Source organism: Sus scrofa, chromosome 9 (assembly GCF_054392235.1).
Source record: "Sus scrofa isolate SSC_HxYL_T2T_F1_AM1 chromosome 9, Sscrofa_HxYL_maternal_Yorkshire_Landrace_v2.0, whole genome shotgun sequence".
Lineage (NCBI taxonomy): Eukaryota > Metazoa > Chordata > Mammalia > Artiodactyla > Suidae > Sus > Sus scrofa.
Window position 1 is genome coordinate 83,318,470 of NC_139391.1, and position 994,744 is coordinate 84,313,213.

The 994,744-nt window shown below is 35.3% G+C and overlaps 1 protein-coding gene and 2 long non-coding RNA genes across 9 annotated transcripts; 2 read left to right on the top strand and 1 right to left on the bottom strand.

Annotated features, from left to right (window-relative positions):
* Window positions 1-2,452: 2,452 nt before the first annotated feature.
* On the top strand, window positions 2,453-313,085 carry NXPH1 (neurexophilin 1). Its single transcript, XM_084977103.1, has 3 exons — window positions 2,453-2,714; window positions 3,561-3,724; window positions 308,950-313,085. The coding sequence occupies exons 2-3, from the start codon at window positions 3,671-3,673 to the stop codon at window positions 309,709-309,711; spliced, it is 816 nt and encodes a 271-aa protein (XP_084833229.1). The 5' UTR covers window positions 2,453-2,714; window positions 3,561-3,670; the 3' UTR covers window positions 309,712-313,085.
* Window positions 313,086-316,801: 3,716 nt separating this feature from the next.
* LOC146400013 (uncharacterized) lies at window positions 316,802-698,944 on the top strand. Of its 7 annotated transcripts, XR_014815870.1 has the most exons (4): window positions 316,802-317,089; window positions 322,851-322,965; window positions 536,599-536,702; window positions 545,110-547,674. It is a non-coding gene; the product is annotated as an uncharacterized LOC146400013 (long non-coding RNA). The 7 variants fall into 7 exon arrangements; XR_014815868.1 differs by lacking the exons at window positions 536,599-536,702; window positions 545,110-547,674 and adding an exon at window positions 696,540-698,944; XR_014815874.1 differs by lacking the exons at window positions 536,599-536,702; window positions 545,110-547,674 and adding an exon at window positions 621,642-622,632.
* On the bottom strand, window positions 613,366-634,594 carry LOC146400014 (uncharacterized). Its single transcript, XR_014815875.1, has 3 exons — window positions 634,491-634,594; window positions 616,514-616,568; window positions 613,366-615,025 (listed from the first exon to the last, which is right to left on the bottom strand). It is a non-coding gene; the product is annotated as an uncharacterized LOC146400014 (long non-coding RNA).
* Window positions 698,945-994,744: the final 295,800 nt, after the last annotated feature.

Here is a 994,744-nt window from a genome sequence, read left to right on the forward strand (position 1 = left end):
AAGGCTAAATGGCACTAGAGGCAGAATATTTTTGAAGTAAGGTTTAGAAAAAGAACTTGTTATATCCCAAAGCTGGCCTGATTCTTTCTTATTTTCCCCAAAGGTCAGATGCAAGTTCAGCTTTGACAGCACTGACCTTGGGCATGTGGGCAGAGGCAGGCGGCATTCACTATAGCTCCACACTGTAGCAGGGAAGGCTCTGAGAGCTAATGTACAAGCAGGAATCAATTTTAGGATGGCCTCATGAATCCCAGAGGGTGGAAGCAGACAAAGCTTCCTTTGGCCTACTTTAACCCTTCAGCTTCAGGTATGGATGCTTATTTTTCTTCTTTAAACTTTTTAAGAGCATGAAAAAACCTGGTAAGTGAAAATAGCCAAGATAACATTGCAACTATGCTATCTATAAATGTGTATTTTTTTCTAATGTGCATTTTTAGAGTCCCTATTAGAAAATGTGCTTCACTGCCTTACTCTGAATATGCCCCAGTGAATTCCAAGAGGACACAAAGGCAGTGTACAACTCTTGAGATTAGAAGAGCTTGCTCTTTAAAGAGCTATTTTTAGCTTGGAAGGGGGAGCCTAGGCCTGGAAGTGCCTGGGAGGTACATGCTATGGTGTGGATGTAAACTGGAGGTCTGATTCCGGGCCGAGGTCCCAGCGAGACTCTTCTTTCCTTTGCTCTAGGAAAGGGTGGTTCTGCTGCTTATCACTGCTCTTTTGGGGAATGGGGGGTTACCAGTAGTCCCCAGAGTAACTCAATCTGTGGTCATCCATGACCTCTTGTGTAGGGCATACATCGTGTCTGGGCCCCAAGTGACCTGAGTGGAAACAACAGATCTTGAGGTGTCCGATAGCCACACTTGAGGAAAGGACTTCCCGAGATTCTTGATGGCCACTAACTCAGACTCCTGAGATAAATTTCAACCCAGCACTTGTATCAAGTTGTCCTCTTGCAGAGTGCATCATTTCAGGCCAGAGTCTAGCAGAAGGGCAGGCTTGGAGAGGTGACTGGCAGCGTAGGAGGAAGAAAAATGTCCCCAGCCACACTCGGACTTTTGGACTAAATCTGGACACCTAAGGAGGTGCTGATGGTCCCTATGGCGAGAGGGGCCTGATCCCCTTATCTCACTGGATGTAGGTGAAGCTGGCCTGAGGGCTGTGTCCTGGACGAGGTGAAGGGGATAAGAAAAGGACAAGGTTTGAGAAGGAATAGAGAGATGAAGTAGAGATATATAGATATACAGAGACGGAGGGAGTCAAGAATCCTGAGAGAAACACAGAAAGAGGTAGAAAGATGCCGAGGGACAGGCATGGAGTATGAGAAAGAGAAAGGCTATAGAAGAGAAAGATACTGAGCGTTAGAGCCAGCAAGGGAGAATTGAAAATAAGAGACAGTGAGAGAGCAGAGGCAGAGACTGGGTTATGCTAGTTGAGTAGGAGGTGTTAGGAGCTGGGGGTGGTGGTGGCAAAGACTGGAAGCATCCCTCATCACCCCACTTCCACTCCCAGACTGTCCCCCTCCGTCCTTTCGCTTGGCCCACCCCGCGGCGAGGAATCGAGTGCGCAAGGTCGCCCAGTCCTCTCGGCTGGGCTCCCGCGCGCTGAATGGCTGGCGGTCTGCAGCGCCAGGGTCTCCGACCTCCAAGCTACAGGTCCGTGGCGCTCCACGTAGGCGCCCAAGGCGGGCCGGGGAGGTTGCCCCTCCAGCACCCGTCTCCGCCCTGCACATCCACCCCACCACGCTTCCCTCCACTCCTGTGGCGGTCGCAGTCCTCTCTCACGCCTCCCAGGAAGGGGACACTGCGGCCAAGAGAGACATTGCAGAACCTACTTCTCCCTATGGGCCCAGCCCGCCGAGAGCCTGAGAGCGGGACCATTTACATGGGGTATTAATTGGTCTCTGAGGAATCGTTCACCCACGTGCCGATGTAATTGCCCGAGTCCAGGCGCTAGGCAAGCGGAGCCGCGGACCTAAAGAGAAAGCACTAAGGCACCAGCGTCTAGAAGCTCGGCGCACTCCAGAGCGTCCCCCAGTGGCCGGGCAGCACCACGGACAGAGTCTGCGACTCGGCTCCGGAGTGGCTCTCAGGCTTCTCGGTGCCACGGGTAGAGAGGTGCGGCAGCAGGGTGCGCCAGGATTCTCTGGGCTCTGGCCACCCCACCCCTCTCTTAGCAACTCGGACTGCTTGCGCCTGCTGTGTGGCTTTATTCCGAAAGCCAGTGTCTTATCTCTCAAGTTCAAGTCCCAAGGAGAGAACTTGCCCAGTTTCCTCTCCATAAGTCGTTTCTACCATCCTCTGGCAGCCTCGGGAAGCAGGGAGCCTTGGATTGCTCATCCCAGAGCCAGCGCGGGCAGTCCCCCTCCGTCCGGCCCAGTATCCCGGCGCATTCGCTTCTCTCTAGCCCTCCCTTTCTCTCTTCCTTTTTCCTCCTCTACTTCCCCCTCCCTCTTGCCTCTTAAGTTTCCTGCACCGTGAATCCAACTGTGCCAAGCCTAGGCTCTCGCGAAACCAACCCCGAGCGCGACCGGGGCACTGGGACGCCGACTCTGCCGAGCCTGTACAAGGCAGCAGGACCGGTTCCCGCCCGAGCATGGAGATGAAGCGCCAGGGAGGGTACGTCCGGGGCGCCGGAGACGCCAGGCCCGAGTAGCTCCTCCATGGAGCCTTCCCAGAGCGGTCCCTGCTCGCCGGATTCTCCCCAAGTCCTGTGCGGTACGTATCCTTCGCCTCCACAGTCCAAGGTGGGGAATACCTTGGGGTGGAGTGGTGGGGCATTAGGAAGAGGTGGCGAGGAGGGCCACTGGTTGGGAGACAGAGTTCTTCTGGCAGGTGACCCTCAGAGACCAGGGTAGGCTTCCACTCTAGAAGTTAGAGCGACTGGCTGTGCCCCTTGGCTCGAAAAAAAGTAGTATGTGTGTATGCGCGTGTATCTCTGTGTGTGCAGGGGGCTTGACTGGGTAAACTGAGCCTGGCTTTCCTGTATGCAAATCGCATTCACTTTCCCCACCCCCACCCCACCAAATGTGGAGATATCCAGCACCTAATCCTGGTCAGCTTTACCTACCCCTTCCTCTTCCCGCGCCCCCCTCGCCCAATCTCGCCCGCTCTCTCTCTCTCCATCTCTCTCTGCTGATGTGTACGTTTGTGAGCACTGCCAGAGCTGGCGAAGAACCAGCCACCGCCTCTAGTCCGAGCTGCCCGGCCATCAAACACTAGGGCAGGTCTTGCTGCCAGAGACGCTTGGGCTCGGAACCAGCCTGCACGCGGCTCTGTGTGCCCCGCCACCTCCTGGCTCCACCGCCCCGGAACTGGCACCCAAGGAGCGCAGGGAGCAAGAAGCCCCTCATCCTCCCTCCCTCCTGTCCGCCTGCCTGCCGACCGCGCGCTTGAGGGTTTCAGGCGCTGGATTTCCTCGCTTTTCAATTTTTCCTGCTCCCCCCACCCCCACCTCCGGCTTTTTTGGTCCACTCCTCCCGTCACGACCCCTTTTCCCCGCTTGGTCACCAAGCCTAACCTTGCCCGCATGGTCATGGGATGTCTAATTTCATTTGTATCTAGGCTGCTGAGAGCGCTCCTTGCTCTATAAAGTGGATGTCAGGTGGATCTATGTTTTTGAAGGAACAAAGACTCAGCGAAGGCACCGCGGAGTAAGTTTGAGACGCGGGAGGATGCAGGCTGCGTGCTGGTACGTGCTTCTCCTCCTGCAGCCCACCGTCTACTTGGTAAGTCGCTGCCAATTCCGCTCCCCAGCAATCCCACCCTGGTCTCAAGGCCAGGCAACTGGGGCGCGCGGGAGAAGGGTGAGAGCCAGTTCAGCGGGAGCAACGTTCCTAGCGACAGTGTTGAAACAACTTTGGCAAGCTGGTCTCCTGATCCCTGTGGCTTTTCCGGGGTTTCCACCCCGGTTTCCTGCTCCGGTTGCCCCTCTCCTGCTCCTGATTCTACACAGCATCTAGGGCGCCCTAGACACCCATAAACTGAGGAGATTGCGAGATGGGATGCTTTATGGGGAGAGATGGCAGAGAAGGGGTGGAAGACAGGGAACTCTCATTAGTTTATCTAGAGTTTAAATGAATGGAAATGGAAGTGATGAGTGGCAAGCAATGAATCTGCCCAGGTCTGTGACTTTGAAAGTCAATCTACCCACCCAGCCCCCAGTTTGGGGAGGTGGCACAAAAAGAAGTGTAGGTAACTTTGTTCGACTTATAGGGTTCATACAGGACAAGTTTAGCTGTCAGACAGGAGCACCACAGGCGTTCAGATAGTTAGGTCAGAGATGCTCCAGTAAACCTATAGCAGCTCACCCTCCTCCTCCCAATCTCTCTTTTCCTCTAAACAACTGAACCCCAGTTCCAGTGCTTAACCCCTTATTAGGAAGTGACAGACTTATCTCCAGGGAGAGAATACTAAGCAAAGCCACCATCCCAGTCCTCCCAGAGCTGAGTTTTCTGGGGTCTAGACTTTGCACACTGTTGGAACTAGGGGTGTGTGTGTGTGTGGGGGGGGCAGATGGAAGTTGAGGGAAACACTTTATTGTGATGGCCATGAATTGGTAACTGTGGGCACAGTGCAGAGCCAAGACCGAGAGTGCAATTTCTCTGATCTGGCTTCAGGGAGGGCCAGGGACATTCTCATCCTGCTGGTGAAGTTGTGCTCAGTGTGCAGAACCACACAGCCAACCTTTGGGCAGCAGGAGCATACCGAGGGCTCTCTGTGATCTGACTAGGGGAGAGAAGCGCTGGGACAGCCTGGTGTAGTTGAATAAGTGGGAAGGGGTAAATGGTGCCACCCATTAACCCCAAGGGTTTTCCACCATCCTGGGAACAAGAGCATTTCCTAGCTGATACCTTAGTGCCTCTGACTATAGGGCTGCTAGTTGTATGATCTCTGTATATGTTAATGAATGTGTATGAATGTGTGTGTGTGAGTGTGTATGTAAGATTGTGTATATACGGGGTTTTCAGCTTGAATCCAAGAACCCTTAATCTTTGCACCTTTATTCCTTGACCGTGGCAGCCGCGGACGCCAGAGGGCGCTGCGCGTCAGTGTCCTCGTCTACAAGACAACGTAGGGGTAAACAGGTGAAAGCCGGGCAGCCAATCCAAAAGAACAGCCTTTCTGACTGTCACCGAAGTCTGCGCCTTCTCCGGGTGAAACGCAGACGGAATGTAAAAAATGTCCTTCTCATTTCCTATCTTCAATCATTTTTTGCCCCCTCCTGTATCCAGTGAACCCACTGACATTGAGAACTTAGAGACGCAGGGCAGAAAGTTTGGCCAGAGGAAGTAAGGAAATTGTTTATTGAAAAAAAGAGGAGGGACCGCAAAGTGAAAACTACAGAGGGGGAATATTAACGATTCCCTTGACCACGGAAACCCCCCTGCCCCTGCTCCCTGCATTACCTTTACGTAGGACCTGAATCTCGGGACAGTTCTTAATGTCCTTGAACTGTGCTCACATACGCGGCAAAAGCTCGTGGCTGTGGTGCAGTTTATTGCTTGGAGCAAGTATTTCGATAGTCTGGAAAATAATCTATCAAAAGCAGAAGTGAAATCAATACGTTGTGTTAAATTTTAAATGTGTTTGTTGGCAGTTAAACCGTTTTCCACTCATTACAACAACAGTGCTGGATTTATTCTAATGCGCTGCGTTCTCAACAACAAGCGCATTAATTCTCCTTTAATTGTAAACTGGGAGCATTTTAAAATCATTCAGTGTGCAAATTATGCTGATTCAATTACCGTTTAGTTACAGACTTCATTACCTGAATGCCTTTTGGCGATACAGAGAAAGGAGACAATTTTTGCAATTTCACTCAAAACAATACAAAATGTGAACAATAAAATAGAGAAGGCGATTTAGAAGTCCATTCTTTTCTCCCCCATCTAAAGTTGTTTTGTGTGTCGGGGATTAGAATCCACACGCACCACAAAAACAAAAGGCTGGTGGCTGTGACCCAAGACAGTATTTCCAGGGATTTTGTCCTATGGTTATTTGTCGGTAAAATTCTGAGCTGTTTTCCTGGAGAGGCAAGAAGCTGACTTTTACCATGGAAATGAATTTGGAAGGGTGAATTGGGCAGTCCAGTCAGGTTGGTTTTAGGCAAGTTAATAAGTGAAAACCCTTCATTAAATCTCTAGGGCAATGACACAGACCAAGAAGTGGTCAAAGCCTCTTTCTCCATCTGTTTTATTAAATGCCAGATACAGTAACTGAATTTAATGTTTGTAGCTGCACCCCAAAACACTCCAGACCTTTGTAAGAAACTGTAATAGATAGATGCCTGTAGGTTGTCAGGAGCTTCTTCAAGTTGTACTCCAAAAAGGCAGGGGTGGCAGAACCTTTATTTTATTTTATTTTTTCCCCTTGAATTGACACAAGCCAGGGAGTTTAATGAATAATTTTTTTTGTCTTTATGGACTCACACCACAAGTAAAGTGACAGATACACTCTATCTATCTATCTATCTATCTATCTATCTATCTATCTATCTACCTATCTATCTATCTAATCAGCCTCCTAGCTGATACCACAGTGCACCTTTTTCTTTAAGCCCCTCAAATCCCAATTATATTTCCCAAGGAGTAATTACACATTATGTTCAAGGAGCAAGGTTTGTTTAGGTATCTCCAATACAAAAATATTTAGGCTTCCGCTTATAGAAATATACCTTAAATACTCCCAAATTTGGGAAGATTTTTTTTTAAAGGGAAAACAACTCTCTATCCAGTAGATCACTGTATATTTAAACCACAGCTCCCTGCCTGTATTTAGGTGAATGTTTTCAAAGTATGTTTCCTGGCCCAGGGTCCTTTGAATGCCTGTTCTGGGTTGAATATTTTGAGCCTTTTTGTGTTTATTGAGAGATGGGTCTGTCCTATTTCAAACCAGACGCTCATTTTCATACTGCAATGGAAGTTAATTAGAAATCTGTCTTCAAAGTTACCTTCTAAAGCATATTAGCTAGGATATTCAAAAATCACCACAGTGCTAACTCCAGCCATAAATGCAGGGAAGCAGGAAATCTTTTTTTTTTTTTTTTTAAATAAAGGCGAGGAAGTCTTCTGTTTACTGAATGTTACTGAATTACTGACTTAAAAGCCTGAATTCAGCAGGAGAGGAACCTATGGTGTAACAATACTTGTTAAAAATAAAAAAGTCCTGTACTCTTTATTCTCCTGTCAGTTCTGGACTGATTCCAGGATATTTTCAGTATGATATAATGGAGTAACAGACAATAGTGTTTTATCAGAATTGAAGCATACACTGGATAATCTAGGGAAACATGGTTTCTGGCTTTGAAGAATGGGGGTCCTCAGTTGAGTTATTCTCAGTGGAGCAAGCTGAAGGACAGGCATGGGCACACAGGAAGGACCCCTCCTTGCAGAAGGTAGAGGTACCCTGCTTGGGGGCTCACCTGTGGCAATTTCCAGAGTCAAGAATTACATCTAATGAGCACTCTCAGGGCATGTTAACCAAAAAGTTACTCAGAAATTGAGTCCAGAGATTCTGACAAGGGGTTGGAAGATGTTATTGTGGTCAAGTCACAGATCCACAGTCTATTCTAATAAGAGGCCTTTTACCCTCCAATTTAGTTCCCAGCATTTCTGCTAGGAAACAAATTTGCTAATGATCTGGTTGCTTTTTTAACCAATCTGGGCAAAAATTGAACGTTCTTTCTAAAATTTGTGTTTAAAAACATTTTGAGTCATCTGTTCCCTCGAATTTAGGGTATTCTTAAAACATAAATTCCATACCAATCGTTTAATAGAGATTAAAATGTGATTAATATATTTCATGGACTACTACCTCTACACTGTTAGAAGCTACACTGGGGGAATTCTACTTATTACAAAGGTGGATGTTAAGAGATGTGGAAACTGAGGGAAAAATAGCAGGAAAGAGACCACCAGTATCTATCCTCTGAACTAGGTATGTATATGTACTATCCTTTGAAAATTAAGCCAGATGCCCACTGAACATTTTGATCAATTTCAGCTATTCCTGAAAAGAAAAAGCATACCAGTCAGTGTTCTCTATTAAGGCCAGTTCTTTGAGGCAGTACTATAAGGTACCTAATCCCACTGAATTTCCTGACTCTTCTGCTCTAGATCAGCTTTCCTGATATAGAATTAAGCCAAGATTTTTGAAGGAGCCTATGCCCCAGCAGCCCAAAAAGAGAATTAATCAGTCTTAAGACCTATTGCAGGACTTTGTGAGAAGTTGCTACTATTCCAGGCATTTCCCTGAAACAGTCAACTCTCCACTGACCAGGAAAACAGTGCCCTGGGTATGTGGAAGCACTTGGGTGGGTCGCATTTCTGCTCACTTCTGTGATTATGGTGGTCTGGGGCCTTCTAGTTATAGCTTTGGGGAAACTGCTTTTTGTATAAGAAGGAGAGAACCAGAATTGCACCAACTTCCTCAGCAATATTTTCTCAGAAAGCCATTAAGTTCGTGGCTTCTTTTTGTGTGAAGTTGATTTCCATTTGGCTTTGAATTGTTGATGGCTATTTCCTCCTTAATGAAAGTGTTGTCTAGGTGAAAAATGTATCAGGTGGCAGGGAAATTGGTTGATTTTTTCGAGATAGGTGCCCAATGTCCTACTTTTCTATCTGAGGGAAGATTTTCTGCAGACTACAGAAATCGACAGTATTGTCTGGGTAATAACCAGCGACAATATTTTCAAAAGGGCATTTGAGTGATGAAAGCATTTGGATATTGCTTTTTCAAATAAGCAATTTTCTGTCTTGGGCTTCTTTGATTTTTATAGGGGGTAGAGGAGAAGAGGCCACACATTGGTAAAGGGATGTTTCCTGGCTTCACCTAGTTCTGAAACACCGAGGTACTAGCCAGCGTTGGTTGGAATTCCAGGGTGTGAAGAGCTCTTAGTGAGTTTGTCACTTCGGTGATATTAAGAGTCAAAAGGGAATCCTGGGAATGAAGAATAACCCTTTTCTTGCACACTTCCGCCCATAAAGAAAGCTGAGGGAAGCTGTGAAAGTTTGCTAGCTCTCAAGTGGCCAGTTAGGAAGTGTACATTCTTTCTGATTTTTTTTTTTTTTAAGAAAATGCCTAGCTTTGATTCGATTCAAGAAAGTTCCCTTAAAGCAACCACGTCCTTTAGGAGCTTCGGATCTCATTCTAAGATCTTAATAGTCCTCGCCATTTTAATTAATAGAGGGAGGTAGGCGAGTAAGCCCGCCCGGCGCCGTCGGGTCAGCAGCTTCCAGGAGCAGCTGGGTGGAAAGGCAGGTCTGTTCCCTCGCCTCCCTCTATATTTTCTTAGCTCGTCCTGCGAATGCTTGTTGGAAGTTGCGATCTTGATTTATCTGCTTCTCAAGCTCCCGACCAGCTCTTTTTCTCTAAGTCAGCACTAACCCCTCCCGGAGCTTGGTAAACACCGCGCGCGCGCATTTTTCTGCTGCAGATTGGCATGTTGACGACTCCGCTTGAAGGAATGTGACAATAAAGTGGGAACCAAAGCTTGGCAAGCACTTAATCAAGGATAAAAAGGTTTCGCTGTAAGGATGTCACTCAATTTATTGTGAAAGTCGAATGAATTACGTTTAATGAAAGTGCTCCCCAGATGAATATTACGAGCAATTTCCTGAGTTGGCTCTGTCAGCTCGAGATGAGGAAATGCCAACCCAGATCAGGAAAGAGCGCCCCTCTCAATTACTATGCAAGCTTTCCAAGAGCGACTTTTTATTGAGATGATATATATTGGCGGCTTCTTCAAGCCCCTCCGCGCGCCCAGGAGCGCTTTTGCGCATTTTCCAAGTTTGCCGTCTGCCCTCACGGGTTGCTGGCTGTTGTTTAAACTTCTAATGAGCTTGCAGTGTTTCTGCTGCGGGCTGAAAACCTAATTACCTCCTCTGTAAACAGTTTTCCCTAGTATATTTTGTTTGCTACGGAGGTGGGGGCTGGCGGGCGGTGGGTGAGGGTGGCCGGTAGAGACTTTCCTTTCTTTATTGCAAAGGGTTCCCTTCGTTATAAAAAATTCCTCGGCGTCTGGTCAGGGGCTCCGGGTGTAGGAAGGCGAGGCGGCGCCGGGAGCTGGGGCATTGGGAGAGTGCGTGCGGTGGGGTCCCATGAGCAGCACGTGCCTCTCCGGCTGCAGCTATAGAACAGCTCTCTCCAGCTCCTACTTCCTTTAAATTAATGAGGGTATTTTACTTTTTCAAGCGGGAAATACGATGGGGAGGGGGATACACCGGCGGCATCCAGAGCGCACAGCTTCATCTGCATGAGAATGGAAAACCGTGAGGCTTCTCTTGTACTGTTTCTTTCTCTCACAATAAGACAAATTGCTGCTTATAAAAACCGAGTGTTTCCTTAGAAACTAGCTCTTGGGGGCTCTGCTCGTCCCTGCTGAATCTGACTCTGGTTGGGCCTCGCCCGTCATCCCCATCACCCTAAAGGATTCTGACGAGAAAAATCTGAGGCTGCCGCTCAAGAGGCGCAAAGAGAGGCTGGGCGCCCTCGCCCCACCGGAAAGAGCGGTGTCCTCCTGACACATTCCGCCTCACGTCACAGACCTTGCTCCCACCCATTGATTGTCAAGGCCATTTCAAGTCGTCTTCTACTGTGAGAAGCGATAAACTTCCTTCGACGCAGGCTTCACACTTTTGTCTCGAAAACTCAGTCCTGTGACTGAAGCCGCGGAGTGTTCGGGTCCAGGGGAAGTTTCCCAGGCGGAGTCACCGCCGTCACAGCTGCGCGCTCTATTGTCTGCTTTTAGCCTCAGATGACCTTCAGCAGTCCCAAGTGGTTTATGAAAACACAGGTGCAACCCTCTCGCATCTGGACCTCAAGCACTCACACCAGAGCGTGGCTCCTGGGGAACTTTTTGTCGACGCCGCCCAGCTTTGATGCTCCTGGGGCAGCAGGAAGGACTGCAACGGTTCTCCGGAGGGAGGCCACGGCACCGAGAGTGAATGGGGCGGTGGCAGGCGGCGGGTGACTGGAAACCCGGCCCTGAGAGCGATTCTTCAGCACCACGGACAGCGCCAAAGGCTCCGCCCCGCCTGGTCCCGGCAGCCTGGACTCTCTTCCGAGCTGCTATGCAAGCTTACGCCTCTGGAAGTAGAGTGGGGCTCTTTCCGCAGACACTTAGCTACTGCCCAGCCGCGACAGTAAAGACACGCCTCCCCCTCCCAGTTGTTTGAGAGCACTAAGCTCGATCTCTAGGTTCCTAAGGCTTCCTGTGGTCAGAGCCTCTTGTTAGCACCCTTTCCCCCGGCCCCTCCCTGCTTGCGGCATCACGTGATTGCCACCCAGTTTGTCCTGAGCCGGGGTGAATCCTTCTTTTCCCCCTACTTCCTCCTCCTCCGCCCCAGTTCCCTCACACAGTTCGTTTATCCCTGCTCCCAAACATAAACGTGAATCCTGTGATGTAGAGTTGTAAGTGTCTTTAATAATGTAAAAGCCTTGCTTGACAGACAAGGAAACAAGTAGGAGGAGGGGAATCAACTGTTTTGAAAGAGTAAAAGCCAAGTGGGGAAAAGTGACTCCTGCCCTGTCTCCCACCTGCGGGGAACACGCAGGTTGTCCTCCAAGATATGCGCCTTTAAAAAGCAACGCGAGTGGGGATGGAGTAGGGATTCCTAATTATTATGAATTTCTAAAGGAGCAGTAATTATTCACGAGGAACAGGACAAACCGCGACCTGGGCAAGGGAATCGATATATTTGGTATCGAAAGTGCCTGGCTCGCCTTTAATGCAGACGAATGGGCATGCAGTCTCATTATTTTTCGTGGCTAGGCTCCCCGGCGTGGGGCCTGATGCAGCGTGGAATCTATCATCATTAGACCCGGGATGGAGTGTGTGTGTGTAGGGGGGGGGAGTTTCTCCTTATTTACTTAGCAAAACAAACAAACCCACCAATCCTCTCCTTTCAAACACAAATATACAACGGTCGCCCCTCCCCCTGTTCCCCTCCCCTTGCCCCCTTGCTCTGGTTACTGTTGCACACTCCCCTGGGCCTTCCCTGAGCACTTTAGAGCAGACACTGCTGTCACTTAAAGTGGACGCAGTCCCTCCTTGGCTGCGGTCACACGGTTAATTTGGTCCAGAAATAAGCCAGAGAATACCGAGCATTGGCGCTAGGGGTTCTCTGTGTCAAAGGCGAAGGTTGGCTGGAAAGTTCTGTTCTTTTCTCTTGCCTAGCGTCAGAGTCAATCCTTTCTGGACACCCAGTTCTGAAAATCCCCCAGTATTAAAGGAGCAGAGGTCTGGCAGGTAGTGTTCCATCAAACAACCTGGGAAGCCAGCTTGGAGAAATGCAGGCCAGTGAGATGAGAACCATTCTGGAGGTGAAGAGAGGTTGGAAATTGAATATCAAGGGAAGGGAAGATTTAGGCTTAACACCTCAGGGTATTCTCGAAGGCCTCGGTGAAAGACCTTTTTGCTCCAGGTGAGGTGCTGGCTTTTTGGCTGCACAACAACCCACTGCAGTTTTCCAGGACTGGGAATGGGCCCTTACTACATGCACTGGGGCCGCTAAAGGGTTGAGGATCCTGCCTACTGGATTGCACAGCATTTCACCATTTCTGTTCCTTTCTGCAGCCCACAATCCCTGGCACAGTCGTTCTCACTCTTAGAAGTTGCCTGACACCCCTGGTGGGCAGCTGCTGGAATGAAACGTGTATTCCTGCACTGGTGTCTTCACTGTTCCCTGAAATGCCGTAGTTCTAATAGTCAGCTGAGGGTGTGTGTGTGTATGTTGAGTGCTTAGTCTTCATCTGGCAGTCCCTCCCTTATTATAGCATATTAATGCTAGAGAAGACAGGGCATAGCCCTTAAAAAAACAGCCTAACTCCTCCTCCTTAATTGCAGTAACATTATCTTAATTATAATAACATTTATAATAACACTGATAAAAACAAAATTAAAAATTGTGGACTTTCAGGCACAAAAGTAATATCAATACCCTTCTCCCCTGGGATTTCCTTTTCTTTAGAGCCCAGCCTTTCATGGTATGTTGTGAATACCTGAGTGTCTTTGTTTACTTACGGGCAGAGACAGCCAGCCAACACAATACCAGGACTGTGTGATCTACTGGTATCATTTCCTCCCACCATCTTCATTTTTTAGAGGATTTATAATTAAACTGTGTGAGGTATACGTAATATAAATCCAGTGGAGGACCTTTTTATTTATATTTGTGTAGCATGCAGAAAAAAGAAAATTAAGTGCTTATGTTGAAGTAAAAAACCTGCTTTGCTATTAACAGAAATGTCCCTTTAATTTACTTTTCTCAAGCCTAAAACACAGTCTCTGTGATACCAGAACCCGCCTTCATGCATTTTTCAAGAGAGATTCCAATAACCTGAAAAAAGACTTTTATTAGCTTGTACTTAGTGGGGAAAAAAAAAAGGCCAGGCTAGCCTCTTATTTGAAATATATGCTAAGTTAAACATGGCACAGTTGCAGTACAAGCAAGAAGCTGAGTAGCTTTCTGGACACAGCTGCAAGGCCCTACATTTTCCTTCCTCTCTCTGCCCCAACCCATCACAATGCATAATTACACATAATGTAACAGGGCCTTCCCAAGGACCTCATGCTGCAAATCAACAGGCATTTTAATAAAACTGAAAGTCATAGATTGAAAGGAAAGAGGCACAAATTTCCTTCCCCAAGATGGGTTATTGTCAGAAAAATTATGATGGAAAGACTTGGGGAAAATTTCTTGGCTTAGAAGAGCCTTTTTCATTTACAGGTTAAACACACACACACACACACACACACACACACACACACACACAGAGAGAGTAAGACTGGATATTCATCTGTACATCTGCTCTTTGAGGGATTCCATGGAAATTAGAATGAGGAATTATTTTATTTTTATAAGTTTTTATAAGTTGAAATTCCAACGTGGGTTTGACAGTACCATTTCTTGATAGGAATCTTGTACTTGACACTGCATTGTTGGCCTGTTTATGTCAGTATTTTCAGCTATAGAATGAAAGCACTTTTGGTAAAGAAGAACTGTTGCCATGATAGCTGGAATTTTAGTGATGTATGTATATGCTAGCCTCTCCAGCTGAACTTTAGAAAATTATTTTTCTCCTTGTAACCTTGTAGCTGAATGTTATTAGAGGCCCACAGGTATATAAAACAGCTTATATAAAATTAATGGACTGCTTTACATTCACAATCTCTTACTTGTGAAGCCCTTGTAAAATATCACATCTATTTAAAATAGGGAGAATATAAAGTCAGATTTGGTGTGCAATCAATAGTTGTAAAATATTCGGTGAAATATTTGATTATTTTGAGTGAGTTTGACAATGCCATGGAAATTTACTGTTCGTTTTTGTGCACCGATGTGGTAATCATACGGCTGCCTCTTCTTTTATGTACTCGACTAGTTTTGAAACTGATTGTAAGATTCCAAGGAAACATCTAAGTATATAATCTGAATTTTAGAAAAGATGTATTTATTGACTTACTAGATTACAAAGAGATCCATGGCTCACTATGAAGTCACAAATAAGAAAGAAAAAGAAACCTCTCCAACATTACTTTATTATTTTGTTTAAAATGATCAACAATATATTTACTGGAGTTGTGTACTTTGGATATTTAATATGTATTTTTTGAGTAAGAAAATGGAGAGATGTTTTAATTTAGCCTCAAAATTAATAAAAATGAGACTTTCTAAATATAGTGAAATTATTAAAATAAATCTCTTATTTTTCATTAATGTGGATAACATTCGGAAAAATGAGAGATCTTCACCCTTTTTTTTTTTTACTTCAAAAACATTTTTTTTTTTTTTCTTTTTAGGGCAGCAGCTGTCTGTAGCATATAGAAGTTCCCAGGCTAGGGGTCTAATTGGAGCTGCAGCTGCAGGCCTATGCCACAGTAATGCCAGATCCATGACCTATACCACAGCTCATGGTAATGCCAGATCCTTAACCCACTGAACAAGGCCAGGGATTGAATCTTCATATTCATGGATACTAGTCAGGTTCATAACCTGCTGAGCCACAGGGGGAACTCTTTTTTTTCTAAACATGTATTAAAGATTGCATTTCTTTTTATGGTGCTACATGGTTTATGATGTCAAAGACAAGCCATAAGCTCCACTATGGAGTTTTTTCCTTGCTGTGCATTTCATTTGGGGCATGAAGCTTTTTTTTTCCTCCTGCCTTATTGGACTAAGAATTATACATAGCCTGAAACCATAATCACTTTTTAAGAAACTTCTTCCCCTTTACCCCCACTTTACTGGAAGTTTCCAAGGTAAACTTCTAGAAGAGTCATACTTTTTTTTCTTCTTGTAAAAATGACCATTAGACTATTGTGTTAAAATCTCCTCTAAATAAGAAACTATGCCCTAATTTATCAACCATCTACATACATTGCTGATGTTTCTCACTGCTCATGGAAAACTCTTAAAAACATGGATTGGATGATATGAGATCCACTATACTATTTTGTCTGAGAAGTTTTCAATGAAAATGCTATAAGTAATCTCAGGTTAGATTCTAAAACTGAATCGTAGAAAGATGAATTGTGATTTGTTTTTAGAGCAGCTATATTATTGGTAATAGGACTGATTACATGGCCTCTGAAATTGAAAATATAAAATACCTTTACTCACATAATTTTTTCCAGTTATTTGTAAGTAGTTGCTAGTACCAGGGCACCATCATTTATTGTTTAACAGAATTAAATGCAGGGAAAGATGCAAACCACTGCATATGAAAAGAAGTTATTCATGCATAGTCAGTGTAGTTTTTCTCTGGTCTTGATGTGAAACTTAATTGCTATTGATGCTGAGATTTTGCAGAACATGGCAGAGTTTTTGCCTCTTTCACAATAAATATGTAATTGAATGATGAGTGCCTCATGTTAGATTTTCAACCTTATTTCTTTTGGTTTAATAAGGCAGAGTTATGAACAGCTGCACCAGAGGCAGCCACATTCTCTAGCCATTTAATGCAGATCTGGCATTAGCACATGAGCTGAGCTACCACTTTTGGATCTGCAGCTCTGCTCTCAGGCTGAAATGTTCTGGAGTGAGGAAGCATGAAGTGAATGATTTGGCTGGAGATGTTTAATCCTGCCTTGCATTCTTGACTGAAATCCTTCACAATTAGAACATCTCTAATTAATGTGTGGCCAGATGAATTTGCACAGCTCGGATTGATGGATGCTAATGTTCCTTGAACAAAGGCTGGAAAAAAATGAGAGGTTTTAAGGGCAAATTAAATGCTGAAAGATGGCTAGTATCCTCCCAAAGACCACTACTTGTATCTAGGTGGATAATATGGCACCAATGCAATAGGAATAAAAGAGTTATGATGAGAAAGTGGGTGACTTGGTCCAGTGAAGACCTGCCATGGGAGAGAGACCATAGGTCCTTTTTAGCTATCCTGGACATCTCTCTCTTTCTTTCTTAGATCTCTCACTTCAATTCTTCAGGGAAATGGTGTTGATATGACTTATTATGAGAAAATAAAAGAGAAGGGCAAAGTATTAATTCTGTAACCTTAGGCAAACTTTTTAATCTCTCAGATCTTAGTTGCCTAATCTGTAAAAGGGAGCTGACAATACCTCCAACCCCAGAGTTGTTACTGAGGATTAACTGACTTAATGTGTTACAAAGAGCTGAGAAATGTGCCTGGCACTTAGCAGAGGTGATCAGCAGTAAAGGGGAAAAAGTCCAGGCAAAGATTTCTGGATCAGGTTCCCATGCTCCCATCACAGCTGTTACAGGGATGAAATGAAGCTCTACCCTAAGACAAATCCTCTCTTTTGTTTCCCTCTTGCATCTGGTTGATTGCTATACACTTTGCTCAGTGCTGCTCAGAAATCTATACCTATTTAATGGGAGTAGTAACCATTGTGATTAAAACAAAAGAAATGGCCATTTCTAGGAATTCCCTTCGTGGTGCATCGGAAACGAATCCGACTAGGAACCACGAGGTTGCAGGTTTGATCCCTGACCTAGCTCAGTGGTTTAAGGATGTGGCGTTGCCGTGAGCTGTGGTGTAGGTCACAGACATGGCCTGGATCTGACGTTGCTGTGGCTGTGGAGTAGGCTGGCAGCTACAGCTTTGATTAGACCCCTAGCCTGGGAACCTCCATATGCCAAGGGTGCAGCTCTAAAAAAAAAAAAAAAGAAAGACAAAAAGACAAAAAAAAAAAAAATGCCCATTTCTATAGCAGCTATCCAAGTGTTTATAGAAATGAAGAGACAAGTCATCTGCAGGCCCAATGAACAGATTGCCAAATTGAAATGGGCATTCTTACGATGTTTTAATTTTAGGTGTCAAACACTATGGACATTTATTAAGATCTGATTTTAAGTATTGACTCATTTGTGAACAGTATTTCCTTTTAATTACTTTCTTTTAACACTTGAAATTCTCTTAAAATTGGCACACAAGCTAATCAAATTATATAGCCCACTGGATTTTAAAGTCTAAGAACCTTTGGACAGGGGATACAGGCTGTTTTTCTCCACTGAAGTTCATTCTGGCTGCATTCTTGGATGTAGCAGCACATTAACTCCCTAGAAGTACTAGATGAAATAGTTTGGTGGGATGAGAGCACAGCAAGGGTGCTGCTCAAAATATCTCCTGCAGGCCACCATATTGCCTTCTTCCAAGGTGTGGTCCTGGGCATCCAAGGGGGTTCCTACACAGAGACAGAATTTTGTGTCTTGATTTGACTTGAGAGTGGGGACAGTATGGAGATAACTGCAAATGATAAAAGTGTACCTTTGGAGTTCCCGTCGTGGCTCAGCAGTTAATGAACCTGACAAGGATCCATGAAGATGTGGATTTGATCCCTGGCCTCGCTTAGTTGGTTACGGATCCGGCATTGCTGTGAGCTGTGGTGTAGGTCATAGATGTGGCTTGGATCTCGTGTTACTATGGCTGTGGTGTAGGCCGGTGGCTGTAGGTCTGATTGGACCCCTATCCTGGGAACCTTCACATGCAGTGGGTATGGCCCTTAAAAGAAAAAAAAAAAATCTTCTACCTTCTTATTTTCTTATTTACACCCTGAGCCAAGCATTAAGCCAGAACTTTAGCATAGACTTTTTTTTTTCATTTAGTTCTCTCAACCCTAAAGTGATAGGTACTATTAATAGCATAACATAGTGTTAATATCATTAATATTACTATGTTAATGTGCCCATCCTAGTCATATCATTAATAACACCCCATTTTATAGATGGAATTATTGAGGCTTCCAGTGCAAGGTGGCAAGATTCTATCTCAGACAGTAATTCTCGAGTCGCTGCTTTTAATTACAACACCATTGCTTATGTGTGTGTGTGTGTGTGTGTGTATGCACATAATGGAGGGGGTGAAGAATAAATTTCACTTAAAATTTTTTGAGAGAAGGAACTGTTTGCTTTTCACTTTAGCGAATGGTTCTATTTCCCCCTTCCTCTGGATAGGCCTTAATTGAATAACTGGAATGTGCATGAAATTGCTGTTGGTGCTACTGAAATTTAGTAGTTTTATCAGATATGGTTCTTATTCTTGAGGGGGTTCCCATCACATGAGGGATACAAAGATAACAAATGTAGGTTCGATACGGATGGTCGTGACTCTAGCTTCTGCTGACGGCATGTGGGACACAGTCTCTTTAGGAAGTCTGGATCTACTGACTTGACCAACATGAAGAATGATCTCTGGGCCTCAGGGTTAGGTAATAAGTGAGACCCAGGCATAAAGCACAGCCCTACAGTCATCTGTGATGGAGTTTAAAATGATCCATAACACCTGTATCTCTTCTAGCAAATCACACATCTGTTTTCCGAATTATTTGCCATATCAGGGAAGGAGGAGATAGAGAGAGGGAGTGGAGTTTATTTGTGAGGGAATAACCACATGCAAGAGGCACAAACTCTCGTTTTTTTCGTGGCATTTATTCTCATGAGTCTAGTGTTTCTGACAGCTGACCAAATATAAAAGAGACGCAAATTGATATTATTTTGTAAGTAAAATATTTACACGTTGATATAAACTAAGAAACTTAAAAAATCTGTTTAGCTTAATACCTTATAGTCAAAATAACACCAAATATTTAACTAGCTTAGCATAGGCATTTTCACTGTGGTCTGGATATGTGATTTAACAGTAAAATAGAAAAATGCTCATAAAATATTTTACAGGATTACTTGGTCTATGTTGGTTTTAGGAGTCTTTCTATGTCTGAAGAATAAAAGTAGATCCAAGATACTCCTGCCCAAAGTAGAAGCCCTCTGGCATGAGATGAGGGTGGAGAGTCTGGCTTCATTTCAGTTTTGTACTACATTTGACCTTGGGAGAGCTTAGTTATGCCTTGGGGCAAAAAATTAAATGTTCCATTCTGCAGCAGTATCATCCTTCACCTTTATGTGGATTTAAAAATGTAAATAAAATTGCTTTCTGTAAATGGTATACATGAAGGTCATATTCATATTCTCTGCAAGGATTCAAAATGCCATTTGACCCATCATTGGCTCAATAGATAATAATGTGTTCTATTAGTTTCTAGTAATCTACTTTTTAAGCATTTTATGACTCAATATTTTTATGCCTAGTTCTGAGGTTATGAAATAAGAAATCAGAAATAAACCTTTTAGTGCTCCATTGTAGATTTATTTATAGAATGTGGGCTTTCAACTTTGAACTTTTAAAAATGCCAGATCTTCCCAGAACACATAGTCTGGCTGAAAATCTGCAATGAGGGAAGACTGTGTTTTTGGGAAATCTTGAGGGCTCAAGCTTATTCTAATTATTATCCTTGTTCCTTTCCTTGTAGGAAATGGGGTTTGGAAGCCCTCATAGTTGAGTGCAGCCAATGAACTTAGAAAGTAAAGTAACGGCTCTTCTCTTTGAGAGAGAGAGAGTATTTTAATTCTTTTCATTGAAATTTGGATAATAAGACTCTGATAGATCCTTGTATTTAATTGTCATGATTTTGATAGTTAATGATTTTGATTGCTTCTTCTGGAAGCACCTGTCAGCCGTTTCCGAAGCACAGATGGCTTTATCAGGAGCAGTAGGAATTCCTTTTTCCTACTAACCTTGAGCTGAACAAATTATTTTGGGAAGTTGATCAGACCAATGTCATCACAAGTTTTTCTGTCTTTGGGAGATTATTTTGTTTATTGAATAAAGAATTGAGGTCACTCTGTTTAAAAAGCTTCTAGTTTTTTTTTTTTTTTTTAATTGTAAAGAGTACTAGCACTCTCTCTGAGTGTATATATCATTAACATTCAATGACCAAGGTCGTTAGACAAAGATGATAATACACTCCTATTTGCTTGGGACAGTCCTGTTTTATGCCTTTTGTCTATATCAAAAAATACATTCTCTTATTTTCAAAAGTGTTTTGGTGTGGATGATAAATTATATGGTCATCCTACATAAAACTCAATCTTCAAATGGCTGAGAAAGCTTGATTACAAGCCTTTATGAAATGCTTATGTTTAAAAGATTGTTGAATAGGCAAGAAAATCATCCCCATCTTTTATGCTTTCTTTCTCATGAGGCCTTTGGAGTCCTTGTGAACTTGAGTAACCAGGTTTCATGACCATAATATGCTCCATGGAATGATCCCATACTCTTTATTTTAAAATTTGGTAACATTTTAAATTAAATATTGTGCACTAAATTGTCATGGGAAAAGCTGATAAGTAAAGACCAGCTGATTAGCCATGCAGAGCTCCAGCAGGTAGCATCAGCATGGAGAAATTGCTTTGGTTCAGGGCCCAGAAACTGAATGTTATCAGTGCTTCTAGAGTTAGCACTCAAAAACGAACTCACTCTAACCAGCAAATCATTTTGATAATGTCCTTTTCCTGTGAGAAGAATATCAGGAACACTCTTCAGAGAGCACCCCTTTCAATATGGTAACTATGGAGAATCCAGTTATTAGTCAAAACTTTACATATAAACTATGAGGTTGTTTCATAAGAGAGAGCAGACCCAAAAGGATAGTCAAAGGTTCCCTTTTTTCTGTCTTGTGTCTTCTTATCCTTAAGAGTGCTGAGCACACACACATTACCTTGCTTATTTCCCTGAATCCTTGTTTTTTATGTTAACAAACCCATTCAATCTTTTTGATATATTCTTTCTGTAGATGTGTTACTATTATTAATGAAAGTTCAAACAGCTGCTCCTGTGCTTCCTAGTTCCTTTTTTTTTTTTTTGCTGTTGTTGATTTTATGAGATCTCCTGAGGACATTGTTTTCTTCCACAGTGTCTTGTGTATCGATGAGCTACATCCTCATTGACATCCTTGATCCTCCATCATGTTTTACATCTTTTTTTAGGGTTCTGCAAGGCTTTGAGACTAGGAATGTGAATAGATGATATTGACTTAATAGGTTTTCTCTTTCACAGCTCTATTCAGGGGTTATTCATGATGGATAATTCAAGCAAGTAGACAAAGCCATTTAGTGTGTGATGGGAAGAGGGGGAAAGAAAGCATTTTCCATGCCTCTGCTCAGATGCTCAACTTGTTTTACCATAGGTATCCTGTAGACCTGTCTTGGTTTTTCTAAATTGCATGGTATTATAGAAGTTGGTGCCTGGTAAAGCATTAAAAAGAGCGAGTGATAGGGTGAGGCATTATACTAGAGACACTTTACAAATTGTCCTTTGTTTCGCAAATGCACTGGCAAAAATTGATGCTATTCCCTTGGTAGCATGAATGCAGATTGCTCCTTCTGATAGCTCAGGAGATGAATGTGCTTCCTACTTTGCTTTTCTGGGACAATCTCATAAGGAATTGTTTTCTAGGAATCTAATTTGTGCTAGTCTCTCCAAGGATAGTTAACATTTTTTAAAAACTTATTTTTATTTTTAATTGTGATAAAATATATATAACATAAAACTTACCATCTTCACCATTTTTTCCCTTTTTTGGCCACACCCACAGCATGTGGAAGTTCCCTGACCAGGGATTGAACCTGCACCATAGCAGTGCTTCTGGCTGCTAGCTACAGTGATACCACCAGATCATTAATCTACTGAGCACAAGATAACTCCAATCTTAATGGTTTTTAGGTGTACCATTTGGTAGTGTCAGGTACATTTGCACTGTTGTATAACCAATTTCCAGAACTTTTTTTTTTTTTTTTTTGTCTTTTTGCCATTTCTAGGGCCACTCCTGTGGCATGTGGAGGTTCCCAGGCTAGGGGTCTAATCGGAGCTGTAGCTGCCGGCCTATGCCAGAGCCACAGCAACGGGGGATCCGAGCCGCGTCTGCGACGCACACCACAGCTCACGGCAACGCCAGATCCTTAACCCACTGAGCAAGGCCAGGGATCGAACCCTCCACCTCATGGTTCCTAGTTGGATTTGTTAACCACTGAGTCACAATGGGAACTCCTCCAGAACTCTTTTCATCTTGCAAAAGTGAAACTCTGTACCTATTAAACAGCAGCTCCCCATCTCCCCCACCTTCCAGGCCCTGGAAACCATCATTATACTTTAGGTGTCTTTGAATTTGACTACTCTTAAGTCCCTCATGTAAGTGGAGTCATACAATATTGTCCTTTGGTGACAGGGCTTGTCTCTCTTAGCATAATCCTCAGGGTTCCTCCATGTTCTAGCTTCTGTGAGAATTTCCTTCTTTTATAGTTAAAAGTGTTTAAATGTGGTCATATTTATCAACTTTTTCAATTGTTGATTTGGAATCATTATTAGAAAACTCTAGCCAACACCCAGGTAATATCAGCATTCATCCATATTTTCTTCTTGCACACATGTGGTTTTATTTTTTTACATTTAGAACCCTGATCCATGTTGACTTTACATTTTATGTATGGTGTAATATTAGCCTAATTTTATTTTTTTCAAATGGCTAACCAGGCATCCTGGCATCATTTGTATAAAATCCCATATTTGCTTCAGTAGATTTGAGATGACTCTTTTATCATCAATGAAATATTCTTACATCTGTTTCTATTTCATTGGTCTGCTTGCCTCTGTGTGCACCAGTACCACACCATGTTAATTAGAAAGGCTATCTAGATTTATTTAATGTCTGTTGGGAGCTGGTTCTCTCTCATAGATTTTTTCTCCATCTTTATTGATATATAATTGACATATAACATTGTATACATTTAGAAGTGTAAATATCATTTGATACATGTATATATTGGGAAATATTTACCATAACGAGGGTAGTTAACCTCATGCAATTTCCATTTCATTGTTGTCATGGTGAGAATATTAAAGCTCTACTCTTACAGCAACTTTCCAGTATGATACAATATGGTATTGTTAATTATAGTCCCCATCGTGTACATTAGATCCCCAGAAATTACTCATCTTATAACTGAAAGTTTTTTCCCTTTGACTGACCTCTCCCCATTTCCTTACCTCTCAGCCCCTGGCATCCACCATTCTTCTCTCCATTTCTATGAATTTGATGTTTTTAGATTCCAAATATGTGAGATCATAAAGTATTTGTCTTTTTCTATCTGAATTATTTCACTTGCTTAATGCCCTCAAAGTCTATGTTGTCACATTTCGCAGAATTTTCTTCTTTTCTCATTGCTGAACATACTCCCAATTTGTGTGTGTATAAATATATCTATATCTCACATTTTCATTATCTATTCATCTGTCAATGGGCACTTAGGTTGTTTTCATGTCTTGGCTATTATAATGCTTCAGTGGCTTGTTTTTTGGCTATGCTCATGGCATCTGGAAGTTCCTGGGCCAAGAATCCAACCCACGCCACAGCAGCAACCCCAGCTTAACCTGCTGTGCCACAAGAGAACTCTTTATAACTCTTCAGTGAATGTGGGAATGCAGATATCTCATTGAGATAATGGTTTCATCTTTTTTGGATATATACCCAGAAGTAGGATTGCAGGATCATGTTTTAATTCTATTTTTAATTTTTTGAAAAACTTCGTACTATTTCCTATAGCAGTTGTACTAATTTTCATTCCCACCAATAGTGTGCTGCAGTTCCCTTTTTTTGACATCCTCACCAGCATTTAGTCTCTACTTTTTTTTTTCGTCTTATGTATTTTATGGCCACACCCATGGCATGTGGAGGTTCCTAAGCTAGGGGTTGAATTGGAATTGTAGCTGCCAGCCTATGCCATAGCAACAGCAACACCAGATCTGAGCTATGTCTCTGACCTACACCACAGCTCACGGAAATTCCAGATCCTTAACCCACTGAGCAAGGCCAGGGATTGAACCCATGTCCTCGTGGATACTAGTTGGGTTTGTTAACCACTGAAGCCACGATGGGAACTCCTCTTTACTTTTTTATAATAGCCGTTCTAATAGGTGCTAGGTGATACCTCTCTGTGATTTTGATTTGCATTTCCCTGATGATTAGTGATGTTGAACACCTTTCATGTACTCGTTGGCCATTTGTATGTCTTCGGGAAAATGTCTATTTGAATCCTCTGCCCATTTAAAAATCGGGTTATTTGTCTTTGCTATTCCTTGAGTTGTATGTGTTCCTTGTATATTTTGAGTATTAGCCCCTTATCATATATATGGTTTGCAAATTAGGTTGCCTTCTCATTTTATTCATTGTTATTTTTGCTGTGCGGAACCATTTTTTAAAATTTAAGTATAGTTGATTTACAATGTTTCTTCAAGTTCTGTTGTATAGCAAACTGACCCAATCACACACATTTCCCTGTACTATACAGTAGGGCCCCATTGCCCATCCATTCCAAATATAACAGTTTGCATCCAAAAATACTCCAAAATACCCATCCATTCCACTCCTTCCCCCTTATCCCCTGGGAACCCCAAGTCTGCTCTCCTTGGCCATGATCTGTTCTGTTTTTTTAAGATAGGATTATCTGTTACATATTTTAGATTCTACAAATAAGTGATAACATATGGTATTTGTCTTTTCCTTTATGCTTCACTTAGTATGAGAATCTCCACTTGCATCCATGTTGCTGCAAATGGCGTTAGTTTGTCTTTTTTATGGCTGAGTAATATTCCATTGTATATATATACCACATATTAATATATTCACCTATTAGTGGACATTTAGGTTGTTTCCATGTCTTGGCTGTTGTAAATAGCACTACCATGAACATAGGGGTGCATGCATCTTTTTCAGTGAAAGTTTTGTCTGGATATATGCCCAGGAGTGGGATTGCTGGATTGTATGGTACTTCTATATTTAGTTTTCCGAGGTATAGCTCTAGTAGTTGTACCAATTTATGTTCCCACCAACAGTGAAGGAGGCTATGCTTTTCTCCATACCCTCTCCAGGATTGGTTATTTGTTGACTTGTTAATGATGGCCATTTTGACTGGTGTGTGGTGGTACCTCATTGTAGTTTTGATTTGCATTTCTCTAATTATTGATGTTGAGCATTTTTTCATATGCCTGTTGGCCATCTGTATGTCTTCTTTGGAAAAAATGTCTATTTAGGTGTTCTGCCCATTTTTCAGGTGGGTTATTTATTTTTTGTTGCTGAGTTGCATGAGTTGTTTGTATATACATATTATTTTTTTTGTCTTTTTTTTTACCTTTTCTAGGGCCTCTCCCATGGCATATGGAGGTTCCCAGGCTAGGGGTCTAATCGAAGCTGTAGCCATTGGCCTATGCCAGAGCCACAGCAACATGGGATCCGAACCATGTCTGCAACCTACACCACAGTTCACGGCAATGCCAGATCCTTAACCCACTGAGCAAGGCCAGGGATCGAACTGCAACCTCATGGTTCCTAGTCGGATTTGTTAACCACTGAGCCATGATGGGAACTCCTCCTGTTTGTATATTTTGGAGATTAGGCCCTTGACCTTTCAAATTCAATGTAGTCCCATTTGTGCATTTTTGCTTTTGTTTCTTGTGCTTTTGGCATCACATCCGCTGTCATCCTTTGCCAATGCAAAACCCATTGCAAGACCAATGTCAAGGAGCAAAGAAAGAAATTACAAAGTGCCATGAATTTTATCAAGTCTGGAAACTAAAATGGACTGATAGAAATCATCAGGTTTCTTTTCAAGGATACTTTTTTCTTTCCATTGAATGAGGAGGAGAGCGAGAGGGGGAGGGAAATGAAGAAGAGGAAGAGAAAAGTATTCAGTATTTTCATCTATTCTATATTCAGGAAATATCATCATAAAAGATATTACCCTCTTCAGTGAGCTGGACTGTTGATAAGAGCTCCTGCTTTCTTAGTTACTCAACATGTAAAAATGATTCTAAATATTTTAATCAGTTGAAAAGAGACCAAAGGGGAAAGAAAACCCAACCAAACAAATAAACAAACAAGAGTCATACACAGTAAACAAAAAACTTTATGAAAATGTCTCAGTTTCCAAGACAGCTGTATATCCTAAACAGATATTTTGTGATGGGTTATTCTTTCTAAATGTTGTAAATGGACAAATACGGTCTTAATCCAGTATCATTTGCTTTAGGAAAATTTAGGGTTTTATTTATTAAACTTCCTTAGCTGAGGAATTACTGAGTTTTGTATGTTGTATTGCTTTGAAGATTATCATGATACTGGTACTGTTGAATTCCAAAAGCGAATGATTTTTTTAAACACGTGCCTTCTACATAATTTTGAAAGAAAAATTAGAAGACTGCCTTTGCAACCTGGCACCTTGCCAAGGTGCATGAGATATGGCTGACATAACAGATGATTTTCTATATCTTAGGTGTTTAGAGTTTAAAGGGGAAGATCAGTTTAGCCACCACAAGTTCTGGGACAGAACATTTCTCCTCTGCACTGTGCACCCTGCTTCCTTTGCTACCCGATTCTTCATCTTTCCTGAGCTCTTACTTCTTTTCCACACTTGGCCTCTAATGGCTGGGGAAGTGATAGAATTAGGATCATTCATGGAGAGGATGTAGAATGTCCTCTGATGATATGCGTTAGCCACAAGTTCCTCTTTTTGATTCCTACTGTGTCTCTCTTCCTTACATCTATAATATACTAAAATTAAGAATGAGTAAAGAGGGCCCTTTTAAAAGGGACACATGGTTCTAGAGAAATATTGCTGGTTCATGGTAAATGTGGAAAGGATGAGGCCACCACTTTTATAGCAGTCAATATTTTTTTTAAACTTTTTTTCCTGCTGTACAGCATGGGGACCAAGTTACACTTACATGCATACTTTTTTTTCCCACCCTTTGTTCTGTTGTGACATAAGTATCTGGACATAGTTTCTCAATGCCACTCAGCAGGATCTCATTGTAAATCCATTCCAAGTTGCATCCGATAACCCCAAGTTCCCGATCCCTCCCACTCCCTCCCTCTCCCCCCTGGGCAGCCACAAGTCGATTCTCCAAGTCTATGATCATTTGTGCTGTATATTAGATTCCAGTTATAAGTGATGTCATATAGTATTTGTCTTTGTCTTTCTGACACTCTCTGACATCAACCTCATGAATATTTTCTCAGGTCAGTCTCCCAAGGCGACAGAAATAAGAGCAAAAATAAACTAATGGGACCTAATCAAACTGAAAAGCTTTTGCACAGTGAAGGAAACCAAAAAGAAAAAAAAAAAAAAAGACAACTATAGCAGTCAGTATTCATTGGAGTCTCAATATTGAAAGCAGAGTTGACCTCTCCATTAGGCAATATAACACTTTTCTGGTAAATCATGAACTTCTCTCTTCTGGGGGTTACCCTAGCTAAACAGTCATCTTTCTTAGGAGCCACTGCCTTGTATTTAAGTGATCATGGTATATTGTGTTTCAGAGACAGGGAACAGAGATATGAAGCGATTATGTAAAAATCCTTTTTTCTTTGGTAAATGCAAAAGACAAGGACGGTTTTTTTAATAATGGGGTTTAGAAGCCTAACTTATACAATTCACTGTGGAGTAAATTGTGGGCCAGATGGGCTGAATATTTGTGTCTCAAATTATCAGAGGTGACCCTGTAATGGTATGCCATGCCATTACTTTCTGTATGACCCCAAATGAACCACTGAATTAGTCTATGAATTATGTTATTAGCTCTCCTATATGTAAATTTAACAAAAGGGGACTAAAACTGTGTTTGCAGAGCTGTAATGTAGTGCTGAAAAGAAAATGAATTGGCTTAAACTAAAGATCAACTTGTGGCCACTTTAAAAGACTAATCCCAAGATTTTAATCAGTTGGCATAATATTCCATGCATGGAGAAAATTGTACTGAATATTGTGTCTTGATGAGTAACCCTTGGTCCTATTTTCCATTGTGGTGCCATTGAAAAAGGATAGATTTTTAATGGAAATCAGAGCTATTACAGCTTTAGTGGAAGGGTGAAAGGTAGTGCTTTATTTCCAAGCCAGGGCATTTCAGCTCACAATGAGAACAGACTCTTCTCTTTCTGTACACCATCTGCACAGCCTTGTGGCCTGAGTTGCCATTTACTGTCCAGAGAGAATGGCACTTCCCAGAAAGGATCAGAATTTGAGCAATGTTCCAGCCTGGAATTTTAACATTCACAAGCCATTTGTGAGCACAAGTTGGGAGGAAATTGCCTGATGCTTATCAGCATCCACTTTCTGTCACTTCTTCTAAGAGTGTTTGGGCCAATATTAAATATCAGATGCTGCTTGAAGCCACTAATCTATAAAATAAAAAGTGGCTTGTTACAATACACAATCGGTGTGCTTTTCATTCATTCAAACCAAATATGAGATGCAGGGTTTTCTTTCCATGTGTCCTAAGGGCTGTTTCTTTATCAATCATTTATTTGCTGACTCTTACAGAAAATAACAATTCTTTGGAATGGTACACACCATTCTTGTAAAGTCATCAGGCACTTTTTAAGATATAACAAAACTCTGCTCTGAAATAGGAAGGAAAAAAAGCTAGATGTTGGTAATTTAGTTTATAAATAGTGAGGCTGAGGCATAGGATAGTTAAATGTCTCACAGGTCACACATGTTGGAGTTAGAACTCAGTCTGCCAACTTCTATCTGACCAGCAAGAGAAATTAAGAACCACAAGATTTCATAGTCTTTTGCCCCTTCTTGTCTACATAAGGGGGAAAGCCTAATCTATTGACTTAGGGGGAAATCTTACCTAAAAGTATAATGTAAGGGAGATAAAGAATTCTGGTTCATCCTGGTGATAGCTGATTAACTCATTGATCCCTGGCTTGGAAATAATAAATAATTAACAATTATTATACTGTTCACCATTATTTCTTGATTCCAAGGCTGCTGTAGTTTGAGCAATGCTATACAATAATCTGCCCATCTCTTTAGAATTCACAGAGGCTGTGGGACCTTGAGTCTGGTCCAAGTGGCTGTGTGTGCTCAGCATGTGACAAAAATGATGAATGAAGATGCAGGTTCAAGGAAACAGAGGTCTTATTGGAATGACATCTGCTTCTCTTCCAGGCCAGACATGACATACCAGGGCTCAGTGAATCATGGTGGAAAAGGAATTTGATGGGCCTGAAAACATAACTTTTTTCTGGCCTGTTTGATTTTGAGCAGAAAAATGAAAACAAAAACGGTAGTTTAATTTTCTCTTTCCCATACTTTGTACATCCAAATGCATAAAGCTATATTAAATTAACTACAAAAGGAAACAACTTTTCAGCTTTATGAGACATAATTTAAGCCAAGATTGCCCTTTTACATCTATTCGCTTATTAAGGTCTAGCTTGCTGAAAACAACATTTTGCTTTTGATTTATATTTTCAATTTATTTTCTTGCCAGTTATTTCTAACTCTTCATTTGCACCACTTTCCCCACCAGTGTCTAAGTAAACTCATCAACTCACAAACTTTATTCAAATGCCAAAATGGTGGCATGTTATGCTGGGTATACTTTCAAATACTGTACCTCACTTGCAGAACAGAGACTCTCTTATTTCTGCAGAGGTCAAGCTGAACAGTTATCCTTAGCAGAAGGATTTCTAAAAACTGCTGTGGGAGCTATGGGTTCTTTACACATAAAAATGGTTTTTAAGAGGTATTGTCAAACTCTTTTCTTATGGAGAGTCATTACTTTTTGGCTTTTCCACTTAGTTTCTGGTGACTTAAAGAAATGCCCTTTGGTGTACAGCCATTTTGCAACAATTGGCAACTGATACAAATGAAACAAATCTCTACTTTTCTGTTCTAAGTAGTTTAATTTTCTCAGGCAATTTCAGAGGTTCTTCCTAAATGGAGAAAATAAATAACCCACAGATACTGTCACTGGTATATAATGGATCAGAATTGGTATACCCATGGAGAAAATGTTTGTCAAACTATGTATTTAAGAATCACGGTGCCTTTGACAGCTTGGCCTGGAGGCCCACATCCTTGACATAGCTGAGAAACTGAGGGTCTAGTCACACACCATATTTTTCATTGGTGGGATGCTTTTCATTGCCCTAATTCTTGCCTTTTTTTTTTTTTTCAAAAACAGTTGAAAGGAGCTCAGAAGGCAGGCAAGCCTATTTCATTGGCCCATTAGGTCTCATAGCTACTGGCACTCTCCCCCATTGTTCATGCTTAGATTTCCTCAGCATTATATTTGTATTGAGCACTCAGTGAGGATCCACATAAAGTACTCACTTATCTACTGTTGCTTCTCAGCCTTCTGGCAAAGATTAGGTGCAGGCTGTTTTTGCTCTGTGTGTGTGTGTGTGTGTGTGTGTGTGTGTGTGTGTGTGTGTGTGTGTGTTTCTTTGAAGACTAAGGTAGAAATTTCTATAATCTTTGCTGCTGTTGATTAAAATAAATGTTCAGAGCAATAAAAAGTTTGGAGTTTTCCAAAGCAATTCCAGTTCACTTACTTGCTTAGGGTCAGACAACTTAGTTGGACGTTTGGGCCAGGTACCTGGAACAGTTCTTAGTATGTTTTTATTTAATTCTTTGAGATTTGTTTTAATTGAATTGATATATTTAAAAAATTTTGAAAATAATTGCTGGCTCACAAAAATAATATAGCTGTCTAAATGAATTGATGTCTAATGAAATGCACATATTCTGCTGTTTTTGCTTCATAATCTATTGGATTATGTTGATGTGAAATGATAAACAAAGATGTTCTGAAGAGGCAAGGAAGATCTTTTGCTTTCAGGTCTATTGACATAAGCAGTGGAGAGAGGACCAGATGAGTAACTAAAGACTTATATTCTAGTTCTGATTCTCTTTGTTGGACAAGGCTTAGAATTTAGAGCTGAAATGCACCTTAGAGTTAATTTATAATGTCTCATCTTATTGCTAAGGAAAACGAGCCAAAGAAGGATGAAGTGACTAATCCAGGAACACATAGCTCGTTATAGGAAGGATAAGAAATAGAATCTTAGACTTCTGGTTTCAAATTCTTCAGTAACTCTCCTATACTAAAGTGCTCTCAAAGTCACTCAGCATTCCAAGTCTCAGTTTTCTCATCCATTAAATGATGATTGTGTTATTTACTTAATTATTTAATGGGAGTGTTGAAAAGAGTAACCTGCAATAAGACAGAGAGAGAAGGAGAGGGAAGGAGCAAAGTGGATGGAGAGGTGGGAAGAGAGGGAGGGAGGGAAGGAGGGAAAGTTATGTTACAGCAATTTAGTGTGGAGTAGGAATTTTGGGTAAAATGTAGCACATTTAGCAGGTTGAAATTATCTGGATGGGAAGGTCCACTTTACACAACTGTTTGAAAAGATGCTCTCTGGTATGGAAATGGAATTTGAGGGTAAGGTTAAGAAGGAGCACATGACTCCCTCCTTTTCCTAAACTGAATTTATAAATTGATTATTGTCCTGTGGGCTCTCTTAGCCCTAAACCTACCATTACATAGAACAGCCACTTTACCATATAGAAGCTTTCTGATCTGATCTACTAATGATTTTTTTTCATGCAGAAGGAGTCAACCTAATGAACTTGAATTATCTGTGGTCTAATAATTTAATGCTTACTTCAGAATTTTTGCATTTTGCAGGCAAAGTGGTTAATGAGAACATAAAATTATTCATTTTTTACCTGAATTCTAGATAAAATGATATGAGAGGAAGATGATTAATTTTATCATGTAGAGACTCTACTGAATTTTACAAATTAAAGCCAAATACCCTTCATGAAAATTCTTGGTTATGTGACAAACCGATTTACATTCCATTAATGTAACTCCATTTAGGCAGAACCATGGACTTTTGTAATAAAACACAAAATTAATTAAATTGCCCAATACTATAATTACAGTTTCATCAACAGTGAAAACAACTTTGAGTGGCAGAGTTTTGAAATGTTCAACTGCGTTTTCAGTTTAATTTGGGAAAATGCGTAATTGTGCACTACCCTGCCCTCTTCTTCCTGCTAGAAATATTAATGCAAAAGCACGTACTACTTTCTCCTACTAATGACTTCAGCTTTGATTCTAGACTATTATACTTGTCCACTGTGGGTCCTCAAGGCTGGAAGGAACTATAAAGCTGGAGAGACAAATACAGCAAACTGAAGAGAAAAGGAAATTTAAGGGGGAAAGAGTAAGGTTGGGTAGTAAGTATAAATCTCGTTATGAAGTCTGTGTGTCTGTGCAGAGAATGACAGAAAGCAATAAAGAGCTTGAAATGCAATAAGTATTTGTTGCATGAATTAATTCATGAATGAATGATATAGGGTTGAAGATCCCTTAAAAATGAAAGCAGCCATGAGGTATAATTTTGTTGTTTTCTGGGGTTTTGTTTTTCACCTTTTTTTTTTCTTTTTTTTAAATGGAGTGTGCTAGTTGTCTCTATAATTTTGTTCAGATGACTGCAGAACCTGGGAGAGCTGTTGCTGCTATTGATGCATAGCATACTGCTATTGGTCTTTTTATATAAATAAATAAATCTCTCTATATACATATATATAAATATATATATATAATTTGAATTTTTGGAAACTTTAGCTGTGCTGTCAGCTTTGGAAAAGTATCTCAGTTGTACCGTGTTGGGTTGGCATTGTACAGAAATTAATAGCCATATTGGTCTAGAAATGTTAAACATAATTTTTTCCATTTGTATAGGGGTAACACACTGTATTAAATATGTAAGGTCTTATCTACATGGGTTTGATTACAGAAACTAATAAAGTATTCTCTAAATAATGAAAAAAAATAAAATATGAATGCTTAGGCAAACTGAGCTATGTTATGATGACCCACAAATTTTAATAAAAGAAGTAGCTTTCTTTAGGATTAAGGTTCAGTGTGTGTGACATTTCTTATTTTCCTATTAGGTCCTTTCTTAGTTTTGTTCAGATAAGTAAAATCTTCTCTGCATATAAGAGGAATTTAATAAATGTTTTATTTATAAATATAGCACAGGAAACTATATTCAATACCTTATAATAACCTATTGTAGAAAAGGAGCCAAAAAAGGAGACATATGTAAGTGTATGTATACATGCATATACATATGTATCTCTCATATCACTTTGCTATACACCAGAAACTAACACATTGTTAATCAACTATATGTCAATAAAAATAATGATGTAATTTATCATTTAATTTATCATTTTAAACCCAAGCTAAACATTTGAAGCTAAACTATAATATGTTTTATATATTTTGTCGTATACCAATTTTGCAGTTGTTCTTTTTCATTCTTTCTCCTGATGGCCCCAGTCTTCTCATTCCAAAGGAAGGTGAAGGTAAAGAAGGGCTCTTTTTATATCTTTTCTTGTCCCTCTGGTTGTTTTGGACTAGGTTCCATTAAGAATCAATTTTTAAAAAATGAAGCAACAGTGTACAAATGTGGGTGTATGAGCCTTAACAGCAAAATGATTCTTCTTTGCATAATATTTTGCTTAGGAGTTTCCTGAAGCAGGAAGCAGGAGTTTCTTGAAGTAGAGATTCTAACAAAACTCTCTTTTGTTAGAAATAGAATGGGATCAGCAGGAAGGTTTTCAGTGGGAGGGCTGACTTTCAAACCTTGCATTGACCATGCTTAGCTCTGATCTTTGCAGAGGAGTAGTAGGTTAAGTGAAATAAGTCCTCAAGGTTTTGAGGGGTTTTCACTTCTGGAACTCAAGGTTTTTTGTCTCCTGGCATAAGACAAAAACATGAGCCTTGGACCAGACATACTTGAGTATGAATCTCAGCACTTCAAATTATGGCTATCTTTGGCAAAATTTCTTAACGACTGCTGAGGCTCTGTTGCTACATCTGTAAATAGGGAGATTAATAGTAACTATTTCCTTAGACTTTGTGAGAAATAAATGAAATGGAAGTTCCCATTGTGGCTCAGTGGAAATGAGTTTGACTCGTATCCATGAGGATTCAGGTTTGATCCCTGGCCTTGCTCAGTAGGTTAAGGATCCAACATTGTGGTGAGCTGTGGTATAGATCTCAGACATGGTTCAGATCTGCCATTGCTGTGGCTGCGGCGTAGGCCATAGGCTACAGCTCTGATTTGACCCCTAGCCTAGGAAGCTCTATATGCCACAGGTGTGGCCCTAAAAAAAAAACAAACAAACAAATAAAAAAAATAAAAAAAATGAAAGAGTGGAAGTAGCTGGCACACAGTAGGGCCTCATTACATTTCCTTGTCTTCTCTCTCCTTTCCTTTTGGCTTTTTGTGTCTGGAACTTTTTGATACTAAATATTAAAAATGACTAGCTTGATTTTGTTTTCTGTGGAAAGGTTAATTTGTGCCATATATCAGATTGCAGATATAAGTGATATCATAAGGTATTTGTCGTTGTCTTTCTGACTTACTTCACTTAGTATGAGTGTCTCTAGTTCCATCCATGTTGCTGCAAAGGGCATTATTTTGTTCTTTTTTATGGCTTTTTATTCCATTGTACGTTGTGCAGAAGTAGTATTCCACATCTTAATCCATTCATCTGTCGATGGACATTGATGTTGTTCCCATGTCTTGGCTATTGCAAATAGTGCTGCAATGAACATACAGGTACATGTGTCTTTTTCGAGGCAAGTTTTATCCAGATATATGCCCAAGAATGGGATTGCTGGGTCATATGGTAGTTCTATATATAGTTTTCTAAGGTACCTCCATACTGATTTCCATTGTGGTTATACCAATTTACATTCCAACCAACAGTGCAGGATGCTGAGACCAGCTCAGCAGGATGGGGCTGAAGAACGGGTGTTGTGAAACTTAAGGGAAAAAGTTAACATAAAACAAGACACAGAGACGTTTATCTTAAGTAAAGGTGGGAACCGGGGGACTCAAGGTCTCTGGGACCAAGAGCACTGCCTCAAGAAACCACACTGCTTTTATTGTGTTCTTTAGGATTACGTCAAGTGAGAAGGAGGTTGTAGGTGCAGGATATAGGGGTTTTTTTAAGTTATTTTAAAAGTCACATAGCCGGTTGCTGATTAAGCTTTTATTCTGACCTTTAGGTAGTTAACAATCATTAGCATTTGAGGAAGCTTGTCATCAGCTATCTATGCATAGCATCTAGAGAATCACTATTGTGCTTCTGCAGATGGCAAGCCTATGTGAAGCAACCCTGCATGCCTAGGTTTGCACCTTGGTTCTCCTTGCTAATGCATATCCTGCTAACGACCCCTCATAAACCCCTTGGGGCCATGAGGCTCCTCTTTCTTTTATTCTTAAGAGGACATATTATGCTGTGAAAACAGCATGCCAATCTGCACAGGTCCAGGCATGCCTAGACCAACGCATTAAGTTCTCATTCAGCTGACCCTATGAATAACTTATGCCTTTAGGTCTTTTTTTTAAGCTTAAGTCATTTACCAGCACTGCGACTGTTTTCCAAGCAGGGAGATGGGGTAAAGTAAAGCAGGACATGATGGAGTTTTCAGCAAAGAGGCTAAGAAAATATCGTAGAAACATGTCTTGTGACAGCAGGAGGGTTCCCTTTTCTCCACACCTTCCCCAGCATTTGTTATTTGTGGACTTATTAATGATGGCCATTCTGACTAGTGTGAGGTGGTACCTCATAGTAGTTTTGATTTGCATTTCTCTAATAATCAGTGATGTTGAGCATTTTTTCATGTGCTTGTTGGCCATCTGTATATCTTCTTTGGAGAAATATCTGTTCAGGTCTTTGGCCCATTTTTTAATTGGATTGTTGGCTTTTTTGCTGTCGAGTTATCTAAGTTGTTTGTATATTTTGGAGATTAAGCCCTTGTCATTTCCATTGTTTGAGACTATTTTCTCCCATTCTGTAAGTTGCTTTTTCTTTTTTTTTTTTTATAGTTTCCTTTGCTGTGCAAAAGCTTGTCAGTTTGATTAGTTTCCACTGGTTTATTTTTGCTTTGATTTCTGTTGCCTTGGGAGACTGACCTGAGAAAACACTTGTAAGGTTGATATCAGAGAATGTTTTGCCTGTGTTCTCTTCTAAGAGTTTGATGGTGTCTTGTCTTATATTTAAGTCTTTAAGCTATTTAGAGTTTATTTTTGTGCATAGTATGAGAGTGTGTACCAGTTTCATTGATTTACATGCACCTGTCCAGTTTTCCCAGCACCACTTACTGAAAAGACTGTCTTTTTCCCATTTTATATTCTTGCCTCCTTTGTTGAAGATTAATTGACTTTGGGTATCTGGGTTTATTTCTGGATTCTCTATTCTGTTCCATTGGTCTGTATGTCTGTTTTGGTACCGGTACCACACTGTCTTGGTGACTGTGGTTCTGTAATATTGCCTGAAGTCTGGGAGAGTTATACCTCCTACTTGATTTTTGTTCCTTGGATTGCTTTGGCAATTCTGGGTCTTTTGTGGTTCCATATAAATCTTTGGATTGTTTGTTCTAGTTCTTTGAAAAATGTCATGGGGTAATTTGATAGGGATTGCACTGAATCTGCAGATTGCTTTGGGTGGTATGGCCATTTTTACAATATTAATTTTTCCAACCCAGGAGCATGGAATATCTTTCCATTTCTTTGAAATCCTCTTTAATTTCCATGATTAATGTTTTATATTTCTTATAAGTCACCTCCTTGGTCAGGTTTATTCCCAAGTATTTAATTTTTGAGGTGCAATTTTAAAGGGTATTATATTTTCGTATTCCTTTTCTGATAGTTCATTGTTAGGACTTGGAGAACAGACTTGTGGTTGCCAAGGGGGAGGGGGAAGGAGTGGGATGGACTGGGAATTTAGGGTTAATAGATGCAAACTATTGCCTTTGGAATGGATAAAGCAATGAGATCCTGCTCTATAACAGTGGGATCTATATCTAGTCACTTATGATGGAGCATGATAATGTGAGAAAAAGAATCACCTTGCTATAAAGTAGAAAATTGACAGAACACTGTAAATGAGCTATGATGGAAAAAATAAAAATAATTAAAAAAATAAATGACTAGCTTGGAGCTCCTCCTGCTGTGGCTCAATGGGATTGGTGGCATCTTGGAGTGCTGGGAAATGGGTTTGATCCCTGGCCCAGCACAGTGGATTAAGGATTTGGTGTTACCACAGCTGTGGCTTGGATCTGATCCCTGGCCCAGGAGCTCCATATGCCTCAGGGCAGCCAAAACAAACAAACAAACAAACAAACAAAAAAAGCAAAAAAAAACTAACTTATACTACTGACAGAATATTGGATTTACTAAAAATGTGGTAGCTCTTGTCTCTTTAGTTTCCCCCAAGGATCTGAGGGTCTCTTTGTAGGTGATCTCAGCATTGGGTTGCAGAGGAGGAGAACATTCAGAGAGTGGACCCTGTCCCTCAGCACTTGCTATCTGAATGTTCAGTTTTCAATTCCTCATCCTCCCTCTCTGACATCACATGATCAGGAGAAGATGCTAATTGGCACAAATCCACTTCTCACCCTCCAGTTCTCTCTCTCTCTCTCTTTTCGTTTAAAACTTAAGTTGAACAAAGATTAACTTCATCTACTACCTGGTCCTAAGAGAGCAGAAATGAAAAAGAGAAAAACTAAAAGGAAAGTAGAAGACAAAGGAAGGCCTTGTAGAGAGATAGATAATATTATCTAGGCCACTGAATTGCTCCCAATCCAAATAGCTTGATTGTTTGCTGTCTTTAGGATTAACAGAAATGTGTGCACACACTTTCATGTGCAAATACACCAATACCAAAAACTCTTATATGGGGGAAAAAATGTAATTGTAATGTATACATGTAAGGATAACCTGACCCCCTTGCTGTACAGTGGGAAAATAAAAACAAAACAAAACAAAAAAAAACCCAAAAAACTCTTATAAACAGAATTATGGGGCCAAAAAGCATATAAATTTAAAATTATGATAGACATTTCCAAATTACCCTTCAAAAGTTTTGGCCCAAATTATATCCTCAGGAGTGTATGAGAGAACTATTTCTTACATCCTAACCAAGATTTTGATCATTATTTTTATTATTATTATTATTTTCTTTTCATGGCTGCACCTGCGGCATGTGGAGGTTCCCAGACTAGAGGTCGAATTGGAGCTGTAGCTGCCAGCCTACATCACAGCCACAGCAACTAGTGATCTGAGCAGTGTCTGCAACCTACACTACAGCTCACGGCAACACTGGATCCTTAACCCACTGAGCAAGGCCAGGGATCGAACCTGCATTCTCATGGATACTAGTCAGATTTGTTTCCCCTGAGCCATGATGGGAACTCCTGATCATCAGTATTTTTACAGGTGAAAAATAGGAACTTATTTTTATTATTTGCATTTACTCAATTTTAAGAGTTTAGGTACCTTTTATGTGCTTAAAGTCATTTGTATTTTTCTATGGAATACTCAGGTTATTTTCTGTGCTAGTCACTTAAGCATTCTAAAGTTCAGTTTTCTCATCTGTGAACTGAGGATTTTGGGGACTAAATGAAAATGTAAGGGTTTTATCACAGGACCTGGAAGAAAATAGACCACTAATACATATTGACTGTTATTGTTGTTTTCCATACCAGCTCATTCTCTCTCTGTCATTTGGACCTTTCTTTGGGCTTCCAGATTCATATTTATTTCCCTCTTTTTTGCTTAAAACCCTATTATCCCAGAAATGTATCTTCTTTTCCTCCTTTTCCTCCTCTTTGTTATCTGCCTGTGAAGTGGCTTCTTCAAGCTCTGACTAATCAGGTTTGACAGTTCTCAGTACTCTTCACCCCTCCCTCTTCTTTGTCCCCCATATCTAACCAGCTGCCACATCTTATCAATTTCACTTTAGTAATCAATCCCTTTAATCTTCTTCCTTCCTAGCCTTCCCTAGACATCTTCTTTATATGCCTTGGTAGAGCCTTTACTACTTTCTTTAACTGTGAAATCTTGCCTCCTCAATCCATCCTTTTCTTTCTTAAAAAAACAAACAAGTTATTATACATCTCTTAAAAATAATTTGATAGGTGCCTATTCTTCACAGGCTGAAGTTCAAACTCCTTAGCCAGGCCCTCAAAGCACTTTGCAATTTCAGTTTTCCCTTAGCCCAGCATCCTAGTCCTCTCTGTGACCCCAAAGCATTTTCCAGTTATTTAGCTATTCTAATTGTCCTATTCTCTACTCCCTAAACATGCTCAAGCAGTTGCCTCTCCACCTATCATTTGCCGGTTGAAGCCTTACCCATCCCTTATGGACACTTCAGATGCCAGTTCTTGAAATAATGTCCTTACATGTTTGTGACCAGAACGAATCCTCTTTAGGTGAAGATAGCACTTAACACCTATGAGGCCTTTTGAAATAATGTGACTTGTTTTAAAGGAGGAGTTAAGCAGATCTAGATTTAAATCCTAATTCTGTTAAGGTAACTCTGGAAAGTTATTGAGACTCAATTTCTTCATTTATTAAAATCTAGGATAACAAAAGTGAAAAGATTGCCAAAGAGTTTGGTGGCATGAGAGGCACATAGTAGATATGGATTGCATGCCATTTTCTTTTCTTCTCCTTGAAGATTGTCCTTGATAGCTCATCTGGAAGTCTGAGAATTCATATGGGAGTGTACCACTCATTGAGCTGGCTTCATTTGTTGCCAAGCATTCATATGTAAGCACTCTTAAGGGTCTTAAAGTTTGCCTAAGTAGTTTAGACTTTGGACTTTTAATGTTTTTGAGTAGGGGAGGGTTAGAATCAAAGCGTACTTTGGGAAATTAATCTGACAGTGACATAGGCTAGATGGGAGAGAAGGAGAGACAGAGACCAATTGGGAGATGGATGTAGATACTAGAACTGGGCTATGGGGACAGGGGAAAGAATCTTTATCTAGGAATGGTTAGTAGCACTTATAGTGGAAAGGACAGGAGCAAAAGAGATAGCATAGGAGGTCTTCCCCAAATCTAAAAAAGCTTTCAATTGCGCAAGGAGTTCTTGGTTTGATGGAAGAGTAAGAGTGCAATCCATTTAAAACATCATAGAAGATTATCATAGTATTCTTATAGAAACACTGCATTTTTTTTTAGAATTTCTGCTATAGCTCCTTTTCAGTGTGATCTCTATAAAAAATTTAGAGTAGTGGAATTTTCTGCTTGTTCCCCTTAGCTCAGGTGACATTGGGGATTGTGCCTCCTGGAGGATTAATTACCATAAAAGGCCTCTCACCTCTGAAAGGCTTCCTTTTAGGTCATGGTGTAGCTCAGCCCAGGTCGAGCTGGGAAGGCTTGTACGTGGAATGCCTGCAGTGCCCCTGACAAGTAGATAGATGAGCTCTCATTTCCCATATTGTGCTATTAGGCTCCAGAGCCAGTGTAGTGCAGGATACCAGGAAAGTATCACCAAGCAGGGGGCATTGTCACACTCTCTTTCCAGCTGTTGGCTGTTAGCAACAACATCCATTCTACTGCTGACACCCTGCTCTCCCCAGCGGCACTTCTGCTTAGAAATTATTTAAACCACTTAAAGACAGTAGAATATTTAAAAGTCAAAATGCCTGCTTTCTAATTATTCCCTAGACCTCACTTAACGATAGCTGGCTTCATGTCACACAATGTGACTCTCATGGGGATTTCAGCAGCCCCCTGAGCAGAAGCGACAGCCTTGGCATGCTATTAACAAAACTGGAGTCTGCTGTGCCTGCAGCCTTGAAGAGGGAGGCGAGAAGTCCCTCCCCCTCTCTCATCCACTCCAAAGCCTCTAATCCAGTGGACAGGGCAATTTCACTGGGTTGTTCTTAGGTTTTTATGGGGAGGGGGAATCTTGAGGCTATTCTTTGAGTTGTGTCAATTCATTCATGTTATTCAAAATGAAACTGATCTGTGAAAAATGGGAAACAGTGAAAAGGGGATGTGATACTGGGGGCCTTTCTTGACCCTCCCTGATTTTCGTGAGCATCTTGAAAAGTGATGACAAAATATAAAAGAACCAAGGAGTTAAAGGAAATCAAGACCAGGACCATCATATTGTCAGGAAGTTTGAATAGGCTTTTGAACCTGCTTTGTTAAATCTCGAAAACGGCATTAAGCAGCTAATGGGGTTGGTATATTAAATACCACTGTAGTCTGTACACAGAATGGACGCTAGCTAATCAGTGATTTGGTACATCATTTGATATGGGAAAGATGAGCTCTTTTTATTAGGTCAGCGGAACCAGTGATGTATGGAGGCACTAAAATGAGATTAGGCTTCTCTTTGCAATTTTAATTATGAATTTTTATGAACACAAAAAAATAAAATGTAGACATCTTTGACTGGGGGAATAAAGGTGTCTGCAACATTTGTTGAAGTTCTGAGCTATTAATGTTCCATTTCTCTTTAGCCTCACGTCTAGATAAAGATTTGAAGGGACATTATGAATTCCCATATTCTTGGTTTTTAATATATTAGTAAGGAAGGTGAGTTGTGAAAAATCCTTTTATCTGATTTCCTGTGATACTACTTATATTACCCCTTAAAAATATAAAATAGACCCAGAAAACTTAGGAGATGCTGAGTTTTAGTCCTTTGTACTTTAATCCTGAAAATTCACTTTCTTTCTATTTGTTTCCCCCAGTTGTGTGTGGGGGAAGTGATGTGGAGTAGTGAGTGGTATTGAGCCCAGAATTTGGAGTCATTAGGGCTGATGCAAATATGGGCTTTACCACCTACTGACTATATGACTTGGGCCCCTTTCCTTAGCCTTTCTTATAGTAGTTTTTACATCTGAAAATGGAGATAGTAATTCCCCTAGAGCTATTTTGAAGTGATTGATACAAATAAGAGAAATATAAAACACCTGGCACCCTGCCTGACACTTAGAGTTGAGTGAATATTTATTATTATTTGAGTGTGAGTCCTGCAAATTCCTCCTGTTGTAGAGTACATTTTTCTACATGGAAGTTTGTGACTTCTTTGGGCCTCTTCTAACATGGCCAAGTTTAACTCAAGCCTGGTTTAAAAGTTCAATGTCTTTTATAGGTCTATGAAAGGGTATTAATAGCTAAATACTGCTAAATGAGAAATCATAGAAGCATCAGGTGATAAGGTCACTTCTAGAATATTCCTCAGGCCATTGCCTATACATTTGCATGAAGTTTGTATATGATTTATAGACACTTCCTAGCTTCCTATGTGTTTCGAGATATTTTCAACTTAGGCTTTTATTATGACTTCCCTTAAGACACTAATTTCCTGAGTTTCCCTAATATTCTTGCAGACTTTCTTATATCTTATAGTCTTTATTGTTAATTTTCTAAGAGCATGAGTCTGAGAGAGCAGGTCTATAAGCAAGTGAGGGGTAGGGTAGGGGGCTGCCATAAACCTTTGCTAGGGCATTTTAGCCTATGTATAAAAATGTTGAATTTTCAGTCTGGCACCTTTAAGAGCTTGTTAGAACATCTCGGTAGTTCACAGGTATCAGGTTGTAATTAGGACCAGCTGGTTAATATGGTAATCAGTAACAAGATAGCACCCATTTTCAATTTAGAACTTTTTGATTTAAAGTGAACAATCATGAATAGACATTTTCTTGGAAGAAAGGAGTTACTGGGTATATTGCCTTTTTTCTGCTACAAATTTATTATCAAGCACTGCTATTTATTTTGAGGCCAATTCCAAGTTTTTTGGGCATCTTGTGCTATCAGTGTTATTAATTGCACTCTGTAGGGATTCTGTAATTTGTATACAGTTAATTAATAAAGTTTATTGAGCATTTAGTGATGAAATAAATTGCCCCAAAGTAAAAAAGAGAAAAGAAATTGTGATCCATCCATACTCCATTTCAATGAAGCAGAAGAAAATAAGTGAGGAAAGCATTTTGTACAAAATTTTCTCACCAAATTTTCTAAAACAAATATATCAAGTTATAGAATAAATGATAAACATAAATCCCTCTAAAATACAACATAGGATGCTGTAAAAAAGCAAATCTACTTCACTTAGTATGAGAGTCTCTAGTTCTATCAATATAAATGAAAAAAAAAAGACATCTACACCAAAAAATGACAAAACAGTGCCATGAAATATTAAAGACCATGTTTACAGATTAAGAGACTTGATATTATTAAAATGTACAATCTCTCAAAAAAAAAAAAAGAAATCAAATCTAGAAGTTGGTTAGAGCATTCATTAAAAGCAAAGTCAGACAAATGTCTTAGCAAATGGCCAGGTAAGAGTGCTCTGAACTTAGGATTTCTTCTAAAATTGGTAGGCAGATGAGTTTACAGAAATTGAAGATTTAAAATCCAGTTCAAAAATTTAAAGCCTATTTGCATTTTATCTTTCAAAGCTTTTTCTCTGAAATTGCTGACCATTAAATAAAAGCCATGCTTGCCACAATCTACACTTATTTTCATGTATCTCATTCTACCAATGAGATTTAGTCCATGAAGAGAAAATCCTGTGCTTGGTTATGGTTTTTGAACTTGTGTTGTGTAACGTATATATGTCCCATGTCCTGCCCCTCTATTTTTCACCATTACTTATCCCTCATCAGGGAACTATGGCCTGCAGTGCTTCTCCATACCTAAGATTATATGCTTTACCTGAAACTCTCTAAGATAATACTATCCTTAGGTAGAAGGTTCAAAGCTTTGAGTTAAGCTTCTATTTTGCTTGCAGTTAATCTGTTGAGTATACTTTTTCTTACTTTATTTGCAAGTTTTTCTCTAGTAGTTAATCTCTCATGGTAATTTCATTTCTTAGAGTTGAGCTATAATTCTGATTGTGTTAGTGTCAAAAATTACCTGAGAAAAAATCCTGGAAAGATGATTTAATCTGGAAGAATTTATCTCATTTCCTTCTATTTCTGGAAAAACACATAAGGCAATTAATCCATGTTTTAAAGATTATTACATTTTACCTGTAGTTTTAAGACTATTCTTCTTTCATGATATTAATATAATCTTATTTTTCGTTAAATGCTTATGTTGAAATACTTATTTTTTAATACGTAACATAAAAGTACACCTAAAAATAAATATTTAAGTCACAAGTATCTTCAAGATATAGAAAAAATAAACAGTGACAGAAAAAATCATGTAGGTTTCTTTAGAGTTTCATATTATACAAAGAGAAAGGTGAAAACATTAAAAATTTTTTAAAAAAGCACTAGTATAAATTTTTGAGATGCTGCAGTCTCTGGAATTTTAAGACTTGAACTTTGCTAGACTTGCATAGCAAATTTATCTAGTCTTTGAAAATGACTTTTTTCTATTGGGCTGTGTCTGTGGCATGCAGAATTTCCCAGGTCAGGGATTGAACTCCTGCTACAGCAGCAACCTTAGCCACAGCAGTGACAACAACAGGTCCTTAACCCACTGAGCCACAAGGGAACTCCAAAAATGACTTTTATTAAAGTGACCCATGGACTCTCTGTGATAATGGTCACAGGGACATAAATATAATCTTTGTCAATACATTTTTATTGAGTATTTATCAGGTACCGGACACTGTGCTGGGTGATTGAGTTCTAGTTCAGGAGTTCTTGGTTTTGTGAGAACAGCCATGTAGGACATAATGGTGCATAGGGACAAATGTGTCTTTTGTGTTCCCAGCTGTTTCTTTTGAGTCTTGTTTCTCTAGTAATGGTTCCTTCTCCCCTTACCCCTTACTTTAAGGAAACTATTGGTCTTATTCAAAGTGTTGTCTTAGAAAACAATCAGAGTGAGATAATCAGATACCTTACATTTTATCTTGAGCAACTTAACAATGAATCAGTAGCATAAGTTCATTATGAAGGCTCCCAGATCAGGCTTCCAATTGCGGATTAAAATGCACACAATGCTGAGGGTAAAATTCATACCATTACTCCTGTTGCTAGCTATAGAAGTCTACTAATTGTATAGCATCTACCATAGGTTAGATATTATGGTGAGCATTTTATATACATTATCTCTAGTTCATACAACAATCTTTGTAAAATGTCATTATCATTACTCTAATTTTACATGAGGAAGCTGAATGTCAGTCATGTTGGGCTTGCTGAAGTCCGTGTAGCCTATGTTTGGAAGAGCTGAGATTCTATCTGCATTCTGATTACTGTCAAAACCCATTCCCTTTTCACTCTACTCATTGGCTTCTGAATATATCTTAATGTTGAAAATATTACTCAATGCGGATTTATTCCTTGTCTAAAAAAAAGGTAAAAGTTACATGTGCTGTAGAAATTCACCTCAGGCAAAGTTAAATTGATTGAAAGTACTTTTGGAATAAGTTGACCATGGCTCAACCTGCCAGTCTTGCAGAAAAGACTCTAGTATTTGCCATTTATGCTGTACTTGCTTTGCCAGATGGATCATGCAGAGACCTATACTAACCACTGAATTGGTTAAAATATGATTCTAGTCATTTGATGCATATATAAGTGGTGTTAGTATACACCATGTAAGAATGAGAGGTATTTAAGGAATTAAACTTCTTGACATATGGTCAAGCGTAACAGACTAACATTTATAGTAAATCTTGAACCTGAAAATAATTTTTCTGCAAAGGGAAATATTTCATTTTATTCATGTTGTACCTTTTCCCATATTCTCAGAAAATTTGTACTTTGTTTAAAGCTTAACCACTTTTGATTTTTTGACCACTCAAGGCCAACTTGAGCTTTGTAGTGCAAACTTCAAAGTAGGAATAAAGATAGATGCCAGGAAGAAAGACCTGGTGCTTGGCTGGTCCAGAGGGGAAGGGACAGACCTGTCCTAAAGCTTGATGAGAGGGTGAATATAAAATAAACACCCACATTTAGGATTCTTGATTATGCATTTTACAGTCTAATTTTCATGAGGATTTTTTTTAGTAATGGCCCTTTATCAAGTTGTTTCAAATATCCTATAATTGTCATAAAAACCTTGTTGCAAAGATTTTTTTATATATAGTATATTTTTAGGGCTGATGATTGTGAACTCTATTCCTCACTACCAGTTGTGCCTCTGGGATGATGAAAAATGACCTTTTTAGTAAGAAAGAAGGAAATTGCTGGATGGCATGGAAATGGGGATGAGGTCTTCTACAATTCTGTGTTTTAGAGAGATAACTGGAGTTTAGGGAAAGAGTTGGAAAAGGAATAACAACTTGGAACTTCTTGGGTTTCCTTTTTGGGCAATTGGGTAGTAGGCAGAGGTAAAATGATGGCATTTGCATTTCCAGTGGTTTTGTATCTGAAAAGCAAGGCTGCTTTAGAAGGTCTGGATTTATCCAAGTTGGATCTGATTGGTTTATATGGAATTGCCAAGTTTAGAATCTCTGAATTAAAGAGAACAAACCATAGGACCTGTTATCTTTGAATTTCACTCTTTAAGGTGGGGATTAGCCAATGATGTAGCACTCTACAATAAAGGTTGCATTTAAGGGAATTTATAAGTAGAATGAACCCTCACTCTGAGAGGAAGGATTTGGAAGGAGTAAAAACTCTGGGTCACATACATATCATTAACATAAAAGATAAATTCTCATAAAACTGACCTTTTGTTCAGAAGATGGATGAAAGGATGAATATTAAAAGTCACACTATCTCAGTTTTGGTACTCAGGGTAGGAGTTGCTGAGTCAGCAATTGCTTTGGAAATTGTAAATAAAATGGAAGTAATTTCTCTCAGGATCTCATTTTATTGCTTTTACCACAGAACATATGTTGACTTAGCATCCAGCATTGGGATGACTGATTTGTCTCTGGCCTCAACTAACTGGAGAAACCTCTTCTTGACTTTTTTTATTCTTAAGCTATCTGTATCTATACTTTTGTTCTCTGGGGAATATATCAAGACCTTCATGGAGGTGTCCTTTACTCGTGAAACCAATGAGTGTTTTATATCTTTAATTATTAACTTATTTCACCCATGTTACTTTGCTGAAAGATTTGGATAGCATTTTTAATTCTCATTCAAAACGCAGATTATAGACCAGTATGCAAAGTATAATCTCATGTAAATAGTTTGTACTATAATATTAAACTTGTATTTTTCCTGAGAGAGCAATTATAGGTAATTTTATTCATTTATTTATTTTTGCTGTCCTAGAGTTTGGTCATAGGAACCTAAAATGTAAATAATATTATTTCATCATGTTTACAATGTTAGAACAATAAGCTGTTTATTACCTATTCCAAACTTGGTGGCCTCCTTGATTATCTTCTTTTATTTCTATAGGCAATGTGTCTTTTTTTGTGTGCTAAGAAGACAGATAAATATTAATGTGCTTGCAGTCACATTGGAATTGTACTGATTTGTAATAATTGTGCTTTGACTTATATAGAAGCTATGCTTCTGTCTGACTTTGTTCAAGTCATGTGAGTGTTTGGGAACTGTTTCCCCATCTGTGTAATCAGGGGGCAGCACTAAATTATATAATCTCTAAGGTCCTTCTAAAATCTTATAATTTTATGAGTGAGCATTTTTCAAAGTACTTTTATATTCATGATTTTATTTGATTTCCCAACTGCCCAGTGAGGGAGATAAGATCATTGCTATTTTACAAATGAGGGACTGGGCCACAGAGAGGTTGGGCAGTTTTGTCCAAAGTCACCCTGAATCTGAATCAGAGCCTGTGTGAGGTGCTGGCTATCCTCTGGGCCTGTGTTTCTGTCACCAGGCTGCCTACTTCAATGCTGCCAGTACCCTCAGAGGCCCTGGTGTCTGGAAATGCTGTGGATGTCATCCTCCTAGGTGGGCCCTGCCACCTGGTAGGAAAGAGTCTCTGGCTGGGGCATCACACTCCAGGTGTGGCCCCATGGCATGAGAAGAGATAGAAGAACTCACCAGGCCAAGGCAGAGTTGCTGTTGATTGCCAACCATCCCTCTCAGCCTAATAAAGACTAGAATGAGGCTGTGGAGGGAGCCAGGCCATTAGCCACAATAGATTCCCATTTGCCTAATGGAGACAGAAGGCTTCAATACAAGGATCTGAATTCAAAGAAGGAAACTCACTTAGTTTTAGCACCTAGTTCTGGCCTCCCCATAAGCTTCTAAAAACCATTACTGCTCTGATGTTCTAGTTTTCCCATAGTTCAACAACAGAGCTAACAATGTTCTCAGTGAAACATAACCTTGTGGATCTTACACAAAAGGGGTAGAGTACTATTAGTGTTATGTGCTGCTTTCCAATCCTAGAAGCAGAGAATGGTCTGTGGCCAAGAGCTCCTTTATGCTGTTCAGATATGTCATAACTGATGGTCCTTTCCACTCTTACCTTTACCATACCTGGAGTTTTCAGGGAGCACCTTTGGATTAATTCTCTGATGTAGGGGAATAGCTGCTGTCAAGGCTCTAGAACAATAAATGCTTTGGCAGTGCAGCTGTTCCCAACCAAGGCTTGAAAATCATTGACCAAAGCAGTCTATATCATCTAAGTTAGTTGTTTCAATGCATTACACCCAGGCTATGTTATCCATCATAAATGTACAAGAAAGCCTTTTTCCCTCTGCTATTGATTTTTTGCATGGTTACTATTTGTCTGCACTCTTGACAGGATGACAGTTGGCTGACACTGCTAGGCTTGAGTGCCCTTTTATACTTCCTATGGTCTAAAACTGGCATGTGGGTGGGAAGATTCAGATTAAAACCCACTTAAATAATTGCTCTCTTATCGGATTTTTTTCCAGTATCATTTCTTGCTATACTGTATTGTCAGTTCCAACATCTTGTCTCCCTCCAACTAATTTTACTACTATTTTTTCAGTATTCCTTTTCCCTATTCTTCAGTATTCCCTAGTCCCTATTCCTTATACTCTTATTTATTCGATTCTAAAGTCATTGTGAGGCAGTGACTTGAGGTAGATATTAACATGCCATGTTTTCTAGGAGAGGAGGCAGGTTGCCAAACCTCAGCAATGATAGACCTACCATCTAGTTAACTTTTCAGTCCAACTTGACTAGTCTGTATAAATCTACCCCAGAAGAACAGAGGTTTTCAGCCTAGGTAAGATTTCATTTCCCCTTTATAGGCTACTCAGATTTCATTTTCCACTTGAACTGCTGCAGGTATCTTGAGCTTCCTTCAAATTACCCAGGGGCTTGATGAATAGCTAGACTCACCAGTGAGTGGACAGCTCATTAGCCAATCTGCAAGGGCCTGCTGTGACTATTCTTAATCAAAAAGCCAGGTTTTTAATGGTGGATAGCCAATTAACAGCAAAATGTACCCTCATGAATTTTAACTGTTGCCTTGTCAGAAGTCTGAGTTTGATGTTTTCTTTCATGATGTTTATTTTCCTTATTGTAATTGGGACCGTGGGAGGACTTGGTTGGAATTAAGCGTCAGGTATGTAAACACAATTTAGGATCATGGTGATTTTTATGCATCCTTTGTGTTATTTTTTTCTTTCTCTTCAATGAATACCAACAATTCTGATCATTAGTTTCCATCAGATAGGTACTGGGAAAAAAGAGGCAGAAAAAATAGTAGCAAAGTTTTTTTGTTTTTATAAATTTTTATTTTTATATATTTCACAAAACTAGAAAATATAAAAAGTATATATGGAAAATATGGAAGCGTAAAAAGGAAAAAAAACCCACCCATAATCCAGCTGTACAAAATAAACTATGTTAGCACATTTTTTTCTTTTTGGGATATTTTCCTGTCTGTGTAGCTTTCGTCTCTACTCCCATCTCTCACACACATCTAATATAACATGTATACAAGTACACTAACCTCTCTTTGTTTAGACGTATTTACAAAAATGAGTCTATTCTACAAACTATTTTGTAACCTGCCCTTATGGTTGATTGTTATATTGTGAACATCTCCTTCCTATCATGCTGTATATTAGAAAACACGATTTAAGCAGTTGCATAATAGCTCATGGGTTTTACTCAACCCAGCCCTAATCATTCACCTTTTCTTCTAGTTTCCTCCAGCCAAACCCACACTTCTTTTTTTTTTTTCCAACCTCACTGTCATTGGACCTTTCTCTCTCTTGAGGACATTGTCCTCCTTCCACTGGCTTTCCTTTTCCTCTCAGATGGGGTTCAAGATGAATACATAATGAAACTGGCCACATGGTTTTTTCATGAAACTTCTCCCAAGGTGAGCAGCATAAATACAACTGAAGCCTGAGCATAAGGATGGGAGCAGGTGTGGGAGCAGGGGTGGCCGTGGCAAAGTCTTGGCTCCAGGCATTGCCTCTGCTTGTGGGAGGCCATCCTTGGCCATGCAGAGGCACTCTGACTTGGAGAGTGATGAGGCGTGCCTTTCCCATACTGTGCTTTTCTCTTTGCTTTTGTTTCCACCTTCCCAGACTCCTTTTTCAGAAATCCCTAAACTTCAGCTATTGTGGAGAAAGCTCTAGGAGGTGAAGCCAGATTCCAGATTCCTCTTCTCACTTTCTTCTATAGGCTTCCTTTTTTTTTTTTTTTCAGTACTCAATGAATTTATTACATTTGTAATTGTACAGTGATCATCACAATCCAATTTTATTCCTATGGGCTTCCTTTAAGCTCTTCTACTTGGTCTCCTCGGAAGGAATCTCAGGGACTTGAGGCTTTCTTTGATGTTTCCCTTTAACATGAGCTTTCCTGTTCGATAACCAAACTAAAAGTTGTACCATTTAGTTCTGGTCTAAAAGTAATGGATCAGTTGAGGAGATTTAGGATAGGTATATGAAGGTGTATGTGATTTATATCCTAAAGAAATCCATGGAATGGAAAGCCTTTATAAGAAATAGTAATAGCCATACTGAAAAATCAACTAGACAACAACGCAAACCAAAACAAAACCTCTATGAATTACATGAAGCTGGCTGCCTTCAAATGCCCTCCCATTTCTGCTGCCCAGAGCATGATAATCATTACAGAATTAAAGGAGAAATTTAGTGTTTCTTCTTGGATGGGAATAGCCTTTAACTTCTTCCCCCTACTTTCTTTTCCTCTTTTCCCCTATTAAAATAAGGAGGATCTGATTATCACGTATCTAATTGTCGATTAGGAACTGCTGAACAATTTGATGTGAAACTTAGTCATAGTAAAATGCTATCTCAAACAGGCATTTGGATTCTGTGACCTGTATCATTAATTGTTTTTATTCCAGCTAATAGACCTCCACCCCTGCCCAACCTCTTCAATTTCTGGTCACCTGGCCAACAGTGAATATTTTAGGTTATTTTTAGAAAAATTGGAGTGGGACTGAGTCTGAAACAATACTAACATTATTCTGTTGATCATGAAAGCAATTTAAATTCTTCTATGGTAGGTTTCTTAACATTTTTTTGAGGGGAAGGTCATAGTCCCTTTTGTGACTATGAAAACATTTACAGATTCTCTATTGTAAAGATTTTGTATTCTCTTTTCCCGTTATGTGTGTTTTTAAAGGAAGTCCATGAATCCCTGATGATGGTACCTGTTCTTAGCCACACTTTAAGTGGTGTCAGTAAGTGTGAGAAAGCCCTTGTTCTTTCTCAGCTGATCACTTTCTTCTCTGAAGTACTTGACCAACTTTTCCTCATATTTTTCTATTCTTTTAGGCCGGAATTTGTGTCTTCATGTCCCCACCTCAGATAGGCCCTTTGGCTTTCTCCTTACAGAACTCTCTTACCCTAAATCATTTCTTATCTGAGATAGGACTGAATTCCTTTCTTCCCTTTCTAACATTATTCAAATCCTAGGTTGCTTTCACTTGAGTTAGACTAAAGATTTTCTTTTAGTTTAAGGTATACAACATGATAGTTTGATTTACATATATTAAGAAATGGGAGTTCCCATCATGGCACATCAGAAATGAATCCGACTAGGAACCATCACGTTGTGGGTTTGATTCCTGGCCTCGCTCAGTGGGTAAAGGATCTGGCATTGCCCTGAGCTGTGGTGTAGGTCACAGACATAGCTTGGATCTGGTGTTGCTATGGCTCTGGCATAGGCTGGCAGCTGTAGCTCCGATTCAACCCCTAGACTGGAACCCTCCATATTCCGTGGGTGTGGCCTTGAAAAGACCAAAAAAAAAAAAAAAGAGAAATGATTACTACAATAGGCTATTTGACATCCATTATCTCATATGGATACAATAAAAAGTTTTGATGAAAAGTTAATTAATCTAAGAAGAAATGGAAAATTTTATTTGAGCCAAATTTGAGGATTACAATCTTGGTAGAGCATCTCAGAAAGCTTGAGAAATCTTCTACCTGTTAGAAGTCAAGACACAGTTTTTATAAGTTTTTTGAAAGGGAAACATTTACATCAAATAACATATTATTGACAGTTTACATAGTCCAGATCTAAGCTCCCATTGTGGTGGGTTATGTGACCTATTACAAGATCAAGAAGAAATGTTATCTTTTAAAGAGTTGTCTTGTTGATGTTAGGAAGATGTTTTTTTGTGGTTGAGCAGCTATTCCTGCTGATGCGCAAGGTCTGGTCGATGCATAATGCAGGTTCACAAGGCATAGTGCAAGGAGAGAGGAGGCCAAAGGGCAGAGAAAAAAGCTTTATGCTTAAATTTTTCTTGTCTTACCATAAAAATAGGATTTTTATTTCACAAAAGAAAAAAAATTCTCCTTGTGATGAGAACTGTTGGGATCTACTGTCTTCACAACTCTGTCATATGTCACAAAGCAGTGTTAACTATAGCCATCTTGTACATTACATCCCTAGAACTTACCTGCCTTGTAACTTAATGTTTGTACCTTTTGACCAACCTTTCAGTTCCACCTCCTCCTGCCCCCTGTCTCTGGTAACCACAAATCTGATCTCTTTTTCTAGGAGTTTGGTGTTTTTTTGGGGGGTTTAAAAATTAGATTCCACATGTAAGTGAAATTATACAGTATTTGTTCTTCTCTATCTGACTTAGTTCACTTAGCATGCATAATTCTTTCAAGGTCCATCTATATGGTTGCAAATGGTAGGATTTCCTCATTTTTATGGCTGAATAATATTTAATTTTATACAGTATTTCATTTTATTTCATTTTGTAAACATTTACACATGCCACAACGTTTTCATCTGTTGAATGAACATTTAGGTTGTTTTCATGTCTTGGCTACTGTTGATTGTGCTGCTATGAACATGAGGATGCAGACATATTTTTGAGTTAGTGTTTTTGTTTCCTTTGGATAGATTCCCATAAATGAAATTGCTGAATCATGTGGTAGTTCTGCTTGTTAGTTTTGAGGAATCTGCATACTGTTTCCCATAGTGGCTGCAGTCCCACCAACAGGGAACAGGTGTTACCTTTTCTCTATATCCATGTTAGCACTTGCTATCTTTTATCTTTTCGATGATAGCCATTTTAACAAGCATAGGGTGATATCTCATGTGGTTTTAATTTTCATTTCCCTAATGACTGGTTATGTTGAGCATCTTTTCATGTACCTGTTGGCCGTTTGTACATCTTCCCTGGAGAAATGTCTCTTCAGATTCTTTGCTTATTTTTTAATTGGATTATTTGTTTTTGTTTTTGCCATGGACTTGTATGAGTTCTTTGTATATTTTGGACATTCACTCCTTATCAGATAAATAGACCAGTGAGTCTTAAAAGAACCCCCTCTGGCTGCAGGATTGGTGGTGGGGAGGATGGCTGTGTCAGAATCATGTGGAGAACTGTTTGGTGTGCTGCCTTATGGAAACCTGTTTTCTGAGCTGAAAAATCATTGCTGGGTTGGCCTAATGCCTCCCCCTCCCCCTCATGTGTGTTATGATAGAAGAAGATTGAGGACTGGACCACAAAGGTGGATTGTCTTCATGGACTTCATTATAATTACCTGCTTGATTTTTCAACTCTTCTATTAGGTTGTAAATCTATGATAGCTTAGACCATGTCTGTCTCATTAATCATTCATCATATTAATCATTAACTATTTTATTAATAATTTGATCCCTCTTACATATACATAGTAGGTGCTCAGTAGACATTTGTTGAAATAATAAAAGAATCAATGCATGATGACTGGGGAGACATTGCAGGTGGAAATTTCCCTGGGATTTAAGTTGAATTGTTTAGTTAGGCATTAGCTTGTGTGGGCACTTGTGAAATATTTACCTCTTCACACACTCCCTCCAAAATGCCACCAGAAAAACATAGTTAAAAAAAACCCTGTAATATATTACTTAAAAATAAGCTGAAACATTAAAAATGTTTCAGTAAATGGATCAATCAAAGCAACATATAAATACTTAGAAATGAGGGACTGTAACTTAGGAAAGAATCAGAAATAAAAGAAAAATCAGTTCAAAAATAAAGACTAAGCTAGAATAAACAAAAATAAGCCCACATAACAAATATAGCACTAAAAGAAATATAAGGTGAAAAGGAGGAAAAATTTTTTTTTCTTTTTTTTTCAGGGCCACACCCGTGGCATATGGAGGTTCCCAGCTAGGAGTCTATGCAACAGCCACAGCAATGCCAGATCCAAGCTGCATCTTTGACATACACCACAGTTCATGGCAATGCCAGAAAAAGGAGGAAAATTTTAATGGTCTAAAAGAAATAAAGAAGTAAAAATTTTTTGAAAGAAAGATAGAGCATGCATATAATAGGAATCCCTGAAGAAGTAAACAAAAGGTGTAGAATAGAACAAATTAAAAAAACATTATTCAAGAAAATTTTCCAAAATTATAAAAGATTTGAAACTGCATATTCAAGAATATAGCTGAGAATATTAATCCTGAACAAATAATACCAAGATACATCCCAATAAAATTATTTGTTGAATAAAATCATTTGGGCATCTTGAGGAAACAGAAATAACTTATAAGGGAAAGAAAATTAGATTATTATCATACTTTTTTCTTCTATAGCAATACTTTATGCTAGAAGAAAATGGAGTAACATATTTGCAGAAATTCGAAGAAATAAAATGTTAGCCAAAGATTTTTATAGCTAGAAAACTGACTTTGAAGTATAAAGAGCACACTGTTATTAACATACAGTGATCCAAAGAATATGGTTCCTATCAGATGTTTCTAAGGAATATGCTAGAGAATGAACTTCAGGCAATGAAAATAATTAGAGACGTTGTCATAAGGACAAGCAATGAGCATTGAACATGTAGTTACTAAACAGAGCTAAGACTAAATGAAGACTAAAATGAAGCAAGTATTCATAAAATAGCTGTATGCTATAAAAAGTAGGTAAAGAATAACTATAAAAATGGGGATACAAATAGGGAAATGATACAATTAAATGTTTAAAAACTCTTCTTATTAATTTTATTATTGGTTATATTTTATTATTGGTTATTATTATTGGTTATATTATTATTATCCTGAGATTGTATATTGTTACATATACATGTAGTAAGGGGAAAAGTAAATGAGTAATTATGTGACTTTCTGATTCTACCATTTTATGTTCTTTGAGAATTATAATTTTTGGTGTGGAAGAAAGGACATACAGCTAAAATATTGAAGAGATTGAGTAAAAAACCCCATGTTTTTGAACTGGAAATATCAAGTATGAATTTAGGAGGTATTGCATATGTATGTTTATCTGTTTCCTTTCTCTGTCTACTTGGAGAGGCCTAAAAACAATAAGCAACCCACTGGCAAAGGATGCACCTAATATTCCGATTGTGGTGGCTTTGAAATAATATTTTCCATCAAAGGAAACTAATTAGAACTTGGAGAATTGATTGATTCTAAGTCTGGGGAAGGAAATACACAAGATTAATCTGGAACATCTTCTGGTGAAGCTTCTTCTAGCCATGAAGCTAGGAAGCTCTCAGAAACTACTGAGGTTGGTCAAAAGTACCCTGGAACCAGGTTCCCACTGGGACAATTTAAGCTTCGAAAGAGAAAATAATTGCAATTGAATGAAGCCTGTAAATTATGCTTATGTTTATTGATATATGATTGTATTTAAAAAACCCAACCACCTTCAGAAGATTCTAAAGAAACAATTCATTTTCTTGAAAATGGGTAAGTAGAGGGAAAAAAATTTAAACATTTATCCTGCTTTTCCAATATGAACCATGGGGAAACCAAATAGTAGATGAGTGGAAGCATTTCTTTAAAAAGACTTTTTAATTAATAAATGAAAGTGAATGCATAAAATTTTACATCAGCATTTTACAAACCCCAAATAAATGACTAGATTTAGGCGTTAAGCCTCAACAGTGCTATTCTAAGAAGAGAGATAACTAGACATTAAGTACTTTTTAATGAAAGGCCACACTAATTAGAGTCTTTGCAAAGGGATGGAACCCAAACCTGGTGAAGGTTCTGAATCCAGCTGCCAATGTCCAGGAAATACACTGGGCAGAAGAACGTGCTGAGCTGTACCATGTTCATCAGTAATGTCTGGACTGTGAGAAATGCTGCAAGTCAACTGTTGCAGATCCTAGAACAACAACAACAACAACAACAACAAAATAGTAAGGCAAAGAAAGGCATCAGTGAGAAACCTGTGGATTAAAAAAGACTTAAAATATGTATCAGATTTAATATAATAGACCAAAATATGTCTAGGAATGTGTGTACTCATGAGATAGAACTTCTGTGTTAAAAAAAAGTGATTAAGTGATTATTATAAAAATTAAGATAGTGCTCACTTCTGGAAGGAGGATGGTGTTTGAGATATGGATGGTACTCATGGATGGGGTATCTTAGGTGGCTGGCAAAGGTCTATATCCTGACTTAGGTGGTGGTTGCCAGATATCTGCCTTGTAAATAGCTCATTAGGAGTTCCCATTGTGGCTCAGTGGTTAACAAACCTGACTGGCAGCCATGAGATCACAGGTTCGATCCCTGGCCTCACTCAGCAGATTAAGGAACTGGAGTTGCCATGAGCTGTGGTGTAGGCAGCAGACGCAGCTCAGATCCTGCATTGCTGCGGCTGTGGCGTAGGTCGGCGGCTACAGCTTGGATTAGACCCATAGCCTGAGAACCTCCACATGCCCTGGGTGTGGCCCTAAAAATAGAGAAAGACAAATGTATATATAGCTCATTAACCTGTGCATAGGTTTTGTGTGGTTTTCTTTCACAATTAAAGGTTAAAAACAAAAACAAAAAAAACAAGCAAAAAAGGAAAATAAGATTGGAATGTATGTTTATTTCCCCTCCTCTCCCAAAGAAGTTCTGTGGTTCTTTCTCTGCCCATATGTGTGATCTGAGATTTATTAATGCCTGAAGTCCAAAGACTCTTAAAATAGGGATCAAATTCATCTTTACATGACAGTATACCTAATGCTCTAGAGACTTGACATGGTTCAAAATAGACATAATTTTCTTTTGGAATCTAACATTTTTCTGCATTTTATTTGCCTCCAGGGAAAGTAATGTAACTTTATACGTTTGTTGTCATCAGTGAGAATTTCTAACACTGGGGTGTTGGGGAGCTGGACAATAAATCTCAGTGGACTAAACCACTGCCCTAAGTGGCTTACTCATGCCTTAGCACTCCCTGAAAAGCTGCTAACAATGGCTGCGAGCTGTACTTTCCAGAAGCTAGAGTTGATCTTTATTTAATCTATTCATCCATTGTGTGAACTTGGCCACCTGGGAACTGTAAGAAGAAAAATGAATCACCAAGACTTGTACACTGTGGAAGGCAAACTCTCCCACCCCCATGGCTATCCCCTCAGCAGTCTTAGAAATTAAATCTTTTTTTTTTCCTTAGTGATTCACTAAGTGTTTGCAATCATGGCCCACACATTTAGTTGACAAGATGGATGTTTCTAAAGGAATTATTTTTTCATTTCATGGTGAGATTCTTTTTATCTTCCAGACACTTCAATTACTGACAGAAACTGGACATGAGAGGCTGGAGTAGTGAGGTTGCATTTGTACATCAGTGCTCAGGGATGAGGGTCCCATGTGTACTGCATTGTGTTCATGTCTGATGAGCCACAACAGCCTTTTTTGTGGATAATGATGGAGATTTCTGAACTTCCTTTCAGGGTCTACCTTTTCAGTCAATATCTAAAAAAATAAAATAAAATAAAAAATAACTGGTGATGACTACCACAGACAACTTTTTTCTTCTTTGTGGAATTCATGTAGAATAAACTGCTATATAAATAATGCCGGAGTGACTGTAGACGGCTGAAGGCAAAGTCTTTGCATTAGCCATGGGGCGTATGTTAGAGAGACATTTGGGAAGGTGCAGTTTATCCAGTTGCAATGGTGATCAGATGTGTATAGAAACATCTTGGGGTAGAAAAAAAAAAACTTCCATAAAAACATTTGTTGTCTGGTTGGGAAAGATTTTTTAATGTGAGGGTTTGGGAGTATTGGGAAATGAAATAAATACTGTGAAATGAAACCCAGAGGACAGAGGTGAACAAGGGAGCTCGTTTGCATTGCTTTTGGATTTGTTTACAACTTAGAGTCATTTTACTGTGAGGAAGTTAGCATTCAGAGGAAGGAATGTAATTTATGAAGTTGAAAAAAATAAAACCCTCCATCATGTAAAAATGCTTCATCTTGCTCTACGAACTAGTTTAAAAATGAATCCTGATGACTTCAGTTCCTCTGGAGTTTTTGCATAGACCAGATTCAGTGCTGCAGACTGCTCATCAGGACCCGATGCCTTCTTTAGATCACTTCATTTTCCCTGTACCTAAGGCACATGGAGTTCCATGGACTTTTTTCGGAGCTCCCTGTAAGACTGGCTCAGGAGGCCCTGAGCATCTGGCCAATGTAGCAGAATCCATGGTCTGGGACTATGCAGAAGCTTTGGCCCAACAGAGTGAAACTGCTGAACTTCAGCTTTTTCACTAGTTTGCTTCACTTTAAAGAGCAGCCTCAGCTTGAACAGCTGGGGCTAAATTGCAGGGGCGAGTGTTTCCATGAGCTTCGCTGGCTTTCCCAAATGAGCTGGTGAAATCTGGCCACTGTCAGCAGTGCCCAAACACACCATCTGATTGTGCCTCAGTGAAATGAGGGTGGTTTCATTTCCCTTTTTAAAGTCCATTTCCCACACAATCAAACCTCCTCTAGTCAGGCCCACTTTCTTCTGTTTATAGCAGGGAGCTATTTAGGCAAGGGAAATATTTGGAGGCACTTATTGTTTATATGACTTTGGGGGCCTTTAGATCCCCTTTTGGGTTTCCCAAGCCTAAGCTGGCATAAAATGTGACTTACAGTAAAAGCTAGCAGCCCTCGCTCAGGATTTAAGTCTTGGTATTTCTGACTTTTTTTCTTTTCTGAATTTTTGTCATTTTAAATCAAGAATGGTGATGACACACCTACCTCCATTTTTTCCTTCCTGTGCCAAAGGCTGACGTCATTTATGGTTATTGATGCCTTTCTACTAAATCTGCACTCAACCTCAGAATAATTATTAATGTGGCCTATCCATCAGTTAGCCTTTGTGTTGAATTCTATTTCCTGTCCTTGGTAAGAGGTGCTTCAGTGGCGGTGGAGTGGAGTAGCCTGAGACTGGTCAGCAGGCCTTGCCCCGTGTTGTAATAAATGGAGCCTTGGATTAGAATGGTTAGAACCGTCTTGTCTCAGCTCCGCCACTCACCAGTTTAACAACAACCACATTTGATTTCTTTGAAACAGCTTTACTCATCAGAATAAAGGACATACCCACTCTGAATACCTTGCAGTTTGTTGTGAATACGCAGAAATAAACAAATGGATGTTGGATGCCTTTGCAAACTGCCTGGCATGACACAAATCAAAGCTGTTAGCAACATAATGTAATGCAGATTTCTGTTTCCCCATTTCCTAGACTTAGAGGAACTATTAGGTGATAGGCACTTTAAGTACCAAAAAAAGATTAATAGTACTTATTTGACTCGCACTAGAAAAAGCACTAGATTGGAATTCAGCATATCTAGGTTGTTGTTTATATCCTGCAATGAATTGCTAATAACAATTTGGGTGTTTGGATTCTACATCCGTATTTGTAAAATTGGAAGGTTGAATTAGATGAGTGGGTGTTAAGGATTGTTTTTAGCACTTGCAACCACGTTGCTAATAAAATCTTATGCAACCCTGATATATAAATGAGATATATAAAAGGAGCTGTGTATATTGTATGGGGATGGGTTATCTAGAGATTTGCCTGATTGACCTATTTTGCAAGTGTACCAGAGGCACCCTTGCAGCACATTAGGGTTCCCTGGAACACAATTTGAAAACCACTAGACCAGATAAAATTCTCCAGGATCCATTCAAACTTTAGCATCCTGTGATTCTAACACAGGAAATAAGACTAATCTCCCAATGCCTTGATCAATTTTTTTCTAATAGAAACAACTGGAAATTTATAATCATGCCTGTGCAAGCATGGGCAGCAGCTAGACTAAATGACAGACTCAGTCCTTTGTTTTCTTTTAAGAAGTGGGCTGTTGAAGACATCAGAAATGTCCGTTACACTCTATAGAGTGGTCTTGTCTATGAAGATACCTTTTACACTAAGCCTTGAATCCTCCATACGGTCTCCCTGTGACAAATTCAGGCCCGCAGAAATTTGTTCAGTGTTGTCCACGTGCTGGGCATCCATAGTCACTAATGCACAGCTCTACCTCAGCGATCTTACACAGTCACGATAGTTTCCAACTGCACTCAGCAAATTACAGCTTGATGTCTGGGGCCTTACATATCATGATTGTATTGGTTTTTTCAGGGTTTGCACAACACAATTGTTGATTTTTGTGCCTGAAATTTAGTCTGCTTTATTTTGCTGAAGTTTGTCGAGGTCTACACCATCAAACTGGATGATGGCAAGGCTTGCGACTCAGGGCTCAGTGATCACAGCTTCCAAGGAATAGGTTCTAGCCTTATTTGTGAGTTCTACAAAGCATTTGGACTTTCATTTTAAAAATAAGTTAGCGATATAAAGATACATTTTTTAAAATTTTAGAAATTAAAGCAATAGTGAAATGAAATTATCTGTCCCCTTTTTAGAATAACCTCTTCTTAAGTTGCTTTTGGGTATTTATTCTGAACTTAATATCATAGAACTGAACTTATCAAAATGGTGAGAAAGAATTTTTAATACAATCATTTTGGGGACTAGTAATAGGAAAATGGGCATATATAGGTGTGTTTAATATATTTCTTTTCAGTAAAAATAGTTACCTTTTCTCATCTGGGAAATGTATTTGATCACCCAGAAATGGGCTTTTTTGCCTTTCAGATTACATTGCAAATGTAGTTAAATTCCAACAATGACCTTTAATCTCTGTCATTCCATATTGTACTTATAGAGATCGTCACCTAAGCAACTTGCAAAATATGTAAGCTTCTGACTAAAGAAAAAAGATAGGTGAGGTAATTGTGAGCATGAAGTACATTTATTAAGATACCAAACTCAAAGCTGAAGTCAAACTAAATGACAATCTGTCAACTCATCCTCTAGAGTGCCCTGTTCATGGAGCTCTCAGAAGTTCCTGTGAGAGGAAGTTTGATTTCTTATCACTTCCCCTCTCTCTACAGAAGGGTGACACCAAAAATCACCTTTTTCTCCAGTGAGGAGACTCCATTCTGTTTCAGGACATAGTGGGATGGAGGTGGGCTAGGATAGAGGTATGGTATTTTGGATAAGATGGGGAGGGGGCTCAAAAGATTTAGGGCTTCCCATTTGGCAAATTTTTTTGTGTGTGAGTGGCTTAAATATAGAATTAAAAAAGAGGATACTTGTTTTCTCCAACTTCAGGGTAATACACTTTAAGGGCTACATTAGAGGCAATAACTATAAATTGTTTTCCTGAAGGGAACATTTTGGATTCAGATATTGATTAGGATCCTCTGTGAAAATGAGAGAAACAAAGTTTAATAAACTCAAATTAAGGTCATAAAAACAAGAATAGTAGATGTCAAGCCCATTTATGGATTAAATATCATTGGTGCTTATTTGGCATTGATGCTATTTATAAAGATCAGTTTCAGTGTTTTTGCCTGGTTTTCCCTTTCTAACCTGACTAGCTAGGATGAAATGCTTAGAAAAAGAGTTACTCCTTGGATTTTAAAACTACATGTATGTTATGGGTCTAAGGTACCTCTATAAGCATCTTTTCCCCAACTGAGTTTGAACCATTTGAGAGGTGTCAGGAAGATGAGTTTAAAATATCATCCTTGGAGTTCCTGTCATGGCTCAATGGTTAAGGAACCCGACTAGTATCCATGAAGATGCGGGTTTGATCCCTAACCTTGCTCGGTGGGTTAAGGATCTGGTGTTGCTATGAGCTGTGATGTAGTTCTCAGACATGACTCAGATCCTGTGTTGCTGTGGCCGTAGTGTAGGCAGGCAGCTGTAACTCCCAATTGACTCTTAGCCTGGCAACCTCCATATGTCTCGGGTGCAGCCCCCCCACCCCACCAAAAAAAAAAAAAATCATCTTTAAGGAGTTTCTGCTGTGGCACAGTGGGTTAATGATCTAGCTTGTCTCTGTGGGGGTGCCAGTTTGAAGTGCCAGTTCAAGATGCCGGTTCAGTTCCCAACTTTGTGCAGTAGGTTAAGGATCCAGTATTGAGCAACTATGACATAAGTCACAGCTATAGCTTGAATTCCATCCTTGACTTGGGAACTTTGACATGCTGTGTGCACAGCCAAAAAAGAAAAAAAAAATTCTATAAAGTATCATCTTTATTTCTGATAAAACTGATGTTGGAGAGTATGTTTTTTATCTGCTTGTTAGTGAATTCCCTTTCTGAAGGCAGAACTTGGCAGAACTCATATCAGCCACAGATAGCAAAATGGCATGTGTGACTCCTAATATAAGACATGGCTAACGGGGACCTGCTGTATAGCACAGAGCACTCTACCCAATATTCTGTGATAATCTATGTGGGAAAAGAATCTGAAAGAGAATAGATGTGTGTGTACATGTATAACTGGATCACTTTGTTGCAGAGCAGAAATGATCACAACACTGTAAATTAACTCCACTTCAATAAAACTTGAAGTTATCCACTGTGGCGTGGTGGAAATGAATCTGACTTGTATCCATGAAGATGCCGGTTCCATCCCTGGCCTTGCTCAGTGGGTTGAGGATCTGGCGTTGCCACGAGCTGTGGGATAGGTCACAGATGTGGCTTGGATCCCGCGTTGTTGTGGCTGTGGTGTAGGCCAGCAGCTGTAGCTCTGATTCAGCCCCTAGCCTGGGAATTTCCATATGCTGGCAGGTGCGCCCCTAAAAAAAGGAAAAAAACTCAAAAAACAAAAAACCCCAAATGAACAAACAAACAAAAAAACTATACTTCAGTAAAACTTTAAAAAAAGACATGGAGGAGCAGAATTTGTGCTTCTTTACGGAAGAGAAAGAGAGGAAACAGCCTCAGCTTTAAGTGCCCCCATTCACCTTCCGGACTACTTAACTTGCTCCTTTTGCAAGAGTAGAAAAGGCTGTCCTGTCCTACTGGAGGAGTCCCTCGCTGGGAGGGAATTGTCTGGGGGGGAGGGTAAAGGGGCATCCCCTGAAAGGATACGTCCTCATAATAAGACTATACTCTCTCACAGACTTGCTGTGTGAGCACAGAGCATTCATTTATTTCTCTGAATCTTTGTTTCCTCATATGTAAGATGGACATAATAAAGACCTACTTCTATCACTTAACCAATTGAGATAATACATGCATGATCAGCTGGATCTAGCCCCTGCCTACCTCTCTCAGCTCATCCTGCGTGATTCTACCTTTATTCTCAGTTTCCTAGCTTCACAATCTCTCAGTTCCTGCATCCATCATGCTCTTGTTGTCTTGAGGTTTTTGGTATGCATTTGAGTCTACCTGGACATGCCTGGATCTGATTAATTCCTACATATCCTTCAATTCTTCACTTAAATGTAATTTCCTCAGTTCAGCTTTTTTCCTGACTCTCCCTCATTATCGAAATTACCTTTATTGTTTCTCACTCATAGCTTTATGATTCAGAATTTATATTTACTTAAATGATTATTTGTTTAATGTCTATTTTCCCTGGCTGGAAATTATGTATATGAGAATAGGCACCGTGTTTATTTTGTTTACCTTTGTGTACAGAGAGCCTTGCAGAATACCCGACCGATATTAGTTGCTCAATAAATATTTGTTGAATGAATAGTTAAATGCCTAGCATGGAGTGTGTGTCTCATTGATATTATTTTCCTTCTCAGAACCCATCACTTCCCTGGTTTATATGATGGTAGACCACCACTGGATATGTCTTTTTTGTCCTTCCATTTTGTAACTCTACCTCTGTAAGTTAAGCATTACTTGCAAATTAATACTATATCTCTTCAATCAATGTAGAAGATTTTTAAGTTTCTTGAAATAAAAATTTTTTTTTATTTAACTTTACTCAGCAGAAGTAAGTAACATTAGCCTAAAATGGGAAATCTTAGAGAGTATAGCTAGTCTTCTCATAGAAACCAAAATGACTGAAACCCAGCCTTATATCTCTTGGTTTTGTGTTCTTTCTTCTAACTGTGTCCACTTAATAGTGCTTTCAGGAGCTACAAGAATGAGAACTGTGTTTTGTGTTTTTTTGTTCTAATTTAGATTATTTTGTTTTTCTAGAAGTTAATGAGGATGTACCCCTTACATCAGCATCTCTGAGCAGTTCTGCCACCTAAGCTGTGGGACCTGGAATAAATTACTTAACCTCTTCTAGACTGTTTCCTCATTTGTAAAATGGGTGTGATGGTAGGACTTTAGATAAAGGTTATAAAGGTTAAATGAGATAATTTATGCATTGCACAGTATGTCATTTCTGGCAGATAGTAGGAACTCAGCAAATAATAGTTAATGCTCTTGGTTCTGTTAGGCAACTGTCCATCAACCCTATCTTTTAGCAGCCTACTGAACATCAATAACTTCTGAATTCTGTGGCAAGTCTTTCTCAACTCTCAGTATTGATTCTGATGGAGGGTCTTTGGACTCAAGCCTTTCAGAGGCATTTTACTGAGTTCTTTGAATTTACAAATTATAACATGGAGCTCTGAGAGATGGAATATGAATATAGAATTCCTCCTTAAGGGGACTGTGATTGTCAGCCTCATTATTCAGAACTGATATGTGAGGATAAAATCACAGTGACTTCTACCTCTCCGTGTTTTAGAGTGGATTTGTCTTGCCTGTTTGTGGGATGTTTCTTTCTCCCTTCATTGCTCCATATGGGACCTTCTGCAAGGTAGGTGGCCTTTTCAGGTGGAAGAAACTTTTTTGTCATTCAGGAGAATCTGAGTTTTCATGATGTCAGGAGTCATCTGTTCCTGCTCCAGAAAATTCTGGTGCCACAGTAGAGGGCACTAGACCACTAACCAAAGTGATGAAGGAGAAGAAAAGAACTACAATTTATAGATTATGTATGATGTGCCAGGTACTGCACTTGGGCACTTTAAGAACCATTTTTTACAGTTAGCACCTACAACACCCCTGTATGTCTTAGGTGGAGCTAATGGTTGAGTGGGTGGTGCTGTTACTATATTTGAATGGTCCCTGGGCCGTGTGGAGGGAACCTTCTCTTAGCTAATAGTGGCTCTTCCAAAACTAGTTGTCTATAAAATGTCAGGTGCTCCCTATTTAGGTAGGAAAGCTCACCATTTCTGCCTTGGCATTCTGGTCTATAAAACCATTTAGACTTAGTTATGAGTTGTTGAAAGGACCTGCCACAGCATATCCCCAGCTCCTAGGCTGGATGCTCAATCTCAAATTTGCTCTAGGTTCAGGGACTTGTTTAATAGTTGGATCAGGAAAATTTCTCTGCATCTCAATAACTTTGCTGGATCCTATTTTCACTTGACTTCTGGTTTAAGGTGATTGGATTCTTGATTTAATTTAGCCACATTCTACTTTATTCTCTGAGCCTGTGCCTTGGTTCCTCTAGCTCTCAAATCTGTTTGTATCCTCATAGATAAAAGCCGGAAAGTCACAACCCTGAATCCCAGCATTGAGGGGTTCCCATTCTATTATCTACTGACTTAATCTTGCTCTTTGGAACATCTCCCTCAAGATTTGGGCATTCAAATTCCATAATTCTGGAAACGATATACTTAGCCACTTTTCTATTAGTAAAAGGGACTTCATGAATGCTGCTTAGAGAGAAATTAACCAAGTTATTCTGGCAGTGCTTCAGATTGAGACTAAATGAAAAATAAATCAAGAGACACTAAAGGAATCCATGAATGGTATTCTAATTATCCCAGAAATTGCTGGACTAACTATTCAATTCACTTATTCCAATATTTTAGCAGGAGATTGGGGGAGGGGAAGTAACTGTGTCCTATAGGCACAGGCTCTTTTTCCAACACATTTAACTCACCAAATGCAATTTTGTAACCAAACTTGCTATGGGTACTTCACAGAAAGGGCCCTATTTTTCTTTTTCATTCAACCTTGTGTGAGTGAAGCAATGTGGAAGTGATGATTCATTTTGTGTGCCACCACACTTATGACTGGGAGATCTTGGCTTTCGGTGAAGTAGATCAGTTCCAACATTTGTGGGAACATGTTGACTATTACTGTTTACTGGTATAAAAATGTGTGTTAAAAATCTGAGAATCACTGCTTTCTATGTAAGATGTCAATAGTTTGATAATGGCAATAAATATTTAAGGGAGGAAGGAGGCACAGTGTTTAACTTATTCTAAAGCTTCACATCCTAAGCGATATAATTTAATCACAACAGCCCCACCCTCTAGTTCTTTAATATTTTACCAAATACATTTCATGAATAAATATTAGTCAAGTACTTCTGGAGTTTGTGATTAAATATTAACAGGGTTATTTTTACAAAATGCACAGGAACATTTCACAGGATTGTGTCTATGAATGTAAATTGATCTATAGACATTTTGACAGAAACTCGTGGTTCCTTTCAGTGACACCTGCGTTAAGTATTATTTATTATTAGAAAAACTTTTTCGCTTCTTTTTCATCAGTGTAACTTACAGTTTATCATCATCTGAAAGTATGATTTTTTTTTTTTACCAGGGCAATGAAGAATAAAAATTTTGTAATTTATCCTAATAAGCTTGAATGGGAATCCACTTGCTTTGGACATTTCCAGCCAGGCATAATTTATCCCCATCCTTGGCTGTGAAACAGTGTGGATCTTTTTAACTGAGTCCCTGACAGATGGTTTCAGTGTTTTCAGGACTCCATTTCCAATCATTTTGCCCATATTGCAAAATTGGCCTTGAAAAAGGGTAAAGAGTTGTTATGCTGCATTAACATCCCTTCAGAATTGCTTGCTGTGAAGGGCATGAAGAAATGAAGGAAATCAAGAGAGAAACGTTCAAAAAATATGCTTCTGGAAATTAGAAATGTTAGCAACGTACTGATGGTCACAGATTACATTATAATCTCCATTTAATTTTGATTGTAAATCCCAAAGACATGTTAAATGCAATAATAAAAACACAAATATCCAGTTAATGTGGCTCATAAGCCATTCTGATGGCAACCATAATGTGGAAAGTTAGAAAGGGCTCTAGTTTAGGCTGGCTTCCTGTCATCTTAAATCCTGCTGCTAGGTACCACCACTGACTAGTAGACAGACAGAGATTCTCATAGTACCATTCAAGTCTTGCTACCAGCTCATAATGAAAGCACTCAAATATCTACATTCATTTTCCAAGAAACATGAATTGATCACATTCAGCATGCCAAATTTCCATTTTCTCTTGCAGCTTCAGCTGACTGACTTCTTCATCTAAGTGCTGTTCTTTTCTTTTTGTCGCCTTTTAGTTTATGATCAAAATCAATGAGGACTGAAGCTTTCCACAGCCATCTATAAAATGCAATTACTGTATACAACACACAGTAAAACTCCTGTGGTGTATATGTTGAGACATAATTTATGCCACTTACCTCCAGAGAGGTATCGATCTTTTTCTGTGAATGTTTTACAAAAGGGTCTCTTGAGTGCAAGTGCAAGAAAATATGTGGCTATTGGCGCTGATCTATAATTTGATTAATAATGACCAGTCTCTTGAACTTGACTCCTCACTGCACTTTCATTGTGATCTGACCTTAGAATTTTAGCTTTTTTTTTCTTTTGCCGTTCTTTTCAGAGGCATAGTTACTGCTACGTTTTGACATGCTAATCTTGGTACTTGCCTTATCCATAATGTAGCTCTCATCAAGTTGGGAAGCTTTATAGGGGATGCAGGCTAAATTTGGAATCCGAATATCTTAGTGTGTCTTCTGACTCAGGCCCTTAATGGTGTGAGCATACTCCTTATCTCCCTCTCAGTTAGTCTCTGTGAAATGGAACCAGTAATCCACTTCCAGTGACATTTTATGAGGATTAAATGAGATAGTTAGTTTATTATTCAAGAAACATTTGTCTCGAGTTCTCCTCGTGGCTCAGTGGAAACGAATCCTCGACTAGGAACTTTGAGGTTGTAGGTTCGAACCTTGGCCTCACTCAGTGGGTTAAGGGTCTGGCATTGCCGTGAGCTGTGGTGTAGGTTGCAGATGTGGCTCAGATCTGGCGTTGCTGTGGCTCTGGTGTAGGCAGGCGGCTACAGCTCTCATTCGACCCCTGGCCTGGGAACCTCCATATGCCATGGGTGCGGGCCTAAAAAGCAAAGCAAAGAAACATTTGTCCATCAGGCATTTTGACAGGCATTGTAGGACACGTTGCTAAATAAGACGGATGTGATTCCTGCCTTCATGGAGCTTACATGAGCCTCTGGTATGTAATTAAACTCCATACACATATGGAAGGTTGACACCATCATCATGACTATCATATTGTTGTGTTGTCGTGCCTGAGAATGGAGAGCAAAATCATGCTGATGCTGTTCCTGACGGTCTGTCCCATTGGTGGAGGTTGTAGTTAGAGCTAATGGCGTGGAAATTGTTCTGACACTGCACAATGAGTCTTCTTAATGCTCCAAAGCTTAGCATTTACTAGTTTATCCCCTTAAGTTTGGCTGGAAGCCCTATTTATTGACTATTTCTCTTGTAGCCAGAGTGTTCTAAGTGAAAGAGACAGAAAGAAAAAGAAGGAAAGGCCTTTTCTTTGTACTCCTCTATCGTGTAATCTATCAGAGTCAATGAGCATAGGAAGTTCATTTTCAAAGAATAAACCTATGTTTCATCCATGATCACTCAGGATCTTATCTTGGGATACTATGTAATAGATAATATGCCATCTCAACTGTCTCTTTGAGGCAGGACAAATCCGTTATTAAGAGGTTGTGCCCTTTGTACTAGAAGATTCTAGTCCTTACCAAGGTTACGTTATGGGATTTTATGTCTCCTAGCTAATGTGGGGATGATGGTTAGCTCTTAGGAATAATGTCTCCTTCTGGGACTTCTGTAACAGCCATGGAAGGAAGTGTGCTTTAAATTACTTGCAATTTTAGTCCTGTAGCTGTGGCTGTTTCAACACTGTTGAATGAAGTTAGAGTTCACACCTGGCACTTTGCTGATATAAAAGGTGGTGGGGGTAAGTAAATGATAAGTGATCACACTACCTTGTGCTTTGACTTTGCTTACTGCCTTTTTCAGAACTTCATATTCTCCTGGAATATTTGTGCTACGTGAAAAAAGAACATTTTGTTTTAATAGAATGAAGGATCAGCTCAGGCTAATTTACCTGGAATCTGGAGAGTAGTATAAACTTCAGTGTTATATGAATACAATATATTTTTCTACCTTGACCTGGAGTTAGTGTCCACTTTTGGGATTAGAGGAAAATTAATTGCCTATTTTCAGCTCACTGAGTTCAGCAACATAATAAAATGCTCATATATATGCAATCAGAAAGATTATATGGGCAAGGAAACTTCCCAATGAAGTCAAGGTCTACTTCTTGACTTAGGAACAAGAGTCTGGGAGAAGCCACTTCTAGTCAGATCTTCATGTGTGCGTGAAAGCAAATTCTTTCTTTTAAATTGAGAGAATTTTCTGCATGTTTGAAGTAACAAGGATGACATGGGGGGTGGGTATTGCTGAGTAATATCAATAGGCATTTAATGCTAATTTTGTTGGCTTAAATAAGAGCGAGAATCCAAAAGCAAAATGAAAGATATCATAAGGAGTAACTAGTGAATTTTAAATTCTTTTTTTCTATGAGGAAGAGGTATACCTACATAGCCTAGATTTTTTACTGTCTCTGATATTGGAGGCCCTTACTGAGAATCAGGTGGTCAGTAAGCTCATAGGAGGTATGTATTGGCACACTTTGTTTTCTAATTACTTTTTTTTTTTTTTATGGCTGCATGCACTTCTGGCATATGGGAAGTTCCGGGGCTAGGGGTCGAATTGGAGATGTAGCTGGCTTCAGGCTTATGCCACAGCAACAAAAATCCAAGCTGCATTTTGGGACTTCCCATTGTGGCGCAGCCAAAACGAATCCGACTAGGAACCATGAGGTTGCATGTTCAATCCCTGGCCTTGCTCAGTAGGTTAAGTATCCGGCATTGCTGTGAGCTGTGGTGTAGGTCACAGATGCGGCTTGGATCCTGTGTTGCTGTGGCTGTGGTGTAAGCCAGTAGCTGTAGCTCTGATTCAACCCCTGGCCTGGGAACCCCCATATGCTGCAGGTGCAGCCCTCAAAAGACAAAAAAAAAAAAAAAAAAAACCAACAAAAAACTACAAGCTGCATGTGCAAGCCAGAACTTTAACCCACTAAAAGAGGCCAGGGATCGAACCTGCATCCTCACAGAGACAATATTGTGTCCTTAGCCCTCTGAGCCACAAGGGGAACTCCTCTAATTCCTTCTTGAATTTTCATAGCCAGCTAAAGCTTTTAGGCAGATAAGTATAAGTTCCTTAGGCAGATATTTATTTCTGCAAAGAGGAGAAGAAATTGCTATTTCTTGAATACATAGACTGTGTTAAACTTTGCAGTAGACACTTTTACATGCATTTATCCAGTATTCCTCTCTTTGTATCAAATTGTGAGCTGGGTATTACTTTCTTATTTTACTACTGAGGGAGCTTGGATTTAAAGTTATTTGTTGTGCAACCTTGTTTTTGATGTCTGTGAATCTCAGTTTCTTATTTGTTAAATGAATTTAATGATACCTTTTTCAAAGATGTTTAACAATACAATGTGTATAGAATGAAGATCACACAGAGTAAAGATTTCAGAAAATGGTGGCCTGAAAATTATTTTTTAATATCATTACAAGTGTATTTCCTCCCTAAATACCTTGACAAGGCAAACAGAATGCAGTTAGTCATCTGAATGGTTGGTCTTTGTGAAGTGCCAGCCAATTGGTTGAGTCAAGTTGACAGAATTATTTTGAGCTTAAATCACTGAATTAACTGATCTTATTCTATGCACACATAATTTCATGGGTGAATCCACATATGAGATGCAACTGATTTAGTGGTTCAGCTTTTATGGGCATGTGGGAATAGTTAGTGGTGGTGAGAATATGGTCCTTAGAGTCAGAGAGACGTGTTTAAATCCCAGGACTACAACCTGACCAAACCTTCATTGAAAACTGTCTCCTTGGTTAAGTTTGCACTTTTATTTCCTCAGACGTAAAATGGGAATAATACAGATTTTTGTGAGGTTTAAAAAGGAATGTTAAAGTAGAGATCTCAACAAGACATCATGCACTTTTCAGGGTTCTTCATAGAAACAGAACCGATAGGATATCTATCTATCTAAAAATTTATTTACAGGTATTTTTATTTTAAGGAATTGGCTTATGTGATTGGGGGGTTGGCACGTCTAAAGTTTGCAAGATAGGCCATGAAGTTGGAAATTCATGCAAGGGTTGATGGTGCAGTCTTGAGTCTAGAGGCAGTATGGAGGCAGAATTCCTTTTTTCTCTGAAAACCTTAGTCTTTCCCTTAAGACTTTCAACTCATTAGATGAGGCCTACCCTGCATTGTGAGGGTGGTCCTCTTTACTCAAAGTCTACTGGTATAAGTACTAGTCATATCCAAAAAAGTACCTCCACAGAAACATTGAGATTGATATTTGACCAAACAATTGGACACCATAGCCTAGACAAGTTAACACATAGCATTAACCATTGCACACTATAATAGATGAAAAATTCCAAAGTTGGTTTTACCTAGGTTTAATTCATAGAGGCAATAATCATGAGCCAATTATACACTTTCCTAGCTTTTTCACACTCTGAAAATATGAAAGTGTCCAGGGAGAAAGAAGAGGAATCAAGATTTTTGAAGAGATGTAATTGAGAAGTATATAATGTGTTGTGAGTCTATTATCTTCCCTTACCCCAAGGAGAGGTGGGTGAGTGGGTGGGTATTATCTCTTTGCCTCAAGTTTTGTGGAAGAGATTTCCATAGGTTTACTTGGAGAAACTGAAGTGTGTTCCTTATAGCTGGGAGAAGATGTAGTGGCCCAGAGCTTATACAGGTATGAGGATGGTAGAGTGGCCTGTGGCCACCATGGGATTGGTGTGTATTCCTGGAATTTGTTGGGCAAGGTATGTGGTAGTGTTTCTGGTGAACCACACAGGAGAAAGAGCTAATGTGGGTGACCATGGGTTTCTTCAATAAGGTCTTCTGAAGGGACCAGAGAATCTAGAGGGCTAACACTAGATTTCTAGAGGCTGAGGAAGGAGTAGGTGATATTTGGTTGGAATAAAGATATATCAGATAACTCGCGGCAATAGGATTCTCCAAATAACCCACTAGAGTACCCACTATAGAGTTGCCTTCAAACGCTGCCTGACCAAGAGCATGTGAAGACTGCTACAACAGCACCAGTTCATCTAAGGTCTTTCTTCACCCTTTATCTCTCTTCTCTCCACCTCCACGGGATGCCCTGCACCAACCACAGAGGAACTGGGGTGTGTGTATGTGTATGTGTGTGTGTGTGTGTGTGAGCACAGGGCAGAGAGATCTCCAAACCAGCCATGCCCTTCATTTTCATTCTTCTGTTTTCCAGACTGAGAGGGCCTGAAGAGGAAGGGGAGAGATTTTGTAACATTAAACTAAGTTTGTTGCTTTGATTAATGTCATAAATTGGACAGTTCTGCTTTCTGAATTGTAATTGTTTATAATTTAAAACAATTGTATTTGAAATTTAAAAGATTCCAATAGAGAGCAAAAAAGCCTTTTGACCTGCTCAAGTTCTCATTTGGAGTCAGTGGGAGACAAAAGTGAATTATGACTTTTTTTTTTTAAAAGCCTTGTAATCATTTTAAAAATTGGAGTATAGTTAATTTACAATGTTGTGTTAGTTTCAGGTATACAGCAAAGTGGTTCATTTGTATGTATATATGATATGCAGATTCTTTTTCAGATTCTTTTCCATTATAGGTTATTACAAGATATTGAATATCATTCCCTGTGCTATATAGTAGATCCTAGCTATTCGTTTTAATATAGTAGTGTGTTTACATGTAAACCTCAGACTCCTAATTTATCGATCTTAAGTGCCTGACAAGTTTCTCTCAAAATGTGATTCACAGAGTTCCTGTTGTGGCGCAGTGGAAACGAATCTGACTAGCATCCATGAGGATGCAGGTTCAATCCCTGGCCTCTCTCAGTGGGTCAGAATTCTTCATTGCTGTGGCTGTGATGTAGGCCAGGAGCTGTAGCTCCAGCTCCTAGCCTGGGAACATCCATATGCAGCAGGTGCATCCCTAAAAAGAAAAAAAAAAAAAAAAAAAAAAAAAAAAGGGATTCCACAGACTCTCCACAGTGTTGCTTGAGATATGTTAGAAATGCAACCTTCCCCTGAAGCTACTGACTCAGAATCTCTGAGCAACGAATGGAGTTCAACAATCCCCAAGCCCTTTGGGTGACTATGATGCAGACTAAGCCTCGAGGACACTTGTCCTAGAACAATGTCTGATGGCAGCACAAGAAAAAGTTGTGCCCCTCCCACCATGCTCAAATAAATCTGTTTAATGACCAGTGCCTCTCTCAATACATGGAAAGATTTAACTTGTTCCCTTACTTTGGTAATATTACAACTGACGTTTCCCCTTCTCTATGAGATAATCAACCCTGCTCTTTTTATTTTGTGAAAATATTGTACCAAATGAGCTAATATACTTGAAAAATTCTTTTTAAACCATGAAGCACTGAACATATGCAAGTTATCCTTATGAGTACCTTATTTACATGGACATCAATTCCATTTTAAAAGTGATGTCCTTGGGGTTTACTGATCATTTAGCTTTCATTATCACAGCTGTCAGCCAGTTCCTACTACTAACCAATAAGATATCAAGCAGAAGATCCAAATCAGGGGGGGAAACTGGTCAAATTATGGCTAAATGCTTTAATTTTAGTGAGAAAAAATGGAGTTGATGGATTTTGTCAAGGCTGAGATTGAATATTTAGAGTACCTTAATGACCACTGGTTTATCAACATCCCTGCTTTTCCGACCCCTCACTTTTAAAAATGTTTCTGCCCATGATATAGATGTAGCCTTGGGTGAGGTTAATAACATTTGTAAACCAAAACCAATTTAAGGATAATATTGACTGTTTTTGAAATTTCCATTTGTGGAAAGATCTTTTCATTTTGGAAATACCCTTCACTTTGCTTTTTCTTATTGGAACATCTCCTTTTCAGTTTTTTAGGGATTAGAGTACAAGGGGATTTTTGCCTTTTTAGATGCTGATAATTTTGTATGGTGAACTTTAGTATTGCTAGGAGTCAATGATCATTCTATTTTGAGGAGCTATTTTGTGCAAAGTCCTAGGGGAAGATACTAAATGTGATACCTGTTTCAGGTCATTCTCAGAGCTTAGTTACATAGAGCCATGGGATTTAGGCCCAGTGAAGAGAAACAGGTGATGTCAGTCAAAAGAGTGGTATGAACATATAGCATCTGTGTTAGGGTGGGGGAGATAATGCACATGTGTGGATGGATTCATTGAGAATTTGGGATTTTATCTCTGATAAGATGATATATATACAGATACACACACACACACACACACACACACACACACACATATAAACATGAGAGAATAATGTTTGGCAGTTGGCACTCTAGCAGTTTGGACCTGATAATATCTACTATGACTTAAACAGATTCTCCATAGTGTAAACCTCATATCACGCAAAATGAGATGAGGCAGTAATGCCAGTGGGAACCCCCATGCCAGGTGCCTGGGTGATGATTAATGGTGTCAGACAGGAAGTATCTTTGAGCTGGGCCAGTGAAGGATTCTTTTCCAGTTCCCACATCAAGCAGGAAGAGATCATTTGTAAGAAAGGGGCGTAAAAACCCTTTTATCACTGCTACAAAAAAGAACAAGTTGTTTGAACGTAAGAATCTTCCTTCCAACTGAGACCTCTCAGACAGAAAACGCAGGAGATTCCCAGCCAGGACAGTCTTCTGCACCCACTGCCTGGTTCACAGCAAACAGCAGGTACTCCAAAACTGTACCTTCAACAAGTATAGACTGTACTTTGCTCAAGCAAAGACCAAGACTTGGTAATAAGGGGACCTGATGTAGATAGTATAGATTTTAGCTGAGCTTCGCCAGACCTCAAAGGCCATTCTGGGTTTGAAGAAAAGCGAGAAATGGTTGAATTTGGCTTAAGTTGCTTAAAGTTTGGTTAGCTGCTGAGCTAATAAAAGGAGCAGTATAAAAATAAGGGTGCAAATGGGTGAGTGGGTACAGTCCCTTCCCAGGGCCTCTCAGGTCTGCACAGACAGAGATGCTTCAAGTTCTGTAATTGATACAAATGCCGAGTGAGAAATGAGGTCAGACCAGTAAAAGGCCCCATCAGCCCTCAAAGGTGTGCCCTCATACCGTGTTGCTTATTTGTGAGTGTGGGCTTGTGTGGCTGGCCTAGACCTGGCTTCCCACACCACCCTGGACTTCTCAGGAGTGGAAAGGACTGGATCAGCGAGACTCCTCTGCAGCCTTATTAGTCACAAGTGATCCCCACTTCCCTCAGGAGGTGGAGCCCTAGACAGACAGAAACTCTCTTCTGTCCTTCACAGTTTGCCTTATATGAAGTGAGTGAACCGTAAAATAAAATGAATAATGTTTTTTATAAAAGAGTGTGGGTTCCAACATTCTGAACAACTCTTTTTGTCATTTTTATATATTTACGAGTTAAAATACTGTATCCAGTTATCAGTATGTGTAGACTTGCATTGGCAGAAATTTCCTGCCCATTGGGGTCAAGATTCTGCAACCAAAACAGGGCAAAACAAAGCAAAGCTTTTTTTGGTGTCTGGGTATGCCTGGACTTAAAAATATGGCAGAAACCTCAGATGATAGAAAGCTCAGCGTTCTGGAAGTGTAGCCTTAAGTTGTGGTCATTTTTGCACTTTATAACTGTTTCCCTTAAATAGCATCGTTTCCCATCTGTTAAATAGCTCCTGATGGTAGAAGCATTGACTCAGGCATCTGAATTTCTTTATTTTTGGTTTCTCTGGAAAACTGATGACTCATTGATTGTAGAAACAATTCCCGAGTAGGAAGTTTAAAGATTTTTGAGCTGGGAAGCAGCAGGATATCATGCATAGACCTTTAGGATCTGACTACTCAAATTTGAATCCCAGCCTGGCATTTCCTATCAGTGTGACCTTGGGCAGGGTGCTAATCTCTCTGTGGTCCAGTCATGGTACCTGCCTTATTTGACTATTGTGAGGATTTAAATGAATTGCTGGGTTTTGAAGTTTATAACAGTGCCTGACAAGTGTTTGCTATTACTGTTTCCAAACACAAGCCTCCTTTTCTGTGAAGAGCATACTGTTGCCTCGACTGCTCAGTTTTGCCTGTTGCTGTAATGTGGAATTTTCTAAAGGAATTTGTTTCTCGGCTAGAATGATGATAGCACTGTCTGTAACCCTGGACCCAGCTTATGCATTATCTGTAATCTTGTTAGCAAAATACAAACATATTTTACTTCGTTAACCTCAGCTTTCACAGAATCAGACTTTCTTCATTTGGACCTCTTCATTTTTCAGGCACATGACTAAAGGTTAAGTAAGTGGATGGCAGTCCCCTAGCTTATAGTTACGGAGTCTGAATTTGACTAGTAGTCCTTATTCTCTTAGCTCTAAGAAGTCTCCAATAAACCATAATATCCAGAGGTAAGTGCTATAGATGTAACTCTAATCTTGAAAGATCTGGTTTGTGATCATGGAGATTGTCTTATCAAATACTTTAATGACACTTTATTTTGAGTTGGGATCTTCAGCCTGTTTTTGGTTTTTGCTTTTAGAACTTTGAGAAATCTGTCAGCTGTCACAAATATGATTTCTGTCATCTGGCTCTTTCAAGCACTAAGGATCTGTCATTTCCAAATTTCATAATATAATGTGGCTATCAGTTCTTACCACTGAACTGAAGTTGGGCTTTTCATGTGCACAATGCAAAAATGAGAAACTGTAATTTGTTATTGAGTAATGAAAAGGCAAATAATAAGTTCCCGGAAGCTTTTAGAACTTATGCTATATAATATCTGACTGTAAAACAATGAGCCTGAGTGCCTGGAGGCAGTGATGCTCACACCCAGCCATGCAAACCCAGGGCCTTCTAAAACCTAGATTTCTCGGCCTGTTTAAACTCTTGGAATTAGGATATCTAGCAGATGGAATTATTCTGAAAAATTATACAGTGTTTCTGATGAACCAGTTTCCTAAACTACACATTAAAATTGTTTTGAAACTCTGGAGTCACATCTCAAGTATTAGAATCAAAGCATTTGGGCCCTGGTAGGAATTGAACATCCTGTTCAATTGTACATTTTATGGATGAAGAAAGTAAGATTGTGAGTGGTATAGCAGTTTTAGGATCATAGAGGTTCAGAGGAGGAAGTGAGCTCATAGATGGTCTGACATGCCATTAACATTTTAGTGATGAAGAAGCTGAGAAGCAGAAGGGCAGTGTTGCTGGCCCAAGGTCACAGTCAGAGCAGCAAGCTGAGATCTCTTATAGCTCCCATCCCAGAAATGAGGGAGCTCTAAGGGGAGCTGTGCAATGTCCTTCTGGGGTTGTGGACACCTAAGGTGGAAAGAGGAATCAGAGGGTAAGGACCAAGGCCAATACACCCATCAGGTTGTCCTGTAAGCATCTTTTGAACTTGTCTTACAATATTTCGCATTTAGAGAAAAAAATAATTCAAGATGTCATTTGAAGTTGGATCAATCTTTTTTTTTTTTTCTTTTTTTTGTCTTTTTGCCATTTCTAGGGCTGCACTAGCAGCATATGGAGGTTCCCAGGCTAGGAGCCTAATCAGAGCTGTAGCTGCCGGCCAATACCAGAGCTATAGCAAAGCCAGATCCAAGCCGCATCTGCCACCTACACCACAGCTCACGGCAACGCCGGATCCTTAACCCACTGAGCAAGGCCAGGGATCTAACACGTAACCTCATGGTTCCTAGTCGGATCCGTTAACCACTGAGCCACGACGGGGACTCCAGGATCAATCTTAATCGTTGTCGAGGACTTAATATACTGGAGGAATAAAAAAGTTTGGCTGCGAACAGGAAGATCTGTAATCTGTTTCCACATTTGTTACTAGTACTGTGGGATCATAGGTAAGTCATTTGACATTTTCCAGCTTCAGTACCCTATCTCAGAAATTATAGGATAATATCTTCCCTAAATACTTCATAGGATCATGGTTTAGAGACAAGACGGCAGAGTAGAAGGACTTGAGCTTAACTCCCCTCATGAAAATACCCAAATTACAACTAACTGCTGAACAACCAAATAGACTGGAAGTTACCGAAAAAGATATCCAACACCCAGAGACAAAGGATCACTATGAATGTAAAAATTTTAAGAATATACAGGAAAGTACATTAAAAAGTATAACATATTTTAATCTTGTTACACGAGAAGCCATTTAAATAGAAGTGACTTTTTATGAAATAGAGGGATGTTAGTAAACTTAAGTTTATCACCCAGCTAGTGCCAACATTCCCCACCAATTAAAACACTAAAGTATATATGCTTTCACTATGTATTTGTTTTTAATATCACTTATTTAATGTAAATGCCTGGTCTTTACCTAGTATGACAGGCAATAGGTTTTATTGTACCAAACTATTCAGTGGCAAAAGCTGTACATAAAATAGAAGGAAAATAAATAGTTTTTCTTTTCCCAAGGATACCAGGTCATAGAGGACATTTATATGCTGCTAGATCTAAAACTATACTTATTCCTCTATTTTCTGGCCCTCATATTAAAAGATTAATGTAACAAACACTTTAAAAGTGCTTATTATGTACAAGGCACTGTTTTACACTTAACAAATGAGATTTTATTAATCCTCCTACATCAGTCAGGATTCAACCAGGAGATAGAAACCACACAGTAATTTGAATAGTGAAAGTAAAATATACAGCGTAAATAAGTCTGACAAGGTGTTGGAGTAATAAGGGATTGGCCAATAGTTAGTAAAGAGAACTCTAAAAACTATAGGATTAGCAAATACAGGAGCTGACACTACCCCCAGGCTAAGACAGAGCTCCCAAGGTAGAAATGAACCTGAAAATGTGTTCCTCCCCAACCCAGGATTAAGATCCACTGGAGGGGGTCTGGCCATAGCACACTGGATGGCAGAGGAGATGCCAGGGTGCTTCACTGGTAAAATCTGCTGGAAATCCATCCTCTGGGGTGCTGGGGAAGGTGATCAATATTGCTCAGGTGAGTACTGGGGATTTGGGGAGGCTGCTGGTGCTGCTAGCTGCTGCACACTGCAGAAGCTGGGTGCTGGAAAACTCACAAGAGCCAGATGGTACTGCAAAGACTGTAGGCTCCAAGAACCTGCTGAACTAGGTGGAACTGGGAGGGAAAACTCTTCTTTCTCCTTTCTCCAGTGCTCTCCAATGACGGTATACATGCAACTGGCAGAGGAGAAGTGTTTAAAGGGCCCATCTCCATTTGTGCAGAACAAGCAAGAAAAGTTGAATTGGAGTTTTGAGGGAATAAATTGATAACTGGGACACCTTTCAATAGTTCTGTGAAATAGGTACTGATATTAACACCATTTTATAGATGAGGAAACTAAGACACAGAAAGGTAAAACAACTTGCCCAAGGAGGATCACGTGGGCAAGCCAAGATTTGAACCCCTGTATTTTGGCTCTGACACCTCCTCTAAATTACTACTCTATGAAGCCTCTGTTTTATTTTCTCACCTGTGATGCATATTCAGCATTATCTTGTGGCTTCATGGGCTAGCCTCACTATAGTCCCATTCATCATTGTATAAAATCTTTGAACTTTAGTCCCATTCGTCATTGTATAAAATCTTTAAACTTTAGCACAAAGTTTAAACTGCTTCCCACGTTTCTTCAGTTTTTTCTAAACTCATATATCCAAACCAAACCTCGAATATACTCCTTTACTCTCTTTTAACATTTCCTGTTGTGCGTAGGAGAGAAAATGTGAAGGAGCAGTCAGTGGATTCTCTCCGGAACGTTTCTATACATGTATACATTTATATATCTGTTTTCTGTTTTCCATCTCACTACGCTAGTGAAGAGCCACACTACCTCTTACTTGACTATGAACATGGCCTGCTACCAGTATGGCAGTCACCAATCCAAGGTCTGGTTCATCTTGAGCACCATCGCCAAATTACCCTCATGAAGTGCAACCCTGATGATGCCATCCTCCTCCTCCCAGTGGTCCCTCAGACACTACCCTATTAAAGCACATTCCCTGAGTTCAGCCTGCAAAGTCTTCTCTGCTGTAATCCTGACTAAACAGCTTTCTGGCCTTAACTCTCTTCTCTTCTACTATAACCGATTCTCATAGCTAAAGTGAGTATTCAGCATTCCTCCAATGTTGTTTCCTGCCACCATTCTTGTTTCAGGTATGCATTTTACTGGAAACTTTTCTGCCCAGCTGCATGTGTTCAGTCCTATCTCATCTCAGAATCATCTCAGAAGCCATTTCTTCCACAAAGCCTTTCCTATTTTTAAATAATCTCTTACTCTTTTAAGCTCCAGAGTGCTGTGTTTTTCATATCATAGCTTTTTGGAATAGCTATTGTTCTTGACTTCTACCCTATTATTAAATCACAAGTTCCTTGAAGTTAGGGGCAATATTTTACTAACTTTTCTTTCTTTTATATATCATCTATCTATCTATCTATCTATCTATCTATCTACCTACCTACCTACCTACCTACCTACCTATCTTTCATTCATCCAGCTAGGTATCTCTATATGTATCTACCTAACTGATTGTATTTCTTGAAATCCAAGAAACCATCAATACAGATTTCAAGGTCTGGTTCATCAGTCAAGCTCACAAAGCTCAATCAGACTTACTTGGCATCACATTTGCTTTGAGAGGATGTTTAGCAGTAACAGCGGCATCACAGAGGCTGCAGCCATCCAGATTCAGTTTCTGTCTCCTGGTCATTGCTGGGAGATGTTCCTGTCTCAGGTTTAATAGTAAATAAGTGGAGAGCAAGGTGTATCAGAGAAATCACTGGTTCTGAGGTTCATCACGCAAATGTCCTGCTAGCTACACAGCCCTGAACGGGTCAAGGAAGTTCTGTAGCATAGTATGCTGAACATAAAGAGATTAAAAACTTTTTAAACATTTAATTTTATGTCATTTTGGATTCGATTTTTGTTTTTTTCCCTCACTCACTAAACTGTTTTCGTGCTTATCAACAGAATGCTGGGCCTCTGAGTCTGCTGGCTCTGCTTCTGTCTGTATATGCCCTTACCTACCTGTTTCTAATTCCTAAGCTCATTTACATCTCCAACTTGATCTTTAAAACTTTCCTAATGACCGGGGCTCATTTTCAATGCTGACAACCTGCTTGATATTTGAAAGCTTGCTTTAGCACCCTCTCTAGTTATCAGTTCTTATTGTTGGTTTGTAATTAGCCCCAGAGTAATCTGAGTGGCTAAAATAGTTACCTATGAATAATACCCCACTAGAAGCAATACACCTGTATCTAGGAAGAAATCCCGGATCTCAATATATTGCAGACTGAATTCCTGAGCCACTCAGCAGAGGTGGCCTGTTGGAAATCATGTACGAAAAAATAGTTTTAAAATCACATTTTATCTTTTTTCTTTTATTTTTATTAGAGTATAGTTGATTTACAGTGTTGAGTCAGTCCCTGCTGTACAGCACAGCAACCCAGTGATACATATATATATATATATATATACATATCTATATACATTCTTTTTCCTCATACTATCTTCCATCATGATCTATCCCAAGACACTGGATACAGTTCCCTGTGCTATACAGTAGGACTTCATTGCTTATCCATTTTATATGTAGTAGTTTATATCTACCAACCTCAAACTCCCTGTCCATCCCACTTCCTGTGCCCTCCCTCTTGGCAACCACAAGTCTGTTTTCTGACATACTCTATGTCCGTGAGTCTGTTTCTGTTTTGTAGATAGGTTCATTTGTGCCATATTTCAGATTTCACATATAAGTAATATCATATGGTATTTGTCTTTTTCTGACTTACTTCACTTAGTATGAGAATCTCTAGTTGCATTCATGTTGCTGTAAATGGTATTATTTTGCTCTTTTATATGGCTGAGTAATATTCCATTGTATATATGTACCACATCTTCTTAATCCATTCATCTGTTGATATAAACAAACTCTAGAGATATATTGCTGTATATATCATTAGATAATTTCCATAAAACATTGTACAACTTACACCTTTTTATGTCCATTGGTTTTCCTATGTGGCTTGTTGAAGATTTCCGAGTTTACACTAAAGTTTTGCATACGCTAAACATTCAGTAGCTATTAGTTGAATAACTGTGCAAGACACAGAGGGTTTTTGTTGTCAATTATTAGAAATCTCATTGTTTGCTAGAAAATTAACTGTAGAGCAGGGAGGTGTCTCTGAACAAGGTATTAACCAGGTGATTAGCCTTCTCCTTGAGGACACTTGCCTTTTCAAGCAGTCCTGCTTCACACTGATTACTGTTTCTCAACTGTCATGTGAATACGAAACACTTTCCATGCAAATTAAAAATGTAGGTTTCTGGAGTTCCCATTGTGGAGCAGTGGTTGACGGATCCGACTAGGAACCATGAGGTTGCGGGTTTGATCCCGGCCCTTGCTCAGTGGGTTAAGGATCCGGTGTTGCCGTGAGCTGTGGTGTAGGTCGCAGATGCGGCTTGGATCCCGTGTTGCAGTGGCTCTGGCTTAGGCTGGCAGCTACAGCTCCGATTAGACCCCTAGCCTGGGAATCTCCATATGCCGTGGAAGTGGCCCAAGAAATGGCAAAAAGACAAAAAAAAAAAAAAAAAAAGTAGGTTTCTGGGAATCTCATCCCCAACTGTTTTGATTCAGTAGTTCTGGAAATGGGCCCAGGCATCTACACTTTTGAACCACACAGTGTGGCTCTATGCATATTGTTTGAGGACATCTCTTTAAGAAATACTAAATTCATCTCTAGAGAAGGAATGTAAGTATTTAGCATTTTTTTGAGGTGCTGTCTGGTTGAACTCCAAAATATCATGTAGGAGTGTGGTGATTTTCAAAAACAATTTTTTCAAGTATAATTTTCATGCCATAAACTCACCTAGCATAGTGGACAAGCTTGTGGTTTTAGCACATTTGCTGAGTTGTGCAACCATTTCTGTGATGATTGTTACCTCTTTCCCTTTGCCTGTGTTGATCTACCACCCAGTCTATTATGCCAATTGGTGACAATGTACAATGCAGTTTCTTCTTTGGAAGGCAGCAAAGTGTTTTGGGAGGACTAGAGAGTCAAAAGACTTAACTTTGAACTTTGACTCCATCACCCAGTGGCCTGTGCTCTAGGACAAGAGACATGACTTTTCTAAGTCTCAATTACTTCATTTATAAAAATGTGAATAGTATTATTTAATTTCTCTTCTATAGGTCTCGTGAGGATTAAATAGGAAAAGATATTTGGGGTATAATTCATAAGTATATTAAATTATTTAATTAATGAGTACTTATCTTTGATTCCTTAATTACTGATTTAGGAAGTGCAGGGATATTAATGAGTAAGACAGACACTATCCCTGCTTTCCCTGGTCATATGAAGGCACATGATTAAAGATATCTGACTTGAGTGGGGAGTGAGGAGTCTGTGCAGGAAGGTCTGGAGAGTTTTACTCAAGGAGATAATGCTTGAGATGAGAGCCGACAGGTGAATTCAAATTAACTAAACAGGATGATGGTGGTGGTAGTATTTCAGGTGTGAGAAGTGAGAGACAACATGGCAGAAGGTACGTGGTGCATTTGAACAATGTGAACCAATGCTGGGTAGCTGGAAGGTAAAGCTAAATGGAGAAGGTGGTATCAGGGAGCAGGCTCCAGACCCCACAGATCTCCACAGCCCATGTTTAGGGTCTAATCCTTGAAGGTGGTTAAGCACATGGGCAAGTCTATATGATGTGACCAGACTTGCATTTCCAGTGCCTTCTCTGGCAAGGTTAATGGAGAGTGGAGGAAGGGCAGAGGATGCTTGAAGGCAATTTGGACGCTGATGCCACAGTTTAGATGAGAGACCTGGGTTAAGGTGGCAGTGGTAGACCTACAGCGATGCTGGTGTATTAGAAGTAGATTTAGGGTACGAGATTTATCAGATTGGCCATGGGTTATATTTGGAAGGTGTGGAGAGGGTGGTGTCTGGATGACTCTTAGATTTATAACTTGCATAATCGAATAATGGTGGTTCATTCACTAGGGTATAAACTATTACAAGGACAGAGTTTGGAGGCAGAGGGGGTGATCTTGAGCATATGTAAAGCACTTAGAACTGTGTCTGATGGTCAATGAATAGTAGCCGCGATGATGATAGTGACGATTTTAAGATGCCTTCAGCATCTTAGTGGATATCTTGAGCTGTAATGAGCTGTACAAATTCTGGTTGTTACTATTATTTTGGTTAAAAGGTGGAAAGCACCATATTAATTCATGTTTTAATTTCTTTAACTTATATTTCAAAGTCACTTATAGCAGTAATCCTTACTCCAACGGTATAAAGTTAGGATTTTACTGTATTAAATAGGAGCCCATGTTTCATAATCTTCCAGATTTATTGATTGAAGCTGAAAGCTTCAACTAGATCATTCCACAGAGCTCCTCTAGGGAGTATTACATTAGAAAGATAACAGCAGGCTTGTAAATTAGTACAGTTTACCAACCCACAAGCATTTGTCACATTCTCCCCTCCTCATGAGAGAGAAGAAGGAAAATAAGCAGTCTTTCCTCAGTGCCTCCTGCCTCATGATTTGCTTGGCAGAAATTGCTACTTGCCCTATGGCTGGGCAGTTAGCTAATTTAAAGGCTGAATGAGAAAACAGCCAGAGTGTTCTATTGAAGTAGATGGTCAGTCAATAGGGAAAAAGGGGAGTAAGCTGATTGATGAAGAAATCAGGAACACCCTTTGAAAAGAGTCTTTATGCTTTGCCAAGCTCTGATTTAAGTGGCTCTCATATTACTCATCACCTGGTGCCCATCCAGTGTTTGTGATTACAACCTTGACAGTTCCCAGTATACCATTATTAAATCATGGCTGACATTTTTTTCCCAGTGGAACAATACTCAGATAATGTGACTTAGCTGTTTTTTTTTTCTGTTATAAACTTAGTTTTTTTCTCTACCTGTGAAGCAAAATTATAATCAGATGAATACTTACCTATTTGCAGGTACACTTCATCCCAACAGAAAATCTAGATGTTTTCAGCCAACAAACTTACATTGCTAAGGGCACATAGAGCTAGTGGTTCTTTGGTGTCTGATTTAGGTTAGCATTTTGATTGCTTCATTGATTGTGTGGCATTGCCATGTTGAGTTACATAAACTTTGCTATTCTCATCTATAAAATAGAAATGATAATAATATTACCTCCCTCATAGGATAATTGCCAGAATCAAATGAAGCAAATGTCTGTTGTAAATAATTGCACAATGCTTTGGACAGTTCCTGCCACATGGTAAGCATCTTAGTCTGTTTGGACTGTTAGAACACTAAAGACTAGGTGGCATATAAATGAGAGGAATTTGCTTTTAACATTTCTGGAGGCTGAGAAGTCCGAGATCAAGGCACTGGCACATTTGATGTTTGATTAGGACCTACTTCCTAGTTTACGGCCATTTTCTTGCTGTGTCTTCACAAGGTGGAAGAGGGGGAAGGAGCTCTCTGGGGTTTGTTTTAAAGGGGTGCTAATCCTTTTCATAAGTGCTCCACCTTTATGACCTAAAGGCCTCACCTCCAAATACTATCCCATTGTGGACTGGGTTTCAACATATGAATTTTGAAGGAACAAAGACATTCAGTCTGTTTCAATAAGCATTCATTCACTGAGGGCTATACTTATTGTTAAAGAGTCCCTACCAAGCTCAACATGGCAAGCGAGAACACAAATATTTCTCCATCACTGGTGAGCACAGTGGATGGAGTATGAGCCACACTAAAAGAAGTTTTTCCTCACTTATGAGATCTTGTACTTGCTCACCATCTTTCTTTGAAATGTCTAATGCCTAGAATATGATTCTTAGAGGGCAGAGACTCCACCTCTTTCTCTTTAAAATCCCAGCTTCTGGCCCCATGCACTGTATAGGTTTAATCAGTGCACTCTGTGTAAATAAATATATAGTACAGCGATTTGTAGGCTTTTCGTTGGTTCTCAAATCTCTGTGGAAGAGAGAAGGCAGGGTCTTCTAAAAGGAGGGAAATTGGGAGTTCCCCTTGTGGCTCGTTGGTAATGAACCTGATTAGTTTCCATGAGGATGCAGATTCGATCCCTGGTCTTGCTCAGTGGGTTAAGGATCCAGGGTTGCTGTGAGCTGTGGTATAGGTTTACAGACCTGGCTCAGATCTGGCATTGCCGTTGCTGTGGCGTAGGTCAGCAGCTGTAGCTCCAATTTGATGCCTAGCCTGGGAACTTCCATATGCTGCAGGTGCGGCCCTAAAAAGCAAAATTAAAAAAATAAAATAAAAGGAGAGGCATCAATCAATCTGAGACTGTTAATAATGTTCCCATTGTCATTTGAGGATGTGGGGGATATTTAGAAAACATGGGACTGGATCCATGGCAAGAGAAAGCTGATTCTTATAAAAGTGTCTTGTAATACAATGCTGACAAGTGATATCTGTAAAATACAACACCAGTTTTGTAGGTATTTCCTTGTTTGACAATCAGATTTGCCCGAAATAGGTGTGAAGTACCATGAAACAACAATTCCAACACTTTGCATAATTTTGAGATCTTTTTAAAATGATACTGTTCATTAGTGCATGACTACCGAGTTCACTGTTTACCAGCCTGAAATGAACTACAAAACTTACTCACATATATTATTTAAAAATTAAAACGTTGATTCCACAGTGTTATTGAAAAATCCAAGTCATGCTGATTTAATACTGCAAGATGGAATTAATTTTGGAAGGCATTTTTTCTAATTTGTGTAGCTTAATTCCACCGTAATAAATATGTTGTGGTGTCTAGGATAAAGACTTTGCTTTGGAGGAGTATGTTCATTTTCCAAAGTCGGTGTCATCTTGTGCTCTGTCATGGACTGTGTATCCCATGTAGAGTGTCTTTTTCTCTTCTTTTACTTTTTTTTTTCTCTTTTCTGTCTGAGGACAAATATCTTCCTTTACCTGCAGTCTACAGTAATTAGAGCCACCCTTAGGAAACTGGTGGTGGATCTGTTCTCCCTAATATATTCTCCTTCCATTTCCTGCTTATGGGATTTGTAACCAGGCTCCTAAGGGTCTGCCATGGGCAGAAGCTTGTGTTTTATTTGAGGGAGAAGAGAGTTAGTAAAAAGGGACCAGAAGCTCTGGGCATGATATGTGACCATGATTTCTTTCATTGTTTGTACCCACGAGCTTCACTAATACCAGTGAAATAGTTAACACATGTTCCAACAAAAGCGAAACCAACTTGAGGACGTCTCATCAATGCCTTTGTGTGGTGAGGGACGGGAAGTATGGGGGAATAACATTTTTATCATGTAGCTGAGAATTAGCCATGATTATTTCTTCTGAAAGCAGCTGCTTAATGACAACTCTTTTAAACTCCATCAGAAAAGAATTAGTGAAAAATCTGTAGTTACAAATCTTGTATTGAAGGGTTCCGTTTAGATGTTGACTGTTTCAGAATCACCAGCTCCGAGCTGATTTCAGACATGAGAATGCTTACTACAGACCATGACAGTCTGACTTAGGCACTACTCTAAGGCTCCTGCACGTGGCTGGGAAAGGCGTTTATAAGCAAGGGAGCCCTGCAGAGGGCCAAGTAGGGCTGAAATCCAGGTGTGACCTAAGGGTAGTCATGGGAGGCAAGGAACATAAACTTGTCATTTTGCCTATGACTACCCCTAGAATGACTGTTTATGTCAATGGTGAATATAATCATAGTCTTATTAGTAATTCCTAATGTTTGTCATTGTACTCGAATATTTAGTGAGATACTTTTCATAAACGTTGCTTCATATAGTTATCACAATTACCCTCTTGCTGTAATTATCATTCTCGTTTTACAAACTTGAGGCTCAAAGAGTTTGAGACATTTATCTATAGTAGAATTGGACCTTAAATCTAGGAATTATTTTTTTCCTACATACTCTGCACATACAATTCCAGCGTTAGCCCCATTAAAATATAGGGTCAGAGGGAAACACATAGTACTTTGAAAGTCTTTGAAGTTTGATGATTGAAGAAATATTAAATTTTAGTTGTGGGTAGGATGAGAAATATTGGAACAAAATCATGGAAACCTTGTTTCTTTTGGGGTAATTACATAAACATATACTCATAAAAGGGATATGTGATTTTAAAAGATATTTATATGAGCATATGTTCATATGTGCATGTATTTATATATACACACCATTTATATTTATTTAAAATATTCTGTCATATGGTCAAAGTGAGGGACTAGTGTAAATTTAAGGTACTTCTAGCTGGAGCTGGAGTCTCTCTCAATAAACACTTGCCTTCTGGCTCCAATTCATTTAAGTTTGAACTTCTGAACCCTTTCACTGGAAGCTTCCATTTATTTTGTCATGGGATCTTGGGAAATAAATACCTGTAGTCTGCTGGTACTGGTCTGATCTTTGCTTCCTTGACCTTGGATCAATAAAGGAGAGGCTGCAATGGATGTTCTCGACTGTGCAAACAAACCTTAAGTGGAACAATGGAGTTTGGTTTTAACTGGACTCCAAAAAATAAATCGGACTTGATTTACAATTACAGACAAGTCTGCTGAAGAAATAACACATTGTGTACAGCATTAAACCATCCTTCTATCCCTTAAAGATAACAGGTGAAAGGGAGCATTGTGAATTCCTCATTTATGAGTCTTCGCTACATTTCCAGGCATTGTGTTGGTGACTTTCTCAGTTAATTCCTGCAGAGTTTATCTCCTTTTCTGTAGAGCCCATTACTTTTATGTCTGAGTCTGCCAATCACAATTTTGCATTTCCTCTCTAAGTGTGGAAACGCTCCTGCCTATGAATATTGTCCTGGCATTTGATTTCAGATTTCTGCTTCAAGTGGTATTGGGTCTAATGGCCTCTGGCACCCTGCCCCTTCTCTCAGATGTGAGGCCATTGTGTACAGTGTAGACCAATCACTCATTCGCCAGGGACCTTGAAAAGTCTCCTTCACTTTATAAAGATTGGAGAGGAGAAGAATAATAGTAAGAAAAAAAAAAAGCTACATACTATATATAAAGGGTCTGAGGAAGACTTTTCCATCTTTACCTGACTCTCTTGGCCCCAGAGAACTGGCAGCAACATAATGCAACTAATAACAGTTATTTCTGTTCTGGTGCTGAATTAGATTCTTAGCTTCAAATCCTCACACAGCAGGTTTGTAGACCCTGCTGGAAGATTCTGGCACAATTTCAGTCTAGTGCAGGCAGCTTCAATAAGACATGGGCCAGGGGACTGAATGGAAGGCATATTTCCTTTTATCAAGGTTGACTGAAAAAAAGTAGCCACCAGGAGGTTCTGACAGCCCAGGAATGGGTGACCCTGCCCCAGCAGCTCTGGCCTTTGGAGCTCAGCCAGGGCAGGCGCTCGAGATGAGTCTCACCACAGCTGCAGATGCCAGAGCTCAAGATGCATAATCCAGAGCTTGACAGCTGCCAAACTAGCCCCCTGAGAGCCCAAATGAGTTGGCTCTTCTGAAGGAGATGACAGGAAGGAAGCAGAGGGATTGCCGTGGCTCCTCTCCAAATACAGCATTAAAGGGAAGCTAAGAGAACATTACAGTTTCCTCTGTATTTTAAGAAACATAGGAATCATACAATTATCTTAACCCCATCTATCATTGCCATACATGGAGGAGGTTGTCAGCTAAATCCTGGATGTTTTTGGTTTTTAAAGTGTTCATTTATTCAGCCAGTGGACAAACTTTTGCTCAATGCCCACTCTGTGGCAAGCAATGAGAATACAGAGGTTAAATAAAAGTGTTGTCACTTTAAGGCAGTGGTTTCAAACTTTTGAACACAGCCTGCTTGGGAGGGGCTGAAGATTTTGTGGCTTACCAACCCCACCCTCTTCTTCCTTCCAGTGGTGGAAAATTTCAGATGGTGATTATGATGAATTTACTTTGGGATTAGTGAAATATATATGGTTAATATTTGAATCATAATACTTAGTCTAGTACTGTAAAAACTGTAGGCTTGTAGTTCACATTGTGGCTCAGTGGGTTAAGAACCAGACATAGTATCCATGAAGATGCTAGATCCATGATTCCTGGCCTCCATCAGTGGGTTAAGGATCCGACAATGCTGCAAGCTGTGGTGTAGGTCACAACATGGATCTGGTGTTGCAGCTGCAGCTCCAGTTTGAACCCCTAGCTCAGGACCTTCCACATGCTGCAGGTATGGCCCTAAGAAGAAACAAAACAAAACAAAAACTGTAGGCTGTAATAATTTTGTTGTAAATATACATTTCTTCACACTAAAGGATTAACCAGGTAAATTCATGATGAAGTTAAATTAATAGTCATTTCTTACTAAGTGTAACAAATATAAGCGATCTCCAATTTATAGTATTGATAATGTGCCCATAATAAAGTGTTCTTCAAAAGCAAAATTCCATCTATCTGCTTGTGTGAATGTAGAGGAGGCACTTTGCAATGTTGAGCAGCTTTGCAGGGCAGTCAGACTTCTTAGTAGAGAATCGAACCAGAATAAGTATCCTCTCAGACACACTAACTTTCATTTATAAATGCTAAATGTTAGAAACTTCTGGCACACTTAGTACTTTACTAGCAAGTAGCCCTTTGTGTATGTTAAGATGCAGATACATAGCATTGACCTTCATTATCTTTCAGGACCTGGAGAAAGGTGTTCTTTTTGCATGTGTACACAGTCATTGTGAGAATTGCTAACTTAGAGATATGTATGGAGAAGATATCATGGAAGGAGGTGGGGAAAACTACCCAGCTACCTAAGTAATGTGAGGAGGTTTCTTGGATTGGTGCTCTTTGAACTGGGTTATAAACATGCGCAGGAATTTAGTAGGGCTGAGGATAGCAGTAGGGCACTTCAAGTGAAGGAAACAGAATACACGGAGGGATAGAATGGTCTATAGGTTCTCAGTCCTTAACTAGCCATTCTGAAATCCCAAAACCTTTAAAAAGGAAAGGTTTTTCTTTTTTTTTTTTTTTCTTTTTGTTTTATTTCTATTTTGTTTTCTAGGGCCACAGCTTGGGCATATGGAAGTTCCCAGGCTAATGGTTGAATAGGACCTGTAGCCATCAGCCTGTGCCACAGCCACAGCAATGCTGGGATCCAAGCCTCGTCTGCAACCTACACCACAACGCCAGATTCTTAACCCAATGAGTGAGGCCAGGGATCAAACCCACATCCTCATGGACACTTGTCAGTTTCGTCACTGCTGAGCCACAATGGGAACTCCTAAAAACTGAAGGTTTTTAATTCATTTGACAACAAAATTGACCTGAAGTGATGTGAGGCTATGTGTGGTTTCTCTTTATCGCCATTAGTATTAATATTCACATATTTAGTTGTAGAAATATTAATGTTTTTATGTTTTGTGTTTAATGTTTTTATAGGGTGTATCACCATACTACATTGAAAGTTTTATATAATAGATGCTATATGCACTTATAATACTTTTATAAAATCTGAAAATTTCTGAATTCCAAACATTTGGCCCTGAGAATTTCAGGTAAGGGATTGCATAACTTTGGGCAGCTAGAGAATTTCATTATGGTTTGGGGAAAAAGTGACATTTGGGGGTGTGGTGGGTGATTAATAATGAGAGTGAGAATTAGAAAATTAAGGAAGAATCATTTGAATGCCTTGAATTCTCTAAGGATTTCACAGAGAATTATATATGTCATATGTCAGACTTACCTGTACATTGCTCTGTGTATTAGTTTCATAGGGTTGCCATCACAAAGTACCACATACTGAGTGGCTGTTTATAAATAGAAGCTTATTGTCTCCTAGTTCTAGAGGCCAGAAGTCTGAAATCAAGATGTTAGTAGGATTAGTCCCTTCTGAGAGCTGTGAGAGAGGAGCTATTCCAAAACCTGGAAGTTAATTATTATTGTTCTCATTTCTATGGATGACTCAGAGAGGGCCAGTTAACATCTCTAAGGTTACACAGTAAATAGTAGCGGACTTAGAATTCAGTCTTTGGCTCTTCTACCTCTATAGACAAAGCTTTGGGTTTTTGCCTTGTATTGGAAAATGGTTAAACCCAAAAGAGGAATCCATCCCTTGGAACTACCTCAGGATGGTACATAAAACCTCGCTTCCCCCTTTTGCTGCTCACATGACTGTGGATTTTTGAAAGTTGTAGGGTGTATGTGTCAGATGGGTAGGATCTGCCATCTCTGGTGTTATACACTGTCAGCTCTGATTCAAAAAGGCACTCTACAAAGCAGTGTATCAAGATTTGCAATTCCAAGAGTTCCGTTATGGCCTAGTAGGTTAAGGATCTGGCATTGTCACTGCAGTGGTTCAGGTTGATGCTGTGTCATGGGTTTGGCACAGCCAAAAAAAAAAAAAAAAAAAAAAAAAGAAAAGAAAGAAAGAAAGAAAAGAAAAGATTTTCACTTCAGGTGAAAGTCTACCTCAGTCCAAGTCCTCCACTCCTTTCCCCTGGCTTCCAAGTCAGTGGTTCAAATGAGACGATTTCATACAGATTACACACCCTGAAGGAAATTTACTTTACTGTCTTATTTTTCAACTGTTTTACAGTCAGTTTAATTTGTATGGTCCATATGTCCTCCATCCTACACAGAAGCAGCTGCATACTTAGTGCCGCTTTTCTCTTTCCAAGAGCATCAGAATAAACAGAGCATTGCAGAAAATGATGGGTGTGTGTGCATGCCATACATATACACAGACAGTGAGAGCAAGAGTGAGAGAGAGAGACAAAATGCTTTGAGTTTATAAAATACTCGCCAAATAAAATGACCCTTTCACTAGTTTCTAGTCTAGCTGGGCTACAAATGTTTCTCATGGGAACTGATTATGAGCAAGGCAAAAAATCTGCATTTCTAGGCAGATGTGTGTCTAGGTGGGAGGTGGGATAAATAAGAGAACAGTTCTGCAGAGCTCCCACTAGTCTGTGTGATTCTGCTTCATCATCATCAATTAATATTTATTGAGTGATAGATCATGGGGCTCATGGCACTGTATGCTGTTCCAAAGGATAATATTTTATTTCCTGCCACGGGATCCTGGAGAGTTGCTACATTTCACAGCTAAATGGTAGATATTTGAACAGTTGGTTAAAGGGACTCATTCATTTATTGTTTATAAAATTACATCATAGTCTTAGGAATCAAGAGAAAACTTTTATGAGTGTGTATCATTTTTAGTGGATTATCACAGAAAGGAGTATTATGTGTATATTATAGTAAAGACTAGCTTTTTTTCCTGGTATGAGTATAGACAAAAACACAACTCATGAACTCCCTATTATTTTTTACCAAGGCATTCTAAAGTACTTTAGGTAAGACCTGGTGCATATTTGGAATCATTGCTGGAAAGTATGTTTATTGCAGGAATTAGCATCTTTCCCTTTCAACAGTTGGGAGAACTAAGACGTTGAGCATTTTAATGATGTCCATAAACTCATATATGGAACATGGATCTAATCATGGAAGCCCTCCAAGTCAGAGCAAATTGCATAAAACATAAATTTTCCTTCACTGTGGCCCATGGGTTGCTTGTTACTGTATATGCTTATCTCTTTCTAAATCATCCCCTCTTCCCTTTTAACACCTGCCTTCCTACCCACCCCTCAGCCATTCACACACTCATGCACACACACTTGGTACTCTTGCCAAGCTAGACTATTCACTACCTTCTGTCTCCGTCATATATTTTCCTGCCATCAAACCTTTGCTTTTATTGTTTTCTCATCTGTAACCCCATATACTGTTATCCAAGTTCTGCTTCATTAAATCTTGGGCATCTTTAGGGAACTGCTCACATCTCACCAGTACTCAAGGCTCTTTAAGATACCCTTCCTTCCATCACTAGTAAGCTCTCCTCCCCCCACCCCCTTCTTCCTCTATTACAGATCGTTTAAATCATCAGTTATAACTCATGCCCTGTCTTCTTGGGATTTTCTTATGAGTTGCTGAGTATCTCATGCCATTAGTTGAGTGATCTCTTAGGCCTTAAGGTACTGGGATGATCAATCAATAAGCCAATTAATCAATCAATCAAGACAATTTGCTCACTTGTCCATTCTGAAGTAATAAAACAACACAGATCAAAGGGCATTAGAGTGAGCCTCATAGGACTATGCAATACTGTTTTTGCTGATCGGGAATTCAATTGCTTTATATGAAGTATTGTTGGAAACTCTTCAGATAATATCTGATGCTTAGGAATATCTTGATCCTACTGAGATTTTCATTATATTGATCAATAAAAGTCATTTTTTCTTTTAAGGATTATTTTAACACCCAAATGGGAGGAATAGCTTTATCCAATTATTCTTGCCCTTATGTCCAGTTACCAGGAGGAGGTAGAACTCTAGAATCTTTTGAGTTTAGAACTTTCGTAAAGAAGCAAGAAAGAGAGAAAGAGATTGAGTCCTGTCCTCTGTTCCCAATCAAGCTCTTTATCAAACAAAACTATAAATAACTCCAATACCCAGGGCATAGAAGGGTAAATGGAAAAGAAAGAAGGCAGATATTTTCCCATGATGATCCTGTGTTTGGCCACCTTGGAGGTTTTGTTCATTTCATTTTATCCTTTAGGGTTAAACCTGATAGAATTTATCATTTAATATCTAATAAATCATACTTAAATTAATAAATTATAAATTGATATTAGTTGATTGATGGATTAATTCAATCCGCAATATTTACTGACCACCCACGTTGTGCAGGCGTAATATGAGGTACCATGAATACACTAGTGAAGGAGGTAGAGGCAGCCTGGGCCCTTACTGAGCTTGTAGACTAGTATGACAGCATTTCAGCAGGGAGCAGCTGTGGCGTCCACACCACTACTGGGGGAAGGACAGGTTGCTGTAGCGTCATGGAGAGCTACCTCACCCAGATGTGGGGGCTCAGAGGAAGGGTCACCTCATCTATGCATTGGGAATTGAAGGCAATGTACGAATTCATCGGTCGGAATGAGGAGAAGACGTGCAAGCAGAGGGAAGGGAATGAGTGAAGGCCTGGGTTGAAAGAGAACACCAGGAGTGAGAAAGTCCACGTGGCTATAGAATGGAGGCCAGGATGCACAATTCAGTGCTACCCAGATGTGAGGATTGTTTCTGTGGGATCCCATCTCCTGACCATGGAAAAGAGAAGTGGTCCTTACAGGGTTCTTTTCACATGGGCTGTTTTTGACCTGACTCTGAATGTGAAGCAGACATATCCACGCAGACTAAAGAGGTGCTCTGATTGTTTCTCTTTAAAAAGCAACATATGCCACTGGATACAGTGCCCTCCCAGAAGAGATTTTTTTCCCTGTGTTTGTGTCTGAGCTTCTGTTTATAGGAAGAGTAAAGCAGGGCTCAGGGAGTGGGGAGAAGAATAACATTTATTTTCTTATATTCTACCAGGGATGTTTACTTAGAGGCAGTTCCTGACAATTTTTTGAGATAATGTAAAACATGCACTGGGGAGAGGGCTACAGAGATGATCCTTGACATCGCTGAAAAACTGTTAGATGTGAACAGAGCTGCCTGGGACTGTGCTTTGGAAATAAAATTGTATTAGAAATGGAAAGTTTCACATACTTTTGATGCCCCAAAGCAGCTTCTTGCCATCATTGCAATATTTGTCAAATAAAAGGTACACAGAAATGGCAATGCTTAGGTGCTAAATTTTCGTAGTTGTATTTGTGGTACTTTGTTAGCCTGAGGAATGCCCTCATCTAGATTATGACACAATACTTTGTGTGTAGTGGGTGTGCCAAAATATTTTTGGATTGAAGGTGAATTTTGAATGTATCACTAAAGACTATAGATCAAAATGGAATTCAAGGAAAAACGCCAATTTATTTTATTTCCCATGAAGAACAATTGTTTACGTCATTCCAAATTATCCCTAGTACTGAGCAGGGTGCTGGATATGTCCTATTTGTTGACATGTTGAAGGAGTGTCATCCTAATTAAGAGTTGCATAAGAAATGTCTTCATTGTCAACAACACAATTATGGTGATGTCTTACTTTTTTTCCCCAGGTGTTTCTTTTCTTTTCTTTTTTTCCCCAGAAATATTTTATTTTATTTTTTATTTCCCCAATACATTATTATTTTTTTTCTACTGTACAGCATGGTGACCCAGTTACACATACATATATACATTCTTTTTCTCACATTATCATGCTCCATCATAAGTGACTAGACATAGTTCCCAGTGCTACACAACAGGATCTCATTGCTAATCCATTCCTAAGGCAATAGTCAGCATGTCAGGATGGCCAAGTGGTCTAAGGCACCAGACTCAAGCTTCTGCTTCCCAGATATTTTCATATGTACCTTCCTAACTCGTAATTTTTAAAAAAGAGGAAAGAATATTGATAGTAAGAACAGAGAAGAATTTGTAGAATACACATTTATTTTCTAGCTCCAAGTAACTCTTTCTAATCCATGGATTGTGGAGCCATACCAGTTGGTGTTTAAACAGCATTTTACCATTAAACACTCTTAGGGGTTTAAATCCTAAGCATTGGGCTATAGAGAAAGTTCTTAAATTCTTTGAGTTTCTTACCCCAAGTTCTCTCACCGTAAGACTGTTTTCCTTCGAAATGGAGATCATATAAATTTTATAGGATTTTTGTGATAACAGAACAAGATATGTATTTTTACTGAAAACATATACCAGGGGGTCTGCTTAGAGGACATGTTTAATTGACATCCATGTCCTCTTCTCATCATCCTTTCCTTTGCTCTGAAGAGCCAAGCTTCAGAGCAGTATACCTCAGCCTCATTAGTTTTATCTACTTATTCTGAATTATTTATTATTTTGCTAGGGATAGATAGAACTTTGCTGTTGTAGGCTCAAGTATTTTTTTAAAAATATGTTGCGTCAAGAAAATTATAAGAAATGTGCTAAATACACCCAGAAAGCATACTTTTTTCAATGGTAAAGCAAATGACACCGACATTAATTAAAGCTGCCCTGTTGTACAGAGAGAGTTCCAAAGTGAGTTAAGTATTACGTATTTTATAATTTGCTGTTCAAATTCATAATGGCTTTGCCAGGTTGTTTGCTTTAGTGGTCCCCTTTCCCAACATTACATATGCTATTTTGTTTCTAGCAGTGAGCATGTTTAGACTGAAAACACATTTAAATGAGGGGATTCCACGGAAAGAAAAGGAACAGTCAACACAAAGGAAGAGTTATAATATGGACTAAGCACATTCACTGCTTTTTTTTTTTTTTTTTGCTGTGAAATTAAACCTTCAATACTTCTATCTTGATAAATTGCAGAACAGCATTCCTTTGCCTCTGCTTTCTTCTCTTTTTTTTTTCTCCCTTCTTTTTATCTTTTCATGTTTGTGTGCATTATTTGAAAGCCAGGTATGGATGTTACAGTAAAAGGCAAACAAAAGCTTATTGATTTTCACCATTTGTTAACATGAACGAGTATATAGTGGTGGGCATGTACGTGCATGTGAATTATTATGTAAGTTGAAATGGGAAAGTTTATGAGAAACTATCACCTAAAAGTCTCTGCCAAATTATCAAGTAGCTTTTGATAAATGTGCTAGTGTTATTCCCCAACTATCTTTATGATAATGCACATTAATAATTATTTATAAATGTATGCATGATTATATAAAAAGAATGGATGTATAGACCCCAAATTTAAAATTAAGAAGTCTAGCCTGAAAAGCTGCTTGACCATGGTATCATGAGACTCTGGAATAATCTTGCAAGCTCTCATGCTGACCTGGATGAGATGCTCAGCAAATCCATTGCCGTGATCCATCCTCTCCTGCCAGTAGGTAGACAACCTAAAAGAAAGGTTTTTTTGCAAGTCACTGTCTGACTTTTCCAGACAATTCAACAATTTCTTTTTAGGGGAAAAAAAAAGCAGCATTTGTTTTCCTTCAAAGCATTTTTGTTCTATGATTGAGATGACATGGTTTTTGGACTGCTCCCTGCAGGAGGAGAAGCCAGACAGAAGGCAGCTTTCTCTCGGCTCTGGCAATTATAACAAAGTCATAAAACCCCAGGTAAATGGGAACTCTTTAAACATTTGCAGATATAAATCCGACACAGTAGGAAAGTGACCCAAAGGGAAGTGCTTATTGATCCATTTTCCCCCAAAGCTGTCAGTGACGAATGAACATCATCTAATTTAATAGGAACGGCTCCAAGCCTGCAACCTTGTAGGTACTCTCCCTGGCTTTTCTTGGATGGTTATTTGACTGTGACCAAGAAGCTTAACCTTTTCAGGTATCACTTTCCCCATCTGTTGATGGGGATAACAGTGTCCCAGCTCTGACTCTTTCCATGGAAGGCAGCTCAGGGAAAATATGTTGTTGAGTGGTATTGGATCATAAACATATTTCTTGCCAGGTTTTGTCAGTTCATTTTCTCCTCAGTAGGGCCTTGTCCATCACTGCTGATTTCCTTCTGTCCTAGAGTACAAAGCAGCAAAGGGGAAGTTTCAAAGTTGTGGCATTCACATGTAGTCGACTGAGACAGCCACAAGAAATTCTGCCACATTGATTTATCTTGTAAGCTGCACTTTTTCTGCAGCAAGAAACTGGGGCAAAGAGCTGTGGAAGAGACATAGCTTGATCAGATCTGATGTCTTCCCTGTCAGTCTTCAGATTAAATCCATCAATAAATACTTTCTAAGGCAATTCTATTGTATATGAAGCTCACTTCTAAGAACTTTGGCAGGATTCCAACGATGTGTATAATGAGTGCCTGGAGAGCTCAGACAAGCCAGCTTACTACCAAGCAACCACGGCATGATTTAACTCCAGTTAGCATTACTGACATTCCAGTCTGTTTAGGAGACATGATGTAGACTCGCTGTGCTGGAGAATACTAAGGCTCACCCACGTCCAGTTCTTCTATTCTAGGGAAATACTGTGCTTCTCAGCCTCCTTGTTTGTAGGTGGGCTGTGTGGTAGCCAGTTACATGGTAGAGGGTCTGATGTGTGTCACTTTGGGGCTGGGCATTGAAGCACTGAGAAAGCTACCTCCATGCTTTCTCTGCCTGCCATGGTATCTTTGAGGGGCAACACGTTGCAACAGCAGTACCACAAGGTGGAGAGAGCATGGATCTCTGAGTCCTTGAAGAGTAGAGATACTCCAATAATCTTCATTAGACTTTATGTGAGTGAAAAATAAACTTCTGAAAGGTTATACAGTTAAGATAATAGGGCTTCTTTTTTATATACCACAGCATAGTCCAACCTATTCTGTCTAATGGAATGTTAAACTAATAAAAATTAAATGACAAAAGAAGACAATGACAAAGTGACTGCCACCAGAATGTAAAAGAATGTTCACCAAATGAGAAGTAAGTTCACCGAGTTTCTTTAGCAGAAGGAGGCATGAGATCAGTAGGCATGGCACGGAAGATTTCAACAGGAGGAGCAAGGGGACAGGAGGAGAGATGTTCCAAGAAAGCAGTAGTGCAGTGTTGTGAGCCAACACTTCTGTGGCTGCATGAGAGAGCCTCAGTGTAGGACACTGGCCCTGCTGCCTTGGAGAGGGGAAGTGAAAGGAAGCAAAAGTTCTGATCATTAAATATTATTTATAGGTAATTAGTGTTCTTAACTGAGAGGTGATGTTTCAAAATTTTGGATTGTAGCATATTACCAACATTCAGGGGAGAGAATATCAGAGGACAAGTTATAACTGAACAAAGGCATAGGCATTCTTGTGAAATCAATGTCAGCTTGAGTCTAACTCTGACCCTTGGTCCCACCCTTTGCTGGGCACCAGTGTACTTTCATTGCCCCATGTTTGGACCTGTAAATCAGTTAGTTCATACAATTGACTGACTAATTATGCTACAACATTGCTAAAGTCCCATAGAAAACAGATCTAATTTGTTTCATGCAGTTAATATTATTTTATTGAGTATGCATTATTGATTTTATGGAGTAGACAATTCTTTGGGAGATATGTTCATGAATTTGTATCAACTCCAGCACATTCTTTTAAAGCACAGAAGATCCTGGTGAGGGACTTAAAATTCAAGTCTGCATTTTGTGATTGTTAATTTTATTCCGTTGTCATTTAGATTAATTTCCTCCTAGGTTTTAGAAAACTAGTTTTATTATTTAAAGGCTGAATTGCCAGCTCCACCTTGGTTTCCTCAGCCTGGATCTTCCATAAATGGCCAGCCCTGGATCCACTGCTGCTTTCCATCTGCAGATGTAGGCCCTGTGTGCACCCCATCTTTCTGATGGTGAGGGTGATTATACCAGGCTGTGTGCTCAAAGCCTGGGGCTCTGCAGAGTTTTCTGGGCCCCTGTGGGACCTCCCTTGGAGAGTGTTACAATGTGACACAGGGTATTGGCTTTGGAGGCAGATGAGTCTGGGTTTCAATCTCAGCTCTGTCAGATATTTGCTGTGTGACTTTAGGCAGATCAGGTTACCTCTACTTGCTTGCATTCCCTCATCTGTAAAATGGGAATAATACAGGGACGGTAGGTGTGAGAATAATAAGAGATGATGGGTTTGATGTTTGAAGATTGCAGGCACTCAATAGGTCACTGCATGAATGAACCTAACCAGCAGTGCTGGCAAAGTGCCATGCCAGGATTTCCTGTGGCTACTTGGCTAGAATCAGTGTCGGTCTTGAGCCTATATCTTCTAGAGTTAAGGCAGGGCACCTGTAGTGGCCTCTCACATATGGGCACCTTATAGCAGGCACATTCAGAATTCCCTAATATTGGGAAATGTTGCTTGTTTGACCTCTGTAGTATCTGCATCTTGAAGCTAGGGTCCTCCCAAATCCTGAGTATGAAAATTCTTAGAGTACTTTAAAAAAGAATCTCAGGGTTGTATGAAAATGACTGAAGGATTTGATATAAATTTGGCTATAAATTTGCTCTTTGAGAATTAAGTACAATTTGCTCTATTGTAGTATTCCCAAAACTTTATCCCAGGGAATATTCATTCTCTGAGATGGTCTAAATGTTCTTAGGAGGAAAAAAAATAGGATTCTAAGAATTAAAAGCATTTGGAGAACCTTGAATTAAATAATATTTCTTCCTAGTTCAGTATTTCTCAGAGCTTTTGTATGCTAATTTGCACTACGGTGTAAGCATGCAACAAATATTTGTTTCATGAATGAGTAAATAAAGGAATGGCTGAGTTAGACCTAGATTGCTCTTTCTGGATCCAGTTCTGGAGCCTCATCAGCTCCCCTTTGCCTCTCACCTCTCACTCCTTCCTTACATGGGCCTGGACAATTTGTTCTCCTTTTCCACTAGTCATATATTTTTGTGGACCTGCACATCCCTGTCAAAATTTTAAAATGTGCCATGAGGATTCACAAGCATGGAAGTAGCTTTCCTGAATCCTTAGCATACCAAGACCATTAATGTGGCCTCATGGCATGGATAGAGTGATCCAGATAGTTCTCAGTTGGTTTCCTCTTGAGGCCTGGCTTTCCGCCAGACTTTTAAAGCTCTTAAAAAGAGCCTGATCCTAGGTAGCAGTTGCCTGTAGTGGGTTAGTCTGCAAGCCCTGCTTCAGAAGCTCACCTGCCCGACCTTATTCTCCTTATATATGCAGACCTGGCAACTGTCCTTTGGAAATCTCAGGGTGGCTTGCTGGCTTATTCCCCTTTTGCACAATTAAGAGGCCGTCTGAGAAACAGGCCACTGCCTCTTCTGTAGAGAGACAATGCAGAGGTTTCTCAGCAAAAGTTAAGGTATCATTCTGCTTGAATGATAGGCGCTATTAAAGCTTTTAATTCCTGTTCTTCTCATACCAGCCTGAACCACACTAATGATAATATCTCATCAGGAATTCCCCTACAGTCATTTCTCAATAGAATTTCAAAAAGAAAGTGCATAGAATTTTTTTGCTACCTGAAATTCAGCCAGACCAGACCTCTCCTCTCCCATGAATAGTTGGAGATATAATGACCATTGGGTAGTAGACCATGAGGCCATTTTGAGTGGCAGCTCCTTATTATGCGGAGATTTTGGTTGGAGTCATTGTTGCCAGGTATGTGGACCTGTCACCTCATCTCTTGTGCAGAGCACATCCGTGCATGTTGAATGAGCAATAGACAGAGGAGCCACATCACTGAAACTCAGAAGGTCCCTAAGTTGCCTTCAGGAACTTATCTTCAGAGCAAGCAACTGCTTTAATCATGTCCTTTATGATAAAGTAACAAGTCTCATTAGAAAATGACAGCAAGTATGGCTTTGACAAGCTAGTAGAGAAGATAAGCTAGACCCACAAATTCAGAAGTGGAGGGCCCGTGTCATTAGTTGAGGCAAGGGCTTAATTATTTCTAAGTCTGGCATGAATCAGTACAGGTAGGTAGTCCACACATTTGAAGGAGGCTTCTTTACGAGCCCCCAAATGGACATATTTTCACGGATCCAAACTGACGAGGAGAGAAATGGGCTTTTGGATGAGTTGAATCTTTGATGTGTCCTCCAAATAGCTTCCTCACCCAAGATCCAATCTGATATTAACTGTTAGACACCGATTTGTCCCTCCTTGAGAGGCCCCACACATAACTCAGTAACATGGTAAGGAGAAATAACTCAATGTATTTTTTAGTGGGAGGGTTAGGGAGAAGAAGGAACATGGTATATGGAAATCGCATGGATTTTGATCCACTATTAATGGGTCATGAAATACTAGCTATCTATTTCTAACTGATAATTTGGTGAAAAGATTCCTGAGGAAAAAGCATCCCTTCTTAGACTGATATATTTTTTGTTTTAGTCTTTGCTTTGTAGCTGACAGAACTCACAAGGGTGGTTCTTTGACCCAGCTCCAAAAGCACAGTAACTGATGCTTTGAGTGAGAGAGGAGTGATGGTTTGAAGTGGCAGTTTCATTTACAGAAAACAGAGGCTAGAAGAGGGACAGAAACAAAAGCTTTTCTTACAAGGGGCCTTTCCTCCCCTGAAGGGTGAGCTTAGAAGCCTGCAGTGGTACCCACCTCCAGCTGCACAGATTGTGCCTTTCTCCACAGTGCCTGGGCTGCCTGCTGTGGGCACAGCTCCGTGGGGAGCCAGAGTGGGCGGGAACATCCACGCAGCTTGGGGCTACAGGCTGGACGTATTTCAGGAGGATGTGGTGGGATTTAGGCATGACTTTGGATTGCAGAAAAGCTTTTGTTTTTTCAACAGATTGCATCCCACGAGTAAACAACATGCACAGACACATTTTAACACAAAATCTGCATAGATAAAGTTCAAGGCATGGACCATATTGAATTGTCTTTGTTTTAAGTCTCTTTGTCTGGATTGATGCCTCATTTGCATATGAAAAATATGTTCTTTTTTTGCAGTGGTCACTTCCTCCTCATTTTTCTTTCAAGGGACAGCTCCAGTTTACCAGTGAGAAGCATTTGTTGAAGAGTAGAAAGAGTTGAAGAGTAGAGGGCTTAGTGGCTGAAAGGAGAGATGTCAGGGAAATTGCACGTTCTTGTTTAATATTTGAGGTTTTGGGAGTCCCCGTCATGGCACAGCGGAAACGAATCTGACTAGGAACCATGAGGTTGTGGGTTCGATCCCTGGCCCTTTTCAGTGGGTTAAGAATCTGGCGTTGCAGTGATCTGTGCAGTAGGTTGCAGACGTGGCTCAGGATCCCGCGTTGCTGTGGCTCTGGCGTAGGCTGGAAGCTACAGCTCCGATTAGACCCCTAGCCTGGGAACTTCCATATGCCATGGGTAGGGCCCTAAAAAGACAAAATACAAAAAAAAAAAAAAAAAAAAAAAGAAAAATTTGAAGTTTTATTTTTAAGTTGAAGTATCTCTTTTCCTACCCCTGGTGGACCTTGAAAAAGGAGTAGAAGCTTTTAAGACAGAAGGTACTGTATTAGTTCCCAATTGTTGTGGTAACAAATTATCACATATTTAGCAGTTTAAAGAACACCCATTTATTATCTCATAGTTTGTGTAACTCAGAAGTTCAGCAGGGCATGGCTGGATTGTTTGGTTAGGGTCTCACCACGCTTAAAATCAAGGTATCAGCTGGGGCTGCAGTTCTTATCTGAAATTCAGGGTTCTCTTCCAAGCTCACTGTTGTTTGCAGAACTTAGCCCCTTGCAGTGGGAGGACTGGTCCCTATTTCCTTGACCTTCCTTCATCATCAATCCAACAATGGTGTGTGGAAATTTCTCATGCTTTAAATCTAATTGTCTCTTCTGCCCTTGGCCAAGGGGGAAGTTCTACTCTTAAGAGCTTGTGTAATCACACTGGACTCACTCAAATAATTTATATCTCACTATTTTAATGTCACTAACATTAATTACATGTTCAGTGTCCCTTTGGCCACATAAGGAAACATACGTGGCACTGGGTGGACCAAAATTCTGCCTGCTACAGGGAGGGAGAAAGAGTTTCAAGGCAGAAGGGGCAGCACAAGAAAGGTGTGGGCATGTTATATATGATTGGTATTTTTAGTATTGCTACAATCATTAGTATGATTGTTTTTTAGAAAGAATACTGGAGATAAGGAGGCTAGTTAGAAGTAACCATATGGGTCTACACTTGCCCTGACCCATCTTTCATGCTGACAAGAATGGGCTTTACTACTAGCACTAACTAGTTAAGTGGGGACTGAAGGATCAGACAGCTTGTGTTGTTCAGGTCTTGGCTTTGCAGTTTATTAAATTTGCTACCTTGGTTAAATTATTTAATTCTACTAAGCCTGAATTTTCTTAGGTGTATAATTAAGATGGTAATAATGCCTACTTTATAAGGTAATAATAATCCCTACTTTTATACCTAACACCTACCTCGTAAGTATAAATGAGCTATGGAATATTCTATCATGAGTGGTCAACAAATGTTTTCAATTTTTATTATTACTTCCTCCTTTTTCTATATAAGAAAAACGGTTCAAAGTAATTTACATCAAGCTAAGAATGATTTGAATTTAGTTTCTGATCGCTCTCTTATACTGCCTAGCTATTTGATCATCCCTTCTTTGTGTCACAGTTTTGTCACTTTTAAAATGAAGATGATATTAATCACGCTGACATGTCAAAAGTAAGTTGGTGATATTAGAGCACTTTGAAATAATCACTGGTTATTTATGAAAAGGATATGATTATGTAGAAGAAGACAATCTTGGTTTCTATGAGCTCATTTTTTTTTTCATCAGTCACCCTACAAAAAATGGAAGAAGTCCAGGAAATTTCCTGTGGGCTCATTATTCAATAAGATGTAGAGAAAACCAATCATCATGAAGAGTGTGTTGGAAATTAACTCACTCCATAGAGTAATTGGCTTGCTAAAGGATGTGAGTTAAGAAGTGTCAAACAGTTAAACTCCCCTCCAAATCCCTTCTATCAATCTGTAGCACAAACCCCAAATACTAATATTAGAGATTTTTTCTTTTACCATATTAAGACCTAATAAGCAATGTGGTAGAGTACAAAGAACATTTAATTCAAAGTGAAAATCTGCGTTCTAGTTGGTTCTAGAACTAACTATCTCTAAGTCCCGCATCCTTTGTAGATCCCATTGGTGAATGATGTGGGTTGGTCTAGGATGATCTCTATGGTTCTTTCCTTCTTTAAGATTCTATGAACTAGATGCTGAGACAGAGTGGACTCCTAAAATCTTTTCTCTTAGTGTGTAGCAGTTGGACAACCATTTTGGTGAGAACCATATGCTCCAGGAGGATTACCCTGAGGAGGTGGGCAGGAAAGCAGGCTGATAAAGGGATTCTGCAAACAACAGTGGAGACTGGCCTGGCTGGGGCCAGAGTCGGCATGAGGGGTGAAGTGAATCAACAAGGAAGATGGTCTCATGGGTAAGGTGAGAGGAAAGGCTGCCATTTAGACTCACCCACTTTCCAAGTCCTGCTGACAAGCTCTGATTAGAGATATTTATTTAGACATTTGATTTGTACTATAAAGTCACTAACCTGTTTCTTGGGCTGATTGAATTCTTTTGTGAAAATCTTCCTCTATAAATGAGGTTAATGCTAATTTATTTGTCTGAAAGCAAGGGATGAAAATTATATAGCTTTTTGAGGTTCATTTAGCAATGAGATACATTTATTCTGGGATTATATCAACTCATCTACCTTAAAAGCAGACAAAAAAATTAATCTAATGGTGTTTATGTTGTAGTTTGAGGAAAACTGGACTGGGGATCAGAAACCTAGATTTTAGCCTGAGCTCTGGCACTAAACAGATGTATGAACCTGGGCATTCAGAACCCTTCAGGGTCTTACCCCTTATTGGTGATGGGTAGGTAATAATATCTGCCTTGCCAGTCAGTAAAGCTATGTGAAGTGCTTTGAACAGTGCTTTGCATTTAGTAAATATTCCATAACTATGACCTGTTGTTTTTTCGGTCCTGATAGAGTACCTGGAAATTTGAAATAGTAAAAAAAAAAAAAAAAGGTATTAACTGAACGAACGAATGTCAACAAACAAAGGGTGTTGTGAAGTTCAAAATAAGTCAGTGTGTGAAGTGCCCTATGGGAGTAAGTATACTCTATTTGTTGAGTGAAGGGGCAGTTTCACACATGTAGCAGTAATGCAGAAAAATTCTCAAATCTTAAACATCTCTTTCTACCTAAGGAAGGTAGAGAGTGTAATTGCTGGTGAGTTACCTAGTATCAGAACTACCTTCCCTCACGGTCCTGTCTAAAACAGAACTCCCTGTAATTACTCTCTACCCTTTATCTGGGCTTACCTTCCATCTCAGCAAGTACTGTCACCTGACAAGTCTATTTGTATTTATTATCTCGTTCTCCCCTCCTCCCTTTAGGAATGTGAGATCCATGTAAGTAGGTCCTTTTGCTTGTTTTTGACTTTTCTCACCATAATGAGTGGCATTTATAGGACAATATATGACACATAGTAGGCACACGAGAAAGATGCTGAATTATCTTTTGGGGACGCTTCAGGTGTGATAACAACTTTTTTTAAATGATCAAGCCCTTTTTACCCTATTTGCTATTAAAGCCTAGTAATACATCATGTCTAGTTTTGAAGCAATAGCATTAACTTTTCTCGGTGACTCATAGTAGGTGTCATTGCATATAGATGGATCTTATGACCAGGACCTGGAAGCTGTCTGAGATTGTTTGTCCACTTGGGGGTGGTGAGAAGAACTGCTTCCCAAATGGACGCGCCCTCAATCCCAGTATCTACAGAGGTGTCTAAGTCAGGAGCAACACCGATAATTCTGCTCTGTGCTCCATAAAAAATTAATAACCATAAAAGCCAAATTGACTTCCTCACTAGCAAATGAACTTTACTATCTGCTTTAGCTTACAGACTCTTAGTAACCAGTATGTAAAAAATACCAACCAGGGAAAGATATTTTCCCACTTTATAGGCTTTAAAAAAAACATTTAATTCAATCTGGCACTCAGGCTGAATGTAAAACAGCTGCAAAGCAGTATTGATGGGACAACACATGATATAATTAAATATATGTATCAATCCATCAAGTGTAAGATAAAAATCAATTACATGCAAACAGATACCTTTAGGTGGGGGTGGGGGGGGGAGAAAGGCAGATGTTTGCAACCCTGCTCCTACATTGTACCCAATTGGTCTCTTTTTGGAGCAATATTTCACCTGCTGCAAGATTATTCTTGATATTTTCTGAGGGCCTGCTTTGTGTAGGGCTCTGAATAAAATTTAAGAATTTTTGAGCCATGATCTGGGGCCTAAAATTCACCTGGGAGACTTGGTTAAACCTGTAGATCCTTGGGCTCCTTTCTAGAGATTCTGATTATACTGATGGTGGTCCCAGTGCCATACTTAGAAAAATAGAGTCATTTGCAACCACAAGCCCTGGGTGAAAATCAAGGCCCCATCACTTCAAAATTCTATGCCTTGGGCAAGATAATGGATCTTTTTCTAAACCTCAATTTTCTCATTTGTAATTCAAGCTTCTGGAATGATAAAGTGTTCTGATACATTATCATTTAATCCTACTTTATAGGATAGAGTAGGAGTAAATGAGGCAATGTATGTGACACATTTAGCTCAGAGTCTGATAAATATTGTAGTATTGCTACTGCCAGCAGCTAAGATAGACTGAGTTCTTGCTCTCTGAGGGAGACTGTTCTAAGTGCTTTGCATGTATTCACTCTTTTAAATCTTAGGTAGGTATTGCTTTCATGCCTATTTTATACAGGTGAGAAAACGGAGGCACAGAGAAATTAAGTAACTGAAGTCACACAGCAGTGAGGTGATAGAGCAAAGACAAGAATCCAGAGAAATAGATGTTAAAAATGAAAAAAAAAAAAAAAAGAATCCAGGTTTGTATGATATCAAAGCCTACATATATTATCTGCTATTATTACTTATTTTTCTCCAGAGTCCACCTATCTTTCCTTTTCTAGCTTTGCATTTGGTCCTTTTCTACTCTACACTGAAGTCATTTCGCTGGTTAATCTGTTGTTCTCCTATGTGTTCTGGCACCAGCACAGGCATTGGTGAAGGGGAACCCTTAACATAAACATTCTAAATGAGAACCTACCTCATAGCATTTAAAAAGTGCAAATAATCTGCTATTCTCTACTGCCAAAATACATGTATAAAATCAACATTAGTTGACAGATGAGAAGTATCAGCATAGGCTTTTTTTTTTTTTTTTTTTTGCTCAGACAGTATGTATTTCAAAAGGAATCAGTAAGGAAATATTTAAAAACTAAACTGAAAATTTAACATTGTTTATGGCCAGCCGGAGCTAGTGGAATTGTAGGTAATTTCTTTAATTTTGCCTTTTCTGAATTTTGTACCACAATGAACTTACATTACTTTGCAATCAGAAATAAAATTTCTTTCTTCAAAAGTAAGGAAATTAATTGAAAATGGATCCTCGCAGCATTAGTCTTGTATTTCTTCAGGCTGCTGCTCACTCCTAGGCATGCATCCTGGTCACCTCCATAGGACACTGAGAGAAAAGCTGATCAATATTTTGGTGCCAAAGGGAAGAAGGAGGGGCTGGTTTGAGAGGGAATATTTTAAAACTCTATGAGCTCTGTTAGAAGTATGCCTCAGTTCACTGACCTTGAAAATTAACCTCGGGTAACCAGAGGACTAAGCCCCAGAATAAACAAATAAGCAAGAAAATTCATTTCCAATTTGAGCAAATGTTAACAACATGTTGTGTTTCCATGATGCCAAAACTTATTAATTTAATGAAAAACAACATCAGTCAAGCCATTGGAAACACACAAAAATCAATATAGGCGTTACTTTATAGATCAAGCTATGACTTTATAGATGGAATTTCTTTACTGTTCATGTGTTTACTTAGTTACCACTTGAAATAGTTAGAGGTCATTCTGGATTCTGAACAGTCACTGGTGCCTCAGAGGGAAAAATTATGAAAATGCCACACTGCAAAAGGGAATATGATGAAAAAACCTCTAGTATCTTTCGGGGCCATAAAGGAACTATTGGAAACATTCCATTTTCTAATAAAGTGATTGCTATTTTTTTTTTCTTTTTGATAGTGCAGTGCAATCTATTTACTACTAGGTTGGAAGCCTTTTGGTATAAAGAAATTGTAGACTATATGGGACAATTCTCCACACCAATGATAATTCTCCCAGCTACACTGATGCGTTAAGCTGCTTATAATAAGAGTTGCTTGGTAGCTAATGGGAAGAAAGGCTCTGGAACTAAGGTATTTCATAATCTTTTATATAAAAGCAGAGTTTCTAAAATGAGGAAAGATGTTATTGTAAGTTCTTGAGAATGTGGAGAGAAAAATCCTATTGTATGTGTCAGTCAAAGAAGCGATACCATACAATAATGGTATCTTCCATTTATAAATTATAATACCCTCAAATATTTGATGTGTTTTCTGATCTATTTTATCACTCTCTTCCTGTTGCAGCTCTAAATCAGGTAGGCATTTTCACCCCAGTTTGGTGAAGAAGCTAAGGCATAGTTAAGTCATTTTCTCAAAGTTACTGGTAGACTAAAAATTACAACACAGGCCATTATTCTCACTAAGTTGGGACTTGCACTCTACTTTTTGTTTGTCTTGAAAATTTGTCCTCCTGGCACAAAAATATCTGTGTGAAAATAAAATCAAACAAATACTGAGAAAGAAAAAAAACAAAACAAAACAATATGGAACCCAGTTTGCTTTGTCGACATCACCTTTAATACTTAGAAATGGTCAAATCAATGAATGTGAAGTGCAGTGTTCCAAAAAATTTGGATTATTGACTACTATTTTTCTTTCTTTTTTTTTTCCTTTTTTTTTTTTTTTTTTTTTTTTTGTCTTTTTGCCTTTTCCAGGGCCGTTTCCTGCGGCATATGGAGGTTCCCAGGCTAGGGGTCTAATCTGAGCTGTAGCCGCTGGCCTACAGCAACGCAGGATCCGAGCCTCGTCTGCGACCCACACCACCGCTCACAGCAACGCCGGATCCTTAACCCACTGAGCAAGGCCAGGGATCGAACCTGAAACCTCATGGTTCCTAGTCGGATTCATTAACCACTGAGCCACGATGGGAACTCCCAATTTTTCTTTTTATCCAGGTGCTTTGACGTCATTATGTCTGGCTGAAGTTAAGATGTAGACGGACATAGAGATGCACAGTGAAGAGTATCTGGATCAAATTATGCATTTCTAGTAGTTGCGATTTAGGTTTGAGTATAGCTTAGATGTTTGTCACCTGTAGTTTTGTACCAAAAAAGCAACCTGTGGAAATAGTATGAACACATTTAGAAACACATAGTAGAATCTCATGCTTCATTTGGGACTTTTGGAAATAGTTATTAAAAGGATTTTCCAATTTAAGTCCTTGATGATATATTTCTGAGTACCATTACCTGTTAACAGAAAAAGAGATTGAAATGAGATAAGTGGGATTCCTAACAGGCCTGATGAGGATAGGTGCTGACACTGTCTCAATGACTGGACTGACTGGGATGCAGCGCAGAAAAACAAAAATAAAAGCAAACCAAGACCCTGCTCCCATGGTCTTAGAGTCCAGTGGGTGAAGAAAGAAAAAAGAAACCCCAAAGAAATATTTGCCCCTTCCGGTGGTAGTCAGTATTGGGATGGAAAATAAACAAAGGTAAGAAGAGATCGATAGTGACTGGAGGGCTCTTTCAGATGGGGGGAGGAGCAGAGGGTGGTCAGGCAAAGCCTTTTTTTATAAGGTAAAATTTTAATAATACGTTTCAACCAATTAGGCTAAAAGGCTGAGTTTTTCAGAGGTGGTGAGTCTGAACAGGCTAAGTGATACATGATGGCAGAATCATGTCCTATTCATCTTTTGTCTGCCATGCTACTTACTCTGCTGAAAGCTTCTCCTTTCCTCTCATATCTCACCCTGCTCCCCACTTTACCCAAGTGGTTCTGGTAATTTCTATTTATTCCTTAGGTCTTAACTCAAATGATCCCTTTCTCAGACAAGCATTGTCTTTTCAATTTTCCCCAAATACTCCATCATTCCACTTAGGTAATCACACTTGTAATTGCGTGTTTAATATCAGCCTATCCCACTTGCTTGAATTACCAGAGTGCTAAGATCATGCATCTCTGTTCCACCTTTTCATTTTCTTCTTTCTATTCCTATAAATGTGGAGATTTAAGATGGGAAAATGAGAGTTTATCTTCTGTTTGGGGGGTTGAACTCCTGTAAACACATATAATAATACAAGGTTTTTGAAGTTCAATTCTAATTACATACTGAGAGTATCAAAGATCGGTGACAATAAGTGGATTCTAGGGTGGTAAGAAAATGGTTTTAAAATATTTTCTGTTTTTGCACTGTGAAGATCTAATCAGCAATGCACTTTTTTTTGCTGCTGTTGTCTGCTCTTGTCAAGAACCATTTCATATAAACATATTCTGTTCCTGAAGTAACAAATGGCTCTTCTTTTGCTAGTAAGTTGCAGTTTATTGAGTCTGCTAGTTACACCTTCTTGGGCTTACCTAGAAGAGCATTTAACAAGCTCAGTTATAAGCTACAAAGAGGAGGCTATGATGGCTTTTGGTAGACTTAAGAAAGGGAGTGAATAAAATCATCTGGTTCACCTGTTTCTGTAGGCATTCTACTTACTAGGCAAAAAATGTATTGCATGGGGCTGGAGTAGAAAAAAAGAGACTGTTTAGGAACCTATATTAATAACCCATACAAGAGAATAGAGTGGCTTAGGCTATAGTTGTGGAGATGGATAAGGAGAGAGGTGGGAATGTTTGGGATGTATCTTAGAAATAGGATCAAGAGGATTTATTTTATGGATTGGGTACACGTATGTGCCTGCTGATTTTCACCATGAGTAACTGACTGAATACTAGTGCCAGTTACTGAAATGGTGACACTTAGATGGTGGGTGAATGAAATTGAGAGTTCCATTGTGGATTCTTTAAATTCTAGATGCCAAATAATACATCGAACTCTTTTTTGGACTACATTTGTAAATTATTGCATTTATTATTGCATTTAAAAATAATGCCTTGACCTCTTGGCTTTTTGTTGTTTTTGATGGTGAACTTCTAAGAAGAGAATGCTTTTGTACTTAACCTTTGTACTCTTTGTACTTCTGGGCCCTCTCAGTTACTTTGATGAATAAATATATAGTGGTTGGGACTTACATATTGCTTACTCTTCATTGTCTGTCTGCCTGCCTGCCTGCCTGCCTGCCTGCCTGCCTTCCTTCCTTCCTTCCTTCCTTCCTTCCTTCCTTCGTTCTTTCTTTCCTTCTCTCTGCGCCACCTCCTTGCCTTCTTTGGTGTAAGCAAAGGTGCTAAACTGGGAATCATCATATTTGGGTATTAGTCTCTAGTAGCTTTGTCACTCTGAAAGTGCCAATGCATATTTTCTGAGTCTCCATTTCTTCATTTGAAAAATGAGGCAAGTAGAGATGACCCCTAAAATTTCTTCCAGTTTGAAAATTGTATAATTTTTTCTGAGATGTGCAAATGCAGTTATACTTGTGGGTTTTACTTTGTAACTCTTTCAAGGGAAATGTATTTTTAGAAAGAGACAATTTACAAGTAATCAATTCAACTCACCCATATGAAAGGGGAGGGCAGTGGAACCCTGAGGTATGCTTCCTCAGTTATAAAACGAGACTCAAAATGGTAATAATAGCAAAAATAATAACAATACCAGTAAGAAGTCCCTAAATGTTTTAGTCCCAAAAGACTCTTATGGGACTAAAATGAAGTAAAACACGTGAAAGTGCCTAGCGAGGCATAAATCTTCAATAAATGTGTGCTCTCATAATGATTATTGTTCTTAATTTCATGTGACTTGCCGAAGGATGTCTAATATGCTAGTAGCAGACCCAGGATTCAGTTGTTTCTTTAAGAGGCACAAGCCTTCATTTTCTGCTCTAGGCCCTTCCTGCCTTCTCCTCCAGCAATCAGAGCTGAATATGTTTCATACTCTGTGAAGATAGTACACTAAAATAATTATGAGTATATCTTAAGGGTGAGATAAAACCTGGGTTTGAAACTAGTTTATGGTACTTTTTATTGTATGACATTGGATAAGTATTAAATGTTCCTGAATTTCAGTCTCCTCATCTGTAAAACAGGGATAATAGTAATGGGTGTACCCTCGAAGATATATAGTGAGGATAAATGATGTAAGGCATGCCAGGTACTTGGCAATGTTCATGGAATGATTAAGGCCAATAAATAGTACCTGACTAATTATTTCTGTGCCATCACTTGCTAAGGGATGGAAGTTCTCTGTATTACTTACCTACCTAGAAGTTACTGCATGTACTTTTGAAGGAAGGTCTGGCACTGCCAGTCTGGCAGACAAAGATAACAATTCAAACATTGCCCTGGTAAATATTGTCAGAACCATTCAGTTTGCATATTAGAAGATGACAACAGTTCTTGTGGCCTGGACAGCAACTGGTATGGCTTAAGTAGCGGCGGTGGAGGGCCCTTGGAGGGAGCTCTCTAAGAGAGAAATATAATTGTTAGATTATCCAATGTGTTTGAAAATAAAAAAAATATTACTGTTATTTGAAAGATCTATGAAAACATTTAGAAAATATTAGTGATAGTTCATGTAAATCTAAGTAAATTAGACAAATATTTTCAAGAAAATATGAATAGTAAGGGAAATGTCATAATTGTATATCATTTGGCTTGATGAAAAATATTACATAGTCAAAATTGTTTGAACACTGATAACCTGTGTACCTCCAATAGTAGCTTCATTCTACTGAAAAGATGAGTGGAAGGAAAGAAGTTGAGGGTGGTTGTGAAGAAGAGTGAAATTCTCATTTAAAATGACAAAAAGTCAAAAAATAGTATCTATGCTTAATAAATAAGAAACAATATTTATAGTTAGAAACATTAAGGCATTACAAGAAAAACCAGCAACAGATGTTGAAAGATGTTATTCTTGGAGAATAGGACTGGGAGTGGGAGTGGTGGAAGGAGGCTGCTAGCTTTTCTTGTGTGCACTTCTATACTGTTTGACTTAAGATGATGATTTCTTAAAAAACTAGAAAAAAAGAGATTATCTACACCTATCTTTATTTTTTGTGTCTTTCCTGAATGAGGTAAATATGAGTTTTCTGTAAGATATGTATAAAACTTTTTTTTAAAAAAAAGCTCATCTGGAGTTCCCATCATGGCTCAGTGGTTAACGAATCTGACTAGGAACTATGGGGTTGTGGGTTCAATCCCTGGCCTCGCTCAGTGGGTTAAGAATCTGGTGTGGCCCTGAGCTGTGGTGTAGATTGCAGACGTGGCTCAGATCTGGTGTTGTTGTGACTCTGGTGTAGGCCGGTGGCTACAGCTCCGATTAGACCCCTGATTAGACCCCTGGCCTTGGAATCTCCACATGCTGCTGGGGCGGCCCTAAAAAGGACAAAAAGACCAAAGAAAAAAGCTCATCTGATCTCTCACAGTGGTTTCAGAATCTACAAGTCCCCAACATGATGTCTAAAGATGCGTATAAAATGAACTATTGAACAATAGAATTTTTCTCACATTTAGATATAAACTTAAGGTATTATTAATATTGGAAGTGAAGTTTGTATTGATTATATCATCAATAAACTTGTATCATTGGTATTACCAAATACATCTTTGAACATAAATGCAGATTTTAAGATTTTTAAAATATGTAAATGTCATGATAACACATGATAAACTTCTTATTCTTTTACTATACTTTTAGTTCATGAAGAGCAGGATTTGAGTCACTCTTACTTTTGATAACTCTTAGAGCCCAACATCGATTATAGGAATTACAAATATTTCCATTATTTACTTTAATTACATGGCATTTCTTATGAATTTAGGCAGAAAAGTAAACCTTTACATTTTATTTTAGATAATGATCTACTTAGCCAAAAGGATAATTTGATAGACTTGTTTTGTGGTTTTGTTTTATATTGTTCAGGAAAATATAATATTCTATAACACATTAATTTTATATTTATTACTAGATGCTATAATCTTAAAAACAAATTACTAGCAATTCTTATTTGTGGAAGAAAGTGAATGATATCACAGAATCATAGAATCACATGATAGGATGGTCAAAATATGTCCCCAATACTAGGAGGGACTTAGATGGTAGTTCTTATCAGAATCTGAGAAAAATTGTATTTTAAAATATTTCTTAGGTTGATTCCATTAAAACTTTAGTGAGAACTGCGTTATAAACTCAACCTATTATTTCCATGATTATAGTAAGAGCTGATGGTCCCAAATAAGGCTTAAAAGTAATATTAATGGGATTTAGTCAAGTAATTTTTAGGTATGGTAATATATTTAAAGTAATCTACTTGAACTGGGATTTCTGCTTCCATTAAAAATGAAGTAAGTGATGTGGGTTGATTTTACACTTCTACCCCAAACAACAAAAGTTGGACAAAATGTGTGAAACAACACATTTGAAGATGTTGGAGATCAGATTCTAAGTGGTGTCAATAAATTTAAAAGGATTCAAAAAATTCTCTAGCTCTAATGGAAATAAATAAATAAAATCAATAAGTAGAACATTTAACAAATTAACAAATGAAATTATTTATATTATACAACCATTTAAATGAAATATCCTTGGATTTTAAGGGGAAACAAACTTCTCAGTTCCCACCTCTCAAGCAGAAATATCATGTTAAGTGAATAAAAATGGCCTGTATAGGAATGTGGGCAAATTAATGTGGGTACTAGAGGGATATAAAACTTATTCAGGAAATAAACACATGCTTTTGAGAAATAAAATGAATTAGAAGATGTTGAGATCTAGAAGGTTTAATGCATGGGGTAATTTTATTTTCTTCTTGAATTGCATTTATGGCCTAAAAAAAATCAGTGAAATGCATTTCAGTCAGATACTACTTAAATAGGATTTAAACATCTTTTTTTTTTTTTTCACTTTTTGCTATTTCTTGGGCCGCTCCCGTGGCATATGGAGGTTCCCAGGCTAGGGGTCGAATCGGAGCTGTAGCCACTGGCCTCCGCCAGAGCCACAGCAACGCAGGATCCGAGCCGCGTCTGCGACCTACACCACAGCTCACGGCAACGCCGGATCGTTAACCCACTGAGCAAGGGCAGGGACCGAACCCGCAACCTCATGGTTCCTAGTCGGATTCGTTAACCACTGCGCCACGACGGGAACTCCAAATTTAAACATCTTTAAACTAAATTTTTTTCCCATGATGGTTGTGCTTTGGAGATAGGGGGGAGAAACATTTTCAAGTTGATTCTCCCATACATGTCCAGCTCACTATTATTTCTGTTCAACACGACGATGGCTGCCATGAAACTCTTTGCTCATCCCATCCCACATCTGGGCCCCTGCTTATGTTGAAACTCCATCTGAATACCTTTCCTAACTCTTTCCAAACTCCATCTATTTATACTTCCATCTTAGCTGCTGGGGACTTTCCTTCAATTTTTCTGACCTGCCAGTAATATTCCTTTCCCTGAACTCCTATAGAAGTTCATATAACAGTCAAGACTAAGGGGGTACAACACGGCTTCTCTTATTCATTAATTTTAATTTAGTGGGTTTTAAATCATAGTATACATAATAATTCCTTGGAAGTGATTGTAATAATACAGGTTTGGGGCCAAATCCCTAGAAGTCCCAACCCACTAAGACTAAAGGATCAGGAATTTGCATTTAACCAAAGACCCCAGGACTGATGTGAGGATTTGCATAGTCACTTTGGGCACAAACCCTGTCTCTCTAATAGACTTCAGTAATTCAGTCTAGTTTACTCACAGAGATATACCATAACCAATCCTTCTTTTATATCTTTATATCAATAACTAGAGTGCTAAGCCTATGATGAATTCTCAATAAACACTCACCAGTTTATTAGAGCAGTGCCATTACAGATACATTTAATGTATGTTCTCTTCAGGTATTTTTGTTTTTTAATGATTGCATAGCCAAGTATCATAATTTAAATTTTTTTTCAGAACTTGAGATTTGTCGTCTGATTTGAATAATAGAATTTTAGAAGTGGAAGGGATTTCTAGAATTAACTTAGCTTGATTATCTCATTTTTTGAGGAAGCAGTTGAGGGCATGAGAGGTTAAGCGACTTACCCAAGTTCATGCAGTTAATTAGTAAAAGTGCTGCATCTACAGAAACCAAGTCTCTGATCTCACAAACCTCATACTTTTGCTGCAGCACATGTTGTCTCTTACTAAGAAATCTGCCCAGTGTGTATATGTTATTCCCACCCTCCAAATTCCTCTCTTCCCTCAACGGTTTCACCTTTGGTAACCATAAGATTGTTTTTGAAGTCTGTGAATTTGTTTCTGTTTTATAAATATGTTCTTTTGTATCATTTTTATTAGATTCTACATATAAATGATATCATATGATTTTTTGTCTTTCATCATCTGACTTTACTCAGTGTGATCATCTCTTATTGAGAACCTACTGTGTAGCATAGGAAAATCTATTCACTAGTTCGTAATAACCTATATGGGAAAAAAAGAATGGATATATTTTTTTACAGATGACTGATTTACTTTGCTGAACACCTGAAACTAATACAACTGTATGTCAGCTAAGACTCTAATTAAATTTTTTTTTAAAAAGAAATCTTCCTAATCCAGTCATCTGTTGATGGACATTTGGGTTGTTTCCATGTCTTGGCTATTGTGAATCATGCTGCAATGAGCATGAGGGTGCATGTGTTTTTTTTAAGGAAAATTTTGTTTGGATATATGCCCAAGAGTGGGATTGCTGGGTCATATAGAGGGAGGGAGTGGGATGGATTGGGAGCTTGGGGTTAATAGATAAAGACTATTGCCTTTGGAATGGATTAGCAATGAGATCCTGGTGTATAGCACTGGGAACTATGTATAGTCGCTTATGATGGAGCATGATAATATGAGAAAAAATAATGTATACACGTATGTGTAACTGGGTCACCATGCTATACAGTAGGAAAAAAAATAATGTACTGGGGAAATAAAAAAAATAAAATAAAAAGAAGAAAATTTCCCAGTAACACTAGGTAGTGATGCAAGCAATAACATTTAAACACACATTTCTCCAGAAGTTAGGTGACTAAAATTTCATGTCATTCTAAAGAACTCAGTTTCTTTTGTTTATTTGGTCTGGATAATTTTGGATCAGATAATTCCTTGTTGTAGGCCTGTCGCACATGGTATAAATTTTAGCAGGATCCGTAGTCATTAATCATCGGTTGCCAATAACACCCTTTACCCTAGTGCTAATAAAAAATATCTCTAGACATTGCTGAATGTCCTCTGGGAAACAAAATCTCTCCCAGTTGAAAATCTTTGTTTATATAGACCAGGACATAAATGCTTGGGTCTTTGGATTCTTAAATTCTTGGAAAGACTAATTAAAGAGTCTTTCAAGACAGAGATTTTCATGGGAGGATGCTTTGCATTTGAAGCCATCACTAAAGATACTATACACATACACTGTAAACAAAAGACTAGGGAAGTTAAGAGTGCAGAGCAAAGTTATAAAGCAGAATTCGTACGGCATATGATGGTATGATTTAGATGGATTTCTATGGCTTTTTTATTTACATGAATTTTTATTATGCTCATTTTTATTTTATTCCACAGTGCTACAGTGCCTTATTTCTTTAAGTGGAACATTATATTATGGCATAAAGAGTGGTTTTCATCATCTGTACTCCAATGTATATATATTCTAGACTTGAAACATTTATCTTGGGGATTTTTCAAAAGTCGAGAAAAGCTGTGTAGATAAACCCTTTGGAAAATGTAAATATATATAACGCTTTGTCATATGCAATGTGTTTTATCCCCCTCCCCTAGCCTCCACGCCTTTCCTTGAATATAGAAGCTTAGGTAAGCCTGTTTGATCACTTTGGTCAAGTTTGACATTAATGGAATAATTTCTTAATGGATATCAGCTCATCTTTGCTGCTGTGCTGAAGAAAATAGCATCTTTCTGCTCTTACAGGATAGGAACTTTGAATTGAAGTTTAACGGATGAACAACACATTATCAAACAGATGCCAGAGAAACATCTCCTTAGTGTAAGTTTGAAACAAAGGATGAAAAATATTACTTAAGGAAAAATTTATCCCAGAGAGTATCTTGTGAAATAGAAGCATTCTGAGGGGAGTGGAGGGTTGAGTTCTAGTCCATCCTCTATCTTAGGGACACTCTGTGATAATAATGGTGTTAGACTTGATGATTTTGAAAATGCATATACTGTATATTTATAGTACAAATTCCAACTATTTATATTACTCAGAGTAAAATATTTTTCAGCAGAAAAAAGAATAGTAGCACTAGAGAAATCCTAAGTAATAATGTAAACTTCATCAGGAAAATCTGTCTTCTGCTAGAGTTGAACATAGGATCTTACTTAGAGGACATACAAACATAGAAACCTCATACACGATGGTTCTAATTAAATTAAAACAAAATACTAACCTCCGATGCTTTTCTTCTTCTCTAACAAACAAAACACTGTATTTGCTCTTAGCGATATTCTGTTCAATTAGTGGTTTAACATTCAAAGGAAATAATACATGGCTGTGATAATATTGATGATTAACTTATAATTTGTAAAGAAATTATTGATATCAACAGTTTAGCCTCCAAGTAGCTTGTTAACATGCAGCAGAGAATACACACCTACACTCCTGATAGCATTTTTCTTATTTAGTTCATGGCAACTAAGCACTGTCAGCCCTTAATAGGATTTACGTCAGGTTCTCATACAAGTTAGCTCCTGGCCAAAGTCTGACATAGACAGTCAATATCTGGGTTTAATTATGCTGATGAACCAAAAAAGTCACCTTTTTGTGTGTGGGCTAAATGCTCACTGTGTGTAGGGAGACCAGCTGTTGCTCTCTTGTTATAGCCTAAAGATTGGAACAAAATGTCAGGGATCTTTTGATGCAAGCTAATTAAAGTATCAATGATTATGCACACCTTGCAAGCTTATTCTTGGATCATTGTATAACATAGAAATTTCTTTCTCATATATATTTTGACTGTGCACTTGGAGTAATGATTTAGATGTAAAAGTGCCAAGAAGATCTACATATAAACCTTTGAAAGAATATTCAAACATACCGGGAGTTGTTTTTTCTTCCTTTACAAATCGAGTATGTTAATGTATGTTTCTCCTACTCACGCCAGAGGGCAACTGAGTTTGGGAAAGAAAATTGCTAACATGGATAAAACTAGGTCCTGTCAGATCATTAATAAAACCAGATGGGGATATTCTTCACTGGTGGTTTTTAGGCCTATGGTCATGAATCTGTGGATATTCCAGCTCAACTAATTGGATTAGCTTTCTTAGAAATTTGTCTCTTTAGATCAAAGTGTGATGTGTGGGCTGCTTCCTTTAGAATCTCCTGAATTTCTTAAAATGCCTATTTCTTGATCTCACATCTAGATATTCTTCTTCTATAGATCTGGAGTAGAGCTTAGGAATATACATTCCGATCAAACATCTCAGGTGATGCTGATATTCCTTAAGAGCTGTCAAACCACTAACTCAGGTAGCAACAGCCAGAATTCAGTCAGGACAAATATTTTGTCTTTGCCTACTTTTCTCAGTGACCCCTCTTCTCTCTTTCATCCCCCACCATCAACTTCTCTAGGGTTCAGTCAACTGATCCCTGCTAATGAGAGCTTAAAGCATCAGATCCTCTACTGGCATTTCTGTTTTATTAATGATAATTAATAATAATCATAATATAATAGTAGTAGTAGTATGGTAGTAATATCTGGCTCTATACATTTCCAACCTTGTGTTTCTTTATACCCACATATTTCTGCTGTCAAATGTGGCAAGACCTATTCATATTGTGAAATAACCTTGGCCCTAGACTTCTGTGTGATCACTGTAGATGAGTGGGCACATGGGGAAGCAGGAGAGCTCCTAAACTGAGATGGTTATCAAGAACTTAGGTCTACCTGGAGATGACTGTAAACCACATGACTATATGTCATTAAAACCCAACTAAATATAAATATTCACAATTCAGTTTTCCCTTAGGTGGATGCCAAAAATCCATGCGGTCACACCAAAGCCACAGTACCCAAAGGGAGGAGGGAAGGGAGAGGGGAAATCCAGGGGAAAGAGACAGTGGCTTTAACTGATTGTAGTTAAGTATCTTCTTTTGTAAATTTTGGAAAAATATGATGATGAGAACACATTTTAGTCTCCTGCTGTCAGCTGTTGTTCCCTTGAAGAGGCCTAGGCAGGTGAGAGGTCCTGAAACTCAAGCTTCATTAGCTTCTCAATAAACTCACATCTGCCCCATACCTAGCTCAGCGACAGAGACCTGGCTTCTTTGCAAAATAGATATATAATAAATGGATGAATGAATAGCAGAGGTATGAACTCATTCTCACGGCATTTCAGCAACATTTTGTTTATTTTTAATTTAATTTAATTTTTAAAATTATTTCCCCAATACAATTTTTTTTTTTACTCTACAACATGGCGACCCAGTTACACATACATGTACACATTCTATTTTCTCACATTATTATGCTCCATCATAAGTGACTAGACATAGTTCCCAGTGCCACACAGCAGGATCTCATTGCTAATCCATTCCAAAGGCAATAGTTTGCATCCATTAACCCCTAGCTCCCAATCTACCCCACTCCACTGCCCCCCTTGGCAACCACAAGTCTATTCTGAAAGTCCATGATTTTCTTTTCTGTGGAAATGTTCATTTGTGCCCTATGTTAGATTCCAGATATAAGTGATATCATATGGTATTTGTCTTTCTCTTTCATTTCAGCAACATTTTAAAGTCACATAACAATAAAATGACATTCATATTAAAAAGCAAGTTTCCTATTCATAGACTTTGCTATAAGCCTCAAAGATCAGTACTTCTAGTATAGTGCATTGTTGCTGGGGTACCTTGTTTAGCATTGCCCTAGGTTTGGAGCAAGCTGTGTAGTGATAGTTTCTCTCCGAGAACATTTCCATCTGCATAACTTCCATTCTCTGTTAAAAGGAATCCAAAAGAATGTAATGGCTATCAGGTTATTTTTTTTTTTCTCCCAGATATCAAAACCCTCTGACTTAGTTAAGTTTTGTGCTCATAAGAAGAGTACTGGGTGATTATAGAAATGCTGGGATTAGAGAGAGAGGGTCACAGTTGGCTCTCTGTATCTGCACATTCTGAATCCCTGGATTCAACCAACCATGCATCGAACATGGAAGGCTCACTCTACCACACCATTTATGAGGGACTTGAGTATCCATATTTGTTATCTGTGAGGGTCCTAGAACCAATACCCTGCAGACGATACTGAGGGATGACTATATTCATCTTTTCTGACAGTTTTCCAGTTAGATTGAGTGACATGCATCTGATGCCAGCTTTGACATGAGGACTTCCATGTCAGTTCACTAGTCAGTATCATGTAAGGGTTGAGAATGTGGTTTCTGGAATTGAAGTTCCTGGGTTCTTAATACAGTCTGATGCTTATTTTGTGACCTTTGGCCAGTCATTTACTCCTATTGTCCCATCATATTTCATTACCTGTCAAATGGGAATGTTTTGAGGGTTAAATAAGTTAACATTGTGATTTGTTAGGAGCTCAGTAAGTACTAGCAATTACTGTCATACCTGGTCTTGTTTTTTGACACTAACTAGCTCTTGACCCTGGCAAGTGTGTTAGATTTATATGGACCTCAGTTCCTCATCAGTAAATCGAGTCGTTAAATGGTAGTTAAGATTCATAAAATTTTATGATGGGAGTAGTCCTGGGTAACCATATATCATACTCAGAAAAAATTAAGTCAGTTTTTTTTTTTTTAGAATTACTTTGTTTATTAATTGAAAGATGAAAACCCACTCATTCTCTAGCATCTTAAAAAATAAATGAAAAAAATCCAACAAGTTTGCCTCTTTTTTATTTTTATTTTTCTCTTTGGAGACATGTAAATTGAAGAGCCAGTCTTGTTGCCTAATGAACCAAGAATCCAAACCTTGGATTTCATTACTATTATGATTCCAGATCCCACCAGAGTCTCTTATCAGATGTGGCCTCATTAAGTGCAAAGGCAATATACTTCTCCATTAAATTGTGCTGAGCTAACTTGTGGTTGATGTGAGCCAAAATGAAATGTAATTATTTTAAGCCTGTTCCTATTGGACTGTAGTTGCACATCACAGACAGATATAAACATACAAAACTAGTTGGGAATCCTCATTTATATAGTCTCTATTCTGAGTAAGCATACTGAATATCAAGCCTAGTTAATAATGAGGCTCTGTCACTATGAAAACTAAATATAAAATGACTACAGTGTGTTATTCTCTTTTGAATAAGTTACCTCTAACACTAACCAGATAGATTGGATTTTTTCCTTCATGGAAGATGAAACTCTTTATAAACAGACCTGCCAATGTGTGATCTGTACTTTTTGATAGTCTCGGATTTTGTAAACATATGTATAACCTTGAAAGAGAGAAGACACATCATTTTTACTTTGTGCTAGTCTCAGTCCATTGATAACCAATATTGACTCTGAACTGGCCCTTGTGTTTCATTCTTGCTATGATTACAAGTCACTTTCAGCAATTTACTATCTAGGAAATCTAAAAAGTTGATTATTTACAAGTTGTGGAAATTACATGGCATACCTTGGGCTGCACTCTGAGGGCAAAGAGAGGTGGGGAGGCATGGGCTCAGGGTTCTGCTTTTATTGGGAATCGAAGGGTGGGGGCCTAGAGATTCAAGGACTTAGTCTTTATTGGTGAATTTGAAACATAAGAGCAGGAATTTAAACTGTAGAAAAGGAAAAAGCAAGCAGCCCAATGGTTAGTTATTGGAAATCAACCAAAATCTCTAAAACAATGGAGCCTAAAGGGGAGGAGAAGGCAAAGGTTGTCTTGGCTCTTTATCTAGTCCTGTGGCTGGAAAGGGGTTTATTTGATAATGGCCATTTTGGAGTGGATGCCCCTTTGGAGTGGATGCTGCAGCAATCAAAAGTTAAATCAAGCACCTACATTAGAAAAAGAAAAGCCAACTGTCAGGATTTGCACTACAACTTTCCAATAATAATTGCTAACATTTTCTCTATACCCGAAATAGTCTTAAGTGCTCTATATGTGTTAACTAACTCATTTAATCTGTTTTTATAGAGGAGGAAATAGAAGCACAGAGAGTCTATGCAATTTACTAAGATCATATAGCTAGTGAATGACAGCTGGATTCACATCCAGGAAGTCTAGTTTGAGTTTTTGGTTGTAACCATTAAACTACTACTATCTCTGGGATTCCTCCTACATCATGTTGGTTTCCTTGAGGCAGAGAGACACACTAAACACTGTACAGTGAGAACTGAACCCACAGAATGCATGTTTGTATCTGGTGAGATTTATGTCTTATTTTGTTTCTCACTAAGGAAGAATGTATCGAATGCAACCCAATTTTGAAATAGGAAAACCAGCTAATAGGTGGTTATGAAACTTGCCTGAGGTGACCTGGAGATGTTAGTGAAAGTAGAAATAGGTACAAACTTCTGACTGACTCTGTTTCTTGGCTAAAGCCACTAGAGATTGTCTTTCCAGTGACAGCCGTCAGTAGCTGTAGGGGACAGAAATGACTAGGAGACAATTAGTGATTCCACAGAGGAGTGACAGGACATGAAATGCTTGAGGGTAAAATGAAGGTTCAGGGATCTGGCTTATGGTAATAACTGTACTAACAACTTCCAACTGAAAACAAAATAAATTATATATACATATATGTTTGTCGTTTTACAGCTACACCCATGGAGGTTCCCAGGCTAGGGATCAAATCGGAGCTGCAGCTGCCGGCCTACGGCACAGCAATGCCAGATCTGAGCTACATCTGCAACCTATACCACAGCTCACAGCAACGCCAGATCCTTAACCCACTGAACGAGGCCAGGGATCGAACCTGTGTCCTCATGAATTCTAGACAGATTAGTTTTCCTCTGAGCCATGACGGGAACTCCAAAATTAATGATATATTTTAAAATAGCATTCAAAAAGACCTTACTCTTTGAAACTTGAGTTCTAAGCATCTATGTTACAGAGCTAGCTCCCATTTTTTATTCCTAATATCTTTATTTCAGAGGCAAAGACACATGGGCAATCTTCTAAACTCTTCCCTAGACTTATGGGGAAGTATCATGCTTCTATATTTTGTAAATTTTGAAAGTACAGTAATAACATATCAGAAACAATGCTTATTTAATAGACATTACATGCAAAACAAGCTGAAATACCAATGCAGATTAGAAAATAAAAATCGTTTATAATACCATTATTCAGAAACTATCAGTATTTTTCCTATCCATATTTCTACAAAGACTTTGGAATCACATGTATCTACAATTTAAAATTTTACATTTCACTTTATATGAATATTTTTCCAGATCATTTCCTATTTTTAAATTTTTTAAAATTATAGTTGATTTACAATGTTTTATGGATTTCTGCTGTACAGCAAAGTGACCCAGTCATACACATATATACATTCTTTTACTCATATTATCTTCCATCATATTCTATCACAAGATATTTTTAAATTTTAGATCTGAAAATGCTATTGAATGAGTGGATAATAACTCTCTGTACATTGTACCATAGCTTACTTGATATGATCCTGTTATTGAGCACTTAGATTGCTTAAGGATATTTGTTACGTTGAATAAATATTTTTATATGCAATTATTTCTTTAAATTTTTATTATTTTTATGGTAGTAATTTGTAAGATAGGCATTCATTTTCAAAGCATGTACAGTCTAAGATAAAACCTTCACTATGTATTATAAAATTATTTACAGAAACATCTTGCTGATTTTTGTTCTATCAGCTGTATAAAAGGATGTCTGTTTCACCAAATCCTCATAGACATCAAGGATTATTATGAAAAAATGTCTTAGTTTCTTTAAAAGGAAAACTGTCATGTTCTATTCCATTCCCACTTCTTAAATGTTTATCATCTGTGTTGCTTCTTTTGCAAATGAATTTTCTGCTTACACCCTTTGTGTAAGATTTAAAATATTAAAGAAGTGTTTGCTACTACTGTATGTTATAGTTGAAATGTTGGAAAATCTGAACAAACTTGCTAAAAGCGAATGTACTAAATGCCAATCAAATAACTTCACAGGAATTTTAAAATTTTATTTTACCAATGTTCATCAAGACTATTTTTATGAGAAATGTGGAAATGTTTAGTCAAAACAAATAATGTGTTTGTAATATCTTATAAGAAGGTGGTAAATTATAAATAGGGCAGATCTATGGTTAACAGTTTTGGAAGGAGGAAAGTGCATTCTGTATGTATTCCTGAGCCTCATTTACTACTCTAAGTATATAATTCATTGCTTCTGCACTCCTAGAATGCATTATAACAACTTGGAAGAGAAAACAAAGGAGCAAGAAAACAGAGCTGTACAAATACTGTCAAATCTATTTTTCCATGTCCAACCCCTTTGGGTTACACTGTTTAATGGCTTCTTTGACCCCGTTCACCAAATTAGCTTTCAGTTTGTTCAAATAGACCCACAGCTTTGAAGATGTGCATTTTGTTCCCCCCTTAACGGAGTCTCTTTTTCTTAAACAAAGGATGCTAGTATGCTTAGCTGCAAAATTTGTCTTTACTTTTCATAAATTAAAGTGAATCTTCCCAGTCTGAGTACAATAATTCCATTTGCCTTAACTCCAGTGATCTTTGGAAAAAAACAACAACAACACAGACTGTAAGGACAGTAATGATTTGTAGAAATCTGCAGGAGGCCTTGGTCCTTGGTCCAGGAGTATTACTGCTGACAATTACACAAATAGTGTTCCTATGCAATTATCCCAGCAATAACTGATAGCAAGCAAAAATTATAGAGGCCTGATGTGATTTATGCTCAGAGGTTTCTGTGTAGCACTTTGAATCAAAATGGCTATCTTTATTTTTTTTTTTTTCTTTTCTTTAAAGAAAAGAATCGGTCAACTCCTTAGGAGAATATAATTTTCTTCCATCTAGTTGTAAATGGCATTAGCACAGCAATCAGATGTCAAGATAAAAGATAAACATGTCTGTTCTTGGGTGAATAAATTATGAAAATACCAGGTAATGTGGTACCATCTCCCTGGATTTTGCATTTTAAAAAGCATTAACCTTGTGCAGTGTAGAGTTATGATTTCTTACACTGTTTTCTCTCTGCAATGGTCAATCAGCTGCATGATGTAAAAACATACTGTGTGTTGTCAAGTTTTTCTTTTGAAGGTAAATACATAGAACAAAATTCAATTAGGTTTTTTTTTTTTCATTTTTTTCATGATTAGTGCTTTGTATTATTTCCACAGTTCCTTCAATGTCACCATTCAACTGCCCTTAATTGAATACTGCTTGTGTTTACCTTTTGCCCAGAAGATTATATTTAAGGACATATGAGATACATTTTAAGCAAATCAAATTGGAAGAAAATTTTTTTTTTTCCTTTTTAAAGATGCAGGTATCAATCATTTAAGAACTCTGGCAGCCATTTAGCAAACATTACATGCAACTGCAAAATGGAAGAGAGAGAAAAACTCTTGGGCACAAGATTCCCCTCAAATGACCCCTTCTATCAAAAAGGAGTAGAGACTGAAAGATGCAGCCTTTGGAGATTGCACAGACTCTCTTTGGCTAAAAGGGAAAAAGGCAGAACTGGACAAATAAGTCTATTTCTCTACTCCTAATGCACTAAATGGAAAATAGATTCCATTGGTTAGCTCCTCATTGGATCTTAAAGAGATAATATCACAAAAGATTGGGAATTTGGTAGCTTTTTATACAGTGTTTCAAATTTTTTTCTGAGGGAGATGGTGCACATTTTTTGTTTATATCTATTAGAAAGACAGACAATTTAATATTTTTCTGTGCTTAAATGCTGGAGCATAAATTGCCTGGTGTATTTTTCTTGTTAAGTTAATGCTTCTTAGATTAAATGTTACTTGGCATAGTCTTGAAACCTGGGCCAGTTTTATAATTAGGTGGCTTGTTGGTACTACACCCAGGTTTGAGTCTAAATCCAGGATTGGTTTTATAGGGAGGGGTGGGCTACTTATCAAACTTTCCCAGGCTGCTAATTCAGCATATATGTAGCAATCTAGCTCCTGGTTGGTCTAGCCAAAATCTTTGTCCTTCAGTCTTCCAACCAGCTTATCTCCATGTCTTTAATGAATTACCAAGAACCATCAGGCTAACACATCCAAAGAAGAGAATCAATCATCTTGCATCATGGCCATCTGAATTATTTGTTCTGTTTGATGAAGACTCCAAAGTCTATAGGTCCCCCCCTAGTTGAGACATATTACTAATTCCATATCATCACATAGTTCTCTGATTCATGTTATGATTTCTTGTGGCAGTGGGAAAAACTTTCAACTATATTTCCAAGCATATTTCTTAGAGGAAATTATTTGATATAACTATGAAATTTTGTATAGAATCCGTAGAGAGCTGAAAATGTCATATTAATAGCCAGGGCATGATTTTTATGTACAAAGTCTTAAGAGATACACAAAGTGTTTAGGGTGGGGGCTAAGCAAAATCTTATTCCTAACAGGATGTGGGACCTAAGGAGTTCATAAAATCAGGAAGGAAACAAAAAACGAAAAAAAGTAAATATTTATATGCTGTTATTTTTTTATGTCTTAGCCTGTTGGCATTTAGGATGATGTTGAAGTTGTCTAAAAATACATTAATAGCCAGCGGCAGTCTTTCAGTCTAATGAGACAGATGTGACCCAAACGTGGAGAAGGGGCACTCATCAGTGGAGGAGAGAGATGGACCATATGGTGTGAGATCAGCTCACATCCATCAGGATGAGCCCCTTGGTGTTCTCTGGGTTTGACACTGAGGGTATTGTGCTTTTGGGGATGTGCACATGTTCGGGTGTGGGTGTGTAGGTAGGTGCCCTGAATTGATACCTAAATACACTTAAAATAGAAGAGTTCTTATGCTCTTAGCATATGCTATTTATATTTTCCTCATACTGCTACTACTTCCTTTCTCATTTTCAAAAATCAGAAAATGCAAAATATTTGTGAAGAAAAGAGGTATTTGCTTTGATTTTTTTTTTTTTTCTTTTTTAGGGCCTCACTCACGGCATATGGAAGATCCCTGACTAGGGGATTGAATTGGAGCTGTAGCCACTGGCCCATGCCACAGCCACTGCAAGGCAGGATTTGAGCCATGTCTGTGACCTATACCACAGCTCACGGCAACACCAGATCTTTTAATCTGCTGAGCGAGGCCAGGGATCAAACCCACATCCTCAGATACTAGTTGGGTTCCTTACTGCTGAGCCACAATGGGAACTCCTGCTTTGACATTTATGAATAAATAGAATGTGATTGGTCTATTTTCTGGATTCTTTAGCTTTTTCCATTTTAAGTGCTTCTGTTCCCTAGGAAGCCTCTTTGCTTGAAATGTTTGCTTTGAAATATAGTCTGGTCACCAGAACAATAGGGTTTGAAACAGTATGTACAGGAAGATTTTAAGGATTATAAAAGAGTGAGAAACAGTAAGGTTTCAGTTCTAACTGTAGTTTAAAATTTTATTTGATTCTGTTTGAATTCCTGAGGGGGATCTCATAATGGTGGGAAACTGCCATGGTTTGCTGATTCACATGGGCTTTAAGTCCCTTGTAGATTGGAACGTATCTCGATGTTGTTTTCCACCAAAACTTGACAGTGGGAAAGATAGCCCTTGGATAGCAGTGTGGTAGGGCCCTGCAGTTTGGCTTCCTTTCTGATAAAGGATAAGTCCTTGGTAGAAGGCACTGAATAAAGAGATAACATGCAACCCAGGTATGCTGGTGTCAAGAACCTGTGGTTTGAACGGTCAGGCGTGAACACAGTCCACTGTTTGGGGAGAACTAACACACAACTGATAGACTGAAGTCCAGTGGGAGTTATTCTCTGCTCAGCACTCCACTGGTAGCTGCATTTTTGAATCAACTAAGAGTAGTTTTTATTGATATGGTCACTTTGCTTTTAGTTCCCATTTTGAAGTGTGTTTCTTTGATGGATGTATAAGGAATCCGCTCAGACATCTCTGACAGAAGACACCAGGCAGAAGATATGGCTAGATTTTGAGCAATCTTATTCCACAAAAGAGATGACACAGACGGCTGAGTAAAACACAGCAAGCTGGTTTGTAAAGAGACCAAGCATTACGTGACAGAAGCCCCTAAGTCATTGTTCAGGCTGCGTGTCTTTGAGGGTTAGAGAGGAGGCTTCTGTCTGAAAGGAGTAAAGAAAAACTCTCCCAAGGCTAAAGCACACCAGGTTGTAAAAGCTTCAAGGAGAGATTAGTTGACCCTTTGTCCTGATCTCCCCAACCTCATTTCTTTGTTCTCTTGGCAAGGACCCTCTGCTGGAATTTAAGCAGTCTCCTTCACAGGTCTTGTCTATGACTTGTGCATTATTAGTTTTGAACCTTCACATACACCATTTCTAACTTACAGTATATTCTATGCCTGCCATTGGTATACCTACTCTATATTTTTCGCACTCCTTCAAAAATCTGGCTTAAACCTAATTCTTGGGAAGCATTTCTTAAGGAAGCCAGTCCTGGCTGTGTACTCCATGCTTAGCCTTTCATTGTCATATAAGATAAATGGACCTGGGTTAAGCTTCTATAATTTGTAACCCTTGTGCTGGGGTTAAATGTTTGGTAACTCTGTATTTTGGTTACTTCTGCAACCAGTAATTGGTCTCCCCAGCCATACTGTGTTGCCTGAGGAAAGGAATGAATTTATTTATGCAATGTATTCTTCCCTCCTCCCTCCATCCAGAACAGTCCAGTGGTTGGCAAATAGCAGGCCCTAAGCACATGTTATAGATTCTAAAATAAGAAGTATCTTTATGATGGACCTGCTTAGAGAAGGTGAGCACCAGGAAAGTGGGACAAAAGAGCGACTATTTAGGTTCTGTGTTCTGAGGATCTTTAGCTGTATAACAAACTATCCCAAGATGTAGGGACCTGGCACAACAATAATTTAGGGAGACTTTCAAAGGAATTGCTTAACGGCTCCATGTAGAATTTGCTCCATGTCCCACATGCTCCATGTGGAGCTGCCATTTAGGTAGAATTTCAAAGGAACTGTTTAACTCTGCTCCATGTGGAGTTAGATGGCCTTTGGAATCCAAATTACCTCCTTCCTAGATTGCTCCCTCATCTGATCAACAAGTTGGCTCTGGTTGTTTGCTGGAAGTTCAGCTGCAAGTGTTGGTTGGGGTCTTTGGTTTCCCTCCATGTGGGTACCTCCATGGAGTTATTCATGCTTCCTCACAGCCTGGTGGGTGAGTTCCAAGAGAGTGCTCCCAAAGGCAGGAGGTAAAAGCTAACTGGCCACATAAAGGCTAGATTTAGATGTGGTACAGTCTGACTTCATCAAGCACACATTCTACCTCTTTATGAGGGAGTGGCACTGTCACATTGTAGATGACCACATGGAATGGTATTTTGGCCATATTTGGAAAATACAGTCTGTAACAGCTGCTTTACTGATGAAATTACACAAATTCACGTTAAATAAAGGGAAGAAAAGTCTTGATAGTGAACTCTTCTCGAAGCTAATGATGATAGTTAACATTTATTTTTTTCATTACTATGTGTCATGCATTGGGCTAAAAGATCTATACATGATCATTCATTTGATTCTCACAACTTATGAGTTGGACACTTATTATTGTCCCCATTTTATAGACAAAGAAACTGGAGATGTAAAAAGGTAATGTAGTTTGTTCAGAGTCACAATTATTACAAGAGAAAGGCAGGATTTTAAACAAAATGGTCTAACCTCAGAATTTACACCCCTCTGTCTCTTGTTCAGTGACTGCATAGAGTGGGGCATTATGATGTAGCCCAAAGACACAAGAAATAGTAGCACCCTTAATCCAGAACCTAGGCTTGAGTTCATGTGCTCGTGGGGTACTTGAAGCCTCTGTGATTTTTACATAGCATTGGTCATATGTGTTATGTCCTTTGTTTTAATCAGTCTTAAAAGAGTATGTTTCATAAATTTCTAAATCTTAAAAAAAGTAATGTGAGTCATCTCCTTTTTCCAAAGACAAGCTTACTCTCAAATATCTTACAACAAAACCAGTTAAATTCTTCCTTTAAAACCTGGAAGAGGCATGCATTGTACACTGGGGACACACCTGCTTTGGCATATGTGATGGACTTGGTCACAATTCCAGTGACTCTTGCAATCCTTATGATCTTGGGTGAATTACTGACCCCCTCCCTTCAGAGCCCATTTTCCTGGTTTGTAGAATAGGACTGATGCCTTTAAGTTTGGGAGGACAAAATAATATTCTATGTTTAATGTGTCTGGCAGTAATAGGTTTTCATCTGGTGTGATTTTCTTTAAAGGTATTTTGGGTGTTGCACAGAACTTGTGCAGTAAAACATTTCCTCCTCAAGTAGCTGCTACTTTCTAAAGGTAGGACAAGTCCCCAAAGAAATCCATATGCCAAATAGCTTACATGTAGCTACATAAATGGCCCAGCTCACATCTCAATATTCAGTGACGTGCTAGGAGCCATATTTTTCTCCTTGTGTGAAAGTGTCCTGCAGATTTAGTACCCAGTAAAGAGATACAGAAAATCAGTCCAGGCAATTGCTTCTTCACTTTCTGAAGAGTTCTTCCTCATCTATCCCCAGTTTTGAATACACTTAATCTTTTATGTAGACTTATATCTACTCCTCCCTACCCCCAAATCCTGCCATAAAAAGAGAGACTCAAAAGGCTTCACACAAAGACTGGTTATTAAAGTTTTTCTTCTGCCTTCTCTAATTTGCTGTTTTCTTAATTAAATCTGGGAGAGATTTTTATTTGACATTTACATCTGAGAAGCACTTTTGATTTTAAATTCTTTTAATTAGGTTTTGGATGGGTTCCTTTATTATTAGCTTTCATGAGGCAGAATGTTAGTTGTGTTTTTTCGTTTTGTTTTGTTTTGTTTTGTCTATTTGCCATTTCTTGGGCCCCTCCTGCGGTATATGGAGGTTCTCAAGCTAGGGGTCTAATCTGAGCTGTAGCCACCGGCCCATGCCAGAGCCACAGCAACGCGGGATCCCGAGCCACGTCTGCAGCCTACACCACAGCTCACGGCAATGCTGGATCCTTAACCCACTGAGCAAGGCCAGGGATCAAACCTGCAACCTCATGGTTCCTAGTTGTATTCGTTAACCACTGAGCCACGACGGGAACTCCTATCTGTGTTTTTTTAAGAATGAACAAGAACACTTCTTCGTGGGAGGCAGGAGACCCCTGTGTGTAATGGAGGTGGAACTGGTAATTCTTCCAGAATTTCTTTTCTCAAGTGACTCTATCTGGACATCCTTCTATCCTTGAAGACTTAGGGCAGCTGAGATTTGAGGAAGAAGGTTAATAAAGGGTTAGGGTGAAATAAGCTTCTGATTTTATCTTTTCATCATTTTTAATGCTGAGAGACAGGGGAGCCAATAAAACTTGCTTATCATTCAGGATATTTATTAATAGTTCTTCTGGTTTTCTCTCTTTGTTCTTGGGACCTTTTATTAGAAGTAGTTTCAATTTCTCAAAATTTTAAACAAAACTCCAAATTGAGCTATACTTACTTTTCCTAGGCCCAAGTCATCTATAAACTCACCCTTTTCTTTTATGTGAGTGTTACTGACATTTAATAACTTTTTTCTTTTTGTTGTTTTAAAAATTACATTTCATCAGCTTACAAACAGAATTCAAGTTATTTTATAGTTTGAATTGACTGTATGAACTGCCTTGCTTTCTTGCTTGCTTTCCCTTTTAATTGTTTTGGGAATGACTGCCATCCTTTTTTGTTGATTCTCTATTTTTTACTATAGTTTCTTTGTCATTTTTTTTTTTTTTTTTTTTTTTTTGTGGAGGTATGGAGCCTCACAGGAAAAAGAAACAAAATTGGAATATTGATCATATCCTAGTAGTTTTAGCACATCAAGATAAACACTTAACTACCTTCATTTGATTTTACAAAATGTGTCTTTTCTTTCTTCTGTCACCTCCTTTATGGTTTAAGAGATTTGCATTTACAGTTTCCCTTAGATTAGCAAGTCATACTTTTGTCTTAAGTGTGTTCATTAAAATCACAACCAAACTCATTGTTTGGATACCAACATTTAATAAAAATATAAGTGCTTTGGTTCCATTTTCTTCCTAATTTCTTGACATAATGATTGACTTATACCGAAAATACTAATTTTTGTCTCTTAGCCAAGTACTCCCAAATTTCCAGAAGTTAAGTCCATAGATGCTTGAGTTTTTTTCCTCATTTAGATGCAGTTAATCTCTTCAGTGTTAATAGTTTAGGTTGGATCTGGTACCTAAGCGAGCCAAATGTAACCCCTATCAATTTAGGTCTGTATATTTTATCTCATATTCTTCATTCAAGATAACTCTAAGGAGACATAGATTTTAGTTGTAGATACTCAAATACTTCAATGACTACAGAATGCATGATGTCACCAATTTAAAGTGGGCGTGACATACTGGACTAATTCTCAACTTGCTGGCCAACTCTGATCCGTTTGTAGTGCTTGCTGGAGGCAGTGGTTTCTGAAATTACAAACAGGCTGGCATGAAAGACTGATAGGATGTCTTTCATGGAAGGAAAAATGGTAATGGTAGAGCCATATATTTGTTATCTTAATTCTAAGTACTCACTATTTATTAAGAAAACAAAAATGGGCTCCTTTTCATTTCATTTAGATGCCTCAGCTACAAAACAAGATTCTATGTGAAAGGTTAACGTTAATCATTTCTGAACCTCTTAACACTTAATTTCTATATATATGGTTATAGTTAGGTCATGTAAAAAAAAAACAACAGCATATGTAGAAGCTTATCATTATCAATGGATCACGGGCTGCAAAGTTTAATTTCTCAGACCCAACCTCATTTTATGAAACGGAAGAGTCACAGACTTGCCTTACTCCTTGGCAAGAGGTACCTCAAAGAATGCTGACATTTAAAAACCAGAGAAGCTGAACACTGACTCTAAAGAACACACTTGAATTCTAGAAAAAACATAGTCTGAGCTGTATGACTGTGTTTGATGGGATCCTCTGCAAGGGAGTATACTTTGTGGTCACAGAGATGCTCTCATTTTGGAAGCAGCTGTTGATTTGAACCCACATTATTTCTGTTGCGCCCTCCAATGGTAGGCTGTTGGCAAGTATTTATTACCCTTTTTTCGATGTGTTAGTTGAATTCCTTTTCTGAGGCATAGAGCCCTGAGGGAATGTCAAGGAAAGGGGGAGAGGGAGAGGAGTCTGGGATGAGCTGTCTGGTTCTATAGCTTCCTTCTGGGCCATTAGTTGATCTATTAGATCAGCTTTTCTCAACCTTTTGTGTGTAACTTTCCTGGCAGAGTAGTTGAATTATGTGCAGCCACTTTCAGCAAGCTGCTTAGGTCAGGGGGCTTTTCTTTGGCATTTAACTCCCACGTATTTAAACAAAACCTCAATTTGCTATGGTTTTTAACACTAGAAGCTTGTTCTCCTTATCCATTTTTATTCTTTCTTCCACTCATTGTTATTCATAACACATCTGGCTGCAGGTTATGGCATTTTTGGCTGCATTTCGCCATGCTAACCTCTGTTACCTCTCCTAGGGTTTAGGAAACAATTCCCTCTGGATTGAAATATTAATGATCATAAGTACAACAGCAACCCCTCCACTTTTCAAGTAATGCAATTCTAAGCCGAAGGGCAGCAGCACCAATTATAACTACAGGAATCTTATATACTCTCCCAGTGGGGTACACAGATGCACACACAGGCACTCAGCTGGGCTCTGATACTTGTAACTTGATGCTTCCTTGTGCTTTGGTGTTTTGAAGCTCTAAAAGAGAAAAATGATTCTAGCAAGGAGATTTGGTTGGTGAGGGAGAATTCACTCACAACTGCTGAGCTGGCTGTATAGGAAATTGCCATGAGGTGCATGGTGGGATCTCCTCACCTCTTCTTATGACACTCAGGTGTGGACATGAGGGAAGCCTCTTCGACACTCTCTCAGTTTCTCCTCACTCCTTTGGGCTGTTTCCAGTAATTAGAATAGTGTACCAGGGAATGTAGTAGGAAGTTTTATTTTCAACTCAACTGCCACCTGAGAGATGGCCTTCTGCGCCCAAGGGTGAAAACAAATGAGCAAAGATTATAAAATGGGTCAAGTCACGTGGTGTAGGAAGCCTTCTGGCAGAAACAGATCCACAGACTGAATCTTTTGAGGTTGACTTATCTGCTGGACTACTCCCTAACTCCAGGCTGACAGTCAAAAGCTTTAGAGGTTTTAGAGGGTATAATCACGTTTTTGTAAAGGTCCACGAGTTCTCAACAAGAAGAAAGGAAACAGAAAATGTAGAGCAGAGCCCCGGGGAAGGAAAAATTGACGTATTTACATAAAAAGTGAAACTTAGTGCCCAGTCAAACTACAGAAAATGGGGAAAAAAAAGATAATTGCCAAGAAACAAAAAACCCAAACCAATTTGTGATTAAGTGACCAAGTGAGAGTTACAGATAACAACACCAAGCATTTATTGATTACCCGTGGTGTTCCATGGGCCGTTCTAAATGCCTGATGTATTCTGACTTAGGATCCTTGTAACAAATTTATTAAAAAGAGAATATTTTAATCCCCATTTTATAGTAAGGAACTGGAAACACAAAATTTTAAATAAACTTGCTCATGATCAACCTTCTATTCTTTTTTTTTTGTTAATGAATTTTACCTTTATTTAAAAAACTTAAATATCTTTAATTTCTGATTATCTAAGAGATATGTTTAAAGATTCTACAGTGTCTAGGGTTATTATTATAATATCGTTTAAGTGCCTACAATGTTATGGCTATGAAGCCACAAAGATTAGCCTGAATTTTTAGTAACTGTAAGATATTTTTTTAAAATTTGTATTAGAATAGAGTTGATTACAATGTTGTGCCAATTTCTGCTGTACAGCACAGGGACTCAGTCTATTCTTAACCATTATATTTAAGCTTTCTCCCAAGATATGAGAGTCTTTTTCAGAAAAGTTTGACACAGTTAGCCAGATGGAGAAGACTTGTTTTCAGAAATCAAGCTAGGCATATAAGTAGTATCAATAAAAGCACTCTAGCAAAAGTTTACTCCACAAAAAGAGGCCTCCTATATATTCTGGTTTAAAGATTGATTATTTCCTTAATGTAACTGATAAAATTACTTTCCTTTGCCTCCCTCACTTTGGATTTAGCTCTGGGAACAGTAAAATAATGAATTTTTAAAATATATATAATGATTTTAATTTTTTTCCATTATAGCTGGTTTACATTGTTCCGTATGCTGGAGGGGGTGTGGAGAAAAGGGAACCCTCCCGCACTGTTGGTGGGAATGTGAGCTGGTACAACTACTCTGGAGAACAGTATGGAGGTACCTTAGAAAACTCTATATAGAACTACCATATGACCCAGCAATCCCACTCTTGGGCATATATCCGGACAAAACTTTCCTTGAAAAAGACACATGCACCTGCATGTTCATTGCAGCACTATTCACAATAGCCAAGACATGGAAACAACCCAAATGTCCATTGACAGATAATTGGATTAGGAAGCAGTGGTATATATACACAATGGAATACTACTTAACCATAAAAAAGAACAAAATAATGCCGTTTGTAGCAACATGGATGGAAGTAGAGACTCTCATACTGAATAAAGTAAGTCAGAAAGAAATAATGAATTTTTATTTTCTTTTCCTTAAACCATCAGTTTCTTGAATGGGGTTTTACAAATATTCTTTAATGATTAACCTTTTGGGCTTTTGAAGAACGTTAGCTGACAACTTAAAGAACCAATTTAAAAATAAATACAATTGATGGAATAGTATTAGGATAATATTTAACATATTTGGGAATGCTCATAATCTATAAATAGTACGTCTAGTATGGATCCAATTTTGTTAAAAAATGCATGTATGTATGTGCACATATTCTAAAATACAGGAAAGATATATCTCCACTTACCTCTGAGAATATCAAGGATTTGTATGTTTCTTTTTTACTCTTTTGAATTTTCCAGCTTTTAATAATGACATGTATTACCTGAATAAGCAGAAAAGATGCTATTAAAAGTGAACTAAATGCAGTTAAAGCATTATGTTTTAGAAATGTTTCCAACAGATACTTAAATTATGAATTCTAATCAACCAGCATACACCTATCTCTGCTTTTCTTTTTCAATTAAATCTTCTCACTTTATAAGCAAGATAGAATATTGACTTCCTAATCTAAAATAGGATTAGTCAAGCTTCAGAAGGTCAAAATGGAACTGATTCTTTATCACACATTGCAAAGGAAACTGTTTAGCTCCCATTATAAACTTTGGATCCTTGGGGTCTCTAGCTGCCTTCTTAGTGTATATCACTATTTAGTTAGGGGAAAAAAACAACAGCATTGTTCATTAACAAGAGAAAAAACTATATCTCAAGGCAGTCAGACTTATTTCATGTGCATTATATTCAGCTCTTGGATTTGAATTATTAGAGCTCATTGAGAATGCCTACCTAATTAGAAATTTGAATATATATTCTTCTACTTTGCTCCTAGAATGGACAATGGAATATAGAGTAGTAAAGAACAGTATCTGAAGACCAGAAAGCTAAACTTAATGACAGTACTGTGTATTGATGTTACCATTTTCATTGATGGCATAAGAAGGGAGAATGCAAAAGGGATTGAGAAGACTTTAGAAAGCACATTCTGACCATCACCAAAAAGACATGAAAAACGTTGAGATGTAATATGAGAGCTGGTAAAGGGAAAGGACTTCAGGAGAAGTAAAGCTACCTTGGGGTGATTCTCCTGTTGGGGGGAAGGGGTTACATCTTGGAAATTCCTCCCTCTCATAGGTTGAGACAAATTTCACCAGCAAAGGCTTTATCTCTTTACTTTGAGTCCAGAGCCACTGTGCTCTCCTAGTAATGCACACAGAAATTCCTTAAGAAATGCTGCTTATACTAGTTAACTGGTCTTTCCAAACTATAAACCCTGGAGACGGCTTAGTTAAAAATTGATGGGCCATTCAAATTAAAAGAGGAAAACAAACAGCCAAAACAAATGAATAACTGATGCTTCTTCATGCTCACTGCTGGTCAGAACTTGTGCAAAGGACAGGGAAATTGTCCATCTCAATTCTACTGCATGGAACTAAGACCCCCTCATCCTACCTCCTCCCATTCTTCCTATTGCATCCAAAGCAAAAAATATATATATATACATGTAGATTTTAGCCCATGATCTATGTATAACTGCTGGCTTCTGGGGGAAGAATACCAGTAACCTTGCCAAACACTTGTTCTTAGGGGGCTGTGTGTTTTTTCCTTGTTCATTGTTCCTCATCCTAATCTCTTCTAGAAAAACAAATTCATGCCTACTGCAAAAATAATAAAAACATAAATATTTTAAACCAGTGTAGCAATAAATTAATTTCATGCCTATTCTAAATGGTCCTATTTATAAAAATAGAACTCCTCTAGTGCTTGGGAATAACTGTACAGATGATGTGATTTTGCTGGCTTTCTCTACGAGTTATGACATTGCTCACAGCTCTTTCCAATTGCTGCCAAAAGCTGTGTCGGTCGTTGGTTGTGGGTGTTTAACAGCCATCTGGAAGGAAAGTTGGCATCACCTAGTGAAGGCACATCTCAAATCGAGGGATTGTAGCTGCCATCTCAGTTAGTAAACACTGTAGCTTCCCCGCTGGACTGAACCTCTAATCCAGACTCCTGACGTGAAGAGAAAATCATGAAGGAGGGATGAGGATAAGTACCATCTGAATGCTTTGCTGACTGGCAATTCGTTAAGGCGGGATGTTTTTCTTTTATTCCAGAACCCAATACAGGTGAAGTACAGCCCACTTTTGTTCTTAACCTCCTTAGATAGAGCTAGTTAATTGCCGCTCATGCTTAGAAAGTGTATGTGTAGGTCTGTGATCTTTGGAAACTAGAGTTTGAAACAGTCTTTTGCAGAAATAAATGAAGGAGTAGGAGGCATAGGATTGTTTTGCTCCTTGTTTACTTTACACTTCAGTTGCCCGTTTCAGAAGCCATGGACAGTCTTCTACTGTATCTTCTATTATTTTCTGGACTCTGTTCTCTCAAAAAATGAATGTCAGGGGTCCTCTTAAACTTTGGATCTGAGGTAGCAAATGGTGGAGATAAAACAGGACACTCTTTCCAGCCTGATCACGTCCGGCTTATACAGTGATACCTCAAAGCATATGTGACCTGGTGTAATTTTTCTTATGATTATTCTCACAGATTGTTATGGTCATTCTCAGAAACCTGGAGAGTGATGATGAATAAATTCTAGCCCACTGTCACTGTAGATGGTTCCTTTCAGGACAAGTAAAATGTGCTTTTGCTGTCAATAGAGTGTTCATTTCTTCTCTCTCAAGAATATTTCCTAGGAAAATGGCTGGAAAGAATTTGTCTTATACCCATCTTTTAAACATGTATGTAATATAGGATGTTGGCATTTTGAAAGTCAAAAACTCTGAGGAGAGCATGAGCCAACATAAAAATTGAAATTTAGAATCCACATTTGCTGCTTGAACCTGATTAGAGAGCTCTGGGTTTCAATGGTGGTCTTACATGCTCCCATCGCATATTTTGTGAAATAAGCTGACGTTATCTCTTGGCCACTGTTACATTTTACCAGAATTCTGAGAAAAACAACTTTACAATGGGTTTGCATGTTTACGGCCATATCCTGCTGAATTGTAGGTTCATAAAATAAATAACACAAGAGTTCTTTCGATTCAGTCTTTTCCCACAAATCTCTTTGTAGCATGGCACCCTCATTTATTTAGAAATGGAGGATTTCCCATGTGCCTTAATACACTAACATTTCTCTTGCAATTTCCGTGGGCCTCAACCAATTCTAACAAGGTGAGATGATAACAGATAAGGAGCTTCCATTGTCAAGAGAATCCTGTTCTTCCTGCTTCTTCTTTACCTGCTTTAGTTTCCAAGAAAGCACAGCATCATGGTCTCTGAGTCTCCCATAGAGACCAGCAAGGGAGCTTAATTTTCTCTAGTTCTTTGGCATCATCTCTTCTCCTGACACTCGAACATATGGAATCGCTGGAAGGATCTCTGTGTGACTCTTTTGGATGACCATGAACTTGTTTCCCAACTAAACCTGAAGCTTATCTTCAGTTGAGTGGATAGAGAGCCATCATTTACTCAGATTATTTCAAGGAAAAGAGTATTTAGAGTAAGGATTCAGGCAGTGCAGAATTTCAGGGAGGACACTGTGAGAGATCTGGGCCTCTCTGGTGACTAGTTGGCTGCTTTTTCTCTCCCAGGTAGACATCTCTGACAGAAGTCCTGCTTTTCTCTTACTTCCATTATACCTTTTTTACTAACTAGTTTTCTTTACTGATTCTCTCTGGTCCCTTATACTTTCAGCTTCCTCCAAGTCTTATGGTTCCAACTCTATGATTTTAGATCTCCCAAGTAACTATTCATAGTCCTTGGGTTTTCCAAAAAGTATTTCCTGAGAAGCCCTGTTCCATTTTTATTTTAAATAACAGGTCCTTGTATAGGTCAGTTGCTGAGTTTGAATTATTTGTGATTGGTTCATGTTTCCACCTCTGGGTCAAATCATCTCTGGCAAGGGTCTTAGTAAATAATATACCTTGGAATTTTGAGCAGAACATCCCCTCATGGAAGAGACCATTGAGCAGGGCCTGCAATGACTGACACCTGTGTACAAGATTCTTAAAATGGATCTGTTTCTGTAAGATTACTATATTTAAAGATGAGAAAATTTTGTTTTATGTTAAACTTGGACATTTTCATAAGTGTTATATTTTGAATGACCCTTTAAGAAGAACTGTGAAATTAGAAACAAAATATTGAAATATTGTGATTTGCTCCAAATCTTTTCAAGTTCTATTATTCCCTTCATCTTGGGTATTCAGTTATCACTAGATTGATGCCTGTGTGTTTCACTCTGCTGGACTGTATTTGTTGCTCTCTGAGGCTAGTTTTCTGCTAGTGAAGCTATGTTGAATGTGATGTGCATATTTAGTTCAGGGAAAACACATGGCCTTCTGGTGTTGCTCAGAGTAATAATGATATCATTGCACTAATTCAATTGTGTACATTTTTCTGGGTAGACAGTTTGAACTAGGAGTGGCTTTATAACACTTAGTCCAGGCTCTTTACATTTATAGGAAAGGATTTGTCCAAAGCAGATAATTAGTGTGGGTGTGGAAATTAGGAGCTAAGTCTGCTTAATTGCAGGGCAAGAATTTTTCCAATGTCCCATGCTGTTTCCAATGATGGGTAGACATATGGCTTTAAAGTTTATACTCATTATAAGCCCTTTAAATACAGGTAAATAGTATATAGAATGTTATGTAGATATTAACTGAAAATGTCCCAGAGATAGTAGAGATCTTTGTCACCTACGACTAGTCCTAAATCAAGATGCTGGGCTTTAATTTCCTCAAATGCTTTCAATTTAAAATTTCCCTTGTATGTTTCTCTTTGGACCCAAATTCCTTTATCAGTGACTAGGTAAAAAAAGAGATAGTAATGTACTTTCCTTAGCTATGTTCTCCTCCCTGATGCTATGAATTTCTTTATCTGATCCTTAGTCCAAATATTTTAAATGATATTTTTTATACAATGCCCAGCATAGTGGCTTATTATGTAGATTCATAAAGAAAAGGCCATATTTTGTAGAGTAGGCTGTTTTATTTTGATGAGGACAATATTTTTCATTTACATTTCTTTTCATAGTACTATGATCTCTTAACTACTTTTACATTTTTTGTGTGTGTGTGTAGATCTCCAAATTTGATGTTTTGGTCAAACAACAGGTCATTAAATATCTCTTCCATAACATATAAGTGGAAGTCCACTTCCTTAGCAAAATCTTACTTTTGACAGGATAAATGTTTATTGTTTAGTGCCAATACGTTCTTCGAACCAAGGACCCTGCTGATACTTGAAGTCTATGTGTCAACTATGGACGTTTTCATTTGCCCTGATATGAATAGTAATTTCTAAGACTAGAGACCCTTTTTCTGTCTCCAAGCCAATACTGAATGCAATGTTTGATAACTTTGCATTTGTACCCTGACCCATTTACTGAGTAACATAACACTGGTTTATAATCAATAAGAATTCCATCTTACAAATGCAGAAGGAATTATAGAGTCAAAAATTATCATTTTAAAAACATGTTCATAGCTCCACCTACCAGTGGGCAGGCATCAGCCCCTCCCACCAGGAGGCCTACAGCAAGCCCCCATACTCACTTCAGTCACAAAGGGGGCAGACACCAGAAGTAAGAGAGGCTACAACTCTATTATCTGTAAAAAGGTCACCACACCGAAAACCTATAACAATGAAAAGACAGAGAACTATAACTCAGATGAGGGAGAAAGGAAAAACCCCAGAAAATCACCTAAGTGATGAGGAGATTCTCAGCCTCCAGGAAAAAGACTTTAGATTGTTGATGCTAAAGATGATGCAAGACATTGGAAATAAACTGGAGGCAAAGATGGATAACTTATAGGAAATACTGAGCAAAGAGATACAAGATATAAAACTTAAACAATAGCATTGAGAACTATGTCTAGATACTCATGTTGCAACAGAAGAAAGGGTGGGGGAAAAACTGTAATTGTAATGTATACATGTAAGGATAACCTGACCCCCTTGCTGTACAGTGGGAAAAAAAAAAAAACTTAAACAAGAAGAGATGCAAAACACAATAACTGAAATAAAAAATTCTCTAGAAGCAGCTAACAGGAGAATACAGGAGGCAGAAGAACAAATAAGCAAGGTGGAGGACAGATTAGTGGAAATTATGGATGCAGAACAGAAAATAGAAAAAAGATTGAAAACAAATGAAGAGAGTCTCAGAGAACTCTGGGACAATGTTAAACACACCAACATCTGTATTATAGGGGTGCCAGAAGGAGAAGAGAGAGAGAAGGTTTCAGAAAAAATATTCCCAGAGATAATAGCCAAAAACTTCCCTAACATAGGAAAGGAACCACCAGCTCAAATCCAGGAAGCAGAACAAGGACCATATAAAATAAACCCAAGGAGGAATACACTGAGACACATATTAATCAAACTGACCAAAATTAAAGACAAAGAAAATCTTGAAAGCACTAGGGAAGAGAAACAAGTAACACACAAGGGAACACTGATACGATTATCAGCAGATTTTTCAGCAGAAACTCTGCAGGCCAGAAGGGAGTGGCACCATATACTTAACATGATGAAAGGAAAAAACCTCCAACCAAGATTACTCTACCCAGAAAGGCTCTCATTCAGATTTGAAGGAGAAATCAAAAGCTTCACAGATAAGCAAAAGCTGAGAGAATTCAGCAACACTAAACCAGCCTTACAACAAGTACTAAAGGAACTTCCCTAGGCAGAAAAGAAAACATAGCAACAGGAAACAAAAATTCCACAAATGACAAGGTTCACCCCTAAAGGTATACATGCAGTAAAGATACGAAATCATCCATGCACATTTATACCACCAAAATCAGAAATCATGAGAAGAGGTGAGTACAAATGCAGGACACTGGAGATGAACTTTCAATTAAGAGAATAACAACTTAAAACAATCTCATATACATATAGACTCTTATACCAAAACTTCAGAATAACTGCAAACCAAAAATCCACAATTGATACACAAACAAGGAGTCTCTGGAGAAGAAATATATCACATAGTAAATAAGTGCATAATCCACCATGAAGGGGGTCATTTGACATCATTCTTGGAATGCTGAAGTCTTCTTAGATCTGATTCTGATTTGCTCTCCATCAAAGAATTTATGATAATTGTAATTAAATAATGCAACTGTACAATTAAAACTATTTAAAACTATTTTGATAAAAATTGTTAGAACACAGAGTAATTAGTGGATTAGGCTGATAATTCTTAAACAATTATCAGCAATTAAAACTATTTAAATAATGTACAACTATTTAAATAATGTACAATTAAAACTATTTAAATAATGCAACTGTACAATTAAAACTATTTAAAACTATTTTGATAAAAATTGTTGGAACACAGAGTAATTAGTGGATTAGGCTGATAATTCTTAAACCTGCTGATCAATGTTAATCTCACTAAATTTAGGACCGCCAGACATTATGTGCATCCTGATTGGTGTCATAGGACATATATTGCACTACCTATGAAGGTTTTTGTCAAAAATAATTGAACTTGAATTTAATTAATCCCCTAGACTTAGCTACCAGTTCTTCAACAAATAAATAGCTAATGAAAAGAAAAGAGAAAGGGAGCTAATATAGATTAAAAGAAACCTAACATACATAAAAATCAAGTGTAATGGGTAGACAATTCTAGGGTCCTAATTCAAACACATTCACTGTAAAAAGACAGTTTATTGACATCAAGAAAAACTGAGCATACTGGCTATTAGATTATATTTAGGAATATTTGTTAATTTTGTTAAGTGTGATAACTTCTTGTGGTTATTTGAAGATATCTGTTAGAGATATATACTGACTAATCTATATGTGAAATGATATGATACTTGAGACTTTCTTTAAAATAGTTCAGTGATAGCCAAACACACAAAGTGTGGGAGGTAGGTGAAATCAAGAATAGTGTACTCTTGATAATTTTTGAAGGTGGGCGATAGGTCCATTGCAGATTATCATGCTCTTGTATTTATTTTTGTGCATGTTTCAAATTTTAAAAAATAAAAATTAAGCTGACAAAGCAAGCTTTGTTTCCTTCCTAGACTATTCAAGATTTTTAAAGCCAGAACTCATGTTTGACTTGGTGAGCAAAATAGATATTCTTCAAAATCTGACACTACTTGACACTGAAGGCTGACAACTTGTCTCTTTGGACAGGCCTGCTTTGGATAGGACTTTGTGCTGTTACTAGCTGTGTGTTTATGGGCATTAACCCCTATGAACCATAGAGTTAGCATCTGCATTATGAAAATAATAGTATATACACTAAATGTTGTAATGAGGTTTAAATATAACAATGTGTATGAAACACCTGGAACAATGCCTGGCGTGTGTTCACACCTTAGTAAATGGAGATGTTACTATCTTTGCTTCATTTAACAAAGGCCGGTTAAATGTTAGGTATGTTCCAGACCTGTGCTTAATTCAGGGGACTTTTATGGAGAAAAAGATGTGGCATCTGTCCATGAATCATTCTTAATTATTGAAAAAGTTGAATTATAGGGGATTGCTTTTTTGTAGATGTAAAAGGGTAAAATATTAGCAATTTTGTATGGTTCATCCTGATAACTGAAGTGAGATGTAATCATAGAGGTAGTGTGTTGCAATGGGTTAAGATGATAGACTCTGGTATCAGACTCTCTGTGTTTGAAATTTGGCTCTGGCATGAAAAACTGTGTGATATGAGCAAAATCACCATTAGTGCCTTGTTCATGGTCTGTAAGATGAGGACGGAACAGTAGTTACCTTATAGGGTTTTTATGAATATTATATATAAAATATATACGACAGTACTTAGTACATAGTAAGCCCTATGTATTATTGCCATCAATGCATGTAGGAAGTAGTATGTGAAGACACCCTATTGTGGGAGGTGCAGGTTATCATATTAGGTGATAGGAGCTGGTGCTGAATGGTGATAGAAAGTTTCACAGACTAAGTGTGACATTTGAAATTGAGCAGGAAGAAGGAGCCCCTCAGGCAAAGATTACTCTAAGGACATTTTAGGCAGGGGCCTGGAAATGGAAAAGGTGAGTCTCAGGGGCAGGAGGAAGTGGAGTGGGCTTAGATCTTAGAACGTGGATCTAAGGCAGGGAGAGGAACTGGACCTGAAACTGTCATGGTAGCCTGGGTGGTTTATGTCTTGGTAATTCAGTAGGCAAAAGGAATCACATGAAAATTTTACCTGGAGTAGTGATACCCATGCAGCAATTAGTTGGAATGGAAGGGAAGACTTGTAGGGAGTCTATAAAAAGAAACTAGAGCCTTGCTATTCAAAGTGTGGTTTCTGGACCAGCAGCATCAGTATCATCAAGGTCTGTAGGAAATAAAAACTCCTGGGCTCCACTTCATCTATGTCATCTGTGCCATCAGAACTTGCATATTAACAAGATCTGCAGTGATTCATGAGCACACTGAAATTTGAGAAACACTTGTCTGGAGACAGCCTAGGAGAGCCTAAGCTAAGACAGGGACAGTGGGGATAGAAAGAAGGAATAAGGGCCACTAACAGATATATTTAAGAGGTAAAACTGAAAAGATTTGACTGATAAGGTATGGAGATTGAGCAGGGGGTAATTGAAAAGGATGAATTGAGAACAAATATTTGATTCCTTATTAAGTTTTCTGGATAGATCATTAGGAATTCAGGGAAAAGGGAAGTTTAGGGGGAGAAAGGTAAGAAAAAATTCATTTTATGTTATGTTGATTTTAAACAGTCTCTGGGACATAGAAGAAGATCTGTAAAAAAAGAACTCAGGAAAATGAAGTAGCATTAATAAGAAAATCTGAAGAAAACAATTAATTTAATGTATATTCTATACATGTCTTCTGTACTGTTTTTTTTTTGTTTGTTTGTTTTTTGTTTTTTGTCTTTTTGCTATTTCTTGGGCTGCTCCCGCGGCATATGGAGGTTCCCAGGCTAAGGGTCCAATCAGAGCTGTAGCTGCCGGCCCATGCCAGAGCCACAGAGCCACAGCAACGCGGGATCCGAGCCGCGTCTGCGACCTACACCACAGCTCACGGCAACGCCGGCAACGCCGGATTGTTAACCCACTGAGCAAGGGCAGGGATCGAACCCGCAACCTCATGGTTCCTAGTCGGATTCGTTAACCACTGCGCCACCACGGGAACTCCTCTCTACTGTTTTATAAAAGAACAAGGGCACATTAGAATTGGTTCTCTGGTGTGCACTAAATACTCTAAAATTTTTTTTGAACTTGTGAAGTAAAACATTTCCAGTCCCTCTGTTAAATATAAATGCATCAAAAAAGAAATATAAGGCAAAACAGAGCTTGGTAATTTGTATGCAATTCTCCTGTATAGGCCTGGCAAGAATTCAGGCTCTGGAATTTGGAGAGGTTAGAGAGTCCTGGTGATTCCTTGGCATCAATATCAGTGACGAGTTTAAAAAAAATTTCTTTTTTAAACTTTGTTTGGAAGGATGCAAAGGATTCAGATATCTGAGTTTACTATCTGCTGAGTTTAAATGAAATGCTACCCAGAGGTAGGTTTAAGAGGTTATTTAGCCAGATTGTGGACTCTCTAAATATGCAATCACACTCTCCCACCCAGAGTGGCCAGATTTAGTAAATAAAAATACAGGACCCCAGTTAAATTTGAATCTCAGATAAACATGGCTAGTATTTTAGTATAAAAAGTTATACCAAACATTGAATAGGACATACTATACTAAAGAAAAAAATCACTGTTTATTTGACATTCAAATTTAACTATGTGTCATGTATTTTATCTGGCAACTCCCTCCAATGCCCTAATTATAACAAAGAATTTTATTTTTGTATATATATAAAATATAGCAAACTTAGAAAAATATATATAGCAAACAGAAAATTATGAGCAAATATTAATATTAAAAACAATAAGCTGAGAATTTTGCAAAATATTATATAGAAATTTATAATGTTAATTCATACACATATCTGTATAACCAATTGGAAGGAAAAAAAACCAGAATAGTCTTGCTGGGAGAATTATGCCTTGATTTTTCTTCCTGCTCTTATGATAAAATTACTAGTTTATTTTTTTAACCCCTACAAACACTTTAGCACCTCATTTCATAATGTCAATACAGCGCTTAGTGTGAAGAAGGTCTATCATTAAGGCATAAGTTTTCAAACTAACTGCAAATGTAGAGCTGTGAGGGTAGGCTTGATGCTTCATTTGTAGAGGAGACTGATGTTAGATGGGTTTCTACTGAAGGCAATGTGAAAATAAAACTATCTTACAGGTACCATCTAGTATTTATAGAAAACTCCTCTTCAATTGGGCCTGTTTATAGAAACTCTAAGACACGGATCAGGTTTTTCCCCAAATTCAATGAATATATCAGGCAGAAAATATGATTAAAAAATATTTGAAAGTACAAAGTATTGTGGGATCACAGAGAAATAAGGAATTATATCTGTCAAGGGTCATTTGAGAAGATTTCACAGAGGGTGGCAGGTAAGCATCATCTTAAAATACAGATTTCTAAAAAGTCTTTCAGTGTGTTATTTTTTTTCTTCTGATTTTTAAGGTAATAAATGCAGAGATTTTGTAAAGCAGAAGAGAGGTTATAAAGCAGTGGAAAAAAAATGATCCTAAATCTCAAGATTTAAAATTATCTTGATATTATTATTTTGATATGTTCTCTTTCAGTCTTTTTCTGATTTTTTACATAATATCATATTATGCAATTTCTATCCTGCTATTTCACCTAACATATGTCGTAAACATTTCTTTCTGTCATTAAAAACTTTCTGTTAACATCATTTAACAGCTAACTAAATAATCCATTATATGGATGAATAATGATTTCTAATATAGTCCTCTAACTTTGGTGTTTTAGTACCTTGCAGGAGGTTTTTTTTTTTTTTTTTCTTTTATAAAATACATTGTACATTTAAAAAAAATCTATAGCTCTGATCATTTCTAAGATTTAGAAGTAGAATTATTAGCTTAAGTATATAAAATAACATTAGTGATCTTGACACACATACTACCAAACTGCCTTATGAATAGATTGTCCCAGTTTAGATTTCAGGAGTCAAGAGAAGGAATGAAGGTGAGTTCTGGGGGACAGAGGTGGGACAGTGTGGTATGTGGTCAACAACAGGAATAGTTAGATTTGTTTGGAGCGCAGGGCATGTGTGATAGAGGGGGTGAAATCAGGCTAAAAGGATAGTGTAGAACCAGATAATGCAAATTCTTAAATGCCACATTATTGCAGTGAACCTTCCTTCTACAGGAAGTTGTGAGCCACAGAAGGCTTCTGACCAGGAGAAGGCCATGACCGTAGAGCTTTTTTCCAGTCAATTATAGCTTATTAAATGTCTCTGAACTTTTGGATCATGCCTGAATAATACTTAAGATCATCAGCTATCAAAATTTGAATGTCTGGCAATAAACTATGCCATTGGCTTGTCATGTTTAATGATATCATTGACATTTACCTTATTGAACATAAATTGATTTTTACACACTTCTGTCAGTGACTGTATAAAGCACCTGGAAGGTAGAAAGTGCTAGGTCAACTCTATGTCATGGAAACCTTTTAATGTGTACTCTGGTGGTATATAGAACTGTGAATGTTATAAAGATTTATTGAAGATTTAAGATGTTTCTAGGGCCTCCTTGTTTAATGATGTGCCCTGTAACCATTACTGGCTCAGAGCAGGACTGGAAGAACAAAATGCTATTAAAAAAAAAGTCGATTTGAGTATGTATTTTCTATTTACCTAAAATCAGAATACAATATACTCTTTTCCCCCAGGTTCTTTGTTTCTCTGTGACACTAAATATTTGTATGAAAAGTTAAGGAAACACATTACTCAAATATTTAGATTTATTTTTCACCTTTAGGCAAAACTGGGTGATTTTTTTCTCCCATCACACAGATGCTCTCATGGAGCAAGTATATATTCAGATTAATATTGCTCAATCTGGAGATTGTCTTTTTTTGAAGAAGAGAGATGGAATCTGTTAACTACCTTTAGTGAGGCAAGCCCACAGAAGGGAAGATGAGACAGTATGACAATCACATGATTTTTACCATGGGTTGTTTCCCTGGTGTCCTTGTTTCATACATACTGGGGCTAGGAGAATGCAAACACGTCCACATTTGGAATCTCTTTAAACATTGCAGGTTCTGAGTTTAAAATGCAACTTGATCTTTTTTAGTTTTTGGATTCTGTCTCCTTCTGTCATAACATCACTTCTCGATTCAAAGGAGAAGAAAGAGATTCATAGTACCTCAAATAGAGCTTCTCTGGCATGGGCATGCATCAAGGGTAAATGAATCACAAAACTGAGCATTAACTTTTACTTGAAATAGATAAGACTTTAAAAAGTAGGGATAAAATTGCATTGCTGGTTTGAGATAGCTATTCAAGTATTTTATGGCACCTACCACCAGACATGCCTGGTTAAGAGCTGAGGTCCTCCTTCCAAGTTACCACACTCATTGGAGACATTTTTGTTAAATCTAAAATGTAAATAGATTCTCCCTTTTATACTATGCTTGACCCTGATATTAAAGCTCTATCATTTAAGTGACTAAAGGTGTATTTCTGACCAGGCTTTCTAATTTTGTCATAAAACTTTGCCCAGAATGAATTTTTGCTTAAAAGGCCAACCAGTATGGCTTTCTTTTTTGGCCAATTTTAAGCAAATAAATCAGGTCAGTTCTTTTTATGACACAAAAAGGAAAAATGATAAGTTTTCTTACTTCAAACTCTTTTATTTTTAAATTTCTACAACTGAAATGTCTCTTTTCTCCTTTAAGTACAAGTTGACAGGTCATTAATCCTTAATGTAGATTTGCACCTCTGGGTATTTTGGGGAGAAAACTCATTAAAATTCTTTTGTTTTATATGTGACTGTCCTAATAGAAATTTGGAATTCATGTTTAGAATTTGTTAAAGTGAATAGAAAGCATATAAATCCTTCTTGAAAGAGATGAAGTACACGGAATTACTTCTAACTATAGTCAGTGCTGTCACTCTCTTCTTGAATGTCTGCTGCTAACTTTTCTACAGAAAGAACTTAAGTTCTGTAAGCTCTATATTTTCAATATGAATGCATTTATTTCATTTGCATTCTCTAGGTGGGTTTTGTGCCCTATGTAATTTGCTCTAATGCTTTCCTGTATTTCTGAGAAGTATTGGCTATTTTTTAATTCCACCCAGAAGTGAGGCATTGAACAATCATCCTGTTTTTCTTTTTAAATAAATAGTCTCTTATTTAGTGAATGTTAGCTAGCAATGGTTTATATGTAGGTAGTGGAGAATGTTTTGTAAGTCTTGGTGAATCTATTGTGCATTGTTTTACCACGTTGTATTTTCCACTTACTTCCTCTTTTCCCAGTTCCTTCTTCTACTGAATGTTTGAAAGCCTCCTAGATGCAAAAGACCTGCTATGAACAAACTTACATTTCAAGCCTGTCTGGAAAGATTTTATATCTGTAAAAACCTCCCAGCTAAATTGGGGTTTGGAATTTTCTCTTCACTGATGGTCCAAAATATCTTCTACCTCTTTTTATTCCATCCATTGATAATAATACAAGAATCCATCAAGAGACATACTATGTTTTTGCTTTTAGCTTTATTTCTCTTACATAAGTGCATCAAATTCTCCCACAGTCTAAGCTACATCCTCAGCATGCATTTGAAATCTTCATTTCTTCAGTCCATCTACACACAGTGAACATGTATGTGCTCTGTGTTGAGCCTGGTGCAAGGCCATGGAAGCACAGCAATGAGCACGGTACTCACTGTCTGTCGTCTTAGGGTGGGAAAAACAGGATGTCAACACTGCTCAATTTGTCCCACGAGGAGTAAACATTACAGCTATGAGAGGAGCACCAAGGCAATACACAGTGATATAAAGTGTAGAATAGGAACACATAATTTCCACTGAGGCCTTCCCACTGAGAGGAGTCTTCCTTAAAGAAGTGATTTTTAAGAAAGAATGTAACAAGAATAAAGAAGGTGTATTTCAGGACTGAAAGGAGCCTGGGGCATAGCAAATGAGGAGGGTGAAATGGAAGAGTTATATCTGGACCAGATCATGCACGACTCTGTAGATCATGTTAACAAGTTTTGTCTTTAGTCCATAGTGAAGATGTAAAAAGCCATTGAGGACGTTGAGGGGGAGAGTTATAATAGATCTCTGTTTTTTAAAAGGCCAGTGTGGATGCTGAGGGGAGAATAGAAGAGAGTCCTTAGGGTATGCATGTTGAAACCTGTGTGAGGCTATTTTGATGGTCCAGGGTGGTGGGAGCAGAGAGGAGGGGTTTGATCTAGGAGGTATTAATGATTTGATAAGGGAGGTGAAGGAGAGCGAGACATCCAAGATGACTGTCAGGTTTCTGACTTGCTCCCTGTGTGGATGGTGGCTGTTTTTCATTGAAATATTGCCCTGGTCTTGGGTTCATTACATCACAAACCCCTATAGGGTCAGAGCTATGTTTCTGGAGTGAACTAATAAGCTTGAATATTAAAGTAATCAATTCTGGTTGGCAATGTTCCCTCCTAACTCTGAATGGCCTTTACTGTTTCATGGTCATAATTTACAAATATTTACTCAAGTATTCAGAAATTCTTTCCAAAAACAGTGTCAAAGAAAATGCAAATAATGTTATTATTAGAACTTTGAAATGATAATTACAGCAATGTGTGTATTAGTCAAGAATTCTAAAGGCTCAAATCCCCCCTGTATTGTTTAACGTATTTGCATAACATTCATGAGGGTAGCTAAATTATAAATTTCCATAACAATAATAATGTGGGAAAGCAAAAAGAATTTGGCAGTTTCTAAGACACTCACCAAAATTTTTTTGTGAGAGAGAAGTCTATTTATCTTTGCACTTTGTTCTCAACCAGATGGTTAAGCAGAAGTGAGACTGGGTTCAGAAATGAGAATTACTCCAGGGCACATGTCCTCTCCACTGTCGCTAAACCCTGTTTTTCATCTCTTCCCCAAATCCATCTTTACAGTCTTGGCTGTGGTGATTAAGGGGTGTGTGTGTGTGCGCCCGCGCGCGCAGTCTTCTTACCTGCTTTAGCATTCCTTCTGATTTTTCCTTTGCCAGCCTGTGAAAGTAGTAACCATCCACTCCTTGGCCCATCTTTTCATCTATTTATCCATGATTCCAGCCATAGATCCCCTCCAACATTTATTTTAGAGTACATACCGCACATAAAACACTGTGCTTGTGACTTTGTGGAAGCTATATGTAATGGCTCCCCCAATTCCTTGCCTCCTGTTGTTCATGCTCTTGTGTTGTCTCCTCCCTTAGTGAATCTGGGCTTGTCTATTTGACCAACTGAGTTTGACAGAAGTGACCACGTGCGATTTTGAAGTCTTGGTTTTAAAGGGTATTGTGTCTTCCATCTTGTTTCCTTGGATCTCTTACTCTGGGGGAGTCAGTCACCATGCTGTGAGGACCTTTGAGCTGTTTCGTGGAGGGGGCCATGTGATGAGGGACTGAGGCATCTGCTCATTCTCAAATTGTCAGCCCGGTAGGTGAGCCACCCTGGAAGTGGGTCTCCAGCCCTGCTCAAGTCTTCAGATCATTGCAGTCCCTGCTGACATCTTACTGCAACCTCATGAGCTACCCAGAGCCACAAACACCCACCCAAATCACTCCCAAATTCTTTGCCCACAAACACTGGGAAAGATAATGAATGTTTCTTGTTGTTTTAAGACACTAAGTTTTGGGATAATTCGTTATCCTGTGCAAAGATTCTTAATACTGATCGCTGTGGTTGTATTGTACTTCCTTCTATAGCAAGGAAGAGTAGTATTCACATCTCAGCCACCTTCCAGTCTATAATAAAGAAAACTTAACCAAAACTTCAGGACATAGAAATTTAGTTACAATTTGAGATTTTTGGAATTGAAAACACACAAAGATAATAAGTAGTGACAGATTTTTATAGCAATTTGCTATTTACTTATTGCACTTTACAAAGTGTTTGCATATAGTTTAACTATAGCCCTCTGTAAATAGAGAGGATTTCAGAGGAGGAGCTAATTACTAAACTTGTACTGAGTACCCACCATATGCTAGTCAGTGAACTATGTACTGGGGTTGAAGCATAGATCAAGACTGGTCAAATTTCTCTCCTTTCACTGAAGAGGTCAGAGACCTTAAATGATTACAAGAGTCATGCTTGCTGCTAAGGTTCAAGTACTAGTTGCTATGAAAGCATAAAATAGAGGGAAGCCAAAGTAACATGAGGATAAAGAAAGGCTTCTCTGAAAATGCTATAGTTCAGTTGAGATTTATAAGATTGAAGGAATTATCTCAAAAACCGTGGTAGGTGATGGAGAGGCTGGATATTAGTACATAAAGCCCTGAGTCAAGGTAAAGCTGTCTCTGAAAAACTGTAAGAAGTCAGAGATGGATGGAATAGGACAAGGAAAGGGACAAATGGTGCTCAATGATGCTGAGAAGTAGGCAGAAGCCAGCTCTTCATCACCTTAGACCACGTAGTACCACTTGCTTGTAAGAGTTAAGGGGAAAGCTTAAAATATAAGGCTATGTGTGGCTGAAGTAAAACTTTAAAAAATTTTTTTGAAGTATAGCTGATTTACAATGTCGTGCCAATTGGACTAAAACTTGAACAAATATTTTCTTTCTACCCCTTTCATTTTATAGCATTTACTATTTCTTTATTACAGTATCCTGGACAGTTGGAAAGCAAGCAACCAAATACTTTCTTTAAAAGGGGGGAAGAAAACTAAGATTCAGTGAAAGCAAGAAAGATTTACTTTGAGTTATAACATCACAGTAGAGCCAAAAACTTGGATGTTGGTCTACAGCTCATGGAATTCAGGTTTTATGACTCAAGATTCAGAATGTAATTCATTTTATGCACTTGATTTCATTTGATCCACATGGTTGTTCCACCTGATCACTGGAAGCATCTTTAATGTATGTTGCAGAAGATATATCACAGGTTGCTGTTAGAAAACCTGAAGGCTTGTCCAGCTACAGTCAGCCTTGTCAAATCCCTTAGGGGTCACTAGAAGGGAATCAGGCATTTGTCAGCCTTGCATTCTCATGGCTTCAGTACCTACAGAGTGTGGAAGTAATGTCTTTATATTAAAAAAAAAATGACTTAGGTATTTGTCATCAGGAGCAGTTAAGTAGAGACAGCTAGGAAGAATCTATACTATTCTACAGCTACTTTGGGAAAGAACTAAAAAATGTAAAACTAGTTGGCTTCTAGTTAAGGAGTATAAATTAGGCTTAATCCCTGTAGCCTGTTTCACTGGGGGAGGGGGACTTAAGGATATGGACTGGACTTAGGACCTTTCACATAACAGAAAGAAGGTGCATAAGAGTTCCCAAGCACTCTAGAGAATGAATATTGGTGAAAAATAGTGCTGATTAAATATGGGGTCTAGGAATTCTCTTGTGGCACAGTAAGATAAGGATCCAGCGTTATCCCTACAACAGCTCTGGTTGCTGCTGTGGCGGGAGTTCAATCTCTGGTCTGGGAACTTCCACGTGCTGCGGGTACAGCCAAAAATTTTTTAAAAATATGGGGTTTAGAGGACACAGTTACAGGCTGCTATTATTAAAAGTTTATCCTCTCACCATTTATGACACCTTGAAAGATTGAAGGGACAAAGAAGGAGAGAAAGAGAGCTTTACATGGGATCTTGCATTTTAACTAACATCCACTGATTTATTTCTGGCAGGACAAGATTAGGAAGCCAAGGATTCTTGAAATGCTAACCAGAAACTGCTTCCCTTGGCAAAGAGAAACTATTACTTTCTTTGGAGATTAGGGGACTGAGAATAGGAGAGGGACTGATCCTTGAAAAATTGCAAAGCTGCTGAAGAGGCAGCAGCTGAACATATTTTCCTTTTATTTTTGAATGTTGCGATGTCTGAAGAAAAAGATATCAGTCATAGTACCTCCTGGCAGTGATCCAGCCAAACCTCTGGATAGCTTAGAATTCTGATGATTGGCATTTGAGTGAAGTTCCCTGACATCCAAGCTGAATCTGCTCTATTCACGCAGGCTGACTTGTGTTGGTCATTTTTTTTTCCTTCATGTGGGGAGGGAGAGAGGTATCTATATGTGATACTGGGCCCTATTAGGCTTTTCAACAAGTTCTATTCCTTCTGGACCATTTAGGGAAACTCTTTCAAGCTTCAGTCCTAATAGCAGTGAAATAGTTTATGTTCTAGCATTTGGCAGATGGAGTTATTCTTATATTCTTAACATGTTTCTTTACATTTGGAGGTGTTCGTTTGTTTAACCTAGCCATCAGTCCACCCAGTCCTCTAGGGTTTCTGATCATATCTTCACCTCTGAGAAGTGCCAAACCCTTGAGCAGGAAAAGGAGTTGTGCTCAAGGACCAAATGGAATTCACCTTCTACCTCTGCAATCAATTTTTGGTCTAACATCATAGAATGCTCCAAGCTTATTGAGATTTTTCTCTACAGAGGAGTTAGGATGGAAGAGGAGAAAGCAAATATTTTGTAATTTTTCTTTTCTCATTTCCTTTTTTTCCTTCCTTCTCTTTAATAAATATTTATTAAAGACATGTATGCATCAAGCATTGGGCAAAACAGTGATAAACATAACCTACTAGAGCCCTCACAGAGCTTAGAGTATAAAAGGAAACACAAATGTGAAATACATCATTACCATCTAGTGTATTAAGAGCCATAATAGGAAATTGCAGGAACTTGGAGGACAAAGCTGTGACACCCAACTTATTTGGGAGGAAGGTCAGGAAGGGGTCAAGAAAGTTTCCATAGAGAAATGCTGTTTAAACTAAGTAATAGTGAGTTGGGTGAAATGAAGAGCTAGGCAGAATGTTTTAAGCAAGCAGAGCAGTTAAGTTGAAAAGACCCAAAATAGAGAGATAATTGGATCATGATACATTTTAAATGGATTCAAGAGATTCAAGGAGGATTTAAGAGAAGTTCATGCCAGGTGGGTGGCATTTGGTGGTCATGATGTTGTGAGAGAGGGTGTTACTAAGAGTGGGATGGGGATATTGAGAAATGGCAGTGGAAAGAGAAGCAGGGCCAATCCATGAAGAGCACAAAAGTCATGTTTCGGAAGCTCTTCAAGTAGGGGCTAGAGGCTGTACTTATTCATAAGGGTATAAGGAGGACTCTTGCACTGACTTTGACATTGTCTCCTAATACCCAGGTTCACCCTGACTTCGCAGAGTGGGTACAGAGACCTGGCATTCACAGACTACTTACTATATTGCCAGACATTGTGCAGTGGATTATAGGCTCTGGCATCAGAGTATCTGAGTTTGAATCCAGGTGCTGCCATTTATCAGTCATGTGGCCTTGGACAAGTTACATGACCTCTCCATGCCATGGAACTTCCTTATCTTTATGTAAAGCTTGGATACTAACAGCTATACCATATGCTGTTGTGAATTTTAGGATCAGTGTCCAATAGATTCTAAACATTCAGTGCATGTTCGAAATAGTTACTGTTGTTACTATCCCCATTTTAAAGATGGAGAGATGGGGCTGCAAAGGGTTTCAGTTGTGTGTTATACAACACTTAGTAAAAAGAATTGAGGTTTGCATTATTCTGGTGAAGGATGCTGATCTTCCTTTTTCTGAGTAGGCATTGGACCAGGGAACAGAAGAGCAAGTCTGGGAGTGGCCAGAGCAGCAAGTGAAGTGACAGTGGTTCCACTGTCATTTGCCAGATGGCTGGGTCTTGAGACTGACAAAGTATGAGGAGGCAAGTAGCCCCATCCCATTCTTTCTTCCTCTCCTGTAGGGACTCCTCTAAGAGGTGGCAGAGATGAAGTTATTTCATGCTACATAGCCTGAACACAGAGCTCTCGTGCAGAGCTGAGGTGTTCAAAGTTAATAGAGTATTAAGAACCAGGAGATCATGCTCCAGTCCTGCCTCTCTTCCATCTGATCTAAGTGTCTCATATCTAAGAAGCTTTAAGTCCCAAATCAGTTCTGTGAATCTATTTTCATTCTTATCCGTAATCTGGCAGTGTAATATGCTTTGGCTGGACTGATTTATTTCAAGAAGCAGCTTTTGTGTTTTAAAAATAAAAGGATGAGTATGCACTGCATATGTTGGAGCATTTGCAATTAGTTGGTGTTACTCTCTTAAGAGATTGGGAAGGGAAGGCAGACTGCCAACCTTGGCAATCTTTTCACATTCTTTTTCATGCCAATTTACAATTTGTGACAGTGCCATGATTTTATCAGGAGGGTTTTATTGAGCTTCGGAAATTACTACTTCTTGACTTGACCAGGTAGATGCTTGCCTGGAGTCATAATACTCTTTCTTCTTCAAAAATCTTCCCATGGGGACATTTGGGATAATAATTCAGGAAGCTCTGTGTGGAATAGACATTATCACATTACCAGTTAGTGTACAAGAATTTGGCATAGAGTTTGCTATGGTGATAGAGAAATACAGTGACAGAGAAAGTCTGAATGGATACACCCTATCTTAGTTGATTAGATAAGAATGGAACTAGTTGACTAAAATAAAATTTCAATACCCAACAATGAGGAACCTGATACATTGAAAATTCTGATCCCCAAACACTCTGTTGAGAAACTGTACTACAACTCCAGAAGATGAGAATGGAAGGGGAGAAAATCGTAGAGGGAGACCGTCGTACAAGTGGCTTTAAGAATTAAATTCTTATTTAAAAGAGTAGATGGTTTAGTTTGGATTTCAGGCTTGATTTATAGAAACATAATTAATGGAATCCAATGTCATATGCCAGAGTCCAATTGTTAGAGTGCAATTAAGGCTATAGTGTCTGAGAGTAAATGAAGTCCTTGAATTCTGAGATGGTCAGAGAAGATTCCAAAGATGATATAAATTTTGTTTACACTTGTAAAGTGAATCAAGAAAGAAAGACTATGACCAAAAATTCCAGGAGTAGGAATGGCATGTTAAGAGAATGATAAATAGATACATATTGAGCAAAAGCCTTATATTCTATAAAGTAAGTTGGAAATTTGTCTTAGAATAAAGTAGTGATTTTTAAATCTTTTTTTTAACCTTTTGCATTCCTCTTGGAATAGTCCCAGGGTCTTTCCTTGGGTTGGATTTTCTCCCTTGTTTTTATGCATTCACACAGAAGCCATGTTTGACGTGTCTGGGATAAAATATGTCAGCTGATTTGAGATGAGAATTTTATTCAAGACTTTGAAGGAGAAAAAAAAATACCATATAACAATGTATCTCTTAGAAAAAAGATATTGTTAACATTACATAAATATTTGGGTAATTTTCTATCAATATATAAATAGATAGGTATTTAGATAATTGATCAATAATCAGAAATAATTTATAAAAATGGGATCATACTGTACATGGTTTAAAAATTCTGTTCCTTGGAGTTCCTGTCATGGTGCAGCAGAAATGAATCTGACTAGGAACCATGAGGTTGCAGGTTCGATCCCTGGCCTCGCTCAGTGGGTTAAGGATCCAGTGTTGCCATGAGCTGTGGTGTAGGTTGCAGATGCAGCTTGGATCTGGCATTGCTGTGGCTCTGGCGTAGGCTGGCAGCTACAGCTCCAATTAGACCCCTAGCCTGGGAACCTCCATATGCCACAGGTGTGTCCCTAAAAAAAAGACAAAAGACAAAAAAAAATTCTACTCATTATTTTTAGTGATATATAGTTTTTTTTTTTTTCTGTCTTTTTGCCATTTCTTGGGCTGCTCCTGCAGCATATGGGAGGTTCCCAGGCTAGGGGTCTAATCGGAGCTGTAGCTGCCAGCCTACGCCAGAGCCATAGCAAAGCTGGATTCATTGGCTAGTCATATCTCAAGTGCCATATTTCTTATAAACTTTAATATATATATATATTTGTGGGATTTATTTCTATAATTGCTGGGAGATCCTTCATTTTTTTTTTTTTTCTTCTTAGGGCCATACCAGAGGCCTGTGGAAGTTCCAGGGCTTGGGATTGAATTGTACCAGCCTATGCCACAGCCACAGGAATGCCAGATCTCAGCCATATCTGTGACCTATATGGCAGTTCGTGGCAATGCCGGATACTTAACCTACTGAGTAAGGCCAGGGATTGAATCTGCATCCTCATCGATAGTAGTCCTGTTCTTAACTTGCTGACCCACAATGGGGACTTTATGGAATCCTTCATTTTTAATTTTCTGGGTTTGCATATGAAATTCCAGTTCTTATCCTGGAATTAAATTCTGTGTTTATTCAGAGTTAATTCTTAAAATTTTGTTTAAAATATTGTATCAATTGACACTCTTGGATTCAAATAGTAGAACATAACTTGAACTAACTCAGAAAAGATGGAATTTACTGGAACTATACTGGGAAATCTAATGTAAAACAGGACAGGGGAACCTGGGTTTTGGGACAGGAGGAAATAAGGAATTGAATATCTGCTTCTCTCTGCATGTTAGCCTTCTCTCACACAGTAGACAGTACATCTACATGGAGGAGAATAAGACTGCTCAAGGCCTCATATCTTATAACCTTCCAGAGAATGACTGACTCTCTTCCCTTAGTTCTAGATTGAAACCATGTCTGATTGGTTTGTCTTGGTTTAGAAACCCAATCAATTTTGAATGGAGTCCCCTGGCACATGCATGACAATTGGGAGTCTGTGCCGGTGTATCTGGTGTGTTCCAAGTTGAGCAAGCTGGGCAGCCACTCTCCTCTAATTGGCATCAAATATATTTATAGAACTAAACTTGGTTTAAAGTATTGAGGAAAGGGGAGGAGCAGTTAAGATGCTATTTGAGATCATAAAAGTTCAGAGCATTCCAGCACGTCATTGTTTATAATTATAGAAACAATGATTGATAAATGTACAATTTATTTGCATTCATACTATCATCTTGCTTTTAAAAATCCCTTTCATATTAGCATTATGCAGAAATTCATGGGAAAAATACCTAGACTATTCATATTAGTAATTTAGAACAAAGCGTTCAGTTTTTATCAGTGCAGCAAAAAAGATTCTAAACAAGTCTCTGATAGAATAAAGTTTGCCTGCTTTCACACATGGATAACTGACCTTTAGAAAAAGAAATTTAACTTCTAAAATATTTTTCCTCTGCTCTGGGCTGTGGAAAGTAGACTATAGATGAATAGTCAAAAAGGGAGACTAATCTTAAAGTATAAGATGAGAACAGATGCCTAAAATAGAATCTGGGAATCAGAGAATTAGAGGTGGAGCTGAACTATCTTTGTTTGGCAGGCCTGGCCACATCTATTATATTAAACTGTAGGGTGTAAGGTTTAAGAGCAGAACTTCAGGAAAATATAATTTTTTATGGATGCACTGTTGGTTCCTAAAGTGTAACTATTCACAGGGAGAAAGTAGCTGTGCTCACCAGTAGCCAGAAGAAGACAGCTGAGGATTGTGCAGGTGAAATTTTGCTAAAGACAGGAGATCATGGAAGAGTGGTTTCTGGGGGAGGAGGCACCAAACAGAGGACCAGGATCAGCTCCTACTCAGAAGGTGAGGGTGAAGAGATCAGCTTGGGACATGATCAGCTTCAGAGACAGGAGATGACATCATGGGTCACATAAACAGGACATGTCAATGAGTCAGAAAAAGAAAAAAAAATGAAGTTGGTGCAAAAGTATTAAATCTTAAACCAAATGTGAAACTGAAGCTGGCTGGTAACTGTTAAAGAATCTGTTACATGGAAAGGACAAATATATTGGACGGCAGGGCTGGCATTCCAGCCATACCGGACTAGCCACATATGTCTATTGAGCTTTATTAAAATTGAGTAAAATAAAAATTGCGGTTCCTGTTGCACTAGTCACATTTTAAGTTCCCGGTAGCCAAAGCTAGAGGCTATCGTTTTGGATAACACAGGTATAGAACATTTCCATCATAGCAGAAAGTTCTGTTGGACAGAACAAAGAGGCTCTGACAATGCCAGTAAACATGAAGGCTTGACTCAGCATTTACAGCATTGTTTTTCTTTTCGTAATTGGAGATTGGCCATGTTGGAAAACAGCTTGGATCATAACACTAAAATGTCATTTTAGGGCAACTGAGACTTGACATGTAGCATCACTAGAGAGACAAATACAAGGAGAGGTTTAGATATGTAACTCTGCATCCAGGGTCCTCCACTTCTTACTTCTGATAAAGTCCAGGCCCCTGTCGGCCACCTGGCAAGGATTTGTATTAGTTATGGTTAGCCAAACCCTGGAGTGAGTCCCTTTGCTTTCAGTCAAGGCTGCACTTAAGGCTTTAGAAAACAGCTGATTAGCCAAACTATTTTTAGATGTTGCCACCCTTCCCAATGGAAATTCTTCCTGTGCCTGGGATTTAGTAGTAAAATCAGATTCTTCACCAAAGTCAGATAGACATCTCTTTCCATATACAGGCAACTTCTGTCCTATTCCAAGAATGCAGGTGTTTAAGATCATGAGGCTAAAGCCATATATTTTCTTGTAAAAACTTAATGTGTTCATGACAGGGATGAGGTGGGAAAGATGTTTAAAAAAATGGATTCTGTGTTTTACATTTTGGAAACATCAGTGCTTTGACTTGGTATATTATTTTAGCTCTGATCTGATCTTCCTTGCCCTCATCAATGACTTTCCTAGGGATAGACACCATTTTTTTTTTTTTTTTTTTTTTACAGTAATTGACTCCAATTTTGTTGAATTGGTGAGTAATTTGGATATGTATATTTATTTTATTTTTGCTAGATTTTGCTCTTTTTTTAAAGGGTCTTGAGGAAGAATGTCAAGACAGCTCATGGAAGCTGATTCTCTCACTGCCTGCATTGTTTCTATTTTTAACTCAACTTTTTTCTTAAATTGCATCAGCTTTCTGAGGCTATTAGGCTACTATTCAATTAGGTATTGCTTCTGTACACAATGGCACCCCAAGAGCTTTCAAGTACTCATGCAGTTTCAGAAATGTTTAATTTGCTGCCAGGGAATAGCTTAGTTCAGAGAATCATGGGGAAAGCAAAAAAAAAAAAAAAAAAAAAAAAGAGAGAGAAAACAGGATAGTATTTCTCACATGTAAGGATACTAAGGAAATTTAATAAGAACAATAAAAGATAACATTTGTTGTGCTCTCACCATGAGATGAGATTTGTGCGTTTTATCTTAATTGACCTCAGGAAAGACTTGGGGAGGGTAATACTGTTATTCCAATTTTGCTTTTGAGGAAACTGAGGCTTGAAGAGGTAAAGTAATTTACTTACCCAATAACTCAGAGCTAGTAAGTAATTTAGGATTTGTACCCAAACTGATTCTAGAAACCACATTCTTAACCATCATTTTTTCTTAGTTGAATGAAATGACTAAGATGGTACTGAACACATCCTGTACTTTCTCAAATATGTTTTTTCTCTAATTGGACTGAAAACACACTACTTCTCCTGATTGCCTTTTGAAGTTCTAATAATGCTTTAAGATCTAGATTAATTCTCATTTCCTCAAGAACACTTTTTACATTGCTCCAGCCTAAATTCACATTTTCCTCCTCTCTTAAACCTATAACATTTTATGCTTCAATTGTTATGATTTTCAAAGTCAGCCTTGTGTTAGAATTTTGTGCCTATCCTGTGATCTGCTGAAGAGTTAATACTTTAGCTTGTAAAAGTTGTATCTCCCTGGTGTCTAGAATTTTGTCTTGAATATAGTTGGTACTCAAAATACTTTTGTTGATGATTTTAAAAGTTTGCTAACAACTGTTGAACATTATATTTTTCTGATTCTGAGTTGAAAGAAAAAATAAAAGGGCTTTTTTTCATAGTAACTTCAGTTTCACTTCTTTTTTTAAAATTATTAATTAATTAATTTTTCCGCTGTACAGTATGGGGGCCAAGATACACTTACATGTGTACATTTTTTTCCCACCCTTTGTTCTGTTGCTATATAAGTATCTAGACATAGTTCTCAATGCTACTCAGCAGGATCTCATTGTAAATCCATTCCAATTTGTATCTGATAACCCTAAGCTCCCGATCCCTCTCACTCCCTCCCTCTCCCCCCAGGTGGCCACAAGTCTATTCTCCAAGTCCATGATTTTCTTTTCTGTGGAAATGTTCATTAGTGCTGTATATTAGATTCCAGTTATAAGTGATATCATATGGCATTTGTCTTTGTCTTTCTGACTTATTTTACTCAGTATGAGTGTCTCTAGTTCCATCCATGTTGCTATAAATGGTATTATGTTGTTCTTTTTTTATGGCTGAGAGTTTTGCTTCCTTATCTTTGAGGACAAGTTGTACTTGAAAGGTAACTTTCAGGGTTATAAGCATTTATTCACCAGATTCTAATTGTCACCTTTCAGTCTTCTAGGAGCTGAGTTTATATGATGACAGAGACAGATCGTGTCACCTTTCTCTTGGAGTTTAGAATCTAATGAAGGGGGTAGATAATCATCAGCAAGTTACTCTCTAAATATATAATTATAAATGTGCTGTGAAGGAAGCAAAGGAGATGCTAAGATGGAGTGATTGAGGAAGTGATACTTAAGGGAAGACCTGATGGGTAGGAAGGAGAGAGACTGGGATGAGCTGAGGGAAGGATGTCATCAGCAGATGGAACATCATGTGTGAGGGTCCTGAGGTAGAAAAGAACTTGAAGATTGAGTCTCTATCCACTCAAATGTTAGAGAATTGATTACACAGCAGTGGTTCCTCTGGTGCTCAGTTCTCCATCACACGTACATGGCAGACTGTATATTTATTTGTGTGGTTATAGGTTAGACCATGCCAATATTTCCATTTAAAAAATAAGCTTTAATGGCCAATTAATTAATGGGTAACTTGTCTATCTTTGCTTTATCAACTAATGACTTACCGATCAAACTATGCAGTACTCTGTGCATTCTGGATTTTAAAAGCATTTTTTTTTATTATGCGTTATATCACATCTACCACTGTATGAGTGGGCGTTACAACTTTATATAGTGATCTTTCCTCACATAAATCTCTCCAGTAATAAAAAAGTTGTTTTTTGAAGTTGTACATTAGGTTCAAATTATAGCTTCTTATAAAACAATCATAACATTTACTATTTATTGAGTGCTTATATGCTAGGTTCTGTATTAACAATTTCATGCTTAGTATTTCTTTTGAGTCTCTATAACAAAGGTATTGGCACATTTTTCTGTAAAGGGCCAGATAGAAAATATTTTAGGGGAGCTCCTGTTGTGGCACAGCAGAAACGAATCCACCTGGGAACCACAAGGTCACGGGTTCAATCCCTGGCCTTGCTCAGTGGGTTAAGGATTTGGTGTTACTGTGAGCTGTGGTGTAGGTTGCAGATGTGGCTCAGAACTGATGTTGCTTTGGCTGTGGCATAGGCTGGCAGCTGTAGCTCCAATTTGACCCCTAGCCTGGGAACCTCCATATGCCACAAATGCGGACTTTAAAAGAAAAATGCAAAAGAAAAAAAAAGAAAGAAAATATTTTAGGCTCTAGAGGACACATTGCCTCTTTTGCAACCATTCAACTTTGCTGTTTTAGCAGAAAAGAAGCTATACACAATTTGTGAATAAATGGCTGTGGCTGTGTTATAATAAAACTTTATTTCTGGTTCCTGAAATTTGAATTTTATATACTTAAAAATATTATAAAATATTCTTTAAAAAACTGATTTAACCACTAAAAATGTGAAAATAATTCTTAGCTTACAGCTCACAGGAAAACAGGCTGGGGCAGAATTAGAGTTAGGTTGTAACTTGCCTAACCCACCCCCGATTGAGCCCCATTTACCTGACAAGGAAGCTGAGATCAGTGAGAAGTAATTTATAGCCAGAATTGGATCCCAAGTCTGGCAGAGTCCAAGTTTTTAACCCAAATGTCTCATAGCATTAACAATTCTGTTGGGTTCATGGAATGATTTCCTAATCATTTCTGGTGTATAAATCCCGTTCCCCAACCAGATTGCCTATTTCTCATTGAAAGGAACCCTTTCTTCTATTTGTCTTATTTCTCTCTAACAGCAATGATGGGCTTGCAGCAGACATTCAAAAGTGGCTTAACTGTCCTTCAAATAGTTTATCTGAAAGTGACTCAGAACTGTAAGATTCTAGGGAATACATACAATCGTATTTCTATGGCCAGTATGATATAGTCCCCTAAAATGCTGCCCTGAAGACTGAATAGAAATATAATTAGGGAGTTCCCATCGTGGCTCAGCAGAAATGAATCCGACTAGTATCCATGAGAATGAAGGTTCGATCCCTGGCCTCGCTCAGTGGGTTAAGGATCCGGTGTTGCCATGAGCTGTGGTGTAGGTCACAGACTCTGTTTAGATCTGGTGTTGCTGTGGCATAGGCTGGCAGCTGTAGCTCCGATTCAACCCCTAGCCTGGGAAATTTCATATGCCATGGGTGCAGCCCTAAAAAGCAAAATAAATAAATAAATAAATATGATTAAATTCTAGGTGCAACTCTCAGGTCACATTAGTAGACTTAGTGTCATTTTATTAGTTTTTACAGGCAAATCTTGTAAAACACAAAAAAGTTGATTTCTCTTCCTTTGTGGAGTAAATTGCCCTTTAGTCTTCTAAACTTTGGGGGATTTCTTTAATTTCTTGTTTTGAAATTGTGCCTGTGGAGTCAATTAAAGGCGAATGTAAGAGCTTTTAAATCCTAAAAAATAAAAAAGAGTAATTAAATGGAAAATGCTTGAAAGGGCTTGTAATCATTAAATAATAGGTAGACAGTCTATCTTGCTGTCTTGCTGTCTCTCTGTCTCTCTTTTTTTCATCTCTCTCCCTAGTTTCCTAAATATAAAATTGAAATGTGACAAAGTTTTCATAGGGATGTATTAACATCTAGAATATAGCTGATTTTTTTTTACCAATGGGAACTGGCTTTTTTTATGTGTAACTTTATATTGAATTACAAGTTGATATGTTGTAAGTTAAGGCACTGGTTAGGAGGCATTTGTTATAAATTGAGAGATGTAAAATATATTTAACTGAATTATTGGTAAAAGGTATATTTAAAGCAGATATACAGTCTATCACATGTCGGAATACATATCTTTTACAAACATTTCAGTTTATGATAAACTTTTAAGATGTCAGCTTAAAAGTGTGGGGGTGGATACAGTGTTTCAAAATTCTTTTGGAGATAAGATAGCAACAATTTTTAAAGTACACTGGTTTAGAAAATTTCTTTTAAAGGGTTCCTCTGAGCTTCTTCAAGATCACTACTGATTCTCTGCCTTTAGAGATACATGTTTTACTGGACTACCCTCTCCACCTCCACATTTGCTTGAATGGTAAATGGAAGCATGAGAGGGAAAAAATAAAATGATGTGGGCGCAAGTTATGGTAGTTTTGAAATAAGTCTCTTTCACTTTCTAGTATTCTTAGGAAGAGGAATTGTTTTTTGATGTTTGCTTGGATAGGGACATGAAAGGGCTGTTTGAAGTTTCACATATTTCAGACAGGCAGAAGTATGTCATTGTCGACAATGGTAAACAGCTGGAGAAGATAAATGCCTTGAACAACTGGAGAAGGGAGTTAACATCACTCAGCTTAGAAATCTGGAAATGAGAAAGCATATTTTCTTAAGTACAGTGTACCTCAGCAGTATAGCTGCATAGTCTATGGGCCTATAAAGAAGACAGTCAAGTTTAAAAGTACTGTCTCTTTGCTTGTTTGTAGGGTAAGGCTGTGAGAAAAATAAGTAGAGTAGGTTCTGACCTCTGCACCTGATTTCCACAAAGGATAGCGAGGATTAAAGGGAAAAGAAATGAAGTTTGACCTTAGTGGAGTCTTCTCAGGGAGAGTCGGTGGCAATAGATCCCTGGTGTTCCCCCAAAATCAATGCAGTTTCCAATTCGCACTTTCAAACTTAAACCAATTATTATTATTGTGGAGGTACAGCCTTTTCATTAGGTTTTTATGGGGAATAAAATTCCTGAATTTGGTGCAGGCTGAGTATATATTTCCATTAATTAGAAAGGCAAGAAGCAAAGAAGCCAAAACATCAGCTAGCCTAGCCAAGATTAAAGTGTTCAAGAACTGGACTAAAATCTACCTAGGTTAACACAATCCAACTTTTAACTTATACACCATCAAGTAGAATTTTAAGATCTCTCTGGTGGATTATTTGGCCTCAATTTTTAAATTGCAACATTATTACCATCTTCTTGGAAACATGCTATCTGTAGTGATAGTATTTTGTGCTCTAAAAATGCAGTGTAATCAAATAATAAATAATTAAACATTTGATTTTAAGAATTTAGGTTTATCTCATTTTCAGAAACCCCAGTACAAGAAAATATAAAATAAGACAACAAATGCAGATTTAAAGACTGCATTAATTGAAATTGGGAACATTTAAAATGTGATTAGATTTACAAATAATTTATTTCTGACTTAAGGGAAAAAAAGAATGTTAAGGTCCTATTACCATGAGTTGAAAAGCTGAAAAAAGACAACCATTTGGAAATAATTTTGTGAAATTGTCTAAAATTTTAATTGATTATTATTATTATTATTTGCTTTTTAGGGCCACGCTTGCAGCATATGGAAGTTCCCAAGCTAGGGATCTAATCGGAGCTGCAGCTGCAGGCCTGCACCACAGCCACAGCAATGCAGGATCCAAGCCATGTCTGTGACCTACACCACAGCTCATGGCAATGCCAGATACCTAACCCACTGAGTGAGGCCAGGGATTGAACCCGCAACCTCATAGATACTAGTTGGATTCGTTTCCACTGTGCCACAATGCAAACGCCCTAAAAATTTTTTTTTTAATGTTTCTTTGTCTATATATATATACAAAATGATTTTTTATTTTTTCCATTTAACTGGTTTACACTGTTCTGTCAATTTTCTACTGTACAGCAAGGTGACCGAGTTACACATACATGTATGCATTCTTTTTTCAAATTATCATTGGATTAGTATAGTCTGAAGTCAGGGAGCCTGATTCCTCTAGCTTCATTTTTCTTTTTCAGGATATCTTTGGCTATTCTGGGTCTTTTGTGCTTCCCAACAAACTTTGAAATATTTTGTTAGAGTTCTGTGAAAAATGTCCTTAGTAATTTGATAGGGATTGCATTGAATCTGTAGATTGCCTTCGGTAATATTGTCATTTTGATAATATTGACTCTTCCAATCCAAGAGCATGGTATGTCTTTCCATGCTATTTGTGTCGTCTTTGATTTCTTTCATCAGTGTCTTATAGTTTTCAGAGTACAGGTCTTTTGTCTCTTTAGGTAGGTTTACTCCTAGGTATTTTATTCTTTTGGATGCGATGGTAAACAGGATTGCTTCCCTAATTTCTCTTTCTGAACTTTCATTGTTAGTGTATAGAAATGCCATCGATTTCTGTGAATTAATTTTGTATCCTGTCCTGTGACTTTGCCAAATTCATGGATGAGCTTTAACAGTTTTATGGTAGAGTCTTTAGGGTTCTCTAGGTATAGTATCATGTCATTGCAAATAGTGATAGTTTTACTGCTTCCTTTCCAATCTGGATTCTGTTTATTTCTTTTACTTCTCTGATTGCCGTGGCTAGGACTTCCAAAACTATGTTGAGTAGTAGTGGTGAGAGTGGACATCCTTAGGAAGATGCAGTGTATATATATTTATATATATATATGGAATACATGCACAATGGAATACTACTCAACCATAAAAAAGAACAAAATAATGCCATTTGAAGCAACGTGGATGGAACTAAAAATTTTAAAAATATACGTATCTGGGGAGTTCTTAATTTAGTCTGTATTGAAGTATTTTAAGTATTGTATTTATAAATTGATAATTGGATAAATGATATTGACTTAATTTGCTAAGTATTTGTTTGGAGGGTGTTTAATAAAATTCAATTTCTAATGCTGAAACTTCCCACAATTTATGAAGGTATAACTCACTTCTACAGATTATAAAGCTGTATTTGAGCTTAGGATTTTTTTGTTGTTTGCATTTTTTGAATGGGATGTTTTTCTTTTGGATTTTAAAGTTCATGTCCTAAGGAAAGAGCGTTAAACAAAGACTACCCTTACCACCACTTCTAATGTCGTGTATCCTTTTGTGCCTCAACTTTACAATATGTTGTCTATTCCTAAAAGGTTATTGTGAGGACAGATAAGTAATAGATTCAATGATTTTAAGTTACTCAGAATAATTAGTTTATAAATTAATATTGTATTGGCTTTCAAAAATTAAAAATCTTTGTGTATAAGTTTGACACGTCTGTGTTGTGCATATCACAGGAAAGACAAATGGTCTTTATATGTACTCACTTAAACATTACATATGTATTTTTTCTGGGGATCTTGTGCTGTTCTTTTGATACAATGATATAAAATTAGGTAAGGTTAAGGACTAGTGAAATTGTGTATTTTTTCCAAGGTGACCAGTGAAGCTGAGATTGGTAAGTAAGCTTATTAGCTCTTTCTAACGTACCTGGGGAAGTTCTGTTCAGAAGAGGAAAGATAGCATTGGATGAAAATAAGACCCTGGAAAAGATGAATGTGCTCTAGAATCAAAGTTTGAAAAGACATAGAATAGCAGTACCCAAAGCAATTGATGAAGATATGTAGGTATTAGGGCTCTTGAAAGAATGTTTTCTTGCTTAAACAGCTCATAGAATCTAGCGTCTACCACTACCAAGAATATTTCTATTGGAATGAACTTGACTATTACTTCCTTCCTTAAGTCAGTCTACACCGTCCAGTTCAACTCTCATGTCTAGATCTTTACCATGTGTCCACTGGAATTGAAATATGAGTGTCAATGACTTTTTTCTATTACTCAATGAATTTATTACATTTGTAGTTGTATGATGATAATCACAATCCAATTTTATAGGATTTCCTTCCCACAACCCCAGCGCATTCCCCCACCTCTCCAAACTGTCTCCTTTGGAGACCATAAGTTTTTCAAAGTCTGTGAGTCAGTATCTGTTCTACAAAGAAGTTAATTGTGTCCTTTTCTCAGATTCCACATGTCAGTGAAAGCATTTGATGTTGGTGTCTCATTGTATGGCTGACTTCACTTAGCATGATAATTTCTAGATCCATCTATGTTGCTAAGAATGCCAGTATTTCTTTCCTTTTAATGGCTGAGTAATATTCCATTGTGTTTATGTATCACATCTTCTTGTCCTGTCGATGGACATTTAGGTTGTTTCCATGTCTTGGCTATTGAAAATAGTGCTGCAATGAATATCAAAGTACATGTGTCTTTGCGAGTCATGGTTTTTTCCCTGGATAGATGCCCAGGAGTGGGATTGCTGGATTGCCAATAACTTTTCAATCTGACAAATAACATTCATTAAACATTGGTTATGTTTTATGGAAATCTGATTTTCTAATCCTTAAACCAACTCTCTAAGGAATATATTGTCCTGATCTTCATTTTACAATTGAAAGCACTGAGAGGTTATGTAAAGAGTGGCGCCAGGATTGAAATCAGGAAGCTCCAGAGGCCATGTTTCTCATCACTGCTTTTGCTTCAGGAGAAGCACCTGCTCACTGCTTTGTAGAGGAGAACAGGAAACACATGATCATAATATGATGGTAGGATAAATGCAATCCAAGAACTGTATACAAGATGCAGGAATACTACAAAAAAGGAACTGCTAATATTGCTAATGGGGTAGTTTTATACAAGGAATTTACAAAACCAGTCACATCTAGAAAAGGTATTGAGGATAAAGAGAAGCTTTGCAAGTGGGCCAAGTTGGGGTGCCATTCATAACTGAGGGAGAAGTATATGCCAATACAGGAGGCCTGACATAACGAGGTGAGTTTGTGTAACTACAGGTAGTTCAGTAATGGTAAATGTTAAATGGGGCTAGAGGGGGTGGAGAGACCAGGAGGAAAGAATAAAGAGATTGGCAACAAACAGAAGAGGTGTGTCTTTTCAGCCAGAGTGAGGGGCATTAGCCATCAAAGGGTCAGATTTGTTAATTTGCTGATTGCTTAGGTGGACACATTTGTGGTGGACGGATAGGGTGGGTGAGTTAGGAGACCAATTAGGGGACAATTGTAAGAATATAGCCAAAGAAATAACAATTCTGAGGCAGGTAAACAGGTGGGTGGTGGAGCTTTTATATTAGAGAATACAAGAGCAAGAGCCTCCTTTCCCACTTTCCCTCACTTTCTCACTGGGGAGGATAATGAGTTTGGTTGTATAGTTACTAGTTGAGTCACTTTGGTAATATTTTGTATTTCCTTTTTTGTCTAGAATTTCCTTAATACACATTTTAATATGCAAGTGTTATAAATACAGTAGCCCCCCCGCCCCCATCCTTGGTTTTGTTTTCCTTGGTTTCAGTTACCCATCATCACCTGCAGTTTGAAAATATTAAATGGAAAATTCCAGAAATAAACAATCATAAATTTTAAATTGTGCACCATTCTGAGTAGTGTGAAATCTTGGGCCTTCCTGCTCCATCCTACCTGGGACATGAATCATCACTTTACCCACAGTATCCTACCTGTGGGTCACTTATTAGCCCTCTATGTTCTCAGCTGGACCATCTCAGTAGGGCAGTGCTTGTGTTCAAGTAAACCTTGTTTCACTTAATAGTGGCCCCAAAGCACAAAAGTAGTGATACTGACAATTCTGATATGCCAAAGAGAAGATATAAAGTGCTTTCTTTAAGTGAAAAGGTGAAAGTTCTTGACTTAATAAGGAAAGAAAAAAATTGTATGCTGAGGTTGCTAAAATCTGTGGTAAGGAAGAATCTTTTATTCTGAAATTGTGAAGAAGGAAAAAGAACTTCATGCTAGTTTTGCTCTCACACCTCCAACAGCAAATGTTATGGCCATGGTGCATGGTTTGTGCTTAGTTAAGATAGAAACCTTAATATTCATTGCATATCTTATTGCAGAATTTGTGTATTAAGATGTTTTGAGAGATAAAGAAACCACACTTACATAACTTTCTTTATAGTATACTGTTATAATTGTTTCATGTTATTATTAGTTACTGTTTTTAATCTTTTACTGTGTCAAATTTTTAACTGAACTCTATCATAGGCATGCATGTACAGGAAAAAATAGTACATGTGGCATTCAGCACTATCTGTGGTTTCAGCCATCCACTGGGATAAGGGGGGCTACTGAATTGACTCTGAAAGATCTATTTTGTGGGGACAGATACTCAGGGGAACCAGTGTTGCAAATCAAACAGCCTCTCTCTATTTGTACATCCAGACTTCAGAGCTGTCTTTAAAAGAATCAGAACAGTCTGAGTAAATGCCTCCAGCTCTGGTACTACATTCAGATCCAAGATATAAAAGGAGGGGACAGGGAGGAGTGAGTAGCAGCTATAACCTTTATATTTGGCATCATGCCTTCTGAGTTGAAGACCCCACCTTCTTTAGCTGCTATTAATGCTGATTATACAGAAAATTGCACAACACTTCACTTTGGACTGGCCAATTGAGACGCCCTTTTAGGATACAAGTGGCATTACCAAATTGGTCAATTCTCAGATCAATGCAAATCCGAGAGTTCTCTTGCTGCAGACAGTGGTCCTATCATTTCAGTGCAGTCAATTAGCAGAGGTGATATTAAAATGTCCAGCTCTGTGATAGAAAGCAAATAGGCTTTGGATGATTATTAAGCAGTTTTCTCATGTGTTCCTTCTTTGCTGGAGTGAAAGGCATTAGGATTTGAATCCTGCCCACGCTCACTGTATAGAGCATATGTCATTCTCTCCATCTTTATTGCTATTCATATTGAGGTCAATTATGAGCTGCTGTTTAATGTCACCATGAAATTGTTCAATTATTTTCTCTCAGCATCTAAGCAGCTATCCTCAAAGGGATTTAGGAGGAGAGATATTAAAACCGAGGAATTCTTAGGGAGCCAGTAGCCCTAGATGGCTCTCCTTTTGTGATTCATCCCTTCTCAATTATGAGATCCAAAATGCCTGATAAGTTGTTAATAAATAACTTAGTATTCAATCTCTTCTTTGGTTAATACAGGGGAAAACAGATATAGTTCCTTTCCTTGGTGGTGGTCATAATTAAAACAGAGAAGCTGTTATCTTTTTCTGGAGCCCCAAACTCATTTTTATTCCTAAATAGGGAATTTTCTTTTTTTCATTTTAATGCTGAAATGTATGGGAGAGATAAAAACATTTTTTCCCACAGTGAATCACAAGTATCTTTGCACAATGCCAGCTTGGATTTGTTGTTTTTTCAGTTTACAAATAAAACACCCTTGGATCTCTGTTACTATTGTCATGATTTACAGGGAGATGCACAGAAAAGTGTTTTGATAAAGAAACCAATGTCAATGCTTATCAAGAAATATCTCATGTTTCAGTTACTCCTTTTTTCTCTGTAGCCTAGTTTGGGTCTTCTGAATTTAGCCCAATTGCTCCTTATCATGTTATGCCTACTCTTGGCTCTGGAATTTGGTTATCGCTATAGCAATGCAAAACCAGCAAAGTGTGTTTTTGAGGCATTTCAGTTAGTTTCTTTGTTAACCCAAAGTATTATGTGCAAGGTATTTTGGGGTGAGAGGGAATAACTGAATTAATCAGCCAAGGACCCTCTTTCAAGGAGTCTATGGTGTTACCTGGGCAGTACACATGTAAAGGGCTAACTCTAATACAGGGCAGAATGAACTAAATGCTACAAGAGGAGCAACAAAAGGCTGTGGGAGAACAAAGGAATGGTTCTCAAAGAGTTGACTTCCTGGAAGAAAAAATCTTTGAGTTGAAACTTGAGAGTGAGAAGACATGGTACAGGCAGCATGGGGTTGAGCTTTCAGGCCAAGGGACTGCCCTAGCAGTCAGAAATGTCATATTCTATGATTTCATCTTCTTAACCTTTCCCTGCCACTGCTTTTACTCGGGCCTTCTGGGTTCTTCTCTTTCCTATTTTTGTACCCCTATTCCAGTCTCATCCATTTTTATGTCATTCTCTGTATTGCTACACAAGAAGCTTTATAACTCACTAGTTTCATCCTGTCTCCCCTTCTTGAGAAGTACCACAGAATTTCATTGCCCCCAAAATAAAGCTCAAGATTCCTGTCCCATGATCTATGTCCTATGTCTGCCATTTCATGTCTTTCTGCACGCTATGTCAGGATCACCTATTTGGCAAGCATATATTTGCACCTATTTGTCTTTCTTTAATGCCTTCCTCTCTCATCTGCCTGTCAGATACTAAGTTCAGTTACACCCATTTCCGTTATAGTTAGAGCTCAACATCTGGTTTATTCAGTTAGTGAAGTGGAAGAGGTAGCAATTTAAAATGGTGATTAACCACCATTTTTCATATCTAGTTGTGCCCATCATGTGGTAGGGATTTTTTTTAGGGGCCGTGAGAGATTATTGGTATTAATTGGTAAATAGAATTTTCCATCTTTAATGGTTATTTATGTATTTTTTGTCATTTTATAATAATGAAGCAGATACCAGAATAGGTTAATTTTGAAAAAATAGCTTAAGAAATGAAAGAACAAAAAAATGAAGAAGCAAGAAATATCTGAGGGGAATATTAGTTGTAAGAGAGAAAGTGGCATGGTGGAGGGTGTTTTCTAACATCCCCACGTCCTTTACTAAGAAAATATGTATTTATGTGATCTTGGTCTTCATAGGAGAAGTTGAATTCATTCATTCAGTAATTATTGAAAAAAGACCAATTGTAATACACTGGCACATGCTTGCTCTGGGGCATTTGCCTATCTTTTTTTTTTTTTTTTTTTTCCCCTGTGTTGATGCTTTTAATGGATCCTGGTAAACCTATGCCACTGATGGATAGGAACCATATGAAATGCTAATTTGGAAGCCAGCTCGGAGGATTTTGCAAACCTCAGTTTATTTCCTCTCTGTGCTTCAGCTTACCCAGTGCTTGATCCAGTTGGCTTCTTTTAGTTTTGACTCTCCTTTCTAATGTATTAAGGCCTGGTTAGAAGGTGTCAGACTGCATTCCTGTACCAGGTGGGACGTCCATTGTTGTGACCCGAACCAGCTCACCGATCATGCTGTCTGGACCTGCAGCACCTTCTAAGCTCTGTCTGCCTAGGGTGGGGTGGGTTGATCAGACAGATGTTCAGAGCAGCTTTGTGGATTATGTGGATTGACCAACCAGACTTAAGTCAACTTTAAGCCATTTGCCTTTATTGTATCTTCTCTCCACTCTGCTTAGGATTTATGTTTGACCTTTGGTTAGAGAAGATGCTTATGTGATGTTACCATCATCCCTCCTCTTTGGATCTTTCTTTCTTTTTTAAAAATCACACTTTAAAAATAATCAAACTTTTTTAAGATATAAATTTTAATCTACTATGGTGTTCAGTCATAGGGGAACCATACTAAGAAGATGTAAAAAGAATTTTTTTCAAAATGACTTCCTAAAACATTAAGGTGTTATGAGAAAAAGAATGTGTGTATATATATATGTATACACACACACACGTATATATATATGTATGACTGGATCACTATGCTGTACAGCAGAAATTAACACAACACTATAAATCAACTACACTCTAATTAAAAAAAAATTAAAGAAAAAAAACTAAAATAATGACCATTAAAGTGACCTGAAGTCACATCCATTGACCTGAAGTCACCAAGGTTCTCACTGTGTGATACCCATTCTTAAGGATGATGTCTTTTCTCTTTACTGTTTTCCTTTTTCCCTCCAAGTGGACAGAGAGTAATATTTTACCAGGAGAGGTAAGTGATGCTGGTCCTTGTCTTCACCAATGTTGTATCTAGATTGGCTTTTATTAAAAATGGAGACTGAACCCTTTAAAGGGACATCTAGTCAACCTGGAATAGATCATGTCAGGACTTGATCCCTGAAACCCAGGAAGTCACTATGCCCTTGTGTTTATCTGATGATTTCCTGCTTTGTGAAGAGAAACTCTTTCATTTCCCAGATTTGTGATCCAACTGGTTCTTTATCCTGTAACTCAAGGAGTCACAGTGCTATTCTAGGACTGGACTGCAGGATATTCTGGAAAGTGCCATCATTTGCTGGCTGCTAGAAATATTTGGCTCTAAATCAATTTCAGTAAAAGTCCTGACCAAAGACCAATGGCTGCATTTTGGCTTAATCAATACTGAAAGTTAAATACTTTTATGGTTTTAGAAATTTTTTTGCCTTCAACCTCTTATATTTATATAAAAGTAATAAATATTATGTTTATATTGATGAATATAGTATATCAGAAAAGTATACAACTTGCTTTAAGAAATACAGCCAGTATTCATGTTCATTGTAGAACATTTAGAAAGTAGCAATAAGAGGTAATCACTTGTTATCATTCAAAAGTACCTCTTTTGTGAATATTTTAGTATATGTTCTTTTAGTCATTTCTCTTCATATTTAAAATAGTCCAAAAATGTTTTCCAAAATTTTATTTCTGAGCCAGAGACCTGATCAAATTATTGTTTATCTCAAGAATCTTTACTTGCCTTCCTTTGTTTGTGGAATAGACTGAGCTTCCTTGTCCCACCTTTTAAGACCCCTCATGGCTTTCTGACTGTCTCCCTTAAACCTTCAGCCCCATCCTCTGGTCTCTGTCATTTGAATAGGTGCTGCTGTGGGTATGTAGTCCCTTTGTCTCAAATACCCTTCCCCGTCATTACTCATCTTGCTAAGCTTGTTTAAATCCACCTTCCCTTAGAATGTCCTCAGTAAGAATCAATGCTTTTCTTCACTCTGTTTCACAACTCATTTCTTTCTATTAAGCATCTCTCTCAGTCAGCCTTACTTTAGGTCTGTGTTTGCAGGCCTGCTTCTCCACTAAATTTTAAGTCTAGATTTTATCATTCTCATAATTTGTTGTCATGACTTGTTTGTCAGTTCTTTCCACTATCCCATAATCCAAATAAAGACAAGGGCCACCTTCATAGCTTGAACATCATGTTGTCTGTGGGGGATATAAAGCGTACAGACTCAGCAATATTTGAGTCTTGTTTACCCTTGTGTCATTTGTAGCTCCTAGCATGATGCTTAGAACATGATAATGCCTAAGAGATATTGGTTAAATTAAATTATTTGCTATTGACCACAAATAAGGAGCATGCATTGTTCAAACACCAAAGGGCTGAGACTTGTCCAAATTCCTTGGAACATTTTCAAAGGAAATAAGTTCATTACTTAGAAACTTATTCCGGAGTATAAAGCATTTTGAATAGAAATACATTAAGTAAATATTATTCCAGGCAGCAGTGGGTATTACAGGGTGTTCTTAGTGACCTCATAGCCACTATAACTTTTGAGATATTATTGCTCTTGCTATTTTTGTTTCCTGTTTAGCTGGCCACATCATCAAGACTAGATCAATAATTGTGTCATCAGGTACATTTTAGGCAAAGTACCACCTATTTACTTAAGAAGACCACTCAAATCTGCCTTCATTATTTTCAGTTTTATTGGTCATTTTTGTCACTTGCTTAGTTTTTCCACAATCCATGATACTTTTTTCAGATTTTACCTATTATCGTTAGAATTATCTTTCCGAGTCTACTTTTGGATAGAAAATGATTTCACTTTTTTAGTTGCCCTCTAACTGACATTGGAAGGTACATATTTTTCTCACCCTTTCTAGGATCCTAACAGGAAACAGTACTTTTTATTTTCTATCACTATGTTCAGTCTCCTAAGTCCTCCTTCCTTTAATTGTTGGGTTTTTTTTTTAAATAAAAAATCATGACTGATTATATTTTTTTCTTATTCATCATTCTTTTTTCATTTACTTTCTGGAAAAACTAATTGAGAAAAGTTAATCTTCAGATCTGTCTTTTAAAAATTCTTATTGAAGTCTCTTCTTTTGCATCCTTTAAAATGAATTTCCTAAATTATTGTTCTGTCATGGGACACATACAATGATGATTCAGTATTAGTATTAGCAAAAGTGTGTATTATTCACAAAAAAATGAATATAGTGTGAGGGTTCTGTTCCTTCTTCTAAAGACTGAACTGGCATCTACCTTCAATGTTAGTGGAATTTTCTGGGCCTGGATCATATGCTATTTGATAAATTCTTGAATTTTGTGTAATAAGGAATGATTTGTATTCAGTTGTTATAAAACACCATGTATTTTTTAAAAAATGTCTGTTGATTCTACATCCTCTACAGCCATTTCTGATGTAGCCTGGTCCTTTAATGTCCAGTTGTCTTCTAAAGTATTGCTTGATTACTTACAATATACTCAAACTGAAGTGGACTCTCAGAGGGGTACAAATGGACTATAAGAAGTTACAATTAGAGAACTTTTCATCTGCAGTTTTTTCTTTAGTTGCACTATTCTTGCTTTCTTACTACATACACTTGCCTTTTCCTTTTCATAGCAGTCTGCTTTTTTCTCACATTTGTCTGGTTAAAATTGTCTTATGCAAAAGGAGCTTTGAAACCTTCATAATTAAAAAATGTAACTTTCAATCAAGGTTCAAGCTTCATGTTTATAACTTTTCCTTTGCATTTTGGCATCTCTAATATTTTGTATATACATCACATTTATGTCTATATATATTTATATACATGGTGATAAAACACACATTTTTGGGGTGTGTGTGTGTGTATCCTATTTGTGATTGGAATTTATTTTTATTTATTTATTTATTTACTTTGTCTTTTGTCTTTTTAGGGCCACACCCACAGCACATGAAGGTTCCCAGGCTAAGGGTCTAATGGAGCTGCAGCTGTCAGCCTATGCCACAGCCATAGCAAAGCCAGATCGGAGCCACGTCTGTGACCTACACCACAGCTCATGGCAGTGCCAGATCCTTAACCCACTGAGTGAGGCCAGGGATCAAACCTGCCACCTCTTGGTTCCCAGTCAGATTTGTTTCCGCTGAGCCATGACAGGAACTCTGTGATTGGAATTTAGATTGAATACCTTTTTTATAATGATTTTTATTTTTTCCATTATAATTGGTTTACAGTGTTCTGTCAATATTCTGCTGTATAGCAAGGTGACCCAGTCACACATACATGTATACACTCTTTAGATGTGGTATATATTGAATACTTCTAAAAAGCTATTGTACTCAGGTTCTAATATGGTAATGGACTACTGTTGACAATAGCATAATCAAATATCAGTCTTTGGATTTGTGAATACAAATTTCTAACGAATGCGTGTGTGTGTGGCTGGTCAAAATGCTTACATTAGAAGTCTGTAGTTTAAAATAAGCCTAACCCTACTTACTCATTACATAAAAGAGATATATAGGTTTCTTCTAAATAATTTAAATTACATGAAAATAATAACATACTTTTCATTTTTTACCATTTTATATTGATACTTAAATGTCACAACATTGTAGATCACTGCTAAATCTTGGAACTGCTTGGCATATGCTGTATTTATTTCTAGGACTTTACACTTGTACTCTATGGTTTGAAATCATATAAAGTGAGTTTATTCAATTCCTTCTTAATTACTAGATTCTAATAGAACTGTTTAAGGAATTCCTTACCTTTGGTGCATGGGAGATGAAAGGTGATATAAAAATGCAGTATTGTGGGATAGCTTCTATGTAATTTTGGCTCAGTGGAATGCCAGTTGGGGAATGGCAAAGGCTAATACTCAACAGATGGCAAAGTCCTAAAACCTATAATAATGGTTGCAGTTATTTTCATTACTGTCATTTGATGACACATACAATAGTGTGAAAAGGCTTGAACTGGGTAATCACAGTAAATATACTCAAAGGGACCAGATGCATTTCAAACAATCAAAATGGTGATGGATATTCAGGCCGAGTGCCACTTCTGCATATATTCTAGGTGCAATTTATTGCTAGGAATTAGAAGCAGCATTCCTTGTCACCGAGAGGAGCTCCATTTCCTCTTTTAGTAATAACAAGTAACAAAAATTGACATCTGTTGTAACACAGACAGATTATTTCACATCCTTTATGATTGTGTGTCATTACCATGCATATAAATTTAGTTTGCAGATGTTCAACGTCAGAGATCAAAATGCCAATTTTTTCCACAAAGGAGTTGCAATGGATACCGAAAACCTAAGCACTTTTGGAAATAGAGAAGTTAAATCTTTTAGAGAGAGGACAATGACAATAAAATGAGATTAGGAAGGAAGAGCATCAAAGGCATCAGAAAGGGATGTGCAGAAGTTTCAGAAGATCTTAATATTTTTATCATCAGCTCTGTAAAATACTTAGTTTTGATTTTAATCTCCAGGGACTGTAGTTTGGGATACCTTTCTTATTTTCTTCAGTACAATGCATAAAATGAGGCTGTATTTTTTTTTCTTTGAAAGACAGAATCTTCCATTTTAAGACATTAATTAGATCATCATTGAATATTTATAATTCTTCCTGTGTCTACTATGTAAAAATAGTTCTTGGTGATTGCCTGTGAGAGCAGGCTAGCAATGACCGACAACAATGCTATTAAACGCAGTACAACCAACAACCTTACCTTTAGAGGTGCACTTTTCAGTACTCTACTTAACGTCACCATTTGTTCTGTGTATATCTTACTGTAATAATTTTAGGAAATCTACATAAAACGAGAAAGAAGGTTCTTATATTTTGAGGTACAATATAAAATAAGAATGCAAAAATAATTACTTTTTATGGAAAACACTTTTCCTTTTCCCTACCCCCAAGCAACCTCAAACCACAAACAGCTTCAACCAAAGGAGAGAAACCCAAGTCACTTATTTTAACAATATTGTCCCTGCTTCAAAGGCACTTTTAAAAATGTGGATATATTTTGCATTTGCCTCTGGGGATTTACCACTCAATATTAAAACACTTCCCACTGTGACATTTTTTAAACTGTCTCTTTCCTCTGCTGAGCTAACAACATAATGGGGATCAAGAAAACAGTCTGGAGCAAGCACAACATAAAATCTCTGCAAGGCATCAGAAGCTAAGGCATGGTTTTTGACCCTCTTTTCCTAATAGGCAAAGGTATAAGAGTGCTGCCCTCTCACATTCTATCTTTTCAAAGCTTGTTAAATGAATTGGCTCTGTTATATTGTAAATTGGAATTATTTACACAGGGTCCTTAATTCAAGTCTAAGTGTATATCCAATTTGATCATTGAATATATTTAGAATAGTATGTGTACATCAAGAAGTAATACTGATGACAATATTTGAAGAACCTATGAGGTCATAGTCTTGTTAGGAAGCTGATTACATGAAGAGAACATGTAGGTTTTTGGAATATTGAAGATCTGCTTTCTTTTTCTTAGGTATTTTTCTTTCTTTTTTTTTTTTCATAGTTTGCATCTGTTAACCCAAGTTCCCAATCCACCCCACTCCCTCTGCCTCCCCCCATGCAACCACAAATCTATTCTTCAAGTCCATGATTTTCTATCTTGAGAAGTAGAATGCTACTTTCAATGATTATTTTCTTGCATTTGTTTTTCGGATATAATCTACTTTAAGTAAATTTGATAATCTAAAGACATATTTTATTGAACAATTTTACTTAGAGCTTTGATTCTGGTTTTTTTAGGGACCAAGAAGCTTAAAGATATAGTAAATATTAACAAAATTAATTCAAAGAAATGAGAACCTGAGCAATGTGAAATCACACTGAGTCCCTTTAAATTTAGTAAAAATGATTGGCCTGTCCATAATTAATACAGTACATGTATGTATTATTGCTTAAATAGGTATTTAAATTTTACATGCTGTGGATAATTTTAGCTTAAATGAATTAAAATCACAATTTAATTAGGACCAATGAGTTGCTGAAAGAATGCATTTTGCTTCATACTTTGCCTGATGGTGTCTTTCTTTACAGTAGTCATTTACCAGTGACAAATAAAAAACATCAATAAAGTCCTGTTTCCATCAACTAGACTAATGAAATTCATCAGTTGATCATGTGAGCAGTATCATTACTATGTACTACATTTTGCCCTTGGATATTAATGCAATAGACTTCTGCAACTTATTCTTAGGAGAACTGCCTAGGAAGACAAGAACTCAGTTTAATTCTGGAGATAACCCTGGCTCTTTTCTTTAAAAACAGGGAAATATATCCAGTCTTTTGGGGTAGAACATGATGGAAGATAGTATGAGAAAAAGAATGTATATATATGTATGACTTAGTCTCTATGCTGTTCACAACACCATAAATTATACTTTAAACAAAACAAAACCTTACCATTAAATCCTCCAGGAAATAATTAAAATATACCCTTGCTGTTCAGTGGGAAAATAAAAAAAATTATTAAAAAAAATATACCATATATCCTAGTTGCAATGGTTTTGACACTATACTTTGGAAATATTTTGCTAGACAGTTTTGTTTTGTTATAGTTGATTATGACTTCATGAGATACTGATGTGGGTTGAATTGTGTTCCCCAAAAGATATGTTGAAGTCCTAACTTCTGGTACTTGTGATGTGACTGTATTTAGAACTGGGGGTCTTTGCAGATGTAAGTTAAGATGGAGCCATGATACAGTAGGGTGGACCCTTAATCCAATATGACTAATGTACTTATGAGAGGAGAAAAGACATAGGGAGAATGCCATGTGGTGACAGAAGCAGAGACTGGAGTGACAAGAATTTCAAGTTCTAGTGCCAAAGATTGGCAGTGACTACCAGAAGCTAGGAAGAAGGTAAAGATTCTATCCAGAGTCTCAGAGGAAGTATGGCCCTGTCAACACACTGATTTAGGATTTCTACCTTCCATAACTAAGAGTAAATTCCTTTTGTTTTAAGCTTGCAGTTTGTGGCATTTTTGTTATAACAGCCTAAAGAAACAAGTACAGATTTCTTACTTGAATTGTTAACCATGATAGGCTAACTGATTAGCTAGCGAGGATATGACCAGCTATTCTCAGGGATAAATGGGAGGCTCAGAAGTCAACATGTTCATCAGGACAAACTCTCAAAAATGTAGTCAGATTTATATTACACGAATAGAAAGGAGAGTAGTGTTAAGGAAGGGGCAAAAGATGGAGAGAGGTAGAATTAAAATACAGAAATTGGCATCAGCTATCCATGTGAAAAAGCCTTTTCTGGCACCTTTAAAATGTATGGGGGTAGTTCTATGTATAGTTTTCTAAGGTACCTCCATACTGTTCTTCATAGTGGTTGTACCAGCTTACATTCCCACCAACAGTGAAGGAGGGTTCCCTTTTTTCCATACCCCCTCCAGCATTTGTTATTTGTGGACCATGCTGTACAGTAGAAAAAAAAATAATAATAATGAAAGGTTAAAAAAATAAAAAATAGGAGTTCCCGTCGTGGCGCAGTGGTTAACGAATCCGACTAGGAACCATGAGGTTGCGGGTTCGGTCCCTGCCCTTGCTCAGTGGGTTAACGATCCAGCGTTGCCGTGAGCTGTGGTGTAGGTTGCAGACGCGGCTCGGATCCCGCGTTGCTGTGGCTCTGGCGTAGGCCGGTGGCTACAGCTCCGATTCGACCCCTAGCCTGGGAACTTCCATATGCCGCGGGAGCGGCCCAAGAAATAGCAACAACAACAAAAGACAAAAAGACAAAAAAAAAAAAATAAAAAAATAAAACCAAACAATCAAACATTAAATAACCTGCCCCCCCCCAAAAATAATAAAATGTAAGGGGGAAGTTCCCATTGTGGGTCAGCGGTAAAAAACCCGAACCCAGTATCCATGAGGATGCAGTTTTGATCCTTGGCCTTGCTCAGTGAGTTAAGGATCTGGCGTTGCTGTGAACTGTGGTGTAGGTTGCAGATGTGGCTCTAATCCGACATTGCTGTTGCTGTGGCTGTGGTGCAGGAGGGCTCTGATTCGACATTTAGCCTGGGAACTTCCATATGCTGCAGGTTTGGCTATAAAAGCAAAAAAAAAAAAAAGAAGTGCGAGGGTTTGGTCTTTTTTGATATGCCACTTTGAAAACTTGGAATTGTTTTCAGGTATTACACATTACTACTGACAAAACTACCGCAAACTTCAGATAAAATGAATTGTTAAAAAAGTTTGTGATGTCATATGAATGACAAATGATTACCAATAATTTTAATAATTTACATATAATCCAATGATATTTTCATATTTTTCAATTGATAGTTACACTAGGGGAGTTTTGGATTACCTTTAAAAATCACTTTAAGTGGGTGCAGCCTTAAAATGAGAGCCAGAGAAACAGGTATATGTAATTTTATTAATTTTTGTATTATTTATATTTATTTATGTATAATCGTATAGGCAGAATTTAACCATACATCAGCCCAAAGATATGTCTCAGGCTTTCTAACCTTTCTGGGAACAGCTGATGTCCACACTAGCTAATCCAGGAAAAGCTTGGAAACAATACATCTAAACAACTAAAAAAACCAAAAACATCATTTTTGATGATTCTTCAACCTTTTACTCTAAAACTGGGGCAGGCATCATAAATAAGAGCTTAAAAGTTCCTCTCTTTTCTGTGGATGGAGAATTTAATAATTAGGAAACAGTCTAAAAATTGTCAACAGGAGGAAGAAGGAAGAGAGACACAAGTCTTAGCTAATTCACAGAAATAACAGAGGCTGATGGCATGCAAACAGATCTTGTGGGTGGGGAGGAGAGATTGTGACTGCAGTACTCTAAGATACTCTAAGCAGAGCTTAAGAGCGAAAATATTTCATGGCCCAAAGTACATTATTATTGATGACTATTTTTGGGCATTTATCTTTGAACCAGTATTCCAAAGGAAAATCCTTATCATGTGTGTAATCCTTCATTGTGTACCTGGATTTTAGTAGTGTCATGATTTTATGTGAGCAAAGAATGAGCTCATTATGATACAATTTCTGCCAAGCACTCACAGCTGTTTTTTCTACTAGTTCATCATAACAAGGCTGTAGTTTTCCGATTTTGCAGTTCTAAGGGAGAACTCTCTTTGTCTTTTTACTTTATGCAAAGGAAAAACATTTTTGCAGTTAAAATAAATGAGGATATTTACCATTAAGACTTTCAAATTCCTTGGTGAAAAAGGCGCTGCATTATTAAAATTTACTTGTTTGATTTAGAAGTACTGCTGTTGGGCATGGTAAGAGTTTTGAAGCTTAATATTGATTTATTTGCTTGCTAGAGTGATAGCTTTGAAGAAATCATAACATGTTATTTTAATATTGTGAGGAGAGGAGATAGAGTAAGGGCTTACAGGATCAGTAGAGAAACTTTCCTTAACTTGTAATTTCATAAGCATTCCAATGCCATGTATAAAAGTATTGACTGGGACAATTTTACCAAGTAAATTAATAGACATTTATATCTTTTAGGTTATAAAGCAACTTAATCGGTTCTGCAGGCTGATAATAACTCTTGCTTTCACTCTTGCTTTCACTTCTGTTACAGTTCAAAGGAAATATTTAAAATAGCCTATGTTTATGTCTTGATTTTTTAAATTTTAGATTACTACTTATATTGTTAGTATTCTGTTTTCACAATGTTTCATTCATTCATCAAATCCTTTTTCTTGTCTTGAATCATTAACCTTGCTTTGTAGATAAAGAGACACAGAGGTCAGCAGTCTTGGCAAGTGTTTTGTCTTTACTCACTGCTATTGCTGATGGTAGATAAAATTGGGAAAAAAATGCAGCCTTAATTCTTTGTTTACCTTTCCCAAAGTTAGGTCTCAATTATGCATCAGGGGACTATATGCTGCAATGAAACTGCATAAACTGAATAAACCAAAATAAAGATGAACAGTGTGTTGCCAAATTACTGTTATATTTGCATGTTTTTACCTGTAGTTATATAGATATGTGTCTACATTTATGTAATCATATGTTTGAGTTTTCATATCACTACTACCTTTTATTTGTTTGGGTGGTTAAGATCCTGGGTTTTCCTTAGTGTATAGATTTCAGAGGTTTTATTTCATCATCTGTTTATTAGTTTTACATCCCAACGTTAATAATTATAGTTGTGTTTTGAAGTATGTGTGTGCACGTTTGTTTTTTAGCCATATAAGCTCCATTGTCAATACTCTTGAAAAACTCATTGGCAAACTCAGTATAATCAAAAGCTTTCAAGCCTAATCTGTTGTCCAGGGCTTTCATGGTGCCTGTCAACAAAGAGAATCTCTGTGCTCACTCAATTTGCAAACATCTGGAGAAAAATAATGTGATAATTAGGAGGCAACATGGGTTCATCAAAAACAAATCATGCCAAACTAACTTAATTTCTTTCTTTGATTTCTTAACAAGCTGAGTGGGAACACAGTGGTATTTTTATTATAGAAAGGCATTTGATGTAGCCTCTAAACATTCCTAAAAGACCTAGAGAAAATGCAGATGAGGTAAAATGACTGGCTAATATAGGATACCTTTGAAAAAAGAAATGACCATTATTTATGTATGGTTTAATATATAATTAGGAGAGACTTTTGGGTAGACTTAATTTTATTAAATGTACCTTTATTAAGTATCTTTAGCTATTGACTTTGGTGTATATATTTTATTTCCCATCTTTTTTTATTTTTAAAAAATCACCTTTATTGAGGTACGATTTATATAAAATAAAATGCAAACACTTTAATTGTATGTACAATTTTGTGAGCTTTGACAAATGCAAGCACTTGTGTAACCACTGACATAATCAAGAAGTAGAAAAGTTTCATTATCCCCTAAATTTCCCTCAATCTCTTTTTTTTTTAATTTTTTTTTTATTTTTTATTTTTTTGTCTTTTTGCCTTTTCTAGGGCTGCTCCCACGGCATATGGAGGTTCCCAGGCTAGGGGTCGAATCAGAGCTGCACGCCAGAGCCACAGCAACGCGGGATCTGAGCTGCGTCTGCAACCTATACCACAGCTCACGGCAATGCCGGATCCTTAACCCACTGAGCAAGGCCAGGGATTGAACCTGCAACCTCATGGTTCCTAGACGGATTTGTTAACCACTGAGCCACCACGGAAACCTCAATCTCTTTTATGGTCAATCCATTCATCCCAGGGCACCATTTGCCCTGTTACTACAAATTAGCATTTCCTTTTCCAGAATAATATATACATGGAATCATATAGTATGTTTTCTTTTTTAAGAAACTTATTAAAGTTGATTTAATTGTGTTAATTTCTGCTGTACAGAAAAATGTCTCAGATATATATATGTATATATCTCTACACATATATATTATTTTTCATATTTTTCCATTAAGATTTATTATGGAATATAATACAGCTCCCTGTGCTATTCAGTAGGACCTTGATGTTTATCTCTCCAATATATACTAGTTTGCCTCTGCTAATCCCAAACTCCCAATCCTTCCTTCCCCTTCCACCTCTCTACCTTGACAAACACAAGTCTGTTCTCTATGTCTGTGGGTCTGTTTCTGTTTTGCAGATATGTTCATTTGTATTTTACTTTATATTCCACTTGTAGTATCATATATTATTTGTCTTTCTCTTTCCGACTGACTTTGCTTATATGATAATTACTAGGTCCATCCATGTGGCTGCAATTTTATCCTTTTCATGGATAAGTAATATTCCATACTTTTAAACTGGCTTTAAGAATTTAATTTTTTAAAATTAATATTGGTAGTTTTATTTCTAGAAAGAAACTCGGCTAATATTTTTTCACTGGAAAATTATGAAAATCACATATATACTATTACACATATACATATATATCTGTATCTATATGCACACAGACCTATATCACATTATAAACACACATACATAAATGTAAAATAATCCATAATTTCAGTTTCCATATACAGTTGATATTATTCTGATAATTGCTCTTTTGGACTTATTTCTGTGTATAATAAGTATGTTTTTACAAAAGCAGAAACATATTATGCTTACTATTTTTAAACTAATTTGTTTTCACTTAATAACGTATTATTAAACATAGTCCCAAGTCAGCAAATGTGCTTCTATAGCATCTTTTCTAATGACTGCATAGCATTCCAGTGTCTGGATGTGCCGTATTTATTGATTGTCCTTAGTTAGATAGGTTATATCTTTGTTGTTGTTGTTTTTGTTACTATAAACCATATTGAGATAATTATACTTACAGTTAAATCTTGCTGTATAGTCATATAATAAATGAGTAGACATTGCACTATTATTACTATTTTTTGAAATATGGTCACTGTACAATATTATATGTTACAGGAATACAGTATAGTGATTCAAAACTTTATTGTATTTTATTTATTTTATTTTATTTTTTTTGTCTTTTTAGGGCCACACCTGCGGCATATGGAGGTTATGGGGTCCAATCGGAGCTATAGCTGCTGGCCTACACCACAGCCACAGCAAGGTGGGGTCCGAGCTGCATCTGTGACTAAACCACACCTCATGGCAACACCATGTCCTTAACCCACTGAGTGAGACCAGGGATTGAACCCACATGTTCATGGATACTAGTCAGGGTCCTTAACCACTGAGCCACGATGGGAACTCTGATTCACAGTTTTAAAGGTTATACTCTATTTATAGTTATTATAAAATATTGGTTATATTCCCTGTTTTGTAGAATATATTCTTGCAGTTTATTTTATACCTAATAGTTTGTACCCAAATTGCCCCTCCCCCTTCCCTCTTCCCACTAGTTTACTCTATCTATGATTCTGCTTTTTTTTTGTTATATTCACTAGTTTTCTATAATTTTTATATTCCACATATAAGTGATGTCATATAGTATTTGTCTTTCTCTGTCTGACTTATTTCACTTAGCATAATGTCCTCCAAGTCCATCCATGTGGGTTCCCTTTTCTCCACAACCTTGCTAACATCCGTTATTTTTGTTTGTTTGATAATAGCCATTCTGACAGGTAGGAGGTGATATCTCATTGTGGTTTTAATTTGAATTTTGCTGATGATTAGTGATATTGAACATCTTTTCATGTGCCTTTTGGATATCTGCTATTTCCTATTTTGGAAGATGTTTTGATATTGAGTTGCAAAAGATGTTTGTGTACGTTTGATATTAATCCCTAAACTGTCATATCATTTGCAAGTATTTTCTCCTATTATGTAAGTTGTCTTTTCATTTTGTGGATGGTTCCCTTTTCTGTGAAAAAGCTTTTAAATTTAGTTAGGTTCTATTTATTTATTTTATTTCCTTTATTTTAGGAGATGACACAAAAAAAATGGTTCTATTTTTGTCAAGTAGTGTTCTGCCTGTTTTTCTGTAGGAGTTTAATAGCATCCAGTCTTACTGGATATAGTCCATCTTGAATTTATTTTGGTTCTAATTTCATTCTTTCACATGTGGCTGTCCAATTTTTCCAGCACCATTTATTGAGGAGACTGTCTTTTATCCATTGTATATTATTGCCTCCTTTATTGTGAATTGATTGACTGTAAGTGCATGGGTTTATTTCTGGACAATCTGTTCCTTTGATCTGTTTGTCTGTTTTTGTGCCAGTATCATACTGTTTTGATTATTGTAGCTTTGTAATATAGTCTATGGTTGGGGCGCATAATTCCTCCAGTTCTGTTCTTTCTCAAGATTAATTTCATTATTTTTAGTCTTTTGTGTTTCCATACAATTTTAAAATTATTTGTGAAAAATGTCATTGGTATTTTGATAGGGATTTCTGTGAGTCTATAGATCATCTTGGGTAGTATAGTCATTTTAACACTATTGATTCTTCCAATCCAATAGCATGGTATATCTTTCCATCTGTTTGTGTCATCTTCAATTTCTATCATCAGTGTCCTATAGTTTTCTGTGTACAGGTCTTTTTCCTTTTTAGGTAGGTTTATTCCTAGGTATTTCCTTCTTTTTGATGTAATGGTAAATAGGATTGTTTCCTTGATTTCTCTTTCTGATGTTTCATTGTTAGTGTATAGAAATGCAAGTGATTTCTCTGTATTGTATCCTGCAGCTATACCAAATTCATTGATGAGTAATGAATGGTGGCATCATTCTAGTAATTTTTGGTGGCATTTTTAGGATTTTCTATGTATAGTATCATAGACATGACATCATTGAATTAAGAATATGAAGGGTATAAAAATTTTCTGCATGTTTAATTGTCTTTTAAAAAGTTGAACCAGTTTATATTCCTGCCAGCTGTTTATGAGAGAAAGTTATGTGTTCCTATACATAGACATATACATAACCACATACGTATGTATCTCTGTCTCTATCTCTAACCATATCTATATGTATTCAAGTATTTTTTAAGAAAAAAAATGTTACTCCTTGGGAAAAATAAAACTCACTGGAAATATTTAAATAATGAAAGTTTCCATAAATATTTTAGAAACTCCATGTTTCATTATGCAGCTATGGTGAAAGAATTCCAAAGTATAGCCTTAAATTGACTTTTCTCCTATTTCTCTCTAAAGATATATCAAAAGGAGAGATTCATTTTGTGGCAATTATTGTTCTTATTGAATATTTTGAAGTAAGAATTTTTCTATGCCTCAAAGTGACATTAAATTATATTCTTTGATAATATATTAAACAAACCAAGGTCTTTTAAATGATGTTCGAGATGAAAGATTCTGTTTTGTGCTTTAATACTGCAGCAAACACAATTTCTTAGATCTACTGTTAGATGGCTCTTATTTCCCATTCTCTTCCTTTCCTCCTTTTTTTCTTGTTGTGCCTCATTAAAATTTCAAATGAAACTGTATGACTCTGGAGTTGTTTCTGTTGGGGGGAAATGTACAAACTAGATATGTTGCAGAAATTCATCTGCATTTGAACCCTGCTATTTGTTTGACACAATGGATTTTCAGAAATGGGATTGCAGGAGCTAAATCTTTAATAAAATTGCTGTTAACTGTCCCTGCAGAAGCAGAGTACATGGCAGCTAAACAGGAAAGTTTGAACTCTAAACTCTGTAGCTTATTGACTGTTTAACTAACCTCTATTAAGTACATTTGTCCATCTGAAAAATATAATAATATAAACTCCTAAGGCTGTTGAGAGGATTCAACAAGATAACTTAAATAAAGTACCTGGAATCTAGTAGGCTCTCAATAAATGTTAGCTTCTACTGATATCTCTTGGTGAGCTTTCATTAGATGGTAGGCCATAACCCTTTCCATATCCTTTGCAAAAAACCCTACTCTCTTTGTTCCAAATTATTGCACCATTTTGGGGCAGTTATACCAGAACTGACAAAAAAAGAACTTTTGTATCAAAATTTTTCTTCTCTTCCACCCTCTTTTTTCCTTCTTTCACTACTTCCTTCCTTCTATCTTCCCCTCCCCAGTATTTATTGTGAACCAACCTTTTTCTATACTCTGCTAGACATCAGAGAAGGTAAATGGTTAGATTCCTTTCCTGAAGACCAGTGGAAGAGACAAATATTAATCAGATAATAATACAAATAAATATAAATTTGCAAGGATACTAAGTGCTATGTAAATGAAGGTACATGGTTATAAGAGCATATAGAAGATTGGAAAGACTTCCCAAAGGAAGTTAATTGCTGAATTTAAATAAAACTCACTCTGGCTACAGTGTATCTGTAAGATTGAAGGGGAACAGAGTGGGTGAGGCTAATTCAAGTAGGAGTCTGTTATAGTGGTTGTGTGTCCAAGAGACGGTAGTCACTTCAATGGCTCAGAAGAGGAATGGATGGTTTTGAGACCAGTGGTTCTCAACTGGGCCACTTATGCCTCCAAGGGTATATTTGACAGCATCTGGCTATTTATAGTTTTTGTCATTTCAGTTGAATGGGGGCAGGGTGATGATGATGCTAATGGCATCAAGTAAGTAGGGATGAGGGATGCTGCGAAATACTCAACAATGCACAGGTCAGCCTCCACAAAGAAAGAATGAATTATCCAGCCTCATGATCAATGGTACTGAGTCTGAGAAATTCTATTTTAAAGGCACATGAGACAAAAACTCAGACTGTGGCTTTGGAGTAGAAATGTGATTTCAGGAATGGAGATATTATGAGTTGCTCCTAGATTTGGGCTTTATGTTACAAGGTAGATGAGAGTGTCATTCACTGAAGAATATTAATACTGCTAGGTTCTTCTGCTTATATAGAATCACTGATTCCTGTCCTTTCAAGGTCCTGTCTTTTCTGTGATAACTAACTGGAAAAAGTAGACTGGTTGGTTGTTTATATTTACACGTTAGGGTTGAGATGTGGGCATTTTGAGATATATTTTATGATAGCAGCATGGAGGTTAGGAATGGTAATGTTTGGTTTGATATTTCACTCCACTAGCTGATGTCACTGAGTTGTTGACTGTATTCACATGGCTGATACGTGTGGCACTGATTCTCAAACAGGCAAGATCAAAATAGCCATTGAATCCATCCTTTGAGAACATTAACACTCTTCTAGCAGAATTTGGATGTCCAGGTAATGACTGATCATGTAAATTAAATATTTTATTATCCTTTTATAAAGGAGTTAAAATAACTTTCACATACAAATTTCCTTTGTACTCCTTATGTCGTTGTGTTGACAGGAAGAGGCCAATTTAGCTATATTTTTTTTTTAATGGAGCAATATTGGAGGCAGTGAGATAGTTGTGAGGCTTAAATTTTGCTTGCAAACTAGCAGAGGGGGCTGGAAACAAGGAGTCAGGATTTGGCCATTTGCTAATGTATTGTTTTTCCCAGAAGTGTAATCACTGTATCATTCTTTCATTTTGAAGGCCTCCTGAGATTATACAAGATATTTAATTATATATTTTTATATGTTATATCTGCATAAGAATAACTCTTTGTATTCTTTCCATGTATTGTTTTCTTCTATTTTATTTGTTTGAATTTATGCTGAACACGCTATCTAGAATTCAAGTAGTGTCTAATTATGTGTACCTCAATTGAGGTTATCTGGACCTAGTTCCTTCTCTTCTCCTAATGCATATTTCACAGCAGGAAACTTGTAGAAGAGGGCAATTATAAAATTCAAATCTTTTCATTTTACTTCTTACCATTTTTAAGCAGAGAAAGTTTAGGGGGAACAATAGAGGTGGGATCAATGAATTCCTGTGGCATCAGTTGGTTATTTTCTCTTTTTGCAAAGGAAGTTGAGAACTTGTTGAGCTTGATTTGAGGATTGTGTCTGTTGTGGTGAATAGCTGTTCATCACATGTTCATGGCATAGTTTTGCATTTTGGAGGAGAACTAATTTCTGTTTGAAAGAAATTGGCCCTCTGTATAGTCAATACACCTTGTCTCCTTGCTCAAGTTGCCCTTGAAATCTTGTTTCCCTCAACTGCTTTATGTTTGTTCAGATAAATAATGCCCAGTGCTTTTTCAGATATTTTTTAAAATAATGAGATCAGGAGTTCCATCGTGGTACAGCACAAATGAATCCAACTAGGAATCATGACGTTGCAGGTTTGATCCCTGGCCTCACTCAGTGGGTTAAGGATCTGGCATTGCCATGAGCTGTAGTGTAGGTCACAGAGGTGGCTTGGATCTGGCATTGCTGTGACTGTGGCATAGGCCAGCTTCTGTAGCTCCGATTAGACCCCTAGCATGGGAACCTCCATATACTGCGGGTGCGGCCCTAAAAAGACAAAAAAAAAAAAAAATGAGATCAGTAATTTAAGTTTGCATATCCTGATTGACCCTTTTTGACTACCATGTGTTCATAGGGTTAGTTGTATTTATATTAAGCAACCTCATTGACCCTATGGATTCATTTAGCTATGAAGCAAAATCAGATAATAGCATAAACTTGGTGTGGGTGTTGGAGAGATCTCCTATCTCCCACTCTGTCTTTCAGATGGGAAACTGAGTCCCAGAAAATAGGACTAATGCCTCACATTCGTATAACACCCTATAATTTACAAAATACATGGATAGACATTATTTCATGTGATTTTTTTTCCCCAGCAATTCTGTGAAGTAGGCTGGGCAGGTATTATTATCCCTATTCTACCAACAAGGAGACTAAAATACAGAGAAATTGAGACATGCCTCAACCACTTACTAGTAAGTGGTAAATCTGGATCTAAAATCTAAGACTTGAGACTGCACTTGATTAGGTGGTCTTTCCACACAATCATGCTGACCCCTGAACAGAGCTTTCCCTGGACTGCTGTTTTGTGTTGTGTTGAGACATTAGCTCTCTCAGAACTTAGTGTAGCACAGGACTATTATTATTTTCTGTAGGATCATGACATTTAAAAAGCTTTCAAGTGCAGTCTTAGAGTTTAGTGGAAGAGACAGACCCTCTAAGAAACCGTCTCTCCCTCTCTCAGTCTTTGTGGTCCCTGGAATCCGACTAACACCACTTCTGACAGGGTTGGAGGTAGGGGCCTCAGTAGGTCTATGTGCTATCTCTTCTTGTCCCAGTGATTGGCTTGAAGGTAGTCAGAAGATTCAACCAGAGAGACTTTCTCTGTGACTTTTGTGATAGAGAATTTTGCCACTCTCCTGGAACTATACCAGGAAGCAGGCAGACTGGAACTGCTGCCACCAGCTTGACTTCACCTAAAGCTAAGACTGTGCATGAGGAGACCTGAGAGGTAAACCGAGCTCTACTGACATCATTTGATGTCAAAACAGCCCAAACTGATTCTGCACTTGAGAATTATATGAACCAATGAATACTCCTTTTCCTTAAAATAATTGCATTAGATTGTTGTCATTTGAAGCCTGAAGAATTCTAATGTATTTCTGGACAAACAACCTAAAAATTATCTGCACTCTTTCATAAATGGTTAAATTTTTTTGATTTGTCACTTTAAAGACGTGGAGACAGGAGAGATTTGGAAATGAATGCACCAATTTGATCTAATCTCTTCCAGCTTAGGTGTGTTTTTCCTTCTACCTCTGGAAAGATGACTCATAACCTATGAATAAAAAACCTATATCACTGTATAAAGTTTCACATAACCTATGAGTTTCCAGAAGGTGCTTTATTCATGATCCAGATCCGTTACCTGTTTTAATACAACAAATAATTATTGAAGTGACACTGAACTAGGCTAGGGAATAAGACATCATCCTTGCCCTCAAAATATTTGTAATTCAATTGGTAGAAAAGATACATTATTTGTGGAAAGAAAAGTAGGTGCAAGTCAAAGATACATTATTTGTGGAAAGAAAAGTAGGTACAAGTCAGTATATGTCTAAATGTGATATGAGTGTCACTGGGGAAGGTAAAGGAGGATGAGGGCATCAAAGAATGAAAAATGATAATCTCCATGTGACAGACAGGACTAGAGTCAAGTTTTTAGGATTTGGGCAGGTGAAGTGGAAGAAGTCCTTCCAGGAGCTGAGGCATAGCTCAGGCAAGGACTCAGACAGGGGAAAGAATGGTGATGGATGAAGGTGGTAACTCAACAGGATGCAGCAGAGAAGTAGGACGAGGAAAAATACAGCTTGGAAAATTTCGCCTATTATTTTTGAGGACAAATTTGCATCAAATCTCTTTGCTTAGGGTTTGTATTAAGAAACAAAAACATGATAGGAACTTTTGATTGAGTACTTGCTGTATACATGGCATTAGGTTAAACACTTCACATGGATTATTTCACTTAATAATTGTACTTTTGAGGTGGTTAATATTGTTGTCTACATCTTATTCAGAGTTTCATTTGCTTACCAAACCTGTGAGTGGCCAAGGAGGAACCAACTAAGGTCCGTCTGTCTCTGAAGCTCTTGCAGTTGGTCTAGTCATGAAATTCCTTCTCTTCTCCAAGATGTACAGAGCAGTCACTTTGCAGAAGCTAGTCCATAGTCATGCGGTTCATTGAATATTCATATTTTTGGCAAGTTAACTGTTCAGAGTTACTATCTACACATTCTTAGAATAACTGGATTTCAAGAGCCTCTCTTTTAACTTCAGATGCATTGTCATTTCTTTTAGACTTCAAGCAAAAGAGTGAAATCTCATGAATTAGATTCAACTAGTAATGATTGAGAACATCAAAATAGCTAGAGATTGAGCAAATTCATTGGTAACATTATTACTTCATTTTTTCCTCCAATGAACAGGGAAGCTAATTATCATTATTCCCATTGCATGGACAATAAAACTTAGATAAAAAGCATTTAAATAACTTGCTTAAGAACATCCAGTGGGCAGAACTGTGACTTGAACACAGGCTCTTTAAAAGTCCAGTTCTTTCCCACTGCTTTAGGGTATTATGGCTGATGGGTATGTTTCTGAAATTTGACACTAATTAGTAAAAAAATTCAAAGTATTTATTGAATATTAGTGATGATTTGACAGAAGTTAATTTTCTCTCAAACTGCAATTCTCATTTGGAATGCTCATTTGTCTGGTTATTTTTTCTATATTCTATCAAGTCAGATAACAAATATTTATTGAGTACCATTTTTAGGTAATATTATGCATCAATTTAAAAAGAACTTTGCATGAATTCTATGCTAATGGAACTTAAAATATGGTTGAGTAACAGGGTGGAAAGCAATGCCTTTCATGAACAGTTATATAGGGCAAGAAATGAGAGTTGTATGGGGAAGAAATTAAATAACTCTTTTGAGGCAGTACATAACCAATTGCCAAATGAATATTAAGCTCTGTGTGTTCAGAGGAAGAATATAATTATAGGCATTGGAATAGTCTGGAGAAACTTCATGGAAGAAGTATTTTAAATAAGTCTAGATGGTAGGACTTGAGGAGATGAAAGTGTTCTGACATCAGAAACAGTAAAAACTGAGAGACAGGAAAGTACGTGGTGTGCTCCAGGGAACAGTTTGTCTGAAACTAAGCTTTAAGTAGAGGAACAGTTAAGAATGAAACCACAGAAGTGGGCCAGATACAGCCTGAAGAGGTCTTAAAAGGAAAACTAAGATTTTATGATGCAGGAGGAATGGTGGTTGGGGGGATGTTGGTGAAGAGGGGTAGAAACAGGGAGGATTTTAGTAGAGGAATTAAAACATGAGGGGAGTAGAGATAAAGATTCACTTGGTATGTAAGAGATTGGAGGAATCAGATGAAATAAAGAGGGCAAATTGGGAAGTCATTGGAAAAGATCTAGCCTCTAAAATTATAGAGGAAGAGGCAAAAGATAAATGCATTTCAAGGAAATAATCAGATAAATTCAAGTTATCTAATATTCTCTTAAACAAAGTAAACCATCATGAATAATAAACAGGAGGGAGGAAAATAAGGAGATTAAACAAAGAGGATGATTAAATACAACTACAACTTGTATTGTGATTAATCATAGTTAAACACACACACAGAAGTTCCTGTTGTGGCACAGTGGAAATGAATCCGACTAGTATCCATGAGGATGCGGGTTTGATCCCTGGCCTTGCTGACTGGGTCAGGGATCTGGTATTGCCAGGAGCTGTGGTGTAATTTACAGACGCAGCTTGGATCCCACATTGCTGTGGCTGTGGTGTAGGCCGGCAGCTGCAGCTCCCAATTCACCCCCTAGCCTGGGAATCTCCACATCCTGTGGGTGCAGCCCTAAAATGCAAAAAACAAAAACACAACAGGAATCCTGTTGTGGTGCAATGGGTTAAGAATCTGACTTCAGAGGCTTGGATCACTGTGGAGGTGCTGTGGTTCAATCCCAGGTCCAGCACAGAGGGTTAAAGGATCTGGCATTGCCACAGCTATGGAATAGGTCAGAACTGCAGCTTGGATTCAGTCCCTGGCCTGGGAAATTCCATATGCTGTGAGTGCTGACAAAAAATTAAAAAACAAAAATGGAACAGCTCTAAAAGCCATTTGGTGGGGAATCAATGGGTATATTTGTGGACTATATTTTGGATAATATTAATAGATTATTATTAATTTTTACTTTCGATAGTGATATCATGGTCATGTAGGAGAAAGTTCCTATTCTTAAAAGATTAGTGATGATTGCTGAGAAGTCTCTTAATACTGGCTTCTTACTTTCAAATTGTTTGGCAAAACATTTGTATATGTATAATCTAAATGTATAACTATATCTGTGTTACATCTACATCTTGTCTGTGTCTACAGTTATGTTCACACCTACATGCATAACTATACTCATTTCTATCTATATCTCTATGCTTATAGCTAGATTCAGCTATAGATGCAGAAAAAGAAAATATGATATAATGTAAAAATCATGAATCTAGTTTGTATGCATACAGATGAGCACTCTGCTATTCTTTTAATTTTTAATTTTTAATTTTTCTGTATGTTGAAGATTTGGATAACAATAATTGAGCTAGAAGGAAGACCGAGAAATAGGTCAGGCCTTGAAGCTCAAACCAGAAGTAGTATGAGTGGAAAGGAAGGAGCAGATGTGCAGGAAAAATTGGCAACTCTGGGTGATTTGTTTAACCAATAGTATCACAGGAGTTCTCAAGTATGAGTCTTGACATTAAGGCCTTGCTGATTGGATGTGGTTATATTTTATATTGAGACAGGAAAGTCTTCAAGGGCAGTAGGTCGAAGAGAGTGTATGTATGCAGTTTCAGAAGGTTTAGTTATGAGCACTTGTTGGTGGCCCAAACTCTGAGGAAATAAAGCTGGAGCAGAGATGCCACTTTGTCATTCAGTCAAGAGGGTGATGATTGAAATCATGGAATTGGATGCAATTTAGGAGTGAGGAAATATTCAAAAGGAAAACTGAGAAAGATCTAGAGAAATACCTATATTTAGGTGAGGGCAAGAAAAAGTGTTGGCCGCAGAGCAGACAGAGGAGGCCAAGTCAGAAGTAATAGGTGGGTGTCATATGGAAAAATCAAGGGAGGACATGACATACAGAAGACACTCCAGAAATCTTTCTGAACAACTGAATGAATGGAGTTTTACAGAGGAGTGAAGGTTGACAGAGTAAAAAGATATACAGCAGTCAAGAAAATTGGGAAGTAAAAAAGAAGGCATTTGTGATTAGAAGTTAAGAAATTTACGGGGTTATGTAAACTCAGACTAAAGATTTATGGGAGGATATTGCAACGGTCAGTGGGGAGGCATGAGTTGGCATTGAGAAGAGAAGCTGAGTTGAAGATGTCTCCTAAGGACAGCTTGGAGAGAAAAACCTGGGTTCAAGTCATGGCTCTCAATTCATGGACAACTTCCCTGGGCTTCAGTTTTTATTTCCCTAAAAGAGTGGTTGGACTAAGTGATGTACAATATTTCTCCCCATACTTACATTCTATTGGCCCTTGATTTGAAAAAAGTATGTATGAGAGTTCCCATCATGGCTCAGCGGTAACGAACCTGACTAGTAGCCATGAGGATGCAGGTTCAATCCCTGGCCTCACTCAGTGGGTTAATGATCTGGCATTGCTATGGCTGTGGTGTAGGCCAGCAGCTACAGCTCTGATTTGACCCCTAGCGTGGGAACTTCTGTATGCTGCATGTGCAACCCTAAAAAAAAGAAAAAAAAGTATGTAGACAGGACTGTTCTAAGTTCCACGTTGTAGTGTCATTTTGAGAATCCTCTGTGTCCACAATTGTGTTGACCATTGAGACTATGTAGAATTAGAAATATTTTACCCTTTTTTTTTTTGGCAAACTCATTGATTTATAATCAATTATTGGAATAGTTAATAAATAAATACGTAAAATATTTTGATGTAAACAAAATGTGACTTAGTTGAATTGGAAAACTATGTTTTAATTTTTTAGTTCCATTATCAAAAAATCTTTTTTAAAGAAACTCGTAATAGGTTGGTATGCATTAGTAGCTATTTCTGGTAGGAAGTTAGGGGGAGACATACTCAGAACTCTGTACCTTTTCTCTACTACATTATAAAATGTCTATAACCTATTAGTCCAAGTATGCAGAAAAATTATGCAAATGGTATCATTCTGCTTAAATGACAAACCTGGAATGATAAATGCCTTCTCTGGTCAATTAACCTCTGCCAGAGCTCTCAGTGACTAAAAGATATGCTGTGGAACACAGTCTCAAGTAGCCTATAAAATATATGAATTACAAATCTTTTGAATAGGATAGTATTTTGTTAGAAATCTACCAACTCCTTTTAAATCTACAGCTCCCTATTTCTCAGAACATTTACCAGAGGCTTGAGCAGAAACTGGCTCATAACCAGTTTTCTTAACAAAGCTTTCAGATCTTTGTTATCACAAAAAGAGATAAAAAGTCTGAAATCCTATGATTCAGGCATCATCTGTTATCCTACATCAATGTCAAGCTAAAGATTTCTGGAGAGGATTTTGGCAAAGTGCAATTGTGGATTAACCCACAACATTCCATTAGATATGTGACATAATAGGGGATTTTAAACATTGAGTCAGAGGCCTGGCCTCTAATCTTATGACTGATTTTCTCTATGACCTACAATTAGTTGCATAATCTTTTTTCAGTTTATGAATCTGTTATCTGTGATACATGGACACTGTTTTTGTTGGTGGTGATGGTGGTGGTGGTTTAGGAGTATAGGACATGCAAGGTGCTCTTATTTCTCATGTTTGGGGAAGATCCATTCTTCTTTACATTTCTGCTAAAAGATTTCTTTCTCTTTAAGTACGCCAGACTTCAGTACATACCAAGGATGCATTAAACTGGATGAGGAAGTTCCATCTTAAAAAGAGCAAGAAACTTTTGGTAAAGAAAGTTCTGGCATACACATCATAGCAAGTGTGATGTAGCATGATTGGATATGCATAATGGTTTACACCTCTTTGAGTCTTAGCCTCTACTGTGACCTACAACTTTGTTGAATTTTATAGACCATAAATCAGATATTTCAGAAGAATATAATCATTGTCATGCAGTTTAATTTCTTTTTGGCAATTTCTAAAACTTTCTCTACTCCAAGTCCTTCTTTCTGCAAAGGGTATCTTGCCACCCAATTGAGACCCCATGACTTTTTCAGTGTCCTGAAGGACCTTTGGCCCAGCACTTGAGTCTACATATTTTTCTTTTAAACAGCTCCTTGCAATGGCTTTTAAAGATGGGCTTTAGCACACTTTGCTAGTACTTCATACTAATATTGCACTCATATTTGAGGCTTTATGTCGTATAAAACTAAAGTGTTCTTTAATTATCCATTTTGCAAATTAAAAATGCTACATGTGGTGCTTCATGATTTGGTTCATGAGTGTGTCCTTCATTCTTTGTAATGTCATACTCCACTCCAACGTTATGCTTTACTAGCAGCAAGCTATGATTACCCAGATGCAATATGGTGTTGTCTCCAAGCCACGCTCTATGCTTCCCTTCTTCTTGGGATGCTTTTCCCACACTCTTCTTACTTAGCTCCTGCTCATTCTATACTCCTCTGTGTGGACTTTCTCTTTTGCAATTGATCTTTCCTGACCTCACTTCCTTCCTCGACTAAGCTAAGGACCTCTCAGCACATTCTCCCAATATCCTGTAATAATTCTTTTTTTTTTTTTTTTTTTTTTTGTCTCTTTGCCATTTATTGGGCCACTCTCTCGGCATATGGAGTTACCAGGCTAGGAGTCCAATCGAAGCTGCAGCCACTGGACTATGCCAGAGCCACAGCAACGCGGGATCCGAGCCAGATCCAAGCCATGTCTGCAAGCTATACCACAGCTCACTGCAACGCCAGATCTCCAACCCACTGAGCAAGGCCAGGGATTGAACCCGCAACCTCATGGTTCCTAGTCGGATTTGTTAACCACTGTGCCATGACAGGAACTCCAGTAATTCTTACTGTACAACTCTTGTCCTGTTTATATTTGTGTTTAAAATAGTATATCCATTAGACAGTGCTCTCCTTGAAGACATGACTGGGATTTTCTTAATCATTGTATTCCGATTACACACAGTAAATGTGTGTAATGGCACACAGTAAATGATAAATATGTGTTTAGATGAATTGAGCTGTTTGAAAGGAAGAATGAAATTGTAGACTTATGCAAATTTTCATGTACACTTGGTGTCCCAGTAGCTATTTTTTGGGATAGCTGGGCACTCATGTGTAACTCTGGGTAATGTAACAGGGAAATGCTAATTGGATAAATGAATAGGATAAGGAACTATTTCTTAGTCTAGAAATAAAGTCCATATATAGATATTCACGTCTATATGAGAGAGGAAAATGGACTCGGGGGAGGTGGGCAACAAAATAAGCTTCTTAATTATGCAATATACATCTCTCAGCTAATATCCTATATAAAACAAAGAAAAGACTTCCAGGCCTTTAATGCTCCAAATTGCTATGGTAGTAGCACCATCATTCTTGGCTCTTTGAGTAGTAGGATTGCAGGGGAGAATGGCTTGACACTAGTAGGCAGATTGCCAAGGGGCTGGGAGAGTTTACTGAAGCATTTTGTTACTGACACTGAAGAGATGATTACAGATCTTGAAGCAGGAGAACCTACCATACCATGGCAGTGAGATTCATTGGTTTCCAGAGAGTTGAATTTTGACTTTTAAAAGGAGATTTTTAAAAATGATAGTCAAATGCACGTAGATGGATTAAAAAGAATAGCCATTTTAAAAGTGAAAGGGTAGAAGCTGCTAGAGAGTGAATTCAAATCCATGCTTCTTAGCAACCAGATCAGATTTCACCCATAAAAGAAGGCTAATGCTACAATAATAATAATAATAATAAAAGCCACTTTGGTTCTCTACAGAATACAAAAGCTTACTAGAGAAAAAGAACCATTTTGAGTTCTTTAGATGAAAGGCATGGCATGGATATAAAGTATTTTTATAAAAAGAGAAGGACAAGGAAGAAGTGATGTCTAGACTGGATAGGTTATCTTGAGATATATGAGAATAATTGTCAAAGTCAAAATGAGAGAAGATCATGACAACTATAATCATTAATGTATTCAGCAGTTATTTTCATTTTTTATTATAATGGATATGATTTTCTTCCCTGAATCAAAGTAAGGGATGTAAAGGGAGACTATATGGATGACTTGGCAACTCGAGAATATTTCCTGAAAAGGTTTTCACAGGGAAGAGAAATGAAAAGCTGCAAATAAAAATGTCACTCATGTATTACAGAGTTAGGTGTCATTTATCTTCATACAAAGTTTCAGTGAAATTCTACATAAGTACTTGGTTCTTAGTGATTCAACTAAGTTGAGAACATCAAGGCACTTATGCATTGTTCCTTGATAATTTAAGATCAGAAGATTCATCATAAACAAAACACCTAAAAAAGAAAAAAAAAGAACTCAAAACCAACAAAAGAACTATTTTTAAAAGAGGAAAGTCAGTGGCAAAAACATCACTTCTGGTGATATGATTAAAGAAATTTACTACTTAAACTAGAACTTTTATTTCCTCCAGAAAGAATTAAATGATGTCTTTTTGTGTAAGTGTGAAGAAAGGGAACTCTGGGGTGTGAAAGAAATGATTCTATTCATATACCAGAAGCAATGAGTAGATTATCCTCAGGGAGATGCAAGTATACTTTTGAGTGGGCACAAAAAGATTCATGGATGGGGGTGGGGGAAATAAATGCAAATCAATGTTTTGTGGATAAACAAATAACCCAAGTTTTGAAGTAGAAAGAATAAATTTAGCAGAGAGATTTGATGCCTTGGTTTGAACAGACTGTGATGCAGTTGTTATCTGCCCAGGTTGTTTTATCATGGTTGCATTTTCCCTTGAAGCCAGACCCCATATGGTAAGAGATGATTTAACCTTATATATCTCACTATCATTAGGCTAATGAAATTGGTCAAGGCCACATGCATTCTAAGTCTCAGCAAAATTGAAGACAAATCAAAGTAAAATGTTCTAATAGATTTTTGCTATTCTTTGAAAGAAAGAGTGAAAGAACTAAGGAGTGAATAAAAAAAATCTTCAGGTACATGGGATTCTATTTCAGAAATACTATTGAATTATTGAAAAAATTCTAAGAAATATTATTGCTTATTCAGAAATACTATTGAATTATCAAAACAATTCTAAGAAAGATTATTGCTTATTCTACATTATTATAGAATTTTATGGCCACGGAAAAAATTTTCCTCTGATATTTGTGAAAATCCAATATGGAAATACAAAATATTATACATTTGTTTCTTAAGTGTTTCTTTTATACACAAAAATTTCCAAAGTTAAGAGTTTTGAAACTTATGATGCATGGACATGGAAAATAGGTTAGTTAGTTCTGGAAAGTTTATTCTTGAACTGAGAATAACTTCTAGAAATTCTAGCCAATTTATAATTGCTAAAAATGTTGAATCAGTAGGAGTCATAATGAATGCTTTCTGACATAAGATTTATAATGACTTATGTGCAGTTGAGGGAGATATCATTTCATTTAAAATCTTTGGATAGGTTCTCAGCGCTAGTTAAGAATAATGCAAACTCATTTTAACTTTGCTGTATTAAATAATATTACAAGCTGTTATGTGGATAATTCATTGAAATTACTGAAATTGCTCTTTATATAGGTAGGTGATAACTACATAATATTGTCTATAAAGTAGGGGCCACTGGTGAAAAATGCTCAAATTGCTGTCCAAAGGCTGAAGTTATGATACAGTACAGAGCAACACTCAGTAATTAATGGAAGTACCATCTGCAATATATTACAAATGAGTCAATTTAAAGCTCTGTGTGGAATTCTCTAAACACAGTAGTAGCTACATAGACTTAGTGAAATAGAGAGTTTAGAAATTATCTGCTACATTTATCAGCTTAGGTAGTCACTGTGGATAATTTAAATCCTACAACACTTTTCCTCTCTGAGAATTAGATATGCTTGCTATGAATATCCTATATAATAGCTTTAAATTTATATATCTCTTTGCTTGATTTGGTTGTATTGGCTTTAAAAAAAGGCCAAGATGGGTAGGCTGGTGAGTAGTTCTCTCCCCTACCTTTTACTCCCAGGTCTTAGGAAAAAAAAATATGCTATTAACTTTGCCAGAGCAATGCCTGATGTAAAGCTTACTGATAGTTGTTAAGTAGAATCACACTGATATAATATTCTTATAACAGATAAGCAAATTCACATACAAGGTCATTCCTGCTAAGAAATTTTCTAAAATAAGAGTTGGGTTAGATTCAATCCAATACTGAATGAAAAGCTAATCGAAGCATTAAAATTGTACAGTGTTTTGTAATTAATCACTGTTCTCAAGATGTTTAATTCTACATTTTGTGTCTAGTACTGAATGTTTTTCCAAATATAATATATCCTCATGAGTGCTCTAAGATTTGACCAAAGTGAAAAATAGCAAATAAATGTTTTGTGGAAGTAATGCAAACAGAACTAGACAGTTTAACAGGATATTTATAAAAGTATTTTATAAGCATAGGTAATAAAACTAATTAGTTAATGTTCTTAATAAATTGTCATTTTACCAGCAAAAGAAATATGCCCAAACTCTTTAAAAATATCAAACTTATTTTTGTCTTGAATTTTTACGTTTCCTTTTTGCCTGTGATATTAATGAGCTAAAGTTAAACCATTGATGATTATGCATAATGTGACTTCATTTTATTGTTTGAAGGTACAAACGCAAAGATTTTTCCCAGTATGTCATTATTAATAGAATTAGTGCTATTTCAACTTTTCACTTTCAATTGCTTTGCTTTGAGTTGCTGTTTTTTTAGTAGTTGTACAAGAAGTTACCACTTACAAGCACTTTAACAATTTTCTGTCATCCCGACATTAAGTTACTCATAAGTTCTGTAGTTAGCATCCACAGGGCTGGGGATTACTGGATACTCCAAGTATTAACCCATTTTAATCCTATTCTGTTCTTTCCCAATGTTCTCATGTTAGAAGCAAGTTACACCTTTTAACTGTTGTCAGGACATGAAAATAATAATTGTAATTTTAACACTTTACATTATTTCAAATGTATTTCATCATGATGGTATTACATCTTTCATGGTACAAATATCCTCCATCCCTTTTCTTACAGAGGACACTCAAATACATGTGTAGGTTACAGGAAATTCTTCCGTATCTACAATGTTGGTAAAGAGCTAGAGACTCAGATAAGCTCTGAGACTTTGCATCTGCCATTCGGGAAGCTGCCATCAGATGCTTGTGGCAAACTTGAAAATTGCCTTGTACTTCCTTTTCTCTCCAGGGACTTAAGGCTGGGAAGCAGGGATTTATTCATAATTGAAATTTTTGTCTTCTAATTAATCTCTTTATTTAAAATGAACATATTGAATTAAGAAAATCTCCTTACGACGACTAAGCAAAGAATTTTAGTTTGAGGAAGGTTTAAAATATAAAACATCTCTTTCATGGCTCATCTATCTCATCACCCTCCATACTTTTTCTAAAATTGATATATACTTATATACTAGTGTTCTTGATCCTGTTGTCCCCTTGTACATATAAGTCTATCCTACAGTTTTGTGTCTTTAGGTCATTTTATCTGAAAGCCTCACTTCTGGCTACTCTGAGGCTTACCTGGGGTGAGTGGGATATCAGGTCACTTTACATGCTAGGCTATGATTTTTTTCACTTATGTGTTTAGTGGTGAACCTCCTTGTTTCCCAAATGTAGCAGCTGGGACAGTGACTGGAGCATGAAAACTCTCTGTTCTTGATTCCTCATGATTCTGAACTAGAAAGCACTCTTCTCAAAGATGGCGGCTGTGAGATTAGCTTTATTCTTATAAATTAACACTATGTCATCTCAACTCACCCTCAAGTCTTCTTCCTAACACAAAAAGGATTTTCATGGTGTAAAGCTAGAATTATAAAGAAGGGCCCTGAAGCCTCCTAGAAATTTTCCAGTTTGTTAGAAGGTTTTTAATATAGAACTTTTGGAGGCACACTCTATTTAGATGAGCATTCTAGTAGATCAAGTGCCTGGTGATGGAAGGGAAACATGGCAAATATATTGCGGAGACTATTCCATCACTTTGGCGGTAGATGTCTTGATGATTCTTTTTTGAGATTCATGTGTCTGATATGTGGAAGACTAATAAAGTTTTACAGACATTACCAATGATGAATCTTTGCACTTGCACATGCAATCAAACTCCCATGAATTCAATTAATAATGATGACATTAATATAACCATAACATATTAAAGTAAAAATAACAGTTGATGAAAACTGCAGTCAACCCAAGACATTCCCGTTCATCTGACAACAAAGCTTCCTTCCCTAAAAATGTGGGAGTGTGAAAGCACATACACATTGTACCTCGGTGTTGTGCAACAACCAAATTTCTTAAAAGAAGACTTAATTTCATCCTGTGTGCTCTAGTAATGAGCTGGCATTTGTTTATGAACTGGGAGCTTCAGAAACTTTAAGACACATTTAATAAGCCATTCAAAAGGATTAGCCTTCAGTAATTTGTAAAAAGAAGTTTCCAGCCAGTTATCCACAGGAAGTGGGGAGAGGATTTGTGATTTGTGTACAGTCTGTGGCTCATCAAGCTAACCCTGTGTGAGCTGAAAACAATGCACATATCTCACAATCACCATTTCAGCTGAACCCTCTTTTTGCAGATGGAAAGAAAATGATGCCTGACCAAGTTGTACTAAAGATAAATATTTTTCTTTTTCTGTGGGATATTTGCTTGATTATCTGAATTCCGAGGTTATATACTAGACCCAGTTTTCTTATGTGTTAAAGTCTTTGCTTAAGAGCATCTGTAACTAGGGATTTCTCCCCATAGTGGAGCTGTTTATTCTAGTACAGGACAATTGTGATTGTTTGAAAGTTGAGTTGGATGGTTGGCTGAAATCTGTCTCATGGTAACTTCTATTTACTTATTTATTTGTTGATAATGATGAAGTTTGTTTTATTTTGCTATCACACGTCTGAGTGTTTTAGGCCCATGACATGGCCACATCTACAAATTTTAATTTGCAAAGCAATAGGAATGAAATTATTTGGAGTGAATTTATTCCTGGTTATTTGTATTATAGAGATTGTCCAGAAGATTTCTTTCCAAAGAGAGCTGCCTCTTCTTCACTATGTGATTTTCCTGGAAATGGAAATTGCCCAGGAAATGACAGGACTTATATTTATTTGCTTAGCTAGTAGGAGAGCAAGCAGACACAAAGAGTTCATCTCTAGTCCAAATCACTGATAATTTCCCCAAGACTAAGTACTGAGAACTCAAGAATTCAGAAGTTCCAACTCCTTCACTAGGTACTTTTGAAGTACCTGAATACCTAATAATTTCTTTATAGCTTTCTAACACATGTAGCGATGGCTCTTTTGCTTTCTATCATCAACATATTACTGGAGCACAAACAATATTTTGATGATGTAGTTGTACTATTGGGAATTTGTTAAAATAGTGATTTGTAATCATTTTTGTCAAAAGCAGTCTAGAAGCCTTATCTGTCTGAAGCAGTCCACCAGTAGACAATTTTTAAAGAGATAACCTAAAATGCTGAATAAGACTTGCAAATAATAAAAGGAAAACGCTATGTCACTGAGGTAGAGGGAAACGTGGAGCCTGAGTGCTATACACATTTCTTCAAAGGTTATAAGAATGACAGCTATTAGCAGGCTGAAGGTACAATTCTTTAAGAACTAATACAGAGCAGTCTGTGCTGCCTTTTGCCCTAACATCTCACATCACATTCCATTTAGTTAGACAGCTATTGAACTCGAAAGAACTTCAGAGTTTCTTTCAAGTTTCTTTTCCTACCTTACTCCTTTTGGTGTTAAAAATATATTAAATCTCTTGGGAGCCATTTGAATTATTCTATTAAATTCTACAAGATCTTAGTAATTGTTTTCTGTCACTCCCCTCGTTATCAAGACCACTTTTAAGTCTTAGAAGCAATGGCATGGTTATAAAAAAAGGAAAATAGAGATGCATCAAGATAGATAATTTGGATGAAGGCCCATTGCTCAATTATGTGTCAGAATATTGGAGGGTGACTATGGCAAGAATAGGCATAAATACATTTGTAGTATTTAAATGAGCAAAAGAAAATATTAAAGGAAATCAATATCCTGTGGAAATCATTTCATTTTACTGAACTGTGTTTTGGAAGCATTCATCTCTGGAAAGATAAAACAATTTTTTAACAATTAAAAAAATGATCCAACCAAATTTAGAATATATACAATTGCAGATCATCAAGCTGCCCAATTGAATTAACTGTTTTAAAATGTATATTAATTTTATCTTTTATTTATTAAAGAGTGTTATTCTTTCAGAGAGAAAGAGAATCCAAAGAAAAGATGCTTAAAAGTAATGCTTCTTATTCACACCCACCAAAGGTCACTTTATTTATCCAAGGATAAGGCCTTTCTTTCTCCCATTTATTTTTTATTGAAGTTGGACCGCAGCCTGCATAGACTTTCTTTTTCCTTTAAAGATACCGTTTTCTGCCTAATTGTGCCTAGCTTCATTTACACCCTGAAAAGAATTGTGTTTGAGCTTATAGACTCAGGAGACTCTTTCACTCAATAGCCAAACTCCAGCCATAGCCTTTTGGGATATTTGGGTAAATGTAAGTGAAAGCTCCTTGTGTTTGTCTCTGTACTCCCTTTAAACAAAAGTTTAACGCAGGACACTATGGGGATATTTAAAGAAATTTATCTGTAGAACTGTCTTCCAGATAAAATCTGAAAAATACTTTTTGGCCTGCAAAAGTGTTCATCAGTCAGCAGAATTTCCATTAGTGCCTCTGATGTTTTCAAGACACCTTCTCCCCATATTAATAGGTAAAAAACTACATCTGCTTGCAGGAGATAATGACATTCCTTTAAAATTTTCCATAAAATCTTAACAGCTAAGGATTAAGAGGGAGAGGGCAAATCAAGGACAGAAAATTTATTTCACTTCCAATGGAATGCTGATTCAAATCAATTAGCTTGTGACTAAGGGAAATGATGAGTTTATGCCTGTACTCAGTGGGAAAGGGTTCTGTGATTGATTTTTGATGTTGGCTATGGTCATGGAGAGCAAGGCTCATATTTGAACGTAGGTTCTAATGTTGACATATTTCACCTTTAGCTTAAATCATCAACATCAGGTTGGTAAAGGTCTACAATTATACTGAATTCTTTGGTTTTCTGATCTGCATTTATCTTCTCTTAATTTGGGCTGCCTAGGCCCAAATGAAGACACAATTCATCAGACTCTAAGGCCCTTGGATCTCTATAATAAATGAAATGTTAGAATCTGAGTAATAATTGAATATTTAAGAACAGGCCATCTTTGCTAACTTGGTCCTCAAGTTCCAAAACAAGGGATGTGGCATTGATATTATGATCATATCCATATTTTGTGTTATAGTTCTAGTTGAACAGCCTGGCTGCCTCTCCTTGGGAACCCTGTGTATTACACTCCAATACTTTTGTGTACTACTTTGGTCTACTCTCTCCTCCAGGAAACAAAGGTCATGTTTTACACACAAACCAGAGAACTTCAGATTCTCTGCTTTTTTTTCCCCAGTTACAATTTCTTAATAATCACGTCCCTCAGACCTTATTCTCCTCATCTTGCCTGTTGCTGGCTCTGATTCATTTCCTGTTCTGGCAAGTGTGGCTGGACTGTCTTGTTAACCTGCTTTCACCACAGGCTGATCTGCTGCCTGATAGCTCCCTTTCATTTAGATATTGTGCCTGTCATCTTGCAGGCTTTGAGCTACTCTAGCCTTTATTAATTTGTGGAATGAACTCATAGTGCTTCACATGCTCTTCAGCTTCATTGAATTGGTTGCTAAAATAGAGATTGGTATTTCTGTTAGATGTGATTTAAGATAGAAAAGAAATAAGGTATCTAACTGGGTGCATGTATTAATAGAGGGACCTCAAGTGACATGATACAAAGCAAATTGAAGGAATTTATTTTAAATGCAGTATTGGGTTATAAAGATTCATTGAACAAGCTCAGCCCATACCTAGAATAGAAATCCCATCCTAGACTCTCAAATTAAATAAGCAAACTTCTCCAAAAAATGAAAAGCCTGCTGAAGAAAATTAAATACAAAAGTGGATAAGATGCAGGTGGCTATTACTTAGAAAATACTCCAACTTGTACCAATGGAGATGAAGAACCTGGAGAGGAGAATGCTGATCTAGTGAAGCAGATGGTCCAAACAAACGGGAGCTGGGAAACCAAAGCAGAAAATCTGGGAGGAGAGCCAGCATCTACAATGGATTAATAACAGAGAACAAACACCTTGGCAACTGTGTCAGACAGCTAGGAACATGAATTGGCACTACTCAGCTCATTGTCTTGGATGTATCAGAAAAACTAGAGGGACCACCCATCTGTAGATGCTCATATCTACAGTTTCTGGAGTGAATTAGAGTCCTCCTGGTGCCAGGAAGCCTCTTGAAATTTGCATATAAGCCACTGCTGGTGCTATTTTTATTCAAATATATCAGCAAACTAGGGAATTATGTAAGATATTATATTAAGAAGTTGTAATCTATAGTGGGAACCTTTAAAGGAGAATCAGTAAAATGAATGCACGCCTTATTTAGGGATTGACTGAGATATTGTACTTTTCACAAATAGTTATGTTTTTGGATAGATAACAGACATTTTTGAGGAGTTCTTAAAAGATAGAGAAAAGAGCACATTAAAAACCCCCTTGTTCTGCCTGTACAGTGTTGTAAATATTAATTCAGTGAATGATTTTTTAAAAATATTTCAGTAGTGCGACTTTGATGATGAATCCTATAATTAATTCTATGCAATAAAAATTCATAATCTAACCAGATTGTATTATTCTTTACTCTTTGCAATTTATTTATTGCTTGTATTTTACAGTCATAACATAGGAGTTGGATCTTTGGCGACATGGTCTTGAATTACCCAATAACTTGCTGTGTGACTTTGGATAAATTAGGTTCTCTGAACCTTATCTTCAGAGGGAGGCTTATAATATTTACCTCAAAAAACATATTAAAACTATGAAATGAAGTGTATATAAAGTGTTTAATATAGTTTTTTGGCATGTGGTAAGCTGTCAATAATGAAAGACAGCTTTTTTTTCTGTCAGTGCTACACATACGTAAAAATAACTGCACAATTATTTTAAAACCTTCATATTAACTAAAAATGATACCTTTAGTAATGAATTAATGATGGAATTATTATTTTGAGAATCTGACTTTCCTAATACTACAATATCAAACTTTGGACCTGGTTTGATTTTTTTTAAAGAGTTGTATAATAGCTGTCTCTATATGGGCAAATGGAGATATGAGGGATTATTTGGTAAATTAGACTGTATGCAAATAGACTTTCACAACTTGACCCCAGATAATAAGACAGAAGGCCTGAGCATTTACTTTAGATATAGCTAAATTTTCCTCCAAAAGAAGATTATACCAATTTACAATATTACCAGCCAAAAAAAAAAAAGGAAAGAAAGAAGAAAGACTGTTTCTCTGTCCTTTTACATATTTGCCAATTGGTGGCTAAAAATTATATCTCATCATTGTTTTCATAGACATTAATTATTAATGAGCATGAGCATCATTTTTATATGTTATTGGCTATTTACTTAGCTTCTGTAAATTTTTGATCTTATGCTATAAATACTTTTTATTAGATTATTTGTGTTTTTCTTATTGATTTATAGAAACTTTTAAATATAGATATTGATTCATAATGTATGTTGCAAATTTTTATTCCTGATATTACTTGCCTTTTACTTTTTGATTATGTTTTATTTTAGTCCATAGATGTTATTACTATTTATGTCAGTGTAAATCTGTTTTTTTAAGGCTTCTGACTTTTATGTCTTACTTAGAAAGATCTCAACTCCACATTTAAGGAAATTTCTGTGTTTTAAATACTTTTAAGGTTTTAAAAATGTTATTTTTATTTGAAATTGATTTTAATATCATATGAGGTAAAAATCTAAATTAATAATTAAACATAATATTTTCCCTTTAAGAATATCCAGTCATCCTTATGTAATTTTTGAGTAGTCTGTTTTCTCCTCAATTTTGTGATTTGAATATTACAGATATTAATGTATTCGTATATTTTTGTGCTTATGCCAGCAACATGATTTTCAAATAAACATGTCTTTATGGTATGTTTTAACATAGTATAGCCAATAAAATATAAAAATGATCCTCCCCCCTCAATAATAATTAATGTCTGTGAAAACAATGAGATATGATTTTTATGTTTAAAAGAATTCTTTATTCTTTTTTTGCAATGATAGTCTCATAATTCTCTCTCTTTTTACATTAAATGTAGAATCAGCTTGTTAAATGCTATTAAAGTTATTTAGATTATGTTGAGATTTCAATTAATTAAAAAATTAATTTCTGAAACTTTGGTATATTAATTACTGGAGTCTTCCATACAAGAACAAAGTCTTGTTTTGCCTTTAAATATCTTTAGTTAAATTTTCTAATTTTCTTGATGTAACATAATAGATGTCTATAACATCTTTTCCTAGGTATTTTGTAATTTTTATTATTTATAGTAATGGGATCGTTTTTTATTATGTTTCTTTTTTATTTTAAGCCATTAAACCAACTAATCTCTTTAAATAGTTATTTATTATTTTAAAGTAAAGCATGTACAGAATTTTAACATAAAATAAAAAATAATTATCCTTGTGTCTAGAACAGTGATATGTTGGAGACAGTTTGTATGGGCTTTTCCCCATTTCTGTGTTCAGGGACAATACAGTGATAGCTTTAAATTGGTTATGGTGGGAGTATTTCCAACACGGAAATTGTCACATGCTACAAATCAGTGTTTTGGTATTTTTCTAGAGAGCAAATTTTAATCATTTACCAACCTACTTCTGGAACAACACTACTCCACTCCAGTCCCCACCCCAGAAACAACAATTTTCATCATATTTAGCAATTTCTTCAGCTATGTGTATCTATATCTAAATATCATGCTTCAATGCTAAGTTTTTTTCTTCTTTTTTTAGGTGTTGTTTATGGTATTTACTCCCTACCCTAGGTGATGAGAAGTTCACTTTCTTACACCATCCCCCTTCTTCCCACTCCATTTTAAGTCATTATTCAGGCACATTATTATGACTACAATTTTTCACATGAGCTTTATTACATCCTATAATTTTGTTTATTATATCCTATAATTTTGTTTCCATTCTTATATAATCCTTTTATTCTTATTCAAGTTAATAATTGTCTTACTTTTTTCTGCCTAGTTGTCTGTGAATCGCATGACAACCAAATATGTGAAACCCTTCTCAAGGAAGTCAAACACAGTTGTAGTTAATGTCAGTTTTATTTCTTCCCTCTTGGAGGCATTCCTTCTGAAGCCTCCATCTTCCTGTTCCATTCTTCTCTCCAGGTCTACAGTACAAGTGTTATCCTTGGGTTTTCCTTCATGCTAGGAATTCCTTTTACTTCTGTCCACTGAGATTTCTTTTCTTTCTTTCTTTCTTTTTTTTTTATGGGCTATTCCTTCATTGTGAAACATTCTCAATTAGTTTCCTTAAAATAGTGGGTGGGAGGTAGACTTTTTTTCTTGGGCTTTGCTGGACTAAGTATATCTTTATTCTTATGCCATACTTGAGGACAGCATTCAATTAGGGAGTCATTTTTCTCTTGAACTTTTAAAGTCATTGATTTATTACCTTGCGTCTTCCAATGTCACTGCTCAAAGGTCTGATGTCATTCTTATTCCAAATTATTTGTAGCTGGCCTTTTAGTTCTCTCTGGAATCTTTTCAAATTTTTTCAAAATGCTGGACATTCTTAAATTAAAATGATATGCCTTCATTAGGCTTTTTTCTCCTTCATTTGATAGAGCTTTTGAGAGTAGGAGTGCATGACTGGTTCCCTTTGGGGTTTTCTCAATTTTTTTAAATTAATTACTGATAATATATAGAAAATCTTAAAAAAAAGTCTTTTGTTTGACCATCAGTCTTTTTTCAATTACAAAAATTTCTGTTGGTTTTCTTGGATATTTTAGGTAATCAATGCTATCACCAACAAGTAACGACTTTTTTCATTTACAGTTCCATATTTCCATATATATTCCTCATTTTTTCTTATCATATTTCATTGGCTAGAATATCTCAATCAATAAAGAATAGTGACTATATAACAGAGATCATCCTCTTATTTACTAATTTAAATGGGAATAGTCCTAATATTCTGCTATGGATGTCTGGGCTTATACTTTTCAGTTAAGAAAATTTCATTTCTAGCTTAATTAACATCAGGAAAAAATGCTAAGTTTTTGCTAATCTACTTCAGAGTCCATTTTTAACAGCATATATGCATATTTATACATATGATTTTATATTCTTAGATAATTCATTTGAGTCTAGGATACATTATTTTATTAAGAAACTGATGGATTTTTTTTAAATGAAATTTCATACTTTCATTCTCCTGTTTTGTTATTGGGTTATGTTGGCCTTTAGAAAATTTCTGGCTAACCTTTGTTTATAAATCTGAGAATTTGAATCATTTGTTTAAATATCACTTGTATGGGAGTTCATGTTGTGGCTCAGCGGGTTAAGAACCCAAAGTTGTCTCTGTCAGGATTGCTTCACTCAGGATCACTTAAGGATCCAGGGTTGCCATAAGCTGCTGCATAGCTTGCAGGTATGGTTTAGATCTGGTGTTGCTGTGGCTGGCATAGGCTGGCAGCTGCAACTCCCGTATGACCCAATTCCTAGCCCTGGAACTTCCATATGCCACAGGTGGGGCCATAAAAAAAATCATTTGTATGAATATATTGAGATTTTTAATTAACCTAATAACACATATTCATATTTTATTAAATTTATTGCTAAGGACATTTGAGATAATGTGTAATTTCTGTCACATGCAAAATTTTTCCATATGCCTTATCTGATGGTAATAGTGTGTGCTTATAGAAGGTTTCTTTGGGGTTCCTGGGCAAAAACAGGCTGGAAATCTTTGCTCTGGGGTAGAGAAGTTTGGTGTGTTCACTTCTGGGCCTTAAATACTATTTAGTTATCTCCCTGCCCATGTTGTGGGATTTTAGTTTTCTTTTCTTTTCAACCTGAATTTCTAGGCTAAAAGCCCTCTCCAGGAAGATTTTCCTTTGTTTGGAAATCAGCTTCTAAGGCTTTATCCTGGGACAAAAATGCCTCTGTTTCCAGCTCCTTTGGTTTTTGTCACAGAGAAGGAGGTCCAGCATTGGCACAGCAGCTACTGTTTGACTGATGGTCTTTTAATTAATTGTCCTGGCCATTGTCCTGCACTTTGAATTTGCTGACTCTGAGCTTAGAGTTTCTCTGGTGCTCTTTTGGGAAGAAAGGTTCTCACCTTGGCAATGGTCTCCTTTTGGGGCCATTTGGAATGAAGTTTTCTCACAGTGATTTCTGAGCCACCTTAGTCTCTCTTCTAGAAATTCTTCTGTATTTATGGTTTGTCTTTTAGGATCTATTATTTCTACCATATTGGAATTTATAAAAATATTTGTACTCAATTTGTCTTAAATTGATTTTGTCACATCCTTAAAGATAAGTTCTTAAAAAATAAATAGAAATTATCTAAAATATCTAAACATAAGAAGTAACATGATAATATCCACCCAGGTAAAGAATTAGAAGAGTATAATGACCACTTGATCTTACTGTGTATTTCTACCCAATACACCACTCTTTTCTCCAGGTGGTAATCTATAACTTCAGTTTTGTGCAAATTGTTCCCTTGCTTTTAGCAATGATTTTGCTCTAAAATTTTATGGCTGTAAACACTATATCTAATTTTTCTTTGTACTTTATATAAATGTAATGTCTTCTTTGGCAGCTTACCTTTTTTTTTTGCTTTGTTTTGTTTCTTGTTTTTTTGTCTTTTTGCCTTTTCTAGGGCCGCTCACGTGGCATATGGACGTTCCCAGGCTAGGGGTCCAATGGGAGCTGTAGCCTCTGGCCTATGCCAGAACCATAGCAATGCCAGGTCCAAGCTGCGTCTGTGACCTACACCACAGCTCACGGCCACGCCAGATCCTTAACCCACTGAGCAAGACCAGGGATTGAACCCACAACCTCATGGTTTCTAGTGGGATTCATTAACCACTGAGCCACAATGGGAAATCAATCGTTTTGTTTAATGTACTTTTTGTGAGATTCATCCCTGCTGATAAATGCAGTTCTTTTTTTTTTTTTTTAATTTTCCCACTGTACAGCAAGGGGGTCAGTTTATCCTTACATGTATACATTACAATTACAGTTTTTCCCCCACCCTTTGTTCTGTTGCAACATGAGTATCTAGACATAGTTCTCAATGCTATTCAGCAGTATCTCCTTGTAAATCTATTCTAAGTTGTGTCTGATAAGCCCAAGCTCCCGATCCCTCCCACTCCCTCCCGCTCCCATCAGGCAGCCACAAGTCTCTTCTCCAAGTCCATGATTTTCTTTTCTGAGGAGATGTTCATTTGTGCTGGATATTAGATTCCAGTTATAAGTGATATCATATGGTATTTGTCTTTGTCTTTCTGGCTCATTTCACTCAGGATGAGATTCTCTAGTTCCATCCATGTTGCTGCAAATGGCATTATGTCATTCTTTTTTTATGGCTGAGTAGTATTGCATTGTGTATATATATACCACCTCTTCCGAATCCAATCATCTGTCAATGGACATTTGGGTTGTTTCCATGTCTTGGCTATTGTGAATAGTGCTGCAATGAACATGCGGGTGCACGTGTCTCTTTTAAGTAGAGTTTTGTCCGGATATATGCCCAAGAGTGGGATTGCTGGGTCATATGGAAGTTCTATGTATAGATTTCTAAGGTATCTCCAAACTGTTCTCCATAGTGGCTGTACCAGTTTACATTCCCACCAGCAGTGCAGGAGGGTTCCCTTTTCTCCACTGCCCCTCCAGCACTTGTTATTTGTGGATTTATTAATGATGGCCATTCTGACTGGTATGAGGTGGTATCTCATGGTAGTTTTGATTTGCATTTCTCTTATAATCAGCGATGTTGAGCATTTTTTCATGTGTTTGCTGGCCATCTGTATATCTTCTTTGGAGAAATGTCTATTCAGGTCTTTTGCCCATTTTTCCATTGATTGATTGGTTTTTTTGCTGTTGGGTTGTATAAGTTGTTTATATATTCTAGAGATTAAGCCCTTGTCAGTTGCATCATTTGAAACTATTTTCTCCCATTCTGTAAGTTGTCTTTTTGTTTTCTTTTTGGTTTCCTTTGCTGTGCAAAAGCTTTCAGTTTGATGAGGTCCCATGGGTTTATTTTTGCTCTAATTTCTATTGCTTTGGGAGACTGCCCTGAGAAAATATTCATGATGTTGATGTCAGAGAGTGTTTTGCCTATGTTTTCTTCTAGGAGTTTGATGGTGTCCTGTTGTATATTTAAGTCTTTCAGCCATTTTGAGTTTATTTTTGTGCATGGTGTGAGGGTGTGTTCTAGTTTCATTGCTTTGCATGTTGCTGTCCAGGTTTCCCAGCAATGCTTGCTGAATAGACTTTCTTTTTCCCATTTTATGTTCTTGCCTCCCTTGTCAAAGATTAATTGACCATAGGTGTCAGGGTTTATTTCCGGATTCTCTATTCTGTTCCATTGGTCTGTCTGTCTGTTTTGTTACCAGTACCACACTGTTTTGATGACTGTGGCTTTGTAGTATTTAGTTGAAGTCTGGGAGAGTTATGCCTCCTGCTTGGTTTTTGTTTCTCAGGATTGCTTTGGCGATTCTGGGTCTTTTGTGGTTCCATATAAATGTTTGGATTGTTTGTTCTAGTTCTGTGAAAAATGTCATGGGTAATTTGATAGGGATTGCATTGAATCTGTAGATTGCTTTGGGTAGTATAAATGCAGTTCTAATTCATTTGTTATTTTTGCAGGTGTTAACGTATTCTACTGATTAAAAATAGTGTTCATTTTCTTGTTGGTGAACATCTGAGTGATTTCTAGGTCTTTTAAATTTAGAAATAATACTGCTATAATACTCTTGGTTTTCTCTTAATGTGCATGTGGGAGAATTCTTATAGTTTATATGAATAGGATTGGAATAAATGGATAATGAGATGCAGATCTTTGATTTTGTTAGTTTTTTCCCCAAAGGTTGTACAAGTCCTATGTAAAAGTTTGCAAGGCTCCACCGCCTCAGCAACATTTTTAAGCTTTTTAACTTTTGGAACTATGTTGTGTATAAAGTTATGTTTCACTGTGTTTTTAACTTATAGTTTCTTGATTTTTAATAAGTTTGAGCATCTTTTCATTTATTCTGGGTATTCAAATTCTTTTCTCTATTAAATGCTTCTTTATACAACAGTTGCACATTTTTTGTTTTACCTTTTAAATTTATTTGTGGCAATTTGCTAAAATAAATTTTAGGCATCAATCCTTCCTTGATGATATGTAATGAATGTCACATTTCTTTTGATTTTTGGTTCATCTTTTAATTTCTTCTGTCTCTTTCTTCAAGGTTTGTCCTTTTATAGATATATTTTCCAACCTTGATATCTAAAAATTATTCTTCTATATTTTCTTCTAAAAGTTTAAAATTTTTCTTTCTTATATTTGACTGTTTAATCCAACTAGAATTGAGTTTTGGGGTATATTGCAAGGTAGTTACATGATTTTATGGATTTTTTTTTCCAAATGGAAATTTGTAGCACCATTCTTTGCCCACTGATCAATAATTCCACCTGTTGTATATCAAGTTTACCTGTAGTATTTGTGGGTACATTTCCTTCTGTTCCGTTTGTCTCTTTCTCATCTTTTTGCTAATCCCATTTGTGTTAATTATATTTTATATTAAGTTCTAATGTCTACAAAGTATGTCTTATATTTTCTCAGTGCATCTTTGTATCATATTTTCAGTCCTTGAAAACCCTGAAGGTATTATGATTGTAATATGTGTTAAATTAATTAATTTTGAAAAACTGACATCTTTAAAATATAATTATCCTATCTATGAATGAGGTCAATTCCTCTATTTTTAAAAAGATCTTCTTCAATGTCTTCTAGCAGAGATTTTATTTTTTTTCATGATGGTCACCACTTTTCTCAGATATATTACTAGGTATCTATTATTTATTTAATTTCTTATTGTAGTGAACTTATTAAAGTCATATTTTTAACTGTTATGACTGTTATATATAAGTACAATTGATTTTTTTACAATTATTTTATATCCAGACATCTCATTAAATTCTTATTAATTTTTACAATATGTCTATATCAGTTTAGATGGCTTTCTCTGTTTACAATCTATGAATAATGACAATATTGTTTCTTCATTTCCTATTTTGATCTATTTTATTTCATTTTCTTGGCCATGGTAATTGAGAACATCCTTTTCTTGCTTTTAGGAAAGTATGAATATAGGCTTTATTGTATTGCTTATGGTTGTGTTTTTATTTTTTTAATTTTTTATTTATTTTTAATTTTTAAATTTTTATGTCTTTTTCTAGGGCTGCATCCACGGCATATGGAGGTTACTGGGCTAGGGATCTAATTGGAGCTGAAGCTGATAGCCTACGCCAGATCCGAGCTGTGTCTGCAACGTACACCACAGCTCACAGCAATGCCAGATCCTTAACCCATTGAGCAAGGCCAGGGATTGGACCCGCAACCTCATGGTTCCTAGTTGGATTTGTTAACCACTGAGCCATGACGGGAACTCCGATGGTTGTATTTTTACAAGTGCAAGGCATGCTCTTCTATTTCTAATTTATGAGTTTAAAAAAATCATGAATATCAATTTAATTTCCTATATGCTTTACCTAATCTATTAAGATGAACATATGATTTTTCTTCTTAGATGTGTTAATATGATGAAATGCATTAATAAATTTTAATTTAATTTAATCTAATTTTATTTTATTTTATTTTATTTTTCGTCTTTTGTCTTTTTGTCTTTTAAGGGCTGTACTCACAGCGTATGGAAGTTCCCAGGCTAAGGGTCACATTGGAGCTACAGCTGCTGGCCTATACCACAGCCACAGCAACGCAGGATCCAAGCCGCATCTGCAACCTACACCACAGCTAGCAGCCACGCCAGATCCTTAACCCACTGAGCAAGGTCAGGGATCAAACCCATGTCCTCATGGATATTAGTCAGATTTGTTAACCATTGAGCCATGTTGGGAACTCCCATTAAGAAATTTTATAATGGTAAATGACTCTTCATACCTGAAAAGAGCTAATTTGGCATCACACATACACACACACACATATACAAGAATATATAGTAGATATATTATTGACTTCTATGTATGTTTATTAGATCAAATGTATAAATTGCCTTGGAAACATCTGAACTGAATTCATTTTTCTTTTGTTTGCTTAATGTATCAATTATTGAAAGAGAAAGCTACTTAGAAAGCCAATAACATGATGGTGGATTTGTCAATCTCTTGTTATACTTCTGTTAATTTTTGCTTTATATGTAATTGAAGCTGTGTTGATAAATACATACAAGCTTCAAATTGGTATTGTCCTTGTCTTAGATTAAAGCATTATTATTATGAGGACCCTTTTTACCACTACGCTTTTTTGACTTAAAAATCTTTGTGATATATTTACACTTTTCGCTTTTGATGGTATTTAATTGATATATATTCTAGTCTTTTTCTTTCAACCTTTATATTTTTGTATACAACACTTTGAAACACCCCAGAGCTGGACTAAAAGAAAATTAAAATTCTCTTTGTGTATTTTTTTAACTAGAGAATTTAGTTTGTTTACATTTGTTGTGATTATCAATATATTTGAATTTAGTTTTGCTATATTTTTGTGCTTTTTATTTGTCATGTGGTTTTTACATTAAAAACATTTTTTTCCTTTTTGAGTATTCAATGTTTATCTTGTTTTTCTCTTTTACTTAAAAATTTACATTCAGCCCACCTATTTTACACAGACAAACCCCACCATGCCTTTCTACATTTGTGCATGAGCACAGACATACACACACATGCTTACAGAACTAAGACCATGAGACATATTTCCTTAGCATCTCCCTTTGGAGGATGGGTTTTTAAAAAGCACAAAGTACTTGGTTTATTGGGCACAATTAGCACATAACACAGATTAGTCAAAATAGGAAAAAAGGGCAATGAATCATTCCAAAGAGAAGCCTCAGCAGAAGTGGTCTCTGTTCTGGCAATAAGTCTCTGACAGACATGAGTGGGAAGTCACCCCCTGCTCCAATAAGGATTCTGACAGTGTCCATCTGGAGCAGTTCTCAAGTCCTTTAGCCAAGAGCCTTCTAGAGGGTGGGCTTTTTTTAAAAATTTACTTTTACACTGATTATGTATTCCTTTATAGAGCAATTTTCCCCCCAGCTTTATATGTCTGGGTTCTAAGTCTGCTGCAAATGAGCCAAGGCCTTGTTCTTGTCCTCATTGGCTATTAGTAAAAATAGATTTCTTGGGCTAGCAGACACCCTTATTGTAGCCAAAAGATTAAATTATTGCTTACAATTTTCTACTTTACTCTCACTTCATTATCTTATGAGTAGTTTCCTTATTTGTCTGCAATATCAGCTATACATTTAAATATTTTTGGTGTTTTTGTAGCAGGGATATTTCGGGACTGTCTAATTAACTATCTTGCCAGAAACAGAAGCTCCAAATGCTCTTTTATTCTCCATCATTTTTCCATGCTCTTCTCTGTACAGGTAAACAAGACTTAAATTAAGGAGAGACTAAGAAACTGTGCTATGTGATGCATCAACTGAATATTGGATAGTAATAATAAGTAAACCCATTCACCTGAGATGTGTCTTCATCAGTCAGGAGCTGTGTTGCTGGTATTTTGGACAGCTATAAAAATAGAAGGAAGTGAACAATGGTTATTTTAATTTATTTTTATTACAAAACATACAGTCTTTTAGTGATATAGAAAAGTTTCATCCAGTGACTTTTGTTCTTAATGTTTTATCTACAAGGTTTGAGATTAGAATGAATTGAAAACCTCCAAATCTTATTTTCTTCTTCTTTTTTCTAATGAAGTTAGCTGAAAATATGACAAATTAAGATTTCTTAATGAAATATTAAGGCTTACTAGGTGATTTTCATCTACATTGAAAAAGCAGATTCAATTAAGGAAGCCTTCTAAGCCACATGAGATTTCTATAAAATTTTAAAGAATATCTTGTGATCTAAACATTCAGTCTCTTAGAATGAGCACTAATCAGGAAGACAGGCAGTCTGAGCTTTAATATCATCTTGTCATTGATTCAAGTCAGTTTCTATGTTTCAGCTTTGTCTTCTCTAATACCTATGTAACCTTACTTCCAGTGGTATGAACTATAGTGGGGTTCTTGCAGCCCTCTTCTTTTTATGTTTGACTTTAAAAATACTTGCCAGTCTGGGAGTTCCCATCATGGCACAGTGGTTAACGAATCTGACTAGGAACCATTCGGTTGAGGGTTCATTCCCTGCCCTTGCTCATTGGGTTAACGATCCGGCGTTGCTGTGAGATGTGGTGTAGGTTGCAGGTGTGGCTCAGATCCTGCGTTGCTGTGGCTGTGGCTGTGGTGTAGGCTGGCAGCTACAGCTCCAATTCAAGCCCTAGCCTGAGAACCTCCATGTGCCGCGGGAGCGGCCTTAGAAAAGACAAAACAAACAAACAAACAAAACAAAAACAAAACTTGCCAGTCTATACATTACAATATAACATGCACTCTTTGCCATTTTTACAAATATTTTTAGTTGCCACATAACAGTATTTTTTCCATCCTTCTATTCAGTGTTGACAACATACATGTCATTATTCATTAGTGTATATGCAATAATTAGGAAAAGAGAAATGATAGTGCTATTGTAACAAAGGTGGAAACCATTAGGACGAACCAAAGCAGCAAATATTTAGCTTTAATTAGACATTTATTGTACTGATTATGAGTTCAAATGTGAAGACGATGAACACAGTTAAAACTGCATGGATAAAATGTTGGCAACAAATCATTGAAGATTTATCCAAAAGATGAGATTTACTTTGGGATGCTATAATTTTAAGTTGTCAAATAGAATTTCTCTGTACTTGCTAGCTTTTGGGTGACTGACCTTAGAACATTTAACTTTGGTTCATCATTTCAAGTTCATATTTTGTCTTTATCATATGTTGTGATACTTGAAGGGAAATGTTTCAAAATACTTTCAGATCAGAATGTTATCAACTTTCTGATCATTATCAGAACACAAGCATTTTTCAATTCATTTTTGAAAATGGTTATAATGGATAATTCATAGTTAAAATATTTATCTCATCCTCTTTTTTTTGTGTAGTCTATAAATTATTGAGAATGAGTATAGTTTTCTTTGGATACTCTTTCCTACTTTGGCTTATTTTGGTATTATTTTCCTGGCACACAGGACAACATAACGGTCATTTATCCTCACACCCCAACTCTATTCCCTGCTCTTTTTCATTCTTCTAAAGCCAGAGGTTTTTAATTCTATTTACCCATTTTTAAGTTTTCATAATTTTATGAAGGACTTTTTTACTTTATAGAGCTCCTTGCTTTAGTCTCAACCTTTACTTGACCAAATCAAATTTTCATGTAAGAATTGGGCTGAGCTTTCTTTAAAGAACTTTAAAATTCCACAAGCAATAAATTATTATTATCATTAAAACATAAAAAGCAAGAAAAAGCAATAACAAAATCACCTATGTCTCCATAACCAATCAGTGCTACACTTTCATATATACTCCTCAAAGTATTTATATGTGAATATAGCCATTACATGTTTTATTTATCTTTTATACAGATATGAATGGAATCATACTTGACCTATTATTTTATAATGGCTTTTTATTCATTCAACTTTTATCATATAGAGCAACCTCCATCATGGGCATATCAAATTCAATTACACGGTTGTGCCAAGATTTACTATACTAATCCCCAATTATTAGAAATTTGGGAGATTTCTAAGGACATTAATTTATTAAACAAATATTTTGAGTATCTACTACCATGTGTATCTACTAGTCTCTATTCTAACCATGTGTATCTACTATTACCTGTTCTAGGCACGAGAGTTAGCAATAAAAGGATATGTAAATTTTTGCTCATATTTTGCTCATATTTTTGGAATGCAGCATTCAAATAATCTGTCTGGGTTACCTACTATCCCATGCTCACATAAGTACTTTAATTTGTTGTCTGCAGTTGATCCTTTTTACACAACTTAAGGGAAAACATACTCTGGTTTACTTCTCCACCCCTTAGCTATACAAGTAACTGTTAGGTTTCCATGCTTTTGTTTGAGAGACTGATTGTACAGGGAATTAGCATTCATTTAGAAATCTAAGAACATAGCTGGAATTATTAGTAGGTATTGACTTCAGAATCATCTTTTAATGTCACTCTTATTAAAAATAAATGCTCCTAACTGAACAGATTTTAGTACATATGCATTACTGTATAATTTTATCTGACTTTTATAGGCAATATATGTTTTAGTAGTTGTTTTGGTGGTAGAATTTTAAAAAGCCACTTTGTACTCCAGCATTGCTGTACATCCTCCATCATAAAACAAAACTTGACTAGATGATTTCTACAGTGCTTGCCAGTTGTGGACAGGGAGGCTTTTCATCATCATAAGAGTTCTTAAGACTGACTCAAATGACTTCAAACCTTTTCGGTATACACACATCCATGTAGTTTCTCAGCTTCCGGTTCTGATTGCCCTTAAATATGTTATACTGTTTTCTCAATCATAGGAATGGTGGAATTTTCAATTAAGTGTAGTCTATAGTAACAATCTATACTTAACTTTGATTTCTCTTCTTTATTTTCTGGGGACTGTTTGATCTCTTAAACACACAAGGACAGCCTATCTGCCTCTCAGGAAACTTTCTTTCCTTTTTTTTCCTTTTTAAATGAAAGTATACTTGATTTACAATGTTGTGCCAATTTCTTCTTTATAGCAAAGTGACCCAGTCATACATTTTTTTTTCCCTCAGACTATCTTCCATCATGTTTTATCACAAGTGATTGGATATAGTTGCCTGTGCTATACAGTAGGACCTCATTGCTTATCCATTCTAAATGTAATAGTTTGTGTCTACTAACCCCAGACTCCCAGAGCATCTCCCTCCCTCCCTCCCTTGTTACCCCTTAGCAACTACAAGTCTGGTCTCCATGTCTGAGAGTCTGTTTCTGGTTTGTAGCTAGGTGCATTTATGCCATATTTTAGATTCCACATGTAAGTAGTATCAGATGGCATTTGTCTTTTTCCTTCTGACTGACTTCACTTGGTATGAGAATCTCTAGTTCCATTCATGTTGCTACAAATGGCATTATTTCATTATTTTTTATGGCTGAGTAATACTCCATTGTATATATATACCACATCTACTTAATCCATTCATCTGTCAATGGACATTTAGGTTGTTTTCATGTCTTGGCTATTGTGAATTGTGCTGCTATGAACATATGGATACACGTATCTTTTTGAATTGAAGTCTTTTTTTGTCTGGATATATGCCCAGGAGTGGCATTTCTGAATCATATGGTAGCTCTATATTTAGTTTTCTGAGGAACTTCCATACTGTTTTCCATAGTGGTTTTGCCAATTTATGTTCTTGGGGCATATTCTTAACTGTCAAGTTAGCCCATAAAAATTTTTTTAGGGCCATACCTGTGGCGTATGGAGGTTCCTAGGCTAGGGGTCAAATCGGAGCTATAGCTGCTGGCCTATGCCACAGCCACAGCAACATGGAATTCAAGCCATGTCTGCAATCTACACCACAGCTCATGGCAACACCAGATCCTTGACCCACTCAGTGAGGCCAGGGATCCAACCTGTATCCTCAAGGATACTAATTAGATTTGTTTCCATGCCACAATGGCACCTCCTAGCCTATAAAATTTTGATAGAAGAAATTTTCAGAGGATTTTTCACTTTATCAAAAAGATGATATATCATTGGGAGTTTTCTTGTTTTCATTTCTTATAATACACAAATTACTATTTCCCTTCCATGTATGTTTGCATGGCCTGGATCAACTATTATCATTAGGAAAATATAGATTTAAAGTGATAATATTAACACAACAGTTACTTAACTTTGGATTCAATTTGGCTTTCATGGTAGCTTTGCTTTTTTCTTCTCTCTTGATGTATAAGTTGTTCTTCAGAGAATGATATGCCAGTAGGACAGTAGAAATAAAAGATCTCTCTAGCCTTTAACTCTTGGCAAGCTCTTTAAGCTGCCTTTGTATGTCCTTAATTTCTTCTGCCATTTCTCCTGGGAGAATTCAGAATTAGTGTTCAATATTTTTTTCTTCTTTTTGGCAAAAACAAACTCTATTTTCTTTTTTTTAGGTCATTCACTTTATAAGGTCAGATTCCAATTAGTATTTACATTCTTAACAGATGTTTGGGAAAGATTTTTAACTGGAGTTAAAGACAAAGAGAGGAGGGACAAGCACTTATTATAGTTCAACTGTTCTGAAAATACTCTGATTTTAAAAAGGTTACAGAATGAATATAATTATCATATTATTTCTAATTTGAACTTATGCCATTAAAACCACATTCTATTGAAGGGACATATAATACAAATTTATTACTATATTTTGTCACATTGAGGGATTCAGGTGAAAAGGGAAGACTCACTCTTTTGAAAATCAGTCTAGGGGGTTCCTGTTATGGCTCAGCAATAATGAGCCTGAGTAGTATCCATGAAGATGCAGTTCGATCCCTGGCCTTGCTCAGTGGGTTAAGGATCTGGTGCTGCCTTGAGTGGTGGTGTAGGTCACAGATGCAGCTCCAATTCAACCCCCAGCCTGGCAACTTCCATATGCTGTGGGCGGGCCCTAAAGAGACAAAAAAAAAAAAAAAAAAAAAAAAAAGGAAAGAAAAAGAAAAAAGAAAATCAGTCTATCACCAGCTATTGATAGAAGGATTTGCGTGACCCATAAGGCATTCCATGAAGCATGAGGCAATGGCCACAGTGGTGGTGGTCTCATCTCTGCTAGTCTTTCCATTCCCACTCAAGTCACCTCTTTGCTTAGTCACAGACTTTGAGCTTGGGGGAAGATGCTGTAGATGTGATACTTTTGTTGGCTCCAAATCATTCCTTCTGATATCTACGGTGGTTCATTCTGTCTCTCTGAGCTGGAGATTTGGATATTCAGGTGATAATAGGAAAGAAGCGGCTTGGGATAATATTGGCTGAATGATTTTGACATATTCTCCCCAGAGGGGGGAGGTGGGTGGATGATTGGGTCTAATAATCTAGGAAAATAAAATGCCAAGAAAGTTGTTTGGGAGATCCAAGGGGAAGAAACCAAAATTATTCAGATTGTTTTTTGCATAGGCAGAAAAATTCAGCTATCTGTGAAGGCAAGACTCTCCACTGTATCTTTTTTGTTGTTGTTGTTCTGGAAATTGACCAATTTCTGTGTACATAAAAAAAAAAAGGGAGACAGTAGCATCTGATATCTAGCATCTCCATTACATAGCAATTTGCTGGCACAAATTAGATGTAAGATAAAATTTTATTGAATGAATGCTTTTAATTTAAATGATACACATCATTGGCTTCAATTTAGATTTATATCTTAGTTGGTTGTACTGGGCAGATATATATGTAGGAAATGTTGCTGGATGGACTCTTCTAGTTCATTCCTAAAACTATGAATGGTAGGGATGATTGATAGTGAATATCTAAATATTATTTTCTTTTTTTATTATGGAACACATAGTAGGTCCTTAGTAATATTTGAAGAGTAAATGAATAATAAAACTTGTTCTTAAAATACTTAATATGTGCTAGGCACTGAGTAAATTACTTTATTACATTATCTCATTTTCTTTTATCACTCTGTAAATGAAGTATTATAACCCCCATTGTAGAGCTGAAGAAATAGGCTCAAATAAATTAAGCAACCTTCCTAAGATCAGATGGTTTGTAAGTAGCAGAGTCAATATTTGGCTGAAGTTTGTCTTTTTCACTTTCCTACTATGTTCTTAACTCATCTACATGTTATCTGTGAATCTGTAATTCGTTATCAATGGATTTATAGTTCTCCCTTTATAAATCTATTACTGGATTTGTAAATTTTGGTCCTCATTCCAGTTACATGGCAGAATAAGCATTGTGTTTCCATTGATTCAAGATTTATTGAACTTTTATGTACATGATGTTGTTGCATATAGGACATACAATCTTAGCTAGTTAAGGGGAGGAGTTTTGTTTCATTTATTTCTGTCTCAACATATCTACCTAACACAGCATTCTACTTATAAAAGCCAACAAACATTTGATATACAATTCCAGATTAAAAAAGCAAAAAAGAGTACCACCAAGTCCATAAGGCAGTATAAATGCCATAGAAGTGTTATAAGCAAAAATGAACTATGGATTTTAAAGAGAGAGAAATCATTGTGGGTGGGAACAGTCAGGACAGTGGCTTTGATAATTTAATAAGATTTTTTTTTTTTTTTGCTTTTGAGGGCCGTACCCGTGGCATATGGAGGTTCCCAGGCTAGGGGTCAAATTGGAGCCACGGCTACCGGCCTACATCACAGCCACAGCAACGCCAGATCCGAGCCGTATCTGCTACCTGCACCACAGCTCACAGCAATGCCAGATTGTTAACCCACTGAGTGAGGCCAGGAATCGAACCCACAACCTCATGGTTCCTAGTCGGATTCTATTCCACTGCGCCAGGATGGGAACTCCTTCATAAGATATTTTGAAGCTCTCCCATTTAGGTTGTTTTTGGTAACCCCTAACTTCTTTTCAGCAATGACTTGTAGGACACTTCCATACATGAGAAGGGTCTGAGCACTTGTATCAGGAATGACAAGAAATACGAAAGTGGAAGACGGAGTTCCCATTGTGGCTCAGTGGTTAACCAATCCAACTAGGAACCATTAGGTTGTGGGTTCGATCCCTGGCCTCGCTCAGTGGGTTAAAAATCCGGCATTACCGTGAGCTGCAGTATAGGTCGGAGACATGGCTTGGATCTGCCATTGCTGTGGCTCTGGCATAGCTGTGGCTCTGGCATAGGCTGGAGGCTACAGCTCTGATTAGACCCCTACCGTGAGAACTTCCATATACCGTGAGTGTAGCACTAGAAAAACAAACACACACACACACACACACACACACACACACACACACACACACACACACACACAAATAAGGTGGAAGACCCCTGTTCCCCTCTCAGTGGGTAAAGACAGATGGGAGGGAGTGGAGTGGGAACTACACCAAATCAGAGAGGAGGCCACAGCAGCTGAAAGGGACCAGACAGCAGGCTGGAAAATAAGATTTAGATTATCATTTATAATCAACAGTCTAACAGCAAGAGACATCCAAGAAAACTCCAATATCATAAGCTTCAGAAATTAAAAATGTCTTGGCCTCAACAATAATGTGAATGTTGGGAAAGCAGTAGTTTTTGGAGGAAAAAAACCCAGTAAAATGCAACAATTCAAAATTTAATTCACTCTGCATACTCATTTTCATACAAGTGTTTGATGACTTTGGAAATACAGTATTTCTAGTAGGCACATTCATGTAGAATTTCCATGTAAATTTTGAATCAAATTAGTTACAATACTTATATGTTCATATATAAATATGTGTGTGTGTGTCTAAATTATTAACTCCCAATGCTATGTTTTATTCATCTTTTTAACCTTGATACTTACCATAGTGTCTAATTAATAGTAAGTGCTCAATGCGTGTTTGATTAATGAACAAATTTCCATTTACTATTTTGGTAATATTAAGAACTTAAGCAATTATTTCTTGATTTTTTTATTTGTTTATCTTATCAGAACACATTGTAACCACAGCTACAATAAATCTACTGTGATGTGAAGCGCACCACACCAAGGCAACTTTGGTTTATTCTGATAGCTGTTTATGAATGTTTATGAATGGATCCTTGTCATTGATTTCTACAATATTCAATCAAATAGGAGTAAAACAATGATTTGAAACCCATCCTGGTTCCTATAACACCACTAATTTATAACAATTTATATATATCCAGCTCTCACTAAGTCTAACATTTTATAGCATTACATGTGATCCTGCTCTCCTGGTGCTTATAGGGAGAGAAGTCCACCAATTTAGGATACACATCAGAAAATAAAATAATATAGAATAATGTATCTGTAAAATATTGTGAGACAGAATTGTTTGATTGTATAATAATATTTAGGAGAATGTAGATTAGTTTTTGAATAGTCTGAAAGAAATGATAAATTATACAGGTAAGATTTGTATAAGATTTTTAATATTTGATTGCCATGACTCATGAAAGAATGGTCGAGGGAAAGTTGGCATGAAAATAATTTTTTTCCTGCTAAATTAGAAACGTTTGAACTGAACAAACTGACAACTGTGTTTGTTTAATGGCATGAAGTCAAATGGCAAGCGACTTTATGAGACTATGATTTGGTGCCCCACCTGATGGACTATGGAAGAAGCCTAAAAGTTTTGTAGTGTCATTAATATAGTTAGGAAAGAAGATTACCACAGTGCTACTGCCAAGGACTAAGTAGAGGTAAAAAGGGACCTAAACAGGTTTATTAATCCAGGAAACATTTCCATTTAGAAAACCTTTGGATGTCCCCATTCTTAAGGGTTGCTATTCCTTACACTCTTTATTAAAAATCAGAAGGAAAAAGCCTTGAGAGGGGTAGATTAATAATCTAGTAATAAATACATTTGTTTATTTATTTAACCAACTCAAATTTGTTCTTTATTGTGAAGTTGGCTGAGGATGCACAGTAAACCAGATGGTCTCAGCTAGAAATGTGTGAGTGGTCACACTGACAAGCAATTCAGGACATTTCACAATACAGAGAGGAGTTCTGGGATGGACTTGGTGTCGTCTTCTGGGAACACATAGGAATAGCATAGCCCCGCTTGGAAAAACACCCAGTGTGACTTTCTGCATCTTGCAATATTACTTGAAGTTAATTAAATTGCTCACACTATGATGATGGTAATGGCATACCATATATCTAGCATCTTATTATGTGTCAGACCTGGGAAAGTGTTTTATGTGTATTATCTCATTTTAAATTCCCAAAACTACCCTGCTGGATAGGCACAACTTTCTTTTATAGATTATTGCTATTATTTTACAGATAAGGAAAGTGAGACTTAAAAAGTTTAGTACCTGTCACAAAACTAGTCAGGAGTAGAGAAGGGCACAAACTAAAACTATACCTTAACTTTCATAACCACAGGTGTGGAACTTCTGAAAGAAGACACTAAGCAGGAACATAAAGTGTGTGTGGCTAACACAACTACTGATCAAAATTAAGAACAACCCCTCCTACATTCAAGGAACTATAATTTTTGAAAGAAAAATTACAATGGCAAACTTGTTAAACTTTTTAGATCAATAAGTTTCAAATGTAAAACTCACTTTTTGGCATCTGAGGACAGGAAATGTAAATTTAAAATGAATTGGACAGCAGTGAAGGCACTCACTAGAACAGAAATCCTTTTCAATCATAGCAATTGAAGGCTTCGTTGGCACAAAAATAATTGTGAATTATTTATATGTATGATTGAAGCAGCAATACCAGACAAGGATAAGATTCACAACCCTTCTAATAATAGGCTTGAAAGTAGGCAAACATCTTTTTAATGCAGTGCATGAACCAATTTAAGGTTAGTTTTGAAGCTTACATGTTTGATTCTTAGTTTTCCTATTTATCTTCTGTATGCCAATTTTTTTCCAGCTTAAAAATAGTTAATATTACAAGTGAAGAGAAATATCAATTTCATGAAAATCAGAGGATGTGATTTATATATCAGTCCCTTATTTTTAAAAAAGGTGGCTAATTCCATTATACATAACAGAACCTTAGATGGAATGATCTTTTCCTCAGGTAATCTCTTTTGATTAAGAAGCTGCTCAGTGGCATAGAAAAGGACAGCAGAGTGATTGCTTCCTCTCCAAATCATGTCTGAATAATAAGCAGTCAAAGCAAGAATAACTTGGAATATTGAGGTGTCTTCATTTTGTAACCTGAGAACCTTTCATCAGTTATTTTATCCTCACAATATGGATTTGAAATTTTTAGTTCTCTTCAAGTTACAACACACAAAATGATAGTGATGGAGAACAGTTAGGACTGAGGATGGGTCATAAAAAGTCATTTTTTTTTCATCCTCATTAACACCAATATCAAAGTGATCATCTCCTGCATCTCCTGATTCTTAAATAACAATTGCGCTCATCAAATCCAGACTTAATCAAAAGAACTCAATCAAGTTGGATATAACAACTGCCTTGAGGGATAATTAATAGATAAAGAGGAGGGCATTAAAAATGCACTGTAAAACAAAGGAAAAAAATGTAAATGAAATTACTGACTTTGGTCCAATTAGACACAAAGTATGCAGTAACCGAAAGAAATACCACATTGAGATAAAATTCCTCAAGTCAAAAACATTGCACATTTTAAATTTCCTAGATGATAGGAAGCCCTAGGTCTACTATAATATGAAAATAATTCATTGCACATGTTTCCAAATAATGAACTATGAAGTATGACTGACAAATGAATTATGCATGCTAAAACTGAGGAAAACTTTGGTATATGCAAAGTAAAAAAAGTAAAACCAATTAAGTTGTAAATTAAATAAATATATAAAGAATTTTTACATAGCTTCTGATCAAAAACCCGTTCAGGAACTTGAAAATGACCTCATAAATGCTTTATGCCTCAGCTTGTACTTCCAGTTTAAATGATTATTGCATATTTTTTGAAATGGCATGTGCATGCATGTGTGCATGTGCACACACACACGCACACACACACACACATACACATAAAGAGGAGCTGCATAGTCTGTATTAATTTCCATGTTTGTGTCGACACTGCTGTACAAACTTGTAACGGAAACTAAAGATGTTAATTCTAAGAAAGATAGGCAGTTGCCTGTCAATTAATTCAATTAGTAACTGTTAAAACAGGTATGGTCATTGGAAATGAGTCTGGCTTAAGTTATTAGAACTTATCCATGAGCTTATTTAATTAGAATGACAATGTGTACAGTGCTGATTTCAAACAATTATTATTTTATTTATTAAAGGAAAATTGTGCAAAATTAAAAATTTCACCTACATGTAGAAATATTTGAAAGATTATGAAGGAAAGGCTTTTAATTTTTCATCAGCTCTGGGCTGTAAGTCGACGTTATTGCATTGCCCTTTTGCAAATGAGAGAATTGGAAAGTGAAGTTATTTGGCCTAATGTCAAACAGAAAGCAAGCGTCAGGGTCAGGGCTTAAACCACGTATATCTGACTTCAGATTCAGTACTTTTCGCACTAAACCACAACTGTTTTAAATCTATTCTGTATTTTAGTGTTATCCAGAAGCTGTAATTTGCAATATTTTTACTGTTGCCAGGGCTATTTCCTAAATATTCCTAAATGTGCATAATTACTAAATACTTGGAAGATTCAACAAAAAGGTTGTGCATTATTTTCCAGCTTTATTGGGCTATAATTGAAAAATAAAAATTGTGTGTATTTAAGGTGTCAATGTGATGGTTTGATATACTTATCCATTGTAAGAATGATTACTCTATTCAAGTTAATTAACACATCCTTCTTCTCACATTTTTTTTATGTGTATGGGGGGTGATAACTCTTAAGATCTACTCTCTTGAAAGTTTTCAATGTAAAATACGCTATTATTAACTATAAACACCATGATGTGCATTAGATTCCCAGAAAGTATTCGTCTTAAAACTGAAAGTTTATACTCTTTGACCAACATCTTCCCATTTCCCCCATCCCTAATCTCTGGTAACCACCAACATACTTTCCGGTTCTCTGAGTTCTTTTTTTAGATTCCACAAGTGAGATTATACAGACAGCATTTTTGTTTCTCTGGCTTAGTTCATTTAGCATAATGTTATTAAGATTCATCCATTTTGTTGAAAATGGCAGGGTTTCCTTCTTTTAGTGTTTGAATTATATTACAGTGTATATTTATACAATATTTCTTTATCCATTCATTTGTTGATGAACACTTAGGTTGTTTCTATGTCTTGGCTATTGTGCACAATGCTGAAACATGAGAGTGTAGATATTTCAAGATATTGCTTTCATTTCCTTTGGATATATGCACAGTGGCAGGATTGCTAGATCATGTGGTAGTTTTATTTTTAATATTTTGAGGACCTCCATACATGTCATGCATTTTTTATCAAGTCAGGCAGGTCTAATTAAGATCATCCATGTTATCTATTTTTATCTCTCTCAAGATGTGGTTATAGTGGTTATAGTACAGTAAGTGCCAAAGAATGGAAGAAATGGGTGCGGTATTCATATCTCTTGTGGGTGCAATGTTTCTGGGTGCTGGGAGATGAAATGTCTACCCACAAAGGATTTACAAGGCCCATGATCATCAAGGTGTGATCGCACAGAGAGCTAGAAAATTGGACCCTGGAAGTCATTTAATATACATAGAGTCACTTTTGTATGTGAGTATCAAATATTCTTGTAAAAATGAGGTAAAGAGTTCCCCATCGTGTCTGTTGGGTGAATCTTCCTTCTCTTTCCTTTGATAGCATAATGCACACAATTTTCCTTTTTGAATCCTCTAGGGGGAACACACACAACATTTTACCCTGTATCCCATCGCTCTCTCTAGTTTTAGCAATTTGTCTAATTCACAAAATTATTCCATGTCTGGTCCTAACATAGATGAATTCCAAGGTCCTTTCTTTCTCAAAAATTCTGTGGATTTTCCTTCTACAATGGGCTTATTATATGTCATTACACAAAAATAATAGCTAAGTTCTGCTTCTGTTACCTTCTGTTTGGGAGCTAAAAGCCTGTTTTAAATATGTTTAGTTTTCCTCAATTTCTGAAACAAAAGGTATCTCTCACAAAATTCATAAAGTTAACCTAAGACTCTAATTTATGCAAATCTGTAAGAAGCGCACTAGTTATTGGACTCATCGACTGGAGTGGGGGCAAAGTTAGCTTTCTCAAACCTAACTGAACTGAAGGGAGTCTAACCCTGTGATACAAAGAAATAATCATGTTTCCAATGTTTGATGGCCTTAATTCATGGAGATTGTTTCCCTCTCTTGAAGCCCCTCATCCCAAACATTACTTCCTTTGAGAAGAAGATTATACATATACATTATGATTTCTGTATATGTCATATGCATATGATATGTGATACATACACCATGCTATATATAGGTACATATAATCATATGTATATACTATTGTGACATTGCATCTTAATATAAAGAGATATTATAGTCTTTTTGCATATCTCTGTAGCATGAAAACTTTCTCAGCTTATTGAAAATAGCAGAATACACATTTATTTCAAGGGCACATGAAACATTCTCCAGGATGGATCTCATACTAGGCCACAAGAGAAGTCTCATTTATTATTTATTTTTAGTGGTTGATTAGTATTTTGTTATTTATCATAACTTCAGGACTTAGTCTTCAGTTATTAAACATTTAGGATACTTTCTATTATAAACAAGTACTGGAATGATCTTTTCAAAGTCGACAATGACCACTAGTTATCCAACCCATGACATCTTCCGGCATTTGAAATGGATGCTGCATTTTCTGAGATGAACGTCCCTCTGCCTTTGATTCTCTGCCTTCTGCTCTGACTTTTCCCTCCTTTCCTTTTCTCCTAAATGTTGATGGTCTCCAAGACAGTGTTATTGACTTTCTTTTTCTTATCTCAATAGAATTTTCCTCTAGAAAATTCAGTTTTCCCAAATCTACATTTTAGTCTAGGTATCTCTCACAAGTTCTATAATCTCTTCCTTTATTAAATATTTTTACTTCTAACCAATGTTTAAAACCAAATTGAACTTATCCAAGCTTATAGCAAATTTAACTTCACTAACCCAAATCCAGGGCTTTTTATAACTTCCGTATTTCTTTTAAAGGTAAAAAACTATTGTCTGAATTTTCCAATGCAAACTTCTCATGTAAACTCCTTTTTATTCATTTTTCTTCCAACTATCCAAGTCCTTTCTTTTTCCTCCTTTCCCTCCCATTTACTCTCACTTAAACTCATCCTCCACTATTTCAATTAAAAATTAATTCCATTCACTTCACTTCTAGGTTGCCCAATATGCTCTTTTTTTTTTTTTTTTTTTTTTTTTTTTTAAAGGAGTTCCCATTATGGCTCAGCAGTAATGAGCCTGGCTGGTACCCATGAGAATGCAGGTTTGATCCCTGGCCCTGGTCAGTGAATTAAGTATCTGGTGTTGCCTTGAGTGGCAGTGTAGGTCACAGATGCAGCTTGGATCTGGCATTGCTGTGGCTTCAGAGTAGGCCAGCAGCTGCAACTCCAGCCCCTAACCTGGGAACTTCCATATGCCACAGGTGCAGCACTAAAATGAAAAAAAAAAAAAAAAAAAAAAACAGTCTTTGAAATGAAAGTCAGTGGTAAAAAAATAGGATCTGGTACATAATATATAACAATATAAAAGCAATTTGAGCATCTTTGTGATTCTTCAAGTACCTGTATCACAAAAGAGTTTTCTTGTTCAGTATAAGGGGATGGGAACAGGGGTGTCTTTGTTCCTATTTCTCCAAGGATTTCTGGCCTGTATCATAGTTCAAGCAAACCCCCTGGGATTGCTTTGTAACACTTAGATCAAGATACAATGTAGGTACACCCAAGCTGATAGCACCTCTGATGTAGTCTGTCCTGCTGTGATGTTCCCGTCTCCCTGAATCATATCATGCTTTTTAACAAGAAAGCCCTCAAAGACTGCACTACCCTGGTCTGTAGACAAAGTCAAGCCAACCATTCCACAGATATGTGTCATTCAGCTCTAATTAATGATATATGTATTTTAGACCCCTTGTTATAATGGTAAAATATTTCTGTAAATATGTTATATAAATAATACATACTATTTTTGTATACTGTGTCACTTAAACAAACAGTTTGATTTTTATGTGAAAAAGAAAACAAAATTGAGTGAGTTATTATAGGAAAGCGCTATTTTGGACAAGACCACGTGTCTAACAATTTTGTCATATTAAGCACCCAGCTGTCTTTGGCCATTGAAGCTTTCTTGGACAGATATGTACCTAAGCTTCTAAAAGCACTTTTCTGATTGCCAATAGAGTTTGGCTTCAGGGTCTCCCTCTCATATATTTGCCAGAGAGTGCAAATACTGATGCTTTTCCTCAGTTTTAGTCAGAGAAATATTTTAGATCACTGGAATGAGGAACTGTGGAAGGTTGTATAATTACCTCCCATTAAGGCCTTTAAAAACAGAATGGCTATTTATATTCCTGGAGTTCTTAATGAAGCTTTTTTTCACAGAGCAATTCTGTGATGATTTCTGAGGTCATTCTAGGTCTTGTCTTGAATAGTTCTAATGTCTTAGATAAATTTGGTTCCGAAAAATACTCCTGTTTAGAAAACTTGTGTCTGGTACTGGCTCTATCATAAAGTTATTGGATAATCTTAATTCTTTTACCACTTCTGAGGAGAGTGTTTAAGGATAAAAGGAATACTAAATGAAAACGTTCTGTTGCCGATTTAGAAAAGAACTTGAAGGAGAAGTTCAAAACTGTCTTGTCTAATTGCTTTCTAATCCCTATACAATTCAACTGCTACAATGGTTGAGGTAAATAATAAAAGAGATTTACATTTTGAAGAAATAAAAAGCGAGGACCAAAGCCAAATGTCAACATTGTTTCATAGAGGTGACCAAAGTGGTTTCAACATTAAGTTCTAAATGATGTGGCTTATAAGAGAGGTCTTTTCTCCCTTTGCAGCTTTGAGTATTCTGCACTTCTCTTGTTCCATGGTCCCCTCTACCATCTCTTTTCACATTACTTTTTCTAGCCCTAGCATCTTTCTCTTTCCCACTGGAAGAAACAAGGTGGTGGAGTGAAAAAGCACATGAAATTTGCATCATGTAGACTTGGGTTTGCATCTTTGTTTTGTTGTTGTTGTTTATTTATTTATTTATTTTGATTTTTAGGGCTGCTCCCACAGCATATGGAAATTCCCAGGCTATAGGTCAAGTTGGAGCTGCAACTGCCAGCCCACACCATAGCAACAGCCATAGCAACTCAGGATCTGAGCCCTATTGGTGACCTATACCATAGCTCATGGCAACACCAGATCCCTGACCCACTGAGTAAGGCCAGGGATCCAACCCACATCCCCATGGATACTAGTTGGACTTGCTTCCACTGGAAATGCACCACAAGGAGAACTCCTGGGTTTGCATCTTTGGCACTTAGCATCAGGATTGCATTTGTTAAGTTATATATCCTCATGTGAAGACACTGAAATAAACTCTACCTCTCAAAGTTGCTATAAAATGAGATGATATCTGGAAAACATCTAGCACAGTTTCTGACACAAAATGAGTTCTCAATAATTATTAGGCATTATTGTTCTATTTTCATATGTTGAGTTGAAATACCACTGCCAATTTGAATATAATTTTAAGCCTGATGAAAGGGAAACAAATTGTATCTAAAAAGGGAATACATAATAAATAAAAGCAAAAGATATTTGAAAGAGATCTCCCAAAATAAAAAGAAGCAAGTATTTATAATTAATACAAACCATTTTTCAGTTGAAATGCAGGCTTTTAAACCAAGTAAATACTGGTAATAGCATTAAGTTCTCAAATATAATTTGATGATAGATCATCCAGTGATCTTCTTAAACTGGAGGCCTCTATGGAGAAAATAGTCCAGATATATCCCTAAAAATGCAAGTGTCTATTTATCTAGGTTGTATATTTATCTGGGAAAGCCAAGTTTGACTTTCGCATGTGGTGTTTTCCAAGTTAGAGAAGCTGCATAGCATGGAAGGTAAGAATGTAGGATCTGTTTTTCATAACTTTAAATGGAATATAATCTATAAAAACATTGAATCACTATGTTGTACACATGTTATTATAAATCAATTATAAAATAAAAAGTGGAAAAGCAGAGTTCCCATTGTGGCTCAGTGGGTTAAGAACCCAACTAGTATCCATAAAGATGCGGGTTTGATCTCTGGCCTTGCTCAGTGGATTAAGGATCCAGCACTGCCACAAGCTATGATGTAAGCCACAAGCTGTGATGTAAGTCACAGATGTGGCTCACATCCTGCATTGCTATGACTGTGGCATAGGCCTGCAGCTGCAGCTCCAATTCAACCCCTAGCCTAGGAACCTCCATATGCTGCAGGTGTGGCTCTAAAAAAGAAAAAAAAAATGAAAAAGGTCAAGGAACAATAAAAAAAGAGTGTAGATTCTGGAGCTGAGTAGTGGGGTTTGTATTCCATGTTGATCAGTTAATAGCTCTATTACCTAGGGTAAGCTACCTAACTGCTTTGTGCTTCATGCTTTCATGTATAAATTTTGGATAATAAGAGTTCTGTACAATATGATTTGTGTGTATGTGCATGCATGTGTGCTATTTAACTGAGTAAATACACATAAAGGATTATAACAGTGTTTGGCGAAGAATAAGTGCTCTATTTAAGTGCTAATATTATTATCATTAGTAGTAGTAGGTTCAGGGAGATGGTGCTACATGGAAATGATTACATTTGGTAATCTTCCCAGAATTATTTTATGGCTAACACTGATTAAACATTGAATATCTTCAAAGACTAGAAAAAAATCACTGAGCCTAAAATAAGGGAATTAATATTATCAGTACTTTATTCACTGATAAAGACGTTAAAGAGAGCTATAGTTTGGAAAAGCTATTTCATGTGGCAGAGTAAGGCTCTATGAACTATTTGCAGTTGCAAAAAAATACAGAATTGGGGTTGTACCTAAATTTAAAAAATAATTTTTTTCAAGGAGATATAAATCTATAGTGAAGGTGAATCACATCTTTATTTAATTATAAGATGCATCTCTAAGTTCCTGGTACACACACACACACGCGCGCACACACACACACACACACACACTCTCGATTCAATCCTTGCTGCAAATTTGGAAGGCAGTTATTAATATTTCTATTGTACAAAAGGTAAAACTGAAGATTGGAAAGATTTTGTGATTTGCCTAAGACACACACTGAGCATGTGGGAGATTTCTTGACTCTTTATTGAATAACTGTATCTCTCCAAAAGTACCTTCATTTCCTGAGAGCGTTATGGACCTTTGCTGTATTTTGTTATGTTCTGCAAATATATTATTTTAATGTATGTGTATTTTAAAAGAAAGTTCATTCTTGTAAATCAATCTCTATTTAAAAACCAGGTGTGTTCAGATGGAGAGCTACTGATGGTCTGAGGCTTGGAGGCAAAAGGGAGGTAAACTTACTTACTCTAAAGGAATCCAAGGCTCTGGGCATCATAAAAGCATAAGGCCAAAGATGAGAAGCCCAGGAGAAGCTGATAAGCAGACAAACTGATAAAATGTGACCATGGCGACAGAGAGGTGGGATTGTAGCTGTGTTAATGAAGCAGGTTCTTGTCAATTTTGGGTGAATCATGCTGACAGTCAGCAGTAGGCACCAAAGAGTAAATCATGCTCTCTGGAGGCCTATCACAGAAGGGATGCAACTAATGAGATACCATGAATCACACTGATGAAGTATGAACGAACACTCATCAGGAACAATTGACCTAGAAACTAAGGCCAGTATTTCAAGGGGTATCTTACAGCCAAGCCCTATCAGAGTAGGCAGCTCCAGATGAAATATGTGATTTTTCTAAGCCAACTTAGTGACAGAGCCATCCCGACCTTTTCCTTCCACTGCTGACAGAGGTTTTTGGACATGATGTGCATGGTTAAGTTCTAAAATAGAACAAAGCTAGGGTAGGCTAAATCTTCCCAGTACTGGGTATAGAGGAGAAAATAGGACCTCTGGAGTCAGAGAGACCTAGATTCAAATCCCAACTCTTCCATTTGTTTTCTGTGAAACTGAGTATCTTGGTGTCCTTAGTAAGTTTTTTCATCTCTAAAATGAGACTAAGAATACCTACTTCCAACTGACTAACATACCATAGGTGATACCCTGGCATTTAACATCTATTTAATAAATAATGATTCTATCAGTCCCCTATTTATAGATAAGAATTGATATACTGTGCACTATCTATATTTTCCTGATTATAATTTCCTTGCATTTCTTGCCCCCTTTCTAAAGTTTAAGATTCATTCATTCATTCATTCATTCAGCAATCAGGTATGAGCATTTACAATATGCCAGGAACTGGGCCAGTTTCTAGGATTATAGAGAAAAAGGACACAGCCTCTGCTTCCACATTGCTCACTGCAGAATTAGTGCATAATTTCAATTCAATGTGATGATGACAGGATGGGAGCACCTGGGACAGGTAGGGTATTGGGTCATCTATAGAGCCTCCTATAGTATGAGTATAGACTATTCAGCTAAAGGAAGGTGAAGGTAATGATATATTTCCCCAAAAGATTAACATATGCAAAGATATGAAGGTCCTTTGTAGACACCATGGATCTCTTTCAGGTAGGTTAAAGGCCAGTTGCAAGTTTTAAATTAGTTTCCAATTAATTAGTCAATCAACCCTAGTCAAGGCCACACATTTCTGTTTTAGTCTCTCTTTTGTCATTCATTGCCTCCCACTTTTGTTTCCATGTACATCTAATATCCCAAAGATTTCTTTGCTGCTTGGGCATAACCTAACCAAGCTCCAGGGCTAAGATCTAGAATTGCAGACACAGTCTTAGGTGTTCTTGTAAACAATTTAACCACTGTAGTCAGTGCCACAGATGTCCTAGTTAAAAAAATGTGTAAAGTTTTATTAAAGTATTACCATTTCAAAACACTTGCTTCTATACTTTACATACAGCCTTAAAAAAAAAAGTATATTGTCTCTAGTCCACTCCAAAGGCAACATTTTGTATCTATCAATCCCAAACACTCCATTAATCCCACTTCCTCCTCCCCACCCCACAACCACAAGCCTATTCTGCAAGTCTATGATTTTTTTTTTCAGTGGAAAAGTTCATTTGTGCCTTATATTAGATTCCAGATATAAGTGATATCATATGGTATTTGTCTTTCTCTTTCTGACTCACTTCACTCAGTATGAGAGTGTAGCATTGGGAACTATATCTGGTCACTTATGATGGAGCATGATAATGTGTGAAAATAGAATGTGTGCATGTATGTGTAACTGGGTCACCATGCTGTACAGTAGAAAAAAAATGTATTGGGGCAATAACTATTAAAAAATACAACAGACATTTAACGGGCAAAAAAAAAAGTGTATTGTAGATTGAGTACCCAAAAAAGAATTACTCCCTCCTGTTCTTAAGATGTTCTGTCCTAAGCATCTCTGTGTGCTATAATGGAACTAGCTTAAGAAACACTGTTTACTTTTTTTTTTGTCTTTTTGCCATTTCTTGGGCCGCTCCTGTGGCATATGGAGGTTCCCAGGCTAGGGGTCTAATCGGAGCTGTAGCTGCCAGCCTACGCCAGAGCCACAGCAATGTGGGATCCAAGCTGCGTCTGTGACCTACACCACAACTCACTGCAATGCCAGATCGTTAAGCCACTGAGCAAGGGCAGGGATCGAACCTGCAACCTCATGGTTCCTAGTTGGATTCGTTAACCACTGTGCCATGACGGGAACTCCTGTTTACGTTTTGTTCCAGATATTCTGTCAGAGCAAAGGATAGAATTCTGGAGTTCCTTACCTCAGTTGCCTTGTATGAACTAAAGTGAGTAGCAAAAAACTGAAGTCATTTGCATAATGATCCATCTGAGGAGGCCCAAATCAGTCCTCACCTATACAATTGCGATTTTTATTTTACCTAAGAAAAAAATGTTAGAAAAGACCTTTTGGTAAAAAGGTCCTTTGTATATTATTTGAATATATTTCCTTAAAACATTACTTTGCCTAGCAAAGTCTAAGTATACGGAAATACATAGATATACAGAGAAAATTCTGAATATGTATATTTACTTTACTGATAAAGAAAAGAAGTGATAACTGATGACTCAACATTTCAAGGGGTGCTTATTTACTTATTTAGAGCTTGGCTTTGTCTGTAGAGTTCCCAGTGCTTCTAACATATTGGTTAATTGCTTCAGTGGGTAAAAGATTTATTTAAGTAAGTCTGATACGTTATGATGTGCGGCCTTAAGACCAGAAGAAAACATAGGGATGAGATCTGTAGTTTTATACTTCGTTGTTTCAAATCTCATTATTTATTAAGAAAGAACTAGAGAAAGCTAAATCACTAAGGTGATTAATTTAAAAGACTTCTGAACCAAATATAAGTTTACTTGTTATTCTAAAATATATGGGCCAATGCAGAAAAACTAACCCTGGTGTAAATTTATATTCTCAAGAAAATATTGGATGTCTATATTTTGTTTATTTCAAGAATCGCATTTAACTTGTAGTCTCTGAGCAAGTGCTAGAGGTGAAAACATAGCCATCTGTGGTGTCCTATCTGACAGATCAGGGTTCTCCTGACAACAGAGAGCAGTGGATTTATAAATGTGCTTTATTCTTCCTAATCTACTGTTGAGACCTAAAGAAACTAAGAGGATGATTATGAAGGGCAATTTTTTGCAGAAATCCCTCATGCTACATTTAACCAGACAGATAATGACAGATTTTCCTAAAGTTACTGTGTTAGAAGTCTTTATTCGTTTGAGAGGAAATCTATTAACAGGATTCCATTTAAGGAAAAAAGTTATCAGAGCATGAATATAGAAACTGTATAGATTTTTAATAGAAATATATGTACAAGTTCATTTAAGAAAGGAAAGACCAAAAATAAAGTGATAGTTTGTTAATAGGAACCATATATGTTAAATAAATTATTTGCTAAGAAATTTACAGGGAAAAGCAGGGGACAGATGCCAGTGATAGATATGAATTTCCCTAGAGAGGAAAAGAACTATGATAGTGCAAAACCAGATGATTAGAATGTGAAGTGTGACAAAAGCTCCAGGCCATATGGAGCCCGTCTCATAATTGTGATATGGAAAAGGGGAAGAGGTAAATTTTTCTTCTCACCTTTGGTTTCCAAATTACTACGTATTGAAAGTAAACTCAAGTATATTCAGTTCAGACTAAGAAAACCAAAGATAGATTTAGCTATGAAAACAAGATTTTTAATAAATAAATTTTATGGGAGTTTGGGTAACTTACAATGTTGCATTAGCTACAGGTGTACAGAGATCTGAATCAGCCATTTCTATATATATCTACTCTTTTTCAGATTCTTTCGCTATATAGGCTATCACAGAGTATTGAATAGATTACTCTGTACTATTTAGTAGGTCCTTGTTACCAGTCAATTTTGTATATAGTAGGGTGTATACGCCAATCTTCACCTCCCAGTGTATCCCTCCTCCCAACATTTCCCCTTTGGTAACCATAAGTTTGATTTCAAAATCTTTGAGTCTTTTTCTGTTTTGTGAATAAGTTCTTTTGTATCATTTTTATTAGATTCTACATGTTAGTGATTTTATATGATATTTGTCTTTCTCTTTCTGATTTACTTCACTTAGTATGAGAATCTCTAGTTCCATCCATGTTGCTGCAAATGGCATCATTTCATTATTTTTATGGCTGAGTAATATTCTATTGTATATCTGTAGCACATCTTTATCCATTCCTCTATTGACGGACATTTAGATGGCTTCCATGTCTTGGCGACAGTAAATAGTGCTTCAGTGAACAGTGGGGTGCATATATCCTTTTGAATTATGGTTTTCTCTGGGTATATACCCAGGAGTGGAATTGCTGGATCATATGGTAGTTGTACTTGGTTTTTTGAGGAATCTCCGTATTGCTTCCCACAGTAGTCGTACCAATTTACATTCCCACCAACAGCGTAGTAGGGTTCCCTTTTATCCACACCCTCTCCAGCATTTATTATTTGTAGACTTTTTGATGATGACCATTCTGACTAGTGTGAGGTAATACCTTATTGTAGTTTTGATTTACATTTCTCTAATGATCAGTGATGCTGAACATCTTTTTATGTGCCTTTTGGCCATTTTTCTGTCTTTTTTGGAGAAATGTCTATTTAGCTCTTCTGCCATTTATATATTTTGGAGTTTAATCCCTTGTCAGTCTCTTAATTTGCAAAAATTTTATCCCATTCTGTGGGTTTTCTTTTCATTTTTAAATGATTTTTTTTTTGCTGTGTAAATCTTTTACATTAATTAGGTCCCATTTGCTTATTTTTATTTTATTTTCATTATTATAGGAGGTGGATGCAAAAAGATATTGCTGTGATTTATGTCAAAGAGTGTTATACCTACGTTTTCCTTAAAGAATGGCCTCATGTTTAGGTCTTTAATTCACTTTGAGTTTATTTTTATGTGTGGTATTAGAGAATATCCTAATTTCATTCTTTTCCATGTAGCTGTCCAGTTTTCCCAGCACCACTTATTGAAAAGACTGTCTTTTCTCCATTGTATATTCTCGACTCTTTTGTCATAGATTATTGACCATAGGTGTGTGGGTTTATCTCTGGGCTTTCTATCCTGTTCCATTGATCTATATTTCTGGGGTTTTTTGGGGTGCCAATACCATATTGTTTTGGTGACTGAAAGTTTGTAGTATAGTCTGAAACCAGGGATCCTGATTCCTTCTGAGATAATCGACTAAACAACAAGGGAGAAATTCATCCTTTTTTCAAGCACTATCTAAAGATGATTTTCTAAATTTCTTAGATTGCTGATCCTATTGTTTAGTAGCCCAGGAGTTAACAGGATTTTGCAGGTTATGGGTACAAAAGGAAATTATGCTGGTAGTTAGTCCAAAGTCTCGAAATACCCCACACTAGCTGGTTAGTCTAATTGCCAATATATAAGTTTACTTTTCCCTAGAGTAGGGACATTTTTTCCTTTTCCTATTTTATGCTTTGACCTTGGACTTTGCCCTTTTACCTATCTTTATTACCCTTTTCAATTCCAGAATAGCCCTGAGAGTCTAGGCAAGTTTCTCATATAGAGTCTCTGCATCTTCAGTGTGGTTTTTCTTCAGTTACATCTTAACTTCCTCTGGTGGTTCTTTATTGAAGCCCACATTGCAGCTGCTTGCACCAGTGGGCAGCACAACTGTCTGCCCACTGGTGTTTAGGAACAACCGTCTCCTCTGGGTCTTTGTCTCTTATTGCTCTCACTCCACTGTTCTCAGTGAAATCCTAGACTCCCATAGACCTATGGGGCCTCTGGCTGGCAATAGGTCACTTTGTCCTGATTGCTGCTTCTGCCATTTGCAACTCCCGGCTGTCACTACTTCCTCCAGCTTTGTGGTCTGCACATGAACTACTTAAAATAAATAAATAATTTTCTCTTATTGTTGTCATCTTATTTATTTAAAGTGGCCCAATAGTGGAATTGCTTGGGACTCTAGTATTATGTATATTTTATTCCTGTAGCTCTCTCCTCCCTTCATTGTTATTCACCTTCCTAGATTTATCTTTGCTTTACTTAACTTGCCATATTTTGGTCTCCCCTAACATTTTAAGAAATATTTACTTTTTTTTTTTTTTTTTTTTTTTTTTTTGTTGCTATTTCTTGGTTCTTGGGCCACTCCCGCGGCATATGGAGGTTCCCAGGCTAGGGGTTGAATTGGAGCTGTAGCCACCGGCCTACGCCAGAGCCACAGCAACGCGGGATCCGAGCCGCGTCTGCAACCTACACCACAGCTCATGGCAACGCCGGATTGTTAACCCACTGAGCAAAGGCAGGGACCGAACCCGCAACCTCATGGTTCCTAGTCGGATTCGTTAACCACTGCACCACGACGGGAACTCCCAGAAATATTTACTTTTAAATGTAGTTCACTGCAATTTTCAGCTTGGTGGAATAGACAAATATATTCTCAAGGTGCTGAGATACTAGAAATTGTATGAAATAGGACCTGCATTTTATTTATGTATATCTTACATATTGGCCAGAATTTTATCTTAATCAAGTTAATATGTTTAATTGATGAGCAATTTCAGGTAAAGTAGGGAAAACTCCAGTCGCAGAGAAATTGTCATTAGTTAAAATCTTTTTCCAATTTCTCTCTTAATTTGTATTTATCATAGATTGATTTTTGTTATTTTTTGTGTAAGTTGAAAATCCTTTGGTTAAGATTAATATATATTTGATTAATATATAGTCAGTTAATATATATCTGTCTGAATTAGGTGAAAGGTTATTTCTTGGTGGACATATCATCCAGGTCTATTTCTTACAATCTTTTAAGATTTAACTATTTCTTCAGGCATGGTATTGTATTCATTCATGGTGTGGTTACTATCACCAACATCAGAAACCTTTCATTCAGTGCCATTTGTGGGTTTGCGTGGGTTGGTAACTGCACAAAAGGAGTTAAATTCATTTCAAACATTTTGTGCTTCAGGTATTATGACAGGCATTGGAGATATCGAAAGTGGTAAAGATGTGCTGGTGGTGAAAGGAAGAGAGAGATAGTTTATTTCAGATGGATGAACTAGCAAGTACAGAAAGCATAGAGTGTGGAAAATGTATGGGCTGTGTGACATCAGATGAATACTCAGCCTTAGCTAATGTTACAAAGATAGGGAGTTTATTCCTCCAAGCCATATAATCTAAGATTGTAGATTTCAGTAAGCAAAATAAATCTCATGTTTTATAGATCATGTCCTCAAGTGATTCAAGGGTAAGTGCTAAGTAGCATACACACATGCTTAGGTAAAATGCATTTGATAACAGGAAAGCATTTACAAACAAAACAAGAAGAAAATATGTCCCTGGTAGAATTAGGAAGGTGGTGTAGATGTGTTTCAAAAAACGAAGTACTTTGTCAAGAGACTTGGTAATGACTGAGGAAAATTGTAGAATCATCATGCAGTAACCAAAGGAGAGAATTCTCATAATACAAGAGATCATTGTAAGAGTTATTGATATGAAGGGAACACCTGGAGCTGCCACTGCTAATGAGGCAGCTTCAGTTGAAAATACCTACTGTCAGCATCTTTTATAAGCAAAGAAGTGCTAAAACAGCTTCCTCATAATCCATGAGGGAAATTTCTATTAACAGAATGTTAGTGCTGGAAAAAGATTGTTATGATCTGAAGGTATCAGAAACCTTCTGAATACTTCAACTAGGACAACCTGAAGAGAATATCTAACTCAATCCCTTATTTTACATATGAGCAAACTGAGGTTTGGAGAGGTAAAATGAGTTGCTCAAAGTCAGACAGCTGGTTAGTGACAGAGCTGGTACTAATGTCAGTACAGTGCTCTTCTCATAGGTTTTGCTGCCCCTGTCCGTTATATCGGTCAAAGACATCCTTTATCTGTACTCAACATTTCTGACACCAAATGTGTAGGTTTTTCACACATTGCAATTCTGACACTAACTACCCGGAGTTATTGGAGACTTCACAGGTTAAGACTCAGTCCTTCAAGACTGACTCCCACTTCAGACGCCAGCCGCAACCCCCGGGGTTGTCATCTGTACTTTTGATCAGCAGAATATAACTTGGAAGTTCCCACAATGGCCCCCCAGTTCCCGCTCAGGTTAAAAAATTTTTTAGAATGGTTCACAGATCTTAGGAAAGTTCATAGAAGTTGCTTTACTTACTATTACCAGTTTATTAAAAAGGATAAAGCTAAGGAAGTGCCAAATGGAAGAGAAGCATAGGACAAGGAAAGGGGGAAGGGTGTAGACCTTCTATGCCCCTTCCCAGCACCAACCTGGTAGCTCTATGAACCCTTCATTAGAGTTTTTATGGAGATTCCATTACACAAGAATAATTGATTAAGTCATTGACCATTGGTGGTTGAACTCAATCTCTAGCCCCTCTTCCCTCCTGGGAGGTTGGGGAGATGGAGGTGAAAGCTCTAACTCTAGAATCAAATGCTCTTCTGGTAAATAGCTCCCATCCTCCAGGAGTCACTTCCTTAATATAAACTCAGGTATGATTGATAAGGACTTACTATAAATAGCAAGACACCACTAATATCTCTGTCACTCAGGAAATCCCAAGGGTCCTAGAAGTTCTGTGCCGGCAACCTGGAGGAAAACCAAGTATTAATTTATTGTATTACATTAGGAGCTCTGTGCCAGGAACCAGGCAATAAGAACAAATACAGTCAGCTCTTCGTATCTGCAGGTTCCACATTTGTAAATTGTGTGCTATGATTAAGATTGTCAGTGTTGAATTTGCAAATGTGAAACCTGAGGAGGGTGGGCTGACTGTGGGATTTGAGCATCCTTGGATTTTGGTATCTTCAGTTGGTCCTGGCACCAATCCCTTTGAATACAGAGGGACACTGTATGTATTATTATATTGCATATTAGGTAGTTAATATATAGATATTTCTGAGAGAATTAAGTGATCTTTACAAGTCACTTAGTTTCAGAGCTATAATAATGATAAAAAGTAGCCCTTTCACTTTTAGATTTGAGATCTTTCTACCATATCATACCACCTCCTGTGAATAAGTATACATTGGAATTATTTCAGGTTTGGTTCCAGATAACTGCAATAAAACAAATATCTCAATAAAGTGAGTCACAGGAGATGTTTGGCATTCTACTGCATATAAAAGTTAAGTTTCAGAGTCCTGCTGTGGTGTATGTTGTTAAGGATCTTGTATAATTTCTGTGATGTCCAGGGTTTGATTCCTGGCCCGCTGCAGTGGGTTAAGGATCTGGTGCAGCTGCAGCTATGCAGCACGGTCACAGCTGTGGCTTGAATTCGATCCCTGGCTTGAGAATTTCCATATGCCATGATGTGGCCAAAAGAGAAGGAAATATGTTAAATTTAGACTACATTATACTCTATTAAGTATGCAGTAGCACTATGTCTAAAAAAAACCCAATGTACATTCCTTAACTAAAAAATTCTTAATTGATAAAAAATTTAAATCATCATCTGAGCCTTCAGGGAGATGTAATATTGTTGCTAGTGGAGGGTCTTGCCTCATTGTCGATGATTGCTGACTGGTCAGGGTGGTGGTCACTGGAGGTTGGTGTGGCTGTGACAATTTCTTAAAATAGACAATAATGAAGTTTGCCATGCTGATTGAATCTTCCTTTTGTGACCAATTTCTCTGTAGCATGCATTGCTGTTTGATAGAATTTTACCTACAGTAGAACTTTAGAATCCACTTTTTCTAAACTCCTGCTAATGGTGGTATTTTGACCTCTTTTCATGAATCATGGATATTCTTAATGGCATCTAGAATGGCAAATCCTTTCCAAAATTTTTTAACTTATTTTTCCCAGACCATCAGAGAAATCACTACATATGGCAGCTTATAGCCTTACCGATGAGTGATAAGTGATAAGACTTGAAAATCAAAATTACTCCTTGATCCATGAGCTGCAGAATGGATGTTGTATTAGCAGACATGAGACCATTAATCTAATTGTACATCTTTAGCAGAGCTCTTGGATGGCCAGATACATTGTCAATGAACAGGAATATTTTGAAAGAAATACTTTTTTTCTGAGCAGTAGTTCTCGACAGTTGGCTTAATACATCCAGTAAAGCGTGTTGTAAATAGATGTACTATTATCCAGGCTTTGTATTTCCATTTATAAAGGACAAATTAGATTGAACATAATTCTTAAGGGCCCTAGGATTTTCAGAATGGTAAAGGAGCATTGGCTTCAACTTAAAGTGACCAGTGGCATTAGTTCCTAACAGGAGAGTCAGCTTGTCTTTTAAAGATTTAAAGGCAGGCATTGTCTTCTCATCTCTAGCCGTGAAAGTCCTAAATTAGATCATCTTTCAACATACAGCTGTTTTATCAGCATTGAAAACCTGTTATTTAAGGTAGCTTAACCATCATGTCTAAGGATTTTGATTTCTAAGATAAAGTATATAATTGTTATTAAGGAGAGGTCACAATCCTTAAGAAACATTAGCACTGTGTCAGGCTGGATCCCAGATCGTTTAAAGACATTGCCTGTTTGGCCCCCTGATCCACTTTTGCTCTGTCTCCCTCTAGAGAAGCCCGCCCAGCTTCTATGTGCCAGATTCATTGCAGTGAGACTGGTAGAGGCTATGCTTCTTTCTCAGAAATCTGAAAGTTGAGACCCCAAAACCATGTGGAATCTTGGGACCAGTAATCAGGAGCCAGAGGGAAGAGGCAAGAGAAGAAAGAAGCAGAAGGATAGAAGTCATGGGTGACAGGCCAGCAGAAGACTGGTCTGGTTGCGTCCTGCGGGTAGAGATAACTGATCACCTACAGCCCTATAGTTGGGTGAGCCCAGCTCGTGGAAAGGGCAAGCAAGGGTCAGAGCAAGAAATGAAGATGCAGTGTGGTTGCTCAGGATCCTGGGGAGATGCAGAGGTCAGAGTCTAAGGCCTAAAGCAAACACAGGAACAAAAAATTCCCCTAGGTCACTCTGGGGGAATGACGGGCTCAAAGCCACGGTGGATGGTGCAAAAGAGCAAAATCTGAGTGTGTGTGCATAAGTGGGAACAGCACTCAGGAATTCAGTCATCTATAAGAGGCACAGGTTTTTGGAGAAGTAGCCTAATTATGCACCAGAAGCTCCTTTGGATCAATCAGATTCCCAAGGTGGTGGTTAGAAAATGCGTTCTGACTTTGTAGGTCTTTGGTCTGAGTCATAAATCTTTTTTTTTTTTTTTAAAGGCATCCTAAATAATTCTGATATGCAACTGGATTTGGGGTTCACTCCTCTGGAACTTCTTTATGCTACTAACAAAATAATTCAATGATTGCATTTTTGTGTTTAATGAAGACTCTGGAATGATTACAAGAGCCTACCTTCACTTTACCAAATTTCTTTGATTTATAGAAATACTATAAAAATAAGAGGCAAGAATTTCCTCTCCTATTATTATATCACCAGAAACAACCAACCAAATAAAGTTATCACTTGAAGTAAGTATGGGTGAGATCAGCATACAAATACAAAATTGAAAATAATATCATGCCCCCAGTGCTCAGTGAGTATACCTTGAGTAGTCTCTGGGCATGAATAAATAGAAGTATTGACCACTAGTCAGTAGAAATCATTGTAGCATTTTATAAAGGATGAGTGATACCTCTTCAGAAATGTAACACAAAATATGCCATTTAGAAAAAATGTACACACTATTAACCTTTTTATAGTTCAAGTTATTAGAATGTGATGTTGAATATTTCAGACATCAGAGAAGATGGATTTACCATAAGACAGCTTGTTAGAGCAAAAAGCATCCGTGATTTCAATGGAAGATGATATGAGAAAAAGAATGAATATATATGTATGATTGGGTCACTATGCTGTATAGTGTAAATTAAAAAAAAAAAAAGTCTGGGCACTACCCTTAACTCAGCTACTCATACAGAAAGGAATAAGGCTGTATCTCCAAATTTTACCAAGATATAACATTCTATTATATTTGCCATTGTAATGTAGAATCTGAAGACAGAAATAGATCAGATATAGTGATATAGTGATTGGCAGAGGAAAATGCACCAATATGGCTTTCATTCTTCCAGTCAGAGGCTATAATGAGCAAGCTAATTTTGGGGTTTACCATTTATATTGTGCAAATCTTTAAAGATTTATTTTTTAATTAAAAAATAAAGACAACTTCTCCCCCCCCCCCGGGTTTCTAGTCTATTTTCATTTTATAGAGCATCCTAACTCATAATTCATTCAACAAATATTTATTAACACAAATTATACTCAAGGCACTGATATTTACAATGAATATCTACTTCCAAGGAATTTAGAGATTAGTAAAGATAATTAGAAAAATACAATTTTTAAAAAAGTAGAAATAAGGTGTTAGAAAATAATGAGTATAAGAATTCAGATGAGGAGAGCTTATTTTTGGTGTGATTCATATTTGTAGAGATGGCATGTGTGTTTCATCTTGAGTTCAGGTAGGATTTGGAATTAGAAACTGGTGGGGAACAGCATTTCAGGCACGGAGAAATGAAGGAACTGGATTATATTTAGAAAAGAGTGAATAATTTAGCTTGGTGTGCAGGGCATGTGAAGGAGATTCCCTGGAAAATGGGCTGAAAAGACAGGTTGGATTTGTAATTTTTCGCACCTATAGTAAGGCTCATAGGTAGTGATTTTCTACAGACCAGGCCATTTGGGGGCTTGTTAATTTCTTATTTCTGCCTTTGAGGTTCATTTGCCATTAGCTGTGATCACCACAATAGGTGTGTATGTTTTCTCACACCAAGGCTTGTTTTCAGGAGGACATTTGACTGGTATCCTGGCTTTGAATGTGGCCTTTGACATGTGATACTGGAATGCTAATAGTTAGGTTCAGTCTTTTTACTTTCTTGGCTATTTTCTCACAGGCCATACTCTGATTTTATTAACTCTTAATCTTACCCCTTCAGTCTGTTTCAAGATGGCATATATGTTAGAAGAAAAGACCGTTGCATGGAATAAAAGAGAAAATCTAGGTCTCCTGGTGCTAAGTACTAGAGATTCTGGATGTTTAGAGCTTCATTATTTTCTTCCTAACAACCCGGCAAACCTTACAGATCTGTATCTGTAAGAAGAGATTGTATGTATTTGAAGAAGCCTTACTTTAAAGAATAAACCAGAACAAAGTCATTCATTATACTCAAAAACCAATGTCTGTCACTGTGAAAAGAAAATTCCAAGTCATTTTCTCCAGTATACAATATTTCCTATGCCATTTATCCTATTTCCCTAGCAACCATTTTGCCTACCCCTTTTAAATCTATTAATTTTTCTCCTTCAGTGACATTTAGCATCTTCCATGGGATGTATTTGTTCTGTTAATTGTTTAAATATCTTCCAGCAAAAATAACACATGAATTTATATGTGGGTATTCCAAAACGTGAGTTTTAAAATACTCATATTCACCATGCTGCTTTGTCTACCTGCGTTAGGTTTATTTTGAACTGATTCTAGTCAGAACTGAAAAGAGAAGAACTTTATCTTCTCATTTGTTAGACTTGTTTCCTCCCTTCCCTTTTTTTGCTACTGGCCTTGACTTTTCTCTCAGGAGCAGTTTTTGACTGTTTCCTTCAAAACCTGTTCTTAGATAATATTCTCCTAAACTCATTCACACAAAGGTTTAATAAACTGATGACTTTCAGTGGGTTTCTGTTAAGACAGTTATTTGCATGTAGCCACTTATGATACCCAAAGGAGTTATTTTCTAATTGGTTATGTTGTCAGAGGGGCATTCCTGGCTTCTTAAAATAAACAATGTGTTTTTTACCCTCTTCCAACCTAATCAAAAAAAGTCTTTTTTTTTTGTATTTCTAAATCTCCTTGTTAGTTATGACCTTAAATTTAACAAATTTGCCTGATACTTTATACCTACAAGATTCCTGCATCTAGATTGCATTATATTCCACTCCTTAAGTGTTTGGTGTTTTCTACTTATCTAATGAAAATTCTGTACTGCTGTCAAAATTCACAAAGCACAGTTATCATTTCACTGTGGTAGTTCAGGAAAATTTAAATTAGATTTGTACTCTTCAAAAATCACAGTCTATTTAGGCATAAGCAAATTACATGCAAATAATGTAGAAAATGTCAGGTGTATTAGTTACACTTCAGTATGACCTTTGGGAAAATAATATTGGGAAGTGCCTGACTGTTGTAGGTCTGATGGAGAGGTCTGACAGAATAGAAGGTCATCTGCACACAGAAAAACTATGATTTTTTAATGTAATTGTGCCTATGAGAATTGTTTTTGTGCTCTGATAAGCACAAATCCAAAGATGGTTAGCACCATGAAAATGCTAAAGACTAAGGGATAAATGACAATTTTCACCTGCTTTTAGTGCTAATCTTATTCAATTGGGGAAGAGAAGTGAATAATGTTAACAATGCTGTGTTATGAGAATGCAATTTGAATCTAGGTTCCTTCAAATCAGCTTAATTTTATAAGCTTGAACTGATATTGGTCATGTCATTATTATATTTGTGGCTGAGAATGCTGCATTTTATTCTGACTTGCATGTCATGGTGAACAAATTATGCTAATTTTTCATCCTATAGGAAGTTATTTTAAAGAGAAACGTGGACAAGAAGTTGGTAATATAGGTTTATCATAAAGAAAAAGTAAATCACTGCCAATATGTATAGTTTGGGAAAGTCTAAATAAAGGACTCTCTATCTCAAACAAAACAAAATGAAACAAAACAAAAAAGCTTCATTGACTTAAAATTGTGCTATATGTCACATTATCCCTCACTATCCTACCCCTTTAGTAGATTTTATAGTATGTGACCTATTCATGTTCAGGTTCTGAGGATACCATGCAGGTAACTATGATGAGGTGGGGTTGGGTGATGGTGTTTAGGGGTCAGAAAGCTTACGTTTCACTTTTACAGGAAAGAGCATTGTCCGAATGAGCTAATAGAGGTGAGCAAGTCATTTTGTATAACTAAAGGAAAAACAAGGGGTGAGGGAACTCCATGGAGGAGGAGTGGTAAAATAAGGAGACAGGAAAGTCAAATTTCATCACATCTTTTCATATTGAGGAAGACTAATGTTACATATAATGTTATTCATTTTTTTCCCCATTTGGTTTAAACCTGTGAAAAGTTAACATGACATTTGAATGAGAAAAATATTATATTGAAACATAATTTTGGCCTTGTTTTTCTAGGCACAGAAACATGGTTCTTTCTGTCAAATTTATGTGCCTAAGTGTTTTCCTAAAAATGTATACACCACAGAATCAGAGGGAAATGGGTTTAAATATTGGCATTGCTACTTAGGAGCAAAGTGATCTTAGGCAAGTGAAATAACTGCACTGACCACGCATTTTTTTTCATTTGTGAAATCAATATAATAACCTTGATGAGATTTTTGAAGAGAAATATGACATCTGCACATGATCTACTTGAGCACTGGTAATTGTTCAATATCAGCTTGAATCATTATTATTAATATAGCTACTTTTCTTCTGACACATTCTGAAAAATATTTCTTTCCAGAACTAAGTCTATTGGTCAGACTTCACATGAATAAATGTAATTTCATTTCTCTTCATCTTTGAAATCAGAATTATTGGGCTATGCCATTTTTTTCTCAAATGGTACAAGTGTATGCATGGTTAACTTGATGTCGAAAAAGTAAGTAAAGAGAATCCTGGTCTAACCTTTTTATGTCAAGAATTTTAAAGATTCCATGTTTGAAAATGGATGTGGCTCTTTGAATAAATATACTCATTATGAAATGTGCATTATGACCTGCTTCTCTCGGCATCTTGGACAGGGATCCCTGCCTATTTTGACAGAGCTCTGAGTGTAAAAGAATATCTTTAAAATGAGCGATGGATGCTCTGGGATCTGATGTTCTCAATGTGGGTAAAATTCATTATTCAGAAACTCAATAAATAGAAATGTGAACTTCGTAAGTAATAGTAGTCATAGAACTGATTAATTATATGCCATAAATTCCTTTACAGATCTATGGTTGACTCAACCTTTTCAGTAAGTTTGTTTTCTCTTATTATTCAGTATACTATAAATGTATCTTGGTAACATGGTTGTCATTTTTTCCAGTTAGCACAGTATCTTAAGACTGCTGCCTCTGCTCTTATTTCACATGTCCTCTTGTCCTTAGTCCAAGTCAATCTGCAGATTTCTCAAATCGAAGGTTTCTCAACAGAACTAGGAAATATAGTTAAGGAAAGAAAGTGTCACAGGTCAGTGAATTCATCTGGGCTCAGTAGGCAAAAGAGATGATGGTGACATTTAAACTTGGTGTTTGTATTTAAATTAGATAAATGGATTTATCATCTTTTAACTTTAAGACTTTGGGACTTACCAAGACTTAGTCAACCCTTAAAACAGGGTGGGGGTGGGTGGGGTGGGAGCATGCTAGAGAAGGGGAAGCATGGGTCCTCTTCTCATCCAGCTTAATCATCACTGTCTTATTGAAAGACTGACATTGAGATTACAGAAAAATTTTCCTTGTTAGGACACCATTCAGAATCAGGATTTCAATTTATCAGAAGGTAATCAATAAGTGTTACAGAATTGAATCATTGCTCTCAAGCACATCCTTCTAAAGATGTTCCTGGCTGATGTCCTGTCACATTTAAACCTGATATCAATTAATGTTTCAAGGCACCTTTGAATTCCATTGCTTTTATTTTGACCTCTAGTGCTTTTCCTAATGAACACATTACCTAATTCATACAGGTCATTTACGCTAAAGTATTTGTTGAATACATGTATGTTCATATGTCATTGGAATTTTAGAATTTATTATGTCCTCTATTATCTAATATAGGAAGGGAGTCTGTAGATTGACTAACTTGAACTAGGAGAATAACTGATAAGTTTCAGAATCAGGGGCACCTAGACTTGACTCTCTTCTATCGTGTACTAGCTGGAAAAATAAAGTAGCTTTTCTGAGCCTTAGCTTTTTCACACGAAAATGGTCATGCTTCTACTACATAGTATTTCTGTGTAGATAAAGTAAAAAAAACAACAACAAATCTTTCAGTCAGCTTCTAAGCAGGAAACATAGGGAACATTCAGATGGGAAGTTGAGGGGAAAAACCATCTTACAAAGGTATTATGGATGAAGTCAAAGGACATCTACAATGTATTATAAAGCATCCTAGGGCTAGCAACAGAATCACTGTTAAGGCTACATGTGAAAGAGCAATGGGAGTAAAGAGTTCACAGATACCATAAGCAGCACTGTGCTTGTAGGAGAGAGACATCTTGAGCTGCTACCTTTGGTAGAGGGAACATACCAGTTAGACCATAGCCAAACAAGAAGGGAGATCTTTATTCCCAGCCTTCCATTTCCTGCTAGTGCCTCTGAGTAGCCAAATTCACTCAGAAGGAACACATAATACAGCTGATGCAGGTCAGTCTCTAAGGAACAGAGAAGGGTGAAATAGAGAGAAAAAATAATATCCCCCCAGTCCATCTGTGTATCCATCATGAGGATAGTGCTTGCTACTCAACACACAGGGTAACCACATACTTTATTATCCCATTTGCAACATTGTTGAGAATGAAAAAGGGCACTATGGTTAGTCACTGCGCTGGGACAACAGGCAGAGAATAGAGCTGTGCCAGACGAATCAGGGCTTATTGTCACCTTACTAACAGAGCATGAGAAGAGTAGGTAAATGTGAATTTCCTTCCCTTTTTCACCACCTTTTTTTTTTTTTTTTAATTCTCTCTTCTTGTAATAGAGTAATGTGGGTATTTTGAGAAAGAAGATTGGGTTATTTTAATAAAGCAATTTAGACTCATCCCTCTGTGGCAGGCTTTCTAAAGTTGGTAATTATTACTGAGTCCCTTGCCAACATCTGCCAGAAAAATGTAAACGATTTAGGTTATTTTTTAAACCTGAGACCTGATTATCTTGTTTAGTAGGCTCCCTCTGCTTAGAAATCTCATCTGAACACGGAAGACAGTAGAGGCAAGAGAGAGTCTGTTATTCAATAAGTGGAACTTATGTACTATGCACAGGGGAATTTGGTGAGCTATTTATTCCTCTCTGGCCATGGCCTTTCTGTCTTATTTATATCTCAAAACCAATTACTACACACATTGGTTGCTTGATTTGGAAGATACCTATGATTAATATTTTTCTCTGAGTAAATATTGGTGATGGACCAGGAGTACTTTTCAATGTCATTGTATATAACACAGAATAAGAGAACAGATGAGTGCAGGGAATTGAGGAGCTCAACAAGCATTTCAGCCTTTGCTGATAGGAACATAGAAGTTCAAAGACAAAGATAATTTTTTTAAGCCAAGAAACATCAATATGATCAAATGTGATGGAGCAGATTTGAGAACAAAGCAAGCTCTAATTGTGAAAGTTTTGTGTGGTTTGCCTTCTACGAAGTCTTGGCTGGGATTTTGAACCACATACTTGGGAAATAAATAACCTTAGTTATTTCTGCTTCTCAGTATTTCAGCTTTTCTATTTATGATTGCACTGCCCTGTTTGTGATAGCACCATCAACATCAGTGACCTGTTGTTTTTCTCTGAGGTTCCCTAAGATCAAGGGCAACATAGGCTTGAACCCACGTCTGCTGCCCTTGTTCCTGGCTTACTGACTTTCTCTAAACTATTACCTTTGCTCAGCTTGCGTGAGTCTTGTGTACGTTGGCTCTTGCACTGCTCCTTTGCTATCCATCCATCCAGCTTGAATAAGGTCTCCTCAAGGAGTGACTTACTCTTCCTCCAGAGACTTCCTTTTAGTTAACAATTAGGAGAGTCACTTGACTGTGACTCTAATTGGTTGGGGTGACATATGGCTCACTCAGCCCTAGTGTTTTTCCAACCCTATTGACAGATAGGGTATATTCTTTAAGGAAAATGCTTACTAACTTTCCAGTAAAATTTTTTAAATTAAATATTTTATTGGTAAGAAAGCATTTAACCTGGTCATTTAGCCTCTTCTATGCATTCAGTGAAGTCTTAACTCTCTAGAATTAAGGTGTCCTAACCATATATCATATGAAAATTTTCAACTGGGGCAGATACAGCCTTTTAGAAGCAGGATTTTGTGTCTTTTAACTGATAGAATGAGATCAGAAAGCCTCTTATACTGAAGTTGGTCACAGTTCCAATGAATGGTCAAGCTTTCCTAAAAGTACAAATTCAAGGCCTCACTAGCCTTTTTTTTTTTTTTTTTTTAAATAATAGGTCCCTGCAAGAACTTGTAGTTCTGGCAAGTTCTTCCTGGAACTTTTTGAGGTTACCTCCTCAAAAGAGAATTGAGGGATTTATACAATTTGACACTGGTAAACACATTTTTAAAAAGTCATATGTAATTCTAAGAAAATATGTATGGGAACCAAATATATTTTTAAATTGAAAAGTGGAAGCTTAAAAAAATTATATCCACTGTTATCGTCATATAAAGGTAAAGGAGAAGTTCATAAATAAATTGGGTGACTTATTATTTGTTCACTACTGCTTTCTTGGTCCTGCTATGTATTAGATGTTCCTCTAGACTTAGGGGATACAGGGGTGAGTAAGATGAGCTTGTTCTCTTATCTGATGGGATCTACATCATCAGTAGAAGAGATAGGCAATAAACAACTACAAAACAAGTAAATAAAAAATAAACTTTCAGAGAGTATCAAGTGCTAGATGGAGATTACCATGTTGGGGAATAATGGAGTGGCTGCCCTATAGGTTAAGGAAGCTCTTTTGGAGGAGGTGACTTTCAAGCCAAGATCTCAGTAACAAGGGGCACCAGCCAAGCAGTCTGGGGAGGCATCAGTGCAATCGGCAGGAATATTGTGTACAAAGCCCCTGAGGCTGGAACTAGCCTGGCACATTCCAGACAGTGGAAGAAGGTCAGGAAGCTTGAAGTGAATGGGCCTGGAGGAGAATATGCTAAGAGGCAGGAAGGACTTACAAGATCCTGTTGGGGTTTGTAAGCCGGGATAAGGAGTTCAGATTTTGTTCTAAGTGCTGTAGGATATAATTGGAGGGTTTTACATAAGGGCGTGACATGATTTGGTGAACACATTTAAGAGATACTCTGGCAGCTGAATGGAGAAGTAATTATAAAGAAGTAAGAGTGGAAGCCTGGAGACCATTAACAGGCTATTGCACCACCAGTGAGCAATGGTGGCAGCTCAAATTAGGGTGCTAGCCACATGAATGGAGGGAAAAAGGCAGAGAAGGGGAAAGTCTTGCCTTGAGAATATTTGACTTTAGAATACAGTCTACTTGAATATAATCATCAGATCATAGTCTGTTTCTTATTAACAGAACCAGACTGGCTAAGTAAGAACTCAATAGGGATTTATATGTACCCTTGCTATACTATCTTTTCTTTCATTAGTGTTCTTGGCCTCTGGTCTAGAATAATGCTACTTAAACTTTCTCACATAAATTGTGGGCAAATTCCTTTCAATCCTCTCATAGTGAGTGTTAGCCTTCCTTCCTGCATCTTTTTGTACACACTGTGGTTTACAGAATTTTGTGCTGTTTAGAAAATGGTGGTGATAATGTCTCAAGCCAAGTTGGAAGTAGGACAAGTGTGGCCATGCCATCCCTATTCGATGTGGAGGATGAAATGACCCATAATGAATGAATTTCTTAGGAAAGAAGGGGATGTGAACAAACACAAATTAAATGAAACACAGACTGTAAGTGATGTGAGAGATACATTACAGAAGCTCCTTCTTAGTAAGCTAAGCCTTTTGACAAGCCCAGTTGAGACATCTCAATTAAATATTTAGAAGGAGCTCTAAGGAAAAGAGAAAAGAAGAGGCAAGGGCGGGGCAAGGAGGAGAGAGTCTGGAGTGGAAATGGAACTTAAGCAGCGTCCACACCAGAAGGGGAAAAGATCCATGCCCTATCCACCTCAGAAAAACCCCAAACAAAACCCAAACAAATGTAATGTTTTCATCTACCAACCCAAACTATTACATTTGGAATGCATTAGCAATGAGGTCCTACTGTACAGCATAGGAAACTCTATCCAATCTCTTGGGGTAGAACATAATGAAAGATAGTATGAGGAAAAGAATGTATATATATATGTATGATTTGGTCACTATGCTGTACAGCAGAAGTTGACACAACAGTATAAATCAACTATTTACTTTTTTAAAAAAGACAAACAAACTAAATGCCAGTCTCTGAACAAAGCCCAGTCAATATTTTGGTGGTAAGAGCATTAATTTAAGAGGCAGGCAGGCCTGATTTGAATCCACATTCTACATTATATATGAATACTTGAACAGAACACAGTCTCTGAGTCTCTCTTTCCTCATTTATAACATGAAGATGTAATGCTCTTCTTAGATGGAGATTTATAAAATCGGAGTGACTTTGGAAAAAAATTAATGAGCTGGTGTTTGAATCTAATTTCCATCTTTTTATCTATGTATCTTTGGCAAGAGACTTAACTTTTTCAAACTTTGGTTTCCTTATGGGACTGATATCTATGTCATAGATTGTTGTCTAAAATGTTACCACTACTATATGTGTTATAATTGTTGGAGGGTTTTTATTATTTAAAACCTTGGCTTAAAGCATGCAATTGATAGGTACTATTTTCTTTCTGCTATTTTCTTTCCTTCAGCTCTTACATTACCACTCCTCCTCCATTACAGGTAATGTTTTATTTTCCCCCATAATATTCAAGTTTTAGTCTCCAAGTTTGCATAAATAAGTATATGCTTGCCTTAAACTTTTTTCTCCTAAGAAATCCTCTTTGACTTCTTCATCTGTGTTTGGCCTCATTATTAATAGTTTCCCTCTTTGCTCTCAAGTGTCCTGGTTTTAACAACAAATTATGTGCTTATTCCATTCATGGTTCTTGTTACTCTTATAATTGCTCAATATGTAATAGGAAATACATATCTTTGGAAAACCTAGTGCTCTGGAAGGTTCAAATCAAGATTATGTTTGTAAAAGTGATTTTCTGAAACAAACAAACAACAAACCAAAAACCAGTGTCTTGTTTACTAAATAGACAATGAATCCACCAGAAAGCCCTGATGGACAGGGCACTGATGCTAACCTGTCACTCCTGGAACATTCTGGAGTGAACCAGATACTCTCCTGTGGGTAATACCTTCAAGCTGCCTATTACAAAAGTGCTTATGATGTTGGAAGACATTCATGGCTCCACTCTCTCCCAAGCTCAAATACAAGGTTGTCTCTGTGCCTCAGGTGCCGTTCCATGCTTGTGGGGAGAGGCTGAACTGCCTCTTGCCACCCATGTCATGTATGTTTATCAAAGAACCATAGCTTCCTTTGGGAAAATGAGTTCTCTGTGTCCCAACAGAAAATACAGCAGGCTTGTGCTGTGGGAACCACCAAGACGCCATTTGATTCTCATCTGGCCTGATTATTTTATATCTCAGCCTGTCCATTTGGTACAGAAAAAAGTTCCTTTAAGCATTTAGTCTAGATCTAGCCCCCAGACTGTATCATAATGGAGAAACCATAAAACTTTGAATTATGAGTACTTCATTTCTGCTTAAACAAGTTATAATAACACATCTATTTTCTTCATAGATATTTAATTCAGAATTCAATTGCCTACTGTACATTTAGCAGCAAAGAAGTGGAGAGATTTATAATGTTAAAATTAACTAATGTTGGAAACTTAACATTCGCCTTACTCTCCTCATTCTCCACCACTAGGAATTCATATAAAACAGTCACATAAAATAGCCCCTGCCATCAGATGGCTTGCTCACTTCTTAGATGTGTACACATGGAAAAAAGTTGAAGAAAATGAGAATTAGGTAAAAACAATTAAGTGCTAAATTAAGTTAAAAATGAATACTTCAGGATAGAATTGGGGATTTTTTTGATTATTCAATCAATCTAGCAGGAAAATATCTGTATATATTATTACTTTAAACCCACATATTAGACAGTTTAGACTTATAAAGCATTGGCCGTAACTTTAGATGTCTGGCAGAACTAGAGTATCAACTTTTATTACAACTTTTCTTTTAGGAAAAAAACCATAAAATATTAATTGCTAATATTAAACCAAACTTCATTTTATGTTAAATCTGGAATTAGAACAGGGTATGTTTTAATTTTTTTGACTGTGCCCACAGTGGCATGCAGAAGTTCCCAGGCCAGGGATTAAACCTGAGCCACAGCAGTGATCCAAGCCACAGCATTGACAATGCCGGATCCTTAACATTTTGAGCCACTAAGAGACTCCTAGAATAGGGTGATTTTGATTTTTGATATGTTAGGTACATTATCCTGTAACAACAACAGCTGTAATTTAAGGTGCTAGGTCTGTGATACATACTCTCTCTCTCTTAAGATCTTCACAATCTTTGTAGGAGTTATGTATTACTATCTTCATGTCACAGATAAGATTAGTAACTTGGTCAAAGTCATGCAGTTAGTTATTGACAGAGACAGTTTTCCTCACTTGCTGTTACCCACTGCTTTACATAATGCAGTTTGTTTATCAGAATGTACATTATTATATTTTCTTCCTAGATGTCATCATAGCTTTAGTGGATGTCACAATTTACAGCTGACCTAAATGCTCATTGGATACCTTTTTATCCTTTACTTACCAGATTATCATCAGACTTTATGGCATTGCTGTTTCTATCACTCCTACCTCTTAGTTTCCTAAGGGACATGTAGATATGGGACCATGTTGGTTTTCCTTGTTAAGGAATTTTGGATGTCTCTTGGTTCTGGTCTTCCAGCTTGACCTCTAACACACTAAGTATTTGGTGTTCTGCCACTGACAGAAACTAGCTGCACTCCAAGTTTTCTATAAGGGAAAAAATACCCTCATAAATGTTATGATTCAGAACATTGGAAATTTCCCAACAAATAAGATACTTTGCTTTTTTTCTTATCTCTGGTAATATTTTTATTTTATTTATTTTATTTACTTTTTCTTTTGGCTTTGTTTAAAATTTTTATTTTTTAATTATTTCCCCAAAACAATTTTTTTTTCTACTGTACAGCATGGTGACCCAGTTACACATGCATGTACACATTCTATTTTCTCACATTATCATGCTCCATCAAAAGTGACTAGACATAGTTTCCAGTGCTACACAGCAGGATCTCATTGCTAATCCATTCCAAAGGCAATAGCTTGCATCCACTAACCCCAAGCTCCCAATCCACCCCACTCCCTCCCCCTCTCCCTTGGCAACCACAAGTCTATTCTCCCAGTCCATGATTTTCTTTTCTGTGGAAAAGTTCATTTGTGCCTGATATTAGATTCCAGATATAAGTGATATCATGTAGTATTTGTTTTTATCTTTCTGACGTACTTCACTCAGGATGAGAGTCTCTAGTTCCATCCATGTTGCTGCAAATGGCATTATTTTGCTCTTTTTTATGGCTGAGTAGTATTCCGTTGTGTATATATACCAATTCTTCCTAATCCAACCATCTGTCAGTGGACATTTGGGTTGTTTCCATGTCTTGGCTATTGTGAATAGAGCTGCAATGAACATGCGGGTGCTTGTGTCTTTTTTAAGGAAAGTTTTGTCTGGATATGTGCCCAAGAGTGGGATTTCTGGGTCATATGGTAGTTCTATGTATAGTTTTCTAAGCTACCTCCATATTGTTCTCCATAGTAGTTGTACCAGCTTACATTCCCACCAACAGTGAAAGAGAGTTCCCTTTTCTCCAAACCCTCTCCAGCATTTGTTAATTGTGGACTTATTCATGATGGCCATTCTGACTGGTGTGAGGTGGTATCTCATATTAGTTTTGATTTGCATTTCTCTAATAATCAGTGATGTGTAGCATTTTTTCATGTGCTTGTTGGCCATCTGTACATCTTTCTTGGAAAAATGTCTATTCAGGTCTTTTGCCCATTTTTCCATTGAGTTGTTGGCTTTTTTGCTGTTGAGTTGTATAAGTTTGTATGTTTTAGAGATTAAGCCCTTGTCAGTTGCATCATTGGAAACTATTTTCTCCCATTCTGTAAGTTGTCTTTTTGTTTTCTTTTTGGTTTCCTTTGCTGTGCAAAAGCTTGTCAGATTGATTACGTCCCATTGGTTTATTTTTGCTCTTATTTCTGTTGCTTTGGGAGACTGACCTGAGAAAATATTCATAATGTTGATGTCAGAAAATGTTTTGCCTATGTTCTCCTCCAGGAGTTTGATGGTGTCTTGTCTTATATTTAAGTCTTTATGCCATTTTGAATTTATTTTCGTGCATGGTGTGAGGATGTGTTCTAGTTTCATTAATTGCATGTAGCTATCCAGGTTTCCCAGCAATACTTGCTGAAAAGACTTTTTCCCATTTTATGTCCTTGCCTTCTTTGTCAAAGATTAATTGACCATAAGTGTCTGGGTTTAGTTCTGCGTTCTCTATTCTGTTCCATTCGTCTCTCTGTCTGTTTTGTTACCAGTACCACATTGTCTTGATGACTGTGGCTTTGTAATATTGCCTGAAGTCTGGGAGAGTTATGCCTCCTGCTTGGTTTTTATTCCTCAGGATTGCTTTGGCAATTCTGGGTCTAGTTCCATATAAATTTTTGGAGTGTTTGTTCTTGTTCTAAGAAAAATGTCATTTGATAGGATAATTTGATAGGGATTGCATTGAGTCTGTAGAATGCTTTGGGTAGTATGGCCATTTTTACAATATTAATTTTTCCAACCCAGGAGCATGGAATATCTTTCCATTTCTTTACATCTTCTTTAATTTCCTTGATTAATGTTTTATAGTTCTCAGCATATAAGTCCTTTACCTCCTTGGTCAGGTGTATTCCCAGGTATTTGATTTTTTGGGGTGCAGTTTTAAAGGGTATTGTATTTCTGTATTCCTTTTCTAATATTTCATTGGTAGTATACAGAAATGCGACTGATTTCTGAATGTCGATCTTATATTCTGCTACTTTGCTGAATTTGTTGATCAGTTCAAGTAGTTTTTGGGTTAAGTCCTTAGGGTTTTCTATATATAGTATCATGTCATCTACATACCATGACGGTTTTTCCTCTTCTCTTCCTATTTGGATGCCTTTCATTTCTTTTGTTTGTCTGATTGCTGTACTTGGATAGGACTTCCAATACTATGTTGAATAGCAGTGGTGAGAGTGGGCATCCCTGTCTTGTTCCAGATTTTAGAGGGAAGACTTTCAGCTTTTCTCCATTGAGTATTATATTTGCTGTGGGTTTGTCATAAATGATTTTAATTACGTTAAAGAATGTTCCCTCTATACCCACTTTGGTAAGAGTTTTTACCATGAATGGATGTTGGACTTTTTTTCTGCATCTATTGAGATGATCATGTGGTTTTTGACTTTTCTTTTGTTAATGTGGTATAGGACGTTAATTGATTTGCAAATGTTGAACCAACCCTGTGCACCTATGATGAATCCCACCTGGTCGTGGTGTAGGATCTTTTTGATATGTTGTTGGATTCGGTTAGCTAAAATTTTGTTGAGAATTTTTGTGTCTATATTCATCCAAGATATTGGCCAATAGTTTTCTTTTTTGGTGGTATCTTTGTCTGATTTTGGAATTAGGGTGATGGTGGTGTCATAGAATATCTTTGGGAGTGTTCCATCTTCTTCAACCTTTTGAAAAATTTTAAGGAGGATGGGTATAAATTCCTCTTTGGATGTTTGGTAGAATTCACCTGTGAAGCCATCTGGTCCTGGACTTTTATTTGTAGGGACTGTTTTAATGACATATTCAATTTAATTTCTAGTGATTGGTCTGTTCAGTTGATCTATTTCTTCTTGATTCAGTTTTGGTAGGCTTTAAGTCTCTAGAAAGTTGTCCATTTCCTCTAGGTTGTCAAATTTATTAGCATTAATTGTTTGTAGTATTCTCATATTTTTTTTTATATTTCTGTAGTATCCATTGTGATTTCTCCTTTTTCATTTCTTATTTTGTTTATTTGGGTTTTTTTCTCTCCTCTTCTTGGTGAGTTTAGCCAGAGGTTTGTCAATTTTGTTTACCTTTTCAAAGAACCACCTCTTTGATTGATTTTATCTGTTGTTTTTTTGAATCTCTATTTTATTGATTTCCTCTTTGATCTTTATGATTTCCTTCCTTCTGCTGACTTTAGGTTTTTCTTGTTCTTCTTTTTCTAATTCATTTATGTGGTGGGTTAAGTTGCTGATTTGAGATTTTTCTTCTTTTTTGAGGAAGGCCTGTATTGCTATGAACTTCCCTCTGAGCACTGCTTTTGCGGTGTCCCATAGATTTTGAGTGGTTGTGTCTTCATTATCATTTGTTTCCAGGTATTTTTTAATTTCCTTCTTGATTTCCTCATTGACCCATTGGTTTTTTTTTAGTAGCATGTTGTTTAGTCTCCATGTGTAGGTTTTTTCTCATTTCTTTCCCTCTGGTTGATTTCTAGGTAATATTTTTAATAGAGCATTAAATATGGGACTTCCCAAATGTTTGCCTTAATTAATGCTTCTTAACTCATTTCTTTGCTTTTTAATTGTTTTAATATAGACATATGTACTCCTTAAAACTGAGGAGAATGACACCTTAGTGGCAGATTTGGATATGTATTCTGTAGCAACTGCTAAAATTATGAAGTTTCACAGAAATCTTGTTTTATGTTAAAAATTCACTTGTCAATATTATATTAAAATTCACTATGTCTTATCTTTTTATAGAAATATATGGTTTAAAATACTTTCACATAAAACTGATGTTTTAAGAAAGATATGCAATATTTTCCTAGGGTTTGAACTAATTGAAAAACTAACTCATATTTTCTGGTGATGCACATACTTTAGTTTGAAAACCATGAAGTTAAATGAATAAAGATTATTTATTTATTCAGCAAGTATCTTTTCAATGTTCGCCCTGAGCAATGATTATTCAGGCATTGGGTACATACAGACCTACAGCCAAATTCATCAAGGATCATGCTCCTGTGGCTCTTACATCCAGGGGATAGACATTAATAAATAACTATAAGTAAGCAAAAAAAACCCCAAAAAACAAAAAAAAAATTACTAATCAATTCTATGATGAACATGAAGTTATTGGTAAAGGGAGTAAGTGGGTATTTCTTCAGACATCATAAGTTGGAAAAGACCTATGTGACATTTTAAACTGACACCCAAAGGATAGGAAAAAGCCATCCATGCAAATATATGTTGCAGTAGTTTCTAGACATGTAGTTCCAGGTTACAACAAAAGCCCTAAGGTGGGAATGAGTGTGACTTGTTCTTTTATCAGAAAAAAAGGACAGTTGTATAGAGGTGAGTGGAAGAGGGGTGAATGATGAGGCAAGGGGACAAGACTGTCAAAGATGTTTTAGACTATGGTACCCAGAATTTGGGTTCTATTCTAAGTGTGAAAAATGTCAGTGGATTACTTAGTGACATGATTTGATTTATCCTTTTTTTTTTTTTTTTTCTTTTAATCCTGGTACAGAGGAACTGCAGTTATCAGTAGGTAGCTGGTAACTCTGGGGACACCAGCCTCCAACTTTTTTATTTTTTATTTTTTAAAATTTTTATTAGTTTTATTTTTTTTTGTCTTTCTGCCTTTCCTAGGGCTGCTCCCATGGCATATGGAGGTTCCCAGGCTAGGGGTCTAATCAAAGCTGTAGCTGCCAGCCTACACCACAGCCACAGCAACACAGGATCCAAGCCGCGTCTGCGACCTATACCACAGCTCATGGCAACGCCAGATCCTTAACCCACTGAGCAAAGCCAGGGATCGAACCTGCAACCTCATGGCTGCTAGTCAGATTAGTTAACCACTGCGCCATGATGGGAACTCCATAATTTATCCTTTTTAAACGTCACTCTGATTTCTGTGTGGAGAAAGGATTCTTGAGAGTAGAAATTGGAGCAGCATGACCAACTAGGTGACCTAAGAAATGGTACAGGTAAGAAACAATAATGGCTGAGATAGAAATAGCAGCAGTCACTGTGATAAATTTGGGATATGTTTTAGAGGTAAAGGAAAGGACTTATTCATTGATTACACGGACAAAGGCATTGGGATAAGGAGAAAGTTGTCAAGGATGTTAGCTTGAGCAACTATATATGTCATTTGGTAAGGTGGGGAAGGTGATTATTTGAGGAGCAAGTGAACAAATCTGCATTTTGGGAAACTCACCATCTAGGTAAAGAAGTCAAGTCGGGTACAGGAGTCAGAGAAATACTCAGGTGAGCATGCTCCATAGAGAGAGAACTGCAAATACAAAGTCCCAAGTAGGAATAAGTTTGATACTTTGCAGGACCATCCAGAGAGCCAAAGTGTCTAGAGTATAAAACCAGAGGAACACTGGTAAATAAGGCCACAGAAACTGGCTACAGGCAGGATCATTCAGGACCTGTAGTTCATGAAAAGAGTTTGCATTTCATTCCAAGTGTGACTGGAAATCACTTGTGGATTTAGTCCAAGTAGCAAAGTCTGATGGGGAGAGGGTGGTGCAGGGAGCAAATGAGAAGAGGAAGGAAGAAGAATCATTTGAAGGTTATTGGAGCAAGGGATACAAGGTATAGATGTGAATGTGTGGATGAGTTCTGCACAATCGCACATTTTCCCACCCACATTTTACATGGTCTGTGAACACCCAATTGGATAGTCATAGAGGTGAAAAACCTGTTTACAATTATACATTGTATTTGTGATATAATATTTGTATTGTATTTGTGTTTTTATACAAAATTAATGTGTATTTGTAATATAAACACAAATATTTGTGCATAGTTTTAGTCTACACTAAATTTTCTAGAAAGACAAGTTTTTTTTTTTCAAATGATTTTTATTTTTTTATCATAGCTGGTTTACAGTGTTCTATTTTCTACTGTACAGTAAAATGACCTGGTCACACATACATATATACATTCTTTTCTCACATTATCTGCCATCATGCTCCATCATAAGTGACTAGATATAGTTCCCAGTGCTATACAGCAGGATAGGAAGGCGAGTATCATATATGTTGAAGGAAATGCTGTACTTGTCCTGAACGGTGCTAATAGAGGTTCACATTTGGAAAATCAAATCATTGATGGCACTGTGGTCATCTATGATATTTAAGTGGCCAGTACCTCACATCTGTATCTACATGCATTTAATTTAATTAATTTTTTTTTGGCCACCGTGAGGCATATGGACTTCCTGGGCCAGGGACCAGATCTGAGCTGCAATGGCAGCCTACCTGCAGCTACAGCTATGATGGAAACTTAACCCACTGTGCCAGGCCAGGGGAGATAACCTGTGTACCAGCACTATATGAGCCACCGACCATTTTAAATTGTCATCTTATTGATTGCTCTATGCATAAGTGTCTGATACAGCATGTCTTGTAGAGTAGTATTATCACTACATTTATATATTGAAATACATCTTATGGAACACTATACTGATTTTTTTTTGAAAAATAGGTAAGTTACAATATTGATGAGTGTTATTTCAGAGTGTTATTGTTATATGAAGGGAGCCACGTATCTGATATGAGAACCACAGATGCAGGTAATAGTGGATAATCTGGCAAGCTAGGTTTCTGCTGATGACTGATGTTAAAGTAGATAGAATTAGACCTGATAGTCTTTTAGATTAATGTAATTTGACCAAGAACACATAACTAATTAGCCATAGATGTTGGTTTTGATCCTAGTTCAGAATTTCTCCAAAGCCCATGTTAATTTTATTACACCCATAAGTGTAAAGATTTATTTTCAGAAGTTTATTCATTGTAGTGTCTTTAAATTCTTGGCAGAAGAAAATATTTTAAAGCTGGGTCTCTGTGGTAATAAAATAAAGTTGTCATTTTAGCCAATTTAGTGATTAAAATAATTAAATTCGGAGGGTAAGAACAGATATAATAATTGTTTGGTCCATTATATGAAGAATAAATCCTGATTGTGTCTTTTTCACTTCTACTTGTTGAGATGTCTCATATAAAGACTAAGTTTTATCATGGCTTTTAATTTATACTTGAAAATACGTTTCTACTTGTTTTTAATTATCTTTCTGTTAACACAAGTTTCTCTCATATTGGTTAGATAAATGCTTCATAATTGTTACACGTAGAAAAAAACATAGATTTTTTACTCTAAGATTTTAAAACTAACATGTGTTTACAAGAAAAACTCTTCAGTTTTTATCCCTGACTTTCCCTTCGTAGCAATTCACCTAGTAAAGTATTCTTTTTAGTGTCAATGTTGTATCTTACGGGGTGCTAACTATTATTATTCTGTAGAAGAATAGCTGAAAAGGATGTAGCTTGGCTATAATTCTCATGTAAAAAATTATTTTTTAACAGATAAGACAGTTTTGTGAGCCATAGTTCTAGGGACTATCACAAAGCATCTTAATTTTAATGTTATAATAATTTGCAATATATTGACAATATTTTGTTACTATATCAAAGGATTTTTTGATGGTGTGTTGACAGTGGGGAAAATATAAGTTAGAAAATGAAATCTGTCTTCTATTTGGATCACTTTGCATTGGAAATTGACATGGTATTTAAAAATTGATTTTTAACATTTCACTTTTACTGTGAGGCAATGAATAGCTTGGATTCACAACATCATGGGAGATTTCTTAATCTTCATGTTGCACCTTGCTCTTCATGGTGATTTGTGTTTGGCTTTGTCTTAGGATAGAAAGGGAAGATCCACTTACTGTGTTGAAGATATAAAAGAAATTAATTATACTGCCTGTGGTTACTATCAGCACCGAATCAAATTACTTGGTTTAGGAAATATTTCATCTGTTAAAAATCCAATGTGACTCAGAGATACTGTGCCTCAACCAAATAAATGGTAAAACCTCAAGATAGATTTACTTTTCATTACTCTGCCTGTGAAAAGCAGGGCAGCATATATCCAAAAGCTTTTCTGTGAGGCACTTGAGAACCTGTCATCCTTTCTTTACCAAATTGAATTGTAAACTATTCCTGTTTAGGATTGTTTATAAGTGGTTTGAATGTTACTTAACAAGCATAATATTGTGAAGTAGTGTTCCGTATTGTCTGAGAAGATTTCTATAACTTCTTTTTATCTTTGCATCAGTGTTTGACAGGTAACAAATGAAATTCCTTTTCTAAAATTAAATCCAGCTTCACTTCAGTCTTTCACCCATAAAGGATGAAACATTATTTGCTTCTTGGACAGTTCCTATACTCTATCATCTTTCATTAGTTTTATAAGTTCTGTCATAAATGTTTTAGCTTTTTGGCCTTGGTTTCTAACTGCCTATTCTAGAGATAAGTGTCTGGGTTTGATAATATAAAATCCTCAAATATTGCCTTACTTGCAATTAAAAAGTACTCTAAAAGCAGCATTAGGGTACAATATTGTTTTTCATTTCTCTGTTGTATTTACCTTTTCACATAGTTTTGCTTCTTTATGACCATGAAGAACAGTGTTTCTAGTGCATTTTGGACACCTTCTTTCACTGAAGTCATGCCCTAAACACCTGCCTTCTGCAATACCTCACCTGGATGTTAACCTGAATGCTGTCCCTTCCCATGTGTTCTCTATTACAGAGGTTGGCAAGTTATGATCCTTGGGCCAAACCTATCCTGCTGCCTGTTTTTGCATGGCCTTTCAGAAAGGTGGGGATAGTTTTTACATCTTTAAAAGGAAATGAAAGTAATATTTCATGACATATGAAAATTAGATGAAAATCAAATTTCAGTGTCTATAAAAATTTTTTATTGGAACATGGCCACACTTATTTGTTTATGATTTGCCCATGGCTGCGTTTGTGCTACAATAGCAGAAATGTGATGAAGACCGTCTGGCTCTCAAAGGCTTAAAATAGCCTACGCTATCTGGCCATTTACAGAAAAAGTTTGCTGACTCCTGCTCTATTTGAATGCACTCTTTTACCACTCTCAACTCTTAATCTCCCAATATGAAAACTTCTGAATTACCTTCCAGTTTTTCCTCTTATTCAGATGCATATCCTATTGATGTATATACAAGGAAGATCTCCAGATCAGATTTCTCTTCTTTGTTCTCACTTCTGGCACTTTAGCACATAGGACCTTACTGTCTGTTGCCTAGACAACTGCAATATTTCTCCATAACCCTGTTTCTCTCCAATAAAATTCAACTTTTATACTAGTATCAAAGCTGTCTTGTGGAGATCAATAAATTAGATCATTTCACTCCCCTATTAAAGATGGCACTGGGACCCTGCTTTCCACAGAATTAAGTCCAACCTCCTTAGCATTGTAACAAATCCCTTCATTCACTGGCCCTGACTTCTTCTCCAGTTTCATCTCCTTTGGCTGCCTGCACCCTCCACTCCCACTCTTGCATCCTAAATTCCCACAACACAGTACTTCTTATTGTTCCCCTGATATGTTGCTGCCTTTCATGACTCTGCCTTTGCAATGCAGCTGCCTTTTTCTTCACTGCCCTTTTAGTACTTTCTAAATAGCAAACTTGATTTAAATTTTTTGAGATTCAGCTTAAATGTCACATTTAAGAATCCTTCTCTAGGGCCTACAGGTAAAGTTAATTGTTCTCTGCCAGCATCTCACCTCTTCTTTGTGTTGTAATCAAATGTGAAGATATCAGAACTCTTCCTCACTTTTGGGTACTGAAACCTAGCATTTCTTATAAAGAAAATAGTAAATTTTTGGTGGCTGAGTAAATAAGTGCTCTTAAACTTTTAGAGAGGGCCTTCAATTTAATTCAGCAGAGCTAACATTCTAAAATAATAACAAAAAATAAAGTCTGTTAATTCTATCTGGTCTGGAATGAAACTCTGACTCTTGTGGGTCATTATCCAAAAGACTTGGATAGGCATTTCTAACTGCTGTGGTCCTCATTATTTGATTTTGTGGTTTCTTAACTTGGAAAGTCATTAAATCAAATTCATCTGTGTATCTATTATTTCCCAAATAATTATTTATGGACTCAGTGTAAAAAGGAAGCCCTTTCTATTCCAAGTTTTGTTATTTATTTTGGCCTAATATTTACTTATTTTTTTTTTACTATTTTGGTAGGCAATAGCTAAAACTTCAAATTCAGCTTTCAAGAGGAGCAGGTTATATATAAATAATTTGGGTCTATGTCTCAGTTATTCAAATTGGCCACTCCTTTGGAGAAATAGCTAAGCTCCTCATATCCTATTATTCTCCCCTGGTATTCCTTTGGATTCAGAGTAGTGTTTGTTAGCATCTCCAAAGAAGGCTAGACATGAGGCTTACTGAGCTACTTTGCATGTACCTTGTAAAGACTGGTTAGATGGGGAAGAATATAAAACCAACTAAAGGAAGATTTTAAGATTATCTGTGAGTTTCATGCATCTGTTATTTTCCTGGCTCCATTTAGTGTGGATAATAATAGTGAGACAAGCTTATGATTATATAGACTCTATACTTACTCAAAGTGCTTTCATCTACATTAAGCCTCCTGGGAGGAAAGCATGGGTGGTATTGTTATAGTAATTTTTTTCAAGTGAAACTGATGCTCAGAAAGTTGAAATTACCTGTTAAAATTCTTATACTTTGTTACCATTGCGGCTGAGGCTAAAACCTAGTTCCTGACCTCATGTAATTTTTCAGTGATTTTGTTTTCTTCATATAAAATACACACTTTTTATCAAGCTGTTGTTTCTTGGCTCTAAAGCTACCCTTCCATACTCTTATTTGTACTGGGCTAGGACTCTGCAGAGTTCTGTTCTTTACTAGTTGGCTTCTTGTTGAGTTTTATCAACAGGGAGGACATGGGGGAGCCTGGATATCAGGAGGGTAATATTCTGCTTGCTGCTCCTGTCAGCATATACCTAGCAATAGAAGTTGAATAGAAACTTCTTTTGGCCTTTCCAGAATGAGCCTCATTATACCTCCTCGAAACTACTAGCACTAATAGGGCAATGCCTCTACTCCAATTTCTGAGTCTTCACTCCCTCCTATCAGCTTCTAAATTCTGAGAACCACAGCCCCCTGCCCTCTATTTCTCTAGCCTTAGAGATGGTAACTTATAATTATTTGTTCATGTCACTTTAGTGTTCCCTTTGTGCTTTCTGTCTTTCAGTACCTATGAAACCAATTATCCATGCCATCTGCTCTCTGTTGAAATACTTGTTTGATTTTGGATTTCCTGACAAAATGCTGCATGGTAGACAGCATACTTAGAATCAGGAGTAGTCCCAAGAAACACATCAAAGGCAATATTCTGGCACTGATTTGGTTATAGATGTGTCTTGAAAATAACACTGACCTTCTTGCTTAGGGTATGCAGCGACACACAACTGATTTTAAACCATTATCTGTAGAGGATCAAAATGCAATGTCCACAAAAGCAAAGTGTGGGGGCGATCAAATGGATACTGAACTTGACTTGTGTGGTAATGATAAGGACTACAAAGATTATGGGGGTGGAATGGCTTTTTATGACTACACTCGGAAGCATAAAGAAAGAAAAGAACAAGCTCATGGCTTTGAACCCTTGTTTCAAATCATGGTTAGAGAACCAGAGGACATTTGTAGCAGCCCTAAAGGATTCCCGTACTTATTTGTGCTTTAAAGTTAACATCACTAAAAACAGATACAGAATTACACTGGGATCTTCTTGCTTCATGTTCCTATAACTGGTTACCCTGAGACACCTGTCATGTAAGGGGATGTCCTTCTTCACAAGACCTATCCCAAATGCCTCCTATTGCCTCTAGAACTAAAACTAGAAATATATCTCAGAATACACTAGGGGAACAAGTGTAAAATCTTACCCAGGATGAGATAATTTATATTGTGCAATTATATAAATTGTGCAATTGCACAATTTTGCCAATTTATATTGAAAGTTTCTTAGAGTTTTAAACTAAGTGGGATAACATATAACTGGAAAAGATTGAACTTACTGATATGGTAGACTTGGTAGAAATTTTTTTTTTTTATTTTTAGGTAATTTATTTTTAATTTTTTTAAAAAAATTAGTTTATTTATAGTGTTCTATCAATTTCTGCTGTACAGCACAGTGAATTAGTTTATTCTTATACTTTATATATATGATCTTCCATCATGTTCTATCCAAAGAGATTGGATAGGGTTCCCTGTGCTCTGGAGTAGGACCTCATTGCTTGATTTAGCATTTTAGTTTGTGCAGTTAAAAGTGGTTCTCAAAATTTACTTGGTTAGTTCACTGAAACTTTGATTTAATGATAGCATACATTCAGATATCAGAGGTTGAAATTCTAGAACTACTGTGACATAATAATGAAGAAAGAATCAAAAGGCATACAGAAGTAGATATATTGTAATGGATTATCTTATGTGATTGTCACAATCAGTCTTCCCTTCATCACCACCACCACTGCTGCCATGCTTGTACACTATTTTCCCAGAGAGAGCTCAAAGGACATTCCTATAAATTAGGTATTTGAAATACATTAATGAGTAGAACACGCCTGAGATCAATGTCTTCTATAAGCCAGAGATGATGAGAGATGCTGACACTGAAATCAGCTCCCTGAATTCACTGAGGATATTGGAATTATGGAGGGGCAAGGTCCAAGTGGCAGTGCCTTTACAGTTAAGAGCATTAGTATAAGACAGTGGGGACAAATTAGTATAGAGTTTTTTTTTTTGTTGTTGTTGTTTTATAACTTGCATGGATTTTTTTTTTTTGCTTGTAGATAATTGCCATGGTATTTGTAGGAGAAAAAGATGCATATTACTAAAATATCACTTAAAACATAAGAGGATAAAACTCTAGGTCTGGCAGCTGGAAACCTGACTTGAGTCATCACAATAGTGGGTCCTGGTCTATCGCCAGTTTCCAGACTAAACTAGTTTGTAAACCTACTTAGAAAAGATTCAATACTCAAAAGTTGTAGGGATTACTAAAGATTGTCTCTAAGTTTATACTAAATCATGGGGACCCAAAATGATATTATTATCTATCATAGAAGGAGAGATATACTGGTGGTCAAGACACAGGACTGGGTCTAGAGTGAAGCAAGTAAAAACGCGAGGGCGTTTTTACAATGCACTCACAGGTTTATTCAAGTACTACCCTGCCTGAGGTCTCAATCCTGAAGAAACAAATGAATTTGTGGACAAAGCTTATCCCCTAAGCTGGTTCATGGAACCACCCTGTGATTATACCCTGGTGTCTGTATGCATAGTTGAAACACACTTATATGGCAACTGCTAAGTTCTACACATTGGCTTCTGACTCATGAATTGAGGGCTATTCTAACAGGAAGGGCATGCACAAACTTCTGTAACTTTATATCCTTGCCAGGATGTCAAAGCTAAAGTAGAAATGCAGCCCTAGAAAAACTGAAGATTAGTGGTCTTATCAAAAAAACTCGAAATGGATGGTGATTTCCATTATATCTTTATTGAATTTACTAGGTTGGACTTTGAAGACGATAGATATATCTTAGAGAATTACTGTGGATTATCTTAAATATAGTCAGGCATGATTTCAGTTGCAGCTGTGGTTCCAGATGTGGTTTCTTTACCAAAGAAAGTTATCACAGCCCCTTGAACCTGGTACAAACTATTAATCTGGAAATGCTTTTGTCTTTTTAACAATTTTCAAGTATCATGACTAGCAGTGTGCTTTTACTTCACAGGATCAACAGTTCATCTTCATACTCTTGCCTTATGGTCGTCTTGTTACCCCTTCTCTCTGACTTAGTTTTGTCCTCAAAGATTATGGTGGAAGAAAGCTTGGTTGTCTAATTTGGATTTGGGAGACAGAATTTACCACATCTGAGTGTGCTGTTCTACTGTGTTTGTTGAATAACTCAAAGAATAGCAAGAAAATGTTCCTCGACTAGAAACAGAACAGTGAAAACTGCTTTTCTGCTTGAGCCTAATGATCCATCATATCCAATAATATTTGATGTACCTGGAAATAGAGATGCTTGTGAAACTTATGACAAACCCCTATAGGAGAATCACAGTTATGATCTCTGGGATTTGGAGCAAAGCTATGGCTATTTCTAGATACCTTTTTGAAAAATAGTTCCTAGAAAGCTATCAGACCTTGGTAGAGTTGGAAAGCCTGACCATGGGCCATCAAGTGACCATGAAAATTTGGCTGCCATCATGAACTGGCTATTTATTAGGCATGTGCAGCAGAAATTTATCATTAATGGAATAGTATATTTGAAATTAACCTTAAGCAATTCTGAAAGGCATAAAAAGGTATCTCAGACTTTTACCACACATGTTCCTACTATATTGCTTCTCTTCCTCCAGTACATAACTAAGGCCTCATGGGAAAATTTCTTATGACTAGTTGAGTACTGAAAAGTGCTCAATTCAGTTTAGATAAGTTCATGATCTTCTGAGAATGGTCAGAGTATGAAGATGTTTGTATTCCATATGAATGATCAACAAAGGGCATCTACTGGAGAACCGGTTCTGAATAATCATATAGGTGAGATGACCACTGCTCAGACTGTCAGTTTGCTTCTTTCCTCAGCCATTCCAATTCTTGCTCAGTGGACCCATGGACAGGGTGGCTGTGGCCATAGGAATTGAGGTTATTACTGGCCTCAATAACACAACTGTCCCCTTACCAGGACTGGTCTGATTATTGCCAGTCCTGAGTGACCAACATGACAGCCTCAAAGGCTAACACTATTCCTCAATATGGTGCCATACCCATTTGGGGAGGGAGGAACCTCACTTGGGGCAGGTTGATTACATGAGACAAATCACTTTTAACTACCTAAAAATGGAGTATTAAGATATTTTAATGACTTATTGACTCTGTTAGGTTGACTGTTACTGTCTAAGCTAGAAATTTGCGTGTATCCTTGATTTTGTTTCTTTCCCTCTACAGTTATACTTACTTGGCATTACTCAACACCTTATGCTTTTCCACACCCTTGTGCTTTTGGCTGACCCAGCTTCTCTATTCTATCTAGCCAAAATATATCCAACATTGAAAACCCGTCTCAAATATAGTATCACCTCCTTTAATTCCTGACGACACTTCATATGCATTTGTAGCATAGGCCCCCTTAAGGTGTATTATAAGGACATATTAAAAGTGCATATTTACTTACTAAACTGTGTGTCCCATGATTTGGCAACACTATCCATTATTGCATACTGCCCTTCCCTTGGCTCCCAAGTCAATGATTATCGCCTTGGTGGTTCTCAATACAGATTTAGTGAAATGAACAGAGTACACCTCTCTTACTAGTTTTTTCTTTCTTTCCCACTACATTGAATCATAATGATGTTGGAGTCTGTAGGTCAATTTGAATAATGATAGTAAAGCAATGTGACATGTGAGAGACTTAGTCAAAAGCTTAACTCTGGGATTTGTTAGCTATGTGACCTTGAGAAAGTCACTTAACCTCCCTGAGCCTCAATTTCTTCTTTTCTAAGAGGAGGCTTCTTTTAGCACTGTAATTCTACTGTTTCAGAATTTACCTCCAAAAAGAAAACAATTATATTCTAGAAATAATTAACTGTAAAAATTTTTTCCTTATTCTTTATTTTTACACAGTTTAGTATAATTGCTTCAATATTACAGATAAAATTTCTTTTTCTTTGAAAATGATCAATGCTCGAAACTTTGCTTGGATAGGAAACATAAATCTTTAAATAATTTAATGTGCATTCATATATTAATATGCAAATTTTATGTTGAATTAATTTGAAACTGAAAATATTTATAACATGCTAACAAAGGATTTGTCCCACATTTTGAATCACTATAGTGACAAAGAATCAAATTAGCCCATCAAGAATTAGTAATTTTTGGAGTTCCTGTTGTGGCTCAGTGGTTAATGAACCTGATTAGCATCCGTGAGGATGCAGGTTCCATCCCTGGCCTCGCTCAGTGGGTTAAGGATCTGGCATTGCTATGAGCTGTGGTGTAGGTTGTAGATGTGGCTCAGATCCCACATTGCTGTGGCTCTGGCATAAGCCAGTGGCTACAGCTCCAATTGGACCCGTAGCCTGGGAACCTCCATATGCTGCGGGTGCAGCTCTAAAAAGACAAAAAAAAATTCTTAATCTTTTTCTTCACTCTGAAAAATTATCACATATGAGGAACTTAATGCCTCTTAGTTCATTCATTCAACTGACATGAAGGGAGAATGTTGTTCACTCTTTGCTTGTCTAGGTGCTTTAAACTTTGCCTTTGGGTCAAAGTAGACATTAAGAGATATGTGTGCCTGGAATTCAGGTTTTTATACTCTACTCATAAAGTTATTTTTATAGAATTGCACTTGCTGAATTGATTTTATAGCATCAGTATCCCATGAGGAGTGCTATAGGAAATTAAGTCTGTTACTGATGGATTGCTAGCAAGGATATCCTTGACATTCTCTAGATCCTGCTATTTAACATAATGCCCAAAGACCACCAGCCTTGGTCTTACCCAAGAGCTTATTAGAAATTCAGAATCACTAGCCCAACTGTAGATGTTCTGAGTCAAAATCTGCCTTTAAATAAGATCCCCCCGATGGTCCATATGCCCATTAAAGTGTGAGAAGCAGGACATTGCCCAGTGGTCTTTTTTATGAGATTCCTCATAAAATTATTTTGTCATAAAATAACAATAAATTATTATTATTAATATACATAATCAAGGGAAAAAAACCTATGCTTCTCTCAAACAAGAGATATTTGTGATAGTTGTCTTTTAATCTGTTGAACATTGTGAATTTTGTGGTTGATCCCATTTTCCTTTCTGCCGTAGCCACATCTTATGGCCATGTTATATGTATTGAGTATTGTATCATTACCTCTTTGAAAGTACCTTTTTTATCCTTTTCATTGTTCATTTGAATGTCATCCACATTTTTCCTTTGCCTTGATACTTTCAATTAATAAAATATTATGTGGTGTACTGAATTTTTCAAATCCTTTGTGGAATGAAGTAATGTATAAAGAAATAAAACCAATATAAATAGCTTAAATAGTTCCAGGATTTGTTACATGATTTAAACATTGCAAACCTAGACACTTCCCTCTTTGCCACCTACCCTTCTGAGCATCATAATTAATGTTCAATAAGAAGATCTTGAGATACTCTGGGGGTTACAGTTATCAGAGAAGTACTAATTATACTCAGCACACTCTACTGTAGTTACTGAGCCAGAAACACAGACTAATGTGTTTTATAAAGATTTTAAACAAGAATAGAAAACCCCAAAGATTTCTGACTAAAACAGAACATTTCCTTCAATTAAAACATCTCATTTCATGAGCACACTGGTGAATATCAGTCTTTAAGTTTTTATAGACAAATTAGGTTTCTGCTCTATTTTTTTTTTCTTTTTTTACTGGGTGCAATAATATTCTAGGTATTTAGCCATCATTTACATTAAACACATACTGATAAAACACATAGCAGGTAAATTCTGAGCTAATGTCAGGCTATATATCTCTACCAGCAGGCAGCCAAACAGTTGAACTTACTGCCTCAGGAAGCCATTGAGCTGACTACATATGGTGGCTGAATAATTTTATGACCAGTAATAAGGTTCACACGTTTTACATGTTAAGAGAGGGGTAATCAAGTCTTATGCTTCGGGGCATAAATTAATCACTGCAGGGGTCAAAAAAGAATCTCCTTTGCCCTATGAGCAGAATTGAATAATTAGGCAGTGTCTGTATTGATGTTTTTAAAGCCTTCTTCTTAAGGATTGGCGTTGGTTTTAAGAACAATTCTGAGACTTCGTGGGGGTGTTCGAGCTCTTGATTAGAAGAGGAGGGTGGCACAAGTTGAGCAGTTCATTCTGGCAGGCAGACAGGTTGGGCAGCTTCCTGATACCACACTGTTCAACTTGATTTTCATTAAAAGCTCAAAGTGCCTGCTGTTAAAATGTCTCTAGGCAGCTGGGGCAAATGGGCCTCCTTGCTTATCTGGGAATCTTGAGGTGGATTTTTATCTGTTAATCAAGTCTCCTTGTAAGGTGGTGGTGGGAGGGTGGAGTGTTTATTAATATGTGAGTTCATTCTCTCTCTTCTACAATTTACACTTTACATTTTAAAAAGACACATTTCTCTATGACTGGAAATTAAACCTTGAGAGTTTTTTTTTTGTTTGTTTTTTGTTTTTGGTAAAACAGACTCAAGGGGAAACTCGTTAATCAGAAGGCATTGAAGGCCAAGAGTGATCAAGTGCCTAACACATAAATCTTTGCAGGTTTGCCTACACGGTTATTGAATGAAGCATGTCATGTGGTTTTGTGATAAGGCAAGGATACTGTATTCCACAGAAAATAATTTTATTTCCTATGTCCTTCTGCTACACCCCCATATTCAGCAATTTTGAATTTAGATAAAGTAAAATAACTTCCAAGTCATATCCCAGGAGTGTTCCTAGTTAAAGGAAAACTGAATAATGAGTCATTTCCAAATAATGACTGTATATGAGTGACCTTGATATTCAATACTCTGAGAGCAAAACAAAAACTTTATTGACATGGCAATTTATTGACTCCAGTATCCTTCCAGATATTTGCATATTTGGTTTTCTTTGCCTTTTCTCTGTGTTCATTTTGAAACCAGTCAAATATTATTGTGTGACTAGTCCAGCATTGGGTTAACTATAGTTGCTTATAATGCAAAATAGTATTATTATCCATCAAAGGATTTATGGTATCCTTCCTATAAGCCTAACACCGAGGCAGGCATGGAAGTTGAAATTAAGGCAACTACTTTGTCCTTTAGATACTCATAATCTGGTTGGGAACATAGGACAGACCCACTGAATACAGTTAAGCCATATTATTAAGTGTCAGGTGTTGGTGAGGCCTATGTATGTTTAGGAAAAGGGAGATCAGCATGGTCTGGCATGATTCATGGCAGGGAGAGAGACTCTTTGGGCCTGAAGACTATGCATGTTTTGTAGGGGTGTAGGAAAAGGGGCATTGTGAATGGGCTTGAGTGTGTACACAGAGTGTGTGTGAGTGTGCGCACGTGTGCGTGCACACGCATGTGTGGGTGTATGCACATGGTGGGCTATGCCTCACTGCAGAGTTAACAAAAGACTTGAATTCAAGAAGGAGCTGGGAATGAACTGGGAAGGAGCAGGGTATGTTTTAATGATAATAGGGAATACATTTAGGTAGATAGAGAAGAACCTGATCCCTGAAAAACTTGAATGCCAGACTAAGAAATATCATACAGAAATTAGGAAATCATTGACTTTGTTGATTAGATAATTAGCATGTTGAAAACATATTTGGGGAAGAAGAATATAGTTATAGCATAGAAAGTGGATCTGAGCAGAGAGGGACTGGGGGTACTGCTTTGAGTGACATCCAGTCATGAGGCAGTTATGTTTATGTTAACTGTCTTTCACATTCTGGTCTCACAGCCAGAAAGCCTATTTGATCATACTGTTTGTTTGGTTTGGTGTTTATTTTATTTTATTTTCTGAAAGCTCAAGGTTGTGTCTTGCTAGAAGAGCGAGGAGAGGTCAGGTGTGATTTACGGAATGTGTTCTAATGTAACCACAGCACTGGAATTACTTGTTAGGTACTAGATTCAAGTATCTTTATGTTTAGATTGACAGTGAACATGATTAAGTATGTATCCCTAAATCAATGTTGGATTTAGTATGCTTAATTTTAGGATCAGTTCTCTCCTTCTTCTTCCTTTTTTTTCAGCAAAATATCCAATATTTTTGCAAGGCTGTTTTTCTGAATTAAGCATACATTAAATATCTCATCTAGGTAATAAATCATTGTGCCAGTAACTATCATAATCTCACCAGATTTCATATTGCTACATTTTCATGGCACTCTAAGATAGCAAAGTAAATCAACTGCTCAGACAAATAAGCAGTTCAAAATCCTTTGAAAAGTCTGTCAATATTGGTAGAGTGCCCACTGAATGAAGAATTCTTTCCTCTTTGCCTTGGGAAGATATAACGAATTAAATGAGTAGTTTGGCCTTGGTAAGACTGCAACAGACCAAGGGAAAAAGAAAAAGCCCGAAGTAAAAATTAAACTAAAATCTGGAGTTCCCGTCGTGGCACAGTGGCTAACGAATCTGACTAGGAACCATGGGGTTGCGAGTTCGATCCCTGGCCTTGCTCAGTGGGTTAAGGATCCGGCGTTGCCGTGAGCTGTAGTGTAGGTTGCAGACGTGGCTTGGATCCTGCATTACTGTGGCTCTGGCATAGGTTGGTGGCTACAGCTCTGATTCGACCCCTAGCCTGGGAACCTCCATATGCCGTGAGAGCGGCCCTAGAAAACGCAAAAAAAAAAAAAAAAAGAAAAAACAAACAGAAAAACAACAAAAACCTAAACACACCCCTACAATAGTAATAACTCTGGATCAAATAATTACTCTGTGTAAGACAGTTCACAAACATCTCCTTTACTTCTTGTATCAGCCCTATGGATTATAGTATTAGCATCCTTAATTTTGCAGATGAGGAATCCTGAGACCAGAGAAGTTAGCTAATCTGCTCTCTGTCACACAATGGCAGAGCCAGAATTTAAACTGTGACTCTCTAACTTTTGAGCCAGATTTCTTTTCAGACTGCTATAATTAGTTACAAAAAGGCAAAAAAAAAAAAAGCCAAAATTATTGTTTTTGAATTCCAAATAAAGTGATTTGGGAAGGTTAGATAGAGTCATTATCTGAAATCATGTAAAAGAAAATAATATAGATTCGGAAAGAGTCTTCAGGAGAACATTCCAGATCAGGAAAATGGCAGACTTGTAATCAGAAAACAACAGACTATGAGTATGGGGCAGTATTAAGAATAGTCATTTGAGGTGAGAGATGCAGTTGGATGTGTCCCTGAATTAGAAACATGACTGACACCTGACTTGAATATTTAGTGCTGGGCATATGTAATGTGACTGACATATACATATTGAGGTGATGGTGACTCCTGGTGCTGAGCACTGATGGGGGTGCACCTGGTGAAGACAAACTAAGGGGGAAAGCAGACTGAGAGAAGGTGCTGGCCTTTCTAGGTGTTCACTTCAAATTGTTCTTTACAACTTTTCCCACAGTAGCAAAGCAATGTGAGTGCCAGGTGACTTCAGCCTCCTCTTTTCCACATCAACCCCCCCAAAACATCAGGAAGCCTTCTCATGTCATTTTCCCCTCAAAGTAGCTCTGAATATAACTGTAATCTATAATTTCCTGTGTCAAAGTACTGGGGAATAGAATTTAGCTAATATCATTTTTCCAAACTCTAAACTCCAAAAATGAACCAAAAAACCCCTAAAGCACCAACATTCTTTCATAATCTCATGAAAAGGTCAGTTTAACAAAAACATTTAATTAGAAAATTTATAATTAAATTTGTAATTAATTAGAGTAGATTTTGATCCAGTTTAATGTATCGGATAGCAATAATTCAAAAGAATTCTACCAGTGTATTACAGAAGTGGAACTAGTAAAGAAAGCATGTTTCTATGCTTTCTGTTGCCTTTTTTCCATTCTTTCCTTGGCTCTTAGAGTTAAATGGATATCATTGAGGTAAACACTTGACCCTTCAACAACATGGGTTTGAAATTTGCAGGTTATATATATGTAGGGGTTTTTTTTAGTAGTAAATAACACAGTGCTTCATCTGTGGCTGGTTGAATTCACAATGGGAAGAACTGCAAATATGGAGGAGCAACTCTAAGTTCTATGGGGATTTTTGACTTGGTGGAGGATCTGCCTTTACCCCTCATCATGTTCAAAGATAAACTGTATTTTTGTTGTAGGCTGATGAAAAATGAAGGGTAACTGATGAAATAAACGGGGTGGATATTCAGCTAGCATGCACCAGTGCTAAAATACAAACATACTAGTTGATAAAGAGCCACTGCCCTGAGCCTTTGGACTCTCCACACCCATGTCCCTTCCTACTATCCTGGGCACTCTAGCCACTTTGGCCACTCTAGACTCTGGCCCTTCTTCCATGATACTTTCTTTACTTCCCCGAGGTCCACTATCTAAAGAGTTGACCAGCACAGCAGGAAGGCTCCAGGACACTGCCCATTGCCCCAGCACCCATCCTTGTGTTGTATAGTTGTTAACCATTTAACATGCCAAGGTAATTGGTTGACTGTGATTGGAAAGGTAGCTATTTCTTCTTTTACTCAAGCTGTCCTATTCCTTTCTCCCTCTACTGTTCTTCCATTATAGACTCCCAGAGGAGCTTAAAAGTACAGCTTTGGATATGATATATCCTTTCTCTTGAATTAAGGATGCCTCAAGGTATATTCATTTCCTATCTTCTTGCCCTATTTTATGCCACCACTTGTGAATATGATTGAATAATGACAAACATTCTGTTTTTTATAACATTTACATCTAATTTTAAATGGCTTTGAGGGTAATAGATTCTAGATTTCCTTAATGAATATCAAACCATAAAATTAAAAAATTGTATCATGTGTGTATGCATGTGTGTGTGTACACACAAAAATTTGTATGTTGATGTGTGTATATATACACATACACATATATTTCTATTCATTCGTTCAGGGCTTATTTTTTAAATCATAACTATTACTACTTTATGTATTTCAGGCACAATATTTTTTTAGGTGCTTATATCATTTCTTAGAATGTGGCACTGTTGTTATTTGTATTTCTCCTTGAAATACATTTGCCCTCTCTTAAAACAGAGTATTTATGCAGTCGTATTCAATGTGAAAAGAGAATCTTTCTTTGCACATATTATATGTAAAGCAGGCACAAACTCAGATTTTGATTAAAATATAGTTGCATGGCCTTCTAGCTCAGCTTTAATTGCATTTAAAATTTCTTTCTGCACCTGTACTGAAGATCGCAAACCAATATTAATAAAGTAGGCTTAGAGCAGTGCAGCACCGGAGCAATAGGTTCTTGACAAAAGTTATTTACCTAACTAGAGTTTCATTTCAAAGTTAACATGTCTCTGTGCTACTTGAATAAAGCACTCATCTGAAAACTCTGTTAGACACTTTAACCCAATTTAATTTATTCCCTGAAAGTTTAATCCCCTGCTGAAAAGAGTAGTTGCAAATTTTCCAGAGTCACAATCCACTGAAGTGAAAAATGTTTAATGACATCACAGGTACTGAGCTTTAAGAATTTAGTTAAAAATCTTCTCCAAAATGTAAAACAGGGGGCAAGAGTTAATAGGATATTTTATATAGTTATATTTCAATCCCATTCCAAATCTTTCTAAAGTCCCCTGCATCTCTGCCATTGAAGCTGCATGAAATGAGTTACTTAGACATCTCCAGGGACTGGGGTAGAAAAAAAAAAACTCTTATATTTTAAACTGTAAAAGCAAATCTCTTCTAATCTTTGACATTTAAGTGGCTTATTCAGTCATTTTACATTTTATAAAACTCTCTTTGTAATCACATCAACCAAACAAAGCAAATTTTATGTGCCAACCATCCACAGGCTTCTACCAAACTGTACAAGAAAGCAGCTCACAGTGCACAACACAGAATGGTTTGGCACTGATGTACATCAACCCAGACTTGGTTTTATACAGTAAATTGTGCAACAGAAGTCTATTTATCGGTTATCAAAATATTTTTGGTCTGACTGCCAGAGAGTGAGGATAAAAACAGGGGAGGAGAGAAAATAAAATCTGAATTGACTTTGTTTTTGGCACAGTAGAAAGCATTTTGGTCCTCTTTATAGTCTTCTAAAAATCTAATTATTCATTTGGCAGTTACACCTCCATAGTGCAACAAGATAGTTGGTTTAAAATATGCAAAGCACAGATTTCAGATTTAATAGGAGATAATGACCGCTTTATAGCCTGTCAGGTCATGGCCTATTTGGCCTAGTTACAGAGATATTGCTTCATGGTTCAGTGCTTGAGAGCTGATGATGGCTCCAGGCCAACAAAGGTGTCATTGACATAATAGAAAGTAAGGGTTTCTCTGGAACTCTAATGAGATGCTCTGTAAAGAATAGATCAAAAATGTCATGTCTTAGATAGCACAGCTCTGATGGGGGCAGTGAGTGGCATAACTCTCTACTATATCATCAAGAGAGAAAAGAAAGAAAGGAAGGAAGAAAGGAAGGAAGAAAGGAGGAAAGAAAGGAAAAGAAAGAAAAAAGAGAAAGAAAAATTTAAAAACCAATCATTTAAATTAAGCTTCTTTGTAAAGTTGTAATTTCACATTCTAAAACTAGGATTATTAGTGATAATCATATTGTGTTTGAAGTATTACCACTTCAAAAAGATAACAGTGAACTCTTTGCCAGAGTAACTTGGAAAGTCACCATTTGGGCAATCCCCATGGACAAGTGCATCTGCCTTGAGAGCTGGGATGTGAGCCTGTGGCCAGAGTCCAGAGTCCCTGCTTTTACTTCTATGCCAAGACACCTAAAATGTGCAATTTTTCTACATGAATTTAAATTATGTAAATTAATTATTTTATACAAAATTAACCACATGGATCAATATAGCCATTTGATGAGTTAAAAAAAAAACAAATTAGAGCAAGTATTGTTAATATCTACCATTTATTGAGAAGGAACATGTACACACATTGTCTTTAATTCTCAAGATAATACTGAGACAAGGTATTTACATCTTCAATTCATAATGAGAAAATTTAGGTCTCAGAGATTATGGCTCTAAAGTTAATTTTTATTTGGCCATGAAGCACCTGCTGTATACATAGTTGAATATCCCTATACCTAAGGACATGTTGTGTAATGACCAGTGATATGCTAGTTAGCTCTTTTGGGGAAATGATGATTCAGATTACACTTGAACTTCAAGTTCTATATCCAGGGTTGAAGAATGAGGATACTTCTACTTGGTCAAGGTTAACTGGGTCATGCCCACTCAAGGAACTGGGTCATTATGCTTACTCTTATTGAATAGCAATAGATAGTACCATTGTGGTAACAGCAAAACAAGCCAGGGATTTTGATTCACAACCTGAATGTTGCTTCCTGAATGTGTGATTCTAAATAGGTCTCTTTGCCAGAAGGTCCTAGTTTCCTTCATTTAAACATTGGGGTATTGGTATCTACATCCCAGGAAGGTTGTCAGAGTTCAGTCTACTCACATAGTATATTACTATATTATGGAAAAAGAAACACTAGGAAATATTACTTTTAAAATTCTTCTGAATTAAACAAAAGAATGGCAGCCTCAGATGGACTAGTTAATTCAGGAAACAGATTTTCTTTAAATATTAGCTTCATTTAAACCAAATGTGAGATGAAAGAGCCATAAAATGACAAAATTAAATGAGTTTATTATAAAAAATAGTAAAACAATTACACATAATGCAAATTAATTATCTGTAAAATTATATTAAATAGTCTAAATGACTTAACAGTCTATGATTTAGCACAGTACAATAATATTATTCTCTCTGCAACTACTCAAAGCATTGCTTCCTTCTCCCTCAAATCAAGGAAAACTTTTTCTCCACTATCATCTTTGTCAGTTGGAGGCTCTACAACTTTATTATAAAGTGACTTGGAGTGCCTGAACTCAAACAGAGTAACATTTTACAAAGTAGCCTATAATCTTTATATTTTACAAAAAGGTAAAGAATAAGAAATAGAAAGAAAGGCTACTGAAGGGTCATAACAATTAAATGTAATGGATGTCATGGGACTGGATCAGAAAAATTAGTGTTTACACACTTACTAATTGTTGGGACAATTTGATATTGACTATAGATTAAATTATTAAAGTATCAAGTTTAAATTTCTTGATTTTGATAGCTATGCTAATATAAGAACATGTAATTTTTCTTAGGAATTGCTTTAGAACTTTAAGTAAATGGGTATGATGTCACCAACTTTCTCTGAAAATGGCTCAGAAACATACAAATATATATATGTATATATATAAACATGTACATATATGTGAATGAAAGAGAGAGAGCATAAAATAACGTGTGATAAGCTTTTAATACCATATACATCCCACACATACACACACCCCCGCCAATCCTCAGGATATATTACAGCTCACATTACCCTGGCTTCGCTTTAGTACTCTCTGTTGAGAATCACAGACTTTCAAGGTTCATAGGAGGAGGGCAGCTCCAAAATAGTAGGATCTTTATCTATTAGAGAGTATAAAGTGTGATGTAGGTTATCTACAATGAACAGATAAATGGATTTAAATTGAGTGCAATGACTTCCCTGAGATTAATTTTTAAAAATTTAAAAAATCATAGTTACCTAACAAATGCTTGCTGATGGACTTATAGACAAGAGAATCTGACAAACTTATGCTTAAATTTGCCTTTTTAAAAATGTCTTCTGAAAATAGGAACTAATAAGATTTTTGGAAACAAAGCTTTTTTTTCTTTCAGAGATTAAAGAAAAATTCCCTTTGTCTTGCCACTTGCATAACTGGAAACCTCTGACAATGTTTTCATTTTTATTCTCTCTTCCCTCAGAGCAGTGGCTGTTCAGACTTAAGCTTCAGAAAGTCTGAGCATAGGTTTGTGCACACAGTCAATCCAGGGGACCCCAAACTCTAATTGAGATGTGCTGGGTTAGTGCCTCTTTGTTTTAGGGTTAACAAATGATGTCAAATTCCATAGTATCCCTTCCTTCCACAAACTTAAGAGCAAAAATAAGTCAGTTTCTTATTTTGAAGTTGACATCTTGATTTTCAGCTTCAGTAAACTCTGAAGGCAATGTGAGGTACCAGTTCTCAACAAAAGGAAATTTTGGAACTCAAGAAGAGGGGAATTAGATACCAGGAAACGCTCATTGTAGTTATAAACCTGTTCCTAACCACCTTGAGAACTTTAGCTGAGTTACTTAGCTCTATGGAACTCAACTTCCTAAGTTATGAAATAATTTTCAAGGACCCTTTCAGCTTCAGATGTTTTGTGATTCTAACTCTCAACAAACATGGATTTTAGTGATATAGAATGTGATACATAAAGCAGAAATGTCACAGTAATACTGTGTTTATTTATACTCTATCAATTCTAAAGCCAAAAATGCCTTTAAGACTCATATTTTTAAAAACAGTTTAATTTGTACTGGTAACGAACATTTTTACAGCTCAATTTGAGCCTTTGTAAACACATACATAAAACTGGTTGTATTGCTTCACATTTATAAAACCCTATTGCATTTTCCAAGCAAATGGGCATTTCTGCAAAGAAATAGCCTACCACATGCCTAACTGCTTGTTTCAAAGCAATTATTATTTGTCAATACAAGTGTCCACTTGAATAATGCAAAGAAAATGCCCCTAGAAAGTTTGCCAGACTCTTGTTGAAGAAACTACAGCTCTTAGGATCCCATAAGCATTTTCTTTCATTACTGTCTTAGCATTAATTTTATGGGAATTCACGAGAGAAAATCCAGAAGATGGAATTAACTTTTCTGCCACCTAAGAGACCACACTCATTGTTTTATTAAATTTTCTGATATCTGTAAAACCTCCAAAATACAGTTATGTTCGTTTATGCATTTTTGTTCTTATTTACTTCTCACTTTGATTTAAATGAAAATACATTTATTTGAAGATTTTTGATGTAACATTCCTGACCAATTATAATGACCTGTAGCATCCGCTCACTTGTATTTTCCTAGAAAATTACCACCTTTTCTCTTGCATCACTGTGGATGTTTATGGAATTGCAAAAAGCCTTACAATATAAACATGTTTATCTATGCCAAAAAATGAACTGTTCATCTGTTATGGGGCAAGCTCATCTGTAAAGGAATAGCATTATGTGTGGGCAGGCACTCCATTCAAACATGCACTTATTCATTCAGCCAATATTTGTAGAGAAGCTACTTGGAACCTGGCATTTTATAAGTGTAGTGATAGTGACAAAGGAATTTTATGACTATCCCCGCCACTTCCACAGAGATAATAGTTCAGGGAAAGAAGGAAGGAAGGAAGGAAGGAAGGAAGGAAGGAAGGAAGAAAGAAAGAAAGAAAGAAAGAAAGAAAGAAAGAAAGAAAGAAAGAAAGAAAGAAAGAAAGAAAGAAAGAAAGGAAAGAAAGAAGAGAGGGAAAGAAAAAGAAATAAAATAGTGCTACTTCCATCAACAAATAGTATAAGGTGCTCAGAGACAATCAACCATTCCTGTGGACATGAAGTTTAGGTTGGGCTAGGGGATGAGTAGGAGTTAACTAAGCAAATGAGAATGGGTAGAAAGGATGCCAGGATGGAGAAGTATCCTATGCAAGGCTCCCAAAGGTGGAAGAAAGAGAATACATTAAAAAGAGTCTGATGTGATCTGAACTCTGAGGCCAAAGGGAAGAGTAGCAAAATACAACTGGAGATGTAGAAATATGTTGCAGTGACCTAGACTATTTTCCAAATAAATAAATACCTAAATCTTAAACATACCGTCTATGAGGAATCAAAATTTTACAACAGATTCTTTAGTTGGTGATGACCTCTGTGATAGTTCCTTGAGCAACAGTAGCTCCTTCCTGGTCTCTGCAGCTCATAGAAAATGTGGCTCCTAGGGGCTGCATCAGTCAGCAGGTACCACGAAGTTTCCTGGTCCATCTTCTTTTTTCAAAGAGTTCTGGGACCCTTAATGACACACTTCTGTTTGACTTCATCATCAGGAATAGAGACAGCTGTCGGATGTCCTAGCTATGCCCTCTAGTGGCAGCTGGAGTGTTACCCAGCTCTTTTGGAAAGGGTAATTAAACTCCCTCTCAGAGTTTGGAAATAAGTGTGGGAGCATACCGAGGGGAGGAAATTCTGTTCTAACAGCCTGTCTTTCTTTCAATTCTCCTGTGTTACTATCTCTCCACAGTGTTCAGAGCAGTTCACACTAATGCTGTGATAATTCATTTTAAAGTACTTTAAAGGTCAAGGGGATCTCAGAAGTCTACTTGAACACATATTTTCACCCAGCCTTTCAATTGTGACTTCTCGTACAGCATCCTCAGCCTCTTTTGCTCTCTGTTTGCTCTATTCTCTCTGTGACTCATCTCCTCTTATCACACAGTCTTTGGGTGAATATCCTTCTTTTGTTTAGTGAAAATGTCCATTTAATTTCCTTGGTAACAAAAAAAGCCAAGTTCTTTTCTTCTTTGGAATCTAGGCATACAACTCAATTTTACATCTGATTAAAGTCACAGCACCTAAATACAGAGGCCATATTTTCCCCTGTTTATGAGATCACTCTGCCTAAGCATCCTTTTCCCTCAGCACTTGGTTCTTTGGTATGAGATTCTACATGTCATGCTTTAAAAAAATGGAAATAAGGGGAAAGGGTAAGGAAAGACCAACGTGAAATGTAGCCCAGGCTTTTGGACAACAGGTGCATCGGGTTCCAAAGTTGGCAGTAACTAAATAAGAGGTCTGTGGAAGACAGAGTGTGTTTACCCAGTACTAGGAATCTTGCAAAGAAGAAACAAATGTTAAGGAATGGATGCTGATCCTATTGGAGAGGCTTTAGAAAAGGACAGGTTGGTTTAAGAGTTTTCAAGGAAAAAGTTTCCCCATAGCCATGGTGGCCTTTGAAGTTCCCTTAGTGCATGAGATGTGTCTTCCCTGAGCTGTGCCTCAGACCCTTTGTGGGGCCTGGTGCTCTAGGTTAGACAGGCTTTATCATGTCTTGCCCAGGACAAGGCATCATCCAAAGACATTTATTGACTCATTGTAAAAAGGTTTTACCTAACTCCAGCATTGCCGATCTTTGATGAAGTAGTGAGGGGTCTATTCTTTTTCTGGATTTTGACTCTTCTCAGAACACTGGATTTGTTGAAGAAGTTGGAGATTCTCAATTTATAGGACTTTTGCAGGAGTTCGAAGAGACCGTATTTCCAGGATCTTTGCTGCTTTTTATAGTCCTGGGTTGACTGTCTGCTTTGTCCACTTTTCACCTGAGAAGAACTGAGTGATGTTGATGCACTACAGCCTGATAAGAAAGAGGTCATAGGAGGATTTTTGAATGAATCCAGGATCTAAAGGACACGTGGATGATATTCCCTTGAAACTACTCTTTATCACTTCATTTATAGACTCTTTCCTCTGTCTATTGGAAAGTTTCCAGATCAATCTCTGGATAATCAGAGGGTATTGAGGCATATGTCTCAAAAATATCAAGTTATTATTTCCTTGGGAATCTGAGCTTCTGTTGGCTACAATGAATGATTAATTACTACTCAGTATGTTCTCATATGCCGTTACTGTGTATAAGAACATATGTATGTATAGTTTCTGGAAATAGGATTAGAAGGTGAGTCAAACCGTCCTCATTTGGTCTGTTCTAGATAGGCATGTACTTTGCTTGACTTTAAGAAGCTATGCTTTCACAAGCCTCCACATAATAAGCTTTATTATGGAAATCACTCATATTGGTCTCCAATTTTGATAGAAAGACTCTGGATCTGGGGTTTCTGGGATCACTCAGTGGTTAACGAACCCGAATAGTATTCATGAGGACAGGGGTTAGATCCCTGACCTCACTCAGTGGGTTAAGGATCCGGTGTTACCTTGAGCTGTGGAGTAGGTCACAGATGCGGCTTGGATCCAGTGTTGCTGTAGCTGTGGCATAGGCCGGTGGCTACAGCTCTGATTAGACCCCTAGTCTGTGAACTTCCATATGCCACTAGTGTGGCCTTAAAAAAAAAAAAAAAAGAAAGAAAGATAGACTCTGCATCTAACCCAGCTAGTTCTACATATGCAACATTTGTCTTTTCCTTAAAGACATCAGGATTTACTGACAAATTAAAATTTCCTCATGAGTAATGAAAAAATAATGCTGCAGTGGCTTTGTTTCAGCCAAGAAATAGCTTTTCAACAGGTTATTTTAAATGTTTTGTTCACTATATTATAACAAGTACCCAGGGGTGCTCATATGGGATATTCCTTATACATTTTAAATGGAAATAATGTAAAATACTAAAAAGAGAAGCAGCTTTTGCTATGCAGACCTGCATAAGGTAACTGTAATTATGGTTTGAGAGAATGGGTTAAGTGGGGTATGTAGAAAATAATTTTTAATTTTTCATCAATGCTAATGTCTATCTGTCTAAACATATACATATTTATATGTTTATAAAGTGAGCATGAGGGAAGAGGCACTATTTTCATAGGATGAAAAAATCTTTTTCTCAGCAGCAAAAGCAATAGTTCATGGCTTTTCACAAGGCATGCTTTTCCCCTGTGGTTAAAGAACCAAACACATTTTCAAGATAATTTTCACGAGAGAACCTAAGGAAAAAGAATCAAAGGGAAAACTAATTTGAATAGTTACACAAACTTGCAAGGCACTCAATTACCCATGACTCAGAACCAGCATCTAATACAATAACCATAGGGGTGAGTTGGTGTCCTGTGTTAGAAGTGACCCATCCTGCATGGGATTGAGAGAGCTCATGGAGTAACATATCTCAAATTCTTAGCCATTTCTTTAAACTGATGGGAACATACCATGTTTCTAGTACCTAAGGCTGACATGGAGTATCCATACGAATAAGAATGTATTCTCTTGAAATTGGTATGTCAAAGATAAATTATTGCTTACATTTTCCAATATGAAACTGTAACATAATCCAAGTGGTCCCCTACCACCACCTACTGTTAAAGATGACCACAGTGTTGTTACAATTCTGCTGATTTCCATTTCTGTTTGTTTGGACCATTTGAGTGCATGTAATGTCTCCATTCAGAAGACAGAATAGCAGTGTGCATCTTGAAAGCCTTATTTTCCTTTTCATTAGAGTTTCATTACCAGGTTAAGCATGATAGCTCTCAAGTGTTCAACTCATACTATTTTCCATATTTTTATTTGTGCCACGTATGAAATCTTTTATCTTCATGAAAACCCAGTGGGTAAGGTATCATCTCTGTTTTTATAATTGAGAAAAAAGTGGCCCTAAGGGGTCATTGCTGATAATAGCAGATTTGGGATTTAGCCTTGTAATCTCTAACTGCAAAGCCCATTTTCTTAGTTTCTATGCAACACAGCCTCCAGCAACTACCAGGTGAAGGGAGCTACATGGAGTTCCTTTTCTGCTTTTCTACTGTTAGTGCAGCAGCACTGCTACTAGTGGAGCACTGCTGTGTAGCAGAAGGAAATGATATATTTTTGATGTATTAAAATACTAACCCATTTCCTTTGGCTTATCCTATATAATATAGGCACGCCAAGTACTGACAATGAAATGAAGGCTCTAAACTTGTAAGAGAAGTCTCTATGGGCCACATGTTCTACCAAAATCTTAGTTGTGGCTAAAGAATCAATGAGCCTTCACTATTGAAAACGATGTAAGTAAGAGTATAAAACATATATGCAATTTACTGAGTGCTTGCTCTATGCTAGGTCCTCCTTCCCCCCACCAAGTTACATAAAGGCATAATACACAAAGAACATCCCTCATAGAGGTTATAGGCCTCCTGGGGGAACTTTGTGAAAAAGAGCTTGACCTACCTAAAAATATCTGCATGCTTTCCCATAAACTCATTCAGAAGGGGGCTGGAGAAAGTATGAGCCTATGTAGCCTACCTTATGAGATTTTTACAATTGCTGAAATAGAAAAAAATCCTAAAATTTTTGGAGAGAGAAAAATAAAATAGAACAAAGTGAATGACTATTCTGCCTAGTGTAAGGCTGTGGCCAGTAAAGACGATTTTAGCATGGACAACTCAGATAATTTATCCCTTATGAGCTCTTTTTAAAGAATCACACAAATCTCTACAACCATAAAAATGAAAATCCAACTCAAGAGAGGGCAGAGTGAAGTATATGAAACAGCAATGAACAGAAAAAAACAGTGGAATCAGGCTGAAAGAATAACTCTAGGTAACCTGGCCGTGAAACAATGTAATGATTAAGGATGTACCACAAAATGTACATAAAAAGTAGAGGTATGATACATTCATATTTTAGAACTCTATTTCCCATTTAATAAAGATGATGTACCTGGGTGTGCTAAAAGGTATGCATCTATAAGATATTTTGTTGATTGGAAAAATATAAAATGCAATTCATAAAATATGGCACTATGTAAACTATTTACATATGAAAAATAGTGAAAATATTTAGGAACAATATACACCAAAAATTTGAGGTTTTTCCTTTGAAGAGAGAGGTGGGGTTGTAAGGGAGCAGGAGTTGATAATACAGGTTTTTACTTTTTACTTCATAAATACTATAGTTTAAATTTTTTAATTTTTAAAAAATTTTCAGGAGTTCCCATCGTGGCTCAGTGGTTAACGAATCCAACTGGGAACCATGAGGTTGTGGGTTCCATCCCTGGCCTCACTCAGTGGGTTAAGGATCTGGCATTGCCAAGAGCTGTGGTGTAGGTTGCAGACGTGGCTCCGATCCCCACGTTACTGTGGCTCTGGCTCAGGCCGACGGCTACAGCTCCAATTAGACCCCTAGCCTGGGAACCTCCATATGCCATAGGTGCAGCCCTAGAAAAGGCAAAAAGACAAAAAAAAAAAATTTCCATTTTTTGCTTTTTTAGGTTCACACCCTCAGCGTGTGGAAGTTCCCAGACTAGGCGTCAAATTGGAGCTATATCTGCCAGCCTACACTACAGCTACAGCAACACCAGATCCAAGCCGATTCTGCAAGCTACACTGCAGCTCACGGCAAGGCCGGATCCTTCACTCACTGAGTGAGGCCAGGAATCAAACCCTGTCCTCATTGTTGCTCGTTGGTTTCCTACTGCTGAGCCACAACAGGAATTCTCCTCTAATGTTTAAATGATGTGATAAGCATATATTAAAATACAATTGCATGATTAAAATGATTTTAAAAATAAAAGACATACCTCATAGAGTAACTAAGCAGTAGCTTTTTTATTTACCAGCAGTAATCATGGACAAGTTCTTTTTGGGCCTCTGAATCTCCATCTGTAAACTGAAAGTAACTATTGACATTAAAAGTTTGTGTGTAAATGAGTGAATGAATGTGTGTGTGTGGTTTAAATAAAATGCAATGCCATATGTAAAATGCTATTTACAATGCTTGGAATAGAGTGTGCCCTTAACCAATAGCAGTTAATAGTATGCAACATATATTCAACATAGCAAATTATAAAACTGCCAAAATGAAGTTATAATCACAGAGCAAAACCATTTTGTTGATTAGTTATTCACTGATGAGAGATATTGCTTAAGCATCAGGTTGTCTAAAATTTTTGTTTGGCTTAAGTATTCATATAGTTGATGAAGTAAACACGATTTTCAAAGTAATTTTGAGATTATTTACATTGAACAGTAATAAATCAACAGTAAATGTGCAGGTTTGTAGAAATTTAAAGGCATCTTATTGCTCTTTTATAAAAAGAGATACACAGGTATCTGGAGACACCTCTAGTTGGAGATGTACATGTAAAAGAGGGAAATGTTCATATAAAATCTCATAAGTCCGGGAGTATCGTTGAGGTGGCAATGAACATGAGGAGTGGTTTATTTTCCAAAGGTGATGTCTTTCAATAATATTTTAAAAGATAATATATTGACATTATGATTGTAAGCCTATAATGAAAAGATATTATAGAAAGCAATGAGAAAGCATGGCCTCGAGGACCAGATCTCTCCCTTTCTGTCTGTCCGTCCGTCCTTCTTCCTTCCTTCATTCCTTCCTTCCCGCCTCTCTCTCTCTTTCTTTCTTTTGGCTGCACCCATAGTATGTGGAATTTCCCAGGCCAGGGATCAAACGTGCTTCATAACAGCAACCAGAACCACTGTGATGACTCCCTACCCCCACCCCCCAACAAGGTTCTGCCCCAGACATCTCCCTTCATATTAGATCCAAGTTCTATCTTTGTTTACGGTTGAAGGACATGACACCTCTTTGCATCTATTTTTGAATGTTCTCAAAATAAACATATACTTTAACATGCATATGTGTAATCATGTTAAGAATTGTTATAATTCTCTTCATTTGTAAAACAATCAGGCAAACAATATACATAATTTGTGGAAATGGTATCATTGGACTAGTGAGCTGGCTTCTTTGGAATGGGCACTGGCCACTTTTGGAAAATTATATTCAGTTAGGAAGTATATTCAGTGTTTTCGCTATTACAGGAAAAATTACTTTTTGTAGAAAAAATTTCACAATGCTTTGCCTTTTGGGAATTGAGTTAATTAGAGGTTTTCAGGTTTTTCTTTCAGAGGCATCTTATGCCATAATCTTCATCACTTCCATTATCAGTCAGATTTACAGGCATGAAAGGATCTTTAGGTAACTTTTAAAAAGAAACCCTTTTATTCTGTTTTTAAAATCAATGACAGAAGGTGTTCTGAGTGTAAGGTTTTCTTTTTTAATGATATTATTTATTTAGTAAGGCTCAGGACCTATTTCAGTTTTTATGTGTTTCAAAATGACAGTTCTTAAGATGTAAAGCAATACGGTAGAGTGAGAAAGCCAAGGATTCCTGATTGCATCCAAGAGTAGATGTATTAGGCTAGTTGCTCTTCTTTCTCATCTTGAATCATCTCTTTGCCCCTACTCAAACTAGCTTAAAGAAGGTCCTTAGTAGTAAATTCAAAAGTTAAGGGGCTTCTTTTCAAGTGTTTATACTTTTTTTTGACTTCTACTTGGAATTTGAATCTTATCCATGCCTGCCTTTCCTCCCACCACCTTTCCGTGGTTTACACAGTATTATTTTCTTTCTAATATCTTCTCTTTTTTTGTCTACCTAGTCTGGCTTCACCTCTGCCAGTCCTTACAGCATTGAAGTATCTTAGCTATTGTCACCGGCCTTCTCCTGTATCACCATGCTCTGGCCTCATAGTATTACCTACTCATTCTACAAAATCAACATCACTATCCTCCTCATTTCTCCAGACATTCATACCCATGTTGCTAACTTTCTTTGGATAACATCATCGGAATGACTTGCAGTCACTTTGACCTCCAAAGTCCCGCAGAGATTTAATTTCATTTTCCATCTAAGTTGTTATTTTTGTATTCCTAACAGAGGTAAGCAAACATTAATTCTCAACTTTTTCATGTTCCTGCTTAGCCAATAAATCATCAAGTTGAGTTAGTCCTACCTCTGAAATATATTTTATATCCATTTTCTCTTTCTCTTTTTTTTTCCTGCCACTGCCTTGGTTCAGGCTCATTTACTTTCTCAAATGAAATATTGCAATTAATTATTTAATTATTCCCTCAAGTACTCCCCTACTAATCCACCTTTCAGTGTCCAATCACTGGATTCTTATGGAGCCAGGATGACCTACTTGAAAGCAAAACAGGACAAAATTTAGCAATTCCTCATTATCCCTAAGATTAAGTTTAGGTATCTTCACATTTGACCCTAGAACCTTCACACATTGATGCTAGTCTGCCCTCTTCAGGTTCTACCCACCTCTTGCCACTCTGTTTATCCTCCCTGTTAAGTTCAGAAGTAAGGAATTATTTTCCATTTTCACATTTGACACGTTCCTTCTTAGTTTTTACTTCTGCATAGTATGTTCCTTATGCTTACAAGAACTTCTTTGGCCCGTACACTGTCTGTTGAAGCCCTAACTCCCCCTCTCTCTTTTTTTTTTTTTTAAATCTCCCAGATCTGAGGATCATCTCCTCTATTATATATTTTTTTTACCTTTTAACTTCGACTATGACTCCAAGAATATTGTACATAGAGTTGGTTACATCACACTTGCTTAACTGATTTCACCATTAGATTGTGAACATTTTGAGGGCAAGGACCTTATCTCATTTACCTTTGTATTCCTATTAGTTAACTTGTTACTAGCAGAATCTCACTATATAGTTACTGAATGAATGAAATGAATCAGTGTTGTGTATCCTGAACATATCTGGGAACTTTCCTAAAGACCCTTCCTGGTTTTTCATGACAGATATTCTCTTTTAGACATTGCCCTGTTCCTTTCCTAACTTAAATAAAAAGGAAGGGAAGAGAGAAGAAGAATATTCAAAGCAGTGTTGAAGACTACAACCGGCTTTGATTTTGTACCCAAACTGAAATGTTCCAAAGAGGTTTATTGACTACTGGCACCAGTGAAACTCTATCCCATCACAGCAGTGGGGGCAAATGATTATATTGCATTTGGTAGTTGAATAGCTTAATAGCGGAACATAGCTTACTTTTCGTCAACCTGAGTTTTACTGTCTATTCAACTTGCCAGGTTTGGGGGCTGTCATAGCAGTGCTTCCAATATATTTAAATTGTTTGCTTTAGGTTTTTGTAAAAGGGGGTTGTCATATAAAGATAACTTTGCTCTCAAATCCTATTGTAAATTTTTCATTTACATTAAATATTACCCAGTGGAATTCAGAGGTAAAACATTTGAGAATGATAATAGTTAGAAATACTAATGTGGAATATGCTTTATATCCAGGTGCTGTCCTTTAGTGCTTTAAATTGAATGTCCTGTTTAATTCTCAAAAGAGCCCTCTGAGGGAAAGGGATATTATTCTCCTACTGTCTAGAAGAAAACAAAACAAAACAAAACAAAACAAAAACAAAAAAACAAACCAGAAGTGTGAAAAAGCTAAGCAGCTTGCCCACATCATACAACTGTGAAGAATCACAGCCAGGATTGGGATTCAGGGTGTCTTGCTCTAGAACTTACACTCCTAATCACTACAGCTGTGGAGAGTGTAATTTAGAAGTAAATTTCTATTCTACATGAAAACCAGAGGTTGCTCTGCTGTCAGAATCTTTGCATCCTCTTGATAGAGTGGTTCTTCTTGAACCCACTTCCCATTTTTTTTTCCTTAACTACTTATATGCTGCTGGTAAATTCACAATAAGTCCCTTTTTACTTCTTCTTTGGGACAATTTTATTACTGATTCATGACCCAGTGCACCATAGATGCATCTCGTACAGCCCCTCTTCTTGATCAACTGTGTTGATGCTGAGATACAAGTAACAAGCTGTTACCAAGCTGTTAAATGGAAGCTTGTGTTTATTCTTTTTGCCACCCAATGAATGGGAAATTATCTATATAACTCCAGAGAGTAGAATATGTATTTATTTCTTTTATAATAAGGATAAATATAGAAGCTGCCATAAGAATAATGCTTATATAATTAGGCAAGTAGAGATTTCAATGTTTGACCAATCAATTAGATTTCATTGAAACAAAACAAGCAAATACACAGACAAAAATAAACTCCAAAATTAAAAGATCTGCACTACTTTTTTTTTTTTAGGGCTTCACCCGTGGCATATGGAGATTCCGAGGCTAGAGGTCCAGTTGGAGCTACAGCTGCCAGTCTATGCCATAGCCACAGCAATGCAGGATCCGAGCTGCGTCTTCAACCTACACCACACCTCATGGCAACGCCAGGTTCTTAACCCACTGAGCAAGGCCAGAGATCGAACATGCAATCTTATGGTTCCTAGTTGGATTCGTTTCCACTGTACCATGACTGGAAGTCCAGATCTGCACTACTTTTATCAATTAATGTTTGTTATAAATTTTATATTATATCTACTCTGTTATAGGTTAGTAGTATATTTTTAAATGCATTTCTTTCAGTGAATTAGTAGGAAAACTTTAGTTGTTTCTAGTAATTTTCTAATTTTATGATATAACATTACTAAGGAACTACACAGGTTTACAGTTTTGATATTAGAGAAAAATAGCCCCAGAGAGGACTGCCTTTATTATCAGATAGAGAGGATAGGTGGGAAACTTCAGGATCTTTCCTTGAGAAAATGTACACATTTCTATGCATCATCCCCCTTTCCAAAGAATATTTTCCTCTCAATTCCATTCCTGTAAGATTCAATGTTTTGTTCTTGTTTAAAAAACAAAATGAATTTTTAAAAAGTGACTATTTTGCTATTATCAGTAACATACAGCTTGAGTGTGATCCATTTTTGGAATTATGTTTTGGCACAAACAGAATCTATAAATAGGAAACAGTGGATGCAGAGGGAAAAAAAGGAGAGAGGTCAATTCAGGGGTTGAACAGAAGTGAAGGGAAAGTATCTAGAACTAAAAGAAAGTTGACAGCAAAGACTTCTCAATTTCTAATATTTGTCCCAAGATCAACAACAACCCATGTTACAGCCATATTTGATTCCACATAAGAGGGCGTATTCATTTTGAGTAGGTGAGAAGTTCAAGAGTTCAAAGAGTGACCTATATGAAGCTGGTCTTTTTCCCTTAGATGTGAGTCCACCCCCACCATAATCTGCCTATTTTTTCTGGACCCCATCCCATCCCTAGGATCTTGAGGTCATAACATAGGCAAATGGATCCAGGCTAGCAGCCAAAAATATTTCACAGGCTTTTGTGTTAACCTAGTCAGTGTTTCAGTCTTGGTTTTTCAGAATGCATAAACCCATCATGAAACTTCATTTTCTCTCAAATGCAGTGAATTTACATGGGGCTAAACTTGCAGTGTTTCTCAAACTCAGCACTACTGGGAAGAGTCCAGCTTCTGCTGGTATTTTTTCGCAGATAGTAATAGTCCCATCCACTCATATTGTCTCAATTTGAACTGGTCAGAAAAGAGACTAGCTAACAGTAAAGAGCTCATTGATCTTAAGGATTCTTTTTTTTTTTTTAATGGCTACACCTGGGCATATGGACTTTCCAGGGCCAGGGACTGAATCCAAGCTGTGGCAGCAGCAAAGGAGGATCCCTGAACCCACTGCACAGGGCCAGGGATCCAACTCATGCCTCATCAGCAACCTGAGCCATTGCAGTCGGATTCTTAACCTACTCCACCACAACAGGGATGCCACTCTTAAGGCATTTTTGAAAAGGCAAACTTAACACTAAATGAATTTGTTTTAGCTTAGAATGCCAATGCCCCTTGCATCTTTGTCCGTGGGGGAACCATCCCATGCAGGTTCCAAATATTTGGTTATGCAGTTAAGAGCAAAGATACTGTCAGGCCAGACCTCCATATGTGTCATTTGGTGGCCATCTTTCCCTAATTGTCCTCACATATCAGCCTGTGTTTCATAAACAATAGCTAAGTTTAATTGAGCTCTGCTCATGTGCCAGCTGCTGTTTTAAAGTTAACATATCTTAGGTCATTCTTTCTTTACCAGTAACCCTGTGAAGTGGGCACCATCATTACTCCCACTTTATAGATACAGGAAACTGAGGCAGAGGGAAGTTAAATGAGATGACCAAGGGCACACAGCATGGAAGTGGCAGAGCTGAGTGTAGATCTCAGGGTGACTGGCTCTAAAGTTCATGCCCTTACTCTGCAGGGATTGTTTTAGAGTCCTCGTAGCACAAATAAGTGAGCAAAAGGTTATTCTAAGGGCAGGCTTGCATCCTAGCAAGAAGCCTACATGGCTAAGTCTACAAAGAGGTCCCTGCACTGCAGCTCTAATTCCTGGTGGGCCTGAATAAAAAGAGCTCTGCAGGAGTGACCTCTCATTGTGAGAGTAGTTTGGAAGAAGACTAGAGGGTTCATGTGGCTGCTGAGTGGTAGTCAGGGTCACATCTGAGCCAGGACTCAGAACTGGTTCTGGAGGAGCCCAGTGATAGAGATTTATTGTGAAACCTGGCTTTTTAATGTGCAGTGGGCAACTCCCTTACTGGAGAATAATCAGTCCACATCTTAAAGGGTTTATCTGTATTGGCTGGTTTGGTTCCTGTGGATTCTCAGCTGTGTTCCTTGAACCCTCCATGTCAGGATCAGAAGTCACTGCTCTAACTTTAGTTTAGTGAGGTTATTGCAGACATTGTATATGCTATACTTACACATAAATATAGGGGCTGTGATTAGGCCAGTGCTTATATAATTCAGCAATTACAGATTTAGATGTTTAACCAATCAGATTTAGGGTTCCTCTGAATCCTGAGCTAGCTGGAGATCTAATTCTGCCCAAAGAAGGAAGACAGGGGTCCCAGGAGAATAGTTTCTGACTATGACTCTCATAATCCAGCCTGAAGTGACTTCTCAGTCACTGCACATGTGGTTTTTGCTTCTCTAGATTGGTAATTATCTATAAAATCTTGTGTATTAGTTGTCCTCATTTATGTCCTTTACCTAGGCCACATTTGAAGTCCCTAAATGGAAAAATATTGTATCTTACACAGTATGCTTCTTTCAATAATAGGTGATAATAAACATGTTATTTTATTTTGACCAGATAAAATACACTAGAGTCTCCTTGCAAAACAAACTTATGTGACTGTGGCATGGACTACCAAAAGTCCATAGAATGTCAGTTGACGTAATTCTGAGAATCATATAGTTTTAAAGCTTATGGTAACTTTGAAGTATAAAAATAACACAATGATTAGTAAATTTTTTTTAAAGTGTTGGGATTTTGGTGCTGAGAAATAATTAGTTTGATTTATGTTTGAATTCAATCTGCTTTATTCATGTTAGGTGGCCTATTTCTTGAAGTCAATGTTTTTATACAGCCTTTCTGTCATGGTTAGTGGTTTTTATCCATCTACACCTCCTCTCTCCCATCATTATATAAAAACAGAAGTAGTATTTTACCACAGCTTAAAAAATATTGGCTAGGTACTGAAGGAACTTTAATTCCTCTGAGAAAGGGCTTGGATCTTTGTGTTGGGTATTCTCAGATACAGTGATGTAAATGCCATTTTTCTGTTCCATTTCCAGGTCACATGTGCCAATTTAACCAATGGTGGAAAGTCAGAACTTCTAAAATCAGGAAGCAGCAAATCCACACTAAAGCACATATGGACAGAAAGCAGCAAAGACTTGTCTATCAGCCGACTCCTGTCACAGACTTTTCGTGGCAAAGAAAATGACACAGATTTAGACCTGCGATATGACACCCCAGAACCTTACTCTGAGCAAGACCTCTGGGACTGGCTGAGGAACTCCACAGACCTTCAAGAGCCTCGGCCCAGGGCCAAGCGAAGGCCCATTGTTAAGACGGGCAAGTTTAAGAAAATGTTTGGATGGGGTGATTTTCATTCCAACATCAAAACAGTGAAGCTAAACCTATTGATAACTGGGAAAATTGTAGATCATGGTAATGGGACATTTAGTGTTTATTTCAGGCATAATTCCACTGGTCAAGGGAATGTATCTGTCAGCTTGGTGCCCCCTACGAAAATAGTGGAATTCGACTTGGCACAACAAACCGTGATTGATGCCAAAGATTCCAAGTCCTTTAACTGTCGCATTGAATATGAAAAGGTTGACAAGGCTACCAAGAACACACTCTGCAACTATGACCCTTCAAAAACCTGTTACCAGGAGCAGACCCAAAGTCATGTATCCTGGCTCTGCTCCAAGCCCTTTAAGGTGATCTGTATTTACATTTCCTTTTATAGTACAGATTATAAACTAGTACAGAAAGTGTGCCCTGACTACAACTACCACAGTGACACACCTTACTTCCCCTCCGGATGAGGAAGGACATGGGGGTGAGACTGAAGCCTGAGGAGTTCAAGGTCATATGACAGGGCTGTTACCTCAAGAAGAAGGTCCCATCTGTTTCCTGGAATGTGTCTACACTGCTGCTCTCGTCAACTGGCTGCAAATACGCTCGTGGAAAACAACCTGATGTAATTTCTGCCCAGTCAGCTTCATCTCTCAGTATAGTTGTAAATCACCCCAGATTCTACAGCCGCACCTGAAGACATGCTCTCACACATAGATGTACACAAACACACCCTCATACCCATTTCAGCTGGCATCTGTCATGATTCCTGTCAAGAGGGCTTTCGTTGTCTGACTCATAATTGTTTAGGATAAACGATCAAGAGAAAGGATTAACTAGACAGTGATGGGTTTTCAGCACTTGCTGTTGTGGAAATCTCCTTTAAAGTCTTGAGTACATGCTAATCAATAATCCTCACTCATGCATTTCTACTGCTTGGAGTAGCTGTACTGGTAAATACTACTGTAGGAGTATATGCTTGTTAAAATGGAAAAAAAAATGTGTCTTTAGAACTCAGTATTCTTTATTTTATGAACACAACACGTGTAGTAACTTTTTCCCAGCATATAGTAGGCACATTCAAGGTGATTCAAGATGGCTCTTTTTTCTGTGGAGGGAGCCTGTTCTCAGTAAAGATGAGCAAACATTTGGAATTTACATGTGGGCAGACACTGGATTACAGCTTTCATCACCAATCATTGGACTTTTGCAAAGTCGAGACCAGCTAAGGCTGCTTAAAACAAGTTCTGATCATTATATAAGAAGGAAAATGCCTGACAGACACCATGTAAGTTATAAGTGTCTGTCTTATCTTTACTACACATATTGTAACAAATTCAATATCCTAGTCTTCATTTGTATGAATGGTTTGTATTGTACATAGTTTAACCAAGTGTTATTTGAGCTGCTTATTAATATTAACTTGTACGTGTCTCTCTGCTTGTTATTGGTTAAAAAAGAAAAAAAAGGATATGAGGAATCCATTCTATCAGTGTAGCTGTGAACTCCATTAAAAAGACAAACTTAATGTACAAAGCATTTATTCAGCTCAAGTATTGTTGAAAGCTATACATATACAACATTACAGTCTGTCTGTATTTAGATATTTTATTTCTGGACGAAATGAAATGTACATAAAAATAAAATGCTTAAAGTTGAGTTTCAATATGTACTTGTGTAAGATGGTGATTTAAATGGTTCTGACAAGAAGAATGTGCTGAAATATAGTCATGGTTCTGCATCTCATGTCTCTAAATTCGTACAGAACTATCTAAATTGCTATTAGTCGCCCAGTCAAAACAACTTAGGAGTTTCAATCTTAAGCCTGGGAAACAGTTGTGGCATTCAGCATTATACACATTTTTGGTTTTCTGTCATGCTAGTTGTTCAAGAATACCAAAAATCAATGAACGTAAGGAGATAATTGAGGTCTTGTAAATTAATTATAGCTGGTTGATTATTTTTCCTGTACAGTGTCTTTCTTTAGCAGGGAGTTGAGAAAAATGTAATTTTTATTTCCTCACAGATGTCTGAAGATTGTGACTGACTTTCCCCGATTCTACCATAATGACTCAACTGAGAAAATTATAATAGCAGTGGAGGGTGTTGATGCTCAATTTATGTATATCAAAAGGGATCAATTTATCTATATAGCATTATGTTTTGGATATTTATTTTTTACGAATAATTACTGCACACAATCCCAGCAAAATAAACAGAAGAAGAAATATGTAAGGTAATAACCTATTTTTAAAGTCATGAATTGGGGGATGGGGTATGAAAAGTGTCAAAGGTTAACCAAAGAAGTCGAATTAAGAACATTCACTCATTCTCATTTTCCATTCATGCTGCATAGGGATAAGTATGCTTTCATAGAGAAAATAATAGAAGGACTACAGGGGACTCAGTACCACAGAGTTATAAACTATGGACTCAATGATTTGGCTAAAGAGAGCCTTCAACTACCAATCAAAGTCACATTCTGGTAAATGTTCACCTCTCAAAATCCTCTTATATAGCTGGAAAGACATTCATATCAATATCAATATATTAATTAATTTACCATGGGACTTAGAAGCTATTGTTAGAACAGACACATTTGGCAATAAGAGCTTCATGAGTTCCAGGTGCAGAACATAATTTCCACAGATAAATCTTGTTATTCTGGGGTTTGTTTACCAAAATGATCACTTAGGAGTTAGTTCTCTCTCAGCAAAAAGGGGAATGAGTCAGAAGGCAAAAATATATATATTTTTTTATTATTTGATTAGTGTCCTGTGACTTTCATTATGTGGTCTAACCTGTCCTATAATCCAACATGCAAGATGAGATGAAAATATGCTTTGGTCTTCCCCCATCCGCCCTGGTCTCCAAAGTCCTCATGAATATTGCTTTTGTGTTTTGTAAACATAAAGGAGGCAGCTCCTAATTAACATTCAATGGGTTAAGTTATTTTTCTGTAGTTTTTTTTTAGAACAAAAACAAAATAAAAATAAAATTAGCAAATCTCCAACAACGATTTCAATTTTTAAAAATATAAGCTTTTAGGACTCTTTTTCTGGGCCTTTATTCACATATTCCGAACTCCTACGTCATCAAAACTTTTCATCTGTAATATAGAAAATCCATGATGAAATAGAAAATTGACTCAAAAATAATTTATTTGTATCCAACATACTTCTGTTTTAGACAAGCAAGCAGATGAAGGAAGATGAATATGAAGGTTCAAAAGATTAAAAACTTTGCTAGGCCAACTTGTTGCTTCAGCAAACTGGTTAGTTAAGTTTTAATTAAGCTAGAAAATCATTTGTTTTTTTGAAAAAATAAACTTTAAGGCACACTAAGAAAATCACTTTTTCTAGAATCTTAAGTATACTTTCACACCTTTGCTAGGATATAGAAAAAATTCCAAGGTGGAAATAGATAGCATCTGATGCAAACATGGGTTTGTCCTCATCTATTTTTATTTTCAGAAATATTTTAGTAAAAGTGAAGTTATTATAAAGAAGTGTTTATTGCAGCTTCTTGCCTCATGGAAGAATAATGATGCAAGTCACCGGTTTATCTATTTATGATAAAAACAATGAATTGTCATGGTATGGTTTCAGTTGGGCATTTTTGGGCTTGTGGCTCTTGTGAGAATTTCTCTGCATGAGTAGAAGTGATATAACTGTTAATAGCACAGTACTAAATTTCTGGAAGTGATTACTCTGAAAGTAATTGAAATACTTGTTAAATTTAAAACTGTAGACTGGGAATCTTCAGGTTCCTACATTTGAGCAATAAACTGTAAGCCATATTTTTGCACAGAATAGATTAAAAAAATCATGAGAAGCCTGAGAAAGTGTTTGTCTTTTCCCTTTTCCCTACTGCTTTACATGTAAGAAGCAGCTTAACCAATATAAACAGCTCTTCAGAAAAGCAATTTGCATCTCCACCATCAACTCTGAATGCCAAGTTTTACCCTGGAGCAAATTCAAATGGCTGTGTTTATTAACTTTTGGAACTTGGTTGATGTACTAGCATCTGACATTTATTGATAATTATTCAATTATCAGTCTATATTATATTCATTTTTATCTTTACATTTTAAGTAAAATGAAAATCATTAGATGCATTCAAAAATGAAACATTTTAAAACATTAATTTGCATAAAAATGATTGTTCTTTACCTAGTTTGTAGGTGTCAAAAAAAAAAAAAAATGAGTCCCTTAACACTCAGCATTGAATCCTGAAAAAATGATTGGTAGGTCAGCTTTTCTCAGGAGTCCCATGGCCTATCAGAGGATGATTTCAGGGGTTGGGAGCATAGGGGAAACAATCCTTCTCAATTTAAAATTGCAGTGTATCATTGTTTAATATCTAGTACTATTGGAAATACTTTTAAGTAACAAATTTGTAATTACTTATATTTTTACTCAGATGGTCAAGAACAGAAATCCCATGAGAGTTTTAATTTCAATTTGTTTCTGTGAACAAAGTCTAGATAAGTCTCCTAAAATTAGGATATTACTAGTGCCACGTAACTGACCAAGTGTCCAAAGTTTGATGAAAAGCAGTTTAATATTAATAATTCTTCACTTATAGGGTTTTGCCTTTTATTACTCCTGGACTGTAGTTTGACTCTAAAGGCCCTAAAAGTGACGGATGCAGATGGTTTAGAGACTTTCTTTCATTGGCTGTAGTGGCTGTTACCATTGGTGGTGCCAAGTGTACAGTCTTGCAAATTCTAACAGTGCATCAGACATACAGCCAAAGCTCAATTCACATCATCCTCCCCAACAGGTGCTGAATTTCTATTTCTTAATTCTATGTAAGGGACCTAAATAGACAACTGGAATATTACTGACTTCTGATACTCAAATTCCTTGACTCAAACACAGAAGTAAACTTGGCCATTGAGGTAGTGACTATTGAAAGAAATAATGCCAGAAAGTTGTTAGAAAGCCACTACTGTCAAATAAAAATATGGATTTACCATTGTTTACGTTAGTGCTAATATTCACTTTGCCAATTTTCTGTAATCCAATTTTATTATTATAATTAATTTCTTTATTTGCACTTTACGAAAATTTTCAGTAGTGAGTATGGTCAAGTGACATCTCCAAGGCAGGTTGAAAATATTTCATGGACTTTTTTTTTAATGGAAATATAGGTGACATACAACATTACATTAGTTTCAAGTGTACAATATAATTGATTTGATATTTGTATATCTTGCAAAATGATCACCACAATAAGTCTAATTAACATCCTTCATCATATATAGTTACAATTTTTTTTCTTGTGATAACTTTAAAGATTTACTTTCTTTGCAACTTTCAAATATGGAACACAGTGCTACTGTCTATAATCACCGTGATGTACATTACATCCCCATGATTTGTTTATTTGATAGCTGTAAGTTCGCTCTTTTTCACCCCTTTTACCCATTTTGCTTACCCCCAGCACTGCCTCTGGCAACCATCAATCTGTTCTCTGTATCTATGAGCTTGGTTTACTGTTGTTTTTTCTTTGTAAGATTCCACGTATAAGATAGATTTTACAGTATTTGCCTTATCTGACTTATTTCACTTAGGATAATTCCCTCAAGGTCCATCCATGTTGTCAGAAATAGCAAAAAAGATTTCATATTTTTCAAAACTGAATATTATCCCATTGTATAAACAACAATTTCTTTATTCATCCATTGACAGTCACTTGTTTCCATATTTTTTAAATGATTTTTGTTTTTTCCCATTATAGCTGGTTTACAGTGTTCTGTCAATTTTCTACTGTACAGCAAGGTGACCCAGTCACATACTACACATATACATTCCTTTGTTTCCATATTTCGGTATTGTAAACAGATGCATTGAATGTGGGGGTGCATACCTTATCAGATACAAAATTTGCAAATATTTCCTCCCAGTGCATAGGTTGCCCTTACCTTTTGTTGATGGTTTCCTTTGCTGCAGAGAGCTTTTTAGTTGATCCAGTCTCATTTGTTTATTTTTGCTTTCACTGTATATGCTTTGGTGTCAGATCCAAAATATCATCACCAAGATTGAAGTCCTGAAAGGTTGCCACCTATGTTTCTTCTAAGAGTTTTATGGTTTCAGGTTTTACATTCAAACCTTTGATCCATTTTGAATCAATTTTCATGTATAGTGTAAGATAGTAGTTCAGTTTTATTCTTTTATTGTGGCTTTCCAGTTTTTCCAACACCATTTATTTAAGTTTTTTACCGAGTTTTTATTCGCATGCTTTTAGAGCTATTTTTTGGAGGCATTTTGTCCTTTAGAAGTTTCTCCAAATGATGAACGACTACATTCCTTTGTCTCTACAAGGTCTGATATTCTTTCTTGTCAAGAATGCCCCTCAAGTAGACTTATCTAATTAAACATTTCCCCAAAGTGCCACTACAAGTCCAAAATATCCAAAAGTTCACCCATTTTTCAAAAAGGCACAAGATTTTGATCCATAGTGGGTATACATAAAGAAAGCCAGAGTTTTTTGAGGAAGGTGGAGAAAAGGTTTTAGACCAGGTGGAACCCATCTTTGCACTAAGATGACCTGAGAGGTCATAACTATAAGGTACCTATTTATTAACAACTGTTCCAAAACACAGGGAATCACCTGTTTTCCTCACTTTTGAACAGAAAAGGATAATTTACCATGAAACTTTAACAAGCAAAATACATGCACAATAAAGTCAGGGAGCTCAAAATGCAAAGATAGCAGAGCCAGGGGCCAAGGGCTCTGTGAGTACCAGCACCTGTTTGCTCATCAGCTACAGAGTCATTGGGGCTTCTTTAGATCCCACTCTTGATTTTCTGAAGAGTGGCAAAAGTTTAGAAATAACAGAAGTAAAGCTGACAAATCCATGAAATAGGAACTAATAAAAGTTTATTGCGCACACACCGAAAAGACGGTTTGCAAATTGGCAGTGCTCAAACCAAAACATGGAATGAGGCTCGAGAGTACATTGTTATAAAGCAGCTTATGTAGTGAAAAGGCAGTGACTGTTTATTCTTCACAGTGACTGGCTATAATATTAGAATTTTCTTCAGTGATAGGGAATTGGTCAGTGGTTACCTCATAACAATTTTGAGAAATAGTTTTAAGTTTTGCTTATGATTTCCAGAAGCATAAGCATGAAATGACCTAGGTCAAGTTAGTGTTGCAAAATAAGCTAAATTAAGCTTTGTTTAGATAATTGGTTTTGTCTGCTCAGGGAATTTTCAAGGCTGGTCTCCATTTGGGGTTTGATTTTAACAAGGAAATAAAAAAGATGGTGCCTACCTGCTTTAGTGAAATGGTGCCCACTTGCCTCAGAGGTCAGAGAGGATCCCAATGGTCCCCACCCCCACCTCAGTCCACCTGTTTAAACTTAGCAAATGACCTTCTTTTCACACAATGTCTGGTGCTCTTCACGGGGCTGCATCTGTGCTGGGCCCAATGGGAGCTGAGTCTGTGCAGGCTCTTTAAGAGGTGGTCTTCATTGGTGCAGCGTAGGGTCTTATGAGCATGTGCGTGGGAGCCCCAAGCCGTTTTAAAGGCTGGAGTGCAGGGCTTAAAAGTTAGTGAGTTGAGGGCCGAGTGGGAGGTCTTCGTCGCTCAGGATTCATCCAGGATTTATGCTTCCTCAGATTGTAGGAAGTCTGTTTCAACTTTTTCTGTCTGTCTTGCTGTGCTTTCACCACTCCTTCCCCCAATGGGAAGGAGCAACTTTGCTAATACTGGGTTTTTTTCAGAGAAAAATGGTTCTAAGTTTAGCTCTAGACTAGGTTTGTCTGTCAGAGGAGCTGAATTCGGAATTTTTCTAGGTTGCCGTCTGAGCCTGACCTCATAAACTTTTTGTGAGAGGTAAGTAGTGGTTATTCTAACTACTTCACCCAAAAAAAAAGAGGTGCAAATTTCTGATTACCGAGCCCTTAAAAGATGAGCCATTGGCTGTGTCCCCTCATTTAAGCAACCCAGCATTAGGAGATTGTAGAGACTCTTTGTAAGCCTGGTTGCAGTGAGGAGTCTGAGCCTGGAGGTAAGATATAACTTGCCCAAAGTGATGCAGCTCAGAAGTGATACCGGGAAAATTCCCGTCTGATCTCCATGACTCCAGAATCTGACTTTTTAAACAGTCACTTGCATTACTCTGATTTTTTAAAAAAATTCAAATTGTATTGAAAAAACATAAAATTAGCATGCTTAATATGACCATGTAGTATGATTATATGAAAAATAATGAAAATTATATGAAAAGTAATGAAAAATTAAATGAAAGTTTTATTGAATCCATTTGTTTTTCTTCACTCTTTGTTGTTTCTCTTTTTTGCTGGGGATGCTCAGAGTCACTTGGTCGTATGGTGGTTTCAGTCTCTGCCCTTCCTGGGCCGCCCAGACCAACCCGCTGTGGCAGCCATTCCTGTTCCCTCAACCCATTTTGTGTTCATACACATTTTTGTGTGTAAAATTGTTTTGATTTGAGGATAAAGTGTCTTTGAGCTTGCTCAGTAGGAAAGTTGTAGGTCAAGGAGGAGAAATAGAGCTGTTAATTAACTCTGAATTATCCAGTCACTGCCTTGGAATCTCTTTTTTGGGAAATCCTACTGTATGGTGAGAAAATTTCAGCATAGCTTCCACTTTAACTCAAAAATGAGACAAGTAATTCTAATGTGGTTTTCACCTAACACTTTGTTATTTCTTTCTGTGTCTTTTTGCCCTTCTGCTTCAGGCTTAATAATTTTTTTTTCCCCGGAGGCAAAACAAAAACCCATGACTGTATTTGCTGCATAAAATTTCGTGGTTGGGGAGATTGGGAAGAATTGCTCAGTCTTTTTTGTGGCATATTTCTTTTTTTTTTTTTTTTTTTTTTTTTTTTTTGCTGTGTCATTTTAAAACACACCAAAAATCGTAACCATTTTCTTGCTTTAATTTCTTAAGTTTTTTAAAGACCCAGCTCTAAACAAAAAAACAGGGATTAGACTACTATGAATACTTTAGCCTGTTGTACCCTGACCCTCTGCCTACAACAGTAATACATATTCCATTTTTTTCTTAGTTTTTCTCATGTTCAAAACTAACATTCTTTAAGGGAACCTGTGTGAAGGCAAGTTATACTCCATTGGTTCAACTAGGCTTCTGCTGAAATTGTCATGTTATAAATTTATGAGCTCTCCCTTCATTGTAAATAAAGCCTGAGTGCCACCTTTTCATTTTTTCCCAGATTTTAGGGAAAAATAGAGTTTATCATTAAAAGAATATATGTGTTTAAGTCTGTAATACTTAGTTTTCATAACTTGAGTAAAATATTCTAAGGGATGAGTTTACACATGTAGTTTTTCATTTGTTTAATTCACAAGTTTTCTTTCCCCTCCTTTTTTTTCCAGATATTTGTCATATCACTCACACAGGACCTTTTGAAGTACATGCTCCCATACACACAATTACTACGTTGAACCATGGGCTGTCCTTTACTTAGGCAACTACAGCTTTCAAAATGTAGTACTCTGCCACTTTGCAAGTTGATTTTTGAAAATTTAATGGAGCTTGTGGGTTTGACCAAAAAAGTTGTTTGCTGCTTCGTTTTCTTTTATCTTGACATAAAGTGTGTAAAATATACATTCTATATGATATAAAATGTTCTACAGAGTCAGTCCATCCACACTCATTAGCCCCACTCAGAATAGGTGCTCCTTATTCACACTATGAAGAAAAGGAATTCATTAGTGGAATGCAGAATTGTAAATCCCAGGTGATTCTAGGAAAGAGTCTTGTGCTCCAGGGCTTGGAGTTCTGAGAGCAGAAAGCAATTACTTTGGGATGGAATCTAGGAAAGCAGCAAGATTTGCTGTAGAGATGAGACAGCTGTGTAGAGTATCTAGGCCATTGGGAATAGGTATGAAAGGTGTTATGAGAACAGCAGAAAGTTTTCTTTTTTACCCAACAGTGGCATAAACCTGACAGAGGCCATTGTATCAGGGCCTTAAGTTTGGGATAGGAGTTGTTAGGCGCCCAGGCATTGATGTGTTTGTGGTAGGCCAGTGTGGGCTGATGATGAATGAGAATCAGGTGCCATCGCCCAAGAAACACCATGCGAAAATTTTTTGCAACCTTAGGAACAGGTTGGAAGAACCCCTAGATAGAGTGAATTGGCTTAAGTTGGCTGAGATTTTAGTGTTCCCCATATGGTAGAATTTGGGCTTAAGATAAAAATTAAGTTATAGAAGGGTAAAATTTCGTTTATTCTGCAATTGATTATGCGACTTGAAATTAACATCTGCTAGATATTACTTCATTTGATAGAATGTCTTTATCTGTTTTGTCGAAGGCGCAGTCCTAGTACACTGATTCTGAAACAGATTTTAAAAGAGATACCTATATTGCAGGACAAAATAATTTATTAAAATGCAGGGAGGGTTTTGTGACTTTTGTGATGAAATCTATTCAATATAATTAAGTTTATGTTGCCTCAAATAAGCTTTATAAAAAATGGTTTTAGATGAAAGGGATAATTACAGAGTTTTGAAGGAGATGGAGAGAAGGTAAATAACGTTTTCAACCCACACCTTCAATCATTCTATTTTCCCTTTTTTTTCCAGTCATTTTTTTTTTTTTCAGGTTATATATAAAGAACTTAGTTTCAAGCACTAGCACACTGAAAGGAATAGAATGTTTAGGGTATGTTACAGGGCCGTGTCAAGGGCGATGCCCGGCATTGGAAATATAAGTCAGCCTAACTCAATAGGCTTCAAGTCTAAAACTATTTCCATTATAGTCCAGTAATACTGCACACACTCCTCCTAGAAGCTCCTACTTGAGTATTTATAAAAATACTGTTTGTGGACAAGAGACATATTTTGAAAGTGTGTCCCAGGAATCCCTAAATTTCCAGAGGTGCCTCTTGAACCCTTGGAGTAGGACTTGAAAGAGGCCAAGGAGGGATGGTACTGGGCCATCTGCTTAATTTTCATCCAAGTATTCACTTATTTGACACATTTGTGGAATGCCTACTATGTGCCATACATTCCTATAGGTCCCAGGGATAACATCAGTGAATAATACAGATAAGGTCCCTACCCTCTTGTAACTTGGAATCTAGTGAGAGTAACAAAAGTATTCACCAAATAATATCTTGCATGTCTGATGGTAATAAATGCCGTGAAGACGAATGAAGCAGAGAGGGTGTAGAGATTTGCTTTTTAAATATTGGTGGTTTGGAAAAGTGGCTCTTCTGTGGTGACAATGAAGAAAGTGAAGGCAGTAGGTATAGAGATATCTAGGGCACGAGCATTCCAGGGACAGGGAGGAGCAATTGTGAATGCCTGTGTCGAGGGCTGGCTTGGCATGCTTTTAAGGACAGGCAAAATGGCTAGAGTGATTAGAACAGAGTTAGCGCTGGAGAAGAACCTTAGAAGATGAGCTAAGAAAGGCAGGAGAAGTTTGACTTTACCTATGAATGCAAAAGGAAACTTCAGAGGGTTTGGAGCAGATGAGTGATTTGTGATTTTTTTTAATTAATGAATTTATTACATTCATAGTTGTACAATGATCATCACAATCCAATTTTATAAGATTTGTGTTTTAAAAGAACCACTCTGACTGTACTATGGGGAAAGGAATGGGATATAAAGGGAGAGGGAGGATACAGGGAGGCCAGATGTGAAGCCACTGTACTAATTCACAGAGCTGAGGATGGCTCAGATTTAGGCCATATGATAGCAATATTGGGAGTGAGATCTCATCAGATCCTGGATATAGAACCTGGGATTGACAGACTGGTTCTGATGTGTGAGAAAAATCAGTGATGCCTTTATTTTTGACCTTCAGGTTACATATAAAGACAGATGCTTTAATAAAATCATTTAAAAACCTGCTTTGAAATTAGCTGGCAGTTACAGATAAGCATGTACCTTCTGATCTCTATTTAACTAAAAGTTTGTTCTATCTTTTTGGAACTTGTAGAAAGGAAAGGAATTCATTTTGTATTTTGAAAAGCCCATATATCTTTTTGGTCCATTCGGATAGTTACTTTATTGCTCTTAAAAGCATTTTGAGATTTGAAGTTTAATTCTTTAGGTGTTGCATTTTAAAAATACATGAACATTTTCATTTAAAGTGACTTATTTGTGCTGATCCAGTTGTGAAAAATCTGATGGTAAAGCTGTTTTGTGTAACTTTGGAGGGAAGAAATAAGTAGAAAAATATAACATGTAAATCTTTTCATGTTCACTTTTAAGCTCAATTCATTTATAAGCAGATTTACATGTATATAATCTGCAAGTAGGGCATGGATTCCTGAGCTGACCTTTATGGTGGCCAAAAAATTCCCTCAATTGTATGTATATTCCCTTTTTCTTGGAGGAGAGAGCCAATTTACCATCATTATTTACAAAACAGTTTTTAAAAGTAAAAAAGGTCAAGAACAACAAAACTGGGTAATAAGACATGAACTGGACCAATGTTAATCAACAAAAGGAAATTTCGAAACATTATGGAGGATTACATTATAGTTAGATCTGTTTTATGTTTAGCCACCTATAGTTAAAAATTTATTTTTGATATGACCAGAAAAATCTTTGTTTTAATATTAACTTCTGCATAAAAATTGAAAAAAAAAAAACCCAGTAGTTTAAAATTTTAAAATAGTACCTCATCCTAAAATGTCTGGAAATATAACTTGAAGCATACTTGAAAATCACAATTACATTAATCTATAAACCTTTCAAAATCTGAGTAGTAACATTAGACCTGAACTAATTTTTCCAGAAATGTTCAACCAAAACTCTTAAAACTGAGAATCTACAAATCACAAAATGGAAACGCTGTATATTGTAATAATTCATATGTCTAAAAAATGGATTTCATACCTATGTCATTATGTCCTGACTAGTGTATTTAATCACATAGATATGCTGTCATGGGACAGTTGATTCAAAAATACTGTGCCTGGAGATTAAATATATGGAATTTATATTCATTGAGTATATGCGATGGCCGAATAGCCAGTTGTAGCCATTGGTTGATGCTGGCTTTTATGTCACTGAAAAAATAATAATAAAAAGTCTAATTGTTTCACTTGTATGTGGGAATGTATATTCTCTTAAGCCTCGGGATAACATTTAGTGATCTCTTGTTGCAGAATAATGTTTGTTAGTTAAAATAGTCAAGTGTCTTAAATACTACGCTTATTTCTAAATCTATCGCTGCTAGAGATTGATCCTGGGGAGGATATAGGTCTATGACAAAGGCCATTGCAGAGAAGAATTAGAGTATTTTCTTTACATTGATGTGTAGTTAATTTGATGACTAAATACAATGATTTTTGCATTTGCTAGCATATTTGAATAAATCTGACTTTGTGGTCACTTCCTTTATAGTTGTAAAAAGATGGTAGTCTTGGAAACAAAAGTGGAAATAAAAGTATAAAGGATCTGAAGTTGTCTTGAACTCAAATATCTGTGTGGCTAAAATTTCTGAATCAGCAATGTGCTTTGACTTGTTCTGTGTTCTTTTCAAGTAATAGTGTAGCAGGCACAGACGGTGTGCCCAGTCCCTGCTCCCCTTACCACTTCAGTTCGTACTAGCTCAACTTCAAATTGTCAGTGCCTGCATGTTTTTTCCCCCAAAGGCTTCCTCTGTCCACTGGAGTCTGCTTTGCAGCAGGTCAGATGTGCCCAGGAAATAACGCTCTGCAGGAGCACAGGGACAGGCTTCCAACAATCACCGGAGCAGCCGATCCTCAGGTGGGATAATTTTGATGTTGGTGCTGTACACTGCTACACCAAATCCCGCAGTAGTAATTTCATGGAGCACACTTTAAATTTCTTCCCTTCTCTGTCTCACTTCTTCACTCCATTATTGATTCCTCCTATAATCACCTCCAGTATAAACTACTTTGATTCTAATCTTTGTCTCAGAAGATGCTTCTGGGAAATCCATATTAAGGAAAAAGTAGATTTCACAACTTCTGTTTGATTGTGATATTTGCTCTTGATGGTAAATGTAAAATAATCTTTCTATGAATGTAGATTTTGAAATTGTGTTGAGGTTTAAAGTGCAATCATTTTATGTGTATAGTTCAACAGGTTTATATATAACTGTAACCGCCACCATTGCAATCAAGATAAAGAACATCTCCATCACCCTAAAAAATTCCTTCAGACCTATTTGCAGTAAATTCTCCACCAAGCTCAGTCTACCCTCAATATAGATTTGGTTTTCCTCTAGAATTTCACATAGAAGAAATCTTTTTTTTTTTTTTTTGTCTGGCTTCCTTTGCTCTGCATTGTATTTTTGAGATTTATTTTTTACTGTGCTCTATGAATCAGTAGTTTTTAATTGCCAAGTAATAATCCCATTGCAAAGAAGCACTACATTTTGTTTATCGCTTCACACTTGGGTTGGTTCCAGTTTTTGGCTATTATAAAAAAAAGTGCTTTGAACACTTGTGCACAAGCCTTCATGTGGACCTGTTTTCACTGCTGTTGGTAAATACCTGAGTGGAATTGCTAGGTTGGATGATAAAGTTACGACTACCTTTAAGAAAAAAATCAAACATGTTACAAAAGTAGCTTTATATATTTTACACATCCACCAAAAGTCTGTGAGAATTAAAGTTAGAATACTCAACACTAAGTATTGTCAGTCTTAATCTTAGCAACTCTAGTGGGTATGTAATAGTATCTCGATTGATTTAAATTGTATTTTGCATTTTTCTTACGATCCTTTATGATATTGGATGTCTTTTCAGATACTTGTTGGCTATTTAGATACCTTCTTTTTGTGAAGTGTCCATACAATATTTGCCTATTTCAAAATTATTTGAGTTTAGAAATTTTTAATATATTCTGGATACTAGCTTTTTGTTGTATGTACTACAAGTAATTTCCCTTGATCTTAGCTTGCCTTCTAATTTTTTCTTACTTGTGTTTTTAAGAGAGAAGAGTTCAATTTATTTTTATGGTTAGCACTTTGCTGGTGTCTGCCTGAGAAATCTTTGTTTACTTGAAGTTTTAAAGGTTTTTTTTGGGGGGGGGGAGGGTGAGTCTATGATGCACTTGAAGTTGGCTTTTGCTTGTGATGTGAAGTAAAGGTTGAAATATTTCCATAAAATTTTTCCAGCAACACTTATTGAAAAGACTTTTGTTCCCCATTGGATTACTGGGATAACTCTGCAAAAATTGACTGAACATATATATGGAGTTTACTTTTGAAAACTATTCTGTTCTATTGATCTATATGTCTGTACATTTTGACATGTTTTGATTGTTTTTTGTTATTTTGATATATTTTCTAAGTTTTCTTTGTCATATTTAGGGGGGATCCATGCTATATTTATAAGTGTTCACCAAATATTTGAATTTTTCAGACATTTATTTACTCCAATTACGGTTTAGAATATACATAATTTCAACATCTCAGATTTACTGAGATTTAGTTTAAGTCAGCATATGATTTATTTTAGATGATTTACATGTACTTGAAAAGAATGTGTTCTAATATTATATAATGTCACTTACGTAAAGTTGGTTGATAAGGTTTAAGCAGTCTACATCCTTACCAATTTTGTGCATATGAGTCTTTTGTTTTTCATCTTGCTTTTATCACTTTTTGCTACATGTATTTTGAATTTATATTATTAGACATATACACATTTGAGAATGTTATGGCTTCCTGAAAAAATAAGACTTTTCATTATAATTCCTGATAATAATCAGGAATCTTAAGTATATTTTAAAAATTAATATAGCCGATCCATCTTTCTTTTGATTTGGTTTTTATGGTGTACTTTTTTTTTTTTTTTTTTTGTCTTTTTGCTATTTCTTGGGCCGCTCTCGCGGCATATGGAGATTCCCAGGCTAGGGGTCGAATCAGAGCTGTAGCCACCGGCCTACACCAGAGCCACAGCAACACGGGATCCGAACCGCGTCTGCAACCTACACCACAGCTCACGGCAACGCCGGATTGTTAATCCACTGAGCAAGGGCAGGGACCGAACTCGCAACCTTATGGTTCCTAGTCGGATTCGTTAACCACTGCACCATGACGGGAACTCCTATGGCGTACTTTTTAATCTTGTAATTGCAACTTACCCATGGCTTTATTTCTATACTATGTCCTTTATAGACAGCCATATTTTGGGTGTAGTGGATACTTTGGTTTGTCACTCATATTCTTCTTTCACTAAGACTTACTTTCCCAGCTTTTGAGAGTGTTGTCAGTGGATAGTCTTTAGCTTTCAGTTCCTTTATGAATTGCCTCTGTTCTAAAAGTTTCTCTGATGTTTCTTTTGAGAAATTACATTTCTGGCTCCAGATAAAGTATCAGAATATAAGGCTAATTTGAGTATTTTGATTCTTTGGAGAATATGCTTTCTTAGTCACGTTGATAGTCCACCTTTATTCTGATGCTTTGATGAAATTTTATGGGAAATCAAACAATTTTCTGCAAAAGCTTACTAGTTTGAGAGCTATTTGTGCTACTAAGTTTCCTATTCCACATTACTCAGTGAAAATTGGCCTTTGTGAGTGTCATGCTATTTGGGAAAATATCATATAAATCTAAAAAGGATCATATTTTCTTAAAATATACCGATTCTTTAAGGAATTGACTTAGATGATAGGGAATCAACATAAAATGTCAGGACTCTATGGCAAAATCATTTAGTGAGATTCTCATCTGTTGCATGGTTAGTTTCTTATTCTCTGAAAGTGATTTACCAGAGTATTTAAATAGCATACAGGAATTGTTAATTTTCAAATGTAGTCAGTTTCCAATTTGATACCGAAGTTGAGAAAGTGGGAATATTACTTGAATGTATTACTGGGTCTCAATCACTATTACAGGTATTTTACATAAGTTATCTCTTAGAATCCTAAAGGTAATGCTGTGAGGTCTATACTATAGTTACAATCCATCATGTTTGTAACTGGTGAAACTGATGTTCAGAGATTTAGTCTGAGTCCAAACAGGATATTCCTCTTAAACTATTTTGGTTTTAATTTTTGGACATAATTAAATCCATGTTAGATGTAAAAAGGTTTTAGATACTAATTTCCCAATTTATCAAAAATGCTGATAAGTATTTTATTTTTCATATTAATAATGAGGTATTAAGAGATGTATATAGAACCACTGAGTTTGTGTTTGAAGGTCATGTAAGCAATTCAAATGTACGTGAAATATTTAACTCTGAATACTGCTATATACAATAGTATCTGAATTATTACCATTTAAAAATACACTTGCTTTAGATATATACCTTTATTTGGAATCAAGAGGCCATGATACAACTTGTATACTAGATGTCCACTAGCAATGTCAGAGATTTGACATAACTGGGGTTGTAACTTGAGGATCTTTTCTCTCTCAATGTGATGATTTTCTGTAACATTGGCCTAAATATAAGAATAGAAATGAGTACATAGCATAGTTTGGTATTAGTAGAACATGATATGCAAACTAACACAGCAATCTTTAATGCTGTGAAAACCAGATAAACTAGTTTTCATTTCTTTTTAACCTAAAGTGAATAAATTGCATAGAGAGACATGTGTTTAAAAGCATTGGGATTTTCACATAAAAATAATGACATATCGCAGAATTACCTTTCAAGATAAATGCATGGTTAATCTTCTCAATCATTGCTCAACTTTATTCTACCCAGAGTGTATTTGTCTTTATTATTTGCTTGATTAGAAGTACTTGAAGAGATCAAATGGTATTTAAAATTCTAAGCTCTTTATTTGTTGCAGTTGTATTTTATTTTTTAATTTTTAATGATGCACCTGTGATATATGGAAGTTCCTGGGTTAGGGGTTGAGTCAGAGCTGTGATCTGCAGGCCTACACCACAGCAACACCAGATCCGCTCTGAGCCTACTGCAACCTACTCCACAGCTTGCATCACTGCTGGATCCTTAGGCCACTGAGTGAGGCCAGGGATTGAACCTACATCCTCACAGACACTATGTCTGATTCTTAACCCACATAGTTGTGCTGAGCCACAAAAGTTGTATTTTTTAATACTTTTTATTCACTTTAGAGTAATTTAAGTTCACAGGAACATTGAAGGGTAGGTACAGAGATTACTCATATACCCCTTGTTCCACACATGCATGGCCTCCCCCATTATCAATATTCCCTATTATCAGAGTGGTATGTTTGTTACAAATGATAAATCTACATTGGGACACCTAATCAAAGGCCATAGTTTATATAAAATGTTCACTCTTGGTATTGCACATTCTATGGGTTTGGAAGAAATGTATAATGAAATGTATCCAACAAATGTATAATGAAATATATCAGTATAGTACACGACAGAATATTTTCACTGAATCTTGTGCGCTTGGCCTACTCATTCCTCTTTGCTCTCCAATGCCTTGTCACCAGTAATATTTTTGCTGTCTCCATAGTCTGCTTTTTTTGCAGTTCTACTTTGAAGATTCCATTTAACAAGCAAGCAATTATTGAGCATTTACAATGTTCCAGGCATTGTACTACTTGCTCAGAACACCAAGATGAATGTTTTTGAGAGTTGATACATTGTAGAAGAGTAAAAGCAGTTTATGTCACCATTGGTAATAGAATAACCACGTAATGTAATATGTAAGATGAATTGCTTTGGGGATGCTGATAGAAAAATACTTTGCCTGTAGATAGCGTGGGAGGGACTTTTAATATATATTCCCCCCACCTTGTAGACCCTGTTTTGGGAGATGGAGAAGTGAGATTGGGAAAGAAGGACAGCCAATAAAGGTGGCTTATAAGTATGTAGAGGTAATTGTTATACATGGGACTGAAAAACAGCATAAAAATAAGCTAAGCATCCTCTGAAAGCTGTAACACTAATGGCAATTTTAATTAAAAGCTTTTGACCTTCGTTCTAAGACAAAGAACAAGGGATTTTTGGAGGCTCGAACTGAAGATAATGCTACAGAAACAGTGATTTTAGTGAGTTCTTTCTCAAGATAAATATTTAAGAATTTTCCTAATTGATCCAATGCACTTTGAAGGTGCAACTTAAATATCAAACTGCTGTGAAACTATGTTCTCTCCTACAAATACCTCATCTTTGGGCATGTTCTATGAAGCAGGCAAATAGCTTAATAATTTATGGCAAATTTTTGGGGTTGATATGAGAGTTTCCCAAAGTAGAAACTTTTTTGTTGATAGTCAGATTTTACATAATTTTAGAAATAAAGAATAAATTTGACAGTCACAGGATCAACCCTCACTCATGGTGGCTGTCTATAAAAATGCAACTTACTGTTAGAGCCAAATCTACAAGATACTCATACCCTAGAAAGAGATTGTTAGTCAGTGGTTGGGGGACTGCATGTTGGGCCTTCCCAAGGAAGATGGAGCAAGGTGAGAAGAATTCTGACTCTTGAAAGGTAAGCTTGTTCTTCAGTAGAAGAAGGGTACAGCAGAGTTGAACATGTTTAGTTTCTCATTACACATTGTTCAGATACACCCCTCTGCTAGTCATGGCTGGAAATAAAGAAGGAAAAGAGAAGCCAGGAGTACCTTAAGAATAGCTTTTTCTTGATGAAAATCAGAATTTGTGTTGGAATAGTGGCAGGTGAGAGATGTTTCCCTTTTTATAGGTAGTATACTAAAAATATCAAGAGATAAGAAAAATGAGAGAAGAATTTGATATTTTTTTCCATTAGAAGAAACATTTGGGGATTTTTATTTAGGATAGAATGAAAAAGTCCTTAATTTTATAACCACTCATGATGATGGAGGAAATCACAGTATCAAAACATCCCTTAAACTGACAATTCTCTGTTGATTTAAAATTTGGCCATTACGTTCTGAATGCCATTTTTGTTCTAATTAATACTTCAGAAACACAGTTTTAATAATATATTTAATTGAACTTTGTTCCAAATAAAGCCCAATTTAACAGTATCATAAATAACACTTCTTAATTTAGTGTCCCTAACATCATTTTCTAAATTATATTCTGTAGCACACCCAAGCAGCAAGATACTCACAGTCAAAAAGTAGCATGGTCAAACTAGTTGGGGAAATAGCTAAAAATAAAGTTTTATAGGTTCCCTTACTATGTTTATGGGACTTACTAAATTATTTAACACTTGAATATCAATTGTGACTGCTGAGAATTTCCAAAACTTACTTGCCTGCTGTCCTTTATTTCACAGACTACTTTGTAGAATCAATTTTCTTTGTATAATGCTTTGGGAAATAGTGCTTTTCAATTCTTAAAATGCTTTCACATATGTAATTTTATTTTGTTATCAACATGGTTTTCTCAGCTGACATTAGGTTGGTCCTAATATCAATGTGAGAGATGAGGAAATTGAGGCATTAGCTTCTGTCACTGTATCAAGACACAGGTCTAGAGAAACCTAGGAGTTGAACTTGAGTGTTCTGACTCAATCCATTAGCCTTTCTACTGTGGTGTTACCTATTAAATACAATGTGAAATCCATGTACACGGGTCAATACAATCATTCAAAAGTGAAAATAAAATAACTTAAGCATGTTAATAAAATTGAGAAATTTACATTATACAAAATGGTATAATGTTAGAGACATTTTCTCTTATGGAACTGATGAGTTAGTTTGGAGTCATGTAAAAATGATTGAATTATAATGTTTTATACCAGATGGTTTCCTTGAACCTGAATCCAGTTAGCTTCTTTGACTTTGAGATAGGGTACTAAGGTGGCATCAATTTTCTAGAGAAACTCTGGTATCATGTGAATAGAAGAATACCACACATTCTCTCTCTTTTAAATATTAAAGCTGTTATTCATTTGACTTGAAGATGAAGTGTTTATTGATACATTTTTCCACTGACTAGTGGATTAAAAACTACTATATGAGACGTTCTTTATTGAAAATTGCGAAGGAAATAAACATGAACCTGTTTCTGACTTGGAAAAAGCGATTTCTTGTGAAACAGGAAAACGGGCCATCATGTAGCCTCTTTAAACGTGACTTTATAACCTCACTGATAAGAGCTTTGCTCATAAGAGCATCATCTTCTACTTATTTGTATGACACTTTATGGGTCAAACATCTTTAGTTGAAGCTAGACTGTGAAACATTAAGCCTGGAGGGAAGATTTTATTTTTGAACAAATTTCGTGTCAGTTGATAGGAAAGGATTCTGTATTGGGTCCTTTCTTTTTTTGAGTGTTTTTGTTCATAGTTGCTATTTACTAGTAGCTGAAAAGTGTAGGAAAACGCATGGGATTTAGGTCTGTTTGAAATGATTTATGTGCAAGCAAATCCTGTAAAACCTCACTCCAAAGCATATTTACGGCTTTGATAGCTAGGTTTCCATTGCTCTTCAGCAGGCAAGAAGCATCTCCATTTTTATTCAAGTCCCCCAGAGGGGATAAAATAGTTAACATGAGTTTTTGAGGATATTTTCTTAAAGTTTGCTCCTATCATTGAAGACTTCCTGAAGCAAAAATGCAATTGTGTCAGTATTTGATCCTTCATATTAATTGAGGACAGTTCCCACACTCTGAAACATGTGGATTTAATTCCATAATGAGTAGACAGAAGGCTGGATCCTTTTTTAAGCAATTTAGAGGTAGAATTGGAAAGTAGGGGGAAGTTGGGAAAGATGGATTTGCTTTTTAAGCTGTTGTGGTTTAACTTAGTATAAGTCATTTTTTACCCTTCCAGTCTCAGATTCCTAATCTGTGAAAGTAGATGTGATAATACTTAGCTCTGAGGGTTTTAAGGATTAAATAAATGAAAGTTTAGAAAGTGACCCAGCATGGCTCTTTATGCATAGTGGATACTCCATGAATGCTAGCTGCTATTACTGGTTTTAGTACAGGATACCTTTTAACCTGAGATTTTAAATATGTTAATGACGATACAGTGTTGTTTTTCAGTTTACCACAAAAGCAGGCAAATAGGCTTCTCAAGATATTTGAGCTAAACTTATTCCTAAATGACTACCCTTTTTACCTATATTTGTCCATAAATGTACCTTTTGTCTAAACAAGTAGTTCTCAACCACCTGATGTTAGATTTAGTAAGAGAGTTAGGGAGCTTTTAAAAAAAACACAGGGATATTGACATTCCTACCTCATACCACTTAAATTTTGAGGATGGAGCCCATGCATTGGTAATTTTTAAAGCCTCCTAAAATTGATTGCAGCCATAGATGAAAACCTTTGTTCTACTATCCCTCTGGCTTCAAGACTGATATGCAAATTGTCTGCAATAAGATAATCAATTTAGGTTAAGAAATGTGTGGCCTCCTAGAATATAATACCTAATCAGACTCTGTAAGCCTTCACTGTGTAGGTTAAGAACACGATTAGAAACTTGGAATGGAAATCCTGTGAAATCAGATTGTTATGATCATTATACAACTACAGATGTGATAAATTAAAAAAAAAAAAAGAAACTTAGAATGAAGTCAAGTTTAAAAGAATCTGCTTAATTGGCTTGTTGGAAAGTATAAAAGCCACAGACAAGGGAATTTTCAATTGGAGAAACACTAAAAAGGATAGGGTATCAATTACTAAAAGCCCTCTATGTTACCACTATTTGGATAATAAAACATGATAACCTATTAGCTAAAGCTGATCTCAGAAAATTTTAACAGACAAGAATTAGTGAGACATGGGACTTTACGTGGCTAACTACTTAATTTTCTTGTAAATCATCAGCCTGGATACTGATAAAGGGTCTGGTCTACTTAATGAGAAAAGAGGCATTTATCAGATCAATTTGGAATGCCTAACCAAATGCCCAACTTAGTTGATGTAGCCAAAATTTGCTTTGACTCTGAAGCCCTCAATCAATATTTGTGATCCTAGGTCATATTAATAACCTCCAGCCACTCAGCAGCTGTGTTCTTTTAGGACATCAATCTTCCCATGCTGGAGTTATAAATCTGGACATTCTAGGGCTCTGGAGAAAGTGATTGAGGTGAGGGTGATGAGTCATCCCCATGTCATTTAGATAGCTGTCATTTTGTATAAAACTGGTATATCTTTGACTAGAAGAAGATATTTCTCTTTGTAGGTACATATGTTTTATAGCGAATGTATACACATATCTAGATGGGATGTGTAGATAGTATACACCTCCCTTTCTGAAAAGCATAAAGCTATAGTCAGTGTATTAACACTTTTATCTTACTCCTTCTGCAAAGACTGCAATGGTCATGATATTATTATAGATAAGGTTATCTCTAATATGTTCTAAACTATTTATGAGCTGAGTAAGAAAAAGCATAACTCTTTCTTGGCTGGAATTGACCCAACAACTAGTTATTTTAACCCATAACATTTTGTTTAGTGAGAAATGAAGACATTAATACCTAAACGAAGAACATGGCATCATCAGGGATAGTAAATAGATATGTGGATTAATCTGAGGAGAATAATAGGCATGGAAATGAAAGTGTTTTCTAAAATTATGAAGCATTGTGTTGAAAAATACTTAATTCTTGAACAATTTGGATTGACTATCTTGAATTTAAAAAAAGTGAATTATCCAATTTCTTATTTGCTTGTTACATCATTTTTTTTGACATGGGGGTTTATATTGTTGGGTGTTTTTTTGTTTGTGAGCTCTTACCTCACTGGACTCCATATTCCTCTGACTTAGTATAACCCAGTAGAATCTGTCTTAAGTGCATCATAAATTTATGTTGAATCCCTTATGCCATTCTGTGTTGCTCTGGGTAAATAGTTTCCTTGCTGTTAATTTCTTTAAAGAGAAAGATTGTCTTCTTGTTAAAATGCATATATATATATGTGTGTGTATATATATATATATATAAATATATAAAATTGGATCCTAGAAATAGTAAAAGTATCTCACATTTTGAAGGTTTACCTCCTTACTGTAATGGATTGTATTGAACAGCATAATTTTATCTGTGAAGATCAAGATAGCTTAGCTTTATTACATGAACACTATATGAATAATCTTATGAAATATTATGTACAACTTGGAAGAAAGGAGTACACCCTGTAACCTCCCTCTGTCCTTAATGAAACCAAAATTTATAAGGAAGCATCTTTTGATCAACTTTACCTCATGAGCAGTCAGTTAAAAATACTGACTCTTGGGTATTTTTGTATATTTGCTTTTTTTTTTTGTATAAAGTACTTCCCATGTGCTTATAGTGGGAAATTAATATTATTTAAATTGCTATCATCTTTTTTAAAGTAGAGTTGATGTACAATGTTGTGCCAATTTCTGCTGTACAGCAAAGGGACCCAGTCATATACACACACACACACACACACACACACACATATACACACACAGTATTCTATTATATTGCATTATGTTTTGTTCCAAGAGATTGGATATAGTTCCATATGCTATAGTAGGATATCTTTGCTTACCCATTCTAAATGTAACAGTTTGCATCTACTGCTTATTCTTTGCATTTTTGCCATCAGTTTTCTCTCTTAAAATGGGGAGAGTAAATTGGTATAAGTCATTCGAAGGGCAGTTTGAAAGTCTGTACCGAAAGCCATTAAAATGCTCATATGTTTTGGCTCAGAAATCTATCAAAGAATTTATCCTTAGGTAGTAATCAAAATTCTATATGAAAATGGTAAAGGACTTTTTGTTACATCTTTTAACAGGTAAGAAGTCCATGCAAAATGAAAAAAGAGAAAAAGTTAAGTGTCTAATAACAGACCTTTTAAGTTACTGTGTATTTATAAACCATGGGATGTTATGTGCTTTTTAAATTTATATTTTCAAAAGGTATTGAATTGTATGAGGAAGTCTCATAGTATGACGTTACCTGAAACACTCAGGATTATAGGCTGTGTGTAGATACCATGGTGGTGGCGCACTGTGAATGTGGCATTATATGTTTTAACACATTCAGAAGGCAATGGACTGAATGTTAAGAGAATATTGCTGGCTGTGACACTACAAGTAATTAAGAATTTCTAATCTTTTCTAGTTTTTATGTTAAATTTCTATAAGTTTGGTATTAGAAAGATGTTATAAAACTGTGTCACTTTATATAGCTCAGCAAAGACAACAGACCCCAGAGACTATAACTTAAAAGGGCAATTTTTTGTTAGTAACTGGACGAATACAGCCTGCAAGGTGCCTGCTCCATAGCTAAGAGAGCAGATCATTCCAGTCAAACAGAGGAAGATAAAAGATATTCAGAAGCCTCCACTGACCTCATGCCAAACTGAAAAGCTTTGTGTCAGTTCTATTATTCTCAAGTTCAATAGCTTTGGTAGCAGCAAATAATTTGGTTCAGATCAAACAATGAGAAAGCTGATGTAGTAAAGTTTTAAACATCATAATGTGAAAAATACAACTTTCAGAAGCAATTGGCAACAAATGTCATGAGCCACATAAAGGTTCATGTTTTGGGGCTTAACACTAATCCTGCAGATACAGTCTTAACATCTGAAAAAATTGAACGTAAAAATGTTTAGTGAAGTGTTAATTTCAGTGGAAAAATTAAATGGGAGCTAAGTAGATACTTGGAGAATCATTAAATTGATAGTTACCCATGGACTCTTGTGAAGATATTAAAAATACAACAATTTTGAAAATGTTTAAGACATTTTAAGTGAAAAAGCAGCATCTATTGATGAATTCACATAAAAGGGTTTTAACAACTTTGCATAAGGAGCCCTATATAGAAAAAAGACTCTTAGGCCAATAGGGTAATACTTTTAATATTCTCTATGTTTTACTTTTTTGAGTATCCTTTTACAAGACAACAAAGGCATCTACAAAAAAAAAAAATGTCCATTTGCAAATTCCTTGCAGTGGGTTAACCAAAGAAATGGTAAAAGCTGAGATAGAGTGTTTAATACTTGTTGGGTTGTTCTGTGATGTAAATCTTATCCATTGGCTCTGATCTCCATTAAAAGTCAGTTATGCTGAGTGAAGTAAGTCAGAGAAAGAGAAATACCATATGATATCACTTATAGCTGGTAACTGATATACAGCACAAATGAACCTTTCCACAGAAAAGAAAATCATGGACTTGGAGAATAGACTTGTGGTTGCCCGGGGGGAGGGGGAGGGAGTGGGATGGATCAGGAGCTTGGGGTTAACAGATGCAAACTATTGCTTTTGGAGTGGATTAACAATGAAATCCTTCTGTGTAGCACTGAGAACTATGTCTAGATACTTAAGATGGGATGGGATGGAGCATGATAATGGGAGAAAAGAGTATGTGTAACTGGGTCCCCATGCTGTATGGGGGGGTGGGAAGAAAAATTGTGTTGGGGAAATAACAATAAAAAAAAAGTCAATTGTAGATATAGACTTACCTCAGTGGCTGTTTTGAGAAATAAAGGAATCTGGATGCTTTTTAGAATGTAATGATTCAGTGAAATAAAGGGACAGCAAGACAAGCTGAACTAGTTAAGGGGAAAGAACTTGAAGGCAGTGATAACTAGGAGGAGTGTAAGCCCCTTACAATTCCAACAGACATAGAGAAAGTCCTTCATATTTGGTTGTCAAAAGCCAATTCAATGGTCAAATGAAAAAAAAAAAAAAAAAGAAAAACCATTTCTTTTAGGGAGGCTCACAAGGCATATTGGTCCAATAATGTCTTTAAGATGTCCAATAGTAAAGAAACTTCTTAACCTTTCCCTACTCAAAAGTTTTCTGAAATTTTCGCATCATGAAATCTAGTTTTTCATGTCATGTTTTCTTGTTTCAAGAAACATCAATTATCTCATAAATGTATTTTAAAATGTTACTCTAACATGATTTAAATTTTATACTAAAAGAATAATTAAGAAAATAATTGACTGGAAGTTTATAAATGGTGCATAAGACCATGTGGTAGGTGTTGAAAAACCTGAAAGAATATTTTGAGGTCTTTGTGATTTTTTTTTTTTTCCTATCAAAATGATTTGAAAGTAGTAAATAGGCTTCTAGGCCTTACAAGGCTGATGGCAATTTGTTGCACAAATTTGCACTGGTAGATAATCGAATTTTTATCACTCATTTCAAGCTGATTACACTCTTTGAAGATGTTCTACTTTTTCCCTACTTTGCATCCGAGGCACACATTAGCTGGGCAATTGCTTGTAGTTTTTGTTTTCCATTCTCTAGCTTTTAATGCCACTTGAGGATCCAAAAACTTTCAAGAAGCAGCAAAGCAAGAAAGCACTATTTTGCTTGCTAAAAGAAAATAAAACCATTTTCAAGGTATGCTTATTCCTCCAATTTCATGGATGCTAAAATCCATGAATGGGCTCCATCTCAAGGCCATCTTGAGCAGAATTACATTGCCTTACATCTAATGTTGGATTTTTCCACCTGAGAGTCTTCTTACTGGGAGAGCATTTCTTAAAGATGAGCAGCAACGTTTCCTAAAATGAGGAAAACTCAGTAATGACCTGGGTTTTAGACCCTGACAGGAAATGCTAATAGCATCAGAACTGCCTCTTAAAGACTAACAGCTTCCTATGGGCAAAATAAAACCAGACTATGCCTTTTGATTTTTGGTGCTAATTAAAATGTTAAAAAGCTAATGAGTAGATCACTTGTCGTGAGTAGAATTGTTATCCTTTCTTATTAAAATATCATTAACATTGAAAAACTATTTATATTTCATTTGTGCAGAGAGACCACTTACTCGAGACTAAAGTTCAGATGAATGCCTGAATCATGAAGGAAATTAATACCAATCATATGCTTAGTTATTGCTAAAAATAATCTGGTAAAGGAAGTCAGTTTCAAAGTTAGACTCAAATGGCTTTAGTTAAATTTTAAACCTATTAAATAGGCCCCAAATGAATTTGTTAGACATATCAGCTATCAAAACCAAACAAAAATTAATATCTATCAAATTGACATCTTGTATTACAGGAGAGGCATTGTGATAGATGTTGGTAAGATAGAAAGCATTATCATAGTCCCTTTCCTAAAGAGGTTATAGTGGAGGAGAAGAGAAAGCACAGTAAATAAACAGTTACAATTTGCCTAATCTTAGAGAGCAGAAGGGGAATGGTAATAATTCATGAATGTTTCCAGAGGAAGTAAATCTGAATTGAGCTTTGTTTCTTAACTTTTCACTTTTTTTAATATAATGATTTTTATTTTCCATTATAGCTGGTTTACACTGTTCTGTCAATTTTCTACTGTACAGCTTGGTGACCCAGTTACACATACATGCATACATTCTTTTTTATCATGCTCCATCATAAGTGACTAGACATAGTTCTCAGTGCGGTATATCAATCACCTTTTAAAACTCGATTCATTGCCTTTGGAACAGTAGAAAAAAATTGTATTGGGGAAATAACAATTAAAATTAAAAAAATAAAAATAAAAGGTGACTTTTATTTATTGTCAAATAGAAGTTCATGCAGTGGGGCAGGGTGAGAGGGAACATGTTGAATTCTGACAAATTGAGATTACTTAGAACGAAGGTGTAAGGGATTGGTATGGAATCAGGCTAGAGAAATGGGCAGGAGCGGATCCCAGGGAACTTTGTATGCCAGGCTAAGGACTTGAGATTTTTATCCTGTAGGTAATGAGGGTCATTAATAAATCCTATTATGGGATGTCATGGGCTAGGCCCCATCAGCCACTTTGTTATGGTTAGAGTGGATGGCATGGTTGTTGGGAGGGGGTGAGGGAGAGAGAGAGAAAGACATGGAGAGACAGTTATAGAATTCAGCCATGCAGCGATTTGTGGCACTTGGCAGCTCAGCAATGGTGACGGTGAAGAGGATGTTGCAGTGTGCCAGGCTTACTGCAGTGATAGTAGAAGACATTCATTTTTTATTCAGAATCATTCACCATTTGGAGCTAAAGGTCAGAGGTTTTCTCTCCTTGTTCAAGGGTAGTGGTGATTCTGCTTGTGTCAGATTCATTTCTTTTTCTTTCTCTTTCTCTTTCTTTTTCTCATTCTCTCTCTCTTATTCTCTATTTCTCTCTCTCATTCTCTCTTCTTTTTTTGTTCTTTTTTTTTCCAGGGCAATTGTATATGAAAGTTCCCAGGCTAGTGGTGGAATCAGAGCTACAGATGCTGGCCTACGCTACAACACCATCAGAACCAGGCCACATCTGCCACCTACACCACAGCTCGCAGCAATGCTGGATCCTTTAACTCACTGAGTGAGGCCAGGGATCAAATCTGCATCCTCATGGATACTAGGCAAGTTCTTAACCTGCTGAGCCATGACAGGAACTCTAGATTCTTCTTAAAAGACTTTTTTTGACCTTCCGTGTGTGTGTGGCGTGCGCGCATGTAATAAAAACTTCGGTGACCCTTTAATTCATTTATGATGTATAATTTCCTTTCACATAGAAATAGTTTATTTTTTAAAAATCATTAGTACTGATTGGGCCCTCAAGTTTTATTAATGTTCCAGTCATGATTTTTTTGGATACAAAGGTTTTTTTTTTAAGATAGGAGGAATAGAATTCAACTTACTTGAAAAGTTAAGGGGAGTTTTGGGAAAGGTTCAGAAATCAGACATCAAACTCAGACTCAAGAATTGTTGGCAAGTATGTGAGTTATAAGAACTTGAGATTATAAAGTCATAAAGTCAGCTGTTATGCTAGTTCTTCCTCCAGGCCTGCATGGTCTCTTAGCTCTGCTTTTCTCCATGTCTCAATGCTTCTGTCTCTAAATACTGGCTCTGTTTTTATGTGACCTGCAAGTCCCTGTCACAGCTCTGTGCATTCTGTCCATTCAAGACCCCCCCCCCCAAAAAAAAACAGCTAATGTCTCTGTTAACTCCAAAATTACAGGAAAGAAATACTAATTAACTCATCTTGAGTCAACTACTAGTCTGCTCCTGTCATTTAAGGCCAGGCTGCTAGGTCATACAAGCAAGTGCCCACTAGTGGAGCTATAGAGCAGAGGGTCTAGGAAGAGAGAATGAAAAGGCTGTCCAAAGAGGACATGGGGAGACCGGAAGGAAATAATGGGCACCTCTGAAGTACCCCCTGAGACTATATTCCTAAACCTGCTGTTACTCTCCCACCTTTTTTCTTCGGAGCATCTAACAAATCTCTACTTAACCTAAGTTCCAGCTCCTTAATTTAGATGCTAATGAGCAGTGAAATGACCAAGCCATGGACATGAATGAGGAAAAGGTAGAGAACAAAGGTCTAAGGGGAAACGCATGAAAAAGATAATGAACCTTAAATAATCCAGCATTACTTGGCATGTCTCTGACCTACTATCTGTAGGGCAAGAGGACTCACTCTTCTTCCCAAACTATTGGTGTGGTTACAGGGACCCGAATTTTCCTCTGCCAAAGTAGAACAAGCTGAATTAGTTCTATGAATCTTTCCTAGAAACTGCTTGGTACTTAACCTCTCCTCACCCTCTGCTAGCAATTCAGAAGTAGTTATTTGTCTTGTTTCTATTTGTGCTGCTTTATTCTTCTCTTTACACTAACTGCGCACTTAGTATATTGCTTTGCTTCCTTAATAATGAGAATATAAATGTCCTTAGAAGAAAAATCAGGTCAGATTTAACTCTTTGTGCCTTTTCATGGGGACAAAAGCCTGCTGGAGTGTCTTTTCTCCAAGATGTGTGAAATAATGAAGATCTATAGGCATTGGAAGATTTTCTTTCTCCTGTGTGTAATGTAGGATTAGAATGAGGGATAGAGGGTAATTGTCTTCTCTTCACACCACTCTTAGCTTTGGGTGAAGTAGCAGTAAAGCTGCTGGCCAGGTACTACCATTTTGATGCTGCAGTAGTGGCTAAAAAATGAAGATATACTAACTAGTTTTAAGCAGCTATATATAAATTGTGGTTTCACATATAGTCTCATTTTAGGACCTTCTTCCTTAAATGGTGCCCTCTCCATTGGACAATTATTTGTTCTGACATTGCCAGAAAAATAAGGGAAATTATTTATTTGTTTTTAAATAGGAACATTTACTAACTTCAGTGTTTTTCCAAATCCTTGATGGTAGGGGTTTTGAAGCATTAGAGAATATAGGAGTGAGGCTGAGTGGCCAGTTCACCTTGAACTAAAAGAGCTCCAGACCTAAGTGTTTTTGAATCTATGTGGAAAGTAGATCACTATGTTTCACTTGTCAATTCTTGACCACCTCATTTCCAATTACCTCCATTTGCTTTCAACTTGACAACCTACTCCCATAGTCCTTTTTTTGCCACATAAAAGCTCCGTCTTATAATTGCTGATTTAAGAATAGGACTTTCTGATCCTTTCTTTCCAACTTACTTGTCAGTAACTTTCATGACATCTATTCTTAAGTCTTTACAGATCCTTCCAGTTTTATAGTATCCTGCCTTACCTTTAGGTCCTTAATCCATTTTGAGTTTCCTTTTGTGTATGGTGTTAGAGAATGTTCAAATTTCATTCTTATATATGTCCAGTTTTCCCAGCACTGCTTCTTAAAGAGACTATTTTCCCTCCATTGTATATTCTTGCCTCCTTTGTCCTAGATTAATTGGCCACATGTGCATAAGTTTATTTCTGAACTTTCTTTTTTTTTTTTTTTTTTTTTTTTTTGTCTTTTGTCTTTGTTGTTGTTGTTGTTGTTGTTGTTGTTGCTATTTCTTGGGCCACTCCCGCGGCATATGGAGGTTTCCAGGCTAGGGGTCAAATCAGAGCTGTAGCCACCAGCCTACGCCAGAGCCACAGCAACGCGGGATCCGAGCTGTGTCTGCAACCTACACCACAGCTCACTGCAATGCCGGATCATTAACCCACTGAGCAAGGGCAGGGACCGAACCCGCAACCTCATGGTTCCTAGTCGGATTCGTTAACCACTTGCGCCATGATGGGAACTCCTATTTCTGAACTTTCCATCTTGTTCTCTTGATCTATATTTCTGTTTCTTTTTTTGTGCCAGTACTATACTGTTTGATGGCTGTAGCTTTATATTCTAGTCAAGGAGCCCAAGTCCTCCCCCATTGTATTCTTCTCATTTAAGGTTGCTTTGGCTTTGAGGGTTCTTTTGTGTTTCCATAAAAATTTAAAAATTTTTTGTTTTAGTTCTGTGAAGAATGCCATTGATAATAAGATAAAGATTGCATTGAGTCTATAGATTGCCTTGGGTAATATAGTCATTTTGACAATATTGACTCTTCAAACCTAAGAGCATGGTACACTTTCCATCTGTTTATGTCTTCTTGATTTCTTTCATCAGCATCTTACAGCTTTCAAAGCATAGGTTTTTTTGTCTCTATAAGTAGGTTTTTTCCTAGGTATTTTATTCTCTTTGTGGTGGTAATTGGGATTGTTCCCTTAATTTCTCTTTCTGGTCTTTCATTGTTAGTACATAGAAATGCAAATGTACTAAATGTTGCAAATGTGTACAAATGTGTATTTTGTATCTTGCAACTTTACCAAATTTATTGATGAGCTAGAACAGTTTTCTGGTAGTGTCTTGAGGATTTTCTAAATATTTGTGGCCCCAAATCTGCCAACAGTGATTGTTTTACTTCTTCCTTTCCAATCTGGATTTCTTTTATTTATATTTCTTCTCTGATTGCCATGGCTAGGACTTCCAAAACTATGTTGAATGAGAGTGGTGAGAGTAGACATCCTTGTCTTGTTCCTGATCTTAGCAGAAATTCTTTCAGCCTTTTATCATTGAGAATGATGTCAGCTGTGGGCTTGTCATATATGGCCTTTATTATGTTGAGGTAGGTTCCCTTTGTCCCCACTTTGACAGTTTGTAATCTTAAATGGGTGTTGAATTTTGTCAAAAGATTTTTCTGCATCTATTGAGATGATCATAAGGTTTTTATTCTTCAGTTAGTTATGTGGCATGTACCACTGATTGATTTGAAAATACTGAAGAATCCTTGCATCCTTGGGATAAATCCTACTTACTCATGAGGTATAATCCTTTTAATACAAAGTTGATTTCAGTTTCATTGAGGAATTTTGTGTCTATGTTCATCAATGATACTGGCCTGTAATTTTCCTTTAGTGGTATCTTTGTCTGGTTTTTGTTTCAGGGTAATGGTGGCCTTATAGAATGGATTTGAGAGTGTTGTTTCCTCTGCAAATTTTTGGAAGAGTTTCAGGATATGTATTCAGTTTTCTCTGAATGTTTGATGGAATTCACCTGTGAAGCCAGCAGGACCTGGACTTGTATATTTTGGAAGTTTTTTTTTTTTTTTTTGTCTTTTTGCCACTTTTCACGGCATATAGAGGTTCCCAGGCTAGGGGTCCAATTGAAGCTGTAGCCACCAGCCTATGCCAGAGACACAGCAACACAGGATCTGAGCTGTATCTGCAACCTACACCACAGCTCATGGCAACACCAGATCCTTAACCCACTGAGCAAGGCCAGGGATCGAACCCGCAACCTCATGGTTCCTAGTCAGATTTATTAACCACTGCGCCACGATGGGAACTCCTTGGAAGTTTTTAAATCACATTTTCAATTTCAGTACTTGTGATTGATCTATTCATATTTTCTATTTCTTCCAGTTCAATCTTGGTAGGTTGTATGTGTGTAAGAATATGGCCATTTCTTCTAGGTTGTCCATTTTAATGGCACATAATTGCTCATAGTAGTCTCTCATGATACGTGGTATTCCCGTGGTGTCTATTTAATTTTTGCCTTTTTCTAATTTTATTGATTTGATCCCTCTTTTTTTCTTTGAGTCTGGTTAAAGGTTCATCAACTTTGTTCATCTTTTCAATGAACCAACTTTTAGTTTTATTGATGTTCTCTATTGTTTTCATCTCTATTTCATTTAATTTCTGCTCTGATATTTGTGGTTTCTTTCCTTACACTTACCCTGGGTTTTGCTTATTCTGTTTTCTTTATTTGAGATTTTTTCTTGTTTCATGAGATAAGATTGTACTATATAAACTTACCTCTTAGAACTCCTTTAGCTGAGTCCCATTAGTTGTGGATCATGGTGTTTTCATTTGTCTCTAGATATTTTTTGATTTCCTCTTGCATTTCTTCAGTGGTCCATTGGTTCTTTAGTAGCATATTGTTTGGCCTCCAGCTATTTGGGAGTTTTTTGCTGTTTTTTTTTTTTTTTTTTTTTTCCTTGTAGTTGATTGCTAATCTCATAGCATTATGGTCAGAAAAGATACTTGAGATGATTTCAATTTTCTTAAATTCACCGAGGCTTGATTTGTGGCCCAAGATATGTCATATCCTGGAGAATGTTCCATGTGCACTTGGGAAGAGTTTATATAATGTTGCTTTTGGATGAAATATTGTATAAATATGAATTAAGTCTATTTAGTGTAGTGTGTCATTTAAACCCCCTGTTTTCTTATTGTTTTTCTGTATGGATGATCTGTCCATTGATCTAAGTGGGGTGTTCAAGTCCTCCACTATGATTGCGTTACTGTCAATTTCTTCTTTAAGGGCTGTTAGAATTTGCCTCACATACTGTGTGGTCCTATGTTGGGTGCACTCAATGAGTACTTTTGAATAAATTACCTAAATGTTTAATTTAGCAATATAATTTTAAAATATCAGTGCATAAAGTTTTAAAGCTATCGAATAAATAAGTATGGAGGTCATAATGTACTAAGTGTTGGGGGTGTAGAATGTGTGGAAAAGTCTTCTATTTTGATGGTCTGATAGTCCAGTAGGGAAGACTGTCAAATAAACAATGTTAACAACACAATTTGGTATATGCTATCTCAGACTAGAAGCGTGGTCTATAAGCAATCAAATTTTTTAAAATGAAAGCCCCACACAGTTTTCAGGGAGGCAAGGAAAAATTGAGACAAGTCTTTTTGAGTTAAAATTTTAAAAAGTTCTGAAGAAACTCTAGCATAGTGTGTTTTCTGTCTACACATTTTATGTAAATTCCATTTTGTGAGATCTTTTAATTGGCTCAGAAATTGCACAGGGGTTTTAATCACAGACAGAACTCAACTTTAAAATCCTCTGCTTGAGACCACCAGATATTTCCAATATTTGAGGTCTTTTTTGCATTTTATTGCTGTTTCTTTGAGTGAGTCCCTGGTGTTGATTCATAGTTAATGAGTTCCCTTTCAGTTTACCAGTTTTGGTGATTTCTTGCAAATTCTCAGGAAGAACAATTAGTAACACTGCATTTAGAAAATAATACATAGTCACACAGAATTTATGATCTGAAAGAGTAAATACATAGTAAAAATACTGAATGGTCAAAATAGAAATATCTTGTGGAGTTTACACATAGATGTATTTTGTGTGTAGTAGTGATATTTAAACTTTATCAATCATTTAATGTAAATGGACTAAATACTATAATTAAAAATATTGCTAGAATAAAGTAAAATATTAAAAATAATTTAGATGTTGTTTACAAGAAGGGATAGCTTAGTCAAGTAAAGCTGAAAAAAAGTTAATGCAGCTATCTAACATAACAAAAAGTAGATTTTTAAAACACATTCTAGAGATAGAATGATAATTTAAGATGATATATCAAGAAGACACTTTATATTTCTATGTAAGTATTTAATGCATTTCTCTTAATAATAGAGTAAGCAGCTAAATGTAAGTATATAGAATATTTGAATGTAACAGAATGTATAATTAATAGGTAAATTTGCATATATTAGAAAAACATGACCTGTAATTAAGACATTAAACACAAAAATATATGTGTGTGTGGTATATAATCAATAATTGCAAAACATAGTCTTTTCAGTGGAACTTGGAAAATTCATTAAAATTTACTAAATTAAGGAGTTTGGAAATTCTCCAATTTCCAGTTCAAAATTGACCACATGATGCTGCATATAACAAGCTTTAACATATATCTGGGAATTGAAATATTACAAACTATGATTTTTGACATTAAAATTAAACTAGGAATTAATAAGAAGATGAAGATACATTAAAATTTTAAATTAAGCAATACTCTTCAAAAATCTATTGGTTAAATAACTCATAATAAATTTTATAAAATATTTTGAAGGGTAATGAAAAGATACTGTTTAAAAACTTGGGTACAGCAAATTGGAGCTAAGAGAAATATATAGCCTTAAATGCATTAAAAAACAAGATTAAAAATAAGTAATGATGCATTGATTCCATAGATTGGAAAAAGAAGTGCAAATTAAAGCTAAAGAAGTTAGAAGGCAGAAAAATAAAAGTGGCAAAGGTCAATAAAATACTAAGCAAACCTAACAATAGACAGAATCAACAAAGCCAATAAATAATTCTTTTAAAAGATAAATAAAATTAATAGTTCTAGCAAGCTAGGTGGAAAGATGGGGAAAAGAGGGAGAGGAAAGAGGTGTATAAATTTTCCACATCAATATCAGTAATGAAAAAGTGATGATACTTAGAAATTTTACAGACTTTAATTATTAGAAAATATTATGAACAACCTTGTTCTAGTAAAACTAAAAATATACTAATGAGAAAAGTCTTAGAAAAATAATTAAAACTAACAAAAATAAGTAGCAAATATATTAAAGCATCAATATGTAATTTAAAAACTTGCCACAAAGAAAACTTTTAGGCTTAGATGGCTTTGCTGGTGTAATATATCTCCTGATAATTTTTAGGAATAAGTAATAGCTGTTCTATACAATCTCTTCCAAAAACAGAAAAGAGAAAACATCAACATGTCAGCATTACTTTGATAATAAAATCTGACGAGGACATTCAAAAAACAAAATTGCATACCAAACTCTTGATGAATATATACGTGAAAATCTTTAACACAATATTAGAAAACTAAGCACTAGGGGCATATGAAAAGGGATATGCCCAGGATATTGACAATTGATTGGATGAATTCAGTATCAATCCAATAGATACAGAGCAGTCATTTGATAATTTTTTTTTAACCTAATCATGATAAAAACTCTTGAAAAATTCAGAATAGAAGAGAAATTTCTTATTTTGATAGAGTATGTACAAAGTAAAAGATAAAGCAAAAATCATAATTATGGAATCTTGATATTTAAATAAAATAGAGGGATATAGTGTATTCTTAAATTGGAAGTCTTCATATTATACAAATGTCACTTCTCCTTAAAGTAATACATAGATTTAATGCAACCCTAACCAGAATCTCAAAACCTCTACATTTTTTCCTTTGGTAAAATTGACAAGATTAGTATAGAGTTCTCAAGATCATAAATGTAAAAATAGTCAAGGCAAACTTGATAAAGATGAATGCTGTAAGACTTAAAAAAGTTAAAATATAAACAATAGTAATCAATATAATTTAATTCAAAATAATAAATCATATATTCATGTAAGCTGAAAAAATAAACCAATTTACCAGAAAAGCTATCCAGAATGAAGAACCATTTGCCAAACATGGTTTATGGCAAAGCCAGAATGTTAAAGCAGTAGGTAAAGAAGAAGCTTTTCCATAAGTGCTGCTGAGGCAATTAAAAATCTACATAAAAAGTAATCTAAAAATCATAAGAGAGCATATTCATGGCCTTTAGCTATGCAAGCATTTGTTTTTTTTTCTGTTTTTGATTTTTAGGGCTGCATCTGTGGCATATGGAAGTTCCCAGGCTAGGGGTTGAGTTGGAGCTGTCACTGCTGGCCTGGGGACAGCTACAGCTACACCATATCTGAGCCATGCTGCGACCTACACCACAGCTCATGGCAATGCCAGATCCTTAACCCACTGAGCAGAGGCCAGGGATCAAACCCGCATTCTCATGGATACTAGTTGGATTCTTGACCTCTGAGCCGCAATGGGAACTCCCAACATTTCTTAAATAGGACAAAAAATACTCCAATAAACGTTAAGGAAAGGAACGCTATATTATACTTTACAAAAATAAAGCTTATTTCACCAAAAGTCACTATTTTGTGGTTAAAAAAATCCAGGAATTCAATAAAATATAATACTATGATAGAAAATTGGAACTTTTATCTGGAATATATAATGATCTAAATATAGAAGAAAAAAGGAAAAATAAGCAAATGTGGGCCAAATACTTAAAGAGGTACATGACAAAAGAGGATATCCAAATGGTCAAAATAACATAAGAAAAGAAGCTCAACTTCATTAGTCCTCAGATGAATGAAAATTAAATCCATGTGCTCCAACTGTATATTTCTCAGAATGGCAGGAACTAAATGACTGATATTTCTCGGTATGAGCAAGATTGTGGGGATAATAAACACTCATACATTGCTGATGGGAGTACAAATTGGTACAACCAGTTTGGAGAACGGTTGATAGTTCGTTACAAAGCTGGACCTTGCCAAACTCTGTGACTCAATACCAACATCTTGGATTTCTGGGTATGTAACCATCAGAAAGACATACATGTGTTCATCAAAATTTAGAAAAAGAATGATCACAGCATTAACAATAATAGAAATTTGAATCTACCCAATGTTCACTGGAGGTAAGTTGGATAAGTATGTTGAGCTATATCAATATAATGCAATGAATGTGAATGAATTATTTCTACATCCAGCAGCAAGGACAAATCTCAAAACAGAACATGTAGTGAAAGAAGGCTAAAACAAGTGTACAATCCGTGCTATTCCATTTATACAAAATTCTAACTCTGGCAGAATAAATCTCTTGTGTTAGGAATCAGGACACAGATTACTGCATAAGGGAGGTAGTGTCTGAGGGCGGCACAAAGGAGTTGCTGAATTGCTAATAGTGGTTTTTTTTTTTGGCTGGCTAGAGTTAGACGGATGTATTCAACTTCTGTATGTTCATACATACATATCTTTATGATGTGTTTGCTTTTCTCTATAAAGGTACTTGAATATAAGCTTGGATTAAAATTTTGGACATGCATGTAGTTTGGCATATTTAGAGTTACAGAGATTTTAACTCTAAAATCTATTATTAAGCAAGAAAAAAAAAGGCGGGGGGATAGAATAAGAGCATGGACTTGGGGACCAGGCAATTCTGAGTTTTAATCCTAAATTTACTGCTTAGTAGATGTAATGTCCTTAAACACTACCTAATTTATCTAATCCTCGGCTTCTGAAAAACAGCTTTAAGGAATATATCTATTAATAGACCTATAGCTTTTCTTTTTCTAGAAAATGTTTTTAGCAACATTTAAGAAGTAAAGCCAATGTACTCCCAGTATAGCCTACAACCAATAGATGTGGCTTTAATGGTTACTGTATCTCTATCTTTACTAATTTGGAAAAAGCCAATTTAAAAAACAGGAAGGGACGTTTTATACCTAAGCTATAACTACTTTTCTTGCCAACCCTTTCTCTTTCATGACTAGCTCCTAGACATGCTAAAAAAATAAGCAGTAAACAGATGAATCATTTTCTTTTACTGAAGCCTCAGTCAGGAAACTCACTTCTCTCATGTGTGCCAAAAGCAAATATTTTCACAGTCCTCCCTGCTTTGCCTTTTAGGTGACTCAGAACACCTGGTTGCCAATTGCTAGCTGAGGATAATTAGCTTTCAATTATCACCAGTAACATTTTCACCTGTTCAATTTGCAAATTCCTAAATTTTTTGGCTTGTCCTTTTGACAAGTTTTGATCTCTTCTGTCTTCAGTACACCTGCTCTGTGTAAGTGGGGGAACCGTTCTCCCACTAGGGAATTCCCCCTTCATCTGCCATCCTGTCCAGTTTTATCCATCTGGTGTTAGACGGGTACATACTTTGTAATGAGACATTGGAGGGATACAGGTTCTTAGTTTGTCTTTTATGTTTCCAGGCTATGCTGCTTTCCTGGAATTGTTTGCGTTCAAAAATAGCCAAATAATCCTTTATTTCTGTAAATTAGCTTTCTTAAGTGATAACAAAAACAAGAGCCATACAGAGTTTAAACAGCGTGGGGTATCCGTAAATATATAATAAATTAAGTTTCAATAAACCAGGATATAAAATGAAGTTAAAGGATATAATGGAATAAAATTTTAAAGGGGAATAGGAAAAATACCGTAGTGTAATTTTTTGGTGTTGATATTTGAAGACATCAGTTAAACAAAATATATCCATTAAAGGTCTGATAAGTAGTCTTGGAATAAACAAATTAGAGTTGAATCCTTTAATGTGATAACATCATACAAGATATTATCACAATATAAGATATTAAATTCAGTATTAAGTGGATATCGATTTATGCATTAAACTAACATGAACATAGCTCATCTATAAGGAATTTTAAAATGATGTTAAAAACACAGCATAAAGAAATAATTTACTTGAATCAGTCCCCTTCACTTTCTATTTAAAAATCTCTGTTATAAAACAGTTAACAACAAAATCATGACATTAAAAAAGTTTTAAAAAGAACACATAGCAACCTTTCTGCAACATTGTAGATATTTAACTTTGCATATTTTCATTTTTATCAACATAGATTTTATGTCATGGTAGTTATAGATAAAAAATAAATATTATATATTTTAATCTAACAATGTGTTTAATGTTTTTCTACATTTCCATAGTTTTTATTACTTTAATAGATGCACCAAAATTATATATTACTATCTACTAAATCATTCGCCCATTTTGAGACATTAGTTTTGTGCCTATTAAATTATAACACAGCAATAGACATTCTCTTTTTCTAACAGTACATTTGTGGGAAATTATGTATCAAAGGCTATTATCGTCTCATAATGTCTTGATGTATTGCCAAATTGCCTTTCCAAACGTTGCTTATCAGTTTTACACTTCTAAGTTTGCATTACTAGAATAGTAATGTTTTAAACTCCTTTCAAATTTGCAAAAAAACTTTTTTTCATTTTGAAAATTACAAAAAAAGCTTAATGAAGAAAACCCACGAACACAAAATTGTAGAGAAAAATGAAACCAAAATTACCACGATTCTATGGCTGAAAATTTCTTCCCAAATCTTTGTAGAAAATATTTTAAAAAACCTATTAACAGTGCTGATATTTTGGAACAATGTACAGTAACTACTTCATAGTTGAGTGTCCCCAGTTATATTTTGATTTTTCTTTTAGCATGACGCCTTGTATTTATTTTGAAACTATATAGTGGAAATCACAATGCTATCATACGAGATATATCCAAATTTATAAAAAATTTTGGTCCACTGTTATCTTGAAAGCAGAAATTCAGATTTTTAAAGATTCTAAGACTTTGGACTTAGTTTAAAATGATGTTATCTCCCAAATACAATTTATTTATATGTTTATTAAATGGTTAATAAAACACAAAGCAGGACATGGACATTCTATTAAGATGAGCCATAGGCTAGCCAGAAAAGCCTTCATTGCAAGGGAAAAACATCACCTTAGCATCACAAGACGGTTTCATCTAACTAGTCTAAACAAGTGAATATGGGAATTACTTCTTAAATATTACATAGTCATTGTTTCACACACATGATCACAATCTAAGCAATAGAAATGATATGTTTCATGAAAATCTCCCTCTTATGATAAAAACATTAAAAACGTAGTTTTTGGCTTTATCCTAACTAAAATGTAATCTTCCAGTCTCTAAACATCAATAAATTCTACCACATCTCTTAAAATAGCAGGTTCTAACTGTGAATGTGTACACTAGATGACAACCTCTTTCCTTATAGACCCTTTCACCTTGAATTTAGCCCTCTGTTTAATTTGAGTAGCAGTAAATATAAAGAAAACAAGATAAAAAATAGATGATATTACTCGGGGATGGTAGCTAAACTGAGCCACGAGGGGATGTCAGAGACTAATAATAAATTGAGTATGTGGTCAGTGATTTTAAGTGGTATAGGTTTGTTTGACCAAAGGATGTGGTTCTGAGCATATATCAGAATATACACCAAAGGGGATTCCCTTGTGGTACAGCAGGTTAAGAATCTGGGATTGTCAGTGCAGTGGCTTAGGTTTCTGCGGTGGCACAGATTAGCCTTGGGAACTTCATGTGCCATGGGCATGGCCGAAAATACATATATATATAAACACACACAAATAATGTCATTTGACCCACAACCAGCATTAATGCTGAGTCTGAACTTGAAAGAACAAGTATAATGCAATTCAGTATATTTGTACTTAAGCATTTTGTGAGTATTACAAACAGGATGCCTAAAACCTAGATAGGGTCCCTCCATTAAGAGTTGACTCATTTTATTTTAGCTGCCAGGAAATGTGTTGCAGTGAGCACTATGAGGTGATACTATAACTTTCTCATCCCTCAGATTTCTTCAGGAAATCTGTTCAGGATAGAGAAGAATTTATAGTAATCCTTAAATTCTCTAAACTGGTTTTGATTTCTAAGCCTTAGATCTGAAAAATCTGAATTTGTAATTGATGGCTGCTTAATTCCCATTCTGTTTTTTCCTGATTTGGGGATGTTCATTCTCATTGCAGAATTGTAGTCTCCGGATTTTTACGCACTTGTACACGACTGAAGTTTTTCTTTACAAATATTAAGTGTAGTCAACAAGAAAAGAATTTATGGAATCTGTAAAGATGAAACATGTACCAATGAGTTTGCTGTCTCTGATTTGGATAGTCAGTAACTGCTCGTATTGAAAGCCGCTTAGATAGAAACTGCTGGCTTCAGTGGTTCACTGATTCTATGAGTTACATTGATGTAATTTGGCACATACCATGTAGAAAATGTACTCTATTGTATTCTTAAATTGTTTGGGACTTTCAAAGTGATATTTTAAATCTTCATTCACCTAAAAAGAATTAAATATTCACCATTTTTCATTCTTATGGTTATCATACTTTTCAAAATGAAGTTGTTATGAAAACAGATAATTTCTATCATTTACATGAGGAGACAGAGTAAGAGAACCTCCTGGAAAATCTAGATTTTTAAATTATATCCTATGGCTTCTTGTTTCCTGATAATTGGTGAGTTTATGTAAACAAGCTGTGCTTGTTGGCTCTCTTAGAAAAACACAAATAACAACAAAAAACCCTTGAGCTGAAGTGACATCTAAATGTTGAATAGCGAGGAATCTATGACCACAATTAGAATCTTTCCATACTTGGAACACAACCCACCTATTAAAAATGTTGGAGAACATTTGATAAACTGAGACTTCTAGATTCTTGCTTTTAATGTGGGAATTTTGGCAATGTTTCAGATTTCAAGAAATCTACATCTTCCTGATTTCCCTTATCCCATGGCATAGATAGGTGAAGTAATTTTGGTCAGTAAGGTGTGAGGAGATATTTTCAGGTGGGAGTAGATTCAGCTAATGCCATCTGTCTTTCCCCCTTATTTTCTGGAACACAGATATAAAGGTAGAACAAGAATTTGTCCTCACAAGACAACAATAACAAGGAAGGTAGCACTTTATAAGGAGACTACATTTGTGTGGCATCATGGGCCCGCTATACAAAATGGTGTTACTTAAATCTGATCTTCTTAGGTACAAAAAGTATTCTTTTTTTGTTAAGTCATTATAGTTGAGATTTCCTGTTACTTGTAGCCAGGTTCAATTCCTAGCTCATAACACAGACAAATGTAGTTTCCATATAACAATAAATTAAAATAAATGCAAACTTGTGCTTCTGGTCTACAAGGAATAGCTGTTATGGTATTACCCTCTCCAGAAAAAGAGAACAATGGAAACAAAATGGAACCACTGTTTTTTTTTTTTTGTTGTTGTTTTTTGTTTTTTTAAGATACTGGATTCCAGGTAGCACAGAACTGAGATCCTTGAGCAAATAGATTGGCTTCTACTTTTCACCAGTCTTTCTTTCTGGAGGTAATTTCTGTATGGTAGCCCAAGAAAGGAGAATCCATGTGGAGTCTGTGAGTCTTGCTGATTTAAGGATATAAGGAGTTGTCTAATGAAAATTTAGAGATAATGTGAAGAAAAATGTGTGATCCACAATCAAGAGAAAGAACTAGTAGAAATAGGTGAAGATATGACTGAAATATTTGTCAAACAAAAACCATCAAAAACTCTTGTGCTTAATATATATAAAGATTTAAAAAATTTAATATATACAAAGATTTTAAAAATGAAATATAAATTAGGAGTTTCTAGAGATAACAAGTACTGTGTTCAAAATTAAAATTTCCTTGGATGAGGTTAAACAGCAGATTATATACTGCAGAATAATTGACCAGTAAACATTGACATATCATTAGATATCATCCAAGATCAAACAGAATAAAATGACTGAAAAATTAATAGAACCTAAGCACTCTTTGAGGTGCTATCATGTTACATATGCAAAACTGGAGTTGCAGAAAAAGGATAACCAGAAAAAAGTATTTGAACAACTGAGAGTCTACAATATTCCAAATTTGATGAAAGAGTATCACAGGCCTGAAAACTCAATGAACCCAAACAGGATACACATGCATACACTCCATGGTATATCTAAACCAAATAGATTAAAATCAGTAATTGGGATAAAGTGTTAAAAAGTAGTCAGAGGAGTTCCCTGGTTGCCTAATGGTTAAGGAGCTTGACATTGTCACTGCTGTGGTACAAGGTTGCTATCTGGCCCAGAAACTTCTGAGTGCCATGGATGCAGCTGAAAAAACAAACCCCAAAAGAAAAAAAAATATATCACAAAGGAATAAGTATAAGAATAATCAAATATTTTTGATAAGAAACTATGTAAGACCTAAGGCAATTAAATGATATCTTCAGTATTCAAAGAAAAAAAATTCTCTCAATCTAGAAATGTGTTAAAAATTGTTACAAAAATAAGGAATAAATTAGGACTTTTCAAACTTTTTTTTTTAAAATAAGACTTTTTAAGAGAAGTTTTATGTGGAAAGCAAAAGAAGTTTAGGTGGAAAGCAAAAGTTTTTAAATAAGACTTTTTAAGAGAAGTTTTAGGTAGAAAGGAAACTTTTTTTTTAAAATAAGACTTTCTAAGAGAAGTTTTAGTTGGGGAAGATAGATTTCTCCTATTTTCCCACCCCTTCTCCCTCAGCCTTCCCATTATCCACATCCTCCACCAGAATGTATATTTATCACAACTGATGAATCTATATTAAAACAGCATAATCACCCCAAGTGCATGGTCTGCTGTGGTTTGTTTTGATGTTATTTAGTCTATGGGTTTGGACAAATGTGTAATGACATGTATGCATCATTATGGTATTATCCAGAGTATTTTCATTACTCTATATGTCTTTGTTTTGCCTATTCATCCCTAACTCCACCCCAAATTCTGGCAGCCACTGATCTTTTTATGCCTCTGGGTCTTTTCTTCCAGAATGCTACGTACTAGGAAGCATACAGCATGTTACCTTTTTGGATTAGTTTATTTCACTTAGTAATATGCATTTGATATCCTCCATGTCTTATCATGGCTTGGTTACTCATTTATTTTAACACTGAATAATATTCCACTGTCTGTATATACCACAATTTATTGATTAATTAACCTACTAAAGAATATCATGGTTGCTTCCTAGTTTCAGCAGTTGTGAATAAAGCTGCTTATAAACATCTGTGTGCAGGTTTTTATGTAGATAAAATTTTCAACTCTTGGATAAATATCAAGTTGCATAATGGCTGGATTTTTTGGCAAGAATATGTTTGTATTTGTAAAAAACTACCAAACTACTTTCTATAGTATCTATACGATTTTCCATTTCCACCAGAAATGAAAGGGGATTCTGGTTATTCCATATCCTTGTCAGTATTTGGTGTTGTCATTGTTCCAGATTATGGCCATTCTAATAGCTATGCAGTTCATTGCTTTAATTTGTATTTCCCTGATGACATATGATGGGGAATATCTTTGCAAATGCATATTTGCTTTCTCAGTATCTCCTTTGGTGAAATATCTAAAAATATTTGAGCCAACTTTTAATCAGGTTGTTTATTTTCTTGCTGTTGATTTTTTTTTTTTTTTTTTTTTTTTTGCTATTTCTTGGGCCGCTCCCGCGGCATATGGAGGTTCCCAGGCTAGGGGTCCAATCGGAGCTGTAGCCACTGGCCTACGCCAGAGCCACAGCAACGCGGGATCCGAGCCGCGTCTGCAACCTACACCACAGCTCACAGCAACGCCGGATCGTTAACCCACTGAGCAAGGGCAGGGATCGAACCCGCAACCTCATGGTTCCTAGTCGGATTTAACCACTGTGCCACGACGGGAACTCCTCTTGCTGTTGATTTTTAATGTTCTTTGAGTATTTTGGACAGCAATACTTTATCACATGAATCTTTTGCAAATACGTATTTTAATAATTCTTATGTTAATATTTATATATTTTAAAGACAAATTGTTTTGACTTTAAAATTAAAAATATTAAAATATGAAATAAAGACTTGGGTTTTCAAGGTTAAAATACACACTTTAGATTTTTTGACCTGTAGGTTTGTCAACATGAATCCAAGCTATTTCCTCTGATCTTTTCTACAGACATCATGATAATTTACAAAAATCCAACTTTTTTCCTTTAGCCCTGACCAGTCTGTTAAAAGATCATCAACTTTTGTAATGTCTAAATGACAATATAGTTTTCAATGGAAATATAAGTAAACCTTGATTTAACACAATGACAGTGTTTAGAATAATCGTACATTTATATATCCTGAACCCAGTACTAGTGTTTCCAGAAAATCATCTATAGAGAACATAGTTTAGTTCATTTCACACTGTATTAATTGTTTAACACACTGTAACCATTACCTTTTACCAGCTACAATTACTCTTCTAATGAAAACTGATGAATTTAACAAGAAATTATTAGATCTGTTTGATCTAAGCATGAACAAGTAGTTGATGGGAAATGTTTTCTAATGAATATTTCATTCCTTTACCACTCCCTCCAGTTTTTATAATTGAATTACATGCTTCAATTTAGTTAAAGAAATAATGATTTAAAACATTGAGTGTACAAAATGCCTTAATATGTAACATTAGCTATAAGGAATTAGCTGTTTCAGACCAGAGAAAATACTGTTTGCCATTTAATTTTTATATAGCTAGTATATGAGGGAAAATCTAACTCCTTTCATAAAAATTTTCTTCCTCATTTTTATGCCTCCTAAGTATCTTTGAAATAGTATATTCATACTTTCTATTCTCCCTTTGCCACTGTTCATGTGAACCACTGTTATTTCTGGCATCCCAATTTGCTGCTTCTCTTTGTTCCTTCCCATTTTTCTTGTAGTTTCCTATCAGAAACCTCTATAAAAATTTTAAATTTTGATTTAAATCTTTAAGTGGTCTCCCATTGCCTTTAGAATAAGGTGCTAACACCTTAGACTAGTATAAGGGGTCCCGTGGGATCTGTTTCCTGGCCACTTCTTCGTGTCATCTTCCCTGTAGCATCCAGTGCTCCAGTAATACTGGACAGTTGATACTCTTCAAACATTTCCTGGTGTGCTTCTAAGGCTTACCTCTGAATATTCAGTTTTTCCTGCTTGAATGGATATCCCCAGACTTTGCCCCACACATCACTTTATAAATTTCCTTTCATCATTCAAGAAGCAAATTAAAACATTTTGTTAGGTAGGAAGGCAAGATGTCAGTGTGCAATAAGCATAAAGTTAATCCTAAGAATACTGTAAAATAATATGTAATTTTAAACCATCTTCCATATTGAATTCCTTTTTCTTGATTTTAAACATGTTTACAGAGCCTTAAAAGAACATGTAATGGAGAGGCCTGCAGATCAATGCCCCACCCATATCCCCTCCTTCTTATCTCTTCACTGAACAGTAGAAATTTAGAGAACTAATATAACTCTGGGATTAGCACTCAATCTGCTACGGAGGAAATGTGATGTATAAGTCACAGATCCTTTGCTCCTAGGTTGGGGTCTCAATGAGGTGTTCCTCAAAGAAGTTAAGATCCTGTAACTCATAGTGGTAATTTGCCAGATAATTCCTGTATTAACTCTCTTTCCTTCTCTCTTACATTTGCCTGGGCTCATTTATTGGGATCATCTCCAAAATAAAGTACTTGAACTAAAATCTTTGTCAAACAGTCTGCTTGTGGGAGAACACATACTAAGAGAGACACTAGAAAATACTACTTCTGCAGTGCATGGTTTTTGCATGTTGTAATCTATTAATTAAAATGTCTTTGAAGTTTCTAAATAAATAATTAAAATTTCTACAAAAGGATGCAAACTTAGAGCATATAAGCTCCATTCACACTCAAAGCAATTTGGTTAAAGAATAAGACAAAATAAAGTGAGGATGATCATATAAAATTAGTCACAATCTATGGGTATCTGCTATTATTTGACCCTATGGGAATATTCTCTTAACATTGGAAAAAAGCAAAATTCCTGAATCAACTTTAGTACCCGTATATTACTTAGGTCTACACATATTCTTCTTAACGATCTTATAACACAGTGTTAGGTCTTGGCTACATTTTGTATCTGTTTTTCTTATTTCTGCCATTTTATTCTAAAATAAAAAACTTTCTATAACTCAATATAGTAAATCAAAAAGGAAAAGGAAAAAAAAATACCTAACACTCATTGTTGCTCCCTAAAAGATAACACTATTAAAAATCTGGTGTAGCTTTCCATATAAATTTTCATACATATAGGATTATATAAATGTAGGCTAAGGCTTTTAAACTCATTTTGTGAACTCCCTTTCCAGGTGAATAGTCTGAATATTTAAATATCCTTCTGTAAAATTATTTTTGATGGCTATTGGATATTTCACTTAAGATGCTTTGTTTAGTTTGGTTTGATATTTCAAGTGGCACATTTCTAAGTACGTAAAGTCAAATTTTGTAAACTGATACTGGTTGCAGGGTCTACCCATGGTAATCATATCTCGACTCATAGAATCTTGGGAAATTTTACAACCTGGCTTCAGAGAATAACGTAATTCAGTGCTTTAAAACCACCACAAATGTCTTTACTCAAATTTTGTGTTACTAGAAATAGCTCTTCTTTATAATACTCTAATTTCAGGACAGACCCGTCCCTCCCAGTCTGCTTTTCTTATTCTTCTGCCTCCATAACACATATTACTACCTGATGTATTACACAATGTCTCATTTTTTATGTTTATTGTCCATTCTCTCAATAGGCTTTAAGAACCATGAATATGAGAATAGTGTGTAGCATGTGGTGGGTATTGAATAAATTTTTGAAAAGTAAAAGGAGCAACTTGAAGATGATGTTTTCTACATGGTATAACCTCTATTTATATCTCTTATCCCTCATTATAATAACAACCAACATTGTAAAATAATCACTAGGTCACATCATTTCTTCAGTTTGGGAATTTTTCTCTACAGGTTGCTTAGTTGCTAATTTTCTTGTGGTTTTTTGAACTATTCTCATGTTCAAAAATCACAGAATGAAACTGGATGCTCGGAAAGAATGGACCACCAAATGTGGATGTAGAACCTGAGACCTACAGGAGTTATTTCAAAGCCCAGCATCAAAATTAGGTTATACATGTAACCATTACAACTTTAGATACCTATCAAGTAAATATCAGTTGTAACTTGATAGGTATCTAAAGTATTTTACTTGTTAAAGTCTGCACCAAAGAGATTATTTTTCCCATGAAATATCTTTCTAGTGAAAATAAGTGCATGAATATTTTAAAGCTTACACTTTTATTATTCTTATTTAGACTTTGGTATGTTAAAGATGTTCATATGATTGGGAGTAGGGGAGTAAAAAGAAAGTTTCATTTACTTATGCTTGGCTGTTTTTAAAAATTCATTTCCCCTTGTTTTGTGCTACTGGGGTCTATGCCAGGTGCTGCTGCTCAGCTCTACCACAAGACTGGGAATTCCATGCTGAGGCTTCTTCTGATCAGCCCAGGTCTTGACATAGGAGATTTGATTATTTTCTTAGATTACTAACTAAAATTGCTTTTCTTTAGCATGAAGTTATCCATCTCTCTTGAGAACCAGCTTTGGCAGTTGACTCTGCAACTTGTAGATTTGAGTCAACGCACCAGGCAGATTTGTTGGAGTCTATAGAGAAAGTAAGTCCCTTGATTACAATTAGTTTGTCATAATGCAATCAAATCCCTTGCTTTACCCAGAAAAAAAGTAATTTTCAAAAATTATGTAAGATCCAGAAAGAAAAATAAAACACATGCATTTAGATCATAAAAAAATGAGAAAAATGTGTTTGTTTTACTGTGAAAATGATTTTAAAATCTTTTCGATGCTGGCACAACACAAATTCTACACCCATATATGGAGGATTAATGCCTCTGATTATCTAACCTCAACAAATACAAAGTAACAAAAACATTGAAAAATGTAATTGTAATGTATACATGTAAGGATAACCTGACCCCCTTGCTGTACAGTGGGAAAATTTAAAAAAAAAATTGATAATTTGTTTTATTACAAATTTATTAACTTATATTCAAACCAAAAAGGGCACATACACAAACTTAAAATATAAGCATTGTGGTGCAGTGGGAACGAATCTGACTAGGAACCATGAGGTTGCAGGTTTGATCCCTGGCCTCACTCAGTGGGTTAAAGATCTGGCATTTCAATGAGCTATGGTGTAGGCTGGCAGCTGTATCTCCGATTCAACCCCTAGCCTGGGAACCTCCATATGCTGGAGGTGTAGCCCTAAAAAGCAAAAAAAAAAAAAAAAAAAAAAAGCCAAAGGCTAGAAAAGAAATTTATAATGCATGGAATCCCAAAACACTGAAACTTGGAGTATTTTAAGATTCTTATATTCAGCAGAAGACAACCCCAAGGAAAAACGGGCAAAAGATAAAAAGAAACCAAAGAAAAGGAAACCATATGTGCAATGAACATATAAAGTTTTTTTTAATAGTAAACAGGAAAATAAAAATAAGACATCACTGAGAGACTTTTTCAACTCCAACAAAAGGGCTGAGTTTCATAACTCTCATACATGCTGTCAGTATAAATTAATATTATCTCATTGAAAGTAATTTGGCAATATCCGATATAATCCAGGGTGCAGATAATGAACAGTCCATTAATTCTACCCTGCTCATACACTCTAGAGAAAATTTCTCAAAAACAGCTTGCCAGCCACCAACACATGAATAGGCCTAACCTGTGGGTCCATTCATACCTATCCGATATCTGAGTATAACTATCACACAAATCATCCAGACCAGAAGAGTTGTGAGAATTGGTAAGTATGGATTCAAGCCACTAAAGAATGGAATAATCTATTTCACATTAAAAAGTCTAGCATATCTACTCATGTCTATGCTATATGACCCCAAATACAAGTTCAGTGAAAATAAAAATAGAATTATATTACCAATTTGGAACAATCATATAATCTTGTTATCTCTGGCTAGAGAAAACCAGAGAAACAAGTGAAGTATATTTCTCTTCTCATTCCAAAAAGGTAGCTGAGTTTTCGTGTCCTGAATGTGGGCTTCCTTGCATCAGATTATCTTTGGGGACCTTGGTGTTTTTATAATCACAATGAGAATTTGTTTTGTCTTCATCCACTGAGAGGTTAGTTCTTTGAGTTGAAGTGGCTGAGTGTCCAGATCTAGAAGGAAGATAGAATTGTGTCCGTTTAGGTTTATCCCAGAAGCAGACACTGATTTGATTTGGGTTTGATTTGGGAAGTGCAGAAAATAACAATAAGTGAGAGGAAAGGTGATGCAGGAAAGGAGACAAAGAGGGAGGTACATCATTCAGTCTACTTCTACAGGGGCAACCAGAGGTTGTCTTGTAAAGTGTAAATGGGTGAACACCCGATTCAGAATCATCTCTGCAGCCTCTTCTCTTTTCATCTGTCACAGAGGGTCGAGGGTATGGGGGTTTTTACTCAGCAATTTAATGAGTTGAGGCCCGTTCCTGTGGGAGAGTGGCAACTCCCTGTAATTTCCAGACTGCTATGTGGGAGGATGGACTTTCTTGACTCAGGGAAAAAAAATTTCTGACACAGAAGTTCATCAGAGAACAATAAAATGTCTAAGATACATGGCAGTCTCGTATGTCTGACAGTGTCTGCTCCAGGAATCTTTCCCATAATTGGGCAAAAGAGAAATTTGGTTGATTTGGAAATTTCAGAGACTGGCTTTCTTGCTCAGAGATTGGAAAGTGAGGACTTGGATGGCTCTGGTTTCCATGGTTACTCTGAATGAAGACCTTGAGGGCAAAGTAGAGGCTGATTCTGGGTTTGCTTGCTGGCCCCTCAGACTACTGGGCTTGCAAGGCTTCACATGTGGCAGAGAGCAGGCCCCAAGACAGCCAAGTAAGCTGGAGGAGGAACATAAATTTCAACCTTCTAAGCCCTTGTAGACTTGTATATACAGGGAGTGGGATGCCCAACCGACAAACATGATTTTGGCAGGGCTTTTGTATCATTTCTAAGTGGGGCATAGAGCCTGAATGATTTAGGAAAAAAAATCCATCTAAGGTTTCCTGCACCTAAGAGATATGGAACAAATAATAGCCATTTTCCTATTGTTGGACATCAATACATTATGAATAAAACTATGATGACCATCTTTGAATTTTATCTACGAGGCTGTCTGACAATTTTCTCAAAACTCTAACTGGAAATCTGGATCACAATGTGTTCACTGTTAAAGTTTTAAAATGTATTGCAAATTGTCTTTAAAAATGGATTATTGATTTGCTCATAGCTCCACAATGAAGTTTCAACAATGTATAAGCAGCATTTAAAAACATATCTTTTAACTACCTACAACTACTCTTAGATTCCCTGTCTTCATCTCATTTAATTTTTTTTTAAATTTTTTTTTGTCTTTTTTAGGGCTGCACCTGTGGCATATGGAGGTTCCCAGGCTAGGAGTCCAATCGGAACTGTAGCCGCTGGCCTACGCCAGAGCCACAGCAATGCCAGATCGGAACCGCATCTGCAACCTACACCACAGCTCAGGGCAACGTTGGATCCTTGACCCACTGAGCAAGGCCAAGGATCGAACTCACAACCTCATGGTTCCTAGTCAGATTTGTTTCCCCTGAGCCATGACGGGAACTCCATTAAACTCTTACTTAACAAAGCAACAAAGTCATGAGTTAGCAACACAAGAAAAACTTGGCCCTTTTCGATACTCTTAATTAGACTGGTTGATTTTCCTCCCCCTTGAGAAATTTCTTGAAATTTTGGAAGAAATTTTTTTTTTTTTTTTTTTTTTTTTTTTGTCTTTTTGCTTTTCTAGGGCTGCTCCTGTGGCATATGGAGGTTCCCAGGCTAGGGGTCTAATTGGAACTGTAGCTGCTGGCCTATGCCAGAGCCAAAGCAACGCCAGATCCGAGCCGCATCTGTGAACTACACCACAGCTCGCGGCAATGCCAGATCATTAACTTACTGAGCGAGGCCAGGGATTGAACCCACAACCTCATGGTTTGTAGTTGGATTCGTTAATCACTAAGCTGCAACAGGAACTCTGAAATTTTTTTTATCATTAGGTAGTCCAAACTCATTTGCTAAATGCTTTTGTATAGTATTCTTATTTGATTTAAAGTCAGAGAGTTATTAGAATTGTAATTCTATGAGTATTTTTTCTCCAGTTTTGTTTTCCATTTTCTTACTATTTATTTAGGTTGCATGATAGAGAACTGATGCACATAATTACATATATTTTATAAATGCCACTTTGTTGATTTACAACACTTAAAACTCCCAACAAGTAAAAAGAAAATGAGAGAAATTACATCTTCGATAAGATTAGAATCTCATCAGGAAATATTAAAATTGGCTTTCAAAATATTGTTAAACATTTGTCCAGTTATCTTTAATCTGTAAAAATGAGAGTGCGATTTGTACATGAAATTGCAATGCATTACAAATCAAAGAGGAGGATAAAATAAAACAAAAAATAGAATGGAGAGGAGGATAAAATAAAACAAAAAATAGAATGGAGACTTTTTTGTCATCTGGTTACTCATGGGCAACTTATTTTTCAATATTGTTAGGGAAAAAAAATCTGTAGCTTAAAATGAACCTGGACTTTGAAGTGAAATTAAAAACGGTTTTTGTAAATTTTGTTTAGTTTTCATTCAAAAAGGGAATTCTATGAGAGGCTACTTATTACTACCATTTCTAACAGTCTTGAGAAACTACTCACTAAGACAGCAATGGGTGAGGGGCTAATTATGGCAGTGAGGGGAGATGGGTGATAGAAATTAATGATCTTGGAGTTCTGTTGTGGCCCAGTGATCAGCAAATCCGACTAGGGACCATGAGGTTGCCGGTTTGATCCCTGGCCTCGCTCTGTGGGTTAAGGATCCAGCATTGCTGTGAGCTTCTGTATAGGTTGCAGACTTGGCTCGGATCCCCTGTTGCTCTCCAGTGCTGTTATTCTTACTCTGTGTTTGCTACTTGGGCTTGTAAAAATACCCATTTCTTCTTGAAAAAAAAATTTATTAAAGTATATTTGTCTTAGAATATGCCAATTTCTGCTATACAGTGAAGTGACTCAGTCATACATAAGTGTGTGTATATGTATATGTGCACACAATTCTTTTTGGTATTATTTTCCATCATCTTCTATCCCAGGAGATTAGATATAGTTCCTTGGGCTGCACAAGAGGAATTTATTGTTTATCCATTCTAAATGTAATAGTTGGAAGATAGGCATTTATGTGTTAGCCAGAAATGCTCAAAGAATCAGATAAGACCATGGGCTTGGGAATCACAGTGACTGAACCTCAGTTGTCTCTTAATAGCTAAATTTTAAGTTCTCTTTCTTAATTGAAGTTTAGCTCATTTACAATGTTAAATTAATTTCATGCATATAGCATAGTGGTTCAGTGTATTTACAGGCATACTCCTTTTAAAATTATTATGAAATAATGACTGTAATTTCTGTGTTGAACAATACATCCTTTTGCATATCTATTTTATACATAGTAGTTTGTATCCCTTTTTTATGATGTATTTTTATTAAAATATAGTTGATTAATGTGTTGTGCTAATTTCTCCTGTACTGCAATGTGACTCAGTCTTACACACACACTCCTTTTCTTAAATTATCCTCAATCATGGTCTGTCCCAAGAGACTGGATATAGTTCCCTTTGTTATACAGTAGGATCTCATTGTTGATCCATTTTAAATGTAATAGTTTGCATCTGCCAACCCTAAACTCCCTGTCCATCCCACTTCCTTTCCCCTCTGCCTTGGCAACAACAAGTCTGTGCTCTGTCTGTTTCTATTTTGCAGACAAGCTTATTTGTGCCATATTTTAGATTCCACAGATAAGTGATATCATATGGTGTTTGTCTTTATCTTTCTGAGTGACTTCACTTAGTATGAGAATCTCTCATTGTGTCCATGTTGCTGCAAATGGCATTATTTCATTCTTTCCTATGGCTGAGTAGTATTCCATTGTATGTATATACCACATCTTCATTCATCTGTCAGTGGACATTTAGATTGTTTCCATGTCTTGGCTATTGTGAACAGTGCTGATAAGAACATATGGTGCATGTATCTTATTGAACTGTAGTTTCCTCAAGATAGGTGCCCAAGAGTGGAATGGCTGGATCATATGGTAGCTCTATTTTTAGTTTTCTGAGGAACCTCTGTACTATTTCCCACAGTAGTTGTGCCAGTTTATATTCTCACTTAGGTTGTTGGAAGGTTCCCTCTTCTCCACATCCTCTCCGTTATTTGTAGACTTGTTAATGATTACCATTTTGACGGGTGTGAGGTGGCACTCTGTTGTAGTTTTGATTTGCATTTCTCTAATAATTAGTGATCAGCATTTTTTTCATGTGCATGCTGACCATCTTTATGGCTTCTTTGGAGAAATGTCTATTAAAGTGTTAGTAGTTTGTTACCTCTCAATTCCATACTGCTATACCTCTCTTGCCCCTTCCACATCCCTGTCCTGTTACCCACTGGTTTGTTTTCTATATCTTTGAGTCTGTTTCTGTTTTGCTATATAACTCATTTATCTTTTAGATTCCACATGCAAGTGATAATTACATAAAATATTTGTCTTCATCTGAATTACTTCACCAAACATAGTACTCTAGGTCCATCTGTGTGGTTGCAAATAGCAGAATTTCATTCTTTTATGGCTGAGTAATACTTGCATGTGTGTATACATATCACATTTTTTTTTCCATTTGTCTGTTCATAGACACATGGGTCATTTCCATGTCTTGGCTGTTAGAAATAGTTCTACTATGAAGGTTGAGGTGTGTGTATCTTCAAATTAGTGTTTTTGATTTTTTAAAGATAAATGCTCATGAGGGGAATTGCTGGATCATATGATAATTCTAATTTGAGATTTTTGAGGAAACATTCTGTTTTCCATAGCGGCTATACCAATTTACATTCCCAGCAATAGAGTATAAAGATTCCCTCCTTTCCACATACTCACCAACATTTCTTATTTGTAGATTTTTTTGATGATAGCCATTCTAATAGATGTGAGGTGATATCTCATTATTTGATTAATATTTATTAATAATCAGCAATGGTGAGTATCCTTTATGTGCCTGTTAGCCATCTGTATGTATGTCTTCTTTAGAAAAAAAGTCTATTCAAGTCTTCTGCCCATTTTTAAAATTGGATTCTTTGTTTTTTGATATTCAATTGTATGTGTAGTTGATATATTTTGGTTATTAACCCCTTGTTTGTCGTATCACTTGCAGATAGCTTTTCCCATTTCATAGGTTGTCTTAATGTTTTGTCAATGGTTCTCTTTAATGTGCAATAGCTTTTTGTTGATTATGTCATTTCCTTTGCTTTAGGAGATTGATCCAAAAATATTGCTATGTTTCATATGAAAGAGTATTCTTTCCATGTTCTTTTATAGGAATTTTATGGTTTAAGGTCTTAAATTTAGACCTTTACCCCATTTGGAATTTATTTCTGTATATGAGGTTAGAGAATATTCTAATTTCATTCTTTTACATGTAGCTGTCCAGTTTTCTCAGCATCACGTATTGAAAGAACCTATCTTTTCTCTATCGTATATCCCTGCCAACTTTATCTTAGATCGATTATAGGGGTGTCAGTTTATTTCTAGGCTCTCTATTCTGTTCCACTGATGTATTTGTATGATTTAATGCCAGTGCCATGCTGTTTTTATGCCTGTAGCTTTGTAGTATAGTCTAAAATCAAGAGGCATGATACCTCTAGCCCTGTTCTTTTCTTCTCAAAATTGCTTTGGAAATTTTGATTATTTTGTGGTTCTACATGAATTTTAGAAATAATTGTTCTAGTTTTGTGAAAAATATCATAGGTAATTTGATCTGGATAGCACTAAATCTTGTAGATTGCTTTTGGTAACATGGACATTTTAACAATATTAATTCTTCCTGTTCAAGAACACAGGGTCTATTTCTTCCTATTTGCATCATCTTCCATTCCTTCATTAATATTTTATAGTTTTCAGAGTATAGGTCTTTGACCTCCCTGGTTAAGTTTATTCCTAGATACTTATTTTTAAAGTGAACACTCCATTAACATCAATGGACAGATAGAGACAGAAAATCAATAAGGAAACAGTGGTCTTAAATGACGCAATAAACCAATTGGATTTAAAGATAGCTATAGGATGTTCCATCCAAAAACATCAGAATATGGATTCTTTTCAAATGCAAAGAATCCTGAACATTCTCCAGGATTTATGCAATGCTAGGCCATAAAAGAAGTAAGTGTAAACAAATTTGGGAGCATAGAAATTATATCAATTTTTTTTCTGGCTACAATGACAATCAATTAATAGGTCAAAATCAATCAATATAAATCAATAACAGGAAAAAATAGGGAAAATAACAAAGACATGTAGACCAATGGATAAATGAAATAAAAAGGCATCAGGAAATATCTAGAGACTAATGAAAATGGAAGCACAACTTTCCAAAACCTATGGCATACAACAAAAGCAGTTCTAAGGCATGTTTATAGTGATACAGAATTTCATCAAAAAATAAGAAACATCTCAGTGGTTACTAAAATTAGATGATAATCAAAATCACCTGGGTTGTAATGATAATTGTACAATATAAATGTAATAAAATTGAGTTAAAAATGAAAAAATTAAAAACATTAAAAAAGAAAAAGTAAACATCCTGTTTAAATTGTATTGAAAAGAATAAACTATAAATTCTTTAATCTCATTGAGCCTGTTTCTTCATAAAATGGGACAAATAATAGCAATTTTTGCAGGACAATTGTGAGGTTTAACAAAGACAAAAATGTGTGCATTGTCTTGTCATGGATTAAGTCTTGAAAGATGGCTATATTTTAATTTGCTGTTTTTGGTACTTTTATTACTATTACCTATTATCATTATTGTAATTCTTTACTTTGGCTGGGGATTAAATCACTTACCAGAAATATACAGAACATTCCAAGGATTCAGCTGGCCTAAGAATCAAACTTAAAATATGAATGGCAAATTATTCTCTTTACTAGTATGAGTAGAATGGTCTTTCTATTAGGTTTGTAGAAGGGAGAGTCTTATCACCATGCTGTACAATAGAAAATTGACAGAACACTGTAAACCAGCTATAATGGAAAAAATTAAAATCATTATATAGGAGTTCCTGTTGTGGCACAGTGGTTAATGAATCTGACTAGGAACCATGAGGTTGCGGGTTCGATCCCTGGCCTTGCTCAGTGGGTTAAGGATCCGGCATTGCCGTGAGCTCTGGTATAGGTTGCAGATGTGGCTCAGATCCCACGTTGCTGTGTCTCTTGCGTAGGCCGGTGGCTACAGCTCCAATTTGACCCCTAGCCTGGTAATCTCCATATGCCAGGGAAGTGGCCCAAGAAATGGCAAAAAGACAAAAAAAAAAAAATCATTATATAAATGCAAAAAATAATTCATGATAAGGTTTTTATGTCATTCAGACACTTAGTTAACAAATATAAGTATGTAATTGATTCTTGAGAATAACTAATATAAAATAGCTCAGTGGTTACTAAAACTAGATGATAATAAAAATTACCTGAGCATTTTAGGTCACACCCCAACTCTTCTCAATTAGAATTTTCATGTGGGTTATCTGTATGATAGGAAGAATTTCTCAAGTCAGACCAGTGTGGCAACTGCTACTGTTTGAAAATTAAATTTTTAGGAATGTTATGCTTTTGGTAAAAGTTGGGTAAATATACACTGCCTCCCTCTGTGACACTTAACATTGGGCTAATTTGAGGATTAATTTTCAGAACTGGTAAGAGGAGAAAATGTTTACTCCTCTTGCCCTTTCACTTTTATAACAAGGTAGAATTTAGAGTTATTCTAATCTAATTCCCCCTACTCCATATGCAAAGTTTGCTGGAAATCTTGACTCATTCAGCAAAAAGAGTATATATCACTTCATGAATGAATCTCATTTAGTTCACAGAAATCCGTCTTTTTGGAGCCGAAAGACAACTCTTTGCAGTGTTCATAAAAATTGAGGGAGATAATCCTCTGATTTTGTTTCTGTATTTATATTTGGTTTTATCTTTTATTTAACAGCCAATAATTTACACAAAATGCTGGGAAATAAAATGCAGCTGTGGTTTGTGGGAGAGAGATGTGAGAGACATTTGACTTTTCCCCATTGGGTTTTCTTCATCCAAACATTCATGGCTTTCTCTTCAGACCATACTTGAAAAATTAAATGCCTACCAGTGTATAAAGTACATGAGTAAAGTACATGAGGACTCCTGTAAAATCATACCCATAATTGACTAAGTTGAATTCTTTCTGTTTTTTTTTTTAATTTGCATGTTATATATGTAGTGCTCGTCTTAACTTCTCAGAAGGTGTATGTATCCCTCCAGTTTTCGTCATAGTCACAGTTCTCTTGGTAATGTTTTATTTTAAAATTTTGATAGAAAGATGAGTCCAACAAATCTCTTGACTCTGCCTTCAGAAAATGATGAAGATGTGGTGATAAATGTCAGCTTATTGTTACAGTGTAGGAATAAAGACTCAATGTTTCTGGATATGATACCTTATATTTTTCCAAGAGGGCTTCTCATTTTTAAGAGATATAAGTTAATTTATATGATAAATTAAAACATTTTTAAGAGATGAAAATTTTAAAACCAATCAAAACACAAATCAAAACACATCTATGTAATAATAAAATGCAGCTCATCTTGTACCTTCCAGTAATCTCCATTCTAGACTTTTACTTACTTCAAACAATATCTATGGTTATTTATTAACACATAACGATGATGTGTTCCTTTTATTTTTAATTTTTCTTTAAGAATGCCTGAAGCATGAACTTTCCTTGGGTCTTGTTTTAGTATCTTTATCGTTTGTTTGTTCAGCACATTCATTATACCTGGTATATTCCAGACTATTTTCCAATAGAATTCAGATCTTCTAACTCAGCCATATTTAGGATATAGCAAGTGGTAATGTAGCTATTCAGTTACTGTTCAGAATCTGCTATTTCTTGGTGCTGAAAGATGCAGCCCAAATCCCATTTGCAGTGTTTATTACCTCTCAGAATCTGTGAGCAAGCATCTTTCCTGGTCCTTTTACTTGTCTGTCTTGTCTATTGGCTATCCATTTTCCATTGTTGTCCCAGGTAGGCTGCCAGTGGTACATTTCTCAGCCACTTAATAACTTTACTTAGAAAGATTTATAAGAAGCCAAGTGCTGTCAAGTCCCTGAGATGTATAGATTGAGGCTTTCTTCCTCTCTTCCATCCCTTCCAACTTTACAGTATAAGTCTGTCTCCTTAATAGCACTTTGGTCTTAATAGAGTGTGTCTCTCAGGGTCCGGCATCAGCTGCTTTGTTGGAGCATAGCTTATGCTCATCTTTTCTGTGCTGAACTGCAGTTAAATAGGAGCAATTTATTTCTGCTGCTGTCAATATTACATTTCATGAACCTGAAAGTCATTACATTTTTTTCCCCAAATTACCTTCTTCAGTTTTGTAAGGGCATTTTGTATTTGTCACAGATCATTCTTTTAGATTTGGAATGAACTGAAACTTTTTGTTACACTTCTGATTGGTATAAAAGGGTGCCATTTAGGCTAAAGATGGGCAAGAGAGGAAAACTCCACCTTTTGACTACAGAAACTGCATTGACCATACTCAAACACAAAGATAGTGATTTTGGAGCTTCTAGCTTATGCAGAAGACAGAAAAGACAGAGCTTCTCACATTAAGTAGTTTATAGTAGTAGATCATAAAGACTAGAATTATTTTTTTCAAAAGGAATTTAAGAACTGTATCATAGGGGCAGTTTTGAAAACTATTAAGGACAATGTCTTAGTGGACATTCCAATACTGGACCCAAATAAAATAGTTTGCTTATTCTTCTGTATACATTTTGTATTGCAGTTGGACCCCTTATCATTTTCGTCTGTATGTTCCTTTATAGCAGGAATTGACAAACTATGGTCCACAAACTATGTACAACTTAAGAGTCAAGAATTATTTTTTATATTTTAAATGGTTGAGAAACAAAAGAATAATCTTTCATAATATGTGAACATTATATGAAATTCAAATTTCAGTGTCCATAAATAGTTTTACTGGAACACGGCCAGAAATTTTTTTACCTATTGGGTTTGTGGCTCCTTTCATGCTACAACAGCACTATTGCGTAGTTATGATAGAGACAGCACTATTGCATAGTTATGACAGAGACCATTGAACTCACAAAGTCTAAAATATGCACTGTTATTTACAAATAAAATTTGCCAATCTCTGTTTTAGAGCACGGTGCTAGGTAACTGGACATACATATTTTTTTTTAATTTTCTTCTTACCATTCTATTTACATGAAACCATGTTAACTGGAGCTATAAAGTCAGGGCTGGCTCTCTGCCCATGAGGATTTGCATAAATGAATGAATTAAGGATGCAACAGTTTCATATGCTCACAAGCATGTCAATCAGTATTCTGTCAGATACAACTCTTCTGTCCTTGTCTTATCTGAATCATTCATTGGTTAGAGGATCCAAAGGTGATGGGTCATCATTCATAAAATACTATAGAAGAAGTTGTAGTGCAGAAAAACTCCTAGACAGAGTCTCAAGACACCTGGGATCTAATTAGAATTTACCAATGAATGATTCAGCTACATGTAATGGAGTAAGGTATTTGAGATTTTTACTTTTTTTTCATCTGCATAGATGATGAAGGTCCACTTTAACTTGAGAGTTCCCATTCTGTATTTCCTGATCTATGAGAGGGAGGCCTAGTATATTATCTGGACATCTATAATTACTGGGATTGAATTTACTGCCTAAATGACTTGTTACTACAGAAAAGTAGTTATTTTGTCCCTTAATGCGCATTATTCACCACCCCATCACCAACACCTAGCACAAAGGAGATGCTTAATCATCAGTTTTGAATTAATAGATAAATGAATACATAAATGAAATAATCATTTTTACTGGATTCTATCTTTGTGATTTATCTTTTTATTTATGACTTTACCTTACACTTACAGAATGTGAATTAATGTGCCCTTTTGTTATCCTTCTTACAATCATGTAAGTCTCAGACAGCCTTACTTAAGTTTGCTCACCCATCACAAACAAATCAGTCAGTTCATCCGGCACATGAGACCTTTAGCAGAACTCCCACACCAGGCAAATTGACTTCCCACAAGTGGAAGCTAAAAACTACAGGGAGCTGAGAAGTAGACATATAATATAGGTTTGGGGGATTAATCCAACAACTAGACAACAGTCAGTAATAAACTTTTATACTTCTGAGATTTTTCCAGAACCAGAGTTCCATGAGATGTCAAAACACAGATGAGCATATATTGGTTTTGCAGGTTTTTACATTTGGAAGCACCTGTAGCTCTAGTTTTTTCTAATTTCAGAGGGCTCCTTATTTCTAAACAGTAGCCAGGCATGCTTAAGGAGGCAGAGTACAGCCTTTGTCATTAAGAAGTCCATAATTTTGTTTGAAACTTAAGAAAATGAAAATACTTAAAAATGGACTTTGCACTGAGAGTTATGCCTTAGGAAAAGAGCAATTATAAAGGAGCCTCTTTGATTATAAGTGGGTTTTTTGTCATTTCTGTAGAGTTAGTGCCTTTAAATATCAGTTTTCTGTGGTCTAAAGGGATAGAAAAAGCTATTAATACATGTTGATCTAAGAATCATGAATCATGTTGATCTAAGAATTAGTGAAACATGAGAAATTAATAAAGATGCTTTTTAGTCAAGCAACTGTATCATCTCATGAATACAATGAAGTAAATACAAATATTTGCAAAAGACATTCTTATTTAACCTTTTTGCCCTATAGTTTGAGGCAATGGCTATGAGAAGATGACAGTTATTATAAATAGAATGGGAAAAACAAAACAAAATTAAAAAAAAAACTATAATACTTTGTCTTCCAAGCTGAATATCATATTGCTCAATGCCAAAAATGATCACTTGCTGATCTGAATAAATAGTTGACTATTATTTTTACTGTCATTGTGTACCTAACCATGTAAAGTTCAATCATTATAAAATATGAAGAACAACTTTGGATCTCCTTATAACAATCCCACTTTCTAAAATGCATTTGAGGTAAAAAGAGATAAATAGATAGTTATTTCTTTACTTTGGTTTTTTCTACTCATCTTGAAATGGCTGCTGTATGTGCCCTCATGTATGTAAGAGCCAAGACAAAAAGTCAATCTGTGTTAGGTTTTATTTAAAAGCCTCCTATAGGAAAAATTTAACTTTCTCCATAATACTTCTGTGTGAGCAAGCTTTAAGTGACTTTCTTTCCACATTTAAAGGTTCTAGTTCTTCGCCTAACTCAAGTGTTTATAGCAAAGGTGGAATAAACTAGTATGAGGATAGCTTTGATTTTGATACTGTATTCATACCAGCCTAATTTAATATTTATTATGAGTATATTGATACCATATTATATGATAAATAAGACCTTGCCAAAGAACAGCAGATGTTAATAATGGCTAGTGTTTATTGGGAACCTCAATATACCAACAATAATTCACCTAACTTATAAGTTAAAGTATTTATTTTCAAAGTAATCCTGTGGAATTTTTGCTCTTCTTTTACATTTACCATGAGGAGACTGAATGTTAGAGAACCTGACAAAAGTGACAGAATTTGTGAATTTGGGCAGTCAGATATCAAAGCCTATGTTATGCCTAATTTGTTTCTTTATATATATATTTCTGAGTTTACTACATTTGTCACAAAATATTATTAATTTATTAGGGTTCAACTTCCATAGTTGCACTTTGCAAACTCTAAACCCTGGAATAAGAGTTTGATGAGTAACTTCTATAGGAGGTTCCTTGGCTGAATATGTTTGGGAAGTGATGGGGTTAATTAATTAAATCAGTTTCTCTTACTGGACCATCTCAGGTCTTTTGCTGTGCTAATGCACAATGCAGTGCCCCAAGACTAGGAGACTGTGTGGTGCTTTCCTTTCCCAATCATACTTTGAGAAAGACTTGATTTAATACTGATTTAAGTCTGCACTGTCTAATATCATACCCATTAATCAAATGTGGCTGCTTAAATTAGAATTGATTAAATTAAATGACTTAGTTGTATTAGGCAAATGTTAAGTATTTTAATATCCATAGCAGGCTAGTGGCTACTATGTTGGACCGTGCAAATACTGAACATTTCGATCTTCTCAGATATTTTTTGTCAGCATTGCTGTGGACTTTTATGCCTGCATTTCTGGCTAGAGAGAAATAATGCTTTTTAGGTTACTAAACTGTACAGACAGACATTTGGGACACTGAAGGTGATTCTTGAGGTTAAAAACAATGCCTTGGGAGTTCCTGTCATGGTGCAGTGGTTAACGAATCCAACTAGGAACCATGAGGTTGTGGGTTCGATCCCTGGCCTTGCTCAGTGGGTTAAGGATCCAGCATTGCTGTGAGCTGTGGTGTAGGTTGCAGACGTGGCTCAGATCCCACGTTGCTGTGGCTCTGGCAGAGGCCAGTGGCTACAGCTCCGATTCGACCCCTCGCCTGGGAACCTTCATATGCTGCGAGAGCGGACCAAGAAATGGCAAAAGACAAAAACAAAACAAAAACAAAAAACGCCTTTTGTCTTTTAGTTTTTTTTCTACTAAAATAAATACTTTGATTAAAACAGAATTACATTTATAAATCACTAATTTGATATATTTATGGCAAATAAAGATTTATAGGACTTGGAACACAGAATTTAGAATGTGGACATGTATATGTAACTGGGTCACCATGCTGTACACTTGAAAAAAAATTATATTGTGGAAATAACAACAAAAAAAATTATACCTAGAAGCAAATGACAACAAAGATACGACACTCCAAAACCTATGGGATGCAGCAAAAGTCGTTCTAAGAGGAAAGTTTATAGCAATACAAGCCCACCTCAGGAAACAAAAAGCTCAAATAAACAAGCTAACTTTACATCTAAAGCAGCTTGAGAGAGAACAGACAAGACCTAAAGTTAGTGGAAGGAAAGAAATCATAAATATCAAAGAAGAAATCAATAAAATAGAAACAAAGAAAACCATAGAAAAGATCAATGAAATGAAAAGCTGGTTCTTTGAAAAGATCCACAAAATTTATAAACCCTTAGCCAGACTTATCAAGAAAAAAGAGGACTCAAATCAATAAAATTAAAAATGAAAAAGGAGAAGTAACAATGGACATCGTAGAAACACAAAGGATCATAGGAGACTGCTATATCCAATAAAATGGAAAACCTAGAAGAAATGAACAAATTCTTAGATAAGTACAATCTTCCAAGACTAAACCAAGATGAAATAGAAAAGATGAATGGACCAATCACAAGTACTGAAGTTGAAACTGTGGTTAAAAGCCTTCCAACAAACAAAAGTCAAGCACCAGATGGCTTCATGGACAAAATCTATCAAACATTTAGAGAGAAGAGCTAACACCTATCCTTCTGAAACTACTTCAAAAAATTGCGGAGGAAGGGATACTCTCAAACTCATTCTATGAGGCCACCATCACCCTGACACCAAAACCAAAGATACATACCACACACACAAAAAAATAACGACTGGCCAATTTCAGGTTAGTTCAGAAAACTAAAAATAGAACTTCCATTTGATCCAGCAATCCCACTCCTGGGCGTCTATCCAGAGAAAACCATGACTTGCAAAGACACATATACTCTGATGTTCGTTGCAGCACTATTTTCAATAGCCAAGACAAGGAAACAACCTAAATAAATGTCCACCGACAGAGGAGTGGATAAAGAAGTGTATGTATACACAATGGAATATTACTCAGCCATTAAAATGAACAAAATACCGGCATTCTTAGCAACATGGATGGACGTAGAAATTATCATGCTGAATGAAGTCAGTCATACAATGAGACACCAACATCAGAGGCTTTTATGGACATGACCTAGGAACCTGAAACAAGGACAGACTGAACTTCTTTGCAGAACAGATACAGAGTTTGAAAAACTCATGGTCTCCAAAGGAGACAGTTCATGGGGTGGGGGGATGCATTGGTGTTGTGGGATGGAAATCTTATAAAATTGGGTTGTGATGATCATTGTACAACTGTAAATGTAATAAATTAATTGAGTAATAAAAAATAAAAATAAAAGCAATGATCTTTAGGGATCAGGTAGGAGAGGTAAATGATGTTAAGGGGGATAGAGAACAGAGGTAAGACATGGATTGAAAAGATGGCTATAACACATGTGAGGACTATTCCCCAAATCATTACTTCTGATGCTGGTTACCAGTGTGTAAAATGTGAGTCCTAATTGCTCTAGAATAAATGGAAATCGAAATTCTATGTTCATTAAATAGGGAAACTATTTTGAATTAGGGAACACAATATATACTTAAATTGCCAAACCTGGATAACTAGAAAGCAAGACATCACCATTATCTGGAGGTAGCTGCTCTAACTTGCAAGTTTACCATCTCAGAGGTAGACCCAGTTTGGGAAGTTTCTTAAATGAAAATCTGGAAACATGTCCAAAGTTTGATGGTGCTAAGTGTTGTATAAATATTTTTAAATTTATGAAGACTGACATATCAGAGATAAAAGCAAGATTGTAGTCAGGTTGAGGGGACAGACAATGTCTTTAAAATTATTCTGTGTATCAAAGTAATGCATAAATACATTATGTTTTATAATATATCTATAACTATGCAAAATATATATTATACAAATATAATTATAGGTATGTATATTATATTTTTCTATAAAGGAAAATAGATATTTGATCCAGTCATCAACATTTCCAAATCCCTTCCCAAATTTGCAACTTGACTTGGTTGAACAGTGTGCTTCTACTTATTGATCAATTTTAGATGTAAAATTGACTTCCTATTAGAAAAGATAAAGATAGCCCTCTTGTGTCCAGTTGTTTAAATCAATAACAAACATTTACATTTTTATAGCTGTGTAAGTATGTTTCTTGCTCAAATATCTTATAGATTGCGTTTCAGTTTTTTCTGCTGTTTTCCTGTAATTAATCATTGCTTTTTTCCCTTTGCTCGGGTTTCTATATTATCATCACTTATTTTTACAAAGTTTTCTATCAAAATCAGATATTTTATACAAATCCAAATGCATGAAACATACCCATTTTCCTCCCCCATGCCTATTTCCTTGGAGACATTTTTCTGGAATTTTTCCACCTTTTTGCTCCAATCTGAACTGGATGTTCTCCAGTTGTCATTCTGGGACTTCCCTGTTCTATTCCCCTAGTTGGAGCTCCCATGTTCAATGTCTGATAGTTAACTTTTCTTCTTGCTGCTATATGCCCTCATTTTGTACAAGCTGCACATCTTTCCATAGTTTATAGAGAAAGGGGAGGTGGTATTTTGTGCATATGGTCCTCGAATCCATAAAAATCTATATTACCCCATTTCTTGAAATTTCTAGTTTCTTAGATTAATGTTTTACAATTTCACTCTGTTCAGATTTTGTACATGCTTTATCAGATTTATTGCTTTGTTTTTAATGATGTATTTTAAATGGTATGTTAATTATACTTCTTTTCTCTGAATATTGTCAGTATTTAGAAATCCAATTGAACTTTAAAAATTGCATTTGAATTCAGTGGCCTTTTAAAAATGTATTGTTATTAAAATTGACAATTCAAGTAAAGCTTTTGGGGTGATTTAAAATACAGTTTATATTGTCTGTGTATAGTAATAGTTTTATTTCTTTCCAATTCTATAAAATTGTTTTTATTTATTCTTGCCATGCTATATATACACTAGTAAATAAGTAACCAGTTAGTAGGTAACCAATAAGTAACTGTCCATTAATTTTTAATTCTACACCTCACCAATCCACTGGGTTTTTAGTGTTTCCAACATGAATTAACTGCCTTTTATAGTGGAGGTATGGAAAAGTAGATAATGTTGAATAAAACTGACGATAGTGGAGTGGAATATAATGTATAAAATAGATAAATTAATGCATTTAGTACAATAAATTAAACTGGAATTCAGCTATCTTTTTGTGTGTGTGTGCTTACTGCCTCGCCCAGTGCCTGCTATGAATCAGATAATTTGTTGACTAAATTATTCATTAAAAAGCTTGAAAAAATAAATTTCTTAAAAATTTTGAATATTTTCAATAATAATTACATTAAGAATTAAAATTATGTATTTGCATAAACACTTGTAAATATTCTAAGGTTCATTTCAGATACTAAGATAAGACTATTTAACTGGGTGCATTGTAAGTCTTCACTACCATAAGCAAAAATTCATTAAGAATGAATTTGGAGCTGTAGCTACTGGCCTTCACCACTGCCACAGAAATGCCAGATCCCAGCTGCTTCTGCAGTCTACATCACAGCTCATGTCAATGCCAGATCCTTAACACAATGAGCAAGCCCATGGATCGAACCTGTGTTCTCATGGATGTTAGTCAAATTCGTTTTCTCTGAGCCTGTACAGGAACTACGAGACAGTTTTTTTTTTTTTTTTTTAATGTTAAGTCCTTTGTGCCTATTACTAAGAGGAAATTCTTTAAATCTTGTTAGATGAATATTTACTGAATATTCATCCATAAACATGACATGATTCACAAGTAGGATATTGGTTTAATAGACATATTTCTGAGTTGGAAATATACATTCTACAAGTAATAACAGTAGGAATCATGGAATTAAAAATGTTATAGGTGCTACAAAGAAAAATAATGACAGAAGAAGATGCTGCTGATAACAGGGAATCTTGGCCAAATTGGAATTGAGGAATTGTCATCTGTGATGGCTAAACATATGTGTCAACTAGACTGGGCTAGAGTACTCAGCTATTTGGTCAAATACTAGTCTAGGTGTTGCTAAATAAGATTAACATTTAAATAAGCAGACTTTGAGTAGAGCAAATTACCTTCCATATATGGGTTGACCCCATCTAATCAGTTGAAACTTTTAAGAGAAAAATCCTGAGGTCCCCAAAAGAGGATTTTGCCTCCAAATTGCCTTTGAACTAAGTACCATAGCAAAAACTCTTCCCTGGATCTCAAACCTGCTGGCCTGCCTTGAAAATTTTTTTAAATTATTTTTATTTTTTCCATTATAGTTGGTTTACAGCCTTCTGTCAGTTTTTACTGTACAGAAAAGTAACCAAGTCATATATATGTATATATATACACACATTGTTTTTTTCACATTATCTTCCATTATGTTTCATCATAAGTGACTAGATACAGTTCCCTGTGCTACACAGCAGGATCTCATTGCTTATCTACTCCAAACACAATAGTTTGCATCTATTAACCCCGGACTCCCAGTCCATCCCACTCCCTCCCTTTCCACCTTGTGAACCAAAAGTCTGTTCTCCAAGTCCATGATTTTCTTTGCTGAGGAGATGTTCATTTGTGCCATATATTAGATTCCAGATATAAGTGATATCATATGGTGTTTGTCTTTCTCTGACCTAACTTCACTTAGTTATGAGAGTCTCTATTTCCATCCATGTTGCTGCAAATCGCATTATTTCGTTCTTTTTATGGCTAAGTAGTATTTCATTGTGTGTGTATACCACATCTTCTTAACCCATTCATCTGTCGATGGACATTTGGATTGTTTCATGTCTTGGTTATTGTGAGTAGTGCTGCAGTGAACATACAGTGTGTGTATCTTTTTCAAGGAAGTTTTGTCCAAATATATGCCCAAGAGTGGGACTGCTGGGTTATATGGTAGTTCTATATTTAGTTTCCTGAGATGACTCTGTACTGTTTTCCATAGTGGTTATATCAGTTTACATTCCCACCAATAGTGCAGGAGGGTACCCTTTTCTCCACACCCTCTCCAGCATTTGCTATTTGTGGACTTGTTAATGATGGCCATTCTGACTGGTGTGAGGTGGTATCTCGTGCTAGTTTTGATTTGCATTTCTCTAATAACTAGTGATGTTGAGCATTTTTTCATGTGCTTGTTGGTCATCTGTATATCTTCTTTGGAGAAATGTCTACTCAGGCTTTTTGCCCATTTTTTCCATTGGGTTGTTGGCTTTTTTTGCTGTTATATAAATTGTATATTTTAGAGATTACGCCCTTGTCAGTTGCATTGTTTGAAAGTATTTTCTCCCATCATGTAGGTTGTCTTTTTTTTTTTTTTTTTTTTTAGTGGTTTCCTTTGCTGTGCAAAAGCTTGTGAGTTTGATTAGGTCTCATTGGTTTATTTTTGCTTTTATTTCTATTGCCTTGGAAGACTTAAACTTTAAGACAAGACACTATAAAACTCCTAGAAGAGAACATAGGCAAAACATTATCTGACATCAACCATACAAATGTTTTCTTAGGTCAGTCTCCCAATGCCTTGCAAATTTCTGCCTTGACATTCCCCCACTATTTTGTGAGTGATTTCCCTAAAATAAAGCTTGCTTTATTTTTATACACAGCCTTTTTGTTCTGCTTCTCTGTATAACCTAATACATAGTTCTTGAGAGGCAACACTAAGGAAGTGATGTTTGAATTTTGAAAGACAAAGGATTGATACATGAAATAGTAGGGACGGGAACACTTATATTGAATAAGTGTTGCAATTAATGTGGGAATACCAATATGTCTTCAAGACATTTTGTTTCCTTTGTTGAGTTCCCCTTGTGGTGCAGTGGAAATGAATCTGACTAATATCCATGAAGATCAGGTTCAATCCCTGGCCTCACTTGGTGGGTCCATGATGCAGTGTTGCTGTGAGCTGTGGTGTAGGTCACATATGGGTCTCAGACCATGTGTTGTTGTGGCTGTGGTGTAGGCCGACAGCTGTACCTCCAATTCAACCCCTGGCCTCGGAGCTTCCACATGCCATGGGTGCGGCCCTGAAAAAAGCAAAACAAAGACATTTTGTCTCCTTTGAATATAGTCACAGAAGTGAAATTTTTGAATCATATGGTAGTTCTTTTAATTTATTGAGGAACTTTCATAGTGTTTTCTGTACAGAAGTATCAGTTTGCATTTCCACCAATAGTGCATATTCTTTTCTCTACACCCTCACCATCTCTTACCTCTTGTCCTTATGATAATAGTCGTTCTGAAAAATGCGAAGTGATATTTGTGATTTTGATTTGAATCTTCCTTATGATTAGTGATACCAAACACATTTTCATGTACCTTTTGGCCATTTGTATGGCTTCTTTGGAAAAAGATTTTTAGTCTTATTTAATTGCATCATTTGTTTTGCTTTTGAGTTGTATAGTTTCTTACATATTTTGGGTATTAACTCTGTCTCAGATACATGGTTTTCAAGTATTCTCTCCTGTTCATAGGTTCCCATTTCATTTTGGTATTATTTCTTTTTGCTGAGCTTTTTTTAAATTTTTTAATATTCGGTTGATTTATAATGCTGTGTTTCAGGTGTACAGCAAGGTGACTCAGTTATACATATACATATATCCATTCTTTTTCAGATTCTTTTACCATATATGTGATACAGAATATTGAGCAGAGTTCCCTATGCCATAGAGTAGGTCCTGTTGATTGTTATATAAATAGTAGTGTTGTATATGTTAATCACAGACTTCTAATTTATCCTTCCACCTGTTCTTTTCCCTTTGGTACCATAAGTTTGTTTTTGAAGTCTATAATTCTGTTTCTGTTCTGTAAATAAGTTCATTTGCATAATATTTTACATTACACACGTGATACCATGCTTGTGTTTCTCTGACTTCACTTAGTATGATAATTTCTAGCTGCATCCACATTGCTGCAAATGGCATTATTTCATTATTTTTTAATGGACATTTAGTTTGCTACCATGTCTTAGAATGTTGGCTCTTGTAAATAGTGCTGCTATGAATATTGGGGTACATGAATCTTTTTGAATTACGGTTTTCTCTGGGTGTATGCCCAGGAGTAGGATTGCCATATCATATGGTAGTTCTGTTTTTAGTTTTTAAGGAACCTCCATACTGTTTTCCATAGTAGCTGTACCAATTTACATTCCCACCAGCAGTGTAGCATGGTTCCATTTCTCCACACCTTTTTAGCATTTATTGTTTGTAGACTTTTCAATTATGGTCGTTCGAACTGGTGTAAGGTGATGCCTCATTGTAGTTTTGATGTCCATTTCTCTAACAGTGATGTTGAGCATCTTTTTGCGTGATTTTTTTTTTTTTGGCCATCTGTCTTCTTTGGAGAAATGTCTATTTGGATATTCTGCCTATTTTTGTTTGGATTATCTGTCTTTTGGTATAGAACTCATGAGACGGTTGCCTGTTTTAGAGATTAATCCCTTTGTCAGTTGCTTCATTTGCAAAGACTTTCTTCCATTCTGTGGGTTGTCTTTTTGTTTTGTTTATGGTTTCCTTTGCTGTGCAAACACTTTTGCTTAACTATTGTTTATTTGTGTTTCTATTTTCATTAATCTAGGAGGTGGATCAAAAAAGATAGGACTGTGATTTATGTCAAAGAGTGTTTGGCCTGTGTTTTCCTCTAGGAATTTTTATAGTATCTGCCCTTACCTTTAGGTCCTTAATCCATTTTTGAGTTTACTTTCACATATCCTGTTAGAGAATGTTCTAATTTCATTCTTTTGCATGTAGCTGTCCAGTTTTCCCAGGACCACTTCTTGAAGAGACTGTCTTTCCTCCTTTGCATATTCTTGTCTCTTTTGTCATAGATTAGCTGACCATAGGTGTTTGGGTTTATTTCTGGGATTTCCATTGTTTTTTGATTTTGTTTTGCTGGTTCTCTACTATTTTGATGCTGTAGCTTTGTAATATAGTCTGAGGTAAAGAAGGCCAAATATTCCAATTCCATTTTTTTTTTCAAGATTTCTTTGGATATTCAGGGGCATTTTATTTACCTTACAAATTAAAAACTTTTTTGTTGTAGTTTGATGAAGAATGCCATTGGTATTATGATAGGGATTGCATTGAATCAGTAGATTGTCTTGTGTAGCATAATGATTTTGACAGTACTGACTCTTCCAAACCAAGAGCATGATATCTTTCCATCTTTTTGAGTCGTCATTAATTTCTTTCATTTGCATCTCAGAGTTTTCAGAGTACAGGTATTTTGCCTCCTTCGGTTGGTTTTCTCCTAGGTATATTCTTTTTGATGTCATGGTAAGTTGAAACTGTTTCCTTAGTTTCTCTTTCTGTTTTTTCATTGTTAGTGTATAGAAATGCAAGTGATTTCTCTGTATTAATTTTGTATTCTTCAACTTTCCCAAATTCTTTGAGCCCTAGTAGTTTTCTGGTAGCATCTTTAGGATTTTCTATGTATGATATCATATTGTATGTAAACACTGATGGTTTTATTTTTTCTTCCCCAATTTGGGTCCTTTTATTTCTTCTCTGATTGCCATGGCTAGGACTTCCAAAACTATTTTGAATGAAAGTGGCAAGAATGGGCATCCTTGTCTTGCTCCTGATCTTAGAAGAGATGCTTTCAGCTTTTCACTCTTGAGAATGATGTCAATTTATCACATAAGGCCTTTATTATGTTGAGGTAGGTTCCCACTATGCACACTTTTTGTTGTTTTTATCTTAAATGGGTATTGAATTTTTTCAAGCTTTTTCTGTATCTATTGAGTTGATCATGTGGTTTTCATTCTTCATTTTGTTTAGTGGTGTGTCACACTGATTTGTGGATGTTGAAAAATCTTTACATCCCTGGGACGAATCTCACTTGATCATGATGTATGTTCCTTTTAATAAGTTGTATTTGGTTTGCTTGTATTTTGTTGACGATTTTTGCAGCTATGTTTATCAGTGATATTGGCCTGTAATTTTCTTTACTATGGTATATTTGTCTGGTTTTGATATTGGGGTGATGGTGACCTTATAGAATGAATTTGGAAGTGTTCCTTCATCTGAAGTTTTTTTGAAGAATTTCAAAAGAATAGGTGTTAACTCTTCTCTAACACTTGATTGAATTAACCTGTGAAGCCATCTGTTCATGGACTTTTGTTTGGGAATTTTTAAATCAGAAATTCAGTTTCAGTCCTCATAAATGATCTGTTCATATTTCTTCCTCATTCAGTTTTAGAAGATTCTACCTTACTAAGAATTTAGGCATTTCTTCTAGGTTGTTCATTTTATTAGCATATAGTTTCTTATAGTATTCTCTTATGGTCCTTTGTATTTCTGTGGTGTCAGTTAGTTGTAAATTATTTTTTCCCCATCTCTAATTTTGTAGATTTAAGCCCTCTGTCGCTTTTTTTGAAGAGTCTCAATAAAAGTTTATCAATTTAGGTGATCTTTTCAAAGAATCAGCTTTTGTTTTCATTGATCTTTTCTATTGTTTTCATTGATTTTTACTATTATTTTCTTCATCTTTATTTCATTTATTTCTGCTCAGATCTTTATGATTTCTTCTACTAACTTGGGTTTTGTTTGTCCTTCTTTCTCTAGTTGCTTTACATGTTAACTGAGTTTATCTGAGACTTTCCTGTTTCCTAGGGTAAGACAGTATTGCTAGAAACTTCCCTCTTAGACCTTCTTTTGCAGCATTCTGTAGATTTTGGATCATCACTGTTTTCACTTTCCTTTAGTTTGACTTTCTCTTTGATTTCTTCAATAATACATGCTCATTTAGTAATATTGTTTAGCCTCCACAAGATTGGAGTTTTTACAGTTTTTTTTTCCTTGTACTTGTTTTCTAATTTGATAGCATTGTGGTTGGAGAAGATGATTAATACAATTTTCTTAAATTTACCAAAGCTTTCTGTGTGGCCTAGCAAATGATCTATCCTGGAGAATATTCCATGCATTTGAACTGGAGAAGAATGTGTGTTCTGTTGATTTCAAATGGAATGGTCTATAAATATCAATTAAGTCCAACTGGCCTAATGCATCATTTAAGGCCTATGTTTCCTTATTTTCTGTAAATGCTATGTTCATTGATATAATTGGGGAGTTAAAATCCCACACTATTATGGTGTTACTGTCAAGTTCTCCTTTTATAAAGGTGCTCCTATATTGGGTGCATATCTATTTACAATTGTTATATCTTCTGGTATTGATTCTTTGATCATTATATTGTATCCTTCTTTTTCCTTTGTAACTTTTTTACTATCTATTTTGTCATGTATGCATATTGATACTCCAAATTTTTTTTGATTTCCATTTACATGGAATACCTTTTTCCATCCTCTCACTTTGAGTTTGTATGTGTCCCTAGATTTGAAGTGAGTCTCTCATAGACAGCTTATATACAGGTCTTGTTTTTGTACCCATTCAGCCAGTTGATATCTTTTTGAGCATTTAATCCATTTACATTTAAGGTAATTATTGATATGTATATTCTTACTGCCATTTTGTTAATTGTTTTGGATTTGTTCTTATTGATCTTTTTTCTTCCCTTCTACTTTTGTTCTCTTGTGGCTTGATGCCTATCCTAATGTTTTCTGGATTTTTCTTTTTTGTGTGTATCTATTGTAGATTTGTTGTTACTATGAAGCTTTGGTTCAAAAGTCTATATACATACAATATTTGTTTTAAAATGGTGATTTCTTAATTTCAAATGCATTTTAAATATCCCACACTTGTACTCTCCTCAAGATTACTGTTTTTGATGTCATATTTATGTATGTATAATTTCTTACCTTTACTGTATGTTTGCCTTTACTGGTGAGCTTTCCAATTCATAATATTCTTGCTTCTTGTTGTGACCTTCTCTTTTATGCCTAGAAATATTCCTTTAGCATTTGTTGTAAAGCTGGTTTGGTGGTGCTGAATTCTCTTAGCTTTTGCTTGTTGGTAAGCTTTTGCTTTCTCTGTTGAATCTTTTTTTTTTTTTCCTCCTTCTCTGTTGAATATGAATGAGGGCCTTTCTGGGTAGAATATTCTTGGTTGTAGGTTTTTCCCTTCAACCACTTTAAATATATTGTGCCACTCTTCTGGCCTATAGGGTTTCTGCTGAAAAAATCAGCTCATAACCTTATGGGGGTTCCCTTGTATGTTATTTGTTGTTTTTCACTTGTTGCTTTTAATATTTTCTCTTCATTTTAAATTTTGGTCACTTTAATTAATGTGTGTCTTGGCATGTTATTCCTTGTGATTATCTTGTATGGAACTTGATGTGCTCCTTGGACTTGAGTGAGTGTTTTTTCCCCCATGTTAGGGAAGTTTTCAGCTATTAACCTCTTCATATATTTTCTCAGCCCCTTTTTCTTTCTCTTAACCTTCTTGCACTCCTATAATGTCAATGTTGGCACATTTAATGTCATTGCAATGCACTCTTAGACTCTCCTAATTTTTCATTCTTTTTTTCTTTATTCTGTTTTCTTTATTCTTTTCCACAGTAGTTTGCACCAGTCTGTCCTCCAGCCCACCTATTTTTTTTTTGCCTCATTTATTCTGCTGTTATTTATTTTAGGGTATTTTTTGATTTCAGCTGTTTTATTATTTATCTCCATTTGTTCTTTAAAGCTAGCTCTTTTTTAAAACGTTTCTTGTATCTTGGTCTGTCCCTCCACTTTTCCCCCTGATATATGGAAATTCTTTTTTATTTTTAGGGCTGCATTTGTGGTGTATGAAAGTTCCCAGGCTATGGGGCAAATGGGTGCTGCAGCTGCCAGCCTATGCCACAGCTGCAGCATTGTGGGATCTTAGCAGTGTCTGCAACCTGTGCCATAGCTCACAGCAACAACAGATCCTTAATGCATTAAGTGAGGCCAGGGATTGAAACTGCAGCCTCATGGATACTAGTCAGGTTCATAACTCACTAAGCCACAGCAGGAACTCCTGGGATCATCTCTACTATCATTACTATAAATTCTTTTTCAGGCAGATTGCCTATCTCCACTTGACTTTGTTGTTCTTTTGAGGTTTTATCTTATTCCTTTTATCTTATTCCTTCTTTTGAGGTTTTATCTTACTCCTTTAGACAAAATGAGATGGCATCCATCTCATTTTGTCTAAATTTCTGTGTTTTTGTTCTCTGTTTCTCAGGCCACAGGATTGTACTTCTTCTTGACTCTGGTATCTTTCCTCTAGTGGGTGAGGTTTGTTCAGAGGCATGTCAGGCTTTCTGGTAGGAGGGACTAGTGCCTCCCCACCAATGGGTGGAACTAGATCTTGTCTCTCTGGTAGGAAGGGCTGTGTCGAATGGTGTATTTAATGGTGGCTATGAGCTCAGGGTGACTTTAGGCAGCCTGTCTGCTCTTGGCTGGGGCTGTGTTGTCACCCTGTTGGTTGTTTGGCCTGAGATGTAGCAGCATTAGTGCCCACAGGATGTTGGGTTAAACCAGGTATTGGTGCCAAAATGGTAACCTTCAGGAGAGCTCATGCTGATTACTGTTCCTGAAGCCTCTGCCACCAGTGTCCTTGTCCCTACAGTGATCCACAAGCGACCCTCACCTCCCTAGGAGACCCTCCAAGACCACCAGGTAGGTCTGGCTCTGGCTCCTATGAAGGCTCTCCTTGCCGTGGGTCCCAGTACACATGAGTCACTGTGTGTACCCTCTAGGAGTACAGGCTCTGTTTTCCCCATTCCTTTGGAGCTTCTACACTCAAGCCCTGCTGGCCTTCAGAGCCAAATGCTCTTGGTATTCTTCTTCCTGATGCCAGATCCCTCTGGCCCCCCAAGCTGGGGAACCTGATATGGGGCTCAGAACTCTCACTCCTCTGCAGTGTATAGAAATACAGGTGATTTTTTGTGTATTGATTTTTGTATCCTGCAACTTCAACAATTTTGTTTATTATTTGCAACAGTTGATTTGTGATCTTTAGTGTTTTCATCTTAAAGCAGGTACAATTTTCCTTCTTCCTTTCCTATTTGGATGTCTTTTATTTATTTTTCCTGCCTGATACTCTTGATAGGATTTCCAGTAATATGTCGAATAGAAGTGGTTGGGTGGATGTGCTTCTCTTATCCCTAACCTTAGAGAATCGATTTGTTCTTGCTCTTGGAGGATCAATTTGATCATCCATTTAAAATAACTAGCTATAGCTTGTCATATGTTTATTATGTTGGTTTGTATTTATTCTATATCTAATTTACTGAGTTTTTATCATAAAAGACTATTGAAATTTTTCAAGTGCTTTTTCTTCATCTATTGGGATGTTTATGTGATTTTGATCTTTGTTAATATGGTGTATCACATTTGTTGATTTGCATGTGTTGTTTTGTTCTTACATTCCAGGCATAAATCCTACTTGGTCATGGTGTATGATGTTTTTAATGTGGTGTTGAATTCATTTTGCTAGTATTTTAATAAGAATTTTCCTCTCTATATACCTAATGGATATTGGTCTATAATTTTCTTTTATTATGCTGTTTTATTTGATTTGTTGTCAGGGCAATGTTGACCTGGTGAAATAAGTTTGGGAGCATTCCCTCTTTTTTTTTTCTTTTTGAAGGACTTTGAGAAGGGTTTGTGTTAATTCTTCTTTAAATATTTACTGGAATTTACCAATGAACACATATTGTCCTGGGCATTTCTTGGTTGGGACATTTTTGATTTTTGGTTGAATTTCCTTATTAATGTACGTTCATATTTTCTATTTCTTCATGATTAAATTTTAGTAGAACTTAGCCATTTTTTTCTAGGTTATACAATTTGTTGGTATATAATTGCTTATGGTAGTCTTTTATGACTCTGTCTTTTGTATTTTTGTGGAATTGGTTATACTTTTAATTGAATCTGCTCTTTTTTTCTTGGTTAATCTAGCTGAAAGTTTGTCAATATTGCTTCTTTTTTTTTTTTCCTCTCTTCTGGGTCCACCAACTAGTTTATGTTGATGCTGAAGTTCTTGTTGCCTAAATAATCATCTTCTCATGTTCTCAAGTAATTACAAGCATTTTAAATGGTTAATATTGCAATAATCAGTAGTCTTTATCTTCGTATTTTATACTTTTTTCTTTAAGTTATTTTGTTGCTCTAGATGATTAAGAAGAGGATATATTAAGTAAATTAGGATATGTTGAATGTCCATGATACTGTTTGTTAATTGTCACATCTTTAAAGTCATATTTAGAACCCTGGGACAGCTTTAAATAGCTGGCCACCTGCTGCCAGGAGAATAAAAGAACTGCTCAAGACCTTCTTGTTCTCAGAATATTGCTGTAGTCCTAGTAAGATGCTAACTTTATTTATTTATTTAAGGGCCACATGTGAAGTATATGGAAGTTCCTGGGCCGGGGGTTGAATTAGAGCTATAGCTGCTGGTCTACACCACAGCCATAGCAATGCCAGATCTGTGCCTCATCTGGACCTACACCACAGCTTGGGGCAACACCAGATCCTTAACCCACCGAGCAGGGCCAGGGATCAAACCCGCATCCCTATAGATTGGGTTTGTTATTGCTGAGCTGCAATGGAGTCTCTGCTAACTTTAAAATTCAGTTATCAGATGGTTTATAAGTTAAAGTGTACAAGTCTCATCAGAAGCACTGACAATGACCAAAACCTCACTTATGGAAATAAAATTATGTAACTTCAGGGCTACTCATCAGTATTTGCTAAGGTCCTGAGAATTGACTTTCTTTAGTAAAGACTGGTTGTTCTGGAGTCCCTCATATTTAATATTATTCATTGATCCTTTATTTATTATCTACTTCCATGTTGCATTGGAGAAAATACTCATTTATTAGGATGCATACTCACAGGTATTGAGTAAATGTGAAATTAGATCACCAAAGACGTGAGTAAATTGTTACAGAAGTTTCCCAGAGTTAAAAACTTAAAACCTTAGGAAATACAGAATTTATTGCTTCAAACTTGAGACTACTCCCAGATTTTGTTCTATTGGGTATACCCCCACATTACCAATAAGATCAAGTCTGTGTTGTAACCTTGTATATAATTTCATTTAAAACCAGTATTATTAGCTCACAGAGAGGAAACGTACAAGGGACAATTGGAATAGAACTTACTAACTTAAATCATTGCCATTTTTCTTTATTTCCTTTTGTGCTGCACTCCCAAGGGCTTGAGAAATTAGCAACGTGAGCTTTAGTGGTAGATTTTCTTGTCAGAGATGTTTACCATGAAACTACATAAAATTACCGAACTCTTGTTTTCTTACTACATTTCCTTTCTTCATAGAAAAACAGATAAGCTACTATTGATTAAGTGTATTATAGAACAAACAATTGCTGAGAAACAATTCAATTTTTAAAATTAATCAGGGGTGAGGGTGGGGCTTTGATTAAAACTCATGAAGTAATAAATCATATACAGTGTTTAGACAGGGCAGGAGTGTTTTTGTTTTTCTTGGTCTGCCAATCTTCGGTATTGGATATAGGATATTATACCCTCAGAATATTAGTGAATTGCAATTTTAAAATTATATTAATTCTTTGCAACATGAAAAGCATTATAAAAAATGTATTTTTGTTCAAATAGCATTGCTCCCATAAATGACAAAAATGAAAGAACTAGCTATCCCTTAATTTTAAGCAGTGTTATCTCAAGCAAAAGTAGTTCTATGGTTTTTTTCTTCTTTTTAATGACCTAAGCCTGGAGTAAATGATTGATAATGTTTGCTTCACAGTTACACCAGTAAAATCTTATCATGAAATGATCTCTTCATTTTTTATGATGGATTACTTAGAATAAAATCACATTAGGCAATATCCAATATTTACCAGCATTTCCAGATATATCTGAATTAGAACAGACAGGAGGCATTTCTAGCTGCAAGTTGTTGCATTTCCATGACAGAAATTTATTTTCCTATTTTCATAGCCCTTACACAAATTAGTAAGTATAAATAAGTCTAGTAGTGATGTCATCGTAAATTTATGTGTATTATTTTTCATAAACCCAACCAATCTTTGGGAAGCAGACATGAAATAAACTTTTGATGTAGGACTATCATAATAGCTTTATTAACTTAGCCAAATATACACATTTATATGTACATATTTATTATACATAAATGTGTACGTTGAAAGAGATTTCAAAACCCTTTTTATCTTATTGGCCTAGAGTACTGTCGTTTCTCTAATTATTTAAATTTTAAAAATAGCTTTATGAATTAAAACCAAATAAAACAATCTTTGGAGGATTTCTGTCTGGATTTTGGAATTAATTTACTCTATGGTATAGTTTGGAAAATTGGAGCGTACTAAGCTAACATACATTAATACCAAATTAATTTTAAGTGAGTTTTGTGTTCTATTAATTGTAAGTAATTTTCAAAGATTTTCAGTGTATAAAATAAGATTTTTGGAGAGTTAGCTTCTTTGAAAGTTGATTTTTGAAAACCTTTGTTAATAAGCTGTAGTTTGTTTCTTACAAAATAAGATGTTAATTTTTAGGGATTTTATTTCTGCTATGCATAGCCTATAAACAAATTTTGTGGTAATGGGTCCTTGTTTTATTTTAAAAGATAACTCTTTTGGCACATTACCAAAGCTAGCAGCACTGACCTGTTGAGAACTTGGTACAATAACTTAGCTTCAGATCCAATTGATATCAGATACGGATTTATAAAACAGAGAACATCACTTGGAAATACTTTATAAGTGGAATATAAAATTCTTTTCTGTAAAAAAAGAAAAAGGTAGCTAAAGAGAGGACCATAAACAAGAACTGAGAGGACATTAAAAACAATTATGATCATAAGTTAAATCCCTCAATCAGTCTTGTTTCCAGTCCAGACTGATGTGTGACAGAAGAGCATTACTACTCTGCAATTGCACTTTGTACCTGAGAACCTGTCAATCCCTTAAAACTGTGAACTGTTCAGTATGATTTATATGCCAGCCAAAGATAGGAGATCAGGAGGGAGCTTCTACACATAAGTGTCAGAGCACTGATTTTGACATATACATGTTTATTCTTCCTTTCTTTGAGCTAATTTCTTTTTAAAAAGGTGTCACCAAGCATAGAATGAGAAGTAGAAGGAAAAAAAAACATGAAGATAGAGAAAATATGCATAAGCAAATTGAATTAATTAGCAGAAAAACCAAACTTTATCCCTTGCTCTAGGATTTAATATGACTTTGAGAGTACATAATCTCTGTGAGAATAATTTGGAAAATAAAAGATTGGTATTCTAGTTTGAATGTATAAAAAAGATTAAGAGTTCAGAAAATAATAATAATAAACTCAGGAAAATAATGAAATTCACTCTGATGCTAATATGCAAGCACCAGGGGGGCTCTAGGAAAAAATATAACAATAAAATAGTTTCACATTAATTATACCATTTGACAAACTGAACATTGAGTTGCTTATGTCCAACAGTCTTTATATAGGCGATATCACACACATAGTCTGAGATGTTAAAATGCTGGAAATCTATCTTCCCAGGAGGACATTTGCCAATTAGTTTGAGACTAAAGAATTCTGTCAGGCATGAGGCTGCCCAGCAAGGTAGAGGATCAGAAACATAAAAAAAAAGAAATTTTATAAGAGAGAGCTGAAAAAAATCAGTGACTCTGCTGGCAGCACAAAATGATGCTTGAAAGCAACTTTAGGATTTGGAAGTTTTCACAGTGAACTGCACTATAATTTTAGATGTCTGTTTGGGGAGATTTTGTTTCTGGAATTAGAAAATTGTGTAAAGATTATATTATGTGTTTATTATAGTAGCCTGCACTTAATGAAGAATCTTATCAATGGCTTTATGTTTATTACAGGGACCATGGTTGTTCAATTTCATAACTTGAAAATCAGAATATATTCCTAAATATTTAAGCATCTGTAACAGTTGGCTAGATTAATCTTTATTTTCTGTCTTTATTTGGAGATGAAGCATAAAGATAGGTGGGGAAAAATCTTTACCCAATAAACCGAAAACCCAAAATATCAATATAACCTTCAAGTAATTGAGCAGTTCTAACACATGAAAAGAACTAGGTTGTAAAATTTATTTGTAAGCCTAAATTAGCTACACATCTTCTAAAGAAAAACTTCTGTTCATTCTTTTTTCATCCTTGTCTAAACTCTTCAGCTATGATTCTTTGCCAAGATAGAAGCCCATGCTTGTTGAGTAAAGATGACATTCTAGCTACCCTCTGAAAACTTGGAAAGTTTGCTTGCTTTTATTGGGCCTTTGTGCTTTTTCAGTTTGTGTATCATGATACAATTAAAATTATTAATGGCAGGAGGAGTAACTGAATGACAAAGGTGGGAGAATTAAGCAATCATGAATTCACTCTGCAGTGGTAAATGAACTGAAATATTACTGATACTTTTCATGATTTTCTTAGTAAAACTGTCTACTCCCTTGGCTTAGGTGATACTACACTCTTGTCTGTTTCTTGTTGGGGTAAAAAGCAGGTAAGATGTTCAGTGTATTCTAAAAATATATAGGATACTGCTGACAATCCTGTTGGATGATATGCAAACTGTGGAGAGATGGCCAGTAATTGGGGGCCTAGACTAACACTAATCAAGCAAAAAGTCACTAACTCTAGAAAGATATTTTTTTCTCAGTACAGAGATCAACTTTATGAAGGAAAGGTCCAGAACATTTATGTGTTTGATTGTGTATCAGTCAGGGTCCAAGCAGAGAAATAAAATCAATAGGAGATATATATTAACAATTTATTTCAAAGAACTGTCTTAAAAAATTAGGAGTGCTGGCTAGGAAAGTCCAAAATCCATAGGGCAGGCTGTCAGTAAGGGGAGGCATGGTTCCATAATATTTGGAGCCTTAGCTGGAAAAAATAGAATGTCTGGAGGTGTCTTGAACAACTGGGATCTGGAAACATATGGAGGCTTGGCACAATGCATGAGATATCCCAAAAGCTGGGTTCAGCTGGAACTGTGACACATTACCTCTCCATGGCTTTGACTTCTTTACCGGATGATGGCCACAAAACAGTTGAGTTTCTTGTATAATGGCTTGGAGCTCCAATTAGTGATCAAGGAAGAAGCTGTGTCGCTTTTTATGATCTCCACCCTCAGGAGAAACTGGAGGACACTTAGCCCTCTATTTGTTCCAGACTGAAACTGCAACTTGGCATACCAGAAAGTAAAAGCCAGAGTGGACTCAAACTGTTTAAAGTTGGAAAGCATTTCTCAGCCCATACACAGATTAATTAGCAAAGGGTCAAAACTCAACTGCCTCAGAGTTTAAGCATACCCTCTTACCAATTATTGGCCAACTAAGAAGCTATGTTGATCCAGGCATAACTCCTGAGAAATGATGTGTATAAATAAAAATACTACACTACCACAGAAGAGGCAGACATAACTGTACTAGTCCTGACAAGTAAATGAAAAAATAAGATATAAGCAAAAAACAAAATAGCAACAACCAGGTCAGAATCCAGAGTTGCCACAATGTAGTATCTGATATGTCCAGTTTTCAATATAAATGATACATGAAAAGAAATAGGAAAGTCAAACCCATACACAGGAAAAAGACAAGGAAACCATGTTTTTAGAATTTTAGAAAGCATGATAATGACTCATCAAGTGAATAATATCAACAAAGAAATCTAAATCATAATAGCTAAATGGAAATTCTGGAATTGAAAGATAAAATTACTGAAATGAAAACAATTCAGAGAGGCCCAAGAGTGGATTTGATCCGAGAGAAGTCTGAAAATCTGAAACTAGGTCAATAAAAGAGAAAGGTAAAACAGGAAAATGAGAATGAATACGCCTCAGAGACATATAGTACATCAAGATTACCAACTGCTTAGAAAAACTGCTCCAGAAGATAGAGAAATGCACAAAAAAAATTAGCTGACAGTTTCTCAAATTTGAGAAAAATATATTAATTTACACATCCAAAAAGCTCAATGAAATCCAAGTAGGAACACACAATGAGAACAACACCTAAACAAGTGATCAAACTGTTGAATCCCGAAGACATGGAGAAAATCTTGAAAGCAACAAGGGGAAAAGCAACTATCGCATGTAGAAAAAACACAAGAACATTTAATTTCTCATCATAAGCAAAGGAGTTCAGAAGAAGGCAATAGTACATATGTGAAGTCCTAAAATTCTATATTCAGAAAAACTACCATTCAAAAATTAAGGTTAAGGAGTTCCCATTGTGGCTCCGCAGTTAACGAACCCAACTAATATCCATGATGATGTGTGTTCAATCCGTGGCCTCACTCAGTGGCTTAAGGATCTGGTGTTGCCATGAGCTGTGGCGTAGGTTGCAGATACAGCTTGGATCTCTCGATGCTGTAACTGCGGTATAGGCCGGCAGCTATAGCTCTGATTCGACCCCTAGCCTGAGAATCTCCATATGCCATGGTTGTGTCCCTAAATTAAAAAAAAATACTAATAAAAGATACTCTTATATAAGGAATAACTGAGAATTTACTGTTAGTAAAACTACCTAATAAGAAATACTCAAGGAAGTCCTCAGCCTTAAAGAAAATGATTCCAGTTCACACCAAAAAATATATAATACTGATAAAAGAAATTATGTGGGAACATATAACCCAATATGAACATATTTTATATCTTTTAACTGATTATATCTTTTAACTGATTCAGAAAAAGGTATAGAAAAAATGTTATAAAATAGTATTGGGTTCATAACCTATAAAGATATGTTAACACAAAGGCATGTAGCTATAACAGAACAAGGCTTCTGTATTTTAAAATTATTATGACTCTGAGATAGATTTTTTTCATTTAAATGTATGTTGTCATCGCTGGAATAACCACTAAGAAAATACCTTAAAAAAAAGTATAAACCACAACAATAAATGAAAAAAGAGGAATTAATGCTGTATACTAGAGAATATATATTACACACAAAAGTAAAGTAGTAAAAAGGGAATAGACAAAAAAGAAAACATGAGTACTATACCAAACTAATGAAATACTGTTAGTTTCCCTTCTTCTTTCTCTTCCTCCTTTTGATCCCTTTCCTTCTTCCTTCTCTTCCCCCCCTGCCCCAAATCCCCTTCTCTTTTTTCTTAGGGCACTGGCTAGGACTTGCAGTATAGCATTGACTAGAAATAGAGAGTAGTGAGAGAGTGGACAGGTTTGCCATATTCTTGATCTTATCAAGAAGCATTCAATATTTCACCATTAAATTTAACTGTAGCTATAGTTTTTTATAGATGCCTTTTATAAGTTGATGTTTGAAATATTAAGTGTTCATTTTCATTTCTTTTATTCTGGTAATGTGGTTAATTTACATCAGTTGATTTTCAGATGTTTTAAACATGCAATCTGGAGATAAACCTACTGGCTTGTGACATACTATCTTTTTATGTACATTACTATTGTTGAGGATTTTTAGATCTATGGTTATAATGATATTAGTCTACATTTTACTTGTAAACTCTTCATCAAGTTTTGGTGTCAGTTGTGTTGTGGTTTTAAATAATGATTTAGGAATTGTTCATTTATACCTTATTTTCTAAAAAATGTTAGTGTAAGTTGGTATTAATTCTAACTTTGATAGAGCCCACTAGCAAAGCATTTGTACCTAAGTTTACTTTGTGAGGATTTTAAAAAATTTTAATTCGAAGTAAGATTAGATTTATAAAAGAGTTGCAAAGATACAACAATTCCTGAATGCCTTTCACCCTGCTTTCGATGATGTGAACCTATCACATACTTGGGGAACCTTTATCGTATCTAAGAAACGAACATTGGTAAACCAAAATCAGTTGTGAAATTTACTCGCAAATGTTCCAGTTTTTGCAGCAGTGTCTTATTCTTTTCAAGAATCTAATTCTTAATACCATATTGCACTTAAGCATCACAGCTCTTTAGTCTCATCTAACCTGGCACACAATTTCAGTGTTTTGTTGTTTTTTGGCATTTTCAAATTATACTGGTTAGGTACTTTCTAAATGCCCCTCAATTTGGGTTTGTCAGATGTTTTCTAATAATTAAACTAGGGTTGTCAGTTTTGATGAAGGATAGCATAGAGATGAATTACTTTTCTCATTATATCAGGAGATTGATGATATTGATATGCTTCATGTTTAGCAATGATAATCTCCATCATTTCGTTAAGATAACATTTTCCAGATTTACTCACCATTAAACTTAATAATTTTCTTCTTTTGGGGAATCTTAAAAATTACAAATTGAACAACTTTATCAGATATAGATACTTTCTATTTTTTCATGAATTAGTTTTGTTAAATTGTACTTCACAAAGAATTTGTCCATTTTTATGTTGTCAAATTTATTGGCACAAATTTGTTTTAAATCCCCTTTTATCTTGTTAATGTCTGTAGGATCTGTAGTAATATCCCAGCTTTCATTCCTCATGTTAATAATTGGATTTTTTTCCCTCTTATTTTTTCCCCTTGATTAGTTTTGCCAATGATTTATCTATTTTGTTTTGAATAAACAACTTTTGGCCTTGTAATTCCCTAAATTGTATATTTCTATTTCATTAATTTCTTTTTATTAAATATTTTCATTTGTTTTGACTTCTTGTCCATTAAATACTTTTTCTCTTTGATTTGCTCTGGTTCTTCTAGCTTCTTAAAGTGAAAATATAGGTAATTAACTTGAGACATTTAATGCCATAAATTTCTGTCTACATGCTGCTTTGTTTCCATCCCACAGATTTTTATATATGGTGCTTTTATTATCATTCAATTGGAAATTTTTAAAATTTAATTGTTTCTTTGCCTCATGGGTTATTTAGAAGTATTTTTTACAAGTGTCTAAAGATTTTGGGATTTTCACAGTTTGTGATATCGATTGATTTCTACTTTATTGTGCTTAGAGAATACATTTTGTAAGATATCAATTATTTGACTTTTTTGCCATTTTTTAATAGTTATTTCCCCAATACATTTTTTTTCTACTTTTTTTCTACTGTACAGCATGGTGACCCAGTTACATATACATGTATACATTCTATTTTTGCACATTATCATGCTCTATCATAAGTGAATAGACATAGTTCCCAGTGCTACACAGCAGGATCTCATTGCTAATCCAGTCCAAAGGCAATAGTTTGTATCTATTAACCACAAGCTCCCCAACCACCCCACTCCCTCCACCTCCCCCTTGGCAACCACAAGTCTATTCTGCAAGTCCATGATTTTCTTTTCTGTGGAAAGTTTCATTTGTGCCTTATATTAGATTCCAGATAGAAGTGATATCATATGGTATCTGTCTTTCTCTTTCTGACTTACGTCACTTAGTATGAGAGTCTCTAGTTCCATCCATGTTGCTTCAAAGGGCATTATTTCGTTCTTTTTTATGGCTGAGTAGTATTCCATTGTGTATATATACCACTTCTTCCTAATCTAATCATCTGTCGATGGACATTTGGGTTGTTTCCATGTCTTGGTTATTGTGAATAGAGCTGCAATGAACATGCGGGTGCTTGTGTCCTTGTCAAGGAAAGTTTTGTCCAGATATATGCCCAAGAGTGGGGTTGCTGGACCATATGGTAGTTCTATGTATAGATTTCCAAGGTATCTCCATACTCTTCTCCATAGTGATTGTACCAGCTGCATTCCCACCAACAGTTCAGGAGGGTTCCCTTTTCTCCACACCTTCTCCAGCTTTTGTTACTTGTGGACTTATTAATGATGGCCATTCTGATTGGTGTGAGGTGGTATTTTTTGGTAATTTTGATTTGCATTTCTCTAGTCAGTGATGTGGAGCATTTTTTTCATGTGCTTGTTGGCCATCTCTACATCTTCCTTGGAAAAATGTCTCTTCAGGTCTTTTGCCCATTTTTCAGTTGCATTGTTGGCTTTTCTGATGTTGAGTTGTATAAGTTGCTTGTATACTCTAGAGATTAAGCCCTTGTCACTTGAATCATTTGCAACTATTTTCTCCCATTCTGTAAGTTGTCTTTGTTTGTTTGTTTCCTTTGTTGTGCAAAAGTTTGTCAGTTTGATTAGGTCCCATTGGCTTATTTTTGTTTTTATTTCTGTTGCCTTGGGTGACTGACCTGAGAAAACATTTGTAAGGTTTCATGTCAGAGAATGTTTTGCCCATGTTCTCTTCCAGGAGTTTGATGGTGTCGTGTCTTATATTTACGTCTTTAAGCCATTTTGAATTTATTTTCTTGCATGGTGTGAGGGTGTGTTCTAGTTTAATTGATGTGTATGCAGCTGTCCAGTTTTCCCAGCAATGCTTGCTGAAAAGACATTGTATGTTCTTGCCTTCTTTGTCAAAGATTAATTGACCATAGGTGTCTGGGTTTATTCCTGGGTTCTCTATTCTATTCCATTGGTCTATATGAATTCTTTGACATTTTTGAGACTTTATATATCAGTGTCTGGTTTATCTTGGCATATTGGTACATATGTGCTTACACAAAATTACCCTTGGGTAATTTTTTTTTAGCAATTTGGTATTGTGTTCTTTGTTTTGGCTTCATTAATTTTTGTGCTTTTTAAAATTAAATGTATTTACATTTAGAATTTTTGTTTTCCTTGTGCTGTTCCTTTTGACATCATGATGTCCCTCTTTCTTGTAAAATTCTCTGCCTTGAAATCTACTTTGTCTGATACTAACTTAGATGTACCATTTTTCTTAGATTTACTGTCTGAATGTTATAACTTTTCCATCACTTACTTTTAAGCTGTGTTTGTCTTTCTTTAAAATGCATTTCTTGTACAAAGCAAATGGTTTTGCAATAAACGGTTTTCTAAAGAAACCACGGTCCAGACTATTACATGAAAGGCCTCCTCAAAATGTATTTGTTTTCAGATACTGTTCCAAGGTTTCTTTTCATTCTTGAAACAAATCAGAAATGGAAAAATTGTTTCAGCAGTATAGTTAGTAGAAGACTGAGAAGAAGATATTCAGTGTCAGAATAGCATTATCAAATTTACTGGGATGGTAATGAAAGTTCATGGTCACAACTATGGAGTACTTGCAACAGGGCCATAATTCTTTGAACTTCCTGGAGCTATTCACAGTAGTTTGGAGTATTGGAAGTAGTTCAGTGGGCTTTATTAATTAATTAGAATATAAGCTGTTTAAGTAGACATAGTGCTATTAGGTTCTAATTTCCTGCAAAATCACCTATTTTCATATTGATTCATTTAATAAACTATTGCTTTCTTGTTGCTAAATTGTGAGTATATTCACAAGGTTTTCATCTTAGGAGTTGGGCATTCTTCTAAAGTAAATTATGTTATTTGCTATTTATTTTCTTCCAGTGATCTTGGTAAACTAAGACTATTTCAAATATTAATCCTAGATTTTTAAAGACCCATTTATTAGACATATAAATTTCCAAAGTGGTATGGGTTCTGATTTATTCTCATTTTATTTGTCATTAATTTTCTTTTTTCTTTTTTTAAATTTTATTTATTTTTTTCCACTGTATGGCATGGGGACCAAGTTACACATACATGTATACATACTATTTCCTCCCATTGTTGTGTTGTAATATAAGTATCTAGACATAGTTCTCAATGCTACACAGCAGGATCTCATTGTAAATCCACTCCAAGAGCAATAGTTTGCATACAATAACCCCAAGCTCTCGATCCCTCCCACACCCTCTCTCTCCCCTGAGGCAGCCACAAGTCTATTCTCCAAGTCTATGATTTTCTTTTCTGTGGAAACAATTCATTTGTGCTGTATATTAGATTCCAATTATAAGAGATATCATATGGTATTTGTCTTTCTGTTTTTTACTTATTTCACTTAGTATGAGAGTCTCTAGTTCCATCCATGTTGCTGCAAATGGCATATGTCATTCTTTTTTAAGCCTGAGTAGTATTCCATCGTGTATATATAACTCATCTTCCTAATCCAATCATCTGTTGATGGACATTTGGGTTATTTCCATGTCTTGGCTATTGTGAATTTTCTTACTAGGTTGGGCATAGACCATTCTAAATTTGCTTAAAAAATGATAGGGGAATCAATAGTTAAAAGAGGCATTCTGTTTAGCATTAAGTAAATAAGGTGTCATAAACACTCTTCATTAGACCAAGTTTAGCATTAAATAAAATGAAAAGTTTTCTTTAACAGTTTTAAAACCATTTGTGCCTCATTTAATCAGAGTTTTTCAGATATAAAACATTGCTGGTTACATACTAACTTGTCATTTATTTGCAATCTGGGACCACTTACTTTCAGCTGCACCTGTGGGGTTGTCTAGTACATAGTGGATGTGTGGGTTTTCATTGATCAACACACACAAACAAGTACACATGCTAACATCTATAACAGGTTCCCCTTGTTGCCCTTAGCTGGTAGATAAAAAATACTTCGAAGCAAAATAGAGCAGTTGGTATGACAGAAAGCATGCTGGATAACAGGATAAATATTAGGGGTATTTAGCTGTGCTGGATTGAAGATCAGTGAATTGGACTACTTAATTTCTCAAACAAAGACACTAAAAAACTAAACAAAGAATACCCTTGAGGTAGTCTAGAGTAGGAGAAATTAAAAGATCTTTTAAAGAATATGATTCATCTATTTGCTTTACTTGGGTTATTATTTATTATTTTTAATAGATTCACACATTTGGATCACAGATTTGACTTCATTTCCCTAACCATATGTGGATATTTTGTTCTCATATAACTATTTAAAATGTGAATTTTAGAAAATTTTATGGCAAGGAGAATCTCCCTATTTTTAACCACTCAGAATTAACTAGCAAATGGGTTAGACACCTACAAATGCAGGACCAATCATTCTGGAATAAGAATCTCTCATTATAACATGAAGATGCTTACACATGTAACCAAGAAAGTATAAAAATGTTATTTGTAGAATCTAGGAGATATATAGATGTATAATGTACAATTCTTTCAATTTCTTTGAACATTCAGAAATTTTCATATATAATAAAAACAAAAAATTGGTTCTCATTTCTTAAAAATTCCACAAATATCATAGCAATAGATAATCTCTTGACACAACTCCACTATTCTGCATTGTAATACATCTAGAAACCTTGTTTAAGAAATGTAGCTATTTAACTCTTACATCTAGTTTTTGTCATTCCATCCAATGAGTTTATCTTGCCAAAAATAATTGTTACCACTTCCAAAATGGAATATCCTTTCATAAGTAAATCAACACACATACATAATTATTGGGTAGTTTGGAAGAGGCATATACTTTTATTTTACCAATTATTGTGGTTAATTTTCAAGCAGGGTGTATTACTCATAAATTAGTGACGTAGTATGGGTTTCCTCCCTCTTTCTTATTTGGCTACATGCTGAATCACATTTCAGTTGAATCCTATATTTATGTTCCTTATTTATTTTAATTTTTTTTTGCTATATAATAATTTAGGTTTAATCAAAAGTCAACTTAGAAAGGCCATTCTGCCTAAGGGATATTTTCCCATTAAGTATTATGACATATTGGTGGCCTTGAGGGATTATTGGTTTTTGAAGAAATAGTAACAGCTGGAAATTTGCATTTTAATACAGTTCTCCTCAGCTACTCAAGCAATTTTATTTTTAAGATCTGTGACAGTTTTCAAAGCTTCAGTTAAAAAGCAATCTAGTCAAGTAGAGCTAGCATAATTTTATTACAAATAACTAAGTTTGTAATAGTTTTTTTTTTCCACCTGAAAATTTTAGTTTGAGATGTCAGGGAAATCAACACCCAAATTTTATATCTGCACTAAAACCAGACTTGATAATTCAAACAAGTGAGGAAGAATTCTTTTTAAGCCTCTACTTTCAAAAATCGAGAAATAAGAAAATAGCACACCTAATTAGGTTTTTCTGATTAGTAGTTAAAAATGAATTCGATGCAAAGAAACCCTTCACAACAATTCAGGCTAACTAGGTAGTGTCTCTGGAGGAAATGATTCCTAGGATAGCAGAAGAAGATGTTGTCAAATGAGAATGGAATCCATCACCTTTATCCTGGTATTAAGTATATACTCCAAATTGCTATTGAAATTAATTGAGGATTTTGAATCAGGCTTAAGTGACTTATTGTCACTTAAAATGGTGGCAGTGAATAGAATTGTATGGTAGCCTTAACAATTACAAATGAAATTTTCTAAAAATGACTAAGAGATTAAATAGGATGGTGTAATAGGAATACTGACTCCCACTTTTCATTTTCAGTCTGAACTGAAAATTTGATTGATTTAGTCAAATATAGATATCTGAAATGACAGGACTTCAGCATAGACAATTCCTCATTTGCTAATGATGAAATAAATTTACCATGATTTCTGTCCTCAATACATTGTGGTATATACAGTGTCTTTCTGGAAGAATGAAAACTAGAGAAGGAAAAATCAGAAAAGGGCAACTGGATTTCTAGCAGATTAATGTGTGCAGTTCTTAGAATATTAAATTAGTGTTGTCATTATTATAAATGTTTGTCAGGAAAATCTTACTTTGCACGTGTTGTCACTTAATTACTAAGTTATATTCCTGCAACCTTTTTGAATTTAAGTTCACACATATTTATTCATTTTCTTTAATATTTACCTCTCTCAGGATGGGGAAAATACATAAACATAAAGTAGCCCTGGTAAACAAAAATATTTTATTCCGTGAGTAACCATGATTTCTCTTAAGTTCTGTACATATTAATTTACATTTCTTTGAAAATCATAAGTCAAATGGGTAGGTACAATTCCCAGCCACATTGGGAATTGTACCCACAGTATTGCTTTTGCTAGGTGCTATTAAAAAACAAATTAACAAAGGTCTAGACTCCTATTCAAAAAGACAAAGTAATTAAGATAGATGGCTATTTCCTGGATATAGAGAAATAATTTTTTTCCCAACATAATTAAGGTCAGAGAAAGTTTTTAAGTCTAAATTATATGACTGTCTAGGTCTTTTACCTACATTCTATTGCTAGAGGCTCTGGATAGTGATGTCTCTTGATGATACAATTTTCATGAACAATGTTAAACATAAAAATAAGAACCAATCTACAATGAAAATTTCATTTCCCTATGGGATATTTACTTAGAAAACTTTTAGAACACTACACAATCTTTGGAATTTTGCATTGTACTATGACTTGGAGTACATTAACAGAATTTTGGTGTATTAGAGAAGGCTTGTGTCTTGGGATTATATATAAATAGATTAATGACCTCTTTATATCCTTATAGCATAGTAATTTAATTTTTGGGTCTCGGTTTACCCATCTTTAAAATGGTGATTACTCTTGCTTCTCTCTTCATGGAAGAAAGAACAGGCAGAGGATTGAACCCAGATAATAATAATGTAACAGTTGGCAATTTGGCATGGAAAATAGGCTCCAGAAATACTAAGATTTTAGGAAATATACATATATATATTTTCACACTTCCTCAAAGGCAAATGATATTGGCACAGTACAGATTTACCTGTGAAAATGCTTGAGCAAATGGCCTGAGTCTTTATTAGGAGACATGCACTGTTTGTTTTAAGGAAATTAAAGGGATAAGAAAAATCCGAACTCTAAAAGTGCTTCACAACTTAAGCTCTTGCAGTTGTCCTGACTGCCTCCTGTTTCAAGGCAAAGTCATGTTAGCACAAATCAGTCCCATCAACTCATGGGTTTCTCATACATTTTCTTTTTTTGGGGATTTCCTCTGTTTTCTCTGTGGTTGATCTTGGGGGAAAGGGCAGTATAATTCTTGATAATAGTGGTTCAGCATTTGGTTAACAAGGAACAAACCATGGGGGCTACTATGCACTGTACGAGGTGCTAGGTATTAATTGGTGAACAACACAGATAAGATATTTTTTTTTCTCTCAGTGGAGAACCAATTTAAGCAAATAATCATGCAATCAAGTTTGAGGTTAAAAAAAAATCATTGAAAGAGAAAGGGACATTTGAGAATTGGGAGATAAGAGCTAGCCAGATGAAGTGAATTTTGTGGTTTCTTGAGCTGGTGGTATGGCAGAATATTTCATGTGGAGAGCAAAAATATCTGTGAAGACTTAGTGGTGGGAAAGACCTTGGTTTATTCAAAGATCAGAATGAGACCCACTGTAGCTAAAGCATGAACCACATGTATAGTCCATGAGAACATGGAATTGTTTGTCTTTTCCTGTTGTACCCTAGTGCCTAGAATAATACCAAATACATACATGACCTCCAGAATTATTGGCTAAATAAATGAATTCATATTTAGTGGACTTCCCGTGTGGCTCACAACATATTTAGTGGCCTCCTCACAGGTGTTAGAGTATTTAATAGGCTCTTGTTCCCAGGTTTTACAATTTGATTCCAAGCCCTACATCCTTGAAGTACTTAAAATAACTTAAAGATATTTTTAACAGATACCTTGCTTGAAATTTATTCTTCTTAAATATATGAATGTGGGAACATGTATAATTCTTTGGACCATTTGTGGAATTTGTTTGACAATGCTAGGACAAACATACTATCCATGTATATATGTCTAGAAGTTCTAATATAAAGTGTTTAAAAGAATCACAAATAACTTTTTAAAAACTGTGTCTATAAAATGTCAGATAAATAGACAGAGGACAGCTTTCATCCAAGGAACAGTAATGAGAAGAACACTATGTTGGGAGTCAGGTGGAGCTGACTGCTTTTCCAGTAACAGTTGTGTAAGTCTAGGCAATTTTCTTAACCCTTTCTGTGGTTGAGCTTTCTCACCTATGAAATAAGTCTAGTAATTCACTGAAAGCTTGAATGAATTTCATCTAAGATATGCCAAAAATGGCTTATAAGGTAGGCCAGAAAAATCCTAGATAGATGTGACCGATGCTTTCTGTAAATGTCAGGCAAGCAGATGCTTAGGAGGTGACTACATGGTATCATTTTAATCCAGGAGGAACCTTTGTGGTTTCCATGTGCATATTAAACTAGACACAAGAGTAATTAGTGTTGTTACAGGTACATGTAACAATAAAGATACAGAAAAAATGTTAGCAAATACAAGGCCTCAGAAAAAAGTAAAGGGTACATGAAGGAGAGAAGAAAATGACCCACATATGGGCTCCAAAGACAGTCATGTATAACAGCATGGAAATTCCAATCATTTAATAACCATTCAACCTAAAAATATAAAACCTTTTTGCCTTCCTCAGTTTAATATGGGAAAGAAATATTTAAGAAGAACTTTTAGAAAGGTGAGAGATTTTTCGTGTTCACATAAACAAGGAAAACATGCTTCATCTTGCTTAGAGAGGTCAGACAAGGTTTCTGAGACAGGTGACATTTGTGTCAGACTGTGTCTTGATATGAGTGAAAACTGAGATATCCTACATGATATACTTCATAAACTACTCTGCATCTGTGATTTTTTTTTATACAGCTAAACCACTTAAGTATGGTCTGAAGTTTATGTCTTCATATATCCGTATGAATCCTTCAAATCTCTAAACTCATATGGGGCAGGAAAGCACTGGCAAAACTTGCTTGGGATCTTCGGACTAAAACTCAAAAGAGCCAAATGTGCTATCATAAACTTACTTTTTGTATTTCTTTATATCCTTCTTACCTGCATTTCAATGACCTCAACCAACTTGCTTTATTATTGAGAAAAATGAAGTTGCTGTTGATGTGAAGATCAAAGGGGAAACTCTGTCATATACGTTCCTGTTTTCTCTTGAAATTTTTAGGTTAAAAATAAAATGAAATGAAGTTGGCATCAAAGTACTAGCCCTTTTTTAAACTGATAGAAAATATTAGACCTGATTGAAGAAGGAATGTCATTTTAAATGTCAAACCTTCCTATAAAACCAATAGAATTTGCCACAGCCAGATGTAACACTAATTCATCATTTATTTAACAACAGTATGTGAGTTAGTGGATTAATGGAAAGCAATGGAGGAGAACTTTAGACATGGGACAGCCCTTATGGTTAAAATAAAAGAACTCTGAAGTTTATATAATACAGCCCTTAAACTGTACCTTGTGAGGCAAGAACTCAGAGGTGTTAACCATAAAGTTTCACACTGGTGCTATGTATCACTTAGTAAAAATAAAGACCACTTTATGTACTGCTTTATGTACTGCTATATGTGCAATATTCATTTGCACTTGGAATTTATCTATTAACAATTTTAACATATATATTAAATGTGTAAAATGTTTTCATCTTTCATTTTAACTCCCAACAGTCTTGTAGGATTTAGACTTACTCTCTAGATAAGGATACTGACTTTCAGAAAGAGTTAAGTAGTTCTGTGGTGTATAGTACAATAGGTATATGTCATACCTAGATAAATATAGGGAATGGCTGTCCTTGCTATAGTGATGGACAAAGACAATATCCATGTTCTTATGAAGCTTATATTTGAGTATGTTCCTGTGATGGATGGAGGAGAAAAATACAAATGAATAAACAGGGTAATTTCAGATAGTGATAAATGCTACAAGAAGGAGGGGGCTTCTATCCTTAAGTAAGTGGTCAAGGAATTTCCCTCTGAGGAAATGACATTTGCACTGGGAAGTGTCAGCCAGGATTTGGATGGGAATGTTCCAGCTGGAAATTTGAACAAGGGCATACTGCAGCATTATTTTTCTGTCAAGTAGATCATGCCATGGAGGAAAGGCTCTTTTTGAGGTCTCTATATCATGTAGCTGCTTTTGAGTTCTTGGGGTAGGCACTCCTTTTAAAACTGTGTTTATACAGTTATTTCCTATATGCATGCTCTTTAGTATTCAAGAGGATCCTTGTTAACTCTGGCAGTAATTCTAAGGATAAGTTTAGGTCCAGTCTTTGCTTTCTTTCTTTTAAAAAATTCTTACATTCTCTGGCAGCTCTAATACACCATGAATATTAAATTAAAATCAATTGCACACTTACTTATCCTACTCTAGAGATAAAAAGCATAAGCTAACTTAGAATTAGCTTCCACTTTAAAAACATGACTTCATTTCAAAAGCTTAGGGTACTCGCTGAGAAAGTTTGATTTCCTCATGTCTCTTCATTAGAAGTCTTGTGTGGCTGGTTTGGATAGAAATAGGGAAAATGAATCGTATTAAAATGTGCATTAAGCAGACATGAAATCAACTCACTTTTTTTTTCCGTTGGGTACTGGATTACCTTCAGAGTGATAGGAAATAGGAATCAGATCTTCTCCAAACATGTGTGTTCTCTCACTCATGATTAAGCAATGATGTTCTAAACTAGAAAGAATCTTAGTACTCTTCTGGTTAATCACACTTCAAGGGCTGACTGCTACAAAGATGGTGCACTTAAAAAGTTCCAGAAGAGTCACGTGTTTGAGTAAATGAGATCCCAGGTCTCCGTTTTATGATGAGGCCCAGGAACTTGGTCTGACTATGGAGAGGTCAGGTCTGCCCTCAGATTTGAGCATAGAGAAATGAATCTCAGGCTATTTATGGCTGTCGTGAAGTGTTACTTATGCTGATACATCTATGATTGTGCAGAAAGTGGGAGAAAAGGGGAACAATAATCCATGCCTTACAGAAGAGCTCAGTGAAAAGTGAGGACATTGCATCAAGACCAGGAAGATAAGACAGAAAATTTACCACACAATATGGTTGGCTATATGATTTTTTTGGTCAGAATGGACATTTGAGATGAAGATATAAGTTAAGGGATGATTAGCAAAGGTGAGGTATTGAAGACTATAGGATGATTGGTATCATTTAGGGAGAAGGTATAAAGATGAGAAGGAGTTTCAAAGCAATATCCTAACTAACTCTGATGTTTAACAATAAAAGATAGGGATCCAGGTATAAAATGTGAGAAAAATCAGGGATGTAAAAGAGGACGAGGATTTTGTCTCATGGCAGATAAGGAGAAACATGTTTTAAGGAGTAAGAGGTCAGTTATGTTTCACCAATGCTGATAGAGGCTTTTCTGTCCTCATCCTTCTATTAGATTTAGCAAAAAATAGGTTGTTAGTAATTTTCAACAACTTTGGTATGTGGGTGGGGAGGGAAAAGCCATAGTAGGGTAGGTTTAGGAGTCACTAGGAAGTAATGAAATGGTACCAGGCTGTGTATTCAAGGAGCCTTCCTAGGAAATTGGCATGTGAATCTGAAATGGAAATCTCTTGAGTAGTAGTTGGAGTGGTATTGTAGGAATCAATGGATATTTTATTTGGAAGATGGGATTCGGTATATACTGCAGGATGTTTTAGTAGTTTTAGACTAAATCTACTAGAGAAAGAAAAAATACAAGAGGAAACAGAATCCAGGTGAAAGGACTAGCTTTAAATTGAGGAAAGCCACCTATTCCTAATTGGATTGAAAACACATATGGATAGAGAAAGAAAAAAGAAATGACAGGAAGTTGATAAGTTTATTTTCTCTGAAATATAGTTGGTAGGGGAGGGGTGGAAAGATGTTATGTACGTTAAGCTATTTGAGATGCAGCATTTAAAACCATCAGAATTCTATTCCAGTGGCCTCTCCTGTGGCCTTGGTCTGAGCTTTCAGTCCCACCCCATTCACTGACTATATAGAGAGAGTGCAGTAATTCCAAGGGGGTAACACCTACAGTAAAGCAGATATTCTTTGTCTTTCTACCCATCTCTAGGGAATGTGAAGGTTTTCAAGGCATTAAAAATTGGGGAAATGGTAATGGGAGAGAAAAAAGCCCTGTCATATATTGAATAACATCTATGAATCAGATGGTTTTCACTTGAATCCTCTAATTTTCTGTCATAAAAAATTATACTTTAATTTAGGAAATTGAGACATTAAGAACCTAACTAAAAGTCATATTATCGGTAAGCACAGTAAGAGTACCCCCCCTTTCCCTTCAAGAGAAGGTCGATGATGTAAATCAACCAAAATGCCTTTTTCTTCCAACTTATAGCAAATTGCATAATACCTCATAGCTCTGGAAACATGAAGTTTCTGTTAGATTTATTTAAAACATCATTTTTATTGACAAATGATTGTGAAATACCTCTATGCAGGGGATCGTGCTCATATTTAGAACTTCGTATTGTAATACCTGTGCCTTCTTTACAAAATGTTCAGCCAAGAAATGTTTAAGCATCTATACACTAACAAACGTAAATGAGTAATAGATGAATGACAGATGAATCATGTTACTGTATCAATATTCATATAATTATATTAAAAAACCTTATCCAAATTTATTAAGAAACAATAACCAAATCTGCTCTTCCCCAAATACTCATAATTATATTTCAACACCTACTTTAAATGATTGAACTGCCTAAAGAAATTATTGAGTAGATTATTTTATACATAGAAACTATTGCCCAGCATTTAGTAAATTAGTAGTTAATATTGGTTGAATAAATGAAAAATGAAAAGATACAATGCTTCAGGAACTGTTACTACTACGTAATAGCCATGGCATTTCTGGAAATGATGCTGTTAGTGAGAAGTATACTCTCAGATATTAGTTTTATTCATACTGGGTCATCATTTGATCAGGACTTCATCATTTGTTTCTTTAGCACGTAAGGACAGAATAAAATTACTGTGGTTACAACTTAAATTGATTAAAAAAAAAAAAGACTTCCACAAGTGGCAAAAGAAAGTCTATAAATGAGCCTACCATTTTTCACCTTTTACTTCAAGTCAGGTATGAATGATTCATGGCACTTCTATACCTGTGACATTTTCATTATTATAAGTTTATTTAATTATCAGTATTATGCCCCTTCCTATTAAGAAAATCATATTTTACATTGACCATTCCTGGTGAATGGACTTATCACTGTCATTCAATCCACTTGGAAATCTGAACATCAGTTCTATTAAGCTGATGTGGTTAGCTATTGACAGGTTAAATAGAATACATTTTCCCAGGGCTCTGGCAACTTTTCCATGTATTCAATTGAACTCTTTTGTGCTAGTAATTGAATATATATAAAATGGATTTCTTGTTGTTTCCCATTTATTTCTTTTAGGTTCTGGAGTGCTGATAAATTCAACTACAGTGCCCACTATTTACTGTTTTTTTTTTTAAGATTAATTTATTTTGCTGCTATTTCATTATAACTGCATGCATGACAAGAAATACAATAATCACTGCTTGTAAAATAACAACCGGACACACAGACTAACCACATTTGTTATTTTCTGTTAATGTTGATTGTTTCCAGTTTGTCAAAGTCCATTAGAAACATATTATGTGAGCACTAAAATTAACATATTTTAATATACGCACCTATTTTGTCTTCCATTCCAGATTGAAATCTATTAATGAGACTGATGTTTTATTCCTTTTGTGCTTGAAATTGAATTCTTCATCAGTATAGATAGTAACTATTTATATGAGAAAATTAAAATTCCTCCAAACAGAAGAGGATTTCCCCTCCTAGTTAAATTAGTTGTCATGCTAAAATAGTATATTTTGCTTCATTGTTAGTTTGATTGTTTTTGACTTGGAAGATACTTACTGTGTCATGGTATTAAGATAAGATAAAAAATGAAACCCCCCCAATTTTTTTGTTTTGCTTTGGTAAATGGCTTGCCTGGAAATATTTTTTCTTTGCCACGTTTTAATCCTTGCTACCTTATCTGGGGATTGGTAATCTAGTACAGAATTCTACTACCAAGGAGTTATTTTTTTAATCTCCCTTGGAGCTCATACCAGATTTCTATTTATGGTATTACCATGACAATGCATATTCCAATTATACTCTTTCAGCTCCAGTAAAAATATGTATGTGTATCTCTCTCTCTTTATATATATATGTGTGTGTGTGTGTGTGTGTGTGTGTGTGTATCTGCATATTTTCAAGGGAGATGATGATATATCCTTGTCTGGAAAGATTTGACATAATGGAAAATCAGATAGCATCCCTAGACTATAAAAATTTAAATTTTAGATTAAAAAAACCCTCTATATTGTGTCGTGTTTTTTTTTTAAGTTCTATTTCTCTATAATAGAAGAATGGCATTTCCTTACCTTTCATTTGAAAGTTATACTGTAGATAATTGCTGTCATACACACAAGTAATTAGGAACTAGGACAATGAAGCCCTGGGTACACTATCTTTACAAAGTCAGTATTATTACATAAGTGGCTAATCTAAGTGAATTAATGGCTAGATTCACAAGTAACTAAAAAGTTACCTGATGACCCCTATGCCTAAATAAGTCAAAGGTGTTTTTTCAGAGTTTTCCCCTTCAGTTCACATAGCACCTGATAATAAAGTCTGATATTTTATCAGATTTAAGCAATATCACAATTATATTAACATAATCACACCTTTATTGAACTGTTCATTTTCTTTCTATGAAAAAGTTACAGAATATATATTAGACTTGGGTCCTACCCTCAGGAATCTTATTTATTGGAGAAAGTATAGACAATGCATATGTATTAGTCCAAGCTAGACTTGAGTTAGTATCTATAAACAGAGAAGAGCTATTAGCGTATTAATTAACTAGGATCATATTTGCATTTCTTTTGACATAAAATATCTGTGTTCTAAATTAGATCTCCCTGTTATATTACTCTCTTTACTGCCTCTCAGTAAGAGATAATCAGCTTGAAGTTTACACAAATATGTGAATAATGCTGGCTTATATTTGGCAGAAGGAACTCATCCTGGTCAATGTTGCACAGCATGACACTTCTTTAACACAGTAGGGTTGTATTTATAGTATCAGAGTGTATGCTTTACAATACGACTTTTAATAAAAGAAACAGCAATGATGAATTTTGCTTATAGCCCTTTCAGGTATTTGGACATTAATCTGTGTTTGCCCTTAAGCCAAGAAAAGAGAGATGCAGACACATTTATGTATAAAGTATAAGTATGTATTTTCATTGAGAAAACAAAGGCTGTCTTAAAATTAAGTGTATGGATCAGTTCCTGGCTTAGGCTGACTGAAGAACACCTCCAATGTAAGTGAGTTTTGCAATGAGAAATGAGTAGAATGAATTTATCTGGTGATTGGAAAGATGGTGTATGACTACTATATGTAGAGGACAATAAGAAAAAATGCTCAGAAATGGGAAAATAATGGACACCAAAGGAGACTGAAAAGAGGCAGATATAAAAGTAACCTGAGATGTTTTGAGTAGCTGTATCTCGAGAGCACTAGAAATCTAGAATTATACTTTCATATTTTAACCATGGAGCATATGGAGTAGTATAAAGTCCTCAAACATTAGGTTAAAAGTAGTGGGTAATGGGTTATGGTATAGTATGATGGATGATTACTCTCATGCTCTGTATAGTTTAACATGCCTATTTATGTTGAACTTGTTGGAAATAATAACATAGATGGGCCATATTTTTATGCAGTCAATGTACATTTAATCATTATACCCTCACACTTTCTTTTTTTTTTTGGTCTTTTTGCTATTTCTTGGGCCGCTCCCGCGGCATATGGAGGCTCCCAGGCTAGGGGTCGAATCGGAGCTGTAGCCACCGGCCTACGCCAGAGCCACAGCAACGCGGGATCCGAGCCGCGTCTGCAACCTACACCACAGCTCACGGCAACGCCAGATCGTTAACCCACTGAGCAAGGGCAGGGACCGAACCTGCAACCTCATGGTTCCTAGTCAGATTCGTTAACCACTGCGCCACGACGGGAACTCCCTACCCTCACACTTTCTAACTAAAAGTGTCCTTTTCACAGATCCTCATCAACAGTTAGAAATTCCATCAGAATTGATAAGGCTCTGTGAAAAGAACACTTTTAGTTAGAAAGTGTGAGGGTATAATGATTATATGCATATTGATTGCATAAAAATATGGCCCATCTATATTATTTCCAATGAGTCAGAAAGAGAAAGACAAATACCACATGATATCACTTATATCTGGACTCTATTATATGGCACAAATGAACCTTTCCACAGAAAAGAAAATCATGGACTTGGAGAATAGACTTGTGGTGCTGAGGGGGAGGGAATGAGATGGATGGGGTTCTTGAGGTTAATAGACGCATACTGTTCTATTTGGAATGGATTAGCAATGAGATGTTGCTGTGTAGCACTGGGAACTTTGTCTGGTCACTTATGATGGAGCCTGATATTGTGAGAAGAATGTGCACATGTATGTGTAACTGGGTCACAATGCTGTACAGTAGAAAATTGACAGAACACTGTAAACCAACTATATTGGAAAAAAAATCATTATATATATAAAAAAGAGACACAAACTACTATGTATTAAGTACATAAGCAACAAGGATATATTATACAGTATAAGGGTCTATAGCCATTATTTTGTAATAAAGTGTAATATATAAAAATATTGAATCACTATGCTGTACATCTGAAACTAATATTTTAAATCAATTTTAGCACAATTAAAAAATTTAACCATCAACCCCCCCCCCGAAATTCCAGTCATTTGATAATGAATTCAGCAAACATGACTGGCCTATAAACAATATTATAAGTAAGAATTTCATTGGTCTTATCTTTTTATCATCTAAAGAAAAGAAAAGCTTGAGTTTGGTATATCCTTCAGCATGTAAAGACTTGTTGAATTGAAATATTCAGTAAAAATAAGGCTGATTTGATAGTGACATTTAGCTCCCAGAGGGATTAGAGTCCATCATTTTCAGGAAGCTCCTCTTTATTACAGCAAATGTAAAGATGGACTTGCTTATTCACTATAGTATACTGTGTTAACCAATTGTTTTGCTTCAATACGCTTACTCTTATTAAAGCTCCAGTTATTGTGAAGAGCTGTTTTTTGATTAATGTTGCTATTTCTATTTGATGGCTATTTCTATTTGTAACTGTTTTGTGAAACAGTACAATTTAAGCTTGTTAGATTGATCAATTCCCCTATTAGATAGTCATAAACATTTACAAACATCTTTTAATCTAAAAGTTACATAATTTATTTCAGAGGATCTTTAATGTAGCACATACTAACCAGCCATCCATGTACCTGAAACTTTACTTTGATAAAAATATTTCAGTATGAAAAGTGATACAGGAGCATATAGGATGTTGAAAGGTTATATGGCAGATGGATTAATGTATTATTGAATTTTATATGAGGTCTTTCATGAGTTTTTAGGAAGAGAAAAGGTGCTTTGTGATAAATATCCTCAAAACATTATTTTGTGATATAATATATTACATGTAAAACATGACTTTGGGGTTCAAAGATAAATACCAACACAATCACAAATAGAAAATTAAGGTTATTTGTGATTTCTGCATATTTATGCAGTTAGTGAGTGCTTCTTTGAACCTGAGGGGGGACTAATGTTTGGAGAGATACATTTTGTATCCCAGCAGCTCAACTTTGCAGATGGATGATTTCATTTGGCTCATGGCTGAGGAAGATGTCAGAAATCCAGAGGAGAGCTTTGAACATTATTGATACTGTCTCATATAAATCAGTATAAATGCCTTGTAATTAATGCAAAAATTGACTGATAAAAACAAAAACATAGTCAAATGTGAATGATCAGCCACTCTTGCCTAGAAACTTTGTCAGCATATGCAGTACTTATTGTAGTATATTAATCAAATGAGTCAGATTGCCAATAAATAAAGCATTACCATATTTCACAAAGGATATAAAAATGGATCTAAGATTTTTACGTCATCTTGAAAGGAAAAGCAATACAAAAGTTTAATATGCTGTCTTGGTGCCGAACCCTCTGTTGACTTGAGGAAATCACTGTCATTTTCTGTGAGTGTCCCATGGTTTAATTGGTAGTATGTTAGATAGCAGAGAAAAAGAGATGCTTTGGAAGATCCATGTGACTTGATAGAACAATATTCATGTTGATTCTAAGTACTACTAACTGTTTCCTCACACAGTGGTGATTTTGAAAATATCAGGACTGAACAACACAGAAAAACTCAGTAGGGTTCAGTAGTATTGTGGCTGAGATCAATCAGAACTTCATGATTCTTTGTCCGTAATACATGAAATAATACTATTTGGGAAAGGAGAAATGGATATACTGTGCAGCTAGGCTGAAGTGAGGAGAAGCATAGAGCCCCATATTTGATAATATTTTTGTGTGAAATGAAAAGAAATGCCATGGTCAGAAAAAAATATTCTCATAATGTCTAGTAACAGAAAATATAACAAAAGAGTAGACATATTTATTAAAATATTTTTCTTAATTCTTACATCACTTGAACTATGGCTCTTTCTTTGAGATAATTCAACATGAAATAAGTTATAGTACGATTAATGGTAGGGAGGACACAGGCTGCATTAAATGTAGGTGATATTGCCTCTCTCATTACTCATATATGTACATATGGATATGCATATTTTCATGTTTGTGATCATATAAAATATATGTAGTTATGTTGGCTTAATGTTTATCCTTAAATGTCTAGAGCAATGAGAAAAATTTTGTAACTGGTCTCAAAATAATTTTTTCCATAACTTTTCCAAAAGGAAGTGCTTTTTTAAGTAGAAAAGTTAAAATGTCTCTATATATCATGTATAAATGTTATATATACTCTTATATATGTATATATTTGAACCTGTCACTTTTACATGGGAATGTGTGATTCATCAAAGCTTCTGTAGTAGTCATGGCTTTGGTCTGAGTCTTGAGTTCTAATCCTAAATGCACCATTGATTTGTTGGATGACCATTACAGATTATTTCAAATCTTCATTGTTTTGGGAAACAATAATGCTTGGCTCTATTCCTGTGTCATTATTTTTTTCTATCAAAATAATTATTTACAATAATAGTGAAATATGCTATCATAAACGGTAACTATCATAAACAGTAACAATTGCAACCATCTTCTTTAGATTGTGATTTTTCTTTCACTTGATATTCAATTATAATACTTGCCATAATTGAAAAAGTCCTCTAAAAGCTTATTTATGTTTGTCAGCTTCAATGCCTTTCTTCTTATTCACTCTTAAACCTGTGCATTTCTGCCTTTCTCTCCAAGCAGTCATGGAAATTACTCCTGTCAAGATCATAACAACTCACATAGTGAAACAATGCTTAGTTCTCAGTTTGTAACTTACTTCACCTACCAGTGGCATATGAAGAACTGACCATTCCTTTGCCCTTGAAATAATTTCTGCCCTTGGATTTCCATCTCCTTTTGGTCTTTCTTTTATTTTCTTCTCACCTTTTTTTCAGATTCCTTCACTTAGTCTTCCTTATCTTTTCAACCCTAAATGCTGGAGAATGCAGAGCTCAATCACTGGACCTCTTTTCTTACAGCATGCCCTCTATTTTTTTTTTTTTTTTTTTAGATTCAGGGCTCTATATGGCATTGTATTATCAAAACCAAATCAGAACACAGAACCACATAGTAATTTGAACAGAGAAAGTTTAATATAAATAATTATTATGCATAACAGAGGGTTGCCTACTAAGGGGAAAAGACTAAAGAAAACAGGAATGCAGATATAAGGAGTAGAAACTGTATCTAGGACTAAGCTTCCAAGGTAGAAATAAATATGAAAAGGACTTCTTTCCCCTAGGAATGAAGTCCAGATTTTATTGGAGTGTGTGTGGCCATGACTAAATAGATAAGGAGAGGTGCTGCATGCTCCTTACTATCTCACTGCAGAATCCTGGCAAGGGGAGCACATTCCCAGGAAGAAAAGCCCCTTCTCTGCCAGTGATCCTTCAGAATCTTCGACTTAGGAAATGTTGTCTGGTGCCACCTTTCTTTGTGGGATAGAGAAAGGTAGACATGAATCTGAAAATTTATACATTCTATAACTGATACAATTATGTCCAAGTTTTGGAATCATTAAACATACACACATATACTTATATACTTAAGTAATAAATACATACTTATAGCCCCCTTTGTATTTTCCTATATCCTGTATATGTATATAGATCTACATATTTGTAAAATGTATGTGTGTATGTATACATACACATATACCTACATACGCACATATACACACACAATCTCTCTCCCTCCCTCTGCCTCCCTCCCTCCCGCCCTACATTCCAGGCTACTTCATCCACATGCCTGCCTGCCTGCCTACCATCTTAACTTGAATGTCTAATAGACATCTCAACAGTAACATGTTTGAAACTGAACTTTGGACCTTTCCTTTAAACTTGGTTTATCCAAAGTCTTCTCTATCTTGTTAAATGATAACTCCATCATCCCAATAACTGAATTCAGTGACTTTAAAATCATGCTTAAGTATTCCATTTCTCACTTTTAAAATCTAATCTTTAACATATCCTACTGACTCTATATTTGTAACATTTCCAAAGTTTCATCATGTCCCACCATAATCAACATAGCTACCCTCATGGACATGGCAAGCATAATCTTTTGCCCATTTATTTCAATATTATCTAACTTGTTTCTCTGCTTGTCCATGATTTTCTGATAACTATTCTCAATACAGTAGCTAAAGCAAATATTTTACAAATAAGTCAGGCCTGTCACTTCTCTGTTCTTCCATGTCTTTCTCTCTTACACCTCCCTCTCTAAATGTTCTATAGGACCTGAAAAAAAAAAAAAAAGATTCCACTAGGAGTATACTGATTTCCTTGCTATTCCTTGTACACGCCAAACATGTATCCACCTCAGGACCTTTAAACTTGCTGTTATTTTAGTATTTGATTAAATACTACCATCTCTGCCAAATTAAAATCTCAGTCTCCCTCACTGACCCTGTACCCATCTTGCCTTTTCCATTTTAAGTCTTTCCAAATAAATCATCAATATCTAAAACACTAATTTATTTTGTTTATTATCTGCCTCTGATTTATAGCATTTATACTCCATGAAGGCAAATTTTTTTCTTTGTTTTTGTTCACTGATGTGTAACCAAGGTCTATCCCAGAAGAAACATTAAAAAAAATTTGTTGAATTAATAAATGAATGATTATTTGATAAGACGTTAGGAATGAAATGATATTTATATTAATCACAAAGCAGTAGTTCCCGTCGTGGCTCAGTGGTTAATGAACCCAACTAGGATCCATGAGGACATGAGTTCCATCCCTGGGTTTGCTCAGTGGGTTAAGGATCCGGTGTGGCAGTGAGCTGTGGTGTAGGTCACAGACACAGCTCAGATCCTGCATTTCTTTAGCTGTGGTGTAGGCCGGCATCAGTAGCTCCGATGTGACCCTAGCCTGGGAACTTCCATATGCTGTGGGTGTGGCCCTAAAAAGACAAAAGACAAAAATAAATAAATAAATAAAAAATCTCAAATCAATATTTAAGCTTTTGGAAAAAAGTCCATTAATATAATTAAAAGTTTTCCTTCCATAAAAGTGAAGCTAATATTTTATTGTACTTTAATGTATTATCCTTTTCTTTCTCCCTTCACCCAATATAAGTACATATGGAGACAATTACACTTTTTCAATGCTGCATATTATTGTAATGAGTTGATACTTTTTTTCAGAATAAAACTTTTTTCTTTCTGTATTTCTGGCCTGGCACAATGTTAAATAAATCATAGTCATAAATTAATAGTTGTTATAAAGTAAAGATACAACTATTTTCTGTAGCTTTAATAATTTAAAAAATAGTACTGTATTATAGGTACAAATGTATCATGTTCATTGCATTGATTATAGGAGGTGATTAAATACACTTCTTATAAAGTATGCATAAAAGACATTAATATTGTTTCATGTACTCTATAATGAATATTATAAATTTATTACAATACTGTTTTCCTTTATCTTAGAAAAACTGTATAGGATAATTTAGATGCCACAGGTCTTTTAAAATACCACAAAATTAAGAACCATTTCTCCTATCCATCTTGGGATGTTCTTTCAGAGAAAGCTAAGGAATTCAAGTCATTCTACTGGCCACAAACCAAAACTAATTGTAGCACAGAAATTGTAGCCAATTATGATGTTACTTTTTCTACTGTGAGTAGTTTTATAAAGACCTAATGCATCTTGCAGCTCTGTCATCTTCTACCTTCTGAGATGATGCCATATTACAATTTGCTCTCTTTGGTAGCAATATTTCAGAAAACCCATAGGTCTGTTCAGTTACTCTCTTCAGCTTCCAAAAAGCTGGGGTTTACAAAACTGCCAAATAGTGCCATGAAAATTTGTGAAACTCCTGGATTATGTATTAAAAAAAAAAACAAAACAACTCACATAAAACTCACTATTTCTATTCTATTCAATTTAAACTGTGCGTCAGTTCTCTTTCTACCAGAGCTAGTGACTTGGAGTAACTATAGACCACATGTACAAGAGGGGATATATGCAAACATACCTATTTCACCATGACTTTGTACTGTTCATCAAACTCTAGTTCTAGTTCTATGATAAACACATCAAGAAAGAATTGGGGCTGGCAGGTAGCAGAATGTGGACCTGGCATGTTCCCTGCCTAACTGGCTCAGTGTATACATTTGCTGTTCTCCTTTATAATTACATGGAGTTCTACACTATAAAAAGAAAAGCAACCTACTGTTTAAAATGCATTTAGGGGGCTATGAAGGTCACAATTGAAGTGTGAATTTATTTTAGTTGGTTTGAGTTTCAATTCTAAATGCTTTCACTTTACTGTGTAAAATCTCTCTCTCTTGCTGTTTTGAAAATTGCACCTGTACAGAGAAAGGTCTCATTTAATTCAATATTACTTTACTTTTATATATAGTCTTTCCTTAAAATCCCGTTCTGAAAGGCTGAGTTAAATAATACTGCTTCAAAGTAAAAATTAAACATTAAAGTCAGGGAGATAAAAAGCAAGTGTCCACCAAAATGATGAAATACAAAGATGGATAATTTCAATGTCATTAAGCACAAGGCCACATCTTTGGAGGTATCTTCCTTATTTTTGAGCCAGCATAGGAAGAGCCATAGCTAAAAAAGCACCTGCAGTATTGATAGATTGTTTTCCCTTTCTCTTTCTTCCAAAAGTTCAGCCCCCTTCTCTAGAATTTCCATATTTAGTAAATAAAAACACATAATACAAAGTTGAATTTGAATTTTAGATATACAGTAAATGCTTTGTTTTACATAAATATGAGCTATGCAATATTTAAGACACACTTATCCTTGTAAATATATCCATATTTGATTTAACCTGATGTCCCATGTTTTACTGGAATCCTATTTTTCTTACACTCAAATATGCAGGTGGAAACATGGTGGTGGTATTTTCTGATCAATGGCTAGAGGAGAAAGTGCTGTAAATTTTTTGCTTAAGACCCTAGTCTTTAAATACAACTTATGGTATCATGATTTGGTAAAGGGAGAATGAGTATTTCTTAGAGGGAATTGGTAGCTTTTACACTCTAGAACATTCTCTGCAGGACAGACTTTCTAGAGGGAGGTTGAAATGACACCCACATATGTACATATGTGCATATTTGTCTTTAACTGTCTCAAGATTCTAGGTACTTGCCAGATCCATAGCTCCTTGGTACCAGCCTGACTCTCATCATACTGACACTTGCTTCTGTTCTGCAGATTCTAAACTCCAACCACCAGTTCCAATCCCCAGGACCTTGAATCACTATAAAACTCCAACTATTTACTCTTGTATGAAACACAGTAACATCAACAGCAATAGTTTTTTTTTCTATAAACCTAATTTTCCTTTTCAGACTTTTTTTTTTTAAATAAAATGTCTCATTGCCAATATATTTCACTATTTTTTTAAACACTTTTCTTTAACCATTCATCAGACTAAATTGATGATAAGGTATCATAGTTTTTCAGGCTGATGATACTTTCCCATTTCATATGAGGTGATTAATTCAATAGAAAATGTACTTTCCTTAACAAGTAGGCTTATCATCCAAGACAGATTTATCCATCCTATTAGGGGATTAATGGTACTGTGAACATATCAGGAACTCAAAATGCAGACCTTTCCCTGGAATATGTTATCTGCTCTTGATAAACTCTACTTAATTCTACCATACCCAACATACTTTATTTACCTTACAACAGGATTAATCTGAAAATATATTACAACATTTTATCCTGTGAATTTATTTACCATTGAGAAGGATCAAAACAATATGTATGATAATGACATTTAGAAAAACCTAGTATCGGCTCATAGATAGCAGTGGGGAAGAAAAACTCTGAACCCCACTGAATACAATTAATATAATCAGAAGCTTTATAATTAAGAATAAAAGAATGAATACATGTGTAATCATCCTTAATATTGGTATCTGGCAAGCAAGCTTTTCAGGATTCATTAAAGGGTTTCACTGATACTCTGTAATAGGATGTGAGTAATAGGATTAATATAGCCATGGGCAGTGTTAGGTCAGCTGGCAATAGATCAATCCAAAAAGCAGAGCATATTAAAAGGATTATAGATTAGCAATTAGATGGCTTCACAAACAAGGAATAGTTCCTTGAACATCTCTAAAGGTTAACAGAGATAGAATATCAATTTTTTTCAGTGTATAACCCAGTAGTGTCTGAAGATGAAAGAAGAGATGGGACTTAGGCTATGATTACGATTGACGTAATCAAACTAAACCATCCTTTAGTATCAGCATCTGGATTTCAAAGGGAAGTGATCTTAGTATAAAGTGAAGGGAACATTTGTGATATAATAATGAATAGTTTGAAGGACAAAGCTGTTAGTTGTTAGAATTCTGAGAGGCATGTCATAGTCAGTTATTCAGATCTTATACTCAGCATTAAGCTTCCAAGCATTTGTGAGATCCCTGGCATGTGTAAAGTGAATTCTCAGTTTCTATGGATGAAAATCAATGCTGTGCATTACGACTACCACATCCTATTGGAATTTTAGCTTGACACATGATTTAAATTAATCAATGGTATATAATTATCCGAGTTTCTTCTCTTTTGTTATCTACTGAGTTATTTCCACGTGATGGTATTGTACTGCTTTTGATTATACAATATATAAAGTCTTGTGTAAAAAGTTACTTACATTTAGGATTTTTTTTTTGTAATTTACAAATTTATGTCTAAGGAATTTGCGCCAAGGATCTCATAAAACTAAACTGTTTCCAGGAAACAGTTTTCTTTTTTTTTGGGGGGGGGGAATGCCTTCATAAAATGATATGAAATGATTACTGTTCAGGAATATAGAGTATATACCATTATTTATTTGGTTTAATGATCAGTGCAAAAGCCTGGGATAGATGTTTGCTATATCCCATGAAACATGAGTGTGTGGAGTGTGACTCATGTCTCTAGTGTGTGTGTGTGTGTTAACCCCATTATCCTGCCCTTTAGCTCCTATAGAGTCTTAGACTTTCTTGATTAGGCAGTTTGGCACTGTAAAGGGGGAAGTTTAGTGTGTAAGAGCTAAGTTTATATAGTGGCGCTTTCTTCATGTGGAAGCTTCTCCATGGCCTCTGAGCTCTACTCATTGCTTTGAATTGGAATTGGAGTCACAAATTTCCATGTACAGTTGACTCATGTATTCAAGTGCATAGTATTCATGTCTGACTTACTACATATAATTGGTTAAGGATTGCAGCCTACGGGAAAGTCAGAACAACATAAAAGCTGATAGTATTAGAGTCCTATTTCAAGTTTATTCATCAGTTAATGTAGATTGAGTCAACCTTGATCAAAATTGGCATATTTTGTCTGGACATTCGATGATGCTGACACAAATTTTGTTAGGCAATTATTTGAGAAAATGAAAATATTTGAGAATTATAAGCTTATTTTAGAAAACGCAGATTTTCAGAGTTGTATAGACTTTTAGTTATTAGGATTTTTACCAAGAAGATGCTTGGCTTTTCAAAAAAAGTAGTGATTGTGGGCATGTTTAACTCAAAATGTTCAGCATTTATTCCCCTATATATTCTGTAAGATCTACCATCCTTGGATTTTTCAGATACTTTGTTCTCTAAAAACATTAGAATGGGGCTCTTTAATGCCCAGGAATAATAAGTGAATTAATGAATGAAAAAAATAGAACAAACACCAGCACAAAACTTTATCTGTTGTAATATCACTCAAAATGGTTGGGTATTTTAACGTTTGCAAACTGTTATGAAGATGGTATAACTAATGTAATAGTTATATTTGTAGATGTAGAATTCATATTTTGAAGCTCAGAAGATACCTAAACACTCAGGAGGTTGTGGTTCAGAACAGCTGGGATTTGGGGAGGAATTTGTGACTTGGAGAGCAGGGCCACTTGTAGACATTTCCCCAAATTGAAAGTCAAATGTTCAAATGTAAGGCATGAACATTAAGTTGCTTTTTATCTGGTTAGAAGTTTTATGTATATAAAATCAGGCAAGGTGATTTTGTCTATATTTATGCTACAGGATGGGGCTTTTCATTAACAACTTTTTTCAGAAAGTTTATGAAGTGTGAAACTAGTCTCCTCTTTTGGAAATATTTAGGATAAATTTCTGAACCATTTTGTAAGTTCTTAATGTTTTTAGGTGTATTTTGTCTTGATTAATTTTCTGTTAATTTTTTACATTACTAACATCGATTTCATAGAGATTTTCAGGTTTAAGTAGAATACAATTAACACTTATTGTACCTTGGTGACTTTTTTTTTTTTTTGGCTTTTTAAGGCCCCACTTGGGGCATATGGAGGTTCCCAGGCTAGGGGTTGAATCAGAGCTGTAGCTGTCGGCCTACTCCACAACAACTTGGGATCTGAGCCGCATCTATGACCTACACCATAGCTCATGGCAATTCTGGGTCCTTAACCCACTGAACAAGGCCAAGGATTGAAGACGCAACCTCATGGTTCCTAATCAGATTCGTTTCTGCTGTGCCATGATGGGTACGCCCCTTGGTGATTTTTAAAATAATTCACATTGATATATTCTTAACCATTTCAGATTTTACAAATTTTGTATAACCGATTTCATTTTATATTTTATTTTTAAAAATAATTTTATATTAAGTTAATGATTTATCTGTTAGAATGAGAACATTTAAATTAGGATTTTTTTGCTTTATAGTAACTACAATATAGGTTCTAAATTTCAGTTGTTACGTTTCTAGGTGATTCCATATTTTATTCTAGGCCTTATTTTTGAATTTATTTAGGGTAGTCTTTTAAAAAATATTGGTAGTTTTTTTGTTTATATTCTGAAATTAGTATCTGGCCTTTGTGTATTATGGTAGAGAATATGGACTACATAATTATATCAATTTGATTATTAAGATTTTTGTTATAGGGTGAAAAGTTAACAATAAAATGTTAATTATTTTTGCCTCTCACATTTAGCATATCAGTTTTATTATCAGCTTAATACTGTAAAAGGTACTTTTTACCCTAAATCAATGAGCACATTACAAAAAGGAAATCCAGAGAAATGATTTTAAAATTCACCAAAATTTCCACTTCTCTAATGGGACTAGAATATCATAAAATGTTTCTTAGACGATAAGCTTCATAATTAAGTTGCACAGGATGAACTGATTCAAGCAGCACCAGAAGCAGGGAAATGGAGAGACCTGGAAATAGAGCATGCAAAAGGGCACTCAGCATAGAGAGCATCTTGGAGAGGAAGGGTCTCGTGTTGCCCTAGGTTTCTGCATTGGATGACTGAGTGAATGCTGATGCTCTTTATCAAGGTGCAAATACAGGTGCTTAGGAAAAGGAAGCTGTCAAGTCCAGTATTAGTTATATAACTGAAATCATATAATTATTTGTATTTCTCAAAGACGTTTCAATTTATTTGAAGGATACCAGTTTATCCTCACAACAAAATAGTGCAAGAAATAAGGGAGTTAGTATCTCCTTTTCCAGGTGAGAAGCTTAATTAAAGTGATTTTTTTGAAAGTCACAGAGCAACTCAAGAGTGGACTGAGGAATCAAATTCTGGTTTCTAATTTACCAATAAAGGATTTTTATGCACTGCTACTACAAAGCACCCTTGTAACTATTTCACATTCAATTGTGCACATAGGTTGTATAAAATTTTGAAATGAAGTAGATACTCCTTCATGTCCTTTGATACATATGCATATATCTGTTAGCAATCAATCAATCTGAGAAAAAAGAATTGAAAAGGATTGACTTCTTGGCATAATATTATAAAACTTTCTAATAGAGTTCTAATATTAAAAATTCCTCATTTTTCACTTCAAAAGAAACTGCAAATGATAGCAAAGGAGAAAAAAAGTAAAGTTTTTATACCATGACACTAGTTCTGGAGAAAAGTTATTTCTAAAGGCAAGAATTTAGCTTAACTGGTAAAATGAAAACCATTCCTTTCATTACAAATAGCTTAAATCTGTAGTCTCAAAACTCCCCCCAGCCATGAACTTCAAAGCCCTCCCAGAGCAGTCCTGGAACAGGTTTCTTATTTTCCATTTGAACTTCTTAATCGATCTTTTCCACTACCTACTATTCGTGCTTGGGAAACGGAAGGAAATATGAATTTGAGTTTTAGCTGAATCAGACATAAACAAAAGCTAGGAGCTAGAGTGAAATTTGCCATTCTATCCAGCTCTTTTTTAACTAACTGTTTGAAACTTTCCTAGCTCTGTCTTCATAATAAACCAGACTGAATTAGTCAACTTGCGTTTACTAAGAAGTTTGTACTTTTAAAAATGCATTTACTTGTGTAAATATGGTAGTTATTTAACAAGGAACAGAAGAAAATAGGTAGTGGGAAGAAACACTGAATACATTAACTCCATTTTATCTAGTCCTTGTATGAATTATCTCATAAAACATCCACACTTGTGATAGAGCCCACTTTACCACAGTGGTTTGTGTTCACATTTATTTCCATGAGGAGCATTACATAGGGGTTAGAGAGCAGGAAGTAGTACATGGGAAAAGCAGTTCTAACTTGAGATATGAAGGCAGAATTTATCTTTAAAGATTGTCTATAGTAATATTTCTGGAGTTCCCATCGTGGTGCAGTGGTTAACGAATCCGACTAGGAACCATGAGGTTGCGGATAGGATCCCTGGCCTTGCTCAGTGGGTTAAGGATCCAGCGTTGCCATGAACTGTGGTGTAGGTCGCAGACACGGCTCAGATCTCACGTTGCTGTGGCTCTGGCGTAGGCCGGTGGCTACAGCTCTGATTTGACCCCTAGCCTGGGAACCTCCTTATGCCGCAGGAGTGGCAAAAAAAAAAAAAAAAAAAAAAAAAAAAAAAAAAAAAAAAAAAAAAAAAATTGTCTATAGTAATATTTCTAATCCTATATTTTCTTCTAGAATCTCATCAAACTACAAAAGTGGTAGAGTCAATTTCGCCTTCTTTTGAACCTGGTGGGGCTTTGTGACTACCTTGATGAATAGAATGGGGTAGAAGTGACACTATGTGATTTTAAAGATTATGTCATAAAAGGGGGATTGAACTTCCACCTGGTGCTCTCTCTCAGGAAATATATCTAGGAGCTGTAAGGTGGTAAGAAATTGGAATTCCTAAAACTGCCATGCTAGACAGACCACAATTAGTGGCCACAAAAAGATAGCTGCCTGAAGACCCTCCCCCCTCCCCCCGCCCCCCCACCAGCGGTTCCAGGCCCCAGCTATTTGAATCTGCCCAGCATTAGCTGGCAGGTGTGTGAATTGAGGAAGCTTTTAGAGGATTCCCTCTCCAGTTTTCCAGAGGCCCCAGTTGACACTAAGTGGAAAAGAGACAAGCTGCCCTCTCTAAGCCCTGTAAAACTGCAGATTGGAGGAGACACTAAATATCATTATTGTTTTAAGCCACTAAGTTTGGAGTGATTTGTTACACAGAATTTGATAACAAAAGATATTACATACATTTTAAATTGTGTGGCATTGATTAATTAAATCCTGGCTTATCTAAGAAATCGTATCAGTTTATGCTTTATTTATGAACTTTTTTTCTCATATCTTGTCTTCCTCGTCTTCGATTTTACATCTCTATTTATGTTATACTGGGAATGTGAAAAATAAAAGTAACAAAAGGTAATTTGATTGTGTTTATCTTTCTAAAAGCTCTAGTTAAGGGAGAAAGGATGGGGAGAAATACTTGCAACCTAGGATAGATTGACAGGCAGGATTTTACGTGATTTTCCATGTGGCTCAGTGATACTCCAGGCAACAAAACATTTGCTGCATGAGAGTTTGAAATCATTAAATAATTTCTACAGCAATGATCTCCAGAATTTCCCATGCAAAACCATAGAATGAGCTTTTAAAAAGTCAGTGTCTCTCTCCTTGGACTACAATCTGTCATTGTTTTCCTCATTAGATTATAAATCTAATTAGATTGAACAATTTTTCATGTTCCATAAAAGTCCTAAATGCAAGTTCATGCAATGAGAAGATGAGATGATTATTTGACAATATGTACATGGAGTGAATTGGGCATGGCATCCTGCACAGATGCCACTAAAGACCATTGAGCCACAGAAATGCTTTTAGGTTCTCTTTCCAGTGGGACAGAGGCCCTGTCCGTCACCTATACTTTGCTGCTATCTCCTTCCAAAGTATGGTACTTTTTCTGGCAGTAGACTTACTGCCTTCAGAACCCATTAACTCTTTCCATACCTTGGTTATAATTAACAAGGATTGAGTTTACGAACACAGGTTCATTCCTTTAAAATAAAGCTTCTATTTAGTTCCTGCTAGAGTAATTATTCTCTAATTACCAGATAGCTCTACTGACTTCTCATCATACATTTCCCTAACAGGATTGCCACTGTAGTTGTTCACTATCACTCTGGTGAGAGCATGAGCATGCGTGCATGCGTGTGTGTGCACGCACACACACATACACACACACACACACACACAAGCTTTTATAACACCTTGGAGAAGGCATAGGTAACAATGATAAAAATGCAAAACTATTCTGATGTAAAGATATAAGAAAAAGGTTGTGTTGAAAAAGATAAAGTTCAATGTTCTCAAGTGAGACTATATCTTGGGAAAAGAAGACCCCATGGTATTATATAATTAAGAACATTTTAAGTATGTAGAGCTGCTGAATCACTAAGAAATGAATTGTTAGAGAAAATGTAATGTTAATATTTTATTTCTAAGACCAAGTTTATGCCAAGTTTCTAATTTTCTGAAAAAAAAATATAGATGCTATTAAAAGCATGATAAAGAAAATCTTAAGAGGAATAGAAGAAAATGCTACAACACAGTACAATTTTTTTTTTTACCATTTGGCACAGAAGTCAAAAACTGGCAGGCAAGGGAGAAGGGGGCATAATTACACATGTTACTAGCAAACATAACTTTATTCATGGAGAATATATTAGTTTCCTACAGAAACACACTTAGGAAAGCACATCTATAGAGTTTTGCAGTGTCTCCCATGAAAAAGTGGCATCTATTCTCCCTCCCTTCAGTCTGGGCTGACTTTGTGACTAGTTTGGCCAACAGCATGCAGCTGAATTTGAAGCCTAGGGTTTATAACCCTTTGTAACTTCTTCTCTTGCCCTCTTGACATCCTGAGACAGCCATATGAAGAAGCCAGGCTTGTCTCTTCTGGGGTGAGAGACCATGTAGAAACCTATGTTTAGCTGGACTACTAGCACTGGTTGTCAGGAGTGGAAGTGAGTACATATCTGAATTTTCAGGCGCATTTAAGCTCCTAATGATTGCAGCCATTTGAGTGACCCAAAGGACTGGCATGTACCAGTATGAATAACCTGCCACTACTACTATCACCACAAACGACTGCTATATCCCAAAATCAGTGCTTAAAATATAGTTTACCAATGCACACAAATGTATAAATGGGCTTGTGTGTATGCATCTATGCACAGGCATACACACATGAATATGTTTATAAATTTTCATAGTCTACCTCTAAATGGAGATGCAGGAAATGTGTACTAGTGTTTAGGGGATAGGGAAAGAAGGGAGACCAGTCATTTTTTTTTTTTTTTTTTTTTTGCTGAGTATAGTCTAAGTCTTTCGAATTCTATCACATGCATTTATTATCTAGTCAGAAATTAAATAATGAAAACCATAAATATATACCAAGCAGTACTATATTTTGGCAGGTTATTCTTACTGGTACATGACACATTTAAGAAAGGAATAGTGGAGATGGAATACTGTAGAATGGCTTTGCTGTGGAAATAGTAGGATTAGTTTCTGAAGTCTTTTAATCCTAAAAACTCACAAAACCTTACCAGAAAGTGAGTCAGCAGTGAGGCTTGTTAATGAGGACCCGAGCAGTTTCTACACAATACTCAGTGATATTCTGAGGATGGGCAGATAATCAAAGTGGATGAGAAATGTCAAAATATCTTTTTACAGTATTTTAACAGTCTATTTCAAAAAAACAACAAAATAAAGGCCACAAAATGCACAAGCTTATACTTTGCTATTTAACATTTCTACATTGATTATTAGAATAATACACGTGTACTTCTTAGCATAGAGTGATAAATTTCATATCCAAAGCCCCAACAATATATTTGTGTATGTGTACATGTGCCTGCCAGACTGTTCTATTTATCAAATTATTAATTAGGAAGAATGTATCAAAGAGTTTCATCATGAAATATTGCCTAATGGGAGTTGGAAAAAAGTAGAAAACACCATTGGAAGAAGTTCAAATTACTGGTGATTAGTGGAATGGGGGTAGAGAATAATTCCAAATGCAAGCAAGTAGTGAAATATATCTGTACAATTCAGCTAATTAAGGAAGATCTGTTCAAAATTATAAGAAGTGAATATAAAACATTTTCCTCCAAAGTCCTCATTATGGGGGAAAAATAAGTTGTGTTACATGTCTCTCCCTCTCTGACTTTTACTCTCACATACAACCCACCCACACCCAAACCCCTGGTTTTGCTACAGAAATAGCAGAAATGTTCCTAGGAAGTCCTGATTTATTATTTGAAATCTATGCTTTTAACAGTCATAGATCTACAAACTGTGCTGGTCATTGAAAAACGTAATTTTAATAAATGACAAGAATTACATTGCCTCAGTAGTTCTTTGCAGCAAAATTATAAAATTTAATTATATTACAAAAGAAAACAATCAATTAGGAAGTAATGAAAATATAGTTTACTGTTTTAAATAACTACAATGTGCAAGGTATTCTATATACATCATCTTTAATCTTTAAAACTATCATCCCTCCTTTTTTATCTCGTTTCCTAATATATTTGCCTCAAAAATATTTCACAGATCGAGTTCCTGTCATGGCACAGTGTAAACAAATCCGACTAGTATCCATGAGGATGTAGGTTTGATCCCTGGCCTCGCTTAGTGGGTTGGGCGAGGTTTCAACGTTGCCATGAGCAGCAGTGTAGGTCACAGATGTGGCTTGAATCCTGCATTGCTATGGCTATGGTGTAGGCTGACAGCTGTAGCTCTGATTCAGCCCCTAGCCTGGGAATTTCCATATGCTTCAGGTGCGGCCCAAAAAAGAAAAAAAAAATAACCCCTTCTTTCAAATTTCTACTGCTTTCACCCTCTTATAGACCACCATATCTACTACAGCCTCTAATTCCCTTGTTTCTCTTTTATCTTGCCCTCTTATTGATTCTCGACATCATTGCAAGTTGATCTCAAATCAAAGCAAATTAAAACTCTTTTAACAACTAACCATGACCCTTGGAATAAAATACAAACTACTTACTATGGAACATGCGTTTCTGAATGATCTGCCATTGCCTAGCCCTCTTACCTCATTTCATTCTACTCCCAGGGGCTGAGCTAGATTCCCTTGTATTCTCTTATTGCCTGAAAATGTCCACTCCAAACTCAGAGCCTCTGTCAGTGTTCTCTGCTTGACTTTTAAAGATAATTCTGCTACTCTGCATTTTTAGCTCCTTAGCTCACTTAGATCATCCCATAATGGAGGGTTCTTTCTTGGCATATTATTTAAAGCAAATTGTGCCTTATCTCTTCATTATGCTCTAATTCAATAAGCGATAGGTAATCTCCACAACACTTTGTAAAATATACACTTATAAATGTTTCTGTACTCAAATTACCATTCAATTTTAAGCACAAAATAAAAACATTTTGAAAAAAAAAATCCCCAAAACTAAAAGAGTTTATCCTAATAAAATATACTTAAAAAGACATAGTAAACCCAGAATATAGGAGTGGACTAAAAACAAAATTAAGGTACTATATTTCTGTAGCAATGACCAGTTACATTTACAGTACTTAAAATAATTGAAAAGGGTACTGGTTTTCTGCTGTAAGATGAATAAGGTCTGAGAATCTAATGTAAAACATAGCAAGTATAGTTGATTATATTGCATTCTATAATTTTTATTGATATATATTTGATGTACAATATCAGTTTTACAAGTGTACAATTTATTGATTCAGTTATTAAAGGTTTTACTCTATGGTTATTATAAAATATTGGCTGTATTCATGTGTTGGCCAATATATCCTTATAGCTTATTTTATGCATTAATAATTTTTACCTCTTAATTCTCTGCCCTTATGTTGTCCCTTCCACTTCCCCTCTCTCCATGTGTAACCATTTCTCTGTGAGTCTGCTTCTTTTTTGTAATACTCCCTAGTGTGTAGTATGTTTTAGATTCTGCATATAAGTAATACCATACAGTATTTGTCTTTATCTGATTTGTTTCACTTAGCATAATGCCCTCTAAGTCCAACCATGATGTGTCCTAAAGATGGCACCTTATAATTGCCATGAACAAAGGGAAGTTGTCATCTCAACACAGTAAAATCCTTTTAAATGTTTATTCATGTTGATACCACTCACCAAGCAATGCAATCAAGGTGGAAGAAACTGGCTTATCTTTTGAAGTAAATGAAACGTGATGACTATCTGCAGTGACTGATTTGAATAGAGCTACTGTTACATCATCAGACATTACCAGCAATTTCTTGTTTGCTTTGAGGAGAATCTGCTTAATTTCTCAGAATGTATGATTCAATCAAAGGAGTAAAAAACTAGGAACAAGTCAAAAAGTGAAAAATGAATTAACTGGGAGTTTGCATTTGGAGTGGATAAGCAATGAGATCCTGCTGTATAGTACAGGGAACTATATCTAACCAATTGTGATAGAATATGATGGAGGATAAGGTGAAAAAAAGGACATATATATATATATATATATATAATGTATGTATATAAAACTGAGTTACTTTGCTGTATAGCAGAAATTGACAGAACATTATAAATCGACTATAATACAAAATTAAAAAAAATTCCAAATAAGCTCCAATTAATTAAAGGAAAATCCCATATAGGACCCACTACATATTTTTTAGGTTACGAGCATCACAATGCTAAGTGTTGGTAAGAATGAGGGGGCGAATTCCCTTAGACTGCTTCTAGAATTAAAAGTTAGTTCACACTCTTTAGAAGGCACTTGGGAATACTTGGTAAAACTGAAAATGTATACATGCTGTTCCTGGCAATCTTTGTTCTAGTGACATGCTACCCTTGCTACTGAGAGTGAGGTCTTTTGAACAGCAGCAGCATTACTTGGGAGATGGTTAGAAATGCAGTATCTTAGGCCCCATTCCAATCTTAAATCAGAACCTAGACTTTAACAAAATCCCCTGGCGATTTCTATGAACATTAAAATTTAAGAATCACTGCCCAGAGAGGCTCTCATACAACTTTGAAGGAAATATGTATTAAGAATATTCATTTATTCTTAAAGAGACAGGTAGAAATAATACAAATGTCAGTTTGTAAAAAAATGGTTCAATGAAATGAGATGTACTCATATGACAAAATATAAAGTAGTTAAAATACATGATCTAGAGCTACACTCTCAATACTGATCATTTAAAAATAGATAATATATTAAGGTATTACACACTAAGTTATAGGATAATAAGTACTATTTGAGAACATTTACATAAAAATACTACATATATTAGTAGAAATATGTAGATAGAAAATATATTCTCAAATATATATCTGAATTTATGTCTGGGAAAGGAGAAAGAAGGGGGATAGAACTTGAACCTCACCCATACAGTTTTTCTTAAAAATAAGGAAACATTGACACATGTCACCATTAATTTTTTTGCTTATGTATTTGTCATAGTATCATTTTCACTTTTCTAAATGTAGTTTAAAAAATAAAAGTAGAAATCAAATAAAGAACATGACAATTCGCAGAAGAAATGTGAAAACCGCTGAACATATAAAAAGCTACTCAATTACCCTAGTGAAATAGATGTAAAATAATGAAACACTTTTTATTAACTAGCTTAGCAAAGGAAGAAAACTTTTGATAGTTTTCAGTAAATTTAACAGACTATTCTACACTATTTGTGCCAATATAAATTTGTTCAGTTTTAAGTTTGGTTTATATCTATCAAGATTTAATTTGCCAACCTCATTGATTCAATAACTGCATTTCCAGGGATTCAGTGTTTAGAAGCTAACACTGTGTGCAAAGATTTGTGTTCAGTAATGTTGATTACTTCATTGCCAAAAATAAGCTAATAAATAAAACAATGTAAAAATAAAATTAGAAAATAATTGATATATATCATAGGGGATTAGTTAAAATATGGTAGGTAGATCTTTTTTGTGACGTGTAGGAGAGTTCAGATATTATGGGAGACCTTTCACTTTTTGAATTTCTATTTTATTCAACAAGAATAATGTGTTTGAACTAAGAAAAAAATACCATTTGTCAAGATAGGTATAGCTTTTATGTCATTTATTCCCATGTAATATAAATAATAATATTTTTGTAATACACTTCCTTTAAGTAAGTGCCTAATTCATCTCTCCTTATGTTAGTGAACACAGAATATCTCATTTTTGGCTGTCACAGAGGAATACCAGGAAAAAAGGAAACTTTTATTTTGATATTATTAGATTCTGAAAATGTAGTTAAATAGAAATTCTACTGTGCATTTTTAGTTATTCTCTACTCAGAATAAGGTACTTAATATCACTGTGGATACTGCTCATTCTCCATTGTCAACAGTGAGGGAAATGAGAACCTGGACAACGTGTAGAGTTTTATGTAGGTAGTAGATTTTGGCATTGTTTTAAGAGAAAGTATAGTCATTGTATTAAGGAATTCAGTACATGGTACATTTTCACTTATCATTAATATTTAAATTTTATGATTTATTTAACTTTTGAATCCTCATTAATAGTTAAGCATGATGATTTATTTAAATTGATAATATTTCATTAGAGTTTAAAATTTAACATTAATCAAATTAAATCTAAATCATTAAATTCAGTGTTATTAGAGAAGAATTATGAAGTGTCAGGAGATGAGGCATGAGTACACTCCAGAACTTATATATAAATATTTTTTACAAAATGAGCACTGACTATAGTCATTAATTGTTTTATATAAGTGTATTTGAAAGCATCAATTTCTAGAATGCAAAGGGTAGATTTGCTTGCTTATCTGCAACTATTCTAAAATATTACAGCCAAGTACTTAGTAAATTATTTGATGACTAGCAAATGTGGATAAAGTACAGTATACATTTCTACATGGAAATATACTTTTGGTTATAAAATTACCTTTTAAAAATTATGATGTCATGATATGATTCTCATATTTATGTAATCCTCTGTTTTACATGTGGTCACTGCATTATTTTGTGTCCATAAATAATATTGCTTAACTGCAGCTTGCTTATAGCCAGAATTCTTTCCTTTTATAAAAGGGTAGAGAATGAAATAAAATACTATGACTTGTTCACATATTATTCTAATTTCCTGACAAATAAATAGGAAGTGTCAACTTTAGTTTCAGTTCTTAGTTATTATGATTTCTCTTCATGTAATAAAATATCATTTTCATGAATTTAATTCTTTTCTTCTTTAGTTGCTGACCTGTCCCCCAAAACACGGTTTTATAGAACATTTTGTTATATGGTACTTCAGAAATACCAGTACAGCACTACAGAATTGGCATTTTCTGTGCCAAGATGTCATTCCTAATAATAGTGTGTCTGAGGAAGTAAAGCTGGGAGAAAGCTGTCAGGGTGGGGAAGGGCCAGTTTGTCTCATCTGTAAATAACTGTGATTTGTGGGATGATGATCTCATCAACAGGGCTTCTCTCTTCCCTTTCATTAGAATATTCCCCATGCAGTGAGAGGCTCTTAGGACCCCAGTGGAGAGCTGAGAGTAGTGAGTGAAAGTTCCCTGTTTAATCTTACATTTTAAAGTCATTTTTGAATATATACTATCGCTTTCCATTGCAGAAGGTAGAGATCAGATGGTGATGAAATCCTTCTCACATCTCCTGTTGCAATTTTTCTCTTTGATAGAGTTGTTCCTACTCTGTAATTCCACCTAAAACTATTTAGGTAGACACGGTTAGGTAGTGGTGGAAGAGTCAGGGTCCATACTCAGGTAAGAATTTAGTGACTTACACCGTGGTTGCAGTTGCCAAACTGGGAGAATTTCTCCAATCATTAAACCACAAAGGAATTGATGAGTTAATTTATGTTTTCCTGAAGCAAAATTATCAGAAGGATAGTGTCTCTGCTCCTTGGAATCACATTGCATATTGTTATCTACAATATTCATGAACACATGACATTTTCTGTAGAGAGAGAACTGTGTATGAGAGTATATGTGTGTGTATGTGTGTGTGGATATGTGTATATATACACATGTGTATATGAATGTATATATGATACATCATATAATATAACTTAATATTATGTTTTTAATACAATTTTTTTTTTTTTTTTTTTTTTTTTGCCATTTCTTGGGCCACTCCCGCGGCATATGGAGGTTCCCAGGCTAGGGGTCCAATCGGAGCTGTAGCTGTCGGCCTACGCCAGAGCCACAGCAACGCTGGATCCGAGCCGCGTCTGCAACCTACACCACAGCTCATGGCAACGCCGGATCCTTAACCCACTGAGCAAGGGCAGGGATCGAACCCGCAGCCTCATGGTTCCTAGTCGGATTCCTTAACCACTGCGCCACGATGGGAACTCCTTTTAATACAATTTAAAGGAATGATTTCCTAAGGACCAAAAGGCAGGGAACTGCTTCAATAAAAACAGCTCCCACCAGAGACTAAAATATCAAATTTTAGGAGACTTAGGGATGGATAGCAAAATACGCCGACTATGCAGTCATTTTTGTAGTTCTGATTAGAATATCAAAGTTACATTCAAGCTATTGCCAAAGTAAATGTGACCCACATAAAGGAAATTTTTTTATATTTCCATCTCCACCTCTGCCAAGTCTAAGATTTTTTTTCCTTTTCTTTAGAAAAATGTAGTTGGTTCTAAATAGAAAATATGGAATGGCAATGCTTTGAAAGTCTCTTTTTTTCAATGAAGAAATTAGGAAACTTAAATACTTTGCTTTATTTCTTATAAGATTTTTAAACACTGCTTTACTGGGCTTGATGTACAACAAACTAAATGTAATTAATAAACTACACATTTACAATTTGAGTTTTGATGTATGAGTTTTACTTATGAAACTCTTTCACACAATCAAGATAGTAGGCATATCCACCACCCTACATATTTCCTCATGCCTCACCATAATCCTGCCTCTTACCCTCCTGACCTTGCCACCCCCAGTAAACACTGATCTACTTTCTATCACTACAGATTAGGTTGCATTCTCAGGAATTTTATATAAATGGAAACATACAAGCTACTTTAATTTTTTTAGCTTCTTTTATACAGCATAATTATTCTGAAATCTATCCATATTGCTGATATCAATAGTTTTTCCCATTTATTGCTAAGTAGTATTCCATTGTTCGTATAGATCAGAATTTGTTTGTTTAATAACACACTTGCTGATTAACTTTTGGGTTGTTTCTAGTTTGGGGATAATTTGCTTTTAAATGGCACATCCAGAACTTGGATTCAGTTCCTTTGGTGTTAAACCCATGCTTTTTGTTAACATTGCTCTATGGCCCCTCATTCTTTAGTTATAAGTATGTTAAAATCTAGTTAAACAACACAGGTTGTTTCCTAATTAAAAAACTGAAAAGTCTGCAGGCATTGTATTAGACATTCGTACTAGTCCACTCTCCAATTTCCTCCTGGTTCTAGCTGTGTCTGAAACTTAGAGTAGCACCTTCAGCATGCTGTACCTGGACCTCCACTGTAACAGAGTCCAAAGTCTTCCATATTTGGATTGGTTTCAAAATGCCTTTTCAAAAATTTGTGTTTTCTATTTCAACTAGGCGGGCTTCATAATTGGGAGCACACACCCCATGACCAACTTCCCCCACTCAAAAAGATCATGGCATAAATATGTACAAATTTAATTCTACTCTACTTCAATGTCTGCTTTATCAAAGCCTTAGGTGCTTACCCTTAGTCCATTTTGATGAATTCTTGGATATTTAATGGGTTATATGTTATTTCAGTATCAAGAGTCCAACAGAAGCCTAGACCACATGACAGATTAATATCTGGTTACTTATGATGGAGCATGTAATGTGAGAAAAAGAATGTATATGTGTATGTGTGACTGGGTCACCTTGCTGTACAGTAGAAAATTGACAGAATACTGTAAACCAGCTATGATGGAAAAAATAAAAATCATTTATAAAAAAAGAAAAAATGAAACCTGCATAGTGCTGATCTGGAAACTGGAGAAACATATGGATTCCCTTGGACTGGGCCATACTTGATAATGATGAATAAAGTCACGTTATGCGAATGTTAAAAAAAAAAAAAAGATTAGTGAAGAATGAATGAATGTGGTGACTGTCCTTTCTTTCCTAACCATTCTAAGAGTGTATCAGAGATAACGATGATGGTAGCTAATATTTAATGAGTACTATTTGCCAGCCACTCTTTAGATTCTTTGCATGTGTGAACACATTTAATCCACATGAAAATCTTCTGAAAGATATAGTTCTGTCTTTAGAATTTCACAAATGAAGAAATTGAGGCCATCCAGTTTGGGCTCCTTAGAAAAGGCTTGGTTTAGTAATTGCCAGAGCCAAGACTAGAATTCACACTTAAACACCACACTTTATTTACCAAAGGATACCGTTCTTTAAAAAAAAGAAAATTACTGTCTACTGATTACTTACCCAACAGGTAAAAATCAGACTGGAGAAAAACTTAAAATAACACTAAGGCCATTTCAGAATGAGTGGGACAAGACATGATAAAGATAAAATTTAGGAGAGACAGGTTTACTGTCTCAGGTATTATGCAGACTATCAATATAAGAGAGGGAGTAACTTATCTTGAATAGTCCTAAAGATTAGAATTAGAAGTATTTGGCACATGTTTTCATCTAAACATGAAAAAAGTTATTTCTACCTGTCTAAAAATAATTTCAGAAATGCTTTGGTGAGAGAACAAATTGCCTACATCTGGAAGTTTCCCCCACATTAGGTTGGTTGACATATTCTGGCAAGAGTTTTGTTGGTGAAATTAAATCAGGAACTAGTTAAGATACATTTGTTTTAAGGGCCTAACCATTCCAGGAATTCTCAGAAGACTGTTCCTTCTGGCTGCTGAGACAGAGTTATGTAATGTAACACCATGGGTATATCAGGAATGAAAAAGAAGTCAAGTAGGAAAATTAAAAAAGGAAAATGATGGTAGGTGGGAAATGCCTAGGAGATGAAGAAAAAAAAAATATACTATGTCATGTAGATCTGTACCCAGTGGGGCTCTGCTGGGCAGAGTAGCCAAGACAGTTGAGCCACTAGACAGCCTTTCCCTGGTCTTTCAAATGTTCACCCGTTTAATGGTGGTTTAGGGTTGGCTTAACTTGGTTGTTATTTTTTCCACTGAGATAGCTTTTTCCTCTTTAGTTAGGAAGGCAGAGCTCTCACTCTGTTGCGGAGAAAAAGCTATTAAAAGGAAATTGTGGTATATAAAACGAAGACACTTTTTTGATCATATTTCAAAGGATTTGAAGAGAAAGACAAGAAAATCAATAAATGCATGGATTCCTTTACACTTGAAAAAGACAATTCTTTCCTTTCTAAAGTCTGTTTCTGGGTGTTCCTGCTGTGAAATCAGCCCATAACACCCAGATTTAATGGAAATTTACTTGGTAAAAGGATAAAACAGTAAACAGAACAGTGAAGATTTCAGCTCTTTCTCTCCCTTTCTACCATTGACAAGTGATAATACCTGCAATAGAAACCATGTAATTTTCTACCTGATTTTTTTTTTTAACTTAATTACTTACTTTGTTGCAGGGAGGTTGGTGTTCAGTTTCATTTCTGAAGTGTAGAATCCAGTCTTTTTATTTATCATAAAACTCTAAAATATTTTGCAGATTTTTATCTATGACACAGGAACTTCTTTTTCATTGATACTTTGCTAACAAAACCCATAAAGCAAATGTTATTATATGTAATACTTCAGCAAACAGACCTTGAGCTTACAATAAAATCCTCAGTAATGTGTGAGGGCAGATCACCATTTTAGATGCTTGATGGGTTATTCTAAAAAGCAATTCATCTTAAAAATAAAGAATATTATTTGCTTGAGGGGATTTTCTCCAAACCAAATCTAATCTAAATTCTACTCTCTTCAGTAAGTATGAAAAGGAGACAGAGTCTCCTTAACTGCAATAGGAATTTTATCCTGATTCATCTATGTCTTTTGATTCTTGCTGGGAATACTGGACCCTGTTATTCCCTCTCCCTCTCGCTCTCTGTCTTTGAGATTCATATCCAATTTTAATTAAACTTAAAAATTTGAGATTACAGAGTCACATGTACTTATAAAACATAATACAGAGAGCTCCCATGTACCCTTTACTCTGTTTATTCCAATAACATTTTGCTAAACTCTACCTGAGAAACCAGGGTATTCACATTGATAGTGTGAAGATATGAAATATTTTCCTTAACACAACACTTCATGTTGTTATTTTTTTAGCTACAAAAACTTTTTTCCTGCCCCTATTTCTTAACCCCTGGCAACCACCAATCAGTTCTCCAGTCCCATAATTTTGTCATTTCAAAAATGTCATATAAATGGAATCATATAGTGTCACAGTCTACTCATGCCATATAACAAATATAGTAGATTGGATAGCTTAAACAATAGAAATTTATTTTCTAACAGTTATGGAGCCTGGGAAGTCCAAGATCAAGTTGTTGGCTCATTCAGTTCCTGGTGAGAGCTCTCTTTCTGGAGAAGAGTGTCTTCTAATTGTGTTCTTATATTATGGAGAGTGTAAGCAAGCCCTAAGATATCTTCTTATAGGGCACTCTTTCCATCATTAAGTCTCCACCCTCATGACCCCATCTAACCCTGCAAATACCATCACATTGGGTGTTAGATCTTCAACATAACAATTTTAGAGGAACACAAAATGTTAAGTCTGTAATACATTATATTGAACCTTTGAGCACTGGCATTTTTCACTCACCACAATTTTCTGATTCATCCAAGTTTTTGTGTGTATCAATAGTTCATTTTTTATTGATAAGTAGTATTTTCTGCTTTGGATTTGCCATGGTTTTTTAAATCACTCACCTCTTGAAGGACATATGACTATTTCCAGTTACTAGGTATTACAGATAAGCTGCTATAAATATTTGTGTACTGTTTTTTATGTGTGTGAATGTAACTACTTTCCTCTGGAATAGATGCCCAGAAGTGCAATTGCAGGGTCATATGGTAATTGCATGCTTAGTTTTTAAAGAAATGGTCAGATCGTTTTCCAGAGGGCTCTGACTTTGCACATTCACATCAGGGATCTTCCCATTTTTTAATCGTTGAATTTTGGAAGTTAAATATTCTATGTCCTCAACGTTTGTTAGATATGTAATTTGCTAACACATTTTCTTCCAGTTTTTGGCTTGTATTTTCGTCATTTTACCAGGTTCTTATCTAAGCAAAATTTAATAATGCTATATATCCAATTTATCAAAATTTCGTCTTGCTGTTGGTGTCAGTTGTAAGAACTCTTTGCCTAGCTCTAAATCCCAAAGATTTTTATCTACTTTTTTCTTAAATTCCTATAGCTTTAATTTTACATGTAGGTCTCTAATCCATTTTGAGTTATGTTTGTATAATGTATAAGCCTTAGGTTAAGGTAAATTTGTTTTGCCTTTGGATATCCAATTGCTTCGTCACTATATGTTGAAAAGTTTCCTTACTTGAATTGCATAGCTTTTTTCTTAATAACAGAGAATTTTAAGTGAAGCACAGGCTTTATTTTCTTATCCCAAACTAAAATATTTTTTTTGTTTTTGTAGGGGGTAATTTGGTCAGATTCCTTCCACACCTCACATATGATCATATGATTTTGTACCCAGACAAAAATTGCCAAAATTGCTGGTAGTCTTCTTATTTTTTTTCAGTTATGTAAATTCTCACTTGTCTTATTAACAGGGACACAGCAACTCTACCCTTTAAACTTGCACATATTTTTATATTTTATACCTTTTATTTCAAAATAGAATAATTAACATAGTTCAAAATGGGATTTGGGGGGCTTTTTCAAGCCAAGTGGCATGTGATTGGTCTATTACTATCATTTCATTTTACTGCCAAACAGAATAACCTTTGGAGATTGGCCTGAAGGTGAAGCCTATGCCTTGTAGTAATGAGTCTATGTAGGTTTAAATCCTTGCAGGATTTGTAGTGGTCTTTTAACCAAGGAGTTGGGAAATTATCTTTAAAACTCGGAAAACACAGAAGTCTTTCGAACTTCTGTCCTAGATAATTGGGCTACTTGCTCTCAATCCATTCTTCCACAGAAAGCTCACAGATACCAAGATGATTTGTTCTTATTCAGTAAAGTGCAGTTCATGGCTTCTATCAAATTAAAAAGGATCTTTGGCATATACTTCAAATGAAAGCTGCTTTAATCTCGAGAAGGGGAAGAAATAGATATGGTCCTATTTGACCTTAAAATCAGTATCTCCTGGGGCTAGTCTATTATTAATATCTGTATAATGTTTTGTTTTTCTAAAGCTTAGATTAAAGAAGGGGGAAAACTTACTTTTGAAAGCAAAGGAATGTGGAATTAGGAAGGTAAAATGATACTCTCAAGGTCATACTCTCAAGGTTCCAGTCCAGGTCTATTTATAATTTATCTTTAAAAGTCTTACAGGCACCTGCAGAATGCTAACTACATTCTAGAAATTGTTACTCCAATTGAAAGCTTTAGGAAGATCCATAAATGTATTTTCTGTTAGATTTCATGTCCAAAATCTTTTTATTTTCAGAATAGTGAAAGAAAAACGAAAATTGTGTACTTGTATTTCACAAATACACAGTATATACAGTCTCAGTTCCCTGAAGTTTATCTTTATTTGCAAGGTCACTTGCTCACTTCGTGAGTTATCTATGCTTCCTCTTCTCAATCACTGAAATGAATGTCTCTGTAGAAACCCAATAATCTTGAGACTGAAAGGAGTAACATATTGTCCTCAGGATAGGAAAGTTATAAGAAATAAAATGCTACATTTTTTTTATGGCAGGCAACTGAGGTGGCACTTAGTGGAAAAAAAATGGTTTTTTCTCCTTAGAATGGCAAGTTAATGTCATAATAGTATTACCAACTTTGTGAGTTGTTCCTTTTCAAAGTCACATCTTCAAAAAAAATCTCAATAAAGGGTAAAGAAAAAACTATTTTTTTGGACAAAAATATATTAATTTTCTAGTCTGAATTTCTGGCTGTTATCTGTATAATTACTGGTTTGACTTCACATCAGTATACAGGAACTTCTTTAAAATAGTTTTTTTGTGTTAAATTGTGACAGCTGCTTTGATTTTGACAGACATCCAGTGAAGTGTTTCCGATGCAATATGACAGTGCCAGCCGTGACGTTAATTGCATCTTTTGTTGGAAAATGCCACTCGTAACATTTCAAACAGAATCCAAAAACCAGGATAACTATTCATTTATTTCACTCTGCAATAGAACTCTGTAATACTGGCCTTCATTTTGTCTTCCTCAGTTTCATAATTGACTATTTCAACTATATGCACTGATCATATTAGCCAGCTCTATCAGTTAACTAGACTGTTATCCACAACAGTCTACTTAAGGAGAAGATGTTAGAGTTGTATGTTGTATTTTATTTTAAGGATAAAATTAATTTGAGAAATAAATCATTATTATTTTCCCCAGAAAGTCATAAAATGTTAAATATAACTTCAACTTTGGAGACATTGATGTGAATGTATACAAAAGAATGTAATTTAATCTATTCAACTGGAATTAGAGTTTCTTGGGTTCTCTGTTGCCTCCTTTTTTTAATAGGAATATATATCTTAGCATGAGATGATTCTTAAGGCTGAATTTTTGCATTGCATATGTGCATGTATTTCTTCATTGATATATTGATTTAATAAACATTTTAAAAATTTACTCAGTTCCAAGCACAGTGGCGAACAAAACAGTAACTTCTGCCTTCATAAGGGTTGCTTTATATCAGGTACTGCTTTAAAATAATGCATAGTTAAGATCATCAAGTGACTTGCATTTTCTTGCACCTACGGTCAGCTTTACCATTTGGGATATAATAACTTCATCTAGAATCAGAAGGTCCAAATTTGTACCCTGGAACAACTGAAATAATTTTATCATAAGTTCATTTCTTATGGCTTTGAAATGTACTCTTCATCCACCTATTACTTGGGAGTTATTTTATTTTTATTTTTTTGTCTTTTTGCTATTTCTTGGGCCGCTCCCGCGGCATATGGAGGTTCCAAGGCTAGGGGTCGAATCGGAGCTGTAGCCACAGGCCTACGCCAGAGCCACAGCAACGCGGGATCCCAGCCGCGTCTGCAACCTGCACCACAGCTCATGGCGACGCCGGATCTTTAACACACTGAGCAAGGGCAGGGACCAAACCCGCAACCTCATGGTTCCTAGTCGGATTCGTTAACCACTGCACCACGACAGGAACTCCATTTTTTTTAATCCATATTAATTTACAAGACCAACAATGCCAACATTGGGAAATTAAAATATACTTGCCCATTTTCTGATTTGTTATTGTCATGCCAGTGGAGAAAAAATAATGCACATGACAATAATTTAATTTTGACCATAGGAAACACTTGCCCTGAACTATTGTCTTTTGGGTTCAGGAGTGATGATTAGTTGCTATTTCATAATAGCTATTTCCGTGTTGATACTGTCAGTGTATTTACAAGATTTGTATTCATACTTGTTGCTTTTTTTTTTTTAATTGATACCAGGAAACATTAGTCAAAATATAATAGTTAAATATCCATTATCGTTGAGGACACTGGAGGAGGACATTTAGAAATAATTAAGAGTATATTGATTATCAGATGTTATTAAGATATTGAAGAGACTAAGTTTCCTCAATTTGCTATTTTGAATAATGGGACATTAATTAGCACTAAATCATATGATGCATTATTCACTTGATTACAAAAGATGCTATCATAGCCCGTTTAGACAGACCTGGAACATGCTTTCAGACTTAACACATTACTTAGATATAAGGGATCTTCAAGGGTCTATAACACCTCTGTCATGTTTTATCTTTATACTAGCCTTGGGTGAATTTGTATATTCTTAGGACTTTTAACTATTTTAGTAGCTGTCAGCTACTAAATGTACATAATACATGTACTAAAAGTATTAGATGTACATAATACATAATAAATTACATACACATAAATATATATTATGTATACATTTATAAATACATAATAAAGTACTAGATTTATGTAATTTCAAATAATTCTATATTTTCATGTTCTTTATTTTTTATTATAGCCTCTTCAAAATTGAACTGAGTTGCTCCCCCAAATTCTGTTCAATGTCTTATGTTTCTTAAATTGTTTTCCCTTTCAAGTTGCTAGCATAAAATATTCGTAATGTCTTTCCTCTAGGCCTCTCATCCTAACCTCTGTATCTTTAACAAATGGGTCGATTTTTCTATTCTCTCATATAGGTATTTTATGTTTCATTTCTACTGCCATTTTTCTGCATCAGGCCACATTGTTTCCACACACATTTATCTCTTATGTTGTCGTCCAACATAGACTTTTTCAGAATTCTCTTTATAAAATGTATAGAATTGGTCCTATTCCTCTACTGCTAGTAATTTTTTCATCACTCGTCATGTATGCCTGACATCATGGTTTCTACTCATACTTACATCTAAACCATTCTTCACATGTACCAGAAGGACATACTCAAAATGTAAACCAGAGCATGTCCCAATACTGCTTGCAAAAACAATGCTGTACGCTACCTGTTGCTTCTAGAATGCAGAAGGACATACTCAAAATGTAAACCAGAGCATGTCCCAATACTGCTTGCAAAAACAATGCTGTACGCTACCTGCTGCTTCCAGAATCTTATTTCCATTCTCCAGCTGAGGGGTTATGCAGATCTGACCCAGACTATCTACCTGTCGTCTCACACTTTATCTTAGCCCCTCTGTTTTTTTGTTTGGTATGTTCCAAAACATCCTTGATAAACAGTCAATAAGCTATTTTTTAAGTACTACTCACTGGAATAGCAGAGAAAATAGTGTGCCATCTTAAAGGGGAAGAAGAGAGATAGAAAATAATTGCTGTTAATTCACTTCACATTACTGCTAATAAAGCAAACCAGAGAAGTCATCATCACTAGGAGTTTTCATTAGTATGCTTCTGTTTTATCATGAGTGTGAAAATCACTGAGTTGTGAATTTTGACATGATTCATGAGTTTGTTGGATGTATAGATGTAAATGTACAACTTCACTCATAGGAACACAGTCAAGATGCAAATACAGTAAATACGTTGTCCCCATACTTCACATGAATTATGTTTCTGGAAAAAAAAGATTATTCACAATTTTAGCAGACTTTAAAGTAGTCATTTTAACTTTGACTTTAAAATAGTTACCCTGTGCAAGTCATTTTTAGTACTTTTTTCTTGGTATTAATTTTGGTCTGGTTCAGTGTCTTAAGGAGACTTCTCATTAATTATATCCATAGAGACACTTTCTTGTTTTACAGTTTAACATATACCAAATATTTGTTCACATGTACATAACTGGGAATTGTGTGTCAGGCAGGGATATAAGCAATAGAGATTGAGTTGCTGCAGCCTGGCTGGGAGACTCCAAGAACACTAATAATTTCATTATCTTATATGTTCATATTACTTCCTTAAATCAATTCTTTTATTTCCTTCTCTTCCTGAGATGGGAAAACTCTTATTAGGTCTTCTAAAGTGCTAAAATACAATCAAAATAGAATATGTTCTGGAGGTAGATTAAATTGGGAGCTTGAGGAAAATATGCAGAACTTAGATTGACCCCTAAATTTTTGTTACATCATGTCTTTGTGTGTTGGTTTTATTAGCCGTCAGCTGTAGAACTCTGCCTCTTAAATAGATTTAGTGAGAATTTATCATTTTTTTTATGTAGGACAAAAACTGAAACTAAAGGCCTGGTTGTTTATGTACTGATGTATTAATGAAGATCCTATAGGAAAATATCCATTTGTACACAGATCTGTGAGTTGTCATATCATGATATAATATTTTTAAAACATACTTGAAATTAACCAAAGATCCTTTTATGGATTACATCAGTGGTCCACATTTACTAGATTCTGTCAGCTGAATCTTCAGATGAAAGTTTTTGTTACTTGTGGAAAAAAATGACAATTCTTCATCAAAATTAAATTGGAAATTTTCCAATGGGGAATTATATTTGATTTGAAATGTTTTTTAATCTAAGTTACTATTTTTGAAGAGTTTTCTTAAGGAGAATGTATAATTATTCCGTCAATTTTTCTAAGATCAACTTCTCTTTCAAAATTTTCTACTTCACCTATTTATTCATTTTTATAATTAGAATACTAAGAATTTTACAGGAAGTTATCTGTTTTTACACTCATATGGGCTGTATTTGTGGATGGTTTAGGGACAGAGAACTAAATCTGCATGAAATCATCACATTTCCCTAGATGTTACCGTGAAATTGTTACTTTCCCCTGTAAATTTCCATGAAATTACAAAAATTATTTTGTCTTTGTCTTTGGGTATCTTGCTTGGAAAAATAAAGGAGACTGAGTCAATCTTTTTTGTGTCTAAGTTCCTAGTATAACCAATTATTCAGGAAGCTAATATCACAAATTAAGCAGGAGGGGAAAAATGTCTACTGCTTATATAAGAAAATATTAAAAGGTGAGTCTTAAATTCAGTGACAAAAGAGCCCTAACTTCTCTTTCCAGTTAACGACAGATTGGGGCATAAATAAATTGTCCACTTTAATCACTGTAGGCAAATGATTAATATAATAATATATATTATCATTAAGATTGGCTAAATTGATGAATTAACTATAATGAAGGATACTCTTTTTTGTTGTTTATGGAAATGGCCCCTCATGTATGATTTAGAGTAAATACTTGGATTATACACACACACACACCCCGCTCCTTCTTATAGTGTTGGTATAAGAGATCTTAAAGCACAGTTTTTCCCTTCAAATTTTGAGATTATACATCCCTATATTTTATTTATTTATTTTTTACATCTGTATAATTTAATGTCATGTTCAGACATGTGGCTTGTATTGCCTCTCTTCACAAGATGTCTATTGTGTCCTGCTGCACTGACCATACACTTGATATATAATTTGTCTGGGCCAATGAAATGTGAGTAAAGGAGCTTTGTTCCAATAACTAAGAATGTACCTTAGAGCCATTGTATAGTTCTGCCATAATGTCTTTTTTTCTTTGATACTATACAATTCTCTAGCTAGGGCTGCTCCTTTATTCCAGACTGCCTGAATCCCAAAATTTAAGAGGAAAAAAGGTATGCAGCCAATTCACAATGATCATGAAGTGAGAATCATTTAAACCTTTAAAACTAATTGAGAATGTAGATTTGATTGTTGCTGCAGCAAAACTTAACTCAGAGTTGACTCATACAGTGAACAAAATCAAATTTAAACATCTTTTAACTTGCTAAAATAGGAAGGAAACCATTGATAGTTCCTATTTTTTGAATAAAAATAAAAGACAGATATATTACCATGCTATTAACCCCACTTATTTCTCATTATCTGACAATCACTCTTGACATAAAATATCCAAATGAAATGTAGCTGATCAAATTAACATAGAATCAATGGTAAAAATGAATTTTAATATTTTTATTTATTTCAAATATTCATAAAAACCTGAATTTATGGTTCTGAAGTAAGTATGCCCGTTAACTCTTTTGAAAGTATACCTTCTTGTTTTTTTGATATATCCTCTTTTTATAGAGTGTATTCTCATAGAGGAAAAGAAAATAGCTCTAATACCAACTATTCTATCTATAAAATAACTAGGTCCTAAGGTTTTTATTTGTTTTATAGCCAATTCTGTAAACATTTATTTGCTGCCTGCTAATATATAGCGTATTAATATTTATTGACTATTAACTTGATCCCAGGAACTGCTCTAAGCACTTTCACCTTTATTGAACTCAATTTAGTCCTAAAGTGGATACTATTTTTATATCCATTTTACAGTTAAGTAACATTTTACAGTAAGTTATGGGGATATACGGTAACTCATTCGAAGCACACAGCAGAGTAAGGATTTGAGCCCAGTCTGGCCCTTGAGTGCACACTGTCCTTAAACACTAGCTCCGCTGCCTTTCACACTAGTGCACTGTTTTTATGTGTCAGCCACTATTTTAGGTTTTGAGAATATAACAGTGAACAAGATGGTTAGAGTCTAAAGGTAATGGAACTACAATAAATAGTTCCGTGAAATAAATAGATGTCATCGACCATGAAACTGGTACTTTGCCCTGAAAATTTGTGGTTGAATATGCTCTAAATAATAAAGGAGGATGAAAGATACAACTGAGAAGTATGAATATGTGTGAGAAGAGGAGAACCAGGGAAGTGTGATAGCCAGAAACTAATGAAAAAGCTGTTTCAGAAAGAATGAAGTATAACAGTGTCATATGTTGATGAGTATTGAGTAATGAGTATTGAATGACCTTTGGATTTGGAAACGTGGGAATCTTTGTTGATATTGAACGGGGTAGTTTCAATGGATTTGTATGTATAAAATCCTGACAGGGATTTAGGAGAGATTGGGAACTTGTGTTTCTACAGTTTGGAGTAGTTGATACCCTGTATAAGCATTTCTCTGAAAATGGCAATTGTAGTAGCATAAACAACAGATAGTAAAAAAGTTAAAAATAAAAATTGGAAGAAAACTTAATGAATGTCTCAGTGGGAAAAAAATGAAGAATCCTCAAAAGACAAAGACAGGAGAGTTCCTCTTGTGGCATAGCAGAAACAAACCTGACTAGTATCCATGAGGATGAGGGTTTGATCCCTGGCCTCACTCAGTGGGTCGGATCCAGCATTGCCGTGAACTGTGGAATAGGTCGTAGGCATGGCTCAGATCCCACATTGCTATAGCTGTGATGTAGGCTGTAGGCTGGCAGCTGTAACTCCAATTTGACCCCTAGCCTGGGAACTTCATATGCCATGGGTATGCCCCTAAAAATAAAAAAAAAAAAAAAAAAAAAAAACAAACAAACAAACAAAAAAAAAAAACCCATGAATGTTGGAATCCAGAAAAGTAAGGGTGTACTCAAGACTCAAGCCAGGTTTGAATCTGTAGATTCCTCCTTAACTCTGGTGATAATGGAAGCATAGTTTGATAACCATAAAGTAGGAAGGGTTAGGGGACTAATCCTAGAATCTGCCCAAGTAGAAACCCTAATTAAAGATACTGAATTAAACCTGAAACCCAAGATGGATACAAACTCCAGTATAAGAAAGAACCAGAAATAACCTTATCCCCAAGTGGAAAACGAAAAAACAAAAAACAAATAGCTATCTATTCAAACTTAGTGTTAGATGCAGAGGGTGTGGAAGGGACTTTGTTTTGAATATTTGAAAGTAGTTTCTAGATCTCACTCTAGATCTGTGGCTTTCTGATGAAGAGGAATAAAAAGCAAAAAACAACTATAAATCAAAATACTTTTTAAAACACTACTGAGTTTGCAGTGCTTTCAGAAGCCTGGCAAGTAAAAGCATATCATTGCTAGAGGAATGCATTTTTCAACACATAACTTATAATATTAACATAAAGTACAAAAAAATGAAATGAGATAATCACAAAATATGGGAGCAACCTAGGCTCTGTGACTAGAGCTGACAAAAACAAATAATTGAAATAAATACGTAAAACATTCAAATATCGCAATATTATTATAAATTCCGTATCTTAAAGAGAAAAATATGTCAAACGACATATTTTTGAAATATTACTAAAAATGATATAGATAGGTAAAACAGCCAAATGTCATAGGTAGGAAAAGCATCATTAAGCTTGTGAAATTCCAAAGAACTGCAAAACTGCAGCACCAAAAGATAGATATGAGAAATATGAAGGTGAGAAGACACTGAAATTAGAGTGAGCATGTCTCGTATATATCTAACCAACAAATAATAGATAAAACACACAACAGACAGTATTCAAATTTGGTGACCAAGAAACAAGACATAGATTAAGGAGACACACTAGATTTAAATATTCCATGCAAGATAAATAAAAGGATACATGGATCCAAGCATATCATAGAGATACTTAAAATATCAAGGATAAATTTAAGTTCTTAGAAGTCAGAGGGGAGTTAAAAAAAAAAACAAAATGTTTATAAGTAAATTGGCACCCCAACTAATCACGGCACAAGACAGTAAATCATATTTTCTGTGTGCTGATAAAAAAAAAAAACAACCTTAATCTAAAATCATATGACAAGCAGTTATTTTTTGAGAATCAGGGCTTAAAGTCAAGATAGTTTCAGACAAAGAGAAGTTGAAGACATTTAACATTAACAGAATTTATACCGAAAATTCTTCCTATAGAATATATTTTAGGGAGCTTTTTGATCTAATTTGGAAGAGTTGAGAAGCAAGAATCTGTGATGCACACAAGAAATGTGTGTTATACATAAACTTTGCATGTAAAACAACTTAACATTTACAGGGTTACATGGAAAAAGATATAACTAAAATGCTAAATAATTATTTCATAAATTAGGAAGGAAGTGATGAGAGATAGTGATTTGTCTTTCATTGTTTGGGAGAAGCATGTAAAGAGATACTGAACAATATGGCTTTTGTGCAATACCCTGCCAGAATTACTAAAAGAATAAAAATTGAGTGTACCAATATGAAGAAGAGGAAAAAATAAAATGAAAATAAATACATTAATGAGAGGAGGGAGGAAGAAAGAAGCAAGAAAAAGTACAAAAAATGATAGGAATAAATCTAAGTGTATCAACAATCACAAAAAAATCCAGTTAAAAAAACAGTGGTTCCAGATAAGATTTTAAAATTTGGCTATTTTCCATCTGGGAGAGACTAACAAAAATACAAAATTAACCTTCCAGTTTTCGGTTCACATAAGGAGCTTGGAAGTTGTCACTCTGTTCTAACCAGTAAATAGCCGAACAAACTAAAAAAAAAAAAACTTTCAGATTATTCCAAGAAGTGAGGTTACAAGGCAAACCCACTGCCATAAAATTGGAGAGACAGACGAGGAAACATGAAGGTTCACAACGTACTGGAGCATAAACTCTCAAACAGAACCAGCACTGGGATAGGAAAACCTGAATTGTAATTGGTAAGCTGTTGGGGTTCAGGGTGGAAAACTCATAGAGGTAAAAACCACAGGGGGGACCCAGTCATGGGCATGGAAGGGGTAGAGACTGACTATACCATTGTGAGTTTTGTCTCCAGGAGTTACACTAGTTTGTCTTGGTGAATATTGGAGGAAAAAAATCCTGATTCTTCTAGCAGGACAGGACAGGAACCATTTTGAAGTATTCCAGATCATCCTATCCGTTTTTAAAAAATCCTCCCCTCCGGGGAAACTATTAAGAGCCTAGACTACTGAAGTTTTATCACAGCCAAACAGATCTGATGGAAGGGAAATGCCCAAATCTTGCTCACTGTATTCCTTCCATGTGGGGGAAGGGAAATAATAAATTTCAGCCCACTGTAAATGTCCATGTGGAGGAGGCCCGATATAGGCACATACTCTCCCATAAAGTGACAGGGAAAATCCGATAAGCAGTTGTGAAGTTCACAGTTCAGATGCAAATGGTTATTAAAAGACTGACTTAATTATATGTGTATAATTCTTCTCCTCACCCTACACTTAATATCATGTTACTAAAGGTCTGTTTACTCCAGTTCCTTTTATCCAGTCAAACAGTACATCATGTTTGACTATCAAGAAAAGATTGCAAAGTATACCACAGACCAAAACCACAGCATTAGAAGCAGATTCAGATTAGACAGGGATGTTAGAATTATCAGAATGTGAATTTAAAAAAACTATTATAATATGTGGGGGGCTCTAATGGATAAAGTGGACAACATACAGGTGGTTACAGTAAGCAGGGAGGTGGAAATTCTAGGAATAAAAAATTCCAGTGATTAAAAGCACTGTAACAGAAATGAAGAATGCTTTTGATAGGCTCATTAGTGGACTAGACACAGCTGAAGAAAGAATCTCTGAACTTGAGGAAATGTCAGTAGAAACTTCTAAAACTGAACAGCAATAAGAAAAAACAAGTTCGTGAGTTTCTTTTCTGTGGAAAGGTTTATTTGTGCCAGGTATTAGATTGTAGATAAAAGTGATATCATATGGTATTTGTCTTTTTCTTTCTGACTGACTTCACTTAGTATGAGAGTCTCTGGTCCCTTTGCTTTATGGTAGAAGATTGACAGAATACTGTAAACCAACTATAATGGAAACAATAAAAATGATCAAAACAAAACAAAAACAAACAACCCCACAGAAACTGAGGGACAGATACAAGAGATGTAACATAGGTGTAATAGCAATGCCAGAAAGAGAAGAATGAAAGGAAAAGAAGATATATTTGAAGCAATAATGATGTAGAGTTTTCCCCAACTACCAAACATAGACACCAAATCATAGATCCAGGAAGTTTAGAAAACACCAAGCGGGAAAAATGCCAAAAAAAAAAAATCTGTAACTTGGCATGTCAAATTCAAACTAAAGAAAATCAAATGTGAAGAAAAAAATCTTAAACTGGAGGAGATTAAAAAATACCTATATAGTAGTAAAGATAAGAATTGCATATGACTTTTCAGACACTGAACAGCAAGAAGAGAGTGAAAGAAAATATTTAGGATGTTGAGAGATTAATTAAAAAACTCTTTACCCTGTGAAATTATTCTTAAAAACTGAGGGAAATATTGTACATCAACTGCATCTCAATTTAAAAAAAAATGAAGGAGAAATAAAGACTTCTATAGAAAAATAAAATGTGAGGGAATTTGTCATGTGGACTGTCATTAGAGAAATGTTAAAAGAAGTTCTTAGGAGAGAAGGAAAATGATATGGGTCAGAAACTTGGATTTCCATAAAGGAAAAATATTAGAGAAGAAATGAGTAAAGGTAAAATGTTTTATTTTCTTAAGTGATCTAACATGTAAGTTTGTTTAAAATAATAGCAAAAATATTTAATTATCTATTTATGAATAATAGTTCCATTTATGGTTATAAGTATGAGAAATTAGTGATGAAAATGATAAAGAGACAGGGGAGAGGAATTAGAATTGTTATTATAAGGGACGCGCACTGCACATAACTGTATAGTGTTATTTGAAAGTGGACTTGAATTACTTGTAAATGTTTTTTACAAACTAGGCAACCAATAAAACAGGTATAAAGAAGTATAACTGACATGCTAAACAATGAGTTAAAATGGAATTATTTGAAATGCTCAATTAAAAAAACAAAAGGCAGAAAGATAGCAGAAGACAAAAAATATGAATGTGTAACTAGGGTACAAATAAAAGCAGTAACAAATGTAGATATTAATCCAACTAGCATCAGTAATCACTTTAGATGTCAATGGCCTAACCACATCAAATAAAATACAGTGGATGTTGGTATAGAAGACCCAATTACATGTTTATATGCTGTCCATAAAAAACCTGATTTAAACATAACTATAATATAGATTAAAATTAAAGGGATATATATGGGATATGTGTGTGTGTATATATATATGCCATGTTAACACAAATCAAAATAAAGTTTAAGTAGCTAATTAATTTCGGAAAAAGAAGATTCAGGGCAAGGAAGGTTATCAGGGTGAAATGGGGCTTTACATAATAATACAGGGTTCAATTCTTCATGAAGACACAAAAATCATTAATATGTACGCTCCTATCAGGAGAGAATCAAAATGTGTAATGAAAAAACTGATAGAATTGCAAGGAGAAATAGATGAATCCACTATTACAGTTGGAGAGTCTAACATCTCTCTATCAGAAATGGACAGATTCACCAGGCAGAAAATCAGTAAGGATGTAGTTGAACTCAGCAGTACCATCAATCAATGAGATATAATTGACATCTATTGACTACTTCATCCAACAACAAAAGAATACACATTCTTCTGAAGCTGCCATGACACAGCCACCAAGATACGACATTCTGGGTCATAAAACACACCTTAACAAACTTAAGAAAATAAAAATTAAACAATGTATGCTCTCAGAACACCATAGAATTAAACTGGAAACTAATAACAGAAAGATAGCTTGAAAATCCAAAAATATGGGAAGATTGAACAGCATAGCAGTAACAGCATAACAATCTCAATAGCACATGGTTCAAAGAAGAAATCTCAAGAGAAATTTTAAAATATTAAGACTGAATGAAAATAAAAATACTATTATCTTTGTGGGATGCAATAAAATAACTGCTTAGAGGGAAAATTATAGCATTAAATGTATATGTTAGAGAAGAAAAATCTAAAAATTTTAAATTTCCATCTTAAACTAGAAAAAGAATGGGAAATTAAATCCAAAGTTAGAAGAAGAAAAGTAATAAAAACGAGAATAGAAATCAGTGAAATTAAAAATGGGAAGTCACCAGAGAAAATCAACAAACAAAAGCTACTTCTTTGGGGAAAAAAAAAATAATACAAATTGAAAAGCCTCTCTTCATGCTAAGAAGAAATAAAACACAAATTACCAATATCAGAAATGAAAGATGAGATATAAATACATATTATGAACAGAAAGGGGATATTAATACACATATTATGGACATTAAGCAATAACAATATTATAAACAATTTTATGATCACAAATTTGGTAATTTAAATGAAATGGGACAAATCACTTGAAAGACACAATCTCAAAACTCACAGAAGAAGAAATAGTTTGATGGACATATCCTCTATGAAACTGAACCAATATTAATAACCTTCAAAAACATAAACATTAGGCTCAGATGGGTTCACTGGTGAATTCTGCCACATATTTAAGGAATACATTATACTATTTCTCCACAATCTCTTCCAAAAGATAGAAGCAGAGTTACTTCCTAACTCATTCTAAGGCCAGCATTACCCTGATACCCAAAACCAGACAAGACATTAAAGAAACTACAGACCAAGATATCTCATGAACATGGTTGCAAAAATCAACAAAATTTTAGTAATATTTATAAACAACTCTCATCACAAATTTGATAACCTAGATGAAATTGACCAACTCCTTGAAGGACACAGTTTGCCAAAACTCACACAAGAAAAAACAATTCAAATAGACATAGCTATCTAAATAAATATATTTTGATTTAAAATCATAAGTTACTGGGGAGATAAATTAGGAGTTTGAGACTAACATATACACACTGCTGTATATCAAGTAGGTAAACAACAAAGACCTACGGCACAGCACAGGGAACTATACTCAATATCTTGTAATAACCTATAATGGAAAAAAATCTGGAAAAGAATATGTGTAACGAATGATTTTACATCCAGTTGAAACTGAACATTGTAAATTAACTATACTTTAATAAAAAATAAATCACTAAGCTACACAGGTTTTCTTAGTATACCATATTGAAGGTTTATTTCAGCAGGCTGTGCATTTCTGTCTAACTACCTTTGGTTTAAGGTAATTATGCAGCATCATAAAACTGTATCTCTGATAGGATGCAGTGAAGAGTAGATAGAGAACAACTCTGGAGATCAGCTGTCTCAAGCATTAACTCAATATCACATAAATTTTGTGAAGTACAGAAGTGAAAATCCTCATCTTAGATGTAAAAATGATTCCAAAAAATAAAATAAAGGAAAGTTTGCCATTTTACAGGCCTCCACAACAGTGTGGTTTTGATAACATTTTTTTTTTTTCTAGCATTGTGCTATATATAAAGCCAGCTGCAATGGACCTTGAACATCAACTGGCCTAATAGTTTACTAACAGGAAAGAAATGAGGGTCAGACCTCGCTAAATTCCCAGATTCTGTGTGACTTGCCCATTCATGTATGTTCATAGCATTTTGTGTATCTCTTGGCATAACAGTATATTAAAATTTAATTTGTTTGCTCTCCACTAGAATGAATACTCACGGAGGGCAGTAACTATGGTGTTAGTATTGAATCTCCAGGACATACAGGGCATTTTCTTATGCAGAACTATGACGATAACCTATCATAGGATATACGTGACTTATCCTGGTATGATATGCTTTTTTTACAAGAAGAAATAAAGAATCAGGAAGTCAATCAATTTGCCCAAGGTCATACGCACTTTATAAGCAGTGGATTCAGGATCCAAATATGGCTTTTTTTTTTTTTTTTTTTTTTTTTGTCTCCCTGCCTTCTCTAGGGCCGCTCCCACAGCATATGGAGGTTCCCAGGCTAGGAGTGTAATCAGAGCTGTAGCCACTGGCCTATGCCAGAGCCACAGCAGTGCGAGATCCCAGCCGCATCTGCGACATACACCACAGCTCATGGAAAATGTGGCATTTTAATTAGAGCCTGTACCTCTTAAACATTATATAAAACTATAAAAATGTGTATAAATATTATTGAAAGCAGGTAAAATAAATCTAATTGAGAGAATATATTTGTAAAACACAATTATTAATACTTTTTATATCCTGTGTTACTTAGTCAAGTAGTCTTGGCAGAACATTTTGCACTTCATACTATTTTTAAGTTCAAATCAAATATAAGAAATTTTACCTTTCACAGGTAAAAACTCACAATTAGGTTCTTACTTGGCCTTATCAATTTATTTGTCTAGGTCTTGTCTATTTGCATTTCTCTATATATTTTTAGCTGTACTTTTGTTGTAATAAATGAATGAAAACCAGAAAACTCTTTGGACTCCTGAGTGAAGTATCCTGATCTTTTTATCACTTGATAAATTCCCCATTCTTGAACAAACAACATTTGGTTTAACAGATTGGGTTTGAGGAAAGGGTATCCTTTTTTTTTGAATGAAACTAAGGAATTTCATGCCCCGATAGTACTTTATATTTTAAAGATTTAAATAATCTTATGGGATAACAGAATCTTGTATGTTTATATGTGGAATAACTAATTTAAAAGAAAAGTTTTCCAAATTATTATCTTTTTTGTAAAACTTAAAGTCTTTTTAATTCAACTAAACTTTCTGATTTTAATTTTATAAAGGCATTATTGAGGCTCTTTAATTCAATTTTTAATTTCTGCTGATAGTCTCTGATGTTCTTCCTGCCCTACCCACAACCCCCTACCTCTTTTACTAACTTGGAATTAAAGAACAGAATAACAATTAAAAGTTTTAGAAAATATTCAAATACTAAAATGAAACAATACCTCAAAAAAGCATATTCTTTAATAATTAGCAGTATTGAGCATTTTTTCTCATGCCTTTTGGGCATCTGTATGTCTTTGGAGAAATGTCTTCTTAGATTTTCTGTCCATTTTTGATTGGATTTTTTGGGGAGTTTTGGGATATTGAGTTATATGTGTTGCTTGCATATTTTGGAAATTAATCCCTTGTCAGTTGCATGGCTTGCAAATATTTTCTCCCATTCTCTTGATTTTCTTCCTAAAATTAAGAATGAGTATTTTGAAAGATGATGAGTAAAAAATATTAAGTACTAGTATTGATGCTTGCCAGTATGCTAAACTTTTTCCAGATCCTCCCTCCCTCCCTTCCTCCCTCATTCACTTCCTTCTTTTTTCTTTTCTTTCATTAAAAGTGTATAGTGAACATTTCTACATGTGAGACACTATAAGTGCAGCAAGCTCCCTATTTTAATGAATTTTATGTTAGTATCAGTTATCTATTGCTGTGCAACAACTTATCCCCAAATGTATAGGTTTAGCACAGCACACATTTATTATCTTATAGATTCTGTGGACTATGAATCTGGGCATAGGTTAACTGGGTCCTATGCCTTAGAATCTCTCACAAATATGTAATCAGTGTGGTAGTCAGGTCTGCAGTATCAGCTTCATGTGGTTGCTGACAGGATTCACTTTCTGGTGGGTTGATTTCCTTTCTGGTGGTTGGTCAGAGGCCACTCTTGGAGAGAGGGAGAGGGGGAAAGAGAGAGAGAGAGATAGACTGCTGGTAAGACCAAGTCAGTCTTGTAACCTAGCTGTGGACGTGATATCTCATTGCTTTTCTATTCTCTACTTGTTAGATGTGAGTCAGTAAGCCTTGGCCACACTCAAGAGAAGGGGATTAGTACCCTGAAAATTGAGTAAGTGTCATGAAGTAGGATAATTGACAGCTCTCTTTGAAATCTGCTTACCACAATGTTCAGCAGGGAACCTCACAGTCAAACTTTTCCTTTATCACTATCCTCTTTGCCTCTAGGCCTTTGCATGCACTTCCCCTCTACTTGAAATGCACTCCTAGAGCTGCCTCTTCACTCCCTTTTCAGCACATTTCTTCATCTACAATGTGCAGGCCAGTGTCGTCTCTCTTGTGATGCTATCCTTAGTTATTATCTAAAATTTTTATCATCATTTAAAAATATTTGTATAACTGCATTTTATTGCTGACCTAATGCGAAAAAATTTTTCTTCATTCTTCTTAAATATTTTTATAATCAGAATGTTGAGACTTGAAGAATCTGAAGATAACACCTAATTTCTTTTTACAGCCACTGAGTAGGTAAATTTACTTTTCCCACTGTTTTATAGGAATCTGGACAAGAAAGTTAGTCTCTTGGTCCTGACAATCTCACTGCTTCTCAAAAGCAAAGTGGTATTCTATTTCTTATTAATAAAGTCATCAAACGATTGTTTTAATTCATATTAAAGGCTTTGTCTTTCCTTGAATGGTAAACAAACCTGGATAAATGTTAGCAAATCTTTCAATTTGAAATTATATGTTATTTTTCTATGCTGGAAAATATATAAATAGAGCCTTTGTTTTCCCATAGATTACCCAGAATATATCCATAGGATGGAAATAATTTTGTAAAGAAGAAACTGGCTTTTTTTCAATTACTCGTTGTAGAAAATGTGCTACATTTACAAAAGTAACAATATGGAGTATGAAACAAATTAACAATCATTTTGAGCTAGAGTGATGTTTAAGAGGCCAGTTTCTTGTTAGAGTATGTTGACTTCATACACTCAATACTGGTTAATGTAAAATAGTACTGATTGCTTTAAGACACACATTGTTTTAGAGACTAAATGCAAGTGTCTTTGTACATATATATATATACATGAAGTTTATTAATATATGCACATACTGCATTTAGAAAGACATTTACAAAATAATTGAAGACAATGCATGGAAACAACCCAAATGTCCATTGACAGATGATTGGAGTAGAAAGATGTGGTATATATATATATATATATATATACACAATACTACTCAACCATAAAAAAAGAATAAAATAATGCCATTTGCAGCAACATAGATAGAACTAGAGACTCTCATACTGAGTGAAGTAAGTCAGAAAGAGAAAGACAAATACCATATGATATCACTTATATATGAAGTCTAATATATGGCACGAATGAACCTTTCCACAGAAAAGAAAATCATGGACTTGGAGACAAGACTTGTGGTGGCCAAGGGGATGGGGGAGGGAGTGGGATGGATGGGGTGCTTGGGGTTAATAGATGCAGACTATTGTCTTTGGAATGGATTAGCAATGAGATCCTGCTGTATAGCACTGGGAACTATGTCTGGTCACTTATGATGGAGCATGATAATGTGAGAAAAAAGAATGTATTCATGTATTTGTAACTGGGTCACCATGCTGTACAGTAGAAAATTGACAGAACACTGTAAACCAGCTATAATGGAAAAAAAATCATCATATATATATATATATATATATATATATATATATATAGAAAATAATTGAAGCCAATGAGCTAAGTCTCTTATCAAACAACCCATTATTAACTGATGCAGAAATGGTACTTTTGAACAAGTGAGAGTATACTGTGTCCAGAGTTTGAAGGCCCACCTTACATATCTAAATGGGGCCACAAGAATGTTGAAGTATGTATCTACAAATGAAATAACAGTTGTTCTGCTTGATTTGTGATAATGAACTGCATGTAGCAACATAGTTGCCTGGATGATTATAGAGGCCACCAAAAGAATGGAAACTTACAGCACCGAGTTTTGTCTCTCCCTCAAGCACTGATTCATAATTTGATTGTGTTGATTATCTAAAATGGCCAACTATAAGAAAGTTTTCCATTCTTTTCTTAAATTTCAATAATTGAAAATTACTCCGACATTGAGATTATATTTCAAAACTGATCTTGTACTGCTTCTAACCAGACTAGTTTTTAAACTACCTTCTTACATTAAATTTCTTTTTCACCAAAATGGGAAGAGTGGTGTGTGTCAACACTTAGCAGTTTGGGTGGGTAGAGGGAAATTTAGAGGCTCACCAGAGTTGGAGTCTGAATGCCATGAAGCACAGCCCCTTCTCTACTGTGTCAGCATTGCTGTGACTATGCTTAATCTAGAAGTGAAACTATTTGAATTAGGATTTTTTAAAAAAAGTCACACTTCATGGAAGATAGTGGATAATGATAGTGAGCCAAGGCTTGTAGCCTCTCAGTGCTGGATGCCTGATTTCTCCTGATGGGCTTGCTCTTCTGTGCCTGGAGGGTTAGCATTAGTATTTAACAGCGTCCCTATTAAACCTCTTTGCAAAAAGTTAGGGCTTGGAAAGCAGTCCTTATGTGTTTATATGGGGTATGTGACAGTAAGGAACTCCTGCCATTTTAGGGAATGCCAGGGACCACACTTAAAGTTTGCGCTCCTGAAAACAACCAAATGAAAAGGCACAAACATTTCCACTTGAAAATAAGAATTTTTTGGGGGGGGGATGGGAGGATGTGCTGTTATTAAACTCAGCATGGGAGGCAATATGAACCAGGATCTTCATCAATCAGATTAACTACTTTTAATGATGAAAACAGACGAGGCACAGTGTGAAGCTGAGCAGATATTTATCAAAAACCATATTAATAACCACTTTCAGCTTATTCCTGACAGTTTCATCTGAGGTTCCATGTTTAACATTTGAGCATCATATGTTTTTGTCAGGATGAGGTTGCTCAGAGCATCAATTAATTAATTCCTTTGAAGTACAGTTCGGAAAGGTAATAAAGTAACCGTCCCTAAGGCTACAACCAGTAATGGGGAGCAACATTCTGGAGCTAGACAATTTGTTACTTCTGAGAGAAATTAAAAGAAAAATGTCTTCTTGAGTGCACCCAAGAATAAATGCAGGTATATTTTTACAGAGCGGCATTAAGGTATATATGCTTTTATATATGTAGAGACAGATACATATTCAGTATGAATAGTGGCCTACATAGCTGAGATAGTTCTCATTTACATGCTAGTGAACAATCAGGCATATGCACACACACACAAAGAATGGCCTCTTTGATTTGCTTTATCTAAATGGGCTGTAAATAGGCAAAATTAAATATGGAAAAATAATGAGAGTTTTATATTGTTAAGATTATCAACTGTACTTAAGTGTTTGAGAAAATTAATTTGGTGGGTTAAAAAATCTCGGCTCTTGAAAATTAACACTTCACATAATGCAACTCAGAATATAGAAGAAATTTGTATCTTGTCACAGCCAGATGTAGGCTACATATATTCAGGGACATATTCTGCCATCTTCACTTTATGCAGGGCACATCAAAGGCATGGTTAATGTAGTTCTCATTTCAAATGATGTAATATCAGCTATTGGCAATCAACCAAATCACAGTAATCTCATAGAGGCTTTGTGTATGTAAGCTGTCAAGGCAAAGTGGAAAATAAAAATAAGGCAGGTGTGTGCTGATGTGGTTTCACCCCACGTGGGATATTTCTTCAGTCTGGAGGCACATTTCCTATAAATAATTTAGAATGAGCTCGCTCTCTCTCTGTTACTTGAAGCTTCGCATTGCCCTGTCTGCTTGCTGTTATTCAATCTTATGACAAAAGTCTGTTTCATAAATATCTAGGATGAGATGATCCACTTCGTAAAACACTCAGACTAAAAAACATAGGGGCTAATGGGAAGTGGCATTTGTTGGGGGAGGTGAAGCTAGTCTAGGAGTTAGGAGGCTGGCTTAGGTGATGTAATTAAGGTGTCTTCTTAACACTGATCTCTTACAGTCCATATATTTTACTCCCACCCCCCTTTATTTTTCATTTCAAATTCCTACTCCAAATTTATCTATTTTTCTTCTAATTAGCTGGACAAAAAACATAGGGGACATTGATGCTTAATCAGTACATACTCAATCCTCTAGTATAAGAATACTAGGTATTTTGTCATGTAATTATCCTTTTTTGTCAGCTGGGATTTTGGAGGTCCTTGAACTGCAACACTCTGGAAAGCTGGTATCCAGTTCTCTAGATAGGTGTAAGTGGAGTGATGATTAAGCATTGCTGTGAGACAAATTAGGAGGTTAAATGTTAATTCATAGGAGTTTGAGTCATTAAACAAACTCTTCTCAAACTCAATGGTCAGATGTTTTTTGAATCACCCTTTGCAAACAATTATTTAGAATGTTAAAATATTCTATTGTGTAGTACTTTTAAAGTGCATTCACTTTCCTTCCTTCTCACAAAGAACCAAGACAGGATAATTTTTAAGTATATGAAGGAGGAGGTTGTCATAGAGGAAAGTGAGCCTGGGGAGAGACTGGGCTGTCTGTACCATCTGCAAGTGACACAGTTAACCTTATTTTAATTATAGAGCACCTGTGATGACAATATGAGCTGAAAGGAGAATGAGTCATGGGAAAGAGTGAATGAGGGTAGGGAAAGAAGCTGAGATTCTCCACCTTTCCTGGGAGTGAGACTTTCCAAAACCTGGCACCCTACCAAACTCACTGTAGTTATATGGGTGATTGATTCCAATTAATATTTTCTTTCCCACAACCTTCTCCTTCTTTGTGGAATATCTTACTACATTATCATTTTGAGTTTCTATTATAAGTATTTAGTGTATGGTAACTTGTTATAACTTTTTTTAGAGTTCCTTTTAAATTCTGTTTTGTCCTTTGTTTTATGCATTTATTTTCCTTAAAAATCACTTCTTTTTAAATCTTATTTATATGTTTTATTCTGTTTTTCTTATAAAACATTAACATGGCTTAAATTTATTACCTAATTATTAAAGTAAGAACCATTTATTTCATACTTATTTATTAAATGTTTATCACATTCTAAGCATTATCTATTAATAATGTACAAACTAGATTCAATTTAGAACCATCTCTAAGCCACATGTACTGGCTGTTTGTTATTCTGAGTGTGAGGCTGCATATTGTTTATGATGTTTTTTTCCACTGGCTCTACTTTGCTAGATTTCCTGTTCATATCTAATGCCAATGTTTCCACGAGATTTTTTATGTTAATTTTTAGAAAGAATCCTATGCAATTAAGTGTATTACATATATAAAATCTTTGCCTCCTTAATGTGCATTGATTTACTACATGTAAGTCCTTGTGTGAACTTTTTACAAATTTTATTCTATATAATTTTCTTGATAACCCTATTAAATAGTATTATAATCTCCATTTAGACTTAAAGAATGAGAGAAACACAATCTCTGGAAAGTCACATAGCTACTAATAGGCTAGTATTAAAGAAGTGTGTGTGTGTCTGTGTATACCATTTCAAACCTGTGTGCTTAACCCTATTTTATTCTACCTCTCTATATATGTTATAATTATTTCTAGCAGACTTTTAACTTTTTTAACAGTTATGTTCTCCATACAAGTAGTTTAATATTTATGTAGTCAAATCCATCCATATTTTCCTTTGTTAGGGCATGTGCTTTTGCTTATGAAGCTTAGGGAGTCTTTACCTACTTCAATATTACATGAATATCACTTATATGTTCCCTTAGTTTAGTGTTCTAAACTTTAAATAAAAATTTAATTACAGATACTTTCATTATGCCAATGACAGATAAAAGCTTCTCACTCAGAAATATGCACAAAAGCTCAAGCACAGAAAATTTTGATTGACACTCAAGGAAGTCCATTGGATCTCTTGAGACCTGTGCATTGAGGTCAAAATGCTACTGTTTTAGTTATTATTATGAAAACATTACTTAATATTTTTGAAATGCATTTTATATAAGTGTTAGGGACTGAATTGTGTCCCTGCTAAAATACATATGTTGAAGTCCTAGCCCCTAATACCTCAGAACATGACTATGTTTTGTGATAAGGCCTTTATAGAGGGAGATCATATGGGTGAACCCTAATCCAATGTCCCTGTGCCCTTGTAAAAAGAGATTAGGATTCCAACACGCACAAAGGGAAATTTATATGAAGAAACAGGGAGAAGACAGCCATCTACAAGCCACAAAAAGAAGCCTCAGTAGAAACCAACAGGGTTGATGCCCCGATATCTTACCTCTAGAATTGTGGGAAGAATTATCTCTGGTGTTTGTTACCCAGACTGTGATATTTTGCTATAAGAGTCCTAGAAAACTCTTATAATCAGATAGGACCTAATTTTTTGTTGTTGTTGGCTTGTTTTGTTTCTTTTATAAATGAGTATATAATTGCAACACCACTTTTTCAGTAACACATTATGAACTTATTGGAGAAGTCACTTAAATCATATTCTAAATCCATATGGTGTGTGTATATCACTTGGTAGGGTGTGTGTGTGCGTGTATATATATATACACGCACACACACATCAACTTCTTACTCTATTTTCATTCATGTGCTAAAATTCTATGCCTTAATTATTTTGTTTTAAAAGAAGTTACAGTTTAAGAAAGACAAGTCCTCCCATATTCTTCTTCTTTCTCTTTTTCTCCTTTTTATGTCAAATAAATGGTAGAATTGCTTTTCATATTCCAAGACAATTTGGTATGTGGTTAGGGGTGGGTTAGATTAAATTTATTATTTCATTTTAAGACAAATAATTTCTTTGCAATACTTCAGTCTTTACATCTAGGATAATGTATAAGGCTCTGTTGTGCTTCTTTTTCCCCTCAATATTGCTGTTGAGTGTTCTTCCATGCTCTTGCATATTACATGTTTTGTTTATTCCTAGAAGTTTTGTGTTTTTGGTGTTACCATGAATATAATTTTTCATATTTTAAGTTTTTGGCAATATCGTTAAAACCATTGATGATGATGAAACAGCTGATACAGTCCCAGCTTTGTCATTATCTCCTCATATTTTCTGTTTCTTTGAATTATCCTTCTTTTTTCCTTATATTTTCCTTAGGATGTTTATATTGAGATTCAGTTATATAACTGACATTAACAGTCTTTTATATGGGTGGTTCGGAATAGTATGGCTATTATGGTCTTAGAAAACATCAGTTCTTGATTTTTTAATCATCTTTTCTCAAGACTCCTTCCTTTATAGTATCTACCTTCTTTTCTGTGTTAAGAGCAAGAATTTCATACTTTCACAAGTGGCCCTTAGATACTCTCCTCCTAGATCCTAGTACCCAAACTTTTCTTTTTTTAAGCCAGATAACTAAAGAGAAGGGAGGATGGCAGATCTCTTTTCTGCCTTGGATTCTTATTGTTACCTGGAGTTTAATACATTGTCTTCATCCATCTTATTGAATTTTCTTTTTTTGCTCTTATATCCTCACTCCTTCCTCTACATCTGCTTCCTACATAAGCACTGACAGACTTTACATTTCTAAAACGAAAGTTGTCTCTTCAAAACTTATTTATAAGCTATTCTTTCCTTTGTTGGTGAAACAAAGGCTCTTGCTTTCTGTCTTATGGACAGTTTTAATGGGATGAATGAAAGGCCTCATTGGGAAGCTGGGAGGGCATAAAATTGGTTACAAGGCAAGAGTAGGAAAGAAAACAAATTGATTATTTATGTGGGTGGGAACATGGAGAAAGAGTCTAAAAATAAGTTAATCTGGGAATGCTGAGATACAATTGAAAGTCTTCAGAGAGAGTGGGTAGTTGGAAGCATCAAACTAAGGCTTAGCAAAAAGATTTTCTCCAGAACAGTATTGGGAGGTCATTCTCATTCTTGGAATTTCCCTCATTCTCTTAAAAGCCACAGGTAATCACAAAATTTATTTTTATTTATTTATTTTTAATCTTTTTTTAGGGCCGTACCCGTGGCATATGGAGGTTCCCAGGCTAGGGGTCATATTGGAGCTGTAGCTGCCACCCTACACCACAGCCACAGCAAGGCAGGATCTGAGACACATCTGTGAGCTGCACCACAACTCACGGCAGTGCCAGATCCTTAACCCACTGAGTGAGGCCAGGGATCGAATCTGCATCCTCATGGATGCTAGTCAGATTTGTTTTTGCTGAGTCACAACCAGAATTCTGTAATCACAAAATTTATTATTGTAATGTTTGCTATGTTTCCCCAATTTCTTTTTTAATTTGTGTCTCCATTGCCTTGCACTTGTTAAAAAAAAATTACAACTATTTCAAACTCTTGTTCCTTTCTTCCTTCTATCAGGCCCTTGCTAAACTTGGATCAATTTTATTCACTTGTTTAAAAAAAAAAAACAAAACCTTGTAACAAATTGTTTGCAGAGTAATCTATGTTTCATAGCAGACTATAGGAGCCTGCTTAATTCTTTGCTTTCTGTACATGTTAACTGGGTTCCTATGATGTACTGGGCTATTCTAGGTTTGCAGCTATGAATAAGACTGTTTTTCTCTTCAGTTCATTCACAGTATAATGGAGGTGTCAGAAAGGTTAATAAAGCTACCTTTGCAGTCAAATAAGGTATAGCACCTTACTTTGAACCCTCTGTAGCAGGAGACACACTCTATCTGCAGTTCTTGCTATTTCCAAAACAGATAAGTCCTTATCTTTTGCAAACGGGTTTTTGCTTTTTTTTTTTTTTACTATAATATCTTGCTCTCTTCCAACTATAAAATATCATATTGTGTTGACAAGTGTTTCTCAAACATACATTATCAAAACTTATAATGGGCTCTCAACTCATTGCTTTTAAGACTGTTTAGCCCAGAAATCCTGTTTGTAAGTTAACCAAGTGTTTCTCCTCAGATCCTCCCGGTACTTAGCTTTCCATACTCCCACCCCACAAATATTTACCACTTCCACATTGTGATCTATTTCTAAAATTATCTTTTCTGGTGGGTTTAGGAAACTTCCAAATTTCATACAGTTTTTTTCATATAAATAAGAAAACAGTTTTTGTTTGGCCAGCAAAGACCATGCTAGATCAGATATACTTAAATTGGCCCTTAGTTTCAAAGAAAGATTAATTGTAAAATTGATAACTTAGAGCAGATTTGCACTAATATTTTTTTGTGTTTGATTTCCATCTGTATTTTTTTCTTTTAGGTTCACAATTTACATCATTAATGTCGTATTTCTTAATTTCTTATTTTAAATCATATTTTATTACTTCTCTATTACATAGTTGTTATAAAATAATGTGAAATATATTAAATTGGAGAATTTTTTTTCATAAATCGAGCATGCCATAGTAAAAAGTTGTGGTCACTATAAAACATAGACTTTAAAGAGCATGCACAAAATAAAGTGCAACATAAGCAGATAGATTATATCAAATAGAATATCTTTTAATTGTAACTAATAAGATACTTTAATTGTTATCTTCTTTATTAAGTATACATTGGTTCAATTTGTGACTATTTGAAGCATATTTTGGCTTCTAACACTAGACCAAATGAATATTTCCAATATTTACTAAAATGCTTTTTTCTTTAAAATTTCTATTTTCAGTATGCTTGTATCAAGAAAAATGAGTAAAGATATAAATGTCAAATATATAGAAAAATGAAATATTAGACGAAATTATGTTGTCCAATTCTTATACTGGCATAGTTTGTACTAGGAGATAAAGATCAATATTCAATTTATTGTTTGTAGGTAGTCATTTGGACATTTAAAAATGTATCTGGGAGTTCCCATCATGGCTCAGCAGTAATGGACCTGACAAGTATCCATGAGGCCTTTCTTAGGTGGGTTGAAGATCTGGCCTTCCATGAGCTGTAGTGTATATCATAGATGTATCTCGAATCCTGCATTGCTGTGACTGTGGCATAGGTTGGCAGCTACAGCTTTGATTCAACCCCTAGCCTAGAAACATCCATATGCTGTGGGTGTGACCCTAAAAAATAAACAAATGAATAAATAAGTTAATAAAAAAATAAAAATATATATATTCCATCTTTTGTCAAGAAACTATAATAATGAGCATGACAAGAAGTAATGAAGATTATTTTGTTCTTTTTTATGGCTGAGTAGTATTCCATTGTGTATATATACCACATTTTCTTAATCCATTCATCTGTTGATGGACAATTAGGTTGTTTCCAAGTCTTGGCTACTGTGAATAGTGCTGCAGTGAATGTACAGGTACATGTATCTTTTACATGGAAAGTTTTGTCCAGATATAAGAGTGGGGTAGCTGAGTCATATGGTAGTTCTATATTTAGTTTTCTTTCTTTTTTTTTTTTTTTTTTTGTCTTTTTGCCATTTTTTGGGCTGCTGCTGCAGCATATGGCGATTCCCAGACTAGGGGTCGAATTGGAGCTGTAGCTGTCAGCCTATGCCAGAGCCATAGCAACATGGGATCTGAGCCGCATCTGTGACCTACACCACAGCTCATGGCAATGCCGGATCCTTAACCCACTGAGCAAGGCCAGGGATCGAACCTGCAACCTCATGGTTCCTAGTCGGACTCGTCAACCACTGAGCCATGACGGGAACTCCTCTATATTTAGTTTTCTGAGGTACCTTATATTGTTTTCCATAGTGGTTTTACCAATTTACATTCCCACCAACAGTGTAGGAGGGTTCCCCTTTCTCCACACATTCTCCAGCATTTGTTATTTGGAGTCTTGTTAATGACAGCCATTCTGAAAGGTGTGAAGTGGTAGCTCATAGCAGTTTTGATTTGCATTTCTCTAATAATTAGTGATGTTGAGCATTTTTCATGTGTTTGTTGGCCATCTGTATATCTTCTTTGGAGGAATGTCTGTTCAGATCTTTTGCCCATTTTTCCATTGAGTTGTTGGTTTTTTTACTGTAGAGTTGTATAAGTTGTTTTTATATTTTAGAGATTAAGCCCTTGTCAATTGCATTATTGTTTGAAACTATCTTCTCCCATTCCATTGGTTGTCTTTTTTTTTTTTTTTTTATGGTTTCCTTTGCTGTGCAAAAGCTTGTCAGTTTGATTAGGTCCCATTGGTTTATATTTGCTTTTATTTCTGTTGCCTTGAGAGACTGATCTAAGAAAACATTTGTATGGTTGATGTCAGAGAGTATTTTGCCTATGTTCTCTTCTAGGAGTTTTATGGTGTCTTGTCTTATGGTTAAGTCTTTCAGCCATTTTGAGCTTATTTTTGTGCATGGTGTGAGAGTGTGTTCCAGTTTCACTGATTTACATGCAGCTGTCCAGGTTTCCCAGCACCATTTGCTGAAGAGACTTTTTCCCATTTTATGTTGTTGTCTCCTTTGTTGAAGATTAATTGATCATAGTTGTCTGGGTTTATTTCTGGGTTCTCTATTCTGTTCTATTGGTCATGTCTGTTTTGGTACCAGTACCACACTGTCTTGATTACTGTAGCTTTGTAACATTGTCTGAAGTCTGGGAGTGTTATGCCTCCTGCTTGGTTTGCCATTTGCAGCAACATGGGTAGAACTAGAGACTCTCATGATAAGTGAAGTAAGTCAGAAATAAAAAGATAAATACCATATGATATCACTTATATCTGGAATCTAATATATGGCACAAATGAATCTTTCTACAGGAAATAAACTCTTGGACTTGGAGAACAGACTTGTGGTTGCCAAGGGGGAGGAAGAGGGAGTGGGATGGACTGGTCACCTGGAGTTAATAGATGCAAACTATTGTATTTGGAGTGGATAAACAATGATATCCTGCTGTATAGCACAGGGAAGTATATCTAGTCACTTTTGATGGAACATGATGGGGGATAACGTGAGAAAAAGAATATATGTATGACTGGGTCACTTTGCTGTACAATAGGATTTGAGAGAACACTGTAAATCAAATGGAAAAAATAAAATCATTAAAAATAAAACTATTAAAAAAGAGGTAATGAAGATAATGAAAAGAAACAATATTTATTGAAAGACTTACTATGGTAAAAGAATTGTAAAAGAATACACTTATATACAACATCCTCCCCACCCTCCACCCCAACCCCATCAACATGGTTAGTTGTTCTGGCTTTGGGTTGTTACCATGTGTTGGCTAAGAGACTTTGAATAAGTTTCTTCATCTTTTTATATATCATTTCTTCATCTGTAAACTAGACTAACAGTGACAACACAGAAAATTGTTAGAGGAAGTAAGATAATTTAAGTCGAATATTTAGCTCCTCTTATTTTAAAAAGTAAGCTCTTCTTCACTTCTGTTCATAAAGGGAATTACAGTATTATGTACCTTTCCAGAAGTCAGGTTTAGATCCATCATCTCCATTATAATAATGGCATTTTGAGTTGGCTGTGAGTTTAGTGCTAGTGAGAAATCATTTGGACTGTGTGAGATAAGGGATACTAGGCTTGGAAGGACCAGATCAGTTTGGAACTTGGTTCTCGTACATAAAAACATGTCATATCAGACATATTTCTTAACTTTTCTGAGTATGAGTTTTTCAAGAGTGGAATGAGAACAAAAAAACTACTTTTCAGGATTTGAGAAATGAATTATGAAATGTTCAGCATAATGACAAACATAAATAAGTTTTATAAATTAGTGCTTCCTCAGAGTTCTCATCATGGCTCAGCAGAAATAAATCTGACTAGGAACCATGAGGTTGTGGGTTCAATCCCTGACCTCGCTCAGTGGGTTAAGGATCTGGCATTGCTGTGAACTATGGTATAGGTTGCAGATGTGGCTCAGATACAACATTGTTGTGGCTGTGGTGTAGGCTGGCAGCTATAGCTCCAATTTGACCCCTAGCCTGGAAACCTCCATATGCTGTGAGTGCAGCCCTTAAAACAAAAAAACCAAAAACTCCCCCCAAAATAGTGCTTCTTTTTCCTTTAAATCATATGAGCTTATTTAGGTCCATCACCTAGGCTTGACTCTCTGTCCACATTGATGTGAATTTTCTGAACTGATACTCTTTAGTTTGGATACTTGAACCCATTTATGAAAGAGTTGGTTGCAGAGCAGTTAGGCCATGATCATCATCAATCACCATATGGTGACCTGAACAGCTAGAAATACCATTACGATAACATTTTGGTCTTTATATAACAGTTTCTTATAATGTGGTTTGTCATGTAATCCTTGCAAAATTTCTAAGGGGATGAGCAGAGCAAACGAATGAGGGGGAAAAAACATACTGCAACACACCAACAGCCTACTTACACTCCTGCCTTAGAATAAATTAGAACTTCCATAGCCCTGGATTAGAGTGCTCATTCTTTGAATGTTAAATGTAATTCCATCAAGGAAAAATGGAGAACATGTCAACGTTAATAGAACATTTTCACTGTCTCCTCTATGGCCTCTCTTCAGGAACCCCTCCCTATTCCTGGCCTTATCTGCATGTCATAACACTTTAGATGTGCATTTTCCTGGAAAAGTTAATAAAGTGAAAGCCACTCCCCCTTGGCCTTTGACTCAGGTATATTGAGAAGGCATGCTTGTGTGTTGAGGCAGCATGTCTTCAATGGGAAGCCAGGAGTTGGATCAGTTTAAAGAGCTCATAGGAGTTATGCCAGAGCTTTGTAGGTGCAGAGGATACCAGTGCTAACGTTTCTTAAAGGAAAATTCTATACATAGCTCATCCTCTGCTCTGTGTTGAGGCAGAATTGAAAACTAATAGACCAGATGGTTGCTTGATAGTGACAGTATCATAGAAACTAAGAATTATTTGGTCTTTGTTTATCATTTTGGAAGATTGCTTTTTTATTGTATAAATAGTGGCAGCAGCAGTAGTAATAGTAGTAGTAATAGGTTAAATGTTTTAATATATTTTTTGGAACTCATAGATTTTTAAAAAATTAGGACAGACTTGTTAGCTAAATAACTCCAGATTATTCATGCAAGGACATTCTCTAAGTTTTATGAGTCACTTAAATGGGTTTAGATCTCCTTATGTAGGAAATGTGCCTGGGAAGAAAGGGGCTGAGGAGTTTCGGCAGAACAAGCTGGAATGGTGAGATAATATGCAATTCTTATCTCTCTCTTCAAAATGGAGGAATATTATAATCCCAGAACCTTGGGGCCCAAGGCAGGAGTGGCACTGATTGATCATTAAAAGCTTCACTGGCATTGATGCAATATAGGCAGAAGGATATATTTTTGCATTTTTTAAATATGTAACATAAGTAGATAATTTTATGTTTCTGTTGATTATACCTGTGCTACTTCCAATAGGCCTCAAGGCATGGTAAAATTTTTAAATCTCAAAATTAAGTATTTTAAATTTTAAAAATCAGCTGAAACCAAAGTGACATTCTTTCTACTAAAGCACTATCTTCAATGTCAATTTAGACGATTCTGAAGGAATAAATGAGGCTGGTCAAGTTTATAGGAAAACATAATTTTGAAAATGTGAGAAAATACTGTGCTCCTGATAGCCTGATACACAAATTAGGCAAGCACAAAGCTAAAATAGTTTAGCCAGCTCATAGAACCATGACTCAGATCTAGGCCTATGAGAAGTCAGTATTTTTCATTTGACTCTACTTTTTTCCCTAAGGTAGAGAATCCATATTCCACACATATTTAGCTTATTCATAGTCCAGAATCCTCTTTGACGGGAAGACCAAAGAAAACCAGAGCACAAAATTTATGTCTTGCGGCATTTTTTTAAAACCTAGAAGTACTTTTGTACTTCATATGGTATTTTGTATCCCTTAATTTTTTATTTTGAAATTTTTATTTCAATAAATATATTAAATATTATATTTTTGTTATATGTATAATATTTCATTTCAAAGAGGTACCAATTTTTATTCTATAATGCTAATAATTTGGCTGGATGGTTTGTGTTTACTAGAGTAGAGAATTCTGGAACAAACATATTCTTTCACTAAATATATAAATGGAATCTTCAGGTTAAAATGTCACATCTTTTTATGTCACCGAACAGTAAAATACATGTTTTTAATTTCATTAATATTTACTAGGTAGGAAAACACAAAATTGAGACTTCATTGACTATTACTTCAAAAGCTCTTATGAGACGAAATAACTAATGTTAGAAATAAAAGTTGGGACATGACTACTAACCCTCCAAATATAAAAGAGACTGTAAGAGGATTTTATGGTCACTGTATGTCAACAGATTAAGGAACCTAGATGAAATGGACAAATTTTTAAAAATAAACACATTAAATTAAAACAAACTGACAAATTAAATGTATGCTGATTTAGAAAAAGAAGTATCAACAGAGCTGTAACAAAGAGATTGGTTTAATAATCAAAAGTCTCCAAACAAGGAAAAGTCCACAACCAGATGGTTTCACTGGTGAATTCTACAAAATATTTAATATAAAAGAAGAGAACACTTCCTAATTTCATTGTATAAGGCCAAAATTTTCATGGCACCAAACCAGTTAAAAACATCATTAGAAAGAAAATTACAGGCTGATTTTTTTTTTTTTTGTAAATACAGGGATAAAAATATATAACAAAATATTTGCAAAGCAAATCCAAAACAGCATACCGTAAGGATTATATAATATGACCAAGTAGACTTTATCACAAGAATTCAAGATTGCTTCTGTGTAAGAAAATCAGTGAATATAATACACCACATAACTAATAGGAAATTTTAAAAAAGCAATTAATGGGAAAAAGGCATTTAAGATAGTCATTTGAAGAATAAAAGTTTGGCCATGAATAAATTATGATTGTATATTGAAAATGAAAAAAATCGCATATAAATGTTTCTGAAGTATCTATGTTGAATACTTTTAATAATAATCTACTTTCCTTCTCCACCTCCTACAATAGATATAAGTTCAGGCAAAATTTATCTGAGATAAACTGAAAATGCTGCCACATGAAGCATAGCACTAATTTCCATTGTTAAAATTCACAGTCAAAAAGAGATCAAACCCAGTATGAACATAATTGAAGAAAATGGTATTTGAAAACAAAAAATAAAGTTATTCAGGAGTTCTCATTTTTGGCTCAGTGGTAACAAATCTGACTCAGTGGTAACCACGAGGTCATGGGTTCAACCCCAGGCCCTACTCAGGTGTAGTTTGCAGACACAGCTTGGATCTGGCATTGCTGTGGCTATGGCATAGGCTGATGGCTGCAGCTCTGATCCAGCGTCTGACCTGGGAACTTCCATATGCCACAGGTGTGGCCATAAAAGTAAAAAAATAAAAATAAAATTATTCATATGAATGGAGTTTAGAGAAGCATTAAGGTATAAATTTAATCTTACAGATCTATTTGGAGGAGCAAAGTATCTAAACATTTATAGAAAAAAATACCAGAATTTGAATATTTCTTTAAGCTAACATTTCAAAACATGCTGTAGAAGCATATGTAATATTTCTTTTTAAAGGGGGACCTCTGACTGAACAATATACTCTCAAAATAGTTTTAAAATCTCATTTGTGCCTAATAATCCTGAGATTTTTCTTAATAAAAATGAGAATCAAACAAGTTGACTTGGTCAGAAAATCTCATCAAGTCTTCCCATTATGTTTTTGGTGCTGTTCTTTATATTGATATTGAACTAATTTCTAATAACAATGAAAGTGTAAAAGACAGTTTACCATCAACCTTACTTGAAGTGTTTAGTACAAGCATTTTAATGTTTATTGGAAATTACTCAATCTGACGCATTTTTGACCATCTGCTGGGACTGAGGAAGAGGAGTAAACAATGCAGATATTGTACCTACCTTTGAGTATAACCTAATAGGTGTGTCAAATGTAGAGTAATTATACATAATAATTATAGATTAAATAATTAAATAGTTATTTTGTTACAATTTTAAGAAATGTAATAAAAAATAGTGCACTGTAGAGGGCAGGATAAAGATGTGGACTAAGAATGTGGAGCTTACCTTCCACTGTGAATATATCAAAAGTATATCTACATGTGGAACAACTCTCACTGAAGACTAGGAACTATCAGGACTCCTGTAACACCAAGGCTGTATGAAAGATAACACACATAATCAAGGGGGAAGGGAAGAAAATAAGTTGAGTTGGGACCTGTGCCCCAGGGAGAGGATTCAGAGGAAAATGAAGATGACATTGGTGGTGATTCACCCTAGGGATTGAACACTTTGAACCACAGTTTGGGCACCTTGTCCTGGGTGCCTACATGAAGAGAAGCTGCCTTGGCTGCTTAAAGGACAGCCAAAGGACAAATGGAAGGGCTGTGGAAAGCCTTGACTCAGCTTGAGAGGAGCTTGTATTCATACATTTGCAAGACAGCCCCAGAAGCATGGAAGAGAAAGGTCTGCTCTAGCAGCACCCGGGTGTCCTACAGCTACTTTGCTGCACACCCTAGCCTGAGCCAAGAAAATGCTTTGCCCCCTCATAGTGCACATTACAGTGTGGTAATAGATCTGAGGCAGCCATGACCAAGGACTATGGGATGCAGAGGCAACTTGGTCCCAGGGTGGAGCCTGGGGAGGACAGCAGCAGCCATTGTTATTACATACTCAAGTGGCACATCAAAAAATGTTCAGATCTCTGACTTTAGCCAAGCCACAACAGCATACCCTAGTTACATGCTGAAGGTCCATGAGTGGTCTGCCTGACCTGCCACAAGAAAGTGGGCATAGCAGATGCTGGGGACAGTGATCAGCTGTGAGGGAATAAGGAGATTTTTACCTAAGCCTACATCTGAGTAGGGCCATGGCCATCTGTGCAACCAGCCCATTGGCCCATGCTTTGCATATGGGCCTTACTTACTTCAGAACTCCCCACTCTGAAGAAAAGGTCTAAGTCCAGGGAGGGTTAGGGATAGGGTTAGGGTTAGGGTTAAAGAGAGCAAAACCAGGTTGGGCCCAACACTCAGGACTTTTATGATCCAGCAGCTTGGGCTAAGATTCTACCCCCATTAGGATGGTGACAGCCACTGAGCACAGGTTCAGAGCTAACCCCTCTATCTTTAGTCCAACCCACTACAAAGATGATAGCTGCCAGCACACCTTGAGGAAAGATGTGACTTGTGTGCAGGATGAATCCAGCTCTCCCACCAAAGCCCTGGGCACATGCAGCCTGTTTAGGGACATACTCACAAAAGAACAACCCTTTAAGACAACAATTGGTAACAGTTTGACCTAAATTCTTAGAAGCAGAGACAGATAAACAAAAGGCAGAGGGATCACTCTCAGTTAAAAGAGAAAGAAAAAATCCTGAAAAAATGAAACAAATAAATAATATACCAGATAAAAAATTCAAAGCATAGCTTTGAACATTGGTAATAAAAATTTAAACTGAACTAGGGAAAATAATTGATATAAACAACATTTCAACAAAGAAGAAGAAATATAAAAAAGACCCAATCAAAAATGAAGAATTCAGCAACTAAAATTAAAAAAAAACACATTAGAAGGAATGAATAGCAGACTGATAGAAAAGAATGTGCACATGCTCTAGAAGATAGAATAATAGAAATTACTCAGAACAGCAAAAAGATAAACAAATTTTAAAAAATGAAAGCTATTTAAGAGATCTCTGGGATAACATTAAGCTTACCAACATTTGAACTATAGGCATCTCAGAAGAAGAGCGAGAGAAGGGGATTGAAAATGTATTTGAGGAAATTACAGATGAAAACTTCTTGAATCTGAAGAATGGAACTGATATCTAGCTATAGGAAGCACATAGTCCCAAATAAGATGAACCCAAGCAGACTTACACCAAGGCATATCATAATTTAAATGGCAGAATTTAAAGAGATAATTCTAAAGGCAACAAGAGAAAAACAATTATAAACAAGGGAATCCTCATAAGGCTTTCAGGTGTTTTATCTGCAGAAATTTTGCAGACCAGCAGGTAATGTGGCATGATATATTCAAAGGGATGAAAGGGAAAAATCTTCAATTTGGGATACTATATCCAACTAGGTAATCATTTAGAATAAAGGAGAGAAAAATAACTTCTCAGAGAAGCAAAAACTAAGAGAGTTCATCGATACTAAATTTACTGTAGAAATGTTGAGGCATTTTCTTTAGATGGAAAAGAAATAATAATCTATAGGAAATTGAAAATCCCACTAGGAAAAAGCAAACATTTAGTAAGGACTGAGGACTTAAGTAAGCCAGTATGAATCTTAAAGGACAGAAACTTGTAAACTTAAGTAAGCCAGTATGAATTTTAAAGGACAAAAACTTGTAAAAGCAAATATAACTATATATGAAGGAATAGACATACAGATGTATATTATGACATAAAAAAACCCACAAAATGTGGAGTAAGACAGTAAAAAATATGTTTTAGAATGTGTTTGAACTTAAGTGACTATCAGTTTAAAACAACTATGGAACTATTGATTAACATATATGAACCCCATAGTAAATACAAATCAAAAACCTATAACAGGTACACAAAGACTGAAAAAAAACACAAGTGTACAACTAAAGAAAAGTATTAACCCAAAAGAGAAGAAAGAGAAAGAAGAAATGAACAGTGAATATCTACAAAAACAACTGGAAGTCAAGGAATATATTGACAATGAGTATATACCTATTAATAATAGTTTGCCAATGGACTAAATGCTCCAATCAAAAGATAAAGAAACAAGGCATTTCCATATGCTGCCTACAAGAGACTCACTTCAGAGCTAAATACACAGACAGACTTTTCCAAAAAGTGAAGAGGATGAAGCAATCTCAAATTCATTTTGTGGGACCATTGTTAGACTTACACCAAAACCCAACAAAGATACTAAAAAGCAAAGCTAACTACAAGCCAATATCTTTGATGAATGTAGGTACAAAAATTGTAATCTAAATATTAACAAATTGAATCCAACAATATATAAAAAGAATCATATACCATGATCAATTTGGATTTATTCCAGGGGCATGGGTCAACAAAAGGATAATAATAATAATATCATCTAAATAGATACAGAAAAAGCATTGGACAAAATTCAGTATCCATTTATGAAAAAAAACTCGTCAAAGTGAGTATAGAAGGAAGATATCTCAATGTAATAAAGGCTGTTTATGACAAACAACTAGCATCATACTCAATGGTGAAAAGCTGGAAGCCATTTACTAAATTCAATAGCAAGACAAGGATGTCTACTCTCACCATTTCTATTTAACATAATATTGGAAGTCCTAGCCACAGCTGCCAGAGAACAACAAATAAAAGGCATCCAAATTGGGGGGAGGGAGTAGTAAAACTCACTTTTTTCAAATAACGTGGTGCTTTATATAGAAAACCCTAAAGTTGCCACCTTAAAACTGTTAGAATAAATGAATTCAGTAAAATTGCAGTATACAATATTATTATATAGAAATCTTTTGCTTTTATATACACTGATAATGAACTACCAGAATGAGAAGCTAAAAAAACCCCACTATTTAATATCACAGCAAAAAAATAAAATACATAGAAATAACCAAGGAGATGAAACACTTATACTCTGAAAATTATTAAACATTGATTAAGGAAATGTAAGAGGAAGCAGAAAAGAAAAAAATGGAAAGAGATTCATGGTCTTGAATGGGAAGAATTAATATTGTTAAAATGGTCATATTACCAAAGCTATCTACAGGTTTAGTGCAAGGCCTATTAAAATACCTACGACTTTTTTTTTTAGAGAACCAGAATAATCCTAAAATTCATATCATATGGAAACACAAGATGACCGCAAATAGACAAATATATCTTAAGAAAAAAGAATAAAGCTGGAGATACCATCATCCCAGAATTCAGACTGTGCCAGGAAGCTGTAGTAATCAAAACAGCATAATAACGACACAAAAGCAGACACATAGATCAATAGAACAGAAAAGAGAGCCCATAAATAAACCTATGCACCTAGAGGTTAATTAATCTTTGACAAAGGAAGCAAGAATATACATTGGAGAAAAGATAGTGTTTTCAATAAGTGGTGCTGGGAAAGCTGTACAACTACATATAAAACAATGAGATTAGAACATTCCCTCACTCAACAGTAAAAGAAAAAAAACAAAAAGCAAAACAAAACTTCTAAAAAGCAGTATAAAGACCTAAATGTAAGACCAGACACCATTAAACTCTAGAAGAGAAGATGTAATACATAGTAGCAATATTTTTGGATCTATCTCCTAAGGCAAAAAAATAAATAAAAGCAAACTAAGCAAATGGGACTTAATTAAATTTAAAATCTTTTGTAAAGCAAAGGAAGTCCATTGACAAAACTAAAAGACAACCTACAGAATGGAAGAAGGTATCTGTAGATGATATGGCTAATATCTACATCAACACATTTCACAACAAAGAGTGATGATATCCAAAATATCTAATCAATTCAACAACTCAATACAAAAAAAACATCCAACCTAATTAAAAACGGGCAATTCTAGGCTTATATTCTACTTCATTTTAACACAGAAAGGGAGTGCCACTTAAACACTGCAGCAAAAGCCTAGGAGTGGACATTCGCTGGCACATTCTGTCCATCTATGAATTGATCACAGTTAAGTTCACCGATAGACACTTAGTTTCTCTACTAGGTAAACTCATATATCTGAGGCAGTTAGGAACAACTCATCTCAGACTACATGGACTAATAAAAGAAAATTGTTTCTTTTCTAGAGGAAAACATATGTTATCTAAAAATGTCAGAATAGACATACTGCTGAAAAAGCAAAAAAGAAACAGGACAGCATAGCAAGGTTTATCTTTCTACTGCTCACTTTGTATGTAAGTATATACTAACTACATATAAATGCAAATCTTGGGTCCAGTTTAAAATTTAGAAGTAAACTTAAAGAATGATATTGGCTTTAGTTTTTCTAAGGTGAAATATTTCCATGAAATTCTGAGATCACATATTTTATGGTTCCCAAGACTGCTTGGCAGAAAATTCCTTTGGTTTAAGGTGACTTGATTTTATTGGGAAGCTGGGTATAACTTCACTGTTTAAATGTTGTTGAAATGTTAAATATGGCCTTTAAATATTATGCCTATTGAAATAAAATGACACCATTGTATCTTTATATTCTGAAAGATGATTTGAGTGATTTTGAAGACATATATTGCACAGTACAAAACATAAAATATTCAATAATAAAGTATTTCTCTTCCACTTCTCTTACTAAGTCATAGATTTAAGTTCATGGATGGAACTAATATTTTCATATATTTTCATAAGTATATGTGAATGCACTTTTAAAAAAAACAGGCGTTCCCGTCGTGGTGCAGAGGAAACACATCCATGAGGTTGTGGGTTTGATCCCTGGCCTTACTCAGTGGGTTAAGGATCTGGCGTTGCCATGAGCTGTGGTGTAGGTCGCAGACACGGCTCAGATCTGGTGTTTCTGTGGCTGTGGCATAGGCCGGAGGCTACAGGTCCTATTAGACCCCTAGACTGGTAACCTCCATATGCCGTGGGTGTGGCCTTCAAAAAGACAAAAGACTAAATAAATAAATAAATAAACATAAATTGTTAATATTGTGTTATAGGGCATAGGTATGTGGAGTTTCCATCAAGACTGGGATGTAGGTTAGTATCAGAGGTTAAAGAATAGAGAATTTCTTCTCAGAGGAACTAAAGATTTTTGAACAGGAAATTAAGCTGTGTATAAATAATATGTTAACAGTGTATAAATTGAAATGGAGAGGGATAGATTTGGAGTTGGTTGGAGTTCAGTACCATAGGAGGAAAGTGATATATAAATGGAAGTATTTGAGATAGAATGAGAATGTAGAAATGAAAAAAAATGAGATGTCTTAGATGTTAAAATCAATAGGACTTGTCAGCCAATTTGACAGAAGAGAAAAAGAAAGGAGTCAAAACAAGTCTATGGTTTTGCCTATAGTACCTGAGGGGTTGGATGTTACTACCAATGAAAACAGGAAACATGGCCAAAATATTGGCTAAAAGTAAATCCCCCAAGAAATGTCAATATTGGAAACAGAAACCAAGAGAACCTATTTATACCTATGAAAAATATGAAGAACGAAAACCCAGACATTAGGCATAACTGTTGATTTTAGAGACAGAATATAATTAAAGGTGTAGAGAGAAACTTTTTGATGTCGCAGTGAGGATGAAAGTCATATACAAAAGGATACGAGGTGTTTTGCTCTAGTGTTTGGCATCAGTGTTCGTTCATTCTTGGCATTATACCCCTTCTCCTTTTCACTACTCTCCACATCCAACAAAACACTTTATATTGATTTTACTGTCTAATCAAATCTCTCAAATCTGCCCACTCCTCTCCTTTCCCACAACACTTTGCCTGTATCCGGTCTACCAGTGTCTCTACTGGTAGATGCTGCAATAATATCACAGAATCCATTCTCTACATAGAAGCTAAAGTGATCCTTTAAAGCACTTATCTGATCTTAGCACTGTGTAATTAAATGTTCTTTTGATATCGTTGTCTTTCTTAAGATGAAGACCACTCTTTAATATTTCTCCCTTAGCCATGTGATGTATCTCCCTAGCCTCATTTAGAATTACTCTTCTCCAAACATTACAATCCAGTTACACTGGTTTCCTTCGAGTTTTTCAAATGCAATAGTTACCATTATCTACTGGATTGAAATATCTATTGAGCAGAAATATTTATCAATATCACTATTTCCTTTTTGTCTCCCTCAGTACATGGAGCCTAGTGAGGTAGGAGGTTTTCAATAAATACTTGTGGAGAATATACAAGTGAATATACACATTACTTCTAATGATGGTGATAGTGCCCAACATCATAGAATAATAGTTTTAGAAGGCACTCAAAGTTAATAAGAGCTACTTTCAAAGCATCTTTTATGAGCAGGCTATGAGTCTTTTTGGATAATGCAAATGAATGGGAAAACTTCTGATTTTAGATATTTAAAAAATAGCAGATATGCCTGTTCTGGAGCATAAATTAAATCATTATCTGAAGGTATTTATGCTCTCATGGAGTCTAACTAGTGAAATCACTTAGTATCTCATATTACCTCTTGACCTGCAATGTTTATATTTAAATTGCCACGTTGGTTCTTTTTCTAATTTCTAGAGCAAACATTGGTCTCATCAGCCTGCATGGAAATTGGTATTACTGTGTACATAAATGTACATTGTCATTGGAATAATTTAAATTCTTATTAATATTTGTGTTCCTAAAAAATTAATAGCTATGGATTTCAAATTATTATAAAATATTGATTGATTTGCTGGTAATATAATTTGTTAATTGCTTAATATTTTATATATTACTTATAACAAACACAAATTTTTGTTCTGTGGGTTGTTAGTTGGCTTTCTTCACCACTTTTGCCTGTCCATGCACCCCTCTATTATGATTGTGTGTTTCTGCTCCATAGCAGCACCAGTGAGAGTATAGAGTTCTACATTTCTGCAAGGAAGATTTGATTATATTTCTCTAATATTGCATATTTCAGTGAATAGCACCTTCAGTCTCTTGGTTGGGTAAGCAAGAACTCTCCCTTTCCTTAATCACTGCATATAGTCCACCAGCTCCAACAGCTTCAAGAGCACAGTGATTGTGGGGACTGGATAACATGATTTTCCCTTTTGTATTTCTTGACGTAGGGGTAGTAAGTAGTTTCCTGAGTTATTAATGTTAATGTCTGAATAATCTCATGTTGCTCATTTTATTTGCTTCCCAGCCTTTTCAATACTTCAGTGCTTATTAAATCCCCTGATTGAATGAATGTAGCAGATGGACTATGCTGGTTATTCTGCACTATATCTTCTCTGCTATACTGCAGGAAACTAGAAGATTTAAGATTAAACAGACCTTTTTGACAGTTGGTTTCTGGTTAAATTCTTAAAATGGGAAGACAAGACATTTATTGAAAACTGGAAAAAAGTGAGAACCACTTTTAATTTGCTCCTGGTATTGCTTCAGGAAACAGTTAGTGAGATGGGCTAGAGAAGGGACCTGGCTCTCTAACTTGGACAGAATTAGAGAGAAATCATGGCACTCCAACAGCCTCAGCAGCTCAACGCAAATCGTCACTGAGCACACAGCAGTAGTGAGTACTCGCTCAGTCTCAGTGGTAGAATATTCAAGTCTCTGCTTCTGGCCAGAACAGCAACATGGGTGAGCTTTGTTGGCTTCTGTAGTGCCAGTGATTGGGTAGCATTTGGCTTCCCTCGTGGCAGTGGCATCCGTGGTGGTTGATACTTAAGCAGACTCAACAGCTGAGAAGTCCTGGACTTTGAGCTACTTTGTTTTTCTTGTCTAAGTATTTGTGTCATCTTCCTGTATTTGCTGTTGTCTTTTATTTATTGCTAAGCCTTTTCATTACTTTTGTATCTCATTCTCTGTATTAATGTACTCTGTATGTACTCTTTATGAATGGTTTCTGTTTTCTTTTTTTCTGCATGCTAACCAGATACTTTTTCTCCCTACATTTGAAATCATACCTCTTGGTGGGAATGTAAATTGCTACAACCACTATGGAAAACAGTATGGATGTACCTCAGAAAACTAAATATAGAACTACCATATGACCCAGAAACCCCACTCTTAGGCATATATCTGGACAAAGCTTTCCTCAAAAAAAAAAAAGACACATGCACCCGCATGATCATTGCAGCACTATTCACAATAGCCAAGACATTGAAAAAACCTAAATGTCCATCAACAGATGAATAGATTAAGAAGATATGGTACATATACACAATGGAATACTACTCAGTCATAAAAAAGAACAAAGTAATGACATTTGCAGCAACATGGATGGAACTACAGAATCTCATACTAAGTGATGTAAGTCAGAAAGGGAAATTCAAATACTATATGATATTTATATCTGGAATCTAATATATGGCACAAATTAACCTATCTGCAGAAAAGAAGCTATCTCATGGACATGGAGAACAGACTTGTGGTTACTTAGGGGGAGACTGTGGGATGGACTGAGAGTTTGGGGTTTGTAGATAAAAGCTATTGTATTTGCAATGGATAAGTGATGGGATCTTGCCATATAGCACAGGGAACTATATCCAATCACTTGTGATGGAATATCATGGAGGATAATGTGAGAAAAAGAATGTATGTTTTGTATGTGTGTGTGTGTATAACTAGATCACTTTTCTGTACAGCATGAATTGATAGAACATTGTAAATCAACTGTAAGGAAAATTTAAAAAAATCATATATGTACTACTTTATGTCAAACTTCCATTTTAAAAATGATTATAAAATTAATCATATTATGAATGTGTCATTAGTTCTTTATTTTATATTATAGTAACATTATATGAAATACAGGGTATTATATGAATAAACCTCAATCTATTTATCCAGTCTAACTTTTAGAGTGTTTCCAGTTTCTAGATATTATGCAACTTTTGCTACGAATATTCTTGTATGTCTTTCAGTGTATATATATATATACATATATTTATACACACACACGCATTATGTTTGTTTTGTATATGCATATATACATACATTTCACTTGAATATAGAGCTACAATTGAAAACTGGGCCATGGGTATTTGTATATTACTCATATATTAGTATTTTTCATAGTGGATATACCTATTTATATTATCAGTAGAAATATTATCTGTGAGTGTTCCTGCTCTTTCATATTCTTTCCAACACTTGTTATTTGTTCTTTTATCTACATTTTGTGCCTTAAAACAAAACAGCATTGATTTTTCTTAGAAAACTAGCCATTTAGGTAAGACTAAGTGGTGCAAATTGTCTTTGTTCCACTCAGCATTACCTGGGCCAACTTGAGAGATGATGCCTGGAATCAGCTGAAGTTTCATTAATTTATTTAGTAACTGATGCTGGAATCCCACTGACTTGGATCTTAACTGTAAATAAGACAGAAACACATATATGGGGACTTTTTATATGGCTGTGTGGCTTCCCCATAATGGCATGATGCCTATATTCTTAGGGAAAATACTGAGAGAGGTAGAGATAAATAAAAAAGAGAAAGAGAGAAAAAAAAAAAAAAAACAAACAGCAAAAACTCTATCAACTCTTATGACCTAGGCTCAGCTCCAGCACTGTCAATTTTACTCTGTATTATTTATTAGAGATGAATTACTAAATGTAAAGATTATATTTTAAGTACTATCTATCACTATAAGAGTATATTTTACACGCTTTTACCACTTCTCTAATAGTATAAATTTCTATAGAAGTTTCTCTTCATTCATACCTTTCTAGTTTGGTTTTACTGTTTTTATGCATTTCATTGCTATGTATGTTTGAAATCATAAGAAATTATTGTTTTAAACAATATTTATATTTATATGGAAATTTATCCATTTTCACAACATTTATTTATTTCTATATTATAATACCTTTATTTGGAGTTGTATTGAGGTTTGTTTTTCTCATGAGTTTCCTCACAACAAATTTTCTCACTTTTAATGGAAAATTTTGTTATTTCAAAACATTTTTAAAGGATATTTTTATTGGAGTTCCCATCATGGCTCAGTGGTTAATGAACCTGACTAGCAACCATGAGGATGCAGGTTCGATCTCTGGCCATGCTCAGTGGGTTAAGGATCTGGTGTTGCTCTGAACTATGGTGTAGGTTGCAGATGTGGCTTGGATCCTGCACTGCTGTGGCTGTGTCAAAGGCCAGCGGCTACAGCTCCAATTAGACCCCTAGCCTGGGAACCTCTATATGCCATAGGTATGGCCCTAAAAAGACAAAAAAGAAAAAAAAGGAGTATTTTTATTGAATGTGGATTCTAGGTTAATGGTTATTTACTTTATGACCTTTAAATGCTATCATTCCATAATCTTTTGGCTTTCACTGTTTTATTAAAAAACCCAGCTGTCCATCTCACTGGTTACCCTTTGATGATATTCCCTTCCTCATTTTCTTTTGCCTCTATTGATTTTCTCTTTATTATTGGTTCATAGCAGTTTTACTGTGAAATATGTACCCTAGCGGTTTTTTTTTTTTTTTGAACTGGTTATGTTTGGAGTTCAAAGAACTTCTGATATTTGTGTTAAGATGTTTATCAATTGGCTAATATCTATAATTTTGACCAATACCTACTTTAATATTGATTCTGCCTCATATTCTGTTATCACATTTTATATCCAATTAATAATATATTTATTTTTTCTTTTGAAAAATAGTTATTTTTTATTTTAAAAATAACTTTTATATACCACATAGCTTTCATTTTTTCCTGTATTTTTCATTCTTTTTATTCATGTATTTGCTTCAACCCTAGGCATTTTCTACTTACCCACTCACCACTTTTTTCACTTACCAAATTCTCTCTTCTTTTTTGTACAGTCTGCTCTTAAACACATCTGCTATTATTTATTTCTCATTTCTTGAGTTTCTATTTAATTGCTCTCTATGAATTCCAACTTGTTAGCCATCTTTCACATTTTTTCTAATTATAGGAACATATTAATGACAGTTATCTTAAATTCTGTCATCTAAACTGTCGAATGAAGGCCCATTAAAACAATGACAGCTTTAGGTACTCTTGGGGTTGGTGAATGTTATATAGATTTCACAGTGTTTATTATTATTATCATGACAAAGTTAGTATTTTTAACAAAACTGTTTTTCAGATAACCCCAATATCTGGATTATCTAAGGGTCTGATTTTACAACATGTTTTTTGTTTGTTTGTTGGATCCTTTTCCTGCCTGACTTTATCTTTTAGAATAAATGCTTAATATTTTACATAAAATAGTAATTTAAGGGTTTCTGAATCATGGTATTATCACTTCCTCATTATTTTTGGTAGTTATTTTCTATAAAGTCACTGAATTAGTGAATATTGAACCAGTGTTCTAAGAGGAATTAGTGAATATTGAATTCATGATCTTAGGTTCTTGAGAGCCTCTGGTCACAATATATCACTAATCAATTGATATAAAACCTTGTCTTACATGTGTTTCTGTTCAGAGTCCTCACTTAACATACACTGTTGATTCATTAACATTGAACTCACAGCTGACAGACTATAACTCGTTCCTCACTGAGGCTTACCCTACATATGTATATTTCCTCCATAAGGCAAACAGCCTTTATACACTTAAAAACATGAAACAGCTTTCCGCACTGTGCTTCAGGGGTCATTTTATACAAAAACTCACAAAAAGAGCAAAAAATTGCAAAAAAAAAAAAATTGGCACTATATATGTATCACAAAAAGAACATATGTTTATAGTTTGAGAGCTGAAACAAAAAGGTAATGTCACCTTGTTTGACCTCAACTTAGAATGTAGGCTTTGGGCAACTTTTTTTTTTTTTTTTTTTTTTACCACTCTATGCATATCCACAAATGACTGAGAAAACACTTTGTGTTGATTTTTGGGGGTGGGTGGAGGCACAAATAAAGTTTGATGATTAAGCAAATTTACAAATATAAAAACCTCAAATAATGAAGATTAACCTGATCTATCTAGGATAGAATTTAATTTTCCTCTTGTAGGAAAATTATCTTTGTCCAACCAGTGATTGAGATCCTTCTAGGATCTCAGTTAAAATCTTTTAGAAATGTGCGGCTTCTTTTGGTAGATGTTAAACTTTGATTTTTGTCTCATTAATACCATAATATTTTCAAAAATCTCATTTTTAGCCTGATAGCACTGATCTTTTAAATACTTACTCAGCATCTGTGCAGCTTAGGAATCCTAAAATGCCTTTAGGGGAGGCTGGGTAAAATAATAGACCCTACCTTTACAGTCTCCTTATCGCCAAGATCTTAGGTCCTACCTTCCTTCTTGCTTCATTGGAGCCTCAACTTCCATTTTTTGACTTCCCTACTCCTTAAGACTTCTGCATCCTCCAACCCATGGTTTTTCTTTTTTGAACTCTATACCCTGCAATGCAAATTAGAAAAAAAGTGCTCTGAGGGAAAAAGCAGCGAATATAGAGCTTTCTTTAATACATTTTTTTTTCCCCACTCTGGGACCTTTGTCTCTCAAATCCTGAGCATCTTAGTTGCTCTTTTATGCCTTGAATTTTTTAAAAAAATATTTTTCAAAGTTTACCTTTGCTCTTGATGAGGGCTCATCTGATACAAGCTTTTTTTGGCTGATAAAGCAAGTATTATATATCATTTATTACATGAATAGTGAATAGACATTGAGTTCACTTAACAAATATTTAATGATTATTATTGAAAGATATATTTTAACACCTACTATGGGCCGAGATTTGGGATGTAGCATTGTACATATAATGGCTTTTGTCAGAGAACTTAGCATCTAATGAATATAGAAAAGTTTTAAAAAGTAGTGTGTTACAGTGGTGATGAGAGCAAAGATTCATTGTGCTATAGGAGTACATATGAGGAGCACTTACGGAGATGTGTGAATTCAGGGAAGAATTGTTAGAAGAAAAGACATTTAACTATAATCCTGAAAACTGAATAGAAATTACTCGGGTAGGAAGTAGGAGAATTTTTAAGGAAAGAGGAAGAGAAATTTTAGCAATGAAAAAAATTGTTAAATATCATACAACAAAGAACTTTTTTAAAAGAACTAAAGAGAAAGTAGGACAAAAGAATGACAATAGATGAGGTTAAAGGGGAAAAAAGTTAACAGTGGTTCATAAGAAGACTATTAGTTCTGTTAAGAAAGCTGATCTCTATCCTAAGATTAAACCAATTCATTTAGGGGTGTAACATGACCAATAGTATAAGTTTGGTATTTAAAAATAATCATACTGATTGCATTAGTAACAATATATTGGACAAGGTAAGATTAGAGGTAGAAGACTGGGCAGGAACTAAGAATAGCAAGATGAAAACCTTGGATTGAAGTATTTTATACAAAATATATAAAAACATTTTTCTTATAAAGTATTTTAACAAGCCAAGTACATATGAATAGGCAGATTATGAGGCTTCTTGCTCTCAATCTTATTCCCCAGAATTTACTGTAACTGATATCAACAGCTTGGTGAATACCATGCAATAAATTTTTAAAACGTGTATTAATACATGAAAGATCACACTGCAATTTTATTTTTTCCCAGTGAGATAACTATTGATGAAATATAAACTCCTTCTATCCATTGTTCCTAGAAATGAGGAAATGCAAAGAGAGCAAAATTGCTTAATGATACTTGGGTGGAAAGTGTGTACATAAGAAAGAATGCAGGAGATAGAGGATTATTTGAAGTTGAGGATGAGAGAGAGACAAATGACAGGAGAATTTGCAAGAGAACAGATACATCCCATGAGCATTATTAAATTATTTTTCTATGCCATTTATAATGTTTTCCCTTTATTTATTTATTTATTTATTTATTTATTTATTTGCCTTTTCTAGGGCCGCTCCCTTGGCATATGCAGATTCCTAGGCTAGGAGTCTAATTGGAGCTATAGCCGCTGGCCTACACCAGAGCCACGGCAATGCTGGATCTGAGCCATGTCTGCAATTTACACCACAGCTCATGGCAACACCGGATCCTTAACCCAATGAACAAGGCCAGGGATCGAACCCGCAATCTCATGGTTCCTAGTCGGATTCGTTAACCACTGCTCCACGATGGGAGCTCCAATGTTTTCCCTTCTTGTTCTCTATTTTATCTTGAATAAAAAGTTTTCTGAAAGTTTATGAAGTAAATTTGATCTGGAGGGGAAAGTTCAAAGCTTTAAATATTGCCTCAGCCTTGACTGAAGCAAAACTGAGTATGCAAAAAGCAATCCCTCATATGGATACTATCTACCTATTTATTTTCCTCCAAACATGTATATCTGTATCTGTACTCAAAACCTCTTTGTAATCTATGCACACAAATACATGTATGTGTGTATGTGTAATTACACGAATGTATATGCCATCTATGTCCCTATATGTATCAGTGTACCTAAGTTTTTCAAATGAGTTCTTATGATTGCATAGCTTTACCAAATTCAATTTAGCCGACTGCCTTTTTTTGACTATTTAGTTTTTCTATTAAAATAATTTCTGATCATTGCTTTCAGAAAACATTGGAGGAAAATCATTGTGCATATTCATGTTACACTGTAAAGATAACGTGTGGTAGTTATACAATATTGGTATGTTTATTTGAAGATATTAGTATGTGCTGTGAATTTTAATTTTTAGAAAATCTTTCCCTTATTTGTGTTCTCGGCAGAGGCATTTGAGAGTGCCGAGCATTTTCTAGTCTGAGCATTATGCTTTTGGTAAAAGTGCCACAGCAGTGAAAACATTTTCCTTCTGGAGCTAGTAAAGTTGCTTCAGAGGCAATTTGTACTGCCTGCTTTCATTTCCGGTTGTTGCATCTTTTTCTCAGCTGGAACATTTTGTTAAGGCTTCTCTTTAGGAATCTTACTGATGGTGGAGTCTTTACAACACTTACCTACCTGGTATGACTAGACATTCTGCTGTTGGCTTTGCATGTTCCTGGTTCTCTCTGTTCACCTAACAACATTTCAGTTTTTATAGATTTACCCAATTCCAACACGTTCATAGATAACCAAGGAGAATATCACTAATAATGACTTGAATACATGTCTTGACTAAAACCAGTTTATTATTTTGATAAAGTTCCTCTCAAGAGTGAACTTATTTTATTGGAACTACATTTCAGAATTGGTCTATGAACATTATATATACAAGCATACTTAATACAACTCAATACCAAAAGATAAAGAAGAGAATTTTACTTATAAAATGTAACGTCATTTTCCTAAATTGCTAGCAATAGAGAAAAGCATTTATGTAAATCATGTATCAAGCTGGGAAAGTATTACTATTAAATACTTAAAACTTAAGCATTTAAAACATAGTTTTCTTATAGTTAGCTTACGTGTTCAACTTTTTACCTAAAGAATTACCTATTTTTAAAATAATTTAAAATTTGGCCCTTAATAATTATATTAGATAATGCTTTTTACTCATTATTAAACAGAGGTAGTTTCTAGGGAATGTGTTCATTACTGGAATTTTTTTTTGATTAACATTATATATTTGGTAATTTATTATTTTCAGAACCAGTACATTGTAATGCCTTTTTGCTAAAAAATGCATTCTTAATTACAATAGTTGATTAATTAAAAAAGGACTAAGATAATCTGTCAAAAATTGTAGCAAAGACATACAATAGTTTCTAATGGGAAATCATTGATTGTTGGGCAATGGGGATCTCTTGATCTTACAACTCTTTTTTCTTTAGCATGGCCTCATAGTCTTTTGAAAGAAATGTGGTGTAACACATGAGGATATAGGTCAAAATCTCATTTGAATCACTATTAAATATTTAAAACTTATTGGTACTTTCAATAAATTATGATTGAAAATTATGTCAGGATTAATTTATACAAGGATGCAGATGAACTTAATAACAGCGTAGTTTAAACATTTGAATTCTTTTGCAATCAACATTGAAATATATTGAATATGTCCATCAGGATGTTAGAAATTTTATATTGCAAGATTTACCATTCCACGTTTTAAATATTCATGAGAAACCTTTAATATCTGTGTGCAATCTATCTTGTTCACCATTGTGTCCAGAATGCCTCACACAATACTTTAGTCACAGCAGGTATTTAATTATAAATGAAAACAATGAGGAGGTGCAAAAGAGTTAACCACTTAGAGAGTTAACCTAGACAACTACCTAGCATCTGCCTTTAAGGAATGATTTCTTTGACTTGCATAATAATGTATTAGTAGTTATTGTTAGTTCCATTTTCCACGCCAAAAAAAAATGAGTAGTATTTGCAAATTATAGTTCATTAGATTCTTTCTTCATTTTTTTTTTTTTTTTAAAGCTTTACTAGCATAAAAGTGATGAGCTGAAGGAGTGACTAACACATGTTGCATGCTTTCTAGTGCTAGGGACTGTTCTAAATTTTTACAGTTAATCTTCATGTCAAGTCTAAGATACTGTTATTCCCTCCAATTTATAGTTTGAGTTAATATTTTAAATACTCTATCTGCATTATTATACACAATACACTTTTGAGAAAGAATGATGACTTTTGTTAAAGTTATATGCAGCTATTATTAAAAAGTGGTCTCCAAAATGCAATGGATAAAGAAAAAAAAATTAAGATATAATTATTTGTTAACAATTGGATAACACTGTTCCAGTTTTATCTCTAAGATATGAAAGCATAGAAATAGATCCAGTTTTAAAACCTGGGATTGTTATTTCCCCAATGCAATTTTTTTCCTACTGTACAGCATAAAAAATAAATAAAAAAATAAAAAATAAAACCTGGGATTGCATTCTACCTGGTTTTACTATAAACCATTAAATAAATGTACTTACAAAAAGAAAATAGGATCAAACTGAAGAAATTAATTTCTGATAATTATTACTTTATAATAAAAGACATTTGCATCTAAATTTTTATTTTTTTTATTTTTAGGGTTGTACCCATGGCATATGGAATTTCCTAGGCTAGGGGTAGAATTGGAACTACAGCTGTTGGCCTACACCACAGCAGCACAGATCCTCAATCCACTGAGCAAGGCCAGGGATAGAACCCACATTCTTGTGGATACTAGTCAGATTCGTTTTCACAGTGCCACAATGGGAACTCCCCATTGTATTTCTTTTTAATATAATTTTTCAGTTTTAGTCTGTATTGAATTCTTGATAAAAATTATAGGGAAATTATCTTGCTTATATTTCTCCTCCATTTCTATAGTATACCCTTATACTTTTATTTTTGTATTGTCATACTGCCTAGTTACAGTCATGGAATCTTAATTCTCTCCTTTATTGAATATTAGCTTTATAGTTACATGGGTCTAAAATCTATTCTCTATAGCATCTATAATCTAGAAAACTTAAGTTTGATGAATCTTTAAGTTTATCATCAAATATATGCTATATTCTGTGTCCAAGCTTGCTAAAGAATGCCATTTTGTTATTTAATTTTTAAAAGACAAATTGCCTGTATATAAAATTCTGGTGCTATCATTCTTTCTCTCAGAAATTTTTTATATATTACTCTACTGTATTCTGAAATTGAGGATTTCTTATTATGAAAGAGGCTAAAGGAAACATTTGAAAAACATATTTGTATATGATTTACTTTATCTTTAGTTCCTCAATTTCAACTCTTTACTGTCAGAAATGTTTTTCAATTATATTTTTAAAATTATTTTGGCCCTTTTATTCCACTTTTCTGTATTTCTCCCCAGAATCACTGATTTTTTAATTTTTTTCTTACAAATAAAATATATTCTTTGTAATATTTTTCATAAAAATATACTTTTATATGATACTGGATTAGGTAATATGAGGTAAATATTAACTATAATAAAACAGGTGAAAGTTTGTAGATAGACTTAAATAATTGGCTAACATTATAATTCCTACATGTATAGACTAGCGTTTGTTGGGTCAACATCTTTTACTTCAGTAATAGGATGTTAATGGCATAAAAAAAAGTTGAGAACATTGTTGTTTCTTATTTTGACTTGTTTTGTTGAATGATTTCTTTTATAAAGAAAGTATATCCCTTAAAAATGCTGGTAAAGTTCTGGGTTAGTCCATTTTAGCCACTGACTCAGTATGATTTGAAGGCAGGACGTCTTGGGACATTGAGGCATTTAGAACATTGAATCATCTTGGTGATCCATGCTTATTTTAGCACTATTTCTATGGGATAGATCTCTTTATCTTGCATATTTTGTTTCCAGTGATCTAAGCAATAGATTATTTTATGGCATTTTATTTAAGGGATGTTCATTCTGTAATTCTTTTGCCATAAAACTTTGCAATATCTTAATATTGTCTGGTAATCTCTGGCAAATTCCAATTTTAGTAGCATTTCTGTACACCTCAATTTAAAGAGATTAAACTCTCTAGAGCTGCCCTGATTTCTGTTCTTTCTTAGAAGTCAATGCTAAGCTTCAATTTGGTGAACTGCTTAGTATTCTAAAATATTTTCTTTCTTTTGTGGTTGTTGTTTATTGTACCTACATAACCACTTACACATAAGGTAATAAAATGATTCTCCTTACCCTGATCCCTGGGAAAACAAACAAACCAAATCAAGATGTTTACAAAGTTAAACTCGGCATGAATGATTTATTTGTGATCATTTTATAAATCCTTCTAAACTAGATCTTTACTCAATGTGTTCTTAAAATGAAACTTTTCCTTGTATTATATTTTTAAAGAAAAATATTGAGTTAGAAAAAGAATGAAATAAACATTTTAAAGTAAAATACATGGCAAACCTAGTATTGAAGTAAGTTTTGCAGTGTGGCTTGGGAAAGGCAAAGGAAATTCCTTCTTGTCTTTGAGAGAATAGATCCAGATTTGCGTGAAGGGAAATTCAGAAAGACCTGTATCTCATACCATCCTCACGTAGGAGGAAGTCATGTACATAGTTTCAGGCTGAAACTAGTGCACCATACAGAAAATTTAAGAAATAATACCATGAATTCCTGTAAAACTACCTTTATGGCTCAGCTCAGTCCAGACAATGCAGATTTTTAAGTGGTTTGTGTTATATCTAACATCCAAATTATTTTTTCTCCAGAGGCAGCAAGTATTGGAAAAGTTCACTAAAACCTACTCTTTAGTAAGAAATTAAAGAAATTCACTTTTTAAGGCACCAAAATTAGTGGAGGTTTGAATGAATTTACAATTCTCTACATTAGTTTCACATTTCAAAATGACTTACACTTTAAGTCTATACAGAAATGCCAGCTAAAGATTCTTCTTGAGAATACTCCAAAGTCTATATTTACTCAACAGTAACAATTACATTTCTCTAACAACATTTCTAATCCCATCCTTTGATTTGGGGAAAAAAGAGAGTCACTGTACTATTGAACCAAGCAGTTTGTTCCAATGACAAAGGAGGCTCGGATGCTAAATGTGTTGTTGAGTTTTATGCTCAACTATTAACTCTGTTCCTAGTAAAAGACTTTTACAAAAATCTTAGTCACAATAAAAAGGTCCAACAAAATACAAATTATGTCCTATCAATGAGGACCTATAAGAGTGATAATAGAATGATAGATAAGTCACTTTAATAGTACTAAATTCACAGTAGGAACTAGGACCTGGCCACGTGCAAAGATATTCCTGTCATGGGCTGAATTGTGTGTCCCCAAACCCACACCACCGCCCAAATTAATATATTTAAATTCTCACTCTCAGTACCACAAAATGTAACTATATTGGGAAACAGGGCCTTTAAAGAGGTCATAAAGGTTAAATGAAATTATTTGGAGGATCATCTTCATGTGACTGTATTTAGATATAGGACCTTCAATGGTGATTAATGTGAGACCTGTAGGCCCCTAATCCAATATGTCTGATGACCTTATAAGAGGAGAAAGAGAACCAGGATCCATACATATAGAGAAAAGGCTGTGTGAGGACACACCAAGAGGACTGCCAAGGCAGAAAAAGAGGTCTCAGGAGAAACCACATATGTTGATACCTTGATCTTGGAATTCAGTCTCCAAAACTGTGAGAAATAAATTTCTGTTGTCTAAGCCACCTATTTTGTGGTAATTTTGTTATGACAGACCTAGCAAACTAACACAATTTCCATCTTCCCATGAGTTTCTCTTTCATGAGGATCTTTTTTGCCCTCTTAATACCAATTAAATCATTTTCACAGTGCAAACAACTGTTTATGATACAACTAATTTTTCAAGTTTCTGAGTGTCTGATGTAGCACAGGTATCATGCTTAATACATTGAGGCAGTGGCTTAACTACTGCTGTGTTTCTTAAAAACTCTGTTCTTCTACAGCATATGCTTTGGTTTTTGTAGTAAGCTAAAAATTCAAGTACCTCCTGTTGAAGCTCCCTTATTAAAGAAAAATCTCACACATTTTTTTTTCTTTTTAGGGCCATACCTGTAGCATATGGAAGTTCCCAGTCTAGGGGTCTAATCGGAGCTGCAGCTGCAGATCTACACCACAGCCACAGCAACAGCAACATGGGATCTGAACCACATCTGTGACCTATACCAAAGCCCATGACAATGCCAGATTCTTAACCCACTGAGCAAGGCCAGAGATCAAACCCACATCCTCATGGATAGTAGTTGGGTTCTTAATCTGCTGATCCACGATGGGAGCTCCCCTCAAAATATTTTATTGAATTCATTGTCCTTACACAGCCTGAGAACATACTTCCAAAGATCTCAATAATTTTCACTGTCTTGGTTGGCTGCAAAGTTTCACTGTATTAGTAGGCTATAATAACATATTTCTGTCTTAGTAGGCTATAAAGTTCAAGCTTAGTATGAACCTTTGATTGAATCAGTTTTAAAACTATATTGTGTAAAACCACCAATGGAATACTGTATCCTCTTAGCTCAATTAGGTGAAATACATAAGTATAAAATAGAGAGATGGCTGAATTCAGTCTTGTGGGCTTTCCTTTTATTTACCTACTTTTACTAGGTTTTGTTTTGAGACTATTGATGACCACTTAAATTACAAATAGTTTGCACTTGCAAAGTCTGATATTTTCTACTGAGAAAGTAATTAGCCATTGCTTTCATATGAAAAATCTCTGGCCAAGATATAAACTTTGGTAACCATTTACTCTTTGCAATTAAGACTCCTAAATTCTAATTTCTTCAGTCAGTTTTTTTTTTTAAACTTAATTCCAAATATATTTGCATACATAGAGCTAGACATAATCAGAGGATGCTATCCTTCTGATTGGAGATTATATTTTGTGGCAGTTCTACACACAAAGGGCTGGTCTGCTGTTGGTTATGTAAGTTGGCTTGTATTGAACAGAGGTTGCCAAATTCTATCATTTTTACTGTCTTTAGGAACATACACAAGTCATCAGGCCAGAATGTGAAAAGGAAATCAGTAATGTTGATTGCCTAACTTAGCTCAGACATTTGATATAAACTTTTTCTATAGCATTATATCATTCCCTTCTAGAAACCTTCTAAATAAAACTTCTAAACCTTCTAAACCATCCTTCTATACAAAGATTTCTATCTGCAATGTAAAGAAGAAACAGAAGCTTAAGATTAGCCTAAAAAAAGTTATCAAATGAATATCTAATCCTACTTCAAGATCAATTCCTCTAGAACATTTTTAGACCAACTCAGCCAAGTGTCTCACAAATAGTTGGTAACCCATGTGCTTGCATTGTTCCTTGTAACATTTGATGTCACTGTGAGCAGTTTCAGCAGCAAGTGGCCATAACAATAGAATTTGTTCCAGAATGATAAAATTGCAATTTCCTCGGTCCCTGCCCTGCTGTAGCAAAACATTGAAATGATGGGCACTTTACAAATTTATTACAGTGAAAATATGTTTTCAGAGAGAGAGAGAAAGCACATGTGCGCATGCAGGTAAAAAAGAGGGCCTGCCTCGCTTTACAACTGGTTTTATATCTGCACACTACAGACCTGAGTGGAGACCCAGTTTCTCCTGCCACAGCCCCCTATGCTGTGTGTAAGACTGTTGCCTGATCTTTCTATGGGGCATGTTTGATCTTCTGATTTATTTCTAGCAGGATACTTTCTTTGCATGGGGAGCAGGTTATACAGAGGTGGGGTGAAGAATGGGGGACATTTCTTCTCTAGTAGGAAGTGAGCAGCCCAGTTTGAAGAAGGTGGAGGATGAGGCATTACAATGAGATATGGCCTGAGACTTTTGGGTTTAATCTCCGTAAAGGGGACTTGAAGCCTATAACAATGTCAAAGAAGGAATTTTTATATAAGGAAGCATTTGGCCAGAAAAACAATATCATATGGACATGAGTCTGCACAGTTTTTTCCCCCAGAACACAAGTTGAATCCACTCAGATGGGTTCCTCTGTTAAAACTGTTTGTGTCCTGACTGACATTATTTCACAATTTCGAAGTAAAAACTGTTAGCTTTTAAGTTAGATAATGTTCTCTCTTCTGAAAGAGTTAAGTGGACTTTAAAAATCTACCTAATACTTGAGGGAAATGCTTATGTTATCTTTTGGGGTTTATAAAAAAACAACAGTATTTATTTAGAACCCCTGTGTTAGGCACTATGCTAAATGATTTCACACATGTTAGGGTGGAGAGGGAGAAAAGCTTAAGCTGTTTATTTGGGAAACAAATCCTGTATGAGTGGATCATCATTAATATGTAAATTCACTATATTATTGCTTTTGTGGCACATTCCTTTCTTATTTGTCCCTTTCAAAACTCAAAAGAGAATCATTCAAGACTCAGTTGCTTGTCATTCCTTTTTGACTAGACAAAAAGCAAAGAAAGAAATGAAGGAAGGCATTCGCTTGTGCTAAGAAAGCCTCCTTTTGGAAGCTGAAAGGGGCTGTAATTAGTTCTAAAATACCATCTTATATCCACTGTGCATATATTTTTCACAGAAGAAAATTGAACATTGGAGACCAAAGGGCCTGGAATGTAAAATGATGCAGCTAAATTCCATTTAGAAATAGTTGTAATGCAATTCCCAGTTGCTGGATTGATTTGATCTTCTTATCTTGGGATGAAATTGAACCCTGCAATGTCACCAATATTTTCTAACTCCTCTCTGATTATTGTTATAAACAGGACAGTGATTGATTTTGAGTAATTATCTGGAAAAATGAATTAGATTAAAAAATAATCTTCCTGATTATAGAGGAGCCTACTCCATTTTTGTAATTAGTCCCTTTTTAGAATGACTGATGATGTCACATTTGACTAACACAATGGATTTTTTACATGTTATTTGACTTTGCTTTGGGAAAAAAACTATGTAAGTTAAAGGCCACATTTTTAGTACAGTCTCAATTGTAAGTAAAATTCTTTTGGAAGGAAGCAGCATATAATTAAAGTAGCCAGCAAATCGGAATCAGGGGGGCTGAAATATATTCTTGGCTTAGACATCAGTTATCATGAGCCCAGGTGACTTCTCTGGGTCTGATTTTTATGCATCTTTAAAATGAACACGTTCAAGATGGAATTCTCTAGGGTCTTTTCCTCTTTGAACATTCTGTTTTTTGTGTATTATATAATTCCATCTTACATAAATTGTCTAGTTTCCATGTAGGGCTCTAAAGTAATATTGGAGAGCGATTAAGGAAAGTGTAAAGAAAAACTAGCTAATAGGGGAAATAATAGTTCTTTTATGTTTCATTGCTTATGGGAAGATGCTCTCAAGAGTAGTGCTTCTCAAATTTTAATTTACATTCAGATCTCCCAGGGATCTTGTTCAAATGCAGACCAATTCTTCTGGTTTGGGGAGAGGCCTGAGAATATGCATTATCACTAGCATATTCCAGAGTGGTGTTCTTGCTGCTGGTTCCAAAGCGCATTTTAAGAAGTGAGATTTTGATGTAAGACTGAAGTGTATAGAATCTGAGGGACAGTTTCAAATTCAGATTCCAGGATTGGCTCTGCAGATATTCAGAGACTGAGATGGGAAAAATTCAAACTCTGAATTCTTAACAATCATCCTGTGTCATACTGATGCGGTCGGTTCAGGAACCAAAACTTAAATAGTTAATTTAAGAATTATTGTCATAGGGTTATGGAAGGGGATTTATCAACTAGCCCTTCTTTGCTAAGGTTCTCTCTCTTGTTATTTTTAATTTTGTTAGAGTATAGTTTTTTACAGTAATGTGTTTCAGGTGTACAGCACAGTGAATCAGTTGTACATTTACATATATCCATAGTTTCTCAGATTCTTTTTCTATATAGGTTATTACAGAATATTGATCCTGTGCTATACAGTAGGTCCTTATATATAAAACATACACAATCTTATATATAGTAGTATGTATATGGTAATTCCAAACTCTTAATTTATCCTCCCCTTCATGTTTCCCCTTTGGTAACCATAAATTTGATTTTGAGATCTGTGAGTCTATTACTGTTTTATAAATAAGTTCATTTGTATAATTTTTATTAGGTTCCACATATAAGTGATAGCATATGATATTTGTCTTTCTCTGACTTGCTTCACTTAGCATGATAATCTTCAGTTCCATCCATGTTGCTACAAATAGCATTATTTTGAGCTTTTTATGACTGAGTAATGTTCCGTTGTATATATGTACCACATCTTCTTCATCCATTCTTCTTTTGATGGACATTTAGGTTATTATCATGTCTTCGATATGGTTAATAGTGATGCTATGAACACTGGGATGCATGTATCTTTTCAAATTAAGGATTTCTCTGGATATGTGCCCAGAATGGGATTGCTGTATCATATGTTAGTTATAATTTTAGTTTCTTAAGGAACCTCAATACTGTTCTCCATGGTGGAGAGCATAAGTTCTCTGGTTTACATTCATACCAACAGAAGAAGAGTGTTCACTTTCTCCCCATGCTTTCCAGCATTTATTGTTTGTAAGCTTTTTGTTGCTGGCCATTCTGACTAGTGTGAGATGATACCTCATAGCAGTTTTGATTTGCATTTTTGCATTTCTCCAATAATTAGCGATACTCAGCATCATTTCATGATCTTTTTGGTCATCTATTTAGATCTGCTGACCATTTTTGATTTTTTTTTTTTTTTTTGTTAGAGCTGAATGAGTTGTTTGTATATTTTGGTGATTAATCCGTCTTGGTTGCTTCATTTGCAAATATTTTCTCCCATTCTATGTATTATCTTTTCATTTTGTTTATGGTTTCCTTCTGCTGCACAAAAGTTAGGTTTAATTAGGTCCCATTTATTTGTGTTTTTATTTTCAGTTTCACTATTCTAGAAGGTGGGTCCAAAGAGAGATTGCTTCAATTTCTGTCAAAGTGTGTTTTGCCTATGTTTTCCTCCAAGAGTTTTATGCTAGTGGGCCTTAGATTTATATCTTTAATCCATATTGAGTTTATTTTTGTGTATGGTGTTAGAGAATGTTCTAATTTCATTCTTTCACATGTATCTGTTTGGTTTTCCCAGTACTACCTATTAAAAAGACTATCTCTTCTTCACTGTATGTTCTAGCCTCCTTTGTCAAAGATTAGTTGACCATAGGTGTATGGGTTTATTTTTGGGCTTTCTTTTGTTCCATTGGTCTATGTTTGTTTTTGTGTCAGTACTATACTGTTTTGATGACTGTGGCTTTGTATTATATTTTGAAGTAAGGAAGACTGATTACTAGAGCTCCATTTTTGTTTCTCAATTGATTTAGCTATTTGAGATCTTTTGTGTTTCCATACATATTTTAAAAGAGTTGTTATAGCTCTGTGAAAAATGCCATTGTAATTCAATAGTAATTGCATTGAATCTATAGATGACCTTGGGTAGTATAGTTATTTTGACAGTATTAATTCTTCCCACCCAAGAACATAGTGTATTTTTCCATCTTTTTATTTCATCTTCAATTACTTTAATCAGTGTCTTAAAAATTTCAGAGTACAGACCTTTTGTCTCCTTAATTAGATTTATTTCTAGGTATTTTATTCTTAAGCAGTGGTAAATGTGATTATTTCCTTAATTTCTCTTTCTCATTATTTGTTGTTAAAGTATACATATGCATCATATTTTGGGGTATTAATTTTGCATCCTGCAACTTTATTAAAATCATGATGATCTCTAGTTTTCTGGTAGCATCTACAGGATTTTCTATATAGTATCATGTTGTCTGCAAACAGTGACAATTTTACTTCTTCTTTTCCAATTTGGATTCCTTTTATTTCTTGTTCTTCTGTGATTGCCATGGCTAGGACTTCCAAAACTATGTTGAATAAAAGCATTGAGAGTAGATATCCTTGTATTTTTCCTGATGTTAGAGTAAATGCTTTCAGCTTTCCACTATTGGGTATGATGTAACTGTGGGTTTGTGATATATACCTTTATTATGTTGAGGTAGGTTCCTTCTATGTCCACATTCTGGATAGTGTTTATTATCAGTGGATGTTGAATTTTGTTACAAGCTCTTTCTTATCTTTTGAGATAATCATATGTTTTTCAAATTCTTCAATTTGTTATTGTGGTATATTACACTGATTCATTTGTGAACATTACAGAACCCTTGAATCACTGAGATAAATCCCACTTGATAATGGAATACGATCCTTTTAAGGTAATACTGATTTTAGGTTGCTAGTATTTTTTTGAGGATTTTTACATCTGTGTTCATCTGTGATATTTTCCTATAATTTTCTTTTTTTGTGATCTTTTTGTCTGCTTTTGATATCATGGCGATGATGGCCTCATGGAATGTGCTTGGGAGTGTTCCTTTCTCTGCAATTTTTGGAGGAGTTTCAGAAGGATATATGTTCTCTTTTCTCAGTGTTTGATGAAATTTGCCTATGAAGCCGTCTGGTCCTGGACTTTTGTTTTTGGAATGTTTTAAATCACAGTTTAAATTTCAATACTTGTGATTTGTCTGTTCATATTTTCTATTTTTTACTCATTCAGTCTTTGAAGGTTGTACCTTTCTAAGAATTTGTCATTTCCTCTAGCTTGTCCATTTATTGATATTTAATTGCTTGTAGCATACTCTTATGATCTTTTGTATTTCTATGGTGTCAATTGTAACATCTCCTTTTTCATTGCTAATTTTATTGATTTGAGCACTCTCCCTTTTTTTCTTGATGAGTCTAGATGAAAGTTTATCAATATTGTTTAATTTTTGAAAGAACATCCAAGTCCTCTTTTTGAACCCAGCCACTGAAGCCACTGACTAATTTATTGCCTCATTTGTTTTCAAAATAGCCTTTGAAATAAATTCTATGGTATGCTTGTATTAGTCTGTTCATTTTATAAATTGTCTGTTGTTACAAAAGCAAAAAAAAAAAAAAAAAAAAAAAAAAAGAGTTCCTGTTGCGGCTCAGTGGTAACAAATCTGGCTAATATCCATGAGGATGTGGATTAGATCCCTGGCCTCGCTTAGTGGGTCAGAGGTCCAGCATTGCCATGAGCTGTGGTGTAGTCTGCAGATGTGACTTGGATCCCTCATTTCTGTGGCTGTGGGTGTAGGCCAGCAGCTGTATCTCTGATTAAACTCCTAACCTGGGAACTTCCATGTGCCACTGGTGCAGCCCTTAAAAACAAAAAAAAACAAAAAAAAACAAAAAAAAAACCTATTGTCTAGTTAGGATGGTTGTTAAAGGTGTATGGGTTTTTTGTTGTTGTTTTGAACTTGAAGTCTGGGAGAATTTCTACCTCTTTAAGAAGTATTTATGAAGTCACTATAAAGAAAGCATGCTGTAGTGGAGAGATCATAATAGAAGTAAAAGAGCCTAAGCTCTGATTCCATCATTTCTCACTGTCTATTCATTCATCCATTCATTCTTTCACTCATTTACTCTGTGCTTTTCTAATACCCTAAATTAGGAAATCTTGGGTATTGTCAATTAAATTAGTTATCAAATTACAAGTTAAATTAGACATACTCAACAGCATGATGATCTAGTAGGAGTTGCCAACAATGAAAATAATGATTATGGTTTAGAGAATTAAATACTAATTCACAGAATGTTTTAAAGTAGTCACTGAAGTTCTTGTTCTTTGTTCCTAAGTAAAATATTTGGCATATCTGCTTCACTTGTGAGCATAGTAAGAAAAAAATGTAAGGTTAGTATGTAAACTAGAAATGGTATGCATATGACCATATACATGTAATTCTGTTTGGTAATGTTGAAAACTTGTTAAGTGGTCATTTTCATTTTGGAGACTATAGTAGTCAAGGTTATCCAGAGAAACAGAGCCAATAGCAAATACAGATATAGATAAAAGAAGATTTATTATGGGAATTGGATCATAGAGTTAAGGAGGCCAAAAGATCCCAGGGAGTGCTGTCTACAAGCAAGAGACACACAGGAAAGCCAGTCATGGAATTCAATCTGAGTCTGAAAGCCTGAGAACCGGGAGATTGTAGTCTAGGTCCTGGTCTGAGTTAGAAAGTTAGAGAACCAGAGTGTCTGAAGGCAAGAGAATATGGATGTCCCAGATCAGCCAGAGAGAGTGCAAATTCACCCTTCCTCCACCCTTTTTATCTCTATGGGCCTGCAAGATTTTGCTGATGCATTTCCACATTGGGGAGGACTGTCTACTTAATTAGGTTCACCAATTCAAATGCTAATTTCTTTTATAAATTCCCTCATTGAAACATGGAGAAATAATGTTTACCAGCTATCTGTGCATCTATTAGTTCAATCAGGTTGACATAAAAAAATTAAGTATCACAGAGACAGAGTGGAAAAAGACATCATTAGAACTTTATGTAAAAAAAAATTGGAAGTCAAAACTTGGTATATCACATTTGAAGTTTTAAATAACTCTATCATGTGATATAGTAATTTCTCTTTGATAGATTTTGGCCAAGAACTCTCATGCCCTCCCTGTGTTCATTTACAATGTTTCATTCAACACATTTATTTAATGGTCTCAAGCTATATACCAGAAATTGTTCTAGACTCTGAAGATAAAATAGAAAACCACCAAAATATTTTAGCAGGAAGGCTTTCAGCTTTTCTCCATTGAGTATTATATTTGCTGAGAATTTGTCATAAATGGCTTTTATTATGTTAGGGTATGTTCCCTCTATATCCACTTTGGTAAGAATTTTTATCATGAATGGATATTGGACTTTGTCAAATGCTTTTTCTGCATCTATTGAGATGATCATGTGGTTTTTGACTTTTGTTAATATGGTATATGATGTTGATTGATAATAATGAGAGAAAAGAATGTATACATGTATGTGTAACTGGGTCACCATGTTGTACAGTAGAAAAAAAAATAATGTATTGGGGAAATTAAAAAAAAAAGAAAACTACCAAAATAAACTTATCCTCAACTTTATCATACTATTCTAATGAGATGTATTCTGAGGAAGGGACAAACAAATTTAAGCTTTCTAGCATGCCAGCTGGTGGTGCTGGGAAAAGAATAAAGCAGAAGAGAATAGGGCATGTTGTGAGGAGGGTGATGGTAATTTCTTAGGAAGAAAAGGCTTCACTGAAAATGTGACATTTGAGCAGGGACCTCAGGAAGGTGGAGAGTGAGCTTTGCAGTTCTATGGGTTCTATTGAGTTTTCAGACAGAGGGAATAGAAAGGACCTATGTCCTCATACATGTGGTGAGTTCGAAGACCCAGCAGAAGGATCAATGTGGCCAGATCACAGAGAGCAAAATTGAGGAAACAAATTTTTAGAAACTCTGTATGTCATACTAAGAATTTTGTTTTTTACTGTTAGTGGAATGGGGAGCACAAGCATTTTTGAGGAGGTGTATTTTGTTCTTCGATTTTCATTTAGAAAGGATCACTGTGGTCTGTCTGTTAAGAATAGATACCTGGAAAGAAAGATGCGTCAGAGAGTTGAACTAGAATAGGTGTTGGCAAACTACAGGCCATAGATCAAATCTAGCCAGCTTCTTGTTTTAGTAAATAAAGTTTTATTGGAACACAGACACATTTATTCAATTGCATGTTCTTGATGTATTGAACACACACTGTGCTTGCACCCTGTGGCAGAGTCAAGTAGTTTCAATGGGACCTTATGGCCTGCAGTGCCTAAAACACTCACTCTCTGATCCTTTGCAGGAAAAAGTGCACACTGCTGAGCTAGAAGGTTATTAGGATAATCCAAGTGAGTGATAGGAGCAGCTTATATCAGGGTAGGAATAGTGGAGATAATGAAAACTCTTCAGACACTGCATATATGTTGAAGGTAGAGACAACAAATGTGCTGACCGAGGAGAAGGATAAGAGAAAAAGAACAATCAATCCTGGATGACTTTTTTGATCTGAGCAATGGGAAAGATAGATTATTGATTTGCTGATTGATTTTAGAAAGATTGATTTTATTGATTCTTAGATTGTGAGAAGGTCTGGTTTGGAGGTAGATATCATGAGTTTAGTCTTTGAGGAATTTAATAAGGTAGAAAGCTGTACATTCAAGTCTAGAATTTATCAGAGAAGTCTAAGCTCATGTTAAAAACTTGGAAGTTTGGGCAGTTTCCACTTTGGCTTAGCAGGTTAGGGACCCAAATAATAGCCATGAGGTTGTGGGTTCGATCTGGTCTCACTCAGTGGGTTAAGGATCCAGCATTGTCACAAGCTGTGACATAAGTCACAGATTTGTCCCTATGGCTGTGGTATAGGCTGGCAGCTAAAGCTCCAATTCACCCTCTAGCCTGAGAACTTCCATATGCCACAAGTGAAGCCCTAAAAAGAAAAAAAAAATGGATTTTTTTTGCATAAAATTCATGGATGAGATCACAGGGAAGTGATAGTATAAAATCAAGAGGTTTTAATCTTAGAACTGAAGCTTGAGTTTCATCACTGTGAGGTCATTATATGTTGTAAACCTAGCAAAATTGAATGAGAAGGAGCAGTTTGGAAAATTAGGAAAGAAAGAAGAGCACGTGAAATTCTGGATGCCCAGTGACGAAAGTGTATTAATGAGGCCATTCTCAAACTTATTACTAGTACTAATCTTTTAGGTATGGGTGGAGAATTTGTTATTGGCTTAAAATACGGAGGTAGTGATAACCTTGAGGGATGTGAAATCCTGATTGGACTGGATTCAAAAGAATGGAAATAAAGGAACTGAAGACAGTTTATAGAGAAAACTGCCTAGAAATTTTCCTCTAAAAGAAGGAGAGCAGGTAAGATAGAAAAGGATGTGGTATTGGGAATTTTTTCTTATTTTGTTTTAAGATAGGAGAAATAGAAGAATGCCAGCATGCTCTTGGGATAATTTAGTCAAGAAGGAAAATTATAACGTCCAACACAAAAAATAATTCCTGGAGTGATGTGTTGGAGCAGGTGTATAACTGGAAGAAATGTCCTTTGTGAAAACACAGGCTGTTCATTCAAAGTAACAGAAGGGAAGGCAGAATGTATAGGCACAGATACAAATATGTGAATTGATTGTAGCAGCCTGGAACATTTTCTTCTGTTGGCTTCTTTTTCTCTTTTCTTTCTTTATTTCCTTTTTTTTTTAGGTAGGAAGCAAGGTTAACAAGCTGAGGGCAAAAGTAGGAAAGAAGTCTTAGAGGTATGAGAGGAGAATGAAAGAGGAGAATGTATGTAAAAATTCTCTTAAGAGAAGGGAGGGTTTAGTGAATAGACTTCAGATAGTGGGGTATAGTAGAGCTTCTGCAGAATATCTAGGGTTAAGATTCTCAAGAAGTCAGGAGTTCCAGTTGTGGGCTCAGCAGTAAAGCAGTAATGAACCCAAATAGTATACATGAGGATGTGGGTTTGATCCCTGGCCTTGCTCAGTGGGTTAAGGATCCAGCATTGCCCTGAGCTGTGGTTTAGGTTGCAGATGTGGCTCAGATCCTGAGTTGCTGTAGCTGTGGTATAGTCTGGTAGATGCAGCTCTGATTCGACCCCTAACCTGGGAACTCCCATATGCCACATGTGCAGTCCTAAAAACCAAAAACAAACAAACAAACAAACAAACAAAAAAAGATTGACAAGAAGTCAAAAATTATGATAATAAGAAAAGTTTCTAAATATCCCATGAGAGGATAATAGTGAAATAATGGTTTAGAGCATTCAGTAAATGGACCATTGTGCAACTATTAAGATAATTTTCTACTATGCTTCATAACATGGAAAAATCCCCTCAAACAATGTTTGAGGATAGCTCTTTATATTCTAGACTGCTATTATGTCAATTTGACAAGTTGCCTAGATATTAAGACTCCAAAGACACCTTATTGGTAAGTGATGACATCGATTACACCTCAAGCCTCTCTGATTGAAAACTGATTACCACACAGTTTAAATCACATTTTAAGTACCTGTATCACATGTAATTGAAATTTAGCTTTTATTTTTTTAAGTTCCATATTTTTAAAAAATTAAAAGTTATTACATAGTTTTTAATATGTATTCTCCATATTCTACTTGAATAATTGTTCTAACTTAAATATATAATTTTTATTACAAACTAATAAAATTTATTCCTAATGTTCCAAGTCATCGCTCTGAACTGCATTTTTATGAAGTCTATTTCTATTATTCAACACCTATGCCTTACTTGGTCAATATATTAATTGTCATTCGTATATTTAACCATTCTGAGGAAGTCTTCATATAAATCACTAATATCTTTAACATGCTAATTCATTCTTTGAAAATAGTATATAAAATGATAGAATTAAAGGATGTGGGCCTTGTATAACTAAATAGAATGTATTTAGGATTAGGCGAATCAAGAAACAAAACCAAAATTTAATGTGGGTCACTATTCTATGATGATTTTTTAAGCAAAAATAGTTTTAAGTTTCAGGTTTTAGCCTCAGAAGACTTTTAGGTTTACTGCACATGTGAGATTTACCTTGATATTTAACAATCAGCACTCAGATGATCTTACCTAGAACTATGACCATAAATAATACCTGCCTCCACGCTGATGACTCCCAAATTCATATCTTTTGTCCAGATCACATATATTCAACTATCTTCCTGACACCTCTCTTAGAGTAATTCAAACACATTTCATTCAAAACAGATCATTTGTACATTTTGTTACATCTACTGTGAGTATGAAGATTATTCTTATCAGATGACATTCCAGAAAATGTCAACATCACACTGAAATGATGTAGTTACTGCTTTTTAAGGACTCCCTCTAGAGGAACTCTGTGAGGGAACTTCAGTCACATCAATGTAGAATTCAATCTTGTTGGAATGAAAAGAAGAGGCATCAGACAAAAAAGACTTCTAGATCAGAGTTCCCTTTGTGGCTTAGCGGTTAATGAACCCAAGTAGGATCCATGAGGATGCGAGTTTGATCCCTGGCCTTGCTCAGTGGGTTAAGGATCTGGCATTGCCATGAGCTGTGGTGTAAGTCGAAGATGCGGCTAGGATCCCACGTTGCTGTGGCTGTGATGTAGCCTGGCAGTTGGAGCTCCAATTTGACCCCTAGCCTGGGAACTTCCATATGCCATGGGTGCAGCCTTAAAAAAAAAAAAAAAAAAGACTTCAAGATAAAGAATATTACCAAAGATAAAGAGATATGCTTCATAATGAGTAAAGGGCCAATTCATCAGGAAAACATAACAATCATAAATGTGTTAACAATAGAACTTCAAAATAAAGGAAGCAAAAAGAAAAAAAGAAAAGAAGAGGCACCAGCTTTGACAAATAGTAGGGAAGTAGAAAGGAACTGGTTACTGTTCACACTGTATATAGTCCTGTATGGAACATGGTCAAGGGCGTCACGTGGAAGTCCTATTACAAGATGGGATTTGTGACACCTGCCCCTCAACCTCATTACTTAGAAAGGGTCTCTGGTTGAAATCTAAAATTTCCTGGTTGAAAACTACGTTCATTGGCAGAGTTTGAATAAGACAAAGCATTCATTTTTTGCTACCTTGAGTCCAGAATGATAAGTTAATTCTTGAAGGAAATAGCACTGAACATACATCAAATTCAGCTGTTTTGATTCAGCAAGCCAAAGCAGTTATAAATGAGAATATCAGGAAATTTAGGGATGGTATACATTTTTCAAAAAGGAAAATTTTGGCAGACTGATGAATAAAGTCTATGAGTTTTCTAGATATGGAAACATTAAGATGCCCTAAGACCTAATTGTGATATTTAAAGATACATTTTTTTAAAAAGCCATAAAAAACCAAAAAACCCATGTCATCCGATTACCCTCTCTATCCCCAAGTTGTCTTCTGTTTTTACAATGGAACCATCACTTGCTCAAACCAAGAATCATCCTTAATTCCTCTTACTCTCTAACTATATTTGCTTAATGACAAGTTTGTTAATTCTGCCTCTGAAATGAATGTCTATTGAATCCACTCTTCTTTGCCTCTCCTGTCCCTCCCTAGTCCAAGCCACACTTATTTCTGGATTACTGTAACAACCTTCTAATTAGTCTGAGGACCTTACTACTTCTTCCTTTTAATGTCTCCACACACACACAAAAAATATATTTTTGAAAGATAATTCAGATCACATCATTTCCCTACTTAAAACTTAGTATTTATGACTTCCTATTATGCCAGAATAAAATTTAAACTCTTTATCCTGATCTGTAAGATACTGCATGCTTTCACTCTTGGCTGAGTTTTTACCCATCATGTTTTCCCTAGCCTTTTCTTTTGTTGTACTGTTGTACATGGATCTTTTTTGGCCCTAGTTCCTTTGTATCTACTCTCAACTCTATCTGGAGCACTTTCCTATGGCTCTTCTTATTCCTTAGATCTTAGATGAAATGTTACACACTGAGAGAGATGTATTCTGACAGTCCTATCTGGAATAAATTTCCCACTTTGAACTTTTTTTTCCTACCAAAATATCTGCTTATTTCTCTTATAGAACCTTTCATAATCTTTGGATCTCTTGCTTATCCATGTACTTCATTGTTTATTTTGTCTCCAGTTTATGGTTTTTCACTGAAACCCCAGTATCATATCCTATTCTTAATAAATAATTTTTGATTAAATTTTTCATTCCATGCAGAAGCTATATTTGTCTTTGATGGTTTATAGGTCCATTAGTTTCCACATGCAGTCAACTGATATTTAGATTACAGGTGATAATTGCTTTCTTAACACTTTCCTATTTCCCACTTTAAGCATGAAAAGATCTGTTTCAAGCAATTTCTAGAGCCCTTTGGTATATCAAACTTCTAAATCTTTTTTGTCTTCTTTCTCCCTGAATAATTCCAGTAGAGATTTATAAGAAAACCATTTAGTGGATACCCCGAGCTGTTTCTCATTTTCACTCAGGTTCTTAGCTCTGGGTAGATACTTTCCCTATTTTAACTACCACCGAACAATTTTAACATCAAACAGGTAAAAGTGCCAATTTACAAAGCAAAAGCAGTTTCTTTATTCTCCTTCCACCATTTGCACAGACCACATACATAAATTTGTGGAGGGTAGTAAAGACAAAAAATGAGTTGGCATCAGGGGGAAAAGGGCATAACCCAAAAAGCTCATCTCAAGTGACTGAAATCACAGCATGAGTCAGTGCATTTATTAAGATGCAGCCTAGCCAGCTAAAATAGATCATATTTTTTATCACTAACCATGTCCTTGGCAAATAAACATGACCATAGGTACTCAATTTTAATTTTAGAGATGCCATTTCCAAATGTTCAGTGACCTTTAACACAAATTCCAGAATCCCACAGAAAGGCATGATCAGAAATTATTTATCTCAAACTTCTGCCATTGAAATCATTAAAATTAAATTTTCTTTGGAGATTTAGTGAATTTATGTATAAAACATCTACTTGGTTATTCCTTTGTGCCATGGAGAGCATCATTAATATTTTCTTTCAGATTCTGCCCTGGAATCTGGTGGGCTTAGTGGACAGAGTCAGAGCCCAGTGATGCTGGTCAACATACTAGCCCATGTTACTCTATGTAACACTTCCCCAGAGTTAGAAAACATGTTTAATTTTCTATCAACCTTCTTTTATCTATCAATAAGCACTAAAGGATCTATGAAACTTGCATTGGTCCTATGTATATATCTATATTTTGTGCCTTTATTTTAGCCACAGGAAAGGGAAGAACACCTTGTAAGTTCATAAAAGTAAAAGTAGCTATTTCCATTGCCAGAGGGGATTTGACCAAGCAAAGACAAACATTGGAGGGTAAAACCATCCTCTTACTCCTCCTCTTCTCACTCAGTCTATAAGATCACAATTCTAGCAAAGTAGAAACAACCAGATAAATTTTCAGGAGTTCTGAACAAGAGTTCGTTTCTCACTTTCATAAAAAAAATTCCAGGCACTCGTAGAGGGAATGCCAGCACAACGTGTGACCACATAGATGGTATGTAAGACAGTAACATGAACAGTTGGAAAAGGGCAAAGGCATACTTCCCAACTTGCGTAGGACTTTCTAGTTTTCCATTCAGCTTAGAAAAGGAGGCAGCAGATATCTGGAATATGACCTGGCTTACCACTGTAAGACAAAGGCCACACAGTTGGGTAAAAGAGCCCCAGAAAATGAGAAATGGGAACAGTTATGCTTCTGAGGTATCTGCTGTTCCATAAGACTGCAGACACAATACTCATTTGAAGGCCACTGAATGCATCACCTGGCAGAGTAGTAGTCTACTTACTCAGAGAAGTAAGGGTACCATTAGCTTGACACACCAGGTAATGAGTCATAGGTTTCATTTGCTATAGACATCAGCAGCTGATGGCATCTGGGCTTTAGGACAAGAGATGATGCATTGGAGCCTAGGGTATTTCACAAGCACCTACATACAAGGAAACTGAAGTCAGAGTAGTGGATATTATTATTTTTTCAGAATATGTAGTATGAAAAAAGAAAAGCACAGGCCAGATCTCTAAATTTGGAATCAAGGGTACCAAAAGAAAAGAGTAATCTGAATAAGGAGTGCTCAGATATGCTGACTGCCACCAACTAATGACTGAAAATATCCATTGAACTCAAAATTTGAAAATCATTAGCGATAATAATAAAAACAGATTTTGTGAAAAGGAGAAGACTTGAAGACAAGAGGAGGATCTGGTGAATAAGTGCGAGAGTAAAGGAGTAGATGAGGAGACAGAGGCAGCAACCATAGTCTTTTCAATATATTTGACAACGGGATTTCTCATTGTGGCACAGCAGAAACAAATCCAACTAGGAAGCATGAGGTTGTGGGTTTGATCCCTGGCCTCACTCAGTGGGTTAAGGATCCAGTGTTGTGGTTTAGGTCATAGACACGGCTCAGATCTAGCATTGCTGTGGCTCTGGTGTAGGCCGGTGGCTACAGCTCCGATTAGACCCCTAGCCTGGGAACCTCCATATGACATGAGTGTGGCACTAAAAAGGACAAAAGACAAATATACATATATATACACATATATACATATATTTGACAATGAATAGGAGAGATTAGGTAATTAATAGAGAAGAAAGTGGAATAAGACAATGTGTTTAAGTTTGTTAAACCATTTGTTTTAAAGAAAAATCCTGAGCATATTTTATTGTTTGGAAAAGGAAGTAGGACATAGGGAGAGTAGATAATACTGAGTAATAATACTGAGAAAATGTATCATGGCTTCTAATTTGCAAATAAAATGGCTCAGACTTTAGATTAATCTGCTTGTTGAAGGTCATAGAGTTTGAATGATCCTTTGGATAAATAGCACATCCTTATCATTCATAGTCTTTTACTCTTCTGTCATTACATTGGAGGTCTTTGTGTGTTAGGACTTAGCTTAAATTACTGTATTCCACTTGCGCTGATCAAGACTACTAAGGACTCAAACTGTTAAATAAAAACCTGAAGTTTTTCCGAGGTTTGCTTGAAGGAGTTATGCTTGTAACTCCTGTTACTGTTTGTGAACTTCTCATTGCCCTTTACTCCAATTACAGAAGTCTACTGATTTTTTTCTTCCCCTTGACTGTGTTAGGGCAGAGGAAAAGATAACTCTCAAGTCGGGGAAGAAAATGAAAGCACTTCTAGTATTGGGCAATGACTGAAGGGAGATGAATGACTTTTCCAGTTCTTGATGCTGAGTCAATTAAAGAGTAACATTCTTCACCATTTGCATGAGTTTGAGGGAAACTACATAGCAGTTTGTAGGGAATTGGAAGAAGAATAAGGCTAACTTTTTTGGTACCAATTTTAAGTTAACAGCTAGTGATAGATAACTTCTTAATCAGACACACTAGAGTGATAGCACTTAAACATCTCATTGAATCCTTAAAATTTTCTGAGGTTATTGGCAGATTTTTCAGCTGAAACTCTGCAGGCCAGAAGGGAGTGGCATGATATACTTAACGTGATGAAAGGAAAAAACCTCCAACCAAGATTACTTTACCCAGCAAGGCTCTCATTCAGATTTGAAGGAGAAAGCAAAACCTTCACAGATAAGCAAAAGCTACGAGAATTCAGCAACACTAAACCAGCCTTACAACAAATACTAAAGGAACTTCTCTAGGGAGAAAAGAAAAGACAGCAACAGGAAACAAAAATTCCACAAATGACAAGGCTCACCAGTAAAGGTATATATACAGTAAAGATATGAAATCACTCACGCACATTTATACCACCAAAATCAGAAATCATGAGAAGAGGTGGGTACAAATGCAGGACACTGGAGATGAACTTGCAATTAAGAGACCAACAACTTAAAACAATCTCATATACATATAGAGTCATATCAAAACTTCAGAATAACTGCAAAACAAAAATCTACAATTGATAAACAAGGAATCTCTGAAGAAGAAATATATCTCATAGTAAATAAGTGCATAATCCACCATGAAGGGGGTCATTTGACATCATTCTTGGAATGCTGAAGTCTTCTTAGAACTGATGCTGATTTCCTCTCCATCAAAGAATTTATAATTAAATAATGCAACTGTACAATTAAATAATGTAGGTCTACAATTGTATTATTAATAACAATTTCTCCCCATGGTACAATGTAAAGTCTATAATATCTTGTTTGTCACATCACCTAGAATGGTGTAATGCCTTTATTGAAGAATCAATAAGACGTAACAAATTGTGAGGACATATTTATATAGTTACACTTTTTTTAACCAATTTATGCATTTTATATTTTACTTATTTTCAGAGGGTGTGTGATTTTTGTTATTCTTACCAGTTATTCTTTTTATTATGCTATATAAAATATTTAATGGTATATAAGGCTTTCTTCTTTATAAATTTTAGATGCACAATATACACAATTTTAATATAACGCTAATTTTTAAAGAAAAATTGAAACGTCATAGATAATACTAAATAGTAAAGATGAAAACCATACAAAATGGGATGAAATATAAAATATATTTCCTATTTGTCTCAGCATATTTTCCATTCCACTTCTCCAGAGGGAGTCACTTAATCTGTATCTTAAGATCCATGATATAATAATCTGTCTGACTGTAATTGTGTTTAAATATATGTATTTTATTTTGTAAAAAAAAATAGATATACAAAAAAAACTTCTGTGATATCACAGTAGTTCAAAGAAAAGAGCAGCAACAAAAAAGATGCAACTTTAAAAAAAAAGAATATATGGGAAACAATTTAAAAAAAGAATATATGGATTGGGGGTTTGGGACTGGCTATGCATAATATTGTATGTGGAATGGATGATCAACGGGGAGCTGCTTTATAGTACAGGACACTCTACCCAATATTTTGTGGTAACCTATATGGGAAAAGAATCTAAATAAGAATGGATATACGTATATGAATACTGAATCACTTTGTCTTACAGTAGAAATTATCACAACATTGTAAATCAACTATACTTTAAACTTTTAAAAAAGTGAGAGAAGAATTATTAATTTAAAGAAAATACGCATATGACCAATAGGCACATGAAAAGATGCTCAACTAATTATTAGAGAAATGCAAATCAAAACTATAATGGTACACCTCAGATTGGTCAGAATGGCCATCATTAAAATGTCTACAAATAATAAATGCTGGAAAGGGTGTGGAGAAAAGGAAATTCTGTTACACTGCTGGTGGGAATGCAAATTAGTTCAGCCACTCTTGAAAATAGTATGTAGGTTCCTTAAAAACTTAAAAATAGAGTTAACATATCATCCGTCAATCCCACTACTGGGCATATATCTGGAGAAAAATTTAATTCTAAAAGATAAAGGCACCCCAATATTCATAATAGCCAAGACATGGAGGCAACATAAATGTCTATCTATCTATCTATATATAGTGTGTGTATGATGGAATACTACTTGGCCATAAAAATTAAATAATGCCATTTGCAGCAACATGGATAGATCTGAAAATTATCATTCTAAGTGAAATAACTCACAAAGAGAAAATACAACATCACTTTCTTGTGGAATACAAAGAATGATACAAATGAACTTATTTATGACACGGAAACATACTCACAGACATAGAAAACAAACTCATGGTTACCAAAGGGGAAAGTGTAGGGAAGGAATAAATTAGGAGTTTGGGACTAAAAGATACAAACTTCTATATATAAAACAAACAGCAAGGTATTACTATATAGCACAGGGAATTGTATTCAATATTTTGTAATAAGCTATAATAGAAAATAACATGAAAATAATCTATATATTTATATATGAGTCACTTTGCTGTATGCCAGAAAATAATACAACATGGTACATCAACTATACTATAATAAAAATAAAAAAGGACAATATAATGTTAATTTTTTGAAATTTTGGAATTTTAAAATAATTAACCCACTAAGTGTTGGCTGAATAAAATTGAAATAAAATATTTTTATAGGGAGGTGTAAAGGCCTTTGGAGGCTTGAAAGCCTTCTCAAAAAAATTACAGTTTCTATTTAATAGAATTTTAAAAGCCAGTCTCTCCATGAAATAACAGTGCCAATGTCTCACTAAGAAATTTGAAAGGTTTGAAGATTTTTTTTATTTGAAATTTAATAAAATTTCAAAATAAGTACTATATGTTTGCTTTTTGTAAGAGTGGAAATTATCCTCATACCTGTCATGACTATACTAGTATTGACCTGGATTTTATCAACTTATGGGAAAAATAAACAGTATATAAGCTTGGGTTTTTACTTATCCTGATCCATGAAAGAAATCATCCAAAAGCCACCAATAATATTAAATTATAATAATTACATATTGTTTGGCTGATAACCACAATCATTGTTTCCTGTTCAAAAGGCTGCTATAGATTTGAATTCAATATCTTGTTTCACCATCTTCCATTAAAAAGAAATCCACAAGCATGTCTAAAATTCATTTTATGCTTTGGCCCACTCATCTTTATTTTCTGTTTTTTTTTTCACTACAGCTACAATTATAAATAGTGACAACCAGAACCGTACCTCCCTTGCCCTGAACATGATGGGGAAAGGTCTCTGGGATTTTGCTGGGTCATATTTGTAATTGAGGTGGCTGAATTATATCCAGACAGCCAAGCAGTGTGAAGTACCCCTCAATAACTGATAAAACATTCAGACTCCATACTTTATTGTAGTCATTCAATGTTAAAGCTTTGCTGTAAATTCCATGACGGGATCTCTCATTCCTTGAACTATGATTATGTAGGAAGTAGCTCTGAGATTCCCTTGTCAAATTTATCTCTGAGTAAGTGCTCCTGTTCTATTTTATTTCAGTGTATGACTCCCCAACACTTAATGCATTTCAATAAAAATATTTATTTCACTATTTCACTAGCAGACTAGTTCTATGATGTTTCTGGCTGCTCACAATCTGAATAGCATTGAAAACACTATAATGTTACTACTTGCCATTTATAAGCTAACTATGATTTGTACAACACAATACTGTGACATGATAAAATTGGTTTTTAGAAATTTATTAGAGAACTGAGAGCAAGCTAATATTATCTGGAATAGGGATTGGAAGGGAGTACATTAATAGTTAAATGATGAAGAACTACTTGGAAAGAGTATTCCCCAACTGTCTGCCTTATTCAAGGGAAGGATCAGGGGCTCATACTTGAGGGAATTATCAACTAAGAAAAGCCTGCAAATATAAATTCAAGTTTTATAAATTGACACCAACTAAAATCACAGAAGGAAATAATGCAATTGTGTGAAACATCAGGTATTTCTATCTTTCAGTTACTCAATCCAGCTTTCCTTGTGCTTTTAAAAGTTAGCCAAAATAGGGAGTTCCTTTTGTGGCTCAGCACACATGAATCTGACTAGTATCCATGGGGATGGGGGTTCAGTTCCTGGCCTCTCTCAGTGAGTTAAAGATCTGGCATTGCCATGAACTGTGGTGTAGGCTGCAAACTCGGCTCAGATTCTGTATTGCTGTGGCTGTGGTATATGCCAGCAGCTGTAGCTCTGATATAACCCCTAGTCTGAGAACTTCCATATGCCACAGGTGTGGCCCTAAAAATGCAAAAAAAAAAAAAAAGGAAGAAAAGTTAACCAAATTATTTAGCTTTGTTTCCTTGCTTCCTGCCACCCTCTCCGCATTCTTCCCTCCCTTCCCCCTTATCTTTCCTATTCTCTTCCCTCTTTGATTATCATATTAGAAAAGTTAGTAGCAAAGCTCAGGTTTTTGCTTTTTTATTCCAGGTAAAATTTACATTTCATATTTAAAATGTGTAAAATATGTTCTTTTCACCTTGAATCTTTCCTTCCACTTATCAAAACCCTACTTTATTTCTAAAAAGCAGAATTGAAATTAACTATAAAATTAATATTTTCCAGTAAAGTTATAACAGAAAACAAAGAGCACACTGCCTATTCCAAGGAATTCTCCAGTAATTCCTCTGGTAGAATTTCTTTTTTCCCTGAAATTCCAAAACCCATTTTTGGAACTCTTTTACTATCCTCTTTACCAAGTCACATAATAATCATGTAAATTTCTATCTACTGTTACAGAATTTTAGGCTAAGGCCATGTCTTAGTAGCCACTATAGCCCACAGTACATAACATAAATACATTCGAATTTTCAAAAGAATATAGTGGGCTTTGTATATCCTTTATATGATTTACAGAAATATTCCCCTAAAAATAATGGAGTGGGAAGCTGAAAAAAAATCACTCTTCCAAATAACTAGACAGTAGTTTGAACAAGACCAATTAACCAAGAAAAAGAAAATGTGATAATGCCAAATTCAAGCATTTTGAAAAAGACTTCCCATCAAGTAAGATCTCCAACTAGCTCTTAGTTTTCACAACACAGAGCACTTGATTAAAAAGGAACAATCTTATTCTGCTTCCAAAATGGAAATGTAAGAAAAAAACCTTGAAAATAAGAACTAATCCTAGATGCGTGCACTTTAATTTGGAAAGGAGTCTTGGGGTTAAAAAAAAAAAAAGACTAATAATTTACAGTGGTATAAATCTGTATGGGTGGAGTGTATAATGTTATATGTCCACTTAAGCATCAGAATCATTAAGTAAGAACACAAAATATAGTTATCAGTCGATATTACTACTTGGAGAAAAGTACTGCCATAAACAAATAACAGCCAATGTTTCCATGGGCAAAAGTAAAAGACGAAAAGAGAATATTGTTTACATCATCATGGTTTACATATTTGAAAATTGATTGTTGGGAGTCAGCAGAATGAAATTCTAAAAAGCATGGGGTTTGAAGTCACTTAGACCTTGATACAAATCCCAGTTCTGCCTGTCTAACTTTGGGCAACTTAACATGAATGTTGTCAGCTATAAAGTCAAAATACTGATACTTTTTTTTCTTTTTTTAATCAGGAGAGTACATAAGCTACTTACCACAGGAGCTATACACATAATCATTAAATAAATTATCATTATTTATAAGGAAAATATGACCTTGACTCCACAAAGTATCAGACAAAAATAGGCTCAAGCTATTATTCCAAGGAAGATCTCTTTGCATATATGGAAGAATTTTCTGAATCATGTTCTTAATGAAAAGTCAGGTCACTAAAATGAGAAGTATAACTACATACTTAAATATCACCTCCCACACCTCCATTTCTGTAACTGGCAGTCATCCCAGATTCTCTTGGGTGCACTGAGTTTGAAAAAAGAAAAAAAAAAAAGTTTCCATCAATTCTTAGTGCTGCCAACTACAAAATAAAAACAAAACCAAAGTGTCAGTGTCAAACTAAGCTGATGATCAAAACGCTAAGACTGACTTAAAAAATGCTTTCTACCACATGAATGATTAATTTTAGAAAAAAAAAAAAAAGAAAATCTGCCCTGAGCACAAAAGAATGTAACCATTACTGAGCTATAAATACCCCAGGCTGAATCGGGGGATAGAGAAGAAAAGACAGTGAAACTCATGGTATCTTTAAAAAGCCCTTTTCTTACAGGGTTCTAAATCAAAAACAGATTATTCACCAAAAGCTTTTTGATACCTTGAAGGGTTTCTTGGCTGTTTCTTTGGAAGCTATCATTCACTAGTTCACACTGATGCAACATTAGCTGTCACTCAGAGATGAACTTAAAATTGCTGCCACATGGATTGAAAATCAGTCCCAGGAAGAAAGTGCCTTTGTAAACTCAGAAAACATATTTTCTTTAAAATGGAAAGGCTGACCATGTGATAAATGCTTTTCATATAATGGATAAAACCACTCTCTACTTGAAGAAGCATGCCCAAGCCCTCTGAAACCTGCAGCTCTCAGATTTTTCTTCTTCAGATAACATGCAACATTTTTTACTGGATGTCTTCAGAGAATCTACATCCTGCATTTCCTTCCTTCCTTTCCCTACTTCCTTTATTTTTCTGCTTTGAGAAAGAGCAATTAAAATAACTTTGTAAGTTAGAAAATAAGACTTTAAACAGAGATTAAAAAGGAGCTAGGGGTTATTTGGAAGGCATCAGATAGAGAAATAAAGCTTTAAAAATGTAAAGCATTTTATGGTTGATCCATTTAATTCAGCAAGTATTTGTTGAGCACCAAACATGTGCACGGCTTTGTGTTAGGCATCATAAAAGAATATGAAAACAACAACCTGAACTGCAAGGGGCTTTAATGTAGAAGGAAAATATTTTAAAATACAAAAATGATTTCATTTATTGTTAATGTTCAGACTGATCACTTCAGGAGGAGGAGTGGATATTCCAAGAAATGAACCAATACTTTTTAATGGTCCAATAAGAGAAAGCTGAATGGAGCTTTCTCTGATAAAACCATACAGTGCTGGACCTCAAGTGCAAGAAGACAATCTAAATTGAGAAAATGATCACAGGGGATGGATTCTGAGAATACTGATACTTCAGTAGGGGTTGTAATGAAAGATAAATGAGAAGTTATGAGAAACATCTAAAGAGATAAGTTTGATCTTAAACCTTAGATTTACATTACATCTTATATTTAGGCTAGGAGATCTGGATTCTAAGTAATCTTTACAATTTTGGAGACATGTAGATACATGATCAGATTTATAGCTTAAGATATAAAGATTGACTGGAGGTAGAAGATACTGGCAAGGCCAATTTAAAGGTTATTTTCAGTAAGTAATATGTGAAAAGATATGACTGAAACACATAGCAGGGATGGAGAGAGGAGAGAACATTTTGAAATGCCTTTTGAGGGTGTAACTGACAGATCTTTTTCCTATGGAAAGACTGATTTGAACATTATTCCAAAATTTAAGACTAATTTCCTTCAGGAGAAGTAATTTCTAATAACTAATTAGTAAATTAAAAATAACAGGACCAGTTCTTGATAGATCAAGACTGATGGCAACAAGGGGTTATGAGGTGGACAGGTTGTTCACTCATTTAACAAAATTTTGGGAGAGAATCCCATATACCATGCTGGTACCAGTCATCAGGTATATGAAAAAGAATGGACACAAAATAAAAGTATTTTAGGTTACTATATCTCACAGTAAACTTATTTATTGATTGTTGTAATTTTTCTAGCATATGGTTTGGAATTAATTAGGCATTGAAAACTGCTTTCATTCAATATAGAATTTTGATAATTCTATTTAAAAAAAAAGTCTGCTTGTGCTTCAAGTTCAAATGGTTACAGAAATGTAAACAGTGAGGATAAAAGTTTAAAGTGACAGTTTGGGGCCATCATAATCAATAAAATGTACGATAAACTTTGGGTGTAAAAAGGGAATTCATATTTGACACAGGAGGCAAGAATATAAAATGGGTAAAAGAGTCTTTACAGCAAGTGGTGCTGGGAAAACTGGACAGCCACATGCAAATCAATGAAACTGGAATACATCCTCATTCCATGCACAAAAATAAACTCTAAATGGCTTAAAGACTTAAACGTAAGACAAAACACCATCAAAGTCCTATAAGAAAACATAGGCAAAACATGCTCTGACATCAACCACACAAATGTTTTCTTAGGTCAGTCTCCCAAGGCAACAGAAATAAAAGCAAAAATAAACCAATGGGACCTAAGAAAACTGACAAGTTTTGCATAGCAAAGGAAACAAAAAAGAAAACAAAAAGACAACTTACAGAATGGGAAAAAATAGATTCCAATGAAGCAACTCACAAGGGCTTAATCTCTAAAATATACGGACAACTACACCTCAACAGCAAAAAAACTAACAACCCAATATAAAAATGGGCAAAAGACCTGAATAGACATTTCTTCAAAGAAGATATACAGATGGCCAAAAAGCACATGAAAAAAATGCTCAACATCACTAATTATTAAAGAAGTGCAAAACAAAACTTCTATGAGGTAGCACCTCACACCTGTCAGAATGGCGATCATTAACAAGTCAACAAATTACAAATGCTGAAGGGGGTGTGAAGAGGGAATTCTCCTACACTCTTGGTGAGAATATAAATTGGTACAACCACTATTGAAAACAGTATGGAGGTACCTCAGAAAACTAAATATAGAACTACCATATGATCTACCAATTCTGCTCTGGGCATATATCCTGCAAAGCTTTTCTTGAAAAAGATACATGCACCTGTATGATCATTGCAGCACTATGCACAATAGCCAAGACATGGAAACAACCTAAATGTCCATTGACAGATGAATGGATTAAGAAGATGTGGTACATATGCACAATGGAGTACTACTCAGCTATAAAAAAAAAAAAACTAAATAATGCTATTTGCAGCAACATGGATAGAACTAGAGAGACTCATATTAAGTGAAGTAAGTCAGGAAAAGAAAGACAAATACCATATGATATCACTTATATCTTCAATCTAATATATGCCATAAATGAATCTTTCTGTAGGAAAGAAACTCATAGACTTGGAGAACAGACTTGTGGTTGCCAAAGGGGAGGGGGAAGAAGTGGGATGGACTGGGAGTCTCAGTTAATAGATGCAAACTATTGCATTTGGAGTGGATAAGCAATGAGATCCTGCTGTACAGCACAGGGAACTATATCCAGTCACTTGTAATGGAACATGATGGAGGATAATGTGAGAAAAAGAACATATAAATATGTATGACTGGTTCACTTTTCTGTACAGTAGAAATTGACAGAAGACTGTAAATCAACTGTAATGGAAAAATTAAAAATCATAAAAAATATAAAAAGGTGATGATTCTGATATTCATTATTCTTTTTTTGAAGTTCTAGAAGTTTTATTTATATATATATTTTTTAATTCCCCAATACATTATTATTTTTTTTCTACTGTACAGTATGATGACCCAGTTACACATACATGTATACATTCTTTTTTCTCACATTATCATGCTCCATCATAAGTGACTAGACATAGTTCCCAGTGCTACACAGCAGGATCTCTTTGCTAATGCATTCCAAAAGCAATTGTCTGCATCTATTACCCCAAGCTCCCAATCTACCCCACTCCCTCCGCCCCTTGGCCATCACAAGTCTATTCCATGATTTTCTTTTTTGAAGCAACATGGATGGAACTAGAGACTCTCATACTCATACTGAAGGATGTAAGTCAGAAAGAGAAAGGCAAATACCATATGATATCACTTATATCTAGAATTGAATATACAGCACAAATGAACCTTTCCACAGAAAAGAAAATCATGATATGCATTATTCTTAAAAATTATATATTAGGGGCATATGATTAATATATTAGATCCTGTACTTCCCTAAACTTAAAATTTTGATGAACTAAAATTAAAGACAACAAAGAGAAAAATATATAGTATTGCTCTTTGGTAAGTGGATCATATTTATATGTTTGACTAAACATGGAACTTTATTTTAGGGCCTACATCATGAACTTTCCCAGCATGATTTAATAAAACTGTAGTATGTGAATATATAAACTAGTGTTAAGAGTCATTACTTTCATTAAGAATATTACAGTGAATAAATTAACCCAAAACAATAAAACCTGAGCACCTGATATATGTAAGTCATTTACATATTGTAGACTCATTTGGGATAGGGAAGAATAAATGTGTTATGGTGGAGGTTTCATTAGCCCTTGCATTTCAATTGACTGAAAGTGCACAATAAGAACACAAAAGCAATAAATATCATCCATAAACAAGAATATCATACAGGGTTGTGGCTTTTTTAACAAGATGTTCTGTGCCATTACACTTTAATAGTCCTGCTGAATTTTCAATACGAAAAAAGCTAAAGAGGTCTGCTGTGGTGCCATCCCTGTATGCTGCAGCCATATTTTATCCTGCTTTATTACATCACTCTGCATTCAAAGCTACGTACATGATGATGCCTCATGGGAAATGCCAAAGATGCAGCAGGAAAAGTTTAATGTAATATACTACTATCTTTTGGCATTCTGTACCTGATGCTAAGGAGCTTGGCTTAGGCCATGGGAAATAAATATTCAGTTTAAGTCACATAGTAACAGCATGTCATATCCACTGGATTTATAAGCCTGAATATTTGACAGATACAGATATTTTAAAAGTGTTTTCATTTAGCATCTTTTAGTATCCTAGTAGATACAACTGAAAGGACCAGCTCACTGAACTCTCAGAGGGAGAATAAATCCAAAGATATTTCCTTTGACAGCTGGCCAAGTGCTGCTCTATTTATACTATATTCTTTGGGGGATAAGCTTTCTTTTTAATCTTGTCTAGATTGATATTATTTTTTAAAAGATGTGTCTCCTATTCAAGACCAGAATGAAAATTCTAGATTTTAGTATAAACAATGCTGAGTTAGAAGCTTATTGGTGGTTCAACAAAAAGCTCTAGAGATCAAAGCAGTAAAAAACAAAATAATCTCTTTGTAATAAAAGTCAGAAAAATTGCAAATGATCAGGTATAATAGTACAAGAAAGAGCTTTGAAGACATTTTTGGAGATGGGGTAAATTAATACATGATAAATCATACTGTCAGAGTTGATAGTTATCTCTAGAATAGAAACTCTGTAGTAGCCTTCTACAATCATGTAGTAAAGTACTAGCAGACATTCAGGATAAGACTGGTGAGCATAATCCTGAAAATCTCAGCTCCCTAGAAGGTTGTAATTGAGATTCAACTCAGGTATTTAAACCTGAAAGATATCAAGATCCCAAACAACTTACGTCTGTCTGCTTGTAACACACCTGCTCACCTTGTCAGACCCCTCACTGGAAAGACACTCCTCTTCCTTCATTTCTGATTTGGCACCTCCTGATGTTTCTTGACCACCCAGCCTAAAGTAGCTCCTACTCCCAACTCATTTCCTTTTTATCACCACCTCATCTGTTGCTTTATAGTACCAAAAGCTGTAATGATTAGTCTTACAGACTTGTTGCCTTGCTGTTTTTTTTATGACTTTGCCATAACTGATTTTTTTCAAAGAGGAAGTGATCATGTTTTTATTTCATGACTCTACATTAGCATCCTGTCCAGTGCCTGGTGCATGATCAGGTTTAATCCATATTTTGGAAAGAAGTAAACAAGGAGAAAAAAAGGAAGGAAGGGGGAGGAAAACAAGAAGAAAAGAAGATTACACTATGTGGTTTATAACTTTTTTGTTTGTTTTATCAGCTATGTGGTTTATTACTTTTTTGTTTGTTTTATCAGATATATTAGCTGAAATTAGTGTTTGACTAAAGTTGAATGACTTCTTTTGGCCATCTTTTTTAAGTAAAAATAATAGCCAGAGCTGACTGATCACTGCCAAGGCTAAAAGCCCTAATTGTGAAGCTCTTTGCAAACTGCCAAGCACAACACATAGAAATTTGTACTCTATAAAGCCTTAAAGAAACGTCAGGCATTATTACTATTTGCTGAAGTTACAGATTTTTCCACTAAGCATAATTGCACAACTAACGGTCTCATTCTGGTTTCCCCTCCATCGTTAAGCATGCCTGTTATAAGGAAATTGAGGATCATTCTTAAATGTATTCAATTAACTTATTAATATAATGGTTGAATATACCCTTACCACAGGGCGACATAATAAGTTACATTTCTGAACAGTTATTATGAGCCTAAAACCATTCCACTATTCTAAGATCATTTTATTTTTTATCTCATTTAATCTTTACAAAGTCCTATAAGGTAACAATGAATTATTCTTATCGTTGTTTTACAGTGAGTAAACTAAGGCATTGAGAGATGAAGTAACTTGCTCAAGAACCCAATTCAGTAAGAGATAAGACCTGGTTTTGAAGAGAGTATCTGGCTGCAGGGCCAGCCCTTTATTTTTTTTATTTTTTTTTGTCTTTTTGCGATTTCTTGGGCCACTCCCATGGCATATGGAGATTCCCAGGCTAGGGGTCTATCGGAGCTGTAGCCGCCGGCCTACACCAGAGCCACAGCAATGCAGGATCCGAGCCGCATCTGCGACCTACACCACAGCTCACGGCAATACCGGATCCTTAACCCACTGAGCAAGGCCAGGGATCGAACCCACAACCCTATGGTTCCTAGTTGGAACTCCAGGGCCAGCCCTTTTAACCTAGGTTCTGCAGGTCTCTTAATGGGCAATCTACATATGATTCTGCAATTACAAGGCCTAAGGAATTGCTCCCATAAATGTATCTTTAACCTAGAACTGTGTTCAATCAATAGGCATTAGAATGGTTCTCATTTGTATATTCCATAAGAATATAAAACTGCAACAGGGAGATGCCAAAATTAAAAAAATGTCCAAAAGACTTTTAAAAGGATATTCAAAATATTTTTAAAAACATGGTCTTGGGCTTAGTCCTGAGATTATGTCCTGCTCTTCTAAGGTCCTCATTTCATATTTGTGGTTTCACAAACTTGTACCCTTACATGGAAGATAAAGACACTGAAGAAAACAGCAGACCACTGCAGATTAGTAGGTGACAGTTTTACTAAGCAAGGGAACATATGAGTCTCGGGCAGCTGCACAATGACTAGATTTCCATATTCATCTGTCAGAGACCCTAACTGGGTCCAATCACATATTCGTTGAAGATGGTCTCAACAACACATGGCACTCTCTCTCTCTCTCAAGGCCGTTTCCTTGAAAGAGCTCTCATTGTGGCAATGGTGGATGGAATGTGCATTCCAAGGACAGGGTTGGGGGAGAAGAGCTTCCAGTTCCTAAGGTTTAGCTTGAAGGTTAATGGCAGTCACACCACCTCGACCCCCCTCCCCCAAAAAAGAGTATTGTGCTTAGAGAGTTTCACAGAGGAATTAATGAGTATTAGGAAGCCTAAGAGGTTTCGGTACACTACACAAGTCTCTATGATTCACCCCACTTCCTCCTACCTACTTCAAAGAGGATCTCCCCATAGTGTTGATGAGTCCAATTACTCAACAGTATGCTCTTTTAGTGTGGAGAGGATGCGAAGACCAGATGGAGAGAGCAGACTCTGCTCTATGCTATTCACATATAAACTGATCAGTTTTCAAGGCTATTCATATAATTACTGTGCTAACAAAAACCTGTTAATAGTGAGGACTAAAATGCATTGTTTTTATTCTGTGCTTTCCAGACACTGTTAATCATTTTGACATAATGACTAGATTTTCTAACATCTAATCATTATGACAAGATTTTCTAACAACTAATCCATGTCATATGTACCTGTGACCTCCATTTTACACAAAGAATTGTTTCAGAGTTATTTGGCCAATATCTCTATGTGAGCGGTGGATCTGAGATTAAAAGCCCAGTCAACCTGAATTCCAACACGAAGGTCTTATCTCCACTTGCAATATTGCTTTTCTATGGCCATAAGAGCACCCTCCACACCACCTCAAAACACCTCCTTCTCACAAGAATATGGACATCTCACACACACACACACTCTCTCTCTCTCTCTCTCTCTCTCTCTCTTTTCCAAACTTGTTCTTGGCTGTTTGGGACTCACTGGCTCTCTAGATCTAGAGAGGAACTACTCATTTGGTTTATCATAGGAACACTCTTAAAAAATACTTCTAAATTTCTAACATAATGAAATACAGAGTTATTTTCAGCATATTTTAGGTATATGAGTTGCATGGTATGTGGCATTATAAAACAAAAAACTATTCTATACTCCAAAACTTGCAGATTCTGAAACTAAACCCTTCAAGTGCTATAGATTTCACACATTTTATCTTCAATTATTATCAATGGATATGCCACTAAAGAATTTTGCTCATGCCCCCACTTCCTTAGGCAGGCCATTCAACACAGGAACATGACCATCACTGAGTACACTAAAATCTAATATTTCTGTCTTTACCCTCTTTTATACCGTTAAATAACTTTTCTCCCATTCTCATAGTGCTGGTTCCAAGAGCAACTATATGGATTGTGAAAACAAAGAAACTTGCTAAGAATTTTATAAGTTAAAACTAATAAAGTACCCAAAGAACAGCAGCGTGGGAATTGGGTATTATGTGTTAGAAGTGAGGAAAAGGATGGCCAGTGCTTTCAGACAAAGTCTTCTGATAAGATAAAGGAGATGCTAATGCACATAGATTCATGGATTCTTTGTTTCTCATTTGCAGTAACTTTTAATAAAAAAAAAAAAAGAACCTCTGCTATTGTTAAGGATCAATGGAAACTTGATTTTAACTTCTTGATCCACTAGTTAAAAGGATTTATCAAAAATTATATAGAAATATGTTACATATTTTAAATATTTCCTGACTTTGAGCAGGCATACTTGTTCCAGTAGTTTAAATACTTTGCCTGAAAATTTTCCACACTTTGCGACTAATTTCATAGGCAAAACCTCTTAGCTTTTGTATCATTTTTTTTCTTTAAAAGCTTTCATAAACATCTGATTAATTCCCAACACACTTTGGTAGCCAGATGTTAACCACTCCTTTTTTTTTTTTTTTTTTTTCCTTTTTGGCCTTTTCTAGAGCCACTTCTGCGGCAAATGGAGGTTCCCAGGCTATGGGTCTAATCTGAGCTGTAGCCGCCGGCTTACGCCAGAGCCTCAACTACGCGGGATCCAAGCCACGTCTTAGACCTACACTACAGCTCAGGCAACCCCGGATCCTTAACCCACTGAATGAAGCCAGGGATCAAACCCTCAACCTCATCGTTCCTAGTTGGATTCATTAACCACTGAGCTACCATGGGAACTCCAGCCACTCCCTTTTTATAAAGGATATGGGCTGAAGAAAGCAATGGTAACTTTCCCTAGATACTATGTCCCTGAGACTGTCTGGATTGCAACTGAGAAGCTGAGAAAATGGTCTGCACCTCCTAAGTTTCAAACAAGTTTTTGAAAGTGGCGGGGGGGGGGGTCATTTTCAGGATTATATTTGTTTTTTTAGGTATCACCCCAAATAAATGTTTGTCATTATGTGCAACTGAGCACATAAATAATCTGACATATATCACATAGTCTAGGATAATGGGAAATGGTGCAAAACTCTTGCCCAGAAGAATGAGCTAGGAGAGTTGATCAGGAAAGCTTTATGGATGAAGCTGAATCAGAACATATACTTGAAGAAAGAGTGGGCTTTGAATGAGGATATGGAATGAGGGATGCTTATGTAGGACAAAAATGTATATTAAGACATTGTATTTCTAGCATAAGCAAAATTGAAGAGAAGGGAAAATACTGGGTAATAACAAATAAAACTATTTGGTAGTAGAAGTTGTTTTTATAGAGGAATAAAACAAAATTACTAAAAAAATAAATCAGTAATACACAATCTAGAACTTTAAATAGCCAAAGAAAGCTTTGGGATTTTTTTTTTTTTTTTAATGTGAATAGAGACACAGAGTTTTGTTGGCAGGAAGATAAGTAATTAGAGTTTTTTTTTTATTTATTTTTATTTTTATTTTTTTGTTTTTTGCCATTTCTTGGGCCACTCCCACGGCATATGGAGGTTCCCAAGCTAGGGGGTCTATCAGAGCTGCACCTGTCGGCCTATGCCAGAGCCACAGCAACGCGGAATCCGAGCCGCATCTGCAACCTACACCACAGCTCACGGCAACGCTGGATCCTTAACCCACTGAGCAAGGGCAGGGACTGAACTGGCAACCTCATGGTTCCTAGTCGGATTCGTTAACCACTGTGCCACGATGGGAACTCCAGAGTATTTTTATTATTTGGTTGGTAACAGTGGATGGGAACAAGAAGATGCCACTGCCCAGGGCATGACTTTAAAATATTATCTAGGCCTTTTGTCTCCTGTCTTAAGCTAGTATCACTGATCTGCAATATCTATTTTCAGTACTGTGGTTCTATAAATGCAAGTTTTGATTTATTTAAATACTAAAAAGAACAGTTAAATGTTTTTTATGGTCAATATAAACCAGTAATTTTTTATTGAGGTATAGTTGGTTTACAATATTATATGAATTTCAGGTGTAAAATGGTGTTTCACAATTTCTTATTGTTAAAGTCATTTAGTTATCATAAAATATTGGCTATAACTCTTATACTATACAACATATACCTATATCTTATTTACTTTATATACAGTAGTTTGTACCTCTTAGTCCCTTACCACTATCTTGGCCTCCCATTCCCTCTCCCCACTGGTAACTGGTTTGTTCTCTATTATCTGTGAGTCTCTATTTTGTGAAAAATAAGGTTCTACAAATAAGTGATAACATACAGTATTTGTCTTTATCAGCCTGACTTACTTCACCAAGCATAATATCTTCCAAGTACGTCTTTGTTACTGCAAATAGTAAAATTTCATTTTTATGGCTGAGTAATATTCCATAATAGATGCACACCTGTATATGACTTCTTTATCTATTCATTTGTTGATGGACACTTAACGATGTTTTTCTATCTTGGCTACTGCAAGTAATGCTATGAACATTGGGATTAGCATATTTTTTTGGAATATTTTTGTTTTCTTTGTATACATAACCAGGAGTGGAATTACTGGATCATATGACAGTTGTAATTAGTTTTGTAAGAAACTCCATACCATTTTCCTTAGTGGCTGTTCCAATCTACACTCCAGCCAATATGCACTAGGGTTCCCTTTTCTCTACATCCTTGCCAACACTTGTTAATTGTAGTCTTTGATGACATCATTCTGACAGGTGTGAAGTGTTATCTTATTGTGGTTTTGATTTGAAGGTCTCTGATTATTAGTGATTTTGACCATCTTTTCATGTGCCTTTTGCCCATCTATCTGCTTCTTTGGAAAAATGTCTATTCAGCTCTCCTTCCTAATTTTTAATCAAGTTGTGTTTTTCATTTCTTTATGTAAGTGGCTTACATATTTTGCTCATTAGCCCCCATCAGTCATAATTGTGCAAATATTTTCTCCCATTCAGTAGTCTGTCTTTTCATTTTAATGATGCACCAGTTTCCTGTGCTGTGCAAAAGCTTTCAAGTTTAGTTAGGTCTCATTTGTGTATTTTTACTTTTGTTTCCTTTGCTTTAGGAGACAGATCCAAATAAATATTGCTATGAGCTATGTCAAAGAGTATTATGCCTATGTTCTGTTCTGGGAGTTTTATGTTTTCCAGTCTTAGATTTAAATATTTAATCCATGTTGAGTTTATTTTTTGTATGTTGTGAAAAAAGTTCTAATTTAATTGTTGTTCATGTAGTTTTCCAACTTTCCCAGCACCATTTATTGAAGAGACTGTCTTTTATCCATGGGATATTCCTGCCTCCTTTGTTGTTGATTAATTGACCATAAGTGCATAGGTTTATTTCTGGGCTTTCTATCCTGTTCTACTGATCTACGTGTATGTTCTTGTGCCAGCACCATACTGTTTTGATTACCATAGCTTTGTAGCATACTCTGAAGTCAGGGAGTGTGATGATACCTCTAGATTTTTTCTTTTTTCTCAAAATTATTTTGGCCAATTAAAGGTTCTTACTTTTAAATTGCCATGTATTTATGTGAATTACAGTCATTACTCAACTGAATTTTAAAATTAATGAGTAGATCTCTGGAAACTTTGCACTAAACACCCTCTTTATAGGGTCTACCCTCCCATGCAAGTTGTAATTTCTTTTCAAGATAAAATTAGTAGGTGATAATATTTTAATTTTTAAAATCAAACCATGCTTTGTATATTCTACTGGCACATGAGGTAGCATTGTCACTGAACAAGAATTCCACTCTTAGACATAACGTGCTACACACATTTGTTTAATCAAAGAGGAAAGACAGGAAGCTATTCCCAGAAAGTGGGTGGTAGTTATAGCATGAATACTGAATCCCATAAAAATATTCCTTACCTTTTACAAACGAAACTGAAAATGTAAGAGTAAAGAAGCAGACGCAGGCTTTTGGTAACCACCCAAAGTAAACGACTGAAAGCATTTTCTCTTTAACTCTGGTCTGGTATGTTTTGAAGGGTAGAGAAAAAGTGAAGTAGAAATTGCCTTCTCACAACTTCTGTATTCTTCACAAACCCATGATTCATGAAATTGAAGGTCAAATAGCACCAACTTCAGGCATAGAGTTCTCATGCCCATGGAAAACTGTGCTTGAATTGAGGCTCTAGTATGTTCTTACTATGCAAAGAGCAGAGGAGTGACAAGAGACCAGGACATGGATCCCTGTGGACAACAGGAAGAGTTATAAGTAAGTTTACTTTCCTCTCTCTCCACTGAGCATAGTCTATTCACAGTGAAAACACCAAATATTATATGGAAATTTTATTTCTATGTAAGAGAAGCTTTATATATATTAGAAAAGATAAAAACGCTCTTCAAAGTCTCCCTTTCTTTGAAACAGACAAAAAAGTAAGGTGAAATTCATGTGAGGACTGTTCAAAGTCATCATAATCTCGGTAAAAGGGGAAAAATGAAAGTTCAAAACCATCTTTGTTTCATCAGAAATATTTTACAAATGAAATCAAGGAATATTTGCTTAGAGCGGTAAAGTCAAACTCACCAGAGAATGAAAATGATACACATGGATGTTTATAGAAAAGTGTTCTTCAGTCGAAGTAAATTTACTTTACAGAATATTGAATTTATAGGATTAAGGTGAATAACTATTAAGTTTCAGGATATAGACAGCCAGGAATGCAAGAACTTTCTACCTAAAATACATGATAAGGCATATTTTAGAAATAGCTGAGAAAACATAACTGTTTGGTACAATGATGTAATAATCCATAGATCATCTAGAAAACATATTTACTTCTAAAATACTGTTTCATGAGCTAGAGTTACAAGCTAGCTCATTAATTTTTTAAATTCATTAGTGGTCATTTGATACTATTGGTACAATTTTTGTTTGTTTGTTTTGTTTTTTAAGGGCCACATCCGTGGCATATGGAAGCTCCTATGCTAGGGATTGAATCAGAGCTGTAGCTGTCAGCCTATGTCACAGCCACAGCAATGTGGGATCCAAGCCACATCTGTGACTTACACCACAGCTCACAGTAACCCTGGATCCCCAACACACTGAGTGAGGCAAGTGATGGAAACTGCATCTTCATGGATACTTGTCAGATTTATTTCTGCTGCACCACAACAGGAACTCTTGGTGCCAATTTTATGTTGCAATACAATAAGATAATAGAATTTCACCAATTTTGTTAAAACACTTTTAAAACACTTTTAAACAGATGGGAAGATACTCTTGCATTCTCAAAGACTATCTTCTTGACTCAATTCCCAAAGGAGTAAACTTACTTACTGAAACCTAATCTTGTGTGGGATGAAGGGTATTTCAAAGATGCTTGAATGCTGAATTTAATGTAGGAGGAGTCTCCCATTTTCTCAGAGAGGAGAATGCAATTGGCCATACCCTACACCAGTTTTCCAAGTGGGAAAATAATGTCCTGTCTCATCCAGTCCAAGTTGTTGATGAAGGATTTCTTCTCAGGCTTGAACGTGAGACTAGAATGCAGAAGGCTATTTTAAATTACAATTTTATCATCTTTAGCTAATATAGTGTCTGACAATTAGATGAGGTGGTGTAAGCAGTGTTTACAGAGAAGAACCTGTCTGGAATCATGTTTGCACTATTTAGCTGAGTAATACCAAGAAATTTTTAACTGCTTGAAACCACAGTTTTCTCTTCTTCACGTACTGCTCAGAATCATTTTAAGTAGAACTCAGAGCTTAGTATTACTTACCAGAAAGTAAGAAATTGAACAAGTATAAATCAATACCATACATACAAATATATATACACACACATATATATAAAGGCATATATGAGCACACATAAATATATTAGGTATCTGGTATTCAGTATATTGAAAGAATAAATATTGTGCACTTGGGTAGGAAACTGCTTTAGTGCTAAAAATGATGAGAAATATCTAAATATACATGATATACCATATGCTCCTTCCTTCAAATAATTTATATGTATATTATTTTTTATTTGCTAACTTAATCCAAGTAAAAATTCTAGGTACTATTACTACCATGACTTTTTTATAAATAAGAAAAGGCAATGAGTAGTAACAAACAATAACAGCAACAGCAGCCGTAGTTGTTGTTGCTATAGTCCAGAAAACAAGCTGTGATGTCATATGAAGTTTATGATTATGAAAAAAGCTATTATAAGAAGGAATTGGCCAATCCAATGGATGGATTGAGAGAAAAATTAAAGGAGTAAAAAAAAAAAAAGACATTTTTGCAAAGGGAATGAGCATTGAGCTTAAGCCGAATGAATCATAAGCTTAAAAAAAGGCTATTCTCAGATCTGAGTTAAGATACAGTGGAATTGGGTGTATCTTGAAATGGACAGTCAATAATGTGCAGTTTTATTACTTATTGGTGACACTATCACTTAAGATTTTTTAAAGTAGCATGACATTTGGCACAAAATATGACTCCCAAGTCAACAGATAAGAGAGACCCTGGAGTTGTGGAGGCCCAGAAGGAGGAGTTTTCAACTGTTTATGTTCTTTTAAAAGGGTAGTGACTTTCTGCATGTGGAGGTGAAGGAGAAAATTGATTTTGTAGTGGTATATAGGAATAATACAAAGTTTTAAAGAATGTTTAAAGATAATACTTTAAAATGTTTTAAAAGTACTTTCACACACATTATCACTAAGCTCTCAAATAACATAAAAGGTGGAGCAAGACAGCTATTTCTTTCATTGCCAGGCATGAAAACTAAAGAACACAGGAACCACAGAATTTGCTCAGTCACAAATGTTGCAAGTGACAGACACCTAAATGCAACCCATGTTGCCCATCTCCTACTTAATTACTCCCCGTCCCCTGTATTATATAATCTCACTAATATATGCCATTGTTCCCTTTTCCACATCAGATAATTTTCTAATTTGCAGTATAGTTTCTCTGAGGGGGCTCTTGGAAATTATAGAAATAATCATAGAATATTTAAGCTGAAATGTGCTATATAAATTAAATGGTAGGGGACTAGAAGTATGAAATAGTTCTTCTCTAAGCTTTTAGCAATGATTAAACATACTTTTTAAGAGCTGCTCTTTTGAAATTCTACGTATTTTTAAATGCAGTACTTGGCAATGCTGTTCCTTAATGGTGCCTTTTGTATTGCTTATTTTCTCCAATCCATAAAGTCTGTTACATTATATTGGCACAAATAAATGTAGGAGATACTGTTCTTTCAAAAAGGGTGGTGTTAATTGAGGACCAGAGGGGGAAAAAGGCAGTGAGAATAAATGTGAGGATATTTTAAATCCAAGAGAAGAACCAGCTTCGTTGATTGTTGGGAATAGTCTGTCCATAAGGAAGAGCGATTTGTAATGAGGATGGATGTATCACCTAAGTGTACACGAAACAGCAGCAGCAAGGGAGAAATTGTGATTCATGGAGAGAGCCTTTTCTTTGAACCGTGCCTGTTTACAAGACTATGTTTGAAGCCAGTAGCAAGCATTCTCCTATGTATTGTACAATAAGTAAAATGGCATGATGGAAACAAATATCATCAAGCTATTAGAGGTTAGAAATGGTAAGATCTTTGTTTTCTGAACAAAAGAATTTTCCACTGTCCAAATGTCTGAAAAGCAGACAATGAATCCTTTACTCAGTTGAGAATTTGTTTCGGTTTGACAATCAAGATGAATTGACGCAAGATAAGAAAATTATTTTGGATGGGAAGAAAAAGGCATTTATGGATTTGGGCGTATTAAAAACTAATGATTTCAGTTCAGATTGTATTGAAAACCATTGAGGCACATAGAACAGTAAATGTATGAAAAGCATGATTTCTACCAATTTGCTAGATAATGTAAATAATTATGTATATTTGTTTTTACCTTCTAGTAACTTCAAAGAAAATTTAAATATAAAAATATAGGAAATATTTGTTCTGAAAATGAATATTGTACTTAATAATTTACACAGAGAAAAAATTTATGGAACACAGGTATTTTTGTCTGTTAGGCTATTATGAAAAGATAAGAAATTCGATTTCCAATTAACTACCTTATGATTACATGGACCATTTTGTCTGGAAACACAAAAGGTCAATTCAGTGCAAGGTATAACAGGATATTATCATTAAAATTAATGACATTTCTGGTGGCAAAAATTCAAAAGTGATAAAAAGCATCTGATTTTTGCTGTGTTGGCACAATGTAGGTACTGAGAAAAATTTAGAAACCTGTGACTTCGTATTTTCAGATATATAAATAGATAAAGAGAATCATTTGGAAGTGTCTATAAATTTTAAGTAAAATTTTCAGAAGTCATATTTGAATCCTAGAGTTTAAATTATGTCAAATATAAAAGGCTCATATTCAATTTGAAATATTCAATCGAGATCATTTCAAGTGTTGGGTTGAGTTTGGAAATCTGTGAGATAGACATATTTCTAGGAATACAAAGGACAAAAATACTGCAACATAGACTGAATTTCTAAAATACCTCACCTGTCCTAACTTGTGAAAACAGTCAATTTGAAATTATACTTTGGTTCCAATCAATGGGTTATCTATTTGCTTTGCTTTGTTTTTCTTACAAACGTACCCATAGGAGCTGCAGCTGCACACCTACACCACAGCCATGGCAACACCTACCCTGAAGCTTGCTGCAATGCCAGATCCTTAACCTTCTGAATGAGGCCAGGGATCAAACCTGTATCCTCATGGACACTATGTCAGGTTCTTAACCTGCTGAGCTTCAGCAGGAACTCCCAATTCGTTATCTGTGATCACAAGTTTCTTGGTTATTTTATCTACTGTTATTCTCCAAAAGAGATTTAGTGATATATTGTTGGTAAAGAAGATGAAAAATAAATTATAATACATTCTATGTGCTTCCTGTAGAGATCACTTACCAATGATCCTTAACATTTATTACACTTTGTTTAAATATTTTTGTTGTTAGTGATTCCTTTTTTTAATTATAGTTGATTTACAATGCTTCTTCAAGATTTGTTGAACAATAAAGTGACCCAGTCACAAAATTTCTTTGTGCGGTACATTAGGAGCCCATTTTCCAACCATTCCAGATATAGCAGTATAATTTATTTATTTTTTCATCAAACCCTAACACTAGCCCTAGCAGAACCATACACCTAAACGGAACCCTACCCCTAGCCCTAAGACTAACTCGGACCATAAACCTAGACATAAATCTAAACCTAGCCCTAACCCTAAGCCTAACAATAAGCCTGACACTACCAGTAAACTTAAGCCTAACCCTAGCCCTAAGACTAACACTGACCCTAAACCTAGCCCTAAGCCTAAACATAACCCAAACCCTAAGCCGAGGTCTAACACTAAGCCTAACCATACCAATAAGCCTAAACCTAAGCCTAACCCTAATCCTAAACCCTAACCCTACCTAAGCCTAACCCTAGCCCTAAGCCAAAGCCCAACATTAAGCCTAACTCTAGACCTAAGCCTAAGCCTCACCCTAATCCTAGAACTGAGCCTAAGCCTAACCTGAGCCCTAAGCCTAACACTAAGCCTAAACTTACCAATACACATAAACCTAACCATAGCCCTAAGACTAACTCTGACCCTGACCCTAGCCCTAAGCCTAACACAACGCTACCCCTAACCCTGAACCTAACCCTAGCCCTAAGCCTAAGCCTAACCTTAGAACTAAGCCTAAACCTAACCCTAACCATAACTCCTAAGCCTAAACCAAGCACTAAGCATAACCCTAAACATAAGCCTAACACTAAGCCTAACCCTACCAATAAGCTTAAGCCTAAACCTAGCCTGAAGACTAACCTTGAACCTAACCCTAGCCCTAAGCCTAACCTTAACCCTAGGCCTAAAACTCAGCCCAACCCTACCAATAAGCCTAAACCTAACACTAAACCTAACCCTAAGCCCTAACCCTAGCCATAAGCCTAACACAACACTACCCTAATCCTAAGCCTAAACCTAACCCAAATCCTAACCCTAAGTCTAACACTAAGCCTGACCATACCAATAAGCCTAAAACTAACCCTAACCCTAGCCCTAAGCCCTAACCCTAGCCCTAACCATAAGCCTAAGCCTAACCCTAGAACTAAGCCTAAACCTAGACCTAACCAAAACTCCTAAGCCTAAACCAAGCCCTAAGCCTAACGCTAACCCTAGGCCTAAAACTCAGACTAACCGTACCAATAAGCCTAAACCTAACAATAACCTTAAGCCTAACTCTGACCCTAAACCTAGCCTTAAGCCTAAACCTCACCCTAACCCTAAGCCTAACACTAAGCCTAAACGTAGCCCTAAGCCTAAGCATAAAACTAAGCCTAATCCTGACCCTAACCCAAGCCCTAAGCCTAACCTAAAGCTAGACCTAAGCTGAACCCTAACACTAGCCTTAACCCTAGCCACAAGACTAACACTGAACCTAACCCTAGCCCTAAACCTAACCCAAACCCTAGCCCTAAGCCTAAGCCTAGGCCCAAATTTAACACTAATCCTAGACCTAAGCCTAACCCTAACACTAGCCCTAACCCTAGCCATAAGACTAACCCTGACCCTAAATCAAGCCCTAAGCAGTAAGCCTACGTCTAACTCTAACCCTAAGCCTAACCCTGACTTTTTTTTAATATATATTTTTGTTTTATTTTATTTTTTTTATTACTCAAATGAATTTATCACATCTGTAGTTGAATAATGATCATAACAATCTGATTTCACAGGATTTCCATCCCATAACCCAAGCATTTCTCCCCACCCTCCAAACTGTCTCTTCTGGAGACCATAAGTTTTTTAATGTCTGTGAGTCAGCATCTGTTCTGCAAAGAAGTTCAGTCTGTCCTTTTTTCAGATTCCACATGTCAGTGAAAGCATTTGATGCTGGTGTCTCATTGTATGGTTGACTTCACTTAGCATAATTTCTAGGTCATGAATGTTGCTAAGAATGCTGGTATTTCGTTCCTTTTAATGGCTGAGTAATATTCCATTGTGTATATGTACCAAATCTTCTGGATACACTCCTCTGTTGATGGACATTTAGGTTGTTTCCATGTCTTGGCTATTGCAAATAGTGCTGCAGTGAACATTGGAGTACATGTGTTTTGTGAGTCGTGGTTTTCTCTGGATAGATGCTCAGGAGTGGGATTGCTGGATCAAATGGTAGTTCTATGTTTAGTTTTCTGAGGAATCTCCATACTGCTTTCCATAGTGGTTGCACCAATTGACAATCCCACCAACAGTGTACTAGTGTTCCCTTTTTCTCCACACCCTCTCCAGCACTTATCGTTTGTAGACTTTTGGATGATGGCTATTCTGGCTGGCATAAGGTGGTACCTCATCATGGTTTTGATTTGCATTTCTCTAATAATGAGTGATGCTGAACATCTTTTCATGTGTTTTTTGGCTATCTGCATGTCTTCTTTGAAGAACTGTCTGTTTAGATCTTCTGCCCATTTTTTGATGGGGTTGTTTGTTTTTTTGGTATTGAGCTGTAGGAGGTGTTTATAAATTTTGGAGATTAATCCCTTGCAAAGATTTTCTCACATTCTGTGGGTTGTCTTTTTGTTTTGTTTAGGGTTTCCTTTGCTGTGCAGAAACTTTTCAGTTTGATTAGGTCCCATTTGTTTATTTTTGTTTTTATTGTCAATACTCTAAGAGGTGGATCTGAGAAGATGTTGCTGTCGTTTAGGTGGGAGAGTGTTTGGCCTACGTTTTCTTCTAAGAGTTTTATAGTGTCTGGACTTATATCTATCTAGGTCTTTAATCCATTTGGAGTTTATTTTTGTGTATGGTGTTAGGGAGTGTTCTAATTCATTCTTTTCCATGTGGCTGTCCAGTTTTCCCAGCACCACGTATTGAAGAACTTGTCCTTTCTCCATTGTATATTCTTGCCTCCTCTGTCATAGATTAGTTGGCTGTAGGTGTGTGGGTTTAATTCTGGGCTTTCTATCCTGTTCCACTGATCTATATTTCTGTCTTTGTGCCAGTACTACACGGTTTTGATGACTGTTGCTTTGTAGTAGAGTCTGAAGTCTGGGAGCCTGATCCCTCCAGCTCCATTTTTCTTTTTCAGGATGTCTTTGGCTATTCTGGGTCTTTTGTGCTTCCAAACAAACTTTAAGATATTTTGTTCGAGTTGTGTGAAAAATGTCCTTGGTACTTTGATAGGAATTGCATTGAATCTGCAGATTGCCTTAGTTAGCATAGTCCTTTGATAATATTAACTCTTCCAATCCACGAGCATGGTATATCTTTCCATCTATTTGTGTCATCTTTGATTTCTTTCATCAGTGTCTTACAGCTTTCAGAGTACAGGTCTTTTGTCTCTTTAGGTAGGTTTACTCCTAGGTATTTTATTCTTTTGGATGCGATGGTAAATGGGATTGCTTCCCTAATTACTCTTTCTGAACTTTCATTATTAGTGTATAGAAATGCTGTCAATTTCTGTGTATTAATTTTATATCCTGTGACTTTGCCAAATTCATGGATGAGTTTTAAAAGTTCTCTGGTAGGGCCTTTAGGATTCTCTAGGTATAGTATCATGTCATCTGCAAATAGTGATAGTTTTACTTATTCCTTTCCAATTTGGATTCCTTTTATTTCTTTTACTTCTCTGTTGTGCCTAGGACTTCCAAAACTATGTTGAATAGTAGTGGTGAGAGTGGACATCCTTGTCTTGTTCCTGACCTCAGTGGGAATTCTTTCAGCTTTTCACCATTGAGAATGATGTTTGCTGTGGGTTTGTCATAATTGGCCTTTATTATGTTGAGGTAGGTTCCCTTATGCCCACTTTCTGAAGGGTTTTTCTAAGAAATGAGTGTTGGATTTTGTCAAAGGCTTTTCTGCATCTATTGAGAGTATCATATGGTTTTTATTCTTCAGTTTGTTAATGTGGTGTATCACATTGATGGATTTGCAGATATTGAAGAACCCTTGCATCCCTGGGATAAATCCCACTTGATCATGATGTACAATCCTTTGAATGTATTGTTGGATGTGGTTTGCTAGGATTTTGTTGAGATTTTTTGCATCTATGTTCATCAGTGAAATTGGACTGTAGTTTTTTTTTTTTGTGGTATGTATCTTTGTCTGGTTTTGGTATAAGGGTGATGGTGGCCTCATAGAATGAGTTTGGGAGTATCCCTTCTTCTGAAATTTTTTGAAAATATTTCAGAAGGAGAGGTGTTAGCTCTTCTCTAAATGTTTGATAGAATTCGCCTGTGAAGCCATCTGGTCCTGGACTTTTGTTTGTTGGGAGTTTTTTAATCACAGTTTCAATTTCAGTGCTTGTTATTCCTCCATTCATCTTTTCTATTTCATCTTTGTTTAGTCTTGGAAGAGTGTACTTTTCTAAGAATTTGTCCATTTCTTTTAGGTTTTCCGTTTTATTGGCATATAGTTGCATATAGTAGTCTCTTATGCTCCTTTGTATTTCTGTGATGTCTGTTGTAACTTCTTTTTCATTTCTCATTTTATTGATTTGAGTCCTCTCTCCTTTTGCTTGATAAGTCTGGCTAAGGGTTTATAAATTTTGTGGATCTTTTCAAAGAACAAGCTTTTCATTTCATTGGTCTTTTCTATGGTTTTCTTTGTTTCTATTTCATTGATTTCTGCTCTGATCTTTGTGATTTCTTTCTACTAACTTTATGTCTTGTCTGTTCTTCTCTCTCTAGCTGCTTTAGATGTAAAGTTAGCTTGCTGATTTGAGCTTTTTCTTGTTTCCTGAGGTGGGCTTGTATTGCTATAAACGTTCTTCTTAGAATGACTTTTGCTGCATCCCATAGGTTTTGGAGTATTGCATCTTTGTTGTCATTTGCTTCTAGGTATTTTTTAATTTCCTCTTTGATTTCTTCAGTGATCCATTGGTTGTTTAGTAGCATGTTGTTTAGTCTCTATATGTTTGTGTTTTTTTGCAGATTTTTTCTTGTTGTTGATTTCCTGTTGTTTAGTCTCTATATGTTTGTGTTTTTTTGCAGATTTTTTCTTGTTGTTGATTTCCAGTCATATAGCATTGTGGTCAGAAAAGATGCTTGATATGATTTCAATTTTCTTAAAGTTACCGAGGTTGGATTTGTAGCCCAGGATGTGATCCGTCTTAGAGAGTGTTCCCAGTGCACTTGAGAAGAATGTGTATTCTGTTGCTTTTGGATGAAATGTCTTAAATATCTCTTAAGTCCATCTGGTTTAATGCTTCATTCAGGGCCTGTGTTTCCTTATTGATTTTCTGTCTGGTTGATCTGTCCATTACTGTAAGTGTGGTGTTAAATTCCCCCACTATTACTGTGTTATTGTTGATTTGTCCTTTTAAGGTTGTTAGTAGTTGCCTTATATATTGTGGTGAACCTATGTTGGGTGAGTAGATATTTAAAATTGTTATATCTTCTTCCTGGATTGATCCTTTGATCATTATGTAATGACCTTCTTTGTCCCTTAAAATAGTCTTCATTTTAAAGTCTATTTTGTCTGATATGAGTATTGCTACTCCAGCTTTCTTTGGATCTCCGTTTGCATGAAATATTTTCTTCCATCTTCTCACTTTCAATTTGTATGTGTCCCTAGAAGTGAAGTGTGTCTTTCTTTTGAGGACAGCATATATATGGGTCTTGTTTTTGTATCCATTCAGCCAGTCTATGTCTTTTGGTTGGGGCATTTAGTCCATTCACATTTAAGGTAATTATTGATGTGTATAGGCTTATTGACATTTTATTAATTGCTCTGGATTTGTTTTTGTTGCTCTTTTTTCTTTCCTTCTTTTGTTCTCTCCACTTCTGGTTTGATGACTATCTTTAGTGTTGTATTTGAGTTGATTTTTCAGGTTTGTTTGTGTATCAACTGTAGATTTTTGTTTTGCAGTTATTCTGAAGTTTTGATATGAGTGTCTATATGTACATGAAATTGTTTTAAGTTGTTGGTCTCTTAATTGCAAGTTCATCTCCAGTGTCCTGCATTTGTACCCACCTCTTCTCATGATTTCTGATTTTGGTGGTATAATTGTGCATGGATGATTTCATATCTTTACTGTATATATACCTTTACTGGTGAGCCTTGTCATTTGAGGAATTTTTGTTTCCTGTTGCTGTCTTTTCTTTTCTGCCTAGAGAAGTTCCTTTAGTATTTGTTGTAAGGCTGGTTTAGTGTTGCTGAATTCTCGTAGCTTTTGCTTATCTGTGAAGGTTTTGCTTTCTCCTTCAAATCTGAATGAGAGCCTTGCTGGGTAAAGTAATCTTGGTTGGAGGTTTTTTCCTTTCATCACTGTTAAGTATATCATGCCACTCCCTTCTGGCCTGCAGAGTTTCAGCTGAAAAATCTGCCAATCACCTTATCAGGGTTCCCTTGTATGTTATTTGTTTCTTTTCCCTAGCTGATTTCAAGATTTTTTTTTTTGTCCTTAATTTTGGTCAGTTTGATTAATATGTGTCTCAGTGTGTTCCTCCTTGGGTTTATTTTATATGGTCCTTGTTGTGCTTCCTGGATTTGAGTGGGTGGTTCCTTTCCCATGTGAGGGAAGTTTTCGGCTATTATCTCTTGGAATATTTTTTCTGTCCCCTTCTCTCTCTCTTCTCCTTCTGGCACCCCTATAATATGGATGTTGTCCCAGAGTTCTCTGAGACTCTCTTCATTTGTTTTCAATCTTTTTTCTCTTTTCTGTTCTGCATCTGTGATTTCCACTAATCTGTCCTCCACCTTGCTTATTTGTTCTTCTGCCTCCTGTATTCTCCTGTTAGGTGCTTCTAGTGAATTTTTTATTTCAGTTATTGTATTTTGCATCTCTTCTTGTTTAAGTTTTATATTTTGTATCTCTTTGCTCAGTGTTTTCTGTAAGTTATCCATCTTTGCCTCCAGTTTATTCCCAATGCCTTGCATCATCTTCAGCATGGCTAAGAATATCCTCATCACTTAGCTGATTTTTTTGGGTTTTTCCTTTCTCCCTCATCTGAGTTATAGTTCTCTGTCTTTTAATTTTTATAGGTTTTTGGTGTGGTGACCTTTTTCCAGATAATAGAGTTGTAGCCTCTCTTACTTCTGGTGTCTGCCCCCCTTGTGGGTGAGGTTAGTATGGGGGCTTGCTGTAGGCTTCCTGATGGGAGGGGCTGATGCCTGCCCACTGGTAGGTGGAGCTGATTCTAATCCCTCTGGTGGGTGGGGCTTAGTCTCTGGATGAGATTAGAGGTAGCTGTGTGCCTGAGGGGTCTTTCCGTAGCCTGTTTACTGGTAGGCGGGGCTGTGATCCCACCTGGATTGTTGTTTGCCCTGGGATTTCTCAGCACTGACTGACAGGTGGGGCCAGATTTTCCCAAAATGGCCACCTCCAGAGAAAGGCAGCTGCTGAGTATTTCTGAGAGTTTTGCCTTCAGTGTGCCTCCCTCACAACAAGCCGCATTCATCCCTGATTTCCCAGGATATCCTCCAAGAACTGCAGTCAGGTTTGACCCAAATTCCTATGGAGACCTCACTCTGCCATGGGATCCAGGGCACGTGAAAGTCCATGTGCACTTTTTAAGAATGGGGTCTCTGCTTCCCCAAGTCCTGTGGAGCTCCTGCTCACAAGCCCCACTGGCCTTCAATGCCAGATGCTCAGGAGCTCTTTCTCCCAGTGCTGGATCCCTTCATGTGAGGGTTTGATGTGGGTCTCAGAACTCTCACTCTGGTAGGTGAATATCTCTCTGTGAACCAGTTTTCAGTCTGTGGAGCTTCCCACCTGGGAGGTATGGCGTTGTTTATATCATGAAATCACCCCTCCTACCTCTTGATGTGGCCTCCTCTTTTTCTTCTGGAGTAGGGTATCTTTTTTAAGGTTTCCAGTCCATTTGGGTGAGGATTGCTCAGCTTTTTGTTGTGAATTTTGTTGTTTTTAGGAGACAAGTTCCCCATATATTATTAATGGGCTTAAAACATTATAAAACTTTGCTTAAGTGATTATTATATTTTTCTTTAACAAATCAATGTTAGTACACATATCTATTTGAGGTGGCATCATAGAATATTTAATATTAACATCTTTAGGCCTAGTGATTTTGAGTTTTAAGACAAAGGGAAGACACTTGGAGCATATTAACTTGGTTTTTCAAAATAATATGATGTCATTCCTTTCCATGCTAGTCCTAAACTGTATTTTCAGCTTCATTACCTACTGGAAACTTCCATGAAATTCTTGAATTACACTGATTATTAGCAATTCCTTCAAAATATCTACACTTTAAAGCTTCATGCTATTTATATTTTGCATGCTCATCTGTTTATGAAACTCTCAACCTTGGTACTAGGTGTGGCTCTAATTGGTCCACTATTAATTACATCACAGTTGCCATGGCAACTGATTCAGAGATATGCACATGATTTAAGATAATCTACTCAGAAAGAAACCTGATTCTTATGGTCAGAAAGTTGAGAAAGAGATAAGCTCTTCCTTGTGTTGGCTGTGAAAAAGGAGTGGTAAACTCAGATATTGCAGCTCACTTGTGGTAATGAAGACATTTCTCAAGTCAGTTTGAGACAGTTTTTTGGTTACATACAACTAAAGAATTTGAATTTGTATAAGGAAATAATTGTTATATTCTCTTTAAAGCTGTGTGTCACTCTTCTACAAATAATCATTGATTTCAGAACATACTTCTATTAAATAAATATAGAGTTTAGGATAGAGATCTCAGCTGGGTATATAAAACTGGGAATGCATAGCATGTGTATGACAAATGAAGGCTTGAGATAGGATGACATCACCAAAAAAGTGAGCACAAATTTAAAAAGATGGCTAAAATGTTCCTTTGCTACACAATCACAAAAATATGAGATGGATCATGAGGAGACTGCCAAGAATCCTGAGAATGAGGAGCAATGAGGTGGAAGGAAATCTAAGAAAGCATGCTGTCCTATTAAAAAGCAAATCAAGATGACAGAAGTGCATAATTGCTTCAAATGCAGCAGATAGATAAAATAGAAAACTGAGAAATTGTTTGATTTAGTAATGTGGAGGTCACTGGTGACGTTGAGAAGAACAAATCTGGTGGGATTTTGTAGACAAAAACTGTTAAGAGTAGGTTTTAAACAAAAGGAATGGAGAGATAGTAGAAACACCAAATACATGTCTGATGATGTTGAACACTGTTTCATTGCTTTTTGCCATCTGTATCAACACAACATCCACCTAGTGTCAAAGCTGAGCCATGAAAGGACATCATATGGAAATGACTGGCTTAATATAAAACATCTTGTATTCTTTAGTTATTTAAATTTGAAACTTAAGACCAAATTTCATGGAAATTCAAAGGGACTTTGCTTTGTGTTTACTTTTTCTTTATAGGAATATGATATAGACCATTCAAATACATGCACTAATTACATGTCCAAGTACTATCTCCATAGCTACTTTACATTTTATAATGTTTTCCATACATTTTTCTGTGAATAATTAATGCACTAACTAAAAAATGAGTTTTTAAAAATTTTAATTTTTAGACATTGGCCTAAATCCAAACATTACATCACCCAAGTCTACTGCTCTGACTCAGAGACCAATTTATGAAAACTTACAATCAAAATATGTATTATTTACTTCTTGGTATTTACGCAAGTGTGTTGAAAAGTTAGGTCCAGAGGCAACCATGCCCATAGATTTTTATAGCAGCTTTAAACATAATTTCTAAAATGGAAGCAATCAAAAAGCCCTTCAATAGATAATGGGTAAGCAGTGGTAATCTAAACAGTGGAATTATTATTAAGTGATAAAAAGGAAATAAGATATCAAGACATGAAAAACCATGGAGGAAACCTCAATGCGTATTATTCAAATGAAAGAAGCTAATCTGAAAAGGCTACACATTGTATAATTTCAACTATAGGACATTCCAGAAAAGGCAAAACTGTGTAGACAGCAAAAAGATCTGAGGTTGCCAGGGGTTAGGGGAGAGAGGGATGAATAGGTGGAGGACAGAAGATATTTAGGGCCATGAGATTATTTTGTTATGATACCACATTGATGGATAGATGTCATTGCACATTGGTCAAAACCAAGAGAATGTACATCACCAAAAATATACAGCCCTGACATAAATTTTGGAGTGTGGGTTATAATGTTATGTCAAGGTAAGTTCCTCAGTTGAAACAAATGGTACTACTGAGGTGTGGGATTTTGATAGTCTGGGAGGTTATACATGGGTGGGGATGAGAGGTGAGTGAGAGCTCTCTGTACTGTCTGCTAAGTTTTGCAGTGAACCTAAAGCTTCTCTAAGAAATAAAGATTTTAAAATTAAAACAGTAACAAAAATATACATTTTATTTTCAGTGCTTGACCATGACTAGTTCCATCTCAAAGGTATTGTATTGAATTTCATTTGGAAGATTAAGAAAATCAATCAGCATTCTCAAAACAGTTTCAAATGGTTAATTTTTAAAACGTGTAACTGCCTAAAGCTAAAAGAAAAAGTTTTCATTTTGCAGTGAACGATATTTCTTAGTTATTTCAGGAACACAATTTTCTCAGTGTATATTTGTATGCCAGCAAGTCTTAGCCTAAACCTGCTGCTTGATTTAAGAAAGACCCTCTAGGAATTCCCTGATGTCTCTGCATGTTAAGGATCCAGTGTCATCACTGCTGTTCCTCGGGTCACTACTGTGGTGTGAGTTTGATCTCTTGCCTGGGAACTTCCACATACCACAAGTGCAGCCAAAAAAAAAAAAAAAAAAAGAAGGACAGGCCCTCAATTACTACATTGTAAGTGAGTGTATGAAAGTCACAGTAAGTGGACTCAACTGATAGGTGCTAAAAGGGAAGTTCGATGGTGAACTATACACATTAATATCATGTGATGTTCTAGGTATTGATAATTTGATTCTGTGTGTTCATAAAGGATATTTAATGTTATATCTTCCTGGGTGATATAAAAAACAGAGATTACACTTCCTCTGGTATCTAGGGAAATAAATGCACGGGGGTGTGAAATAATGCTAGGGAAAATTAGGAATGAGTATATCTAATAATCCTAAAAAAACTGAGTTTTTATAAATATATAAATCATAAATATACTACTATGTGATCATCTTCATGTTGGCACAATATGGACTTAGGAACTATCAAAACAGGCCTACAAAGTTGTAGACTTTCATCTATGTTATTTGTTTTCTTCCTGTTCTTTCAGAAAGCACAAAATAATAATAATTTTAAAAATCGACACAGCAAGGATTCCTAAGCATCATTCTTTCACCCCTACTTCCAGGCTTCTCAAATCACTGACAAATATTTGAGGACATTATTACCCTGTTTAAAATTACTAGTCAGGCCATCTTAACACAATAGCAGTAAACACTAGATATGTAGCCTCCCTGGGATTATCAAGAGCAGGATTTAAGAAAAAAAAAAAAAAGATTCTGACTCCAAAGACCCTGGTGTTTTCCTGATTACATTGGAAAAAGGCTTTAAAATGAAGTGAAATGAAGGCATTGAAAGTTGAATATAAACAATTGCTAACATTGTATTTTGCTTTCTCTTATCATTTTATTTTCAGTTAATAAAGAGCATAATCTCTTTGTACCTGCTTTTGCCTTAGGACGTAGAGAAAGATAATGAAAATATTTTACTATCTATTTTCAAATTATAAGCTGTTGTTTCCTAAGAAAGTCAAAACTGATGTATATTATCACATTATTGTTCTCAGGGGACTGCAGTCACCATAGTGATCGTAATTACATGGGTTCATTAACTTTATACATTCTACCTGTTATGGGGGGCTCGCATTAAGAAAATTTGCATATGCAGGAAATGAATATCATTTGCAGGGAGCTAATGTCATTAAAGATTTAGGCAGTCCCCTATCAGGCAAAGGGGCTTCCTCTGAGATAGGCTTTTCAGTCTGCCCTTTATAGTCGTTGTGGTCACAGGTATGTCTTTCCAAATCTTGAAACTAAAACCTCTTTTCAAGGAAAATATTAGGAAGCAACGGCTATTTTAACAAGTCAGATATATGTCTGGAATTTCAAATTACGGACACTAAGATTATTAGAACATACAATAAAGAAAAGTATGGTTCTGAAAAATGCAAACACTTTGACTGTTTTGTGGCACTTGCATATCATGAGTATGTGGGTCTGTGCACATGCATGCATACGTAACTGGATGGAGTGACCTGTATTTTAAAATACATGTTGTTACACATTGCTACTTTTCTATTTTTATGGCTAATTTAATCTATTAAACTTTAAATTTTATAAAAATTCTACTATAATTTCAGAGAAGAAATCATGATAACTAACCAAACAGTAGACGTAAAAAGAAAGGGAAAAAAAAAAGAGTGGAGTTCCCGAGTGGCACAGCAGGTAAAGGGTCCAGTCTGTCACTTCTGTGTCTCAGGTTGTTGCTGTGGCATGGATCCCTGGCCAGGAGCTTTGCACCATGGGCATGGCCGAAAAGAAAAAGAAAGAAAAAAAAAAAAAAAAAAGGACAAGCAGGAATTTTTTTTTGGTCATGCCCATGGCATGAAGAATTTCCTAGGCCAGGGAGTTAACCCACACCACAGCAGTGACCTGAGCCAGTGTAGTGACAACACCAGATCCTTAACTCCCTGAGTCACTAGGGATCTCTAAGAAGTGAACTTTTTAAATAATAAATTCAGACTTCTTAGTCCTACCATAAATATATTCAGACATTTTGAAGGTCAGGATAATAACAAAGGTCTTCATATACCTTTTTGCTTGGGATAGATGTTCTTGTTTGGCTAACACCAGAGTTCTGGGTAGTCTAGAGAGGAAATCTATAAGGGATATGGGTAACGAATGGGCCCTCATTCCCTCACACTCTTGTCCCAGCACTCAAGGAATGCTCAGAGGTTCTTGTTTCTGTATTCCGTTTTCCATACTAGGATCAATTTCTACTATTAAAAGCAGAACTTTTAATAACAGGAAAGCACTCATTGTGTACATAGGAAAATGGGATGATATTTGGCATATGGTAGATCTTTGGTAATTCCTAGGGAGCTATCTTCCAAATAATATTTTTTATACCAATTTTTATTTTTTCCATTGTAGCTGATTTACAGTGTTCTATTTTAAATTCTCCACTGTACAGCAAAGTGACCCAGTCACACATTCATGTATACATTCTTTTTTCTCACATTATCATGCTCCAATGTAAGTGACTAGATATAGTTCCCATTGCTATACACCAGGATCTCATTGCTTATCCATTCCAAAGGTAATGGTTTGCCCAAATAAGGTGGTTTTTTTTAAATCTTAATTTCTTTTTTAGCTATTAAAATTCTCACAATAATAGGGAAATTACCTACTTTCTGGTACAAAATTATATCCTAGAGAATTACATTACACATGTAAATTATAGTGGATTCTTTTGCATCTGTACCTTTTTGGGTGAATTAATTCTTCAGTAGAAGTGGTGTATGTCAGTATTGAATGAAAAAAAAATCAGTTTTTTGCAATTAATATAGATCTCTTCAATTAGTGTTGAAAGCAACAGAGTTATCTATGACAGAGTTTGTAGGTAGCTGAGAAAAATCAATTTCTTCCCATCAAATTATTCCCATGTCTTCTGAAATTTTCTCTATGAAGTTTAAAAATTCATGTTAAATATTTTATAAGAATGAATACATCAAGCAAATGAGTTAAATATAATTTTCCCTTTCTTCCATCCAAACAATTTTGATCTTTTTTTAAATTATGCTCTCCTAGGGTAAAGGTAATCACCTTTTGAATCAAAATTACAACCTTATTTGTTGGCATAACATCATGTAAGCTAATTTATGCCTGCTTCTAAATGAAAAGGGTCCTAAATCAACTGGTCTTCTATTAAATGGGTGTGTACCTGCTATTAATTTTGGATATTGCAATCACTACTTGTTTTGATTTGTTGGAAAGAAATCCACAAAAGATTTTCTAGATTTTTTTTTTTTCAAACTAGAACTGAGATGTCTTGTTTCTTGCCAAGTCCATTATCAGTTACTTATTTTGTACTGTAGAGGAAAGGCAACTTTTTAAATAATAAAAATGTATTTTTTTTTTTTTTTTACTGTGACTACTGAAATATATTGGTTGGTTTATTCCACAAATGTTTTTGAGCCTCTACTATTCTACTCCATTGCTTTGCAACCCTGGCTGTATCCTGATTCATCTGGAAAGCCAGATGTGGTAATTTTTGTGTTATTTGTACAGGTTATTCCACTATATTGTAGATAGATTTTATATATATATATATATATATGCAGAGAAAGTGAACAATCAAATAAATGAACATATTTACCACCTCACATCGTTACTATTTTTCAAATTTTCTTTTTGTGTGTGGTGAGAACATTTTAAGGTCTACACTCTTAGCAAATTTCAAGTATGAAAGTTAAAGATAGTCACAGTAATGTACATTAGATCTCCGGAGCTCATTCAGCTTGCATAAGTTAAACTTTATTTCCATTAATCAATATCTTTCTATTTCCCCACCCCTAGCATCTGGCAACCATTATTCTACTCTCTGTTTCTATAAGTCTGACTAATTCGTATACCTCATATAAGTGGAATCATGTAGTATTTATCTTTCTGTATCTGACTTATTTTACTTAGCATAATGTCCTCCAGGTTCGTCCATGTTGTCACAAATGGCAAGATTTTCCTGATTTTACAGGCTAATATTTCATTATTTTCTTAATCTATTCATCTGTCAATTGTCATTGAGTAGGAAATTTTAAAAATAGGAACACTTGGGTGCCATTTCATATTTATTATGTCAAAGTTTTAGGGGTGCTATTAGGCTCTGATTTTTTAAAAGCTTTGCAGAATTTCTCATGTTCAATAACATCTCAGAACCACTATTTTACATGTTGTAGAGAATACAGAAAACATAAATGTCGATAACAAATATTCTTTGATATCTTGGACTTTCAAGAAAAGTAGTTAAATGGAGGAAGTTAACTACACTTGAAAGCGATCAGCTGACTAATAAAGTGCAGATCTGGTCATGATATTTTAGTTTACCATTGTCCCCACCAGTTTCTGCATAAGTTTACTTCTCACCTCTTTGAAACCTTACCCTGTGTTAGCACGGAGGGAGTGGAAACCCTCTTCACCTGCGGCATGGTACTGACAACCAGGGAAGACAGGGACCATCCCTTGCCATTGTGCTAATTAGCTGAAGGTGGGAGAATGGAGCTCAGGGGAGATGCCTGAGATAGATAGAAAGATGAAATAGAAAGATAAATCTGGAGCCTTATAACTAGAGCTATAAAGTTGTGTTTTAGATCTCTACAACTGTGGTTATAAGTTTGAAATAGAAGCCAGGAACACATAGATGCTACTTAAAAACCACAGAGTGATATTACCTAAAGAGAATGTATAAAAGGAAAAAAAAAGAAGAGCTCTTGAGATGGGTCACTAAATATGTAATAATTTTGAAGATAAGTAAGGAAAAGAGCCAAAAAGGAGATTGAGAAGGAGTAGTCAGGGAGGTAAAAGGAAAATCAGGAAAAGGACTTCCCTGAAGATTAAAAAAAGAGAATGTCCAGCTGTGTCCAGTGCTAATAATTTTAAGTTAAGTGCACACAGAAGAGTGTCCATTAAGTCTTATGACATAAAGATGAGTTATAGGTCTTGCAAAAAAGTCAAGTGAAGGGTGTAAAATCCTTGGTGGAGTGGCTTATAAATAAATAGGAAGAGAGAAGATGGAGAGAGCAAATGTCATACACCTTTTTGAGTTTTTGACTCTTAAGAGTACTAAAGAATTAAGTAGTAGTCATTAGGCTCAGTGTGCTGCTTGCTTTTATCTCCCTTTGGATAAATTAGGACACAAATTCTTGGTAGGTAACTTAGAAAAAATGTCCTATCTGGTCAGATGCAGTTACAAGCCAGAGTGAAAATATTGGAGAGTAGAAAGCAGACTAGATTTCAGCTTTCATATCTTTCTTTAGCTGGAAACCTTTCAGAAGTGTAGTCCTACATTGTATAAGAAAATAAAAATTGGTTTAAGATGGGTATTATGCTGTGCTTAGTTTTTATATCAGTTTTATAACCTCCAAATATTGCACCCACTAGTTGTTTAAAATTAATCTTGGGAGTTCCCGTCGTGGCGCAGTGGTTAACAAATCCGACTAGGAACCATGAGGTTGCGGGTTCGGTCCCTGCCCTTGCTCAGTGGGTTAACGATCCGGCGTTGCCGTGAGCTGTGGTGTAGGTCGCAGACACGGCTCGGATCCTGCGTTGCTGTGGCTCTGGCGTAGGCCAGTGGCTACAGCTCCGATTAGACCCCTAGCCTGGGAACCCCATATGCCGTGGGAGCGGCCCAAAGAAATAGCAAAAAGACAAAAAAAAAAAAAAATAAAAAAAAATAAAATAAAATTAATCTTAATCTTTCAAGCTCCAGATCAGGGAATTGGTCCTGGAAATACTCAAGAGAGAAGTCTGGAACTGCCTTTCTGGAAGTTCAATCATGGGTTGGCTCCTAGCGAGTAAAGGTGGCAACTTGCTACTATTAAGGAGAGCAAAAGTGATTGCAAAGATCAAGGGAGTAGAAAGTGAGTTAATTTCAGTTTTGAGGTAGTGATAAAACTGTGTTAATTAGATGACAACTTGTGTGGAATCAGGAACAATGCGTTTATCTTCGTGTTTCCAGCACTTAGTATGGTAGGTGCTCAATCAGTATTTGTTAAATTGTACTGAAATTCCAAAGGTATAATTTAATAACCAAAAGTTAACTGTAGATGAGAGGTTAGATAATGGGATAGATATGTAACTTTTTGCTTTTTAGGGCCACACCTGTGGCATATGGAAGTTCCCAGGCCAGGTGTCTAATTGTAATTGTAGCTGCTGGCCTACGCCATAGCAATGCAGGATCCGAGCCATGTCTGCAAACTACACCATGGCTCCCAGCAATGCCGGTTATTTAACCCACTGAGTGCAGCCAGGGATTCAACCTACATCCTCATGGATACTAGTCAGTTTTTTTTATGCCTGAGTTACAACGGGAACTCCAGAAAATGGGGTAGATGTCAAGAATGGTGGTTAATAGACAAATTGGTATCAAAGTGGGCAGACCACTAGGAAATCTCTTTTCCTGAAGAGCAAATAGAATAATGTCAAATTAGCTGCTCTCAGTGAAGCTCCCTTTAATTACCTGAGGTTCTTTCTCATGTGCTATCTTGGGGTGAAAGCACTGAAGGATAATATATTAGAGGGAAACACTATAGATTTGTCTTTTCAGATAAGTTGATAGTGTGATGGCCAGAACAAACATGATCAGTGGAGAGTAGGTCTTACTCATTAGAGATTTTAATTGGTAATGAGTCCAGTAGGTTTGACACTTAACTGTAAAATGGAATTTATAGCAATAAACAGACATTCAGGTGAATAGCAGGGTAGAGGGAAGTATGACAAGAAAGCAGACAGGAATCTTGACAAGTGAGAAGAATGCTGAAGCACACAGGTGTTTGCCATTAATATGGCTGTTCGAGAGACAGAAACATGTCTGCCTTAAGAACAGGATTAAGGGCAAGACTGATGAGAGTATGATAGGAAAGAAATTTCAGAACTCAAGTAAATGGAAGTTCATCAATGAAGGGACTCAGATACCAAAGAAAATACAGGGAACCATTTAGAGAGTGACTGTAGTGAAGGTAAACTTGATACTGTTTTAGATTTGAAAAAGGTCTAGGACTCTTGTTATTGCATGAGCTAGAAGGATGGCAGAAGCTAAGAGGAACATAGTCTGGCATGCTGTCCTATTCATATTTCCTAGCTGTAATATTATGCCACTTTATTGCCTACATTTAGCACATTCACATAGCCTGCACTTGTATTTAATTTTCCAAAAATATTATTTCTCTTTCAAGAAAAATAATTCCTGCAAACTGGGCATTATGTGATATTTTTGCATGGATTTATGTCATTACATATTTCCACTTAGTACAGTTTTACCAATTTAATAAGTCCCAATTAGCCCTTGTTGAATTGATATATTAACTTTTCATGTCAAGTAAATTTGACCATTCTAAATTATGAGATGGAAGTGAAAAGTGTAGCCATGTTGTCTTTAAAGGGAATGAGCTAATCAAAATACATTGGATCCTGCAAATGATGGAATTTTGAATACAAAATGGGAGCTTAACAGAGATGCTATAACTATTTTTGTATATTTTCCAAAACATTTGGCTGCTGCCATCTTGATTGGCTCAAGATGTTTTGTGAAATCTATACCTTTATATTTTATGAAAGGAGAATAAAACTCCTCTCGACTGACTTGATGCATTGAAGAGAATTGCATGGGCAATCTCCCTTTATTACATTCAATGGTCCAAGGCACATAGTAGCCTAAAAATGTTCCATTTAGAAATGAAACCCTTTAGAAAGGTTCACTAATATGGCCTTCCCAGATTCATTTTTACTATCTTTTCACTAAAAAAAATGCCACTTTTAAGGGAAACTAAGTACTTCCATTATATGAACTTCATCAACAGTAAAATGACCATATGTGATTTGTTCTCCACGTCCTCTCTTACAATAAATACATTGTCCTCACAGTCTTTTAAAATAAAACTGTTGGCACACCAGGAACCTATACCTAGAGTCTGCATCTATTATAATGAATTGAGTTCCTATACAATACCTTCTCCTGATTAACATTAATTATGTGGCAAAGGAAATTGGATGATTCATAAAAGCAGAAAGTATCTGGCTTGACCACATTATACAGCAATGCAAATAAGAATTCTTAAGGCTGTTTAACAAATGACTTTCTCACTCTTCATTAAAGCCCCTTGTTGCCATCCAATCTTGATTTTAGAAATTAAAGCTAACAACCAGATTGAGAGAATCAGGAAAGTGACAGCATGGGGCAAAGTCTCAAAGCCACAACTAACAGCATGAAGCAAAGTGAACCTCAAGCTATTGCTGCTCTCAGAGAAGGCTGGGGAGGGGAGGGATGCATTTGCAGGGAAACTCAATTATAGCAACCCTCAGCTATAGGAAAGTACTTGTGAATGTTGACATGAAAGCTTTTTCCCTTAATGTTTTAATTAAATACCTAGGAGCCAACGCTTCTTCTCAGTTAGTGTCAGAGCACTGCTTCTTGGTGGATAAATGTTTACAGCAAAAGCTCAGCTGAGGGTTTCTACAAACATGACTCTAAGAACTAAGAAGGCTTTTGCTGATGCACTTGAGATCAAGAAGCAGTAGTGATTATAAACTAGCAGTACAATAGCAGGATGGTTTAATCCACCCAAATGTCAGTCATTGGTTTGCGAGTTGGCAATCCCACCTTCATCTTCAGACAAAAGGGCATTGGTTAGTCATCTGTTTAATTCTCTAGCTTCAGTGTGTCATTTGGATGTTGAAGGAAAATCCCTTGATTCAGTCTGCCATTTCTGACAGCCTCCCTCTAGACCCCATTAATAAGCCTTTTAGAGAACAGAATGCAAAGTAGGCAGCAGGCAGCCCACAATCAAAATGGAGATAGAATAGACAGTAGAAATGTCTCCCCTTTGTGAAGATGGTGTTTAGGTGACCTTTGTTGAAGAGAATTTTTTTAATCTAAAAACTGTGTTTTTCAAGATATAAAGTAGCATTTGTGGTACAGTAGATTTGGAAGGTCATTTGGAAATTGAGAATTTATGATAGGATACAGAAAAACTCAAGTGATATTTACAAAATGTGCAAACAATGGCACAGACAGGAAGCCAGCCTGGCTTTGAGCATGCCTGGGGAATATCCTTCAGAAAACAAATATGCCAGTCTTTAATGTTGGTTTGAATCTCATTATAAAATCACAAGTGAAATGAGACACACTTTGCCTCTGAAACAGTGATTCCAGAAGCAAAGCAACTGTTCTCTAATAAAACAGTCCTGTTAAGATTTGTAGGATTTTAATGTGCTCTAAAAGCACATCATTTGTTAGATAATGGACTCTTTCTATTGAACCCATTTTCCATTTTCATGCATTAATAATTTCTAGTTGACATGCGTGTGTATGTGTGTGTACATTCTGAATAGCATTGCTTAATGTGTCACATACAGATTGATGTATCTCGTCTCTAGAGAGGTCTCATTCCAAATAACCTTTCCACAAGCATTGCCTAGTCTAAGGAAGCATTCCACAATGCACAATTCCCAGAGACAAAAGTTCGACTAGGAATGGAGATCTTTAAAAGGAATGAGACAACTGTAATTTCTCCAATGCAAGCTCTCCATTAAACAGGCAAGGTCTTTTAGAGACAGAGATGGGGCCAAATCTGTGTTGTGCTGGTTGTGGTATGATGCAGTGTTTTGTTGTAATCAAAGTCTGAGAAGCAAGACCACAAAAGAAGCAGAGAGATCATTTATTACCAGGGAGATCACTTTTATTTATAGAGGAGCACCAGGGAAGTCACCTATTTTTTATGCAACTAGTCCCTTAATAAAACACTAATAAAGCTTTTATATACTTTTATGTCTCAGTAAACCATTCAGCCATGCCTTTTAAAATATACAACGGCAAAAATAACTGTTTTCTTTTAGTAATTTGTTTATAAACTTTCCATTTATTAAAATTTACATTAACCTGAATTAGGTAAAACAACACAAGCATGCTTTCTAAGAGTTCATAAAAATATACACACAGTGGGTACTTAAATATGATATGGCATATGCATAATTTTTAGTAAGTACTGGAAATTAGATTATTTGTATAAAAGAGAAGAGTGTGTGTGTCTGTATACACGTATGTGTTCTGATAAGTCAATTTATTTTCAAAAGAAATAGATTAGAACATTGATAGCCTTAGGCTCACCCAGGTTTTTGTGCGATGCTGAGTTTCACTACCTGTTTGACTGTCCTGGAAGGGGTACTGGTAATTGTCATGTTTGTTTTGAGTACTCCCTGCAAACTCTATTTTGTAGAAGCATCTGTTCTTTGTAAAATCATGTTTAAGTGAATGAGACTGGGAAGTCATTTAGTCATTTTAATGGTAGATTTTGTCAAAGCATTTTGTTAGTAACCCAATGACAGTATTTTTTTCCTCATATTTTTCATTTATATCTTGGTCTTTGGGGTTTTAAAAATCTATTTATTTCATTAGAATGTGTCATCAGTGACTGTTCAGAGAAGAGTTAGTTGCTAAAGCAACTCTAATAGAACTAAGAAAAACATCCTGTGTTCTTAGGAGAACTAATTTATTTTTATTAGTTTTTAAACAATATGTGATAACTTGTGTTACATCCAGTGAAAACATTACTGTGCCTTCACTGATGTCCTTGGTAGAAAAATGCATTTCAAAGATCCCTAATTTAACTTTATATTTGCATGTTTAGATCCATATATGAGGTGGGAAACATCCTTCTTTTGACATCCCATGGTTTCCTTAGGGTGATCTCCTGACTTCTCAGAGCTTTTAAGTAGGGAAAAAGGGTTAAGTAATTAGTAAGCTGTCACTCACTATAAATCACAGGCACTGCTAGTGGAGTGAAATTTGGCTTCTCTCAATGTAAGAACCCATCCTTGAAGAAGATTCATAGAAAAGAAAATTGAACAATGAGAATTTCCTAATACTGACATACATATGCTGAGCAGAAACTGGGTGAGGGAGAGAAACAACAGGTGTGCAGTGTCATAGAATTTCCTAAACCTTTGAGCTAGGAATTACTTATTCATTCAAATCACCACCACCACCCCAACAAACCTTCCTTGTGTTAAACAATTATTGCTATAAAGGAGCATTTGGGATCTTAATCCAGTGGTTTTCACATTAGTTTTTGTAAGTATGGTGGTAACAGAACACTTTTGGTGGGGGTAACTAGGCAAAGATATAATTAAAGGATATTATTTTCCAATTGCTTAAATTCTGTATGTACCCTTTCCAAAATTAATCTGATGCAGTGGAGAGTCTGTGTGGCTTTAACCCTCCTGCTACAACTTCACAGAGGAAAAGGGCCACTTTTACCAACTCATTCCACATCCTATTGTGGCACAATCCCAGGGTTTAATAACATCTGGGGCAACATAAAGAAGGAAATAATCTAAAAAGGAATTATTTTTTTCTAATTGTTTATGTGCATATCTGACTGTCTTGCAAATACCTGTTCATCTGCTCACCTCTCATTTGTACATCTATCTCTTCACCCATATTTTTATATACCAGTCACTTAGAGTTAAAAATCAGAACTGAGATGGGTTTAATAGTGATGCTTCTTAACATGATATTTGAAATGAAAAGCAAAGTCATCTATCTTTTTCTGACATGAAGTGAGTCTGAATTTGAGAAAGATGTGACTAACTTTGTTACTTGGATTATTAAACATACATTTCTATAAATGGACTAAACTAAACTACGGCTCTAATTTTTTGATAAAATCATAGTTAAAGAACCTGTACAATAGAATTTGGCTATAATTACATCCTTCACAACAATTAAACTCAAGATGAAAATTTTGGTGTCATTTTAAACATGGACAAAGGGAAACAATTTTCCTAGATTATTTTAGGGTTACCCAAACAAAATTTTGAACACCACTCTCATAGGGCTGCACTGTCTTACCCTTGTCAGGGGTCAGCCCTGAGTCCAAATCTGGTCAATTGTCTCATCTCTCATGATCTTCCTCTTCCTTCTTCCTTTCCCTTCCCACTTTTTCCCCTCCCGCCTTCCTTTATTTCTTCTCCTTCTTTGTCTTCCTTGGGAACTGGAATGATTTGTTACATTTTTAAATGGGTCCTAAGTACTTATATAACACTCTCAACTTTTCCACTCAGCATAAGAAAACAAAAATACTTACTATATAGTTCTTTTAAAAATGTTGACCAATCAGTGATATAGGTAATTGGCTGTTCAGTGATAACTGGTTTTCTTCCATGAATGTACAAGTTAAATTATGCTTTTGTGATCATTTGAGGACCTTTATTTTCTCTACCATTTTATAGATAAAAAATGTTAAATAATTTTTATTTTATTCTTCTCATACTTCTGCTTTTATTTCTTGCTGTTTGCCACTGCGTTTTACTTCGTGTCCTTTTGGGGACCAGACATGAAAGTGAAATTAGGTGTATGAGAGAACAACACAGTGTGAGAAAAAACTGAGTTCAGAGGAGGCTTGGGAGTTGTGTCAAACCAGGTGTCAGGTTTAATCTAGAGGAGCCAAGAGGGAAAGAAGGAAGTTCCAACAGAAAACAAATTAGATTCTGGAGCAATTCTAAGAATGTTTTGGCAAAAATAATAAGGTATCCTTAAGCCAAATTAATTCTTGTTAGAGTCCATTATCTCCATGAAAGCTTTGGCCCTTGTGTCCTGCCACACTCAGTCAGAAGATGGAAGAAAGTACAGACTTTTCATGAGCTGGGTGATGGAGTTCAGACTATAACATCTGGGTCTGTCTTTTTTCCATTGTATATTCTTGCCTCCTTTGTCATAGATTAGTTGGCTGTAGGTGCATGGGTTTAATTCTGGGCTTTCTATCCTGTTCCACTGATCTATATTTCTGTCTTTGTGCTAGTACTGTATGGTTTTGACGATTGTTGCTTTATAGTATAGTCTGAAGTCTGGGAGCCCGATTCCTCCAGCTCCATTTTTCTTTCTCAGTATGGTTTTGGCTATCTGGGTCTTTTGTGCTTCCAAACAAACTTTAAGATATTTTGTTCTAGTTATGTGAAAAATGTCCTTGGTACATTGATAGGGATTGCATTGAATCTGAGATTGCCTTGGGTAGGATAGTCATTTTGATGATATTGATTCTTCCAATCCAAGAACTTTGTATGTCTTTCCATCTATTTGTGTCATCTTTGATTTCTTTCATCAGTGCCTTACAGTTTTCAAAGTACAGGTCTTTTGTCTCTTTAAGTGTGTTTATTCCTAAGTATTTTATTCTTTTGGATGTGATGGTAAATGGGATTGTTTCCCTAATTTCTCTTTCTGAACTTTCATAGTAAGTATCTCTTTCTGATCTTTCATTGTAGAAATGTAGTCAGTTTGTGTGTATTAATTTTGTCTCCTGTGACTTTGCCAAATTCATTAATGAGGTTGAACAGTTTTCTGGTAGTGTCTTATTAAAAGCCTCTGCACAGCAAAGGAAACCCTAAACAAAACAAAAAGACAACCAACAGAATGGGAGAAAACCTTTGCAAGTGAATCGACTGACAAGGGATTAATCTCAAAATTTTTAAACATCTTCTGCAGCTCAATACCAGAAAAACAAACAACCCCATCAAAAAATGGGCAGAAGATCTAAACAGACAGTTCTCCAAAGAACACATACAGATGGCCAGAAAACACATGAGAAGATGTTCAGCATCACTCATTATTAGAGAAATGCAAATCTAAACTACTATGAGGTACCATCTTACACTGGCCAGAATGGCCATCATCAAAAAGTCTACAAATAATAAATGCTGGAGAGGGTGTGGAGGAAAAGGAACCCTATTACACTGATGGTGAGAATGTAAATTGGTGCAACCACTGTGGAAAACAATATGGAGATTCCTCAAAAAACTAAAAATAGAATTACCATTTGATCCAGCAATCCCATTCCTAGGCATCTATCCAAAGAAAACCACGACTCAAAAAGACACATATACTCCAATTCTCATTGCAGCACCATTTGCAATAGCCAAGACATGGAAACAACCTAAATGCCCATCGACAAAGGAGTGGATAAAGAAGATGTGGTACATACACACAATGGAATGTTATTCAGCCATTAAAACGAAAGAAATAATGGCATCTGCAGGAACATGTATGGATCTAGAAATTATCACACTAAGTGAAGTCAGTCAGACAGTGAGACACCACCATCATATGCTATCACTTATATATGGAATTTTTTTTTTTTTTTTGCTTATTTATAGCCAATGATCACTTTAAATGCAATACACTGACAGGCAGTGGTGTCACTAATTATGTTTCTCTAGTTCTTCAAGTCTCCTTTTAAGTATGTCAGACCTTTGTCTGTCTGGCTGTTATCTGACTCTTTTTTTTTTTTTTTTCTTGTTTGTTTGTTTGTTTGTTTTTTGTCTTTTTTTGCTATTTCTTGGGCCGCTCCCTCGGCATATGGAGGTTCCCAGGCTAGGGGTCGAATTGGAGCTGTAGCCACCAGCCTACGCCAGAGCCACAGCAACGCGGGATCCAAGCCACGTCTGCAACCTACACCACAGCTCACGGCAACGCTGGATCGTTAACCCACAGAGCAAGGGCAGGGACCGAACCCGCAACCTCATGGTTCCTAGTCGGATTCGTTAACCACTGCGCCACGACGGGAACTCCATATATGGAATTTAATAAAGGACACAATGAACTTTCCAGAACAGACGCTGACTCACAGACATTGAAAAATGTATGGTTTCCAAATGAGACAGGTTGGGGGTGAGGGGATGTGCTGGGCATTTGGGATGGAAATGCTATAAAATTGGTGTGTGATGATCACTGTACATCAATAAATACAGTAAAATTCATTTAGTAATAAACAAAAGAAACGTTCTATATTTTTACTAGTTGATCATTACTAGTTAATGTTTTAGCCTTCTTAGGCTCCTGGTTTTTGATGAGTGGGGAGGGATGTTCCAGAAAATCTGTTAGATTCCCTACCTGGGGAGAGCTCTAGACTTTGTCTCCATTCCTTGCAGCAAGAGCTGTGCATACTGGGAAACAATCCTTTGCTTCAGCAGTATCCCAGCTTCAGCACTAAACATTCCTCTGAGTCCTCCTTTCTCTTAATTTTCCGTGATTTATTTTTGTCTCATTTATGTTTAAAAATGTTTTATTCATTATTTCTGTTTCTAGGAATAAAGTAAATATGTAACCTATCAACATGCTAGTCAAAACAATTTTTTTAATACTTTTCACTAATCCTAGAAAGCTATCCTTAGAGTGGTTGCTGTGGGTTTATTTTCCTAGATTTTTTGGTAGGAATTTGCACAAGATTAAGTTGATAGTTCTATACAGTGATCTGTGTATTTTTGATATAAATGTTGAATATATTATATATCCTCTAACTGTTTGAATAACCTAACAGGATTTATCTAGGGAAATTTAGGGACATATGAAGCATAGGCTGAAGGAAGAGATTTTCTTTTCAAGTTTATATTATCAAGCCTTTGATTATTCATTTTATAAAACCATAGAATACAAGGTTTTCAAGTAAAATTAATTATGGTAAGTTTTACACAAGAGCACTTGCCATTAGTAAATGTACTTTGTTAAAACATCAGTTAAGATAATGTATGAGAAAGAAAAATAATTACAAAAACACAACAATAAAATCTCTGGGAGCTAAAATCAATTCCTGATGTTAACCTATTCAAAGACCTAAACTTGTTTTAAAAATCTGCAATATATTTTATTATGTCCTTATGTTTCCTTTTTGCTGACACTTTAAGAGATGGCATCTGTCTAATAAAACACTGCAGGAAAGTAGAGCATCGTTAGAGTGATTGTGAAACATGAAATGTCATTTAGTGTGTAAGAATTGACAGTTCTTTCCTAATGAAATGTTCCACATGACTAGTTTGTACTGGATAATTCACTTAATCCATTCAAAATAAATTCAGATTTTTAAAAAATGTATGTTGTTTTTAGTAAAACACAGAAAGGTCAACACTGGGAAAAGGAAATGAATTATTTTGATAATCTTCCTAATTCAAGCTTTGGCTGTTGTTTTGATAGCAGGGCAGGAGGCCTGTCTCTGTTATACACTGCTATAATCTCAGCATGAGAAAAGGGCATGACACATAGTAGGTCCCCCATAAATTTTTATTATGTTATTTATTAAATGTCAGCAAAATCTCTTTGAGCTGCTTTGGTAAATTAATTCCTCTTATAAAATTAATATTCTGGTTTTGTTTTCATTAATGTGTTTCCCTTTGCTAACACCACACAGCTTGCCAGGTAATAGTTATATGATTATTATATAATAATATACTATTTTATTGTGTATTGTATAATAATATACAATTAATTTACTAAATTAAACCAAGTTTGCAGGAATAAAATTTATATTATCAAAAAATTCAGATAGTTAAAATTTAAAAAAATATATATGAAAGCCTTATAATGTAGAGCAGTAATTAGCCTTAGGCTTTTCCAACACCTACCTCATTATATTTTTTAAAAGTTGTTCTTATTTTAGTACATACACATGTTGGTGAATTTCATATCTCTAAATATTATGCTTACATCAGGCTTTCTTGATCTATCATTGTAAATGAAATTGAAATCTAACTGTGATGCACAAGAATACTTTATATTATTGTACTACCACTCCTGTTTTCAAAGATCGTTATATTTCAATTTTTAACCTATTTGTTCCTTTTTATTGTCATATTTCATATTTATTAAAACCCTATTCTCCATCATTACCAAACAGATTCTAATGGCCTTAATGTTTCTTTTTTATTTGTATAAATCTTTATCCATGCACATGTTGTCTGAATGTGTTCTTCATTCTTGTAAGTTGTATTACAATACATCTTAATTTATTTCCTACATTTCACCAGTTAACAATATATTTTTAAGAGGCATCCTTTTGCCATATTTACAAGTTTTAAATATAGTAACTGTTGCCATTAACCAGGAAAAATAATATGTGATTGATAAAGTACAGTCAATTGATGCAACAAATAGAGACAGAAATGTTGGTATTGTCTGACAAAATTAAAAAGCAGCTGTAATAATTGTGCTTCAGCAATTACAAATTTGTTTAAAACAAATGAAAAAATATCTTAGCAAATAAATTCAAAGTAAAGAAATAGAAAACATAAAGAGAAAAAATGGAAAATTTTAAAATAAAACATATATAACAGATTTTTTCAAAAACAAAATGGAAAGAAGAGAGGAAAGAATTAGAAATCTTAAAAATAGAACAATAGAAAGTACACAATGTGAAAAACAAAGAGAAGATAAACTAGGGAAGCTAAAAAGCCTGGAACCTATGCAGCTGTAACAAAAGATCTAAAAATTTCATGCCACTAGAATCCCAGAAGGGGAGGAAAAAGAGAGTGGGCTTGGAAGAAAAAAAAAAAAAAAAAGCAACTCTTGAAAAAGTGATGACTGAAGACTTCCCAAATGTGGCAAAAGATGTAAACCCACAAAGTCAAGAAGCTGAGAGAATGTTATAACAGAATAAACACAAAGAAATCAAACACAAGACACAGGCAAACTTCTGCAAACTAAAAACAAAGATACAAATTTAAAGAAGCAGTGGAAAAAGATCACCTTATCTATGGGGAGAAAACAATTTCAAATGAGACTTCTCATCAGAAAAATGAGGCAGAAACATACATGACATTTTTCAAGTGCTGAAAGAGGAAAACTATTAAGCTAAAATCCTGTGTCCAGCCAAAATGTCCTTCAGGAATGAAAGGGAAATTAAGACATTCTTAGATGAAGGAAAGCTAAAAGATTTTGTCACCAACATAAGGGCCCCCAAAAAATGGCTAAAAGAATTTCTCTAAACAGAAAATAAAGCATAAAAGATGAAACTTTGGAATGAATTTTGACATTTTAATCTCCAGAGAATTATGCTGAGTGTAAAATAGTCAACCCCAGATGGTTCTATGCTGTGGGATTTCATTAATATAACATTCTTGAAATCAAAAGATCATAGAAATGGAGAATAGATTAATAATTGCCATCAGTTAAGGGAGAAGTAGGGACAGGACAGAAATGAATACAGATTTTGAGAAGCAACATGAATGATAGCCATGATAGAAAAATTCTGTATCTTGATAGTACTGCTGCCAATATCCTGACTGTGTTGTTGAACTATAATTTTGCAAGACTTTATTTTCAATTGAGGGCAACTGAGTAAAGGGTAAACAAGATTTTTCTGTGTTATATTTTATAATTGCATGCAATTCCATAATTATTTCAAATTTTAAAAAGTTTAGAGTGTAGCTTACATATTATATGTGCAAAAAATCTGTTTTTGTTTTTAAAAACTCTACTTCTCTTCCATTTAGTCACATGTGGGTGGTGGGAGGGAGCGGTTTGAGCCCTTTGTAAGTTTTTTACAGTAAAAATCATCTAAATTTTCAAAGGACAAAAATAATTTTTTGTTTTGTTTGAGCTCAAGGAACAAAATATTTTCTGCACAGTTTTTGGTAAAAAAATAAAACCTGAAAATATTCAACTTCCTGGAACATGATTACCATGATTTTAAGTGTTTGAAACAAATGATTCATGGAATAGAATTTAATTACTACTATTAATAAAATAGCTTTAGCATAATTCTTTGATTTAAATGTGTATACATTTTAATTATATATTTTTAACCTCAAACTTGTTTATGGAACAGTTGTACCATTTAAATTCATGTTCTTTTTTGATTAGTTTGACCTACCTACATATAAAGCTCAGATTTAGGATATTATAGATATTCTCCTGAGAACATCCCTTTACTATTTTCTCAGCACTGTAGGGATGTATGGTTTCATCCTGTTTGAGTTTAGCTCTTGGCTGATTCATAACCACAGCCTATTATTCAAAGCCAAGATGAATTATAGGTCCTTTGGCAGCTACAATAGAGAATACACTTGCTTTAAGAAATGTTTACCATAATACTGACATTGTATTATAGGGATTTTTATTTAGACTTCTAAGGAAAACATTTGTTACATTGTTTATAGCACCCTCTTTCTTGCCCTTGACATTAGAAACCTACTTCCTTCTCCACAGACCTTTCCATTCTTCCTGATGTCTTTGGAACACTGCCAAACTATGGTAATAGTCATTGTCATGGGAGTGCTTTTGTGTGTATAACATAAACCTCTGTTTTCAGAAAGTAAACTATGTTTTGGGAAATACATGAATAAGAAAGCAGAGGATGATTAAATAAGTTGTACTTCTTAACATTGTTTTCTGAAAATGTTAGTACTTCTTTTCTAAATTCTATGAGGAGAGGATAAAATAAACTTAATCTAAATTGCTTTGGGAAATGTTTAACTAGGAATGAAGAAAACCTCCTTATGGGTTTGTAAAGAAACTAAAATCTTGATTAAAGGCGATGTTTCCTTAACTAAAATTTTAGCATCCAGTAGCAGAAAATTCTAAAATCATCTTCCTTTAGACTGAGGTTTCTTGACACTATTGACAGAAAATCCTTGGTTGGAGTCACGGAGCATCATATGTATTGTAGAATATTTAGCACCATTCCTGGCCCCTATCCACTAGATGCTAGTAAGACCCAAAAATGTCTCCAGATGTTGCCAAAAATCCCTAGGAAGAGGAGGGAAATCACCCCAGCTGAACACTGCTCCTGTAGATCATTGTCCTGTCACATGGTAGAATGGCTAAGTCAGTGCCTAAGATTTTAAGTCTTATTTTCCATGCTCAGCAGACTCTGACCATATTAACTGTGTTACAACATCTAGCTTTGCTTCCCTGTCTCACCCCTCTTGGAGCGATGTCCCCTACTTATTCAGCCAAATTTTGCTAGTGAGTTTCCTTTCCAATTTCAGTATGACTCTTCCTCCTTTCCTCTTTTCAAATCTCTCACTCCTCTTTCCTTCTCCCCCACTCTCAGCTAATTTATTGTTCCTCATTCTTGATTTAAAAAGATACAACAAAGTTAAAACAATCAGGTGAGGACATTCCAGTGCCTGTATTTTTTTAAAGGACGATTGTATTGTTTCCTCTATAATGAATATGTTTACCCTGATCCAGCCAGAAGGCAGTCCCTCCAACGAGATTCTGAATTATATCCGCCCTCACATTCATCATTGTTCCCTGTCTTTCTTTTCTGCATCATTCATTTTACCGCTCTAATAAATTATTTCCAGTAGCATGAAAACTTTTTCTAATATCTGCCGTTTTAAAAAACTAAATAAAACAAAAGCAAAATCAATGATTTTAATTTTTTTGTGGAATTTATCCCAAATTTATGCTTTATTTACAGTAGAAATCCTCAATATACTTTTCATCTTTTAATACACATCCATATCTACTTTACATATATTTATTCTCAAATCCATTGTAAATTGACCAAATGGCAATAATTTCAAAGAAATTTATCATATTAATGGCCATCAGTGAATTTCAGATGTTAAAACCCTGTGGACACTTCTTAAACTTACTTGACTCTCCATTGTTTCAACACAGTTGCCCACTCCTTTTATAAAAACACCTTTTCTTTCCTCTTTTCCAAGTCTCTCTCTTCTTGTTTCTCTCCTACCTCTCTTATTTTTATTTTCTTCATTCTTTATTTTTAATTCATTTTTTCCAATATTTATTTAAATACCAGGGATGCCATTCTGATTTATACTTCATCGTATTTCTTTCAGAGAACCTTTTATCTTCATAGAATTTATCAGCTTTTGCAATTCATTGTAAGAATTATGAGCCTTCCTTGCAAGGTATAAACTCTTTGATGACTAAGACCATGATTGTTTTTCCAGAATCCAACACATTTTCTGGCATACTATAAGCCAATCAATATTTTTTGAATGACTTAATTAACTTATGGATGAATGCGACCTGAGATGAAGCTTAGCTCCCTACTGAACTCTTACTGATGTAATATTTCTGCTATTTTTGTTATTTTTCTTAGGATAATAATATATCCCATTCAAGGAAAGGAGGAATGAATTCAGAAAACAATGTTTGAGAGATGCAAATAAAAACTTATACTTTTATCAGTTTTTCTCACTGCTTTATTTATTCATACACATTTAAGAGAATGGATATAAAAGAACAGAGGGGGAAGTAGTGGAAATTTTATCCTAGGAACTACCTCATGTATGTTTCTATGATCAAAATGTTGCTGGATAATGGTGATTGTATTGGATCACATTCCTATGTTCTCTTTCACATACAATCTTTGCTAGTAATCTCATCTCACAGAAAGGTATAATATCTTTGATATTAATATCAAATTTCATCACACATATGCATACACCTCCACCCTTTTGAAGAGTTTAATAAATGGGAGAGAGTTTTAGTAGAATTCTATAAAATCATAGGAAATTTGAAGAGGATGCCTAACTGCTTACAGTTTTGCCCTTTTCTCTTCAATTAAACCCAACAAAATATTAAATTTTGCCATTTTAGTGAATTATCAAGTCACTAAATAACCATTTTTTATAGCTTAATTAACTGAGGTGGTTTTTAATTTGCATTTAAGTAAAATTATTTGACTTGATACTTTAGGGGTAATAATTCATTGAGCAGGTTTCTTGGGATGTTTGCAGTTTGGAAGAGACAACTCTAGAGCAAGGAGAGTCTTAGACTTAAATATGAACCCTCTTTCAGCTTTGCCTTTTAATTAACTAATATCTCTCTTGTCTGACTGATTAGATTCCAATATAATTTAGTGATTAAAGATGCTTTGTTGTTTATAATTATTGTCTCATAATTTACTGGAAAGGTGTTATATATTTCTTTTCTAATCAGCACTTTTTGACTGAAACTGAATCCACTGATAATGTGAGATCTGAGAACTCTGCATACTCCAGACTCTATTCCTTGGCTCTACTGAGCATCAAAATCTCCTAGGAACTTACCAAAAACAGCAATGCCCTATTTCCAGTGATTCTGACTGACTTGATTCTCTATGGCATCTATAACATAATACTGTTTAAAAGTGCCCCATATTAATGTGATGTGTAACTGGAGTTGGGAATGTTTTGCAAAGAGTTGTTCAGGAATCACCTCCATCTTATTTACTGAAAGTACCTCTCCATATCAGATGATCTAAAAGAATAGCATCCTACATGATTTCTATTCCCATTAAATAGCTTGAGAATCACTGCTTTAGGTAGTCTTATTTAAACCTACCTTATGTTGGCTGATAATAGTAATAGAGATTGGCTTCTGATGTATCTTTTAGTAGCCTGTCTTCTTCCTTATTTATATGATCTCCAGAATTACACAGATCAACTCATGCAAAGTCTACATCTTTCAACTATCTTCTATCTCTGGAAATCATGGAAATCAGACACTATAGGCATTTCTGGTGCAAAACACAGAGTTTAGGCATAATCCAAGAAAAGATATGAAAGAAGGTACAGATATAGTAGCATTGGACTCTATCATTTTATTTTATTTCCTGAGGCAGTCTTTATGACTATAAATTTCTCTCGTAGATCTATTTTTGCTGCATCCCATAGATTTTGAATTGTTGTGTTCACACTTTATCTCCAAGTATTTTTTTTATTTCTTCTTTGATTTCTTTAGTGGTCCAGTTGTTGTTCAGTAGTGTAATGTTTAACTTCTACATATTTCTGTATTTGAAGTTTTTTTTTTTTTCTTCTTAGAGTTGATATCTAATCTCACTAGCACTGTGGTCAGAAAAGATGCTTAATATAAGTTTTCTTAAATTTATTGACATTTGTTATGCGGCTGAGTATGTAATCTCTTCTGGAGAATGTTCCATGTGCACTTGAAAATATTATGTATTATTCTGCTTTGGGATGAAAATTTCTCTATATCTATTAAATCCATCTGCTTTACTGTGTCATTTAAGATCCAGATTTCCTTATTGATTTTTCTGTGTGTGACGTCTTAAAAGTCTCTACTATAGTGTGTTACTATCAGTTTCTTTTTGTGTTGGTTAATATTTGCTTTATGGTATTTAGGTGCTCCCATTTTGGATGCACACATATTTGCAATTATTAATATTGTAACAATTTTTGGATCCTTTTATTATTATGTAATGTCTTCCTCTGCTCTTGTTAAACTACTCTTTTTAAAGTTATTTTGTCTGATATAACTGTTTCTATTCCAACTTTCTTTTTATTTCTATTTTCATGGTGCTTTTTATATCCTCTCACTTTCCATCTTCTTATGGGGGTGTGGGTCTTAACTACACCATGTTTCCATTCCTCCCACCTATCTCCTTGTGGTTCCTTATTTGCATCTTTAGTTGTGAGTAATCTGCTAGTTTTCAGGTAATTCAGTTGCTAGTTTAATACTTGTAAATTTGGACTGCCCATGGAAGAGATGAACTCAGAGTTTTCCTACTCTGCTATCTTGGCCATTCCCTGCGCTCTCTCCCTTAGAGGGTCCTCAGTGGGCTGCTATATAATTTGTTTTAATTTAATGAACTGAGTTTAATTAGGCTGGCATTATTTACCTCATAGGCCAGAAATAACTTATACTTCCCGTTCTGTTGTAGCACTGGAATGAAGAGGCAACTGAAATTTATAGGAATTTACATGTTGCATGAGACTGGGTCAATAGGAAGTTGTCTTCACAACGGAGAGATGCAAAGTCTAATATGTAATTTGTCTTCCAAAATAAGAGTAGAGGATGCTCACTTATCCTGGATTAGTTTTTAGGGCAGAACTTAAACATTGCCACTTTCCCAGCTACCATACCTCTCTTTAAATTAGTGGCATTTAACCCTGGCTGCATGTTAAAATCACTTAGAAAATTTTAAAAAATATGTGGATGCCTTAGATTCTTCTCTGCAGATTCCAATTTAATTATTCCAATAGAGGCATGAGCATCTCTGTCTTAAAATATTTCTTAGGTGATTTTCAAGTGCAGACAATATAAATAACCATTGAGCAAAATATTCTTGTATGACTGGGGAAATTCTTTTGTTTTGTAACAAAAGAATAATGTATCTCATTTCATATATTATAAGTTGATTCAAACATAGATGCTTATAGGATGAGAAACACTGTATCTTTTTAGAACAGATTTTTAGACAGAGCTCTTCATGTCGGGTCTTTCCTTGATAACAGTTTAGATATAAATGAAATCTGGTTTGAGGGTCATGGTTACTTTTCTTTTTAGGGGTAAAATTTACTTTGATTCTTGAAATGTGAAAAAAAAATCTTAGATTCTGGTGTCATGCTAAGCAATAAAAAGGGTAAAAACTGTAAGAAGTATATAAGAAGATACTAGATGATTCCTGCTCATAATGAGTTACTGTGTGTTTAAGATATCAGACATACATATAAGATACCATAACAATAAATTTTACTTACTACCACATAAAATATACATCTATATAGTATCTATCTATCTATCTATCTATCTATACACTATCCTAAATTATTTAAATAAGTCCATAGTATTGACTTCTAAAAGAGAAGAAATAAAACTTTATAGGAATACACATAATGGAAACATTATTATACACCACAGTTATCAGTGGGTGTTTAATGGATAAGATTTATATAAGAAAGAAGGTTCTGAATGTTCATTTTTGGTAGAAGAAGGCAGGGGAAAGAGATAGCAATCAAAACTGAAGCAGTGCGAAAAACAAGTGCAAAAGCTAGAAGTGCCAGGTACACTTGAGGAAAAATGGATGGCTTATTTTCAAAACAACAAAGATTTTAAAATGCTGCTTGTGATTTGTTTTATGCATATATTGAAGCCAGTTTATAGAAGACTTTGACTTCAGGTAAAAAAGTTGAAATTACCTCTAATCAAAGGTAAAATGTGAAAAATTTTTTAAAAATTAAGTATATAAAAGGAAAAATAAACCAAAACTCCTCAAGCTTTTTTTTTTTTGAGCCCATTGGTTAGTCATTCACACATCTTTGTATTGATATGAAATAAACTGTGGGTCCTGGCATCATAAGCCCTCTGAAAATTATATCAAAGCTGAATGTCTGGTTTATTGTCAGTCTAAAGGAAATGTTGTTATAAAGTATATTTAAAGGTCATAAAATGCTGTCAATGAAGTTTGTGATTTTTTTTTTCTCAGATGAATGTGGTTATGGAAGAAATGTTCAGGCAGATGTTTAATATAAAATATCTTTCACATTTTAAAATAAACAACATATGGAGCAAGTAGCCATTTTCCTTGATGTGCTGAAGTTGAAAATAGTTCAGAACAGATCTGCTTTGATTTAGCTTATCTCTTTTGCATCACAATGCCAAGCAAGATGTTTCAGCAGATTACAGTTAATATGAGGGCATATTGTTAATTTCTTTAACTTTAAAGCTGCTTTTTAAGTATCCTGTTTTGTTCAAAGATATGGCAATGAGAGATACATTCACAGCTAGTTGAATTAAAAAAAACTTTTCTAATTAATAAAGTGATATGTGGGACTTTTATATTATGAGCAAGAAGAGAATGACATTCTGACCTGGGAAATGTTGGAATCAGAAAACATTATAAATAGGATTGATCTCTTTAATTGCTCAGATTTTGTCCAGAGAAGTAAATTGAGCTCAACTAATCTATTCTGTTCCTTTTTTAGCATATTTATGGAAAATCAGGCAATTAAATGATGAAAGAGGGAAAAAATAACTGATGAATGCATTTTATAGTCATGTATTTTTAGATAGAACTTCTAGTGTCATTTTATTGCAATAAAAAGTATTTTATAGCAACCAAAGGACGTTTAACATTTATTTGCATGTTAAAAATAAAATGTATTGTTTTCTCACAATTTGGACCTACTATATTTAGCCAATAAGAATGCCAACTATATAAAATGAACATTTTGGTAGGCAATTGATGAGTATCATGTATTGGAATATATTTTCATTCAAATGTTATTTTTCTTACCCACACTGCTTTCTTGCCCTAGATAAAAAAAGTTCATGAAATATAATTTCAAAATTAGAATTATTTAATCTCAGAGATGGATGGGCCCAGAAAGTCAGCCAATATAAATATTTTGTAAAGTACCTCTGACAAATGGACACCCAGCCTCTGCCTTTATGAACATTTATCTCAGTGTTGAAAGGGACGGCTTCTCTAAGCCACCTGTCTAATTATACAACACATTCTAACATAGTCCTTGGACAAGTGTGTCAAAGAAAAAAAAAAACTTCCCTTTTTTCTTTTTCCTGTCAAATTGGAAAATCATATTGATAAATTAAGGCAGTTCCATTGCTCTCTCAAGTTGTTCATTTCCATTCCATTTTCCCCATAGATAAACACAAGGACGATGGATGTTCCTGGCTACATTTTAGGGACCAGCATATGCTTCCCTAAATTACCCAGATAGAAGGGATCTCCCTAGAGGTAGGCCCAATTAAAGAGGTTGCTTATAGTTGGTAAATTTCTGGGAATTTTATGGTATTAAAATCTTTCTAGGAGTTCCCATTGTGGCTCAGTGGTTAACAAATCCGACTAGGAACCATGAGGTTGAGGTTTCAACCCCTGGCCTTGCTCAGTGGGTTAAGGATCCGGCGTTGCAGTGAGCTGTGTTGTAGGTTGCGGATGTGGCTCAGATCCCGCGTTGCTCTGGCTCTGGCATAGGCCAGTGGCTACAGCTCCCATTTGACTCCAAGCCTGGGAACCTTCATATGCTACGGGAGCAGCCCAAGAAATGGCAAAAAGACAAACAAAAAATCTTTCTAGACAGAGGGGAGCTAGTCATTATCAAAGGCTAGCTCTTTACACTGGCACAGGTTTTGTCTTCTCTGCTGCATCTCCACAGGAAGAGTATTTTCCTACCTAGGAAGAAGCCTTGTAACAGAAAAAGTAGGGACTTCCTTACCAGACAGATGGAAATTGAAATCTGACTCCAGCATTTATTGATTTTTGGTAATGAACAAGTTATATAACCTTTATTGCCCTCAGTTTTTCTTGTGGGGAATAGCAAATATGTTTTAAAGAGTAATTGTTCAGTCTGGTAACTATAATTGTATTTCTGTGCCTGTGTAGAATAAAATACTGCTTTACCTGAATCACAATCTAGGATTCTGAGTTGAGAGACAAAGAGCTTTTACTCTATACAGGTAAAAGACTATGAACTGGGTCACGAATTTGGGCTTAACTAAAACTTGCTCATAAGCTTACATTAATTTCCCTTTATATCATTTATTATTTGTAAAAGTACATCATGTTAATTTACAATTTCAAATAAAAATCCATGAAAGCATAAAAATCTATGGAATATGCATTATTTTTAAAAGAATGATTTGTATATCATTACTATCTACATACACACACACATACACCTATTTTTTTGGTCCTATGCGAAAAATGTTTTTTAAGTTTTTATTAACTTTACTAGATTCAGAATGTAGACACAGATACAGAACAAAACAAAACTAAAAAGAACCAAACTGAGTTCCTCCTTTATATATTCTATAGAGGTAAGATGCCTGAGATGTGACTGTTCAGTAACTTGTAATTGGTCAAAAATGAACTCTGTTATTTAAGCAGTGTTTTCAGAAATAGGTAATTTTTTTTTTTTTTTTACAGCTAAATGACTTCTTATACTATTCTTGAAAGAATTAAGGTTCTAAGATTAGTCAATCAATTTTTGGAAATCAGAAAATAGATGTTAGTTGGTAACGAAGATGTAAAAATTTGTTGACTTCTAATGTTCCTATACATTTTTAGTTATCTTATAATTCTAAAAAATATTTTCTCTTTTTTATTTCAATTGACATCATATTTAGAATATTTTCTTCTGGTCCCTCATTCATGATTATTTTTTGAAACTTTAAAAAACTTGAGTAATAGGTAAGGTATATATTTCAAACATAGTAAGACATGTTCTCATTAGTATCCTATCAAATGTATAACATAAATTTCTGTAATTCAGGGAACTGTTGTCATAGATGTTTCAATGTTATACTTACAAGTTTCAAAAAATGACTGTCAGGCAAGAATAAATTCCTTTCTAAGAGAATGTGACATTTGAGTGTTCTAAGAGGTTATATATCATGCAGTTTCTGATGTATACAGTCCATTAAATATGGATTCAAAAAAATAGTTACATCAAATTATTAAAATAACTTTTGCAGATAATATGTGAGAATCAAAGACAATATACCAAGCGTTATTTTCAATTTCCCTTTATTTATTACTGACCATGATTGGACTTCTATTATAGGTAGATTTTAAAAAGCAATATTCATACACATAAGTTATAAAAAAAAATTAAGACTAAAAACAGCCTGAGAAATTGTCCATTTTTTTCTTTTTTTAGACAAAATGCCAGAGTGGAGAGAGATCCTTAAAATTAAAAGCTGTGTTCTGTGTTTTGCGATATTGCAGTCAAAATGGTCTCCATCCCATAATAGAAGCTAAATATACTTTGGCCGAATTTTCAGTAAGAAATGCCTTCCCTGCCTAAGACCATACAGATATCCACAGCAGTGCAATATTCAGGGCCATTCTGGGCCTGACCTCTAGGCCAGATCTGTTCATGGCAATGCAAATGGTTATATTTGGTGGATAGTCTCAAAAGTTAGAGTTTGAGACACAATTGAGGCAAAAATACACACATGATAATTCTCCTACTTTGATAACAGCTGGACAATGAAATGTCAATACCATTAATTCAGTTATACAGATTCATTTGCCTTAAGAATTTCCTCTGTTCTATGTGTCTAGACAAAAATATAATAGTAACAGAGAACTTTAGATCTACATTAAGACTCTTTGTTGCTCTGACTCAGCTATTAACAGTGTGATCTCAATCAAATTCCCAGAGTACTGCTTCTGCAACTACTCGTGTGATATAATAGGATAACTAAAAATTAAGGAAATTTCTATTCATTCTTCACAAATCAATTCAGGTGTCACAACTCTGCATCATTTTACCTACCACCCAGGCAAGTGTAAGCATCCCTGTATGCTTTTATAATAGCATTGACACCTTGTTTTATTTATTTGTTTTCCCTACCCCTAAATAGTGAACTTCTAGAAGTGAAAGGTTATTTTGTTTTTTTCCTGTTTCCTAGTAACAGTACAGCATACAATATATGGTGAAAACTCCATAACTATCGACTAGTAAGTGAATTAATGAATCCTCTTCAATTCATTCCACATGCCTGTGATATCCTAGATTTTAGTGTCACAATGTTGATTAAATCAGTGGATTAATTTTTGCCAGGACTTAAGCCATGTTTCTAAACTTACATACCAGAGCATTTTTAATGTGAATTATTTTATTAGAACAAAGGATAAGTGACACAATAGGTATGTTTTCTTTTTTCTTTTTTTTTTTCCTGCTTTTTAGGGCTGTGACTGATGCATATGGAAGTTCCCAGGATAGGGGTCAAATTGGAGCTACAGTGACTGGTCTACGCCATAGCCACAGCTACACAGGATCCGAGCCATGTCTGTGACCTACACCACAGCTCATGGCAACGCTGGATCCTTAACCCACTGAGCGAGGCCAGGGATGGAACATGCATCCTTGTGGATCCTAGTTGGGTTTGTTACTACTGAGCCATGACAGGAACTCTGGTATGTTTTCTTTAAATAAGTTTTTCTCTTGTCATGATATGCCCCTATGTTCTATGTTCATATGGATTCATTACGACTAAGTGATAAATTGTCCCTGGCTCCAAAGCTATGAGCAAATAAATTTTTGTTGTTTAAGTCAAAAAAACAAAAAAGAAAGGTAAATTGTTCTTATGATTGACAGTCTTACTTTCATGAGTCAGTATAATCACTTAGGTCCCATTAATAATATACACAGTTTTTTTCTAACTAATGTTTGCCCATCCTATTTAAGTCAAGAGATTTATGGAAAAGGGGATCTATAATAATTCCTCAAGTATAAAACTATTTATGCACATAATTGAAAAACTTAGCAACATCAGCAAATTGATTCTAGTGCCAAACAGTAGCTAAAAGAATTTAAATAAAATGTTCAAAAGTATGGCTGATACATAATTGTTTATACTTTTGTGGAGCTTGCCTTTCCTGTACTCATTGTGAATTGTTTATGTATGTGAATAGAAAAAAATCTCGAAACATGTGCTTTGAAATATTAAAAGCAGCTATGTCTAGTGTGATTTTGGATGATTTTTACACTCTCTCAAGTGCTTTTGTTACCCATGATTTATTTCTACAATATACATGTATTATTTTTCTAATAAGATAAAATAGCATTCTCTTTTAGAAAAATAATTAAAACCTTATCACATGGTGCAAAAATGAAAATTAATGATTAGTGAACCAAAACAAGGAATTCAAAAATAGACTTAACTATACCTATAAAATTTTCATAATTAAAAATACATTATTTAAAAGGTGATTTATCAAAATTAAGCATGAAACAATATAAAATCAATTATTAAAATCATCCTTAAAATTATGACCTCCTGGTCATTACTCAAGGCCTTGAAGTCTTTAAGCCAGTAGAATTTCCCACCCTTTAAGACAAATCAGGGGCTGAGCAGGGATTTCCTAGGTTTCGCCACATGACTTTATTGTTTTAACAGAGTTTGGTTCTACTTGTTTCTTCTGCTCACAATTGGTACTTTCTCCACCATCTGCAAGCCTTCATCCAGCTGATCAAAAATATACTAAACAACTTCCTTCCCCTTAATTGCTGCCCATGTTCTTTCCTTTGAAATTGTAGATCAGGCCCACTTCCTTGACTTAATACCACTAATTTTCTAAACCTACCATTTAATTCTTGATTCATCACATTTAGCCCACTTGGATTTCTGTAAACACATTTATTTGGATTTTATATTTATCAGCCTTAGCCTCATTGAAGAGGCTGCCCTTTGAGTCAAACCAAATCCTATGTTAACTTTTTATTCAAGGAGGGGCCAAAAATAGGGTGCGTGATTATGTAAACCTGAAGTTTTTTTTTTTTTTTTTTTTAAAGTTAATAGAGTTGGCATAGAAATAGGTAAGTGCCATGCATAAGCTATATAAAATAGTAGGTTGTCAATATAGGATATCTATTGTTATTTTAAGATCCCAGTATGATTTTTATTTTAGGCAAGTCTTATTCCCCAACACCGCCTAGATATTACTACTTATTCTTTGTTCAAAACAGAAATAGGTTTTATTCTAAACATTCTTGCTGTTATTCTTTTGTCATCAGACTAAAAAATTAGTCATATCTAGAGTTTTTTACCCTTCTTCAAACAGTGAGCTAAAAGTGCTTTATGTTTCTTGATCCAGAATTTGTCTTACATGTCAAATTTATGACATTTTGTCCTCCTGCTTTGTTGTGATGTCTTGTTGTTTCAGACCCTTGACTTCAAAGATATTTAATTTAAAATTGTACTTTCATGGTATTTTCTATGTCATAAAGTTCCAGAGGCTGTCCTTAGCTCACATTTGGACCCTAAGCCCCAATATTTGTTCTCCTGTTCCACTCCCTTGGCAAACTAAACATCTGCTTTATTCTCATTACAGCCTAGGTCCTTTCTGCTGACTCTGAGACCACTACTCCCTCTTCATAGCCTTGCTCATCATTCTCCCTGCCTCATATCACTTTCCCACAAGTTTGTTAATGCCTCAAGTCCTCTATTCCTCAAGATATAATATCTTTTCCATAAAGATTTATTAGGGTGCACTTTGCCTTAAGCTCTTTCCTTGCTCTCAACTCCTAAAGCCCTAACTGCCAGCCCCACTTTCAGGACATCAGTTTTACCACCTGAGAAATCTCAATCTCTTCGTTTCCCCATCCCTACTCTCTTCTCCAAGGCAGACCTCTAAACATACTTTACATATCAATGTTTTCCCCACTGCTTCTGTGATAATAGCTGGGTAGGATTGGTGATCAGTTGATCTTCAGACTTTCCAGTTCATGAATGTATGAGGTAGTAGAATTTTTAGAGTACATCCATCATTATTTTATGGCTCAGGACACTCAGAATTCATTTGACGTATACACAACTTAGTTACTTAAATGGTAGTAGATCTCCAGTCTGATTTTTAAATTGATATCTGCTAACTACATACCTCATATTCATTGCAGATGCATAATAAATATTGAGCAAATAACTTGTTAATCTGTAGATTAAAATGCCTTACTTTTAATATTCTAGGATAAAGGAAATATCTCATACATCTCTCAAATTACTAAATATACACATGTACCTCACCATTTTTTCTGAAATTATATTGTGATAATTTATTTCAGTTCTTACAGATCTTCCAACATACTGGATACCCTGCCATCTCAGGACCTTTGCACATGCAGATGCTCTACTTGTAATGTTCTTCTCTCCAAAAACTCCTTTATCTGGTGTTCAGATATTACCCTCTCGTGCAGCCTTCCATGACCCCTCTAATTAAAACTTCATCTCTTCTCCCCAAAACTTACTATTTATGTCCCTAGCTTTATTTTCCCCATTAAATACCGTATGATATGCCATATGTTTTTCAAATTTATTTGTTTACTGTTTGTTTCTCCTGTCTCAATTATAAGTTCTGGGAGGACAGAGGTTCTTCTGTTGAATTTGTTTACTATTCTGTCCCCAAAACCCAGGATATAATAGAAGTTAAGCACATGTATGTTAAATGACATTGTGCCAAGAGACAATTCTAGTCTATAGATACCACATACTTTTATGCTTATAAACATATTTAGTTCTTCAAATGGAAAAATAAATAGTACTTCTAATTTTAGTAAACCACCTTCTGGCATTTAAGATCTTCCATTGCTGGCCCACATATGACAGAGAGAATAAAGGTATAGAGATGCTGAACCCATTTAATTAAAAATTGAGCCTTTTGATTTTGTCTGTCTAGATGTGAAAGTTTGAGTTGAACTTGATTCATTAAAAAGGCATTTTCTTTAAAAGCCTCTGAAAAAATGTTTTAACTAAGAACTCAAACTCAAGTTGGGAGCAGTTTGTCCTATGACTTAAATGCAAAGTTCATTTTTAAGAAGAAAAAATATGTTCTTACAGTACATTTAAATTCCAAGCCCCTGTAAATAAATTAAATTCTAAAAATAGCTAATCTTGTAATTTTGAAACAAACTTTGGGAGACAATTGGTCATGTGGTCAGTCCCTTAATTGTTTAGATAATGTCCCCTAGCTCTGTATATCACACCATGTACTCAAAAGGGTTTCACAGATAGTTTATAATTCTCCAGGGAATGACAAACATTTTATATTCAGGAGACCTCTAGAAAATTTTCTCTGAAGTTAAGGGTATGGGGAAGCATATGCTTTCTATACTCTCTAAATCTTATATTGAAACAACCCAAAAATGTCACATTTGTGAGCAATTTTGTCATTCGTGTTTATGGAGGAAACCACCTTCTTGGTTGTAGAAGTGGTTGGCATGAGAATTGAAGTTTTCACATTTAAAAAATATATATAACATTTTCTTCCTATTTCAGCCTAATTTTCAGATTAAATTGGAGCAGTTATAAAATTTAATCATTTCCTTTCTAAAAGTACTTAATTTCCTCTCTAAAAATACTATTATAAAAATACTTATTTATCCTTATTATGTATTTGAACCATCCAAATATAGAGATCTATTTCTAATCAATATTATCATTGTTTAAGGTTTTGACTTATTTTTTCACATATTAGTGTTCTCAGGAACACCGTAGGTATGCCTAAACTTATTACTCAGAAAGTTTAAATCCATAATAAAGGACATTGTTTTTGGAATATATTTGAAATTATTTAGTATACTGTGAATTAAATTCTGAGATCGTGAATGACTTCTGCTCTTTGTCCTTTGATCTCAGAAGGTGTGTAAAAATTGTGTTATGATACTGTTTTTCAGATATAATTCATGTAATTCACATAGCATAAACTTCACCTTTTTAAAGAATTCTTTGATGTTTAGTACATTTACAGAGGTGAGCAGTCATTACCACTACCTAATAGTATAGCATTAATATCATCCCCAAGCTCATTAGCATCACTTCCAATTCTCCACCTACCCACCCCCAATATTGGGAAGCTACTCATGTACTTTCTCTCCCTGAGGATTTCTCTATTATGGACATGATGTAAGTGGAATCATACAATATGTGGTATTTTTTGACTGTTTATTTCAATTACTGTAATGTTTTTAAGGTTCATCATATTGTAGGGTCCATTCATGCTTCAGTGACTCATTCCTTTTAATGTTGAATAGTAATCAATTATATGGATAAAGCATGTTTTGTTTATCTATTCATCACTAGATAGGTTGTTTAAAATTTTTGGATAAATAATTAATGCTTCTATGAACATATTTGTGTGAAATTTTTATGTGGGCTTATGTTTCATTTATCCTTGGTATATATCTAGGAATTTAATTTCTGTGTTATGTGGTGACTATGTTTAACATTTTGAGGATCCGCCAAATTGTTTCCAAAGTGGCTGTACCATTTTACCATGTTTGAATTACAATTTCTGCCTATCCTTACTAACACTTGTTACTGTCTGTAATTTGTATTAGAACAACTGTAGTAAGAAAATATAAAATGTATTTATTATGTTAAATGCAGGAAAGATTTTATGGATGTATACATAGATCAAAACTTATCAAAATTTACACATTAAATAGGTGTAGTTTATTATATGTTACACGAATTAAATTGTTAACTGAGGAAGAAATTAAATTATTCAGGGCAACAAAAGCTGAAGTACTTGCTGGCAGATCTGCTCTTTAGGAAGTACTCAGGGAGTCCTTTAGGCTAAAATGAAAGGATACTAACCTGTAACTCAAATACACATGATAATACAAAGAACAGTAATAAAGATAATTTCAAACTGAAGTATACCAGACAGATAAAATGTATGTTTCTAAGTCATTTTTTTCCTTCATACTTATAAATACACATAAAACTTAGGGCAGTGGCTCATTATAGATGAAGTAAAAACACAGAAATGAAGGAAGATAAATACAATTGCAAGACGATAGTTGCAGACTACAATACCACACTTTCAGTGATGGATGTAACAACTAGACAGAACTTAATTATTGTAAGACTTTTGTTAATTTCCAGAATTTGAAGGAGTTGGTATAGACCGTGCTTACCAGTATTCTTTTGTTGCTTTTATGGAGAAGCAAATTTTTGAAGTTACTGATTCTATCATTTGGAAAGTGCTTCTAATATATTTTTTATACTTAAACAAAATCCTCCAACTGATACATCCTTCAGTTTTAGTTACAAATGCTGTATTTTCTGATTCCTAAAATATATGTTGTTTTACTTCTATGGCAATTTATTCCATACCATTATATGCCATAATGACATTTGTTGCAGTAAAGTCAAACAAGACAAGACATAAATCATTGATATTTCCTGGATTCCATGCTGTAACTTAGAGATATCAACAGTGCTTCATTGGTTTGAATATTTCAGTTCTCCAACAATAAGGGAGGCTTTAATGTTAAACAACTGTCTACATCTTAGAATGACAGATTGTTTTTTTAACTGTCCCAAAGTTAAAAACACTTCCTTTTAAAGATGGTGTTGTGAAAATAAAAAAGAGAGCCATATTTCTATGCCACAGCTAATAGCAAGCATCACAGGAAAATGCATTTGTCTGTTTGTAGAAGGAGGAAATAGAAGAGCACACATTGAGAGATGATAACATCCTGTACTTCATTAGCATTCAGAATTGGTGCCAGGAAAGCCACTTTCATCATTTGTGGCAGCTGTGTACCATACATATCACCTGGACTGTTTTACACTGAAATGTATCACAGCCATTTTAGAAAAATTCTGAATATTTAACCAAACAGTATCCATTTTATCAATTCTGTCTCCTAATTACTTTCACCTTTAATAAATGGTACAGAGAAATGTCCTAAGGCTATGAATCTGCAAGTACTAAATGCAGTGGTAATTCTGTATAATCTAATATACGGGGCAGTGACTGCATTAAGAAATTAGAAATAGATTAGGGCACAAATTGGAGGGCTTTATATCCACATCTATCTGCATAATAATCAAATACTCCACTCATGAACTTTAAGAAACTTTTGGAATGAAGGAACTAAAGAAACGACTCATATCTTCAGAAATTTAGTTGCTTTGGGATAAGTATAATATGGTGATTATAGCAGAGGATGAAGAGAGGGCTCTTTAAGGGACTTTCTCCCTACATGGCTATTAGAAAATTGTTTTTTTTTTAATCTTGTTTTGATTTCTTAGAAGAACAAGATTAGTTGCAATATAGAGAAAATTTTGGTTTAATGTAACTAATTTTAATGCAGTAAAAATTTAAACAAAATTATACTGAAAAGGCAGGAGAAAAATGAGGATGACTCAAAAAATATTTAGCAAACATCTCTTATGTAGAAGGTGAAGGACTGTGGCATTATTTCAATCTTTGAAGAATTTGAGATTAATAGAATGTAGGAATCATTGCCACTCTAAAGCAGTCCTTGACTTGAGGATACTTCAATGGTATAATGATTAATTTGCACAATTCATTGATCATTATTTTCTCCTTCCTTCCTGCATGCTCCATCAGAGATTTGCTATCTTACCATTTGTTCATTGTCTAGGAATGATTACAAACTACTTTAAAATAAATGCATTGGTATGAGTGCCAAGTATTTAAAAACATCAACAGAAGTATAGGTAGTAAAAACCAAATTATTGAATTTTATTTGAGACATTAGTGATAAATTTAATAAAGCAATTCGTGTAAATAATGAAAGTATATATTAAATTGCAGTTAAGAATGTAAGTATAAAAACAGTAGAGAAAGCATATAAATGTGACTATTTGAAAGTTAGACTAAATGAAAATGTAAATATGACACCTGAAGTAAAGGTGTTAATGAGACAACCTAGTCCATGAAAACTGTATAGATCATAGCAATGTGCCAGACACAAAAGTCATCAAGAAATGGTTGATGCGTTTGTTAATATTGGCTATTAAGACTTAAAGAAGAGGAAATAAATTAGATTGCTTCATAGTGAAGAATTAGTTCAATAGGTGGTGGTCATATAAAAGTATACTTTATTCTAGGGCAAACTTCATTCAGACAATTACACACACACACACACACACACACACACACACACACACACAAAGCACTGTGACATTGTGGAAAGAATGTTGGCTTCAGAAGGGGATGAAATGGGCCCAGGATCAGGCCATGAACACATATGACTAACTTCAATGTAACTTTGGTGGAGTAAGCAACCTTCCTGGGTCTCATATTTATCATTTATGAAATTAAGATTATTTAGAAAATCAGATATCACATATCATAACCAGTGTCAAACCTCTCACAAAACTTACTGGCACAAGTGGGCAATTGATAACTGTAGGCAATTGATATTTTGCCCCTTGCAAATTAGATCTTTACTGAAAGTGCCCAAGTTAAGATGAGTTGTTATAGATGTTGGAGAAGAGGTTAAGATGAATAACTTAAATATGTTCTTCAAACTTTAATATCTTAGACCCTGGTGAACTGTCTAGCATCCTTAAGGTTCTTAGACTGGCAAAAGATGGAGTTAAGATTAGAGCTGAAAAACATTGGTTTGGAATGCATACTCCTTTCAAGTCCTATTTAAGCTGTACAGAAAGACATCATTCACAGCATAAGTGCCTTCCTTCACCAACAATATTTTAATGGCTTAGTTATTAACAAACATAAAGTCAGCTAACTAGAAAGGACATTTCTGTTGAACTCAAACTGCCCCTTTCCTCTTGTTTAAGCACAGGTTTCTGAATTTTAACATGGAAAAAAAAAAATCCCCAGTCACATGTTATTTCTAAAATGCATGTTTCACTTCTTGGGAAATGGGAATCATTGGGTGTTAAATAATCATTTCTAAAACTTACTGGTTTCTTTACTTATCTGAGCCATTCACTAATTTGAAAAAAAAATAGACTTATTACATTTAGAATTTGAAACAGGGCAATATTTTTAAAAGGAGTAGAATTTAAAGGTGCTTATTTTGTTCCCACTTTCCTTTTACTGTATACATGCACACACACACACTCTGACATACAGAGGATTATAAAATTAGATGTTAAAGTTTTATGCAGTTTTCCAAAGTTTGCAAGTCAGAAAGCTGGATAGTTACGATAATCCTTAGATATTTGATGATCTCTAGACTTTTGTTATTGAGTGTAATAAGATATCTTTATCCCCAGGATGAGGCTGCATGTCAAATGGCTTTGAAGCATTATCAACTGTTTGGGGATTTTGAGTCTTATCCAAAAAGTAGATTTAGAGATTTCACCTCGTAAACTCAAATATGAAATCACACTTAATGTTCAGGGAAAGATTTAAAAAATGCAAATACCTCACAGTAGTGGGTCATTCTAAAAATGCACTACCCTGTTGTGTTTGAATCCCTCTGCAGGAGCAGCTTTTAGCTTTTGGGCTTTGATTCTTTCTCCTGAACCATGGAACTTACAGCCTACAACCACTTGCTCTATGTGCTGTTTAGTTTTCAGTCACACCTTAGGAGACAGATGCAATTCCTTAAAGAAATAACAGGGATTGAGAAAAGAGGTGGGCTCAGGAGAAAGAATCACCAACATTCAGATGTTTAGTGAAAGAAGAGATAAAAATGTAATTGCTAAAGAAGACAGAAGTAAACTTAAAAGTTTCTGCACGGCAAAGGAAACCCTAAACAAAACAAAAAGACAACCCACAGAATGGGAGAAGATCTTTGCAAATGAATTGACTGAAAAGGGATTAATCTCCAAAATTTATAAACAACTTGTGCAGCTCCGTGCCAAAAAAAACAAACAACCCCATCAAAAAATGGGCAGATCTAAAGAGGCAATTCCCAAAGAAGACATACAGATAGCCAAAAAACACATGAAAAGATGTTCAACATCACTCATTATTAGCGAAATGCAAATCAAAACCACTCTGAGGTACCACTTTACACCAGCCAGAATGGCCATCATCCAAAAGTGTGCAAATGATAAGTGCTGGAGAGGGTGTGGAGAAAAAGGAACCCTAGTACACTGTTGGTGGGATTGTCAATTGGTGCAACCACTGTGGAAAGCAGTATGGAGATTCCTCAGAAAACTAAAAATACAACTATCATTTGATCCAGCAATCCCACTTCTGGGCATCTATCCAGAGAAAACCATGACTCGCAAAGACACATGTACTCCAATGTTCATTGCAGCACTATTTACAATAGCTAAGACATGGAAACAACCTAGATGTCCATTGACAGAGGAGTGGATCCAGAAGAAGTGGTACATATACACAATGGAATATTACTCAGCCATTAAAAAGAATGAAATACCGGCATTTTTAGCAACATGGATGGACCTAGAAATTATCATGCTAAGTGAAGTCAGCCATACAATGAGACATCAACATCAAATGCTTTCACTGATATGTGGAATCTGAAAAAAGGACAGACTGAACTTGTTTGCAGAACAGACACTGGCTCACAGACTTTGAAAAACTTAGGTTTTCCTCAGCAGACAGTTTGGGGGGGGCGGGGAAAATGTGCTTGGGTTGTGAGATGGAAATCCTATAAAATTGCATTTTGATGATCATTGTACAACTATAAATGTAATAAATTCATTGAGTAATAAAAAAATGAAGAAGTAATAGGAAGAAATTTTTAAGAAGGTGAAAGTGAGTAGATTTGTCAAATTGTACCACCTCACACCAGTCAGAATGGCCATCATTAATAAGTCCACAAATAACAAATGCCAGAGGGGGTGTGGAGAAAAGGCAACCCTCCTGCACTGTTGGTGGGAATGTAAATTGCTACAACCACTATGGAGAACAATATGGAGTTAACTTAGAAAACTATTCATAGAACTATTATATGACCCAGCAGTCCCACTCTTGGGCATATATTTGTACAAAACTCTCCTTGAAAAAGACACATGCACCCATATGTTCATTGCAGCACTATTCACAATAGCCATGACATGGAAACAACCCAAATGTCCATCAACAGATGACTGGATCAGGAAGATGTGTTATATATACACAGTGGAATACTACTCAACCATAAAAAAGAACAAAATAATGCCATTTGCAGCAACATGGATGGAACCAGAGACTGTCGTACTGAGTGAAGTAAGAAAGAGAAAGACAAATACTGTATGCTATCACTTATATTTGTAATCTAATGTATGGCACAAATGAACCTTTCCACAGAAAAGAAAATCATGGACTTGGAGACAAGACTTGTGGTTGCTGAGGGGGAAGAAGTGGGATGGATGGGGTGCTTGGGGTTAATATATGCAGACTATTGCCTTTGGAATGGATTAGCAATGAGATCCTGCAGTGTAGCCCTGCAAACTATGTCTGGTCACTTATGAAGGAGCATAATAATGTGAGAAAAAAGAATATATACATGTATGTATAACTGGGTAACTTTGCTATACAGTAGAAAATTTACAGAGCACTGTAAAACAGCTATAATGAAAAAAATAAAAATCATTATATATAAAAAATGCTCATGGAAAGTAATATTAGACAGGATTGAAATATATATAATTTTGAAATGCACAGCTATTTTTGTGGTGTTAGGGATTGGAGACTGATTTGGAAGTAGAAGTGATACATGAAACATGATTAAGGAAGTAAAGGTACTGGTACCATGTTAAGCAATAATTATTCCAATAATTTTCCTGGAAAATATGGTAGAAATAAGAGTGAAAAGATGACACAGTGTTTAAATAGGGTTTTCGTATTGTTTTGGAAGTTGCTGTGGGAAAGACAAGACCACATTTAAATAGGAACAGAAAGATTTCCACATACAGGGAAAAAAAGTTTCATTTATGCAGGATGAATAAGTTCTATAGATCTAATGTACATTAAGTCGTGTGACTATAGTTAATAATACTGTAGTGTATACTTGATATTTATCATTTCTGGTAACTATGAAGGTGGTCTTAAAATAATAGCTACACCAGGGAACATAATGCTTTCCACTTAAATTTACTTAGAAAAACCTATTGGAAAGAACCATATATTAATGTGAGGAGTAAACAAGAAGTAATTTGATGTTCCTTTTAGGATGGGAGATTCTCACCCCATTAAAATTTTGAAATTTGTGGCTTCTGGCTTCCTCATGAATAAAAATTACTCAGCCATCTGTACAAACTAAGAAAAACATGGACCATCATTAATGGTGTGTTGCACCTGCTGCATTTATGAGTGTGAAGGTAGTAGGACAAGAGCAAAAAGGGGTGGGCCTGACTGACAGTGATGGAGTGAAGTGAGGGCCTAATAGAGTATGATGGAGTGTGACCACAGGAATAGCCAGCCTGGGTAGCCTTTCCTATGACTGATGAGGACAGTGTATACTTGGACGTGGGGAGAGCTGATTGCCTTTGAGGAGGAAGGATACCTCTCACAGGGATCTGCTAAAGCGACTGTGTGTCATAAATAATTAAGGCAGGCTCAAATAGGAGGACACAGTAAATAGATTCCACTTGATAAAAATAAATAATGTTGGATGGAGTGATTATTTTCCGCTAATATGAATCCCATTGCTTGAAATTTAATTAAGGTTTTCCTGGAGGCAGTATAATTGTGTTTGAACCCTGGAATCTTCTCCATGTTTCTGATGCAGCTTTTATGAGCCCACAGGTAGCAGTGAGCAGAGGTTGTGTATGTCCCATTTAATCTTACATGACACTTATTATTTTATTACTGTTTCATTCACTTTGTTGTGGGCCTGTGATACAGCAGCTTTTTCTTCACATGTCATATGTGTCCTGCCTTTGTTACACTCAACATGCTGGAGGCCACAAAGTCAGAGATCTCATTGTTCTAAGAAATGGAAAGGTATAACAAAATTCCTGCCATCCCCAGATAATTGTTTTAAACTTATTTAGTGGCTGAGTGGACCCTGAATTAGGAGGATGATACCCTAGGTGGATCAACCCTTTTTCCCCTGCCTCCACTCATCCTCTCCTGCTCAGCAGTGAAGATAAAATGAACTTGAAGGCGTGGGCAGCAGGATAGTGTGGTCCTTGGAGGCACAGCTAGCCATGGCAACTCCATTAGGCCTTACAGGCTAAGATACCTTAGAAATCAGGGTGCTCAGAACCATGACAGAGCTTTGTGTGTTTCCAAGAAATTTGCTTTGACTTTCTAATATATATTTCCCTATTTCATCACATATATTCTTTTGCTGTATTTTTTTTTTTTTTTTTTTTTGTCTTTTTGCTATTTCTAGGGCCACTCCTGCGGCATATGGCAATTCCCAGGCTAGGGGTCGAATTGGAGCTATAGGCACCGGCCTACGCCAGAGCCACAGCAACGCAAGATACGAGCTGCGTCTGCAACCTACGCCACAGCTCACGGCAACGCTGGATGGTTAACCCACTGAGCAAGGCCAGGGACCGAACCCGCAACCTCATGGTTCCTAGTCGGATTCGTTAACCACTGCGCCACGACGGGAACTCCTGCTGTATTTTTTTTTTTCTTGTCTGTTTTTGGGGAGACTAAAATGAAAAGGTGCCCACTTCCTTTTCTTATTAACATAAAAGAAAGATGGTAAAAAATAAAAGCCTACTTATGGTGAATTTGTTTGCATACAAAAAGAGAAAGAGTTTGATTGCATACTTATTTACCTTTGATTGCATACTTATTTACCTTTTCTTTTTTTTTTAAAGCTGCACCCATGGCATACGGAAGTGTCCAGGGTAGGGGTCAAATCAGAGATGCAGCTAACAGCCTATGCCACCGCCACAGTGACATGGGATCCAAGTCGCACCTGTGACCTACAACACAGCTTATGGCTATACCGGATGCTTAACCCACTGAGTGATGCCAGGGATCAAACCTACATCCTCGTGGATACTAGTCATGTTCATTGCCACTCAGCCATGAAGGGAACTCCTGATTGCATACTTATTTAGTGGTCTAAGCACCAAAAATTACATATCAGGGTGTTGGCAAGAAACACATTATATGACCATCAGCCACAATTATACTGAAGCAACATTTAGACCCAAGTTTAGGGCACAGAGCCTGACACCTGTATACTTATGAGAAAGTGGTAAGGATATTAGAAACCAGAACTGTCCTGAGAAACCAGTCATTTTGTTCATTCTGTAACACTCTAAATTTTTTTAAATAATAAAATTCACCTTTTTGGGGGGATCTTTGAAAGCAGCCAGTGAGCACATTTCTGAAGCTGATTTTTTTTTTTGTTGTTGTTGTTGTCTTTTTGTTGTTATTGTTGTTGTTGTTGTTGTTGCTATTTCTTGGGCCGCTCCCGCGGCATATGGAGGTTCCCAGGCCAGGGGTTGAATCGGAGCTGTAGCCACCGGCCTACGCCAGAGCCACAGCAACGCGGGATCCGAGCCGCGTCTGCAACCTACACCACAGCTCACGGCAACGCCGGATCACTAACCCACTGAGCAAGGGCAGGGACCGAACCCTCAACCTCATGGTTCCTAGTCGGATTCGTTAACCACTGCGCCACAATGGGAACTCCTGAAGCTGATTTTTTGACCATTTTCTTCCAAAAATTTCCACTAGAAACTATGACATATGCTGCAGATTTTAGGCCCTATTTCCTAGTTAATGTGATAACAGAAATATTTGGAAATTATTGGAAACTTGAGAGTAGAGGACACATTTTACCTTTTCATAGAAAAAAATTAACCTCTCTTTTATGCATCATGACCATGTCTCTAAAACCAGATGGCAAGCAAAAGGAAAAACAAAACAAGACCAAGAGGCAAGCAAAAGGAAAAACAAAACAAAAACCAAACAAACACACAAGAGAGACAAAGAAAAGCCACATTTGCTTTGCCTCAGATGCAGGGCTTAATCCAATGAATAATGATACTTTTTGTGAGGCATTTATTATAAGTGCCATCATAAGGGGAATCTCATGTGAAAAAAGTCACAGAAATTATCATGAAGGGAGGTGACATATTTTATGGGTTGGTTATGAAAAAAATAAAATATTGCAGTTTGTTATGAAATAATTGACAGTGCTCAGGAAAAGGTAATATCATTGCTATTGAGAAGGATTTGAATATGTTTAAAGGTATCTTTTAGAAATGAACATAAATCCTAACAATAGGACTGTCAGTCAGTGAAATTTAAATTAGATTTTTTAAAAGGAGACAGAAAAGGTGGTAGAGTGTGATTGTGTGTGAGAAATATCAGGCTATCAATATATGAGAAGATATAAAGTGATCAAAATAGGAACTGCATTACTTGTTTTTCTTATTTGCTTGTCACTGCCTTTTTGTTAAAGCTGATGCCTGTATACTATTGGATCTATTCTGTTGTTAATAAGGAAATTATTAAAATGAGAAAGCATTTGAAATAGTGATTATATTGTGTTATAAAATTTGACACTAAACTTGGATCCCTTCTTCACTCTTACCTAAATTCCTGTTTTCATTGAAGTATCAGTGATTTTAAATGCCTACTTATTTATTGTTTTCTGCAAATATCATTAGTCACAATTACTTTTTAAATGATTTTTATGTTTTCCATTATAGTTGGTTTATAGTGTTCTGTCAGTTTTCTACTATACAGCAAAGTATCCTCATAGCTATTTGCATTCTTTTTCTCACATTATCTTCCATTACGCTCCATTACAAGTGACTATATATAGTTCTCAGTGTTCTATAGCAGGATCTCATTGCTAATCCATTCCAAATGCAATAGTTCGCATCTACTAACCCCATATGCTAACCTCAAACTCCCAATCCATCCCACTCCCTTCCCCTTCCCCGTGGCAAGTTCATATCTGTTCTCCAAGGCCACGAGTTTTTTTTTCTGTAGAAAGGTTCATTTGTGCTGTATATTAGTTTCCAGATATAATGATAACATATGGTATTTGTCTTTCTCTTTCTGACTTATTTCACTCAGCATGAGAATCTCTAGTTCCATCCATGTTGTTGCAAATGGCATTATTTCATTCTTTTTTATGGCTGAGTAGAATTCCATTGTGTATACATACCAAATCTTCTTAATCTAGTCATCTGTCAGTGGACATTTAGGTTGTTTCCCTGTCTTGGTTATTGCGAATACTGCTGCAATGAACATGTGGGTGCATGTGTCTTTTTCAAGGAAAGTTTTGTCTGAATATATGCCCAAGAGTGGAATTGCTGGGTCATATGGTAGTGCTATATTTAGTTTTCTGAGGTTTGTCCATACTATTTTACACAGTGGTTGTACCAATTTACATTCTCACCAACACTATAGGAAGGTTCCTCTAGTCACAAATATTAACTTAAAAAAAATGTACTTTATGCTAGGTATACTTTGAAAACATTATATGCATTTATTCATTTTATTTTCTCAACATCCCTATAATTTATATTGTCATACTAATTTTACCTATATAGAATATAATGCTTAGAAGTACTGAGCTTCTTGTCTGAGGCTTCATGGAAACTCTATTGTGTGATTCCAGAGCTTATGTTTTTAATTGCCATAATAATATTTCTCCTGAATATAATCAACACTACAAGTTGTTTTGCTTGTTTCTTTCTGTGTAGCAGATCTTTCCCTTCACTACAGTTAGATTATGGTTGGGAACCAAGTCAACCTCTTGATGTCATAGGAAGTATTCACATTTCAGTGCACACTTTCCCCTTGTTCTTTCCAACAGCTGAGAGCTCCAGCACAGTCTTTCTTCTACCAGGTTTCTGTTTTTACAATAAAAGAAGGAAAACTAAGAGCTTTCATTTCTCATTGTCACCAAGCACTGCACATAGGAAGAAACACTTCTTCCTGTGAAGTATGCTAACATTTCCCTAGTTGGACTAGAGCCCATTAATTTTACTTCTGCCTGGTGCCTTGACTTCTTCAAGGGCTCAGCCTTTACAGGTGTTTGGGTACAGTTCTCCTGTGGATTTTGCCTTTATCTGGGAGCAAATGTTCTGGAACATTTTGGTGTACCTTTGCATTCTATCTCTTCCCCAGTCGAGACATCACCACAGTCATTCTTCCCCTGACTGTATTTTTCTTGGCAATTACAGCAACACCCCCTCTCACGTATGCTGACAAATCATGTTAGTTTCTTAAATTCACTCAGTAATCATTAGGGATTCTCTATCATACTTTCATTCAGCACAAACTCCTAGGGAGGTTTGTTTGAACAGTGCATCCTTCTAGTGGTATATGATTTACAAAAACATTTGCTGTTTCTTAAGAGAGATAAGTTAGGCACAAGTAAATCTGCTAATGCTACCCTGTAGTTTTTTGCCACCATCTTAAATATTGACCCTCACAAGTCATAATGATTGAGAAGTTGGGTGATAGTTCCCCTTTCCTAGGGGAAAGGGTGAATTTATTATTTTATCATGGTCTATTTAAATTTAAGCACAGTAATTCAATCATATAGAATTAAAATATATTTGTGCTCCTAACTGGAACTGTCTATTATATTTAGGATTTTGAAATTCCCATAAAGCACTGCTTTTTTTTGTATATGATTAATTTTTAATGTCTCAGTTCTAATTAAACTGGAAATTTTAAATGCTTAAGCCATAGACTTTACAAAATTAGGAAAATCTTTATATATCTATAAATATGTACATATAAGCACAAAGTCATATATATAGTCCTTCCTTTAGTATATGCATATATATACTGATGTAAACACATTACACATACTTGTTGCCATATAAAATTATATATTCCTCCTCTTTGACTTTTTCTTCCCTCTCATTCGGAAATGAAACCTCGGTAATGCAGGGTCTTTAAGCAAACGATCAACTCAGTTTTCACTTTTGTTACTCAGTTTTGAGGCTTTTAACATATACTGTTAGCCAATGAATATTCAAGGATTGGAATAACTTTATAATTAAATAAATTTCAATGTATATAATATATACAATAAGTCATGTTTTTCATTCTGTGGTGCCCTTTCAATTCTCTGCATGATATTCCTGTCTAAAAGGCACTAATAGAGACATTCTGATCTTGAAAAGAAAAGTGAGGAAAATCAACATCTAAAACTCAGAAAAGTCCTGGGTAGTAAAAGGTCTTTGTTCTGCAGAGTGTTCTCCCACAGAGGAACAGAATTTTCTTTTAGCTTTTACATTTGACTCCCAGGCTCTGAAATATATTAATCAAAGCTCTTTTTTACCTTATGTTGAATCTCTTATACATGAAATCCTTTTATTTAGCAAGAAATGGAATTCTTGCCCCCAAATAATTTGATGAAAGCTGAACATTTGCCAGTTAAAAATATCTTTTTTGTTATGATGTTACAAGAAACTCCTGGTAGGCCACTGGGATAATTAGAGAAGACTGAAGGATGTTTAATGAGTTTTCCAGGGTGCATTTCAGAACACATCCTGTGTTATTACACGTTCCTGATAATTTTATCTGTCTCTCTCTCTAGATGTCAAGGTACCCTGGTGTTGGAATGCTTAAATTAGAGATCCAAGACAATATTGAAACCTAGAAAAGTTTTCCAGACATTTTTGTAAGGCTTTGTGCTCACTCATCCTCTTTCAGCTGCTCTGGGCATTATATTCTTTCTCCTGAGCTGATTAGTATAAGTCAATGAATAGCTCATTTTAGGGGAAGATGTGTTTTGCTCTTTCAGGGATTGAAAATACCATTTCCTTGGGGCTAAATGAAAAAGGGGCATGTAAGTAACACCCTTGGAAATTGTGCTGTATTTATTGTGCACCTTGATGGTGTACACAAGCTTCTGTGAGGATGGATGCAGGAATTTCAAGCTAGGTGTCTCAGACTAGATTCTTAAAGGGTAGATCCTCCCACAACTCAAACAAAACTAAAAAAGTGATACTATCTAACAAAATTTCTAACAGGAAATCTGCTGAATGAACTCTGGGGGGAGATGCTGAGCTAGAAGTAATAGCAATAGCAAAAGTAAAGGAAGAGATTGGTGGTGGGCTCAGCCCTATCACTAACAGGGAGAATGGAAGGAGAAGAAGGCTTGATTTTAATGTTTAGAGTAAAAAGATCTGAGAACAAAAACAAAAGCTCTGTAATCCAAGAGGCGGTCTGTCAAGGAGCCTGAACTTGAGGAATTTAAACATTTGGGCAGGATTTCAATCTAGGTGTGCTCAGGACAGAATGAGAAAGTCTTATTGGAAGTAAATGAAAATAGATACACACTACTGTGACTAGTTCCCTATAGCTCACCTAAAGGCCACCTGCTCCAGAAGCAGCATCAAGGTCCACAAATTGCAGTAGCTTCAACAAGCTAAAAAAAAAACATGGGAAAAAAGTAAGCCTTGCTCTCAGGCAGGTGGCATCTCCAGAAGCTGGGTGCCACAGACCAAGCTCAGGGGCCAAATCTGGCAAGCTATTTGTGTAAATAGAGTTTTATTAGGTCACATCTCTACTCATTATCTTTGTGTTATCTATACAATTTGCAAAGTATTGACTGCTTTTGAAGTCTGCTGTGAGACTTTATTACCACAAAGACAGAGTTGAGTAGTAGCAGCAGAGGCTTCATGACCTGCAAAGTCTAAAGTATTTAATAAGGTGGTTACTATTCTTCCATACATCAAATCTGCATTTCAAGCAGGAAGAAGGAGGCAGGAGAAAAATGAGGGCAGCTGTCTGCACAGGAGACAAGGACTTAAGCCACCATCTGATTGGCCAGATTTTGATATCCCAATCTTTACATCTCTGGAAGCTATGGGAACACAGGGAATTCAAATCCTTCATTTGCTATTACTCCAGTAAAAAAGGCAAGGCAGGGGAAGGGCTTAAAAGGGTATTGTGAGTGAACTAACCCACAATACCTGTCAAAGTTGCTATTTTGGAAAAGATGCCATGTTAATAACAGGAACTTTTTATTTGAGAGGCAATGAAAAATTTATCTTTTAATCATATCTCATATCAAAAAAATTTCCTAGAAGACAAACATGTAGTAGATGGCATGAATTGTAGATAATTTATCTCAATTATTAATTCAAGGTAAAGGATAATTTTATGTTACCAGTAGAAGTCTCAGGATTGATGAGGCTAAATAACAATATTTAAAAGGTGTTTCTACAAAGATAGCATTAGCTCAACAGACTGATGAAATCAGCTACTTTAAAAGTTCTAATTATTGGGCATATACAAATGCGATGAACAATGAAGTCTAACACTTCCTTCTTCGATATCAAAATTCCTTAGATATATTTATATATACTGTACAGCACACTATCATTGTTATTGTTACTTTTAGTCAAACTTTGTGAATAACATAATTTTTAAGCTGTCAAAGTGTTTTTTATAACAGTTAAAACAGCTGAAAAAAATATTGGTATTATGAATGAAAAATACTTTACAGATATATAGAGTTATGGTTGCAATTTCATACTTAAGTATGATACTTATTTTTAGGTGAAGCAAAGTCCTGTAATAAGAGTTAAAACTCTTATTCATAAAAGCTGAATCTGGCTATTGCCATAAAATAAAAAATATTTAAGTTTCTATTTCTAAGGCAAATACATCCTGTGTGTTTTTATCTCTTCTGCAGATATTGAGACCCATGAAATGAAAGGATAATTTATGTGTTTGGCATTTACAAAGTCTTTGAACATAAACTCTGGCTTATTTTCTCCAGGCATCTTATATTAGCTAATCCCCAAAATTCTGAGACAAAAAAACAAAAAAAAACCCCACTCTTTGACTAATCTGAATATTTCCTCAATAATAAAGGAATATTGAGCACTGAACAGAGATGTAGGAAACAAATATTCTTAAAGGCAATTCAGTCAATTTTTTGGCCTTTTAAAAGTTATAAATATTTATATAAAAGGAAGTAACATATCCTAAAGTATCTCTGTTTTAGTTGAAAAAAAATACAATAAAGACCAAAAAGAGTGGAAATCCTGCAGGCTGTGGTTGCTAAAATGTGGCTACAAGTATAAAGCCATAATTTCTAAATAGCTGAAATCAATCAAGAAATGAAATGTGAAGTTTGACATTTTTAATAAATTACACTATTTACCTCAATGCAAATGACATAATTGAGTTAAATTAAATAGAGGAAAAGAACAACTGAGCTGTAGCTGAATCAGGTGTTAGTGTTCAAAGTTTTCTTTAAATTGTATTCAGAATTTTTTAACTTCTGGAATGAGAGAAGTTAGATTCATTATGCAATTGAGTTAGTTATTCATTTTAAGCTAATGAATTAGGATATTCATAAATTTATCCCCATGACAATAACAGAAATTACATACTTTAAAATGAATAGCATTAACACTTATGAAAATAATTATGGTCGTGGACAGAACTATCCTGAAAAAAATTACTGATGGCTTATATCTCAAGAATAGAAAGTTTATAATTTCGTCTCTTTAATATTTTATTGAAATTTTATTTAAGTCCCTAATATTAGCATTATTTTATTCAAGTGTATTAAAAATTAGAGAAGGAACATACATCTGAAAATGGTCACTTTTTTGTACAAATAACTTTTTACATCAGTGTATAATTTAAAGCGATTCTAAAATCCTCACAAAGTAAAAACTGTAATTAAAAAAAGACATGGAAATGTTTTAAGAACTATGTAACAATTTCCTTTTTATTCTTAGTTTGAGAAGTTACTAAAGAACCATCAAACTAAATAACGTAAAACTAATGATAATTTAAAGATATTGGCCAAGAGCAAGCAAACATTTATATTAGGGGAAATACAAACAATAAAAAATGTTTGTATTGTTGAAATGATGCTTAATTTCAGTTATTTTCAAACAGAAGTTAATTAAAGCACTGCTTTAAAACTATACAGCTCTGCAAAAATTCTGGAAAAAAACTTAAATATAATACCTGTTATTGGAATAAATGTCATGAGATGGCATTTTGTCACTGATTATATCCATCTAAATGGTTAATACTTTTTAAAAACTGGCAAACAAAATACTGTTGTTGCTATCTGAGTGCAACAATTCTGAATTAACATTGAACAACAAAATACTTTTAGAGACTTCTGCAAAGAATTTGTATTCAGTGTCGTGAACCAAAGCATTCCCTCATTCATTATTCATTCACTCAGTATATAATAATTAAACATTTGCTATGTGCCAGGCATTGTTTTAGGCTCCAGGGATATACTAGTGAACAATAAATGACCCCAGTTTTCTTTGTACTCACATTCTAGTGAATTTCTAGTGATTATAAAAGTGTTACTTCTGAACGCTAGAAAAATGTGTACAAAAGTAAGAACCTGATTAAATATTATAATGCATCCACAATATGGAGTATGCCATTAAAAATCATTTTTGAACACTTATCAACATGAAAACATCAAAATATAAATTGTTACGTTTCATACAAAATTGTGTATATATATATTATAAGTGCATATATATGAACAAATGCTAATGTATGGTTCATAAATACATGGATATATTAATATAAGTTCTGCTTTCTATATCCTAAGTAAATGATATGTTACTTGAAATTAGTGTGTATAAAGGTCTCTATTTTCCTTGCTTTATGGTAATTTACAAATTTTAAACATTTTTGAGGCACTGGTGTATTGTCTTTCACATATTTATCGAATATGTAAATTTTAAATTTTTTCAGGAAAAATTAAAAACAAATAAAGATTGGTTGAGTAAAATTAGGTATAGAAAGACTAAACAATCGTCAGTGTCTCTCTCTCTAGGCAAAGTGGTATTAAGGTAGTTTTTTGTTTTTCCTTTCTCTTTATACATTTTGTATGATTCCCTTTTAAATATTATAACTTGGAAAAATCATTTTAAAAATTAATGTACTTTTTGTTTTTATTTTTTATTGTTAGCTTTTTATTCCAAATTGAAATTTAGATATAATTTGCCGTAGCTGTTATGTCTCTCTCTTCATAAATACTTTACCCTATGTCTCCTTCCACTTATGTGGTCGGTTTACTGTTTCATTCTCTATTGGGTTCAGACATGATTGTGTGACTTGTAGTCCATCAAGTGTAAGTGAAATAGTGATGTGTGATATAACAACAAAGGATACCAATTGTTACATGAGCTTCAAAAATAATAGGTAAAATAAACAAAGTGCACATGTTCAAAGGCTCTCTAGATAAAGAGTAAGATTACTCTTAAAATACTGATGAAAGTGCTTGTGTAATAAGTGTTCTGTTGTTTGTTTGCCTTGAACCATTTATTTGTTCCCCCATAACGATTTTATAAATCTCTTCTCTTCAGGGCTAAGATGTATAATCCTGTATTATAAGGGTTTTGTGTCTTCAAGAAGCTGAATATATGACATATCCCAGTAATTCAGTTTGTCATTTTGCTTCCCATCTGCCTTTCTTTTCATCTCTGCAAAGTTCCAGTGTTGATCCCCATGTTTCAGGTGTCAGTCAATATGAAAAGCAATCCTGGGAGGATATAGCTTTGAACTTACATAAAGGCTCTGTCTCATCAGGCTTAAGTTGTCCCAGTATTGATGACCTTAAGGGCTGTGGCTCACTGTGTGTCACAAACCTCTCTTTCTGCATGTCATTTCCAGTTAACAGAGGCATCCTGTCAACTCTGTGATAGAGTAATGCCTCTTGTAGCTCTCATTGGGGATAATTTATCTCCTGGATTCTTTCTCAGCTTTCAACATTATTTACCCCAGAAGTCATTTAAGTGCAGTTCTGAAGATATGGAAGTGAGGTCATCACAGATGAGAGAAAAAGCTACATCATCCCTACTTTAACTACACAAGATATCTGTGTAAAGACAGATTTTATAATCTGGGGAGTCATAGAGCCCCCACATAAGCACATAGCTCTTAATTACAAAAATGTTAACAATCAGTCTTCCCTACCCTTAAGCACATGAATACTCCCCAGGATAAAAGCTGCTGTCCTCAAGTTTTACTTTGCAGAAATCAACTGATTGTACATAAAAGTGTAACAATCATCCATCAACACAATTGCAAATTATGAAAATGTTTTGGCTGTCTCTTTCTCTCTGTTGTATTCTTTAGCGTCAATCTGTACTTTATTCTAGCACTTTAGCACCAAGCTGGCCTTTGCTTCCAGGATTTCCCAACTTCTCCTTACACTGACACTCAGACTTACCATACTCTTTAAGAGTCTTACTCTTCCCTCATCTTTGAGATTGTGGTACAGTAAAATATACATGTCCCAGAAAGGAGAATTTGTGGAAGGGGATTTTGAAGTTCTAGGCAATAAAGTGGTGAAGATATTTCTGAAAGCACTTTGGATCTTAAATTAAAATACTAACTAAGTAATACTAATATTCATTAGCAATAATTATTAAAGGGATAACTTAGAATACTATGAAGGTGGCCAATGAAGAAAGAAACTAAGAATCATCTTTCTTTCACCTTAACCTTATTTCAAAGATTTAAAATCCCAAGTCCTTCACATTTTAATACAGAAATGGCAGCCTATGTCCCTTATAAGTGTTATAGTAGTCGGTTATATATTTGACTCAATAGTTCAGAAAAGTGTTGTAACTTTGTGAGATCATGTAATCCCATTTGGATGCTTGAAATATATATGAATGAATACAGCCCAGTTCAGTGCCTAACATATTGATGCATTCAAAACGTAGTTGCTGAATAAAAGAACAAGTGAATGGATAAATGAATGGATGAGCTGATGTTAAGCTGATGTAGACTTGTGGCAATCCTTAGAGATGTTTAAGTAGTGTCCTATGGGTAGATTACCCCTCAGCAAGCATCCAAATGGGGCTAGCTTCCAAATGGGTCTAGAATTACCGGATAGGAGAAATGTTACTTTGGGACAAGGACTGAGAACAAAAACAAAATTTAACTTTCAAACATTGCGGACTTCTTTTACTTTGACAATATCAGAACAGCAACAACATAAAAGATAGTTTTCTATACCCCCATCATCAGGGACTCAGACTCCTTTAACTCACTGTTAACCATTCTTCAGGGGTTGACCTTAACGTTCACAATCCAATACAGTTGCTAGAGATAGCTCTACTTGTCACATTCAAGTTCTAGACAGCTGGATAGAGAAAGGGCATAGATGAGCACACTCCCTCCTTCTAAGAACTTACCTTCAAAGAATTAGACAACATGCCCACTTCTCTTTCACTGACCAGATATGAACATAACTAGCGGCAAGGGAAACTGGTTTTATGGTCTTTGAACTAGCAGCAGTGTGTTCAGTTAGGCTTCTGTTATGAAACAATTGAATAAAAATCTTGAGATAGTATTCTCTTGCTCATAATTCTTATTCAAATATGGACATTTAACCTTCTAATAATACCTAATATACAGTTATACATGAAACTTTAAGGATTAGCACAGAGAAGTATTGTTTTTCTGAATACTTAATTTGCTTTTAGAAAAATATTCAGTTATGTTGATATGAATTAAGCTTGTCAATTAATTATAGTTGTATAACCAGATAAAAACAAACAATCTAGAATGCAAAATATTAGTATTTTATAGCTTTAGTATAGTTTTTAAAGTATGCTAGATGTGGTCTAGCACATAAAGTGGAATCCATATCCTACTTCTGTGTACTTTCTTTTGCTGTAGAGGTTAGAATATTAAATACAGGACTAGTTTATCAGATGGCTTTGTAGCTAAAGTTCTAGATAGAAGTTTGATTCCTCAAAGTTGCATTAGGTTGGAGGGTGGAAGTGAGGGAGACACATTTTTCTGGATTTTGTTAGATAATAAACATGTCTCCTTTACTTCTTCCACAATGTTCGTTGAACTCCTCTCCCTGTTCACTACTCCTAATGTGCATTAAGTCCACACACACACACACACACACACACACACACACACACACACACTCTCCCTCTGACTTCTTAGTAGCCTCTTGATATGGTGTGTTAACTCCTTGACAAAAGAATGAGTTGAATTGTCTGTGAAAAGGGGCATTTAAACAAAAGAGATAACCAGACAGCCCTTAATCACGCAGTTGCTATTCACCATCTTGCTCCGGGTACTTCAGAACTAATGAGTGGTTTCAAAGGGAGCTCTGATCTCAGGGTTGCTTTATGAGAAAGATTTAAAAAATTAACTTCTTTTGCTGTACAGCATAAATTGGCACAACATTGTAAATCAACTATAATAAAAAAAAATTAAGTCCTGTTTTTGCCTTCCTCCTACTCCAACATTATTTGACTATCTGAAATACAAATTACCTTTCTATAAGCATAATTGCATAGTGAAGTAATTTTGAAAAGGCACATTTAAGTTTTAGAATAGGAAACAGAAAAAATATTTCCACCTCCTTTTTGGTACAAAGATTTAAAAATGTCTAAATATTACTCTCTCAGAAATGGTTCATTAAGTGATCTCCACATTTTCAGTTCAAGCCAGCTATTCCTTTTTTATTTAGGAGGGGATTAGAAACACCACCCCTCCCCTCCTCTCCCCGCCCCCAGCCCACACATTCCTTACCTCCTTATTTGCTGAGTTCATATTATAACTTACATGGTGTGCTAGGTGCTATAGACATAAAGAAACATGAAGATCCTTGCCGTGAAGGAGCTCAAATTTTAATGGGGATGCAGATGTGTAAGTGGATTGGTTAATTTTAACACTACACCTTAAAAGTTATAATGGATGAAATGTTAAGTTATTTTCATGCCATAGAGGATGAAGGATCTAACTCTCGCGGGGAAATCACGGAGGACCAAGATGCATGTTTTTCACTTTATTAAAGTAGGAGTAATAGCCTACTAGTTACTGTCATCCAGTAGGCCTGCTTTTGCCACCTTAATACTGTCCATTCCCACATTATAGTTTCTTGGTAAGTGATAGGAAGTAGTGTTATATAGTTAGAGTTAGGAAAACAAAAACCACTCCAGGAGGGAGGGAGGGAGGAGGCGGCGGGGGGGGGGGCAGGAAGGAGAGATTGATTCAAAAGCTATTAGAAGGGCTTTAAGAACAGGTTAGTAACTAGCCTCTAAGATGGTCTCCTGTGATCCCTGCCTCCTGGTATTCACATCATTGTGTGGTGTGGTCTTTTTTCACAAGGTATCATGATGATGACTGATCTGTGTGACCAACAAACTGTTGCAGAAGTGATGATTATGTCACTTTCTAGGCTGGGGTATAAAAGATACCATGCTTTTGGTTTCTCTGTCTATCTGTGTCTCTCTCTCCTTTCACTCATTTTGGAGGGAAGCCAGCTGCCATGTTGTGGTGACCCTCAGGCAGCCTGTGGAAAGTCTCTTAGGATGAGGAACTGAGGCATTCTGTCAATAACCAGAAGGAAAGTGAGACCCTTGAGCAATGGTTGTGTGTGTGTATGCGATGGCATGGGGGGTGGATATATTAGGAAGGTGGATTCTATATCCAAAGTTGGAGCCTTCAGATGATGCTGCCTAGTCATTAGCTTGCCTCCAGTCTCATGGGAGAAACTGAGGCGGAGCAACAAGGCAGCTGAACTATTTTCAAATTCCTGATCTTTAGGAATGATGCGAGATAATAAATACGTTTTGGTTTTAGCTGTGGAAACAGTTTTGGAGTACTTTGCTTCATAGAAATAGATAGCAATTTTCAAAGGACCCCATGAGCATCTATGTGCTAATAGGGTGTTGAAACTACTGTTTCCTTTGGCCTTGGATCCTCTAAAAGATATTCTTAAGGCTGGAACCTGGAAAAGCTACTGGGCAGCTAGGTCCTAGAATCATGTCAGCTTCATTGCCATCAGAGCATAAACAATGTTAGAGTCAGAAGTGACAAGTTTTCTCTCTTATCTCTGTCTTTTTATCTCCTGCCATTATTGGTAAAATTTAATAGGACCTATTTGGCTCCCTGGTTGCGGAGCCTGGAAAAGTTATATACTTTATATGAATATGTCCAGACTCCCAGCTCTGACAACTCAGAGTAGAAAATATTTATGACTGAGTGTATAACTGAGAGAAAATAACTAAAGTAACCATGCAGAATGTATTATTTATTAAATCTATTTTGTAGATGAGGATTCTATGGCTCAGGGTATGAATAACGTTTCCAAGGTCACATAGTCACAGAGCAGGATATTTCCAAAACCTCTTTCTATGAATGAGTTTAAATACTGAGAAGGCAGAGAATTAAGAATTAAATTTCTTATCTTTATTTACCATACAACTTGGCCTCAGATCACTCCTGACCATACAGAGAGGAAGTAGAACCAGAAGGCATCTCCTTTAACATGTCATCTGTAGAATGTTTTCTGTTACCTTGAAGTCATTTATAGGACTTTTAACAGACACAACATATTCTCTGCAAGAGGATATATTGCCATTCAAACAAGAGCCATTGTCCAAGGAGTAGGCAGTTTATTCTTCCCTCCCCCAGAAATAAATTGTGAAACTATTGAAGCATGAAGAAGAAATGGGAGGAAAAAAGAGGTTTTATCTTTTCCAGTTTAATAATAAAAAAAGGCAAAAATCAATAAAAATGTATCTTGAATGTCATTTTATAAAGTTACAAACAGTTTGTTTGCAATTTATTTGGTCCTGTTGATAAAACTGAGGCTGGCTACTCTTCTCTCTTCAAATAAAGGTGAATAGAGGAAGTTATTCTATTAGTGCCTACTGCTGTTAGTAGAATGAACAAGACTGGGTAAAAGTCAAAAGTAGAACTGGGCTAGTGTTTCCTCTATAATTAATATTTAGTAGCCTTTAAAGTGAAAGGAACCCTACATTTGATGGAGACACACAGGAGTAATTATGGGCTTTCAATAAATGCCTGAAAGTTCACAAATTCCTCTGGGAGATAAAGTCTCTAGAAAAGCTTGCACTGTCACTTCTGTTTTATTTATTATTTTAATATATTTTATGTTTTATAGGGAAATTTTATTTCCAAAAATTGTACATTAAATCAATTCTTTAATTCAAAACTTATGGGGGGATCATTTTAATTCACTATTGACTTGATATTATGTATTTAATTAATGTAACTTTCAAAAAATATTGCCACAAAATCATTACATGTGATCATATAATTCTCAAATTTCTATTGTGCATCCTTTAGGTCACAGATCAACAAACTATAATCTATTGGCCAAATATGACCAGCCATATAGTTTTTTATCCATTTGTGTTTTTTAAAGTTTTATTGAAGTATAGTTGATTTATAAGGTTGAGATTATACAACAAAGCGATTCAGTTATACGTATACACACATCCATTTTCTTTCAGATTTTTTTCCCACATAGATTATCACAGAATATCGGGTAGAGTTTTCTGTGCTATAGAGCTGGTCCCCATTGTCAATCATTCTGTATACCTCACTGTGTATCTGTGAATCCCAAACCCCAAGTCCATCCCTCCCACCACCCCACCATAATGTTTTTCAAAGTCTGTGCATATGTTTCTGTACTACAAATAAATTCATTTATATCCTTTTTTTAGATTCCAAATATAAGTGATACCATATGATGTTTGTCTTTCACTGTCTAACTTCACTTAGTATGAAAAGTGAAGGTCCATCCATGTTGCTGCAAATGACATTATTTCATTCTTTTTTATATCTGATAATATTCTCCTGTGCTATAAAAATATGTCTCACATCTTCTTTATCCATTCCTCTGTTGATGGCCCCGCAAGTTATTTCCATGCCATGGCTGTTGTGAATGGTAGTTCGAGGTTTAGTTTTTTGAGAAACCATCATATTGTTTTCCATAGTGGTTGTTTTGGTTTACATTACCATCAACAGTGTAAGAGGGTTCCCTTTTCTCCAAACCCTGTCCAGCATTTAATGTTTGTGTATTTTTTTGAAGATGGCCATTCTGGCTGGTATAAGGTGGTACTTCATTGTAGTTTTGGTTGGTATTTCTCTAATAAGTAGTGATGTTGAACATCTTTTCATGTGTTTTTTAGCCATGTGTCTGTCTGCTTTGGGTAAATGTCTGTTTATATCATTTTTTCATTGAGTTTGTTTGTTTTGTTTTTTTTTTTGTAATTGAGCTGAAGGAGGTGTTTGTATAATCTTTTGTCAGTTGCTTCCTTTGCAAATGTTTCCCCCCATTCTGTGAGGTTTATTTATAAATAAAAATGTATTGGAGTATAGCCACACCTGATTAAAAACTGGGCCAAAGACTTTAAAAGATGCTTCAAAGGAAGATTACAGATGACAGATAAGCATGTGAAAAGCTGGCCCTTAATCATATGTCATTAGGGAAATGCAATTTTGAACAACAATGACATATGACACGCCTATTAAAATGACCAAAATCCATAACACTGAAAACACCAAATGCCAGTGAGGTTGTGGAACAATAGGAACTCTTTCTTTGCCAATGGGAATGAAAAACAGAACAGCCATGTTCGAAGTCATTTTGAGTTTCTTACAAAACCAAGCATATGCTTAACATACAAAATAGCAAGTGTTTGCAAGCAGTACTTTGGTATTTATCCAAAGGTGTTAGAAACTTATACCCACAGAAAAAATACACCTGATTCTTTATTGCAGCTTTACTCATAATAGCCAAAACTTGGAAGCAAACAAGATGTTTTTTATTAAGGGAAAGGATGAATAAATTGTGGTGTAGCTGAACAGAGGAATATTACTCAACACTAAAAAGAAATGCGCCACCATGCCATGCAAAGACATGGAGGAACCTTACATGCGTATTGCTATTTGAAAGAAGACAATCTAAAAAGGCTGTAGAAGTTCTCTAGTGGCCAAGTGGTTAAGGATATGTCACTGTCACTGCTGTGGCTCAGATTTGATCCCTAACCTGGGAACTTCTGCATGCCATGGGTGTGACCAAAAAAGAATAATAATTTTATAAATAAATAAATAGCTATAGAGTGTATGATTCAATTATTTGACATTCCCTAAAAGACAAACTTATTGAGACATTAAAAGATTAGTGACTGCTAGAGGTTGAAGTGGATGACTAGTTAGAGCACAGAAGATTTTTAGGGTAGTAAATATATTCTGTACGATACCATAATTTTGGAGACATATCCTTAGATATTTCTTGAAAACCACAAAATGTAAAACTCAAAGGATGATCCTTAAACTATCAACTTTAGGTGATTATGGTGTGTCAGTATAAATTCACCAGTTATAACGTATCATTTGGTAGAGAATGTTAATGAGGGAGCCTATGCATGTGTAAGGTCATGACATACTTGAGAAACCTCTATACCTTCCTTTCAGTTTTGCTCTGAGTGTATAACGTTTCTAATTTTTTTTAAATTGCTGCAATGAATTTTTCATATTCTTTTGAGTATAATGTTCTCTCTCCCCTTCCCCCTTCCTATTTTAAAAATAACATTTTACTAGTATGTCCTTAAATATGGACTGCACTGAAGTATGCACCTTCTGGAGCTCTGTATTTTCAGAGTTACATAGAATAACAGTGTTGGGTAGCTTTTCTTCAGCCAATGATATGCATCTATATGTTTGAAAATGACTCTATGGAAAACAAGCAAGAAAACATAAACAATGTAACAATAACAACATAGGAGTTCCCATTGTGGTGCAGTGGAAATGAATCAGACTAGTATCCTTGAGGATGCAGGTTCAATTCCTGGCCTCTCTCAGTGGGTCAGGGATCTGGTGTGGCTGTAGCTGTGGTGTAGGCTGGCAGCTGTAACTCTGGATTTGACCCCTAGCCTGGGACTTTCCCTATGCCATGGGTGCAGCCCTAAAAAAAAAAAAAAAGCAAACCAATAATATAAAACAGGCTTTGATTGGTAATGTGTATCTCTTTCTGTGGTATAAAAATATTTGACATTATTGAATGTGAAGTTGGAAAGACATGCACACAAAATTTTTCACTTTATCTGTACTCCATACTACTTTCAGGCCTACTATTCTGTGAGTTATTCAAGCAGTCTAACTGTACTTTCATTACCTCTATTGCTACCACCAATTGGCAGAGAATTCCAGACTTTATATATACTTCCTCTGATGCCAGCTGATAATTCCCATAAATCTAGAGTGGAACATAGATGGATTTATTTGTGATGGGTGCTTGTGATATTAAGAATGGTTCTGAGGACATAGCCCAATTCAGTAAGAAAGAGAACTGGCTTTATCCTAGGAAGTGGATCAGATAAGATGTTGCTGTGATTTAAGTCACTGAGCATTCTGCCTATGTTTTCCTCTAGGAGTTTTGGGTTTCAGTCCTTATATTTAGGTCTTTAATCTATTTTGAGCTTATTTTTGTATGTGGTATTAGAGAGTGTTCTAATTTTATTCTTTTACATGTAGCAGTCCAGTTTTCCCAGCACCACTATTGAAGAGACTGTCTTTCTTCCACTGTAGGTTCTTGCCTCCTTTGTCACAGATTAGTGGACTATAGGTGTTTGTGTTTATTTCTGGGCTTTCTATTCTGTTCCATTGATCTATATTTCTGGTTTTGTTCCAGTACCATATTGTTTTGATAACTGTAGCTTTGTAGTATAGTCTGTGAAGTTAGTGAGCCTGATTCTTCCATTTCCATTTTTCTATTTTAGTGTTGCTTTGGCTATTCAGGGCCTTTTGTGTTTCCATACAAATTTTAAAAATATGTTTCTTATAGTTTTGTGAAGAATGTCATCGGTAATTTGATAGGGATTGCATTGAATCTGTAGATTGCCTTGGGTGAAAAAAAAAAAAAAAAAACCAAGGGGATCTAATTAAACTCAAAAGTTATGCCCGGCAAAGAAAACAAAAAAACCAAAAGACCACCCACAGAATGGGAGAAAATCTTTGCAAATGATGCAGCAGACAAAGGCCTAATCTGCAAAATATACAAACAACTCTTACACCTCAATAACAAAAAAACAAACAACTGAATTGAAAAATGGGCAGAAGACCTAAGTAGACATTTCTCCAAAGAAGACATATGGTAAGCCAGAAGGCACATGGAAAAATATTCAAAATCACTAATTATTAAAGAAATGCAAATCAAAATGACAATGAGGTACCACCTCACACCAGGCAGAATGGGCATCATGAACAAGTCAACAAATAACAAATGCTAGAGAAGGTTTTGAGAAAAGGGAGCCCTCCTTCACTGTTAGTGGGAATATAAATTGGTACAACTACTATGGAAAATGGTACGGAGGGTCCTCAGAAAACTAAATATAGAACTAATGTATGATCCAGCAATCTCACTCCTGGGCATATATCCAGATAGAACTTTCATTAAAAAGATAACATGCACCTCTGTGTTCCTTGCAGCACTATTCACAGTAGCCAAGACATGGAAATAACCTAAATATCCATTGACAGATAAATGGATTAAGAAGATATGGTACATATACATAATGGTATCCTATTTAGCCATAAAAGTGCAAAATAATGCCACTTGCATCAACTTGAATGCAACTAGAAATTCTCATACTAAGTGAAGTAAGTTAGAAAGAGAAAGACAAATACCATATGATGACACATACGTGAAATCTAAAATATGGCACACATGATCCTATCTACAAAACAGAAATAGATAATGGCATGGAGAGCAGGCTTGTGGTTGCCAGGGGCAAGGGCGAGAGAGTGGGATGGACTGGAAGTTCAGGGTTAGTAGATAGAAACTGTTAAATTTGGAATGGATAAGCAATGGGGTCCTATCGTACAGTGCAGGGAACTATGTGCAATCTATTGGGATAGAATATGATGGGAGATAGTATAATAAAAAAGGAATGTACATATATGTATGACTGGGTCACTTTGCTGTACAACAGAAACTGAAGAAACATTGTAAATCAACTATACTTTAATAAAAAGAGAACTGGGTCTTTGCCTATATTCCTACCCTCATTGATCAATCATTTGATGCAGTCTGGGCCCAGGGGGAGGACATAATCTTGAGCAAAACATCTTCCTTAGGCTGAAGGCAATTTCTAGAGTTGGACTTGGCTATGGCTTACTGGACTCCAACAGTTCAGGAAGGAGAGGAATGAGTGCCTTTGTCCTGCATAAAGGGACTGGGTGGTTCACCACAGTGACCACTATATGGCCTTACAGATTTTTTAACTAAAATAGCAGAGTAAATACTTATCTGTCTCTCTGATAAGCACCAGAAATTTCCTTTTGGAAGATCAAGAGAAAAAAGTTTTAAAAGATTAAGAGGAGTTCCCATAGTGGCTCAGTAGAAATGAACCCAACTAGTAGCCATTAGGATGTGGGTTTGATCCCTGGCCTCGTTCTGTGGGTTAGGGATCCAGTGTTGCTGTGTCTGCGGTGTAGGCTACTACTGCAGCTCCTATTCGACCCCTAGCCTGGGAATTTCCATATGTCACAGGTATGGCCCTAAATACAAACAAACAAGCAAAAAGATTAAAAAAGTGATTTTTCAAATATGGTAGAAAATAAGGGGAAAAAAAGTATGCCATTTATTCAAATCTCATTTGTCAAGAAAGTAGGATTTATATATATATGATGGTTTTTATTGTTTTCCATTAGAGCTGGTTTACGGTGTTCTGCCAGTTTTCTACTGTACAGCATGGTTTAGGTTCACACCTTGTTTCCTTCAACTCTATCATCAAAAGTTCAGGAAATTTGAACATGTTCTCCCTACTCTCTCCTAACTCCAAGTTTGTGTCCTCCTACAGTAAGCATTAGTTGACATAAATTTGGACTTATTTTTCGAGGAAACTAGCTATTTCACTTTCCCGCACAGACTTCTTCTTTTTTTTTTTTTTTTTTTTTTTTGTCTTTTTGCCATTTCTAGGGCTGCTCCCGCGGCATATGGAGGTTACCAGGCTACGGGCCGAATCGGAGCTGTAGCCTCCAGCCTACGCCAGAGCCACAGCAGCGCGGGATCCAGAGCCGCGTCTGCAACCTACACCACAGCTCAAGGCAACACCGGATCGTTAACCCACTGAGCAAGGCCAGGGACCGAACCCGCAACCTCATGGTTCCTAGTTGGATTTGTTAACCACTGCGCCACGACGGGAACTCCTTTTCTTTCTTTTTTTTTCTTTTTCTTTTTTTTGGAAACTTTTTAAATTGATGACACAGTAATGAGTATAAAATGACAATAACATTAATGATGATTAAGAGGATGGTGGTAGTGATAGATATGGGAGACTAAGTGACAAGTATTTGACTAAGTAGTTTATACCCATCATCTCATGACAAGTGTATAAGGTACTTGTAATCCCCCTTTTATAGATAAACTGAACCCCAGAAATATTCAGCAAACTAATAGTATAGAGCTGATAGATAGCAGAACAGACCTTGAATAAAGATGGGTTGACTCTAATATGCCATCTTCTGGCTCAGTTTACTTCTTAGCCCACTTCTTCACCACCAGTTTCCTCACCCCCCAGCACTTGCCCTTCTCCATGCCTTACCATCTTCATATACAACTACATTGTTAATGATGAGACTAAAGGGTTACATTATACAATGAAGTTATCAAGCTTTAGAGTCACAAATCTATGTTTGAAACAAAATTCTTTTGTTTGATATGTGGTATAAGTAGGCAAATTATTTCACTTCTCTGAGCTTCAGTTTTCTCATCTGAAAAAATGAAAAACCTACATATATATGTGTGTTTTTATACATGTTTATATATATATATGAAATTAACATTGTAAATCAACCATAGTTCAATAAAAATAAATAAATTTCATGCCAAAATGGTTAAAGAAAAGCTACCTCATAGGGAGGAGCTGCAAATTTTCTGGTACATGATGGGCACTCAATAAATAAATGATAGCGCTTGCTGTCAATAATCATACTGGCAATTATTTTGCAAAGATTAAGTAGCTGCTTTGACACCACCAAAGCCTGAGTTGGTGAAGAAGTGTACTCATATGGAAGTGATTTCCAGAATGAAGATGAAGAGGATATTGAGATTAGAATAATTTAAAGTGGTAGCAGCTATGGAATTCAGAATCTTTAGAGCTGAACTATTAAAAAAAAATCCAGAATGATTTTTTTAATGGAGAAGAAATATTATTCTAAGAAGGAAATTTTTATAACTGAATAAAGAATCTCAGTCCCCAAACTTAAAATGCTTCTTTGAATTATGGAAGGACATTGAAACAAATGTTAAGTTCATTCCTTTTCTATGTATTTTTAGTAAACAATCACAAATATAACATGATTTTTAAATCCTAAGGAATCAGTTACTCATAATATCAAAAAGAAACAAATTAAATGATTACTAATAACTGTTAAAATAAATTTTATACTATTTTAAAGGAAATTATGCAGTTTTAATTATTTAAGAATTGTAAAGAATGCATATTTGTTAAATAGGATGTAATATATATATATGAACATATACATTATACATGTATGTTTCTCCCTCAAATATATAAAAAAAAAATAATGAAGACATTATGAGTGATTCTCTTTTCATGGTAGAACCACAGGCAATTTTTACTCCTTCTGTGTGTGTGTATGTAAGAGAGAGAGAGAGATGCTCCAGATTTCCATAAGGAACAAGACTTCAAAAAAAAAAAATAACCTTTATTTAGAAAGAATCTGCCCTACGCTGATGCGCACTTGCCTTCTATGCTCCTATTTTCCCCACATAATATCTGCTGATGTTTACCACTGTGGCACAAAAGGATGCAAATATTTACTTCCTGAACAGTAGGAAGATCTTTCAAGGCATTCACTAACGGTTGTAGGCACTCTTAGAGTTAACTGATTAAGACTTGTGCATCCATAAAAAGTGCAGAAATTAAAGGAAGCCTGAAAATGTATTCATAATTAGAGAGGGGACCAGGATTGTGTTTGGGACATGATTAACTGGTAATCAGTAAAGAACAAACTGATTATTAGCTGTTCAATTGTTGTTGGTCTTAGGGGATTCCACTCAGTGGCCTAATTAAACTGAGCTTGAAGTCTTCACATCTCCATTCAGTGGCAATTTTATTATAATATTCAGTTCTTTGCATGAGATTTGCTTTCCCCCTCTTTAATCATATGTTTTGCATTTGTGTAACACCTTCCTTGATTAGTTTCTCTACAGGATTAGCTCTTGATAACTGCATGGTTTATAAAAGCAAATGTCACATATAAGACAATCTGGATATTAAGGTTTATTGTCCCTCTTGGAATTTTTCAAAAGAGAAAAACAAACAAAAGACACATACTTACTTTAATTGAAATGACTTTGGCTTTCCAAACTGTTTATTTGTTTGGCTCTGAATATTTTGTGCAGATAAGATTTCAGAAGAAAAAATGTATATCTCAGTGACTACAGTAAAATAGAAAATTATTTTACATTTTCAAGTCAAACTCAAGGGAATTTTTATTAATTGCCTTAGTCCCAGCATGTAGGTTACCCCATAAGATAGCAGTAAGTCTTTCTGGCTCTAGGGTACCACTTAGATTAGAAATGCTCTCAGTGCTTTGAAATATGCAGCAGAAAGGATCTAAATGTGTCTTTGTAGCTCAAAACAAAGTAGTGATTTACCAATTAGCCAGTTAATTTCATCAGTGTTGACTAAACTGATTTGAATAATGCAGGCCGACACATGAATTTTTGGTTACGAAGCATCTGAATTGACTATGTAATTCATTGATAACCCAACTCAGTTACCAAATCTCAATTTCACACTGTCCAAACTAAATTTAGGTAGAAAAAGTTGAGCTGACTCTAATATGTAGAAAGAAAACAATTTCAAAATATGTCTTACAATGAGAGAGAAGTATGCCTATTATAAAACAAAATAATGCCATAATTCCTGTGCCACATCCTTCAAGTAATAAATTTATACTAGCATCCACTTTTCACTTTCAAAAAGTACTATATCTCTATGCTCTCTATAAGCTGATAAGTAAGCCAGTGTGGATAAAACTCAGAACAACTTTCAAAACAACTTTTAAAAATTCCAGTATATCTGTAGAATTGCTCCATTAACAACAATTACTGATATTTACTCAATGCCTCCTATATATAAAAAAGCTTTAAAATAGTTTCATTTGACTAGATTATAATTTTATCTATGAACATTTTGATAATAGATGAATTTTCACTTATCTGGAATATGCTAATGATGACAAATAGCTGAAATTTATTACAAAAGAATGTATTTACAGTATGACATATTTGCACAAACATGATAATGATGGAAATAAATGTATATTTGATGATTGGAAGCACCTTCAATTAGCAGAATTTGTGCTATCATTGTGGAAAAATATGAAGACAAGTTTAGTTGTTTGTTATAATAGGGTCTTTTATTTTTGGATTCTGAACCCACTGGAGTTTATAGTAATTAGTCTGGCTATAGGAGAAAACTATTTAATTCTAAAATTAAAATGAATCTTAAGTGATATATACTGGAAAAAGATCATTATTTTCATGAAGACAGATTTAACCACTTTTTCTCAGGTTTATATTTCTAGCACCTGGTAGGAAGAATGCACGATAGGTACTCTACAATTTTTTGTTGAATAATACCATAGAGGATGGAAAAAAATGATCAACATTGCTAATTAATAGAGAAATACAAATCAAAACTAGCAATGAGGTGTCATCTCACACCAGTTAATATGACCATTACCATAAAGTCTGCAAATAATAAATGCTAGAGAGGATGTGAAGAAGAAGGAACCCTTCTACACCACTAGTGGAAATGTAAATTATTACAATCACTGTAGAGAACAGGGCCAGGGATCAGATCTAAGCTGCAGTCGAGACCTGAGCCACAGCTGTGGTAATGCCAGATCCTTAACGCATTGTGCTGGGCTGGGGATTGAACCTGTGTCCCCGTGCTCCCAAGATGCCTCCAATCTCCTGGTGCCACAGCAGGAACTCTGAAATTATTTGTCATACAAAAATGACATCAGTTTAATTACTTCGTTTTCACCTATTTAAAATAACTTGAAATGGATTTGTCAATCAGAGAACATTTTTGTTCATTAATTTAAATGTGTAAAACAATGTCCTATAAATAGGAATTTGGTAGACGTTTTAATTTATTGCTTTTGTAGAACCAGTTGTTAAATAAATTACTCATAATTTAAATTTTTACCAGATTTTTTTTATAAGGCAGTATTTTAAAAACTATGACTAGGAATTCTAGTCTTCATTGTGAAGGGAGAACTCACTCTCATATCTTACAGACTTTTCATAAATTTATAGACTAATAACTAAAATGATTACTTGCAATTCAGTATAGTCTAATCTACTATAATATCCCTTACTATAATATCCCTTATCATAAGGAATACATTCTCACTTAGTTTTATAAGATTACTGGTATTTCCAGGTTATCCAGCATTAAAGGAAAAAAAAAGAAACTACATTCAAAAGCTATTGCCTAGAGAGTTTTAAATGTATATCTAAACTAGAAATTAAAGCTGTTTTTCAACCAGATATGACAATGAGAGGAGAATATTCCTAGCTTTGCTTCATATTTTTTTTTTGGTAAATTCTAAGTTTGAATCATTTTAGTTATTGTTCTTGGAATAAAACATAAAAATGCAGAATATGTACAGCTATTGGTCTTGAAAGAACAGTGTTTCATCATTGCAAATGTCCCTAAGAAACCATTTAAACAACTTTATTGATTTTTCTCTTGTTGGTACATTTGGTTCAAATACCTGCCAAGGAATTACCCCTATACTTGAAAAAGAATTCTTGACCACTACAGAAGAAACTACCAAACACATGAGTTACTTTTCTTCCCTTTCTGATTATTCCAGTCAGAACTGATGTTGAGGTTGTAATACAAAGCTAAAATACAATAAATTTGAAGAAATTTTAAAGAAGTATTATTTTTAGAGTGCCTTTTAGGTTCACAGCAAAATTGAGTGGAAAATACAGAGTCCTATTTATAGGCATACCTCAGATATTGCAAGTTCTGTTCTAGACCACTGCAGTAAAGCAAATATTGCAATAGTCACACTGAATTCACAAAATTCATATGAATTTTTGTTTTCTCAGGCCATGTAAAATTTACGTTTACACTGTACTATAGTCTATTAAGTATGTAATATCACAGTGTCTAAAAAGTAATATATCAATTTTTAAATATTTTATTGCTAAAAAATGCTAACCAACATATAGGCTTTCATCAAATCATTATTTTTTTTTACTGGTAGAGGGTTTGAAAGAAATATTGCAGTAATTAACCAAAATGTAAGAGACATACGAAATGAATAAATGCTGCTGGATAAATGGCATTTGTGGACTTGCTTAATGCAAAGTTGCCATAAACCTTCAATTTGTAAAAACAAAACCAAAAAACAGTAACACGAAGTACAATAAAGTGAAGCACAGTGAAAATGGGGTACACCTACCTATATTCCCTGCCACTGCAGATGAAACACCATCCCTTCTTTTCAGTCTCCAGCGCTAGAGTAGTACATTTGTTACAGAAGATTAGTTTACATTGACACATCATCATTGACCAATAGTTCATAGTTTAGATTAAGCCTTGGTATAGTACTTTCTGTGGGTTTATATTGGCATGTATCCTTCATTTTAATACATAATTTCACTGCCTTAAAAGTCCCCTATGCTCTATTTATCCTTCCTTCCCATCTAATTCCTGACAATTACTAATCTTGTTACTGTCTCCATAGTTCTGTTTTATCCAGAATGTCATATAGTGGAGTCAAACAGTGAATAGCCCTTTCATATTGGCTGTTTTAACTTAGTAATACGCTTTTAAGTTTTCTCTGTGTCTTTTCATGGCTTGATGAGTCTTTCTTTTTAGCACTGAATAATATTCCATTATCTGATATAACATAGTTTCTTTATCCATTATCTTATCCTTTACCTACTGAAGGGAACATTGTTTCCCTTTTAAGTTTTTGGCAATTATGAATACAGCAGGTTTTTTGTGAACATAGTTTTCAGTTTCTTTGAATACATATCAAGAATCATGATTGTTGGATCATGTGGTAAGAGTATGCTGAGTATAATAAGAAATTGCCAGACTATCTTCTAAAATAGCTGTGCCATTTTGCATTTCCACCATTAATGAATGAGTTTGTGATGCTCAACATTCCTGCCAACATTTAATGTTGTCAGTGTTCTAGATTTTGGACATTCTGATAGGTATGTAGTGATGTATCCTTATTGTTTTAATTTCAATTTCCCTGATGGCATATGGTGTGGAGTATCTTTTCATATGTAATTGCCATCTGTATATCTTTGTTGAGCTGTCTGTTAGGGTGTCTGGTTCATTTTTTCATCAGATTATATGTTTTCCTATTGAATTTTAAGAGCTCTTTGTATATTTGGTAGTAATATTTCATCAGATGTCTTTTGCAAATTCTCTGTTGTTTATCTTTTCACTATCTTGAAATTTAAAGCAATTTTTAATTTAAAATTTTACTGTGGAAAATTTCAAACACACACAAAAGTAGAGAATGTTACCCTTAGCCTGAGAACTTCCATATGCTGTAGGTGCAGCCGTAAAACAAAAAAGTAGAGTGGTAGACATCCATGTATATCTATTAATTTGTTTATGTATTTATCCTTATATTCTGCCCTTCCCTCCACTCTACTGAATTATTTTGAAAATACCAGATAACTACTTATCTATAAAAATTTCAGAAAGTTCCTACTGCAGTGTAGCAGAAACAAATCCAGCTTGTTTCCATGAGGATGTGGGTTCGATCTCTGGCCTTGCTCAGTGGGCTGGCGATCCAGCCTTGCTGTGAGCTGTGGTGTAGTTTCCAGATGCCGCTCAGATCTCATGTTGTTGTGGTTGCAGTATAAGCCAACAGCTGCAGCTCAGATTTAACTCCTCGTTTGGGAACGTCGATCATTTTAGAAATGATAATCATAATTATTCTTTATAAAATCTTGACTAAATTCTTTATGCTCTCAAATATCCAGTTTGCATAAGTGTGATTTTTGTCACCCAATTTTCATTCTTTTTTTTATGGTTGGTTATTTTAAGTATTCAATCAAAATCTAAACATGAGGGAGGTCCCTGGTGGCTCAGCAGGTTAAGGATTCAATGTTGTTATTGCTGTGGAGTGGGTTTCATCCTGGCCTGGAAACTTCTGTATGCTGTGTAGCCAAAAAACATAATGCAAACATTATATTTGATAAGCATGTCTCCTAAGAGTCTTTTAATTTATGTGTCCTACTCCATCTTTTTTTTCCCCTTTGAAATGTGTTTGTCAAAAACAACTGGGTAATTTTGTATTTGATATGCTTAGGTCTCAAAGTTTTTCTGATTCATATTTGAATCTTTTTAAGGAGGAATATGTTTAATCTAGTTCTGGTCAATCACGAGTACCATAATTTCCAGTTATCTTCCCTGTTAAGTGATGTTAATTCCAATTGTTCATCATGGTGATATTGTATCATTCCATTCTTTAGTTACTAAGAAAGAATTTATCTTTAGAAAGAAACGTGCCCTCATTTTGCTTCTGTGGCATATAGAAACTGAAGGAATTGTTGATTCTTTCCTTTTCCATATGACTACAATAATTTGTTGACTTCATATTATTTTTGAACAATGTGACTTTGTTTTATAGTACCATTAAAATTGTGAGATATTTAACACACTTTAGTCTTGCAGTGATCCTTTCAATGATACATATATATATATATATATTTTTTTTTTTTTCTTGGTTAGGGAGAATCTTTTCCTGAGTTCCTTTGACTCTATCTTAATAGTCTTTGAAAACTTCTTGGCTTTCTGCTAGGACAAGGTGACAGGGATCACCTTATACTTTATGAAATGTGTGAAGGATTACCCATCTGTCCAAGAAACTTTGGTTACTTGTAATGTGATATGATATTGAGATGCTAATATTACAGTGGGGATGCCCATTGTACTCGAGAAGTCATGTTGAGTTTTTCAGTAGATAGTACTAGGCAACATGTAATATTGTTATTTTAAATGTACAAATTCACATTTAGGATTGCTTTTTTGTAACTTCTATAATTTTACATTTATAATTTTTCTAAGTCAAAATTTTTATTCCTAATGACATTAAAGTTATTACTTACTGTAACATATACACAAATATATCAGAATGACAACAGTCAATATTATTATTAGCAATGTGATTATGGGACTTTTTATGATTTGTTTTGATCTTAACAAAAATCTCATAAGAATATTTTTTATTTTTAATTTTTTTTTTATTTTTTTTTTGCTTTTTTGCTTCTGAATTTTGAGTCAGAAATTCAAACTCTTTTTTTGGTATGGTTTCACTTTTAGTCGTTAAAACTCTGATCCATTTTGAATTTATTTTGTATTGGCATGAAGAATAGATTTGATTAATATTTTTCCCTTATGGTTATCACCATATGAATAAACATCGATTTAGGGAAAATCGATATCTTAACAACCCATTAACACAGTGTATCTCTTCTTTTACTGGATCTTTAATTGCTGTCATCATTATTTTATAATTTCTGATTTTCAGAGCTCATGTGTTTTTTTGTACTTCATTTTAATGATAATGTGAAAGGTTTTAAATTTCAATTTCTGACTCATTAGTGTACAGAAATGTGGCTTATTTTGCTGTATTGATCTTCTATTTTGCAGTAATGCTAAACTTCTATCATACTAATAGATTTTTTTGTGGGTTTTATCAGATTTTCTAAAAATATGATCACATCATCTGCAAAGACAGTTATACTTCTTTCCTTACTTCCTGAATGCTGTTTACTTCTTTTTCTTTGCGTTGGCTAGAACCTTCACCACAGTGTTGAATAGAGATAGTAAGAGCAGATAGCCTTGCCTTGTTCCTGATCTCAGGGATAAAGCATGTAATTTCTCACCATAAAATGAGATGTTAGCTGTAGGATTTTCATGGATGTCCTTCATTAGATTGAGGTTTTTCTTTTTCTTTTTTTTTGATGGAGTTTTATTGGAAATGGTTATTGGTTTTTATAAAAAGAAAAGTTTCCTGACCGTACTGAGGTGATCATTTTTTGTTTTTAAAATGGTTAATTGCATTGATAGTAATTTTGAATTTTACTCCGTTTGCCTTCTTATGATATATTTCTCTTGACATGTGTTGTCCTTTTCTGTATATTGTTGAATTCAGTTTACTACAGTTTTGTTTAGAATTTTGGCATCTATATTAATGAAGGATATCACTTGATACATTTCATTGTTTCAGAACTTCTTTGTCTAGTTTTGGAGTCAGTGTATTCCTGCTTTATAGAGTCAGTTGAGCAGCATTCAATGCTTTTTAAATTTCTGGAAGAGATTGTATAGAATTATTATTGCTCCCTTAAATGTTTAGTAGTACTCACCCATAAAACCGGTGGTCCTGGAATAATTTTTGTTAGTAGGTTTTTAACTACAAATTCAATTTCTTTAATATATATGGAACTATTCACAATGAGCTAATTTCTTCTTGAGTGAACTTTCATAATTTGTGTCTTTCAGGACCATTTTCATTTCACAAGGGCTGTCAAATTTAAAGTTATTACTGGATTTTATATTTGTAAATATCTATATAACTTGTACTGACACCAACTATGTCAAACCTGATGTTGGTAATCTGGCTAGAGGTTTATCAATTTTTATTCATTTAATCTAAAAACATGTTTAGTTTCATTAAGTTTTTTGTATTTTTGGCCTATTTTCTTTTTCATGGACTTCCATTTTTATTCTATTATTTTACTCATTTTGCTTTGGGTTTATTTTGGTTTTTTTTTCCCCCCAGTTTCTTTAGTTGTGGTTGTTTATTTGAGAAATTCATTCCTTTATCATACAGGCATTTAATGTTATAAATTCTACCCTCTTGCCCCATATACTCAGACTGCTTTAGTAACAAACACAAGCTCTAATAATTTTTCATTGTGATTTAGTTCAAAATATTTTCTTTCTGATGTCTTTTGTGACCCATGGATTATTTAACATTTTTAAAATTTATTTCCAAATGTTTCATAGTTTTCCAGATATCTTTGAGGAGTCAATTTCTAATTTAATTCCATTATGGGAAGAGAATATTCTATGTATGACTTGAATCCTTTTAAACTTATTTAAACCTATTTTATGACCTAGAATATGGTCTATCTTAATAAATGTTTCAGATGCACTTAAAAATAATATACATTCTGCTATTGTTGAGTGGAGTTTTCTATAAATGTCCATTAGCTCAAATTGGTTGAAATTGTTTCCTATAACTTTATTGATTATCTGTCCACACTTTATATCAATTATCCAGCCAGAGATAAATTCAAATATTTGGCTACAATTATGAACTTATACATTTCTCGTGGCATTTCTTATAGTTTTTGCTCTAAGTATTTTGAAGTTTGGTTCTTAGGGGTATAAACCTTTATTAATGTTATATTTGTTTGCTTAATTGTTCTGAACCTACTTTGTATGACACTGAATGTTCATTTTGGATAGTTATTAACATGGTCTGCTTTTTTCATTTTATTTGTAACGATTTGTGTCTTCACAAAGCACATTTTTTCTTTTTTGCTTTTCAGAGCTGCACTTGTGGCATATTGGAAGTTCCCAGACTAAGAGTTGAATCAGAGCAGCAGCTGCCAGCCTACATCACAGCAACATGGGATCCAAACTGTGTCTGCGGCATACACCACTGCTCCAGGCAATGCCAGATCCTAACCCACTGAGTGAACCTGCATCCTCATGGATCCTTAACCCAGGGATTGAACCCACATTCTTGTGGGTACTAGTCAGGTTTGTAACCCGCTGAGCTACAACAGGAACTCCCAAAGCACATTTCTTATAGGAATTATAAAGTTGTAACTTTCTATGAAAATATCTTCCTTTTCCTTGGAGTGTTTAGAACACATTAGTATAATTATTGATACAGTTAGATTTTATTGTATTATCTTCTTATTTTTTACTTATACCATCTGTTCTTTATTTCCTTTTTCCACATTGTCTACCTTCTTTGGGATTTTTTTATTTTTAAATTTTATTTTCTTTGTCATCTTATTAGTTCTCTTTGTTTTGTTGTTTTAGTAGTTGCTTTAGGATTTAGTGAAAACATCTTTTAACATATCACAATATACCCTCAAGTTATATCATTCATGTGTGGCATAAGAACCTTGAAAAATTTAGTGTTAGAGTAACTTTGTAACTGCAGAATTTCTGTCTTTCTCTTTTTGACTATTGGGGAAAAGTTTTGGGGTTGTGATAAAGAATGAATCGAACTTTATAACTGCTTTTAGGTTTGTTGTAGTATTCTTTTGCGGGCTAACAGCAAGTTAATAAAGTCATATTACCTTGTTCTGCTGGTGCAAGAATTTTGGAAATAGACTGCCTTTACAATCTTCGAGAATGTCAGAAACCATCTAAAAAATACTCATGTGAATTATAGAGACTTTTACTAAGATCTTACATGTTTATGGAAAGAGAAATGTATTTCAGGCTTTCTTGAGACATTATTATATGTTATTAAATTGCAAGATTTAAATGTCTGTCTCTTGAAAATAAATATATAGATTCAAATTATGAACACATTTTTGTTCCATGCCCATCTTAGAAATTCTCAGTCAAGATCCTATTAAATCCAGTGAACAAAGCTAATTATTTATTTCTCTAAGTGTTCCCAAAATTCCTATGGCTATGCTGCTATATATACCTTCAATTTTTCCTACATAGAATTTTAATCTACCCTTAACTATTTTGCTTTCTGCCTTGAGAGGCTGACTAGCAGTGGTTGCAGCAACAGGTTACATTGCCACTAACTTTCATATAGATTTGCTTCTGTTAATAAAAGGAAAGAAAGAGGCTGAGGTGTTAATTCCCCCATTTTTACTCTGCTTTGTCACCTCTGTCTATTTTTGTTCCCAGTGAAACATCTGTTCTCTCCAAATGGTCTTCGCTACATGACTCTCTTTATGTAACTGATTAGGTTTTCCTCTTCTTATTCTTGCAGCTTGTGTGATAACAGCTCTAGTCCTGGGTTACTGCACCATCCCTTTTGGTTTCTTCAAGAGCTGTCCATACCTTAGTTATAGTTAAGTGCTCTCTGAAATATCCTTCCTGCTAGGATTTTTTTTTTCCTATTTTTTTTTTCAGATTAGCTATCAACATCTCTCAGAACTGTAGCAATTCAAGGACTATATCTTAAGAAATCCTGAATGCTTTAAAGGGCCATGGATTATGATTCTGTGGGCATGATATTTAGTTCCAGTTCTAACAAAAACTGGTTTTGAACATTTCATTGAACACTCTAATATCTCTAGGCTTTACTTCCTTTATTTATATAATAAAGTCATCACATTAGCTGATTCCTAGAATTCTGTTAAACTGTGATATGCTCAGATACCATTTTCTTAGCCACAACACAAAGTGCCCTATCAAGACATTTATCGTTTATAACCTCTTACTTTTCAATAAGAATTTTCATAAATTTAGTTATGCTTAAGATAGAAAACTCAGTAAACAAAGGTCAACCTTTTATTTCCACAAAATATATTTTTTTTAAAAGGAAAGCTATCTAGCTTTTATTTTGAAGGCAGTATTACATTATGTTGTATTTGAAGCCTTACACATTGAGATGCAGTGTGCACTCAACCAAATGGATAAACATTGGTTGGCATTTATAAATAAGTTGTCATTAATTTTAGCGAATTAATTTTGTATATTTATGGTTCAGGGAGTTCAGGTAGAGATGAAATTGTTATCGGAATTTTGGGAATCTCTAAAATACATGCATGCATACATACATTCACATACATGTATGCTTTATGTGTATACACACACACAGATATACTTAGCCCCTAATTGAACAGGGATAATTAATAAAGTCAATTGCACTTGGCCCAATTACATTGAACATATGAATATTATTAATATCAGTTAATAATTGTTTTTGTATATTTAACTGATGAAATGCATTCTTGTGTCATCCACTTGAGATTAGTTGTAAAATGATTTTCTATTATTGGGATTATTATTTAACATAACTAGAGTATTAAAAAGATGATTGAAATGCTCTTGAATTTCTTATAGTTAAATAGCTTCTTTAAAGCTCTGAGTGGTATATGTATTACTTTTCTAAAGGCTTAAAGACAAACTACTTTAGAATTATTAAAATAGCAGCAACAAAGTTGATAGTAAAATGGATAATTGTAGAAGAACTATATGATAAAAGGATTGTGATAAAGTCACAGAATCTTTATGAATGCTGCTTGCTATAACTGACAAATTACATTTGAATTATTATTTAAATTATGCTCTTCTTAAATATAGTCACGTAAACTGATTAAACACCATCTGGAAGTTTGGGGGGAAAAGTAACTACCAATCTTCTTTATATTTTTTAATTAGCATTTAGTCTGAGTTATATACTTATGACTTCATTTGTATTAAATATTTATAGATCACAGCTATTGCTAAATATTTATGGCATTGGACATCATAAATTGGATTTCAAAGGCAAAGGACAAAATTGCCTGTCCTTTCTTTGACACCAATACAACTTTAGAATTGCTTTATGGGTAAGGATATTAACTATTTTTCTTATATCAATAACTAATTCCAAAGTCCTATTTGATCTTTTGTATTTTTCTTTTTCCTTGGTCTGCTAAATTATCTTGTATACATTCTCTTTAATAGCATTCTTGAAGAGCAGTGTATCGTATAGCACTTTAGATCACACCGTCTGGAGTCATATTTCTGGGTTCAAACCAAAGATTGGTAGTTGGTAAATACCTCTAAATTTCAAATTCCTTACTGCAAAATGAGAATAATAGGTTTGCTATTTGAGGATATCCACACCCACATACACATTTACACACAAAATCCTGCAATACTACCTGTAGTGAATATGGTGAGCACTACATAGATGTCTGCTAGACATACTGTCTCCTTCTTAGAGTTCCCTTGTCGTACGGTAGGCTGAGGATGTGGCATTTTCACTGTAGCAGCTTGAGTCCCTGCTGTGGCATAGGTTCAGTCCCTGGCCTAGAAACTTATACATGACCCACATGACCCAGGTGTGGCACAAAAACAAAAACTCCTTCTTTTATAATTCACTCATTCTCTTTTTCCTTCTTTTTTTGTTTATTCATTCTCTTTTTCCTTTGACTCTTCATTTTTGCTAATTTACCTAACCTTCTATTCTGTACTTTTATTCACAGATATTTGACTCCATATTTTATCCATGCGTCTACATGAAAGAGAATTTTTAATTCTCACTATGAATTTTTATTTCCTAAAATGTAAATTTCCCCTTCATACTAAAACATAAGAACATACTAAGAAATCAAACACCTCTAAAATAACAAAGGTAGAGTATTGTTAGCTGTCATTTATTTATATACTTAACTGATTTGTCCTTACTCTATGCAATCATAGTATCAAGACTTTGCCAAAAACCAAGTGCACAAGTCTTTAAATGCAAATGGTTTAGCAGTCATCATTTTCATTTTCTTAATTTTTCTCTATATTCTTTTCTTTCTTAGGATAAAGGCTTTATAAATCAAATTTTCTTGATTGCTTGTTCTGATTGTATTACACGAGGAGTATATAAGAAAGTACCCAGAAAACCAGTGAGAACCTATGCTCTTGGGAGTCCTAGTATACACATATCTTGACACTTGGATATTGGTCCTCGCTTTCTGAGCAGTGTTTGTATTAAAAGAAATGAAACTTGTGAAGTGGAGGGGCATATGTTTTTCCTTTTACATTTACAGAAAGTTTATTTATATATAAATGTATAACATTGTATACTTATCTCTGTGAATTAGTGACATAAAATTAGTTTTTAAAAACTTCCAGCCTCCAGCGAAATTTTCTTCCATGGAAATCTATTCAGCGATAAAATGTAAATGCAGTGCCAGTAACTTGAGGCAATACATTCTTGGGTGTCTGAATGTCACTTCTATTGCTGTGTACTTGTTCTGAGACACTGCACCAATGAGATTAGGTAATTTTCACAGTTATTTAGGTTATTTTGGTGACCTTCTTCATAACTCATCTGAATCTACCATAACAATATCTCCTTTTCCTCTTAAAAATGTTAATGAATTTGCATTCTTTACCTGAGTCCTATGTTTCTGAATGGCAAAGCCTCCTCTTAGGAGGGCTTATTTATATTGCTACTCTTTTGTATTTTGCTTAAGTAGTCCTGAATCTGTCTTCATTGCTCAGTAACTTAGTTAATCCTAATTGTTCTTGTCTTTAGTATCACTTCCTTCCATAGAAGCTTCCTATTCTAATCATATAATGGATGATTTAAATTTTTTCATTGATTCTTTAGTAGGACTAATTTAAGGTATTTTACTGAAATGCAAATATCATACTTTAAAAATTTTATGTATATGAATATATATATGTTTAAAAAGCGTAGTTGGGGAGTTCTCATTGTGGCGCATCTGGTTAAGAGCCTGACATAGTATCTATGAGGATATGTGTTCGAACCTTGGCTTTGCTCAGTGGGTTAAGGATTAAGCATTGCCTCAAGCTTTGGTGCAGGTTGCAGATGCAGCTCAGATCTGGCATTGCTGCGGCTGTGGCTCAGGGTGGCAGCTGCAGTTGTGATTCTACCCCTAGCCTGGAAACTTCCATATGCTACAGGTGAGGACTTAAAGGGAAAAAAAAAATGTAGGTGGGAGGGGAAAAGGACATCAAGACAATTATACTACATTTTCCTGAAACTATTTTCAGCAGATAGAACCATCTAAATGAGCCAATATACTGAATATATTGATCTAAAAAAAAAAAAAGATAAACTGGAAAGCCAAAACTCTTTATTTCAATGTTTAAGGCACAAATTAAAATTTATTTTACGTTTTCAGTCTTCAGTTCCTTGGTTTCTTTTTGCCTATCCATAACCAAGTAATGTAGAACAAAATATTTATATGGGATTCACAAGTTGGCCTCAGGTAGACCATGTGAAAATACTTTACTTGCCTGTCTACTAATGATTCAATAATTTGAATGAAAATGAAACATTTTGTGTAGATCCCAGATAATGAACGTAATTTATAGCCTGCTCTAAAGCTATTATTGATCACAAGTTTGTGTGCCTGACAAACAGTGAGACTAAACAATACTGAAATGTCAAAGTTCAGAGCAAAGTTTATTGCAAGAGTGCCTGTGTGGCTCAGCAGTAAGAAACCCAACTAGTATCTATAAGGATGCAAGTTCAATCCCTGGCCTCAGTCAGTGGGTTAAGGATCTGGTAATACCATGAGCTGTGGTAGGTCACAGACATGGTTCAGATCCCACATTACTGTGGCTGTGGTTGTGGTGTAGGCTGGCAACTACAGCTCCAATTCAGTTTCTAGCCTGGGAACTTCCATATGCCACAGGTATGCCCTAAAAAGCAAAAAAAAAAAAAAAAAAAAAAAAAAAAAAAAAAAAAAAGAAAGATGTACAGATGGCCAATAAGCACATGAAAAAATGCTCAACATTACTGATTATTAGAGAAATGAAAATCAAAGCTACTATAAGGTACCACCTCACACCAGTCAGAATGGCCATCATTAATAAGTCCACAATTAACAAATGCTGGAGGGGGTGTGGAGAAAGGGGAACCCCCCTGCACTGTTGGTGGGAATGTAAGCTGGTACAACTGCTATGGACATCAGTGTGGAGATACCTTAGAAATCTATGCATAGAACTACCATATGACCCAGCAATCCCACTCTTGGGCATATATCTGGACAAAACTTTCCTTAAAAAAAGACACATGCACCCACATGTTCATTGCAGGACTATTCACAATAGCCAAGATATGGAAATAACCCAAATGTCCATCAACAGATGATTGGATTAGGAAGATGTGGTATATATACACAATGGAATACTACTCAGCCATAAAAAAGAAAAAAATGATGCCATTTGTAGCAACATGGATGGAACTAGAGACTCTTATCCCGAATGTAGTAAGTCAGAAAGAGAAAGACAAATACTATATGATATCACTTATATCTGAAATCTCATATGAGGCACAAATGAACCTTTCCACAGAAAAGAAAATCATGGGCTTGCAGAATAGACTTGTGGTTGCCAAGGGGGAGGGGGAGGGAGTGGGATGGTTGGGGAGCTTGGGGTTAATAGATACAAACTATTGCCTTTGGAATGGATAAGCAATGAGATCCTGCTGTATGGCACTGGGAACTATGTCTCGTCACTTATGATGGAGCATGATAATGCATGAAAAAAGAATGTATACATGTAAGTGTATCTAGGTCATCATGCTGTACAGTAGAAAAAAATGTATTGGGGAAATAACTATTAAAAAATAATAATTTAAAAGAAAGAAAGAAAGAAAATGTTTATTACAGGACTGTGCAAGGAGACAGGTGGCTCCTGCCTAAAAGGCTTTCAGCAAAGCCCTGTTAAAGAGGAGTTGAGGGAATAGTGTGGTTATTGTTGCAAATTTCATTTTGTTAGATCTCTTGTTCTTAGAGCTATCCAGGTAGGTCAGGTCAAGATGCTCCTGTAATTCTCCAACAAAACAAATGTTATTCTCTGTTCTGCAACCTTTTATCTAAAAATGTGACACTCTTAAAGGTCATAGCCTTAAGATTAGGATATCCTATATATTTCAAGCTATAGGAAGAATCCTTTTGTAAAAGGTGCAAAGCCAGGATGACTAAGCACAAGTGACAGAGGACAAAGTTTAAAGTAAGGTTAAAATAGAATTAACAAATCAAATATGGAGCCAGATTTGTTCTTCTCTATTACAAAGCTCTGTAGGACATTCCTCCAAAATGTATATGATATTAGCACATCACTCATTATAAAGACTTGGAATGAAAGATTGGCCAGGTATTCTTTGATGTTTGGAATTAAAGGAGTTGGGAGCAGGATGTATAAAAGGAATGGAAGCATGACTACTACCTGGTGGTGTCCCAGCTATGTAAAAGGCTAGGAAACAAAGAATGAAAAGGAGAATCATTAAGGTAAGTAAAAGGATACAGGGATATCTTTAATTTTGTTTTTCTAGACGTGGACCTTGAGGACTTTTTTCTTAATGGCAGCACTTTCTCCTGACTATGGTAATAAATTCACAGACCAATAGTAAGGCTTAGATTCACACAAATAAGTTGTTTCAGAAACTGTAGCAGAGGAAAGAGACAAGTGGCACTCAGACATATGGAATAGCCAGGTTTATTCAGCACCATTGCGGGCTCAGAGGAGTCACCTCCAGAGTCTGAGCACCAGGGTAACTTTGTTCTGGGTAGCTTTTATACAGCATAGACTTCTGGGTCTTCTTTTTCCCCCACAAGCAGCCTGGCCCTACCCCTTCCCTGAGCAGACAGTGTTCCTGCCTAAGAAGCTGAATAGACAAGATTACAAAAACCAAACTGATAAGCAAGGCTTGGAGTACTGCTACCATAGCTGCTAGCAAGGACATAAGGCATGTAGTTGCTACAAGATTACAAGAAGGGTGGTATGGGGCGGGGGGCAAAGCTACTGTCAGACATGTAGCTGCCTCCTCAGCTAGTGGGGGGGGGTTGTTTCTTTAGGTAAAACTCTTACCTCATTCCCCCCTCTTGATGTTCAGGGTGCATCTGCACCCATCAGAATGGATCCTGACAGAGTCAAGGTGGATAATAATTAATAATAGTAATTATTAATAATAGTAAACAACAAACATAAATGGACAGCCAATTCTGCAAGCTTCATCTGTGCGTTGACTGACAAGCTTCTGGTATGGTCAGAGCAGGGCTTTGAGATTATTGTCTCTTCCTCTGTATTGTCAGCTTTAGAGGTTTCTCCTGATCAAGGGCAGCTCTCCATTCCCCACAGTCATCAGTTGGGCCAGCCAGTTTAACTCTGGAGTGATGGATCCAGGTGTCTCTCCCCGTCAGTTTGAGAGCAGTAGGAATGGTTAAGATTATAGTATAGGGCCCTTTCCATACCGGCTTTAAAGGCTCCTTTTTCCAGTCCTTTATCCACACCTGGTCCCCTGGTTTGTGGGGGTGTACTGTTAGGCGTAAAGATATAGGTATTCTATCTGTGACCCATTTGTTTCTTTGTGAGAGTGTGAGCCCCAATCTTTGCAGTTGTCTATGTAAATCTAAGTCTCCCAATTCTCTGGTGTTTCCTCTCAAACTGATCAGTGGAGGTGGCTTTCCATATAAGATTTCAAATGGTGAGAATCCTATCCTCACTTGGGGTGAGCATCTTACTTTTAGGAGGGCTACCAGCATATCTACCCAGGGCAAGCCAGTCTCCTGACATAACTCTGCTAGAATCTTCTTAAAGGTTCAGTTCATGCATTCTACTTTCCCTGAGCTTTGAGGACGATAGCCAGAATGCAGCTTCCTCCTGATCTGTAAGGCTTTTGCCATCTGCTGTACTATCTTGGCTACAAATGCTGGTCCATTTTCTCACCCAAAGAATTATTTTGCAATCTAGTTATGCACTGTTGGGAGAGAGAGGAGCAGAGAGCAGGAAGATATGTAAAGGCATGCCATGAGTCAGTATAGGTATTAACTCTCTGGTCTTGGCTGAGATCCAGCACTCTGATTAATGCCCATAATTCTGCTCTCTGTGCTGATGAATCCTGAGGAATGCTTCTGCTTCCATCACTTCTGAATCAGATACCACAGCATATCCTGCCATCCTTTTTCCATCCTCCATGAAGCTGCTGCCATCAGTATATAAAACCATGTCTGGATTTTTGAAGTGGTTTATCAGTTAAGTCAGGCCTGCTGGAAAATTCTTCATCTAGTGTATCTAAGCAGTTTGAGTCTGGGGACACCGCTTTATCTGGTAGAAAAGTGGCTGGGTTTGGAGTTCATACAACTTCCAGCTTTATCCACAGATTTTCACATAATAACTCTTTGTATTGAGTCATTCGTGCATGCATGAGCCAATGGTGGCCCCTATTGTCCATCAGTACTACAACTGAATATGGGACTTTAACATTGAGGCTCTCTGTCCCAGAGTCAACTTGCCATCCTCCCTTACTAACAAGTTGGTAGCTGGCAGTGCTCGGAGGCAGGGAGGCCATCGGGCCACAACTGAGTCAATTTGCTTAGACAAATATGCCACTGTCCGCTGCCAATGTCTGAATTCTTGGTTAGGACTCCCAAGGCCATTCCATTTTTCTCATGAACAAAGACGTTGAGTTTTCTGGTTACATAGGGAAGTTCTAAGGCCAGAGCCTCAGTGAGTTTGGTCTTGATTGCCTGAAATGCTGCCTCCTGGCTTGATCCCCATCCAAGGGGAGCCTTTTCTCCTCCTTTCAGGGTCTCACATAGAGGTCTGCCCAAGTCTGAAAACCCAGGGATTCACATCTTGCAGAATCTCACTGCCCCTAAGAACTCACGCACCTTCCAGCAGGTGGGAGGGACTGGAATGGCACAAACTGTGTGTTTTCTTTCAGTCCTCAGCATTCATTGGCCCCACATGATGTTAAAGCCCAAATACTTGACTTGTCTTTACAGATTTGTGCCTTTTTTCCTTGATATCTGATACCCAGCTTCCATTAGTAGGGAGAGGAGAGCTTTTGTTATTTATAGGCTTTGAGCCTGTGTGGTGCTGGCCAGCCAGAGGCCATCAGTGTACTGCAGCAAGACACAGTCTAGTTTTTGTCCAGGAAATTCAGCCAGGTCAGTGGCCAGGGTGAAGCTGAAAAGAGTAGGAGTGTTCTTGAATCCTTGTGTGAGTCTTGTCCAAGTGAGTCATCCTTTGTCCCAGTGTGTGGATTTTCCCATTCAAAGGCAAACAAGGGCTGACTAGCAGGCACCACTTGCAGGCAGAGGAAGGCATCTTTTAAGTACAGGCAAGTGAACCACTCATCAGTGGAAGGGATCAGCTCCAGCAGGGTATATAGATTAAGTATGGATGGGTGCAATGTGATTGTGGTCTTATTTATGGCCCTTAGGTCCTGAACAGTGCAGTGGTCCTGTGTCCTCGATTTCTTTACAGGCAATGAGGGGGTATTCCAGGGGGACTCACACATTATCAAAAGTCTGTGCTCAAGTAGCCTGTTCAGGTGAGCCTGGATTCCCAGTCAATCTTCTCTGGGAATTAAGTACTGCTGCAGCTTTACCAGCTGAACTCCAGGTTTCAGATGAATCAAGAGAGGAGCATGGTATTTTGCTAGACCCAGAGGGTTTCTTTCAGCCCAAACCAATGGGTATTCAGTCTCTAGTTCCAGGGGAATGGTCCCTTCTTCTGGAGGGGAAGGGTGCAGGTGCCATTCTTCTTCCCTCCTTACAGCGAGTGCCGTGGTTAAAGGAGAGGGTGGTTCTGTTAATTTGAGTTGAGCTGATCCATTGGCAGAGAAGGAGATTTGAGCTCCCATTTTGGCCAGCAGGTCTCTTCCCATCAAGGGAACTGGGCAGTCAGTAGGTAAAGAAATTCATGTACTACCTCATGGCCTACTAACCAGCACTGTTAGGAACAGCAGATGGGCCTGCATGTTTGGGCACCCATGGCCCTGATGATGGTAGTTTCTTTTCTGTAAATCCTTCTAATTTCTGTAACTTTTTACAGATGTCTGATTGGGCTTGGCCCACAAAGGCAGCATTTATCATCCGTTTGTTCTCAGGGGCTTCAGGATCAAAAGGGGTGAAGATTCGAAAAGCCTTGCATACTCTCTCATAGAAGTTGGCCAGGGTTTCATGCAGCTTTTTCAGTACCTCAGTGGTCTTGGCCATGTTAGTAGGCTTTTTGCCGGCTGTCAGAGGGTCTGTTGGTATGTCTCCAAGTTATTTCTTCCCTCTTTGGTGTTATAATCCCAGTGGGGCCCCTCCTCCAGGAAGACTTCCCTTACCCAGTTTTCCTCATCTAGTTGATCCCCTGGGGCATTGGTCTGGAGCCATTTCCGGGCTGTTACAATTTGTCGGTGCTCCTCAGTGTTAAACAAACTGAGAAGGAGCTGTGGACAGTCTACCCAGGTGGGGTGGTGTGTCTGGAAAATGGATTCTAAAAGGTTGAAAGTGCCTGAGGCTTTTCTGAGTGTGAAGGAGTGTGATGTTTCCAGTTGAGGAGGTCTGTCATGGAAAAGGGCTGACAGTAGAAGACTGGTCCCCCCTTGTATGGTCCCATCAGGAATGATATGTTGCAGTCCATGTGCCTCCCATAAGGGCATTTGTAGCACCAGGTGGCTGCTCCCCAGTTTGACCAGAGACACTGGCTCACTGGTTCTGGTGAATCCCACTGCAGGGGCAATATCGCCTTGGGGACTTCAGGAGGAGGAGGAGGAGATGAAACATAGTGCAGTGAGCTGTGGGCAATTGGGGACCTTCAGCCCCCAAAGGAGGGGCCGGTAGCATATAGGGAGGTGGCACAGGGGGCAAGTCCTCAGCCTCTCCTTGAAAAATAGGTGGACTCTTTTCTTTTTTTTTTTGCTATTTCTTGGGCCGCTTCCAAGGCACATGGAGATTCCCAGGCTAGGGGTCCAATCGGAGCCGCAGCCACCAGCCTACTCAGAGCCACAGCAACGTGGGATCTGAGCCGTGTCTGCAACCTACACCACAGCTCACGGCAACGCCAGATCGTTAACCCACTGAGCAAGGCCAGGGACCAAACCCGCAACCTCATGGTTCCTAGTCGGATTCGTTAACCACTGCGCCATGATGGGAACTCCGTGGATTCTTTTCTTGAGGCAGAGTTTTCTTTTTGGACTGAGCTACTAGGAACTTATGTCCCTGGCCTGTGACGCAGAACCAAATCCAAGGAGGCCTTAACTTGTCAACTTCTAACCATTGATCAATGTATGGAAATTGGCCTGGGTGTCTAGGGTCTCCTGTTAGAACATTACATACTGCTCAGATCATGGGCACATCTAAGGACACTTCTGAGGGCCATCTGACCCAAACGAGGGCCACTCTAGGCTACAGAGAGTGCACAGTTTTCCAGAATTCAGTTTTACACTATAATCTCCAGAGAATCCTCTCAAAATTCTTAACCATACATTCTAAGACAGTGGGTTTTGAAGCTGATTTACCCATTGTGTGAGTTCTCACTCTGTCACAACATCACAAAACAAACAGGAGGGGAGCACTCACTTTAGTATGCCTGACTGTCCCCCACTCAGGAGTTTAAGGTGCCACTTGGCATGTGGCTGGTTCATATAAACCCTGAACCTGGACCAGTCTCACAGGGAGGGAAGAGAACCCTCAGACCCTGACACAGCCTTAAAACGTTATGAGGTCACCAAGGAACTACAGGTTAGGACCCACTCAGGCTCCATAGTCTGAAGACCCTGGAGCATGTGCTCTTGTTCTCTCCAGTCACTCACACACACACACCAGAATTGACAGGCCACCAGATCCTGAGGGAACAAATCCTATCCTGAGTGACCCTCTGGTCACTGAGAGGTGATCAGTCTCTCCTTCTGCCATATGGTGGGTCCTGACTCAGGCAGGTGTCACTGGGGCACTCACCAGTCTGACATCCTGTCCTGGAACCTGCTTCTGCTTTCCTTCTGAGTCTGTTCAGGAAGAGGTATGAGCTGAGGCCAGTACAGTCCAAGTGAGAGTTAGGAGCTGGCAAAAGGGCCAGGCATTCACTATCTGCCTGTCACTGGGCCAGCAATTTCAGCCTTCCTGGGTTCCCCAGCAACAGTGGCACAAGGGATAAGCTCAGTAGTTGGCTTCCTGGCCAACATACCAGAAAATGTTGCAGAAACTGTATCAGTGGAAGGAGACAAGCAGCACTCAGAGATGTGGAATAGCCAGGTTTATTCAGCACTGCTGCCGGCTCAGCAGAGTCGCCTCCAGAGTCTGAGCACCAGCTCTTTGTTCTGGGTAGCTTTTATACAATATAGACTTCTGGGTCTTGTTTTTCCCCCACAAGCAGCCTGGCCCTCCCCCTTCCCTGAGCAGACAGTGTTCCTGCCTAAGAAGCTGAGTAAACAAGATTACAAAAACCAAACTGATAAGCAAGGCTTGGAGTACTGCTAGCAGAGCTGCTAGCAAGGACATAAGGCATGTAGTTGCTACAAGATTACAAGAAGGGTGGTATGGGGGGAGCAGAGCCACTGTCAGACATGTAGCTGCCTCTTCAGCTGCCTGGGAAGGAGGGGTGGTGTTTCCTTAGTTAAAACTCTTGCTTCAGAGTAATTCACTTACTGTAGTAGGGGAGTGGAAAACTTACCATAGTGTTTAATTTGTAAATTCCCATGTCTCCTTTCGTTTTATGCCTATTTTAGTGAATTATTTTTGGGTAAAAAGTGTACTTGCTTAAAAAATACACTAAAATTGTTTCAGGGAGTTCCCATAGTGGTGCAGCGGAAATGAATCTGACTAGGAACCCTGAGGTTGTGGGTTCAAACCCTGGCCTCACAGCAGGGTTAAGGATCCAGCGTTGCCATGAGCTGGTATAGGTTGCAGATGCATCTCAGATCTGGCATTGCTATGGCTCTGGTGTAGACAGGCAGCAGTAGCTCTGATTAGACCCCTAGCTGGGAACCTCCATATGCCATGGGTGTGGCCCTAAAAAGACAAAAAAAAAAAAATTATTTCAGAAGGTGATCATGTTTTCCCTCATTAGAAATAAAAGAATAGATGCACACTTTAACTGTTATACAAAAATTATAGGTTCTCAAACCCAGAATAGTTCCCTTAATATATATATATATATATATATATATATATATATATATATCTTCATTGACTTTTTTTCCTATAATGTTGAGACTGACAGCTGTTATTAACAGGTTTTCTTTTCATTCAGTTGAAAAACCTCCTGTTATTTTTGAAAGAGTAAAATAATTCTCTATATGGGGAACCCAAGACATGAAATTTACTATATCACACTTGAACTTTGGGTCCTTTCTCATATTTATATATATGTGTGTGTTTATATAAGTAATGTTATGTTTGAGTTGTGTGTCTCACTCATGCTTCTTGAATGTAAAATCATCCATATGGCAAAATAAAATAAAGAAAAAAAGAATTTATGCTAGTGATGCTAGGCCCCCCCGTACTTAATTGATAAAGGAGAAAATAACTATATTAACTTGTTTACAAATAGCAATCATTATTAGCCTTAAATATTACTGCCTATGTTAAAAATTCTTTCAATGGGCTCAGATTAAAAATAAAAATGATTAAAAATGTTTTCTTAATGTAAAGGAAAACTAGGAATTAATTGTGGAGACTTGGCTATACACTTTGTGAAAGGAAGGGCTCATTCTTACCTTATATAGTGTCTAGTTCATAATAGATGGAATTCATTAACACATCAATAAGCTGTTATCATTTAAAATTTTTTTGTATCAGTTCTGTATCATATTTACTTTATAGAGGGAGCATAAGAGATATTTTTATATACAGACAAAAATTATTTGTCCTGCTTAGTTAAAATTACATCCTCATTTTTCACAACATTGATTCAATAATGATTTATACCCAAATAAAAAAAATTGAGAGTATGCTATGCACAGCTTTAAATGTTGATTTATCTGTCCTTCATAGCTTTCATTGAAGGTACATGCTTAAAATCACCTTATTAAAACACATTTTAAAATTACATTTTCACATTATGCATTTAAAGTCATCTTATAAAAAGAAGCTAACAGGAGTTTCCATTGTGACTCAGCAGGTTAAGAACCTGACTAATGCCCATGAGGATGCTGATCTGATCCCTGGTTTAGCTCAATGGATTAAACATCTGGCATTGCCACAAGCTTGGTATGGGTTGCAGATGCAGCTTGGATCTGACATTGCTGTGGCTGTCATAAGGCTGGCAGCTACAGCTCTGGTTTGACCCCTAGCTGAGGAATTTTCATATGCTTCAGGTGCAGCCTTAAAAAGGAAAAAAAAGAAAAAAGAAAAAAAAAAAGGTTTAGAGTGGATCTTTTTTTAAACTTATGCAAACTTTTAATTTTATTTTTTTATATTTTTTATCTTTTTAGGGTTGCACCTGCAGCATATGGAGGTTCTCAGGCTAGGGGTCTAATCAGAGCTATGGCTGCCGGCCTATGCCACAGTCACACCAAATCGGAGCCATGTCTGCAACCTACACCACAGCTCACAGCAACGCCAGATCCTTAAACCACTGAGCGAGGCTAGGGTTCGAACCCTCACCCTCATAGTTCCTAGTCAGATTCATTTCCACTGCATCACGATAGGAACTCCAAACTTACACAAACTTTTTAAAAACTTAAGTATGATAGTAGGAGTTTGTTACAATTCTCACATTTCTTTTCCATGTTAGCAATATAAAAGTAAACAATGTAGGATTCCTACTAAAAAAAATGAGGAGGAAATCCAATTTTTCGGTTCTTCTTTATTCTATTTCCAAAAGTTGTCAGTCTCTTAGATTTTTTTACAAAATGCACGTGTGTATAAGGTAGTTAGTAATAAGCATAATAAATAAGCATCTCTCTTTTTCCTTCTTTAGTTATTTTTTATTAAAGATTTATAACTTTTTTTTTTTTTTTTTTTTTTTGTCTTTTTGCCTTTTCTAGGGCCGCTCCCGTGGCATATGGATGTTCCCAGGCTAGGGGTCTTATCAGAGCTATAGCTGCCAGCCTATGCCAGAGCCACAGAAATGCGGGATCCAAGCCACGTCTGCGGGCCTACACCACAGCTCATGGCAACACCGGATTCTTAACCCACGGAGCAAGGCCAGGGTTCAAACCTGCAACCTCATGGTTCCTAGTCAGATTCGTGAACCACTGAGCCATGACGGGAACTCCAAAGATTTATATCTTTAATAAAGCAAAATTCATTATTCATTTGTTTTTTACTCTCAAATCTTAATTTTTTTAATATTGGAACTCATTAATCATTGAAATTAATATTGAAACACCTTTTATATTTTTTAGTTGTGCTACATTTCTTGCAGAGTAAACTGTTTTTTGGTCTGATGAAATTGTATTAAATTCAAAAGTCTACATTTATATTTAAAATGGAACTTGTGTTTCTTTAAATTGAATGTTCATGATTATCATCTATATTATTTTCAAAATGTTGTGTAAACTCCATTTCTTTTCTTGTTGTAAGCAAGCTATTTTCTTTCATGAAGTGCGTAAAAATGTCTGCTAATACACCTGATTTAGTACCCACAGCTTTTAATAAGGCAATATTATTTAGTGTAATTGCTCTTGCATATTTCCCAGCATTTTCCCTGTCTTGGTAATTCTATCCGTGAGTCGGTCAAATTACTTTTGCCTTTCTGAATATCTTGGAAATAAGTTATTGAAACACCATCAGCAAGGCTCAGAGTTGTGAGAACTTAGTGTTTACAGATTCAAAATGATGCATAACAGATTTTAAACAAGGAGCCCAACTTACTTATACCTGTGGAGAAAGTAAGATGAGCTGAAGTTCTATTCCTCAGGAGTTTTATGACTTTCAGGCTCCTGGGACAATCTTACATTTAAAGAGGAAGAAATACACTAACCATAGCACCCTTATAGGCTTTAAAGAATTAATTCAAACTCCTAGTGAGAGAATAACAATTACATTCAATAATAACAATGTTACTGTGAGAGATGTATCTCTCTCACCTCTTTCAGGTTTGTCTTGATGACTTTTTCCTTATAACAGGTCATATTAGGAAAAAATTATAGTCCAGATATTTTAAATAAATAATACATACAATTCCTGAAATATAGGAGTTTAGAGAATATTTCCTAGTCTGTAAGAATAATGATACTGTTTGCATTCAGTTAAATGTTTGTTTTGAGAGGCAGGAAGGTTGGGACTAGACTGGAGATTTTCCAAAGACTGTTTCAGATGGGTGGCCACTAGGTGCTCTCTGCTGTCCATAGCAACTTCCCTTCTCCAAGTGAATAATCTCACAAAGTTCAAGTCATTAAGTAGTATGAATAAATTTACAGATTGACACATTTTTCTGACTTCTTAATTAAAAATTCACAGAACTTGAGAAAATTGAGAAATGCCCTCTCTTGACACCTTATCTACTGTTATTTGATTTGTGATTTAAATATGTGTTTAATTAGTATTAGTATGCAATATCCTAGGGAGAATTGGAGTGAATGCCCTCTGGTTGTGGGGCAATTTGGCACTTTTCAGAGGGAGGGAAATGAAAGGTTATTGATTAAAGGGCTCTGGCCTCTTTGAAAGTTTCTCTTCCTCCATGACACCTCTCAGGATGTTATAAGTCACTGGAACCACCAAGATCAGCAACAGCAGGAACCACATGTTCCCTTCCTAAGATTTAGCATGTCTCTAATATAGCTATATATTTTTTTTTTAGTTTCTTATAAATAACACTTCTAGCCCTAAGTGAATTTCCTAAGTCAAAGATGGACAGAAAGTTAACACCTAGGAGCTGAGTATAAAAGCTAATAAGTACTAGTAAGGAGTCAGAAGTTTCTATCTTTGAGTCTGTAAGTCTCTGACAGTTATTTTTGCTTATAAAGGTGGTATTATTTCTGACATCAGAAGTACACAGGTTGACTTCCAAACCAAGATGAAGCCCCTGTTTTTTTTCTTTAGGAATGTGTCCTTTACCAGTTCATCAAGGTTATCTTGGATAAAAATTTCTAATATAACTACTTGGTAAGGGAATACCAACACTAATGAATTAGATTAATGACCCCCTTGACTCCAAACACTTTATATAGAAAATGTTAAATACAGAACAGAGTTAAGAGTCTAGAAACATTTTGTTACAGTGTCTTACACTGTATGTTGAAATTGAGGCTGCTCTTTGAAGCATGCACTGTAAATGTGGAATTTTGGATCAATAGTATTTCATCTCATAGAAGAGGGCTCATATGGTGATCTGTTCCCATAGGGAAAGATTACTTTGGTGTTTAAATTTGCTACTTGACTTTACATTTTTTTTTCCCACCCCAACACAAATCCCTTAAGTTGTTACTCTGAATCTCCTTGCTGGTGCTTTTAAAATCTGACAATTAAGGTTCTGGTTCATAAGCTTATCAGGGTTTTACAAGTTATTGTTCAAGGGATACACATAGAGGTATGAATAATAAGAACTCACCCTCATATACAGTAGTGGTAAAATCCCTTTGTTCTACCTCTCTCAAAGCCACAAAAAGCAAGATTCTGCTCTTTAAATACTTAGAGCCAAACTGTGTTTTACCATGGGCAGAATCATTAGGAGTCAACCAGAAGCATACCAGCCTAAAAAATTTTCACTGAAATCAAACCATAATCAGTTAGTACAATCTCAGCTTCAATCTTATAGAAATATAAATTCATTAGTGATATTTTTCCCGCTAGAAATAAATATGTGGTATAAAGCAAGAAACTTTATTTTAAATCTCTAATACTGATTACTGATGAGGACCTGTCTATGAAAACATTCTTTGTCGTATGAGTAACTACCAAACAGCATTTAGAGTTCATTTTCCTGAGAACATTTTTTTGGGGGAAGGGTCAATTGATGTGGAGATACAAGTCATTTCATTTAGTAAGAAAAATTAAATTGGGCCCTGGGTTCTCTATAAAATGTATTTCTTATTTAAGGAAAAACCTACTCAAGGAAAGCCTTTACTGATAACTTATGAAAATGCGTATAAGGAAAAATTAATTCTAAATCAAGAGGGAAAAAACTTAATCTCTCGTGATTATAAACATTTACATTTGGGGACACATCAGGTTTTGTTTGAAAACTCGCTTTCTATTATTGCTTAAATTTTAGACAGACATAAATTACTGCTCTTCTTTCATTCAAGCTTATACATTATTGGGCAAAAGAAGAGAGGCATAGTTGGAGGAAGATTAGGCTCTGAAGACTGCAATGAATAGACCACATGTTAAAATATGTCAATATTTATCGGGTTTTCAATTTGTACAGATAATCTATATGATCTGTTAATCTGTATGTACAGATAATCTGTATGATCTAAATCTCTGTTGTTATTGTGGTTTTAACAGAAGCCACTCAAGAAGATCATAATCCCAAATTTTTCAAACTCAAAATTCTACCATTTTGAATACAAATGAAATTAACCCAATTTTTCTCTGGTTTCAACATTTAGCACATGAGGCACAAAATAGATGTTTAATAAATTTTCTTGTTGATGAATAGAGTGCAGTTTTATTTATCTTGGGGATTATTCCTCATAGTAGTTTTAGATACTCATAGTAAATATAAAACATTGTAGAAAGAAGTAATTAAAAAATCTTTGTTGGTTCCACAGTTAATTAAACAACTCTTCTTGATGTCAGTTTTTATATCTAAAATAACCTCTTGTGCTGCAGTTATTCTCTAGAAAATGTGAAATTTCTTGATGGCTTTCACCTTTTTAATCAAGAATAAAAACTTTTTTTTCTCATCTAAAAAGTAAAATAAATAGAACAATCACTAGAACAGTGCTAATTATAAAGATAAGAATGGTGCGCGGATTCTTACATACCTTTAATAATTTCACAACAGTTAAAAGCTTTTGGGTTATAATTCCATTTTTTAAAAATTAAACAAGGATGATCAATAGCAGCCACAAATGGAATACTATTGAAATTTTTTTTGGCAGTGGGAAAAATTTGTAAGATTTCTATTCATTTTGCTATCATATAAATTAGCTAAAATTTGAATGTTATCACTTTTTGGGAGTTCTTTATGGAATTATGTTCCTATTTTATAGAAGGCAGTGTTAAACTCCCCACAGATCTAGTACACCCTAATAATGCCTTTGTCTATGGAAAAACTAGTTTACAAAAGGTAAACTAACCCAGAAGTAGATGGCTTTCAAGGATGGCTAATTACATAGATTACATTTTCATTTTTTAATTTTACAATCCACAAAATAATTCCTTAAGAATCTTAGGTAGGGCCACTTCTTTAACTTCTTGTGAGAACAAAGAGAATTCTTTTTTAGACACCCCACAACATCATTGATATAAAATGTCATTACCACTAATTGGAATAAATTCTTACCTTCCTGATTGTAAGTCAGTGCTGCTCAAGATTTCCTTCTGATAATGTGGCAAGAGTAGCCTCACTTTCATCTATTAATGTCATCTCTTGTGTGCCTGCAAAATTTGCCAGAACTGATTAGAGCAGATATTAAATGATAATTGGACATTTAGTGCTCATCAAACAGAAAGTGACAGATGGGGCACTAATTAAATTATGGTTCTGACATTATTCACAATGGTTTATGACTCTTCACTGATGACCTTCATGCATCTCTTCTCCATATTTTTCCCCCCCTTTGGTAGGGAGAGAGGGATAGGACTTTGATTAATAGAAAGGAAAACTGTCTCTTTAAAACACTGAGCAAAACTGGAGATGTTTAAAATAACTAATTTTTAAAGCTATCAAGATAAAACATTGATCCTTGGTAAAATGAACAATTGTAAAACAAAAGAAAAACTTACCATGGAGCTCATGAAAGGGAAGGAAATAGCTACATATTCCTAAAAAATATTCAGACAGATTATAATAACCCTATTTATAGAAAGAGTAAAGACTTTTGTTCTGATTTGAATAAAGAAAAATATAATTCTGATATCAGAAATGAGGATGCAGTGCTTTTTTATTAATGCTTTTTTATTTGTTAACTCAAGCTTGCATTACTAGTTATCTCCACCAGCTAAATGAAGAACCTTGTTGAAAGGAAAGAGGTGGGGAGAGGAATTAAAAGAAATTCTAAGCCACAGTTGCTGAACCAGAACTGCATTTCCTTTTCAATTAAAAGAGAAAACATAGTGTTGATTACTTTCTAACTTTAGTTTCTTTAATTTTACTCCAATGTTTAGTAGTCTCAAAAAAAAATCTAAAACTAAAAATCTCAATGACTTTGATGCTTAACTTTAGTTTCCTATACTGAGCAATCTGCTATCCAATGAACGATCACAGATTTATTTTTAAATAAATCATTTTATACTGTATCTTTCTCATAACTTCCTAGGAATTTTTCTTCTGACATAAATGCACAGCTTTAGTTAATATTAACAATGAGACAGTTCTAATGATCTTGCACCCCTCCACCCCCCACACATGCTGTAAGATGAGTAACATGTGAGACAAGGGAAGGTTACTTGTTTTGACTGATCATAATCTCTTCAATATGAAAGATATAGAAAAAGTGAGTGAATGTACAATTTATTTAGATTATTTTTCCTAAATATGTTTTGGAGTTAGTCTTCAATAACCAACTGGCAAATTCAGTATAAAGGACTAAATGAAATAGACATAGAGACAGGGTTCCAGTCCGACAGACTATCTATGGGATTTTGTGGAATTTTATTTAACCTCTATAGCCTTAGTTGCTTCATTGGTAAAATAACATGGCTTTAAGAAATGTTTTCTAAGTTCTTTCATACTGTTTTTCTTACTTTAAAAAGTCTGTATTTGCTGTGGATTACTTTTATGCTTCATGTCAGTAGACTCAAAACATGTCAATAGCAGTTTATTTTTCAAGAAATTTTTATGTAACATATTGCCAATAGCATAATAGTTTCTGTTTTACTCAAAAAATGCAAATATATTAGTAATATAACTAAGAGTAATGTTTAGAGAATTTTCTGGTTAATAGCAGTCTATTCAGCTATTCAAAACCTTTACAGTGCTTTTTTTGTTTTCATATTTGTTGTTGAATAATAAAAGGCTAAATATGCAGACTGCAATTGTAGGTGGTGGAAATGTTTATGTGTGTTTATATAGGCCTTTTTATTAAGCATTCTTTTGCTAAGATATTTATCTTTCCGAATACAAGCAATGTAATAATGTCCTTTACTCTCTCATTCTGATAACTCCATTGAAGTAGAACATGAGGTTATTTGTAACATATTCTTGACAGACTTAGAGATTATGGTTTCCTGTTACTTCTCCTAAGTGCATGCAAATGTGGAATTGTGTGTGTGTGTGAACATTTTTGTCAGGGAACATCATTTTCTCTTATCTGTGATTTCTAGAATTTTCTTATTTTCCCCTTGCAAATCAGAACATTTAAACTTCTTCCATCTTCTGTTACCTTTCTGTTTTCTATGATATGTGAAAACTCACTACTAACAACCAGTAAGAATGTTTCTATGATTCCACCTGGAAGTTATCTCAGTATCTTAGTGCTGATAACTGGAGACTTGGGTTAAATTAAAATGCTAGGTGCTTTTGTTGCCAAAATTCATCCTCTGTCCCCCATTGCAAAATAGAAATTCAGAGACAGTTTTGGGTGAAGGAGAAAAAGATAGATTTATTGCTTTGCCAGGCAAAGGAAGCCACAGCAGGCTAATGCCTTAAAGACTGTGCCCTCCATTGGGAAGAACTGTGGGGAGTTTTATAGTAAAAAAGGAGAAAAAATAGGTTTTCAGATAGGAATCAGGATTGGGGCAAACATGGATTCTTCTTCTTTGGGGGAATCTTAGTCATCAAAGCTGATGATCATGATAGTTGTCTTCTGGGTTAGAATGCCTAGAATAGCAGTACTTGAGAAAAGGTCATATTGGTCAGAGATTAGAACAAACTAAGAAAGTTCCTGAAAAATAGAATGTGCTAATGATCTTTAACTCACAGGCAACTGTGCTCAGGGTGCCTAATCTTTAACTTAGGAGTGATTGTGTTTAGGGTGCAATAAAGCCAGGGAGAAGGACAAGGAAGGACTGTAAGCTGTTCAGTTTTAAAGCATTCATTTCTAAAAGAAGCATAAGGAATTTAACTTTTCTCTTAGGTATATAAGAAGTCTACATCATTATGTGTATCCCTTAAGAAGGAACCAGGATCCTGCTCCAATTCTGTACTATTGTTTCTTGACTGTTCCTCCCTTGTCTTTGCATCCCCTTCCTTTCCTGATCAGCAAATGTCCAAATCTGTCCCTTGAAACTCAGGGAAGGCTACAGTGGCTGAATGAGGCCCATTTCTTAAAAACAAGAAGTGGGGGACACAGAAAGGCTTTTGTGCCATAGAGCCCCACAGGACCCCACTCTCAGCTACACTTTCTTTACATTGTCCCACTTATTGTGACTTTATCTTCCTTATAAATAGTCCTTTTTTTTTTTTTTTTTTTTTGGTCTTTTGACTATCAATAGTCCTTTCTTTCTTTTACTCAAAGTATGGCTGAAAGGGCATTTTGTTGTTCTCATCATGTTTCATAAAACTCACTTATTTTGCCTACTAGCTGACCAAGTACGTACATGTCTGTGTTGTTTTAACTGATCCAAGCTGAGGTGGTACATGGGATTAATGCTGAACCTTAGGCATGCCAAATCTCTGTTTTCACCTACAAATGAGCTGAGCTGCTACAGACATAGGATGCAGCTATGATTAGCTTGTTATTTTAAATTGTTAATTATAGAATATTAAACTTTCAACATTTTGTATTTAGCTCATTGATATTGTAAACTTTAATAAATAATTTAAATATCAGTAGTTTTCATTATGAAATTTTGTATATGTTCTTCAATCTCTAAAAGACTTAAAAGAATAAAGACACTATCAGTGAAACCAGATGTATTAGCAAACTCAACTGGATAATTAAAATTCTAGTAAATGTATGTTTAAATTAAGAGATTGTAGAAATTATTTAATCTAACATACGCAATTTGAGGAAATTGATGACCAAAACATGGAATTTTTCAGTTAAATTCAGTTAAATGGTAGTTCTGGATCAAGAGTCTTTTGACCGGCTTACTTTTTAACTATCAATGTAGCAATCTTTAAATTTTCTTTAGTGACAGGAATAATTTATTTATTTTAGATGTGATCAAGTTTTCTCTAAGTAGCTAGTTAATAAACATTTTTTAGCTTTCCAGACCAAATGGCCTTTTTTTTGCAACTAATTGACTGTGCAGCCATAGACAGTATGCAAATAAATGAGCATGACTCTTTCCAGGGAAGTGTATTTATAAAAATAGATGACTGGCTGAATTTGGTGAGTAAGCAGTATTTGACCAACTCTTGATCTAGACATTTTTAAGACAACTTAATATTTTTTAAAAATACTAAGCCATACACTTAAAATGGTTGAAAGCTAACATTTTGTTATGTATTTGGATCCATAATAAACACAACAAAACAAAAATCCTAAGCAGATCACATACATTTCACTTATCCTTTAAAAAAATTATTGTAGTTGATTTACAATGTTCTGTCAATTTCTGCTATAATGCAAAGTGACCCAGTCATACATATATATACTTTCTTTTTCACATCATCTTCCATCATGTTCCTTCCCCAGTGACTAGATATATTTCTTTGAGCTGTATATCAGGATCTCATCTCATTGCTTATCCATGCCAAATGCAGTGGATAACCCCAGACTCCCAGTCCATCCCATTCCCTCCTTCTCCCCCTTGGCAACCACAAGTCTGTTCTCTATGTCCATGAGTATGTTTCTTTTCTGTGGACAGGTTCATTTGTGTAATATATTAGATTCCAGACAGAAGTGATATCATATGGTATTTGTCTTTCTCTTCCTGACTTACTTGACTTAGTACGAGGGTCTCTAATTCCATCCATGTCACTGCAAATGGCATTATTTTGTTCTTTTATATGGCTGTGTAGTATTCCATTGTGTATATATACCATATCTTAATCTGTTGATTTGTCAGTGGACATTGACTTTGTTTCCATGTTTTGGATATTGTGCATAGTGCTGCAGTGAAAATAGGGATGCATGTGTCTTTTACAATTAATGTTTTGTCCAGATATATGCCCAAGTGTTGGATTGCTGGGTCATATGATAGTTCTATATTTAGTTTTCTGAGGTACCTCCATACTCTTTTCCATAATGGTTGTACCAATTTACATTGCCACCAACAGTGAGGGAGGTACCCTTTTTTCCACACCCTCTCAAACATATGTTATTTGTTGACTTGTTAATGATTAACATTCTGGCCAGTTTGAGGTGGTATCTCATTGTAGTTTTGATTTGCATTTCTCTAATAATTATATATATTGAGCATTTTTTCATTTGCCTGTTGGCCCTCAATATCTTCTTTGGAGAAATGTCTATTCAGGTCTTCTGCCCATTTTTCATTTGGGTTATTTATTTTTTTGCTGTTGATTCATATGACTTGTTTGTATATTTTGGAGATTAAGCCCTTGATAGTTGCATTTCTTGCAATTATTTTCTCCCATTCCATAGGTTATCTTTTTCTTTTTTTAGGGTTTCCTTTGTTGTGCAAAAGCTTGTCAGTTTGCTTAGGTCCCATTGGCTTATTTTTGGTTTTATTTCTATTGCTTCTGAAGATTAACCTAAGAATATATTTGTAGGGTTGATGTCTGAGAATGTTTTGCCTATGTTCTCTTCTAGTAGTTTTATGGTGTCTCATGTTTAAGTCTTCAAGCCATTTTGAGTTTATTTTTGTGCATGTTGTGAGGGTATATTCCAGTTTCTTTGATTTACATACAGCTGTCCAGTTTTCCCAGCACCACTTGCAGAAGAGACTCTCTTTTTCTCATTTTATATTATTGTCTCCTTTGTTGAAGATTAATTGACCCAGGGTGTCTGGGTTTATTTTCTAGGTTCTCTATTCTGTTCTGTTGGTCTGTATGTCTATTTTCATACCAGTACCACACTGTTTTGATTACTGTAGCTTTGTAATATTGTCTGAAGTCTGGGAGTTATGCCTCCTGCTTGGATTTTTTTTTTTTTTTTTTTTTTTTTTTTTTTTTTTTTTACCCAGGATTGCTTTGGAAATTGGGGGCCTTAATGGATCTATGTAATTTTTTGGATTGTTTGTTCTAGTCTGTGAAAAATGTCAAGTGTAATTTGATAGGGATAGCATTGAATCTGTGGCTTGCATTGGCTAATATGGCCATTTCAGTGATATTAGTTCTTCCACTCCAGGAACATGGAATGTCTTTCCATTTCTTTGAATCCTCTTTAATTTCCCTAATTAATGCTGTATAGTTCTAAGCATATATGTCTCTCACCTTCCTGGTCAGGTTAATTCCTAGATATTTAATTTGGGGGGGGTGCAATTTTAAAAGGTATTGTATCATTACATTCCTTTTCTAATATTTCATTGTTACTATACAGAAATGCATCTGACTTCTGAATGTTAATCTTGTATCCTGCTGCTATGCTGAATTCATTGATATGTTTGAGTAGTTTTTGCATGGAGTCCTTAGGGTTTTCTATGTATACTATCATGTCATCTGCATAGAGTGACAATTTTACCTTTTCTCTTCAAATTTGGAAATCTTTTATTTCTTTTGTTTGTCTGATTGCTGTGGCTAGGACTTCCAACACTATGTTGAATAAAAGTGGTGAGAATGGGCATTTTTGTCTTTTCCCAGATTTTAGTGGGAAGGCTTTCATCTTTTCTCCATTGAGTATTATGTTGGCTATGGGTTTGTCACAAATGGCTTTGATTATTTTAAAGTATGTTCCCTCTCTACCCACTTTGGTAAGCATCTCATGCTGTGATGACAGGAGCAGTGGTACTGATGGTCAGTGCAGCTCTCACTCTATTTTGCCCTCAGTCCAGCTAGTGCACTTTTCTCCAAAACTCTGAGGTCCCTCCATCTTGGTTGATCTCCCCATTATGGCTTCCCAAGGTTACAGTTCCTCTTTAATAGCTCCCTCTCATAAGTGCTAGTACTGTCCTGATTCCTTTTCTCTCTCTCTCTTTTTTTTTCCTTTTGTTCTCCTGGTTATGTGGAGGGTTTCATGCCCTTTTTGGAGGTCTTCTGCCAGTATGCATTAGATGTTAGAATGATGCAAATCATTCTACACATTTTTTTAAAACATGTATTTGTGGAAGAAGGTGAGCACCAGGTTTTACTCCTCTGCCATCTTGATCCCTTCTCACATATCCTTTTTATAACAGATAATTGAATAATTGGTACCCAAACTTAAAATGTTAGTGATGAGCAGTTGCCAGTGTTTGCATTAGTAAATTTATTTGTGGAATGATTAGAATATAATGAGAAGTTCAGGGAAACCAAATGATTATAGTAGAGATTTGGGGAGAATCTTAGTTGAAAGTCTGAACTCCCTGCCGTGAGATCCCTGTGATTAGTCACATATATGTTTTAGCAAAAAATAGCTGAATAAGAAAATATATTCACTGAGGAGCTTTATGGTAATATATATATATATATATATATAGTTCATTTTACACAGTTCAAAATAAAATACCTATAATAGCATAGAGGTAGTTTGGTAGAGAAGAGGTAAGATTCTTAAACAAATGAAATATTTTCCCTTGCTTTACTTAGTCCTTATGAAAAGCCACCAGATTTTCTTTAATGTGAACCCACTCAGATTTATTAAATCAATCATGCTCATTTTACTTTTATTCTTTCCCAATACCTCTTAAAATTTGGTGAGAGCTGGTTAGGTATAAATCCCTTCTCTGACTTCTATGTTTTGCTCTATAAAGTCATAAATCTTCCACAAGTCAAATGATATGATGGCCAACCTTAGATGACAAGCATACTTTCCTGAGAGTACCCAGGTCACTCTGATATCCATCTTAAATGATCAGTTAAAAAAGGGTAGATTAAGGCAAAGAGGTAACATCTTTGCTTACATTTTTACTAAGGCACATTGATGTATTATAAACCACACAATTTAAAAAGCATAATTTGTCTTGACATATACATAAGTCTATATAAATGTCATAAAACCATCACCACAATTAAGATATTGAACATAACTATCATTTCTGGACTTTTGTTTGTGTCATTTTGGATGCCTCCCTTCTGCCCCTTCCTGCTCCTCTTTCATCCCATCAATAGGGAACAACTGATATTGTTCATGTCAGTATAAGTTAATGTGCATTTTATAGAACTTCATATAAATGGACTCATAGAATAATTACTGGTTTTTTTTTGTTTTGTTTTGTTTTTTTGTTTTTGTTTTTGCTGCACCCATGGCATGTTGAAGCTCCTGGGCCAGGGATTGAACCTGCACCACAGCAATGACCCAAGCTGCTACAGTGACACTACCATATCTTTAAACCACTGCACTACAGTAGAACTCCTGTACTGTTTTTTAAAATAGTTATTAATTATTTATTTTATTAAAGTATAGTTGATTAACAATGTTGTGCCAACTTCTGTGGTATAGCAAAGTGATGCAGTCATTCATATATATATATATATATATATATATATTTTTTTTATGGTATTGTCTTCCATCATGTTCTATCCCAAGAGATTGTGTATAGTTCACTGTGCTGTATAGGAGGACCTCATTGCTCATCTATACTAAATGTAATAGTTTGCATTTATTAACCCAAAACTTCCAGAAACCAGCATCTCCCACCCCTGGAACTGGCAATCACAAGGCTGTTCTCCATGTCTCTGAGTCTGTTTCTGTTTTATAGATAGGTTCATTTGTGCCATATTTTAGATTCCATATATAAGCAATATCATATGGCATTTGCCTTTGTCTTTCTGACTTCACTTTGTATGAGAATCTCTAGTTGCATCCATGTTGCTGTACTTGGCATTAATTTTTTCTTTTATGTGTCTGAGTCATATTCCATTGTGTATATTTCTGTACTGTTTGTGACTGGCTTTTTAAACAAATAATAAGTTTTTTTGCGATTAACCTATGCTACTAGGTGTAGCAATAGTTTGTTCATTTCACTTGTATTTTATATTTATTCTACAAGTTTATCCATTCACATATTTATAAATATTTTTCTACATTTTGGCAATTATATAAATAAAACTGCTATGAACATATATGTACAAGTCTTGGTAAGAATATATACTTTATTTCTTATAGATAGATACCTAGAAATGAACGAAGTAAGACCTATATTAGGTAAATTTTGCCTTTTCTTAATATTTTTTTTCTGGCTTTTTTTAAAATCACTCAAATGAATTTATCACATCTGTAGTTGTACAATGATCATAACAATCTGATTTCACAGGATTTCCATCCCACAGCCCAAGCACATCCCCCCACCCTCCAAACTATCTCCTCCAGATACCATAGTTTTTCAATGTCTGTGAGTCAGCATCTGTTCTGCAAAGAAGTTCAATCTGTCCTTTTTTTAGATCCCACATGTCAGTGAAAGCACTTGATGCTGATGTCTCATTGCATGGCTGACTTCACTTAGCATGATAATTTCTAGGTCCATCCATGTTGCTAAAAATGCCGGTATTTCATTCTTTTTAATGGCTGAGTAATATTCCATTGTGTATATGTACCACTTCTTCTGGATCCACTCCTCTGTCGATGGACATCTAGGTTGTTTCCATGTCTTGGCTATTGTAAATAGTGCTGCAATGAACATTGGAGTACATGTGTCTTTGTGAGTCATGGTTTTCTCTGGATAGATGCCCAGGAGTGGGATTGCTGGATCAAATGGTAGTTCTATATTTAGTTTTCTGAGGAATCTCCATGCTGTCTTCCACAGTGGTTGCACCAATTGACAATCCCACCAACAGTATACTAGGGTTCCTTTTTCTCCACACCCTCTCCAGCACTTACTGTTCGTAGACTTTTGGATGATGGCCATTCTGGCTGGTGTAAGGTGGTACCTCATCATGGTTTTGATTTGCATCTCTCTAATAATGAGTGATGTTGAACATCTTTTCATGTGTTTCTCGGCCATCTGTATGTCTTCTTTGGAGAACTGTCTGTTTAGATATTCTGCCCATTTTTTGATAGCCTTGTTTGTTTTTTTGGTATGGAGCTGTAGGAGGTGTTTATAAATTTTGGAGATTAATCCCTTGTCAGTCGATTCACTTGCAAAGGTTTTCTCCCATTCTGTGGGTTGTCTTTTTGTGTTGTTTGGGGTTTCCTTTGCTGTGTAGAAACTTTGAAGTTTGATTAGGTCCCATTTGTTTATTTTTGTTTTTGTTGTCAATGCTCTGAGAGGTGGATCTGAGAAGATGTTGCTGTCGTTTGTCAGAGAGTGTTTGGCCTATGTTTTCCTCTAAGAGTTTGATAGTGTCTGGTCTTACATCTAGGTCTTTAATCCATTTCGAGTTTATTTTTGTATATGGTGTTAGGAAGTATTCTAATTTCATTCTTTTCCATGTGGCTGTCCAGTTTTCCTAGCACCACTTATTGAAGAACTTGTCCTTCCTCCACTGTATATTCTTGCCTCCTCTGTCAGAGATTAGTTGACTGTAGGTGTGTGGGTTTAATTCTGGGCTTTCTATCCTGTTCCACTGATCTATATTTCTGTCTTTGTGCCAGTATCATGTGATTTGGATGATTGTTGCTTTGTAGTATAGTCTGAAGTACAGGAGCCTGATTCCTCCAGCTCTTAATATTTTTAACTCAAGTTACTCAGTGAAAAAAAGACATTGCAAGGAGTTGCAACTCACCAGCTTAAAAATACATTAGCTCTGGGGGTACCAGTAACATACATTCAGTCTATCTCTTATTTTTGGAGAGCTGTAATGGATGGTGCCATTCACCTAACTTGTGATCTACTTCAACTGTGTTCTATAGATCCTCTCTTCTTTTCTGTCTCAAGGGATTTCTCCAGTTCAGAAACTGTGTCAACCCATAAGCAGGAGTACCCAGACAGGGGAGGGCTGATAACACTGTGAGTCTGCCCTACAGACTTCACATTTGTCAGCTCCTGCAATCATGTGAGATTAGAATAACACTTTCTCCTTCCCTTTCTCTTTTTCTTTCCATTTTCCCCTCATATATCTTCTACTGATTCTGCTCTCTGGAGAATACTGACTGATAGCCATACATTCACATATATGTGTACATCACACATGCACACACACCCTACACTTATACACAGATGTAGACAAGAATGATGGGGGTAGAAAATGGCTGAATTTCATGGGAGCTTTTGCCCTTCATGGAAAAGCTCACTGACTCTCAGTAAAGAAGGTGTGATTGCCTGCTTTACATTATGTAAACAAATGCTTTTTACAGGTTATTACTGTTTCTCTCCTTGTTTTCCCTTTATTTGAGAAATCCCAATATATAAAATAACAGACTGTAAACATACTTTCAGGAAACTGTAAGATTTTCTTTTTCATTATGAAGTTTCTTTTCCAAACAAAAGAGCTTAAAAAACTAAAAAAAAAAAAAAAAAAAAAAAAAAAATTAGCAATGAAATTGAAAGTGTGAGTCTCCATGGAACACTCATGAGATTTTAAGTACTGAAAGTCATTTCCACAAAGTGGAAGCCCACTGATACAATTGCATTCAATTCATTCTAAATTTGCTACAACTTACAACATCGTGGGTAAGAAAAAGAAAGAAAAATGCCCATGGTTTGAGAATTTGAGCCTTGATAATGTAGAAACCTCTATTATTCTCAGAAACAAGAGACAAACACACATCCAAAAAAAAAAAAAAGGTAGAATCTCAAGACACAGAGGTTATAACTATTTGAATTCTGAATATAAATATATATTATTTGTAAACACTAGTCATTTGAGTAAATCAAGAAGATGGAGCTTATTTATAATACATAAAATTCATAAAACTATGATAGTGAAACTGCTCATTTTTACTATCTCAACAAATTTTATTGTTTACTATACCTGAATTAACTGGACACAGACTGTTTTCAGTGGTTAAAAATACCCAAGCCAGTAAGCTTGTCTATGGTTTAGTCATTTCATACACAGTTGGGAATTGTCTCACTTTGGCAAATTCCAAATCATAGCTCTAGTGGAGGACAGAACAATACACAGGGAAAAAACCTGAAAGGAGTTTTTTCATGCAAATATTGTGTAAAGTATTTAAAATAATGAATTTGTATTTTTTGAAAGTAAAATACATCTTTTTTAAAAAAAATTATTGGTAGTTGATTTACATTGTTCTCAGTTTCTGATGTACAGAAAAGTGACCCAGCTATAAATATATATACATTTTTTTCTCATATTATCCTCCATCATGTTCCATCAAAAGTGATTAGAGGAGTTCCTGTCGTGGCGCAGTGGTTAACGAATCCAACTAGGAACCAAGAGGTTGTGGGTTAGGTCCCTGCCCTTGCTCAGTGGGTTAACCATCCAGCGTTGCTGTGAGCTGTGGTGTATGTTGCAGACGCGGCTTGGATCCAGCGTTGCTGTGGCTCTGGCGTAGGCAGGTGGCTACAGCTCCGATTTGACCCCTAGCCTGGGAACCTCCATATGCCGCGGGAGCGGCCCATGAAATGGCAAAAAGACAGACAAAAAAAAAAAGTGATTAGATATACTTCCCTGTGCTATACAGCAGGATCTCATTGCTATAAACTACGTCTTATTAATGAAACATCTTTTGATTTATTTTTGGTACATGCCTATATTGATTAATCAAGCTTATAAAAGAAAAAAAAAACTTATTAAAGTTTACTTGGGCCAAGAACTGTTCTGTATGCTTCATAAATCAACTCACTTAACATTCAGAAGAATTCTCTGAGATCAACACTTTTATTATGCCCATTTTGTTGATAATGACCTTGAGACAGAGGTTGGCTAAGCATAAGCATAAGAGAGGTTGGCTAAGCACTTGGTCATGGAGCCAGCAAGTGGCAGAATTGGACCCTCAAACTATTAAGTCCAGATCTTAAGCACTACACTATATATTTTTATAGATAACTGTGAAGATCAATATCAACTTTTTCTGATTTTTAATCAAGGTGAGAATATATAGAGTTTAACTAAAGTCACAGTGGGATTTTTTTAAAAAAACATACTGAAAGCAACAGTGTGGCAGAGTCATTCCTTCCCCAGTAAAGAGGTTTGAGCTAGACTTCCAGTTAATTAGCCTTTCATATTAACAGCTTTTAAAATCTAATCATGACAGTAGGATAACAACAAACGTATTATTATATGTAAACTAGAATGAGGCATATCTAATACATGCTCTGTGAAATAATTCTTGATGAGTCAAAAAGGCTAAACATCACTCTATTCAGTGATGACTTGTGTCTCATTAAAGAGTATCTTTTATAGTACCTCCTAAATTAGATTGAATTGAGCCATCAACCCCCAAAAGGGAAATTACTTCCAGTTGTCATAGATTCTCTCTCATAAGTAAATTTTGGTTTTCTTTCAGGCCTTGACTTCTAAACATTTATTTTTTTCCCTTTTAGTATTATCAAGAGACTTCACAGAGTAACTGGCATACTATAATCAATTTATGATTTAGTTGGCTTTTTTAATATGAAAGGGCAAAAGGTCAAACTCTGTCACATTGTGAAATAGATTAAATATGTATGAAGGCATTTCCATCCTCTCCTTTTGAGTGTGATAATAAAAGAATGAATCAAAGTAGCTGAAAAAATGATGCATTAACTTAAACTAACATTGAACATAACAACAGTAAACGGTTTATATATCTCATCCCAGTGATGCTTTCTCACTGGATGAAGTGATATTCTCCAGCAGCTGATGGGTGAGAGGTGGTAGGATCAGGTGCCAGAGAAAATAATTAGATGTAAAGCTATCTATGTGAATTAAGGACTGTTTTTAGGGCAGGGTGACATTGCAAATGTTTCAGTAAGATGGGACATTTGGTTTCCAATGAGAACCCAATTAGTTCATTTTTACGTACAACTGAAGCAATACTTTCTTAGCTTTATGTAAAGTATACCATGCCTTCAGGTGCTTCTTCTTCCTTTTTTTTTTTTTCTTTTTCTTTTTATGGCTGCATTTGCAGCATATAGAAGTTCCCAGGCTAGGGTTTGCAAATCAGAGCTGCAGCTGCCAGCCTGCACCACAGCCACAGCAACATGGGATCTGAGCTGCATCTGCGACCTAAACCACAGTTCACAGTAAATGCTGGATCCTTAACCCACAGAACGAGGCCACGGATAGAACCTGCATCCTCATGGATCTTAGTAGGGTTTGTTACTGCTGAGCCATTACGGGAACTCCTGGGTTCTTTTTTTTCAAGTTTTATTTATTCAGAATTTTTTCTGATTTAATCAAGTTAATTTATGTAGCTATATACATTTTATTCATTTGTTTATTGTGTAAGTTAATTTATGTAGATGTATACATTTTAATTACTTGTTTATTGTGTGATTATACCTTAATTTATTCTTATTAGTGGATATTGTTTTCCTCATACTTATTAATAAGACTGTTAGGTACATTCCTCAAACATGAACATGTCATTTGGGGCAAATGTGCGTGAATTTAGTAGGAGTACAATTAATAAGTCATAAGAAAGTACTAACTTCACATGATAAGTGCTGAAGTATTTCCTAATATGTTTATTCCATTATACACTACTACTAGCAGTATACAAGGTTTCTAGTACTTCCACATCCTTAGCATAGTCAGTCAATGTGTATTTATTTTATCTATCCTAATAGGCATGCAGTAGATCTCATTGTAGTTCTAATTTTTATTTCCCTAACTCCTAATGAGGTCAGACAACTTTTCCTGGGTCACCTGATTGCCTGCTCTTGAGCAGTTTATGTTCAAGGCTCATACCCATTCTGTTGTTGTTATTCACTCTTTTTTTCCATGAATTTGAAAGAGTTTTCTAAACAGAAATCATAATTTTAGGTTAAATATATCATAAATATTTTCTCCGAGTTTATAGATTGCCTTTAATTCTCTTAATGTTTTTTGATAAACACACATAATTTCTTTTTTTTTGAATACTATAAAATTCCTCAATCTTTTGCTTTTATGGTTATTACTGCTTATGTCCCATTCAAGGAATTTCTCCTTAACACAGAAATCATAAAATTTGCCATTTTTAGAAGTCAGTAATACTTTTGTTTTTTCCATTTATAACTATAATCCTCTTGGAATTTATTGTGTCTCATCACGTAAGAGTCCAATTCTTATTTTTTAAAAATATGGATAGACAATTGATCAAGCACCATTTAGTAAACTAGCTCGCTTTTCCCTCTCCCACATGGCATCACTGTTATCATAAGTCATGTATTTCTTTGTCTGGGCCCTCCACTCTCTTCCATTGGTATATTTGTGTATCCTTAGTCCAGTACCACACTGTCCTAATTATTTACACAGGAGTCCTTATATTCAATAAAGTAAGTCTTTTTACTTTGTTATTCATCAAAAATGCTAGTGTTTTTTTTTTAAAAAAGTATAACTGACATTTAACATATTAGTTTCAGGAGTGCAGCATAATGACTTAATATTTTTATATATTAAAAATTGTGAAATGATCAATACTGTAAATCTAGTTAACATCCATCTCCACTGTTATGACTTTTTTTCTTACATTGAGAACTTTTAAGATCTGTTCTTTTAGCTACTTCCAAATATACAATACAGTATTGCTGATCTATTCTTGACTCTTAGATATATATATTTATGTGTGTGTGTATTTATATGTAACATTTACATGTATGTAAATGTTTGTAATCTTTGTTCAACTAAAGGAACAATGAGATGTTATGGATGGATCAATTTGTAGAGCAGTTGCATACAATACTAAATTTTCTGAACTGTTAACATACCATATCCCACTATTTATATAGGTCACCTTTAATTTTTCTTAATGATATTTCTTAAGTTTTTTACATATAAATCTTGCACACATTTTGTTACATTTATTCATGGACACTGATGTTTCTAATGTAATTAAAATGTAAATTTAATTTTTAAAATCACTATATCCTTATTTCTAGTACATAAGGATGTGTTAATGTTCATGTGATTGAATTTATATGCAACAACCTTAATAAAATCACCTGCTAATTTTAATCTTAGGTGTATATATATTTGTATTTTTCCCAGTTACTTTATGACAATAATTAAATTATTATTATTTTTTCCTTTTTATTCTTTTAACTTTTACTTATTCTTGTCTTACTACATTTGCTAAGACATGTAATACAGTGTTCGAAAGAAACAGTGACAGCAAGCATCCATTACTCATTCCTGTTAAAATCATGAGCCATTAATTTTATTTTTTAATTATAGTTATTAATATTATTTTATGTTTTTGTTTCTTACATATAGTTTTTATTCCTCTTCTGAAATTCTCAATATTTCTTTTTTCCTCTTCAAATATCTTAGATATAAATAATTTAAAGTCAGTTAATGGGAATACTTTGAGCTTCTGTGTATTTCTTTCTGTTGTCTCGTGTCTACTTAATATTGTTCATGTCCTCTTTCACTATATGCTTATAAATTTTTAATTGTGTTATAGATATACTTTCAGAATTGTTTGTGGCAATAATTTGTTAATTAGGATAATATCATTTTTCTTCAGAGAGATTTTGTATGTGATTCTATCAGGGAGTTAAGGCATTACCAGCACTCTGGTATCACCTTAATCTAATTTGAGAGAATGAAATGATTTGAAGTTGAGCTGTAATTGACTTTCATTTTAAGGGTGCAGTCTTTTAAGGCTCTGATCCAAAGTGAAGTTTTTAAGAAAAACTACTTTTATTAAGCTCCGGATTCCAGCCCATTATTCTAGTCCCATGACACAACTAGACATGTTGGTCAAAGCAATACTTACTTCTCAGGAAACTGGCTGATTCCAAGACTAGAATAAGTAAGACACAGAATGAACCTGGACTATATTGAAGTAAAAAATTACTCAAAAAATGATAGGGATATATCAAAAAGACAAGCCACAATTTATGAGGCTCTTACTAACCAAATATGGGATAATTTGAGCCTCAAAATCATGAAATAAATATCAATTATATATCATTATGAATATACAAATCCATGAGTCTATAGCAACAAATACAATTAATTAATAAGGCATAAAGTTGGGCTCTTGCTTGTAGTGGAATGCCAAATGCTATTTGGTAAATTTAGGCAGTTGGAAAATCAATATTTTGCAATTATCATTTTAAAGACTGGATCAGGCAAGAATTATCCATAAACATTCATCTATTGTTGCTAAGTTTAGGAGGAAAACTTGATAAGAAACTGGATGTTTGTGTGGTCTTGGATATATCAGACTGCTTGTTAAGTTCAAGGAAATATAATTGTTATACAGTGAGAAATTAGACAAAACTTTGAGTAAAATTAATGTTACTAATGAGTAGTGCATGAACAGGAGGACATCCTGTTGCTTCCAGATGTGATGCCCTGAGGAGGACATTAAGTTGTTTATGCTTGTTTTAGCTGAGAATGAAATGAGAAAACAGGAAACAAAGAAGGATGGTTCTATTTAAAAAGGAAGGAGGATTACTGTATTAGTCAGAAGTGTTAATTTGATAATAAAGTTTATGAAAATGTTCCATATTAAAGGGGGCTAAGAAGACCTGACAAATAATTGAAATAGATTACACTGAATAAGATCATGTATTGGAGGGAGAGTGTTAAAAATGATATCTTTAGGTTAATTGATAAAATTAATCTAAGTATTATATCAATATTACTGAAATTGTTAATTATACTGACATCTAAGAAAATTCACATTTTTTAGGAAAGATGTACTAAAGTAATTAGAGACAAAGAGATATATTGTCTTACATGCAAATATGTAGGAAAAATAAAAGCTAGTATGTATATGCATATCATGTACAATATTAATAGTAACTGAATTGATGTAAAGTGTATGCATTGACTATCTTTATTCTTTTTGAAAATTTTATATATTTGAAATTACATACATATATGTTATTTTTAAGATTTTAAAAAAATTGTTGTTCAACTTGTCAGCCACCATATCAGTAAATATTTTCAGGGAAAAAGGAAACTCAAACTCTTCATTTACCCTCAATGAGCAATGTTCTCCTCTGACTACTGTCCAGCAAAATACGCCTTTTTTTTCTCAGCATTCCAATGCCTACTGAGATGTTCTAGCGGGTGGGTCCAAATTATTCAGTCTATCAGTACTGGAATGAAATCAACTTCCCATTTTATATACACAAAATTTTTAGTGGAAAATTTAAGTACCAAGAAAAATTATACACAAAGTATGTAATGAGTTCCTATGTACTCAGAACTCAAGTTTTCAAGTTTTTACAACTTGGCATATTTTTTTTCTTTTTAATTATTTCTTAAGAGAAAAAAATTACATAATTTCTTTTACTTTTCCCACTTTATCCTTCCTAGGTATAGCAACTATCCTTGTTTTGCTGATTATCATTTCCATGTATGCATAAAGTATAAAGTTCTCTTTAAGCAAAAGATAGCATTGTTTGCATTAGTTTGAATTTTATGTAAATGATGTCATACTACTGTGTCCTTCTGAAACTTTTTTTTTTTGTCTTTTTAGGGCCACACCCATGGCATATGGAAGTTTCAAGGCTAGGGTTTGAATTAGAGCTATAGCCATTGGCCTATGCCAGAGCCGCAAAAACTCCAGATCCTAGCCATGTCTGCAACCTACATCACAGCTTATGGCAATGCCTTATTCTTAACCCACTGAGTGAGACCAGGGATCGAACCTGAGTCCTCATGCGTGCTAGTCAGATTTGTTTCCACTGAGCCACAACAGGAACAACCATGAAACTTCTTTTTAAATAAACATTATATTTATTGAATTTATTCATGCTGACACCTACTTTATTTATATTTATATCATTATACAACTATAACACAAATAATTTACCTATTTTCTTTTTTATTTTTTTAATTAATGAATTTTATTACATTTATAGTTGTACAATGATAATCCCAACCAAATTTTATAGCATTTCTATCCCAACCCCCAGTGCATATCCCCACCCCCCAATTTGTCTCATTTGGACACCATAAGTTTTTCAGAGTCTATGAGACAGTATCTGTTCTGCAAAGAAGTTCATTGTGTCCTTTCTTTAGATTCCATATGTAAGTGATAGCATTTGATGTTGGTGTATCACTGTCTGACTGACCTCGCTTAGCATGATAATTTCTAGGTCCATCAATGTCGCTGCAAATGCCATTATTTCTTTCATTTTAATGGCTCAGTAATATTCCATCATGTATATGTACACTTCTTTATCCACTCTTCTGTCGATGAGCATTTAGGTTGTTTCCATGTCTTGGCTATTGTATAGAGTGCTGCAATGGACAATGGAGTACATGTATCTTTTCGAGTCATGGTTTTCTCTGGATAGATGCCCAGGAGTGGGATTGCTGGATCAAATGGTAGTTCTATTTTTTGTTTTCTGAGGAATTTCCATGCTGTTTTCCACAGTGGTTGCACCAATTTACATTCCTACCAACAGTGTAATAGGGTTCTCTTTTTTTCACACCCTCTCCAGCATTTATTATTTGTAGACTTTTTGAAGATGGCTATTCTGGCTCGCATAAGGTGGTACCTCATAGTGGTTTTGATTTGCATTTCTCAAATAATAAGTGATGTTGAACATATTTTCATATGTTTTTTGTCTATCCATATTTCTTTGGAGAATCATCTCTTTAGATCTTCTACCCATTTTTTGATGGGATTGTTTGCTTTTTTGGTATTGAGCTGTAGGAGGTGTTTATAAATTTTTGGATATTAATCCCTTATCAGTCACTTCATTTGCAAATTTCTCTCCCATTCTGTGGGTTGTCTTTTTGTTTTGTTTAGGGTTCCATTTGCTGTGCAGAAGCTTTTAAGTTTAATTAGGTCCCATTTGTTTATTTTTGTTTTTATTATCATTAAGAGGTGAATATGAGAAGATGTTGCTATCATTTATGTCTGAGAGTATTTGGCCTATGTTTTCCTCTAAGAGTTTTATAGTATCTGGTCTTACATCTAGGTCTTTAATCCATTTCGAGTTTATTTTTGTATATGGTGATAGGAAGTGTTCTAATTTCATTCTTTTACAAGTGGCTGTCCAATTTTCCCAGCACCACTTATTGAAGAACTTGTCTTTTCTCCATTGTATATTCTTGCCTCCTCTGTCATAGATTAGTTGGCTGTAGATGTGTGGGTTTAATTCTGGGCTTTCTATCCTGTTCCACTGACCTATATTTCTGTCTTTGTGCCAATACCATACAGTTTTGATGATTGTTGCTTTGTAGTAGAGTCTGAAGTCCGGGAGCCTGATTCCTCCAGCTCCATTTTTCTTTTTCAGGATGTCTTTGGCTATTCTGGGTCTTTGGTGCTTCCAAACAAATTTTAAAATACTTTGTTCGAGTTCTGTGAAAAATGTCCTTGGTAATTTGATAGGATTGCATTGAATCTGTAGATTGCTTTAAGTAGTATAGTCATTTTGATTATATTAACTCTTCCAATCCACAAGCACGGTATATCTTTCCATCTAAGATGGAAAGATAACTCTTTGATTTCTTTCATCAGCATCTAATGGTTTTCAGAGTACAGGTCTTTTGTCTCTTTAGGTAGGTTTATTCCTAAGTATTTTATTCTTTTTGATGTGATGGTAAAGGGAATTGCTTCCCTAATTTCTCTTTCTGATCTTTCATTGTTAGTATATAGAAATGCAGTCGATTTCTATGTATTAATTTTTTATCCTGTGACTTTGCAAAATTCGTGGATGAGCTCTAACAGTTTTCTGGTAGAGTCTTTAGGATTCTCTAGGTATAGTATCATGTCATCTGCAAATAGTGATAGTTTTACTTATTCCTTTCCAATTTGGATTCCTTTTATTTCTTTTACTTCTTTGATTGTTGTGCCTAGGACTTCCAAAACTATGTTGAATAGTAGTGGTGAGTGTGGACATCCTTGTCTTGTTCCTGACCTCAGCAGGAATTCTTTAAGCATTTCACCATTGATAATAATGTTAGATGTGGGCTTGTCACATATGGCTTTTATTATGTTGAGGTAATTTCCCTCTATGCCCACTTTCTGAAGGGTTTTATCAGAAATGGGTTTTGGATTTTGTCAGAGGCTTTTTCTGCATCTGTTGAGAGGATAATATGCTTTTTATTCTTCAGTTTGTTAATGTGGTGAATCACACTGATCAATTTGTGCATATTGAAGAATCCTTGCATACCTGGGATAAATCCCACTCGATCATGATGTACAATCCTTTTAATGCATTGTTGGAGTCAATTTGTTGGTATTGTGTTGAGGATTTTTCCATGTATCTTCTTCAGTGAAATTGGCCTGTAATTTTCTTTTCTTGTGGTATGTATCTTTGTCTGGTTTTGGTATCAGGGTGATGGTGGTCTCACAGAATGAGTTTGGGAGTATTCCTTTCTCTGCCTTTTTTGGAATATTTTCAAAAGTATAGGTGTTAGCTCATCTCTAAATGTTTGATGGAATTTGCCTGTGAAGCCATCTGGTCCTGGACTTTTGTTGGAAGTTTTTTAATCACAGTTTCAATTTCAGTGCTTATTATTGCTCCATTCATCTTTTCTATTTCATCTTGGTTTAGTCATGGAAGATTGTGCTTTTCTAAGAATTTGTCCATTTCTTCTAGGTTTTCCATTTTATTGGCATGCACTTGCATGTAATAGTGTCTTATGATCCTTTGTATTTCTGTGGTGTCCATTGTTACTTCTCCTTTTTCATTTCTAATTTTATTGATTTGAGTCCTCTCTCTTTTTTTCTTGATAAGTCTGGCTAAGAGTTTATCAATTTTGTTGATCTTTTCAAAGAACCAGGTTTTAGTTTTATTCATCTTTTCTATGGTTTTCTTCATTTCTATTTCATTGAATTCTGCTCTGATCTTTATGATTTCTTTCCTTCTACTAACTTTAGATCTTGTCTGTTTGTCTCTATCTGCTTTAGATGTAAAGTTAGCTTGTTTATTTGAGCTTTTTCTTGTTTCCTGAAGTGGGCTTGTATTGCTATAAACGTTCCTCTTAGAACGACTTTTGCTGCATCCCATAGGTTTTGGAGTGTCATATCTTTGTTGTCATTTGCTTCTAGGTATTTTTTAATTTCCTCTTTGATTTCTTCAGTGATCCATTGGTTGTTCAGTGGCATGTTGTTGCTGTAAGCGGGGTGTTAAAGTCCTCCACTATTATTGTGTTATTGTTGATTTGTCCTTTTAAGGTTGTTAGCAGTTACCTTATTTTTCTCATTGATTAGTAAGAATCTTTATGAATTATGGATATTATTCTTTAGTTATATAGATTTCAGATATAGTCTTCAAGTCTATGTATGTGTCTTTTGGTTTGTAACACTATTTTTAAATCAGAAATTTTATTTTTATTTTACTTTATTTTTTTAAGACTCATACCTGTGGCACATGGAAGTTTCTAGCCTAGGTACTGAATTAAATCTGCACTGCTGGCCACAACCACAGCCACAGCCACAGTCATGCCAGATCCAAGACATATCTGTGATTTACACCACAGCTCATGGCAACACTGGATCCTTAACCCACTGATCAAGGCCAGGGATCAAACCTGCAACCTCATGGATGCTAATTAGGTTCACTATCACTGAGCCATGATGGGAACTCCAGAAGTTTTAAATTTTACACAAATTTACTTTAAAAGGTGAGCTTTTTGTGTCTTAAATAATTTACAACAAAGGCATAAATGAATTTCACCATTTTCTTCTAAATATTTTAATGTTTTGATTTCTATATTTAAGCTTTTATTTCATTTGGGATATCTTATGGCATGAGGTCTAATACATTTTCCCATATGGATGAACAGTTATTCCCAGATCATAATACTGAGTCAACATTTGCCCCATTGATTAGTTGTATGACTTTGTTTTGTTCTGTGAATTTCAGTTTCCCCTAGGTTGTTGGTTGTGATTCTGGACATTTTGCTGTTTTCCATTAGTCTGTTAATCAACACACTTTCTTAATTAATCTCATGTCGTAATATTTTTACCTCAACATCTTAAAGGAAAATAGTCTTCTTATGAGTACTACATATCCGTAGTAATTATTATAGTCCCCCATGGATCAGACTGATGGACCAGCCATCATATTATAATATCACAATTGTTTTTTTCTATCCAGAACAAATTGTCTTTCAAAACATTTTAAATATTTAATATTAAAATGATATTAATAGATATAAAAACACATTGTTTGAATGAATGAATGAATGTGTGAATATGTGAGTTAAACATTCTTTTCTATCTCCCCTTTCTGGTAATCTACTCATTCCTCTACAGGCTTTCATCTATTATCATTTCTCTTTAGCCTAAAACTTCTTTTAGTATCTCTTGTAGTGGAGGTCTGTTTGAGAAAAATACCCTCAGTATTTGGCTACCTGAGATATTTGTTTTACACTGTGAAGATATGGTAAAATATGATACATGTTAAATATGATATCACTCTTATGTTCAGTTTCACATCTTTATTTGGCCCCTAGGATTTTTCTCATTTTCTTAAAAACTCTGCTGTACATTTAAATAATGCTTGCTATATTGTATCCAGGCTTTCTAGGTGTTTTGGAATGGGAGTATATCAGGTTAAACTAGATTGCCATATTGTAGGCTATAGAATTTTCCATGTCATGTTTACGGCTACTCTTAGTCTTCGAGTTGTATGGACAGTTTTAATGAAAATACTGGACTTGTTTAAATATGAAATATATTATCTTTGAGGAGAAGAGACATTGGCTATTTTGTAGTGCCACAGGAGAGACATTACATTCTTTGTATTAATACCAGATTTTAACTTTTTTCAACTGTTTTTTTCTCTCCTGCAATTGTTAGTTCCTATTGGATACTGTAGCTCAACTTGATGGCCCACATTTATTTTCAGGACAATCAAGAAAATTTTGTTTTCAGGCTAGGAAAGGAAATAAACTGGTTTTTGGTAGTTTTTAAAATGCAATTAATCATTTAATACATAGCCTCAAATAGAATTGTGCATAGTACAATTTATAGAAAATTTCCAAATTCTGCTACTATTATCCAAATCTGAAGTGATGTGGAAAGGAAATAATTTTAATTATGGAGACAGGTGATGGGTCTGTTTCCCAACAGGAGCTCTCTCTCTCCCTCTCCTTCTCTCATTTATTTCTTATCTTCTTTCCTATATCTCTTTACTCTTTCTTCTCTGCCCAGATATTCCCAAGCCTTCCCCACAGAAAATGTATAAGCACTGAAAAGTTATTGTCAAGATATAATAATATATCCATGATACTGGTCTAAAGTTAAAAAAAAAAGAGTACTTAAAGTATTATGGAGGATGTGGAAGGGGGGGACATAGAACCACTTTGTACAAGAGTTTGAAGATTCCTTGAATGATTAAAGATCCACCTGCCATATGACCCAACATACCAATCCAAAGTATTCATCCAAAGAAAGGGAAAGCTTATATATGCACAAAGTTTTGTGCACTGATGTGCAATAGTCAAATACTAAAAACAGCACAAATATTTATTAAATAGGAATGTATACTCAACTCTCATATATCCATACAGTAAAGAAATATAAATAAAATCCCATATAGGTGTCTAATGTGAAGAACAGAGGAAAAAAAAAACTCTGGAAAAAATTGATGAGTTTCAATTACCTGTGAGATAATACTAAGTGATCTAATACATCTACCCCTGGAGTCATAGAAAGAAAGAAGAAAGGGAATGGGGAAGAAAACATTCAAGAAACAATTAATAAATATCCCCTAAATTTTTGAAAAAGATCAACTTAAAAATTCAGCCTAAAAGCCCTCAATAAGATGTGTAAAAAATCAAACAATACTCAACTGTACCATGATGAAAAGTAATTTTTAAAAAATTTTAAAAATGGCTAAAGGAAAAAAGATACATTATCTACATGGAAATGCCTAACAAAACTGAGTGGTTAATATCATCAGAAATATATATGCAAGGAAACAATGTAATAATATCTTTAAAATGATAGAAAGGGAGTGAGAAATCCTCTAAATCTAGTTCTATATACCAAATTTTAAAAAATCCTTCAGAAATTAGGGTAAAGAAAATTGTGGTGAATAAGAGCAGAGAGAATATATCTTTGTTAAAAATGCCTTAAAAGAAATAGTAAAGAAAGTGTTTTAGCCTGAGGAAAACTATTAACAAAATAGAACATAGAATTTATAAGAGATATAAGAAATGAAGAGCACTGGTGATAAGTACATTGACAAAAATAATAGACTATTTTGTTTCCTATCTTAATTTCTTTATAAAGAGAACTGACAATTTTATTTATTTATTTATTTTTTTTTGTCTTTTGTCTTTTTTTTTGTTGTTGTTGTTGTTGTTGTTGTTTTTGTTGCTATTTCTTGGGCCACTCCCGCGGCATATGGAGGTTCCCAGGCTAGGGGTTGAATCGGAGCTGTAGCCACCGGCCTACGCCAGAGCCACAGCAACGCGGGATCTGAGCCGCGTCTGCAACCTACACCACAGCTCACGGCAACGCCAGATCGTTAACCCACTGAGCAAGGGCAGGGACTGAACCCGCAACCTCATGGTTCCTAGTCGGATTCGTTAACCACTGCGCCACGACGGGAACTCCCCAGAACTGACAATTTTAAACCAATAATTACTTATGGTGTTTGTAACTGTATAAGTAAAAAATGGCAACACTAACAAAAACAATGAGATTGCTTAATAAGATTTTTGATTAATGAAATTATACTCTCATAAATTTCTTATAATTAATCTGAAGTATTAAAACAGAAATTATATATAGATGGTGACATTGTAAGTGTACATATATTTTCTAAAACAAGTACTCAAAGGGCATAAAGAATTATACCTAAAGGATATAGAGGAATAAAATAAAATATTTTATTAACCTTAAGGGCAATACAAAAGGAACAGAAGGAGGGAACAAAAAGAAATAAAAGTAGATATGGAAATCAAATGACAAGATACTACACTGAAACTCCAAATGAAAGGGAGAACTGCAACATTGGTGGAGAGGGGCAGCTCATAATATGCTATCTAAGAGAAGCACTTGGTACAAATATGCAGTCAAGTTGAATGTGAAAGCTGGAACAATATATTTGAATCCAAGCATACACATAAACATATAATTTGGCTATGAAAATTTAAGGAAGAGCAGAACTCTGGAAAGAAATATTAGAGATAAGTTGGAAAATTTCATAATGATAGTATGCAAATCAATACAGAAGGAAGAAATAAAAATCATACATGTACAGAAAACTCATAGTAGAGCTTTAATTTACATGAAGGAAAATCTGACAACTAAGAGATTAGACAAACGCACAATTATAGTGGGAGAATTTAACACATATCTCTGAGATATAACCCTGGATGCAGGTTGTTATTTATCCTTTAAGTAACATAGATTTCTTTCATCTTGACAGTCTGCAATTTATTTATTTATTTGTCTTTTTGCCTTTTCTAGGGCTGCTCCCAGGGCACATGGAGGTCCCCAGGCTAGAGGTCGAATCGGAGCTGTAGCCGCTGACCTATGCCAAAGCCACAGCATGTGCAACACGGGATCCGAGCCGAATCTGCAACCTACACCACAGCTTACAGCAACTCTGGATCCTTAACCCACTGAGCAAGGCCAGGGATCGAACCCGCAACCTCATGGTTCCTAGTTGGATTCGTTAACCACTGCGCCATGACAGGAACGCCTACATTCTGCAATTTAAACAACAAACTCATCAGCTATTCCTTCTGAAACAGTTCATTTAGTTAACTTTTAAGCAGATTGCCTCTTCCTATATCTACTATTTTTTTTTTTTTTCCTAAAAAGCCTAGCTGAGGTTTTAGCTCTGGCCCAGAGAGCAAAATCATCTCCATTTGCTTGAAGGTCTGAGAATCAAACATTGCTACATAGAACGATTATCCTCCATATTTGAAATATTGAACACATAACCCCTATCAAGAGGACTTAAAAAATACTGTCAGGGAAGGGGAAATTTTCCCCCATCCCTCAAATTCTTTTGACTGGTCTAATAACTAATTAGATTGACAAAAGACAGATATAACAGAAGGAAAAAAAAATGTATGGAAGTCTCCTAGAAATAGGACCCAAGAAGTCCTATTTATACTTTTAGACAAAGAAACAGTAACTTTATAAGAAATTGATAGGAAATGGAAATTTGGGCTTTAAGTTTTTAGTGAAGAATCTAAACAGAGTTTGGGTTTGAGGTAGTAAAATAGTAAAGAAGTAACAAGGTTTGTTTATGTAAGCTTTTCAACCCAGAATTCCTTGTCTCCGGCAATGAAGATGCCTCTCTACTCTTATACAAATAGTGCCATTAACCCAGAAGATTTAGATCCGGCTTTTAGGGAGACAGAAGAGGGTCAGACTTCTCTTTTTGCACTGGAAGCTTTTCTCCAATAACTTTAATTCAAGATGACAGTATGCCATTGTGGCATATTTTGGGTCGACCTCCTTTGAGGCCCAACAATACCCTAAGATATGGCTGTGTCTGTGTATGTCTTAAAAGAGTCTATAGAGAAACAGTAATATATAGACCTTAGCAGGTTAGGATGAAATTTTAACCTGGTGTCACATTTTTCTTGCTCAAGTCTAATGGTGTTCAGAATTTGGTTTCATCAGCAGGGGTGAAAATTATAATCATGCATAGAAAGTAAATCTTTTTATTAGGTAGAACGCATAAAGTGCAAAAACAATTGGTAATGCCTTTACTGACAGATACAGTAACAGTTATGAACACTATAGAGTACTGCTATTTATATGACATTTATTAAACAGAGTTTAATGGTAGTGACATTTAATCTAATTCATCAATTTAATAGTTTTCATGAAAATACGCCATTTATTTAAATGCTCTATGTATCTTTCCCATTCTCGCTAATCATTTTTGTTCATTTGCTGTTGAAGTAGGTTGTTTTGAAATAGTGCATTAGAATCAGAAGAATATAGCTTTATAAAGCATTATCATTAAAAACCTATCTAGATTAAGAAGTAGTAAGTAATTATAATTTTATAGGATTATTTTTTCATTTGTCTCAACGATGGTAAATCATTAGGCCTGAGAAATCATCCGTATGGATCTATAGATACACGCCAGAGGTCATCTTTGGAAACATAATCATACATTATTATGAAGCCTCAATTTATAATGGGTTTTCTTCTAAAAAAAATCTTTAGTAGTAATCTCTTCTAATGAACATTAATCTGATCATCATCAAGGGAGTTTTAGCTTCACATTTGTTTACCAGATCAGTAGACCCCCCAGGATGAAATAATAAGTAGACAAATGATGTTGTTCTGCTCCTTTAGGATAGATATTTTGTACCTGAGATATTTCTAGTACTGATCTAAATTCAAGTATCTAAATTAATAAGTAATCAATCAGTCAGGTTCAGGCACTTTGAAGATTTGAGCTTGAATGCATTTTTATTTCTGTTGACCGTATATCCACTGTCTCAGTGTAGGATGGTTGAAGACAGATACCCATCTTCCTGCCTGGGAGTACCCCAAGAATGGTCATAAGGAAAAGAGAATTTTTAAATATGAATTTAACTAATGTGGATATTGCATGATACAATACAAATTTTTGGTATTATTAATTTATGACTTTTTGTAAAGCTGGCCTAGTAAAATTGGTCTGATCTGAGGAATTGCTTTTCTCTAATCATCCTAGATAGATTGCTTCTGAAGGAACATGTATCGATGCTGGTGTGTCTTCAGGGAAGTCCAGCTGGCTGGCCCTGAAGTACCATTGTATGACAACCTGGACCATATAGATATTGTTGGTATCCAGGATTTCTTGGATGTTAATTGATAATAACAATTACAAATTCTCACTGTAGTATAACTTAAATAGCACATTACTTATTTACACTGAGAAACATTGCCATCAGTGTAATTCAAGTGGTCTGGTGTTACTCTCTTTTAAAGGAGATTTTCATGTGAAGCTGAATTATCGTACATTTAAAATAATACAAGATAAATTATTTATTGGGTGTGAATATTGAAGATCTTCCAACTTTATGTGTAGATTTTATATCCAAATCCACATCAATGATAGATATTCTAAGTAGACATATTTTGCCATCTTTCACATTGGAGTCGGGAAAATTTCTTTCCTCAATCATGTTTTAGTAGATTTTCCCCATATCCACTGGTCTGCAGATAAATGTTTAACAAACTAGCTCTTGAGGAAAAAAAATCTAATTTTTAGTGTTTTCAAGTGTCTGTAGTGTATATATTATTACCATGGCCAAGTTCAAGCTATCAACATCCCTGAATGTACAGCTGGGAAGAGATGTCTGTAGCCCAGCTCTCACAAGCCAGCCACTGCTGGCACTGTCAAACCACTGCAATGGCTCTCTTTCAGATACTGCTTTATAAACTTCCACCACCGAATGATTATTATTCTTCTGAGGGGTATTTTTTTTTTAAATATATCCAATTATAATCACATCTTAATATTTTGAGCCTTAAAATGACTATGTTGTTTTTTTCCTGATCTATCATACTTTTATGGTTTGATTTTCAGAAGTCATTCTTATTTTCAAGTTCTTAGAGTGCTCTCATTATTTGATTTTATGTATTATCCACTCCAGACTTGCTATTATGTTTTCTTAATACTACCTGCATCAGGAGCTCTGAGAAAGGGGACTTGGGATCAGCATTTTAATACATTCCTCTGTAAAAAGATGGTTAAACTCTGAGAATGTCTGTTCTGAAAGACCTGCCTTTTCCTTAAAGATGAAAGTCTGTTTTAACATAATATAGACAAAAATTCAGTCAAGATAGAAGTGGATAATTGGAGAGTAAATAATGGTGAGAAGTTAGTTTTAGGAATTCATGAAACTGTAATCTTGATGAGCTTGACTTTGGAATAAGGACTTATGTATAGGTTTTTTTAGTTTTGTCATATAGTAAACAGATGATTTATGGTGGTAGTTCTCAATACTCAGGTATAGCAGAATCCCCTGGTGAGGTTAAATTTGTATGTAATTATTCTATATGATACTGATAAGCAGCCAGGACTGAGAACCACTTCAGCAGGGATTCCAAATATTTTGTTTCATGACACAGTAATATTTTCCTGGAACCCCTATATCAATAAACAAAACAACTTGGAGTTTTGAGTATTTCTCTCACTGTACTTGCCTTTTAAGCAATTTGTAAAATCTGAGCTTTGAAGAGAGCTGATGCCCTTGAAAGAAATACAGTGTGATCATGAACTGGTAGTTTCTACTTCTCTTGAAAACCTAAGCTATCTAAGAGTGATCTCTGTAGCTCCCTGGGGCCCCTTGGCACACAATTTGGGAACCAGAGACTTATAGAAAAAATTTTATGAGAATATCCAAAGAAATTTTTAAAAATACCAAAACAGAGTGATAAAGAGCAAAATAACTTGATGAGAGCCAGGATTTTGTTTTTATTATTTTTTTCTATGATAAAGATAATGATGACAATAATAATGATAAAAATAACTGGCATTTAGTGGGAACTAGCTGTGTGCTAATCACTACATTTTATACCTTTTCCCATTTTTTTTGTAACAAATCTGAGAAGTAGGTACAATTATCTCTTAGTTTTTAGTTCTGAAAAGTATAAGCTTTGAATTTTAGCCACTCTCCAACTAGCAAGTGGCACAGGCAAATAAGGAAGATGGTTCATTTGTGAATTCATCTTGATAGGAATGTGACTTAATCATTAAGAATAACAATTAAGAATTAAGAAAATAATTGGTGGTGAGACTGCGATCTCAGCATAAATAGGCAGATCAAAAAGTAAAACAGTGAGAAGACAAAGAATTCCTGTTGTAGATACAGGTCTTGTAGAACTGGATAAAAAAATAATTACAAAATCCCACTAGTTTGGAGGCATGTGTGTGTGTGTGTTCACAGGCACATGCAAACATGTCCATGTGTATATAATTATCAGATATTACACACATGTAGACACATACATTCATAATTACATTCATGTAACTAGGGTTATGTCCAATTGCAAATGAGAATTAAAGAGGTAAACAGTGCAAAACTGCATGTTAGAGGGGAAATAATGTGTGATAGTAGGAAAAGGAAGACAAGGAAGAGGACAGAGTAATGATAGCAGCTGCTGTCATCTTGAACCTTCCTGAACCTCTCAATCACTATTACCCTTTAATTGTGATATTGAAACTCTTAAGCATTTCTCTTGAGATAGTCCCTGTCCAAAGCATACTGTTAAATTTCAGCACAGAGTTTGGACTAAAGACTTTGTTTTTCTCTTTGAAATGTCTTTTTCTTCTTAGGAGCTTTTGTTATTTCACACATGTTGGGTTCCAGAACTGACTGGAACAAAAAGGCAGAGTTCTTGAGTTGCTTGTTTACTGCTGAAAGCCTGCAATGACAAATGCTAATTTTACCTATGAATGAATACCAGGAAATAAAAAAAGCCGTGTAATGTCAGAGATATGAGGGTCTATAATTAAATCAGTAAATATCCTCCAGACCCTTTGTTTTAAAATTTCTCTATTTTTTTATTACCTGAAAAATAAGAAACTACATGTTCTCAACTCTCCCCTTCATTTCTTCCCTGCCTTCTCCCCACACTAAAATATCTTAGTCATTAGGCTTTTGGAACATATGCTGTTAGGCTGCATTTGTACAGAAAATTGACCCACTTCTAAGAACCATGAAATGATGCTTCTGACACCTCTATATTCACTCCAGTGCTTCATCCTATTTTCACTGCTTGATTGGGAGATCTGTTATACTTCTGTACCTCTTGATGTAATGGGTACAATCCCTGACACATGACAGTCATCTAATAAATATGTTTTGGATGAATTAATAAGATCCACCCACATTTAGATCTATGTTATTGGCTTAATAGTTTACATAATGTGTCTTAAGTCACAGCTCTTTAATTGAGCATCTTTGGGTTAGATTTGCTCTGCTCATACAGAATTAGCTAATGGCTATTAAAAGACTTGTCTAATGAGACTTTCTTTCTCCAATATATCAGCCTCTTTGATCTTATGCTTTAATCAGCTTATCTCCAGCAGCACGTGCTGAATGATGCATTATAGTCATCATTCTAGTTGCAACTGACTGCTTTCTCTGTTGTTCTCTTAGTCTGGGAATGTCTCCCCACTTCTCTCATTCTTCTCTTCTTTGCTTTCTGTTACCACCTGTCAAAACCCTCTTCTTCCCAGAAAAATCAGTGCAGACTTGCTCTTATAGATGAGAAAAAAAAAATGTTCCCTCTACCCTTCTAGGTTTTAGCTAAGGGCCCCCTGTAATAAAAAGAAAGATTAATATGAGAAAAACACACAGTTTAATAAAATGCATATCTCCTATATACGTGGGACAGATCCAAAAAATTGAGTAACTCCCTGAAATGGCCCAAGTCATAACCTTAAATACCATCTCCAGCTAAAGAAAAAAGATGTTGAATAGGAGAAAAGTCTAATTATGGGAGGTTATTAACTAAAGCACAGTAAATAAGGATATGATCCTTAGGCAGATTTAAATCCTTGTTTTCTCTGTTGATAAGAGTTTTTAGAGATTTAGACATTCTTTCCTTCCTAATTTTGAGAGAGAGACACACACTTATAAGTGGATATTTTCTTTATAAATGTTAATGTCTCTTACAAAAAGATAGATTTTTACTCAGTTTTCAGAGCTTCCCCCTTGTCTGCTATTTTTTTTTTTTAATTAACAGTTCAAAATACACCTTATGCTAAAGAGGATATTTTGGGGTGGCATATTCTACTCTTATGCTCTTCCTATGAAGATTTCAGCTATTTCAGTGAGTTAATTTTTCTGGGTCTCTCGTGTGTGTGTGTGTGTGTGTGTGTGTAGTTAAAATTTTGTTTTACTTTCTCCTGTTAATCTGTCACATGCCAACTTAATGAAGATCAGCCAAAAGGACCAAGAAGGGCTGAAGAAAATTTCTTCCTCTTCAGCAAGCCTTAGGCCTGCTCCCAGCAACTTATTTGTTGGTCAGATGCTATTTCTCCTGTCAGATGATGTTTATAAAATCAGCAGGGTCACTGGGCTTCTTGAATACATAGAATTGCTATTAAAAAAAAAAACAATAATTCCAGAGATAGCAATTTGTAAAAAAGAGAAAATTGGAAAAGGAGGTTCAATTTCCTGCCATATGTGGCCCAAATGGTAAAATGTTTTAATGTAGATCGAAGTTGATTGCCTCACTTGATGTGTCTTTCTACATATTCCTTTTGTGTATGATCATGCCAGTAGTGGGTAGTGGAGGCATAAAGGGGACCTGAATAGGTAATGACGCTAATTTGCCTCATGCAGGAAGAATGCAAAAGTGCCCTTCTACATTTATCGTGTTAGAGAGGAAAGGTGGTGGGGAATTTGCTTTAGAAATACATGATAAAAAGGAGAATTGATCTTTGCCTATGTTTGTCCTCTTTTGTTGTTGTGGGAACAATATTGAATGCTTTCTGGCAACTACTAATCAATTGCTGTCTTCCTCCTGAAAATCTTTTCTATCACTGTTTGATACTCTTTTATCTCTTTTCTCAGTACATGCTATATTAGTACTATTCATTCACTCAGACATTTATTGAGTGCTTACCTATGGTCCACTGTGCACTAGTTGTCATGGGGAATAAATATATGGACCGAAGAAGAAAAAATATAGTTTCTGCCTTAAAGAAGGTATTAATCATTCTATCATCAACACAACCTATTGAAACCTCTTTAACGTGGTTATGAGGATTGAAGTAAATATATATGCATATATATGTATTTTTTTTCTAAGTAGAAATACATATCAGGGTGGAGCAAGATGGCAGAGGAGTAAGCGGTTGTGCTCACCTTCTCCCACAAACATATCAAAAAAACACCTCTACATGTAAAATGACTCACACAGAACATCAACAGAATGCTGGCAGAAGAACTTAAACCTCCAAAAATGGCAAGAAACTCTTGATGTAACTGGGTAGAACAAAAGAAAAAGAGAGAGAAAAAAGGAATCAGGATGGGACTAGCATTCCTGAGAGGGAGCTGTGAAGGAGAAAAGGAACCCAAATCCTGGGAAGCCATCTAAATGATGGAAAGATCAGCTGAGTCGGAGGGACCTCAAAGTCACCAAGAAAAGCGTAGCAGCTGGACTGAGAACAGAAAAGCTGAGTGATAGCTGCACAGATCATCTGAACCACTGTCTCAGACACCACAGCCTGAGAGACTCAGGCGGGGGGCTGGGCGCTGAGACTTAGGCTCCGGAGGTCAGTCCCAAGGAGAGGACTGGGGTTGGTGGTATGGAGACAGCCTAAGGGCCTAAGGAGCAGTGCTCCATGGGCAGGAGAGTGGCTTGCCACAGACTGGAGAGGGGAACACCATGGCAGAGGGAACCCAGGAGAAAGTCCAGACCCGCAGGAGAGGCAAGGCGCCATTGTTGGGGAGGGCAAGAGGAGGAGGGGCAGACAGCCTGCACCAGAGCGTGCGCATACAGGCAGGCTCTCAGAGGGTGGGATGGCTCTGTGCAGGCTTTGGTCAGCGAGAAGCCTCTTGCTTGTTTAGGAGACACTGGGCAATTCTTGTTCAGGCTACCAGTGGCCAGGAACCTCTTGTATGGGCTAAGGGCATCAGGGGATTAAGTGCGACATGCTGCCTCTTGCACAATCTATAAGTGGAAGGGACAGACCAGGGTGGTTATCTCAGAGGCCAAAGAGAGACATGGCTTGCTACCACTGGGGGCCTGTGAGTGGGCTCCACCTGTGACCCCAGTCACCTCAGGGGTTGGCCAAAAAGAAAAAAAAAAGGGCACTGCAACCAAGCACCATATACTGTTGCTCTTACTCCCCTGAGAACACACCCACCCTGCAACTGCCACTGCCAAATGCTCTGGGTGACACCCAGACACTTGGTCACTGTCCCATCCCAAGACCCTATAACTAGGAGCAGCTGGCACAGCACCTCCTGCATGGGATTAGTGGGACAGGATGCTTCTTTCATGGTCTGCAGGTGGTGGGGGAAAACTGTCTCAGTTATCTCTGATTCCAGAGGTGGGCATGGCCCGCCACCACTGGGGGTACCTGAACAAAAATCACTTACAGCCCCAACCACCTCAGAGGGCACCACGGAGAAGGACGTTGTGACAGAACACCACCTGTTGTTGCTCTTGCTTCCCTGGGAGAACCCCTGCCCTGTTGCTGCCACTGCAAATGCTCTGGGCGGTGCCCAGATGATTGATCACTGTCCCTTCCCCAGGAACCTACAACTAGGAGCAACTTGTGCAGCACCTCCTCTGGTGACTAAGCAGGATGAGGTGCTTCTTGTATGGTCTACAGGAAGTGGGGGCAAATCACCGCAGTTATCTCTAGCTCCAGAGGTGGGAATGGCTAGCCACCACTAGGGGTCCATGAACAGGTACCGCTTGCAGCCCCAATCACCTCAAGGGCACCACAGAGGAGGGCATTGTGACTGAACACCACCTGTTGGTGCTTTCATGCCCCTGGGAACACACACACCCTACTGCTGCCACTGCCAAACACACTGGGGAGTACCCACATACCTGATCTCTCTCACTTCCCAGTATCCTGGAACTAGGAGCAGCCTGTACAGCAGTTCCTATGTGGGCTAAGTGAGACGGGCTGCTTCATGCATAGTCTAGAGATGGTGGGGACAAACCACCAGAGTTATCACTGACTCTAGAGACAGTCATGGCCTGCTCCCACTAGGGTTCCCTGATCAGGAACCACCTGTGGTTCCAGTCACCTCAGAGGAGGGCATTGCAATCGAACACAAGCTATTGTTGCTCTCACTCCCTGGGGAACTCACTCACCCAGGGTTATTTGGATGCCAAAAAATGGGAAAGCTTTTTACTCATATGATATTAAGCAGCTGTCTGCAGCTTTTGTGACAATTTATTCATCAACTTGGCTGATGATCTTTTTACTTCTCTAAAAATTTTGAAGAAAAATTCGGCCAACATTTATGAGAGTATTTTTATTTTAAACAATTATAAAACATACCTAGGTCTCATCTTCAGAAATTCCAGTGCAATAGTCTGTGTATGGCCCAAGAAGCTATTTTCTAAAAGTTTCCCAGGTGATTTTAATGAATATCTGGTAACTAGAACCACTGCCGAATGTTCTGACAGATTTCATGTGAGGGAAAATTGCCAGAAAATGTGACCTGGTATTATTGGGTGTCTGTGCTGGATATAAAATGTCAGCAGAAAAGGTTTGCCTGATTTTAGTGAACCTATGCATTCTGAAACTAATATTGAAACTAATACTTTGCTGAATTTTCATTTGTGTTTTAATTAATTATACTAGACACTTTTTTTTGATTTTCTGTATAGTTTGTCTTCATTGACACTTTTAAAAACCCCTCTTCTCCTCCCCCCCAAATTATAGAGCTATTAACCAATGTTCTCTTGTGATATTTTCTATATAGTATCAGTTTATAGTCTTGTGTGTGAGATAGCAGGAGACAGAGTGAAGGAATGAGTGCCATTTATCATTACTTTTGAAATTAGCATCATGACACTTTTACAAAATGAATTGATATGCTTTGCAAATATTTATCTTTGCTGTAATGATTTAAAAAACAGATTTTTTTTGAAAATCTGAAAGAATTCTCTAATAATCCAACTGGATTTGCCTTCATAAAATAATTGTTTTTCTATAACTGTTTTTGAAATTTTGACTGTCATGATATTCAAACATTCTGCCTTTTTCAATAATCATTTTAAAATATATTATAAAGTTATTCATTCATACATATTCTCAAAGCACTAATTTATGTAAATTTTTATATAATGTCTTTACTCCAAATATACAGTTACATTCTTTTGAATTCGTAATGTTAGTCTTTTTTTCTTTTTTTTTTCTAGTTTGTCAGTGGTTATCCCATTTTATCAATATTTTCAGAGTAGCAGGTCTTCAGTTATCTTTTTTTTCTTTTTTAAATTGCATTTTCCCCTATATACTAATTGACTTAATAAAAGAATCTTGGTCATTGAAGTTTTCATTTTAAGATATTAAAAAATGGGGTTTCCATTACGTCTTAGTGGGTTAAGAACCTGACATAGTATCTGTGAGGATACAGGCTCAATCCCTGGCCTTGCTCAGTGGGTTAAGGATTCAGCGTTGCTGCAAGCTGTGTAATAGGTCACAGATATGGCTCAGATCTGGTGTTGCCGTGGCTCTGGCATAGGCCAGCAGCTGCAGCTCCAATTGGACCCCTAGTCTGGGGACTGCCATATGTCACAGGTGAAGCTTAAAAAGAAAAAAGAAAATATATCAAAAAACTAACATGCTGTAGGTAATATAAAGAATTAATTTATAAAACATTTATCTTAAGTATTTTTAGTTATTACTGTTTAATAGACATGGACCACAAATTTATAATTATTAGCTCCTCATTAGGTTTTTGTACTATTTTTTGATTGGCTTTTCCCTCTCTCTTGTGGTCTTTGTGTTCTAAGCTTAATTTATTTATTATCACTCAAATGGGATTTAAAAAATTTTTAAATATGTATGTATATTACATGAGCATTCATACACAAATGTATTAATTTTTATGTAGATGAATTCAGATGATTTTTTAAAATAATTTAACCAAGGTTAATACAAAATCACAATTGCATAGTTAAGGCCCCAGACAATAAAATCACACAGTTTAAAAGACCGGCAATGAATTTCTCCTTTCACATTATATTCCTTGCCAGTATTTCATATAGCACCATTTTAATACTTTCTTTGTACTTGTAATCTTTAAATTCTTTTTATATCACATTCTTTTCTTCATCAGTCAAATTGTGACTTAACCATTACTTAGTTAATAATGTATCACTGACTCACTCCAAATCATTTAATCTAAACTCACTTCACAAGTGCTTTGTTATGTAAAACATTTGTGCATTTGTATATGAATTTTCACTATGCTCAGTTAAAACCAGTTAGTTTTCTCTGGGCATAGCTTTTAAATACTGGGAACATAGAAAATGCATAGTTAATTATTTGCTTTAGAGTTGAGAAGGCTAAGACTCAGACATTTTGATTCCTCACCAAATATCACACAGCTGGATGGTCAGAGGCCAAGAATAAACTATCACTAGCTCCCAGCTGTTTAACTTTACATACAGTCACAGATGAATACAAAATTATAAATGTATACAGTAGTTGAAAACATTTAAAAGTAAGAGATTCCCAGTGCTACACAGCAGGATCTCATTGCTAATCCTAGTCACTTATTATGGAGCAGGATAATGGGATAAAAAAGAATGTATACATGTATGTGTAACTGGGTCACCATGTTGTACATTAGAAAAAAATGTATTGGGGAAATAACAATAAAAAAGTTAAAAAATAAATAAGTAGGAGATTTCCCAAAGTTTCTAGAGATACTATATAAGTGCTAACCAAAAAACTAAAAATGAAACTTCAAGTAAAACAGTGACTTTTTTGTGTTCATGTGATATGATTATGACAATTCTTATCACATTTGATTTAAATCAAATTATCCTAAGATTTTCTTTTGTCTGATATTGTCTTATAATTTCATTGCTTTTTGTTCTTTATGGTCCTTTAAGATACAATTTTTATGCAGTTGATAATTTTATTGGTCAACCAAAGCATTCTTAAAATTTTGATATTTCATCAATAATCTAAAAAGTATCATAGCTCTGTATCATGCCTTCAGATTCCATCAATATTACTTAGACTCAATTTGTACATGTGGCTTTGGTTTCCCTTAGTATAAGGATTCCAAGTGAAACCAGATGAAAGAGTATGTTAGGAAATTTAAAATAAATTTTATTGGAGTATAGTTGAGTTATAAATTATGTTAATTTCAGGTGCATAGCAAAGAAAATCAGCCATACGTATATATATCAGTTCCTTTTCACATTCTTTTCCCATATAGGTTATTACACAATATTGAGTAGATTACTCTGAGCTATACAGTAAGTCCTTGTTACTTTTCTATTTTATATATAGCAGTGTGTATATGTCTATTGTAACCCCTAATTTATACCTCCTTCCTATGTTTCCATTTTGGTAAACATATATATTTGGTTTCAAAATCTTTAAGTCTGTTTCTGTTTTATAAGTTCTTTTGTATCATTTATTTATATCATCATATTAGTGATCTCATATGATGTTTGTCTTTTTCTGACTTCACGTAATATGATAATTTCTAGGTCCGTCCATGTTGCTGCAAATGGCGTTATTTCATTCTCTTTTATAGCTGAGTCTTTTGAATTGAAATTTACTTATAAAATACCATCCTAATTTTCTGAATACCTTGTAAACTCTTTTTCACTCTCTTTCTGAATGGTTGTTGTTCTATCTCCCTCTCTCTGTCTCATTCTCTCTTCCTTGTTGGTATGTAAACTTCCTTGCAAATATTCTTATGAGAAGAAATTCTTTGCCTATCAATTATTAAGGCCTCATTTGTAGGGTGTATAAAAAGAAGAGCAACTGTGAAGACAAGGTCCACATTATGACTTTTTTACTTCATTAAATAATCGGTTGTATTAATTGGTATTCTCCAGAATGTTGTAATCGGTTTCTTTTAAGCTTCACATAAACTTAAAATTATCTATTCATGTGATTTTCAGTGTTAGTACAAGAGATTTTAACAAGCCACAGCTTTCCTCATTATGGGAAAGGTAGTTAGATATTAAGAGTTCCCAGCCATGAATGTGACTCATTCTTTGTCTAACTCATCTGAGAGCCAAAATAAGATTCTGGAATCACATTCAATAATTTTCAAAATAGAAAAAAGGCATAGATACAGACCTTGATTGGCAATGATAGACTATAGTCCCCAGTTGACATAGTTATTTACAGTTGACAGTCTGACACAAATACAGATTAAATAGAAGCTCTAACAGCAGTCAGTTTCAAAAAAATCATTTTTTTCTTGATTCTCAGCCAGTTAGGAGTCTTACCTATCTTTGTCAAATGTAACAAATTCAATTAGGGCCACAATGAGGAGGGTTAAACTTACATAATTGCACCAGTACATTAAGACCATCCATCAGTTCTAAATGCCTGCCATTATTTGGGTGAATTTTGATTTACCTTTTTTTTGATTCATCACTTTTCAAATGCAAAGTAATTGTAGGATTCCAAACTTTTGACCTTTACAAAATGTCAAAAGAGGGAAAATGCTTTCTATAATGCCAGTAGGTGGTTTCTTGACAAATTAGGTAGTGATTTGTCTCTTTACCTTAGTTCAGAACATTTTGATAACTAACTGGATTCCCTTAAAAGAAAACAAAACAAGAAGTGCCTCCTTTCTCAACTGGATTATTTGGATAGCTCTGAATGAATAAGATTTATTTTACCTAGGGGAACCCTTTATCATGTATTGCCTGGCAAAATTCTGGTTTATGCCAGTTTCTTGGCATGATTATTAATAGTTCCCCTTTCACACTAAGAATTGAACCAGTTTAGTTGATAAATTATATTATCACTCTATTACCAATTCTATTAGGCCTCTCCAGAGAAACAGAACAAGTAGTATATATAGATACAGAAAGATATAGAGATTTATTTCAAATAAATGACTTGAAGCTATTGTGGGGGCTGACAAGTTTAAAATCCATAGACAAACAGTGCAGAAACTCTGGAGCAGGATCTGAAACTACACTCTCACTTTTGTTTTTAAGGCCTTTTGACTGTTTGGATGAGGCCCACCAATGTTACCAAGAACAATCTCCTTTACTTGAGGCTAACTAATAATAGAGGTTAACTACATTTATAAAATACCTTCCCAGCAATACCTATAATAGTGTTTGATTGACTAGCCAGGTCCTATAAGCCTAGCCAAGTTGACACATATAGCTAACCATTACACAATATTCAAAAATGCATTTCTATACCCTAACATTGAGCTATCAAAAAATAAGAAAATGACCCCATTTGCAATAGCATCAAAAATAATAAAATACAAAGGAATAAATTTAATATTAAATAAATTAATAAATTAAATATGTATACTGCTGCTCATTTGTAATGGTGGTACAGAATTAAAGTTGGCTACAAAAGAGGAAAACAGCCCTTTTGTGCCATTTATTCCTCCTTATTCATTGGAAAACCTGTATCTTTCAGGATAACTCACACATCCTTTGGGGAAATACCTTGGCCTTCTACCTGTATTCTTTGCAAGTTAAAAACTGTCTTGTCTGAGGTAGCCTGATACTACAGAAGTTTGGCAGCTTTTCGAAGCAGTGAATTGCAGTTAAGAATGAAGAAGCCTCTCTAGTTGTTTGGTTTGGTTGGTTGATTGGTTTCTTGTTTTGTTGTTTTTATTAGCATTATTATCCAGACTGGGATTCCTCCCCCAAAAAACATGTTCACATCTGTGTCTGACTTTTATGCTGGTGGACTGGCTGGCTGTGTTCCTTGGTCTATTTGTACCCATGTCTTATAATTCCATTTAAGATACAAATTGAAAGAACACTTCAGGGTTAAACTACTTAAGAAGCTGGATGTAAAACTAGTGTAAATACCTGAACTCCTGGCTTCTTTGCAGCCTGGGAAACTCTATTTTGTCTTCTGGGGTTATACAAGAGAATGTTTCAGATGATAACAAATACTCAGTCTTACTCATGCTTGCCTGCTCTCCAGAATAAAGCTGTGCTACTCCTTTGGATGAGGCCAGCATAGTGCTTCTGTCTCATGTATATACTATTCTCTATAAAATACTCTACATAAAAGAAGTCTGGTTAGCCTGAAGCTACCATGTGAAGAGAGCCATTGTGAAACCACATAGAAACAGGAAGAGTGGCTGAGGAAACAGAGCTGTTTGCATCTTCCCAGCCCAATCACTAGAAGTGTTAGCGAAGACACCTTCAAAGAAGACTGTACCCTAGCCACCATTTAATTAAAACTCAATCTGATCCCAAGAAACAGTTGCCTAACTTATCCCTGTAACCTCAGAGTTTTGAGAAAAATGGATGATGTTATTGTTTTAAGCCACTATTTAGGGGTGATTTTGTATACAGCAATAGATAATCAGAACTATAAGCCAAATGAAAACCAGCAAAGACTAAAGAATAGTGACCCTGGAGATGGATCCAAGTGGGCATATTTAAATTATTAAAACGGAAGATCCACCCATGTATAGTCCAAAGAACAAAAAATTATGCCCAGTCTTGGAGTCCCAGTCTCATCTACTTGTTTTGTGGATGGCAGCTTATTTAAAAACTTAAATTAAAAAACTAAATCCATTGTTTGAAATCCAAACTTATCAAGCAAATTTAGCAAATGGTTCTAAGAACCTGAACTTCTAGCTACTATAGTTCCTCACTGAAGATTAACACATTGAAATTCTGGTTTTACTTTTCTTGAAAAAGACACATGCACCTGTATGTTTATTGCAGCACTATTCACAGTAGCCAAGACACAGAAACAACCCAAGTGTCCATCAATAGATGATTGGATTAGGAAGATAAGGTGTATATATACACAATGGAATACTACTCAGCCATAAAAAAGAACAAAACAATGCCATTAGCAGCAACATGGATGGAACTAGAGACTCTCATACTGAATGAACTATGTCAGAAAGAGAAAGATAAATACCATATGATATCACTTCTATTTGGAGTCTAATATATGGCACAAATGAACCCTTCCACAGAAAAGAAAACCATGGACTTGGAGAGTAGACTTGTGGTTGCCAAGAGGGAAGGGAAGGGAGTGGGATGGATTGGGAATTTGGGGTTAAGAGATGCAGACTATTGCCTTTGTAATGGATAAGCAATGAGATCCTGCTGTGTAGCACTGGGAACTTTGTCTAGTCACTTATGATAGAGCATGATAATATGAGAAAAATGAATTTATACTTGTATGTGTAACTGGGTCACTATGCTGTACAGTAGAAAACTGACAGAACACTATAAACTAGCTACAATGAAAAAATAAAAATCATTATATAAAATGTTAAAAGGAAATTCTGGTTTTATACATCAATTTAAATTTGATAACACAATAGGACCTTGCATTTAAAAAAAAATACTTGAACTCCAGCTATTTATTAATTCTAATGCTTAATTGGGGTTGAATACAAGAAATACTTTGCTGTTTTATGATTACTATTAAAATGGGAACCATAGTTCAGAATAGAGGAGGGCTGTTTGTTTTTTGTCTTTTTTGTTTTCTTTAACAATATAGCGGCAAACCCTAGAGTCAAAAATCTGGCACACATACACTTTAAAATCTGAAAGCACATATATGGTAAAGCAATACCATTAAAATGGTGGAGTCAGATTGTTATGATCATTATACATCTACAGATGTGATAAATTCATTTGAGTAATTAAATAAATAAAAACAAAAACAAAAACAAAATAAAATGGTAGAGTCAACTATTCACAGAATTAAAGACTGCCAAAATAAATTCAATGGAAATGAATTTACTTTTTACTGTACTCCAAGCTAATTATAAATTTTTGCAAGTGTGACAGGCATTTCTCTGGGGAAGAACTGGAAATGTGGAACTGGCCTCTTCATGTCTTTACGCCCATCTTAACATGGTGTTTAAACATCTAAATCTCACGTTCTTTCAAATTTTATAAAACTCCCTAGAAACTGGTCCACTAAACCAAATTGTTTTAGTTTACCAAAAAGAGGAAAAGTGAAACAAATCCCTTTGTTTCTGTCCTCTTTGAGAACATTTTAGTTGGTTCGTAAAGAGACATGAAGAACAGGTTTTGACCACAATGTGTGAACCAATATCTACAAATTTGAACATAGTAGAATTTGAATAGAATTAAAGTTAACATTAGACTTGTTTCTTTGTCCTCCTGTATCTTCTCTCTTCTGAAATTCCCTTTTTTTAACCCATGACTCAGTTATCTAAAGAAAATCTTAAAATTATTTCAAACACAAGCCTAAAATCAAATTTGAGATTACCAGATTAAGACAATCCACAGTCAGGGTTCCCATTGTGGTGCAGTGGAAAGGAACCCACTAGTATCCATTAGGATGTGGATTTGATCCCTGGCCTCACGCAATGGGTTGGATCTGGCATTGCCATGGGTTGCAGTGTAGGCTGGCAGCTGCAGCTCCACTTTGACCCTAGCCTGGGAACTTCCCTATGCTGCAATGTGGCCCTAAAAAAGCAAAAAACTAAAAATGAAAAATAAATAAGACAACCTATAATCAACATCAACCTTGTGAGATTTGCCTACTTCCAAATATAAGAATTTACCTTGAGTTTCCATTAGTTTTCCTATGCCTAGTGGTCCTAGCCTTTTAGATAGCCTTCTATTTTATCTGCACAGCAATGAAAAGATTGAGTCTTTCTTACCCTGATATATATATATAACTTTCTCAAACTTATATAAATAAAGTCTAAATGAGACACTGCTTTCCTGAAAGACATTCCAGTCTGATATTTCTGTTTGGATTTCATAGATATGGTAGAGAAAGTGATGACTGTCTTAGGCAGACAGAACAGTTTATTTCTATAATGAGGTACCCTGGGTTTCTTCACTTGTGGTATAGCTCTTGCTGAGTAATGTCTAATTTATATTCATTTTCTGTTGTCTATGACATAAGTAGCTTTCATAAATCTTCATTTCTTTGATCATTTTTTTTTCTCAGAAAATATCACAGGGGGAAATGAAGGGTTTTCTTTGTTAGTATGTAAACTTTCTGATTCAGATACATAACTAAGTATTCTAGTCAGTGTCCAGAGCTTTCAGAAATCTGGGACAAGATGAAATGTATAGCTTGGTCAGAAGAGGATCAAATGCTTGTGTTGCACTTTGAATTTATAAGGGAAAGCAAAATGGATTGTCACTTTAAAACATAGAATTCCTTCAAGAATCTTTCTATAGTATAATCTAAAGCAGTGTCATCTCTGACTTTGTTGCTCCATAGTTTAGTTGGCTCTTAAAATTACAATTGTTTTTCATAAAAGAACTTGTCTACTTGACAACTTTGGTAGAAAAACAGAAAACAGAGATAAGAATGACAAAGAGAAAGAAGCAGGAAAAAACAAAGTGACTAATATAGAATTTAGAATTTGTAGGCTTAGCTCAAAACCCCCAAGAGCCAATTAATCCAAATAATATTTATAATTGAAACTACAATTGCAAACCATAGTTTTCATTCTCTCTATGAGTTTCAGTGGTTGTTCTCAACATGATATAAGGAGTAAGCTAAGATTTTTAAGGTAAAATGGTTAATATGTATTTGGATATATTTCCTTCTTTTTTTTTTTTTTTGTCTTTTTTTGTCTTTTTGTCTTTTTGTTGTTGTTGTTGTTGTTGCTATTTCTTGGGCCGCTCCCGCGGCATATGGAGGTTCCCAGGCTAGGGGTCGAATTGGAGCTGCAGCCACCGGCCTACACCAGAGCCACAGCAACGCAGGATCCGAGCCGCGTCTGCAACCTACACCACAGCTCACGGCAACGCCGGATCGTTAACCCACTGAGCAAGGGCAGGGACCGAACCCGCAACCTCATGGTTCCTAGTCGGATTCGTTAACCACTGCGCCACGACGGGAACTCCTATATTTCCTTCTGAAAAGATTCTTTTTGGGGAAAATTGGAAAACAGACTTAATGAATACATAGAAAAACTAAGAAAGGAGGAAAAAAGGATTTGGTTGGTATAGAGCTCCTTCCACACAACTACCTTCTAGTTAGGTATTGGAGTTTTTCCTCTTTAATTGGGGTTCTGGGGTTCTATTTATTTCCCATATGAATAATTTGCTACCATATTTAATTTCCTAACCCATCCTACATTGTTTCTACATGTTTTGCTGTTAAATTATTTAGCTCAATTATCACTAGATAATTCTTTCTAAAGTCTGCTTTAGTCATGTGGGCTTCTGCTCTGAAAATTCCATTGGCTTCATTTTGCCTATAAAATAAAGACTCCTCTGCTGGGCATCTTTCTTCAGGTGAAGCCCTACCACACAGACCCTGCCTTTAACACAGGTCATCAAAGCTAGACTAGCAGCTTACCATCCCTGGGAATGTTTTAGGAATGGAAATTCTGAGACTCCATTCCAGACTTTTAAGTCAGACACTGTGGCAGTGGGGCTTAGCAATCAGTGTTTAACCCTTTTTTTGGTGCTTAATTATTTTAAAGTCTGAGAACTACTGCTATTCTAGCTCCTAAATGTGCTCTGACTATACTAAGTTCCTCAATCTAGTTCATCCATCATCTTCATATTATCACCAGTTGCAACACTGAGTTTTCATATATCCTCTGTATCCACATAATGTCTGTTTTTTATGCTTTTTAAATTTATGCATATTTTATAAAAATTTACCTTAAAATTTATTTAAAAATGAAATTGCATCAGTACCAGCATTAAAATCAGTAGTTCTGATTATAAATAAAATGTGATTGTGAAAATAAATATGATATTCAGGGCTTATTGATGTAGGGGTGGGAGTTAGAAAGGGAAGTAGGTATAGTTATCAAAGGTAATGGAGGACTCTTGATTTGAAAGAACTGTTATGTACCTTGACTATGTTGGTAGGAACATAAATCCACACATGTGATAACATTGCATGAAACTGGTTACACATGTGCACACATGAGTACAAGTAAAACTGGGGGGAATTTTCAATAAGATAGGTGAAATCCATCAATTTCACTATCCTGGTCATGTGTAAGAACTGTGTTATAATTTTTGAAGATGTAACCTGTGAACTGGAGATTGCCGTCTGACTCTCCAAAGACTGAAAATGAGCCATTGTAGCTGCTGGCCATCAACACCCCCTGAGAGGAGCTTAGGGTAGAGATCAGGAGTGAGGCACTCTGTGCTCTGGGAAAACTGGCAGAACAGGTATTCAGATAGTTAGCTATTTTCAGTGGAAGATTTTATGAGCCCAGTTCTTGCATCTCCTTGAATCTAGAAAAGCACTAAAATACTTCATAGGGACATCTGCTCCTGTGAGTAGCAGCAACCTTCTGTAAAAATGTGTGCTTGTTTTCATGTACCTCCTTTCTTCACTGAAGTCACATAAGCACTGATATTTCTCTCTACCTCTTTGGAATGATTTTTCAGAGCTATCTGAAATGCTGCCTCCTGGGCTATCATCCTCATTTTTCTCCAGTTAAAACTTAAGCTCAACTTGTAAGATGTCCATATTTTTAAGTCGCCATCTCATTGGAGGAAACTCAGTGAAGTATATATGAGATTTCTGTATTGCTGCCTATTTCAGATACATTCCATGTATATCAATAACACCAATGTTATGTAAAAATGTATGGATCAGATAATGATTGAGCTGCCAATCTACAGACTTTGAAAAGGCTCAAGTGAGGGAGGATCTCAGGGTAGACAGAAGTTGATTATGTAGATGATCCTAACACGTGTATACATATGCATGAAAGTCATTATCATTTTTACGTTAAGCAGAGAAAAATAATCAAATGTGATTAAGAGTGGAAGATATAATTGATACTGAGCAGCACATTTGCTAATTATCTTTTCTCTCCCTTGAGTACAGCAAACAAAGACCAAGTGAACCAAACTAGTGTCATATGGCTATAGGCTAATAAAAAGTGAAAATGAGGTCAGATGTATTGTATTTTGTGTACTTTAAATAGCAGCGAGACATTGCCTTGACTATTTAAAATCTGATGGGAAAAATACTCATTGATCTCTGTCCTCTGGTAGGTTTATTGATACAGAAAATGTGGAGGGTGAGGGAACTATGCAAAGCACAGAATCTCTGTGTGTTTCCTGCATTTGGCTGCTGTGAGAACTCTCTGGGGGGAGCTCCACAAATGCTGCCAGGAAAGAAAGCAGCATAGACTTTTCTAATTAAAAGAGCCCCTTGTTTTAGGAAGCATATCAATGAAGCCCTTGGTTTAAATTCTATTTGAACAACTACCTAGTAATTTGGAATGCTCATCAGGAACTATGTGTCATTAAGCAACACAATGTGACTTTGTAAAGAATTCGTTTTAGAAATTACATTCTATTCTCTACTTGTCTTTTCTGGGTGGAGAACCTAATAGTCACTGGGGAAGTTACTTTACTCCTTGGATTCTGCTCCTGTATTTATTATTAGTGTGAATGCAAGTCTCCTTTCTTATTTTTCCCGTGTTAAAAATCCTTGGAAATATATTTAAAAATTCCTAAATACACTAATTAAAATTTTAATTGTGTATTTCCAGCCAACATTTGCTAATTGTTGGGAAGAGCATGATTTGAGTAGAATCAGGAACTGAGAGAAGTGCTGTTTTAATGTACTGTATTACTGAGTCTAAGTAAAGTATGATACATGTGACTCGCATGACTATCATTGGCATACCCCCCAGACACAGTCATATTCATATCCATGCTTTTGTTCTCATCCTCAAAATTAGTATCCTTCTTTATTTCTCTGTGCTTATCTTTTTTGACAAATTAACAAATAGTAATATCCTCCCATGCACCTGTAAAACAAAGAATATTGCTCACCATCCAGTTCTAAAGAGATTAAGTCATTAGGCACTATGGTTGCTGACTGGCAGTTCCCTCTTAGAGGATTCCAGGAAAAGGTGCTCTGTACTTTGGAAAAACAGACCTTTAGGTAGTTAGATATATAGCTCAGGAAGAATTTTAATGAACTCAGTTTGTTTTACCTTCCCATACATGAAAAAACACTAAAGTCATTAACTGAGGTATCTGTTCCTAGTGACTAACAGTAATCTTTTATTGAATTGTATGCTTGACTGCACGTATTCTCCAGTGAAATATATGTATATATACATATATATGTGTGTGTATATATACATATATATATATACATATTTCTCCCCTCAGAGCTACTGAAAGGCCATTTCTGGACTATAATTCTCAGTAATATCCTGAATAAAATTTAAATTCACAACTTTTACATTTTGGATTTTTTTTTAGCCAACACAATTTTTTTTCTAAGAGAACACAGAAATTGACTAAAACTATAGTTTTTCAACCATAGTCATTTCTTATTCTTTTATTGACTTAGATAACTAACTTTATTTCTAATTACCTAATTTTCTACACCAGTATGATCATGTGCCAAAAATCAAAATTCAGTATGTATATCCAGTAATGATAAATATACATTATAGTTTATGACTTTGCTAAGATAAGAATGGAATAATATGAAGATAGAAAAAAAATAAAATATTTTCCCTCAAAACAGCCATTGTTCTTAGAAATGGGTCAAACTGCCCTATTGTAGCAGTAGGTAGTAGTAGGGAAGGGCCAGAAATGCATGCCTTCTCTTTGCCTTATCCTCAATACAGTGCCCTGATATCATATAGAAACTAACTTCTCTTCTGTTCAACATACTAGATTATTTATATCTCACAAATATAACTCTTACAAACACCGACTTTTCTGTAGAAAAATAATCATTCCTAAATCTGAATTCCAAGAAATTAAAGACTTGCTACTAATTAAATGTATAAAAAATGAAACACATCTCCCTGATTCTATTGCAAATATCCATTTTAAGTAATTTGTTTCTTCAGAATACAACATCTTTGAAAATTCTCAAATTTATCTTTGACATTTCTAGAACAACAAAGTAATATATCATCTGCAGATAAAATAAACAAAGCAGAGGGAAAAATAAGCCATTTGTTATACACTTTGAATATTTTGATAAAATTAATAACTAGTTTACTATCTCCTGACCTATATGAAAAGCCTAAGGGCAAATAAATACAGTAGCAATGACTATGTATCTCTGTTAACTCAACAAAACTTGCAATAAGAGTACCTTTATCTTCTATTATTTTAACTCTTAATTGTTTCTCACTCTAGGTAAAAAGAATCTTTACCCATTCTTTCATTTCTAGATTTAGTGGACAGTAGGTACTGTGTTTTTGTAGTTTCTATATTATGGATTCTTATCCAGGAGTAGCTGGTGGTTTGCACAGAGAGGCAAACCTCAAGTATAAAATGTTGTGATAAGCAATATTATGGAGACATCACATGAGTGCTGAGAAGCACAGGAAAGGTCCATTTAACATAACTGAGGTGGAGCTCAGAAATCTTACAGTAATATCTGGCACTTGTTCAAATATAATAATAGACAGTAGCCAAGTATAAACTTAAGTAGAGCATGATGTCAAGAAATTAAGTTAGAAAGTATCCTGGCATGGTACGAAAACTGCAAGCAGTTTGTATAACTGAAGTTTTGGATATAGGAGGAACAAGATAAAAGAAGAACCCAGACATGTATGTGGGAAGTAGGACATGAATACTTCTGTATATCACATTATGAGATACTGAAGAAAATGAGAAACTGTTGATTTAGAGCAGAGAAAAGACATAAGTAGATTTATGCTTTAGAAAGTTTAGTGTAGTTGCATTTTAACCTGTAGTGCTGGTTCGATCTAGTCCTAGCCTATCTCAGTACCCTCATTCCATAGAACTTTCCTTTTTATTATTCTAAACTCCAGCTCGCATTGTTAATCATAAAACTCCTGAATTCCAACAAGTTCATTATTGCTTTAAGGTTAATACCCATATTGTTTCCTCTTCTTATAACACTCTCACCTCATCTCACCCCTAAGTCCTTTACCTAAATAACTCCTACTCATCACTCGTATTAAGTGTGCTTGTAAGGGTTTAAGATGAGGCTCCATCAATAGGTGTCACTTTAGCATGAGAATTATTTTGAGCTAAAGGCAATCAAGACCTTGTGGGTTCAGGAAGAACTACTGTCCCTTGCTTAACTAATAAATTAATAATTTTTCTACCCAAAAAAAAGACTTAGGAGAGAGAAATTTTATCTCAGTGCCCCCATCAAAATGACAGGACAAATATCTAATTTCCAAACAAGTCTTCTTCTTACCATTATGTGAAGAACCCCTTTGTCCTTGGAAGCTCCAGACCTCTGTCCCATCTTTTAGCTCAAGATGACATGTGCACTTCATTTTACCTTTCTCTCTCTGTTCCTCCATGTTTACATGCTTAATTCATCCTACAGTTATCATGGTGATAGCTTCTTTCCTGGAAAAGGTCCTTTATCTACAATCTTTAGGCAGTTAGGGGGAGGGTCAAAGGTTCTTTCTGAGTCTTTGGGGCCTTATAAATAATCAGCCTGAATTAATCTTCATGCCAAAGAGTTTGGGGTGGCAAATTTTGCTCCCCCACAGTATGCATTTAATTTAGGTTTATTTATTTTCCTTGTCAAATGAAGAAATAAAAGTATAAGCTGGGAGATGTTTGTGATTGGGAAGCAAGGATTAAAAAATGCAAATTAAAAAGTGTTGCATTAATCTTCTTAAAAAAATGGAATGATAAGGGAATGAACATGTAGAAAGAAAGAATGAATTTAGCAAATACTTGGTATTAAGACCTAATAACTGACTTGAAATTGGTGGTGAAGGAGAAGTTGGAGTCAAGGAGAAGTTGGCCCTCAGATTTCTGCCTGAGGAACTGGCTCGTTGGCGATGATGAAATGACATGAGGAAGGTGAAAGACAAAGGCTGGCTGGCTCTGCTACTGGAGGTGCCAACTAGATTAATCAAAATGAGTCAGTGATAATCATTAGGGTTTCTAGTTTTAGGTCTCAGGAAACAGAAGAGTTATCTGGTATCATCTCTTTAGCCTATCCTTTTGTTTGCATTTAACTCATAAAATTATTAATCTTTTACTTTTAAACTGCCTCAATCATTTCACAGCAAAATGTACAAGTTGTGGAAAACATATGGTTGAATTTTGTCTTTTAATCAATCCTAAAAGTTTTCTTTTTTCCTTTTCATAGATGAAATCCTATTTGCATTTATTTAAATAAATGTATTTTTTCACTAATATAAATCTCTTGTTTTAAGTTTCCTCTTAAAATTGTTTTGCTCTTTTCTTTGTTTCATTTTTCTATATGACTTTTTACTAATAGTACACAACTTTAAAACGCTTAAGTTTCCATTTCTCAATTTATCAAATGAAAATAAAAAGCGTGATGTGTAGATTAAGGTTTCAAACTCTTTATCTTTGTTTCTGGGTTCAAATCCTATCTACTCTCTTCGTAGTGTTTAGTTTAAGGCAGACCATTAATCTCTGTGACTTTTTCCTTTCATTTGTAAAATCAGGATAATAATATGCCAAATGATCTTAGGTATTTGTGTAAAGAACCCAAAACTCTGCTCCTAGATTTCTTGTGTGATTATGGTAGCCAGCATTATAGCAGAAGATGATGTTTACCTAATTTTCAATTTATTCATCACTTGCACATATAATTTATGTAGTAATGCTTTCCATATATTCATTCTTTTGTTAATTGAATATTTACTACCTACAGCCTACTAAACATATGATGTTTATATTAATACGAATGATAGGTATCATTATCCTCAATTTGTAGATAAAAAATTAAGTTAGTTGTAAATTCCACAAATGAAAAAAAAAAAGAAGACTTGATATTAAGATCCAGATCTCTACCTAGCATCAAACTTTCGATCTTTCCTTTTGCCTTCATATTTACTTAGAAAATTATTGGCAACTAGTAGATCTTGTAAGTCTTGGATCATGTCTGCATAAACATACTATAAACTCACTGAAGGTAGGATTACTTCACATGCTTTTCTGATTATGTACTTAAGTGCTTGTATAGTGCTAATCCTGTAAGAGAAAATCAATAAATGCCTAACAAATAAAGTTGCAAAATATTTATTTATGACTGTTATTTATGCTAAAGGTTAATGATGTTTTTACTCCCTGAAAAGAAGAAAACCCTTATGCATATCTTCTGAAAGATATGCCATGAAGACTTTTTTATTTGCTATATATTATAAACTTAAAGCTTAATATTTTCTTCAAATAGACTTTAAAAGGTTGAATTTGGCATCTAGTAAAAGGTTATTTTGGAGGTAATTAAGTGAGGTTGTGAACTGTGTACAGAGGGTAATTATTTCACCAAAAATATCAATGTTCCCTAAAATTTCATTCCTAACTTTATAAGTACTCTTTTGAGTATTCAAGTTTTTCTAGCCTAGACCTATACATATAATAGTGTTTCCAAGGGTAAGACAGTGTGATGACATGTAATATGCAGATTAATGACTTCTCTCTCCTACTGATTAAATCTCTTACTAAAATGGGATTCAAGGATTATTTTCATTTTTAAAGTAAACTAAACCCAAGTTATTTGCAGCAATGACCATGACAATAATAACACAAATCTCATTGTATATAATATAAAATCTTAAAATTTTATCTTATTAATTGAAAACTAAAATCACTTGAAGAGAGATTTAAGGATTAGTTTTTAAATTAGTTTTTAATCTGCTTTTTCATTTTTCATTATAGTGCAATGAAAGTTTATAATGAAAAACACCATTCTTAACCTTTAATAATTTTTCATATTTCAATGTATTTATTCCTAAGAGATCAAAGGTACTATAGACCAGAATACAGAAATTTATTGCCTACTAGTTTTTACACCATACATTATATAATTAAAATGTTAAAACACATCAAATTCAAGACTGTTATTTACATAAAGAATTGTCCAATGATCCATTAAAGTAGAAATTGTACTAGATGCAGAATGAGGAAATTTTTAGTTTGGAAATGGACTCAGCCTAATCAGTTTGTACATGTGCAAAATGCATGAGTCAGACTGCTTATTTGATAATAACGCTTCGTATTCTCAAATTTCTTTTATGTTGGAAAAATAACTGACTTAGAATATAAATACACTTATTTCAAAGTCCTTAATTTACCCCTGTCTGGCTATTACTATTGGAAAATATTTAACTAAAGGAGGTAGTAGTCAATTAATATAAATTCAAGCACTATCTTAAGCTTGATATTTCTAAAGTAACTTAGAGCCTGCTAATCTGATAATAACTACATTGACAAAACCAATTTGCTTGCAGTCCTAAAATAATGTGGTTGTTACCAAATGGTAGTATAAAAAAAGAATGAGCCCGTGTCCCAAAGATTTTCAGCCATTTCCTACTAAGAGTATTTGCTTGTTCATGAGAATCAGACCATTGACAGAAATCAAATTAAGCTGTTGCTTTCTGAATCAAAAGCTGTTGTTTAAATGGCCTCATGGTGCCATCATTAACTTGAGAGAAAAATGAGCAGAGCACAGAGGCCAGAGAGTTAAAGGAATATAGTATTTAGGCTTAAGACTATTTCTGAATGAGAATACTTGACTGTTGATATTTGCACATGGATCTGAGAGAAAAAAATGTCTTACTTCTGAAGAGTTTTTGACGAAAATCACAATGTTGGCTATACAAGTCAATTGTACACGTAAATTTTCTCCTTGGCTGGTATGACTTGTTTGCATAAAGGCACACACTTGAATATTTAGTCTGAGAGAAATATTCAGGCTCACGAAGGATATATTCCCATGAGCCAATCCCTGTTATGTCCCCTGAGGATATACATGATACTAGAAAACTTTCCCAAAGGAAACCAAAGGTTACAGGGAAAAAGAATAAGGAAATTCTCCCAAAGAGCTGAACCCGGGACTACCCAATCAGCTCATCAAAGAACTCATTCTATTCCCAGAACAAGAAATTGTCTCAATTACCATCCAAAGGATTTCATTATTATCAGTCATTCTAGTGTTTGTCATTTTTCTGTTTTCTGATGTGAATTTTTAATGTGCTTTTCTTATTTCTCTTCCATGGTTGTATCTGGGTATGGTGGGGACAGACAGAGTGCTCATGTTTTACTATTTTCTGGGTCATAAAAACAACATTCACATCTGATAGGTTGGCTGTGCGTCTAATCTGGATTTGGATATAGATGCAGTGGCTAAATGGGCTTGGGTAATTGTCTCCTTGGTAATGGGGGGCAGGAATGAGTGTGTTCTCTCTTTGCATAAAGGCACACACTAGAATATGTAGATATTCCAAGGATAGAATATGGTGGACAGCTATTCATACCCCAATATTTACTCCTCTTCTCTTTCATAGGAAGAAAATCTTTAATTTTTAGCTGGACAGATGGTTGCCAAGAATAAAAACTCCTTTCCTAGTGTCCTTTGTAGCTAGGTGGCACTAATAGCCAAAGTTCTTATGAATGAAATGTGAAAGAAAGTGTGCTTATGGTAGCCAAGCGAAAGGCAGCAAAGTAACTCCCTCTCTTCTCCATTCTTTGACAGAACTCTAGCTTTGAGAGGTCTGAAAGTTGGAAGTTTACATCTATAAATGACCTCATGGACAAGAGTTTACATACTATCTCCGAACCAATAAGGGTGAGTTTAATCTTGTTTAACATGAGCTCTCATTTAATATGTACTTGTGGGAAAGTCTTTCTCCTATCTAATGTACTAGGTAAAGGGAGAATAAGTCGAGTCAAAAAAAAAAAATATTGTATGAAGAAAAAGTGGCCATTGTGAAGTCTCAGAAACCAAAAAGAAATATAGTGCATTTGAGAATGTTTAGAATAAGTGGTGATAACTGTATCAAGAAAAGGAAAGCAAATCTTACATGGAGAATTACAGAGTCCACGGTATTTTGTGGGGATGAGGGCAGATGGAGTCATATCTGCTTCAAGCCTGAGAAATAGCTGGGTGTTAGATTTTACTTTTAAAGCCAAGAAAGTAAATCAGAAGCTTATAAGTAAGAGCTATGATTGCTGACAAAAGTAGATGCAATCCCTGAGAACCTCAGCAAGTTCATCTTTTGCTTTTCACTGCAACGCCTTTCCAAGTATCTCCATGATTGTCTAAGAGGTTTGTTGTTATCTTTTCTACTCTCTAACACAAATGTGACTTGGTTGTTTGGAGGAGTGAATATTCACACTTAGATTTCTCACTCTCCCAAGTAGATTTTGCCTACCTTATTCTCCTGGAATCACTCTAGATTTCCCAACTTCCCAGTCTAAATAAACTCATGCGTCTATACACATGTACCCATACATAATTAATTCTTGAAAAATTAATTTTCATTTCTGATAAACAACAGAGCTAGGTTTCTAAAAACGATGGGAATGCTTAATGCATTACATTGTATATATTTGTTTAGGTTTCTGCCTCTGTGAGATTCTAAAGGCAAAGACAATGTTTAATTGTTGCTGATTCAATAACTCCTAGGAATACGCCATGTACACAGTCATAGCAATTATGCATTTTTGGTTTTATAGGCCCATTTATATTCCCCACATGACCTCCTTATTGCCATAAATCTTCAGACTATTATAGAAATTCAAACATTTATTCATCTTATAATGCATCTCCCAAACTGACTCTGATATATTTATTGACTCACAATACTACTCTTCAGAAAATATATCTCAGTTTTTGTTAGTAAATGTAATTGCCATGCACATAGGGTACACAACAGAAAGATTTCCAAATGGTACTGAATGAATGGAAAATAGAAGAAGTATTTTCTTGAACCTGATTTCGCTTAAGTTATACTTTTTCTAAACTTCAATTTATAAATAGATTTCTTGAAATTGTACTTTATATATTGTTCCTTCATCTGTTCCACTGTTCATTTATTCTTGAGTTGTTTGCTTTGGAATTTTACTTGCGGTACTCGTGGTACTTCACTATTCTACTTCATCCTTTCTCATAAAGGTCAGCCGTAACTTGCCAAACGCTATTACAATTAAAACCTTGAAATATTTCATCATATTGTAAAAATTTCTTTTCTTTTGCTTTTCTGACATGGTATCTTAGATCTCTTCTCTTTATTCCCCTCCTTTCCTCTTACTATATATTCTTCTTTCTCCTTCTTATACCTCCACTCCAAGGGCTCATCACTAGAGCATTTTTTAACCTCTATTTCTTAAGTATGTTTTAGCACTTTATGTCTCTCAAGGAATTTGTCCATTTCACCTAAATTGTTAAATTTATTGGCAGAAAATCGTGCATAATATTTTATCATCCTTTTAATATATATAGGATTATAAAATATCGCCTCTCTCATTTCTGACCCTGATAATTCTTATTTTCCCCTACCCCTTTTTTACTTGGCTACGAGTTAGTTCCCTTGACAATGAGGAAAGGGGTGGGTGAATAAACACTACTGCTTCCCCATTCTCAGTGGGGCAATGATGAAGCATGTTCCACAGTGGCTCAGAATTTTCCTGGCAGAATTGAGCCTAGTTGTTCAATCCTCCTATTGCCTGCATATTTTTTTTCCTCTCTTCTCTGTTGTACTTTCTTCACTACCTCATTGGTGTTTGTATCATGGTTGGCTTCTAAAGAACCAAAAATAAGACAAAGTTCAAAACCAATATCAAGAGAATTCAAGTATTAAGTAATATTAGGTAAAACTAGAAATGATACCATCCCCTAAAATATCAAAATTAGCAAAACTATAGTACATAAAAATTCTTACTGAGAGTTCCCATGGTGCAGCAGAAATGAATCCAACTAGGAGCCATAAGGTTGTGGGTTCAATCCCTGGCTTTGCTCAATGGGTTAAGGATCTGGCATTGCTATGGCTGTGGTATAGGCTGGCAGCCATAGCTCCCATTAGACTCCAAGCCTGGGAACCTCCATATGCCATGGGTACAGCCCTAAAAGGCAAAAAAAAAAAAAAAGAAAAAAGAAAAGAATGCTCCCTGCCGCAAAAAAATTCTTACCATGTTATATACAGAAGTGTCCAAGGGTGATAGTCATTTCTTCTAAGAACAAACTCTTTGTAGTATATAATATGAAATACTAGGCAGAAATGATAATAAAATCACTTTAGTCTCACATACTTTGATTCTTTTATGCACAAAAGTATGGAAAATAGTGATCTTGCTCAAAAATTACTTCATATCTCAAATGAGATTGTCTCTAAGTCATGTATTATTTATGGAAGTTTATGGTATACAGAATTTAATTGTATCATTTATGCTGTTTAAAAACTTAGTTCCTTCATTTTACTTTTGAAGGCAAAAGTTTTGTAACTCATCCATATCTACTCGTAATCCATCCATAAATGACAGAAAATCAGGAATACAACTAGGAAAGGGCTCAAAAGTTCCAATTTCTAAGTCAAATTATTCCTATATTATCATACAGTATTTCTCTTACAGTGATCAAGGTAGTTTAATATTTTATACCATCTGAAGAATGGATCCATGCAGAGTTTTCTTTGAGACCATGAGAATGTATACATAGGTTATATAGAGAGCATAGTGGTAGATGATAGGAACATGTATTTGAATTCAGAAGAATAACCCAACATTAGTAGACATGGTGAATTGGTTCATCTAAGCCTTTGCTTTTTCAGTTTCTTAAACATTTTTCTGAAGGAAATGTAAATTTCAGAATTAAAAGAACATCATGTTTACTTAAATGGATGAGACTAGTGAAAAATGAATGAAATGGGCAGCAAGATGAGAAATGTTTATTTGTATAGAATAATACCAAATTTTATCACAATCACTGAAGAAACTATTGTTGTGGCTCTTTGGGGAAATGAATAAACTTATTTTTGAAATGACCAACAATATACCTTCATTTTCCTTTTTACCATAATATGTAATCCTAGCTCACCAGGGATATTAACTTCTACCAATCTATATTTTTTATTAAAGAGTCAAGGAAAAAAAAACTTCATTAAGCTGTATATGTACAGGTAATTATATTTCATCATTAAAAATAATTATTTTGAAATGTATTAAAATTTTGCTTATAGGTTGTAAAAATTTATCCTTTCCTTTATTCTGGAGTTGTTTTATTTTAAATTTTGGAGAGACAATGTTGATAGGAAACAAAGCTCCAAAATATTTTTAATAACTTGTAGGAGTTCTTTATATGTTTTAAAGTGAGATGGGTTTAGCCCCCAATGATAATCTCAAGAGAAAACAAAACATAGTTATAGGTCAGAGTAAGCTGTTCCAGTTTATTGGTAGCCTGCTTTATTTACAGCAGAAACTCTTAACTTCCCATAGAATGCATTCAAAACCAAAGCAGCTTAACAGAACAAACTCATCTCCATAAATTCTGGTTTATAAGCAGGCCACTGTCATCTATTCAGATGTCGTATTTTTCATAAGTAGGAAAGGCAGAAATATAATCATATGAATTTGATGCTGTTGACTATTACAATACCAAACCAAATTACATGAAGGAAGGATGAACAGCTGATTTCTGCTACTTACAGAGGTTTGTTTTGTTTTGTTTTGTTTTTTCGTCTTTTTGTCATTTTCTTGGGCCGCTCTCGCGGCATATGGACTTCCCAGGCTAAGGGTCCAATCGGAGCTGTAGCCACTGGCCTACACCAGAGCCACAGCAACGTGGTATCCAAGCCGAGTCTGCAACCTACACCACAGCTCACGGCAACAACGGATCATTAACCCTACTTACAGAGTTCTTAATGAGGTCATTCAATTCTAAATTTCTAAGAAGGACCTATCCAATTGGCATTCACTTGAGACACTCTAAATGTATAATATTTTGAAAATTCAAAATAAAATAGGTTTAAATATATGTAAATACATGTATATGGTTATATAAATATATATATTTCCTAATCCTTCCATCAAAACATTCACAAATACTAATGAGCAGATAGAGTTCCTGAGTTATAATTTCTAAATACAATCCTCCATTAAAATGTTTCAGGAGTCCTATTTTTTAAAAAGTAATATTTTGCAATGAAATAATAAAATACTTTCTGAGATAGAAAATGAGCAAGATGATGCTAGACATTTATTTGCCACCAGAAAATAAGAAAGCTACCTAAGACTAATAGCCCTGTGACAAAAGTGCATAAAAGCCAACATGAAGGGGCTTACATGGACCAATGATGGATCAATTTGATCATCATAAAAAATAATGAATGCAACTGATTTTCAAACCATTGATATAAAACTAATGAGTATAATTATAATTCTTAAGAAATGGAAAGGCAAAAAAAAAATCTGATACAGATGGCCAACAAACACATGAAAAAATGCTCAACATTGCTGACTATAAGAGAAATGCAAATCAATGAGATATCACTCACCAGTGATACCATGAGATATCACCTCACACCAGTCAGAATGGCCATCATTAATAAGTCCACAAATAACAAGTGCTGGAGGGGCTGTGGAGAAAAGGGAACCCTCCTGCACTGTTGGTGGGAATGTAAACTGGTACAGCCACTATGGAGAACAGTTTGGAGATACCTTAGAAATCTATACATAGAACTTCCATATGACCCAGCAATCCCACTCTTGGGCATCTATCCGGACAAAACTCTACTTAAAAGAGACACGTGCACCCGCATGTTCATTGCAGCACTCTTCACAATAGCCAGGACATGGAAACAACCCAAATGTCCATTGACAGATGATTGGATTTGGAAGAAGTGGTATATATACACAATGGAATACTACTCAGCCATAAAAAAGAATGCCATAATGCCATTTGCAGCAACATGGATGGAACTAGAGACTCTCATACTGAGTGAAATGAGCCAGAAAGACAAAGACAGATACCATATGATATCACTTATCACTGGAATCTAATATCCAGCACAAATGAACATCTCCTCAGAAAAGAAAATCATGGACTTGGAGAAGAGACTTGTGGCTGCCTGATGGGAGGGGGAGGGAGTGGGAGGGATCGGGAGCTTGGGCTTATCAGACACAACTTAGAATAGATTTACAAGGAGATCCTGCTGAATAGCATTGAGAACTTTGTCTAGATACTCATGTTGCAACAGAAGAAAGGGTGGGGGAAAAAATGTAATTGTAATGTATACATGTAAGGATAACCTGACCCCCTTGCTGTACAGTGGTAAAATAAAAAAATATATATATATATATAAAAAAATAAAAATAAAATAAAAAAATAAAAAATCTGGTTACCATCGAAAGGATTAGATTTCCAAATCCTTTTCTCTTAAAATAAGTAATTAAAAAGAAAATTTAACCATATATCTTTCTATTTGTCTATGAACTCCATTTCAATGTAGTAGCTTAATAGCACCAGTTGACAGAAGCAACTACATAATTTGAAGAATCCAGTGCAAAATGAAAATGCAGGACCCCTTGCTCAAAAATTATGATTTCAAGATAGCTACCTCAGAAAATAAGCCAACCATGTAGTCCCTCAGAACATGGGGTTCTGTGTGATGTATAAGTTGCAGACCCATAAAAATGGTTCTGATAGTTGATTTTTAAAGAGATTAAAATCAAACAGAAAAATTTCTGCTAATAAATTTGGAAAAAAAATTCTGAATTTGATAAATTGTCATTTAGCAATAAAGTAATAGATTAAGTGATATGTTTAATACAAAAAAAAAAAAGGTAGGAGCTCCCATCATGGCTCAGCAGAAATGAATCTGACTGGCAGCTGTGAGTACGCAGTTTCGATGCTTGGCCTGCTCAGTGGGTTAAGGATCTAGTGTTGCTGTGAGCTGTGGTGTAGGTCGTAGATGTGGCTCGGGTCTGGCATTGCTGTGGCTGTGACGTAGGCCAGGCATTACAGCTCTGATTTGACCCCTAGCCTGGGAACCTCCATATGCTCTGATGTATCCCTTTAAAAAAGACAAAAAAATAAATAAATAAAAGATAAAAAATGATGGTGAAACCTAATAGGTGAAATTATCATGAATTGTTTCTACTGATTAACCTTAGCATCTCAAAAGTAGGAGACCCAAGTGTACTGTGCCTTATGTGATGCAATAGGAAGTATAGAACATAACTATAAGCAACAACTGACCTGATAATACCTTCCAGGAACGGAAGGCATGATAAAAAGAGATCACTATTTTTTTTTATATGTGTGTGTGCCAGCTCTGTATTTTATCTTTCAAGAGAGTAAGAACACTGTGATTTAAAGATTCATCATAATCTAAAATAAAACTAGGACTAAACATTAAACTTGGCCTTAACTAAACATTTATACTCTCAGCTATTAACATATTCACCAAAAATTTATTGAGCACCTACTACCTGCTGTCTGTGGTAGATTTAGTATCTGCAAAGATGAAAAGTAAGGAAAAAAAAATGGACGGGCAGGCAAGTCAAGAAAATAAACAATTGCGATAAAATGTAAAGTTCTTTATAAAAAGTAGAAAATATGTAGTTATCAATATTGTATTATACACTTAAAATTTTCTAAGAGAGTAGTCTTAAGTGTTCTCACCATAAAAAATAAAGAATAGCCATGTGATGGGTATACTAATTAGCTTATGCATAAGTACATTAAAACATCAAATTGTACACTTTATATATACACAATTTTTGCATATGTATTTGTATATTATACATATGTATATTAAAACATCAAGTTGTACACTTTACACATACACAATTTTTATTTGTCAACTATACCTCTACAAAGCTGGGAAAAATAGCAAAGAGGGAGGAAGTTCCTTTAGATTGAGATATATTTAAGAAATAGATTAACCAAATGCAACTTACATACCTGTTTCTTATTTGAAATAATTAACCATTAAAAGACAAGAAAAATTCTGATATAGATTTAACAGATAATTCCAAGGAATTATTATAAATTTTATTAAATAGGACAACGGAATTGAATATGACAGAATGAAAAAGTGAATATTCCAAGTAGGATAATTTTAAGTGTGACCAGTACCTTTTGAAAAGCTTAAATGTGAAAATGAGGACATAACACTTCTGTGGTCTTTTGTACAAGCACTTCTCTCACTGCCTTAGCATGTGTGTAGAATCATCATGTAGAAGAAGTGACCCAAGGAGGTCCTTGTTTTAAATTGTTGACCTTAAATATATGTGCCTTAATGGTGTTGCTGTTGTGGTGTGGCAGAAATGAATCTGACTAGTATCCCTGAGGATTTGTGTTTGATCCCTGGCCTCACTCACCAAGTCGGGGATCCGGTGTTGCTGTGAGGTGTGGTGTAGGTCGCAGACATGGCTCATATCCCACATTGCTGTGGCTGTGGCGAAGGCCAGCAGCTGTATGTCCAATTGGACCCCTATCCTGGGAATTTCCATATGATGTGGTTGCGGCCCCAAAGAGCAAAAATGCATATGTCTGTCTTAAATAGCATTAAATGTACTATGAAATGACTTGAAATTTTTGGCTGCAGACTTGAGAGATGTAATGGTAGGAATCAGATAGTAAGATTAAAATTACATTCTCAGGGTGTTCCTGTCATGGTGCAGCAGAAACGAGTCTGACCAGGAACCATGACGCTGTGGGTTCAATCCCTTGCCTCGCTCAGTGGGTTAAGGATCCGATGATGAGCTGTGGTGTAGGTTGCAGATGCAGCTCAGATTTGGCATTGCTGTGGCTGTGCCCTAGACTGGCAGCTGTAGCTCTGATTAGACTCCTAGCCTGGGAACTTCCATATGCCGAGATTACGGCCCTAAAATGCCAATAATAATAATAAATCAAAATTATGTTCTCAAATAGTGGGGAAGGTAGTTTACAGACGTGTTGTTTCTTCTCTTTTGGATGTCAATTATAATAGAGAAATTATTCAATTGTGAAAAAAAACAGATTTCTTCAGTAGTCTTCATGCTCATCAGTAATACACATTCTTAAAACTGTAATGTTTACAAGATAATACTGACTTGATTTTGGCATTTCCTCTTTAAGCCATGTATCTAAATTATCAATAAAGGGCTCATGAGAGCAGAAACACCGAATGGGGGGAGGTTATGTGTAGTAAATTCTTAATTTTCATAGACAATGTGGATTTTTAGAGGTAGAGTAGTGCCAAGGCAGGAAAATCAGAATGGAATTGACAATAATTGGCACCCATATGAGCTGTTAAATTATTTTTTACAGACAACAATGGTACTTAAAAGGGTGAGAAATATTTCCCTTGCATTGAAATACAGAGACATCAAACAGTTTTTTTACTTATTTTATTCTCCAAAGAGATTACACTAATACATGTAAGCAAGATAAACACACACATATATATATACACAAATATATATGTATGTGTATATATATATATATGAAACTATAACTATTGATTATCAATCTCCATTTGCTTTTCTCATAGCCCCTGACAATCAGTATTGTACTCTTTGCTTCTATCTTAAAACCATCGTAAATTACCGCCTTGACTGTAATGAACACTTGACATGTTTTTTGGCTTGCCCAGCACCTGAACCCCCTCCCTGTATTTAGGGATTCCCCCAACTTGTGTATTTTGAAAATTCCAAGTAATGACTTTTCCAGGGTCTCTTGCAGCTAGGCAGAGGAAAACACTCTTCTTATCAGATACACCTGCCTGTGGGTCTCAGGAATTATGAGGAATTCCCTGGTGCAAGTAGGGATGGCAGAACAGAGCTCCTTGGGCAACCAAGGCTGAAGTTCCATTGGTGCTTCAGTGAATCATCAGCTGCAACTGTGGAGTTAACACCTCAGCAGACTTAATCAGAGGCAGAATTGGAGGCATTTTTTTTTCATGTATACATACTTCTAAACTTGGTTTGATTGTATTTCTGGAGCTTCTATAAACTATAGATTTTTAAATGTTTCTTTGCCTCTGAGAATTGCAAGACTTGGTTTCTGTTGTTAGAAACCGTGATCCCTGACACAAATGTATAACAGAAGTGATTTACAAACTCAGGGTAATCAGGACAACATGGAATTGGATATCAGACCATAATTTAACCAAGAGTGACCTATAAGGCTCTGGTATCCCATCATATGTGTAGTGAAATGGTAAACAAATTTTATGTGTAGTTACCTGTAAGACTCTGGGAGTCCTAGTGGGACTTTCATAGATAGGTATGGAACAGAAGAGGAATTCACATATTGAAAGTTATTGTGTTATAATAAATTTATAGAGATATAATTTAGGTAAAAAATTTTGTGTTTAAAGGGTACAATTCAATGATTTTTTGACATTTACAAAACTGTGTATATCACCATAATTTAATTTTAGAATATCTCATAATCCCAAAAGAAAACTTGCTTTAATCAGCAGTTATTCTCTATTCTCCTCTTTATCCCAGCCATAAGTAGCTACTAATCTACTTCTTGTCTCTACAGATTTCCCTGTTCTGAACATTTCATGCTAGTGGAGTCATGTATTCTCTTGTGATTCCCATGTTTTTGAATTTCATTCATGCTTTAGCAGTACATCAGCCCTTTTTATTGCATTCAATGATATATATATAGCAAATGTTATTTATCCATTCATCAAAAATTTGCTAACTTGAAGCTTCCTGTGATGTCTTCCTGATCACAAACCACTTCTCTCCATAGAATTAAACATTATCTTGAATTATTATAATGATTTCCTTGAATTTATTGTCTATTCACTCCTTAGGAAGATATGTTACATATATTCATATTATTTTTGCTTGCTTTTAATGTAATTGAAATAATAGCAAATGTGTGATTTTATACTATGCTTTTCTATTGAATACGAGTCATTGTGTTTTTGCTATATATTATAAAGTGCTGTAAATATTCCTATTGTATAAAATAATCATTTATTTAATAGTTAATAGACATTTGGTTCTATAGTGCTCTTAGCTAATATTAGCCATGTTGCTATAAATATTCATGTTTACACTTTCTGATGCATATATGCCTATTTTTTTAGAGTATTTATACCTAGAGATGGAATTTTTGGCTTTTTATCTGAAAAACATATTTTAATATGGTGTACCAATTTACACTTTCTCCAACAGTGTGTGAGACTTCCAGAAATCCACATCCTCACTAATCCTTGGTGTCATCACTCAACTTGTATTATTTTATTGAGATATAGTTTATGTACAGTATAATACATAGATCTTAAGTAAACAGGTTGATGAATTTTCTTGAATTCATATGTCTGTGCAATCCACGTATCTATCAATATTATAACATTCCATCACAATTAATCCTCATCTCACACTCTTCAAGAAATAATCACTGTGCTAATTTTTTCTAACATAAATCAGTTTTTCTTATTTTGAACTTTATATAGCTAGAATAATAGAGCTTGCACTCTTTCGCGTCTAGCTTGTTTCCTTCATCCAAATGCCTGTGACCTTCATCCATGTGGCTTCATGTACTAATTTGTTTTTTCCTTTTTAGTGCTGAATAGAATTCCATTGCAAAAATATACATCAAATTATTATCTATTCTTTTGCCATAAAACCCTACTCTGTTTTTTATTCCAATTTTTGCCTACTAAGAATAAAGCTGCTACCAATATTGCTATACAGATCTTATTGTAGATGTTTAGTAAATCATAGTAAATTTGTAGAAGTTGTTTGGGTATGTGCATATAAACCTTGAGATAAGGATAGTTCTTCAAGAGGCAACATCCATAAGACATAGTCAGTTAACAGAGCAAATTGCTATCATGTTATTTTAAGACATGTCACAAAGGCTTGTACAGTCTGTAATGTAAACACAGTTAAACTTACCTCTAAATTCCTCTGGTGGTCACTCAAAACACAGACCTTTACTTACTGTGAGTCATTAACAGGCTCCCATAAACATTTAGACTCTTAGGCTGGACCTAGGTGGACACTTGCGCTGCTGTTTGTTATACTAAAACCTTTGAGAGTGGATTTGACTAAACAATTCATTATCAAAAGAAATAATAAGAATCTTTTAAAGAAGAGGTTCTTTGGGGAGTTCCTATCGTGGTGTAGCAGAAACCAATCCATCTAGGAAGCATGAGGTTGAGGGTTCAATCCCTGGCCCCACTCAGTGGGTTAAGGATCCAGTGTTGCCTGAGCTGTGGTGTAGATCACTGAGGCAGCTTGGAACCTGCGTTGCTGTGGCTGTGGAGTAGGCTGGCAGCTGTAACTCCAATTCTATCCCTAGCCTGGTAACCTTTTTGATTAGATTATTTAGCATTGTACTTTTAGCCAGGTTGTTTTAAAACTGTTCCTTTCCTCAATTTGGAGGGAGTCCACTAGACATAGATACTTTCTAGAGATACAGATCTTTAATTTTATTTTTTTGGTATTGTGTGCTTAACACAAAGTAAATATAGTTCAGCACATTTATTTTAGGAATGAGGTTGAAAACACACATTTCTGTCTATAGACTGAAGAGAAAATATATATAACCTTTATTCCCACTGTACTGAAACAAAAATAAAAAAACAATGTATTTTATAATGAAAAACTCCTAAACTTTCAACCTTTTCTTAAGCATTTATAAGTCTGAATGGTGAAGGCAGATTTTCCACAATTGATTAATTTAATTAGAAGGATAGTTCCATGCATCATTCCTCTAGTGTCCAATCTAATCCCTGTGGTGACCAGCCTGTGGTATGAGTAGTTTTAAATACTCTCTGAGGCAGTTGTTGATGATGCCTATTACAGATAATAAATCTTATGAGCTTTTTTCTATTCTCTTTTTTTTCCACTTCCTTTTTCCCCTCTTTTAATCATTCCTTTTCCACTTGAATTGCTGATAATTTAATTGCATTGGTGGTAGTTATTAATAAAGTCACTGATATTTAAAAGTGAGACAATACAGGAGTTCCCATCATGTCTCAGCTGAAACCAGACCAGCTAGTATCCATGAGGATGTGGGTTCAACCCCTGGCCTTGTTCAATGGGTGTGGATCCAGTGTTGCTATGAGCTGTGGTGTAGGTCACAGACACAGCTTGGATCCCACATTTCTGTGTGTGTGGTGCAGGCCGGTAGATGCAGCTCCATTTTAACTCCTAGCCTGAGAACTTCCATATGCCACAGGTGCAACCCTAAAAAGCAAAAGAAAAGGGTGAGGTTTTACAGGGGGAATATAAGATAGCAGTTAAGCTCTGTAGTATGACCTCTGCTTCTTAGCCTGCAATATTAGGAGTCATTCGACATCTCCATTTTTTTGTTTTTAAGAGTCCTCACTTTTCCACATTCCCTAGCCACGTCAGGGCTTTTTTATAAATTTTTTTTTATTACTCAATGAATTTTATTACATTTATAGTTGTACAACAATCATAACAACCAAATTTTATAGCATTTCCTTCCCAACCCCCCAGTGCATATCCCTACCCAACAACCTGTCTCATTTGGAAACCGTTTTTCAGAGTCTGTGAGTCAGTATCTGTTCTGCAAAGAAGTTCATTGTGCCCTTTGTTTAGATTCCACATGTAAGTGATAGCATTTGATGTTAGTGTATCACTGTCTGACCGACTTCACTTAGGATGATAATTTCTAGGTCCATCCATGTGGCTGCAAGTGCCATTATTTCTTTCCTTTTAATGGCTCAGTAATATTCCACTGTGTATATGTACCACTTCATCTTTCCAATCCTCTGTTGATGGACATTTAGGTTGTTTCCATGTCTTGGCTATTGCAAATAGTGCTGCAATGTACTTTGGAGTACATGTATCTTTTCGAGTCATGGTTTTCTCTGGATAGATGCCCAGGAATGGGATTGCTGGATCAAATGGTAGTGCTATTTTTCATTTTCTGAGGAATCTCCATACTGTTTTCCACAGTGGTTGCACCAATTGACAATCCCACTAACAGTGTAATAGGCTTCCCTTTTCTCCACGCCCTCTCCAGCATTTATTATTTGTAGACTTTTTGATGATGGCCATTCTGGCCAGTGTAAGGTGGTACCTCAGTGGTTTTGATTTGAATTTCTCTATAATGAGTGATGTTGAACATCTTTTCATGTGTTTTTTGGCCATCCGTATGTCATCTTTGGAGAATCGTCTCTTTAAATCTTCTGTCCATTTTTTGATGGGGTGCTTTGTGTCTTTAGGATTGAGCTTCAGATGGTGTTTATAAATTTTGAAGATCAATCCCTTGTCAGTCGCTTTATTTGCAAATATTTTTTCCCATTCTGTAGGTTGTCTTTTCAGTGTTAGGGCTTTTTGGATCTTGATCTCCCCGTGTTTCAGTCTTCAGATATTGTCAGTATACCTAATCTATTAATTTTACTGAGAAATTTTGTTAAAGGAAGTTTATAAAAATCCTTATACAATTTTTGGCATATAATAAGCACTTGATAAATATTAGCTGTTTTTATGACTATTAAGTGAGGTATATTAGATTCAGAATATTAGAAATCAAATTCAAATTTAAAAAAATAGAAATCAAATTCAGAACATTTGATTCATAAAATTTGATTCAGAATACCTAGGGTGCTTATGCTGTTGTCACTGCTGCTTTAAAGAGTCCTGAGGTAGGAAGGGAAAAAAAAAGATTCAGGTACATTCTAACTATATGTGTCAGTGGCTTGAATAGTTAATGTACTGATGTGATTGCTGTTTACAACATTTCTTTTACTTAATGATCCCTGAGACTTGCAGGATTCTATGTCCAGTGCTGCGTATGAATGTAATACTAACATCCCCTACCTATAGATCATTGCTTTGAGCTCCCTACACCCAGGCTTTTCTTCCTATGGGAGTATCTTAAGTAGAGTCTGTGCACTAATATTTGGCACAATTAGTACCATGGAGTTTACCCTTTATCACCTTTTTTATATCTTCATATATCTTTATAAGTTGATAAGTACATAGCTTGGATGTTTTGAAAGAAAGCACAATCTTATCAAGGTAGTTTACAGATATGTAAGAGATGAGTGCTAGATTAGAACATAATGCTATGTGTGGGGTGGTGAGGGTACATCCCCTACATCAAACAGCTAAGTAGAGTATGCAACATCAGAGTGTCAGAGCTTGAATTAAATCCCAGTCTAATGTCTCTGAGATTAATAAGCTCACTCTACTTTACGGAACCTCAAGAAAAAAATTTATAGTGAGTTTTCTCATAGGAACAATCAACTTTGTTATGGATTGGTAAAATTGAAAATCATGCTATAGTAATGGATAATAATGATGGTAATAACAATAATTTTATATGCTAAATATACGCTAAATATATTGACTGCTTCACTGGGTGCTACATACTGTGCCATGAGCTATGTAGGAACTATTTTATGGAATTTTCACTACTCTGTTTTCAAAGGTAAGTATCCTTATTTTTTGGATGATGAAACTGTGACACAAAGGAATTTTGGAGTTTAACAGAGACCACATAGTCAGCAAATGATAGAACCAGCCTCCAAACCATGGAAATCTGACTTTACAGTTGAACCCTCTGTGCAGTTGAGGTACCGAACCAATATAATATATCACATTGCAGATCCATTCATTTATCTCTGGTACACATCAGCACATCAGTAGAGTTCCTTGATGTTTGAATGAAGACATTCTATTAGATACAGAAATGTGAAGGACAAAAAGTCTCTCTTTTTACTTGCTTTCATGAGTCATGAGATATCAATAAGTATAGAGAATAAATGCTTTTGTAAAATTTTTAAACTCAGGAAAAATTATCAGGAGTTTCTAGTTAAAATAGTTTATTCCTCATTAACTTCTACATATTTATGACTGACTTTTTCTTCTAGAAATCCCTTAATCAGGTGGATCTTCCCTAAGTATTTAGATCAAACTTAGGTTTGTTTTATAGGTCATAGAAAATTGGAGATTGAAGTATACTTTTATTAATTCAGACTGCAAATTGCTTCATTTTCCTTTGCAATTTAAACTTCTGTGTATGTCTTAGCATTGTTCTAGAATTGTTGCAAATAAGACATTTCATTCAGCTATAGGATAAAAAACTCAATTTGAAAAAAAATAGCTCTTATAACTGTCATGAACTTGAGGTGGCTTAATTTTCTTTTTTTTTTTTAACAATGCTTAAATATTTCTGGGAGGTTGTCTAAAGCATTTTCCACAAATAGTAATTAAGGCTTACAATGGAGCCCAAGAAGATAGCATTCTGTTTAACGTGTTTTTAAGGTGTGTCTGTAAAAATAGTTTTTTTAAGGTATCTATTTAAACTATGGCTGGACCAAATTTATGTGTGAGTTGAATTCCACATATAAGTCAGATATGTGGAATCATAAGTCAGATACAAGGAATTTGACAGCTTTCCATATAAAGAATGTTACATAACATTATTAATTACCTAGGTCACCTTCAGTGAAGCTAAGAGTCAAATTTCAGTCAATTGAAAGAGCAAGGGAGAATTTTCTCTTTCTAGCAGTATGGTCAACCAGATAGCTTGGAAAATTCTTCTGCTGCAAAATACAAAAATGACACATAAAACAATCACCATTCTTATAAATACTTAGTTTAACCTGAAAGAATGTAAAGGGTATTCCAAGGAGCACACTCCTTCCCTTGCAGAAAACAAAGTAATCAAAACCCAAATGGTAAACAAATTCAGAAACTAAAATTGTCTAAGGACACTTAATGAGATTCAAGAGTTGATATTCAAGAGTCATTAGTATTTAGGTTTTTTTTTCTTTTTTTTAGTTTTATTTATTTATTTAAGATTTTGTAATGTAGTGCCAGTTTCTGCTGAACAGCAAAGTGACCTAGATATATATATATACACACACATACACACACACATATATTATTCTCATATTCCATCATGTTGTATCACAAATGATTGGATGTTGTTCCCTATGCTATAGAGTAGACCTCATTGTTTATCCATTCTAAATATAATAGTTTGCATATACTAACACCAAACTTCCAGCTTTTCCCACTTCTCACCCCACACCCCCTGGAAACCACAAGTCTGTTCTCCATGTCTGTGTGTCTGTTTCTGTTTTGTAGATAGGTTAATCTGTGCCATATTTTAGATTCTATGGATAAGAGATATATGGTATTTGTCTTTCTCTTTCTGAATGACTTCACTTATTATGAAAATCTCTAGTTCCATCCATGGTGCTGCAGATGGCATTATTTTGTGCTTTTTTGTTACTGAGTAGCATTCCATTTTGTATATGTACCACATCTTAATCCAATTGTCTGTCAATAGACTTTTATGTTGTTTCCATGTCTTGGCTATTGTGAATAGTGCTGCTATGAATATAGGGGTGCATTTATCTTTTTGAATTGTAGTTTGGTCTGGATATATGCCCAGAAGTGGGATTTCCGGATCGTATGTTTAGTTTTCTAAGTAAACTCCATACTGTTTTCAGTAGTGGTCACACCAATTTACATTCCCACCAAGAGTGTAGGAGGGTTTCCTTTTCTCCCCACCCTCTCCAATGTTTATTATTTGTAGACTTGTTAATGACTGCCATTCTGACCAGTGTGAGGTGGTACCTCATTGTAGTTTTGAGTTACATTTCTCTAGTAATTAGTGATGTTGAGCATGTTTTCATGTGCCTATTGGCCATCCATATGTCTTCTTTGGAGAAATGTCTATTTAAGTCTTCTGCCCTTTTTGATTGGATTGTTTGATTTTATGTTCTTGAGTTGTATGAGTTTCTTGTATATTTTGGAGATTTTCAAAATATTTTGCAAAGATTTTCTCCTGTTCTGTGGGTTGTCTTTTTTTTTTCTTTTTTTATTATTTCCTTTGATGTGCAAAGGCTTTTGAATTTAATTAGGTCCCATTGGTTTATTTTTGTTTTTATTATCATTATTATAGGAGGTGGATCAAACAAGATATTGCTGTGATTTATATCAGTGAGTGTTCTGCCTATGTTTTCTCCTACGAGTTTTATAGTATCTGGCCTTATGTTTAGGTCTTTAATCCATTTTGAGTTTATGTTTGTGTACAGTGTGAGAGAATGTTCTAATTTAATTTTTTAAAATTAAATTATATTTGATTTAACTTAATTTTCATACCTTTCTTCAAGTATGATTGAGAAATAAATATTGTACATATTTTTATAAAAGGTGATGATATACATACACATTGTGAAATAATTACCACAATCAAACTAATTAACATAATAACTATACACATAGTACTCTTTGTGTGTGTGTTGTGAGAACACTTAAATCTACTCTCTTAGCTAATTTCAAGTAAATAAAACATTGTCATTAGCTAGAGTCATCATGCAATACATTAGATCTCCAAAATTTTTTCATCTTCTACCTGAAAGTTTATACCCTACACCTGTTGACTAATATCTCCCTGCTTCCCCCACCCTCTAGTGCCTGGTTACTAACATTCTTCCCTCTGTTTCTATGAGTTCAATTTTTTCAGAGTTCACAAATAAGTGAGATCATATAGTATTTATCTTTCTTTGTCTGGTTTATTTCTCTTAATATAATAGTGTCCTCCAGATTGATATATGCTGTCCAAATAGGAATTCCTTCTTTTTTAAGGTTGAATAAAATTCATATATATACAAATTTTATATATATATCACATTTAAATCTATTCATCTGTTGAAGGACATTAAAATTGTTTCCATATATCACCTTGGCTATTGTGAGTAATGCTGCAATGAATGTAGGAGTGGAGATATCTCAAGATACTAATTTCATTCCTTTGGATGTATATTCAGAAGTAGGTATGTGGGATAATATAGTAGTTGTATTTTTAATTTTTTGTGGAAACCTCATATGTTTTCCATAATAGCCATACTAATTTACATTCCAACCAACAGCATTAAAGATTCTCTTTTTCCACATCCTTACCAGCATTTATTTCTTGTCTTTTTGATAACAGACATTCTAACAGTGTAAGAGACCATCTCATTGTGGCTTTGTTTGCACTTCCCTGGTGACTAGTAGTGTTGAGCACTTTAATTTAAAAAAAAAAAAAGTAGAGTAAAAATTTGGAGGAGAGATTGAAATTTTTTTAAAAGTCCAAGTATGAATATTAATGCAAATCAATAAGTCAGTTAATATAAAAATATGAAAATCTAGAGCTAAAAGGAAGTAGAAAAGTCAAATTACATCTTCTTTGGCTAATATTTTATTTAAAAAATATTTTATAAATGTTATAATTTACTATGTTTATGCTTTTATTTTGCCCGTGTTATATATAATTTAAAATGTATTGTCATGTGTAATAAATTTAGAACTTAAACACATGCATATTAATATTTTCAATTTTCATTTTACCATGTTATACAAGCAATCTCACATGTCATATAAGTGCATTAACACCTAATTTTTGAAAACAGAATAAAAATTACACACAATGTATATACTGTGGAATTCTGGGACTGTTCTCCAAATTTTGGATTAAGATTGTTTAGTCAAGAAGGGAAAACTCAAATACAGCCCATTATATTTGCATCAGTCAAAGCCAAGGAAACATGTTTATTGCGCATTTGAGGGTGGAGTAAAATAAGAACAAAACACTGTGAAGAAATCAAGGTTCCATGATGAACTCTTTAAAAGATACAATGACTATTAAAAAAGAATTCTTTTTAAGAGGATACATTAATGATTAAATTTGTCAAAATTGCTATTATCACGGATCCTTTTAAATTTATTTCTCAATAAAGAATTTTCTAAGAAATATGCTACCAGGTCCCCAATAACAACTTTGCCCTGAAATGTTCTAATTAACTATACCGGAGGATCTGCTGTGCTGACTAGTTAATGCTTTCTATCTGCTTCTTTGCTGGCCATCATGTATCATTGTTCAGGGAGTGACAGCAGTCAGGTTATTAAAGGTGTAGATATTAAATTAACAACAGTAGTAAACATTGTAGCTGTACTTCACATCTCAGCAGAACCAGTGAAGTGGATGACACTGAATCCATGCTGATATGCTGCAGTGACAGATGGGCGTCATTTAACACAATACATCAGTGGGCAACCCACGTACCACAGCTGTCCTCCACTAAATGAATTAGATCAGGGTAATTAATCTAAGGCAGAAAGTATTACTAAAGTGGATCCTAAGCAGAATTAGAGAAGAATGAAATCTCTTGCTCAAAAATTGAAAAGGATTTATGCATTAGCATTTTTAGTGCTGATAAGATGGTTTTCCAGAAGCCCTTTAACTTCTTTAAAAAATATATAAAAATCTTCCCTTTTGTTGAGAAACAAATTGACCATTTGGGTCTAAAAAGGGATGATGACTATTCCTTTACTTGCATTCTAAAAATAGATGCTGCTGAGAGATGAAGCTCAACCTGAAATGTATGGATAATTTATTTAAAACAAATTTGATTTATCTTTTATCACATGTATTTGTTCCAGGTATATTAGTGGATACACCAATAATAGTTCACATATTAAACTCTCATTTTAGAGATTTTTTAGAAAGAGATAGCTAACTGGCTAGATAAATGGTATGTAAATGGTAATTTTTTTCTTTCTGATTTCAATTTTATGTCAGACTGAAGATTATTTAGCTTTAAAAGTTAGTCTAGCTAAAACCAGGTACACACATCTCAACTATTTAGAGGAACTCCTTATATGTCTCATTCATTTTAAGAATCTACTTAAGATATATTTTAAAAAAATATATTTAATAATATAAATTATTATCCCTTTCACTCACTTATGATAATTCACATTTAAGACCAAAATACATATAATTTACCATAAATTTGCTTCTTAAAATGGCTGTTTAAATTATTTTTATGATCTTAAAGTATGGATTTGTGAGGTATATATTTTAAAAAGAAAATACTTGGGATGTTATATTTAAAAGTTTCCAATAGATCAAACCTACTATTTGGACAAAAGTCAAAACTATATTTAAAATCATTACATAAACAAATACATTCTAATGTTTAGCATTAAATCTGTATGTGCCTAACTGTACTTTCCTTTTTCTAAACTTAAGGATTGCAGAGCTGAGGCATTACTTTCTAATTCATGAATACCTTATGGATTTAATTTCAAAGTTTCACTATACAAAGTTCTGATATCTTCCTATAATACACATTTATGAAAATTGCAGCCATTGATCCAGCAGCACGTCATCTGCTCAATTGTTAACAGTTCCTCTCTAGTCTTTGCTTTCTTTCTATTCTCTTACCAGAGGCTCCTTGCTTCTACCTCTCATGCAAAGATGAAAAAAACCCGCTGCTAATTGCTGCAGTTAAATTTTTTGACACAGCATGAGATATCCAAACACAATCCTTCTTTTTAAAAGAATTTTCTAGCTTTGTGTTGTTAGCAACACTTAGTTGGAGGGCCGTAACAGTCACATCAAAGTATTGTGTGTTTATTGTAGAAGCATAGCAAGCTCCTGGTTGAAGAAAGTACTATAACACTATATCTGATTTTTAAACTTTATTCTATTGATTATCCATGATTAGAGTAAATTGTAGACTAACTGCTGTTCACATTTAAGTATTAAAATTGAAAATATGTTTAAAGATTAGAAAAACAAACACACTTCAGTAGGCAAGGCTATTCAGTCTCTCTCCCTAAACTCTCAAAATTTAAATATGCCACATATTGAATTACATAAATACCATCATCAGTCTCATACGCATTTTTAACTGAAAATGTGAAGGATTAAATATGAAAGAAAAGTTACTATATTATTTAGTTCAACTCTGTTGAATAAGAACTAAGTTTAGTCTGCAATGGTCTCTTTATCTTATCCAAAATATTATATTAGCATTATTTTTAGAACATCAATATGGCTAAATTTTCATGGGTTTGAAATTTTTTCTCATGTAAAGAACTGCCTGGAATATTATTATGAGTTCTTCATTTTGAATGGTCACTGAGCAGGAACAATTCAAACACCAATTTTAGTTGTTGCATACCTAGAGATATTTTGCATCATATTTGGAAGCTCTTTAACCATTAACATCCTCTTGTGTTTCCATATAGTTTAAGCCCTATACTCTGATATATGAGCAATAATAAAATACTGCTACAAACTAATTTTGTTGCTCCAACCCATGATATGACATTATATAAAGTGACAGCATTATCATCCTGTCCTTCGAATACAAAGCCAACATTACTGAGTCGCTGATATTATGATGTGTATTTTTAGTAATATTCACATCCTGCTTTTTCTATTTAAGGTTTCTATTTTTTACCTTGAGAATGTTATTTTAACTTTCTGAACTTGAGTTTTCTTATCTTTAAAATGGTAAGAATTGGAGTTTCCGTTGTGGCTCAGTGGTTAATGAATCCAACTAGGAACCATGAGGTTGCAGGTTCCGTCCCTAGCCTCCCTCAGTGGGTTAAGGATCTGGTGTTGCCACGAGCTGTGTTGTAGGTCACAGATGAGGCTCGGATCTAGCATTGCTGTGGCTCTGGCATAGGCTGGCAGCTACAGCTCCGATTAGATCCCTAGCCTGGGAACCTCCATATGCGATGGGAGTGGCCCTAGAAAAGGCAAAAAGACAAAATAAAATAAAATAAAATAAAATAAAATAAAATAAAATAAAATAAAATAAAATAAAATGGTAAGAATAACTTTACATTGTGTTGAGGCTCAAAAAAAAGTAACATTTCCATATTTGTTACTTTAGTTGTTCATGACGGAGCTGTCTCACAAATAATTTGCACTGCTCAATGTACAAGGACTGGTGCAAAGTTTTTAATAAATGGTTTTGTCATAGAAAAATACACACATGTATCTATAAGACAAGAATTTCTATGTGCAAAGCAATTTTTCTTGGTTACCAAAAACTGTAGCTCTTACCCACTGAACAGACCAAAGTTTCACTTATACAAAACTCCAGATCTACTTGGAAACTATTCTTACCTAGTGCAATACCATTTCAAGGACTAATGGTTGGATTTCAGAGTCCAATGATGCAGACACTTTTTCTTTGTGAATAACAGCCATTAAAATGGTGCTTAAGCACAAAGTTTGATGAATGGAATCTCATTATGATATGATTTCCTATAGAATAGTGTTCATGATTCAGCAGTTAAGTCTTGAACTTAAAATTATCAAGATATGAAAAAGACTACTTTTACCTGATGCCTCCAACAGATCAATTTCCCTAAACTAATTAAGAACAACGTGCCAGTTTCAGGAATTTGAAGTCTTCAGATTTCCCAAGTAAATACTCCTGGAGGCCAAGGTTAACACAAAAGTTATAAAGAAAATGGTCTTTAGAGGCAAGTGGACTTGCACTTGAAAAGTATTTATGTGACTATAGATGAAATACTCAGCTATACCTGGTGCAGTTTCCTTAGCCAGGAAATGAGAATACCCAAAATGCAAATTGACTATCAAGATTAAATATATTAACATATTAATATAACACACTCAGTAGGATGCCTGAAATGTAATAGAGGCTTAAAGCTTGTTTATTATTAACTTTAAATACAAAGCCAAACAAGGGTAAAGTTACCAGGTAGGAAAAGCATCTGAATTCCTCTGTCCTTACATTATCAATGATTCACTTCTACACTTCACATAACCATGCTGCAAAAGAGAAAAAGCATCAGGCAAACATTTTATCACACAAAGTGCGAAGAGACTGTCTCAAGGGCAGTTGCTACCGCCTAGCTTAAGGAACTAGTAGATAGTGTCAACATCCACTGAGACAAGGATTGCCTCCCAAAATATGATTGAGAGTGGTACAAAAAAGGGGTCCAGTTTTAATAACTATAACAGATGTAGATAGAGTTATTAGATATTTGTGGATGAAACTGTAGGATATTAGCATACATGTGGAAGCCTTAAAATAGATTAAATTATTCAGAAAAACAATCTACACAATGTAGAAAAATAAAGACCAAATTTGAAATCTTGAGTATTTGATCAATTAAGATGAAAATAATTATGAGTGTATGCTTGTTCATATGCATGTATGTGCACTTTGGTGGGTAGGATGACTAAAAATTGGAGTCATGAAGAGGAGAAACAACTGATCTTCTGAGATGGTGGAAGGAGTAGGGTAGTAAATTGATAAGGCCATTATAATATTCAAATTAGAGAAACAAATCTCAGAATTTCTATTTAGGGGTTTAATAGACAACTGAGTCTAAGACTCTAAGGGGTTCTTATTGAAATTAGAGGCTAAAAAAGGGAAGAATGAGACCAGAAGATCAGAAGAGTGACCAGGACACACACGGAGGACCCCCTCCAGGGAGCTCTGAGAGAGGGGGGATGGAATATAGTATAGATGGTTCCAGATTTATGATGGGGTGACTTAGGATTTTTTGACTCTACAATGATGCAAAAGTATGCATTCAGTAGAAAATATACCTTTTTTTTTTTTTTTTTTTTTTTAAATAAGGGCTATACCTGCAGCATATGAAGTTCCCATGTTGGGCGTCAAATCAGAGCTGTAGCTGCCGGCCTACCCCACAACCACAGCAATGCCAGATCTGAGCCGCATCTGTGACCTATGCCACAGTTCAAGGAAATGCCAGATTCTTAACTCAATGAGGGAGGCCAGGGAGCGAACCCACATCCTCATGGATACCAGCCAGGTTGGTAACCTGCTGAGCCATACTGGGAACTCTGAAACCACATTTTTTTGAGTTTTGATCTTAGGTTAGCGATATACAGTACCATACTCTCTTTGTGATGCTGGGCGTGGTAGTGAGCTGCAGCTCCCAGTCAGCCACAAGATCACGAAGGTAAATAACCAATACACATTCTGTACCATACAGCCATTCTGCTTTCACTTTTGTACATAATTCAATAAATTAGATGAGATATTTAACTTATTATCAGATAGGCTTTGCATTAGATGATTTTGCCCAACTGTAGCCTAATATAAGTGTTCTGAGCATGTTTAAGGTAGGCTGGGTTAAGCTATGATGTTCTATAGGTGATCATATTAAATGTATTTTGAACTTATGACATTTTCAATTTATGATGGTTTTAATCAGGCTGTGACTCCATCAAAACTTGAGAAAAATCTATATAATAGACTTAATTTATTAAAGTAATAAGACAATGACCTAAATATTTTCAACAATTCTAATGAGGAAATGGAAGCTATAGGAAAAAATTGCTTTCACCTATTGAAACTAGAGTATGTGTTATTCCTTAATATATTAAAAAATTTGATTACTTAAGTTGTTGGTTTACAATATGACCAAGAGGTTTTTGAAGGAAAAATCTCTTTTTTTTTTGAAGATAATGTTCATCAGTTTTTAAATCTACCAAAATATAATCTTTAATCACTGTAAACATCTGTAATTACTACAAATTAATATCATTCCTATAATTTACATAAAAGTTAAAGTTATAAAATAGTGAACATGTTTTTATTACAGTAATATACATGAATATTAAAAGCCCCATTTTAATTGGGCTTTGCTACATAGTCCATCATTTTTGCTTCTGTGTTCATTTGTTCTTGCTGAAAAAGAAGAACCATAGGATTATATAAGGCAGATGTTTGATGAAGGAAGATGTGGTAACTAGTGCCCAGTATCTCTTCCTGTGTACACATCACATCACTCATGGTGATCCATTTCTGAATTAGCAATAATTCTCTGGTGATTATCGACCAAAACGAATGAGCTTTTGGTTCCAAAATCAGTGGCCTGTGTATCTAGTTCTAGCCCTTAGCACATTCTCTATCTTTATATACAGTGAATCAGGTCATAGGGTTTTAGCTTTCCCTTATCAAAATCTTTTTTTTTTTTTTTTTTTTTTTTGGCATTTCTTGGGCAGCTCCCGCGGCATATGGAGGTTTCCAGGCTAGGGGTCTAATTGGAGCTGTAGCCACCAGCCTATGCCAGAGGCACAGCAACGCAGGATCTGAGCCGCGTCTGCAACCTACATCACAGCTCACAGCAACGCGGGATCATTAACCCACTGAGCAAGGGCAGAGATCGAACCCTCAACCTCATGGTTCCTAGTCGGATTCGTTAACCACTGCGCCACGACGGGAACTCCATCAAAATCTTTATAGACATTTTTATCTAGTTATAATTCACATTTAAATGTTATTTTCTCGTACTGTGTAGTGTGTTCCTAGTAAAAACAAGAATTAAAGAATGCTTATTGAATTGAAATCAAATCCCTAACACATATCCTGAATAAAAGTGCCCATAATATGTGTAGGTTTCTAGAAATGATTTTGCCTCTTGGAAAATAAAAGAACTGCAGTTTGGGGATACATTACTTAAATAGTGTGTTTTTGCGATCTTTTTTACTCTCTGTTCATTACCACTTCAGCTAGGAGGTAGGTCAGTGATAAGTGAAGGTAGCTTTCTCTTTTCCAACTTTCTCTTTTTAGGAATATGTGATAAAGACAAAAGAAAAATCATTTGAGGAGACTCCTAAAGTAGAGTGGACTTTCATGTTTTTCTATGTCTTTTAAATTGGTACAAGAAGTCTTCTCTAATATCACTTAACAAAAGAAGGGACTATACTGTACAATACAAAGTAAAAGATAATCTTTTATTTCTTTTTGCTTTTTCGGGGCTGCACTAGTGGCATATGGAAGTTCCCAGGCTAGGGGCTGAGTCAGAGTTGCAGCTGCCGGTCTACACCACAGCCACAGCAGTGTGGGATCCAAGCCCTATCTGTGACCTACACCACAACTCTTGGTAGTGTTGGATCCTTAACTCATTGAGTGAGGCCAGGGATCAAATCCACATCCTCATGGATGCTAGTTGGGTTCATAACCTTTGAGCCACAATGGGAACTCCATAAAAGATAATCTTATAGGTACATCCATATGTAACTGCATACATAATGCATATATACATACATACATGCATATATATGTATGCATATCATATGTGTGTGTGTATTCCTTTTAGGATCCAGAAAAATATTTATAGGAGTATGTATTTATAGGAGTATTTATATTTCCAGAAAAATATTTATAGGAGTATGGCTGATTAAATAATCCAACTTGCTCCATTTTGCTTAGAGAAAAATACAGAATGTGATAGATCAGAATGGGATCTTTAAGCAAATATATGTAGCCCATCAATAAAAGTGCTGTAATAGTGTTTCATCTAACTAACAGAACATAATCTAGGATTGCCATCTTTGCATACTAATGGAGGGCAAGCCCAGAGTGAAGCTTAAGAGACTTGTGTAATGTTACGGATATTTGAGCTATTGCAGTTGTTAATAGATTTCATCCAAGCTAAGTTTTTTAGTATTTTGGACATTTCAATCACCCATTCATTCCAATGAATATGCTTCAACTCTAGATAAACTAGTAGATATTAATCATGATATTAATTACATAATGTCTATTATGTAATATGCAGAGGTGAATGTTAAAAAGGCTTGCATTTACATTTCACCTTTACTATTTTCAGTCTTACTATTTATTACATATCAGTTCTTCGGCCATAAAGTTTAATTCTATCTCATTTGCCCTGTTTCCCCATTGTCAAATGAGCTTGATTTATGTCATTACCTTTATAAGGAATAAAAAAATAAATGTAGTGCCTCTAGCATAAGACCTCACATATATTGGATGCTCAAGAAAAGTTAATTCTTTTCTCCTTTTGTTCCTTCCCTAAGTGTCAGTAAAGATGCAAATAATCTATAATTCCTAAAAGAACAGTTGCAAATAGAAATTGTGCTTTGAATGTTATTGGTGCTGATAATGTGGTTATTAGAAATGTGGTGCTTATGAGCCTTAAAGAAATCTACAGGCAATTTCAGATTCCAAGATATATAACTTTTAACACTTATATGAAAGTTACTCCCATTAGGAACCATCCTGTTGAGTTCTGACCTATTTCATTTTGATTATTTTGATTGGACCCCTTCAGAATAGATAGGATCTAATTGCTTATTGCCATGTTATGTTTGAATGACTTAGATAAAGCTCATTAGATCATTAAAATGTTTTTAATATAAGGGTATTACATCCTTATCCAGATGTGAGGGCACAAAATTTGTCTTCTGTTGCATCTCTAGCCAGGGAAGATAAAAACAAAAGTGTTTTAAATCCGTTGTTTGACATTCTTTTGTATATGTGTCTTAACGGAAAATTCAGTTATAATAGCTTTATTATTGAATGTTAGTGAAAATTAAGTAAGAATGTTTTGGATACCTTCTATATGCTTGGCAGTCAGTAGGTCCTTGACTTTAAGTGTCTCTTAGTCCACAGTTATCTTCTATCTAATTCCTATAACAATAACTAATTTTCTATCTTAACATAAATGAGGTAGCTGGTTTCATGGTGTACAGTACACACAAAGATTTTTACTATCTGAGAAAGAACATGGATAGGAGATTAGTGCAGCTGGCGAGTTACATACACAGAAAGATCTATTATGTAATTATTTAATTCTTTTCTTCTAAGTCAACCTAAAGTTACTATATACTTTTACAGAGATTAACTTGTTTGAGAACAGAAACTATTAATCTTTCCCAAAACAGAAGGCTGAATCATTCTTAATCATTTTATCAATGATATGTTTCAACTGAGTTTCAGGCAATTTTTCAAGAATAGGATGTATAGGTATTCTAAAATGCTAATATTCTCAGCTAAGTGTTCTTAATTATGTCTTTAGTTTATATTTGCTTAAGGCTTTCACGTTGCAATAATCTCTTCATTTTCTTCCTTTTTATTATATTACACTTACCCGGTGCTAGAAGGGTGGCATTCTTTGTCTGATACCAAAGAATCTCTACTTACCATGCATAATGAGATGCTTCAATGGAGTATGTTAAATAAATTAGTGATCAAAAGATGGACAAAATCGTACCTCTTTAATTGTTATGAACTAAAAATTGTTACTTGGGCAGATGAAACTTTTCTCTGGAACTCAATAGAAATCCTACTTTCAAGTAAGGAAAAGAATAGTGATTATTTTACCAAGCCACATGGACTATGGATACTTCCTCATAAATACACTTCATAATAGCTCCCAAGTTTTTCTCCTTTTTTTTTTTTTTTCACTGTGATGTCTTTGGTTATTTTGTTTAGACTTTACATTTTAGAATAGATTTAGATTTACTAAAACATTGTGAAGATAATGTATGTAGAGAATTTAATATCTCTCTCTCAGTTTTCTCTTTTATTAATATCTACATTTGTATGTTATATTTTTTTGAAAAAGAATTACATTTTATTTTATTTTTAATGATTTTTGTTTTTTCCATTATACTTGGTTTAGAGTTCTGTCAATTTTCTACCGTACGGCAAAGGACCCAGTCACACTCACGCATATATATATATATATATATATATATATATATATATACATTTTCTTTTTTTCACATTATCCTCCATCATGCTCCATCGCAAGTAACTAGATACAGTTCCCAGTGCTATACAGCAGGATCTCATTGCTTACCTACTCCTGTAGGTGAGTCTCTGTGAAAGTTACTTTCCACTCTGTGGGGCCTCCCCCCCGGGGAGGTATGGGGTTGCTTATATCATGTAATCGCCCCTCCTACCTCTTGAGTGGCCTCCTCTTTGCCTTCTGGAGTAGGATATCTTTTTGAAAGTTTCTGGTCCATTTGGTTGAAGATTGCTAGCATTTTGCTGTAAATTTTGTTGTTTTTAGGAGAGAAGTTGAGTTCCAGTCCTTCTGTTCTGCCATCTTAATCCCTTGTATGTTATATTTGTCACAAATAATTAACCTATTTGATCCACTGATGCTAACTAAAGTCCATAGTTTATTCAATTGTCCTTAATTGTATTTAACGATCTTTTTTATGTTATAAGATCCCTTTCAGGATATGCATGGAATTTGGATTTTATGTCTCCTTATGATCCCCTATGAAAATTTCCCATACTTTCCTTTTTTTGATGACCTTGATAGCTTAAGGAGAACTAATTTTGTAGACTAGATTCAACTGGGATATGTCTAATGTTTTTGTTTTTTTTTTTTCCATGAGTAACAATAATTATTGGTTTTTTTAGAGAAAACCTATAAAAGCAAAATGCCCTTCTTATTATATCATGTGAAAGATATGTACTCTCAACATTATTTAGAGCTATTGATATTAATTTTGATCACCTGGCTGAGATAGGGTTTGTCAGGTTTCTCCACTGTAAAGTGGTTCTTTTCCCTTCTTTCCATATGTTAATCTTTGGAAAGAAAGGATTATGTGCAGCAGATATTTAAGGGTTAGAGGGTTATGCTTTACAATCTACTTCTACAGGGCGAAATATCTACATAAATTACTTGTTTTTTTTTTCTGTACAGATATGCATCTATACTTGCTCACCTTATTTATTGTAATTACTATTTTAATCACTATTGACTCATAGATATTTGTTTAATAGTTTAGGTTGTAAAATTTATTTTTTGGTCAAATTAGTCCATCTTTGACCTTTGGCAACTCTTTCAGTTGACTCCTGTGACCTTTTGACATACTTCCATCTTCGTATTTTTCTTGAGCAGTATATTACTTTCTGACACTAAAACATACTCTGGGTTCATATATTTCCTTCCTCAGTCCTAGAATCGGCAGTTTACTCAAGGAGATTTGCTTTCTGCTATTAGTGATTTTATTATAAACCAAGATCTAGGTACTAGTATGCACTTTATGATTGGAGTGTCATTGTTTCTAGGCCCTCTAATTGATCAAGAAAGGAAATGTAGGAGTTCTCTTCATGGTTCAGTGGTTAATGAACCTGACTAGGACCCATGAGGAGGTGGGTTTGATCCCTGGCATTGCTCAGGGTTAAGGATCCCACGTTGCCATGAGCTGTGGTGTAGTTCACAGATATGGCTCAGATCCTGCATGGCTGTGGCATAGGCCAGCAGCTGTAGCTCTGATTCAACCCCTATCCTAGGAACTTCCATATGCCGCAGATTCAGCTCTAAAAACCAAAAGCAAAAAAAAAAAAAAAAGAAAGGAAATGTATATGATGTATATGCATATCCTAACTAGTGTGAGTATGGATAGCTACAAATATTTATGTATATTGTGTGTGTGTGTGTATATGTGTGTTTGTGTGTGTATAAGATGTATATGTATCATGTGATTTTTTTTTTTTTTTACTTCGAGGGAGGATGTTAAGTAAACTTAATGCCAGAGTATAAAGTAATTGCCAAATAAATTTGAGCATTTTAAAGGCCTTAAATAATTAAACTAACTCACAGTCTTCAAGAAACACACAGAATGACACTTTTTCAAAAAATAAAAAATAAAACAACTTTTCAAAGTTGGTAGTGTGCAGATAAAGCAGCACTCAGGGAAATTTTTAGCTTTACAAATTTTATATTAGAAAGAAAATAGAATATAAAGTCAATAACCAAACTTTCCTCCTGAAGTAGTTAGAAAAAGAACAAGCACAATATATGTAGAAATAAAGAATTAATAAAGATTAAGTCAGAAAGAGAAAGACAAATACCATATGATATCACTTATATCTAGAATCTAATATATGGCACAAATGAACTTTTACACAAAAAAAGAAATTCATGGACTTGGAGAACAGACTTGTGGTTGCTAAGGGGGAGGGGGAGGGAGTGGGACGGACTGGGAGTTTGAGGTTCATAGATGCAAACTATTGCCTTTGGAGTGGATTACCAATGAGATCCTGCTGTAAAGCACAGGGAACTATATCTAGTCACTTGTGGTGGAACATAATGGAGGATAAGGTGAGAAAAAGAATGTGTATGTGTGACTGGGTCACTTTGTCATCAGTAGAAATTGATAGAACACTGTAAACCAACTATATTGCAAAAAATAAAAATCATTAAAAAAGAAATAAAAAGATTGAAAATCAGTGACATAAAAACCCAAAAATTTCTTTGAAAATATTTTTAAAAAAATAATAAACTTTTAGTTAAAGTGATTGTAAGAAAAACAAATATTACAACCTATTACCAAAATCAGGAATAAAACAAGGGAGATCACTAATTGCCTAAAAGTTTTAAATAAGAGAGAATATTATGAATGGCTTTATGGAAACAAATTAGATACAAAGCCCGTAAGATATAAATTGACTCAAGAAGAAATAGAAATCTGAATATACCAACAGAAGGTATAAAGTCATTGAGTTAGTAATTGAAAACCTTTCCATAAAGAAAAACCCAGTTCTTTAGAGAATTTATCAAGCATTTAATAAGAAGAAATGAAAGAGTATGTTATACTACTGTTACAACATAAAGCAAATAAACTTAGTACACACATATATATGTCCTTCCAAAAATGTTCAATCTCAATTTTATTAAAAATATTAACCAGATATTTTCCTTATCAAATTAGAAATTTTCACAAGCCATTAGTGACACTTCTATCTCTGTGCTAAATGAAAGTTCTTTATTCATTGAACATATGTCCCTACTAAAACAATTTTTATTGTACTTCGATTTCTCAGGAAATGAGAAAAATTTCTAGAATGTCTTTTTACATCCTCAGTGCCACAAAAATTATAAATATTTGTAGAAAATGTAATGTGTATATCTCTAATTATGTGCAAAATTTTAACAGTGATATAAGTGACAAAATAAGTATAAAATAAAAAAGCAAACAACAAAGCTCCCATAAATTTCCATTATTTTTAGAAAATTTAAAAAACATACTTCTGAATAACTTATGGGTCAAAGAATAATTTATAATGAAAATAAACAATTTATTAGACTTAAATGAGAATTACTACATATAAAACTTTTGAAAGGCAATTAAAGTGAATATGGCATATCACATATCATAAAATAATGTTAATTTTTATCTGAGTCCCACTTATGATATTATTAAAAAATAAAACACATAGAGTTCCCATTGTGACTCAGCAGATTCCAAACCCAGCTAGTATCCATGAGTATGCAGGTTCAATCCCTGGCCTGCCTCAGTGGGTTAAGGATCTAACATTGGCATGAGCTGTGGTATTGGTCACATATGCAGCTCAGATCTGGAGTTGCTGTGACTGTGGTACATGCTGGAAGCTGCAGTTCTAATACTACCCTTAGCCTGGGAACTTCCGTATGTCACAGGTGTGGCCATTAAAAGCAAAAAATATATAAGAATAGTAATAATAATAATAAAACATGAAATTAGATGTGTGTTTTATATGAGGAAGATAGATGTAAAAGCATAATAAAGATAAAATAGAACTTAGTAGAAGAAGAAATAAAAATAATATAGAGAAGTACATAAATGAGCCAAATCCTTGCTTGAAATTGAAGAAGAAAATGAGAGAAAGCGTGAATACATCAGCAATTTGAAAGGAGACATACATATAAGTTCAGTTTACAGTAAAAATAAAGTGAGAATACTACCATAATTTTATGTGAATAAACTTAAAATCCTGACATAGAACAGATAAATCACGATACTACATTTTCAGGTTTCTGTTGGACTCTTGAGAGTATATTCTCCATCATAACATTATAATTATGTCATATCATTTGGATATATCCTCTTTCAGATCTTTATATCCATCCCCATCTGTATCTGTCACCAATGTCTGGAAGAATAAATCTAGGCAGTCTGTGGTCAATGTGGAATAGCATGTTCGTGCCTATGATTGTATATAATATAGACATGGATAAATGCCATGTGAATTATGTTCTGTATTCCTTAGGAGAGAATAATTACCCTTGAATTTAAAACTGGAGGCAGGATAAGGTGAGAATTAGAAAAGAGTAAATGAAAAAGTTAGCATTTGGCCTTGGACAAAATGTCTATTAAGAAAATTTATCTCTGGGGTTGGTAGTTGCAAACTATTACATTTAGAATGGATAAGCAATGAGGTCCTACTGTATAACACAGGGAACCATATCTAATCTCTTAGGATAGAAAACAATGGAAGATAGTATGTGAAAAAGAGTGTATATATATATGTGTAACTGGGTCATTATGCTGTATAGCAGAAATCAACACAACAATGTAAATCTAATAAAATTAAAAAATAAAATATTATCAATATCTTCAGCAAAAATTTTAAAAAATTTAAAAAACAGCCTATTTCAAATTGATATAATCAAGAGCAAGAAGATAGGTGAATTCATAGCATTCATAGACTGGCTGTTTGGATACATATATATACATATTATATATATAGTAACATTGAAAGAAAACACAAAGTTCCCGTAGTGGCTCAGTGGTTGACGAATCCGACGAGTGAACCATGAGGAGGCGGGTTCGATCCCTGGCCTCGCTCAGTAGGTTAAGGATCCAGCTTTGCTTTGAGCTGTTGTGTAGGTCACAGATGCGGCTTAGATCAGGCGTTGCTGTGTCTGTGGCGTAGACAGGCAGCTACGGTCCAATTAGACCCCTATTTTGGGAACCTTCACATGCCGCAGCAGGTGTGGCCCTAGAAAAGACAAAAACACCAGAAAAAAAGAAGAAGAAAACGCTAAAATATCCCCAGTGTCTTAGATAATGTACAATCACAATTATAAGAAATATTTATTATTTCCAATAGCTTATTACAAATTGGGAGGCAGTTCATCTTGAATCTCAAACCTCTACACATTTTAGAAATACCAACCCATCTGCTCCAGAATTATCTTTTCAAGAATTATTTAAAAAGGCCTTTCTGGAAAGGTAGAGACACAGCCTCTCTCTGGATCAACTTTACTTTTTTTTCCCATAGTAATAAAAAATATTAGCCATGTTGACTTCCCATTCTTTGAGATTTTTGGAGGTAATAATGGAGGAGAGGTCCCCCTGCCCTTTCTGGAGATATTTGATTCCATTCAAAGATAATAAAGGTAATGCCTCTCTCCAAGGGAAGGAAAAACAGGTTTGCCAGCATCTCCTCTGATATCAGGGTTTCCTAATCTTAGGGTCCCTCTTTTCATGCACTGTCATGGCATAAGTAGGCAATACCTGAGCCTTATCACCTTACTCTGCAAATTAGGGACCAGGAAAATGGCACCAGTGATTACAATTGCTCTAAGTAGTAAAACTGTCTAAATCCATGTGTACTTATTGTCTCCTTGCCTGCTGAATCTATGGAAATGTGACAAGACAAGCCAGCTGAATAGTTGCCACCATGTTGCTGGTTAAGAACATGATTGACATTAGGTTGATTTTTTCTAAACTTTGGAATAGATGGGAAATAATTAATGTGGAGCTGGGAAGAGATACATACAAATAGACACCAAATATAATTTGCCAACAGGATAGCAGTACAAATTCATGTCATACTTATTAATAAATTCAGATTTTTAGTTCTTTTAAAAAATTGATTTTAAACATTCATTAGCTCTCAGCTCCCGTCTTATAGAAGGTACAAGCACTTTGATGCCATTAAAAGCACGTGAGAGATTTGCGTTATACCTGAAGCTTATGGCTTTTATTCCATGGACTAGATTCATTTTCCTACAGGGTATTAACTTTAAAGTTATTAAACAAAACATTACAAAGATGTGGAAAATACGGTGCATCATTTTGTCTTTATGGTTATGTAGGGTTTTTTTGTCCTATAGTTTCAAAATATTGAATAAAATTTTGATTGCTTCTGACATATCCTTTTAGTTCTTTTGTGAACGAGATTTAAATTCTGAAGATCAAAATTTTCTCATAAATATATCCAAAGCCAGTAATCTATCAATTACCATTTACCTGATATATACTTAACCAAAATTTAAAAGTCTATAATAATGTGAATATGGTTAAGTATAGTTCTCTTCTTTGATGAAATAATAATATTTCATACACATTTTTGTAGAATTCAAAGACATCCTTCAGGTCTTATTTCTTAAAGATGTTCAAAAGCTTTGCTCTGCTTTTTTACATAAAAGACAGGGAAAATAAGCAAATCTTTAGAAAGGTACACCTGCAAAAATGTAAATTAAAATATTTTTCTTTGATAAAATTATAACTTCAACATTATATAAGCAAATACCAAAAAAAGAAAAATAAATGAAAATCTAATTAATAAATAATTTCATCTCAATAGCTGCTAGTGTGAAATCTGAGATTCTGAATGGTCTAATCTACATATGCATTCGTTTTAAATAACAGTTATAAAGTTTCAGTGAAGCTTACTGCTAATCAGAATCATAAAACCAAATCCCTGTCAACTGTCAAACACACACATTTGCACAGAGGGTCACATCTTTAGAAACTACTGCTACTCTAACATTTTCCTCAATAGACACTAATGGTGAAAACCAAAATATATGCATTTACACTAAGCAGATGTTTTGGGTTTTATATTGTGGTGAAGTAGAAACCTAACATAGTATACATTTAAAATAAGATTTTGCTTTTAAAGTGGTTGTTAGATAGTTGATCCAATCACACCAGTCAGAATGGCCATCATTAATAAGTCCACAAATAACAAGTGCTGGAGGGGCTGTGGAGAAAAGGGAACCCTCCTGCACTGTTGGTGGGAATGTAAACTGGTACAGCCACTATGGAGAACAGTTTGGAGACACCTTAGAAATCTATACATAGAACTTCCATATGACTCCGCAATCCCACTCTTGGGCATCTATCCAGACAAAACTCTACTTAAAAGAGACACGTGCACCCGCATGTTCATTGCAGCCCTATTCCCAATAGCCAGGACATGGAAACAACCCAAATGTGCATCGACAGATGATTGGATTCGGAAGAAGTGGTATATATACACAATGGAATACTACTCAGCCATAAAAAAGAATGGCACAATGCTATTTGCAGCAACATGGATGGAACTAGAGAATCTCATCCTGAGTGAAATGAGCCAGAAAGACAAAGACAAATACCATATGATATCACTTATAACTGGAATCTAATATCCAGCACAAATGAACATCTCCTCAGAAAAAAAAATCATGGACTTGGAGAAGAGACTTGTGGCTGCCTGGTGGGAGGGGAGGGAGTGGGAGGGATTGGGAGCTTGGGCTTATCAGACACAACTTAGAATAGATTTACAAGGAGATCCTGCTGAATAGCATTGAGAACTTTGTCTAGATACTAATGTTGCAACAGAAGAAAGGCTGGGGGAAAAATGTAATTGTAATGTATACATGTAAGGATAACCTGACCCCCTTGCTGTACAGTGGGAAAATAAAAAAAAAATTATTAAAAAAAATAAGTCAATAGTTTACAGTACAATAAAAATGGAATTTCAAAGTCTTAGATGTAGGCCCAGTTTTGTTCTACAGTTTTTCATGTCGTGACTGAGTCACTGTCTTAACATTTAACATTGAATTTCACAAACCCTTTCATATGGAGTTAAAAACTCATTCATGTATTTATTCCTTCAGCAAAGTTATTTCTGGGTTACTCAATATCAGAAACTGGGCAGCTGAGATTATAGCTGAGATTACCTTTATTTATAGAAAATGACAAAGTCTCTGCTTTCACAGAATATTCATTACAATAGGTTGAAACTGAAAAATATGCAGGTGAACAAAATCTTTATCAGGTGATGGAAAATGCTATGAAGAAAAATTGAGCAGAATAAGTGGATGGGATAATGAAGCCAGTGCTAACAGGCTAAAATTCACCATGTTTTTTCAGTGTCTTGAATATATCAACTACCACCTGCTATAAATTCAGTGTTATTGTCTGTGAAGTACTACCACATGTTCATTCTGTGGATATTTAGTAAAAATTTATTATGTGTGAGATATTATAGCAGTCACTATTTTTATCTGACTGGTGTCAATTACTCTATATGGAATAAATTTTGAAATAATGATTCTTTGACTTATAACAGTATATGTGGATTATATATATATAGTTAACTATTTTGTTATGAATCATGCACTTAGTTGTAACTGTGTCACTATATCATAAGTGGAATAAAACTGCCTGTGAAATATATTAAGTATGATGTGTAGCAGAAAGCAAATCTTCCTGAGTCTACTCATACTTAAATTAAAGGTTTCTTTTATCAGTTGACTTATCAGCTGGCAACTGTAAATAATGACCATAATAATACTTTAGCAACCAGGGAAGTCTTCACATATACTTCAGAGTTGACTCTCAGTTTGTTTTTATATCAATAGCATTCAGTATTCATCACCAAAAATACATTATTTAAGAGTAAGATCTAAGTTAAATTATACTGCTTTTGGTAGACGCAAATTTTCCCTCTAAAATATTAAGATACATACTTAGAATATCCAAAATCTATCTTAATATTTTCTATGGCCTCCAAAGTGAGATTTTCCTGGTGAAGTTTTAGTGCAGATGTGATTAATATTTATCTACATAGACTTTCACTTTTTAGACCATGTAACAGATGAAAATATGTAATATAGAAGTTCCTGTTGAGGCACAGTGGCTAACGAATCCGACTAGAAACCATGAGGTTGTGGGTTCAATCCCTGGCCTTTCTCAGTGGGTTAAGGATCCAGCATTGCCATGAGCTGTGGTGTAGGTGGCAGACGCGGCTCGGATCCCACGTTGCTGTGGCTCTGGCATAGGCCAGTGGCTACAGCTCAGATTAGACCCCTAGCCTGGGAACCTCCACATGCCGCGGGAGCGGCCCTAGAAAAGGCAAGAAGACAAAAAAAAAAAAAAAAAAAAAAAAGACAAAAAATATGTAATATATTTTTGCTCCACCCAAAACCCCTGGCAGGAAAGCCCTTCCTTTGGCATTATTGAATAAGCCGGTTTATTAGAGTTTCCAAGAGTTTATTGTCCTCAGCAATAAATAATTGACATGCTAGGGACACATCTAGAACTCTGCACACAGCAAATGCTCAACAAATATTTACTCAATTAGTGAATAATAATAGGTTAATTACTTCAGATGGTACAACTCAGAAATTTAGCCATTGTTTGTAGCATTGTTTCTATGAATAAATTAGTTCCTTACTACTGATTTATCAATTTTGAGTCCAGTATAGACTAAAGCCAATCTTTCAGTAAATGGCAAGTAAAATGATATTATAATACATAGAAGTCCTAGTGAAATTGTGGACCTATCAGTATTAATAAGAATGAGAAAAAGGAAGCTGTCATCAATGGATATTTGTCCCCGCACCTGGGGTTGCCTGACTAGGACATTCAGTAGTCTTTTAAAATTATTATTATTTTTATTTTTCTCATTATAGCTGGTTTACAGTGTTCTATCAATTTTCTACTGTACAGCAAAGTGACCTAGTCACACATACATATACACATTCTTTTTCTCACATTATCCTCCATCATGCGTAACTAGATTTAGTTCCCATTTCTTTCCACTGGATTAGGACCTCATTGCTAATCCATTCCAAAGGCAGTAGTTTGCATCTATTAACCCCAGATTTCCAGTCCGTCTCATTCCCCCCTTCCCCTTCACATCTACAAGTCAGTTCTCCAAGTCCATGAGTTTCTTTTTCTGTAGAAAGGTTCATTTGTGCCATATATTAGATTCCAGATATAAATGATACCATGTGGTATTTGTCTTTCTCTTTCTGACTTACTTAATATGAGAGTCTCTAGTTCCCATCCATGTTTTGTAAACGGCATTATTTTATTCTTTTTTATGGCTGACTAGTAGTTTTTTAAGAAATATCTGTGGTGGTTATTTTATACATCAGTTCTATACCGATGAACACAAAATGATCTGTGTCCTGCCTATATGTCTCTTTCCTACTTGTATTTCTGTAGTACAAAATTTGTGTATTTACCTTAGCAAAGCTTCTGATGTCATGACCTTGTGCCTTGTATGTCTTCTCTCATTGTCATGAGCTCCTATTTCTCCATAAAATCTTACCTCCTGCATCTACTTCTTCCATTAAGCCCTCCTTAATCCTATTCCTCAAAAATGCTAAGCCTTTTATCTTTGTGGCATTTATATGTTTAATATTATTTCTCATTATACTTGTAAAACTACATGATAAGCATAGTCAGACATTATTTTTTTTTCTTAGGCTGTGAGCTTATTGGCCCTTTTACATAACTGAAGTCTATGAAACTACAATTTTTTCCTAAATTAGTTTCACTTGGTGCAATAGAATATGAACAGCATAATTAGAAACAATTATAATGTGTATATAATATTTATATTATATGTAAGTATGAATATACTTTATATTATTAATTTATAATACATATTATAATTAATTAATAATGTAAAGGTAATATTACTTCCAGAACCCAAGGTAGTCTCTGGCAATAATATATACTCATCGAATATTTCTAATTAAAATAAAGGTGGTGAGATAAGTCTCAAACATTGAAGCAACTGTGACTTTTTCCTGAATTTGGAAACTGAAAGAGGTTTTTTACTCCAATTTTGGAACAGATGTCTGTTATTAGACATATCCTTGTATTATTCCAGGTGGGAGAGCAACACTTGAAATAAAGTGATAATAGTTGCTTTCCTAGATATAATTTGTTGCCTGTTGAAGGCTTTTTATGGGCTGCTATAACTCATCTAAAACACCAGTCTAGAATCTAAGTCTCAAAATTTTTCATCTCTATCTTGGGATCATTGTATTCATTTATACATTGGCTGGTTGGGGCTTTACAGTCTGCATATGGCCTGGGCAGCACAGGTGGTGTTTTTTGAGTGTAATAGATATTGGTTGATAGAAAATACACAGTAATGTATGCGTAGTAACAGTTTAAAGAAAAATATATTTTTAGTGACTTTTTCCCCTCTCCATCTACCTTCTACTAGAGAGGTTATAACAGAGTAAGAATTTATTTTATTTTACATAATAAATATTTGTCATTATCATATATGCCTATGAAAATAATATTCTTTACAGATTGAAAAAACATTGAAAAAAATCTACAAAATCCTAAAATTCTTAAAAGAAAATTTAATTTACAAATATATCAAAAATTTTTCAGTGAAAATGGGCATTTGCAGAACAAACTTTTGGTACTTCTTCCTCAATAAGGGTTACCCTTATGTTTTGTCCCAAGGAGAAAGTAAATATTCCATCATCTGTGCAATCAGTGGTCACTGACAAACCTGGTCCTAAACACACCAGACAGTATGAGAGAAGAAGAAAAAAATTTAAAAACAACTTGTATTTGCACCTACCAGCTTCTTTTATTATGAAAGTCAATGTTGTTGATAGAGAAGTCACCAAAATAAATAAAAATAAAAATAACCAGTTGCTTTTCACTTTGCATGAGTTATTTAAAAAAAAAAAAACCTCAAATTACTAGGTACTAAATTTCTCATTCATTCATTTTTTTTCAAACATCATTTATTGGAGGTCTTTTTCTTCCTATGATGAATTAACAAATCACATACAGCTTATTACTTGAAACTATCAAAAACTGGAAATGATGTGTAACAAACTAGTTTTCAATACCTCATGCATTTCTTCTAATTTGACATTTTGAATCCACAATAGAAACTCCCCAATCAAAAGATCACTAAAATGATAAATTTGGAAGACACAGAAACACTTTCTGAACAATAAGTTGGTAGCAGCCTACTACTAAACAGCACTAAGGAGAAGGGGTTAAAGAATGCAAAAGAGCTAGCAAATAATTCGTTTTTTCACCAGCCAACTTCAAAACCATCACTGTTGGGTTTTTTGTTTTTTTGTTTTTTTGTTTTTTGACCAGCTCATTTTTAGTAGAACTCCTTTCTTAATATGGGTGGTTGAAATTCTCTTTTTGCCAAAAGATGTAACTGTGAGGGTGTAAAAAAGATTTAGAAATAAATATATAAATAAGTAAATAACTTTAGAGGCAAAAGCTGTTTTAAAACACATATGGTTATAATTGATTAACTGATATTGGTAACTTACTGAGGTAGATATGAACTAGAAGTGTTTTAAATGTCTTACTCTGACTCATGTCACATTCACAAGGGACAGTGACCATGAAATAAAAGAAAGCTATAGTGTTCTTTCTTCTCTGGCTTAGACTTAGCTTTTTGTGGAAGCTGCTTAAAGAATCAAGAATCAAAGGAAAGATGACTTGGGAGCTTATTTTGTAGAGAGAGATGGTTTAGCAGAAGCTTAGAATGGAATATAGTGGCCTCTGTTAAGCCCTATAGCAGAGGCATCACTAATTATTTATATCCTGATATTAAGCGTAAAACAGGCTTGACTGCCCTTACAACAGCTGCAATCTCACCACGTGTACAGCACCATGAACTTTATGTGTGAGCTCCTCTGAAGAGCTTTCAGGGGCATGGGGCACTCCAAGCAGGTAGAATCCTTGTCAGAAGAGCCTTCTGAAGAGTCCTGGTGCATCGGCAGCAATTAATGCAGGTGGTATTTTAGACAAGGGAGCTAATGAGCTTTAATATGCATGCAGGTGAGGGAGTGCTGAATCAGTAGAGCCATTAATGAACCGATGACAGCCTAATTAGCTACAATTTAAAATCTATGGAATCTAATCAGAGGAGCTGAACACTGCTGCAAATCTGTGTATGAATGAGTCTTTCTAAATACTCCAATCTGTTGCTTAGTCACTGATTGATAGTAATTGCTTTTTTTCCTCTATTGTGTATAGGAAAATGCCCAATTTTGCTCTGATAGGGGAGGGCACAACATTGAAGTTAAATGCCTAAGATGTTTAACTGCTTAAGTTTAATCAGTGGATGTTTAAAAAAAATCAAAGTAAAATTAATTTTCAACTCTGAATATAGATGATTAAAAATATACTACCAACTTGTAATATATTGGGTTGGCAAAGGCTCTGTAGTTAATCAACTCCAAATAGCATATCCGAAAAGCTAGCAAAGGTAGTACAGCATTCAAATGCATAAAATGCATTTATTAGTTCATAATTTGTTTTAAAAGGATTTATTTATGATAGTTATCAGGGATAACAAGGCAAAAATAGTTTTATTGAATGCTTGTGATAAGGAAGTTTTTTGAGGTTAACAGAATCTATTAAACATCCTATTTTAAATCAGCTGAACTAAGTGTTCTTTCAGAAATTGAGAATAATTTTATGAAGGCATGAGGTGATCCTCTTTTGTTTTGCCCATTTGGTAATAACTGATATATAAAAGGTAAAAGCAGTCTTTCCACTCTGACGTTTCACCCTTATATAGCACAATTCATCTGAGAACCTTAAAGAACTTTGTAGGCTCTGATTTATTGAGTCTTATAACACTACTGGAAGACAGGTCAGTGCAGCTGTCCTCGTTTTACAGTCAGATCAACTGAGCTCCATTTGCTGAAGGTCACAAGTGAGTCAATGGAAGAACTATAAAAATAGACCCAAGAAAGCCCAGAGTGCTACTCCCTTACTTTTTTCCATTTGATAAATGGTGCACCTTGCAATTTTGACACTGCAGATGAAAATCTATGTATCTAACTTTTGAATATCAGTTTAGAAGAAAACATAGAATGAAGATTTACAATTGTGATTTGTTTTTAAATGTTGATATTTGGTACATAAAATTTTATTGGTGAACAAGTTATTGAAGAGAATGGCCACATTTCCTCACTGGTGTGACTAGAAGTGATTTTCAAGTGTTGTCTCTGTTATATTAACCACTGGATACTGATGCTGAAACCTAAAGAAGATGAAAACTGAAAGATTTCTATAGTTAGAAACATATAAAATAAAAGAAATAATAGAGGAAGGAAAGAGAGGAAGGCTAAAGGGAAGATAGAGAAAAAAGAATACCACATGCACATAAACACATCCACCAAATAACTTCAGATAAGATGGCTTACTAAACAGATGCTGCCAAAAGAGAAAAGGTATATATAATACATTATATTTGATTTTAGTGGAATCTCTGTATTAAAGAGTGAGAACAATATGAAAGGACACACACAACTCAAATAATATCTTTAAAGTTTTAGATTATGTGCTAGCACTTCTGCAAATCCTTATTGCTAGTTTCAGAAAAGCATTGCAAGGACAATTTTATGAAATCTGATGTTTAAAAGACATTCACTCTACCCCTGGTCCAATGGGTTTTTTTTTAATTTGACATTTTGACAATATATTTTTGATATATCAACCATTATGCATCAAATTTGTGAGCAAAATAATCTCTAAAACAATTTTTTTAAACTCCTGCTGATGTGACAGTATTTACAAAACTGTCCATTTTCTGAGGCACAAAAAAGTAGTATTATGAAAACTTTGATATGTTAACAATAAAGCTTTATTCTGGGAGTTCCCACCATGGCGCAGTGGTTAATGAATCAGACTAGGAACCATGAGGTGGCGGGTTCGATCCCTGGCCTTGCTCAGTGGGTTAAGGATCCAGCATTGCCGTGAGCTGTGGTGTGGGTCACAGATGCGGCTCGGATCCCGAGTTGCTGTGGCCCTGGTGTAGGCTGGTGGCTACAACTCCGATTGGACCCCAGCCTGGGAACCTCCATATGCTGCGGGAGTGGCCCTAGAAAAGGCAGAAAGACCAAAAAAAAAAAAAAAAAAAAAGGCTTTATTCTACCCAACATGATGCATTTTATTGTTAAATCCATTATATTTGATCATTGTTTTTCTTAGCAAGAATAAATAATCTCTACATCCTGTTTTGTTTTCATATGTGGTGGTGCAATATCAGTTAATTCAAAAATGGTCTGTTATGTTTGGAATTTAATTTTCTTTTTATTATTTTCTTGGCTAGCTCTCCTACCTTCTTTAGTGAAGTATTATATGTATTACTAAACATGGTCATATATGGGAGTTCCCATCATGGCTCAGTCATTAACGAACCTGACTAGTATCCATGAGGAAGTGAGTTCAATCCCTGGCCTTGCTCTGTGGGTTAAGCATCCACCCTTGCTGTGAGCTGTGGTGTTGTTCACAGACACAACTCAGATCTTGATTGCTGTGGCTGTGGCATAGGCCAGCAGCAACAGCTCTGACTGGAACCCTAGCCTGGGAACATCCATATGCCATGGGTATGGCCATAGAAAGACAGAAAAAAAAAAGAAAAAAAAAGAAAAAAAGAACACGATCGCATATGTAGTATTGTACTTATTCTATTAAGTTTTCTAGATGACACTGCCAAATGCATTTCAGTGGTCTAAATTGGAGTTGGAAGATTTTATTTAAAACTCTGTAAATGTGTTGTATAATTTACAATTTGCATTTTTCCAACAAAAACAAATATAAATGTTTTGTATTGTTATAATTTTATAGACTGTATTTGTTTTAACCATAATCATCTTATACTTTATTTATAAAAATAAATACCTTATGGTAACGTACAATAGTTCAGTAGTATGCAGCAGTTTAAAGTGCATTAATAGTCAGAAATTCCTGATTTTATTCCTTTTTCTTTCACTTTGCTTCCCTTTCCCCATTTCAAATAATAGCCTATGTCTTATGTTCTCTTCACAATAGTCATCTACCTGTGTGTTCTTGGAATTGTTACTTAATTTCTCAAGCTTCAGTATTCTTATCTGTAGAAAGGATGTTATAGTTTGACCTTCTTCAACATATGTCAGGAGAAATAATTGAAATTAAGTACCACAGAATTATACATATTATGAACTCAACACTGTTTATGTTTTTTCTTTGTTGTACTAAGTGGTAGGGGTAGTAGACTATAATGAAAAAGGATGCTATTTTTGCTATTTTTGACAATAAGAGAGTACTTGCATCAGACTTTTTTTAATATAGAATTTTGTCCATGTTACTTTTGAGGTACTGGTTCCAAAGCAAAAAATACTTCTAAATACTCAAGTTCAAATAATAAATGAGGACACAACAATTACATATTCAGGAACAAATTAGTATTTAGTGTTAGATCATTCTCCACACATTTAAAATATTTCATTCAGTAGACCAATTTTCCCTGGACTTGAATTTTAGAAACCATAATGACTTAAATGTAAATAATGATGATAATCATTATATTCATGAATAAGTTAGTTGTATTAAAATATTTTCTGGATTGGGAGTTCCTGTCGTGGCTCAGTTGTTAAGGACTCCAACTAGGAACCACGAGGTTGTGGGTTCGATCCCTGGCCTTGCTCAGTGGGTTAAAGATCCCGTGTTGCCGTGGCTGTGGCATAGGCCAGTAGCCACAGCTCTGATTCAACCCCTAGCCTGGGAACTTCCATAGGCCATGGGAGTGGCCCTAGAAATGGCAAAAAGACAAAAAATATATATTTTTTTGGATATAGATTAACCACTTGAGCTACTAGATTCATTTAGGTCTGAAAGTAAAATTTTGATCACATTAGAATCTTCAAACCCTCATGTTTCATAGAAAACTATTTTATAATTAAGAATTTATTCTCATTCTAAATATTTATCAACTCAATATCAGTTGTTATGTTTTATCAATATAAACCACTTTAAATTCTTTGGAAGTAGAGACTATACCTAGTCACTTATTCAATTAATCATTCAATAAAGATATTTAATACATGAATATACACCTACTTGCTGAGAAAAAATACCTCACTATTTGTTAGGTACTGTGCTACATAATATATAGAAGTCAATTAAACAAATATAATGGATCTCCTTATAGAAGTAATAAATTCTACTTTATTTTTTAAAATGCTATGAAAGTCAAGTGGAGTTTGCACTGGGGAACCTAATTTGGTTTGAAGTGTCAGAGATGGCCCTCTCAGAAAAAATGAATTTTAATTAATTTTATGAAGAGTTAGAAGGAGCATTCTATGCAAAGAAAATTGATGTATATGAATACCATAAAGGTGGAAAATATATGCATAGCTAAGGAACTTAAGGAATCAATATGGTAAAATGAAAAGGAGGAGAAGAATATGATCTATGACTAATGAAACTGACAGATGACATCATGCAGCAAATTCTTAGTCAAGTTAAGGATTTTAGGTTTGTGCTAATGGAGTCACTTGGAAGGAATTTAAATAAGAGATTTGTATAATTTGGTTTACATTAAAAATTTGTCTGGGAGGAGTCCCTTTTGTGGCTCAAGTGAGTTAAGGACCTGGTATTGTCTCCATGAGGGTTTGATCCCTGGATTCCCTCAGTGCGTTACGGATTCCACAGTGTTATCATAAAATGTGGCATACATCAAAGATGCAGCTGAGATCTGGTGTTGCCATGGCTATGGTGTAGGTTCTGGCTATGGCTCTGATTCTACTTCTGGCCTGGGAACTTCCATATGCTGTGGGTGCAGCCAAAAAAAAGTAAAACAAAAAAGGAGTTCCCATTGTGGCTTAGCAGTAATGACTCCAACTAGGATCCATGAGGATGCAGGTTCAATCCATGTCCTCGCTCAGGGGGTTAAGGATCCAGCATTGCTGTGAGCTGTGGTGTAGGTGGTAGACATGACTTGGATCCCATGTTGCTGTGGCTGTGGCATAGGCTGGCAGCTGTAGCTCCGATTTGACCCCTAGCCTAGCAACTTCCATATGCCCTGGATGTGGCACTAAAAAAGACAAAAAAAGAAAAATTGCTTGGGAAAAAGAAACTAAACCCAAAGTTAATAGAAAAAAAGGAAATAAAGATCAGAGCAGAAATATACTAAGTATAGACTAAAAACACAAAAGACTGGACTTTTTAAAAGATTTTCAAAAAATAGCCAGAACATTAGCTAGACTTCCCAAGAAAAAAAAGACAGAAGACTGAAATAAATTCAGATGATAGTACACAAATGTGAAGAATCGTAAAAGTCTACCAGGAACAGTTATATACCATCAAATTGGACAACCTAGTAGTAAAAAATAAATTCCTAAAAACATACAACCTATCTTAGACTGTATCATGAAGACACAGTAAATCAGAATAGACTAATTATTGGTAGGGAGTTTGAATTAGTAATCAAAAAACTCCTAATAAAGAAAAGCCCAAAGGCTTCACTCATAAATTCTACCAAATATTTCAAGAATTAATACTTACTTTTCAAACTTTTCCAAAAAGGAGAAAAGAAACACTTTCAAACTCATTTTACCAGGCCATTATTACCATCATACCAAAGTCAGATAAGAACATTATAAGAAAAGAAAACTACAGGCCAATATCGTTCATGAATATAGGTAGAAAAATCCTCAACAAAATTTTAGGAAACCAAATTCAAAGGTACATTGATCATACAGCATAATAGAATTTACTCCGTGAATACAAAGGTGGTGTAACATTTGCTAATCAATCAATGTGATACAGTGTATTAACAAATGAACAAGCAATCCCACTCTTTGGCATATATCTGAACAAAACTTTCATTGAGAAAGATACATGCACCCATCTGTTCACTGCAGCACTATTCACAAGAGCCAATAGCCAAGACATGGAAGCAAACTAAATGTCCATATACAGATGAATGGATTAAGAAGATGTGGTATATATGCACAAATAGCTACTACTAAACCATAAAAAAAAATGCCATTCACAGCAATATGCATGGAACTAGAGACTCTAAATGAAGTAAGTCAGGAAGAGAAAGACAAATACCATATGATATCACTTATATCTGGAATCTAATATATGGCACAAATGAACCTTTCCACCAAAAAGAAACTCATGGACTTGGAGAATAGACTTGTGGTTGCCAAGGGGGAGGGGGAGGGTGTGGGATGGTCTGGGAGCTTGGGGTTAATAGATGCAAAGTATTGCATTTGGAGTGGATAAGCAATGAGATCCTGCTGTATAGCACCAGGAACTATATCTAGTCACTTGTGATGGAACATGATGGAGGATAATGTGAGAATAATAATAATAATAATAATTATATATATATACATATATATATATATGACTGGATCACCTTTTTGCTGTACAGTAGATATTGACAGAGTACTGTAAATCAACTATAATGGAAAAATAAAAATTGTTATAAATATTGAATAAATAAAACAATCATATGATCATTTCAATAACTGCAGATAAGGCATTTGACAAAATTCAAATCCCTTGATAATAAAAATTCTTAAAACACTGCATGTAGAGGGAACATGTCTCAATGTAATAAAGGCCATCATATTCATTGGTGGAAACCTGAAATATTTTCTTTTTTTTTTCAAAAAAGAGACAGAAGCCTGTTCTCAACATTTAATTCAATATAATATTGGAAATCCTAGCTAAAGCTTTTAGTAAAGAAAAAGAAATTAAATGCATTTAAATTATAAATGGAGAAATAAAACTGTCTCTCTTTGCAGATAGCATATTATATGTAGAAAATCTTAAAGAGGCCACCAAAAAACTGTTAGACCTCACAAATTCATTAAATATGCAGGCTATACAATGTTCAAAAATCAATGTGATTCTGTACACTAACAGCAAGCTATCAGAAAGAGAAGTTAAGAAAACAATTCCATTTCCAATTGTATCAGAAAAAATAAAATACCTGAGAATATATTTAACCAAAGATATGAAAGACCTGTATACTGAAAACTATAAGACATTAATAAAAGAAATTAAATAAGACATATGGAAAGATATTCCTTGTTCATAAATTGGAGTAATATATTTAAAATGTAACTGTCTATACTACACAAAACAATCTATAGTTTCAATGCAATCTTTATGAAAATCCAAATGACATTTTTCAGGAAATAAAACAACAATCCTAAAATTTGAATGGAACCACAAAAATGCCTGACCCTCCTCCCCCCGACACACACAATTATCCAGATCTTAAGAAAGAAGAACAAAGTTGGAGGCTTTACACTTCCTGGTTTGAAACTATATTATAAAGCTATAGTAATCAAAACAACACAATATGGCCTAAAAACAAACACATGGATCAGTGGAAGAGAATAGAGAGCCCAGAAATAAACCCATGCACTTAGATTGATTAATTTGTGATAAAAGAACCAAGAATTTACAATGAGGAAAGAATAGTCTCTTCAAAGAATTTTGTTGGAAAAACAAGACAGCCATATGCCAAAGAATGATTGAACCCTTATCTTACATTATATATAAAAAAAAAACCCTCAAAATGGATTAAAGACTTGAATAAAAGATCTGACAGCATAAAATTCCTGGAAGAAAACACAGGGAATAAACTCCTTGATACTGGTCTTATCAGTGATTTTTGCAGACTTTGACACTAAAAGCCACAGTAGCAAAGACAGAAATAAACAAGCAGGGCTATATCAAACTGAAAAGCTTCTGAACAGCAAAGGAAATCATCAATAAAATGAAAATGCAATACAAAAAAATAACCCCCAAAACCTAAAAAAACTATGATATTAAAAACTTGAATTTTATGAAAGTCTTAATTCAAAACATTTTTATACAAGTTTTTTAAAAAATGTTCTCATGATGTCTATCTTTAACTCATTTTTACCTATAAAATGGAAATATTTGATCTGTGTTGAAAGCTAAACTCTGAAAGGTGAGGCAAAAGTCAAACAAATATTCACTAAGAACATCAGAGGATCTCTCTTGGTCCAAGTCCTCCTGTCACTACATATCTTGTAGTCCTCCTGTCACTGCAAGAGAGGTTAGTTAGTGATCAAAATGAGGCACAGATGTTCTCACAAGCAAGAATATCTAAAGATCTACAAAAAAGCTTGTAAAGGCCTATTACAAAATGGACTAATCTCTACACAAAGCTCATATCAAAATTTCCTACCTTTGTCTCTTGTGTTTGTTAACCAGATCTGGTCTTGGTGCTCTAGATAATGAGAACTCTCAGCTGAGGAAAGAGTCTCCAAGCCAGCATTTAAAAACTTCTTAGAGACATCTGTTACTTAACAAAGGTTATTGGTGAAGGTCTCTTGACAACATTATAAGCACACAACATTATAAGCTGACGATATCAGAACTGGTTTGTAAATCAGACCTATACAAAGAGATAGCCAAATTGAAAAATAGTCATTTTACTAGAATTACTACATTCAGAAGCCATGGCTATCATTACAAATGTGATTAAAAGTATGTAACTTTTCAAAGATTCAGCACCTTTGTCTAACAAAAATGAACCCAAAAGATAAACCAGGCTGCTGCTGCATGGACTTTGATTCCTTTTTTTAATTTTTGCTTTGCTTGGATGTGAAGATATCCTGTGTGACTGAGCTGTCTCATATTGAAGAGTCAGCACTGCTGTTGCTGTTGAAAGAGCTATATTGAGAACTTTATTATGCTCGTCTGAAAAGCAAAATCAGTGATTATGAACAACTTACAGGACAGCTGAAAGTAGTTAAATCATTTACTTGTAATATTCCCAAGATCTTAAAATGCTACAATATATAAAACACATTCAGTCACTGCAGCACTTTTACACTCAGATGAACCCTCTTGAATCTATGAGAGTTTTTCATTTAATTCCTTTCTCCTTATTCTATTGTGAGACAAAAGTATTCACAGTTTCCTACTTCTTGCTTTAAATTAGAGGTTTAAATTCATATACTGTATTCAATCCAGAAAAACAAGCATATTTTTAACAAGAGATTTTTGTACGAGTAACTGTTTATTTAGAATTTTAAAAGTTCAATTTTACAGTTCTGAGCAAGGTGTTCAAATCTGTCTGGGGCACTAATTTGCTATAAGTCTAGGAAATTCACTTATTCTAAAGTTATTTAGTTTTCCTGTCTGGAAAATGGGCCATAATAGTCAAATATACTTTCTACTTAACAGTATACTTGAGGTCAGAGGTGATATCAGAAGACAAATAATTTGGATGATGGTTAAAGTTTCCAGAGTCAACATGAATTCAATCCTGGGTTTGCCACCATTTGCTTAGTACTTTGAGGCAAGATTTTCTAATTTATTTTAAGCCATGGTTTCTTTTTCTGTAAAAAAAAAAATGGGATAATTAAACATTTCCTCATAAAGTTATGTGAATGTTTAAATGATAGCATTGATTTAAAGCTACAGACCTGCAGAGATTCCTGTGTTTCATATCTCTCTTACCTGTTTAATTGTTGCAGGTCAATCCAGAAAAGGGGTACTATGATTTAGTCACTGCCATGGCTTTTACTGTGTATGCCAAAGGATGTTTGTTACCAGTTACTCCAAGATTTTTGGTTTTAACTCAATTTAGTATCCCTATAATAGATTCAAAGAGTTATTCGCTGTGTGTTTATTTCTCTTTATGAAATAACACCACAATTTCCAGCCTCCTAGATCAATAATCAGTCAAACAGACATCAACATCATCAAGACTTTGGGGCTCTGAACTACACTAATTAGTCCCAATTTTCAGGTCCTTTTCTACATCCTTTCAAACCTTTCCAGTTAGTTTTCTCAATTGCAGCATCTGTCATTAAGGACTGGTAATGTGATGATGCTTGTCTTCCTTGTCTACAGTATTGTTTCCAAATTATTTTTCCTTCTTCATTCTTTAGAAACCCCTAGCCTCATAATTCTTTGTCATTACCAACATCTCCACATCATTAAATTGATTGTATTTTTATTAATCATTACCTCTACTCTCACTGAATATTCAGCTATCATATTCAGATATTCATGATCTATCACAGTGAACACTTCCTTGCATCCAGCCATAGTACCCTTGCCCTGATATCCTTTCTTATATTCCTTGGTTTCATTTACTTGATGTCTGCACTTGTGCAGCTATAATAAGTGATATAAAAACTTAAAAGTATATTGACTACTCTCATTTAAAAATAATTTCCATACATCTCAAATAGGCTTCCAATGGTGTCCAAATGTCCATTAAATTTCTCTGGTTTGCATTTTCACCACCCCACCCCATAGGTCATTAAATCTCTATCTACTTATTCATACACAAACCACTCACATACACATACACTTGAATGTGTATACACTTTCAGCCAATGAATTTATTTTCATTTACCTCAGGAAAGAGAAATATTATTGTAAAAACTCCTTTACATTTCCATTTTCAAATCTCTCAGCTTCCCAGTATATTTTTTCACTTGTTTCCCTTCATTCCAATCATGCTGGATAAAATATTCCTATTTTTATAAAAACTTCTCACTTTTTCAAACTCTTAAGTTCAACAGTGTTACAGATTGATAACCTCAATATTATCTTCAGACTTGGCCAATACCTTGAACTGGGTCGCTTTCCATTATAGGCCCTGTCATACCTTAAGCAGAAAATATACAACTAACTGCCTGATAGAAATCTCTTCTTGACCATCTAAAAGTAAGAATGGATTCATCTCAGATAGGTAGTTATACAGATCCTTGTACATAGGAAGATGCTCTACTCGGTTTAATACTCCATTTTCAGCATTTTTAAGTTCTTAATAATTTATGAGTGATGGCCCCCTATTTTCATTTTAAACCGTGCTCCACAAGATAAGTCACCAGTCCTACCAATAGATTACTCAAATTTAACATGACCAAAGCAGAAGACTTGATTTTTAACTGCCAAACCAATTTTTCTCCTATTTGTTCTGTTTCTAAAACTGACGTCAGTATCAATTTAGCTGCTCAGGTGAAAATCTATAAGTCACATTCAATGCTTTCCTCTTCTCACCATTCAATATGTCAAGAAATTCTGTCTGTTCTCTATCCACATCTTATCTTAATCTATATAATATACTCAATTTTTCTGTTACTACAACCGACAAAAAGAAACTGATTATGCTGGGTATTGCAGTAGCCATCGAACTTGACTTCATTTTCCACTTTCAAATTCTTTTACTCTCTTCACCAGAAAGCAGTGAGAAACATCCCTAAACAATATAAATCAGATAAGATTACTCCCCTGATTTAAAGCCTCCTGTGTTTTCCCATTGTATTAAAAATACAAATAAAATTGAGAAGGATCAAGATGGCAGAGGAATAGACTTGATGCTCACCTTCTTTTACAAACACATCAATAAAAAAAAATCTACGTGTGGAACGATTCACACAGAACACATACTAAACACTGGCAGAAGACATTAATCCTCCAAAAAGGGCAAGAAACCCTCCACATAATGGGGTAGAACAACAGGGAAAAAAGAGAGCAAGAGAAAAAAAGGAACCAGGAAAGGATTAGCACTCCTGAGAGGGAGCCATGAAAGAGGAAAGGAACCCACACCCTGGGAAGCCACCTAACTGATGTCAGAGAGATCAGCCAAGTCAGAGAGACATAAAAGCCATGGAGAAAAGTGCAGCACCTGGATTGAGGAGGGTAAAACAGAGTGAGAGACCATCTGTACCACTTCCCCCAGACACCACAGCCTGAGACATTTAAGCTCTGAAGGTCAGTTCTGGGAAGAGGACTAGGGTTGCCTCATGAAGACAACCTTAGGGGCTAGGGAGTGGTGTGCCATGGGCTGGGGAGCTGAATGCCATAGACCGGGAAGCTGAATGTCACAGCCAAGGGACCCTGTGAGGAGGTCTGGACCCACAGGAGAAGCAAGGCACCATCGTTGGGGAGAGTGAGAGGAGGAGGGGAAGACCCCCATAGGAATCTCTTTCCCTGTGCTTGCACTGACTCTCAGAGGGCAGGGAGCCTCTCACACAAGCCATGAGGAGTGAAGGGCCACTTGCACTGACTACAGGCAACTGGGTACCTCTTGTGTAGGATAGAGGCAGAAGGCACCTCTTGCGTGGCCTAAGGGCAGCAGGGCACTAAGTGCCATGAGGCACCTCTTGTGTGATCTACAGACAGATGGGGAAACCACAACAGTCATCTCAGATTCCAGAGGGGGTTGTGACCCACCACCACTAGGGGTCTGTGAACAGGCACCACCTGTAAAAACAGTCAACTCAGAGGTTGGCAGAGAAGAGGGCACTGCAACCATGCACCACCCATTGTTGCTCTCATTCCCCTGGGAACATCCCTGCCCTGCTGCTGCCACTGCCAAATGCTCTGTGTGCCACCTACACATGCCTGATCACTGTCAATTCCCCAGGCCCTGCAACTAGGAGCAGCCTGTGCCTCCTTCCCATGGCTCCTTGCCACTGTCAAGGGTCCAGCAATTAGGTACTGGCTACTAGCCCTGCACATCACCCCCATCTCCCTGGAAGCACACACAGCATCCAAAAAATAAAAAGTAAGCTCATGCATATAAATAGCTCTCCAGGACTACAGTCGTTGTTTTCCCTAAACTCATAGAAAAAGAAAAACATAAGCAAAATGAAGATGCTCAGGAACCATTCCCAGTTAAAAGAGTAGGAGAATTCCCCTGAAGGAGAAAACAATGAAACAGACCTCTGAATTCTAACAGACACCAAATTCAAGAAGGAAATAATGAAGGAATTAAGAGAGGATATGAACAGTAATGCAGATGTGAACAGTAATGCAGATGCCTTTAGAAAGGAACTTGAAAATATAAGGAGGAGTCAAGAAAAATTAGAAAATTCATTTGCAGTGATGAAAGCTGAGTTAAAGGCAGTGAAGAGCATAATGAATAATGCAGAGGAACAAATTAGTGACTTGGAAGATGGAATAATGGAAATCACCCAATCAGAACAGAAGACAGAAAACCAAATGAAAAAAACATGAAAGCAATATAAGAAACCTATGGGATAAGATAAAGTGGGCTGATCTATGCATAATTGGGATTCCAGAAGAAGAAAAAGGGGATTGAAAATATATTTGAAGAAATTATGGCTGAAAACTTTCCAAATCTAAAGGAAAAAGATATCAAAGTACTTGAAGCACAGAGTACACCAAACAAGTTGAACCCAAATGGCCCACACCAAGACATATCATAATAAAAATGGCCAAAGTTAAAGAGATGATTCTAAAGGCTACAAGAGAAAAAAACACAGCATTAATTATAAGGGAACCCCCATAAGGCTAGCAGCTGATTTCTCTGCAGAAACACTACAGGCCAGAAGAGAGTGGGAAGATATATTCAAGTTCTAAGAGGGAAAAATTTTCAGCCTAGAATACTCTACCCAGCAAGAATATCATTTAAAATAGAAGGAAAAAAATAATTTCTCCAAAAAACAAAACAGAGTACAGCAATACTAAATACATTCTAAAAAAAATGCTTAAAGGGCTCCTGCAAGTAAAAAAAGAATGAAGAAGAAATAGGATGGAGGAAATCAAATTGGAAAGAAATCACTTAAATAAGCCAGTATACAGATCTAAAAGAAAAAAAAAAAAAAGCTATTGTAAAAGTCATGATAAACAGAAGGAACAGCAAGGAAAAACATGAGGATGTTAAAAAGGACTTCAAAAATCATAAAATGTTGGGAAGAAAAGTAAGAAAATCTGGATTCTTTTTTTTTTTTTAGAATGTATTTGAGCCTATATGACTATCAGGCTAAAGAAAGCCAATATAGGAAGGGGTTAACATTCTTGAAAAACAGGGCAACCAGAAATCAAAGCCAAACATTACATTCATAAAAACTAAAAAGAAAAGGAGAAAAGCATAAAAAAAGGAAAGCATTCAATCAAAAAAAAAAAAAAGGAACATGGGGAAACATCTAATCAACTGAAAAACAAGGTTTAAAATGGCAATAAATACGTATTTATCAGTAATTACCTAAAATGTCAATGGACGAATGCTCCCATCAGAAAACATAGACTGACAGCATGGATAAAAAAGCAAGAACCTACAATATGCTACATACAAGGCTCTAACCTTAGGGCAAAAGACACATATAAATAGAAAGTAAGGGAATGGAAAGTGATATTTCTTGCAAATGGAAAAAAAAGGAAAGCAGGAGCTGCAATACACGTATCAGAGAAAATAGACCTTAAAATTAAGGCCATAAAGACACTCCCAAAGACACTCTATGAAGCCACCATCACCCTAATACCAAAACCAGACAAAGATACTACCAAAAAAGAAAATTCTAGGCCAATATCTTTGATGAATATAGGCACAAAAATACTCAACAAAATTTTAGGCCACCAAATCCAAAAACATATAAAAAAGATCATACGTGATGACCAAGTGGGATTCATCCCAGGATCATAAACATGGTTCAACATACACAAACCAGTCAATTGAAAAATGGGCAGAAGACCTGAATAGATATTTCTCCAAAGAAGATATATAGAGGGCCAATATGCACATGAAAAAATGCTCAACAACTCTAATCATTAGAGAAATGCAAATCAAAACTACAATGAGGTGCCACCTCATACTGGTCAGAATGGCCATCATTAACAAGTCAACAAATAACAAATGCTAGGGAGGGTTTGGAGAAAAGGGAACCCTTCTACACTGTTGGTGGAAATGTAAATTGGTACAACCAATGGAAAACAGTATGGAGGTACCCCAGAAAACTAAATATAGAGCTACCATATGACCCAACAATCCCATTCCTGTGCATATATCCAGACAGAAGTTTCCTTGAAAAAAATACATTCACCCCTATGTTCATTGCAGCAATATTTGCAATAGCCAAGATGTGGAAATAACCTAAATATCCATTGAAAGATAAATGGATTAAGAAGATGTGGTATACATACACAATGGAATACTACTCAGCCATATAAAGAACAAAATAATGCCATTTGCAGCAACATGGACGGCAGTAGAGAGTCTCATACTAAGTGAAGTAATTCAGAATGAGAAAGCCAAATACCATATGATATCACTTCTATCTGGAATCTAATATATGGTACAATTTAAACTTTATATAGAAAAGAAACAAACTCATGGAATTGGAGAACAGACTTGTGGTTGCCGAGGGAGAGTGGGAGGGAGTGGGATGGACTGGGAGTTTAGGGTTAGTAGATGCAAACTGTTGCATCTGGAGTGGATAAGCAATGAGATCCTGCTGAATAGCACAGGGAACTTTAGTCACTTGTGATGAAACATGATAAAAGATAATGTGATAAAAAGAATATAAACATAAATGTATATGTGTATATACATATTCACATATATTCACACACGTATCTGTATGTATGACTGAGTCACTTTGGTGTACAGTAGAAATTAACAGCACAATGTAAATAAACTCTAATAGAAAAAATAAAAATCTAAAAATATAAATAAAAATAAAATGACTTTTCATTACCCTGCATGATTAGTCATGGCCCACCCTTCTGCCCTCTTGTAGTTTTATTTTCTTTCACTATGCACTGCAAAGACCATCTTTCTATATTGTGAATATAGCAAACTTGTTTGTCTTAGGACATTTTCATTTGCCATTTTTTTTGGCATGAAATATTCTGTTTCTGATATACGCATGTCTGTCTCTACCTTGTTCTTTGCATATCATTTCAAATGATACTCATTCAAAGAGATCAGCCCTGACATTATTATGAAAAATATTCTGAATTTGCACCTGTTCCACCACTCAGTCTCTCAAGATACTTTTCTTCCTTTTCAAAATGTTATTTACTATATTCCAATTTATCTTGCTTATGTATGTACTTATTTCATCATCCTTGGAAGAATGTATGGTACATGAGAGCAGAGACCATGTATGTGCAATGTCTGCATGCCTAGGATGAATTATTCATTGAATGTATTGGAAGTATGGCTGTTAGAATAATGCCTGTGATATACTGCATTCAATGAATACAGTAGAAAAGTTTATTAACTTGATGGCATTATAAAATAATATTAGAATTTACTTTTTATGTGTAAATCTATAACAGTACTAAAGGCTCTAAATGTTGCACTTATTACTAGTAGGTGATGTGTGTCTCTTAATTTTTAGGCCCCTATACTCTAATTTTTGCAGAAGAACAAATTTTGTGTTTTTGCATATAAAGCTTCATTTGTTTAATATACTAGAAAATTAAAAACTAAAATAGCAATCAAAAACACTAGAGAAACACAGAATGATGGAGTAAGGACTTCCAAAAACCTGTTACTCTATTAAAACAACAAAATCCTGGCATATATGTCAAAATCAACTTTTTCAAATCTTAGAAAATTATCCAAAAACTTACAAATAAATGTTCAAAATGTGTTTGAAGCTGCCCCAAACTTGAAAAATATGGAGATTTTCATTACTTGAATTTTGTGGCAGTTCCTTGGAGCTTTATTTGACTTAGAGCTCAGTTTATAAGAACAGATGATTCTATTCTGAAAAATTATTTTCAAGAAAAATTAAAAATTTGGTGATTTTTTTATGCTTCCAATTGTCAAAGGCAGAAATACCAATTAGGGCAAATTAGAGATTGAAAAAAAAACAAAAACAAAAACACAGAAAAAGATGTATAATGAGATGTCTATAGGGGATTTTTTGAAAAAACTCTGGCATATTCCTAGGAACATAGGAATATGCCACGCCCATATAAAGAGCTCTGCACATGGCCAGAAAAGTCCTGGAGTGGCCCCAATGTTTCAACACTGTCTGAGTTTGAGGCATTATACAATCAGGAAATGAAGGCCAAGTAGAATTACAAACTATTGGGGCATTGAAGTCATGACACAACACAAATGCACAGAGACCCTGGGCAAAGACTGAGAGACTTCTTGAATTAAGGATGTTAGGGTAATTTCAACCCAGTCACTAGCTGGTCGTTAAGCTAACCAAGCCAAGGCTTCAGTCAGCCCATGCAGAAAAGAATATAGGCTTTATAGAACTATACCAGAACAGTTGCTAAAAAGATAGTTAAAAAAATAGACATTGGAGGGGAAGGTCTGACTCCAGAGTTGCCACATTATGGTATATAAATTGCCCAGGTTTTGATCAGAAAAAATGAGACAAAATATGATATACAAAAATAAATAGGAAATCAGTATTTTTAGATACAGGAAAATTATTAAAATTTATATACAGAAAAAAAAAAGGCAATGGTAACTGTTCCCAAAAAAGTCCAGATACTGGACTTACCAGACAAAGACTTTAACTATTTTACAAATATACTCAAAGAACTAAAGGAAACATCTTTTTAAAAATTAAAGGAAAATATGATAATAGTATCTCACAAAATAGAGAATACCAATAGAGAGACACAAATTATTTATAAAAAGAAATTCTGGATGAAAATTACAATAAAATAAATTACTTAAGAGCTGATCAGCAGATTTAAATTGGCAGAAGAAAGAATCAGCAAACTCTGAGGTAAGGTAATTGATATCATATAGTCTGAAGAATAGAAGGAAAAAAGAATAAAGTAAAATGAACAGTAACAAACCTATTCAAATATACTCATAATGGTATTATCAGGAGAGATAAAAGAGAAAAAATATTTGAAGAAATAAATTCCAAAAAACTTCCCAAATGTGATAAAAAATATTAATCTATACATCTATGAAGTTCAAAAAAATTTATACACAGACATATCACAGCTAATCTATCAAAAGTCAAAGAGAAAGGTGTAAAATCAGTAAGAGAAACTTTTTATTTACATACAAATGAGTCTCAATAAAATTAATAGCTAACTTATTAAAAATTGTGGAGGTCAGAATGCAGTGGGGTGACATATATAAAAGGTCATATTAAAAGGGCCCATGACTTTTCTGCCCTCATCTCTGTTTGCATTTCCCAGTCTCCTGCTTGATCCATGATGGCCATGTTGGCCCTGTATCATGCCAACCTACTCAGCCTACTTCTCTTCTCATGCTCCCTGACATTGTGCCTCCCTATAGCTGAAAATAGCAGTGGCCTCTACAACTGAACTCTTTCTCTAGGAACCCTTGTCTACTTAGACAAGGACATGGACAAGTAGCTTTTAATATAAAAATTAAGTACTGAAAGAAAAATTGTCAACAAAATTCCTATAGAAAAATGATTTTTTGCCGAAAAGGAGAAATATGTGCATTCCTAGATAAACAAAAACTGAGAGTAATTATGTCTAGCAGACCTTCTCTATGAGATTACTAAAGGATGTACTTCAGTCTGAAATCAGGATGCTAGACAATAACTCAAATACACAAAAAAAATACAGAGACTGATAAAGATATACAAAGGCAAATGTAAATATGGTAAAGCTTTGTTTTTGGTTTAAGTCATTTCCAATATAATTTAAAAGAAAAATTACATAAGATAATAATTATAAAACTGTGTTGGTGGCCTTACTATGTGCAATGACATAATTTCTATTACCATTATAGAACAAAACTATAAGGGAATTGATGAAGCCATAGTGGAGAGAATTTCTATATACTATTGAAAATGATATTATCATAAGTAGTATTTTGAATTGAGTAATTAATCAAAATCTTAAGAAGTACTAAGAAACTGTAAGAGAATTAAATGTCACACTAAAAATGTTCATTAAAAAGAGGGAGTGCTCTCCATGTCCATAATTTTCTTGTCTTTGGAAAGGTTCATTTGTGTTGTATATTAGATTCCAGATATAAGTGATATCATATGGTATTTGTCTTTCTCTTTCTGACTTGCTTCACTTAGTATGAGAGTCTCTAATTCCATCCATGTTGCTGCAAATGGCATTACTTTGTTCTTTTTTATGGCTGAGTAGTAGTCCATTTTGCATACATACCACATCTTCTTTATCTAATCCTCTGAGAACAGATTTGTGATTGCCAAGGGGGAGAGGGAAGGAGTGGGATGAATTGTGAATTTGGGGTTAATAGATGCAAACTACTGCCTTTGGAATGGATTAGCAATTAGATCCTGCTCTATAGCACAGGGAACTATATCTAGTCACTTATGATGCAGCATGATAATGTGAGAAAAAAAGAATGTATACATGTATGTATAACTGGGTCACCTTGCTGTATAGTAGAAAATTAGCAGAACAATGTAAACCAACTATAATGGAAAAAATAAAAATCATTATAATAAAAAAAAGGAGTGACGAAATAAAAGAGAAAAAGGTTTAAATTAAAATAAAAAATAACAAATGTAAAGTCTAATTAATTAATCACATTAAATGTAAATGGTATAAACACTGCAATCAAAAGGCAGAGACTGAATGAAAAGCGATGATCTAACTCTATGGTGTCTACAATGGACATTAGATTCAAAAACACAAATAGTTTGAAAAAAATAAAAATATACTTTCGTGAACAGTAACCTCCAGGGAGATGGAATTGGATTACTAATATCAGATGAAAAACACCTTAAGGCAAAAATTATTACTATAGACAAAGGGAATTTAAAAATAGGGAAGTCAGCCCATCAAAAATAAATGAAATAAAAAGAAATAAAAAGCATAGAGTCCAGAAAGGATGAAGCAAACCTATCTCTTTTCACAGGTGGCATTGTATAATATAGAAAATCCCTAGGAGTTCCCATTGTGGCTCAGTGGTTAACGAATCCAACTAGGAACCTTGAGGTTGCAGGTTTGATCCCTGGCCTTTCTCAGTGGGTTAAAGATCTGGCATTGCCGTGAGCTGTGGTGTAGGTTGCAGACATGGCTCAGGTCCCACATTGCTGTGGCTCTGGTGTAGGCTGGCAGCTACAGCTCTGATTCGATCCCTAGCCTGGGAATCTCCATATGCTTGCTGCAGGAGCGGCTCAAGAAAATGGCAATAAGAAAAAAAAATCCCTAGGAATGCACCAACAAACTCTTACAACTAATAAACAAGCTCAGCAAGTTTGCAAAATACAAGATGAATATACAAAAATCACTTGTACATATATTAATTAACAATAACGTGAAAAAGAAAATTCTATATGGCCTCAAGAAGAATAAAATATTTAAAACAAAATAACGTCAGTATTTGTACACTGAAAACTATAAAACATTAAAAAATTTTGAATATAAGTAAAAAAGACTAAAATAAATGGAAGACATCTCATGTTCATAGTATGTTCCAAACTGATCTACTGATTGAATCTAGAACAAAATGCCAGTCATCTTTTCTTTTTTTCAGAATTGGTAAGCTGATATTAAAATACATAGGGAAATGCAAATAGATTGATATAATCAAAATAATATTTAAAAATAAAATTGATGCACTCAACATCCTAACTTCAAAACATATTAAAAGTTATAGTAATCAAGGGAATGTGGTACTGAAATAAAGATTTAGATCAATGAAATAGAATTTAAAGTCTGCAAATTAACTGTTACCTTTATGGTCAGTTCATTTTCTTTTTTTTGTTTTGTTTTGTTTTGTTTTTCTAGGGCCACACCCATGGCATGTGGTGGTTCCCAGAGCTGTAGCTGCTGACCTATGCCACAGCCACAGCAATGCCAGATCCAAGCCATGTCTGCGACCTACACCACAGCTCACAGCAGCGTAGGATCCTTATCCCACTGAGCAAGGCCAGGGATTGAAACCACAACCTCCATCGTTCCTAGTCAGATTCATTAACCACTGAGCCACGATGGCAACTCCTATGGTCAGTTCGTTTTCAACAAAGTTCCAAGACAATTCCATGAATAAAGACTAATATTTTCAACAAATGGTGCGAGGAAAACTGGATATGTCTATGGGAAGGAATAAAGTTGGGCCCTTATTTCACAACACACACAAAAATTGAATAAAATGGATACTAAATTCTAAATGAAAAATGTACAATTATAAAGCTCAGATGAAAACGTAGGATGAAATCTTTGTTTCCTTGGGTTTAGCAATGTTTCTTTAGGGAGAGCATCAATTGTAAAAGTGTAAAATTTTTACACTTTGAATAATTTATTTAAGAAAATGAAAAATTAACCCACATAATGGGATAAACTTTTTGCACATGTATCTTATAGTGGCTTTGCAGTTAGAATACATATATAACATTTACAACTCAAATTTTAAAAAGTCAAATAACCCAATTAAAACATTGGCAACGGTCTTAAAATGTCTTTCTAAAGATGATGTAAAAATGGTCAAGCAGCACATTAAAAGATGCTTAGAATCACTATTCACTAGAGCAATGCAAATCAAACCAAATGACTTTGATTGTGGACTCCCTCTAGAAGAGCTAAAATTAAAAAGACAATACCAAGTATTGTCAAGAATGTAAAATAATTGAATTGTTATACATTTACAGTGGGGTTGTTGAGTAGGACAGGCATTTTGGAACACTGTTTGGTAGTTCTCACTAAGTTAATCATAGTTACCATATAACCTAGCAATTCTGCTTCTAGATGAATACCTAAAATAATTGAAAACAAGTATTCAAACAAAAATCTCTACATATATTTTCATAGAGCACTATTTACAATCACCTAAAGTTGGCAACAACACATGTATATTAACTGAGGAGAGGATAAATGAAATGTCTATGATCATTCAATGAAATATTTTTGACAATAAAAACGAATGAAATACTGATACATGCAACATATATTAACATTGAAACTGTTATGCAAAGTGAAAGAAAGTAGTCACATACTGTATATGAGTCCTATTTATATGAAATGTCTAGAAAAGGCAATTCCAGAGAAGCAAAGTAGATTAGAAGTTACCAAGACTTGAAAGAGGTAAAATGAATAATGACTGATAATGGAGTGATGATGAAGTTCTAAAGTGAGATAATTGGAATGGTTGCACAACTTGGAATATACTGAATTAATTGATGCAATATGTGTGTTCCAGTTCATTGCTCTTGAAAGTGGATCACAATTTCTAAAAGTCTGGTAAAAATCAAAGTTGAAAACACTTCAGCTGTCTATCTAAATAACCAACCTGAAGGAAGATTATTCAAATAATTGAATCTGCTTTCATTTGTAAAATATCTCTAAAATACTCAATTTATTCTTGATTACTTAGCATATATTTAAGTCTGAAGCAAAAGAAATATTAATTTCTAATTTCTTAAAATATTAATAAAGTCAGGATTAGTTATTAAATTGTGGATTTTAGGCTGTAGTGTGCTGGAACGTGTTTATATAGGTTTGCAAGAACCATCAACTTTTTAGGAGTATTGGGAGCCAATTGTTATCATTCCAATACCTTATAATTGGTCATGGTGGCAGTATTTATTCCAGGGAAAACAATATAGCTTACAAAAAAAGTCTTCTCCAGGGAGCTGGTAGTGAACTATTTGCCTGTATAATACTGATTGTAGTTTCAAAGACAGGTTTAAGGTAGTGAATAGACAAACCTTAGACTGGGAGAAAATACTTAAAAAACATATGTCTGAGAAATAACTCTACACAAAACTCATTAAAAAGACAATAACCAATGAAATAGTCTAAAAATTGGTTCATTTTCAATCATATATATAATTGACAGCAATTTCGTGAACACATTCTTTACATGCATTATACTAAACACTTTCATACATTTTAACACATGAATCACAAAGAAAAGAAAATTTAAAAAAAGTCAGAAAGGAAAAAGAGGAGGCAGAGACAGAGAGAGGAAGAAAGAAAGATGAGGAGTTATGGAGGAAGGAAGAAAAGAAAGATGAATTCCTTTGGCATATTTTTTTTATTTGTTCCTTTATTATAATTAAAGAAATTATGGCCCAGGGTACTAAGTAACTGCCCATCTAATCTCTGAACTTTTTGCCTCCTTGAATTCTTGCTAAAAACCCATAGATTTAAAGTGATTGTAAAATAGCTTTTCTTTGATTTTAGAAATTAATGTTCATTATATTTGTATAACTGGGTAGAAGACCAAGAGAAGAAAGCTATGTTTAAAATTTGAAGGCAGTTTGTAATGAAAACTGGGAAATATCTCTGAATGCTGTTTCAACATTCATCATTCATAGCCTCTTCAGAAGGGCTCTGGAATATTTGGGTTGGTGAATTACTTATATTGAAAGAGATATTTTTAAGGTTAGTAGGAATACTGAATTGAACTAAATTTTTTTTTCTTTTAAAATTTTGACCATATTTTCCCAGTCTAATTTGTTTTTAAATTGAAGTATGCTTGATTTACAATATTATGTTAGTTTCAAATGTACAGTAAGTGATTCAGATATGTGTGTGTATTTAGTTATATATATATTTTTCAGACTATTTTCTATTACAGGTTATTACAAGATATTAAGTGTGGTTTCCTATGCTATATAGTAAGTCTTTATTGTTTATTTTGGACATAGTGGTGTGTGTTTGTTAATCCCATTCTCCTAATTTATCTTCTCCTTCTCTTTTGGCAACCATAAGTTTGTTTTCTGCATCTGTGAGGCTGTTTCTGTTTTGTGAATAAATTCATTTACATTATTTAGATGTGACATATTAGTGATATCATATAATATCTGTCTTTGACTTCCTTCACTTAGTATGATAATCTCTAGTCTATCCGTATTACTGCAAATGGCAGTATTTCATTCTTTTCCAGATATATGCCCAGGTGTGGATTTGCTGGATCATATCTTTTTAGTTTTTTAAGGACTCACCATTACGGTTTTCAGTAGTGGATACACCAATTTACATTCCCACCAAACTGTGTAGCAGGGTTCCCTTTTCTCCACATCCTCTCCAGCATTTATTTGTAGACTTTTTGATGATCATCATTCTGACCATTGTGAAGTGATACCTCATTGTGTCTTCGATTTGCATTTTTCTAATAATTAGCGACGTTGAGCATCTATTCATGTACTTGTTGGCCGTTGGCCCTCTGTTTTCTTTGGAGAAATGTGTGTTTAAGTCCTCTCATTTTTTTAATTGAGTTGTTCATTTTTTAATATTGAGTTATAAGAGCTGTTTGTATATTTTGAAAATTAATCCCTTGTTAATTACATCATTCACAAATATTTTCTCTCAGTATTTATGTTGTCTTTTCATTGTATGATTTCCTTTGCTGTGCAAAAGTTTATAAGTTTGATTAGGTCCCATTTGTTCATTTTTGCTTTTATTTATTTTGTCCTGGGAGACTGAGCCAAAAAATAAATATTGCTGCAATTTATGTTAGAGAGTGTTTTGCCTCTGTTCACCTCTAGGAGTTTTATGGAAAAGTGTCATATACATAAATCTTAAAGACATTTTGAGTTTATTTTTGTGTGTAGTGTAAGGGAATGTTCTGTCTTCATTGATTTACATGCAGCTGTCAAGCTTTCCCAACACTACTCACTGAAGGAAATCTCTTTTCACCATTGTGTATTCTTAGTCTCTTTGTGAAATATTAATTTAATGAAGTATGTAAGTTTATTTCTCTTTTATGTTCCATTGGTGCATATGTCTGTTTTTTTGTGCCAATACCATGCTGTTTTTGTTAGTGTAGCATTATAGTATTGTCTGAAGTCTGGAAGGTCTATTCCTCCTGCTTTGTTCTTTTGCCTCAGTATCGTTTTGGCATCCTGGGTCTTTTATACTTCCATATAAATTTTAGGGTTATGTGTTCTGTGAAAAATTTCATGGGTAATTTGATAAGAATCACATTAAATCTGTAGATTGTTTTGAATAATATGGCTACTTTAACAATATTAATCACTTTAATCCAAGAACACGGGATATATTTCCCTTTCCTTGAATCATCACTTCCCTTTGTCAGTGTTTTATAGTTGTTTTTTTTAATTGTTATTTCTCCAATACATTTTTTTTTACTGTGCAGCATAGTGACCCACTTACACATACATGTACACATTCTATTTTCTTACATTATCATGCTCCATCATAAGTGACTAGATATAGTTTCCAGTGCTATACAGCAGGATCTCATTGCTTATCCATTCCAAAGGCAATAGTTTGCATCTATTAACGCCAAGCTCCTGATCCACCCTACTCCCTCCCCCTTCTCCTTGGCCACCACAAGTCTATTCTGCAAGCCCATGATTTTCTTTTCTGTGGAAAGGTTCATTTGTGCCTCATGAGATTTTAGATATAAGTGATATCATATGGTATTTGTCTTTCTCTTTCTGACTTACTTCACTCAGGATGAGAGTCTCTAGTTCCATCCATGTTGCTGCAAAGGGCATTATTTCGTTCTTTTTTATGGCTGAGTAGTATTCCATTGTGTATATATACCACATCTTCCGAATCAAGTCATCTGTTGATGGACATTTGGGTTGTTTCTATGTCTTGACTATTGTGAATAGTTTTGCAATGAACATGTGGGCGCATGTGTCTTTTTTAAGGAAAGTTTTGTCTGGATATATGCCCAAGAGTAGGATTGCTGAGTCATATGATAGTTCTATGTATAGTTTTCTAAGCTACCTCCATACTGTTTTCCATAGTGGTTGTACCAGCTTACATTCCCACCAACAGTGCAGGAGGGTTCCCTTTTCTCCACGCCCCCTCCAGCATTTGTTATTTGTGGACGTATTAATGTGAGGTGGTATCTCATGGTAGTTTTGATTTGCATTTCTCTAATAATCAGTGATGTTGAGTATTTTTTCATTTGCTTGTTGGCCATCTGTACATCTTCCTTGGAAAAATGTCTATTTAGGTCTTTTGCCCATTTTTCCATTGGGTTGTTGGCTTTTTTGCTGTTGTGTTGTGTAAGTTGTTTGTATATTCTAGAGATTAAGCCCTTGTCACTTGCTTCATTTGAAACAATTTTCTCCCATTCTGTAAGTTGTCTTTTTTTTTTTTTTTTTTTAATGGTTTCCTTTGCTGTGCAAAAGCTTGTCAGTTTTATTAGGTCTGATTGGTTTATTTTTGCTCTTATTTCTGTTGCTTTGAGATACTGACTTGAGAAAATATTCTTTATAATTCTAATTTTCAGGTTGGTAGGACTACTGAACAGAAGACTGGGGATGCATTTTTCCTTTGTTTTTTTATTTATTAATCTTGACTGTATTTTCCAAGTTCAATTTTAATATCCAAATTTTGAACAAATTAAATTTGAGAGTGGAATTTTCATCAAAAAGTTAGTAAAATATGCTGTAATCTGTGAATAGTTTTTAGGTTTAAATGTTCTATTCTTGAGAAGATTTCCAAATTTGCCTTTTGGTACAAAAGTCTTCTAAAATAGAACAAGACTGCAAGGACATTATCAATTTCAAATTCAATCTTGATTTAGTTAAGCTATTCTCTTCTGCACTAGTCATCTCACCATGGGAAATGATTGCTAAATTGAATTCCTTGTACTTTCCTTAGTCTTTGAAAACTCTGAAATAATTTCTAATTAAAATGTCTAAGATAGCCTTCTATTTTCTCTTTCAAATTTTAATGAAAAAATATTAGGGGGAGTTAGCACATATAAGATATAGGTATTAAAAATACACAATGTTTGAATGACTTTGCCTCAGTTTTACAATTGTTGCTATAATAACTTCAAAAAATATTTATCTATTCTGAGAAGATGGAATAATTTAAATAATCAGCCCCTTATCTTCTAATTTTTAGTGGCAACCTACTCAATTTTAGCTTTTTTAGTTATCACAAAAATACATTATATAAAAATATTTATTTTGATTTTTAAAAATACTTTTAAGTGCTTTAAAATATAATTCCACATAACTGCTGTCACTATCTTATTTCTATTTTGCTTAGTGCCACCGTCTGAAAATATTGTAAAATTGGAATAATAGCTATGATAGTGTTTACCAGCAAAAAGGGAAGATGTAATATATAATTTAATATGTGCAAAGAGCTTAGGGCCTGGTATTGGGACATCTGCTGTCCATATCTACTGGATATTTGGGCCTTCTTTTTCTCATTTTTAAAATAAATATAGATAAGATGCTATATCTAAAAGTGTTTGGCATAGTCAGATGTGACATGGAATGTGATGCACTTAGTAAATAATAAAGAACTGTGCAACTGTGAATCATTATCATTGCTGTTTATATTGCTGCATATATAAACAAAGCAGAAAAATCAGCAATGTTATGGATTTTTATCATGACCTGTCATCATAATTATTGTTCTTAGAGACACCATCTTCTCAAAATTTTGATCTTTATTGCTAAAGGGCTCATCTTTCTTGATTGCAACCTGCACATTACAATAAATGCATTAGGTTTTTAGCCATATCTAGTTATGTAGATGCTTTTGAAATAATATCTGTACCAAGTGGTTTTTACAAGGAATAATTTTCATCAGTATTATCAGTTTATCCTTCTATATAAAGTATCTTTCTACTTTTATTATCTATATTCTTTGTAATTTGTGAAAATGAGTTGTTTATCTAAAACTTTTTAGCATTTATATTTAGTTGAAATAAAAGTACTTTTAAAATTTGGGGTATGAAACATCATCAAAGTAGATACATGATATCTCTACAGGAAATAAGTAATTCTGAAAACAGGGTACACATATAAGTTGCCTTCACCATCCAGAGTTTTTTGTTTGTTGTTTATTTTTCAAATTTACTTTCTTCTATACAGACAAAAGATAATTACCAATCTGGATTATTTGGTACTTAGCATTTTCTCTATTTCCATATAGAAAGTGAGAAAAATCTTACATAAGAGCAAATTTTCAAATTATTCAACTTCTATAGATCCAGTTGAAAGAAATATTCAGTCTTTATAACTTTATGACATCATGATCAAGAAACACAATTATAATTTTACTTTAACATATCTAATTTGCCACTTACGTTCTTAGTCTGGTCAATGCTTCAAGATAGCATTTCATCTTTGATACTTTATCTGGGGGCCTTTTACATTTTCGTCTCTACTTTTTGGCCCTATATGGGTATATTACAAATTTAAAGCATATTATCTATCTAAAATGCATTTATATCATCAAGGTTTTAAATTAAGAAATTTCAACATACCTAAGACTCCCCTGGTGCAATTATAACATAAGCCACTCTAAGCTGATTAGAAAATCAGACTCTAAATAACAAAAGGTCAAGAATCTACTAGGTGTTTTAAAAAGACACATACAACTAGGTTCATCTGTGTTACATCCTCTAGGCAAGGACTTTGTTTTTATTGTTGAATGGCCCTTGCCCAGTCAGAAATGAAATCAGTCCCAGCAAGATTAGAATAAAGCAATAGGAGATCATTGACCTAGAACTTGGCTCATATTCCAAAGCCTGAAAGGCCTGGGGTTGTTCATGAGGAGGATTTGGTCACCATGTGGTGCTATTGTAACACAGCAGGCCTGGGTCTTTTTGCAAAATGATCTATAACACTATGCTTGTGGAAAACAATGGTATAAATATGAAATCTTTTAAAAATATATTTGCAGTAGAAAAGAAGATAAACACGACAATGGATATATTATCAATAATAAGTCATTTTAACCTTCAAATGTTTAATTTCCCAGATTCTTTAAGATTTAATTTAGTGCATTTTAAAATTCCAATACATAAAAAAAGCTCTAGTTTTGCACACATTTACTCTCTATCTTCCTTTCTCAGACACACAGACACGCACACATGTGATGTATGCAGACACATCTACACAGCCAATTAATTTCTAGATTATATTGTCTTGCTAAGATTTTGCAAGACATAGCAAAGAGAGCCGTGAACTCTGAGGATAAATATAACAAATCAATGGAAATGAGAGTAATAAGTAGTAAATTGGGGATGCAAGTAAAATAACCTCTGGATGAGATTGAATATAGTGTCTACTAGTAGCCAGACAGAATTGTTCTTGACAATTTAGATATTGCTTTTCAGGAATGTGTAGTCTACTTACTGCCCCAAGTTAATTTATAGTCAGTATTAATCAGATAATTTTTGTGTTACCAAAACAGGGCTTATGTTCTTAGACTAAAACTACTTAGTAGTTCATGTTAATCTAGTGATTACAATTTTTAATCCTTTGTTATATTATCATAAATATCCAATTTTTAGGGCCTTTCAAAATTTTTTTGTAATTTCATGAAGACTAATATTTTGTACATGTGATGACAGAAATGACACATCACTGAATGTGTGGCATTCATTATTTGGTAAAGAAAACAAATACTTCTGTGTTCCTGGCTATGTTTTTTTTGTGATTTGAGCAGAAAATTCCCAGAAATAATACAAATAAACAGATGCATGAAATATTTTATATTCAGGCTCCTTTGAACATCCTGACCATTTTTTTTTCTTCTTTAAGTAATCCAGTTCTTTTGATAATAATTCTTGCTTACTTGTACAAAACAGGAATCATTTTGTATATCACCAGTTTTCATATTTAATAAATGCAGGTGTATATCATTAGAGTGCAACATCTGATTGCACTGAAAATAAAACAGCCACAGAATTGTAGCACAAGGATAAGGTGTAGAGAAAACCCTACCCTTTCTTACATGGAATGGATATAAGAAAAGTAGTCACATGACCCTCCACAGTTATTTTCGTGTCTCAGAGTCCATGATAGAGAATATATAATGTCTTTGAGAGCTTATAAATTAAATTGTTTTAAAGGAAAGAGATATTCAGGCAATATCAGCAAGGGGAAAATAATGGCCTTATGGAGGAGTCCCTGACATTTAATCCAGAAATTGAAGATGCTTTTCCTTCAAACGCAGCCAAGTCCTCCAGATTGAATTAATGACAAGGACAAAGTAAGGCATGGATGTGAACTATAAAAATAGACATAGCAACTTTGTTAAAAAATGGCCTTTCTCTTGTTTCTGTTATTGATGCTATAGTTTCCAGCAGGAAAGGAGAGAAAAGAAAAAAAATAAGAGGAAAGACTTTCCTGTAGGCTTCTGGAGTGGGAAACATGAGTGTCTCAATAAGATGAGTTTAGGCACATATGAATGCCCACTTCTAAGTGTTTTGAGTTTAATTATAAGTTCAGATGGGAAAGTGAATACAATTACTCTATAACTACTTATTTGAACTCTGTAAAAACCTCAAGAAAGAAGGTAATTTATTTTGCATGTATAAATAAAACTTATTAATTCCAGATCCTTTTCCAGCAAATGATGTACCAGGTCAGCTTTTCTTAAGTTAAGCTAGCTATTGGAAATACAGATGAGTGAGTCAGTGTCCCATCAAAGGCGAGGCTGAGGATCCTTGGCAGTTATGCAACACATTTCCCAAATGCTAGAAAAATGTTTCACATATCTTCCTAAGGCTGTGTGTGTGTGTTTGTGTGTCAATGGAAATACCTCAATCACTGAAAGGAAGATTCTGAAAAATATTGTAAAGAAATCTAAATAAGAATGTTTCATCATAAGTTCCCATCATAGCTCAGTGGTTAACGAATCCGACTAGGAACCATGAGGTTGAGGGTTTGATCCCTGGCCTCACTCAGTGGGTTAAGGATCCGGCGTTGCTGTGAGCTGTGGTGTAGGTCGTAGATGCAGCTCAGATCCAGCGTTGCTGTGGCTCTGGCGTAGGCCCGCAGCTACAGCTCTAACAAGACCTGGGAACCTCCGTATACCATGGGAGCGGCCCTATAAAAGGCAAAAAGACAAAAAAAAAAAAAAAAAAAAGAATGTTTCATCAAGGATTGCTAGGGTCACCATCTATGGAGAGGCAGACTGTGCACTCTGTGTTTTTATATATAGGGTTACTGATATATTTACAAACTTACTGATACTGAATATATTAATTAAGCTCTGTGTCTCCCTATCTTAAGTAAGACAGTATTATTTAACTGTCTTGCAAAGTTTCTCTGAGAATCAGTTATTTTATACAAATTACTTAAGAAACTGTAGTTTTCAATGAATGTTAATTCCAATGGAATCCCACATTGAAAATCTTAAATTCTATATTGATGAACAAATATTAAATAAATACCAAATCTTTGTATTACTGCTATTGCTCAGTGAGACAGAAATCTTGGCAAAATATTCCTTACTCAAGGTTAGAATTCCTCCATACATGCAATCCAGTTGGATTTAATGAGATTGTCTTGAGATCCTTAACCAATTAAACAGAGACTCATATATTTCCAATTCAAAATAATTAGTCTTTGCTTAAACTAACAGATTGTTACTAGTTATTTAATGGATTCAAATGGTTCTATTTCATATATAATGTAAATAGATTAAAAACATACTTTATTATGTATTACATTAAAATGTATAACTAGTATTTTTATTGAGAAAGTTTCAAAACCCAAACTCACTTTCCAAACTGTCATAAAGATAGCTCTTTTACATTCATTTTATGAAATATACAATGTTTACAAAACCATTCAACATACAGTCATTGCTACCCTAAAACCATGAGAGTATAAACTGTTTTTGAAAGCTGACAGCTTATAATGATAGTTGGCAAGTTCCACTTGTACAAGTTTTATAGTAAAAATAAATAAAAGGCTATTGGTGTCTGTTTATGCTATATTTTGTGTATCTATCTGGAGCACTAAACTCCCACTTGAAGGCACACAAAATGAAACATTTCAAAAGAGGGCCTATGGAAATATTTTTAAGGTGTTATATCATTTCGGAGGAATATAATTTTCTTGATATTAAATCTGTGCTGTTGCAAAATAAAGTTGCATTTGAAACACAATACTGTCAGTTGCTTTATTTGAGTGGAAATGGAAGATGAATATTGCTTAATGATATGATGCCTTTGCCATGATATGGAAATGGTCTTTCTCTTCCCTTGATAGGTAGATACATGCATACATACATTCATACATATTTGTCTTATATCTTATTTGATCTCAATTCTCTATTTCCTCAGGGGAATTTGAAGAATGTAGAGATGTCCCTCTTCCTTCCTACCTCTACCTCAGTGAGAAAAGGCAGTGATAGTTTAGTATCTTTTTAAAACTAGACCTGAAAGAAATCTGTCAAAAAGATAGGAATTACTAAATGTAAGTGTTGAGATATGTTCATCAACAAATATTTATTAATCATATGCCATTAGGTAGGATATGTTCTGCGCAATGTATATACTGCTCTAGGCAAAACAGAAAAGTGCTAGTTTCAATAGATCTTATACACTGAGGAGTCATAAAATAAACAGAAACACACCAACATCTAATATTTAACTATTGCTAAGGATTGAAAAAAAAAAAAGGCAGAGTCAAGGATATTAAAGAGTTCTAGGCTAGGGGAAGTATTCATTTTTTTATAGAGTATCCAGTGAAGACCTCTTTATGTTAATGTTTTAGTAGAAGCCTCAAAGGAAGTAAAAGAATAAGCTGTGAAGACTTCAGGGGGGAAAACAAGTTCTAAAAGGTGGTAGAATAAGTACAAGGGTCTAGAAATGGAACATAATTGCCACATCTAAGGACACTATGAGGCCAGTATGGCTGAAACATAATAAGCAAAGGAATATGTGGTAGAAGATGATGTCACAGAGGCAGAAGGGAGCTACTTCATCTAGGAATATATAACTTTATGCTAAGTCCAAAGGTTTTTTTTAAGTCTTATTGAAATATAATTTATGTACAATGTTGTGATAATATCTTCTGTACATCAAAGTGATTCAACTATACATGTACACATACCCATTATCTTTCAGATTCTTTTCCCACATAGATCATTACATGATATTGGGTAAAGTTTCCTGTACTGTACAGCAGCTCCTCAATGGCCAGTCATTCCTTATACTACAGTGTCTTAGTTTTTCACTAAGTTAAAAAGTACTGAAATGTTTAAGCACAAGAGTGATATTATGTAGCTTAACTTCTAAAGGAAACATATTTGTACCAATGGGTACTCTAGAATATAAGCCTCTCAAGTTTTACCTAGCAGTTGAGTTGGACATGGAGATAGAAATTATAAAATTTTGGCTATAATTTGGATACAAAACCAACAAAATATGTTAATGGACTGTACGTGAAATAGGGAGAAAGATAAAGACAGGCAAGGATTAGAGTTCCTGCCTTGCTGCCTTGGCACAGTGTCTTAAGAATCTGACTGCAGTGGCTTGGGTTGCTGTAGAGGCACAGGTTTGATCCCTGGCCCAGCACAGTGGGTTAAAGGATCCTGCATTGCCCCTGGCCCGGGAACTTCTATATGCCACAGGAACAGCCATTGGAAACAAACAAACAAACAAACAACAATAGGCAAGGATGACCTTAAATTAATCTGCATGAATAAGTGCAAGAGTAGAGATGGAATTTACTGAAATTTAGTAGACTATGGGAGCTGGTCTGCTGATAGAATATCAGGAGATTTTTTGGGAAGTAGTTAATTGGGTATACAAGAGTCAAATTAAGGGGTAAACTGAAGCTGAAGATTTAGGGTTGTCAGAAAAATAAAGCTATTTAAAGCCATAAGATTGGATGCATTTACTTCAGGAAGTAGTAGGCTATGAGAATGCCAACACTCAAATGGATTTCCATAGCTTACAAATGTTTGGGACTTAGAAAAATAAAGAACAAGCAAAGGATTCTTAGAAGAGGTAGCCTATAAACTGAGGGAATAAATAAAAATAAGTAATGTGGTGTTTTAGGAAGTAAAGAGTCATCAGCCATGTCAGATGCACTATTGGCTAAATCAGAAGAGGTCTGAGAGTTGAGCATTTGGCAAAATAGAACTGTTTACCTTGACCAAATGGTGGAGCTGAAAGCTTAATTAGACTATAGTGAAGAAAATATAAGAATGAATTCTGTTTGGGCTGAGATAGTGGCAGTAACATAGTATTTGAAGATCACCTAGAAGAGCAGAAGCTAACAATCAAATAAAATGTCAAGGATAGCATCTTCAAAGAGTAGGGAGACTGATTAGATGAATATTGATGTAGTTCCAGTTAAGACATTTTGTTGATTAGAATCTGAATGGTAGCAAAAATATGATGAGAAATGGCATGATCCTTGCTGTATTTGTTAAGAGGAACTAACAGAGTTTTCTGAAAGATTGGATGTGAGTTTCAAGAGAGAAATTTGAAATTACTCTGAATTTTTGAACAAAGAATCTGGAATAATGAAATTTCCTTCAATGAAATAACTGACTTTTCTTTAACAGAAAGTCTAGCCATGGCACCTAGCTCCTTAAAATATTTCAATAGTTTTCTCAGTTCAATTACAGTAAAACCCGAAGTTCTTATTATGGTGTATATACCTTTACAGTACACCAACCAACCTCCTCATCAGTAATATTAATTTCCTAACATTCCTGTCTGGCATAAATTTTATGTAACCATGTAATATTACTTACAATTATCATACATTGTATTTCTCTATTTGCATGTTATTCTTTACATAAAAGAATAGTAAAGAGCCTAAAATTAAAGATGATATCTTTCCCAGGACTTAATAGTCTACATATATATATATATATATATATATATATATATATATAGAATATGTTTACATAAGTATTTTCAGTAAGTAAAGGAAGCAATGTGACAGAAATGTTGCTAACATAGAGACAATATGGAAATAATTGAAGTTTTGAGTGTTCCAGAAATGTAAAGATGTCTCTCTGGACATCTAATGATAGATAGAAGACTAGATGGGTTCTTAGGAGTATATAATTTTTATGATTAAAATGTAGTTTCCCAATTTGCATTTTACTTGATATACACAGTAGATAGTAAACAAAAATGATACTACTGCTAATACTACTACTAATAATGGGTTTCCAGTGTTGAGTCAATAGCTTATAACAGAAACAGAAGCACTGTAGAAAACTTCAATGCAAAATGGCATGAACTGATAGAGATTTCAGAAATATTTCTATACGGTCTAAGCCATTTGCAGTTTATGGAACACAAGCTAATTGGTGGAGATTGCTGATAGAGAAAAAAGCAAATTTTGATTCACCACTCATTCCAAATGATTCATTCAAATTCAACTCTTATATGAGTTGGAAACAAAGGGAAGATAGATGGGACAGTTTCAGCTGGAATAACAAAGGCTCAAAAATCTTATATGGAATCATCAGTCAGATGTTTTAAGTGTAAAATCTTGAAGGATTCAGCTAAGAGTTGTAAAAAGCAGGTGTTTGTTCTAAAACTAGACTACCAGAACAATGAAAACTTCCATGATAAAAATTAATGAAAGGAGAACTCATAAATGTGTCACAGAAAGATAATTATTATCTCAGATATAAGCCAGATGCTCTCCTGTGAATTGCATAATAAGATTCACAGACAGAAGGTTTAGCTTAGACAGAAAGGTTCTTTTTGATGGGTTATATATGCAGTAGGTAGAGAAGCTGGTTTACGAATGATGGTAATTGAACAATAACCGAATTTGAGTTTCAGATTTGGAGATTTATTTAAATTTGTTAATTTTTTTTTAATTTATTAAATTTGTTAACAAATTAAATTTGTTAATTTATTTAAATTTGTTAATATTTGCAGAAGTTGCTTTCCATTTTCAAGCATTAATATTCAATTACACTTTTGTTATTTGTGTATAGTATATTTCTGTAGAAGTAATTCTTTCTAGTAAAGTTTCCTGTTTTTTAAATGAATTATAACCTGAATAACATATATGTATATTTAATATGGCCTTGCAGTATCATCTGGTTAAAAAATAATATGTAATCCAAATTTTGTAATTAATGGTAAATAAACTATTACTTGGAATTAGGTAAATTTTTTAGGAAACCAAATTCCATTTGATTAAATAGCTTTTTAAGTTTCTTAATATGTGGCCTGAGAAAATGTTGAATAAGAGTAGCTCTAGATCAAGGTAACTGATCAGTGATCCTAGGCAAATTAACCCATCAAAAATGAACAAGCTCCCAAATACTGACCAACCAGATGAACATGACTCAATCAACATCAAAATCAATGAGGTGCAAACGGTCTGCCTTCAGTGAAAATCAATGGTGGTGAAAATGGACTTCCTTGAACTTGACTTTTACAGATTTGGTACCTGACTTGAATAACAGAAATGTATTTTAGTCACAACAGCCTCTTACATCTTTCTAGTCCCTTAAAATCCCCTAGAATTTAATGGTAATTCCATGGTATAGCCCTGGAATCTCTTTCTTTAAAGCCAACTAAAGGCATTCCCTGGTGGTTCAGCAGGTTAAGAATCCTGTGTTAGCACTGCTGTGGCTCAGGGCACTGCTGTGGCTAGGACACTGTTGTGGCATGGATTCTACCCTTGGTCTGAGAACTCCCACCTGCTGTGGGTGCAGCCAAAGGGGCGGGGGGAACTCAACTAGAGACAGGAATTTCAAGTATGAGAATGACCTACCTAATCTGGAGGGTGATATTATCTAAATAGGCATATCATTAAAGAGTTGTTAAATAAATAGCTTACATACTATTTAATGTCAACAGTCACTTTCACCATCTTATTCAGCTCTGGAAAACGCAATAAAATATGCTTTTCCAAGATAGCCCAAACTAGAGTTGTTAGAAGATAAGTCTGTATAATATTGTTCTGATACCCTCTCTTTGCTACCAAACAAAACAACTTTGTCTCATGTAATTATGGTCCTGAGTTATAGTTAGGACTCTTGATGAAAGCTTGAGATGGAAAGGGGGCTAGAGGAGGTTGTGAGTCCATTACTCAGTCTTGCAGCCTGGTCTGTCAACAACTCCTAAACCATTTACCAACCTGATCTTTTTCTCCCTTAAAGTCAAACACAGTCCCTAAATTTTTAACACTAAAACCCTACCTTGTGCATACTATGCAAATGATAGTTCTTCCAAAAGTACATAATTCCAAATGAGATTTCTAAGCATCCTAATAGATTTATATAATACTAGGGTCAATATACAGCTGATCCCCAAATAATATACCTCTTTATTGAAGTTCTTTGAAAATTGTGACTTATAATTATATTTCTCTAAAGTAGAGGTCAGGAAACTTTTTCTGTAAAAGAAGAGTAAATATTTTAGGCTTTGTGATCTTTATGGTTTCTGATGATCTACTCACTTTTGCCGTAGGAACATAGAGATAGCCATAGACAATGCATAAAATAATGAGCAGAGCTATGTCCTAATAAAATTTTAAACTCCGTATAATTTTCATGTATCTTGAATTATTATTCGTATTTGATTTTTCAAGCATGTAAAACCACAAAATGTATTAGTTGTGGGCCACTCAAAAGTAGATGGTAGGCCAGATTTGGCCGGCAAACTTTAGTTTATCAGCTACAGCTATAAGGTAAACATGAGGTATTTCTATATTATTTGCAGGCATATACATTTTAAGCTCTTATTACAAATCAGTGAAAAATTCAAACCCTACAGATATTTTCTACTTCTAGCACATTTTTATGACTACTAAAATATTTAGAGCTCAATATTATACATTATGATTCTATAATTAACTACCATTGCTGGTTTAGATTTTTCAGTGCAAACACTGATTATGTTTTTACTGTATTTTAATCACAATACATATTGAGTATCTAGGATAAAGCAAAAAGTCACTTTCCTCAAGGATTTCCCAATAGATAACTTTCAGAGAAGATAATTTTAGAAAGATTTTTAATCCATCCATTTTAATGTAACATTAATTAAACCCTATAGGTCTCCTTTTAACATATACTTCTGATTCTATTGTCTATTGAATTTTAAACAACCCATATTCTAATTAAACATATGATATGTAGCTCTCAATTACTAGTATATCTTTCTCACAAATATCACAAATTTTATAAATTTTTGTACTAATAAATCATCATAATATGTTTTGCCTAATTTAAAATATTTTTTTTTGAAATAGGACCCTAAAATAAAAGCCTCTCTTGCGCTTCTCTTTGTTTCCTTTATAGGTACTGATTTATTCATTCAACAAATATTTTATTGGTTCCTATGAATAGCTATGCACTATTCTAAGAACTTAATATTGATTAACAAAAACAGCTCTTTGCTCTCGGTATGGTTGCCACTTTCACTTTAACAGCAAAGTAGAGGCAAAGGAATACTCATGTATATGGCATGAATAAAGATTTGGGACAGGACACTTTTGTTCATAGTGCTAGGATAGCTGAATAGTTCATCCAGTTGATCTTTATGGGTCTTTTTGGAGACTTCCTAGAGTAAGTGACTTTTCACCTAGGAAATGAGGAGTTCCTAGCTGGATAAAATGGGTTAGGCCTGAAAACAGTGCAAGAATAAGTATTTGTTAAGAAGAATAAATCATTAACAAGAGTAGAATTAAAGGTTAGTGGTTGGGAATACCCAGACGACCACAAAGATTACGTTGGGACTAAACTCTTGCTTTTGTGTGAATGTAAAAGGAAGGTGAACTCATGCAGGTATAAGTCATTAAAGACTTTTCTTAAAATACCTAGAAAAAATTCTGAATCAGGGAGTTCCCACTATGGTATAGTAGGTTGAGAATCCTAACTGCAGCGGCTTAAGCCATTGTGGAGGTGCAGTTTCAGTCACTGGCCCAGCACAGTGGGTTAAAGGATCTGGTGTTGCTTCAGCTTCAGCGTAGGTCACAGCTGTAGCTTGGATTCACCCCCTTGCCTAGGAACATCCATATGCCATGGGTGTGGCCATTAAAAAAAAATCCTGAGCCAGATATGCTTCAATCAGTCTTCTTACTCTCTATGCTTTTCTATACCCTGCTTTCTTTAATGAGGTATTAAAAATACTGTGCTCCTGGGATAATATTTTTTATTAGAATATAGTTGATTTGCAGTGTTGTAACAACTTCTGCTGTTCAGCATAGTGATGTAGTCATACATATGTATATACATTCTTTTTCTCATATTATCTTCCATCACAATCTATCCCAATTGACTGGATATAGTTCCCTGTGCTGTACAGTAGGACCTCATTGTTTATCCATTCTAAATGTAATAGTTAAAGGCTTACCAAGTGACTTTCTCAGAAGAATCAGGAAAATTATTTCTCGTAATTCCCCATGAAAATTCTCTTGTGTTTTACCAACACAAAGTGGATTAGATGTCTATTTCCCTACCAATCCCTGCAGCCAGGGGATGGCTTGGGCTTCTCCGGCCAACCAACCATTAGCAAAGACATAACCCATCATTGCAGGTGGCACCAGCACCTTCCTAAGAAAAGGAACTGGGTAGTAACTGAGTGGTTACCTGAAGCCAAGCAGAGTATATCTTTAATGGGCAAATGGATGTTGAGGTGTCAGCAAGTTGTAGCCATAGTATAGTGTCTAGACTTGTCTTATGAAGTAAGCAACAGAGTGACATTAAGAAATATTAAGCATAGAGTGATTGATTATATATATATAACGTCTTGCTTTTCTGATAGTATGAAAACACATTTTTAAATAACCTGATTTCAGTACTTTAACAACTTCATTGAGATAATCCACATGCCATACAATTCGCCCACTTAAAATGTATAATTCAGTGGTTTTTAGTATATTCACAGATATGAGCAATAATTGCCACAGTCAATGTTAGAGGTTTTTTTTTTTTTTTTTTTTTTTTTGTCTTTTTGCCATTTCTTGGGCTGCTCCAGCGGCATATGGAGGTTCCCAGACTAGGGGTCGAATTGGAGCTGTAGCCACCGGCCTACGCCAGAGCCACAGCAACGCGGGATCCGAGCCGCGTCTGCAATCTGCACCACAGCTCACGGCAACACCGGATCATTAACCCACTGAGCAAGGGCAGGGATCGAACCCGCAACCTCAAGGTTCCTAGTCGGATTCGTTAACCACTGAGCCATGACGGGAGCTTCCCAATGTTAGAGTATTTTTATCAAGTCCAGAGGAAACCCCCTACACTTTGGCTACCCCTCCTTCTTTCACCTCTCCTCTAAGCTGTGAGTAACCACAAATTTACTTTGTGTCTCTGTTGACTTCTCATTTCATACAAATAGGATCAGATACTATGTGCTTTTTAGTGATTGCTTCTTTCACTTAGCATAATGTTTCCAGTGTTCATCTAAATTGTAGCACATATTAGTACTTCATTACTTTTTATGACTGAAAAGTATTTTGTTGTATGGACAGACCTTATTTTGTTTAACTGTTTACTCCTTAATGGACATTTGGGTTGTTTGCACCTTTTGACAATTGTGAATAGTGCCTTTGTAAACATTTATATGCAACTTTGTTAAAATTGACTATTTTTGGTTATCTTACATATATACCTAAGAGTGCAGTTGCTGAATCTTTAGTACCTCTATGTTTAATCATTTGAGGAACTGCCAGATGTTTTCCAAAGCATTGCTCCATTTTAAATTCCCACCAGTAGTATATATGAGAGTTCTGATTTTGCCTTAGCTTCTTCAATATTTGTTATTATCTGACTTTTTTATTTTAGCCATCTTAGTGAGTATGAAATGGCATCTTGCTATGATCTTGATTTTGATTTCCCTGATGGCAAATGATGAGCAAATGATGTTTAATTATTTTTTTTTCATTTTATAATTGGGTTATTCTGTCAACAGTCCATATTTTATGTTTAGATTATTTTCTCTAAAAGTTTGGCTTAATTTAAAAAAATTAAGCTCTCAAACCCCAATCTGCCTTGTTTTTCAAAACTTGATCAAAATGGTAATAACTATTAATTTTTAAGGTTAATTTTATGTCCTTATTAAGGTAAAATTTCTAATATAATTCGAATAAACCTTTTAATATCCTCATAATCTAGCTGTTACAAATATCTACACATGATATAAGAAAATTGACCCATCAGGGCTGTTCTGTATGTGACTAGAGTGGCAGAGAAGCCTGATTATAGAGCTAGAATTTGAAACTGGCTCCATCTAATTGTTGAAACAGTCCATATACTATTATTCTTCACTTTTACATTCTCTCACTTAACTCTCCTCAAAATTTCGTATTGCTATGGGATCAAGCAGAAATATCTCGGTGTGATTTATATTTAAATCTGAGATGTGGCTTATGTCTGAACTTTAGGCCTATTTTTAGCCTAACACAGGCTCCCAGGCTATACTTCAGGCTCTTTCCTATCTCCATTTCTTGGCCTTTTTGTCCGTCTGACAACTACCTGCAGGGCCAGCTACATAATTTTTGGGGCTCCTTGTTCAAAAAAACAGTAAAAAATACTGTTGAGTAGTAAAATATAAAGCTTTTTTATTCCTCTAATGGTCTTTCTCTACACTTGTCAAGTTGCTTCTTTTCTATTTGATGTCATTCTAAGGAAAGAAAAATTTAAATGAATTAAATTTAGCAGAAATTCTATCATTCATCGTTATATTGTGCTATGTCAATTTTTTAAAGCAAATATAAGATATGTGGAATCATTGAAATTAGACATTTTGTATTTTGTAGCTCATAGATGTATCTGTATTTTGACAGAATCCAGTGGGATAGATGTGAAAAAGTAACACAACTGTTTTTATTTCCCTTCTTGATATGTATAAATTCTACCAAAACTACCTTCAGCCTACTGATGAATAAGGAAGGACAGAAATGAAAAGGAAGTATGGGTTGGACTACCTTTCCCTTTCTATTAGTCACTGTGTTTCTTGGAAAATTACCACTTTCCATCTGCAGTTGAATCAACTTCTGATTCAAAGGGAAAACAGGACCATCATGAGTCCACAGGAATCCTGTGTTCATGGGGCATCTTGAACCCTATTTGGTCCAACTTGAATGACACTTGTTTTCCATACAGTTCTAAATTTATAGGCTGAGTGTAAATGTTCTGTGTCTTAACAGATTGGATACATTTTCCATCTAAAATATTTCTTTTAGCAGAAAACCCTATCAGACTAAAAGAAAATCTCACCATATTGTGGGAACACATTTCAAAATACTGTGTCACACAAATATTTTCAAAACACATCAGGCTGTTAATTTAAAATTTGGTTTGGCTTGTGAAGATGTAAGAAAATACATTTCTCATCATTCAGCTCTGTGCTGTGAGTCTGACCATGAGATAGGCTGCATTTAGGCCAACCCCACCTTACCACTCCAGCCAGCACCTCCCACCTTCCACCTCTGCTCAAGTGAAAATCATGTTTTGGTTCTTCAAAAATCAAGTTACAATTTTTACCAAAATCAAGTGAACATTCTTTAAACCTGATTGATCAGTAATTGAAATCTTTTTCTCTAGGACTTACTACGAAGTTACTATAGAAGTAGATTCCAAAGAGTTATTTGCTAACTTTCTCAGACCTGGATAATAACTACCTCTGACCTAGAAAGAAAGTTGAAGATTGATTTGCTTCTTTTTTATGAGACAGGGAAATAAGTCCTTTTGATGGGGAGGAAAGAATGATAAAGAAGTATACATTCCTTTTAGTGTCATGTGGATATGAAGCAGTGTTATCAGTGTTTCTCTACTAACACAATGAAATAAAGCAAGTAGTTAATAATCAAGTAGCTGAAAAGAATGACAAAGGAATTGGTTATGGCAAGGTTAGATAGATAGTAGGCAGACAAAACAAGTATCCTATGACATAATCAGACAGATGTTGGGAGCTATAAAAGATGAGCTTTGACACTCCAGATGCCTTCTCTAGTCTTCCTTTGATGATTACAGCAGTGGAAAACCCTTCCTAAGGCAGCATTTTCCCTTAAGTATCCAGATTCCAGCAGTGACCTTAGAATATTGTCAAGTGTCCTCAGCAGTGTAACTTAACTGCAGTGGAAGCCTGCTGAATAAATCCATTCAGATTTGGCAAGACAGGCAATCCCATGTTCTATCTTAATAATAGCTGAGAGTCCTATTGAGCTATATTTAAGCACAATAATATTTTATATTGTCTTTTAAATAATGCAGAACATGAAAGACCATGAATCAATTAAAAATCCTAAATAAAAATTTGACTAGTCCTCAAAGTATGGTTACATTTTATTCAATGTAGTTTCAGAGTTAAGATCATTTTTTTTCTAATTTATTGCAGTGTGAATATAGAAAATGTGTCAAAAACAGTGTTGCATTAAGGTGGATGTTTTCTTGTAATTTCTATCATTAAGGAGTGTGTATACAGTATATATAATACAGTAATATTTAAAACATCAAACCTGTCCAAATTAATTGAAGCATAATAACACTAAATATCAAGGCTGTCCAAGTACATTGAAACATAATGCTAACATATGTGGGAATAAAAACCGGCTCAGTATGATGATAGTACATATTATTAGGATAAAATGGCAAATCCTTCTTTGATTACTGTTCAATGCCTATGGAAAATTATAGATCTCCAAATGTATTTTTAGTTCAGTTTCAGTAGAACTATATCTTCACACCCACATGTCATCTTTCTCGTATCTAAATGTTTCTTCAAATTACATGGTGCAGTGAAATTATTATGTTGAAATCTCAGGTTCATGTCTTCATGGAAATAAAACCACAATATAAACTATATTTGAAAAAAGTATTAATTTTACATAAAATGCTAAAAATTATTTCAAAATAATAATAATAATTATTATTATTATTTATTAATAATAAAAATTATTATTAATTTTACATAAAATGCTAAAAATTATTTCAAAACTCAAGAAAGTTCATGAATTTAATCTATTTATGTATATATATAGCATGCATATATTCAAATAAGATTTAAACTCATGTGGAAATTAATATTCACTAAACTTCCATAAGATTTTTTTCTCCAACAGAACAGATTAATAGTCTTGATTAGAATAATTACCTGATAAAGTAGTATAGAATGGTCTTAATGTACTGTGTAAAAATTTGCATTTCAAAGAATAATATAATATGAAATTGTAGAATTTTGCATGGTATTTATCTTTTATTATGGGGTTTTCAACTGATGAACAAAGGATAGCTTCTTAAATTTTTTTTTCCCTTAGGATAATGTGGATGGAAAATATTACTTGTCCATAACACATTTAAAGCACCTGCTTTGCATGACAGTTTTCTTCTTTTAGGAATGAAGCCATTCTGCATTTGCTTTAAATTATTCTGAGGGCAAGTGCTCTTTTCATGAAAACCAGCTGTGCTGAGTAAATGCAAATATGTGTCATATCACAATTTACTGAAGGGACAGAGCCAAAAGCACAACCTTTTGCTGTACTAATTAATTGTGAATCAAAGCTTCATCAGAGACTATTGTTTGTTGCTATATGGAAATCTTCGAGGTACAAGGAGTAGTTTAACAACATGCCAATTATATGAATCTAGACATACGTGAGAGTTAATAAAGTACCAATAAACTACAACTGACTTAAAAGGTGATCATTTTTAACAACTTGAAAACACTTGAAATTAAGAGTTTGCATAGCAGTGGATTATAGAAAAGATGCACATCAGACCATAAGGTCTTGAGTGGTGACATCGTTAGTAGTATGTACTCATATAAGAGTGTGATAAACAAAGTTCTTTGTATTCAGTAAATCATTTCAACAAAAATTGGCTTCTATGTAGTATATAGGCAGGTTTTATAAATGGACATGGACAATTTCTTTTCATGGTGATTTCACATTTTGTGGGAAAATACAAAAGCAAGAATACCATGTTGCAGATTCACCATTTATGTCGATTATGATTATCAATCCTTTTATCATAACATAGGCTTTTATGTGAATGGAGTCCCCTGGGGCTGTGCAGTATACACTCTGTGTTAGCCATATGTTAGCCTGTTGTAGACTTTCACAACAGGAGTAAATAACTGTCAGAGCACTCTGAGAATGCAGGGGTAGGAAATAGAGGATCCAATTTTTTTCTGGGAAAAGTCAGAGAAAGCTTTACAGAGGACATCATCTTTTTTGAACTTTAAGGTGGGGGTTTTCCAGTATGAGATGGGAAAAGCATTTTGGGCAGAAAATACGTTAAGTGTAAAGGCAAGGGAGCTGGATTTATCATATGTTCAAAAAATGACAAGATATTAGGCATGACTCTTGTAGGGAAGAGTAGGGATAGATGTTGGAATAAAATAGGCAGGGCTAGTTTTGAGGAATTTTGGGGAAAATAAAATTGGGAGAATTAGATCATCACTTTTGTAGTCTGGAAAAAAATCAGTCTGCAGACTGTGTTGAAGTAGAATGAAGACACTAGATACAGTGAAAGAAATCATAAGATTTATCACAGTCGAAACAAGAAATGATAAGGGTAGGAACCTTGCCTGTCTTTTTCATCATTATTTTCCCAGTGACAAGAATAGTACTTGGGACATGAAGTTGAACTAATGAACAGACAGGCAGGGAATCCAATAAGTATTTAGAAAATAGAGCTGACAGCATTTGAAGTTCCAAAGGATAGGATCAGAACATTTCAAACTATATTTTATATTAAGCAATATTAAGTATAACTGAGATGTTGCCCAGAGTCCAATTACAATATTTTTGGTCAAATTACGGTAGCCTGAACACCTAAACTGCTCAAACTGTGTTCATTTTACACAAACATTTGCAATGTGTCTGAGAAGGTGGGTACTCTAAAGCTCATTATCACCAGTTAATTTGGCATTACTGTATGCACTCCTCTGCTTGAGCCAGCTTCTGCTGATTCACATGTTCAGTTTCTGGACATCTCCTCTAAACTCCACATTAAATTACCTCATGTTGGTAATTTGAAATCACCCATGATGGGAGTGTTTACGCCACGGAAACTGGCAAACCACTTTTGCCCCCTGAAAGTCAGTTGTTAAGCATTAATCACCACATCACTGAATACACAGAATCCTCTGTGCATCTCCTTTTCTGGCCCTCCTTCTGCTTTTTTTTCAGCAATTTTCACAGGTAATGGTGTCTCAGCAACTGTGCATCCAAAGGTGTTATATCAGTCAGTATTCCAAAGCTACCAACCTTACAGTTATCACAAAATGCTGGATTCTGGGTCAAGAAAAATAAAAAGTTTTTGTTGATTCTGTACTGAATCTCACATTCCCAAATTCTGTCTTTCCCAAGATCTTCTAAAATATCTCATATTAAAAGCTCATGAATCTTTATCGCTCAAACTATAAAGACTTACACCCTATCCTAAAGGACAAGATGCAGGCAAGTTTCACTGTGGCCCCTGTTGTCCTCCTGCTTTCTCAGATATTCTGACCCAGCTTACACTTGGTCACCACCAGTACCATCTTCCACAGGAGCAATAACAAATTATATCACATCCACATACCAAAAAAACCCCTGAAAGCATATTTTATGAATAGAGCTGATGTAAAAGGAGGGTATTAGCTCCACTTTGAATAGCTAAGTTCCTTGTTGTGCTGGTTCTGTGAAGCTGTGTGGATAATGAGAAGAGTGTCTTAGATAGTGAGAAAGCCACAGTATGGACTTATCGATATCTAGTATTTAACATGGCATCATGTACTGTAAACTTTAGAAAGAATTACTTCAATACTCTCAATGCACAGGTAAGCTTTTTACTATGCTTTATAATGTAAATGCTACTTCTCTGAGGTGGCTTGAATACAGAATAAAATTTTTAAAAAGTGGTGATGCTAATTTTGCAACATTCAGCCCAGGTACAAGGTAGATAGTATGCTTGGAAGAAAAGCAAAGGCTTGACATAAAAGTATGTCACTTTTATTTCTGCATGCCTTTCACTATGTTGAGACCTCCTCTTGCTTAACTGTGAGAAGAACTTCCCCTTCTTTTCTTACACAGATTTTGTGATCTTTCTGAACAAATATAGGTTAAAAATACCATAAACTATAAGTACCACAAGTTATTATAGCATTATTCATTGTAAATTTTAGTCTGGGAAAAGTATTATATTATTTGAGAGAACAAAATGTAGAGCTTTAGCGTGTCTTAGATTTTCCCAATATATTTGACTTTTTTTCCAATTATACCATACTTTAATATGTTCCTTTTGCATCAAATAGAAAAAAGTGCCTTTTTAATAAAAATGGATATTCATGCCAGCATGTAAGTGCTCTCCAAGATTTACCAATCCTCTGGTTAATCTGAGCAACGCAAAAAGCCATCAAAAGAGCCCTATGTGTGTGAAATTTATATTAATTGTTTTAGTAATACAAATAGCTGGAAATGCAAAATGCCAAAACTACTCAGACATTTTAAAATGTTTAAATTTGCTATGCAGATTTGTAATCACAACAGACCCTGGAGTTGTCTTAAGTTTCTCATTTACTAGTTTTGTGATCCTGGGGAATTTCCTAAGTAAACTGCAGATCCCTCTTCTCTAAGTAAAAATAGAATGAGCCTCCTCAAGTATTTATTTGATGATTGGGAACAAAAAAATGTAAAAACTTATCATAGTATTTCACACATACCAGTTGTTACATATTTTAATTAATATTTACCACAGATTCATCTAAGAGTTCAAATCTATGTGAACATCCCACAAATGCTTATAACCTATGTTCTGTTGCAACAGCTCAGCAATGTGAATCTTTGAATTACTAAGTGAAGATCATTACCAACTTGACTTTTTTGCTTGTTCTATTTACTACTGTAGTTCAACAGAAGAAATATCATTTTATGAATGTGTGACATTGAATGAATATAAAGTTTAATCTAAGCAAATTCATAAAAACTTTATTACATTTTTGTTGGTTGAATAATCTTATGCTAATTAGATTTATGCCAATACTATCTGAACATTTGTATTGAATGTTTTCATATTTGTGTGAGAAATAAAAATATATCTGGGAAAGAAATATTAAAAATCACCAGATCATGCTCCGAATATTTGTATTTACAAATAATTTTTGCTAATATGTTTTCTTCTGAGATAAACCAAAATTCTTTTTTTTTTTTTTTTTTGTGTCTTTTTAGGGCCTCACCTGTGGCATATGGAGGTTCCCAGGCTAGGGGTCTAATTGGATCTGTTGCTGTTGGCCTATGCCAGAACCACAGCAATGCAGGGTCTGAGCCGCGTCTGCAGCCTATACCACAGCTGATGGCAACACTGGATTCTTAACCCACTGATCAAGGTCAGGGATCGAACCTGCAAACTCATGGTTCCTAGTCAGATTTGTTTCTGCTGCGCCTCAATGGGAACTCCTAAATCACAGTTCTTGCATTGAGGTTTTGGCAAATTAAAAGAAAAATGGTACAACTTACATGATTAATATTAGTAGCACCTTTCATCACTGGAATCTTTATTTCTTCTGAGAACCACACACTTATTTTGGAATGGTATATTTTAACAGAGCAATACAAATAGTTTTTTTTGTTGTTGTTGTTATATTGTCTGGGATGGTAGCTAACCCAGATTATCAAAATCAAATGTTGAGGCTAGAAATCTGTATAATCAAGGATTTTATGAATTGTAACTCATTAAATATATTAAGATTTTGTAGAATTATTTTAATTTGTACTCATCTCTATTACTTTTAAAATAATTGACTGCTACGTAAGTTTAACTTCCCCAACACAACAAATTTTGTATCACAAAAATTAGAAGAAAAATATAAAGCACTCTTACTTTTTTTTTTCCCATGGCATATGGAAGTTCCAGGCCAGGAATCAAACCCATACCACACTTGTGGCCTATGCCACAGGGGCATCAGCGCCTGGTCCTTAACCTGCTGTGCCACACAGTAACTTCCAAAAGCACTCTTACCTTTGCAGAAGGAGACAAAAATATTTATATCAGTGTGTATCTAATACTTTCCCATTTAATTTTAAAAATATTGTATGTTTGTACTTTAAAATACCTTTTGTTGTATCATATCACACCAAAAGTATAATTCATATTACTTTTACCAAAAAAAAAAAACCCATCCTTGTTGCTATTACCTATGTCAAGAAAAAAAGTATCTCTAGCACTAGAAATTACTCATCTCTCACCACCTAATCACTAATCTCTCCTTCTCTGCTTATTAATCACTATCCCAACTTTTAGTGCCCCATATTAGTTCTTCCTATTCTTAGCTTTGGAACCATATATTTCTTTTTTGTGTCTAGCTCTTTAGCTAAACATTATTTTTGAGAGATTTATTCCAATTTGAGATGAGTAACAACTAATTTTCATTGCACTCCTCTAAGAATATGTTGTGATCTATTTATGGATTCTTGTTTTGAGGGACAGTTGAGTTGGTTGTTTTCCAACTTTTGGCTGTAACTTATGTCAGAGAATGAACATTTTGAGACACATCAGGGTTTTAGTCTGTCTAGATCTAGAGTAGAAATGTTGGATCATAGGGAATGAATTTGTTCACTTTAGTAGATAACTGGTAATTTTCAAGGTTCCTGAATCAACTTACATTCCCACCAGACACAGTATAAGAAAATTTGATCCTATTAAAATCTTTTGTCAGTTTTCTTCATTTTTAGATTTTTTGCTCTGTTAATACCTGATTGCAGTTTTCATTAGACTTCTCTAATGACCAGTGGGAATGAACATCTATTTATATTCTTATGGACTAATTGTTCAACCTGTTTTTGAATGGCCTATTTCATTCCCCTGCTCATTTTTCTACTGGTCATTCCTCTTCAGGTTATTGATATATATCTTTTTTATACATTATTTTTATATCTTTTCTCACTAATTTCAGAATTTCCTATGCTTAATGTAGTACAATTTATAAATCACTTTCCTATGGTTAGTGCTTTTTGGAGTCTATCTCATAGTTAAGAAGATATTTCTTATTCTATTACCTTGATTATTTGACTTTTTCATTTTTGATCAGCCGTTCTGCTGGAGCAGATATTCAAAGTTATCTAAAAAGAGGTCAAGTTTTATTTCATCTCCATGTATGCAATCAATTAATCAAAACCAATTACAGAAAAGATTGTTCCTTTGAAATCGCTCTAAGTATTCCTATCTACCTTCCTATCTGTTTTGTACCATCTGTTCCACCCCATTCATCTCTTTCTTCCTTTTCTGCACTACTTGTGCTACTGTCACACTGTTAATTTACTCTTTAATTACTATTAATTTACACTTTTAACTTTATTGTAATATAAGGTTTTAAGACCACATAATTTCTCCAAAATTGCATGGATTTATCCTTTCCTATAAATTTAAAAATCAGTTGTTTAAATTTTCATGAAAAAAAAAAAAGCTGCTGGCATGTAATTGAATCTCTAAATCAGTTTAGGAAAAATTGACATATTTATAATACTGACTCATCACAAATACTGATTTGGTATATCATGCCTTTACTTATTAAGATCTTTAATTCCTTTTAAAAATATTCTTCAAAAATCTGTGTAAAGGTCTTGTACTCTTCATTAGATTAATTCCTAGGTTTTTAAATGTTTATTTTATTCTAGTTTAAAATCCCTTTAAAAGTATTTGCTAATGGTTTATTCCTGGCATAAGATGTTTTTGTATTGATATTATACATAGTAAATTCATTATAGCCAATTATTAATTCTAATAGTTGACCCATAGATTTATTTGAATTTTCTACATAGACTCTCAAGTTCTCTACTTCTTATGACAGTTAAATCTCTTCATTTCCTGTCTGTATAATTTGTTTATTTTGACTGTCTGATTACTCTGTGGACAAACTCCAGTAAAATAAAATATATAAAAGATAATAACAGACAATCTTTTCCATTGATATTATCCAGGGAAAAACTTTCATATTTTACTTTTAAAAATGAAATTTACTGTAGTTTTTCTTTTATTGTGCTTTGTCAGATAAAGAAATTGCTTGCATTCTCAATTTCATAATAGTTTTTATAATTCATAGGAGTTTGTAGTCAAATACTTTTCTGTATCTGTTGAGATAGTTATAAGTATTTTCTATTTATTCTATTGATGTGATTGATTTTTAAATCTAAACCAATCACATTTTCTTAAACATGTAAACGTCAAAATTGACATAAGCACTTTAAAAACCTTGATAGCACTAGAACACTTATATTCAATGTTAAGTATGAGAACTTAGTTATACTAATAGTATTAAATATTACTGATACTAATGAAATTAATAAGACTATAGTCCAAAACAAGAATTACAATATCTGGGAATACATAATTTAGAGTGAAAAATATATCTGAAATATGACTTTGCTCTTTACTTTTCTTCATCAAAGGCAACGATAATAGACTGCACCATTCCAGCTTTTGGCATTCAGAGATGTTAAACAAATGTAACTATTGGTTGCCAAGGGGGAAGGGGAAGGAGTGGGATGGACTGGAAATCTGGGGTTAATAGATACAAACTATTGCCTTTGGAATGGAAAAACAATGAGATCCTGCTGTATAGCACTGGGAACTATATCTAGTCACTTGTGATGGAGCGTGATGGAGGATAATATGAGAAAAAGAATATATATATATATATGTATGTGTGATTGGGTCACCTTGCTGCACAGTAGAAAATTGACAGAACACTGTAAACCAGCTATAATGGAAAAAATAAAAATAATTTTAAAAAAGAAGTTAGTGATTAATTAGATGCTAAGTTGTATATAAATGAGAAATTTGGGATATTTCCTGTGTTTCAGCTATGGGGAGAATGAAAAATGAAGGAGGGAAAAATGAAGATAGACAATGAGTTCTAATTTGGGACATTTTGAAATTAAGATGGATCTGAGACATTAAAGGAGTTATCTTTTGGGAACAGACTTACAAGTAATTTTTCATTATTTTATATTTTCCACTACTTTTCAGAATTTTGCAATGAGCACATTTTTTTATAATCAGAAAATAATTGCAAAGCCACAATTATCATTAATAGATTGTGAAAATGCCTATGAAATTATAACTCATTAATAATCACTAAAATGATAATTTTATTAGGAAAATTAGTGAAATAGGCAAGTAAATAGCACATCAAAAAAATCACTAAGTAAGAGAGAAAATTCTTTCTCCATTATCACTATGTTGTCTTGAAAAGCTCCACAAACTTCTTGAAGCGTTCTCATCTTTAATATCAGAAAAAATAATAATTTTACTGTCTGAGCCTGATAGTGATTAAGAAAGCCAGATCTGAGGCACCAATAATGATAAGCAGTTATTTAATTGTTATTGTCTTTTCTTTTCTTAGTATTACTTCCTTTTCTTAGTACCATATAGATTACTTATCTTCTATTGAAGTTTTTTTTTTTTTTCAAATCTATCAAGTCTAAGTGATTAAGAAGTTGGAAATGTTCCATTTTCATGGTGTAAGAAAAACTGTATCCCAATTTTGAGCCATTATGTACACTCTTGTGATTTTAAATCACATGTGGTGTTTCTCAGCCCCAAGATTTTAAACATTAGGGGCAGAATTTTGGTTAACATTATATACAATACTTCAAATTATCACATTTAAACAAAATATTTCTCTTTGCTAAAAGCATATAACATTATAAAATATATTCCTGGAATGTGTGTTCTAGTTAGAAAAATATTATAAATAATAGAAAATTATTTTCAAATATATATTAATAATTTTAGGGAATTTGAATATTAAAATATTTAATTCAGTAACTACACTGAATATATTATAATGTTTTACCTACGAAGAAGGTACTTCTAGACTTGGGGGTCATCAAAATAATTATAAGTATTTTGCCATAATTGAAAAAAAATGCTATGTTAAGAACACTTTAATACGTATTACATAAGCTAGGTTTACTCTATTTTGTGATTTGAGGAATACATTTTCATCTTAATTTTGGAATAATAAAAGTAAATTTAATAGATGCAGACTATTGCCTTTGCAGTGGATTAGCAATGAGATCCTGCTGTGTAGCCCTGGGAACTTTGGTCACTTATAATGGAGCATGATAATGTGAGAAAAAAGAATGTATACATGCATGTGTAACTGTATCACCATGCTGTACAGTAGAAAATTGACAGAACACTGTAAACCAGCTATAATGGAAAAAATAAAAATCATAATACAAAGTAAATAAATAAATAAATTGTAGCACAAAATTTGGGGAAAACTGTAATATGGTGTTTGAGATGGTAGACTTTGGAGGTTTATTTTCTAGATTTCAGTGCTAGCTATTTTGTTTATCTGCTTTATGATCAACATATTTAATGTCTCTGCTAAATAGTTTTATTTGTGAAGCATTAATTAGTCCAAGAAATATATTTCTTGACATACAATTTAAAAAATTAATGTTCATTGAGCAGATAAAATGAATTATATCCTAACTTCTTGTTTTCCCCTGAATCTTACCCAAAATGAAGGGAGTATTATGGTAAGAGCTTCTATAAAACAGTTTTTCTTAAATTATTTTTCATGATATAACATAAATAAAAATATTTTATTAAAATTTTCAAAATGTATAAATCTTACAAGGATGGCACTACATACTGAAATATTTTATGTGTGCTTTATTCTTTAAAAGATCTCTAACATAAAGCGTCTTTAAGTTGAAATGGTTATATATATGTTATTTATGATTACAATAGTGAGAGGATGTTAGGAGCCAAATTAGTTATAAAGTTAAAAGAGTTCTGTAACACCTGCAGCAATATTGAAATTCAGAAGTGGAAAAATCAAATATCTGTTCATGCATCCCAAGGAACTAGAACATATATTAACAGAATCCATTTCGATATTAATATTTAAGTTTATACTACATTTATTGATTGAACCTAATTCCAATGTTATAGTGTTGTTATTTTGAGAAGTAAATGCTTCAGAAGTGGTTCTTGCCTGGAAATGATTGAAAGAAGATAATATTGCTAGAAGGTTAAAAATCTATACCACATTGTGAAATCTCAGCCTCAATGGACCACTTTGATATATTATTTAAAATTGTTATATATGGATATTTAAAAATTAGCAACAATTTGATAATTTTGACATATATATAATGGGATGCATCAATTAGAAAGTATTTTATTTCTAACACTATGTATTTTTCTATTGTTGTTATTTGGCTAGATATAATTTTAACAACAGTTTTGGGCTTTTTCTTCATTACAAGTTACATTAAAAATTAGAATGTGAGGAGTTCCCATTGTGGCTCAGTGGTTAACAAATGTGGGTTAAGGATCCGGCGTTGCCATGAGCTGTGGTGTAGGTTGCAGACACGGCTTGGATCCCGTGTTTCTATGGCTCTGATGTGGGCCAGTGGCTACAGTCCAATTAAACCCCTAGCCTGGGAACCTCCATATGCTGCTGGAGTGGCCCTAGAAAAGGCAAAAAGACAAAAAGACAAAAAAAAAAAAATTACAATGCGATGTGGATTAAATTTGCATATAGTTGTCATTAAGTATTGTTTTAAAACAATTTCATATACTTTTGCGTTAAAATTGAATTAAGGACCAGTACAAATTTTATAGAGCCAGTAATAGTATTATTTCTCCTTACATATATACACATGCATTTTTTTTTATTGTTAGTTACTAGGGTAATTTGGCCAATGAAAGATAAAAATAATACCAGCTACTATATTTTATGCCTTCCATGTCCCAAGTGTAGTTTAATGAAAGGGTTATATACAAATACATGGATAGGTTTAGGAAAATTGGCAAGGGAAAGTGAAATAATCTCAGAATCATGACACGAGAGAGAGCTGTGTGATAAAAGCCATCAGACAGTAGCTGTAGCCATTAAAAGAGAAATGTTGTAAACCCGTGATCACCTGATTGGGAGGAAGCTGAAAAAATAAAGTTCCTGAACTCTCTTTACTGTCAGCCTTGACATTGCCTTCTTGTGTCCTATATTTGCCACACTGGAGTACAAGGCAGAGCACTGATGCAATCCAAGGATGGAGAGTGGATCTAGAGAGATAAATAACAGCTATTCAGAATATAGGATATAGTTAATGATAGCTGGAAATTTAGAATATTTTAATGAGAGGGAACGCTAATATATACAAGGTATCCATCATAGGTATTTGACTCTTCAGACTATGAATAAAATGGCTGATTGAATTTAAATGTCATATAAAGTAGTAGGTTTACCAGTTAGCAAATACATCTGGCAATGATTGAAAAGAAAGACAACAGAAATTGCTGTATTTCAAACAATACTCAGGAGCAATCAAGAGATATGTCTTCTACTTCTCTGTACTGGTTGCCTTTTCCATTCATTTATCACTTTTTTATTTATCAAAAACTGTAAATTCCAGAACGCATGATTATGTTGTGATAAAGTATTAGAGTTATAGGACTTTGCATTCTGAAAGTATTTTTATTTCAGAAAAATTTATTAACCTGGTAAGATAGGAAGGGGCAGGGTCAATCATACCAGAATGTACATTCCTTCACATACTGTGTTTCATGATGAAGCCACTCACACTTAATCTGACTTTCAAGAATTTTTTTTTATCTTCATATATATATATAGCTACTGTACAGCATGGTGACATAGTTACACTTACATGTATACATTCTTTTTCCCACATTTCATGTTCCATCATAAGCAACTAGACAGAGTTCCCAGTGCTACACAGCAGGATCCCATTGCTAACCCATCCCAAAGGCAACATTCTGCATCTATTTACCCCAAACTCCCAGTCCCTCCCGTTCCTCTCCTTCCCCCTTGGCAACCACAAGTCTGTTCTCCAAGTTCATGATTTTCTTTTCTGTGGAAAGTTTCCTTTGTGCTGTATATTATATTTTTTGAGTCTAATAGATTAGGGTGTGATCTTATCACACTCTTGCAGCTACACACTATAAAGGCTATAAACATGAAGAGCTAATAGATTGTTAAGTATACACTGATGGACTACTTGAGGGCTCTAGATACACCAATGTTTTCTGGAAAAAGGTGAATACAAAATATATCTTTTTTTGTTTAACACAGGAAAATTATATTGTCTATGAAAATATTCTGCACGAAACAAAAAATAGTATCCTTTTGAATACTAAAACAGATAGCTTTGAAAATATTTTTGTCTTGAAAAAGATTGGAAGTTTAGGAAAAAGGGTTATCTTAAAAGTGCAAGTACCTTTCTATAAACTGACACACACACGGTGAGTTATATAATAAATGCATGATTAAAACTTAAAGGTCACAAAGTAGTAGTAAAATAGAATAATTCAAATATTTATTAGAGGCAGTAAAAAGAGACATATCATGGGAATAAACAAGCCAAGAGGATAAATATGAGAAGCTCTCATGTAATATATGAAAGAGGAAGAAATTTTTTAATCTTTTTGTCTTTTTAGGGCCACACCCATGACATATGGAGGTCCCCAGGCGAAAGGTCGAATCAGAGCAATAGCTGCTATCCTATACCTCAGCCACAGCAACACCAAATCTGAGCCACGTCTGTGACCTATACCACAGCTCACAGCAATGTGGGATTCCTAACCCACTGAGAGGCCAGGGATCAAACCTGCATCCTCATGGATACTAGTCAGATTCATTTTTGGTGAGCCACGGTGGAACTCCCAGAAAGAAGGTTTTTTTTTTTTTTTTTTTTTTTTTTTTTTTAATTAAAGTAAACAATTAAAAAAAAAAAAAAAAAAAAAAAACTAGGGGTTCTCATCGTGGCTCAGTAGAAACGAATCTGACTAGCATCCATGAGGATGCAGGTTCAATCCCTGGCCTTGCTCAGTTGAGTTAAGGATCCGGTGTTGCCTTGAGCAGTGGTGTAGGTCACAGATGGGGCTTGGATCTGGCATTGCTGTGACTGTGGCATAGGCAGCTACAGCTGCGATTTGACCCCTAGCCTGGGAACCTACGTATGCATAGGGTGTGGCCCTAAAAATATAAAAAAAAAAAAAAAGAAATCTAAACAAGAAAATAGAGATCCATGTCAGAAATTAAAGTTATGCCTATAAAAGATATTAGATAATATGAAAACATTTTGAGATAAAGAAAATATTATGTTTTGAAGAGATGTAAGATAAAAACCCTAAGTAGAACAACAGCATCAATTAGCATAATTGTCTAATAGATGCAGATTTACTTAGTCTGTAAATTTAATGCTAAAGATACTGTGTGTAAATATACAGAAAGAAAACATTCATATTGACTACAAAATAAATGTGGCATCCAGCTCTCCTATATATATTTGTATGTATATGTATATATGTACACACACATGTATGTATTATAAATATGTATACATGTATTATAATGTATATATATATGCATATGTATTTCAGTGTATATAGAGAGTTGTTATTCCCATCCATCTTTTACCTTGATACTTTTTATTCATCATATTTTATATTAAATACAAATATTTATTTCTTTGTAAATGTTGGACCAATCACTTTTAAGTGCTGTATGTACTGACCATGATTTTTGTTTGTTTTTGAGATTGAGGACAGTCCTTTTTTACTCTTCAATCCTCCCAATAACTCTTAGTTTAACAGTTATGATTCAATGAAGTTTTTCCTGCTTTTGAGGGCCACACTCACGGCATATGGAAGTTCCCAGGCCCAATCAGAGCTACATTCAGCTGCTGACCAACGCCACATCCACAGCAGTGGGATCCAAGCTGCATCTGCAATCTACACCACAACTCACAGCCACTCCGGATCCTGGACCCACTGAGTGAGGCCAGGGGTCAAACCTGCACCCTCATAGATACCAGTCAGATTTGTTTCTGCTGAGCCACAATGGGAACTTCCCAATGAAATTTTAAGAATAAGTGATTTTGTCAATTTAACATATGATATTTTGGTGTTATCCATTATTTAGTAACAATTATAAACATTAAAAACCTCAGATAAACTGAATAGAATCATGTGTGTGCTGGTGGCACAGAATGTGTAAGTTTATCTTCTTATTGTATATTTCCCTAAGTAGGTCTGAATCAGATAATAAATTACCTGTTACTTTCAATTTCTAAACGTAGAGTGCCACACACACTTTAAAATCTCAACAGTAGATTTCAGATTATATATGACTATTCCCATAATTTATCTTTCCAATTTCTTCCTGTTTTCTCTATAACTAAGGATATGAACTGTGTTTACAATTGGCAATTCTATTTGAGTCACACTTTTCCTAACCAAAGCTGTAAAAGAAGCATCATATGTTACATAATATTCAAGACACTTCTGACTGCATATCCTCTTCAAATTCCATATGCACTTTCTATTACCGCTAATGACAGCTTTGCATGTGTTTTGAGGGGAACTAGAATCTAGTAATTTTTAGAAAATTCACATATTGTTAAGTTCTTCCTTTCCTTTCTTTTTTGATCCTTTGTTAGCTGCTAAGGAAACAAATTCCTGGGGTAATACAATCTGCAGCCTTCCAAAGGGATTTTCTCAGTGCTTTCAAAATCTAATTATATGACACATGATGGGCCAAAATCACCTCCTCTGGAAATGTAACCCGTTAACAAACAGTTGGTTTAGTAGTTTGTTTTTACTGTGTGATGATGAGCAATGGCATCTCATTATCTGTTTCAAATTTAAAATCTCATTAAAGACATCAGCAGCATTCTTACTAAAAACTTCTAAGAATCACTTTTAATATCCTTTTTTTTTAAACCAACACTGAATTTTTTTATAAGGAAAAAAATTTTAGTGTGGCAGGAAACAAAAAAAAGTAAAACGTTATAAAAGTTTTAGTCTAGTTCACATCAGAATCAACTGATAAACTTAAATAAAATATCAGTGCTTGCTCTGTGCACCTGACAAATTAAAGGCATATCTGAGTCAATTTTGCATGAGCAAACTCTCAGCTTATGAGCACTTGGAAAACTAGCTCACAAAATTTATAGTGAAAAATTATATACTAATTTACTCTCATAGGGATAAAATTATGAAAATTGCCTTCAAGATAATTAAATATCCCTGTACCTTATTGTTTTACTCTTGCAATTCAGAGATTACACATGGGACTAAAAGCAAGTAACAGATCCTTATTTTTCCACTTTAATTAGGATTGGAGCTAATAGCAATATAGATATCTAACAAAAAAACCCCAAACATTTTATATAAATTGAAACATGACCTAATTTCATCAGGCAATAAAATACTTAAAATAAAATAAAATGTAAAGTGGCACTGTTTTCCTTTCACTATTCTAAACCTGGAATGGAAAACTTTGTTAAAAAAGTTGTGTTTCTCACCCTTATTTTGTATTTTATTCATGAAAGTTTTACAAATTTCAGTTTATCCTTTTCATTCATATAGAAAGAATTGCTAGTCAGCAATCCCATTAGAAATTTAAAATTACACGTATTAGTTAAAATCAGTTAAATTCATCATGACTGGCAAAATGTTGCCTTTCTCCTTTCTACTATAGTTTCATTTGACATGTCAGGCATAAAACTCAAATTTCCCTGCTTATAAGAACACATAAGGATTAGAAATGTTAGTGCTGATGAAAGTTGTCAGTTTATGCTCATAAAGTACTTCACTGACCTTTAATTTTGATATGAATAAAGTTGTTGTCATGTTCAGTAAGATTGAGAGGTTTGTACTGTTGGAAGTTTTGTATTGATCTATAACATTTGTCTTTCTAACACTGTTAAATTTAACCCTTTTTAAAATTTAGTGTTGACTCATCTATATTCCTGTAATCAAATACCATTGATCCTTATTCTTCACAACGCACAACCTATATCAAATGTAACTAAGACTTAAATGCCTTAACTATTGCTTAATTTTCTGATACAAAATTTTCAGACAACTATTACAACTGTCAAGACCTCAATAAAACTAAGAAAATCTTAAAATATTTACTGTTAGTACTAAGTCATTTGAAAAGTTGAGACTGTTGGGGGGCTGCTAATGAAACAGGCCCCAGTGGAAGAAGCATCATCCATGGTACCATGGGAAATTTGCTTTTTCTTTATGATCTTTTCCATCTTGACTCCAACCCATGCTCTGATGCTGAATAATATTTCTTCTTCAAACTTCTGTTGATTGACACCTTGACTGAGAAAGTTCACTTCATTCTTTCCTTTCTGGCTCTCATTTCGATTCTTGATTCTGCTTCTTATATGTGAAATTTACTCCCCGCTCCAACATTACATCCATTCTTAAGCTTCAGCATTATCCTGGTTGGTTAATATTTCCCTTTCTCTTGAAATCTGAGGAAAGCTTCTATTTTTCAATTTTCATTATTTTGCATAAACATTAGAATATTTTGCTATAATATTGTTCATTGGCCACTAACATTTGTTAAAACTGTTGTGGTTAGAATGAAACTGAGGTAGTATTTTAATTCCATTAAAATTACAGTGTTTGTATTATATTTAATATCTATACTTATCATATGGTCCAGGTACACTTAATGTAGAGCTGCATATCATTAGTAGATTAAAATCACCTCAACTATATCCCCCTGAAGCCCAAAGGCAAGGAAACATTTTTAATACATACATGTGAATTCATTTTTGGTTTTTACTTTTACTTATCAAGATACAGCATTAGAGCAAGCAAATAAGCCATATGGAAGTGTTACAGACCTATCCTATGTGCCGATATGTGGAAATTACTAACAGATATCTGAAACTATAACTACTACAAAGACAAATTATTTTCTGAAATAAATAATGTTTAAGAGTGAAAGCAAATACTTTGGCAGAGTAGAAGAAGCGAAACAATGAGTAATCCGATTCATAGCTCTAGACCTAACTATAAGAAATAGATGTTTAGACTGGTTAATAATACTATCTAGAATCTTTAAGTATCTATCTGTGGACTTCAATGAAAATAATGAGAATTTAGAGGAAGGCCTTTACTGCCCACTTGTAAAAAGTCCTGTTTATGAATGATGGTACTGTTATCATATAAGCATGTAATTTCTGGGAATTTATTTTTATAACTGCTACTAATACTATTTACACTAAGTTACTCATACTTTGTAAAGAGGGTGCTGTCATCATTTGTTTTTACCTTTTAATTTGATTGTGCTAATCATATAAAATTAGAGAATAAATCAGTTAATGATAACAGGTGTGCTTGTTAGCATGCTTAATGGGTATTTTGATTAGTTCATATCCAAAGTATGCAAACATTTTTGATTACCTGTATACAGTACGGCATTATAGCAAAACTCCAGGATGAAGTCATAAAGAATTTTTGAATTGCAATCTTCAAAATATCCTTCAGGTTAAGGCAATGCCTCTAAGTAAAAGGAAAAAATAAGATCTGTAGTCTGTTTCATATAGAGTTTAAATCAGAAGATTGATTACCTATTTACAAAAACCTGTCAATGAACTCAGTCAGCAGCCATACATGAAAGTTTGGAATTCTAACATTTTATCTTGTGTTGTAGTAAAAGTATTCTAAATGTTATATATGTTTAAAACTTCAACTTGAATGGTGAATTCAACAGTATTTTCTAAGTCATATAATTAGGTAATACCATTAATCTTTGTTGACAGTCAAAATTCTACAATGATCAGCTTTTCACTGTGTTATGTGAATAAATGCTCCAGGATAATAATAAACACTCTGTTCTTGAATTTAATTCTATTTTACTTAAATAATGCACTTTATACAATGTTTCTAAGTAATTTTCAGTCTTTAGAAACATTCGTTTTTATGACTTATGTGGCTATGAAATAGTCTCTAGAGAGACCTAACAGCTTTACTGTTATTATGTAGTTCTGCATTTATTGCTATATTAAGCAACAATAGCTTTGCTTATTTTAAAACATCAATCCGTCAAACTTAGAAGCATTTTTTTGGTGAAAAATTATTTTTTTTCCTTTTCCTTCCATCTCTAAAGTAATGTGTTCATTCAAAGAGGGATATAAGAATATATGATAAAGGCAAAAATTTGCTCTACTGAACTTAATACATAAAAGATAAATTTCTAATTCTACAAATAATTACTTGTAATTGAACTTTTACTTTGTGCTAAGAAATGCATGAAGCTTTAAATCTTTGCGGAAACCATATAAGATTGATTATTATGAGACCTGATTTAAATTTTATTTGATGATTTGAAAATTGAGGTTCAAGGAGATGGCCCAGTAAAACAATGCTAATTTAAAAAACTGTGTTTTGTGCCATATATTAGATTCCAGATATAAGTGATATCATATGGTATTTGTCTTTCTCTTTCTGGCTTACTTCACCATTGCCTTTGGAATGGATTAGCAATGAGATCCTGCTGTGTAGCACTGGGAGCTATGTCTAGTCATTTATGATGGAGCATGATAATGTGAGAAAAAAGATTGAATACATGTATGTGTAACTGAGTCACCATGCTGTACAGTAGAAAAAATATTAATAATGTATTGGAGAAATTAAAAAAAAGAGTTAAAAAAAAAAAAACCTGTGTTTTGAGGAACTCCTTTTGTGACTCAGCAGATTATAAACCCAACCAGTATCCATGAGGCTGCGGGTTTGATCTCTTGCCTTGCTCAGTGGATAAAGGATTCAGCATTGCCCTGAGCTGTGTTACAGGTTGCAAGTGCGGCTCGGATTTGGCATTGCTGTGGCTGTGGCATGGGCAGGCAGCTGTAGCTCCGATTCGACCTCTGGCCTGGGAACTTCCATATACTGCAGGTGTGGCCCTAAAAGGAAAAAAAATTAAAAATTTTGTTTAGAAACCATCATGTCATTTCTTGCCTTGTGAAATTTAGAACTCCTCTGCCACATAAATGTCCCTAGTAGACATGATAATAGAGATATGAAGCCCTAAAAATATCAAAGCTATTGTGGTGAAATTTGGGTATTCAGCCAGCTTGTATAAAGTTGACTATTACCTTTGCAAGCTACCTAAAATCATGCCAAGGAGGAAGTCACTTCTAATGCTTTCACAAGCATATTTGTTCTGCTTCTAAATCACAAGTTAAGTCCTTTGCCAAGAAGCGATGGTGGTTGTGCATCTACATATAAGTTTAAGCTGAATATGCCTATTCTTATCACTGAGATTTTATTTTCCCCTGAAAATATCAATTATCAAAAAATGAACATGTGTTTATCAGTATCAAAACATTTTGAATCTGGCTAATATAATCTGCTAATGTAATTCTGCTAAGAAATCTTCTCTCAAAAGATAAAATAATCAAGAAAACAGGCAAATAAAACTTGCCTGCACCTGTTGGTTGTATGTAGCAAAACCCTAAAATATTTGAAAAACTACTGGGATTGGGTTTTCCAGCTGGAAGACTCTTCCCTTTCTTTCCATTGCTTAGAATTTCTTTCCTTCTATTCTTTTCAGTTTCCCAGGCTCACAGAATCCTATAACCTAGGATCTGGCCCCAGAAATCCTAGAACCTTCTGTTCATGTCACCTACCCACTAATGTCCTGTGAGTGAGTCTGTGGTAGAAGCAACCTCCAGACCCATCCTAATCTCTCATACCCCCAAAAATTCAGTCTGGCTATTATGAGGGAAACCTCAAAAGGCTATGAATTTTCCTGATCCTATCACATCAGACTTATGTCTATAAGTCATTGCCATCATCCAAATTGTGATTTTTTTCTTAAAAGATTTAAATAATATACGTGATCTATTTTACCTTAGACATCCACATACAGAACCTTTAGTAATTTTGGTGGTTTTATAGGGAAATGACTGATAGTAGATAAGATTCATAACCAAGTTGTGTGGTAGAATGGTGAAAAAAAAATGTATTGCCCTTTCCAAGATAACACATTTAACCAAAGTTGTTGTCATGAGATTATCTCATATGATTCTCATCCTTTCTTTCCTGTCTTGCAATTCCTTTCCATACCCTACCTATCCACTTGTAACTTCCATTCCAGATAGACTCCATAATTTCAGAAAATGAAATTTATCACTAATAGCTTCTTACTGGGAGATGGAGTGCTTAGGTTACTATTCTGCTAAAACAGCAGTTGAAACAAATAAGAAATCAGTTCTTGACCTTCTGAGCAGTAGTGCTGAAAAGTTTTGTCAGAGTATCATGTTTATTTGTACATCTTCAATTTCGTGATCCCGTTATCAGGGTGTTGCATTACATTTGTTCGTTTTTCCTATAAAAAGTATCATGTATATAGTGAGGTCTTAGGAGTATGTGCCAGCAAATAGTTTATATTTTAATAAGCATACCATGTGACCTGAATAGCATATGGCTGAATATAATATGCCAGAGTGGTCCATGATTTCCTTTTCTGTGGAAAGTTTCCTTTGCGCCATATATTAGATTCCAGGTGTAAGTGCCATCATATGGTATTTGTCTTTCTCTTTCTGACTTACTTCACTCAGGATGAGACTCTCTACTTCCATCCATGCTGCTGCAAATGGCATTATTTTTTATGGCTGAGTAATATTCCATTGTGTATATATACCACATCTTCCTAATCCAGTCATCTATCAGTGGACATTTGGGTTGATTCCATGTCTTGGCTATTTTGAATAGTACTGCAATGAACAAGCGGCTGCATGAGTCTTTGTTAAGTAGAGTTTTGTCTAGATATATGCCCAAGAGTGGGATTCCTGGGACATATGGTAGTTCTATGTATAGTTTTCTAAGATTTCTTCATACTGTTATCCACAGTGGTTGTACCAGCTTACATTCCCACCAACAGCGCAGGAGGGTTCCCTTTTCTCCACGCCCCCTCCAGCATTTGTTATTTGTGGACTTATTAATAATGGCCATTCTGACAGGTGTGAGGTGGTATCTCATGGTAGTTTTGATTTGCATTTCTCTAATAATCAGTGATGTTGAGCATTTTTTCAAGTGCTTGTTGGCCATCTGTTTATCTTCCTTGGAGACACGTCTATTCAGGTCCTTTGCCCATTTTTCCATTGGGTTGTTGGCTTTTTTGCTGTTGAGTTGTATAAGTTGTTTGTATATTTTAGAGATTAGGCCCTTGTCAGTTGCATCATTTGAAACTATTTTCTCCCATTCTGTAAGTTGTCTTTTTGTTTTCCACAAAAAAGAAAATCATGGACTTGGAGAATAGACTTGTGGTACTCCACTGGGAGGGGGAGGAAGAGGGAGGGACTGGGAGCTTGGGGTAAATAGATGCAGAATGTTGCCTTCGGGATGGATCAGCAATGGGATCCTGCTGTGTAGCACTGGGAACTCTGTCTAGTCACTTATGATGGAACACATAATGTGAGAAAAAAAGAATGTATACATGTATGTGTAACTGGGTCACCATGCTGTACAGTAGAAAAAAATATATATAAATGATTAAAAAAAATGTCATAGTAGTGCTAGAAGTAACGTACTATGTCCAGTTTAGGAAATTTATAATAGAAAACATGTGGGATGGCTTTTTAAGTTAAGCTCTATTAGTAGCATTTTCTATAAGAAAAAGTGGTTCAAATTTACAAGCAAACTAGAAAATTAACTTTTTAAAAAGACGTAGTATCATACTGTGTAGCACAGGGAACTATATCCAGTCTTTGGGATAAACGATAATGGAAGATAATATAATAAAGGGAATGTATATATATGTATGACTGGGTTACTTTGAAGAAATTGGCACATTATAAATCAACTATACTTTAATAAAAATAAAATAAAACAGAGTAAATGTTAAAAAAAAGATAGAGTGTCTAGATTATAAATTGCAAGTCCTGGTTTCTGCTTGACTATTATTCTTTCCAATTGCATTAATTAAATTAAGAACTTAAAGAAATATATTTTCATTATAGTTTTTAATGTTTTAATTTCCAAACTTTTGTTCTTCAATTAGTTAACAAAAGCACATAGATATAATGAGATAGGAAAAAATGAGAACAATGGAAATATGATCTGCTGCTTATCCATATAGGAGAAAATTAGTAAAAACAAATGAAGGGAGCTTTTAAAAGGATTAATTCATACAACAGAACTTTAAAATTATTTTTAATAAATGTAGAACTCGGTTGGTGACAGTTACTTAAAAATAGAGATGGGACTTGAAGAAATAAAAATTGTTACTTAGCCCTTTCCTTTTCATGTTAACATCTGCCTCAATTATACCTGCACAAATTTTTTCTAAATCATTTCACTATATCCATCATTATGCATATTCATTAATATATACACTGTAGTTTAAAAATTCACTAAATTTTCAAAAAATTTAAAATGTCATGCAAATAAGTATCCTTTGTTTATCCACAATTATTATTTCTATTTTAAAAAAAGTTATATTGGATATACATAAATGCATACATCACATATATGTATATTTATGTGAATGCATATAAATGTAGGAGTAAACACACATACATATCCCGTTACAATTTATAATGATTTAACAATGTCTATTAATTTTTTCTCACTGTAGTGACATTTATTGATACATGGAAGAAAATAATAGTCTGTATACAAAAAAATGAAGTGAAGTGCAGTGATATGATGTGATGTGAAATGACGTAAAGGTATTCCCTGGGTAACAGTGATCTAACTCTGGCCATTTTTGCTATTCTGGGAAATAATCTTGTTCAAATAAGACAATATTAATCTTTCAATATTAATATATTTACTTAGTATATATCTATAATATATGTAATTATCTACTATTCACTATTAGGAATTATTATATTGATTTCTGAATAATATATTTTATATTCAACAATTTAATATAAAATTAGTATGTATTTCATTGTGTATATGCATATTTATTTTGATAGGTACATTTCCATACAGAGTTTTAATGATACATATTGGGATTAGAATAATCAAAGAATTTCAGATTCCTGCTGCATCAGCAGTTTGCTCCTCCTTTGTCTCACCTATCTTCCCAGGAAGACTTTGCCTTCTGCTTCTCTTCACAAAGGCTTAGTTTTCAAGGGAGCACTGCATGCTTGCACATTCACACACTGACTGGCCAAAGCAGTCACCTTAAAACTACACTTAACTGGGATGGAAATCTTGTGAAATCAGATTGTTATGATCATTATACAACTACAGATGTGATAAATTCATTTGCGTAATAAAAAAAATGGAAAAAAAAAACTACACTTAACTGAACCATGAGAAAATACCCTCAGTGTTTTATATTAATAAGTTAGTAAATGACCAAACTAACAAAATACTGGATCTCATTAATCTTATAAGGCAGGCTGGTCCAAAGAAGTCCAAAGTCCTTACCACACGTGCAGTATGATATTTTGTGGCCTTAAAAATTTTTTTGTCTTCTATATTCATACATCTTACCCTAGAATATTCCTTTTATTGTTTCTGGTTATAAAACAATTTGGTTCAAGATTTCCCCCCTGGCTCAGTGGGTTAAGGAGTCAGTGTTGTCACTGCTATGGCTCTGGTTACAGCTGTGGTACAGGTTTGATCCCTGGCTTAGGAACTTCTACATGCTGTGGGTGCAAGGAAAAAAAAAATCAGTTCAGTTATATTACTCCTTAATCTCCTGGTTTCATGCTATTCCAAAATTTGGTCAACAGGTCTCTAACATCTGCCAAATCATTGACAAAAATATATATTAGGAATAGACCAGGGATACAACTCTTTTAAACTGAAAATGATATATAAAATAATTAGAAAAATTAATAGCATTATGAATGATTATTATGTACTCAATCTTATATTGTTATCTAGATATATTCACAGATTCTCACATTGACTCTTTTGGTTAATATTATTATAATTCTCTTTTATAAATGAGGAAGCTGAGGCATAGAAAATACCTAGGTGGTGGCAGAGTGAGGATTCAACTCCCAGAAATTGTGTTCCAAAGTCAGTACTCTTAATTTTATGCTAACTTGACATGACTATCAATAATATTCCTAATTAGGTTATCATTAATAGTACATTTTTACTTCTTGTCTGAAAGAATATCATGAGAAATTTGTCACATCATGTGCTGAAATGTAGAAAAATATATACACACGGCCAAGTCTATCTTTGAGACATTAGAGTTTCTATGGTGTAAATTCAGAATGTGGTCAGTAATCACTTTTGAAAAAAAGGGTAAAGGGATGAATAAATTAATCATTGAATCCAAAGCATGGTGGTTCAGTGCACACATTTGAAATCAGATGACTTGGTTTAGAAGTCAGTTTGACGCATTTTATTTTTCAGGAATTTATGATGGCTCTTTTTCCTCCTTTCCTATTCTAAACCATGCTTTTATCATCATGGCCAAGAATTCTCACTTACATTGATACCTGTCATTTAAATCTGTAGTTTTTCTTAAAACCAAGGCATTTATCTATCTCCAGTTTTCCAGCAATTCTTCCCTTCTCTATGAATCTTCAAATATCATGAACAACAGTTGAATACAGTTGCATTTTCTCAACACTCTGGGCAATAACTCATTTGAACCAGGAGACAAACTCATTTAGAGCAGTCACCTGCCTCTTACTGCCTCCTCACTTATCACCGGCTTCAATTCCTTCTTCCAAAAGTGAGATTTATGCTTTCAGCCCAATTCCCCTTGACAGGGAAGACAGAGGCAAAATAGAAGCAAAGTAATTCTACCTTCTACTATCTACTAACCCCACAGAATAAGATCTGAATTAGCAGACCTGATCTTCTGATTATCTTTTTCTTTTGTGTGTGTGATCCAAATATCATTTTAAAAAAATCTTTTATCATGGCACTATTTCATGCAACAATATATAGTAAAGACTAGGTACTGGGTATAATGGGGCATAAAATCTTCATGCTTGATTGTGACATCACAGAGCACATCTGAAATAAATACAGTGCAAGTTGACAAGTTAAATTAAAAAGAATGAATGGGAGTTCCTGCTGTAGCATAGCAGGTTAAGGATTTGGCATTGTCTCTGCTATAGCAAGGGTTTGATCCCCAGTCCAGGACAATGAGTTATAAGGATCAGGCATTGCTGCAGCTGTGTAATAGGTCACAGCTGTGGCTCAGATTCAGTCCCTGGCTGGGGAACTTCCATATGCTGCAAATGCAGCAAAAAAAAAAAAAAAAAAAAAAAAAAGGAATGAATGAAATTTGAAGACATATATAGGATGGAAAGACTAACTCTTTTTAGAGTATCAGGAAGGCTTTAAAAAAGGGGCAGCTTTTGAACTGGATTTTGAAAGGTTTTCCCATGTTTTTCTTTCTTTATATTTACTTTGACCTTTCAGGCATTGTTCTATTTTTTAAATTTAATTTTTACACTCACCCCTGTTTATAAATTATAATCATAATCTCACTTTGTACAATGTTTCATTTGACCTCATTAGAACTTACTGTCTCCATAAATTTTAGGACTCTTCTAGCTACTTTTCTCCCTTTTTAGTTTAGTTTCAAGATTCACAAGGCCTGTGTTGCACTGTTAACAGCTCTCTCAATGTTCTTGTCCTTTTGTCAGTTTGCTACAACATGTGAGTAAAGCCCAAACTCTGCAAAAGTCCAAAAAGTGCATGTCCTGCTGCACTCTGAAAAAAAGTCTCACTGTTGGGCAGATTGATGATAGTCAATTCATGCATACCAGCTATATTAGTTTGTTAGGGCTGCCTTAACAAAATACCACAAATTGGGTGGTTTAAATAACAGAAGTTTATTGGCTCATAGTTCTGGAGCCTAAAGGCCAAAATCAAGGTGTCAACAGGATTGCTTTCTTCTCAGGGCTGTGAAGGAAGGATCACTTTCAGCTATCTCAACTTGGCTGGTAGATGTTTCTCATCTCCTGGTGTCTCTTCACATCATCTTCCTTCTATGTGTGTCTATCTCTTCATCTGAATTTTCCCTTTTTACAAAGACCCCTGTCATATTCGATAAGAGCCCATCTTAATGACCTCATTTTAGTATGATTACCTCTAAAAGACCCTGCCTCCAAGTAAGGTCATGTTCTGAGGTACTAAAGATAAAGACTACATCATGTCTTTGGAGGCATTCAACACAATACAAAACATTAACCTTAATTTCCCCTTTTAATATTTTCTATATTCAGATTGTTGCCCACTCTCTATAAAAAAATATTTAGAATATTTCTACTCTTCCTTAAATTCAAGGCCCTGTCTAAATCACTCCAACATTTTAGCAGACTCTCTTTGCTTATGTTTCAATATATGAATAAATTAAATAAAAATAGTTATCAGAAAATAGGACCAAATAAGCACACCCGTCTGTATCTACCACCTATTTCTTTCCCTTATATTTTTTATATTAAAAATAAAGTTTATATTTTTTCCTTCAATAAATAACCTGTATAAAGCTCTAAATTATATTTCTTTCCACTTTTCAAAAACGGTGCTATTAATTACATTTCTGTCTTCTTAATTTTCTACTTCTTTCTATTGGCTTTTTCCTATTTCCTTTGGTCTCTCTTATTGAAATAGTAAACTCCCATTAATTAACTGGTTGTCTTTGGTCACTTCTAAAATTTCATTCTCTCTCATTTGTTACCAAGACAATTCAAATTGGGATTGCAATACTCCCTACTCCTTAAAACTCCCTGAAACTTTCAGTGACCACTTTGTTACTAAATTCAATTTACTTAATATCTGAGTGATATTTGACACAGCTTATCACTCCATCATTAAAAACACTCTCACTGTTTTTGTTTCGCTGATCAGACACAGCTACAATTTTCTACCAACTTGCTGTTCACTTTTATTTTCAAATTATTCTTTCTAAGTAATTTTAAGTATTAGTTTTTCTTTAGTGAGTCTTCCTTGGTCTTTTTTGACTTCTTACTTCAAACTATCTTTTTTATGATTTTTATTTTTTTCTGTTATGGTTGATTTACAATGTTCTGTCAATTTTTACTGTACAGAAAAGTGACCTAATCATGCATATTTATACATATTCCTTTTCTCACATTATCCTCCATCGGGTTCCATCACACGTGACTAGACATAGTTCCCTGAGCTATACAGCAAGGTCTCATTGCTTACCTACTCGAAATGCAATAGTTTGCATCTATTACTGATGATAAGAGTGGGTAATACATCCCAATCACTCCCATGGCTTTGATTACCAACAATATGTCAACTCTATCCTGAACTTTGAACCTTATTAATCCTTCCCATTGATATCCAGTGGACTGTACAATCCACTTACTCCATATTTAGGTCAAACTCCACATGTATAAAACTTTAATTATCTACTCCATAAAACAAGAAACTCTCCCCTGATTTCTTGCTGATTTTTTTTTTACCCCATTGGTCAAGTAGAATCTATTGATTGAGGCTGTATTGGTCATAACTCTTTGGCATCTCCTCATATTCCCCTTGGTATTACAAGGAGATTAACTCTGTGTAGAGAGGATTTTGACCATTGTGAAACAAAAAATGAGAAAAAATCAGGCATAACATTTCCCCTGCTCCCTCACTCTTTTGAAATGGAATACTACTCAGCCATAATAAAACTAAATAATACCATTTGCAGCAACATGGATGGAACTAGAGACTCTCATCCTGAGTGAAGTAAGTCAGAAATAGAAAGACAAATACCATGTGATATCACTTCTATCTGGAATCTAATATAAGGCACAATCTAACCTTTCCACAGAAAAGAAAATCACGGACTTGGAGAATAGGCTTGTGGTTGCCAAGGCGGGGGGAGAGAGTGGGTTAATAGATACAAACTGTTTCCTTTGGAATGGATTAGCAATGAGATCCTGCTGTGTAGCACTGGAAAATATGTCTAGTCATTTATGATGGAGCATGATAAAGTGCAAAAATAGAATGAATACATGTATGTGTAACTGGGTCACCATGCTGCACAGTAGAAAAAAAATTGTATCGGGGAAATAACTATTAAAAAATAATAATGATTAAAAAAAAACGAAATACCTTGAGGCAGTTTCTTTTTGCAACCAAATTAGAGAAGTTTTACTAGACAAGTAGACATTTTTGCAGAACAAATTTCTTTTTTTTTACTTTATTTTTTTATTACTCAAATGAATTTATCACATCTGTAGTTGTACAATGATCATAACAATCTGATTTCACAGGATTTCCATCCCACAGTCCAAGCACATCCCCCCACCCCCCAAACTATCTCCTCTGGAGACCATAAGTTTTCAATGTCTATGAGTCAGCATCTGTTCTGCAAAGAAGTTCAGTCTGTCCTTTTCTCAGATTCCACATGTCAGTGAAAGCATTTGATGTTGGTGTCTCATTGTATGGCTGACTTCACTTAGCATGATAATTTCTAGGTCCATCCATGTTGCTAAGAATGCTGGTATTTCGTTCTTTTTAATGGCTGAGTAATATTCCATTGTGTATATGTACCACTTCTTCTGGATCCACTCCTCTGTCGATGGACATCTAGGTTGTTTCCATGTCTTGGCTATGGTAAATAGTACTTCAATGAACATTGGAGTACATGTGTCTTTGCGAGTCGTGGTTTCCTATGGATAGATGCCCAGGAGTGGGATTGCTGGATCAAATGGTAGTTCTATGTTTAGTTTTCTGAAGAATCTCCATACTGCTTTCCACAGTGGTTGCACCAATTGACAATCCCACCAACAGTGTACTAGTGTTCCTTTTCTCCACACCCTCTCCAGCACTTATTGTTTGTAGAATTTTGATGATGGCCATTCTGGCTGGTGTTGCAGAACAAATTTCTGTGTTTCTTCACAGTGGCACTATCATTCCCTTTTCTGTTATCTTCTCTGTGCTGCAGCTGTACTCCTGAAATAAAACATCAGCACTTCATTATCCTCAGACACTGTTTTCTAAACAATGTGGGATAAGATAGCTCCCTAACTCTCAATATCAAATCTGTTCTCTGGGTCCTAAATACTCACGTTCATTCACTCCTCTCTCTTCTCACTAATGTTACTCCAGTTAAAACCATCACCTTTACCTACAAAGGATATTATATAGCCAATCTAACTGTTCTCATTTCAATGTGTTTTCCATATTCTTCTCTTTCAACTATTTCCAAGAATCCACTTAGAATGGTCTTAGTAAACCTCAGATTTTATTTTGCCATTCCTCTGTATAAAATGTGTCAAAGGCTTGGCATTCCTCTTAGAATAAATCCCAAACATCTTTAGAATTGCCTGTACCAAAGCTTTGCTAAGTCTTGCCCCTGCTAGACTTGCTTTCCCCTTTTGTATAATTCTTTCTTTTTTCAACCACCCTCTAGCCATACTGTTCCCCTATAGGTTCCCCCAAAAAAACAGTATATACCTATGCTCTATTGTATTTAAAAACCCTTTCCCCTGGAACACCTCTTCCTTCATCTCCTTCATTACACCACAACTAATTCATACTGATCCTTCATATTTTAGTTCAAATATAACTTTCTCAGGTTTACCTACCTTAATATCCCATTCTAATTTTTTATGTTGTTCTCAAAATGTTGTTCAATCTCAAGAATTCCCAAACTAGCAGGATAATTTTCTGATTATATATATCAACGTCTCCTTCTTATTGGACATTTTTCCTTTATAAATTTGAATGTAATATTGTCTTGACTGTCTATTACATGTAGCTTTTAAAAAATATCACAATGCCCAAAATTCCCTTCACTGAGTGTCACAAGCTCTAAGATAACATAGGCCCATTCTGAATTGATCTCTGTTCCACCTAATCAAGAAATTTTTCCTGGAGTTCCTGTCGTGGCTCAGTGGTTAACAAACCCAACTAATATCCATGAGGTCATGGGTTCAATCCCTGGCCTCACTCAGTGGGTTAAGGATTTGGAGTTGCCATGAGCTATGATGTAGGTTATAGATACAGCTCGGACCTGGCATTGCTGTGGCTGTGGCATAAGTGAATAGCTGCAGCTTCTATTCAACCCCTAGCCTGGGAACTTCCATGTGCCATGGGTGCGGCCCTAAAAAACAAACAAACAAGCAAAAAGAAATTTCTCCTCACTACTAATAGTGAGTTACAGAAGTATCTTGGGTGATTCCTCTGCCTTCTGAGAAATTAAATTACCTGTTATTAAATATTTTAGATTCATTTTTAAAAGGTTTCTAATCTTCTTTCATTCATTAGAATACAGTATCTATAAAATCCATTTTATAGTGTATTTTAAAACACTGTTACATGTCAATACGAAAACATTAAAACATTAATAAGATACCTCATACTTTATAGTTCTTAAAATGTCAGCTAAAGAAAGTGCATATAAAATAAGTTAATATGTTATGAAGCTGACAAAGGAGTACAGAAGCAAGCAAGTGAAAGATTTAAAACAGCTTTGGTTTGGAACTGCAATCCCTAGGTGGTCTAATTCTAGCAGAACATTGCCACAAGGCACAGGACCCCAGCATTGTTAGAAACCACTCAAGTCATCTGCCATTTTGTCAGATGGAGGAGCTTCCCTACCTCGTAGATGAAGCTCATCACGGCCTTGACAACGTTGGGTTCCACATCATTAGTTTCCATTTGGTTCTATAGCAACAAAATAAGAGAAAATTAATTATAGTAGATGCTGGAAACCAAATAGTGGAATTAAAATCCCAGCATTCTCATTTAATGGCCAAGAAACAAATTACACTATTACAGCAGAACAGCTTTTTTAACCTCCTGTGCTGGTTTCTGCATTTTGCAGGAATGCAGAGCTTGTATTCTGAAATAAACAACTTTATTAAAAATGACTCCTGGAACATTGCTATGGAGAGTTCAGTCAGCGGTTCTCTCCAATGCGTGGGCTCTTAGGAAGAAACCATGTTTGTATTTCTCAGAAAAACTACTTACCTCCCTCTGGTTGCTTAGTAAAAGGAGTAACATTTTTACTTCAAAATCATCTGATGGATTCAAGCTGCTGAGACAGACTGCAAAGCATTGGCACCATCAAATGATTAGACATCCCATTACAATTCCACTCTAAGGCTGATTAAAACAAGGAAGTATAAGAGATCCCATATTCAGTGGAGCTAATCCAAACCACTGGCTCAAAGGTCAAAATCAGAAAGGGCTTGAAAGGGAAAGGCTCTAGGTACATAACATGTCTGAAGCATTTCTTTCAGCAGAGTCCTAACTCTTGTACCAAGCTCTGAAGCTGAAAAAGGACAACTCAGGAGTCCCCGTCGTGGCACAGTGGCTAACGAATCTGACTACGAACCATGAGGTTTCAGGTTCAATCCCTGGCCTTGCTCAGTGGGTTAAGGATCTGGCGTTGCCATGCAGACAAGGCTCAGATCCAGCATTGCTGTGGCTCTGGCGTAGGCTGGCAGCTACAGCTCCGATTAGACCCCTAGCCTGGGAACCTCCATGTGCTCGTGGGTGCAGCCCTAGGAAAAAAAAAAAAAAAAGAAAAAGGACAACTCTTTCAAGGAAGTATTTTATACAAATGATTTCTTCATTTACCACCCTTCATCCTCTAATAACACTTTACATTAAGAAAGTGCAGTATAAGCTTTATTAGTAATTTGAACACAAGACTGACTATGCTAAATGGCAAATAATATACTCCAAAAGGCTTTCAAGTCCACCACTTTCTTTTCTAGTTTTATGTTTAATAGAAAGAATAACACTTCCCAAATGACTAAAATCAACAATGTTTTCATTGTTCTTATTACGTATTGTATATGTATATACTATTTGGTATGTAGACAGGCAGATAAATAGAAAAATGTGGCTTTCAGATGCTGTAATGTAAACTACTACATGATAGCCTGAAAAAAATATATTCAATTTCTATGTAGTCACTTTTATTTTGTCATTTCCTATCATCTTTGTCTTCTCTTTGTATTTCTTTCCTTTTTTCATGTTTCGGTTATAACCATTTACCTCCTAGATGTTTATTGATTTGTATACAACTTATATAGCTTTATTGTATGGGTTTAATGAATCTGCTGCTCTGTGACTTCCTGAAGAGTTATTTCTGTTGAAGATCAATTGTCAAGTATGTCTTTCTCTTTCTTTATCTTCAGCCATATATTCAAAATGTGCTTACTTTCTTTACTTGGTGTTGTGAAGACAAGGAAAAGTATAAGCATCACTTCATGTATCCCTTGTGATTATTCTATTAATTGCTTATTTCATGAATGACTCTAAGATGTGTGTTTTAACTGAGCCTAAGACACCCATGGTCTGACTTAACTCATATAAATATGTATTCAAAGCCAATCATTATCCGGTTAACGACAAAGGTACTAATATTCATCCTCTTTTTGAGGGAATTTAAGTTTTCTTAACCAATTCTTCTTCATCATAATTAATAGAAAAATATTCTAATAATCACATGGTTACATATAGATTGTAATTTTCATGAAAGTCTGGAAAGTGTGTGCACATATGCACATGTGTGTGTGTTCATTATAGATTAGGCAGCTGAGGTACCATGAGAGAAAAGGACACATACAACTCCAAAAATGCGGAATGATATAGAGCATAGCTGATAATTTAACTTGTCTTTCCAGATTTACAGTTCATAGATATATATGTTAAAACACTTTGATTTTACTTTTTAATCATTGACATTTGGAAAGTGCAAAATAGTAGAAACAACAAAATTTAAAATTACTTGGAGTATCACTTTTACTTACCTCTAAAAATATGTGTATTTTAAGTCTTATATACATAATTCCAAGGGAATAAAAAGAACTTCAGATAAAATGTAAGAGTATAGCTTTAACTGAAAATAACCCAGGTATCTAATAATTATAGGGGATTACCAAATTAGGTAATTTTGTAATTGGTAAATTGGTACACTCTGAATACATTAAATGTTACATTTTGTAATTGGGAATATATACAATTTTACTTGCAATTAAAGAAATAAAAATTAAGTTACAATTTTTCACTAATCATATTGTTCAAGACAGACATTTTTGATATGCAGAATGTTGGTACATGAACAAGTTCACTGCTTTCATATATTTCTAGTAAATGTAAAATTAGGGAGAACAATTTATCTACTAAAAGTAATTTATCTACTAAAAGTAGTATGTTTTTAATAACTAATTCCTTATCTAGGAATTTATCCTCTAGATCCACTCACATGAACAAAATAATATATGTGCAAAGTGTGCAACAAAGCATTGTTTATAATCATAAAAACCTTGAAATAACCTAAATGGCTGTCAAAAGGGAAGTTATGAAATAAATGTTAGCATATCATGAAATAAATAACTCAAAAGTTTTCAAATAACAGAAATGTTCACTTTATATTATTTCATAGAAAAGGTAGATTATAAACAGACTTTAGTATCATCCTAAAATAAATATATCAAATATTTAATTGTCAACTGTGGTTCTGTAATACAGAACTTGTATTCTCTTTCATACTGAAAATTTTCTGATGAATATGTAAGTACTTTTATTTTTTTATTATTTGTTTATTTTGTTTTTTAGTGCTGCACCTGCAGCATATGGAAGTTCCCAGGCTAGGGGTCAAATTGGATCTACCGGCCTACACCACAGCCACAGCAATGCAGGATCTGAGCCGCATCTGCGACCTACCCCACAGCTCATGGCAAGCCCGGTTCTTATCCCACTGAGTGAGGCCAGGGATTTAACCTGCATCCTCATGGATCCTAGTTGGTTTTTTTCACTGCTGAACCCCAAAGGGTACTCCTCTGTAAGCACTTTTATAGTTTAAAAGATTATTTTAAAATGACGCAAGGGGTGGATGCAAACTAATACATTTAGAATGGATAAGCAGTGAGGACCTACTGTATAGCACAGGGAATTATATCCAGTCTCTTGTGACAGAACATGTTGGGAGATAGCATGAGATAAAGAATATAGGTGTGTACATATGTGTATATATATATATATATATATACATAAGACTGGGTGATTATGACTGGGCCTAATATATATGTATATATGTGTGTGTGTATATATATATATGCATATGACTGGGTCACTATGCTATACAACAGAAATTGACATAATACTGTAAATAATCTATACTTAAAAAATTAAAAACAACTCAAGGAAGCAGAAGTACAGTCTTCTTTAATAAAAAACTTTTTATATCTAAGGTCTGTAGCATAATAGTTTCATATACATCTACCTAGTGAAATGAGTACTATAGTGAAACTAATTAACATATTACCTCCTCACATAATTACCATTTTTTTGTGTGTCATGTGAACACCTGAAAAGTAGCAAATTTAATACAATATTATTCAATACAGTATTATTAACCATAGCTATCATGTAAAATATTATATCTCCAGACGTATTCATCCTACATAAGTGCAACTATGTACCCTTCAGCCAACATTGCCCCATTTCCTCTACTTCCCTACCATTGGGAACTACCCTTCCACTCTCTGTTTCTAGGTTCTGGACTATTTTATATTCAACACTTAAGTGAGGTCATATAGTTTTTTTTTTCTTTCTGTGTGTGATTTGTTTCACTTAGCATAATTTTTAATAAAATTTCTGCCAAAAATAATTTTAAAATGCAATTTAAAAGCTACACATAATTTGTGTTGGAATGCAGAATGCCTCTTTGGGAAAGGCTGCTGAATGTTTCAGAAAATGTTTAATAAGTTGATGGATGTTTCTCTCTCTCTTTCTCTCTCTCTTAACAAGCATTCCTCATTTCCTTTGTATAGTAAAAAGTGGGGCTTGGATGTCATGATGTCCTCTGGGAACTAAGACTGTGGATGTTCCCAGGACGGTAGTCAGTCAGGAGGAGAGGGAGATAAAGATGATGGTATGGTATTTGAGATGAGGATGGGCCCAACAATCTGATGATTGATTCATACTTCAGTAAAAAGAGATCAAAAAAGATGTTCTGACTATGATACTTCAAATAGTACTAGTCTTTAGATACTACTTCAGACTCCTTTGACCAAGGACTTTAGAAAATTAAAATATAATAATGAATTTTAAATAGTCGATCAAAAAATAATCAAAGAATATTTTAAGAAATAGTAAATTTTAAATGAGTAAGGAGCAAAAATGATCAAGTAAATTTGCAAAATAGAACTTGTAAAAATGTAAACTAAATCATTGAAATCAAACTAAATGAAATCACATCATTGAATGTAAAATGTAAACTAAATCAATGAAATCAAAATTCTCAAAAGATTAAACAGATTCAACACAGCTGAAAAGAGTATTAGTAAACTGGAAGATAGGATTGAATATATGATACAGATATACACAGAAACCAGTTAGACACATTTTCTGTCAAGTTACACTGGTCTTGTAGTCTGCTTACTTCCCTTCATCTATCCCAAGTTTTCCTTACTCCTCAAACTTCTTTATGGTATTTTTTAAAAAGATATTAAAAATTTTTTTCTTGTTTTTTTTTTTTTTAGGTGCTTATAGATTTCTGAATTTGGAGTTTTCTTCCTATTGCAATAGTCCCGCTTCCCTTATTGCAATAGTGCCTTGCCCTTTCTTGCAAAAATTCTTTTGAAAAAAAAAATCTCTCCTGATTTGCTTTTTGTTGATACTCTATATTATATCCTTATCTCTGACCCGTATTTATCCAGCTGCTTACTCCATACAGCTTCTTAAATGTTACAGATGAAATATGAATTCAAGATGAAAACCCAAACTGATGTTTTTGCCTCTCAAATTTGTTTCTCATTTATTCTTAGATAATTTATTTTTTATTACTAAGTAATTTAATGAAACTTTCTTCCAGTGATAAAACTTAGAAACTGTGTAGGGGAAAGGTGGTCCTACCGGATGTGCATACTTGCATCACCCACAAATGTAATATATCCCCAAATTGTATTGATATTTCTCTTAAATATAACTTGAATCCTTCATATGAACTGTCACCTTCTGGTTCATGCTACCATTACCCCATAACTGTATTATTTTGGTGACCTCCTCCTAATACATTCGTTTTACTAATTTCATCCGTTGCCTGAAACCCTCTAATGAGTCAGTCACGTTGCTTACAGAGTGGAGGTCAGTGTATTAATAAGAATAAAATTTGGCACAATCTGGGCTCTATTATTTTTTCCAGTTTCATTTTATTCACCTTCGTTAAATGACTTCATTTTAGTTGTTTCAAATGGCACTGCCTACTGACTCAGGAATATTACATGAGTTTTTACCTCTATTGAGAATGTCTATGTTCCTTTCTTTTCATCTAAGTAATTCCTCCTCAACCATCAGATCTCAGTTCAATTGTAATTTCCTTGGAGAATTTTTCCCTCATTACAGACTAGATCAGGTTACTTATTAAGATCTTTCTTAGCAAATGAAGTATACATTTATGTCACAGTTCTTATAATCCTATTTTTAATCTGTGACTAACATTAATGTCACCCATTTCCAGGAAACTCCCATTATCATAATTTATAATAACCTCCACAAACGCAAGGATGTTTGTTATCTATCTTACTCCTGATATTTATCACATTTCTTGGAATGTAATAGGTTCTTAACAAACGGTTTGATTAAATGAAGGAAAGAATTAGTAGTGAAAATCAATGAATCAAGAACAGCTGCTAAATTTGGCCATTTAAGAAAAACAACCCTTTTATGAATGGATAACAGAAAAATTTTAAATGTCCAGTAAAATTAAAGGATCAATACCATGAGAAAAGGAAAAAAATCCATTTCCTTGATATAAAAATTGTACTTGAAAATAAATGTATTGAGAGTTTACCAACAGAGTATACTGATAACAATATTTTATTTATATACAAGGATGTAGTTTGCATTCTTTCAAAATCCTAGAGTAGCATAGTATCACAGCAATAATAACATTAATATGGCTGAATACTTTAATGTTCTTTTGATATTATTGAAAAACACCACATATATCATTTGTGCCCTGGAGATATAGCTAAATATGGTATTTCCAGGCACACGTAATATAAGATTACTGAATTTTTATAGCATAAAAACACAGTTATAGCATAGTATTAAAAATCTGCATAATACCAAGCACCAAAATAAAATTATTGTGAAAATAACATATCAAGCATATTTTCAATAGGATGATCTCAGGGAAAAGAAACAACTGAAAGTAAATATGTATCCATTTGAAAACTCCATAAAAATAATAGAATATAAAATTTATTTTCAAGTGTAGAGTTGCAAAGGTAACGTGCCTATTATCATACCTGAAGAACATTTAAAAACCCCTTGTAGTATTTGGAATTTAAAAATAATGGAATATTCTCTGTATCCATCATAGTATTTATTTATAAATGCTCATATAAATTATTAAATTAAACATACAAACAACTGTGAATATTCTCACATTTTATATTAATAGGAATTTTAATAACTAGCAATATTTAATTTGGTTCATTTATATTGCTTTTGATAAAGTTTCATAAAGGTCAATCAGAATTATCTTTTACTTATTATTTCTGACTGTATTGCATTTGTAAATATGTTTTTAAAAATCTTTACATCCTTATTCAATCTGTATTTTTAAGCTTGAAATTCATGGTGTTAGACAAAATTACAAATTTATTGTAAAAGAATATGTATTTTAAAAATTAATTACAGAATTTTTTTTTTTTTTTTTTGTCTTTTGACTTTTTAGAGCCACACCAATGGCATATGGAGGTTCCCAGGCTATGGGTCTAATTGGAGCTACAGCTGCCAGCCTACATCACAGCCACAGCAATGCGGGATCTGAGCTGCATCTGCGATTCACACCAAAGTAACATTGGATCCTTAACCCATTAAGCAAGGCCGGGGATCGAACCCACAACCTTGCAGTTCCTAGTTGGATTCATTTCCACTGTGTCACGATGGAAACTCCAATGTACAGTAATACGAGGTTTTGTGGCCAGGTTTACAGTTCTATGACATTTTAGAACATGTAAAGACACACACAATTATAGCCACAAACAAGATATTGAATCTTTCGTCTCCCAAAAATCTTACTTCTTTTGTCCCCTTAAGTCACACTTTTCTTCTATCCACTATGCTGGCAATCACTGATCATCTTTGTCACCACTGTTTCCCTCTTTCATAAACGTACGGCATGCAGTCTTTTGAAATTGGATGCTTTCTGTCAGCATAATGTCTTTGATATCTGTCGCTATTGCTGAATGTTATTAACAGGTCCTTCTTCTTACTGTTTTATATATATAATATTCTATAGTATGAATATACTACATACTATGGAAGTATTTTTAGGTTGTCTTCATTATTTGTTTGTAGGGTGGATTTTACAAATAGAGCTGCTATAAACATTCATGTACAGATTGTTGTGAATCCATAGGTTTAAACCTTTTAAGAATTAATGCCTAGAGATGTCATTGCTATTTCCTATGATAAGTGTGCATTTAACTTTATAAGAAAATACCAGAATATTTTCCAGAGTAGCTGCTACACCATATTTAATTTAATGGGCATTTGTATAGGAGTTCTGGTTGCTTTGGATCATTGCCTGCCCATGGTATTGGTAATGTCAGGGTTCTTTTATTTCCCCTACTATAATAGATGTGTAATATAGTTCACTGTGGTTTTAATTTGAATTTTCCTAAAGGCTAATGATACTTCTATTCATGTGATCATTTTTCATATACGTATCCTTTATTATAAAGTTTCTTGTCATCTATCATCTTTCTCTATATATTGTTTTGTATTCTTACTATCAAGTATTGAGAGTTCTTTATATATATTACATTCCAAAATTCCAGCCCCATAAATAAAATTTTGAACAAGTTGGAAGGCAAAAATGTACCTTTTCATTATTCAAGTAAATTGTTTCTAAAATTGTCAACTTGATTGTCTGCTTAAATTGAGAGATTTTGAGTGCTAACCTAATTAATCTCTTTAAGACATTACTAGGTAGGCATTTGCAATATTTTAATAAATAGGCAATTACTAATTCTCCCCTAAGCTCTTAATTAAGAAGGTAGCTGAAAGATTGTCCTTCTTTGTTCTGCAAAGTTATCGAGCTACTTTAGGAAAAACTTCATAGTTTATCTTTGGACAAAACTGTCCATTTAAGAAATAAGGACATTGAGAATTATAGAAGTCCTGCTATGGCACAGAGAGTTAAGGATCTGGCATTGTTTCTGCTGCAGCACAGGTTTGATCCCTGGCCCAGGGCAGTAGGCTAAGGATCCAGCATTGCCGCAGCTATGGCATAGTTTTCAGCTGCAACTCAGATTTAATCCCTGGGCCAGGAACTTCCATTTGCTGCAGGTTCATCCAAGAAAAAAAATTTTCCATTTTTTTTCTTTCTAAAAGATACGAATATATGTGTTTGCTATAGACAAAATGATTTGGAGTTAAAAATTATTCCAAAGTATAATTCTAATGGAAATATGCTGTTCCCTTGGTATTTATATATTCTATTTATTTTAAAAAACACCCATTTCTACTGTTTGGAGAGTTGAGTTGTTTCCAGTTGTATTATTTTTGTTTGCTATTATATATAACCATAAAATGAACATTTAAATACATTTTATTATTATCTCTTGCTTTGCTTCTCTATATAGACTCTTAGAAATGGAATTATCGTGACAAACAGGCAGGTGATCTAAATAATCTGTCACTATGGTGTAATATAGATTATTTCAGCAACTCTGTCCCATGTATCAAATGTTCTTTCAAATATCAAATATTTCATCTCCATGAAGAAACTGAAGCTACTGGGGGAAGAATAAATGTCCAATTCATTTCCATCTACTGGAAACAGATACTTTGAACTTTACAAATAATATTCGTGTGTGTATTACTTACTCTTTAATTTAGTTAACCACTCAATACCAGTGTCTATTTCAGGAACTGTATAGAAACTGATTAATAGGATCTAGAGACAATGGTTTGAGTCTCTGCTTTATCAAATAAAAAGGGAATACAATAAAGGATCATTCTAATTGTAGAGGGCAAATGCTATTTCCAGTATTCTTTGCTTTTAAGTTGCTGGGATGGCTATTAGACTAACTCTGGGGCTCTTTAGGATAATCTCTTACCGGTATAAGTGACACTCTTGAACACAATATGCATGCCATGTGTTTCTTGTTATAACCTCACAACTGTTTTTCCGTAGTTCCCTAGATTCATGTTCCCACACCTAAGATGTGATTCTTGAATCACAGGACCTGCAGTTTGGGATGATGTATGTTTTGAATTGACGTCTGCCTCAGAGCACACAACTATTCTATTCCTTCCTTTTATTGATAGTTTCCTTACTTTTACTTAGATTATAGCAGATAAATGATATCTTAGATTCACAAATGCTTCATTTACCAGGAACTAAATCTGAAACCTGAGATTAGAGTTTGAAGTTTCAGAATGCTGCATGACTGAAATATTTAAGCCTCCAGGGTCTCAGAAACTGGTTGTAAATCCTGCCAAAAGTGGACTACATTACTTCAGTTCTTAACTGTATTAGGTCTTTTTGGAACATAAAAGTGCAAAGACAAGCACAATTTTTTAATTAAAAAGTCTACTGAAATTTTCAAACCTTCAAAAAGTTCATGTTAGCTTGTGTTCTATAAATGTGCAAGCCTATTTTTCCCTCTTTGGTGGCAGCTGTTCCTTCACCTGTACTTCAGTATGTATTTTCAGAAGCATCTGGGATTCTGTAAATCTATATGAAGAATCATGGTGTGTGTAAACATATGTCTATGTGAGTATATTCTTGGATGGATATTATGGAGAGGTGTTTTTGTTTTTGTTTGTCCTGTACATCATTATGGATAAAGAGATATAATCAGAATAGGCATATAAAGGCCATCAACATTATTTCCTATACTACGTCTTAAACATACCACCACATCTGATAGGGGAAAAGGGAATTTATTTATTTATTTTTTAATTTTTGTACAACAAGGAGATCAAGTTATCCTTATATGTATACATGACAATTACATTTTTTTCCCCCACCCTTTCGTCTGTTGCAACATGAGTATCTAGACATAGTTCTCAATGCTATTCAGCAGGATCTCCTTGTAAATCTATTCTAAGTTGTGTCTGATAAGCCCAAGCTCCCGATCCCTCCCACTCCCTCCCCCTCCCATCAGGCAGCCACAAGTCTCTTCTCCAAGCCCATGATTTTCTTTTCTGAGATGTTCATTTGTGCTGGATATTAGATTCCAGTGATAAGTGATATCATATGGCATTTGTCTTTGTCTTTCTGGCTCATTTCACTCAGGATGAGATTCTCTAGTTCCATCCATGTTGCTGCAAATGGCATTATGTCATTCTTTTTTATGGCTGAGTAGTATTCCATTGTGTATATATACCACCTCTTCCGAATCCAATCATCTGTTGATGCACATTTGGGTTGTTTCCATGTCCTGGCTATTGTGAATAGTGCTGCAATGAACATGCGGGTGCATGTGTCTCTTTTAAGTAGAGTTTTGTCCAGCTATGTGCCCAAGAGTGGGATTGCGGGGTCATATGGAACTTCTATTTATAGATTTCTAAGGTGTCTCCAAACTGTTCTCCATAGCGGCTGTACCAGTTGACATTCCCACCAACAGTGCAGGAGGGTTCCCTTTTCTCCACAGCCCCTCCAGCACTTGTTATTTGTGGATTTATTAATGATGGCCATTCTGACTGGTGTGAGGTGGTATCTCATCGTAGTTTTGATTTGCATTTCTCTTATAATCAGCGATGTTGAGCATTTTTTCATGTGTTTTCTGGCCATCTGTATATCTTCTTTGGAGAAATGTCTATTCAGGTCTTTTGCCCATTTTTCCATTGATTGATTGGCTTTTTTGCTGTTGGGTTGTATAAGTTGCTTATATATTCTAGAGATTAAGCCCTTGTCGGTTGCATCATTTGAAACTATTTTCTCCCATTCTGAAAGTTGTCTTTTTGTTTTCTTTTTGGTTTCCTTTGCTGGGCAAAAGCTTTTCACTTTGATGAGGTCCCATGGGGTTTATTTGTGCTCTAATTTCTATTGCTTTGGGAGACTGACCTGAGAAAATATTCATGAGGTTGATGTCAGAGAGTGTTTTACCTATGTTCTCTTCTAGGAGTTTGATGGTGTCCTGTCGTATATTTAAGTCTTTCAGCCATTTTGAGTTTATTTTCGTGCATGGTGTGAGGGTGTGTTCTAGTTTCATGGCTTTGCATGCAGCTGTCCAGGTTTCCCAGCAATGCTTGCTGAATAGACTGTCTTTTTCCCATTTGATATTCTTGCCTCCCTTGTCAAAGATTAATTGACCGTAGGTGTCTGGGTTTCTTTCTGGGTTCTCTATTCTGTTCCATTGGTCTGTCTGTCTGTTTTGGTACCAGTACCACACTGTCTTGATGACTGTGGCTTTGTAGTATTTCTTGAAGTCTGGGAGAGTGATGCCTCCTGCTTGGTTTTTGTTTCTCAGGATTGCTTTGGCGATTCTGGGTCTTTTGTGGTTCCATATAAATGTTTGGATTGTTCTAGTTCTGTGAAACATGTCATGGGTAATTTGATAGGGATTGCATTGACTCTGTAGATTGCTTTGGGTAGTATGGCCATTTTTACAATATTGATTTTCCCAATCCATGAACATGGAATATCTTTCCACTTCTTTACATCTTCTTTGATTTCTTTGATTAAAGTTTTATAGTTCTCGGCATAGAGGTCCTTTACCTCTTTGGTCAGGTGTATTCCGAGGTATTTGATTTTGTGAGGTGCAATTTTAAAGGGTATCATATTTTTGTATTCCTTTTCCAATATTTCATTGCTGGTATACAGAAACGCAACTGACTTCTGAATGTTAATCTTATATCCTGCTGCTTTGCTGAATTTGTTAATCAGTTCAAGTAGTTTTGGGGTTGAGTCCTTAGGGTTTTCTATGTATAGTAGCATTTCATCTGCATACAGTGACAGTTTCATCTCTTCTCTTCCTATATGGATGCCTTTGATTTCTTTTGTTTGTCTAATTGCTGTGGCTAAGACTTCCAAAACTATGTTGAAGAGCAGTGGTGAGAGTGGGCATCCCTGTCTTGTTCCAGATTTGAGTGAGAAGGCTTTCAGTTTTTCCCCATTGAGTATTGTATTTGCTGTGGGTTTATCATAAATGGCTTTGATTATGTTCAGGAATGTTCCCTCTATACCCACTTTGGCGAGGGTCTTGATCATGAATGTATGTTGGACTTTGTCAAATGCTTTTTCTGCATCTATTGAGATGATCATATGGTTTTTGACTTTGCTTTTGTGAATGTGGTATATGATGTTGATTGATTTGCATATGTTGAACCATCCTTGTGAACCTGGGATGAACTCCACCTGGTCATGTTGTACGACCTTTTTGATATGTTATTGGATTCGGTTGGCTAAGATTTTGTTGAGAATATTTGCATCTATATTCATCAATGATATTGGCCGATAGTTTTCTTTTTTGGTGGTATCTCTGTCTGGTTTTGGAATTGGGGTGTTGGTGGCATCATAGAGTGTCTTTGGGAGTGTTCCTTCTTCATCAACTTTTGAAAAAGTTTAAGGAGGATGGGCACCAGATCATCTTTGTATGTTTGGTAGAATTCACCTGTGAAGCCATCTGGTCCTGGACTTTTATTTGTAGGGAGTGTTTTTATGACATCTTCAATTTCATTTCTAGTGATCGGTCTGTTCAGTTGGTCTGTTTCTTCTTGATTCAGTTTTGGCAGGCTGTAAGATTCTAGAAAGTTGTCCATTTCTTCCAGATTGTCAAACTTGTTGCCATACAGTTGTTCATAGTATTCTCTTACGGTTTGTTGTATTTCTGCAGTATCTGTTGTGATTTCTCCTTTTTCATTTCTAATTTTGTTTATTTGGGTTCTTTCTCTCCTCCTTTTAGTGAGTCTGGCCAGGGGGTTGTCAATTTTGTTTACCTTTTCAAAGAACCAGCTCTTGGTTTTATTAATTTTCTCTATTGTTTTTTGAATCTCTATTTTATTGATTTCCTCTTTGATCTTTATAATTTCCTTCCTTCTACTGACTTTAGGTCTTTTTTGTTCTTTTTCTAATTTGTTTAGGTGGAGGGTTAAGTTGTCAATTTGGGATCTTTCTTCTTTTTTGAGAAAGGACTGTATTGCTATAAATTTCCCTCTGAGCATTACTTTCACAGCATCCCATAGATTTTGAGAGGTTGTGTCTTCATCATCATTTGTTTCAAGGTAGTTTTTAATTTCCTTCTTGATTTCCTCATTGACCCATTGGTTTTTTAGTAGCATGTTGTTTAGTCTCTATGTAGTAGGTTTTTTCTCTGGGAAAGGGAATTTAAATCCATATAGTCAATGTGTTATCCTGTAAAGAAATTCCTTTGAATCCTATAGTTAGTTAGCTTAAAATTTTCTCTTTTTTTCTTAGAATCAAAAGAGGAATCTGTATTCTTAGAGAATATCTATTTTCTGCCTGCACATTTCTTTAGGTTGACCTAAATTCCAATAAAGTAAAAAAGTGATGCATCACATATGCGTGCTGATTCACTTTGCTGTATACCTGAAGCCAACACAACATTGTAAATCAACTATATCCCAATAAAATTTAATTTTAGAAAAAGAGCTCTGAGAAACAAAAGGAAAAACAAAGAACTGACAAAGGATTCTAAGTCCGATTTTCATGTTAGGTTGAGTTTAGACTGATTTTTCATCTTGTTGGAAGATCCACTAGTCACTAAAACTATGGTCAACATTTTTACTTGTGTGATCGACTTGCAGATACCTCTCCATTTTTTTCCCCCATGCTCAGTATTTTTAACATATAGTGAAAACCAAATTACTACTAAATAGGTAAAAATCAGAACATTGACAGAATCCTAAAGGATCTTCCTTGTAATATTCTGACCAGTATATACTTCTCTCTTCTCCAAAATATAGGCAGTATCTTGACTGTTAGAATAATCACTTTCTTGCATTCCATTATTAGATATACCATACAAGCATGAATCCTTAAACAGTGCATATTTTTTTTCTTTCTGAAAAAGTTTTATATGACAAAATCATACTTCATGTGTTTTTTTCACATGTTTTATTCACTCATCATTATATTTGGGTATCTTAAAAATCCTTGGGTTTGAAACCAGTTATAGGCAATCCCCTTATTTTCTTTCACCATGCTGACTCCCATGTTAACTTTGTCCTTACTTTTATGTATTTGAGTATAATTCTAAAATGTTCAGTTTGATAAATTATAATTTTACACATATACCATCATTTTATACACCTGAGTAACTACCACTCTAAAATAAGATATATACTATTTCTATACCAGAAAATATACTTATGTTCTTTGCTAGTTAATGTGCTGTCTTCAGGAAGTAACCACATTTGCATTTCTGTGTTCATAGCTTAATTTCATCAGTTCTTATACTTTATATAGAAAGAAGCAGTATGTATTCTATGTCTCGCTTCTCCTGTTCAACATAATGTTCTTGAGCTTCATCAGTGTTATTTTGTGTATTTGTAGATTCTCTTTCATTACTGAACTGTAACTCATGTGAGTGTGACACTCTCCTATTGCTGGATATTTACTTTGCTTCCAGGTTGGAGGTAAATACACAGATGTGGAAATTTTGAGCCACACAATAGCTTTACTTAACTTAAGGATAAACTATAAAACAGCTTTCCAGAATGTTTGTACCATCTTACATTTCCATTCACAATGGCATTAGATCCAATTGTTCTACATCTTCATCAAAATCTAGTATTGTCAATTTTGTTTTCTTTCCATTATTTTAGCCATTGTGGTGAATGTGAAAATGCCTCTCAATCTTATTTTCATTTTTTGAGGACCAAAAATTTTGGTAAAATTTTTGTGGGATGACTTGCCATTTCCCACTTCATTTTGAAGTGTCTATACAAAATTATGAATTTTTAAATGCCTTCATTATTTTTATTATTGATTTGAAGGAGTTATTTGCATGCTCTGTATGTGAGTCCTATGTCAGGTATATATCTAGAGATAATTTTTACCATTTGTTATAAATATCTGGCATTGTATATCATATATATAATTTTCTTACTGGTGTATTGATGAGTAGAAATCTTTAATTTTAATGAAGTCCAAAAGTATTGTTTTAATTGTATTGTTAATGAGTAATTTTTGTCTTAGTTCAAAATTATTTTCCTATTCCACAATCACAAAAATTATTTCTATGGTTTATATTAAAGTTTTTATAAATTTAGCTCTTATATTTTAGTACTCTAATTTATCACAAATTAATTTTTGCAAATAAAATAGGAGTTAAGATTACTTTTGTTGCATATGCAGCAGTTTTTCAGTAGGCTTTGTTAAAAACTTCTCCTTATAAGTTGTCTTGATACATAGATCAAAAATTATTCATTCATATATGGGTGGGTCTATTTCAGAACAATTTTTAGTTGCACTGATGTTCATCTATCTTTATGAGGAGTCAATCTCTTTGTACTACTGTAGAGTAGTAAGTAAGTTTTGAAATCAGGTTAAATCCTACTTTATCTTTTTCCAAGAGTGTTTTGACCATTCTAGATCCTTTGTACTTTCATATCAATTTTAGACAACTGGGAGTTGATCAGTTTCCAGACAAAATTTCCAGCAAATACACACAAAATCCTGCTGGTATTTTGATTGCATTTCTTTGAATCAGAAATGAAATTTTAACAATTTTGTGTCAGTGCACTCAGTGTATCTTTCTATTTTTTTTAATTTATTTTTTCATTGTGGTGCAATTGACATATAACATTATATTAGTTTAAGATAGGTGATGTAATGATTTAACATCTGTACCTATTGCAAAATAATCACAATAAGTCCAGTAAACATCTGTCACTATTAATAGTTACACATTTTTTTTCTTCTAATGAGGACTATGAGATTCTCCTAGCAACTTTTGAGATATATTTTAATATATTTTAAATGTGCTATTATTTTTTTAATATTCACCCTAACATAAATATTCTATAGATATATATTTTCCTGCTTTATAAAATTTATTCATGACATAATTATGAAAGAAGTATACTGTGTGTTTATATGTGTGTATAAAATGATACATAGGCAGAATATATATCTACTTCCTAGAAGTTGAATTTGTCACTATAAAAACTAAAATTGAAACAGTCTTCTGACAAAAACTTTATAATAATTTAATAATTCTAAGAAGTTTGTAATATTAAATTTATAACTTAATATTATAAATTTTATATTTCAGAAATAGGAAAAGGGAATTGTGATAGGCTAAACAATACAAAATTTTAGACAATTTTAAAAAGCACATCGTGAATACTTTATACAACTTTTATTTCAGATAGCCTTTATAGATAGATAGATCATGCTCACTTGTTTTAATAGCATCATGCTAACGTTTTTAAAAACTGAGATAAAATTCTGCATTCCCTCATTCACTCTTGTAATCAATTTTTGTTTCAAAGTATAAAATAGTAATTATTCAAAAGCAATAAAAGTCTTTCAGGCTAAGTAATATGAATGATGTGCCTAGTGTTTATTATACCTTCCTCTATTAGATGTGAATAATTCATTTTTAGCCTTAAATATGAGCATAGGCAGAGTTTTTTTTTAATAAATGAAATCAAAGCTAGCAACTGGGATCATCACCTCATAGCTTTTGAAATTTTAATAATTAGTTGACTGCTGCTGCCTGATTTCATAATTCCAAAGGCAATGACAGTGATAACAGTTGCAAATTTTTCACAACTTAAATTAATTAATTACTGAATGTGATTGACAGAATGAGGAAAGAGTATTGTCTATACTACGTTTTGTTTCCAGGCAAAAAGCCAGGGATCCTGGGCTTCAACAGAAGGAGAAGTAGTAAAGACAAATGAGATAAAATGATTTTAATTAGGTTGTGGACATATTCTTTTTATAATAAATCCTGTTTAAAAAAGAGAGAAGGCCCTTTGATTAAAGAAAGCAGAAACACAGGGGAGAACCCAGGGGGATTCTAAGAGATTTTAGAACATTATTTAGGATATTATCTCTTCCTCTGTTCCTTATAAGTTTATGTCTATATTGATATAATATCAATCAATATGATATATTATTTGGATCTTTTGATGAAGCATGCTGCTTGAAGCAGATTTGGGAGGTTAGAAGTGGTAGAAGTAAGAAAATTAGAAAAACAGAATTTACATTATAAAAATTTATGTTTTAATTAATAATGAGATATTTTATTCAAATTAATCCTGAAGGAAAGATTACCATTTTTGAAATTTTTATGACAGTGTATCTCATCAAGATATTTTAGCTGAATTACCTTGAGCATCTCAGGATGCATATATCAGAGAGTAAACTAATCCAGGTGAAGCAGAGAAAGAAGCTGCACTACATGGCAGATACAACACAGACCTCAGTCAATTCCTTGAGGAGCTTTGCATCTGAGTGTCCTTTCAGAGTTTTCCCAAATTGAATAAAGTGTTCTAGCCTGTGAGGGAGATCCTACATTGACCAGTTGTGAGATGCAGGCATCCTCTAGGGAAAGACCTTAACTTTGTGCAAACCGTTTATCTTGATTGGAGGCCATTCACTGGACAGTAATATTCAGCTGTGAATTTTTAGCAACCAACACCTGCAGTAGAAGGGAGAATGAGTGGCCTACTCTTGAGGGGGATGACTGTTGAACCATAATGCTCACTACAGATGCTTTCTTGGAGTACCTACCACCCAAGTTCTCCAGTGATATGATGCTGTGGTTAAGAACCTTGCTTTTTGTAGTTACAGTAAGACCATCTTTTCCTTCAGAAGAAACTGGCTTTTGCTTGGGTTGGAGACTATTTTAAAAGAAGAAAATGATCTTAAAATATTTCTCTTGCTTAGAGATAGAATTTTACCACAGAAAGGCAGGGAGGCTCTGTATTTGGAGCCAGAAAACTGGTCTAAATTCTATCACTTATTTTTTGACAAAGATGTTGATATGCAGATACAATGATTATTATTTGTCAGTACTATGGAAGGGTAAGGAAATAAGTTTTTTTAAAAATCTAGGTCTAATAAAATAAAATAAAAATTTAAGGTGACCAGACGTAAAGTCAACCAACTTAACAATCAAATGAAATTCAAATGTAAGAACTCTCTGATACAACAAAAATAATCAATCCTAAAAACAAATGAACAGAAAGGATCTATTTACAATAGAAGCAAAGTCATACAGTATCTAGGGAAGGCTACAAGAAATTTGTAAGACTTATATGAGGATGACTACTAAAAACATAAAAGAAAAACTAAATAAATGGAGAGGCATCTCAAGTTGCTGAACACAATGTGTTTAAAAATGCTGAAACTTTGTAAACTTTCTGTCTCTGCATTTTACTGTATGACGAGAAAATATCCACATCAGACTTTAACCAATTATGGATATTAAAATTGGAATTGTTTTATAGAAAATAAAGACATACATGCATATATACATAACAGGAGGGGACATTGAAGAGTTTCATAGTGGCATCTGAAACAGAGGTGTGTGGTACTCATCTAAAGAAAATTCCCTGAAAAATGCATACCTATATTTTGAACAAATGGATGCAGAAAATATACAGTGGTTTCAAATATGTACTCTGAAGAAAACACTGTCAAGAGAGAAAACTATGAATTTTGGACCTGATTTCCTTAGCTTATTTCTTACGCAAACACCTCCATGTGATCTACTCCAGTATGAATGGTTGCAAGAATTTATTTCTTTATGTAACCTGGATTAATAATTTTTGGAGCAATGCCAGTATTGACCAGCAGTTAATTTGTACCCATTATGTATAATCCCATGAAAACCTTAGCATAAATTTCAGAGAAATCAACAGGGCAGTTTGCTGAATGACAGTGCTTTTTTTTTTTTTGGATTGCCAATGAGTTTGGCATTGTGACATTTCTTTTCTCCCATTCGAAAGGGCCCATGACTTTTCTCCCAAAGAGCTTCTCATTGCCTCTTTCTCTGAGAGTTATCAACCTTTATATCTTACATACTGCTTGTCTATAATTCTTCCTGTATTTATCTGAAAGCCAGTTTCAGACAGATTTTAACCCTGGCACAAGATCACTCATATGCATTTAGAGAATAATGGGAAAAAGGACCCCATTCCTAGAACAAAGACCCACAGCACATGCAACTACCCCAGGCCCAGGTGCCCCTCTTAAGGATGTCAGGTGGGCACCTTGTTCTTATGACCCTTTGCTTGTAAATTTTCCCAATAAACCTCCCTTTTCTTTAGTATATTCCACCTATAGAATGGCAGATCTCTGAATCTCTACCTAGTCTACTGTTTTGAGCAGTAAAGAGAGGTTGACTGCCTTGTGAGGAAATCTAGAAATCTTATTTCTAGAAATGAATAAATGCAATCTAGTAAACAAGTAGTATTAATAGTCTCTCTTCTTTTCTAGTCCAGATATAGACACGGCAGCTCATTCTTACCCCTAGTGAAAGCTAATGATGATGATCCCCTATTATGGGAAGACAAGTAGGATTGCTTTCTCAATGACTCATGTAGCTTTCTCCTGACATTAACACCAGTGATTCTTCTCCCCTGACTTCCCAGGGGAAGGAGCTGCAAGCTATCAGTGTTCTCTTAAAGTCTCCGGATGCTATCACTACTGTTGCCCAGCTACATGGTGTGTTCATGATTCCCTAAATGGCTAACATTCAACATGTGTATAACCACCATGATAAGAGAAACCAGAGAAAATTGAGTACAGAAGCACAGTATTTCTATTGGCATGCAGCCTCAAGTCTACCTCTCCACTGATGCCCAAAGCATAGGGGACTTAATACTTCATCTTGCTGACCCTCTGCTTAAAAGTTGTCCCTAATAAGTTGATTTTACCTTAACAAACCTATCATTGTATTGGTTGCTTTCCCTCACCACTATATAACACTGTTAATTTAAAATTTATTTTGGAACCTCTGTTAGTTTTCTATTGGTGCGTAACAAATTACAGCAAACAGTTGCTTAAAACAAGACATTTATTATCTCATTGTTTCTCTAGGCCAGAAATGTGGGCATAGCTTAGTTTTAGCTTAGCTAGTTACCTCTCTGCTCAGGGTCTCACAAGGCAAAAATCAAAATGCTAGCTGGTACGCATTATTATCTGGAGGCTTGCCTGGGGAGGAATTAACTTTTAAGGCCGTGCAAGCTATTGGCAGAATGTATCTTCTATGGCTGTTTCCTTGCTGACTGTTGGTCAGGTGCCAACTCTTAGTTTCTGGGCACAGTAACATAAGGGCACAGTTTCTTACAAGCTGGCCCGTTCACATCCCCTCACTTTTGCCATATTCTTTTGGTATAAGCAGAACATGGCTTCCACTGTCTCTCAAATGGAGGGAGTTATATAAGGTCATGAGTCATCATGGGTCACTTTAGATTGTCTGCCACAGAGAATAAGTGTGAAAAAATAACCAACATATTTTGGGAAAAAAAAATTGAGAAGTGGGTTGTTCTATCACACATCAAAATATGCCATAAGATTTTATCAATTAATCTACTCTAGTAGAGCAGCAGAAGTAGAGGAGAAAAAGAATAATAGAATAAAATTTAGATCTCATGAACAGATTTACATTTATCTTTATATATATATTTGATACATCTTGGTATGTGTATATATATATATATATTTCATCTTGATTGTGCTGAAAATATAATATTAATTAAATCATATTGGCACAATAGGATATCCCATCGGTTAAAACAATAAGTTAAACCTTCTTACAAGTAAATATCTTACTAATATAATAAATAATATAAATAAATACATAAATACAATTTTAAAATAAAGATGTAATTTTTAAAAATAAATAAATAATTCTGATTCAAATTAAGAGAGAGATCAATTTGAAAATAAACTTTAGGAATCAAATATGGACTAGTAGCTTAAATTGTATGAATATCTCCATGGGAATCTATAACTCATCTTCACTTGATTTCTCATTTCAAGGGTCCACATCTACTCCATTCAGAGGATTTTATGCAGAATGTACCAAAGAATTTACTTCATTTTATTATATTGTTTGCTAAAGAGATTTTTGAATCTAGGAATTTATTTGTAGACTACTTTATTCCTATCCTTCTTATGTTATGCCTTTACCTAAATCTGGTTACATCTTTCCTCTATTATGACACTGAATTAATTAATTAAAGAGTTTTTTTTCTACAACATTTTAAATGTTTAAGAGAGTTGAGTACAAAGCACCAGGTTGGGGAGGGAGGACAGGTATCTGCTGGAATATTTTTGATACATTATAGAGTTAATTTTAGAAGTTATTGGTCAATTGATTGATAATCTCAAGAACTTTTATTTTCTGCCCTTATCACTAATTTTTATGAGTACAATTTATTCTCAAATACTATTAAACTATAATGAAACTATCATTTGACCAAATGTAAAGACCGATAGAATAGTTATTCTTTCTTTAAATACAATGAATTGTATTATTCAGTGGAAAATACTTCCTGCCTATGATTTTGAAAATCTCATTGTCATTGGAAAAAAAAAATCTTATAAATACAATTTCTCCTTAGTTTTGTGAGTTCATTGAGCACCTATTAGTCCCACTGATCACTATATCCCAGTTAATCTAACATGAGCACAAACTATCCTCTCCTGACTCATACACATTCACATCTCCTCACACCCTTATACACACCCCTCCACTTACACACAAAATCATACACAAGCATACATATATACGCATACTCAAAAACTCTCACTTCTTTTGACTGTAGTTGAAAGGAAGCAAAGAGAATGCAAAAACCTCTGAGTTAAGGATAGTCCTTGTAACTAAAGTCCCAGCTGTAAGTGACTCTGTTATTAAGAGAAGAAATCCATGTATTTTAAAGGGTACATAAGCAATGAGATTACTACCTTTTATAAAACATACTGGCTTCATCTCTGTACATTCAATTATGTCTTTGTCTTTCAAAGTTCTCAAACTGAAAATAAAGAAAAACAAAGCCACCAAGGGTAAAACCTTGCTTACCATCCATGGACTATACAAATTAGACACAAAAGATCATTTCAAAAATATCAAAGCTCTCAAAAGCATTCTATCACAAAAATATTTAGAAATCAGCAATGAATTAAATCAATCGTCCTCCTCTGTCACATTGATGAAGGAATTGTATGCTCTGTTTTCAGAGCATACACATGACAAACACATCATTAGTGTACATACATTTAAACTGATTATTTCATTCAGCACAAGGGACATTAGGGTTAGAGTCATATAAAAACTCAAATCACACTTGATGTTTCCTAAATATCATGCTTTGTGTGGCCTAATCAAGATTTCATCAAATGTTTTATTAAGCTCTGTCACAGGAACCCAGCTGAAGCCAGATGATCCCTTATTATTAAGCAGGAGTAAATTGCATTCATTCTTTGGTCTGAATTTCAATGAAATAGTTCCTAAAATACTTGGGAAATATATGGAGGTCACTTGTAATATCACCCAAATGCTGTTGTGCATTCATGTAGCTGGTGAGCTGAAAGAAGTGATGAAGTGTAAAAATGAGAGTTTGGCAAAAAATACCAGAACTATTGTGCACATACAGACATCTGCACATCCCAAATACGAGAATTATAAAGCAAAGATGTATTAACACTTACTTTTACTACAGTTTTTTTTTATAATTTTTTTATTTTCCCACTGTACAGCAAAGGGGTCAGGTTATCCTTACATGTATACATTACAATTACATTTTTTCCCCCACCCTTTGTTCTGTTGCAACATGAGTATCTAGAGAAAGTTCTCAATGCTACAGTCTTATATTTATCACATTTCCAATGCAACCACAAAATCAAGGAAATACTGAGCCAATTACCATTAAAAAACTAGTGTTTGATTTTTAAGGTAAATTCTACTGCTGTTTATAATGTGAAACAGCTTGAAAATTAAACATGCCTCCAAGTATCAAAATATACAATAATGATATCAAACAACAGTATTTTAATGAAATCATGCTAAACTCTAGAGAATGATCAAAATTGAAGATAAGCTTTATACAAAAACCTGTAAGTCAGGATCATGTGTGACCGTGTAATCCAGTTTGCCTTGAACAATTCCATTTTACTGGAATTCTGCTGTTGTTACCAATAGTATACCCTTTAACTCTCTAAGTGCTCTAAAAAGCTTATAATAAATTATGTGGCTATTTTTTCTCAATTCTGATTCATTTGGATATATCAGAGCACGTTCTTTCAAATGAACATGAAAGCAGTAGGCCTTCGTTTTCTTTCCTCAAGACTATGTTTCCTTCCTTTTTTTCCTTCACAGCCCACAGCAAATGTCTTGACATACCTGGAACATTATACTAGTCCCTTACATAGATGGAAATTTGCTAGTTATATCTGATCGGCATGTCCCTGGATAACTTTTATCAGAAGTGTACATGCCATAGGTTTAAGTGTCCCCACCAAAGCTTTCCACATTGGTGAAATTTTGAAGAGTTCAATAGTTTAGGTCATGTTGCAGTATTCCCCCTGAAATGAAATGCAAGTTTCTGGACCTTGATTCTCTCACGTGAAAAAGAAAAAAAAAAAAAAAAGATGAATGATGTTTGGTGGACTTTGGTTTTTAGAGGCAACATTTGTCACATTTGGGTGTGAATCTCAGTTCAGTTTATTGAGTAACATGAAAGCCTTTTGGAGAAAGGCTCAGAGGAAGAAAGGGCTCTTTTCAAGATTCATACTGTGGTATAAGCAATCCTGCCAGTTGGACACAGTGTACCCAGTGTTGCTTACAGCATCTGTAGTAGTCAGTGTGCTTCCTGACACCTTTGGCAAGTCTCAATAAAAGAAACTCTTGGAAACCACGAGGGTTTTGGAGTTGTTATTCTTCATTTGAGAAGCAGCTCTAAGCTCACTATTTGACAGAAAATAAATGTCTATGACACAGAAAATAAGTATGTGATCTGATTTCAGTGTAACAAAAAGAATGATATTTAAACCAAATCACCAAATTGAAGTAGGTTATGATCAGAAGACTTATTTCACTAAATGGAAAAGATATCTGTAAAAGCAGCCAAAATCCTATTTCTGGATTGCTTAGGCTACATTACACCCAACACTTTTGCCTTCCTTCAACCTACTGGTGGATCATGAGAAGAAACAAAAATATGTGCCTACTTTATCTATGGTTCTAATGGTGTCCCAATACCAGTTGAAGGGTAAGACTACAGAAGGACAGCCTTACTAAGGAAAGTATCTGAAAGAAGTAGTAAAAGAAACATCAACACACAGAAATACAAACAGCATATTGACATTAACTTATGGACAGTAGCTGATGTGTTAGATAAGGAGCTTAGAAAAACCAATATTGGAAGATTATTAAAAAAGAGTTCCTATTGTAGCTCAGTGGTAATGAGCCCAACTAGTATCCAAGAAGATGTGGGTTTAATCTCGCCTTTCTCAGTGGGATAAGGATCTGGTGTTGCTGTGAGCTGTGGTGTAGGTCACAGATGATGCTTGGATCCAGCATTGCTATGGTTGTGGTATAGGCTGGTAGCTGTAGCTCCAATTTGACCCCTAGCCTGGGAACTTCCTTATGCCACAAGTGTTCCCTGGCCCCACCTTGTCTGCGCAAAACAAATGGCCACAATTGATGGTTAATGTAAGCACAGTATATGTGCAAATCCATGAGAAAGCATACTGCAGAAGCATGCTCAATAATCAGAGAGTCTAGATGACCCATTGTGAGAATGTTAGCCTTTTCTCATTTATACCCAGTGTTTGATCAGTGGGGTCATGATCCAAGAATAAAGGCTCAAAAGTTTGGAAGTCCTTCTTCAAGGCTTACCTTTATGTATCTAATGCTAAATGGCCTGCCCTAGTAGAGTTCAACATGGAACCCTCATATGACATCGTTCTTTGGGAAGATTAATCATCTGACTATAAATAAATTACTCTGGATGCTTTCTAAAGTAGAAGGGTCAGTGATGTTTTGAGTTTGTTTGTTTCCTTATGGGAATGGAGGCATAATACAAATATGTATTTACCTTTCTTGTCCACAATATCTGCACCAAAATACCATCTTCACACTTTTAGAATGCCTAATTACTTCTGACCAAGAAACTCCTTTTATAGAAAAATAAGCAAGCCACTAGATTCACTCCCATAGAATTTGATTGGTTATATTAAATATCTCAAATCTCAGAAACAGTTGGCTTTAGAGAATCAAATATTGAAGCTCATTTACAAGTGACTATTGCAAGTTAATATTTTGTGAAATTGACATATTTGTCTATAAGAGATGACCTATACACTAAACTAGTGACCACTACGTGGTAAAATTTCCCCAAGAGCTAGAATTTATCTTAAAGAATCACAGACATAGAAATGACAGATATTCTTTACTAAAACATGTAATAGCTCACTTAGGGATTTTTTTTTTTCTTTCCATTCCTCTGTCATTGTGTTCAGTGTCTCTAGTTCCCAAGGGAGAAAGACTCCTTTCAAAGGACAAAGCCATAATTTTGCTAAATTTAAAAATGAGGTGCCACATTGATCTTTTAGGTCTTCTTATACTAGTGAGATAACTGTCATTGAAAGGAGCTAATCTGTCTACGGTGATTGATACTGATACTGAGGGAAAATTGAGTTGACATGACATAATGGATTCACGAGAACCGTGTTCATGGTACCTCTTAGAACTCATGTCTCCAATAATATTAATTGAAAAATACCAATATGATAAACAGAATAATTTAGACTTTAAATCATTACAAAATGAAAGTTTCAATAATCAGATAGATAAATATACTAGTACAAGATTAAGTTACTTTGATTGGAGAAGAAAGAAAGGAAGGGAGGGAGGAAGGAAAGAAATTCTTGCCTAGCTACAGAGGTGATGAATGAAGCTCCTGTGCATATTTATATCAGATAATTTTGTCTTCTTGTTGTTTTATAAAGAGGCAGAGTTATAATTAGGGTTTCAATTGGGAGTATTGATAAATTTATGTCTCTGTTGAATAGTGGTTAACTTCTGTGTCCTCTGTCTTGGGATTTGAGAGTGCTGTTTTCTGAACAAAGGGTAAAAATTAAAACTGAGTGTTGAAAAGAGTAAATTTTGCAGCATATTCTTATTTTTATGGCTGCCTTCATCATTTCTTACCCTTCTCTGTTTTGCTGTAAAACTTTAGAGGCTGACCTCTTTGAATTGCATCCCCCAGGTTCTCCTGATAGTAGGTGGTTGGACTTGGTTGGAATTGGCATCAAAAGGAGAGTGAAAGCTAAGACAAAAAAGAATGTTATTGATTTTCTACTCCTGACTTCCCCTTAACCACAGCTATATAAGTTAGGTCTTCACACCACTAGCTCCTGTTCTGTGACCCCCTACTCTAGATGGTTCCAATTCTCATTGAGTTATGATAGTTCTGTTACCCCCAACTTGTTCTTTTAGCCTTATGGGTAACAAGAGCTTTTACCTTCCCTCACGTATTTGGTTAACCTTGGTCACACTTTCACAAGTAGCCCCCTTTTAAAAGTTCCACCTTAACTATTAGGAGCGAAACATTCTGTTTCCCACACTCACTGACACATATCCATATGAAATCTAAATTTATTTTACACAAGAACTGATACCGATTTTAATTCTTCTTGAACGTAACACAATGATGGGCCTATTGGAAAACAACTGTATTAATACTGAATGAATAAATGAATGAATGAATGACTTTCTTAGGATTGTCTAAGATAAATGAGAGACATCATCATGCTTTCATACCAAGAGCATGCACATGGTGATATGCTGTTTCAAGAGATATTGAATTACCTCATGAGAATATCCCCCTGCCCATAAGGGAGAACCAGATAATTGGTACATTAGCAATCGTAAATCCCTAGATGACTTCTACTGATGATGGCCAAAGTAAAAGCCTGAATTATTAAGATATTTGATGGTCTGAGAAACATGAGACAGGAATGATCAGGATATTTTAAATACTTTCTATTAATGTAGCTATCCCATTCAGTATATGAGGGATATAATATATGTATCAAGGTCATTTTCCAGGTTAAAATTTAATTGAATTGTGCAACATAACACTCCTAGTATTGTAAGACCAATACTAACATGCAGGTCTTGTCAATCATTCTGTGATATTATCTGAAAATCCACTGATAGCCTATTCATTTAGTTATACAGATTAATTGTATCAAAAACAATTGCTATGTAATGATATTTATAGGCAAATGAAAAAAATGTATACAGATTCCTTATTTATATATGATAGAAGTATGGAAAAGATAAATTGAATCTAAATTGAACATGCATTGGAAAGTAATGGTGAGAACACCATTCAGGCCAGGCACATATCTTTGAATTATGGGTCCTGAAAGTCATAGCATGTGTTAGCATGTGTGATTGTTTAATTATGATCTTCTCAAGGTGAGAAGATCATAATCATTATTTATAATAATGCTGGATAAAGTTGTGAAGTTTTATGATGAGATTTTTTTAGGAAATATTCTAATAGCCATGCTGATAAAGAGTATGCTAGTGCCTTCAGTGAGGAATCATATGAACCTATTTTTAAAATAGTGAGGAAAATGGACTTCTGACTCATCTAATGGTTATGTAAGACATAATTAGTCATATTTAGTCACTGTCACTTGTCTATCATCTAGTTTTATCAGTAAAGTTATAGTTATATAACATAATTGCATACTAACATCGTTATATATCATAATTGCATCAGTAATTTAAAATGTTAATAATTATTCATATAAAAGTATAGGAAACACTAAATCATGGTATCTATTTTAAAGTATAACAGTATACGCCATTGTGATTAAATTTCTTTTCCAGTGTTCATTATTCATTATTCTTTGTTCTGATACCATTAAAGTGATAAAAATCATTTGGTTTCATTGCGATTATCTATCTGAGATACTGTTAAGCATAATGCTTTTTGCCTGTGATGTTTTCAGTATTTTCTCCATTATGTTCAGTTGTGTGTATATAATTAATTATATTTATATGGCAGCTATACATTCATTCAGGTAGTGAGTGTCATCAAAAATAAGAAATAAAACTGTAGTATCAAATTAATTACTAGTACTACTCCACTGGAACTGGCCTTATGAAAAATGATTTGTGTAAAAACAAAATGAAACAAAACAGAGGAAGAAAAACATGAGATAGTTGGTGTTTTCTAAATTGTATTTAGGACTGCACTCATTTGTCCATTAAAAAACATTTTTATAATCCCATTTATTTTTTTCCTATGCTACAAAATTTGACTTAAAATGGAAAATATTAGCTGTCATATACCGATCAAAGGCAGATACATTTAATATGTGACACAAATGAACCTTTCACAGAAAAGAAATGCATGGACTTGGAGAACAGACTTGTGGTTGCCAAGGGGGAGAGGGAGGGAGTGGGATGGACTGGAAGTCTGGGGTTAATAGATGCAAACTATTGTGTTTGGAATGGATAAGCATTGTGATCCTATACTATAGCACAGGGAACTATATCTAGTCATTTGTGATAGAACATGATGAAGGATAATGTGAGTAAAAGAATGTGTGTGTGTGTGTGTGTGTGTGTGTGTGTGTGTGAGACTGGGTCACATTGCTGTACAGTAGAAAATTGACAGAACACTGTAAATCTGCTATAATGGAAAAAATCATTAATAAAAAGCAATTATATTTTAGTTTTAATAGAAACATTGTTCAATATATCACTTTAACATGTCATTAAAATAAAAGCTTTCTAAATAAACTGCGTATTTTCAGGAGATTCTTTTCTCCAATTAGGTGATTCTTATTTTAAAAAGAAAAGATTATTCTAGTCTCAGCAAATTTTCTTCTTCTTTTCTCTTACCTAAAATGGCTTGCAATCTCACCTCCAACATTGCAGATTCACCAGTGACCCTTCCTTGTAGAATCACCTATTCAATGAAGTCCTACAGCTTAAGACCTAAACTTGCCATAGAAAGAACTTTTTTAGGTTAGCTGCAGTAACAACTGCCTTAAGAGCCTCCAAAGACAGTATGCAGGTTCGTAACACTACAGCTGATTGCCCACCCCCTCTGAAAATGAAGAAGGTTACCCACCAACTATTGTTAGACTGAACCCAGGTATATTAACACCCTGACATGTCTCACCTTCCTCAATCTGAGCATGCTTCTCTACAAAGGCAAAGGCCTCAGGCAAAAAACAAACAAACAAACAAACAAAAAAAACAAAACAACAACAACAAACTGAAGGTGCTTGGGATAGGATGCCATCATGCAAATGCGCAAACTTGATGTGAAGTGACTCTCCACATGGTCTACTTTGAGGCACACTTGACACCCTGATGAAGTCCCCAAGGAAACTAAGTCAATTCACTCAAAACAAGCCTTTGAAATCACCTAAATTAACCTTTCCATGCTGGTTCTAATACTCATGAGCTGCATTCTGATTGCCATTCATATTAATAGAAATAATTATTACAGGAAAAGTATTGGGATGCAATATGGGGATAAACCTTGATAACCTGATACCTGATTCATGATTTGGCTGATATGTCAACTGGTCTTCAAACTGGTCCCTGAGACTGTTCTTCCCTTCTTCGTCTGATTTCTTTAAACATGGAACTAGTAAACTGAAAGCATAACTTGTGGGGATTTAAGCTGAAATTTGAACATGATCTGAGCCTTTATAGGAGGAATATAAAGCACAAATTGAATCTCAAGCAAGGGAGGGAGTCCAGCCCTCTTCCTAACTGAACTACTGCTAAAGTGACCTTCAGTGAGCAAGTCAACCTTTTTATTCATTAGCTTCCCCCTTGTCAAAGTAAGCAGCTATGAATATATGACTACCAGTCATGCATGGCCATAGTGAAGAGAAGTGGAAAAATTTGAACCCTAAGTTAGAGAGATTTGCTGTGGAAATATGCCATGTATGAAGAAATTTTAATTGTCTACAATGTTTTCTTTGTGATTGAGCTTCAGTGGATGATACTCAGGTATTTTGTCAGTTTGGGATTGTTGCTTATTTTAGTCTCATGCAAGACGGTTTCACAAAATAGATTAGATTTTACGATATCTTTCCACTTAAAGGAAGATGATAGTTACATGGCTGGTTTCACCTAATGGAGAGATTTATTGTCATGCTGAATGAAAATGTGATAAATGTATTTCCTAATTCAACTTTTTGTTGCCATTTGCATATTTTACATTTCAATCACATGCAAGCAATGATTTTATGTACTTTAATTCCATCAAAAATGGTAGAAATAGAAATATTAACAATATAAAACTATAAGTAAAATAATTCTGGGAACAAACTACTTGATCTTTGTATTATTACATTGAAACTAAAACAGAAAATATAAGAACCTACAAATTCTTCAGAGATGAAATTTAACATGTACCATCTCTAAATGAGAAAGGGAAAATAAACACAAATTTAGAGTATAAGGAGAGTGATTACGTAGGTTGAAATCTCATGAAAGAACTGTATTACTTCTTTACTATTTAAATTTTTTTATTCTTATCTTCATGTATCCTTCACTGAGTCAATACTTAGCATTGTTTAAAATGCTTGACTTATTGACTGTGCAAAGTTTATTCTTCTGGTTAGAGGTATGGTCAAGAGATAAGATAGTATCTATTAGATACACAAGGAAGGATGAAGTTAGCATACCACCTAGAAAAAAGAGGGAGAGTCCGTGTGTGAAATTATTAATATTTATTTTAAAAGAATAATACTATAAAATAATGTTAAAAATGAATGAGGAAAATAGAAAGTTGGGTAATTGCCTGAGTCCTGCTAATAGGTTAGTTCCCTGGTTTCACTTCTCTATCCTAAAAATAAGGTTTGGAATTTGATGGCCTGTAAGGTTCCTTCTTGCACTAAGATTTCATGCTTTTTCTATATTGTTATTCACTTGCTGTAGCAAATTCATGAACATACTCCTGGTAATTTAGCTTCGAGAAAAGGCCTCCAATTTGGATTTATGGAGAGGATAGAACCAGTGAAAATCAATTCCTTTTGTAGGTTTCTACAAGTCTGAGTCTTTAAATTTTACATACAGGGTATACTGTTACTCTCGTCATAAAGGAGGTAGATAGATATTCAAAAACGTGTTATCTCCTGGGATTTTACCATGTTACTGCCCACTGTTTCAAATCCTCAGAAAACTAAGAAAAAGCTTTCAACTTAAAAAACTTGTGGCTAAAGGGGATAACTTTCAATTATACCTGACAATTTGTAGCTCCTGCTCTGAGAAGATCTGTTCTGAAAAGCTCTGTTACTTATAATCAACTGTTTCTTAACATTGCCCTAATAGATATATTTCAGTGTTTATTTTTAGAAAAAAGTCTAGACTATATTATGTGTAAAGTTAATTTTTAATATAAACATTTCAAATTTTCAAAACTTTAAATAACAAAAATAATTTTCTTTTTTTGGCTCTCATTAATACATTAATAAATTGTGAAATTCTCAACTTTATTCAGCGGGTTAAAAATCCTACGTGGCCATAAGCTGTGGTGTAAATCACAGATGGGGCTAGTATCTGATGTTGCTGTGGCTATTGTGCAGCTACAGCTCCAATTCAACTCTTAGCCCAGGAACTTCCATATGCAGCAGGTCTGAAAAAAAAAAAAAGATGTTGTCATTAGTCAATGAGTGTATTTTAAAAAGACAACATATAAAGACTGCTCAAAACCAAAAGACTGCTCAAAACCACAGATAATTGAATTACTATATTTGTCACAATTTAACAGATGAAAATAGAATGTCTTATAACTGATGTTATCTTATAGCCACTGCTAGGTGGCAGTAATAACAAGGAAGCATGGAGAAAACAAGGTGAACATAAAGCATATAACAAGATGACTAAACTAGTTAAAGAAAAAATGTATAGATATGTATATATTCATTTCTATATTAATATATATGGAATACAATATAAAATAGGTTTAAGATGTAAAAAAAATATAAGGGACAAATATCTAATGTTTAAAAGTTCAAATTTTTGAGAAATTATAATGATATACACCAAAAATAGATTGGACACTGAGGTCCTACTGTATAGCACAGGGAGATATATCCAATATCTTGGGATAGAACATGATGGAATATAATATGAGAAAAAGAATATATCTGTATGTATGACTGGGTCGCTTTGCTGTGCAGCAGAAATTGGCACAGTTTTGTAAATCAACTATACTTTAATAAAATTAAATTAATCTAAATAAATAAATACATAAATTGGAGAAATACCAAGAAAAATTCCTGTAATTTGAAACTTTATACAGTAAACATATAAATAACAAATCTGACTAGTAGGTTAAGTATCCAGCATTGCCTTTAGCTACGGTATGTAGTTCACAGACGAGGTTCAGATCCTGCCTTGCTGTGTCTGTGGTGTAGGGTGGCAGCTGCAGCTCCATCTTGACCACTGGCCTGAGAACTTCCATATGTCATACCTGCAGCCTTAAAAAAGATAGAAAAAGAAAAAAAAATCATAATAAATGTTTTAAGATAAAGCTGAATTAAATGAAAATTATACATGTCAAATTATTGGAAATTTAGTTAAATTACAACTTTGAGAAGTATAGCCTTAAATGCTGACATTTGGAAAGAGAAAAATAATAATTATTGAGCTACATGTGCAACATAAGTAATTCAAGAGAACAATAAGGTAAACCTTGGAAACCAGGAAAAAAACAGTATGATTTTTTAAAAAATAACAGAAATTAATGACTTGGAAAATCTAGTTATTGACATTGTCTTTTTTATTTTGACCGTTATGCCATTATGGAGGTATATACCTCTACCACATCATGGCTTTTACATGTATATTATTGATGTTATTTAATTACATTATCACTTTTTCATGTATGAATTGACTGTAACTTCTCTAGTAAGGTTCCTGTCTTTTCCACACCACCCAATGCATCCTTTATAAGTTGGATGGTCTTTTTCTTATTAATTTTTAGGTATTCTTTATATATTATGGAGAAGTGCCTTACATATAAGTCAAGGTACATATCACATATAGTTTTCACTTCATTCTCTTAATTTTATTGCACATAAAATTTTAATTTTATTGCAATCCTATGTCGACATTTTATTTTTATGATTGGTAAATTTCAAGACCAATAATGCATGTTTTCCCTACTGTAAACTCATAAAAATGTGCTTCTTATCTTCTACGAGCTTTATTGCTTTACCATTCACACTCATATTTACAATCTATCTGAAAGTGATTTTTATGTATGGTGTGATATTAAATGTGAATTACTATTCTGTTTGGATATTGAGTTTTGGCTTTACCATTTATTGAAATGGTCATCCTTTTCATTCTAATTTGCACTAGCAATTTTCTTAAGAATCAGATGATCATAGATGTAGGGGTCTATTTATGACATATCTATCCTATTCCCTTTTCTATTTGCTGCTTCTCATGCCAGTAATATATTGTCCAAAAACACTTTGATAGAAGTTCTTGGAATCTCAAAGTGTATATTTAAGTTGTTGCTTTTTTTTAAAATGCAGATTATCATTGTGATTTCTGGTCCTTTTGCCTCTATATAAATTTTAAAATATACTTATTGACATTTGCAAATAGTGCTATGATATTGACAATAATCCAATTTATTCTCTAAAGCAACATTGGCATATTGACATATTTATATTATTTAGTGTCCTCGCTAATGAATAAAGTGTATTCAGTCATTTATTTAGGTCTCTGTAAATTTTTCTCAATGATATTTCTAGTGATTTCTATTTAGAAATTTTAACATTTTCATGTATTTGCTGTTATGAAGCATATCTAATATGTGAATGCATAGGAAGATAATTTGACTTTTATATATTTTGTATAAGTGACTTCATTGATTGCCTTATTATTTATGAAAGTTATCTATACATTCATTTGTTATTCTTTGTACACAACTGTATTGCGTGCAAATAATGGTTATATTGCTTACTTTAAATACTCTTTTTAATACTTTATTGCACAAAATGGAATATGCAATAGCCAACAAAATTAGTGATATAGGGCATTTTACTGTCCTTCCTGATAAAAGGGAAATATTTCAATAATTCAGTATTAAGCAATATATTTAAACATTTTATAGACACCCTTTATCAGATCAAGAAAGACACATTATCTTCATATTATGCTGTGTGCTTTTGTAATGAATGTGTGTTGCATTTCAACAAATGCTTTTTCATAACCATTAACATAATCATATTTTTATTCTTTATCATATGGAGTTGATGACCCCTGTTCATTCCTGATATTGTATAGTGTACATTGTCTCCTGTATCTTGTTAGATATCTATCAACTTTATTAGTCTTTCAAAGAACTTCTGAATTTAGTCTTTGTTAATTTCTTCTATTGAACACTTATTTTTAAATTTATATTCTTATCATTGTAATTTGATTACTTCAACTTTTTTAACTTCCTGAAATTATTTTTTGTGATAAACACTAGATTATTGATATATAGTCTTGCATTTTTTTTTTTTTTGTCTTTTTAGGGCTATACCCACAGCATATGAAAAGTTCCAAGGCTAGGGATTAAATTGGATCTGCAGTTGCTGGCCTACACACAGCCACAGCAAAGCAGGATCCAAGCCACATCTGCAACCTACACCACAGCTCACAGCAACACTGGATTCTTAAGCCACTGAGCGAGGCCAGTGATCAAACCTGTGCCTTCATGGATGCTAATCAGATTTGTTTTCACTGAGACACAATGATACCTCCCTTGTCTTTTCTTTCTGAATTAGAACATTTCTCTTTTAGTATACTCTATTGCATGGTTTACCATTTCTCAACAGTTTCGATATATCATAGATTCCTTTTTTTAAATTTTATTTATTTTTAATTTTTATTATAGTTGATTTACAGTGTTCTGTCAATTTTTGCTGTACAGCAAAGTGACCCAATCATACATATATGTATACATTCTTTTTCTCATATTATCTTCTATCATGTTCTGTCACAAGTGATTGGGTATAGTTCCTTGTGCTATACAGCAGGATCTCATTGCTTATCCATCCTATATGTACTAGTTCACATCTACAAACACCACACTCCCAGTCCATTCCTCTCCCTCCCCCTTGGCAATCATGAGTCTGTTCTCTGTGTCCATGAGTTTGTATCTGTTCTATAGATACATGCATTTGTGTCATATTTTAGATTCCACATATAAGGGAAATCATACGATATTTGTCTTTCTCTTTCTGACTTCACTTAATTTGAGGATCATCATATCCATGCAAATGGCATTATTTGGTTCTTTTTGTGGCTGAATAGTATTCCATCGTCTATGTGTACCACATATTCCTCATTCATCTGTCAATGGATATTTAGGTTGTTTTCATGTCTTGGCTATCGTGAACCATGCTGCAATGAACATAGGAGTGCATGTGTGTTTGTGTGTATATGCAGATATATATGTATACATATATATATGTATTTTTTTAGGGCCACGATTTTGGCATATGGAAGTTCCTAGGCTAGGGGTCGAATCAGAACCACAGCTGCCGGCCTACACCACAGCCACAGCAACACCAGATCCAAGCTGCCTCTGTGACCTACACTACAGTTCACGGCAACGCTGAATCCTTAACCCACTGAGCAAGGCCAGAGATCGAACCCGCACCCTCATGGTTCTAGGTCAGATTCGTTTTTGCTACACCACTATGGGAACTCCGCATATCTATTTCTGAATGAAAGTTTTGTCCAGATATATGCCCAAGAGTGGGATTAATGAGTTATGTGGTAGTTCTATATCTAGTTTTCTGAGGTACGTTTACCATTTTCCATAAAGATCGTACCAACTTATATTCCCACCAACAGTGCAAGAGGGTTCCCTTTTCTCCACACCCTCTTCAGCATTTGTATTTGTAGACCTTTTAATTATAGACATTCTGACTGGTGTGAAGTGGGACCTCACTGTAGTTTTTGTTTGTATTTCTCTGATAATTAGTGATGTTGAGCATTTTTGCATGTGCTTGTTGGCCATCTGTATGTCTTCTTTGGAGAAATGTCTATTTAGGTCTTCTGCCCATTTTTCAATTGGGTTGTTGGTTTTTTAGCTGTTGAGTTGTATGTGTTGTTTGTATATTTTGGAGATTAAACCCTTGCTAGTTGCATCATTTGCATCTATTTTCTCCCATTCCATAGGTTGTATTTTTTTTATGGTTTCCATTGCTATGCAAAAGCTTGTTAGTTTCATTAGGTCCCATTGGTTTATTTCTGTTTTTACTTCTATTGCCTTAGGAATATTAGAAACTTAGAAAATATTTCTACAGTTGATGTCAGAAAATGTTTTTCATATGTTCTTTTCTTAGATTTTTATGGTGTCCTGTATATATTTAAGTCTTTAAGCCGTTTTGAATTTATTTTTGTTTATGGTGTGAGGGTGTGTTCTAGTTTCATTGACTTAAAAGCAGCTGTCCAGTTTTCCCAGCACCACTTGCTGAAGTGACTTTTTCCCATTTTATATTCTTTTATTATTAGTTAAAATATTTTCTAATCTTCATTTTCATATATTCTGACACATTAATTATGTAGATTGTTTCCTAAATTTCAAATATTTTAGTATATTGTAGTTATTATTTATTTTATTGTTTTAGCTTATTTTACCCTGATCAGAGATCACACTGTACAAAACTTAAAATATTTTAAATTATTTACTTTGGTTGATATTACTTTACAGTCAGTATTATAATCAATTCTTGATAATTTATGCATTCTATATTATATTAATTTCCTATTGCAACTATAACATATCACCACAAAATTGCAGACTTAAAGCAACACATATGTATTATAATCCTGGAGGACAGAAAGCTAAAATGAGTCAGTGGGAATGTCCTTTTTTCCCCATACACTGTAGGAGAAAATCTGCCTCTGTCTTTTCTAGTTCTGGTGGTTGCCTGTATTACTTGGATCCAGGTCCCATCCTCTAGCCTCAGCCTTTGGAATGGATGGGCATTGAGACCCTGCTGTGTAGCACTGGGAACTATGTCTAGAAACTTACGACAGAGCATGATACTGTGAGAAAAAAGAATGTATTCTTGTATGTGTAACTGGGTCACCATGCTGTACAGTAGAAAATTGACAGAACACTCTAAACAAGCTATAATGAAAAAAAAAATCAAAGTATTTTATTAAAAAAAAAGAAAAAAAAAAGCTTAACAGTGTACTCTTTTCCAACCTCTCCTTTTGTTTCATCACGTTGGCCTTTTTGTGAATCTGATTCTCTTGTCTCTCTCTTTTAAATATCCATGTGATTACACTGGGTTCAACTGGATAATTCAGAATATCTTCTCAAAATCATTAATTTACTCACATCAGCACAGTCCCTTTGTTCCATGTAAGGCAACACATTTACAGACTCTAAGAATTTAGGTAAGAATATCATGGGGGCAATTAATTCTGTCTACCACATGGAATTTGAGGTAAGGGTGCTTACTCATCTATTAGCTGTATTTTCAAGTATTGCATAATTCCAAGTTCTTGGTCTCTTTTTTTCTATGATTAACTTAGAATACTAAGCTAAATTCTTGTGATTTTAAATTGATCTTTTTGTTCTGTCAATTTTATCTTTATATGATTTGAGGCTATGTAATTTATGAATACAATTTTATTTTATGATTGGATTCATTCTCATTTTATGGACTGCCCTTCTCATAATAGTTATACTTTTACCTCTTCTGGGACAATACTACACCTTACAATGTTTAACTCCTACACCTGACTACACCTGACTACACCTGAGGTTTATGTTACTTTTCTGATGTATTTTAATATGAAATTATATTTCTTCCTGACATATCATGCTTCCTTCTGTGTAATCTCCTTTCCACTTTGACAGTTTTTTTAGTATATTAGAGTTTTACATAGATAAGTTTCTTTAGTATCTTTAAAGTGGGTAATTATTGTATTTTGTAGTCCTACGTTCCTATTAAAAATAGCTCTGTTAATATTGTATATTAGAATATAGTATTCATGTTACAATATTGTATATTAGAAGTAAATTTTAAAATATGGTGTTATAAGCCATGTCTTTGGTTTTTAGGTATTTTTAAATTGGCACTTCTATGTGTGGTTTCTTGTTATTAAGTCTGATAGTTTTTCTCCCCCTTTCATTAATTTTCCAGTGTCTTTAGCATATATGTCTTCCATTATTGCCCCTACACTATCTGTTCTCCACTTTGTTTTAAGAATAATGTTATTTGCATTCTGAGGTTTTTTCCTTCTGGATCTCATATATATCTCTTCTATTCTTTTTTGTCCTTTTTTCCTCCATTTACTTCATCTGGATATTTTCACAGTATGTATTTCTAAGAAATATTTCTTCTCCTTTAAATATCTTCTTTTCTGCTATGCCTGCTGTTCTTTTAAAACCATCTCTTGAGTTCTTCATCTTTGTAATGTTATTTTTAAGTCGTATTTAATTATCTTATAGATTATGTTTTTTATTTAAAATCTCATCTTGTCAACTCTTTTACATATTGATAACAGTCTTATTTTATTTTTTCAGCTTCATTGAAATCTCTTTGACATATAACATTGTGTAAATTTAAGGTGCAGAGTGATAATTTGATATATATTTTGCAAAATTATTACCATAATATGATTGGTTAACACATCCATCACCTCACATAATTAATTGTAGCATGCTTATGGTGAGAACAGTTAAGATAAATTCTCAGTTTACTGACTTTTAATGTGTGTTATTTTCTTTTTTAATGGATAACGAAATAATATTATATAATAAGAACCATGGAGGTAATCCCCAAAGAACCCATTTTAAGTTATGTAACTTAATTTTTTCTCTTATAGACATAGTTGTATTAAAACACTCCACTAATCTTAATGTTACCTTGAGTCACAAGTCGATTGTGCTACAAATAAAGCAGGACTGAACATGAATATAGATTACTTAGGTTAAAGGTAATGGACATGAGCAATAATGACCCTGAAGCAAAAGAAAAACATCTCAGCTGAAATTAATTGAATATTTAGGCATAACAAAACATAAAGCACCTCTTTAACATGAAAGTAAAATACTCAATATTCACTAGCTTGTCATAACTTTTTTTTATATAATGATATTTATTTTCTTCCATTATAGCTGGTTTACAGTGCTACATCAATTTTCTACTGTACAGCATGGTGACCCAGTTACACATACAAGTATATATTCTTTTTCTCACATTCTCATGCTCCATCATAAGTGACTAGACATAGTTCCCAGTGCTACACAGCAGGATCTCATTGCTAATCCATTCCAAAGTCATAACTTTTAAATGAAAATAATTGTGTTCTAAGAAAGGAGATGAAGAAATCTACACTGATGAAAATAAAACTATTCCTTTACCACAGAGTGAGGGAAAAAATGAAATAGTAAAACCAAAAAAACAAAAATTCCCCATAGATATGAAAATACCTTAAAAATTGCACAGATAAATTCTAAATACTTAAGATTGCTGATATGATTATTAATGTAAAGCATCTAAGACTTCTAAAATAAGTCACACTTACAAACTAAATTATAAAGTGTTTCAATAAAATTATTGTAGGTCAGACATACTTGGTGTGAAATTTTAATATCTAAAAAGAAAATTCAGCCATGGTAGTGAAAGATGAGAGAAAAGATAATATGTTACATCTTTGCATAAAATAATATATATTTAAATTATTTATAAGGAAATAAATATTAAATGTATATGGTTGAATAGTTCACATAATTTAATAATAGTATACTAACAAAAAATTTTCCCTTTAGAAAATTTATTCCAAGTAATTTTAAACTAGGCCACTTTATGTATACTTTGTTTATTATATATATTGAACAGTCAATCAAAATTAATAAAATCAAGAACTCAATACTAATAAATATCTTTGAAGGGGATTATGTTGCAAAAATCTTATGACTTTCTTTTCTTTTTATAATTCATTCTTCATTGATCTGTCCCTGTGCACTAGAGAGCCACTCCCACAATGTTATTCTCATTTTTAATAGTATAAAATAAGCATTATTATAGGTAAACACAATCTCCTTTCAGTACTTTGAATGTACTTCACCAAAATGCAACTGCACTGAGGGTAATAACTACATATTGTAATATTTATGAAGATGATGATGATTACAAGAGCTTAAATTTATGAAGTGTTCATTATATGCCAAGCACCACAATAAATGATTAACATTCATTATCCATTATCCACAATAGACCTATAAAGATATTGCAGCTTGAACATGTTAGGTAACTTGCTCAATATCATTTAACTAGTATTTGGGAAAGTTGAGGGTTTATGTAGCATTGTCAGAATCTAGAAATGGCATCCTAAAACATTCCATAGTTTGCCTATGAGAGTATAATATTTGGCTCTGAAATAAAAATGAATTTAATTCTCCACCAGAGAATCTTAAATATTAACCTTGAGGGAATACTATCAACAACTATATGCCAACAAATTTGACAACCTAGAAGAAATGGACCATTTTCCAGAGACTTACAGCCTGCCAAAACTGAATCAAGAAGAAGTAGATTGACTGAACCGACAGATCACTAGAAATGAAATTGAATATGTCATAAAAACACTCCCTACAAATAAAAGTCCAGGACCAGATGAGTTCACAGGTGAATTCTACCAAACATACAAAGAGGATCTGGTGCCCATACTCCTTAAACTTTTTCAAAAGGTTGAAGAAGAAGGAATACTCCCAAAGACATTCTATGAGGCCACCATCACCCTCATTCCAAAACCAGACAGAGATACCACCAAAAAAGAAAACTATCGGCCAATATCATTGATGAATATAGATGCAAAAATTCTCAACAAAATTTTAGCCAACCGAATCCAACAACATATAAAAAAGATCATACACCACAACCAGGTGGGATTCATCCCACGTGCACAAGGATGGTTCAACATACGCAAATCAATCAACGTCATATACCACATTAAAAAAAGAAAAGTCAAAAACCATATGATCATCTCAATAGATGCAGAAAAAGCATTTGACAAAGTCCAACATACATTCATGATAAAACCTCTTACCAACGTGGCTATAGAGGGAACATACATTAACATAATCAAAGCCATGTATGACAAACCAACAGCCAATATAATACTCAATGGAGAAAATCTGAAAACCTCCCCACTAAAATCTGGAACAAAACAAGGATGCCCACTCTCACCCCTGTTATTCAACATAGTATTGGAAGTTCTAGCCACAGCAATCACACAAATAAAAGAAAGAAAATGCATCCAAATAGGAAGAGAAGAGGTAAAGCTGTCACTGTATGCAGATGACATGATACTATATATAGAAAACCTAAGGACTCAACCTAAAAACTACTTGAACTGATCAAAAAATTCAGGAAAGTATCGGAAAATAAGATTAAAATACAGAAATCAGTCACATTTCTGTATACTAACAATGAAATATTAGAAAAGACACAAAAAAATACAATACCTTTAAAATTGCACCTCAAAAAATCAAATACCTCAGAATAAATCTGACCAAGGAGGTGAAAGACTTATATGCTGAGAACTATAAAACATTAATCAAGTAAATTAAAGAAGATGTAAAGAAATGGAAAGATATTCCATGCTCCTGGGTTGGAAAATTTAATATTGTAAGAACAACTATTCTACCCAAAGCAATCTACAGATTCAATGCAATTCCTATCAAATTACCCAGGACATTTTTCACAGAACTAGAACAAACTATCCAAAAATTTATATTGAACCACAAAAGACCCAGCATTGCCAAAGCCATTCTGAGGGAAAAAAAAAACCAAGCAGGAGGCATAACTCTCCTAGACTTCAGGCAATATTACAAAGCCACAGTCAACAAGACAGTGTGGTACTGGTACCAAAACAGACAGACCGACCAATGGAACAGAATAGGGATGCCAAACACCTATGGTCAATTTTTGACAAAGGAGGGCAAGAACATAAAATGGGAAAAAGACAGTCTTTTCAGCAAGCATTGCTGGGAATCCTAGACAGCTACATGTAAATCAGTGAAACTAGAACATACCCTCACACCATGCATGAAAATAAACTCAAAATGGCTGAAAGTCTTAAATATAAGACAGGATACCATCCAACTCCTGGAGGAGAACATAGGCAAAACACTCTCTGATATCAACCTTCCAAATGTTTTCTCAGGTCCGTCTCCCAAAGCAACAGAAATAAAAGCAAAATTAAACCAATGGGACCTAATCAAACTGAAAAGCTTTTGTGCAGCAAAGGAAACCAAAAAGAAAACAAAAAGACACCTTTCAGAATGGGAGAAAATAGTTTCAAATGATGCAACTGACAAGGGCCTAGTCTCTGCAATATACAAGCAACTTATACAACTCAACAGCAAAAGAGCCAACAACCGAATGGAAACATGGGCAAAGGCCCTGAATAGACCTTTCTCCAGGGAAGATGTACAGATGGCCAACAAGCACATGAAACAATGGTCAACATCCCTGATTATTCGAGGAATGCAAATCAAAACTACTCTGAGATACCACCTCACACCAGTCAGAATGGTCATCATTAATACGTCCACAATTAACAAATGCTGGAGGGGGTGGGGAGAAAAGGGAACCCTCTTTCACTGCTGGTGGGAACCTAAGCTGGTACAACCACCATGGAGAACAATATGGAGGTAGCTTGGAAAACTATACATAGAACTTCCATATGACCCCGCAGTCCCACTCTTGTGCATATATCTGGACAAAACTTTCCTTAAAAAAGACATGTTCATTGCAGCACTCTTCACAATAGCCAAGACATGGAAACAACCCAAATGTCCATCAACAGATGACTGGATTAGGAAGACGTGGTATATATACACAATGGAATACTACTCAGCCATAAAAAAGGACGAAATAATGCATTTGCAGCAACACAGATGGAACTAGAGACCCTCATCCTGAGAGAAGTAAGTCAGAAAGAGAAAGACAAATACCATATGATATTGCTTCTATCTGGCATCTAATATATGGCACAAATGACCTTTTCCACAGAAAAGGAACTCATGGACTTGGAGAGTAGACTTGTGATTGCCAAGGGAGAGAGGGAGGGAGTGGGATGAATTGGGAGCTTGTGGTTAATAGATGCAAACTATTGCTTTTGGAAGGGATTAGCAATGAGATCCTGCTGTGTAGCACTGGGAACTATGTCTAGTTCCTTATGATGGAATATGATAATGTGAGAAAAAAAGAATGTATACATGTATGTGTACCTGGGTCACCATACTGTACAGTAGAAAGAAAAAAGGTAAAAAAAAAATTAAGCACAAACATTTTTGAAAGGAGGTTATACTTGGCTATCTAATGACTCAAGAAAATAAACAACATTTCTAAATATGTAATGTTACTTAATGTGTTATATTAGATATTCAAAGGAAAATAATGCTAACTATACAAGTTCAACACATGCTAAATAAGCATATTGGCAAGCTGATTTTATTTTTCTAATTTTTCCCTCAGTTAGCTTCCTTAGTGGTTCAATTTAGATCTCCCTAATGATTAATTTTCCATGATTTTTATTAGTCTAGAAATGTCTACAGAGTATTCTAATTAACCTCAAGAATTTCAATTAATATTTAAGCATGTATCTAACTTCATTGTATTTTAATTAATTAAATCACATACTTCATCAGGCCATAGAATTTTCGGAATGCAATTGTTTCTGGCCAGTGCTATCCCAAAAAGTCTTTGAGTTACCTTGAGCATCCAAATAGGGCATCTCAGTAGGAAATAAATATCAAAACTGATTCTCTGAGGATTGTCCTTGACCTTTTATATAATATGTGTGTGTGTGTTCATACATTGAATAATTCAGAATCAAAACATATATGCCATATTATCACTGACTAAAGTTATTATTCCATATAATGGCCCTAATGTCATTCCTTGATGAAAGGACTTATCTTTATTGGATTCTTATCTTTACCCAGGTCATCTGTAACCCACCTGAAGTGATACACAAAATTTTGTTACTATCTGTGAGATTCTGATATGAAGATGTAATATTTAAAAGAATGTTCAGTAACAAAAGTGATGGAGATATTTTCACAACAAAATATAAATCAGTGTTTTCAAAAGAATCATTCATTAAGATAATAATGATTAATAATTATTTCCTTCTAAAAAAGTACAGTGTATATATTTATTTGGCTTTAATTCTTTAAAATATTGACCCTCCTCCATTGATGTTATTTCCCAAAATGTTCTTAAACAAACTAAATTTCCTCTCTGAAATAACTGTCAAAATACAAAGGTTGTAGTGTCTTCTACTTAAATGTAATACTTTATACATAACTATTTTAAATACATTATTTGTTTAGAGAATTTTCAGGTTCACAGCCTTGTATAGTTTAAGTACACCATTGTCTTCATTTATGTCTACTGTTCCTTCTTTTTTATACATGTACAATTCATTGTGAATTTACTTGTCTCAATTTGAGGTTATATGAAAGATGAATATTTGAATTTTAAAACTGAACTAATAGAATGAGAAAACTTAGAGGTTTGTTTTTGGTGGAATTTTGCTAATCACAGTGGCAAGCATTTGGCTAACACTGACATAACTCAGATTGCTGTGTATTGCCCACCACCTATTCTACTTGTGAGCTGCTTTTAGAAATGTTCATGCGGCCTAATTACCTGGAAGGCTTTTCTCTTTCCAGTGGAAGAGAAACATTCCTCAGCTTAAAGAAATGAACTGAATGGTTCTGAGTTATAAAGAAATAAATACTCTACTGACATGTCAATGACTTTTATTTTTAAATGTAAAATGTACCCAGAAGCAAATACATCTATTACATATGAGGACAAAAATCAGTGTTCAGAGGAAGCTGCTTGCAGTTTATTTCAAAGTTCATGAATTACAACAAAAATATAAGTGAAAAAAAAAGCACTTATGATAAAACCACTGTAACATTACACTGAATTTTAAGAACAGAATTTTTCAAAAATGCCTTATATTTAATGTTCTGTAGTCATATTTATGTATAAAATACTTTTTACTTCCTTTATAATAAGAAATTTACTCTATCTCTGTGTCAGAGGCACTATTTTTCATCTCTAAAATGATTCTATCCTAGCTGAGTGTACATTTAAAATTGAAGCTTTATAATATCGTACATGTCATCCTGTTTTGAGTATTTTCTTGAGGAAAGGGGTTGTTTTTTGTAGACATAATGCAAAATCTTTGTGTTATATACTAATATTTTAAATAACTTTTTAAAAGCATGTACAGCAGATAGAGAAAAGTAGCAGGGAAAAGGACTATATTAATGAAATGATAATCATATCATTTTCCAGGTAGTCTGTAAATGGCAACATATTCCAAAAAGGTTATATATTATTTTACCTATATTATTTAAATATTTTATTAAATTTAAAGAAAGAGGTAACATTATCTATCCTTCATATATTCAATTAACAGAACACCTATATTTTTTCATTTTGGTGTAATTTGATGTGTAGAAAACTCTAGAACTGGGATTTTAAGGTGACTATCAGAAAATGATCTCCTGATGCAGGAGCCATATGAGGCCTATAGAATCAAGCACAGTAGCACTCCCCCCCACCCCATCCCTCCTCCAGTTCCACCCTAGGTCAGGTATCCAATGTCCAAAACCTGTCTACAGTACATTTACCTGATGGTGTCTTTCCTGTCACAGCTCCATGATCTGACCCATTACCTTTCCTAGTCACCCATTTCCCATTTGCTCCTGGGCCTTTCTTTCTGCTGCTATTAACAATGGCAATGATATTAAATGTTTTATCATGATGATATTGAATGATACTTTGTACAGTTTCCAAAAACTTAAATCCCAGAATCTTTATTAAGGAGACTTAGCAAACATAGACTTCCTTGTACTGTAGTAATTTGGCCTGAGACCCCCTTAGAGAACTCATAATCCAAGCAATCAAGGTTAATCACACTTGAGTCACAGGAGATCTTTGTTCCTCTGGACAGAAGTTTAGCCTCATTATATTCCAAAATGATTTCTAATTCTTTTGTCCTTAATTTTGGTCACTCTTTGCCTAAATCTCAGCACACAAGTGATCAAGGCAGTCTACCTACTGCAGGCTGGAAAGACGGAGATACTTCTGGAACCAAACTGCTTAGGTTAGGAGTGTTTCAGCTACATGGACGCAAGTAGTCCAAAGACACAAGCATTCATGTAATGCTTAAATAGTAGTTTTTAAAAAATTAATACAAAATAAAATAATTAAAATATTGTTCCCCTAGAGTTTTTATAGCATATTTAGGAGCCTAAAGCTACATTTCAAGGTTCACTTGCTTGATTTTAAATGGTGGGAAAAGCCTTGAGCATCTCCCAAATTTGCAGCCAGTGGTATTAAAAAAAAATCCAAATAATATCATATACATGATTTTGCTATATTCTAAAAACTAATATCATATATGTGATTTTGCTATATTCTAGGTGTTGTAGTAAAAACACCATTATAAGATAGACACCACTACATATATATTTTTTAATTTTTAGAAATTGGTTCAGAAAATAGGTTTGCCTAAGTTCCAAAATGAATGAATGTAGAGCCAGAATTTGTAAAAAAGTCTGTGTGACTGCAAAATCTGTTCTTTTTCTACTATGATAAATAATGAGAATTCATACATTTTGTCTTTCTGAAGATATACTTGGTCCTTGCCTGTACCTTTACAGAGAAAATGTTCATTGCTACAGCAATGCAGCATTAAAGTAAAAAAAAATATCAGGGCCCTTTTGAAACTAACATTTATAGAGCCCTCATATAAAGATATTTCTCATGCTTATCATTAGCTAGTGTTTTTAGTTGTTAAATATACTATATATTTAGGTTGTAATTTTCCCATGGAAATTAAATATTCTGTATTTTCTATAAGTTAAATGGCATGAGATGGGCAAAATAATTTTCTATTTATTTTTATTTTGAGCAAGAAGTGTTTTTTTCTACCTTTAGCTATCTATGCATTTCAAATACTGAAAACAAATATATTTTTATTATAAAATATACTATCCTATTCAGATAGGATCTCCATTACAAAGCATTTCACAGAGATATTTAATTCATTGCCTTGCAGTCAGTCTTACTGAAGAAAGTAATTGGACTAAAATATAATCAGCCAATTCAGAGAATCTCCTTGAACTTCTGTGTCTTTTACAATTATATTTGGAGACCATATTTAGAAAATATAAAGCTACCTAACAAACTATAGTAGTCCTCAGAAGGATCCTAGGATTAGGACAAGTATTCTCCCAAATGATAATATTTTACTACAGTCTAAAATTTTTTTAAAAGAAGATTGAAAACTCTAATCATGTCTGTCAGATATAAAACTTAAAAACATCTGTACTCCAGCCTTTATATCAGTCATACTGAGAAAGTTTTTTGTTGAGTTAGAGATTTCAATAAGTCACAGGATTGCTAGGCATCCTGTTTGGCTAGTGCAAATACAGGGAAAAGCTAAAATTAAAGAGTTAAGAAGAAATAAGAAAACTTTGTCCTTAATAGACCCTGATCTCTCTCCAACCCACAATAAAGATGCATTTTGTACCTATTGCACCTTTTGTGCTTATACCATATTCAATTTTTATAGATATTTTTCTGAGCAGCAGAAGTCCTGTTGGAACTATGAATCCCTAAATGGGGTATGTGGTCTGGGGAAGGGAAGGCAACTTTAGAGCTGAGTCATGAAGAATTGTTTGGCATTAGATAGATGAAGAAAAAATGAATAATTAAAGAACATTGTTAGAGAGAGGTTCTGTTTGCAAACTCAAGGGAGTTAGGACAATTGTGTAAATTATTATTTGAAACACAGATAATGAGCTAAGGTAAAAATAAGGAGGGAATTTTATGACTTGCCAGATGGATGATTTTATTAGGAGCAAATGATGGGATTTTGTACAGAGGAGGAGCAAGCATTCATGTATTCCCAGATGCTCTTAGTTTCCACTCTTCCCATTCTCTCTCAGATCTAGTTATTAGTACATAATAAGTAGATGTTATGTATCCCTTTCTTGATTGCAATCTGTGTTTTCTAAAATGCCTTGAAGTTTACAATGCAGATTTTCTAATGGTGTAAAAAATTAGATTATAGTAAATGTTCAGAAATTTTTGAAACAGCTAGATGATTTAACCACGAACTAGCTCACTCACAGATGAAGTAGTTCCCCTATTTTGTTTACCCACGTGGCCAGCCCTGCTTTCACATTTACATAAAATATATAGAAGTAATGTTGAATAGATTCCTAAAGTCAGTTCATATTATTTGATCCTAAATATTAAGGTCTATTCAATATTTTGATTACCAGGTAGCCAAATGAAAAGGAGTAGGAGAAATAAAATGTGGAGGTAATTGAGTTGAAAATGCTTACTCTTGTAGTCATTGCACTGTAAAGATTTCTGTATTAGACTAGAAGAGAATAATATAGTTTCTGATGATTATCAAATATACCTTAGGTTGAACTAGGGAAAAACTGTCCCCAAAATAGGTAGTGTAGATTTAGAAAATCCCTTCTGGATTGTTGGCTGAGACCTCTATAATAAAAGACAGGTGTACAAAAGAAAAATGATTATAAGCTTATTAACATGTGATTAACTTCCTAACATGGTTTAGAATCCAGGATTAAATAGCATCTTATCTGGAAGGGGGATGGGGGAATGTAATCTCTTGGAGGACGGTGAATTATTTACAGGAAAGATGAATTGACCCTCAGCAGAATAGATGCAAGGGATTTGACAGAGTTGGTCTGGGTATGGTATCAGCTTCTAGTCGTCTCTCCTGAGATGAGAGTCAGTGTTCCCTGCTTGATGACATTTCCAGGGAGGGAATTTTGGACAATTGAGTTCCATTAGAAAGATCTGTCCTTACACAGAAAATGAGAGTTCAGAGAAGGCTTCTGCCATCATCTGCTGTTTTTCAGGGAGCTACAACTCAAAATAATATACCAAAGCAGCATATTTGGGGTAGCATATTCTGCTACCCGTAATGGTGTGTACTACTGGAAAGCTGCGCATGAAGTGACAAAGTGTTTTTGTTTTGTTTTGTGGTTTGTTTTTTGTTTTTTGTCTTTGTTTTTTTTTTTAATGGCCACACCCATGGCATATGGAAGTTCCTGGCCAGGGATTGAGTCCAAGCCAGAGCTGCAGCCTAAACCACAGAAACAGCAACACCAGATCATTTAACCCATTGCACTGGGCCCTGGGATTGAACCTGTGCCTCTGCAGCAACCTGAGCCACTGAACTTGGATTCTTAGCCCACAGTGCCACAGTGGGAACCCCCAAAGTGTTTTTGGTATAGCTCCAATATGCATTGTGATTATGAGGAATAATAATTTTATATTTGCTAAATTCATAGTATTTTTTTAATAACGAATAGAAATATCAGGAGAAAATATAACAAAATATATAAACAAAATATAAATGTAACAAATATTTTATAGCTGCTCTCAAATATAAACAACATGGAAATACATTTAAGTTACTAGAAAAATATGATTTTTTATTTCAATTTGTTTAATAAAATAGCAGTGGAAAACAGTCACACAAAATATTGAAAATGGATATAGGGAATAGTTTCACTAATAGCAGAATTTTAAAACATTCAACTCACAAAAGAAGTCATTAACACTTTAAAAACAATGACTTACTTGAATGACAGTTTGAGCTAGCATGAGGAGTTTTATAAAGAGGTGATGTGACTAAATAGCCTCTGATGAGAAGAAAACATGAACAATGTGTGTATGTGTGTTCAGAATTTGACAATGGTTTAAAAATTATATTTCTTTTATTTAGCCAAAAAATTCACTTTAAATATGACTAGTGTCATGAACTAAATTTTTAAATTTTATTTAATTTCAATTACAGTTTAAAAACTGAAGCAATGCGTTATGCGCTGGATTATGTCATTCCAACATTCATGTACTGAAATCCTAACCCCTAGTACCTCAGAAGGAATGTGACTGTATTTGGTGACAGGATCATGAAAAAGCAATTAAGTTAAAATGAGGTCATATGGGAGAGCCCTAATCAAAGATGCTTTGTGTTCTTATAAAATGAGATCAGAACACACACACACACACGGAATATCTTGTGAAGACATAGGGAGAAGAGAGCTATCTACAAGCCAACAAGAGCACTCAGATAGAAACCACCTCTTCTAACACCTTGATCTTGGATATCTAGCCTTCAGAACTCTAAGGAAACCAATTTCTGCATTGTTTAGGTCACCCAGTATTGATACTTTTTTTTTAGCAATCCTAGCAAATTAATGCACAGTGTAAAATGTATTTCTGTTAAATGCAACTTTATCCTTTTATGGGACTGCATTTTACTTTAAATTGAAAATTTAATACCAAAATTGGGTTGTGCTGTAAGTTTAAAATATACACTGGATTTCAAAGCCTTCCCTAGCAGAAAAGAATGTAAAATGAATATAGCTGTAGTGGTTACATAAAGAAATTATAGTATTTTCCATATGTTGTTTTTTTTATATTTATTAGCTTGGGTTAAATATGCTATTAAAATTAAAGTCACTTTTCTTTAATGTGACCTTTTTTTACCTTTTTTAATATAGCTACCAGAAATTTAAAATAAAACTTTTATTTCTTAACATTATAGTTCTACTGGAAAGCTGTGTTTTAAGCCTTCTTCTTGGCTATAATATGTGGATAAAGGAAAACTAATTAGATGGAGAGTAAGAATGAACTTGAATTACATATTTTTAGGCTTAGCATGAGTCTTAATAGCTAACCACTAATTTTAAGTGTTACTGTCAGACACAGATGTTACCATAAATATCTCATTTTCTGCGCTTTCCTCTGATCCTGAATGATGGTCACTATATGTATTTTTCTTTTTCACTTATTTTTGCTTTTTAGGGCAGTGCCCATGACACAGGCAGTTTCCTAGTCTAGGGATCAAATTGGAGCTATAGCTGCCAGCCGACACCACAGCCACAGCATTGCAGGATCAGAGCCACATCTGTGACCTACACCACAACTCACGGCAATACCCAATCCCCGACCCACTGAGCAAGGCCAGGGATCAAACTTGCATCCTCATCAATACTAATCAGATTTGTTTCTGCTGAGCCACGATGGGAACTCTACTACTTGTATTTTTCTAGCATCTCTTTCCGATGTACATTGTAAAGAGATTTTAAATACTATGTTTCTGAATTTTAACCAAATAATTCACTTTGAAATATTTTTATTCTAAGCCTATTATTGATTTCCAAATACAAGAAAATTAATTAATATATGAATGGAATTTTACATGTCTCTTTGCCAAAAAAGTAAACAGTATGCTTTCTTTAATTATTTGGAACATAAACTATCTCTGTTGAAATCATTCCCTTATAATTATATCCCTCAAAAATAGACTAAAATAGAATGAAACTAAATTTTTCTGCTAACATGAAAGATTGGTAGGAAATAACTATAGTGAAAGAAAATAGTCTATTGATTTTGTAAAGTTTACCACTTAAAAATAAAAGACCGAAGAACTGTTTAACAAACAGCTTTTTTTTTTTTTTTTTTTTTTTGCCATTTCTTGGGCCGCTCCCATGGCATATGGAGGTTCCCAGGCTAGGGGTCCAATTGGAGCTGTAGCTGCCGGCCTACACCAGAGCCACAGCAACTCAGGATCCAAGCCGTGCCCTTGACCTACACCATAGCTCACAACAACGCCGGATCCCCAACCCACTGAGCGAGGCCAGGGATTGAACCTGCAACCTCATCCTTCCTAGTTGGATTCGTAAACCACTGAGCCATGATGGGAACTCCACAAACAGCTTTTAAAAACCACATACTGCCTATTGTATTCCATTTTCAAGTCTCCTGAATAAAAGGCAAATTCTCAACATAATTCATATAAAGGTTAATTCTTTTTTAACAAAGGGAATGCCCCAAAGTATGAGGGGGTTTTAAGTATTACTTCTTTCTGCAGGATAGTCTAGTAAAATATCAATATTAACTTTTATGTAGTCATTGTTAGAGAGTAGATCAAGGTAAAGTATCCACAGCAATTATGTCTCATAATCCATATGACCTTCTACTCTATTATAAAGACTGCCTTCACTCTCCTTGATAAAACCCACACCATGGTCTGTTCTGGGCCTTGGAGTCTTTTGGCACATTTCCTGAAAAGATCACCAGATATTATGCAGATAATAATGCAATAATTCATTAACTGCTATCTTCCTCTTGGAAGCCTAGAACAAACATCTGTCTGTCTAAAGATTCTGAAAATGTCCAGGTAAATATCTGTTTCAGAGCATTTAATTATAATATATATATATATAGTTGTATTGACATGAAATATATAACAGAAGAGCCTGGCTAGGAAAGTTATATATATATATAGTTATATATATATATAGTTGTATTGACATGAAATATATAACAGAAGAGCCTGGCTAGGAAAGCCAGTCATTAAAATTCATAAGTGTAGAAAGTTACCATTGTGGCTCAGCAGTAATGAACCCAACTAATATCCATGAGGATGTGGGTTTGATACCTGGCCCTGCTCAATGGGTTGAGGATCTGGCATTGCCATGAGCTGCGGTGGAGAGCCAGGTGGCTCAGATCTGGCATTGCTGTGGCCAGCAGCAGTAACGCCTATTGGACTCCTAGCCTGGAAACTTCCATGTGCCATGGATGCTGCCCTAAAATTAACAAAACAAAACAAACAGACTCATTAGTCTAGAAATTACTTGTTTATTTTTGTGAGTTACTTTACAAGGTTCTAGGACCTACCCACTTTTATGGACTCAATGGTAGCAATGGGGCTCCATGAACAAAATAATGATGCAAAATAATACATTTAAAATTATGAGGCTGGGTGTTCCCTTTGTGGTGCAGCTGTGGTGCAGATCGCAGACACAGCTCAGATCCTGCATTGCTGTGGCTGTGGTCTAGGCTAGCAGCTGTAGCTCTGATTCGACCCCTATCCTGGGAGCCTCCATATACCATAGGTGTGGCCTAAAATGCAAAAAATTAAAAAATAAAATATAATTATGAGTCTTAAAAGAGAATATTTGCATAGAAGAAGTCTTTGAGGGTGTGATGTTGGCACTTACTAATCTAAGTGAACTACTGCATATTTGGCTATGAGTAGCATTTAATTCATATTTATATTCTATTTAATGTTTCACAAATATATTATTTTTTAGAATGATAATTTTTAGTCACAATATTTTCTATGCATGCAAATGCTTTAAAATTAACTTCTTGTGCTTGTTCTGTATTTTTAATGCCAAATATATTTGTATTTTAGAAATATGGATAAAGTTAATAAAATAAATATGCTGTTACCAGTGATAATTATTGATAAATTCATAGATTAAGGATACTACTATCTCAGCTTTAAGGACACACATAACCTAAAGTGAAGGGACAGGAAAAGATTCCATACATCGCTAAATAGTGTATGATATCATTTATATGTGGGATCTAAAAAAGGTGAACTTATAAAACTTATAGATACAGAAAGTAGAAGGATGGTTACCCAGGGCTGGCGAGTGGGAAGGAAGGCAAATGGAAAACGTTAATCAAAGAATACAAACTTTCAGTTAGGAAATGAATATATCCTGAGGATTTAATACACAGCATTGTGGATATAGTTAACAATACTGTATTTTCTACATCAAAGCTGGTGAAGAAAGAACAAAAACAAAAACAAACAAAAATAGAGTGTTGTGGCATTTGCTTCTTATTTTCATTTCTAGCACTGTTGCTGAAACTTGGCCTCTGTCCCCCAGTGACCAATAGAAACTTGGGGACAGAGATTTTGAGAAAGGAGTAGCTTCTACTGCGTTGCCAGGCAAAGGAGGCCACATAAGTCTAATGCCCTAAAGATTGCACCCTCCTTTGGGAAGAATAAGAAGGGGCTTTATAGTTTGAGGGTGGAAAATTGGGCCACAGAAAATGATCAGGGTAGATGCAAGCTTGCATTCTCCTTCAAAACTGATGGAGGCCCTAGAACTGGTTCTGGTGGTCTTTGAAATTATCGCAGTAACCTTCTTCCTGGAATGAAGAATAATTCATTATATAGTTAACATCTTCAATTTGCTGGGGGTTTTATTTCTGCAGAAGAGCTCAAAAATGTTGTTATGTGTACCTCTTGAGGAGGAACCAGGACCCTGACCCCAGCTGCACTACTGTTTCTTGACTACTTCTCCTTTGTGTATCCTCTCTCTTCCCTGACAACAACTGTTTGAACCTGCTCTTTAGAACTCAGGGAAGGTTTAGAGGCTACATGAGGCCTATTTCCTACAAACAAGAAATGGAGGACACACAAAGGCTTTTGTGCTCAGAAGCCCTATAGGTTCTTGCTTGGTTTCAGCCTATTCTATATGAAAAACAAAGGCAATTTATATATCCTCAGTTTTCCCTGTCAGAATAGAAGTATTCTCAAAATTAGGAAAAACTTATTATACTGATAAATTGAATTATAATTTAAATTCATTAAAGGTGCTCACTAAAGGAAGTATACAATAAATATAATGAAACTGACCACCTAGGCAGAATCTTTGAATTTCATATACTCAAGAGTTTCTCAGAGCAGAACACATCTGTGTATCTTTTAATCATTCATTAAGTATAAAATGATTCCCAAGCTGGTAAAAACAGGAATACCTCGCGGGGAACTGTTTGAAGTTTGAGGCTTTCCTGACTTTACTTCTGTGTTCTCACGTGCCCTAGGAAAAGAAATCATAGTTATTGAAATGGTAGTACATTCTGTCAACTTTTCATTCACTAAGGAATTGATAAATTGTAATACATGGAGCTGTTAGGAATAAGATTAAAACAGAGGAAAGATACTATTGATGTCATGTTAAAAGTTAGTAGAGATTTCTAGCTAAAATAAGAAAGGTGAAATGAAGGATCCCTCGGGGTTAGAAATATACTCATTGGTTGGTGCTGTGTGTTAGTAACCCCAGCAGTCATCTTTAGGGCCAGATAAGAGGCTGAGGGTTCTAAGAGAACATATTATCTAGGTGCATTAGGGCTGGTGGCAGATTGGCAGGAATTCTTTGCAAATGCTTCAGAAGTTCCTGAGAATTGTATGGGTGTCAGTTTTGAGCTGCAGTTTCCAATGTGTTTACTTGTAACCAGAGAGAACAAAGAAATAATAGAAACGGATTCCTGCCCTGAGCCTTCCTCATTTCTCATCCTTCTTTCTGTATTTGCTTTTGTCCTAGAAAATGACACAAAGTTGCATCTCACAATGCACAGCCTCTCTAACAGTACTGACCATTAGGAACCTTTTATAACAATGTACTCTTAACTTTGATCCTGTTCCCTTTTTTCTTCCTCCATCTCTCTCCTTTCCACTTATTAATCTCTGCCATTAGTCACTGTTGATATACAAATGTTGTGGTGTCTTGAGGTGGCCCCTGCTCTGTGTAAAACACCTGGTTCTGTTCTAGGGGGATTAGTTTGCCCACAATATCATGTTACCAAATGCCTCCTGACTTGCTCATGTTTACATCTCTTTCTTTCATCATGGAGTTACTTTGAAAAATTCCTACATTTATATCTTATGGGATTCTGTGATCCCTCTAGCTCAGAGATGAAATAGCTAGTGAGTCTTGCTCTTTCTTATAGTAAACTCCATCTACTACATCTAAAGAAATTCCTTAAGCAAGCAGGAACTTTGATTTCACCATTTCCTATTTTCCAGGACTAGACATTTCCTTTGGTCTTTCCCATTTTTAATTTATTTCAATGGAATTTTGAAGGAATGAAGTAAATATGTGAGCTCAGATATCCCTCATTGCCTTTAGGATAAGATTCAAATCAAAGTAGGGCTTAAGAAGTTCTTCACACCTGACCGTTATCTCATCTACCCTTACACTCTTCTTTCAGGCTTTACTTCCTTTAATCGCTCAATGTGTCAAGACCTCTCAACCCTTTAGGTCTTGAATCTGCAGCTCTCCCTGGCAATAACCATATTTATCCTGTTCATTACTGAATAACTGAAACCTAGGACACTGTCTAGTAAAAAGAAACTACTCAACAAATATCTATTAAATGAATTATCTTTTTTTATAATATATATTTTTTTATTTTCCCACCGTGCAGCAAGGGGGTCAGGTTATCCTTACATGTATACATTAAAATTACATTTTTCCCCCACCCTTTCTTCTGTTGCAACATGAGTATCTAGACAAAGTTCTCAATGCTAGTCAGCAGGATCTCCTTGTAAATCTATTCTAAATTGTGTCTGATAAGCCCAAGCTCCTGATCCCTCCCACTCTCTCCCCCTCCCATCAGGCAGCCACAAGTCTCTTCTCCAAGTCCATGATTTTCTTTTCTGAGGAGATGTTCATTTGTGCTGGATATTAGATTCCAGTGATAAGTGATATCATATGGCATTTGTCTTTGTCTTTCTGGCTCATTTCACTCAGGATGAGAGTCTCTAGTACCATCCATGTTGCTGCAAATGGCATTATGTCATTATTTTTTATGGCTGAGTAGTTTCCCATTGTGTATATATACCACTTCCGAATCCAATCATCTGTCGATGGACATTTGGGTTGTTTCCACGTCCTGGCTATTGGGAATAGGGCTGCAATGAACATGTGGGTGCATGTGTCTCTTTTAAGTTGAGTTTTGTCCAGCTATGTGCCCAAGAGTGGGATTGCGGGGTCATATGGAACTTCTATTTATAGATTTCTAAGGTATCTCCAAACTGTTCTCCATAGCGGCTGTACCAGTTTACATTCCCACCAACAGTGCAGGAGGGTTCTCTTTTCTCCACAATCCCTCCAGCACTTGTTATTTGTGGATTTATTAATGATGGCCATTCTGACTGGTGTGAGGTGGTATCTCATCGTAGTTTTGATTTGCATTTCTCTTATAATCAGCGATGTTGAGCATTTTTTCATGTGTTTTCTGGCCATCTGTATATCTTCTTTGGAGAAATGTCTATTCAGGTCTTTTGCCCATTTTTCCATTGATTGATTCGCTTTTTTGCTGTTGGGTTGTAGAAGTTGCTTATATATTCTAGAGATTAAGCCCTTGTCGGTTGCATCATTTGAAACTATTTTCTCCCATTCTGAAAGTTGTCTTTTTGTTTTCCTTTTGGTTTCCTTTGCTGGGCAAAAGCTTTTCACTTTGATGAGGTCCCATGGGGTTTATTTGTGCTCTAATTTCTATTGCTTTGGGAGACTGACCTGAGAAAACATTTAGAAAGTTGTTGATGTCAGAGAGTGTTTTGCCTATGTTTTCTTCTAGGAGTTTGATGGTGTCCTGTTGTAGATTTAAGTCTTTCAGCCATTTTGAGTTTATTTTCGTGCATGGTGTGAGGGTGTGTTCTAGTTTCATTGCTTTGCATGCAGCTGTCCAGGTTTCCCAGCAATGCTTGCTGAAAAGACTGTCTTTTTCCCATTTTATGTTCTTGCCTCCCTTGTCAAAGATTAATTGACCATAGGTGTCTGGGTTTCTTTCTGGGTTCTCTGTTCTGTTCCATTGGTCTGTCTGTCTGTTTTGATACCAGTACCACACTGTCTTGATGACTGTGGCTTTGTAGTATTTCTTGAAGTCTGGGAGAGTGATGCCTCCTGCTTGGTTTTTGTTTCTCAGGATTGCTTTGGCGATTCTGGGTCTTTTGTGGTTCCATATAAATGTTTGGATTGTTTGTTCTAGTGCTGTGAAAAATGTCCTGGGTAATTTGATAGGGATTGCATTGACTCTGTAGATTGCTTTGGGTAGTATGGCCATTTTTACAATATTGATTTTTCCAATCCAGGAAGATGGAATATCTTTCCACTTCTTTACATCTTCTTTGATTTCTTTGATTAAAGTTTTATAGTTCTCGGCATAGAGGTCCTTTACCTCCTTGGTCAGGTGTATTCCGAGGTATTTGATATTGTGAGGTGCAATTTTAAAAGGTATCGTATTTTTGTATTCCTTTTCTAATGTTTCATTGCTGGTATGCAGAAATGCAACTGACTTCTTTGAATAATGCAATTAAAACATTTTATATTAGACTTTAAAAAAAAACCCCACAGCTTCCTCAGTATAATTTTCTACTGGCATATATGCAACCAATATTCTCAAGTAATATTTTTTTTCATTTTAACCAAAATATAACATGAACTACAAAATAAAATATTCTATGAGGTATAACTTTAAGTGAATAAAATGTATTGAAGAAACTACACCTGGAAATCAGTCACCATTCTCCTAGGGACAGATCCATCTTGGCCTCTCTCCGTGGAAAATTAATCACTTATCACAATATTACATACCATACATTTTACACAATATGTTGATCAGCATGACAGTCCTATAGTATAGCCTTAAGGTATGCATTTCTTTGAAAATCTATTTATTTTGGCTTCATGGTATATTATTAATTAAATCCACAGGGCAGGCTGTTCTTTCTCACCTCAGCAGGGCCATAAATATTGACTGGCTATTTTTCTATGTATTTTGGTATTGCTCTCAATCCAATTTCCCACATCTATATTCCTAGGAAGGGAATTCATAAACTGTAAACATGCTTTAATGATGGTCAACTCTGAAAGTTGCTGAGTTGGACTCTTGAGAGTTTAATTATACTTACCTTTGGGTGGAAAACATCCAGTAATAACCAACACATATATTTCATATTTATATTATTTTTCCTAAGTTGCTTTAGAACAAGAGGAGAGGCTGTAAAAGTACAAGTAGTTTAGGTTTTGAACTTTTTTTCTATGTTAAGGAATGTATACTTTATCATGTAACAAGTGAATTTTTTAGGGACTGAAACAAGATTTTCGTTAGCTATACAGGTATTTTTTACAAAGATCAACTTTGCAGAAATATGATTCAAGACCTTTTCATTGGCTAATTTGGTATATGTGTGTGTGACACTAATTAAGTGTTATTTATATTTTTAAGTTCTTTAACTATATTAAACCATATAATCCTCATAATGTCCCCAGGAGTTCACTGTTCTATTTATCTTTATTTTACTAATGAGGAAGCAGACCAGGAACTACTACCTAGTTGGTGCCATAGTTGGATTTCAACCCAGGCAGTCTGATTCCAGAGTTCACAGTTTTTCTACCATGATATAATGTCTTTCTTTGTTGATGTTTTAAATACAGAAATAATTTTTGATAACCTCACAAAAATAGCAATGCATTATATTAGTTGGAGCTTGTATTTGATGTATTTATGTATTCGCTGAGTCTCAAAAGACTGTATAAAAATGTCCATTTCTTATACATAGGCAACCATACTACCAGTCCTGGTTCTTCTCTCCAGCTTTACCTCTCAAACTGCACCTGTTTGAATCTCTGCTTCAGTCGTAACTGAAATGGCATGTTATCCTTATCCTTACCTTTAAACTCTGTTATGGCCCAGCTAGTGAGTGTGGAATTTTAATATTTTTCATAAACAACTTTTAAGAAATATTTACTGACCTTCAAGATTGAATTAATGTCTTCTTCTTTTGTGCCCCATGTATAGTTCCTATTACGTTTTATTGCACTCATCTTTTTCTATACATCTGTCTCTATCAACTTTACAATGAACAAATGAGGAATGGAACTCTGTCTTATCACATTTTATACTTTGAGCACTGTTCCTAACACAAATTGGGAGGCAGTATATTCTAGGCTAATACATGAACAAATGAGTGAATGTATATATAATATATATGTCCAAAATATTGTCAGTGGGACATAATAGAGTGCCCCAGCGTGCAAATAGAAAACATGGACCATTGATGGGTCCTGTCCTAGTTTAGCTTAAAAGAATTGGCTCCAGTGATGTTATTTATGCTAGCAGAGATCAAGCAGTTCTACAAGCCCTTTTTTGTCAGAAAACTTCTTTTAACAGGAGAATAACTGTTGAAATCATCATTATTACCTTCTTATAGCATCATGGGCCCACAGAACATGGACAGTCACTTCTATCGCTGTCTCAGTAATCACCTAAGCTCCCTATTGGAAACTTCTGCCAGGAGAAAGGCAGAAGCTGGTTTTGTAATCTGTGCCTGTTCCCATTCTTTTATAATCCTGAGCAAGAGCAGAATATAAAGGAATGTTCCTTAGAATTAAGAAACTGACTTCGATCTGCTAAGAGTACATTAGTCTTGCTCCATCTAAATTCAATTAGTACCCCTGTGCGAAGTTCGAACTACTACAGAATTTTCTTCCTGCCAAATTAACTTCTAGTAGATTGTTTCTTCTAACAAGTTGAAAATAAGTACATTGTAGTTTATTCTTTAAACTCAGGTAGTTTTTAATAAAAGCAGTAGGTACTCAATAAATTTTAATATAAAATATCTAAATAGCAAATATCTGGAGAACTTGTATGGAATTTTAGCCTAGTGCATGTAATGTAAAATTTAGGGTATGTTAGTACCCATATTTCTTGATTAAAAAAAAAATGAAACTGAGGACTTAGACTTCATAGTAATATAAATATTCCAAAGCTGTTATCATACAAAAGTGTATTGGAAAAATGCCAACTTAGCTAATTGCATTCTGCCTTCCCAAATTCTGATGATTGTTAAAAGTTACTTTATAAAACATTATTTTTAATAGATAGTGATTCATAAGATTTAGAAATATAATTGAATCAGCAATAGTAACCTCTAAGTGGCATAATTTCCATATCCATATCAATGTAATTAGTTATTACTCTTGTTAGTGAAATGCCTGCTATTTTTCCATACAGAATTTAATTTTTTCTCTATGAAAGTGATAACACTTCCTTATCATCACAGAGTATCAATAAATATGAGTAATATAGTGACTATAATATTTTCAATAATATTGCTATCTCAGAGTGTTTTTGAAAGCACTGCAACCCAATTTTAATTTAACAAAAAATTGAATCTTGATTATTTTGCCATAAATTTAACCATTGTTTTTTCAACTTAGCACCACACTTTTGAAAGAACAATTTATGATTACTTGTTTCTCCTCTTTTATTCTATAAATAACTCTTTGGCTTCAACCTCTGATAGTCACAAAAAAAAATTGACACTAACACCACCAATTACAACATGTTTGTTAACTACAGTGGACTCATACTGGGTTTAATTTTGCTTGGTTTACATATGAAAATTCCCCCTTTTTTCAATATGTGTTTTCATTGGTTATTTGACATTGCTAATTCCTGTCATTTTAGGCATGGCATGATAAGCCATATTTCAGTGACAAGTGAATCCTACAATCTCAGTAGATTAATATAATCTGGTTTATTTTTGCTTATGCCACTTTCAGTGTGGGTTTTTTGGGAATTTTCTCTGCCTTGGCTGTACACCATCTGGAGTGTTTGGTCTCCCAGGTTGCATTGACAAGGGAATAGAGCAAAGGAGACATATTGGCTCCTGACCGCCTCATGTTACTATTGCTCAGAGTCAGATAATTGATATGTTCCCATATAACTCTAAGGAATGGTTTAGGGAGTTCCCATCGTGGCGCAGTGGTTAACGAATCCAACTAGGAACCATGAGGTTGTGGGTTCGGTCCCTGCCCTTGCTCAGTGGGTTAACGATCTGACGTTGCCGTGAGCTGTGGTGTAGGTTGCAGACTCGGCTCAGATCCCGCGTTGCTGTGGCTCTGGCATAGGCCAGTGGCTACAGCTCCGATTCGACCCCTAGCCTGGGAACCTCCATGTGCCGTGGGAGCAGGCCAAAGAAATAGCAAAAAGACAAAAAAATAAAAAAATAAAAACAAAAAAAAAAGGAATGGTTTAGTAATATATTTGGAAGGTCCTAACTTTCTTTTTGTTATGCCTGTTGTTTTAACCTAGCACACTAACCACTCCCTTTCCAACTTCTGGTCCTCCATTCATACCATGGATATCTTTCCAGTTGTCTTTCAGACTGAAAATATTTGTTGAATAATTCACTTCCTTTATCTGGCTTAATGTCTGCCATCTAGTGAATCCCATTATATGTCCTTGACTTTAGCCATTTTTCTAAGATGTTGACATATAGTGCCAAGCCTTGATGACTCCTAAATAGTATGCAAACTTTAATCTCCATTCCCACTGACATAGCTTAAATCAGCATTTCTCATCTAGACTATTGAAAATGACTCTTTAACTGATTTTTCTCCTCCTTGCCTTCACATTCTTCTTGAGTTATTCTGATTCATATGCCATGCTTGTATTAATATCCTTAAATTTTATGAGGGTAGACAATAAGTTTTAAAGGTAGAAATGGCTTATGACTTTTTGCCTATGCTAAAAAAAGGATGTTCATTTTATCTTGTCAGATTGAATAATTTTGAAGACATAAACATAAATAGATTTTGCTTTTAAAATTATCATGTTGACAGAAATAAAGAAGCTGTCTTAAGAGGAGAGAAAATCAAAGGAGAGAGAAAAGTTATGAAATATTTCAAAACTCTAGGTGACACAGGGAGGCTATTACTATTTGCAATAAACATAAAACTGAAGTTTCAACCTGATTATCTCACAAATTGAAGACCATCATTGCAAAATAATTCTTTATTGCTTGTATTCATATATTTTAAAAATATGCTTTTTAGGAGTTCCCATGTCACTCAGCAGATTAAGGGTCACAGCTGTGGCTCTGGTTACAGCTTTGGCACAGGTTCAATCCCTGGCCAGGGAGCTTCTGTATGCTGCAGGTGTGGCAACAAAAAACAAACTGCTTTTCAGAATAGAAAGACTTTAAAAATAAAAGCTCAACACCACTTAACCTATATGATAGGATATAGTACTATATTCTACATCAGCATTATAATGAGCTTCCCTTGAAATAAGGATATTTATATTTATTCTTTATAATAATAACCGCTTTCTTCCAACCAAACTAATGAAGTCAGATGACCTTGGCTAGCATTATAACATCCTCTTTATGAAAAACAGAACATCTTCATGAGCATTAGGTCACAAATAAACCTTAAATTATTTCTAATTCAAATTTTGAGAGACTCAAAACCTATACTTTTCCTTGCAATGCATGCCTTAATTATTAGCCCTTTTTATCTTCTCTTTTGGAAATTAATTCATTTTGAAAGTTTCAAAATTCATAAGACTTTTTATAAATTGATGTGTAAATTTAGATTTATTCAGTCAATTTTTTTTAGTAAATAAATTTAGGGAATATACAAAAAGGAGTCTAAATTCTTCTGGATGTAGTAGAGTCTAGAAAGATCACTGTGTTCTTCTCAAGAGAATGATAAAGATTGAAAAATGTCTCCATAACAGAAAATTTTTAAATTGTTTATAATATAATCAGGATTTTATAAAAACAGCTGTCAGTTTACAGTTTGACATGGAAAATAACATTTATAGGATTTATTTGATAATAAATGTCAACACAATTTAAAGAGATGTGTTAAAAGGAGGTTGGTTAAAAGATACAATGTTACAGATGATACCTAAGATATTTTTCACACATCTGTACTGCTTTCAGCCAGCATTGCCAATCCTAAGTATGAGGCTTTCCCAATGGGACTAAAGGATTTTTAAATATGTTGTTTTACATGTCATATGTTTATTGTTTCTTTTCTTTATAATAGAAATTTAATTCAGATATCATTAATATACAATAATCTGTACTCATTTAAAATACTCTTGGACATGATCATTTTGGACATATGTGCATATAGACTTTTGGACATACAGACACATGAAACCATTGTCACAGTCAATCTAGTGACCAAAGACATCCCTTTATAAGTTTTCATGCTCTCCCAAATTCCACACCTCCCTGCATCCCTATCCAACCCCAGAAAATCAATCATTTTTTTGTCACGAGTAATAAGTTTCAAATTTTGAGTTTGTATAAATGGAATTAAAAGTATATACTCTTTTTTGTATAATTTATTTTCTTCAGCAAATTCTGAGATGCATCATTTTGATGAAAGTATCAAGAGATCTTAACATTTTATTGCTGAGTATCATTCTTTGTAAGGGCACACCACAATTTCTTTATCCATTCATCTGTTAGTGGACATTTAGCTTGTTTCTAGATTTAGCTACTAAAAATAAAGTTGCTAGACACATTTGTGGGTATGTAAGACTATGTATGGAACGTATGATTTCATTTCCCTCCAGTTAAAAAGTGACCATGTGATAGATATTATAGGATTTTTTTGCCTTTTTGCCTTTTCTAGGACCGCTCCCTTGGCATATGGAGGTTCCCACTCTAGGGGTCTAATCAGAGCTGTAGCCACTGGCCTACGCCAGAGCCACAGCAACGCAAGATCTGAGCCACATCTGCAACCTACAACACAACTCACAGCAACGCTGGATCCTTAACCCACTGAGGAAGGCCAGGGATCAAACCCGCAACCTCATGGTTCCTAGTCTGATTCGTTAACCACCGAGCCATGACAGGAACTCCTGGTAGATATTATGTTTAAGTGTCTGTTGCAAAGTGGTTGCATCATTTTTCACCCAATGCAGCAGTGTATAAAACTGACAATTTTTCCACATCTTTTCCAACTCTTGGTATTTTTAAACATTCCAATAGGCATGTAGTGTTTTCTCATTTTTGTTTTATTTCCTATGTCCTTAGCAACTGATAATGTTGAGCAACTTTCACCTGATTATGTGTTATCCACATATCTCCTTTGCTGAAATATCTGTTCAAATACTTTGCCAATGTTAGTATTGTATGGTTATTATATTATTATCAAGTTTTGAGAGTTTTTATACATTCTGAATATAAGTCCTTGCAAATATTTTTTTCCAGCCTGCTTATTTTTCTTTTCACTTTCTTAGCAATATTTGTAAAAGAGCACAGTTTTAAAATTTGACATTCAATTTATCATTTTTGTTTCACCATTGGGGATTATTCTTTTAGAGTCATCTCTAAGAAATCTTTACCTAATCCAGAGTTATTACTAGAAATATTAAAAGTGAAAGTGTTACAGTTTTAGGGTTTATATTTATGCCTCTAATCCATTTGAGTTCATTTCTGTATGTACTCAAGGTATTTTTTTTTCCTAACTTATAAAGTTTTTTTTCCTAACTTACAAATATTCAACTTTTCTACCACTGTTTATTGAGAAGACTATTACCTTTTCTCCACTTAAATACCTGAACATTGTTTGTTGAAAATCTTTTGTTCACATATGCCTGAGTGAAACTACTTTTAGACTCACTTTTGTGTTCTATTGATCTATTTACCTATCTTGACATCAGTACTACACTCTCTAAAATGTGGCATTAAAAATATATCTTGAATGTAAGCAGTGTTATTCCCATCATTGTGTTACCTTCAAAGTTATTTTGGCTATACTAGGACTTATGAATTTCAATCTGTATTTTAGAGTTAGTTTCACAATTTGAACTGAAAAGTATCCTAAGAATATTGATTTACATTGCAGTAAATCTATGGATCAAATTGTGAGAATTGGAATCATAACAATATTGAGTCTTCCTGCCTAGGAACTTGATCTATTTCCCCAGTTATGTCGATTTTTTTGCCTATTTGTTTTATAAAATTTATGTAATTTTTACTGTATTTTCTATGTACAGGTATTGGTTATTTTCTGTGAATTTCATTCCTGAATACTAAATATGTTTTATATGATAGTATAGGAACTGTCATTTTTATTTTATGATTGTTTGTTGGTTGTATGTAGAACTACAAATAATACTGTATAGTACTGACAACTCACTAAACTCGTTCAAATGACTTTTATAAATATATTCCTAAAGATTTTCTCAATAGGCAACCATGTCATATCTGAATAAAGAAAATTTTGTTTATTCCCTAATCTTTCTTCTCTATGTTTTATTCTGATTTGTATTTCAATGATCTTATTTGCTTTATTTTGCAACTTGGTGTTTAATTTACCCTTTACTATTTATTTCTTAGGGTAGAAGTCAAGGTTATTGTTTCAAGAACTTTCCTTTTATCTAATAGAGTGCAATAGAGTTATAAATTTTCCCATATGCATTATTATGCTGGCATTCCACAAGGATCATATGACATGTTATTATTTTTAATACTAATTTCAACTTTGATTTCTTTTTTGACCTTTTTTTAAATATTATTTGATCTCTAAATATTTGAAGATATTCCAGAGGTTTCCAGTTGTTTCTAATTTAACTAATTTGTGATCAGAAAACATATTTTAGATGAATTCCTGTAAATTCATTGTACTTAGTTTTATACATCAAAATGTCATATATTGTATAAAATATTCCATTGCACTTACATAGAATGCATATACTCTGCTGTTTTTCTGTATGTGATTTATAGGTCAAATGTTTTAAGCTGGTGAATAGGTTTGTGGAAATCTTACCTTTTGTTCTGATTCTTCAATCAGCATTTGAGAGGGTGAGATTACAGTCTTTGAATTGTGAATTTGTCTAGATTTTCTTTCTCTCAATTTTTGATTCCTTTATCTTGAAGTGGTTATTAGATTCGTTAATATTAAAGATCATCCTGTCATTCTGATGAATTAAGCTTCTTTATTATTAGTAATGTTCTTTGTTCTCAAATTTACTTTATCTGATACTAATATAGCCATTCCAACTTTCTCTTGATTTGTGTTAGCATGATGTATCTTTTTGCATTTTCTTTATTTCAACCATTTCATTTTAATTTAAAGCTTTTTTTTTTTTTTTTTTAAAGACAGCACTTTGGTCTTTCCTTTTTATTCAATCTGGAAATCTCTGCCTTTTCATTGTGGTGTTTGAAATATTTACATTTAATGTGAATATTAATAAAGTTAGGTTTCAGTCTGTCTTCTTATTTCTTACTTATTTTTAATTTGTTCCACTTTTCCTCATTTTCAGTCTTCTTTTATATTGGATATTTTTATGATTATATTTCTGAATCTTTGTTGCCTTGATTAAAATTCTGCTTTGTTATTTTAGGGGTTACCTTAGTGTTCATATTATATATCTTCAAATTATCACAGCCTTCCTTCAGGTCATAGTAAACCATTTAGCATTTAGCATAAGAATCTTAAATAGCATACTTCAGTTTATGCTTTACCACATGTTATTCTACTTATGTTAATATTCTAATCACATATAATCCCCATATTGCTTTATTATTCCTTTTTGTCTAAACAAATATCTTTTAAAATGATTTAAATAATAAGAATATATATAGTTACAATTTCCAGTGCCCTTATTTATTCTTTTGGGTTGATCTGTATTTACAACCAGAACCATTAATATTTCCTTAGCATTTCTTAAAGTGGTGCAGATCTGCTTGTGAGTAATTACTTCAGATTTAATGTGCCTATAGAAAAACCTTGATTAAACCCTTGCATTTTGAAAATATGTTTGCTGAGTATAGAATTCTAGGTTGATTGTTTTTCCCAATTTCAGTACTTTAAAGATATTGCACCACTATTTTTCATTTTAATTTTTTATTATTTCTGAAGAGAAATGTACAGTTACCCTTATCTTTATTTCTTTATACATAACACAATTTCTTTCCCTGGCTACTTTACAGATTTTTACTTTATCACTTGATTTGAGCGATGTGATTCTCAGTGATCTTCATGTGTTTTTTTTGTTGTTGTTTTGTTTTATTTTTATCAAACACTGTACTGGTTGAGCTTCTTAAATCTGTGGGTTTATAACTTTCATAGTTTCCATAAAATTTGAAAGAAAATATCATTCATTATTTCCTCAAAAATATTTTGTCACCTTCTTTCCTATACTTTGTGGTGACCAATTGTATGCACATAAAGCAGTTGAATTTTTTTAATAATCTTTGGACTTTTTGTTTCAATTTGGATAGTTTATATTGCTATGCTTTCATGATAATTAGGATTTTTTCTTGTTTAATCTTCCATTAACCTCCTTCAGTACATTTTTCTGTTCAATTATTGTACATTTGATCTTTAAATTTTGATTTTGGTCTTTTTGATATATCTATATTTCTACTTGTTTTTGAACATGTACAATAATTTTGTAATAATTGTTTTAATGTCTTGTCTGCTAACTCTCTTTTCTATGTCAGTTCTGATTTGGCTTTGATTGATCTTCATTATGGCTCATATTTTCCTTCTTTTCATGCCTGGTAATTTTTCTATTGGATTCTAGAGAACATATATTATATCTTATATTTGCTTCATATTTTGAATTTCTATAAATATTCTTGAGTTTTATTTGGGTTGCTGCTATGTTATTGTCCTCTTATGGAAATAAGAACACAACAGTATTTGGCCTACGGCTCTTTTTTTCCTCCATTACTGAGGCAGCACTTTCAATACTTCTAAATATTCTTCAGAATATTGATAATATTCTGAGTATCCACTGAATACTCAGTGACTATGACTTATGAGGTTTTCCAGTCTGGCCAATGGAGTTACATACATATTCAGTTCTTTGTGACAGCTGGGATTTCTACCTTTATCCCACTTGGGTGTTTCTTTATTCAGTTGTAGGTAGTTTCCTCAAATATATAAACTGACCCATGTTCACCTAAATACTCAAAAGGGGTCATATTAAGATCTCAGGAGTTCACTATGCAACTTGCTTCCTTCGGTGTTCCATTAACTCTAGCAGTCTTAATCCCTCAGAGTTCTTGATTCTATTTCTTCAACTCAGAGTTTCCATTGGGCTTTGTACATATTCCTTTGTGCTACATTTTCCCCTGGATACTCTATCTCCAGTGGGTACACCTGCAAGGTCTACATCATTTTCCTTTCTATAGTGACCATTATTCTTTATTGCCTCATGTTTTGTGTCTTGAAACAATTGTCTCATAAGACTTGTCTATATTTTGTTTTTGCTGCTGGTGGGAAGATAAATTTAGTGTTTTCTTAACTGTATTTTGGATAGAAGAGGAAATCTTTTATAAGATTTTTAGTTGCTATTAAATAAACATAATATTAGATAATTTTTGCACATTGTCCCAAACACTTAACTACACTATGTATAACCAACAAGTCAGTGGTAAAGCCTCAATTTCAATGAAACTCATAAGTTTTCAGCTCAATCTAAATTAACTACTCTGATTAAAGTATAGACCCAGGATATTCTACATTAAGACAATTATATTAAAAACCATATCTAGTTTACTATTAACAGATAAAATATAAAATTTTGTTCTTGTTTTTTTTAAGTAGAACACAATAAAATATTGTTTAATGTAAAATTGTCCCCAGGAGGCCTTTTCAGAATTAAGCTATAGGTATATTCTCTGTTCTCTTGATAATTAAGCTGAAAAATCTAATTGGATAATTAAGATATTTTATTGAAACATTTCCTCTTTAAGACCACAAGGGAAAAAAAGCCAAACTATTTGTATTTATGACAAGCAGAATGATGCAGCAAGTGAGTTGTAATCATCCCCCTACCTTGACTGACACTCATTCCAAAGAGAGAGGCGCCCAGATTGCAACAGCATGCAGCTTTCAAACTGTCCTTTTCACTAATGCAGAAAAAAATCCTATGCATGGATACAATTAGATATTCTAATACTAAGTGAAGTTAATTCAGAAAGAGAAAGACAAGTACCATGTAATATCAGTTATATCTAAAATATGGCACAAATGAAACTCTCTCCAAAAAGTAAACAGGCTCACAGACAGAGAATGGGAGGAAGAGGGATGAAGGAGGAAGAGGGAAGAAATGAGATGGATGAGGGATTTGGGGTTGGTAAATTCAAACTATTACATTTAGAATGAATAAGCAATGAGGTCCTGCTGTATAGCACAGGAAATATGTCCAGTCTCTTGGATAGACCGTGATGGAAGAGAATATGAGAAAAATAATATATATATGACTGGGTCACTATGCCACACAGCAGAAATTGATGTGACACTGTAAATCAACTAAACTCTAAAAAAAAAAAGCCTATAACCAAACATCTGACAATTACTTACTATTTCTTATTCCTGGGTCTTGGGCAAACATTATCAAGAACTGCTCTTTCTCCTTTCTCATAGTGGATATTGAGGGCATTAACATTGATCCATACAGTGGCAGTCTTAAAATTTTTATTACAGCTCTAAGAGGGAAACTATTAATTTTCCTTTTAAAAAAACAGGTTGAAATTCCTTTCTATCTTGAAGAATAAGCGACAGTGAAATTTTCCTGTTTTTCTTTTTTCTTATTTTCTTTTTTCTATTGTTATTTCCCCAATACAAATTTTTTTTTCTACTGTACAGTATGGTGACCCAGGTACACATACATGTATACATTCTTTTTTTCTCACATTATCATATTCCATCATAAGGAACTAGACATAGTTCCCAGTGCTACACAGCAGGATCTCATTGCTAATCCCTTCCAAAAGCAATAGTTTGCATCTATTAACCACAAGCTCCCAATTCATCCCACTCCCTCCCTCTCTCCCTTGGCAATCACAAGTCTACTCTCCAAGTCCATGAGTTCCTTTTCTGTGGAAAAGGTCATTTGTGCCATATATTAGATGCCAGATAGAAGCAATATCATATGGTATTTGTCTTTCTCTTTCTGACTTACTTCTCTCAGGATGAGGGTCTCTAGTTCCATCTGTGTTGCTGCAAATGCATTATTTCGTCCTTTTTTATGGCTGAGTAGTATTCCATTGTGTATATATACCACGTCTTCCTAATCCAGTCATCTGTTGATGGACATTTGGGTTGTTTCCATGTCTTGGCTATTGTGAAGAGTGCTGCAATGAACATGTCTTTTTTAAGGAAAGTTTTGTCCAGATATATGCACAAGAGTGGGACTGCGGGGTCATATGGAAGTTCTATGTATAGTTTTCCAAGCTACCTCCATATTGTTCTCCATGGTGGTTGTACCAGCTTAGGTTCCCACCAGCAGTGAAAGAGGGTTCCCTTTTCTCCCCACCCCCTCCAGCATTTGTTAATTGTGGACGTATTAATGATGACCATTCTGACTGGTGTGAGGTGGTATCTCAGAGTAGTTTTGATTTGCATTCCTCGAATAATCAGGGATGTTGACCATTGTTTCATGTGCTTGTTGGCCATCTGTACATCTTCCCTGGAGAAAGGTCTATTCAGGGCCTTTGCCCATGTTTCCATTCGGTTGTTGGCTCTTTTGCTGTTGAGTTGTATAAGTTGCTTGTATATTGCAGAGACTAGGCCCTTGTCAGTTGCATCATTTGAAACTATTTTCTCCCATTCTGAAAGGTGTCTTTTTGTTTTCTTTTTGGTTTCCTTTGCTGCACAAAAGCTTTTCAGTTTGATTAGGTCCCATTGGTTTAATTTTGCTTTTATTTCTGTTGCTTTGGGAGATGGACCTGAGAAAACATTTGGAAGGTTGATATCAGAGAGTGTTTTGCCTATGTTCTCCTCTAGGAGTTGGATGGTATCCTGTCTTATATTTAAGACTTTAAGCCATTTTGAGTTTATTTTCATGCATGGTGTGAGGGTATGTTCTAGTTTCACTGATTTACATGTAGCTGTCTAGGATTCCCAGCAATGCTTGCTGAAAAGACTGTCTTTTTCCCATTTTATGTTCTTGCCCTCCTTTGTCAAAAATTGACCATAGGTGTTTGGCATCCCTATTCTGTTCCATTGGTCGGTCTGTCTGTTTTGGTACCAGTACCACACTGTCTTGTTGACTGTGGCTTTGTAATTTGCCTGAAGTCTAGGGGAGTTATGCCTCCTGCTTGGTTTTTTTTTTTCCCTCAGAATGGCTTTGGCAATGCTGGGTCTTTTGTGGTTCAATATAAATTTTTGGATAGTTTGTTCTAGTTCTGTGAAAAATGTCCTGGGTAATTTGATAGGAATTGCATTGAATCTGTAGATTGCTTTGGGTAGTATAGCCATTTTTAGTATTAATTTTTCTAACCCAGGAGCAGGGAATATCTTTCCATTTCTTTACATCTTCAGTCCAGGATCCACTCATGATCAAAACTCTTACCAGGACTTCCCATGTGGCTCACAACATAACTACTCAGCGTTCCTTCTACAGTGGCTGTGGCTTAACCCCTAGCTCAGGAACTTCCATGTGCCTCAGGTGTGGCCACTTGTTTAAAAAAAAAGAGAACTCTTACCAAAGTGGGTATAGAGGGAACATACCTTAACATAATCAAAGCCATGTATGACAAACCAATAGCAAATATAATACTGAATTGAGAAAAGCTGAAAGCCTTCCCCCTAAAATCTAGAACAAGACAAGGATAACCACTATCACCCCTGTTATTCAACATGGTACTGGAAGTCCTAGCCACAGCAGTCAGACAAACAAAAAAAATAAAATAAAAGGCATCCAAATAGGAAGAGAAGAGGTAAAGCTGTCACTGTATGCAGATGACATGATACTATATATAGAAATCCCTAAGGGCTCAACCCCAAAACTACTTGAACTGATCAACAAATTCAGCAAAGTAGAAGTATATAAGATTAAGATTCAGAAATCAGTTGCATTTTTTCCTGTTTTAAAGTCTCAACTCTTTTACTTTTTCCATCACTCTTTCTCCTTTTACTTTGTATAAAACCTCTGTATTATTCAAACCAAGTTCATATCATATCTTTTACAGATTTTTTTAACTATGTTAGCAGTGTATTATCACATATTATTGGGTAAATTTCTATTTTTACCTATTCTGATTATAATCCCTTGTGGATCATACTATTTTGGTAGACCTTAGGCCACTCACTGAACATATATATTCAAACTAAGTTAAATGGAATCTAACTGCATAGATTTAGAAATTCTGAAATTCTCATCAGAAGACATCTGAATATTAAACATATAATTACATGTGTGATATTAAGCCATAATACACATTTTTGGCATTTTAAAATTCATAAGAAAAAATACAATAACATTTATAGAATAAGCTTGTTTTAGAAGCATGGGTTTATTTCTCTTTACCTGAAGTTGTCTGTTACCAGGTTTAAAGAAAACATAGGTGCAAATTGTTTGTAATAGTACCAGCTTTGAGAGTTGAAAGAAATGAATAACTTAAAGACAAATCCCTTATATTGTATATTTGCACCTGTTTAAAAGTGATATTCTGCCTAGTGCTTTACAAAAACAAGTTGGTAGGAATATAATTTAAATAAATGAATACAAAATGTAAGTATTTAATTTTAAAAACTGGAATTGCAGCTTTTAGTTTTTCTTTTCCGTTTTCTTCGTGCCTATACCTGCAAAGACCCCTGTGGTTTAAATAACCAGTGTGTGTACACTAATAAAAATCCCATTAAATTAAATGGCCAGTAGGCATGTAGAATGTCCTGTCGCAATTTCAGAAGACAGTTTGTTACCAGACACCCTGCTATGAACATTTTATTTTATCAGGTTTAAGAAAAACATTTATAAAATCTATTTATTTCTATTTTAAAAGTTTAGAGGATCCTGGGAATGGTGGCTTTATAATTTTGTTTTCTCTTCATCGAATGAAATGGCTGGGTGGATTCCCCATCAGGCACTATGTGGAATACCCTATAGCAAATGTATATAATCAACACAATCGGTCAGTAATTTTCATCCCCTCACTATTATTTCTTTCTTCCATTTGTGAGCAATAAAAGTGGCAATTCAGGTATATTGTATTATAGGAAAGTGTTTACAGCACATACTGTACCTCTCTCCTGACAAAAATAATTTCAGAAATATAGAACTATTTTTTCTTGCAAATGTTCTCTGCCTTACTTTAGCTCCCTTACTTATTAAATAGGAGCATGAGTTCACATATTTTGAAGGTGGAATTTCTTATAACAGTTTAAGGTAGCACTTTCAGTAATGGTTGAAACAACGGTAATAATAGAAAAAAGTTTAAAGCCTGTAAAGGGGAAGGAGGAAATGAGTCTCATGAAGCTTGGAAAACCAATCAAAGAGAAAGGAAGATAATGAGAAACTGGTGGTAATTTTCGGGGGAGATAAAGGAAAATCGCAAAGAGAGAGAAACAAAAGTCACCCATAAAATCAAGAGACTCAAGTCCTATGATTGGAAAAAAATATGGTGAGAATTTTGCATCATTTAGGATGAGCAGGCAGCAAATATGCTTTGGCCTCTGTATTCTCAGAAAACCAAAAACAAAGCAGGATACAGATTAAGTAATTTGGAGAGTATGAAACAGATGTCAGAATGGTAGTTTAGTGGCACTGAACAGAGAAGGTATTCCTGCTAACCCATGCAGGTTACATTTTGGGGTCAGCACTAGAAGGGTAATGTGTATTACCTAGTAAAGGACAGTGAGGTCGGCACAGGTTTGTGGGTTCTATCCCTGGCCTCGCTCAGTGGATTAAGGACCGCTGAGAAACAGGAGACTGAGGAGAGAAACTATTGCTCTTATAAGGCTCAGATGCCAACTTAAGGAATGGAAAATGTTTTACACTTAGAGGCAAATTGATGGATTTACAGACAAAAATAACCTATAATTCTTCATATGCAGATTAAATCTTCATAGAGTAATTAATATGTAACATTTTAAAATAAAATCTCAGATTTCATGTGAAAAGGTAATTGATTATATTTCTAGTATTTTCATTAGTACTAGTAATGGAGAAGGAGGCTATTTCAACTGACTAATAATCAGTGAAACCTTATCTCAGGGACGCTCCCTTACTTTTTAAATAGGAGCATGAGTTCACATATTTTGAAGGTGGAATTTCTTATAACAGTTTAAGGTAGCACTTTCAGTAATTAAAAATTTATGTGGAAACCATATAAATGAAGTAATACATGTAGAAGTAAAATAAAGTTTTGTTGAATGAGTCATCTGGGTTATAAACCATTTAGTAATCAAAATAACTGAAATATATAAGCCATGTCATTTGTATTTGGATTTTAATTTTTTTTATTAGAATATAGTTGATTTACAGTGTTTTGTCAATTTCTGATGAAAGTGCAGTGAACCAATCATACACTAATATACATTTTTTTCTCATACTATCTTCTATCATGTTCCATCCCAAGAGATTGGATATAGTTCCCTCTGCTGTACAGTAGGACCTCATGTTTTTAAAGTCAGTTTTCAGTTCCACTGAGATAAAGGTTGAAAGGGTCACTTAAAAATATAAAACATGGAATTCCTCTTGCGGCTCAGCAGGTTAAGAACCCAGCTAGTATCCATGAGGATGTGGGTCTATCCCTGGCCTCGCTTAGTGGGTTAAAGATCCAGCATTGCTCTGGGCTGTGGTGTAAGCTGGCAGCTGCAACTCTGATTCGACCCCTACCCTGGAAACTTCCATATGCTGTAGGTACAACCCTAAAAAGAAAAAAAAAATCTAAAACACGGTCTAGATTCACTGCTTTTTCTTCCCTTGAGAAATAATTCTCTATTTATTTTAGTGAATATATTTGACATATAACACTGTTTAAATTTAAGGTATAAAATATTTTGACTTGATACTTTTATATATTGTGATATGTTGCCTTTGTAGCAATGATTAGCATCTCTATCATGTCACAAACTTGTCATTTCTTTTTAGTGGTTGGGATAATTAAGATCTAGTCTCAGAAAATTTGATGATTTTAATACAATATGGTTCTCTATATTCTACACTGTACGTTAAATCTCTAAGACTTATTTATTACTAGCAGCAATTTTGTACCCTTAAACAATATCTGTTCCCCCACCCTCATGCCTGGTAATCACCATTTTACTCTGTGTTTTTATGAGTTGGGCTTTCTTTGGGTACATATACATGTGATATCATGCAGAGTTTGCCTTTCTCTGACTTTTCTTATTTAGCAAAATGTCCTCAAGATCCATCTATGTTACTGCAAAGGTCAAGGATGATTTCTTACTTATGGCTGAATAATTTGCATGAATATGTATCTCACATCTTCTGTATCTACCCATCTGTTGACAGACACTTAAGTTGTTTCAGTATCTTAGGTTATTGTGAATAAAAGTGAAATGAACATGAGATTGCAAATGTCACTTTGAGATACTGATTTAATTTCCTTATCTTCTTATACCAAGAAGAAGAAATGTTGGATCATTGGTAGTTGTTTTGGGTTTTGTTCTTTTATTAGCCACACCTGTGGCATGTGCAAGTTCCCGGAGGCTAGGGTTCAAAACCATGCCAAACCAGCACCTTTAGCCATAGCACTGACAGCACCAGGTCCTTAACCTATTGAGCTTCCAGGGAACTTCCATAGTCGTTCTAATTTTAATTTTTTCAGAAACTTCTACATTGTTTTCTACAATGGCTGTACCAATTTGTATTCCCACAAAAGTTCCTTTACTTCACATCTTTGTCAACATTTGTTATCCTTTGCTGTTGCCTTTTTTTTTAATTTTAACCATTCTAACAGGTGATAGGTTCACTGTATTCAAAAATATTCATTACTGTTTTTGAATTTATTGAAAATGTATTGAGTTCCTAATACGTACCATCTCATGTTAGGGCTAGATACTGGTTACAAAGTAAACAAAACAGATGTATCTCCTCATTATTACTTACAGTTTGAGGATATTGAGAGAATAAGTACTTAATAAATATTAAGCTGTGGACAGCACAGGACATGTTTTATTTACTTATAACCACAATGGACTATATAATTGGAATTGAGTTTGTTCTTTTAAAAATAAAAACAAAAAAATCTTAAATCCTATGTGTGCTAGTTAGACCACTGGTCTTGTCCGTTGAAGTTAGAAAACTCCAAAACTCACTCATGGATTTTCGGATATATTCCAGTTACATAATCTGTGCATAATGAGATCCTAGTCTAGTAGCTATACTACAACAAATTCACTGCATGGCCTTGGGCAAGAAACTTACTGTCTATGTGCCTGTGTTTCATTATTTTGAAAATGAACTTTAAAATTCCTAAAAATAACTTTGTAATTTGCTGGGAGAAAATTAAGCCCCATTGCTGTGTGACTAAATCCAGTGGGGGGGGGGGGGGTATGTCAACTGGACATGAAAAAATTAACCTGTGAGCTTTCATTAGATTAGAAGGAAGGACACTGTTGCATATAGATGGGTTTCCCTATGTGGTGGTGAACTGCCTCTCCAGTTTATCTAATGCTGGTTGAGCCAGAGTCCACTGTTCTTCCATTGTTCTGCTTTACCACGGAAACCCCACACATACCTTTGCTTTACTCTGCCACAGTTACAGTTTCATCATTTGTTTCACCCCATAGAATGCCTTTTTAAGTGTCTGATCCTTGTCAGACATGGAATTCTGATTAACTTTTTCTTAGAGGCTCAGAAGTCAAGAGTGAACCATTTTCCTGATATAGCACTTTATGTAGCTGTCGTGTAACCAGAAATATACTACTACTAAAGTGTCACCATCTCTTCTCTTACAAGGTTAATGTAAATGGGGGGGACTGTGTAAATACATATACCATTTTCAGTTAGTAAAATACACTGAATCAATTTTCATGAGCATACTTTTTTTTACCATAATTTTCTTTAGAAGAATAAGGACATAAAAGATGTCATGATTGTTATAAATAATAGTAATAATTATTTATACTATGTTATATTTTTTCTTGAATTCATGCAGTTTACATGGCATATGTGTACATATATATATATATATACATATATATATACATATATATATATATTATACTGTTAAGTGAGTAGACACATATACTTGAGATATATAAGGGGCCATGTCACAAGTCAACTTTGTTAAGAGAACCTAGCTTAGAATAGTGATGAGAGGAGTGAGTGTGTCTCTCTTAGAATGGTGAGTCTAGAAATCTGGGTGTCATAATTAGTTTTACTATTAGCCAGCAGTGAAAATGCTTGTAGGTCACTTAAATTATCTCAGCTGCTACTTCCTCAATAGAAACTCCACTGATGTTGAGTTCGATTATAGCTAAACTTTCTACAGATCTGTAGTTATCACCAAACCCAGGCTATTGTGTAAATCTTTTCTTGGCTTTAAAGGAGTTTGTTTATCAAAGCCAGATAGAGTGCTAGCAAGAGAAATTTCTGTTTGTACTGTGATTCAAAGCATGTCAGGAACTGCCAGGGAAGCTAATTTGCTCTCTGGAGACCTATTAATAAATCAAATGGAGGCATATAAATTAATTAAGGATGATTGACCCTCAGGTGGTTGGAATACGTGAGCTGTTCTAAATGGAGACCTATGCCAGGAAATATAGAGCAGGTTTCACACTATGACAATAGTGAAAGACCCTCTACCAGCCAAGATGTTTTTAGAGTTGAGAGTAATTGCTTCTATAGAAGACTGATCAATAGGTACCTTGTTCTTTTCATTTAATTAGAGATATTAATATAATTTCTGAAATTTATCTTGTGAAGAACTGGTTTTGCAGCTCTTATTTTTAAATTAAGATTGCAAGTTTTGCATATTAAAAACAGCTCATAAAAGGCAGGTGAACTTCCTAATATTTCTCCTAAAGCCCTGGTTATAAAGTCTAACTGGTTATCTGTGTGCTGTACCTGAATGAACTATTACCGTCTGGTAGGTACAATCCAAATCTCAGGTGTAAGACCTCTAAAGGAAAAAAAAAAAAAGAAAAAACTAGATAAATATGCACACAGCTTGGGGTTTGTGAAGTTATTCTAAAATGCATTTTAACATCTATTCTAAAAATAGTATAGTGTGTTATTATATATTTTGACATGCAAAATATGATTTTGAACCTGCAGCATCAGCATTCTATAGGAGCTTGTTAGAAATTGAATCCTAATCTGTAATTTAATAAGTTCTTCAGGTGATTTAATGCACATCAAATTTGAAAAGTAGTGATAAACACTATAATTATATTTGCTTTTAAAAATAATTGTAATGTTATAATAACTAAACTTTCAATCAAATAACACTCTAGGTTACACTCTCTTTAGCCTGTAATTTTTGATTCTCTATCCCACTATCCCAGTTCCCTACTCCCTGTCACATACAATGAGAAGCCATAGGATATAGTTGGGAAGTCATAGCTAAAAGATGTAGGAGTGGGTCTTTCATAAGTTACTTTACTTCTCTAACTTAAACAGGTCTAAACTTAGCTCCTCCCATCTCCCCACCAAACTTAATAACTCAGTTCCAGACCCACTAAAGTTCCTGCTTTAGAGCCTTTTTACCTGTGGTTCCTCTGCCTGAATGTTCTTCCTTCCAGGCATGTGCATAGCAAACTCCCTTCCCTCCTTTCCATCAGCTTCCTCTTAAACATATTTAATCATAGAAGCTTGCTGTATCCTATATCTACCTACTTCTCACTCAGTTGTAATTTCCTAGAGACCAAGAAGTGAATCTAGCTCATCTTTATCATCTCTATCAGTTCTTACTGTAGATAAGATCTCATAATTATTCTTTGCCATAATAAGATGAACAACCACAAGGATGATGAATTAGCTACATGAGATAGGAGATGTTATTGAAAGAATCTGAGTTGCACAGTCTTGAAAGAGAATAATTGTAAATAGTGATGTGCAAACGGTAAAGCTCATGTGGTACATAGTCTTGTGTGGAAATGTGCACATGGTGAAAATTGAATAAAGCGATGCAGTTAAATTCTAGCTCAGGACCAAAGCACATTAAATGACTTTCATTATATGCCCTACCGTATTATTATATTTCACATAAAAGAAAAAGTTTTAGGGCTGGTAGCATAAAATCCATCTTCACATATTTGAAATATTATGTCTCACACAGAGTAATAGTCCCCCACAGCAGTAGAAAATAAAGACATGCTGGAAAGGAAAGGGATTTATTTTTTTGGGTAATATTAGAAATGTTGTGGCCAATATCACTTATGCTACAGCACATTAAAAAATAGTTTATGGGACTATTTCAGATATGTATTTTGTCCAGAATGTCCCAGCAAACACAAAGAAAGGACCACAGATGTAGAAGACAAATTCTACTTATGGTTTGCAGTTTTAGAAAACAGAATAAGTATCAGAATATTAAAGTTATAAGTAAGCATATTTTATTCATTAAAAAAGAAAAATTTTAATAATTACAACATATCAATAATTGAGTAAGCTTCTCTAAGAAGTAGGAACTAATTGTCTGGGTTGATTTAAAAGATTTGTATGTTCAATATGTGTTTTCCAGCATGGCACCTAAGACACTTTCTAAATTTGAGAGTATATGAGTTTATGCTTCCATTCAAGTGGCACAGATAAATTTTGCTTATTTTTGTGCCTCCTGGTGAAATTTTAATAATTAAGATGATTGAATCCTGGTCTTTGGATTAAATGAGATTGTAATTGTACTTCTATGTGTTTCATAACTCCACCTTGTACCCAAAAGTGTTCAATAATTTCTGTTGACTGAGTAACTTATAATTATATAGTAATAATACAGTAAGGCATATAATGAAAGTAATTTAATGCACCCCGATTCTGAGCTCAAATTTAACTAATGACCTTAATCAATGATAATCGTGAAAATTTCCACACTGGATCATGCACCAGCAGGAGCTTCACCATTTACAAGTCATTCCCAAGCATAGGTACTGGGGTCTTTATTTTTCACTTCTTCCTTTCCTTAAGAATTTCGTTCTCTGTTTTGGAGCTTGAAAGTGTCCTGAGCCGTTGCAGACAATATCATCCAAAACAGACATTTTCATATGTGGATAGGTATCACTTTTTTCTACAGCTGCTACTGGTATGTTACATTCTCAACTTAAGTCTTTTACTAAGATGTTATTAGAAAAGAAAAATTGATATGGCTCCTGATCACAACTCTCCTTTGCAGCTCTTGAGGATGGGCACTACAGAAGTTTCCATATAAATGATAATACCATTCCACTGCCTTCCCTTGCCCCTCTTCCATGGACTTAAAACTCCCTTTATGGCTAATGTCCACTGTATTTTCTTACTTTGGTTCAACTGAGACAAGGGAAATTCTTTATAAATACTGAGTTTTCCAATTTTTTTTTGCATATTTATTGTTTGTTTCCTTTCTTAAAAGAAGTTAAAGGCTATTGCTCTCCAAATTATAATTTCTGACTGAGCTCCAAGAATCTATTTTGTAAGTTAAATTAAAAATAATCCAAGTCGGAGTTCCCGTGGTGGCTCAGTAGTTAACAAATCCGACTAGGAACCATGAGGTTGTGGGTTCAATCCCTGGCCTTGCTGAGTGGGTTAAGGATCTGGCTTTGCCATGAGCTGTGGTGTAGGTTACAGACATGGCTCGGATCCCGTGTTGCTGTGGCTCTGGCTTAGGCTGGCGGCTACAGCTCCGATTCAACCCCTAGCCTGGGAACCTCCATACGCCATGAGAGCAGCCCAAGAAAATGGCAAGAAGACCAAAAGTAATAATAATAATAATAATAATAATAATAATAATAATCCAAGTAAACTAAAAACTTACTTTTAATATTTTACATTCCCTTTAAAACAATACTAATTCCCCAAGTTCTGTAGATACTCTGAGAAAAAAAAATGTATCATGTATAAGGAATCATATAAAATAAAAGCTCAAAGACCAATTATTTTAATATAATTATAGATCTTAATATAAAAAACAAAAGCATTATGAATTTATTTTTATCATTTTATTCTTTATTGTAGCAGAGTACATATTTTATAGTGAAGGCTTTATAATTACTTGATGCAAATATAAACTATTTAGATAAGTATAGAATTTTAGTAGTTAGGGAAAAAAGCATAGTATAAACCAGAAAAATTAAATAGTAAAAAATTGTCTTTTTAAATAACATAAGCACCTCTGAAACGTTTACTCATAACATTTAAATATGAGAGAGACCATGAAAAAAATGTCTAATTGATGCAATGTATAAAAATTATAACTTAAAAAATTTAGTAAGGAAACATTTCAAAGTGTGTTCAGAAATCTTAACACATTAATATGAAAAAGGAGATATCACATATCTTTCTTAATTATGATAACACACCTAGAATAACAATATGCAATATGGGAAAATAAAAGTGTATCATTGATTTGGTTTATGAATATAATCAAGTTTAGATTACATTAAACATGTTCCCATGATGAGTCTGCCTATTAGTATTTAACTGGTTTTAGTTACACCCTACTGCTAGTGGTCCAAAGTTAAAATGAGAGAGGGATAAAGAAAAGGGTCCTAGACCATGTACCATGTACCTTACAAACATTTAATTCTTTACTGGACAGTGAGGGCCTAAATGTACAACTGATGTACTTGTTTATTGTTAAAAGTATTCTAGGGTACTTGCTATTTGAGGTGTGTCTTGATACTTAAATTTTAACTTACTCCCTATACCTACTCCATCTCCAGAGGCAAATTTGTAATTAAGGAGGCAACTTAAGTTTCAGATCTTGTCAATCATAAAGACCCGCTTAGAGAATGAACATCCTTTCTGGCACATGTTATCTGAAGTATGAGGGTGGTAAGAGTTGAGGTTTGAGGTATATGGACCCAAAAGGTAATGTGGAAAATTCTTCTAATAATACAGTGCATAAAGCTCTAAATGGAGGCTTCAGTTATCATAAAAATCCATCAAAATGTCAGTGATAATAAATACTTTTTGATCAAACTGAAAAAACACTAAATTTTCACGAAATGGGTCATTTTATTTATGTTTGACATTTTTTCCTTTTTTTATTTTTATTTTATTTTCCCACTGTACAGCAAGGGGATCAAGTTATCCTTACATGTATACATTACATTTTTTTGTCCCCACCCTTTGTTCTGTTGCAACATGAGTACCTAGACAAAGTCCTCAATGCTACTCAGCAGGATCTCCTTGTAAATCTATTCTAAGTTGTGTCTGATAACCCCAAGCTCCCGATCCCTCCCACTCACTCCCTCTCCCATCAGGCAGCCACAAGTCTGTTTTCCAAGTCCATGATTTTCTTTTCTGTGGAGATGTTCCTTTGTGCTGGATATTAGATTCCAGTGATAAGTGATATCATATGGCATTTGTCTTTGTACTTCTGGCTCATTTCACTCAGTATGAGAGTCTCTGGTTCCAACCATGTTGCTGCAAATGCCATTATGTCATTCTTTTTTATGGCTGAGTAGTATTCCATTGTGTATATATACCACTTCTTCCAAATCCAACCATCTGTTGATGCACATTTGGGTTGTTTCCATGTCCTGGCTATTGTGAAAAGTGCTGCAGTGAACATGTGGGTGCACGTGTCTGGATTGTTTGTTCTAATTCTGTGAAAAATATCATGGGTAATTTGATAGGGATTGCATTGACTCTGTAGATTGCTTTGGGTAGTATGGCCATTTTTACAATATTGATTTTCCCAATCCATGAACATGGAATATCTTTCCACTTCTTTACATCTTCTTTGATTTCTTTGATTAAAGTTTTATAGTTCTCGGCATAGAGGTCCTTTACCTCTTTGGTCAGGTGTATTCCAAGGTTTTTGATTTTTGTGAGGTGCAATTTTAAAGGGTATCGTATTTTCGTATTCCTTTTCCAATATTTCATTGCTGGTATACAGAAATGCAACTGACTTCTGAATGTTAATCTTATATCCTGCTACTTTGCTGAATTTATTAATCAGTTCAAGTAGTTTTGGGGTTGAGTCCTTAGGGTTTTCTATGTATAGTAGCATTTCATCTGCATACAGTGACAGTTTGATCTCTTCTCTTCCTATATGGATGCCTTTTATTTCTTTTGTTTGTCTAATTGCTGTGGCTAAGACTTCCAAAACTATGTTGAAGAGCAGTGGTGAGAGTGGGCATCCCTGTCTTGTTCCAGATTTGAGTGAGAAGGCTTTCAGTTTTTCCCCATTGTGGATTATATTTGCTGTGGGTTTATCATAAATGGCTTTGATTATGTTCAGGAATGTTCCCTCTATACCCACTTTGGCGAGGGTCTTGATCATGAATGGATGTTGGACTTTGTCAAATGCTTTTTCTGCGTCTATTGTGATGATCATATGATTTTTGACTTTGCTTTTGTGAATGTGGTATATGATGTTGATTGATTTGCATATGTTGAACCATCCTTGTGAACCTGGGATGAACTCGACCTGGTCATGTTGTACGACCTTTTTGATATGTTGTTGGATTCGGTTGGCTAAGATTTTGTTGAGAATTTTTGCATCTATATTCATCAATGATATTGGCCGATAGTTTTCTTTTTTGGTAGTATCTCTGTCTGGTTTTGGAATGAGGGTGATGGTGGCCTCATAGAATGTCTTTGGGAGTATTCCTTTTTCTTCAACCTTTTGAAAGAATTTAAGGAGGATTGGCATCAGTTCCTCTTTATATGTTTGATAGAATTCACCTGTGAAGCCATCTGGTCCTGGACTTTTATTTGTAGGGAGTGTTTTTATGACATGTTCAATTTCATTTCTAGTGATCAGTCTGTTTAGTTGGTCTGTTTCTGCTTGATTCAGTTTTGGCAGGCTGTAAGATTCTAGAAAGTTGTCCATTTCTTCCAGATTGTCAAACTTGTTGCCATACAGTTGTTCATAGTATTCTCTTATGGTTTTTTGTATTTCTGCAGTATCCGTTGTGATTTCTTCTTTTTCATTTCTAATTTTGTTTATTTGGGTTCTTTCTCTCCTCCTTTTAGTGAGTCTGGCCAGGGGTTTGTCAATTTTGTTTACCTTTTCAAAGAACCAGCTCTTGGTTTTATTAATTTTCTCTATTGTTTTTTGAATCTCTATTTTATTGATTTCCTCTTTGATCTTTATAATTTCCTTCCTTCTACTGACTTTAGGTCTTTTTTGTTCTTTTTCTAATTTGTTTAGGTGGAGGGTTAAGTTGTCAATTTGGGATCTTTCTTCTTTTTTGAGAAAGGCCTGTATTGCTATAAATTTCCCTCTGAGCATTGCTTTCACAGCATCCCATAGATTTTGAGAGGTTGTGTCTTCATCATCATTTGTTTCAAGGTATTTTTTTAATTTCCTTCTTGATTTCCTCATTGACCCATTGGTTTTTTAGTAGCATGTTGTTGAGTCTCCATGTAGTAGGTTTTTTCTCTTTCCTTTTCCCATGGTTGATTTCTAATTTCATGGCATTGTGGTCAGAGAAGATACTTGAGATACTTTCTACGCTCCTAAATTTATTGAGATTAGCTTTGTGTCCCAATATGTGGTCGATTCTTGAGAATGTTCCATGAGCATTTGAGAAGAATGTGTATTCTGCTTTTTTTGGATGTAGTCTCCTGAAGGTATCAATTAAGTCTAACTTTTCTATTGTTTCCTTGAGGATCTCTGTTGCTTTATAGGTTTTCTGTCTAGAAGATCTGTCCATTGGTGTGAATGGGGTATTAAAATCTCCTACTATGATTGTATTCCCATCATTTTCTCCCTTTATGTCTGTTAATATTTGTTGTATGTATCTGGGTGTTCCTGTATTTGGGACATATATGTTGATGATAGTAACATCCTCTCCTTGGATGGATCACTTAATCATTAAATAGTGTCCTTCTTTGTCTTTCTTCATGTCTTTTGTTTTAAGGTCTATTTTGTCTGATATGAGTGTTGCAACTCCTGCTTTTCTGTCATGTCTACTGGCATGAAATATTTTTCCCTACCTTTTCACTTTCAATCTATATGTATCCTTTGTCCTAAGGTGAGTTTCTTATAGGCAGCATATTGAAGGTTTTTGCCTTTTTATCCACTCAGCCACTCTGTGTGTTTTGATTGGGGCATTCAGTCCATTGACATTTAAGGTGATTATTGATAGATGATTATTTATTGAACCATTTTGAACCTCGTGTTCCAGTTGATTGTATGGTTCTCCATTCTTCCTTTCTGGTTTTTTTTTTTTTTTTTTTTTTTTTTTTTGGTTGGATAGTCTATGGTTATTATCTGTTTGAGCTTTTTTTTTTTTTTTTTTTTTCATTTTTTGTGAATGCAATATTTGGTTTTGGCTTGTGGTTGCCCTAAAAAAACTAAATTTCCTTCTGTTTTTCCTCTATGGAAAAGCTAATTTTTGTAAGTATTCATCATAATTTTCTGGCTTTTGTGATTTTACAGGTATTTGTTAGTATTTTAAAATATATAATTTTTGTACTTTATTTTTTTATTCTAATATTCAAGTTTACATCTAATTTTATTTTCTTAGCTTTTTATCATTTTCCTTAAAAAGGAATCCTAATATTGTTTAAGCTTCAGGTTTCACAAACCTAGGTCCATCCATCCCTCTGTACTAAGTGGATGCTGGCAAGAATAGGCTCTTGAGAGGTAAGTGATAAGCTCAAAAAAAATAATTTCATGGAGAATACATGTAATAAGTACATACAACTACTACGTACAAATAGTAACTCATCTTCCCACCAGAGGCCATATGTATATATGTAATATATATTTTAACCCTTTGATCTTTTACAGTATCATTTACAACATCATTGTGATTATATAAAGTTTCCTACTTATCTTATTTCAGAGAGTAGCACCACAGAAATGTGCAGAAACTGCTTCCTAGCAGTTAATGAAGATAGGAACATACGTAAAATATTTTCCTACAGACTATATACATAATTTTAGAAAAATCACAGTGATGCTGTAAATGACATTGTAAAAGAGCTTACTAGCTACCTGGTTAATGTAAAGATTTATTCTCAGGTAATCTCTAGCATTGTGTTGGAGCCAGTTCCTACTGACTTAGGAGAACCATGACTCATATTGCTTCCAGCTTATATTCGGTGAAATCATCAATTAAAAATTAATAAACATGATTTCTACTATACTAGATTATACACCCTGTCTTATGTGCTTTTCTATAAGTATAGGTGAACAAAAATGTCCACTTAATTGATTTTGTTGACTACCATGTCCCTATGTTTTCTCTTACTCCTTATTTCTTACATGGAGCCAAATGATCTATGTTTGCTATAATAAGAATTGCAAATGTCCTTCAGAAGAAAAGTCATTTTTATTTAGTAAATAGAAAGCATGAATAATGAACAATACAAGAAAATTGTAAAATAATTAGGAAGTGGTTCAGAGGTGCTCATTTACAACTGAGGAAATTAAAAATGCAAATGCATTATTATCATAAAGGTAGTTAACAGACAAATGAGCAAAAAAAGAGCCTTCCATCTAATTCATCATTGTTTAAAAGACACCTGCGAGTTCTAACTGGAAAAGACAAGACTGAGAAATGCAGATGGTCACATTTTGAATTATATACATCACATTTTTGTATTCTGATTAGAGGGCTTACTCATTCTCCACAGGAAGAAGATACTGCTTATTTGAATATTTGAATAAAAGCCAGTAAATACAGAATTGAAAATATTGGCTATGAATTTTGTCTTTGTGATGGGACTAGTGCAATATTTACTTTCTTTGACCCAAGGAAACTGCTGGCAGTCTTCCCCCTAAGATCTATATTTAGACTACAAAAATTAAATGAATTTAAATTCCCTCTTTGTTCCAAGGCTGAGTTTATCAGTCCTGAGTTACAGTGTGATAGCTCAGGATATGAAACTACAAGCCAATTATTTTCAGTATCAGATTATTTTTTCTAAAATTAGATGTGACTTAAACATATGTTGGTGATATTTATTTTTAATTGTTTTCTTAAACACATGATTATTTCATGTACAACCATCCTAAGAGTAAGATATAGTTGAATCATTATTTTCAATAAATATACAATACCATGTTTATGGTGATTGGAATCTTAAGCATGCAGAAATATACATATCTGTTTTTATCTTCAAAGTTTGAATATGCAAAGAGAAATATAAATATCCTGTCAGAACACAATAAGAAACATCCAAATGTAAAGTGGGGGAGAAAATAGACACATATTCATAAAGAATATTCATATTTGAAAGAGCGCATATTTAGGGAGTTAGAAATGAATAAAGATAATTATACTTGTTTAACTACAATAACAGTCATTTTTAAAACTTTTCCTTTTTCCCCACTCCGGTTTCATTTTAGAATCTTAGAGAAAGCAGTGAAAATTATTCAGTGATTTCATATAGTCTGATAAATATAATTGCACCTATTTTGCTCTCTATTTCTTCACTCGGGCTGTTTGTTTTCTTCCATTTCTACTTCCAGGCCACAGGAAATGGAATTCTGATCAGTTATGTTTGACACATTGACAGTGACTTTGGGCAGATTGCTTTGTACCACAATGCCTAGTTCAATTCTTGATACACTTAATAAATTGCTATTCAATGGAAATTTAGTGTCACCCATGAAACTATAGGCCTTTAGACTCCTGCTGGGTTATTTAGAATATTATAATAAAGTAATAGACATTTCACGCCTCTAAACTAAGTATATAAGTGAAAGAACGATCATGACCAAGAAATGAAAAATGCTTTAATATCATTCTCATCATTGACTGAACCATAGTATTGTCATTAAGTCTTCTGAAAATTATCATTACACTTCTTTGCCTAGAATTAGTAGGGCATCCACAATGAAGACAGATTGTTAATAGCAGAAAGTGTTATATGTTAACTAAATAAAAAATAATCAGACAGTATCATTAGCAATGGAAGTTATTTATTTGGAAGTTCTCTCTTCAGCTTGTTAGTAAACACAAGGGGCAGATTGAGGATGACATTCTATTAATTAAATAAGATTTAATATTCCAAAGTGCCTTGGCAGTCTGATAGTCTACCCTAAGTTAGACATAGCTAAACTTATCAAATGTAAACTGTTTTATATAAACCTATATACCATATTACTTAGTGTACAGCTCAGGTACAAAGTACATCTTAAAAGATAAAGTGTGTCTTCTTAAAAGACTAATTTAGTTACACTGGCTGGACTCCAAGATTCTTTTCAAGTTATTCCACTGGTCTCTTATTTGTGAACTGGTCCTTCTATTTTCCTTCCCTGTTATGCCAAGGTATCTCGCAATGACATTTTTCTGGCAGTGAAGCCCACCTCTCAAAGCTTTCTCCAGCTTTTCTCTAAGCTTTTCACCTGACTCTCCATTTTCTTCTTGAGGGCAGCCATCAGCACTTCCATACAACAAATCAAAATGACCTTATCTCTCCACTTCTTTAAATGTTCTTCCTATGGAATTTCACCATTAAACTGAGGAGACAGAGGCAGAAAGACAGAGAGGCAGAGAGAAAAAGTTCTGTAACCAATAAATTGATAGCATTTATTTTTCTTTGCCAAATAGAAAAAGTGAATATACCTATAAGTGATGAGGGAATTGCTACATCCAATTGTATTTGATAGTCTGAGTGAATGGTATGATATTTCCATGAATACAAGCCTATTAAAAACTCACAAAAAATGATACTAGAAACTTTAATATAAGTACATAGACAAAATCGAAAAGGTGGATGAAATTTTAACCTTTATATAAGGTGATAGGTCCAACCATAGAGGATATTTCTAACAAAACTGCAAGTAACAAATGACTTAAAGTAGTACCAGAATTGTACCAGAAAATGCAGTAAGTGCTCTAATTTTTAAATTTCCAATAAAATTAGGCATAATTTTGATTCTAGAAAGGCAAAAAACAATCATCAGTACCACCACAACCAAAAAATTCTTACACAAGGCACAAATTTGTAAGTAATATTCTGTACCATCTATTTAAGGACACAGTGAATATTGCAGACTTAGAGCTGATGATCTTCAAGAGCAAATATAATTGTTAATAGGTTACATGAATTTGAAATAATATAGAATATGCTCAATTAAACTGTTAATCATTTCCTAGTTTTAATGAGTAGAAGATCAGATACCAGAATCAGTTTTTTAATTTTAGAAAGTATTTGTAATCAAGATTATAAAGCCTATAAAATAAAGCAAGGTAGAGAGATTAAATTATATCTGACTTCTCATACTTTTACTTTAATATGTATTTCCCCAATTCAACTAAAAATATCTTTGTAAATTATAACTCTGCTCATCTAGCTTTAACAACACCATATTGCCTATAGAATGCTTTTCAAATTCCCTTTCGGTGTTTATCTTCATGGTCTTCTCTAATAGGGAAACTTGCTTCCCTAATAAGCAAGGGAAGTTTCACTTGCTTATTCCATGTAAGCACATCCTACTAGTTGTGCACTGCATATTAGAAAAAAAGAGAAAATATATTTATAAACTCAAGGAGAAATAGTAAAGTTGCATAGGCCTGCAACTTTTAAATAAATCCAATCACTAGTAAAACAAAATTTCCACAAACACTCAAATGAATATGATTTCTTCTATGAATTCTCAATTTGAGGGAACAAGTAGTTCCAAACTTATGTAAACAATTTCAGATAAAAGGAAAAAAAGAGCACACTTCTCATTTTCCTTTGCCTTGATTCCAAATTCTGAAAAGAACAATGTAAAAAAAGTTATCCTCACCAGGATATAGAGAGAAACCCTTTATCCTTAACTAAAAACCAAGGCAAACTGAATCACATGATATCAACCATATAATGATGATGATACATCATGACCAATAAGACTGAATGAATATAAGAAACTCCGTTTCTTACATTTTATAAGAATCACAAAATAGAGACAAAAAATCACATGAGCATCTTAAGAGAATCATTAAACATCCTTGACAATATGCAACATGTGTATATCATGATTTTAAAAGTGTAAACTCTTTAAAAAAAATAGTAAAAAAAAGATGTCTGTTACAACCAGAATAAAAATGGGGACTAGATAGCAAATACCATAGTTATTTTGAAACACAAGAGGTTTTTCCTTGAGAGCAGAAGTAAGGAAATGATGGTCACTATCACCATTTCTATTCAACATTAGTACTGAAAGTTCTCGTCAGCACTATAAGCCAAGAAAAACACGCAAAAAGAATAAGCATTAAAAAAAAATCTCTCTGTTCAAGGAAAGCATTGTTATATACATAAAATTCAAGAGTATACAAATTAATTAGTAAAATTAATCTGTCAGACTAAATTATTATTTTACAGAACCAGTTGATGTTTTTGTTAGCCTGCAACAAATAGTTAGAAAATGAATTTTTTTAAAGGATACTATTTATATTTGCATCAAATATATGTCTTAGTTGGACATTTGGTATATGGTCAAGTTGGTATTGCAGATGTGTGGGGAAAATATAGAATTCTCAATAAATGTTACTGAGACAAATAGCTGTCCATTTGAGAATAAAATTTAAAAGAACATGGAAGGGAGGAAGGAAGGAAGAGAGTGAGGGAGGGAGGAAGGAACAAATGAAGGAAAGGGAGAGAAAAATACAACAAAAAAAAACTATAGTATGTTCCAAATGTAACAACCCCCCAAAAAAAAAAATCAATCCCAAGTGAATTAGAATTCAAATTGTAAATGGCAAACTATAAAGTTTTTTGTAGTAGACAATATTAATCCTCTAATAATTTTCTTCAGATCTAATAATTTGCTTTTTCCAGCTTAACTGCCAGTTGAAAGGCTTTTTCACAGTTGTGTAAGGGAGTATGTCTTGTACACTTGTGACAGGCTCAAAGTGCTTAGAAGTTGACAACCCCCAGGATTAGACGGTGCCCAGTGAGTCTCAGGTGCTGGTACATAAATAACCAGGCTTCCTCTCCCCTTGTGTAGAATAATTCAGGGGAGTGTGTTTTGCACCATATCCTGTTAGAATTAAGCACCTGTCTCATTGAAGCTGGCTTAATATCATCCTTACTATTGGCTGCTTTCTCTTTTCTGTATCTTTTCTCTACTGTCCTACTGATGTATCCTACATCTCCCAAATAAACTGCTTGCCCTCAAATTCTTTCCATATGATCTTCTCCTGTGGAAACCTAAGCTAAGAAAATTGATGTCAGAAGAGTTCCTAGGAAGCAGACACTCAGGATGAGATTCTAGATTTGGATAATTCCCCAGCAGGTGGCAACAAAGATCTGATTGCTTTGGATAAGCGTCATGGTGGATAACACCCTGGATTCCACGGCATCATGATGACTAAGATTTTACTGCATGTGGTAAATTAGGAAGTGATACAAGTGGAGGACTTGTATGAACTGACTTATGCAGTCCCTGAGCATTTTAGAGATATGATGGCCATGATAATTACAAGAACCAGGAGGCTGAATATTTAAGTGCCCTCATGGTGTTCAAGAATGAAAATGGTATATTTAAATCAGCTAACCATCAACTCAGGGCTTGGTGTGAAAACCTACTTTCCTCCATAACAGTGTTTAAAGGGACCTCAATTGTCTGCAACTGGAGGTCAAGAACTGATTATGAGAGAAACTATATTGCAGAGAAGGCTTATATATCATTGCTTCAGCAAGTTTTCTGTGTCAGAATCAGGGTCTTGACATGAAGATATTTTGACATCTAGATATAGAACTCCTTAGTGGAGCTGTTAGCAAGTCTGGAACATCCAGAGTTCCCTGGGTGCTTTGAATGTTCCATTTTCACTTTGTACCTCCATGACAGAAGGTAGTAGCCTCCCTTACCCAAAAAACATTAACAGATTATTTCCAGGGAGTTCCCTACAAAAGAATACTTGCAGGTCTTAAGCTTGGTTTTCATGTATTCTCAACCTAGGCTAACCAAACAAGTGCTGTCTTTGTTTAGAAGAAAAGGAATTAATTATCAGAAGAGCTATAGGATTTGCCTAATATGTATCAACACATTAGTGAACATGCTTAGGAATTGATCTTGAGAGTGGTGGATAGAAGGGAAGGGTTGCAAAATATGACTTAGTAAAATTTATTGATATGAAAACATTCTGTTTTCTTGAAGTTGAATAGCCTTGTGAGTTGGCCTGCAATTTTCCCTATTATGATTCTGGGATATCTCATTGAAGCTGGAAAATACAATGGCTCATAATAAATGAGATATCCTTGCTGTGGAGAAGGACATCTTATGATGAGCTTAGAGATAATGGATGCTTTAAAATAGATCATTAATAAGGTGAGAGAATCTACGGGCTGACCATGTGCCTCACCATGACTAAGATAGTAGATCAGAATCCATAGTTCATCATGAGAGAAATAGCAGAGTTGGTGCTACCTTCAAAGACTTAGAAGGTGCAGCAATAGTGGTCCTTAGCACACCCAACTTTAAATTACCAGTCCAATCCCTTGAAAATCCAGATAGATTATAGCAGAAAGCAGTGTGTTTTTATAAAGTTAACAAAGTTGTAGCTCCCATTGCAGCTGCTATGCCAGATTTCCTCTTCACTTGAGAAATCCAATACAGCCTCTACTTTGGGATTTGACTATTGATTTGGTAAGTGTACTCATTTCAGTCTCTCAGGAAAGAGGATTGGAAGTAATTCTCATTTAATTAATGCAATCAGTATTATACATTAGTAATCTTACCCCACGGCTAGGTTAATTTTCTTAGTCTCTCTTGTAGTATAGTCATAGAGAGCTTGATTGTCTGGACATTCTCAAGAATATCAAATGGAGTCATTAAATTAAAGACATCATGTAACTTGTGCCCTGTTAAGAGTAAAGTGCACTTTTTTTTTATTGTTCTAGTAAGACACATGAGTATCATGAGTGGAAAATAAGCCCTACAAAGATTTAGTGGCTTCCAATAATGGGGATAATTTAGAGGTCTTGTGAACTATGGTATTCCAGAGCAAATCCTCCAAGGAAAATGGCAAGTTTATTGTACCTTGTATCTTCTACTACTAGGAAGGAGGCACAACACTTAGTAGGTCTCTTGGGTTTTAGATAAAATATGTAACATACTTGGGGATATCACTTCAACTAAATTTTCTGGTTTTCAGTGGGTCCTAATGCGAAAGAGAGCTATGAAGCATGTTTAGGTTGTCATGCAGTTAGTCGTACCCATTGAGTCAGATAACCTGGTAGATCTCATTTGTTAAAGGTATTCATTGTTAAAAGTAAGATGTGTAAACTGCAAAACCATAATAACAAAATATTAGAGCATATCCTTGTAGTTCTGGAGCACAACCATACTTTACTTTGAAGAAAATTGTCCACTGTTCATAAAGAAGATCCTAGCATGCTAGTGGGCAACAGTGGAGACCAAGTGACTGACCATAGATGTTAAATAGTCATGAGACTGGTGGTGCTTATCAAATAGCTGGTCATGGTTAGATCAACCCAGTCATAAGCTCAGTTGAGAATAGCAATCCAGTGCACAATAGAATGGTAATTTTGAGGTTGAGTCTCAGCAGTCCAGAGATTGCTATTAATTTTTACAAACAGATGCCCAGATACTCATGTTTTCTCCCTTTAGTGTACTGTCACCTTTCATTCATCTCATGTTTATGACCTGGGGGAAGAACTTTCACAGCCAGCTGATGAAAAAGAAATCATACTTGAGTTGATTCATGGATGCCAACTCCATGTGTTTGTGTGAGGCAAAAATAGATGGCAGATGTTCTATCCCCCTTCACACAGTGGTGAGGGAAAATCCACTATTTGAGCAAAACTTCAAGAAATACACCTGGTCATTAATTTCATTTAGACAGAGTTATGGTCTGAAAAAGGATATACATCGATTTCTGGGATGCAGAGTATAGTTTAGTTATTCTCTCAGGGACCTCGAATGAACAGGATTAGAAGATCCACTGCATGAACATCTGAGAAAAAGACATGTAAATAGACCCATGGGAGTGAGCAAAAATAAGTGAGAATATTTCTTAGACCTAGGTCCACCAGAGAGGATCACTACAGATGAGGCATTCTCATTTGGTTTCTTTATTGTTTACTGCTTTCCAATTTTTGTTTCTAAATTTATTCCCCAATGTATTTCCCAATATCATGAGCTAATGCCTTTGGAAATTATTATAATCAAAATATTTACAGCAGATTTGTTGCTTTATTATTGACTTTAAAGAATGTTTATAATGTTTTCTCAGTTAGCATAACCATGTTGTTTTTCTGCATCTATAAACAAAGTCATATATAAACTGTTTTTTTTAATTTTATTGAAGTATAGTTAACTCACAATGTCGTGTTAGTGTCAGCTATATAGAAAAGTGAATCAGTTCTAGATATATCCATTCCTTTTCAGATTCCTTTTCCTATAGATTATTACAGTATTGAGTAGATATGCCTGCACTGTACAGAAGTTGTTATTTACCTATTTTGTACATAGCACTGTGTATATGTTAATCCCAAACACCTCATTTATCTCTCCTCTTGATGTTTCCCCTTTGGTAACCGTAAGTTTGGCTCAAAGTCTTTGAGTTTGTTTGTGTTTTGTGAATAAGTTATTTTGTATAATTTTTATTAGATTCCACATATTATAATCTCATGCTATGTGTCTTTCTCTTTCTGATCTCTTTCTGACTTCACTTAGTGCGATAATTTTTATGTCCATCCATGTTGCTGCAAATGGCATTATTCTTTTCATGGCTAATATGCCATTCTATACATGTACCACATTCCTTTATCCATTCATCTATCAATGGACATTTAAGTTTCTTCCATATCTTGGCTATTGTAAATAGAGCTGGAATAAACATTGGGGTGCATGTATCTTTTCAAATTATGGGTTTCATTTGGTTCCTCACCCAATTGTTGGGAGTTAATCTCTTTCCTTGGCCACCCCAATGCTTCTACAATGAGCCCTTAAGTGGATTAGGTTATGAGGACAGGCATAGAGGTTATGTATGGGTCCTATGGATCAACATTAAGTTTGAGCCAATAATTTCACTGATTTACCCATAACAAAGAAACATTTAGATCTTAATATGGTACCATACTTAATGAAACAACCTGATAGAGGGGAGCAGATGATGGTATAGGATCATTTTCATATTGAAAGAGTGTTTTTTTGTTTGTTTGTTTTTTACTGGCATGTATATATGTGTGTGTGTGTGAGTGTGTGTGTCTGTGTATGTGTATCTTGTGCATAGGTGTACCAAGAATTCTGCATGGTATTACCCTAAAACTGGACACTCTTGATGATAAAATAAATGAAACAAAGAAAAACATGAGTATTTCTGTAGATCCAATATAATCATGAGACAGATGCACACAGCAATGAAGTTTGCCTGGTTTTATTGCAGATTTTGTCAGAGAAGACCACCTGAAGGAATAATGTTTCTCTAGTAAACAAAAGAAAAAAATATAATAGCCCCAGGTATCTAGAAGCTGCTGTGAAGTCTTAAAGAAGTGCATTACCTGTTTAAAGTAAAGTGGAGTTCAATGATTTGCCCAGTATATTGGACACTTGGAATGGATCATATTTTAAAATTCCAATCTCCATATGAAAAAAAATTTCTTTCAGTAAAAAATCATGAAATTATACAAATTATAATAAAGTTCAGAAAAATTGCCAGTGAAAATGTATATTTCAATTAGTTTGTATATCTATTCACATCTATAAAAACCTTAAAACATAAGAATGACAAAAAAGTAAATATTACATAATGGAAAGGGAAAGTGTAATGGATTAATACATTTTAATTACTGTGTGGATTAATACATTTAATTACATTAATGCATTTTTAATAGATTGACTTGATTATAATAAATGTGACATTGTAGTTTTTTAGCTTTAATTTCTGCAAATTTGTCACTGATTTCAAGAAAATGTATCTTAAGTTAAATAGTATATATATCAATATTTATCAGTTTATTTTTATTCACAGTTAATTCAAGTCGCTTTTATTTTTTCCAAAATATTGTTTTTCCTATGAAGAAACAGCATGCCAATAGTTAGGAAGTGTCTGAAAGATAATAATGAGCTTGACATATCCAAAAATTCAGTTAGCAATACCAAAAAAAAATGGGAATTGTGGTATTTTTTCAATCTAAGAGCTTTTAAATGTCTCTGCAGAGAAAGGTTGATAAAAATAAAAATTCCAAGTTGGCACATAGAATGTCAAAATTATAAAAGCTCATGTTTGTAATCACTGCGGTATCATTTTAATTTTGATTATGCTGTTGAAACACAGTACCAAAGGAGTAGAAGACAAAAATTGTATCCAATGAGAACTTGAGTAATTCATAAATTTTATGAAGTTTTTCCTCAAGATATATTCATGGAGAATATATGGGCCTATGTGTTAGAGAAGACTGTCTAATTGGGATTACTGCAAATTAAACTTCCATGTAAAATGCAATGTTTTTTAAGGCAAAAATAACCAAAATATTCTAATTTGAATTTTCATATGCGTTATTAAAATTTACAATAATGGCAGCAATTATTTAGAACTTAGATGGAGAGAAAAGAAAGAAATACTTTACCAAACACATTGTTTAGAATGGCTGGTGCCTGATGATGATGATAATGAAAAGCAGAGAGTCTTTAATTGGTTTTAATATTATTTGACTCTCTTTCTAGATAGCATGTTCCTTGACCATTTCTGTCTACCACTCTGCTCTTGGGATAAACTGCTATTAGGGTAAGTTTCATAATAATAGAGGACACAGGAGGAAATGGTAGATCTCCAAGAGTTCCTTAAAAACATCCAATTAAATGATGCATTATTTTTAATTACCTCCCAAACCTAAGGATGAAACTGTCAACTATAAGAGTAGTTAAGTAAGAACATTCTTGCCTCCTGTCCTCTCTCCCTTTGCTGCCACTTTCAGTCCTAGATGTGCAAGTTAGTGGGTAGTAGAGAAGAGCGGGTAAGTAAAATTGCAAAGTGGATGAGTAGAATCAAGACACAACACTCCCTTAACAGCAGAAGGCTAGCCTGGAGCAGGGCAGAGCTTAGGGAATGTAGCAAGTGGTGTGTGTGGGTAGTGGGATGAGGAAGAATTGCAGGTTGAATTACACCACATTAATATGGTGATATCCTAACTAGTAATACCTCACCAAATAATCTTATAAGGAAATAGATTCTTTCCATATATAATTAGTCAAGTTAAGATGAGATTATACTGGAGCAGGATGGACCTCTCATTCGATATGACTAGTGCTCTTATAAAAAAGGAGCAAAGACACACTCACAGAAAGAACACCATGCTGAGATTAAGGAAGATATCAAGGTCATGCCATTAGAAGCCAAAGCCAAAATTGCCAAATAGAAGCTATGAGAGAGCCATGAAACAAGGTCTTCCCCAGAGGCCTCAGAAGGGACCAGTCCTGCCAATATCTCATACTTCTAGCCTCCAGAAATGTGAGAAAGTAAGTTTCTGGGTGTATGCAACCCAGTCTGTGATAGCAAATGAAGTTTTGTTTATTACATAGAAATAAACAAAACATTTGTAAAATGATTCAGATTAGTAGAAATGACCTTAGGAATTATTACCAATGGTAACAAAGAAAAGCAGTAATATTTATCCTAAAGTTTATCTCTGAAGATGGAGAAGAATGAAATCTTTGATATAAAGTATGAGATAGTCAAAAAGAAGTTTTAAAATTTGCACTCCCATGAGTTCTATTTTTGTTAATAAACTCATTATACGTAAATTGGAAATGACAGTACTATCTCAATGGAATTTTGTAAAGATTAAACAACTTAATACATTTAAATTTTTTTGGATGAAACCTAGTAATTGGTTACCACTCAATATATGTTATTGTCATCAGTAGTACTTGGCCAGTACTACCCAAATAAACCTATATTTTATCATATAGTAAATTATTATAAATATACTATATACTATTGAATATCAGTCAACAATTTAAAAGAATGACAAATCAGTGTAAAGTAAGACAGACTGAACCCTAAGGTGAATTGAATCAAGAAAATTATAGAGCAGTACATGCATATCAATTGTGTATATACAGTGAACACAAAACACCTAAAGTATCATGTTTCCTTTGCATTTCTAAGCTTTATTTTAGTTTAAAATTAAAACTAAACTTTAGATATTATAATTAGTAAATTAGCAGGATTTTTTACTAAACATTGTTGGTAAGGTTTTTTGTTTCAGAACTACTATTCTTGCTAAAAAATTGACTTTCAGCAACCTTATTTTCTCTCATTCATTTTTTTAATTAAACCTAATAATTTGCAATTAATTTTATTTAAATGGATTATAAAGAATCAATTTTTTCTAAAATACTTTTTTATCTATATTTAATTTTCAATTTGTATTTATTCATATAGAAATATGTGGAAATATAGATATATAGAAATATATCTACCAGTTGTATAAGAGTTATTTTCTATATATACTATTGGGTGATTTTGTTCTTTTCATTTTCATATTTTTATAATATTCAACTCAGTCTATATGGAGCACATATTTAAAAAAACTTTGTACAAAACATTGTAAAATATTATCTTTTACAAATCTCTATCAAAAATATTAAAAGATACTTTATTTGACATAGTATAAATACCAAATATTTCCTTAAAGAAAAAACTATAAAATTATGTCCTCTAACTTGAAAACAAGAACACCTACTGGCCACTATTGTTTAACATTTATGTGTAAGTTCTAGCAAATTTAATAGTACATGAAAAAATAAAAGTTATGGCTTTTAAAAACAGACAGACAATAATTTAGTTGCTTACAAAATACAATTATTTGCCTAGTAGAACCAACCAACTCAACTATAATAGTGTTGAATAACAGGATTTTTTTTTTTTTTTTGGTCTTTTTAGGGTCGCACCCATGACATATGGAGGTTCCCAGGCTAGGGAGTCCAATTGGAGCTGTAGCTGCTGGCCTAGCCAGAGCCACAGCGACACAGGATCCTAGCTGCGTCTGCGACCCACACCACAGCCCATGGCAATGCTGGATCCCCAGCCCACTGAGCAAGGCCAAGGATCGAACCACAACCTTGTGGTTCCTAGTTGGATTCGTTTCTGCTGAACCACGACGGGAACTCCACAAAAGGAATTTAATAAAATGATAATATACAAGAGGTAGGAGAATGTATTATGTTGTCTCACCAGTTTTTATAAAGTCTCACTTTGAGAATGTCTGGTATTTTGCCCAAGACTTTGCCAAATTAGGAGATGTCATAGAGCCCCTGGTCAAAGATCAACACTGAAAATCTCCAAAGGCAGACTGACTATCTTACAATTTTTAGGGTTCTGAAGATAGAGAACCAGACACTTCTCAGTCACTAAAAGCTACAAACTGGGAGAAGTTCTTTCTTTTTTGTTTTATTTTTATTTTATTTTATTTTATTTTATTTTATTTTATTTTATTTTATTTTATTTTATTTTATTTTATTTTATTTTATTTTATTTTACATTTTTTCTTTTATTGCAGGCCTGCTGGTAACAACTTTTTATCAGTTTGTCTGAAAACTAGTTTACATCTTTATTTCAATACCATTTTTCAAGGATTTTTTTGGGGGGTACAAAATTCTGAGTTGGAAGTTGCTTTTCATTTTGCACTCTAAATATTTGCCCATTGACGTTCAAGTACCATGATTTCTAGTTGGAAATCAGTTACAAGTCACTCCTTATCTTTCCCTTTCGTTTTTCCCTCCTACTTTGAAGACAATATCTTTTTTCGGATTTTTTTGAAATTCTTTTGTCTTTGGTTGTCAGCCTTTTGACTGATGTGTTCAATTGTAGTTTTCTTTTTTTTTTTTAATTTATTTTTTTCCAACTGTACAGCAAGGGGATCAAGTTATCCTTACATGTATACATTTTTCCCCCACCCTTTGTTCTGTTGCAACATGAGTATCTAGACAAAGTTCTCAATGCTACTCAGCAGGATCTCCTTGTAAATCTATTCTAAGTTGTGTCTGATAACCCCAAGCTCCCGATCCCTCCCACTCCCTCCCTCTCCCATCAGGCAGCCACAAGTCTCTTCTCCAAGTCCATGATTTTCTTTTCTGTGGAGATGTTCATTTGTGCTGGATGTTAGATTCCAGTTATAAGTGATATCATATGGCATTTGTCTTTGTCTTTCTGGCTCATTTCACTCAGTATGAGATTTTCTAGTTCCACCCATGTTGCTGCAAATGGCATTATGTCATTCTTTTTTATGGCTGAGTAGTATTCCATTGTGTATATATACCACTTCCGAATCCAATCATCTGTCGATGGACATTTGGGTTGTTTCCACGTCCTGGCTATTGTGAATAGTGCTGCAATGAACATGCGGGTGCATGTGTCTCTTTTAAGTAGAGTTTTGTCCAGATAGATGCCCAGGAGTGGGATTGCGGGGTCATATGGAAGTTCTATGTATAGATTTCTAAGGTGTCTCCAAACTGTTCTCCATAGTGGCTGTACCAGTTTACATTCCCACCAACAGTGCAGGAGGGTTCTCTTTTCTCCACAATCCCTCCAGCACTTGTTATTTGTGGAGTTATTAATGATGGCCATTCTGACTGGTGTGAGGTGGTATCTCACGGTTGTTTTGATTTGCATTTCTCTTATGATCAGCGATGTTGAGCATTTTCTCATGTGTTTGCTGGCCATCTGTATATCTGAAGAAGTTCTTTCAACATCTATATTTGACAAGTGTCTTACACCCCATTAATCTAAAGATTAAGGGGAAAATGTAAAAGATAAAATATCCACCTTTTAAAAGTAGGTGAAAATCATTATCAGGCAGTTCACAAAGGAGATGTCTAAATGGCTAATGTATATGTGAAAGGGTTCTCAACATTTTTTTTTAATCAGGGAAAAGCTAATTCAAATGGTAACAAGATACCAGTGTGCCGCACCACTATGGCATATGTAAAAAAATACATGCCGATTAGGAAGTCAAGTGACTGGACATCTCATTTACTGCTAGAGGGATTGTAAAGCCTTGGTATAAACACTGTTTGCAATGTCTACTAAAACTAAATATTAGCCTACCTTATGAACTAGTAACTCCATTTGGGGGCATTTAGAAACAGAAAGAATGTTTCTAACTGGCAAAAGACTTACAAGAATATCCATAGCAACTTTATTCCTGATAACCCCCACTAGAAATAACCCAAAATGTCTGTCAAGAGTAGGCTGATAAACTAGTGTATGTTCACACGAAGGAATACTACACAGCATTAAAAGTGGATGACAAACTGATATATCCAATAATGTGGACAAATTTCAAAATACTGAATGAAAGAAGCCAGATTGAAAAAAAATATCTAGTGATTTTGCATGCATAGTGTGTATGAAGTTCAAAATTAGAACTGACCGATAAATGGTTTTAGAATTTAGTTAAAATAGTTATCTTTTGCTGTGTTATCAATTAAATGGGGTACAAAGAAGTTTTCAGGGAGTTCAAAATATATATCTTGACCTGAAAGTTGCTTCTATTGATGTACAACAATAGAAATTATTGAACTGCCTAAGTAGCTTTGTTTATCTTATTGTATGCAAGTTAGACTTCAGTTTTTTTAAAAAGTTCACAGGCTTCGTCCTAGTGATAACTCTCTAAGAAATCTAACATACAGAAATAGGAAAAACTAAAGATACTGATTTTCTATGCTAGTAAAAACATAAAATCCTGAAGGGTAACAATGGGTAAACTGTTAAATAAATGCAATGTATCCATGGGGTAAAATATTTTGCAGCCATTAAAACATCTATAAATATACCAAAATATTAACAAAACTAAAACTAGCCTGGGGTGGGAGATAGATAGGGCTACATGTTATTACTAGTTTACATATATTTTTTCCTTATTTTTAAAACTAAATTACAATTTCAATAACTCAAAGATGTTATTAAAGGAAAAATAACTAGGCAAGCTTTGAGAGGTTAAAATTGTGACAGTCAAGAAAGAGTAAGGTGGACTAAAAAAGAGAACATTTAGTTATGCATACAGTATTTTTAAAATTTTATTAAAAAATAGTTGATTTACAATGTTGTGCCAATTTCTTCTGTACCCCAGAGTAACCCAGTTATACACATACCTACATTTCTTTCTTATATTATGTTCCATCATGGTCTATCCAAAGAGACTGGATATAGTTCCCTATGCCATCCAGCAGTACCTCATTTCTTATCCATTCTAAATATAATAGTTTGCATCTACTAACTCCAAACTCTCAGCCTATCCCAGTCTCTTCCATCTCCCCCTTGGCAATGTCAAGTCTGTTCTCTATGCCTGTGAGTCTGTTTCTGTTGTGTAGATAAGTTCATGTGTGCCATATTTTAGATTCCAGATATAAGTGATATCATATGGTATTTGTCTTTCTCTTTATGACTTCACTTAGTATCAGAATCTCTAGTTCCATTCATGTTGCTACAAATGACACTATTTTGTTCTTTTTAATGGCTGAGTGATATGGCATTGTATATATGTAACATATCTTCTTTATCTGTTCATCTGTCAGTGGACATTTAGGTTGCCTCTATGCCTTGGCTATTGTAAATAGTGCTGCTATGAACATAGGGCTGGATGCATCTTTTTGAATTGTAGTTTTGTCTGGATACATGCCCAGGAGTGGGATTGCTGGATCATATAGTACTTCCAGATTTAGTTTTCTGAGGAATCTCCATACTGTTGTCCATAGTGGTTGTACCCATTTACATTCCCAATGACAGTATAGGAGGGTTCCTTTTTTCTATACCCTCTCCAGCATTTGTTATTTGCAGACTTATTAATGATGACCATTTTGACTGGTGTGAGGTGGTACCTTACTGCAATTTTGTTTTGCATTTCTCTAATAATCAGTGATGTTGAACAGCACATAGGATTTTATATTGAGCTAGATTCTCCTAGACAATTAAAGATTATTTGAGCAATTTAGACTCACTTATGAATTGCTTTCTGAGCTTTGATTTATGTAAAAAAAAATTTCAACTTTCAAAGTATATATGGAATTTGGTTTGTACAGTGGTCACAAAGGAAGCACCATTCTTCTTCGCATAAATAGTTTAATTTTAATGAATAAAAGGCGGGCCACTGGGAGATGGTGGGTTTATTTCCCAGAGCTGGACTTTTTTAAAGCCTCCAACTTAACCTTTCATCAAGGGAAAACAATAAAAATCAACTTACCTCTTCTCCCTTTCCCCTTCCCCTCCTTCTCTTCCTCCTCCTCAGAAAGAGACAGCACTGTTGTAAAAGAATCATGCATTTGCATAGACTGGAAATGGATTATGCACATAAAAATACAACCCAGCTAATAAAGAGATTTATCTGACATGTCAGAAAAGGAATACCTTCAAATCCCCACATTTTTACTTATTTAACCACTACTTTAATTCAAAGCATCAATCAAAGTATGCCTACTACCCTCTCCCTTTCTTTCTTACATCACTTTGAAAGTGGTGTTGTTTATAAAGATCAGAGTTTTAAAATTCGAATCAGGATGCACATCATTTGCTTAGTACTGGATGATATGACATGGGAAGGGTTATGAAATGGAGTCTGTGTAGTGCAGTATCTCATTTTCAGAATTCAATCAGGAGAATCCAGTCTTGTTGCAAAGTGCTGACTGCTCTGCCCTTAGCAGCATTGGCTACATCAAACACCAACTGTGCAGGCTGCTGAATGAGGTGTAATGGTGGTAATTACGTGTTCGGCTATTTGTAAGCTTGTGAGGATTAGCATTTAATAAATGTTAAGTCCATCAAGGTGATAAACCAAGAAATCTTTGTGAAACTAGAGATTGCCTCTTTGATCTGGAAAGAGAAAATCAAAATTGAGAATATGAGAAATCCAGATTCTTTAGGTAATTTTCTTCTCAGATAAAAGAAGCATAAGTGGACTTGAAAGAAAATCAAGTGCACACATCCTAAAGAAAATGTTCTCTCCTTAAATATATGTATACATTTCTGGGATGGCAAATTAGATACATACTAAAAAGAGAAACGTTCCATTCTTTAGCCTCAAAAATGTGTTCGTAGTTGTCAAGTCATGTAAACTATCTTACCATTAATATATTTCATTAAGATGAAATAAAACAAGTCTTTCTGTTGAAATTAGCCTTTCTTCTTTGGTCATTATCTTGTCTTACCTAAATCCCTGGCTTTTCTAACTCAGTTTTTTGTTGTTTGTTTGTTTGTTTTGGGTTTTTTTGTTTGTTTGTTTGTTCGTTTGCATTTCTCCACACTCATTTGCATCAGAAATGTATAAAAATATCATAAAAGCCTATTGTTGTAAGTATGATATAGTAATCACACCTCATTGCATTTCCCAAAGTGTCTAAAATTTCCAAGTAATAGGTATGCGTAAAAACATAGCTAATTAATGAAAATGTAGGCTTGGGAGATTCAAAGGTCTCTGCTGTGTCTCTCGGGCTTCTCATCTAAATGTGATGAATTCTGATGTTAATAATTATGCCTCACACTTATTTTTTATGTCCAAATTGCCACACTGGAAACCTTAAGCTAAGACCTTCATAAATCAGTGTCTAATTCACATCTTCTGGGCTTTCTCTGGAAAGTGAGTTCTCTGGTCGTTCTACACCCTAAATCCCCTCTGCTCTTATCACTAATTACTTCTTGTTTATTGTTGCCCTATACTTCTTTTCATTATGTTTTTTCTTGCCTAAATTAACAACGTTTTCCCCCAAGTGCCTACTAAATCCTCCAGAGAGAACTGGTTCTATGCTGTAGTATATCCTTCTCACCCAATCTTGCTACACTAAATTCCATCTCACTCAAAGTATAACTCCCTTTAATTCCCTTGAGCACTTTGCTTTCTGAAGAGAAAACCATGACCTGTCATCACTTGCTGTGTTTTCTGAAAGTTATATGAAAGAAGTATTAAAGCATAATTTAATTCTGTCCATTTAATAAAGACCAATCTCGAAGGGATTTCTAAAATCATTCACTGACATAGGGCATGTCTTCAACTGTGTATCTTCAATTTTTTTAAGATACCTCTTACACAAGAGAATAAAAATCAATCTCAGTAGATCTTAAGTGTACCAATTTGGTAATTCTCTGTTTCTAAATATGCAACGTGATTCAGTGGCATACAGCTGGTTCTTTTAAGTATAAAGGCTGATGACTAACAGAACTTTGTGAAAAAAGATTTCAATAAAATAAAGCTTCTATTTTTTTGTTTCCTTTTTAATAGTTAATCACAGAGAAAGTCATCATCAGGGAAAAATATTTGAAATATTACTGGAGTCTAGGCGTTGCTATTTAAGACTCCATCCTCTTTTTTTCAAGGAAAACTGGCAGGTTGATGCCCTTTTTCTTAGATAAACAATATGTAGCTGAGGAAGTAGAAAAAATAATCCCCAACTCTCACACATTTCCACAGAGAAGAGGTTCCTTCCTCCAGAGTGACCTCAATTTGCTTGCGTGTAATGCTTCTTTCTAATGAAGTGATATTACCCTTATTGTAAATGCTTAGCAAATTAAATTATTTCACTCTTTACTGAATAAATACAGTGGTTCCAAAGAACTTTAAGTAAATATGTTGGAGATGAATTATTAATTGAATCTCATAAATACTGATTCAATGATGTGTAATTGCTTAATTTAGAACATCATGATTTGATAAAATTGAAGATCTTTACATTTAAAAATAGAACTTCTAGTAATTCCACTCAGTTACCTTTAATTTGACAAGAAAGGTGTCATGGAATTTGTGCCAAATTCAATTTCTCAACTCAACTCTCAACCACCTGTGATAAATGGCTTTTTAATAATGCAGTTATTATTATAACAATAATAATTGTTACTATAACATTAATAATTATAACAATAATAACAACATTAATAACAGCATCATTCTTGTTTGAACACTTTGTGGCAGATGTTATGGTAAAGGAAATGTCCATTGAGTTTTCTACTTTTTTTTTTTTATGAATTAATTCTAGAGAGATTCAGCAGCAGATCACTTGGCTATTTGTTGACTGTACGGGAACTTGAAACATTATATCTCACTGTAATACTTTTTATTAAAATGTTTACTTTCTACTTTTCTATGATTTTATGATTTCATTTAATTAAGGATATACTTCTGTTTCATCTGAAGTCTATTTTTTAAGGAATGATAAAGCATTCATCTTTGTTTTCAAATGGCAAGCTGATCACCATTGAAAAGCTCCAATTTTTTTCCCACAGTTTTGAAATGTCAACTTTATTTTCTCAAATATTTCCTTTTGTTTGCTGTACCTACTTCTGGACCATATTCCAGTCTACTTATTTTCCTGCTTATCTGAATTTGTATCATGCTATATATTATTTACTAGATGTTTCTGGAAATTAATAATATATTCAAATAAGTTGTAAGAGTAATCCACTGCTAAGTTGTTTTTTTTTTTTTTAATTACTCTCAGTATTCTCTGCAAGTGATTAGATTGAATCTTGGTGGAGAAGAAATAACAGCTTTATTTTATTGAGTATTCTTAACTCTCTGTGTGTATATATGTGTTTCCTAACTGTATTTCTGAATCCACTTTTATTCATATTGTTTCTTCTGGAAATCCAGTTGTAAGGAGAAGTGATGTTTAGATTGGCATTCATACCTAATTGTAATGTTAGACTCTGTAAAATCTTTTATTTTTCTTCTTCCGTGGTCAATGGGAAGTTTTGAGATGATTGCTTCAGTGACCTGAATCTTTAGTGAGGAGATGGGTAGCAGTTCACCAAATGAATGAGGATGAACACATATGAAAGATATAACTTGTTATGAGTACTGTTTATATGAATTTTTTATAGCATGATTTTTACAGTTCTGTTAATAAGAATAATTATTAATTTTCTTTTTAAAGCCATTTATGCCTGATTCTGCTAAGTTTATACTAATATTGGAATACAGTTATGGAAATTTCCCTTTTTTAACCCATTTTGCTGTAAGAATGTTTTAAACTTAGGACCTAATGCTGCTTGAAGTTTGAATAAAATCTGCTGTAAACCTATAGTTAGGTAATTTTTTGAGTGTTGGCTAAATTTATTTAATGCTTTTAGATCTGTAAAACATTTTCAGTTTTCTCAATGTCTATAATTGTATTTTCAATTGTCAGTTCTATTTCAACTTGTTACAAATTTGATATGTTATATAGCTAATTTTTACTGTCTCTAATATTCTAATTATATAATGTTCATTCTCCTAATTTTCATTAGCAACTTCTCTTTCAAGTTCTTATTGGTCAAATATCCAGAGGTTTGTCTATTTTATTACTATTTTAAAAGTAACTTTTGCTATATTCTATTTACTCCTTTATACTTCATTAAGTTTGTTCTTATATTTTGATATTTTTCTTTTCTAATCTCTTTTATTGAATATAGATGTATATATTCACACATCTAAATATATTTTATTTTATTTTATTTTATTTTATTTTACTTTATTGTTTTTTAAGCCACGCCTTGACATATGGAAGTTTCCAGGCTAGGGGTCGAATCAGATCTCCAGCTGCCATCCTATGCCACACCCACAGCAATGTGGGATCCAAGCCATGTCTGTGACCTACACCACAGCTCAGAGAATTTCAGATCCTTTAATCCACTAAGCGAGGGCAGGGATTGAACCAACATATAATTTTCGATATTCTTTCTACATATTTACTCAAGGTAATATATTTCCCACTGAGTATTGACTAACTAATTCCTATAAATTTGATAGTGACTTCTTTGACAGAAATACCCGTTTTTAAAATTTCAATGATCATTAATCTTTGGTTCTTTTTTTCCTTAATAATTTATTGGCCATGAAACATTTACTTTGTTTGATATAAAACACAAGCTTTCCTTCGATAATATCTGCATTGTTAATCTTTTTTACTTGTAATATTTATTTCAAATATATTTTTATATACAATCATTTATCATATTTATTCCATCTTTCCTATTTTTATTTTTATTTATTTATTTTTTTTAATGATCATAACAATCTAATTTCACAGGATTTCCATCCCACAGCCCAGGCACATCCCCCCACCCCCCACCATCTTTCCTATTTTTAAATGGAATGTAAAGGAATAAACAATCTAGTCGAGTTTTTTAAAGATATATTTAATTATTTTTTATCTACTAAGAATAAATTTCTCATATGTTTTATATATCTTTGTGGAGGGGACTATATTATTTTTCTTCAGAGAAATATACATTGAATACAATTAATTTTATTAATGATTTTTATGTTTAATATTTACAGAGTTCTTGGTTATTCATGGGGCATGATTCTTTAATTAATATCCATACTCTGCTTGCTGCTCTTTGTTAATTAATTTTTCCACTGATATTTAAGATTATATGTGTCTATATTCTTTTCTTCATGTTTTATTTGGTACCAATGCTATACATCTTTTTAGGGAGACTTAAAATAGTGAATCATTAGAAGGTTTTAAACCAGCTTCCATTTACCATTTGGGATGAAAAGAGCAGAACCACTACTAAAGAAAAGTGATAATTCCGTATTTATTTTGTACATTTATTTATACCAGAATTCTGAGGAAAAAGAGAAATGATACCGCAGCTGACAGTAGTTTTTCTTTCAAAATTTAGCCAAAAATACTAGAGAATTTCATCATGTTTCTCATTTTAAATAGATTTGGAGTGTGCTGTGTTGCACATGCACATTTATGATAATCACTACAAGACCAAATGGTGCTCTATTCTTTTCTCCCCCAATATTATTGTTTGTTGTGTATTGGCATAACATTTGCAAAAGGCCTCATCCCTCCTCAGTTTACAAGACAAAACAGAATTCCAGTCAACAAAATATGTAGAACAGTCTAAGTTAGACTCTAAAACAAAAGAGTAAATGAGACATAGTCACAGAAATATCATTAGAAAATGTTTAATTTTTTTTTTAAAGGAAGTCCTTTGATTAGAAGAAAAATCAGATTGACATGTTGGAGAAACAGAATAATGCTATGCTTCCTAAGTTATAGTTATGTTAAAAACAGGTTTTGATTATACATTAATATGATAATTTTAAGCTCAAATGGTTTTACATATTCAAAAACATGACTGTCTTTAAGTATAAGAAACTGATTTTTAAAAATATTTTTAAATGATGTGTAATTGTTCTACAATATGATGTTAGTTTCAGGTGCACAATATTATGATTTAATATTTCTGTACATTGAAAATGATCATGACAAATCAGGTTAACATCAAAATTGACTCTTTTTGGTTAACATTTGGTTTACAATGTCATGCTAGTTTCTGCTCCACAGCAAAGTGACTTAGTCATTGATATATATATATTCTTTTTAATATTATTTTCAGTCATGATCTATCCCAGGAGATTGGATATAGTTCCTTGTGCTATACAGTAGAAACTTTTTTTTTCATTCTAAATGTAATGGTTTTCATCTACCAACCTCAAACCCCTCATCTGTCTCATTCCCTCCCTCTTCCTCCTTTGCAACTACAATTATGACCTATGTCTTTTGAGTCTATTTCTGTTTTGGGAGATAGCTTCATTTGTGTTATGTTTTAGACCCCACATATAAGTGATGGTATTTATATTACTGACTTATTTCCTTGTTATAATAATCTCTAGTTCTATCTATGTTGCTGGAAATGGTGTTATTTTGTTCTTTTTAATGGCTGAGTGAGATTCCATTGTGTATGTGTGTGTATATATACCATATCTTCTTTGTCCATCATTCTGTCAGTGGATGTTTAGATTGTTTCCGTGTCTTGGCTATTGTGAACTGTACTGCTGTGAACATTGGGGTGCATATCTTTTTGAATTGTAGTTTTGCCTGGGTATATGCTTAGGAGTGAGATTGCTGTATCACATGGCAACTCTAGTTTTTTGAGTAACTTCCATACTCTTTTCCATAGTGGCTGCTTCTTTAACATTCCCATCAACAGTGTAAGAGGGTTCTCTTTTCTCCATACCCTCTCCAGAATTTATGTATAGACTTATTAATGATGGCCATTCTGACCAGTTTGAGGTAATACCTCATTATAGTTTTAATTTTCATTTCTCTAATAATTAACAATGTTGAGAATCTTTTCATGTGCTTACTGGCCATCTCGTCTGCTTTGTCCACCGATTATTCAATTGGGTTGTTTGTTTTTTTGTTTTTCAATTGTGTGAGTTACTGTTATGTTTTGGAGATTAAGCCCTTGTTAGTTGGATTGTTGGAAAGTATTTTCTTCCATTTTGTAGGTTGTCTTTTCATATTTTTATGGTTTTCTTTGTTGTTCCAAAGCTTGTAAGTGTGATTTGGTCTCATTTGTTTATTTTTGTTTTCATTTCTATTGCCTTGGGAGACTGAACTAATAAAACATTTGTACAATTTATATCAGATAATGTTTTGCCTATGTTCTTATCTAGGAGTTTTATTGTGTTATGTCTTATATTAAAGCCATTTTGAGTTTATTTTTGTGCATGATGTGAGGGTGTGTTCTAATTTCATTGATTTACATGCAGCTGTCTAATATTCCCAGCACCACTTCCTGAAGAGACTTTTTCTTATTTTATATTACTGCCTCCTTTGTTGGTTGAAGAGTGATGGAGCATAAGTGTCTGGGTTTATTTTTGGGTTCTCTGTTCTGTTTCATTGATCCATATTTCTGTTTTTGTTTTGTTTTGTTTTGTTTTGTTTTAAACCAGTACCACACTGTTTTGATTGCTTTAGCTTTGTAGCTTTGTCTGAAGTCTTGGAAAGTTATGCCTCCTGTTTTGCTTTTATCTTCAAGATTGCTTTGGCAATTCCCTGTCCTTTATGGCTCCATATAATTTTTTGGATTATTTGCTCTAGTTCTGTGAAAAATGTTCTGGGTGATTTGATAGGGATTGCATCGAATCGGTAGATTGCTTTGGGTAGTATGGCCACTTTAACAATATTAATTCTTCCAAACCAGGAGCATGGGATAGCTTTCTATTTATTAGAATTGTCTTTAATCTCCTTTATTAATGTTTTATAGTTCTAAGTATATGCAGACATTGACTTTTTAAATTGTCATTTGACAACAAAGTTGTTATTTAGTAAGACTGCTAATGCTCACCCACCATCCTCTTTACTGTCATGGTTTGATTGGTCTGTCTGCTGCTGACGTTGGCTTACCACACTTTTGTTATAACCAAGAGAAATAAACTTCAGTAGATGGCTCTCTGTGAGAAAGCAGGAGGAGTTTCATATGGTGTGAAACCAAGTTGCAGAGGGATAGACCTTCCAGTGGCACAATGTTCCTTGAAGGATTATTGGAAACAGATTTTAAAGGGTCTATTCATAGGCATGGACGTTAAGATGCAACATATATATGTATTGCTGGAGGTTTTGTTTATTAAGCCAAAGGAAACAAAAATGTTTTACATATAGTTTAAATGATTTGAGAAATCTATGCACTATCTCCCTGTCAATATGGGTAAATAAAAAGTTTATCAGTATTCCTAATATATAGAAATGTTAATACAAAACTATAGATGTGTTCTGATATGTAGAAAATAATAAGAAATGTTTGCATTTGCTATCAGGTCCAAAGATATTAATATCACAAGGTCTGAAATATCAAGGCCAGACTTAAAAGATATCTTCCTGATAAATTAATACATTATTTTTTAGTAAATATGCAAAGAAAAAACATATTTTTTATTCTATGTTAACATTTACAATGTTTCTTTGATTTCTATTGTACAGCAAAGTGACCCAATCACACACAATTCCCTGTGCTGTACAGTAGGACCAAATTGCCCATCTATTCCAAATGTAGCAGTTTGCATCCACCAAAGCCAAACTCCCCATCCATCCCACTGCCTCCCCATACCTCCCTGGCAACTACAAGTCTGCTCTCCTTGGCCATCCTTCTTACCCCACAACATGTCCCCCTTGGTAACCATGATCCATCATTTGTTATTTGTAGACTTGCTGATGACCATTCTCACGGGTTTGAGGAAGTATCTCATTGTAGTTTTGATTTGCATTTCTCTAATAATTAGTGATGTTGAACATTTTTTCATGTGCCTGTTGGTCATTCATATGTCTTCTTTGGAGAAATGTCTATTTAGGTCTTCTGCCCGTTTTTTGATTGGGTTGTTTCTTTTTCCGACGTTGAGTTGTATGAGTTGTTTGCATATTTTGGAAATTAGGCCCTTGTTTGTTGCATCATTTGTAAAGATTTTCTCCCAAATCTTTTTTCTGGGTTGTATTTTTGGTTTTATTTAAATAGTTTCCTTTGCTGTGCAAATACTTTTGAGCTTAATTAGGTCCCGTGGGTTTATTTTTGTTTTTATTGACCTTATTCTAGAAGGTGGATCAAACAAGATGTTGCTGTGATTTACATGGAAGAATATTCTGTCTATGTTTTCCTCTAGGATTTTTATGGTATTTGGCCTTATATTCAGGCCTTTAATCCATTTTGAGTTTATTTTTGTGTATGATATTAGAGAATGTTCTAATTTCATTCTTTTACATGTAGCTTTCCAGTTTTCCCAGCACCATTTATTGAAGAGACTTTCTTCCACTGTATATTCTTGCCTCCTTTTCATAGATTAGTTGACCACAGGTGCTTTGATTTATTTCTGAGCTTTCTATCCTATTCTGTTGATCTATATTTCTCTTTTTGTGGCAGTACCATATTGTTTTTATAACTGTAGTTTTGTAGTATTGCAGTAAGTCAGGGAGCTTGATTCCTCCATTTCTGTTTTTATTGTTCAGTATTGCTTTGGCTATTCAGGGTCCTTTGCATCTGTCCAAATTTTAAAATATTTTCTTTTAGTTCTATGAAGGATGTCCTTGGTAATTTGATAGGGATTGCACTGAATCTATAGATCACCTTGGATAGTATATACATTTTGACTATATTGTATCTTCTAATTCAAGAGCATGATATATCTTTCCATTTGTTTAAAAGAAAAAAAAAAGTTCCTATAGAGAAATCTACTCTGTCTGTTAAGTTTATATCATCATTAAAATTATGTGTATTAAACATATGCTAGTGGCCATACATTTATAGACATTTTATATTGGAAATAAATATCCTTCCAAAATAGTATTTTTATGGCTTCATATAATTCCATGAATGAATGTTCTTTAACAGCCTTTTATATTGAGGATTTAAATTAATCTCCATTTTTCATTAACATCTTTCTGCCAGTTTTTATTGAAAAAATTTTGAATAATTCATTTTAATGAATTTCTAGAATTGAAATTACTTATGACATTCAATATCCTTAACCACATTTTATTATAGAGAATTTTTACCTGTCTATGATGCTACTAGATATAAAATAAGGTATATTTACTCATATATTTATTAAGTTTAAGTATTATATTTTTAATGGCAGTGACGCTTATAGGGAGAAAAAATACCTCATTTTTGTTTCAATTTTATTTTTTACTAGAGTATCCAGGGCATATTAAAATTTTGTTAATCTTTTATGACTAGATGTCATGTTTTTAAGTTATTTTTTATTAATTATTGTTTTTTTCCCTTTTACAGTGTCTTTCTCTTTTTTATTTTTTTAAATTTTTTAGAATTGTTATTTCCCCAATATAATTTTTTTTCTTACTGTACAGCATGGTGACTCAGTTACACATACATGTTTTTAATAAGGTTTTTAAGTAAATCTCCCTCCTACTATAATCTGAAAACTTTATGCTTATTGAAATTCTTTCTCTGTCATTTATATTCAGACTAGAATTATATAAATCAAATATAAAAACAACCACTATTTTAGAATACCACAAAATATTCTCACAACTTTTTTAAGGTACAGATTCTAACCTCCCACATTCTTTTATACAGTAAGAAAATGTTATTCAAATTCCTAAAAACTATAATCTTTCAGATCCAGCTGGACCCACACATTAGGAAGGAAAGAGAAATGTGCAAAAAAATCAACTTATATTAATACAACTTAAAAAATATAATTAATATCTTGAGAAGGCAATACTCCCTTTTGAAATTTTTAGGACTGTATACCAATTTGGGAATTCTCAAATATATAAGGTGTTGTCTGTTTTAGAAGAATCTGAGTATTTTCACAATGGCAGATCTTTATAGTTAGACATTGATTTATTATATGCAGGCACTTTCTGATTAATCTACCACATTATTTTAATCATCTTCTTCATTAAAATTATTTCCCCATTATGATTTATGTCTTTTACCAAAAGATAATGACAGAAAAGGGAGTTTGAGACTTACTTCTCTATTCAGAAATGAAGTTCAGACACTATATATATGACTGCTAAGAGATACTAGGATATTGATACTTCCACCTCTGAGGCAGCTTGTTGAATAGAAACAGAACTATTTGGTCAAAAACATGCTGTAAAGATACAAGTTTGTGTATCTTCTCAGTGTCTGAGAAGAAACTACCTGCTTGGTGCTTCATTGAGGCTGTGAAGAATAATATGGGAGGGAAGATAAAGAGCTAGCATTCTTCATGAAAACCTGGATATAGGGAAGTGGGAACACTTAGTTGGTTTATCTATTAAAGAATTTTCACAGAGGAACCACTAAGTACTTGTATCTAATCACTTCTGTAGGACATTCACATGCCCCATAGTTTGTTTAGTTCTTTGTGACTGTGGCTTAACTCTCAAACTAACATTCTCCATGAGGACAAATTTTTCCCACTTGCTTCTGTGCTTCATGAAGAATCTAGAAGTTTGGCTGTGTATGTGGCATATCAGAATATAATTGAGATCTATGCTTCCCATATTAAAAGCATCTTAATAGTGTTTTTCTTTTAAGAATCAGCCCTAATTACATGTGATAAGGCAAACTTATATGGCAGCTTTTTTCATACTTCACTAAGATTGCACAAAGCAAAAAAAGGTCTTGGGTTTTTAAGGAGGCTTGCTTCTAAAAACTGTTCACATCCAGGTGACAGAAAAGGTACTCTTGGAAAGTGAACAGACCCGGATCCGGATCCTGAATAACTAATGTGTTTACGTGTGTGTGTATGTTTGAAATAAATATTCATTCCTTATTTATTGATCATAACACGCTATTATCAATTTCCATGCATTTGTATTACATTAATTAATGCCTAAGTATCTTAAATTTTTAATTTTTATTGTTTTTATCTAAAATTTGTCTTTCACAATTATTGTGTATTGTATGTTTTTCTTTCACCCTATGAATTTTGTATGTATGCTATATACATATGTATGTATATGTGTTTATTTGTATGATACATAGTTTTATGACTATTAAATTATCTTAAAGGGTTTTATTTTATGAATATACTTTAGTCTCTTATTTTGGTTATATTTATAATTTTCCTTAAATTCTACTTTTTAAATTTGCTACTTTTTCATATATTAACATTGATTTGTCTCATAAACCTTTTTATCATGTAAAATGAAAATAAGTTTATGATATTCTTCTGATCACAAATTTTTAATTACTTCCCATCTCACTTGGAGTAAAATTCAAAGCTCTTACAGCTCCAGTGACTGCACTTCCGCAAAGCCACCTGTCTGATCCCACAGTTGTAACTCTCCCTTCGTTTCCTAAGTCCGGCCACACTGACCTCTTTGCTATTCCTTGAACAGGCCAAGCACACTCCCACCTCAGATCTCTTGCATTTTTTTCTCCCTTTTGCCTGGTATGTTCTTCCGTTAATAACACATGACCTACCCCCTTACTTCCTCTTGTTCATTGTTCAAATATCACATTATTGGAGAAAACTTCTATGGTAAACAGAATAAGTTCTCCCAAAGGTTTCCATGTTTTAAGCCCCAGAAAACTGTGTTAAATTATATGGCAAAATAGAATTAGTGTCATATGTAGATACATATGTGTAACTAATGTGGTATCCCTCATTACCAGTTTATATATAACTGGTTATATATATATATATTTACTTTTATAATATAATATATATATTAAAATATGTGTTATATATAACATATATGCTATATATTTATGTTAAATATATATATATTTACAGTTTATATATATCTCACATGTGTCTATATTTATATGCCAGCACCTATCATAGAAAGCAACAAAGGTGCCCCAGACAGTTGGCTTTATAGCCAGTTTAGGTAATTCTTTTCTTTTGCCACTGGAGTCTACATTCCAAAGATGCTTCCCTTAAAAGAAATACATAATTTTCTTACATATTTCTTACTCTATGCTTTTGCTAAGATATTTTAGAAAGAGACTGAAGCTGCCCAGAATTGGGGTAACTATTTCAACTAAGAAGTAATTTTATGTTTTATCAAAAGGCACTGATTACCACTTAGGAGAACATTTCTATCTATAGCCAGATCCATCTGGATGGTAACGTCCATTAGTTAGGAAGTGGGACATGCTCATGTTTTCCAACATATAATCATCTGGACTCTAAATAGCCAATCATGCTATTTTAAGTATCTTAATGTGCCTTTTTAACACATGTGAAAATATCAGGGACCTTAATTGTATATCCCTTCTCTATATACTGAAGACATGTATATACCCAGAAAACTAGTTTTTAAATAACAGATTGCATGAATCTTACACATAAATATTTTACCATACACCCTCCTATACTTTGTGGAAGATGATTATATAAGAACAAACATATAATAAAAAAATGTTTGACTAAAGAAAAGACACTTATCTTTTCTTCTTGTCATTGTTTTCTGTATTTTAATTTTATTATGAAATAGAACATACTTTATAAAAAAATATTATAAATGAAATTTGCCCCATTCCCCATTTTTAAGCCCCAGAGATAATCACTGAAAGTAAGTTGATAGTATATACATCTGGATCACACATCTATGAAAAGAAGCTCACTCTTACACACTAATATATGTGTATGTATATTTATTTTAAAAATATGAAATAAGACAATCAAATTGTCTATAATTTTTCTACTTGTAGTGTGGCATTAACATAATTCCATATTTGTATATAAAAATTTCTCTTTCTGATGTATAGTATTCCAAAATATATTTGAATATTTAAATTTATCTTTCTCTCACTCTTATTAATTGGTTACCATGAAAATCTTTGTGGCTATTCTCCAGAAATTTCTGAAGAATATTTCTTTATGTTATATTCCTTAGAAGAGGAATTTCTAGGACAGGGATTCTTTGTTTTATATTTTGATGATTATTAAATAAATTGTTCTCAATAAATTCCTTAGTAATTTATTTTTCCTCCATGAATGTTTAACAACATTCTTTTCCCATACAACTGACAACATACTAAGATCACTTTTCTTATAAAAAATCTGTGTTTACCTTAGAGTTTCTTTTATTAGCTTTTTTTTTACTTATTTTATTTTTTTTTCAAGTAGTCTTAATTGTAATCAATTGTTATTTCCCCAATACACTTTTTTTTCTACTGTACTTTTGCTTGGTTTTTCTCTGTTTGTGTCTATCCCTGGGCCAAATTTCTGATACAATACAATCTCTCAGGTATAAAACTCTCTGTGTGGCTAAGCAAATTGTCTCTCTGTTCCTCCGATTGCTTATTTGGGTTCTCTTTTCAGCATCTCATGAGGAGCCCTGGCTTTGTGACTCCCTTGGAATTTCTATATCTCTAGGTCGCATGTATGTCTAGCATTCTGGGACTTTCCTTCAATATTATTCTGGGAATCTCCTTCACCTCCTTCTAATGTTTGAGCTGCTGTTCCTGAGATCTTATTTCTTCTTTCTAGGAAGACTGTCTTATTTTAGGAGCAGACTAGAAGCAACTTCCCTGCCTGCCCTAGCTCTGATACCCCATTTCCCAGTACAAACACATTCCTCCACTTTCCATTTTTTTTAATGATGTCTAAAATTACAAAAGGTAAGCTCTAGACAAAGACATAATGGGCTATCTTGTAAGTAGTATAAGCTGTAGTATCAGATCCTGTAGATTTTGTGACTTCAGTTTGACTGCTTAAAATATATCTGGAGAATACTACTTCTATAAAAAGTTTCACACAATACACACTCATACATGCACACACATATAGTCCAAGGGTTAATATTGGAAGTTTCTTTTTTTAAATTGCAGGAAATTAAAATTTTTTTTGGTCATGCCTGCAACATGCAGAAGTTCCTGGGCCAGGAATTGAACCTGTGCCACAGCAGTGACTCAAGTCACGACAGTGACAAAGTGGGTCCTTAACCACTAGGCCACCAGGGAACTCCTACAAGATATTTTAGTCTTTAACATGCTTTTGAGCAAAATTACTCTTCAATGTTAAGATGTAATATGTAACATATCTCAGAATCTAATTGGTTTCAGATGATTTTTTAATGATATCTCAATGGACTACCATCAGAGACTATTTTGATAAACCTAGCTTACATCTTCTGTATTCTCACTTATTTATGAATCTCATTTCATTCCCAACTATTGGGAACACCACATAGCTCACATTCATAACTGGAGTATTATATTTGGAATTTTAGTCTTATGGGATTCTATATACTGGTATTATACTTAAAGCCAGGTTCAATTAAAAATTCCCACTCTTGTTGACACTTTCAAGGCATTTTTACTTTCTTTCTCTCTTCCACCTGAGGTAAGCATCCACATGCTCCTCTGGCTTTCTTACAGACCAGTGGTACTTGGTGAGGAATAGGAGATGTCTAGGTGTATTCTTGGTCATCACATTTTGGGGGGAAAGACTGCTACTGGCATCTACTGGGCCAAGGTCAGAGGTGCTGTTATATGCACTCTCCTGCAAAAGACAGCCCCAAAAGAGTTATCAGGAGATCCCAGGTTGGGAAAAATTGCTGCTGTTGGCTGTGCTTTCCACAAACCCTTTTCACAAATCTCTAAAGTTTTATTGTGGTAAAAATCGGAGTATGCCCACGTTAAACTAAAAACCAGAAGATATGTTAATATGGATTTCTCCCCTTTCAGGTAAAACAAGCATTGACTGGGAAAAGGCAACTTTCTCAAATCCCAAAAGTGCAAGGCTAATTATAAACTCTTAAATAGTCTAAAACAAACACTAACTGAACTTGATGGGTAAATTAACGCCGTGGGCCAATCTCTTGCAACACTCACGCTTTGACACTTTTCTTAACATTTTCCCTCCTTTCTAATACTTAGACTGAAAGTGGATTTCTAATTCTTATTCCACTCATTACTTAACTGGAACACCGAGGTCACTGCAAATAAAGCAGTATGAGTTAATGAGAACAGCTTTAGCCAAAGCGGAGGTATTTCTCCAAGTACATCAAGTGCTTCACATATATTAAGAAACCCCAGCTGAATCGATTTAATAATGTTGGGATTTACACAATTATTACAGAACCTTCATTATTCACCCAGCCTGTGCATACCACAGCACAAATGAACATCTCAGTCTGGTGGTATTAACATTGCCATTTTCTCACCCATTCCCAGACCATCTGCTCCATGCTGATCATTCACTGCTTTAACATTTAACAGTTACCCAACTGCAACTTAGCAGATTTGTGTACTTTTGAAAACAGCTGGTTTAATAACTGCTTCAGAGCTTTTGGATAAAGAAATTATTTTGTAGTGGTTTATAATAGTCTTTTTTTATCAGTGCCTCTGAGGAAAGAGTATTACACTTGCTCCATTTATGCATCTGCAATTTCTCATAATATTTCTTGTCACATCCGGAAACATGTTTTCAGTATTTATAACACAATAACGTAAGAACTCTTTATTACCCTCCTTGTTTTTGCTGTTTTGTTTTGTTTTGTTTTTTTTTAATGTCTCAGAGGGTTCCAAGGAATCTTTTGCTTGGAATAATTTAGCTTAGCACAAAAAGATATACATTTGAGTTGTCTCAGTTTCCACTCATTTGCTATGTCCTATGATTTGTTTCTCTTTCAGTGATGTTTCCCTTTTTCCTCTTTGTTAAAGACAATGCAAGAAAGAAAATAACTACTTGTTTCAATCTTCCTGGGCTCCAACTAGACATATTGCCCCTGAGGAGTTTATTAGATAACTTTTTGAATTGGCTGCCCTGCTAATGACTAGAAGTGGCCTAAGGGCTGCTTCTAGGGCCTGGCACTGTTGTGGCTTCTTGATCTGGGGAGGGGTTGCCTGTGCATGTAGACTTTGTGAAAATGTATTGAGGTGTATATTTTGCATACTCTTTTGTATGCATATTATATTTCAATAAAATGTTCAACAATACAATTTCACAGGATTCTCCTCCTGTGTACTAAACGCTTCAGTGTGGCACTGTCTTTGGTCTTGACCTGACCATGACATCAGTCTAATATTCTACCGTTCCTTACTTTACACATTGTTTTCAGCAATACTGAGCTGTTTGCATTTTCTAGTACAACTTGCTGTATCACCACCTAAGAATTTGCCAGTCTATTCACTAAAGTGGTAAGGGAGAAGAGTGGCTTTCAATTCAATGCATGCTCCTGATTCTTGTAAATTCAGTGTCAAAAAGATAAACACTACTATTTGTCAATTCACACACTAGATCTAATCAATTTTTAAATTATGTGTTTATGGGAATTTATTTTTGTCCTCCCCTAGTCTAAGGCATTTTGCACAAATATTTTTTTAAGATAGCATGTACTTAGTTGTGTTTCTAAACTTACCTCCCATTGTTTTCAAGAGCTTAGAGTTTTTGTTATATACTTTTCTCATCAGATAGAAGCTAAATCAAAACCTGTATTTTAGACATATTAAAATACAATAGAATAGACTTCTGCTTTCAATTAAGATGAAATAAGAACTGGATTTATCTTCTCATCAGGAACAAACATACAATAAATAGATAAAATATAAAATGGTAATATTCAACACAGTAGACATAAAACAGTAAAAGAAAGTAATCCCTGAGAGACAGAAAATGAAGGATTAAGGTGGCTAAAATTTCTAAAACAAAGTAGCTGTGAAAATAACTACACAGGAAGAGAATCTCAGAGAACTGCAGAGTCCAAATGTAGCATTCAGGATAGGAGTGATCAAAGCATGTAAACAAAGCAACTGTCTGAAGCTGTGGAACGAATCATCTGAAAGGATAATGAGAAAGAATTCTCAGCACTCACATAGCAATTGTAATAATACCTGTTTCACCCAACCAAACTAGAACATGTCAAAACTTACAGAGAATTGGCTAGAATACTGAGAAGACTCTTGCTGCAGTAGTAAGGAGTAGTAAGACCTAGATTAAATAATTCTCTGGTTCTGCCTAACAAATCGACTTTTTTTTAAACAAGTGAATTAAGTGCATCCCTGAACAAAGGTAATATATAGCTAATCTAAGGATAATATACCAGAAGTATACATAAACTAGGAATACATCAATATCTAGCTCACAGCAAGTTTCAGTTTAGAATACCTGATAGCCACAGAATAGCAGCATCCAAAGAAACAGAAAAATACAGCATAATGTGAAGAAATGATTTATTGAAACCAAACTAGAACTGAATTAGCAGAAAAGGACATTAAGTAGCTTAACTGTATTCTATATTATCAAAGAGATAAGTAGATAAGTTGCAGATTAGAAAGACAAATATTCAAATTAAACATTCAGAAATGAAAACTAAAATCTTTGATCTGAAAAAATACACTGGATGGGATTATTTGCAGATTTGATATTACAAGAGAAAGTGATAGTAAAATTGACAATATAGCAATGCAAACTATCTAAATTAAATATATATTAAAAAAATGAACAGATAACCTAATATGTGTCCATCTGGAAGCCTGAAAGAAGGTAGAAAAAAGAGAAAAAAAAATTTGAACAACTAGTGTTAAAAAAAATTTCTAAATATAATGAAAACCATAAACCCACAAATTGAAGAAGGTCAGTACAACTCAGGATAAGATACATGAAGAAAATTTCATTGAGACAGATCATAGTCTAAATGCCCAAAAGCATAAATGAAGGGAAAATCTTAAAGCATAGACAAAATAAGTGTAATAGCAGATTAGTTAGTAAAATGATGCAAGTGAAAAAGCAGGTGACCAAAATTTTAAAAATAATGAAACAAAACTGTCAACTTAGAATTCCATATTCAGCAAAACTATTTTTCCAAAGCAAAAATAAAGCAAAAACAGAGACATATTGAAGAGGAAAGAATTACTCACTAGCAGACCCACATTATAAGAAAGAATAATGAATTTGTCAGGGAGAAGAAAAAATATATTGCATGATAATATGGTACTATACCAATAAAAGAACACTGTAAATCTGTAAATGGTTATTATGTGCATAAATAAATTAGGTATTTTATTATTATGTCAATATATTTATTTATTTATTTATTTATTTTGCCATTTCTTGGGCCGCTCCTGCAGCATATGGAGGTTCTCAGGCTAGGGGTCTAATTGGAGCTATAGCCGCTGGCCTAAGCCAGAGGCACAGCAACTTGGGATCTGATCCAAGTCTGCAACCTACACCACAGCTCATGGCAACGCTGGATCCTTAACCCACTCAGCAAGGCCAGGGATCAAACCCGCAACCTCATGGTTCCTAGTCGGATTCGTTAACCACTGAGCCACGACGGGATCTCCAATATCTTTATTTTTTAAGATTTTTATTTTTTCTATTATGGTTGATTTATAATGTTTTGTCAATTTCTGCCATACAGCAAAGTGACCTAGTAACACATATATACATACACCTTCTTTTTCTCACAGTATCCTCCACCATGCTCTATTACAAGTGACTAGACATATTTCCCAAAGCGATATACAGCAGGATCTCATTGCTCATCCACTCTAAACTCAATAGTTTCTCTCCACTAACCCCAAATTCCCAGGCCATCCTACTCCTTCCCATCCCCCTTGGCAACCACAAATCTGTTGTCCAAGTCCATGACTTTGTTTCTTTTCTGTAGATAGATTTTTTTATGCCATATGTTAGATTCCAGATATGTGATATCATGTGGTATTTGTTTTTCAGTTAGTATGAGAATCTCTAGTTCCATCCATGTTGCTGCAAATAGCATTATTTTCTTCTTTTTTATGGCTGAGCAGTATTCCATTGTTTATATATGCCGCATATTCTTCATTCATCTGTTGATGGACATTTAGGTTGTCTTGGCTATTGTGAATTGTGTTGCAATGAACATAGGGGTTCATGTGTCTTTTTCAATGAAAGTTTTGGCCAAATAGATGCCCAAGAGTGGGATTGCTGGGTCATATGGAAGTACTATATTTAGTTTTCTGAGGTATCTCCATACTATTTTCCATATCAGTTGTACCAAGTTACATTCCCACCAGCAGTAAGAAAGGGTACACTTTTCTCCATAATCTCTCCAGCATTTGTTATTTGTTGACTTGTTAATAATGAACATTCTGACCAGTATGAGGTGTTACCTCATTGTAGTTTTTTTTTTTTTAATTTCTTTGATATTTATTTTTATTATTATTTTTTTTTTTAATTTTCCCACTGTACAGCAAGGGGGTCAGGTTATCCTTAGATGTATACATTGCAGTTACAGTTTTTTCCCCCACCCTTTATTCTGTTGCGACATGAGTATCTAGACATAGTTCTCAATGCTATTCAGCAGGATCTCCTTGTAAATCTATTCTAGGTTGTGTCTGATAAGCCCAAGCTCCCAATCCCTCCCACTCCCTCCCCCTCCCATCAGGCAGCCACAAGTCTCTTCTCCAAGTCCATGATTTTCTTTTCTGAGGAGATGTTCCTTTGTGCTGGATATTAGATTCCAGTTATAAGTGATATCATATGGTATTTGTCTTTGTCTTTCTGGCTCATTTCACTCAGGATGAGATTCTCTAGTTCCATCCATGTTGCTCCAAATGGCATTATGTCATTCTTTTTTATGGCTGAGTAGTATTCCATTGTGTATATATACCACTTCCGAATCCAATCATCTGTCGATGGACATTTGGGTTGTTTCCACGTCCTGGCTATTGTGAATAGTGCTGCAATGAACATGCGGGTGCATGTGTCTCTTTTAAGTAGAGTTTTGTCTGGGTATGTGCCCAAGAGTGGGATTGTGTGGTCATATGGAAGTTCTATGTATAGATTTCTAAGGTGTCTCCAAACTGTTCCCATAGTGGCTGTACCAGTTTACATTCCCACCAGCAGTGGAGGAGGGTTCCCTTTTCTCCACAATCCCTCCAGCACTTGTTATTTGTGGATTTATTAATGATGGCCATTCTGACTGGTGTGAGGTGGTATCTCATGGTAGTTTTGATTTGCATTTCTCTCATAATCAGCGATGTTGAGCATTTTTTCATGTGTTTGCTGGCCATCTGTATATCTTCTTTGGAGAAATGTCTATTCAGGTCTTTTGCCCATTTTTCCATTGATTGATTGGCTTTTTTGCTGTTGGGTTGTAGAAGTTGCTTATATATTCTAGAGATTAAGCCCTTGTCGGTTGCATCATTTGAAACTATTTTCTCCCATTCTGAAAGTTGTCTTTTTGTTTTCTTTTTGGTTTCCTTTGCTGTGCAAAAGCTTTTCAGTTTGATGAGGTCCCATGGGTTTATTTTTGCTCTAATTTCTATTGCTTTGGGAGACTGCCCTGAGAAAATATTCATGATGTTGATGTCAGAGAGTGTTTTGCCTATGTTTTCTTCTAGGAGTTTGATGGTGTCCTGTCGTATATTTAAGTCTTTCAGCCATTTTGAGTTTATTTTCGTGCATGGTGTGAGGGTGTGTTCTAGTTTCATTGCTTTGCATGCAGCTGTCCAGGTTTCCCAGCAATGCTTGCTGAATAGACTTTCCTTTTCCCATTTTATGTCCTTGCCTCCCTTGTCAAAGATTAATTGACCAGAGGCGTCAGGGTTTATTTCCGGATTCTCTGTTCTGTTCCATTGGTCTGTCTGTCTGTTTTGATACCAGTACCACACTGTTTTGATGACTGTGGCTTTGTAGTATTTCTTGAAGTCTGGGAGAGTTGTGCCTCCTGCTTGGTTTTTGTTTCTCAGGATTGCTTTGGCGATTCTGGGTCTTTTGTGGTTCCATATAAATGTTTGGATTGTTTGTTCTAGTTCTGTGAAAAATGTCATGGGTAATTTGATAGGGATTGCATTGACTCTGTAGATTGCTTTGGGTAGTATGGCCAATTTTACAATATTGATTTTCCCAATCCAGGAACATGGACTATCTTTCCATTTCTTTACATCTTCTTTGATTTCTTTGATTAAAGTTTTATAGTTCTCGGCATATAGGTCTATACCTCCTTGGTCAGGTGTATTCCGAGGTATTTGATTTTGTGAGGTCCAATTTTAAAAAGGTATCATATTTTTGTATTCCTTTTCTAATGTTTCATTGCTGGTATACAGAAATGCAACTGACTTCTGAATGTTAATCTTATAGCCTGCTACTTTGCTGAATTTATTAATCAGTTCAAGGAGTTTTGGGGTTGAGTCCTTAGGGTTTTCTAGGTATAGTATCATGTCATCTGCATACAGTGACAGTTTGATCTCTTCTCTTCCTATATGGATGCCTTTTATTTCTTTTGTTTGTCTAATTGCTGTGGCTAAGACTTCCAAAACTATGTTGAAGAGCAGTGGCGAGAGTGGGCATCCCTGTCTTGTTCCAGATTTGAGTGAGAAGGCTTTCAGTTTTTCCCCATTGAGTATTATATTTGCTGTGGGTTTATCATAAACAGCTTTGATTATATTCAGGAATGTTCCCTCTATACTCACTTTGGCGAGGGTCTTGATCATGAATGGATGTTGAACTTTGTCAAATGCTTTTTCTGCGTCTATTGAGATGATCATATGATTTTTGACTTTTTTTTTTGTTAATTTGGTGTATGATGTTGATTGATTTGCGTATGTTGAACCATCCTTGTGAACCTGGGATGAACCCAACCTGGTCATGGTGTATAATTTTTTTGGTATGTTGTTGGATTCGGTTGGCTAAGATTTTGTTGAGAATTTTTGCATCTATATTCATCAATGATATTGGGCGATAGTTTTCTTTTTTGGTGGTATCTCTGTCTGGTTTTGGAATGAGGGTGATGGTGGCCTCATAGAATGTCTTTGGGAGTATTCCTTCTTCTTCAACCTTTTGAAAGAGTTTAAGGAGGATGGGCACCAATTCCTCTTTATATGTTTGATAGAATTCTCCTGTGAAGCCATCTGGTCCTGGACTTTTATTTGTAGGGAGTGATTTTATGACCTCTTCAATTTCATTTCTAGTGATCGGTCTGTTCAGTTGGTCTGTTTCTGCTTGATTCAGTTTTGGCAGGCTGTAAGATTCTAGAAAATTGTCCATTTCTTCCAGATTGTCAAACTTGTTGCCATACAGTTGTTCATAGTATTCTCTTATGGTTTTTTGTACTTCTGCTGTATCCGTTGTGATTTCTCCTTTTTCATTTCTAATTTTGGTGATTTGGGTTCTTTCTCTCCTCTTTTTAGTGAGTCTGGCCAGGGGTTTGTCAATTTTGTTTACCTTTTCAAAGAACCAGCTCTTGGTTTTATTAATTTTCTCTATTGTTTTTTGAGTCTCTATTTTATTGATTTCTTCTTTGATCTTTATAATTTCCTTCCTTCTGCTGACTTTAGGACTTCTTTGTTCTTTTTCTAATTCGTTTAGGTGGAGGGTTAAGTTGTCAATTTGGGATCTTTCTTCTTTTTTGAGAAAGGCCTGGATTGCTATAAATTTCCCTCTGAGCACTGCTTTCGCAGCATCCCATAGATTTTGAGAGGTTGTGTCTTCATTATCATTTGTTTCAAGGTAGTTTTTAATTTCCTTCTTGATTTCCTCATTGACCCATTGGTTTTTTAGTAGCATGTTGTTGAGTCTCCATGTAGTAGGTTTTTTCTCTTTCCTTTTCCCATGGTTGGTTTCTAATTTGATGGCATTGTGGTCAGAGAAGATACTTGAGATAATTTCTACGCTCCTAAATTTATTGAGATTCGCTTTGTGTCCCAATATGTGGTCGATTCTTGAGAATGTTCCATGAGCACTTGAGAAGAATGTGTATTCTGCTTTTTTTGGATGTAGTCTCCTGAAGGTATCAATTAAGTCTAACTTTTCTATTGTTTCCTTTAGGATCTCTGTTGCTTTATTGGTTTTCTGTCTAGAGGATCTGTCCATTGATGTGAGGGGGGTATTTAGGTCTCCTACTATGATTGTATTCTCATCAATATCTCCCTTTATGTCTGTTAATATTTGTTGTATGTATCTGGGTGTTCCTGTATTTGGGACATATATGTTGATAGTAACATCCTCTCCTTGGATGGATCCCTTAATCATTAAATAGTGTCCTTCTTTGTCTTTCTTTATGTCTTTTGTTTTAAAGTCTATTTTGTCTGATATGAGCATTGGGACTCCTGCTTTTCTGTCATGTCTATTGGCATGAAATATTTTTCCCCACCCTTTCACTTTCAATCTATATGTATCTTTTGTCCTAAGGTGAGTTTCTTGTACGCAGCATATTGAAGGTTTTTGCCTTTTTATCCACTCAGCCACCCTGTGCCTTTTGATTGGGGCATTCAGTCCATTGACATTTAAGGTGATAATTGACAGATGATTATTTATTGAACCATTTTGAACCTCGTGTTCCAGTTGATTGTATGGTCTCCATTCTTCCTTTCTTTTTTTTTTTTTTTTTTTTTTTGGTTGGATGGTCTCCTGTTATTATCTGCTTGAGTGGTTTTTTTTTTTTTTTCATTTCTTGCAGATGCAATATTTGGTTTTGGCTTGTGGTTGTCCTGATTTTTAAGTATGCTAACCCCTTTCCATAATTGTGTGTTTTAGCCTGATTGTCCTGTAAGTTCAAACACTTCATTACTATATTAAAATTAAGAAGAGAAACATACAAACAAACAAAAAGGGTTATTTACCTCCTGACATCCCTTGCCCACATTTTATGGTTTTGATGACTCTTTTTTATTTTTTTCTTTTTAATTTTATTTTGTTTGAAGCATGTTCATGATTAAATCTGTATGTTGGCTTATTTGAGTGACTGCTCTCTGATTGCAGTTTCCTCAGTCCTAGTTCTTCCTCTTCTTCTTCTTTTTTTTTTTTTCTTTTCTTTTCTTTTTTCTTCCCTTTCCTTCCTTTCTTTTTGGTTTAGAGAAGCCCTTTCAATATTTCCTTTAACCTGGGTTTTGTGTTGCTGTATCCTTTAAGTTTTTGTTTGTTGGGAAAAATTTTTATTTCCCCTTCTATTTTAAATGATATTCTTGCTGGATAGAGTATTCTAGGTTGCATATTTTTTCCTTTGAGCACTTTAAATATCTCTTGCCATTCCCTCCTGGCCTGTAGTGTTTCTGTAGAGAAATCAGCTGATATTCTTATGGGGGTTCCCTTGTAGGTAACATTCTGTTTTTCTCTTGCTGCCTTTAGGATCCTCTCTTTATCACTAACTTTTGCCATTTTTATTATGATGTGTCTTGCTGTGGGTCTGTTTGGGTTCAGTTTGTTTGGGGCCCTCTGTGCTTCTTGTATCTTGAATCCAGTATCCTTTAGATTTGGGAAGTTTCCAGCGATAATTTCTTCAAATATATTTTCCATCCCCTTATCTTTTTCTACTCCTTCTGGAATTCCTATTATGCGTAGATTGGCCCGCTTTATATTATCCCATAGGTCTCTTATATTGCTTTCCAGTTTTTTGATTCGGTTTTCTGTCTGTTGACCAGATTGAGTGATTTCCATTATTCTATGTTCCATATCACTGATTCATTCTTCTGCATTATTCATTCTGGTTTTTACTGCCCCTAGTTCAGTTTGCATCTCTGCAAATGAATGTTCTAGTTTTTCTTGGCTCCTCCTTATATTTTCTAGTTCCTTTCTGAGGGTATCCGCATTACTGTTCATATCTTCTCTTAATTCCTTTAGTATTTTCAGTATTTCTCTTTTGAACTCCAGGTCTGTCTGACTGCAGAGATCTGTTTCATTGTTGACTGTTTTAGGTGAGTTCTCCTGTTGGTTTGACTGGGGGTGGTTTCTCACTTCATCTTGCTTGTTTTTTTTCTTTCTCCTGAGGGAGTTGTACTGTCCGTTATCAGGTAGTGTTTGCCTTGTCACTGCCGTGGAATATTTCCTGAGGGCTGGCGTTGTTGGTCAATCTTTTTTGAGGCAGTGTGGCTTTTCTGGAGTGTTGATGGGGCTAACAGTGTTTCTTTGAAGCAAAGGAGGACTTCCTGAGGGCAGACAGGACTGGGAGGTCCACACCACGATGGTAGCAGATTTCACTTGGTCATGCAGAGCTTGCTCTGGTGTTTTTAGGCTGTGGGGTTCTTGCAGGGGGTTGGCGGTGTTGGGCAGCTGCTCTTTAGGGGTGCATCTCCCCCTGGGGGATGGAGCAGCTATCTGGGTCACTGAGAACCTAAGAGGCTCTTCCCTAGGGTAGCCCAACTCAGAAGGACAGCCTGAGAATGTAGGCGGATCTTTTCACAGTCTGGCCGAGCTTGTTGCAGCTTTCTGGGCTGGAGGGGCTCTTCCAGGGGGCTGGTGGTGCTGAGCAGTTATTTCACGTGAGTGGGGCACCCCCTGGGGGCTTGGGCGGGTAGCAGGGCCGTTGGAAACTGAAGAGGCTCCTCCCCGGGGCAGCCCGACTCAGAAAAACCGTCCGAGAATTAGGCCGATCTATTCACAGCCTGGCCAAGCTTGTTCTAGCTTTTCTGGGCAGCAGGCCTTTTCTTGGGGGCTGGTGGTGTTTGGTGCTGCTCTGTGGAAGTGTAGCCCCACCAAAGGGCAAGCAGGCCTGTGCAGGGACAGCCCCTGTGGTGGTAGGCTTCAGGCAATTGTTGAGGCCAGCCCTCCTGGATGGCAGGCAGCCCCAGGTCCCTGAGAGCGTAGGGTGTGTCAGGGGTGGGGGGAGGGGATGCACTGGGAAGCACAGTTTTCAGCTAGCTAGCGGGCCTGTAAGCTTGCTGTGGCGTGGGGGGTATTCTATGGGGACCCACCCCTTCTTCTCTCCCCTCCCCAGCACGGGCGCAGACCAGGCTCTTCTCCCAGGTTCCCTCTGATGTGGCTTTCCACTTCCCTGCCCCTGGAGTATTGCTCCCTTCCTCTGCGACAGCTTTGTTTTCTAGTCTCCCAGGCAGTCTCTGCCCCGTCAAATGGTTTCTAGACCTCCCAAGCAGTTTCCGCTCTGCCCCGCCCCCCTAGCCCGGGGACTAATCTCTGGAGCCGAGGTCTCGGTGCCCAGCCCCAACCCAGGCGGCGCCCCCCGGCCCTTTCTCGGGGACTAACCTTCTGCAGTGAGGTCTCGGTGCCCAGCCCCCCTCCCAGGCATCCCCCGGCCCTTTCTCAGGGATTAACCTTCGGAGGCGAGGTCTCGGTGCCCAGCCCCCACCCAGGCATCCCCCGGCCCCCTCTCGGGGACTAACCTTCAGAGGCGAGGTCTCGGTGCCCAGCCCCCACCCAGTCGTCCCCCGGCCCTTTCCCGGGGACTAACCTCTGGAGCCGAGGATTCGGTGCCCAGCCCCCACCCAGGCGTCTCAATTTTTGTTGACTGTGCCCGTAGTTCAGATGGTTCGTTGGGTTCTTGATCGGCTTTTCCGTACTCCAACTTACTGCTACACTCTTCTCTGCATCTGGAGATTCCTCCGGTTCATTTGATCTTTCACCCGGTAGGTAACTTTCCAGGGTGCGGGATCCCTTTCTCCTCCGCAGTTCCCTTTCGGGAGCGCCCGTCCCGCTCGGATTCACCTTCTCTCACTCTCCTCTTTTCTCCCGTTCTGCCCAATAATGTCACGAACTTCTTGCCGTTATTGGAGTTTAGGTTCCTCTGCCAGCGATTGGTTGCTGTTCTGTGCGAGTCATTTATTCTGTAGATGTGCTTTTTTTGTTGTGTTTGTGGGAGAGGGCGAGCGTGTCCTCCTACTCCTCCGCCATCTTGTCCTCGGCTCTCTCATTGTAGTTTTGATTTGCATTTCTCAAATAATTAGTGATGTTGATAATTGACTGTTTAAACAAAAATTACAATTTAGTATGCAACTTGTAATATATGTAATAGCAAATTATTTGAAAACTGTAGCACCAAACAATAGGAAAGAGAGGAAAGTATACTAGTATGAAATTTACATATTGCATAGATGGTGACATGAAAATGTCACTTGAAAGTAGACTCTGAAAAAGTGAAGATGTCAGCTATAAACTCTCAAACAATTGCTAAAATAGCAGCACAAGTTAGAGTTTATGAGCCAATAAAGAAGGCAAAATAAAATGTAAAAATATACTTAATCCAAAGACAGTAAAAAGAAAAAAAGAGAACAAAGAATAGAGAGGGCAAATAGAAAACAAATAGCAAGTAAATGAAAAAACAAGCTATAGACTGGAATAATTATTTGCAAGCCAAATATCTAATAAAGTAGTTGTATACAAAATAGTAAAGGACTTCTAAAATTCAACCACTTAAAAAGAGAGAGAGAGAACCACAAGTCTGTTCTCCATGTCCATGAGTTTTTTTTCTTTTCTGTAAATAGGTTCATTTGTGCCATATATCAGATTCCAGATATAAGTTATATCTTATGGTATTTGTTTTTCTCTTTCTGACTTACTTCATAGTATGAGAGTCTCTAGTTCCATCAGTTGCTGTAAATGTCATTATTTTTTCTTTTTTCTGTCTGAGTATTATTCCATCGTGTGTATGTACCACATCTTAATCCATTCATCTGACAATGGACATTTAGGTTGTTTCCATGTCTTGGCTATTGTGAATAGTGCTGTAGTGAACAGAGGGATGCATACATCTTCTGGTTGCCAAGGAGAAGGGGGAGGGAGTGGGATGCACTAGTAGTTTGGGGTTAGAGATGTAAACTATAGCATTTGGAGTGGATGAGCAATGAGATTCTGCTCTATAGCACAGGAACTATAATCACTTGTGATGGAACATGATGGAGGATAAAGTGAGAAAAAGAATATATATATATATATATATATATATATATATGACTGGGTCACTTTGCTGTACAGCAGAAATTGACAGAATACTGTAAACAAACTATAATAAAAAATTTTTAAGTAAAAAAAAAAGAGAGAAAGAGGGAAAGATTTGAACAGATACTTTTCATCAGATAAGATAAATAAATAGCAAATAACCATATGAAGAGACTGAGAATGTCATGGGTCATTAAGGAAATGCATATTACAAACACAATTAAGACTCTACTCATACCTAGTCGAAAGGCTTTAAAGTTGACCATGCCAAATGTTGGTAAGGACGGGGAAGAGCTGGAATTCTATTACACTGCTGATGGAAATGTAAAATGGTACATGTTACAAAAAATTCTGGCTGGTTTTTAGATATATTTGTCATGCCATCCATCCACATTACTCCTACTTACCCCAAAGAAATAAAATCATAAGTCCATATAAAGACGTGTGCACAGATGTTTATAGAAACTTTATTTGAAATATGCCAAAACTGGAAACAACCTCAGTGCCCTTCACAAAGGAATTATTGCATATCCATACAATGGACTGATATTCAACAGTAAAATGTAATGAACTATTACATATCAATTTATTACTAGGCAACAACATTTATACATTTCAAAATAATTATGTTGAGTGAAATAAGCCAGGCAAAATGCAACACATACTCTACTATTACCCTTATATAAAATTCTAGAAAATCTCATAGATCATGTCAGTGTTTACTTGAGATCTCATGGGTCTGGGGAGCAGAGAAAGGGAGGGATTGAAATGGGATATGAGGAAATTGTTAAAGGTGATAAACATATTCTTTATCTTGATGTTTAGAATAATTTCTCAGGTGTATACAAATGGCATCTTTTCTGTTTGTATACGTAAAATATGTTAAACTTGTATGTCCGTTCTACTTTAAAAAGAGTTTTTAATATTAATCAGTGTTAGATATTGCTGATTTTTTGCTTCTCTCAAGATTTTATAAGTATAAAAATCTTATTCTTGTTATTTTATTAAAAACCTATAGATTTATAATTAGAATATTATACAAATTTGTAAAATAAATTATATTGATAACCAGGTTAAAAGAGCACATGAAAAACTTCATAGATAATATGTCATTAAGTTGGAATTCATATTTCTTGAACATGGTAATGCTCAAAGAGTCAGTAGTTTGTTTTTATTAATCTCTTTTGTCCATTCTCCTCTACTTTGTGTAGTACACCTTTAAAACCTGTTGTAAATGTAATGCACACAGAAACATTAGTATTCAGTATCATTCAGTAGAATTCAATCAGTTAAATAGACAAAACCTTGCATTTATATGCCCACAGAGTGACGATTCATGGTGGTTTTTAAAGACTTCTTCACTCACACAGCCATCAATCAAAGTGACAGTGTTCTTTAGATTAACTTTGGATTCCCCAGCACAAATTAATTAATCTGTCCACTACTTCCTATCTCAGTGTTTCAATCAGCCAACAAATAAAGCCAATCAAGATTTCAATTCTTTGCTGATTAGCCAATAAACTGTGACAGTGGACTTGTGGCAAGGCTTCTGGGACTCTCATAGAAGCTTATTTATAGATGTAGCAGTGCTGTGATCAGTCTCTAAACCATAAATAAGAACATTGTGTTTTCTTCTCAGTTACTTTCATCAAGGCAAAAAACCTTTCAGGTGGAAAACAAATTTTAAAACAACTGGTTGCAAAGATACTCTCCTTGAGATTATATTAAAAACATTTTGGTGATGCTATTGTTTTATTAGCATCAAATTGTATAAATGACATGGAATTTTAGAATTTAAAGAATTGCTTTTTGCTCAAAGGAAAGAATGTATACTAGAGTTGTCATTATTTCCTCATTGTCAAAAATCTTTTATACATAAGAATCTTAAGTATTTATACCAAAAGAGAACTATTTCCTGCTTTTATGTATTTATGAAAGAATAAACTTTATTGTATGTCCTAAAGTTAATCTAGGACATATATTGCACATAGAAAATTCTTAGGCATTCCCGTCATGGCTCAGTGGTTAACGAATCCGACTAGGAACGATGAGGTTGTGGGTTCAATCCCTGACCTTGCTCAGTGGATTAGGATCCGGTGTTGCCGTGAGCTGTGGTGTAGGTTGCAGACGTGGCTCGGATCTCGCGTTGCTGTGGCTGTGGTGAAGCCCAGTGGCTGCAGCGCTGATTAGACCCCTAGCCTGAGAACCTCCATATGTCACAGGAGCGGCCCAAGAAATGGCAAAAAAAGACAAAAAAAAAAAAAAATTCTTCTTAGAGAGGAATAACCTTCCTAGAGAAAAGGATATAAACTGGGAGTCAGAAACTTAGGGTTAACCTGTACTTGGCCAGTAACAAGTTATGTAAGCTTGAAAAGTCACTTAATTTATACAAGCTTAGTTTTTCTCTTGTGTGAAATTAAGAGTATAGACGAAATAATCTTTAACATTTGGTAACTCAGCAAAACACATTAGTGTCTTTTTTTTTCTTATACAGACTAGATTTAGACAATTTTTTTTCTGTTTGTTTTTACCACTATCACTTTTGAAGTTTGTCCAAATATCAGTAACTTCATGAACTTGACACCAAACAGCAAGCAAATATAAAATGACGTTGGTGACCTTCTTGTCCCCCATTCCACTTTGCATTCAGTTTCTTCACCTCTTTCCTGGAGGTCAGTGAGGAAGGAAATAAAAGAACTCAATCCTGTTCCTCACAGCGTATGGGTGCCATCTATCCCGTCTAACAGTCCATGATCTTTACCATTCTCATCCTCTAGTCATTCTACTTTATTTTTATTTATTTATGTATTTACGTATTTTGCTTTTTAGACCCGCACCACAGCATATGGAAGTTCCCAGGCTAGGGGTCCAATCAGAACTACGGCTGCCAGCCTATACCACAGCCGCAGCATCATAAATCTGAGCTGCAACTGTGACCTACACCACAGCTCATGGCAATACCAGATACTCGAACCAGGATTCATTTCCACTGGGCCACGAGAGGAACTCCTCTACTTCATTTCTTAAAGATTTTGGCTCCTCATGATAATCTTTATTTTATTTTATTTTATTACCTTTTTTTTTCTTTTTTTTTTTCTTTTTTGTCTTTTTAGGGCCACACCCATGACATATGGAATTTCTAGGCCAGGGATTGAATTGGAGTTAGTTGCTGGCCTATTGAATTGGAGTTAGTTGCTGGCCTATGCCACAGCCACAGCAATGCAGGATCCAAGTTGTATCTGCAACCTACACGACAGCTCATGGCAACTCCAGATCCTTAACCCTCTTAGCAAGGCCAGGGATCAAACTGGCATCCTAATGGATACTAGTTGGATTAGTTACCACTGAGCCATAATGGGAACTCTGATAATATTTATTTTAATGCCCACTCCTTAACATTAAAATAATGACAAGTGATGTCTTCATTCCTTAGGGCATTTATTTCTAATTATATTTTAGACCACACGACCTCAGTTAGCCATTTCCAATTTTACAAGAGAAAGTGAATCATTTCTAAAATCTCTTTTGACTATTTTACCCTTTATACTAACCATCTCCTATCCTTTCATATGACTTGTTCCAGTAGGTATATAACTAAAATTCTTTACTTGATGAAAATATTAGTTGTAATCTATTGTTCACTTTAGATACACCTAGAAAATTTCTTGCATCTCTCACTTCCCATTTTGCCTTGCAAAATCACAAGGCAAATCACAAGGCAACTAACTTATATGTTAGTTGTGTTTGGAATGTTTATGTGGTTTACATATAATACTGCCTGAAAAACCACCTTTTCTCTAATCCTAAATTTGATTTCTCACTTTCAGTGATGGTACTTCTCCATCATAATCCATTGAGAAAATGCATGCCAGAAATCTGAAATTCCCTTGTCTTTCTACCAACAAATCTACTTTTTCACTTGCAAAAGTACTCATCCTCTCTTTATTCCCATTGTAATAAAAAATTATTCTTACCCTTCTCAAGTTCTATTCTTTCCATCAGTTCTGAGATGAATTTTTTTGTCTACTCTGAATGGTTCCTATATTTTTAATGATTTTTCTCAGTTCCAGCATCTTCACTCATGTCTTCTCAGTTGAATCAGACAATTTGAAATCTATAAGTTCTTTATTGCCTCTTATAAAATCAAACAAAAAATAAATTAAAAAATTGGAAATACCCTTTCTTAAACAAACCAGTTGAACTCCTACCCAATTTCTTTGTTCTCTCTCACATCATACTATTTTCAAATTTCTTCCTCAATTTTCATATACTTTTTGATCCATTCTCATCCATCTTTTAAAGATGCTTATACATTATTTTTTAAATCATCAAATACCTCTATTTTGCCAAATCTAAGTGACACTTCTGTTTCTATCCTACTCAATGTCTAAGCAGCTCTAAGATTTTCATATCCAACTTTTAATTTGTAGCAGTCAAGGAAATATGCTACTTAGATATCTGTTCAAGAATGAAATTGCTCTTTTATATGGCTGAGTAGTATTCCATTGTGTTTATATACCACATCTTCCTAATCCAATCAACTGTCAATGGACATTTGTGTTGTTTCCAAGTGTTGGCTATTGTGAATAGTGCTGCAATGAACATGCAGGTGCATTGCATGTATCTTTTTCAAAGAAAAATTTGTCTGGATGTATGCCCAAGAGTGGGATTGATGTACCATATGGTAGTTTTATGTATAATTTTCTAAGGTGCCTCCATATTGTTCTCCATAGAGGTTGTACCAGCTTACATTCCCACCAACAGTGCAGGAGGGTTCCCTTTTCTGCTATGTACCACTGGGAAATATATCTAGTCACATATGATGGAGCATGATAATGAGAGAATGAAATTGCCACTTGGCTACAAGTCATGAAATTACCTGACAGTCTTCAGCCTCAGAGCCTTTAAGATCTACTTCAGTTTTCAAGCTCAGACAACTATTTCCCAGACAGACCCCAGACAAGGACAGTGTATGGCAAGAGTACCAAAGTTTAGCCATTTCTGCCAAAAGTAGATCTTTTCAAATATGCAGTTCAGTATTCTCTATTACAGGGTTATATTTTTCCCTTTGCACTACTGTTAAATAAGGTATATTTATTTATATGTGTTTCCCAATAGGTAGTAAAGTCCCACACAGCATTCATAATATATTCCAAATTAATGTTTATTAAATGAATGACGATTTAATCCCTATACAGAAGTCTGCCCTATATGTCCATGATCTTTTCAGTTTTGTAGATAATAAAAAATTTTTTTTTAATTCTTTTTTTTTTTTTTGCTATTTCTTGGGCCGCTCCTGTGGCATATGGAGGTTCCCAGGCTAGGGGTCGAATCGGAGCTGTAGCTGCTGGCCTACACCACAGCCACAGCAACTTGGGATCCAAGCCGTGTCTGCAACCCACACCATAGCTCACGGCAACGCCAGATCCTTAACCCACTGAGCAAGGGCAGGGATCGAACCCACAACCTCATGGTTCCTAGTCGGATTTGTTAACCACTGAGCCAAGACGGGAACTCCAAAAAAAATATTCTTATACAGCTTTATAAAACACCAAACTCATGATAACCAACTGGAAAAATCACTATCATTAATAAACATTAATGAATCATGAATGATGAAAAAGCCAATAAGCACTTCAATGTTTTACATATTTCTATTTCAAAGATTAATCTTTAATTACTCCAAAATTCAAATATCTACTATAGGTATGATAAAATAACCCAAATTGAGATACCAGGTTCAGTCATTGTGATATTACCTTCTTCAGTTTTTATTCTTTTGGTTTTAGTTTAAGTATTTTACTTATTTTAAAATGTTATTTGTGTTTTACCTAATAAACATAATAGAATTTCAAATGTTTAAAATACATAATAGAATTTTAAATGAGTTTTAAATGTTTTCAAGGTCTGTGGCTATCTTATATGGAAGATAGCAAAGAGGAACAAACTAACAAACACGTATAAAAATCAATAACACTGTAAACTTAGTCCACTAACTTAATATGGTCTCCTCTCATAACACACGCACATGCAGAATGATTTTTACCTCTGTGATACAGCTCTATAAACTTAGAAAACCTGATTTTGAAAATTTCACAACTATTGAAAAACAGTGGGGAGCAAGCAGAATGTGTGTGTGTGTGTGTGTGTGTGTGTGTGTGTGTGTGTGTGTGTGTGTAGAGTTGCAGTCGTTTCTGTAGTTGATCATGTTACAGATACTATACCCTTATGTCATTCTTCCATTTTTTTTGGAAAGCTTGAATAGTTGTACAGAAAAAGAAAATATCTGTGTATAAATAAAGAGAAATGAAAACGCACAGGGGCTAAATTCCCAACCGAAGTTATAAAAGAAAGTCAGAATGATACTTTAAAGAGGTTGTTTTGCTCAAATGACAGCAGAAACTTTTTTAAAGTTAAGTCACATTACCAAATACGATGGAGAAACCTACTGGTAAATTGTAGAAGCTCCAGAAATAAGTCTATGCCATCAGTGAACTGAAACATATATTTTAAAATTTAATTTCTAAGAATTTTTATAATATGCTAAGTAACTTCTCAAAATAAAATTTAAAGTTCAAATTATTTTTACTTTCATGATTACAGATCCAAAAGCATGTAGCAGGTTATGAAACTGTTTCCTTCATTTCAATAATTTTTTAATAATATCAACATAGTTGGGCATAATAGACTTTTCTAGGCATTGAAAAATAGCTTGATGATGAAATGTAATATTTAATATAACTCCAGTTAAGAAATTCCATAAAGTATATTACAAGTACAGTAAACTTTCATGTGATTCATTCAAGTTCATTGTTTTAATTCTAACCTGTTAACCACTATGCCTGTTAATCAGCATTGATACTTAACATAATACAAATAAGGAGAAAAAAAGATATTCTATATAAAATAAAAATATTAGGTGGAAATTCATTGAGTAAATTTTTTTAATGTCTTATGTGGGTTTATCCTTTGTTTTGTTTTGTGTTTTTTATATGTAGGTGTGGCTTTTTCATTTGTTGGCTTTATCTTTTGTATTACAAACTGAGCTAGATTCTTCTTCTTCTTGTAAAGAAACATAAACAGAATCTATATGTCTCCTGGAAATCAAAATCAAGCTTAGAATAAGCATAGACTGTTGACAGTTTTCCCAGGAAACCATTTGTAGTGCTCATATCTGTTTGAAAATTACCTTGCACCAATTATTCAACTTGGTGTGATCTTATGATTATAAATGAGCAAGGCCCACAGGATTTGTTTCAGTTTGATTAAGTGTCCCAGGAAGAGCAGCAGTTTAGTGTGAAGAGTAACTAACTGGCAGATAAAGGCTAATGGATGTTCTCAAACCTCTAAAGAGCTGTGGGGTTTGTTCTTCAAAAAGAAAAGACATTCCACTCCATCCAAAGTAACTGAAAGCCAACACATATACATCAATATTCTTATACAGGAGTCTGTCCTACATGTCCATGATCTTTTCTGTTTTCTAGATAAGAAAAAATTTTTAAAATATATTCTTATACAGCTTTATAAAACACCAAACTCATGATAACCAACTGGAAAAATCACTTGGTTCCAAAATAACTAATCAGAAATTTCATTTTATGCCCCCACCATTTTTTTTTTTTTTTTGGTAGATCTGATTTGTGTTAAGTTCTTAAGAACTACATCTCATTATCCACAAATATGTTCTATATATCTGTAGTACAAGGTCAGGAGTTAGACTTAACAGATTCCAAAATCAAGGTTGAAAAGACTGATGCATGGATAAATAAGTATGTGTGTATTTTCGGTTTAAGTTAATAGAGTAACTGTGGAAGAATGACATTGGAGATGTATCTTTAGTCAAAGACAAATACTTAACATTATTTAATATATTTGAGTTATCATATCTGGATTTTCAGTTTTTATACAAAAAACTTTTGCCTTAAAAATGGAGCTTATTTTTTCTGGCTCTGTAATAGACCAGGAATCTCTCCCACTAAAAGACATCTAAAGTTATATATATATATACACACACACATATATATAGATATATATATCCAAAAGCATGTAGCAGGTTATGAAACTGTTTCCTTCATTTCAATAATTTTTGAATGAATAAATATATATACATACACACTAAAAAATGTAAGGTGAATTTTCTGAGACCAAAAACTCCGCAAATAACGACTTTTAATTTGATGTAGATCATCTTGGCCATTCTCTCTTTCTCTCTATTGGTCAGGGATCAATTAAAGAGTGCAAAATCCACTTTAGCTAGTTGAGGTAAGAAGTAATTTATTACAAGATAATAAATGACTTAGAAACATGTTTGGATGAATTGAAGAAACAGCCTATCTTTTAATTCTGGGCATCACTCTTATGCTACATTACTGAACCGCTCCATCAAAGATCATTAGGCTTTGCCGCTCTCAGGAAACTGTAGAGTGAACACCCAGCTTGCAAATTTTGGAAGCAGTTCTGTTAAAGCTTATCTTTTCGACGTTGAACTGTCCTTCCATGGTCTGCACAGGCAAAACTGAATCCCAGTGCCATCTCCCCCTCCCCATGTTAGTGATATCCAAATCCAAAACTCACACCAAAGCTTCCATTGGTAAAACCTCTGTCTCTAACTGGACACTTAGTGACAAGAGAATCTCACTAATGCAGGTTTTTGCTTTAAAAGAAAGTTGAAATGCATTTTTAAGTGTTCCAACTCAGTTATCGTACACTTATTTATAATATATCTCAAGTTGCTTGGCAGGGATGGGGACTTTCCTTTGAAGGAAGCATCTCTTGGGGAACTGAGATCACAAAGTATTGTTAACACTGGAGTTTGAATAACTCTTATTCACTCATAATAAAAATCACACAATATATAAGAAAACAAAACACTATGAGCAAAAATCAGCTAAAGCAGAACAAAAAAAACTGACCTATTAAATATTTTAAGTATCAGAATTATCAGATAAATATTTCAAAATAATCATGTTTAATTTAGTTAAAAGAGGGAATGCAAATCATGAGGAAGGAACAACAGTCTGTTAAAAACAAGCTTATTTAATTCTAATTTTCCCTAGTATAATAATGGCCATCTAATCTAGATCTCTCCATTCACCCTTATAACTTGATGAACCACCTCTACCCCACCCTCCCATACAAACATTATATATATGTGTGGGTCTATATATGTATAACTATTAGACAGAGAATGTTATAAATTGACATTAAATGTAAGCAGTCAAACAATTACCCGAAGTCATCAATGTCAGCTCTGGAGTCCATATAAGAGCAGAGAATCAAGAGGTATATGGGAAAAAGGCAGAAAAGTGGAAGCCTAAGGGTGAGAAACACAGATCACCCTCAGAGGAAAAATGCCCTCCAAGTACATTATTTTGCAGTCCTAACCACCAGTACCTCAGAACAAGGCTATATTTGAAGATAGTACCTTTGAAGAAGTCATTAAGTCAAAATCTGGTCCTTAGAGGGGACCCTCACCCAATATGACTGCTGTCCTTATAAGAAAGGATTAGGACACAGGCATACACAGAGGAAAGGCCATGTGAAGATACAGGAGGAAGACAGCCATCTACAAGGCAAGAGATGTTAAAAGCAACCAACCCTACTAAATCCTTGATGTTAGACTTCTACATTACAGAATTGTGAGAAAGTTAATTTCTGTTGTTTAAGCTATTCATTCTGTGGCACATTTTTACAGCAGACCTAGCAAATTCATATATTTATTTAGCTGAATAATATATTGAATATTTCTAGATTGGTAGAGCAAAGCACTAGCTATGATGACAGAGGTTGCCAACGTTTTTATGTAAAGGACCAAGTAGTAACTATATTGAGCATTTGTGGTCCATAATGGTCTCTGTGATATACTCAGTTCTGTCATTGTAACATGACAATACATAAAAAATAAGTGTGGTTATGTTCCTAAAACACATTATTTACAATACAGGCAGAGGACTGAACTTAGCTTCTGGGTTAGGGTTTGCTGACTTTTGTACAAAAGTATCACAAGAAGTTTAAGATTGGAAGAGATCAAAGGTGACAGTCTTGATAAAGCAGTGCTCCTAGAAAAGAGAGAAGTAATTTGGAACACAAAGATGCTCCTATGATTCCTGGTGAAGAAAAAGAAAGAAATAAGAATGGAATGGCATAACTGCTATTCTCTGAATAAAATAACCCATCTCTTAAAAAAATGAATGTATTGAATAAATGCAATAGATATAATCAATAGAAGAGGGTGCTCTCAGTTTAAGAACTTATAAGCCACCTAAATTTCTCACCTCTCTCTCTGCATACAATGGTTATTTCTAGCCCAGGAAAAAAAAAACATTTTAAGCAAAACGAAAAATGGAAGAAAACATCTGAACATAACTTCTATAAAAAGAATTTGTAATATGGGACTTAGAGTGCTATAATTTGGGGCTTGGCAAATTTAGAAAATGCAGGCTTAACAAACTAGATTTGTTCTTCATTGTACAAAGTGATGCGCCTACTGGTAGATACTGAAATAAATATTTCCTTCTTATCAGAACTTATTATTTAAGAAGACTATGGCATTGCCTAGTAAATTATGAGAAATGGATAGAAAAAGCACTGAAGCTAATAAGTAAAGAGATATTAAGCTTAAAAATTACTACCTGATAAACTTATAATTATTCAAAAAATATTGATGGAAATAATATAGACCCTGAATTTACTAGTTTTTTTGAGGAAACTATTACAAAAGAAATTCCAATTCCAGTCTATAGAAGTTTGCCTTGGTACCCTGCTAGAAGAGAAGATGAGCTACTTAAGTTATAATCCATACTCTAGTGTTGATGTGGCAGTGGAGGATCATGTGCCAGGAATAGAATACTGGGGTGTAAAGCTGGGGGTAACCAAGTAACTGAGGCTTAGTGCACCCTAACTGCTGTTGACCAGGAACCAAGGGCTGCTGAATATTACCTGTTGCCCCTCATATAGAAAGTAGTTTTAATGAGCTGTGTTGTTTCTCGTCCATCAATGTAAAATGAATGAGTTTGAACCCAATGAATTACCATTCAGTTTATTTGTTTATTAGACCATGAGAAGACACATGAACCTAATCTGGAAAGCTGAACCACTCCAGATGTAGATCTAGTGATAAGTTAAAAAGAATTTGGGTCATGATTGGTAAAGTGTGTCTAAATATAGAAATAAATAAGTATATGAATGAGGCCAGGCAAAAGGGGCAGAATTATGGCTCATAATTTTACACCCCAAATCAAACTTCTCCCATTTGTTTTATAAAAGAGCCTCATTTATCACCTAGACATATTTCCCAACCTCCTTTAAACCTAGATATGACAGTGAGACATGGTTCTGGCCAAAGACTTGTAAGCAGAAATGCTATGTGGAACTCTCAGGAAGACTGATTAAAAACACACACCCAGCTGTTCAGAATACCCCTCCTGTTCTTCTTCCTCCCTACTCTTTCCCTGCAAGAACTGAATATGATAGCTGTACTGTCTGTGTATATCAGTCTGTGCTCTGACCTTGAGTATAGAAGTTAGCCAAACAGAGAGAAGTTAAATGACTTTACGGACCATTCGTGTTATTTTAGATTTCGTTTTTTATTGTTGTTGCTGAGGTGGGGGGGGGGTTTGTTTTCATTTCCTTTGATGATGTTTGTTTTGTTTTAATCTTAATGTGAGAGAATAAATTCTAGTGTGTTTAATTCAATTATTATTATTACTATTATTATTATTTGCACTTCAACCTAATCCTCATCGATATAAATATCTAGAGATTTTTTATGAATGCTTGGAATTATTTTATTGATGGGGCTTCAGCACAGGAAGAACCAGGAACATTGACAAAATATTTTTTCCTGATTTTTCAGAGGACCATTAGTTATGATAGGGAGTAATTGTAAGATCTCTAAAATGTTTCTCTGAAAAGACTAAACATATTACAGGAACATGCTGTCTTTTCTTCTGCATTTTTCTAAATATATACATTGTATAGAAATTAAATGACCTGTCTAATTAGATGTGCACCTAATTCAGATTTAAGACATCAGTATTCACTATCAGGTGGACTCCTACATGGATGGTATAATGTTTAAATGCCCTGATTTAAAAATAAAACTATCATTTTAATAGTTAAAAAAGCGTAACAAATCAACTTCACATACTTTATATATATCAAATTATTTGCCATATTAGTTTCTCAAACTTATTGTCACAATAAAATTAAAATGTACATGACCAGTGTCCACTGCTTTTAAAAATTCAGTTTCTCACTGAACTGCTATAAACCTTTTATTTACTATAATTAAGTAGGGTTTCCTGAGTTTTAGGCATAGAGAAAGGTGCTGGATGTGCAAAACATGAAAAGAAACTCAGGTCAAATTATAATAAGAAAATATTTCCTTTCTCTTTATCATAGGGAGCATGAAGAATTATGAAATATCTCTCACTATGATAATGACATATTTATTGAATCTTTAAGAAATAACTCTAAAATTTGGTGAGAATATCCATCCATATATTTGGTTCTGCAGTTAATAGGGTATCAGGCATCTGGGTGAAAACTATTGGTATATGGGCTGGCATAGTTACATCTTATTATTTTATTAGTAAAATACATTATTTTTTAATTTTTGTCAAAAATTTACTACATACATTTTATAAGCAGAATAAATTTTGAAGCACATTTTAGATTTTTAATAAGGATACCTTGGTTTTAAAGATCAAAGCCTATTTTGAAGTTGCCCAAGACATTTTTGAATGCCTTTCTAGTATTTGCTAGGATATTCTCACATATCAAATAATAGCTATTTAACTAAAAAAGATTAAATTTTTAATGCTTTGTTTCTTTCAGAAATGGTCCCATTTAATATTAGACATAATGGAGTAGTTGAGCACCAAAAAAAAAAAAAAACAAAAAAAAAAAACAAAAAAAAAAAAACTTCTGTTCCTAAGTAGGAGATGGTATTTATAGCAGGTCAATGTTCTGCTGAGGAAAACTGAAAACCTACATAATCACATAGATGATATATTTAAAGGAATCCGAAAGCTGGCAATCTTAATGACTTTGTGCCAAACAATTATTTTAAGTAGGATTAAAAATAGAAGTGATTATGAAAGAAAAATATTGATAAATTACACTTCAGGAGATCCTTTTCAGAAGAATATGATTAAATATATAAAGAGTCACATTCAGTCACATACAATACTTCCAAAATTGAATTATAAGAACAAAAACAATCCCATAAAAAGATGGATCAACAACTTAAATAGACATGTTAGCAAACAATATATACACATGGAAAATAAACACATGAATAGATGTGTTATTTATTAGAGAAATCCCAATTAAAACCATGCTAAGATACTACTGCATATCCACAGGAATCTCTAAAATTAATAAGACTGATAATGTAACATTTTTGTGAAGATTTGCAGCAATTGGAACTTTCCTGTTTCTATTGGAAACACAAATTATATGGTCACTTTGGAAAGTGGTTGGACATTTTTTGACAGATTTTTATGTAGTAATTGACCTAGTAATTCTGCTTCTATGTATTTATCCAAGAGAAATTTTAAAAAATTAAATAAAAACTGACCTAAGAAAAAGTAGAAAATCCTAAGTAAAACATTAGCAAACAAAAAAAACAGTCCAGTGTGTACATAAGGACAAATAAACTCCAGAAATTTCACATCCAAAATTTTGGAAGAAAACGTAGGAGAATATCTTCATGGCCTTGAAGTAGAAAAATATCTTTTAACACAACACAAAAATGAGTAAAGGAAAACTTATCTGAAATTGGAAACTTTTCAAAGTTGGATTATTTCAAAGTTATGGCACCATTAATAGTGTAGAGAAAACACTAAGTGGGTGTGTGGGGAATATTTTCAATGTGTATATCTCACTAAGAACTCCTACTCAGACTAACTCCTACAAATATCCTATAAATCAATAAAGCAGACAATCCAACAATAGTTTGGACAAAATAGCAAGCATTATACTAAAAAGGTGATGTGCAAAACACTGGAGAATATTTTAAATTTTCATTTTTATTAGTCATCAGGGAAGTAAAAATTAAAACATCTTGTGATATCACTATCACTCACAAGAATGGCTAAAATTTAAAAAGAAAATAGGAAAGCATCAAGTTAGATGGCATTATTGATTACAATTCAGATATATTGTCCATAGGGAAAAAAAGCCTCAACTTCATCAATTATATTTTTTTTCTTATGAATCTACTGACTTTTATCATACACATGTTTGCTTGATAGTTCACAAAGCAATTGAAGTTGTGGAACCAGACACTGTTTTCTCTTGGATTTCATGTTTCCATAGCTCCTCTCCTTTAAATAGAGAAAATATTATGACCACTAAATATAACATACTTCTCTCACAACTTTTTTTTCTTTCTATCATCAATGAGTGACTTGAATAATTTTTTAATGAAGTCAATAAATTGTGTATTGGCACCTATAAATGTGATTGCTGCCTAATTGCAGATGACTTTACTGCCTCTGTTTTAATATACTGGTGGGAGAGTGAAATTGCCTATAGTTTTTTAAATTTATTATCTCCAAGATTTATGGATAATACCTTGATCTGTAATGGTGTCATGCCAAAGGGAATTTTGTGAGATAATAGTACACTTTGTTTTGTTGAACATTAGGAGAATGATCATGTGCTTTAATAAAACTGTAAGGATAGATTTCAAGAAAATATCTTCTTCCTCTCTTGATCTCTGGTGATCCATTGTCTGTGACTTCTCAAGAGTAATGTGTTTAGTTCAGGTAATTGGATGCCCTAACTCTGGCTGAAAGGAGGTAGCATGCTTCTGAGGCAGTGTGAAATGAAAGAAAGCTACTTATAGTTATGTTTGCTAAGGATGGAAGTTTTCCCAGACTATAGGTTTCTTATTATAGCATTAAAAACTAGCTAAATTCATAGCCTTAGTCATATCTTGGATTTATTTCTAAATTTGGTGTCTGGGAGAAATACTGTGCAAAATGTATTTTGTGTTTTGCATCATTTACTGCATATTCAGTATGAGAAGATAAAGTATTTTTCTTTGTGTGTTTGTGTGTATGTAATGTGTGTGTGTTCATCTTCTGATACTCATTATCTTTCACTGTTTTAGGAGAATCTAACTAAAAGAAAAAAAAAAAAAAAAACTTGATCTGCTACATTAACTTACATTGATTCAGGGGTAGCTGCAGCCAAGACTCGTAAAGTGAATAGGTAATTACCCCATTGTGAGTCTTTCCAAAACAAATGCCTGCACACAGAGAATAGGTTGATTGGCCCACAAGGCGGATGCTCTGGTTTTCAAATATCTTAAAAATGCTGAGTTCTCTGAATCCTTGCCCCAATGTAGAGGATTTTTACTGTTTAACTTGAATAAAATTCTTCATTTTTTTTTTTTTTTGTCTTTTTGCCATTTCTTGAGCCACACCCACGGCATATGGAGGTTCCCAGGCTAGGGGTCTAATCAGAGCTATAGCCGCTGACCTATGCCACAGACACAGCAGCCACAGATACAGCAACGCGGGATCCGAGCCACGTCCGCAGCCTACACCACAGCTCACGGCAACACTGGATCCTTAACCCACTGATCAAGGCCAGGGATAGAACCCGAAACCTCATGGTTCCTAGTCAGATTTGTTAACCACTGTGCCACGACGGGGACCTCCAGTTTTCTATTCTTTATTATTCAATCAATCCCTTTTGTATTAAGGGAGTTTCAGTATTGCAAAGAAAAACTAGTGGTTGACTACAGAGGCAAAGCAAAAGGTAAAATAGACATAGCTAGCCTCTATTGAGCACCTACTATATAGGCAATGTGATGCATTGTTTAAAGAAGTTGGCAATACAGTGCTCTAAAGTAAAATATCAGTTATCTACATGTAGCAAATGAGGTGGCAGAGACCAAAGTTTTTATGTAACTTGACCTTATTATCATTAAACCTGGATACTCATGTCATGTCATTTCTCCTCCAACCCTCTTGGACTCACAAATAATAAATACTAGTGAATATTCACATTATTTGAATATTATAAGTAAAGGGCCATTGACATTCTCTTGTGGTGCAGTGGGTTAAGGATCCATCATTGTCACTCCAGCAGCTTGAGTTGCTGCTATGGCACAGGTTCTATCCCTGTCCCGCTGTCCTGAAAACTTCCACATGCCAAGCATGCAGCCAAAAATAAAAAATAAAATAAGAGTCATACACTATCTTTTAGTTCAGATTGGCATCTGTGGAATGTAGTCATTCATTTTGTATCCTAGATACACAGGAAGAAACTACATTCCATGCTTAGAGGTAGCTTACATGTATTACAGGAAAAAAAAAAAAAAAAGTTAACTAATAATTATAACAGTACTCATGCCATAGTAAAAGTAAGGTGAATGACTAGAAAGAAAATTATGTAAATAAATTTGTCTAGAGAGTTAGGAAATTATGCAAGAGGCAGTGATGTCTAAGTGAGACTCAGTGATGGAAAAGTGTCTGTAAGTTAGCAGAGGATCTGAAGGGGAGTTCCAGAAACTTCGAAGCCTTGCACAGAGCATAAAATCATATGAGGCAGACAGAGAGCAACTAGGAATTTGATTTTTCTGTAATTCAACTGATGGGGGCATGAGGCAAGATATTTTATTGAAATGACAGGCAGAGTCTTGAAAATGGGGCTTATCGACAGTAAGAAGGATATTGGACTCCAATCTGCAGGTTAAGAGAACTATTGAAAATGTCGTCATTGTATTGACATATGAAAATTTTCAGGAGTTCCCACTGTGGTATAGTGGGATGGAGAGTGTCTCTGTAGTGGCGAAGACATGGGTTCCATCCCTGGCTGACAGAATGGGTTAAGGACTCCCTGCTGCCACAGCTGTGGCGTAGATGCCAACTCTGGCTTAAATTTGATCTATGGCCTGGGAACTCGATATGCTGCAGAGTGACAGAAAGAAGGGGGGTGCAGGGAGGAAGAAAGGGGAAGGGAAAGAAAGGGGAAAATAGGAAGGGAGAGAGGAAGGAGGGAAGGAGGGGAAAAAAGAAGATAGGAAGAAAGGAAGGGAGGGAAGGAAGGAGAGAGAGAGGAAGAGAGAAAGAAGGTTTTCATTTTCATTTCAGAAAGTTAACTCTATCAATGATATGGATGAAAGAGATGTCACTAATGGCAGTGAGATCACTGGGGAAACTATAAAATGTCAAGTCATTTTTTATTTTCTTTATGTATCAGCATCATCCATTTGCTGTCCTCTGCATGGTATTTAACACTGTTGTCCAAGAGCCTTTATTTTTAAAGCACTTCTTCTCCTTTTTATTACCAACAATTCTTCTTCTTTTTACTTTATTCCTTTTTATTCTTAGCTGGGATCTCTTAAGATGCTAGTTGGAGAGGGAGAATTGAGAGGTGAGTTAAGAAAGCTAGCAAGTATAGGATATTTTCAAAAGCCCTGAATAAAGCAGTAAAGGTTCAGGAAGAGTTTACAAAGGCTGTGAGAGAGGATGGATATGTTCACACTGTGAGAAGAATTCTTAAGGAAAGACAGTTGAGGAGAGAAAAGGAAAGCACCTCAAAGTAAACGAGGGAATAAAGATAGAAGTCACACCAACAAAGGTTACAAAGTATTTTTTAAATGATCCAATTTTAAGAGTGATAGTTTGTCTTCCATGATGACTTGAACTAAATCAGTCATTTCCTTTTTCCAGATCTAGGAGGTGGATACATGTTGAACGGAGCATGTGGGAAGAAGCCTGGTGCTCCTCTGAACACTGCCGAGAGTCCGGGAATGACAGGTCTGTGTCTGGCTTTTTGTGAAAAATGAAAACAAAAGTTTAAAAGCAGTGCTTATTTAAAATGAGAATGCCTACTTCAGTATTCAGTGTTTGTGACAAACACTTTATAATCTCTGGCATACAAGGCCTATGCGTATAAGTAGTATGCCAGAGAAATTAATAGCATGCCACATACTTACTTGCAGGATTTGTGAAGTTAATAGAGAATATTGTAAACTTCTATTCAGTTCAAATATTTTTAATATGTTGTTTCTTTGCTTTGTTTTATTCTTTACTGATGGGACCTAGGAAAGATAGCAGAGTTTGGAATAGTTTGGAATACTTAAAAATGTGTGAGCTGGTATTTCTTGTAAAGATTTCTAGAGGGTCTTTATTATAAAGATTATCTTTCAAGGTGTTAGAATAAACAATCTAAGACACTCTTAGCCATTCTTTCTAATGGAACTTCTAAAATCTATGTTTTATTAATTTTTGTTGATGCTTTCTCTTTTTTGTTTTAAATGTGTATTGAATTCTTCCAATGTGTCAGGCACAAGTCAGGTGATTTGGATGCATTATTTACTCAACCCTCACATCAAGATTATGTGAGGTCTTATCTGATTACTGTTTAGGACATGTAGTTAATAAGTGATATACCTTATAAGGTTACTTTGTTTTGATAAGTATTGCTTTATGAGTGGCTTATCTTTTTCAATACAGTGAAATTAGACTATTTTCATCGTTTTATTTATTCAGCCAGCTTACTTTTATTGTGAGTCTACAATGTGCCAAGCAGCATGCTAAGTTCTGGTATTTACTGGTGAAATATGTACATGTGGTCTCTCTGTGAAAGAGCAGTAATTATGCAATACTTAAAATGACTCGTGTGACAAACCAAATACAAATTTCATGACTGATGTAGCAATTGTCATCACAGATGTAGACATGTTCATAAGGGTGAGAAAGTGAAGGTGCAGTGGACATTTTCACTTTTAGGAATGAGAATGTTTATTATACAGGTAGAATGAAATTACCTGGGTTATTTATGAAAATACATTTGTACATAGTCATTATAACTTTACTCCTAGGCACTTTTAGCAATATGCGACACCTAGGAGCTGAACATGTTGATAAAATTGGGGGTTAGACTCAAATATATTTATACATTTCTGAGCTCTCTGGGAATAGTGAATTATGAAGATACACCTGTTTGTTTTGTTTCTGACTACCTGCCCTCTGCCTGTTATAGACAGCAGTAAAAAGAAGAGGGGTGAAAACTATAGGATAACCATAAACCCACTGGAAAACTTATAAGCCTATGTTTTTTTATGGTAAGGGAAAATGTCATAAAGGAATCTATTTAACTTCAAACGTCAGAGTTATTTAGGTGCTTCTTTACAGCATATATGAAGGCAATCTGTCATAAAAATCAGAAGGCAGAGATGCATGCATAAATTCTACAACGTACTAGCAGTAGACTTCAAATTTCACTCTAATCATTTAAATATTCCTAAAGGAGAGCAGTACCTACCCTCCAAATGAAGAGTATGAGGAAAAATTAAGTGAAACAATATGTGAAATGTATTATAGCTCTTTATGTGGACCATAAAGAAATTATACTAGTGACAGTAATGGTTTTCAAATAGACCATCTACTCTTCCACACTTGCCAACATTTTGCAGGTAAAGACGATTTTCACTAATCAGTTGGCTTTGGGTAGAAGTGATCTCTGCCATTCAGAGGCAGGAACATGAACGACTGTATGTGAACATCCAGCTGTCTATCTATACCCTTTCACAGCTCCTGGTGGATTTTTGACTATAAGATATGAGATAAAAGGGATGATTAGAAGGTGTGTGCCCTGAGCAATTGGAAGAATGGATTTACTAACACTTAAGATGGGGAAGGCTGTGCATGGGACAGAATTAAAGGCAAATTTGGAGGCAGTTTTAGAGAATTAAAGTTTAAGATGGCAATTCATTTCCAAGTAGAGATACAAGGAAGTCCATTGGACTTATTGGTATAATATTGCAGAGAATTGTATAAGTATTGGGAACTGGTATATGGTTAATATCTAAGTCTATGAGACTGAGATTGCCTAAGAATGGAAAGTAAATATAGAAGAGGAATAGGGACAGGACACTAGGTTATTTCGATAGCATGAGGTCAGACAAAAGAGGAAGAATAAGCAAAGGGGACTGAGAAAACAACCAGAAAGGTAAGATAAATGCCAGAAGTGTGTGATGTGCTAGAAGTCAAGCAAAGAAAGTGTACCAAAAAATAAGGAGTTACCATCCTTGTCAAATGGTTCTGATTGATAGTGTGATGGAAACAAGGAATAAGAAAATTGACCACTGAGTTAGCAAGATGAGATTCCCATTATGTATTGTGATATAAAATGCAGGGCTTAAAACATGAATTTATTATTATCTCTTCTGGCTCCATGTGTTGTCTCATTTCTGTTAGGTACTTTCCCCTCGGGGTCTCTCAAGCAGTTGCAATTCGGTATCAGTTGCAGCTACAGTCATCCAAAAGCTCTAATGGTCTGAATATCCCTGATGGATCACTCAAATGGATAGCAGTTGATACTGACTGTCCATTTGATGCTCAGGTTGGGCTGTGTGGTAGGCAGAAGATGTCCTCCTGAAGATGTCCATGCTCTAATCCCTGTAACCTGAGAGTTAAATTTGATATATGGTCAAGGAACTAAAGTTGCTAATTGCCTGATCTTAATATAGTGAAAATTTCCTGGATTATCCCACTAAAATCCTTGTAATCACAAGGATTTTTAAATACAGAAGAGGAAGGCAGAAGACACAATTTAAAGTGATGTGAGGAAGACTCAAATGCTCATTACTGGCTTTGCAGGTCAAGAAAGGGACTGCCAGTCAAGGAATGCAAGTGACCTCTAGAAACTGGCAAAGCCAAGAAAATGGATTCTTCCCTTGAGTCTCCAGAAGAAAATGTAGCCCTGACAACACTCTGATTTTAGCTCAGGCAGATAAATTTCAGGCAGACCTGAAAGATAATTATTTTGCTTTAACATGCTAAGTTTGTGGTAATCTTGTTATGAAGGTAATAGGAAACTAACACAGGCTGACAAAAGAAACACTTACCTGTCACCTCCCCATCAGGCTCAGGTGCCTCTGATCATGAAGGCTGGTTCCTAAGGCAGCGCCTTAAGAAAAAGTTATCCAAGAGATTCACACAGAAGCTGCAAGCCTTCTTATGATACAATCTAAGAAGTCTCAAACTATCACTTCTGCTACACACTATTGATGAAATAATTAAGGTGAGCCCAGACTCAGGGATAGTGGAGGTAGATGACACCTGTTAATGTGAAGGACAGCATGCTTGTTCAGGAAAAAAAGATTTGATGGTAGACACCTTAAAGAATATAATAGTGGATAAAAAAGGAGAATAATAATAGTAGAGTGGAGGAATGAAAACCTGTCAGAAATGGTTTTAAGAGCGAATCAGAGGAGATAAATAGGACAAGAAGCTTGGATATTACTTTGAGAAAGCTTATATAAGAACAAAAAGTAAGTTGACAATGGGAAGAGAAGCAGCATCAAAGGAAAAAATGTTTCTATGCTAATTGTAATGGTTTATTAATGAACCAATTTTTATTAGAATTTTTACTTATGTATATATACATGTTAAAATATCATGAAATTATTATTACTAGTATACACCGTATGAGTGCTCAAATATATTTTGGAGAAAGCCAGGCTTAATTGTGGTTCCATGAAAGCAGATTTTGAGGCAAATATTTTTGTGTTAATATTTATTAACACATTAAGGTATGTACTATGGAATGACTTGTGTCCATCCAAAATTCATATGCTGAAGCTTTAATGCCTGTGTGACTATAATGGAGATAGGGTCTCTAAGGAGGTAACTAATGTTAGATGAGATCATAAGGGTGGAGTCCTGATCTGATGGAACTGGTACACTTATTAGAAGAGGAAAAGACAACAGATCTCTCCACCACATGAGGACATCCTGTATGTAAGCAAGGAAGAGAGCGCTCACCAGTTCCTGACCATGCTGGCCCTGATCTTTGACTTCCAGTCTCCAGAACTCAAAGGAAATCTATTGTTTGGGTGACCCAGTCTATGGTATTTTGTTATGGAGGCCTAGGCTGATTAATACAGTATACAAACCCAGGGTTGCAAGAGTGAAGAAAGAGAAAATGAGTTAGGGAAGAAGAGAGAAAAATAGGAAGGATTATTAATTAGCTAGCCGCTGAATACTTTAAGCATAATTAATGGCCTACTATGTCTTTAAAAAACTTAAAGAAATATATTTTTTTAATTCCTACAGATACACAGTAAAATAGAAAACTCAGAACTTACTATAATTCAATTAATCTGGATAAGTAATGGAGTTCCCATCTTAGCGCAGTGGTTAACGAATCCCACTAGGAACAATGAGGTTGCGGGTTTGATCCCTGCCCTTGCTCAGTGGGTTAACCATCCGGCATTGCCGTGAGCTGTGGTGTAGGCCACAGATGCTGCTTGGATCCTGCTTTGCTCTGGTTCTGGTGTAGGCTGGCAGCTACAGTTCCGATTGGACCCCTGGCCTGGGAACCTCCATGTGCCGCGGGAGTGGCCCTAGAAAAGGCAAAAAGACCAAAAAAAAAAAAAAAAAATTGAGTAAGTAAGGCAGATGCATAATTACATATTCTTTGTAATGTGTGTAAGGCCTCAACTATGTAATTCTTTGGAATATATGAAAATGGACCTTAAGACTGAACTTCTCCTGTCATATAAACTCCTTAATGGAAATACATTAGACTTATCTTTAACATATTACATTTTTGAGAATAACAAGATTATGCCCCTCTCTCAGCCACTTAAGATCATTTTGGTCTTCTCATGTGTATTTTTGGTTGTTTGTTTTTAGGATACTTATTGAATGATGGTCTTCCTGTAAATTTGAGTAGGTAAACAAATTTAGCACCTTTGGCAATAACAAAAGTAACTTATATGTACACATTTTTTTCATTTAAACCCCAAATTTAATAAGCATGAAACATAACCTGTTATGTTGAACACTCTTGCTACTCATGTAATATCATTACTTATAATGTTAAACATACTTGTAGCTGTCCTCTTTTCACAACTCTAGGAGAAAATAAAGAATGGATTATTCAAATGATTTAAATCCCTTGGAGACACGGACTTACAGCAATACTATAAATTGTGTTTTCCCTCCAAGGTTAGTTGCTATGTTGGCCTTGATTTAAAACCCAAGATTCTGTGGGAAATGGCAATGATACTGAGTTCTGACAAATTGAATTGGTCTCAAGGTATTGGAGGATGACTAATAAATCTGCAACCTAATCCAGAAAATATTCTATACAAGATATTTTTTTCTTCTTGAAACATATGTGACACCTTTAGGTGTTAATACCACTAGCTATTTGGTTTACTGAAATTGTGGGTTTGGGAGTGATTTTGTTCTTGTAATGATCAACACCCATCTGTCTATGACAATTGCCTTGGTAAATATACAAAGGAGTATTATGTCGTTTTGCTTTTTATACAGTCTAGCATTTTATGTCTAATGTAATTTATTTTAATTCTTGCATCTACTAGGAAGACTTGGCAGGGTAGTGTTTACTACCATATTTTGTGTAGTTTGTCATGCCATGAAAAGGAATAACAGGTTTACATAAGACTATTCTTATAATATGACTTAAAATTTGCCATTTTACTACTGTACATCAAAATACATAGACACTATTATTGATATGAAAAGGAATGAGATAAAATGTCTAAAACAAAATATGCATTTTTAGAAATTTAATGATAGTCAAAGATGAAATTACAGTTTGAATATAAACCTCATAATGCAGTATTTGACAAGGCTTTTTAGAGGTGTATATTAAGATATTATCTGTCAAGATATTTGCATGGACTATTTCTTCTTAAAAACATTCTAAATTAAAAAATAAAGTGGAGTTCCCTTTGTGGCGCAGAGGACATGAATCCAACTAGTATCCATCAGGACATGGGTTTGACCCCTGGCCTCGCTCAGTGTGTCAGGGACCTAGTATTACTATGAGCTGTGGTGTAAGTCACAGATGCAGCTCTGATCCCATGTTGCTGTGGCTGTGGCCTAGGCTGGCAGCTGTAGCTCTGGTTAGACCCCTAGCCTGACAAATTCCATATGCCTCAGGTGCTGCCTTAAAAAGAAAAAAAGAAAAAAAGCAGAGCTCCATGGCAGCCTAATGGTTAAGGAACCAGCATTGTAACTGCTGTGGCTTGAGTTGCTGCTGTGACAAGGGTTCAAGCCCTGGCCCAGAAACTTCTGCATGGCACAGGGTGGCAAAAAAAATTCCTAAACTCATCTCAGAATCTTTGTCACTTTTATTTATTAATTTATTATTATTATTGTAAATACTGGAGATGTAAATGAACTATTCACCAAGTCTGAAAAAGACTTTGAGGTCTAGCTCAGAAGCTTTCCCCATCACAAATGCTGCCCTACTGCTTCAGCCCACATGGTGCTAAATCTCTCCTTTAGAGACATCAGCTTTTAACTGAACAATCAAAATTTTATTATATAGAATCCTGATTTCATTTTGCATCATGTAAATAATTTTAAGAATATATACTAAGTTCCATATATCATGTATAATATTTCCTTAACATTATGTCCCATCTTCTTGGGGAAGTTTTTCTTGACCACACTAAACTATATTATTTGTTTACTTTCTCAAAAACATGTGGCATTTGATATCAGTATCATATTTTGTGTCCAATATTGTTAACATTGTAAATTCATTTTTCAGATTGCATGTTTTATTGATATACCTTGTTTGAAAGTCAAGTGAGGCTAGGTACTAAGACTTAATATATTGAATAGAAAGAACATATGATTCAAAGGCTATTGAAATGACTACTAAATAGATTTTATTGGCTATGAACATAGAATATTTTAAAATTAGGCTGTTGAGTTCATAAAATAAATTAGCCTCTCAAATTATAAAATCCTATGTCATGAAAAAAATCATGACAAAATAAAAAAAAATCCATGACTGAAGCAAAGAAAAATAAATGCTTTTAAAGTTACGAGAAAAAAAATTACAAAAATAACAAATATCTAACACTAGGTGATCTGTTAAATTGGGTGTTTAGTGTGTGCATATGATGGGGGTTTATGAAATTCCTGCAGACTAAGAATATGCAATGTATTTGGAAGTTTTTTAGTTGGGAGCTATTAAGCTAGAGAAGTATATTTTTTTACATAAAAAAAAGTAAGAAGTAGGGGGATAATCATCTTCCTTGGCCTAAGACAGAGGAGTGTCCCAGGACAGGGAGATACTAGTGCTAAAAACAGAAAATTTCCAGGCAAACTGAAATGGGTTAATCGCCTTATAAGAGATCTGTTTTAAATCTGTGTGTGTATGTGATTTACACTATACATATGTACACACACAAACATGCACACACATATTTTTACATAACCTATACATACCCTTAAGCACACATATATTATATACACACAATTCTGAGAAAGACAAATGGATATTTGGGAGGCAATATGCCAGCATATATATATATGCCAGCATATATATATATATATCTGTGTGAGTGTGTGTGTGTGTGTGTGTGTGTGTACATGTATATATACACTCCTACATACATATACCTAAATATAAAATCTCCATTGAAAGGTGGGTATACATGTCAGCTTTGGTGTGTAATAAGAATCCCAGAATTTCAAAGGTTTATGGTAAGAGACATTTATTTTGGGCTTAAAAAGAGGCCAGCTGGCACTTGGCTAGATCTGGCTCAGGCTGAATGATTTTGTGCAGGTCTGTTTTTCATGTCTGTCATTCTGGAACCCAGGCAAAAGTAGGCTAGAGCAGAGCTGGCATGAGGCATGGCCATGCCATGGTGGATATCAAGAGTATAAGAGGGTAAGCTTCTGAAAGCTTTAGCTCTGAACTGACACTACTGCCCACATCCTAGAGGTGAAGGGAAATCCATGACCAAGTCCAAACTCAGTGGGACAAGAGGTATCCTCTAGACTAAGGAGGAACAGAGTAAATAAATAACTACTGAGAAATAGTCTAATATGCTAGTGTGATATTTTGAATAATATCTATTTTTTCAATTGCATATTTTCAAATTTGTTAAAGATGTATTACTTTAATACTTAGAAAAATACATGATTTAAAACAAACACAAAAAAAAACCTTGAAATCTCATTAAAAATGTCCTACTCAGCATGGTAAAGAGACAACTGATGCCTATTCTTGTATGTGCAGATATTTTTCTATGATACTTTTAGGCAAATAAAAGAGGTGACTCTTTAAGGTGTGGAAAACTGAGAAGTAAAAATTAAATAGTCCTAGAAACAGCATCTGAATGTAGAAAGAAGACCTAATACTTTCTGCAGAAAGGGATAGGTGTGTGTCCCAGGGATGTTGTTTGTTAGTTTTAAGGTCCTTATTTTAGAAAGGACAGCAGGGGAAGATTTTCACCCATAGAAAGAAGCTCTTTTCTCCAGAAACTTAACAAAGAATAGACTGCAATTCTTATTTCTTTATGTGAGAATTCTCTGGAGGAAGTTTCTAGACTAATTCTGATGATTGAAACCTCTTTAGTGGCAGCCAGTATCGCTAATTTAAAGATTGGTACCCACTTAAAAAGATGGGTTATCCTAATCCATTCCCAAGCAACTCAGCCACTATGAAGAATAATATATTGGGGGGAGGGGATTCAGTCATAAAATAATTCTTATAGCACCCAAAGTACCACTTCTACCCACCCACTCATTTATAATTTTTAGGCAAACAATAATAAAGAATTTGGCCCTCACAGAGCCTTTCAGTGATTAAACTTCTAATGTGTCAGGCTGCCAGCTGTCGAAATGGGGTTCTTGGCTTCCATTTTTTTAGTTACTTATAACAATTTGTTTAATTACTGAAGCATAAAACAGACAAAACTAATTAAGAGATGGGATGCTAGGCCAATAGTGCAGGTGCACATTAGTCATGACACCACCTGTGGCAGGTCGCCCCAGCTCACTTTAGCAAAGGCCCTTGGGATGGGCTGGAGCAAAGGAGCCTAAACAGGCTGCCCGGGTGCAAGACAGAAGCCTTTGCATCCACCCAGCAGACCATCTGCCCTATTTTGTGAGAGAATGCATGAAATACACACTCAGTTTGTCTTTTAGGAAATTGCAAGAGATGTTCCTATTTACCTTCCCAATAATATGGACAGAGAAATTAAAAGGATGAATGTAATATAATAATATATGGTGAGTCTACTTTGCTATATTTTTACCTATAAAAACAAAAACATTCGAGTTTGTATTCTGGTACATACATTCATTGGTTCATCAAAATAAAGTACCAGCTACAGGTCACATATCAATTTATGTGCAAAGGATGAAGTTTAAAAAAAAATTTTAAGCAACAAAAACAAAATTTACATACAGCAGTGTGCCAACTAAAATTTATGTGCATTGGCTTACTTGAGTCTAACTGAATCACTGTGAGTTAGACCGAAAGCAGGTAAAGTTACTGCATTAATGAAGACACAAAAGCAGTTTTTAAATTAAAGATAAATTCAAGAGGTGGTTCTTTGAAAAGACCTATAAATTGTTAAGTTCCATAAAATCGTTAAACTCTAGCAAGACTGATAAGAAAAAATAATAGAAAGGACCCAAAATATCCATTATCAGTTATGAGAAAGGTAACTGATTTATAGATGTTAAAAGTATAATATTATGATCCACATTAGGGTATAAATGTGACAATTTTAATGAAATAATAAAGTCCTTAAATGACACACTGATAGATTTTACTCAAAAAGAATTATAATACTAAAATAGTCAATATTTATTGAAGACTTTGAATTTGTATTTAAAACCTTTCACAAACAAAAACAAACAAAAATGCACCTCAGGCTCAAATGGCTTCAAAGGTAACTTCTTCCAAACTTTTAAAGAGGGAAACATACCAACAATCTCTAAGTCCTTCCCCCCAAATGGAAGGGGATAAAACAATTTCAAATTAATTCCATGAGATCAGTAAAAAAAAACCTGTGATCAAAGCCATCACATATAAAAAGACCGATGTCATTCATGAATTTAGATGCAAAAATTCTAAACAAAAGTTTACCAGCTTGAATCCTGCAACATATAAATACAATAATATTTCATGACCAAGTAGAATTTATTTTAGGAGTTCAGGGTTCTCTTACCATTTGAAAATCAGTGAAGCTGACTATACTAAACTAAAACAAAAGCCATATGAAAATCTCGATTTACACATCAAAAATTCACTCAACAAAATCCAAAATCCATTTCTGATTTAAGAAGACAAAACTTAAAAAAAATAAAAAAATAAAAAAAAAAGATCACAAAAAAAAAAAAAAACTTTGTCTAGATACTCATGTTGCAACAGAAGAAAGGGGGGGGAATGTAATTGTAATGTATACATGTAAGGATAACCTGACCCCCTTGCTGTACAGTGGGAAAATAAAAAAAAAAAAAAAAATCACAAAGAAGAAAAAACTCAGCAAGCTAAAAGAGATTTTTTCTTAATTGTGTATAAATATTTTTAGATTGAATGTTAGAGATTATGTGAACAGTAGATACTGAGATAATTTGTATTTATTCCTGGAAAGGACCCTGGCTCCTCTTTTGTCAGAATGTTGGTTTAAAGCGTTGAGTCATTGGGTCAGGAGTTGAGCTAAGCGTGGGTTTCCTGTTGCTGCTGTTGTTACCTTTAGTGTGCCACAGAATTTGAATTGCTCAAATGATTCCTTATGTTTAAAGTTGGAGCTAAGCTACTGGAGGATTTTCTTCAATGCTTCTTCTCCAGCCTCAGTTTTCAGCTATTCTGGCCCAGCTGCAGCACAGAGGGTCTATCTTTTTAGAGGGCTCTTGCTTCTTCCCCAGGGAAGAATATTATTATTGTCTGTTACTCTCTGCTTTCTGGGCTGCTGGACTGACAACAGAGACTGTTTTCTTTTTCCCTGGTCCAGTATCAGGTTTAGTTCAGCCCCATATGCTTGGGCTTATAGCTTTATCACCATTCCTACACTTCCTCCCCATGATGGTGAATCGTTTTACTGTAGTGGGTCTCTTTGGGAAGAGATTTTCCTGTTACATCACGGAGACTTCACTGCTATTGACAGGATACTGTGTAGATCTCTTCCTCCCATTTTCCCAGGAGAAAAATCCATTTCTACTTCACTTCCCACAGCAGTAATGTGTCTTGAGAGTGATGGAACTTGCTATTTCTTCCTCAGACATCTGACAATTTTTATTGTGTATGAGAGAAGGATCCATGCAGAACCTTCCATGGCTTTCCCATGGTGATAGATGACTTCTTCCTAAGTGTCTCTACACCCATGGGAGGCTTTCTCCAGAGTCCTGGACTTGTGCAAGCTCCCTTGTGAGCATTTAATGGAGGTCCATGGAAAACAGCCACCAAGTAAGTGAAAATTCTCTTGTGTCTGAGACACCCAAGGATTCTATACTGTTGGGCTAGCCCATACTCATCTTTTAACAATGTGATAAAATTCTAATTAATTTCCTCTTAGCTGCTGGAGCTGTACTTTCTTCCCATGTATTCTGCCTCTCCTGCTTGGCCTTCTCTATCCTGGGATATAAAACTCAATTCTTCAGTGGAATAAAAACATAGTAATTTTAAAGCTTACATAGTTCATTTTATAAACTATGTAGAGATAGTATATGTTACTAAGATGATGGGTTCCACTCTCACCTAGGATAGATATATGACACTTTTCTGACTTTATATTGTTACACCAGATACCCAGCAGCCCTGTGCTACAGCATTTCAGCTCTGGCAACAGCCCCATGGCTGTAGTGTACCAGCTCCAGTAGCTCTGTGGCCATAGTGGATCAGCTCTTTTACCCAGCGAGAAACCAAGCGAGCACTCGGAGAGTTGGAGAACTCACGTTTATTACGCCGGCGGGCTCAGATGAGATCACTCTCCAGAGTCTGAGCCCGGAAGAAGGGTTTCACAAGGCTTTTATGGGCTACATCTTCTGGGTCCAAGCTTGGCTAGTTGGACTAGAGTGATGTCAGGCAAGGTAGCAGATGCAGAAACAAATTTACAGAAGCAGATGCATGGGGAGGGGTGGTTGGGGCAGTTGGCTAGACTTTGCTTAGTCATCATGGCTGGGGTCTCTCCTTTCTACATTTTATTGGGACATTTTCTCCTATATTCCCCTCTCTTGATGCTTTTTCACATTCTTGGAGCAAGCATCAACCTTCCTGGTCTTCTTGGCCCAGAGGCTGATATAAGTGTGGCCGGGACATCACCACCATTTGTAGCTTTATAGATTATAGGCCTGAGGAGACAAACGTGACAAGACAGTTCAGGATACAGAGGCCAAATGTGAGGGTCATGAAGAGCATGAGGAGGGGCCCAGCCAAAGGCATGAGCCATGCCACCCAACTCCAGTAGTTGCCCCAATTTAACCATGAGTTATCTAATTCTTCCCTTCTCTTTGCTATGAGTTCTTTTATTTGTTGGGCCATGTTTCTGACTATTACAGATCTGCTGGCATAAAGACAGCATTCTTCATCAGGCAAAGTTCCCCTTTTTCAGCAGTGAATAAGTCCAGTGCTCTCCTGTCTTGAAAGGCCACTTCTGCCAGAGAGTCTACCTAATCCTGTAAGGCTATTAGGGAAGGGGCTACTTGTTCCACGTCGTCTGTGAATTCTTTAGATAATTGATGATAATAAGCAGTGGAGGATGCTATTCCTCCCACTCCTGCTCCTATCCCTGCTGAAATTCCCAAACCAACTAAATAAGGGGATAATTTGCATTGCTGTCTTGTTCTGCCATGTGCCTCTATGGGCACCATAAGAGACTGATTCCGAGGGACAATATCTATTTGAGGAGTGACAAAGGCTAGAGTGCAGGTCCCTGTCCAATTAGCAGGGAGGCACTGGTAAGCATCTGTTAATCCTGTCCCATCCCATAGATCATTGCCCCAGTCTGTTGCCCCTGGAGTGAGCAGCAGGCTGAATGTTAACATAACTATGATTCCCTTAATCCTTTTCACTGACCCATTATGAACAGGGATTCTAGTATACTGACAGTCAGGAGATACATCACACAGATGAGTAGCTGGGCTCCCTGTCCCCATTCTGAAGGGGATACCACATATAGCCCCCTTCCAAATATGAGGGCTATGGCAATTTCAATTACCAATATTCCCCACCAGAGCATGAGTTCAGTTCAAGTTTGCATAGAGATCAACTTGTACAAACCAACCAACTTCCAGTAAGTGGCTGGGGCAGGGCTGTAGACTCCTCAAGTTTCTGCCGTGAGTAGACTGGCCAGCTTCTGGGTGTGACCAGAGCAGGGCCTCCCATTCTCCGGTGCCATATGTTTCTGGAACTTGATCCTGAGAGGGGTTCTCAGGGTGCCGGACAGCTTCCCAGGTGTCTGTATCAATGGCGGGAGCAGCCTTCTTTATTCTGGTGTGATGGATCCATGGAGTAATACCTGTAATCTTTATAGCAGTTGGGGTTGCTGTGCAACCCTTAATTTACAAATATTAACCAATAGCCACATCAAAGAATGTATCGAAGCCCATGTTCCTACACTGACTACCTGAGTTAATATTCTGTCTCAATCCCACCAGTGAGTTGGAGACTCTAACTGTGAGGAAAAGGGGCGATGACCACTCTGACTTCTTCCTGCGAAAAGGGGTGTTGTTAGGGAAAGCAGTTGGGTCTCCACTCATGGGACGGTCAAGTAGGCTTTGATATATTGCTTTGGGTACCCCTTCTATCAACATTTTAAGGTTGATGGCTTTTAATCAGGATGTAATGAAGCAAGAAATACAGTTAATTATACAGGGTCTGAATAAAAAGATATGGTGAAGAAATATTTTCACCAGGAGGAGGAGGTCATCTGGTTCCACAGGGCAGCTCCAAAAGCTGGAGCTGGATAGGACCGCTCATGAATCTACTGTTGAAGATCTAGCAGGGAATTAGACACATTCTGTGAACAATCAAGAATACAACATTTAGATTTTATAATAGCACAGGTAGCTTGTATGATTTTTCTGATTTCTCTGGCTGGTTATGAAACACTTGTATGCCTTGGTCAACATGTAATTAAAAGCTACCTTATGTCCTTGTGAGCAGAATGATTTATGGCACCACATTACTTTTAAAGTTAACTTACTCAAATATAGACAGTCCCCACCATGCACAAAATTCTCTTCTCAGTGTCCACTTCCCACACACCTTGTATCACTTTCTGTATCCATATTAGTCTGTCCCTTATTTTCCAACCAGAGCAGTCAGCTGAAGACCAACTATCTTTCTTTTGCCTTAATAAAATGCAGTTCCATCCCTCATTCCTTCTATATTGAAAGCACACACATTCTACTTTTCTAAAGCAAACATGGACTGTCCTTTATAATTTCTAAAAACACATGTTTTTCTTATGGAGACCATTCAGGGTGGCACCAATCATATTGATTAATTATTCTAAATACCTTTAGTTTCTGTTTAGTAACTGATGTCTCAGTGTCTCATTTGACTTCTGTTAAACCTAGGTATGGTAAGATATTATACCTAATGTTGACAGCTGTAATGACATGTGTATTAGATCAGCAAACTTCAGTTCTAATTTAAGATATTAATTTAAAACTGAATATTTCCCAGTTTACTAGAACCTAAAATTAATTCTGGTCAGTTAGTTACCTTCCATATTTTGAGAATTTATATAGGCAAAGCCTTAGTCGAGGAAATGCAGAATAAAGGCATCTTTTAAATCTGATACAGTAACCCATGCTGCTGTTTCTGGAATTTGTGAAAGAAGAGTGTAGAGATTGGGCACCACTGGATGTAATGAGACCAGTGTCTCATTTATTAGATGAAGGTCTTGTACTAGGAACCAATCCCTGTTAAGTTTTTGCACTCCCAATGTAGGAGTGTTACAAGGGCTGATACATTCAATTAATAATCTGTTCTCTTATGCTTCCTATAAGTGAGATAAGTCCCTGTCATGCCGTGGGTCTCAGAGGATACTGCTTTTGGCAAATAAATAAATTCCGGTCTTTATGACTCATTTCCACCAGTTGAGTATTCTTTGCTCTTCCTATGTTTCCTCCTATGGCCCAGACTTCTGGGTCAATATATACGTCTATCCAAGGCAGGCATAAACTTTGATTAAGCTCCATTGCCATGTGAATTGAGGCTTTAACCTCTTACAAAATATCTCTTTCTAAAAGAGGAGTTGGACTCTCTGGAACAATCAGAAAGGCATGAGAGAAGAAAATGGATTCCCAGTCACAACTCAAAGGTTGTGTAAGAAATTTTGTAACCAGCTTGCCAGAAATATAAATGTGGCAGATTCATGAGGGAGGGGCCCAGGATTGGAGAGGAGGACTGAAAAGTGGCTCCCGTATTCAGGAGGAAGTCAATAGGCTGTCTTCCTACATTTAGAGTCACCCAGGACTCCTGAGTGGTGAGAAGGACAGGAGCCATTATGGAAATGTCCTGTCAGCCTTGATCCTGGGCCTGAGGGGTCAACCCCAGAGACCTTCATCTTCAGGGGCAGTCCCTCTTCCAGTGATCTCCCCAACATATGGGGCATGGCCTAGGTGCTGTGGTCTGAGGCTTGGGGAATTCCCATTTAAAGAGTCCCTCTTTTCCACAGAGGAGACAGGCTCCAGGCATAGGTCTCTGCCCTCGTCCTCTCACCTTGGAAACTCCTAGGTTGACTCCCTGTAGTGCCATAACTAGAGCCTCAGCCTTTTCTCTGTCTCTCCTCTCATTCTCCTTTTATTCTTCCTGGCCCAGATTATAACATACTTGAGTTGCTACTCTGAGGAGGTGCTCCAGGTCCTGATCAGGGCCAAAAGCCAATTTTTGGAGCTTTCTCCATATATCTGGCACCAATTGAGCTATGAATTTATCCTTAAGAATTATTTGGCCCTCCATTGTTTCTGGGTTCCCTGTTTTATGTTTTCTCAATGCCTTTCTGAGTCTTTTTAAGAAAGCTGATGGACTCTTGTTCCTCTAGTAAACCTCCGATAGTTTTTAATAGGCTTTACTCATGAGGCTTTTAATCCCTCAACTGTACAAGTAATAAAATGATTTCTATGCCAATTGTTGTTATCTCCCTCATCAGCAGACCAATTGGGGTCGCTCGTAGGAACTGCCTGACATCCTGTGGGGAATCTTGATCATTCCTCTTCTAATCTGCCTCTGGCATTTATAGCATCATTCCATTCATCTTACCCAGCTTTGAGCAGTTTTGGAGACTTTATGTAATTTTCCACTTATAGTCAATGTCTGTTTCCGTAATAACATGACGTCCTTGAAGGCTAACTCAAAGGACTGCATGAGACCCTGAAAGACCTCAATATATCTGGGTCATCAGCAAATTTTCCCAAATCTGTTTTTATTTGCCTTAAGTCCTGAAGTGAAATAGGTGTATGGACCTGTATTTGGCCCCCATTCTCTGTTTGCTACTTCTTGTAAAGGGAGTAGAGAGAGATATAACTTTGGCACTGGCTTGGGGGGAGGAGGAGCCTTGAGCAGTATTGGAGAAAGCTGACTAACTTCTGGCTAATTGGAGAATGGTATTATAAGCTAGTGAGCCTTCAGATGGCTGTCGCTCTCCATCTGATGGATTATATAATGGCCAGGCTTTTGTTCAAAAGAAAATTAAATGTTTCTTTTTCAGAATCTCAGGGTCAAACTTTTTCCAGTTCTTCAAGGCACATGTCAGAGGGGTTGCTATTGAGTCATGCACCAGGCTTGAGGATGTGGCTCCCATCCGAAAAAGGCAAAAAACAGCATCCAGCGCCTATTGTCCTTTCTTGGCTATGTGAGGGTGTCCCCTCTCTTATATGGAGCAGCTAGACACTAGTGGTCAAATGTCCCATCCAACCTCAGGCTGACTGTAATTAACCACTCTTTACCAGCGTAGCCTCTCTTCCCATCATCCCTGCCCATTGCCTGTCTCTGGACAGAGGTGAAGAAAACCCAGGCATACAGGCCCTGCCCTGAGTTTTCTAATCCTAAGATGCTCACTCTGACATGCCCTGTATTAACATTAGGAAAGTTTCTAAACCACAATTAACAGGTAAATTGGATGAACCAGCCATCAATTACTCCAACCAGGGTGAAAGTAAACAGCAAAAAGCAAAACTGACTATGCCGAGGCTCTGAGGCTAAACACTTGGCCTAAGTTGGAGGAATACTAGCTATGAACTCCTTTTCCCCCACAGGCCTGGTAACAACTCAGGATGGTCTTAACATCTAGAGGTCTGTTTCCTTTGCCCCCACAGCTCTATTTGAGGTAATGGCAAAGGAAATAATGAAAGATCAGGTTAGTTTTATACCATAATCTTCAGAACATCCTGTTTTGAAATCTTTGATCACACAGTCTACAACCACAGGTTTAGACTTGGGTGAACCCATGGTGTCTTTATGTGGATCTTTTCTATGGCCTGATATTATGAGACCTTCTCTGGCTTCATGGGTGGTATCCCCAATAGCTTTGCCTCCACCACTCTTGAAAGCAAGACAGATCCCACTCAGCTTGTTCTATGACTGGGAAGAGCACCTGCTTTGTTGCAAGTATCTCCAATCCATCTGGGCCCCCAGTCTCAGGAAGGCACTCCCAGACAAGTTCTAATGTTTTGGGCAAAGGACAGGGGACCTTGTACCCAATCATCCCTATACCCTGAACTGAGCCAGGGATGACAGGCTTGTCTCCCTGACTCAGATCCTGAGCCTCCATGAACTGACAAAATGGGCAGTCCCATGGCTGGTTTAGAATCTGGGCTGGGAGTTCCTGGAGGCCCAGGGGCAAGGTCAAATTAGATCATCTCCTTTGAGGAATTTATGGCCCAAAATGGCGGAAGCACAGGGGTCTCTGGCTCATGGGCTTCTGGGTTAGGTCCCACCCCATGTCGACGCCCTGTGCTGGTGTCTCAGACAAAACAATGGAGGATGCCCCCTTCTCAGAATGTGGCCATTCAGATGTCCGCCTGACCACCCCCCTCTCGGGAGTTTACGTGCCTCTTAGCAATTGGCTGGTTCATATAATCCCCGAACTTGGATTGGACTCTCAGGGAGGGAAGAGAACCCTCAGAGTCCGCTGCAGCCATAAGCCCTATGAGGTCAACACAGAACTGCAGGTTAGGACCCACTCAGACTCCGTAGCCACTAAGACCGTGGAGCCACAAACTCGAACCTGAAGCGCAAGTGAATCAGGCTGCTCATTCACTCTCACATACACTCAGAGGTTATCACAATGCCTCCCACTCCCTGGGAGTCCCTAACTAGTAGCTCGATCAAGCACAACTTTCAATCAGCTACACCTGACAGTTGCTCCACCCAAGCAAGAGGTTCCTCTGCTTCCAATCTGGAGCACTAGGACTGCTGCTCTGGTCAGGCACAGCTTCCGACCAGGAGAGTCTCCCTCAGGGGGTGATCAGTCCCCTCTTCTGCCCACTGGGGCAGGACCTGACTGGGGTTGGCCCCGGGGCCTTACCTTGTCTGGATGCCTTTCTGGTGAGTTGGTCCGTCTCTCCACTGAGTCTGGTCAGGGTTCGGTCACCTGGGAGTCAGGAATGCTGCTCATGAAGGAGGACCCAGAATACCATTGGGTGGCGTGCCGCCTCATTCGGTTTGAGGCTCCCCGGCTCCCAGGCAGCCTTACCTCTGTTCCAGTGGCTCAAGGGGCCAGAACGGTTGGAATCTCGCTGGGGCCTCCAGAAATGTTACAGCAGATACCCAGCAGCCCTGTGCTGCAGCATTTCAGCTCCAGCAACAGCCCCGTGGCTGTAGTGTACCAGCTCCAGTAGCTCTGTGGCCATAGTGGATCAGCTCTTTTACCCAGCGAGAAACCAAGCGAGCACTCGGAGAGTTGGAGAACTCACGTTTATTACGCCGGCGGGCTCAGATGAGATCACTCTCCAGAGTCTGAGCCCGGAAGAAGGGTTTCACAAGGCTTTTATGGGCTATGTCTTCCGGGACCAAGCTTGGCTAGTTGGACTGGAGTGACGTCAGGCAAGGTAGCAGATGCAGAAACAAATTTACAGAAGCAGATGCATGGGGAGGGGTGGTTGGGGCAGTTGGCTAGACTTTGCTTAGTCATCATGGCTGGGGTCTCTCCTTTCTACATTTTATTGGGACATTTTCTCCTACAATATATCCTAGGTAAGAGTAGAACCCATCATCTTAGTAACATATCCTTTATTTCTCTAAACATAGGAAACAAACTTTTTAATTCTAGTATATGCCATTTTTGTGGGTCTCTTTCTACAAGTAGTTCCCACCATTCCCTAAGATAATTTTTATTCACAGTAATTTCATTATTTAGAGATTTTTTTAAAGAATAAACTTATTTGGCACTTTGTATGTGGGACTATTTAAAAGTTTGTGTTTTGTATTTCAGTTGCACTCCTAATAGAATTTGCATTGCTTCTAACAGGTAATTTGTTATTAATAAATTATTAAGGAAACATTAACTCTCTTTCTTATTAACAAATCACAACCTAAAATTCATTCAGGATTAATATCTAAACTGTGACTTGAATCTTTTTCTTGTGGTGAGAAAAAGAAAAAACCCTATCCAAATTTGAACCAAATGTGATCTTGCGTTTTAGCTTATATTTTCAAATATCAAGCTTGAGGGCATTAAAAAATATCATAGAAGTGCTGTGTTTATTGAGTACCCTTAAGCAAGATATAAAAATATTAAATAAACATAAGTTGTTCTATAACAAAAATGATTGACAATTACCTTAGACACCCAGACCTTTAAAGCAAGACATTTAGGAAACTCTGATGAAATTAGTGGATATAGCCAAGGGGGAAACCATTAAATTACAAATGTTACTTTTGGATGATTCATTTGTTAGCATGGTGGTGGATATCTGTCACGTAAGACTGTTTATTATTCCATGGAGCTTTTCTTTCTCTTTTCCCATACTTTCAACTTATAACTAATGAAGAACTCTGTATTCCCCTTACTCAGTTTCACATTCATTGGCTGAAATTAAGTTTGACTACTTTTTAATGCATAGATATGTACAGATGCATGTAGTTCTCAATCTTGGACTTTTGGAATTTTATTTAGATGTTGGACTCTTCCAGAAATTTATTTAAACTGGGGGAAAAAAATAACCTGCTGCTTTCTCATTAATAATGTTCTTAGTAAATTGGGAAATGAACAAATATTAGGAGTGTTTTTATGGCTATCTCACACCTCTTTTATTGTAATGCTTGGTTTATTCTTAAATGAATACTACCATTTGGAATAATTTCAAAACATAATTAAGAACTGTAATAATGCTTGATGTAGTGTTCTAAACTATTCCTGAATGTCTCCTTTTCTGAGTTAGAAAAGAGTAGTGGAAAAAGAGAACACATGTATATTGAATGACAGCTGTTGAAAATAAGCACAAAACAAACAGAAATAATTGATCTCTATCCAGTGAAAATAACTTGAATTAAAATGCCAAACGATTATGTGTTAATAAGACCAGAAACAGGATTACATGGACTAGTCTACATCTTAACGTTATGGATTTTATTTTATTTTATTTTTTGTCTTTTTAGGTCTGCACCTTTGACATATGGAATTTCCCAGGCTAGGAGTTGAATCAGAGCTAGAGATGCTGGCCTTCACCACAGGCACAGAAACTAGGGATCCGAGCTATGTCTGCAACCTACACCACAGGTCACAGCAATGCCAGATTCTTAACCCACTGAACAAGGACACGGATCAAATCTGTGTCCTCATGGATACTAGTTAGGTTCATTACTGCTAAGCCAAAATGGGAACTCCCAGTGCTACAGATTTTTGAATAAGCAATGTGATCTGGACAGGCTGTATATCTAACAATATGGCAGGAGATTTAATGTTATGATCAGGCAAACAACCTGGTTAATGTAATATCTAATGGAGGGAGTTCTTCCTTAAAAATGACTCTCATTTTTTCATAAAGCCTCCAAAAGGCAGAAGAAAGAAAGGCAAGCTAAAGTTCTTATACTGATGAATATCATGATATCATCTGCTTGAAGTAATTTACTCTACATAATTCAAATACATTCCCTGCATGATTCATAATTTTAATATTCTATTTGTGTGGTCTTTGAACCCAAGGCACTAAATCATAAACTCTAAACCAGTAACAGCATTTGAACCATTCAGGTGCTCAATCACAACCACGTAAGTTACATTCATTTTTCTATTTTTAATAATACAGTAATAATTACGTGGCACCAAAATAATTTTGACTTCTTTTTTTTTTTTTTTTTTGTCTTTTTGCTATTTCTTGGGCCGCTCCTGCGGCATATGGAGTTTCCCAGGCTAGGGGTCCAATCAGAGCTGTAGCCACCGGCCTATGCCAGAGCCACAGCAACATGGGATCCGAGCCATGTCTGCAACCTACTCCACAGCTCACACAATGCCGGATCCTTAACCCACTGAGCAAGGGCAGGGACTGAACCCGCAACCTCATGGTTCCTAGTCGGATTTGTTAACCACTGCACTACGACGGGAACTCCTTGACATCATTTTAATAATACAAAAATCTTTTGACGTCAAAACATTCAGAGGAAAACAACTACTGCAGTGTACATGTGCAGTAGGACTGGCCCATTTATAAAGAACTGTAATTGATAGAGTATAAAGTGAACAAAATGAAACTATTTTTTAAGTGCCTTTAGCTCTTATCTGATAGACTTAATGGTTGGAGAATTAAACAGAGCACCTCAAAGACTAATTCATATTTATCTAGGTAATAAAAATTTGTTTTTTCAGCCCAAACCAATGAAAGAGGATTAGCAGTTTTAGAAGAGAGAAGAAGCAATTTATGGAAATTATGCCAGTGGATTCAATGTATTTATTGAACTTAGTGGAGTGAGAACAAAAAGTAATTTTGTTTGTTCTCACATTTTTTCTCTTTCAACACATTCTGATGGCTTCTTCTTTCCTACTCCTAGATAAAATCTTGGTCAGATTCCTACCTTTCTCTATGACTGACAGATATTAAAGAGTACTCTCATTTTCTAAGGTATTAAAAAGTCCAGTCTAATCTATGATATACTTATCATGTCATTCAAAACTTCTCCATTCTCTCCACCCATCTCTTCTTCCAACATCACAGCATCCACAATAAGAATCCACCTAGAGCCTGAAGCTTGCAGTAGGAAAAGGGAAGAGGAGGTCAGTTGGCCCCTTTTCCCAGCTACATGCATCCTTCACCTGCTGCTACTGTGATTCTCCACTCTGGCATTGAGTCAAAGGAGAAGAGCAGAGGAGAGTAAGATGAGAAAAAAAAAAATCAAACCTCACATAGTTTCCTGTAAACCAGTGTCAGTATCCTCTTTGGCAGATTTCCAAACACTGGTTCTTTCACTCATAAGGTGTTCTTCCCACCCCCCATCTTTTTTGTCCTTTTTGTTCTCTCTTTTTTTTAGAGACCCCAGTATAATGGAATATTCTACTTCAAGTCCCTAAGTTCAGATAAAGCTGCATCCAAGTGATGCTTTGACACTACTCTGTCAGCTCCTTCCTCTGAGGACACACCTTTATTTAAGGTTATTTTATTCAGATGATGCCCCACTATTCATTAATACATTATTTTGAAAGACAGAAGAGTTTCTTGAGTGATTATAAGAGCTTTCAGAAATGTCTTTGAGCAAGACTGTGAGTGAGTCCTGGGAATCACAACCTTTACTACTTTTAGTTGTGGAGTGTAGATGAAGTGCTGGCCATCAGGCTGGTATATGATTGGGAGAATGAGTGGCTCCCTGTTTTCTGCTTTGAATTTCACCATGGCCAGTATTCAGGTCTCAGGATGATTAAAGCAGAACATTTTTGTGGGGGTGAAATATGTGTCCTCAGCTGATCTAAGCCAGGGCATGGAAGGGAGAATGCCAGCCTTGTCAGCACAAGGTCCAGACATCCAGGTGGAGAGAAGAACTTGAGCCAGACTCCTAACAAGTTAAATAGACACTAGCAATGCAGGAGGCACAGAGTAGGTGGTGTAAGGTAGAGGAGAGCAAAGCTGAAATATACCACACAGCTATAGACCCAGATTTCAGTTTCTCTAATATGTCAAGCTCAATACCACCAAAGACTATTGTTCCTGCTATTCTCTCTGCCATGGAATGTTCTCTCTCCCCTAGATGTTTCCTGTGGCTGGCTCCCATTCATCCTTTAAATTGATGTCCCTTCCTCTAAGACAACATATCTAAAGTAGTCCTCCTTCCACTTCTGTCACATTATCCTGTTTATTTTCTTTATAGCCATTATAAGTCCAAAATTTGTCCTTTTTGTTTGGTGCTCTAGTCCTCTCTATTAGAATGCAAAAGCATGGGGACAAAGACCTTGGTTCATGCACATCTGTGTTCCCACATCTAGAACAGTGCCTGGCATATAGTAGTGCTCAATAAGTATTGATTGATTGAAATGTTTGGGGGAAGTTAAACAAAATAAATAAAAATAAACAAATGGCCACTATCTTGATTTGCATGAGGCTTAGAAAAATAAAAATACAAGTTCTGTAGGATGATAGGATCCTGCTGCTATGATGGGCACAGGCTGGATTTTAATCTTAGCTTGAACCACTACACAGGGTACCAACTGTAGCATCAGAAGCCACAGCCCTTATTCTGTCTATATACGAAGGTATTTTAGACCCTCTTGTGAACTCAAATCTGAATCACAAGAAACTCGTACCTTTGTCCAACCATGCTCTAAAATAGAAACTTTCCCCCTAAACTTTATCCCATTGTTCTCAGAAAGGTCACTCAAACCAGCCTCTTCTAGGCCTTGAGATTTTTAAAACAAGTCAGGTAATACTCCTTTTATTCTCCCAGCTCAAGAAGGTACATGCCAATCTTTCTAAAAGTGTTTCTGGGTGTCTCTCTCCCTAAATGCTTATTACCTGGCTTAAGCTGAGAGAGAAACCCACTACCCACAAAAGGTCTAGGGATCAATCATGGAAGAGAAAAGCAATAGAATGCAGACTGCTTTCCTCTATGAGATTCTTACTCTTAGCCACTTTAACATCCTCCAATACTGAGACCAGAAGAGCTAGGGTTGGTGAAGCAGGATTGCTGGTTTCATAGCATAGCAAGTCCTGCTTAAAATTGGCTTCCACTCTTCTCAGCTTTGGCTGAGGCTGCAATGAAACCAGAAATTACCTAAACTTGATTCCTTATTGAACTCTATCCTATTCTTTAGATTTTGGGATGTATAGAGATTGATGCCTTACTTTTGAATTGGAAAATATGATTTAAAAAACAACACATAGCTACTAAAATCCTTTGAGAGAGGATAGAAATGGGACAGGGTTGGCTAGGTCAAAGATAACTCAATAAAAGTTTGTCTCCCAGTAGACCATATGCACAGAAGTCAGCCAAGGCAAGTGGAAGCAAGTGAGATGGATTATGAGCTGGAAGGTAGATGGAGTGACTTGTACCAGCAAATAGTTTTAGGGCATCAGATGTATGTCCACTGAGTTGAGGATAGTGCCAGCTCTAAGTTTTATAATGCTCTATTTACTGTATATACTAAAGCTTTTTTTTTTCATAACCAAAAATGAAATCAAAGTCGAACTGAGAGTGAGGATTTTCATATTAGAATTATTTCATGTAACAAACTTAAAATTTAATACATGTTGAAGACTAAATATTAAAATCACAAAAGTTATTTTACTACTCTTTGTAGCTTAGTATTTTAAAGGCATGAAGTATCACTTTCCAGCCAATCAAGTGCTTTTTATCAAATGCCAACTCTAAGCATCATGCAAAACTAGTTACTAGAGGGAGATTGTGTTTGTTAGTTTGGCCAAGGTCACATAGCAGAGAGGGAAAACTTCACTAAAACATACATTGTGCTGAAATCACAAAAAGCAAAATATTTTAAATCTTTATCAGCAATGCTGAATTTAATATGCCTGTCTGTGGAAACATCTCTAAAATCAAAGGCAAGGTGTATTTTCCTGTCCTCCTAATAATTTTACATATTTTTAATGTACAGAGTTCCAACTAAATGTGAATTAAGTAGCACCCTTTAATTATTTCAGTATGCATTCACAAAAGCATGTGTTTCAAGATGCCACTACACATGAAAGCTCATTCAGTAGAAACTAATGGTGTCCAGAAGAGAATAAAATAACTAATTGATTTTGTAATGTAGCCAGGAACATGATTTTCAGAGTATGTGGTATTTGCAAACAAAGTGCTTTATTATCTATAATGTCAGGAGATCACCTCAAAGAGGACTTAAATCTTCTTTCATCAAAGTGATTTCTCTATAACTACTAATGGAGGATAGATATGCTCTAATGCTTGTGATGTAAATACTCTGAGTGAGTATTTTTCTTCCAGCTTTCTCTTTGTACTTAGCATGTAAGTTATTGTAAAATTATAGTGATCAGAGTGAGACAGGAGAATATCTTGCATTATTCGTAAATCTGTAGATATTTCATGACATTGGGGGAATCTGCAGACCAAGACTCTATCCAGCTTCTATATTCATCATGTAATATTAGGCAAGTCTCTTATCTTACCCATAATAGTTTTACTTTTTATTTAAGGGAGGAATCTACATCTGCACTGCACTATCCCCCAAACAAATAAGCAAGCAAAAACAAACCTAAACAAAACAAATAAATAGTACCTAGTGCATTAAATAATAGAACTTTGTGAGGATAAAATAATTTCTATAGCCATTTAGCAAAAAAAGGTGTGTATGAGTGTGTGTGTGTGTGTGTGTGAGATCTGTTCTATGTCAAGAGTCTAGGATTTTTACCCATTTTCAAGCCAATAAGTTAGCCTGCCTCAGTTTCATAGATGCTGACAGAAGATACAGGATTTATGGATTGAAGACAAAGGGGAGTTTATTACTCATAGAAGTAGCATGAATCAGAGTAGGAAAATTTTATAATCCCAGTTTTCTTTGTTCCAATTCCCACTGGGAATCCTATAATTGTTACTTAATGTTTTGCTTCTAGTTTACTACAAAGAAAGACATCTACTTAAGAAGCTGGAGCATGCTTTATTTAATAAGATTAGCTTGATTCATGACTTTTAAATATTTAGTCACAGGATATTGGTGCCCTTTATTTGTACTCTTGCCCTGGGTGCCTCAAATCTTAGGGGAGGTTATGTCCATGGAATTTTGAACCTATAGGTGAATATATCTATAAACAACCAACAACAATACAAGGAAGAGGAAATAATTCCCATAATAGATAAATCAATCAACTGAAATGCTTTGGAAGCAAGAGGATAGTTCAATTATATTACATGCATACACACATATATACATAATCTTTATATATTATATATTTATATCTCTCTCTATATAGAATACTTTATATATACTACAGATCAATCCATAATATATATTAAATTGAACACAATATATACCAATCTTTCATTAAAAGCTTATCAAAGGGATCACAATATTTCCAAAATGTGTAAGAAAGAAAATTTTAGCTCCTTTAGCAATGTAATGATCTTTTCATGATAATTAAATACCTGATATTGAGGCTAGACTAGAGCATGCTCAGGAAGTAACAAAATCAGAAGTTAAAAGCCTTTGTTACCACTACTGAATGGAAATCAACAAGGTATATTGATAATGCATCTGAAATTGTATTTAATTTATATCATATCTGATATAATTTAAACACATATACCCATTAATATTTATATAAAAGTGAGGAATGTTTGTTGAGTGCTTATCACTGTGTGTTTTATTAATGATTTATATTTATTATTTATTATTGCAAATACTCTATGAGAGGCATACTTTATTTATTCCCATATTATGGAAGAGGAAACTCAGATACAAAAGATTATATAGATGTACATGATCACATAGTTAGAAAGTAGCAGAGAAGAAGACAACTCCAACCAGCTAAACTTCTATTGAACTGCTTCCTAATCATTGTGTATATTGTTCTATTCTTGTCATGCATAGTTTACATTATGTCCCATATATTATGATTCCTTTTCTGGAGGAGATAGTAGAAGGATGCTATTATTCTCCTTATTGTATATTCATTATACTCTATCAACAAACATTTTTGGAGTTCTCATTGTTGCGCAGTGGAAATGAATCCAACTAGGAACCTTGAGGTTGTGAGTGTGATCCCTGGCCTCGCTCAGTGGGTTAAGGATCCAGCGTTGCCATGAGCTGTGGTGTAGGTTGCAGACGTGGCTCAGATCTGGCATTGCTGTGGCTCTGGCACAGGCCAGCGGCTACAGCTCGGAATAGACCCCTAGCCTGGGAACCCCCACATGCCATGGGTGTGGCCCTAAAAAGACAAAAAAAAAAAATTTTGACGGCTATTATATATGAGCATTACACTTGATCTTAAGACATCTTATAATCAAACAGAGAGTTATCTATGCAAATATCATAATTGAATGGAATGAGTGAGTGCTGTAATAGGGATTGAATATGCAGTGGCAAAAAATTGCATTCATTAGTAAGGATGGGCTAAATTATACTTCGGTAATAAATAAACTCTAAGTTTCTGTAGATTAACACAACAAAGGGCCATTTTTCACTAACACCAATGTCCAATGCTGGTTGGCAATAGCATGACTACTCAGTTTGTTACTAAAGGTCCCAAAATATTTACACAGTTATTTGCAAGAGAAAGATTTTATAGTTTATGCACAAAAATACATACCACTTATATTTGCATTTCATTAGCCAAAGCAAGGATTATAAAAGGCCATAAGCATGAAATAGAAAAGAACCTTAACAATGGTTAATAGCCCACATGAATATGAAAAAAGAAGAAATCAACTTTTCTTTGAAGTCAGGGGCACACTAATAATCAACAGAAAAAAAATTGAAAATTAAATTAACTAGGAGTTCCCATTGTGGCTCAGCGGTAACAAACATGATTAGTATATGTTAGGACTAGGGTTTGATCCCTGGCCATGCTCAGTGGATTAAGGATCTGGTGTTGCCTGCCGTGAGCTGTGGTGTAGGTCACAGACGTTGCTCAGATCAGCATTGCTGTGGCTGTGGTGTAGGCTGGCAGCTACAGCTCTGAATCGACCCCTAGCCTCAGAAATTCCATATGCCTCTGGTGCAGCCCTAAAAAGACAAAAAGAAAAAAGAAAAAAAAGAAAAGAAAATGAACTAGACTACTTATCTACATATACATACTTGCCCTCTGTATTCTTTTAGGCGTTCATTGGAAGATAATGGATTTCCATCTAGTCATTTTCTGTGATATACCAACATATATATATGTATATGTCTATGTATGTGTGTTCGTATATATGCATGCATGTGTATATAGTTTACTTCACAGAAGATATTTAATATTCCCTGCTATATTAAATTGGATTTATGACAAAATATAATTTTCTCTAAAAAAGGACATATAATTAGTGCGGAAAGGAAGTAAAGAGTAAACAGTATTTGTTAAAGCTAAGATAGAAAAAATTTGAAAAAAAAAGCAGTTATTGGATTTCCTGTCATGGCGTAGCAGAAATGAATCCACCCAGGAACCATGAGGTTGCGGGTTCAATCCCTGGCCTCGCTCATTGGGTTAAGGATATGGCATTGCCATGAGCTGTAGTGTAGGTTGGAGATGTGGCTCCGATCTGGCATTGCTGTGGCTCTGGTGTAGGTCAGCGGCTGGAACTCCGATTAGACCCCTACCCTGGAAACCTCCATATGCCATGGGTGCAGCCCTAAAAAGACAAAAAAGACCAAAACAAACAAACAAACAAAAAATACAGTAGTTATTTTACTCAATGATAAACAAGTGCTTGATTTATATCCTATCCAACCACACTTGAAACCACATGCTTGTTTGTTTTTATCAAGTGAGAATTGGAAATTATTAAATAAAATTCTGTTCTAGTTCCTACATGCCATGGTTTAAGTAAACCATAAACTGGATTGGAAGAACAAAAAACTATTGTCTCTGGAGGCAAGGATGTAAAGAGGTAAATTTATGACACTGCACATATATGGCACATTCAGTTGCAATGTATATAGGTGAAATATTATTCAGCAATAGCCATGTTGAAATATTTTCTATTGTTGTTTGAAGTAACAGGAAAAAATGCAATGTAAGTTAAACTACAAAGAAATTTCAAAAGGTGTTATTCTCTCTCTCTCTGTCTTTCAATCTCCATCATGACTATCTTCCATCATTCTCTTTGTTGCCATATTGGGGGTACTGAGGAACTTAAGCTTACCTGCACCTCCCTCTCAGTCGTCCTGGAGGGAAATAAGACTCTCACTCAACATCTGTATTAATCAAAGGGCCTTACATGGGTTTTGTGCCCACACCTGTGACTAGAGAATCAGCAGCCTCACAAACACACATAATTGGAGAGTGGCTTTTTCTCATATAAAAGGAGGTCTTCTTATCATAAAAAATGGAAGTAAATTTGGGCAAACAGTGAATACAAATAGCAGCAGCAATAGCAAAAACACAAAAAACTTAGTGTCTGCAAAACAGTTTCTCTTCATGCACTTCTTTAAGGATTGGAAAAAATTACAAAAAAAGATATACAATGCAAATATATATATACATGCACATGTGTACGCACACACACACACACACACACACACACACATACACATATGTAAGTCAAAAGGCAGAGAAATAAGGGTTCACACTGTAGCTCAGCTGGGTTTAGAACCTGACAGTGTCCATGAGGATCTGGGTTCTATACCTGGCCTCACTTAGTGGGTTAAGCTGCAGTGTAAGCTGCAGGTGAGTCTCAGAACCAGCATTGCTGTGGCTGTGGTCATAGCCGTAGGTGTGCAACTGCAGCTCTGATTTGACTGCTAGCCTGGGAACTTCCATATACCACAGTTGTGGCCCTAAAAGGAAAAAAAAGAAAGAGAAATAAAGGGAAATGACATGTGTTTGTAGTTGTATTTTTTTTCATACACCACTCATTCAACAGGTGTTTCAAAACTAATCATTAATGCTGTTAAATGCCACAGAGGCAGGAACAGATGTCTCTGATATTCTGAAGAAGAGAGTCAGGAAATTTTAAGCGATTATAGTATCAACTGGACCATAAAGATTCTCATAGAATATTGGACTGGTCCAAATGAAATGGTAAATTTATCAAATCTCCTGTTCAAACTTGTGTGTGTGTATATATATATATTTAATTATTTTTATTTTTTCCATTATAGTTGGTCAATTTTCTACTGTACAGCAAGGTGACCCAGTCACACACACACACACACACACACACACACACACACAGCAAGGTGACCCAGTCACACACACACACACATACACACATTCTTTTTCTCACATTATCCTCCATTTTGCTCCATCACAAGTGACTAGATAGAGTTCTCAGTGCTATACAGCAGGATCTCATTGCTAATCCATTCCACATGCAATAGTTTGCATCTATTAACCCAGATTCCCAGTCCCTCCCATTCCCTCTCCATCTCCCTTGGCAACCACAAGTCTGTTCTCCAAGTCCATGATTTTCTTTTCTGTGGAAAGGTTCATTTGTGCCATATATTAGATTCCAGATAGAAGTGATATAATATGGTATTTGTCTTTCTCTTTCTGACTTACTTCACTTAGTGTGAGGGTCTCTAGTTCCATCTATGTTGCTGCAGATGGCATTATTTTATTTTTTATATACCACATCTTCTTAATTCATCTGTTGATGGATATTTGGGTTGTTTCCATGTCTTGGCTATTGTGAATACTGCTGCAGTGAACATACAGATGCATGTATCTTTTTCAAGGAAAGTTTTGTCTGGATATATGCCCAGGACTGGGATTGCTGGGTCATATGGTACTTCTGTATTTAGTTTTCTGAGGTAACTCCATACTGTTTTCCATAGTGGTTATACCAATTTACATTCCCACCAATAGTGTAGGAGGGTTCCCTTTTCTTCACACTGTCTCCAGCATTTGTTACTTGTTTATGTGTTAATGATGGCCATTCTGACAGGTAAAACCCATAGAGGGTACAAAGTGGCCAAAGCATTTTTTTATGTACAGTTTCAAACAGCATTATGCTTTCTGATCTTACCTCCCTGAAAATGGCAGCTGTATATTCCTTTTAACATAAAAATTCAAAATGACTGTATTAAAATTTACCTATCAAATTACATAAAATTATGGAATATACCTGAAAGATTTATACAGAATACTTACACCTATTATTTATCTTCACATTGTATACAACATTTAGAAGCACTTACAGGAGAACTGGGAAATTCAAAGTTTAACTTTTCTTGTCAGAAACAAGGCTACTCAGTTATTGCACACATTTTGTAATTTTCATGTGACAGAGGGACAGATTGCAGAGTTTTCAATGGAAATTAAACTAATTGCAAAATAGATATGAAATTTGCAAAGCTTATAACAATTTCCCTAAAGGAAACACATTTTTAGAATCTACTCATAAATCAAGAACTCTGGTGTTAGCTACATTAAATTTATCTTATAGTTCAGTTTTCAAGAAAATGTGTGCTTGGAATATATTTGATAATAATATATCTTCTAACCTGAAATGACATTCAAAGGCAAAATTTTTAATATTAGATCTTAGACTACGTCCAACTTTTGTAGAGCTTACCTAGTATAAAAAAACCAATATATTTTGATTGAATTTGTTTTATAGTCAGCTTATCTGCCCTACTTTTTATTAGCAAATGTTGTCAATATTCAGATGTTCCATACTTATTATATTTAACAAAACCAAAACCCATGAGCTGTCACATCAAATCTCATTCTATTCCTAGTGGGTGACTCCTTTGTCTATGCTGGTTAAAAGATCAGTTAATCTTACTTCTCCAAATCAGAATTATTTTTAAAATACAATTTCAATAAGCCATGGCTATCAACTTCTTCAACCTTCAAATTAATTTCTGGAAGAATAACCAGTACCTTCCTTTTTTCTTTTGATTTAATGTACAACTATAGCTTCTTTAACCAGTTTCACTTTTTGAAGATTGACATGTATTTTCTCAGTTTAAGAAAATAAATACTTGGAGTTCCTGTCATGTCTCAGTGGTTAACGAATCCAACTAGGAACCATGAGTTTGCAGGTTCCATCTCTGGACTCGCTCAGTGGGTTAAGGATCCGGCGTTGCTGTGAGCTGTGGTGTAGGTCACAGATGTGGCTCAGATCTGGCATTGCTGTGACTGTAGTGTAGACCCCTAGCCTGGGAGCCTCCATATGCTGTGGGTGCGGCCCTGAAAAGACAAAAAAAAAAAAAAAAAAAGGAAAGAAATACATAATTTTGAATGCAAATTTAATAATGTAATAATTTCTTATAATCACTGTCATCAAGTTACTTTCATTGAATGATCTATGGTCTGGACTTAAGTTGTTCTTGTCTTTCTTGTTTTTGTTCTTCTTGGTGATAAATTTTTTTTAATGAATCTTTCAGCAAATTGGAGATATCTAAGTATTGCAGTGATTTCTGCTTTATGTGTGAATGCTCAGCATCTATTACAATGCCTGCTCTTTAACAAGAATTCAATACTTGCTCAAGAGCTTATCAGCACTTTTGATAAATATTTCATGTAGGTAACTGGATATAAATGCTATAGATTTATATCATTAGCCTTTTTTGTATATTAATTTAACAGACTGCATTCAGAAGTTAATTTTAGGAGTTCCCGTCGTGGCTCAATGGTAATAAACCTGACTAGTATCTATGAGGATGTGGGTTTGATACCTGGCCTGGTCCAGTGGATTAAGGATCCCACATTGCTGTGGTGTAGACTGGCAGCTACAGTTCTGATTCTACCCCTAGTCTGACAACTTTCGTATGCTGCAGTTGTGGCCCTAAAAGCCAAAACGAAAAAAATTAATTTCGATTATTATTTTTCATTTCCTAAATGGTATCTTAAAGTGTAAACATATGAAAACTATATATTTCCAGAAATAAGAGTTCCTTACTTTATCTACTAGAATTTAGAAATTTGTTTCTAATTTGTTAGTATTGTTAAGAATGGATAAAGATATT

Excerpts from the sequence above, each read along its gene's own strand:
- NXPH1 (XM_084977103.1), top strand. The coding sequence starts at position 3,671 with ATGCAGGCTGCGTGCTGGTACGTGCTTCTCCTCCTGCAGCCCACCGTC. Across the intron at positions 3,725-308,949 it reads TGCAGCCCACCGTCTACTTG|GTCACATGTGCCAATTTAAC; the intron begins GTAAGTCGCTGC and ends TTCCATTTCCAG.